The 1,153,433-nt window shown below is 44.3% G+C and overlaps 7 protein-coding genes, 2 long non-coding RNA genes and 1 pseudogene across 60 annotated transcripts in view; 5 read left to right on the top strand and 5 right to left on the bottom strand.

Moving 5' to 3' along the window:
* ADARB2 (adenosine deaminase RNA specific B2 (inactive)) overlaps positions 1-272,912 on the top strand; it is a 372,444-nt gene extending 99,532 nt beyond the window's left edge. Inside the window, exons 2-10 of the mRNA XM_082386052.1 lie at positions 166,795-166,881; positions 175,451-176,334; positions 238,488-238,602; positions 248,709-248,877; positions 250,629-250,780; positions 258,421-258,589; positions 266,759-266,940; positions 269,987-270,165; positions 271,317-272,912. Of these exons, the coding sequence (XP_082242178.1) occupies positions 166,795-166,881; positions 175,451-176,334; positions 238,488-238,602; positions 248,709-248,877; positions 250,629-250,780; positions 258,421-258,589; positions 266,759-266,940; positions 269,987-270,165; positions 271,317-271,493 (2,114 nt within the window). The 3' untranslated portion in view covers positions 271,494-272,912. The remainder of the gene's footprint in view (positions 1-166,794; positions 166,882-175,450; positions 176,335-238,487; positions 238,603-248,708; positions 248,878-250,628; positions 250,781-258,420; positions 258,590-266,758; positions 266,941-269,986; positions 270,166-271,316) is intronic.
* LOC309625986 lies at positions 87,994-91,638 on the bottom strand. Its single transcript, XR_014242871.1, has 2 exons — positions 88,596-91,638; positions 87,994-88,563 (listed from the first exon to the last, which is right to left on the bottom strand). It is a non-coding gene; the product is annotated as an uncharacterized lncRNA (long non-coding RNA).
* On the bottom strand, positions 255,259-345,847 carry WDR37 (WD repeat domain 37). Of its 7 annotated transcripts, XM_082386079.1 has the most exons (15): positions 345,117-345,283; positions 334,438-334,615; positions 330,639-330,735; positions 326,986-327,081; positions 326,623-326,687; positions 323,157-323,292; positions 322,163-322,234; positions 318,050-318,094; positions 315,792-315,868; positions 308,122-308,362; positions 306,827-306,968; positions 295,769-295,903; positions 295,200-295,314; positions 259,694-259,822; positions 255,267-255,578 (listed from the first exon to the last, which is right to left on the bottom strand). In XM_082386079.1, the coding sequence occupies exons 2-15, from the start codon at positions 334,573-334,575 to the stop codon at positions 255,285-255,287; spliced, it is 1,782 nt and encodes a 593-aa protein (XP_082242205.1). In that variant the 5' UTR covers positions 334,576-334,615; positions 345,117-345,283; the 3' UTR covers positions 255,267-255,284. The 7 variants fall into 7 exon arrangements, with proteins under 7 accessions (XP_082242207.1, XP_082242205.1, XP_082242206.1 ...); XM_082386080.1 differs by lacking the exon at positions 255,267-255,578 and having other exon boundaries at positions 259,523-259,822; positions 330,639-330,753; positions 345,117-345,282; XM_082386085.1 differs by lacking the exons at positions 255,267-255,578; positions 259,694-259,822; positions 345,117-345,283 and adding exons at positions 289,794-292,289; positions 345,562-345,847 and having other exon boundaries at positions 308,122-308,359.
* Positions 345,848-349,229: 3,382 nt separating this feature from the next.
* IDI1 (isopentenyl-diphosphate delta isomerase 1) lies at positions 349,230-352,961 on the top strand. Of its 5 annotated transcripts, none has more exons than XR_014242808.1 (5): positions 349,230-349,407; positions 349,721-349,893; positions 350,019-350,111; positions 350,510-350,688; positions 351,370-352,961. XR_014242808.1 is itself a non-coding variant. In XM_082386119.1 (5 exons), exons 1-5 carry the CDS (start codon positions 349,259-349,261, stop codon positions 351,685-351,687), a joined length of 864 nt encoding a protein of 287 aa, XP_082242245.1. In that variant the 5' UTR covers positions 349,230-349,258; the 3' UTR covers positions 351,688-352,961. The 5 variants fall into 5 exon arrangements, 4 of the variants coding, with proteins under 4 accessions (XP_082242245.1, XP_082242248.1, XP_082242247.1 ...); XM_082386119.1 differs by having other exon boundaries at positions 350,558-350,688; XM_082386122.1 differs by having other exon boundaries at positions 350,558-350,688; positions 351,141-352,961.
* A 1,570-nt stretch (positions 352,962-354,531) lies between these two features.
* Positions 354,532-373,264, bottom strand: GTPBP4 (GTP binding protein 4). 2 transcript variants are annotated; one of them, XM_082386053.1, is made up of 17 exons: positions 373,139-373,264; positions 372,070-372,240; positions 370,061-370,164; positions 369,840-369,976; positions 368,697-368,797; positions 367,440-367,532; positions 366,656-366,847; positions 366,510-366,575; positions 363,761-363,850; positions 363,151-363,261; positions 361,482-361,559; positions 361,149-361,200; positions 360,592-360,692; positions 358,597-358,794; positions 357,563-357,628; positions 356,059-356,202; positions 354,532-355,158 (listed from the first exon to the last, which is right to left on the bottom strand). In XM_082386053.1, the coding sequence occupies exons 1-17, from the start codon at positions 373,184-373,186 to the stop codon at positions 355,006-355,008; spliced, it is 1,905 nt and encodes a 634-aa protein (XP_082242179.1). In that variant the 5' UTR covers positions 373,187-373,264; the 3' UTR covers positions 354,532-355,005. The 2 variants fall into 2 exon arrangements, with proteins under 2 accessions (XP_082242179.1, XP_082242180.1); XM_082386054.1 differs by lacking the exons at positions 369,840-369,976; positions 370,061-370,164; positions 372,070-372,240; positions 373,139-373,264 and having other exon boundaries at positions 367,440-367,567.
* A 71,916-nt stretch (positions 373,265-445,180) lies between these two features.
* Positions 445,181-531,652, top strand: LARP4B (La ribonucleoprotein 4B). 12 transcript variants are annotated; one of them, XM_082386024.1, is made up of 22 exons: positions 445,186-448,530; positions 475,133-475,267; positions 475,913-475,972; positions 492,466-492,870; positions 497,154-497,292; positions 497,533-497,673; positions 509,819-509,897; positions 510,629-510,765; positions 513,330-513,433; positions 514,015-514,125; positions 515,320-515,373; positions 515,456-515,665; positions 519,533-519,639; positions 520,190-520,441; positions 521,819-521,864; positions 524,476-524,640; positions 526,744-526,862; positions 526,966-527,074; positions 528,166-528,434; positions 529,721-529,783; positions 530,144-530,200; positions 531,085-531,652. In XM_082386024.1, the coding sequence occupies exons 2-22, from the start codon at positions 475,187-475,189 to the stop codon at positions 531,131-531,133; spliced, it is 2,757 nt and encodes a 918-aa protein (XP_082242150.1). In that variant the 5' UTR covers positions 445,186-448,530; positions 475,133-475,186; the 3' UTR covers positions 531,134-531,652. The 12 variants fall into 12 exon arrangements, 10 of the variants coding, with proteins under 10 accessions (XP_082242156.1, XP_082242158.1, XP_082242157.1 ...); XR_014242797.1 differs by lacking the exon at positions 531,085-531,652 and having other exon boundaries at positions 445,187-448,530; positions 528,166-528,472; XM_082386029.1 differs by lacking the exon at positions 492,466-492,870 and having other exon boundaries at positions 445,190-448,530.
* Positions 531,653-620,528: 88,876 nt separating this feature from the next.
* On the top strand, positions 620,529-990,838 carry DIP2C (disco interacting protein 2 homolog C). Of its 6 annotated transcripts, XM_082386000.1 has the most exons (40): positions 620,529-620,838; positions 805,005-805,076; positions 806,620-806,787; positions 815,240-815,350; positions 844,637-844,762; positions 854,795-855,004; positions 865,499-865,633; positions 868,067-868,186; positions 869,348-869,545; positions 875,752-875,843; positions 882,193-882,303; positions 887,875-887,998; positions 888,285-888,394; positions 888,519-888,621; positions 890,394-890,458; positions 893,196-893,289; positions 893,373-893,492; positions 895,023-895,137; positions 914,933-915,072; positions 917,232-917,368; positions 918,547-918,755; positions 919,766-919,880; positions 920,351-920,552; positions 922,490-922,599; positions 923,908-923,988; positions 929,586-929,709; positions 930,258-930,379; positions 931,234-931,345; positions 931,434-931,543; positions 943,222-943,352; positions 954,642-954,810; positions 956,830-957,000; positions 960,233-960,307; positions 970,074-970,103; positions 971,487-971,548; positions 979,845-979,902; positions 981,332-981,406; positions 983,225-983,399; positions 985,008-985,131; positions 987,743-990,838. In XM_082386000.1, exons 1-40 carry the CDS (start codon positions 620,754-620,756, stop codon positions 987,993-987,995), a joined length of 4,944 nt encoding a protein of 1,647 aa, XP_082242126.1. In that variant the 5' UTR covers positions 620,529-620,753; the 3' UTR covers positions 987,996-990,838. The 6 variants fall into 6 exon arrangements, with proteins under 6 accessions (XP_082242126.1, XP_082242127.1, XP_082242130.1 ...); XM_082386001.1 differs by lacking the exon at positions 970,074-970,103; XM_082386004.1 differs by lacking the exon at positions 806,620-806,787 and having other exon boundaries at positions 620,530-620,838.
* A 1,733-nt stretch (positions 990,839-992,571) lies between these two features.
* LOC309625967 lies at positions 992,572-1,010,317 on the top strand. Of its 3 annotated transcripts, none has more exons than XR_014242842.1 (3): positions 992,572-996,686; positions 996,768-996,836; positions 997,020-1,010,317. It is a non-coding gene; the product is annotated as an uncharacterized lncRNA (long non-coding RNA). The 3 variants fall into 3 exon arrangements; XR_014242843.1 differs by having other exon boundaries at positions 992,572-996,836; positions 997,020-1,008,652; positions 1,009,450-1,010,317; XR_014242844.1 differs by having other exon boundaries at positions 992,572-996,836.
* On the bottom strand, positions 1,010,301-1,138,454 carry ZMYND11 (zinc finger MYND-type containing 11). Of its 22 annotated transcripts, none has more exons than XM_082386072.1 (16): positions 1,138,340-1,138,454; positions 1,084,210-1,084,344; positions 1,058,658-1,058,817; positions 1,051,649-1,051,693; positions 1,048,813-1,048,974; positions 1,033,483-1,033,560; positions 1,032,922-1,033,014; positions 1,031,150-1,031,237; positions 1,030,537-1,030,592; positions 1,029,318-1,029,395; positions 1,028,330-1,028,448; positions 1,023,977-1,024,184; positions 1,023,522-1,023,590; positions 1,022,454-1,022,726; positions 1,021,948-1,022,133; positions 1,010,301-1,012,361 (listed from the first exon to the last, which is right to left on the bottom strand). In XM_082386072.1, exons 2-16 carry the CDS (start codon positions 1,084,323-1,084,325, stop codon positions 1,012,239-1,012,241), a joined length of 1,854 nt encoding a protein of 617 aa, XP_082242198.1. In that variant the 5' UTR covers positions 1,084,326-1,084,344; positions 1,138,340-1,138,454; the 3' UTR covers positions 1,010,301-1,012,238. The 22 variants fall into 22 exon arrangements, with proteins under 22 accessions (XP_082242198.1, XP_082242192.1, XP_082242181.1 ...); XM_082386066.1 differs by lacking the exon at positions 1,138,340-1,138,454 and adding an exon at positions 1,138,239-1,138,319; XM_082386055.1 differs by lacking the exon at positions 1,138,340-1,138,454 and adding an exon at positions 1,137,963-1,138,232.
* Positions 1,138,455-1,140,713: 2,259 nt separating this feature from the next.
* LOC309625949 (small ribosomal subunit protein eS26 pseudogene) lies at positions 1,140,714-1,152,655 on the bottom strand (annotated as a pseudogene). The gene has a single exon. The product of its transcript is annotated as a small ribosomal subunit protein eS26 pseudogene (transcript).
* Between the last annotated feature and the right edge of the window lie 778 nt (positions 1,152,656-1,153,433).

Raw genomic sequence — 1,153,433 nt, 5'->3', positions numbered from 1 at the left:
AAACACTGTTCTTCCCTCTTTAACAGCTTCACTGCTTTCAAGCCTGAATTAACGTGTCTGTCTGTGTGTTACACTGATGATGGACATTTAGACTTCAAGGTATAATTTCCAGTAAAGAAAAGTCATTTTATTTCCATCTGAATAAGCACTCTATCATACCAACCAAGTCAAACAAAGTTATTATCTGGCTTTTCGCCAAGGCATGAAAAATAGAAAGGTCATATTTTTAATAGCTTTGTACTCTATAGTAATCAAATTTGTAAGCCTGGAGAAATAAACTGCTTGAGTCTGTGGGTGCTGGTGAGCGTGCTTAACCCCTGGCGGACTGTTCCTGGCGCCCAGCGCGGGCTGCAGCTTATCTTGGCTGTGAGCTCAGGACACGGGGCCCTCGTGCTCTAATCGTAAAGCAGCAGAAGCCAGCTAATCAGGACATGTCTGCTCTGCTCCACCTTTGAAGACGATACCAGAAGATAACAACCAGTCCAGTTCCAGCTCGTGGACCAGCAAGATTACAGCGCGTGAACCTGGACACACTTAGGTGTTAATGGATTACTCAAATCAAAATTAATTAAAACGAACACCTGCTTTAAAAGTGACTTTTGTTTCCGGTGGCTGCACTGTGTTCCTTGAGATTCTGAACAAATTACTCCAGAGTGTTGCTGCAGCTGACTTTCAAGTTTCTCTTTGAAATCACGGCTAATCCTGAGGTTTGAAGAATGCCTTTGTGGATGTCAACATCAAAATAGTAATGATAAGAAGAACAGAAAAACGTGTATAGAGGCATCCTGTTGAAGAATCATAAAATTCATATTTTTGCTTAAAAATCTTTTCATGGAGTGATTTTGGGTACGGACACACATTTCAATTATGACCAGTGCTTATTCTGCCCCAGAGGTTTCCAAGAACTGTGTTGCTGCTTTATAGGTTAATTGTAAGTGTCTTTCCCTGCGTATTTCTCCTTCCACATATCCCTATTCTTGAGATGTTAGTATAATAGGGAAGTTATTTTTATCTCTGGCGTACACATCCTCAAGAGCTGACATCAGACCCTTTATAATTCCAAAACGCTATAGATTTGCTCAAAGTCGTTTAATCAGTATGCGCCGTAATAGGTTAACTCTAAAATTCACTCCTTGTTATCAGTGGCTTTCATCAAAACTTCAGACACCCCTTTAACTTAGAACAAATTTTCTTTCAGCCATCAGCCACTATAGCCCAATAGTTTAAAATAGAGTTCAGCAGACTTTTCCTCAAGGTCAGGTAGTAAATAGCTTTGGGGGTCGAGAGGCAAAATCAGGATATTACGTAGGTATTTACAAAGCCATTTAAAGTACACCCACTTAAAAATGTAAAAACCATTGTTAGCTTACAGGTGATAAAATAAATAGATAAACACACACACACACACACACACACACACACAAAACAAAACAAAAAACAAAATAATAGCTGGTTGGATTCAGCCTAAGGGCGTAGCTCGCCACCTCTGTTTAAGTAGAGTCTCAGGCAGGATAACTAAGGGTTAACAGAACAGCCTCTGAATTCAGGCCAACCAGGGCTGCAGTATTGCTCCTGATTTGAACAAGTTACTCAGCATCGTTCGGCTCTATTTTTCTCCTCTATAAATGAGGACAATAGTAGTGGCTACCTTGGAGCTGTAAAGATGGATAATGTTAATAGTTGGTGATAGCTACCGGACAACTGCTTCCACTGTTGTAAAGTCTTTATTTCAACAAAATTTCATGAGCACCTTCTACTATTTTATGGGTTTTGGCCAATGGTTATTTTGGTGGATGCCTCGCATACCCCCAGCTGCTGGAAGGTTGGCGGCCGACAGCTCCTGCTCAGTGGACAGCTGCCTTGCCCCAGGGCAGAGAAACGTGAAGATACAGTCCCCACCCTCAATCTGGACAAGCTGGAGGATGCCCCAGCCCGTCCCTTCCTGCCGGCTGCCCCCCACTCCTGCTTCCTTGGTCCCCCCCACTGGTGACCCTCAGAGCCTGCCTCTGGAACCAGCCTGTGGCCAGTGCTACAGATAATCTCAGGCAGAGCAAAGGCCCTGCAGGCCCTCAGGAGGGACTGAGTGATTAAGTCCTGAAAAGGCCTTGCCGTTTCCAGAGGCTGGGTTTGAGGAACCTCAGCAGGCCCTGCAGCCCTTTGAGATGTGGCCCTTCTTCATTTCTTGTGATGTTGGAGACAGGCATGGTTCAGCACAGGTGAAAACCAAAAGACGGCGGCCCTCCAGCCCTGTGTGCCGGGCAGGACCCCTCGTGCAGTGATAGGAGGACCAGGCGTTGCCAGGGCTTGTCTTTTTCATTTACCTATTTATTTATTTAAAAGTTTGTGGGGTTTTGGGGGTTTTTTTGTTTTTTTGTTTTTTTACCAGTGCAAGGATTTCTCCCGGAAGGGAAAGGGTGGATGCGAGAGATACAAAAAAATCTCATTGCTGGGAAAATATATCAAGTCACCTTGAGCTAAGGTCATCTGGAATGAATCCTATCCTTCTGGGCTGAAATTATACCAAAGGCAAAATTATTTTTTTCTCCCTTCCTTCAGCCTAATGTACGTGTCATATTCCTGTCTTAAGACTGTCACACAAGGACGGCCTTGTTTCCAGGGAGAGAGGGACAGGACAGGGCATTTAGGACACGCGTGGGGAAGAGGCGACAGAGGCCGAGTCCTACCCTGGGGGCCCTCTGCAAATCCATGTCCGGGGAGTGAGGCGCTCAGGGGATGTGGGTCTTGGTTGGTGATGCTGCGAGAGGAGAAAATCAATTATTGGAGAAAGAATATCATCTAGACAGGCGACTTCCGAAGGAAAGGGTGTGGATTTCCCCCTTGGAGCAAATATACTGTGACTATCTAGGGTCTTAAATTGTTTGTTCTGAGGGTAAGTTGAAAGAGGGACCAGGTGGTACAGGTTTCAGCAGCCCTGGGAGTGCCGGCTGATTTTTGGGCCGTGGGCCCGCTGACAGTCCAGAAGAAAAAGGGAAGTCAGCTCCTTTTAACATGCAGTCGTTATATGTGGGCCTCCAAAGTGGACTGAGTGAGAATCACCAATGTGTGACTTTTCTTAGCCTTTTAGGAGAAGAGCTAGCCCATGGAGGAAAGTTTCCTTTTCCCTCTCCTCCTGTTTTTGCTATTTTTCTGGTAGGTTTTATAACTTTACAAATAAAGGATTCAACTTATTTTTTTGACACATAAAAAGCTGTGCATGTTTAATATATACAACTCGATGAGTCTGGGGATAAGTATACACCCATGAAACCATATGATCCCACTTCTGGGTATAGTATCAAAGGAAATCATATCAGTACCTTGAAGAGATATGTGCACCCCCGTGTTTGTTGCACCATTATTTACAGTAGCCAAGGTATGGAAACAACCTAAGTGTTGGTTGACAGGTGAATGGATAAAGAAGTTGTGGGGTATATACAATGGAATACTACTCAGCCATAAAAAAGAAGAAAGTCCTGTCATTTTTGACAACATGGGTGGACCTTGAGCACATTATGCTAAGTGAAATAAGTCAGAGAAAGACAAATACTGCATGATCTCACTTATATGTGGAATATAAAATAGTCAAACTCATAGAAGCCGAGAATAGCATGGTGGTTACCAGGGTCTGGGGGAGGGGAATTGGGGAGATGCTTGTCAAAGGGCACAAAGTTTGCACTGTGCAAAATGAATAAGTTCTGGAGAATCTAATGGACAGCACAGTGACCATCGTTAATAGCATTGTATTGTTCACTTGAAGTTTGCTGAGATAGTGGATCTTATGTTATGTGCTCTTACCACAAAATCATAATAATAATAACGGGGGCTGAGGAAACTCTGGGAGGTGATGGACGTGTCTGTGGCCTTGATGGTTGATGGTTTAACACTCAAGGGATTCTTTGGGTTTATTTATTTATTTATGGCTGTGTTGGGTCTTCGTTTCTGTGCGAGGGCTTTCTCTAGTTGTGGCAAGTGGGGGCCACTCCTCATCGCGGTGCGCGGGCCTCTCATTATCGCGGCCTCTCTTGTTGCCGAGCACAGGCTCCAGACGCGCAGGCTCAGTAATTGTGGCTCACGGGCCCAGTTGCTCCGCGGCAGGTGGGATCTTCCCAGACCAGGGCCCGAACCCGTGTTCCCTGCATTGGCAGGCAGATTCTCAACCACTGCGCCACCAGGGAAGCCCTCAAGGGATTCTTGAGTGGCTTTATATAGCAGGTGTTTTGTTGTTTTTACCTTTGAATCTTCATTATAAGGTTGGAGGCAATATCCACAACCTTTGAATCTTCATTATAAGGTTGGAGGCAATATCCACAAACTGATGGGGACTTAGTATGCCCAGGGACCTTGCTCATACTAGAACACAAATAGAAAGAGCTCTTGACCTCGAGGAGCTTGTGGACCATAGGAGTCCGCCGATCACTGGAAGATGGCGGGGATGGGGCTGCGAGGCTCTGGCTCCTCCTGCTGGTCGCGGCTAGACTAGGAGCATCAGCCACAGCGGACCAGAACCAAGAGTAACTTGAGTAAACTGTTCCAGTTTACAGGCCCCTGGTCTCCTGATACTTTTTTTTTTTTTTTTTTAATTTATTTATGGCTGTGTTGGGTCTTCGTTTCTGTGCGAGGGCTTTCTCTAGTTGCGGCAAGCGGGGGCCACTCTTCATCGCGGTGCGCGGGCCTCCCACCATCGCGGCCTCTATTGTTGCGGAGCGCAGGCTCCAGACGCGCAGGCTCAGCAATTGTGGCTCACGGGCCCAGTCGCTCCGCGGCATGTGGGATCCTCCCAGACCAGGGCTCGAACCCGCGTCCCCTGCACTGGCAGGCAGACTCTCAACCACCGCACCACCACGGAAGCCCGTCTCCTGATACTTTTCATCAGCTTATTTTACCCAGAAAAGCAGCACCAACTGCTGAAAATGACCCTCCTCCCCTCCTTTGCAAAGACCTGTGTTGAATGTCCAGGAAAAGCCAAGCACCTGCTGGGGGTGGAGAACAGGGCTGGATGAGGCAGGTTGGGGCCCACACACCAGGAAAGGGGGGGCATGTGAACACGTTACTGAGAAAGACAGACCTTGTTCTACATGAGCCGTGAGCGTGTGTGCAGACAGAGAACCGTGCTGGGTAGAGGGAGCCGAGTGCGGGGTCCACAGGGGCTGCGGGAGGTGATGGATGAAACTGGCAGAGGAGCCTCGAGGGACCAGCAGGAGTTGGCGACGAGGAGGGAGGGGCAGGCAGCGCGTGTCCTCCCCAGTTCTCTCTCACTCAACCCCCCGCCCCAGGCCCCCAACCCTAAGGCCTGTCCCAGGAGACGGCCTCACAGAAAGGTAACCCCTCCAAAGAGACTAAGTAAGAGGTTTGGGAAGGCACATAGAATGGCAGGTTCACTCACTGAGATGCCTCCTCCAGCTTGGCTGGCAGAAGAATTGTGCAAAATCATGGGGACCTTGTTTTAGGGTTTCCTTTATGAATCCCGTGTGAAGCAACACCTGGCTCCACCCAGACCTCCGTTCAGGCTGCTCAGAGGGACATTCATGAAATGAGTATAAGTGAGGTGCTCATCCGCACAGGGCCGGACTTCCAGAAGGACCACAGCCACAACCCAGCCAGGATGAGCCCTGGTCATTAATCGCTGCGGGTACAGTTCATCACCGTGCAATGGAATGTCTCTGACCTGTCGGGCCCCTCCTAACAAAACAATCTCAAAAAGGAAAACAGGCAGTAATCATAATAAAAAAAAAACAGCCATCAGTTCAGCTGATGGCTGCCCAAGCTTGAAGGTCTCCGGGCACCTTCCCTTAAATAGCTAAAAACAAAATGATAATAAATGATTGCATTGCACAGCGCTCTGAAGACGCCTTGCTACACTCATAATGAAAAGGGCAGGTGAAGCAGCGAGCAGCCCTGCTATGAATTACTGGCCTTTCAGCGCTGGAGAAGTGTATTTAACCGGACACCTGCAGAGGCTGCTCACTAATTGCACACGTTATAATGACAATAGACACACGAGAGACGAGCTACACAACAGCCCTGCCATCCACACAAGCTAGTGCGTGGATTCCAGCCACACGCCTATGCTTCAGCAGCCAGTGTAGATGAGCAGATCCCAGTGAAGTGTCTTTTGTCTTTTTCAGTCCCTTTTCACGACTCCAGGCAAAATCCCATGGATTGGCCTTTTAAAGCACCCCGTTCAGAGTGCAGGGGACCCGGGGTGTTAAGTGTGACTACGGATGTCTCCTTTGTGAACCACAGGAAGCTGATACTCTGGCTCCAGACTGAAGATTTCTAATAAGGAGTGAAGGGATTTAGTGATTTTACGAGTGCGAGAGAGGAGAGACCGTGGGGCCAGTGTGCAAGCTTCACAGACTTAGAAGCCAAAGGCGCAGACAGGGCTGAGCTGGTGCCTCCACCCCACTGTTCGTGTCGATGGCAGGGCCCGGCAGCAAACAGTTCACGCGAGACAAAGCCCAGCGCGACCAGCAGGTCTCCTGCAACCATCAGCAGAACTAGCTATTATAGCCAATTTAATAGCTTGAAAATGAACTCATTAGTGCTCTTTTATCAGTGGAAAAAAGTCTATTAAATCCGGATGTGTGAAGCTGCCGCACAGAAGCTCATTTCCATCCCGCCTGTGACCTGAACAAATCCGAGCTGTGCTTTTCTGGGAGCAGCGGGGTCAGCCTCTGAGGGGAGCTGGGATTGCGGGGCCTCCCCGGCCCGCGCCTGCCCCGGAGACACCAAGGCTCCTCAGGATAACACACAGCGAGTGTTTCTATCCTTGCTTCTGGCCTCCCGTATCATCCACATGCAGCCCAGCAGCTTCCGGGGGCAGCAAAGAAGGGGTGCCGTCACCCAAGTGTGATCTGAAGTTACGTGTAACGGAGGACAGAATCGTCTACAAGGCCACACGGCTCAGGATAATGCAGCTGGAGATGTGGTCAGCCCAGGGCTTTCTGTGGTCCCTCCCTCCCCCACCTCCTCCCCCCTCCCCCTCCTCCTCCTCCCTCTTCCTCCCTCTCCCTCTGCCATCACAACTGGAGAGACCAGGAGGACACTTTTATGCTCTGCTCATTCCCTATTTCCTGCTGGTGATTAGATTTAGATTCTCTTGGACAAACGGTGCAGGCTGAGTGCAGGCGAGCTGGCTTCATTAGCACTGGGATGGGGACCCGATTAGCATAAATCTATGGGATAAACTGTGGGGCAAATAGAAAATGTCCCCTCCCCCTGTTCCCTCCCCACCATGTCCCACAGACCTTCCAGGCTGTGTGCAGACTTCAGCTCTTAGTTTTAAGCTACACCCTACGTGGGTTGCTTTTCATTTGTACAGTCCTATCTTGTGAGCACGACGACAAATGGTATGATGGCAGAGACTGTTCCACCCTTCTTTTAGAGCTCCCACAACACGGAGATCTGAGATCACCCCAGCTGAGACAGGGTTAGCACCTCAGGAGCTAATGACATTACGTCAGGCTGTCATTACGCTGGTGTCAGCGTGAGTGGCAGATCACAGTGTTTGGAATTACCAGGCAGAAGAGACGGTGGAGCTTACAGTAGCCATCGCTTACCTATTAGAAGCCACTTTTCCACTGAAATCTCACCCAACCCCATAAAGAAGTCAGCGAGGGGTACCAGAGGGGCCAGAGTTATGAAGCTGGAGGCTGTGGTACCCACTGTCCTTTGTCAAAGCGCAAAGACCCACTTTCTGTAATGGATTATCCAATTGCGTATAAATTAAAGATGCAAGCCAGTGGTTACATGTCTTGTATACAGGTTTTATTGTTGTTTTGTGTTGCATGTGTTTTTAAGTTAACAACCCTCACTGCCCCTTGGAAGGTCCTAAGGGGAATACTTCACTGTTTGTCACCCACCACGGTCTGCTTGCCCCACGTTTGTCACAGATACAAACAAAACAACAGGTATAAAACGGTACAAAAGCGCACGTCCTCTCCCTGAGATGTTTGGAGCCTCAGGTCTGACGTGTCCTGCACACATGTGTCGGCTCCTTGGGGCCTGGCTTCCCTCGCTGGCTTCTGCCGGCGCCGTCCCCTTGGGCTGCTGCCGGGGCACCAGGGCAGCCCCCAGCCGGTCCCATCCCCACCTACCACCCGGAGTCCCTCCTCTCAGCCTCCGATCCAGAGAGAAGCAGGTTCCTGCCGAAAGGACTTGTCCCTTCCTGGCCACCCCGTTCATTCTTGATGTTGTCAGGCTCTGCAGCCGACCCCCCCAGCTATCTCTCTATCTTGGGGTCTTGGGGGGCGGGGGGCTTGGAGCGTCCGTCCCATCACCAGTCTAGAGCCAGCCTCGTGCCTAAAAGCTTTGTTTTTTTCACAGACCCCAAACCTCCTCCCCTCCCTCCCAGGGAGCTGTAAGCCCAGCCGTCCCAGACTCTAAGGAGAGGAGTGGGCCTAAGAGCCCCTGGCTCCGCTCTGGTGCCTCCAGTCACCTGGCGGGCACAGACTGAGGGGCTTCCCCAGGACTCCAGCTCAGGGATCTGACAAGCTCCCAGGAGACTGTTGAAGACCTCTGCACCCCGAAAGGTGACCACACACAGGGTAAATTTGGCAAATAATGTGCTGTATTCCTCTAGATGTTCCCTAACTTGTCCATAAATTCATGTTCTGGGTCCTTATATATAGAAGCCCTTAAGCATCACCCTTCATGTTACTGAGACATCTCACTGAGCAGGAACCCCAGTCCTCAAGATGAAGGTCCTCCTCAAATGCCAGACTCTCTGGGGTCCTCGTGTCACATGGTAGTAGCTGGAGGTTGGCCTCATTATTACTTTTCCAGCTTTACCAAGGTATAGTTGGCAGGTAAAAGTTGTATATATTCAAGGTGCACAACGTGATGGCTTGATAAACATACACACTGTGAAGTGATCACCACATCAAGCTGACGAGCATGGCTGCCCTCTCAGTCACCTTTCTTATTTTCTTCGTGTAATGAGAACACTTAGGATCGACTCTCTTGGCAAATTTCAAGAATACAATACAGTATTATTAACCATTGTCCCCATGCTGTACATTAGATCGGGTAGTTTAAGAAAATGCATATAATAACCGAAAGCTATTATGACTTTAATAAATAAAGTACATTTTCTCTACCCCAATAGAACCTACATAGATTTAAAATAAATTACAAGTCACTGTAGGACTTGTTACTAATTCCAGTTGCAGAGAATTCTTTCTTGCCCAACAAGGGGCACTGTAGGCCACTGGGGGAAGTGACCACCCTGGAGGTTTTACTGAACCCGGCTTCCTCAGAGGAATCAGATTCACATGGAAGAAAGGCCAGCAGGTGACATCTGGGCCATCTCCCCGCACCCCTCAATGCTGCTAATATAAGGGACAATGACATAATTAAGGTAGGAGCAGCACGTAATCCAAAAAGCCTGATTAAATTAGTGGCTGCAAACGTCGGAAGTTTCCTCTAACTCACTGAATGATGGGAAAGAGGCTCACGGGGACCCTGAGGTCACAGAGACAAGGTTGGATTTGCCAAGAAAAAGATGGGAAGGGAAAAAATCCGAGGAGCTGATTTCCCTCTGGGAATCTGTCTGGAAACAGCTTCTTGAAACTGGCTTTCTATAGATCAGATTTCCATCATCTCTACATTACTTTCCCAATAGGAAAGCTTAATATACTATTTATTAGTATAACTCCATTATATAAATGGGTTTATTCTGCCATTACAAAAATAATTGCATGGAAAATTTGCCTTCTGAATTCTCTGACCATTCTATTTTGCCCTTTTTCTTATCTCAGTCTTCTGAGTTTTAGCTACGATATTGAGGGCATGGCCGAATGAGCAGATAAAAAATGCCATGCTTCTTCAGCATGGCAGAAATGATAAAATTCGGAGGAAAGTGTAATTTTATTCAGAGCTTGAACACACAAACTTTCTCACCAAATTTATTACTGGAAATGGTTGGACACCTCTGAATTTAGAACCCAGTGAAATATACCATGTAGTATAGTTGGTTATTAATGTATTATTACATCCTCACTCATTAAGGAGGCATAGACTCAAAGGTGCAGTAAGCTAAAAAGAGGCCAGGATCGATTTATATGTAGCAGATCCATGTGGGTTGTTTCCTTCTGATGCTCACAGTAAAGAGAATATACTATGTATTTCTTTATGAAAAAGACAGTTTCACCAACCAACTGCTTAAAAATTAATATTTCTTGCCACAGTTTTTCACATGCCACCCCCATGCTGTTCCAGAAAGGACATTTGGTGTAAACTGATAAAAAGATGCAGACTTACCCACGGGTGGTGCTTGTTTCGTCTCTTTTTCCACATGCGTCCCCAAGGCAATCCCTAAGTGTGCTTTCAGATGCCATTATAAAATTAACTTTTGACCTTTAGTGTTAAAGAGGCGTAAGCGTGTGTGTGTGTGTGTATGTGTGTGTGTGTGTGTGAAGGAGGAAAAATAAGCTTTTCCTTCTCGCCTAGATTCTCAGCTGGCGTCCCAGTAACTAAAGACAGATTCACAAGACGAACAGGCTGAAAGGTATTCATGTTTCCCTCGTGTGCACGTGGGAGAAGCTCAGGAAAGAGCAGCTCACAAAGGAGGTTAGAACTCAGGCTGCAGGACCACCTGCAGCTACAACCGGAAGACGGGTGAGGGGAGGCCGGTTGAGAGAGGTGACTCGGAAATGTACACCCATGCGGCTAACATTTGTCACGCAGAAGGGAGTGGGCATCTCCACCGAGACTGGTCCTCCTCCTCCTGGTACACAGGGAAGACACCCTGACAAGTGGAGATTTCCCTCATGATTCCCTCCCAAAGGGTAACTTCTACTCTGTTTTCAGAGTTCCTCTCACGTCTGCTGTTTCTCAAAATAATCCTTATGCCAAAGAGGCACATTCAGGGTGGCATCTCCTGGTCTCCTACAGTGTAAATGCACATATATATGTATACACACACGTATATACATGTATACATGTGCAAACATATGTATGTGTATGTATATGTGTGTCTCTGATTCCAGCAATTATATTGCCTGACTTTTTTTTTTTAATAAATTTTTTTATTTTTATTTATTTATTTATTTATGGCTGTGTTGGGTCTTCATTTCTGTGCGAGGGCTTTCTCTAGTTGCGGCAAGCGGGGGCCACTCTTCATCGCGGTGCGCGGGCCTCTCACTATCGCGGCCTCTCTTGTTGCGGAGCACAGGCTCCAGACGTGTAGGCTCAGTAGTTGTGGCTCACGGGCCTAGTTGCTCCGCGGCATGTGGGATCTTCCTAGATCAGGGCTCGAACCCGTGTCCCCTGCATTGGCAGGCAGGTTCTCAACCACTGCGCCACCAGGGAAGCCCTGCCTGACATTTTTTTAACAAGCAAAGCCTAGTGTTTCTTCCTTGTTGTCAAAGCTGAAGAGAACATTGTGCAAAGGGTCTTCCTCCTCGGTCCTGAACAGGACACCCAGAGGGTAGAGAGGTAATTGGGAAACACTGTTTCTCTCTCCCTCCCTCTGTCTCTCTCTTTCTCTCTCACGCACACACACAAAATGCAGAATCATTCAGTCTTACATTTGAGTGTAAAATCCTGCACGAGGGCCACTGGTAAGCACTTTTGAATAACTTCACAGAATAATGCTAGTGAGAAACAAGTCAGCAGTATCTGAAGTCCCTTTTTTGTATTTCAAACGTTTTCAAAGTGAAACTTCCACGAGGGAGGAGGGCTACTAGAGCCCCAACTATGGGCGGCTGTCGTGCCCCCACTTCTTAGATGATGTGGACAAGCCATGACAGGACCAAACCACAGCACCTGCTTCACAGAAACTGTTCTGAGCTCATGTGCACCGGCCTGCAGGTGTCCCGGGCACATGGAAAGACTCTAAGACATAATTAATCCAAGCTGACTCAAGCAAACTTGTTTTAAAGCTGTAAAACAATTTCAGAGAGTATGCCATACTGCTGTCCAGGTTTCAAGTAGTTCTACGTGCCCTTTTGGTACTAAGATTTACCCCAGACTTCAAAGATTACCTGACAGACTTCCTTGATTACCTGACTCATGGGAAGGGCTTTCAGAGGCCCAAGAGGGTCAGTCCCAAATCCAGACTTAGCCGTGGTTTTCGGGCCATTGTGCCATCTTGATAATTTCACCTGCCAAGACTCTCTGGTGAGACTGGCGATATCGACTCAAGGAACAATTTCTGTGTGTGATTTCTGCCTTTGAATAATTGCGACCTCTTCAAAAACAGAAAACCTAACAGTGGTCCCTGAAGAGCACTTGTTATGATGAGACCAAAATGCAACCAGACTGTGGGGCTGTGACATTTTCTGGACATTTTCGTACAAGACTGTGGCTTACCAAAACTACAGCACTGAGGATAGAGGCAGATCGAGGATTCCGAACACTGCAAAACCTGTACTTTTGTGTTTTTCCTCCCAATGGCTTGTGCTAAAATATTTCTAATTCTAGTGCATGAAAAGAAACTGTGGCCAAGCTAACAAAATAGCATTCAGCCTCACACACTCTCGGTAATTCTCCATTTTCCTTGTCGATAAAGCGTGGGGACCCTGGGCTTTGAGGTCAAAAGTCTCCACCAGCTACTAGCCTGCAACCCTTTCACAGAGAAAGAACTCCAGGCTTCAACATCAGCTGTAGCAGTGAAAGTCAGGTCAATGTGGAAGAACTCTTGTAAGGATTAAAATGAGATCAGAGAAAAAAGGCTGAGGGTGTATACCACTTCCAGAGAAACTACTACTATTGATGCCACTTTATAAAGCCAGTGTCCTGGGAACTGAGGTGGGATTTGTCTCATTCCCGTAGTAGTTGACCCAGTGGTATTTATCTGGAAAGTTCAGAATAAATATTGACTAATGGCTGGTTATTTTCATACCATAGTTTGCCACTAAGTCCAAAATTTGGGGATGCACTTTCTTACTGTGTAATTTGAAACAAGTAGAACCACTGATCACAATTCTATAAGTTAATGCAATCACAGAATGTATGACGATTATGCATCCCCCAAAATCAATAAATTTGTGAGTTACAGTGTAAGCTACAAATGTGTAAGTTGTAGTATCAGGATCACGCCCACATGGCACTGGGGAGCTGACAGTATGACACCTGGGCGCTCAGGTTTCCCTTAGAAGCCAAGGAAATCCTTCTAATTGGAATGGTTTTTAGAAGCTGTGGCTAAGACATTAAGGGACTCTGTTTTCACATCCGCATCTAATGGGAGGCCTATAAGGCTGGCCCTGCTGGGAGCATGAAGATTCTGAAGCAGGTAGAATTGAGCTATGGTCTGTGTCCCCACCAAATGCCAAATGCGTGTGTTGAAACCTAACCCCCATTTCTCCACACCCTCTCCAGCATTTATTGTTTGTAGATTTTTTGATGATGGCCATTCTGAATGGTGTGAGGTGATACCTCATTGTAGTTTTGATTTACATTTCTCTAATGATTAGTGACGTTGAGCATCTTTTCATGTGCTTCTTGGCCATCTGTATGTCTTCTTTGGAGAAATGTCTATTTAGGTCTTCTGCCCATTTTTGGATTGGGTTGTTTGTTTTTTCGATATTGAGCTGCATGAGCTGCTTGTATATTTTGGAGATTAATACTTTGTCAGTTGCTTCATTTGCAAATATTTTCTCCCATGTAAACTGATAGAGCCACTATGGAGAACAGTATGGAGGTTCCTTAAAAAACTAAAACTAGAACTACCATACGACCCAGCAATCCGACTACTGGGCAGATACACTGAGAAAACCATAATTCAAAAAGAGTCAGGTACCACAATGTTCATTGCAGCACTATTTACAGTAGCCAGGACATGGAAGCAACCTAAGTGTCCATCTACAGATGAATGGATAAAGAAGATGTGGCACATTTATACAATGGAATATTACTCAGCCATAAAAAGAAATGAAATTGAGTTATCTGTAGTGAGGTGGATGGACCTAGAGACTGTCATACAGAGTGAAGTAACTCAGAAAAACAAATACCATATGCTAACACATATATATGGAATCTAAAAAAGAAAAAAAAATGGTTCTGATGAACCTAGGGGCAGGGCAGGAATAAAGATGCAGATGTAGAGAATGGACTTGAGGACACGGGGAGGGAGAAGGGTAAGCTGGGATGAAGTGAGAGAGTGGCATGGACATATATACACTACCAAATGTAAAATAGATAGCTAGTGGGAAGCAGCCACATAGCACAGGGAGATCAGCTCGGTGCTTTGTGACCACCTAGAGGGGTGGGATAGGGAGGGTAGGAGGGAGACGCAAGAGGGAGGGGCTATCGGGATATATGTATACGTATAGCTGATTCACTTTGTTATATAGCAGAAACTAACACACCATTGTAAAGCAATTATACTCCAATAAAGATGTTAAAAAAAAAAAAAAACCTAACCCCCAAAGTAATGGTGTCAGAAGGTGATGAGGTCGTGAGGGCAGAGCCCCCATGGTGGGATCAGTGTCCTTGTAATAGAGACCCCAGAGCCCCCCCAACCCCGTCCCTCCCTCCACGTGAGGACACAGCGAGAAGACGCCTTCTATGAACCAGGAGGAGGGTTCTCACCAGACACCGGATCTGCGGAGGCCTTGATCTTGGACCTCCAGCCTCCAGAGCCGAAGGCATGGAATGAGAGTGTGCTGTTTACAAGCCGCTGGTCTGTGGTGTCTGTTAGGGCAGCCAGAGCGGACTGAGCAGCTTCAGAGCTGGTTTTGCCCCGACGCTGTCTGCTCGCATCCCAAGCTGTCCCCACGCTGACTCGCCTAGAATCGCTCCGCCTTGCACTGGGCTCCCCAGTTGCCTTACCGTGCAGACAGCTCCTCGAGGCGCCTTCCTGCGCGGCAGGGCAGCCATGTGTCCGCTGCGTTATGGAGGTGAGGGAGGCAAAGGGGAGAGAAGGCACCGGTGCCCCCATTCTTCCCAAGGTCTGTCCCTGGGACGGCCGGCTTCTGGAGGGCGTAGGGAAGGAGCTCACGTGGGAAGAAGCACCGGCAAAGCGGAGTGGAGGCTGGGGGACCTGAGACAGTGCCCCCCGGGCCCGGCACCAACCTTGTGAATGGCCCTCCCAGAGGAAAGCACCGATTAGCAACTGCATCCCCGGGTCTTTGGCAGGGCGCCCGGCACACCTGGACCAGCATCTCACCTGCCAACGGCACGGGGAGGGGGGGTGGGGAGGGAGGATGGCGCCCCGGCGTCACCCTGGGGCCCTCAGCCGTGTCTCCCAGCTGAGCTGTCTTCTTCCCCAGCTTGTAGGTGAGACCAGCACACAGATCCCGTGAGCTCCCCTGCCAGCGGCTGCCGTGAGATGCCACCCCGAGAGAGGGTGTGCGTGACGCCCAGGCTTCCTCTAAGCCCTGGGTGTCTAAGATGGAAGGGAGGCCTCCCTCGTAATGGGTTTTATTCTTTTCTTTGGCTCCGTTTTCTTTGTAACTGTGATCCGTGAGGATTGCATTAGGGAAGGTTCCTAAAGATGTCTTTGAAATACACCTGGAAGTATCCAAACACAGACAGCAGCCACTGAAGCTGTGTTCGGGGTGGGTGCCCAGGACCAGCCAGCCTGGTCCTCATGAGTTACTGGCTGACTGAGCGCATGTCTGCAGTGTGTGCGCCCAGGCCCAGCAGAGGACACAGGCTCAAGAGGCTGACTGGGAAGGGCTGTGTCAGTGCGTGCGCGTGCACACACACGCAGACACACAAGTCCTCCTGATGACCCCTTGTGACCGAAGGTACCTCGATCCCTGGATGACAAGAGCACTGGGGTCTATGATGCCGGGTAGACCCAGAGTCACTCAGCAAGCCGGGGGCCAGGGTCCTGTCCCAGGACTTTAATCCCAAGTCCGTGATCTTAAACTGTGATGCAAAGTAAGATATGCAACATATAATACATAAAATATATGTAACAAATGTAAATGTATATAATGTAAATGTGTATATAATGCAAATATAAAATGTAAAATATATAAATACAGCATAAAATATATAGTATAAAATATGTAAGATAAATATAGATAATGGCAAGAGAAAAATTAAAGATAAACTGTTGTGAGATTTTCAGAAGCAAGAATATTCTTCCAGCCTGGGGGTAGGTAGGTTAAGAGGTGTTTATGAAGAAAGTAGGCTTTTAATCAGGTTGTTTCAGAAAAACTGAAAGCACCTGGCCAGGGTGCTATGGGGAGATACATCATTGAGGGCGCAGTGAATGGTGTGAATGAGACCTCAGCGCAAGGAGGCGGGCACGTTGGCAGGAGAATTAGAAGAAAAGGAGGCTTAGAACCAGGTCGCAGAGGATCAGGCTGATGACCTTGGACTTGGTTCAGATAGTCACACATTAATAGCCCCCTGCTACTCACCTGCTACCTACCTGACACTCACCTGATACCCACCTGACATTCACCTATTTTTCACCTGATGCCCACCTGTTACCCACCTGCTATCCACCTGTTACCTGCTGCCCATCTGATAGCCACCTATTTCTCACCTGCTACCCACCTGTTACCCACCTGTTGACTCACCTGTTACCCACACTGATACCCACCTGGCACCCACCTGATGATACCTACCTGTTTCTTGACAACATTCTCCATTTGGTCATCGATGCCTTGGGCTCAGACGACCACTCACAAGTATAACAAAAATCCATGTGGTGCCCTCACTCAAGTTCAGAACCATGTTTGGTGTCTCTGGAAGTTTGGAACCACATTAGGAGTTTCAAGGAGGAAGGGAACAGGCAGACTGGCTTCCTGCTCTGAGCAGTCAGTCTGTGGGCCAGTGAGCACCTGTGTGATGTTGCTTCCAGGGACTGGAAGAGGCCATTTCTTCCAGTAAAATTGTATTTAGTATTGACCTCTGGGACTAAGATGCTGCCACCACTGCTGCCGTGACTCTGATGCTGCTGTTACCGTGGTGTCACCACTAGCCGATCTGCTCTGAGGACCCCAGGCTGAGTGCGTCGTGATCGTGGTTGCACGTGGTCCTGACAGAAATGGTGACAGAGGAACCATCACCATCACTGGGTTACAGTGAAAAGTAAGATGAAACAAGGCTCTGGAACATGGTGAATTTGCTGAGAGGCACGGTTGTCGGGTGCAGCGCAGCCTGTGATGCGTGGACACACATGCACTCGTTCAAGCAGGCCATCTGTGCGCTTGCAGCTTGTGTCCGTTTCCTGACTGAACATCCATGTGTATTCGGCGCTCACGCTGACACTGGATGGCAGAGATAGAGGAAGGCAGTGCATCCACCAGGAGTACCGCCGATGCCAGTTCCTGTAGGTCGTGCTGTGAGTTAGTTAATCCACAATTAACCCCTAAGTGCGAGCACATCCTCAAATCTCCACTTCTTCTGCGGAGAGGTCCGTTCATTTCCTGCGGCTCCCGCTTCTGAGCTGCTTTGCCGCGTGTGGCCTGCCCGCAGCTGGTCCTCGTCCCAGCCCCCTGCTCCTTCCTCCACGTGGCTGCACTAGACCGTCAGCCCCACGCAGGCAGAACTGCAGCACCCATGCTCCCAGGGTACACGGGCTGCAGGGCTACGTGTGTGTATGTGTGTGTGTGTAACTGGTGAGTGAGTACATACGTTCCATCACGTAAAGTTCATGGGGCAGCAGCTGTCCAGAAACATAAACCATTAACCAGAAATTGAGGCACAATTTGTCCCAAATCCAGCACCCCCTTCAGTGACAGGTTTATATCCGTGGCTGTTCCTGCTGCCGCCAGCTGTGCTCACTGGTGGGAGGAAGTACAGCAGGAAGCATGTGGGCTTTTCAGTACCTAGACTCATTATTACTGTTGTTGTTATCGTTGGTGACATAAAACTCAGCAAGACAGCGTGGTGAGTGAGCCCTCTTCCTGCTGTGATTTTCAGGTCAGTTGGGAGGGCTACACCCTCCAAAGAACAGTCTGTGTGGGACCGAAGCCCACACTATCCAGCACCTTCTACATCACCTGCAGTGTCGGGGCATGTGCCTGCGTTACGTACAGGATGGTAGGGAGGTCGTGGTGGTCATAACGATAACAGTGTCAGTGGCTGGAAGGAGTTATTGTGTGCTTGTGGGTCAGACAGTGCATTCAGCACTTTATAGGTTTTCTCACCTAATTTTCACAATAACTCTGTGGATTGGGATTATTGTCTTCCTCATTTTGCAGATTAACAAACTAAGGCCATACGTGAAGGCCTGATGATACACAGTGAGGTCATCAGTAGCCTTTGAGGTCTGTTTCCCACGTACCCCTCGGTCCTGGGACCTTTGCCAAGCAAGTCGAAGGTGGTGGAGGATTGCCAGAACCAAGTCAGAACCTGAGACATCTAAGGTGTATTGTCTGCTCATAAAGCACACTTCCTAGATTCATCAACACAGCTTATTTTTGGTGCTTCTGTTATCATCACCCCATAAGTCAGGCTGTTAGCCTGCACAGCTCAGGAAGGAAGCGTGTGTCCAACACGGAGCCCTCGTGTCCCCACTGGGTGGCCATACAGCGGTCAGGCTCTGCCCTTGGGGGCTCACCCCCTTCATTCAGCGTGACCAGCGTGGGTGGCAGGCCAGGAGAGGCGCCGGCTCCGAGGGACAGTGTCCTGGCATCCGACTCCCCGACGTGGCTTCCCCATCCCACCCGTGCACCCCGGGCTGACCACCTCCTCCCAGTTGCTCCGTTACAGCCTGGGGACCCTGCTGCCGCCTCCTGCCCAGGCCACCCTCTGGGGAGGAAGTGATTGCAGAGTGACTGCCGGGCTCCAGGGCTCCCCCTGCAGCCGGCTCCCAGGGGTCCCCCGGACCGGTCTTCCAGGGGTGTCCTGCTCCGTCCTCCGAGGCCCCCCGCTGCCCAGCAGCTTCTGCAGCTACTCAGCATGGAGCTTGCCGCCAGTGCACAGAGGAAACAGGCCCCCACCAACCTGGAGCACCAAGAAGTTCACCATAAATCACTCACTTCCAGATGGGCTCCTCGTCTACTCATGGGCTTACAAGCAAGACAGGGTGATGTGGAATTGCTTTAAAGATGATTTTAAAAAAAAAAAGCTTCTTATCACAGTCTCCTAAATATTTGCTTTATTTTTGTTATGTACACATATCAAAAAAGAAGAAGAAAGAAAGAAAAACCCAGAGGGCTTGACTTGAAAGGCTTTATTTTCATTCCATTACTGTCATTTGCAGTTGTGAGCCTTCCTGAAGGCTTCCAACTCTTCAAAAGAAAGGCATAAAGTATAATCACTTTACGCTGTTTGCTTATATAGTCATAATTCCTTACTACTGTGGTCGGTTCCAGTGAGCATTCGTGGGTCCAGCAGGAGGCGCTGCCGTGGAGACAGTTGCCGTGGTGACAGTCATATCAGGAGCTCCTCCATCACTCAGGTCTAAGTAGACCCCGCTGGCACAAAGATGGGAAGCTGAGTAACAAAGTGTAAGATCTCTGCCCTTCGGTAAATCACGTCTCCCTCCCTGCTGCTCAGTCACTTTCTCTGTTCCCTGAACCACGTGGACATCTCAGCCGTCACAGGAGCTGACAGGGGCCTCTGTCCGGTTGTGCGGTTCCTCGGGCCCTGACTGACCCTCTCTGTTCCTGGCAGCCATCGCCCCTACCCACACCCCCATCCCCAGTTCCTGGGCCACTGCAGGGCTGGTCCTGGGCTGGCTTCCACGCTGCCGAAAACCCCACCTCTCGTGGGTGTCTGCTCGTGCTTCTGCCCAGTTCTTGGCACAAATGTGTTAGTTAAGTGATACCTCCTTCCTGGTGTCAGATTTTCTTCTCCTACCCGCTGGTGTCATGATCAGTGTCATTAAATCATTTACAGGACAATAATACTTGCAGGGAGGCAAAACAGATCCCCCTTTATGTACAGACTTGTCTTTTTTTATTTTTAATTTTAAATTATATACATGGCTTTTTAAAAATAGTTATTTATTTATTTTTGGCTGTGTTGGGTCCTCGTTTCTGCACGAGGGCTTTCTCTAGTTGCGGCAAGCGGGGGCCACTCTTCATCGCGGTGCGCGGGCCTCTCACTATCACGGCCTCTCGTTGCGGAGCACAGGCTACAGGCGCGCAGGCTCAGTAGTTGTGGCTCACGGGCCCAGTCGCTCCGCGGCATGTGGGATCTTCCCAGACCAGGGCTCGAGCCCGTGTCCCCTGCATTGGCAGGCGGATTCTCAACCACTGCGCCACCAGGGAAGCCCCAGACTTGTCTTTATACTTGAGCCGTTTTTTCCCTAAACGAGATAGATTCATTGTGTTTTTAACTTTATTTTCCAAGAACATGTGGCATAAGGAAAGTAGCTGTGCTGTTGGAATCCTTGTCTATCACTTTTATTTCTTGTCTAAGAACATCATTGTCATCGAGTACCGTCTCAGACTGTTATTGTCATTTTCAAGTATGGTTTCTTGGAAGGCAAAAATCCAAAAAAAATGTGTACACCTCAGCTTGTCCCTGAAATCCAGTCACCGGAACTGCCTGCGCCTAGCAGTCGGTGCCCACGCTGAGCGTTCTTTCCTGTTTCTCCGAACGAATCTTCATGGGGTCCCGTGGAAGTCACAGCTGCGCGTGCAGACAGACCACACAGCTGCAGACATTAAGGCTCCTACCAAAACATACCTGCTGGAGGCTTCAGAGCCTGTCACCAAGGGCAGCAGGTCCTAGAATCCAGTGAAACGTTCCTGGAGGTTTGCTCATTCCACGTGTAAGGCCCCCGGAAGTCGACTTTAGACGTTTCAGAACACCGAGTTACTCCAGTCTCCACGGGTATCTCCAACAGCCAACTTCGAAGTCAGTTACCATCAGCGCCAAAATGTTTTAAAAATGCTTCACTTGGGATAATTTTGTCTTCTCAGCTGGACTGTAAACCTTGTGAGGACAGGTGCTGACCTGTACACCCCCTCTCTGTTCCCTCTGGAATCTTCACAGACCCACTGGATCCCGGGGCAGAGCACAGGGAAAACGGCCCTCGCCCAGAGCAGAGGTCAGGCGCCCAGCGCCTGGTTGCACTTTGACAGCCACTCTACGGCCCAGCCTCCCATCCCCAGGGCAGGAATGGCTTCCAGACCCACCCTCTTACCCCCAGTTGCTCCCTGTCAAGCTACCCTCCACACGATTTGTCTGATATAAGTCTAATAGTTCTGATTCCTCCCAAACTTTCTTATAAGATTCATGTTTGGACAAAGCCCAGAGCCCGCATCACGTGCCCAGAGGCTTCCCTCCCCCCGCCCTGGGAGCCTCAGGCCCTTCTGTCCCCCATGGGTTGTCTCCCAACTAGGGCCCTCCCCTCTCAACGGGATAGGCCAGCGGTCGGCAGGCCAGCCTCCAGAGCATTTCCGGACTTTAAATATCATCTTTCCTCTGACGGCAAAGTTCATGCTTTTTCCAAAAGCCCTGAGAAGCCTCCCTACTTTACCAGTGGACGTTACTTCCCAGCTGCAGCTCCCTGGGCCCTCAGACCCCGCTGGGCACCCTGTGTCGTGCGTGCTGAGTGTGTGTGTTTGTGAGCAGTCCCACCCACCCCTGAGGGAGACCGGCTCACACATCCTCAGATTCTTCCCTACACCTGATTCCCAGCAGGTACTGAACAGTCGGCAGCTGCCTCATCGATGTTGGGGAGGAAATGCATAAACCAGCGAAGGGACTAGTCTTGTCACAGGCAGGCCACACGTTTCCCCCCAATACAGTGACGACTGAGCCATGGGATCCCTCATTTTCAGCTTCTGTGACTCTCTTTCACGGGGTTTTCAGGGTCTAAGCTCTGCTGCAGAGTGGCGGAGGCCCTGTATATGTTTCCCACACTCACTTCATCCTGCTCCAGGGGCTGAAGCTGCTTTAGATGCTAATTTTGGAAAGAAGTCTTCTGATCCACCCAGAGATGAACGAATGTTCCAGTAGCTTCAAAGGAGTTACTTCCAGAGCCTGGATGGCGTAGTGTCTGGCCCACTTGCAGAGTCTGGGCCATTTGATACATAATTAGCAGCATCAGCTCCAGCATTCGTGCCAAAATCCTTTCCAACCACACTTGGTGGAAAGCTTCAGCTCTTGGAGGCTGAGATGTAAATGGCCCCGTCCCTGAGGGTTTTAGTGAAAAAGTAAAGAGAAGCAAGTCATGGCTGTGAGACTGAAGCCTGGTGCCTCGGCAGACCGTGCACCAAAAGAGAAACATGCTCATAATTCAGCAGAAAAGAAACGCTGGCCTTTCAGGTAGCAGGTCGCTGTGTGAGCCCCACGCCCGTGGCGTCCAGCTCCGTGTCCCAAAGCTCTCAGGGCCCCAAGGAGATGGGGTGGCATTTAGGACCTCCTGTAGATGGTCGAGAATACTCTCAGGGACTATTCTTAGGAAGTTTTCCCAAACTGTCCCACCAAGCACTATAGTAGGAAAAAAAAGAGGGAGCAGGTGGAGGTCAAATTTGTGGGGAAAAAATGCACACAGTAAGCTTTCTTGTGAATTCACTCACGTTTGCATGTTGACTTTTCTGAGGAGTCCCACATCAATAAGTGAACAAATAATCAATCAATTTAAAGAAGACTTTTCCAAACTCTTAAAAAGACAGAATCCTCTCCCTTTTTTTTAAAGCTGTCACTTAATATTTCACAGAAATAGTGTACAATGGAACATGCTCTGGAAATTATAATGTTTTAATTATCATCACTATTTTTATTTCTAATTGCAAGTTCCCCAAAGGATGCTTAATGTAAATTAAAGAAATTCAAGACTATCACGTGCCCTGGTGTTCCTGGCTCCATGTTGAAGCAGGAGGGGAAAATGAAAGGACGTAACTGGAAGGGGAGCCGTGCGACAAGACAGGACATCATGGAGGCCGGCCGGTCAGGGCCGCTCCGCTGTGTCAGAGCCAGGGTGGGGGGCTGAGCGCGGCTGTTGTGAAGGATGTGACGCCCCTCCCCGGGGGGCCGGTGCTCTCCGCGTCTTCTCCTGAGCCTCCCTAGACAGAATCTCCGTCCTACCATGATTTGAGAATCAGGAGAAGACAAGAAGGTGTGAAACGCAGCATGTGCCAGGTTAGACAGAGAGCAGAACATCCCTCCTGGGGCCTCAGAGGACCCCTTCTCTTGGGCTCATGAATGGGGTGAATAATGTTGGCTGGAAGAATCTGATCTCGTGTTTCCCAGGACTAACTGGCGAGCACATTTTCTTTCATTATAATAATTTATCACTTACAAGATACCAGAGCTACATAGAGATTGCTGAATAATAGATGAAGTTGTGCTGAACCAAGTTTCTGCCCTAAGGGGTTTTCCATGTCGAGGCATCCGTGGAATCATGTCGGACAAGCAAAATGCAATCCTGCTGCCTCGTCAGACAAGATGGGGTGGGATTCCTGGTGAGAGTGTCTGTGTGGGGGGGAGCGGAGGGAAGAGACAGAGATCGGAGGTTCGATTAGTACAGAAGAGAAAACAAAACAGAGAGGAGCTCTGCCTATTGTTCAGACACTGAAGGTAAGAAGGGAGCAGAGCCACCCACATAGGCGTGGGGTAAAGACCCTGCCCCAAATGTAACCCCACTGCCCGGAGCCCTGAACACCTTTGGGTCCGTGCAGTCACCAACAGATGCAAACAGTAGACCCGAATCAGCTGACCCCTGAGCAGCATTACTAGGAATAGGCCTCCGCTGGAGGAGGAGATGCATTTTTAGGAGGGAGAAAGAAGGAAGTAGAACAGCAAACCCCACCCGGAGGCCCCCATGGCTGGAGGGCAGCCCTGACGCGTGGTCAGAGGGTGACGGTTGGAGCCCACATCTTCACGTGGCATGTCCGGAACCCACCACGCTCCCCTTCTGGGCTCACCCGACCCCAGAAAGACTCCCCCACTAACCCCGTGGGGCCTTAGAGACCAGGTTCTCCCCCACCCAACCCAGGCAGTGGTGGAGGAGCCTTTTGAATGGGATGGGGACCAGAAGACGAGGACAGAGTTTGGGAAGCTTTCATCTCAGTGCGGCCGGTCAGTGCGCGTGGAGGGTGTTGCTGGAGACCACGGGGCCTTGAAGCCATGGAAGGAAGCATCTCGAGGGACCCCTGTTCGCTCATTGCGGTAGACAGTTGGGCTGATGGCCCACAGGGTCTGGAACGGTGATGTCGGTCCTTACAAATCCCGAGACTTGGCCCACCAATCCTGTTCCAAGTGCGTTTCAGGATTCAGAGCTTGGGAGATTTTCAGATGTGAAGGAAAGTAAAACAGTGTAGATCAGATGATAGCCCAGTAGAGTTTATGGAATCATATTAATAATTTGTGCATCGGATATGTGAGCATTCTGACCAAGTGGGGTAAACAATGAAGAAAATAGCCTCACATCACTTCAGCTCAGGGTTTGATGCCAGAAGAGTTACGTAAAAGTCAAAGATGTGTGTGACGAAAGAATTCAGTTCAGGGCTGAGGATTTATTGATGGTCCTGCTTCTACTAGGAAGCTCCTTCCTCCAGAGGTGGTTTTATTTCTCCCACAAAACCCCCAGGGGCTCCCCGATTCCTGGGAAGGAGCCCACCTGTGCTGACCAGACGGGCGCCCACCGCATGTGGGGCTGACCTTGCCCTGGGCTCCCAACTGATCTCTGTGGGGTCCCAGCATTTCCAGAAGTCCTGGGCATTGAACTGAGGATGAACCTCCTGGGTTCCTCCCAGCCTGAAGCGGTCTGGGAGTCATTCATCTCTCAGCAGTGCTGTTTTCTGGAAGCCCAGATGCCCAGAGGAGCCCCTCCTGTACCTGCAGGGAGGTGGGTTCTCCATGGCGTTTTGGGTGGGATCGGCTGCCCCCCTCCTTCAGCAGTGACCACATCGTGGGCCCCCCCAGCCCCATCTGGCCTCCCACTGCTGTGTGGTTCCTTCCCCAAGTCTCCCGGGTCCTGCTGGACCTGTGCCCACGTGTTTGTTTCCAGGAACTGTGTCCAGACCCGCCACAGAGCCGACAGTTCATCCCCCTGGGCCATCACTGGTGTCCAAGGTCTAGAGTCCAAGCATTTCTGTAGGGCAGGTGGGTGGGCAGGAAAACTGTATCAAAGCAACCCACCGTGCCAAAGGGGACCAGTGGGGATGCTTTGGGACTTTGAAATTGGAAGTCATCATGTTCTTAAAATGATTGTGATTGGAGGAGGCAGGGGAGCTTCTGTCCACAGTCAGCCCCAAATCCCGGAGACATGACAGGGTCTTAAACAGGGAATGGAGACAGCAGGGCCCCAGAGTCCACCAAGGGTCGATTCTGAGCCCGTGTTCAGGTTCAGGACATGAGAGAACCACTCACCTGAGCATTGGAGTTGGCCAGGGGTCCCTCCTCAGAAAACCCCAAATCTGCTGTAATTTGGAATTACCAGCTCCAGAATCTGGTCCCACACAGTGTAGAAAGGCAGTTTTAAGTTTTCAGTGTTGAAGGTTTAGAAGAGAAAAGTGAGTCCACTGCCTGACCCGGAGAGAACTGGGGGGCTCCCGGGGGTCTTCACTGTCTGGAAGCTTTAACAGAGACGTGGTTTCACGTCTGCTGGGGACACAGCCACGAACAGTGGATCCTGTGGCGGGAAGAGAGGCGGAACCTGAAACCTACCCCATGCAAAGATCACCAGCCCTGTGGACACAGTGCTTTTCAAATATTTTTCTTTTTTTTTTCAAAATAAGCAAAAGTCATACATTTAAAACAAATAAAACTGAGCTCTTCTGTTTTCTGGATGAGGGTGAAGTTTCAGCAGTCTCTTCTCTGGCCAAAGGGACCCTTGAGGGTCCAAGGAACTCAATTAATACTCAGGAGTCTTCACCAGAAATCATTAATTTTTTGAGGTCAAAACTATTGCTTAGGAGAAAACCAATTTTACAGCCAAATTATGTGCAAACAAGAAAGGAGATGAGAACCCCTGGTAAAGAAATTAGTATACTTGCAGTCATGATCATTCTAACCAGAATTTAAGACAAAATCTTTTGAGTGCCAGAAGACAGAAAATTTGCAGTTCCCCAGTGTAATTGAGTATACTTTTATAGACTTCTTTTTTGTTTTGGAAATTAATCCTTCCATAATAGAGATAAGCTGGTTAATTTAAATTATAATTAAAAACAAACCTAGCTTATATATTGATTTCATTACATTGTATTTCATTTCTGTTTATTGTTTCACATTTTAACAAGTTAATAAAAGAGCCATTTTGTGTATTCCTTTACACCACTTACAAACCCAAAGTACTGCTTGAATAGAAATCGCATTTGTGCAGCACATTTTTTTCTCCACTGTAATAATGACGATGTTGTTTAGCTGATATTAAATAATCAAGGAGAAGCCAGGAAGCCAGTATTTGTTCAGAAGGAAGTCTGTTCTCCTGGTTTTCCAGGCAAAGTCGATTCCTGTTTCCATTTGAAAAATGAAGGTCCCGGGGAGGTTTCTAGTCACCTGACAGAGGACGGTGAGTGGATTAATTCCCTGGGACCAGGTGTTTACTTGGGAAGGTGAAATCAGGACAATGGCCCCATTTTAGGGCATTTTCTAAATATCCACCCGTGTTAATCTTCACATGTGAAAGTTCTCACTTCTTTCTGGAGTGTCGCACTTCGTTCCTGACCGTCCCACCAACCTGTCTGAGTTTCTTAAGTCCAAGACTCGGTGGCCCTCAAACTAAGTGGCCGAGCCCACTCCCTGCGGCCGCCCGGTCTCCCATCCCCCCGCCAGGCTCCTGGCTGTCCTCTCTCTCTCGGGACTGAGCAGGAGTGGGGAATCTCAGCCTGCGTGGGGGTCCGGGTTCCTTTGTGACTTGGTTTTTGATTGTGGCGAGTCCTTTATTTCTCTAGGCCTCCGTCCTCCTCTGGGAAATGCCGCTCCACCTCCTGCTGTGTTATTGTCTCGTAAAGACCAATAACAGAGCACATTTGAAAGCCCTTTGTAAGGTGTAAAGCTCTGTAGATGCTTAAGACCATATTTGTGTTATGAAGGCCCGGTCGGGATATGAAACGCGGGACACTTGCCCCATCTCATTGTGAGGCATTTTTCACTTACCTCCGGGGACGCGGACCTTTCTGAGCATTTGAGGTTGAAATGTGACCTCTGCGGAGGTGAGCTTGGTCGCCGGTGTTCTAAGCCGTGAAGCCACAGTTGCTGTAGTTCTGGTGAATCGTTGGGTCTTTCATTAAAACACAACCCAACAATTACTTGGTGGTGATAGGTAGGGTCCAGCAGCCCCAGGGAAACAAGCAACACTGATCATAAGAGGCAAAGTGGTCTATGGGCCAGAGAAGCAGGCGAGTCCCCAAGCTGGGGCTTTCAAAGGGGGCCCACACTGAACTTTCATCAAATGACAAGCTCAGCAGAGCAGGGGAGGCTCTGGATCGGACCAGGGGCTTTGTGACTGTAAACCAGCCATGAATTCAAGGGCACTTGGTGCAGCCTGAGTGCCACCCAAGCCTGGGGGCTGCGTTGGGTGAGAGCGGGGCCCTGACGGCAGAGGGGCAGCGCTTGGTTTCAGGGCCATGAAAGCACCATGGGCGTCGTCCTAGAACTCTGTATCGAGAGCAGTGCTCTCCATAAGCGTGTGTGTATATACTCTCTCTATATGTGTATATATGTGTATCTCTCTCGGTACACATATATACATATGTATACATATGTATACACTGTCATCTAAGTGTGTGTGTGTGTGTGTGTGTGTATGTCTTAATCTCTAGCTAGATCTATGTAGATGTAGAAATATATATATACACATTTAATACTCAAAGAGATAACGCCTGCAGGAGGTACTATTAAATACTCAGAAACTATCCCCCTGTGCGGTAGGTACTGTTGTTCCATTTTACAGACTCGCCCTGACGTTACTAACTTCTCCAAGGCCACAGTCGTGAAGTGGAGTCACCGGGACCCAGCTTGCTGGCCTGGGGCTCGAAGCCCTTCTGCTCTCAGGGGAGGTAGCTGACATCCCTCTGCAAGTAAATGTAGAAGAAGCCTGGGAATATGAGCACACTGGATGTGTCTGTACCTTCCTCTCAGTTTTGCTGTGAACCTAAAACTGCTCTAAAAAATAAAGTCTTAAAAAAAAAAAAGAAGCTTTAAGACAAATTTCCTCATCCCAAAAAGGAATACCAGTGAAAACATGACTGTACCAGACCCAGATATACCTGCTATTTTGGAGATACAGCGTATAATTTAGGCAATGAGAGTGCATTGTCCGTAATAGATGATTTGCCTGTGCGTCTCATCTGCCAATTGTAAGTCCTTCGAGAGTGGAGACGGTGTTTTTACAAACAGGGAATGCGAATGTCGCTTAGGTGGTGAGAGAGGCTTTCAGAGGGGAGGTGGCTGCCATCGGTGTCTGGACAGGGTTCCAGGTTCAGGGAGAAGAGTCGGCCACAGGAGACCCATGCAGCCCGCCTGTGCCACCCACACAGGGACTCGGAGATCAGGTGCCATGTAGCCGAAGGTGTGGGATAAGGAATACGGGTGATGAGGTTAGAGGTCTGCTGGGGTCAAGGAATTCTCCTTCTGTTGATACTCTTTCGCATATGAGAAACTCAAGACTTAGGTAACCTACTTGCTCTGACTGGAAGTTGTTATCTTATTTTATTCTCTGTGAAGACTTTCTGCTCTGTGTAGACGTTGGATGCAGAGCATTTGGGGTCCCCTTCGAGCCTGTGACTGTATCGAGTGTGACTGAGAAGCATCTGTTCCATTGAACACAGGCAACATTGTGTGCACTTTGCTGCTGCACAGCAAACTCTCAGATACAGTCGACAAAAAGAGATGATTAACTTCGAGTTATGAATATCTTATAACTTCCCCATGATCATCTTTTTTAATAAAATCCAGAAGTTACATGAATCAGCTGCAAAAATAAGTGTGTGGCCAGACTGTACCCAGGCCCTTGTCTAAGGAAACTGATGTCTGCTTGTGTCTGCTGCCTGGTGTTGCCAGGCTGAGTCTGCAGGCACGTGGTCCCTCTTACCGGGTACAGTGCAGGAATGTGGAGGTGCTCCCTGCCTGACTCACCGGAGGAGCTGGGGAAGGGGCTGGAAGCAGGTGTAAACCGAGGGTCTCCATCGCTCGGCTCAGCCACCGCTCTGCCCTGTGTCGTCCCAGCTCCACCACATCCCTTCTGTGTCCCAGCCACCCTCCTGGCCCCGTTCACCCTCCTCAGCCGGGCTCACGGTTTCCCTACTGTGACTCCCTGACCTCGAGTCTGATCTTGGGTCCGTCGCCACCTTTCCTTCAGTGGCTGGGACCTGGGTGTGTGTGTGTGTGCGTGTGTAGGGAGTGCACAGTATGAGAAACAGGGGCACCTTGAGAAAAGCGTTCTTACGAGGGGATCTGGGAGGTTGGCTGCCCCAAAACGTACCCAGCACATCCAGAAAGCTTTTCACTAAGGTCACCCTGGGAAAACCTCGATGGCACACATGCCGCATGCAACCGTACGTGTGACCCAATGCAAAACTGTACAGCAATACTGTTTTAACTTCAAGTTGCCCTGAAAAGAAACTCTTCATTTAGGTTTCAGAGACGCTACTAGTAAAGAATTAGTTTTAACATTTCTTAAATTTAAAAATATCATAATACATATTCGTTGAAGAAAAATAAGAAAATTTTAGTAAGAAATATTTTTAAAATATTTATTGAAAACTGGGATAAAACTCTACATAATGTTTTGTAGCTTCCTTCTTCCGCCTCTGGGGCCTGGGATGGAGTCCCCTGGGCCACAGCCCATCTGTCACTCAGGGAAACGCATCATCTTGGTTTGCGTTTGTAGCGGGTGGCAGTTCCCATCCTGCAGAGCTGCTACGAGGAGTAAATGAAGATCTGGAACTTACACTTTACCCGTTGTTTGCCTGAATTCACTTACCATGGGCCTCCTGGTCTTAGTTCGAGGGTGGCGCCCCCAGTGCTGGGCAGGATTGACCTGCTGGTAGCCTCTTTACTCCTCACTGTTGCTCCAAGTGCTGTTTCCCTGAGGAGCTTTGTAAATCCCAAGGTGGGGAACTTCGGGGTCACGGGGTGACACCCCTCACAGCCCCTAAGTCTATTGAGGGACCCCGAATGAACAGCAATCTCCCAATCTTCTGATTGCCCCCCGCCCGCCCGCCCGCCATGAGGGGGCAGGTGCTGGGCGCTCACCTCCTCCCTTAGGTCTCAGAGGCCGGTGGAGACGCCCCATGGCCTCCGTGTCCCAGAGGAGATGCTGAGAGTTGGGGGAGGTTACGGCCCAGAACCCCCCACAGTGAGGAGCAGAATGGGGCCCGGACGTGTGACCTGGGACATCATTCCACGAGTGCCACGAGCAGCTCATCCCCAAAGACCCACACAGGGACGGGGCCCGGGCCCATGGGCAGACGGCCTCACAAGACACAGGGCAGCATGTGGTCCAGGAAAAGACACACAGTGTGCACCTGCCTGCTCTGGGTCGCCTGGGGGCCCCATGGTTCCCAGATCCGTGCATACACACGGTTCCCTGGTTGTCCCCCGGCACCGACTGGCATCCCAGGACCACCCCCGGGAAATGCCTGGTCTCCCTAAGATCCCAGCACAGCAGTTTTCAGGAGCCCCCAGCACCGCCCAACCTTGGAGCACAGCTCCTGGCGTCTGTGGGGAGGGACCGGAATCGCTCCAGGAAGGTGTGGGGAGGGTACCTCCTGCATAGCGGTGGCTCCTCTTGAAGGATACAGAGATGCCCAGTGCCCAAGTCGGGGCCTTCACCGGGCTGCACAGATGCACGTGACGGATGGGGGTGTCGGAAAGACCCTGGTCTGGACACCAGGTGCGTGAACCCTTCTGGTCCCACCTGTTACCTGGCTGAGGACACCACAGGTGGGAGGAGGTCGGGGAATGAGACCCAGATAGGCCAGCGTCGGGAGCAGAACCCAAATCCAGGACAACTCCAACGCGGGCATTTACAGGTGACCGAGCGCTTGTGACGTGTGTGTCAGGAAAGAGAGAAACAGGTGTCGTAGGGCCTCTCTGATCCAGCAGGTTCTCACTCGGAAGCGCTCTTGCCGTTGTTCTATTTCTCGATGGTCCAGCATCTTCAGGACCTGCATTCCCGTGGTTACCACCTGTGCACAAACGAGTCATCTGTTTCTCCCAACCAAGGGAGTGATCAGCAGTGAGACGACAGAATCAAACCTCTGGCTTTTAATGAGCCAAGCAGCCTGGCCATTAATTTACAGCAGCTTCTTAAGCAGCCAGGGGAATATATTAGTTTTAATTTTTTTTTAAGAAACAAAACAGCAGAATTGCTCTGCTCATAAAGTCCAATCCCAGGCAAGCTGCTTCATGAGGGGTGAATTAATTAGCACTACTTATTAAGGTTTTACTGCTATTGATTCATCCTGCTCTATCAATAATCTTAATTCACCCACAAAACCAATTCAGTTTAATAACTTGTAAAGGGAAGTTAGGAAACTGAGGTGCCTGTTAAAATATGACCACCCAGAGTTTCTCATTTGGGCTCTGTGTTTCTCTCTGTTGGTGCCGGTCCTGCATCTCCTACACCCCAGAAAACACCCCTCACTCCCCTCTTCCTCGCCACCCTCCCTCCTACCTCATGGCAGGTGTGACAGGCTGAGCTGTGTCCCCACTAAATTCATATGTGGAAGCCCTGCACCCAGGACCTCAGAAGGTGACAGCATTTAGAGATGTGCCTTTAAAGAGGTGATGAAGGTAAAATGAGGTCACAGGCTGGGGCCCTTATCCCATAGGGTTGGTGTCCTTATAAGAAGAGGAGATTAGGGCACAGACATGTGAAGACACAAGGAGAAGATGGCTGTCTATACCCAAAGTAGAGAGGCCTCAAGAGAAACCAGCCCTGCTCACACCTGACCTCCCACCCAAACCCTGCTGCCACCCCTGTGCTGCACGCCCTCCTCTCACTCAAGACCGGGACATCTCCCTCTCCCCAGGCTCGCTATCCATCCCTCTTGAATTCTCTGGTCCCTGCTCACCTCCCTGGAATGTGTCTGGGGAGCACAACTGACCAACACGACTGCACGTTATTTGTCAGGCCTTTCTGGGAGTCTAGTTTCCTTGCACGGACGGTCCTGCCTCCCGGGCCAGAAAGCCCGAATGTCCTCCAGGGCCCAGACAAGCATCCCACTGCTTCCTTCCCAACTCCAAGTGGTGGCCTCGGCTTCATCCAAGGAAGCAGCACATGGCGGGGCTGGTGTGCCTGGCGGGGCACTCGATCCTGCAGCATTTTAAGCTTGAACAAAGTTGCATTGAGTTGCCAGCCTTCTGGGCTCGTTTCTGATGAATCCTTTGACCCTCAAGGACATCATCTCCCCACTGCCCAGCTGCCCTCTGATGGCCAGACCCTCCCTGGACAGGCCATGTGGAGCCTGCGCCCGCACCCCAGCGAGCATCTGCAGACGGTCCTCCTCCTGATCCCTGATCAGAGAGCTTCCTGGACCAGAGCCAGAGCCCACGCCTGGACCCGCTGTTTGCTCACCATCCGGGGAGGTGGGTGGACGCAGTGGGCACGGGTCTGATCCCCCGCGAGACCCCTGCCTTGGGTTCCCCAGGACCCCAGCAGCCTCCATTGCAGTCAGGACTGTGTTTTGCTGAGTTTACTCTCCTTTTACATAAAGACAGAAGGAGCAGTGGGGCCCACCTCCCTGGCTGCCATGTGCTGTGGACCCACATCTGAAAGCCTCTGAGGTCATGAGGAGCGAAGGAGGAGGTCAGAGCCGGCATGTCCATGCCCGGGCATGCGGGTTCAGGGGCACTGGCCAGGGGCTGCAGCCAGGTCCCCCACAGACGGGGCCCTGACCCCTGCAGGGACCAGAGGGAGGGCAGTGGGAGGGGGAGCTGTCCTCATCCCCGGCTCTGCGGCTTCTCCATAAACGCTCTCGTGCCCCCTGGGCGACATGTCCACGCCCCCTTTAATCCTCAGCAGGAACATGGCTCACATGCCGGTGGCTGTGCTGCTCTGAACAGAATGCGCTGTTTCTCTCTGTTTCATTTCCTAAACTTACAAAGAGAATATCTGAGAAATCAAACATGACAAATAAATTATAGTATTGCAAGCAAACACTCTGTAAATATTTCCATGAAATTGCAAACAAAATCTGTCGTACAGGCTTTTAAAAAAAAAAAAAAAAAGCAGATCAAAAGTTGCACTTCCGAACGTACCCTATTTTGCTTAAGTAACAGTTCATTATGCTCACCGAGCTCTGCTGGGCAAGTGCATCCTCCTCTAGGGTGGACGGGTTTCCAAAGGCGGGATCCACGGGGAAGAAATCTGGGGACCTGTCTTTTCTGTTAAATGTACCTTAGTTGGGGGCGCCTTTGAAGTTGTTCTTAGACACTTGGTTTTTTCACCTTATTCAGTATTTATTTACTGGAATAAAGAAATGGGATTAATTTGAGCGTATTATCTTATAAAACCAGCAGTGGCTTTACATTTTAAGGAAAAAAATGATCTTCTTAGAAAACAATTTCTGTGTCTAGAGAAGGAAGGTAAAGATGGTCAGGTTCATAGGCAATTAAATCCTTATCTGATCTGAAGACATGGCAAATGGATAGACAGGTGCTAAGGAAAAACACTCATCTCCTCAGGCTCCCTCCTCTGCAGCTCCTCGGGGTGGAGTTCAGAGTAAAATCAGAAACTGAAGGGTAGAACGCGTGGGAGCCCGGAGGCCCCTCAGTCGGCCTCGTTACGTAGCAAAGGTGTCCGGTGCAGCAGCCCCGTGCCTTCGGGGATGAAGAGGACTGTTGTCCCCCAGGCAGCACTCCCGCAGCCCACGACCCACTCCCGCCACGAGCTGCGAGGCCTGGGCTCTGCGGGGGTGCTGTAGAGGCCAGAACAAGCCATGGTCACTGCAGAGCCCGAGCGGGTCAGCCAGGAGTCCCTGCTCCCTATCTCCCTCCCTCCCTCTCTCTCTCTCTCTGTCTCTCCCTCTGTCTCTGTCTCTCTGTCTTTGTGTCTCTGTCTCTGTCCTTCTGTTTTTCTCTCTCCCTCTGTCTCTATCTCTCTGTCTCTGTTTCTCTGTCTCTCTCTGTGTGTCTCTCTCTGTCTCTCCCTCTCTCTGTCTCTGTCTCTCTGTCTCTCCCTCTCTCTGTCTCTGTCTCTCTCTCTGTCTCTCCCTCTCTCTGTCTCTGTCTTTCTGTTTTTCTCTCTCTCTCTGTCTCTGTCTCTCTCTCTGTTTCTCCCCCTCTCCGTCTCTGTCTCTGTCTCTCTGTTTTTCTCTGTCTCTCTGTTTTTCTCTCTCTCTGTCTCTCCCTTTCTCTGTCTCTTTCTCTCTCTGTCTCTGTCTCTGTCTCTCTGTCTCCCATCTTGCACGTTAAGGAGCTAATGTGTCCAAAGTTTAAGAGTTGTTGGTAGAAATAATCTAGAAGCACTGGGTTGTGTCAGGTGTTTCTACAGAAGAACTCAGAAGCCCATGGGTGGGTTTTCAGGTCAGACCACCACCTTCCAGACGTACACACAAAATTGTCAGCAGGTTTCAGGTTTCTTTTTCTAGGGAGAGGACTCACACATTTCATGTGATTGTCAAAAGGATCTTAATCCCCAGCATTTACAGTCACTGGATTTAATGATAGTGTAGAATTCTTCACTTTGTAAAATTCTTCAATTCTCTGTGTCTGCCCTAAAGTCTAAACTAAAGAGAATTCTTACTTGAATTCTATTCCTTTCACCCCAGGAGTTTTATTTTCTTTTCTGAAAGGAGTGTTTTATATTTATGTATCTTCATGTCTGGTTTTCTTATTGCTTTTGAGTCAATTATAGTCACATCATTATATGTTCATAAAAATCACTTTAGCTGCATTTTAGAATTTTTAAAACAACAGGCTTTTTGGAAGCAATTTTAAAAAAGAACATATAGCATTAATGTAATTTAAGAATTTATCAGTTTAAATGGTTGTATATAGAATATACAAAGTGGTTATATATAGGACATGTAAAAGTAAATTGTGTATGACTTTGAGCTCTCCGTTTAGAATGCAAATTGCCTTATCTACAAAGTGGCTTTAGTTTTAACTAATGGTTAGAGCTGTGTTTCCTCCAGTTGAATCAGCCATCTGCTGTGGGAAAGTAAACATCACTGAGACACATGACAATCGGTTTACCAGGGACGGATGTGCTTTTCTCTGCCCGAAGGACGTCTCCACTATATTCCCCATTATCTGTTCTTTCTCACGGGCACGGCTACTGAGGGGAGCAGTCGGGACTTCATGGGACCTGGTATTTAGAGTAACAACTGAGGAAAGAAATCAGGGTCGCCAAAACAAGCAAATTACACAGGCACCAGGGATGTAGACGCGGCCAGTCCCTAGGGAACCAGACAGCTGGTCCCCCTACACACAGGGACCAAGGGTGAGAGCTCAGCGTGAAGGAAACCGACCTTACACATAAACAGTGAACATTTCCAGTGACCTACGCACACGTGCACCGGGCCGTTCTTGGCTTTTACCAGACTAATCTCAACCAAGAGGAGAAATAACCATCACAAAAGTATTGAGGTTCTTTAACTCCGTCATTCTTGGACCAACCTGTGCAAGGAGGGTGAAATCCTGGCTTTATCCCTTAGAACAGTTGAGCAGAGATGGAGATGCAAGAGTTGGGGTCGTAGAGTCTCAGGGCCGTCACGAGAGTAAACGCACCCCAGCCGTGGAGAAGCCTGTTTAAGATGATGAGCCCTCCAAGGCCAAGACTGAAACCCTCCTTTTGTCCCAGGACAGTCAGACCACCCTGCATTTTTACCAAAAGCACACGCGTGGTTCCTTGAGCCAAATGTTTCCCAAACATTATTTGCGCCACTTAAGAAGGACGACTGGGCAGCGAACCGTGTCTACAACGTGCACCTTTTTAGCTGTGTGGTTGAAGTTAACTCAGGAGTGAGAAGCAAGGCAGACACAGGACGTGTGCTGAGAGGCACTGGGGGGACATGGCCATCGGGCTCCAAGGAGGCGCTTCCTCCTGGGCCAGGGGCCGGGGTCCCATGGGGTCAGGAGTCAGAGGCACTCGGGTATATGCAGGGGGAGGAGGGAAGGTGTGCAGGTCCCAGTGGGGAGGCTGGTCCACGGGGCAGAGGGCGGCCAGAGTGGGCGGACGTCTGGGTCCTGCCCTTAAGCGAAAGCTTCGTCTCTAGTACCGACTGGGGAAGAGGGGGCATTGGTGGGTCTTGTCAGGGTCCCGACCAGAGAGCAAAGCCCCCTCCAAGGATTCAAACAGGGGGCATGAGCGCAGGGAGTTGGTTCTGTGGGCAAGGAAAGGGCCGAGAAGCCACGAGAAAACTGGGTACAGCCGGAAGTCAGAGGGGCCTGAGCTGGGGACAGAGGGGAGCAGGTAGGGTCCCAGAGCCCGGCCACCCCGCAGCGCCCGACCCAGGTCCTATCCTGCAAGACAGAGAGAGGAAGGGAGGGCAGAGGCAGGCCCCGCTGGGCACCCAGGGAGGGGCCAGACCTGCCAGGTGCGCCAGGCCCCTCCCTTCTGAGCCCGCAGAGCCGTCCCCACCCCCAACCACGTCCCAGCCAGCGCCCCCTTCCCCTCCCTCTCCAGTCATGGGCTGCTGGCAGGCGTGACGCGGCCACCTGTGCCTTCATTTCTGTAATTTCAAAGTTCTCCTGGTCCACAGGGAAAAATGGACCTCGTCTGCAGATAGGCTGGGCAGTGGAGCTCGGCTTCCCGGGCACACGAGTGTGGGGACTGGGTGCTCACGCCTCTGATCGCCTCGTGCAGAGAAGGAGAAAGGAGAAACATGTGAGCTTTTCAGCCGGGCTCCAAATGCCTCCTTTCTCCCTACCCCACTACGCCTCCCTCTCAAACGTGTATATTTTTAGGCCTCTGGGTAGAAAGGACTGTGGATTCCTCCAGGAATAGCCTGTTTGAAATCAAACAGAAGGAACGGAGATGTTTCTGAGCAGTGCAGACGCCTCGAGCCCATTAGAGCATCCTTTCTTTTGATTTCCATTTTCCACACAGGAACTGCACTTCCTTTAAGGCTGAAATCACCTCTCTGATTAAAGGTGCTCTTCCTGCTTCCTGAACCCTCCCTCCCGGATCAGGCCAGAGGCTCCTGCGAGGGGCCAGTTCCTCTTGCTCCGCTGACCCCTCGGAATCCAGTGTTTGCATGATCCAGGGCCAGTTCTCAGAGGTGTCAGTGCCAGTGGAGTTTGAACCAAGTCCAAAATGCATGTGCCGTGCGGCTTGGGAAAATGCAGCAATTAAAAGCAGCTAAAACTAAGCAATTTATGACTTACAGATGTCAAGTTATGACAGAAATCACTGCATATATTGTACCAGCAAAGTGACATTTATTTGGTAATTAATGATTAAAACAGTAATTTCCCAACGTTACCAGCCACCTGGTGTCTGGTGGCAGTTAGAGAAGCACTCGCCAGCCGGGCTGTGCTCCCTGCAGTGGCGGGAGTGTCCCCACCCGGAACCTCAGTGCTCCGGGCTGGCTGCACCATCTCTACCCAGAACATTCCAGACAGGACGGGCACAGACTGTGAGGCCTGTGTACAGTTTCTGCCTCAAAACTCCTTACAGATATTTGCTGAATGCGTGACTACATCAATGAATTAGTTAATGGTTCGATTCCATGGGAAGCAAAAACCAAGCAAACAGAAAATGTAGACCAGCAGCAGTACCCGCAGAGACCGCGGGGTCCTCCCCGTTTCGCTGCGCCAGGCCTGGCTGAGGTCCCAAGCTGGCGCTCCAGGGAGTCTGAAAGTCTGTCCTCCTCCTTCTTTGTAGATTTAGTCATTGATGTAAGAAAGATGTCCTTTGACCCTTAACCTCTGGGACCCCTGAACAAGTGCAGAGCAGACCGCCCACTGCTCCCTGCACCAGCTGGGAGCGCCCCCCCAAGCCAGGGAGGTCCGCATGGGGTGCACAGGTGACATTTGGGGTCTGCCCCCTCCCCCGCTCTCAGAGGGCATCTGTGGATGTGCTGGCGTGTCCACAGCGATGACCCCCACTGCTCAGAGGAGGGCGAATGTGGGGAGGGGGACCAGGCTGCGCACCCCCATCAGGAGGTACCCTGACTTCTCACATGGTCATCCTGAGGGAAGCATCCTGGTCACTTGCTTACGAGTTTCCCCAGGGTCCTAGTGATGAAGGGCCACATCGAGGGCCAGGGAAGAAGCCCACCAAACTTGTCCTCCCTCGGGGTGTCTGACGCCGTCTGCTCAAGCCTCCTGGCCTGAGGCCGGGGTCTGCTGCCCTGTCCACTCTCTGCTTTGCAGTGATGCTTTCACACCACGTCCACCGACCCAGGTCAGCGCTAGTCTCCTGTCTATTCGGGGCCTGATTCCCTCTAACTACCGGCAGCCCCGTGATCGATTTAGCCCACTCCCCAGCTCTGCTTCTTCCAGGCCTCGTCCACCCCCGACCCAGGGGCTGAAGGAGGTTTGCAAGTGCAGGCTCCTGGGCCCTGGGGAGCCTCGGTGTGTCCCAGGGGCTCCTGCTTTATTTTTTCATCCTGTTCATTGGAAGACAGACTTCTTGCTTTAAAAATGATGATAAAAGTTTAAGAAGTTCCAGAATCCGCCCCTAGTGGAGAATGTAGGCCCAAAGGCATGAGGACTGGGAAGGGCCGAGCAGCCGGGGTCCCGGGAGGACACAGCCAGGCGGGCCCATCACTGGGTCCAAAACACAGAAGGGCAGGGTCCAGCCAGGAGGATGGGGCACGGGCCTCGGCCGCTGCTCCCCTGACTCTGACCGTTCTTCTGTGACACGCAGTGAGGAATTATTTCAGTTTTTTGTTTTTTTTTTAAATAGGACACTCAGCCTTTTTTAAGTCCATCGCCAAAGAGAAAATGTCTGCGATACACACGAGGCTGAAGTTCATAGAAAAAGCATGACCAACGGCTACTAACACCCCCAGCTCTGGTGCAGGGGGAGGGAGATGCTGGCTTAAGCGAGGTGTCCCTTCCTTAGAAATGCACAGAAGAGGGAAATCCATTCATTTCTGCTCTCGTTCATGGTCAGACAGCATCAGTTCTAACCCTCACACAGTGCAGTCCGTGGAAAGACCAGGTCTCTGAAGCTGACGGTTCCCAGAGCTGAGGTGTGTGGATCTGGCACTTGTCACCATGCATCCAGGGTGTCCGAGTGTCCCCTGACCGGCAGAGGGGCTGCATCAGCACTGATGGGGAGCTGGGCCCTGAGGACCCAGGTCAGTCATCAGTGGACGGGAGGCTTGGGTTTGGCCCTGAGATTCCTCCACGTCTGAGGTCCTGTGATTCTCTGGGTTGAAGAGGTTATCTGACACGGTTGATGTATAACTGGCCCTAACGGCCTTCGGCAAACAGGGTGGCATCTTCCAAAAGCTCTCGGTAGTTTGTCCTTTTGGAAGCACGAGAGGCACTCATTCTGCTGTCTCAATGGATAGGAGGAAGATTGTTCTGGATACACAAACCTTCCCTTTCTGTTTTTCAAAAACAAGCCAGGGACAGAAAGACAGTAGCGGTGCCGTCGAGAAAGGAAGAGTGAAAAGCACGTTGATTGCTGTGCAGTTTTCCTGACTGTATCCGCCTGCCTTGGCATCTCTTAGGTCATTGAGAAGTAGTCTGGTCGGAAGGATTCCACCCCAGGACCTATCCTGAGTGATGTGCTTTCCTTTCTCAAAGCAAATGGAGCATGTTTTGTGGACCCTGGATCAGTCTGCTCAGACGGCGGTGACACACGGCACAGCCTGGGGGTTTAAGCAGAAGATGTTCATTGTCTCCCAGTCCTGGAGGCTGGAAGTCCAAGGTCGAGATGTCTGCAGGGCTTGTCCCACCTGAGGCCTCTCTCCTGGGCATGTAGACGTGTCTCCTCCCTGTGTCCTCACGTGGTTGTCCCTCTCTGCATGTCTGTGTCCTGATCTCCTCCTCTTATAAGGACACCAGTCCTATGGGATCAGGGCCCGCTCTAGGGACCCCATTTTACCTTCATCACCTCTTTGAAGACCCATCTCTAAACACAGTCTCCTTCTGAGTCCTGGGGGTTAGCACATCCCATGTGAATTGTGTGGGGACACAACTCAGACCACAGCACAGCACTTCTCTACTGTTTTCATATTTTTTTTTTATTAATTAATTTATTTATTTTTGGCTGTGCTGGGTCTTCGTTTCTGTGCGAGGGCTTTCTCCAGTTGCGGCAAGTGGGGGCCACTCTTCATCGCAGTGCGCGGGCCTCTCACTATCGCGGCCTCTCTTTTTTGCGGAGCACAGGCTCCAGACGCGCAGGCTCAGTAGTTGTGGCTCACGAGCCTAGTTGCTCCGCGGCATGTGGGATCTTCCCAGACCAGGGCTCGAACCCGCGTCCCCTGCATTGGCAGGCAGATTCTCAACCACTGCGCCACCAGGGAAGCCCTGTTTTCATATTTTAAAAGCACGATACGTTGAAGTCTCTGAATTCTGCACCACTTCACCCGGTTGTGACCAAAGCGGCTGCCCCGCCCCACGTGGAAAGGGCACGTGACTTCCAATTGGAAGATTGTGGTGGAGGTCATAGCTCTTCAGTCTTCTAGCCTCTTTCTTTCCAAATGAGAGTCCCCTGGGGTCTTGGCTTTCCCATCTGTAGAGTTCAGGTAACTACCAGATGTTCCCCGAAGTCTCCACCACTTCTGTGGATTCTGTAACCGCATTATGCAAACAAGTCATTTAACCCTGTAGCCACACGATCACCTCAAGTGTGTCCCACGGAGGTTGTGTGAGTAGACACACCCGAGGGGACAGACTCGTGTATCCAAATCTCTGGGGAACAGTGGTGTGTTGCCCATTTGAGCCACTTGGCTTTAATCAGCCAGAGAGCTAATGCCCCTTCCACAAAGTCTTTAGCTGTAAAAATGTCTTGCCGCATTTTTCTTGGTTTTCAAAGACCTGTGGTGCTGCCGAGGTTTCCGGAGCCTGAGAAATTAGTACAACAGCATTGAAACCCTTGAAAGAATGATCTTTCTTGGAAAATAGCTGGCGCTCTCCGTGGGCAGGTCGGAGGGACAGTAAAGAAGGCATCTCGGGGGTACTTTGAGGTCAGCACTTCCAGGAAATTCAGGGAGAACAAAGCAATGAAGAGAAGGGCTTGGAAACTTGGTCAGAAGTGGGAGAGAGGAGAACAAATCCAGTGCTATTGTGTGTGTTCACCGAGTGCAGCCGAGCTCACAGGTGGTGAGGGTGTGGCACACGGAGGAGGGGACGGGCACATCCAAGTCCAAGGGCAGCCACGCAACCTTGGACAGCACCCCCTCGCTTGCCCCGGCAGCAGGGCGTGCTGTCCAGGATCCTGGCTCTCAGCCTCCTTAGACGCAGGAGTGCACTCTGCCGGCGTTCTGTACTCTCGCTGGCGCTGTGGCTGGCATGGCCCACGTGGCCCACATCTTGGCTCCACGTCCTGCTCTTTGGAGCCTGGCCCTTGACCCAGGCCCTACCCTTGACTCGTGGCCTCTGCTGACTCCGCCTGGCGGGGGCTGTTGCCTCTTGTGTCCCGACTCTGTGAGGTCCTCTCCAGCACTCTGCTCACACCCGCCTCGCGTTGCTGACCAGTCGGCCCCTCTGGGAGCACAGCATTGCCGTGAGGAACAGCCAGGGCTTATCCAGCTTTGTGGGAGCAACTTGTCAGGGCCCTGCCGTCGGCCTGGCTCTCAGCAGGTCCATAACAGGCTCTGGACTCTTTTGACCTCCCAGCATTGTCCCCACCCTGAGCCTGTGCGGTCTCCTCAACCATTTCCTCCTCTGGCTGGAAGGACTCCTCTCCACAGGGATTTTAGCATCCACCGTCATGGCAGAGAGAGACCTTTAAGACATTGCACTCTTGTCTTTGAGGTACGATGCCTGGGACTGGTGACTTGAGGTAGAGAGGACTGGGGGCCTGCTCCCCACCTCTCCTCTGCCAAAGAACAGGACGCAGACACACAGGTTTTCAGACTGTGAGCGGCAAGTGGCAATTCTGGAGCTGGAGAGGGAACTGACCCCTTTCCCCAGTTTGGGAATCCCCTACCACCTGCCCCCTCTGCCTGGGATCGGAAGGGGGAGGAAGGAGAGAGGGGCCGAGGTCAGAATGGGTCTGGGGTTTGAGTGCAGGTTGAGCTCAAGGCTTGGGGACGTCTCCACTCAGTGGGGCTGGGGTACAAATGCAGGATCCGGATCTGGGCCCTGCACAGTTGCCGGCTGTACGTGGCTTAATGTCCCAAGCACACAGGTGCTTCCGGGAGCCGACTGGATGCCCTCAAGTCTGTCCAGATGGGCTGTAACTCGAGGACATCACAGGAACCGTGTGGAGCTCAGGCTGGGGGATCCGAGCTTCGGGGGATGCCAGGGTTCCTGCTTTGCCTTTATAAAGGGCAGCGTGGTCGGCATTAGCTCCTCCAGCCCCTCCAAATGCCGCCCCCCCCCAGGAGGTGTAACTTCAGGCTGCTATGGCAACAAGATTTCCATGGATGGAGCAACGTGTCCTGGCTAAGAGCAGTGTCCTCATTAAGGGGAAGGAGGGGAGCAGGAGAGAGAAAAGCGTCAGCCTGAAGGAGGGAAAATTCACACAAGAACATCTGCTTTGCTCTCCACTGTAACTCACAGGAACTTCTTGGTGTAGAAGGAGATCCGTCCTCCTTCTCTGTTCTCTGCGATCTTAGTTTGCTTGTCTTTATGTTACACCCAGAATATCTATCTACTGTTTATTTCAGGGGAGTTGAATGTATACCCCAAATGCCCAAAGCTAGTTGATTTCAATCATTTTGAAATATCTTTAAATGTATGAGTGACAGAAAATGGAAGTGAGCTGCAGCACACACAGCCTTCCAGAAGGAGTGGTTAATCACGGTGACCAGGTCTGGTTCAGCAAGTGTCCCTGTAGCATCACTGAGTATACGCCATCGTACACACTCTTCGAAGTGGACCAGACACCCCAGAATGCAGGTGTACGGAGTCTGGAGGGCACAGAGCTGAGAGCAGTGGGACAGGCAAGGACCGATTTTCCAATTCCGTGATTGAGGGCTCATTAGAAGTTGATTCACCAAGCCTCCCGGACTTCCTAGGGACCACTCAGACTCCTACTCTAAAAATATATATATATATCTATATGCATGTATATATTTGTTTACTTTATATATACATATATATACACGTATATTATAAATATATATATTATAAATATATATATTTATACATATATAATATAGAATAATATAGACTCTGCATGTTATGTAGACTTCCTATGTTTTATAAACCCTACATGTTCTGTAACCACTACATGTTACACAGATGCCACATGTCATATAGATGCTACACGTCATCCAGAATCTATGAGCTATGCAGACCCTACATGTCACACAGACTTTCCTTGACACGCACCCTTAAGCATGGCACGTGTCTGTGCACACGGACCTCCAGGCCTTGGCATCACCCTCCCCACCGTGGATGCAGCACCAGCACCCACACAGTCTTGTCCACACCCCGCTGCTGACCTCCGCCTTTTCCTGTCCCGAGGGCCCCGGGTGGGGTCCAAGGAAGCCAGAGGTGCTGTCCCTGCGGCCGAGCAGCTGGTCACACTGCCCGTCCTCCCCGTGGCTGGTGGTGGTGTTGAATGTACAGGCCGTGGATGAGTCTCCCCGGATGCTGCTGTGAGACACCTGGACCCACTGTGGGCGTCCACGGGCGATACTGCCCCATCCGAAGAGCCCCAAACACCCTGCATCACCCCTGGGCCTATGTGCCACTGGCCCCTGGCCCTGACCGCCCAGCCTCTCTCTGATGGTCCTTCACAGCCCAGCGCACCTGGAGGGGGAGCGCCTGGAGTGCACTGAGCTGGGACAGCAGGACCTGCCCCCGATCCGACCCCCCCCACCCAGGACCACTCTGCTTTCCTCATGGAAACCATCCCCTCAGCATCAACTCTGTGCCTTTTCAAGTCTTGCTTTCAACAGGAGCTATTTGTGGACTCCTCAGAAACACCGAGAAGCCCTATTTTGCAAGAGAGACGTTCCTGAAGTAAAGACAAAGTCCACTTGGATGGGACCAACTTGAGCTTTGTGACCCGGGGCCCCGCCTCTGCAGGGAAGCTGTAAATACACTTCTCCACCGTTTCGTCTCATAAGTAACCCGGGCCCCTCTTCCCGCAGGACGGATGGTGAACACAAGCTCTGGGTCATTCAGAGCAATACAGGCACGAATGTTTCCACCACATCATTTGTCAGAGGTACTTTGTACTTCAGAGGCTCCCTTCATCCATTGAAGAATGAAGTTGGTGACAATTTATCTTCCTTCTGATGCGAATGTTTCTTTTCCTGTGTGAATCTGCTCATCCTCAGAGGGTTTGCGGGAGACGCAAATAGTTCCAAAACAATAAATGCAACTCGCACACGCATTGTCCACGCTGCTGTGATGTCTAAATTGTCCTCCCATTAAGTATGAGAGGTTTGTGAGAGCTTTAATTGATCTCTTTTTAGATACAATGAGCTATCAAAAATGCAATCTAAATAACAGGCTTTTTGTCTGAGAGCTGCTCAAAGGAGGAGGGAGGGATTTTAAACTGTGCTCCCAGCACTCTGATTGCACCCGGCCCTGGGTTCTGTCTGCAGAGATGCCTCGAGGACACCCTCTAATGGGCTGTTCTTCCAGGGCTTGAAGGACCTGGCGCGGCTGGTGGGAGCTGGGAGGGCTGGAAAGGAGGCTAGAGGACCCTGAGCGTCAGCTTCGCAGGGTCCATACCTGACTCACGTTTCTCAGGCTAAGAATGTGATGGGGCTGCAGGGAGCATTTGTACGTGTGAACCCACCTGCCCCATTGTCCAAGTGGGATGGGACTCCTCACAGCCCCTGCCTAGCCTCGTCTCCACGGCCACAACAGTCCAGGACCAAATGCCAGGCTTGGAAACCCGAGGGCCGGGACACCAGATCTAAACCGTGTCCGGGTCAGGCCCTTCCTCCTAAGACTCACAGGGGAGAATCCCGTCCAACAGAGTGTTTCACAAGGAGGCTCCCAGTGGCATAAACCAATTTTATTGACGATACATTGCCATCCACATTGGCTCCTGAGATCTCTTCTGTCTCCAGGGATATTCGGGAATGCTCCCTCCCAAATCAGGGCCCACAGACCTGCCCTCAGGACAAGAAAACAGGGCCCAGCCAGGAATGAGGGATGGAAGACAGTCCTCTTCTCATTTTTGTTGAGAACACGGGCCTTGATTCGGTTCTCAGCTTTAAAAAAAAAAGTCAGAGCTGCCACTGTTCAGATAAAATCCAAACTGGCTGCTACACCTCTAATTATCAGCCTGCCTTCTGGATGAAATGGTACTACTCAATTACTGGTTTTTTGTTCACTTGTCAGCCACATTAAAAAAAGAAAAAAATTATCACTCCTTTCAAACCAGCTAAAAGAACAGAAATTCTGCAAATTGCTTTCTCAACCTAGTTACTTCAGACCTAATACCTCTCTGCGAACGTCAAAAATTGTATAATGCTATGTTGTCTGCAGATCGTGTTTAATGTGGCTGTCTCAGTGATTTGTTGTACATTTTGTAATTTTATTGAAATGATTTCTTTTGTCACCACTTTGTATGTGGCTCATTCTGACACTCCCCACTCATCATGTAAAATACACATTTGATCCAGGCCCTGTAAATAAGAGCAGAATTATCGCCAGGCCTGGGCGGCTTCACACCTCTTGGCGAGGTGAGGCCAGAGCCGGCTCCCAGTGGTGGGGGACGTGTCTCTGCAGGACCCACAATCCGCGGCCTCCCCACGTCCAGCGCTTCCCCCTTTCAGTTGTGTGTCCTTCCCTCGGTTTGAGAGAAACGGGGCCAGTTCCGTTAGGGTTGTTCTGGTGACTCACATCCTGGCCTCACAGCGGCCAGGCCTGACATCCCGTGAGGTGGAGGCCAGGGGAGCGGGGACGTGTCTGCACCAGGCCCGACGGGGCGAGGGGCACATGGCTGCTGGCCAGTGAGCGCGTCCGGCAGTGAGGGTGGGCGGTGCGTGTGCTGGCGGGGCCTCACCCCGGGGTCAGCTTTTCCATAGAGCACGTGCGGAGCGACAGGGAACAAAAGAGCAGTTTTTAAAAGGTTGAGGTCAGGAACTTGAAGTCACACGCTGGGGTCACGGAGCAGCTTCTCCAGAAGCCAGACTCTGTGCCCGCATCCCCCCTCCACCCCCAATTCCATCCTCTGATGTTGTTACCCCTTTGCTGTGACTCTCTGGAGGAAACTGGCCTCAGGAGGCAAAGAGGCCTGTCTGGCCTTGGCCTCACTGCCACATGGCAGGGCAGTCCCTCCAGGCAGGGCGGTGCCCCTGCTGTACGCGACCCATGCCCGAAAGCTCTGCCGTGCACACTTACTCCTGCAGTTTCCGTGGGGCTCGGGCTCCCAGGTCTTACGTCCACGGCCTGGTCAGGAGCACGTCCCAAGGCCCTCCTGGAGGCACCTGCGTTTCCAGGATAAAACTCGCACCGACGTCCTCACTGCCAATGCCCACCCAGCTCTCTCCTCCCCAGGCCCTTGAGCGTTTGTCCTTTGTTTCTGAGCCTCCTGTGTGGGCACAGAGCCGGGCGTGCCGGGATCCCGCCGGGTTCCCCGCCTTCTGAGGTGCCCGTCAACCCTGCACTGACAGCTACAAACACAGAGGGGGAGAAAGACCCTCAGGGGCTGGATCCAGCACAGAGGCCACGTCCTCGGCATCTCACCCTGTCAGTTTAGCCTCCAGTTTCCCAGGGCGGGTGGGGGGGGAGGTACAGGGGGGGAGGAGTTCTGTTGCTCCTGTGACATACTGATGCCCTGTCGCGGGGTCAGAGCAGGGATCACACACGACTGCGTCTCACTTGCCCCCCTGGCAGCTACAGTTGGCAGTTCTGAAGCCGCTTCCAATTTTAAAAAGTTTTAATCTCCTCATTTGCTCAATATAATTTAAGGGGAAAAAAGTTTTATTACCTGGTGTTTAAGGTCAGAGTTCCTTATGAATAAATGCATGATGTAGATGTTACTGTTGTGAATAACCCAAAGGCAGTGCCGTCCCTGAGATGGGAGGGAGGTGCCGGGGGACGGGTGTTTCCAGGGGCTCTGCCGCTGGAGCAAAGGCAGGGGCGGCCTGAGGTCTGCAGGACGCTGAGCTGAGAGCAGCCACTGCTGGGACAGAATAGCACAGGTCGGGGGTTAACAGCAGACCTTGTTTCTCATGGCCCTGGAGGCTGGACGTCCATGGTCAAGGTGCCACATGTGGGTCCTGGTGATGGCGCTCTTCTGATTCACAGGCGCATCTTCTCTCTGTGTCCTCACCTGGAAGAAGGGGTGAGGGGGCTCTCCGGGGTCTCTTTTATAAGGACACTGATCCCATCATGGGGGCTCCACCCTCACGACCTCGTCACCTCCCAGAGGCCCCACCTCCTGACACCACCATTTGGGCTTGGGCGTCTACACTTGGATTTGGGGCCACTGCAGTCTGTGCATTCTCCCACAAGTCCTGGGCCTCAGGGCCCACTTTGCTCCATTTTCTTTCTACTCTTCAAGGCCAGGATTCTGAGTCGTCCGGGAAACCGCGAGAGCAGAGTGGCACTTGCTTCCACTGGGATTAAGGAGACCAGAGGCCATGGCGGGAGGGGTGTGTCCACAGCAGGCGTCCGGGTCTTGTGACCCAGGTTCCACGCCGTCCTCCCCCCAGGACAGATCAGGACTGGTGGGGGCCAGGGTCCGAGACACGGAATTCCAGAAGGTGCCATCCATCCAGCCTGAGGGGAAGTCACACTTCATTAGGAGGCCACAGGTGAGCAGGGCCTGGGCCGGCTCAGAACCCTGGAAAATGTGGCGACAGCTTGACTTATGCTGACAGGCTCCCCTCAAAGGGGAGCAAGTGTCACACGGGAGATGAAACATGCTTCCCTGTCACCTCCGCACAGAACAAATGGACAGCCAAGCAGCCTGCCACCGCCGTCTGGGGAGAAAAGAGAGAGTTGAGTTTGATGTTATAAATCACCGTAATTTGTTACAATTTCCAAAGACAAATATGACAGGGTGGAATTACTTTGCAGGGCTGAGGCAGTCATTTGCAGAAGCCATAAAGTGCCATATAAATCTGGGGACGAGATACATTTAATCTGAGGAAACAGTGTGGCATCAGCTCCGTCTATTGTGTTTACCGAGAGCTCGGATGCACTGATGCTGCGGGTTTCTCTCACCCGCATCAGGAGAGGTTCGCCGCTCCCGGAGGGAGGCTCCTGGGCACCCCACGCTTGCTCCGGACGGGACGGAAAAGCGGGGCTTCTCTCTGTTCTCCACGTCCCCCAGGACGGCGATGTCGCGGGGCCTCTGGAGCCAGGACAGACTGAGGAGGGAAGAGGAGCGAATCCCCCAAGTGTGCCGTCCCGGGGGGTGGGGACTGGCACTGACTCGCAGGCTTCTCGCTTCCTCTGAGTCACGGGGCCACGTGCCAGAGGACGGGGTGGGACCTCTGGGTGAGGAGCGAGCCGAGAGGGTGCGTCTGCCCTGGAGGTGGTTCAGAAGCACAGAGGAACGAAGGGAGGATGAAACGAAGCTCCTCCCAGGACCGGAAACCCAGTGTTCCCACCGCCAGTGTCAGGATTCACCTCCTGTCCCTGCTGCCTGAACCCTGCCCGCCCCAGCCTCTCCGCGGTGCTACCAGACGGGCCCAGAAGGAATAGCCATGCACGCGTCTGCTGGCTCTCAAAAGACAGGTGATGTCATTACAAACGGAGAAAACAATTCTCGCCACCCTCCCCCAAACCAGGAGTGTGCAGTGCAAGGTCAGAGCAGCTGTGAAGGTAGAAAACGGCAGGTGTAACTCAGAGCCTCCTGAGATCAAGGAGCCTGAGGAGTAGAGGGCGTCTCCTGTCCTCCTGTGGGTCGTGGGGTGGATGGTCCTGGCGGAGGGACCACAACACCTCAGAACAGCTTTCGAGATCCTAGTAACACCTGTGGGCTTTTCCCCAAGAGCTCGTGCCTTCCGGGTGGTTCTCAGCCAGTCCTGGACACGAAACAGCAGCAGGCCTGGCACCTACCATTGGGCTTCAAACCATCCATGGGGGAACCCCGAGATCTCATGAAACCTGCAATACCCTCGGTGTCTCCAAGGACCCTGGGGTTCTCAGCTCCAGAGCAAACCCGAGGAGCCAGGAGAGACTCAGCTTAACCAACTGGTCATCAGTCAGGGATCTCTACAGGAGCCATCGCCAAACTTTCTAAAGCTTTTTATCGAAGCGTAAGATTTGAAAAAGGACAAAAATCAGTGGAGTTTCACAGATGTCCACAGATTGAACCTCCTGGTGTGCCAGCACCCCAAGAACCCCTTCCAGTCCTGAGCCCCCTGGATGACCACTAGCCTGACTCCCAGCCACATAGATGAGTTTTGCCTGTTTTTCTCTCCAGACATATGATCACACACCCCATTAGAAAATACTTTTTTTTAGCAAACACTTTATATTTTTGTGTATTTATGTATTTCTGTTACCGACATGTACTATTTTAAATGTATATATATGGTGTAGGTAATAAACATGTACACACAAAAATGAGATGCATAAATGTACAAACAGACATCCAAAGATTTTCTCCCATGTCCCAGTTCATCTGCTGTCACAGACACATGTGCCTTTCAAGACACTTGCTTTATGGGGGCAGGGGAGGCAAAGGGACATGATAGTAGGGTTCTGATAAATGTTTGTTTGATGCTAATTACCTAGAATTTACCAGCCAAAGAGATTTCGAAGTTTCCATTTCCCAGGGGCAGAAGGACCTTGTCTGTTAGGAATAGGTGGACCCAGGTCAGGAACCCCGTTGGTTGGTTGTAGGAAACACCAAACACAAGAGCCTGCTCCCACAGGACACAGGCCCCCCGTGGTCTCTATGTGACCTTCTGCTGCCTGGTGTCCCATCGGTGCCTCTACAGAGGGCATGGCGTCTCCAAATGCCTGTGGACGGCTAGCGAGGCTTGTAGGGTGATGGGAAACCACACTTACATGCAACATCACACCAGTCACACCCCTGGGAGTCCCCCTCCCCGCCGGTGGTTGTGATGTCAACCGTGGTGTGTGAAGGACACTGACACCAGTGACTGCAGGAGGACCCAGCCGCTCCTCCTGGGCTCCCTCCAGGGACCAAGTTGCCAGTGCAGTCCCAAGAAACCCCCCATCACTGGAGACATTTACTATTTGGTTAACTAAGGCCAGTGAGTCTTTTTTTTTTTAATTAATTAATTAATTAATTAATTAATTTTTTTTTTGGCAGTGTTGGGTCTTCATTGCTGCACGTGGGCTTTCTCTAGTTGCGGCGAGCGGGGTCTACCCTTCGTTGCGGTGCACAGCCTTCTCATTGCGGTGGTTTCTCTTGTTGCGGAGCACGGGCTCTAGGTGTGCGGGCTTCAGTAGTTGTAGCACATGGGCTCAGTAGTTGTGGCTCGCGGGCTCTAGAGCGCAGGCTCAGTAGTTGTCTTACACAGGCTTAGTTGCTCCGTGGCATGTGGGACCTTCCCAGTCCAGGGCTCGAACCTGTGTCCCCTGCATTGACAGGCAGATTCTTAAACCACTGCGCCACCAGGGAAGCCCCCAATGAGTCTTTTCTTAAGATGCTTGCCTTTTGAAAAACTTTCCCTTGGGAAGTCAGGTTGCAGGTTGAGGTCACTTTGACCCAAGATCTTCACGCAGGCCAGAAGGAGAGGAGGGCTCAGGAGGTGGTGGCATCGGGGCTGCTGGCGTCCTTCCTCCACAAGCTGGGCCCCCCACTCCAGGCACCTGCACAGCAGAGACCCTGCAGGTGCTGTGCGTGCTCACGGCCTGGGCCCACCCTCTACGGCACAGGGTGTCGGGGAGTAGAGAGAGGCCAGCCCTCTGGACGCGCGTCTGTTCAGCCCGTCTCAGCTTCTCCGGACCCTCCGAATCCTGCGCACACCAACAGCACGGCTGCCCTGTTGCCAGTCTCACCACCACACGCTCTTTACCTGCCGACATCCACACGTTTGTCTGCTCCCCTGCTGGGCTGTGAACTCCATAGGGACCAGCCGTGTATCTGTCGTGTTTGAGATTTTCCTTTGTGTCCAGTGCACTGCTGGTTCCATAATGGCAGTTTTTTAAAAAGCCGGGTGAGTGGTCAGCATGACCATGAGTGGCTTTTAGGGGGAAGGAGCTGGGTGGCACAAAGCGCAGGAGGGGCACACCCGGGAGGCTTCCTTCCCTGAGGCCAAGGCCAGGCCTCTGCAGCCCCTGCCCTTCCTCCCCACGAACTTGACCCTGCGGAGGCAAGCTATGGGGGGCGGGAGCCCGGGACGCCTTCACGACTTCACCCCGTGATCACCCTGCGTCTCCCCAGCATATCCATCCCCCGCAGGCGGTCCCCTCCACCTGAAATTGCCCCTCAGTCAAACCTCCCCCTGACGGTTCCCACTCTCCCTGGTCACCAGCTCTTCCTGCCTCGACACGGTTCTTAGGAGACCAGGATAGAATCTGCAGGTCCTCCATCCCAACAACCCTTCAGATGCAGAGATCGGCTCCCACCCCACCCAGAGCCCAGACCTGATGCTGGCAAGGCCTCCTCAACCCCTTTCCCAAAGCTAAGGGTCAGGTCAGGTCAGGTCCGGAGACTACCAAGGGTCAGCGCTGAAAGCCCAGGGCCTTTGGTTCTGCGAGTCTTTTTCCCCAAGGGCCGCGTCCACCCCCCCCACCCTCCCTCCAGGTCTGCTCGGCTCTGTCGGGGTTTCACTGTCAGCTCTAGGCTAGTGGCTCTTGAGCCCGGGGGCCTGGAGGCCTCCATGCGGGCTGCAGGCCGCAACCTTCCAGAACCACAAGGCCCATGCTCGCTCCATGTTGGCTACACGGAGGCTGAGGCTATGTCTCGGGGCCCCACCCAGAAGGTCAAGCTGACTGTCCCCCGAGGTCGTCACCTGTAACTGAGAGCCTGGCCCCTATTCCATCCTGGACACAGCCCTGGGCACTGCCCCGACCTCCCCGTGGCCTCTCTCTGCTGTGAGTAACTCCGACCTTGGGAGCCGCATGCAACAGACCCCTGGGCACCGTCGTGTGAGCTTCGAGCTTCCTGGCTTTTAGACACTTGCTCTGACATGTGTGTTGACCCCGTCCACCCGGGCTGGTCTGATGGTATCTCCAGGGCTGGCCGCCTCCCTGGACTTGGGACTTGTCTGCCCAGTTTACCCTGCCGCCCACAGACCCTTTGAACTCCACGTGCCTGTCAGCGAATATGACAAAATAACAGGCCAGTTAAGAGCATGGACTCGGGTTGGGAGGCCTGGGCTGGATTCTGATTCCATCACTTACTAAATGTCGAATCTTGAGCACCGTGTACTTAACTTCTAGACCCCTCGGGTGATATCTCCTAAGATCCTCTTAGACGGTCTCTGGTGGTTGTCTTTTCCCTCAAATCCTTTGTGCTGACCCTAACCATAACCCAGAGAAATCTAACCCAGTGTTTATCTGACCACCACTTACCTGCTTAAAACCCCCTCCATGAGCCCTGCGCCCTGTAATCTGACCCACTGTCCCCTGTGGCATCGCGTGTGCTGAGACCCGGCTCATCCTGGGCTTCTCGCAGGCACCCTGTGCGTCACGCACCCCTGGGCATCACCGTGTCTCATGGGCCTGGAAGCCCCATCCCTCTCCTGATCAGGGAGCCCATACTGCCGTGTCTGAGCCTCAGCGGAGCCGCCATCTCCCTCTGGCAGCCTGATGACGGCCCTGCGGGCTGGTGGGCCCCGTGCTCCGTGTTTCCAGGACACAGGGTTGGAGGACCTCTCAGACTCTCTATCAAAGCACACGCCGCCTCGAAGTGACCTGCTTAATTGTCCCCTGGAACAGACTTGCTGGTGCCTGGGACCCCATCCGCTTATTCACGTCTGCACCTCAGTCCCTCCAAACTGACACCCAAGCAGCCAGCGCTGGATGATGACACAGACAGGACAGGGGCAGCTGATGAGGGACATTCAACAGGAAAGAGAAGAGAATTTTGGTCTTTCAGAGAAAGACATCTTCTAGTAATGTTTGTGGAGTGCTCAAGGTCCTCCAGTGAACAGAGCCCCCGGGTTATAAATGTGTATTATGAGTATGTCACGTATAGATATAGGGACACAGACAGACCTAGATGCACTTACCCATCCGCGTGTCTGTGGGGCCCCCGGGGGTGGGGTGTGGGTGCAGAGCTGTCAGCCGGCCCCTGTTCCACACCCCTCGGCACCCCAGGGACCCAGGCCCCTTGCACTGGGATGAACCTGAAGTCCAAGAGGCACCGCGAGGGGATGGGCCGCTGCGGATGAGGGTGTCGGGTCCCTGGAACTGCATCCTCCCACCCTGGCCCAGGTGTCAGACCACACCTCCGCCAGGCCCAGGCCTGCCCCCAACAGCCTGACAGCCCCAAACTGCCTCTCAGGGCAGCCCGGGCCTGACAGGCCACTGTCCTGCTCTGGTCTGAGGGCTCCTTGCTCTGTGCCCTCTTGGCGCTGCTGACGGAGAGAAGCTTCCTCCCAGCCCATGTCCACAGACAGGGGAGGCGCTGGGGGCAGCACACACGCATTTGTGCACCTGTCTGTGTACTCTCTGCCCCAGGCTTTCCCTCCCTGCCAGGGCTGGAGCGCTTTCTGTGAGGTCCGCTCAGACGAACCAGAGCTAGATCCAGCCTGTCTGCTGTTACGCACAATTAATCCGTGTATGTCTCGTGGCCGCTTTAATTTCATAGCAACTCCACAGAGAACTCCAGCCCACTCCCGTTCTGTTTTCTCGTTTGTTCCTTTCGTTGACAGACCATGTGACCTCATCTTTTGTTTGAAAATAATCGGCAACATTTAATATTTTCCTTTGTTTCTCAGAAAAGACATTCCGCAGGCTTTACATTCCCGTGTTCCGAGCCACGGAGGGGAGGCTGATCCTCTTCTCTAACATGAGAACAAAAATCACAGGATGATTAGCTTGTGAGTGTTTGTAAAACATCCAGGACGGGGCCCATCGGAGAGCAGGCACCATGTAGTTTAAGATTTCACAGAAAACCATTCAGTACATGGACTCTTTCTCACCAACCTTGTAGGAACCTTGGTTCATATTTGTGCTTTGGAAAAATTGCAGCTCAGGCCATGTCAGTGACTGTGGTCCCATGTGAGTGATCAGGGACAGAGGCGTGACACGCTACCCTGGAGACGCCGAGCCCCAGCCTCTGTGTGTCCACCCCGGGAAGAGACCACCGACAGCCCGGCTCCAGCATCCTGCCCGCTGGGGCCTCTTCGGGCTTCAGGAACGAGAGCAGCCCATTCCTCACTTCTGGTTCAGAGCAGGTGACAACTAATTGGAGGTCAAAACCAGCAAGCGCATCAGCAAGCCCCAGACGTGTCTAGAGGCCCCTGCCCCACGTGAAAAAGGAAAATGCAGAAATAATCACAGCATCGTCTCAAAAGCCCCCGATCCAGCTTTCAACTGGTATTTCCCCAAGCTCATTGTCAAAGCTGCAGTGTGCTGTTTGGTCAGAGGGGAATTTAGAGAATATGCAGAGAGAATTCCAAGAGTGGTTTGCTTTCCAAGGGTCAATAGCGTGTAACAAGTTCGCACGGTGCGGAGGGGCTGAGACCCAGACCAGACACAGACCCATGGTACCCATCCCTTGTCATAGTTGGAGGGCGACGTTCATGCTGCCTTCTGCTTGAGGACATGCATAGGGTGACAGCTTCAAGCCTTGGGGATTGTGGAAAGAGACGTGGGCCGCATCTTCATGCATTTACCTGCCGCTCCATGGGTATCACATGGGGCAGCCCAGGTTCTCCACCAGGAGCCCAGACGCCAAAGACAGGAGGGCTGGGCTGCCCAGTGGTCCTCACTACCTCTCCGGGAAGATGCCCCACCCGCCCGAAGAACCAGGATCCTCAGGGAGGCTGGGTGTCAGAACATAGGCCGACTTCCCTGACACACACCCCAAACGTGGTCCAACCCCACATTTCTGTCCATGGCAGGAGGGCTCAGGGGGCCCAGGGACCTGCCTGAGTCCACCCACTGAGCTGAAGGGACCAGAGGACTTGCCCCACAGCCTGTGCGAGGGCACCCGTGGCTGAACCACTAGGCTGCAACATCAAGGGTTTTACAATCGAATGCCCAAGTAAGAAAGACGCTGGAGGGAGTAGAGAGGCTCATAGGGCCCCCAAGGGCTCGAAGAGGGCTGGACCCATCGTGTCCTGCTGCTGGACCTGTAGATGTGTGATGTCATCTACACTGGGCCACAGGATGCACGGGCATCTGGTAGAACATTATTTCTGGAAGTGTCTGTGAGGGTGTTTCCTGCGAGATTAGTATTTGAGTACAGCAGATTGCCCTCCCAAGTGTGGTGGGCCTCGTCCAATCAGGTGAAGGCTTGACTAGAACAAAAGGCAGAGCAAGAGAGAGCTCTTTTCTCAGACCAACTGTCTCTGAGCTGAGGCATCCATCTCCTCCTGCCTTCAGAGGCAGATTCAGATGGAACAATAAGGATGAAGAGCTACTCTCTGATATTGGTTTTGTTGGTTTCCTAAAGGAAAAAAAATAATAGTACAGGGAATCAGAGATTGACATAGTATTTTGGAGGAAAAAACAGAGCATCCACATCATGCTCAAAGGATGATTTGTCTTCAGGGTAAGATGTGCTGCTGATATAAGAAAATGCCTGTGGAAAGTAGATGGTGCGAACAGTAATAATTAACTCTTTGGGGACAGTGCCCAGGGATATTTTGCTCTAATTCAAATTGCAGGCATAAAAGTGTTTGAAGTAAGTTTGCAGCCTGAGATGCCTGTGATGGTTTTTGAAAAAAGCAGAAAATACAGAGTGCTGGCAGGAAGTTGAAGCAATATGGGAAATCAGACATGGAATTCTTTCATTCCTTTTTTAGAAAGAAAACTTGGATTTAAAAAGTGCTATTACTGCTTGGCTAGAACAAAAATCAGCTGGTAAAGCTACCACCTCAGTGAATAAAATGCTCACTTGAGCTGCAGTCAGTGTGGGATACTGGAAATCTGTGGTCCATTTGGGGCTGGACATGGGACTTTCAGTCTAGGAACCGTGAACAGCCAGAGGCCAGGAAGCACTCAGGTGTGTTCTGCAGGGTCACTTACACCGTGCACGGGAGGGTCTCTGGGAAGAAGAGTGTGAGACACACACAGATCCTTGTTATTTTTGTCCTGTAAGGTTAGATTTGTAAAATGACCCCTGGTCTCTCAAGAAGAAAAGGCCTGTTGGTTTATTCCTCCGTCCAATGGTCACTGCCTGCGCCCTGCCCATGTGGAGCGCAGTGCCGGCTTCAGCCGGGCCTTGAGTCTGCTTACGATGGGAAGGCCACTAGGAAAGCTTCTAATTCAGGATCTGACCTCCATCTTTCGGGCAGGTCAAGGTGGTCAGGAGGCCTCTCTGAGAAAGTGACAGGCGGGCAGGTATAGGCAGGTGGGGAGGAACGTGTCGTGAGCACGAGAAGTGAAAAAAGAGGTCCCGGAGAGGCTGGGAGCCCCCAGACTGCAGGGACCATGCAACTCTCATCAGGAGACCTGCGGGAGAGGACGGCAGGCACTGCAGGACCAGGAGTGGGGGCCGCTGGCCCCTGGTTTGTGAAGGGGGAGAGCGCTCTGGCTGCGGCATGAAGGGCGGGTCGGAGGGCAGTTCACGTGACATCATGGGCCAGCCAGGAGCTGATGGGCTGGCCAGGTGAGCTGGCACTGAGAAGGTGATGGAGGGACGGGGGGTGAAGTGGCTTCACTTCACCGGGGTGATTGGAGGGAAAAGGATGCATAAGTGATTATGACTAGACTTTGGCTTCCTAAACCAGGTGAAAAAAAACAAGGAAGACAGTGTTTCAAGAAGGAGGGAAAGGCCGTGCAGTGCGATGCCTTCACTGTAGAGGCCGAGCAAGGCGAGACCTGACTGTGGTTGAGAAGGGGCCGTCAGTGGCCTTGGAGGCCGATGCTTCAGTGGGTGATGGGGCAGGAGGTCGACAGGTGAGCAGGAGATGGTGGACGCAGGTGGGCACTTAGAACAGCTCCCCAACCTTGTACCATTGGCATTTGGGCCCAGATCATCGTTTGCCATTGGGGCCGTCCTGTGCATTGTGGGATGTTTAACGGCCTCCTTGACCTCTACCCTGGGAGCCCCCACGAGCCTTGACAGCCACGCCTGTCTCCAGACGCAGTCAGATGTCCCCTGGGGGAATCCCCCCGCCTCCCATTGAAACTGCTGAGTTAGAGGAAGATGAGGGTCAAATAAAAGACTTGAAAATGTTTACAGTCTGGTGGTAAAGATGCAGTTGAGGGACGAACATGAAGAGGGGAAGAGAGGAGTATCCCACTGGAGGGGGGCTGGGGATTCACAGAGCAGGTGGGCAGGCTGGCTGTCCACAGAGAGATGGGGCAGGCGTGGGGCACGTATGGACAGGTGTGGGCAGGTATGGACAGGTATGGGCAGGTATGGACAGGTATGGGCAGGTATGGGCAGGTATGGACAGGTATGGGCAGGTATGGGCAGGTATGGGCAGGTATGGACAGGTATGGGCAGGTATGGACAGGTATGGGCAGGTATGGGCAGGTATGGGCAGGTATGGACAGGTATGGGCGGGTATGGGCAGGCCTGCGATGATGGCGCTGGTGAGGGGGGAGCACAGGGCTCTGCAGACTCTCACCTTCCGCCTCCATCCGAGGGTGAAACTTGGCAGGAGCAGTGGACACGACACTGTCACCACGTGCTCAGCAGGAAAGCGTAATGGGAGTTTGCTGTGGCGGAGAGCTCACCAGGTGACGCGGGGAGGAGAGTGCGGAGGTCACTCAGCTCCCTGCATCACACACGTCCCCAGAGCGACAGGCTGACCTGAACCAGCGTGAAACGGAGATCTGGGCCACGGATGCTGAGATGTGAGGGCCCAGGGCAGGGCCGGCCCCTGCAGCTCACATGCTACACAAGGAAGGAAGAGTCCACGTGAGCTGCACCACGGGAAATGCGCTTTCCAAATCCAGGCTCCATGGATCTTTGAAACATCAAGGGAACCATTTCCCTCTTGAGCTGTTAGGGCCTCATTCCACCTTCTGTTACTCAGCGTTTCACCAAATGGGGCAGCATCTATATATTTTGACTATAGAGGGAGAGCATCCCCGGGCCATGGAAGGACTTTCCTCACCCTAAGGGCACTGATGGGGGAGCCGTGTTAGTGTTTGTAAACAGAAAACCCTGGGGAGGTGGAATGGTGCAGAGCCAGGCCCTGTGGCCTCCCTACAGGCCCAGACAGAGAACTCGCTAAGTCTGTGCCACCGTTTACTAACCCACGAAATGGGGATAAAACGTGAACCTCCTAGAATTGTTGTGCGCCATCCATGAAATAATTTAGCATATGTGTAACTCTTTTTTTTTTTAATTTTTGAATTTTATTTTATTTATTTTTTATACAGCAGGTTCTTATTAGTTATCCATTTTATACATATTAGTGTATATATGTCAATCCCAATCTCCCAATTCATCACACCACCACCACCCCACCACCCCTTTCCCCCTCTTGGTGTCCATACGTTTGTTCTCTACATCTGTGTCTCTATTTCGGCCCTGCAAACTGGTTCATCTGTACCATTTTTCTAGGTTCCACATATATACGTTAATATATGATATTTGTTTTTCTCTTTCTGACTTACTTCACTCTGGCATACATGTAACTCTTAACTGAGTGCCTGAGGTGTGGAAAGGACTCAACAGATAATTGCTCACAGGTTGGATACTGTATGTAAAGAAGAGTGAAATGAGGCCAGGCACTGTGAAAAAGAGACTCCAGCGTGGCCCGCAGGGACCCTAAATGGAGGTGCGTTATTCGCTATCGGTTGAAAAACCTGGGCAGGCCAGCGGTTGTAGGAGTGAGCGGCTGTGGACTTGCTCAGACGGAGGCTGAAGGTGGTACAGGCGGGATACAGCCCACCCTGCGGGTCTGACAGGAGGCTGCGTGTGCGCCTAGGTTATTCACAGGCACCTCGAGAAGAGAAGGGCCCATAAAGTGCGGGGCTGTTATTGATGGTGGTGTGATTATATGTCTCTTACTGCACAGATATATCAGTCTGGCACTTTTTCACTTACTCCAGGAGTTTTATAAGGTACAGTTCAATGGCTTGCTTGCTTAGTGAGTAATTTTAATTTGTGCATCCAGAATGATAGATTTTTGAATGTTAGCGACAGCGAAGGCCCATCACTCATCCACTTCCCCCTGCTGCTGCGGGATCACCCGCTCTGCTCCGTCATCCATCTGATGTTCTCACCAATACAAGTCGAGATGTCTCAGCTGGGAGGCTTTCCTGCTCCTTTAGTAAAATACGCAATCAACCAGAAGGGAAATTATTCTAATATAATATCACACTCCCATTTTACCAAACCAAATAGCATCACACATTACATTTTTAATTTGTAATCATCCCATATGTATATTGATGGGCTTTATTACCACTGATCTTTACCCCAGAATAGAGTCCTTCCTGCCAGCTGTGTGAAAGGTTAGTTTTTGTTGATTATTTCACTTGTGTGATTGACTTAAAATGAAAATCAGTGATGAAGAGGTTTTTAAATACCCTGAAACTGTTACGTTGCTGCTTCCTGTACTCTTGGCATCCTTGTTTATTTTAGGATTCTGTCAGTATAGTAAACGCGTCCTGTCCTCATAGGAGCGCTCTGTCCCTACAATGTGCATCAGTGTCTGCAATGCCCTTTCTCTCAAGGATGAAGCAAGTGCTGCCTAACATTATACTTTGATGATTTTATGAGTTTGCTTATAGTAGCTTAATAAACGTTTGGGGATATTCAAAACCTGTTCATCATGGAATTTCATTTTAAATCAACCACGCAAACATAATTGATGATAACTGAGCCCCTCTGGCTAGGTTCCTGGATTCGATAGTTGGCTGGTGACCCTCTCTTTCTGTGGTCACAGGGTTGATATCACCCCTAAACGTTGAAGGTTCCAAAACCTGGGTAGGGTTTGCTTTGGAAATGACAGCTCTGTGCCAATGACCCGTTTTCTATATCTCATATAATTATTAACAAACGCAGATCCAAACGCTCTGGGAGCTTCTATCTGGGACTCGCTGTTGGGGATGGTGGGAGCTGGGACGGGCTTGTCAGCTCCCCTCTGCTCCACGTGGACCGTGGGAAATCCCAAAGCAACTGCTTCACTGGCCGTGCGCCACCCAGGAGGCCACGGCAGGGGACAGAGGGCCACCGTCCTGCTCACCGTTGGCCGGGCCTCCCCTCTCCTCTGCATCCTTCCCGCAGCTCAGAGCACCCTCTCTGGGTGCAGCCCAGGGCTGCCCCACCTCCAGCTGCCCCACCTCCAGCTGCCCCACCTCCAGCTGCCTCACCTCCAGCTGCCTCTGCTGCTGACAGGTGTCTCTGAGCCAGCCCGGCGGCTGAGCCCCTTCCCTCACCAGCACTCACCCCACAGCAGGGGAAAGGGCTACGGGCTGAACTGGGGGACAGTCGCATCAGGCCGTTTGAAATACTTTGTTCTGTTGTTGTTATTGTTGGTGGTGGTTTTTGTTTGTGTGTTTAAAATACTTTGAATTGAAAGGCTCTCCGTGGAATTGCACCTTTAAGGTAAACTATGCAAAACAGAGATTAAAAGTGTTTCAGAAAAGTAGAAGAAAAATTGGAAGAAGGTTTTAGAGTAAAAAGAATTGTAGTAAGTGAAATAAACGTTTTCAGATTTGAGGTCTTCTTCCAGACGGAATTATGAGATTTCTGAAGAAAAGGATAATGGCAATATTTGATCATTTTACTCTGCAGCATTAATTATGATTATTTTAAATTTTCAGGATAATGAGTTCTGTAAGGATGAATCCATTTGTATCGTGACTTGTACACATTATAAGTAGAACCTGGAATTCCTCCTCCCCCAAAAGTCTCCAAAGGAAAGAAATTATTCAAGCCAGGGTGCTGCCTTTTTCACAGCTATTAGCACATAAAGTGTTTCCTGAGGTGATCCCCTGATGTGAAAGTCAGTTTGTAAAATCTAGTCCTTATTGTGAAGTTATCATTATTTTATTACTAAAGCCCAACTCTAAGGCAGGGATGCTTACTTCCATTGGCAGTTAGCTGTGAAAATGGAAGGGTACAAAGAGATGGCACCATGTATTTGTGGATATAAATTACCTTTAAATCTTGAGGCTCAAACGTAGATCTGACTCTTCTGTTCTCTGTGTATTTCATATCAGCCAGATTGCAATTTCTGAGACTGGAACTATTAAGCATAGAGTTACCAACCTTCACGTTGCCTCTGTCATCCACAGCCGGTGGTTCCCGGAGCCCCGCCGTGCACGCACACATCACACGTGGACACATGCATGTGTGAGCACACAAGCACACGTGCCCTCGCCCTGACCCCTACACCACCTCCCTCCAGGTGGTCACCCGGCTGCACTGTTCTCTTAATCAAAGGCCAAGAGCAAGGAAGGGTCTGACTGCAGCAAACACTCACAGAAATAGATTCCCGTGAAAACCAAAAAGGCAATAGAAAGGGGAGGTGGGAGATACTAAATTTTTCATTAGATCCACTGCTCCAAAGCTCTTAGGCTGCGGGCTCAGGAACACTGCTTTCTTGCTGACCCATAATCCAGTCTAGTTCAGGGAACTTGGCAAAAACTCAGAATTGTGATGCCAGTGGGTTTGAAAAATTGCCGAAAAGATCAAGGAAATGGATGTATGTTCGTGGTGGAAAAAAGTGATGATTAAGGAACCCTGATAATTTAGGTTTAATTTTATATCTTTGCTGCTGAATTTTAGGAATGAATGGCTGTTACCTCCGTGAAGCTTGTAGTTAGTGATTGTATAAGCATGAAAAGATCTGCTGGACTTGAGTGCATAGGAATCAAAAACCCAGACCTTGTTTTTGCTCAATTGCACCTAATACATCCGTCGTACTTGAGAATTTGTTCCATCTTAGACGCTCCCGTAGAATTCTGTGAACCGTAAAGATACTGGTATCTACCTATCTTTTTACCTATCATCTGTCTATGTATTTATCATCTATCTATCAATCTATCTATCATCTATCTATCTATCATCTCCATATTCCTCAAACATTGTCTGGAACTTAGTAAGTATGGAATAAATGAATGAAAAGCTTAATAGAAATTAAGGAATAAGTGAACGGATGGATGACGAGTAAACAAATAAACCAAACCGATTGGGACAGCACAGCAGCCACTCTGTGCATGCTTATAATACACAGGACGGGTGCTTACAGAGAGGAGATTAACCGGAGAATAGACTAGATGTGGAAATACTGAGGATCTGGGATGATGTGGTGATGAGACCGGGATATGGTGCATCTAAAGCAGTTGTAGAGGGGAGGGGATTAAATCCAGATCAAAGCACCTTATTGCTGTGGTCACTGGTGTCACTGGTTGTGTTCGAGAAGGAAAGAGCCACCAGTACGTTGAGAAATACAAAGCTGGAATAAAGCTACCACATTCAGGGAGGCGGGGGATCTAAAGCATCTCTGGTCTGTTGGACCTGGATTACGGTCGAAATGCCAGACTTGTACTAGTAGAGACGGGAGGATCGATGCGAGGAACCAGCCAACTCTGCCGAAGCCCCGACACAGACCCAGTGAGGAGGGAGACAGGTCAGAAAGTGCAGAGACTGTGTCCTCCTTTACCTGCTGGAAGCTGTGTGACCCCGCCATCACCCTCACTTCACGCGCTGGTGTCCGCTCTCAAATCTGTCACATCAGACATTAAGACTACGTCATCTTTTTGCTTACATACTTGAAATTTATGACTTTGATTTAAAATTATAAAATATTATTCAGCTTATCTAACTGGATAATTTGTTATTATTGTTAACTAATTGGCCACCTGATTAAATACATTCATATATAACTGCCGTACTTTGCCCCTGTGAAGAAAGCACAGATCTAAAGCTGACTGATACCCCGGCTGACTTCACATTTGTCCCTTAGCCTATCGGTTTGCCAACAGGCGTGTTAAACAGGGCTCCTGTGAATGAGGGATGTTGGATGCCATGGAGGGAAAGCCGCACTTTGTCCATCTCAACCCGGCGCTGGCAGGGCCCTGTGGTGGAGGAAGATCAAGATTGGAAACATACCTGAAAAGAGACCGTAAGGGCTCTGTAACCAATAACTGTGGAATCCTCATTCTTAAAGAGCGAGAAGTAGTTCACACTGTGGGGAAAAATCGGCACAAACGAGGCATCTAGTTAAGAGCAGGTGACGGAGGCAGAGCTGCCGGGAGGAGCCCTGCCTGTGTCTCAGGCGCACGCTGCCCCCAAGTGCACCATGTAAATGTTCTGAACAGCAGAACTGGAACGTTCCACCGGGCTACAGAAAGCCAGGGTTCAAGCACACTCATTTAGTAACGAATTATGGCAGTTTGAAGGAAGGAGAAAAACATGATTGCTGAAGAAGGGAAATTGTTGTAGGCCTTCACCAGGAGGTAAGAATCCTGTTTTGCAAGGAAACACACATAGAGGAAGAGAAAGGAGCAAATGAGGTTCAAAAACAGGGAACTGGGACTTCCCTGGTGGTCCAGTGGTAAAGAATCCGCCTTCCAATGCAGGGGACGTCGGTTCGATCCCTGGTCGGGGAACTAAGATCCCACATGCCACAGGGCAATTAAGCCAGTGCACCACAACTACTGAGCTCGCGAGCCTCAACGAGACAGCCCGAGTGCTGCAAACTACAGAGCCCACGCGCTCTGGAGCCGGCGTGCCACAACAAAGATCCCACATGCCACAACTAAGACCCGACACAGCCAAAAGAAGAAAAGAAAATTAATTAATTAATTATATAAAATAAATATTTTTTAAAACTGGGAATTTACACGAGTCATGGGAAGAGAAGGGGCTTGGAGCTTGAAAATTCTGGAGTGTGTGCTGACAAACTAAACATTTTGGTTTGGATCGTGGTGTTGCCTAATTCTCAGGAATGGAAAAGGTCAAAGAACCATCTGAAAAGCTTGCATCTTGGTGTCGTATACGTAGTAAATACTGAAATATGACTTGATATCCTCATCATGTAGGAAATGGTGTCCTATCCTAAGAAATCCCCGACAATCCATCACCCAGAAATGTGTGATGTAATCTCCCCTTAACTTTCTTTCTGTAGGACGTGATCTATATCCAGCAAAGATGAATGTAGGTTACATTAACTCAAGTGCTTTCAGGCCAGACAAGGTAGTTCTTCCCTCTCTGTGCTGGAACATCACCAAGTTGAGGCCCGCGTGGTAACTGGGGAAAGCTCTCTGCACCCATTCAGCCTGGATGCATTACTTGTTATCATGTGTTGGAAAGGAGTGTAAGACCCACTGGTCTTTCTTCCTTAAATTTAGTACTTTGTCTGGTTTTTAAAAATATAATGTGTGCCCACAGTAAAAATCCAGACAATTCATACAGATACTAAAAATGAAAGTGAAAAATCACCCACAATCCCACCACACAGATTTAAGTGGTTTTATCATTTTGGTTTATGTCCTTCTGGATATATTTTTATGCATACACATATATACAAAGCTATTACAAAAATAGGATCATACAATGATGTTGTTCAATAAGTGAATTTTTAACCTGACAAAAGTTATAGAAATTCCTAAGTAAAATATGTTATCAAGGTAAAATGTTGCATATACTCCTTTGTATGGATACAACCTAATTTAGTTTCTGTTGAATATTTATAGTGCTGATATTTTTTTGATCTTATGAGAAACACTGGCTTGAAAATTCACGCACATTTGCCAATGTGAACTTATCCAATTACTTTCTTAGGATAAATTCCAGAGTGAATTCTGGGGTCAAAGACAGCATGGGCCCTGATACCAAATAACGTAATCTGTCCAGGGCATTTAAGCGCCAGAGTTGACAGAATGTAGCCTGCATAGCAATTATTTTGAATATTCTAAAATTTCTTTTTCAAGAGACCAAAAGGAGAAAAAAGTTACAAAATATATGTAAGATGGAAACACACTACAAAAAGACCCAAGTCCCAAATGACGTGACCTTTCCATGGGCTAATAATAAAATGAACAAAGATCAACAGAGGAGTCAGTGGAGACCAGAGGAGAAGAACATGGGCTGATGGAGGGGTCGGTGATGCCATCTGAGGTCACTCAGGTCATAGCAGGACCCTGGAGAAATGATGCTTCTCTTCTGACTCAGCTTCAGGATGACTCCTCCACAGGGCTTTTCAGACACACATAGAGATGTGCAGGTCTTACACCCGAAGATTCTACCCAGTACTTCTTAGGAGAGACTCAGGAATAAGTATTTCTCTCCAGAAGACTTGATGTACAGAATAGAGTTTAAACAGGATCCTTGCTGAAACATTAAACAAACGTGCTTTCAGAGATGCTATATAGGGGTTCCATGGTGTAGGACATACCAATGGATACAAATTTCAAAATAAAATTTAGAACAATCATTAAATAACTTGAAAAGTCATCACTTGTCTTGGAATTAAATCATCTAGTGTTGTTTTGGTTTTTATTTTGTTTTGTTTTTTTGAAGTAAGAATGGTGGTAAAATTAAGTAGTGGATAAATAATAAATGTGAGTTCATCTTTTTGAACCACTGCTTCTGCTTCAGAGGAGCTAAGTTTCCAAAGTTAGTCAACATGACATTTTCTGATTTGATTGGAAGGATCCTGTATCCATAACTTTCATTGCCAGAGTGATTTTTTTTTTAATGGGCTGGTCCTTTACACACAAACTCAATATCACCTGCTCTGTTTCACCTACCATTTTATCCTTGAATTGACTTTACCTTCTCACTAAGAAGTTCTGTTTCTTGGTGACTTAGGACTGAAAGGAATGCGAATCACGCCATCCTCAATCACTCAAGAAATACTGAGTAAGCACCTGCAATGTCGCAGGCTCCATCCTCCACACTGAAGCTGCAACTGTGGGGAAAACTACATCCTCATGGAGCTTATAGTCTGGTGATTCAGATGGGGAAACAGAAACCTAATGAAATTAAATAATTTCCCAGTTGGCTAGCAGCAGAGCTGGGACCAATCTCATGATTCTCTTGAGTGTTCTTGTCACTATTCTCTGTCACCATGGGCTGGGCTCCCGGGACCCACGCCATCCTGGGCAAGCAGCTGGGAAGGTGGTGTGCATCCCAGCACAGTTGCTCATTAGGGACCCAGGTAGCTTACGGTGTCAGCAAATTCAGTAGGTGAATGCAGGTAGAATGCAGGTCGGGAAAATGGAAAAGGAAATGCTAAACATAAAAACTTAGATCCCAGTATATGAAAAAGGCCAGCATGTCCCTCTCCTTTCCTGGTCATATCGAGAGCTGATTTACCAAACCAGCAGCTGGATTCAGACCCCTAACACCCAGTGGCACTTTCTACTGACAATAATTGCTTTTCCCCAGAGAAAAGTATAGCATTCCAGGATTCCTCTACCTCACGTTGCTTTCAGTGAGAGTATAAAGGACAAGTAAAATTTGCTTTTTGATATTAATTTGCTTAAATGATCTGAAGGAGGAAAATGAATTAGAATCATTTCCTGTCCAATTCACCATTTAAGCAAATACTGCCATTTTCCAGCAAAGGACGGCGGAAAGCAAGAGTTCCTTACAGGGGCAGCATCTGAGTGACGTTATCTCTGTCTTGCTCAGCACAGCTGCCTCAAACTTTGAAATTTCCTAATGGAAATCCTCCCTCCAGTGGGCAGGGAGCCTGGCAGCCGGAATCGCTGGGATCAAACATGGCTCCTCAGAGCGAGCGCTCGCTCGGCTGAAAACAGGGAGCACTGACCGGTGTGAGGGGTGACGCCCGATCTCGCCTGCTCCTTGAGATGAATAATGGCTCCTTACACCGCGCACATGTCAGGCTGAGTCACAAACAAATGGGTTTAAAATACACCGCCTGGCAGACCTCCCATTCACTGAGACCTTTAAAATCCAAATGCCTCCAGTGAGGCCACTTGCAACCCTTTTGTCATCGTCCCGTCAATTATTCTCGAACGTGAACTCACGTCTCCTCATTTCCATCGCGTCACGCTTGGAAGTGTGCAGCGGGGCTCTCATGAAGGGCGCCCGGGCGAGGCCAGTGTGCAGCCCATTAAATAAGTGTTCCTTTCCTCGTCCTTATCACGGCCTGAAACAGGCTGATGTCAGCATAGGGGCCGGCGCCAACCTTCCTGTTCCAAAGCGTAGACCCATCAACAGAGGTAAACAAGCAGGTGTCCAGAACGAGGCGCGGGTGTCAAGAACGTGGGCTGGAGCGATGGGCTGGCCGGGGGCATCTGAATCAGGGCTCCATCCACCTCGTGAAAAGGGAGAAGGGAAAGGAAGAAGGAGGAGGTCACCCCTGCTGAATCGGGGGCCGTTAGCTGCAGCATCCATCAGAGGACCCTGTGGCCGCCTCCACTTCCGCAGGTGGGAGCAGATTCACAGGCCGGGGCTGGGGTGAGCTGGCAGGACACACAGGCCAGACTGGGGGTGTGGGTCAGACAAGGAAGGAGGGTCAGCCTTTCGGGGCTCATCCTCAAGCCAGAGAGCCTGGGCGGGGGGTGGTTAGTGCACAGCTGGAGTTCATCCTTCTGGGGAAACCGACGGTTGATTCCATGTCAATTCAGAAGCCTCAGAACCACGCCCCTGGCTGTTCACGCACCAGCCACTCCCGACCCAGCGTCTCCAGGGCTCCTGCCCGGGAGAAAACCCCAGGCAGACGTGGCAGTGCGGGTGGGAGTTCACTTTCCCAGGGAACCAGGAAAGGCGAGCGGCTGAGTCAGAGCCCCACAGTGTCCCCGCAGCATGCCCACAGGAGAGATGCCTGGCGTGAGCGTGATGGGGTTTTGCCCCCCCGATCTGAGGCTGGCTCAGGTTCCGGACCCACAACTGTGGGAACAGGGCTCGGGCTTGGAAGAGTCTCGGGGTTGTACATGCAGTGTTTATGGCTAAGGACAAAAGCAAGGGCAATATAGCACAAGCTTTCCCGAAATTTCAGGAAGGAGAGACGTTCTCACCAAGCACTGAGTGAGAACCATCAGGACCCGGCGGCCCCCTGACTTTCCTAGGACTTGGATAAAGTGGTTTGCATCTCAAGTCACTTCTTCCTGGGCCCTGAGGGGACTCTGGCTGTAGGGGTGGGCGGGGCCTCCGCAGTTAGGAGGGTCTGTCCTTCCACCGTGGAGACGGGCAGAGAGTGGAGGGAAAGCGGGGTCCAGCCAGGGCTTGGAGGGTGTCCAGGTAGAAGCCTCCTCCCTTCTTCCAGCTCTCCAGGGAGCAGGGTCGCCATAAACGTTTGTGTCGGCCGCATGGTAACCTTGGAAGGACGTCCTTACTGTCCAGTGACAGATATTTCCCCAGGTGTGAACTGGGATAGAACAGGTCCCAGTGACAGCCGGACACACGGGATTCCCCACGAAACCAACTGGCTCCGTCCTCCCCTGGCCGGTGCTCAGTGGCCGGAGCCCAGGACCCCATCAAAGAACCACGAGGATCCGGTGGGCCCCAGGGCAAGGCTGCAGGGGCATCCAGACCCCCTTCTCGCTGACCGAGGCCACAGCTCTGATGAATCCCGCTGTCCTGCTCCCATTCCCCTCTTTTTCCTGGTCCTGCACTGTCACTGCTACAGCTAAAGTTTAGTTTGAACATAGAGTTGTTTTTCAGCCTTTATGAAACAAAGGTGTTGAATTCTTGTCAGTGATCAGCCCTTGATCACTCTTATGACCTTTCCATTTTATTCTTTCCCCTCATTCTCTGTTTTCTTTTTCTACCGTGTCCAGGACAGTCATCTCCTGCCTCGAGGTGTGACTTTCCCGAGTTTCCCGAGATCAGTGCTAAAGCCCACACTCTCCCTCTGGCCTCGCCATGAGCATGGCGGGTTCCACCTTTGCCTGCAACATGGTCGAAATGAATAATTTTCCATGTGCTTGGCAAGGTGTCAATACATCTGCAGACAGGATGTCTTACTCTAACTACATCAGACCCATCAGATGCGTGAGTGACTGAACTCGTGAGCTTCTCGGTGGCGTCTTAGACATCTCTCTTAAGTCCTGAGCTGCTGCAGGAGCTAATAGCCTCATGCGGCTACTCAAATTTAGTTAACAGTTGAAGAACAACATTCAAAATTCAGTTTCTCAGTCTCACCAGCCACATTTCAAGTGTTCAGTAGCAACGTGTGGCTGGTGGCTGCCGTGTTGGACAATCCAGACCCAGAACATTCCCGTTACTGCAGAAAGTTCTGATCGGAGCCCTGGTCCAGATGGAATATTATGCTACTGAAGGATGAACATTAGATGGAAGATATTTTCCAGATAATAGACATTTAAAAAACATATTCAGTATCACATGGTCATTGAAAGGCATTAAAATCCCAAATTCATTTCACATTCAAATAATTGAAAAGCAGTTGGGAGTTAATGGTTGTTCCACTGAAATAGAGAGCTGTACAAATGTACCGGAGACTGACTCCTTGACTTTTGTTCCCAAATGTTAAGTCCCTCCTTCTGAGCACTCAGGAGCGCTCTGTATCAGCAATAGCAGATATATTTTTATACATTTGTGTATTTTGGTTAGTTTGTTTACACACCATCTCATTCAAAAAATATTTGAGTGGCTAAGTCATAGACGCAAGAGGATAAGAACGGGGCAGGTAGTTGAGGTAGAAGAGTACGAGGGAGCCAGAGAGAGCGGGCAGGACACAGAGGTATGCTCAGGAGTTAAGGGTTTTGATCACGAATAGAAAGCTTCTCAGCTACCAATGCAGAGGGAGACGTTTGATCAGCGTCGACGTGACAAAACGGTTCCGTCCCACGGCTCCTCCTCACCAAGCGAATCCAACCATCGCTCTTGCCACTGTGTCTCAACTAGTCACGTTGAGCACGATGCTATAAACTCATTGTGTTCCTCTTGCCAGGGCATCCTGGGTACACACTTTGTAGTGAAAGACCCTCCACTTACTTACAAACCACACCTGGAACACCCAGAACCAACCAAAGTCCCAAACTCACACAGGCAAAAAAGAGTTCCCGAGCTGAGAGGGAGAAGAAAAGCCACCTTGCCATACCCTTGAACCAGGGCGACCTGCACGGAGGGGCTGCTTCAGGAAGCAGCCTTGGTTTTCATCCGGGACCCATGCAAAGTGCCGTAACAGCGAGCCCCCCTCCCCCGCGGAGCACACTGGTGGAGCGTGTTTAGTTGCCTGAGTCATTATCAGTGGGTGTGCTGCAGCTCAGGATGAAACAGGTCCTCAGAACTGGTAAACGCCCAGGTGAGCTGTCAAGTGAATTTTACAGGAGTCGATGGGGCAGCTTCCCTTCTGTTCAGCAAGTCCTTGTTGAATGTCCACTGTGCAAAAGGCTCTGCGATGGACACCCGGTGAGCACCCCCACGGACCAGCAACATCTTCCCAGCATAATGGGACGGCGGGGCGGGGGGGGATGCTCTTCCAACGTTGCTCGTCTCTAGTCTGTGGCGGGAGGTCCAGCCTGAGAGAAGGTGTCACCAGCCAGTGAGGGGGGAAGCGTGGAGGCAAACCCGGGGCTTCTGAGCCTTGCAGTCTAGAGGCTGCAACCCTAACCCTCTGCTTAACAACGCACGATCTTGATTTCTTCAGAAAGAGCGTCCATTCTTTAGACTTGAGATTTCTCGTCTATGAAATGGACACGGTGATGCCAGCTCTATTCGGCCAAGCTGAGGATCTGACAGCCACAGGGCTACCTGGTATGGAGCCTCATGTGGGGACCACCTGTGCCATCTGTCCGTTCCCTCCAGGCTCAAAGGCCTCACCCGAGCCCCAGCTCTCCTGTCCTGTCGGTTTTGCTGTGTCTTCCAAAGGACTTGCTGCACGCACACGCACATGGGCACATGCACACGGGCGCACACACACACACACACACAACAATCTGCCTCCTCCAGCTGGAATTCGAGCTACGTGAGGAAAGAGATTCTGACTGTTCTGTTCCCTGTTCCTTCTGCGTGTGACCACAAGGCCCCACCAAAGAGGAGGTACTCAGTAAACATTTGGTGAATTAATGAAAGTCACTCCCACAAATCATCTCTCTCCTGAAATCAGCTACTCAACGCTCATGTTCACCAACCTCTTAAGTGCACCTCGGGGACACCCCACCCAACCCCCAGGCAACACACACAAGCAAATAGAACAAAACAAGCAAAAGAAAAAAGACCTGGGAATTGAGAGTTCCTTCTATAATGATATTTGATTATCACTGATTTTATGGCAAATGGTTTTAATGTCTAGTGCAGATTTAGGTCAGACTCTAATGAAGAAGTGACTGCTATTATCGATCCAGGATGAGAATAATTATTACAGCATCATAAGGGGCCTTATGGTGGCATCGATTCTACCCTGCATCTCCCAAGATCTCCAGATAGGTTTATTAATAGGAAATTCTAAAGAGAAACTGTTCCCACAGTTAGCACAAGACGTCTCTTAAATGTGAGTTTTAGTCTGAAAATGGTCATCTGCCGTGGTTGAAACAATAGAATCCGCTTCCGTGAGTGAGGGGTAGAGATGGCGGAGCTCAGAAGCAATTCAAGGTTGAAGCACAATTTAAAAGTCCAAGCCTCGACTCGGGGAAAGAATAAAAGAGCCGCGCCCGTGGTGCTTCATCCTGGAAAGGGCTCCGGCCAACATCCCTTTGCATCCCTGGTCGGGAGCCTCATTAAATTCCCTTTCCCGTTTCACAGCTGTTACAAAGTTTTCCAAAAAGACTCTGGAGCTTAATTTGGATTTGAGCACTTTCAAGCCCATGAGGACCTAATGAGAAGCTGGGCGTCAGCAGTCTGGTGCCACTTACACATCCTTTCCTCAGACAAATAATCTAATACCTCTTCCTCGAGTCAATGAATTTATTAAAGGCAAATAGTCAGTCCCTCCTGCAAATCCTGCAGAATCCAGCATTTTGACTAAATGACATTTAGCCAAGTTGTAACTCTAATGGCAGAGAAAGCAGTAACGGCTCAGTCCTTAAACCTCTGTCCCAGGGTGGATATCATTTCCAATATCCTGCACAAATTCTGTGAAGGGTTTGTGCCGGGTGGACCCCAGAGGGCTTCTTCAGGATTAGTTAATAGTGAGAAAGCATCAGGCTAAATTTATTGGTTATGGTCTCCCATGATTGCATAAAAAATAAAATTAAAAGGAAGCCCCCAAAGAATAGTTTATCAAGCGTGGTGATGGTACCTCTCTGACAGGGAGACCATAAAAGCATATCAGCGACCCCCCGATGGGATATGTTTACGGGGAAAGTCAACAAGATTGATCATTTTATCCAGGAACGGCATTTTAGTTCAACATGCTGTTGCCGTGAGCCCGAAAACCACACTAATCATCTAATGCATGGCATGCAATAAAAGCAGGAAACAAGAACCATTATGGGGTCTGTATAGACCTGGCTCCTCACGGCACGTGCTGAAACGAGGCCTGTTTATAGCAGCTCTTCCTTCCAGTCTCTGCACCGCCAGCTCATGGGGAGTCCTCCCCTGAAGGCAGAACAGGGCACGGCCCTCAGCGGAGCCTGGGTTCACAGGGGACTTCTGGGAGCCCTGCAGATCCTGATGTCGCTAAAGGCAGGACAGAGCTCACACGCGCTGCTGCCCCAGAGACCAACGTGACCCAGCGCTGCGTCCATACCGCGTGCAGGGCACGCAGAGACCAGCGTGCCAGGGAGGTGGGCTGGACTTTCCTCACCTTGGAGGTGAGGACACTGAGGCTGGGTGTTCCCAGGGGCAGATCCAGGCCAGGATCAGCCAGCCTCCAATCCCGCCCGCAGCTCCATCCTCCGGGGGACTCTGGCTGAGGCTCTGTAGGTCCCAGAGCTGGAGGGAGTCTCAGCCCCTGCTCGGCCCTCCGTCCTCTAGGGCTCCTGTGACTTTTCTAGTGAATCTAGAGTCAGCGACGTCCTCCAGGGCTCCTGGTTGTGCTGGTCCGGGTGGTTCATGCATGTACAAATGACCCCTCCTGACCTTGAAGAGCATGTGGCATGGGTATTCGTACTTCTCTCCGTTGTGCCGTTTAGATCCCCGAATGGCGACTCCTCGTCTCTCCTGGGCTCACACTTTACTGAATCGTGGGGCCCGGATCAAACGCCTAAGATCCGAGGAAAGCTCCGACCACGGTGCCAAGAGCTGATGGGAACCAGGTCGTCTCCGCCTGCCCGGCCTCCAGGCAGGAGGATACTGGGTCCAGCCCCTCTCCCCGGTGGTCTCCGCCCTTTCCTGCTAATGGCCATCTGCAGCCCCGCTCCCCGGGTCTCTGCCGGCCGCCTGTCTGGCCCAGACAACTCACCCCCAGGAGAACCACCCCCCGCCGCCCCCAGAGACGGTCCTGTCTCCTCACCTGTCTCCCGAGCCAGCTCACGGGGCGGGCGGGGGAGACGTGTCCCTTCCCTGCACGAGCTGATGCTGAAGTGTAAGCTGCACTCGTAGGTTAATCCCTGTTGAAACCTGTCACCCTGATCAAGTGTGAACATCGCTGGGAGACACTCAAACTCCAGGGAACGTGGTTGTCAGATTAGCATCAGGAGCCGAGGCGCCAGGAGCAGGTGTCGATCCATGATCTGGAGGGAGGGACCCAGGGGAAGAAGGGAACCAACCCTCTGCCCAGAGGAAACCCTAGGAGGGGTCGTCACCCCACCCTCCTGGGCTGTGTGTGTGTGTGTCTCCCAGCGGGTCCAGCCTTCCTCCTGCTGGCTCCGGCCTCAGCCCCGTCCTTTCGTCCTCTCTCCTCCCCTCCCAGCACCCTGGACCCACGCTCACCAGCACGAGGCCCCTTCCACCATCCCACGCACAGATTTAGTTGTCGTGGCTACTTTGCACTGTTGTCTCCTGCCCCTAATATCAGGAAGTCCCTCCATAAGGGCGAGTAAGTGCTTCAGCCCAGAAGAGGGAAGGGGTCAGAACATTCCAGCCTCAGGTGCTTCCCAGCAGTTTCCTTGCTCCTAAGTTCCGTGCTCCTCTTGTATAAAATGGACACAGTGATGAGCTCCAAGCCCAGGGCGGGGGGTGGGGGGGGACCCAGGGGTGCACAGTAAATGCTCTAGGGTTCCATCGCTCTCAGTTAGCGATGAGGTCTGGTCTCAGACGCGGAGACACCCCAGCTAGGGTTCGCCCCTCAGCTCAGAGGGACTGGACGAGGTGACCTCTCGGCACCTGTAGGCCTGAAACTCGATCATTTGGGACATTCCACAGGCATTCTAGCCTTTCCCCCCAGAAACCATAAATACTGTAGACAGAATTTCTCTATTTCAGAAGGGTTGCTGGAGGTGAACTGGAAATGAGCCACATCACCAAATTCAAACTTTTATGAACAAATTCATGTGTCATTAAATTTCTTCTTGACCAATAGCAGCATATTATTCATCTTTATGTGAAAAATATTCAGAGGATCGTCACAGCAATGAGCACACCTAATTTTATTTTACCCAAAGATGCAGTAATATAGATGATCAGATCAAGCGTTAATGTACATTATCAGATAGTAAAAGAAACAACTGGTAACCGATAATTATCAGAATGTGTCCTGATTTTGATATCAAGGATGAGAAAAGCCATAAAAAAGGATAAAATTGAAAAATTATTTATTACCTTTTTTTTTTTTTAACGTGCCACACATGTACAGAAAGAGATAAAGGAGAGAGTTTGGGGTCTACTTAATAAAAGAAGATGTCTGTTGACAAACAGATGGTGAGGAAGGAGAGCACAGAGCTGTGGGGTGCTGTGCAGCGGGGGCCCCAGCCAGCGGGCTCCCTGGGTTAGTAGTCAGAGCAAATGACTCAGGGCTAGAAGGTGCTTGGGTTCTAATTCAAGCAGAACGAGCTTTTCAGCGGGAAGGTGTGTGTGTCAGAGAAGCCACAGGGAGCTCACTTAACCTCCCTGCGATTCAGCTACCCAACCATGAACTTCCCCGGAAAGGAAAGTGGCATGTGAGTCATTTGTTATTGCCCCCAAAGAAAAAAAGACCTGCTTTCATATACTCGCATCAGCCTTGCCTTCACGACTGTGGTACTTCTCAGCTTCATCGTCGTTCACAGACCTTCTGATTGTGCAGAACACGGGCGCAGGTGGAACTAGGTGGGCAAAGCTCTGCAGGAAGTGAATTTATTCGTGGTGTGTCGTGTGTGTGTTTTGTAGAACGAGGCTCCCAGGTTTGAGAATTGCACAGTCCAGGACAATTTTTTTTAATGTTGGGCGAGACTTGAGACTGTGACACGATAGTATCTTCTGAGTAGCAAAAATAAACAGTAAAAATACCTTAAAGACCTTTTTAGATATTGAAAAAATGTAGTTCTAAAAAACATACACAACTGCACATGTTTGCAAAGAGATAAGCACCAAGATAGTGCCAGAAGTTTCAGAGCCAGATGGGCTGTTTCCCATCAAGCAGGGAGAGAAGTAAGACGTGAGCAGAGTTTTGGAGAAATGAAGGGGCCTGAATTGCTGGGAGAAGTGGTGTAATTTAATTAATGATAGTGGAGATAGGGCATTCTTTCAGTTTTTTCTTGTAAGTTTTATTGTAGAATGTGCATGTTATGTATGCATTTAGGTTTAACCTTACTGCTGTTTTCTAACGTTTTTCCAAAAGTTATTTAAAACAGAATTAAGATAATATGCTCGATCGCAGCAGAAAAAAATAGGAAATGAGTAGAATGGTGAGAGAAAAAGAATGGCACCATATGGTTATGTTATTACCCAGATCTACCCAAAACACAGACATCTTAGCAAGATTTATTGAAAAATCATTCCTTCTTGCTTGCATAAAGATTATTTTCATGCAATAATCAGACACTGTGATCCCATTTTTTTTCCTATTTGACAGGGGTTGTGAGGACCCCTATCAAAATAAATGTTGCATTTATACAGGTTGGGAAGTGGATGATTTCAGCCACCAGGCCTGTCCCTGCATCCCCGGGTAGCGCTCGTGGAAGTGAGGTGACTTCAGACTAGTGCATCTACGGCGTGATGGAGCCCGCGGGAAGCAGGCAGGTGGCCCCAGCGAGCAGCACGGGGCTTGAGGTTTGGGGTGGGTGTGCTGCAGCCTAACTCCTTCGCAGAGACAGATTTAGTAGATTTACTTCTTCCAGGGTTGCTGCATCTGAGTCTCAGAGTTGGGAAGGGGCGACAGGAAGCCTCGGGGAGAACTTCGCATCTTGGAGGAGGCACGCGGTGCACAAAACCACATTTTCTTCCTCTTGAGAGAATGAGAATGTGTGTGTGTGTGAGTGTGTATACACATGTTTCCCCAGAGCACAGAATTCAATCCTCTTTCTTGGTGTGTTTGCATGAAATAGAAAATTGTTAAATGCAGTGTGAAACATCTCAGGGCTCATGCAAGTGCTGTCGCGGGTGTAGGCGGTGCAGCATCAGAGGACCCCCGGGAACCCCCAGTGGGGGCTGGCGCATGAGCCGAAGTCTTCCTTTGTGAAAACGGTGGAAACGGGGTCACTTCTCAGACACTCCCAAGGAGGTGCCAGCCGCATCCTCTCCTGCTGACCACCCTGGCTGCCAGTGGCCGCCTCAGCTCCAGAATTGCCTCACGATTGCGGGTTTAATTTCCCATCTCACCAGGCTGTTCCCCGAGTGTGGTGTGTATCATTGGCCACCTCAGGTATGGGGGGGGTGGTGATGACTATTCAGTGCGCAGAGTTCTTAGAAAGAAGAGAATGAAATCTGAATCCTGCCCTCGGCCGGCTGATTAACAAATCAAATGGCTTTGTCCTTAGTTGAGACACTGAATTTCTGGCCTCCAGGCTCTTGTCAGTAAAGAAAACCTTGAATTCTGTTTTCTAATCCTCCTGCGATGCCCAGTGGGGAGAAGTGATATTTATGGAGGATTGTCTGAAGGACATGAAGTCCATAAATTCCCCCGGCTAGTTTACATTTACCCTTGGATCCAAACAGGCTGCAGGAGAGCGATATATCTGCGCTGTCTTGATCGGGGCCTCTGTGGAATTGCTTCTTTGTAATCTGTTCTTCACTATTTTTTGTTTTTAATTGAATTAAGGATAGTTTCCAGAAACAGATAATGAGTGAGTTTGGGTACTCACGTGCGTGTGAAGAAAAAGTCGTGATGTCGGGAGAGGATTCATGTGGGCCGTTTATTAAAATGCGGGTTCTTGGTCCCCCTTCGGTCATTCTTTTGGGGGCAGAGCCCAGGACCCCAAGTTTATCAGGTCACCACGGTGACTCTGGCACAAGTGGTCTGAGGGACACATTTAGAAAAAGATTGCTTTTGAGAACCTGGAGGAAGTTCTGGTGAGGGGTGAGGGCCTGGGATGGAGATGCTAGGTGGTGATGACTGAGGAGCTAGTGGACCCATGGTCCACAGTGAATCACAGTAATTTATTCTTTTGGATTTTAAAATACAGGTGTTACATGATTTCCTGAATTAATGTTATGCTAAAGTGTTTATTTTGGTTTGGATGGGGTCTTGACCCTGTGATTATACGTACAGTCGAAATCTAAATAATCACACTTACTCGTTAGGTAAATTCTGCAAGAATCACACAGGAGCTATTCATTGGTTTTTACTGTGACTGTGCGTGTTCTGAGAAACACTTTGTTAAAGATGTCTTGAAAACTACCAAGAAGAACTCGATTTTCTCATTATTACAAAATAGTCTCTAGGATTTATTTTCTTCCGTTTGCATTTTCATTTTGAAATCAGGACTAGGGAGTTCCATATTTTTTTCTCGATGACTTTTTCTAATGACATTTATACACATTGAAAAGTTAAAATCTGATTTTTTTTCTGGCTCCATTCTATAAATCTTACCCTTTTATTATGAAAGTTTTAAGTATGTATTGGTAGCTAAGAGTTGAGCTTTATTAAAAGCTGATATGGGGAGATAGTGTTACACCTGCTTAGAAGTTGACTTTGGTTACGGTTCACGGAGATTTGCTGTTGTCACCGTGTGCTGGGGATCCAAGAGGTCTCTTCCCAAAGAAGAAGCCATTGATGAATTTTAATAACATATCTAAAAACGCATGGTTAATTATAGGATTTTCTTACAGGAGATGAGAAGCAGGGAGATGGCATCCAAAGTTTAGGCACTTTGGCCACATAAAACATATCCACTCCTGCAGTAGTTACTGAACAAGCAGGAGTGATGAGAAGACCGCTAACTCCAGGCTAGTGGGAAAGGGTGTGTTTGCCAGAAAATTTGATTAAAGATGTAAGCCATTTGCATAGACATAAAACTAGGTTTGTAAGAACCTACGTAAAGGCATTTTGGATATGCAATTGTGTGTGTGCCTGTCTGTGTGTCTGTGTGTGTTAGGGGGAGGGTTACTGAGGAGGAGATGAAATTAAGGAAAGTTTTGAAAACCATAGTGATAATGTATCTCGGAGCTCCTCCTGTCCATACATTTACCAATGAAATTATTAGTCATAGGATGTGTGTAATTTCAGATTTATTAGACAATGTCAAATAGTTTTCCAAAGTATCTACTGATTTCTACCACCACAGCAATGAACAAACATATACACACACATCTGATCTCATGAGACATTTCCATTTTGCCAGTCAGGTCATGTTACTGTTTCCCTATGTCTGGAAACATCCTCACCAGGCTCACTGTCACCCACGCCAAGCTCCTTGTCCTGCAGGAAGCCTTCTCCACCTCATCAGCCAACAGTAACCCCTCCTTCAACTTCTATGGAATTTATACTCTGAAACAATTACTTCTTTATTTAGCCAAATTGTACAGACTTGGATTTTCTAACCAGATATTTTAAGTGTGTATGTGGGATCTCCTCAATTAACTTATAAGCTGTTGAAAGACAAAAATGATATTTATATATAATTTTTTATTTCACACTGAACAAGGTACTTTTGAAAGATGATTCCAGGTTGAAGAGAGAATAAGGAATAGTGTCTGAAAGAGCATAATTAGTGATTATGGGTGTGTGTGTATATATATATCTGTAATTATGTTACATAATTATATATAATATGTATATATAATTTATGAGTAGTTTTCTATCAATTATTTATATGAGAAAGAGGAAAATTAACTGTGTAATAGGACTGAAAGGAACTCAGTGGATGGATAAGAAAACAGCTTATAAATGGACCTTCATTTTAAATGAGCCTGTTCTAAAATCCATCTCAAATAAAAGAGTAAATTTTCTGTGTTATTTCAGCAAACTTACCTAGAAGTTTCTTGCTAGCCTTTAAAGTGCAGATCATCAATAAATGTGCAGTATTCCAAATGATGGAGCCAATATAGGCAATTGGTTAGGCACATGAATTCTCTAAACAGAAAGACCCCAATCCATACTCAGAGTGCGTTAATTGATAGTTGTGATTCCTTGTGTAAGTTCCTTAACCTTAATGAGCTTGGTTTTCTCCTTGCAAAATGGGCATTTTGATATTGTGTGAAATTCTCAACAACTTCTGAAGCAAGTATTATTATTATTACCACATTTCGTCCATGAGACAAATTAGGCTTATGGAGTTTAAGGGGCATGTCTTAGATCAAAAGCTAGTGACTGCCAGGGTAGGACTAGGGCTGAGGTTCTCTGAGTCTGTGCTCCAAGTCTTTACCACCAGATCATCGTGTTATAAATACTAAATACTATTAATACTATTCTAAAGCTCCTTAATATTTGATTGTTTCTACTACATGTCTCAGTCCAACAAGCCAAAGTACACAATAATGCACCCATTGCTCATAGCCCAGTGTGCATTGCTCTTCATAGGATGAAATTCAGTTACATGATGGTGGTGGTGACATTCATAATAACAGTGATGATGCTGGTGGTAGTGATGATGGTGATGATGGTGATGGTGGTGATGATGGTGATGATGGTGATGATGGTGATGATGGTGGTGGTGATGATGTGGATGATGGTGATGATGGTGATGGTGGTGATGGTGATGATGGTGATGGTGATGGTGGTGATGATGGTGATGGTGATGATGTTGGTGATGGTGGTAATGCTGGTGGTGATGTTGATGGTGATGATGGTGGTGATTGTGATGACAATCATGATGACTAGAAAGGTTTGTAATTTTCTTCAGACCCAAACAGGATGATGGGGTTCTAGTCTCTATTTCTGACTCAGTGACATGGAAAATGTCTAAAGCTCACACATCTTAATGCCTGAAGCCTGCTCCAAATCTTTTGTAAGACTATGTTGTACCCAAATGTAGCACTGGGGCTGGAATTCTCTTCCTCAGTTTAGGTGTGCATGTTCACCATTGCATAGTGGCCCTGGATTGGATTTATTTTTACTTGGCACCATAACCTCTGAGACATTTTGCATTGAATTTGGAAACCATGAGTTCTCCTTTTGTCCTCAGCAAGGTAGAAATTCTCTGGGGGGTTTTATAAATGAACGTAAAAGTGACCTTCTTGATATGAACTTTGCATATTTGACATACAACTTGGATATTGCCTCCAGCATGGAGCTTCCAACTGGTTGCTTTTTACTGATAATTCTCTTAAAGCCACGTGCTGTAACTGAGGAAATATTCTTGCAAGATTGGTTTTGTAGCAAGACTTAAAATAATTCAGATTACCAATTTCTACTACTTATGCCGAAAAGCAATTTTCAAATCAGCCATATCATGCAAACTGTGGTCTAAAAACTATTTTAACCAAAATCAAACTATTTAAAATTAGTGGGTGGTCCAAGCCTTCCTGCGCAGAAATATACAAGTTATACCTGTAGTTTGGTTGATAATTTAAAATAATAAAAAAGAGAAAGCCTAGAAAATCACTAAATCAGCACAAGTTTGGGGTTTTAACCAAAGATTACTCAAGAATATCAATATAGGAGAGGTTTATAGTTGGGGGGTGGGTAGTAAAGGAAGTGGCTTCTCTTGAAGCTGGACTAACCCACCAGGCATACTTTTTACTAGATTATAAATTTATTTAGGGTGGTTTGGGGCATGCGGTGGGCATTTGGGAGGTCAAAGGCCCCCTCCCACCCCTTGGCTCAGCCTGCATTCTATAGTTAGGAGTTAGAGAGTAAACCTAATTCCGTTTGTGTGTATGGTTATTTAATCATTCTAAAATGACACTTTAATGTGGTCACCTGGCTACAGTAAGGTTGCCGTATTTCAAAAGAAGTGGAGCTGAAGGAGTGGAGCTGCCAGCAGTTGGTGTCCTGCCAAGCTGAAAATAGCATTTAACAGGCTTTTAATCTACTGCCTGGGCTATCGGCCCCATGAGTGCTGTTTTAGTCCACAGATTTTAAAAATTAGAACAAAGGGTTATTTTCCCTTAGCGTTCATAGCTGGCAGTGCTATTACTGCAGTGTTAGTCACGGAGCAGAGGTTCTCTAGCAAGTGCAGGATTTCAGTTTACCACGCACACAAATATGTCCGTATTTAAAGGTAAACAAGAAGCAGGAATCCAGACAGGACACTATTTCAATCAAAGGCAGCTCGTTAACCTCAGACGCAAAGCTGATTTTCAGGAGACGTGGCTACTGGCTAAAAAGGTGTACTTATTCCATCAAGCTTTTAAAGTCTGTTTAGAGGAGAATTTAAAATGGAGTAAAATGCAGACCAAGGGCAGGACCACACCTCTGTTACTGCATTGTCTTCCCCGTACCCAGCACCTCATAAATACTTGGTAAATGGATGAACAAATTAATCAATTCATGATGATATAGGTCCCGGCAGGTCACTGAGAGGACCACAGGCAGATCACCAGAAAGCGCTACAAGCGTGAATGAAGGTGCCATTCCTTCCTTTATGACTTTCTTTGTGACTCGCAGAGACACAGAACATTCTGGCTTTACCCCCCACCCGCTACCGATGCCCCGCACCCCCATGTGTTCATTATCCTGACCTGAATCTATCACGATCTAAAACTAGAGCATGTGGACTTACTGCAAAAATATACCCAAAGAAAGAAACAAAAGACGGAATAAACCTACCGTCCAGGAATTAGCCAAAAATAAGGAATTTAATTTTTTTCTTTAATGTGCACCACTTAATACTTCATAAATAGGGCGAACACTCCCATTATCAAATAGCAAAAATAAAATACTATGACTGACACTGTTGCCAAAAATGTGAATCCTGAGTTTTTAGTCTGGGGCCAATTTTATTACTTACTTGGCCAAAATGCGCATTCGGTGGTCACTGTGGCCTGGTGTAAAGTTCTGATGAAGTGTTTTTAAATCTGTGTTGTGTCGCACAGCTTGTGGCCTGTCCGAGTCTGTGTTTCACAGCCTCAGCGCATTTCAGGGTGTGTCAGGTGGACTGGCTTGCCCACACGGGCCCGAGTGTCTCCGTTGGGTCTGAGCTCAGTGTCATAAAAACCAGGCTCACAGCCCTCGCTGTGGCCTGTGCACGAAGCTTAAACACTCATCCCATCCTACTTCAGTCCTGGTCCCTTTCTGAAGTCCCCTCCCATGGGCCACAGGGACAGTTGTTCCTGGTTCACAGACTAACCACACCCCCCAGCCCTGTCTAGCCTCATATGACCCACCGTCACCGTGAGTCACGTCTAGCTGCTCCCAGTTCTGGAGGCCAGGATCCAAAACCAGGGTGTCGGCAGGGCCATGCTCCCTCCGAAGCCCCAGGGGAGGGTCCTTCCCGCAGGCTGGGCAGGGTGGTCTCTGAGTCTCTGTCTTCTTACAAGGACAGCAGTCAGGTTGGCTCAAGGTCCACCTTACCCCACTGTGGTCTCCTTCACCCTCACTGATTTCACTTTCAATGACCCTCTTTCCACAGAAGGTCACGTCTGAGCCCCTGGGGGTGGGACCTCCATATATCTTTTTGGGGGACACGACTCCACCTATAATAACTACTTCCCTAAAGGACCCAGTCATTCTCATCGACGGCCCTGCTTCACTGCCACCTGCTAAGTCCTGCTCGTTCCCTGCTCGGTTTACTCTCTGTCTCGAGCCACTAAACTATAAGGGCCAAGTGAGAGAGAACCTTTTCTGTCCTGTTCTCCGCTCAGTTCCCAAAACCGAGAAGACGACACTCAATAAACAGTTACAGAATGAACATATATTTATATCACAAAATAAACTATCAATGACATGAAGGGCCAGTGGCATCTTGACAATATACAGAGAAATAACAATAACCCTCCTATTGCAGCATTTTACAGATTAAAAATAGCTTTCTCACGTCTTGTGATTTTTACAACAGTCCAGTGACCCGAGCAGGTGGCGTGTGGTCCAGTTATTAACATGGAAAGCGGAGACTCGGGGAGGCGAAGGCTCAGCCGCGAACAGCACAGGCGTGAGGACGCCCTGGGCTCTGCTTTTCCTCTCTTTTCTGCCTTCCTGAATAATGACTTCAAACCAGCTCCTCGCCTTGTGGAGGGCCGTGTGTTAATGTGAAAAGATGAGTGTGGAACACGGGCCCCATGTCCAAGGAGGTCTGAGCAGGTGTCCTCAGGGCTGTGCTGCCCGTTCAGTCTGAGCCTGTTCATTCCATTTCATTCTCTATAAAAACCGCATCTCCATTGGGAATTTTTACTAGTTGGCCCTGTTCACCGTCAGGCAGAATGACAGTTGAGGGAATAAGAAGTTGGGCCAAAGGGGTGGGCTTCCTGGGGGGACACACCATGAAGGCTGCCCGTTTTTTCTCGTTATCAGTACTTACTTAACAATTCGAGGGGCAGCACACGAACCGAATGGTGGGTGTCTAGGAGATCATAAAACTGGTTAAACCCAAAGGATGCATTTCCTCTGGCTGAATACCCAGAAGTAGGGTTGCTGGGTGGTATGGTAATTCTATTTTTAATTTTTGAGGAATCTCCTTTCTGTTCTCCATAGTGGCTGCACCAATTTATATTCCCACCACAGTGCACGAGGATTCCCTTTTCTCCACATCCTCACCAACACTTGTTATTTTCTGTGGTTTTGCTTTTTTTTCTTTTGGATAAGGGCATCCTAACAGGTGCGAGGTGATATCTCACTGTGGTTTTGATTTGCATTTCCCTGATGATTAAGGATGTCGAGCACCTTTTCATGTACCTGTTGGCCGGCCATCTGTATGTCTTCTCTAATGTCTATTTAGTTCCTCTGCCCATTTTTTAATCATGTTGTGATATAATAGGGTGTTAGTTACCACTACAAAGGCAATCATATTGCAAGATACAAAGGTATCAAATCAGCATGTCCTACACCTTAAATTCACACAATGTTACATATCAATTACATCTCATTTTTTTTTTTAAGGATACAAAATAGTCCTAAAAAGAAGTTGCAAAACTGACGGGACAACAGAAGGCAATTCTTCCTCACAGATATTCAGCATCCTGCCGTGGGGGAGCTTTCTAGCACCCATCCCTGCATTCTTGCAGATGTTTACGTTTTAAGCTTGGCCTCCCACCCCTGGCTTCCTGTGAACCCACTTCACAGGGTAGGAGGCGTATCGGCTTTGGAAGCAGAAGAACCAACTTAAGCTCTGGGTTATCTGATTTCAATTTGTACGTAACCTTCGGTGAGCCATCTGACTGGCTATAAAAAAGGAATGATAACCACCTCTCGGGATTTTTATATAGATCATTTGAATTGATGGATTTGGACGTGTCTTGTAAACAATGACATGCTTACAGATGTAAGGTTATCTTAGCATTTAACTACCAGTTCTTTATAATTATCTCCCTATAATCAGTAGCGCACTGCTGCCCGCTGTTACCGTCTGGTCACTGCTTCTCCTCCTATGGGGCTGGGTCCCGTCGCAAGTCCAGTGCAGACTTGCCCCAGTCCCCGTAGAGCAGGTCTCTGCTCGCTGGCGCTCTGATGCTGCTGCCGTTGACAGACTTGCCCTCATCTCCCTGCGTCAGATAGCTGGGGGCTGAAGAAGGGGTGTCCTAGCCATCTTCGCGTCCATAGCAGCGGCTTGTACAGATGGACCTCATCATATGAATGTGATATATATATATATATATATATATATATATATAAATATCCTCTAGTATTTTCTCTCTGTCTCATTTAGTCTCACAAGGTATCACACTCAAGAAAGAGAAGCCAAGAGACAGCATGTCTGTCACTCCCTCAGTGCCTCTATCCTGAAATGCTGAAATCACCCAGTGTTTCTTCCATACAGACATTGTGCTATAGTGTCTCCTTCCCTAAATATCTTTATTCTGGGCTTTTAAAGGTGCTACTTTGGGAAATTTAGAGTTCATCTCATTTAAGGACTGGTCAGGTTGAAATAGATGTGGTGGTTTTTACCCAAGAATTATTATTCAGAAACATTCTCCATATTTATGTTTTCCTCATGGTTAAAAAAGGCTGAGATTGATGTGGTCTTCCTTCTGCTAATGCAAACAGGAAAATCTAAATTTGTAGATTTACTATTCCTGGGCAAACACATTACATTGGGACTATGAAGATATTTGTTCCTCTGGAATCACAGGAAAAAATGCCCCATTAGAGGAAGCTGAGAAATGTGAAAGGTGGATTAATGTACAAATGCCACCAGATGATGAAGCAGAGCTAGTGCCCTGATGGACAGAAGCTTCCAGGATTACATGGTCACATCCCGCCAAGAGATGCAAGGTCGGCTGAATCTGTGGGGCTCCTTAAGTAAGTGAGATGCTAGTCAGGTGTGTCAGAGTTAAAATATCAGGGAATAGTTTTGGCTGAGGAATGAGCAGATTGGGAAACATTTGGCCACAGTAGCTCACACAGCCCAGAGAAATCTGGAAGAAAGCAAACTGCTGATTTGAGCCGCGTTCTTGTACCGGCAGGCTTGCTGCCGGGGTCTGTGTGCCGTAAGCAGAGCGACCCATCTGTGAACGGGCAGAGGGTACCTCCCCGTGCTCCTCAAAAGGGGGTGCAAACATCTATCGTGTGACCAGACCCAGAGTATGCTCTGAAATACAGGCCTGTCAGGCAGCATCCTCAAGACCCCAGAAATATTGCAGTCTCTCCCACCTGGTGGAAAGCAGACAAATGCATCCCGGTCAGGACAAGAGGAGGATCAGGAACCGTGGTTCTCACAGTCAGAACCCCGTTAGGGCTGTGAACCCGCAGACAAGGGTGCACGCGTAAGACAGTGATATTTTCAACTCCCCCCCGCCCAGTTTTAACATCTTCCTCCCTGCAGGTCAAGGCTAACTGAAGGGTCCTGCAGGCTGACCCCATTGATGACAACACGATCTCTGAAGGGAAATGTGTATTCAGTGGGGTCCCACACTGGTGGCAGTTGGGCATTCATCTATTTTTGCACCAGTTTGGTAATGCACCCCTGGAACACTCTTTAGGAAAGGCTTTAATTAAGATTGCTGCCTGGGGCAAAGTGTAGGACCCGCAGTACATCATGTGACAGCAGCCCAGACGCAGATCGTTGCTACTCAGGCCTGCTCATGAGGTGTGAACAAATATTGCCATTTTCATTTTGCTGAGGATCGTTTTTGAATAGGATTTAAAAGGCAGCACCCACCGTAGAATTTTTGAACATCCATTTTTCTCACCAAATCTGAGATAATGTCTGTGTCTTTTAAAAGAAACTACTTGCCTCAAAAGTCTATAATCTCTTATAAATTATGGAATAATCCTACGTTTAAGAGAGATTTTTTATATAGACAAAAAATAGAATGGATACTTCATATTAAATGCTTTCATGAAGCAAAGCAAGAAATAAAAATATGACTCCCTCTTGTAATTTATGTAATTTTTGAAAAATGAGATGACATATTAATATTTATATTAGTACAATGGAAGGATTCCAATCTGCTGTAAATTCAATTAATTCCCTTCCTCCTCTGAACTCACAGCAGTCTCCACTCAAGCTAAGGGCAATCCTTTTCACTCATAGGTGGAGAACCATTGCCCCTGCTTTTATTTCTCTGACCCTTCTCGACTCTGCAGAGATGTGAATCTGTACCTGTTTAGCACAAGCCTGAACGCGTGACTTGAACAACAAACATCTTTTTTGTACATTTTATATTCTTCACATGGATTTCCTAAAGCTTGCCTGTTGCAGTATATATACATGCTTTTTTTTTTAAGTCTGACTATGTCTTAGCAGTACGTCGTATGTCACAACAGGGTCCTATGACCTCCAACTGGTGAAGTTATAGAGCCTGGGGTGTGGGGCAGCAGGGCAGGTGGTCCAAGCCCAGGCTTCCGGTGGCCCCTCCGCCTCCTTCCTCTTGGGAGCTGCAAATAATCCCGCTCCTGAGCTGGACTCTCCCCTCGTTCCCGTGGATTTGCACCAGCAAGCATTTGCACCCCAGGGTGAGTGTGTGTGTGTGTGTGTGTGTGTGTGTGTGTGTAATGTTTATTTAGTGAGGTGGGTGGGGATTTTTTTTTTTCCTGGTTTAAATCATTTGCAGTCACAGAGCTCAAGCATTTTAAGTGTTGAGTCTTTCTCAACCTCTTACTTTGCATCAGAATCAACCTAGGACTTTGAGGAACGTCCCCCTGAGCCCTGCCCAGTTATCCTGTTTGATTTTCAACGTTTGCTACCCAAGGCCCCAGCGAAGGGAGCCAGAGCTGAAATCCAGCACACCCTGACCCCCTCCTGGGGCTCAGACAGCACCATGCAAGGGCTCTAGCAGTCTCCACAGCGCCCCCTCCCCCCACCCCCACCGCACCCTCGGGCATACGGATACACAGCGAGGGTTGGGAGCCGCAGAAGTGCCAGCGAGCAAGGTCTAAGTTGAAAACTGAGGGAACAGTTCTACGTTTTCTCTCTTCCTTCCTCTTCCGGTCCCAAACCAACACACCCATGTTTATAGATCTAAATCCCAGCTACTTTCTTGGCATTTTACATCTGAGAATCCCACCCATACATCTGGATTTCTGCTTTCTCTTGAAATACCTGGCGGTTCTGGCCACACCCTTGTGGTGATAGGCGGCCTCGCTGACCCTTGTTACCCCTCCGTGTGAACTGTCTGTCGTTACTTCTGCGCCGGTACTTTATTGTGAGGGAGATAATGACTCCTGTATACACATATCGCTCTCAAAATAATAGAACAGAACACAAGACCAAGAAGAATACAGTAGAACATCATTGCAGACGAGCAGTCCTGACTGTAGGCAATCAAAGCAAATCTAAATTTCAGACCCAGATACCTACAGACATTTGTGTTTTTAATCCCTTGACCTAAAGTTTTCAGATGTTTTGTCTACTCAGTTCATCAGATGATTTACTCAACTGTCCATCTAGACTCACCTATTCGGAATAAAACGCTTTGGAATTTTGGGAGAATATCGTGGTATTTCAGAATTCTGCCTGTCACCTCCCAAATGCCAGAAAAGATCTCTGTCAGAGTTACCATCTAGAAAGCAACCATCACATGTGTACTGGTGCTCAGTAAACACACGCACACACACACACACACGCACGTTCTCTGGGGCAACAGGCCCAGGGACAAATGTCGGGTGAATGACCAGCTGACATGGCACCTCCAGGAATTGTGCCTTTACTCCCTTGAATAAATAAGGCCTCAGAGGTACCAGAAACACAGCACCTTGGAGCTGAAGTTGATTTTAATTCCTGGCCAGGCTTCTCAGACACTCACCTGCTGAAATCTGATGATGCAGCCAGAAGAGGGGAAAGTCACACATTTTGTTTCTCATCAGGAGAAACCTGAGCGCTTGGGGCCCTGTGTCCTGCTGGAGTTGGACGTGAACAGGCTGTGGTCCCAGCATACATGCTGTCCCAGAACAGGGAGGACAGGGCCATTGGGTGGACACGGGGCCTGTGGCCACCTGGGTTCTCACATCAGCCGTGTGTGAAATCTTCCCTGTGAGATGCAGCCTCAGTGCAGCCAGGAAGGCAGTGTCCCACTGCATGGGCCAGAGGACCTGGTGCTGCCCCGTCCCCATTGCCAGAAGGCAGCATGAGAGGCTGGTGAGTAGGAGTCAATAATCCCTGCCTGCAGCTGTGCCTACATGGGTGCAAACATGCCTGCAGCTGTGCCTACATGGGTGCAAACCCACCTGCACCTGTGCCTACATACATACTTACATATCTATCCAGATATTTATCTACACATGTACCTACATGTGTACATACCTACATACCTACTATCTATCCACATATGTACCTGCATACTTACCTTCACATATACATATGTACATACATGCTTGTGTACCTACATAAATACGTACCTACCTACATGTCTATTTACATAGTTGTTTACATATGCACCTACAAACTTCACACATACATACATATGTACTTACATATATTCCATACATACTTACCTACATGCCTACCTAAACATGCACCTTGACACATAAAATACATGTGCAGGTGCAGGTGTGCACACCTACCTACCCGATTACGTAGAAAGCTTCCAGGTTTCGAGCTAAGCAGGGTGTGTTCACCTGAGTCCCCAACAACTGAACTGTCAGGAGAATAAACCGCCTAGATGCCCAAGTTTACTTGAAAATTGCACAGCTTGTGTCCCTTGAGGTGGTGCCGGGTCTCCCTGGAGCTGCAACTGGGACAGAGCAGGACTTCGTGGGGGATGGGGTGGGGGGGGGCTGACATGGCTCCCCCCCTGAGTTTGGGGACGTGAGGGGACTCTGGAGGACCCCCTCGACTCAGCTGTGGAGTGACTCTTCTTAATTTCTCTCACACATGAGGGTTGATAGACGGTGCTTCTTGCAAACACAAGCGTTTAAGGAGAACTCTGCACACCAGGAATTCTAGCCCCGACTTTTCTGTGTGTCACTTTTCAAACCAATTTTCAAGGATTTGTTTCCTTTGCAGCTGAGTAAGAGAAATAAAGTCTGCACATGAGAGATAGTATTGTCCTGGGGAAATATCCAGAGGATTAATGTATTTTGACTGCAGTGAGCAGGAAATTGTGTTTCAGCTGTGTTTATGGGCTTATTGTGAACACGTCACATCAAGAACAATTTGTTAAACAAGAAATATCAGGAGTAGAAATAGGAAGGCAAAATAAATGGGGAGAGAAAGACCTGGAGCAGTTGTGATGTGTATCTGCGTCGTCAATAGATGAGAGGCTGCCTCTCACTCAGGAAAAGGCAAATCCCCCGACACCCAGTGGAAGAAGAAGAGATGTTTTCATCACGTTGCTTCCGCGTCATGGCTGAGACTGGAGGGTCAGCAGTTCCCATAGCGGCGATGTGTAAACGCGGTGGGAGCTGAACCCGTTCGGACAAGCTCAGTTCTGCCCTGATTAGATGACACCATATCACAGCCGTCTGTGTATTTACCACCTTCTCAAACGCACACATGAGAAAGTGCCTCAAGGAAAGGCAGCAGCAGAGGACGACCCCAAGTGCGGGACAGTGACGACGACAGAGGCATCTTCGGGTCACCGCAGGTCACAGTGACATCGGCAGCCCTGAGTGGGCTGCGTTGTTCTCATTTGTTTTCTTTTTTCATTAGTTTCTCCACACTGGAGATGGAAGAAGGCAAGTCATTTTTTTAAAATTTGTTGGTTATCATGTAACAGTCAAAATGACTTTCTTATTGTGTAAAGCACACCACTGAGAGATCAGAAAAGCAATGTCTTAGGATGGGAAAGACAAAAGGATCTCTGAGCTTTCCAGACAGACCTTTGTTTCTTCTGAAGCAAAACGCTGTTGAAAATTACTTGCTCACTAGAGAACTAAGTATTGTTTTCTGCAAATATTTGCATAGCTAGGACAAAATGACTAAATTTTTCTTGGAATTACTGCCGAATTGTAAGTTGTCACTCAGGTTGCCACAACTTATTATACCACTAGAATCCTGTTGTTTCAGTGATGGGGATATTTAGATCCCAAAGACCTATGGCTAACAGTGTCCAGAAAAATAACTGACAAAGTAATAACTATGTTGTTTGGAGCAGGAGTGTTGAAAATGCCATTTTGAAATTTATTATTTTTCTCAGTTTTGCTCTTAGCATCATTTGAATCTATAATTTAAATCTTATAAGGTTTTTAGAAATAAGAAAATAGGAGAGAAGTTGTCTACATTTAAGTCTAAGGACAATAGCAGCAAAGAAGAAGTTCCCTGAAAATTAAACATTGTATTCTCATCTGAAAGGAGATGCACGGGGTGACGCTTTATTCTGGCCTCACTGTGTTCATTTCAAAGTCGACAACCCCAGGTATTTACCTGCTGCTTCTCCTTGTTCTTGGGACCATCATCACACGGTCAAGGTAACGGTTCTTCCAATAAAGGACTGTAAGCCCCTCCTACCAGAGGAGGAGACCAGGCTGCCCCAGTGCCTGCAGTGGGTGGATACAGAGGCAGCACCATCCCGAGGGGCAGTGTTTTCTCAACTGGCAATAAAATGTGCCTTGGGCTCCTGACCCGTGTGCTGGGGAAGCATTCTTGGGAGAACTACTATGATTTGCCCAAGATTACTACTCTTCCACACCTAGGCAGCCCGATACTGTTCTCTCTAATTGTTAAGAGAGGAAACCGCTCTAAGTCGTCCACAACGTGTGACTGGAACACGGCCAGCCACGCCTGGGCCCCGTGGACGCAGCCTTTGCCGTTCCATCCACACAACAGGGGCCGAGTATCCAGGACCCTTCCAGGGGTTCCACCCAGCGGACGCAAGCAGGGGCGTGCGCTGTGGGCGCCGCCCCGGCCTCCCCAGGAAGCCGGGCCCTCCTCAACACTCTGCGAAATCCCCTGGGCAGATAGGAGCTCTGGCTGCCAATGGCCTGTCTGATCCGGTAGCCATGGGAACAGCGGTCAGATGGAAGAGGATAAGGTAGGGAAGTTATAAAAAGAAGGCTGTCATTAAAACCTGCACCTTGTCTCCCAATCGTGTGCGTTTCCATGGAAGCAGGAGCAGATCCACTCGCCAGGCGCCATCCCAGCCTCAGCCTCCCGGACTGTCAGTCAGCTTCAGGCCTCCTCTCAGGAGCTGTCAGACCGCAAGTTTTATGGGGCCTTTGCAACGCGGGACCCCCAAACCACCCAGGCCGGGCCATGGAGCTCTCCCTATGTGACACCGCAGGGCCTGAGGCTCCTTCCTGGAGGGTCCTGCTCTGAGTGGGTGCAGCCCAGCAGGAGGGTGGCCAAGTTCCCTGGGGTGACCTGCCCCCCCATGCTCCCCCACCCCCAGCCCCTGGCCCCCAGCCGCTTCTGTGAGGCCGACCCCTCGAGGCCCCCTGCCCACATTGCTGGTCTCGCTCGTGCTGACCGTAGAGCTTAGCCCATCCTCACCCACACAGAGCTCTGCTCGAGCCTCTGCTCTGACCCCCCTCCCCTCCCCCCCAGGTTGCTTTCCTCCTGCAGAAGTTTCCCTCGAATCACAGGTGACAGTTTCTCACCTTCAAATGCATCTTTTCTGTTGGAGACACATCGTGCTCCCACTGTTCTCAAAGCAACTAGAATGCTCTCTTGGGCGTGTTTAACTGTCTCCAAGACAAATGATTTTTCACCTAGATTTGGGAGGAAACAAAAATTTGTGTTTAGACTGAACAGACACCGTTCTCTTTTGCCTGAAAATTCATGCAATGACCTCCTCGGCTGCCTGGGAGGCGTTCCTGAGACTCACTCCCAGTGGCCTTTACGTCTTGAGATGAAGCACAAACACAAAGGTTAATTGATTTACACATTTTCCTTCCCATTGGTCAGCCCTAACTTCAGCTCCAGATTCATGCAAAATATCCATCGAGCATGAAACATTCACAGAATCTCCATGTGATTGTCTCTCTCCCACAACCGGAACATAAATGCACAGGAGCAACATCAGGCGAAATAAACAGGCTTCTGTTTCTGTTTCTAACGTGTCTCCTTCTCCCTTCAGAATTGCTCAGGCCATGGGACAATTCCAAGGGAAATTTCAAAGCCTAGGAGATTCCTGATATATACTTGATTCCTGACAGTGAGGCAGGTGAAATATTATTTTCCCTTTTCACAGATAAGGCAGCTGAGGCCTAGAGATGAGCAACTGGTAGTTTGGGGAGAAAAAGCAGGAAATTAGAACTCAAGTCTCATGCCTTCCATCACATTGCTTTAAGTAACTGTGTAAGAGAATAAATCAATGAACCCCAAGGAAGAAAACTGCTCAGAAAACCTGTGAACCTGCCTGTGGACATGGTTTTCATTTCTCCCCATTGGTTATTTTAAACCCACAGACCCCTGAGGACAGAGGAGCAGTGACTGCCTGGGCCCTTTGGGGAGGAGATGGGGTCCCCGGGTCCTAATCATGTCACCCTAGCCTCCCTGGGGGGACTGATTCCTTCTCACTGTTCTTTAAAGTGCACGTATCCATCCATTTATCCCACAAGTGCAGACCAAGGCTGTAATTTGGGTAGCAAGCAAATGGGTGTCCCCGCCTGTGGGAGCAGTTACTATCGAGGAGGGCAGGGACGGTGACAAATACACAGTAAACTGCAGAGTAAATGTACAGGATCCTCCCTCCAGGACGCACAGGACTGGTCATTCTTCTCTCTGAAGCTCTCCCTCCCTGGCTTCCCAGCTCAGCACCTCTGGACACACAGGGTGAATCCAGCTTTCTGAACAGACAAGTCTTACGCTCCTGGAAGGTGTTTACCTCCACCCACCCATGAGGGTGGGGACGTCTGTCCCTCACCTCCTGCCGCACCTGGGGTCACAGGTCAGCAGTGTCTTCCCAGCCCGTGTGGTCATGGGCACGCGCCCACCAGGTGTCCCCGATTTCCTCCAGTCGTGCCCCCACCCCCGTGGCCTCCTGCGGGGTGGTTCAGACCCTTTCCCCTGCCATCCTCTCCCTCCCCACGTCTGGCCCCCAGTCTCTGCAGACCTCCCGACCCCCTCTTTGTTGTGTCCCACACACGCTTCCACCACAGAACTGGTCCCTGGGTTGCAAGTTTTGCCAGTTAACACCAATGTCACCTCCCTAGACTGTCACCCCCCGGGGACAGGAGCCGAGTTTTACACCCCGTGATTCCCTGGAATTTGCACAGTGGTGCCCAGAGTTCAAGGTGTGAGAGCAAAATGTGTTTTGTACACAAATACACAAAAGGAGGAGAAGGCATTAATCCGCCGGAGGAAAGGCTGGTGTGATGAGACACAGGCTGAGGTGTTAATACAAAATGTAAACACGAGGCCCGCAGAACAGCAGACGTCAGTGGACTCGACACAAGGATTCGGCATTGGAAGGCTGCGCCTTGTGTCACCCAGTTTCCCTGACTCCCGTAAATCATCCCACTACCTGTTTTGTGTTTCCACCTGGGTGACCCACAGGCACTTCAAAGCTCCAACACTGAACTCCCCGTCGTTCCCCGCTCCACAGATTTGTTTCTGTTTTTCCATTTTTTGTCCTGGTGAAAACCACCAGAATCCACTCAAATTATCTGACCCCAAACCTCTCTCTCCCCTTATCCCATATTTCAAGTTGACAGGTCCTGTAAATTTATGTCCTAATATATCTCGACTCCCTTCCCTCCCCACAAACAAGGCTCTCTCTGATCTGAGGCCCACAGGGTCACACACACACAGCCCACACATGACCCCCCAGCAACACGGATCTCCAGGCCCCTCATCCCATTCCCTTATCTGGATGGCGCTTCTCCCTTGTGTTTGGGTAACTCTTACTGATCCTTCAGGAAAGGTTCCATGAACGAGGCCACCATCATGGCCACCTTCTCGCCCACCCTGTCACCCCATGCATTCTTCTGCCATTGCACTTACTGTAATGCTTGGACCCACTTTCTCAAGTGTAGACATTATATCTTGTTCATCTCAGTGGTCTCATTATCTGGCACACAGGAGATGCCCAATATGTTTGTTGAAATCTTAGACTGAATTGTTTTCGTTGAGGGCAAGATGATGAAGGGTGTATTGAATTATAACATAAATAAACTTGATTTGTAATCATCTAAATGACCACAGGCAAAGACGACTGCTTTGTTCAAATGGTAGTACGCAGAGGCTACCGTTCAGGGAAGAATGATGTCTAATGGGGAGGTGCGGACGCTTTCCTTGGTCCTGCCTTATTCAGTATTTTTATTTTTATTTTTTCTTAAAGTTATTTATGTATTTATTTTTGGCTGTGTTGGGTCTTAGTTTCTGTGCGAGGGCTTTCTCTAGTTGCAGCGAGCGGGGGCCACTCTTCATCGCGGTGCGCGGGCCTCTCACTATCGCGGCCTCTCTTGTTGCGGAGCACAGGCTCCAGACGCGCAGGCTCAGTAGTTGTGGCTCACGGGCCCAGTTGCTCCGCGGCATGTGGGATCTTCCCAGACCAGGGCTCGAACCCGTGTCCCCTGCATTGGCAGGCAGATTCTCAAACACTGTGCCACCAGGGAAGCCCCTATTCAGTATTTTTAGATGTGGAAATAGATCATAAATTTCTGAAGGCACACAGACCTGGAAGCATGGGTAGTGTAGTGGGTGTTAGAACTGGAGGAAATTAAGCAATTGAAAGTTTAAAAAGAAAACATATCTTAGTTTCACACAACCCCCCAAAATGAAAACCAGAATAAGAACAATTAGTTTTCTCCTGATAATTGAAGACATATAGAAATAGAATTCTCTAGCCCTGTGGGGTTTCAGAAGGAGGACAGTGGGTATATTTTACAAGGATGTAGATTATAATAATGTAAGAAAACCTTTCTGGAGAGCTCTGACTGTGGAATGAAATATTTTGTGGAAAAGCGAGTTCACATTCTTTGGAGGCTGAAAACTACTCCTTTGGGATCTTTCTGCCGTAGGGTGTGAGTCTGCTAAGAAATGTGAGGGTGTCTTTATGGGTTCTCCTTTCTTTGGCTCTTAGAAGCAATTTACACAATAGATTTTATCCATATTTACATCTGAAGATCACTTACACATAATCTGCCATATGACATAAAATTTATAAAAAATTGGTGTTCCAGAGTTAATAAAGACTGAAATTATGTGTTTATGATAAATCCTGGCTATTACAAAGCTCCATTAAATATATGCACACACAGATAAGTGGGATTCCTGCAGTTTGTGAAAGGAATATATCTTTAATGCTATTTTGAGCTAGTCATGATTTTAAGTTGCTGCTTTTCATTCTAAGTATAAAGTTCTGTTCATTCAGCTTTAACATTTTCAGTTATCTTTGTTACGTGTCATTTGTTAACCCTACAGTGCCTATAGTGTATGGCAGTACATATTTGCATCAACAATATTTTGGCTTATAATTTCCAATCACTGGAGTTGGAAAGATATATGTATTGCATTTCAGATATCAGTAATCAATACCCCTTTTGATAAAGTAGATAAGCACATAATGCCCTTCAAATGTGCTTGTACTGGAAACAGTTGTGGTTATATCTGAGTTATTTTGCTGCAGGCAAACAGAAATGGATTTGGGAGGTGGCTCAGGGTACCTGCCCTGCTAAATGGACTGTGGCTGAGAAAGTCTGAGACAGGGTTTGTGCATCAGGGAGAGAGTTGGCTACATAACCTTGAAGGGACCTTCCAATGCTAAGTGTCCCAGCTCTCTGGCTGCCTTGCCAACATCCAGACTACTCAGACTCACATGCAAGTTCCCACCTCACGTCCATGTGAAGTACATTTGCTTCATCCAAACTAAACTGCTCATCATTCCCCGTGCAAGTCCCGTCCATTCTTGTCTCCAAGTGCCATACGATACTGTTTTAACTTCTGCAGCTTTGTGATATATTTTGAAATCAAAGTGTAATGCTTCCATGTTTGTTCTTCTTTCTCAAGAAAAGAAAAATGCTTTGGCTATTTGAGTTTTTTGTGGTTCCATATGAATTTTAGGATTTTTAAAAAATTTTCTGTAAAAATGCCATTTGGATTTTGATAAGGATTGCATTGACTCTGTAGATTACTTTGGCTAGTATGGGTATTTTAACAATATTGTCTTTCAATCCATGAACATGGGATATCTTTCCATTTATCTGTGTCTTCAATTTCTTTCATCAGTGATTTGCAGTTTTCAGTGTACAAGTCTTTTACATACTTGGTTAAGTTTATTCTTAAGTATTTTATTCTTTTTGACATAAATGGCCTTGGTTTTTTAATTTCCTTTTCAGTTAGTTCATTCTTTGTGTACAGAAACACAATAGATATCTGTATGCTGATTTTGTATCCTGCAACTTTACTGAATTTGTTTATTGTTTCTAATTTTTTTCATGGAGTCTTCAGGATTTTCTACATATAAGATCATGTTATCTCCAAACAGAGAAAATTTTACTGCTTCTCTTCCAATTTGGATGCCTTTTATTTCTTTTTCTTGTCTATTGCTCTGGCTAGGACTTCCAATACTATGTTGAATAGAAGTGGCAAGAGTGGGCATCCTTGCCTTATTCCTGATGTTAGAGGAAAAGCTTTCAACTTTTCGCCATTGAATTTGATGTTAGCTGTGCTCTTGTCATATATGACCTTTATTATGTTGAGGTAAATCTCTTCTAAACCTAGTTTGTTGAGCTTTTATCATGAACAGATGTTGAATTTTGTCATATACTTTTTTCTGCATCTATTGAGATGATCATATGATTTTTTTAAATTTATTTATTTATTTATATTTATTTTTGGCTGTGTTGGGTCTTCGTTTCTGTGTGAGGGCTTTCTCCAGTTGCGGCGAGCAGGGGCCACTCTTCATCGCGGTGCGCGGGCCTCTCACCGTCACGGCCTCTCTCTTTGCAGAGCACAGGCTCCAGACGTGCAGGCTCAGTAGTTGTGGCTCACAGGCTTAGTTGCTCCACGGCATGTGGGATCTTCCCAGACCAGGGCTCGAACCCGTGTCCCCTGCATTGGCAGGCAGATTCTTAACCACTGCACCACCAGGGAAGCCCAATCATATGATTTTTATCCTTCATTCTGTTAATGTGGTGTATCACTGTTATTGATTTGCATATATTGAACCATCTTTGCATCCCAGGGATAAATCCCACTTGATCATGGTGTACATCCTTTTAATGCGCTTTCTTATTCAGTTTGCTAGCATTTTATTAAGAATTTTTACATCTATATTCATCAGGGATATTGGACTATAGTTTTCTTTTCTTGCAGTGTCTTTATCTGGCTTTGGCATTAGGATGATGTTGGCCTCATAAGATTTGCTTGGAGCAGTATTCCTTCTTCATCAGTTTTCTGGGAAGAGTTTAAGATGTTTACTGCAGCATTGTTCACAATAGCCAAGATATAGAAACAATCTAAACGTCCACTGATGGGTTAATGGATAAAGAAAATGTGCATATACATACAATAGAATCTTATTCAGCCTTTAAAAAGAAGGAAATCCTGCCTTATGCAACAACATAGATGAATTTTGAAGACATTATGCTGAGTGAAATAAGCTAGTCACAGAAGGACAAATACTGCATGATCCCATTATGTGAGATAGTCAAACTCTTAAAGCAGAGAGTAAAATGGTGGTTTCCAGGGGCTGGGGGTAGTTTTTGTTCAAAAGGTATAAAATTTCAGTTAGGAAAGATGACTTAGTTCTACAGATCTGTGTAGCATAGTGTGTGTATTTACAGTACTGTGTTGTGCACTTAAAAATTGGTTAAGATGGTAGATCTCATGTTAAGTGTTCTTATCACCAAAAATAGGAGGGGAGGAGGGAAACTTGAAGGTGAAGTATGTTTATTATTTTGATGTGGTGATGGTTTCATGGGTATATACGTATCTCCAAACTCATCAAATTGTGTGCATTCAGCAAAGGAAACCATAAACAAGACGAAAAGACAAGCCTCAGAATGAGAGAAAATATTTGCAAATGAAGCAACTGACAAAGGATTAATCTCCAAAATTTACAAGCAGCTCACGCAGCTCAATAGCAAAAAAACAAACAACCCAATCCAAAAATGGGCAGAAGATCTAAATAGACATTTCTCCAAAGAAGATATACAGATTGCCAACAAACACATGAAAGAATGCTCAACATCATTAATCATTAGAGAAATGCAAATCAAAACTACAATGAGATATCATCTCATACCGGTCAGAATGGCCATCATCAAAAAATCTACAAACAATAAATGCTGGAGAGGGTGTGGAGAAAAGGGAACCCTCTTGCACTGTTGGTGGGAATGTAAATTGATACAGCCACTATGGAGAACAGTATGGAGGTTCCTTAAAAAACTAAAAATAGAACTACCATATGACCCAGCAATCCCACTACTGGGCATATACCCTGAGAAAACCATAATTCAAAAAGAGTCATGTACCAAAATGTTCATTGCAGCTCTATTTACAATAGCCAGGACATGGAAGCAACCTAAGTGTCCATCAACAGATGAATGGATAAAGAAGATGTGGCACATATATACAATGGAATATTACTCAGCCATAAAAAGAAATGAAACTGAGTTATTTATAGTAAGGTGGATGGACCTAGAGTCTGTCATACAGAGTGAAATAAGTCAGAAAGAGAAAAACAAATACAGTATGCTAACACATATATATGGAATCTATGAAAAAAAAATGGTCATGAAGAACCTAGGGGCAAGATGGGAATAAAGACACAGACCTACTAGAGAATGGACTTGAGGATATGGGGAGGGGGAAGGGTAAGCTGTGACAAAGTGAGAGAGTGGCATGGACATATATACACTACCAAACGTAAAATAGATAGCTAGTGGGAAGCAGCCGCATAGCACAGGGAGATCAGCTCGGTGCTTTGTGACCACCTAGAGGGGTGGGATAGGGAGGGTGGGAGGGAGGGAGACGCAAGAGGGAAGAGATATGGGGACATATGTATATGTATAACTGATTCACTTTGTTATACAGCAGAAACTAACACACCATTGTAAAGCAATTATACTCCAATAAAGATGTTAAAAAAAAAAGTGTGCATTAAATATGTCCAGATTTTTCTATATCAGTTATAACCCAATAAAGCTGTTTTAAAAATATGACACATATAGGAATGAATAAATTATCAATTAAGTAACTACTGTCAAACCAATCAGCTCGATAAGTTACATCAGGATTCTCGAGCTAATTATTACCTCACTTGATCACCCTTTTCTTGTTCCATGAATCTATTCTAGAGATCTTCATTCTTTGGGACGTCTCAGTAAGCCCCCAAATTTAACTTTTGTAACAGCATAAAAGTGTGGTATTAAAAACTGGTAACCATCCATTAAGTGAAACTTGGAGTATCTAATGGTTTTCAAAACTTTTTGCACTTTTTAAAGACAAATTCTAAGATCAGAATACTAAATAATAATAATAATAATTCCAAACCAAGCAAGGGACTAAAGATGGCGTAAGTCCAGATGTGACTGCTAAATGTTATCCGAAAACCTTGCATTTTGCCAACAAAAGGAAGGTCATGACACTCAGTGGCCTCGTGCAATTAACAGCACGTTCTAGACACGAGAAGCAGCGAGGGGCCCTCATCTGTACCCTTCTGCCATGGAAGCACCCAAGGTAAACCCAGCCTGCGGTCCTGGCTCTCATAGAAATGCGTCTTTCGGTGTCTGCCTTCAGCTGCAGAGGGAAGAGAGGAGCCGGATGCAGCTGAAGCCACCGGCTGCTCCTAGAGGGCCATCGGGCCAGGCTGGGTGGCAGGGTAGCGCTGCTGCGGCAGAGGAGCATGGCGGTTGGCGATTCAGCCACGGGTTGGCCCAGCTGGGGCCTTGGGCAACAGCTTCATCTTTCCGAGCACCGTCCTCTCGTCTGCGAAATAACACAATTTCAGGAGTTGCTCTCCTGGATTTCATACTCAGTAACTCAGGCAAGCCTAAAGGTGTTTCGCTATGACATGGATGTGGGTCTCCTGTGATCATCCCAGCTCGTCTGGGGTGTCAGCTTTACACGATGGCTACTTCTGCTTGTGAAAAGGAAACTCACTGAAGTTCTGGTTCAGAGAAGCCAGGTCCCTTTCGTCCTGTGATGAGAACGGGCCGCCGGGGCTGCCGCTTTGCTGGGGCTGAAAGGTCTGCTGGCCTCCATGACCCAGATCCTCTTCCGGCTCCTTAGATGTGGCTGGTATTTCCCCCACAAGCTGCTGGCTGCCTCTCTGTCCTAAAGCACCTGGACGCTGGAGTAGTACCATGTGCCATAAGATCATCTAGAAGTGGACCCACCCAGATGGGCAGGCGTACGTGAGCTGGGCATGCTTCGTCAGGCGTGGACAGCAGGCGCTGAGCCCCAGTCAACCCACAGCACCAGGGAACAGTTTTGCCCAGAGCAGATGGCAGGTCCCGCCGCAGACCTGGAGCGAGAGGCCCGAGTGCCGAGCAGACTCGCCTTCACTCCCCAGGGGTCACTGCCGGACCAGCTCGGGCCTCCGTCTGAAAGCGTTTCCTACAGCGGACTAAATAGGCAACTGGGCCTGACTTTATTTTGCTTGGTGCTGTTTTTCTTTTACTTTTCAGTTTCACGAATACTTGAATTTTCAAGTGATACTGTTATTTTAGAGAGAAAATCTCAGAAAAAAAGGATGGGATTGATCCCGACAACCTTGCTTGGATGACATATTAAAAACATATCCGCTGAGCAACGGCTGTTGTAAATAGCTGGCCTGGTGTGCAGCACGTCAGTGTTAGACTTCCGATTCCACTATAATTATAGAAAGAAGGCTGCCATTCCCGCAGCGGGGAGCACTTAAAATGACAGCAGAGGGAGTAAATTACTGGGCCTCCGTGTCCCAGGCAGACAGACGGCTTTCATTTCATGAAGAGAGGCCCAGCGCTGTGTCAGAGCCAGCTACCCAGTGAGCTTAATGTGCTTTTAAATAAAAAGCTCAAGATGGAATAAAGGAAGTAGAAGGAGACTTTGCCATCCGCCAGCACAAACATTTATTTTTATTTTCCCAAAGCACGGAGTGCCGGAACTGTGTCAGGAACGCTGACATTATTCATTTTGAGTTTCGCTCACCATCCCCGGGGAACAAAGCTGACCAGTTAACAGCCAGTGTGTGTTGGTTTCATGGGCACTGTTTCAGCGTGGGTTCAGTGCCCACACGAGGTGTCATGTCACCCTCTAATCCTGCATCTCCCTCAGGCGCCAGCAGTGGAAGCTCCGTGGCTTTAAAGTCGACGCGGCCCGAACAGAAACGGTTGGAACAGCTCCCGACGTGCCTTCCAAGCTCAGTCTAATTCTCAAGGCCTGAGAAGGAGAAAGTTATTTCTCACAAAGCTGCACAGGCCTTAATTAGTTCTTGAAAACCTAACCAAGCATTTTTTTTTTTTTTTTTTTTGGTTCACTCAGAAAGATGCTTGCTTTGAAGAACTGACAGGAGCTTGAAAACCAGTGATGCCTTTTTACACAAATGCTCTTCCTGAGTCCTGAGTCTCTCCAGTTGGTAGCGAAGAGCTAAATTGAGAAACACTTGAACTGTTAGATACAGACAAAAAGTAGATATAATCCCAGAAGCGGCTCTCCTGGTTTCTGAGAATGGATCATGGGAAAGGGAGAGAAAGAGACAGAGGGAGAAAGAAAGGCAGTAAATAGATTTACAGCCAAGATGGCAAGTGGAGGCCGAGCCTTCAGAAGTGGACTGACACCTGCCTTAGCTTCCTCACTTTTCTTCCTCTTCTTAGAACCCCCTCCATTCTGTTCTCAACCTGCAAGGCCTGGGCCTGAACTTGTCCTTCCTCGGTCCCAATTCACATTAAAATCGAATCTGCACCAAAGCCCAGGGCTCGGACAACTGTGCTGATGGACCACAGTCCGTCCACCTCCAGGGACACGAGTCTGGAAAAGTCTGATGAATTCAAAGGGTGGGAATTGTGGTCCCTACAACACAGCCTCATGCAAAATGTTCTCGGAGTGGCTCCTCTGTGGAGAATGGGGGTGGCCTGGATCTATCCGCGGTGCGTGACCTCGAATACATCAACTTAACCATGAGGATCCTGAGAGAAGCAGACAGATGTTGTTTTATTCACCTGCATGCGTGGCATTTTCAAAGGATCTAGACCTGTTCAGGAAGAACTTACACACCTGTAAACACTTGGATGGAAACGGTGTGCAATTTCTTAGGATGAGGTCTCTCTGGGCCTCGCAGATGTGCCCAATCCACACCTGGGGGGAGGAGGGGGGTCTGGAATTCCTTCTCTCCATCCAGAGCCGTCAGCGGGACCTGCCTCCCGGAATCCACGAGATGCCAGGATGACACAGGCATGGGACATCTCACAGAGTCAGAGCCGGTGTGTGACCCCTGTGAGGACCCCTCCCCAGGAGCTCAGAGGGCACGGACGTGCTCACCTGAGGTGGGCGTTAAGGGGATGGGGACTCGTCGGCACCGCCCCCATGCTGTCAGTGATGTGCCGCTCCTCGGCCCGCAGAGCTGGCCGGCGAGTTCTCACCGGATCCACACACTTCCTAGGTTTTCCATCTGATCCCACCCTGAGGAAGAGGCCTGAGCTCAGGCCTGGGAATTAGCACAAAAGACAGATGAAAAATTATAAAGGAGAAAATGAATGACCTTTCAGTCGGAACTCTGGCCACGACCTCGGGAGTGAATGGGACTCGGGCGGGAGCTGGCGGAACAGCCAAGAGGCAACCACGGCCCGAGGGTCCAGCAGGCTCCTCACCGGGATCAGATGCTGCGGTCGATGCAGGACCCTCCTGGGTGGGTGAGGGGTCCTGCCTGGAGGGCGGCCGGCCCCTCCCCCGCTCCAGACCTGGACCACCTGTGTTTCCCTGGTGCCCAGTGTCCCTGGGTACCTGACACACTGACCCCAAGTTATGCCAAGTGCTTTCCAGGGACAGGGACAGCACCACCCCCTCCTGCCACATCCCTGGGAGGCATCAGTCAGACTTCATGGTTGGGGGGGGTGGGGGGAGGGCGGGCTGTGGCTCCTGAAGCTGGGGGCTCTGGCTGGAGACGGGCTCTGCCAGGGGAGAAGGGAAACCGGAGACAGACGCCCTCCCCGCAGCCTCAGTGCGGCGCCCCCCACCCCGCCCCGTCCCCCTCCTCACCATCCTCAGCTCCGGGCACTACCGGCCCTGGGCACCACCTGGCAAAGGACTCTCAGATTTCACCTTGGAGGACAGTGACCCCCAAACTTGCCCCCAGCCCCAGCACACGCCCCCCACTCTTCAGGCCCCTCATAGAAGGGGGTCCCACAGGATTTGTCCTGTTGCATCTGGCTTGTCTCACTGAGCAGAACGTGTCGTGGTTCATCCGGGGTATCCCGCTCTCATCACTAAAGATTAACAGGGAACGTGAAGAAGGTGTCTTGTCACTGTCTCTTCTCCATCTGTGTCCAGAACTATCTTTTTGCGGGTTCCCCCCGCCCCCACCCAGAGGACACGATTCTCCTGAGGGTCCTCTGAGGGCGGAGACGGGGATTGTCCAGCCAACAGCAAACCAAACCGTTACCACGGCAGCCGGGAGCTTCCGGCCCCCCTGCCCTGAAGCACTCCCACGCCCACAGGGAGGCGGACACTTCACGCACTTTTTTGAAGTTTTCAAACTAAAAGAAGTCATGCTGCTTCCTTGGTCCCGCGCAAAGTTTTTAAAAACCAGGTCAGTCGAGGTGTAACTAACACACAGGAAACCCACTCTTCTTAGTGCACACGCCTCAGAGTTGTGATGAGCGCAGACGGTCTGCAAAGCACCATCTCCTATAAAATACCCAGAAACACTCCCCCAGCCCCACCCTGATGGAGAACGTGGCAGAAACGACGCCCCGCCTCACGCCGAGGCTGGCCCTCTCGCTGAGCACAGAGCCCTGGAGTCAGAATCAGGTCTCTCCTTTTTGCTGCTGGTTTTTTTCCGTTCTGTGATGCGCTGTCGCTTATTTATCCTTTCTCACCGACTAGAAATCCTTTGAACTGTGTCCAGTTTGGGGCGATTATGAGTAAAGTGGCTGAAACAGTCACACACAGGTTTTTGTGTGAAGGAATGTTTTCACGTCCTCTGGGTAATTTCTGAGACACGGCATTGCTGGGTCACAGGAACTTGGTCTGTTTAACTTTATAAAAAAGTGGCCAACTCTCCGCCAACGTGCCATGTCGTTTTGGACTCACACGGGTGCCATATGAGAGCTCCAGTCTCCTGCATCCTCGTCAGCACTTGGTACTGTCAGTTTTGTATATCGTTAGCTGTTCTAATAGGCGTAGAGGCTCCTCATAGTGGCTTTAATTTGCATTTCCAGACAACTCCTGATGTTCACTGATTATCCTCACCTGTATTGGTTTGCCCCCCAGTCTCTTCTTTAGCGAAGTGTCTGTTCAAACCCTTTCTCCGATTTTTATCTGGTTATTCATTTTCTTTTTTTTTAATATTTATTTATTTATTTGGTTGCACTGGGTCTTAGTTGCGGCTCACGGGCTCCTTAGTTGTGGCATGCAAACTCTTAGTTGTGGCCTGCGTTTGGGATCTAGTTCCCTGACCAGGGTTCGAACCCAGGCCCCCTGCATTGGGAGCACGGAGTGTTATCCACTGCACCACCAGAGAAGTCCCTATTCATTTTCTTACTGTTGCACTGACAGCACTTTGTATATTCTGGACTCTGGTCCTGTGCTGGTTGTGTGATCTGCAAATACTTTCTCCTTCTGTGACTTGTCTTTTCATTCTCTTAAAAGTGCACCTCGAAAGCACAAGTTGTTAATTGGGATGAAGTCACATTTTAAGGTGGGTCTGTGCCGAAAGCTCTTCCAGGCACTCAAGTTCAGACAGAATCATTTTGGTCAATTATAAAACATAAAGCAGAACATTTGTTTATTATCTACGCCAGAAAAGAATGAAGGCATTTCATTAATCAGATGTAAAATGACTCATTACTGATATGAGTATGCACGTTTATGGAGCCCCATTAACTACCTTCAGTGGGAGAGAAATGACATAAACCTGTTAGGACTGTCACTTGTGTCCCTAAGGACAAGGGTCCTTAAGGGGGACAAAGGTCTCTAACCAGGAGGAGGGTCCCTAACCAGGACCAAGGTCCCTAACCAGGGGAGCACCTCCCACTGTTTCCCACTTGCTAATTCACACACTGAGCATTTCTGAGTGCCATCTCTGTGCCGGGCCCAGAGCTGGGGCAGGTCCAGGCCCTCATGAGGACACACGTGGAGGCTGTGTGACAAGTGCTTGAAGGAAGCCATCTCTAAAATGTGACCGTGTCCCCGATCTGCCCATCTCGCCTTAAAGACCCACCCAGCACCATCACACACCCGTTCCCTCAGGGCGGGAGCGGTGTCAGCTGTCCCCAGCACCCCAACCCCACTCACCGCCACATCAAGTCTGTCTCGATGGCTCACAAGCCACCCTGACCCCACCGCAGGCACCCCAGTGTAGGCCCTACCCAAGTGCCCTGCCTCCCACCCAGCCCGGCCCTCACCCCGTTCCCCACACACACTGCTCCCAGGTGGTCTCTCCAGCACTGACGGTGTGGTGCCCTGAGGGGCGTCAGGAAGCAGGGCTGCACGGCGTTGCTGTGACCTGCTCGTTACAGACACTCAGACGTCTGCAGGGCGGGCGGGGTTCCATTTCTCATTGTACATGGTGTTCACGCTTATAAGTTACTTCACTCGGCCTGTATATGAGTAGCTACATTTACACACACACGCACACATGCGGGGTCACTCTCGCTGCCACAGACCTGCATCCCAGGCTGCAAATCACCGTCATCATCACCAGTCTCTGGTCAGGCTGTGGCCCAAGGGGTTGGCAGAGGCTGAGTTTACACGGTCATCCCGGCTCCTGCTGGAAGCCGTGATCATTTGTGCAGCGCTACTGTCCGTGTCCACCCATGCAGCTCTAACAAAACACCGCAGGCCTGGCAGCTCATCAACAACAGACACTGACTGTTCGCGGTCCGGAGGCTGGTGACCAAGATAGGGCACCGGCAGGTTCTGCATCCTCACCTGGAGGAAAGGGTGGGGGCCTCTGTGGGGTCTGTTTTATTAGGGCACTAATCCCATCCTGGGGGCTCCACCCTCATGACCTCCCAGAGGCCCCACCTCCTATTCCCATCACATTGGGGGTGAGGACTCAACACATGGATTTGGGGGACGCAGACACTCCCTTACAGCTCCCGTTTACCAGGAGGTTTTCTGGGGACGTTTAGCCAATGGGAACCACCACGCTTAACACGAGCACACTGACAGAGGCGCCAGCAGAGCCCGAAGGGCAGCCCAGAGGCTGCTGAGGGTGGGGAGAAGGGCCCGGAGGGGACAGGAGCAGATGGAGGAGAAAGGCCCATAGGCCGTGAAACATAGGTCTGAAAAGCTGAAAGAAAACCTGAATAGTTTTGCTTTGGAAAATAGAATCCCAAAGGCAAAATAACTATTAAAATAATTTCAAAATCATCTGTGCTCCTTCAAGGGAAAAAAGATTTAGAAACTCACCTTGGTGCTTAATTGGGACAATTATTTAAAGTCGACCAGAGGCCAGGGAATGCACGAGAGATCCATATCTTTAAAGAATCCCTCTTAAAAACATACTTTTCCTCATCAGGGCAAATATCTTTTAACAATTATATGCAGGGAGAGAATTAGATAAATTGCCCTTGAAATTTCTCCATTCTCATTTGGCGAGAGATAAATCCTCCAACCCCATGATAAAGGGATTATGAGTGAATTCTCATTTCCTCACCCTGGGAAGGGCTATAATTATAGGGACCATATTTTCTGAACCAAACATCAGGACAGCTGACCTGACAAGTACACGTGTATTTATGAAGACAATGGGATGAGATATTTGAAATGGAAAATGGCCCACGAGCGCTAGGGCTGTACTGAGCAGCTCTGACACAGAAATAATTTTGTTTTGAGGCCTTCTTCATGATGTCATTGATATAGCATTTTGTTGTCGAGGTTTGAAATGTAAAATTGTTGCTGAAGTGATTTCCTCATAGCCCCATCCATGACACGCAGCAGATTCTGATTTTAAAGGAGCCAATGCAGTTGAGTCAAAAATAACCAGTTTTCTCTGTCTCAGTAAAGATAGTCAAAGCAACACAGTATATAATGTTCAAATTAGTGTTTTAATATGGCCATAAAACCTGTCAGCATATTGTACGCAAAATTGCCTTTTTCACATTCGGTCCACTGAATATTGGGGTCTGTCCCACTTTAAGCAAATCTGATGTTAAATTTTAAAAACTGTACATTAAGGAGAGATTACGTGTGTTGCTGGACAGCTCTCCATTGCACAAATCTTTCTCCACGAGGCTGATGGGATGTGGGGTCTCCCATCATTTAAGCGTTTATAGATGATTATCTGCAGAGTGAGGGGAAGGCAGGAAACGGGTGGCAAGGACGCCTGGCCGTGAGCACAGAGGCAGGGCCAAGGCTACAGTGTAAGGCTGAGCAGAGAGGACGCCGGACTTTTCAGGAAGGCAGGAAATGTGGCCCTTGCGACGGGCAGGAACCCTGAGCACAGAGGTAGCCCCTCTGGGTACTGCACAGGGCAGAATCACTCCTGGAGGGCCGACTGTTGGCAGAGCAGCCAGTGTTGGGGGCAATGCACTCAGAGAGCCCTCCTGGAGGATGGGGTCAGCTCAGGCACGGTAACAGGTGCCCCAGACGGGCTCAAACAGCCGACATTCATGGTCTCCAGTCCTGGAGGCTGCGGTCTGAGATCAGGAAGTTGACAGAGCTGGTCCTCCTGAGGCCTCTCCGCTGGGCGTGTAGACGCCGTCTCCTCCTTGCATCCTCACGTGGTGGTCCCTCTGTGGGTGTCTGTGTCCTCATCTCCTCTTATAAGGACCCCAGTCCTATAGGATCAGGGCCCACACACATGGCCTCATTTTACCTTCATCTCACCTTTAAAGACCCATCTCCACATAGGTTTTGGGGTCCCGGGGATTAGGCCTTCAACCTGTGGATCTGGGTCGAGACACTTCATCCCATAACATGGAGTAGAACCAGGCCCGAGAGGAAGCATGTGGAGCGGAAGGGCTGAGCCTGGAGGGGAGACACAGCAGACGTGGTGACGGTGGCAGTGCTGGCGGGGTTGGGGGGCCTCCCAGGATGGGGGCACCGGGTTCGGAACGTCCACGCAAAGAAACACAAGAGTCCATCATGGGGGGTGGGCCTTCAGCCCTAAGACAGGAGTTTCTCATGGGGACCCTGGGGAAGAAGAGCCCCCATGGTCCTCAGCAGGGCTCCCTTTCCTGCACTGCTTCCATAATCAATAACAACGTCTGCTCAGTTAATACTGAAAAACAAAGAAGCTAATTTCACAGATTCCCCTTTAAATCAGTGAAGACGTGGTCTGTGTGAGACCCCAGAAGCTCACATCCAGGGACTTTTATTCACTTACCATCAGTTCACTGCGGCCAGAAGATTCATGGCAACTGCAGTGTGCTTTGCAGATGGGACATATTTGCAGGAAATTTGAATGTAGACATACACTGTTCTTCTACAGAGACTTGCAGAGATTCACACAGCTAGATGTATAAATAGATATATGAATATATACACATCAGAGGCAGAGCAGAGACCCAGGAAGCAGCGTGGTGCCTTTCTGCATGTGGCTAATGCCAGGTATCTCCCATCCCTGGTGGAAGGAGCCTTGCAGTGGCAGCATCAGAAAAGAGACTCTGGCCTGAGAAGTCAGCTTGAAACTGGGAGAGCCCATCCTAACTAAAGTTGTCAAGATCTCTCTAGATTTGGGTTTATAAGGGCCACACTCATACTGATCGTTGATTTCCACAACTCTAAGTCCTCCTGGTTATTCATTTTCTGCAGCAAATCTGAATCCTTGTCTCTCTAAATTTATTTTTATTTCGGTTGCCAGACAATTATTCTCTTTTCTGTAGTTTTCATTGGCTTTATTTCATTCAGGCAAAATGTGTTGTTTAGGTTAAAAACCTGAGATCTCCTGGGAAATCACGAGATGCCATCTCTTCTTAAGAAAAGGAATTGAGCCTTCTCAGGCACTGAAAAGATCCTATTTTTCCTAAAGAAGTCACAAGCTTTCATTTTACCCAAAGTAAAAGGTTAAATAGGTACATGTTGGGGGGAGGCAAGAAAGGGCTCCTGGGGGTGGGGGTCTTTTTACCTCCTGCTGTGTCCTGAGTTCACCTTGATGATTCACTGTATCAGGTGTCACCTCCCCAAAAGGACCTCCCGGAAGATGCTGCTTGTTTGACTCGCTGCAGTAGGGGGTGAGGGGGAAACCTCATCCTGTCCCCATGGGAATTTAGGGCAGGATATTTATAGGGTTTGGACCTGGGATGGGCAACATTAAAGCAGATTTGCAAGCAGAGAATGGGCGGGGAGAAGGCAGAGCCCAGGACACAGCTTCACGCTGGTGGGCACCTTGAGGTGATGGTCTGGAAACGATCTTGATGAGAAGCTGCTGGAATTGATGAGTCAGCTGTTTAGTTGGCTCCGGGGTTGGGTGTTCCCTGGAGAAACAGCAAGCCTGGCCCAGCTTTGTCCCAGCATTTTTTCAAGTATATCAGGAATGAGAAGGGCTTCTGTTCTCACTGGTGGATGCGACCTGAGAAGTCCTCCAAGCTTTCTCTACAAACAGGTGCCTGGGGAAATTAGATAAAGGGTGCATTTCACTGCTTTGAATATTTGTTTGTGCATGAAATTATACAACTACTTCGGCTCTGTTGTTGCTTTGCCAGGAATAGGTATACAAATAATTACAACAAAGTTATTTATTCTGAATGTCCTATTATGAATGAAAATTTGCAGCCACTCTTTTATGAATGAGCTGGTCAACTTATGAACCGGTGCAATCCTCTAAGTGATGTGTGTTAAAGAAAAAAGAATTCTTTTAGTGTAAGATTATGTGTTATTTCGTTTGCATTCACGTAACACATGTTTGCGTGGTGGTGGTTGAGAAGGGGAATAGTATCCATTAAGAAATTCAGAAATCGACAATCATAAATGACTCGATTCCCTAAAAAATAGTAGTAAGAATATTAATTTTCAAAGCATTAACAATCCCAATAGAAAAGTTTTTCTGATGCTATGAAAAAATTGGATCCAACACATTAAAGTTTTTCAGGGAATAAAAAGGCAAACCCCAAACATAGTGTTAGCTCTGACCAGAGCTTAACTTTCCATTTAAAAAAGTCAAATAGTTCTTATCTATGCATTATTGTTCAATCATTGCTTCTGTTTCCTTTTTTAAAAGTTTTTGTTTTTGTTTTTGTCTGCTTAGCTGGTCCACAGACACACAAGTCATTTAGTATTCTCAAAGTCTGAATTAGCCAGCACCCTAAGTTAGTAAATCTCTATTTCCTAATTATTTTGCTCATCATAATCATTATAAATTAACATTATAAATTCAGATAGTAACTTTTTAAATACGTATCAAACGATTAAACTTCTTCCAGGTGGCGCTTGATTTGCATCTGGCAGAAATCAGGGAAGCATCTGGTCCTCAGCAAGTCGCCTTGTTCTCACCTGCAGTCCCTCCTCACAATCATCTGTCAGCTGCTTGTCCACGGAAGCAGCACGTAAAGTTCGCTTGTAAATAAATTGTACCTGTGAAAATCACGTAGTTCTGGGACAATGGAGTCACTCTTTCCACGGAGGAAAAAAAAAGCCCTTGAAAATTTGATTCCCTTGCTGGGTTTTGTCAGCAAGGTTCTGATGTGATTGAACTCATTTAGAACTTCCTCTGTCGCCGGTCGATATGAAAATGGCAACATGGAACAGTCTGAATTCCTGCAGAATTTTAGGAGGCAGGAAGGAATTGCTCTTGAATCTTGGCCTTACAAGGTTCTCATCTCTTTTCTTTTTTAAAAATTGTGATAAAATACACATAACGTAAAATTTCCCATCTTGACCATTTACACGCTGTAGCATTAAGTGCGTTCGCTGCTGTGCACCCATCACTACCATCCGCCCACAGAACTCTTTCATCTTCCCAGACTGAGACTGTCCCCATCACATACACTCCCCTTCAGCACTTGGCAGCCATCATTCTTTGTCTCTGCGATTTTGACTATTACACGTATCTCATATAAGTGTAACTGTGCAGTATTTTTTCCTATTGTGGCTGGCTTACTTCACTTAGAAAAATGTTTTCAAGGATCACCCATGTTGTAGCAGGCGTCAGAATTTCCTTTTTAAGGAATTATATTCCACCGTATGAATATGCAGCATTTTGTTTATCCATTCATCCTTTCATGGGCACTAGGGTTGCCTCCAACTTCTGGCTGTTGTGAATAATGCTGCTATGAACATGATCGTACAAATATTTCATGGAGTCCTTGCTCGCAATTCTATTGAGTTATATCTTATTTGGAGAAACGTCTATTCAAGTCCTTTAGACAAAAGTTCTTTGTTTTAGGGTTTTGTTTTATTTGTTTGTTTGTTTGGTGTTCAGCAATAAGAGTTCTTTATATATTCTGGATATGAACCCCTTATCAAATATATGATTTTCAGATATTTTCTCGCATTCTGTGAATTGTCTTTTCACCCCCTTGATTGTGTCTTTTGATGCACAAAAATTTTCATTTTGGTTAGATTCAGTTTATCTATTTTTTTCTTTCTTTTCCTATGCTTTTAGAGTCATATCTGAGAAATCATTGCCAAGTCCAATGTCTTGAAGTTTTTCCCCAATGTTTTCTTCCAAGAGTATAATAGTTTTAGCTCTTACATTTAGGTCATTAGTCCATTTTGAGTTAATTTTCATATATGGTGTTAGGTAAGGATCCAACTTCCTTTTTGGCATGTCAGTATCCAGTTTTCCCAGCACCACTTGTTGAATAGACAGTCATTTCCCCCATTGAATAGTCTTGACACCCTTTTCAAAACTAATTTGACCATATATGTGATGGTTTATTTCTGGAATCTGTATTCCATCCCATTGGTCTATATGTCTGTCTTTAGGCCAGTACTGCACTGTTTTGATTATTGTAGCTTTGTAGTAAGTTTTGAAATCAGTAAGTGTGAGACTTCCACCTTTGTTCTTTTTCAAGATTGTTTTGAATATTCAGAGTTCTCTGAGTTTCCATATGAATTTTAGGATTGATTATTCCATTTATGCGAAAAAGTGTCATTGAGATTTTGATGGGGATTGCATTGAATCTTTCAATCACTTTGGTTAGTATTAACATCTTAACAATATTAAGTCTTCCAATCCACAAACATGGGATGTCTTTCCATTTACTGCAACTTCTTTAATTTCTTTCTACAATGTTTTGTAGTTTTCAGTGTACAAATCTTTGCCTCCTTGGTGAAGTTTATTCCTATGTGTTTTATTCTGTTTGCTGCTATTGTAAATTGAATTGTTTTCTCAATATCCTTTTGGATTGTTCATTGTTACTTTATAGAAAGACATTCTGTGTTTCACCATTGAGCATGATGTTAGCTATGAGCTTTTCACAAATGGCTTTTATTAGTTGTTGTACTTTCCTCTTATTCCTAGTTTGTTGAGTGTTTTTATCATGAAAAGGTTTTGAATTTTGTTAAATAATTATTCTGCATCAATTGAAAAACATGTTGGGTTTTTATACCTTTATTTTATTGATGGGGTGTATTTCACCATTTGATTTTCAATGTTGATTCATCCCTGCATTCCAGTTAAAATCCCATTTGGTCATGGCACATTATCCTTTTAATGTGTTATTGAATTATGTTCTCCAGTATTTTGTTGAGAATTTTTGCATCAATATCATGAGGGATATTAGTCTATGGTTTTCTTTTCTTGTAGTCTTTATCTGGCTTTGGTATCAGGATAATAGTGGCTTCATATAAGTTAAAAAATATTCCCTCCTTTTCAGTTTTTCAGAAGAGTTTGAGAAGGATTGATATTGTTTCTTTTCTAAATGTTTGGTAGAATTCACCATTCAAAAGTCCTGGGCTTTTCTTTGTTATGAGTTTTTTGACTAATGATTTACTGATCTCCTTACTAACTATAGGTCTGCTCAGATTTTCTGTTTCTTCATTGTGTTAAGTTATGTGTTTCTAGGAATTTTTCTATTTCATATAGATGATCCAAATTGTTTGTGTATTGTTTGTATTGTTTGTTCTTAGCTTTTTGTTTATAATCCCTTTATTTCTGTAAGATGAGTAGTAAGATTCCCTTTTATTTCTGATTTTAATTATTTCAATCTTCTCTTTTTTCTTAGTCTAGCTAAAAATTTGTCAATTTTGTTGATCCTTTAGAAAAACCAACTCTTGGTTTTATTGATTTTCTCTATGAATTTTACATTCTCTATTTTACCTCTGCTCAAGTTTTTATTATTTCTTTCCTTCTGCTAGCTTTGAGTTTAGTTTATTCTCCTTTCTCTGTTCCTTAAGGTGTAAAGTTAGATTGTTGATTTGAGATCTTTCTTTTTTAATGTACTTGTTTACAGTTGTAAGTTTCCCTCTTAGCACTGCTTTCTCGGCATCCCATACATTTTAGTATGTTATGTTTTTATTTTCATGTATCTCAGAATAATTTCTAATTTCCCTTGTGATTTTTTTCTTTCATCTATTGGTTGTTTTAGAGTATGTTGTTTGATTTTTATGTATTTATGGGATTTTATAGTTTCCATCTACTATTGACTTCTAGTTTCATTCTATTGTGATCAAAAACGATATTTTACATGATTTCAGTCTTCTTAAATTTAATCATATTTGTTTTGTGGTCATTTTGGGAGACTGTTCCATGTGTACTTGAGAAAAATGTGTGCTTTGCTGTTGTTGGGTGGGGTGTTCTGTAATGTGTGTTAGGTCCAGTTGGTCTGTAGTGTTGTTCTGGACCTCTATTTCCTTATTAATCTTCTGTCTGGTTGTCTATCCATTATTGAAAATGGAGTATCAAGGTCTCCCACTGTTATCGTAGAGCTGTCTATTCCTCCCTTCAATTCTGTCAATGTTTGCTTCCTGTATTTAGGAGCTCTGAGGTTTAGTGCATATATGTTTATAATTATTATATCTTCTTGGTGAATTGACCTTTTTGTCATTATATAGTGTCCTTCTTTGCCTCATAACATTTTTTCACTTAAGGTGTATTTTGTCTGGGGTTAGTATAGCCACCCCTGATCCCTTTTGGTTACAACTGACATGGAATATCCTTTTCAGTCCTTTCACTTTCAGTTCATTTTTGTCCTTACATCTAAAGTGAGTCCCTTATAGACAACATTTAGTTGGATCCTGTTTTTTTATCCATTCTGGCACTCTAAGTCTTTGGGGAGTTTAATCCATTTACATTTAAAGTAAGAACTGACAGGGAAAGACTTATTTCTGTCATTTTGCTATTTGCTTTCTGTATGTCTTATTGGGTTTTTTTCCCCTCATTTCCTACATTACTACATTCCTTTGTGTTTAGTTGATTTTTCAGAGTGACACGTTTTTATTCCCTTCTCACTTCCTTTGGTGTACATTTTATAAGCACTTTGTGGTTACCATGGGAATTACATAAAACATCCTAAAGTCATAACAGTCTATTTTAAACTAACAACTTAACTCCAATGGCATACGAAAACTCTACTCTTACATCACTTTGCCTCCACACTTTGTTATTGATGTCACAAATTACATCTTTATTTATTGTGTACTCATTAAGGTAGATTGAATCCTGTAAAAGAATGAAAAGTGGAGATAACAAACCAGAATTACATACTAGTGAGATTTACATTTGTCCATGTACTTATGTTTACTGGTGGACTTTATATTTTCACAAGGTTTTGAGTTACTGCCTAGCATCTTTTATTTCAACCTGAAGTATTCCTTTTAGCATTTATTGCAAGGTCAGTCTACCAGTAAAGAACTTTCTCAGCTTTTATTTTTCTGGGAATGTCTTAATTTCTCCCTCATTTTTGAAGTACAGTTTTGCTGGATATAGAATTATTGGTTGGCAGTTGTCCTGGTTCAGGTGAGACAGAAATCAGCCATTTCCAGACAAGTCAGAGTGTCACAAACAAGTTCCACTCTTTTCCTTCTGTCTGAAAGAGGAACCTGGAATTGGATGGCTTCTTCCCCTCCACACTGTGCTACACGGGGAAGGATGAGACACAAGTGAACAAAAACACCATAAAATTTCCTACTGCTGTGAGCATGACTCTTCCTTGATTGAGCTTTTGCTTGGTTGCTGTGGCCCCTGCCTGGTTTTTGCAGCTCCCACAGAGCTATTTCAGTCGATCTGTTGTTGCTAACTTGGTGTTTCTGAGGGAAAACGGCAAGGGCTCAGAACTTTGTGGTCCCCTGTCTTGCTGACGTTACTCCTCCAAGGTAAAGGCCAAGATACTACAGACAGTAGTTCTCAAAGTGAGGTCCTGACCAGCAATGCCAGCAACACCTGGACTTCCAGAAATGAAGGTTCTTAGATCCCCCCACCAGCCCTACTAAGTCAGATGCTCAGGGCTAACGTTTCAGAACCACTGCCATCAACTTCCGTTTCTTAGAAATTCTTTAGGTTGAGAAAAAGAACTAGACAGGTACAGAGAGAGAGAAAGCAGACTTTTTTCCCCTCAATTATTCAAACACAGGACACAGACGTGATTTCTATGGAACCACAGACTTAGATTTATAGCAGGTGTCACAATGGACCAGTGCTTTCACATCTATTATCTCCCCAGATTTGCTAAGTCATCATGCCACCAGATTTCTGCAGCTGAAAAGTTATCAGCACACATTAAAGCAAACTTTGTTGTCTGACAGAGGCAGAGATCCTGCCTTTGAAGCAGCCTCTTGTCTGCTTGCAGGCCAGGCACCTGCCTCTGCAGCCAGGGAACAGCCCTCGGCAGGGAGCCTGGGCCTCGGCTCTCTCCCATTGTCTGCGAATCCAGGTTTCTTGTTTCATCCTCTTTTTCATTCATCTGTCCTTTAACGAACAGCTGAGATCATCTGTGACCTCTCTCTGAAAAATAAAAATGCAGACTCATTCTTCTCCATAAGACTGTAAGCAAAAGGCCTAAATCTCCCATCCCTCTCACCTGTGAACAAGAAGAGGGCTGATTCTGCCACGTGTCCTCGTGTAGTGACTATACGTCCTGCTGGGCTATCCATCCACATCTGCTGCACCCTCCTTGTGCACACGTGTTCCCTCCTTGTGCACGTGTGTCCCCCCCCTTGTCAGGCACATCCCCTCCTGGCACAGTCGTGGCTCCCAGCCCACGTGTGGACCTAGGAAGACACTCTGTTTCCACTCAGACTGTGAACCTCCCATGGCCTTGTGAGCGCTAAGGGTCCTTGTGACATGAGGGTCCATGTCACTACTGAGAAGGCCAATATGACCCTCAGTTGTTTTTCTCCATCCCTGGAGGATGACTGTTCCCAAGCATCCCAGGTTTTACGTGTGTCACCATCCTTCACACAAAATGCATTCACCTACCTCATTTCATGAAGCGTCTTATGTAATCTCACCAAGTGCTACCTGAAAAAAGTGTCTATCATGAACTCTTTGCAGAAAATGGTAGTTAAATAAAGTTACACAGGTTAGTGTTTCTTTTCACTGCAGGAGTTCACAAAGCCTTTATTAAGAAAATGTTGAGACTCTCCAAGAGGTGAGAATATAATCATTTTCCAAATTTCATTTGAATACAAATCTTTTTGTTTGTTTGTTTGTTTTTCTAGAACAGTCTCATGAGAACACACTGCAGACACTATCAGCTCCCCCTCTTTCCCTCAGCACTCAGTAACCTCTTCTGTGGGAATGTCTGACTCTGTGTGAATTTTATCTGGGAACAGCCAACTAGAGGCTCAGGTGGTTGGCACCCCTACCCGCTAGCCACCCTTGCCTGTTGGTGGCTGGGGCAGAAGATGACCACCCCACTTCCTGTCTCTCCGGTGGGACGATGGGGAAGTTTCCATGCTGTCTCCCAGGGATCCCGGGTGCTGAGCCCCAGGGCCTTCCCCATCCCCCCACCAGATCTCCTGGGAGCCCCTGCAGAATAAATCTACCTGTGCTCAGATCTCGACTCAAAATTCGCTGTTGTGGAAAAATATTTAAGACAGTGGATTCCTGTTCAGTCCCCTTTGTGATCAAATTCAAATAGAGAAGAACCAGAAACACCCAATAAAGGCAGGGTTGGAATCATGGGTCAGAGGACACACATGGGGCAACCAGGAGCCCACCAGCCTCGAATAGCTCCCAAAGGTTTGGCCGTCAGGGCAGAGGCTCCCCGCCTGCATGTACAAGCCTCCTGCAGCGCAAACAACACACAACCACAGCTACTAAAGAAAAGGCTTCATATAGGCAGTGGAAAGCAAGGTGGGCAGAGACCTTAGTAATAATTTTCCCAGGATTGTGAAAATCTTTTGGGGGACAATAATTAGATAAAAGAAGATGAATTGTCACCAACTTTTAAGAGCAGGAAAAAATGGGCTCAAAACTGAGGATGGAGCTCTGCATACGGAGCTCCCCCCTCACGATGAAGAGAAGGGCTCGCCTCTGCTCGCCTCGCCCATGTGCCTGGCGCAGAGGCTCCGTGAAAGCCCGGAGCCCCGTCCCCTTCCACAGCAAGTGGTCCATGGCGGGTGCTCATCACCACCACGCGCCCTCTCTCCTGGCTCAAGTCCTCCGTCAAGGTCAGCAAGACGCAATTAGAATGCAGAGGCCTCCGTGTCCACACCCTTGGCTAATTGAACTCACCCAGATGTTTTCTTTTCTGCTCAGTGAAATGATGACATTATTAGAGGTTAATAGTTAGGGGTTTATCTAAATGAGGGATCTGTAAAGTTCTTAATTTAGCCACTGAGCACCTAATAGAAATGAAATTGGACCCGAGATTCTGACCGTATTTCAATTTCAGGGGAACTACTTTGCCCGAAGCACCCAGGGCTGGGTCACTAAGAAGGCTGGGTCACTCTTTCTATACAATACCTTTCGTTTCTGCTAACAAAGACCTAATTTTATGTGTCTCCGTGAGGCTTCTCCTTTGGGAATTCTCTTTCACTAAGAATCTGATTTCTGCTCTAAGAATCCTTAGCTGTGGATTTGCTGGTGTGGAGGGTCATGGGAGGAGTTAAGTGAGAAGAAACAGAGGTCACAGAAGGGGTTTGGGATAGAAGGGGAGGAAATGGGTAAGATCGTGGATAAGTGACTTTTCCAAATATTTTACTTGGGGATAAAAGAGTAGCTGAACGTATAGATGATGAAGGATGGATGTCAGTATCTGAAGGAGCACAGGGTCCAAGTATGAAAAATGAGGGATGAAAGGAAGTGATGGCTAAGGGCCAAGCATCGGGTGAGCGTGGACAAGTGATGGAGTGCTGTGGGACAGACTGGGCGGTGCGGTGGCGGGTCACACGATGTCACAGTCACGGGTGTCTGTCAGGGAGGGGACAGCCAGGGCCAGGCTGGGGCCGCTGGTGAGCCGAGTAGGGGGCTTCTGGGTGGTCAGGATTTGGGGAGCTGAAAGAACATGGCATCGCTCCCTTAGGATGTATCCCTGGATAACGGGGATTACATGGTTTCTGGGATGCAACGTACTTGCACAGTGGAGATACCACCCTTAGTTCCCGTTTGGGTTTTTGGTTTCTTTCTGCTGTTCTTTTGGTTTTTTAACTGAAGCATGTAGCTTCCCCGGGAGGAATGCCTGTGCTGTGTCTGGTGGTACGTGGGGGTCACCTGGAGAGGAAGCCTGACTCACAAGGACACACAGAGCCCTTGGTGTGTGGTCAGACCAGTTGTATTTCTGCATCACAGCTCTGGGGTGGGGGCTGGATGCTTGAAACAGGAAAATGAAGTGAAAAGTCGTTCAGTAAACTGAACAGTTTGGCTCCTGGTTTCTACTCTTGGCCATCTTCCTCACTCCAAAAACAATTGTTGTCATCAACTGGGATTAAAAATTGGGCCTCTAGATACCTTAATAGTGTACACATCCATGTATCTTTCTGATCTGAAGCGAGAGGTACAACCATAAGCTTCCCATTCTCGGTAGTCTCTGAGGTCGGGGCACTTCGATCTGTGGTTCCACATCTCAGGAAGATATGTCACCACCTGCTGACCACATCCTCAAGCCTGGTGCCACCAGGGAGACCGTTGGAAGGTGACTCCGTTTCACCCCGCCAGACAGGTGCTCCGTGGAACTGAGATGCTCCCAGAGGTCACGGCTTGTGCAGGGCTGGGGGCCCACCGGCCACAGGGACCTTCCGGGAAGGACTCTGAACAGCAGAGGAAAATGAGCTCAGACCCTCCTTGTCTGGGCGCAGGTCCAAAGCCAGTTGGCTGCAAATGTAAAGTCTCTTTGAGATCTGCTGCCTCCTAAAAATCCGTGTGACCTTTTCATTCCACTCCATGTTATTTCCATGTTAATTTTACTATTAAGGTAGGGATTTAAATTCCATGATACTTAAATTACTTAAAATGTACCTTCCAAAGACTTGGATGGAATTTGCCCTCCAGGAGGAAGTTTGAATGTCTCCTGGGTCCCCTGGCCCCGCGCCCCAGGGAGGAGGGTGGTCGACACCAGGGCAGCTTCAGGTGGAGCAGCCCCAGAGGGCCTTCCTTCCTTCCTTCCTTCCTTCCTTCCTTCCTTCCTTCTTCCTTCCTTCCTTCTTCCGTCCAGACCCTTCCAAGTCTGTGATAATATCTTTATTTACACTTGTCTTCTCATCTGGTTCTCATACGCTTTGTCACAAAAAGGCAGTTACAGGTCACACATATTCAAACATACACATTTTATCCCAAGTAACATTTTGCATCTCATTTTCTCTTACACCCAGTGCTCTGAACTATGTTCCTTTTATCAACTTCATCTTTCTCTTGTTATTCCATATTCCACTCTTTTGACAAGTTCTCTGACCCATTTACACATGCACGTGCCCCACTGCGATGCCTCGCCACCCTTCCATGAGACCCTCCACACTGTTCTTGGCTGTCTCTCCACCCTGCCTTGTTCTAGCTCTGTGAGCTGGGACCAGCCACACCACCCTTCCGAGTTGAATCCTGGCATTTTAAACTGGCTCTGCTCCTAGCTCTTCCCAGCGTTGTGTCCTGAAGAAGACTAACTCTGCGGCAAAGCTGTTATTGCTGTTGATACTGAAATCACTATCAACTGAGCAGCTGTTACTTCCACCCGAGTTGCAAACGCCTGGCGCTGTGCTTGGTCCTTCATGCTCATCGCAGGTGTCAGCTCAGCCCCACCTCTGAGGGTCTGACTGTCATCACCCCCACCTCATAGATGGGAAGACTGAGTCTCAGGAATGTTCATCGAATTTCTCAAGGGACGGGCAGGATCCTACACGGCTCGGGGTGCCTGCATCCCAGCCACAGACGGCATCCATGTTGGGTGGAAATGATAATAATAATAAAAATAATAATAATAGTAATAATAGTGAGAAGAGGCCAAGGGAAGGGAATAACAAATTACTGTTTATCTATAGGAATGATGACCCTTCTGGAGAAAAGCAGTGGCCGGCCGCTCAGGTCCTACTGGCCAAGTCAGCCCAGCAACTCTGACAGCCGTGTGCTGGAAGCATGAGTAGTAGCTCCCATAGGGTGCATGTGGGAGTCATTCGGGGAGGTTTTGAAAAATAGGAAAACAAACCTGGACTTGGTGCAGGTTGTGCACACGCGCTCCCCAGGCAGGTGTGGCAACAGCGCTGTCCCGGGCCGCGAGCCCAGCTGCTTCCCCTGTGCAGCCTGCAAGAACCTCAAGACCAGGAGGGGATTAGGGTTGGGGGTCTCGTTTCTTACAGTTCTCTATCTGAGACTAAAGACTCCTTGTCACATTCTAATACTGCCTTACTACCCCCTTTTTATTATTCATTCCCCTTAATTATTTTTGGAATATCCCCACTCACCACTTTCTTCTCTGTAAGCGCAGACCTTCTTGAACAGCTTCTGTTAAAATATCGGCTGCCTTTCCTCTTGGGTCATGACCCTAGATGTTCATTTTTATCAGTTTCTCTGACACTGTCAGTTGCTCTTTTCTGTCTTGAAAATATTTCATTTAACAAGATAGCCATTTCCCACCAGACTGTTAACATAGCCAAGTTAAATGTGATGGTTGTTAACACAAATGTTGTATTTTCTCTTCCTTAAAATTGGAAACCCAAACGTTACCTAATAAATCATTTCCCTTGGGTCATATCTAGATCTTTTTTCCCTCAAAGGGATGTACTTGTGTTACCTTCTGATTAAATGTTACTAGTCATCCTAGGTACTGAAAACAGATTCCCATCTATGAAAGCACGTATCCCACCGGAAGAAATCATAGGTAAATAAGACAAAGGAAATTATTGGCATCAGAAGCTACTTGATCAGCCCATCTTACTTCCTAATAACTTCCAAATCTTTTATAATTAATTTCTTCTTATGCTACTATTTTTCTCATTTCATTTCCAGTACTCTGTCTCTCGTGGGTATATCGTGAGTATTTTCTGGCCCTGCTTCTTTCTATCTTCTGTACTACTAATTTTCTCATCTTTTGCAATGATTACTTAGTCCATTTTTAATTTTTTTATTGTGAAGTATAATATTGGTGCAAACAAGTTTACTAAAGAATGTTTTTCCTGAAAAATTAATAAAGTGAAAATGTGCCGCCAGGTTGAGAAACAGAACATAGCCGTGCACTTGAAGCCACACATGCTGGCCCTGACTGCATGATTTCCCTTCTCCCAGAGATAAGCACCATCTTGAATTTTTGCTAATATCTCTGTTGCTTTATTTTGTGCATCAGAGTGTGGCCCACTGACCTGCGGCATCAGCGTCACCTGGTAACTTAACACATGCATTTCCTGGGTCCTCACCGTGACCTACTGACTCAGAGACTCTGGGCCCTGTGATCTGAGTGTTGACACACCTTCCGGGTTCTAAGCAGGCTACTTTTTGAGCACAACGCCCTGAAGGATATCTTTAGTTTCACATATCTTTGACCTTCATATACACGGAATTATTTTATACCAATGGTAGATGACAGAGGATCCAGTTTATGTAGAAGCTTGTTTATCCCTTCTAGAGTTCGTGGATATTTATGTTGTTTCCAGTTTTGCGTTAATATCAGCAATGCTATTCAGAATATTCCTCCACATGATTAAAAGAGGCTGTGGGGTGTGACCCTGGAAAAGCATCGCTGACGGCAGATGGCAACACGCTCTTCCAAAGTGGTTGTATCATCTACGACCCAGTCAGCATGGAAGACGCCCACTGCCTCTCTCCATGTCAACGCTTTAATTTTCTGTCCACTCCAGTGAGTTTGCTGCAATTTCTCATTGCATAATGTATATGACTGTGGATTCTGCGGGTTAGCTGAGGTATAACTGATATACAATCAGCAACATGTCTTTAAGTGCACGACTTAGTAAATGTTGATGGACGCTGAATTCACACACAAAACTCTCACTGTGACCAAGATGACACAACCAGCAGCCCCAGGAGTTTCCTTGAGCCTCTTGAATTCTTCTCTCCTTTCACCCCATCCAGAACACTTCCAGTTCGCCTTTCACTTTTTCCTTTTCTCCGTGGGTTACTGGGAAGCACGCTGTTCCATCTCCAAATGTCTGGGCTTTTTTCCTCCTGTTGCTGATCCTTGTGCTGCTCCATCGCAGTGAGAGAACCTGCTTGGCTTGCCTTGAGTCCTCGTCAACACCCTGCGACTGGCCGTGTGGACTTGGTCCACGTCCAGCACACGGGGAAGAGTCAAAGGTTGGGTCAAAGGTTGGATCAAAGGTTGTTTCCAGCTGTTCTACAAATTTTTGAGAGATGGGTGTTGAACTCTCAGCTACATCAGTAGATTTGTCTACTTCTCCTGGCAGTGCTGTTAGTTCAAAGCTCTGTTTGCTGCATAAACTTTCAGAATTATGTCCTCATAATGAATTGACATTTTCATCAATAGGAAATGACTTTCTCTATCCCCGGTAATATTTTTTGCTCTGAAATCCACTTCAACTGATACTAATGTAGAGATTCCAGCTTTCTTCTGCTTAGTGTTCACACAGTATAGCTTTTCCTGTCCTTTTATTTTGAACCTATTTGTGTGTTCATATTAGGTTTGTTTGAGGCAATTGTCTTAGTCCATCCAGGCTGCTATAACAGAACCCCACAAACTGGGCTGCTTATAAACACGGCATTGATTTCTCACAGTTCTGGAGGCTGGACGTCCAAGATCAAGGTACCAGCAGATCCAGTGTCTGGTGAGGACCCGCTTCCTGGTTCATAGATGGCAGTCTTCACACATGGAGTGTCCTCATGTGGAGGAAGGGGTGAGGGAGCTCTCTGGGGTCTCTTTTAGAAGGACACTAATCCCATCATGGGGGCTCCACCCTCATGACCTCATCAACCCTCAGAGGCCCCACCTCCTGACACCATCCCCTTGGGGGATGATTTCGGGGGACACAACATTCAATCCATGGCACGTCCTCTGCAGCCACATCCTTTCTCATCCAGCCTGAGGGCAGGTAGGTTGTTGACTCCCAAGAACCATGAGAGAAAATCATTTGATCCTCACAATACCTTCTGGAAAAAGGTGTAAAAATCCCATCTTACAGAAGAGAAAACTGAAACCCAAAGAGGTTAAGTAACTTTTTCTCCAGCATAATCTCAGATACCCATAGAGGCAGAACAAGTGTCCCCTCTCCCAGCATCTAACTTGCAGCCTTCCCCTCTAGACTGTCCTCTTCATGCTCCAAGTAGGCTCCTACTGACCTGCTCACCCAGAGATTCCGGATTCAATCCACCATTAAGACACGTGGGTAAACCTGGCACACAAAATTACCCACCAGTTTTAGTTAACTAAGAAGTCTCATTCATGTTTTACAATTAAGTGATTAAACAGTCAGTTTTCAAATATTTTCTTGATGAAGCCATGAGTTTCAAGAAACCAAGTGCTGTAATTAAGGCGAAGAATGAAATTGAACGTCTGACAACCGCATAGGCTGAAACCTTCTGAGACAAACATCCTTCCCTGAGTAGAAGTCAAGCACTTTGAAAGGAGTATTAGGGAGTGAAAAAAAGATTGCATAAATACACGAGAAAGCAGCATTTATCAAAATCCACCACGAACCCAGCAGTGTAATAGGTGATCCCACACATATTAACATTAAACCCTCACATGAACACTGTGAGATAGAAATCCTCGCTTTTGTTTTTTAAGCAAAAGGACGAACCCGAGCTGAGAGAGTTCAAGTGACTCCCCCTAAGTAGCACAGCATCCAGCTGACAGAGCAGTGCAGGGAACCAGTCCTCCGCCTCCAGGCCCAGAGCTGCCCCCGCAGCCCAGCCCCCCAGGCGGGACCCCCGCACTCCCATCCCAGCTGTGCAGCCCTGAGGGCGCCGTTCAGCAGCTCCTCTGTTTCTCATCCGCTCAGCGATCATCATCATCATCATCATCATCATAGTTGTAGTAGTATCTACTGCATAGAGCCATTGTAATGATGAAATAAACACACGCGGAGTCCTTGGAACAATAGCCCACATGTTGTAGGTGCCAGATAAAGACTGGCCATTATTATTCTTCCTGCACCATCACTGTATTTTGTGTGCTGTCTGGATAGTTTGAAAAGTCCTCTCCTATTCTCACAACACTCAGTGGAGAAACACAGGCTCAAAGGGGCCTTTTTGTGCAGAAAGTAGAAGAGCCGGGCACAACCTAGCTGTCTCAGACTCCATGTCCTGTTCCACGACACACAGAGCATTGGTCTGGTCATTTCACATTTTCCTCCCTCCCTCCCTCCCCCACCTGACAGCACTGTCTCAGGGAGAAGCGTGGTGCCTCATTGAGATCTGTCTTCACACGTGTCGTGGAGAATGTCCATCGAAAGATGCAATCTCACTTCAGGGAGCACAGCCTTCGGGTGATGAGAGTTCATGCAGAATAATGTTGGACTATAATGTCCAGAAAATGTTCGTGGGGTTTTGCCAGTTTTATCTTTCCCCTCAGGTTTTGTCAATTACATTTCTGAAGTGTCCTGTCTAAGCAGTCAACCTTACTTCTCCCTCTTAACAGACTTCCTTCCATCAGACTGGTCAGCTTATTGGTCCACAAGCTCTTTCCGTAAGCTCTGAAGTCACTTTTTAGCTGTCTTTTTCTCTGACCATCACTATTCTGGGAATTCATACCACTCAAAGGATAGTCTCTTCCATTATTGGTAATTTAATTTTCTCAACTAAAGAAAAAACTCTTTAAGGGCATGGATCTGATTTCCTCACAGTGTGTGACTGACTAGTGAGCATACCCAGTGTGTAAATGATGGATGGGAGGTGGATGGACGGATGGATGAATAACACTTGGATTAACCTGCAGATATACTGGCAGATCTGTATTCCCCCTTGCTAATTAGGAAAACTTTTTCCACTTCTCCATTTTTTCTAATATTCTCCAAGAAAAAATAACCTACTGATTTTGAGTTTTTATCATCAATTGACTTCCTTAGTATTCTTAGATAAGTCTCATTTATTGGAGTTTTACTCTTCCCCCTTTGAATCCAATTAAATCTAAGCTGTGAAATCAGCTCAACTCATACTGATATCTGGAAAATGATAAGAAAGTTTCTTACTATTTGCAGTAATTTTAAAACGTACCACTGTGACTTGAAAAGTGTTGGAATTTTCCATCCCTCTCTGATCCCACACACAAACAATTCCTCTGATAGAGAACCGATTGAAAATTGAAGGGCACGGTTAAACGTGACTGTTGGTTTGGTTTGTTGGGAGAACCAAAGTTGTTGTTATATATGACAGACCCTAAATCATATAGCATTTCACAAATGGGATGTGTTATTAACATGTAAGAATCAATCAGCTTGTACGATACAGAAGGAAGCGCAGGACACAGAATGTATGAGGGGGAGTAAATGGCAAAGGAAGCCCTAGAGCGTGAGTGAGTTTTGGGTTCTGGACTCCATCAAGCCTCTCACGTGAGTCAGAGGAGGGCACTCGTAAGAAGAAATGGGTCCCAGGCAGAGAGAAGAGAAATTGGCTTTGGTTTGGGGGAGTTCTTTTCCCCGGGTCTCTGCCTACTTGGAGGAAAATTTTTAATTAGTTTGCACTTGGCCTCATCTTGGGAAGTTGGGTTTTCCCCTTCCACATGCTTTTCACCAGGTCTTCCCATCATGGGCATTATTTCCACGTGAAGTGTCTTCACCCACTTTGCTGTATTTTTGCCTCATCTGCACTGCTGTCCTCCATCGGCCTGGTCCACTTACTTTCCAGCTGGGCTGGGTGCAGTTGCTCATTTTCCTGGTTGTCCGTTTCAGTTCACGTGGACATTTTTCCCTTGAGCATCTCTCAGTCCATTTCCATTTCACAAGAGATCAGAATTCTCTTTGTTATCCTCCCAAGTTTTGTAAGGAACAAAAACAAAAGAGACAAAGCATTAAACTGAACTTTTCTATTTTCTGTTTTTATCACGTACAATATAATGTTTGACTGGTCTCGCATTGATCTTTTCGGTTAATTTCATAAGGGCTGAGTGTCTCATTCTCAAGAGGGCAGCTACTGGTTCTTTCATTTTATGGAAATATTCGTTGTCGGTCGGCCAGCAAAGGCATGAGCCTAGAATAACACTGTCATCATTTGAACAGTTGCTATTAGATGAAAATGTTTGCTTTTTTTCAGTTCAGCTCAAGAACTGCATGGCCCTCCCTACCAAGCCTGCAGTAGGAGCTTAGCGTCTAAAACAGGAAACACTAACAAACAGTAAAACAAAGGAAATTTGAAACTTAGATCAAAACATGAAATCAGCACATATTTAGTTGTGAAGGCACAGATAAGACACAACTGGGATGAAATGACAAGAGGACGTCAGCAAACTTGCGACCCCAGAGAGAAGCCCTCAACTCCTATGATCACCTGAGAAGGCTTTGTGGAACACAGCAGGGTACCTGCCAGGCAGGGCAGTAAGGAGATGTATAATGATATGATTTAAATTTCAGTTGCTTAATATAATATCCCCATATAGTATTTAACTTCACAGTTATGAGAAAGCTATGGAAAGATCCTATTTCAAGAATTTTTTTAGTATGCATTGCTTAAAATTGAACCTGCCACTTATTTGAATTTTGTTTCATTTTTTCAATGTTAATGGGGCTGGTGTGTTGAGTATCCACACCATTCACTTATGAATTGACTTGCAATGTAAAATCAAATGAATAATTTCTTGTCATTTCCACAATATAAAAAGAGAATACAGAATAACAGAATTAGCACAAGTTACTAAATTTCTCTGAGCTCAGTCCCTTCATCTGTGTAAAATACAGAGAGTAAAATGCTGTTGTCAATGTCAAATTTGAAAATTAAAGGAGACCATCTGTACAAATCACTTAGCACTCCAACAAATGTTAAAACCCCTTTTGATTATTACAACATTAATAAATTGCCACAGGGGAAAAAAAGTACAACTTAAATTTTCTTGGAAATAAATACAAATGATTGGCTTTACTTCCTGTGTAATTTTGCATATGTGAAGAGTAATACCAACCTAATAATAATTGGATGTGAGAGTTCCCTGAGGTGGTATGTATAAGGAGCTTAGGAAAGTAATGTTAGCTATTATTACCATTATTATTAAAATTGGCCTCAAAAATTAAGAACTATGAAAACAATTTTCTGTAACAACTTTTCTTAGAGAAGTTGCTTCTTTATTCTGAAAGATTAATCACACAAATGCTTCTTCCTTTCAGATGCTAGAAAGCATATGTTAAAAGCAGTGCATATGAAAAAAAATAATGAACACAGTAGACAGGAATATTGCTTTCCCAGAAAACAATTTTTTTCAGGCAATTTACCTTGTTGGAGAAAAAATATTTTCTAGAAGTATTTCTTTTCCTATTGTTTTTCCCCCTACGAATCTAAACTGTTCCCCTCTGACTGGTTGATAAAAGACAATTCAGGAAGCAGAAGTTATTAACTACCCAATAGCAAATGAAACTAGGCACCTAATGCCTGTGTCCAAGAGCTGACATCTGGTCTACCTGACAGCTGTACTTAGGAATATGATTCAGCTGATACTATCAAGTGAACTGAAAAAATAGTCTGACATTGAACCTAAGAAGAAAGTATAATCACAAAATATTTCTGCAGTTTGCAAGCTATTCATTCCCTTAGGTACGGCAATGACTGATGGGCAGTGTATGCACATGAGTTTTCATTGCTGCGTCTTTCACAGCCTCGGCTGAAGCATAAAAAATAGTGTGAGACTTACCTAATTCTCATAGATCATGTTCTCCTGAAGACCCCATTTCTTGATTTAAAACAGAATCCCATTCCTGGTATCCCACTTATTTCTTCCACTGGACTCTGGAAAATACAACAGTTAGTATTTCACAATTAATATTTGGTTCATGGTTTGTTACCTTGGACTGGAGTGTGGCACACTCTTGATTGATTTACATTTGACAGTAGCCATTTCTTAGGAAATTAGTACAGGGCAGCTTCTAGGATGGGCTACAAATAAATTAGGCTCTGGGAAACTAAAAATTAAAATTGAAAGTAAAATCCATAGCTGTCATTCATCATCATGACACTGAAACTGTGCTATAGTTTGGGGAAATGTTTGCGAGATGATGAGCTGCAAAGAGCAATCTGTGAAGCCAGGAGCTACATATTTTAAAGATATGTAATATATGCACCAAAAAAGAAAAAAAAAGGGAAGAAAGAGTAATGGAAATAACTCAAGCATTGGAGAAAATATTATGGAATATTAGAGATATGAGATAGAATATTACATATAGAGTAGATATGATGAAAACCACGAGGATCAGAATGACTGACCCAAGGTCATTCAGCATACAAATGCCCAAGTCCAGTTTGGAATTCAGTCTGTCTTTTTTATTTAGTTTTATGTGGTTCGTTAGTGGTTGCAAACTCTAATGCTCATCAGTGATGTAAATGTGCAGTGAAGACTAGAGGAATCAGAAAGTGGATGATTGCCTCAATCCATCAAAAAAAAAAAAAAAAAATGGTGAAGACATTATATGCCCCAAATCCAGAGTTGATATTCATCTGGGTCTCCATGTGCACCGCTGGCATTGCACTGCCCTGCCTTCCCCAGAAAGGAGGGAAGAGGGTCTCAGTCTTAGGGGAGAGAGTGAATGGCAGGGCTGCCTCAGAAATCTCAGTTCTCCTGCGTTGACCGGATCCACCCAGACTGTTGGCATGTGAGTGTGTAAAAAATCAGAGCTCAGGTCAGGAATCTCACATCAAAAATAAAGAAAGATAGAAATTTTGTTCAAAATAAATGGAGTTATTTAGGTTCTTATTTACTTAAAGTATAACATGCATCTTATCTTTGCCGTTTTCCTGCACATTCCATGTCCATTTCACCTCCAAGTCTCTGCTCTTGTTGCTGCTCCAGCCTGAAACGCTCGCCTGTTCACAGGACACGTGTCATTGTCCCAGATCCCCTGCTTCCCCCCGGGCCTGTCAAAATCATGTTTCCACGGTAAGGTCTTTCCCAGAGCTCGAAAGTTCAAATTTCTTAAAGACAGGAGATATTTCATATAAGTGTGTTAAAAATGATCAAAGAAGACAATTTAGGCGACGCAAACATACTTCAGGAGGCAGATGGTCTGTTCTCGGAGAACCGTACAGTGGGGTGGGAAGTAGGAAGATTTTACAGGACAAAGAAAAGAACCAGGAAGAGACACTTGACAATATCTGACTGGCTAGGGCCATCAGTGAACCCTGGACGATGGGAAGACTCAGAGCCGCTCGGCCGGTAGGGCCTGGCCGACTGCCCTGCGTTTCTGGTCGAGCAGGACATTCACAGGGACACAAAGTTCACCTAAGTTTCTGTTTGCTGATGTAGCACCAGGCAGAAGCAGCTCCACCTCGGGCCTAGAAATTACTTCAACACATCTTCAAGATGAACATCTCTTGGATCAGCTCAGTGCTGAGCACGCAAATGCTGCACAGAAAGGCGGCTCGACTCCTATTGCTCATTGCTGGAGAGGGGCTTCTAATGTACAGTATCCACACTCCAAATGTATATATGAGCTATAACCACACAGATACATACTATAAATGTATATGAACTCTTACTTCATATAAACTAAATGTGTATACGTATAAATTACAACTGCATATACATATACCCATGTATATACCCCTATAAATTTGTAGAAAAACGTTTCCTTATTTACATCTTTTACAGAAACAATTTCTAAGAATTTAACAGACTTTATGCATTTTTTTCTAGAAGATTGAAAAAGAATTTGTCATTGCGGCGAGCAGGGGCTACTCTTCGTTGTGGTGTGCAGGCTTCTCATTGTAGGGGCTTCTCTTGTTGCGGAGCTCAGGCTCTAGGCACGTGGGCTTCAGTAGTTGTGGCACACAGGCTCAGTAGTTGTGGTGCACGGGCTTAGTTGCTCCGTGGCATGTGGGATCTTCCCGGACCAGGGTTTGAACCTGTGTCCCCTGCATTGGCAGGTGGATTCTTGACCACTGCGCCACCAGGGAAGCCCAAAATACAAGCATTCTTGCACGATGTCTTTAGAAGAATAATCTCCTTGAAAGAGAATATAGTCAGTACTAAATCAAAATGCTTCAGAGTTACATGAAGCAGATGAATTTTCATCATAGAAAATGAGAACTTTTTATTTAAATGAAATCATTTGTTTAGCAGAAATGTAAAACTTGAAATGGCAGTTAAGGTAGCTTCTCTCCAAGGGAAATTCAGATGCATCTGTGTGCATTAACATCTTTTAACATTCAATTCCCTAAAAGCTTCAGAAGGTGGAAATTTTTAGAAAACAAAAATTAAGTGTTCAGGATGTAAATGCTTTTTTTATTATTATGAAAGTGTTTACAATACTGCAAAGCATTACATGAAGAATAACCCAATCCCAATCTTAACACTGTCACATGTCATTATTTTGTAATATCAAAGAAGCTTTTGAATGAAAAGCCAGGCATAATTGCCTTTTAAACCACTGATATTACCAGCTTTTAAGCACAAGAAATAAATGTGTTCACTAAAAATCAGTAAAGAGTTTCTTTAAAACAAAAAGTGATCTGGGCTAATTACAAGAGGAATAAAAAAATAATAGCTGTTAGGAAATTATAGGCTTCCCTTGTGAAGATTCTCCATATTGCAAAATTCTAGAAAATGAATAGATGGGTGGTAACGGTGAGTGATTTCTGAGGAGCTGCTACGTATGAATAAGATTATTTATTCCATACACACACACACACACGCGCGCACACACACACACACACATGCACACATACACACACACACACACACACACGCAGTGAGAACCTTGTCAAAGTGGTTTCTCTTATAAAATGAAGTTACATTACAGGAGGTGCTGGCTGACGTCTGACCCTGAAATATCCCCCGATGTCTGAAGTTTGCAGGTCACACAGTTCGCCTCGGCTGACATTTGTTTGTTAATAAGACAGACATTATCGAGGGGGCACTGGTGGTCCTTAGCGGCATGTCCCAACTCAAGTGGCTTGGTTATAAAGGCGTCCTGTGAAATTAAAGCGTGATTACACATTTTACTGAATCTCCTAGTATGAATGATGTGAACGGGGACCTTCTCTGCAGCCCGTCCCCGTCCCCATCCGACCGTGAGGGGACGGTGACCACACACTGGCCCAGGGAGCTGGAGGGAAGGGGACTCTGCAGAAGTGCCCTGGCCCTGGTCTTCATGGCAGCAGAGATTGTGGTCTTGAACAAGCTTTCTACCCCTGAAATAACCTGAGAGGATTAAAGCTTCAAAAAGTTTGCTCAAGTTAGTTTCACCCAAAGGCAGTGACTCAGATGCCACCATCACTGGCCATGGGCCCAGGTCCTGCTGCCCCTCAAGGACTTCTGCCTGCCATCTCACTGGCCCACCCTGCCCCTCGCCAGAGGCACCCCTGGTCTGGCCCAGGGTGGGCTGCGAGCCCCTCCCCTGTACCACCGAGGCCTCCGGGGGAGCTCAGGAGTGTTGAGGTTGTGCTTTAACTTCCCGTGGGTCTGACTCTCGCCCCCGATTAAGCCTTGGACCCAGGCAGGCAGAGCAAGGTCTGGGTCACCTCTGAATCACCGGCAGGGGCTGGACCCTGGCACAGAGTAAGCCCTCATGAAGGTTTGCTGAATATATTCATTTAAAAAAGATAAAAACAGGGCTTCCCTGGTGGCACAGTGGTTGGGAGTCTGCCTGCTAATGCAGGGGACACGGGTTCGAGCCCTGGTCTGGGAAGATCCCACATGCCGCGGAGCAACTAGGCCCGTGAGCCACAATTACTGAGCCTGTGCATCTGGAGCCTGTGCTCCGCAACAAGAGAGGCCACGATAGTGAGAGGCCCGCGCACCGTGATGAAGGGTGGCCCCCGCTTGCCGCAACTAGAGAAAGCCCTCACACAGAAACGAAGACCCAACACAGCCAAAAATAAATAAAAAAAAAAAAAAAAAAAAAGAATAGTGAGATCTTTTTAAAAAAAAAAAAAAGATAAAAACAGTGAAAAGTAAAACATTTCCAAATTGCATTTAAATGGAAATTTCTGATACCCACCTCTGTTAATATCACCTGTTTATGTCATCTTAAATCTTCTTTCACAACCAATTTACAATCCAGCAGCTTAATCCAAAACATCTTCTTAATAATATTAATGTTTTCTCTCTGATTACAAAAAACTCAGTACCTAAATATTACCATAGCCATGTTGTATCTGTCCAGTGGGCACTGACTAGTCAAGTGAGTAAACAATTGCACATTCAACCAGGATAATAGTTAACAGAGTAACAGCCACACTGTAATGTAAGGTAGACTGAGGCTTGTCTGAGTGGAAATTTTTTTCATTTTCCAAATTTCCTTTAGACTTATTTCTATAGAATTACTAAGGTTCTCAAGGAATCCTTTAAATTTGTCAGACATTCTGTGCACATCAATAGAATAGCCCGCTACCCATCCTGTAGTTTATCTCTGTGTTGTATTTCAAACTTCTGTCTTCTTCTCCTTCCGGGAACTTGCCCATCAGTGTGATGGGGCAGCTGCTCTGATGTCAACTCACAGTCCTGGGGGAAGGTGTTGAGAGGGAGAGCCGGGCAGAGTTGGGTCAGGACATTTGCCCACCTGTTCTGGTGAACTTGGTCAAAGGACTTGGGTTCCACATCTGTGAAACAGGAGAAAGGACTTTCTGCACAGAGTGGTTGTAAGAATGACACGACCTGGATGCAGCCGGTTATCTGTGTATTTAATCCATTTCCCTGGTTGCACTGTTTGCTGCCTTTCCCTCTTTTTCTCCTCAAATCACTTAAAAATCCATCACACATATGGTCTCCAATGGGGCTCATTAAGCAAAAAGAATAGGACATTTTAAAGCCCTGCATTACCCTCTATGCAAAACATTCTGGGGGACACATAAGGTACATCAATCTTGATTTGACTCAAACTGCCACAATTCAGAGAATGTTGTGATCGTGGTGACCTTGTTTCTCTTTCCTGATGCTCCCCTTTCTCTTGCACAGGTTCTTCCTTTATTCTCTGTTAACTTTACTCCCTCTTTGATTATGATAATTGCCTTTCTCAAAGCTTACATCAAGGTTGAAATGTCGACTTGAATTCGTTATGGACCAGATGGAAAATAAAAGAATATGTTTTTAAACTTGGGCTGAGTTAGAAAGCAAGGGGCTTTTTTGGTTTGTTTGCTTGTTTCTTTGCTTTTTCTTTTTATGTATGTCTACCAGCCAGCTTCATCCCTACTTAGGACCTTTAAAATAGATTGTTTGCCCGTCTTGCCACTAGGTTCTTCATGACCTTTTTTTTTTTTTTCCTTAGATTCCATACATATGTGTTAGCATACTGTATTTGTTTTTCTCTTTCTGACTTACTTCACTCTGTATGACAGACTCTAACTCCATCCACCTCACTACAGATAACTCAAAGACACAGACCTACTAGAGAATGGACTTGAGGATATGGGGAGGGGGAAGGGTAAGCTGTGACAAAGTGAGAGAGTGGCATGGACATATATACACTACCAAACGTAAAATAGATAGCTAGTGGGAAGCAGCCGCATAGCACAGGGAGATCAGCTCGGTGCTGTGTGACCACCTAGAGGGGTGGGATAGGGAGGGTGGGAGGGAGGGAGATGCAAGAGGGAAGAGATATGGGAACATATGTATATGTATAACTGATTCACTTTGTTATAAAGCAGAAACTAACACACCATTGTAAAGCAATTATACTTCAATAAAGATGTTAAAAAAAATGGATTGTTTGCTCAGCCATTTATTCATTTTTACAAGAATTTTTATGGAGAGCCACTTGCTGTGCACAAAGGTGAGCATGAGACCCGTCCTTGCCCTTGGGGCTCCTCATGGTCAGCCCAGCCTTTCCTGCCCCAGGACAACTGACTCAGTGAGGACAATAATCAATAACAAAGGAAGACAAAGGAGAAGATGGAATCCTTGGGACCTTTTCATTCACTTCTGTTTTTTTTTTTAAACGTCTTTATTGGAGTATAATTGCTTTACAATGTTGTGTTAGTTTCTGCTATATAACAAAGTGAATCAGCTATACCTATACATATATCCCCATATCCCTTCCCTCTTGCATCTCCCTCCCACCCTCCCTATCCCACCCCTCTAGGTGGTCACAAAATTCATTCACTTCTGAGTAAATATTTCTTAAACCTATACTACGAGCCAGAGAGCAAGGTTCTGTCAGACAAAGGAAATCGACTGTGATCTTGACCTTCGTTAGAGAGATTTGGAACTCCGTGTTTTAGGACTTTTCATTTGGAAAAGTAAGTGAGCACCCAGATCAAATTATACTAAGGAAAAAATATTCCTAGAAAAAGTACAAATGTAAAAATCACAGTCATTAGCTAAGACTTCATGATAAATAAGACAAACTCAGTATTTTGTAAAAATTTGGAGAATTAGGGAGCACATGCTTTGTTCTTACCTCTATTGACTTTTGCTTTGAGTAGCTGGATGGGCTGATTGTTCTTGGTAGCTAACGTTTGTCAATGACAAAGACATGCAAGTTAAACAAAGTCAGTTTTTATGTTCTCAAGCAATTTCTGAGTAATTAATGTCATTTCTGAGTAACGTAATGTAATGTCATAATGTAAATAAGTCAGTCTAACAGTTATGTTTCTACCATCCAAAGATTTCATTCATTCATTCAGTTAATAGCTAAGCATCTCCAATGAGCTATCAGGCATTATGCTGGGGACACGTAGAAACAAAGTAACATAGTCATGGAATCAACAGGTTTTGAGAAAGAAACTTCAATAAAATAATCATATCAATAAATATAGTATTGTAAATTGTGATAAGCGCTATACAGGAAAAATAGCAGCAGCTATGAGGGCGTAAAGTAAAGGCACCTGACTGAATCTGAGGTATTGTGGGGGGTGGTGCCTAAATACTTATTTTATGGGGGATTTTAAATTATAAATTCATTTCCTTTAATGCTATTCCGTCTTGGTTGAGTTTCTGTAGTTTGTATTTTTCTAGAAAGCATTTCTTCCAAGTTGTTGAATTTATGGACATAAAGTTGTTCATAATATTCCCTTATAATCATTTTAATGACTTTTAATGGCTGCAGGATCTGTAGTGATGCCCCAATTTCATTCCTGAGACTGGTGACTTATGTTTTCTCTCTTTTTAACTTTCTCAGTCTTGCAAAATGTTTACCAGCTTTACAGATTTTTTTGAAGTTTGGTTGCATTGATTATCTCTGTTTTCCTGTTTTTAATTGCATTGATTTCTTCTCTTCTCTTTATTATTCTGTTCCTTTTGTTTGGGTTTTTTCTTCTTTTTCTAGTTTCTTACAATAGGAAGTTATTATTGATTTGAGACCTTTCTTCATTTCTAATGTAAGCATTTAGGGCTATAAAGTTCCCTCTTAGCATGGCTTTAGCCACATCCTACATATTTTGAGATGTTGTATTTTCATTTTTATTTAATTCAGTGTATTTTATTTTCTTTGATACTTTGTCCTTGACGCAATGATTATTTAGAATTGTGTTGCTTAATTGCCAAGTGTTTAGACACCTTCTTGTTGTCTTTTTAGTTATTAATTTCTAGTTCAATTCCATTATGTTCAGAGAACACACTCCGTATGATTTCAATTCCTTGAAATTTGTTGAGATTTGTTTTATGGCCCAGTATATGGTCTCTCTTGGTGACCGTGGGCACTTGAAAAATATGTGTGTTCTGTGGTGTTGGCTGAAATATTCTATAAATGTCAGTTAGCTCCTGTTGGTCAACAGTGTGGTTCTGTTCTTCTACATCCTTGTTGATTTTCAGTCTTGTAGTTCTATCAGTTGCTGAGAATGGGGTGTTGATGTTACCAAGAACAACTTTGGATTTGTTTTTCTCATTTCAGATCTGTCAGTTTTTGCTTCATTTATGTCAATGTTTTGCTGTTTGGTACATATACATTTGGGATAGTTTTGTCTTCCCAGTAGATTGATCCTATTATTATTATGTAATTTCCCTCTTTGTTTATAGTAATTTTCTATGCTATGGAGTCTACTTTATCCTATCTTAATATAGCCACTCCTGACTTTTTTTTATCATAGTCACATGACATATCCTTTCCCATCCTTTTACTTTTAACCTTCTATGCCATAGTAATTAGAATGAATTCAAGTAAACAGCATATTGTTGGATCATGGCATTTTGTTGTTTTAATCCACTTTGCTAATCTCCATCTGTTTGAGTGTGTTTTAGATCATTTATACTTAAGGTAATTATTTATATGTTGGGGCTTAAGTCTGCCATTTTATTATAATTCCATTTTAATTGACCTGGGTTGTACATCTATAAAGAAAGGAATACAACAGGGTGAGCAAATAACTATAGTTTAGTGCAGTGAAGTGAAGCCATAAGCAAATCATCAACAAAAAAACAGCAAAACCAAACTCCACACACAGAGACACACCGATACCGTGGGATAGGGCTCTGGCTTCCTTGACAAACGTCAAGCATCTGATTGCTGCTGAAGAACAAGGCAGAAATCGTGAGCTCCACACATGAGACAGAGCTTCCTTCCTAGAAGAAAATTCACATAACGATACAGAACACCCTTTGTGTTAGATGGAGTGGGGCTGAATGGAAAAAGAGTAGGCTTTGGATTCAAGTGACCTGGGTCTTCTCCCAGCTCAATCACTTATTAGCTGGTGACACTCAACAAATGACTCTCTAGGTCTGTTTTCTCATCTGTAAAATGGGGATAATAATACCTTCCTCACAGGGTTGGCGGGAGGATTCAGCCTGTAGCAGTTACCCTGTTACTGGTAACTCTTACTGTTACGTGGGCAGCAGGAGAGGGCATGCTCAGGGCTCCTGCAGCCTGGAGAGTGGACGGCTGGCCACAGGGGCCAGGAGAGCAGAGCTGGGAGCCCCACGAGGGGCCTCTTGTTACCAGGCAGGACTCAGGACAGGAGTTCCTGGGGACTGACCAGGGCTCCAGCTCTTTCTTTACCACCTTTGTTTGCTGGCCACCTCTGTATTTTGTCCAACACAAAACCACCTATTTAAGATTCTGCCCTGGGTCTGGTGGGGGGGGTGGTGCAGAGGGCATTAAAGGGACAGATGGTGTGGGCAGTCAAGCAGCACAGTCTGCCTGCACACCAGCCATGCTGCTTCTCCCGGCCAGACCTCCGATCCTTCTCTTCAGCTCCCACCTCCTTGACCCCGTGTGCCCCTCCACCCGTCTCAGACCTCGGCTCCTTGTGCCCCACATCCCCCACAGTATTAAATGCAATAAACTCAGCCCCTCTCCTCGGGGTGCAGGCTCGGAGCTGAACTCCTCTCCCTCCCCCGCCCGCACAGTGGGCTTTGGGGGCGATGTGGGAGAGCAAGACAGAACCGGAGAGCTTGCAGGGATAGGGGGAGGACAGGAAAGGACTTCCGCCTTCATCCCACCTGCGGAAGTGAATGTGTGTGCAGGCCGAACACGTAGCTCACCCGGTCACCATGCAGGAGAGCTCTTCCATTTCACAGCAGCAACAGCAAAGTAAAATAAAATAAAAACGGAAAGGAGACGCATTTACAAATGTTGATGCCCAGAAGTGGGGTAGACTTTTCCTTGTTTGCTTTTCTACTGTGAAATACCGGATTCATTCAAAGATGACAGAATTGACACATCTTGAAGAATCGTTCAGTCCTCACTTAGTGGCTCCGGCACCTGGAAATTTGTTGTCCTGAGGTACTGACCTGTCTGCCACATTACTTCTGACCCGGGAACACAAATACCACCATCTGTTAAACCACAGGCTCTTCTACATGTCAGATCTTGACTCCCATTCTCTGTAGTAGTTTGTTTTGTCATTTCATATCAAATATAAAAACATAAACACAGCCTCCTGACAAACGTAGCACAGCTCACAGGACCTGCCTGGACAGAGGGAGGAAACGATATGGCAGTCCGGCCTTCCTGAGCAGCGCTGCTCTGTGGAGCTCGCCCACCCCACTCGGCCCACGTCCAGCCGTCCTCTCCTCCTTCTTTGCACAACTTTCTCTGGCAACAGACTTGCCGTTGGAAGGCTTTGATGTTGGCGGGAGCTGGTGTTTGCTAGTCTGTTCCAGCACGTGCACTACACACCATGAGCATCATGAAAATCAGGTTGCACGTTGACCTGCTGACAAATGGAGAAGGATGAGAAAGGCAGGAACTGAAGGGTTACCAAGTCAAGAGCAAAGCTAGCTGTCGGGGGTGGGCACCGTAGGAGACCTCAGAAGACTGGCAAAGGAAGCCTCTCCTTCTTAGAGACCCCAACTGTCCTCTACAAGACACAAAGGAGAACGAACATAGTACCTACCGCACTGTGGTTCTCCACAGGGGCCTGCTGAACGGTGACAGGACAGGAGGACGCAAAGGAATCTTTGGAACGTTGACGGGCAGCCCGTCAGGTATAAACAGATTGGCACACTTCCTACCTTGTTGAAAGATAGAAATTTAAATTAATTCAATCCAAATAACATTTGTTGAGCATCCCTTATGTTCCAGGACAAAGCATAGTCTCTGTGCTCTGGGAAGATTAGAACTAACTACGGGAGACAGAAATTTAAACAAATGAATGCCATTTAGCATAATATGTCCTGAAGAGCAGGTGGTGACGAGATGCAGTGGAGTCAGAGGACGGGGAGCCATGACCAGATTATACCATTGTGAAATCAAACAAAGCAACACAATGAAATCTCAATTCTGGTTCCTGCAAATCAAGACAAATTATGGAATGATGCTATGTTTCCTTTGACCAGAAAGCCTTAAAATACCAAGGAGCAAGACAGAGGTCCCATTCTCTTTGAATTCTGACCATCCCATTCTATTGTTTTTCCAGCCAATAATAAGGGTTAGTGCGTGTACACACACACACACACACGCACACACACCAGAACATGAGGGGAAATAAACTCATTCCCCTGTTACAGTGATGAGCTTTTTTCTTGCAGCTGCTAAATGCCTTTGGAGAGATACGGTTGAAATTTCTGCTTCAAAAATATCACAGTTGATGTTACTTAGAACAGCTGGTGGTTTCTACCACTCCCTGGTGTCCACGGTTCCAATTTGTGGCTAGCCTTGTCTTCAAACATCTCGGGGCAACCGAAATACGACAGGATGACAGATCGTCCTCTCAATGGATACTGACAAACAAATTAGTGCAAAGATGCTTTTCGTAGCAGACCAGATGTGTTGAGTTCTATCATATGGAACAAGCAATGAGAAACTGTCCAGGCCCCATCTGTGCCTTTTATTTTTTGTTTATCTCTCTCTCTCTCTCTCTTTCTTTTTTCTATCTCCTGGTGCACTGTTATGAGACACAAAGTGCTGAGTTTACATGTGCACTAAAAGAACACATTGAGAAGCTGGCCTCACTGCCACGTCTGAAACTTTCCTAGGAGATGATCCAAGAAAATTAGACCAACCAGTGATTGAGCTCTCCAGGGGCATATGAAAGTCATTTGTAAACACCCCACTAGAACATGAAGCTTTATCACAAGTCGTAAACACCAGGAAGAGTCTGCAGAGTGCTCTGCCTCTCGTGAGGTTTGGAACCACAGCTCTAAATGTAGACCCCACTTGGGACACACAGCATGTCTTCTTGTCCCCAGACAGACCGACAAAGCGTCCACTAGACTAGTAGGTAATTAGGGGAATAACCCTGGACTCCTCTTACTCCCAAGTCACGTGAAAACATTTTAATATTCTCCTACGTTTCTCAGTTAAGATCAGTCAACAGAGTCTTTGAGAACCTACTGTATACTCAGAACCCCACTAGGTATGAAGAAGTGTGTAAAAGATAAGTTGAGTGGTCCCCCCTCCCTGGAAAAGCTGAGCATCACCTCGAGGATGGTGAACACCATGAGAAAGCCCTGCTGGTGCAAAACGTCCTCTGACAAGACTGGCTGGAGGCTGGAGACCACAAGTGTTTCAGGAGTGAGGAGGATGGAGAGGTGGCTACAAGCTCGTGCAGGTCCTCAGAGAGGACACAGGGATCAGACTAGGTCTTAAGGACGGAGTGGGATCCAGGTGAGCGGGGAAGAGAAAGTGGCAGTAACTGTAGGAGGGGAGGCGATGAGCGATGTGAGCAGTGGCTCGACGCCGGGGGTACGTGTGTGCGCTGGGGCCTCTAACTTAGGGGGAGGCAGCGGGGGCATGGCTGGAGAGGCAGCCAGAGACAGAGGTGGGGACCTGCCCCTGGAGGCGCAGGATGCTGAGCGGAGAGAGGCCTCGTCCCGGCATCCCCGGCGCTGGCTGGAGGCTCCAGGACGGGCTGTGGAAGTCAGGGCACCTCGCTGGGGCTCTGTAAGACGGGGAGACACCCACATTCTGCCCGCGGCTCAGGATTGTTTAGCTGCGGGTCTTGTCAGCTGTAGATACCAGAAAGGTGGGTGTTGTTGTCATGTTCCAAGGGCCACACGTCTTCACCCCTCACGGGACCCATGGCTGGGTAAGTGATTTCACTGCCATATCCCCAGGGCCTGGAATAGTGTCTGGCCCGGAGATGTCAATAAATATTTTTCAATATGTGAATAAAATTCTGTAATCAAAGAGACCCTAGAGAAGACTATGTCCCAACCCCCCCATGACCCCCACATTCCCACGGCTTTTAGAAATTGGCCAATTGTTACCCAGAAATATTCAGTGGCTTCTGTGACATCACCGGGTAGCAACCTTGAAATTAAAACCGGGGTCACTTGAGCACCATTATTTTAGCTATGTTGAGCATAGCTGGAGTTCAGATCCCCAAATCCTAACAAGCCTCCTGACCTGGAAACCAGTATCCCATGCAGATCTGCACAGGAGGCAAAGACTGCGGAACACACAGACGCAGACGTGTGCTGCTCTTGACCATAAGGCTGTCTTAGTCTGTTTAAGCTGCTGTAACAAAGCACCACAGACAGGAGCTTAAAAAACAGGAATACTTCCTCACAGCTCTGGAGGCAGGGAATCAAAGGTCAAAGTACTGGCAGATTCGGTGTCTGGTGAGGACCCGCTTCCTGGTTCACAGAAGGGGTCTTCTTGCTGTGTCCTCACCTGGAGGAAGGGACAGGGGGCTCTCTGGGGTCTCTTTATTAGGACACTGATCCCATCATGGAGGCTCCACCCCCATGACCGCATCAGCTCCCAAAGCCCCCACCTCCTGACACCATCATACTGAGGGTTAGGTTTCAACATATGAATTTTTGGAGGACACAGACACTCAGTCCATGGCCGAAGCTTTGACTCTCACCTCCATGCAGAAGGTTCCTTTTGTCTGGATTAGATCAAGGCAGGTCCAAGGTGGTGTCCAAGCCCATTCTTTCTCCACCCAGTGACCCACCCTAGTGACCTGGCCACCATCGTTGGCCTTGACTCTTTTTTTTTTAATGAAGCATAGTGGATTTACAATGTTGTGTTAGTTTCTGCTGTACAGCAAAGTGATTCAATTATACATATATATACGCTTTTTCATAGTCTTTTCCATTATGGTTTATCACATGATATTGAATATTGAATAGTTCCCTGTGCTGTGCAGTAGGACCTTGTTGTTTATTCATTCTATATATAATAGCTTGCATCTGCTAACCCCAAACTCCCAATCCTTCCCTCCCCCACACCACCCCTGTGGCAACCACAAGTATGTTTTCTGTGTCTGTGAGTCTGTTTCTGTTTCATAAATAAGTACATTTGTGTCATATTTTAGATTCCACATATAAGCGATATCATATGATATTTGTCTTTCTCTTTCTGACTAACTTCACTCAGTATGACAATCTCTAGGTCCATCCATGTTACTGCAAATGGAGTTATTTAATTCTTTTTTATGGCTGAGTAACAATCCATTGTATACATATATACCACATCTTCTTTATCTGTCAATGCACATTTGGGTTGTTTCCATGTCTTGGCTATTGTAAACAGTGCTGCAATGAACATTGGGGTGCATGTATCTTTTTGAATTATAGTTTTGTCCAGTTATATGCCCAGGATTGGGATTGCTGGGTGATACGGTAACTCTATATTTTGTTTTTTAAGGAACCTTGATACTGTTCTCCATAGTGGCTGCACCAACTTACATTCCCACCAACAGTGTAGGAGGGTTCCCCTTTCTCCACACCCTCTCCAGCATTTATTATTTGTAGATGTTTTGATGATGGCCATTCTGAATGGTGTGAGGTGGTACCTCACTGTAGTTTTGATTTGCCTTGTTCTAATAATTAGCGATGTGGAGCATTTTTCGTGTGCCTGTGTCGTTGGCCTTGACTTTTACCAGCGCTTTGACCATAGGTGGAGGGTGTGGGTCTCTGGGTGGCTTCCCTGGCGCAGTGGGTCGAGAGCAGGGGGCACGGAGCACAGCAGAGCAGAGAGGAAGGCCCTGGGTGGTTCAGGGATGACCAGACTCCCATCCCCATCTCCTCGGCAGACTCAGGGTAGACGCATAATGCAAGCTCCCGGGACGTCATAACTTATAGAGAGGAAACTTCAGTAGCGGTCCTTCAGGACTGTATTCTGGTTTGTCTTGGGCGCGGGGCCGTGGTTCTGGACACGGTCCTCCAGGATCGCCGTCTGGCCCTGGTCTCCTTCCTCTGCAGCAGGCGGCCCCCACGTCTGAGAACACCCCACCCCTCTCACTATTTCACTTCCTCTGCCTTTTCTGATGATGCCTCTTTCTGGACAATGAGGACCTGCCATCAGCCATCAGGGATTTTATTCTTCATCGAGAAAAACCATAGACCAGAGGCCAGCTTCTCTTTGGTAGATAGAGTCAAGAGATCAGCCTAAACTCCAAATCTTATAAACCTCTTATAATGAAATCCCCTCAGATGTAAATGTGCCGTCTCAATAATTAGATAAATACACCGAGCACTGGTTACCAGCCTAGTGACGGATCTAATTATATTATTTCCCATGACTGCGCTGGTCTGACACTCCCTCATCAAACATCTGTCTCTGCCACTTCTTGTCACCCTTACACAGAGCTGTCGATGTAAAAATACTTATAAAAGTAACTGCTCAAACACGAACATCTCCAGGCAGGACCTCATTAAACAGAGAAATGGCGTGAGCTCTGTGTGCTAGGTTAGAACTACAGACAATGTTTCCTGCTAGCGAGTGAGGTACGGGGCCTTTAAACATGATTATTCACATTTAATCATGCACCGAATGCTCCTGCCTAATTGCTAAGTGTTTTCTCTTGTGCTTAAATTCCACGCCACAGATTATTAAAAATTGACTTTACAATATTTATTTTACTTATCTTCTCAAGCCAGACTGGGCTTAGCCCATAGATTTTTGTGAATTATTAATTTTTAAAGGCAATTTGTGTTACATTTTACACTTGGATGATGTCCAGAGAGACACTGATTTCTAGTCCACAACTTACAGAACTGAATCACTTTGATTCATCTTTAATCTAAAGAGTCTTAAAGCGAGTATCAGAGACGGAGGAGCTGATGAATCCCTCCAGCGTCGTGCGAAAGCTAACGAGCATGTACCCAACATGTAGATCTAGTGATGAAAGAGGAAAATTCCCGCTTCAGCAGGCTGTCTGAGCGGTAACCTTGGACAGTGTAATTCACCGGTTATCTAACCAGAGCTGCTTGGAAGGAGCCGTAATGAGAAGTTAACAAAACTGCTGTGCCAACAGTATCCCTGCATCCCCCGTAATTTACTGCGGTGGGTGCTCCACCAACCTTCTGGAGTCGTTCTTCCTTCCAAAGAGAGGCTCTTGGTTTCCCTAGAACTCAGCCCACTTGGGTGAGAGCCCAGATAAACCTCTTATACTGATTCTGTCTTGACTTTTTTAAGTGTATTATAGTGAGGGTCCATTCTCCATACACTAGATTCTAAATTTAAATTATATAGTATATCAAGAGTAGATTCCCAGATGCCAAAAAGGTGAAATGATCAGTAGCCAAATGGTGTTACCTTGCATTTTTGTGTGTATATAAACCCCTGCTTTCGTCTTTTTCTTCTTAAAACCAAGTATGTCTACATGCCCATTTCCTTAACCTCATTATTTGCCCAAAAGCCAGTGGTCAAGGTGAATCTTTTTCTTCCCTGGCTATGTAGTTACACTTACAAAAGGAACGTATGCATACATGCCTGGTGTGTGGCATAAAGGACATGCAAGAGAAAAGGGAACTTTTCCAAAAAATATTAACAAAAATGAGATGTGGATATTTTCCCCCCAGAGTATCTGAATGATACTAGAAAATAAACAACTGACAATGCCAGCATCCTGTTGGGTTTTTCTGAATGTTTTGAGAAACTTTGGAAGACTTGATATATTTACAGAAATGTGGAATGCTCATTGTGCTTTTTTATTTTTAACTATTTTATCCATGTTGTTCAACCTAAAACTAGCTAGGGCACCGAGTAGGAAGTAATTTGGAACAGCGGTACTATCCCAAACTGCTCTCGTCACACACAGGGCTGAGTCCAACGTCTATGTGGCACATGATACGGAAAAGAGACCTGCAGCAGTGACACTTAGCACTTACCTAGATCCTTTCAGGTTGCAAGGGGCTGTGACATGGGCTACCCTTAAAGCCCCTCAGCCGCTCTTGAGTTTGATCCTGTTATTTCCCGTCTTATAGAGCAGGAAACTGAGGTCTGGAGACACTCATTGAGCAGGTTATGATCACACACCTGGTAAGTGATGAAACCAGGCCTCATATCCAGGCTTTCAACACCAGAATCACCCACACGAGGCCCCATAACGTAAGTGCCATTGGAGTTCTATCAACGTCCAGAGACCAGGGACACTACTATTTTAGAGTTAATCAGGAAGGTTGCCTGGAAGAGATGGCATTTAAGGAAGCCATAACTTCTCACATTAACTGACAATTATTTTCTTTTTACCCTTTCATCAACTGAGTCAAACAAATAACTTTTCCTAATCTAGTTTTATCCTTACCAGAAATTGAATTATTGTTTTTAATTTTAATAAACAGCTAATCCACTCAATTGAAGTAGCTTATTTGCACAAAACCAACTCGATGAAATGGTGAAGGAAAATCCAATCAAACGATCATTTTGTGACATATAAGCAACACACACGAAAAGAGTGATTTAATTCTTAATTGGAGAGTCTCCATATTCCCAAATATATTCTTCCGCTCTGTTGAGGTGTAGTGTCTGTGTGTCTGTCATCCCCATACCCCTCCGTGTACCCACCCATCTATTATCCACCCATCTGTTCACCCACACAAACATCCATCCACCAATCTATCCACACCCCCACCCATCCATCACTCAGCTGACAGAGGAGATGGACAGAAGGACAGTGGACGGAGGATGAGGTGTGGGGTGGAACCCCTGCTCCCCTGCTGACCCTTCATGTGTGTTTTCACCAGGAAGCCCACTGTCCTACCTCGTCCCAAGTCCATATGCCCAGCAACCCTCCAAATTGCACAGGGCCCTGCTTGGTCCCCCAGGTTCACTCTGACACCCCCTCCTGACTGTGGCCCCTCGGGGGGAGCAGGGCAGTCTCCGATGCCTCCAGACTATTCAGCAGTGGGATCTCAGCCAAGCTGCCTGCGGCCTCATCTGCTGAGAATCCAGGGTCTGCGGCCCCAGGGTCCGCGGCCTCAGGGTCCATCCACCCTCTTGTTGGTCACAAGACAGTGAGCAGGTCCCGCTCTCTGCAGGGTGGTCTCAAGTGGGGAGGACGGTGATGGGCTCAGGGGAAAAGGAACAGTCCGTGTCCCCAAATCTCGCCTGCACACTGGACGGCGTTGCCGTATTTGATGCTCATGACAATGCATGAGTAGCTTCTCCTTCTGTAAAAAGGGGAGAAAACCGGGGTTCAGAGGGTGACTGGGTTCAGAGGGCGACTGGCTTGCCAGGACTGAGCGGTCTAGGGGAGACACAGCTCCACAGTGGGACCGAGAGCCGCGCCCGCATCTCATGGGGACCAGCGGACCCGCCAGACCCTGGAGCCGGGCGCACCCAGCACCCGCTCCTCGGCCAGATTCCACGCCCAAGACTCTTCACATCCTTCCAGTGCTCACAAGTGGATCCCTGAAGTTCTGTCTGGCCACATTCTCTCAGAGAGCGGGATTACTGGGGGCTTCATCATGGGCTCAGAAGAAATACTTTCTGCTGTTTTGGACTTCTTTGAATTTATATAATAGCTCTAAAGAAAAGCGGAGAGCATTTTTAAAACAGGAGCAAAGTCACAAATCCACAGAGCTAAAGCTCAAGTTTAATTGAGATTTGCATGCAGAGATTTTTAAAGCTCCTTTGTTCTGCAAACTCTCCTTTTAGCAAACATTCCTGGACTCCCTTTTCAATACACGCTTCAGGTGGTACAGGCAACAACAGAGAAGCCCAGCTCTTGAGAATGTTTTGCAACTTTCTTTAAAGATCCTAGAGCTGCCCGGGTTTGACCCCCCTCGGGTGAGCCCCACCACCTCCCACCCCCCACCCCCGTCTCCAAGCTCGTGGGGGGTGCTGGGCTCAAGGACAGGATGGCCCTCGACCAGGCACCCTCATCTCAATTGTTGCCTTTGCCCCAAACGCCTGCCGTGCAGTCCTTGACAGTTTCTCAGAAAACAAGTGCTCTCCTCAAAATTCCTGGTTACTTGGCCAGAGCAAAGCAGAAATTAAGGTATCAGCCCTATTGGAGTCTCCATTGCTATCGTGTTTTTAAGTCAATTCCAGGTAAAAGTTGTTTTAAACAGAAGTTTTAGAGTATTTACGTAGAGAAATGATACTGACAGAGATGAGGCGACAGCTTCCAAACTTCAGTAGAAAAAGCAGAAAAACAGAATAGCTTCTGCTGCAGCATGGATTTTGTTGAGCACGTAGGTGGCACTTACTGTATGCGGGCGCTTTCTCACCCTGTAAGCAGCCTCCCTGCACACAGCAGCCTGTAAGTAGCACGAGCGACACGGGACCCACGCCCAGGCCCAGCTGAGACCGGGGACAGGGGTGGGGGGGCGGGGGGGCTGCCCCATGCAGCACCGTCCACGACGCCCTCGGTCTGTCCAGGCTGCATTGACCTTGGGTCCCCATTCCCACCTGTCCCATCCCCCAGCCCAGGACTGGACCCTCGGTACCTGAAGACAGTTACTGGAGGGGGAAAAGCATCAAATTCTTGGCTTCAGGTTAAAATATCGAGAGTCCTAGTGTAAGTCAGGTAGGATTTAGGAAAATATTGCACCAGGAAGTACTGATTCTTCCGGACCCCCTCCCACCTGCCCATCCGGCCTGGAGGTCAAGGAAGGGCAGCTGGTGTTCCTGGCCGCCCAGGTCCATTCAGGGTTGATCCAGCGCCCTCCTAGCCAGATACACACAGCATCCTCGTGAAAGGCAGTGAAACCTCCCCCCGGAGGTGCTGGGATGAGGGACCCGGGCTCCCCTTCCAGTGTCGCCTGCAGAAGAGAGGGGACACTACAGGTCATCACCCCGGCTCCCTGGGGGACCGTGAAAGAGGGGACAGTTCAGTCTCAGAGGCTTTCCCGCTGGGCCGGCCAGCACCGTTATGGGAGCAGTAGGTCTTTGTTTGATGAGGCCTCCCCACTACCCCAGCAGGGACTGACGGGCCTGTTAGTGGGTGTTCAGTGGGCTTGGTAAGTGCCTGTGTGAAATGACACATTAATTCAAGGCAGGGTCACAGACACGGGTGGGCTTTGTGGACGGGTCCGTGTGTGTCCTCCCAGCCTTCTGAGGGGGTTTCCTTTGGGGGCTCTGGGCTCGCCCGCTGTTTTGCACAGCTTCCCAAACACCCTCTTTGTCCCTCTTCCATCCATCGTCTACTCAAATGGGAGAGCCAGTAACCCATGGTCCAGCCCAGGAGATGGCAGGACAGGCCCCGGGCTGCAGGGACGGATGGGGCTGACAGGGTGGCAGAAATGGCAGGAGGCTTGGTCTGGTCCCCTGAGGGCCCTGGACTGAGGACAGTCCTTGAACCAGTCACAGAGGGTGTTCGCTCTCTGTCCAGCCCGAAGCGTCCTCATTTCAGACAACCCAAGAGAACTGAGCCAGTGCTCTATCCGCATTCCCTGTTCTCATTCTACTTCCCAACACCCGGCTTGGTCTGCCCTACGTCAACGTGGCCTACAGGCTCAGATTATCTGAGAGTTTCTCTGAAGTTTGAGAGACCCACCGATCCATGGGGGTGGGGAGTCAAGGCCACGTTTATTTCTGGGAACCCCCAGGGTCAGTGTCAGTGGACGGAGGTTGCAGAGATGAACGAGAAGGGGACCTGTAGGAAGACGGGCCTGAGTGGATTTCAGTCACCTTCCCCTCACCTGCCGAGAAGCCCCCCTCGTCCGTTCCCTGTGTCCCGGGAGCTTGTGCTCACGGCTGCAGGATTGAGTTGAAAGCAGGTGTGACCATGTGTCCAGAGGTGTCTGGCAGCCCATGTCCGAGCAGCTGAGGGGGGTCTCAGGCCTGGAAGACAGTGACACACGTCGGCTGATTAGCCCTGAGTGGGAGCCACCGGGATACGGCACCAGGATCCGGACCACACATTCAGTCCATTCAGCAGGATAAAAATCCATGCCTGTATCAAGGCTGGCGACTTTGAAAAGAGCAAATTATAATCAGAGTCTATAGGCAGAGGGTTTAATAAACAGGTTCGTTTGGGGCATCGTGAAGTTTGAGTGTGTGACGGTACATTTCCCCAGAACACACTGACTCTTGGGACCCCGATGAATGGAGGTCTCAATGGAGATGGTTTTTCTGTGGAAGCCAGGAGTCAGAGAGCCTGAGTTTGAGGAAATCGCTTAATCCTTCCACGCCTCGGTTTTCTTATTGATGAGAAGGAGGATAATGATAGCAGCTAACTCATAAGATTGCCGTGAGCATCAGTTGAGGTAATACACCAAATTGATGCTTTATACCTTTTCCTTGAGACGTAGTCAATAAGCGATAAACACTCGGATTACCAGCACCGAGCTGATTACAGGCACTGGGCACAGGGAGGATGTGCCGGGCTGTCCTCTCGTCGGCTGGCAGCTGTACCCCAGGTCACCCCAGGGGCTCCGAGGACCTGCTGGGAGCAGGTGGAAGGCTCCCTGGGGATGGAGGAGGTGGGGGGGGGGTGGTCAGCATCCCCACTCAGCTCTAACACCAGGAATTGTATGTAGGAAGCTTCTAACTGAAATTTAATTTAGTTTAATTTGGAGAAAAAGGGAGGTAGGGTTCCTCAAAGTACGAGTTCTTGAACAATTTTAATGAGAAGAACTAGTAGAAAATATGTGCTCTGGGGCTTAACCCACTGCTTCCTTGGGGATGAGAGAGATGGTCCTAATATGTTTCATTCCAGCTCAAATTTGGGGGATCTCAAAAAGACTGTCCATCACTTAGCCTTTGGGAGTCTGGTCAGCATCCCTTTGGATCCATGGATTTCTCTGAAGCAATGCAAGTCTCTCTTGGGGGGCGGAGCTGGACGCTGGGTCCCGGGCAGCTCACAGCCCACGATGCTGCTGGGCGCCAGGAGAGGAGATGGCTGAATCCTGCAATGACGTGTGTTTTCACCAGGTGCACAGGCGACCAGAGCGGATTCCGTGCGTCCCAAGCCCCCGGGCGTGGCGCTGACCTTGCCGGGCCCACTCTGACACACACCAGCAGAGCAGTGACAGCCCCGCGGATGAGTGGCTCTGCCTTTGCAGAGTTATCGTCTCTCTCGAGACTCAAGGGCAAGCTGTCAGCTCGCCGCCCGGGGACCAGGACGCACAGTCCCCATCATCACCCTTGATGCACCTCGCAGAGAGGCAGGGCCTGCGAAAGTCTCGGAGATGTGTCCCCAGAAGCTTGATGGGCCCCGAGGAAGCTCCTGGGCTGAGCCCTCTGCACGCAAACCTCTCACATCTCAAATACAGCATCCGCAAGCTGCGGCTTTCTGCGCGGCCGTGTTCACAGGCTGCTCCCGGCAACACTTGCTTAGTTCAAAGAAAGGATTTGCCTCCTGTGCCTCCTCCTTTTGGACGAAAACACTTACGTTTTAATTAAATAAGACATAGGGCACTCTGGAGCTTGTCATCAGGAAGACATGAACGGAGCGAGAGCCCATTAGCACGAAGGTACCTCCGTCCTGGTCGGCCTCGGCCTCCAAGCTCTGGAAAGGAAGGTCATGACCCGAGTTCTCTCTGAGCCCTGAGGGTAGCCGCACCCCAAGCTCACAGGCAGCTGGTGCTGTGACACTGCTCCCCTAGCTCGTCTCTGACCAGCTCTGCTGGGACGGGAGCTCCACAGACACACCCGACGACACACCTGAGGACACACCTGACAACACACCTGATGACCCACCTGAGGACACACCTGGAGCGTAGGAGCCGAGGGACCCGGGCCACCTGGAGGACACAGACAACGGGCAGCCCCGCAGAGAAGGGCGTCGAGGCGCTGCAGGAGCCTGGGGGAAGGACGCACCCCCAGATACCCCGCAAAATGAACAGGCTGTGGGTGTCAGAGAGGAAACGTGCCAGTCCAAGTGAATCCCCACCTGCCGCTGTGACAACACCCAACCTCTCCAGCTCCCCTGATGGGCCGGGCGGCCGCTTCCCCCAGAAGCCGCCTGAGTCTGTTCACTGTGCCAAGAACAAGCCCCAAGTGGAGGTGGGCCCTCCTGACTGTAGTAGCACAAAGTTCTTTAAAAAAAACACATCCCAATTTCAAGGAGAGTAGCTGGGCTTGCGACTCTCCCTGCATCTCAATCTGCGGTTCTAGCCTCGTCCACAACAGGTGGGGGTGACACCAGCCAGGGTCCTTCTCACACGGACACATGGAAGCCGACAGATGCCCCTGGTGACGATCATCAGGACACGGACATTTCTGACCAATGGACCCCCCGTGGAGCCTCTCACATACGTGGGTCCTGGGATGAACAGTGACCCAGAGATATAGTGTGGGTCCATCTCACAGGGAAATGAGCCAATAGAAAACGTGTAAATAGGCAGGGGTGAGTGGGTTTGTAAGTTAGGACGTGTCTGGTTGCAGGGGTCAGACACCCAGCAGTAGCTTATGGGCCTGAGGAGTGGAGTGGTCAGGCTGGCCCGGCCCAGCTGTCCTCCGAGTCCCCCGGCAGCGTGGTGACCGCTCCCCCCGCCCCCAGCGCTTTCTTCCCCTGTGAGTCATGCACGGTGGCCTGAGGCCAGGCTCTCCTATGGTCCAGGGGATCAGCTCCAGGCTCAGAGGGAAGGGGGCTGCTCTTGCTCATCAGAGAAACGGGGGTCCTGGCCCGACCCTTCATGGTCATGCAGCCCCACTTGAAAGGCCCGCCCTTGGCTTAATCTTCTGCTGTCTCCATCTGGAAATCGTAATGATCCCTGAACAAGGACCCACGTTTCCATTTTGCACTGGGCCCAGCGGATCCCATGGTCCATTCTGGCCAGGAGGGGGGTTCTGCTGATCAGGTAATGAGAGCCCCCCTTGGAGCTGAGAGGGGGGTCAGCCTTACCCAACCTGTAGGCCAGGAGTCAGCAACGGGCGCCCCCAAGGAAGTCGGGGAAGGAAAATAGGTGCTGAGTGACAATGCACCCTACTAAAGTGGGGGGCCTTTATCTGGCTTGTAGATGCCAGCTCATCTTTCAGCAGATGTCTGTGAACGATTAATATAGTTTATACTTAATGGTTACATGTAAAGGACACACTATTACCATCATTTCTCAGGTGTGTGTGGATATTAACCTTTGGACCAAAATCTGCATTGCTTGGTTGACAAGGGAAATACGTCTTGAGCTTAAACAGACTGGAGTGTAAGTTCAGAGAGAAAGAACATTCTCTGTCCTGGACTCTCCCACAGACCAGTGCTCAACAGGCATACGTAGAATGGCTGTTGATGAACAGAACTTCAGAAATAACATGACAAGATCTTCTCTGACTAAATCACATCTTTACTCATTTACACCCACTTTTGTACCAAATACAGAATTATTTAGGTTCCTGTTCCCTCCCCCTCCCCCAGGCTCAGAGGTTCCCAGCCGTCACTTAGGAAATACCCATAGGGCTGTCGCAAGGACGTGGTGAGGTTCTGCGGCCCCATCTGTCAGCTCGTCTCAGGTTCTGTCTCCTGGAAAGAAGTCCCTGTGATGCTGGGGGAAATGGGCTCCGCAGCTGGGGAGCAGCTGTGCGCTCGTGGCCGAGATTTCCTAGTGACCTTAGCATGTGGCCTTCGAAGTCCTCCGAAGCCCTGCAGTAAAGAAATCTGCTTCACTTGACAGAACTTAGATTCCACTAGTGTATTTGCTCATGAAAATGTTTTGGGGTAATAATACCTGTCTTTGTTTGGCAGAACTGCTGCCCCAGGTCTTACTGCAATTCTCTAAAGACAAACAAGAAAACCAAATGCACCATATGCTGACTTTGCTCGGAGAAAGGGCGGGCCACGTGCAGAAAAGTGAAGGGCAGGTGGGTGGCATCCTGGCCGGCAGGTGGGTCCAGCAAATCGTGATGAAACTTCAACTCTTAGGGATAAATTGAGGACACAACGCTGAATAACGTACAATCTATTTCCCAGAGGCATTTACAATTCAGTGTGGTCGTAGGGTGCCAGCTCAGCTGCCTGGTGGGGGCTGTGTGAGCCCGTGTGCTGATCGGGGAGGATGCTGAGGCTGGAAGGGGAGCTGAGGCGGCTCGTGTGCGGCGCACGCGGCACCATCGCCCGTGAACCATGGTACCCGCGTGGTAACTGTGCTGCCGAGAGACACGTCACTTCTCCCCACGCGACTTCCCTCTCCGACGTGGACGGGGGGGAGGGGGAGCGGTGGACACGGGAGGTGGACGGGGCTGCGAAGCAGGACGTGGTGACAATGCCGCAGGTGACGGGCATGGTGCTTCACCAGCGGCGTCCGTCCACCAGGACCCTGGGAAACAACGCCTGTCCCGCTGCCACGCAGAGGGCAAGGTCTGGCCTCCCCCCATCCCCCCTGAAAGCTGAGGCCACATCCCTCCTGCTCCCATGGGCTCGGCACCACTTTCACTGCAACTCGTGAGAAAGCAGGAAACTGAGGTCCGGGCCCAGCCGGGTGCTGCCTCACCCAGCACCGTGCGGCCCTGTAAGCCTGACGGTCAGCGCTGGTGACACTCCGTGGTGACACTCGGAGCCTGGCAGGGCCTGGGGTCCCAGCAAAGAGTAACGTGGATTCTGCCGTCAGCAGGAGCTGACAGAGTTAGTGCCTGACGAGGCATTCTTGGAACCCTCTGACTTTTCAGGTCTTGTCAGAGCCCAAAACGGAGACACTTTCAGTTGAAGAAGCAACAGTTCCAACCTCCACCCACTCCTGTGTTTGTCAGCCCCACCCGACCAGACTCAGCCCAGCATGCCCACCCCCGGCACCTCTGCCCCAAACAGTTCTAGCACAGGGCCTGACTCGGAAAACACAAAAACACGTCCTCAGGCAAATTAAACACATCCATGTGCCACATCTTATTACCAAACCATGTGGAACGCAAAATAAGAGCATTAAAAATGAGCCTCGCGGTGATGGGGGAGACTCGCGTTGTATCCTGGGCACCGGCCGCTGGGAAGATGCGTAACACCGGGTGCGTCTCCTCCAACAGACGCGCACAGAGCCCGCAATAACTCAAGGTATTTTATCACTGTATGTCCGCAGGCCAGGCATCAGATGGGAAAAACACTCTTGAAACAAAATTAAATAGTTTTAGATCTAATTTTACCAGGCTGAACTGGGTTGCAAATTGATTTTCGTGGAATCTAATAGAGAACACACACGTTGCCTCTTATAGAAAATCCACCTACCACGCCGCTTTCTACTCCACTGCTCGCTAGAAGTAATAAGAAACTAATATTTCACAAGGCAGTGTGTCTCGTTCTGTAAACGGCCTCTGGCTCTGAAGGAGCCAGGAGCGGCCTGTCGGGGAGCCCAGCGCCCGAGGCCTGGCCAGCGCAGGGGCCACCCCGTCCGGCACCCGGAGTGCCCAGCCAGCCTGTGCTCACTGGCCTCACCTCGTCCTCGTCCGGCACACACTCCCTTTTCTGTTCATGTTCTCCTCTTCCTCTTCCTCACACCTGCCTCCAAACGCAGGCAGCGTTGGGCTGTGACACAGAATGGGCATCGTCATATCACTGGACGACCTCTGCCCCCTCCTGGAGGGCTCCCTGACCCCTGCTCCCTGGGCAGGCCCCTGCCTAGTTCTCTCTCTATTAAAGCATCCCTTATAGTCCTGGTCACAGGACACAGGGACTCTTCTCTGCTTGGTCACTTCCCCAGTTTCCTCAACAGCAACTGTTAAGACTGGAGCATCTCCAAAACGATACCACAAAACCCCTGAGCAGGTGAATACTGACATTTATTTACAAGGCAGTCTTAGGGCACGATTATCCACACCGCACCACCATGACTCCTGCAGGCTGCCTGCAGCCCCTCCTGGATGCCTGAGCATTCGTTAGCAACTTAACTAGGAGGCTGAGAGGCGGGGGCCCGAGCCACAGATGTGGACGACCCTGCCAACCGACCAGAGTTCACTCAGAAAGGAGGAAAGGCTGCACTGTGGTGAAATCCAGGAGCAAAGGAAAAGGACCCTGTTGACCAAAATTCTGTTCAGTCCCATCTGACTAGCGCCCACACGTCCCATGAAATGGTCCTGTCTGCAGATCACAGGATCTTATCATGAAAACGAAAGGGAATCCTCACCCGCATGAAGTCCACGTTCTAGTCGGGAGAGGTGGGCAGTCAAGCAAGTGTGACACGTAGTGTTGAAGATGCTGATAAAGGCTGTGCAGAAAATACAGCAGGAAGAGGGAGTTCTAGGCTGTTCTAGGCTGTTCTGGAACATTCTAGATCCTGGGGCATAGTAAGTGCTCCATCAATCTTCGCTGAATAAACAGATGACGGAATGAATGACCAACTGTTTCCTCCCTGGGTTCAAGTAGCCAGACTGACCGGGGACAGTACTTGATGTGAAGGACATAGAGACACAGGGGCAGGCGTGATCGGGGACTGGGAGTGAGGGGTCTTCTCAGCACTCTGTAGGACTGATGTTTGTCAATACGTGTGACCCCATTACGTGGGGTAATGAGGAGCATTGTGGATCATTACACACGTCAGACCGGTGGAGGGCTGCTGGGGTCAGCTCCGGAAGGGTGATTAGCAGCCCTCACTTGTCCTGAGACGGTCTGCATGAAGAGACCAGTCCATTAGGGAGCTTCAAATTAATAAAGATCATTTCATACATTAGCCAGGAGCGCCACTCTAAAGAGAAATAATTAAACTTGCAAATTCAGATACTAACACTTTGACCTGCTCTCTAAACAATTACTTATGTGATCAGTTGTTCTATTTTTGGTTATTGGAGTATCTAATTCTTGTAAGAGGTAAGAAATTAGCCACATTCAAACAGCGCTGAAGAAGAAAATGGTGTTGACAACCCGTCTAAACAAAGCCTGCGGAGGACAGGGCGACCTGCGGGGAGGTTCTGTCATGTCTTGTTTCTAGTTTCCAAATGAGCTCAACTCAGTACTTAAGTAACTAAAGTAATATTAGAAAATAAAATAAAAATAATACTGGATCCAGTTGCCTTTGGGAATGTAAGAGGCGACAGCATCCACTCAAAGCCTAGAAAGTTGCAGAGAATGATTGTGTCCTGTGACGTGCTGGATGGTATTAAGGGGCAGAGAAACCTTTTTACAAAATGGAAATAGAAGGAAAAGTATAAAATAGAGGGACTTGTGGTTAGCATGTCTCCAAAGAGAAGAGGGCAGGGAGGCCAGAGGATGCCAACAGAGGAAGTGCCAGACGTGTGAAGAGCCAGCAACATGGAAGGAGGACTCTGGGGACATGAATCGCAGAGCCTGTGCAGGACTCGCCCCTCGCGCAGAGGGTTGTACCTGTCACCGTATCTGCAGGTCACTGGCAACAGTTCTTGGAGGACTTGCGTGGGTCTTTAGGGTCAAATTCTTACCTCCTGAGAATCTCCTGCTTCAAGCTGGTTCTTTAACTCAATTCCTGACCTGAATCACAGGACCATCCCTCGAGGCCTCACGGGTCCTCAGGGCCGGTGAGCAGTGGAGGCTCCTGATTTCAGCCCCAAACCCCCTGCAGTTCAACCTCCCCCTGAAGCCCTTGGTCACCTGCTCTCTCTGACCAGGTAACCAGGAGCACCCTCCGCCCCTACCAGGGACCCCTCGGTGGACGCACGACTCACGGTGTCACAGACAAACACAGGAAGCCGCAAGACAACAGGTTGTTCCTCTCGCCTTGGACGTTGGAGCTGACATCAACAGCACCCCCCATCCAGCCGCGAGCGCCAGAAGCCCTGGAACCAGAGGAGACCGTCCCAGACCAAGGGGGCTTCCCATGGCAGACACCTGTGTGAGTGACATGAAGCGAGAACACATCTGTTTTCCTAATTGGAGAAACACATTTCTATCTGGGTAAAAACTTTGCCCAGAAAAGTCTACTAGGCAGTTGCTACCAACCAGGGTGCTGCAGGCCAGGCACTCTGGACAGACAAGGGGCGTTTGCTGAAGGAGTGGCTGGTGGGCCTCGACCACACTGGCCAGAAGGAGGATCAGGAAGATGTCCTGGAAGCAACTCCGGCTTTCCCGGCGGGTCTCGGAGCCTAGAAAGGCCTTGGACAGCGTCGCGCGGAGCTCAGCTTCCCACCTCCCAGGCCATCCGCCACCCGTCCCCAGGTTGGCGTCTCCTCGCCTGATGGAGAAGGTGGCGCACAGCGTGTCCGGCCGCAGGGCCATCGGGTCTGACACCACGCACTGTCCAGCAGGACCACTGTCCTCAGTGTGAGGGACGGAGCCCAAAGTAGCCCTTGCACCCCAAGGTTCATGGGGGACCCGAAAGGAATCTAGAGAGATGTCTACACTGGCACGTGCACCACTCCCTATGGAGCATCAGAGGGGAGCGCAGGGCTTCCCAAAGGCCCTGAGCACCCTGGCAAAGTGTGAACATACACCTTTAGATGCAGATTTTCTGTTGTTTAAATGCACTTTCTGGCAAAGAGTCCCATCCCGTCAGTCATTTGTCAGCCATCCGTGTCTTTGCCTGCTGTTCACGTAGAATGATCTGGTGTGAGCTGGTTTGTTTTTAGCCTCCCACCCCCGCTTCCCAAAATAATCCAGGTGTAGCTGGAATGTCTGTGTGGTCCTCAAGGCTGCTCGCAGCACCGGGACCGTGGCCTGGCCAGGTGGCCCACGCTGGCATGGGGAGGTCTTAGCCCATGACTTTGAGGGGAAGCTTCCCAGGAGGAGGACAATGTGCCTGAGAAATTAAACCACGAGGAAATGGTGGATTCCATAAGAGACCTCTTATTGCTCCAACAACTCCTTGAGAGCCATGCTTCTAATTCCCGTGCACTGGAGGTCCTATTTGATACGCATATTTATTAGCCGTCCTCCCAGCGGCAGGAGCCACTGCAACTCTCACTTAGGGGATCTCTTCCTACGAAATTTGGGAGCTTTGAAGAGAAATTCAGGTGTTGGATATTCCTGACTTCCTTTGAGTCTGTAATGGATGAAAAAGTCTCCTCCTCTTCACCCCCCCATCCCAGCCCTGCATGAAGGGTCTCCCGGGTAAGCCCAGGGACCCCAGCCTCACACCCGGGCCAGGGTGTCGGCTGCAGAGTCCTCACCGGCTCATTTGGAAGTTTCAGCCCCTTGGAGCATAAACATGGACGATTATTGTGCTTTTCTTCTTTTAACCTCCTCTGTCCCCTCCTCCTCTTTGTCCCTCAGTGAGTCTCAAGCAGGCCCGTAACTTTCTAGTTATTTCCAATCTGTGAAACTCAGCCCAGATGGAAGTTGACCATCTCATAACCGAGTCTGAGCCCATCCAGGGAGATGGAAGGGGAAACATCTCTGTTTAATTGGCCAAAGTCGAGGTGTATCCACTGGATATTTTAACTGGCCCCCATGTCCCCTCAGCAACAGTTTCCAAATGTCGGGTCTCCCGGGGGCAAGTGCGGGGTGATGCTGGGAACCATGTCTGGGCCTCAGACCCATCTTGGATGAGAGTTTTCTCTCCCCCTCCTTCTTCTTCCCTCCCTCCCTTTCTCTTTCTCCCTCTCCCCCACTCTCCCCTCTCCCACCCTCCCTCCCACTCACCCCTCACAATCCAGAAGGTTTATGTTTGCTGCCCTCCAGCCCCCTGGGGCCCCCTGTTCAGAATCAAGACTCCAGGCCCAGACAGAGCTGCACAGGTGGCCCCTCTGCTGGCCTGGCCTTCCCCTCCCCTAACTTGGGTCATCCCAGACTCACCTTTCAGTGGAAGTACGCTTGGCTCTGGAGCCAGACCTCCTGTGCGTAGTAAGGGGTGGACGGTATTATTAGCTATCAGGTCACCTCCTGCAAGATGCCCCCCCTACCGACCTCCCAGGTGCCCCTGGACAGGCCAAGTCCCTCAGCACTGTTCCTTCCTAGCATTAGACTGTGAAATTATTGGTTAGGGGTACAACTAATTTGCATTCGATAAAGATTTGTTAAGTGAGTATATTAGTCTGCTCGGGCTGCCGTGACAAAGGACCACAGACACGGGTTTAAACAACAGACATTTATTTCTCATAGTTCTGGAGGCTGGGAGTCTGAGATCCAGGTGTGGGCAGGGCCGGGTCCTCTGAGGCCTCTCCCCTGGGTGTGGACGCCGCCTTCTCCCTGTGTCCTCACGTGGTGGTCCCTCCATGAGTGTCTGGGTCCTCACCTCTTCTTTGAAGTCACATGGGATTACGATCTACCCTGAAGGCATCATTTAACCTTAATCACCTCTTTAAAGACCCATCTCCAAATGCAGTCACATTCTGAGGTCCTGGGGGTCGGACTTGACGTGAATTTTGGGGGAGGACACAGTTCAGCCCATACAAAGAATGAGGAACAGACACAGGCTGGCTGCCTGTTTCAAGACCAAAATCATGAGTTTTATACACCTGGAAGTTACCAGAAGAGCCTCACTCCTTGTGAGAAGCAGACCCTCTCGTGTTACAGAACTCGGTGCAGACCCAGAGTATTTCTTCGCCTGAATTCCCTTGTTCATAGATGGCAGCCTGAAAATGGCCTCTTAAAATACACATTCCTGAAAATATGCGAGAAAATATCTTTGCCTGTCCTCCAAAACATTATTCCTTTCTCCTGCCTGCATGGAGGTTAATTATTTTCTTACTTCCCGAGGTCACCCACCTGTTCAGGCTGATTTGCGTTTGTGTTTGGCTAGAAGCAGCATCCGTTCAAGACATACCTGTGTTGGGGGAGAAGACACAGTCAGGAAGGAAAGTGGGTCAAGCCTGAGGGGGGCCATCTGTCAGAGTGCGTTTTGGCAAAAAGAAAACATAAGAAGGGAACGTGTAAAGGAGGCTGGGGTTTGTAGCCCAAAGGTACCGACTGCGCTCGGCAGCTTCCAACTGTCACCTTCTTTCTGTTTCGCGGCTGAGCTGCGCTGGACGGAGCAGCGCCTGGCCCACAGACTCAGAGGACACAAGCACAAAAGCTCACTCCAAACGGTTGAAATAGGGCAGAACCCAAGTGCGCGAGTGATCTAATTTTTTAAAAATAACCTGTGAACTATTTAGTGCTTTGCAGTAGAAGATCAAATCCTTAGGTATTTTAGCAATTACGGTTTTTATTAAAATTTCCAGCAAACATGTTATTTCCCATGGACAGATTTTCCGGGTAACTGACATGGGCTCGTGCCGCAAGGCGTTTTTTAAATTTTCATCTTACTTGGTAAAAACTGTTTCATAAATTGTTGATAAACACAACAGTCTGTAAAAGCAAACATGGCTTTCACAAAAGCAGGCTCCAAAACGTCGACATTTTCCAGCTCCTCGTGGGTAAACTGAGTCTCCGCAGCTGCGGAGCGTGTGGCGGGGCCTGATGCTTGCAACCTTCCGTGGCCCCCATCCCGCTCACGTGAGTTCTCGCTCCCTCTGTTGCCATATGTACAGCTGTCTGGACGTGAGTCCGAGGACCGCTCCAAAGAGCCTTATCTTTGAGAGTCTTCTTAAAGCCTTTTAAATACATTTGAGCTTCCAAATCTATAAAGTAAGCAAAAAAGAAAAAAGAAAAAGACAAACCCAGGTCCCGATAAGGGGGCCTGACTGCACCTACAGTTTACCTTTAGTATCTGTTGTCCTCACTTTTCTCCTTTCTGGAGTAAATAATGCTCTGACGCTGGCTTCACATCATTTCTTTTCTTGTCCAGTCACTTTTTTTATCTTTTAATATTTTTAAATAATTGAGGTATAATTTACATACGGAGAAAAGTACAAAGTGTACTCTTACAGTCCAGTGACAAATGCACACACACGTGTACCACGCATATCGGTCTAATATAGAAGGTTTCGTCCTACCAGAAAGACCCCTCCCGCCCCTCCCAGCCAACCTGCACTGACCCTTAGGGGCAGCCCCTGTCTGATCTGTCACCAGAGGGTAGTTTTGCCTCTGCTGGAATTACATGGCGTGTTCTCTTTTCCGCCTAAATTTTTTTGCTCAGCATAATGTTCTAGAGAGTCATCCATCTCAGTTTTATTTCTGGTAGCCTCCCGGTGTATAAATTTTAAACACTTCATGTACATATTCTTCTGTTAATGGGCATTTGGGATGCTTCTAATTTTGAGCTGTCATGAATAAAATTTCTCTAAACATTCCGGCTCAGGTTTTTTCTTGAACACATATATTTCCTTTGTCTTGGGTAAATGTCTAGGGTGGAATTGGGGATCATAGGATAGGTGTGCCCTTAGCAGCCAAAACATTTTCCAGAGTTATCGTCCCAGTGGACGAGTGTTCTGATTTTCCTGTGTCAGTCTTCTTAATCTCAGCCGTTCAAGAGTGTTGATATCTCTCTATGGTTTTAGTTTGCATTTCCTTAACGTGTACCACTGTTGAGTGCTTGGGGATGTGTTTACTGGCTATGTGAATATTTTCCTTTGTCAAGTTTCTGTTCAAGTATTTTGCCCGTTTTTTTAATTGGAATTTTTTGTCCTTTCTTATTACGTTATAAGAGTTCTTTTTTTTAATTTATTTATTTATTTATTTATTTTTGGCTGTATTGGGTCTTCGTTTCTGTGCGAGGGCTTTCTCTAGTTGCTGCAAGCGGAGGCCACTCTTCATTGCGGTGCGCTGGCCTCTCACTATCGCGGCCTCTCTTGTTGCGGAGCACAGGCTACAGACGCGCAGGCTCAGTAGTTGTGGCTCATGGGCCTAGTTGCTCCGCGGCATGTGGGATCTTCCCAGACAAGGACTCGAACCCGTGTCCCCTGCATTGGCAGGCAGATTCTCAACCACTGTGCCACCAGGGAAGCCCCAAGAGTTCTTCTTTTATTCTGGATAAAAATCAGTTGTCCTGATTGTAAATATATTATCCCAATCTGTGGCTTGCTTTTAGTTTTCTTAACAGTGTATTTCATTGAGCTGAAATTTTTAATTTTGATGAAAATTATATTTTCTTTTATGATTGGTGCTTTCTATGTCTAAGAAATCTGCCAACATGGAGACCATGAAAGTAAGCTCCTATATTTTCTTCTAGGAGTTTTATAGTATTAGATTTTATGATCCATTTAGTGAACATTTTCATTATGATACAAGATAGAGCTCAGAATTCACTTTTTTCCAAGATGGTGTACAGGTTTTCAGCACTGTTTGTTAAAAAGACTTTCTTTCACCTCAGTGTATGACTTTGAGATCTTTGTTGAAAATCGGTTGATCACACAGGTATGATTCCATTTCTGAACCCTCCATTTTGTTCCATTTTTCTATCTTTATGTCGTTACCAAATTGTGTTTGTTCTTCATTATCAATATTGTCAACCAATGGGATCTCATCCGTTTCCAGGAAACGGCTTCTGCCCCTGAAAATGCTTCCCCACATGCTCCAGAAGTATATGAAATCACATCAACTTAGGCCAGAGCCATTTATTTTGCAGTGAGCAATAAGGTTTATACAAATGCCCTGGGTCATTCCAAGTAATTCATTAAAAACATCGTTAATATGATGGATGGTGACCAGAACTTCCCTAGAAACAACCCCTGATTGGAGGCCACGCCAGGTGCTCTCCTCACAGGGGCCAGTCCAGGTCAATGCATCTCACTCAGGCCAACATCCAGCTGGTTCGCAGGGACCCTGGGCCCGAGCTGAGAGCCACAGACACAGCTGCGGGGCAGGGAGCACCCAGCCCTTCCAGCTGCTTTCCCTGGAGGAAGTCCCTCTCCTTCTTCTGACTCTCCAGTGGGAGGCTGGGAGTCCTGTTAACCAGCTGCTTTCAGCGGACCCAAACCAGAACTGCGAGAAAGAAAAGCAGGTCCTCTATTTTCCATCAGTAAGTAACCGGCATGAAACCAGGTTTTCTAAGGTGACCATGAGAAACACAAAGACCAGAACCAGTTGGCTACTGGGGCTCTGCTCACCTGGAGCCAGTAGACGTAGATACCAAACTGACAGGCGCATGTCAAGGAAACAACTACCGAAAAAGTCATCGACAGCAAATAATTTTTTTTAGAATTTTTCTAAATAGAAAATGTAATTCCTCACCCTTTTCCCTAATGACATTCTAAAGACTCGGTCTGGGGGAGTTCCCTGGCGGTCCAGTGGTTAGGACTCTGCACTTTCGCTGCCAAGGGTGCGGGTTTGATCCCTGGTCGGGGAACGAAGATCTCACAAGCCATGCGCTGCGGCCAAAAATTTATAAATAAATAAATAAAGACTCGGTCTGTCCTTTCTCAAGAACAATTGTTTCTCAGTCAGAGGGTATGTGCCTTCAGGGTTAAACATTCCTCTTTCATGAAGTATCGTGGTAGGAGATGGGTAGTTGGAGTTTCAGTTGGGCTGACTCAGCAGCTTTGGTGCTTCCTGCCTGGTTTGTCTGCTGGGTTTAAGCCGGCCCGTGAAATCCAAAATCCACCGAGGAGTGGATGGGGCAAGAAGGGATAGGGTTCACAGAAAAACCACAGGATGTCCAGTCAAATTTGAATTATTTTTTATTTTTTAAATTGTAGTAAAACATACATAACATGAAATGTGTCATATTCACCATTTTTAAGCATGTAGTTCAGTGACATTGAGTACATTTGTATTGTTGTGCAACCATCACCACATCTGTGTCCAGAACTTTCTTATTTCCTCAAACTGAAACTCTGTCTTCACTAAACAACTCTCCCCCTCTCCATCCCCCAGCCCCTGGGAACCACCATTCTCCTTTCTGTATCTATAATTTCTACTTCTCTAGGGACCTCATCTACGTGGATCATACAACATTTGTCTTTTTGTGACTGGCTTATTGAGTTTCGTATAATGTCTTCAAGGTTCATCCGTGTTGTAGCATGTGTCAGAATTCCGTTCCTTTTTAAGGACAAATAATATTCCCTGTGTGTACAGACCACATTTCTTTATCCATCCATCCATCCATCCGTGGACACTTGGGTTGCTTCCACATTTGGCTATTGAGAATCATGCTACAGTGAATGTGGGTGTACAGATAACTCTTTGAGTCCCTACTTTCAGTTCTTTTTGGGTCTATACCCAGAGCGGAGTTGTGGGTTTCACAGTGGTTGAACCATTTTACATTCCCACCAACAGCGCACAAGGGTTCCAATTTCTCCACATTCTCACCAACACTTGTTACTTTCTAGGGTTTTTTTGATAGCAGCCATCCTAATGTGTGTGAGGTGGTGTCTCCCTATAGTTTTTATTTGCATTTCCCTAATGATTAATGATGCTGAATATCTTTTCATGTGCTAATTGGCCATTTGTATATCTTCTTTGTAGAAATGCTTATTCAAGTCCTTTGCCTTAAATTTGAATTTCAGATAAACAATGAATAATTTTTTTAATGTATGTATGTCCCACATGATATTAGAGATGTATATACACAGAAAAGTATCTGTTGTGTATTCAAAACTCAGTCTTAACCAGGTGTCTTGAATTTTTATTTGACAAATCTGGCCACCCTAGAAATCCAGAACTCTGATGGATGGAAAACAATCTTTAAGTATTTCACAGTTTGGCTAAGGTGAGCTCTGAATTGTTTTAGTGTGTTTTTGTGGGTGTCTGGCTGGTTGCCCTGCTTTATTAGAAAATTGTAATTTCATTTTGAGATGCTCGAGACTAAATCATTTGAGCTTCACACTCTTTCTGGAACATTATTGTTCTCTCTTAATGAAATTATAACTCAAGCAAGAGATTTCATTCTCGTGTAGTAAATTAGCTCAGCCATGAGGGTTTGGGGAACTGGGCCTTCCCTGGGCTTATTCTTCGTGTTCGGCAGAATGAAGAGGTAGCAGGCTTTCTGTATTTGAGTTATTTATTGTTCTCCGAGTGAACATTGTATTGTTCCTCGTCCCTAATGGAAACAACAGCTGTTAACACGCTCCTGAATGAATTTCAGTGTGAACTCCCCTGGCCTCTGGAAAACTCGGCTAAAGAGAAAACAGGCTCAGAATTGAAAGAAAAAGAGTAAGTTTCAGGCCTGGGTCTGGAAACCTGGAGGCTGACTGCATAATAAACCGCCAGTTGACGTTTCCAGGAGAGATCACACTTAGATGAGCCCGAAACCGGAGCTCCTTTCCTACGACAGAAGCAGACAAAGGCAGCATGATGCACGGAGCATGTTAAAGTGTCCCTGATGAGGGACCCTGGACAACCCAGCCAAAGGCAGGGCAAGGGCAACCCCATGGCGACCCTGTGACACCATGGATGAGCAACAAGGGTTCTGCCTTCTGCAGTTTTCTAAACATAGTCAAGGTTCACATGGAAAGTCACGAATGCTGCAGCCTCGAGGGGACAGAGCCGTGAGGGGTAGGGGCCTGTGCACAGCGGCTCCGGGGGTGTCGGGGCTGGGTTCTTCTGTGGACTCACTTCTGGTTGGGGTTAAGGTTAGGGTTAGGGGTTAGGTGTTAGGGTTAGGGTTAGGGGTTAGGGATTAGGGTTAGGAGTTAGGGATTAGGGTTGGGTTAGGGGTTTGGGTTAGAGGTTAGGGTTAGGGGTTATGGTTAGGGTTAGGGGTCAGGGGTTAGGGTTGGGTTAAGGGTTTGGGTTAGAGGTTAGGGTTAGGGGTTAGGGATTAGGGTTAGGGGTTAGGGTTGGGTTAAGGGTTAGGGATTAGGGTTGGGTTAGGGGTTTGTGTTAGAGGTTAGGGTTAGGGGTTAGGGTTGGGTTAAGTGTTTGGGTTAGAGGTTATGGTTAGGGGTTAGGGTTAGGGTTAGGGGTTAGGGGTTAGGGTTGGGTTAAGTGTTTGGGTTAGAGGTTAGGGTTAGGGGTTAGGGATTAGGGTTAGGGGTTAGGGTTGGGTTAAGGGTTTGGGTTAGAGGTTAGGGTTAGGGGTTATGGTTAGGGGTTATGGGTTAGTGTGAGGGTTAGGGCTCTGATATAAGGAGCTTTCCTTCTGGTCCCTTCAGTAGTCATTCTTTCATTTCTCCCAATTGGGCTTCAACCCACTTGTCCTTTGTCTCTGTTCAGAGGGAAATAGCTGAGCCCGTTGGTCCCAAGCGCCACCTCCTCTCGGGTCCGAGTTCCCCTCTGCACTGTGCTCAGGAGATCTGCACCCGGGACCACCCCCAGGGCTGCAGGCAGGGGGTCCCTGGGCTCCTCTGCCACTTCAGTTACCGCCCCCACTTCAGGGGAAGCTCTAGGGCCCCTGTCCGTTCCCTCCTCCTGTTCCGTCTACTTTTGCTCAAACAGTAACTATATTTTACAGGTTTCATAAGTCCTTTTTTTTTTCATTTTCTCAAGCCCACAAACAGGTTCTCCACTACTGGGGAGAAATAGTCTTGGCTCTGTTTGCAGGACTCTTGTTTCATTGAGGCATTTCTTCACTGGCCTTAGCTCCTCTCTGTGAAACGTCCTTTGTCTGCAGGCCCTGCCCACCCAGCTCCGTGCAGGCTCAGGCTAGGGGGCTGCCCTGCAGATGGTGACTTCCAGTTTTGAGGGACATGGAGATGCCAAAAATAAGAAAAGAAGAAAGATGGAAATCATAAAGTTTAAAGCTGGAGAGGGGAATTTGATAAAATGCTGTCAGAAATTCAATAAAAGACTGAACCAGAATGAAGTGGCTAAAACCAAAAATGACCTTTCAACCTCCCATGTCCAAACCCTCAGTAATAAGAACATATGAAAGCACTGAGTTTTTCTGAAACTCGATGTCAAAAGTGCATTTCCTGTCCTTCTTTTCTTTCCAGACAAAGTGAGTATGCTGTCCGCCTTCATCGCTTCCTTCAAGCACGTGAGCCCTGGGGCCGCGCACACGGAGGATGAGGACAACCTCAGTAAGCAGAGCCCCTTCCCCGAGAGCCCCAGCCCCACGTGCAGAGGGGGACCCCAAAGGCTGAGACCCTTGGGGTGGTGGGGGGCACCACCTGGGCTTCCCAGAGCAGGAGGACCTGCTCCCACCCCCCTGGGATCCCTTCCCTGCCTGGAATCCCGTTCCCCCCTCCCCAGGATCCCATCCCTGCCTGGGATCCCATCCCCCCTGGTATCCAATCCCCCTTGGAATCCCATCCCCCATTGAATCCCATTCCCCCCTGGAATCCCATCCCCCCCTAGGATCCCATCCCCTTCTGGGATCCCATTCCCCGCTAGAATCCTGTCCCTACCCGGGATCCTTTCCCCACCTGGAATCCCACTCCCCCTGTGGAATCTCATCCCCCCGCCATGGAATCCCATCCCCACCTGGAATCCCATCCCCCAGATCCCATCCTCCCTGGAATCCCATTCCCCACCCCCAGGATCCCATCCCCACCTGGGTGGTAGGAAATATTAGCAGTGACTGTGTGATTGAGAACTCCAGGTTCTGGAGTTCTCAAGAAAAAAACCCAGTTCTCTGGGACCATCCCTTCTCTCTTTCCTTTATTTTTTCCCCTCCAAACCAAAAAGGGGAAAAAAAGAAAAGAAAAAGAAAAATGAACACAGCTTGTTTGAACAGTTTGTACAATTATTTAACAAGGAAAGAGCTGGACGGGTGCCTGCAGTAGAAACAATGTTTTGGCTCATGAAACCGGAGAGACAACAAAGCCGTGTGGGGTGGGGACTGAAAAGCCGGTTGGGGGTGGATCTGCTGGGAGTGTGGAGGAGACCCCAGAGCAGACGGAGCATGTGTGCCGGTGAGGGAAAGTGCAGGCGTGTCTGTCGGGTGGTGCACCTCCCTCTTGCTTGTAGAAGGAATACATGAGGGCTGAAACAGTCCAAATGACAGGAACACCTCTTGCATTTCAAAATTACCTGACAGGTGGTTACCTTTGCAGCTGGAGTCAGGCCTGTGCTTGTGGGCAGCGGGAGGCTAGCTTCCGGTCACTGGTTTTTGGTGGGGCCGGGAAGCCACGGCAGGAGGGACTGGCCCTGGAACGTTGTCCACTCAGCCTCAGATTTTAAGAAACACGACAAGCTCTCATGAATATCCCCTTCCCACAAAACACAACCACCAACAAGATGGGAAGCTGAGGCTGTTACCCTGACTGTTCCACGAAATCAAAGTCACAGAACTGAGCAACCTCAGTGACCCTGTGGTTTGAGCCCTTGTTTCCTAGATGGAGGCGAGCGTGGAGGGTGTGGACAGGGTGCCAGTGGGTCAGAGCGCGGCCTCCCCACTGCCCACAGGCCCGACCTCGCAGGTCCCGTGAAGCTCCAACGGCTGGTTCTGTTCTCTCCTGACCAAAATTGGAAAGTTTCTAGGACTCAGTTAACTTAGTTAACTTACTTAGTTAACTTAGTTAACTTACTGGTAACTACTTCAGTAATGTGGAACACACATGCACACCTTGTCTTACCACCCTTCTATTTACTGCGCTTCACGGATACTATGCTTCTTACAAATTGAAGGTCTGGGGCCACCCCGCATCGAGCAAGTCTATCGGCACATAGTTTTGTCAGAAGTAATGCCACTGCACACTTAATAGACTGCAGTTGAGTGTAAACATAACGTTTATGCACTGGGAAACTGGAAATCCATGTCATTTGCTTTATTGCAGTGACCTGGAACTGAACCCACCATATCTCTGAGGTGTGCCACATGTACACACACACACACACACACACACACATTTACTTATATATCTAAAAATACACACGCACCCCCAAGCTGACCTGGACATGTGGACAAAGCTATTTGATAAGCACGTGGAATAGACACCTTGAGGAAGAAAATCTTACTCTGTTTCATCCTCTTTCCTGCTCGAGCTGCTGGGACCCTGGCTGAGTCTAGTCTCCCCGTAGGAGCCCTCTCTCCCCATCCAAGGGCAGGGGAGCCTGACGGCTGCGACCCCAAGCTCCAGCTTCACAGCCTTGGGCAGTGAATCCATCCCTCAGGGCATCAGTGCCCGTGTGAGGGGCGGGGAGGGTGGCCTGGTGGTAGAGTTGAGGATGGAATCAAGTAGGGGGATGATGCACGAGGACGTTTTAGGCAAAGACCTGGGGAAACAGGGAACGTGGATCAGGTTGGCTGACGCTAGTAATTAAGGCACTTCCCCTAACTCAGCTCACGGCTGAGAGGTGGAAACTTAGAGATGAGAATGATTTTTAATTGTTTATTACATGTTAAAGTGCCTTTGAAACGCTTGGAAAATCTTATTTTCTATCAGTGGATTAGTCATCCCCCTTTGTAATATGTGCTGTTATTGAAGACCCTGTTTTCATACATTATTCAAAGATAAACCTCCAAATTAATGCACTTGTTGTAATACCTCTCATGAGCGTTGCCAATGCAGTGCTATTAATGTGCATCCAGATGCCGTGGACGTCGGGGAAGGGGTGTGTGTGTGGTGTGTGTGTGTGCATGTGTGGTGTGTGTACACATCAGGGAGGAAGGGAGGTGACAGAAGGCAGGGTGATTTCTCCTGGAAGTCTCCTGTTTTATCTTCAGACCCTGAGGGTGGGCGCCTGTGTTTGGTTGAAGTGAAGGCCCTGCCCCTCCCCATGCGGCCTCACCCCTCAGGACCACCGGGTTCACCCCCTGCAGCCTCACGTCCTTGGTCCGCATTCATCTCTGCGTGGCACTGGAGCTTGAGCCCCAGTGTGAAGGATGGAGCTAGGTCGGGGTCGGGCCGTCAGAGGCTCGGCCTGCAAGAGGATGGTGCCTGCGAGCCCACCCGCGGACCAGCCATCCTCAGGGTGGGTTTCGGCTGAGTCTACGGGAAGATGCAGGTTTTCCATTCTTCTTGTCCAGGAGGGCAACTCTGAATGCGATCTTCCTTGAATGCTGAGAAGGAGCCAATCACTGCCCCAGCCCATCCCCTCCGTGCCCACCACTGACCCAAGGGCGTGATTGACCGGGTCACATGAGGAGGGGCCGAGAAGCCCACTCCCTGTCAGGCCCGCAGAACAGCACTGGGGTCTGGAGGGAGGGAGGGAGACCCGCCTGCCCCACTGGCCTGGTCCTTCCAGGACGTGTGGGGCCCACCTGGGAGAGAGGCCGTCTCCTGTCTGCTGCCGAGCCTGACCCAGGAGCTGTCGGGGTCAGGCCTGCGCCTGACCACAACGCCAGGACCAGGTGTCCCGAAGCCCGCACGGCCGCAGCTGCCACAGCCATCCCCTGAGCACCACCTCGGACCCTCCTTCCTGAGCCAATGGAGACTCCAGGCCCTGGGCTCCATCCCGCCGGCCAGGCCCATCCAATCTGGACGTGGTGGATCCAATGGCCAGTTCTCTGTATCTCCTACCTGCGGACGTGGTGCCGGGAAGTCTGGCAGCATGATGACCAGACAGATGCTGGCCCTGAGGGGGCATCGAGGAAGGAGACGCAGCTGGTGACACACAGGCACCTGCACTCACCCGGGGCCTGGCCACCTGGAGGCGACAGCCGAGGACTGGCCCCCGCGTGGCCTGTCCATGTCCAGGCAATGGCAGCGGGAAGCCCACCTTGACTTGGAAGAATGTCTCTCACCTGGAAAGTGAAAGCCCAGCCACAGCCAGGCCAATATAAAAATTTGCTCTTTCCCCACAAAATGCAGTTCTTGTATGTGTTGGACCTTTGACTGTAGCACTGCCTGGGCTGACGCTTACTGTCAAGCAGGGTGGGTGCTCCCGGGGCTCAGGAGAGGGTCGAGGTGACAGAAGCTGAGGGAAATAATTCCGTTTCACGTTCTCCTCCCGTGTCTCTGACTCAGACGTTCCCCTCTGTGCCTGGCGGTCTTCACTTTGCCAGCGATGGTTCTATTACTGCCGCGGGTGGTATTTATCTCATGTCGTTTGAGGTTATTTGCCTCTTTTTTTCCTGATTTCCACAACAGAAGGACACGTGTGACTGTCTGGAAAACTGAGGCTGCCCACACGGACCTTCGACACGTGTGGTCATGGATGTCTTGTCGGGTTCGGCGAGGACAGGAGAGTTCCCAGGGTCGAGGCCGCAACCGCCCGTGGGGGCACACAGGACACGTGGCCTCCAAGGCTGCCTTGAGGGAAGGCACTTGGCATTCAAGTCAGACGTTTTCTGCGGGGACTGTGGTGTGAGCCCCAGGTGGGGCACAGTGGGCCCCGGACCCCTCACAACCCCTGTTCGCCTCCTGCAGGGCTGAGGCCCCGCCCTGTGCTTGTACAGAGAGACAGATGGACAGAGACAGACAGAAACAGAGGGGGCGGGGGGGGGCAGGTGAGCCATTAAGGGGACTTCAGTGCACTGCTGACTTTTAATATGTGCCTTCCCCAGGCCGGCCCCTCACACACAGTGGGAGGTGGGTTTCCTGCAGAGCTACTCCCAGCTCTGACATGTATGAGCCCCTGAGCTACGACTGGTGAAAATAACAGTTATTTGGGGAATGAATTCCAGAGTGGGATTAAAGGACCCACTAATTCTTATATCCTCGTATGAACTGTCCACTGGAACTGCTTCCAGCGTACAACGCACACATTTTCAGAATCAGATTGCTTTTATCACACAATAAACATTCTCTGACCAACTCCTGCACCCAGAACCCTGGGAGCATTCCAGCAGCGGGGCCGCCACTCTTCCCTAGGACTTAAAAAGGCAACGGCAGCTGTTCCGTCTTCAGTGGTCATGATCAGTCACCGTAACACAAAGCACTCGGTCTGGAGCCTGCGACGTTCACAGATTGCGCTGAAAGTTTTTGTTCATTGTCTCCACTGATCCTGGAAAAGTCCCGTGTGGCCGGTTCTGTTTGTACACCGCTCAGCCGCCAGCACCCGGAGTCCTGCCCACACTTTTCCCTCCCGCCTCTAGGGATGGACCACCTGGTGCAAACACCTTCTGGAGTCGGCAGGGCCTCCGCAGGTGACAGGACAAAACCCACCCCTGGAGAGCTGGGGAAAAGCGTCCCCTGCGAGAACGGGCTCCCAACGACGCGGGATCAGCATGACCTTTGCCCACATGTGCATGAGAAGGGCGATCTGCCGTGCTGGCCGCCGTGTGAGGCTGCGTCCAGTTCCCTTTTGCATGTCCTGTGCAGACACCAGATCAGCCCAGGGTGCCCCCGGCGTACCCAGATAAAGGGTTAAGGTCGGCAACCTGCCCCAGGGGGGCCCAGGGAGCAGCCGGGCCAGGAGGGCAGGCGGAGACTAGGCCCTGCCCTGTCCCCACCTCAGGGTGACCCCGGCATTCGGCCACGTGCTGAGGAGCAGAGCCCTTGGCTGGGAGATGCGTGGGTCCTGCAATGCCCGGACCTGAGGAAGCAGGTGAGGGGCAGCTTCCCCAGTCTGCCAGGAGCGAGGCTTCTCAGCCTCTAGACTGTCCACCTCTGGGTTATTCTCTCTGACGCCGGGTGTGTGAAACCTATCGACTCAATGGAGGAGAAAATGAGAATCATTTCCTGGGTCGGGGAGGGGGCTGCAGAAGAAGGAAACGTGAATTTGTGGGATCAGAGCTACAGTTCTGTAAGAGGATCGCATGGACCTGGCAGGGGCCTGGCGAAGGGGCGTGGGGTCCAGCAGAGCCAGGCTGGCAAACCTCAGCGGCACCAGACCAGCAGGGCAGGGTTCCCCCCTCGCCACCCCTCCTCGGCCAGAGACTGCATCACGAGAGCCCGTGTGTCTTCACCCCTTCTTTCTGGGGGTCCTGGAAGCCCAACTCATGAAATAAGCAGGGAAGTTGGGCCTTGACAAGAAGATGCAGTTTAGAAGTGTCTGCCTCCCTTTTTCCCGCTTTCTTCAAAAATGCAGTTGACTCTCCTCAGTGTCAGGGGTTTTGCTAAGTCCTTTACGGGTGTTCTGTAGCTCAACCTCATAATAAGCCCTAAAGCAAGTGCTACCAAAACCCACATTTATCCTCTTAAGAAAATGGAGTTCAGGCAGGGGGACTGCCCAAGGTCATACACACCAAGGTCGGGGGAGACTGTGACCTCTCACCTGCTTGACCCCAGAGCCATGGAGTGACCACCGCCCACCCTGCAGCTTCCCTGACCTCACGCAAACTCAGGAGGCCAGTTAAACGGAGCATCTGGGCCATGTTGTGGGAGCAGAACCCCTAATCTGCTCGTTTGCAAAAACCAGCGTGTGACATCACCCCCAGAGAGCATATCAGGATGGAGCCCAGAAGTCTGCACTCCCATCAACTTTTATTAATTACTGATTATCGAGGAAGGGGTCTTCACCCACACTCGGATCTCCGTGGCTCACTTTAGACTTTAAGGATGACAGTCCTAGGATGTCGAAGAGAAGAGTGTGGAAGCAGTTTCAGTGCAAGTGGAGGGGAACCTGGGTCTGCCGGGCTGTTCCCCCAAGATAAACCTTCTCCTCAGAAGGTTCAGAGGGCATCTGACACGCCAGCCACTTTAATTACACTCACAGCCACACTCAATCCCCACATCGTGGGAAATCAATAAGAAATTAGAGAGCTCCCAGTGCGTTTCTGGGCAATCTGCTGTGGGCTTCTTGGATTGGGTTATTTTTTTTCCATCTTTACCTTTGGTTTGGGAAACTGCACGGTTATTCCCATCTACCACTCCTTGGCCCGAAATACCCCAAATGGCAGAACTCCTTGCTGTGTGTGCACCCAATATGCACAATGACCAAAAAAAGAGGCTGAGACTCAGTGTGGATACTTGGAAGGTAATTATTTCTACCGAAATAGACTGTAAACAAATGTTGCCCACCTCTAACTTATAAAACGCTCAGGTTCACCCCTTTGAACAAAACGACGTCTGCAAACCAACTGTTTTACAGAAGCAAACTGCTGGAGGAATGCTGATAGCCCACCTCGCAACTCAGAGCCACTGAGGTTTCAGCAAACAGCGCTCTGAAGTCGGAGCCTGACGCTTTCCGCGGAGCACACCTGCTGGGGACGACGTGGTCGAGGAGGGCTGGCCCCAAGTTGGAGCCAGGATGCCTCTCGAGGGCACCGGTCTTCAGCGTGTCCTGCGTGCCTGTGAGACGGTCCTTCTCTCGTGTTGACCATCCAGCAGCTGCACCATCGGGACCAGGTCACTGACCCAGCGTGTCTTCCTGCTGCCAGCTCTCGGGCTGGGGTGAGGGAGACACGCTCAAAGTCTGCCTACGCGCTCTGGGCTGGCGGTAGAACCCCCTCGGGTTTCCACTTGCTGAATGAGTTCCTACGGAGAAATCTGCGGGCATCAAGGTCCTGCGTGGCCCCGAGCCTGGCTGCTTCCTCCCGCGTCCATCCACGCTGTCAGCAGAGTTCCCCTCGGCATCCCCCTCTCCCCAGCTCCGTGTCTGTGAAACGGACAAGAAAGTGACCGAGTTGCCGTAAAATTGCCTTCCCGGCCACAGCAGACGTTCCTGAATGCAGTCACACCTCCCCCGATTAACCGACTGTGTGTCCCTGGGCAGCTGTTTCACCACGTGGGACCTCAGTTTCCTCTCCTAGAAAACAGGGTCATAACCCACCCCGGAGTGCATTTTAGGAGTGAGGGGCCAGAGTGAAGGTGTGAGTGAGGTCAGGGAAGGGTAACCCACAGCCCAGCACTGTCATCCTCAGAGCCTCTTGGGGAAACCCAAGGGTTGGGCGTTCTAGAAGCACGTCGGCCAGGGCAGCGGGACGCACATCTGTGGCCACGTGGGGACCCACGGCTGAGGTTCCCTAAATGGAACAGCTGTGTTGGAGGAGGGTGGTCCAAGAGGGCCGGACCAGAAAACGAAATTGTCATTACCCGCCTTCCTCTCACACAGTTAGCAAATGCTGATTTTGCTAAATTTGCTTCATACCTTTTTGTGCAAAAGACAGAAAACCTCACAGATACAAACGAAGCCACCCTCTGAGCCTGTGTTCCTCCCTGTGTCCCAAGGGAGTTGGGACATGTCTGAGCTTTACCACCTGTGTGGAGGCATGAATGCTGTGTAACCTCTGTGTTCTTATAACTTATTAACCATAGCCTCTGTGTATTATTTTGCAAGTTGCTTTTATCATCTAACATTATATTTCAGAGCTTCATCTATGTAGAGGCATCTAGATATAGTTCACTAAGCCTAAGTGCCACCCAGCGTCCAGGGTGTGAGCACACAATTCCCTCACGTTCCACCCCGAGGGCAAGGCCTCCCTGACCTCCGCGTCGCCCAAACCCGATGGAGAGAGAGGCCACGTGTTCCTTTGGTTTGGGGGGTCTGGGGGCCTGTGCAGGGACCCGGCGGCACTCAGAGGGCAACTGGGAACAGCCCCGAGTGGGGACACGCTCCCCGCGTGTGTGTCCACCCCACTCAGTGCACTCCGGGCACCTCACGGGGCGGGGTCCCCTCCTCTGGGCCCTAACCCCCACCTGCAGGGGTGCGGTCAGTTCTGCGGGCCTGTGATCCAAGGTGCTGCCCATGTGGTCTCCCCATGGCCTCCAGAGGGTGCCAGGCCGGCTGGTGTCCGGAGGTCGAGTGTTGCAGGGGGTCACCTGCAACGATGCCCTCGGTTGGGCCACAGCCCCGGGTCACGCTGTTTGTTCTCACCTCCAGGTACCAGCAGCGCCGACGTGAAGGAAAACCGCAACGTGAGCAACCTGGAGGCCAGGCTGCCACCCTCCGGGGACAGGGCCCGAGGGGGCGCACCCGGCCTGAAGAGGAAGCGGCCTCTGGAGGAGGGCAATGGCGGCCACCTGTGCCAGCTGCGGCTCCTCTGGAGGAGGCTCTCGTGGTCCGTGGCACCCAAGAACGCGCTGGTGCAGCTGCACGAGCTGCGGCCGGGCCTGCAGTTCCGCACGGTGTCGCAGACTGGCCCGGTGCACGCGCCCGTCTTCGCCGTGGCCGTGGATGTGAATGGGCTCACCTTCGAGGGCACCGGGCCCACCAAGAAGAAGGCCAAGATGCGGGCGGCTGAGCTGGCCCTCAGGTCCTTCGTGCAGCTCCCCAACGCCTGCCAGGCCCACCCGGCCCCAGGCGGCACAGCCCCAGACTTCACCTCCGACCAGGCCGACTTCCCCGACTCCCTGTTCCAGCGGTTCGAGCCCACGGCCCCCAGCGAGGGCTTCCCGGGCCGCCGCCCTGCCGCCCCCGAGCGCTTGGCCACGGCCTGCCAGCGGGGCCGGCTACTGGGCCGCCCGCTGGACCTGGACCTGGACCTGGACCTGGGGGGCCCCACGGCTCCAGGCGCGAGGAACCCAGTGGTGCTGCTGAACGAGCTGCGCTCGGGCCTGCGCTACGTGTGCCTCTCGGAGCCCGAGAAGAGGCGCGCCCAGAGCTTCGTCATGGCCGTGAGCGTGGACGGGAGAACATTCGAAGGCTCGGGACGCAGCAAGAAGCTGGCCAAGGGCCAGGCGGCCCAGGCCGCCCTGCAGGCCCTCTTCGACATCCGGCTGCCCGGCCACGTCCCCAGCAGGAGTAAAAGTCACCTCCTGCCTCAGGTGAGAGCTCTCCGGTAGCTGCTGGCGGGCGGCGTCCTTGGGGTGCGGGGGTGCCTGGGAGCAGGGACGGGGCAGCAGAGGACCCCCTGCTCTCTCCCTGTGAGTGGGAGGCGCCCGCACCCCCCTCCCCCCAGACAAGCCAGGCGCTGCCTCTCCCACTGCAGCGTCGGAGCCGTGTGCCGGCTCTGGGGAGAGAGAGCCTGGAAGCGTGTGAATGGAAAAACTGTTGGTCCCAACTTAGCAGAGGGAAGGGAGAGCTGGGCAACTGGTCACCTTGGTGATGGTGACACCGGCTGTGCGGGGGCAGTGGGGGCAGCAGGGGTTTGGGGCGGCAGGGTTCCTGACCCCAGAGAGGACTGACGGGCAGGAAGGCCCCTCAGTGACTATCTGCGGCTGGGCCGAGGGAGCCTGCGGTGGGAACGCGAGCTCGGTGCTGGTTTGGGCTGAGTTTCTGGCTCCGGAGGCTGGAGAACACTGCCTGAGCAGAGGGCCGGGTGGAGGGAGGAGCTCCGGGCTGGGCCTTGCCTCATGCCGCCTCCAGGGCCTCGTCACACAAGAGAACACACGTGCTTCTCACAGAGCTCACCTCCCTCACTCAGGAAGTATTTCGTGCACCGTCCTTGTGTCGGGAACTATTCTTGTACCACTTTGCAAGCTCTTCCTTCCGATTCTTGTAACTGCTTATTTATGCAAATTATCTTTTCTCTTACCATTTTGAGAACTATCTGTGGGCATCTCTAAGGTATTAGTTACAGGAAGTTATTCTCATTCACTTTTGGCATCAATGGAGGAGAGAAAGGTTTTACAGTTAAAGGCCTTTAGCCCAGCTCAGGATCCATAGTCAGAACTCGGCACTTGTAAGTCATTGCTCAGATCAGGGCATCTTTACCTCACAGCACCTCAGGTAGAATCCACTATTTGCCTCAGGAGGTCACGTGTCCACTAGAGAAACCAGGGCACCACCCAGATTCAGGCAACTGGAGGGGTTCTGGACAGTGAACCAAACAAATGCACTAGGACAGAACCCTATGTTGAATCAAAACCAGGAGCAAGCATCCACCCATCCATCCATCCATCCATCCATCCATCCATCCATCCATCCATCCTTCCATCCATCCATCCACCTGTCCATCCATCCACCCACCTGTCCATCCATCCACCCATCCATCCGTCCATCCACCCATCCACCTGTCTATCCATTCATCCATCCATCCATTCATCCATCCAACAAACATTTATTTGACTCTGGCAGGTGCAGAGCACAAACGGGCACAGCAGACATTGGTCAGGTCCCCACAGCTTGGCCGTGTGAAGGTTCCATTGAACAGGGAACCCCATGGCGGGGGGCAGCTGTGTCTCCCGCTACCTCTGCCCCCAATTCATTCATTTATTTTCAAATATTTACTGCATCATCTAGGAGCGGGTTGGAGGTGGGTAGCCCATAACCTCCATGCGTCTTGCCTTTCGACCCACCCTCAGATAATACACAATCCAGGTAAAAGCGGCTGTGTGGCGGTGACATGAGTCCCCGCCAGAAACACTGCAGCCCTGCTGTCCCTTCCCTACTCCTCCACCCCACCTCTTTTCTTCTCCTCCTCCTTCCTGCCTGGCGTCTCCACCCACCAACCACCGTCTGTAGCTCAAACACACCAGCAGCTCCCAAGGAAGCCCCTTAGCCCCCCGCGGCCTAGACGACCCCAGGCTGCCCTTGGCCCGTGTCCTCCCGCCACCGTCCCTGGAAGGTCCCCCTCCCCGCGGGCTGTGGGCGCCCCCTCCTCCTCTGCCCGATGCTGTTTAGCAAGAAGTGTCCTTCCTCCAGCTCCCACTGCCCCCCCACCCCAATCCCCATGAGTTGAATGATGTCAGTGAGTTCCGGCCATGATGCCTTTTCCTTTCATGTTGTCAACCCTGAGCTCTCACGATGCAGGAACCAGGCGGCACCACTACTTTGTAACAGTCATTTGACCCCAGAATGCAGCACATCAGTTAAAGCCACAGCCACTAAATTATTTTTCCCTGACAGTCCGCTAACACCCAGACTGGATGATGGAGAGAGCGGAGCAGCGGGAGGGCCGCAGCCCGTCCATCACACCAGACCCGTCTTGGAGGCTCATTACCTACTCCCCTCGCCCCTGCAGCAGGGTGGTGGGGCCGGCATACCGGGCGCTCAGGACCAGGCGCCCTCTGCGGCTTTATTAAATTCGAATCCCACCTTGGACATGGTCTGGATTCAGGGACTGAGCTTCAAAAAAAAGATTCCAAGCGTGCCTGTAAATGCTGCTTTGCTTTCCTCCTCTGCGCAGCGCCATCTACACCGCATGCTTCCTGCTCACGCAGGTCCTGGTGGCCAGAGGCATGACCTTTGTTACCTGTCTAACTGCGCCATCAGCACCTGTGCCAGGAGACAGGCCAGGCCCCCCAGCCCTGGCAGGGCCCCCAGAACCGCCGTCCACACCCCCAGGAAGGGCAGCTCCCACCACTGAGCTGTGAGGGACCCTGCCCAAGTCCGGGTGGGGTGGGAGGAGAGGCGGGGGGTGGCAGCAGCGGTCACCGCTGAAGCGACACAGCTTCTGGACCTTGGTTCTCAAGCTCAGTATTTAACGCTGTCTGCCCGCAGTCTGGGTTCTGCCCCACAGGGTGGGCTTGGTGTGCAGGACACACCAGGGGTCTGCTTCTAAGGCTCGCTCGCCGGCTCCTGCGCTGCAGAAGCAAATGAAGAGATGGCGCCTCTGCTCAGGGCTTTGAACCAAAGGCTCAGTCTCCTCTGAGTGAAGTGTCAGAACCATCCCTGGGGGACCTCCCCTATTTAAGTGATGAAAAATGAACAAAAATCTTCTAAGGTGTCGGTCGTGGGGGGAGCGTGTATAAAACGCCACTCCGGGCCCGGCTGCCGGAAATCCAGGACGAGGCTCCTGCTGTGCTGATCCCCACGCAGGTGGGTCAGGACCTGCTCTGTCGGGGGCCCTGGGCTGTTCGGCCTCAGCCACAGAGCAGATCACGGCAGGGCCAGCTCGGTGGGTCGGACGCTCGCCCCGTTGTGAGGACAGCTCTGAGCAACACAGCCCCCCAGACGTCCCTGGGGTCAGACCCCCAAGAACCACCACCCTCGGCGCCCAGACATCACCTTCTGTGGACAAGGGAGGTGTCTGCCCGGCCAGGCTGAGGTAAAAAGTTTCAGCCTCCATTCTAAAACAGTTCTGAAGAATAACATTCTCAATAAAGATTAAAATCACAGGTGTGGATTTCTGCGGTATCAGATTTCCACCATTTCCTCAACCTGGGGGTTTTCTCAGAACCAGACTGATTTGTTCCTTCAATTTCATGAGATCTGACTTCAGGTCTCTTTGCCAGAGTGATGAGAACACGACTTTATTAAATTCTCTAACGGCGCAGGCCCAAGCGAATGGACGCTCTGCAAACACCAGCTGACAGGGTGAAAGCAGAGCCCAGGGGTTGGTGGGAGAGCCAGCCCTCAGATTTCCTCTAGGTTCACGGGAAACTTGGAAGCAATAACGAGACCATGTCAGAATATAAATGCTCATTACCTGGAACATCCTTGTTATAAAAAAATACAGAAGTAAAATCACAAAATCTAGATCTCTGTGGTCTTCACTTCCCACCCCTAGCAGGAAAAGAGTTAATTAATAAAAGCGTTAAATTCAACCAGAAAGGCTTATCTCTCAGCATTTTGGCTCCGTGGAAACAGAAGAGCTCCCATGCGATGAGAGAAGAAAGAAAGTGACTAAAAGTTACGGTGATGCAGGAAGTGGAAGAGGTGGTGACACGTCGCCCCTCGTTTGAAAACTACCAGGTTTATTGTCTTGTTCCTGAGTCTCTCTTCACCCGCAGTGATTCCCTTTTTTTGTTTGTTTTTGTTTTTGTTTTTTTAATTTCCATGTCAGGCTGCAGTGGAACTAACAGTGTCTCAAAGATTTAGTCAAAGCAACTAAAACACTTTCTCCCCGAGAGTAAGAAGGGGATGCCTTTAAAACTAGCCATGAAGCCTGCTTGCTTCTCAAGCCCTTTGCAGGTCCTTCTAGGGAGCGGACACCCCAGGCCTGTCCTGGCCACTTGTCAGGCACTCGGCACACTTAACCCGCACCTGCTCTGTTCCCTGGTGGTGCAGCTCTCACTGCTGGGAGGGGGGAACCATGGGGGCATATAACATAATGGAAATGAACAGCGCTTTCAGAGTTCAACATTTTACAGCAAACGTGGATCAGAGCTCCCGTACGCAATCCATTTCATGGAATCTGCCCCCAGAATTAGCTGCAGCATTAGACCAGGGGCTTGACTGTCACCTCGTTCTCAACAGCTGCACTTTGGGACACAAACAGACCTGCTGTCCTTCTCCCAAAAGCCAGGGTGACCCCCGCCGCCCCGGCCACTTCACAGGTTGTTTTTCTAATTTCACAGTCCTGCTGGTCTGTCTCCTTCAACAGAGGCAGCACCTTAACCGCTGTAACACAGAACTGTTAATATTGCTGCCACAAATTAGCGTTGGAGCTGTCTCCAGATTTTAAATGGGCTTGGATTACAGACAGTGTGGAAATCACACCTACTTGGCTTTGAGACAGTTTAACACTGTCCGAGAGAGATGTTCTACCCAAGGACACCCTGAAATTGCAGCAGACGCCTGCGGGGTCCCCCTCATGAGTCCGGGGGCCTCCCTCTCCCAGACGCTTGGGTCAGCTCTGCCTTGGCCGCATGTCCAGCCCCAGCAATTCCAGAATGACCTCCGAAAGACAGCTGCAGCTTTACAGGTCCTACAAGCAGAAAGGGACAGTCCTGGGTCCTAATTATTTTCCTGAAAAGGGCTGATTTCTTTCTGCCTCAGCAAGGCGTTCCTCATGGCCACAGTTTCTTGGCTGTTTACCTTCTGTTCCCTGGGGGGTTGGGATTAGGACGGGACCCCACCACATCCTGAGACCCACCAGCACAGCAGACCCCGACTTAGAGCGACTCTGGCCACAAAGACCCCAAGCTGAGGAGCTGGGCTCCTGTGCGTCTCTAGACAGAGCGACACACCTGGTCTCTGGGGACCTTCCCTGAGTCCTGCAGGCTTTGGCAGAAGGTGCCGGGGGTCTGGGGGTGGGGTGGTGTACAGAACCCACCTACCTTAACTGTCCTTCCCCTTTTCCACCCGAATGTGCACCCTCACCACCACGTTGCCCCAAAAGCCCGGGCGTCAGGGAATTGAATGTGTCTCTTCCCTTGGAAATCACTGGACAGGTGATCTCAACACCAGGCTAATTTTGGTGACGCTGGTTATAAAGAACAGGTAGAAATCCATGCAGGCAGCGTGGAGAGGTTGTGGTTGGTGAGAGCCGGGGTGGAGGGTGGCCACTTGCCTGTGAGGATTTCTACTGAATTTGTGGGGAAGCAAAGAAACTGTAATATTCATGTTTTACTTTCAATGTGCACAAAGTTGAAATTTAGCAATTCAGGGTTTTTATAAAAGTATATCTCTGTCTTAGTCCAGCCAGGCTGTTATAACAGAACTGCACAGACTGGGTGGCTAATAAACATCAGGCATTGATTCCTCATGGTTCTGGAGGCTGGACATCCACGATCAAAGTGACCACAGATTCTGTGTCTGGTGAGAGCCTGCTTCCTGGTTCACAGACGCGTCTTCTCGCTGTGTGCTCACCTGGAGGAAGGGGCGGGAGCTCTCTGGGGTCTCCATCATAAGGTCACTAATCCCATCATGGGGGCCCTCCTGGCTCAGATAGGTACCTGGGGCAGACTCTGGCAGGGCCTGTCTAGGCTAAGCCGGCCTGGACCCCAGTGCCCAGGGTGCAGTAGGCCTAGGGGAAGTTGTTACTTCCCACCAGCAGGCCCTGGGGTGTCCCGCCCCTGCAGCAAGGCTCAGGACTCCAGCTCCAGGTCTAAATCTCTCATGCCGGGGTGCCCGGGTGCCCGGGTGCCCAGGGTCCTGGCAGCCTGTCCGCCACCCTGTAACTGTTCTGCTGCTCGGCCATGGCCACTCTGCCCCCTGCCCAAGGCGAGGCCGTGATTATTCAGGCAGCCTCCTTCCTTTCAACACCTCAGCTCTGTCTGCGTTCTGTGGCCACACACACCCTCTTGTGGTCCACGAGGAGGGAGAAGCAGCCTTTTACAGAAGGAAGACGCCCACCCGCCCGTCCAGCCAGCCCTGACCTTCCCCACGTCGTCTCCTCGGTAGTGGCACTGATGGCCAAGTGGGAGAGATGGGTCTCCTCACGGCTGCCACACACGGAGGAGTCTCCAAAAATCCCTCTGCAGCGGGGGTGTGGAAGGCTCTGTAGATGCTAGCAATACACTTACGCACTGACACAATGTCCACACAATATAATTTATACGATACAATTTGTATAATGTGTGCACAATGTATACACAGTACAATTTATATGATACAGTTTATACAATGTACACACAATGCACAATGTAATATATGCGAGATAATTTATACAATATACACACAATGTCTGCACAATATAATTTATATGATGAAATTTATAAAATGTACACACAATGTCTACATAATATAATTTACGCAATACAATTTGTACAATGTGTACACAATGTATACACAACTTACACAATTTGTACAATGTACACTCAATGTCTACATAATATAATTTATACGTTACAATTTACACAGTGTGCACACAATGTCTACACAGTATAATTTATATGATACAATTTGTACAATGTACACTCAATGTATACAACTCGCACTTATAAACGTACACTTAAACATGATGGATATAATGTACCATACACATTTATACAATAGCCCCCACCATCTGAATTCCTACTAAAAGAAGTTTGGTACAATTTAAGTTAGAAGAGTTAAATATGTATTTAAGCCTATATGTTCCCAATACCGTGTTTGGTGTCTTAGTTAACATGACTGTTGATCAATTAAGCAGAGGCTGTAAACCAAGCTTCCCCAGTTGCCTCATTATTCTACAGCCACGACTAACACTGGTGATGCCGGTGATGGTCCATGGGGATACTAGGAGCTGGTATTTATCAGGCACTTACTGTGTCATGTGTTGTTTTACACGCTTTACGTATAATAGCACATCCGGGCCTCACAGAAACCTGGCAGGTGGCACCACTCACATTCCCTGTACAGACAAGGATGCCGAGGGGCAGGAAAGCTCAGCCCTTCGGCCAAAGTTTGGCTGGTGAGTAGTGGAGCCGGGAGGATGGTCCCACGGGGGGCAGAGACCCTCCCTCAGACCCCAGGCTGCCCTCCCCGTAGGCCCTGGCACTTTTACAGCTTTGTCGAGGAAACGGGGCAGCACGTGGCCCCCAGTGATGGGAGCGACACAGGGGATACAGTGTGGGCAGGAAGCAGGAGGGAGCAGCCGACTTGGAGGGCTGGCAGGAGAAAGGGGGCTCCTGGGGCAAGGGCACCCGCACTGAGGTGGCAGGGCGGCGGGGAGCTCGCCAGCTCCCTCTCGGGAAGACCGCCTTTGTCAGTGCAGAGGCTGCCCTTGGCCGTGTAGACAACAGGCTTTGTCGGGACAGCCAGGTCCCCTCTTCCTTGGGGACACATTGCTATAGTGAAAAGGAGAGACAGCAGAAAAGAGATGACAACTTGGAGAAAGAGGCAGAGGAGGCGAAGAGGAACATCCCGGGGGGAAAGTGCCTCCAGTCCAAGGAGCGCGGGGTGTGGGGGGAGACCCAGGATGAAGAAGGGGGGCAAGTTCCCCATGGCCGCTTGCCTCTGTGCCTGCCCGAGGGATGGACATGCCAGGGGTGGGCGGTGGGAGGGAGCCCTGCAGACCCCATCCCCACACAGATCCAGCTCCGTCGCCCAGCTGTGCCAGGCGGCTGTGCTGTCCTCGCCCTGTAGGGTCTCTGGGGCTGGACTCACTGGCACCCTCTGCTCCCCCGGGGTCCCCAGGACTCACACGGGGTGGCTCTTTGTGCTGAGGGCCCTCAGATCGCGAGGCTCCATGGGTGCTGAGTGTAGACCCGCCACGCGGCTACTCTGACAAGGTTGACACGTGGCCTGGAGCGCAAACTGGGTCTGAAAGTTGCCCTTCAGGACCTGGATCCCCGCTGTTGCTGCCTCATAGTTGTAACGCCCGCTTCTTCCCAGGTGGGTTTAGGTTGTGCAGCACGGTGATTCAGTTATACACACACATATATGCATATAATTTGTTTTCAGATTCTTTTCCATTGTAGGTTATTACAAGATATTGAATATCGGTCCCTGTGCTGTGCTGTAGGACCCTGTTACACTCGGCCGTGTTTTTAAGGCAAATACAGCGGCTTCCCCAGCTCTCTGCATTGGGACCTGTGTTCGAAACGTCACCTTCCTTCATGACACAGGAGGCAGCGAGGCTCTCTCCGTTTGGAGAGAGATGCGCTCACGTCCCCAGACCTCATCACCTCCCCCCTCCGTCTCATCACCCCTCATCCCCGCATGTTTGAGCCCAAATGATGCAAGAAAAGAGGAACAATCATTTGTAGCAATAGCTCAACAATTAAACATTTTTAAAATGCGTTTTCTACATTAATGCCCTCTGGGGAATTATGAGTTCACTCAAGTTCTCAAAATTATAAGCCTACAGGACAAAAGTTACAAACACCAAGCAGGAGAAACTTCTCTTTAATACAGGGCTGTTTCCCCAAGGTCGTGATTACAGCGAATCAGTGATAAAAGTCATCTTCTGCCAGCGGCGTCAGTCTCTCCGCATCTTAACCATGTTTCATTTGTGACCATTTCAGAAAAAGGACTCTGGGTTGCCTGGTCTTGGGTAGAGGTTTTATTCAGTTACCTAAATGGAGAAATCAGAGAGAATGTGCCTCCGTAAAGCGCACGAGTTGGCCTGCAGCATCTGTGGAATGTCATTTTGGGTTCACAACAGGGTCGTGAAGTGAACAGGCAGGCGGAGGCAGAGGCGCTCGGCAGCGTGGCCTTCCTGCCAGCACAGAGTTCGCCCCAGGCGTCTAGACAGGAAGACGACAGGAAGGCAAGCCCGCACGGATCTCAGCAAAGGCACTTTCTTCCTGCCAGCTCTCCGTCAGGTGTCCAATGGCCTAGCCACACCAGGCCGTGGGATCCAGGTCCCAGAGCCAGGAACAGCCCCGGGGCCAGGAAGCAGGTGCCCGTGGGGGACTCGGCATCACAGCGACAGCAGCAGCTGGGCTGTGAGGACGGTGTGATGGGGCCGTAAGCAGAGCCAGTCGGGGTGGATGGATTCTGATGGAACTCGGGGCGGGGGGGTGGAGGGGGAGCCTCTGCAGGGGGGTGGAACAGCAGGAGGACAGTAGGGGGCAGCTGTGTCGCAGCCAAGGAGCCCGAGTTTACTGTGTTTGCGGCTGGAAGGGAGCCAACAGCAGGCCTGGGTGGTTCCTGAAATACAAGCTGTTTGTAGGCTGCCCCCTAGCCTCCCCACCTGCAGCGCCCATGCCAGGGCGTGATGTGTGTGGGGAGTGGCCAGAAATCACGAGTTCGGCTTCAGGCAAAATTTGAGATACACATGGGACAAGCACGTGGGGCTTCCTGCTGCCACCAGAGCCAAGTCAAGATCGGCGGCCTTGAATTTAAGTTCAGCTCCCACCTTTCCAGCTGGGTGCCCTTGGGCAGCTCACTCAAGCCTCTGGTTTCTGGTCTTCAACGTGGGTGGCTTCCCCAATGGAAGGAACTGCCTTGAGCTCCCCCCGGCGTTGAGGGTATGAAATTGTGAGACTCACGTGACCTGGCGTCCATGAAAGTTCAGTTCATCTTGCTATTACCTTGGGTCTGGGGTGAAGAGGGGCCTCCCCCCAACTGTGGTCAACGTCCACCTGCATCTTTCCAGGCACAGCGGGGAGTAGACAAGCTGTGCACCTTCTCGGTGCCACAGAACCCACCGTCTGTTTGCTCTCTTACCCTGGAAAGGATGAGGGGGGAGTTGGGAACATAGGGGCTGGGTGGAGAGGGCGGCAGGCGGCCCTCTGTCTGGGTCCCAACCTGTCGCTCACCAGCACGACCAAGGGCCAGTGTCCGAGACCCCGTTTCCTCTCGTGAAGCAGGACTGGTGGCCTTGACCGCACGGGTGATTTGGAGGTGCACAGAATGCACTCGGAGTCTCCTGACCTCCATTCTCTGCCATGTCCCTGGGAAGAAGGCCCATGAAAGTCCTGAAGACCCGTCCACTGGCCTTTCTCCTCTGGAGGTGGAGGTGCACAGACCACCCTGCGGCCTCCCTCCGACACTGGCTGACCAAGTCCAGAGGCGTTCATCTGACCCCCGTGGTCACCCTGGTTCCAGGGGTCACTCATGATCGAGGGTGAATCTACTCACTGTTGTTCTTTTGGTTTGGCCGGTAAATCAGATGACTGCAGAATTTTAGAAGCGCTAACCCAGCCCTTATTTTATAGAAATGGTCACCAAACACTTGGAAGCTCGAGTCCTGCCTGAGGAGGCTGGGTTGATGGGAGGAAGGGGACCCAGTGCCCGTCTCATAGCAGGAGTCCTCCTGCCAACTTGGTTTTTATGAGGAAGCTTTCGACGACTGTGCAGTGAGAAGAGCCATCAACTGACTTATGTCTTCCGTGCGGACACCATTTCTCTTAATCCTGGAGTATCTTCTACCCTCGGTTTTACCCTTTGTGCTGTTAGGTTCCAAACAGATCATAACTAACCCTGTGTTTGGATGCCGTGCAGACTATGCCCATGGCAACCTTCTCTGTCCAACCCAAGATCCACAAAATTGAGACCCAAATTCTGACCCATGTCAAGAACACAGCCAACTGAAATCCCGTGTTTGCAAGAACTACAAAAACAAATCTTTCTGATCACACAAGCTTTTAAATTAAAGTTCTAATATTTTCCTCCCATTTTCCAGTGGATGGCTTTGTGGATTCTGTGAATTGGGATCACTTCCCTTCGTGAACACAACCAAGACTCTTATTGTTGAGAAAGAGAGAATTTAATTTAAAAAAAAAAAAAAAAAGGCTAATGCAAAAGTCAGAATAACAAATGGTGGGAGAGAAGGGGATTAGTAATGGCAAGATACCTCTTTTCCCACCAACTTCCCATCCACTGAGATACAGGAGCCAGGTAGACGGATCGGGACGTCATCTGGTTACTGATGGGCACATGGGGAGGGCAGCGTGGGTGCCCCGACGCCGGGCTTCCTAACTCGACCCTGCAGACGCCCTTCCAGCCTCGCCAGCCCCAGAGCATCTGAGAGTACAGGCCTCTCAGGCCTGGGATCCCAGAGAGCAAGGGGAGACCAGCCCCGGGACCCCCGATCAGGTGAATCATTCCTTCACCATGAGGTGTTGTGGAGGACACAGGTGGGCAGTGGCCCCACTGCAGCCCATCGTGAGAAGGGAACAGTCCAGGAGTGGGGACAGTTGTGCCCCGAATGACTTTGGATGCCACAACATTTAACGTGAGGGGAGAACGCAGAGTGACAGACGATGTGGTGACCACCTTTGAGGTCAAACATTAGAGTTTCAGTCCTGGTCCTGCCAGTGACCATTGGTGTGAGTGGACACATTACCCACCTTCCTGTGAAGTGGGATGTTGATAAAGGGGCCACATCGTAGGGCTGTTTTAGTGAATAAATGGGACATCCTGGCAAAGGGTGAGCCTTCATGACAAGTTAGATGTTGACTATTTATTTTCTCTTTAACAACCATACTTGAGAGTTGGCAGGAGAAACGGAGCACAGAGAACTGGGTCCTGGTGGGAGGGCCCCCCAGATGCGTGGCGTCCTTGGCAAATCTCACTTCCTGTTGTCCGTGGCTATGTAATTCCAGCTAAATCCAGGCCAAAATCTGGCTGAAAGAAGCATGAAGTACCACCTGATCAAGGAGCCTGGGATGCAGACAGCAGGAGGAGCAGTTAGAGGGCGAAGGTGTCACAGGGAAGTAATTGATTGCAAGAGGGTGACATGTCACCCCCAGAAACAGTGCTGAGGACAGGTGGTCTTCTGGTTGATGCTAATTGGATTCTAGACCAATTTGGTGCTCAGCCTGTTTTGGGCCACAGAACACGTGAAGGTCAACAGTCACACGTATGACCTGCTCCTTTTCTACTTGGCCATCAACATCCCTGCTTTCTCAGGGGACTCTGTCCTAGAGCAAGACAGCAGTCATGGTGCTGCAAGAGCACATCTGAAACTAACACAATATATGTCAGAAGCGGATCATTCCAAACCTTGCTGTTCTGTGGTTAGGAATACTTTTTAAATGCCACATGTGCGCTCAGGAGGGCAGGCACCTGTCGTAGATGGACTCTCCATCCCTCTTAGAAAGGACCAGCACACCCTGTGTCGATAGAAAGCCCTCTTTCTTAACGGAAGTGTTGACCTGGAGAATTTTCGAAGTTTGGCATGAATCCACTCTACCCTGGACTGGTTGGTGTTTTTGCTTCATTTGGTAGTGTTTGTTTTTAACCCCTTTTGTAATCAAAGCAGATGGGAGGCAAGCAGGAAAGTGAGCAAGAATACAGCCCGAGGGCCATGTGGGCATCTTCACAAACTGTGAAACAAATGAACAGAGGCTCTGATTGGCTCCCAGAAGAACGTGACCCAACGACACAACCTCCACCTGCTCTCCTGGATCAGCTCAGCAGCAGGCGTGGCCGTGAGGGCGTGTCCACTCTGCTGCAGACTCGGATCTGGCCCACTTTTCTCCAGGGCAGCAGGGGTGGGATTGGGCTGTCGGGAAAGAGGGACCCTGATGGACAGCAAAGCCATGAGCCTTCCAACCAAAAACCGGAAAGGGTCTCCCGAGGGAACAACATGTCAAATCCAGAACATGGGGCCACAGAGCCTGCCGGTGACTGGACATGAGTCAGGCCTGACGTGGCTATCGGGGTGGGCAGCTGGCGGGCCCGCGGCCTCCAGGCCCTGCAGCCCACCCGCCACTCCCGGGGCGGCTGGCGGGGAGAAGAGAGGAAGGCAGAGTTGTCTGCTTCCAGCCTCGAAACCCCTTGGCTTCACTGCACTGTCCACTCCAGGAAACGTGAGGGAGACATCCCAGAGGCTTGGACCGTCACCAGCTCCCGGGGAGGCCACCCTGAATGGGAAATTCACACAACGTAAAAATTCCACATCATTCTAGACAAGACTTTGGATGACAAGTTGGACCTGATTCTCTTGTTTCAGTATTTTCCCTATGCGGGGCTTTGGGGGGGTGGAGGGGGGAGGGGCGGGAGGGAATGGCTAAAATTGCACATTTTATTTGACAGAGATCTGAAGAACAGAAATTGGAAATGGGGAAAGAATGATAAAAAGAAAAATGTAGTTTATCTGCAATGTCGTTATTAGGAACGAGAAGCAGTGAACTGGGAACAGTCAATTGAAACTCTGCAGCCCAAGATAGCTGAGCTTCTGGCTGAATGAATTTAAATACGTAGGGCTGGACTTCTGAAGGAGTGTTCGGTTAAGTACTTATCAGCTGGCATGGCGGGAAGAGAAATGTCTGTCGCATTTTAATGTGCTTCCTGTTTTTAAGGAAAAGCCCAGGGAGTTGAGAACCGTGGTTCCTCCCCTCCATCCCCTCCAACCCCTCCAACCCCTCTGTCCCCTCTGTGTGAGCTCCAGTGAGTATCTCTCATTTAAAATAGAGGCTTTTGTTTCGGGACATGATGATGCATGCCAGTGAGCCTGATTCACCTCGCAAAGTACCACAGCAAGATTAAATAACAATGATGCCCAAAAATAATAATGCGGAGGCAAAGCACACGTCAGCCCCAGCCCATGTGGGGCCTGTGTAGCTTCACCGCGTGTGTGATTGGCCTGAAGACTGTATGGTGACCTGGGAGGCAAACTCCACGGCCACCCAGCCTTGAGAGTAGGGCACGCCCCATTGATAGCCAGCCAGTTACCAGGAAAGGTTCTCACTCACTCCCTTCACTTCTCCTGCTATTAGAAAATGGGAATTGAAACCAATGAAATCAATATAGTAAAATGGCCTGGATAATTGGGATGATTTAAACAAAAGAATGGGTGTCAGATCTCACTCTGTCCCTTTCCCTCCCCGTCCAGGATAATGTTGAAGAGGTTGGGACAGGGAGTGGGCAGTAAACTCCTGCCCGCAAGCACACGGGTTCAAGGGCATCCCCTAAACTGGGCAGTTCAGAGAACCCAGACTCCTCTGCTGACCCCCAATGCTCAGCCAGCCCACCCAGTTGAGTTGATACAGTTGTGCCTTTAGAGTTTTTAGTTAAGAGTCTGAGTCCTGAGTGAAAATCACTCTGGGTATTTTGTCTTTCCCAATTCTTGATTATTTGAGCAAGTATTGGGATTTATTTTGCAAACGAGTACACAGACACACACACATACACACACACACTCCCCTATACCACGTGCTCATAAAAGTACTACATAAATCTACTTTTTTTCTCTCCCAGTAATTAACTGACTTTGTAAAATCAATTCTTGGTTATATATAAAACTCACAAAATAGATCTTTAAATATAAAAGGGAGATAAATCTCTTGGAATTCCTTCTGAAATCACCCAGCTCCACAGTCTCCTGTCTGCTGCCTCTGGTGTCCTGAGTCTCGCTCTGCTGTCAGGCCACCTGCTCTGTTTCCGTGGGGAGTGGGGGGGAACCCGACAGAGAGGGGTGCTGCCGTGCTCGGTTAAGGCCACCACCCCCGAGAACAGCTGATGAAGACCAGAAGTAATGAGCTAAAACTTCCCAAAAGTAATTCTTCCCAGCACTAAGGACAATAATAAAACTCCACTTGACATGGGTAACCCTCCGTGGACTGAAACAGTGTGATTTTTTTCTACAGAGAACTTTCGTGGTCTTCAGAGGGTGAGTGGGCTGTAGGAAATGTCTTTTCCACGAGGAACACCTCATAATTCATAAGCAGCCGAGCCTAAATGGAGTTGCAAAGGTCATTCTTATTTTATAACAAGAAGAAATATCCGAGGAACCTGCAAGCCCTTCATTTTCCTTCCACAGCCATGCAGTACCCATACATCATAATATAGAATTATCTGCCTTCCTGAAGCAAGGACATTCATTTAGTAAATACTTTGGGGGGTTCCCACAATGTATTAGGAATCTGAAGGGATACAGTGACGGGCAGGAATCCAATAATGTCCTTTAAATGCTTAGAGCATTAAATAGGTACCAAGTATTTAAGATCTGAATAAACAAAGATAAACATGATAAAATTCATTAAGTCACAGTGAGCATGAGAGACAGACATGAAAATAGTCACAATAATGAGATAATTGCCTTAATGGAGGTGCTACAGCATTCCATTGGGGTTATGTCTGATTATTAAAGGGAGTAACATTTTAAATGCTTTACAGAATCCCATTGTTTGGAAGCCTCCTCAGTGGATCTTATAGTAAAGCAAAGAATAGTTCTGAAATGAACTGGTGCTGAATTTATGCATCCGATGAATTTGAATGACTGCATATTGGAGTTTCTTAAAATGGGGGGCACATTTAGAAATCACTGGATTTTACAACCAAATTGTTTTTGAATAAGAGCTAATTATGTTTACGTTTGTAATGAAGATATATGGAAACATGCTATGAATGGTCATATTAACCATAACAGCCAAATGTGAAGACCTACTTAGCATTATTCAAATCCAAATTCAGTGTTGGGGCACGGAAGGCAGTTTATTTGTGATGCAAACACATCTCTGACTTGCATGTGCTAAATAGGATAAACCAAGCAATGAGCTAGTTGCAAAAACAGTAAGATAATCAGGATCTGCAAATTCTGCTTTGATGATTTTGAAATCCAAGAAAAGTGACAGAGTTTTTCCTATTTAGGCAGGAACTTATTTATTCTTATTTAAGACATATCAAAATGTTTCTTGAGGTTTAGAAAAGGCATAAATGACTGCCAACGTTTGTTCATAGTGCCACCAACGGCTTGCCAACAGCAGGCCCACTGGCAAAGACACTGGTTTCCACATATCCATCTATCTGTCCCTCTGTCCATCCATCCATCCGTCCATCCATCTATCTATCCACCCATCCATTCATCCATCATTTTACACATATTTAATGAGCAGTACTCTGCCCCAGGCAATGTGCCAGGTGCTAGGAACACACAGAAGTGTATAAGATAAAGCCCTTGCCCTTGAGAATTACTCACAGCTAGTCGATGGGTTTTCCAAGTTGTGACCTAATAACTCTCTGAGTAAGATTTGCCTGGGCACCATGTTTAAAAACAGATCCTGGGCACTTACTCTAGAATTACCAAATCAGAATATCTCAGGCTGCATTTTTAACAAGTACTCCAAATGATTCTTAGTCCTGCTAAAATTTCAGAATTAAACTCAGGGAAGGGTTTAAATGAGAACAATTACATTTTATCGTGCTGCCGGGGAGATGTGCTAAGAGTTTTGTACAAGCTGAGGAAAGGGGGCTAACTCGGATCCCCCGAAATAAAGACCCTTTGTTAGCGATAGCACAGCTTGCATCCTACACACAGGAGCTGCACAAAGAAAGTCCTCACACCCTGTAAAAACTCCAAACGGTAAAATAAGAAGTTAATTCTAACTAACTCTTTACAACCGTGTTTGGCTTTGTGCAAAAAAAAAAACTTTCTTATAAAAGGAAAGCTTGCAAATCACAGAAGATGATCCACCTTGAGATCTTAAAGATTCGTCTATTAAGGTTGCAAATCTTAAATTTTTTTTATTTTTATTTTTGGCTGCATTCGGTCTTCGTTCGGCTTTCTCTAGTTGTGGTGAGCGGGGGCTACTCTTCGTTGTGGTGCTAGGGCTTCTCATTGCGGTGGCTTCTCTTCACAGAGCACGGGCCCTAGAGCGCACAGGCTTCAGTAGTTGTGGTGCGTGGGCTCAGTATTTGTGGCTTGCAGGCTCTAGAGCGCAGGCTCAGTAGTTGTGGTGCATGGGCTTAGTTGCTCCGTGGCATGTGGGATCTTCCAGGACGAGGGCTTGAACCCATTTTCCCCTGCATTGGCAGGCGGATTCTTAACCACTGCGCCACCAGGGAAGTCCCAAGGTTGCAAATCTTAACAACCCATACGGAAGTAGCCAGACTGGCAGATGTGAATCCTAACTATAACTATATATATAAACATATATGGAAGATACAAGTTATTTTATATGTGTGTATACACAGGTGCAGGGACACATTCTTCCTTTCCTGAAGCCCATTTCTCTTTAAGAAGCCCTGGGGATTGGTCTCTGAGGCTCATGTGACAGCTTCAGACATTACATTACTGCTCACAGCACCCAAAGCCAGTCTCAGCAATCAAGGCATTTGATAAAATATTTTCAAATGCCTGACCCAAAAGAGGGCCTGATCTCTTTCATACTACATGTCATTAACTTACTCATCAGTAAGAAACAGAAAAGCAGCCTGCTTGCTGGAGACCCACCGAACAACTGCTCTGTAGCATCACGGCCCTCTTCCCCCAAATATCCCTACTCCGCAGCCGACGCAGGAGAGACGAACCCCGCACAGAGGTAACTTCTGTTATGCTTCCGTCTACTTGTTACCACTTATTCAAGTGATAAACATGTCCGTTATGAGGTTTATCTGCATTTGTAAAAGGACCGCTGGGCTGCTCGGGGGTCTGTTTTTCCTCTTTCACCCAGTCGGGTAGCAGAGGCAGGAGGGGTGGTTTTGGGGGTTTGGCTGCCTTTATGCCCCTGTGAATGGGCAGTCGCTGCAGTGCTTGGCTGAGCGTGAGGGAGTGGCAGTTCAGACAGAGGGGACAGACAGAGGGGACAGACAGGGGACAGCTGGCCTCTGACCGCCATCTTCCTATCTCCATTGTCCTGTGCAGACAGCTCAGCCCCCCTCTCTCTGATGAGTCTTACCCTCTGCACTCGGTAACCTGCTTGCATCCCTCCCCTGGCCCAGCCTCCTTCGCTGCACACGTCTGTGCTTTCCTGTGAACTTTTCTCTGTTAAACACACACGTGCTCTACTTGTTCAAAAGTATTAAGTATTACTGGCACGATGAGAAAAAGCACAGAGATGTGAGGACAGCCACCTTCTGAGACCAAAATCACCCTCAATGCTTCCGGGCTCGTCCACTGTGCAGGGTGCGGGGGTCGGCACGGTGGTCAAGACCGTGGACCCAGGAGCCCGGCCTCCGGGTCTGACTCTTGCTCCACTCGTTATGCTGTCTGCATGCCCGTAGGCCCTTTGCCCACTCCCGCTGCTCTGGGAGGTAGGGAAAGTAGGGGCTCCCATGGCATGGGGCTTGGTGAGGATAAATCCAGGTGCCTGGTGCACACGGGGATATGAGTGGCAACGCAAGGCTGGTCGGTGGAGTGTTGTATAAAAGGGCAACGCCAAACTAAGCAATTATGGCACCAAAGTTCATCAAAACCATGGAGAAGGATAGCAAAAATTGAGTAAACTCAGCTAAGCCCGGGGCCCGTCTAATGAGCTTGGCAGTGAGATGAGAGACGGAGCCAGCACTTTCCTTAATGAGCTTGAACTTGAGCTCTGAGATGCTCACTTGCTGCTGGGGTGAGGGCCCCCTGCTGCCACCAACAAAAGTGCCTGTGGAAAACCCAAAATCTAGGGAGAGGGAAACAGTAACTATGTAATCAGATCAATGACTTTCAATCAGTAAATTAGCCAAACAAATCATTTGAAGGTCTGGGATTCTTTCTCAAATAAATTCATTAGTCCTGTTTCAATTCACTAAAGTAACCAGTTAGTTGTTTCTGAATTGAACAGATACCATCACAGAACCAAAATCACAAAAATGTATAAAAGAGGGGGCAGGGTGGGTGGAAGGCTTTGGTCCTTAACTGAGTGAATCCTCTGCCTTCAATGGGCAAACACCTGCGCCATCTTAAAGTCCTTTGAATTCCATGTCAAACTATCAAAAATACACCATTCTTGGTTGGAGTATTTTTTCATTAATCAGCAAAAGGTTTTTGACATCTATTAGACACCAAAAAGAATGCCACTGGTTTACAAGCATTTCCAGGCTTGCCTGTTTGCAGATTTAGGATTTTTAACTCTCAGGGTCCCTAATCTTAATGTTTAAATGTGTTTAAGTAGAGAAACCAGTAAGTGACATTCGAGTCTAATCAAACCACATCTTATGCAGCCTCCTGATGTTGGTGAGGGTAGCTTTTCTGAAAGCAAACAGCCCAAATGGCTACCACCACGTCTCTGGGAAAGAAGATTTCAGAAAAACCCCTAAAAGCTTTGTAAATAATTCCAAATAGATAGGTCTATGGGTCCATAATTGATTAGCACAGTGTGTTAAACTCCCCAAAGTGTGGAGTGTGTAGATGGTTCATTGGATAAAAGAGAGAAGACAGTCTAGACCTTTTAGAACTTTGTATTTTAATCTCATCATTTTACAATTTTCTTGTGATATAAATCAGATACCATAAAATTCTTCCTTTTCAAGTGGTTTTTAGTATATTCACAGAGTTCTGCAGCCACCACTATTATCTAATTTCAGAACATTTTCATCCTCCCTTAAAACCTATTAGCATTTCCCCCTCCCCAGGCCCTGGCCACCACCCACCTACTTTCTTTCTCTTAGGATTTGCCTGTCCTGGGTGTTTCATGTAAATGGAATCATACAATACGTGACTTTTTTGTCCAGCTTCTTTAACTCAGCCTAATGTTTTCAAGGTCCATCCATGTTGTAGAATGTATCAGTATTTCATTCATTTTTATGCCAAATAATATTCCACTTTTATGGATATACCTGGGTTTATTTATCCATTTGTTAGTTGGTCCATTCAACATTTAGGTTGTTTCCACTTTGGGGCCACTATAAATAATGCACACTATGAACATTTGTGTGCGCCTATTTGTGTGGACATATGTTTTCCTTTCTCTTGGGTAGATACCTAGTGGTGGAATTGCTGTTTCAAAATGTATTTAACATTTTGAGAAACTTCCAAACTCTTCAAATTGGCGACATCGTTTTGCAATCCCACAAGAAGCGTCTGACGGCTCCGATTTCTCCACAACCTTGTCGTCTTTATTTTAGCCACCCTAGCTGGTGTGAAATGCTATGTCACTGTAGTGTTGACTTGCATTTCCCTCGTGACTAAGGATACTGAGCATCTTTCAATGTGCCATTTGCCGTGTGTATATCTTCTTTGGAGAAATATCTATTCAAATTCTTGAACTGTTTTTATTTGGGTCTTTTTCTTGCTGAGTTTAAGATGTGTCCACAAAAAAATGGGTCTGATATGAGCTGTGGGCTTTTTGTAGATGCTCCTTATCAGGTTGAGGAAGTTCCCTTCGGTCCCCCATTTGTGGAGTGTATCTCATTATTTTTTAATTTGCATATTTGTGTACAAGCTACATGAATAGAGTGATTTATATCATCTATAAATGAATTAATACGCATATGGGGAGTGAATGGTCAAAACGACTTCAGGCATAATCGTATATGGTCAGAAAGTTTGGAGATCACTGGGTTCAGACACGGCACCTTCAAGGCCATGATGGTGACCAGCCCGTACCAGGGAGGCCGTCTCCAGTCACACGCTTCAGACTCTGCCAACCTCTGGTCCAGCGCCTGAGCGGAAACCAAGTGAGCGTGTGGCTGAACAGACCCTACGTGCCCCTCCTGGCTGCAGGACAGAAAAGGATGGGGATAAGATTCAGCGATTATCCAACCATTCCCTACTTTTACCCCAGGGAAATACCCCAAGTAAAAAAGTGCCCTTCCAGGGGCTTCCCTGGTGGTGCAGTGGTTCAGAATCTGCCTGCCAATGCAGGGAACACGGATTCGAGCCCTGGTCTGGGAAGATCCCACATACCGCGGAGCAACTAGGCCCGTGAGCCACAATTACTTAGCCTGTGCGTCTGGAGCCTGTGCTCCGCAACAGGAGAGGCCGCGATAATGAGAGGCCCGCGCACCGCGGTGAAGAGTGGCCCCCACTTGCCACAACTAGAGAAAGCCCTCGCACAGAAACGAAGACCCAACACAGCCATAAATAAATAAATAAATAAATAAATATCAAACTTTAAAAAAAAAAAAAAAAAGGAAGCCTGAATTCTAACTCAGGCAAGATGTTTCTTTGTTAAAAAAAAAAAAAAAAAGTGCCCTTCCAGGGAAGAGACACCGATCATGTCCCTTCAGTCCTGGGAAACACTCCAGTCATATCTACATATGTTTGGGGCAAACAAAAGAAAAAGGTATTTTCTTTGAAGTAGCCTGACAAGTTCTAAGACCCTATGTCACAGGCCTCCATCCTGGGCCTTCTGAACCTTGGACATGCCCAACTCCCCATGCTTGGGAACACTTCTGTCGCATGCCTGGGCTGGCCCATGTCACCGAGAGTCTGGGCCAGCAGGTGGCTGGGACGCTCTCTGCCCCAGGCTGCCATGTGTGGATCTCAAAGGGGGCAAAGAGGCGGTGCTCAGGGGGGCAGTCACTGAAGTGCCAGGGGGCGGGGGAGGCACACACTTCCAAGCGAGTGTGCAGAGCAGGGGTTCAGGTGCGAGCTCGGGGGTCAGGAACCACGACCAGAAGGACAGGGCAGGTGTGGCGTGGAGAATGGGCAGAGGAGAGGCTGGGTCAGTGTGCGGGGTCTTCGCAGAAAATCCTGCTGCCTGGAGCCGCCACCTCCCTCACCAAGTCGACAGTGGCTCTCACATTGGAAAATGTCAGGACGTTCTGTTTCCAGTCTGAAATATTTTGAACACATGATACATTTTAATAGATTTAATTTTTTAAACTCTTAAGAATCACTGGAACAGATTTAATAGCAGAGGTTTTCTTATTATTTTACTTACACTTTCATTATCGTGAACACCTGGATTTCCACTTAGAAATAGTCTGATAATTTTTACATCTCAACTGGCAGTAGGCACAAAATATGCAGCAGCTGCCAAGGGCTCTCTGTCACGTTGAAATGCAATATTGCGGCATTTTGTTAAATCCTTTATCTACAAAGCTGCCACCGGCTGCAGCGTGAGAGTGTGAACTTTGTACCGAATCCAAGCGACGGGTCTGAACTTGACGGGTCATAAATTAGCACAGTGACAACTTCTGGAACCCCCTTTCTCTGGCGCTCTTTCTTGATAAGCAAAGCGAAGTAAGAGTTTTATGTGCAAAGCTCTGTGGGGTGATTTTGACACAGACAATGCAGGGAAAGGTGATAAGACATTCCCCTCATGTTATGGACAATCCAGGAGGAGCCAGGCCCTGCTCCAGGAAGATCTGCAAAAAAAGGATGATCACAGTAATCGTTGAAATACATAAGAAGGTTTGAACTGTTCAACAACAGCAACAAAAACACTAGCTGGTCTTGAAGTGAAGAGCTCAGCCTTGCTTGGTTTGTTTACAGAGAGCGTTGCGAGCACTGACCTTGCTTTCACGAAGCTCCAACTACTTAAAGGACACAAAGGGTCGGTGTCTGCTGATTCCCTATCAGAACCTGGAACCGTTCTTTGAGGTTGAAGCCGTGTGCAGCCCTCCTTCCTCATCAGGGTTACTGGCATCCATCAAGCCCCGCACTGACTCCTGGGGTCCCCGACCCCACCCCATGAGGGGCAAACTTGTGGCCGCAAGGGCTTATCTCCATGTCCGCAACATGGCATCCACTTTTCCGGGGCCCCGGGAACCTGCGTGTGGGTCCCCACTGTTCTCGGACTCAGTTACTGCAGGGCGTCCTTGCTTTCGCCAAACGCTGCCGGTCTAATCTTCTAGATCTCACCCTGATTACGTTTCTCACCTGCTCAAAAATCCTTCCGTTTCTCCCTGTTACTCTCAGCACAAAGCCGAAGCCTCCTGTGAACGCCGGGCGGGCGGCAATCAGAGCGCGGCGTCTGAACTAGACCGACCATGAATTTGCATGGTAATGAGCCCAGCCCCGTGTCCCCCTGACTCAGACGCAATGCCCAGACACTGCAGGTCCTGTCCCCACCCGGAACTCCTTCCCAACTCCCGACCCACCTCCTGTCACCTGCCCATCAGCCCACAAACACCCCCATCGCCCCCAGGACCCCCTCGGCATCCCTTTCTGGGATAGCGTCATCACTACCCGCCTTCCTGCCTGTGTTCTCCGGGCAGGAGGGGGGCTATCTCTCCCACCTCGCCAGCCCACCGTCCGTCACCTTTCTTAGCGTAAATGTGGGCTCAACAGAGGTTCTTCGGGAGGAGGGGATTAAGTCTCCTTTGGTTCTTGTTTTTCTCCTGTTTCTTCTTGCCCTGTTCCTCCTCCTGCTTTCGTGAGAACAGTTCAATTGCACATGTGGAATCCAGAGTACAGAAAAGTACAGTAAAGAGGCTGTAGAAAAGTAGTGACTGAGGTGGAATTAGAACATGCGGTATCTTCATCATGGGTCACTCTCATCATTTTGCCAATGTCACAGAAGAATAATTCTATTTTTGCCCCTCCATGGGTTCACTTGGGTTATTGGTTAACTTTGGTATTTTTCGAGCGAGGAAACTGAAGCAACTACCAAGAACATTGTTTCAGTCGTGACAATTAATGAATTATGGATTGGTATCTGTTTAGCCTTTCATGTTGAATAGCTCCTAAAAGTGTACTTTTTAACTCAAGGAAGTGATTTATTCTTCTCTGTAGTTTTAATTTTATTCAAGACACCAAATGGGTAAGTTTACCAAGTGGAAAAAAGTCAAATTCACTTGCATTCAATTCCCCAAGATTAGAATTTCTTAACATTTGCATATCTACTGTTTTAATTTTTTATTGCCTTTCCTGTTCTGATAATTTTCTGGGAGAGGTTTCATTGGTAAACTACGTCTTCAAAGCAAACAGTGTAAATTAAACTTACAGAAATCACATTACCTGAGGCTCTAGAAGACTCCACCCTCCACCGGCCTTGTGGAAGGCCCGGTGCTCCTTCCACGAGGAGAAGGAAATTTGAGTGGTGTCCCCAGCACAGAGCCAAGTGGGGTTGTCAGAGACTTTCTCTGGAGGAAGATGCCGGGTTAGTGGCCACAGTGGAGGATGTAGGTGGAGCCCGTGAGGCAAGGGGACCCGGGGTCCCGTGCTGCTACTGGAATGCACTTTTCTTATTTGTTCTCCTGAATGAGAGAAATATTTAAATAAACTCAACTTCACGTTATCACTTCAAATTCTACCCCAGTGATTTGCAGTCATTTTAAGAGGCGGTCCTGCTTGGATGTAATGACATTAGCCCTCAAACTGCTTACAGTTCAGAGGAGAACAGAATGCACTTGGAGGTGGGCTGCGGGATCGACATGCTGGGCTTGTGATGGGTCAGAGGTCCTCCCAAGAGGCAGTGAAGTCGTCATGTTATGTGGGGCATTGTCACTGCCCTGCCCTCGGGGTTCACGCACCAGGATGGACCCAAGGCTGGAAGGACTCTGCCGGCTGGGCTCCCAGGTGGTCTGAGGGTCAGTGTCCGGCTGATTCCTTCCACAGGATCCCTGCATAGCAGACGCACACCTGGCTTCACGCCCCAAACACTCAGATGGGATGAGGCCCAGAGTGCGTGCGTGTGTGTGTGTGCTTATGTTTGTGTGTGAACTCCACTTTGAGTCATAGGCCACGTGCCCTCATAGGAGATGGTCCAGGGGGATTGCAGGTGCCCTCCCCTGGCGTCCCTCAACGATGACGCCTTGCAAAACTACTGTGATGTTGGCCCCGATTCGATCCACCCGTCCGGCTCAGGTTTCCCCAGTTTCACTTGTACTTATTTGTGTGTGTTCGGTTTGTGTGATTTTAGCACATGTGTGGGTTTTGTCCCCAAGGCTGCAGTCAAGACACAGAACATCCATCAGCACGAAGATCCCTCCTGCTGCCCTTTTAGAGCCACGCCCACCTCGCCTTCATCCTGGCCACCACGAGTCCCGTCCTTGTTTCTATAATTGTATCACGTCATTAATATTCTATAAATGGAATCATGTGGTGTGCATTTGGGATTGTTTTTATCATTCAGACTAGTTCTTCGGAGACTGAGGCAGGTTGCTGTATCAATAGATCCTTTTTTACTGCTCTTCCTCGGTGTGGATGGACCACAATTTCTTTAACCTTCATCCAGTGAAGGACGTCTGGGTTGATTCCAGTTTGGGACGATTACAAATACAGCTGCTGTAAGCATCAGCACACAGGGTTTTTTGTATGAACATAAATTTGTATTTATCTGAGATAAATGCGCAGGAGTGTCATTGCTGGGTCAGGTGGTAGCCACGTTTTTAGTTTAAAGAAATCCCAAACTGTTTCCCCGAGTGGCTGCCCCATTCTGCATCCCCACCGGCAGCGTACGGGTGATCTGGTTTCTCCACTGCCTCACCAGCATTTGGTGGTGGTGTTATTTCTTATTTTAGCCGCTCTGCTAGGTGTGTGGTAATAGTATCGCACATGGTTTTAACTTGCATTTCCCAGAAGTTATACATCTTATCGTGTGCTCGTTTGCCATCTGTGTATCCTCTTCGCTAGAATGTCTCCTAGTGTTTTCTGCCCATTTTTGAATTCAACTGTATGTTTTAACTGATGAGTTTTGAGAGCCCTTCATATACTCTAGGTACTAGTTCTTTGTCAGATTGCGATTTGCAAATATTTCCTCTCAGTTCGTGGCTTGTCTTTCATTCTCTTAAGAGGGCCTTTCACAGGGCAAAGTCTTTCAGTTTTGATGAAATCTAATCCTTCAATTTTTCCTTTTACAGGTGATGCTTTTGATGTCAAGTCTAAGAATTCTTTGTCTTGCTGTAGATCCCCCAAATTTTCTCCTGGGTTTTTCCTAAAAATCTAAGTCTATGATGTACTTTTAGTCAGTTTTTATCCAAGGTGTAAGATATACACTGATGGGTCTGGGGGTCTGGTGGGGGGAGGGGCAGTGCTTATGGAGGTCCAGTTGCTCAAGAACCTTGTGTCGAAAAGGCGATTCTCCCTCCACGGAATTGCTCGGGAACCTTTGTCAAAAAACAGTTGGTCACATTTGTGTGGGTCTCCTTCTGGGCTCTCTATTCTATTCCACTGATCTATGCATCTGTCCTTTCACCAATACCACACAGTCTTGATTACTATCACTTTCTAGAAAACCTCAATATTGAGTAGTGATTCCTTCCACTTTTTTTTTTTTTTTTGGCTGTGCTGGGTCTTCGTTGCTGCGTGGGGACTTTCTCTAGTTGCGGCGAATGGGGGATGCTCTTCGTTGCGGTGCGCAGGCTTCTCATTGCAGTGGCTTCTCTTGTTGCGGAGCACGGGCTCTAGGCGCACGGGCTTCAGTAGCTGTGGTACGTGGGCTCAGTAGTTGTGGCTCGCGGGCTCTAGAGCACAGGCTCAGTAGTTGTGGTGCATGGGCTTAGTTGCTCCGTGGCATGTGGGATCTTCCCAGACCAGGACTCCAACCCGTGTCCCTTGCATTGGCAGGTGGATTCTTAACCCCTGTGCCACCAGGGAAGCCCCTCCTGCTGCTTTTTATAAAATGGATATGTTAGTTATTCTAGTATGTGTGCCTTTCCATATAAATTTTAGAATAAGCTATGTACCTCTACAAACATGTTTGCTGGTATTACACTGACCTAGAGGTCGGTTTCATGAGAATCAACACTTTCACTGCTTGAGTCTTCCAATCCATAAGCAGCATGACTTTCCACTAATTTAGGTCTTCCTTGGTTTCTTTCACTAACATTTTATAATTTTCAATGTACAGATCCGAAATATCCTAGAGAATTTGTGAGGTGTGATAAAGATGATGATGACTATATTAACTGATGTTTATATACCACACACTAGGTGCTAAGCCCTCTTCTACATGTATTAGTGTATTAATTCACTTAACAAGACAAAGTAACCTCTGGAAAAGGGCTTCCCTCCTTTACTGACCTTCAATACTTTTTGAAGCCCTGATTTACTTTTTAAACACTGTCCAGCATCAGACCAAACAGACATAGTATTTTCTTGATTCTCACACTATTATGAGTTTAGCAGAGTCTTAACTCTTTCTCTTTGTGCCAAATATGGTCAAGAAAGCTGAATCAAGTCTTGGTGCTACTGATGCCATCATATTTATCAACATTTTGAAAAAATGAAAAGTTCTACAACACTGAATTTTGAAATAATTGAAAATTATATTTTTAAATACCAAACTTTTAAAAGTAATTTAGATAGGAATCATTATAAATGCAGTGCCTTTTCTTCTTAAAGGGAGTGTACCAATTATATTGTTTCTAGAGCTTCCATCGTTTTGGACTTTGAAGATGATATTCTGTTACAATCGAGTGAAGCTCTCAGGGCTGTTATGATTTGTTTGACTGTTTCTTATTTTTCCTTCACTACAAGGTCCCAAGTGGCTAGATGTGTTAAATTTCCTTGCCTGTTATTTCTTTAACATTTCTTCCTCCTCCCTCAATATTAGCCTAATAAATAACATTGTTCTTTTCTCATCATTCCTCAACTTGGTGAAGCTCCCTAAACTAACTAGAATAATCATTATATTGCCTAAACCAAAAATTTGTGCAGGAAGCAATGAAGAAATCAACTCAAATGCTCAATGGTTTAAAGAATTAGAAAAAGCATAAGCAGACAGAGAGAGAGAGACCGAGAGAGAGACAGAGAGAAAGCGAGAGCAGAATTTGAATTCAAACAAAAGTCCAGCCACTCTGAAGCCCAGGCGTTTTCTTCCACCCTACACTGAGTTTTTTGAAAAAGGCAAAATAGTGTCCAAGACAGTGACTTCCCTGGTGACTCAGTGGTTAAGAATCCGCCTGCCAATGCAGGGGACACCGGTTTGAGCCCTGGGCCGGCAAGATCCCACATGCCACAGAGCAACTAAGCCTGTGCACCACAACTACTGAGCCTGCACTCTAGAGCCCGTGAGCCACAACTGCTGAGCCCAAGTGCCACAACTACTGAAGCCCGCGCGCCTAGAGCCCGTGCTCTGCAACAAGAGAAGCCATCTCAATGAGAAGCCTGCACACCGCAACGAAGAGTAGCCCCCGCTCGATGCAACTAGAGAAAGCCCATGTGCAGCAACAAAGACCCAAAACAGCCAAAAGTAAATAAATAAAAATAAATAAATTTACTTAAAAAAAATAGTTTCCAAGACAGACAGTGTTCACCAAGGTTTTTATCAAATGGGTTTGAGTTCTTTCCACTAGCAAAAAGTGAGATTTAGCACCAAACTCAGGAGACCAGGTTTACGGCCCATCCTTAATGATCTCCTCCCATCGCCTCTCCCCACCCGTCAAAGAATCTCATCAAAGAGACTGAGGGATGCTGGGCTGCACTTTCCTCTGGAACCGAGTTACTTAGAAACATCACCAGGGATCCATTTGAGCCCAGTGCTTGAGCTGCTCTGAGGAGAGAGAGAAACAAAGCAGGAGAGTCTGTTTCTGCTTTGAGCCTTCGTCCCACTTTGTGGGGGACACAGACCCTCTCTCCTCCCCTGCCCGGTGTCCACTCCCACAGCTACACGTTGGATGCAGTCATGCACAGACTGGAGCTTGGCCCGCAAACCATCCCTGCCCGCTTCCTCTCATGTGGAGCCCTGGGCTTCCTGGCCTGTGCTGTTCTCAAGCCTGGACAAAGGTCCTGGGGTCTGGGAAATTCTCCAGAGAACAGAGTGAGATATTTCTGTTTACAAGGAGGTATTAAAATTGTAGCCCTGCCCTGTGTCTGAGAAAGGCAGGTGCCTGAGTCTTTGCTCATGGTGGGACTTTCCAAGCATTGCAGGCTGGGGTGCGGCCTTTGAAATAAGGAAGACACCAGGGCTGGCCCGCTGCATGACTGACCCTGACTCCAAGGAAGGATGACTAGGACCCTGAAGACGGGGAAGTGAGAGCCCCACGTGGTCACAGTCACATGGGGAGACCTGTAAAGAGCCAGAGGATGGGTTTCGGTTCCAAATGATTCATGTTGGTTTTTAACTACAGAGCCATGTGACACATCAGTCTGACAGATGGAAGTCGAAATGAAGCCTGTTATCTAGGGGATGGGATTTTACATTTTTCAGGGTCATTGGAACATTTAACTGTAAAATACGTTCCTACTGAAGAACTAGTCCCATAAGCCTGTGCTGTCACAGCGTCCAATCTCAGGCAGCTCGGTACGCCCGTGGCTGCAACACCGCACCCATGTGCACACTGCCTGCCGTCCACGACGCATTACCCCAGTGCCTAAAGTCCCGAACACGGACGCCAGCCCTTCTGTGCCCCGTGTCTCCCTCGGGGAACCGTTTTCTCATCTGTCTCTTGCTTTGCAGTTCACCTGTCATCTTCTCCCGTCATGGAAAAAGGGATGAGTGTACAGGACCCAGCAGCCTGTCAGCAGACCTCATCTTATCTGGAAGAAGGACAGTTACAAAGTCAACAACAAAGTGTCCAAATATCTCACCGTGAAACCCCCTTCACAGGCGGTGACTGAGCTGGTATAGTTTTGACAACTAAGAACGGTCAGCTGTACCTGGTCTGGTCGTTCTTCTTGGCCTGAGCGAAGGCGTTCTGCCTTCACTAAGGTCAGTCCGTGCCTGGGCTCCGAGACTGGCCTCGGGGAAAGGCCTCACCCCAAACCAAAATGACACCTGTGCGATGTCATCGGAGAGATGCAGGCACCAGCCCCTGAGTCTGGCTGATTTATTTACTTGGACAGATCACTGCCTTCTCTCTTTTAAAATCCAAACACTTCAGGAGCCACACTTTGCTGCGTTAACGACAATATTTACTTATTAACAGACACTTGCTCTGTTCTTCTTGGGGGGTGGGGGGGGGACGGAGAGGGAGCCTGCATGGGCCCAGCACCCACCAAGGGTGAGGTGCCCCGTGGTCAATAATCTCAGAGACGTTCATGCACATCCGTGCCGTGATTCCACCCTGGGAATCCATCCAAAGGAGATTATTCATATTGGTGAAGGAAAAGACAAGACGGTTCTATCTAACCAGCCAGGAATTCAACCACGCCATTAGATTGTATGTATACTCTAATTCCCAGAAGGGCAGGGACATGCCAGGAAGCAAGTAAAACAAGCTAAAGATAGGTGCAACGACCAAGCGCAGAGCGGCTTGGTGTTCAAGGCAGAGGGGAAAACGTAGTTGCCAGCCCTCCATAAAGGGAAAAATACTGGTTATCCACTCATCAGAAATAACACGCTTTTCTTATTTATTTATTTATTTATTTAATTTTTGGTTGCGTTGAGTCTTCGTTTCTGTGCGAGGGCTTTCTCTAGTTGCGGCAAGTGGGGGCCACTCTTCATCGCGGTGCACGGGCCTCTCACTATCGCGGCCTCTCACTATCGCGGCCTCTCTTGTTGCAGAGCACAGGCTCCAGACGTGCAGGCTCAGTAATTGTGGCTCACGGGCCTAGTTGCTCCACGGCATGTGGGATCTTCCCAGACCAGGGCTCGAACCCGTGTCCCCTGCATTGGCAGGCAGATTCTCAACAACTGCACCACCAGGGAAGCCCATGCTTTTCTTAAGTCCAGATGTGAGAGGCATTTTTGCAGTGAGTTCTTATCAGCAGAGTTATTATGTTTGTGATCATTTTGTTTGCTAATCCATCGTCATTGGCTGCATACATCTTTTGTTCCAGTTTTTAATTTGATTATGATGAAAGGTTTTTGAAACAGAGAAATGTTTAATTCTCTGTAGTCAATCTGTTGAATGTCTGACTTATTCTTCTGCTTCTCTGCTTTGGAAGATCTCCTCCACCCCACCTCAAGAAGCTTAGTAAACATTCATTGCGGTTTGCTTCTGCTATTTTGATATTTTATTCCACCCACCTGTAATATATTTTGAGGTGTGAACCAAAGGCAAGATTATGCTTGCTTACCAGTCATCCTAAAAACCTTTATGAATAATCCTTTCCTTCCTGTTTCTGATAGTCCTCCCCTCTCATGCATTTTTATACGTAATAAAGTCTGTTCTAGGATAACAGTCCTGGCTTATGCATCTGGGCTTATTCTTGATCTAGTTTCACATTGTTTTAATAGCTATTACTTTATGGGGTGTGTCAGCCTCTGTCCCTCTTTATTCTTAGTTTCTAGGATTTTCTTTCTATTCTTCAACCAGTATTTGGGATGGAGCCATATGGCAGGCATCGGAAGTCAAGGTCACTTGCCATGCTTCTAAGCTGTTAGAGCTGGTCCTGTCCATTCTTGATGATTTTCTGCTAAAATAGGTGTCTGTGGAGGCTGCACTACCTGTCGGCCATGCTGGGATTGGCAGGGGTGATGGGGAGACTCTTCCGTGGTCAGGGTGGGACCCGGGTTGTCCTCTTCTGCACATGATAACGGGAGGGTCCCCTCGCTTTGTCCCTCTTTCTGACACTTGGCAATACTTTAGAATCCACAGAAGTCTCTCCCAAAGGGACCAAGCTGTGCGGAGTGAGGGAGCCTGCCCCCCAATCCTGTCGACGGGGGACCTGTGCGGGAGAGGTCCTACCCGTGCTGCTCCTGCCAGGAAAGGTGCCAACACCCAGCAGCCTGGGCGAGTGTGTGCTGAGCTTGCGGTTAATAAGGGGATGGAGGGATGATGAGGCGTCCCACCCACGGCCCTGGAGGCTCTGTTCCCGCCTCACCGCCCAGCCCAAGCACACCGCTCTCCGCTCCTACGCCGGAGCGGCCGGTACCCGGGCCTCACAGTGGTTGCGGGTTACGGTCTGCTCTCTCGAGGCTGTGGAGATGAGCCAATGGCCCCGCCTCCTGCCTCTGGCTTTATGTCCCTGGCAACAGCAGCGACTCCACACGTGCTCTGGGGATGGGTTTGTGTCTGTTCTTTGGCTCCCAGGAAACTCTCACAATACTAAACACTGGAAGGTGACATGCATTTCACTTTGTCTAACAAAATTATGGTATATTCTTCACCGAATTCATTGCCCAGCCAGGCAGAACGCAGACATGTAAGCAGCGAACATTTCAAACCCATTCGGACGGGGTGGGGTCCCCTCCCGATACTCATGTTTTCCCAGATGGGGGTCAGCAGGAAGCCCGCACTGTGCACGGGCTGGTGGAGAGTTTCAGCGTGACAGGCCCTCACCGAGGCGTGGCCAGGACTGGGGAAGCCACGCCACAGGGAGAGCACATTCTGTGGAGGTGGGGATGCCGGGGGCAGGGGGGAGCTGCAGTGGACGGGGTGCTGTCCACCCACGGGGGCCAGAGCCGGGGGAGGAACAGACCCACTCCTCTTCCAGGCCCCCAGCTCCGCCCGTCCCCACTGCCGAACCCCCCAGGGGACAGAGGAGGGCAAATGGAGGCCCCCGGCGATGCCTGGGGACTCAGGTTACCCAGAGGGCACCGAGAACTCCTGTAGAACCCAAACCTGAAGAGGACGCCCAAGAAAGGGACGTTTTCTGAAGGGTGAACTGATTTATACGAAAAGTCTTTCAGAGCCATTAAATCTCAGTCATGTTTACTCAGATTTTTAAATTTTTTCTCCCTGGAAATAATAAAATCATGTGAAATCCCCCCTCTGCTGGAAGCGTCCAGGTTGTGTGCGCACTTCGGAAGCCGGTTGCCTCTAGTTCTGGGCTGTTAGTGGTGGTGTGACTGTTAGGACCACGCAAGTGGGTGACCACGGTCAGGTAGTAGGTCTCCGGGCGCTGTCTCATCCCAGATACACAGGACGTGGTGTGATCATCATTTTTAAATCATGTCTGCCTGCCTCCATTGCCATTTTTCCTAATAAAAGCAGAAAACTAAGATGTAAGCACAAGGAAGAAAAATACAAACCACAAAAATAGGCTCCAGGGAAAAGCAAAGTGGAGCGAGGCAGTCAGCAAAAAATGCTGAGAGGAAGGGACCCGTCCACAGACTTTCTAAAATTGGAATTATTTTATTTTGCCACGGCAATGCCCAGAAAAATGATTTTCCTTCCAGCACAGGAGGAAATGGGCCAGATCTTAGATGGGGGTCTAACAAGGAGAAAAATGGTGAGACTGCACTTTGCACACCAGCGCGCATGCGTGCCCAGACCTGCAGCCTGGGCGTCGGGATGCGGCGCTCAGCATGCCACTCGTCTGCTGCAAAACCACGGGAAAGCTGTCATTTCAGTATTTCATTTTCGGGGCTAAATGCAACGAAAATCTAGCTGAGTTTTAGCCAAACAGTGTTTTCATTAATGCAAACTGGAGACTTTTGAAGCCCCCTCCCATAACTTTCTTTGAGCCCAGAGCAGGGTTCACGGGGAACCCCTGGTCCTTGAGGTTTCTGAGGCTTTGTCCTGTTCTGTGATTTAATGAAAGCAGCCCTCTGCTTCCCAAATACAAAGGATCTAAAGGTACAACCAATTTTTAAACACTTCTATTCGGGACAGGAGGAAAATCAATAACTCTCAGAGCAGTTGGGATGATTTTAGATCCTACGGCAAACAGGGGCTCATGCCACAATCCCACTAGCTCAGGGTGTGCACCAGCCTGCTCTCAACGTCTGCCGCTCACCCACGTGTGTCACATGGCAGGCCTGTGTGTTAGGTGAGCAGTGGCCCCCAGCCCCGGGACAGCAAGTCTTCAGAGCCCCTTAACCATCGTGGTCCTGCCTCTGGGAGGGACACAGGAACGGACTCATAAGTGGAAACGGATTCACTTTAGAAATAAAATAACAAGTGAGAGCATCTGTAATTTTCAGTCTGAGCAAGAATGAAATTAAGAACCGCAAAGTTCGTACTTGATTTTTTAAAAAAAATTAAACTTTTAACAATAATTGCTCCTGAACATTTGTGAGTGCCCAAAATCCTGACATAAAAGCTTTAATTTCTATGCAAAGCAGATAGGATGATTGAGTTATAATTAAAATGGTAATTATACCCTTAATGTTCCATATTTGACTTTTCAAAAAAATGTTATGCTCCAAGAAAAGCTATTTAAAGATCAGAGGCAAATGTTTGAAAATGAATGTATTCAAGACATTTTAAATCTTTTAAAATCCAGTTATTGATTTTTACATGCTTTCAAGTGTAGTCTAAAACATTTTCTTCATTTATTTTGGTCGATGGAAATAATAAAAAATCATTGGGACGTGAAAAGCTTAAACGAAGGCAATATTCTGGAGGTTGATATTTAATGTGATAAATATTTGAAACGTTGGTGGTACCAGGGAGGGGCTCAGGCCTGACCCCCGGCCGCTGGGAACACCACCAATGGCGGGAGGGCCAGCCCCTTCCTGGTTGCGGAGGTGCCCCTCTGGGCTCAGTGCTGCAAATATGACATTTCCTTTGATCCTTCATCGACTACTTAGAATTAAAAAAGAACACCTAAAGCCATAAATCAAATGTCAGGTGGAAGTCTGGTGGAACCATATCAATATTTCATGACGTGTTGCTTGCTGGGCGCTGCAGGAACATGGGCCAGGCTGACGCTGGTGTCCAGGACACCGCACCCTGGGCGGTGGTCAGCGAGCTTGGAAACCAGGGGACCCGGCGCTCGGGTCAGCCTGACGCCAGCAGAGCTCTTCAGACGGTCCCACCCCCCGCCAGCTCGGGTGTGCGGAGACCCCGTGGGAAGACAGCCAGGACTGCAGGGGGGACCCTCCCAGGAGCAGAGCTGGGCGGGGTTGCTCTGGAGTTTTCCACGTCGTGGGAGCGACTGGTCAGCTCTTGTCAAGGGTGATTTTGACAGATGGGGAGGAGAGGGAGGCTGTCTAAGGAACAGATGTCCTGCAGCCTCCCCGCCTTCATCTTCCTAGGTGGACTTTCCTTTGTCTCTTTTCATCATGAGGAGGAAGAAACCTATTCTAGAAAATTCTACACCAACAGTGAAATACGCAAGCGCAAAGAGGCCCATGAGGTTTACTCTGACAGGACAGGGAAGCAGCCCAGGTGTGGATCCCACTGAGGTTTCATTTGTTTTTCCTTGAGAACCTCTGAAACTTTCAAAGATCTGAAGGAATTTCCATAGCTGTTCTCCTGTTTGTGGGTGGACGTCATTCGTCCCCATGGAGTGGGTTATCCACACGTCCAGGGAAGCTCAGGTCAGGTCAGGAGCGGTCTGAACCCTGCACGTCTGCGCCTGGAGTTTGCAGCACTGCACCCCGCTCCCCAGGCCTCGCCGCGCAGGGGAGGTTGTCCCGGAAGGAAGGGGGCAGTAATGGGAGGGACGGCGCTGGGGTGGAGGCCTGGTCAGCTGTTCACCGCAATTGTAAGGACTTCCACCCAGGCCTCCCTCGGGGCAGCAGTGCCCTCCAAACGTGGGAGAGGGCAGGCTGCAGGCAGGGTGGGCACCAGGCGTGTAAGGGAGCCGTCGCTGTGGAAAGGGGGGCATCAGAGGAACTGGCTGCTTCTCGGTGCTGCTGAAAGGCTGGACCACAGTCTGTGGCCACACGTGCGATCTTGCGGCGACTGTAGCAGGACCGGAGTGTCGCGTTTGTAATCAGCCCTGAGTCAGCAGGCCCTCGTCTGAAGCTCCCCTGAGTCCTTTCCACGCTCACCGTCCCTCCTTCCTTCATCGTGAACTGACTCGAGAAGCTGCCCCGAGGAACATTCCAGACTGCTGGTTCCCAGACCGCCATCTCAGAAACATTACCAGCCAAGGTCGTGCTAGGGTCTTGAGCATTGCCAGGTGGCTGGAGAGGCAGCGGGACCGCCGCGGGGATTTGGAATATCTACAAACCCCACAAGGAAGTAGACAGCAAGCACGTTTTTGTGAAAGCTTCGCATAAACAGGAGTTTGGCTTCCCCAGCCGAAGGGCCTGGATGGAGCCCCCCCGTGGTGTCTGCTCCGCGGCCTCCACGCGCGCACCTCCCTGGACCGGCACCGGAAGGAGGCCCTGCGCTGGGCCGTCACCTGTTTGTCGTCTGCTTGCCTTTCTCCTGTTTTCCTAAAAAGCAGTGACGAAAGCCATGGGGAGCGTGTGTCCATCCCGCCTGCTGAAGTGCCCATGGCCTTTGCTGGACAGCAGGGACCCTGCACCAGGAGGGACATGTCCAGGCGCCACTTCCTGCATGTCAACAGGTGCCAACTCACTTTAGTGCTTCGTGATGCAGCCACGAGGGCCTGTGACCATCCCCACCCGCACAAATCCACGCGCCACCAAAGTGACTGATCTCCCAGAGGAACCTCGGGAAGGGGGCTACTGCTGTGTCCCCGGAATCCACGAGCCCGACTGAATGCTTTAGTGCAACTTATCGAGTGTCAACAAAGCTTTGATATCTGATCAGGATTGAAACGGAAATGTGAAGAAGTTAAGAGAAAGGCAGCAGCATAGCCCAGACCTGCCATAGCCCCCCTCCTGCCGTGGCTCCCCTCCTGCCGTGGCTCCCCTCCTGCCATAGCCCCCCTCCTGTTGTGGTCCCCATCCTGCCATAGCCCCCCTCCTGCCATAGCTCCCCTCCCACCATAACCCCTTCCTGCTGTGGTCCCCATCCTGCCATAGCCCCCCTCCTGCCATGGTCCCCCTCCTGCCATGGCCCCCATCCTGCCATAGCCCCCCTCCTGCCATAGCTCCCCTCCTGCCATAGCCCCCTCCTGCCATAGCCCCCCTCCTGCCATAGCCCCCCTCCCACCATATCCCCCCTCCCGCTGTGGCCTCCTCCCACTGTATCCCCCCTCCCGCTGTGGCCCCCCTCCCGCTGTGGCCCCCCTCCCGCCATAGCCCCCCTCCCGTCTGGAACTGAGAGTTGGCCAGTGCTCCCCCCGGGTGCTGGCGCCTCGGCTCCTGGAAGACATACTGCGTTGCCTTTGTTTCCGCAAAACCACAGAAGCCACAACGCAGAGCCCACATCTGGCAGGAGCTGCCTTCGCCCCTGCGTCCAGGTCACCGTGAAGTCGCCTGCTCGCCACCCGGGCTCTGACAGCTCCGGACGGAAAGCAGAGGTCACCACATCTGTGAAAAGGAGCCGGAAAACAGGAAAGTTATTTTTCTGTTCCATTTCACCTCCAAGTTGAATTATTGATTTCAATACTTTATTTTCACATGAGTTCATTTGAGCAACAGATGCTACTCAGGCAGCGCCCACGAAGAAGAAATGAGATGCTGGTAATTAAGGATTCTGCCCGGCGTCGCGGAGTCGCAGGGATTAGGCTGCTCGCTGGAGTGAGAAGAGACTCTCGGGGGATTAGGACAGTGACTCAATCATTTCTTCCAGTTTCTTAAATTACACTTCAGTTCTCAGGAAGGCTTAAGATCCAGCCCATTGGTTCCAGAAAGAACTTCATTTTAACCACGCTTCCATCATTTTGGGGGAGCAGGGCCCAGGCCTGGGGATGGGGTCCCGGGAGTGGAGGACGCAGGGCAAGTCTTGGGAGACAGGCCTGGGGGGCCATGGGGGTGGGGGGCTGGCTCTCGCTGAGTCCCTGATGTGACTGCCGTGGGTGGGACGGGCCTCCACGGGTTCCCCTCTTCCTCCTCACATCCGGAAGGAGCTCCGGCTGACCCCTGGCTGAAAAGGGTCTGCCCTCGGCTAAACAGACACTGGTGGCCGTGACTCCCACTCTCCCAGGGACGTTTGCCTGCTGCCCTTCTGGACACGAATCGGATCAAACCCACACCTCGGGCTCGGAGACCCCCGGGCCTCACTGCCCCACAGCTGCCCTCCATGGCTGGCTCAGCCTGATTCCGGCCTCAGGTAACGGGCCGGCTGCCAGCACCGCGCACTCCGTCCCGGTCACCTGCTGGACCGAGCGGCGAGCGCTGGCGGCAGACTCGCCGCGTCTGGCGGGAAGCGTGTCTGCAGGGATCCCGGGGCTGAATGTCCACAGTGTGGGCACGAGAATCCTCATCACAAACCACAGCTCTGGGCGTGACTGCTCTCATCTTCCATGAGCTCCCAGAGGGCTCGCTGACATGCTCTCAGAGAGCAGCTGCAGGAGGGGTGCTGGGCAGACCCCTCCCCTCGCACAGCACGAGGGGCACCTCGGGCCCCAGCCCTTTCCAGCACGAGACCCCCTGGTCCAGATGCCCGAGTGGGGCGCCAAATCACAGCCGACCCCGGAAACGAAAGCGATGCCACAGCGTGCAGACCAGGTGGGCACTCGGGTGTGTGCAGCCAGGCAAGCCAGGCGGGGACAGCTCTACGGAGGGTCCCCGGGCCACACCCTCCAACACGCCCCCCCTTTACAGACTGGGGTTCACATGGGGGACATCGCCTGCACCCGGCCCACCACCTCAAAGGCAAAGCTTAGGCTTGAGCTCAGATCTTCCGATTCGCCCCACATTTGTCACTTGCCTTACAACGCCTCTGCAGCTTCTTCTTTCTTTCTTTCTTCTTTCTTTCTTCTTCCTCATTTTTCTTTCATTCAAGGAAATTTCTCAGAGCCGTCCACATGCGCACACAGAGACAGTAAGAAGTTTTCCCCCCCACTGGTCCTTAGACTTTATCAGAAGCGTTTACCCTCCAGTGCAGACAATGCCCTACGTGACGCTGAAATTGAGGATTGGTGAGTACAAATATCTGTCAGTGTTTCCATCACTAGGTACCGAGGAAATGGGAACTCGCTCCGCTGCGTAAACGTAAACAGCTTCAAATCTTTCACACAGCCTAACCACCAACCACATCTTATTTCTGTCTGTACCCAGTACCTGGTACAACACTTGGTCCAAAATAAGCCCCAATAAACACTTGCTTAGAGAATGAATGAGCGACAGAGCCTCAGGAAAACATGGGGTGGGGGGATCCTGAAATCAAGGCCTGAGAACCAGGTAGACGTTAATGAAGAGACACACTGGGTTCAGACGAGAGCAGACAGGACCACAGTGAAGCGAGGGTGCAAAGGGCAGACGGGCTGGACGAACGGGAGGGATGGTGTGTCCAGTCAGAGCAGCAGGTGCCAGCAGAAGGTAGGACCTAGAGGAAGGCCGGGGATGTCAGGAACAGAACAGGAAGACAGGCCTGAAAACAGCAAATGAGAAACACTGAGGGCCAGTGCCTGAAAGGGAAGCAGAGGCCACCTCAGACAAGACCTCCCCAGCTGTGCAGCCAAAATCTAGGATGACTGCAAAACACGGCCTGGGTCTGGAGCCCAGGGCCCAGCAGTTCAGCCCACTTCCCACATCCTAAACCATAAACGCATGTGCTCAGGGAAAAAAACCCATCATGTGTCATTTTACCAAAATCCCTGTTGTTGGAACGACAGTCATTGGTCCTGGTACGTTTCAAAAAACTTCTCAAATTTTGAATCTAAGCCAGAAAAAAACCAAAAAAGGAATCGCTACTAATTGCGGCTAATTGTGCCACTGGACCTCAGCACGACCACCCCTGTGAGAGGCTCACGGGCCAGGTTGGCAGATTCTCTGTCTGAGGAGCAGACCCGGGTCCACTACACGTGTCCGGGAACCACAGCCACCTCCACACCCACCCAACTGAAAACAACCATGACCACAGACAGGTGGTCTGTGAGCAAAAATAAGACTGAGCAGTCAAGAACCCAGTTGAAATCAACTCCACAGTGCTCGGCAATGGCTCCGTTTCTTTCCTACGTTCATTGCTCAGTATCTCCAAAGAGACAGCATTTATTATCACCCTGAACTTCCTAGAGGCAACCTCGGAGACTTCCCCAAACATCTTCCCTCAGTCAAATCCCTACGATCACTAAAACTTTGTTGAGTTTACTACTGTGGGAGAGGGGCAAGTAGTCTAAATCAGTGAAATAACCTAATTTTATAAAAGAATTATTGCCTGTTTTGTTTTTCCCATAGGACATCTCAGTCATGGGCCTGATAGAAATCGATCCTTGCCAAAACCGGCTTATAATAAACCACATCTATTTGTCCTAGAAAACCACTTTTATAACTTCCCCAGCTGAGAAAATTAAATTGAGAGAAGACTAAGCCTCCCATGCTCTCTCTCTATCCTGCTCTTCCAAAGAGAAAATTAAAAGAGCTGACCCGTGGCTAAAGAGATCACCCACAAAAATAAATGGTATGCTCAAAAATTAGTTACCTAGAAATGCAATTTGAGAACAAGATATGACCACACACCTATTAGCATGGCCAAAATCTGGGACCCTGACAACACCAAATGCTGACGAGGATGTGGACTTGCTGGTAGGAATGCAAGATGGCACAGCCACTGTGGAAGACAGTTTGGTGGTTTCTTACAAAACTAAGCATACTCTTACCATATGATCCAGCTCCTTTGGTATTTACACAAAGGAGTTGAAAACTTATATCCACCAAAAAAATCTGACATGGATGTTTACATCAGCTTATTCACAATTGTCAAAACTGGGGAGCAACCAAGATGTCCTTCAGTAAGTGATGGATAAATAAATGGTTACATCCAGACAATGGAGCATTATCCTGAGCTAAAGAGAAACGAGCTATCAGCCATGAAAAGACAAGGAGAAAACTCAAGTGCATATTACTAAGTGAAAGAAGCCAATCTGAAAAGGCTTCATACTGTATGATTCCAACTCTGTGGCATCTGGAAAAGGCAAAACTATGAAGACAGTAAAAGGATCAGTGGTTGCCAGGGACTGGGGAGCACAGAGGATTTTTAGGGCAGTGAAACTACTCTGTACGATACTATAATGATGGACCCTTGTCATTACACATTTTTCCAAACTCATAGAATGCACAAGACCAAGAGTGAACCCTGATGTAAACTATGGGCTTTGGGTGACAATCGTAGGTTCATCAATTGTAACAGATGTCCCATCTGGTGGGGATGGTGATGGTGGAGGAGGAGGGGTACATGGGAAATCTCTGTACCTTCCCCTCAATTTTGCTGTAAACCTAAAACTCTTCTGGAAAATAAAGTGTATTTTAAAAATGAGGGCTTCCCTTGTGACGCAGTGGTTAAGAATCCGCCTGCCAGTGCAGGGGACATGGGTTCGAGCCCTGGTCCAGGACGATCCCACATGCCGTGGAACAGCTGAGCCCATGCGCCACAACTACTGAGCCTGCGCTCTAGAGCCCGTGAGCCATAACTACTGAGCCCGTGTGCCACAACTACTGAAGCCCACGCTCCTAGAGCCCGTGCTCCACAACAAGAGAAACCACCGCAATGAGAAGCCCGCGCACCCCAATGAAGAGTAGCCCCCGCTCACTGCAACTAGAGAAAGCCCGAGCGCAGCAATGATGACCCAACGCAGCCAAAAGTAAATAGATAAATATTTTAAAAAGAGAAATTCTATAATGATTTCTTAGGGTTACCTGATATTCACTGTAGATTCTAATCAGTCACCCTGGTACTTAATCAGCCAAACTAATGAACCCTGAGGAGAAAGAGAGAGAGAGAGAGATACAGAGAGACAGAGAGAAACACCAAGAAAAGCTGGATCTGCCGATGTCCATGTTAGGTTGTTTGTCTTGATGATTTTATGTTACACGCTGGTATTCTATAGTCTAGAGTTTTTGCCTTAATAACACATGTAAGCTTTTCTCCGTCGTCAGTTTAGGCTCTGCAGCCCGTCTCGTCGACTCTGACTCAGCCCGTGCGGAGAACTATCTCCGTCTGTCGGCAGCCAGAGCTGACAGCTTCTGCTCAGCCACTTAGTTTTGTCCGTGTCCGTGACATTCAGAAGTTAAATAGCTCTGGTTTCAATTTTTAATGCAATTAGATATATAGCTCAGTGCCTTTGTCTTGTGTCCCTAACACCAGCGCAGGGTCTGTAATCTGTGCACCTGGTATGGCCGTGTCATGCAGGGGAAGCGCCTGTGAGCCCTCACGCTGTCACCACCAGGCGTGGGCTTTCCACCAAGTGCTAAGTGTCCTGGGATATGTGCTTTGGACATCAGAGCCAGTGGCTTTTTAAAAATTCTATAGTGCTTTACAATTTTCAAAAGTTTCACACACTTGATTACACATAATCCCATAATAACCCTTTTTTCCCCTACCCCATCATGCCCCTCCCCTTTCCCTGTCCCCACTGATCCCCACTAGTTTGTTCTCTATATCTGTGAACCTGCTTCTTTTTTGTTTTATTCACTAGTTTGTTATATTTTTTAGATTCCACATATAAGTGATATCATACAGTATTTGTCTTTCTCTGTCTGACTCATTTCACTTAGCATAATGCCCTCCAAGTCCATCCATGCTGCAAATGGCAAAATTTCATTCTTTTTTGTGGCTGAGTAGTATTCCACTGTATACATGTACCACTTCTTCTTTATCCATTCCTCTGTTGATGGACATTTAGGTTGCTTCCAGGTCGTGGCTACTGTACACAGTGCTGCTATGAACATTGGGGTGCATGTATCTTTTCAAATTAGAGTTTTCTCTGGATAGATGTCCAGGAGTGAGATTGCTGGGTCATATGGTAGTTCTATTTTTAGTTTTTTGAGAAACCTCCATCAGAGCCAGTGGCTTTAAATGGCTTGGGGACCAAGTGGACCTTGGTCTCCATGAGTCCTGATTCCATGGCTCGTCACCCACCCGCCGGCAAGAAGGATTCATGCGTGCGTATTGCTTTGCCTTCTGCCAAACACCTCTGCCTGTATCTGTCTCTTTGATCTACTGTCCAGATCAAGGCGGAGGAGATGGACTGTTATGCACATTGTGTGGATGAGCACAAGGGTAAATTTTGTATAAAGCCACAGAGATGGAGCTTGGCAGAGCTGACCAAACCCGGCTGCCTTTTCAACAAATACTGATTTAGGCACCAGGAATTTTTAAAAGAAGACAAAATTGCTGCCCTCGGGGAGGCACCTAAAATAGTATATTTTAAAATATAGTTCCCTGTGTTATACAGTAAGACCTTGTTGTTTAAAATAGTGTTTTGAATAAGTATTCAGTAAATAGTTATTGAATGAATGAGCAAACCACACGGTCACATGTGATGGGTAACCTAACAACAAAGCTAATTCTTATATGTCGTGGGCACAGTGGAGGGGATTCCTTAGTGGAGGAGGTGGCATCTGTCTGCGCTGGGTCTTCAGGAGGCGAGAGCTGGGTCTGGGGGGGAGGAGAGAGGGGGCCCTGGGCAGAGGCAGGTCTGAGGCTCAGAGTCCAGTGCGTGGCAGGAGAAACCTGACCGGAGGACCTGCTGGAGGGCAGAGAAGCAGCGACCCTGGAGGGACAGGTCATGCAAGACCTCCCCCCGGCCCCGACCTCCACCTCCCCGCATGGCCCACAGCTTCCCCAGGGACTTTGATCTACAGACCACATTACACATGCATCTGAGAATGTTTAATTTTCCAGCAAAGCTAAGAGGGCTTGGGAGTCAGATGAGAAGCAGAGAGATGAGTGAAGAGGCTACGGTTAGTATATGCTATTATATCACCACTCTTCTGAGAACAAAAATGAAAATTCCAAGAGACCCAAATGGGGCAGAATCCTCTTTAAACACCTGGCAGGCACAGAGAATAAAAACCCAGCAGGACAGGCAAGATCCCTCCATACAGGACGAGAGGAACCTGGCAAGGTGGCTGGGGAGACGGGAACAGCCACTCTGCATGGTCAGCCTGCGGCGGCACAGCCTGGCAGGAGGGCACTTAGGTCTGTCGTCAGGTGTCACTGGGATCCTGGGGATAAAGGCCACTTGCCAACAGTGCAGGACGGGCAGGGAGGAGGCTCAGGCCCCCCGTGTTCCAGGCAAGAGTCAGATCACGTGCAGTGCGGGGCGGGAGGTGGGGGGATGGACCAAGTGGCAGGGGAGGCAGCAGGGGGAGCCCAGTGGGAAAATGTCCCGAGTCAGAGTGGAGAAGGGCGCCCAGGCCAGGGCCCCCAGCAAGGAGGCTGGACGGAGGTGCCTGGGAGAGGATTGCAGATGCAGGAGCGAGCCGGCCAACTCGGGGCCTCAGTCCTTGACTGCAGCTCCTTCCGGGGGTGGAAAATGGTAATGCATCAGCTGTGCTCCAAGTCCAAGGTGGGGAGGGACACTATTCACTATACAGTTTGTTTAGATAAGTATTTTGTGCCGGAGGAAAACAAGAAATGACCACAAAAGATACACAAACAGACAAAATGCCAGAGAGACTGAAGTCAGGAAAGATGGGCATCATTTACATGTGGGGGAGATGGGAGAGGATGGAATCAGAGGACAGGAGATGAGGAGACGAGTGATTTTCTGACAGTGGGAGCGGGGGGCAGGGTAAAGAGGCAGTTTTGATGTAAAATAAGGGGAGTTAGAAACATATGCTTCATAAGAGTGCTTCTCCATGAAGGAGGCGGCGGGGTCATGAGAATGAGAAAAGCCATCACCTACCCCATTGGGGAGATTAGCGAGGAACAGGCATCCTAAAAAATCCCAAAGAGTCATTACCCAGAATTTAGTCAAAGTCAGAAAAGCCCGTCTGATTGTGATTTCACTTAGACAAAACAAAACTGAGGCCGAAGACCCCAGGTGACTTGAAAAGTTAGACCCAAAGGACAGCTAAGGTGGTTCTGGATCAGCACTGGGGACCTGTCCCATTCAAGTGGAGCCAACCATCCGGGCACCATGATTTCCTCCAGTTCTGCTTCTCAGCTTGAAACAGAGGTGGTCAGGTGCCCTGCTCTCCACCCAGCCACGTAACCCAGAGAGTTTCAACATCATCAGATATGTCGTGAACGGAAAGACGCTAAAAGCAGAAAATCCCAGGCAAACTTGGATAGCTGCCTTGACCTCCCTCCCGCCATCTGACCACGGGTCTGACCCTCTGTACCCCAAAAGGCCACGAGAGGACCTCCTTCACTAGACCTGTCATTCAACCCTTCCCCACCCAGTTGGTGTCCCATTTGGGTGGCTGTTTGGAAAGGCACCAAATATACAAAGACTAAGGAGATACCAGTAGCCAGAACCCTTTTGAATCTTTCCTCTGGTAACGGTGTTGCAAGAAGTCTAAATTAATGAATATCTGTCCCAGAAGAGAGCCAGCCATGGGTGGAAATGTTTAGCTAAGTAGTAATAAGTAGCTAAGCCTGTAGAGACAGATCAGGTTATAAGTCAGTGAGGACTGACTTTCTCCTCCCTCCTCCATGGAAGGAGAATGCTTTCTCAGCCCACTGATGTAGGTCTCATACGTGTATCTTGATGAGGTCAGTGGGATTCTGGGGACCTGATGAGCAGAGACCTGAATTGGTTTGAGCAGCTGGACTAGACTCTTGCCCATCCGCCATCCCTGTGATGAGAACACGTCTCAGACAGCTGCTCACCAAGGAGGATAAGACATGTGTGGAGCAGACATGACCCCAGAGCTCGCGGAAACCAGGCCCCCAGAGCCCAGCCTCCATCGGTCACTGGAGTGAACCATAAATGCTCATTGATTAAGCCACTGAGTTTGGGGATGTTTTGTTACACAGAGAGCACTTACTGGATACACCACACATAAAGCCAGTGTTGCTACTAAAGTCTGTGAATTAACCAAGTTTTAAAGAAGCTATAATTCTCCCATATTAGGTGACACTAGAGATTATTCCTCTGAAGAATATTTTGAAATAACAAAAGAAGCCATTTATCACTGTTCCACATTTTAGAGTCAGGTAACTCTAAAAATCAAAAATTCTTAATGAGCCCCTTCACATACTTTCTGATCTCTGAATAAACCAGAATTCTAGAGACAGAACCAGCTCCGTCAAAGTACTTAGCAGGTGTAGAAGCAAAGGCACCCAGCATCCTGACAACCCAGCCCAGTGCGTCCACCCTGTTCATGGTCCTCTTCTGTCTCCTATTTGCATTGTGATCTCTCACACTGTCCCCGCTTTCTTCTAATGAAATTACAGAACCTTATCTTAGCGTTTCCTAAGTTGTTTTAAGAGGCCAAAAAGTACAAACCAATTCATTTCAACGTCCTTGACTGGTGTCCAAATGACACGCAATCCCCACCTAGCTTCCTGCTCCAAACTGCCTCATAGGCTTTTCAAGACTTTGTAACATGCTTGAAGGTCATTTCTTGGTTTTTCATTCTTCTGACTTTTCTCCCTCCTGGATCATATCCATGCCTCCGGCCCCCAGCAATCAGCCAGTCAGCATGGCAGGCGTCCCTGTGTCCGGGCTGCGTCCTACATGTTAAGATGTGACCCCAAACAGGAAGACGTTGTGCTGGCCTTCCTGGGACACTGAGGTGTAAACAGCTGAAAGGAGGTGGACACACACAATGAAGACATTCAAAGTGCTTACACTAGAAGCGAACGTGAGCTATTTACATTCCGTATTACATTACGGGCCGCCCGTCCCGCCCTCACCCGTTATAGTCGTGCAGGCTGGGGCCTTGCCCTGGAATGTTTTCAAATCTCCCCAGGAGAACATAATATACAGACGAGGAGGAGACCCACCGCTTAACACCAGGGTGCACACACGTCGGTCGATCGGGTGGAGCTAATTAGGGTTGGCTGTGGTAGAGGAAACACCCGACAGAGGGCAGGAAATGGGCTGGCTGGATGCCATCGGAGCCTTCACAAAGCTTTGAAATTGGGAGTGAGAAAAGAAGAAGGCAAGGAAGCTTTACTCCATGGTATCGCTGCTGGATGGGGTAGCGAGACATTAGTGTAAAGGAGGAAGGCTGCTGGAGATACTGTAGGAAAAGGCACCCCTGGGCCTGGCATCAAGGGAAAGTCACTTAGGAGTTGGCCGCCTTCTTTGGGGCTGTTTCTCCAGCTGCAAAATAGAAGTCAACCCTACAGCGCATCTCTCCAGAGCCAAAGGTCTCATCAGCTAAGTTTGCAAACAATGTCATCCACCCATAATCTGCCAGCTGTGGCCAGCAGAGGACAAGAAGGAAGCGTCACTGGCTCTGCTAACGAGTGGGAAATGGGGAAGCCGGCCCTCCTGCAGCGCCTGGGCCATCTCAGTTCTTCCTGGGCCTCCAGCCCCACACTCACGCTGATGATAAATGTCAGCACGGCAGCCTCCAGTGGACGTCGGAAATGAGATCTCCCGCAGCAGACACTGCAGGAACACGGGTGCAGGGACGCGGCAGACACACTCAGCTGATCCTATCAGCGACGACTCACCTGCAGTGGGAGGGAAGTTCAGCTCATCCTCATCTCAAATCATCCATTTTTGGGGCCATCTGCAGCTGACTTCAGCCGTCTCCCCCCTCACTCCCCGTCCCATCTGATGGAGTTCTCCTTCGCAGGAGACTGTCTTCTGAGAAGGTCTAAGATCTGTCCTTTGTTTGCTCTTCCCTTCCCAGACAACCGCCAGCCCCTCTGCCCCCAGCCCCTCTGCCCCCAGCCCTGCCTGGAGCACAGATGCTGTCTTTTGTTTTGCATTTATGTTTCAAGAAAGACATTGCCCTGCTGACACTCTGCAAAGCGTCAGTGAATGCAGTCTGTTATCCAGGCTGCAAAGCCATCTGGACTTCCTGCTGAAAAGGTTGGACATGGTTTTAGGCAAGATTTTTATCAGATCTGAGAGGAAAACAAAATCTTGAATGCATTACCATCTTCCAAGGTTGGTGTCAGATTTTTTTCCCTTGTCAGTTGCAAAACAAAGCACAAAAAGATGACAAATCAAAGGAACGGAGAATGAAGATACACATCTCCAGAGGAAGCTTTGTCAAATGCAGTGGAGGATAAACAAAAAATAAATTAGTTCTGGTTTTATCAGAAACTGGACAGACCTCCATTGGCATAATAGTCTGTCTGGCATTTCCAAGCCTTCCCAAGGAGCGCCCTTAAAATGCAAAGGGGAAATCCGAGATGTTCACAACAAAGGCAAGATTGCTCTCCAAAGCCTATTAACAGTTCTTTAAATGTGCACAAGAAGAAAGACAGAGGGGAAGAGAACAAAACCAACCCCTCGAAAAGTAAGGCAGCTTTGAAATCTCTCTCTCATTCTCTGTCTCTGTCTCTGTCTCTCTCTCTCTCTCTGGATGTGACACAGACTTTTTTGAAAAGGTTCAAATTTTCAGTCAAAGAATATTGGTTTCTTAGCAACATACCTGCTCCCAAAAGGCTTTGGGTTTTTTTCTCCCCACAAGTTATTGAAGAAAATCCAGGATGGGTCCTCGTGTCAGAATCATCCTCTTAACAAGGACCCTTATCTTGGAGAATAGGCTATGGCCCTGGTGCACACCTCGGTCGCTCAGTCCTTTATCTGGGCCCTCGGGTAGCAGACTTGCTGTGAGTGGGCTCACAGCCCGGGGTAGCTGTGGCCGAGACCTCAGGCAGAGGACCTGGGCTGCCTCCCCCCAGGTGCACAATGTCCGGGGGGAGTGACCGCGTTTCACTCTGCAGTGCAGCCGCCAGTCCCATGAGGCTTTGCCACCACCCATTCAAGACGAGCAGAGGCTTCTTCCACGCCTGGCGCAACGCAGCACCAACAAACACCCACTTCATCGTATCAGGAAAAAGAGAGAGAACTGCTGGGTTTCGAAGTATGTTATGATTTCAGATGTCTTCACAGAGAAGAACCACAGCCCGGCCTCAGAGCAAAGCACTTTGTCTAATCAGGGGGATAAATAGGCTTCACGGTAAAGTGATGGTTGTTGAAAAAGTAACTTATGTAATGTTTTCCATTTCTTTCTAAACATCTTTCTTTGACATTTGTCTGCTCTGTTCCCAGGCTGTGTGGGAACTAAAAGTGCGGGCCCTGGTGCTCAAGGTTCTCTTAGTTTAGTTGAAATTCCCTCTGGGACAGGTTAGGAATCTCAGGACGGGCAGCGGGTGTGGACAGGAGAGCGGAGTGTGGCCAAGGTTCGGGGCGCAGCTCGGACCCCGTGCTCTGGGCTCAGCGCCCCGACCCAGCAAAGTGTCCCGAGGATGGTGGCCCCAACAAGGAGGCCTGTGGACAGGACCCAGGACCCTGCAGGACACCGAAGCCGAGGGGGTGGTGACAGGAGAGGAAGGACACGTCACATCCGGCCAGGACGATGTGGGACTGACTTGCTGCTGCGGGTGCTGCTTCCTGCGGAGAAGGGTGGGGTGCTGGTCCAGCACGTGGTCACCCGGCCCTCCTCGCCCCACGTGAGCCTTTCCTGCAGCTGGGCCGGCGTCCCCTCTTGGCAGCTCTGCATCCCAGTGAGGGACGTGACCCTTACTCAGGGCCTCCACATGTCAGCTGATCGTCCCTAAGCAAGGATCCACTTGGGGCCCAAGTGGCGCCGAACAGGAAGGTGCAGGTGGAAAAGGCCGGAAGCCACCATCGGAGCAGCTCCTGACCCCGGGGGCCCTGGGGAGGCCGGTCTGTGCCCAGGGGAGCAAGGCAAAGGCCGGGCTAAGTGGCTAAGTGTCAGGAAGGCCAACCGCAGGTGCAGCCGGATGCCCTGCGGGGCCTGGACACCTGCCTGGTGGCCAGGCAGCTCGGCGGCCAGGCCAGACCAAGGCAGACACTGACCGTCATGCAGTCTCTCCCCCGGCCCCCACCCTGAGACCCTGACAGCTCAGCCACCCTCCTGAGACGCCCGCCAGGCCTCTGGGGACCCTGGGCCCTTTGTCCCCAGAGCAGCTACCGGACGTCTGCTCTGCTCAGAGGAAGCCTGGAGGGCCCGGACCTCGTCTACAACAAGGGCACTTTATCCTTCCTCCCGATTCTGAGGGACATTCATCCCGCGTGAGGAAGCCGGGGACGTGAAGACAAACTCCCCTTTCACTGCACATAAGAGGCCCTCAGTGGGGTTGTAAGTCCGATTCCTTTCAGAGTCCAGGTGCCTTTGGCCCGAGCAAGTGTCCTGCCGGCTCTGTCTCACGCCTCCCTGGGGAAAGAACGGCAGCAAGGTGCCTGGTGGACACCCACCGACCCAGAGGCTTGTCCCGAGGCAGACGAGCTGATAGCCTTAAAGCAACTGCACAGGGCGGGTCACCTCCACAGTCCCCCACACCTAGACCGACTGGACACCCCTGATGCAGACAAAGTTAAAGTCAGTATAGCGCCTGGGACCCACGGCCGCTGAGTGGGGCTGAGCCGGTCCCAGGGGAAGTCAGGGTGGACGACAGCAAACGCCCCTGTGGACTCAGAGTCCGCATCGGTAACAGAAAAGGACGCGGCAGAACCACCAAATAGATTCTAGACAGCTCACAAGTGCTTTCCCTGGAGGTGGGCAGACCCCAGCACCAGCCGTGGGAAACTGTGCCATCCAGGCTAGGGCTTGGGAGGCTCTGCCTGAACAGCTCGGCTTCTCGTCCCCAAAACAGCCCAGCTCCTTGGTCATCTAGGCTGCTCCCCCTCAACCCCTTTCACCTCCCCACGTAAATCTAATAAGAACCTATCTGCCGTTCACTCCAAAGTGTTATCTTGTGCTTCCCCCAGAATACACCCACCCAAAGGAGCCATCTCCATGTCATGTTTGTTCTAAACAAGTTTGCAATGTCACCTGCCGCTTCTATTGTACATTCCACATGTAAGTGAGATCCGGCCGAGTTTGTCTTTCTGTGTCTGCTTATCTCACTCAGCATAGTGCCCTCCAGGTTCATCCACGTTGTCACAAATGGCAGGATCTCCTCCTTTTTAAAGGTTGAACAGTATTCCAGTGTGTGTGTGTGTGCATGCGTGTGTGTGTGCGTGTATGAATAACTCCTAAGCATTTTTGCAAAGCAGGCCTAGAGGCAATGCACTCCCTCAGTTTTTGTTTGCCTGGGAAAGACATTCTCTCATCTTCATTTTTAAAGATTGGCCTTTTTCTTTCTTTCAGTACTTTGAATATATCTCTGCTGGCTTGCAAGCTTTCTGCTGAGAAATCCACTGGTAACCTTATAGGTGTTCCCATACATGTGATGAGTCACTTTTCCCTGGCTGCTTTCAAAAGTCTCTGTCTTTGACTTCTACAATATAATTACAGTGTGTCCTGATGTAGACCTCTTCGTGCTTAACCTACTTGAGATCCTTTGCTTCTTGAGTCTGTGTGACGATTTCCTTCCCCAGATTTAGGAAGCTTTTTTATCATTATTTACTTAAATAAGCTTTCTGCCTCTTTTTCTTTCTCTGCTTCTTCCGGACTCCCATAACGCATCCATCGTTCCTTTAACAGTGTCCCATAAATCCCACTCTTCTTTATTCTTTATTTTTCTCCTCTGCCCGGATAATTTCAAGTGACTTGTCTTTGATTTCACAGATCCTTCCTTCTGCTCAATGAAGTCTGCTGGCAAAGCTCTCTATTGTATTTTTTTTTTCCATCACAGTCATTGTATTCTTCAGCTCCAGAATTTGTTTGGTTTTATTTTATGATTTCTGTCTCTTTGTTAAGCTCCTCATTTTGTTCATAAATTGCTTTCCTGATTTTGTTGAGTTGTCTATCACTGAGCTTCTTTAAAAACAATTGTTTTGAATTCTTTGTCAGGAAATTCATAGATCGCCAATGCTTTAGGGTTGTTTACTGGAAATGTACTTCAGTGGTATCATGTTTCCATGATTTTCATGTTCCTTGTAGCCTTGCATTGGTATCTATGCATTTGAACATTCACCCCTTCCAGACTTTAAGGACTGGCTTCAACGGGAAAAGACCTTCATTTGCTGGTGGCACAGCGTGCCAGTTGGGTGGCATGTGTGGTGACCATTGGTGTGGCACTGGTTCCAGTAGTGAGAAGCACCAGGTCCAGGTCCCAGGTGTGTGCACAGCGGTGCTGAGTCCAAGGCATGGGGGCAATGACTTTCTTGACTGTGGAAGTTCAGCTTAGAGAATAGGCACCTTCCGAGCATCTCTCTCCCATTTGTCACGTACAGGAAATGAGCGGTGGCGGATCTCTGGTCTCAGGTCTCCATGAGCTTGAAGAAACGCACAGCAGTGGCCTGGCCGCAGCTTTAGTCAGCGCTGCAGATGCACTGTTTGGAACTATTTAGCAATTTTAACCTACTTTATTTCACCTCTGTGGAAACTCTTTTCAGGGTAAAGAAAGCAGATTGGGGCCAAAGTCATGAGACAAAGGGAGCTGAGAGTTCGTCCTTTATGGCATTTGAGGTATGACATCGACGTCACTGATAATTTTGCAAAACAGGTGTTAGCATCCCTTATTATTCAGGCAACAGCTAAACAACTGTTCTTGAATTTAACAAAAGCTAAGAAAGTAAATATTACTTCCTTTGAGGAACAACTACGTTACCTATTGAGAGTCTTTCTCTCTTGATGTGCTGAAATGATTCTTCTTGTTTACATCTTTTTAAATCCAGATGAACTCAAACAGCCATGAATCAACCCCAAACAGAGGTCCTCATCTGTGAGCATCTTCGTGTTAGTGCGCTAATGAGAATTTAAAGATTCTAATTAAACCCAGATGCAAAATATCTCCCTGAGTACATCAGAAAGCACCAGTTCAACAAAAAAGACATATCACATTTCCAATGCAGTTTTAGTTCATTATCTACATTTTTATTGTATTCCAACTTGAAATTAATTGTTAAAGCAGTAACTGCTATTAATATGTTTAAACAAACTTGTGGGTATCTAACAATTTGGGTAATTGTGAATAGCTACAAATTTACTTAATCAATGTGTAGATACACAGGTATCTGTGCACACAAACTTCAATTCTCAATTTTTCAAGTTAATGAATATGGGATCTTTATCTTGGGCTTTTTTGAAATCCTCGATTATGAAAAAGCCCTTGGAAGTCACTTTTGACATTGTAGTCAGGAGCCCAAATATTGGAGCTACAATTCAAACATCTGGATGTGAATCCTAACCCTGCCACTGCTGGTTCCCACCGCTGGGTCACCTGTGGGAAGTCGGTTTACCTCTCCCAGCCGGGGTCACCTCTTCCCTGAGGTGCTGGTCCCTCTGGCACCTGGTTCGCAAGGGAGGGGACCCCCTCAGGTCAGCAGTAGCTGCTGGGTTCCCCTCCTTCCCACCTGCACTGCTCCCAGTGACCCAGCGACCCTGAGCCCTCTGGCCCTGCACTTACTCTCTGAGGGAGCAGCCTGAGAGCCTGACGACAGCCGATAGCCGGCAAATTCACCCACAGTCTACACTTGGCGGCCTGCTGGCCCTGGGGCTGTTTCACGAGTCCCGTTTTCCGCAACAGTATTGGGTTGGCCAAAAAGGTTCATTCGGTATTTTCTGTAACATCTTACGGGAAAAAAAACGTATCCAAAAAACCTCTTTTCTTCATTTCCCCTGTTTCCTTTTTTTTTTTAATATCTATTTATCTATTTATTTACTTATTTGGCTGCGCCGGGTCTTAGTTGCGGCATGAGGGATCTTTGTTGAGGCATGTGGGATCTTTAGTTGCCGCATGTGGGATCTATTCCCTGACCAGGGATCGACCCCAGGCCCCCTGCATCGGGAGCGCGGAATCTTAGTCCCTCCCCTGTTTCTTTAATGTAACTAATCACGTAGAATTTTTAAATGCCAACAGTACAAGATTTTAAATGCCTTCATGTTGACAAAATTGGAGTTTACGAGTGTGACCAGCTCCCTACCCGTCTTTGTGAATCCATCATAGGTATTGAGGGGCCTCTTGTCCACAGACAAAGGATTCTCCGTTTCACCAAGAAACCCGTAGCTTAGACACCAACCCCCCTGGGGGCGGGGAGACAAGATTGGAGGGAACCTCGCTGTTCTGCTCCAAGATTCATTCGGTGGGTTTCTGCATGTCCAGGGGCAGGAGGGAGGGCAGGGGGCTTCCTCTGAGGGCTGAATTGGGTGGGACTCTCACAGGAGCCCCAGGTGGCGTGAGGCCTGTGTAGACCAAAGGGACAGAGAGAGAAGGGGCCCTAGCCTGGAGCCCAGAAGGGGAGGCCGGCCGGCTGTGTAGGGGCCGCGTGGGGACCGCAGACCAGGGATGACAGCAAGGGCTAAAGTCCCACCACGCACACTCAGCTCAGCACTCTCGCACGGAGGTGTCCGTCTGTCCAGTTTTCTGGCCCCAGGAGGTGCAGGGCAGAGCAACTGGCCTGCCTGTCACCATCGCGTGGCCTGTCCCAGCTCCACCGTCCCCACCCACATCTGGCTTCCTGCCCCTCCCCACCCTCCCCCATTGCTGTTTCTGATCCTCGGCAGTTTTTAGACAATGTTAAGGAAAGAAATATTCAGTGTCACTGTTAAAGCACCAACAGGAAGACTTTATTCATGCGGAGGACAGTGGCGGCAGGTAAAGACCCCTGCGATGGCCTTGCAGGGAGGCATGGAGCCCAGCTCAGATCACGGCGTGGCCGGTGGGGCTGCAGCCCAGGGCCGGGTGGGGCAGCGGACGGAAAACCACTAGGAGGGAACAGCAGGTCAGAGGGGTCTGGCTAAGCCGACCCAGCAGGACCCCACTAAAACTGGACCAAGCAGAGAGGGACGGGGTGGTGGGCCGTGGTGGCTGAAACCAGCTCAGGGACCCTGCGCAATTTGTTCAGGGACAGCATCTTTGTCACATGTTGTCAAATGTGCTGTGTGTTAGAAGCATCTGCGCTCCGGCTGTGCTGCCCGGAAGTCTGATTCAGAGCATCCGCAACAGGCCCTGTGGACCCACAGATGCCCCTGAGCAGCTCTCCTACTGGGAAGGGCCTCCTGCCTCCTCCAGGAAGTCCTCCGTCTCCAATAACCGAGGTCACTTCATGACTTGAGGCAGTCAGGAAACCCAGACTGGTGTAAGGGGCAGCGTTTCACCCCCCCCCGCCCAAGCAGCCCTCTGCAGGCAGGACAGTGGTTCCCACCTGCAGGGGGTCCAACCAGATTTGCAGGGAAGTCTGCTTCTTCCACCTCAGCTTGTTGGTCTGTGAACAGGGTAGCAACAGTGACCACCTCCGGGACGATGATGTGGATTAAGGCACTGGTCCCAGACTTTTTGGCACCAGGGACCGGTTTCATGGAAGACAATTTTTCCACAGATGGGGTGCAGGGGGATGGTTCAGGCAGTAATGTGAGCAATGGGGAGCGATGGGGGGCGGCAGATGAAGCTTCGCTGGCTCGCCTGCCGCTCACCTCCTGCTATGTGGCCCGGCTCCTAACAGGCCGAGGACCAGTACCGGTCCGCGGCCTGGGGGCTGGGGACCCTTGGATTAAGGGGACAGGCTGCCCCAGGCACTCAGCACCTGGCAGGCTCCCAGCCCCGGACAGACGTCATGTCACGGGCCTCTCTATACAGAGGACCCTGTCTGATTAGTCTCTGGATTTCACTACTGTCTTGCTCAATAAATTTTGATTGATTCTTTTCCCCAGGGGACAGGTTCAGAGACGAAATAAGAATAGAAATGCTTGAGAAACAGCCTCCACTCGGCCTCTCCCCCGGCTTTTCTAGATACAGTGAGGTTTCCATGGCAACAGCTCCAACAGACCCCTTCCCAATCTTTTTCCAGCTTACCTTGTTGGGGGGGGGGGGTGCTCCAGAGGCCCCAGAGGCAAACGCACACTTTGACTGGGGTGTATGTTGGGGGGGAGGGACATTGCCGTTGCCAGGATGACAGAGACGGGGCTCTGGTCCTCGGGTGTCAGGCTCATGAGCATGATGTTCATCAGTGACCAACCACAGAACACTGTGGCCCGAGGACGAAATCAGGGTGGACTGAAGTCAGAAAAATGAGTGGACAAGCCAGGTAGCCTGCAGTGCGGGTCAACCTGACTCCAAACATTAATGTTCAGATGCATTGTCACTAAAGAGACTGTCTTCCAGATTAAACAATAATAACAAATTTAAAGCTGATAAAAGGTCAAGCAAATAATTTAACTGGTGAGCAACTCCTCACCCAAAATTGTCGTGATTTCACTAAAAAATGACTGCATGAAACATTGACGTGTATGTGATTTCTCCTTAAAATTGGACTTGGATCCAAAGTACACACAGCATCCATGCCCAGGGGTTTAGATTAAGTCAACACGCAGCTTTCCCAGTTCCTCGTTGTTCACCTGTGATCCGGGTTCTTTGAAAGCGTGCCCGGCAGATGGTGCACTGAGGGCTCAGGGTTGTCCAGGCGGGCAGGGAGGGATGGCCCAGGGAAGCCACTCGGCACGCGAGAAGTGTTTCGGGAACGGTTGCCTCAACAGACACTGCTCAACACTGCCTGATGGCATCAAACGTGTCCTTTAAACAGCTTCGTGCTGAGCAGACAGTGGTGCAGAGAAGTGCGGAGAGGTATCTCTGTACCGTCTCCCGGAAGCACTGTGTCCGCACAGTTTGGACGATAATAACAAAACACTTAATGCTGGCGGATTCGACATTGAGTTTTCAGTACCAGGTACTATTTTCAGCATCTACTTCTGGGCTCTCGTTTCACCCCATAAAAATCCCATGGCCCAGGCGCTATTCCTGTTGGAGAGGTGAGAACGTCCAGGCCCAATAATGTTCGCAAAGTCAGGCTGCTGTTAGGTAGCAACGCCAGGAGTGGCCCGATCCAAGCCCTCTGCCAAACTGCCCATCACGGTCTAGCAGCACCTTCGCCACATCTGCTTTAGGCGCTGTCGTTGTGTCACAAACCACACCAAACCCAACAGCTCAAAACCACATCATCGTGCGTCTTGCTCTTGCGCTGTCATTTGGGCTGTGCTCCGTGGGTCACTGCGGGCCAAGGACCCTCCCAGGGAAGCTCACCCGCGGCCTCTCCATGGGGCTACGCCCAGCTGCGTCCCGAGAGGTCACATCCAGGACCTAGACACAGATGCGGGCGTTCACGGGCCACCGTCCCTCTCACTCTGCGGGTGAGACGTCTCCGAGGAGAGGACGCACTGCCTACGGGACAGGAGGCAGGTGGCAGGTGGAGATCACTGGTGAGAAGAGCCAGCAGCGTGGGAGACAAGGGCGCAGCCATCTTTGGAAAACACTGTCTGCCAGGATGCGGTACCTCCTAGCCTCGGGGCCATCCCACTGAAACACCCGAGCTGGGAACAGCCACAGGACACTGAGGGGCAGTGTCGTGCAGTTACCTCCCTGTTGCCCACAACAGGCGGGAGCCAACTCTGAAGAGGGGTCCTCCAGCCTCCGTGTACTTCCGCTTCCACACAGCCCCTGGTGCCCATGGAGCAACTGCTTCTGGCGACATTGGAAAGAAAACGTCATCCAGAAGTGTTCTAGGCGGATGCTGCAGGCCTGGGTCTCCCCGCTGAGATTCAGGATCGTGGACTTTACAGGTAATTCTTACAGTGCCTCTTTTACAGAAAGGAGACCGAGGGCTCAGAGATCTTAACTGCCCTGTGGTGGTCGAACAATTCGGAGAGGGTGTGGAGGAACGCAAGCCTGTCCTCTGATGCCAAGTTCAGAGCTTTTCCCACGATGCCACGGAAGCGGGGATAAAGGGCTTCCATCTTTCATGCCTTCCTTCAAATTTGTTATTGGCCTCTCAGTAATTTGAGATATAGAATAATTGACTAGTCAGGTAACCTGAGTTATTTAGTGGGACACGTGTTCACCAGTCCCTGACTTTGAAATTGATTGAGGCTTTATTGCCATTGTCAACAAACAGGAGTCATTACCAAGACCTGGAGGTGGGCTTTTCCCCGGACACACGAAGGAGTATTGAGATGGAGGCTGGGGAAGATCCTCTCCCATGCACTGGGATCCCTCTGAGCTGTGGACCGCTGTCCGGTGGCCAGACGACCATCCTGCCAGCGTTTCTCCTGCCTTCCCGGTTCTGGCCGCGTGGACGGCCAAGAAGGAGCACAAGTTGGCCGTGCTTTATGGAGAATGAGTCCCAACAGCGGGGACACATGGCCCCACTCCCTAGGCCCCTGGCACGCCCACCTCCAGGGCGCCCGCCCACCGTCGTGTGCTGCAGACAAGGCGGACAGGAAGGGTACGGGGTGTCCCAGGTCCCGCCTGGCCCCGTCCATATGCAAATCTAACCTTTCTGATATTTCAGCAGTATAAACCCAAAGACGGGATTTCAACAGGAAAATATTTACTGACGGCTCTCTCCCTCATAATCTATCGATTTTAATATCCTCACCACTTTGGCTGAATGTCAATTTTACCCTGAGGACTGCTACTGCAAATCTGAACACATTTTATTTACTTAAGCCTTTCAAAATATTAGTGTTGGAAATGAGTAGAGTTTGAGTCTTTTGGTGTTCCTATTTAAAGTTTGTTTTCCTATTTAAATAATGCTGTTAATTTGCCGTGGTAATTGGGCCGACAGGCAGCGTGCAGACCACAACACGCAGAAGCCTAGGTAGCCTTGCGTTCCTGTTTTTGTTAAGTACAGTAACACGCAGCTCATTAAACGCGGAGCCAACTTCCCCACTTAACCTTTGGAAGCAGAAGCACCTGATTATCACCGTGATTTAACCAGAAGCCAGATTCGGTCTCCTCTGATCATTTCTGGTCCAAATGTCCAGCCTGTGCCAATTTCTGCATGAACAGCATTGACCGATTTCAGACCAAGTCTCATAGGGCCCCTGCAGGGACTTGGGGCAGCACTGCAGATTCTACGGCCCCCAGTCCCATCCACCCCATCTGTTCCTGCCCTGAGAAAAGCTGGGGTGGGGTCCTGAGGCCTCCAGAGGGAGGGGCCTTCAGGGGATCACACTTCCCCGCCACTTAAGTGCTCGGGGAGGCCATGACCAACTTGTGGAAGACACAATAATGCTCTCCTGCTACCAGGGGACCTTCAGAGGCATTTTCTAAATCGCTAAATCACCAGCAGTAATGAGTACAACTGGATGTCTCTCTTTTTCATATTTAACAAAGAATTTATGTTGCAAATGACACTTCAGCTCATTATTCGGGACTTTTGGAGTGCATCTTTAGAGACTCTCTGCATAGGGCTTTCGATATAACAAAGCTGGCTTCTCAACTGTCCCCAGGTCCAGCCTCTCCTGCCCCACCCAGGCCCCACCCGGACCCTCCCCTGTTCACTGTCCTGATGGGCGGACCACCCACCCTGAGGTTTCCAGTGGGGGGCTTCACCACCACGACTCTCACTGTGCTTGTGCCCAAGGGCGAACCTAAGCCAGACGTGGGATCTCTGTAGGATCCCTCCTCTCCCACCCAGGACAGACTAGACCAGAAAGCAGTGATGCAGGACCGCTCGGCCCGGGGCTCAAAAAATATGCTTTAAGTAGTTTGCTGGTAGTTGGGACGCACGTCTCCACCCTAGGAGACTGAAGGAACTCCACACAGCCCACAGACCTGTCCTGGAATTTGAATTTATAAAAATAATTCTCGATGCAAGCTTGCTTTTGAGCATTTAGCTGCTTCTATCATAAACCAAGTGCCAGGTGGGGAAAAATCAAATTATCTCAGGGTTTGATTAGTTGGGTTCGCAGTAACCAGAGTTGACTGTATATATTAAATCCCAAGTGATTAAAACATAAAAAATTCCTACTGTTAAATTAGACGGTAAGTTTGCGTCTCCCTACGTGAATTCCAAGTTTCTACCTGGCTTCTAACACCCCACGTAATCAATGACAACGTCACTTACATACACAAATCCAACTATGAAGAACTACATACAGCTGTAATCATGTATGTGATTTAATTAAAGCCAATCACTGAAAATAGCTGTGGTGCAGCAGATGGGGTGCCGGGGAGAGGCAGGGGAGGGGCGGGCTTTGTGGGGGGAAAGGGAGCCTCAGAGCAGAAAAGCTCGCAGACTGCGTTTCTCCAGCCTTTTCCAAAACCAAAAACCGTTCATTTCCCAAAGACTCCAGAAGGTCTGTAAAGAGACAACTCGGGTCCCTGTAATAGAAGAGATGCTCTTTTTCCAATGGAGATGGTTATTCGTGATTCTCTTCCTTTGACTTTTAAACCCAGAAAAGCTAAGGGTCATAGTTCAATATATAAACATTCCGTAAAATTCCCCCTGACAAAACTGTAATCAAAACTTTTCAAAGCAGTCCTAGGAAGTAATACTGGTTAAATACCAGAGATAAATTTTAACCAGCTAAATACCTCTCTACATCTTAATGATTGTCCTTCACCCAAAGTAAGAAAAGTTAAAGAAATCTTTGCTTTTTTCTTTTTCAATTCACCTTTATAAAATATTAACTGAGAAACATGCTTAACATAAATGTCAAGACCCCTAAAAGAAAGGATAAAGAAAAAAGGATTAAAGGGGAGGAGATGTTTAAAAAAAAAGGTCTTGATGGAGCATGGGTGGTTCAGAGGTGGAGGTGGGCAGCTCTGGCACCCAGCCATGGTCCCCTTAACCTGGGCCTGGGTGGGGCACCAGGGAAGCCCTCGAGGGCGCGGGGCCAGTGGCGCTGGTGGTGGCAGCTCAGCCGACTGAGACAGCATGTTAGAGTCAGAAAATACCAGAATGACGGGTGAAGAAACATCACTAATTTTTTCCTGAAATGTCTACCCTCCCACCAGCCAGTGTGTGTGTTCTGCCATCCCTGAAAAGGTCGTGGGTGCAGACAGTCATCCATCCGAGATGTGCGTCATCACTGACACACGCGGGACCACACATCCACGGCAGGACGAAGAAAGTGTGAGATGCGTACAAGCCACACCCCTACCTCGAATGTGCGTGGAGTTGGGGCTCCGTCGTTAAAAACATGGAGCTGCTGGGGAAGCACAAGATACAGACAAAGCCCCAAACAGACGCTGCTCGGGGTTCTAGGACCAGCTCCGCGCCGAGGGCTGTGGTGATGGAAAGCAGTGTCCTCAGCCGAGGACGGTTTTAAGAGACGGGGCACAATGGACTAGATGCAGGCCAGGAGCCCAACCCTAGGGTCAGGCCTGCTGGGACAGGCCAGGGGCCTGACCGGCCTGTGGGGCAGCCCCCCAACCCCGGGCACCCCTTGGGGGTGCAGCCCTTTCACGGGAGGTTTGCTAGGTCCGAGGTCATGTCCACTAGCAGAGGTCCTCATCACCCCTGGAGAGACTGGACAACCCAACCCACCTCCGTCCGCTGCCCCACCCGCCTCGCCAGGCGGAGGGAGGGGAGGGACCCTTCATCCATGTAACCGCGAGAGTCAGGAACAAGCTCTGATTTGTTCTGCTTCAACTTTTCCTGGAATGGCTCCACCAGGGCGCCAGGCACCCAGGATGAAGCCGCCTGGTAACACGTCTCCTCACTACCAGTGCTCAGCCCCGACCCCCTGTAGACGGGCTGGTCCCGCTGAACCTCCGCAGGAGAGAGAGCCACTTCCCCAGAAGCAGGGAGTGGGGCTTCGAGAGGCAGGTCTGAGTCAAGGCTGCTGGGTTGACACCCACCCCTGCCATCCCCGCCACATCCTGGCAGAGACGTGGCTTCAGTGGTGAGAAGGGTGAGCCTGCACCCCCCTGCAGGCTGAAGCGGGGACAGCGAGAAGGTGGTGCCAGCACCGGGTCTGCTCTGCGTCCCTGAGTGAAGCACACTGGCCTCTGGGTTTCCGCATGAAACCGGTTTTTGTGTAGTTTATGTCATTGTTCAGTGATTTGGGGCGTCCTGTTCTGAGGCCCCACAGGGCCCCGTGCAATGGACGCAGAGGGATGAGATGTCTCCTCTGTCATGTTGGTCTCATCACCTCCTGCACATCCAGAAAGTTCATTTTAAAAAGAAGGGAAAGGACCATTGAAGGTGCGGGGGAAGCGCCTGGAAAGTTACTGGAGGAGGAAAGGGCATCAGCTCCGCCCTCGACTCCTGGAGACGGGAGGTGACACGAAGGTGCCAGAACCTGATTCCAGAGCGAAAGATGGAGGCGCCCCGCGGCGTGGCCCGTGGATGCTGGACCACCCTGCCAGGGGGAACAGCGGGTGGGGGGGATGGGTCCCATGCTCACACCGGCAGAAGCGGCCCGATCCTCCACCTGGATGGGGCCCCTGCCCCCCGCCCCCCCAACCCCCGTGTGAGGTCAGAGGATGTGAAACCGGGCCCACGTGGATGCACACCGGGGTCTCTGACTCCAAGCCTGTGAAAGTCGACTGAAAAGCGGTGATGAGGCCACTGCAGGTGCTTCAGCCGTGGGACCAGGAGGAAGGCGGGAGTCGACAGCCTCGCTCTCTGGGGAACACGGGCCTGCAAGTCTCACATGTGCTGCTGTTGTAGAAACACGGGTCATTTCAGAAAACTCAACAACCGGGATTACATCACCTTGGTGTTTGTGTGCGTGCACACATCCCATGTATCTTTGTGTGTGTGTGTGTGTGTGTGTGTGTGTGGCATGTGTGTGCCCATGTGTGGCTGCGATGTCTGTATGTGTGCATATTTGTATGCATGTACACACAGGTGTGCATGGGTATGTGTGCCATGCGCATGGGTCTCTCTGTGTGTATGTGTATGTGCACGTGTGTATCATGTGCATGCACGTGTGTGTATGTGTGTGTGTGTTTGTACACATGCACGTGTGCAGAAACTTGAGAGGAGCAGGTTGTGGAGGAGCTGTGGGGAGCGGTCCCTGGACACAGGGGGAGTTTAGAATTGGTTCTGTGACACGGAGAAGAAAGTGGGAACCGATTGCTCGATGTGTGTGTGCAAACCCCCTGCAGGAAGCCTCTGCAAGGCGGGGAGGGATGTAGGGGACGGTCCCCCCACCTGAAGGTTCTGCATAGGCTCAGGCGCTTGTGCCCAGGGGCCACGCCGGGGGCTGAGTCTCAGAATCGAGGCCGCAGATTTGATGTCCCGAGGCCTGGGGGGTCACGGTGCCTGGGTGGCAGGGCGCCGCAGGGCAGGGGAACCTCAGACGCCCATGGGGTCTCAGCTTGGAGGAGGGAGGACATGGCAGCGGCGCAGCCGTCACAGAGGCCTGCTGCTTGTGTCTTGCAGGAATTCGCTGACACGGTGTCCCAGCTGGTCACGCAGAAGTTCCACGAGCTGGCCATGGGCCTGGCATCAGCGCACGCCCGCCACAAGGCGCTGGCCGGGATCGTCATGACCCAAGGTAATGCCTCTTGCTTTCCCCTCGGGCACCTCACCCACCAGGAAGGAGTGTAGCCTAGCGTGGGCTTGAGCTTGGGAACCAGGACTCTCTTCCCCACGAAGACACGGAAAGAAAAGCAGAGATAGGACCGAGACTCAGTGACAAAGTAGATGACCAGCCGCCCCAAAGCCACCTCCACACACATAGAGGACTGAACGCACTCCTTCCTGCCCCCACCCCTAACTGCTCACTGATGGAGTCCCCTTCTCAGGATGACAGAACGGGCAGGAAACAGTCCATCCAACCATCAAGGTCGTGGCCGCTCTTACAAGCCAGGTTGGGAGAAAGTGATGCTTAATTTTAAGCTGTCACTTTTGGTGAAAACACCTCACTACTAACCTACTAATAATAACTAGCTAGCTGGTTATTTGAATTCAACTGTAACTAGTTCCAAAGTTTGGGGCGAACTGGTAATGACCTACCAGGGAATGATTATTGAAAAAAAATAATTGACTTTTGGGCTAGTTAGGTTTCAAAGACACACACTTTCTCTGCCAGTGTAGACCAAGTCTAAGACTTGAAAAAGACCATCTACCTGATGTCCAAAACTATGGATGTTAGAAGTCGACTAACAGCCAGATGACTGGCCCGTTTTTCCCCTCATTCTGGACACCCGGGGGCTCCTGCAGTGTCAAGTGCAAGGCCACTGGGGTCAGGACATATGACTTAACCTTTCCACTTTGGGCATCTTAGTAAAATGGAAACAAAAATGCCTCCTCACAGTGTAACTTGGTGCCTAGGATAAAGTACATGAAAAACTTTGAAATGTAAAAATTACTCTATAATGTTCTAAGTCAAAGGCAATTCTGTTCCATCAATGATACTGTTGAATTTGGTGGCAGGCATCCCGCCCAATCCACTCGCGTTCGGTAACACCTGCCCCTTTGTAGAATAAGAAATGTCCCAAATTGAGGGCTAAGAGCCCCCTCAGTCCAGACCACGGCTGCTGGAGGCGGCGCTCCATCCACACAGCCACGGTAGCCACTAACCGGATGCGGGCTCCACTCTGCATGCGTAATGGGTGCAGAGGACAGACACGGCCCCCTCTGGGGACATGGTATCCAGGACGCAGTGGGGTGGCACCCAGGGTTGAACCCAGCAACTCCTGTGACTAGCGCTGTGAGCGGGCCAGCCGGCCTCTTTGGGACTCAGTTCCTCACCTTTAAAAGGGGGTGATGGTCAAACCTACCTGGGAGTCGTTGGAAGGTTAAGTGTGCTCGTGTACATACAGCACTTAGAGAGACGTGCCAGGTCCGTGTCCTCCGTAGATTATGACTGGGCATCTGCCGCGGCCGCAGGCCCTCCTGGCTTCTGGGCAAACAGCAGAGAACAAAACAGATCCAGCGCTGCCTTCCTGACTCTTAGAGTTTAGATCCGATGTGAAAAGAAGTTACGTGCAGGGCTGGAGGATCACAGCCACAAACTTAGGCAAATTTTAAGATTTGGAGTGTCACATGCATTTCTCTGCAAGGATTCCAGGATAACGTAGTTTAAATTAGCTTGGGCTGAGTGATGAATGGGAAGGAGAGAAGGAAGGATGGTGGGAGGGAGGGGGCAAAGGCACCAACCAACATTTCTTCTTTGTTGTGCAATGTACTCCAACCCCAAACGCATACGTCAGTAGGATTAGTGAGTAGTTTTTCAATATTTCCCAGCTCTATAGCTGTGATTGTCCAACATCTTTCCATTTTTCTGGGAAATTCAATTCCAGAAAATCTGGAAAGCTACTCTCAGACTTCCCTTGGAAAGCAGTGATGTTTTACAAAGACTGGTGGGGAAACAATACTTAAAAGTGGCCAGTAATACACTGTTTTACGTGCAGGCAATTTATCTAAAGGAACTAAATGTATTACGTGAAAGTGAGACTTTAAAAGGTAAACTTATTGTAATTAGTAATTTATGAACATGGAAGGATAAATTGCTGAAATTTACTTTCCTGTTATAAAGAGAAGATTTAATAAACATGTTGATTAAAAAGAGATTAGGGAGGATTGTGCAAAATTACTAATAGAAATATTTTCAAATATTCACTTACTTAAAATTGATGGGCAATTTAATCTTAATTCTTGTTCAGTTAGTCAAGCAAATGCCTAAGAAACTCTAAGAGGGGGTGATGTGTCTTATTCTACTTTTTATAATATATATCACAATGTTATAAAATTAAACCTATCTTGAAGTAAAACATGATTCGTTGCCCCCTTCATTTTTAGGTGGGAAGCCAATTCATCCACATCAAGTAGCTCATGTAAGGTCCTTCTCATGAATGAGGCTAAGACCATTTTGTAGCTGTTCTGAGAAATATGATAGCAAAAATACATACTTATGAACAGAACAGTTTTTACGTTATGAAAATACTGCAGCCATTGGTAAAAACTCAAACAGAAGAGAACTTACGAATAAAAAGCCGTATCTCCACCCTACCCTTGGCCCCAAGCAAAGTCAGGAGCAGACATTTTAATCATTTTTAATTTTTGTTCTTGTGACTCTGAATACTATACTGGTTCTATTTCTAGATTTTCTATTCTAAATATCGATTCGCACTATTAAAATTAGATACTTTTTTATTTTTCGTTATTGTATCTATAGTATACACTTAAACCTTTGTTTTGAGTGTATACTCACCCTGCCGAGTTTGGATGGTGCATCTTCACTTCCTGTTCTGTAAGTTAGGGATGGCGGCCGTCAGTCACCCTCATCTTTCCTAGCCGAATTCTCTGCACGATGAACGTATTTCTATACTGTCATCACCAATGACATTTATACCCTGTTCTGTACCATAACTGTCTTCTCTGTTTCCCCTGTGCCGTGAGTCCAAGAGGTGAAACCACTGAGCAGCGTCCACCGCTCAGGACACTGTAAATCGCACAGCAGAGCCAGGTGGTTTCCTGGAAGCACGCAGTTCTCAGTGGCGGGAACGTCTCTGCAGAAAGAGCACGTCCTCCCATGGGGTCACATCTGTCCTCCCTGCCCCCACCACCAGCTCAAACCACGTCACACTGAAGGCGGGTTCAGCAGCTGGACTTTCTTAAACGGCTTTGGGAGGTCACGTGACCTCCAAGCCTTCTCACCCGCGGCGCAGACCAGCTTCCCCCACTGCTGGAGCCTCTGCCCAGCCGGCCAAGGGGACCCCGCACCTCCCGCCTGGACCACCATCCCCAGCATCCACGCCGTCCTCTTTCTGTCTCTAGAAACACCTTTAAAATGCGCAGGAGAGAAACTGAATGTCCACGTCTCCCTAAGTGTCTTGACTTGGTTCTCTTGCTCCTGGAAGTGTTTGCTGGGAGATGCTGAGCTCAAGCTGACTTGCCCTCAGTATTTTCAAGGGTTCTTTCTATGATCTCTTATCTAGTATCTCTGACTAGAAACATCCTGTCTGACACATTTAGTTGCAGTGGTCGCCCCACCGCTGCCCACGGAAGGGAAGGGTCTTTTTTACTTGAATGCTACATAATTTTATAAGACTGTGTGGATGTCAGCCAGTCACCTTCCCTGACATTTTTTCCTTTTTGGTTGCGCCGGGCCTGAGTTGTGGCAGGTCTGCTCCTTAGTTGTGGCTCGCCGGCTCCCTAGTTGTGGCATGCGAACTCTTAGTTGTGTCATGTGGGTTCTAGTTCCCTGACCAGAGATTGAACCCGGGCCCCCTGCATTGGGAGCACAGAGTCTTAACCACTGTGCCACCAGGGAAGTCCTTCCGTGACATATTTAAGCTGTTTATTTGTGCAGTTTTTCCTTATATCATTTATTTGTTAAATTCCTTCCTTCTTTCACATTTTTGTCAGATTTTTAATATTCTGAGTTAATCCCCAGGCTTTTACCTTCCTTCCTTGTTGTTAATCTACCTTTTACTCTGTGTTCTTGGGAGGTTGGCCCAGTGGGGCAGCCACTTAATTAAAATGTAACTTGATGAGTCCTGTCTGGGATGCAGGCTCTCGCCTGCCCTTGGCCCTGACTTGGAGCATCACGATTTCTCTGGGACACGAGTAGCCCCTGCGGCAGCTGGTCTGTGCTGGAACTCAGGGCCCCTTTCCACCCTCTGCATTTCACTCTTCTGCACCCCCAGGGCTTCTTCTACAGCAGACTGTGGAAGTCAAACCACACTCCTCCATCGCGCCAGAGTCACAGATCTGCTCCCTCTGGAACCCTTTCCTTCCCATGGGGGCTGGAAAGGGAGGAGAAGCAAATGACCCTCTCGAACCCAAACCTGGACCACATTATTGAGCCCGTTGTCAAGCAATGGCTCTGACTGCTCCCGGCATTTCCACGAGGAAGCGATTCTTGAGGGGCTGTTAATAATGATTCTTATTTGATATGAAATTTATAATTTTGATAACATTTTCACATACACTAATCAGTTGATTGCTCCGACCCCGAGAAGTGGGAAAGGTGGGAATCTTTATTGTCGATTCTAAGACGTACAGCCACCAAGACCAAGAGGCCGGTGACCCTCACATGTTGAGGGGGTGGCGCTAAAATGTGGCTGCAGATTCCCGTCCTTCCTGCCCAGGTTGCCTCTGGACGCTGCTCCAGGCATGATACTGACGATCTGTCCATGTAATTGTTTATTTCTAAGGTTATTAAACAGCCAGAAGAAAAGAGTTTCCTAGTGTATATTTTTAGAAGTTTACATTTAAACCTGTCTTTTGCTAGCCTGGCCTGCAAAACATATGCAGAAGCTATGGTTTGTACACTCTTTCCCATTTAAGTTAATGTGCAGCTTTAAACATACACGAACATCTGAGATTTATAAGTGCCCTGAAGAAGACAACCTTCCTTGAAGTCGGGCGGGAGAGAACACAGCCCAGAACAACCCCATCCAGAACGCCAGATGCTCTGGGCAGAGTGGTCAGGCCTGTCTTATGGGGGAAAATCGTAAAGTTAATCGTAAAGATTAACTCAGCAGTGGAACATTAGCAAACTTTTCTGAGTCGTGAGTTGTAGGTGTTTGCTGCGTGCGTTTTGCTCAGGTGAGCACGGGAGGTGGAGAATCTCATTTGCAGGGTCCATGCCGGGCTCTGGCTTGAGAAGAACTGGCACTTAAACACTGTTTTCCCACTTGCACTCGATAAATCCTGACAGTTTAAATACAGGTGAAACTTCTTTCAGTTCACCAGGAGCACTCGGGAAAGCCCATCTTCACAGAGCCCTCGCAGAAACAAGATTCAGGGACTTTATTCCCCATATTCCAAAACTCTTTCTTTCCATCTTCTCCCTGAGTGACTGGCAATTACTTTCATCATAAAATTAAAAGCGGGCTCTTTTATTTATGCCCGGTAGGGCACAGGGAGATAAGCAGCAGCAAATGAACTGGACAGAAATCCTAAATAGAAGCCCTGGCTCTGACGAAAGATGGTAAATTATCATCTGGATTCCAAGGAATTAATCATAATGATTGCTAAGTGGATGCCGAGAAACGTGAAGTTGACGCAGCATCTCCGTGAAGTCACAGGACACAGGCTCAGAAGCATTAAGATCCATGGGGGCTGACGTCCCCCACAATAAGGAGTGTGATGGACAATTGATTTTAAATCTGGGGTTTAAACTGTTAGGTTTAAACCACAAAATGCAGGATAGATTTACCACTGACCCCGCGTAGCACGCATGCTGACTTGTTTATGGTAAATGTCCCTCCTTAAAATAGTGGGGAAAAGAACAATAGGCCCAGCCAGCCCACTCCCGACTCGTGTAGAGATGAACGGTAGTCTAGTCTGGAAGAAATCACCAGGTGCCGATGGATCAGAGCCCTGACCCTGGGCCACTCCCCCATGGAATGCCTTAGTTCCTCCTTCTCGGGAAGGAGGTGCGTGTGAGGAAATACATAAAGAAAGGAGGAAGACAGAGTTTGCCCTGCATTCTTTTGAGATCAGATCCCCCCCATCAAAGCTGCTCAAATGCTCTGCATTTGTATGATCATCAAGACATAACCCAGCATTTAATTGCCCAAAAGATTTCACGGGGGAAAAAAACCCAACACTACTTTATCTCGAGGCCATAAAACTAACCCCATTTTTTTCCCAAACTCTTAAACTACAATCTTTTTTTTTCCCAGTGGAAACATAACACTAAGTTTGTTAGTGAAAGAATAAAAAGAAGACACTAATATGTACTGTTTGTCTTTGTGCCAGGGATTGTTTTGGGGTGTTTAAACCATGTCATCTTATTCAACAAAATAGTCCACATTCTCCCTAATCATGAGCGTCAGGGTGTACATGCTGGTCACGCCTGCCTGTGACAGAGGAGAGAGGGAGGGAGGAAAGAAGGAAGGAAGGAAGGGAAGGAGGGAGGGAGGGAGGGAGGGAGGAAGGACAGGAGGAAGGAAGAAGCATGAGCAAAGTTGCTGGCCACAGTCCTGTCCGTTAGCCGAGAATTTAATCAGCTCGGATCGCCCCCCACCCCACATGGCTGCAGGTACGGCAATATTCTGAAGGGTCGGAACTAATTAATGAGCAAATGTGAAGCTGGGTAAAGCTGTACCTTTGACGTGCTTTTGATTTTCAGATACGTGCACTTAGGGTCCTGGCTTATACTCCTTTCTCCCCCAGTTACCCTGTATTTACATTTTCAAGACTCATCCACCTGCTCAGGTGGCCTTGCTGGGACGTAAATCCCGGAGGAGCACTTGGTGTCCTCCCAAGTGGGGGGCTGTCACCGTAAGGAAACCCAGGCCTCGTGGTTTAACGGGGGAAAGCGGGGTCCTGGCTTCTTGCCGATGGCTTGGCTGCCAGCACCACGGCCCCTCCCTGCGGGTCCGCTCAGGGCACCTCTCAACAGTCCTGTGTCCTGCTCTGCTGGGCTTGGCGATCCCCAGGGTTTAGGGCTCTGGACACCCCGCCAGCAGGAGCCTGGGAAAGAGGACGGTCCCCGGAGCTGAGGCAGGTGGAGCTGGGTCAGTCCCAGGTCAGGGACCTCGGGGAGGAAGTTGAGCAGGAAGGTGGCTCCCGCGGATGAAAGGGTTGGGAGAGGGGAGGCGAGGGGGTGCCCATCTCACAGGGGCTCATACCTGCGTCGTCGCCATGAGCGAAAGAGTTTTCACTGACCAACCAGATGGTCAGCAGCCATTGGAGCCAGAAGTAGCTCACGTCCCTCAGTCCAGAAAAGACCAGACCGCATCAGGAGGTTGGCAGCAGGGCACGTGGGGAGAGCCGACTCCCTAGGGCCTGCATGGGGTTCCCTCTGAGCTCCTCATCCACAGGGCAATGCACAAATCCCTACGCATAACTAACTGTCCTCCTAAAATTGGTGCATTTGCAATGGTTAGAGACTGAAAGCCCTGGGACACTGTTGCCTTCCGATTTGTGGAGACGCCATAAATCAAGATCCCAGGGGGAGAAAGTCCCCCACCCCCCATCAAAAGTGAAAATTTTTCCTATCAGTCTCAGTCCTAGCACATCCGTCACAGACCAGACACGTCTGAGCCGGCATTTTTAAATCCTCTTGCTTTCAAACTGACTCGAGGAAATTTGGAGAATAGAAATCTGAGAAGAGTAGAATATTGAATCTCAGGAAAAGATTGAGAATTAAACACAGACTTGGACCAAATAATGACTAGATGTGAAACTGCAGGAAATTCTCTGCAAATACTCAGGGTGCAAACCACAGTGGGGCTGGGAGCCTGGGTGAGAAGGAAACGGTGCAGGAGCATCGAGTGGACCGTGGAGGAGGGTCTCCTGACGCCGACCCCACACCGTGGAAGAGCCTGGCTTCCCCCAGTGGGTGGTGGAAATGCTAATGCTTGAGTCATTACACTCACTAGACACGGCCCAGAAAACAGAACGTCAGGACCAATCACACAGCACAACGTCGGGCGGTCTGCATGCAGGGTGAATGCCGTTCCTTTCTGTCTCTAGTTTCTATAGTTTGGGTATTTGTTTCTTTGATACTGGTTGGTATATTTTACCTTCAGTTTTATTCTTAGAAATTTGGTTATCATTTCCTCCATAGTCAGATGTAGTATTGTGAAAATCTATTCAGAGTTGGAAGAGGCTAAGAATTGCTTAGTCCCGGCTAAACAAATAAGAGTGCATTCCCAGAGTTGGAGCTGAGGGTGCATGCATGGCGTGGGAGTTCCATGCATCAGGTGTGGGCCCTCTGGAGAGCAAGCCAGCCCAGTCACCTTCGCACGTCCTGGGAGGCAGTTTCCCTGGTGGGGGAGAGAGAGTGGGGTGAGTCCTTTGGGGCATGAGCACACCAGTCCTCGGGCTGAGGAGGGCAATGCAGGAGGCCAGCCAGAGAGGGGCGGTCACTCTCCCTGGAACGTTTCTTCGGCTGTGTTTGCAGGGAGCAGTCTCAAGGGGTGACGTGCAGTTTTCCTTTGGGACTTGCTAACCACTGATGACGGAGAGGTGCTGTCCCCAAGTTCAGGGACCCCCGAGCATGGGCAGCACCCGCAAGCCCCCTGCACACACCGCCTGAGATGGGCAAGGGCACCTAAACTGGCGCGAGGCTCTTGCTGCTGGCGGTGCTGCAAGTCACAATGCCCTTTGTCTCCGGTCTGGGGATCGCGTGTCTTCCGTGTCCTCGAGACAGTAAGCGGCTGACTTAGCAGCAGCTGGTGGCAGCGGGTGGATCCCAGCCCTGACCCACAGCCCTGCCCTTCACATCACAACGTGGGGTGTACACGCGCTGCTCCACGCCTTGCTATTTTCACATAACGATACCCCTTAGAAATCTTTCTATTCCTCCAGAGAACTTCTCTACAGGGGCCCAGTATACAGATGAACGTACTCCACTATAAGCAGTCCCCTACTGGTGGGTCAGTATTGGGTCACTCATGTTATTTCACTTGCAAACATTGTGGTAGTGAATCACTTTTACATACATCACTTTCACACACGTGCAGAGATACGACAGCCACACCGAACAGAAGGCCAGTTGCTTCGTTCTCACCACGAACCTGTGAGCTTTGCTAGGAAGCAGCTGTGCACGGCCCTCGAAGGGACCAGAGGGGGACGCGGGGGCATGGCCCCTCCTATGCCCCCCATGGGGTCATAAGGATCTCAGGACGGAAATTGCTGGATGGAAGGGAGGCTGTATTGCCGCTACCTACCTCCCATCTGCCCTGCTGCTCTTTAGGGAAAACAGAGAGCCTGGGCCATCAAATCAGAAAGCTCGGCATGCTCTCCCCGCTGCTGCCGCTGTTCTCAGGTGTCAGACTGTTTCAGGAGCTCCTGAAATGCGGCCCCAGAAGCAAGGCCGGGGTCCCAGGCGGCTCCTGCTCTGCGCTGGGCCCAGGGAGGGGCCGCCCCACCAGGACCCCCGCACCTCCTGTGAGAGGCGGTTCCAGAGAGGGAGGCGCTGGCCCGGGCGTCCTGCTGTCCCTGCTGGCCTCTTGGGGGCGTCGAGAGTGGCCCTCGGCCCAGGCTGCACTTTCACAGGAGCCTCAGGGCCCAGCCTGCCTGGTACCCAGACCCCCTGCTGCTCCACGGCTGGGCCTTGAGTCCAGACGCAGAGACATGCCCCAGCTTCAGGGCAAAGCCGCCGAGGTGAGCGGAGCAGAGAAGCAAGTGTCCCTTCGTGCAGGAATCCGGGGCCTGGTCCGGTGGCTCTGAGGGGCGCTGGCTCCACGCAGGGAAGGTGGCCGACGGTCCTGAGTTTGCCTCAGAGGCATAGGCGGGCGGGCGGGGACTGGCCTGCCGTCTGTCCTCACAGATGTCCTCCCGTCCTGAGCACAAGGCCCTCCCGTCAGAGAATCTTCCAATTAAGGGGCGAATCTTCCTCAACCACAGGCCCGTGTCCCGCCCCGTCTGGGTCACACACACGTGGGGAGACACGGCCCTCAGGTCCATGAGGCCAGGAATCGGGGTTCACACACTCGGGGCCCCACTGGGCTGGGATTGGGGAGTGAACGGAGTTCTGGGCATGACTCCAGCCTCACAACTGAGCCAGGTGTGCACACGCCACACACACACCCCCCCAGTACCTTTTGCCCCACTGGCTGGCTATTTACAGGTGAACTTGAGGCTTGGATGCAGGGTGGCGGGGGGGCGGTGCCGGGTGAGGTGGAGAGCAGACCCACTGCCCCACGGGGAGGGCAGCGGCCGCAGGGCTCTGACGCCTCCTCTGTCCACCAGGCCTGGACATCAGGCAAGCCCAGGTCGTCGTCCTGTCCTCGGGGACCAAGTGCATCAGCGGCGAGTACATCAATGACCAGGGGCTGGTGGTCAACGACTGCCACGCGGAGATCGTGGCCAGGAGGGCGCTGGTCCACTTCCTGTATGCACAGCTGGAGCTGCACCTGAGGTGAGCAGGGATCCCGGGGGGCCATGCAACCCCCAAGCCTGGTGTCCCTCTATCCCGGCCGACCCTGGACGTGCCAACGGCCACGCCCCGAAAGCACACCAGCCCCTCCCAGACTCCAGGCTGAGTCTGTTTCCCTCCACAGGCCTCGTCCTGGGGCCCCCAGGCTCAACTGCCCGGACAAGCCCAGCCAGCAGCTCTGAGCCCTGTCCTCCTGTGTGGGGCGGGCTCTCCCTGCACCCCGCCCCACAGCCAGAACCCTTCCTGCACCTGGTCCCCAGGCACCACGACGGAGACGGCCAGTGATGGGCTCTCTCTACCCGTTTCTGGCCTCCTCCTCCTCCCTGCATGTTTGCATCTTAAAGGGGGGGGTCTGTAATGAAGACCCTGAGCAACGTGCCCAGATGTGGGATGCCTAGTGCCGTTGGGCAGCCATCAGGAAGCAGCAGGCTGTCCTCTGGGGGGCGTCTCCCTCTACGACCCCCTGAGCAGTAGCAGAATCACGGGTGGCTGTAGGCACAGCGTGTGTCTCTGCCAGAACCGCTGTCCTTCCACAGCCTCCGGGGCAGCGTTCCTCAAACCCACTAGCAACAGGGGCCTGGGGGCTTCAGGCGGCGACTCCCACCTGCCCTTGGCGTGTGCAGGGGCCACACAAAGGGAAGGCAGGTCCAGAGGTGCTGAGTAGACTCAGGAAAGCGATGCCTTCATACACTCAGTTAATTTCTGTCCGAGCCCCTGATTGCAGTTTCTCCTTGGTTCCAGGCTGACGGATGGTGCGGCCAGGGTGGAATGTGGGGAAGGGAGTTGGAAATCTCTCCAAATGTGGGAAGGGTTTCTCTCCTGAATATCCAACTGCCAGGTCAAAAATGTTTCCAAACACCCCTAACTCTGGATGTGTCACCGTGGCCCCAGGCTGACGTTTAGGGCTGGCTGTGTGCTGGCAACAAGCTGCAGGCCGGGGGCACCCGGGCCCCTGCCCTCAGTGGGTCGGGGTTAGGGGACGGAGACCAGCAATGGCTGCAGAAAACCAGGGCCAGGCATTTGCTCCGAGGTTTTGGGGAGGGGCTGGGGGGCCGGGCAGCAGAAGGAGCAGAGTCAGGGAGGCAGGAAGACTGGTGGGACGCCTCAAGGGTTCCCGGGGAGAAAATGTCTGTTCTGCTGCCTGCGTGCTCTCAGAATCCATCACCCGGGGGGCAGAACGTGTAAAAACAGCAAGACTGGCAGGAAGGAGCCGCCCGTGACTGGTGAGAACGGGTCCGGGAGGGGCCCCAGCTAGGCCCGCTCTGTGCAGGGGGTGCCCCTCACCGCCACTGAGAAGGGGGGCACGGGGGTGTCGTGTGGGGAGGACAGCCCCGGGGCACGGCCAAGGCGGAAGAAGAGGGGGTCTCTGCGCCGGATTCCTCACTGGGCTGCAGCCGAGCCCTGCCCCTCTATCCCTGTTCTCCGTCTAACAGAGAACCACCTGCCCAGGGCGGCCGTGTAGAGCGCAGCGTCCTGCGGGCACACAGGGAGCATCGTGACCCACAGACGGCCGTGTTACAGACGCTCACATTTGGGGTCATGTGTACCGAGGACGCTGGGCTTGTGAAGGATGGGCTTGACCGCGGGCGGCGGGGAGGGCGAGGATGCAGCCTCTGCGGGCCGGTTGCTCTCACCCAGCTGCTCCGCGGCTGCTCCAGAAGGTTTCATGCAGGAAATGGATCGGGCGCCCCAGCCGGCCTCCCGTGGCTGACGGGGCCCCTCTCTGTCCCCAGCAAGCGGCGCGAGGACAGCGAGCGCTCCATCTTCGTGCGGCTGCAGGAGGGCGGCTACCGGCTGAGGGAGGGTGTCCTGTTCCACCTCTATGTGAGCACATCCCCCTGCGGAGACGCGCGGCTCCACTCGCCCTACGAGCTCACCACGGACCGTAAGCGCCCAGCTTTCTGCCTTTGTGTTCGAACAGCCCGAGACTCTCCTCCCTGGTTGGCGGGTCCCGCGCCCAGCTTTCTGCCTTTGTGTTCGAACAGCCCGAGACTCTCCTCCCTGGTTGGCGGGTCCCGCTGTCCGCTCAGACACCGCCTGCCTGCCTGGGTGGCGCGGCCCTGAGAGGCAGGCGAGCGCATCTGCAGCATCAGAATGGCATCCTCTAAAACCTCGGTCCCAGGGCCCACATCTCTGGGGACAGCGTAGCTGGAGACGTGACAGAGGCTCTCTAATTGCTGGGGCCCCTTCGCTGCAGCAGGTCAGGCAGCCTGTGGCCAGGACACAGAACAGGCTGAAGCAGCGCAGAGGCGGGCCACGTGGAGGTGGAGCTGACCCCAGGGCTGCGTCTGCCTCCGTCTGCACATGGGGGAGGATAAAGACGTCTCCCCGGGCACCTGGCCTCTCCCACAAAGGGTGTGAAAGCCCTGGGCGGGACCTGCCCTCTCGGGTATTTTAGGAGAGCAGGTGACCACAGACGCAGTCGCGTCCACCCAAGAGGTGACACCATGGTCCTGGGGGGAGGATACCGCAGCCTCTTCTGTGCAGGTCTCAGGGGGTCAGTGTCTCCCCAGGTGCCATTAGGAAAGTCTGTTACTGACGCTACGTGTGTGCGTTACACATGCTCGTATACACACCACACACACACCCACGCAGACACACGTGAACCCCTCCAGAAGCAGCATGAGGCAAATCTGACGGGAGCGGGGAAATGGAGTATCTGTGTGTGATGAGGGGTCAGCCCCTGCTTAAGATGCTGAGGCACCCACGGCTCGTTGTGCTCGGAGGGAACCTACAGCAGAAACAGACAACACAGTTACTGAAGGCGTGTTTGGGCCCTGACCCCCCCACACGGAAGGTCCACTTGCGTTCTAATTACCAAGGGCAGGAGCGATGAGCACTTTCTGAATGCCGGCTGCATCCCGGCTTGCGGTGAGTGCCTCCGCCTAAGATAAGGACGTGCAGGGAAATCGCTCTCCTTAAAACCCTGCATGAATTTAACCTATTTCTCTAATACTCAGATTGTATGCGGGTCCAAAAAAATGCCTTCTGCTTTTACCAATGTTCCTCCAAGCCCATCGCTTTCCCCTTTGGGGAACGGTTGGACAGAGTCCCTGTAATAGGGGAGTCCACGATCAAGGTGCTGGTAGATTCGGTGTCTGGTGAGAACCCGTTTCCTGGTTCACAGACGGCGTCTTCTCGCTGTGTCCTCACCTGGAGGGAGGGGCAGGGAGCTGTGTGGGGTCTCTTTATAAGGACACTGATCCCATCATGGGGGATCCACCCTCACAACCCCATCACCTCCTAGAGGACCCACCTCCTGACACCATCACCTTGGGGGTTAGGTGTCAACATACAGAATCTGGGGACCCACACATTCAGACCATAACACCCACCTCTGGAAAGTCAGTGGGAGAATCAAGTCAAACAGAGAGTCACGAAAGGAAACCTATTCAATGTCAGGGAACTTCCAAGGAGCTGCCCCAGGAGGAGAGCAGGCTGGGGGACCGGCAATGCGAGCAGTGGGCTTTTGGCCCCTCCAAAGGCCCCTGGGGTTATGCAGTGTTCCTTCTGACCGCGCAGCCTCAGAGAGAGAGAGAGAGAGAGGAGAAAACGTGAGAATTCATTTTCTTGGAGGCGCTCGTCAGGCTGGATCTACATGGTACCAACTCCCCACATGAAATTTGTGAAATATGGTCCATTAGCTACTTGGAATTATCCTTCCATTTTCTCTCAGAAGACCTGGCATCATGGAGACCCAGCCAGGAGCCCTCCGGTTCCAGGAGGAAAAGTCCCGCAGAACACTGGGGAGGCCCTGACTCACCAGCTTCCTGCTGGCCGGAGTCGGGGTGGCTGAGTGAGGACGGGGAGCCTGTCCCGCCCCGCCCCCCCGAGACTGCGCTCTCTGCCAGGGACGGTTCCAGCTCATCAGCCTCCCCGGCCTTAATTCCAACTTGCAAAGCCGGTGGTTTAGAAAAACAAGCAGATACGTTCTCAGTGCACCCTGGGGTTCTCCTCCAGGCACAGATGTCTTTTACTTTGTGGTGTCTTAAGAAGTGGCAGGTGCAGGTAGAAGGGACAAAACAAAGCGTTTTCCTCACATTTTTGCTGCAGATGTGCCTGCAGAAATGAGAAGCTGCTCCTAGGTTATTTCAGCTGGTGTTTCTCCCCAGGGTTCCCACAGGGGCCCCAAGCGGGCACCTGGCGGGTCTGTCCCTCAGACAGCCAGCCAAGTGTCCTGCATCACCTTCCTTACTCGTTGGCCAGGGCAAGAAACCCCGAATGCCTGCCATCCCTCAGGTGGAGGACCTTTACAGGTGGCTCAGCCTTCTCCATTTCCCAAGGCACAAACACCCCGGAATTGTTTAGTTTTAGAGAGAATTGGCTAATGTGGGGACGGGGTGACGCTGCTGGTGGCTCACTCTCAGGGTGCCTCCTTCGCTGGACCTCGGAGGAGGGGTTGCGGGTGATGGGGATCCTTAGGGGTCCCCTCCGGGGCAGAGGTGACAGTGACAGGCCCCCTGGAGGCAGGGCCTGCCCGAGAGGCGTTTAGCAGGGATGGGCGCTCCCGCCTCCTGCAAGTCACCCCTGCAGAAGCCCAGCCTCACTGCCCCACGGCCTCAGGGTCCACGCTCCTGAACAGGCCCAGGGCACCCGACCCTGAAGGTCACGGCAATGTCCTCGTGTCCACAGATGCAGAGCATGACATTCTCAATCCTCTCCCCGGAGGGGTCACACCCGGGAGAAGCTCTGGCCCTGGACACAGAGGCCTCCAGCTTCTCACCCGCAGCTGCTCCGGGAGCCACCCCTCCACCGGCCAGCATGTCCCCTGCCGGTCCTGGTCACTTTGGCTGGTTTGATTGTCACCCCTTGCTTGGTCTGCAGGAGCCGTTGTACATCTTTCTGCACAACCCACAGCCATGGTGCCGGGAGTCACCCCTCCCTCTCTCACACACAAGTACACACATGAACACAGCACATGGCACACACGCACAACAGGTGCCTGACGTACGGGACCGCAGATATACCTGTTCAGTGATTAGGTCTAAGGGAAGTTCTCAACAGACCTGCCCAGATGGCCCCCTGTCCTTTAAGAGGGAAGGAAGGCAGAGTGAACCCCAGCAGAGAACCAAGTCTGACCCGCCTGAGGCAGAGCCCCCCGCTGTCCACCAGGGACTCTGGCCTCAGCTGTCGCCACAGCCCTAAAGGTTCCATGAGTTGCAGGAGCCCCAGATCCTTGAGGCCCAGTTCAGGGGCTCTGCAGCTAAGGGACAACACACAGCCCCACCCCCGGGGACGCCTGTGGCTCCAGAAATTCTAAAGTCCCTGGGGTTTTTTTCCCTCAAAAACATTCACCTGGACAGATCGTAGATTCTCCCTTCCTAGAGCCCTTAGAAATGGACTCAGTGTCCATTGGCCGAGATGTCTGGGGAGGCGTGCTGCCTGTGAGCAGGTGTGCACAGATTTGGTTGTTTCCAAACACGACTTACCTACAGCACTGCCAGGAAGTTTCTACAAATGCAGGTTCCTGCGCCCACTCTCCCAAGATTCTGGTGCCTCGGGATGGAGTGGGTCTGAGGGGCCGTACTTTTAAAACTTCCCCAGTGATTCTGAGGATCAGCCATGTTCTGAGCCCCCGGGTTCAAAACCCCCTAACCTGTCTCCTGCCCCACTGGTTTCCTATCCTCTCCCACCGGAGGGCGGGCCTGCGTGCAGACGGGGGACTGGAGGAGCGTCTGCAAGGCCCGCAGACACGGGGGCGGGGGGGCAGACGCGGAAGGGGTTGCTGGCGGGGCCGGGGCAGATGCGGCTTCCCCGGTGGGGACAGAAGGAGACCACACATGGGAGAAAGTCCTCTGGCCACAGGCTCTGAGACGGAGGTCGTATCCAACTCAGAGATGCTCCGTCCCAGGGGGTCAGACCCACGGGGATGAGTCCACTTCCAGAGTGGCTCTGGGAGGCCCGAGATAGACCAACGGCAGTTCTGATCAGAACCTAAATGAAGAGATTAATGAAAAGACCCGGGCTGGTCACGGTGGCTGGGTGACCGTTCTCCTTCCAACTCACCAACACTCTAATGCAAATTCCTCTTGCTTGGCAGGTTCTTTAAATAACCTAGAAAATTCAGTCCTTACTGCCATTTTACAAGAGTTTAACAACTTAGTTCAAATCTCCGATCTATCTCCCACAAGAAGCCATGAGAAATAGCATGATTACATCACACAGCTATCTTACAATTGTGAACTGAATGCCTGTACATCTGAGCCAGTTCTATTCTTTGTACATGACGGCAGCTCAAGAGATTGCCCCAAAATCCCATAGGAAGTCAGGGAATCTAAAATACACTTCCTGACGCCCCGTCTTCTGATGTGACTACTGAGCTACAGAGCATGCAACACATGATAATATCCGTGCATTGTAGGGTCGATGGATTTAAATGGCTTCCTAACTCACATCATCACTGTCACCATCCTCACCAGGTAGGACAAGAACACCCACGTGACCACATGACAAATATTGTAGATGTCATTATTACAATAAATGGTAGGCCACATCATGGGTATACCTTCTGGGATATACCTTTTGAAGCTTATTTGGGGTTTAAAAATATTGTCTTCTTTCCTATACTTTTTTCCCATTTCTGCTTCTTTCTCTCCCCTGTACCACGGCAGCAAACATGCATCACATTTTAGATAGACCTTTGCTCCCTCAGTGGACTTCCTCAGTCGCCATCTGATTCTCTCCTGAAAATAGAATATTCACTTGAACAATTTTCTTAAGCATATTACCAGCCGCACTTTATCTTGACATCAGGGTCTGAAAGTAAGGGTTTTAGATGAACAAACACTTCACTGAAGAGTCTGATGAGATGAAGTATCGGAATTAGCGGAGAACATTCTTATGGGTTTGGGAGCATTTATGTATCCACGCAGGCAGGGTCTTAATGCTCCACACTTCCGCTGTCTAGGGCACATGACAAATCCACTGCAGATGATTTAAGGTCAGTTCCCCGCAGTTTCTGGTTGGATTGGCATTTCGTTCTGCTTGAAGCAGCATCTTCAACTCCCTCCTGCCTCTCGCAATTAGGCAAGAAAGAGCCAGGGTAAACGAGCTCTGCAAGATCGTGACGCTCAGAGCCACTGGGACTGATCACACTGGTGGGGGAGCCGGAGGAGGCAGCCGAGACTCAACACCTCTGAAAATAAACACTCGTCTGGAGCATCTCATGCATCTGGCTCTTCAGGAAAAATTCAGCTACCTGAAAACTTTAGGTTAACTCCTAGAAACCAGTTGTTACTCAAGCCAGGCCTCCGGGTTGTCATGGCCTTAACAGGCTACAAAGTCTGCTTCAGGGAAAGTTAGTTGCACAGAAGCACTGGGTAAGAATTCAGAAGAGCCTTACAATGTAATAGGTGACTTTCCAGGTCTGGCAAATGACACAATAGTTGAAGCATTGGGAGAATGGTGAGGATACTATTGAATATAATTACCAGAAAGAGAGGGACAGCAAGTACCGTATTTCCTAAGAAAGTATTCCCACACAGAAGACTTTAGTTCCTAACATTGTGGTAAATTGTGGAAACTGTTAGCTACGCCGGCCCTCCTTTCCCTCAGTGCCACCTGCCACAGGAAGTTGATGTGATAAAGACCTCACCTGGACAGTGTAAAAAGTCAGGTCAAACCAAAGTTTTGCTCAAGTATTTTTGAGTCAGGTAAAACATTTTATGTTCAATTTATTATCATCACTATCATCATCATTGTCTCATTGTCATCATCACCATCATGATTGTCTCACCATCATCACCATCATCATCACATTATCATCACCATCACCATCATCATCACCATCACCAGAATCATCACCATCATCATCACCATTATTATCATCACCATCACCATCACCATCATCATCACCATCACCAGAATCATCACCATCATCACCATCACCGTCATAACCATCATTATCATCATCACCATCAGCATCATCAGCATCATCAACACCATCAGCATCACCACCATCACCATCCCTGTCACCATCACCATCATCACCAGCAGCAGCAGCAGCATCATTGTCATCGATTCCTAGTGCCATTTAAATCTGCAAAGAAGAGATTCAGGCTCTACCTAGGGGGAGGGCTGGGCATCCCTTGGCTGTGCCCCTCCCTCCGCCAGGCTCAGTCTCTCAGCTTGGTTCTTCCTTCCATAGATGACTCATAGGCCAGTCCAAATTGGATCTCATCAAGGACCTGGTTAGTAGTACGGTCAATAAGCAATCTAAAACCTCTCAAAAGTTTACTTTCTCCACGGAGTACAGCAATTTTCTTCCCAAGAGATGGCCTGTAGGTAGTATGAATACATAGTAAAGGAACTTCAGTTCTTAGAAATCATGAGAAAATATACTGGAAATTACTTCGAGATCTGTAAGAGAACATGCCCATATAAACCCAAATGTTATTAATTATTTGGTAATAATTTATATTAATAATTTACCCTCACTCCAGTGCAGATAAATGAAGGAGAAACACATTTTCACAAATTCTAAAACTTACATAGAAACCTTGTAAAGAAGGCATTTAGTGTTCATCCCACCATCGTGTGTGTCAATGTTGGTATCACTATGGTAGTTCATATATAATTTGTACGCAAAGCAGTTAAGCATTTCTATAACACATTATAATCCTGACTAAATGTACAGAACTTTTTTTAAAAAAAGAAAAAAATAATAAATTTAATCTTCCTCTCATTCAAGCTAGCTCTTCAAATAACTGGTGTGTATGGGTGTGGAGGGGGCTCCGGAAAGGAAAGGCAGGAGAGCGGTAACAGGGCATCAAGGCGCCCCTACCGTGGGCCGGTCTTTGGGCGCAGCAGACGCCCCCTCACCGGGACTCTCGGGAGCAGCTCTGGGGTCCCAGGTCCTGTCTCATTTAGTCCCTAAGCCTAGGAGGGAGGCACCACCACTACCCCATTTTCAGACGAGCTAACTGTATCACAGTAGTTTTAAGTAGCTTTTCCAAGGCTACGCAGCTAGGAAACCATAGAGCCAGGACTAAAATCTAGACAAGGTTTGCAGCCCAGCAATTGGGCAGGATCCCACCAGCCGCCTGAGAACTAAGCATGGTTTTTACATTTTTTAATGCCTGGAAAGGGTGAGAAGAACGTCTCCTGACACATGAAGGTGACGTGGAACCCAAAAGTCGGTGTCTGTAAATGCAGCTCCTTCCCTGGCCCGTCTGTGCTGAGAGCTGGGCCGCAGGTCCAGGGGTCGGACCGAGACCAAACGGCTGCAGAGCCTCCGATGGTCACTCTCCAGCCCTTTGCTGTGACGCTGGCTGAGCCTGGACCAGAGGGGTTGCTGTGTCCCAGCTCCTCCTGTGTCTGTACAAGCCCGTCTCGCCCAGCACTTACCTCCAAAGCTGCTTCCTCATCCTGAACGCGGGTGGTGGCACCGGGGTCACTGGAGTTGCTTCCCAAAGAGCTCCCCTCTTCTTCCCCTCCCCTCGGAGCCCCCCCGTGTCCCCCCGCCCCTCATGTGTTCCCCCCACCGTGTCCCCAGCCCCCGTGTCTCACGCAGCTCTTGTCCCCTAGTGAGCAGCAGCAAGCACCTGGCCAGGAAGTTCCGGGGGCACCTGCGCACGAAGATCGAGTCCGGGGAGGGAACAGTGCCCGTGCGTGGCCCAGGCACAGTGCAGACGTGGGACGGCGTCCTGCTGGGCGAGCAGCTGGTCACCATGTCCTGCACAGACAAGATCGCCAGGTAACAGCCCCTCTGTCCTCTGCACGAGTGCCGCCCGGGGGTGTGTTTGGCGGGGGGAGGTATAGGGACTGTGGTCCCAGAGGGGGGCCTGGCCAGGTGCTGAGGTGCACTCCGAGGTCCCGGACTCCGCCCTGTCGCCCCCGAACTCCACACCTGCCACGGGACGTGGCCGCCCGCTGCCCCACACACAGTTGTGTACCGGCCAGGCGCCTTCTGTACCATCACGGCCTCCCTGGGAAGCCGGACAGAGCCGTCAGAGAGGCAGGCGGGGCCGAGGAGAGGCAGACACCCAGGGACTCGGGAGCCAGGGCAGCGGGGACCCCAGCCCCGACCCCAACCCTGACCCGAGCCTGCATGCGGACGGGCCGTGGCCCAGGTGCACTCGGTGCCTCTGTGAGGCTCCCTAGACTACAGGGCAGGTAAAACCTCAGCCCTGGCGAACAGGGATCCGAAATCTCGAGGGAAATTACCAAACAGCTGCAGGAGAAATACGGCCTTTTACTCCCCTGGAGTGACTGCCCCCGGCCTGACTGCAATACAGCAAAGCACTGATTTCTGCATCAAAGGGAACTGCCCGTAGTCGTCAACTAGCTCATCTTTCAGAAGGAAACGTATCCTCCTTTGTAATGTTTTCATCTATTCATGAAGTGGGGAGAAGCAGCAGTTTCCACCTTAACGGAAATTCTCTTGCTCTCCCAGGATCGCGTTGGGTCTCTAAATTAATTCTGACTCCCTAGAAAATGAAGTGAATGAATGATATAGAAGTTAAGTTTCACTGTCTCTAGGATCTTAAATGTCAATTGACAGAGAATTAAACTTGCTACAAAGCCCAGGTGATGTGGGGCGTCAACAGTTCTGATGCTGAAAGCTCGGCATCTCTGCACCAGTGATGAATCGAATCTCGGAGACAAGAGTTTTAGGTGAAGTAGGAAAGGATAGCTTTATTGCTTTGCCAGGCAAAGAGGGACACAGCAGGCTCCTACCTCGAAAAACTATGTGTCCCCACCCGTGAGGATCTGATGAGGGGTTTATAACAATCCTTCAAGGGGGGTTGCTGACGAGATTAGGCCATGTGCAGGGTCTTAGGTGGTCAGGTTTCCTAACCTTGATGGGCTTCTCTGGTCCCTTTAATCTCGCCTCGGGTGGTTTCCTGGCTGCTCCTCTCTTGATTAGCAACTGTTCGAATCTGCCCTTTGGCACCCAGGGAAGGTCATGGAGGCTGCAGTCTGTTCCCTAGAGACAAGAAATGGGGGACAGAAAGGCTTTCGTGCCCAGGAGCCCACAGGCCCCCTGGTTTCCTTCCCACCAGTGATGCTCTGTTTAACAAAGTCTACTTAGAAAGCACAGTCCACGTCACGTCCCTGGGCTGAGGAGGATTCTAACTGCTTTTGAGGGGGGACATGCTGGGGACATTGGGATGCCCGTGGCTCTGGGCAGGCGGGGGGCCGCCCCAAATTCATCCAGGAGTTGATGCAGCTCACGGGTAGCCCTGCCAGTCACCTGTCTAGTCCCCAAATCTGGTGGCCCAGATGGTGGGGGACACAATGGGGCAGGAGGGGCCTGGGGGGCATGGCACCAGGTCCCCTCCCCCCACTCAGTCCCCTGGGAGCCCAGCCCACCTTCCCAGGACTTTCCTCAGGTGTTCCCTGAGCATTCTCCTTACTCTCCTCTGTCTCTGTCTCTCTCTCTGTCTGTCTCCCCTGTCCCGCCTTCCTCCCTGGACAAGCCCACCATCTCTACCTCTCTCCCTGCAACCCCCGTGAGGCCCTCCCCCTCCTCGGCCTCCCCTCCCCCTGCACCCCGTGTCCGGCACTGGAATCCTATTCACCCCCACCATCTGCTTCTGCGTCTAAGGTCTGACCCTCAGGGGATCGCTGGTGCCACTGTGAGGGCTGCATGTGCAGGTTAGGGTCCCGTCTCTGCAGGTGGGCACCCATCTATCGCCCAACGGGAGGTGGGAGCAGAGACGTCCAGCTCTGCAGGGTGCCGAGCGAGGCTGGACTGGAGCAGAGATGGGGCAGGCGTGGGGTTTCCTTCGTGATGACGGCCATGCTCAGAAACGCGGAGTCGGGGCGAGGCTTTCATGGACGGGGCAGTGGAGGGGTGGCCCCCGACCATGCTGGACAGTGGGCGGGACTCACACAGGCTGAGCGGCTGGGTCAGACCTGGCCCAGGACCCAAGCACGTGGAAGGGGTCGACCCTATGGACGGAAGCTCTGTGCAACGTTCCCACAAGTCCAGTGGTCAGGGTGGCCTCTCAGGGAAAAGGGCTGCGTTATGTGAATGTCATTATCATCAAACTCACTCCAAAGACGTGGGAACCAGGCCCAGGCTGCCCCCCTCCCTAAACCGGGTGCACAGCCAACAGAGTCTGCAAGCGCATGCAGGTCCCCAGGCTCCTGGGGGCACATCACGCTCAGCATCGTGTGCAAGCACACCTGGGGCGTCACCGGGAGGTTGGAGAGTCTGACGGACCAGCATCAAAGCCAGGATGCGCAGCACCGCAGACTGGATGCGGGCAGAGCACCCCGGCCGCGGAGAGCTTTCTCCCCCTTCCATGGAAAAAACACCCGAGGCCGGAAGTGGGGATACACCAGCTACATTTTTACCCTTTAAAAATAATTTTGATGCTGACATAGCAGAAAACGAAATCTAATTTCGTCTCTTTGGAACAGAGTCGTTGGAATTCCCAGGAAAATTCTTGGGCCATGAAAGTCTTTTGAAAGTGAGATTTTTGGCCTAAAAGGAATTTTAGTTAAAGCCCTGGAGCAAAATACTATCTTGCAGATAAAAGCTGGTTCCAATGCTCTCAAGGGATAGTGGATACCTCTCCCTTGGGTGAAGGGCTGGCTTCCATCCAAAACAGAACCAAACCTGAGATTCTGTGGCCACAAGATCCTAAATGCACCTAAGGCTACACGTTCTCATGCCTCCAGATAAAGGGAAAGTGTGATGGGACCATCTAGTCACACCGACTGGTGGAAACAGCCCACAGGGAGCGGCAGCACACATCTGAAGTTCCCCTCACCCCCCATTCAAACATAAAAGACAGTAAGAAGCATTAGGAGACTTGAAAAGTAAAAAAGACGACCAGCCAGTATCCCAGCCGTCACCGAAAACAGCAGGCACCTTGGCTATAATCGCCTTAGCCTTTCTCCTAAACGCAGGCTTTTTCCTGTCATCAGGATTTTGCTGCTTCGGGCAGTTTGCTTGCAGTCCATCACTGAACACTATGATCCTGGCTCCTTTCAAAGTCTCGGGCATTGAATCCATGTGCAAGGCTGGGGGCACCTCCCTGCTGCTGGATCCCTGGGTGCTCACAAGTGGTTGCTCCGTGCACCATGTTTCTAGAAATATCTCTGTGCAGAAGCGTTTTTCCAGATCTCCTAGTACAGACTTAGGACATACTCCCCAGGGTGGAGTTACAGAGCCCAGGGTATGGGGTAAACAGAAGCAGTGGGGTCTCCTAATGCCCCATAGCAGGTGGCATGGGCCCAACGGTGGCCCCAAAAGATATCCTTGTCCCCAGACCCTAAACCCGTGAGTGTGGCCTTACCAGGCAGGATTAAGCCAAGGATGGTGAGAGAAGGTGGCCTCTAAATGCAGCTACTGTATCCTCGTGAGCGAGGCCTTGGGGACCTGGGGACAGACGCCCAGAGCAGGTGCACAGGGGAGGCCACAGAGACGGAGGCGGGGCCCAGAGGGACGCATCCACAAGCCTCTGAGCGCCAGGTGAGCGAGGCCTGGGGGTGAGGTCTCCCCGGTGCCCCCGGGCTGCCACACCTTCACCTAAGACCTCTGCCTCCAGGACCATGAGTAAATTTCCGATGTTTCAAGCCCTTCCCCACCCACCTCACCCCCTGCCCCAGGAAACCAATGTAACCACGTAGGAGACACCACTCACTTGGCTCAACTCATGTGGTCTTTGCAAAATTACAGAACCAAAGTCATAGTGAAATCTATTCCTAAAATGCCACCGCTCATGCCAGGCTGGTGCAGACCCAGGGAAACTGCAGAATGTGGGTTGTTTCACCAGGTCCAGGAAACTCGACCTTCAACCCACGAGTTAAGGTTGGAGGCGCCTCAAAGGGTTGGATTTTCCTGCAGCTCAGGGATAAAACAGACCAAGCCCTGCGCCTCTGTGAGCCCAGGACAGATGACAAGTGTCACCGTGAGGCCCATGTTCCCATGGACATGGCCTGGCTTTTGGGACGTAAGAAGCCGATCTTAACTGTCACTAACAGGAAACACCGGCCACCTGAAAGGACAGGCGAAACAGGGAGGGGTTTTTGCTCTAAGAATCGAGAGGCAAGTAGCATATAAAAATCTAAATCTTCTGGAACTAATGTTCCTTTAGATATGGTTTCTAATTTTAAGCACCAGAGCTTGATTATCGATTGCAATGTGTCTTTAAATGAACAGATGAAAACTTTCTCCATAAAAATGAACTGTAAAGAATTACGGCTGCTCTCCGGGGACCGAGGCCCCATCTGACTCCCCGCACTGACATCTCAGGCTGCAAGAGTGCCCCCCTCTGAGAGTGGGGACCTGGCTCCGCACCCAGCCCACCTGGCAGCCGGATGGTGTTACCTACAGCTCTGCTGAAATCAGGAGGGAATACATTCATACTTCCAATCTCCAAATATGGGTCATTTTAAAACCACTGCTCTTACTAAACGCCCAGCCCCAAATGTTCCCAGCTTGGTGTAATAACCACTGCTCTTCCTTTACAGAAGACCGTGGTCACCTTACTGCAGCCTTTAGGGGAAACTTCACCCCATCTCCAGTGGTGAAGGTACAACCGTGTATCTCAGATTGGGACTCGAACCTCGCCAAAACCCACGGTCTTTTAACTGAGATCACACACCTGGTTTCAGGACTTAACGAAGCTCAGGTTCTTGAAGTCTCGTCACAGAAAGCATTCAGTGAGAGACAAAGTGATAGGTAACAAGTGGATTTATTTAGAGAGAAACATGCTCCACAGACAGAGTGTGGGCCATCTCAGAAGGTGAGAAAGGCACCAGGGTATGGGGTTGTCAGTTTTTACAGGGATGGGTAATTCCATAGGCTAACGAGTGGGAGGAGTATTCCAGCTATTTTGGGGAAGGGGTGGGGACTTCCCAAAATTGGGCCACCACCCACTTTTTGACCTTTATGGTCTGGCTTTGGAACTGTCCTGGCGCCTGTGGGTGTGTCATTTAGCTTGCTGATGTGTTACAGTGAGCATATACTGAGGCTCAAGGTCTAGTGGAAGTCGACGTGTCTGCCATCTTGGACCCATTTGGTTCTAATCAGTTTATGTCATGTCCTTGGGCTATGTCATTCTTTTAAAAGTTGTGCCCTGCCCCTCTCCCTCCTGTTTCAAAGGTAGTGAGTGATAAACTCAGGAATATTCGTCCAACATAAGCGTGGTAACAGTGATGACACGCCCGCATCTGCCGCCTCTGCTACTCCTGCAACAATGCTGAGACGGGGACACAGGTCTGAGGCAGCAGCCACCCCCCGGTCCAGCCCCCTGTCCAGCCCCCAGGACACTGCAAAGGGCTGAGAAGCACCGTTGCTGCAAAACAAACTAGAAATTAGGTGACCAGGAGACATCACGAACATTGAGGGAAAGCAGAAGAGGGGCTAAGTGACAACAAAAGACACGGACGTCACCTGGACCCGGCAGACTGACCCCCAAGTCCATGCTGCCTGCTTTGTGCCTCACCCGGCTCATAATGGAACTGCCTGGCACGCTGGAAACGCTGATGCCGGCTGCACCCAGACCAGTTCCATCCCGGCCTCGGGGGTCCTAGCAGCAGGAGGCCCCCGAAGCCGCCCCAGATGAGCCCAGGGCGCATGGCGTTGTACTCACAGCTGTGCCTCAGCCTGAGTCACCCAGCTGCACCGTGACCTTTCCCAGTGGGTGTGATTGTGCCTCCAGGTCACGGGCAAACCTGCCCACCGACAAGGAGGGAAGTGAAGTAAGGATGGATTTGGTGATGTTCAGACCTCACTGTCACGTTGGACCCGCACCTCCTCCCGGCGGCCGTGCCTCGGGGGTGAAAACGGCAGACAGGGACCCCGACCACCCACAGTCCCCGCACCTGTGCCCGCGGTTCTCGGTCTCACGCCCCGGGCGCACAGGCCCGGCCTGTCTTAGGTGGGGCCCATCCTGGGACGGTCCCCGTCAGTCCTCGAGGTACAGAGATTGTCTCTCAGTTAAAGAAAACAGCCTTTTCCCAAGATCTCTCCCTCACTTATCTTTGGTATTTCAGTGATTGACAAACAGACAAAAATATACTTATTTAGGGATTATCTATATTGAAAACTAGACCTGGGACTTTTTTCTCTGTCAACACTGCAGTCATGTCAGCTGTTTGAATAAAAGGAGAGGCACTTTTCCGTTCAATCCGGAATGCTGAAAACTCTCCAGTTTGTATTCAGGGCGACATTTGGTTTTATTGATGGTGTTGGCTGAATAAGTTAAACTCCTACAGCCAGGCAAGGAGAAGGCTGATTGTCTCTTTATTGTAAAGGTTATTAGGAGGAGACCAGATACAGAATTTGTTTGTCTTTAGACTTCCCTGCAGAGTCAGAGCCATTCAGATACGTTCCAGAAGTTTTGTTCAAAGCCAGTCCATGGACAGCCTGAAACACAGAGACATCCCCTCTGGAATACTCATCTCATGGTTGGAGAAAGGGCTTTGTTATCGATGGAGAATGTCCATTCCCCTGCTTCTCACGCCTCCAGAAATGTGCTCCCCTTCAACACTTTTGGACGCTTACTCTTTGGGAAAATCACACACTAGATCCCAAGGGCAATTCTCCACTCCTTTCTGAGAGACAGGATGTGACTTACAGAAATGACCACAATTATTTTTTTAAGTGAAGTTATGCAAATCTGAGAGACTAAAGTAAACGTTTCATAAAACCAATGACTGTTTAAATTGTAGGACTAAACTGTTTGTATATAAATATTACCTTTTATATTCCACTTGAGTTTTATGTGGGTGAGCACATTACTTTAATGACCCACACTTAACGGAGGGGGAGCCGTTTCTCAATCCTCGCCAGCCAGATGGCTGCCTCTTCTTGCATGAGATTAGAAGATGTTTCTCACTCACCTCAGTGCTTCTGAGGCAAATTAATATCGCCAGCTAAATTGCTTGTGTTTTTGGAATAAAATTTAAAGAGAATTTTTTTAAGGCAATTGGTGTCACAGGTTCTCGGAGCAGACTGATCTCTAGGTAGGCCTGCTGGTTTGAGCACTCGGTAATTAATGGAAAGAATTCTGTGTTAATTGACTGCTTCGGGAAAGGGAAATAGAATGACTCCTTATTAATCATGAAAGGAAATGTACGGCATGGAGGCACCACATTAATTGCTCTAACCGTGGAGAAATGTTAATTAATGAAAAGAATAATGATGTAAGAAATTAACTGCATAATGCTTGTGCTGATGGAGGCTGGATTTTAAGCATGTTATTTAGAGTGGAAACCACAAAATGTTGCCGTAAATAACAGATACACGGAAAGTTGTTCCACCCAAATTTACGGGGAAATGTCTGACAAGGCTCCTGTCATCTTTGCTGGCAGAAGCAAACACTCACCCAGAGCCTCATTCATGTCAAGGACCACGGCCTCGTCCTCCGATCAGGGCTCCTGAAGTCAAATCACCCCCAGAGCCAAACGAGGTCGTTCACGTCACCACAGTAGGTCCCGCCCACTGCTGAGTTTGACAAAGGGGTGGGGAGGGAGAGTATTTTCCCCTAAACTGCAATCAATTCAATTTCTGATATTTCCCAGCGAACATAAAGAAAAATTCCGATTCACTTTGGAGACAGAGGGTCTTTTTTTAAATCTGATTTTAAGTCCCTGAGAGAATATGTAGCTTCCCCTTCACCTGACAACTCGTTTTCCAGGAAAAGGATCCACGTTTATTCCCACGCAGACCCACTGACACCCGTCCCCCTGACGGCAGAGAGGGGCTCGGGGTCACCAGGGGTCACGAGGCCGAAGCCATGCCCGGTCCACTGTGCTGCGAGCCCCAGGCCAGCTCCCACCCCCCACCGCCAGCTGCATGATGGGGACAGTGACACCTCGGGGACAACGGGGCAGAAAGGCCCCCCGTCCCCCCCCAGGTGGGGCCAGTGAGCCAGGGCGCTGACGCCCCTCTCCCCCCCAGGTGGAACGTGCTGGGGCTGCAGGGGGCGCTGCTCTGCCACTTCATCGAGCCCGTGTACCTGCACAGCATCGTGGTGGGGAGCCTGCACCACACCGGCCACCTCTCCCGGGTCATGAGCCACAGGACCGAGGACATCGGCCAGCTGCCCGCCTCGTACCGGCACAACCGGCCCCTCCTCAGCGGTAAGAACAGGTCCTCAAATGCACACACCCCTCCGTCCACAAGCCCCGAGGCCCCCAAGGCAGGCTCTCCCAGTCTGGCCAATGGCCGTTTAAGACTCAGCGAGCAGAACTGCAGAGATTGGATACTTGAAAGGTCAGCCGGGTGCGGAGCATCTCCGGACGACGTTCCAGAGTGAAGGTGTAACAGGATGAGCCCCTCAGACATCACAGTGTCACTTTCAGGGCGGTGTATGCGGGTGCCCAGAGAAATACAGGCAATAAACACACATGTCCAACGGGGCAGGGGGGACCCAGGGCCACAGGCCGCCCCCACCTGATCCAGGAGCAAATTCCTGAATGTTCCCCCAACACCAAACCTGGGAGGGGGATGCCACCCCCAGGCCACCAGAGCCAGCCTGGGGTCATGAGGACCAGGAGTCACGCAGCCGTGAACCACTCTGGCAGCAGCTAAGCTCTCAGCTCAGCGGGAGGGGGTGTTGGGGAGGTAGCCCCACCCGCTGTGACCCCCGTAATTATCCCCGTAATCCACCGCGGCTCCCTCCTGGGCGGTGCCTTGTCTCTGAAGGGGCTGCAAGCCGTGATCTGCGGTGGGGGGCCCTGGGGGCGTGGGCACGTGTAGACCCACAGCGATTGGCCCGTCCGGGGCTTAGACCAGATCCTCCGAAAGAGGAGAGAGAAGATCAAAGAGCCAGTCAAGGGTTGTGGTAAGAGTCAGGCCTAAGAGTTACTCCCAGGACCCTAAGATTGTCCTCAGTTAGAAAACCAGGGGCAATGATGGTGCCCACGGGGTGGCGGTAACTCGCGGGGACAGCTCTCAGCCAGGCCAGCCCCCAAGAGAACACACCTCCCCACTCCCTCAACCCTCCCACGAGAGTCACCAGCCGAGGGCAGCATCACGGACCCCAAAGCTCAGACAGGGCGGAAGAGGATGCTCCCAGTGGGGCTGGGACCGCCCAGGGCTCAGTGGCTATGCCCCAGGTTTCTTTACACACCAGACCCTGTTCCTAAAATCTAAGACCCTCTGCCAAATCCGGGGACCACGTCAGATTCCAGGGGCTCCCAGCGTCCAGGGAGGGGACTCAGCAAACTACAGCGAGGCCGTGGGAGCAGGGGTCGCAGTGCCCATCCAGGACCACAGCCCCACCTTCCCTTCCCGTGACTCGGGCCGACCTGTCGCGGAGGGGGTTCCCTCACCCCTGTCCTCGCCGTGAACGGTGCCTTCGGATCTGACCCAAAGCTGTGCCCATGGCTGTGGCGCCCTACGGCCTGAGCCCGGCAGGTGATGGCCACGTACAACCTGTGGGTGGTTCTCCTCGGGGGTGGGTGCCCAGAGAGGCCTGGTCTGCACGGTGCAGCTACTCACCCTCCACGAGTCCTCCCCAGAGAACAGCTCCACCATTCAGGGAAGGGACCTAACTAAACCCAGCAGCCACCCCCGTCAACGTCAAGATGAGGCACACACCCTGTCACACCAACCACGACAGCTGCTGTTACCTCCATGTACAAATGTGGAAATAGACTCACAGGAATTTAAGTGTGAGGATGCTCTATTTATCAACATGGAGCAAGGATTTGAACCCCGTTTAACCAGAAGGCCAAGTTCTCCCAGCACACCCACTGTGACCCGTGGCAACGGCACCATTTCTTAACCACATAAGAATTAACAACACAAACAAGACCAGCTGAAGAGGTGGCGACATCCACCTCGTGGGAGGTGGGGATGGGAGCCTGAGACCCACGCCCGTCTCCAAGGGGCTCAGTCCTGACTCACCATCATCAAGCAGGGGATGGGAAGGTTTGCCTCAAATTCAACGTCTATGAAACCAGAGTCATTTTCTAAACGGTCAATAATTTCAGTAATTCTGATAAAATATCACTTTGGGCCCAGTTTCAATGTCTTTCTTTCACTTTCCCTTTTCTTCTTTCTCCTTGTTCTTTCTTAAAATGTTGAAGATTAATGACTTCCTGTGGTTGAGCAGCAGAAACAGCTCTGCAGTGGCCCCCAAAGACCTAGAATTCCTGGTGTGGAGCTAAAAGCAAATGTTCAGTTCTTGGGTGTCTAAGTTAAATTTAGTTTCCATCTATGTGGATGAGTCAGGTGACAACTTTTCCATGTGTCCAGCTCCTTGGGTTGCCACTTGCTTCCCAGCACCAGGCTCTGCTTCCCCGTGAGATGCTGCCGGAGCCCCTGGGCCCACCCACCCAGGGCCCTGAGAGGCCCCATCCAGCCGTCCAATCCGTCCACTCGGGAGCAGGAGGCGGGGAAGGAGCAGAGTGTGGATGGGAGCAGCTGCTCAGGGGGCTGGATCCAGGGAAGGCGTCAGGAGGAGCACGGCGGGGTGGGGGGTGGGGGTCCAGGCTGAACATCCTGCAGCACTGTGGCCGTGAACACACACGAGACCAAGGCCCTTCTCTGCTCACTCCTGCGTGACCCCAGTGGGAGCCGGGGTTGGGGGTGGAGCCAGCCCGTCAGCTGCGTGGGGAGTCGGGGGGCATGGAGGGCATGTGGCCGAGGCCCTGGGGTCAGCGCCCCTCCTCCCAGGCCACCATCCCGCATGGTTTAGCATCCTCGGCGGCCCCAGGACTTAGAAAGACCCACTCCCGGTTTAACGCTCTGCGGTCCTTAAATTCAAACCAGGGCCCAGTTTCCAGTCCCCACTGGGCTCCAGTCACCTTGCCGGGTCGGCGCCTTGCACCCTCAGAGCTCGCTTGTTTTCACTCCATTTCGTATCTCGTCAGCCAGACTGTGACCCTGGCGTCTGCCCTGTGGGGAGCGGGCAGGCAGCAGGTGCCCCGTAAACGCACGCTCTCAGCTGGCCTTTATGCGGCCCCATCTGTTCACCAGTCCACGCGACAAACATCCAGAGAAAGGGGGAAACGTGGGCAGAGTGTTATTACAGGACAGCCTTGCATTTAAAATCCTTCGAATCCAAGCCCCCGTGATGGCACTCGGGCCGGCCGTCCACCCCGTCCCACCAGCGTGGGGACCGTTGCCCACCCACCCGGCCAGCAGCGCTCACGCCCGGCGCCCCGTCTCTCCCGGCAGGAGTGAGTCAGGCCGAGGCGCGGCAGCCTGGGAAGTCGCCCCACTTCAGCGTGAACTGGGTGGTGGGCACGGCGGACGTGGAGGTCATCGACGCCACCACCGGCAAGCGGAGCTGCGGCCGCTCGTCCAGGCTCTGCAAGCACAGGCTCTCGGCCCGGTGGGCGCGGCTCTACGGCAAGGTCAGTGGGGCTGGACACGAGCGGGGCCCAGGGAGCTGCCACTTGGGCAGAGCCAGGGTGACACGGGACACGCAAACCAGCCCCCGTGTCCCTGCCCACCCCCCCGCCAACCCCAGGTGTGGCCCCTCCGAGTGGGGCCCCCGACCCGCAGCAGGGTCTCATGCTGTGGTCCCAGCAATAGGTGGAAAGGGGCTCACTGGTGAACAGCTGTGGCCAGTGCAGCCCGTGAGAAAGTCCATAGAAACTTCGGAGTCCATGTCATTCCAGTTCAGACGGAAGGAAATGGATGCCCAGAAAAGTTAGGTGTTCCCCCAGTTACACGGCGGTGAGTGTCAGGGACGGATTGGCCGGCCAGTGGCAGGTGCCGCCCCCCGCCAACCACTTCCCCGCTCACCGCACCCCCGACCCTGGCGTGTGGGTGGTGAAGCCAGGCCGGGTCCTGCCCCGCTGGACACAGGGGCCAGTCCCCGTCCTCCCAGTGGGCTAGCAGGCGACTCCGCCTGGGACGCTGCCTTCATTCCCACGGCCCCCTCGGCCTCACCACCCACGCCAATTTGACCCCCTAAACCTCCTCGAAAAAGAAAAAAATTATGCACAGCTTGTGTTGTTAATAGCAGACAAGTTCTGTGTTTATTTTTTTCATTAATCACTCACACTTCTTGTGAAGCAAAGTCTCCCTAATAACTAGGTTTTCCAGGGAATCACAGAATTGCCTGATAGAACTGGGAAATTTCTACTGTTACTGTCTTTCTTTTTTTGGAATTTTATATGAAATTTTATTTATCAATAGATCAAATTAGAGAGAATAGATATTTTTCTTTGTTACTGAGGCATAATTGACATACGAACAGTGTATATATTTAAGGTGCACAACTGGATATTTTGATACGTTGTGAAATGACCCCAGAATTGCACTAATTGACTCACGCAGCCCCTCCCATCATCCATGTGGTGAGAGGACTTAACCTGAGATCCACCCTCTTGGCAAACTCCAAGCCCACGTGATGATCTCGCTGCTTTTCTGTTTAAAGGAAGAGAGAAGGAAAAGTGACTGGCAGGGCCAGTGCCTGCTTGCCAGGCTTGAGCGGTCCTGCTGGTCGGGGCCCGTTCCTGGCGAGGGCTCACCCGTCCTCTCTCGTTCTGTCCCACAGCTGAGCACACGGATCCCAAGCCACGGAGACACGCCATCCATGTACTGTGAGGCCAAGCGGGGGGCACGCACCTACCAGGCTGTCAAACAGCAGCTGTTCAGAGCATTCCAGAAGGCCGGCCTGGGCACCTGGGTGAGGAAGCCGCCAGAGCAAGACCAGTTCCTACTAACGCTGTGAGGCCCCGGGCTGGCCCCACGCAGCGGGCGAAGCCGTGTGTGGGTGTGTCATGCCCTGACGGTGCTGATCTGTGCTGTGCATTCGTTTTCCTTTGGTGTTCAGAAACACACGCGTGTCTGAAGCTCAGATGAGCAAATAGCCTTGCGTTAGGGACATGCTGCTTCTCCGACGGCTGCTCCCAAGGTGCCAGGACCGAGATCGCCCACCACACCCGCCTACGCACAAACGGCTCTCCCTCCTCCGTGTGTCCAAGGGAATTTCCATTTGGGCCAGAGGGTCTGAGTGGATGCCTTGAAAAGCAGTGCCGAGGCTTGGCCGGTGAGAACCAACCAGGCCCATCCCCGACGCTTCCCTCCCCGCCACGCACCTCCTGAGCGAGGGGTTCCCACGAGCACAGCGTGTGTGAGACTTCAGGATAAGCCACAAGTGAAGAGAAAAGCCATGGGCTCCTCCCCAAAGAAGCCAGTAAGGACGAGCTATCATATTCATTACTATTTAAGTTTTTCACTCCACCTCCTTTCAAAATGATTTGAGACACATGATATTAAAGAACCCCTAAAAGAGGAACAGAGAGTGAGACCATTCTTGCAGAGAGCAAAGGAACAGTTTCCAAAGCACCCGGGGGCCAAGATTTAGGGCGTGAAGAAACCACTGCTACATGTCCTGGTGACGAGGGTCCCAGATGCGCAGCCCGGGGCCCCACGCCCATGGCTTGACGCAGCTGCTTCCCTGGCAGATGATGACCCGACCACATGGACAAGGTCTGAGCTGATAGGGTCCCCCCCAGGGAATCAATCAGGAAACCAAGTCCCAGACCAAGTCCTGCCTTTTTAACTGAGTTTTATCAGACAGCAAGCACAGAAACTCACAGAACCTTCCCCTTAGGCCTGAGGGGCCTCCAGCTCTCTCATCTCGGTTCTCTGATCTCCATCCTGAACAACAAAAAAATTCACTTAAAGCAGCTGCAAAAGTGCAAGAGGCAGAATTCTGCCCCCTTTAGGTTCCCTCGAGCACACGGGGCATCCGGGGTTGAGTGAGGGGCGGGATCCTGACCTCCTGTCCACGCAGGAGGGTGGCACCCCCATGACATCTCGAGTCCATCATATGCCTTGAATTGTTTCACCGCCGAGGACTCATTTCTGGCTCCATCATGCTGGTTAACCAGCCTCTCGTTCCTCCATCTAAAAGATCCACATCTGAGATTCATCGTCCAGAATATAAATAGCAAAGCTCTGTAGCAGCCTGGGCACCTCACTTAACCCGAGAAAGGCAAGTGCAGCATCACAAAGATCTCATAACAACGGGGCAAAAGCAAAACAAAGTGAGTTGTAGGTATTGTCACAAGAGAACAAGAAGTAGAGATACTAAGTATGGAGAGAAACTTTTCCTGGGATTTAATATAAAGTCAAACTTACTCAAGTTCTTTTATAAGAGAAAACGGGCCGGGTATTTGACAACTTCTCCAGCATAAAGTTTCAAGAGAGATGAAAATGGTTTTGCAAATAGATGACTCGTATTAATCTTTCATACAAATCGAGGAAATAAAAATCTTAATTCAGTACAAAAGCTAGGATCAAAAGGCCAGTTTATGTTAGTTTCTGATCATTTGACGTGTCATCAGGACAAAGCTCAGAGAACCAGAGGCCTCAGGGCTGGTTGGGACTCAAGACGCTCTGAGCCCCGTGTCTGGAGCCCTGCTCTGAAAGTGGGAGACACAGTCCAGTCCTGGCTGGAATCTGTGACCAGAAGCTCAGCTCACAGTACTCTGGGCTGTTGCTTGGAGACGTGGTCCATGCTTTGTAATGAACGAGCTCCTACTACAGGGAGCAGATGGCAGGGAAGATGTGGGGGGGCCGACCCACAAAGGGGCACAGAGGGCACTGCCCATGGGACCTGGTTCTAGGGGCTTGGAAGGCGCCCACCCACCCATTATGAGCACCCCACAGGGCTCGAGGCACTGGCTCTCCAGAACCACACAAACTTCCTCATGTATAAACATCTGCTCCTGGAGAAAGCCACCCCTAGCACCCTGGTATCCATTAGCACCGGCGTGGGGACTTGTCTGTCGGGTCAGGAGGCCGCTTCTCGGAGGGAGAGATGGATGAGAGAAGAGTCCCTAGGGCAGCAGGAAGTCCATTTCAGGGCCTGGAGCTTTGCCGCAAGTGAGTGGGAAACAGAGAGGGAGCTGGGGACGAGGGACCCCGGGCTCCGGGCACAGGCGGGCGGGGACGGGACAGGAGGGCTGGGACGGCCAGAGGAGGGGGCCCCGGGCTCAAACATGGCACCAGGGTAGCTGGAGGGCTTGGCTCAGGGCAGCCTGGAGCTCAGAGGTGCATCTCCCTTTGCTCCAGGCCCCCGGGAGCACCAGCAGCATTTACACAGGTCCACCTGCATCTTTCGATTAGAAAAATCGGGGGAATTCGAGTCCAGAGGAGCCCGCACACCTCCCCACCTGGGTCTCTGTGAGGAGAACAAACACTTGAGTCGCCCTGAAAGCAGGACGGAGCCAACAAAAGGGCCCCCCGCCTGCCGAACCTGCCTCGACCACCATCCTGCGTCTCCGTGCTTCACGCTTGCCCTGCTCCGTGTTCGCATCCACCCTCCCACAATCTGCCCTCCCACTAACATCCAAATAAAGTCGGCAGCACCTCCATCTGCCTCCCAAGCCCACAGCACTTCCCGTCAGGCAGAAAAACGTAAGCGACTTACAGTTCCCAGCCTGGTCCTCCTGGCAGGACCCAGCCCCAGAGGGTCAGGAGGTCGGTGGCTCTGCTTGTCCCCTCCCAGCACGTGATCCCACAACGTGTGATAGCAAGTTACTGGGTTTAGGATTATCTTTGGGTTTTGTTTTTGCTGAGCAAATGATTTGCGGGTCTATTTTGCAGGTCTATAACTGTTGTTTCCTTTTTGTTCCTTTCTAAGTCTGTATGTACCCATCTGGCCACTACAGTGTCTGATGTCTGCTGTTCCTCAGAAACGTTGACTTGAGTTGCTTTTCAAGGAAACACAGCTCATATTTTTCCCACATAATTTTTTTTCACAGAATTCTGTTCTTATCAATAAAGATAAATGCTTTCTTTCTTTCTTTCTTCCTTTTTTTCTTTGGTATAGTGTTTATCACGTCTGGAGAGCCATAAATAGTAAATACACGGTGTATCAATGCCCAGAATAGAATAGAGTATTTTGATGAAATCCTATTTTTAGATTAAAAATTTCAAGATGTGTCTATAGTATCTTGTTTAAAAAAATTTAAAAAGACATTTGAAACTTAAAGTAGACATTTTTAATTTAGAGAAACTTCTATACCCCTTTTTTAAGAAGCCATTCTAATGAAATCATTGAATTGGTCCAAAATACAATAAATAGCACTTTCTAATAAGACCAAAGGAAAGTTAGGAAAATCTGTTTACGTACCACGAATCGATGGCTGTGACCTCTTTTGGCAGAAGCCTCGTTAACACCCAGCAAAGCCGGGTGAACCCTGGCTGGTTTCCCCACCGCCCTCCCCATCCAGGAGCAGGGACCCACCGCCCCGCACATGTCGAAAGGCTGTCCCAGCTGAGTCCTTGCGGGGGTCAGGGGTGGGGTGAAATACCGAAAGCTCTGTGATTCAGGAGGGACAGACCCGTGCTCCGAGGCCCCTCTGGGCACAGTGACGGGCGCTTGCGGAGAGGGCGGTGGGGACTTCACAGCTGCCAGGTACCCGCCGCTGTCCGCGGTGCTGACTCACCCCCAGCTGCAGCATGGCTGGTTCTGGGAACGCGGGGACACTGCCGGCTCCTAACAAGACTCCCCCACAAATTCTGAATCAGATCAAGTAAAGGATGGCGGGGGGTGGGGGGATGAGGAAGCAGAAACAAGACAGAAGAAGCAGCCATCGAGGGACGGCTCTGGAAAACTGCAGCGATGGGGCCACCGCTACCACGGCCCCAACCTACCTCTTCTCCCTCTTCTTTCTTGCATTTCCTCTCCCTGCCCTTCCTCCTCCTTTTTTCTTGGCTGACTCTCCATCCTAAACCCCTGGTTCCTGGTACGATCGAGCGTTAAGTCTCAGGCCCGTGTCCGCCCCTGAGCCCCACTTCACTGACCTGAGGTCAGGCCTTTGCTCAGGACTAGAAGGTCCTGGCGTGTTCCTGTGACTTCTTGTCTAGAGGGACCTACAAGTCCCTTCAGACCCCTGGAGCCTGTCCACCGAAAGGGACACTGATGCCACAGCTCTAGAAATTTAGACCAAACAATATCTCTCCTGCAGTGACATGCAGGCAGCATCAATCCCTGGGGAAGGAAATACCTAGCTCCCAACTCATTTCAGAATCAAAGCTGGAGAGATGAAATATCCTCTAAAGATAAAGACAAACGATCTGGATTCTAGGGCCTCTTTTTACACAGGCACTAGATTTCTATCACTCTGCTGTATAAGCATCAGTAAAAAAGGGAGAAAAAAAAACTTCCCCAGCAGTGCCCAGTTCATTTTCAGCATTTTTTTAAGCAAAATGAACTTAATAAATAGTAATTCTTAAGTGAAGGTATGTACATGAAAAGCATGATTGAATGGCAATATTGTACCAATCGATATATATTTGTAATATTTGTAAAAAAAAATCCAAAACCTTAAAATATGAATTTACACATGTTAATTTACCTCTAAGTTCTGTAAATTGCACTTCAGTGAAATCTGAGAAGTGAATGTTTCTGTTAAGAGAATAAAAATATCAAGTACAATTGTGCTTTCCTGGGGTGTTGGGCCTTTTTCATCAAGCAGAGTTCTAGGGGTTCAGAGTCCACGGAGGGTCTGCCCCCAACAAGGAAATGGCACAGTCCACTCCAAAACCTTTGTCTCCTTACAATGATTGCGCCTGTGCGTGGATGGCCCAGGTGCTGCCCTTATGGATTTACTGTCAGTGAACTACGGAGAGTATCCCAGGGCCGGGAGTGGAAGACGCCCCATACCCCGACTCAGCGTCTCAGTCCCTGGGACCTTCCCTCCGTTTTCTCACTGCCGCATCCTCTTCCCACTGGTGCCCAGGGCCTCCCCTGAAGGGAACCGGGAAAGTTGGAATATTTCAGTGCTTCAAAAAACACTGCACATACTTAAGGTGTTCTGAGCGCTCCCCCCACATCTGCACATGAGTGTAGGCATGGCCATCATTTTCCCACAGAATACTAAGTCAGGTGGCTATCGGGCATGGGAAACACCTAGAGCATCACCCAGGGGTGTTCACGGTCCCAGTCCTACAGGACTCAGCACGGGCTGGACATCCCAGAGTTCAACTGAGCGTCTCCCAACAACATTCTCTGCCCGTCCACGGGCTGGCGGAAGGGACTTCACTATTTCACTTGTCACCCTAGCGCTGGAGCCAAACACGGGGCTGGTGAGCTGCAGTGTGATGGTCGCAGGTGAGCTTTCATATCCGAAAGAGCCTCATCCATCCGAGTCTGAAATCCTAACACACGTTCCTCCCGGGCAGGGTGGGGATTTCTTAAAAAGTTTTTCCGTCTGTATTTATTTTCCATTAAGCACAGCAAGGGTGTGAGATCTCAGGGTGGAGGCGGAGGTGGGGGCAGAGGTAGGGGAGGACGGGATGTTCTGAAGATTCCTTCATCTTCAGGTTGGGGGTGGGAAGGGCTGGGCAGCTCCTCACTTTCCAAGTCTTATGGTCAGTTGCCCAAATAGAGAGGACACTTAGGGCCACACCTACCAGCCAGGGGTCTCCAGAAAACAGACCCAACTGGACGTGAACATAGAGAGAGATTAACTTTAAGGAAGTGGCTCGTGAGATTGTGAGGGGAGACTCCCCCTGTAATCAGGCTTCAAGCATAGGTCTGGAGGCCCACTCAGTCTGGAGGAAAAACGACCCAAAGGTGAGGACACATACAGACTAAAGGGGATGACAAATGGCCCCCTGGTTGCCCAGGACCAGGAAGGAGAAAGGCTGGAGGATCGGGGAGGAAGGTGGGTGGGGCTCAGGCTGGAAGCAGAAGGTGACCATCACGGTATCTCAGGTGAGGCCACGAGAGCATCCGTGGCAGGCAGGTGACAGCCTGTCCCTCTGTCCTCTGACACTTTGGGGCCTCACAGAAAAGTTGCCACAGGGGTGCAGATGGAGGCATTACATGGACCACAGGGTGTGGGTCCTTCCCCCAAGGCTGCTGCAGCCGAAGCTGAGCTGGGTGATCACACCTGCCAGCACGAGACCAGCCGGCACCCAGCAGCAAGTGGATCAGGTCAGGGTCATTCTTCGCGGAGAGGCGGCCTGATGAGAGCGTTTAGTCTGGACGCTGGTGCCACCCAGGCACTGAGTGCCACATCTCAGACCGAGGGACCCCCCTGACGTCACAGGAGGTAGGACGGTGACTACGTGACCCACCATGGACCAGACCGCGGAGTGGTGAGGTGGCCTGGAAGGGGCAGCAGCGGGAGGCACCCCCAGGTGGAACGCTATCACTCACGACATAGTACCTACTGTAAACCAACGGAGCCGTGTCCCCATGGGGGGAAAACAGGTTCTGGAAACCAAGGGGGAGGAAGTGGACCCACTTCCACGATTCCCTTAGGCACTCGGAGAATTCGCGTTTCTCAAGCCGCCACTTGGGAGGATGCTTCAGCCAGGGCTGTGGTAAGAGCCGCACTGTTCCCAAAGCAACAGCTGTTTCTGGGTCACTGCAGGCTCCCCATGCGGTGGACACGCAGGAAGCGGGAAACCGACCCTTACTGTCGTGACTACGTGATGGGGCGGGAAGGAGGGTCGTCTGCCTCTTGGGTGTCTGCTGGGCGTGTCCCGGAGAACCACCCCTGCCCTAGGGGGAGCCACACTGACAGCCGACAATGCAGAGGTCGGACCAAGGCTGACCCTCTGGCCTTGAGTCCCCGCAGGCTGGGGCTGAGCTGGACTCGCCCTCGGAGACCACACCCCACCCCCCCCACTCGGTCCGCTTTCCTCCATGACCCAGGCGCACAGCTCCTGGCCTCAGGCTCTGCTTCGGCACAGGACGGGGTGGGCTGCGCAGAGAAGTGGGTTCAGAAACTCGGCAGCCAAAATGAATAAAAATGTCCACTGCACTTGTTATTTACCTGTGGATAAATCTGAGGACTCGTTTGTTGACATTTGAAAAAGGAAACATTCTTTCTGCATTTGGAATTCTTTCTGCATTTGGATTCTCAGCATAGCAGGAGTCACAGACGGATGAATGATCAATTTTGCTGGGACTCAGACACTCGTGTCTGAAAGAGGCCAGGCAGGGACCCTGCGGACTCTCCTTACCAAGCTTTGCCCCAAACTCTGCTTCGGGCTGAGGAACCGAGTGTCAGTTCTGTCCAGCGTGACTTCTGACCTTTGCCCCCCTCCCTGGGAACTCACAGGGGACAGAGGGGGAGGCAGAAGGGAACTGTAATTGCTATCTTCACTAAAAAGCCTTTGATTTACTCCCTGGGCTGAAGTGGTGAGGTTTTGACGCCCGGACAACCAAGCCCAGGATGAAGGGGACACTCTTGAGGCCTCCTGGACATGGCCTGGACGTGGCGGAAGGACCACCTGAGGCAGCCAGCGATGAGCCTTCGCACCTTCACAGTGGAAGCAGCTGGGGGCTCCTGTGAACGTTTGCCTGATGCACCGAGCAGCCTCTGCCACCCCCCAAGACGACTGTGAAGGGGCTGCATCTCCCGAATTAGCGGGGTGGAGCCGGAGCTGAGGAGGAAAGCGCATGGCTGGGAAGGAGGCTACGTTCCAGCTCCGGGATGTAGTGACCTCTGTCCACCTTGGCTGTAATGCCTGGTTTTCATCTCCTTTCCCACAAACATCCAAACTGCACGCTCTCTCTTTGAAGGAGCATCGGGCACCTCGTGCAGGGATTTAGCACCGCCCTCGCCCTGCCGGCCACTAAGCTTCTCCACATAAATCCAAAGACTCAAGTCTCAGAACTGCCGGTTCCTTAGCGAGGACTACTTTGCATTTCAAAGAGAAAAGTACTCTGGACACTGAAAGCTCACTGAAAACAAGGGCTGCTTTGCGGACAGCCTGCCCCTGATGAGGTCCTGCCGCTGACCCATCCAGCAAGGGCCCCGGCTGCCCGCCCCACTCCGGGCGCCCTGCGGATCCGAGAAGCTCTTTGCCCTGATCTCAGTCCATCTGGGCGCTTGGCTGAGTTGGTTTTCTTAGTGGGTGGAGGCTGTTTTCACAGAGATTTTGGCATCAGAAAGACCCACATTTAGGTTGCTTCCATGTCCTGGCTATTGTAAATAGAGCTGCAATCAACATTTTGGTACATGACTCTTTTTGACCTATGGTTTTCTCAGGGTATATGCCCAGTATTGGGATTGCTGGGTCGTATGGTAGTTCTATTTGTAGTTTTTTAAGGAACCTCCATACTGTTCTCCATAGTGGCTGTATCAATTTACATTCCCACCAACAGTGCAAGAGTGTTCCCTTTCCTCCACACCCTCTCCAGCATTTATTGTTTCTAGATTTTATGATGATGGCCATTCTGACCGGTGTGACAGATGAATGGATAAAGAAGATGTGGCACATATATACAATGGAATATTACTCAGCCATAAAAAGAAATGAAATGGAGGTATTTGTAATGAGGTGGATGGAGTTAGAGTCTGTCATACAGAGTGAAGTAAGTCAGAAAGAGAAAAACAAATACAGTATGCTAACACATATATACGGAATCTAAGGGGGAAAAAAAAAAAAAAAAAAAGGCCACGAAGAACCTAGTGGCAAGACGGGAATAAAGACACAGACCTACTAGAGAATGGACTTGAGGATATGGGGAGGGGGTGGGGTGAGATGTGACAGGGTAAGAGAGTGTCATGGACATATATACACTACCAAATGTAAAACAGATAACTAGTGGGAAGCAGCCGCATAGCACAGGGAGATCAGCTCGGTGCTTTGTGACCACCTAGAGGGGTGGGATGGGGAGGGTGGGAGGGAGGGAGATGCAAGAGGGAGGAGAAATGGGAACATATTGTATATGTATAACTGATTCACTTTGTTATAAAGCAGAAGCTAACACACCATTGTAAGGCAATTATACTTCAATAAAGATGTTTAAAAAAAAATAAAATAAAGAACAATTTGGAGAAAAAAAAAAAAAAGATAGGATGACTAGGAGAATGGCAGTGCCATTTACACAAATGGAGAAGCCAGGAGAAGAAGCAAGTTCAAGGAAGAAAAGTTCAATTTGAGAAATGCTGAGTTTGAAATGCCAGGAGCAAGCACTGTACTCTAGAGAGAACTAAGCTAAAATTACAGTTTGGAATCACCTACATTGGGGAATTACTGATGCTTTCAGAGACGGTGATTTGCCAGGGAGGGAATGTTAGAAGAAAGAAGAGGACCAAGGATAAAACCTCGAAGAACATTAAGGAGAAAGGATAAGGAAAGAACACCCCCAAAGAGGATTCACTTTGGGGAGTTGAAATCTAATCCCTTTCATCCACTTAGACTAACATATTGATATACAGATAACTGGTGGTGGTTAGACCTCAGGATATCAGACTGGCATTGTTTCAGATTAATTCAGGAAAGCTGTCCCCCCTTCCTGTCTAGCAATATCCCTGAGCAGTAACATGAAGTTATCTGTCCTGCTTCTTCACAGTAGAAAAAATAAAGTGAATTTAATATTAAACGGTTAAAAAAAAAAAAAAAAGAAAGACCCACATTCACCCCACAGCTCTGAGCAAGGCAGCTTCTGCATTTAAACCCCAATCCCTCATCTTTTAACAGAATCATACATGCAGTAAAGGATTGTGATGAGAATTCAATGAGATAAGTATGTAAAGGGGAAAGTGCTTACTTTTGGTAACAACTGGTAATAACTGGTAATAACTGGTATTTATTCAAGTCAGGAAGGCTTTTCCATCCTTCCCACCATTACTGGGATTTCAGCCGCTCACTGAGAGGGAGTGTCAAAGTGATCACTCTCTCCAGGTTCTTCAATAAATAATATTTATTGAGACTTGTTATGAGCAAGTCATTGTACTCTATCCACACACGTGCCACGATCTCTGGTCCCAAGGAGCTGACGGGCTAGTTGGTGGAACCGAACACAAAGCAATTTTAAAAGAAATTAAACGGTGTCAACAACAGTTAAGAGTGGTCACCAGGTTGAACATAATTAGCAGCTGGACAGCAGTGCTTTCAGTTGAAGCAAGGGGGCCGCAGAGTAGGATGACCTGGCAAACCCAGTGCCCGGGGGACTGAATAACCAGGGGGAGGTAAGGGCACCTGGCAGGGACGTGAGGATGGTGTAAAGTCAGAGGCCAAGGTCACCCTGGGCAAGGGTCCATCAACAGGGAGGGTCAGGAGGTGAGACCACAGCATTTCTGCAGACAGAAAAGGGAAATGCAAGCCATCCTGCCTCAAGGAGCGATGTCAGAAACCCTGATTTATAAATGCTTGTCGTTTCAGATCAGGAGAACTATTTCAAGAGGCAACCACTGGGAGAAGTGCACAGAGATTTGGAGAAAAAGTCACAGACACTGTAAAGGGACCAGACCTGACACATTCACTGCCCTTCTCACCTGTGTTGTGTACCTGCTGCTGGACCCTGGGACAGGGGGGTGCTGTACTGCTCCTGGACACCCCGCAGCTCAGGGGAGACGCCCACAGAATGGCTGTGCCCAGGTTGCAGGTTGGACCCAGCAATGACTGCAGGAACAGCCCATGATGCTCAGGTGTGGTCCCCAGAGCTGGGGGAGGGACACTTCAGGGGGTGGGAAATGTGAAAGTCCTTGGAAGCAAGAGAGAACTTCGAGGTGGGGAGGGCTTCCATGTCTGGCAGCTTCGCAGGGGTACTCTGGGCAGCACAGAGCAGACAGGCCAAGGCAGGGGCAGGAGACATCCCATTCGAGGCAGACGCCACCCACCCTGTCCCCTGGGAGTGACACATGTGGACATAGTCAGGGAGGAGCTCCGCAGAGCAGGGGTTAGGGCTCTGAGCTCGTGCCCGTCAGGACGGGTGTGGGGACCAGGGGCGGCTGGAGGCATGGCTGCAGCCCGGGGGCCCCAGGGGCCAGGTGGGCAGAGACCCGACCCCAGGGTCGGGTTATTAGCGCCGTCAGCACCAACCCCAGAGCTGAACTGTCGCAGCCAGAACCTCATTCTTCCTCTTCTGATCTGCAGAGGCACCGGGAAAGGACCAACCCACCTATAAAACGTGTATGATAATCGAACTACTTCCCTGGTGGTCATGAGGCTCCATGAGCAGCTAATACACAAAGCACTCAGGACAGTGCCCGGGACAGGCTGTGCAGCCAATTCCTGCTTCTGCCTCATAGACTGGGATGTTAACTGTTGACACCTCAAGCCGCAGTTTAAGAGGTTTGATTTCCCTGAGGCATTGTGCTGTAAGACCAGTCCACACAGGTATGCAGCTTCTGAGCTGAGCCAAACTTCTGTCAATCTAGCTCAGGTGCCAGACACCCAAGAAGACACCTGCAGATAATTCCAGAGCTCAGTCTTCCAGATATTGCAGAGGAGAAAAAAGTCATCTTTGATACGCCCTTTCTGAACTCCAGACCACAGAATCTATGAGCATAATAAATGATTGTTTTGTACACACACAAACACACTAAATATTCAACTCCACTCTTTTCTTGCTTGGTTTCTGATGGAAAATCTGATGTTATTCTTATCACTGTTCTCTGTAGGTATGGTGTATTTTCTCTGCACCTTTCAAGATTTTGTCTTTGGTGTTCCACAGTTTGAATATGATGTGCTCAAGTGTTGATTTTCTGGCATTTATGCACTTGGTATCCCCTCAGCTTCTTCGATTTGTGGTTTGCTTTGTCATTAATTTTGGAAAATTCTCAACTATTACTAAATCTTTTCCTTGCTCCTTTCTCTCTTCTCCTGGTATTCCCATATGTAGATGTCACACTTTTTGTAATTGTCCCACAACCCCTGGATATTGTTCTTTTTTTCATTCTTCTTTCTCTTTGCATTCCTGTTTGGGACATTTCTATTGACCCATATTGAAGCTTTCTTGAGGTCCAGTCTACTGAAAGACTCCTCAAAGGCATTTTTCATGTCTGTCCTGGGGGTTTTGATTCTTAGCGTTTCCGCATCTCTGCTTACATTCCCCTCGCTTCTTGCACGCTGTTCACCCTTAGCATGTTAATCACACTTGTTTAAAAATCCTGGCTGGATAACTCTAGCATCTCTGCCATGTCCAAGTCCACTGCTATTTTGCAGGAGCCGGTTGATGTGGTGGTCAGGCCGGGAGATGGGAAGTGTTCTGAAGACCTGTGATTAGGTCCATCTTTCAGTGAGCCTGGGGCCTTGGGCTGTGACCTTCACAAGGGACAGGAGGGATAGAAGGGGCTGGGGCCGAGTCATTCTTCCCCACGTCAGACACGGCTCTGGGGAAGCGTCTCCCTTGGCTAGGAGGTGTCTGTGGTGAAGCTAGCTCTGGGCTTATGACCAAAGGTTAGGGAACTTTCCTCTGATCTTCACGATGGGAACCTGGAGCTCCTGGAAACCTAACCGGTGAAGTGCGGTGGCCCCTGGGGTCTTTATCTCAAGCCAGCCCACTCTCAGCAGTTCATCAGGTTACCACTTAAGGGCCCGACTCATCCAGCTCCAGAAGCTTCTGCTTCTCAGAAGCTGTGATCCTCTGAATCGCCCGTCTGTCTCTCCAGTTTTCGGAGCAGTGGTTTGCCCTCTGACCCTCAGTCCTCTACGAGACCTAAGAAATATCAATGATTTGTTTGTTCACCTTTTATCTTGCTATGTGGGAAGGAGATACAATCGCCAAGCTCTTTACATGTCAGAGCAGAAACCAGAGTCTCCAGTACAACCACTTCGGAAAACTGCATGGGAGTTTCTTAAAAAGCTAAAAATATTCTAACCATATGGTCCAGCCATTACACTCCTAGGTATTTACCCAAGAAAACTGAAAGTATATGTGAATACAAAGACTTACCATAAATGTTCATACCAGCTTTATTTGTAACAGCTAGAAACTGAATGGATAAACAATGTGACACATTCATACATGAACTACTACTCAGCAATAAAAAGGAATAAATTATTGATACAGGCAATAACACAAAATAATCTCAAAACAATTTTTCTGAATGAAAGGCAAAAATAAGTAAATAAGTACAGACCATGTAACTGCGTTTATATAAAATTCTGGGAAATGCAAACCAATCTTCCTTCCTTCCTTCCTTCCTTCCTATTTATTTATGGCTGCATTAGGTCTTCATTGCTGCACACGGGCTTTCTCTCTAGCTGCGGCGAGCGGGGTCTACTCTTTGCGGTGCACGGGCTTCTCACTGCGGTGACTTCTCTTTGCTGCAGAGCACGGGCTCTAGGCGCGCGGGCTTCAGTGGTCGTGGCACGCGGGCTCAGTAGTTGTGGCGCACAGGCTTAGTTGCTCCGCGGCCTGTGGGATCTTTTCCTGGACCAGGGCTCAAACCCGTGTTCCCTGCATTGGCAGGCGGATTCTTAACCACTGCGCCACCAGGGAAGTCCCGCAAACCAATCTTTAGTGACAGAAAGAAGACCAGTGGCTAGAGGAATGGGGGTACGGAGGCACAGGAGGCAGGGAATGCATAGGCATGAGTAAACCTTTCTGGGTTGTAACTGCACTGCCTTGATTGTGGTGGTGATTTTGTAGGAGAATATGTCAAAATATGTTCAGTGTATTTTACACAGTTAGACCACAATAAAATCTTTTCTAAAAAAAGGAAAATCAGGTTCATATAACACTAGAGACGGATTAGTTATAGAATATATACAATTAATTTTATCACTGAAAAAGAAAATTAAAAGTTCACCAGTAGGACATTTTTATTTATTGAGAATCAATTCAGAGCTAGAAGATATTAGTAATGTATATACATTATATTTATAAACTGATTATATTTCAGCAAATATACCAGAACTTATCCACCTAGCCAAATAAATGCTGCTTTCCCCAAAACACAGACTGTGAGAATAAAAATTCTTATTCTGACATGTGGCCCCTGCTCAACACAATTTTTGGACTGTCTCCTAGATTTGAAATTACCTTCAGTCCCCATTTTATGAGCAACATAAGAAAACTTTTATTGTTTTACGATCACACCTGGTAAATGAAATCCTTATTACATTTCCCACTTTAAAGCCAGGATTTCCAAAATGTATTTGACAACAACCCAATTTTGACAGCATAACACTCTGCCTTTTGACAATTTCCTTGGTGACGGTTTTTTTTCAAGAACATTATCTTGGAACAAAATTGGCTTTGCGTTTCCTCCCATGGAAGGTACACACTGACTGAAAATCAAACATTTTAGAATAAAACTACGTTTGTAAGCGAAAAAAGAAAATAGGGTTATGCAATAAGCTTGAGACTGACACAGTCAAAAATATTACTCCAAATTTCCCCATTTTACCAGCATTCACTTGATCCATCTCTGGAATAGCACACACTGTCTCTTTAGAGTTGTTTATATTACTCTTTTGATTATATGATATTAGATACACTATAGGAATATTTGTAGAGATACTTAAGTTGTAAGTGTGAAAACTGGAACACACACTTGTGTGTCCACTGTCCAAATCAGGAACTGGACATTGCCAACTCTGGGCTCTTCCTGATCCCACCCTTTCCTCCTACTCCACCCCCTCTCCTGGCCTAGAGACGACCATTTGGAACACTGGGTTTTCATCACATGAAATACTTAGCCATGATCACACGCGTGTGGCTGGGCTGACTCGTGCCTCACAAGGTTTCATACATATCAACAGTTGCACGTAGCTGCACGTGGGTCACTCATCTTCTGTTATGTAATATTTTGCTGTGTAGATATACCATGATTTGCTTGCCAGTCCCTGTTGATGTGTGTTGGGTTGTCCCGTGTTTGGTGCTACGACCTTGCATATGTCCCCTGGTGCACAAGTGCAAAAGGCTCTCCAGGACGGCAGCTCTCAAACTGCACAGGAGCTTAAACAAACGAAAGCCTGTGTAAAATGCAGCTTCTTAAATCCTAACCCAAGAGATTCTGAGTCAGTGGCTCTGGGGTTGGACCCAGGAATCTTCATTTCAATAGACAGGCAAGGACTCCCAACATGACACTTTAATAAACTATGTCCCTACTACACACCGAGTGACTGCACATGTCCAGACCTACAAGAGAGTGTTTCTGATTTGCCATATCCTTTCATATCCAAACCAACAATATTTATGTTTTCTCTCTTGTGACGTACCTATTCACGTCTGCTACCCAGTTCCCCCATTCTCTCGGATTCTGTTGTGCGCTGTCTGGGATGCTAACCCTTTGTGAATTATATGTTGCAACCACTCTGTGGCCCACTGTTTCACCCTTACAAGGAGTCCTTTAACACACAGATCTTTTCATTTTTTGTGTAGCTGAATGTATCAATCTTTTCTGGTATCGTTAATGTATTTTTAGGTAGTTGTTTAATAAACACAAAGTCATAAAAATATTCTTTTTTTTTAATGTTAGTGTTTTGCCTTTAACATATAATGCTGGAATTGATTTTCTTTTGGTGTGAGGTAGGGATCCAAATTCCTTACCTTCTTCCACATGAATAACCAGTAGTACTAAAACCATTAATTAAATAGCCACTTTCTCCCCACTGATCTGTGATTATATGAGCTGAAATATTTCAGGTTTTCATATATGCATGAATCGATTTTGATCTCTTTCTGCTCTACTGGTCAATTCCCCATCCTTGTGTGAACCCCTCCGTGTATTTACTATAGCCCTGCCAGGCTTGAGGTAAATCCTTTTTTTTTTCTTCTCCTTTCTCACCTCCTCTTTTCTCTTCTTGAGCATCTTGTTAACTCTTGCCTTTGTTCTAATAAATTTAGGAACCAGATTGTCCAATTCTTCAAAAAACCCTGGGGTGATTTGGATTGGAATTGCGTTGAATCTACTTGCCAGTATGAGGAGAACTGACATTTTCACAATATTGACTCTTCCTATCAATGAACATGATGATCTGTCACTGTATTTGTCTTTTTTAATGTCTATGTTAAAGTTTTAAAATATTCCCATGGATGATTTCAAGCCTCTTTTTATTTTTGTCACATTTTTCCCAATAGGTACCTTATGTTTTTGTTGCTAGCATAAAATGGGAACTTTTCAGATACTGGGGTGATATATTTCAATGGTTCTGAAATTTTTAAAACTACAAAAACAAATACTTTAAAAAGTCACTTCTGCCCAGTTCTTATTTACATTTCCCAGCCCCTTACAGTAACTTTTAATCATTTCTTTTTTACCTTTCTAAAGTGTTTTTTTTCTTTGTGGTTACCCTTGAAATGTCTCTATAAATATTTAATAACTTAGAGACTTAATCTTTCAAACCCCCAGCCAAACAAAGATGGACATTTAAACCACAAGCTCCGGTCAGGTGTTAATTTGGCACAGATGTCTGCCAGCACACTGGCCCATTTTGAACCATTCCTTCATGACTTTTTCTTCTTACAGTTCCTCCTTGAGAAGTTCCCTTAGGGAAGGAGTACTGGTGAAAACTGCTTTTGTTTATTCCCCAAGCCATCATTGCACACACATTCCTCAAGGAAGTCTTGCCGAGCACAGAATTCTAGTTATTTTCCCTTCACACTCTGAAGCACTTGGCATTATTTTCACGAAGACGAACTACTGGAGAGAGACGGACTTTCTCAGTTCTAGTTCCAAAATTTCCCAGGAGGGATCCTGATGGCCCCGTTTGGGTTAGTGGAGCATAAAACGACGGCTCGCTTGGCACCCAGGTGGGAGGACACGGTTGTGGGGCGGTGGTGACAAGGGGCCCAGCAGTAGGGAGTAACAAACCTCAGTCTCTAAACTGTGGCTGAAATTTCCCAACACATTCCCATACCACTGGGGGTGGGGGTGGGGGATTCTTGTCACTCACTTTAGCGTCCTTTAGGTACTGCGGGATGCCTGTGTGCTTGCAATGATGGGAGCCCGTGAATCGTCCTAACTGTGGGATAAAGAGCCCTGCCCTCCCCGCCCTGCTGCCCCAGCTCACCCCTCAGCACAAATCCCATGAACTGGACCCCCGCCCCATCATGCCGAAGTGCCTGGCGCATGTGGAGTAAACCCGCTCTTCCCAAGGTCTGTTCAAGGACCTCCATCAGGGGCGCCCTCCCCCACTTGTTCTCGCCCCCTCCCCTTCACTTCCTGACACTTTTGTCAAACTTCAGGCTCCAGTTTGAATGTCACCTCTCTGGAAACGCCTCCTGGACCAAACTGCCTGCAGCAGCCCATTGTGACTCTGCCCCAGCCCACATGGCACACAGCCCTCGGGGCGCCAAAGGGCTGCTCAATCTACTTGCATTTTGACCAAAAGCTGCTTAAAGACCGTTTTAATAAATTTGATTTTAAACTCACAGCATTTTTATGATTTCCTTTTCAGCCTCTTCCCATGATATGGACTACATATTGTATGCTGCATATAAAACAGAGGTGCTCCCAATTTTTGGAATAATTTCCTTGACTTCTAACTTATTAAGGCAAAACAGAACACCTATGGATAATGAGGGCGACACGTCTTAATGGCATTTTGATGAAATCAAAGCAAGTCTTGCCTTCTTAATTCTTTACACTAACATGCAAACTTTTAAATGTAACTGAAGATATAATTATGAAATCTAGACAATACTCACATGTTTTTTGAAGAGTAAGGTAAGAGAGTAATCGTGGAGAATTTCTGCCCTCTGGGGACTGAACGTGCCCCCGAGGCCCATGCAAGGTGGGCAGCGAGGCCTCCTGGTCCAAGGCAGGGCTGGGGCAGGCAAGAAACACCGGGCAGAGCCCTGCCACCTGCCAGGGCTCCCAGCACAGGCACGGCTCCATCCACATGGGTGAGAACAGAACGGTGAACAGGTGGCTGCAGCCAATCCTAATTTGCATTCTCCCATGGAAAACAGGCCTACGTTCTGTTACCGCAATTTTTTTTCAACTTTCAAACAAGCTTAACTGTAGTAAGAACAGGACAAGCGTCTTATGAAACTCTGAGGAACTTTGACAAATGCCTGTATTTTGTCAAATTGTTAACTCCCTTCAGAAATTTTGGGGTGGTGATGCAGGAATGGAGAAGTGTAATGTGGATCATTAAATTATAGTATAACAGATAGAAAATATAACACAATTGAGCTTTTAAGTCTAAAATTAAAACTTTTTAAGTGGGCAATACTATAATTAATTTGTTTACCTTCTACATTATTGTGATGTTCAATAGCCATTAACAATGCTTTACCAAAGCAAAAACATGAAAAAAGGCAAAATAATAAAAAAAGAGACTCCTAATAACAACACTTTTACAACAGCAGTTACAGAACATGGATTTTTAATGAATTTCATACTGCATTGAAGACACTGAACACTTAAAAACAATTACATCAACACAACAAAAACAACTGCTTCTACACAACACTGATAAATGCACACCTTCTCCCCAAAAGAAACTTTTTTCACAGATTTAAGCAACAGATGACTTACATAGGATTCTTCAGATTCCAAAACAGGTACAGAATTTTGGCTCTGCATAAGCTGATGTGCAGTGGTTGAGAAAGGGCGCCCCTTCATCCAACAACATACCTCTCATGAAATTCTCCATCAACACGGTTTTCAGTAACCACCCATCTCTTTCTGTTATTAAATGAAATTCTGGACACGTCGGCACATGGACAAAACCAATTCCACTTCTAAACACCATTTCAGATATGGTCAAGGCAGCTGGTCACACGACTTCATTTCAGGCACACACATGCACAAACCCGCGGACACTCACACGTGCACACACACACACTCACTACCCCCATCTCCTTCACGATGCCTGAAGACGTCCCTCTCAGCCATGGTGGCGGGTCCTGCTCCTGAGAAGGGCCAAGCCTTGGGGAAGAACGGGAAGGGGGCAAGGGAGACATGGCTGCGAGTGGAGCCTCGTCTGCACAGGCCACGTGGCCGCACACACATATGTATACACGCTCCCAATTTTTTAATCCAGCAGAGATCTGGTTCTTAAACCTGGCTTAGCAACCTGCAGACATTTCCCAACATTTCCAAAAGTAATTCTAAGACACTCAGACGTGAGAGTGAAGCAGAAGAGGAGCCGGCATGTGCGGACAGCCCTCCTGTGGAGACCCCAGAAGGGCAGGCGGCAGCCTGCGCCGTCCTGACCCTGGCGTTGGGGAACGTCAGACTCTAACAACCAGCTCTTGAGCTGCTGTTGTTATAAAGCTGCCCTAAAACTCTTGCTGTCTGTCCCTTGCTCTGGTTCTTCCTGGCCCCACCCTCCTACCCGGCCAGGAGTCATCTCAGAACCAGACCCGATGACCCAGGGCAAGAGGCCTGAGATGGTCTACCGCAGGCCCTGAGGCGAAGGAGCCATGGGCGAGGCGCCATCTCTAGGGACGCTCTGCCCGCGACACCACAAAACGGAAGCGGTGACCGGGACTGGGTCATCACGATAGTTTCCAATGTCACCCTCCGGTGCCTGTCCCAGCGCTGGCCTCCAAGGGTTACATATGTGAGAGGGGCACTGAGATGTCTCGTTATCAGATTGTAACTCAACAAGAAACATGGCTCACGAACACCAGGTAGAAAGTCCCAAGAAGGCGAGACTGACAGACTCCCTGGTAGAGGGGGCACCGAGAGCCACCTGCCGCCTGGGAGCTGGCAGCTAGTGAGGAAGGAGCCTTTCCTCTTCAGGTACGTGGGCTGCGCTGGCCTCTCCTGCCTTCTGAACGAACTCATGTTCCAGCTCTAGATCAAAAAGTGCATGAACCAGGTAACAGTGACACCCCAAGTTTTCCAAATACTTTGCTTTTGAGGTAGTACTCATTTATTTGCATTATTGGCTCTCAAATACCACCGAGAAAGTGAACCCACTTGGAAACATGCAAACCCAAGGTGTAGAAAATAAATAAGGTTTGTTTTCAGGTAGCAGGGCCTTCTAAAAAGGTCAAGTCACATTCAATGGACAAGTCATTTGAAACTTCTAAAAACTGTTTATAACCATAGCTATAAACTAAAGTGCTTTAAATTTTGCTTAATACCTGGAATCAGTGATTAGAATCATTACATTTTAGAATTTGCTAGCATGAGACTTCAGGAGACTGAAATGATTTTCTATAAAAAGAGCAGAAACTCTTTCTTTTCAAAATAAACTATCCAAATGTTGCAAATTCAACATTCTATGCTTTTTTTTTTTTTTAACTTCTAAAATCCAAGTTGACTTTACAGAACTGTAACAGAACACAGACGTGAAGCTGAGTTAACACACGCTGGAACCCCACGCAGACCTGAGCGTGAGGTCCCTGCTCGCTCCTGCCAGGACAAGGCAGAAGCGGATCATCATTCCAGAAACGTGGAAACCACTGACACCTCCCAGTGAGAACAGGGTTCATGTTTCGCTTGCGCAGACACCACGCCCTTCTGTCACCCCAACACACCCAGGGACTCAACACCAACAGCCGCGGAAGGGGCTCCACCTCTACGGCCCATGATGCCAACACACACAACACAGAAATAAACAACAGGGGCCACTCTGGACGCTTCATGCAGGCTGGGTACAGCTTGGAGAGAGCACACACCTCCCGCTCAGCATCCACCACCCACAGCAACGGCTCCCCAGCGCCAGGCGAGCCGGCAGTCGCAGTCCCTGGCTGCCGAGGAGCCTCAGAGCGGTGCCCTCACTTCTCCTGCAGCAGTGCCGGGATATTGATGTTCCAGCCGATGGCCTGCCGGTCAAAGCCGCAGGTGAACAGGTTGCACACGGGATGGTCCTCGCTCCAGGCCGAGCCACACACCATCCTCCTGTGGCCCTGCGACCAAGCACACAGCACAGTCAGAGCAGGGCTCCCCAAGCAGCACCAGATGAACCACACACGCCCAAGCGACCCAACGGAAATGAGAGCCGTGAACACAATTAGTCCAAGTGACACCTCCTGTGTTGCTGGTGGAGAAGCCTCCATGAAATGAGGGGTTGGAACACGGATGAACTCAGTGAGGCTCACCAGCGCCTCAGAATTCTTTCTTCAAGAAAAGGAGTCAGGGCTTCCCTGGTGGCGCAGTGGTTAAGAATCCGCCTGCCAATGCAGGGGACACGGGTTCAAGCCCTGGTCCAGGAAGACCCCACATGCCGCGAAGCAACTAAGCCCGTGAGCCACAACCACTGAGCCTGCGCTCTGGAGCCCACGATCCACAACTACTGAGCCCACGAGCCACAACTACTGAAGCCCGTGCACCTAGAGCCCGAGCTCCGTGACAAGAGAAGCCACTGCAATGAGAAGCCCGTGCACCGCAACAAAGAGTGGCCCCCGCTCACTGCAACTAGAGAAGGCCACGTGCAGCAACAAAGACCCAATGCAGCCAAAAATAAATAGATAAATAAAAAAATTTATTAAAAAAAAAAAAAAAGGAGTCAGATCACAGTCAACAGGAAGAATACATAAATGGTCACTTTGGAAATTTTTAATGAATAAATGAGGCTGGGTGACATGTGGGAAACAGTAAATAAAATTCACTCAAAGACCCCAAATACCACTTTAATAAATAATCGGCTCAGGTAATAAAGGAGCTAGAAATATACCTTTGGTGCCAAATAAAACAAGGATAAAATAGATGACCTTTCAAGTAGATTCCTGCCACCTTCAGGAATTCAGTTAAATATCAGAATGTTGGAAAAAATATTGCAGATAACTTGGAAAGTTTATAGCAGATACATACACTAACATGTTACTATAATATCATACAACAGGTACAAGAGGTAGGATTCAGAAAAGCTGACAGAAATTCTATAAGTAAAAGAAACTCTCGGGACTTCCCTGGTGGCGCGGTGGTTAAGAATCTGCCTGCCAATCCAGGGGACATGGGTTCGAGCCCTGGTCCGGGAAGATCCTACATGCCATGGAGCAACTAAGCCTGTAAGCCACAACTACTGAGCCTGCGCTCTAGAGCCCGCAAGCCACAACTACTGAGCCCCCGTGCTGCAACTACTGAAGCCCGTGCTCCGCAACAAGAGAAACCACTGCAACAAGAAGCCCGTGCACCGCAACGAAGAGTAGCCCCCACTCGCCACAACTAGAGAAAGCCCGTGCACAGCAACGAAGACCCAACGCAGCCAAAAAAAAAAAAAAGCTAAATAAATAAATAAATCTATTTCACCTACCACTTTAGGAGGAAATTAATTCAAGCACAACCGAATTCTACAATTCCTACAAGGCTGAATGTTTACAGACAATTAAAAATGAAACTGTCTCCATGGAATTAGTACCACGAAGAACTGCTTGGAACTCCCTCTTTCTTGAGGAAGAAGATTCTCAAAGCCATGAAGGGACCTGGGCTCCTGGGTCAGAATGCAGACCTCACATGCTGTACAGCTGCTCTATTTAACACTGAGGCCCACCTAAGAGAGAGAATCCTATCTGGTTAAGGTGCAGCTTAGGTGCTGCGTAGGTGATACCCAGCAGTTCGCAAACGTGAAGCTGCCTGGACAAGCAATTCATGGCTTTGTTGGGGTGGTGAAGCTTTCCTGAGTTATTCTAATTTCATGAGTAGTTTGTCTATGAAGTGCACTCAAAGAAAACAAAGCTCCATAACTAACTTGGGACGGTACACGTTAAGAGCTGCAAAAGGGAAGACATGGCTTTGTCTGAAGGACAGAGGACCTCTGGGAAGCTGGTGCCACTTAGAGCAGAGGTGTCTTCCCTATCTACCAATCTACCTGCCCATCTGCCTCCAAAACCGCCCTGGGCCCGCGGCTCAGCAACCGCTGCGAGGTTTTGCCCAGGACAAGGCGGAGGAGCAGCGGAGGAGACTAGGGGTGCAGACACACTGACTGCAGGGTCAGGCACAGACCCTGTTGGAAACAACAAGGGACTGGCTGACCCACCACACAGCTTCCACTGTGAATGCAGAAAAGGCCAAAGGAAGCCGGGGAGAGAGTGGGTGTGTGTGGGCTCCACGGAGCAGAGCCTGTAGGTGCTGCCCGAAAGCAGGAGCTTCATCCACTATAGCTCCACCTGCTGCCCGCTGGCGCTGAGACTGGGCCCTGAACTTGGACTTGCTCAGGTTCCCAGGTGCACCCAGCCCTGATATGCTGACTCAGCAGGTCTGAGCTGGTGCTGCAGAGCCCCAGGCCCCCCAGCGAGACCAGTTCCTGCACTGCGCGGTCCGAGTTGAACCAGGAGCGACCCCTGCCTCAAGAGAAAGTGCATCTAAATGGAGACACGACCGCCACGGAAAGGTGCCTCCAGGACCCACGACCACCGCCCCCACAGGACAACGGCACACGCCTGCCTGGCGGCGAGTTCAGCTGCTGTGCCCAGGGAGTTCTGAAACACAGCTGGGAGACCAGGAACTGAAAGACTGATTACCTCAGTTTAAACTTAAAAGCTACTGCTCAGCTCAGGTATCAGGCAATGTTTCTAGCTTTCAATTTTATGCACTCCAAATACAGACTAAGTACTTCCAATGGAAACCCAGCAACCAAAGACTTAGTAAGAAAATGAATGTAAAAATCGTGAATATTTTTCTATTGACTATATGTTGAAATTATGTTATTTTGGATACATTTGGATAAATAAAATACACTGTTAGAATTAATTTCTCTCTACTGTGAAGGGCTATCGGAGCACTGGACACGCCCGGACTGGCTGGGAGTTCCCATCCATCAGTGATGCTGGGCCTGGGACCCCAGGCTCCCTGTGAACAGACTCGGCCCCAGCACGTACCTGCCGACTGCTGCGTGGGAGCCTCGCCAGCCGCACGCCTGACATGTCAAACAGCCTCACCTGGCGGTTGTCGTGGGGGAGGGCAATGATTTTTTGGCCAACGCACACATTGATCCTACAAAGAGATAAAGTCAGGTTACATACAAAACAATGACAGCACAAGTTTCTGAGTTTATAGATTATGATGCAGTAAGGGATTTCATACTATTCACACTTCAAGGCAAATCACACCAGCAAACCACAGGTATTATCTGCCTAGGGCATCAGGAAACAGGCCAAGTTACTTACATGTAACTTACACGTATGTACTACTCAGTAACCTTTGGCCATAAATGGCTCATTCTTATTCTTACAAAGCTCAATACACCAACCTGACTTTACACCCAAGTTTCAGTATTTATAGAATACTAGATATGCATTAGAGAATCAATAAAAAATATTTTCCCAGGAGTCTAAACCACTTTTCCCAGGGCTCTACCAAGTAAACACAAATTTTCATGAAGCAGACACAAGCCACAAGGCCCCCTTCAAGCCACACTAATGGTTCATGTGAGGAGCACCGCCGTCACCTGTTGATGGCAGAGTCCGTGCGGATGGTCGCGATGGGGGACCTCATGTTCTTCAAGTCCCAGACCTTCACAGTGCGGTCGTCGCTGCCGGAGACCACGTTATCTCCTACGGTGAACACGGCAGAGGTCACGGTGCTGCAAATAAAGGACACAGGGTCAGAACCTCATCAGGAAGTTCCCGTCCACACTGCGTAACAGACACATGCTCTTGCTGCCAGAGGCCCTGGCAGGTGGGTGGAGATGTGAACGCTGCGAGTCGTGTACCCCGCTCACTGGCCCTCCCACCTAAACCTCCGCAGGGCATGCAGCTGAGCACAGCTGACCTCTCCTACTCAACCTCAACTTCTCCAGGCAACGGAGCAAGGAAAGGCTCCCAGAAGAGATGGACTAGATTAGACAGAACCTGCCAAAATCTATACAGCAGACAATTAAAAAAAAAATCCATCCCAACTGCAACTTTCAATCAATTTAATCAGAACACTGGAAAAAATTTCATTCCAACAATAACAAAAACCAATTTTAAAAAAGATATGAACAGACTTCTCCAAGAAAGGTTTACAAATGGCTGATAGGCCCATGAAAATTTGCTCAACATCATTAATCATCAGGGAAATACAAATCAAACCACAATGAGCTATCACCTCACACCTGTTAGAATGGCTGTCATCAAAAAGACAAGAGATAAGCGTTGGGGAGGATGTGGAGAAAAGGGAACCCTTGTGCACCGTTGGTGGGAATGTAATTGGTAAAGCCACTATGGAAAACAGTGCGGAAGTTCCTCAAACAATTAAAGACAGAACTACCATGTGATCCAGCAATTTCACTCCTGGGTATTTATCTGAAAAAAACAGAAACACTAATTCAAAAAGACACATGCACCCCAATGTTCATAGCAGCATAATTTACAATAGCCAGGACATGGAAGCAACCTAAGTGTCCATCAACAGATGAATGGATAAAGAGGATGTGGTATATATATATATACAATGGAATGTTACTCAGCCACGAAAAGGAATGAAATCCTGCCACTTCTGACAACGTGGATGGACCTGGAGGGCACTATGTTAAAATCAAAGGCCACGTGCGCCACAGGGAGAAAGGCGGAAGTGAGGGTAAACCTGAACAGCAACCTGATAACCCACCTGAACTCCCCATCTGAAGAACAAGGACACCGTAAAGGCTTGAGCAGAAACGAGGTGTTGCTGCCCCTTAGGGCCGAGGCACAGCGCTGTCTGAGCAGCTTGGCCATTGGCCAGGCTCTGGGGGCAGATGCCTCTGCTGCCTGTGACTTCCCTGTGGACTCGAGGCCTCAGGAGGTTTGGCCAAGTTAAATTTCAGTTAACATTCTGCTAAATTAGTGGGAAAAAATCCCCACAAAAGCTCGTCTAACTCTATGTTAATGAAATGCTGAAAGACGTCAGGTTTTCAATAAATCACGACCCTGACAGGTATTGTAGGGCATCAAAGGGAGAAGCCAGTGAGGCCATCCTTCTAAAGGCCCCTCCGACGCACGTCCCTCAGGGGCGGGTGGGAAGGCTCGGCTCCGCCAAGCTCCCACTGCCTCATTTATCTTGCTGCCAAGAGCAGCCGAGTGTGTGCCTCCAGCTGACGGCGCGGCACCTACTCACCACACACGCTGCGCAGCCTGGAATGTTCTGCTCCCTCCATGGGCCTCAATCAACAGAGCGCCCAGAGAGCTCGCGCTGCTCTTTAGGACTGACAGCTGTCCCCCCACCACAGAGAAACACGGCTGCTTTGTGTAACAATCTGCCGAAATTTTCCAGCAAAGTAAGGAAATACATGATGTGGAAAATGCCAGCCTGGGAGACACGGAGGCAGCAACTCCTCTGGCTCCCCGTTAGGCACCATCTGCAGGGCTCCTACCTCTAATTCTTAGGACATAGCTTCCGACGGAGCAAAGTGACACTTTCCCACCTGAAGTACAAGCCAGAGGAGCAAGCGCTCCAGAAACAGGGACCCAGGCTGAACCTTCGTGGCTCTTCCACCTTTGAGGAGACCCCAGGAGGCATCGGGTGGCTCTTGCCTGCTTAGGATCGCGGCAGGGCACGTGAAGTGCAGTCCCACAGATGTGACATGACACACGGACCAGAACGCCTTTCCGCACCCGCACACAGGAGACCCGTTGTGACTGGTGCTGCTTGCATGGGATCGGGCCACCGCCTTCCTTCCTGACCACTGGCTTCCAAGCTGTGCCTTCCAAGCTAAACGTCCCACAGAGTAACAAGTCTTCGGCAACACCCAGGATCTCAGAGAGCACTGCCCTTCCCATCAGGAGTGCTCTTCAGAAGTTAGAGACTCACGTCTCCTGTGTTTCAAGATCTCTGATGCCTGAATGAGAAATAGAAAATTCATCTCCAAATGAAACACACTTCTGGAGAGTCCTTGAGGGCCGGCTCCCAAAAAAGCAGACCCTGAGATAAAAAACATTCAAAGGAAAAGTCAGTTTTGCATCACACTTAAGTTTTCAGGATTTAAAGTCCAACTGCTCCTGGAAGAAAGCAGGGAACGCACATAGCGTGCAGGGCCTCGGTCTCACTTGTTATTTTCTCTCCCAGCCGCCCTCTCCAGGGTCAGTCGAGAGTTTCCCAACTCACCTCGCGACGGGTCTGAACCACAGAACTGCTTCCTCGACAGACTGCACACCTCCCGCGTGCCAGGTCCCACTTCCCACAAGAGAACACACAACAGAGGGGTGCATGACAACGTCCCCACAGCCCACGCTGGCGGAGGACACAGGTGCGCTGCAGGGCCGGGCGCTGTCCTAACACCAACACTCCTACCAACGGCACCCATGCCAGAGCTCTGGGGACATGCCCGCCATGGCCACAGAGAGGGGCTCCAAGGGGGGAGTCAAAACAGCACTGCTATTACTAGGCTAAATTCTCCTCAGCATTTTATTAACCGAATTAATAAGAACCTTTTCCACAGATTATTCAAAGATGACAGGTCCACACAACCTGATTTAAAATGATTACAGAGAGTTAAAATCAGTAAGGTTGATACAATAACTTCACACTTGCAGTATCAAGGGTCAAGACTCTGATTTCCTTTCTGTGAAACCTGGTCATGATTTCATTCTTACTAAACAACGTAACAGTCAACCATAAGTCAGATTTGAATGCTGCAATTATATCAATAATTTAAAGAAATCTGAGAGGAACGTATTCCACTTAAATGAGGGGGGGGGAGTGATCTCCCTCAAGTTTTTTAACGCTCCATCCCCTGGTTTTCTGAGTCCAAGAGTTTATCTGCTTACATGCTCATCAATTAACAGCCAATGTCCCAGTATCAATGTGACGTGATTCTGTGCATAAAAATTTGGAAGTAAAGAATTTCAAAGGTTTATTTTTTAAATCTTCCAAAAGGAAAACATCTGTTCGTAAGTTTTGAAAGTAATATGATGTAAACAAGCCCTATTCATAAGATAAAAGTCACAAATATATTAGGAACTACAAGATTTTTACTCTCAAATATGTTAGTAGATTGGCCCTAAATTGCACAGTTGGAGCCAGCGGGCCCGGCCTGGGTCTGTGGGGATGGTCCCGGGGCTGGGAAGGCACCTCTCCTTCACTGGTATAATGAGGAGTCCACCCGAAGCGTCTCTCCCACCAGAGCGTGGGGTGACTCCCCTAACGCTGGACAACAGGTGCTGGAGGGTCCTGACAGCCCGAGGTCGTGTGCAAATGTGCCTCAGAACCGTGTGGAGTTCCCAACAGAAGTGACACAGGCTGCACGGAGTATGACGTGTGTGCAGAAACATATACATGCACATGTAAACGTGTCTGTCCAGAAGTGTTACAGGCTGCACAGACCGTGATGTGTGTGCAGATACATATGCGTGTGTGTGTGTGTAACGTAAGCCAAGACTAACCTCCCGTCGTCACTACCACCTCCCAAAGCCAGGCTCTGCCCGGCAGCTGCCCCTCCCCACTCTGCTCACTGCTCGCCGTCGCTCAGGGGGTCCTGCCAACACCTGTGTCAGGTCCAGACGTGCCTCGTGTAGGTCTCAGTGAGGCTGTAACGACGCAGTCGGGAAGGTGTCCATCTGTGTGAATAACCTGACGATGCTGCTCTGGGTCACCTCAACGAAAAGTGAAGCAATCAGCTCACAACAAAGAGGCATTTAAATGTACTAATTTCCTTAAGTCCTTATTTTTATTAGTTACTAATCAGCCCTTCTTCAATGAGGAATTTAAAAAGGATAAACGGAGAAATATTAAATCTCCTCTTACTTTTCAAAACTATCTCTTGAATTTCAAACAACTTTTAAATGTATCACCGGGGATCAGTAATTAAATTACTGTATATCCACTACCTACCTCTAAAGCCAAGGTGAGCGAGCAGGAAGGAGGTGGCTCCTCAGCCGCTGACACAGAGACACTCCCAAGATCTTTCCACACAGTGCCCACGTGTGCGAGGTGCACGCGCCCACCCGGCAGCTGCTGCGCACCACCACTCATGCCCTCTGCCCATTTCCACGACAAGACAAACATCCACTGATTCATAACCACTGCGGTCAGATCACATTTCTGAGACCACGGCTGCCACTCCAGTCTCTAGGAATCTGAGCAGTCTTTGGGCGAACAGAGCTGAGAAAATCAGAAACGGGGCAATTTATGGGGAGTTCACGCTGTCAGCCTTGGTTTGATGGTAACCTCAGATATCAACCATCTATTGCCAGAAATTACATAAGTCTCTACACTTCCCCAAATGAAACTGTTTTCAATCTACCCAAGCAAACAGAAGACAGAGGCAGACTCCCAGGCAGGTGGGGAAGGGGCTGTAAACTGGAGGGAGTTCAGGTTCGAGTTCTGAGGCCCCTGTGGTGCCCCGGGCCTCTCCTTCCTCCAGCAGTCATTGCTATCCCTGTTCCTCCTCCTCATCACGGACGAGGGCTGAAGACCATGACCAGGAATGACAGAGTCTCAGACCAGCGCAGAGGTCTACCAACCACCCCTACCTGCCGCCCGCCTCCAGCACAGGCCTGCACACACGCTGTGTCGCTGACCAAGCACAGAATTCAACAGTTAAATCGAACCACCACCCAGTTAAAAGTTTCACACTGTCAAAACACTTTTTCTCTTTAAAACTTAGCATAAAGAAAACTGTCAACAGCACGACACAAAATTCAAAGCTACTTTCACCTTCGTAAGCATATGATCTAGAATTTAGATCTCTGGGTATCTGGCAAGAGAAGCATATGAAAATGTCATAACTTTAAAGCAATCATTATAATCTCTAAACTTTTTAAAAAAAAGTTTTTGTTAGATGTCATGTCTTATTTTCTTTAGGCAAGAAAGTACCTAAGTTCACATTTGGGGGATGAAGTTACAATCATATGAAAAGAATCAAGGCAAAAAAGAAAGAAACAAAAAACTTTGCATTCTCAGATATTTTACCCGTGCTGAGCTAATTTCAGATATTTTCAATGCCAGAATTTATTCGCACGTGTAAATACTGTCAGCTGGGTACAGACTGGAGTCATCGGCCACCCACGGGGGAAGCTTAATGACCAGTGACTGCCTCAACTGTCAAGTCCCTTTTAATAGCAATTGAAACAAAACAAAATGAATCTAAAAAACAGGGGGGGTGACGACTCTACCAAGCTCCACAGGAGGCAGCGGTGCTGGGAGGAGAGGGATCAGGAGCCTCCCTTTAGAGCAGCGGTCCCCAACCTTTTTGGCACCAGGGACCAGTTACGTGGAAGACAATTTTTCCACGGGGTGGGGAGGGGGGCGGGTTTGTTCAGGTGGTAACGGGAGCGATGGTTCAGGTAGTAATGTGAGCGATGGGGAGCAGCAGATGAAGCTTTGCTTGTCCCCCGCTCACCTCCTGCTGTGTGGCCCGGTTTCCAACAGGCCGTGGACCCATACCGGTTTGTGGCCCAGGGGTTGGGGACCCCTGCTTTAGAGGACAGTCTACACGGGCATCTCTCAAGAGCAGCAGTGGTTTTAACCTAAGTATAGGTTTTATTATAGTAGAGCCACTTGCAGGAACGTCTCTGTACCCACAGCCCACAAGGTCGAAGTCCAGCCCCACGGACTGCACGCAAGGTACGCAGAGGAGCCGAGGTACTGTCCCCACCAGGCTGTCTTGAAGTGGCTCACTCCCCGAGTTACACTGTCAGGTGGAAAACACATGAATACATAAGGATTTAGCTCATTTCAGATAAAAAGCACTGGATTTCAATTCCAGCTGATGACAGAAATACATGAGACAGAAACTGCCAAGAGTTGAAATTCCTGTGACATTCCAAATTTTTCCAATTAAACATATCTATTATTTCCAAGAACAGTACACACTACAATTCCCAATATTAGGAAAACAGTTTGTTATATAAGGTTTCTAAAATTACTTTTCATGCAAATTGGTACACCTTGGGCCACTAAAAGCTAGTCCAATAATACAGCCCCCCAATTCCACTAAGTAAATCCTGTTATGTTAAAATACAGAATGAAAATAAACATAACATACCAAAAAAGAAAAGGGCTCATTTTTTGTCTTTTCTAAAAATTTATGAGGAAAACCTTAAAACAGACCTTCCATCTGGGAGCTCTCTCTCTACCCAGCAAAAATAATGCAGCATAAATCTCAAGGCAACCCATTTGGCTACAGATTTTTATCTTACAGTGAAGCGTAACATCTCAAACCCTACTTTCTCAAAAAGGCATAGGGGACTTCCCTGGTGGTCCAGTGGTTAAGACTCCGTGCTCCCAAAGCAGGGGGCCCGGGTTCAATCCCTGGTCAGGGAATTAGATCCCAAGTGCCGCAACTAAAGATCCCGCACCCAGTAACAAAGACCTGGTAAGAGAAAATGAAAAGGGAAAAATAAACTCTCTCCCAGCTCCCAGAGAAACTGGACTGCAGAACTAAGCCGTAATGTTGAAGCCTATACCGCTACATCTTGCCTTAAGAAAACCCAACACAGAAAATTCCAATTACCCATATAGGTAAGTGAATTATTCACATTATGAAAGATGTGAGAGTCTAACATTCTTTACTAAAGAATTTGTGCCGAGTTCCTATAAATGAAAATATGCCCTAAGATAGGCTTTTCCAAAGTGTGTTCCACATCATAGTAATGTGAAATATGTGGTCACATAATTTTAAGAAATACAGCCTCTGTTTAACTGATGATCCACTGAAAACATTCCACGTGGACTTTTTAGGGCGACACAAGGAAAGAACAGCAACGCTCCTGAGAACAGCACTTCTGAGTGTTGCTTTTAATGTTCAGAAAAGAATCGGGTTAAAAGGATCAAGAAAACCATCCCAAAAAACTCAGTCACCTCCCAGCCCAGGAGCAAGCTCTGCAGGCATTGAAGTGAACTCCCGAGAGGACATCTCAACTGTCTCTGGCTGGAAGTGCAGGCAGGACGGCCAACCCTGGGGCCGGGGGACAGATGCGGACAAGCACGGGGGGTCATGGGCATCCCTACAGATGTGAGGGGAGGCAGGAGACCCGGAGCTGCGAGTGATCAAAGTGAACAGCGCTCCCTCTACTCTGGTTTTGATAACGGACGCCTTTTGGTGGGTCCACACTTACATCCCCGTGCAAAGGGAGTACATTCCGTGGGTACCACGTGTCATATGGCTCGACCCCAGAAGAACCATGTCAGACACAAAAAGGCAGCAGTCAAGTCAGGGACTAGGAAGAGTCCTTAGCTGAAAGCCTGTAAAATGTCTCACTTCCTGCTTTTCCAAACTGCAGTCATTCCCAGAGGCTTGCAGCTGATGTAACGTGGGATGGTGGTTCCAGAACAGCCTGCAGCCCCACCTGCTGACCACGCGGCCTGGGGCCTCTGCAAGGCCTGCGGGGCCCAGTGCAGCCGCAACCGTGAAGTCGACGGGAAACACAAAAGCCAGCCCCTCACCGGGCCCACCAATTCACGAAGGATTGAAAAAAGGTAAAGATTCCCCTTCTCTGACACTTACTGCAGGAAATTAGTACCAAAGAGAGAACTTTTTAAAATTGATGTTTGTATCTACACATCAACGAAATATGCTAGCTCATCCTAACAGAGCAAGAAAAAACGTAAATACTCTAAGAGCAGTACTTTACGTATATTCTATTACCATCCAAAAGCTCCCGAGTCCTCGTAGTAAAAGTGATCGCAAGCATGAACCGACGTCTCAGGTCGGGGTTGGGAGAGGTCCCCAGGGGCGGACCCAGCATCCTGTCAACTCTAAGCCACTCCTGATCCCATTAGAAAAAACAAACCTAAGAAACTGTGTCACACACTGGAAATAAGTCCTTCATCCCCGGTTACACTCCTCGTAAGTATCTCTCTCCAAAACAGCCATCGTTTTACACACCCACCAGCTGCAAAAACAGACCAACAATTAAACAGGTATTTTAAACATGATACAGTACTTGCTACCTTCCACAGTCAGAGAAGACAGGTGGGAACAGGCCACTGTTACCATGCTCTCAAAGCTACACCAGGCTCCTCCATCGACTCCCAGTAAGACAAGTAAGTTCTTGGCTTTTTGTGCAAAACAAAAATAAAAACTTTCAGAAGTTAAATAGAGCAACTGAAAATAGAACGTGACCAAAAGACCCTTCAAATAACACAGAGACAGAGCTCCCTGGAACCAAAATCAGAGTCCGGCAATCTTGAGGACCCTGCTTCGGTTTACCCACAGACGGAGAGGAGGCTGTCAGGACTCACCGAGTCCTCACCGTGCTCCGCACTCACCAGGGGAGCCTCCTGGATTCTGCCCCCGCAGGCCTACCCTACCCCGTGCGGCAGAGGAGGCTCAAGCGGACAGGGCAGAGGCCCGTGCGCCACAAGACAGACTGCCTGTCCTCCATGCGAGACTCCTCCACCCGCCCAGGATCTCCGGCCAGATTCCACTCGGTCCAGGACCACCAGCAGGGCCAGCTCAGTGAGGAGACTGGGGTGGACGGCGCAGGGCGAGTCTGGACAGACGCCTGCTGGGCCAGGGCGGCGAGTTGGCCAAGTGAGGGTCTTGTGGAAGAGGAGCCACGGGGCGCTTGGCGGTGAATCTGGCACAGCCTGAGCATCGCTCATACTCACGGCCACAAAGGCCCATCACCCTTGAGTAGGAGGGTCCGCGAGGCTGCATTAACTCTCAACCATGCCAGTGAATAAAGTGCCAGCTTACGCAGGCAGAAGAAAGGACAGAATCAGCAAAACCATCCCTTCCCAACTCTCAAAGGAATAACTGATTCAGGCAAGGACCCTCGATGACATCAGACCTTTCACTGGGTGGAAGGTCGCTGAGACCTTTCACTGGGTGGAAGGTCACCTCAACGTGTCAACCCTCACGGCTGTGGGGACACCTGGCAGACACTACCTGTGGTCCAGGCCAGCGGGCCCAGTCGTGCAGTGATGGGCGGGACGCGGCACACACAACAGTGGCTATGAGACTTCCGGCAGAAAGGAAGCCGCAGAAGAAATGCAGAGGGTGCACGTTCCACAAGAGACTGGCTTGCATTCCACACACAAACTTGACGTCACAAAAAATAACGATAACAAAATGTGTGGAACTGCCCCAGATTAAGAGAGACCAAGGAACATAGTATCTAAACGTAATGAATGAATCTCAATTAAACTTTAAAAAAACAAAAGATTCTCTGGAGACAACAGGGATAAATGTGAACATAGGCTGGATGTCAGATGCTGTCACAGGCTGTTTTTTATTTTTCTCAGGTGGAAACGATACCATGGTATTGAGAGAATGTCCTTATTCTCAAAGACACAGGCTCAGCCAAAGAAAGTACGAGTGCGTGCTGTACATCCAGCCCTTTGCACATGTGTCTGCAGAGACAGAGGCAAATGTGGAGAAACAAAAATGGGTGATTCTAGGAGAAGGGTAATTAGGGATTTGCTGACTATTCTTTCAACTTTTATGTTATGCTTAAACTTTTAAAATGAGAAACTTGGAAAAAAGACGTGCGGACTAAGGAGTAGGGCTGTGCGGGCAGAGTCCTGGCTTGTCCAGCGCACTGACCGAACGGTCCCTTCTGCTCCCTGGGCCCTGAGTGACTTGCCTGAAAAGCAGGGAAGAGCAGCTGCTCCTGGGCCCCTGGGCACCCCAGCAGGGTCCCCCCTCCACAAACAGGACCGGCCCCAGGAGGTAGGGGCTTGGGGGAGCCCGGGGTCCCCCTGGTAGGAGCACGTCCCTCCGGCAGACGAGGGCCTTCCCACTGAAGCCCACACTCGGCTGGGCAGGCACTGGGGCTGTACACACCAACTCTCGACCTCGAGGTTCCGGAAGAACATTGTCCTGGCTTCCTTTCGAACATTTATTAATTTTGAATATTAAATCTAAAACTTAGTACCTAACATTAAACACAGAAAATGGATTCGTTTACAGGACTGTATGACAAAGACAGAAAATCAGACTGAAGCAGCCGACAAGCAGGTTCATCTGCCAAGAAGCGTTTGCTGATATGGCCGCGATCCGGCCTTCACGGATGCGCTGCCGTACAGGAGGGACCCTGCGGGACAGCGGGGGCAGGTGACAGGACATGGTCGGGAGCTGCGGGTGACAGGAGTGCCACTGGGGGCTGCACGGGGCCGCCGGGAGAGGGCCAGGCTGCAGGCCAAGGAGCTGGGAGGCTGGGCATCACTCACTGGGAAGGTCACACGGGGTGAGAACAAGCATGTGGGGGGCAAGCTGTCGGGATGCAGCTCTGCCCACCAGACAGAGGGTGGGACGTGGGGACTCTCCCGGAACAGCCCTGCAAACAAGCGTGATGTCAAGACTAGACAAGAATGAGCCCAGCACGAGGACGAGGAGGGGCAGGGAACTGCTCTGATGTTCACGCCACGACCCGAGCATTTCCTGGCCCTTCCCCACCTCCTGCCCGCCTCCAGTTTCAGGAGGGGACATCAGTGAAATCTTCCAAAATGAACCTAAGTGTTTTGGGAAAGAGTAGCCATTCTGAAAAACGGTGGAGTCGGAAATTAACACTGAAAATTAAAATAAGAACTGAGTCTTAACGTCTACCTGCCAAACTTCTTTCTCGAATAGTTAAAAAGAGACATCTAAGCGACTGAGACTCACTCCGTATGGCCCTGGAAAACATTCACGGAGTGGATGGAAGGGTCCCTGAAGTCCCACAGACGGAAAGTCGTGTCGCGGGAAGAGGTCACCACCAGCCGCTGGGTCGGGTGTGTGCAGCAGTGCGTCAGCTCCTGATCGTGCCCTGCGACAGAGACGAAGGGCAGACGGTCACAGGGAGGCAGGCCCCTGCTATGCTGCCGGTAAGAGGAGTCGAGGGAACGGTGTGTGGGGTCGAGGTGGGACCTGTGTCCATTCCCCTCGTGCATTTGGAAGAGCAGGACAAGTGTGGGTGGGACACTCCTGACCCCGATGGCTGGAAGGTCGGGCAGATCTCCAACAGGCCGAGTGTGTAAATAAGTACAGTTCCAAATTCCGCACTTGCAGAATAACCTCTAATAATACATAGGTGGAGCACTCGGTAGAACACAACCTTTATCACTCAATGAGGAAAGGCACTCACCGATAAACACGCACAAAGGCCTGTGATGGGCAGAGCTCTGAGACAGCCCAGAGATGCCCAGCCCTAGTACACACCCTGCAGGATTCCTGCCCTTGTGTTTGGGCAGAACCCGCAAATGCTCTGGTAATCTTGGTACATTATAAAGCAAAACAGATTTTGCAGATATAACTAAGGCCCCCAAATCACATGGCTTTGAGTTAATCCAAAGAAAGATTGTCCTGGATGGGCCTGACCTAGTCAGGTGGACCCTCCCAAAGGGTCCCGGCAGAGATGCTCTCCTGCTGGCCTGGAAGAAAGCCAACAGCACATGGTGAGATGCCTCTGGAGTGGCCACAGGAGACTGAGGGCAGCCTCTGGATGCTGAGAACTGCCCCCAGCTGACAACAGGCAGGAAGACGGGATCTCAGTCACGGGCCACAAGAAAAGGAATCCTCCCAACGGCAGTAAGAGGACCCCAGGTCTCAGGTGAGAGCACAGCCCCCACCAACACCTTCACTCCACCCATGACACCCTGAGAACTAGAGGGTCAGCAAGCATGTGCCCAGAACTCCTAACCCAGGGGCACAATGTGATAAATTCATGTTATTTCAAGACATTAAGCGTGTGGAAATTTGTTACAAAGCAAAAGAAAACTAATACAACAACCACATTCAAATATCTAGATACTGCATGTATCTAGATGCAATTAACCCCCCCAAAGATAAGATAAATTTAACTGCCAACAGCTCTATTAATCATAAAGGAGTTCTGAAAATCACAGCTGCACCAAGAGAACCAACAGTCCTTCTAGACGAGATGTTGTCTGCACACAACCGGGAATGCAGTGCCTGCACACCTGTTAGGGAGTGAACAAGTTCCGACGTCTCCACGTCATACAGGTTCGCCGTTCTGTCCCACGAGGCCGTCACCGCCTGCTTGCCCCCAACCAGCCAGTCGGCGGCTATGACCACTCCCTGGTGGCTCTTAAGAGATGTCAGTGGCGCCCGGATGGTGGGACAGTCGCTGGATGCGTCCGCGTCTGCATCAGGCTCGTCCTTGTCGGAGCACTCCACCTCGTCCTCGCCACAGAGCTGCTGCTGGGGGAGAGCAGAGAGGCGGTTCCCTGGGAATGCTGAGCCTGCCAGACACGGCTGCACAATCGCACTGTTACTGTCTGTCCTTCTAGGACTTAACCACCATTACGACCAACACCAGTGGGTGTCTGGTACTAAGTGGTGCTCAGTGACTGTGTATCAACTTCACCATCTCCTACTTGGCTAAAACCCTGGGCCAAACATAAGAAGAAAAAATGAGGTAGCTACACCATCAAATGAGCTACAGTTCATTTCCACTAACCAATAACGGGGGGAAAATAAAATGATTTTCAACATTTTAAGTTTTCATCACAGATTAGGAGAAATGTAATAAAACTAAACACAATTGAAAATCAATAATTTGTCACAATAAAAAAAAGGAACATTCAGTTCTCAGAAGCCTATTTAAAACACGTTTAGAATTCTACTGCTATGTTAACAGACATGAGAGTTCACTTTATTTTCCTACATTATCAATAATCTTTTGTCAAAAGCTAAGGATAAAAAAAACCCCTAATAGTCACCCTAGGCTGCAGGTCTTTAAGAAAATACTGTGTATTCATTCAACAAATATTTATCAGGTGCTTACACGGTGCCAGACCACATGCTGGTCACACAGCAGAGAAGGGGAGATGGCCGCTGCCTGGCGTGTCCACGTGGAACTCGTGTAAGAGGTGATGCGGGCCTGGGGCCCTGCCTCACAGAGCGTATGGGCCAGTGGGGGGCAGACACACACGTGGGCACAAGTGCACACACATGGGTATGGGAGCAGATGTCATAGGTATGGAAATACATGTCGTGCATACACACACGGACACACACAGCGCAGGGATGTATGTCATGTGTACAAACACAGTAGAGGGATGTGACCTGAGCCAAGACTGGCCAGCAAAGCTTAAGAAAACCAGTGCTGCCCATCCAAGCACAAGGCTCAGGCTGGGCAGTAATGAGGGAGCGCCACCTGGTCTTCCTTTCATGGCAGATCACGGAGTGGTCCCGGCACCGACCACACCTCAGGTGCATCTCAAATTCAAGCTGGGGCCCCCAGGGAACCCCCAAGTCCTGAGGCAGCAACTTTCAAGCAAGAAAAGTCCCTGCATCCAACGCAAACAAAATCCTAAAGAAAATAAAGTCAACCTTACATTCTAAATAAACTATTAAGTTTTTTAATCTAAGTATTATATGTAATAATCCCTCTCACAAAATTGGTGCTTTTTAAATTCTATTTGGAAAAAGAAATCCATACAATGTAAACTCATCTCCTGAACTTCTTGAGCATCAGTCCTCATGCTCATCTCTGCCCTGTCCTCCCCCAGTGCTCACTGTTTCTTGAGTGAACGCATGCATTAAGCACAGCACTTGACACTTTGGAAATTCCACGAGGGAAAAATCTGTGTTAAAATAAAATACATAATACACTGAATTAAAAATGAATTGTTAAGACCACTTACCTAAAGAAAACTCATTCTTACTCATTACTGGAATTCATTAATTACTTAACCCATCTCTAAATAGAACAACATTTAAAAGGTTTAAAAAGAGAAAAAGTAAAGGAATATTCACAGGCAGAGATATGAAAACTGGAAGATTACTATAATCCTCTAACAATTACAGCCAAAACGTAAATGGAAACCTAACGTTTGCTTGACTACATGAAATCACTCAGCGCCCTCTGCCTGGCGAAACTTCCCCTCGCTGGAGCAGCACAGGGAAGGGCTGAACACGTGTAGACTCCACAGCAAAGAGCCGCCCTCAACAGAAACTAGGAAGATCAAGTCACCAAAAAGGATAACTAAGACCCCGCATGATTATCCAAAGAAGGTGCATCTGTATCCTACAGGACAAGCAAGCATGTAACCGAGGGGTTTGTGGTTTAAGCCTGTGGATTCATTCTTCTCAACATGCAACCTCTTTTGTTACAAACATTAAAACTTTACCCACATGAGACATTCACAGAAAGAAAGACAAGATGAAAAGTCAGAGGGCTATGTGCCAGATGAAGAAACAAGATAAAACCCCAGAAAAACAACTAAATGAAGTGCAGATGGGCAAACTTCCAGAAACAATAACTGAAATGAAAAATACACTAGAAGGAATCAATAGTAGAATAACTGAGCAGAAGAACGGATAAGTGACCTGGAAGACAGAATGGTGGAATTCACTGCTGTGGAACAGAATAAAGAAAGAAGAATGAAAAGAAATGAAGACAGCCTAAGAGACCTCTGGGACAACATTAAATGCAACAACATTCGCATTATAGGGGCCCCAGAAGGAGAAGAGAGAGAGAAAGGACCAGAGAAAATATTTGAAGAGATTATAGTCGAAAACTTCCCTAACATGGGAAAGGAAATAGCCACCCAAGTCCAGGAAGTGCAGAGAGTCCCATACAGGATAAACCCAAGGACAAACACACTGAGACACATAGTAATCAAATTGGCAAAAATTAAAGACAAAGAAAAATTATTGAAAGCAGCAAGGGAAAAACGACAAATAACATACAAAGGAACTCCCGTAAGGTTAACAACTGACTTCTCAGCAGAAACTCTACAAGCCAGAAGGGAGTGGCATGATATACTTAAAGTGATGAAAGGGAAGACCCTACAACCAAGATTACTCTACCTGGCAAGGATCTCATTCAGATTCGATGGAGAAATCAAAAGCTTTACAGACAAGCAAAAGCTAAGAGAATTCAGCACCACCAAACCAGCTCTACAACAAATGCTAAAGGAACTTCTCTAAGTGGGAAACACAAGAGAAGAAAAGGACCTACAAAAACAAACCCAAAACAATTAAGAAAATGGTCATAGGAACATACATATCGATAATTACGTTAAACGTGAATGGATTAAATGCTCCAACCAAAAGACACAGGGTTGCTGAATGGATACAAAAACAAGACCCATATATATGCTGTCTACAAGAGACCCACTTCAGACCTAGGGACACATTCAGACTGAAAGTGAGGGGATGGAAAGAGATATTCCATGCAAATGAAAATCAAAAGAAAGCTGGAGTAGCAATACTCATATCAGATAAAATAGACTTTAAAATAAAGAATGTTACAAGAGACAAGGAAGGACACTACATAATGATCAAGGAATCAATCCAAGAAGAAAATATAACAATTATAAATATATATGTACCCAACATAGGAGCACCTCAGTACATAAGGCAATTGCTAACAGCTATAAAAGGGGAAATCGACAGTAACACAATAATAGTGGGGGATCTTAACACCTCACTTACACCAATGGACAGATCATCCAAACTGAAAATTAACAAGGAAACACAAGCTTTAAATGACACAATAGACCAGATAGATTTAACTGATATTAATAGGACATTACATCCAAAAACAGCAGATTACACTTTCTTCTCAAGTGCGCACAGAACATTCTCCAGGATAGATCACATGTTGGGTCACAAATCAAGCCTCAGTAAATTTAACAAAATTGAAATCATATCAAGCATCTTTTCTGACCACAATGCTATGAGATAAAAAACATAAAAAACACAAACACATGGAGGCTAAACAATACGTTACTAAATAACCAAGAGATCACTGAAGAGATCAAAGAGGAAATCAAAAAGTACCTAGAGACAAATGACAACGAAAACACGACGATCCAAAACCTATGGGATGCAGCAAAAGCAGTTCTAAGAGGGAGGTTTATAGCAATACAAGCCTACCTCAAAAAACAAGAAAAATCTCAAATAAACAATCCAACCTTACACCTAAAGGAACTAGAGAAAGAAGAACAAACAAAACCCAAAGTTAGCAGAAGGAAAGAAATCATAAAGATCAGAGCAGAAATAAATGAAATAGAAACAAAGAAAACAATAGCTAAGATCAATAAAACCAAAAGCTGGTTCTTTGAGAAGATAAATAAAATTGATAAACCATTAGCCAGACTCATCAAGAAAAAGAGGGAGAGGACTCAAATCAATAATATTAGAAATGAAAAAGGAGACATTACAACAGACACCGCACAAATACAAAGCACCCTAAGAGACTACTACAAGCAACTCTATGCCAATAAGATAGACAACCTGGAAGAAACAGACAAATTCTTAGAAAGGTATAATCTTCCAAGACTGAACCAGGAAAAAACAGAAAATATGAACAGGCCAATCACAAGCACTGAAATTGAAACTGTGATTAAAAATCTTCCAACAAACAAAAGCCCAGGACCAGATGGCTTCACAGGCAAATTCTATCAAACATTTAGAGAAGAGCTAACACCCATCCTTCTCAAACTCTTCCAAAAAATTGCAGAAGGAGGAACACTCCCAAACTCATTCTATGAGGCCACCATCACCCTCATACCAAAACCAGACAAAGATACTACAAAAAAAGAAAATTACAGACCAATATCACTGATGAATATAGATGCAAAAACCCTCAACAAAATACTAGCAAACAGAATCCAACAACACATTAAAAGGACCATACACCACGATCAAGTGGGATTTATCCCAGGGATGCAAGGATTCTTCAATATACGCAAATCAATCAATGTGATACACCATATTAACAAATTGAAGAATAAAAACCATATGATCATCTCAATAGATGCAGAAAAAGCTTTTGACAAAATTCAACACCCATTTATGATAAAGACCCTCCAGAAAGTGGGCATAGAGGGAACCTACCTCAATATAATAAAGGCCATATATGACAAACCCACAGCAAACATCATTCTCAATGGTGAAAAACTGAAAGCATTTCCTCTAAGATCAGGAACAAGACAAGGATGTCCACTCTCGCCCCTATTATTCAACACAGTTTTGGAAGTCCTAGCCATGGCACTCAGAGAAGAAAAAGAAATAAAAGGAATACAAACTGGAAAAGAAGAAGTAAAACTGTCACTGTTTGGAGATGACATGATACTATACATAGAGAATCCTAAAGATGCCACCAGAAAACTACTAGAGCTAATCAATGAATTTGGTAAAGCTGCAGGATACAAAATTAATGCACAGAAATCTCTTGCATTCCTATACACTAATGATGAAAAACCTGAGAGAGAAATGAAGCAAACACTCCCATTTACCACTGCAACAAGAAGAATAAAATACCTAGGAATAAACCTACCTAGGGAGACAAAAGACTTGTATGCAAAAAACTATAAGACACTGTTGAAAGAAATTAAAGATGATATCAACAGATGAAGAGATATACGATGTTCTTGGATTGGAAGAATCAATACTGTGAAAATGACTATACTACCCAAAGCAATCTACAGATTCAATGCAATCCCTATCAAATTACCAAAGGCATTTTTTACAGAACTAGAACAAAAAATCTTAAAATTTGTATGGAGACACAAAAGACCCTGAATAGCCAAAGCAGTCTTGAGGGAAAAAAACGGAGCAGGAGGAATCAGACTCCCTGACTTCAGACTATACTTCAAAGCTACAGTAATCAAGACAATATGGTACTGGCACAAAAACAGAAATACAGATCAATGGAACAGGATAGAAAGCCCAGAGATAAACCCATGCACATAAGGTCAACTAATCTCTGACAAAGGAGGCAAGGATATACCATGGAGAAAAGACAGTCTCTTCAATAAGCGGTGCTGGGAAAACTGGACAGCTACATGTAAAAGAATGAAATTAAACACTCCCTAACACCACACACAAAAATAAACTCAAAATGGATTAGAGACCTAAATGTAAGACCAGACACTAGAAAACTCTTAGAGGAAAACACAGGAAGAACATTCTTTGACATAAATCACAAGATCTTTTGTGATCCACCTCCTAGAGTAATGGAAATAAAAACAAAGATAAACAAATGGGACCTAATGAAACTTAAAAGCTTTTGCAAAGCAAAGGAAACTACAAACAAGACGAAAAGACAACCGTCAGAATGGGAAAAAATATTTGCAAACGAATCAACAGACAAAGGATTAATCTCTAATATATATAAACAGCTCATGCAGCTCAATATTAAAAAAACAAACAACCCAATCAAAAAATGGGCAGAAGACCTAAATAGACATTTCTCTAGAGGACATACATACGGCCAAGAAGCACATGAAAAGCTGCTCAACATCACTCATTATTAGAGAAATGCAACTCAAAACTACAATGAGGTATCACCTCACACCAGTCAGAATGGGCATCATCAGAAAATCTACAAACAACAAATGTTGGAGAGGGTGTGGAGAAAAAGGAACCCTCTTGCACTGTTGGTGGGAATGTAAATTGATACAGCCACTATGGAGAACAGTATGGAGGTTCCTTAAAAAACTAAAAATAGAATTACCATATGACCTAGCAATCCCACTACTGGGCATATACCCAGAGAAAACCATAATTCAAAAAGACACATGCACCCCAATGTTCATGGCTGCACTATTTACAATAGCCAGGTCATGGAAGCAACCTAAATGCCCATCGACAGACGAATGGATAAAGAAGATGTGGTACATATATACAATGGAATATTACTCAGCCATAAAAAGGAACGAAATTGGGTCATCTGTAGAGATGTGGATGAATCTAGAGACCGTCATACAGAGTGAAGTCAGAAAGAGAAAAACAAATATCGTATATTAACACATATATGTGGAACCTAGAAAAATGGTACAGATGAACCGGTTTGCAGGGCAGAAATAGAGACACACATGTAGAGAACAAACGTATGGACACCAAGGGGGGAAAGTGGCGGGGGGGGTGGTGGTGTGATGAATTGGGCAATTGGGATTGACATGTATACACTGATGTGTATAAAATGGATGACTAATAAGAACCTGCTGTATAAAAAAATAAATAAAATTAAATTAAAAAAATAAAAGAAGGAAGCAGGCACAAAAAAAAAAAACAAACTTCACCCACATGAAATGATATCACACACACCAGTGACATACAGGATTTATCTCACATGAAAGACAGACAAGTTGTTTAAAATCAAATACATAAAATATTAAGAAGTATAACTTGGCCATAAAATTTTTAAAAACTAATGTAAATGTTTAACATTTGTGGAAAGGAAAGTGAAAGCAAACACACCCGGATATAGACAGAGAAGTTGGCCCTGGTCCGCTCGGCGGCCAGGCTGGGGGCGGCACTCTGGCTGTGTTGAGTGCTGGCGTCCTAGCTGGCAGGTGTCCTCGCATGGCCTCTCCTCAGTGCGTGCAAGGAGAAGGTACAGGGAGCCCTCAGGTGTCTCTTCTCCTACAAACACTGATCCTACTGGATCAGGGCCCCACCCTTGTGACCTTATTTGACCTTAATGACTTCCTTAGAGGCCCATCTCCAAATACAACCCCATGTGGGGTTAGGACTCTAACCTATGAGTTTTGGGGACACACACATTCGGCCCACAACACAAATTACAAGTTTATCCTAAAACTCACAAGCATCCAGAACCTACCAACATACCCCATATCGTGCTTTCAGGGTAAGTAAATGTGCTGCTTACACTAGTGTCGGCTGCAGGCTGAGGAGTGGGCAGCTGAACCGCGTACCTCCAGACATGGGCGGTCTGATCTCCAGAAGCTGAGGAGAGAAAGAGGGGAAATTACCCGAGGTGCAGACGTGCACTGGCTAGGCTCCTGCTAAGTTCTGTACCTGAGGGATTGCAAGTGATTGACTGTACTTAAACAACTACTTCTGAGACTACGTAATGCTACTGACAACAGCAAAAGTGCACAAAGATAATGATTATCTATAAAAATAACCCCCCTTCATCTTAGGATGGAAAGTTGTAAAGGTTCAGAGAAAATTTACAAGCTGTAGATTTTATTCTCCATCTGGCCAACCTAAGAAAACGGAAACCCAAAACTACAGTAACTCAAGGGCACGTTCCCATCCACTGAACCTGGATGCACCCCACAGCTGGCCATGCAGCCCTTGGTACTGAGACCTTGCTATCACCAGCCAGGCCGCAAGGCGATGCTTGGACTTGGGAATGACAGAGGGCAGCTGAGGGGCACAGGCAGGCCCGCAGACATGCGAAAGGGCCACCTCCACTGCCCCCATGAGAGCACCGTCTTAACCCCACCTTCTCTGCGTGGCTGCACAGCTTCCCCAAAGCAGCAGATGGCGGCACGTGTCTGTGGCGTCAAATGGATTTAGTGCCTGACCTGCCCATCTCCCTCCGAGTCAGCGTCCTGTCCAAACCCCTATCTGGCGCTCCACTCTCCAGGCCACTACTTTATGTTTCCATTTCCCACTGCAGCTTCCTGACGTGTCTCGATTTCATCCCTTCTTTCCAGCCTGGTTGTCACTGGTCTCCATGTCTTCACAACCACAAAACAAACGGCCCACATAACTAGGTTCAACTCCTGGCCTCCTTTACTCCCCAGATGTTGATTCAGGCATCCACTAGCTCTGTGGGGGAGGCCTGTTAAAACTGGACCCTCAAAGGACCCTGCCACCTGATCGACTTGAGTGTAAGAGCACTGATTAGTCCCACTTCTGTCCTCTGTCCTGGGGTCAGCACAACTGGCCCATGGGCCAAATCCAGGCAGCCACCCACCCTGTAAACACAAACAAGGGTCACTGCCCACTGCCATGTCCCCTCATCCGTGCACCATCTCTGCTGCTTCCGTGGCAACGGAGCTGAGCAGCTGTGACTCAGACCATGTGGCCTCAAGATGAAAACAGTTACTTCTGGTCCTTTACAGAAAAGCTTGCTGACCTCTGATCTAGACAAACACTTGTCCTTCAGGTTACCATCCATGTCCCCAAAACACCACGGGGGTCCACAGGTGTCAGACAGTTTTATGGAAAAACTCCTCAATATGATAAGGTGTTATTTTATTTTTTCTTAATTTTTATTTTAATTTATTTACTTATTTATTTTTGGCTGCATTGGGTCTTCGTTGCTGCACACAGGCCTTTTTAAAAAAATTTATTTATTTTATTTATTTTTGGCAGCACTGAGTCTTTGTTGCTGCGCACAGGATTTCTCTAGCTGCGGCGAGCAGGGGCTACTCTTCGGGTGCATGGGCTTCTCACTGCAGTGGCTTCTCTTGTTGCAGAGCACGGGCTCTAGGTAAATGGGCTTCAGTAGTTGCAGCACACAGGCTCAGCAGTTGTGGCTCACGGGCTCTAGAACACAAGCTCAGTACTTGTGGCGCACGGGCTTAGCTGCTCCCCAGCATGTGGGACCTTCCCGGACCAGGGCTCAAACCCGTGTCCCCTGCACTGGCAGGCAGATTCTTAACCACTGTGCCACCAGGGAAGTCCCTATAATCAAGGTGTTTTTAAACTACGTGAAATGAAAACAAACCCAAGGTACCACAGCTCTTTCCAGGAAAACTGCCTGGGAAGGAGTAAAGATGCGGGCCAGCAGAGAGCCTGACTCGGGGCTGCTAAATTCCTCATCTCTGTGCTGACAGGGCCTCAGAGAAGCGAGCACATTCCCACGAGCAGGAAGAGCAGGTGGCAGGGATGGGCTTCGTAAAAAGACCTCCAGGAGAACGCGGCCGAGTTCAAACTGACATCAAGTCAAGTTCACCTAATTCGCAATCCACTGCTCATTTTAAAAAAAAGTGCCCCTCAGTGTAGTTTTCTTTATACATTTCTCGTGCATTTTGTAAAATATCTACTAACGACTAAGTTCTGTGAAAGGCGTGGCTAATCCTGATGCTACTGATGAGAAAGGAATGATGACACAGCTGTTTTCAGGTCAGCAATAACTGTTCAATAAATAAAAAAACAAAATCAACATACCGGTGAGAGCCAACTGTTCTGATGGATGAAATTTAATGGAATTTACTGCAAAATAAAAATATTACAGAAACAGGTTTAAAATAAGAACGTATCATCAATATTTATTATAATTACAGCATGTATTACAAAGTTAAATTTAAAAACTAAAGGAACTATGATAGTTCAATATTAAATATCTTAATTCAGTTAAACTATGAATAAACATGTAAGTTAAAGAGAACAGAGGTAGTGCCACGTGCCGTGGCCAAAAAAAAAAAGAAGAGAGGTACAATACAAAGTAACTAAATATGAACTACCAAACTGCTCAAGAATAGGCTACACAGAAAAAGGATATTAATAATCTATTTTTTATACATAGGGAAGTCACCTAGAGTTAAAAATAAACCAGGATGAAAAAAGAAAACATAAGTATAACAAGCAGAGGCAGATTACAGTGGTGCACTCTGTTTATTGCCTACCCAGCTGCCCACAAGCCCACCCTTCCAAAAACCCAGTCTGTTCTGTTCCAGAAGACTCGGGAACTCAGAGAAGGCAAGCCCCTGATGGCATAGGGACGGTTTGGATCGGAATGGATCGGGACCAGATGAGGACAGTTACGATACCCTCCCAGTCTCCTCTCCAGATGCAGGAATCTGCCCGAGGTGTCCTGGGGAGGCTCTGGCCCCATGACAATGCTGCCCGGAGACTGACCGGTCCTGAGCCTGCCCGCCTGCCGAGGCGCTCTCCTCAGGCAGACAACGAGAGGCTGGAAGGGTGGAGGCCACTGTTCCTGGTCGGCACCTCCCAGTCACCCCAACACAAGCCGACCCAAGGCACTGGAGAGCCAGCCCACACCCCCCACAGCCCAGACACAGGACGTACAGGGAGCTTCCCAAACCTCAGCAAGTTCTCTCTTCCACTAAGACTCTGCCAGGTACGCCATTAGATCGATACTTTTCTAAGAATCTGAAAAATGCTAGAAGATGCTCTTTTACCATTAACACTAGACCAGAGAGAACTGTGGGAAGAGCTGGTGAAAACTGTAACTGCCTTAAAAATGTTAAATAGAAAATGCCCCAAATAAACACTACTAACAAACAGTATTAATGCTCCCAATTTCAACCTCAATTGTTACTTTCTGGTGTCTATGTGAACTCCAGCAAATTAGTGACGTAAGCAGGAACATTAGTAATACTCACGGATGAGCACGAGGTTTAAGTGAAGAACACAGGCAACGTGCTTAGCCAAGAATCCGGCAAATGGTGGGCGCCAACGACCACCAGCTGCAGGGCCAGTTTATTCTCAGTACTGTTTACACAGACGTTTAACAGCACAACATCACTACATGGGGCGGGGGAACCCCAGCACGCGTGGGTGTGATGAGGCCTTATAGCCCAAAGTCAGTGGGTTGGGCCAAGCCACAGCCCCACCAGCAGCTTATTCACAGCACAGCTAATGTCACTCACAGCAGCCACATGAGGAATAGAAGAGAGGGGGCCAGAGACCACAGTTCCTTATAACAAGCTCCAAGATCGTGTGTGTCTAACAAGACACATGCCCGCCCCTGGCCGGCTCCACTCGGCTCCCCAACGCCAGGGGTTGGGAGGTGTGTGGGGAGAGAGGGCACAAACCTCGGGCACCTCCTCTCTGGAGGCAGCTCCGCCAGTCCACAGGTGGGCACACTCTGCTCAGAAGACCCAAGAGGAAGGTGGCGGGCGCCAGGCACGTCAACCCACCTGCAGGGAGCTGCGCTGATTAAAAACCCCAGGGCTCCACACTCCCCTCCATTACAGTAACTCAGTCACACAATCAGCACCACTAGGTGGAAAAGGCAAAAGCAGGGCGTAAACACGACAAAGACAGTGCCCAAAGCAGCCTGTGCTCTGCTCTCTCCTCAGACTCCTCTAAGTGCACAACAAGTCCAGAAAGAAACAGGCACAAACTCACAGCAACAGAGACGGAAGACAGTGAGAAGAGGCACCCGGGAAACACCAGGGTGCAAACACACAGGTGACCACAGGGGGCCAACAGGACCCAGGGGTGATGGCACCTGAGTGGACATGGGGGTGATGGCAGGTGACTGAGTGGACATGGGGGTACATTTCTAGACTGCCAAGTCCCACAAATGTCCAACACAATGCTTTTTTAAGAAGACCTAAAAAAAAAATCCTAAAGTCTTCAAGAGACAAATATCCAACTACCTATGAAGGACCAAGATTCAAAAGAGCATTATTAGACTTTTAATATCAATCCTGAAAGCTATGAAAAAAACAAGTCAGGGACTTCCCTGGTGGCGCAGTCGTTAAGAATCTGCCTGCCAATGCAGGGGACACAGGTTCAATCCCTGGTCTGGGAAAATCCCACATGCCATGGAGCAACTAAGCCCGCGTGCCACAACTACTGAGCCCACATGCCACAACTACTGAAGCCCACATACCTAGATCCCAAGCTCCACAAGAGAAGCCCCTGCTCACCGCAACTAGAGAAAGCCCGCACGCATCAACAAAGACCCAACACAGCCAAAAATAAATAAATAAATAAATAAATAAATTTTTTAAAAGCAAAAAAAAAAAAAAAAACACGTCAGCAGAGCACTACCTTCAACTTTCAAAGAAAAGTACTTCCTACATAGAAGACTATACTCAGCCAAACTACCCATCAAGTGTAAAGGTAAAATACATTCTTCAAGCATTTTACAGTCTCAAAATTTTTCCTGTAAGACCCTTTAAGAAGGAAGCTACTGAAAGATAGGCTTCCCTGGAGAAAGAGAAAGAACAGGGTCCAGAAGACAGGAGGTAACAGAGGACAGAGGTGGAGAGAAAGCCCAGGAGGACACAGGAGGTAGACTGCAGGCATCTGTGCTACAGTCCTGGGTACCAACTGTCAGAGGGAGGGGAGGCTTCAGGGAGGGGCCAGAGTGACAGCAAAGGAACACAGACATTCAGGGAATGCCACATGTCAGGCAGATCTGCAGAGAACAAGGCCAAAATAAAAGGCCACTATTCCCTTCAGAGGAAGCCAAACTGGGGATTGCAAGTAAGGTACGTGCTTGGGAGCTGTGAACTATATGGATGCAGCCACAATTAGGTAAAACCTGAACATCCATTTAAATGCAAGTCGAGCTGTAACCATTTCACAATGACAAGGAGCACAGAGGGATGGAGGGAGGAAGTGAGCCAATCTCCTTCTCCTTAATAATAGTCACTTCCTTGTAGAAAACTCCAAAATTAAGAAATAATAAGATAGACTATTTTTTTAAATGGAAGAAAAAAGCAAACTATTTAAAACTGTTAAAAGTGGTTGCCTTTTGAGAAGTGAAAATGAGGAGTGAGGAGGGATGAGCAGGAGACAGGTGTGAATTTTTTATACAGGCTGGCTAACACTTTAATTTTTAGGTTGTCTATTTAGCCTGTCACATCCACTGCAGGCAGCAGCAGCCACCCAGACACAGAGCTGGGGGAAGACAGTGGGTCCCAGCTGGAGGGGACGGCAGACGAGGCAGGAGTGTATGTGGCGGGGGTGGGGGGGGGGGGGAACGGACATGTTCCATGTGAGAAGGTAGGAGCTGGCTCTCACGCTGAGGCGACAGGGACAGACGACAGCAGGTGCCCTAAGAGGAGGAGGAGCCTGGCCACGGCCCTGACGGGACAGCAGGTACTCCCTCCACCAAGAGGCCAGAAAACACGCAGAGGAAGGGGTTTCACCCAAGTCCGTGGGGGACACACCTAACCCTGGAGGTGGAGGGCGGACACCACCGCCAAGCCTGTCTGCAGGGGTGAGGGGTGAGTGAGCCGAGGGCAGCGTGACACATGGCCTGGAGCCGGGGCGCTGGGAGGAAGAGTGACATCTGCCCACCGGTGCCCGCAGGAAAAAGCCCTGCATCCACACCCACCAGGATCCCAGGGGCTGACACACAAAGCACCTCTGCACCCGAGGACCCTCCCAATGGAACACAGTTCGTGATGCTAGTGCACATGTTCCAGCTCCAAAGTGTGCACGGGTGGCTGGCTTTCTACGCCGCCCTCGGGACGACGCTGTTCAGGGAGCTGAGCTGCCCCTTCGTGAAGCTCACACAGTCAGAGGCAGAGGCCCGGCCCTCCCTCTGAGAGGACGCCCCGTGGTCCCACTGCTCACCTGACCCCACGTGGCCCGTGTACTTGGCGAGGCTCCGCCCCGTTTCGATGCTCCACAGCAGAGCCGTGTGATCTGCAAGATCGAAACGAACATGAGTGAGCTGCTGATTTTATGGTCTTTTTAATAAAAGAGGAAGATAAAAATTCTAAAACTGAGAAGTTACATCACCACCAGTACCTCGTGCAACTGTGCTCAATCTCCTCTGTGATCCAACTGATCGGAGAGGATAGGGGGCCGGTGACCCGTCCGAGGCCACAGAACCGGCAGGGGGAACCTAGAGACCTGAATGCCTAGGCGCTGTGCACTGCCGGCACCAGGCTGGGGACTTGGGACACAGGAGTCACTTGAGTCAAGGGCTCGTTATTTTGTTGAAATATTAAGACTTTTCAGAATATCAAGCTATATTCAAATGCAAGTACCATCCAAATCCAGTTACAAATTATTTGAGATAATACATGCTCTTTGGACCTCTCCTCTCTGGGCACAGTAATAAAAAGATAAAAAGGAGACTTAATAAGGGAAACCCGAAACAAAATGCCGATTATCCAAGTGAGATTTCAGAAATATCAGAAAAGGGTCTCTGTATTCTTTTCTTAAACTGTAATTTCCGAAACAATCTGGGGTGCTCACATATGAACACAGTCTTAAACAAAAGAAAGAACTTTCTTCATCATTCTAATGATGTTAGCATTTCCTCTTTCCACTATAAAAGGTAGGAGCTAGTGAGTAACTTTTCACAGGCTGGCAGTCGTTTTCCACAAGTGAGCACATTTTTAATTTTAGGAATTTTTTTCTGAAGGGTTATTAGGTTACGCACCTTAACTAGCTCTCAAAAGCATCTCCTCTCCAGTGAGGAGAAAGGGGGGTCTCTCTAACGCCACCCTGGGGCTCCTGACGGCGGACTCCTCTACATGCTTAGGTTTCAACGCCGCTCGGCCACTTCCGCTTCCAGGGCAGGCCACGCCCGCCAGCAGTGAGGCTGGTGTGGACTCACCGGCAGACGCGGTCCCCAGCACCACAGGCTGCGTCCTCGCCACACTGACGTCCCAGATGCCATCCCTGTGGCCGATGTACTCCTTCACGAGCTGGCACACTGCCCTGGACGTGGTGGTCTTGAAGCTGGAGACGATCTGAAATTGTGATGGGAATTTACTGAGCAAATGTGTTTAAGTTTAAAAAAAATAAGACAGCATGTCTTGAAGATACATAAATCACTGAATAGAAAATTTTAAATGTTACAGCAACACAACATAGCTGCAGCTGGATCTCACATAGCAGGAAGGAAGTCCTTACGAAGGCCTCGGAAGAACCCCACGATCCCCCCACTTCCAACGCTTGCCTACCTGTGTACCTTACATGTCCTCCCCACAAATCCAAACCATCAGACAAAATTTCCAAATTTTCAAAAAAAAAAAAACAAAAAGATGTAGCAGGACACGAAAAAGTTAGGAAGATATACCCCAAACCCTTAACACTAATTATTCTTATTATTTGGGAACTTGTGCTCTTTTATTTTTGGTAATTCATACCAACCACATATTATCAGGAGGAAAAGAGTCCAAGGTAGGGGAGGAATCAAAAGACAACACTTGTAACAAATGAGGTTACTGAGCGCGGGCTCGGCACCGGCCCTGCACTAGGAAAGGGCTGTCGCTCTGCTCCTGTATGACACAAACAGCAAATAATTCTCACTTCCTTTTATAAGTGCACGAGGAAGATGCTAATTAAACACAAAGAGTTTGGTTTCTAAATTGTCTAAGATAAAAGATGGCTTTTCAGCTTTTAATTAAATTAGAATAATGTAAATTAATCAGAATACTGAAACCGTAAAATCAAGTGAAAAAGAAAAATGGGTGGTATTACAGAGCTGTTTTAAACACTGATTTATTAGCAAAGCCCTAAAAATGTATCTAAATTTATTTTTAGTATAAAGGTTTAAAACACAATCCACTGTTCCACCACCTCAGGATGAGCCCTCAAATGATTCCTGATACAGTGAAAGGCTAAAACAGATGAACAATGGAGAGACCCACTCTTCCACCAGTTAAATAAACAGGCTCCACTGACTGGGTTTAAATTTAAAAGGAGGGCAGGATACAATATGAGCTTCCAAAAGGAAGAAGGCCTTGCTCAACCTCACACCCTCACCTTCCTCTTTCTTCTGAAAGCTCATATCCCACCCAACCCAACAACGCAGTCCCTCCACAAGGAAAAGTGCTTTTGTGCCTCCGGTGCCCTTCAGACGCCTTTAGGAGGGGCGGGGGCAAAGCGCACGGTGAGCGGTGGGAAGCTTCCCAGACAGCACTGTTACGAGACACGAACCGCCTCGACTTGACCAGCAGAAACTGGGGTCACGGCCAAGACTCGTGCCAACTGCATTTCCAAAGGAGTATGGGGAGAGGGCGTGCAGTTGATGATACCGAGCAAACGGTCTCAGGTGCTGCTTCCAGGTGTCCGACACACTCTGACCACCTATGAACTACTTTAAAAATGTGGACTCAGTCACAACTGCAAAGAGGCCCACAGGACAGACTGAATTACTCCCAGGGAACATTTGTGATGGAAAAGCAGAAGGATGCTTCCGAATTATTCTGTACTGAGATACAATTTAAAGTGCTCTAAAAACCCAAAACAGGCTTTTTCACAGCAAAAGATACTTATCTCTATAAAAACCTGTGTGAACAATTTCACAAGTTCCTGTAAAGCGGTTTGCCGGTTAGAATGTGGCGCTGCCCCAGCAGGCCTTAGAGCTGCGTCCCAGGCCCCCAGGAAGGGTGGGTCTGCGGGGGAGTGAGAAGCCTGCCCGGCTCCACCATGAGAACCCACGCTGTGGCCAGGGCAGAACACGCCTGGTCTCCATGTTCACCTTCACTCTTTAAGGTGGGTGCACAGCGCTATGAAGATGGTTTCTTCTAATCCAGATGAATTTTTAGTCTCTAAAATGACTGGGGCTTTAAATATGTCTAAACACATTCTATTAAAGCAATTATTGTACATATTTTTACCTTTGCCCAATTCTTAAGTTTTACTACTCATGGTAAGGGGTAACTCTATATAATCCTTTCTTCCTCTACTTCAGAAATTATCACAGGGACTTCCCTGGTGGCGGAGTGGTTAAGAATCCGCCTGCCAACGCAGGGGACACGGGTTCAATCCCTAGTCCAGGAAGATCCCACCTGCCACAGAGCAACTAAGCCTGTGTGCCACAACTACTGAGCCTGTGCTCTAGAGCCCGTGAGCCACAACTACTGAGCCCACATGCTGCAACTATGGAGGCCTGCACGCCTAGAGCCCGTGCTCCTCAACAAGAGAAGCCACCACAATAAGAAGCCCGAGCACCGCAACAAAGACCCAACACACCCAAAAATAAATAAAATTAAAAAAAAAAAAAAAAAAGAGGAATGATCACGAAGTTTTGGAATTCTAAGACCATACACTGTATACATGAACTGGAATAAACAATATAATTCAAAACAATATAACAAGAAGTTAGATAAGGAAGAACATAACACCACTTGACATTTTAAAGAAGTAGTTTAATGTTAATTTATTAAAAACTGCAAAACTACTAAGTGTAAGCTAGATAATACAGAACAAAAAAATTTTAATTAGCCACTTACACTCTAGAGTAATCAAAGGAAACAAAAAAATGTCAGCAATATTCAGATTTTTAAAAAACAAAAAATTACCAAAGACTTTCAAATAAGCAGAAATAGCGTAAGACTGAAGCTGCTCCTTGAATTGCAGTTCATCTCGCTGTGGATATCATAATAAGTAACTTTAAGCTGAAGAGAGCAAATTGGAAAAGTAAAAAGCTAACATTAACTATAGCCTTCACAGCAGACTCACCACAAATTTCAACTTTTTTCTAAGGTTTAGCAAAAGTAATGTACACTCATTAAGGTTAGCTAATTAATTTACCTTTTGTTTATTCCAAATACTCCAAAGTGGTGATGCACACAAAATTACCTCAAAATATTACTTCATAACAGTACTCCCCCACAGATAAATTAATTCCCAAATAATTAAATCTTTGCCACTTTAAGAAGGTCAGAAGAAGATAATTTTTAAAAAAGCAAAATATGACAAATATCTCTATTTGCCTTGGACACAGACCTTCACTTCTTGATCATACTTAGAAAATTAAAGAAGAGGTGAACTAAAATGTAACTATAGCTCAGAACCTAACTTCCACTGCTTTATACCCATTTATTAGCTTCTCCAAATTCAGAATCTCCATATCAAGCCAAATAACAATACAAAATGTACTTTCCCACAAAAAAAAACCATAAACCAAAAAAAACACATAATGTATCAGCCGCAGTAACACAGGTAACATCCAGGTATCTATGCACTGCGGCCACTTAACATCGACAATACTCCTTTTAAAAATTAGGTTTCTCTATCGCACATTATGTGCACACCCTACATACACGTGACAGGCTGAGAGCCACAAGTACCTTGCTGGTGGAGGCCTTGTAGGTGGTCTTCAGTTTCTGAGAAAGCTGGCTGGTGCTGTGACTGGCTGCAGAGACACAGAACCAACCGTCAAGACAATCACACAACCAAAGCACCATGAACGTCAGAGCTGGGACAGGGAGACAGCTCGCCCCACCTTCTGTTCCACACAGGAGGACAATGCAAGCCAGGGGCGTGGGACACGGGGCTTCCCGAAACCTCCTCTTCCTTCTACACCCACACCCGAATTATGTTATTCCAAGTCCTGATGACTGCAGAAAGGAAGTGAGTCCTGTCCTCCACTAAATTCCAAACTCCCTCCGAGCGTAACGTGTAGGGTGAGCCCTGCGGGAAGGCAGCCTTACCTTTGGTTTTGAGTTGGCCCTTACTCAGCTCTGCCCCATCGATTGCTTGTCCTTCGGCAGCTAAACGGTCATTAAGAGTCTCAATTTCTCTGCGCACTGAAAAGTAAAACATGTACTTTTGATGTATATTCACCAAATCCAAAAGTGAGCACGTAAGAATGTTATACATTAGTACTGTCTAAACAAACACAGGAATGATATCCCAGTAAACAAGGTCACATTTACAGAGTTCCAAAAAACTCAAGACATCATTCCAAAATTAAAAATCCCACTACACTTCCCACACCAGAAAGACCTTGTGCTATCGCGTCCTCAAGCAGGGCTCTTGGATTTCAATATAGTTTGTGTCCTTTGTACTTTATTCAATGCACTTAAAAATGTTATTCTGACACTGTCCAAAACTCAGTGAAACACTTACAGTCTAGCTGAGAACACTGAAATTGGAGGAAAAAACATACAATAACAAAACCTTACTATTGCTGCCTGGCACCACAGAGCACAGTGAGGATTATATACCTCAAAGATTAAAAATTCAAGGGGGGGGAAAAAAAAAAGAAACAAAAATTAACATTTGGGAGTTCCCTGGCGGTCCAGTGGTTAGGACTTGGCACTCTCACTGTCAGGGCCCAGTTCAATCCCTGGTCAGGGAACTGAGATCCCATGAGCCACGCATGCAGCCAGCACTTGGGCTCTGTGCCTGCCGCCGCCCAGGCTGCCCACGGTGTGCTGAGGCTACAGGGAGGGTGGGGAGGGTGGTGTGGAAGGAAGGCCGAGGGCAAAAAGGCTCGGAACAGATCCAGCCTGAGCATTTGGACATGTTCACAAGCAGCAGGAAGCCACTAAAACCGTTAAGCAACTGACAGTGTAAACTCCAAGTACCTCCAGCATTAGTCGTTTGTAACCCTATAGTTTTTCTTGAACAAACTGCATCAACTCATAAAACATAAGGCCTTAGATCACAATGGAAATTCAGTAATACCTGGGTTGCTACAACTCTCATAACAAACCCTTAAAAATCAGATGCAGTACACGGTACCTAATTTTTATTTGATAAAAAGCTGGAATAATTACTCACTCTGTAAATTTTCAAGGTGGACTTATAAGAGAACCCAATATTAAAACATTAAATTTTCCAACAGCAAAGTTTAAATGACACAGGATTACACTGTCTTCACCACTGATTCACACCAATTACTTCCAGAGTGAAAAATATTTTAACAATGCAAATGCTGTTTATTAGTATTCAATTTTTGGAAACAACTTAAAAAACATGAAAATCCTGATTATGGTTACATTTGCATAATATAAATTTTATAAACACAAGCCCTATAAAAATAACAAAAGCTGGACTTTCCTGGTGGCGCAGTGGTTAAGAATCCGCCTGTCAATGCATGGGACACGGGTTCGAGCCCTGGTCCGGGAAGATCCCACATGTCATGGAACAACTAAGCCTGTACACCACAACTACTGAGCCTGCGCTCTAGAGCCCGCGTGCCACAACTACTGAAGCCCGCATGCCTAGAGTCCGCGCTCCGCAGCAAGAGAAGCCACTGCAATGAGAAGCCCACGCACCACAACGAAGAGTAGCCCCCGCTCACCGCAACTAGAGAAAGCCTACACACAGCAACGAAGACCCAACGCAGCCAAAAATAAATAAATAAATAAATAAATTTTAAAAAATTATTAAAAAAAAAAATAACAAAAACTGAAGATAATGGAACAGTGAGAGGGTAAAGAAGGACAGGTTTATTTCCCAACGCTTGACAGTGAAGCATGAATGCATGTGGCCTAAGGCTGACATGGCTAAAATAGAAGATTATTTAAATTTACAAAAATTATCATGACCAAGAAGCCAAGGCAGCCCACAGACGGACCCTGCCTTTCTGACCTCTGCTTTCTTAACTGTGGCCGTGGATGCCTGGCTACCAGCTCCAGAGACACATAGAGAAAATTCCCTGTCCCTCCTCTTAGGATTTGATGATCTGGCTGCCAGGACAGGACGACATGCAGGAGAAGGGAAGGAGAGCTGCGTGGGGAAAATCATTTCCAGGCAAAAGCAATTAGAAAAACCTTTCATCAAAAACTGCTATGGTGGGCTTCCCTGGTGGCGCAGCGGTTGAGAATCTGCCTGCCAATGCAGGGGACACGGGTTCAAGCCCTGGTCTGGGAAGATCCCACATGCCGCGGAGCAACTGGGTCCGTGAGCCACAATTACTGAGCCTGCGCATCTGGAGCCTGTGCTCCGCAACAAGAGAGGCCGCGATAATGAGAGGCCCGCGCACCACGATGAAGAGCGGCCCCCACTTGCCGCAACTAGAGAAAGCCCTCGCACAGAAACGAAGACCCAACACAGCCATAAATAAATAAATAAATAAATAAATAAATAAATAAATAAATAAATAAATAAATAAATAAATAAATAAATAAATAAATAAATAAATAAATAAATAAATAAATAAATAAATAAATAAATAAATAAAGTGAAAATCTTCACTAATTTCTGTTAAAAAAAAAAAACAAAACACTGCTATGGTGAATGACACAGGTAATGGATCAGACGTGCCAGGAACTTCCCAACCTATCCAACTCTAAACTAGCATCCGGGCAGCATCCTTGGATTCAGAGAAAGTGGAAGTCTCTGTATCAAAATCACTGCTTAAGTGTTAAGGCTGGAAAGTTGGAAACTATGTCCTTAAAACTTAACAGACATTTAAAAAAAGAGGATAAAGTCCAAAACAAAACAAAAATTATCATGAGAAGAACTAAAAGCAAAATATGCAGAAAGTGTTTTCCTTTGCAGTGCAGGACGGGCCTACAGGCAGGGGGTAAAGTTAGATCTTTCCTTCTTACACTGCTTGACTCTTTAAGCAAATGAATGCATTGTTTCTAAAATTAAAAAAAAAAAAAAAAACCTAAAGCCAAGCTAATTAAAAATTCTTTTGATTTACCTTTAATAAGTCAAACAGGTAATACACACATTTTAGGAAATTCTCTAAACACAGTATATTTTAAAGAAATGAATTGTTTTCTTAATTTATAGTATACTTTGTGTAGGAAAAGTTATAAGATGCATTCGTTCTTCGTAAAATCATAATTCAGATTGCCAGGTGTGGTCAGCAGAATACTGCCTGCCCCAAAGATAACCTGTGAACACATGACCTGGTGGCAAAGGTGCCCTGCAGGTGTGACTGAGGTGAAGGACCTCTGATGGGAGATGATGCTGTGTGACCCAGGCGGCCCATCCTTCCCACGTGTCCCTAGGAGTGAGTCAGAGATGAACAAGGAGGACGCTGCCTGCCACTGATGGCTTTGAAGATAAAGAGGAAGGAAGGCCATCGAGCCAAGGACCGGGGGAATGCCAGCAAGATGGGGGCCTCTGTCCTCACACCACAGGGAACTGAGATCACAACCCAAACCAGCAGGAGACACACTCCTCCTCATGCTCTAGAAGGAGCACAGCTCTGCCAACACCCTGACTTGAGTGTGCAGAGCAGGCAGATAATAAACGTGTGCCATCCTGAGCCCTTAAAGTTTGTCAAAGCAGAACAGAAAAGGGATACAAAGGTGAATGTCTACCCACAAATTAAACTCTCAAATATTTGTATGGAGAAGTGAAAAGTTATAAAAGTATTTAAAATAAGAGAGATACTCACATTCTAAGTTTTCAATATAAAGGTTTTCAAATTCTCTTTCTATTTGACCAAACAGTTCCAAAAGAGTACTGCGAACCGAGGAAGGCAGTTTAGAATCCTGCAGAAAAAGAAGATTCTGCTTAAAATGAACGAATGAGTGAACGAAAAACTCTGACACCAAGCACTAATATAATTTTTCCAAAGTGAATTATTTAAACTCTTATTTTACATCTTTACATATTTTATTTCTTATACATAAACACTCAAAGAACTTAAAGTTTCAAATTTCTACAGATGAAACTAAAATCAAATTGTATAAATGGTTACCCAGGATGGCATGAGATTTAAGACCAAGCACGTCTTCAAACATGTAACTTCCTTTCACAAGGAAAGAAACAAGCATACCTTATTCAAAAACTCCCAAATTTGTAGAAAATGAAGTTATAAACAGCCTTTAAGCTCTAGCATATGGTATTATAAATTAATTTTAATAAGCTGTTTACTAATAGAAGATGTACCTTATAGTCCTCATGTTCACTGTGCTTCAAGCAAAATAAACTGGATCATTTCCTGTAACTCTACTCAATACCTAGAAGACTGTTGTAAGCAGGGAGAAGAACTCTCAGCTGTAAGAGCAAAACGTGTATCGGCTAAATGAAAACACCCACGTGGAAGCTCCCAGGCCTTCGCAGGTGCTCTGCCCACCGCCAGCGCCCTGCTCCCACCACGCAGGAAGTCAAAGGAAGCAGCAGCAGCTTCCTTGGCCTGGTGTCCTAGGCACCAACTGTGTTCTCAGGCACTCACTTTCCAGGCACTGCTGGTACTGACAGAGGCTATATTCCACTCCAACCTCTTCAGGGTGCGGCCTAGACAATATTTTGTATGTGCCCCACCCTACCACTTAAGAGTTACTTTCAAACAAAATTCTTAAAAGATATTTCTAAAATAATGTTTCAATGGTTAACTGATGTCAGTGTAATTTTCCAAGTGAGTTTTCAAATTTATAAGCAGCATAAACTTTTTGATGTTTAATGAGTTGCAAATACAAAAAAAAAGACATATGTTTATTAAATCCTTTCTCAGATTAACTTCTTAGGAAGACAGGCATTTTAGGCAAAATGATCTGTAATGATACCAACGTTTAGCAACATGTTTTGAAATAATCACAGAACATGAAAGTCAACTTTACAAGCTACTTAAAGATGTGACGCCACTTGTTTAAAAATTCAATCTGGCAGAATTGGTGATAAGCCTCTCTCAACACCCCTCTAAAATACCAATGAAAATCATGAAAAAAAAAAAGACATCTTAAAATAACAAAGAACGCAAAATAAACCATCACAATTAACGTCTGACACCCTGTCCACCTGCCTGTGGCCTCCCCGCCCGTTCTCCCACACCCCTCATCCACTTAGCCCTCCTCAAGGGGGCGGCACCAGCACCGGTTGAGCCTTTCTGGCCCCTCCCAAGGTCAATCTCCTCTTCCGTGTATCAATTCCTACTCACCTACACTCACAGTATTTAACGTTAAGGTCATTATTCAGCAACTGAAACGTTACCTTTACTTCGAATGGTAAATGCAGCTTCATGTAAGTGTAATCATAAAGGGAGACAATGTCAGCATTAACTTCACTTGATAAAATAAAGACAATCAAGGAGACGTGCAGTGAAAGGGGAACTTCTCCACCAGAGGCAAGCAGAGCACAGCCCAGCTCTGTGGTTGCCTCCGAGCTTCCCAACAGTCTGACCTCCAAGCTGCAATCACAGGTGCCCCACCCCCAAGTGAGAGGTGCTGAACTTCTGGTATCATTTGAGAAAACTCATGAAACAAAAGCTACGATTCAGTAAAGTTCTATAAGAATCTGTGTTTTGTCACAGCCGACGTGGAAGAGGAGGAAGGAGGCCCCTTTCCCGGCCTCAGTTGGTGCTTCCCGGTATAGACAAGGGCCTCCCACCTCTGAGTCAAGCACCAGTGCCTCCAATGCTTCTGACTCGTGAATCCAAGACACAAAATTCCCATAAAGACTCCCCAACAACTGAGAGCCTGACTGCAACCCTGTCTAGGGTAATGACCTGTGGCTCCACTCAGATGCCCTGATCATTGGCCTCTCACACCTGAGGTCCGCCCCACGCCTACCATGCCAAGTGCCCATGCCCAACGCCGTCACCGCTGTCCTGCTGCCACGGAACCGGGCAGAGCACCCCCACCAGCCCGCAAGGGAGCTCCTCATCCACCAGCAGGCACCAACCCGCCCGCAGGGTTCTGAATGACCCTCATAAAGGGTTACCCCAAGATGCAAGTACCTGCTGGCTCTACATCACAGCGGGGACAGCGCAGAAGGCCCTGAGAACATGGTGTTACCACCAGAAGATGCCAGCAGAGACAGCTGTGGAATTGTCACTGCTGGAAATCTAAGTAAATCTAACAACTTAAAAGTATCTTAGACTACCTGCACTGTCCAAGGGGGTAGCCAACAGCCACATTTGACTAAATTTAAAAGTAAGTTAATTACAATTTTTAAAATTCCTCAGTCCCACTAGCCACATGTGGCTCTTAGTTCCCATATGTGATAGCACAGATCTACAACATTCCATCACAGAAGTTCCACTGCACAGCTCTGATTCAAACATTCCTTATAAGAAGAGATCGGGACACAGACACCCACAGAGGGGGAGACCTTGTGAGGACACAGGGAGAAGATGGCATCCACACCCAAGAGAGAGGCCTCAGGAGGACCAACTTGCCCACACCTGGACCTCCAGCTTTCTACCTCCAGGACAGGGAGTAAGCAGTGTCTGCAGTTTAATCTCCCTGTCTGCGATGCTTTGCTACTGCCATCCGAGCTCATGAAAAACATCAAAGCCATTTTGGAGGCTCCTTAAATCTATGATTTTATTTCCAAATTTAAGTTAAAATGCAACCATTTCATTTATTCATCCAGTCAACACATAAGAGGACACTAAGTGAACATTTACCACGTGCCAGCAAAGGCGGCGCTAGGTTCCAAGCACACACAGCTGCCTCCTGGAAACACATCCTCCGCATCCCGGCTTGCTTCTAACAAAGTCAATATGCAAATGAGCCAGTTTCTCTGATTTAAGCCATATTTTCCTTTAACATTATGGCTGATGAATTAGTTCTAATTGCAAAAGAATGATTATAAATTCATATGTATTTTTTTTTACGTATATACTTAGGCCTATGTAAAGATATAGCAGATGTAGCTAAAATTTATTATAACATGTATTTTATTTAGGCTTCACGATAATGTTCTTTTAAAAATCTAACACATTTTCTTCATCATAAAGGAACTAGAAAAAGTAAAAGCAAACTTATCAATAAAATATTAGATCACTTAATCAAAGGTGGTATCAAATTATCAGAAAGACATAATGTAATAAACAGCAGAGAACACACTCAACTACAGCAAACACAGGATAAAGCCAAGAAAAGTTACTGAAAGATCAGATTCCAAAAACTCTGCAGAGAATAGAAAGAGATCATTATACCTGATTCTCTTCTCTTCTGGAGACTCAGACAGAAAACCTAAAACTACACTGTCAATTCACCTGTACAAAGAATAAAAACTAGTCCAGACTGTCACACCCACATTTATTATTAAGTACTGTAAACACATTAACCTGGAAACCGAATTCTGTCTCTGTGTAAGCTGTTGTACTTGACAGCAGTTTTAACTGGTTTATGAGGGAGGCTGTGTGTTTTGGTAACCCACACTTTTTCTCTACTTTGGAGACCTGCATATATTTGGCTATTTTTGAAACACTGCAAACATGATCCACATCTTCACCAGACACTCACTTGTCCCTCTAACATGTCTCTTGGCAGGCCAGTCCTCTCCTGCTCTGAGCTGTTAGTTCTTCGTATGGAAAGGCTGTGAGATTTGCGTTTCTGTTTTGCTTGGCGAGCAGTTGAACAACTCCCGCTTTCTGTGGGCATTACTTCTGAAAGGTGATATCCTGGTCACTCCTGCAAGAAGCTAAACAGGAGCAGGAAAAACAAGTACTTTATTTCTGATACAGCAAACTGAAATGAAGGAAAAATAGACAAGACAATTACTTTTCATTGCAAATTTCCTATGTTAACATTTATTATGTAAATTAGAATGTGATAAATTATCATGTTTTAAGGTAGAGACCACAGCCTTTATTAAAGAAGTAACTTTTTATCAAACTTCACTAACATCCTTTAAAAAAATCAAACAGCAAAGAAGGGCTTAAAATAAAGAACAACTCTCCCTTAGCCCACTCTCGGCAGACTCAGCCTACTCCCCAGAGGGAACCAATCCTAATTGCATTTTCCAGGCTACAGATTCTAGAGCAATACCCTCCGAGAGAAATCCAATGCAAGCCCCATATGTAATCATAAATTTTCTAGTAGCCACATTAAAAAAAGAACAAGTGAAATTCTAAGGATCTAACCCAATATGTTTAAAATAATATCATTTTCGTCAATGTAAAAAACACAAACGGGGTATTTCAGTTTGTAAGCTCCCCGTTTTCCTTCATACTCACAACGCCTCTTGCTTGGAACCAGCCATGTTCCCAGTACACACCTGTGGTCAGGGTCACCGCTACACAGCATACCTGCACGGCATTCCAATATCCACATAATGCAAACATTTTCCTTTACCCATTTTGGATGTTATCTACTCATTTCCTGCTATTATCAATTCCTCCTCCCAATATAATCACATCACCGTTAGCTAATTTTTTTTTTTTTTTTTCCGCTGCACCACGTCTTAGTTGTAGCATGCGGGATCTTTCTTGCCACGTGCAGGATCTTTAGTTGCAGCATGTGGGATCTAGTTCTCTGACCAGGGAACGAACCCGGGCCCCCTGCATTGGGAGTGCAGAGTCTTAGCCACTGGACCACAAGGGAAGTCCCAGCTAGTATGATTCTAAGAAATATATTTACACATGAGATTTTCCTTCTTCAACTGCAGATTTACGTCTTGGACATTACCTACTCATTTTTTGCTCTTATTGGTCCCTCCTTCTCCCAATCTATTTTAGTGCATGTAATTTAAGTATGTACTTATGTCTCTTCCTTCTCCAACTACTGACAGCATCTTTGGGTCCTCACTCTGTAAGGTGTAGAGTATACCACCTTTTCTGGAGCCCACCCCACAGCCATACATCCCCCAACTTTGCTGTTGTAGAATGTTATACAAATGCCAAGCACAGAGTATGTGCCCTCTGGAGATTCTGAGCTTAGCACTCACGGGACCCGCCCCCTTGCCATGTGGGCCAACAGCCACCTCCTTTTGATTGCTGGTGCTGTTCCAGTGTGGATGGAGTACAGTTGTCTTAACTGTGCGCCTACTGCAAAAAATTCTGGTGCTTTCCAGTTTCTTACTATTGCAAATAAAGCTACTGTGACAATAATATGCAGGCTTTTATGTGAACTTAAGTTTCTACTTCTTTTGGATGAAGGCCCAAGAGTGAGATTGCTGTATGTTTAAAGAAAAATAACTAAAGATTTTTAAAAATCTTTATTGAGATATAATTCACACAAACTCCACTCTGCCAAAACTTTTAAATTTTGATGAAGTCCAACTGATCAATTATTCTTCTTCTAAGAATCATAATTTTAGAGTCATGCCTAAGAACTTTTCACCAGTCCTAAATCCCAAACTTTTTCTATGTTTTCTTCTTAAAATTTGTTTTATAGGTTACATCTAAATTTATGAGCTATTTTTGGGCCGATATTTTTATAAGATGTGAAGTTTAGATCAAGGTTTTTTGGGTTTTGTTTTTGTTTTTTTCTGGTGATATCCAATTATTCTAGCACCATATGCTGAAGATTATCCATCCTACACTAAATTGAGAAAGTTTGGCATCTTGGTCGAAAATCAATTGGCTTTATTCCTATGGGATTATTTCTTGGTTCCCTATTCTGTTCCGTTGTTCTGTGCTGTCTTGAAATTAGTGATTCCTATCACTTACATCTTTTTCAAAATGTCTTGGCTATTCCAGTTCCTTTGCCTTTCCATATAAATTTAGAATAATCTTGTCCATATCTACAAAAATCCTGATAGGATTTTGATAGGAGTTGTGTTTAATCTGTTTACCAGTTTGGAGAGAATTGGCATCTTTATTATGCTGAGACTTCCAATCTATGAACACGGCATATAGGTTTTAGATCGTCTTTGATTTCTTTCCTCAGTTTTGTAGTTTTCCCATAAAATTTCTACACGTACATTCTAAAATTACCCTGAAGATTATACTTTTATTTTTAAGCAATTTTAAATGACACTGTATTTTTATTTCCATCTCCACATGTTAATTGCTGGTATATAAAAATACAATTGATTTTTGTGTACTGGGCTTGTATCCTACGTTCTTGTTGAACTCATTTATTAGTTCGAGATTTTGTTGTAGATTATTTGGCAGTTCCTCTGTAGGCTATTATGTCATGTAAAAAAAGAACAGTTTACTTCTTCCTTTCTCATCTGTATGCCTTTATTTCCTTTTCTTATCTTATTGATCTGGCTAGAAATTCCAGTACTCTGTTGAATTAGAAAGTGATAGCAAACACCCTTGCGTTATTCTGATCTCAAGGTAAAAATATTCAATTTTCACCATTAAGTATGATGCTAGCTGTAGGTTTTGTGTAAATATTTTATCAAATTGAGAAAGTCCCCCTCTATTATTCATGTTTTGAGAGTTTCATGAGTGTTAAATTTTGTCATGTTTTTTCTGCAGTACTTAATATGATCACATGGCTTTTTTTTTAAGGTCAATTACACTGATGATTTTCAAATATTGATCTAACCTTGCATCCATGGAATAAATCCCACTTGGGCATAGGGCATAATTCATTCTGTTTGTTCTCTCATTTTGTTTCTTTCTTCTGCCTTCTTGTAGGTTATTTGAACATTTTTTAGAATTTCATTTTTTTTAAAATTTATTTATTTATTTATTTTTGGCTGTGTTGGGTCTTCGTTTCTGTGCAAGGGCTTTCTCTAGTTGTGGCAAGCGGGGGCCACTCTTCATCGCGGTGCGCGGGCCTCTCACTGTCGCGGCCTCTCTTGTTGCGGAGCACAGGCTCCAGACGCGCAGGCTCAGTAGTTGTGGCTCACGGGCCTAGTTGCTCCGCGGCATGTGGGATCTTCCCAGACCAGGGCTCGAACCCATGCCCCCTGCATTGGCAGGCAGATTCTCAACCACTGCGCCACCAGGGAAGCCCCAGAATTTCATTTTGATTTATCTAGTTTTTGAGTTTCTCTCTTTCGTATAACTTTTCTTAGTGGCTACTCTAGGTTTTCATTATCTCTTCACAACTTAATCACAGTCTGCTGATCATCAACTTCTACCAGTTCATGGTAAAGTGTAGAAGCTTTACTTCCTCTGTGTCCCTTTGCCCTCCCCATTTGTAACATAATCATCTTAAGTATTTCCTCTATACACACTAAGAACCACATCAGACGGCTATGGTTCAACCTTCAAACCTAATTTCAGATAAGGAAGTCTACTGAATTTACCAATTTATTTTTTCTTTCCATTGTTTGTTCTTCCTTCCTGGTGTTCCCACATGATTTCCTTTCTGTTTAGAGAATTTCCTCTATCTATTATTTTAGGGTAGGTCTGCTGGTGACAAATCATTTGAAGGATGTTTTCACTTGATAGAGAATTCTGAGTTGACAGTTCTTTTCCTTCAGCACTTGAAAAATGTGCTACTTCCTTCTGGCCTCTGTAGTTTGTGATGAGAAATCCACTATAGGTAAAGGGACATTTCTCTCTCTCGCTGCTTTTTCATCTTTGGTTTCAGAAGCTTGACTATGATGTGTCTTAGCATAGATTTCTTTGAGTTTATCTTGCCTGGATTTCACTAAACTTTTTCAATCTGTAAGTTTATGGCTTGCCAAATTTGGGAGATACTCAGCCAGTATTTCTTCAAACGTATTTTCAGCCTCACTGTCTTTCTCCTCTCTTTCTGGGACCCTGATGATAAGAAAGATAGGTCTCTTGTTAAAGTCCCACAGGTCCCTGGGGTTCTGTTTACTTTTTTCCAGTCTATTTTCTCTATATTGTTCAGATTGGATAATTTCTATTGTTTTATCTTCAAGTTCACTGATTCTTTTCCTCTGTCCTCTCCATTCTGCTGTTGGAAGAACGGAAAGGACAGAGGAAAAGAATCAGTTAACTGATTCCACAAGCTCATTTATTGTACTTCTCAGTTCCAAAATTTCCACTTGTTTCTTCTCTATATCCTATATTTTCTTCCTGAGATTTTCTATTTTTCATTTGCCTCTAGTGTTAGTATCTCCTCATTGAAAAACTTTTATGATGGCTGCTTTAAAATACTTACCACTTAAGCCTCAATATTGTGGGCACTGCTATCAGGCGTGGGATCTGGTTTCAGCCTTCTATTACAGCAGGCCTCTTCTGACATTGCCCCAGCAGGCAAACAAGTGTGCAGCCTTGTTTCTGCCAGGTGGATGTAGAAGGTGGAGATGGAAGTGAGGGCTTCCCACTCAGCCTCCACTCATCTGGGTGGAAGTACTCTTCATTAATGCCAGGCGGGGTTAGAGTTCAGCCTCTCCCCTGACCTCTACTCATATCACAGGCACTGAACCAGGGGTGCTTTGTTACTGTGCCCTACACGGCCTCATTACCACGGGTGATGGTAAAACTCCTGAATCTCTACTAAGTTTCTTCTGAGGCCATCCCAACAGGAAGAAGGAGGGTGTTCTTTGTTACGACCCAACAGAGATGAAAATCCCAGCTCTGCACTGATACCACCCAGCACAAAGCGTTGTCTCAATACAGACTGTCAGGGGTGAAAGTCTAGATTCCCCACCCTGCCTTTGACAGTAAGGGTGAGATGGGGGCTACAATGTTTTCTAAACATGTCCTGTCTGGCAGGCTGTCTCTTTCCTGGTCTTTTGGCTTTTCTTGGGGCTTGTCTGAGCCCTTTGGTGTTGCTAGGTTGCTGGTTTCTCCAGGCCCAAGGCCAGGATGTATGGGGCAAAAAGAAAACCCAGGAAACTCAGCCCTGCATCATTTCTCAGGTCCCCATACATCTAGCCAGTCTACTTTTTTCTCTCCACTTCTCAGTCTCATATTTCTTCTGTATTTAATGCTCAGTGTTTTTAGCTGTTCTTGGAGAAATAGGAAAAGTACATCTACTCCAAAGGCAGAGATCTTCTGAGTCTCAAATTAGACATGTATAGGCCTTGGTTTAAAATGGCAACAAAAAAGTAAGTCTTGTTTCACAACACACTAAAAACATTCAAACTGGTCAATTCTGTGTGTTTAGGTTTAAAAATTTGAAATCCATTAATCTATTAAAATTATCACTTACTTTTTGTAGCACATTATATAGACAAAATTTAACTCTCAAATCTTTTTAAAAGGACACTTAAAAAAGGAAAAAGGTTGCTTTTTTATCTCTAAAATTCTCATTAAAAAAAAAAAATCTTCCATTCCCCTCACTTTTTTGGATATTCAATTTGTGAAAGCAGGTCACAAGGCCAACCCAGATTCAAGTAGAGGGCAGAGACCACCTCTCGATGGGAGAATGAGAAAGAATTTGTGTAATCCATCACACCTTATTTCACTCACTAGTTTTGGTTATACACTGAATAACATTCTGCTTCCCTAAAGAATAACAGTGACTGGAACGAAATAGTTTTGCACTTCAGATATTTAGTGGAATAACATGGATATAAATAACCCAATTAAGTTAAACACCCACTCAGAATAAAATCCATAGAAGAACCCAATGGTTAAGAACATGAGTTTGAGAGTCATACAAACCTAAGTCCCCTCCACCCCACACCCCAACCCCTCAAAGGGTTGGCTCTTTTCCATCATGAAGCCTCAGCTTGACCGTTACTTCCTCAAAACGGCTTCCCTTGACGACAGCTAGTCACAGCACTTCATGATCCTCACCACGTTTGTACTTAGATCTTATTTATAGTTTGCTCACTTAATGAATGTTTCCCCTGCTACACCATCAACACGATGAGGACTGGGACACAGTTAACTGGGGCCACTACTGTATTTGTTAGGCCTGACATAAACTCATCCTCAAATATTTGTTGAATGTATGCATGAATAGAAATGGATGAATGCTTCATCTACCACTGACAGGCTGTGTTACCTTGGTCTAGTTACTTAACCTCCTTCCTAAGGCTTAACTGTGTCATCTTTAAAGCAGAGATAATAACAGCATTATTTCATTAAGTCACTCATCAATAGTCCTCTCATCTGTAGATGAGCTAGGTACTGGGAATGTTGTGAAAAAACAGGCTTGGTCCCTACCCTCAGGTTGCTTAGAGTTGAGTTGGAAGACAGACATTAAACACACAATCTCATAACTTATTACAGAAGTTATAAATTGTGATGAGTGCTTCGAAAGACATATGCAAATATTATGAGGCCAGCTATTAGCTAAAGAGTTACAAAGGTCATTCTGAGAAACTGGCATCTAAATCGAGACTGAAGAATTCCTAAAAGTTAACCATGTGGAAAACAGAGAAGGGAGTAAATATTTTAAGGACAGGAACAGCAATGTGCAAATGTCCTGAGCCAGGAATGAGACTAGTTTATCAGAGATATTAAAAAATAAATACTATAGCTACAACACAGCAAACAATGGAGAGAATGGTGCAAGGTAAGTGGAGAAGACAGGCTTAGAGTCTGTTCTTTCGTGTTTATAGTTTACCCTAAAATAAAAAGGAAGCTACTTAAAAGTTTTTAAGCAAATAAGCAACACTAGATTGGCTGCTATGTGAAAAATACATGGAAAGATTAGATGACCATGAATGAAGCCAGTTAGTAAGTTACTGAAACAGTCTAGGCAATAAATGACAATAGTTAAGATTAGAGGTAGATGAATGGACTGGGGGGGGGGGGCGCGGTGGTGGGGGGAGAGGTATCAAGGATAGCCCTTGTTTCTGAGGCAAGAGGTAGGTGAAACGGAGATCAGATTACTGAGATGAGGCAGCAGATATGGAGAAGAAACCAAGACCTAATACTGAATGTATTATGTTTTTGCAATGTCTTTGAATATCTAACATACAAGGAAGCAGGAGGTGTATGGGTCTAGAGATGAAAAGAGAACTAGGCAGCATGCAGAAATCTGGAAGAGGTCTACACAGAAAATAAAGATGGTCACTTTGACTCCATCATGCCTCCAGGTCCAATGCCTTACCATTATTACGCTTCTTCGCAAGAAGGGAAAAAAAGGTTATACTACTGATAGATATAGACAACAGAAAATAAAACTATCAGTCCCTTACATGATATATGGAAAAATTAATTTTGATTAATTTTTGACAGAACAAATCTTTTTGATGAAATTTATCTGAAAAATTTGAGCTACAGAAATTAGAGATAGTTGAAACAAAGGTATAAAGAAAAACTCACAATGGCAGAATCTGTGGTTGGTAGAATTTTATATACACAAAAAAAGATATTGATATTTAATTTGAAATATTTGAATATAACAAATTTATGTTATTAAGCAACTCCTATGATCCCACTGAAGAGTATTCCAGTAATTTTTTAACGGAAACATTTAGAGACTATTTAAGTATGCCATATACAAAGGTTGACTTGACCAAGAAATCAAACTGATTTAAAGGAATCTTATCCAGAAATTATATTCTTTATAAAAAAAAAAAAGGAAGGTCGATATAATTCCCTTTTTCAGTGATTATACATATTAAATTACTAACTTCATAAAGCATCTCAGTTGTCAAGATTTTCAACACAGATTTATCATAGTCACCTCACAGTTTATAAGTTATGTTTTTTATAGGAACAAACATATTAACACCCTGTGAAAGCCCAAGAAAAAAGGAGACTATCTTTGGACATTTCAATCAAGCAAATAAAAGAGCAAAGAGCTTCTCTTTCCTCCCTTAAGAACTTCATCAGTGGAAAGTTTATGCATCTGGTAAGCATAAACTGGGAAGTTAATGCATTCCGAAGATTCTACAAATTGGTGATAGGAAGCGTGAAAATTGCAGTATCAACCCTCCTTTCACCTCAACGATTGTTTCCCTTAAGTATCACATCACCGGCATTTCCAGCCTCTGTATCTTCAGTAGGAAATAAGCAGTCTTCTTCACAACTAACTTTTAAAATCCTCACCTTCTGCCTGTCCCTAAGCCTTTAACTCCTCCCTCAACCCCGCGAACCACATGGTGCTGTTCTGGGCTTTGCCTGCTTTTTGCTGGTCACTTCACAAAATAGTCAATAACACTGGTCATCTTTTCCCATTGATCAATTTCCAACCAAACACATACATTTCAAACAATTATAAATCTGGAAGAGGTTTTGGTTCCCCAAAACCTGGCCTCAAATCATTTTTTTCATACTGATTTTCTCTCTTAGTAACTTTCTAAACTCTGTGAAGTCGTATGTCAATATGGGTTCATAATGCCTATGCCACACAGTGTTATTAACATTCAAAGATTATCTGGCTAATTCAAGTTCTGTCTCTTCCTGTAATTTCTTCAACTATACTTTACCATTCTTCCAAAATTAGATCTGTAGTTTCCTCTAGTTCTTCTAACCTCTTTTAAATTTCTTCTTTTTTTTCTGTTAATCTATCACAATCTTTTTCCTGAAACTTTTTAAAAATTTTACTCTTGCCTCTTCATTCACATTCTCCATCTTGTTCCCCACAGTCTTCACTGGTCCCACCACAACTTCCTTCCTTCCTTCCACAGCTCACCCTGGCGGTGAACAACCCCTTAGCCCAGGAAGGGACATATCTATAGTGTTCACCTCAGGCCACAGGTCAGCGTTAGCATAAATCTTATTTAAATGTCTGATAACACGTTGAGGGTTTTTGCAGGATGACATCATGGAGAGTGGAGCAGGTTGCAGGTGTTTGTAAAAAGAATACTGAAGTGATGTAGCGTGGAACCTAAGCTAGACAAGAAGGGAAATACAGACAAAAGAAATGATGGAGAGATACTGATGGGTGGGGAAGTCTGTGGTGAGGCTCAAATGAATCAGTAACAACAGTCAATAATGCTCACAACACCTCTGTGAGGTACAGTTCCCAAGTAGTTAACAGACTAAACACTTAGTCAATTGGCCATGGAGCTGTAAAGAGAAAGAAAACTTCTTCACGCAGGTGAGTAAGCTGCTTTAACCACTATGCACTGTTTCACCTTAATACAAACTAAAACAGAAGCCCGAAATTCCAAGATAACCATCTTCCTTCAAAATAGTCATACTAACCCAATATCACAGGGCAGATGACCACATTAAACAGAAGGTTTATGTAACTAAAAGGTCCTACTGGTTTTTTAAACACATTCAAAAAAGCATAAATAGTCCCTTCCAAAAATCCAACCTCCCTATCCTATCGGTCAAACAAATGAATTTAACATAAACTCTCCTTCTGCCCAACTCATTTGTCCTTGCTATATGCTGCCACACGCCTATTACCCCCACCTACAAAACATTACTCACAATCCAGTGGGATTTTTAAACACTTTTCTTTTAGCAAGAGAAAAACACCTGCCTAAATAGTAAATGTCATGAATGTTAATCATGTGTACAAAACGGTTAAAGGATATAATTTGCACGTGGCATTTAAAAATACAAAACGTGACTGGATTTCCACAAAAAGGTCAGTAGAGTTTTTCACAGCATTTCATTGTGAAAGCACCGTTACTGAATTCCTGGAGGCAAACACCAAACTCAACTGCTGAGCGACATCAACCAGAGGCAGCCCCGCAGTCCACCCTCGGTCAACCCGGGTAAGGTGTCCTGTCGTTGACCCAGTCGAAGGCACGAAACACACGCTCACCAGCTCTGGACATGAGACGGGACTGGGGGCATGTCTAACCGGAAAACATCCAAGACTGTTTAAAGACCTTAACTCTTAAGGTCCTCGAATCGAGAACGAAATTCGTGCCTGTTAAGTCTTCTTAGGAAAATCAGGACTAGGAAATTCAGAGGGCTGTCGCTACCCCTGGGGGAAGGGGCTGGGGTGTCAGCTCAGGGCCAGGGCACAGCAGGTGCGCATGGCTGCCCAGAGCCCTGAGAAGGAAGGACACTCGCCGATGCCTCCGTGCGAGCACTCTGCAGGACGCAAAGCTGGACACGGACCCGTGGCAACTCCTGCCCAAGGTCGCGGCGCCCCTCCCGCGGCCCCACACCCGCTAAGGGGCCCACGGCCCCCGGGCTCCTGCGCGCTCGCGGGCCGGAGACTCCCGGGCGCCTCGAAGGACCCGCCTCACAGGCCGCTCTGGGCGAGGGGCGCGCGTTCCAACCACCTCAAGACCCGGCCGGGCTCGGGGTCGGAGAGGGGCGCGGTCCAGGTCGGGGTGCGGGTTCGGGGGAAACACGGTCCAGGTTCGGGGGAGCGCGGTCGGGGTCCGAGGGCGCGGGGTCCGAGAGCGCTAGGCCGCCGGCCCCCACAGGCACGCCCCGCCCGGCGCGAGGCCGCTGCCACACACAGTGAGGCGGTCCGTCCCGGGCTGAAGATGGCAGGCCGGCACTCACCTGTCACGCCGCCGCCGAGCCCGCCACCACGCAGTGCCAGCCGGGCCGTGCGCTGCCGCCGGTGGGTTCCCAGCCACGCGGCGCCGGGGACGGACGCGGACGCGCAGCCCTAACACCCGGCAGCCCGACGCCCCACACTTCCGGCGCCGGAAGTCCCGGCCCCCCCCTCAGCCCCGCGCCGGAAATCCACTACACGCAGGCGCCGCAGGAAGTCCCGCCTCCGCCCCAAGCTAGTACCGCCGGAAGCCCAGCCCCGCGAAGAAAGTCCCACGCCGCCGCCAGTGCGGGCAGGGGGCCCCAAGGGGGTCGCGGAGATAGCGAAAGCATGGTGTCGTTTTTCGACCCCGAGACCGCCGGGGCCTCGACCCGCGAGGTCGGCGACCATCTGGAGACGCCACGGAGGGCCGAGCGGGGGCGGGGGCGCTGAGGGCCCGCGGGTACTCACGGCGGCAGGTTAGTGCGGGCGCCCGGGTCTGGCGCAGGTCGGCGTCCATCGGGACCCAGGTCGGGAATGTGGGAACGGCTGCTCCCAGTCAGAACCGCCAGGTGTGCCGGGAGCAGTTTCCCGGGGCGTCGGGAGCGAGGTGGCTGCGCGCGGAGCCTGGTGGATCTGCGGAGGGTGACTCACCCACTGCAGCCTCCTGTCTGAAATGTGTGTTAGCCATTGGCTGCAGAGAGGAAACAAAGGCAGCCTCTCGCCGCGGAAGGTGGGACCTGATGGCCTTCTTGTCCTTGTCTAGGTTGGAAAAATTACAGGGTGCGCAGGCGGCCTCGGCTCTACGAACAACCAGCTGGGCGTTTAAAGCCTTAAGTAACGACGAAATCAGACGCGTGGGAGCATTTTTCTTTTAAACAGTAAAGGTCATCATTCGGAGTCAAGAAGCACTAGTATGATTGTTGCACAAGGAACAAACTTGACGTATTTGGGGATCCAAATAACCAAAACGTTTGTAGAATAAAACCTGAAGTTACTTCAGCATTGAGTATAATAAAGCTTATTACTAAAATCAATTATATAAGGTGTGGGACTTCCCTGGTGCTGCAGTGGTTAAGAATCCGCCTGCCAATGCAGGGGACAAACCCATGTTCCACAACTACTGAGCCCACGGGCCTAGAGCCTGTGCTCTGCAGTAAGAGAAGCCACTGCAAGGAGAAGCCCAAGCACCACAACTAGAGAAAGCCTTTGCACAGCAATGAAGACCCAATGCAGCCAAAAATAAATAAACAAAATTTTTTAAAAATTGTATAAGGGGAACTGAGGATGTCAAACTTGGAGGTTGTGGCTATCGTTCAACAAGAAATTTTATTAAAGACCTAATATGCACAAGGCATTCCTCTGGGTGAGGGAGCACATAGAATGCCTGATTAACCACAATATTGGCTCCAACTGATTCACGTGCTAATATGTGGTTTTGTTTTGCAGCACAGCATCCACAGTTTGGATGAAACTTAGGGTATTGTTAATTGGGGTAACCTTTTCTCTGATATACTTAGGATTCCATAAAAGTCACTGTAAATAAAATGATTGCATAAAGTGTCACAAAACTAAGACAGGAAAGGAATCAACACTTTGAGGGCCTGTTGCGTGCCAGGCAGTTCACAGATTTGGTAACTCTGATCCTCAAAACAATCCAGTAAAGTAAAAATTATTCTACTATTAGAGAAATGTAAATCAAAACTGCAACGAGGTATCACCTCACACTGGTCAGAATGACCATCATCAAAAAATCTACAAATAACAAATGCTGGAAAGGGTGTGGAGAAAAGGGAACCCTCCTACACTGTTGATGGGAATGTAAATTGGTACAACCACTATGGAGAATAGTATGGAGGTTCCTTTAAAAACGAAAAATAGAGTTACCATATGATCCTACAATCCCACTCTTGGGCATATATCCGGACAAAACTCTAATTTGAAAAGATACATGCACCCCTATGTTCATAGCAGCACTATTCACAAGAGTCAAAACATGGAATGAACCTAAATGTCCATCGACAAGATGAATGGATAAAGAAAATGTACATGAATACAGTGGAATACTACTCAGCCATAAAAACGAATGAAATAATGCCATTTGCAACATGGATGCACCTAGAGATTATCATACTGAGTGAAAAAAGATAAAAATATATATCATTTATATGTGGGATCTAAAGTATGATACAAATGAACATATTTATAGACCAGAATAGACTCTGATACAGAAAACAAACATGGTTATCAAAGGGGAAAGGTGGGGGGTAGAGATAAATTAGGAGGTTGGGATTAATATATACACACTAATATATATAAATAGATAACAAGGATTTACTGTAAAGCACAGGGAACTATATTCAATATCTTGTAAACCTATACTGTAAAAGAATTGGAAAACTACATGTATAACTGAATTACTTTGCTCTACACCAGAAATTAACACAACTATACTTCAATTTAAAAAAAAGAAATGTGGGGCTTCCCTGGTGGCGCAGTGGTTGAGAGTCTGCCTGCCAATGCAGGGGACACGGGTTCGAGTCCTGGTCTGGGAAGATCCCACATGCCGCGGAGCGACTAGGCCCGTGAGCCACAATTACTGAGCCTGCGCGTCTGGAGCCTGTGCTCCGCAACAAGAGAGGCCGCGATAGTGAGAGGCCCGTGCAGCACGATGAGGAGTGACCCCTGCCTGCCGCAACTGGAGAAAGCCGTCGCACAGAAACGAGGACCCAACACAGCCAAAAATAAATAGTAAATAAATAAAATTTTTTAAAAAAGAAATTATTCTAAATTGAATTCTAATTAAGGGTAAAAATGTTAAAATTACTTGTCAAAAGCAACCTAAGTGTCCATCAACAGATGAATGGATAAAGATGTGGCACATATATACAATGGAATATTACTCAGCCATAAAAAGAAACGAAATTGAGTTATTTGTAGTGAGGTGGATGGACCTAGAGTCTGTCATACAGAGTGAAGTAAGTCAGAAAGAGAAAAACAAATACTGTTTGCTAACACATATATATGGAATCAAAAAAAAAAAAAGGTTCTGAAGAACGTAGGGGCAGGACAGGAATAAAGACACAGACGAAAAGAATGGACTTGCGGACACAGGGAGGGGGAAGGGTAAGCTGGGACGAAGTGAGAGAGTGACATGGACATACATACACTACCAAATGTAAAATAGCTTTTGGGAAGCAGCCGCATAGCACAGGGAGATCAGCTCGGTGGTTTGTGACCACCTAGAGTGGTGGGATAGGGAGGCTGGGAGGGAGATGCAAGAGGGAGGGGATATGGGGATATATGTATACGTATAGCTGATTCACTTTGTTATAAAGCAGAAACTAACACACCATTGTAAAGCAATTATACTCCAATAAAGATGTTTAAAAAAATTACTTGTCAAAAGTCGGAGAGCTAGTATGCAATGGAGCAAAGATTGGATTAAAATCCAGGTCCACATCAAAGTCCACATTTTCCACAGCGCATTCCTTTGAAGGCTTAAACAACAGAAATTTATTGTCTCAGGTCTGGAGGCTTGAGGTCCAGGATCAAGATGTCAGTGTCACATTTGGTTTGTGTCAGTGTTGGTTCCTTCTGAGACCTGTGATGGGTAATCTATGCCATGCGTCTCTCTCTCTCTCTCTCTCTCTCTCCCTCCCCCTTAGTTTCTGGTGGCTTGCCAGCAACTCCGAATTGTAGACGTCAAGGTTTCTAATTCCTTTTATTCACAATTTTAAGTCGCTACACTTCGGGTGCAACAGCTCACGCTTACCGACCGATCTCAATTTAGTGCACAGAACGGCCGCGAGCAGGCGCCTCCCCTCGCCTCAGAGCCCGAGCGTGCAGGGACGCCTGACATCAGCACGTCACCAGCGCAGGGCCTCGGGCGCCTCGATTGGCTGGCTCGGCCAGGGCGTGACTGGTGGGCGGCCGCTCTCCCGGCCCCCTTCTCTCCTAGCTCACTCCGTCAGGTAGCTCCGCAGTCGAGGAGCACCGCCCCCCTCCCCCCTCAGCGGCACAAGGAGGACGCCGAAAGCACCTGCGCTTCGGCCTGAGGGCGGCTCTGCAGCCCACGGCCCTGGGAGGAGACCCCTCGCGCTCCGGGAGTGGCGCCACCGCGCGACCGTGACGTGAGGCGCGGCCGGCGCGCCATTGGCCAGCGGCCATGTGGCGCGTTCTGGAGCGGGCGCGGGCGATTGGGCGCGCGGCGGTGGGAGGCGGGGCTCGGTCCGGGGGCGGGCGCTGTGCTTGGGAGCTAGGCCTGCAGGAGACGGGCGCGGCGGAGTGTCGTCCCGCGGCTGGTCGTTTTCTGAGGTAAGGATGCTGGGTCTCTGAGAGGAGGCGGGCTGGAGTCCCGGGCTCGGCGTCGGGCTCGGCGCGCTGAGGGGCGGGCCCACTGCCTGTTGGTCGTGTCCTGTGAGCTCAGGGTGCTTTTTCCTCTTAACTGTTTTGGGGAGAAGCCAGAGGGCGGAGGTCTATGTGGCGCGAGAAGCGCGTGGGGTCGCCGCCGGGCTGGGTAGGCGCAGGCCGGGAGGACGGCGCGGGGGAGGTGGCGGGGCGGGCGGAGGGAGGGGCGCGGGGCGGCGGGCTCAGCCTCCAACCCCCGGGTCCCCACCTCCCCCGCCAGGTCCCCGGGTCGGCGCGCAGGCTGGGCCGCGATGCCCGAGGTGAGCACTGACGAGCTGGACGAGCGGCAAGTGCAGCTCTTGGCGGAGATGTGCATCCTCATCGACGAGAACGACCGGAGGATCGGGGCGGAGACCAAGAAGAACTGCCATCTGAACGAGAACATCGAGAGAGGTGCCCGCGGGGACCGTGGGCGGGTCGGGTTCCCGGGCAGGAGCCCCGTTTCCTTCGGACCCCAAAACGACAGGCAAGTAACTGGCCTTTTAAAACTCAATTCATCGTATGTCTTTTGCTTTCAGGATTATTGCATCGAGCTTTTAGTGTTTTCTTATTCAACACTGAAAATAAGCTCCTGCTGCAGCAGAGATCAGACGCTAAAATTACCTTTCCAGGTTAGTGTGCTTTGTGTAGTGTTTTGTTGGCGACTGTATTTAGTTTTTCACGTGGAACTTCTGGTAGCCAAGGTCAAAAAAGAAATCTTGTGAATGACTTAGTTTTATATTCTTCATACAAAACATTTATATGGCGGATGCAACCTAATAAGACGTAAGGTTTATCCTAATAAAGGATAAACACTGCTAAGTATGTGTAGATTCATATGTAACTTTCTAAATTGTATCTAATACACGTTATGATTGTTTTGCTTAAGAAGGCGTTCTTAAAAACTTATCTACACAAGTGTCTTTCACAAAATGGTTGCTGATAGCTCATTATAACAGATTTAGAAATCCTCAAGAATCATTTTGTTTTTCTGTTACTTTTAAAATTTAAAGTTTTCTTAATCTTTCAGACCTGCTTTGAAGAAGAGTTAATGCACATCTATATTAACATGTTCCAGGTTGTTTTACGAATACTTGCTGTAGTCATCCCTTAAATAATCCACGAGAGCTTGAAGAAAACAATGCAATTGGAGTAAGGCGAGCAGCACAGAGGCGTTTAAAGGCCGAATTGGGAATTCCCATGGAAGAGGTAAGCAGCCATACTAGCTGAAATCTAGAACACATTGAAACAATTTTTAGTAAAACACTAATTTAGGTGTAGCCTTCTGCTTTGTAAATCTCTTGCTTTTTTAGCCCAAGAAAGCCCATTGGATAAAGGTTAAATTTTGATTTCATAATACTTGTCGATATTTAACTCAGTACCGAAATGGATTGATCTGTTAACCAGTTTATAAAGTTGACTGTGTTTTATAATTGATCAGATCAAAGATGAATATTTTCTTGTGAACTACAGATCTGATTGGGTGAATTGAAATAATCTTTTTTTCCCTGGAATTGTCTCCTTTAATAATACACGAATAAATAATCTCTCATTTAGTTAAAATGGTAAATTTTTTTCTCCCGTAAGTTAATATTAAGATGTGAGGCAGAATGGCACACTTCTAGTTAGAGTGACTGCTTTTCTTTTTTTCTTTAATACAGGATTTTTCAATAAATCTACTTCTGTTTTTGGTCCTATGGGAAAAGTGTCAGATACTTGAAACTATTTAATATTATTTAATACTATTTCCATATATTAATAGGAGACTAATGTTTCAAAAGTTGTCATTATAAAACTAGTTCTGTTGTTCAAGGTATTACTGAAATGTAGTGGGTTGATTTAGATTACTTTATTGGTGGTATTTTGGAGGTTTTTGGTTTTTTGTCCTAGGTTCCTCCAGAAGAAATTAATTATCTAACACGAATCCATTACAAGGCTCAATCTGATGGTATCTGGGGAGAACATGAAATTGATTACATTTTGTTTGTGAAGAAGAACGTGACCTTGAATCCAGATCCCAATGAGATTAAAAGCTATTGTTACGTATCAAAGGAAGAACTAGAAGAACTTCTGGAAAAGGCAGCCCGTGGTGAAATTAAGATAACTCCGTGGTTTCAAATTATTGCAGAGACTTTTCTCTTTAGGTGGTGGGATAACTTAAATCATTTGAATCAGTTTGTTGACCATGAGAAAATACACAGAATGTAGATGTGGAGATGAATGATTACTAAAGTACTAAAGAATTTCTCTACTTAGAAAACTTAAGATGAATTTTTTAAAAACCTGGTTCCCCATTAGAACTCTCATTGGAAATACTGATACTTTACAACCAGAATTTGTGTGGAAAAGAATTCTTGATTTGTGTCATACAACCCGTATATGTTAACTGCAATTTGTAAAAAATATTTGAGATTATTATAAAAAGAGCAAATAAACTTAATTTAACCTATCTAAACACATGGTTATGACAAATTTGAACAAATAAGTGAAGTTCTTCATTTTTTTATATATTGTGATAAACATTTTCAGAAGACTTGTAGAGCACTTTGCTGTTTGCCAGGTGCTTGACATATCTTTAAATTTTTATCATAGTCCAGAAAAACGTGCAATGGAAAACTATTTGCTTATCTACTTCAAAACAGTTCAAATTAACTTTTCAGATTGAGATTAATATAGAACAGGTTCAAGGGAATTAAATGGTATATATCCTGATTTCTGTCATTGTTAATTTTGTGTTTTAATCATTCTGGAAGTATTCTGATACTTAAAGTCAAACATTGTTTTTGGTAATGACATTGGCTAGGTTAAGTCATTTAAATAATCGTTGCTGATGAGCAAAGTCTGTGGTTTTCAGAGTTACTGGGGACAGGCTATTTGTAAAATGGAACTTGGGTCAGTTGGGTCATACTCTACAACAGGGTATTTTAACCTTGGCACTGCTGATGTTTGGGTTGGATAATTCTTTTGGGGGCTCATCCTTTGTGTTGTAGGATTTAGCAGCATCCCCAGGTTCTACATAAAAAAATGCTGTTGGCACCCCTCCCCCCATGGCAGCCCCAGTGACACCAGCTGCCGAATGTCTCCTCCAGGACAGCGTCACCCACAGTTGAGAACCACTGTTCTGCTGAGTCAGGCCGTGTTGTAGGGGGAAAATTATCAAAAAGAAAGGCTAACATTCATGTTAAATAGATTTGGGTTATGGAATATGTGTGTATTCATATTTAAAGTACACTTTGACTAATGTACTTCTTTAAACTCTTGCCATAGACTTCTCAGATTTGAAATCTTAAGACAGCTTTATTATCTTTGAGTGCTGTGTATTAGTAAGTAATAAAGAAAAAGATAAAAATTTGTTTCTTACAAAGCTAAATGTTTTATAAATTCAATAGAAAAATCCATTTGTTAACCCTGAACAGTTAATTTCAGGCAAGACTGTGTAGCTGATAGTAACTTTATTGAAAAATAAAAACAAAACTAAATTATCACATTTTGATACTGTTGTCTAGTTTGTTAAAACTTCAATACAGTAATAGGTCAACCTGCCTATGGTAGCTTAAGTGATAAATGACATAGAGCTTCAAAATGCATTTTTATATTGTTTCTAGTTCTTTAGGAGGAACTTTTAGGCTAAAAGACACATGTAATAAGTTACTGGGTAGCTACAGTGGCTAGTGGTTGCCATATGGGCAGTGGCATCTTAGACTGTTAGTTGCTGGACAAACCACTGACAACAGGTACAGAGCAGAGGGAGCCATCTATAAAACTTTATTCTCTTTATTGATATTCCTGGTTTGTTCACTGTTTTTTCTGACTTTGTCCACGTCTTCCTTTAGCTCCTTGAGCATCTTTAAGGCAGTGTCTAGTAAGTCTGTCATGTCTTCCTGAGGGACAGTTTCTCAGTTTTTTCCTTTAATGGACCACACTTTCCTATTTCTTTGTATGTGAATTTTTAGTTGTTCTTGGGTATCTGTACCACCCGAGGTCTTCAATTCTCTCACTTCCTTTCCGACTGTGTGTCTTTACCCGGACACAGACATGCTGACTTTCTAAATTCCCCTGAGCCAGCCAGCAGTGCTTTCTTAAATCCTAATCCTCACATCTCTAGCTCTCCAAAGGGGTAAAAAAGGAAAAATGCAAGGGAAAAAGAAACAGGCACTGACCCTTCAAATTCAGCTGATGGGGATCCATCTCTGTCTTACACCTCTGCCATCATAAGCAGCAACTGTCAATCAAAACAAAATCCTAATATTTGGAGAACAAGGCCCTTAGGGCCCAATCTGAATCCCACAAGCACCTCCAGAAACACAGGTACAGTGACTGCCACAGGGTTTGGGGTGGGAGGTCAGGCAGTTGCTAAGCCAGCCACAGGGGCTAAAACTGACAAACTGGTTTACCGCAGAGCCTTTCCCTGGAAGAGGTGAGCCTTTAAAGACTCTGGAGTCCCAAATATTCAATAGTTAAAGCAGAGATTCTGCCAGAGCCACTGTAACCTGGGAGGAGAGGGACTCCAGTGCTTCCTACTCCCTCTCACCTGACACTCAATGGGTTTCTCTTTATATAATCTTTCTCAGCATAAACAAATGAAAATTTTACTTTGGATCCCCAAAATGTAATGCAACTTTCAAACACACCTTGAATCACACTGCATGACACTGGAAGACTCCCACACAGGTGCACTTAGAAATGCCATGAGTCAGCAGAGGGGATGCTTGAAACTGCACACAAAGCAGTAGCCACGGCAGTTTTGTGGTCGAGAAGTGATGTTTTAAGCACTTACTTAATATTCTAAAATGTTAATTTCCTACATTTTACTGGGCATGTACCTCACAATGATTTCTACTCAAAATAAATTAATTTTCAGCAGTGGACACAAGAAGCAGATGCCCACATTTAATTGCTGTAGTAACTTAGGCAACATTCTGTTCCACTAAAAAGTATTTTTCGCTTTGAAAACAAAACGAATTGCCATTTACTTTCTTTTCCCTTTTCATCTGCCCAAACTGACAGTGATCTGTAACTAAAAAAACAAAAACAAAACCAACTAAATAAAACTGCTTTCTTTTGGAAGTTTATTTTGGATAAAATAGTTGAAGACAGACTACAACAGTACATTGTACAAAAGGACTAGAAGATAACTTAGTCCTGGCATCCTGACATCTGTAAGCTTTCACCAGCTAAGGACTCTTCCCATGCAGTGAAACCAAAGTTCCCTGTTGCACAAGAGAGTAAGATTTTTCTCCATCAGAAACAACATAGTCACATAAATATATCCTTCCAGCCCTGCAAGTCTGAAGCCACCAAAACTCCGTAAATGAGAAACCACTGCCTGCTCAAAATACCTGTAATATATTATGCAGCAATAAAAATCCCCCACACCTGGACAGTTATCGGGTAACCACAGCTTTCAGCAAAGCAGCAAGTGCTTGAGTTATTCCATTGTCATGTTCAGTTTACAGATCACAACTCCAGTTCTGTAAAACCAAACCAAGAAGAAGTCGAGCCAAAGCGCTTCAGCTGCGATGGACACTATCTCCTGTCCTTTTTACCAGCTTTCCTCTTTCCCGAGAGCAGGTGCTTGGGTTTCATGTCAAACACATGTCTGTCTGCCTCCCCTTTCCTCCCCAAGCGATTCATCTTCTTCTGAGCGTTCTTCATCATGGTCTTGGCTTTCTTCACCATCTATAAAGCAGAAGAAAAACACGTCAGCTGTGGAAAACCTAATTTCCAAGCAAATTTCCATTACCTGTTAACACTCTGTCTGAACGGTCCGGGTCTGTGCTGTGAAGAGAAACCCTGGTGAGTCTCACTCATACCATGTTCCCATGGATCCACCACAGTACCTGCAGGAGCTCAACCAGTATCTGCAAGATGGAAACTACCCAGGTAAGTCTCGTACCTACAGGGACCAGATACACTCAGACCTGGACTTCCTCTCAGACACACGGGGACACTGAGATTCCGGCCCATGAAACTACTCACAACTGACTGACAAGTGTCAATGCTGGTGTTAAATCCAGACTACCAGATGGAGACGGCGTGGTGGAATGGGAAACTCGGGCTCCCAAAAGGGAGACTGCTTGTAAGCTTATACACAAACTTTCTCATCTGAATTTTCAAAATGCTAAAACTAACCATTTATGTGTTTATTTAAAAAAAAGAAGTTTCAGCAAAAGAGACTGTATACATCCAAAGTGTCTTTCCCAAAAGACTCCCAAACAGCTCTCTCTGGGCTGGCTCCCCACATGGGCCTGTGGTGGGTGAAGGCCCCATGTCCAGGTTCTGAGCAGGACCGTTTCCTAGCACAGCCCTGAGCGGCTAGGACAGAGGCTCAGGCCGTGGTGCTATTACCACACCCTGCTCTGTCCACCCCAACAAGAAACAACGTGCACTGAGGGCAAAGGTCCAGGGACACCCGGCTGTGGCAGGCCCAAGCCCGCCTCTCGGGGTGCAGCACACAGCCAACGCCCACTCCCCCATCCCCACCCCGCAGTTCTTGCAGCTCCAAGTGTTTGCCCTGAGCCCTCGTGTGATCAACAGTAGAAGCTACCATTTTATTAATTACACCTTGCAAGGACTAACCTTGACGTCGCGGAGACCAGAGACATCACGTGGGGTCCGAGAGCAACTGCGACTCCGGGCCACAGACGTGGGCGGGACAGAGTCTTCTCGCTTCCTTTTCCTTGTGACGCTCCGAGACCTTCTGGCCTGGACCATATAATGGGCCTGAAACACACAGAAAGCAAACTTCAGTGCCTCAGGGTCCCAGCCTTAGTGACAAACATGAAGTTATTCCAATGAGGAGAGAAGGCACATGGCGGGGTTTTTAGAACCATCGTCAAATAAGTTAAATACATTTAAAATACACATAGTTAACTTCACATTAATTATTGGTCAAATAGTTTTTCTTTTTTTTTTGGCTGCGCACAGGCTTTCTCTAGTTGCCGTGAGCGGGGGCTACTCTTCTTTGTGGTACGCGGGCTTTTCAATTACGGTGGCTTCTCTTGTTGCAGAGCACAGGCTCTGGGCGCGTGGGCTTCAGTAGTTGTGGCTCGCAGGCTCTAGAGCGCAGGCTCAGTAGTTGTGGCGCACGGGCTTAGTTGCTCCGCAGCATGAGGGATCTTCCTGGACCAGGGCTTGAACCTGTGTCCCCTGCATCGGCAGGTGGATTCTTAACCACTGTGCCACCAGGGAAGTCCCAAATACTCTTTTTCACTTTCACAGCTGCTTTAAGTTACAGAGCTGATTTTAACTCCATTTAAAAAACTTTACTTAGAGCTGCCTGTTCAGCCACGTTAGCAGCACAATTTATGTAAAGTGCTGTCTCTCCTTCATGCCCCCCTTCCGGGATCATCCACCTGAACACAGTGACGGCCGCCTGAAAGCTCAGCCTTGCGGGTGCTGAGATCCAGCTCTGCAAGCCAGCAGCTTGGCACCCCGGCCCGTGGCGCCCGCTCACGTTACTGTTTTGAAATAAGATGACACAATGATGTGAGAGGCAGGCACCCTAGAGCCCAGCACCTGATAAACAATCCAAAGTCAGAAGCCATATGTGAACATTAAAATAACACCCCATGTGAGCAGGATGGGGTGCTCACGCAGCTCACGCACTGCTGATCAAAATCCGAATTAGTCTAACACAATGTCATCCTTTGTTTCGGTAATTCCACTTCTTGGAATCTGTTTTGAGAAAACAATCCAGAACATGAAGACGTTCTTTCACACAAAGATGTGCATTCTCCAGAGTAATTCATCAAGCAAGAAAAACTGGGATCCTGAAAAAGGTATCTGAAATGCCTTCTAACCTCTGGGCTCCAAGGAACAGCTTTGAGCTATTTACAGCCTACGTTCCTCTCACGCCAAGAAACTCAAGACCACCTCACGTTTACCTGGTGTCTAAACTGAAGCTCTACGTGAAGGCATCAGTCACCAAAATCAAAGTTGCAGCTCAAGTCCTAAAAACTGCACACAACAACATAATTCTCAGCACAAACCCCGGCAGTGCTAACTCCTCTGTAACCCGCTCCTGCCCTGGTTCCCAGGACGGCGCCGCCCCACCCATGGCTCTGAGGCCGTCTGCACTCACGTTGTCTTTGTTGTCCATGTCGACACCGAGACTGCGCATCTCATCCTCCAAAACCTTCCGCTGAACCTGAAGGCAGAAACGGACATTGTTTTAAGCAAAATTAGTTTGGTAAAATGTTTAAAAAAAAATTTCAAGGGAAACCGTACCTTTTACAATGATCCATGATACACTTATTTTAGAAATTCTTTTACTTGGGCTCATGTGTATGTTTTTGGACAACTCATTAAATAACATGAAAATTAACATTTCCTGGGCAATTTTTCTGAGCAGGACAACGTACGTGTTGCCCCTGGATTCCGCTCAGCTCCCCGGGGATTCCCACATGCAGACCCCAGAGGCCAGCACCTCCTCCCAAGCACACGGAGCCCCACGATGGTGGGGATACAGCGATGGCCACGTCTGTCAAGAGACAGTCATTCGCCACCACACAGGAACAGTATTTCGAACACATGAATACCCTCCATGGAGAGGTGCCTAGCAGCTGACATTCTCCCTCCTGTCCCATCTCACTCTAACTGCCCCGCACACCATCCTCTTTCCCTGGGGAGCTGTGCCTCCGGACAAGAGCACGGAGCAGGAGGAAATGCTAAGACGACGGACCTGAGAACTGGAAGGACCCTGACACCATCTGATCCACTTGTGCCTCAGTGTGAACTTCCCCGTCCTAACCAGTCACAGGGCCCAGTTAAATCACCTTTGGCCCTAAGTTAGATTGGGTTAGTTTTTCTGTAGATTGTAAAAGATGACTCCTAATAAAGAATTAAAGAATAAGAATGTGTTAATTGATGACTTTACATCTAGAAATTTATGTGTAACTCACAATCTTCATTTGTACAGCTACAAAGGGGTTGAATCCAACAGTGAAAGTCACCAAGAAGGGGTATAATACTCAGAATATGAAAGATCAACACTCACCCAACCTCAAAAGTCAACTTATACCAACAAAACAAAGTGAAGCATGTTTAGCATGGACCATACAAGACTCCAATACACAAAGAAATAGGTGACGCTCTTGGACACGACACGACACTTGCCTTCTTGGCTGTCCGAGGCATCCTGGGTCCCTGTGTATCCTTCTCTCTAGACTGCAGAATCTTCAACTTCTTTTTTTCCCTAATCTGTTTCGCCAGCTGTTGGATTTCCACCATTTCTTCATCTTCAGTTTCAGATTCACTGTCATACACTCCAGCAGCTGTTCTTAGCTCTTCTTCTTTTTCTAACTCTTCCAATTTCTTTTAAAAAAGTCATAATTAAACAAAGTCAACAATGAAAAACTCATAAGCAAGTGTAACAATCTTTACAGAAACCAGGTTTCCCCTAAGCCTTTCGGGGTATGATGAACACCCGGGTCCAGACTCACGTGGGCCTCGCCCTCTGTGCCAGGGCTCACCTCCCCGCAAACAGGCTCCGTGCGGAGATGAGCACAAAGACTAAGCCGACAGCCGCAGACTATTCTGTGCCACTTCTTTTCCTTCTTTAGAAACAACCACTCCCACCTCTGAGGCTAAAACATGTAAAATGTTCCCCTCGCTCCCAGCAGGTACATGAAAGACCCTCCATTCTTGAAGAACTGAGAACATCAATCTGAACTGGCCTTGGACCACGACAGCCCGTGTATCCATCCCAAAGCTGTCCCAAACACAAGCTCGTTGGCCATACAGTTAATAAAATTTTTAAATACATATAACGAATAAACCTCGACAGGAACCCGAGTCAGAGGTACCCCCATCAGTACTAGCGTGAAAAGGCATAGGGAGGGAGGTTGGACGGGAAGGCCAGGTCAGGCCATCTGAGCCCAGACTACGGAAACAGGATGTCACAGAGTAAGAGACAAAGCAAGAGGCACAACTGAAGAGATTAAGACATGAATTATAAATCAAGGATGCCATTTGAGAACTGAGGAGTGAATAACAAGGGAAACAAGGAACATAAGTTGCAAGTATTTTATAAAATATTTTTTTTAAAAACTTGGCTGGCAGTTCCTCAAAAAGTGAAACATAAAATTAGCTTATGACCCAGTAACTCTACTCCTAGGAATCTGCCCAAAAGTGTTGAAAACAGGCACTCAATACTTATCCATCAATGTTCATAGTAGCACTAATCACAATACCCAAACGGTGGAAACAACCCTATGTCCATCAACGGATGAATGGATAAACAAAATGTGCTACACATATAAAATAGAATATCACTAAGCAATAAAAAGGAATGAAAGCTCTGGCACATGCTACAACATGGGCAAACCTTGAAAATATTATGCTAAGTGGAATAAGATCAACATATTGTAAGACTCCATTTATATAAAATATACAAAACAGGCAAATCTAGAGAGACAGAAAAGAGATTTGGGGTTGCCTGAGGCTAGGGGGAGGGGAGACTAGGAAGTGATTACTTATCGAGTACTGGGAGTTACTTTGGGGATGATGAAAAGGTTCTGGAACTACACAGAGGTGGTGGTTGCACAACACCATGAAGGTACTAGATGCTACTTAACTGTACACTTTAACACATTTAAAAAAAAAAACTTGACTCTGGAGAGAAAGGATAGCAACTAAAGGAGAACACAGGGTCTAAGAAGTTTTTGTTTGCTGTGGACACTCATATGTTAAGAAACAGCAAACAAGGAGAGGACTGAAACAGGAGGCAGCTGCGTGTGCCGGGGCAGAACTTGGGGAAGACAAGGGGTCAGGCGGGGAGCAAGCAGCACCTGCAGCCACAGGGGCCCGCATGGGGTGGCGACGAGGGCATCCACGCCCCGGGGACTCCCTTATGAAGTGAGGCTGCCCCTGAGACCAGCACAAGGAGCTCGGGCAGGTGGTCTGGGAGGAAGAGGAGAGTCTGCACCAGCACCCGGTGCAGGGACATGGTGCTGCATGTGCAGGGCCCCAGGAGGCAGGGGCCCCGGGGTCTTGGTGGGCGTAGAAGGAACGAGGGCCATGGACAGAGGTGAGTGGAAAGTTGTGTGCGTGTCTTTCGGTGGTCGTGTTAAAGAGGAATAAAAGTCAAATAATTTAACTAGTGACACAAACCTGCATGATGTCAGGATCAATATAGTCGGCTATGTTATGGCCTTCCCAGATCTCAGGTATCTTATCATGTTTCTCAGATGAATTCATTATATCCCAGTACTCTAAAGGTCAAAGAACAAAAAGTTTATAGTTGTTTTTAACATCAACTACTGTGTGCCCCAAACGAGCCACCACTTACGCAAGTCCTACACCTGTGAAGGCAACAGAGCACTTGTGTTCAACACCAGGTAAGCAATGTAACATGCTCGACCAAAGGATTGCTCCAAGCACATCCCAAGACCCATCAGTACCTCAGGATCAAAGTGTCCAAAGGCATGAACAACAGATTATCAACAATATCAGCCTGGTCCAACACTTATATGCTAGGAAAGTTACAGAAATGATCACTCACAGAAAACTACCTGGAAGGAAGAAATCTCAGAGTCCTGGCAGTAGGCAACCTCTCGCCTTCAAGAAATTAAATTAACAAAATGCTGCACGACTTGCACCCATTAATGCACTTTCACATTTTTCACACAACTGGCATCTGAAAACAACTATCACATTTGAGCCCTTACTTTGAAGATCCAGAATATAATCATCTCCCATTTCCAGCTCAATGTCCCGTTCCTGCAATGAAAACACAGTTTTCATCAGTGCTATTTGACCTTCAGAACCAAAACTGCTGGGCCCCCTCCCTTCCCTGTGGAATCACCCCTTCTCCAACCGAAGAGCCAATCCTTTCAGCACCTGAGGCTCAGCGCCCATTTCTGGTGGGAAAGCTGTTTCTGCCCCTGGTGGACCTGGCACCTCCACCCAGGAGGGTGTCCAGGCCCCAGGGGGTTTATGCTCCAAAGCCCTGACCCGCACATGCTCTCCAGCGCAGGCCCATGGGCGCTCCCGTCACCTACCCGCCTCCTCTTCGGCTCCCTGAGCTCCATTCTCTTTCTGCGTGCCACGACTCCTTCAGGGATGAATGGGGGCCGCCCCTGAGAAGACATGAGTGGAAATACTTAAATGAAATGCCTTGCTAAATCAAAACACAAAGATGAAAAACTACAAGCAAATTCTCCATCTGCATGGGAAACACAAAACCACACCCAGACCAACTAAAAACCAAGATGATCTGGGGGAGAGGGGAAGGTGCAGGGCCAGTCTGGGCAAGGAAGCTGGGAAGGCTCCGTAAGCCGATTCTAAAATTTATTTAGAAAAAACAAACAGTAAGAGAATCAAGAAAAAGTATGGATGAAGAAAGCAATACAGGAGAAATAAAGCAGATCAATGAACATGAGAAATTCAGACATAAGCCCAAGCACAGAAGGGAATACGATGGGAAGACACATCATCCAGCCATCAGTCCTGAGATAAACGATGAACTGGGTGAAGACCACCACCTGCTTCCCATGAACAAGATAAAACCACAACTAAATGAAGACTTCTATTAAAAAAAAGGTAAAATTTAAAAATTGAACCATCAGAATACAGAAGAAAAAATACCTTTGACAAAAAGAAAACAAATCTACACAACATACAGGAGTCTGATTTCCTTAATATAAAAATTACAAATCAGTAAGAGATAACCTAAAGAAGTGAAAAAGCAAATAAGTATGTCAATACCAAGATACACACATCCTGTTCCACATGATGTTCACTAACTGAAAACAATCACGTTGAATAATCACTGAGTGTGACTGCCTGAAACTACAGTGTAGAAATATCACTTCTTATAATGTAATTTCCACTTTATTTTGGGGAAAAAAACTGAAAACTGGTGTAACTTTTTGAGAACGAATATGATAAAAATCATTAACAACATCACTGACAGTGATCTTTACCTGTATTGTTAATGCCTAGACTAGCTACCAAAAATTAGTGTTGAATTAATAAATACATAAGAAACATTAAAATAAATAAATAAAAAGTGGGAATTCCCCGGTGACCTAGTGGTTAGGATTCTGGGCTTTCACTGACATGGTCCTGGGTTCAATCGCCGGTCGGGGAACTGAGATCCCACAAGCTGTGCAGCACAGCAAAAAAAAAAGAAAAGAAACTCATCACAACAATGGAAGCATCTTTAGTCCGTCACGCTGACACAACAGGAAGCGTGCATTCTCAAACCTTCAGGAGTATAAATCTGCAAGGCATTGTTGGAGGACAATGACATTTTCGATGCCATGCCTTAAAATTCACTCTACAGATATATTTGCAATTAAAAACAGAGACCTATGTATGAAAACGTAACCTTGAGCACTAGTTTTTAATAGCAAGAAAATGAAAAACTTGAAAGAAAATATATTCCCGTGTTTAAAGTTTTTTAAAAAAAGCTTATATGCCAAAATGTTTCTGGACAAATAGACAAGCTGAGAGTAACAGTAACAGCCTCTGGTGGGGGAGCAGGTTTAACCTGGCTCTTCATGCTCCTCCTCTCACCGCTTCGATTCTTCCTGACATACATGGCATAACCTTCATTCTGAGGAAGATGCGAGAACACCCGGGAAATCCACTACCGGGGAGGCAGGCGCGCGGGTCCCCACCAGCCACGCAACCCCCTGCCTCAAGGGCCTCCGCAGGCAGCTTTACCTTGTCATCTCTTCTGCTGGGAACAGCCAAATGCAGTCTGTTCAGCACCTCGTTCACTTTATTTCCTTTCATTTTGGTTTCAACTCGATGAGCCAAAAGCCTGTCACAAGCCTAAGAAGGTGAGAAAACGTGGCACCAGGTCACAGGGCACCTGGCACAGCCTCATGTTGCCTTCTGGAAGGAACCAGGAACCAGAGCCCCCATAACCAGAGGACGGTCCCCAGGTTTGGAACCTGCTACGCTTTTCCCTCAGAGGCAGCATCTGATGGCTGAGTGCTGGGACCCCCAAGGTCCAAGTAACTGCCCTGGGGCAGACCTCACGCTCCGGGACGGGGGAGGGTGGGCCGGGTGCGGAGGGGACCTCTCTCTTCCTTCCCGGGTCAGGGTCAGGCCCAGCCCGAGGAAGAACCCTGAGGCAGCAGGACTAAGTGAAAATGACCTGTGCTGGGAGTGTGAGCATCTCTTCACATCCCCCCATGTTCACTGGGCGGGTGAGGGCCCCAGGATTCATCTCTCAGGCGGAGCTACTAGCGCTCAGGGTTGTTAACACCCAGAGAGAAACATTCCTGTCAAGGAAAGGGATCAACCCTGCTTGTGAGGAAGCACTGACCTCTGTCTTCACTTTAATGACCCCTTCCTCCGTCAGGGTGCTGGTCTCCACCACAGAAAACCCTTCAGCCTGAAGATCTAGAAATATTTTCTGGGAATACAAAGGACAAATGAGAGCTGCATTTATCCCCAGTTCCCCATGAACAAATCTTACTTCTCCTCAAATGGGTGCTATAAATGCTAATTATAATGAACACATCTGTGGTTTTTTAACTCTTTTGAAGGACATCTCCCCAAAACAGTTATTTATTTTTCCCTAAATTCAGCTGTGATTAAGAAAATACAGGGGCTTCCCTGGTGGTGCAGTGGTTAAGAATCCGCCTGCCAATGTAGGGGACACGGGTTCGAGCCCTGGTCCGGGAAGATCCCGCATGCCGCGGAGCAACTAAGCCCGTGAGCCACAGCTACTGAGCCTGTGCTCTAGAGCTCGCGAGCCACAATTACTGAGCCCGTGTGCCACAACTACTGAAGCCCTTGCGCCTAGAGCCTGTGCTCCGCAACAAGAGAAGCCACCGCAGTGGGAAGCCCACACACCACAACGAAGAGTAGCCCCCACTCATCGCAACTAGAGAAAGCCCGCGCGCAGCAATGAAGATCCAACGCAGCCAAAACTAAACAAATTAAATAAATAAATTTTAAAAAAAAAGAAAGAAAGAAAGAAAAGAAAATACAGGACTTCCCTGGTAGTGCAGTGGTTAAGAATCCGCCTGCCAACGCAGGGGACACGGGTTCGAGCCCTGGTCCGGGAAGATCCCACATGCTGCGGAGCAACTAAGCCCGTGAGCCACAGCTACTGAGCCTGCACTCTAGAGCCCGCGAGCCACAACTACTGGGGCCGCGTGCTACAACTACTGAAGCCTGCGCTCCTAGAGCCTGTGCTCCACGACAAGAGAAGACACTGCAACAGAAGCCCACGCACCGCAATGAAGAGTAGCCCCGACTCACCACAACTAGAGAAAACCCGCGCGCAGCAGTGAGGACCCAACGCAGCCAAAAATAAATTAATTTTTTTAAAAAAGAAAAGAAAATATACATTACGGGGAGGATCAAATCAGACTACAGCAAGCAAACCAGAGGCTCTCTGGAACATTCTGTGAGACCTACCCTTCTGAAGAGAATCTTGAGAAAATTAAGATACAGATTTTCATAGAGAATATTCTCAATGCTATTTTTTATAAAATACCTGGCCTCCACAGCCTAAGATAATTCCTTAGAAAACGATACAGCAACGTGTACGAATCCAGCTACGAACGAACCACCAAGACCCCAGGACAAGGGACTTCATTTGCGCCTCCACGAATGCCACCCGACACCTTGCTGCCGGCCTGACCATGTGACAACGCTCAGACACAGGTGGCCAATTCACGACAGTCAAGCTTCTCAGGAATGAGTTCTGCTCCCCCGCTCCCTGGAAAGACCAACCGTACCACCTACCAGCATGACCTGCATAAGACACTGCACCTGCCACCATGTGCCTCGTGCAAGACGGGGCAGAACCTGCACTGCAGCTCAAGAGACATCAGAGTCACTGACCGACACAGGGCAGGCCCCATGCGGCGCTGACCAGCGTTCACAGCACCCGCAACCCTGCTTCCCAACCCAGCAATGCAACTGTTCCCACCACTGAAGCTCCATCACAGCTGGCAGTGGGGGCAGGACTTGGGAGCGTCTAACCCCAAGGGCTGAGCTTCCGGCACAACGATCACTCCTGACCTGCCCTCCCCTCCACACTCCAGTGCTCTTAGCCTGAAAAACTGAGATCACCCAATGAGTATCTGATCCTTTCAAAGAAAAGAGAATTCTCTGACATCAGCGTTTACATCATCAGTAACGAAGAGAGTACAAGGCAGTGCCCAGGGCTGTTTAAACACACCACGTTCTCACCAAGGATTAAGTGTCCAAACAGCACCAGAGAGAGCCAGAGACAAGAGCACAGCCTCCCTAGAGACCCTCTCCTCAGGCCAGACAAGCGCAGCATCTCTCCCACCAAACGGGGCCTTGCAAACTGGGCTGCTGGGCCTCCCAGAGTCTGACTGTGGAGGCCCGGGGTGTGCCCTGACTTATGATGCATTACCACCGAAAAGCAACGCCAACACTGCTGGTGGGGCCACGAGAGAGAACCACTGGACCAGTGCAGAGCTTCTCGAAGCATTTGTCCTGAGAGATGCCTCCTGGGGACGGATACAGGGTCAAACAGCTTGAAAACCTAGGGCTAACGAAGTTACCTGCCACTTGGAAAATTACAGCAGACAACAGGGTCACGGTTCTGGAAGGTCTGCAGACACTCCTTTTCCCTCACTCACTCAGAGTTCACCCACAGAACCTGCGCAGCAGGTACTCCAGTAACACCCGAGAAATGCCTCCCACTAGACACTCTGCTGCAGGCGCTGCTCCAGAGCAGCCGGCAGCCCAGGCCCAAGGAGCTGGGGCGAACCTTGAGGTGCTTTGCTCGTTTTAAGGCCCCAACACGAGAGGCAGCCCCTTCCGAACAAGCAGTCTCCTGAAGGCTACTGTACCGACCACACGCACGGCCAGCCCCACAGCCTCTGAGAGAGCAGGAACCAGGAAACGTCATAGTCCGTTTGCCATTAATGGGCTTTCCTAAGGTCACGTCGACCCAATCAGTGAGGATATTATCTCACTGCAAAACAAAAACCAGACTAGCATCGCTAACATTCCTTTTCAACTCTGATTGTGTAAGACGAGATTCAGAATTAGTAGGAAATATTGAAAACATCAAGGTGATTTACCTGATCGTCCTCAGAAAGTTCAGCTATTCTCTTCACGTCACATTTGTTTGCTACAACGATAAGAGGCTAGAATGAGAAAGAAAAATAACAAAATTATTACCTTCACACTGCAGGTTACAAACTAAAACATTGGTCCCCACACTCACCTTGTTGACAAAGAGCGGCCTTATGTTCTGGAAGAGCTCCAGCTGCTCCCCGAGTCCGTGCCCACACTGCTCAGACAAATCCATCACGTAGAGAACCGCGGCTCGCAGGTGAGCCAGTGCCGTGATGGCCTGCATCTCAATGGTGTTGCGATCCTCCAGAGGGTGGTCCAGGATCCCCGGAGTATCCACCACCTAAGGTCAGACTCGTTACTCCAGAGCCCACGTCTGCACAAGCTGCTTGCCCAGCACAGGCCGAGGGCGCTCACAAACCCAGACCAGCCCTGACAAAGCTGGTAAAGAAAATGCAGGGCTCCCAACTGACCACGGTAAAGAAGGCAGCGGGGGAAAAGGACAAATTAAGTATGAAAAACGGGGGAGGGGGCTGGAGAGCTCATTGAAGAACGAACTTGCCAACGACCCTGAGAAGGACCCCTCTTTCCATTAGTGATGACGACACAGGAAACAGGGATAACCCCTCCCACGTGCTAGGAATGACATCACCTCTCATAACATTAAATTCAACTGCGTCACGCTTGTAAATGGTTTCTGATGACTGGCCCATCAGAAGCACCACCATTAGCCGAGCGCAGAAGGCTTGCTGGGAGCTGCCGCATCCCCTGAGCTTGCCGGAGCTTGTCCACAGAGACGTTCCCGGTGACCCCCCAGCCTTCCCTGTGACCCTGCGTGCACTGGGACGTGGGCAGACACTAACTAGTCTGTGGGAATCCCCAGAATCAAACTCCAGGAACAAGAGCACGACTGTCCCAGCTTAGACAGCTCTCACCTGCCAGCGCAGATACTTGTAATCCATGTGCCCAACAAACAGAGACTTGGTGGTAAAGGCGTAGGGCTGGACGTCCACATCTGCTCTTGTCACCTGGAACAAACCACAAGTCCTGTACCGCGTATCCTCTGCAACAGAGTAAACGCGGCACCTACGTGTTATCGAGACTAACTGCTGCAGTAGGGAAAAAACAAAAAAACCCCACGAGATTCAACCTCACATGATTGAACTCTGACAGGAGCCAGCACCTCAGCAGGCAGACGGGCCCCTCTTCCTCAGGACCCGGGCCGCAGAGGCGGAGTACGAATCAGGTATCAGGGAGCAAGGAAGGCCCAGCATCTGCAGGGCACCAACCAGCTCCTCCTCTCACCCATCCTGGCCGCAGCGACGCCCCGCAGAACTTCCTGTGATGATGGGAACGCTCGACACCTGCACTTCAACACAGGCCCGTGAGCCACGTGGGGTCCCTGAACTCCAGAAATGTGGTCACGAGACTGAGGACTGAATTTTCTGCTGTTGTTTACTGTTAGTTAATTAAGCGGCCCGTCTCACCCCCAAGGCCTGGCTCACAAGCCCTGGAGAGGTCGGCTGAGACACTGCAGAGCTCAGCTGTCACTGTATTAGTGCCACTTGTGGACAAAACAAAAACCTACAGATCTGCAGGAGTGTTCTTAGTAGCAAAGAGCCCCACATGTAAGCATTGTTTTTTTGGCACCTGGGCTGTTGCTGGTTGTGAGCTGACACTTTAAACACTGTTTCTCCTCCATTCAGGTCCCTGAGCTCAGCTAAGGTGCTGCGTTACTTAAACAGTTCCTTTAGCTCTGATAATTAACTCACTAAGTAAAGGGCAACCACTTCCCACTACACAAACCAAAGTTTACAGGCAAGTTGACACAGCAACCCGGGTGATATCACCTGAGAAACACCTCTGGAGCCCGGGAAGGTCAGTTCAACAGGCACGGTCTGCACGGTCAACAGTGACTCCCTGGCACTACTGTTCCCGGGACACGCATGTCCATGTGTTAACAGAAATGTATTTAAACGTCTCAAATCCCTTAGAAATTTGTAGGACACACACAAAACTCAAAACTAAAATGGTCCCCATAACTGCAATATCCATCCAGGTTCAGGGTCGATCCTCGAGGATGGGAGGAACAATATTTTGGGCCCAGGGCAGTGCTAACTAGAGGACTGACTGCAGCCGCCCTCACCCCACGCAGTCAGGTCCTTGGTCACCGCGCCGTCAGGCGGACCAACCTTATTGATGAAGCTGGACTTGCCAACATTCGGGTATCCACACAGAAGCAGGGTCCTTGTATTCGGGTCAATGGTCGGCAGACGGGACAGATGCTGACGCACTGTGAGAAGTTTACAGTAAACGTGCTTAATTTCATAAGAAAACTGAGGAAACTCAAAGCTGAAGATCTGCTCAACTTAGCTGCGCACTCCAGGACTGTGGTCACATTACCCTCACTCCAACATTTATCATGGACGTGACAGAGAGAGCACGAATGAACGGAGGAGGGACCCGCTGCGGAGGCACCGGGCATCCAGGCCGTACCAGGAATCCTGCTCCCAGGCCCGACAGCATGGATTCCTATCCAACAGGTACAAGATGGGGCCCAAACCACACAACCCAGACAACTGAGGAAGAGAGATGATGTTTGAAAGAGCATTTTCGAGCGAGTGTGTGTGCCATCACTTCCTGGCTGGGCAGCAGGCTACTTCCATGTAATGAGAAACCCTCAGGAGCCTCGTCTGCTCCAGCGACACCAGTGGGCCACCCTGATGACCTAACGGCTCACTGGAAGCACTGTTAAAGCAGCCCAGTGTTACAATCTTGTCACAAATTATTTGCAAGATGCTGGGAGGGGTGGGGGGGTCCAAAACCAAATCAGTTAAAAACATTTGAATTGTAAAAATATATGCATGCAAAAAGGCAAAAAATTGTTTCAATAAAAGTCCTACTACATTAATTAAGAAATCATCCTACTGAAAAAAACTACCAGGTAATAAAACTGGAGTAGCAGTTTGATGCTACCACGTTTTACAAAGAAATGCACCATATTGTCAGTAACAGGTAAAACTATGGGTTACTTTATTTTTATATGTTTTATTACTTCCCCATGATTTATAACGTACATGCCTTACCTATTACAGTTGAAAAACATAAATTTTCTTAATAGTGCTACTAATGTGTAAGCATGTTAAGTGCTAGCTGCTTTTTCAGTAATATCTAACCTGTTAGAATTTCTTACAGGCTAGGCTGGGAAAAATAATTTGATCCTTTTATCTCTAAAATAAAACAAAAATAAACATTTTAAAAATAACTTCTCGACAAGGATCAAGTACGTTAACAGAATGCACTAAAACCTGTTTTTGCTGATGCATAACAAGTACCTTGTTCCAAATATTCCAAACTCTGCTTCTGTCTTTTGATAATAGTACACATTCGCCCAAGGGCCGCACGTTTCAGCTGCTTGCAGCGGTAAAGAGAATCACCATATTTCATAAGCCGCACATAATCTTTAGCAACGCTGAAAGACATAAAAAGAAATGTGTAAGAGTTTTCTCTCTTTTAACAGTAACTTAAAAGATATTATATTAAGAAAATACCTTACTTGTCCACTAAATTTTTGGCAATATTTATTTGTCCTAGAGCCAACTTGTAATGATCCTTGTCATACAGAATGTTCATCAAATCAGCATAAAATGGATGAATATCCTATAACAAGAAAAACAAAGTGGTCATTTTGCTCCAGCAGTTTCTCCTCCCAATATATGAATAACACCTGAAGAATAATTTCCTAGGGAAACAAATCGCACCTCTTACTCTTCCGCACCCCCCAGGATCTGCTCCCCAGTCCTCTCTCCTGTTCAGTGACTGTTCAGTTCACAGAGAAAAACGGAGTCAGCAGGGCAGCCAGGCCCATCTCCATCTGAGCACCAGAGCCCGCCCCGCACCACTCAAGAACTGAGCTGGAGAAATTCTTCCCTGTCCCATCAACCTTACACTATTATTGCCCCAAAACTTTAAAAAAGTTTTAAAATTCCCTTAAGCCCACAATCCGCCCATCTCTGCTCCTCTTCTTGGCAGACGCTCTCAGCTCCTCAGCTCTGGAGCCACCAGTGCCCTGGCAGCCGTGCTCCCCACCTAGTGCTCTCACCCCCACAGACCAGTCCTCCTTCGAAAGTCAGTCAGAGCAAGGCCAGCGAGGCCGGTCCCAGGCTCCACTGCAAAGGCCGCTACACAAGTTGCCTCGCCCCACCCACACCCTCTCTGACCCGCCTCCTGGACCTTCCTGTTCCCTAAAGTCACCACACTCTGGAACCCGGGGCCTTTGCACTTGCTGTTTCTGTGCCTCAATGCTCATTCCCCAGGTAGCGCACGGCTCTCGCTTCCTTCAGGGCTCAGCTAGCGGCCCCCCCTTGTCTCCATACCCATATGACACACATGTTTTACTACCTCTTCCCCCCACTAGACAAGATAGGGGCTTTAAAAATGACTGCTGAACAGACACAGCAATCGTTTAATGAATGATAATCTACTCCAACCTTTTACTCGAAAATTGTCCTCAGATAACTTTAGTTTGAAAAAAAAAAAGCCAACAGGAATAGAATGTTCATAAACTTGAACCCCTAATGTATATTAAAAAAAAAAAAAATGATACCAAGGATAAAAAAGATAAATTTTTTTTTACAAAGAACAACAAAAATCTGGTGTTGATTAGATCAAAGTATTTTCTGATCAGGTGTTTCCTGGTGTCTTCATCTCATTCTTACTGCCTTCTTTATCCCCAGGTACTTCCTGAAGTACCCACACTTTCCCAAGAAACTACACCCTCATCCAGCCAGTAGTCACTGAGCACCTATCAAGTCCCAGAATTTTATAACAGCAATTTCTGTCACATAAACCAATCTCTTCTCACTGCCTTAACCCACCTTCAGGGACTGTTGTAGAGCAGTGGCACATTCAGGCTCTCATGCTGTACTGCTGACCCCACATCCATCACCTCCTCAACAACCCTGCAACTGTGTCGCCCCACACAGGGACTCCACAGGCAGTGTCCTCTCTTGCGTCCTACAGCTAAACACACAAGCAAACTACTCTACGCAGCAGAGCTCCACTTTGGGGGCTCAATGCAGAAGGCGGCTCCCCACGAGACTGCTTCTTGCCCGTGAAGAAAGTACACAGACGGTCGTTAGCTGATGAAGCAACAACATCACAAACACTGCTGGGCCTCAAGCCATTGGCCCAACTTGAGGCCACAGGAAAGGGAGCCTTGGAACGAGGGAAGAGAGGAAGCACACAAGCCGCCAGAAGCTCGGGCTTCTGAATTCAGTCCACAGCTTTCAGAGCTCGGGTTGGCCCATACAAGCCTAGAGGTTACAGAAAAAGCCCGAGTGAGGCATGCTCTGGGCCCTCGTAGATGGAGTTTGACTGGGGGAAAAAAGATACTAAGGAACCAAAACACCTGTACTCTGTTCCCAGTTTTGCCACTAACTCTCAGAGTAAACTTTCACAAGTCAATTATTTCCTCTTTCTTTCATTATCTCTAGACAGACCTGGTTTAACCCTGTCTGAAGGCTCATATTTACATAATCACTTATGTTTCCCAGAATCACTTACATCCAATTTGGGGAAATCCGTCAGAATCTGTGAGAGTCTGTCATGGTAATTCTGCTGAGTAAATTTGACTTTCCTCATATAAAAATGTCTAATGCGATGGATTTGATAATGTTTATGGATAACTGTCGGAGTCTTTCGTTGCGTCTTCGACAATGTCAAGTCAATAAAGTCCTGCAATTAAATAAAGACACAGTTACACCAAAAACGTCTACTTTCACCCACTTATTTGAAACCATCTTAAAAGACTAATATTTAACAATACAATATATTTTAAACTACATACACATTTTTCTAACTAAATCTTCAATATAAAACTTGTATAACATCGTTATACTTCCTGGCCTTTAAGAAACACTCAGCAAATGGCTGCAGAAATAAATTTTATCCTATGCTTTCTTCACGTTATCCTAATTTCCAAATACCTAAGAACCTCTGAAATACAAGTAGCCAGACAACTCAAGCATAAATTAGAAAAAACATTTTTTTTAATGAGAAACAGTCGTACTGTTTCAGTTTGCGTATCTGTGGCTTTGAAAGTACATAAAATAACAGATAAAACTAAAACCCACTATATACAATTTCCTAAGGTAAGGTGACTAAGGTATGTAAGGTGACTACCAGAGGATATAAAAGACTTTTGCATGAATTCCCCAGTGCAAACGAGCCAAGAAGACAGGTGCCGGCAACACTGTTAGCTCCGGGAGGGACGCCGCGGTCTCGCCTCTGACCGCGACCCCTCTTCCATCTGGCAGAATCCACGAACCCTCTGGGGACAGTTCAAAACCTACCTACTTCATAAAGTTTGCCCTGACTCTCCCCCTCTTCTCTAGGGAGGACCCTAACATCTGAGGAGGAACCCTAACCCCGGGCAGCCCTAAGCTCTGAGGAAGGACCCCGACCCTCTGGGGAGACCCCTAACCCGGGGGCCCCAATCTGGAGAGAACATGGTCTAAGACGGGGTCCTGGCGGAGGAGGCGACCCCTCTCAGCCCAGCGTTACAAACCGGACCCTCGATTCCCGCGACCCGGCAGAGAAAAGTGTGGGCGGAAGAGCCCTCGGGGCCGCCTACCTTGGCTGACGGCACCACCGTGATTTTCTTGAAGTTGTAGTGCGCCATGCCTGCGATCAGCCACGAGGGACGAGTGCTCTGACTTCCGCCGGGGGGGTGGGGGGGGGGAGGCCGGCGGGTGGACGGGACTTCCGCTAGCTGCGCGTCACTTCCGGGCGCTCACTGCGTCCCACACGCACGGCCTCGGCGTCGCACAGCGCCCCCGCCCCGGCCGGAGGAGGGGTCACGGGGCTGGTGGTGGGGCTGAGGGCGCGCTGAGGGCGGGAGGAAGACCGCGCGGGGGAAGCGGTTTCGAGGTTCGGTCCCTGCCCCGTAAAGGAGAGGGTCCTGAGAGGCCTCCCTGGGGGTCTGTGCTCCCCCCGACGGTCACCGGCTCCAGGGCCCGGCCGCGATCCCCTCCCGGCCTGGGTCAGGGGTCTCGGGAGCCTCGGGGTGTCCGGGTGGTCAGAGGGGCTCGGAAGGCTCCGGGGGCCTCGGGGAGTCTGGGGTCTCTAAGGGACTGGGGGACTCAGGATCTCAGGAGGCCAGGGGCTCTGGGCTCTCAGGATCGGGGAGTCTTGGGGTCGTGCGTCGCGGCCTCTGGCGGGGTGGACGGAAGGTAGGGGGGCGCGAGGGTCTGCGCTTTGCGCGCTCACGCCGCCTCTCCATTTGTGAGCGCGATAAATCTTATTAAATAAACGCCGTTGAGGCCGAATCGTCTGCAGAGAAGGGGCCCGTCTCCCTGCGGGCCGGAGTCCGCGCTCGCGACCCCACCCCCGGCCCGGGCAGCGACCCGGCCGCTGGGCCCTGGGCCCCGCCCGACGTGCCAGCCTTCCCCTGACCTGGGCCCTCAGCCGCAGGCCCTTTGTCAGTCATCGTTTTCTCTGCTTTCCGTCTTCTCAGAAGACCTTTTCTTCTACCCTGTGGCGTCTGTGACTCTGGCTCTTAGTCTCTCCGCGCCCCTGACCTTGGCTGACTTACCTGCCTAACGAGCTCCACCTGGAGCTTTTGCCCCCGCCCTTTGCTCTGCCTGCCGGGGTCTCACCGAATGCTTGTATGGACCAGACATTTCCAATCAATTGTGTAATGTCCACCTACACGATTCCAGATATGGCAACGCAGCATTTCTGAAAATCAGACTCTAGGTCGGTCCATCCTCACCGCCCTGTGCGGGAGGGCAGCCCCTCCCCCTCCCACTGAGATGCCAGGAGTGTGAAACAGGCCGCGGGTGAGATCAGGCCGAAGGAGATGGCCCCCAAGACCTGCGAAACCCCACGGTGGAGGGGCCGGGGGCTGCAGCCGGCTCCGCACGTGCCCTCTGGAGTGCACTGAGAAGGCGAAGGGGCTGGGGCACTGGGACACTCCCCACCATAATCTCCCCTAACGGTGGCCACTCCCTCAGGGAGCCCAGGACCACATACCGTGGTAAACTGTACCTGCGTGCGTGTGACCAGGTGTGGAGCACTATTGACTAGCCCACATATTAACTCATTTCATCCCTACAGCAACCCTGTGACTGGACGGGGAAACCGAGGCACAGCACGGGGGTAACTAGCCTGGTCACAGCTAACAGGCAGCAGTGGGGCTTGAACCTGGGTGGCCTGGCCCAGCATCTCTGCTGTCCACCAGCAGCTGCTCTGCTTCTCAAGCATCTCGACTTCTTAGATCTTTTTAACAAGTCCTCCCATTCTTACGTGAAGATGCCTCATAAACCTCCCAAATTCCAACACCGAAAATAATTTTGAGTCACGATTCTCTCATCTGTTATTAACTGTACTACCTGTTTTTGTGTCATGGGTTAGAGAAGCATGCCTCCTGTGTCTCTGTGGCACTTCTGAAGGAAGCCTCTGGGGTAATTAGGATTTGCTAGAATCATTTGCTAAACCCCAGACAGCTCTGCGCACCATTCCTGAGATGCACGGAACCGTGCTCACACCCCTCTGTCTTCCTCGGGCACCTGCATGTCCCTCAACCTCTCCCCCTCCCCTCACTCTTATATTGCCTGTTCCTCCTCCTTAAAAAATACAGTATTTAGATAAGTTCAACCAATCCTTTGCTTCAGGCAAGCAACTATCCTTTCTTTAGCTTTTAACTCTAGGCAGTAATTGAACAATTTCTTACATTTGCATAGGACTTTAACATTTACAAAGTGCTTTACTTTTTAGTATCAATAATATTCTCAACAACTTTGTGGTGCAGCACTAAACCAAGACCAGAGGCTTGCTTCTCCCCAAGGATGCTCCAAGTGGCAAACAGGACCCCAGGCTCTGCTGAGGACCAGCATCTTTTCAGCTGTCCCATAAACACAATCATGTATATAGGCAGTGTATGGAGCGGACAGAATATTTTTAAATGATGATAATAATATAAGATGTCAAATATGTGATTTTCTTGGTTTTACAAAGAACAGTTGAAGTCTGCTTGTTCAATAGAACAGAAGAGGAACCATTCATTAACCAAAAAGAGGACCCTTGACAAAGAGAAAGTGCATTAACATTCCTGGCAGAGAATAACGTCAGGACTTTATACGTCCTGTCAATGAAAAACAGACAGGTCTTTGGTATTTTTACTATTCACCCATGAATTTGAAATCGTGTTTGCCTAAAAACACTTAATAAACACTTGCCCTGGTGAAAAGCTCTGCACCTTACAGCTTTGTGAGCCATGGTGAGTGACAAGTCCTCGTAGCCCTGGTTCCTCTTTCGCAAAATGGGGGAAATAAAGCCCCCCTCCAGAGGATTGTTATGGAGGCTAGTTAAGATGTATGCAAAAGCATAAGGTGTGTGCAAAAGCATAAGGTGTGTGCAAAAACATAAGGCGTAAAGTAAGAGGTACTAGTATAATGACCACCATGAATCAATTTTATATGAAAACCTTAACGGGGCAGCACAAGGTCATGCTCTGAGCATTGCCATGAAGTGTATCAAATGCCTAATTTCTTGCCAGGGATTCTCGGTTCCCACATGTGGCAATAAAATCACCCCTTAGAGAGCACAGTCGTGCAGAAACTGAGCTATTTGCCAGCCTTCAAAGGAAAAGAACTAGCACATGAAAAGAAGAGACTAGAAACACCTCCCCTCACTGTGTGTCTGTGTGACAAGTCCACTGGCGGGAGCTCTCTGCTCGGCCACCAGGCCTGTCTGAAGGAACACACAAGCGTCGTGACTTGTGGCGCCTAGAGCTGCACGCCCAGGGCGAGGCATGGAGCACCGCACTCCACCTCCCACCTTCTCTGCTCCTGTGTCCCCACTCTGCCTGCCTGAGTGCCGCTTCCTGGGGGCAGGTGTGCGTCCCAGACCACACGTCCTTGGACACACCGCTGGGCTCCTCAGAAGAGCTGGGAAGGCAGATGGCCAGTTCTTGAGCCGATGGTGACAGTGCGGTGGGTTGTCCAGGTCCCAGGACTCCTCAGACCATGAGCCTGGTGACGGGGACAGGCAAGCCTCGGCTATGGTGAAGGACACTCTCGAGGGTGCCCTGCAGTGCTTTCTGGCGACTTCTGTCAGGGCACTTCACAGCCAAAGGGCTTGTTTCTCAGACCTCTATATTTTGTGGAATTGGTCTCCTCTGCTTTACTTTCTTGTTACTATAATTCTGATTGATGAAAAGTACATCTTGCAGCAGAATCTGTGCCAGGAACTGTGACCAAACTTCTTGTCTAAAAGGAGCCTTTGTGTGGGGATTAGTACTTAGCCGTAGGTCACTCAGGGTCCGGAATTAGAAGTTGTTAGGACCTGTGCATCTGGCAGTCATTTCCCTGCATCCCCAGAAACTGTGTTCTGGGGACTCATTCAGCATGAATCGTGTGTCCCTCTGGGTCCAGCTTACTTCCCGAGGAGGTGGCCCCTCCGAGGGCAGGACTGTTTCATCCTCCTGACGTTTCCCTCGTCAGAACTCAGCTGACTGAAAGCCTGTGCAGCCGGGCGGTGACATTTGCTCTCTGGCTTCTGTGTTGCTCGGGGTCCCACTGCTTTCACAGCTCCATCTGTGGTACCGGGCCTCCAGCTAACAACAGCTGGGGAGGGGCCTCGGGGGGCACCCGGACGCCTGTCCCTTGGAGCCGCAAGAGACACAGCGGGCCTCAGGCTCTGAGGCTGTGCCCCCTGATCCTGAGAGGCAAACTCTCCCCCAAGAAGCTGCAGCCAGCAAACCATGGGACTGCTGCTCCGGCCCATTCCACGGTGGAGGGAGACCTGCTGCTGAGGACCCCACGGAGCAGGGTTGAGGAGGGACACCCTGAGCCCAGTCCCGACCCTCGGCCTCCTGGCCTGAATCAATGGTGCCTCAATGCTGGACCGGGGGACCTAAGCCAGATCCACACAGCAGAGGTCTGCATATGTGTGTGTCTTTCAGTTGTTGAAGTGATTGGTTATGAAAAGAACTCACTGAAGGATAAAGAGATGAAAGGTTTACTCATTATGGTTTTCCTTTAATATGACACTGAAAACTCAAGAGAAGAGGAATTTCACTTTAATGACATTACTTGGTGACTTAGCTCAGGCTGCTATAACAAAATACCACAGACGGGGTGGCTTAAACAACAGATGTTTATTTCCCATAGTTCTGGAGACTGGCAGCCCAAGATCAAGGTGCTGTCACAGTCACATTGTGCTGAGTTCACAGACAAGCACCTTCTTGCTGGTCCTCACTTGGTGGTGCGAGGAAACTCTGGTGTCTCTTCCTCTTCTTATAAGGACACTAATCCCGTAATGGAGGCTCCACCCTCCTGACCTCAACTAATCCTAATCACCTCCCAAAGGCCCCACGTCCTAATACCATGAGATTGGGGATTGCGGCTTCAACATATGAATTCTGGGGGGACACAAACATTTACTTGGTCCATAACACTTAGCAAGTGGATTTTGCTAATTTAACAGTGTCTGTCAACCCAACTCTGTCAGTCTTGTGGAATCTTAAATGTAGCTATGGGACAGATGTCATCTTAATTTCACAGAGATATGACTCCAACAAGGATATGCCCTCATTCCATGGAGGGCAGTAGCGGCATTAGAGACATCCTCAAAAGTAGCAGCTGGGCATCTCTTCAGAGCTACATAATAGTGCAAGAGTGGGCTTTTTATCGAGACCTTTCTCCGCCCCATGTGATCTTGGGAAAATCTCTCCATTTCACTAAGCCTTAGTGTCCTCCTTTGTAAATTGGGGGCAATAATAATGCCCACAGAATAGGGTTAGTGTGAAGATGATAAGTGTAGAATGTTTATCATAGAGCCTGGGGCCCAGCAACTATGCAGAAAGATCCTCTGTCATTAGTAGTAGTGTTTTTTTGTTTTGTTTTGTTCTGTTTTTTGGCCGCACTGCGAGGCTTACGGGATCTTAGTTCCCTGACCAAGGATTGAATCTGGACCACAACAGTGAAAGTGCTGAGTCCTAGTAGTACTGTTCTTTTTTTTTTTTTTTTTTTTTAACAAATGATTTTTTTTTTAATTTTTATTTATTTATTTATTTATTTATGGCTGTGTTGGGTCGTCGTTTCTGTGCGAGGGCTTTCTCTAGTTGCGGCAAGTAGGGGCCACTCTTCATCGCGGTGCGCGGGCCTCTCATTATCGCGGCCTCTCTTGTTGCGGAGCACAGGCTCCAGATGTGCAGGCTCAGTAATTGTGGCTCACGGGCCTAGTTGCTCCGCGGCATGTGGGATCTTCCCAGACCAGGGCTTGAACCCGTGTCCCCTGCATTGGCAGGCAGATTCTCAACCACTGCGCCACCAGGGAAGCCCAGTAGTAGTGTTCTTTATGTACTTGCTAAATGCTTAGTTACAATAATAGCCCCTAAATTTTGGTTCTGTTCATAAGTGCTCACTGGACCTGACGTAATAACTACGGTGCAGGGAACCTCTGCTACATGCCAGGTGACTGTTTATTTCTCACAGTAGCTCAGTGAGGTGGCCACGACTGTCCCTGTTTGACAGATGAGAACACTGCTTTTGGAGAAGTGAAGGGGTTTGCTCCCTGTCACACAGCTGCCGGGTGGCACCGTTGGAGGTGGAGCCCAGGGCAGTTGAACTCCAAAGCCACTTTTCCTATTGCATTGCCTTCTAAGAGTAACTTTGCTCTTCACTTCCTCAGAGTTCTTACTTTTTTGGGTTTCAACTGGAGGTGCAGGATGGAATGTGCTGGAAATAATCCCCCAGAAGTGCTAACCGTGCGTGTACATGGGTAGGGTTTCTTCTGCAAGAATGTGCTGCTCCTGTCACTCGAACACGACAGACAGGCAGGACATTTGCTGCTGTGCTGATGAGCTGACACCCCTGCTCATGCTGGCAGCTGTTGATAAGGGACGATTCCATCCATTAATTACAGCACCAGTATATGAATCATCCTATTGCATGAACACACTGCTGAAAACACTCTTTCCATTTTACAGGTCCCAAAAGGACCTTTAGGTTTGATGAAATCTTGCAACCTGTTTTCTAAGAGCAAATAAAAGGTGATAATAAAAGGTTTGTAATCTGTGTACTTATGTTTCTATGATGAGTTTCCCAATGATTCTAAATACCTACAGGCAGAATCTCTGAAGTTGAACATTGTGTGCGACACCCAAAAAGACTCACAAGGCTCATGTTGCAACAGACGCCTGACTTCTTGGTGTTCAGGAAAGCTGGCTGAGCCGCCGGCTGTGCTGGCCACCCCTCAGGGTAAAAGCAGCAAGAATATAGATTCTGACAATGTTATGGTCCTGTCAGCAGTTTAATTATTGACTATGAAGTTCTGCATGAGGAAAGCATGATGTTCTAACAATCTCAGTTTTCCAGAGACAGGAAGTTTAAAGTGCCCATGCCAGCCCTGCGACTAACTTTTGTAGTGATAGCAAGCTACCTGCCTTCACCACTATTTGAGTTAAAAGCGTAATATTAACTTATCAGTCTGTATAGTCTAGGTGATGCTGTGGTAACAAACAGCCCTAAATCTCAGCATCATGTTGTTTTTCTCTTGTGAACCATGCCCACCCTAAGTCACAGGGGACTGTGTCCTGGATAGTCACTGTGGGAGCCAGCTTTCCCCAGCAAATAGTGCCAGCTGCTACGCTGGGGAAAAGAGAGAGTATGACAACGACATGTTTCAGCCTCAATTCATCGGCTGGAAAGAGTCACATGGGACAGGATGTACAAGAAAGTGGGAAGAAACAGAATTATTTGCAAACGGTACTGACGTCCACCCCGTGAGCCTCTGAAGCAGTTTCCCCATAAGTATATGTTCAATCAGTAATTCAGACATTGCACATAAGATAATTTCAAAATACTATATGAACAAGAAAACTTGAACTTCTAACCAAACATATTAAGGAACTGGCAACAAGCCCTTTTCTGATCATCCGTCTCAGGCAGTGATGCTCAAACCTCAGGCTGGAGGGCAGGTGAGGGAAACAGGTACCAGGGAAGCCTCTCCTGCTCACTGCTGCTGGGGCCTCCCTTTGACCTTTGACCTAGCCCAGTGGCCAGAGTGCAGCAGAGCCGATGTGACCAGCCTGTAGAGTCACTTCCTGGACACCGTGTGGGGCAGAGAAAGAACATGGGGGGATCTGGGGCAGATGGGAGCCCATGACACAGAGGCCAAGAGATATGAAGGAGGTGGACTGAGGAGACCAGGATGGCTGTCTAACAGGAGCTCCAGGAGGACCTGGGAAGGAGCAAGGGGTGGAGGCACGACAACCAGGACTGTCCCAGAGCTGACAGAAGGTAGCAGCCCACAGATTCCAGAGAACCAACAAGCACCAGGAGATTAAACAATAAGAAATGTACTATGACTATGTATACATAGTCAGAGTGTACATAGCAGAGACAAGAACAATCTATTAAAAGGAAAAACCTGGTAACTTTGAAAAAGCAACAGCTGGTGAGATGGTAACGTTGAAAGACAGGAGACAGTGAAATGATATCTTCAATATGATGAGGGAAAAAACCAGTATAACTAGAATATGGTGACCAAAGAAAATTTCCTTTAAGGACCAGAAAAAGAAAAACTAGGAAATCCGACCCTAAGTAGATAACCCTCTCTAAGGGCAAGTCCACAGAACATACTTGAGGCAGGAGCAGTGACCAGAATGAAGAGGAAGAAAATGTATAAACAACAACAATAATAATATTTTACTGAATTTTAACACATAATAAAGTCTATGAATTAAAAAAGTGATAGATTTCTAGGTCCTATTTTCAGAATTAGGGTAAAAAAGTACTGATGAGCGCCAGACTTTGATGAACTAAGTTTTCATGTTATAATTTTTTAGGGTAATGATTTAAACTACAGAAATAGAATGTATAACTTCCAAATTATTAGGAAAAAACCAGAATGCTTAATAAATGCTAATAAAATGAGGGCAAGGAGGGAAAAGAAAAAGGAAAAGCACGACAAATGGAAAATCACAAATAATATAGTAGATTTAAATCCAAATATATCTGTAATTACAATGTGTTCAATTCACAAAGAATGTAATTTCAGAATATGAACCTAGTAGCATAACCTCGAAATACAGAACACAAAATTGATGGAACTACAAAGAGAAATTCATGTCTCTCAGTAACTGATAGATAACGCACACATGAGAAGATTAAGGATATAGAAGATGTAAACAAAACAATAAAATTAATTTAGTGGAGATATATATGTTACTGCATCCAAGATTTGGAGAATATGCCCTCTTTTCAAGCACACTCTGAAATATTTCTGAAATTGAGCACATGTAAATCATGTCAACAAATTTCTATGGATCTATATCATAAATTGAATTATTTGAACACAGAAAAATTAACTAGAAATTATAACAAAATACTAGAAATATACAAAGGCTTGGAAATTATAAGAATACCTTTCCAAATATAGTATGGATCAAAGAAGAAATTACAATGAAAATTAGGAAATACATTTTACTGAATGATAAAAATTCTACATGAGGGACTTCCCTGGTGGCGCAGTGGATAAGACTCTGCGCTCCCAATGCAGAGCGCCCAGGTTCGATCCGTGGTCAGAGAACTAGATCCCACATGCATGCTGCAACTAAGAGTTCACATGCCACAACTAAGGAGCCCGCATACCGCGACTAAGGAGCCGGCGAGCTGCAACTAAGGAGCCCTGGAGCTGCAACTAGGGAGCCCGCCTGCGCAACTAAGACCTGGTGCAAACAAATAAATATTAAAAAAAAAAATTCTACATGAAAGACTGAAAATTGATGACCTAAGCATCCATTGTAACAAACTAAAAAACAACAGCAAAAAGTAAAAGAACAAATAAGGTGGAGAAATTAATGATGTATAAAAAAAATTGGTAATGAAAAGACTATTAAATGTCAAACCTGGGGCAAGACTATCAAGAAAAGCAAGAAAAGGTACACATAAAACAGTGTTAGGATTAAAGACCTAGTACCATTTACATTAGCACCAAAAAAATTGAGATATTTGGGGATAAATCTAAGAAAATTTGTACAAGATGTACATGCTGTTCAGGCATAAAGCTCGAGAGGGAGGTCCAGGGCTTGTGAGGCATAGCTGAGAGTCAAGAGCGTCCTGGTGGTAAAGAGGGGATGAGAGGAGTGGGCTGAACAGAGAACCCTGGAAACACGGAGGGAAGAAGGGTGGCCCAGGAGGAGGACCCCATCAGCGGCCGAGAGGGAGGCCAGGGAGCAGACGGTGGTGCACCGGCTGCGGCCTCTGGGGAAGCAAGGACTCAAAGTGGCCCGATCATCTCGGTATTTTTTCGGCGTTTTTTACCTTTTCTCTCTTTTTTTTTGGTTTTGTTTGTTTGTTTTTGGCTGCGCCGTGGGGCATGCTGGATCTTAGTTCCCCGAGCAGGGAACCCGTGCCCCCGCAATGGAAGCGCGGAGTCTTCACCACTGGACCGCCAGGGAAGTCCCCATCTTGGTGGAACTCTGCTCCGTGAAGTGGTGTCAGCCCGTGCGCCCCCGCCCTGGGAGCATGCGGCCGTCTGTTTGGGGCCAAGACATCGAGCCACTGGGGGGCGCCCTTCCTACCAGTGGGTCTGGGGGCACCCCGAGAGCGGAGCGCGGCCTGCCGGTAGTGAGCAGTGAGAGGCCGAGACCAATCCCAACCCCCCATCGGGGAGCGTGATCCTGCCGACGCGGACGCTGACTGTCCCCTCTGCGTCAGGACGCAGGGAGGGAGGGACGGTGACAGCGTGCCCACGCGATCCCTTTCTGGGGGTGGGTCCTCACCTCCTGCGATTGCAGACGAGGTCCTCCTCGGTGTGAGCTGACCCCCGTCACCGAATCCGCGCGGACGCCTATCGGGTGTGTGTGCTCCTAGCAGCCCGCGCAGAGCGAGGCCGGAGGCTCGACGTCCCGGTGCCAGCGGCCCACCCGGCAGACTCGTCAGTGGGGCCGCTTGCGCCAGACGCGATCTGCAAACATAAGCGGAGAGATCCTGCTGAGAGTCAGGCCCAGGTCCAGATCTCTAGAGAGCGGTTCTGAGCACACCCAGCGACCAGCGATGCTGCTGCCGGTTCCCAGCTCCTCTGCCCTGAGTGCTGCCCGGGCGCAGGGTGGGGGTCGGGGTCGTAGGGTTTGCACTCTGGCTGTGTGGCCTGGGGTAAGTTACTTAGCCTCTCTGAGCATCAGTTTCCGCCTCTCATCACAACCATGAGCTAGAACAGCGTGTGCATGGTTCCCGGCACACGGAAGATGCTCCGTACGCGCAGGCGTAGCGTTCAGTCCCGTCTCGGTTCTGATTCCTCCCTGTCTCACCTTCCAGGTGCCGGCGCCGCGCTCTCCCGCACCAGGCTCGCGGCGTGCAGGAAGCGCTGTTCACGGGGCACCTGAGGTGCCGTCGTCATGAGGCAAGTCCCAGAGCGGCTTTTCTTCCCCGGTGCGCACAGCAGACACCCGCCGTCAACTCCCCACTACGAAGGGCGCCTTGTGTATCTTCCGCACCTTTCTCTAACCCAGCGGTCAGGGCCCCACCGGGCACATGCTAGCACGCCACAGCGCCCCACAGGGTCCGATACAGCCGCACCCCCAAGAGACACCATTTGGTTTTGCCCTTGTCAGGCCCAGCCCCATCTCCCAAGCTGGGCGTGGACTCAGAATCAGGCGGCGTAAGTGGAAGCGGACACGAGCCCTCAGGACCTCTAGCCCCTGAAGCCACGGCCTTTGCCGCTGCTGTGTCATCGTGCTGACACTATCGGGGCATTGTGGAGTCGTTCTCCAGGCTGCTGCCAGGGAGACACAATAATCCCTATTGTCCAGGAAGCAGTACATTTGGAAACTGTAGTAACTGAAATGACGATTTAGTTTAGAGGGTGAGGAGAAAGTGGTGGCATAAACAGAAAATGACACAATTGCTAACAAGACAATATGGTAAAAGTTAGATTGATTCAAGGGAGTTTCGATATCAAGGTGTACGTATTTACGTTGTTATTTAAGGAAACTGCACTGCCTGCGGAGCACCTTGGTGGGTGTGGTGTGCCAGCTCCTGGGCACTCATGGTCACGTGACCCTGAGGGGAATTAGGTGGAAGATGGGAGGGAGGCGGCCCTACCAACCACGGAATACACAGATCCGTCTCCTTGTAGCCAGTGGCCTTCCCTCTGCCTCTTGTCCCACCTCCCCAGCCAACCAGAGCTCAGGACTGCTCGGGAATATGCCGTCTGGAGATGCTGGCAAGTCCACTACACGGAGCAGGAGGGCTGCTCTCCAGCGAGTCGGCCCTAACCTGCACCTGGAGAACCTACTTAGTGCAGGATATGCCCCCAAAACCCTCCAGACCCCTTGTCCTGCAGGTACGTCGAATCCCTGACTCCACCCAGGGCTTGCGGCTGCGAAGTCAGACTTGGAACCCGCGGGGCTCTTTAGCGGCGCTCAGAACAAGGCTGAGTCTGGGTGAGCTTGGGGGCTTCCCCTTCTGAGGGTCCCTTGCCCACGCCTCCAAGCTAGCACAGGCCTGTGGGCAGGACAGGGATGGCAAAGGGCAGCTCCCCTGCCCTGTGGATCATCCTACACGTTCCTGGGACCTGCTCTCCTTGCCAACAGAAGTGCAGTTGGAGGGGGGGACACCCCTGGTGACTACAAAGAAGGAAAACAGTGCCAGCATCCGGGCAGGGGCTCCAGGAGGGGAAGGAACTGGGCCTTTTCATGATGTAAGGGGTGGAGGCCAGAGCAGAAGACGGAGGCTCAGGCCTTGGCCAACGCGTACCTGACCGTTCCTGCTGGTTGACTTACGGCAAAGCCATAAGGGGAGGTGGAAAGCTAAGTGTGTTTGTTGGGGGGGTGGGGGGAGACAGAGGTCCCAGCACCTCTGTCAGGGGTTGGGGCAGCGCTGAGGGTCCACAGGAGACTCTGCGTCCTCGGGACCAGCTGCAGGAGGTCTCCCCCTGGCCCCAGACACCACCATGAGCACATTCTGTTAAAGAAGCAACATGGGGACTTCCCTGGTGGTGGAGTGGTTAAGAATCCGCCTGCCAATGCAGGGGACACCGGTTCGATCCCCCGGTCCGGGAAGATCCCACATGCTGCGGAGCAGCTAAGCCCGTGCGCCACAACTGCTGAGCCTGTGCTCTAGAGCCCGCGAGCCACAACTACTGAGCCCGCGTGCCACAACTACTGAAGTCGGCGCGCCTGGAGCTCTGTGCTCCGCAACAAGAGAAGCCACCACAATAAGCCCGCGCACTGAAACAAAGAGTAGCCCCCGCTCACCGCAACTAGAGAAGAGCCCGCGCGCAGCAACGAAGACCCGACGCAGCCAAAAAAAAAAAAAAAAAAGAATCAACGTGCCCTCACAGGCCACTGCTGCCAGAAGCAGGGGGAGCGGGGGGGTAGGGCAGAGAGGAGGCTGGAGACTCGCGCATCCCCGGCCCCTGCTTCTCCTCCTCCCCCAGCCCCCAGTGACTGTTTAACTTCTGACTCACGTTTCCACCCAGAAATCACTCAGTGCAGGTGCAACTTGGGGTCTGCTCTCCGTTTGGTCTGCTCGTCTCTCTGCTGATGGGCTGATCCCAACACAAGCCCTTCCAGCCAAAGGGCTGGATTCAGACCCTGCTCCCCACTCAGTGGCTGCCGAGCCTCAGGTGAGCTGTTTGCTTCTCTGTACCTCAACTTCCTCTCGATAGTAACAACACCTATTGTGGTAGGAAGAATGGTGGCACCTGAAGATTTCTGCGTCCTAATCCTGGGAACCTGGGAACATTACCTTCCATTGTGGAAAGGGCTTTGCAGGTGTGACTGAGGTTACAGGACCTTGGGATGGGACGATTATTCTCAATTGTCTGGGCCCAATCTAATCACACAAGTCCTCAAAAGCAGGGAATCTTTCCCCACTGTGTTCAGAGAGAGATGTGACCACGGAAGGCAGGGCCAACAAATGAGCAGTGGCTGCCTCTGAAGACGGAAGAAGGGCCATGGGCCAAGAAATGCGGAAGCTTCTAGAAGCTGGAAAAGGCAAGGAACAGACCCTCGGAACCTCCAGAAGGAACCAGCCCCGTGAGACCCATTTTGGACTTCAGCCTACAGAACTGTGGCTTCAAAACCACGAAGTTGGTGGCAGTTTGTTGTGGGAGCCTCCCTCCTAGGAGTGTTATATTTGATGGGGTCCTTTGTGCCACACACAAAGAGTAGAGCCTGGAAAACAGCAAGTGTTCCACACGCACACACGTGAACACACACGTACACACATGGAGTTCTCCACCTCGGCACTGCCCACATTTGGGGCCTTACTTTCTTGTGTGGGGCGTCCCTGGCCTCTGCCCACTAGGTGCCAGGAGCACTAACCCCGCCACTGCAGGTGTGGCGACCAAAGCCATCTCCAGACATTGCCAGACGTTCCCTGGGGGGACCCCCACAGCTGAGAACCACTGACGTGTACGTCAGCTGTTGTCTGCAATGCCAGCAACACAAGACACCGTGCTGGGTGATTAATTTGATTTCTTTTGCGAGCAACCGTGACTTAGATAAGAATGTGTGTGGGAGAGTTTACAATTAGAAATGCCCAGAATTCAGTCATGTTAACCACCGTCTGATTGCAGTCTGGGTTGTGACCACCAAGTAAGTCAGATTATAAACCCAGGGGCAATGTCCATGCTTTGTGATTTGTCAAACCCTCAGTGCCTAGAGCATGTTGGGTCCACAAAATAAGAGAATTCTAGGGTTGGAAAGGGTCTTTCTGGTGGGTTTGTTCTACCATAATAAACAATCACCAGACATTTGATGGAAGGGTGGGTAGGTAGCTATTTAAGGAACTCGAAGGACATATGACATCATGGAGTTTACATATAACTGACCACTTAGATGTTCTAGTCTCATACAACACAGAGTTCTCAAACTCAATATTTAACTCAGGCAGGACCTTTGTTATTTTTAGAATTACAGCCAACTTTTTGATTATCTATGGCTTGTACAAAGAGAGGGAAAGAGAAATGGAAGAGAGAGATTGAACTCTAGTGAAAGGACTGAAATTATAGATTAAAAAATCACACAAATATCACTAAACCTCATTTTAGGCTATCTATTCCATCCATCCATCCATCCATCCATCCATCCATCCATCCATCTATCCATCTGGCCTGGGAATTCACAGGTCCATCCAGACCCTAAAAGGGGAGGGTGGGGAATTCCACAGGTCCACCTGTAACTCATCTGTTGAACCAAATGATGGTGACAATGGGGTGGAGGGATTGAGAACCCTTAGGTGGTTCAAGACTAATTCACAGGGTTGACATACTAGAAGAAACGACAGTCGAAAATATTGCCCCCAAAATACAAAATGGCAAGGATTCTGAAAAGAGTGGCAATGGAGTCATTCATACTGAAGAGAGCCAAACTATCCTGATTTCTGTTACTGTTGTGTTGTTACCACACCTCTGCCCCACCCTCCCTGTTCCTAAATTGGGTCACCAGGAGCCCCAGTCATGGCTGTGACTCTCTTGAGCATCTCGTTAAGTGGCGCCCTCTTCAGAAAGGGCTCTGAACAGGCCGCGCCCACGGGACGGGAACTCCTCCGCGGACACGGTCTCCTAGCAGCCCTGCCACGGGCTCGCCTCATCCTTGAGTGCAGCCGCCTCCCAACGAGTGCTGTTCAGTTAACTAACCTTGTGGGGAGAGGAGTTCAACTACAGCTACTCCAGAAGTGAAGGTGGAGAAAAAAAAAAGGGGGCTCAAACGCCAGCGATTAGCAGACATTTCCATGGAGCATGTATATTGCATGCGAGGCCGTAAGGCAGATGTTTGTCAGAAAAGCAAAAGTCCTGAAGGCTTTGTTCTGTCAGTGCTAAGAGAAATCACGGCGTTGGACACGCTGGCGTGGTCCCAGCAGGATGTGATCTCTCCCTAAGGGCTGACTGGCATCTAACCATGAGCACATCGGCTATCCAGTGCCACTTAAACGCGGCCTCCTTTCTCAGTCGAGGAAATACGATACAGACGTTCACAGCCCTCTACTTGTGAATGCCGGGAAGCATCTACCCACAGCCCACACTCCCTCACTGCTGTGCAGAAGGGATGCCATTGTGTCTGGAGTGACAGCAGGGATTTCCCACGCGTTTGCTCCTCGCTGGCGGAGCTCATTGGAGGGAGGAGGCCAGCAATGAAGATGATGATGACCAATGAGCATTTCTGTATATCTTTACGGCCTGCCTCCTGGAACAGGGAACTGGCTTGCTGGCCCTGGCAGGCTCCTGCTTTCTGCATTTCCGGGCCGTGGTGGGAGAGGCAGCGTGGCTGATCTCCGAGGCGCCTGACAGCTCTGCTGTTCCGCTCTGTAGAATCCTCCTCCTTCACTCTGTCCCTCTCTGGTGCCTCTGGTTCCAGCTGGCAGAGCTGCTGCTGGTTCAGTCCTGTCTCTGTCCCTGCCTTTGGCCGAGATGGCAGAGACCTTTTCAAATCTTCAAGTTCTGGTTCCTTTTTGCTGAACAATTCCTTATGCAAGTCCTCTCTCTCCTCTCGCATCTTACTCTAGCAGCCAGGAGAAACCAGCCTGCTCCCTCAACACTTTGCTCAGAAATCAACTCTTCTGTAGACCTCGAGGGCAGTAGGTCAGACAAAGAAAGACAAATATCGTACGATCACACTTACATGTGGAATCTAAAAAACAAAACAAAACGGAACAAAACACCAAGCTCATAGATACAGAGAACAGATTGGTGGTTGCCAGATGTGGGTGAAATGGGTGAAGGTGGTCAAAAAGGACAAACTTCCAGTTATAAAATAAATGTCATGGGGATGTGGTGTACAGCATGCTGACTATAGTTAATTATACTATATATGCATATTTGAAAATATGCATTCCAAGGTATGACATATTTGAAAGTTGCTAAGAGAGTAGATCTTAAAAATTCTCATCACGTGAAAAAAAAAATGCAACTATGTGTGGTGATGGATGTTAACTAGACTTGCTGTGGTGATGATTTCACAATATATACAAATATTGAATTATTATGTTGTACACCTGGAACTATTATAATGTTGTATGTCAATTATACCTCAATTAAAAAAAATGAAATCTCCTCTGCTAAATATCCAAGTTTGTTACTCACAAGTTCACCCCTCACAAAACACCAGAGCACAACCAGCCAAGTGCTTTGCCAGTTTATAACAAGGTTGCTTTCCAATAACCTGTTCCTCTTTCGTGTCTGAGTTCTTACCGGAGGTCCCTTTAACGTCCACATTCCCACAACAGTCTCTTCATGGTCCTCCGGGCTTTTTCTAACAGGTTCCTCAAGACGTTTCAGCCCCTGCCCACACCCAGTGCCAAAGACACTTCCGCATTTTGGGGTGTTTGTTTGTTACATCAGAACCCGTGCTCCTTGGTACCAAATCTGGAGTAGTCAGAGTTCTTCAGAGAAACAGAAGCCATGGGATGTGCATACACTGAGGGAGAGACTTAGGGAACCGGCTCACGGGATCATGGAGGCTGGCAAGTCCAGTCTGCAGGTGGAGTCCACAGCACCTGCTGGCAGAGCTCCCTCTTGCTCAGGGGAAGCTGGTCTTTCTGTTCTATCCATGCCTTCAACTGGTTGGACGAGGCCCACCCACACCCACACTTCGACGGCCACCTGCTTCACTCAAAGTCCACCGACCTCAATGTTAATCTCATGCAAAAACTGCCTCACAGAAACATCCAGGATATTGTCTGAACACATATCCGGGCACCGTGGCCTAGCCAAGGTGACACATAAAATTAGCCATCACATCCACCAAGCCTCCCTTTCATTTCTATTTCTTCTTTCTTTTTTTTAAAAATAAATTTATTTATTTTTTCTTTATTTACTTTTGGGTCTTCATTGCTGTGCAAGGGCTTTTTCTTTTTTTTTTTTTTAAAGTATTTTTTTAAAATATTTTATTTATTTATTTATTTATTTATGGCTGTGTTGGGTCTTGGTTTCTGTGTGATGGCTTTCTCCAGTTGCGGCAAGTGGGGGCCATTCTTCATCGCAGTGCGCGGGCCTCTCACTATCGCGGCCTCTCCTGTTGCAGAGCACAGGCTCCAGACGCAAGGGCTTTTTCTAGTTGCGGCGAGCAGGGGCTACTCTTCGTTGTGGTGCGCGGGCTTCTCATTGCAGTGGCTTCTCTTGTTGCGGAGCATGGGCTCTAGGTGCGCGGACTTCAGTAGTTGCGGCATGCAGGCTCGGTAGTTGTGGCTTGCGGGCTCTAGAGCGCAGGCTCAGTAGTTGTGGCGCACAGGCTTAGTTCCTCTGCGGTATGTGGGATCTTCCCTGACCAGAGTCGAACCTGTGTCCCCTGCATTGGCAGTCGGATTCTTAACCACTGCGCCACCAGGGAAGTCCCGCCTCCCTTTCATTTCTTTGTTTTCTTTTTCACCATTATCACAGCCATTTTCTTGTTAGCACAAAAGAGAAGTAGAAAGCCAGCCAGGGGGACTGGCAGTGCCGGCCCCCAAATGAGGCAGCTCCGCTGCCGGGACAGACAGGAGCATGGTGGCGTGATGCAGCTGGGGTGCCTGCTCCTCAGGGCTGCGCACATCTCTTCCCAGAGATCAAAGGAGCCTTCGGGGGTCCGGAGAGAATACTTCCACCACCGAGGCTTTATGACATGGCAATGACAACTGCGTAAAACCTGTGGAATTCATTCAGCTTCCCTTAGGTGAAATCTGAGAGTGGCGTCAACAGCTGATCAAACGACTTTATCAGGCAAACAAGCCAACAACCATGGTGCTGGGGGCAACGTTCTCCCGCCCCCTGCAGAGTCCAGGAGCTCCAGGAAGTCCGGAGACCTGGCGCCTGTGGCGTGCGGACTGCAGCTCCACACTCCAGAGTGTGCTCCGTCCACTGTGTCGTCAGTCACCTACACGCCCAGCGAGTGTGGCACGTTTGCGAGCACACTACCAAGTCACTCTTCAGCCACTGCTGGTGAATCAGGGGTGAGCTAACTAGTTAACTGGTTTACTCCAGGCAAAGATAAACATAAAAGCAATTTTTAAATGTTATTAATATGGCTTTGCTGAATGAAGGTTAATATTGAAACTGTCTAATATGTTTTAACCTTAAAAAATGAAACACTGGACTTCCCTGGTGGTGCAGTGGTTAATAATCTGCCTGCCAATGCAGGGGACATGGGTTCGAGCCCAGGTCCGGGAAGATCCCACATGCCACGGAGCAACTAAGCCCGTGTGCCACAACTACTGAGCCTGCGCTCTAGAGCCTGTGAGCCACAACTACTGAGCCCGAGTGCCACAACTACTGAAGCCCGCACGCCTAGAGTCCATGCTCCGCAACAAGAGAAGCCACCACAATGAGAAGCCCGCGCACTGCAACAAAGAGCAGCCCCCACTCCCCGAATGTAGAGAAAGCCAGTGCGCAGCAACAGAGACCCAACGCAGCCAAAAATAAGTAAATAAATAAGTTTAAAAATAAATAAATAAATAAAATTGCAAAAAAAAAATTAAAGAAAAAAAATGAAACACTGAGGGTTGAGACATTAGCAGGAAGGCAACTGGTTGCGTCGGTCCTGACCCCAATCTCCTGGCCTGCGACCACTGGGCTTGCATCAGGAGACTCCTGGTTGCAGACGACCTTGACTGGAGTCTGCTAACAGGGGCACCCTCCTGCCGGCACACTTGGAGCCACCTAGAAGGCCTTTGTCCCAAGGGATTAGCCTAGGCGCTGCTGCACTGGGCGGTCAGTGCGACCGCTGACCTGGTTAAGCCACTAGACTGTTACGTTGTCAGCATCTAGCACTTTGCTTGCCCATAATCCAGGCTCAGTGAGTACTGGTCCAATGAATAAATGTATTCAACTACGTTTAGACGGCAATGTCTGTGCACCGGGCACTGTTTTAACTGCTTTACAAATTGTTAATAGTTTGATTCTCATAACAACTCTATGTACAGGTACCATTATTAACTCCTTTTTACAAAAGGGAAAATTGAGGCACAGAGCACTTGAGTCAGATGCCTACGGTCACACAGCTCATCAGACTCAGAGATGGAGTTCAGACCTGACTGCCCAACTCCAAAGTCCAGCCCTTAATCACTATGGATGAATGAACAGGGAATGAATGGTCTTTCCAGAGCCAGGCTGAGCCTCCCAGGTGACCTGCAGCCCTGTTACTGGACAGAAGCTTCCCTGCCCCAGAAGACATCCTTGGTTGTGGAGTGGACCGGGGTCTTGGGCAAGCAGCCCCCAGATGACTGGCTGCCAGCTGGTGCAGGCTCACGGCTGCACCACAGTATGGGGGAGCGAGGAGGACTAGGGGAGCGGCACCCAGCTTTCTGGCTGAAATACACAGACCACCCCCCAACAGCGCCGTCCCTCGGACCCGGTGTCCGCTTGCAGCTCGTTAAAATCAACGCTTCACGGAGACCAGCCCTGACAACTCCCCAAGCAGACAAAACCAGTGCAGTCACACAGGCAAAGCTTAATTCTGTTTTTGCGAGAGTAACTTCACTCCTTGTTTCTGCCTCTGGAATCATGAGCGAAACTTAAACTGCTTCCTGAGGTTGCTATGAGGTCACCTCTGACCAATAACCTATCAGTTAGGAGAATTCTAACATTATAACCAGTCACTGTGAAGAATAAAGTCACCACTTTCTCACTAGATAAGCTGCGTTATAACAACACACCCCTGAGCCTCACCCCCTGTTTGGTTGGAGAGCTCCCAGTTTGCCAACCGTTTGGTGTGAGCACAACAAACGTTCACTAATCACTACTTCCCTGATCACGGAACACCGCTCCCCACTGCACCCTCTGCTCCAACTGCCCCCCCTCCCCGACCCCACCAAAGTCAGCAGGCGGCAGGATGAAGCAGGACACCCCTCGGGGGACGTGCACCACAGACAGATCTGCCAGAGCGGCCTGAGGGGCAGGTCAGGGAGACACGCGCAAAGGGCAGATTAGAGCTTCCAGGACATCACAGGTGACATGAGAAACCCCAGAAGCAGCCAGGAGCTACTGCTCATTAGTGGGCAAGCCTCCTCTCTGGAGCCCTCCAGTTTGAAAGCTCTGATAGTTTTAGATGTTACCTTTCCTCTTCCCGAGCCCAAATCTGGCTCAGTCCTCAAGGAAAGATGCTCAGTGACTGTGGAAGCAGGACTCTCGGCAAGAACGTGCCAGTGGGCTTCCTAATGCATGTCCACTCCTAGCTAAAGCCCTCACCACTGTGGCTCTTTTCAAAATAGAATCAGAACTAAAATACAGTCACTTAAAAATAGCAATTTTGATAGATACTTTTAAGTAGTTGAAAGACACATTTCGATATTTTTGACAGATAAATACTTTTAAAAGATATGGATCTTAAATAATTATCTCCAAATCCTAGTGTTAACTACATCCTGATGCTCCAAACTTTCTTCCAGAAGTTTATGAAAATGTGTTTTTCCTTTGAGAGTAAATAGTTCTTTTAAAGGACTTTGTGGAGAAGCCCTTTATCGTATTCTTAACACTCATCAAGCTATTAGTTACCTGTCCTTCCAATACCACCAAACAGGAAATAAGAAAAATTTAACCCAGAGAATGGGACCAAGCCTCTTTTATGGTCTCAAACAAGGAACCAGGCAGTGGAGGGAGAGGTGGACACATCAGAGCCCGCTGAGCCCCGTTGGTGATGCACTCACTCAATCAGCTAAACGGTGGCCTTAGAGGATAAGGCGCCTGCCAGCTGAGAACTGCACAGCGGGGTCTGGAGGGCTGCGCGGAGGAGGGACGCGGCTCAGCCCGGAAGGAGAGCCGGGGAGGGAGCCAGGGAGAGCCCCGCTGGAGCCCTGCCAGCCCGGCTGCGGGTGACGGTGGAGGAAGTGCGGTGAGAGCAGTGAGAGGTGAGAGGTGCGGAGTCCAGGGAGTCCGAGGTGAACAGAAAGTTTTGCTGGGTCTGGACTGGGGTGTCTGAGAAAAAGAGGAGTGGAGGTGACTGTGGTTTGGGCCTGAGCCACCGATTCACTGAGAGCACCAGGCGGAGCCGGCACAAGATTGGGAGCTCGGCTTGGATGCGGTAAGTTTGAGAGCAGATCAGACGCCCACCCTGGCAAGGCATCAAGGAGGCCGCTGAACAGGAAAGTCTGGGACTTGGTGCAAAGGCCCGGGCCAAAGGTGGACATGTGGGAATCAAGGATGCAGTTGACATTAAAGCTCTGAGACTGGATGAGACAACCACAGAAATGAGCAAGGAAAGTGGGAGGAGGAGGAGAGAAGGGAGGCGGGGGGTGGGGGGTGGGGTGGGGAGGGGATGTGAGGGAGAGCGAGCATGGAGCGAGGTCCGCCCGGTACCCCACACTCTGGTCTGGGACCCCCTGCCCTGCTGCACTGGCCTGGTCTCAGGAAGTGCGAGCCCTACTCTGGTTTTCCTGCCCCACGCTCTGGCTTCTGCCCAGGGTTGGCGTTTGGCCTTAACCCCCAGCCTGTTGGGCTGGAGTCCTGAGATCCGCCTTGGTCCAGCCTTGCCCCCAGAGGCCTGGAACCTGGCTGGTTCTGAGAAGAGGAAATGGACTCTCCAGGACGTTGAGGAGACCCACTGTGAACACACCTGGCTGCCCCGGAGTCTTCCCTGCGCTGATGTTCTGAGGTGCATCCTTCCCACCTCTCACTCTGCATGAGGATAACCTCTGGATCTTTGGGCCCAGGACCCATTTACAAAGCTGACGTGATGACAGCTCTGTGGCCCAAAGTCCCCTGGTGTCTGTAAGAGCGAGACTTGTGGCTGAGGTGCTGGGGTCTAAGTGTGAACCCCAGTAATGCTGTGGTGGAAGGAAGGAAGGAAGGAGATCCTAGGACTGAGCACTTGGCACACCCAGCGCTTTGCTAAATGTTTTTCTGATCTTCTCTAACTTAATGCCCACAAAATCCTATGACATAAGTTGTATTCCTATTTAACAGATGAAACCTGGCTTCACAGAGGCTGAGCAACTCACACAGTCCCCTGCCAGCGAGTGAAGAGCTCAGGCTTAAACCCACGCCCACGGCCTCAGGAGGCCTCGTTTACACGGACAATGACGGCCATACTGCAACCTGCCCTCATGACACCTTCCACCCTGCCCAGTGGTGTACATGCACTTGAACTCTAGTCTCTCCTGTAATCCTCGTGTCAATCCTATGATTATGCCCTTTAATAAATCAGGGAACTGAGGCACAAAGAGATTACATAACTTGCCTGAGGTCCCCCAGTGAGCAGGTGCTAGAGCCAGAATCCCACTCCAGAAGAATACCAGTTACACCATCAGCATTATTTAATTTTCTTATGTATCGATGTCTAGATGTATAGCCCGTCCTGTTCTTAAGAAACATGAGGAAAGTTATGGAAAATATGCTCTACCATAAAATGAGGAATATATGAAATATGAAAAATCCAGGACAAAGGTAAAGTAAGAAGAGAACAGGAGACCAGAGAAAAGTTATGGCTGAAAGTGTGCTGCGAGGGCTCAGTGACCAACCTGGGCTCAGGGTGAGGGGAGGGGTCCTGCAGGACAAGAGCCGTGTCAGGTTAGCGCGAGCAGCTCCAGCACATAAGGGCTCCAATCCAGCTCCCAGTGCCGCTGTGCTGTCGTTTAAGTACTCAGTAAACCGCCTCCGGCTGCTGAGCCTCCAGGACAAAGGCCAGAGGACGCTGAAGGAAGAAACTCTGCTTCTCTAGTTGCCACACCCCCCCCGAATCCAGACAAGGCGAGAAGTGGGGACCTTCTCCCCTGGAGTCAAACCAGTTCCTTAAGTCTGGGAAATAACAATGACTTCAAAGGAGCATCCCATTAACCATCCTTCTTCCAGCAGCAAGTGGGAACAGAATGGCTTCTTGTGCTGCTACCTGGATTTGGCCAAATTTCCAGTTTCAACAGTGAATCGGTGGGCTCAGCGGCTGGCAATGGGACCAACTGTATGATGGAGGAGACAAGACATTTACTGAGAGCGCAGGTGGCCTTCTGGTCTCTGGAAGGCTGGATATTTGAGTTTGAGTGAACCATGCAGAAGGTCCCACACCTTGAGTGTGGCCCAGATGAACTAGACAAACGTGCCTCCAGGACCGCCACCTCATAACAGCCCCTCTACCCCGATGCCAACTCCTGTCTCACGTTCTGAGCCCAAAGTGTCTCATGGGCCACGCCCAGGTCAGGGGGTCTGCTCCAGCTGCAATAGAGGCTGAGGAGGGATGTACCTGGACCTTGGGTCTAAAGCAGAAAGAAGGCTCCACCCCCATGGACACCTGTGTCACTGTTTCCATACTGCCACTTTGAATCTAGACAACACTTCCTGTGACACGGAGCACAGTCAGCTCTGAACCGAGCAGGGGCTCCCTCGTTTGTCCGTTTTCCCCTCCCTCTCACGTTCATCTCTGTTAGGGAAGTGGTTCTCAGCTGATAGCTGAGGCAATGGCTTTCTAAATTTAATCTAAACCCTGTCTGTCAAAGGCGGACTTAATTTTCAAAGGTGCTGGTGTATAGACTTGGGATGTAGATGATCCCGTGAGTCTCTAAGTAGATGTTATGTGACACAAATACATCCTCCCATCATACTCCCTTCCAGTCGCATCTTATAATAGGAATATTGAGTGTTTCCATCATCAAAGGGCACTGAATTTTGTCAAATGTTTTTCTGCATCAATTGAGATGATCATGTGGGTTTTTTCCTTCATCATATGAATGTGTGATATTATGTTGACTAATTTTTGTATGTTGAAACATTCTTGCATTCTAGGAATAAATGCTACTTGGTAATGGTGTATGATCTTTCTAATATGTTGCTGAATACAGTTTGCTAGTATTTTCATATTTATAACAGTTGTTTTAAAGTCTTCATCTACTAATTCCAACATCTGGGCCATCTGTTGATCTGCTTCTATTAACTGATTCTCTTCTTGATTATGGTTCACATGTTTTGGTGTGTCTAGTAGTTTTTCACTGTATACTTGACATTGTGAATGATACCTTGTACAGACTCTGGATCACATTATCCTCCTCTACAAAGAATTGACATTTACTTGTTGTTTTTCTCAAAGGCAGTTAAACTACTGGCAGATTACCTTGATCTTGCGAGGTTAGCTTTAAACTCTGTGAGGACAGGTCTGCTTTGTTTTCTTCTTTGCTCTAGAGTATACCCTTTTCTATTGTTTATATTTTTAATTTTTTGTATATTATGATGTTTTGACACTTTTAAAACCTTTCTGGCTGGGCAGAGACTGCCCCTCCCAGGGCTAGCCAATTCTTAAAGATGCTAAAAGGCTCAGCTGGAAGCATGCCTCTGATCTGCAAACTAACCAATCTAGAGCCAGACCTCCTCTATCTGGGCCATGCACCCCAGGAGGCAATATTCCTCTGCCTTCATCAGATCAGAGCCAGGGACCACCCCTACAGCTTAGAGCCTGCTGGAATTATTCAAACCAGCCAATCCTAAGCTGTTTACCCTGTTGTCTTGCCTTTCTCTCCCACAGAAAACCCAGCAAAGGTGCTAGCCTTGGCTTTCCCCTCACTCCTGACCTCCCTGGTGTCTTTCCCATGTGGCCCTGAGTGGCATGACATGCCTCCCATTTCTAGGACCAGTGAGCATAATAAATTTTGTTCTTTCCCAAGCTTCTCCTGCATCTTCTCTTGTGACTGCACCTGACTATTACATAAAAGAACACAGAACACCCTCAGTCCTAGAATGTGACCAATATCTCAAAAGGTGTCCCTTCTGGGAAAGCCATGGTGTCCACTGAGCCCTTCCAATTTGATGGCACTGGACTCCACACTGTGTCTCTTGCACTGGGCAGCCCAGTGCCCCTCAGCCCTTTAATTTTCCAGCTGCTGATTTCTTGGATGGGGGGAGGTTCCTTGGAGTCTCACCCACACGTGTAGTTAGGAGCCAGTCAAGATTGCAAAACATGTTCTTAAGCAAATTCAGGAGATGCCCAAAATATTTTCCCAATATGCAAGTGTGCTCAGATCATTGAATAATGTGAAATCAAGATCAGACATTGTTACAAATTGAGAAAAAAATTATTTTCCCAACTGCTGTTACAAAATAATTTTGGTCACCTGTACGTCCAATTTTTTGTATTATGTAATTTAGGGACACATTCTATACTTAAAGACACATTCTATACTTAAAGAGCAATAAAACAGAGTAATTTCTTCCTCATTTACATCTTCTCTTTTCCTGTGTTTAATATCTGTGGCATTACATAGAACTTGCTAAGAGTTCACTCAGAGTGGCAAAAATAATTTTTATAAGCCTGTTAAAAATAGAAAGGAAAAGTTACTTTTCTACAGTTTGAACCAATATTTGAACTGATGGAATTCTTGAAGTTTTCAATAAAATAAAAAATAATTAAAATGAAAGACAAATTTCTGTTTCAAAAGTTTGCTCAAATAACTCTTTTCTAAATGATAGCTTGGGCTTGAATACCTGCCAAGGAACCGGGCACGAACACTGCATGGGCAACTTAGCACATGCGTGTGTGTGCATGTGCACTAATGCCACTTTAATTGGTTTTGCAAACACTGACAACTTCGTCTGACACACAGCACAGCGATCACCAGAGGACAGTCAAGCCAAGCCCAATATTTGGAGCGCTAAGACAGCCTGTAATAAAATTTCTAGCCTGGCTTGGAAATGACACTTGCAACGTTTCCGTTCTTTCTTCTCAATCGCTATCTTTCATTTCCTTTGCCCCTAATTTTTCCTGTTGAGCTTCCAGTTTTTACTTCAAATTTCTTCTCTCTTGATGCTCAGCGTAGTCTTATAGTTACCGTTAAAAAAAAGAAAGGAAAACACATTCCTTAGACATCACGGAAGAAAAAGATACACCCCAACCTTGAGAAGAATCAAAGCTGACATAGCTGTCTTTTCCCTCTATGCCTGTTCTAGGAGCCAGAGTAAAATTAGCACTTGAGCTGTTATTCAGTGCAAGTGTTCTGATGCAGAAGTCCCAATCACTGCTTTCAAAGGACTCCTGTGTAAATATTTACCAGCTACTTAGAACCTCAATCCTGCTCCCACGTTTGAGCCAAGGATTCCAATGATTCATAGAACCACAGAACTCCAGATGTGGAAGGCATGGCAGAGATCACACAATCCAATTTGCACCACCCATCATGACATTTTTCTTTAAAACACCCCTGAAGGATAGACATCAAATCAAGTTTCCACTTACGAGCAGAGCTCATGGTTTCTCAAATCAGTCCATCCTACTGCCAGGCAGTGTCAATGGTTATAAATGTCTTTCCTGAATTAACTAAAATCCTCTTTCCAGAACCTTCGATTCATTGGTCCTTGCTTTGCCACGGAGCTATACAAATGTAGAGTTATCTAGCCCATAAGTACAAACATGCCAGACACTGTAATTCCTTTCTTTAAGTCAGCTGACATCCACACCCGAGCCTCCTTCTGGCAGTGTTGGCGGTAGTATAGTAGACAGTATTTAATCACTGTAAGTATAGAGTTCACAGCCACTACCCAATAAACCCGGCCAATGGAAAGGTCCGAGGGGACGATGCACAGGCAAATGTTCAGGACTTTCCTGTTTGACCAGCCCATGCTCATCACCACTGGAATGCTCACGGTCCCTTAACTTCCACGTCCCATTTGGGGCTGTTGTTGGGGAGTGCAGCCCCTGGCACGCCACTCAGCATCCCTGAGGTCCTCCCACCTCCCTGGAAAGGGAGTCAGGTGCCTCTCATTGAATCCCTCTTTTTCTCCTAACTCTTAGAAGCATCACTCCTTTCTCTATCCTACCACTTGAAACTGTGTGTTTGATTTCTTCCGCATTTTTATCATAGTCGAGAAGAGTCCTTGTCATCAAGTTTCCCCACAAATACCCCAGCCAACAAAACTCAGCCAGAACACTTACCTGAAATGGGTGGGGTGGCAGGGAAGACAAACAAGGAAGGTAAATGCACGTTGTAACGACCACACTTGGTAAAAATGAATCATTTTCGGGCTTCCCTGGTGGCGCAGTGGTTGGGAGTCTGCCTGCCAATGCAGAGGACACGGGTTCGAGCCCTGGTCTGGGAGGATCCCACATGCCACGGAGCAACTAAGCCCGTGAGCCACAACTACTGAGCCTGCGCGTCTGGAGCCTGTGCTCCGCAACGGGAGAGGCCGCGACAGTGAGAGGCCCGCGCACTGCGATGAAGAGTGGCCCCCACTCGCCACAACTGGAGAAAGCCCTCGCACAGAAATGAAGACCCAACACAGCCAAAAATAAATAAATAAATAAATAAATTTATTTTAAAAAAAAATGAATCATTTTCTTAACCTCCTTCCAAATATTTCAAAATATCCATCATCTTTGCCTAAAATCCTGTCCAATTCAGAAACTACTCTTGTTCCCTCCAATTATTCCCCATAAAACAGAGTTTCTGGGTTTTTTAGCCTCATCTTAACCCGCTGTTATTTGCCCAAGTCTTTCCTAAAATACGGTGCCGAGACCTAGTGCCCAGACGCGGTCTGCGCTAGGCGGAGAAGCGGAGCCAGGAGATCCTTGCTCTGGGCATTAAGATAATGTCAGTCTCCTCCGCAGACACACCAACCACCCTGTTGGCCTGCCCTGAACATGCAGCCAAGACAGGACTGCATGGTCTCTTCCTAGCACTTTCTCCAGAATGTGTACCCTGACTTGGAAACAGCCCACAGGTCAAGGAGCTCACTTCCATTGCGACCACAATTTCTCCAAACGTTTCCATCACTTTCAGTTCATCAGCCAAGCTCTTCTCTGTGGTTCAAAGGCATTTCCGCTTTCTGAGAGATCATCAGCAAAGCAAGTGAAACTGTCAGATACTGGGCTTTTTGGAGAATCAGATTTACAACAGCTAGCTAGGAATCAAAATCTCCATCCTCAGTGACTTGTTTTTATAAAGTTTGTTTGATCAGAGGAACCTCATTAAAATCTTCTATCTGCATCTATAGTTCAGATGCCCACATGGATCACAACCCTATCAATTTAGGCTAATTGGAGGAAAGAAAGGCCAATGGAATTAGTGAAAAGTCAAGTATATTTAGTAACCAAAAATATGCTAATAAAGGGTTGCTAAGTAGAAAAAAATCCTTTGGAAACTATCTCTAAGAATCCCTTTAATTAGCATACAAATTGTTTGTATGGTACATCTATAATGTTTGACCTCAATTTGCTCTCAAGTAGCATTACTTGCTTTAAAGAGCCTTTTATGAGCTCAAAGGTAAACTACAGCTTGAGCCCAGTGAGATTATTACAAATTACCAGGTTCCAATTTAATGAGGTTTTTATGCTGTAAGGCTTATAGGGTCTTGGAGACAGAATCTCAGCAGGATATTGAATCTAAATTTCTATTCATTGCTAAAAGCCCCTGCTTGAATATTTTTCCTGAACAAGGGCTGTGTAATAGAATACGTTACATAATATATGGGGAGAGGGAGAGCAGAGAGGGAAAGGGAAGACGGGAAAGAAATGCATTTGTTTTAGCGAAGCCAAAACCTTTGCAGGTTAATTTCCTCCCCCATCCCCCCACCCCCACCTCTTGTGATTTGCTTTCTGAAACAATGTGCAAGAAGGCTGCACCCCCCACCCCGATGATTTTTTTTTCACCACAGGCTAGATAACACTAGTCGCCTGGACCAAGGGTGGGGTCCAAGACCTGCCCAGCCCCCTCACTCCCTATGCAGCTGCTGTCCTCCCCACGGTGGCACCCCATCCACGCAGTGCACCGTGGCAAGATGAGTATCTTCTGAGTTGGGCGACTAGAGCTTTGATCACCTGGCCTTGAACCAGCCTCTCAGCAACCCGATCCTTACTTTTCTTATCTGTGTGCAAAGTACCTAATACCGTGCTTGGCACATAAAGGTGATCAGTAACTACTGATTATCTCTGCCCCTTCCTTTCCCAATCAACAGAAAGGACAGTGGGATGCCTACGCCCAAGAGCCAGACGTTCTGCCTCTCCGAGAAGGAGCTTAAGAGGGAAGCTCAGTGCAGTGCTGAGTTGGTGGTCTAGATTGACTGCAGCCTCGCGGGCCCACAGGAAATCTCTCTTCAGGGGTTCTTAATTTGGGCTACACATTGAATCACCTGAGAGCTTTAGAAACCATGATTTGCAGGCCACACCCAGACCAGTAAATCCAACTCACCGGATTTATCTCGGAAAAAAATGGTCCATAATGCTACCTCTTGCTCCTTTTGTTTTAGTCATTATCCGTTGACTTTCGTCTTGTGTGCTGGGGTTTCAGCTACTCACTGCAGGCTGCTGCTCACCACCAAATACACACGTGCACATGCACACACACATCCCACACGTGCACACACACGTCCCACATGTGCACACACGCACCCACACACTCCAGGCATCATATTCTCAACATGCTCTATCATAAATATTTGGTTATTTGACTTGTATGTAAGTAAACATTATTCACATGGAAAACTATGATTCGGTTTCCTTTCTTCCACACTCTTCCCCCCTGAAGTGAATAAATTGCCTGGGTCTTTCTTCCAATTGTTTAACTTTCTATGTACCTATTATGAATTCAGCCCCAAACTCTCCCATGAACATAAATCTCCTCTCGACACCAACAGTACATCCAGCATCCCGTCTGTCTCTCCTGGGTGTCGACCTCCTGGAGGCCTTGGTCTTCCCCTCCAGTCTGCACTGGTTTTGCTCGGGATCCACACAAGTGATCCTGGGGATTTTTCCCTTTTTCCTGTGCTGGGTTTTCTTTCCTAGATCCTGTGTGTGTGTTTCTTGTTTACTCCCTTATTGAAGAGAACACATCCTCCACTGGCTTCCCGAGGAAGACTGCATGAGCGCTAAATGCTTTCAGACCCTAAAAGTGTGAAAATTTTCACTCTCCCTGGGACCTTGTTAGATAACTGGATAGGTGGAGAGCTCTGGAGGGAAATGATACGCCCTCAGAGTGCTTCAACTCCACCAGCTCCTCAAGTCCGGCACTGCTTTCAAGTAGTCCGGTGGAATTTGTTCCCAACTCTGACTCAAAAGTGGGAGGAGGATTGAGATTCTAAGTAGCTGGTAAATATTTACACAGGAGTCCTTTGAAAGCAATGATTGGGACTTCTGTGTCAGAACACTTGCCCTGAAGAACAACTCAAGTGCTAATTTTACTCTGACTCCTTAGAATGGGCACTGAACTCCTTTTACAGAGGAAAAGACAGCTATGTCAGCTTTGATTCTTCTCAAGGTTGGGGTATATCTTTTTCTTCTTTGATGTGTAAGGAGTGTGTTTTCCCTTTCTTCTTCTCTTTTTTTTTTTTTTTTTTTTTTACTGATAACTGTAAGACTGTACTGAGCATCAGATACCAGAGGATTTATTAAATATTCATGCATCCAAGAATCACCTGGTGAACCTGTAGAATATGTAAAAACCCCCGGCTCCCGTGCAGGTAATTCTGATTCTGTACGTCTGAGGCAGGCCTAGTGATGGCCATTTTACCAAGATGGGTGGTCCTCAGAGCACACACTGAGGAATAAAAACCTGGGGAATAAAGAAGGAATATGAGGCAAGTAAGAAATCCAGGGTCATCTCTGAATTCAGGGTCTGGAAATCAAGCTTCATGGACTTGACCTGCCCCACTTAGAACATTCATGTGCATTTCACTTCACAAGATTGAAATGGCATCTATGGGGTCCTCTAGGTCTGCAGATCTCAGATGTGTCTTGTTAGAGAGGAAAAACTCTTCCTCTGTCCCCTTAGCTCCAGTAACTGTGAATTAAATGACAAGAGACAGAGTTTATCTACTCGTGTGCAGTGCATACACACGGAGATTCAGGGATGAATAACTCAAAGTGGTGGTTAGAACTTGGGGCTTATGTACCCACCTTAGTAGGGGAAAGGAGAGTGGAGAAAAGGTTCCTATGGGAAGAATAAGCACATTTCTTTAGGAAAGACAAATGGGTTTTTAGGAGAACAAATGGGAGATAAGAAAGTTTTGATAATGTTTGTTTATGCAGGTGCAAGTGGTCTTACTGTCTTCTTCATGGCAATTGGGTTCCGCCAGAGAGGGGACTTATGGTAGGTTTACTCTTAGTATTTCTGCTGGGAGTAGAAGCTGCCCCAATGAGGGAGATTATGGCAGTTCTCATTTCCCTGAGGTAGCTGCCTTTAGTCAGGTAAGGGGAGCTTTGCGAAGGCTTCTTTCTGTACTTGTTGAATGAAATGTGAGTCTAAAGTAATCTGCATACCAACTCTGGGGTTCTGAGTGGATTCCCAACAGTCTTAAACTCTTTCTTGGTTTAAAAATAAAGGCAAAAATTTGAAGCCTGTCAAGAGTATAGTTATTTTCCAATGACAGCTCAGTGGCTGGTAGGAAAGAGTTCATGCTCCCTAGAAAAAGATACTTATTTATTTCAAGTCATGTGACTGAGACAGCTCGAAAGCAACATGGAGCACTGCTATCTCACTGCAGATAAATTGTTGGCAAAAGCTATCATACAACAATTGAAAGTACGTGAGAAAATGAGCTCACCATGTGAGCAAGGGCATTCATTTCTTGATAGGAAAATTGTTATCATCCTACAAGATGAGAATTAGGTATTTAAAATGTCAGTTTTCTGCCTTAGAAGGGAAAGTTTCCTTATGATTGACTGGGTGGGGTCAGTTTCCCCATCTACCTTATCTTCAGCATCTTCCTAGCACCATCCATGCAGAAATACACACAAGGCTTTCAGACAAATGTACATGAAACAGCCCAGAAACCCCTCTGTTGGGCAGGTACAACTTATCTCCCTATGGGGGGGCCTGGAAATGGAAGATAAACTTCTCTTTATCTTTAATGAACAGAAGGCCCCAATCCTGTTTGAGCACTGACTCTACCTGTGGTTCTCAAAGTTCTGCTATTTTAGGACTACATCTTTGATCAGCATCAACCAAGGTGATCACATGACTATTGCTGGCTTTGTTGGGTCTGCTGTAAATAAAGTATTTTAATACAGAAATGAGAGATCTTGCAAAGCCACAGGGTGCCAGGGAGAGAACAGCAGTTAAAGTCGGAAAGGAAAGAGGCAAAGCTTGTGCACTGCTGAAGATAAAAAGAGCAAATCCATTCCATCATGAGACAAACCTGAAATGACGTCAGGGACAGAAGACGTGGCTTCAGAAGGAAAGCCACCGTGTTGGCATGAGGACGCCAGCGTGAAGGGGCACAGCACTGTCTGCTCTCAAGTCTTCGCCTTTTTTCCCCGTCAGCAACCAGAATGCTCAGTACTGGACCTCAAAACCTATCCGACCAATTCTCTGACAGCTGATTACTTGGCACGTAATCCAAGCATACAGCTAAAGCATACCTCTCCTTTAGTGAAGGAGAGGAAAGGCAATAAGATGGAGAGAGGCTAGCCCATCTCTTTCCCCTCAGCCTCCAGGAGCTGGTGAAGCATATATGTCCAGAACGAGCAAGAAATGAAGTACTAATACATTCCCCATTGTGGAGCATTAAGAAAATCTAAGGAAGAAGCAAATTAGGAGAAAACAAATGGTATTACAGCTGTGGAAATGCCATGTTAACACATGCAGAAGTCGAGAAAGTGAAAAATACATTTTGAAAGAGGGTAATTTAGCTCATGGAGAGTATTATTTATGCCCCACAAATAAAGAAATTAACTGCATATGAGAAGCAAATGTTTTCCTAATCCTCTTAAGCATCAAAGTTCTAACTCCTTGTAACTTGGGTTTTTTGTTAACACCTTGATCTTATTATGTTTTTGATCCTTTGATTCCTTTATCTCTTCTCAACTTAAAATCAGACCTGTACAAAAACTGTCCTACATGAACACTCCCTTTGTACTATTTTAAAAAATTTTGAAGCACAACATACATATGAAAAATAATAATTAGGAACATCCATGCAACAATCCCTCAAGGCAAGAAATAGAACATTAGCAACAATTCCTGGGTGCCCTCATTTTATATATTCCATCTTTTATCTTCACTTTTCACTTTACTTTTGGGTGCTTTGTTGTTGAATCTACACCGTGTTTGGAAACTTCACCTCTTACCAGAGGGGCAGTAGCAGTTAAGAGCTGGTCTTTGAAATTGGATTGACCAGATATCAAATTGAGACTCAATAACTTACCAACTTGTAACTCTGGGCAATTACTTGTCTCTGAGCCTCAGTTTCCTCACACATAAAATGGAAGAAAGAATGCCTATCTCATAAGCTTGTTTGCTGATTACATAAATTGGAACCCAGCTTCTGAGCTTGAGCAGTAGGCCTGAGATACAGAGTAGAATTCATGATTTTTAAGCACTCTAAGTAATTCTTTTGTTCAAATGTCTTACCTTCTCCATCCCCTTACTTACTATCAAAACTGAAACTAAATTATTATAGAAAGATAGTCCAAAGATTTTTGACAAGGAAGTGTTTTGTAAAAGGGTGGAAGGGTTTTGGTTGTCATAATAACTGGAAGCAGTACGGGCTTTAATATAAAGGGAACAGGGTTGCAAAACATCATGCAATATGCAGCACAGCACCGCATGGAGGAAAAGGGTTGCATCCAAAATGCCACTAGTATTCCCTTGGAGAAACAAAGCTGTGTCTTAGAACCCAGAAGGAAAGAAGGAAGGATTGAACAAGTCTCTGAAACAAGTCTATCAATGTTTGTACTCTTTATAGGTAGTTTTCCCAATGTCTAAATTATACTACCTTTGTTATACTTTAAGACCATCATTTTTTTAATCCTGTTCGCAGAAGGAAAAAGAACAGCTGATCCTCAGTTTTTGTGTTTGTAGAAAAACAAAAGTATATATAAAATAAGTTTGCTTAGTGAAAAATTAGAGTGAGAAAGGTCCAAAAATAGAGTATTGGTTTAATAAATTGGGGTACTCATTCTTAAAGAACCTATTAAAATCTATATACAGCCATAAAAAATAACATCATAGGATAATCTTTTACTGACATGGAAAATATTAATATGTTGCTAAATGAAAAAATAAAGCAGAATAAAAACCAGACATTGCAGTTACAAGACATGCAAAGGAAAGTATGACCCAGACACCAGAAAAAAAGAAAACGCAAGCAACAAAAAGTGCCAGTGAAGGTGACCTGATTGATGTTAACTATGACTTCAAAACAGCCATTATAATGTTCAAAGAACTAAAGAAAACCACAATTAAAGAAGTAAAAAAAAAAAGGTATGATGACAATGTCACATCAAATATACTATACCAAAAAAGAGACAGAAAAGATAAAAAAAAAAAAGAACCAAATGGAAATTCTGAAGTTGAAAAATAAATAACTAAAATGAAAAAGTCACTAGAGGAGCTTAATAGTAAATGAGAACTGGCATTAGAAAGAATTAGCAAACTCGAAGCTAGAGCAATAGAGATGATAAAATCTAAAGAACAATAAAGAAAAAATAATTAAGAAAAATTAACAGAACCTTGGAAAATTTGTGGGCCACCACTGAGGGCACCAACATACTTGTAATGGAAATAGCAGCAGAAGCAGAGAGAAAGGAGCAGGGAAAAGTACTCAAAAAAACTAATGGCTGGGACTTCCCTGGTAGCACAGTGGTTAAGAATCCACCTGCTAATGCAGGGGACACAGGTTCAATCCCTGGTCTGGGAAGATCCCACATGCCGGGGAGCAACTAAGCCTGTGCACCGCAACTACTGAGCCTGCGCTCTAGAGCCTACAAGCCACAACTACTGAGCCCACATGCCCCAACTACTGAAGCCCGCGTGCCTAGAGCCCAGGCTCTGAAACAAGAGAAGCCACGGCAATGAGCAGCCTGCACACTGCAACGAAGAGTAGCCCCAGCTCACCACAACTAGAGAAAGCCCACACGCAGCAGCAAAGACCCAATGCAGCCAAAAACAAAAAAACAAAAAACAAAACAAACAAACAAAAAACTAATGGCTGAAAACTTCCCAAAGTTATTGAAAAACATTAATCTCTACATCCTGGAAGCTCAATTACCTTCAAGTAGGATAAATACAAAGAGTTTCACAACAAATACAACATACTAAAAATGCTGAAAGCCAAAGACAAGGAGAAAATCTTGAAAGCAGAAAACAACTCATCATGTACAAGGGAACCCCAATAAGACTGACAGCTGACTTCTCATCAGAAGAAGGGAGGGGGACTTCCTGGTGGCACAGTGGGTTAAGACTCTGCACTCCCAATGCAGGGGGCCTGGGTTTGATCCATCATCAGGGAACTAGATCCCACATGCATGCTGCAACTAAGAGTTTGCATACCACAACAAAGAAGCCCACCTGCTGCAACTAAGGAGCCCATGTGCCTCAACTAAGGAGCGGGTGAGCCACAACTAAGGAGCCTGCCTGCCACAACTAAGACCCAATGCAACCAAATAAATAAATAAATAAATATTAAAAAAAAAAGAAGCTATGGAGACCAGAAGAAGAATATTTTCAAAGTGCTCAAAGAAAAAAATGTCAACCAAGATTCCTCTATCCAGTAAAGCTATCTTTCATAAATGAAGGTGAAATAAATACCTGCCAAAATAAACAAAAGCTGAGAATATATTGCCAGTGGACCACCTTACAAGAAATACTAAGGGAAGTCCTTTAGGTTCAAAGCAACTGACCCCAGATGGTAATTTAAATCCACACACATACACACAAACAAATAGTACTAATAAAGATAATTATGTAATTGTAATAGGCAGTATAAATGCATATTTTTCCCCTTTCTTTTCTTGATTTGAAAAGCAATTGTATAAAACAGTATGTATGTAATGTATTGTTGGGCCTATAACATATTAGAAATGTAATATATATGCCAACAAAAGAGATGTGTTGCAGCAAAGCTGTATTGAACTAAGGAAATGATTCCATATGGTAACCTGAATTCATAGAAACAAATAAAGATAATCAGAAATGATAAGTAAGAAGCTAATATAACAAAAGCTATAAATATATATCCATTCTCTTATTTAAGCTTTTTAAAAAGACATAAAATTATATAAAGAAATAATTATAGGGACTGCCATGGTGGCACAGTGGTTAAGAATCCACCTGCTGGGCTTCCCTTGTGGCGCAGTGGTTGAGAATCTACCTGCCAATGCAGGGGACACGGGTTCGAGCCCTGGTCTGGGAAGATCCCACATGCTGCGGAGCAACTAGGCCCATGAGCCACAACTACTGAGCCTGCGCATCTGGATCCTGTGCTCCCAACAAGAGAGGCCGCAATAGTGAGAGGTCCGCGCACCGTGATGAAGAGTGGCCCCCGCTCGCCGCAACTAGAGAAAGCCCTCGCACAGAAACGAAGACCCAACACAGCCAAAAATAAATAAATTAAATAAATAAATAAATAAATAAATAAATAAAATAAAAAAAAAGAATCCGCCTGCCAATGCAGGGGACACGGGTTCGAGCCCTGGTCCAGGAAGATCCCACATGCCGTGGAGCAGCTAAGCCTGTGCACCACAACTACTGAGCCTGCGCTCTAGAGCCCGCGAGCCACAACTACTGAGCCCGCGTGCCACAACTACTGAAGCCCGCGCACCTACAGCCCATGCTCCACGACAAGAGAAGCCACTGCAATGAGAAGCCTGCGCACCACAACAAAGAGTAGCCCCCGCTCACCACAGCTAGAGAAAGCGCGCGTGCAGCAATGAAGACCCAATGCAGCCAAAAATAAATAAATTTATTTTAAAAAAAAGAAAGAGTTATAACAATGTCTTGTTGGGTTTGTAGAATTTATAGAAGTAACATGTATATTAATAATACCACAAAAGGGACTTCTGTGGTGGTCCAGCAGTTAAGACTCCACGCTCCCAACGCAGGGGGCCGGAGTTCAATCCCTGGTCAGGGAACTAGATCCCACACACCACAACTAAGACCCAGTGCAGCCAAATAAATAAACAAATATTTAAAAAAAAAATAATACCACAAAAAGGAGGAAAAGAAAATATAACTATATATGAGGAAAATTTCTGTTTGTCACTGGAATTAAGTATAAATCTAAAGCTAATTCTGATAAGATGTATATGGTAAGTCCCTTTTCACCAGAAAAGAAGCACGAACTAAGTCTAAGGCAGGCATAAAGAAGGAAATAATAAAGATTAGAGTGAAAATGAATGAAATAGAAAACAGAAAAAAAATCAATAAAATCAATGAAAACAAAAACTGGTTCTTTGAAAAGATCAACAAAATTGACAAGCCTTTGTCTAGATTTAACAACAACACAAGAAATACTCAAATTAGGGATGCTATTATGACTGACTTTACAGAAATAAAAAAGATTGTAAATGAGTACTATGAGTGATTGTATGCCAATAAATTAGATAACTTAGCTAAAATAGACAAATTTCTAAAAGACACAAACTACCGAAACTGACTCAAGAAGAAACAGACAATCTGAATATACCTATAACAAGAGATTGAATCAGCATTCAAAAACTACCCACAAAGAAAAACCCAGGTCCAAATGGCTTTAATACCAGTTCTTCAAAAATTCTTCCAAAAAATAGAAAAGGAAGGAACACTTCTCAACTCAATCTGTGAGGGGAATTCTACCCTGGTACCAAAATCAGACTAAGACATCATGAGAAAAGAAAACTACAAATCAATATCTCTTATGAATATGTCAAAAATTCTCAACAAAGCACTACTTTTTAGTAAATGGAATCCAAAAACACATACAAAGAATTACGCACCACGATCAAGTGGGATTTATTCCAGAAATGTAAGGTTGGTTTAACACCTGAAAATCTATTAATAAAGATTTTTTAAAATTTAATTAATTAATTAATTTATTTTTGAGCCGCACCTCGCCGCAGGCAGGATCCTAGTTCTCCGACCAGGGACCGAACTCGTGCCCCCTGCAGTGGAAGCTTGAAGTCTTAGCCACTGGACCACCAGAGAAGTCCTGAGGATGTCCACTCTTGCCACTATTATTCAACACTATACTACAGGTCCTAGCCTAAGGGCAATTAGAAAAGAAAAAAAAAAAAAAAAAAGGCATTCGGATTGGAAAAGAAGAAGTAAAACTATCTTTATTCACAGATTACATGATATTGTATATAGAAAATCTTAAGGAACCCATTAGAAATAATAAGCGAATTCAAGGTGCAGGATATGTCAATATATAAAAATGAATCATATTTCTATATACTTGCATGGAACAATAAAAAAGTGAAGTTAAGAAAATTCTATTTACAATAGCATCAAAAAGAATAAAATATTTAGGAATAACATAAGAAGTTCGAAACTTATACTCTGAAAATTATAAAAACTTGTCGACAGAAATTGAATAAGATCTAAATAAATGGAAAAATATCCTAAGTCCATGAATTGGAAGACTTAATATTGCTAAGACAACAATACTCCCCAAACTGATCAATAGGCTCAATGTGATCTTTATCAGAATCTCAGCTGGCTTCTTTTCTTTTTTCTTTAAAAAAAACCCCTCATTTTAAAAAAATCTTACATTACTCCATAAATCAATTAACAAGAATCTCCTGGCTGCTAAATCCAGAGGACATTTCTGCCTCTATCTTCCTTGCTTACTTACATTGAACACCGCTGACCATTCCCTCCTTCTTGAACCTCAACAGGCACAGTGTTTGGCACATTGTAGATGCTCAGAAAGTACTTACTGAATAACTGAAGTTTGAGTGCTTACTGGATTGAGGATTTAAGACTAAGACATATGGAAAAAATAAGAGAACAAAGAATATAATTTAGTGCTGTATTTTCTGGTTTGTAGCACCAAGTGCTGTTTCATAAGTGAGAAAGATTAAGGGGAGAAAAGCAATCAGTATCATTTATGCCAAATGCACTTCACGGATGGAGAGATGCAGGGGAGGAAGGTTCAAGAGGAGAGAGGACTTTGCTTGCCAGACATTTTTCACTCCTTCCTGGAAGGAGTCTGTGTTCTAGCCAGAGTGGTCCAGCAGGTTCCCCAGAGTGGTCCCTGCTTTCTTTCACTCATGCCAACCTTCCTCTTTACATCACTACTGAAGAGTGAAATGTCCTTCTTTCTAATGTCCACCTGTCAAGACCCGATTCTTAGCACTGATGGCGTCATTCCATCTGTCCCGTGTTGTTGTCCTTGTTCTCCTCTGAGCAGACCTCTCCCTTCCCTGAAGCCCTCAGCTCTACCCTGACTCTGTTCTTTCCTCTCCACCCCATCAACTGCTGGGCTCATGCCTGGAAGGCCTCTGATTGGCCCTTGTTGGCTCCAGTCTGTGTGCTCCAGGTGGAAAACCACATCGTTGGTGAAGAAACAGCATTTGTGAGAGTCTGAAGTTGAGCTATGGTGTGCCCCCTCGAGAAAAGGAGAAGTGTGACATTCAGGAGAAAAATGGGTAGTGGTGAGTGTGAAGAGGGAAACGGAGTCAGACCAGGAAGGGCTTTGGGTGCCCTGGGAAGGAGTCTGGATGCCCCAGATGGGCAGCACATCAGATGGGTAAGCACATTTGTGTAACATTTCCCCTCACTGCTGAGTGACACAGCATTGGGATGTGACAAGAAGGGGTGTTGGTAGATCACGTAAGAGATGAGTGTAGTGACCAGGTGAGGGGTAAATGGACTAGCAACAACCAGTACTGTGCCCAGTGGAGAGAACTGGTGGGACTGAGCATAGGGGCAGAATTGGTTGCTAGTGCCTCTCATATAGGCAGGTCAAAAAAAAGGAGCAGGGACTTCCCTGGTGGTGCAGTGGTTAAGAATCTGCCTGCCAATTCAGGGACATGGGTTCAATCCCTGGGCCGGGAAGATCCCACATGCCACGGAGCAACTAAGCTTATGCGCCACAACTACTGAGCTGGCATGCCACATCTACTGAAGCCCGTGTGCCTAGAGCCTGTGCTCTGCAACAAGTCACTGCAATGAGAAGCACACGCACCGCAACGAAGAGTAGCCCCTGCTCACCACAAACAGAGAAAGCCTGCGTGCAGCAATGAAGACCCAACGCAGCCAAAAATAAATAAAATTAATTAATTAAAAAAAAAAAAAAAAAAGGAGCAACCTGAATGTTAACCTGAACAAGAGTTTTTCTTCAGCCTTCTGGGAAGTGTTGTGTAGGTAGCTGGGTACACAGAAGTTAAGTTCGGGATATATACGAAGGCTGGAAATTTGGTTTGGGTGTAATTGGCACAGAGAAGACAATGGAAGGTCCCAGATGAGGGGGGGTAGTGAGGACTCACAGCAGAAACCTAGGACGTACCACAAGTTAGAGAAGAAAGGAAGAGGACCCTAAAAAGGAAACAAAGAAGGATCTGCAGAGAGAGAAGAGACCAGAAGCCAAGGGAAGACACTGCTCAGAAAGGAGGGCGTGGCCAACAGGGATGCCATGGCTTGAGCACTGAAAGCTGTCTAACAGCTTTGTCGTTTGGGAGGCTGTCAGTGACCCAGCAGGAGCAGTCTGCACAGGTAGAGGGCAGCTTAGGCCAACTGGCAATGGGCTAAGAGGATGACGAGAAAGAAAGGAACCGGAGGTGCCAAGTGCAGAAAACTCTTTCCAAAAATGTAATCAGTCTTACCCAGGAAGACCTCGCCTATTTCTAGGAAACAGGAGGCTCAAATGCAGGTGAATATGTAGATTCTGTGCCAGGGATCAGAGGGAGTTCTTGTGTGGTGGCTTTTATTTTCTCTGAAATTGAAGACAAGGTTGTCTGCCAAGGGACTTCCCTGGTGGTCCAGCGGTTAATACTCTGTGCTCCCAATGCAGGGGGCCCGGGTTCGATCCCTGGTCAGGGAACTAGATCTCACATGCATGCCACAACTAAGAGTTTGTATGCTGCAACTAAGAACCCAGTGAACTGCAACTAAGGAGACTGTGTACCTCAACTAAGTAGCCTGCCTACCACAACTAAGACCCGGCGCAACCAAATAAATAAATAATTAAAAAAAAAAAAAAGATTGTCTGCCAAGAGTGATGAAGGGGAGGAAGCTCAGTGGTTTGAGGAGGACGGAGAAAACCTGAACCAGCATCGTGGAGAATGGGGGAGAGCGGCAGGCTGTGGAGCACGGCTGAGTGGACCCTAGAGTCTGTGCTTCTGGTCTCTGAGGTCACCAGCTCCCACCAGCAACACATTCAGCAGCCCTGGAGGAGGGGGGAGGGAAGCAGTGGGTTTAGTCCTGGGCTGAGAGCTTTCCAAACAGTGGTGACACAAGGATGCAAAGGCAGGGGAGCAGAAGGTCCTGTAAGAAGAGCTGAGACAATGTAGCTTTAACGTGGCTTTGGTAGAGAGGGAGTTCTTCATTTTCTACTGCTGCACAGCAATTCACCACAAACTTCGTGTTGAAAACAAATCCATGAATTATCTCAGCTTTGAGCATGGCTTAGCTTTGTCCTCTTCTAGGGGTATCACGAGGCTGCAGCCAAGTTGTCAGCAAAGCCTACAGCCTCACCTGAGTTCACTAAAGTTGCTGGTAGAATTCGGTTCCTTGAGGTTGTATGACTGAGGTCCCAGGGTTTTGCTGGCTGTTGACCAGTGGAACACTCTGAGCTCCTAGAAGCCACCCTTCTCCACAGACAGGCACCCCTTGACACAGGCTTTTGCTGTCTTCCTCTGAGGCCAGCCAGGAATAAAACCTCTGCTTTAAAAGAGCTCACCTGACTAGGTCAGGCCCACCCAAGACAATCTTTCTTTTGAGGAACTGATTTGGAAACTCGATCACATCTATAAAATCCCTTTTACCATATGAGGTGTCCCATAGCATAAGAGTTACATCACATCATATGTACAAAGCCTCCCACACTCAATGGGAAGGGATTATACAGGGGGCGGGGGTCATTGGGTAAATTCATCTATGTGCAAAAGAAACCTAGATTTGCATCTCAAGCCCTGACTGCTCCACTCTTTTATGGGCTGAACTGTGTCTCCCCAAATTCATAAGTAGAAGCCCCCACCCCAGTATAACTGTATTTGGAAATGGGACTCTAAGGAGGTAATTAAATTTAAATGAGGTCATAAGGGTGGGGTCCTAATCTGATAGTGCTGGTGTCCTTATAGAAAGAGGAAGGGACACCAGACACCTCCCTTCTCTCTCCACATGCACAGAGGAAGCACCACGTGAAGATATAGTGAGAAGGTGTCCTCTATAAGCCCTCTATAAGGGAGGCCTCTCCAGAAACAAACCCTGGAACCTTGATCATGGACTTTCAACCTCCAGACATGTAGGGAAATAAATATGTGTTATTTATTTATTAACCAACCCAAGAGGGTTGGTTTGTAGCTGAGAGAGGAGAAAGGATATTTTCAGATCCACTAAAACGACCAGTGTTTACTCTCCCATTGTCAAAAATGTTTACAAACAGTCTGGAGGGTTGTTAGGCTTGGGACTTTAGGTTTAGTTGTATTTTGATTTGGAGTTTATTCTATTCATAGAATGACAGACTCTAAAGGAATAAAACATGGATTACAGCTCAAGCTACAGATGAGGCCAGAAATGTAAATACCAGGATCTTGAAAATGTTAAGCTCTTCTTTCAGTATTTTTCTACATAATAGGTCCATCCTAACACTTTCCTTGATAAAGAATTTGTAGAGTTTCCATTTCTCTCAATGCCTAGCTCCAGGTCACACTCCCCAGGCTTAGGAGCAACTTTCCTGTTGGCTACAAGGGGCCGGGGTTCTACCAGAAGCTCTGGGAGGCAGCATGCTTACCTGCTGCCCACAGCCCACCATCAATAGGGAAGTAGTCCAGTTGGAACCTGCTTAGTTTTTGTCATTTTAGGCTGAACAAAATAATAAGTTAAAGATTTTCTGCCTTTGACTATGCACCTTAGTGCCTCTTAGATGTAGGGGTAGTCTTGGGCATGTAGACAGGAGCCCTGTAAGTACTCTGGTAACATAACTACATAGTTGTGGTGCAAATCAAGCTCCAAGCTGCTATTACATTTCGCTGTAGGGGTTGGTGCATGTATAATTTGATTGAATCTCTCAGGGTTCATGGGGTCAGCAGTTTGAGAGCACAAAGTTGGTCTGAGTCAGCTCCCAGGACAGCTGCAAAAAGAAGCCTCGGGTTTGATGGGTACACCAGAAACCTAGCCTGGAGCCTCTTTTCCTGCAGAGTGCTGTGTGTGACCCCCCTTCTATGTAGGGCTGCTGGGCAGGCACAGTGTGTACATGAAGTGGGAGAAGCATATTGTGGGGACCAGAGTGGGGAGGGAGAGATTTCTCAGCCAGCCAGGAACTGTCTGCATCAGACAGGAATAAGAGGGAGAAATTAAGACCCAAGTTTCTAAACACCCTCACGGGCTTCCCTCGTGGCGCAGTGGTTGAGAATCTGCCTGCTAATTCAGGGGACACGGGTTCAAGCCCTGGTCTGGGAAGATCCCACATGCCGCGGAGCAACTAGGCCCGTGAGCCACAACTACTGAGCCTGCGCGTCTGGAGCCTGTGCTCCGCAACAAGAGAGGCTGCGATAGTGAGAGGCCCATGCACCGCGATGAAGAGTGGCCCCCGCTCGCCACAACTAGAGAAAGCCCTCGCGCAGAAACGAAGACCCAACACAGCCAAAAATAAATAAATAAATAAATTTAAACACCCTCACACATTTCCTTCTTGCCAGGGTTTTCAAAGTATTATATATATATATATATATATATATATATATATATATATAAATAAAATTACCAGTGCAGTTTCAAGTTATTCCAGCTAAGAGAACAGTGTTTACTTTGCTTATTTCCTGCTACAACTTAAAGTAGAAGAGTATTAAGCTCTTCAGATTTTGCAACATGTCTTGCAGGATGGAAAAGCTCTTTTAAATCTATGGAGTAAGGAACATAAGCTACACATTCTAGGCAACAGGTAAAGATACATGTTGCCTAGACAACAAAATATTTTATTGAAAAGACAATGAACTGAGTAGAACCTTAAAGGTTTATTAGTCATCACTATTGTTTAGTCAGCATCAAAACCACAGAAAGAGGAGTCAGCTCAGGGAACACAGAAGTGCTTGAAACACATTTCTTATCTCATGAGGGGTTGGGGCTCAGGAAAGAAAAATCTGGCAGTGTATTTAGGTACCTGCCTAAACTTCCATCACACAGCACACCTGGCGCCTGTGGTGTGGGACTCCCCCACTGGCTACAGTACTAGCGGGTTGATGTAAGAGTAGGGATGCAGGTGATGTCAGCAAGATGGTGGACTAGGAGGGTCTCAGCCCTTGTCCCTCCACAAAAACAACAATTTAACAACTATCCACAGATGATAATATCCTTGGAAGAGCTCTGGAGTACAATTAAGAAATTGCAGCAACCAGTGGAGCAGAAAAACTGAGGATGGCCACATAGGAAAGGCACAGAAACATTTTACCTTTGTCACCGCATTCCCCAGACTGGCACATCTCAGTGCCAGAAGGAATCCCCTCCACTGTGAGTTCCCTCACAGGGAAAAAAAAGAGCAGGAGGACCTCAGCAGCCTTCTTCATTGAGGATCCTGCAGCCCTTGCTAGAGACAACCAGAGCCCACACCATGGTGCCCCTTTGGAGACGGACCACTGCTCATCCCCCAGAGATGGCACTGTATCAAACCAAATTCAACAGCACATGAAAAGGGCTATACACCATGACCAAGTGGGATTTATCCCTGGGATGCAAAGATGGCTTAACATACACAAATTAATCAATGTGATACACCACACTAACAGAATGAAAGATAAAAACCATATGATGGAGACCAAAAAAAAACCCAAAGATAAAAACCATAGATGCAGAAAAGGCATTTGACAAAATCCAACTTCCATTCATGGTAAAACATCTCAAAATAGGTATTGAAGGAACTTACCTCAACATAATGAAAATTATAAATACAAAGTCCACAGTTAACATCATAATTCATGTGGAGAAACTGAAAGGTTTTCCTCTAAGATCTGGTACAAGGCAAGGATGCCCACTCTTGCTACTTCTATTCAAAATATAACTGAAAGTCTGAGCCAGAGCAATTAGACAAGAAAAAGAAATAAAGGGCATCCAAATTGGAAAGGAATAAGTAAACATTTCTGTTTGTAAATGACATGATCATATAGGAGATAACTCTAAGACTCCACAAAATATTGTTAGAACTGATAAATTCAGTAAAGTTGCAGGATGTAAAACTAACATACACCCCTGCGGCTGCCCTGCTGGCCGAAAAGTTTCTCTAGGTGTGGAATTCTGGACTTGGTGATGACCAGCACAGAGTGTGTGCGCCAGTTGGGAGCCAGCCCGCCCAATGGCCCGGGGCAACAGATATGTCAGAAACTGAAGCAAGAAAGTACTCGGCAGAGGGTGGAGTCAAGATGGCAGACTAGGGGGATGCAGAAATTGTGTCTCCACACAACTAGGACACCTACCAGGCACCGGTAGGGGACCACTGACAATTAAGGGGATGGGAGGAACACCCAGCGACCGGCTTGCAGGATCTTGGCTCCCAGGTCAGAGGTCAGGCCCAAGCTCCTGTGGTGGGAGCTCTGAGTCCAAACTGCTGGACTAACAGAGAACCTCAGACTCCAGGGAATATTAATCGGAGTGAGGCCTCCTGGAGGTCCTAATCTCAGCACAAAGACCCGGCTCTATCCAACTGCCTGCAAACTCCAGTGCTGGACGCCTCAGGCCAAACAACCAGTAAGACAGGAATATAGCCCCACCCATCAAAAAAAAAAATTGAAACGACAAAAAAATATGTTACAGATGAAGGAGCAAGGTAAAAACCTACAACACCAAATGAATGAAGATGAAATAGGCAACCTACCTGAAAAAGAATTCAGAATAATGATAGTAAAGATGGTCCAAAATCTCAGAAACAGAATGGAGAAAATACAAGAAACATTTAACAAGGATCTAGAAGAACTAAAGAGCAAACAAACAGTGATGAACTACACAATAACTGAAATTAAAAATACTCTAGAAGGAATCAATAGCACAATAACTGAGGCAGAAGAATGGATAAGTGAGCTGGAAGATAAAATGGTGGAAATAACTGCCAGGGAGCAGAATAGAGAAAAAAGAATGAAAAGAATTGAAAACAGTCTCAGAGACCTCTGTGTCCTGCGGCCCCAGAGAGGACAGGGATCCAGCGTGAGGGCTGCAGAGGTTCTGGGCCACCCAAGGCCACACAGCCGGGATGCGGTCTCTGCAGCGCTGACTTGCTCCCAGCCTTGAGGTTCAGCCCCAAGACAGTCTGCAGATGGCTACACCCTGGCAGTCCTGGGCCCCTTGCTCCCGGGTCAAAGCCAGCTCCACCTTCTCAGCCCCGTCTTCCCCATTGCAAGCATGGAAGAGCTGAAGCAAATTCCCATCTTTCCCCAGATCTTGGTTAGTCCTTATATGTTTTCCAGAAGATCTTTAATATGCTGCCTCTTCAGGTGTTTTCAGGGAGGTCTGGGCAGATTTACCCATTCCACCATCAATGGAAGCAGAAATCCTCTCATCCTGTCTCTGTGTTTTTACTGCATGTTCTAGATTTCCTCAAACATACCCTGTACCTGTAGTTTATATACTTAAGTCCATTCTGTTATTAGGTTGGTCCTTTGTATTTTGTAACTTCTTCTAAAACTTATATTTTATTCCCACTACCCATGTTGAATATAAAGTATATAATAGAGGATTTTTGTTGTTGTTTTTCAAACCAAGAGTTGATTAGCTAATTTTGAAGGCTGCAAAAATAACCCATAAAATCTATTTGTTTAAAAAATAAACAAAATTTATAATAAAAAAAATTAACAAAATGAACACACACAAAATAAAAATTATATTTAAAATTCCCTACAACTCTTTCTTGTACTGGTGTTCCTCCTGGCAGTCTATTCTTGTTTCATATATACAATACTGTCCTGAAAGTCTCTGAAAGTTCTATTAGTTTAATATTTTTTAAGTTCTATCCTATTTCTGACTTTAGCACCACTGCATCTGGGGCTGATTATTCCAGTTCTGCCTGTGGTCCTTCTGTCCTTACATGTCTTGGGAGGCTTCGAGGCCCCTGGAGGTCTGTTCAAGTTTTAAGTGAAGAGCAAGGTTTATGAGTATTTGTTGCTGACATGGATTCCTCTGCAGGCGTGTGGCTCTGTTGTACCTGCTGTCTTCGTTCTCCTTCATTCTGGTCTAAAGGGTAGTGTTATCTTCAGTTTTGAGGGTCACTTTCCGTTGGTCCTACAAATCAACTACAGGCAAAGATGAAACTATAAATAGATGAAAAAACCCAAAGATAAAACTAGAGGTCAGGGTATTAATGAGGTAAGTGTTTCTGGATCATGAATGAGTCAGTGTTTATGTTTCAATTCCATATTCTTTCTCACTGGGCTAACTCTTTCTCTCTTTAGGTGGAATTCTAGAAAAAAACCTGTCACAGCTAGCAGGCGTAAAGATGAAGAGGAGGCTCTTCCTTTCCATCACCATCCACACGGCCTGCTGCAGCACACAGTTCTCTGCAGACACAATCGCGTTCTGGGCAGAGGGATGTGCACTGGCAGAAAATCGCCCCAGAGGAGCTAAACAGCAGTGTTGTGTGTCTGTAGCTGCAAGGACACGATAAGCAAATACCACATATTTTCTTCAAGCAGCTCCCACTGACAACAAAAATATAAATGCATCTGCTCAGTGCGAACATACAGAAAAGCTGCAGTTTACTATTATGCTATAATTAAATGAAATGGCCCTGCAGGAAGGCACAAAAATCCAAAGTCGCAATATTTTCAGCAGCTGGTGAGTCACTGTTCTCCAGGAATAAACATGGCCCAAGGCAGAAGATTGTGCATGGCCACTTCACGCAGAACTCTTTGCAGCGGTGCTGGATGCAGTCTCTTAAGAATAGGAGGGAGCTAGGTTACTCTTTGAGGCTTTCTATCTCTGAAGGTGGCATTTCCTGACACACTGCTCAGGGGGTCCTCAAGTTACAGATAAGTCATAGTCCCAAAGCTAATCCACATATGATGTTTGGAATAATGTCACCAATGGTAGTTCGATTCTCAGCTGACTCACCAAACACAACTGAGGGCAAATCCAATATCTTTTCAAAATACCTCTGTGTGCATAAGTTATGCCGAGTATCTAATGTATGGTGATGCTGAATTAGATAATAACAGTGTCGGTTTGGGGTGAATAAACAAGAGCTACTATTTACTGAGTGACTGCATAGGTCAGTTGTCTAACTCTGAACAGCCCTGTGAGGCAGATGGTATGATCCCCATTTTACAGATGAGTAAATTGAGGTCTGCAAAGGGTGAGAACTCAAGAGTTCACATTCGAGGTCACTAGCTGAGGCAGGGCAGTGTAACCTGCCACACCAGGCCCTCCCGTGGGGCCTGGTTGCTCATCCGGACGTAAGGCTCTGCGATGCCCCAGCCCAACGTCGGGTCCTGTGGGTGGGACTCTGCAGCTCAGGGAAGTGGGGGCCGAGGGAGAGTTCCTCTGCCCCCTTTATGCAGAGCTGGGCTTGAGCACAGCATTGTGACCCAATCTTCTTTCGTGCATGTCTTGCATGGGCGCCGTTCCAAGCCCCCTCCCACGGTGGCCACGCTTGTCCCCACCCCAAAGCGCTCCGTTTTCCTTCTCCACAGCTGTCTCCTTCCCCCGCGGCTGCCCGCTCGCCAGACTCGACTGGACCTTCCTAGAAGCGTGGCCACGTGGTAACAGTGTCTGAACCTCTGCAATCGCTGGCCGCACACCTGGTGGAGTGGCGCAGGGGCTGGGGAGAGCACTGGAAGAGTCGCTTCGAGGTATTTTGCGTGTGTTTTTCTCTGAAACCACCGGCTCTCCTAACATTCCACATTTGTCCAAGACTGTGGCAGCTCAGAGGCAGCCCCGGCACCGCGCCCTCGACTGAATCCTGGGCCAGGGGCTCACTGTCAATCATCACAGCAGAAACTGGAGTCCTGGTGATCCACGAGCCGGACCAGCGGGGCCAGCCCGGAGGAGACGCTGATTCCCCACAAGTCTACTGAGACGTTTTGTAACTAGAGACCCTGGAGTCTCTAAACCAGGTTGTAGTGTGTGTTCCCTGTGGAATTCTAAGCAGAAATGCTTCCATTTCCCACACAGGGGCCCTCTCTGCCCTTTTCTAGAGCAGGGCAGGGTCCTCGGTTCCATTTTGTGGTGGTTCTTTATGATAATGTTTGTTTTTTAGTAGGTAGGTCATTCTGTAATGGAGCTGCTTGCTTTTACTACCTCGAAAGCCTGTACTTTTTAGGCAAATGTCAGAGTCTGAGGTATTCATAACCAGAATCTTCAGATCAACAAGGTAAAGCTACATGTTCACACAGGATATTCACGTATACAACTATTCAGAACGAACGTTAAACACGCCACGCACCGGATTTCTGCTGAGCGCTGGTCGGTCCAGCATCACGGACCCACAGCAGTAGCAGAAGCCTTTTGTGACTGCAGTTGGCTGAGGCCACAGCCTAGACTCCAGCCCCATCGTGTTGACTCAGAAACCTGCCGCCCACCCTGGCCTGGTCCACATTCCACCCAGGCCACGTAGCCTACAGGCTGTTGGAGTGGGAGTCCCCCGATTAGTCTAACAAAAATGTCAGTATTTCCGATATTAGAAATTGGGTGAAGAGGATCAAAATGCGGCTTTTAAAAAGAATAATATTTTAAAATCAAAATAAAGATTAGATTGTAATGCAGTAAATATCAACTTTTGTGAACTTTGAGGATTTCAGTTTCAAGAGTTTTTCTGGTTATTATCAATTCAAAAAGGAACTTCTAGTGACTATTAATGAGCCTACTACAATAGGAGTACTTCAGGGCTTCATCCTGCGTCCTTTTGGTTTTCTCCTTCTAAGCTCCCTAAGCAATCGCATCAGTTTCGATGGTTCCAAAACCATGCATATACTGAAGACGCCAACATTTTTATTTTTTTATTAATTTTTATTGGAGTATAGTTGCTTTACAATGTTGTTAGTTTCTACCGTACAGCAAAGTGAATCAGCTATACGTCCACATATATCCCCTCTTTTTTGGATTTCCTTCCCATTTAGGTTCCCACAGAGCACTGAGTAGAGTTCCCCGTGCTATACAGTAGGTTCTTATTAGTTATTTATTTTATACATAGAAGACTCCAACTCAGTCCTGACATTTCCTTTGAGCATCAGACAGCTGACCTGACATCTGCACGTAGGTGTCTCATGCTTTTCTTGAACCAAACACATCCAGACATAAATCTCGACTTCCCCATCCCAAACAGTTTCCCAGTTTTCTCCACCTGGATAAGTTAACAACACCACTGTCAACATGGTGGCTCAGAAACCTGGGACTCCTGCTTGATTTCTGCCTCCATTCCCAACACGCATGATCCCATCAGCAAGTCCTGCTCTCTACGCTCGTGATGTATTTGGAAGCTGTCCACCCTCCTCTGGCTCCGGCTGCCAGCTCCGTCCACGTCCCCCCAGACAGCTGTGGTAGGTCCCGGCCGCGCCCACTCTGTTCCCGCAGCAGCACAGCTGGCATTTGGGCCGGATGATTCTCTGTGGCTGGGCCGAGCCGTCCTGTGCGCTGTAAGGTGTGAGCAGCATTCCCGGCCTCCACCCACTCCAGGCCCACAGCTCCTTCCCCACCCTCCCCTTACCAATTGTGATAACCAAAAACATCTCCGGACACTGCCAAATATCTACTGGGATAAAAATCTCCATGGATTGAGAACCACTGCTCTATTCCAATCCATTTTCTACCCAGAAGAAATATGAAGTAATGATGTTCTTCAATCCTAAACAGATACTTTTACGCTTTTGATTTAAAACACTCAGTGATTCCTTACTGGATGCAGAATCAACTCCAAACTCTCCACCATGAGATGTTTCAGGCCCTGTATGATCCAACAAGGGGGAGAGGGTAAAGGTGGCCCACCATCCCCCACCTATCCCCCTCACTCACACCTTCAACTAGTGCTATGGGCCAAATATTTGTGTCCTCCCCAACCGACTTTATATGTTGAGTCCTAATCCCCAGGGTAATGGTATTATGTGGGGGCTTTGGGAGGTGATTGGGTCATGAGGGTGGAGCCCCCAGGAATGGGATTAGTGACCTTATAAAAGAGACCCCACAGAGCCCCCTCCCCCCTTACTCCACGTGAGGACACAGAAGATGTCGTCTATGAACCAGATGGGGGGTTCTCACCAGACACAGAATCTGCCAGCACATAAAACCTCTGACCCCTTGAACTAAGATCAAAATACAACAAATAAATGGGAAGAAAAGGAAAATGTTTCTGGGATTTTGAATGCCAACTGGACAAGGACGATGAATAAAGCACCTCATTTTGCTCTGTTATTGCTGAGTGGGTGTCAATGTTGACTTTGTCAAGGGCTCTTTTGGGGTGTGGATAAGAGAGGCCACCGTCCAAGCTCTAAGTGGGGATTCACACTGTGGTTCCGCAGAAGGGCCTTCAGGTCTGTGCCGTGCGAAATGACAAAAAATCATGGGCATTTTTCTAGGGAAAGTGTTCATCACTTCCCTCAGATTTTGAAAGAGGGCTGAGACCTCATCCATTTGCTGAGACCCCCTAAGGTGGGCACAACCCAGAGAATGAAACACGCTTTGCCTCACCCTAAATGTCGCCAATGTAGTCAGGAGGCTGCAGTCCGTCTGTGTTAAAGTGTGTTCTTCAGACTCACACTCATTAGAACTGTAGGCAGAACCCAAAGGCCCTCCAAAGTGGCAGACCCGGAGGCCATGGTGCCTGGAGACCAGGCTGCTAGTGTCAGCAGGGCCCTGGGATAATCTCACAGTCCAGACCCTGCAGTTTCTGAGGTCGTGGTGCTTGGAGACCAGGCCTCTCGTGTCAGCAGGGCTCTGGGATAATCTCACAGTTCACATCCTGCAGTTTCTGATGTTCTATGTGTTGACCTGTCAGAAGGACTGAATCCGAGTATTTTACTTGAAGGTTAGAAAAGAAAAAGGAGAATATGTAATTGAAGAATATTCCAGACATTGGGCAACAGTAGAGGCAGAGAGGTGTTTTCAAGTCAAGAAATAGAAAGGGTTTTATTGTTTTTAAAGAAAGGAGTGATAGGAAGTAAGAATGTTTATCTTACAAATAAGATAAATAAGCAAACAGGAGAAGGCTTTCTCGAGACACCTGCACAAAGCACACAAGGACAAAACCCTGCAAATTATGTAGGCCATGTACTTGCTGTCAGCTTTCCCAGTGATTTTCTAAGTAAAAACATTCTTGAACTTTCCTAAATGTGGAAAGAATGGTGGCATCAGCCAATTGACATATCTTGCTGGAACTATTTGATTTCCAAGAAGGAATATCAAAATAAACAATGGTCTTACTTTAAGACCTTTCTCATCGGATGTTCCATTTTTATTTCTCTCTTGATTACTTTTAGGAAATGTTAGTGAAAATATTTACCACATACCACATTTCTTACTTAAAAAGCTGGCTTCTCTCTGCAAAAATTAAAAGTTGAAGTTTCCCATCGTCCAGGCCAATGTGAGGAGAGGGTGTCCCCTTTGCCCAGAAGGAACCAAAAGATAAGATTTGGGGCAAAGGGGGAAGAGCCAAAGATGAGATATTATTATTTGTCAGTCTCCTTGCCTATCAAACATCCTGTGTATTGCTAACAAGAAAAGCTGTCATCGTACTATGCTTGCCCAGAACCCAAAGCCCTTCCTGAAAGGCCCTTCACTCCATCTCTGCATGCACATCATCCATCCAGCACAGCCTCTCACCTTCCCCAACTGACCCTCGCCTCACCAGCCACATCTCCGGTCCCCACCAAACACAGCTGCATTCACACGCACGCAGATGTGTCTATTCCTCTGTTGGCAGGAAGCTTCTCTCTCCTTCTCCTTTTGCTCTCAGAGCCATCTACCTTCCTTCTCAATATGACCATCCCCCTCTTTAAATTCAGATCACCACAACACCTTCAAATCTTTCTAAGTTCACTCTACCACAATTATTCTTTCCTTTAGTCAGTAAATTCATTCAATAAATTCAGGAAATACATGACCACTTTTTCAAATGCGGGACATTATGAGGGGTATAAAACACGTAAGAAATTGCCTATGCCACTTACAGATTAAAATCTGGTAAGGAAAAATAAGATGTTTTTGATAACTGCAATTCAAAGAGACAGAGCAAGGGGCATATTAACGATGTTTCCAGCAACTTAAAGGAATGAGATGATTTTTACACTAGCAAAACCCGTGTTGGCTCAGCTTCTACACACGTTGGGACCGTGGAGTCACTGGCCTTGGGGAAGTGAGGAAGAGGAGGAAACAAGGATCTAGGAGGAGGTTTTGACCCAGAGGACAGTCTAATATGCAGTATTCAGACTTGATCTAGACAGAAACTCACTTCCTGGAAGAGTGTGACAAGAATATGGGCCATAGAGCAAAAATAAATAGTGGGTGATACTCAAAACTGCAGGGAGGCAACAGCATAGTTCCAGGAAAAGAAGGAAAGGAGAGGAAGGACCCAGAAGGGGGAGGAAAACTGGCACAGGTGTCAAGGTTTTGGCCAAACAGGCCAGGTTTCTGGGCAAGACTGATTTTAGCAGGAAGCTAAGATAGGAGCCAGCCTAAAGCGAGCCAGCAAACATGAGGCAGAAGAAGGCTGCAGCCCAAGAGGGAGGCCCTTCGCTTAGCCACCCAAAGATCCCGGGCTTGGACCTGGACCCCGGACCAAATGACTTTTTATACAAATACTTTAATTTGTGCTACTTTATTAATGGAAAAAAGAACTGTGCATATAAGCTAAAGTAAATACAAGCCATTCAAAATAGTATACAATAAAATATCAATAGTTGAATGTGGGTGCTGGCTATATGGATGTCACAGAGACCATTCCTTCAATATTTCAATATATTTGCAAATGTTCATATCAAGTGATGGGGAAGGAATAAATCAAACCCCCTCAAAGCCCCACTGCCAACTCATCTTCTACCCTCTTTCCTGCCAGGGACGATCATTGTTTAGGCACAACTGATGCTTGCTCCCCTCATTAGAATGACTCAAGGACAAAGTTGGTAGAAGGGAAGAGGACTTTCTAGGCAGAGGTGAGAGCCAGGTTCTGAATGGTTGCGAGAAGCACTAGGCACGCACAGGGCACAGCAAGGAGACCGGTTGGCCTAATGCTTGACTGTGCATTTCCTGCATCTGACACACAGAGCTGGGCAGTGAATAAACTTGTAAAGGATGGGATCCCAGAACCCAAGAGTTTACTGTCTACTCAGAGTCAAAATGTGCAGCAGCACAAAGCAGTGCTAATGATACTGTTCAGAAGCGGGAGGAATGACATGTGTAGAGGGCTTCCGGAGGAGAGAAGATGTGAGCAGTATTTGCAGGATGGGTAAGAGTCAAATAATCTGAAAAAAGAAAGTAGAGCCTTCTGAGTGTGTATGTGTGTGTGTGTGTAGTGGAGGGTAAGATGGTGTCAGGTAGTATTTCCTGGCTTTCCCTCTCATTTTGTGGAGCATAAATAGCACTACTGACTACTTGCTTATCTTCCTCATTATCTCTATCTCTGGGCAGTGGCAAGGAAGGCAGATATTGGGGTGAGGAGAGGCTGTATGTGGAGGGAATAAATGGAAAGCCTGAAGCTCTCTTCTCCTACTTCCTGCCCACCTCCAAGGACCCTCTCTACTTATTAGACATAGTAGGATGCCATGGTTACAGGTGGAGTAAAAACTGTCCAGATCTCCTTTCACAATATATTTTTAAAAACCTGCCTGTTGAAGCATTAAGTGCCTTAAGAACCTCACACCTGTTGGAATGGCCATCGTCAAAAAGACAAGAAGTAATAAGTGTCAGTGAGGGTGTGGTGAAAAGGGAAGCCTCATACACTGTTGGTGAGAATGTAAATTGGTGCAGTCACTATGGGAAACAGTATGGAGATTCCTCACAAAATTAAAATAGCACTACCATATGATCTAGCAATTCCACTCCTGGGTATTTATCCGAAGAAAACTAAAACACTAATTTGAAAAAATATCTGCACCACAATGTTCTTAGCAGCATTATTCACAATAGTCAAGATATGGAAGCAACCTAAGTGTCCATCAACAGGTGAATGGATAAAGAAGACGTGGTATACACACACACACACACACACACACACACACAAATACATACATAAATACAATAGAATATTACTCAGCCACAAACAAGAATGAAATTTTGCCATTTGTGATAACATGGATGGACCTGGAGGGTATTACACTTGGTGAAATAAGACAGAGAAAGACAAATAACTGTATGTTATCACACATGTGGAATCTAAAAAATAAATGAACAAAGATAACAAAACAGACTCACAGATATAGAGAAAAACAGGTGGTTGCTGGGGGGTGGGGGGAGGGCGGGCAAAATAGGTGAAGGGGATTTAAGAGGTACAAACTACTAGGTATAAAATAAATAAGTTACAAGGATGTAATGTACAGCCCAGGGAATATAGTCAATATTTTATAATAACTTTGTATTCAGTATAATCTATAAAAATATTGAATTACTATGTTGTATACTGGAAACTAATATAATAGTGTGAGTCAACTATACTTCAGTTTTTAAAAAGTGCCTTGAGAATTTGCTTCTATAAAGTAACAACTAGGAAAATTAGCTTTCACAATCACACTTTTTTATGTTCATTTGCCTTTTCTCGGAGAGCTTAGTTTTTTTTTTTAATTCTAATCTAATATAATCTCACATTTCCCATCATGAAAAAATCTGAGTGCCAAGCTTTTCTTTACTCTTTCCTAGCTTATTAAGTATACTTGGATGAGTCATTCAAACTTTGAGCCTGTTTCTTTGATTGAAATAAAATAAAAAGGTGTGAGTAATCCCGCCCCATTGAATTCACAACACTGATATGATGATCAAATGGAACACGCATACATAAACAATAACTCACTGTATAAACTGTTAAGAATTATTAAGTTAATATGTGCCAACTTTATATGATTCATTTTTTATGAGTGTTTTTCACTGACGTATCATCAAATCATACACAGAAAGCAAGTACTTTGCCCAAAGTTCTAAAATCTCCAGGCCCAGATAATTTCACTGCAGCATTCTACCAAACATTTAAAGAATTGACTCCAATTCTACATAATTTCTTCCTGGAAACAGAATAGGAGACGACACTTGTCAATTAATTTCATGAAGTTGATACCAAAACAAAAGACAATACGAAAAAAGAAACCTGCAGACCAACATCCTCATAAATATAGATGCAGAAATTTGTAACAAAATAGCAAAAAGAATTCAGCATATATGAAAAGAATTCTACACCATGACCAAGTTTATTATAGAGATAAATACAGCTGGCTCAACATTCAAATGTCAATCAATGTAATCTACCACATTAACATGTTAAAGAAGAAAAGTCACATGATCATATCAATGGATGCAGAAAAGGCATTTGACAAAATTAACACCTATTTATGATAAAAAAAGAACTTTCAGAAAAAAAAATAAAAGGGATCTTCCTCAACTTAATAAAACACATCTACAAAAAAACCTACAGCTAATAATATACCTACTAGTAAAAGATAATGTTTTTCCCCTAAGATCAGGAACAAGGCAAAGGAGTCTGTTCTCCCCATTGTTATTCAAAATGGTGCTGGAAGTCCTAGCCATTGCAGTAAGGAAAGAAAAGGTAATAAATGGCATAAGTATAAGAAAGAAAGAAAACTGTCCCTATTTGCAGATGAAATGATTGTCTACAGAGAAAATCCCAAAGAATTTACCAAAAAACTCCTAAAACTAATAAGTGGATTCAGCAGGATCACAGGATACACAGTAAACATACAAAAGTTAATAGTATTTATATATACTAGCAATGAATAGACTTCAAGTTAAAAATACAATGTAATTTACAATCACTCAAAAAAAAAAAAAGAAAAAGAAATACGTAAGTGTAAATCTAACAAAACCTGTACAGGACTTGTATGCTGAAAACTACAAAATGTCAATGGAAGAACTCAAAGAGGATCTAAATAAATGGGGAAATATAGGGTGTTCATGGATTGGAAGACTCAACACAGTGAAGATACCAATTGTCCCCACACTGATATAATACAGATATACAGATTTAATGCAGTTCTTGTCAAAATGTCAGCAAGATATTTAGTATAGAGAATTTTAGAATTTATATGGAAAGACAAAGCAACTAGAATAGCTAAACCATTTTGAAAAAGAAGAATAAAGCAATGGACTCCGTCTACTCTATTTCAAGAAGGATCACAGACTTAAACATAAAACACAAAACCACAAAACTTTTAGAAAAAAAAAAAGAAAATCTTTGGGATCTATGGCTACACAAACATTTCTTAGACTTCAGACCATCAATATGACACATGAAAGGAAAAAATGATAAATTGGATTTCATCAAAAATAAAACCTTTTGGATAGTTTTGCAAAAAACCATGTTAAGAAGATAAAAAGACAAATGACAAACTGGGAGAAAATGTTCACAAACTACATATCCAACAAAGGACTAGTATCTCAACGACATAAAAAACATCCAAAACTCAACTCAACAGTTAAAAAACAATCCAATTAGAAAATGAGAGAAAGATATGAAAAGACGTTTCACCAAAGAGGATATACAGATGGCAAATAAGCACAGGAAAAGATGTTCAACAAAATGATATTCAACATAATGAACTATTAGGGGAATACAAGTTAAAACCACAATGAGTTATCACTGTATACCTACCAGAATGGCTAAAATAAAGAATAGTGGCAACGTCCAATGCTGGTAAGGATGGGGAGAAACCTGACCACTCATATCCTGCTGGTGGGGACGTAAAATGGTGCAAACACTCTGGAAAACAGTCTGGCAGTTTCTTAACAACTAAACATACAGCTAACCATGCAACCCAGTAATTGTACTCCTGGGCATTTACCCAACAGAAATGATGACTTATGTTCACACAAAAACCTGTACACAAATGTTCACAGCAGCTTTATCTGTAATGGCCCAAACTAGAAACAACTCAGATATCTTCCATGAGTGAATGGTTAAACTGTGGTCCATCCATACCATGGAATAGTACTCCATAACAAAAAGGAACGAAGTACTGATACACATACACAACAATCTGAATGACTCTCCAGAGAATTAGGCTGAATGAAAGAACCCAATGTCAAAAGGTTACATACTGTATAATTCCATTTACAGAACATTCTTGAAATGAAAAAATTATAGAAATGAAGAACAGATCAGTGGCTGCCAGGATTAAGGAGGAGGTGGGTGTGCCTCTAAAAGGTCAGCAAGAGGGCCCCGTGCTGATGGAGTGCTCTGCATCTTGACTGCATCAATGTCGGTATCTCGTTGGGATGCTGCACTCCAGTTGTGCGTGATGCCACCAATGGGGGAATTGGGGAGAGGGACATGTGACCTCTCCACATTACTCTTCACGAGTGCACGGGAAGCTACAATTACCTCAAAATTAAAAGTTTAATTAAGAAACAGTAAGTCAGTGTGCCTTCAGTATTTGGAGGCGTTTTTCCCACTGTATTGCTGCACACAGCATGTCCAGAGTGGAGGCCTGCCAGTTGAAACAGTAAATGTACTGTTGCAGACCTTGCCCTCAAGATGTCTTTCTGTCCTTCTCCAGTCACCATCACACCGCCAGCCATCTGACCACGCCAAGATTGAAGACACTTTTGTTTGATTCATTAGCTTTTAAAAATTGTATAATTAAGTTCATGATTTGGGAGCTTTTCACATTTAAAGAAGAAACCACTATTCCTCAGTCAATCAAGAAAATCTGAGACTTCTTAACCTCCCCCTTCCAGGCCCACAGCCTACTTCCTTCTTGGTTCTACCAGGTCACAGACTTCCTCTCCGGCTCCTGGTATCTCAGTGTGCACCACCACTAACCATGGCCGAGGTCTAACACCCTCTGATTGGAACGTGTGGGTCACCCACAGACCATCTGCTATGCAGAGAACCACAGCACCTCTGCCACTTGTACTGTGGATAGAACCGAGTCATATTTTTTCCATGCCTGAAAGAAGCAGAACAAAACTTTTTTTTGTTGGCTTGTTGGCAAGAATTGGCAAGATACACTGGTTTTGATGATGAAATGCTGACTCTTGCTTCCTTTTCACCCCAAAGTATGTTTACTTCTGGAGCTCAGCAGATAAAAGCATTTCAGAGTCAAAATTATGGTAGTTTTCATTTCCAGTTAGCTTTGACTGAAGTCATTACCCCTACATTTTTTTTTTATGAAGAGTATGTTTTGAGTGTCTTTTTTTTAATCTAATGTAGCTGCTTTGTTTAGTCATAGTATAGTTTCTCGTTCGATCCTTTGATTCAGCAAATGGGGGAAATGAGCCCCAAAGGGCTGAAATAACTTGTTGGACGTTACTTAGAACTGGGGTCCGCAGTCCTGCACTCCCTGCACTCACACTGCCTTCCCTTATGCCACCACATGGCATTAGAAGACAAACCTTACAGGAAATGTTTATTTCCCTGGCTTTTTAAGATTCTTTTAATAACTGGAGGAACGTATGCTAATTACCCTAAAAGTTATCAGAAAAGCAATTGGGACAAATGTGTATTTATTTATAAAAATAACAAATATTCCCTAATTTAACTACTTAAAAATCTTTATAAATCTTTATATTTTCATTTAAAAACCAGCCTATGTAATTAAGAGCTGATATAAAACACACAATCAGTGAGGAGGGTAAGGGATGTAAAGACCTTTCGAGAAACTTTCATACAGAATGTAGAAATTAAAAGTTTATTTTTATTTTTAGTAGTTGATTTTCAGTATTCTATAATGTGGTGTTAACTGAGAAAAGATAAATTTGGTAAAGTACCAGGAAGCAAGTAATATTTATGGAGAGACTTTTCCCCTAGGGATCAATTCTTTCATAATTGCATTTTTCCTGGCCGTAAGTACCATAGACTGGGTGGATTCAACAGTAGAAATTTATTTTCTCACAGTTCTGGAGGCTAGCAGTCCAAGATCAAGGTTCTAGCCAATTCAGTTTCCAGTGAAGGCCACTTCCTGGCCACCTTCTTGCCCTGTCCTCACTTGGCCTTTCCTCAGTCATACCTGAGGAGAGAGGGCGCCCCAGAGCTCTCCGGTGTCTCTTCTTACAAGGACACTAATCCTACTGGATCAGGGCCCCACCCTTATGGCTGCTTTGAACCTTAATCATTTCCTTAGACACCTCATTTCCAAATACAGCCATACTGGGTGTTAGGGCTTCAACATATAAATTTTGGGTAAACATATTCAATCCATAACAGATAACAATGCTAAAATGTCTTCACATTCAAGAATATAATCATATAAAATATGAATTATAACTATAGTTAATATACACTTACTTTTATTTTTATAATACACAAAAATTGGAAACATTTAAGCATCTAGATACATAAGAATCAACAATATTTATTGAATTTCAAATTCTGTCACAAATTATCAACAATTTACTATCCATTAACTATGCATACAACTTGGACTATGATGTACCCCCTGCGGCTTAAAGCATCAGAAAAGCAACCTTCAGATACTAACTTTTAGGAAACTGTTTATGGGCTGATTTCAGTTAAACATCAAGGAAGAGCACCAGAAACAATCTGGAACAGAACAAAACACTTCAAAATCAGACACAGGACTCAGAGTCAGAACGTATGCAGCTGTGGCCAGCAGGGCAAACTGAGTGGAAGGCAGTGCAGGGGCAGGGCAGGGTCAACACACACAGGAAGGGCCAAAAATAAACGTCCAAACACAAGTGTTGGCAGGAAGGGAAATTCATTTTTTCCCTAAAACTGACTGAATGACAGGCACTTGTCCATTGAACTGTTATGGGATTAAGCCTTTTGGGGCAGGGGCCAGCGTGGAAGTTGAGATTCAAATCCAAATCCATTCATTCCAAGACCCGTGCCCCCTCCCCAGTTTTCTAAGGGCTGTAACCTCAGGCCAATGATGCCAAACAAGATTTCCACGTTCACCCTGTAGTGAAAAGAAATTGGCCAAGCTCTGATATAATTGTATTAATATGAACATTTCGATTTCCCTTCTTATGATGAGGCAACCTGTCCAATCACTATACATGCCACACTTCACAAATTGGTAACAAATGAATTTTGAAGTTTAGTCTTTAGTGACATAATGATAAGTGTGTAAACAATGAGTTCTTCCAATGTTCAGAACTTTATTGAGAATTCTAAGGAGATGCAACCATGCAACCATGTTGGTGGAAAAGGCGGACTTCAGAATTTAATGCCCTTCTGGCTCATCTTCTCCTAAGTCACATCTGTCCTATACCAGTAGGACTGATTTTGGGGTCATGTACCGTCCTCACCACCAGCCCTCCCTTCCTCTCTCCTCTGTGTGACCTACTTCCCAACTCAGGATGCTCTCCTCCTCTACCAGGAACGTCAAGTGACCAACTTTTACTAGTACCCCACCCACCCACTGCCCTCGGGGTACTAGGAGCCAGGGAATGCCAGGGGCTAGGGATAAAACCATGTCCCTGATATCATGGAGCTTACACGTAGGCCAAAAAGAAGATAGGAAACAACTCATTACTATTCAAGTGGTATTGCTTTCCCATAGGTCTCCTGATCTCCTGCAGCATTTCACGCATCAGTCCTCAACATTCCATTACCTGCACTGCCCAATTTCTCCTACACAACTTTGTCAGTAAAAGGAAAAAAAAAGACTTTAAAGTGTCAATTTTAACTCAACCAGTTAACCTGCATCTTAAAAAATCTGATAGAAATCATTTCCATTCAGAATTAAGGCTGAAAACTGGCTTCTGATCTGTATTCTTGCATATGTTCAAAATGTTCTCATGGGAAAAGGCACCAACATGCATCTCACAGTTAGAAAGAAGTTAAAGAAGGAGGAAGCTGATTGAGTCTAACCCTCAGAATAACACAGAACCAGCAAAGTTCCAGTTTACCATTTCAAAAAGGAGTCAGGAATGTGGGATAGGCTTAGGTGGGTAGTTCTCATGCAGGGCATCCCATGAGGCTTGGCTGGGGCTGGAGGACCCACTATCCAGAGGGCCTCTATGGCTGTGGGCGGAAGGCCTTAGTTCTTCCCCACAGAAGACCCTCCAGAGGGCTGCTGGCATGTCCTTATGACATGTCAACTGGCTTCCCTCAAAGTGAGTGACCCAAGTAAGGGGGCCATGGTTCTAAAAATATCACAGGGTCATGAAATTATCAGAACTTCCCATATTTATGATGCTCTTCCTGTAGGGGTTCCCCATTCATTCAAAGCTGAATATTAATAATACTCCTGCTATTAGGATGCTATGTCAATATTTTCTTTCTAAACGTGAGATATGATAATCCACTGTTTTCTATGCTTTGCAGAGGCTGTTCCATCTGAAAGAGAACCAACTTCCAGGACAAAGGCTCTTTTCACCTCCTGGCTTAAGTATGTGCAAACAGGACGTTTGGGAAAGAAGATCCTTGTTAAAATAAATTATTTGGGAAGAATGGGGACCTGGACAAATGGCTCTGGCCCAGAGAGAAGAGGAGGGATGGGGAGAGCATATGGAATCTGGTCTTGGAGGAGATGAGGGGGTTGGGCTTCTAGGGGGTCTAGTAGAAGCTCCCTCCCCTTCTCTACCTTTATCTCCCTATTTCCCCAATTGTACCCTCTTGTGTTTCTTTACATAATTATCTCACCCCCCATTTCTAAGCTGCCTCCATCAGAGATGTCTCATAATAGATCTGAACCTAAACTGACCAAGGGAAAATAGAAATGACTAACAAACATACAAAAATGTGCTCATTAGTTAACATATGAAGTGCACTAGTTAACATAAGAAATATAAATAACAGCAAAAACAGATACCTTGGAGAATTTGTAACAGTGGAGAGATATGGTCAGAATGTCTTCTAAACATGGGCATGATTTTCACCTCAAGATTTTAATCAATGTATAATTCCCTAGATGTAGTTCAAGACATATATAATTCAGATTTCAAAAAACTACATCGTGAAATAATGATGTAACACAACAAAAGCACTGCTGTTTCAGTATTTAAGCATACCATGGAATACTGGATGACACCGACTGGAACTGCAATCTCATAAAAGGAATAGCAAGGTTACGGGGAATTGGGACTCTCCCTGCTCATCCATTCTTAACAGGAGAATGAGAAGGTCAGGGCAGGAGGAGGACCTCCATAAGCAGGATAGGTGACAACAGTAGACAGGAGAGAAAAGCAGGCTGAGTGTCCACAACCCACACAGCAGACTTAGCAATAAAGAGGGCATTGCCAACACTCATTTTCTTCCAAGCACATTCCTCACAACCACTTTTACAGACCGTCTCACTTCTCCATCCGGCTAGTCAACCTCATTTTCCCAAACAACCTGACCTGAAGTTCTGGGGTCTGAGCCCCCCCAGCCTTAGAGGAACAGGGTTCTGCTTCTTTGCCAACACTAACTTCTCCACTTATTCATTAAGCCAATAATTTTGTCAAGATCTTAAGGCCCACCTTTCCACCCAATATTCAATACTTTCTCTGTAGTATTTAGATTGACCTCTAATTGTCACCTAAATTGAACAATTTCTAAGTGAAATTCTAAAACTTAATCTTTCCAAAGTCTTCCAGAGGCTTCAGGATCCAGTCAAAACGCCTTGGTTTGGTGCTAAGAGTCACAGCCTGGGACCAGCTTACATTTCTTTCTTTTTTCTTTTTTTTTAATTAATTAATTTATTTATTTATTTTTGGCTGTGTTGGGTCTTCGTTTCTGTGCGAGGGCTTTCTCTAGTTGCTGCAAGCGGGGGCCACTCTTCATCGCGGTGCGCGGGCCTCTCACTATCACTGCCTCTCTTGTTGCGGAGCACAGGCTCCAGATGCGCAGGCTCAGTAGTTGTGGCTCACGGGCCTAGTTGCTCCACGGCATGTGGGATCCTCCCAGACCAGGGCTCGAACCCGTGTCCCCTGCTTTGGCAGGCAGACTCTCAACCACTGCGCCACCAGGGAAGCCCCAGCTTACATTTCTCATGTTACCTTTCACTACTTCGCCACCATCCACTCTCTGATCCATCTAGTCTGGCTTTCTCCTTTCTTCCCACTGAAGGAAACCTGTCAATCCTTGAAGTCCCAACACTGCTAGCTTAATTGTTTCACCTCCCCCTGGTACCCACAGCACTTACTTTCAGTATAACATGTTTTGTCTTCTGCTTATTTATTATATATTTGTTATATATTGTTTTATATTTAAATATTCAGATATATTTATATATATATATTTTCAGCATTTGTTATATATTCTTTTGTTCATAAATGTCTCATCTCTCTCCAAACACTGTAATACCTTTGAGAACACAGCCCCTAACATACCTACTATTTTTTTTGCATATTTACAAAAAGGAGGCATTTTGTTGTATACTGCTTAATAAATAACATCATACTCAAGATCAAAACAGGAACTTTATAAGTGTTCATTGAATAGTTCTGTTTTTTGGGGGTGTGGCTGAGGAAGCATATCAAGAAGAGCCATGCTCACCTGCAAGCACACTAGGACATGGTGATAGAATCAAGATCTCAAGACTGAAAGAATTCTAATTTCAAGTAGACTTAAAATAACTCGTATCTTCATTCAGCAAAAGTTCTATAACCAGAGCTGGACCTGTAGGACACATTAATGTCTTCCAGGAGGAATGAAGCTATTCTTCTTTGAGCAAAGATGTCACAGTCTGACTGAATTTTATCAGAGAGCAATATAGTAGGTCTGGTTAATTCTTTTTTTTTTGATAACAATTTGTAGTAGTTTTTTTGTTTGTTTAATTTTTATTGGAGTATAGTTGATTTACAGTATTGTGTTAGTTTCAGATGTACAGCAAAGTGAATCAGTTATACATATGCATATACAGTAAGTCCCCTACATACGAACAAGTTCTGATCCAAGAGTGCGTTCGTAAGTCCAATGTTCATAAGTCCACCAAAGTTGCCCTAGGTACATAACTAACACAATCGTTTATATAGTACTGTAGTGTAATAGGTTTATAATACTTTTCACACGAACAATACATAAAAAAACAAACACAAAAAGAAAACATTTTTAATCTTATAGTACAATACCTTGAAAAGTACAGTAGTACAGTACAACTGCTGGCATACAGGGACTGGCATCGAGTGAACAGGCAAGAAGAGTTACTGACTGGAGGAGGGAGAGGAGGTGGGAGACGGTAGAGCTGAAGGATCATCAGCAATAGGAGACGGAGAGCAAACTGCAATTTCACTCACGCCTGATGTTGATGGCACAGGTTCTGGTTCCTTGCTGGATTCAATTCTATCCACCCTCTTGAAAAAAATGATCCAGTGATGTCTGGGTAGTAGCTTTTTTTTCTCATCATAGATGACATGGTAGCACTGGTTTGCATTCTGAAGGGCTGCTGCAACCTTCATGTACTGTTCTACGTTTGGGTCCTGTGCCTCAAAAACTAACAGTGCCTCTTCAAATAAAGAAAATCCTCTTGCCATTTCCTGCATCGTGAATCTCTTCGGTCCTTCGGTTACTTCTTCTTCCTCTTGTCACTCCACTCTCTCAATTATTTTCACTTTTGTTTCCATCATTATCACTTGGCACTTCCTAGCAGAATCAGCTGTATCACCGCTGCTTTTACACTTGCTTCCGGACATGCTGGGCTTGAAATAAAGGTACTGTACTACTATACTCTATACAGTACTGTACAGTAAAGTACACAAAAGCACAACCACTTGTAGAGGATGCATGCACATGACAATGTACACCAGACACGTGAACTAACTTACGTGACTGTATGTGCGAACACACGTTTGCATCTTTGAAAGTTTGCAACTTGAGGGTTCATGCGTAGGGGACTTACTGTATCAACTCTTTTTTAGATTCTTTTTCCATATAGGTCATTACAGAGTATTGGGTAGAGTTCCCTGTGCTATACAGTAGGACCTAAAAATATGGAATGCTTCATGAATTTGTGTGTCATCCTTGTACAAATCTTTTCTGTATCGTTCCAATTTTAGTATATGTGCTGCCAAAGCAAGCACAAGTCTGGTTAATTCTTTATATAGAAAGTTATTTGTCTTCCACTTTGCCATGTTAAGCAAGGTGTAACAAAAAAAAATTCCACATAGTGAAATGTGAGATTTCCATGATGGGACCTCCATTCTGCTGACAGAGAACACGGAACATGTTATGGGATAGTGGAAATTGCACAGAATCTGGAGTTCTAGTCTGGCTTTCTACTCACTAGCAGATTATTTTACATCTCTGAGTTCACTTTCCTTATCTATAAAATGGAAATGGTGATAATTTACATTCCAGTGTCATTTTAGGGATATGTGATTGTGCATGTGCAAAACATCTTATAAATTCAAAGTGGTAAAGAAATGGTAGTCATAATTATTAATATTATATAAAAGCACTTTGGAGTACTGGATAAAATTCTATAATAGAACTACAAATAACATCTTCATCAATATTAATATTATAGATCCAAAAGCAGAATCGCAACCGTTCTGTATACTGCTGTGATGTTTTCCATGCTCTCATTCTGTACATTCAAGTCTTTCCCATCTTAAAAATCTCTCCTGTCACTCCATGGTCACTCCTTGAACCTACTATTTCTTTTTCCTTTGTGGCCTTTATGGTCAAACTTCCTGAAACAACTGTCTGTAACCAAGATCTCAAACACAGGCTCCGGATCATGTAAACCCCTTTGTGGACTCGGCAGTTTGCATGTTTGTTTTTAACAGAATGTGAGTGCCTCCAGGCTGGACAAACTCCCTTTTATCACTCCAGCCAGTTCACACATTTATGTGAACTGTCTGGTCCCTAAAGGCATTTGCATTTATAACCTCTAGCACTAAAGATAAAAATAGTAATCAACAGAATCACATACCTACAAATGTCAAACTAAGGAAGGGAAGATTTGCAAATTAAGATATAATTTACAGTTATACAATTAAGTCATATTTTCTAAATATGGCCCCAAACTCAGCTTTCAAAAATAGTGACTTATACAGACAAATATAGGGAATTATTAGCTTGCTTTTACTCGTTCTTTTTAATTATGCTGTTTCAACTGCTTTGGAAGAGCAAAGCACCCGGTAAACTGTGAAAATGGAGTGAATAAGTTTCAGCTTCCTCGCCCTCAGGTCAGCATTTCAGCAGGCAGGTTGTGACCACCATGAGGCATAAATCAATTTAAAGGTTACAACTAGAATTAACAAAAATAAAACAGAAGAGATCAGAGACAATCTCACAAAGTTAGGGTAAATATTATCTCATGAAACTCTGAAAAACTGTGGTAAAATATACATAACAAAATTTACCATTTTAATCATTTTTAAGCACACAATCTGTGACATTAAGCACATTCACAAAGTTGTGCCACCATCAACAATATTTCATGAAACTTTTGTTTTGTGTGTGTGTGTGTGTGTGTGTGTGTGTGTGTGTTTGTGTGTACTGAGCTGTAATATAAAATGTATTTCTTACTATGGGTCTTGGTTTTTTTTAAAAAGCATGAAAACCCTGCATTAGCTCACTTTTCCCATATATAAGACAATGGATATTTCACTAACTGTGACTTTGATGGAACTTGGGTGTGAGAGAAATACTCTAACCCTAAATGTGAGGCGATACTTCCAAAGAAAAAGATAAATTCAAACATTTGACAAAATGAAAAATTTGAAATGCGTATTTTTTTATGTGTGTGTTACATATTTGCTCACATGACAAATGTGTGGAGATGGTATGTTCAAACAGGGTAACACCCCCAGAGTTAGGGGATAAAGTCAGAAGATGTTACCCTTTGAAGGTAAAAAGAATGGACATGCACTGGTTTAGATTCACTTTCTCGGTGGTGACTCCACCCGTGGTGACTGCTGTGTTTCTGATGAGACTTAAGTGTTGCACTAACTGGATGAAGGAAACAGTGTCTCCTAAGTCTAATCAAAGTGACTAAAATATATCCAGAGGAAACATGATTGTAAAAATGCTTATGTATCACTGAGCCTGCGCGTCTGGAGCCTGTGCTCCGCAACTAGAGAGGCCGCGATAGTTAGAGGTCCGCGCACCGCGATGAAGAGTGGCCCCCGCTTGCAGCAACTAGAGAAAGCCCTCGCACAGAAACGAAGACCCAACACAGCCAAAAATAAAAATAAGTAAATAAATAATAAATTTTTTAAAAATGCTGATGTATGGAAAATTATCACTCACTCAACTTCAGTATATGGTATCTAAGGTTATAATGTCAAAATAAATAAACAAGGAAACAAAAATAGCTATCACCATGGAATCTAGGGAAAAAAAACAAACTCCAAGTGCAAATGATAAGACTTCCAAGTCTACTAGATTCACTATAGTGAATGGTGTCAAAAATGAAAGCAGCTCACTAAGAATTGACAGAAACCTCTCAGAGGTTGGTGGGTGAGCTAGCAAAGTTGGGATGATTTCAGTTCAGCAAACATCTACCAATGACCAGTCTCTGTGAAAAATGATGAGGATAAATAAAGTTTCTGCCTTTGCAAAGTTCATAATGAGCAGGATATAAACAACACCACAAACTGGCACTCCTACTCAACTCAGTAAGAACTGTGATAAAGGTACACCCTGGATGGGCCCTGATCCCGCCAGGGATGGGTTAGGGGGCAGGTATTCAGAGAAGACTTCCTGGAGGAGGTCAAAGTGTCTGAGTTAAGCTGTGGAAATTGTGGAAGACAACTGGCCAGATAGAAGAGGGGAGAGACAGAGAGGGGAGAAACACAGAGGTGGAGTGGCTTAGTGTGCTCAGGAAACTCCAGTCAGTTCCAGGCTCAGGGAGGGAAACTTCAAGCCCCTTCAGGCGGTTGTAGTTAGGGTTCAAAAACAGAGCATGTTGTTGTTCAGGGGCTCCTTTCCTCGACCTTGACAGCTCATAACCAGTAGGGAGCAACAGGAGCTGCCCATCTTGGATTACTGGGTGGGCGTGTCCATTTCTTAAAGTAATGAGGTGGAGAGTCCTCATCAGAGGAGCCCGCGGGAGAGAAGCACACTTCTCAGGAGACGCCTGTGAGCCTACCACAGGGCACCTGGCACTAGCGCTCCATCCTAGAGCGTCTGGGACCAACTCCAGCTTGGAGAAGAGGGGCCAGGAAAGCAAGGAGTGACTGCATGGAAGAAAACAGGAGAGTGTTTGGCAGTTGCCATGCACAGTCTAGAACTCTGAAGAAAGGCAATGATGTCTAGCCATCGACCTTCCCTCCCATTAGAGGAATGTACATGGATGTTGGACTAAAAAGAATGTCCACTTTGCCAGATCTCCAGGAAGTTAATTTTTTCTCAATCTAATAAAAACAACATGCTTATTAAGTCTGGTTCTCTGCCTGAAACATCCAAACTGGGAAGTCTCTCCAAAATGTCTCTTAGGACTCATCAACTCATCCTTCTTTCTATGAGAGCTACAGGCAGGCAGCAATCATGGTGAAAATGCAATCTTTTTTTTTTTTAATATAAATTTATTTATTTATTTATTTATTTTTGGCCGTGCTGGGTCTTTGCTTCTGTGCGAGGGCCCCCTCCAGCTGCGGCGAGCAGGGGCCACCACCCAGCGCGGTGCGCGGGCCCCTCACCGCCGTGGCCTCTCTTGTTGCGGAACACGGGCTCCAGATGCGCAGGCTCAGTAGCCGTGCGTCACGGGCCCAGTCGCTCCGCGGCACGTGGGATCCTCCCAGACCAGGGCTCGAACCTGCGTCCCCTGCATCGGCAGGCATACTCTCATTTGGGAAGCCCAAATGCAGTCTTTTTTGAGGCCTAGAGTGATACATTTACCTCAATGCAGAGGTACTATGTAGGTCAACTACCCCAGAAGATATCTGCCAGCAATAGTATAAATTTAAGCTGCTGTCCCAGGCAGCACCCTCGGCCAAGAAAGGAGTTACTTTCAAAGGAAACACGATCCAACTACAGAAGCCTTGAAGGACTGGCCAGGGTCTTTACTAGGAACTAGCCCTGGGGTATTACAAAGCACACTACACAAAAAAAGTTTCTCAGAAACTCTCTCTAGATATGGTTCCTGTTTCCAAAATTCATGCGAACACTGCATCTCCCCTACAGGCCCTCAGGCCTCCTCCCCCTGGGCTGGCACCTGCCAACACAACTTTGCCCCGCTGTCCTGCTCATTCAGCTTTGAGACCCAGAGGTTTGGCTCCTTTGTTCCTCCACCAGGAAGGAGTATCCTGGGAAATGTAGTCCTCTTCTTGAGCAATACATGTTCATGGAATATCTGTAATGAATTAAAACCCTCCACTTCATCACTGTATTTTTTTTTTCGGTTATTTTAAATTTTATTTATTTATTTATTTATTTATGGCTGTGTTGGGTCTTCGTTTCTGTGCGAGGGCTTTCTCTAGTTGCGGCAAGTGGGGGCCACTCTTCATCGCGGTGCGCGGGCCTCTCACTATCGCGGCCTCTCTTGTTACGTAGCACAGGCTCCAGACGCGCAGGCTCAGTAGTTGTGGCTCACGGGCCTAGTTGCTCCGCGGCATGTGGGATCTTCCCAGACCAGGGCTCGAACCCGCGCCCCCTGCATTGGCAGGCAGATTCTCAACCACTGCGCCACCAGGGAAGCCCCATCACTGTATTTTTATTATCATGAGGAATTTAAGATATATACAAAAGCAGGGAGAAGAGTTTCATGAACCCCCATGTATCCATCATCCAGCTTCAACAATTTTCAACACACCAGCTTGTCCCATTATTTCTTCTGTATTCCTACCGACCACCTTCCTTTAGATTGTTTTGAATCAAATGTAAAACATACATAATATCATGTCATTCATAAACACTTCAGTATGTATCTCTAAAAGATAATTCTCCATTTGAGGAGCTTCATATTTACAGGCAAGTTGCAAACACTTACATATCCCACACCTAGATTTACCGATTAAGGTTCTGTTATATTCTCTTTCTGTATAAGTATGTGTGTGTGTATTTCACGAAACTATTTGAAAGAAACTTGCAGATATCTTGATCCCTCACCTCTAAATACTTCAGTTTATATCTTCTAAGATCAAAGACATTTTCTTACAGAGCCATAAAACAATTTATAAATAAATCCAATTTGGGAAATTTAACCTTGATTATAAGACTGGAATAGAGTCCATATTGAAATTCTAATTATGACCCATATAGCAAATTTTACTCCAATCAAGAATCTAGTCTAGGATTACATATTGCGTTTAGTTGTCATGTCTCCTTAGTCTCCTTAAATCTGGAAAAGTTCCTTAACCTTTCACTGTCTTTTATGGCCATGCCGTGCGGCTTGTGAGATCTTAGTTCCTCAACCAGGGATTGAACCCAGGCCCTCAGCAGTGAAAACGCCGAGTCCTAACCACTGGACTACCAGGGAATTCCCAAGCCTTGATATTTTTGAAGAGTACGGGTTTTTGAAGAGTAAGAGTTTTTGTAGAATGTCCTCAGTTTGTGATTATTCCTCATGGTTAGTTTGTGGCTTGACAGGAACACGACATAACTGACATCACGTGATGTCAGCAGGCCACCATTATTGGGGATGCCAACTTTCACCCCTCAGTTAAGATGGGGTCCACCATATTTATCCACTGTAAAAATACCTTTCCCCCCTTTGAAATTAATAAGCAATAAGCAATTAATAAGCTGTGAAACGGCATTCATAACTTTTTACTCAACAACTTTTACCCAATGATTTTCAGCATACATTGATGATTTCTTTTTTTAACATCTTTATTGGAGTATAATTGCTTTACAATGGTGTGTTAGTTTCCTCTTTATAACAAAGTGAATCAGTTATACATATACATATGTTCCCATATCTCTTCCCTCTTGCGTCTCCCTCCCTCCCACCCTCCCTATCCCACCCCTCTAGGTGGTCACAAACCACCGAGCTGATCTCCCTGTGCTATGCGGCTGCTTCCCACTAGCTATCTATTTTACACTGATGATTTTTGCCAGAATAAATGTTACGATAGTTGCAACATGGTAATTTAAAAAATTCTTTCTCGTTCATTAGCCTTCTACTGTAAAGAATAGCTTTCCCTTTTCCTTCCTCATTTCTATTATTTTTTTTTACTTACACATTTGTTTATATTTAGTAAGAACTCATGGATTCTTTTATTTTCCAATGTATTCTCATGTATTACTGTCATTTTCATTTTGATACTTCCACCTAATTTGACTAAGTTAGTTCCTTATTGCATTTCTATTTGGATGGCTTTTGGGGGCCAGAGATTCTCTATGAGCTTAATACCTTTTATGAGCCCTCTCTTACCTTCTAATAAAAATCTTGACTCACTATCAAATTCAAACATCATAAGTGCTCGGAAGGCCTTTGGGATTCTTGCCTTGCTTACCCCTCCAGGCTCTCGTGCCCTCCACCCACCTTACCAGATTGGTTTTATGCTCTGTCATGTTCAAATACTTCCTTCTCTGACCAGGACTGGCCTCTCCCTCCCTGCTGGAAGGTGTGTTGGCAGCCCCTCCACTCTGGTGTCTTTGGCCGTGTCTTGGTCATCTCTTTCTTTGATTCCTTCCCAAGCTGGCTTCAGACCCTCCCATGTGCTTGCTACCTGGGCAATCTGCACACACTCCATAGTAAACCTTACTCCTCTTTATCCCCTACTATCTGTTCACCTGTCTTTTGGTTGGTACTGCTCTGTGCCATCTCCCCAGCACTTAGCACCGCCCCTAAGGCGGAGTAGGGACTTGGTGAGTGCTACGAGTACCCAGAAGGGAAACCGGTTGTCTGAAAGGAAAAGATATAAATGGCTGACACTTGAGCTGTAACTGGAAAAATAAGCCAGATTTTGCCAGAAGTGGAAGCAGAGGACGACCCTTCTGGCAGAAGGAAGAGCACAGATGAAGGACACTAGAGGACCAAAGTGTTCAGAAGCGAAAAGACTCCACACACAACTTCATGCACAGCAAACATTTGGGAACCAACGCTTCTCTCTTTGTTTTGTTCTCTAACAGGAATTATCACACTGTGGTGACTGCCAGTTGATTGGCGTTTCAGTAAACGGTAGGGTCATAGAGTGTAAAGCCTGTGTGTCATTCACATCCACACCCAGAGACAACCCCAAGGTCTTCAAAAATGCATGTTCAGAGAATGTGATTGGAAAGTTAGATTGTCTAACCCTGGGGCGGGAAAGGAGATGTGAGGGGCCAGTGAGCCAGTTTGTGAAGGGCCTGCTAGTCCATGAAAAACAACTTGGACTTCAACAAGTCTTGACTCAGAGGGGGATGGTGAGGAGGCTTTTAAAGGAAATGTAAGCTGGCATGGTGAAAGGTGGGGAAGCAGAGACCAGCTGTGATGCTATTGAAACAAACTGGGAGAGAAGTAACAGCAGGCAAATCCATCGTAAGCAGGAGAAGGAAAGTTTTTAGATAGAAGAGGTAGGACTTGTAACTGCTTGAGATGAGAAGTGGTTTTTAAAAACTGATCTTATTTTTCTAAGTAGAAATGCCATAAAAATTCATTTTGTTTTAATCTCACATCCCAAGGTGAAAATGGGTGCTTCTTTTGAAGCACAAGTTAAAAAAAAAATCACACAGGAATAAAAAGCCAGTTTTGATTGTTTAAGAAGGATCACCCAACACAAATAGAAAGTAAGAGATGTCATTTCAATATAAACTATTCTCATATCATTTAGTGTCTTTTGTAATATGGGAACTTATCTGTATATCAAAAAGTCTGCCAGAATGTAGACACAAGCAAAAAAGATGGAAATCTAACCTAAAAACTTTGGAGAATTCCTGACCTTTCAGAGGTGGACCACATCACTGGGCCCGGCCTAGGGATGACTTCCTGGGCCTCAGTCTAAAACGTTCCAAGCGGAGGTACCTGAGAAGGGCTCTGCAACATATCCAACAGGTTCTCTTGGAAAGTGAACTCTAAACGCGACTTTTTTTCCAGAAATATGTACTTGCTTTGAATATTACAGGAAATCTCAGTCTTACGTGATTATCTTTAAAGACATTGCTATGAATAGCATTATTGAACTTGCAAGTATTTTAGAGCGAGGATGTGACAACGTATGCCAAAGCAGAAGGCGCCCAGCACCGATGTGATCTTCCCAGTCAATACACGGAAGTCCAGAGCGCATCCTGTCGGCGTTCGGACCCGCAGAAGGAACAGGTAAGAAGCACCGGTGCACGGTTACGGCTGAACAGAGTGACCCAGAGAAGCCTTTCCAGGTCACATGTATGTCTACATAATCAACAGCCAAGCGGAGCAGGCACACAGGAAATCAGGCAGCAAGCTTAAAGCCGGTGAACATACTTTACTTTTGTTTTTCCTCCCCATAGAATGGGTCGGGTGGGTGGCACATGCTCGGGTTTGGGAAGACATCCCGAGTCTTCAGCATTTCCCCTGAAACCGCGGAGAACGGAGCTGGCCGACGAGCGGCCCAGAGCACCCGCTCCACGGACAGGCGACGCCGCCTTCTCCCTTTTCCCGGGCGCGCTCAGGGGGCTCTCCTGACCCGACCACCCGGATGGCCAGACGGCCCCGGGGCGGTGTCCGGTCCCGGGGTGAGGGGAGGGAGGGGTCGGGGTCTTGGGCCAAGGGGGACGGGGGTCGCGGTCCCGGGGTGACGGGGGCGGGGTCCCGGGATGAGGCGGGGGGCGGGAGTCTCGGTCCCCGGCTGAAGAGGGCGGGGGTCGCGGTCCCAGCCGACAGCACCGCCTCCTCAGGTCGCGGCGGGGGCAGTGCGGAGAGCGTGCGCGGGGTGGGGCTGCGTGCGCGCTCCGACCAATCACAGGCGTCGCCGGGAGGGGCACGAGCACCGAGAGGCCAGGAAGAGGGGGCGGGCCCGGCGCTGCGCGAGGCCAATCAGGGCGCCGTACCGCCATGACGTAAGGGAGCCGAGCACCAGTCGGCGGACCAGGCGGTGAGTACGCGGGCGCGCGGGCGCGCGGGCGCGGGCGCGCGCGAGGCGGGACTTCCGGCGGGGCCCGGAAGCGGGAGCTGTGTGTTCTCATGCGAACGGGAAGGAGCGTTGGGGCGCTGGAGTCGCGAGGTTGAGATATTTTTCGGCCCGAAACGGGAAAGAGTTGCCGCCGCCCCGCCGCCAGTCCGCGCCGCGCCGACCCCCGCCGCTCGTCCGGGCCGGCCGCGCCCCTGCTTCCGCCCCTCCCTCACGGCCCGTCCGCGTGTGGCGCGGTTGCCGGGCACCGGGGCTGCGGCGGTCGGCGGCCGGGCGGCGGCGGTGCTGACAGGTGAGCGCGGTGGCGGGCGGGCTGCTCTGCTCCGCTCCTGCCGCATCGCGCCCGGCCTCCGCCTCGGACCCGCGCCGCGCCCGCCTGTCATGGGCCGCCATCTTCCCGGAGGACGCGGCCGGGCAGGGCCCAGCGAGTGTAGCCGGGCCGGGGCGCGGGCAGAGGGGTCTGGGTGCGGGCCGGGGGGCCGGCAGGGCTGGGGCCGGCCAGGGCCGGGCCGAGGTCTCGGGGGCCGGGGGAGTGGTAGGTACGGGCAGCACCGCCGTCCGGCCCGCACTGCGGCGGCCTCGCCCTGCCCTCCGCCCGGGCCCGGGACCGCGGCCGGCCGGGCGGGGAGGGCCCGGGTCACTCGGACCAGGAAGTGGGATCCTGTTGCTCCGGGTGTGTTTGGGACGCTCCCGCTCTCCTCAGGGAGGTTTGAGCAGAGGCAGATTCTGGAAGAATTAGGAAAAAATTCTAAAGACGCCCTGTGTTCGAGAAAGGGGCAGGTCAGGAATCTCTTACCACCTGCTTCTCAGTCGTGTCCAATCAGAACGTAAAACTTAAAACTTGTTCAGACTTCTCTGTAATTTTGTATTGCAACTTTACGTGCAGGTCATCTTGTCTTCCCCCTCATTTCTACATAAAACGGTCTTTAATTTAGGCTGAGGTGAAACTTGAGAAGATTATCTGTAGGGTAGCTATCCTGTGCGTTTGAGACCCTCTCCTTGGCTGCACAGTAACTTGCCCTAAATGTTAAGTGGAAGTTTGAAGTTTTGGATAACTGAAGGAACGGGAAGAGTTCCCTGGACGGTTAAGGGAAATCAGTTTGTGTGAGGGTTTTTTTAAAAAAGATAATATCAACTTGAATATTGTAAGCATACAAATTATTTTCTTGTTTTTAAAGTTTTTCTCATGACACTTAGCTGGTCTCTTATTTTGTGTTAAGTATCTAAAATGCTTTTGAAATAGGTTCTGAGTTGTAGTTTGCAAAGACCACAGTGGGGAAGAGTGACGTTCATTTCTTTGGAGGTTAGATAATATGTGCAGTGTGCAATTTCCATACTTCGCCACCTGCCTGGCTCCCTCTAATTTACAGTCAGGGTAATTTACAGAAGTTGAAATGGTTGTGGCTTGTCAACTTTTCTCTGTATTTAATATTCTGAAGGGCAGTTTTATAATCAGGCTCTACGAAATCGCTTGATGTAAGTTTGCTTGAGTTGCTAAGGTGGAATACTTTATGAAAGGCATCAGGTTAGCAAGTTTATTATTCAACCATAAATTTGATTTGTGTACTTCGCTTTGAAACTTGTGTTTAGTTAGAAATAAATTTCATCCTGTATTTTGAAAAGTTGATGTGTGTTGCCTTTGTAAGGTGAAAAAGTGGGTGTGTGAAGGGAGATAGAGATGGCTTCTTATTGATTAGAAGTTACCCTCTGGGGCTTCACTTTCTTCATCTCTAACAGGAGAATTATAATAACATCAGTTTCATAGGACTGCTTGTAACATGTTGATGTTGGCTGTTTTTGCTCTTTTTTTTTTATTACTCAGATTCTTATTCAGAATTTTGAAAATGATGTTTACCTTATTACTGTTTTCAATATTCTTTTAGTGACTGTCAGTTTTAATTTATTAACAATTTTTTTTTTCTTTATCACATGTATCTGGGCAGAGAAAGAAGGTCTGAGGACAGAATGTGTATTTGGAGAAAGGATTTATACTATATTTGAGTAGGAGCCAGAGAGAAAATGGATGATAATGTGAGAACAGAAGTTTCTTGGCATTTATTTTAACGTGTTTTGTTGAAGAGTAGCCAAAATTAAATGGCAGCATGTTCAGGGAAGATTTTGATTTTATTTAAGGTTCCTAGGAATTGCACTTTAAAAAAAATTGAGATTTGGAGAATTCATTGATATTAATATGGTTTTCACAGATAAGCATATGTTTAGGCAAATACGTATTTAAAATCTGTGGAAACAAATATTTTACTTAATCATTTGTTTTTAATGAAGCAGTCTTCATGTATCATAAAACAGTTCCAAAATACTTAAGTGCAAGGTGGGAACATCATGTTTTTAATGTTAGTAACAGTAAACAGTGCTTTAAAGTAGCCCCACTACTTAACATAGATTAGCAACAATATTACAAGTTTTTGCAATGATAGAGCTGTGGTTGATGTTACCAACCAAGTGGCTGACAAACTCCTTTCGCTGTTATTTCAGTGCCCTGCTGCTGGAATTCATACTTTCTGTAGTGATAACTAGGATTATAACCTAGGTCTTCTAATTTTAGTAACTTGTGTTTTCTTTATGATTGTCCCTTGAGATTGCAAAAAGCTCTGTAGCTATATTACTTTAAATTCCATTTGTTTTCATCCTATTGTTTAAGGCACAAGTTTCAAATAGGCTTTCATAACACATGCTGTACTCTTGCAGAGTTCTCTCATATTTAAGGATTTTTTTTTCCTGATTGGTAAATGCAAGAAAATCATGTATATTCTTGTAATTCCTCCTATAAGACCATTGACTCAACCTTTTTCTAATGGAGAGAAGAAAGCAAGCACTGAAGTTGTGTTTATGGAAAGTACATTGTTAAAAGAAACAGACACTGCTGCAGGGTTTGGTTGCTTATGCTCCTTTGTAAAACTTTATTCCTGTAAAGAGTTCTCCTTTTTCTGTAAGAGCTAATTTTAGAGTACCTAGTAAAGGAGGCACTGCCTTCTGAGAGGGTTAAACTCACCAGACCTGATGTTAATTTAGTTCAGTTTGAACTTTTTGCTCCTAATTGTTGCACTTGTTGGTATCTTTGGAGCTACTCTACTTCTGGAGTTATCTTGATTAGAAAATGAATTTATTAGAATGTGGAATTGTAAGGTAGATAACCATTAGGTTCTCTTACTGAAAGGAGAAGGATATTTCCAACATGGAAATGTTTTTTCCCTAATGTTCTAGGGCTTTATTTTTCCAACATGTAAATGTCTTCCTTATGATCAGGCAAAATGATTAAGTCAGCTTATGTTTCCTTCCTTCTCACCTCCCCCACCCCCAAACCTTTTGTCCCTTCAGTGCTTTATAAACTTTTTCACCATTTTTTCTGGAGAAGCTGTCATGGTTCCTGTGTAATCATGAAGGGTTGCAGGTGAGTGATGCCACCCCTTTTGTGCCTTCTGTCATGGTCTGGTTTCCTCTTTAGTGTCAGCCCTACTTCCCTACTATAGTGAGACCTGGGCCACAGAGTGCATTCTGTAACATGGTGGACATTTCCTACTTAAATTTGATAATCCTTGAGGTGAGACTTAGTCTTCACTGAAAATTTTCTTTATGAAATCTGATATGCAGAAGTTTTGGCTTAAAAACTGATAAATTAGGGTGATATTTGTGTGATAAAAATAAAATGCTCTCTTATTTACACACACCATTTTTGTCACACTGTAGTGAGAGGTTGCTTTAAAGGCATATCCTGATTGTTAGGCCCTTTGTAAAAACTCCTCAGTGACTGTCCCCTGCCTAAGAAGGGCCCAGGGGCCTTGCCACTTCTGCCTTCTCCTTGCTGGCTGGGCCACCTTTGGTTGGCCTGCGCTGGCCACAGTCCTCTCCCCAAAACCGTGACGTCGTCTTTGCTCTCTCTATTTCCTTTGCCTGGAATTGAAGGTCTTCTCTTCTTTTTTTTTTTTGACTTAGCTCCTTAACCCATCCTTAAAAAGGTATTTCAGGAATCCTTGCCTTAATTTTTAATGTCATGCTGAGTGCTTCTCTGTTTCCATAGCACCCCAAGGCATTGCACTAATTAATTAATGTAAGCTCCTTGTGGGCAAGATCCTTTTATGTCCCTAACCTCTTTGCCCAGCCCAGGGCCAAGTGTTGCACTACAGATGTTGAGGAAACTTTGTTTCACTAGAGGGATAAGGCACCTCCCACCTCAGTTTTTTTTTTTTTTTTAAATAAATTTATTTTTATTTATTTATTTATGTTTGGCTGTGTTGGGTCTTCGTTTCTGTGCGAGGGCTTTCTCCAGTTGCGGCGAGCGGGGTCCACTCTTCATCGAGGTGCACGGGCCTCTCACTATCGCGGCCTCTCTTGTTGCAGAGCACAGGCTCCAGACGCGCAGGCTCAGTAGTTGTGGCTCACAGCCCCAGTTGCTCCGCGGCATGTGGGATCCTCCCAGACTGGGCTCAAACCCCCGTCCCCTGCATCGGCAGGCAGACTCTCAACCACTGCGCCACCAGGGAAGCCCCCACCTCAGTTTTAGAGGAATTATTTGCATGCTTTCATAAACAAACATGAAAATTTTTACTTGAAAAGAATGCAATAGAAAATGCATAAAAATTCTACTTAAAAAATGTTAACTGACTTGATAGCTACATCTAGCACATACACTATTTTAGGTGGAGTGATTTGACTACGGGACCTCTAGATGATATACTTTCTCAGTCTTTAAAAATGTGCCCCTTTTGATAACAATAAATATTTCTTACCTTCTTTATTTTGCTTTGAAATGAAAACAAATTATATTAGCCAAAAACAAAGCAATTACAGTAGTGAAAATGTATTTTTAAACTTCAGTGGATTTTTCCTTTTTTTTATTTTTTATTTTATTTTATTTTTTATTTTTTAAAATTAATTAATTTATTTATTTATGGCTGTGTTGGGTCTTCATTTCTGTGCTAGGGCTTTCCCTAGTTGTGGCAAGCGGGGGCCACTCCTCATCGCGCTGCGCGGGCCTCTCACTATCGCGGCCTCTCTCGTTGCCGAGCACAGGCTCCAGACGCGCAGGCTCAGCAATTGTGGCTCACGGGCCTAGTCGCTCCGCGGCGCACGCGGGATCCTCCCAGACCAGGGCCCGAACCCATATCCCCCGCGTCGGCAGGCAGACTCTCAACCACTGCGCAACCAGGGAAGCCCCGATTTTTCCTTTTTTTATTCCCTTTTGAGAATCATTGCTCCATGATCTGGTGCAAAGCAGGGCCACTGAGAGGAAAGAGGAGGGTTCATTCATTCCTTCTTTGAGCAGGTATTTTTGATCAACCACACATTAGCAGTACAAAGATGAATGATACCAGAACTTTTCTCTAAGGCTTGTGGTCTAGAAGGAATTAAGACAGTGAACTGTTTTATTCAAAGTAAAGTAGACCAGCATTTTTGGGCTCTTGAACCCTCTGTACGTGAAACTTCTTTAGGACTCTCCACTCCACGCTTCCTTGAGCAGTCCCGTTAGGACAGTCGAGTTTATTGTAGTGTGGAGTGTGGTGGACATCCCTCATCTCCCTTCCCTGCTTTATTTTTGTTTGTAGCACTTATTACTACATTATAACATGCCATGTAATTTCTGTATTTTACGTACCTTGTGTCTTCTTGTACTTGAATGTAAACCCTATGAAGTTGAGGGTTTCTGTCTCTTCTGTTCATTACTATGAACCCAGACGTTAGAAAACAGTATGCACTAAATAATTGATGAGTAAATCCCAGGGTTGTAATGGTGAACAAAAGAGAAAATTGCCCTCCTCTCTGGAACTTTCTGTCCACTGAGGCAGGGAGACAATCAGATAATGTTGTGCTGGGAGGTTGTCATGTAGACCTTGAGGGATTGGGCAGGGGGAGGGAGCCTTCTAGGCAGAGGATAATGGTGCAAAAACTCTGAGCTAGGAACTCATTTGGAGAGGCTGGCGACAGGGAGGGGGTGGGCGAGGCAGCAGTGGGGTCCTGCAGGGTCTGGAGCTCCTGGCATGGGTGAGAATTGTGCTCTCTATCCTAAGAACAGTGAGAAGCAGTCAGAGGGTTTGAAACAGGAGAATTGCAAGACCAGAATTGCCTTTTTAAGCAATCCTTCTGCTTTACAGAGACTTGTGTTGAAGGGGAGGAATGGATGCATACAGACTGGTTTTACTTGGCCCCAGGGTGGCAAGCTCTCTTGCTTACACTTGTGTTTGTCACAGTGGAACAGTCCAAGCCCTGGTCTAAATGAAGAATAGGTTGCTTAGAACCCCTTTCATTTGTATTACACATAATCATGTGTGTTTAAAAAATACTTTAAAAATAGGCCTCAAACCTGCTAGCATTTGTCACTTGTTTAAAGTATATTTGTTATTTCAGCTTTTATTAAGGCAGACTAATTAACAGATTCCTTTTTTAGAAACATCTCTGAAAAATGAGAACATTTTGTTTTCAGATTTCAAAAAGCTTTGTTTTATTGTCAAAGCTTGAAAATATAGGGATTAAAAACATAGTGACCAATTGGATATAGATTTACAAGTTGCCTCGATTATTATCTCTTTCTGAATATATTAAACATTCCCTTTTCAAATATTTTTTTCTGGAAATAATCAAGTCCTTTAAAACCTCTTCTTTAAATACTTTATACTTTCTGAACATTTTTATTTCTGTTTGTTGATTACATATGTGTCTGTATTTCATTGTTGAGATTTTACCATCTGTATAATTTTTGCCTTGCCATGTACAGTTGACCCTTGAACAGCGGAGGGGTTGGGGAGCCAGTCCTCTGCGCAGTTGAAAATCAGAGTAGAACTTTCCAGTTGGCTCTCTGTATCTGTGGTCCCACACCCGTGGACTCAACCAACCTTGGGTCGTGTAGTACTGTAATACATATTTATTGAAAAAAATCCGTGTATAAGTGGACCCACGCAGTTCAAACCTGTGTTGTTAAGAGTCAGCTGTGTGTGTGTGTGTGTGTGTGTGTGTCATAAGCACACTGCATATAGTATGTACTGTAATCCATTGCTGCCTGGCTTCTCAAAACTCCCATGGTCAGGGAATGCCAGGAGCCTTTAAAAGCAGACTTGAAGTCCCCGTGGAGAGAGTTGCCTTTTAAAAATCTGGGTATTTAGAAGGCAAAAGCATTTGATCTTTGCTACTATTATGGTATGCTGGTTGTCATTTAGTGCAGAAGCTCAGTGTGGAAACCTTTTGGGATAAACCTTTCTCTGGCATTATTGTAAGGTCCATGTTCCTTTTGGATTCATATCTGTATCTCCAGTGATGCTTGGTGTCAGACTAGAATGCTATTTCTAGTTTCCCTTCATACAGACCATTTCCCTTGGAGTACAGACCATTGTACAAGTGAGTAACAATGAGTCAGCAGTGTTTGCTTCTTCACACCTTAAATATCTAGGCAGGGGAAGGGCAGTTGGTGAAGACAGAAGGATGCAGTGATTAAAGCAGCTCGTACGTAGTACTTGCTGTCTCTGCGCGTGGCCCTTAGTTTTTCACAGCTCTTCCTATTTCTTTGTATACATTGACAAATTTTCCTTTATTCTGCTGAAATCATTATCTTTCAGGGCTCAGTGCAGGAGAGTTAATCCTAAACATGAAAGGACCGGAAGTAGAAAATAGGATCACCAAATAAAATTGCAGAAGCATTCAAGCACACAGATAGAATTTGAAAGTCTCTGTGACCTGGTGAAACTTCCAGTTAAGAGTGAAATGTTTTCCTACAAAAGAGTGGCTTGGGATCCTAAAATGACCATGAGTTTTAGTATTTTCAGTCATGGACACTCGTAGCATACTGTTCTTTTAAGTTTAGAATGTTGAGAGTGTGTTTGATTGTCATTGTGGAGGTTTTTAATCTGTTAACGTAGTTTTCAGTTTTTCGTGAAATCGCGAGATTACAGCTCAAGATAAAAAAACATAGATCAGGTGTTTTCCCAAATTCACTGTACGGCCACAAGTCATATTACAGCGGTCCTCTCTTGTCTGGGGGTACATTCCCACAGTGGATGCCTGAAGCTGCGGACAGTGCCGTAACTCCTATATATACTAATTTTTTCCTATACATACATACCTAGGATAAAGTTTAATTTATACATTAGGCACAGTAAGACATTAACAATAATAATAAAATATGACAATTATGACAATATACCATAATAGGAGTTATGTGAATGTGGTCTCAAAGTACCCTATTGTACAAATTTAATGCCTTTTCCATCTTAACTAATCATTTATCAAACACTTTGGCTATAACTTTTGCACTTTGAGGTGCGACAGAAAAACTAGCACGAATTTCTTTTTCCTTCACAATTTTCACAGTGTTCGTACTGTAGATCTTAACCTCAGCACAATTTTTTTCCTTATTAAGTCAGGAATTTTTACCTTTTCACTTAAAGGAAGCACTTTACAGCTTCTCTTTGGCATATCTGAATTGCCAGCATCACTACTCTTGCTCTTTGGGGCAATTATTAAATAAAATAAGGGTCCCTTGAACTCCAGCACTGCCAGACTGTGATAGCTGATCTGATAACCAGCTGGCTGCTGAGTGACTAATGGGCGGGATACGCTGCACAAAGGGTTGAGTCACGTCCCGGGTGGGACAGCGCAAGATTGGGCCGTGCTACTCAGATGGCGCGCAATTGAAAACCTATGAATTGTTTATTTCTGGGATTTTCCACTTGATATTTTTGGACCATAGTTGACCCTGGGTAACCAAAAGCATGGAAAGCAAACCACAGATAGGGAGGGACTCCTGTGCTAGGTAATATTCTGAGTGGGGCAAATGAAAGCTAGATCAATACCTTCCAATTTATAGTTTGGTGCGTGGGGTTGTGGTTAGGTAGGTTTATTGATAATTGGTGAAGAATAAGTGTACCAAGTGTTTAATAATAATTAAGAGTACACGTAATCAGCCTTAATCCAGTTGCATGGAGTAGTTTGTTTTTATCAGTGCCATTGTTACCTGCCTGGAATTATAAGACTGAGAGGGAAACCTTTTATCCTTTTTGACTATTCATGTAATGTTTGGTGTGAATGAAATAACACTTTGAAGTAAGTCATTTTCTGAGACTTTGAGTTTTGGTCTACATTATTTTATTAACTGAGATTTGATAATAGTTTCTGAAAATAACTGCCAGAAAAATTGCGTAGTATTACAGTTGTAGTGTGAGGGTTTTAGAGCTCTAAAGATTCAGAGACTGAAACGCACAGAAGTAAAATTAATTAGAAATACAGCTAGTTGGCTGGTGGCAGAGTGAGGACTATAACTTCGGTCCACTATTAATAGAACTCAGTAAGATACTTTTCAAGTTACACCCTTAACAGTGGAATTTCAAAAGAAAAATTGAAATTGGTGAAAGTGTTAGTTTTATGTATGCTATAGAATTTTAAGTCAGCATTTTATTGTTATGTTTTTAAAGCAGATTTGTAAAACAGCCATTAAACTGTGCTTTTTAAAACATTGAATTAATGTTTTTATTCCAGGAAAATTAAGGGTTTTGTTTGTCATTTTAGATAGTTTAACCTATTAGCTTTAATCCATTTACAATCCTTCCTGTTAGGAAGGTGCTAACAGGTCTTCTAGTCTGTATCATATATTCAGACTCGTCTTTGAGAAATAGTCTAAGGAAAATTCATTTAAATTCAGTGGTTTCCTTCCTAAAGCATTCAGACCTTAACATCCGCACCCCGGTGCAGGGCTCTGCCTTCAGGCTTTGGAAGCAGCAGCCCCTGTGTTCACACCCACCACCTTTCTGTGAAGAGGAGGGCAGGCTCCAGAGCTCTGAGCACCTCTCCCGGCCTTCAGTTCTGCCTTGTCTGTTTGTGTTCGTTGCTGCCATGTGCCCAGTGATTTCAGACCTCCACAGCCTGCAGCTTTCCTAAACGGAGACCTGAGCGCAGGTGGCAGCAGTTGCCATTCTCCGCAGTGTATTGGACTTGTAATTCAGGTGACCCAAAGCCCTTGCTGCTTTTTTCCCCATTTGTTCTTTGGAACATCTGTTTTACTGTTTAGGAACATCTGTTTTACTGTTTAGGAACATCTGTTTTACTGTTTAGGAAACTGAGGCCTGGAGACAGGTGCCTTATATCACACAAGAGAGAAGAGCAGAAAACGGGATTTGCCTAACTTCTTGTTTCCAAGTCCACTGCAAATAGTGCCCAGTTCTCAGAAAGCATAGGTGTCTTGCATAAAGGTGTCTTAGGTCCAGTAACCTGATAGATTTGAGAGCTATAAACACAGCATAGCTAAGCATCAGAAATGCTGGCTTTAATTAGAAAGTTTTAATAGTTGTTTTATAGTGATGATTGTTGAGGTCAGGGGTAGCCCACAACAGAAGTCTGAGAGAAGGTCATTTACCTTGCTGAGGAGTAATTCAAAATTATTGGAGCTGATTCTGATCCTCATAATTGGCTTGGAGCTTTTATGGTGATGTTATTAGTTTCATCATCTATTGAACTGTAATCCTAAGTGGGCTAGGACTTGTGATCCAGTTACTTACAAAATGGAGATGGTATTATGTTGGAATACCAAATTGAAAGATTATCCAAAGTAGTACATGTTTTTGAATTATAACTGTGGAACATAAATTCTTTCTTCAAATGTGGTATCACTTTTGTAAGGAATGCTTCATGTTAGGGGGTATTTGATATATTTTAATATTAACTGATTTGCACAGTCATTTTGGAAAACGTGAAAGCGTGTTCAATTGTCACACCTAATCTTTGAGGATCGTGATTAGGTTCTGTGCTTGGACTCAGTGGCTGTTACTTTCTGAGTACAACGTGGTACGGGTGCCCCTGCTGTCCTATTCGGAAGTGGAGCACTCCTCTGGAACCTTCCATAAGCCAAAATGGTGTAAAGCAAAGAAGCAGTTACCTTAGGACACATCTTGTTAAGGGAGGCACAGAATAGATGGAGGTAAAGCCCAGATGCTCACAGACGCAGCTCACAGCCAGGTGGCTGGGTGCTGAGATGCTGAGTGTGGCGGGGGAAGGAGCTCGGCGGGGCTGCTCTCACTGCTCCAGTGAGCGCTGCCTCTGTAACTGCTGCAAAACGAACGCAGAAAGCCGCCAGGCCGCCATTTTTGATTTTCGCAAAAGCAAAAGTTCTCTTCAGGTCTCTTGGTTAGCAAAAACGGGTACTAACATAGGCCTTTCGTACAAGCAAACTTTGGCAAAGTGAGAGATCTCTGTGTTTCATAGCTCCCTGGGGCCGGTTCCTGGTTGTTCGCTGGCACTTGTTTGAGCACATGCTCTGTGCTGACAGGCCCTAAAAATGCTCACCACCTGCTAGGTGGGGGTCCCTGCTCTTATTGTCCTCGTCCCACGCCCAGCCTGATGTCATAGGTGGACTTGGGGTGGGGAGGGAATCCTTGAGCTCCTGGGTTGGTGTTTAACATTTCTAGTATATGTCCATTTTTCCAGTGAAAGGAGTCATAACTTTCAGCATATTTTCAGAAGGATCTTTGACCTCTACTTTCTTTTTTTTTTTTTTTTTTAATTTATTTATTTTTTGCTACGCGCAGGCTTTCTCTAGTTGCAGCGAGCGGGGGCTACTCTTCTTTGAGGTGCACAGGCTTCTCATTGCGGTGGCTTCTCGTTGCGGAGCACAGGCTCTAGGCGCGCGGGCTTCAGTAGTTGTGTGTGGGCTCAGTAGTTGTGGCTCACGGGCTCTAGAGCACAGGCTCAGTAGTTGTGGCGCATGGGCTTAGTTGCCCCGCGGCATGTGGGATCTTCCTGGGCCAGGGACCGAACCTGTGTCCCCTGCATTGACAGGTGGATTCTTAACCACTGTGCCGCCAGGGAAGCCCTGACCTCTACTTTCAATACAAATAATAGGTTTTGTGTGTTTGCCGCTTAGGAATTTCTTCTATGAGTTGTCATTTTGATAATTAAATAATTTTTTACTGTCAACATCATTTTGTATTTAACTCTTCTGTATGTTCAGATCCCAAGTGCACACTTACATGTATGTACACACATGTACACACATATACAAAACCTAGAGAGTATCTAAAATAAAATGAAAGTGAACTCAAAGTAATTTTACCGTGACCTAAGAATGTTGTCTTTTCCCACATTAACACATCATTTGGAATAGGCAGCAACAGAAACTTTCACTTTGAGTCATCTCATTTTCTGAGCTTTATATTTTAAATACTAGGAATTTCCTCCCACATGTTTAGTGCATGAAAGATGAAATGATTAAACACTTTTCCTGAGATTATGCTCTGTTGGGTACTGTATCAGGATACAGCGGTCAAGAAAGTAGATACTTTCCCGCCCTCCCAGTACTGGAGAGACGGCTGCCTCGCTGCATGTAAAGGGTTTGCAACTCAACTCAGGCTTTGTGGAAAGCACGAGGAGTGACATTTCCAGCTGGGCTGGCTGGTTGGTGTCCCAGTGGTCTGAGTGCCTGCGTGGTGGATGTACGCTGAGGGTGGGATGCAGGTCTCCTGTTTCAGGAGCGTCATTCTGCGGAAGCATTGGTGGGACGGGGGAGACCTAGGAGGTTGGGGTAGTCATTCTGTGCAAAGATCATGGTTATTGGAACAGTTTAGTGACAGTAGAGGTGAGGAGGTATAAGCTTATGTGAGAGAAGGGGTTAGAAATTTATTTGCAGGTTTCTGGTTAGAGCAGCTGGGTAGATGATGTCCTGTCTTTCCTTGAGATTGAGGGATTGTCAGTTTTTATTTGTTTTATATGAGAATGGATTTTTTTAAACGGTTGATTTTGAGGAATCCGTAGGTCAAAAAATGTTCGCCAGATATTTGCTTAGATGCACTGAAATTTAACACATGGTGTTAACTGAAATCAGGAAAAGCTGAGAGCAGAAGGCCCAGTGAGGTAGAAGCTGCAGGTGACGATCTCCTGGTGAAACCAGCTACCTGTGGGCAGCAAAGTGCTGGGGCTGGTGGGCTGCTCTTTGTTTTCTCTCTGTTCCTCTTCCTACCAGTTGAGTTGTTTGCTTATAAAAGCCAGTTCAGTTTGTCCCCGAGTGTGTTCAGGGCAGTTGTACTCATTAAGTACATGATTTAACTAATATAAACTGATAAAAATAGTACAAAACAGTTATCATAGGAAAACTAATTTGAAAACTTTGGAGTGTCTCAATAAAAACAAATCACCAAAACTGCTGTTAAATTAGGTAGATGGATATGACAACTATAAAAAATTGGGGAATAATTATTCTAGAAGCATTGCGCCATTCAGATTATTTTTTAAGTATCCAAGTTGTACTTTAAGGAAACAAGTGAAAGTCTTAGGTGATTCATTAGGATGTGGTTTAGGTGAGAAAGAAGTAAAAGAATGTCCAATAGACTAACTCAGTCTAAGAAAAAGGCCCAAGTGATGAGTATATACAGGTTCAGGTGGCTCAGGATTCATGTATCAGGTTTCAGAATCGCCTCCCTTACTATACAGTTACTTCCTGTCACATAGGATGAGAGAGCATCCAGGGAGGGTCAGAGAGGAGAGGAGCAGAAAAGGAGGCACATGAGGAAGAGAGCGCTTGCAGAGGCCGCCTTCTGGTCCATCTATCGTCAGGCAGGCGAGTGGCCGTTTTGGAAGGAACAGTGTCCTTGGAGAGGCTGCTTCTGGTCCAGGACCCCCTCCCCCCCCCCAGTCACTTGGTTTTGTCCTGCTTCTCTTGTCTCCACTCTCCCTCCCTTGCGCTCTGTCTTTGGAGACAGCACGGGCTGGGCATGTTTAGACAGGGACAGGAGGAAGAGGTTGAAGATACAGGAAAAGAGGAGGGAATGGGATCCAGACCACAGATAAATGACCAGCGCTCTTACAATTAACAGGTAGTTTTTTCTCTAAACCTTCTCTGATATAGAAACTGCAGAGAAAAACTCATTCATTTTCATGAAGTTTTTTAAAGTTGTCTTAGGTGCAGGTTGTATGTATTTGGGTTCCTTGCCCTGACTTTCAAGGTCTAGTTTTCAAGAGCTATATAAGATTATAGTTGTTATGGAATATTTCCCTTTCACCAAAGTGCTAAGAAATATAGGTCTATTAGGAATACTAAATTCAGGAAAGGAAAGATGGACATTAACGTAGATCTTGAAATAAGTCATATTTTATCACTACTTATAAAGCTGTTAAGTGGCTTTTAATTTTTAAGGAAGATGATTTACATGTTCGGGTAACAAGAGTTTAGGGAAGACCCATAGGGCTGTAGATGGCACTTGAGGAAGATAGGTTGCCCTATTTATTACGGCCGTCTGTTGCATCAGATACAGCTATTTACCACTTTGGAGCTCTGCAGACCCTGTGGGAATTTCATTGTCCTTCATTTGGAGAAACATTACATATTCAAGATGTTCTTGCTTTGTTTTGATTTATTGCTTAGTTGATTAATGTAGATCAGAAGTACCTTTTCCCCACAGCAAAGCTTTTCTTTTAATTTAACATACTTGAAAACTACATGTTGGTAGTACTTTAAGAAATTGGTCTGTTACAGGATGGAGAAGTTAAAATATTCTATCAGTATCAGGTGTACAGTTTTTTTAAATTGCTGAATTTGTATATGGTTCCAGAACTTCGAACAATCGTGCCACCTCTAGTTCTGGTTTTGTGGCGCCCTCCTAGGAATAACAAGCATGTCCCAGTTTGAGCAGCACAGGGTTAAAGCAGCTCCAAGGTGTTTCCAGCTCTGACGTTCTGTCATTCTTTAAAATGTTGAGTTCTAAGTTTGCTCAGCACCCCCCACCCATCTTCCTCTTCAGGTGAAAGAGTATTATGCTCTTTCAACTGAAAAACTGTAGTTATGTGATTATAAATTGGAAAGCACAATAGAACGTGATAGGCAGTCCTTGAAAAAATGCAAGCTTCATTAAAAGGGTGAGGTGAATAGAGACTTTTTCCCGTAAAAAGAGTTGAAGAAATGTACTGTCTAGAGTTTATTTTTGAAGAGGGCTTCTGGGTCTCTTGAAAGACACTTTTGTGGTATTGATTCTGACTTTTGGTACAGGTGTATACTAATGGTATATTTGGCTATCAGCATTTTTTGTTTTCAAATGTAAATGAGAGAAAGTGATTTTTGTGGAGAGTTTCAATAATCTCAAAGTGATCACATGTTCAAAATGAAAGTAACAAAGCTGTATAGTTTAGAAAAAAAAAAAAAAAACCTACATATGCTCAGTCCCCTAAGGTAAAAATAAATTATGAAAGACACTGAATGAAGCAGTTCTGCTCTTTGTCCAAAGGGTGATATTATGCATGAAAGGTCAGCAGTGATTGTTTTTTCCTGCTCTGGACTGTAGACACGTTCAGCTTTCCATCAGTAAGGTTAGTGTGTGTCTGAGAACAGAGACATGTGAATAAGAGGCGCAGGCGCTCACACTGGAAGGGCCTTTGCAGCAGGTGAGCAGACTGATGTGAGAAGGACTTGGGGGTGGAAGTGAGGGGGCCTGAGTGAGGCAGGAGAGGTATAGGGGGGCTCTCAGCCTGGCAGACTGCTGGCCAGACCCTGCGCATCTGGCACGTGGGGGGGCCCTCACTTTCAACCTGGGAAGTAGTTCTTACTGAAAAAATGTTGATAAACAGACGAATGGAGGTCAGAATACATTCTAAACAGGCTGGACTCAGGACCATTAGCTTTTGAACTATGAAGTTGAATATCTTTGTTAAAATAAAAGTATTTCTTGGCATATGTACTCCTTCCACATTAGGCTGAGTGGTGTGGATGTGCTGCCTTGTGTCCTGTGCAGGCTGCCAGTTTGGCCCTGGCACTTCCTGGTCGTGTCCAGAAAGATGTGTCAATTAGCAAAGCTTGCACTGGTGAAAAAGTATGTGACTGTTTCAGGAGATGCTCTTCTGTTGGAAAAGGAGCAACTCATGATAAGAGCAAGAAGTTATACTTTGAGTGCAGAAAGGCTGTATCTCTAAGGATGTGATTCTCTGCTTCACCTTTGCACTCACATTTACCAAAATTTTACAAAACAGCCATTACAACCACGTGCAAAGTAAGAGAAGGATTTTAAAATCTTCATATTGCTTTACTTGTTTCAAATAATAGTTTATTTAGGATTCCTTATAACCTAGTAAAATAATCTTGTCAAATATTTGTCTTCTCCAGGGCAAGATAATATGTCATAAACCAATTATAAGTCTTAAAGCTGCAAGGGACCTTTTTCATTTTTTTGTGTGGAATTATCTAGTAAAGATCTAAATTGAAAGCAATTAGTAGAAAAAAATTTTAATGTAATTTTTATGGTATATGTCTCATGCAGATACTTTCCCATTCCTGTTTGGCTAAGAAATAAGTTTTTGCATGTTGTGTTTGATTTTATGCCCTCCCTAGGAGCAGAGCCAGATCAAACTATGAAAAAGAGTTACCTTTTCCTCCTACTGTCTTTTTCAATAGAAGCACAGGTATGCATGTATAAAAGGAAATTCTAAAAATTAATATCAGTTTATTGGCAGCCTCTGCTTAGGAATATGTATTTCCATACTGGGTGCCAGTTTGAAAGTGTAATTAAACAACTACTCCACTGAGATTGGATTGCTCTCTTTTCATTCATCATCACTGTAGGAAGACTCAGTGGAAAGAATGGACTGTCATAGAGATATTGAATCTTAAAAAACAAAAGAGCTAGAGTAACAGCTTTCCTGGAGACAGCCATCTGTTGCTCTGTAAATGTTCCCACTCTTCAGTCCTACAGATTAAGTTGTGGGTATAATCTGTGTAAGGTGCTGTGGAAGGTGCATAAGCTGATCTGCCCCGATACGAATTATTCTGCTGTGAGACAGGAATATGCATTTTAGATACTGCAGGGTGATGCAGACAGCTGTGAGGTAAACAGTACAGCCCAGCCGGCAGTAGGAGACAAGTATATGATAACTGTCATTCCCATTGTGGTGTTTGATTTTCTTACACCTCTTTATCTAGAGTTGGGCATATTGAGTTCATAAAATATTTAAAGTTACAATTCTTAACACACATCCATCCTTACAGTCCCCAAATGCTAGGATTGTGCTTTAATGATTTGATTTAGCTTCTTTGACCATTTTTGTCTTTTCTAATGAGCTTATTTAGTTTCAGATGTCTGGGAGGCAAACTGTCTTTCTAAAAAGTATGTTTAGACATTGAAAGTAACAGATTTTAACTTTTCTAATTGATTCTCAAAGGGGTCACACACTACTTAATTAAGACAACCTCTGAAGTTATTAATAATCCATTTTTCATATATAGGTAAAACTGTGTTTACTTATCTAGTTGAATAGTTATTTACTGTTTTTTTGTAAAATGATTCCAGTTGTTAGGCTGGAGTTCTTAGAACATATATCTGTGTGATAGCATCGTGTATCGTCCATCTCCTCTGCTTGTGCTGTGTTCCTTAACTCATTGCTCTTGATCACACACAGTTATTAGGCGTTAGAAGAGACCTTAGCATATGTGGCTGCAAATGCAGAAAGAGTATTTAGACAACAGGATAGTAAAACCATATGTATTTGAGTGTTACTGACAAAATGAAGCTCTTTGGGGTAAATTGTAACATATCACTGGTGGGATATATTTTCCTGTTGTGTCCTATACATACTAAGAAGAAGCACGTGGATACCTTTTGAGAAACTAAGGATGGTAGGGGAGAGGCACACGTATGGTCACTGCTGAAAAGAGCAGAGAGGCTGTGGTGCATGAGGAAGGGAATGAGAAAGGGAATCTAAGGTTGCCTTCAGGAAGGAGGGAGGAGCGTTCCAGGCCAGGAGAACAGAATGCAAAGAAAGGTCTGGAAGTGTTCAAGGGTTCAGTGAATACAGAGTGTGGGGGGCAGTCTGTCCAGACTTCCTGACTTCAGAATAATGTTTTTAGATTCAGAAAAGAGGCTTCGTATTTGGCACCCATATAGTGGAGAGTTGTCTTATGTGAAATGTGTACCTTTTAAGGTCAACTCATAAAGCAAAAATTGTCTATACCCTTGAAAATTCCCCAGGAAGGTGCAGTGTATCGTCTCTCCACACTCTACTTTTTCTGACATTGAATCAGATCACTTTTTGTTGTAAAGAAAGATGAAGTATTTGGCTTATATTTAGGCACCATGTTTTTTTCTTTTTTTTAAACCGCTTATTTTAAGTGCCAAAATCATAATCTGCACATTGGTAGAAAATGAATATTACCATAAAAGGGAAGAAGGAACGAAGAGCAGCTAAGGAAACTATAGGTACGTCTGAGGCCCCACCACAGTGGGGCGTGTGCCCGTTAGCATGGACTGACAGGGTGAGCTGCCTGCACAGGTGCCTGTGACCCAGCTCACTGGACCTACTAGCCTTGTGGCCTTGACTGCGTGTCCTCTGAACTCAGTTTCCCGGTCTGCTAGGTGGGCGTGAGACCTGACTAACAGAATTAAGGTTAATTTAGTACCATGTAAAGCACTTAGAATAATCGTTGCACAACAGAGATCCAGATGCTCATTCTAATCTAGAGACAAATCATCCATGTTTCCACATTACCTTTTTGTACTAAGAAAAATAATTTCATGCTGTTTTAGGAGAATGATATCTTTTTTTTTTTTTTTTTTTTTTGGCTGCGTTGGGTCTTTGTTGCTCTGCACGGGCTTTCTTTAGTTGCGGCAAGCCGGGGCTACTCTTCGTTGTGACGCACGGGCTTCTGATTACAGTGGCTTCTCTTGTTGCTGAGCACAGGCTCTAGGCGCACGGGCTTCAGCAGTTTCAGCACGCAGGCTCAGTAGTTGTGGCTCGTGGGCTCTAGAGCGCAGGGTCAGTAGTTGTGGTGCGTGGGCTTAGTTGCTCTGGGACATGTGGAATCTTCCCAGACCAGGGCTTGAACCCGTGTCCCCTGCATTGGCAGGCGGATTCTTAACCACTGCACCACCAGGGAAGTCCCGAGAATGATATCTTTATTTTGACTGTTTTAGAAATTATCAAATTCTCTGTCCTCATTATTTGAAAACCCATTGAAGTGCGCCAAGCATGTGTTTGAAAATAAGGCTCTTAACCTCTAATTGTTTACTATTTGGGTTGTTTCCACTTTTTGGCTATTATAAATAATGTTGCTATGAATATTTATGTACAAGTTGTGGTGGGGAAATATGTTTTCAATTCTCTTGGGTGTATACCTAGGGATGCAATTGCTGAGTCATAATGGTAGCTCTTTGTTTAACATTTTGAAGCTGCTTACCAAAGTGGCTGTACCCTTTTAAATTCCCACCAGCAATGTATGAAGATTTTCATTTCTGCACATCCTTGTCAGCGCTTATTATTATTTGTCATTTTGATTATAGCCATCCCAGTGAGTGTAGAGTGGTATCTCATGTTTCAGTTTGCACTTCCCTAATGACTAATGATGTTAAGCATCTTTTCACCTGCTTATTGGCCATTTGTATATCTTCTTTGGGGACATGTCAATTCAGACTCTTTGCCCATTTTTAACTTATTTGTGTCTTAGTTTTGGGAATTCTTTATTCTAGATATGTGTCCCTTATGAGATATATAATTTGCAAATATTTTCTCCCATTCTCCATATTATCTTTTCACTTTCTTGATGGTGTGCTTTGAAGCACAAAAGTTTTAAATTTTGATGAAGACCAGTTTATTTTTTCTTTTGTTGTTTCTGCTTTTGGTGTCCCAGCTAAGAAGCCATTGCCTAGTCCATGCTCATGAAGCTTCATTCTATTTTCTTCTGAGTTTTATAGTTTTAACTCTTATAGGCAGGTGTTTGCTTCATTTTCAGTTAATTTTTATATAGAGAGTAAGTTTAGGGGTCCAGCTCCATTCTTTTGCATGTGGACAATCAGTTGTCCCAGAATCATTTGTTGAAAGGAGTATTTTTTCCCCATTGAATGGTCTTGGCACTCTTTCGAAACTCAGTTGACCGTAAATATAAGGGTTTATTTCTGGATTCTTAATTCTGTTCCATTGATCTGTATGTCTGTCTTTTGGCCAGCACCACACTGTTTTGATTTTTATAGCTTTGTAGTAACTTTTGAAATCAGGAAGTATCAGTCTTCCAACTTTGTTCTTTTTTTTTTTTTAATTTTGTGGTTGCACCGGGTCTTAGTTGCAGCAGGTCAGGCTCCTCAGTTGCGGCTTGTGGGCTTCTTAGCTGCAGGTCGCTGGCTCCTTAGTTGCAGCATGCGAACTCTCAGTTTCGGTATGCATGTGGGATCTAGTTCCCTGACCAGGGATCGAACCTGGGCCCCTGCATTGGGAGCACAGAGTCTCAACCACCCTGCTACCAGGGAAGTCCCTCCAACTTTGTTGTTTACAAGATTGTTTTGGCTATTGTGCATCCCTTGCATTTCCATAGGAATTTTAAGATCAGTTCATCAGTTCCTGCAAAAAAGGCAGGTGGGATTTTGATAGGGATTGCATTGACTCTGGATTGATTTGGGGAGTGTTGGCCATAAGAGTAGCATGTCATCCCATCCGTGAACACCAGGCACTTGTCCATGAGAACTAGTTATGTCTTTTATCAGTGGTTCTCAAACCTGTGGGCTCAGGACCTCATTACACTTTTAAACATTGAAGGTCCCTAAGAGCTTTTGTTTACATGACTTATTTCTATCTATATTTATATTAAAAATTAAGACTTTGAAATTTTAAAAATGTATTTTTCTTTAAAAATAACAAACCCCTTGCATGTAATATAAATAACATTGCCTGTGAAAAAACAGCAATCTTTTCCAAAAACAAAAAGTAATTTAATGAGGAAAGTGGCATCATTTTATATTTTTGTGAATCTCTTTAATGTCTGATTTAATAGAATCTTAGCTGTAATCTCATCTGCTTCTGCATTTGCTCTGTTAGTGATGTGTTATTTTGGTTGAACTGTAAGAGGGAAAACCTGGCCTCACACAAATATGTGGTTGGGAAGGTGAGTTTTTAATAGTCTTTTCATGTAACCTTGAACTTTGATCTTACACCAGAACTCCACTGAGCTTCTGCGAGGAGAGAATGAGAGTGAAAAAGACATAATATGTCAGCATTCATTTCAACCTCGTGGCCCCAGAAAGGGCCTTTGGGACCCCTGATGGAGCCCAGACCACACTTTGAGACCCCCTGTCTTGGAGAACAAGACTGATAGTATAATTTCATGAGAAAATGTCGTGATAACTGAATGACAGTTTTATTACCCATATTGACAGACAGCTGGGTCAGTACCTGCTCTTTCTGTAGGAGAGACTTTTCTCAACCCTTAAGTATTAGGTGGGTGGTTGGTAAACGTGGAATCAGCCAGCCGGTGAGTTTTATTAAGTATGTGTGATATATAAATAGTAAGTTATTCCAAAAAATTGAGCCTACAGGAATGAAACAAAGTGGAACATGATCCTTGAGTTTTAATCTTAATCACACATTGTTAGTCATCTGGTGTCCTTCCTTCTAGTTTCATTTGTTTCATTTTTAAATATTCACAAAGCTCTGTGAATTTTAAAAACATAGTTGTAATTATACTGTCCACAGTTTTATATCCTGCTTTTTTTACTTTATGTAATCTTTGTGAATATTTTTTAATACTTGTAATATATTACTTTATTTTTTGCTTTTCTGTAGTTAGTTTTTATTTCCCCTTTTTTGGCTGAAGCTTCCATGAACATTGTTTATAAAATGGTTTACATATTTTTGAATTGTTTCATTAGTACAGATTTTAAATAGAAGTAAGTATGGGAAGTTTTGGATATATATTTATACTACATCCTAGTTAGAGTTTTCTTTTTGGTTTTTTATTATGGAAATTTTAACCACACAAGTAGGGAGGACATTATAGCAGTCCTCCACGTACTGTACCCATCATCTAGTTTCAGCTACCATCAACTTGCTGCATTCTTGTATTTCTGTTTCTTCCTTAAACTTACAAAAAAGTTATTAGCATATTTCAAAGCAAATTCCAGATGTGTAATTTCATCTGTAGTCTTTTAGTTTATGTCTTTTAAAAATAAGACATTTAAGAGTAAACAGCCACAGCACCTTCATTGCACTCAACAAAATTAATAATCACCTTTTATCAGCTAGGCAATGTTCAGTTATTCCTGTGAAAAATGTCATTTTAACTTAATTTATTCAAATCTGGATCCAGATACAGTTCTCACATTACATAAGGTTATTTTGGTTAAAGCTTTTGTATTTTATAGCAATAAAAGTCTCCCTTTTTTTTTTTTATGTCGTAGATTTGCTGTAGAAAAGAGGACATCTGTCTGTAGTATGCCCCACATTTTGGGTTTAGCTAGTGGCATTGTGTTGGTGTTATTTAACACATACTGTTCCCAGAATTTCCTTGAAATTGGGAGTTGGATGTAGAGGTTTGATTGAATACAGGTTCTTTTTTTTTTGGCAGAATACTTCATAGATCTGATACTCTTCGTCCCATTAAGAGTGTGATACCTAGTTGTTGGCACGTTAGTGATAAGATTGAAAAGTAGCTTCAGTCCCTCTGAGCCAATCATTATAAGTTCCCCATCAGCTCTTCCCCTAGTTTTAGCAGACATCAACCATCATTTCATTAGATGTTGCAACATTTTGATTTTCTAATTCTGTTATTCACTATCAGTTTTTAATTGTGGTTCCTGTATAGTGAACAGTGTGCCCTGATCTTTGGTTTTGCTGAAATAGTCATCCAGGAAAGGCAGGCTGATGCTTGTTTCCTAGAGTAATCTTCAGAAAAAGAAGTTGGTATCATAACAGCCTCCAGAAGTGACTAGTATAGTGGTGGGGTTTGAACTGTTGTGGATTTTTGTATGTTTGTTTCCATTCTTTCTTTGTGCCCCTCACATTCTCTGTCTTTGGCCATCTGGAGCCCATCCCTTCCTTTCCTGTTGCTCCTGTGATGTGACCACAGGAGTCTTGGAGCACTTCCTTGCTGTCATGATAAGGTGTCCCACGTTTATCTCAAATTGAGCAACATTCTGCAAAAGTGTGGCTGAATGAGGAGACAAGACTGAGGGGCTGTCACAGGTTGGAGGAGACCAGAGAGAAGTGACAGCTCAGTGCCGTGTGGGATCCTAGAGTGGGTTCTGGTGTAGAAGGAGGATACTAGTAGAAGAACTAGTGAAAGCCAAAGAAAATCTATACAGTTGACCCTTGAACAACGCAGGAGTTAGGGGTGCTGACTCCCATGCAGTCGAAAATCAGCATGTAACTTGGCATGCAGCCCTCCATATCCACAGTTTTGTACCCTGGTATCCTTGGTTCTGCATTTTGGATTCAGCCAACCACAGATCCAGATCGTGTAGTCCTCTAGTAACGTTTTATTGAAAAAAGTCTGCATATAAGTGGACCCACACACCTCAACCCCCGTGGTTCAAGGGCCAACTGTAGTTTAAAAAGTTACATTTACAATAAATAAAAAAAGATTATGTAGATCTTACCTAGCTTATTTGATTTTATGTTTGTATTTCCTTTTATGCTAAAATGAATACTTAATATTAATGTAATTCTTTTTTACCTTATCGTATTACAGTGTGTATATGTGTGTATATAATATGTAAAATAGTTTCAAAATAATACCAACATTTACCCCAAAGAACAAACCTACTGAGTGCATTTTAAGTTTTCTTGGTGAATTTTTAGGATTTTGTATGCAAATACTGTCTTTTAATATCACTTAGAATAATTCTTCTCTGGATATTTATGCCACCAACTTGATATACAGTTATGTTTATTTGAAATTGATTTATATTTTTTTAAGGATTTCTTTGAGTGTCCCAAAAGACCTAAATAAATATTTAATTATGAAACAAACATTTCGGGTATATGTGAAAAGAATTGTTTAGAAACAGAACTAAGAGAACTATACTCTCCCAAGTAGTTAATAAGGTTAATAAAACTTTTTGAGGTGGTGCTTTGACAGATGGAATTAACCAGGTCTGCTAGCAGAGAGACCACTAAGTAGGCAGGTGGGCCCTCTGATTTCATCTCTTTGTTTTTTCATGTAAAGAGAAAATGAAATCAAATCAGGAAAATGACTCCTTTTGTTCAGCTCGTTAAAGCTTTGTGAAAGCTGCCTCTGACCACTATCAGGTTGTCACATTACTAGGTCTTATGCCAGGAAATATTTTGCTTTGACAGTAGATCTATTCCCCCCTTGCCTATTTGTCTTCACAACCTAGAGACCTACCTTTATGCCAAGAAACAACAGTTTGTATGGTTGTAAGTCTTAAAATAGTTTTGGTTTCTTGAACAAGTAATGAAAAAGTTATTTTGTTATTTATTGGAACTGTTGTCAATCATACTCATATTCATCATCATACTCTAAGTCTTATTTCAGATTCAGATATTTGATAATAAAGTTAAATTTAATGCAAATTTTAATGCTTTGTATCTCTGTACAGCTTGCTTAATGAGGTGCATATCAGTAACCCCTTCTGTTGGCAACTTTTACAGTTGTTGGACTTTTTTTTTTTCTTATTAGTTATCTATTTTATGCATATTAGTGTATATATGTCAATCCTAATCTCCCAATTCATCCCACCTCCACCCCACCACCACTCCCCACTTTCCCCCCCTTGGTGTCCATACGTTTGTTCTCTACATCTGTGTCTCTACTTCTGCCTTGCACACCGGTTCATCTGTACCATTTTTCTAGATTCCACATATATATGTTAATATACGATATTTGTTTTTCTCTTTCCTCGTTCACTCTGTATGACCGTCTCTAGGTCCATCCACATCTCTACAAATGACCCAGTCTTGTTCCTTTTTATGGCTGAGTAATATTCCATTGTGTATATGTACCACACCTTCTTTATCCATTCGTCTATCGCTGGGCATTTAGGTTGCTTCCATGACCTGGCTATTGTAAATAGTGCTGCAGTTAGCATTAGGGTGCATGTGTCTTTTTGAATTACGGGTTTTTTCTGTTGGCAACTTTTCCAGTTGTTGGACTTTTTTTTTAAAAAAAAAGTGTGTCAGGTCAGTAATAAAGAGATACAGTCGTGTGATGTAAAGATTACTTGTTTATAGATAGGATGCATGGGTCAGATCAGGACCACTGTTCTGTTGTATAAGCTACTGCCATGGCTACCTTTTTAACCTTTTATTATATAACATTTCAAACATACAAAAGTAGACAGGGTTGAATCATGAACCCTCATTCTCCTCTTCCGGGAAGAACAGTTGTGAACCCCCATGTCTCTGCCCCACATCATGGTGTTTCCCCTGTAAGTATTTCAATATGCAGCTCTGAAAGGTAGGCTCACTTTTATTATTATTATTATTAAACATAACCACAATATCATCACATCTAAGAAAATACAGGAATTCTTTAATGCTGTCAAATATCCCGTCACTGTTGCTTCCCTGATTGTCTTTGGTTTCAGTTTATTTGAATCAGATAAAGCCATATAAACAAAATAAAGCCATAGTTTGGCCAGTATGTGTATCTTGTCTCCTTTTGTGTTGAAGAAGCCAAGGCTACTCGTCCAGGAATTGCGAGCTTCGCTGAACCCCTTGGCATGCCTCTGTGCTTGTGTTTGCTGCAAGTTTGTAATAAGATCACGTCCTGGGTTTGTTGTTTGTTTTTCAAGACTTCTTCCTATCTGGTAATGGTGCTGTTTCTATTATAAGGTACATAATTTCTGACTGTCTGAAAAAATATAGGTAGTATATATAATAAAGGACTCGTAGTTGATTTTTTTTATCTTTTGGGTATCATATCTTGTTTTCAACCAAACTTTTTTTCCTTTGGTAATCTTAAAAATCAAGTTAACAGTGGTAAAATGCATCTACACCCCATTCTGTGACTGTCAGTCTGGGTACCAATCTATATTTTCTGGACTTTACAATTTAACACATTGCAAATGATTACAGTTTAACATATTTGTCATTCATCCTACATTGTGGAAAACATTGATCTCTGTGAAACTGATTTAATTTGTTTCAAGCATTTCCCTGTTAGTAGTTTACATTTCCAAACGTGTCTTATAGCATTTCAGTGATTTTGTGCTTTTGTGGTTGATGATATTATACATTTGACAATAGGACGAGATCACCTTTGACCATCAGACTATTTCATTATCAAGGGTTTTGAGAACTTATCATAAGCAGGTTATTAAGAATAAGGAGTGCCGTTATGGAAACTAAAAACCTACATGGTTACCTGGTGAGACAAGAACAGTTAGCTTTTAAATTTCTTTATCTGGCACTTGGATACTATGTGTTTTCAGAAGCAGCCTGAAAAATCTGGGTTAAATCAACTTCTTTATCTTGTGAAACAATGTAGTTTACAGTGAAAAGAGGGAACGCCTGAAGCCACACCTGGATGTCTGAGAATCCTGGTTCTGATACTCATAATATGAAATCATGAAAACTATTATCCCTTCTGAGCTAGAGTTACTTCATAAGCCATTTGGGAAAATCAAGTGAGATACTGTATGTGAAGTTCAGTGTCCAGCTTCTGAGCTGAGTGAATGCTTTGCAGAGGCTGCTTTGCATACTTGTGCCCTGGTTAGATTGTTTTTGGTTTCTTTGGTTCAGAATTGTGAAGGGATTCCTTTTAAATGAATTATTGTTTATTTCTCCTGACAGCTGTTTTCCTGGAACAGAATGAAATTAATGGGGCTGGTCAAAAATCATATATATATATATAAATTTGGGATTCATCAATCCCAAATTGGAGTTCTATTAATTTTGTAATTTTCTGTTTTTAAAAAATAACTTTCTGAACATGAGTGGGTTTGGATATGTTAGCATTTAGTTTCTAAGTCTTAGGGTATTATCATGGTTACCAAATTAGTGTGAAGAAGAAACCTATTAAAAAAGTATTATTTCTTGGGTGCGTAAGGTGGAAATTATGGGCAAATTTCTTTAAACTACTTAGACTCCAGAGGGATAGACATATGTCCTGGAAAACTTGAAGATTTTAAAACTGCTTAGTAATATCATTTTAGAATTAATTACACTCTGCACCTCAAGTTACCAATTTACTGTCTGTTGTTTTACAGCATCCTACGGCTAGCATTAAACTTCTCCCAGTGGAGCCACAAAGTAAACAGCTCATGACTTCTGATCAGGACGCTAAGGTCGTGGCTGAACCTCAGGGCCAGCGAGTCCAGGAAGGCAAAGACAGCGCTCATCTGGTGAGTGGGCGTCCAAGGCCAGCATTGGCCTGGTGTACCTCTCTTCTCTTCTGATAACATATCCTACAGTACGCTCGGAACACTAGCATATCTTATGCTGAAATATAGGTGTTATATTCTGAGTAAACTTAGGGGTTGCTTAGTAGAGGAAGTTAGAAGTTTCAAAGTGATAGAGAAAACAAATGTCATTTATAGCTCTGAATACTTAAAGCTTTGGATTTAAAATCACCAAGAAAAATGCAGTGATTTGTAAATAGTTTAATAACATTATAGTGATTGTAGTGGTATTTATTTAAAGAGTTAATTAGAATTATGTAAGTTTTAAATTTTGAGTGCATTTGTTTATTGTAAGATTTTATCATGTCAAGCAATAATATTTAAAGTTTCTAAATGACATTGGGAAAAGTAGGTTTTCTTAATTTTCCCTGTGGAAGCTACAAGGAATTTTACTTATGGTGTTCAGTCAAAATTTCAAAATATTTTAAATTTCAAGGCTCCTACATCATTTTGAATATCTCGTTGAATTTCTTTGTCATGTAAAAATTTGCTTTTCTCAGTGGGTTTTGTTTTGCTAAATTACTGTGGTTTGAAAATATGTTTCTTTACACTGTTGTGATGGTGTGTTTGGTGTTTTCAATTTTACAGATGAATGGTCCCATATCTCAAACCACTTCTCAGACAAGCTCCATCCCAGCTTTGAGTCAGGTAATTCAGTTCAGAGATTAATCATAGCTGAGGCTCACAGATATTGCCTTACAACAAATATTAATTGTAAAAAAATTAGAAAATGTCAGTGTTCCCCAAAAAGAGAGTGGGGGAAACCACCACCTGGGTACACTATATGTCAGTACTGTATATCCTTTTCTGGCTTGTGTGTGTGTGTATGTGTATAGTTCTACAGACAACAGTGTGCCATGTGTATTAATTTAATTTCATGTATTCCTCACAGTGTTTTTAATGGTTCACTGATCATCTATTGTATGTATATGATTAACTTTACATTTTAATAGCCTGTGTTCCGTAAAGCACAAAAGTGATAGTAAGCTTTTACTAAGAAAATTGATTTCACATTTTAGCTGTGATTAATGAAAGAATAAGGAAATGGAGATCCACTGGTTTTTAAATCCTGCTTTACATCGTTTGCATTTGCATATGTCAGGTGCATTTGGAGTCAGGTGCATTTAGCTTGGCAGTCCTCTAAGTGATCTCATAAATCCTACAAAATTTTAAAAGTAAGTCTTTTTTTAAAAGTAAAAGTAAATTTTTAAAAGTAATCTTAATAAATTTATAGTCAACCTCATCTACACCCCGAAAATGTAAGCAGCTCATGTAGAAATTAAAGGTGGGGATTGGATTGTTGATCTTTTTTTTTTTGAAGATTTATTGATTGATTGATTGCTATGTTGGGTCTTCGTTTCTGTGCTAGGGCTTTCTCTAGTTGCGGCAAGCGGGGGCCACTCTTCATCGCGGTGTGCGGGCCTTTCACTAACGTGGCCTCTCTTGTTGCGGAGCACAGGCTCCAGACGCGCAGGCTCAGCAGTTGTGGCTCACGGGCCTAGTTGCTCCGCGGCATGTGGGATCCTCCCAGACCAGGGCTCAAACCCGTGTCCCCTGCATTAGCAGGCAGATTCTCAACCACTGCGCCACCAGAGAAGCCCTGATCTTTTTTTTAAAAAAAAAATAATTAATTAATTAATTAATTTATTTTTGGCTGCATTGGGTCTTCATTGCTGCACGTGGGCTTTCTCTAGTTGTGGCGAGCGGGGGCTACTCTTCGTTGCGGTGAGTGGGCTTCTCACTGCGGTGGCTTCTCTTGTTGTGGAGCACGGGCTCCAGGCATGTGGGCTTCAGTAGTTGTGGCACGTGGACTCAGTAGTTGTGGCTCACGGGCTCTAGAGCACAGGCTCAGTAGTTGTGGTGCACGGGCTTAGTTGCTCCACGGCATGTGAGATCTTCCCGGACCAGGGCTCAAACCCGTGTCCCCTGCATTGGCAGGCAGATTCTTAACCGCTGTGCCACCAGGGAAGTCCCTGTTGATCTATTTTTAATAAGGGAGAATTTTAAAAAATGAGGGACCCCCTCCAAACTACTTTGTTTCATTGTTGTTATTCTATTATGTATGTAGGATTTTTTTGCATATTGTACTTTACATTGATTTTTTAAGTGAATTTTATAATATTTTAAGTACTTCAAAATCCGAATATAAGACTTATACAGAAATCATTGATGGATTAAAATAATTGTTTTCAGATCAAATCTCCCTCTTGGTTGATTTGCGGTCCATTATAATGTTCAAACATCTTTAAAACATATTTCAGGGCATAAAACTAGATATTTGGATTCTATGGGTGGGTTTTTGTTTGGTGTTTCTTTGCTTGCTTTTTAAAATTACTTTGTGGAAAACTACTGAGAAAGACCTATGTGGAAAAGAAGTGTAACACTTTAGCCAGAATTCAATATTTCATTTCTGTGGCGAAATAATTTGCAACTAGTACTGCCTACACATGCTTTGTCATTTTAAAGGGTCAAGGTACTACAATAGAATATTATATGACTAGTTTTTGGTCCAATCCTGCAACCCAGTACCCCTGGAGTCTCTTGGGCAGAACACATCTCTGACACCTGGTATTGTAAATTGTGCATATACTATTTATCAGTTTTTCAAGGTATTGCACACTTTAGGTTTTCATAGGATCATTAAATACTAGAGCTGGAAGGGACCATAAGAGACTGTCTGGGCTCACAACATGTGTGTTTTTAAAACTTTAAAACAAACTTGCATTTTATAGAAAATAAAAGTCTTGTTAAAGAGTACATACATTTTTATGAAGTTGTAATCAATATATATATATTTCACCTCATGTTTTCCCCCATAGCAGATTTCATCTATATATCCCCTTGTACTTGCCCTGTAGTATTTTCTTTATGTTGATTTGCCGTCACTTCTTTAGCTGTTGGGTTTTTAGGTACATTTATTTAACTTGTTTCTCTCTTTCCTGCTATTATAAATGGCATTGCTTTGAACATTTTTCTAACCAGCGTTATCATGGTGCACCTAAGTGTGTGGATGCCGTAGTTGGTTTGGTGGCTCTGAGTGCTGATCCTCAGTGGTCTGCAGTTGTATGATTGGAAGGTGAATGTGCTTAGTGGTCTAATTTAGGAACCATTCTCTTTAAGGTTTAGTGTTCCCCCCAAAGTTGGATGCAGTGTAAGTAGGAGGAAAATGGCCATAGTGATCCCAAAATAAATGTCTGGATAGTTCAGGAGCAGGTTTGCATTTTTCCATTGGTAATATCAATTGTTTGTTATACAGCTCCCTGCTCCCTCCCCCCATAAAATACTACCCTTATTGAGTAGTAACTATTTACAAGTTTAGCCAATCAGTGAGTGCCAAAAAGTGACCTTAGCTAAGGGAAACTGAGACCCAGAGAGGCTTAAGTAATTTCCCCAAGATTGCTCAGCTGTCCAGGATTTGAACCTAGGCAACCTGGCTTCAGAGCCAGCTCGAGAAGAGAACTTCCCCTTTGGCATCTGTTATTTCCTTTAGAAAGAGAAACAACAAGTAGAAAGTAATACCAGAGACAAAACCTAGCTCTTGTCAGCCATTTGGGAACTATTTGCATTGGCTCTAAGTGGTTGAAATTAATTTGGGATAGAGCTAGAGGATTTTAGGTGGGGAATAGCATGACTTATATTTTAAGAAGATTATTTTGACCTCATTGTATTAATAGAATGTATTGTAGTGAGCCAAGTATAGAAGCAAAGAAACCAAATTAAAAAGCTGTTAAGTAAGGTGAGAAATGATGGTGGCTTAGACTAAGAATGAATGGATTTCAGATTTACTCTGGAGGTGGATTCAATGGCACCATTTATGGATTGGATTTAGGGGTTAGGGTGAGGGAAAAGTAAATCAAGGATAGTTGAGCAACTTAATGGATGGTGGTTTCATTTATTTTGAGATGAAAGAAACTGGAGAAGGAAAGGTTTGTGGAGGGAAAATCCACCTGGTATAAATTTAAGTGAGCAGTGAAGTGGGTCATCAGTGCCAGTTGGACCTGATTAGAGAGGTTAGGGCCTGAGATGTAAATCTGGAATAAACAAATAGATTTTTTATTGTTTTTATTATACAGAAAAGAATATTAAAGCTACTATTGTTTATGGGATTAGGTAACTGAGTTACCTAAAATTAAAAATTACAATTAAAAAGTAACTGAGCTGCCATTTAGAATAAAATCAACTCTAATACTTTTTTTTCCTTCTGTAATTTTTTTGCCCATCTTAGAAGTTTTATGTCCTTCAAGGGCATTCTCAGTTATAACTGTTAGCTTCACTGATTCATCTTTTTCATAGTCACCTGTATTACTTCCTTATATGTATATTTGATTAAAATTTATTTAATAAATTATGTTCTGTGTTATTTTTTAAATGTTTCAAATGTGTATGCTTTGTCATGGGAGTTTTAAGACCCATTCGGGCAGGAACTATGTAATGTAGCTCATTGATAGTTCTCTGCAAGTCATACTTTATTTAAATTGAAAAGAAATTTTGTTAACATCAACATGGCATAATTGATAATTTAGTCATTCATCCTAAAAACTTATCTTTGTGTATATCATATGTATATCTTTCTGGTACCATGGGGATTACATATAACATCCAGAAGTTATAATTATCTAATTTAAATTGCCTACTTAGTAACCTCAGTAGCATGCAGAAACTCTTCTCTTATAAAGTTCTAACCCCCCACCCCCATTTCTGGTGTCATAAATTATATCTTATTATTATGTGCCCAATACCATAGATTTATGCTTATTTTTATTCATTTGCCTTTTAAATTCTTTGGCTTTTGTTTATCTGCTAATGTCCTTTCCCAGGGAATGTCCCTCCTTTAACATTCCAGGGAATGTCAAAAATGAAGTGAATGTCCTTCATTTTTGAAGGACAGTTTTGGTGGATAAAGAATTCTCAATTTTTTTCTTTCAGCACTTTTCCTTCATCTCGCTGCCTTCTAGCCTGCAAGGTTTCTAATGATAAATTGGTTGATAATCTTATTGAGGATCTCTTGTACTTGATGAGTCATTTTTCTCTTGCTGTTTTTAAGATTCTTTCTTTGTCTTTTGACAGTTTAATTGTAATGTGTCTTGGTATAGGTCTCTTTGGGTTTATCCTACTTGAAGTTTGTGGAGATTTGTAAATTCATGGATTTCATCAAATTTGGGAAATTTTTGGCCATTATTTCTTCAAATATTCTCTCTTACCCTTCTTCTCTTCTCATCGTGGGACTCCCACAATGCGTACGTTAATTGTCGTGTCTTCAGATTTGCTGATTCTTTATTCTGCCTGTCCAAGTCTGCTGTTGAGCCCCTCTAGTGAAATTTTCAATTCAGTTATTGTACTTCTCAGCTCCGGAATATTTGTTTGGTTCTTTTTTACAGTTCCTGTCTCTTTGTTGATATTCTCATTTTGTTCATGTATTGTTTTCCTGATTAACTTTAGTTCCTTGTTCATGTCTTTTCCCTAGCTCTTTGAGCATATTTAAGATGATTGTTTAAAGTCTTCATCTAGTAAGTCCCATGCCTGAGCTTTCTCAGGGACAGTTGATTTTGTTCCTTTGAATGAGCTGTGTTTTCCTGTTTCTTTGTATGCCTTGTGATTTTGTTGTTGTTGAAAACTGGGCATTTGATTACATTTGTAATGTGGTAACTTTGGACATCAGATTCGCTTCTTACCCAGGGTTTGCTGTTTGTTGTCACTGTTGTTGAAGGCTATAGTAGTCTCATGGTTTTGAGACTTTTCCAAACTATTTTTGTAAAGACTATTCCTTGTCATGTGTATTCAGTGATGTCTGTGTTCCTTTTGCTTGTGTTCAACTGAATTTTGACAGAGATTTCCTTGAATGTCGTGAGTTGAAGCAGTCAGTCAGTCCAGCACTGCCCTGCCTGGTGGCCCCCTCCTGCCCCACCCCTCCAACCCTCCCCCCAGTGAGAGGGAGTAGAGCTGCCTCTCCCAGTCTTTGTAGACTGGCTTTGTGCTGGGACAGTCCCTCACTGAGTAGCTCAACTTCCTTGGAGACTAGGGATCAGCCTGAAGTGAAAGCTGAAGGTCTTCTCAGGATGTTTTTGAGCACACGTCTTGCCTGGGTGTAGCTTTCTGAATTCCCCATATACATGGCTGCTTTTGAATGTCCTAATTTCCCAGAGTTACACTCCAGCCTCTTCTAGGGGCTTCAGGTGGTTCTTGCATGTCTCCGCGTGTCATCTTCTGCCCTGGCATGTGTGGGTTTGTAGCCACCTTATACCTTTTATGAGCAGTGCCTGCCACTTTCCCCCCACCTTTTTTTTTTTTTTGGCTGCACTGTGCAGTTTGCAGGATCATAGTTCCCTGACCAGGGATCGAAACTGGGCCCCAGCAGTGAAAGCGTCGAGTCCTAACCACTGGTCTGCCAGAGAATTCCCCACTTTTCCCATGTGTGTTCTGAGTTATGTGAGATAGGAGAGGCAAGTCAGTCCTTTAGGTAGCCTCCAGCTAAGACAGAACAGATGGACGCACTAATTTGCAAGTAAGGTTTACCCTGCTCCCTCTGGCTCCTGGAGGGAATCTGGGACCTGGGCTGCTGCCACCCCAGACCAAGGTCACACCACACCACAATATGTTCCTGCCATGTCGAGCACAGCCTTTTCTTGATTGTTTCTTTGCTTAGTTGCTGTAAACTGTGATTGTTTTTCAGAGCTCCTACAAAGTGTGTTCAGAAACTTCTAGTTTTTTCATGATATTTCTGTGAAGGAATGAGAGCCTGGAGCTTCCTAGTTCACCAATTTGCTTGACCTCTCATAACCTTTTTGTTTTGCTTTTCTCAATCCTACACTTGCATAATCCATTTTTTATGTTTACTTATTTTATTGAAGTACAGTTGATTTACAATATTGTGTTAGTTTCAGATGTATAGCAAAATGATTCAGTTATACATATGTATGTATATATCTATATTCTTTTTTCTATCCTTTTCCATTATAGTTTATTACGAGATATTACTAGAATACTAGTAATCCATCTGTATGCATCTGTTAATCCCATACTCCCAATTTATCCCTCCCCACCTTTCCCCTTTGGTAACCATAAGTTTGTTTTCTATGTCTGTGAGTCTATTTCTGTTTTGTAAAATAAGTTCATTTGTATCATATTTTGGATCCCACATATAAATGATATATTTGTCTCTCTCCGACTTCTTCACTTAGTATGGTAATCTCTAGGTCCATCCATGTTGCTGCAAATGGCATTATTCCATTCTTTTTTATGGCTGAGTAGTAGTCCATTATATATATATATATATATATATATACACCACATCTTCTTATCTATTTATCTGTCAGTAGATATTTAGGTTGATTCCATATCTTGGCTATTGTAAATAGTGCCGCTGGGGGTGTGTGTGTCTTTTCGAATTAGAGCTTTTATCTTTTCCAATTATATGCCCAGGAGTGAGATTACTGGATCATATGGTAACTCTATTTTTAGTTTTTTGAGAAACCTCCATACTGTTTTCCACAGTGGTTGCACCAATTTACATTCCCACCAACAATGTAGGAGCATTCCCTTTTCTCCACACCCTCTCCAGCATTTATTATTTGTAGGCTTTTTGATGATGGCCATTTTGACTGGTGTGAGGTGATGATACCTCATTGTAGTTTTGCATGTACCTGTTGGCCATCTGTATGTCTTCTTTGGAGAAATGTCTATTTAGATCTTCTGCCCATTTTTTTGATTGGGCTGTTTGTTTTTTTGTTACTGAGGTGTAGGAGCTGTTTCTGTATTTTGGAAATTAAGCCCTTGTCAGTTGCATCATTTGCAAATATTTTCTCCCAGTCTGTAGGTTGTGTTTTTGTTTTGTTTATGGTTTCCTTTGCTGTGCAAAAACTTTTAAGTTTGATTAGGTCCCATTTGTTTGTTTTTGCTTTTATTTCTTTTTTTTTTTTTAATTTTTTAAATTTATTTATTTATTTTATTTTTGGCTGCGTTGGGTCTTCGTTGCTGCATGCGGGCTTTCTCTAGTTGCGGCGAGCGGGGGATACTCTTTGTTGCAGTGCGCGGGCTTCTCATTGCGGGGGCTGCTCTTGTTGCAGAGCACGGGCTCTAGGTGCGCAGGCTTCAGTAGTTGTAGCACGCAGGCTCAGTAGTTGTGGCTTGCGGGCTCTAGAGCGCAGGCTCAGTAGTTGGGGCGCACAGGCTTAGTTGCTCCGTGGCATGTGGGATCTTCCCGGACCAGGGCTCGAACTCGTGTGCCCTGCATTGGCAGGCGGATTCTTAACCACTGTGCCACCAGGGAAGCCCCCTGCTTTTATTTCTTTTGCCTTGGAAGACCAGCCTAAGAAAACTGTTATGATTGATGTCAGAGAATATTTTGCTTATGTTCTCTTCTGGGAGTTTTATGTTGTCATGTTTTACATTTAAGTCTTTAAGCCGTTTTGAGTTTTTTTTGTGTGTATGGTGTGAGGGAGTGTTCTACCTTCATTAATTTAGGTGTGGCTGTCCAGCTTTCCCAGCACTACTTGTTGAAGAGACTGTCTTTTCTCCATTGTATATTCTTGCCTCCTTTGTTGAAGATTAATTGTCCATAGGTGTGGGTTTATTTCTGGGCTCTCTGTTCTGTTACATTGATCTGTACGTCTGTTTTTGTGCCAATAGTATGCTGTTTTGATTACTGTAGCTTTGTAGTATTGTGTGAAGTCTGGAAGGGTTATGCCTACAGCTTTGTACTTTTTCCTCAGATTGCTTTGGCAATTCTGGGTTATTCATGGTTCCCCATAGATTTTAGGATTATTTGTTCTAGTTCTGTGAAAAATGTCATGGGTAATTCAATAGGGATCACATTAAATCTGTAGATTGCTTTGGTTAGTATGGCCATTTTAACTATATTAATTCTTCCAATCCAAGAGCATGGCATATCTTTCCTTTTCCTCGAATCATTTTTTATTTCCTTTATCAATGTTTTATAGTTCTCAGTGTATAAATCTTTCACCTCCTTGTTTAGGTTTATTCCTAGGTTTTTTTCTTTTTCTTTTTTTTTTTGGATGCAGTTTTAAACGGGATTGCTTTTTTACTTTCTGTTTCTGATATTTCATTGTTAGTGTAAAGTAATGCAACAGATTTCTGTATATTAATCTTGTATCCTGCTACCTTGCTAAATTCATTGATCACTTCTAATAGTTTTTGTGTGGAGTCTTTAGGGTTTTCTATATAGAGTATCATGTCATCTGCATATAATGACAATTTTACCTCTTCCCTTCTGATTTGGATACTTTTTATTTTTTTTTGCCTAATTGCTATGGTGAGGATTTCCAATACTAGAATAGAAGTGGTGATAGTGGGCATCCTTGGCTTGTTTGAGAATTTAATGGGAAGGCTTTCAGCTTTTCTTTCTTTTTTTTTTTTATTTATTTATTTTTGGCTGCGTTGGGTCTTCATTGCTATGCGGGCTTTCTCTAGTTGTGAGCTGGGGCTACTCTTCGTTGCAGTTCACGGGCTTCTCATTGCCATGGCTTCTCTTGTTGTAGAGCATGGGCTCTAGGCACGTGGGCTCAGTAGTTGTGGCTCCTGGGCTCTGTAGAGCGCAGGCTCAGTAGTTGTGGCACACAGGCTTAGTTGCTCTGCAGCATGTGGGATCTTCCCAGCCCAGGGCTCAAAACCATGTCCCCTGCATTGGCAGGTGGATTCCTAACCACTGTGCCACAAGGGAAGTCCCACTTTCAGCTTTTCATCGTTTAGTGTTATGTTGGCTATGGGTTTGTCATAAGTGGCTTTTATTATGTTGAGATATGTTCCTTCTGTACCCACTTTGGGAAGAGTTTTTATCACAAGTGGATGTTGAATTTTATCAAATGCTTTTCCTGCATCTATTGAGATGATCATGTGGTTTTTGTCTTTTGTTCATGTGGTGTATCACATTGATTGATTTGTATATGTTGAACCATCCATGTGACCTTGGAATGAATTCAACTTGATCATGGTGTGTAATCCTTTTTATGTGCTGTTGGATTTGGTTTGCTAATATCTTGTTGAGGATTTTTGCATCTTTATTTATCAAAGATGTTGGCCTGTAATTTTCTTTTTTGGTATGGTTGTTGTTTGGTTTTATTATCAGGGTGATGGTGGCTTCATAAAATGACTTTGGGAGTGTTTCTTTTCAGTCTTTTGGAAGAGTTTGAGAAGTATAGGTATAAGTTCTTCTTTGTACATTTGGTAGAATTCCCCAGAGAAGCCATCCAGTCCTGGACTTTTGTTTGCAGGGAATTTTTTTTTTTTTTTACAGATTCTATTTCACATCTAGTGATTGGTCTGTTCAAATTATGTTTCTTCTTGATTCAGTTTTGGTGGGCTGTATGTTTCTAGAAACTTGTCCATTTCTTCTGAGTTGTCCATTTTGTTGGCATATAACTGTTCATAATATTTTCTTATGGTATTTTGTTAAAATACCATAAAAATCTGTGGTGTTGCTTGTTGTTTCTCCTCTTTCATTTCTTATTTTGTTTATTTGGATCCCTTCTCTTTTCTTCTTGGTGAGCTTGGCCAGAGGTTTGTTGCTTTTGTTTATCCTTTCAAAAAACCAGCTCTTGGTTTTATTGATTTTTTTCTGTTTTTTTTTTTTTCTTACTCTCTTTATTTCCTCCCTCCTGCCAGCATTAGGTTCTGTTTGTTCTTTTTCTAATTCTTTAGGTGGTAGGTTAGGTTGTTTATTTGAGATTTTTCTTGTTTTTTTTTTTTGAGGAAGTCCTGTATCGCTATGAACTTCCCTCTTAGAACTGCTTTTTCTGCATCCCATAGATTTTGTATGGTTGTGTTTTCATTGTCATTTGTCTCGAGGTATTTTTTTAATTTTCTCTTTGATTTCATTGTTGACCCATTGGTTTCTTAGTAGCATGTTGTTTAGTCTCCCTGTAATCGGTTTTTTCTTGTTTCTCTTTCTGTGGTTAATTTCTAGTTTCATGCCGTTGTGATCAGCAAAGATGCTTGAAGTAATTTCTATACTGTTAAATTTGTTGAGGTTTGTTTTGTACCCTAGAGAATGTTCTATGCACACTTAAAAAGAATGTGTATTCTGGTGTTTTTTTGGATGCTATGTCCTGGAAATATCAACTAAATCTAACTATTCTGATGTGTCACTCAGAATCTTCATTGCCTTATTTATTTTCTATCTGGAAGATCTATCCATTGATGTCAGTGGATTGTTAAAGTCTACTATTATTATATTCCCATTGAATTTTCCCTTTATGTCTGTTGTATTTTCATGTATTTATGTGCTCCTATATTGGGTGCATATCTGTTAACAAGTATGATATCCACTCCTTCTGTTGATGGCTTTATCATTATATAGTGTCCCGCTTTGTCTTTCTTTATGGCTTTTGTTTTAAAGTCTATTTTGTCTGATATGAGTATTGCTACCCCCACTTCCTTGTCATTTCCATTTGCATGAAATGTCTTTTTCTGTCTCCTCACTTCCAGTGCATATGTGACTTTTGCCCTAAAGTGGTCTCCTGTAGGCAGCATATTGTAGGTCCTTATTTTATTATTCGATCTGCCACTCTTTCTTTTGATTGAAACATTTAGTCCATTGACATTTAAAGTAATTATTGATTAGTATTTATTTATTGCCATTTTAAATCTTGTTTTCCAGTTAATTTTGTATTTCTTCTTTTTCCTTTTGTGGTTTGTTGGTTTTCTTTTGTATGATGCTCGAGTTCCTTTCTTTTTGGTTTTTGTGAATCTGTTGTATGTTTCTGATTTGTGGTTACCCTGGTTTTCAAGTATGTTAACCCATAACTATATCTACTTGCTTTAGACTGGTAGTCATATAAGCTCAAACACATTCTAAAAGATCTGCATTTTCTTACTCCCCTTCCCCACATTTTCTCATAACCTTTTATGTGAGAACTTTTTCCAGGTTGTCTTTGATTTAAATTGTCTTTTTAATAACATTGAACAACTGACAAATTCTTATTGCATGTAATAAGAATTCTTATACAAATATAAAACTTGATTGCTCAAACCTATAAAATGCAGATTAATGACTTTCATTTAGTCTGGCAGGTGATGTTTTGCTGAAACTAAAAGCTCCTTCACCAAGTACTTGTGGTACTAGTTACCCAGAATTTCTTTGAGTTTACCACAACCTAAACTGCAGAATTTCGAGTGAATAACATCTTACTGCTTTTGTTGATCTGTTTCTGTGGTGCACCTTGGTGTCACCTGGCCTTCACTGGGCTTGAATGAATTTATGTTTTAGATCCAGTTCTTTTCTCAGTAAATTAGGTTAATTTAAGTGTTGTCACATAGCACCACTGCACTCTTAAAGTTACATGCAAACATGGACATATCTTTAAAATTTTGTGTTTGCATCTTTTAATTCTTTTAGAGTGCCTGTAGATTCCCCCACTTTGAGTTGATGGTGCAGACACTGACTTGCTATTAGGATGCTTTCCCAGAGGCATGAAGAGTGGGCAGCGTGTGGGGATAGGAGAGAGTCGTTTTGCAAAATTGAGAGGGGTGGCCTTATAAAGGATGGTGAGATTTGGAAATTGGGGGGAGGAGACCTGATAAACGGTTTGAGCAAAGATAGGATATGCCAGGGTTATTCAGTTGGGGGTTATTTATTTATTTATTTATTTATTTTTTATTTTATTTTTTGGCTGTGCTGCGAGGCTTGCCAAACTAACATATCTTAGTTCCCCAACCAGGGATTGAACCCAGGCCCTCAGCAGTGAAAGCACCGAGTCCTAACCACTGGACCACCAGGGAGTTCCCAGTTGGGTTTTTTTTAGATGAAATAGAGGAGCTGAGGAGGATGGCATCTTAGAATGAGAGGCAATTATAGAGGTGGGCTGGGGTCAGATTATGAGGAGTTTGAAGTGATGTTGGGGTTTGATTCTAAGTATTTTACTTAATAGCATCACAATGACTCTTTAAAGTAGGTATTGGTATTGGCCTCATTTTACAAGTGAGAAGACGGAGAAAAAGAGACCTAATAATTTGCCAAAGCTTACACACATGGTTAAAGCTAACCGACACACACCTAGGCAGATAAGCTTATGAATTTGCCCCTGTAACTCCTGCTCCATTTAACTCCATGTCACAGATGTGAAGGGTTTGTGTCATCCTGGGTGAAGAATCCTTTTTTGTAGGGATACTTAACTCTATAGTGATAGAGACAGCCCTCCTTATCGGTAGAATGGGGTTAATACGTCTACCCCAGGTTGTTGGGAGTGTGAATTCAAATAAATGTGTGACAAAATGAAAATATTTGTGTACTTAGATTCTTGTAGCACATAAGTGCTACCATTATCATCATCATCATCATCACCATCATCTGCTGTGGTTTCAGTACTTGAGTTTATGTACATTTAGAAGTGTCCCTGTTATCTTCATGTTTAAGTAGAACTCCTAAACTTTTTTCATCAAAGATATCAGCATTTTATAAAATGTTAGTAGTACACCAGCCATAACTTGTAGATTAAAGTAGAAAAATCTCCTCGCAGAGGAGTTAACAGAACTATTTTGTTTTCAGAATAACATATCTGAATCATAATAAGAAAAAGAATCTCTTATACTGAGAACAAAGCTTACAGATGTTGAAGAAGGTTCGGACCCATTGTATGTGTCAGTGGTCCTGGACCACAGGGTGCGGGGTGGCGGTGCTCCTACTGCTCGAAGAAGGGCTTCGTTTGGGAGCTTTCAAGGGGATTCCTGTATTGGACTGGCAGGTGTAGATTTTCTTTCTTTCTCTTTTTCTCTTGCTCTTTCTGTTTTCTTAACTAGAACTTTCAGACATTTGCAGAAGTAGAGTAATAAAATGAACCTCAGTGTGCCCATTCTGACTTGAACAGTTCCCACCCTCACATTTTGCTTTTATTTTGTTTTTTCCTCCCCTCTGCACACACAGTTTTAAAAAGTGTTATGTCTGTATGTATTTACTTCTTTATTTTCAGGCCAGGTGTGATTTAACAGCGTGCCATTTGCCATAAACATTTCAACATGCATCTCTAACAGACACCATTCCAGTTTCATGCCTAGCACAATCATTCCCAAACACTCACAGACTTTATTTCTCAAAGGCAGAAAATTAGATTCAACTATAAGTACCTAAGAATTTTAAAAAACAAATTTTTACACTTGTTTCCCTTTGGGGAATATACACGTTAACTCCTTTGGTTGCCACCATTCCATGAAATATAATTCAGAGAATGCTGAAACACTGTAGAAAAAGCAAAAGTCTGAAATTCCTTCTTCTGTCTGGGATAATAATTTTAGTTATTTTTTTATTGAGTTTATGAGAATAAGAAAAATAATACAAAAATCTTTTTGTTGTGTTCTCAGTCTTTGGATTCCGTGTGCTGTTTGGGTTTTAATGTGGAATAGAATGGCTGTTGGACAGGGTCTGTTGTGATTAGGATTTTGGACTTGAGTGGCGGGGACATGTGACTGCTGTGCGAGGGTTATTTTTGGGATCTGGGTGTCGGCGTCTCATCAGAAACTATAGAAAGTTAGTGGGAGATGCACTTGCGGAGGCTCAGAAAGCGACAAGCATTGTTATGTGAGCTTTTGAACTTTCGAACATGGGTTGTTGCTTCAGTAAAGAATTAAGTAGTGACAATGACAGTGAAAAAACTGGCCTGTTAGAAAAATCTGTGGAGGAGAAGGAACCGGAGAACAAGATAAGTAAAACTTTATCTTCATTATTCGGTACTTTTGGAGGTGAGGAACTTCACAGCGTGGGACGCAGGGCCGGTGTGTGGGCCGGGGTTTTTGTGAGGCCGGTGCACAGACAGGGTACAACGCCAGGGTGGCCACTTAACTTGGTCTTCTCTCCCATGTCTGGCTTCTTAACTGGGTCTGAAAGCGTGGGTGAGGCTGACGAGAACCCCGACGTCACTGCTGTCGGGTGGGGTGGTGAAGGTGCCTGCGCCCCTCTGAGAGGGGGCCTCCTTGAGGGCGAGGGACCCCGCTCACGTGCCCCGGCGCCCTCCGACCGGGGCCTTGGCAGTCACCCTCCCTGCTGTTGCCCAGCCACCTGGGAAAGCTCTGCAGTAGAGAATGAGGTAGCGGTAACTGTTCAGATTGGCAGCGCTGCTAACTCTGCAGGTCTGAATCGTGGGGAGAGGGAGGGTGGAGATCCTATTTGTGGTGACCACAAACGATGTAGGAATTCACGCGAGAGCGGGTTTTACAGTATTTGTGTTATTGACCTTAACGGCCCGGACGTTGGAGATGAGCTGTGTGCTCATGTTCGTGGAACAGCTGAGGCTCCAGAGAGTCGTCCAGCTGTCACCTCCAAGGGGTTCTGCGGAGGGGCCTGGCCACCAGACAATGCTGCCCAAGGGCCAGGGGAGTTAGAGGCACCGCGGGCAGAGCCATCCCCGCAGGGCAGGCCACTCCCCGGGGAAAGGAAGGAAGCTTTTAACGAGAAAACTGAACCTATTTCTGAACTTTTGAGTGACGGTGACCCACCCTGTAAAGTAAACATTGGTGACCTGCAGGCAAAGACTTCCACCAGGTTTCCTGAAGATTACACAGAAAGGAGTGCATTACATAATGTTGGCACACTTCCCACATTAAATATCAGCACAGACATTGACTCGCTACTGTGTGTGTGCACTGTCCCAGAAGGGAGAGAGCGCTGCAGTTCAGGACCGGGAGGTCAGGTGGCTGATTCGCATGTTAATTTAATTAATGGCACTTCAAAAGTTGAAAGAAACGGTGATTCTGGTGCTATGACAGCTACTGTAGATCAGAGTTTAAACTCTGAAAAGGAAGGAGAAAATAACTCTATAAAACCACTAAAAGACAATGATTGTTCCAGTTTAGATGTTAGCAGATCAGACAGTCTCCTTTCCATAAGTCTAGATAGAATCAATTTAAGTTCAGAAAGATATATCACTTCACTGAGCGTTGGAAATGAGTGTCTTCCTATTCATGCAAATTTCCAAGAATCAGCCCCTAACAGTTGTGGTGATCTGGGCACTGAGCTCCTCCTGGGGCCAGTGATGCTTGAGGAGCAGCACCAGGGTGACTGCAGCTTGGAAGTGGGAAGCAGCCAGCTTGCAGACAAAGCAGAATTGTCTTTGCAGTCTCAGAATAGTTCATCTTATCAACATGAGGATGAAATTAGCATTTTTGAAGATGAGGGTTGTGGTTCGAGGGCTTTTGAATGGAGAGCTGCCTGTCAGGTACATCTGAGTGCAGACATTAGGGCCAGCAAGGCCCAGATCGGTGATGTAACGTGTGCAGTGCAGGCAGCAGACGTGGAGGGAGTGTTCCGAAACTCACAGGAAGTGCCCCGAAACGGCGCGTCTCTCTATGGCTACAGGTGGCTCAAGAGTGACTTCATTTCCTCTGCGTGTATTTTCACCTGCGCTGAAGAGGAAAGTGAAACAGAGGATGAAACGTGTGTGAAGAGCTCAGAGAGTCACCCTCACAGACTAGAAAGTGCTGAACGAGAATCACTGAGAGCCAGTCACAGAGAAACCAGTAAAATTGACATAGGAAGTGTCCAGTCAGACCCTAAAACAGCCTTTGACTGGGAAACAAATGCACAAAAATGCAAGGCAGTGCGCAGTCAGGATGTGCTGGCTTGTGTTAGTTCTAGTGTAGCAAAAAACCCTGACTTTGTTACAAATCAAGTAGAAAAAAATGATGAAACTTGTAGAGTGAATGACGACAGATATGAAGATCTTAGCCTTGTGCCAGCTTTAAACCAGAGTTCGAGTCCAGGTGCGTGGGAGTCAGAAGTAGTGCAGATGAACTCTGTGGACAATGGTGGGAGCCCACGACTGAAGCAGGTTTTCTCCGAATCAACTGAAGAAGTTTCTGATGCCTCCGGTGGACGTGCATTGGGGGTGGGAAAACCAGAGCTGCTTGGTGGAGAAGAGGAGGAGACGTTTTGTCTGAAGGAAGGCGGCAGTGGTCCCGGCATCATCAGCTGTGTGGGTCTGCGCGGGACAAGTAGACATGCACGCCGTTTCAGACAAAGGGGTGCCAGGCCCACTGTTCAGGGACCTGGGTTACATGGGGAAGTGGGTTTGGTGGGAAGTTCAAAGGTGATCTTTGGAAGAATGGAGTTAGGGGGCGCTCGTGCGGGGTGCTCCTGCTTGGCTGGTGTTGACCCTGCCGAAGTGGACGGATACTCAGCTGCTCCTCTCAATGGTCCGCAGGTGATTCCCGTCATCCCAGGTGACAGCAAGGAAGTAGCAGTACCAGGTTGCAAGGACACTGTTCTACCACTCATATCTGAAAAGCCCTCAAAGGGGGATTTGCAGAGCTTCCCAGAGGAACTGTACTCCCAGTTTTTGAATGAACTTTCCTGTTACCCAATGGCAGAGTTGGCAAGACAGATGTTTTCTGAAGGGCTGGCAGATGGTTGTGGATATCATGTGGGCTGCCCGTGGACTAATACAGCTGCGAAAGACACATTAGAAGAGCAGATATTTAGTGAGGACCTGCACAGTAAGCCACAGGACCTAGAGATCTCTTTGTTTTGGATGGAAAAGCCCCCTTATCAGCTACCAGTGGCAGAAGATGGTGTTATTTGGGGATGGCAAGAGAGAGGTGGACAGTTAGTAAGTATGCTGTACCAGTTCTTATTATTGTGCAGTGATGTGCTAATCTTTCATTTTGATTGCTTTTAACTCAGATTAACAAAGATTTATTCTAAACAATTGGCAGTCGTTTGAATGTTATTGTAAAGCTATAAGTTAGTATAACATCAATTTAACCATTTCCAAACTGAAGAACATGAATTTGGTTCACTGGTTAGTATATTTAAGCCAGAATCTACGTGTCAACTCTCGTTAGCACTAACCCCTGCATGCTGGTCATCAGATGCATGTGTCCCCAGAGGCTGCTCCCCTCAGTCTTCATCCATCCTGTCCTCACCACCGGCCCCTTGTGGGAGCGGAACAAACTTTTGGCCCATTGGGTGTTTCAAGTCACTTCTAAGAAGTTTACAGTTGCAGAATATAGCGGCATTAAAATCTGTGCTTTCCACTGTTTTTGTATGGTAACCATCTAAGGGAGGTAAAACTTGATGCTTTTAACTGGCTCCAAAACCTTGGTTCTGTCTTCTTTTAGTCAGAAGCACCGCAGAGCTTTTTGGACCTCAGTGCTCAGGTCCCAGTGGTTTGGAAGAACCTTCGCAAATGATCCTGCAACGGGCAGCTAGTTTGAGCATCTTCCTAGAATTTCTGTAATAAATGAAACATTCAACAAACAGGAAGTTAGTCTTGCTCTTAAAGCTGTCCTTTGGACCTGCATACTTGTAATAGCAAAATCTCATTCATTCAATCAGTAGTTTATTTTTAGTGATTTTTGTTGCATTAGGCAAGAAAAATGGTAATAGTAAGGAGATAGATGTGGCTCCAGTGTTATGCCTATTATATGGAGATAAACAAGTAGAAATTAAATCCTGTAATTTATCCATTAACCTCCTTTCTTTCCTTTCCGTGCCCACATTTGGGAGTTTTACCAGAAACAGTTACATTCAAGTTAATCAGTTTTGTTCCTTAAGTAGTTATGGAGGCAAAACACTACCTAATCATTTCCATCAGTGGATGTGGTTGACACCTGGCTGTGAGAGTCCGCGCCTGTACCTCAAGTAGAGTGCACATGGGTCCTGCTCTTACACACGTGGGTGAGGTACGTGTGCACTGTTCTGAATTAGCTTTTCAATTGTGAGATGTGCCCAACAGTATTCTGATTTGACAGACTACATTTAATGAGAGTGCTCTTTTTTCAGAACTCCAGTTCTCAAAGTGCTTGTACAGACATCTTTTTAAACTAGTCTTAAATTAAGTAGCCACTGTTATTCCATTTTACAAATAAAAAGCCAGAGTTACAGATCTCATGACTGTAAAGCCTTACTAAACTTAGTGGCAAATCCAGGAATAGTCCATACTAACTTAAAATAGAAAACGAGTGCTTCTTTTCCTCCATTATCTCACCTATTTTATGTTCTCCATGTGCCTTTCCCTTCCTCTGGTGTTAGTTACTCTAGTTCCTACTCAGTAACTTGTCAGTGGGACCATTCTGTTTCCTGGCCAGAAAATGTAAGTTTATGAGTTGGTAGGTTATTTATTTTTGTTAATGGAGCGTAGCATTTAGAGGGTTAGAAAGTTTCTTTGGAGTGTCAAGAATTTGGGGATACTGTACTCTTCAAAGAGTAACATTGGTCATTTTTATAGAATGGCTTCAGCATGTGGCCATTAAGTTCAGCTCACTGCTGGTTCTAATAACCATTGCTTAGCCGTGATTTTTTCAGTGGAAAAATAAGGCTTAGAAAGCTGTGCAAATGAAACTTGAGTTGTTGATAATCAGTTGGAGGTCCCTAAGACTGCAAGAGAGTGAGTAGCTACATTTTTAAAGAAATATTTTTAGTACAAGTTGTTTCTCATGTGAGTTACATGAAGTTAATGAACTCTTGATAAATGTTTTGTTTTTCCTGATATTAGAACACAGTTTTCTAATTACCATAATTTTTGTTGGTAAGTTACTTAACCTTTCTCTGCCTTGGTTTTCTTCCTTGTGAAATGGGGTGTGATGACCACTGCCTCCTAGGGTGTTAGGATTAAACGCAGGTACGTGCGTGGTGTGCGCCTGTCACCCAGCAGGCCCTCGTGCTAGCTGTCATGTCGTTCCCCCTTAATCATGTCTCTGTTCTTGCATCCCGTGTCACACCTCAGAGTACCTCTTGAATACTGGTTAACTGCTCAAAACTGGTAAGTCCCTGATACTTGATTTACTGCTTTAGAAGTAGTAAATTGTGTACAGATAGGGTTCCATTCAGCTGTGGCATAAAACCTTGCACAAGTTGTCAAATAGTGGAAAGTAGAATTTTCTGTTATTACGTTATTAAACATTCATTCCTTCTGCATGTTTCTCAGGCAGCTCCATGCTGAGCTCAGGACTGCCAGGTGTCAGCCGTGAAGTGTGCCCAGGGTGGACGTCCAGGAACCCTTGGGCCGCAGAGAGGACAGGACATGTCCTTGCGGTGCAAGCAGAGGGGGAGGAGCACACGGCCCTGGGATGCTGCTTGCAGGCAGGGCGCTCCCAGGACCATGTGTGTGTGTGTCTCTGTGTGTGTGTGTGTTAGTGAGCTAAAAAATGTGTGTCAGTGATGCAGTGTAGCCAACTGCAGATGGTGCTAAAAATGGAAAAGACCAGTGTGGGTTGGTGTTAGGAATTTAGAGAATGTATAGCATGTCCACGAGGTCAGGGGAGTATGTTCCGTGGGTGGGAAACTTGATGTGTGTTATGTGGTAGAACAAGACTGGGTCTAACCAGAAAAGGTGATTTACGCGAGTATTAGAATAGGAAAGAAAATAAAGATGTGAGTTAAAAAAAGAGAGAACAGATTGAAAAGGTGTAACTGCTGAGAAGGGCAGTGGTGTCTGTGAGGTGCGGAGCGTCTTCTGCGTTGCTGTGCTCAAGGCAGCCGTCGTTTCTGCCTGTTCCCCATGATACTCTGATCGCCTCGTGCTGTACCGGGCACTTAGTGAGAATTTCAGAAGTATTTGTTGGAGAGATGGGTGGATGTGCAGAAGCAGAGACCAGAAATGAGCTGGAAGTAGCCTGAAGAGTAAGTGCTTCTTGAGAATGATATTCTTGAAGGAGAAGGGGGACCCTATTCTTTGCCCTATCCAGTACTTTACTTAAAAGGACTCCAGATAGGCCCTCACTTAGGTGCCTGGTTTTGTGGGCATGAAGTTTATTGCCCGCGCCTCCTAGGTATGAACAGAGTATATTTTGTAGTTTTAATCCACATCAGTCTCTACACTCAAATTTCAGAAATCATTTCGTTTTTCACTACAAACTTTAATCGCCCCAACTAGGGTGAATTTGTTCTTTTTTAGGATTGTTAACCCACATGTTTCCTTCTTGGCTCATCATGGTGCCCCTGACCTTGGAGACGGCATCTCTGGGGTCATGCAGTGAGGCTGCTCCCAGTTTGGAGCTCCTGCCTGGCACTACCTGGGGGCTTCTGGGACCTGGAACCTTGTCTCTCCCTTTGGAAGCTCTGGCCCCTGCACAGTGGTGTTAAGGCCTATGGTGCCTGGGAAAAGGCAGATCGTTTGGCTAGGTTTTGCTCAAGAATCATGGCAGTAGAACTGGAGTTAGTTGGGGGGGGCAGCTGTCCCCGGGACGTCAACTTTCTTTTAGATTTTGGGAGCCACTCAAGGTTTGTAAGCAGGAGAGGAAAAATCCAGGGGTGGTTGTGGGTTTAGTAGAGTGTGCCAGGGAAGACCTCAGCAATCCGCAAGGGGTGTGAAGGCGTGAGCCAGCCGTGCGGATGTCTGGGAGTGTTCTGGTCAAATGGAGCCGGGCAAGCAGAAGGGCCCGGTGTGTCCAGAACAGCGAGGAGGCCGAGTAACTGGAAATGAGCACAAAGAGTGGCCGCACCAGGCACCTCTCCGACAGACTTTCATTTTCTGCAGCCTTTACTTCTGTGAGTGTTCAAGCTTTATTTTAACATTTTATCCATCGATATTCAGATTTCTAAATCTGTGAATTGTGTTGGGAATCTGGAACAGAGATGATAATTGGATCACCAGTTATTTATCAGTTACACAGTTGATCAGATATCTCCATGAAGGCAGGGGCTCTTTCATTCCTGTTTCTAGAGAGCCTTCTACTTAGTAAGAACTTAAAATCTGCTGGTGAGTTGAGTTCTGAGTACATCAACTTTTATTACTTTTGCACTTGATTTCATCCTAAACGTACGTGTAAATAGGTTCAGCCTTTTTCGCATAAATTCTCTAAGGTGGATGTGTTTTAACTCTGAATTAGTAAGTAAAATTGCATTTGATTGAAATTTGGATACAAATGAATATATCACATTTTTTCTTAGGTACCAACGGCCAAGGTTTCAGAGCTAAACCCTAATGCAAAAGTATGGGGGACTCCTGTGTTACACTTGGAAGCAAGTAGTGCAGCGGATGGCAGTGTGAGCGCAGCCTGGGAGGCGACGCCCGACCGTGGCCAGGAGGGTGAGTGGGTGGGGGCGAGGGGCATCTTTCCTCTTGGCCTCGGCTTTGTTTCCTTGTAGTTCATCTTTGGGAAAGTGTTTTAAGATCTGTGTCATGGTTAGTGACAGTATTTAAGAGCAACGAGGTTTCTCACAGTCAAGTTAAAAAGGTCAAGTAACTGCAGGTATAAGTCTTTTGTTTTGTTTTAAGAGAAGGCTATTCTTCTAACCCTGCCTTTTGGGGTGAAATTCTTAATTACAGGATTGGACACCAATGGTGATGGTGACAAAAGTCATGAGAATGCTGCACTGTCAGATTTACCGGAGTCAGACCAGACAGCCATGAGCACTTTGGGTCTGGACCACTCAGAGTATGAATCACCGCCTGAAAATAGCGAGACGGGTAAAGCTGTTTTATAAATTCATTTTCATATAGAGTATGGGCTTCTTTATGTTGCATTTTTAATTCGTTGTTCATTTCTTCTTTTTTGTTTCTTCCCTTGTGGTTTGATTATTTCTTTAGTGTCATGCTTGTGTTCTTTTCTCTCTAGCTTTTGTGTATCTATTGTAGGTTTTTGATTTGTGGTTACCATGGGGTTCCTCATATATGTTAACCTATAACTATATCTACTTGTTTTAAACTGATAGTCATTTAAGTTCAAACACATTCTAAAAGATCCTTCTTTTTTTACTCCTCTCCCCCACATTTTGTTTTTGATGTCATTTTGTTTGTATATTCTTGTTTCTCCCTTAACTGTGCATTGTAGTTATAGTTGCTTTTACAGTTTGTATCCTTATCTACATACTGACTTATTTAAGTAATCTTCATTCCTTGCTATATGTCTGCCTTTCCTAGTGGGATTTTCCCTTTCCAATAGATTCTTAGTTCTTTTCCACTTCGAGAAGACCCTTCAACATTTCTTTTAGTGTAGGTTTAAGTATTGAATTCTTTTAGTTTTTTGCTTGTCTGAGACGTTCTTTAATCTCTTCTTCAATTCCGAAGGATAATCTTGCTGGATAGAGTATCCTAGGTTGCAGGTTTTTCCCTTTCAGCACTTTAATTATATCATGTCACTCCCTTCTGGCCTGCAGAATTTCAGCAGGAAAATCAGCTGATAGCCTTATGGGGGTTCTCTTGTATGTGACTGTTTGTTTTTCTCTTGTTGTCTTTAGAATTCTCTCTGTAACCTTTACCATTTTAATTATGATATGTTGTGGTGTGGGTCCCTGGGTTCATCTTGTTTGGGACCCTGTGTGCTTCCTGTACCTGGATATCTGTTTACTTCTTCAGCCTTGGGAAGTTTCCAGCCATAATTTTATCAGATACATTTTCTACCCCCTTCTCTCTCTTTCCTGCTTCTGGAACCCCTATAATGTGATTGTTAGTATGCTTGATGATGTTATCCCAGAGGTCCCTTAAACTATCCTCATTTCATTTCATTTCATTTATTTATTTTTTTGGCTGTGTTGGGTCTTTGTTGGTGCACGCAGGCTTTCTCTAGCTGCGGCGAGCAGGGGCTACTCGTTGTGGTGGTGCTCGGGCTTCTCATTGTGGTGGCTTCTCTTGTTGCAGAGCACAGGCTCTAGGCACGTGGGCCTCAGTAGTTGTGATGCACAGGCTTAGTTGCTCCACAGCATGTGGGATCTTCCTGGACCAGGGCTTGAACCCATGTCCCTTGCATTGGCAGGTGGATTCTTAACCACTGTGCCACCAAGGAAGTCCCAAACTATCCTCATTTTAAAAAATTTATTTTTCTCTTTGCTGTTCTTATTGGATGATTTCCATTATTCTATCTTCTAGATCACTTATGTGTTCTTCTGTGTCGCCTAGTCTGCTTTAATTTCCTGTACTGTCTTTCGCATTTCAGTTATTGTATTCTTCAGTTCCAACTGGTTCTTTTTTATGTTTCCTAGTTTCTCGTTAAAATTCTCACTGTGTTCATCTATCCTTCCCCTAGTTCAGTTAGCATTCTTATTACTAATGCTTTGAATTTTTTATCTGGTAAATTATTTATCTGTTTCATTAGGGGTTTTTACAGGGTTTTTTTCCTTTTCTTTCATTTGAAACATATTCCTCTGTCTTCTCATTTTGTTTAACTTTCTCTGTCTCTACGAAATTAGGTGAAACAGGTAACTATGATGGCTGGGGAGGGTGGTTTGGGGGGCCCATGGTGCTGGAACAGAAGCCTTGAGGGTTGAGTTTGAGCTGGTTCCATTCCCTCTAAATGTGTGCAGACCCCCTGACCCCACAGTGGTTCCTCCACCCTAGTGGAGAGCAGGCCAGAGCCAGAGGGGCTGGAGCGAGCTGGGGTGCACACTAGGTGGTCCCAACACGCCATCGGAGCCCCAGGCCATTTCTAGTCCGATACCTCTGTGCACACATGTACTGACAATGGCCACCCTCGCCCTGTTCAGAGGTTTGTGTGCTTTTAAAAATTCAGCTTGTTAAATCTTTCCCTAAACAGTGTACCTTTCACTGCTTCCTTTGATTCTCCTTTAAACTGACTCTTCTGTTGATGCAGAGGTGAGAGGTTCTGGTCCAGAGGCCTCACAGGGAATGTAAGACCTGAATAGTTCCTGAAAGGCAAATCAGATTTAAATAGGAGAAGCGGAAAACTGACTGTAGGGCAAAACGTCGATAAAAGTACAGAGAGGGAACGTTAATGTCGAAATTGAGAGTCAAACCCGAAAGCAGTTGGCTTTCTGTAAAAGGGATATTTAAAGCTTTTCAGAAGAAGGAAAAGAGGAAGAGAGCAGTTCTCTTTTGGGGTCCAGGGTGTGGGCCAGCATAGAAATGGCTGTAGGTAATGGGACACCAATTGCTCGCCTCTGATTTTGTTTCTGCCTTGATCTAAAAGACCAAACAATTTTTAAAACCCCAACAGACCTAAGGGGTAGGCTACACTCTCATTATTGCCAGTTGGATGGGAAAGCTTGAGTGGAAAGAAATAGCTCCCCCAAATTGGCTGCCAGCAGTTGAGCAGAGCAGCTGCCTGTGGAGCGTGTTCAGGCCCCTGTGTGACTGTCTGGAGACACGCTTGGGTTAGAGAAGCTTACATGACTGAGAAAGCCTGCCCTCCCTTTCTCACCGCCAGCTGTGGTGTTATGTACGAGAGGTACATAATAAGCACCGTGTAAGTGTTTGGCATTAAATATTTGTTTGTTTTCCCCTTGAAGGGGCCTCACGAAGACCTCATCCGCACGGTTGCTGCTTCGGTTGGCACTCACTGACCTTTGTGGTCACATGCCCGCCTGGACCCTTGCTTCCCTCCTCACTCTGCCTGAATTACACAGACCATCATTTCAGTTACTTCCTTGCATCTAACTTCTTCACAGTTGCTTAGCAAATGCCTCCAACTTGTTTAAAGATAATTCTCTACCTACTCTGTGTCTGTTCCTGAGCAGATAGACAGATGTGGCTGAAGAAAAAATTATAGCAGTGTGGAATGGTCTCATTTTCCGTTCACGGTCTCGGACTAGTGGGGCTGCGTGGCCCTGTGCAGCCCAGCTTCTGGACGGCTGTTTCACACCTACCAACCGTGGTGTATAGAGCATTAATGAAGCGTAATTGATGTACCATAAACATCACATGTTTGGAATATCCTAGCCTTTCTATAAGTTTTATTTTCCTTAGTTTAAAGCACAGTATTCAGTGCATTCTAGAATTGACTTGCTGATTCTTCCCTTCCTCACTGATTTCTCTACCTAATTTGATGAGGTGTGTGTACACATGAAAAACCATGACCCAGTCAAGATAACGAAGCTACCTGTGCCCTTCCTCCTGCCCGCTCCCTGCCCCTGCCAACCGCTCATCTGCTTCCTGTCACTGTAGATTAGTTTGGGGTTTTCTAGAATTTTATGTAAACGGAGTTTTATAGTATGTGCTCTTTTCCTCAGGCTTTTTTTACTTACTAATTTTGAGATTCATTCATGTAATAACATTTATGGGCCTTTCCTTTTTATTGCCAAATAGTATTCCATTCCATCATATACCACAGTTTGTTTTTCTATTCACCTGCTGATGAATATTTGGATTGTTTCCAGTTTGAGGCTCTTACAAATAAGGCTGCTGTGGACATTTATAAACAGGGGTTTGTATGTACATATGTTTTCATTTCTCTTGGGTAAATACATAGGAATGGAGTAGATGCATCATCTGTTAGGCATAGGTTTATCTTCTTAAGAAATGGTAGAGCTGTGTTCCGTAGCTGTACCCTTTGCACTCCCGCCTGCAGTGGATCAGAGCTCCAGCAGCTCCACGTCCTCACCAGCACTTGATACGGTCAGTCTTTTTAATGTTAGCCATTCTAAAAGGTAGGCAGTGGAATCTTATTGTGGTTTTACTTTGTATTTTCCTAATGACTAACGGTGCAAAACATCTTTTCATGTGTGTATGTTTTCTTTGGTGAAGAGTCTGTTCAAGTCTTTTGCCCATTTTCTTACTGGGTTGATTATTTATTATAGAGTTGAGAGTTCTTTGGGCACAAGTCTTTACCAGATATGTAACTTGCAAATACATCCTTCCAGTCTGTGGCTTGTCTTTTTGTTCTCCTAACAGTATCTTTTGAAAAGCAAAAGTTTAAAATCTTCTATATCGTCCAATTATGGATCTTGCTTTTGGTGTTTTTCCTGCGAAATCCTTATTTAATTCAAGGTTGCAAAGCTTTTCTACTATAAGTTGTATGATTTTAAATTTTACATTTTTTTTTTTAAATTACACTATACTAGGTGTGCTTTATTTATTTATTTATGGCTGTGCTGGATCCTCGTCTCTGCGCGAGGGCCCTCTCCAGTCGCGGCAAGCGGGGGCCACCCTTCATCACAGTGCGCGGGCCTCCCACCATCGCGACCATCGCGGCCTCTCTTGTTGCGGAGCACAGGCTCCAGACGCGCAGGCTCAGCAATTGTGGCTCACGGGCCCATTTGCTCCGCGGCATGTGGGATCCTCCCAGACCAGGGCTCGAACCCGTGTTCCCTGCATTGGCAGGCAGACTCCCAACCACTGCGCCACCAGGGAAGCCCATAAATTTTACATTTTTTAGGTCTGTGGCCCATTTTAAGTTAATTTTTGTATGTGGTGTGAGGTGTGAAGCAAAGTTCTTTTTTGTTTTTTTCTCACATGTAGATATGCAACTGTTCCAGTACCATTCGTCAGAAACTGTTCCAGTACCATTCGTCAGAAAGACTCTCCTTTCCCCACTGCACTGCCTTTGTGCCTCTGTCAGAATCATTTGTCCCTGAGTATGTCGGTTTGTCTCTGGACTGTCTCTTCTCCATCCATCTCTTGGGACAACAAAACCACGCTGTTTTGCTTACTGTAAATAATTCTTAAAAACAGGTAGTATTAGCCTTCCAGTTTTGTTCTTTTTCAGAGTTATTTTGGCTATTCTAGGTCCTCTCCATTTCCATGCAAATTAGAATGAGCCGGTCAATTTCTATAGAATGCTGAGATTTTTATTGGGATTTCATTGACTGTAGATCAGCTGGAGAAGATTGACATCTTGGCTAGCTGTTCATGACATGGTGTATGTCTCCACTTGTTCAGATCTTCTTTAATCTCTCTTGACTGTATTTTTCAGTTTTCAACCTACTGGCTTTTCACATCTTTTGTCCAATTTATCCTTAAGTATCTCATATTTTTTGGTGCTATTGTAAGTGGTTTTTAAAAATTCAATCTGCAACTATTTGTTACCAGTAGATAGAAATATAATTAATTTTTATAAATTGATATCATACCCTGAAAACTTGTTAAGCTCACTTATTAGTTTTAGAAACTATTTTGTAGATTCTGTTGGATGTTCTATATAGGCTATCATGTTATCTGTGAATAAATTCAGTTTTATTTCCTACCAATTTGGTGCCTTTTATTCCTTTATCTTGCCTGGTTGCACTAATTAGATCTTTCCTTACAAAGGTGAACAGATGTGGTGAGAGCAAACACCTGACTGATCTTAGGGAGGAAAACATTGTCTTTCACCATTAAGTATAATGTTAGTTGTAGTTCTGCATATATGACCTTTATCGGTTGACAGGTACCCTTCTGTTATGATTTGCTTAGAGTTTTAAAGAGGAATGGTTAAAGAGGAATTTGTGATACTTTTTCTTCATCTATGGCAATGATCAAATATTTTTTTCTTTTTTAGTGTGTTAAGATGAATTACATTGATTTTTTTTTTTTTAATGTTTAACCAACCTTAAATTCCTGGGGTAAGCCTCACTGGGTCAGGATGTAATACACTTCTGATACATTGTTGGATTAGACTGGCTATAATTTTGCTTAGAATTTGTACACTTGTGTTCATGAGGAATATTGCTCTATAGTTTTATTTTTGATGTTTTCCCTCCTATTAAATTTTTGGGAAGAGTTTATTTCTTCCTTAAATGAAGAATGAAGCCATCTGAGCCTAGAGTATTGATTGTGGGAAAGTTGTCAGCTACAGTTTGTTTTTTTATATAGGGCTACTCAGGTATATTTCTTCTTGAGAAAGCTTTGGTTACTTATGTCTTTACTTATGTACTTTGTCCATTTCATCTAAATTTTCAGTTATTGCATAGAATTGCTCATAATATTCTGTTTATACTTTTAATATCTGTAGAATCTGTAGTCATGTCACATCACTCATTCCTGTTATTGGTAATTTGTCTTTTCTCCCCTCCACCCCCTAGTCAATCTGGGTAGAGATTTGTCAATTTTATTCATCTCATTTGGATCATAAGTCAGAGCCTATGGTCTCTGCCTTTAATTTAAATGTTTAGAACATTAACGTTTACTGCGGTAATTGACATGGTTAGGTTTGAGTCTCTCACCTTGCTATTTGTTTTAGAATAGCTTTAGACTTACAGAAAAATTGAGAAGATTGAGTACAGAGAGTTCCCACAGACGCAGCATTCATTTTCTCCTGTTAACATTTTACATTTATATGATATATTTGCCACAATTACTGAACCAGTGTTGGTACGTTTTACCTAATGTCCTTTTTCTGTCCCAGGACACCATGTTACATTTAGTTGATATGTGTTCTTAGGCTCCTCTTGGGTGTAACAGTTTCTCAGACTTTACTTGTTTTTGATAACCTTGATAGTTTTGAGCAGTACTGGTCAGTTATTTTGTATGGTACTGGAATTCATTTGATGTTTTTCTCATCGTGATGGGTTTGAGGGAAGGAATACCACAGAGGTCAAAAGCAGTTTTCATCCCATCATTTTAAGGGTACATACTATCAGCATGATTTATTACGGTTGATGTTGACCTTGACCAGTTGGCTGAAGTAGGTTTATTATTAGCTTTCTCAACTGTGAAGTTACTCTTTTTTTCCTCCCTCTTTCCATGTGGTGCTCTTTGGAAGGAAGTCACTGACTGTACCCAGCCTACACTTAAGGAATGACCCCTTCATGAGGGCAGAGAATCTACGTAAATAACTTGGAACTCTTATGCATAGGGATTTGTCTCTTCTCCCTCATTTATTTATTTGTTCAGCCATTGACTTGTATCAGTGTGGACTCATGGGTGTTTATTGTATCCATGTGTAAAAATCATCACTGCTTTATTTGATTGCTCAGATGCTCTACCTTTGGCCATTGGAAGCTCTTCTAGTTGGCTCCTCCATCTGACCTACCCCATCAGTGAAGGGTTTGTTGTTGTTGTTGTTGTTGTTTTCTCATTCTCCCTGCTCTGGTCCTAGAATCAGCCATTTCTTCAAGGAACCTTGGTTCCTTGTACTGGAAAATGGTATTTTATAAGAAAGCAAGCTTCCATACTTATCCATGCAGTTAGCATTTCTGGTATTCTTTATTCCTGTGTGTAAATCCTGATCTCCCTCTCTTGGCCTTAAAGATGCTGTGGTGCTCTCTTTTTACCTGCATTATTTCTGATAACGCTATCATCCTTAACTTTGTTCCACTGTTTAAAATCTTGCTGCTTTTAAGATTTTCCTCATTATAGTGGTTTTGAGTATTTTGATTATGATGTATCTTAAAGGTAATCTTCTTGTTTCTTGTGGTTGGGGTTTGTTGAGCTTCTTGATCTGTGATTTGTAAATGTTTTCATCAAACTTGGAATATCTCGGCTGTAATTTCTTCAAATGCTCCTCCCCCACCTTGCCATTTCTTCTCCTACATGATCTCTGGTTATACCTATATTAAGTCCCTCGAAGTGATCCTCTGTCCTTTTTAAAAATAATCTTATTTCTCTGTTTCATTTTGGAAAGTTTCTCTTATATCTTCAAGTTCACTAGTCTTCTATCTGATCAGTTGTTAATTTCACAAACTATATTTTTGATATCAGACATTGTAGTTTTCATCTGTACAAATTCTATTTGGGTCTTTTTTTATATTTTTCATGTTTCTGCCTAACCTTTGGAGCATGTGGGGTACAGGTAGGATAACCATTACAATGTCTTTGTCAGTTAATGTTAACATCTGTGCGGGATAGGTTTCTTTACACTCACTGTAATTTTTGGTTGGACTGGATTTGACTTTGTTAGGTACTTAATATTTTTATATTTCTATAAATATTTTGGTTCTTGTTCCAGGATGCCACAAAGTTACTTGGAAACAAATTGATCCTTTCATATCTTGTTTTATGATTTGTTAGGCATGAGTGGAGCAGTGCTCAGTCTGGGGCTCATTATTTCCCACTTCTGAGGCCAGACCCTTCTCTCCTCTTGCCAGTGTGTTTGGGGCTCTGTGAGCATGAGGTCTTCCAGGCCAGCTGGTGGAGCAGGCACTGTGGAGCAGGATATGTGAGCTCCCTTCTTCCTTTCAAGTGGTTCTTTCCTGGCCTCAGGGAGTCCATCATACCTGTGCTGTGCATAGAACACGCGCCTGCCTCCGGGGGTTCCCCCGCGCCTCTGGGCGCCCTCCCAGTGCACTCTGTCCCGCACCCTGAACTCATTGAGCCCGCTGGCTTCCATCTGCTTCCCGCTTCCTGAGCCCGGGCCCACAACCATCGTGTGTCTATCTCTCAGGAGCCAATGCTCTACATCTGGAACACTTGCTTCACTTATTCTTTTTTATTTTTTTTAAATAAAAAAAATACTTATTCAAAACCCACCACGTGCCAGATTTACTTAGGACACATCAGTGAATATGATCGATGAAAGCCTTTGCCCTACTGGTGCTTACGTCTTATCGGGCAGAGACAGACTGTTCATAATACACATAATAAATATGTTCGTGTTATATAATGTAAGGGTGATAAACACAGTGAAAAAGACAAATCATGGTAGGGGAGGTTACAGTTTTTTCTAGCTTTATTTAGGTATAATTGACACGTAAAAATTAATTATACTTAAGGTATACAGCAACATGATGGTTTGATACCCATCACTTCACATACTTACCTTTTTTTTTTTGGTATGCTGAGAACACAAGATCTACTCTCAGCAAATTTCAAGTACACAATACAGTATTATTAATTATAATCACCACGCTGTACATTAGATCCCCAGAACTTATTCATCTTATAACTGAAAGTTTGTACCCTTGGATCAACATCTTTCCATTTTCCCACCTCCAGCCCCTGGCAGCCATGGTTCTACCCTCTGGTTCCATGTGTTCAGTTTTTTTAGATTCCACATATACGTGACATTGTGTAGTTTTTTGGGGTTCTGTCTGACTTATTTCACTTAGCATAATATTCTCCAGATTCATTCATGTTTTTGCAAATGGCAGGATTTCCTTCTTTCTTGTGGAATAATATTCCATTTTGTGTGTGTGTGTGTGTGTGTGTGTGTGTGTGTATATATACCACATTTTTTTTTATCCATTCATCCATCAGTAGACTAGGTTGTTTCCACGTCTTGGCTATTGTAGATAATACTCGAGTGAACATGGAGGTGCAGACATATCTTTGAGATCCTGATTTCCTTTCCTTTGTATATATGCCCACTGGTGGGATTGCTGGATCATGTGGTAGTGAGTACTATTTTTAAGTTCATGAGGAACCTCCACACTTTTCCATAGTGTTCCATTGGCTGCACCAATTTACATTCCCACCAATAATACACAGGGGGTCCCTTTTCTTCACATCCTTGCCAACACTTGTTGTTACCTTTTTTTGATAATAACAATTCTAACAGGTGTGAGGTGATCCTCATTGTGGTTTTTGACTTGCACATCCCTAGTGATGAGAGATATTGAACATCTTCTCATGTGCCACTTGGCCATCTGTATGTCTTCTTTGGAAAAATGTCTATTTAGGTCTTTTACCCATTTTTTAATCAGAGTTTTTTTTGCTACTGAGTTGTGTGAGTTCCTTATATGTTTCGGATATTAACCCTTTATCAGGTACATGATTTGTAAATATTTTCTCCTGTTCAGTAGGTTGCTTTTTCATTTTGTTGATGCTTTCCTTGGCTGTACAAAAGCTTTTGAATGGAATGTAGTGTCCCACTTGTTTATTTTTGCTTTTGTTGCCTGTGCTTTTGGTGTCATATACAAAAAAATTGTTGCCAAGACCGATGTATAGGACATTTTTTCCTATATATTTTTCTGTAGTTTTATGGTTTCAGGTCTTACATTTAAGTCTTTAATTCATTTTGAGTTGGTTTTTGTATATGATATAAGATAAGGGTTCCATTTAATTCTTTTGCATGTGGCCATCAGCTTTTCCCACACTGTTTATTGAAGAGACTGTCCTTTCCCCCTTAAGTATTCTTGGCAGCCTTGTTGAAAATCAGTTGATGATAAATATGTGGGTTTATTTCTGGGCTCTCAATTCTGTTCCATTGGTCTATATGTCTGTTTTTATGCCAGTACCATACTTTTTTGATTACTATAGCTTTTTAAAGTAGTTTGAAATCAGGAAGTATGATGCTTCCACTTTTGTTCTTCATTCTCAAGATTGCTTTTGCTATTCAGTGTCTTTGTGGTTCCATACAAATTTTAGGATTGTTTGATGTATTTATGTGAAAAATGCCATTGGAATTTTGATAGGAATTGATTGTATTGAATCTGTAGATTGCTTTGGAAATTTTTACATGGAGATTTTCACAATATTAATTATTCCAATCCAGGAACATGGGGTATCTTTTCATTTATTTGTCTTTAATTTCTTTCATCAATATCTTAAAGTTTTCAGCTTACAGATCTTTCTCCTCCTTGGTTGGATTTATTCCTAGGTATTTAATTCTTTTGGATGCAGTTGTGAAAGGGATTGTTTTCTTAATTTCTTTTTCGGGTAGTTTGTTGTTAGTGTATAGAAATACAGTTGGTGTCACAAGTCACGTAGGCTTTCTTCCTCGTTCTGCATTCTTTTTTCTCTTTGTTCCTGTAACTGGCTAATTTCACGTGACCTGTCTTCGAGCTTGCTGATTCTTCCTTCTGCACAATTAGGTCTGCCCGTGCCCTGTGGTTTTCTCCTTTGTGTCATATTCTACCTGTTTACTGTTGACTTGTTTGACTATTGATTGCCTCCCAATGAGAGCAGACACTGCCTCACTGAGGATGAATAAGCAGTTCTACAGCAGTGCCCGGCATGCAGGAGATAGCTAAAGGAGAGACAGGACATATCTGTTCAATGTGAATTTAAATGGTGCTCAGGAGAGGCCTTTCTGGATGAAGGAATGAAATGAGATTGTGGTTTCAACGGCCATTGCTGATTTTGTCTCATTTGCTCCATTGGTTTTGTTTGTTTTGTTTTGTTTTTTGCTGGTGGGGGATGGATTTTGTTAAAGCTCTTTATATAAAACACACATGAGCTCTCTGTCCTTATTTGTCATCAGTGTTCCCACTTTGTCTTTGCTTTTTTGATGGTCTTTAACTTTGACTTTTAAAATACAAGTGTCTCTTGTTAGAAAGTTCTTCATGTATCATTATGCCATGCAAATCTATGTAGTAGTGCGCAAAAAAACTTTTAAGTTATTTTGATTATTTCCTGTATATTTTATTATATTTTTAGTATCTCGTGTGCTTCTAAGTTACCTGAAAATCCTTTTTGAATTGAGACAAAGCATTAAATAAGCTTATACTTATTTTGTAATAAAAAGCACCTGCTAAACTTTGCTAATAAATCCTACTCCTCAGGGGTTTTTTTTGTTTTTTTTTTGGCTGCGTTGGGTCTTCGTTGTTGCTCGCGGCGTGCAGGGGCTACTCTTCCTTGCAGTGCATGGGCTTCTCATCGCAGTGGCTTCTCTTGTTGCGGAGCATGGGCTCTAGGTGCTTGGACTTCAGTACTTGTGGCTCGCAGGCTCGGTAGTTGTGGCTCACGGGCTCTAGAGTTGTGGTGCGTGGGCTTAGTTGCTCCGCGGCATGTGGGATCTTCCCTTACCAGGGATCGAACCCGTGTCCCCTGCATTGGCAGGTGGATTCCTAACGACTGTGCAACCAGGGAAGCCCTCAGGTTATTTTTTGAAACTGTGTTTTTGTTTGGGGGAGAGGGGTTTTTTTGGTTTGTTTTTTTGCCTATGATTGCCTTGTAAAATATCATTTTTGTTATATTCTGTATACATTATGTAGATAAATTACTATGTATATTGAAAACATTAGAATTGCTATACTGAATCATGTGCTTGGTAAATTTAAGCCATTTTTCCATTGCTTCTCTGTAGGAGGAAATGAATCTCAACCAGAAAGCCAGGAAGACCCCCGGGAAGTACTTAAAAAAACATTGGAATTCTGCTTGTCTAGGTGAGGATGGTAGTGTTTTTCTAGTATCTGATATCTAAGGTGTTGTGCACTGCTACTATGTACAGATGTCATGCTTTACACGGAAGGAGTATCTGTTAACATCTGTGTCTGTACGTCCATCTGTAGGAAGTCGAGATCCCCCCTACCCCCATCCCCTCCCCACGGACTTGGACTCTGATGGTGGGGCCATAGGTGGTCAGCCTCACAGGTTGTAGTCGTGGGTCATGCTGTTGGTCACTTTACTGCTTTTCCGTCCTCTGCTGCAGAGGGCTGTTGAGGCCAGAGTTGGAGTCACAGCCCCTCTAACAAGTGTTCCAGCCTGAACTGAACTGCAGGCACTCTGGGCACCAGCCCTTCTTGGCCTTATCACATTTTTCTTACTTTTTCATTCTCTTAGCTGGGTTTCCTTACTTTAAGAAGTTGTGTTTCTATTTTTAAAAAGCTACTCAAACACTTTTTAGAACAAAGATAAGCTATAAATACATTTTTTAAAAGATTTACCTGCTCATTAATTTTGATCATATAAAGTGCAGTACACTTTTACTTTTGCTCTCTCTGCCTCCCCAGATGTCTTTGACAAAATCGACCTAAGGTCAGAGAGATGGCAAATCGCAGGGGCGGGGTTTGAACTCAGCTCTCACTCCAGGGCAGTACCGTGCCACACTCGTGCCTCTTGTGAAGCTTCCTTTTAAAGAAGTTGTGAATTAAGAGAGATTGTCTTCTTTCTCCAGGGAGAACCTTGCTAGTGACATGTACCTTATATCGCAGATGGACAGTGATCAGTACGTGCCAATCACCACGGTAGCTAACCTGGACCACATCAAGAAGCTCAGCACCGACATGGACCTGATTGTCGAGGTGCTGAGGTGTAAGTAGACTGCAGCCCAGGCTGCATCGTACGTGGTCTTGACAGCAATTTTCTTGCCAGTGTGATGCTTAGATTCACAGCCATTCGTGCTAAGGTACCCGGCCTGGCGTCACAGATGGGCCATTGTAGGTTTTCTAGCAGGTGTGTGGTGGTATCTCATTGTAGTTTTAATTTCTATTTCTTTAGTGCCTGATGACACTGGGCAGTCTTTTCATGTGCTGCCTTTCTGAGCTGTCTGTTCAGATGCCCCACCCCCACCACTTTTTTTTTAATTAGTTTTATTACAGGTGAGATTTGAGGGGCGTATATTTGTGTGCAATTTGAGATGCATGTATCTGTATTTGTCCTTATTGGAGATGTGATTTGCAAATACATTCTCCCAGTCTGTGGCTTCTCTTTTTGTTCTAATAATGTCTTTTGAAAAGCAGAGTTTTCAATTTTTTTATATAGTCCAGTTTATTAATTTTTTTCTTTTATGGATCTTGCTTTTGGTATTGTGCTTAAGAAATCTTTGCTTAATTCAGGGTCAAAAGGATTTTCTCCTAGAAGTTTTAGTTTTAGGGTTTACATTTTTAGGCCTGTGATCTATTGTCAGCTGATTTTTGTATGTGGTATGAGCTCTCTACCCCCTTGCGTGTGAATGTGCTGCTCTTCCAGCGCATTTGTTGAAAACACTCTGCTTCTCCACTGCACTGCCTTTGTGAGAATCATTTATCCCTGTATGTGTGGGTTTCTCTCTGGGTCGTATGTCTGTCCTCGATCTATTTTGTCTGTTTTGATGCCATTGCTGTAGTGTCTGGATGGTACTGGCTTTTATAGTACATCTTAGAGTAGTTGCAAAATCTCCAGCTTTGTTTTGGCTCTTCCAAATGCTTGGCATTTCCATGTGAATTTTAGAATCGACGTTTTGGTTTTTCAAAAGGTCCTATTGGTATTTTTACTGGGATTACATGAAATCTATAAATCAATTTGGGGAGTATTGACATTTTAACAATATTGGGTTTTCCAATTCATGAACATAGGATATCTCTCCATTCATTTAGAAAAATCTTAAAAATTTTTATCTTGGCAATGTTTTGCAGTTTTCATACTGCAGGTGTTTCATATCTTACCAGATTTATAACTAAGTATTTCGTATTTGGGCATAAATATTTTTATTTCAATTTCTAGTTGTTCGGTGCTAGTATGTAGAAATACAATTTATTTTTGAATATTAATCTTGTATACTTAAAGCTTTTGAACCTCACAATTCTAGTTTTTTATGGAAATTGTATCAGATTTTCTACATAGAGCTCAGCTTGAATGAAAGTAAATGAAAAGGTTACCTTCTTACACCCAGTCTGGGTGCATGTAATTTCTATTTCTTGCATTATTGCCCTGGCTTAAGCCTCCAGTGCTGTGTTGAATGGAAGTGGGGAGAGTCAGCATCCTTGCCTTGGCCCATCTTCTAGTAAGAAAGATGCTAGACGTTGGTTTTTTTGTAAGTGAGGAGGTTTCCCTTCTATTCCTAGTTAGCTGAGAATTTTTATCAGAAATGAACGTTGGATTTTGTCAAATGCTTCTGCATCTATGAGATAGTTGTGTGGGGTTTTTTTTTTGTTTTTTAGTCCATTAATATGGTGAATTACATTGCTTATCTCTTTTGGTAAACCAACCTCGCATTACTGAGAAAAATCCACTTGTCATTCATTATGTATTCCCATCTTTATATATTTTTAGATTCAATTTGGCAAAATTTGGTAAGAATTTTTATTGTTCATGGGAGATATTGGTCTGTAGTTTTCTTGTTTTGTAATGCCTTTGTTTAGTTTGGGTATCAAAGAACTGCTGGCTTCATAGGTTGAAGTGGAAAGTACTTTCTTAAGTTCAGAAGAGTTTGTACTATAGAATTGTTATTTTTTTCTTGACATTTGGTAGGATTCTCCAGAAACCACATGGGCCTTGAGTTTTCTTTTCTCTCATGGATCCTACTTCCCAAAAGTTAGCTTTGGTACTAAGGGATGTTTCCATTTCTGATGTTGGTAATATATGTCTTCATGGTGGTACACAGCTCTGAGCCCTGATTTTGATCCTGTGTGCTATGACCTGAGTCTGCATGTGATAGAATTTCGTAGAGTGACACCAAAAAACAAAACCTAACAAAAGGAGATAAGTCAAAAGCTGGTGAAACCTGAGTTGGGCCTGTCCCCGTGCTGGCAGTGTTGACCCTTGTTTAGATGGTGGATTGTGGTCGTGTAAGATCCATCGTTAGGGAAGGCTGAGTGAAGGGTGCTTGACAACTTCTGTGAGTTCAAAATTAAGTCGTAAGGAGACAGGAAAAAGCTCCCACAGGGCTCCCCAGAGTCCCTAATTGTAATGTGCAAGATTGGTCTAAAACCTTTTGATAGCTTGTGTTAAGCTATCAAGACTTTTGATAGTTTTCCCATCGTATACAGCTTTCTTTAATGCGTCTGGCGATGTAGTCTAACACGTCCCGCTAGAGTATCTATGTTAGGTCACGATGTAGTGCAAATGGTTGATTTGTTTTAATATTTGTGTATCATCCATTTCTCTTCTCTATACAGCTTTACCTTTAGTCCAAGTGGATGAGAAGGGAGAAAAAGTAAGGCCAAATCAGAATCGTTGCATAGTAATATTACGTGAAATACCTGAATCCACCCCTATAGAAGTAAGTCATTTCTCCTCTGAAGGAAACTTGGACTTTTTTGGGTGGGTTTTTTTGTTTGTTTCTGTGGTTTTTGGAAGATGTATTTTAAAGCAAAAATACGTACAGTAACACTTTTTTCCCAAGATTTACACACTCTGATAGTTACAGTGTGATTCATTTGTAAGAGTGGTTCTCAAACTTTTTGGTCTCAGGGCTCCATTACACATTTCACGCTGAAAAAAGTAGTGAGAGTTTATGGTAACTTCAGTATTTAGAAGTTAGAAAGAGAAAAGGTTTAAATATTTATTCATTTTAAAATAAGAATAGTAAACCAACAGGTTGAGGCAGAGAACATATTTTTATGTTAAATCACTTTCCAAAACAAATTTTCACTATGAGAAGGATGCAGTGAACACCAGTGTGGCCTGTGGCTTGATCTGAGCCGACGTGCCAGTATTGGTGCATTTCTGGGTTTAATTTGACTGGCTGTGCTGGGGTTGTCTTCTAGGCATCTGTCCTTAAGACTGGGCGCCGTGTTTCTTTGGTGAGGACAAACAGTGGCATAGTTGAGAATTAATTTCTAACCTCTCTGTTTCCTGTAGGAAGTAGAAGCACTATTTAAAGGAGATAACTTACCGAGATTTATAAACTGTGAATTTGCCTATAATGATAATTGGTTTATTACATTTGAAACAGAAGCAGATGCACAACAGGTAAGCTCTTCCTCCCCCTACCCCCTACCCTGTTCTGCCACAAAGGACAGAGTTTACCAGTACTTAGCAGTCAGTACATAGTGGGACTAAACGTGGGCACGGAGATTACGATCACATGTGGTGTTGAGTGTGAACATAAGGTGCAGGGAAATCAGGTTGAAGAAACCTAAATAAGTGTGTGTGTAGACAGTTTTGTAGCGATGTGAAAAGCATAGACGTTATTTTCTAAGGACATGTAAGACAGGCAGCCTAGGAAAACTGGTTCTTTTCTTATCTCTGTACGGAGAAAGGTTTTAATATTTGAAAAGTATTTGGGAAATTTGAACCTAACTCTAACTTTCCCTGGGCAACCTTGTATTACAAGGTGCTTGAAAAGGCATTGAGAAGCTCTGTGAGAGACATGGAGTTCAGACGGCTCCCTGCCCTTGAAGGAAGTATCATATTCAGGGGAAACTCTAGCCTGCATAAAGGAATGGTAGTAGAGTATGAGGCGTTAACATGGTGAGGCTGCTGTGGGTTCAGAAGAGAGAAACAAGAATCTGAAAGATGGGTCTTAATTGGATGGAAGGGAAAGAAGGACGAGGAGGAGCAAGGTGATGGGAGGTGAGAAAAGGCATGTTTGTGGAGCAGGTGCAAGCCCCCCTTGCCTGCGTGGGGAATATGGCCTGAGGCTGAGTCAGATGGGTCAGAGCCTTTGGAGTTATGTAGGAGAATTTGGAGCAGAATCAGGAGCTTCACAGATAATGACTTTTGAATATTGCGATCCTAATCCTTTCATTACCTAAACTGTAATTCCAAGTTCGTATCGGGGTTATTACTAGGACCTTGTTATCCATTGTTTTCCCGGGTAAGGATTCTTAGCCTATGATCTGTGGGTTGCTTTTATGGTTTCTGTTAACACTTACAAAATTGTATACAAACACTGTTCATGAGAATTTTTTTCCTTTTTTTCTTTTTTATTGACATACAATCAATTTACAATATTACATTAATGAGAATTTTGGATAGGGGCTCCATAGCTCTTATCAGGATCTTTTAAGAAATCTGTGACCCAAAAAGGTTAAGAATCACTGTGCTAGGTCCTGTCCACTATATTTTAACTATATAATTGCTTATTTGAGGTGCTGAATTAATTGTAGGTTCATCTTATTTATAAGATTAACACAATGGTGTTATGAATGATTTTGTCTTCAGGCTTACAAATATCTGCGAGAAGAAGTCAAAACTTTTCAAGGAAAACCAATTAAGGTAAGCAAGACCATTGGTTATACTTTATCTGCAAACCAGTGTCCCTAAGTGTTCTAACAGAAACTTACATGTTTTCAAACAGGCACGGATAAAAGCGAAGGCAATAGCTATAAACACATTTTTGCCAAAGAATGGCTTTAGACCTCTGGACATGAGCCTGTACACGCAGCAGCGCTACACCGCATCGTTTTACTTACCTCCGGTCTACAGCCCCCAGCAGCAGTTTCCTCTGTACAGCCTGATCGCCCCCCAGACATGGTCAGCGACACATAGCTATCTTGATCCGCCCTTGGTGAGTCCTGGCTTCAATGGAGCTTCTATGGCAGACAACCCTGTCGCAGACACTGGGTGCTTTGGAGAATAAGATCTTCCTCTAACAGGGGAAACCAATACGGATGCCGTTTGCCATAGTAAAACAGGCCTTCAAGTTCTCTGGTGGATTTTCAGTTTAATTGGGAGATAAATATGGAACTGTGTAAATTTTAAAAGACCTTTCCAATAATGAGATCCCCATCCTTTGCCTGGTTTGCCTCCCCTCCTGTCTAGCATTGCCTTTCCTAAGCTGTGTAATCCCTAGAAAAACACAAAATGTGATTACGAGCTGTAGGCTAGCCGGAGTCCTTCTGAGCACAGAGGGGAATCCAACAGGACATGGTTTGAAGGAGAAAAGGGTGTTTAATAGGCTTCTAACAATCCAGGACAAGTGGAAGACATACAGACAGGCCTCGTTTTATTGCGCTTTGCAGATACTCCGTTTTTTTGGTTTTCTTTTTTTACAAATTGCAGGTTGTGGCAACCCTGCATTGAGCAAGTCTTTTGGTGCCATTTTTCTAACAGCGTTTGCTCACTTTGTGTCTCTGTGTCACATTTGGTAATTCTCACAGTATTTCAAACTTTTTCATTATTATTATATTTGTCATGGTGATCTGTCATCAGTGATCTTAGACTCACTGAAGGCTCAGAGGATGATTAGCAGTTTTTAGCAATAAAGTATTTTTTTATTGAGGTGTGTACATTGTTTTTTTAAGGTATAATACTATTGTACACTTAGACAATAGGATAGTGTAAACATAATTTTCATGCTCACTGGGAAACCAAAAAATTTGTGTGACTTGCTTTATTGTGACATTTGCTTTATTGCTGGAACTGAACCCACGGTATCTCTGAGGTCTGCCTGTACTGTCTTATAAGCTTTATTTCTCACACCAGCCCTACAGCTGGCTGGAGTGATTGATTTTTACAGATTTTGGCCTGTTTAAGCCCTGTGGTTAGAATCGATAGATGTGTAATGGATCCATCACTTTTCTCCAGCTGTGCTGCGGTAGATGTTAGCGTGATTGGTGGGCCATGTCTGGCAATTGCAAGAGTCTGATGGAGCGGGATGTGAGAATCAGGGCTGCTCTGCAGAGGGCGGGCCATGGGGAAGGTTGTGGTCAAAGAGCAGGAACTGAGTAACCCTGAAGGTACGGCTGTGGCCAAGTCAGGGGGAGTCAGGACCACTGATGGTGAGAGGGCAGGCATGGGGGAGGGAGCGTTGGTGCACCTGGGTACCTGGTGCCTGTTTTGCACAGAATGTCAAGATGCGTGTCCAGGAAAGACACATGTCGGACAGGCGACAATTGTGTGAATCTCTGAGTATTTCTGAGCTAAAGCAGAAGCTGAAGCAGGGACTGGGAGGGGAGGTTGGTAAGATCTGTCAGGGCCAGACCATCCAGGCCTTGAGTGTGTCCTGAGGCATGAGGGCCGGGAGGATGGATGGGGAGAAGGGACAGCCCTCAGGAGCCCAGGGCCAGCGTGGGACGAGAGCAGTGAGCACACAAGGTAGTGCTCTGTCTCTGTTGAGTGAAAGCTTATGGTAAGAAAACACACTGCTGTTTTGAAATCCTCACCGTGTTCCATGGAAGTGTACCAAGAGCCATGTAGTTAATGTATTGTGAGCAAGGAAATCTTCAAGGGGAATAGCATCCATCAATTCTTGGTTGAATGATTCCTCCAAAGGAGTCTCACTGCTGTGCTTGTTTTCTGATCTCTCTTAATCGTATTTGTCCCTATCCCAAGTGGGGGCCCTCGCTTCCTGGGCGGTAGTCTGGCCATGCGGCTGGTTCCTTTGATCTGGCTGGGCCGCGTGAGGCCTGTTGTAAAACAGCCTGCGTCATTTTGAGAAGTGACAAGATGAGGCCTATTAATTCTCAGCAAGTTGTGTTAAATTACTGCATTAGCAACTAATTTATTTTTAAACTCTTGAGCAAAATTACTTAAATACCAGGGTTTTATATGTAAAATTACAGGTACGAGATGATTCGTCTCAATTGTTCTTATCATGATTTACAATCTTCAAACTCTAGTTCTGGTGTGATGGATCTATTTCTGAATATATGGTAGTTCCTCAGAAGAGCTTTGGAGATCTTAACACAGTTTTTTGGAGGTTTTTTCTTCTTGCTTTTTAATTTATTTTTGGCTGCGTTGGGTCTTCATTGCTGCATGCAGGCTTTCTCTAGTTGTGGCGAGCAGGGGCTACTCTTCATTGCCATGTGCAGGCTTCTCATTGTGGTGGCTTCTCTTGTTACTGAGCACAGGCTCTAGGTGCATGGGCTTCAGTAATTGCGGCTCACAGGCTTAGTTGTTCCGCGGCATGTGGGATCTTCCCGGACCAGGGATCAAACCCGTGTCCCCTGCATTGGCAGGCAGATTCTTAACCACTGCGCCACCAGGGAAGTCCCTAACACAGTTTTTTTCTTTAAATAAATTTATTTATTTATTTATTTACTTATTAATTTTTGGCTGCATTGGGTCTTCGTTGCTGTGCTCGGGCTTTCTCTAGTTGCGGCAAGCGGGAGCTACCCTTCATTGCAGTGCTCAGGCTTCTCATTGTGGTGGCTTCTCTTGTTGCGGAGCACAGGCTCTAGGCATGCGAGCTTCAGTAATTGCGGCACGCGGGCTCAGTGGTCGTGGCTTGTGGGCTCTAGAGCACAGACTCAGTAGTTGTGGTGCATGGGCTTAGTTGCTCCGTGGCATGTGAGATCTTCCTGGACCAGGGCTCAAACCTGTGTCCCCTGCATTGGCAGGTGGATTCTTAACCACTGCACCACCAGGGAAGTCCCCTAACACAGTTTTAACTGCATCTTTCTCCCTCAGCATTTCCCTTTTATTGCTTTCATTTTCTTTTTCAAAATTTGGAATGATTTGTTTTGGTCCTAAGCTGTTTTTAATCATCCTATTACAGCTTTTGGTTAGCTCTAGTTAAGAGGAATTGCTGGCTTTTTGTCTTTTCCTTTTCCTTTACCCCAAACAAGGAGCAGCCTATTTGTATCTCTCAGTTTAGTGAAAATGTAAGGTGGGAACTGGATGGCACCAAGGAGTTAAATGCCTTTGAATCCATCAGGGAATGTTGTTTATACAGAAATTGTTTGAAACCACATGTTCAGAATCCAGAAAACAGGAGTGATCACTCTTTTCATGATTTTTTAAAAAACTATTTCAACACTAAGTTCTATCTTATTTTTGTTGTAACTAGATTTTTTAGTAGTTGGCTGATATTTAAAATTCTGTACTTAATTTTTTTAATGTTTTAAGATTATATTTAGGATTGTATCTTTTAAGGGCACTGTGACCCTGTTTAATTTTCTTCTGACATATATGTCAGTATATGTTTATGAAGTATATCACCATAAATTGTGACTTGGGACATAATTGTTAATGACCTGAAAATATCGTGATACTCAGCAAGACTTGCATGCAGGTGAGGCTAAAAGGGCACTCTCAAAGGCTGTGATTGTGAAATAGGTCCCTAAATGCCCCCAAGATTGAGAGCTTTGATGGATTTTATTAAAGTCATCAGGAATGAAGAGTTGGCTGACTTGATGTTGGCACACCGGGGGTGTCAGTCTGGGCACCGGGACGAGAGTGTGGGATCGCGTGCTCAGCCTGTGCTCAGCACCGGGCGGGGCGGGGCGGCGGCAGACGCTTCAGTCCACATGTGTGAGGCGGCTTCCTCGTGGTGCTGTTGTGCGGTCTCGGCCCCAGCCTGGATCAAGAAGTCTTGGCCATTAGCAGTAGTCTACCCAGTGCTCTTCTCCACGGCGAGCTCTCCAAGTATGACATGGAACGTCAGCGACCAGTGTTAACCAACCTGAAGTCTGTTTGTTTTTAATGAATCTAGGTAACACCATTTCCAAATACTGGATTTATAAATGGGTTCACGTCTCCAGCCTTCAAACCTGCAGCATCTCCTCTGACTTCACTCAGACAGTACCCTCCAAGGAGCAGGCAAGTCCCGTGAGGGGTTGAAAGGCTGCTGTTTTCCCAGGGTTTGTAACAAGAGGTCGCTGCCACATTGTATACTTTCAAAGCAAATCAAAAGCAAATGTGTTAAACCTCAGTCATTCTCACCATTTGGGTGAGTCACACTAAGTGAAGAGGCTGTCCTGTGCTGGCTAATGGTAGATTTGACCACCAGCAATGTCCACCAGGAGTAAAACGACTCGAAGCATGGAATTCCATTCTGTGAGCATTAAACCCTGAAATGTGCGCTGCAGCGCCTACGTAGAGGGTAGACTCGTGAGACAAAGGCTTCTGGGACAGCTTGTATCTGCATGCGCCTGCTTTTAATTTGGGCCTGGGCTACAGCCAAGCAGAACGTCCATACTGCATTTAGATTTGCATTATCAGGCATATTATGAGCTAAGTATTCTAAGTAACATTTTTAATATTTTTCCTAAAAAGCAAGTTTTAGCTTAGCCATTTCTGCATTAGCACGCTCTTTTCATAATGCCATGATCATTTTAGAACTGAGTGTATACAAACATTTTATTTACAGGAATCCTAGTAAATCTCATCTGCGCCATGCCATTCCCAGTGCAGAGAGAGGGCCCGGGCTGTTAGAAAGTCCTTCAATATTTAACTTCACTGCGGACCGGTTGATGAACGGTGTGCGGAGCCCACAAACGAGGCAGACGGGTCAGCCTCGAGCTCGGCTACAGAACCCTCCAGTCTACGCCAAGAGAGACGCGGGGCCCGGGCGGGTGGAACAGAGCAGCCTCGAGTCCTCTCCGGGCTTAGGTAGAGGAAGGTGAGTGTTCACAATTTCATTTGGACAGGTACTGTGTACTTAGAAACTATTCGTAGTGTCAGATTCCATTAATTCAGATGTGTTTTATAATCATTATTTTCAAGTCCATCACAGAAAATCAAATGGAAGGCTGCAACCATCCAAGGTTTTATATAATTACTCAGGGGTGTTACTTTTAGAGCAGAGACTTGACTGGTTCCGTCTTTGTGGTGACAGGACACTGTTCAGTGGGAACTGAGGGTGGGCCAGGCTGCCTTGGGTCCCAGTTGTTATGTGTGGAGAGCTGACCAGACAGCCCCACCCCCCCCGGCCTGTCAGGAAGGACGTGCGCTCCAGCACACATCTAGCGTGGGCTCAGCCTCCGTAAGCTTTTCCTGTCGTAAACCCACTTTGAAACATGTCAGTGAAGACTACTTTTCTGAGTATTGTGTACGGAGGACATGGGACAGGGTCTGACCCCGGGAGCTCCTTCTGGCCAGGGGCGTGTGCTCCCGGTGTGGTGGGAGCGGGAGGGACGGACCCCAGGCGGCTCCGTCTTCGCAGTCAGGCCTTGCTGGGCCCATCGGGGGTGGAATTGGTCAAGATTATTTCTAAATTCCTTTTCAACTTACATAATACGGGCCCTTAGGGAGTCTTTGCATTCAGCTGAAATGACAAAGGGTAATAAGTAAATAAAAATGAAATTATAAATGGGAATTAATGTGTGAACTGTTAGGCCACGGAAGCCCATCCGGGTAGTGAAGTGTCTTGGTGCCCTTGGGCCTGCCATGACATCCACTCAGTAGGTGGGGTTGTTGCTGCGGTTTAAGCTGCCGTGCAGGGAACGGCGCCAGTGCTGCCGGATCAGACTCTAGACGTTGGAAATGTGCCTCAGGAACTGTGGAGTGGAAGGCTGGCAGATGGGGAGAGGAAGTGGTTGGGGCTCAGAAACCCCGTGTGGTTCACTGGAGTGAGGGCCGGGGGTGCAGGAGCAGACCAGGCTACTTGGGAGCTTTTCCTTTTGATGATAAATTGGATAAATTGTCATTACTATTTTTTAACAATTCACCTTTATAGCTCAGTGTCAGACTTTACATATCTTGCCACTCCAACTGAATGGATATTCAAATGTTCGTATCATAACAAAAATTCTAAATGGGAAAATTCCTTTAATAAATATTTTCTTTTATTTACCTATCTAGACCTCAATTTTACTTCTTTACTATAAATTTTTTTTTTGTTTTGCTTACACTTCTTAAGGTTGGGATTTTAAAATCAAAAGTCATCTATAAAAGATTACAAAGTCATGAAGACTGAATGTGTCTGCACATACTGTGCTCAGTGAAATTATGTTTCAAGTGGGAAAAGTTAACAGTCTTCTGCTTTCCTCTCCTCTAGAAAAAACTCCTTTGGTTACCGGAAGAAACGGGAGGAGAAGTTCACAGTGAGTACATCAGGCCTGTGCCACTTTCACAAGATGTTTAAACCTAGCTTACACTAAACAAACCTGAGATTTAATTAAGATGTGAGAAGGAACTTTTCAAAAGATTTTCTCGTAATGTGGTGTCCGCTAGGTTATAATAGACCTTTTTTTGATGCTCTAAAGAGGAGAAGGTGGTGGCTGGTTACCTGAGGAAATGCTGGCACCTGTGTGTCCTGTGCGGCACATAGATGCACCCAGGAGCGCATCATGCACATACGTGGTCTGTTTGCACTTGTCCAGATGAGTGCTTTCTGTGTGGGTGACCAGGTAGTGTACTTTGAAATCACCGGAATCACGAGTTTGGACAAGCAGAATAAACTTCTCTCACGTAGGAATTAGCTCATCAGTATTTTTCATTCAAAATATTTTTACTCTGTACCCACTGTATAGAAAGCATTGTTGCTTTTTGCTGCATGTAACTTATGGTCAGGACAAACCCAAAATAAGTGATGGGTTTATGTGAGTGGTAAGTACAGGAGGCCTGGTTGTGTCTGCTTAGGGTGATTGACCAGCTCCCCCTCTGGGTGGTGCTCTGCAGGGCCCTGATGCGGGGCGAGCGCAGGCGGTGTGCATGTAGACATTCGGGGCCTGGAAAAGACCTTGAGACAGTTCTTGGTCTGGATCCCAAGCCATTGAGTGTATACATTCTCATTACTGTATTTGCCTAGAACTTAGAAAGTGAAAATTGTTAGTAAATGAACACCCTAATTTTACCATGTTGGTCAGTTCAGTCTAGTTTTTGGTGACCCTTTGGTAAAGCAGTTCATATCGGTTGGTTCCAGTTGAAATGCATGAATTCCTGTTACATTTGGACTAACAAGACAGGCATCTGACTATCTCTTCAGGTACTAGTTACCCTGCAGGAATCATTGTCCCTGGTCACTGCATTACCTGCAAAGGTGAAATGTTTTCCTATTGCCATTTCCGTTTCATTCTGTTTTGTGTTCCTGATCTGCGTGTTCATACCTGGAACCACTCAGATGCCCACACACGTGGCACAGGTGTGTGTACTCGACAGTGAGCCCTTTGCTGCACTGGGTGTTCTGAACACCTGAGAAGCTTGGGGGCAGGTCGCAGATGTGTGAGCAGGTGGCCTGGCCACGCCCACGGGACCAGGGGTTGGCATTCATGCCTTGCCTAAAGCCATTCAGACCCTAAAAACGTTAAACATTGCCTCTTTTCTTCCTGAAAGTTGACACTTAGTCAATTTTTTGTCAGGTCTTTCTTCCTAGAAATGCTCATCTTCTGAAAAGCTGGGTTCACCTCAGAAACATGCAGATGTTTAAAATAAAGCCTCTAAAAATTGCTTTGAGATGAGCATAACCTAGAGCATGCTGAACTACAGGGCACACTGTAGCCACACGGTTACCTGTGCAGCCAGGTTCAGAGGGCACGCACGCGAGCGAGGTAGGCAGCCCTCAGGCACCTACGCCAAGGAGAAGACATGCAGCAGGAGGCCCAAAGGAGAGGTGGGCTGTGCTCAGCGTGGATCCGATTTCATCCTTAACCTGCTCTCACTTGAGCTGTAACAGATCTTCTCTACATTTTACTTCTGTAGAGATAATCTTCCAGTTGGTATAAGTTTCTGGGAAATCTTGGCCTTTCAAGTTAAGTGAGCCCCACGAGAGCATTGCTTCCAGTCCAAGTAGCCCACCATTCAGCTAAAAATGCCTGTGTTCTACCTAATACAAACTCATTTCCCCTTTCTGTTCCTTGTCTGTTTCAGCCAAGGAACTGGATGTTACAGAATGGCTCCTAGCAGGTTGACTAAGAGTGTTTCAATAAAAGTATATCACTGCCTTTCTCCTAAGACTCCTGCCTTTCTCTTTGGCTTATAAGTTTTACTTGGGTATTATTTTGCTGAGTTTACTTACTTTCTTGAAGTCAGGGAATGTGATAAGAATCTCATATTAAATACCATGCTTTTACATACTGATCTAAAAATATAAGGTGTTTTAATAAGTTAATTTTCAGATAACTGAAGCCCCCTCCCTTTTAAAAATATAAGGAGTTTCAGTTAAGTTAATTTTCAGATAACTGAAGCCCCCTCCCTTTTTTGTTAAACTGTTTTTTTAATGGAAATCTTTGTGAAATTTTTTACGTAAGTTGTACAGAGTTGAGAGAGTGGCTTTTGTTTTCTTTTACTTTCTCCTTTATGACTTAGATCACAGACTCTGCTGCGATAACACAAAACTTGTCTGGAGGTGAATAAGTTTAATGTCGAGACTCGGGCTCTTGTGCATCTGTCACTTTGCTGTGTCCCACTGGTCTCTGACGGCTTCCGGGGGTCTGGGTGTCGTACACACGCAGCTCTTACCGGCGTGTTTGACCGTGGCCGGGAGCAGCCCTGAGGTTTCATCTTTTCAGCTCTGCTCTCATGGTTGAAGTTGCCTGACAGATGACCTTTGATAGGTGACCAAGTCGGCGGGGTTGGATTGGCCATCCGTTTCTCCAGACAGGTGTGGACCTCCGAAGACTAGGGAGCGAGTGTTTGCGTCACTCACCTGCGGTATTTCTGAGCCCCTCCTGCCCAGCCACCCCAGGGCGACTCCACGGTGTTCTTCTCTTTCAGAGGAGTCAGACTCAGTCTCCAACACCGCCCAGGCCGCCCTCCCCGAGCTTTGAATTAGGCCTCTCCAGCTTCCCCCCACTGCCTGGGGCGGCGGGGCATTTGAAGACGGAGGACTTGTTTGAGAACAGGCTGTCTGGCTTGCTCACAGGATCGTCCAAAGAAAGGGTAAGCTATCCCAAGCCTGATGCTCACTCAGCGCTGGCGTTCTGCTCTTTTCATGTGTGCTTTTTTCACATGCGGAAGAGTATGAGGATAAGTGATTGCAGAGGCCATACAGGTTTTGAGCGGTAGGGTCAGAGGTGGAGCCCTGTGCTGGTGTACTGTACAGACACTCATCCAGAAACTCAGGTTGCATTTTTATTCTTGCTATTCATGACCTGCTTTTATTTTACAAGTCAGCAGAATAAAAAAGAAAAATCTGAATTATACCAGAAGTAACATGTTTTTAATAATCTACCTGAATAACCAGAAGCCCAGAGCAACTTTACTATAATACGGGTGGCTGTCGGCTAGCTCTGTGGTGTTCACGCCTCTACAGTGATTACATCCCGGGAATCAGCGAGTGCTGCAAGAGCCCAGGGGCTCCCCGTGGCCCTGCTGCAGTCGACAAGCAGACCAGGGCAGAGGTGGCCGGAATGCCTCGTCCAGCGCCTGCTGAGTTCTCAGCCTGGCGCTCCATCACGTCCACCCCTGTGTCTTTCTCCAGTGGGAACCCACCCACCAGCACCCCGCCTACTGCCCGAAGACCTAAGGAGTCAGAACCCCTGGCCTCTGGGTTGGGGAAGGCACTGCCCTGCACACCGTGTCCAGACCGTCTTCACCTGCGGAGCCCCCACAGAGCCCCTCAGTACCAGGCGGGGTCACGGTGGGATTGATGAAGCCAGGTCTTTAGTTGTCTTCATCCTAGTGTGTGGTTACTGCTCCCATTTTTAGCCTTCAAGGTTGAGAGGATTCCAAGACCCTGTATTTTGGAGAGAGAAGCACTTATTAAATGTGACGTGTCTTGTGCGTTATTGTAAGTCTTAAATTCTGAGTTATCAGTGCCCCATGGAATGATGTTAGAGAATCCTTGTAGCTCAGAGACCCTGAGTCCTGGCTTCACCCTGACCTTAGTCCCCTTGGGGGTGGGCAGGGGAGCAGAACAAGCAGGCCTCCACCCCATTTCAAAATCAGTATTTTGTTTCTGTTTTTTTTTTAATTTTTACTATTTTTACATTGCGAGTTTGTGTAAAATTTATTTTGAAGAGAGAATTGCTACTTTTAAGAAGTCTGAGCCCAGTTCCAGGTGGAAGAGACTGTGTCCCTGCTTCTTGGTGGAGTGCTTGGCAGCTCTGCGGGGCCCTGGGAGGCCTCGGACGGAAGGGGGGGCGGTCTCGGGCGTGCTCTGGACGTGAGGGAGCTTTTACAAGAAGGAGGCGTTTTCCATGCCTATGTTTCCACCAGCCTTGAGCACAAAATCGTGAGAGGTGATGGTTCTCAGGGGCCCCGTGTCTCCATCACCACCACCCCCGCCCCATGGTGGGGGGCAGTGCTATTCCTTCCATCTCACTCCCTCCAGAACCTCTCACTTCTAAACTTTTTATCTGCTTTGAAAAGTGAGATTTTGAGAAAACGCTTGTTTGCAGTTAGTCTCCCTTACAGTTCTTTATTTGCTGCCTTTTTTTTGTTAATTAACAGAAGGCTACATGTGTGAGTGGTTACTGCCCGTGGGGCTGGCATTCTCCAGGCGTTTGCCCTAAACAGACTAAGCCTCAGTTTCCTTCCCTGTTAAATCAGGAGAGTTAACACACTGCTTTCAGGGGCTGCTGGTGAATTCAGGTGGAAACTGATGTCAGCACCTGCACTCCTCAGGGCACTCAGGTTTATTGGGATGGAGCTGTAACCTTATTGGTTTTCCCTGTAAAAAAGGGTGAGCCATACTGGATTGTGCTGGGAACTTACATTCACAGATCACGTGCCAGGCAGTGCTGGGCACTGGGGTGTCAGATGGGTGGAGGTTTCAGTACCTGTTCAGGTGGGAAAGCAGGCTTGCAGGCAATCGTGCTCATGCACAGAGGGAGGCCTCAGATTGGTGAGACGTCTGCCAAGAGGAAGGGGAGACCGGGGGCTGCTTCCCGGCCACAGTGTGTCCAGCTGTGCTCTGGGCTGGCCCACCCGTGCTCCCGGGAGGACAGCGAAGCCGGTACCATCGTTGTGTGTTTAAGATCATTGAGAAAGATCTGACGGACGTGCCTCTACGCGGTGATAAACTGTTTTTGATGGTTTCAGAGCCTGAACGCAGACGCAAGCACGAACACTCTACCCGCGGTGCCCCCCCGAGAGCCCTCAGTGCCCTGTGCCATGTCCGCAGCCTGCGAGCGTGCCCCCTCCCCTGCCCACCCGCCCGAGTAAGTCCGCCTGCACCTGATGCCCGCGCCCCGTGCTGTGCTCACTACGGGGCTGCCCGCGGGGCCCAGATGTTCATGTGTCTGCCTGCTGGCGTCTTTCCAGGGATCCCAAGGTGGTGGAGAAGCAGAAGGAGACCCCGAGTGTGGACAGACCTCCTCCCACCCTGAGCACGACTGCGAGTAAATCGGTGCAGGTGGACGGCGCCATCTCGGTATGTCGGGGGCGAGGATGCGGAGGGGCTCCGTGGAGCGGTGGCCGCCTGTGTGCGCACCACGCTTTCTGTGCAGGGTACCCTGGGCATTTGCTAATGATTGTAACTAACCGATCTGGCTGTTCGTCGTCCCTGCAGCCATGGGTCATCTTGTTCAGGGTCAGTAGAGTGAGGCTGTCGCCTGAGGAGCCACAGCTTCCAGTTCCTGTCCCCCTAGGACTTAGGGTGGTCCAAGTGCGGGTCAGAGGGACGCCCACCTCCCACCCCGCCCGCGCCCCACCCGGGTCCACGCAGGCCTACCGACAGCTCCTCTTCCTCTCTCCTCCCCTGGGCGCTCAGTCCAGCTTTTTAAATTCTGATTTGCGTTGTCCCCAGTTTGATCTTGGGTGGGCCTTTATAGTTTAGATTTGGGAGTTAAACCCTTATTGTCTGCTAGGTTGAATCTTTAAAGAAAACTTTTTTATAGGTTAAAATTATTTTTAAGTTACAAATGGTTGATGGAGGTGACACACTTCTAAATGTCCTCATCTGTCATTTAGCCTTCATGCTTCCACTTACCTGAAAACCCTACTTTTTTGTTGTTGTTACCTCTGACTTTCCTGCAACCACACCTCCAGCTCTCTGTAGTTCGCAGTGTGTACAAATGCTTTGCAGAGATAGCTGTTGAAGGTCACCCATAAGTGACAGTCGAACCTCTTCCTGGGTCCAGGAGGCCTGCTCTGTGCCGAGGCAGATTGTCTGGCAGGGAGAGCAGATGCTGCTTCGGTGTTTTTCTAGGGTGTCTGCTGTCTGCCACCTTTCAGGCTCGTATGTGGCTCAGAAGTGACTACGGGCCAGAGGCTGGAAAGAGTTCAGTCGGCACTTTTCATCTCCATGCCTTTTCTAGTTTTAACCATTTTTACAAGATATTTCTAGAGTATCTTGGAGGGAAAGTTGTGCTGCAGGGGAACCTCAGTTGTTGAAATGTAGGAATTCTTTATTTAAAATAATTTTGAACATGGTTACAGTTGAAACCTTTTTTTACCTCTACCTTGAGTGAACCTTATTTTCGCCTGTTGTCATATAATCCCAGAGCTGTGTCTGTTTCCCAGGAATTGCGAAAACCCAGCTACGCAGAGATTTGTCAGAGGACGAATAGAGAGCCGCCATCTTCCCCGTTGCAGCCCCAGAAAGAACAAAAGCCAAACACTGTTGGTTGTGGGAAGGAAGAAAAGAAGCTCGCCGAGAGAGAGCCCCCTGCCCCCAAGTCCAGCCCAGGACCACCCAAAGACCAGAGGAGACCGCCAGGCCGCCGGCCCTCTCCCCCAGCCTCGGGGCGGCGTCTGCACAGAGAACAGAGCCCCCCGCCCAGGTCCCCTCAGTGAGCGCCGAGGTCTGGGAGGGCTTCAAGGAGCTGAGGTCGCCACAACTAAGCACTGTCCTGCTCGGGGTGTGAGTGAGCCGCTGGTTAGGAGCTTGCAGTGTAGATGAGGCCCACAAGGTGCCTGCAAGTTATTTTTCTTCTGAGTCGGATTTCCCCCCTCTTGAAAAAAATCTATTTTTCAGGATTTAATTAATATAAACCTTATTTTAGGTTGGTGCTTAACTGGAGGTGATGCATAAGTCTGATTTTTTTCAGGATAGAAAATGCATTTATCCTAACAAATTGATATTTTTTATTAAGCCTCCATGTGGCTATGAATGCAAGCTATATATATATATAGTGAGTTTTTCTAAATTAAGCGGAACTATGCTACTTCATTTTTTAAAATAACTGGTTAGCAAGTGTGTATCTCTGAGATGTCCAGACCGCCGGGTGAGGCTGAGGACCGTGGGATTGAGGGCACAAGGCGATGCTATGAGTGTAGCCTGGGGAAGGGACGGGGTCCAATGGCGCCACACGCTGGCCTGGGAGTTGTCCTTTCATTCAGAAGCCTAAGAAGTGGTTCTAGCATTTTTTAAGTAGAGCCCATTTTTGGTCCACTGGGCAGAGTAACCCTGCAGAGCACCGAGAGTCCTGATGTCCTGCCAGCAAGTAACCAGCTCCTCACTCCAGTCTCAAGTGGCTGTTATGTAAGATAAACTCAAAGCACATTGTGAATAGAACTTAAATGAAATATAAACTTTGTTGCCCACTGACATGTTACCACGAAATTATACCCTGATGTTTTGCTCCCGAGAGCAGGTGGGGAGGGCATGGAGCCCGGCTCCCTCGTCTGCCCCAGTCGGCCCCACCTTACCCCTCCCGGGGTGCCTTTCCGAACCTCTGCGCACGGCACACAGATCGTGGGAGAAGGTGTTTGTGGTGCCCTCTGGTGTTGGAGGATCCAAGTTCCCTCTCTCTTTACCTCCAAGACAGGGTCTGTGATCCCTTCTCTAAGTGCTGCTCTCCAAGAACACGCATGCACTAAAGCTAGCAGTTGATAATAAACATAAATTATTTTGTTTTAAAATGCCTAAATTTTTTCTTTAAGTATTCTAAGCAGCAGACATTAAAATAAGACTATTTCCTGCTAAATGTAACCATACAGTTTATTCCACAAAATGTTATTTAACAAGACTAAGTTTTTTTCTTTTTAAAAAAGAGATTATTTCCATCCAATATTTAAAGACTTGAATTTTATTTAAACTTGAAAATGACTTTGCCTTAACTTTTGTATATGACAGCTTAGAGTTCCTGAGACCGGCCTGTGTTGGCGTGAGTGGGGTCTGCTGTCACGGTGTTACTGGGTAAGCACTGTAGGAAGAGCAAGCAGTCATGTTTGTAATTTACCTGGAAGATCTTACACAGTTGATCTTTTTTCAGACTGTTGAAAAATCCTGTAAATGCAAATAGTCGATACTGTATTAAATATGTGCACTTGGGCGTGTGTGCTTCGCTTGTACAGTTGTAAATAATCAGAACATATTAAAAAGGTACCCTAAAGAGAAAAAGCTGATAAAAATTGATATATTATAAATGTTGCTATTGACCTGGATGTAGATAAACTCAATGTTGTGGTTTGAATATTATTTTAATTTGTTGAGGTTTTTTCTTTTTCTCTTATACTGGTGTGCTGAACTGATTCTGCCTCTTTGCTGCTGTGAAAGGGAGATGGAAAGTCTTACTAAAACGTTCGAATATTTTCATGCTCTTCTTAAACATATGTAAGTATGTACTAATCACAGCTAATGTTGAAAGGGTTTTTGAGGTATAATCTGGAAAGTGGAAACTGGCAGGGTCTTCAAGTGAAAGTAAAAAATAATCTACTTAAAATTATAAATAGCTAATAGGCATGATCTGCCTGCCAGAGGAAAACAAGCCCATCTCCTTCAGAGCAGCGTCTTTATTCAAATACCTAGACACCCACACAGCGCTCATATTTGCAAATGCCTGTAAAAGGAACAGGGGAATTTATTTCTTTGTAGTTTTGAAATTGCTGACTGAAAAAATCAGAAATAATTGACCTCTTACACCCAAACCAATGAGTACTGTAGAAAGAGCTGGAAAGGCCAGCTCTGAGCCCCCGGGATCCCATGAAATGGCAGTCTCTGCCAGAGGAAGGAGCGATGCTGTCAGCACCATCCCCGAATCCCAAACCCTGTGCAGCCCAGACACTGGTTTTTAATAGTGGCAGATCCTTTCCCTGGAGGCAGGTGTGTGGGGCCAGCCGTGCTGTCCGCCATTTGTGTGACCAGGGTGGAGCTGTGCGTGCAGCTGGGATGAAGGTGACCATGACAGCAGCCGGGACCAGCCAGGTGGCATGGCTGGCCGGGCACATGAGGCCTACGCTCCCGCAGCCGAGTTAAGACTTCACTCTGATGTGATTTTTATAGCATTCTTTTTAATTAAGCAAGGGCGATACGCCAAAGAGCTATATAATGTCCCCCAATCTCCACCTTTCTGATATTCGTGAGGTTTTCCACTCACAGAAAAGCACAGGGGGTGCACAGCGGGAAGCTGTGGCGCCAGCCCACGGGCAGCCCCGCCATGCACAGCCGGTGTCTGGCTTCGTCCGTGTAAAATGTAACTGTTTCCTTTCCCCTGGCAGTACCTCAAGGTACAGAGTCAGAGACACAGCATCACAAATGGCATTTTAACTTGGACAATTGTGTGATGATACTTGTCATTTGGAGAGATAAGAATGAGAACCCAGCCCCGTTTCACCAGACATGAATTCAAGAAGAGTCGTTGCTTTTTAAGAGTCCGTGTCATGATGTTTCTGATCAGGCCCTCTTGTAACTGCATCACTGGTTGTTACTAGTGGTGGCAAGAAACCTGTCAAGTTGCCACGTGGTCAGGGCCACCACGGTGCCGTGTGGAGGCCAGTTTGGGGCCTCACGGCCCTCGGGGACAGGTATGGCCCGTGTCTGCATCTGCGTCCGCGGGGAGCGGCGGACAATCGGCCTGAAGGAGCGGCCACGGCACCAGCTCGCAGGAGGGCAGTGACGCGGACGCCTCGCCAGGGCTTCTGTTTCTGTTCTATTTCTTTTCATTAAGACTGGAATCAAGCTTATGTGTAAACTATTGGTAATTTAAGTTTCCTTTGTGTCATTCAGTGTAAAACTGTCTAATTTGAAAAAATGTAGGTTATGAAAAATAAAGATTTAGGCACTGTTTGGGTTTTCTTTTCATTTTTTTTTTAATTAAAATTTTCTTCAAAATGCACCTTTTTAAAAAATAGTATTTTGTTTGAACCCATCTGTGTCATGAGAATGAAATGCGGGTTCCGTCCACCCGTGTTTGGATCGTAGCCCGAGTCCTCGCAGCAGGGGCACCGTGCCCAGCGGCTCAGTTGTGGGCCTCCAGGGTCGGCCCTCAGGCCAGTGTTCGTGAGGGCACAGTTTGCTAAATTTGAGGTTTACCACAGAAATAAGTATCCCTGTGTCAGGCTCTTGTTTCTTGTGTTAAATGGCCACGTCTCAGGAGACATCCCCATAAAATCACCAGGGGTGGAGGTGCGGCCATCCTGTTCAGATCCTAAGTGAGCCTCAGGAACGGTGATGGACTTCACGCTAAATCGGGGTGACGCCAGCAGCGGTGGTTGGGCCTCCAGCATGTGTTACGTGTGATGGCTGGTCCGCCAGCTGGTGACTGACCCACGCACCCCCTCCCCCGTGTTTCTACTGGGTTATCCTTCCCTTGTTGATGTTATCCTTCCCTTGTTGATGTGGGCTTCTTTGTCTCTGGCTGTTCATTCTTTGTTACATGTTGCAGATATTTCCTCAATCCCTACCAGTTGTCTTAACTCTATTTAGAGTAGCTTTTATCTTACAGTTTTTAATTATGTAGTAAAATTGACCCATCTTCTCCTTTATGGTTGAGTGTCTTGGTCTTGTTTATGAAGTCTCCCTCCTCCAGAGCCATGAAGACAATCTCCCTTGATGAATACATGTGTCTTCAGCCCATGTGGAATTGATTATGTGTGTGTGTTGTGTGTGTAGTCTAAGGTGAGAACCCAGTTTTACTTTTTGCCATGTGGAAACTTGCCTATTGAGTAGCTCATTATTCCTCCACTGATCCGTGTGCCACTCTTGTTACTTGGTGTTCCCTCCCACCTGCGCAGGCAGCTTTTTCTAGCCCCTCTAGTCTGTGCCTCTGGGCCCATTTCTCTGCGGACACCATGGAATTCCACTCACCCACCATTCTGCCTTCCTAGGAATTTCCTTCGTAGGACTCATCACAAAAACAATTCGATGTGCTCCCTGAAGGTGGGAATCAAGCCTATCTCTATCACCCTTGTATCCCCTGGTCTCAGTACACTGTCTGCAACATAGTAGATGCTCAATAAATATCTGTAAAGTTGATGAAGTATCTATTGACTGTGTGTTCTCCATGCACAGCCCTGGCCTAGGAAATTGGGGGAGAAATGGGGTGATGTGTTGATTTGCCTTTTCCAGATAACTCTTCGCAAACTCAGTGACTTGAAATGACAAGTCATACATCGGGACTGGCAGATGTAGGCCCAGCTTGGCAGCTCTGCCAGCCCTCGACCCCTCTTGCTCCCAGGTGCGTGTCAGCCGCTCTGGGCCTGGCCGGGGACACACAGCTCATGGCCATGTGTGTCGTCCGTGGGCCAGCCGAGGCGTGTTCTCTTGTGGCCGTGGAGTGGCACAGAGCTGAGCCCCGAAGGACCCCAGATGTTTGCACCTCCCCATCCACCAAGAAGTTGCAGTCGTTGTGTTCCGTTCCTTGGCACGTGCATGTTTTTTTTACTAACGTTAAAGCCCTCTGTTTATCTAAATCACCGGGTAAAACCAGCAGACGGAGGAGCACCCCCAGCACCGAGGCAGCTGGGCCTGACGGGCCACTAGCACTTCCTGATCCGGGTGAAGTGCTGGGCCACTTAGATTGGGGTGTGGGGGGCTCTTCCCCTTTACATACTGTGTTCCCAGTCCACCATGGGTGGTGGGTGGGGGAGATATGAGGAAGACGGCACTGCAGGAGGGTTTGGGGGTTTTAACAAGACTTCCCACAGTTCTCAGAGCCCGAGCGCCATGGAGTATGGCCAGCGTGGGTGCCAGCTCAGTGGGCCTGGTCCGTGTCTTCCATGTCAGGGCTCTGCCATCTGTGGGTCCCACTGAAGCTGAAGGAAAGGATGGTCAGCAGGACCCACCAGGTTCAGGATGGTGTTACGGAGGAGGCCGTCTGGTACCGACCAGGGGAAGGGCTGTCATGGCAGGGGAGCCACGGGGCAGGGACGCAGCCATGGGCTGGATCCCTTGCGAGGCCAGGGTCCACTGTGGTCAGACAACACGCTCTGTGTGATCTGTCCACTTACGTGTTAGGGCTTGTCTGTGACCCTGGATGTGGTCACCCTGGTGACTGTTCCACGGGTGCTTGAAAAGAACATGCACCGGGTGCAGAGCTTGCTTGAGTGTGTGTAATGTGGGTCCAATCCTGGGGGGCAAGGTGCCGTCAAGTCCACACCCTGGCTGACATTCTGCCTGGTTTTCTCAGTCACGTCCCTCACCAAAGTAACAGATTTGTCTTCCTGTGTTTCAGTCTTTCTCATTCCCCTCAGTTTTTGCTTCCTGTATTTTGAAGCTGTGTTGGGTGCCTGCACTCTTAGGATGGCTGTGTCTTCTTGGGGGTGTATCCTTTAATCTCAGTAGTCTCCCTCTTGGTCCCCAGTAACTGTCTTTGCTCTCAAGTTCTCCTGTATCTGACGTTAATATACCCATTCCTGCTATTCTTTTCCTTTATGTTTGGAGATGCACCTTTTCACATCTTTACTTTCAACCTGCCTCTGCCGTCATATTTAGAGTGAGTCCCTTGTAAGCAGCATATAGTTGGGTCTTGTTTTTCAATCCACTCTGCCAATCTCTGTCTGCTTACTAGTGTGTGCAGACCATTTACACGTAAAGTAACTATTGACGGGTTGGCGCCTACGCCGGCCAGTTTGTTTATTTTCCACTTGCTCCCTCGTGTTTCTTGTTCCTCTGTTTCTTTTTTTCTTGCCTTCCTGGGAGTTATAATTTGCTGATTCTTAACTCCCAGATCAGGAATTATTTAAAAAAATACAATTCTATGCCTGAAGATGTGTTTGCCAGAGTGGGCTCTGCAGGAGGTCAGTCTCTCCTCCAGGGAATCCTCTCCTTACAGATAACTTGGGCGAGTTATGTAGTGTTGCTAAGCCTGGATCTTTATTTTTTAGTGGGACTCTCACAGTGCCTACCTCCTCTGGTTGTTATGAAGACACAGCAAACATTGAAAGTGCCATCCCCTGCACCTGAATGCATGCCCTGAGCAGCCAGGGCCCAGGAGTTTGAGAAACTGTCCCTCCGTTCTCAGAGGCTTGGGTGGTATGATTCCCAAGTCTGAGTACTGGCATGTCCCTCTGTTGGCTAAACGAGAGAGGGCACACCACGCCCCTGGCCATGGAGATTGGCCTAGGGTGGACGTTTGACCAAGTGCAGGTGAGTGAGACCCTAGGAACTCCTGTGATAACCTGAAATTCCTCCTCTGGGTGCTCTGGGCTGAGGAAGTGATGAGGGAGCTGGCGGGAGGACGATGCACAAGGGGGAGTGGAGCCTGGAGGACCCGTATCCTTGACATCACCCCGTTCTGCCACATCAGGGTCAGTGTCTTCCTTGGACAGAGAGCAAGAATGCTGTGGGCAAACCCATTAGCATCCGGGGAGATGTGTGGCCTTTAGGAATAATGTCAGAGCTGCCAGTAAATTTCACATCTTGGCCAGAGTTGGGACCCATTTCTATTCTTGACCCAGTGACTATCAAGGGAAATGGGCTTCCAGACCAGTTAGGTCACCCTTGGGGCTCTTGGGTGGGGCCCTGGACACACCCAAACTCTGTTAGGAAAGACGAGGTGGCAGCCAGCTGCACCCACTGTTGACACGGGAATGTACCCCAACCCCACTGCCCCTCAGACTCCAGGCTTGTGGTGTGGAGTCAATATCTGAATTCAGTCAGTATCTCAGACTTAACATGCCCAAAGTAGATCCAAAATAGGGCCCTTGTTTCCTCCACAAAACACCATCTCAACTGGTACTAGCATCCACCCAGTTTATTCCAGTCAGAAAACTGAGCCACCCTCCGTCCCCCTTTTTCTCTCTCCCAGATCTAACCCATCAACGATGCTGCCGACCCTGCCTCCACATGCTCCCCAGCCCTCTCTCGCCCTGTCCAGCCACGGTTCTCTCTTACCAGTGCCTCGTAGGGGGCCTCCTCTAGTCCCCCGATGCCCAGCTCTAGAGCCTTTCGTGGTTCCCTGGCTCAAAACCCCGTGATTGTTTCTCGGGAGACTGAATAAAGCCCGAGCACCAGTGCGGCCTCCAGGCCCCTCACCAGGAGCTGTCCACCCCCCATCTGAGCACACCGGCCACTCCGCACACCCAGCTCGCACTCAGCATCTCCTGAGCTGGGAATCTCTTCTTCCTCGTTTTTCCCGTTACTCGAGTTTCAGTTCAGATCTTGACCCCTTGCAGGGCCTGTGCTGAGCACCCTCTCCGATAGCCCCACCCGGGGCCCCCTCTTATCTGGTCCCTCTTATTTTATTCCTATTCCTGCCTTTGGCCCCAATTCCTCAGACCTTGTCTGCGTCTACACCTCTGTCTCCCCAGGGCCCGGAGCACCACCGGGTCCTGGAGGGATGGATCACAAACCCACTCACGTGTTGACTCAGCAGCCACGTAAGAAGACCTGCTTTGTCCCAATCACTGTCACCCACGGGGCCCCCCAGGCCTCTCCCTCTAACTGCCAGCTCTGCGGCACAGCTGCGGTTCGCATTTCTGTGAAAACCTCAATGCTTACATTTCAGATTTTTACTCCTTTTTTGCTTTTTGGTCCTGTACTGCGGAGCCCGCAGACCTGGGACGGGGTCGGAGTTTCGGAGAGCGCAGGGGTGACCGCGGTGGGAACGCGCCCCGCGGGGACCCCCAGACACCCCCTCCCGCCAAGTCTCCCGGAAGGAATCTTGTGGGCGCTTCAGTCGCACATCCAGAGCATCCTGAGCAGAGGGAGGAAGGTGAGCCCCCCCGCGGCCACGAGCTTTGGGGGCGCTCTTGGCCTCCGCGCACAGGAGCCGAGGTCACAGTCCTGGGACCCGGAGATCTGACCTCCTGGGACCTCCTCGGGCCGGACACCAGCCTGTGGGGTCGCCCCCGGAAGGTGGACCAGCCCGGGCGCTGGCCTCTGCGGACCCAGCCCGCGCCGCGCGTGTCGGCGGGGGCTTCTCGGCGGGTCCGGATCGGGCTGCGGCGCAGGTGCGGAGGCGTGGGGGAGAGACTGGGGCGGGGCCGGCAGGTGCCCTCCCCTCCCGGAGGCGGTGTCGGCGTCTGGAGGAGTCAGGCGGTGTGCGGGGGGAGGGGGCGGGGGCGAGTCCTCCCCGAGAAGAGCGGGGGTCCCGGTGCCGTGAGTGTCGCGCACGGGTCGCCTCCTTCCTTCTCCTGGGCCCCTTGTCTGCGGCGGCACCCGAGGTCCTGAAACAAAATGGGCTCCGCCCGGCTGGCTGGGCGCTCGCGGTTCGACACAAAGGGCACCTTTGAAGCCCCTTTCGGGTCAGAGCCCCTAGACCGGAGTCAGGGTCGGGGTGGGGGCACTTCTGCAGACGGGGCACCTGAGCAGGATCTGGGCACCTCTGTCCGCGCCCCCCAGGATGGACACCTCGGAGCAGTGCTCGCGCCTCCACGGCTGCGCCCTGGGAGTGTGTGTGGGTGTGTGTCGGTGAGAGTGTGTGTGAAAGAGGCAGGGGGAGGCGGCTTCTCTCAGCCTTTTTTCTACAGACCCTGCCCAGGCTTTTCGCCAGCTCCATAGGCCCAGCTCAGAGCCCCAGTGGAAGTGCCACGTGAGTGCCCCCATGTTGTTTTTTTGTGTGTTTGTGTGTGGAGTGGATGTGAACATTTATTTCTCCCAGTTCTGGAGGCTGGACGTCCAAGATCAAGGTGCCGGCGGATTCGGTGTCTGGTGAGGAGGACCCTCTTCCTGGTTCACAGATGGGGTCTTCCTGCTGTGTCCTCACCTGGAGGAAGGGCTGGGAGCAGCCCCTGTAAGCCTCGACACCAGACAGAGGCCCCCACCAGATGGGGGGGGGGCGTTGACAACCGCAAGCCCCAGGCCTGAGCTGCAGCCTTCGATCCTGTGGACCCTGAGTCTGTCTGTGTTCTGGGTTCCGACCCTCTGCTGGATGGATCCACTGCAAATACTTCTCCGGCTGTCATTTGCCTTTTCAATCCTGTGTCTGTAAGAGTAGAACTTTGCCAAACCCAAGATCACAAAGATTTCCTCCATGTTTTTCCTGGAAGTTCTACAGTTTTAGGTCTGTGACCCACTGTTTTTACTTTTTGCATATGGTGTGAGTGTGCAGTGGGTACTCCTGTGGACCCAGCATCAGTTCTTAAAAACATCTTTTTCGTGGTTTCTGTGGCACCTTTGTTGAAAGTCTGCTGTTGGGGTCTGTGTGGATCTGTTATGGACCGTTTGCGTCCCGTGGGTCCATATTTCCATCTTCACGCCCTCTTGTTTACCATAGCTTTGAAACACATCTTGGAATCAGGTGGTGTTTGTCCTCCAACGGCATCCTTTATTTCCAAGGTTATTTCGGCTATTTGAGGCCCTTTGTGTCTCCATGTAAATTTTAGGACCAGCTTATCACTTTCTACAGAAAGCCCTGCTGGGATTTTGATTGGGATTCTGTTGGAGCTGTCAATCTCAACCATGTCAGGTCTCCTGACCCTTTACTGAATTCTTCTTGACTTCCCTCAGCGATGCTTTGTAGCTATGATGCACAGGTCCTGCACGTCTCTTGTTAAGTTTCTCTCTATATATTTCATATTTCGATGCTATTGTAAATGGTATTTTTCCAGTTTCTTATTGTTCGTTGATAGCACACAAAACTACAACTGGCTTCTATATATTGAACATATGTTCCTTCAACTGTCAGAGCTGATTCAAAGCCCAGCCCCACTACTTCCTGTCGCCCATTTTGACACTTGGGACAAATGTAATCTCGCTGAGCCCTTATGAATCTGTCTTTGAACTGAACATAAGTGGCCACCCCTGCCCATTTTACAGAATCAAATAAGCCCCCTGAAAAATGACCATGTCCCCAGAGACTGATGGATTAAATTGTGCACACACACAGCTGCGGACGCCACCCTGCCGTGAGCAGCCTGCCCGCAGTCCTCTCCCGTATCCCTCAGGAGCCTCCCCCTCAGCCCAGCTCAGGGATTTGAATATTAAAAATATTCAGCAACACTGTTTGAAGTCTGAATAATGTGGCTTTCGCCAGTTTTCCCTCAGACTCATCCACTTTGAGGGAATGAAAGTGGAGCCAAATGAGAGCCAGTGAGGCCAAGCAGAAACACCAAAGAGAAACCACAGTTTTAGCTCAGTTTCTGAACTCCTGGGTCCCACCATCTCCCCCTCATCCCAGCCCCATCGCATCCCATTTGTGTGTTCCCCTGGAGTGCGCTGACGCACCAGAAATCCGTGAAAACACAGGCTACCACTGTGCAGAGACCCCGCTCAACAGAGCGGCCTGGAGTCTGGGCTTTGGTGCAGTTCCCTCAACAATAACCATGAAAAGAAACAGAGAGGTTTTTAGACTTTTAAAATTAAGTTTCAAATATGTAAAACATACTTCTACTTTTTCATACATATTCCGGGTGTGGATGGGCCACACCTGCCTTCCAAGGGCCGCCCCCAGGCTCCTGCCCAGCCAGCTTGAGGACCAGACCACGCACGTCTCCTCCTCCTGGGTAGGGCTGTAGAGGCCAGGCTCAGCCCAGCCCACAGCCAGCGCCAGCCTGGAGTCAGCCAGCACCTGCTGGAGCACAGGCTCCTGGGCCTCACCCCCGAGGTCTGGCGCCGAGACCGTGGCTCCACCAAACGTGGGAATCCAGGTTTGTTGTTTAGCGTGGTGGGTATTGTCCACGGTAGGTGTGTCCCCACCGAGTTTGCCTGAGACGGCTGTGGAGCCTGCACACACACACGTGTGCACATGGGATGAACACAAACGCACACCCGCGTACGCAGAATTCCAACGCCCTCCTCAGCAGCTTCGCCTGATTTCAAGCAGCTCAACATTCTCAGAAGCACCTGGGACTACTTTGAAGCACCGCCCCCACCCTGCGGAGCCTGATTTAATTGGTTCAGTGGGGCCAGATGGGTGAGGCTGCCTCCGCACCTTCTCTTTGGTCTGTGCCTGTCTGCTGACCAGGTGAGCTCAGGGCTCTGGTCGGGATGCACGCGCCTGTCCCTAGCCCTTCATCTTTCTCTTCCTACCGTGAAATGCTCACGTCCTTCTCAAAGTGGGGTCCCCAGGCTGGCTCCCCTGGAACCTGTAGAAATGCAAGTTCCCCGACCTGCTGGGTAGGACCTGTGGGCAGGCCCAGCGACCTGCAGGGCCAGCCCCCCACTGCCAGACCCACGGGCCAAATGGCGACTGCTCAGGGCATAACACCTGAGCCTAGGAGCGAAGGGCATCCGGGAACACAGCTCCCAGCACCCACCGAGCGACGATGCTGGCAGGTGAGGAGCCATTTTTGGGCAAATGGTTCTTGTGGGGACTTCTCAGATGGCCCCCAGGGCAGCTGTGCACTCTGCCCCCACGGTGGGCAGGCCTCGGGGACAGGATGCCCTAGGTCGTGGGCAGCTGGAGGAGACCCAGCCCGGGTTCCCGAAATCACACCTCCCCAGAAGTGGGTGGAGGGTCCCAAGAGTCAGAAAAGAGAACACCAAAGATGGGGAGTAAAGAGGGCTGGCGTCGTGTTTGTGACTGCCGCGTGAGAAGGGGACAGGTTGTGTGCCTCTCGGGGAGAAGCACGAGGCCTCTGGTCTCCAGCCTCTTTGCTGACTCATGTCGATGCCACGGCCAACGTCGGGTGTTTCCCCGGAGGTTTACATTTCCTAAGAGGTAGAACTAAATGATTTTTAAATTATTGAGATGTAATTGACAGTTAACATTATATTAGTGTCAGGCTTACAGCATAGTGATTAGATACATGCGTGTATTGTGAAATGATCACAGTAAGTCTCGTCAACATCCATCACCTCATATTGGTTCAACTTGTATACCTTTGTGATTAGAACATGTAATACTTACTCTCTTAGTAGCTTTCAAATACACAATACAGTATTGTTAACTATTGTCACCATGCTGTACGTTACATCCCCAGGACTTAATTATTTTATTTTAACCTCCTTCACCCATTTCACCCACCCCTCACCCCCGCCTCTTACAACCACCGATCTGTTCATTGTATCTATGAACTTGGTTTTTTTGTTTTGTTTTGTTTTTAGATTCCACATATAAGTGAGATCATATGGTATTTGTCTTTCTCTGACTGACTTATTTCACTTAGTACAATGCCCTCAAGGTCCATCCATGTTGTCTCAATTGGCAAGATTTCATTCTTTTTTATGTCTGAATAATATTATCTTTATCCATTCACCCAATTTCTTTATCTATTTATCCATCAATGGCCACTTACATTGCTTCCATATCTTGGCTATTGTAATTAATGCTGCAGTGAACATGGGGGTGCAGATATCTTTTCGAGTTAGTGTTTTCATTTTCCTCAGATAAATACCCAGAAGTGGGATTGCTGGATCATATGGTAGTTCTGTTTTAACTTTTTGTTTCCCATAGTAATTGCACCAATTTACATTCCCACCAACAGTGTATGAGGCTTCCCTTTCCTCCACATCCTCACTAGCACTTGTTATTTGTTATCTTTTTGATGATGGCCATCCCAGCAGGCGTGGGGTGATATCTCACTGTGGTTTTGATTTGCATTTACCCAATGCTTAGTGATGTTGAGCATCTTTTCTTAGACCTGTTGGCCATCTATGTGTCTTCTTTGGAAAAATGTCTATTCAGATTCTTTGCTCAATTTTAAATTGGATTATTTGGGGTTTTTTGCTATTGAGTTGGATGAGTTACTTTATATTTTGGATATTAACCTCTTATAAGATATATGATTTGCAAATATTTTCCCCCATTCTGTAGGTTGCTGTTTCATTTTATTGATGGCTCACTTTTCTGTGCAGAAGCTTTTTAGTTTGATTTTGTCTTACTTTCGATGTCAGATCCATAAAATCATCATCAAGACTGATGTGAAGGAGCTTACCACTTATGTTTTCTTCTAGGAGTTTTATTGTTTCAAATCCTATGTTCAAGTCTTTAATCCATTTTGAGTTGATTATTGTGTATGGTAAAAGAAAGTGGTCAAGTTTCATTCTTTTGCATGTAGCTGTCCAGTTTTCCCAACACCATTTATTGAAGAGACTGTCCTTTCCCCATTGTATTTTCTTGGCTCCTTTGTCATAGATTAATTGGCCATGTATGCATGGTTTATTTCTGGGCTGTTCTGTTTCATTGATCTGTATGTCTGTTTTTATGCCAGTACTATACTGTTTTGATTACTATAGCTTTGTAATATCAGGGAGCATGATGTCTCCAACTTTATTCTTCTTTCTCAAGATTGCTTTGGATATTTGGGGTCTTTGGTGGTTCCGTACAAATTTTAGGATTGTTTGTTCTACTTTGGTAAAAAATGCTATTGGTGTTTTAATAGGGATTGCACTGAATCTGTAGATTGCTTTGGATAGTATGGACATTTTAACAATATTAATTCTTCCATCCATGAACACAGAATATCTTTGCATTTATTTGTGTCATCTTCAATTTTTTTCATCAATGTTTTATAGTTTTCAGTGTACGGGTCTTTCACCTTGATTAAATTTATTCCTAGGTAATTTAGTCTTTTTGACTCAATTGTAAGTGAATTGTTTTCTTAATTTCTCATTCTGATAGTTTGTTATTAGTGTATACAGTATACTCCTGATGTTGTATATTGATTTTGTATAAACTTTACTGAATTTGGTTATTAGTTCTAACAGTTTTTCTGGTGGAGTCTTTAAGGTTTTCTATATATAAAATCATGTCATCTGCAAATAGAGACAGTCTTACTTCTTCTTTTCTGATTTAGATGCCTTTTATGTCTTTTTCCTGTCTAATCATTCTGCCTGGGACTTCCAATACTATCTTGAATAGGAGTGATAAGAGTGGGCACCCTTGTCTGTTCCTGATCTTAGAGGAAGAGCTTTCATCTTTTCACCACTGAGTATGTTAGCTGTGGGCTTGTCATATATGGTCTTTATTATGTTGAGGTATGTTTCCTCTGTACCCACTCTGTTGGAAGTTTTTATCATAAATGGATATTGAACTTTGTCAAATGCTTTCTGCATCTATTGAAATGATTGATGATTGATTTTTATCCTTCATTTTCACATTCATTGTGTATCACTGATTGACTTGTCGATGTTGAGCCATCCTTGCATCCCAGGAATAAATCCCACTTGATCATGGTATATGATCCTTTTAAAGTATTGTTGAGTTTGGTTTGCTAGTGTATATATATATATATATATTTTGGCTGCTTTGGGTCTTTGTTACTGTGTGCGGGCTTTCTCTAGTTGCAGCGATTGGGGGCTACTCTTTGTTGCATTGCGTGGGCTTCTCATTGTGGTGGCTTCTCTTGTTGCAGAGCACGGGCTCTAGGCACACGGCTTCAGTAGTTGTGGCACACGGGCTCAGTAGTTGTGGTGCACGGGCTTAGTTGCTCCACGGCATGTGGGATCTTCCCGGATGAGGGCTTGAACCCGGGTCCCCTGCATTGGCAGGTGGATTCTTAACCACTGCGCCACCAGGGAAGTCTGGTTTGCTAATATTTTATTGAGGATTTTTGCATCTATGTTCATCTGGGATATTGCCCTGTAATTTTCTTTTCTTGTTATGTTGTTGTTTGGTTTTGGTATCAGGGTAATGCCGGCCTTGTAAAATAAGCTTGGAAATGTTCCTTCCTCTTCCATCCTGCCCCCGCCCCAAACTCAGGTCCTTTTCACATACAAAATACGTTCACCCCATCCCAACAGCCCCCAAATCTTAGCTGGTTCCAGCACCAACTCTAAAGTCCACAGTCTCACAGAAACACCATCCATGTCGGGTCTGAGTGAGACTCCAGGTACCATTCGTCCAGACACAAGATTCCCCACCAGCTGTGAATATATTTAACCCAGTGAACTGTGTGCTTTTGAATTAGGACGATGGGCCAGGCATGGAATAGATGTCCTCATCAAGAAGGGAGAGATCAGAGGAAGGAAGGAAGGGTGACAGGTGCCAAGCAAGTCCCACGCGAAGCAAAGCAAATTCCATCAGATCTCAGAAATGGAGAATGCTCTGCCCTCCAGGCTGCTGGGGTACACCAGCCCCCTCAGCCCTGGGCAGTGGCATCTTGGCCTGTGAAACCAAGGATGAGGCAGCCTCTCCCTGTGCAACACTCTGGGCCTGTGGTGCCCGTCCCTGAACCGCCAGGGGTCACTCTCTTCTGGAAGGATGGAGCGTGTTTGTGGCTGTCTGGTCCTGGAGAATCTGAGAGCCTGCCTTGATCTTGTCCTGTCTTTGTCCCCTGGAGCTAAACCTGTCAGGGTCTCTGCTGGGCGGAGGGGCGCTCAGCTCCCATCCTGGCTCCTTCTGAGGCATGGTTCACACTCAAAATCTCTGACGGTCCAGCCACACCCTGGCTTTCCTCCACAACACACACTCTCATTTTTCACAATGCAGACAGGTTGAGAATTTTCCAAATCTCCGAGTTCTGATTCCTTTTTTACTGAGCAGTCCCTTCAGTTCAGCCTCCTCACATTTTACCACCACCAGGAGAAGAGTCTGCCCCTCCCCTACCCGGGGAAATGCCCAGTCTCATCTCTGCGGGTCCACCTCCCACGAAGCTCTGGGGGACCCAGCGGAGCTCTCTGCCGCTTCCTTACGAGGACTGCTGTCCCTGGCTCCGTGCGGCCTCCCCACTGCGCCCGCCAGCATTCCCTCCTCCCGTTCCCCACGTGGTGACACGTGCTCTCTAAGTGACGGACGCTACATCTCCCCCTCCTCTGCTCTCCTGAGCTCCCACCTGAGTCACCATTATTTCCACCAACAGTCCATTCTTGCCATCTGGGCTTCTCCTAACGAGCTCCCCAAGCTTCCGGCCTCCACACTCACCCAGGCCAGAGTCACTTCCTTGTGTTGAGGTGTTTGCTACACAGCACCCACTTCACGGCTCCAAAGTGTCTCAGGCAGCTCAGCTGCTGCAACAACCACAGACACTGGCCTAAACAACAGATGTTTATTTCTCACGGTTCTGGAGGCTGGACTCTGAGACCTCGGTGCTGGCTGGGCTGCTTCCTGTTCCACTGTCTCCCCAGCCTGAAGACGGTGCCTTTGTGCTGTGTCCCCCACTGCAGACAGCACACAGCCCGTGGGACCTCAGAGTGCACATGGCGGGGGGGTGTCACCATCCAGCAGGTCATGTGGGGAGTCACCCCAGTCCTGGTCCCAGTGCAGTCGCTCAGGGAGATGGAAGCTGGCCAAAGACCAGCCCAGGCAGGTGCAGGCGGAGGGCCTGCGTGGACGAGAACATTCTGCACCCAGCAAGGTCTTGTGCTCGCTGGGAGAAAAGGGAGACTCTCCTTCCTTCCACACCACGGGAGATGGAGCAGGACAGCAGAAACTGGCCCTGTGGTGGCTTTTGGGGAGGGGGCTGGAGGGCAGGGAGGGAGGGAGCCCCCCCTCTACCTGGGGTCCTTGGCACCTGCACGTTTTTTTTGTCTATGAGAAGTAATTATGTTCTGTCTCAGTTTGTACAGGGAAGAGCCTGAGAACTGAGTTTTCACATTGAAGCATTCTAATCTGTGCTTTAAATTAAAAGCTCTTAAGTGCCACCCTCTGTGTTCCTCCGACCTCTGACCTCAACCACACCACACGATGCCCCGAGGCCCTGGTTGGAGCTGGGAGCTCTGTCCCCCCATCTCTGGCTCCATGGGTGTCTCTGAACTGGGCATTAGCTCTCTTCCCTGGTCAGGATCCACTGCCCGTTTGCTGTAAAGGCACCCACAGTGTCCTCGATTACTCAAAGCCTATCCCGATGTTCTGCATGTCCTCTGTGGGGAAAACCCTGACCTCTGCCTCCTCTCTATCCTCCTCCCACGTTGTCCCCAGGCCTGGACCCGCGGCATCCCTGCTCCGCAAAGTGCGCGTGGTAGGCCGGTGGCTGCCGCTCGCCCTCCTTCCAGGTCAGCCCCGCCCCCACCCAGCTCCCGGGAGACCCCCCTCCCCGGCGCCCTTTGACCAGCATGAGGGAGCTGGGCGACGTTTCCCCAAGGGGGGTGTCTAAGAGCTGTATCCTGATTCTCACGTTCCTCCTTGGCCCATGTGTGCACGTGCAGCCTCGGAGGTAAGACAGGTGAGCTCAGCTGCCCTGGAGCGCGACCCGTGTGAGCCAGCGGGAGAGCGGCCGAGTCCGGGGTGCTTGTGACGCAGCATAGCCGGCCGTCCTGGCAGCACACGCTGGCTCCCCGCTTCTCCCCACTCCCCCAGCGGCTCTGTCACACCGGGACCCTCCTGCCTCCTTCTGGAGAGACTCAGAAATGATGCTTGTGTAGGGGGAGGGCGGGCGGGGACCGGTGACGACACGGCCCTCCTCTCAACGGGAAGCCATGTGCTGGGCGTGGGGCTGGGCTCGGAGCTACCCGTGCACTTGGGAATGCCGCTCTCGGGAGCCTCGGCTGACACGCTGACAGCAGAAAGGACGCCCTGGAGCAGGTGCCGCAGCGGCAGGTCCTCGCGGAGCTGGGAGGGGTTCTGGTTTCTATAATTGGGAGAAAGCAGGAGCTGACGGGAAACAAGCGGCTGTTAGGATGAGGAGCCTGCACATTCCATCCGGTTTCAACCGGGTCGTGCGCTCAGAAGCGTCAGGTGCATTTCCTGGACGAGCGCCACCTGAATGCAACCGCTTCCAAGCACAGACAGCGTCATCCCCCCATTTATGGGTGATGAATTCCTCTGATGTTTTGCCAGTTACTCTCTGGTGCTCATTAGAGCTAATCAGCTGAGTACATAATATAGAAGGAGAAAGGAGATCAGCAATGAAATACTAAAAAAATAACTGCTTTGGTGCAGTGTTATAATTGCGTTCTCTGCTTTTTGAACACCCGCATTAGCTCTGGGGGAAGAAAACAGCCTGGTTCCATAAGTCAAACGATTTGCTGCCAACCTGAAATGATTCAGGATTGGCTTCCAAAAGATGGAAAGCAGCACAGCTGTGTACACAGCGTTGCAAGGTGAGTGGAGCTACAAGAGCGGCGAGGATGCGAAGGCAGGTGATTTCAGCCCCTGATTCTGCAGCAGAAGCTGACAAATGAAAATGCAGGAGCAGTGGCTCTGGAAGCGCAGAGGAACGCTGCTCGGAGGCGAAGCGCTCCGGAGGGGAGGGGAGCCGAGCCGCGGTGTAGAGGTCACGTGGGGCGGGCAGGAGGGGCTGGACCCTCGCTCGCTGCAGGAGCTGCTCCCGGCGCGCTTGGGCCGCAGCCCTTCTCTCTGCAGCACCGGGGCCTTGGGAGTCGCGGGAGTGGGGGGCTGCTGGGTGACTCCGTGACTCAGCACCTTCCGCGCACCTCTGGCTGAGGGCGGCTTCCCGCTGGAGGCATCTGTGCTCGGCGCCTGGCGACCGAGGAGGGCTGTGGGCTCGCTTTCGGGGGCCGTGAGGGCAGCAGCGGCCGCCTCCCCCTTTCTGCATGAGAGAGGGTCGGCCCACCGCCCAGCCCCTGCATCTCGGCGCTGCTAAGGTTCTTTTCAGCCTCAACGATCGGCTCTGATTCTCGTCTGAGAAGCAGGGACAGGCTGAGCGAGCGTGACTGACGCCCACTGTGGATCTGGGCAGGGGGCGGGCAGGGAGGCCAGAGGGCGTCACGCCGCCCCATCCTGGAGCCCCGCTTCCTGCACAGACGCACCCAAAGTGGCTGCAGCAAGTCCTCCCGCCAATCCCACGTCGGAGAGCTGTTTCCGGAGCCTGGGCCCGCGCCCCCCAGTAGAAATGTAGTGCGAGGCATTGGTGTGGCTATAAACTGCCTCGGAGCCAGGCTACGCTGATTTTAATGAATTTTATTTACTCAGTACGCCCCAAACACCACCACTTCAACAGGTAGTGAGTATCAGACACTATCCACGGGGGCTCACACTTACCTTGGGGAGCAGTTGTGTTTGACAACCGCCGGGCCCTGCCTTTTCTCAAGAGCCAGCAGCCCAGGGCCAGTGGCCACCCCTGGGCAGCGCTGGTCTTGCTGGCCCTGAGATTGTCTAAAACCACAGGTCAGGCAGCTCACAGAGGTGCCCCTCCCGCCACAGCCAGGTGTGGCTCCACCCAGAGTGGGGCTGCGGTAGTGGGGTGGGGAGAGGCCAGTGCGGCCACCTGGGCTTTCAATGGAGCAGGGCCAGCCCGCGAAGAACCGAGGAGGAAGTAAAAAGCAAGCCTGAGCAGGCGACAGGCAAGTTATGGGCACAAATGGTTTTCTTTGTAGGTAAAGCTGTGTGTGTGCACGAGTGTGTATGTGTATGTGTGTGTGTGCATGTGTGCCTGGGTGCGTGAGACAGAACAGGAGGTGAAGTGTGAGGGACTCGTGTTTGTTGCACTGTCTAATGATTTCTCCAAGGAGCTGCTTTGGGAGAAGGTGCTGCGCTGGGTGGAGATGCTTTGGGAGGGGGCACTGGAATGACAGCTCCCCGGGGAGCCTGTCCCCCTCCCTGGAGGATCTCTGGGGCTCGTCTGCGCAGCAAGACCACTTTGTCTCTGTGGGTTCAGGCCAAATGCCCCATTGTGCTGCGGGCCCTCTGCGAGACCCCTACCTGGGCTCTCTCCATCCAGACAGCCCGAGGTGCAGAGGGCTCGCAGCCACAGGCTGAGTCGCTCCCCTGAGCTGCGTTTCTCTGCTGAGGCAGGAACAGCGCAGCTTTGGATGCATCAGCCCCCCTCCTACAAGGGAGAGGCCCTGGACAGTGCCGGTGCTGGGGCACGGGTGTCCTGCCAGCTCCCGAGCAGCCCAAGGAGGCCAAGGGGATGCATCCGGGGTCCAAGTTCTCCATCATTTAATAGCTGTGTGACCTTGGGCATGTCACCTAACCTCTCTGAGCCCCAGTTTACTCACCTGACGAATGGGGGAAATAGAAGCGACCTTCAGGTTCTTTGGAGAGGATTGAAGGATATCACATGAAAATGCTGAGACCAGGACCGAGGAGAACTCCAGTTCACCCCCTCCCTGCATGGGGGGCAGCAAGCCCCCTCCCTCACCTCAGCACAGGGAGCTGCACCCACGAGGACCACCTGTCCCCCCCCAGGACCACCCAGCCCCAGGCCCAGCCACCCTTCCTGCGCCATGTCCCATCAGCCTCAACCCACCTCCCACACAGACCAATTCTCTGAGAGAGACAGAGAGAGAGACGAGAGACTCAGGAACGTGCTGGGCGGGGAGTCTGGCCTGGGTCCAGCCCCCGCGTGAGGCCCGGTGGCACCTCTTACCTTGCATTCATGAGATGCTCCTGCCTGAGCAGGTGCAGATGGCCCATGGTCCTCTGCAAGCCCTGAGACTGCACAAGCGCAGGTAGGACAGGGTGACAGCCCAAGGTGCTGTCCCACCATGGAGGGGGGCCCAAGGGGGCCCCTATGCTGTGCTGGCCATGGTGCCGGGACCTGGCCCGGGGACCCACAGCTGTCCCTGCAGCCTGGGGGACATGGGGCTCCCTCCCTGGGGCCGCAGTCTTGCTCCTGGTATGGTGGGGAGCCCACCTCCCACCTCCACCCAGCACTCTGGGCCCTCCTGCCTGCCCCATATGGACCCCAGTTGGTACCACCCACATGCCCTGCTCCACCCGACTCTGGTTGGCCCATCCTCCTGTCCAGGCTCAGCACATCTGTCTGTCTGCGGTGGAAAGGCTGCGGCTGGCCCTCCTCAATCTGGGGGCTTCCCTGCCAGCAGGATGCTGGCCGAGCATCTGAGTGGGGAAGTGAGGCCCCTCAGCATCGTGAGGAGACTGTGCTGGTGCCGGGGAATGTAGTTCTGCTGCTGTGTTCTGTGCTGTGGCCCTGCTCCGGGCACGGGCTGGACCCAGCACAACTCTTCCATATCCTGAGGAGAAAGTCAATGTGGGAAATGAGCTAGAATGTCACTTCCAAGATCAGGTCACAGAGGGATGGTGTCCCTCAACCTCGCAGCCCTGGCTGATGCCCAGCTAAGCCATGCCAGGACTCCAGAGCCAGACGCTGAGATTACAACCATCAGTGCCTTTGAGCTGCTGAGCAAGGCCCATTTGTTACACAGCCGTGGATAGCCACTACAACCATTACTGTGTTTGTTCTTGTCTGAGTGTAACTTCCAAGTGCAGCCTGTTCAACTGGACTCTGACCCTGGGCTTGACCCTTGGCGTTACTCCCAGGATGGTGATAAATACTCTCCCTGCCCAACCACGGCCACAGCCCTGCAAAGCAACAGTCAGAGAACAGAGCAGGCGGTGCACCTGCCCTTAGCAGGAGGGGCGGAGCCGGGGCAGGGGGTGCTGTCCATCCACTGGGGTGGTCAGGGTCGGCACACAGGGCAGTGGCTGCCTGTGGCCAGCCCGCTCCACCCGCCACAGTCTGGCAGGCCTGGCACGCGGCTTCCCTCAGGCGCTCACAAAAGCCCGTGACTTGTGCATGGCAGTGCTTTGTCCTGGCGGTGTGGACGGGAGGGCTCTGCACTGCTCTGAGCTCTCCTGGGCCAAAGACGGGGTCATCCAGGGGCACGAGCCCCTTCAAGGCGTGTGTGTCTCCAGTGCCCACAGGGCCCCGCTATGATTAACCACCCCAGGGGCAACCTTGACCGTCCCCTGCGTGATGGGGCATTTCCCCGGGAGGCCAAGTGCTTCAGGATGACAGAGGGAACCCCAGCCTTTGTCCAGAGATTGCCCCGAGTCACCAGGCCACCACGACCAACCTCGGACACCCGGCCAGTCCTGAGTGTGTCCTGGAGGGGACTCCCACCGAGACCCTGTCAAAGTTCAGTAACACTTCTCTTGGGAAATCAAGCCTCACGCTGTGGAGAGCACCCCTCTAAGTCCAGGCGTCACTTTGAGCCGTGTGAGTGCAGTGTGAGCTGCAGACCTGCCATGTCCCCTCCAGCCCGCTGACCAGGGCAGCAGGGCCTGGCTCCAAGTTCTCACCTGGCCTCACCCAGAAGACTTTGGTTGTTGGGGTCAATAGTCACCCACCAGTGTGCACACAGACACAGGTCAAACCGGCTCTGCAGACCTGAGTCTCATCCCCATGTGGACCCTCCGTGGAGACCTGGGTCCCGTCCCCGTGTGGACCCTCCTTCCATATACCGGATCTAGTTGCAGGGCCGCAGGGCCTGACCCCCTTGGAAGAGGCTGGGTCCCAGGGCCTGTGTGGGAGTCTTCATTCATTGCGTGGGCTCCTTCCCTTCCCGCTCTGCCTGCTGGGAAATAGCGCTTCTGCAAATTCTATTTCAATAGTGGAAATTCTGATTCACTGGCACTGAGCCCTCAGTGAGGCTCTAAAAACGGCATTTCCGAGCACTGACTCAGTGGTTAGGAGGCATTTGCCATGGAGGAAGGAATGACTCATCCTCCCTGCATGGGGATTGGGAGGGTCTTTTGACCCAACTCAGGAGTCCGATGCCAAGTCTGGGCTCGTTCCCACCAGGTGAGGGCAGAGGAAACCCCACCACAGATCCGAGTGTGCAACAGAGTGTCCCGGCCCCCAGGAGGGTTGGGATCCCTTCACTTCTCCCAGGTAGAAGGCAACCTTCCCCCAGAGGGGGTGACAGCAGGCCGGCATCTGCAGGAGGTGCTCCTGGCCACAGGGGCTGTGATGTGTCGGGATGGATGCAGAGAGAGGGCGAATCCTGGGCCCAAAACAAAACATGTTTAGGTTCTGGTTTCCAGTTTGACTCTCATTTTCTCTCTTGTCTTTTCTCCCCACGGCATTCGGACAACAGATTCACAACTTCCCGAAAAAGTCTACTTAAGGTGAAGACCCTCCCATCCCCCCGGCCTCAGCCCAAGTGTGGATCCCTGATTAGCCCCGTTCTCCCGCTGCTGGCCCACCCTGCTGCCCAGGCCTGGGGCGGGGCGGGGAGCCAGGGGGATTTGAAATAACCCACTTCTGTTGGGAGCCTGTGTGCACGTAACTCGGGCTGGGGCTTCCCTGAAGAAGAGCTGAGGCCGGTGTTTGGGGGCCCGTAGTTTATTTGGGAGGTGGTCACAGAAGAGCCAGTCAGGGAGACGGGGAGGGGGACAGCAGAGCCCGGGAGCCTTGTCCAGCCTCTGGACAGTCATGGGCAGGCCTGGGGTCCCTGGAAGAGGAGTCTGGGGTATTACCTCCACCTCCACACAGGAGCCCCTCCTACAGCCCAGGAAAGCCGGGCTGGGTCTCGGGTGATCAGAGGGGGATGCTGGCCAGCAGGTGGGACCCAGGCGGCCACAAGGCATCCAGTCTGTGCCTTTCAGCCATCTCAAGAGCCTCACGTCAGACGGCCCTCCTTTTCCCATCGAGGCAACGAGAGGGTGAGCTGACAAGTCTTCTCAACACACTTGGCAAATGTCAAGGGCCCATCACTGCAGGATAAGTAGGACAAACATCAGCGGGACGGTGAAGGGGGGGAAGCACGTCTCTGAAACCCTCCGGCCGCAGGTCTGCCCGAGGATGCTGGGGGGGCGGGCTCCATGGGGCACCCGCCTTCCACGAGGACAAAGCGCTCCCAGCTTCCAGCCTCCCTGGAAACGGTGGCCATGGCCTGAGTGTTTCCCTGGCCACCTGCCAGGCCCTGGAGAGGAGCTGCTGAGGGCTTAGCCGGGGGTCTGCACCTGACTCATCAATAACCCAGGAGAGCGAGCCGTCTCCGCAGGACTGCCGGCAGCCTGGCCCAGGGCGGAGCTCTGCGGACTCTGGGCTTTGTCCTCAGAGAACAGGGCAAGCCTTTCCAGCTTCAGGGAAGGAGTCCTCGGCCGGGTGTAGATTTACAGCAGCTGCCTTGGAATTAGGTTGAAGGCAGAAAGCTGGTTTCCGACCAGGGCTTCTCACTGACGACGCATTAGAATCTCCTGGAAGCTCTCTGCTCTGCGGCTCCTGGGCCTGGCGCTGCAGGCCGAATGGAGCCCAGGGCACCTGGAGCTGGGGCCATGGGTCGCCCTCCCAGAAGCTGTGGAGTGACTTCCTCTCCAGCGGCTGAGCTGTCAGGGAGGAGGCAGGGCTCACGTGCAGGAAGTAGGGCCCCAGGGCCCCGGCCCGGCTCGTGGGGTGGCCTCCCCAGGTGAGCGCTGGGTCTCCCGTGAGCCCCCAGGTCAGGGTCAGGGTCAGGGTGGCTTGGGGAACGTCCTGCCGCATCGCCCCGTCTAGCACATCCTGTGAGGGGCTGTGAGCCGCTCGCCTCCCTCGCAGCCCCTGGACACCCCCCACCCCACCCCCCGGCCACCCAGGGGCCTCGCCGTGGCCCGGCCGCCCCTCCTGAGGCCCGAGCCAGGTGGGCCTCGTCAGGCTCCCCCGGGTTCTCTCCCGGAAGCCTCACCAGGCCCCGGTTGCCGGTGGGCGGGAGCAGACTCAGGTGGGAGGGAAATTAAAGCCTCGCCCGCTGCCTCTAAACCCGCCTCCCACGCCAGCCCTCACACGCCTGACGGGCTCCAGGTGGGGCGGAGGAGACGCCACTGCTCTGGAGACTGTCCTGTGGTCTCACTGCAGGTAGGGAGCTGTCACGGCATTGGGTGGGGCGGGGGGTTGCTGACACGACAGCCTCTTGGGTACGGGGGCCCCGGCGTGTAGGGGTGGCGCTGGCAGGGCAATGGAGAGGGGAGTGTCCCACGAGCCACCCTCCTTTACACCGACCAACCGACCGACTGACTGCAGGCCCAGGGGACGTGTCTTGCTCCAGGGGGTTGGGGAGGGGGCTTATGGGCCCAAGAGCTGCTGTGTGTGGGTTTCACTTCAGCAGCTCTTGTCCCAAGAGGCCCCACCAGCTGCTAAGATCTGAGCAACCCCCCCCCCCGCCCCCACCCCCGCCTCCCACCAAACCTGATGCTGTCATCTCCCTGTTTAGCGCCCTGAGGGCCTCCTGGTGCACCACACCCCTCTCGGCTCCACCTCAGACAACAGCCCCCTCTCCCTGCCCTCTGCGTCTGGGCTTATGGAGCTCTCTGACCTCAGAGCCTTTCCACCTGCTGTTTCCTCCGCTTGCAACCCTCTTTGCTGGTGTTGGATTTCATCTCAAATGCTGCTTCTTTCAGGAAGCCTTCCCTGACTTCTCTGACTGGGGAAATCTCTACTTCCTGTGCTGAGAGAGCCATCTTCTGCTCTTTCACATGATTAGTGCCATCACCTTTTACATTTGCTTGTGTGACTAGTTACTGCTTTATTCATCACCATCAGATTTGCTTCGGTCACCAGTCATGGCAACACATCCACCTTCAAAACTCGTTCTAGTCTGCCCGTGATACTGTGGGTCAGGAATGCAGGCAGAGCAGAGGTGTCTTAGCGGTGGTAGCTTGGCCCTTGGGGCCAGCTGTCTGCCAGGTCCCTCCATCTTCTCCGTGTCACCTGTGCCGGGGCCCCCCTGTGTCCACACTGCCTCCACGCAGCCAGCCTGGGTTTCCTCCCTGCCTGGGGCAGGCAGACTCGGGGTGGTGTCTGCCTTCCCCAGAGCAGGATGGCAGCTGCAGGGCTTCCAACCCATCTGGAAGTTTCCATTGTCTTCTGCTGGCCTCAGGGGGCTGGCCCAGTGTCAAGGGGAGGGACCACTTGGGGCACATCCATCGGGGACATCTTTGCAGTCCAGCTGCCACAAAGCTCCGCGTGAGCACTGAGCTTCTTCTCACTGTTAACTTTGCTTATGTGGGAGTCCTTCCTGTCTGTGGATTAGGGTCGGTGACTTGGGAAAACCACACAGGGATGAGACGCAAGTCCTCCTGAAAGTGCTCGGCCGTCACTGGCCCACTCCTGCCATCCTCCCAAGCAGTGCATGGATTCAGATTTGGGCCCCAGGCAAACATCTAGAAAGGCCACTCCAAACCTCCTGTCAGAGCCAGAATTTGTGAGGGCTCCCTGGGGTTTGCACAAAGCATCCCGAGGAGAAAAATACTACTACTCTGAAAAGATCGTGCACAATGTTCAGCCTCCTCGCTCTTCACAGCCACTCTCTAGGCCTCCCCTCCAGCTGCTGGATGACACAGTCCGGGTCACGTTGTTCTGCTCAGTTTGACCCATTCTGCAGCACAGGCATCGCCTGGGGCGGGGCGTGGGGTGGTGGTGTCAGAAATGCAGACTCTCAGGCCCCACGACCAGCTGGTCCACCACCACCGGGGCCAGGTCTCGTAGGGATGGGCCGGCACAGTGAAGTTTGAGGCAGGCTGGCCGGGTCTGGGCTGGTTCCCCTTCTGTCCCCTCCCCTCTCCTTCTCCTCCCCTCTCCTTCTCCTCCCCTCTCCTTCTCCTCCCCTCTCCTCCTCTGGGGCAGGGACCAGCACTCTGAGGTCAGAGGGACTGAAGTGCAAGGTGCCGGCTGTTCATGGGGATGCAGGCCCCTCGGTGCCGCCTGGAGAACTTGCCCGGCCCTGCTCTTAGCCTCCATCCACCTCCCTTTTCTCAGAAACACTGACTCTTGGGGTCAGGAGGGTCGCTCTGAGCCAGCCTGACGTCCACCTGCTCAGCCCACCACCCAGCAGCTCCTTCACTGAAGAGCAAGGGTGTCCCCTCCCCGGGAGCTCCCTTCCAGTCTGCCTCCTGCCCTTGAAGACAGTTCCGTGTCCCTAGTTCTGCAGAGAAGGCCCCAGTGTGATGCTCTGACTGGTGGCTGGCCTCCTCCTGCGGCTTTGCCCAAATCCAGCCCCTTCTCAACACTCCGCTTCAAGGCTCGTGTCCCCAGGGCCACCAGAGAGTGTGAATCCACCACCTCACCATAACACTTTGATCAAACCCAAAGTTCCCAGCGCCTTCTAGAAGGTTCCTGACACCTAGCACCCAGCCCCTGCCCCCTCAGCCCCAGCACACCCCAGGCCCCAGCTGGTCCCACTTCAGAAGCCACCCCCGACTCCTCATCCCTCTACGTCCCCTCCAGCTCCACTCTCCTGGCCTCTCCCATGGGCTGTGTCCTTGCCCGCGTGCCAGGCCAGCCCATCACTCCTGACCCCTGGGCGCAGGCGGGGGTCCAGCACCTGGTGGTCGAATGAGGGAACGAACAGCAAATATATTTCAGCTACTGCCAAGGTGATTGGACTCTGGTCAAAACGACCCTCCCCTCCGTGCACAATAAGACCCCCAGCTTCTTGCCCATCGCCAGGAGCCGCATCTCCTCCATCACCCACACCCGTGCTGTCTGGGGTTGGCTCAGTGCTGAGACTTGCCTGTGTCTCTTGAAATTAAATCTCTCCAGATTCAGGATCTTTTCAGAGATTGTGTCACCCGAGCAGGCTGACCCCGCCTCCGTTTCTGCCCTAACAGGTCCCAGGGGGTGTTCTCGTGAAACCTGGCTCCGACAGTCACCTGAACGCCTGGCACGGGGCCCAGGGCTACCCAGGCGACGGCAGCCTTTAATCAACGGGTGGCCCGCCAGGCAGCCCGGTGTGTGCAATGGGGACAGGACGCTTGCCCTCTGGACATTTAAAGTTCCCTAGTGGTCACATTTAGGAAGTAAAAAACAGGTAAAATTAATAAAATATTTTAGTTAAACATCATATCCGTTATATTGTTTCAACATGAAATCAATATAAAAATTATTGTTGAGACAGTTCATGTTGTCTCTCTTGCGTGTCTGTGTGAGCCTGTCTCACCTGTCTTTTGCAGTGCTTTCTTCAGCCCCGGCGTCCCCCGAGTCCGGGTCCCAGTCTGTCACACCCGCCCTCTCTTCTCCCACAATGCAGCCGCGGCCCGGAGGCTGCATCTCTGCTCCCCCGAGCCCAGCCCCCCAGCATGTCCTCCCCCGCCCACGTGCCTCGTGGGAACTGCCTGCACCTGAGGCCAGAGCTTCACGAGGCTTCGCCTGCCCTGAGGGGTGGTGTCTGGGGGGCCCCGGCCCTGTGGGCGGCGGGTACCAGAGTGACAGTCGGCCCTCCTGTCTGCAGCAGAGCCACAGGGCTACCGGTCCCTGGCACCTGGACAGAGCACGCCCCGAGTGGCCGAGGGCCTGTGGCGCTGCCAGCAGACTTGTGTCCTGTGGGGATGGGCGGCCGAGGTCCTGGGGCAGCCCCGCCCCCATTTCTCCACCTTCTCTCCTTCCACAGCTGCCCTCCCACCATTGCCGCCAGCCTCTGGGGACTGTTTAAAATGCACCCGCACATAGTAGAGGGGGCCTTCCACGTCGAGGGAGTTTGATTGGTTTCCAGATCCATTCAGATGATAAGAAATGCCAACACTTTGCATTGCCAGCCCCAGTGTCCAGGGCTCCAATACCCCACAGGCTGTACAAGACGTGTAACAGCCCGGGGTTGGCACCTAAAATCTAAGAGGACAGATCTTGTGCTAAGTGCTCTTACTACAGTAACATTTTTTTAAATAAAATTTTAAAAGATGCCCATGTTACAGGGAAAGGAAGGGAGGTACCAAAATCTTAGATGAAATTCCAACTTTTGACTTTTAGGTGGTTACAAAATTGGCTCGAAATTCTCCTTGTGCTTCTCACTGCAAGCGGGTGTCAAGACTTGGAAGAGTGCATCGTTAGAAGGTCTCGGTAAGGACTTACGTGTGGCCGTTTCGAGGCTAAATCCTGCTGTGAGGAGGTTATGTTTTTCTAAATCAAGTTTTACGAGGTTTTTTGAAATGATTTCATTTGGAAGTTTTATGCAAAGTCAATATTTTTTCTTGTCACGTCTACATAATTATAAAGAAAATGCAGTGTATTTTTTTTTTGCCAAGCTCCATATCATGCCACCAAAGTCCCCAATTCACCCCAGTTTGTCCCAAGTCACCTTGCCAACAATGCCATTGTCCACATCTGAAAATCGCTGGGCAGTGTGGTGCCAGGCCCAGGTCGGTACCTGCCCCTCAGGATCTTGAATCTGCCTTTTCACCCCTTCTGTCATGAATGCGCTTTTTGAACAAGTGCACTTTCCTCTCTGTCTGCCACGCAGCCAGGGGGCTTTAGAGACCACCCAGCCAACATTCCTCTACCCTCTCCGGTTTGTTTCCCAAAACAGCCAGTACAGTGGAGACCCCGGGAAAGCCTGGCAAGGCTGTGATTTGCTCTGCCCCTTAAGGGGAAGAGCCCACCAAATGGGGCTACAGCAAGGCAGGGAAGAGAACTTTCCGTTTATTTGGGGGTGCTGTGAGCTTTGCAGTTGGGTGGTTACCGAGAGCACATGGCCCTCTGAATCTCCCGGGAAGCACTGGGAGGGGCTGACACGCCAAGATCGCTCAGGTCAGAGTTTCAAAGTGTGTCCGATAGCTCATTGCACGTACAGACAAACGCTGCTACAGTGTGAAATTTAAAATCCATAAAGATGAAAAGAGGGAATCAAAGCCAAAATGAATTTCTGGGTGTAAAAATAGGAAAAGTGTTGGATGTGGGATGTCCTCTCTGAGCCACCAGGTTGATTTCACCAGAGTCTACTGTACTGTTAGCTGCGGTTTTTAAAGCTAATGATGAAATCAGAGATTTTACCAGTATACACATTGTACAGAAAGTAATTTCCTTTTTGCAGGAAATTCAAGAGAGAATACCAGTTAAACTTCTAGTGGAAAGATGCTTCTGGGGGTGGTTCCAGATACCCAGGGCAAGCAGCTGCCTCAAATCCTTTTTTGGAAAGAGGCAGAGGAGAAATGCGTGAAGCACAGGACACGTATGGGGCTCACCAGGGAAGGGAAGGGAACTTGGACGGGACCCGGGCCAGAGCTGTAACAGATAGAAGCTCTCGCTCGGCACCTGCACCTTCCCGTAGATAACGATGAAGGCTTCCTTTAGTCTAACACTGGGCAGAGGAGGGGGCTGATGGTGGGTGTCCTGGCGCCCTGCATGCTCTGTTCACTGGGACTCCTCCCTGAGTTCTCATCTTGGCCCCACCTGGCCAAGCTGACCGGCCCCTGGGGACTCCAAAGGGGTCTGGGTGAGGCCTGGGAGAGAGAGGCCCGGGTGTTAGCTGGAGGGTCAAGGGCGTGACCCCTGCTGCCGGGCAGAGGCCCCAGGTGAGCTGTTCATCCCTTGGGAGGAGCCGTCTGTGTGAGGGCTGGACGGCTGATGGAAACTGGCTGCCTGGGCCGGGGACTGTGTCTCCAGCTTCTCAGTGACACTGTCTTCTGACCTGTGCTTGTGTGTGCGGGGCCTGGAGCCACCTGCCCCTCTGCCCACTTCCTGCATCCTCCCCGGCCCACCCTACTGGCGCCTGGGCCTGGCTGGAGCTGGGTCACACTGACCCCTGGTGTTGCCGTCTGCCGTGGGCAGGGGCCCTTTTCTCCTTCCAGCCCTCCCCCGTCTGGCCTGTTTTGTCTCTGCTGGTGGATGGAGGCATCGTCCAGGGTCGAGCCAACAAACAGAATTGCATCATTTCAGTGATTCTGCATACAAGTTAAACGCTCTGAAGTTTGCATTTAAAACTGTATTGCACAACATAAAGATGAATAGTAAAATTCATGCTAATAATTGAAATTCTTAGATTTTCTTAGAACAATGATGAATAGCAAATAAAAAATATAATAAGTCAAGAGAACATCCTTGGAAGAAAGAAAAGGCTTTAAATGTAGCTCTCACAGCACTTTCCCCCTGTCTTTTGGACGAGAGGCCTGCGTTTTCACCCTGGCCGAGGACGTTGTAACACAGAGCCCTGGCTTGTGTGTCTGTGATGGAGACACACACACAGCACACACTCACGCACGTGTGAAAGAGAGTGAAGACCCTTTTCCAGAGCTGCATGTTAGTAAGAGCAGACACACAGAGAGAAAGCTCTCCAGGTGTCATCTCAAGCTTCCCAGCACCGAGGCAAGAATCGGAAGCATTTCAGAGCTCAATGCTTGACGCCATCAGAGCTAAAGGAATTTCTGAGAGATGAGATTAATGTTGTCTTCAACACTTAATGTTTTTCTTGATTCAAAAAGAAACACATCCCAAGTATCCATTGACGGATGAAGGAGTAGACAGAATGTGGCCCATCCATACAGGGAATATTATTCAGCCTTAAAAGGCTGCAATATGGATGAATCTTCAGACTTTATTCTAAGTGAAATAAGCCAGTCACAAAAGATAAATACTGTATAATTCCACTTCTATGAGATATCTAGGGCAAATCCATAAGGATAGAAAGTAGGATGGTGGGTGACAGGGGCCAAGGGAAGGGGGAATGGTGAGTTAGTGTTTAATGGGGACAGAGTTTGTCTGGGAAGATGAGAAAGTTCTGTAGATGGATGGCAGTGATGTACTTAATGCCACTGAACTGTGCACTTAAAATGATTAATATGGGACTTCCCTGGTGGTCCAGTGGGTATGACTCCAGCAGGGGGCCCAGGTTCGACCCCTGGTCGGGGAACTAGATCCCACATGCTGCAACTGAGAGTTCGCATGCTGCAACTAAGGCGTCCACATGCCACAACTAGGAAGTCTGCATGCCGCAACTACAGATCCCGCATGCTGCAATGAAGATCTCGTGTGCCACAACTAAGATCCGGTGCAGCCAAAATAAATAAATAAATATTTTTTAAAACCCCCCAAAAATGGTTAAAATGGCAAATTTTATGGTATGTGTATTTTACCACTATAGAAAACAGTACCACATACTCATTGGAAGAATCAAAAGCAGACACCATAGGAGAAGCTGCAAGTGGAAGGCACAGGTGGGAAGGATGGGCAGGAAGGACCCACACAAACACATCCCATGTCTGGCTCACCAGGTCCCACCTGTACCGGCCAAGGCCCTGGACTCCATAGAACACAGATCTGTCAGCCTTCATGGCTCGAGTCACTGCTCAGGAATAATTTACACAAGTCCATGAGCAAAGAAGAGTCCTGCTTCCAGCTTTGAGCTTTCTCGAAAGGTGATTTCCTCACAGCCACTCTCTTTGGAAGGCAGCTTCCAGAAGACTTGGAAATTGGAGAAATGAGGGTCTTCAGAGAACAAGAGGAGAGCACGGCTAAGGAAATATGCTGTGATATCCCAACTCCTCCTCTGGTCTCACAGTTTAACTTTATAGGAAACTGACAAATTGATTTCTAAAGTGTCTGCACCATTTTATTTCCCCACCAGCAACATACAAACGTTCTGATTGTTCTGCATTCTCATCAACACTTGATGTTGTCAGCCTTTAAATTTTAGCCAATTAGTGGACACGTAGTAGTATCTCATTGTGGGTTTGACTTGCATGTGCTTAATTTGCACAATGTTAAGCATATTTTCTGGTACTTATTGGCAATTTGCATACTTTATTTTATGGACTGTCTGTCCAAACATTTTTCCCCATTTAAAAAATTGAGTTGTCTTATGAAACTGTAAGAGTCATTTACATATTTAGGTGCAAGTCCTTTGAAAGATATATGTATTAAATATTTTCTTCCAGTCCGAGGCTTGCTTTTTCATTTTCTTCTTTAATAAATTTATTTATTTACTTATTTTTATTTTTGGCTGCGTTGGGTGTTTGTTGCTGCGTGCAGGCTTTTCTCTAGTTGTGGCGAGCAGGGGCTACTCTTCATCGTGGTGTGTGGGCTTCTCATTGGGTGGCTTCTTATTGCAGAGCATGGGCTCTAGGCATGCGGGCTTCAGTAGTTGTGGCATTCAGGCTCAGTAGTTGTGGCTCACGGACTCTAGAGCACAGGCTCAGTAGTTGTGGCGCATGGGCTTAGTTGCTCCGCAGCATGTGGGATCTTCCTGGACCAGGGCTCGAACCTGTGTCCTTTGCATTGGCAGACGGATTCTTAACCACTGCGCCACCAGGGAAGCCCTTCGTTTTCTTAATGGAGTCTTTCAAAGTACAGAAGTTTTCATTTTGAAGACCTTTTTTTAAAATTGTCTTTCTGTATCTATTTTCTTTGGTTACATTTAAGATTTTATATCATATTATTGGTTTTAAGTATTTTCATTGTGATATGTCTCATGGTTTTCTTTGTGTTTATCCTTCTTGGGGATTCATTGAGTTTCTCGGATCTATAGGTTTATATATTTTATCAGATTTGGAAAATTGCATCATTAAATACTTTCTATGTCCCCCACCTTTTCACTGGGCTTCCAGACGCACACGTTAGACCACTGGATGTTGCCCTTGGTGCACTAGGCTTATGCTCACTGTTTTTCAGTGTTTTTCTCTGTACTTAGTTTTGAATAGTTTTATTTGCTACATCTTCAAGCTCATTGACTTTTTTTCTTCAGTGTCTAATCAGGTGTTAATGTCACTTAATAAAATTTTTATTTTAGCTTTTGTATTTTTCATCTCTAGAATTTCCATTTGGTTCTTTTTATATCTTTTATATCTTCCATTTCCCTCCTCACTAGGTTCATGTGTTCCATTACATTCTTGATCATATTGAATGTATTTATATTAACTTTTATGCTTTTGTGTGAAAATTCCATCACCTCTGTCATTTCTAGGTCTGTTTCTATTGACTAATTTTTCTTCCGATAATGTTTCACATTTTCTTGCATTAGTGCATGTCTAGTAATTTTTTTATTGGATGCCAGTCATTGTGAATTTTAGATTGTAGATACTACATTTTGCTGTATTCTTTAAAAAAGTATTGAAACTATTTTCAGTCCTGCTTTATTCTTTTAAGGCTTTTTTTTGAGGCTATTTTAAGATGGGTATAGTTAGTCTTTTCTATAGGGCTAGTTAGCCCCACTACTAAGGCACTTACTGAATGCCCATGTACTCAACAAGGTCTGGCTGTAGGGGATATGAACAATTCCTTGCCCTGTATGAGCTCTGGAAATTGCTCTGCTTGTAGCTCCCCAATACCTCTTCTTTCTCTGGGATTTGCTCTTCATAAACCAAGGAGTTTTACCTTGATCATGAGCAAGTGATTTCCAACTGAAGACTCAGAGAACCCCCATGCAGATTTCTGAGCTCTTTGCCTACAACCCTTCCTCCTCTTTAGTACTCTGCCTCACATATTTTAGCTACTTCAGCCTCATCTGGCTCCCAGCTCTGCCTCCTCAACTCAATGAAACCACCTGGCCCTACTTTCCCTACCTGTGCCAAGATCACAAATTGCCTTCAGGCAGAAATCTAGGTTGCTTGAAGGGCTCATCCCCATTGGTTTCCCTCTCTTAGGGATCACAGTCCTGCACTGTCTGTTGTTTAACATCTAAAAACAATTTTATGTACCCCGGCTATTTTGCAGATGGTTTGTTTAACATATTATGTCTGTGTTTCAACAGAAAGACAAGTCTGGACACTGTTACTCCCTTATAGACAGAAGTAGAAAATTTGGTTTTATATTTTAAAATAATTTTTTCTTAATTATAAAAATAACACATGCTCATTTTAGAAAATTTGAAATTACAAGTAGACACAAAAATGAAAATAGAAATCACACACACCACAAAAAATAACCACTAATGTTGTGGTATATATCTTTCTGATAGGGTCCCTGTGAGTGTATGTGTGAGTGTGTATATGTATACGTAATATTTTTTTTACAAAAATAGGATGATATTGCACATACTATTTTATAATCTGATTTTTTTCATTTAATATTACGTCATAGATATTTCCACTTTATTACAGTCCTGAGACTGTCTCATCTCCTTACTTATGAATACCCCTCATACCTTCCTTTCCTACTTCTGTCCTTTCCTCCAACTCTAATTCTTCCTCAAAATTCTATAGAGTCTATTCCACTGCTAATACCATCCTAAACATTGCAGTGTACCCAAAAAATAGACATCATGGTCTCTGTGCTTGAGGAATTTAATATCACACTGGTAAGAGAGATAAATGCTGTGTCTATTTGGAGAGCAATAGCAAATCGATGTATAGACAAGTACCTTATAGACTGGGGTTAACTGTGTAAATGTAGAATGAACAGAAATGGAAAAGATTGTTTTTTTTAAAAAAAGAATCACAGACAAAAAAGAAATTAACTCTGAGCTCTCACAGAATTTACCTCTAGAAATTTTACAGTACTGGAGTGATGTAATGAGTCATCAGTTTTGTGGGGACTGGTTTGCGGGATAGTTTCCCTCTCTTTGTGAAAAAGATTGTTTTGCCGAGCTTGAGTATCAAAATCTGCCATGATCTTGTTGATAAAACTAGCCAAAACAAATTCAAAATCCTACTAATAATTCATTCACTTAAAACAGAAGGCAGAAGACAGCCTATCCTGCTGCTGTAGTATATTGATACCACAGTTATTAGGACTCCTAGAAGTGTGAATGTGAGAATTTTATTTATGGGTTGGTAATCACAAAGGGTAAATTAATTATAAAAAGCAACCACCGAATTATGTGGGAGGTAAGGTAAGGTGAAAGGCTAATATGTGGATGTCTTCTTTCCTTGGGGTATATTGTTTAATGTGCCAATTAAATTAAATTTCTGCTTTTTATGAGTCAGATAATTTTATATTTTTATCCTATTCAGCAATAGGTATTTGTATTTACAAATTATAAAAATTCAAATTTGCAAATATGCACATGTCTATTTCTGAACCATTGGTCCATCCATGAACCAGTATCACCACACTGGGTTGATTACTAAAACTACATAAATCTTGGTATTGGGCAAATCCCCCACTGTATTCCCTTCAGGAACGTCTTAGCTATACTTGGCTCTTTGCCCTTCCATAGAAATTTTATAATTAGCTCATCAAGTTCCACAAAATCCCTCTAGGGCTTTCTATTAAAATCACCTTGGATCTATATATCAATTGGGGGAAAAATAAAATCTTTATGATCTTGGGCCTTTCTATTCATAAATATATTTCTTTATTTTAAGGTCTTCTTTAATGGTTTTCAGATAAATTTCAACATTTTCTCCATAATAGTCTTGCAAATAATTTTTTACATATATTCAGAGTTGCTAGAGGCGCATCAAATACATTTTTGCCAAATACCAAATAGCCAAATGCCAAAGCAGATATTTGGCCAGAGCCATGGCAAAAACTGATTTCAGAAAACTGAATAAATGTCTGAAATACATCCATAAACACAAAATTTTATCAGGAAATTTATGTTATGAAAAATATTTCAATTTTTAAGTAAAATTTTTGTTTGAAAAGTCTGATATTGTGATGCAGAAACAATCAGTTCTCAGAACCGACAGCGGTTAGATTGCTCCCACAGCTACTAAATGGCACGTCAACAGCACTCTTGCCCTCAAATGAGGTGAAGGGAAAAGCAAGATTTTTTGAGGAATATCTTTTTCTTCTCTAAAAGTTTTATCTTCATATTTTTTGTGTGTTTTATTGGCTAGATCTTTTCTTCCTTGGGAAAATCTGAAGTGGCAAACGTAACAATATACTTTTAATTTATCTTCATGAGATGTGAGAGATTGCCAAACAATAATTTTTCTCAAAGATCTCATGGTTTAAATGAAATTAAGTAACTGAAAATTAAATGCAGGTTTTAAAGATTATTTTACTTAATGTAATGAGTGCTAGTATGCCAAACAATTCTATGATGACTAGAATAATTACAAAGTCTAATTCTTAGTACTGTGCTTGTATAATTACATAAAGTTTTAGGAACACTTCTTAGTTCAAAAATGATATAATGTTCATTCTAAATTTATCTAGCTAATGCATTCTCTTAATATTCATATTAATCTGCAGTCTTTCCCCTTATTTATTTAGCTATTTGGAAGCTCTTGATTGTTGTTTTTCCACATAAAATTAACTGCTTTTACAACCATCATTAATTATTGTGGAATTTTACTCCTGCAATAATAAATGCACAGTTATACTACAACCAGCATTTCAACATGGAAAGAACCTAAGATTTCCCCTCTAAGTTACATGTAGAATGTTTACCTATATTTATAAAGATTTAGATGTTAGCAAAAGAATCTAATAACATGCTTTGTATTACTAATACAGAGTCTATGATCACACACAGGTTCAGGGATACAAGAAATGACATTAAAGTAGACATTTGACCTTCTTGCATCCAAAGCTTACACCAAATACCAGATTTGGGCCAAAAACAGAGGTTGAAGACCAACTTCATTGATAGTAGTTCTAGATAACTTCTTCTTAATTGCTATTATAAATGGCATTTTAAATATGTTTCCTATATATTATTAGTATATAGAAATGCAGTCGAGTTTTGCGTATTGATTTTAAACTTTTTATTTATTTATTTAATTTATTTTTGACTGCGTGGGGTCTTCGTTGCTGCGTGCGGGCTTTCTCTTTTTGTGGCAAGTGGGGGCTACTCTTTGTTGCAGTGTGCAGGCTTCTCACTGCGGTGTCTTTTGTTGTGGAGCACGGGCTCTAGGCGTGCGAGCTTTAGTAGTTGCAGCACACGGGCTCAGTAGTTGCGGCACGAGGGCTCTAGAGTGCAGGCTCAGTAGTTGTGGCACATGGGCTTCGCTGCTCCGTGGCATGTGGGATCTTCCTGGACCAGGGCTCAAACCCGTGTCCCCTGCATTGGCAGATGGATTCTTAACCACTGTGCCACCAGGGAAGTCCCTGCATATTGATTTTATATCTAGCAACTTTGTCAAAATTTCCCATTAATTTTAATACTTTGTCTATGTATTTTGGGGGTCATTTTGAAGACCACCATAACAGCTGTGAATAGTGATAATTGGTCTTTTACAATGGTAAAGCATTCTTCGTAATGCTTTTTCTTTAGTGTAAGAGCCTCAACAATGTTGAATAGAAGCAGAACTAGCAGGTATCTGCTTGTTTCTGATTTTTAAAGAGAACTCTTTTCAATACTACTTCATTCATAATGAAGTTTGCTGAGTTTTTTCAGAGATACTATGAAAACAAAATTTTAAACCCTGTATTCTTTGATTCAAATCACATATTCAGCAAGTTCCATAAACTGAGATTCAGCCTGGCTCAAAAAAATCAAGCATATGCCAGAGATTAGGAGCCTCTTATTAGCATTTATTAGCAAGAACCTTGGGAAGATGAGGACTATTGACTCAGAGAGGAGAAGAAATCAAAGATAAAGTTTGCAAATACTTGCAAGACATTTAAAGATGCCAAGAATGTAAATCTTTTTTTTTTTTTAAATTGTGGTGAAATATAGATAAGGTAAAATTTACCATCTTAACTGTTTTAAACTGTACAGTTCATTCACATTAAATGCATTCACATAGTCGTACAACCATCAGTACCATCCACATCTAGAACTCTTTCCATCTGAAGCTGTCCTCATTAAACAATAACTCCTCATTCTCCCCTGGCCTCAGGCCCTGGCAATTACCATTCTACTGTCTCCATGCATTTGACCACCCTAGGTATCTCATATAAGTGGAAACTTACAATATCTGCTCTTTTGTGACTGACTTATTTCACTTTGCATAACATCATCAAGGTTCATCCATGTTGTAGCATGTATCATAATTTCATTCCTTTTTAAGGCTGAGTAATATTCCATTTTATATATAATACCACATTTTGTTTATCCATTCATCCATTGATGGACACTTGGGTTGCTTTCAACTTCTGGCTATAGTGAATAATGTTGTTATAAACATGAGTGCACAAATATCTGTTTGAATCCCTGCTTTCAATTCTTTTGGGTGCATATCCAAAAATGGAATCGCTGGATCATATGCTAATTGTAAATGTTTTATTTTTTGAGGAACCATCATACTGTTTTCCACAGCAGCTGTGTCATTTTACATCCCCATCAAGAGTGCACAAGGATTCCAATTTCTCTGCATCCTTTTCAACATGAGTTATTTTGTTTTTGTGACGATAGTCATCCTAATGGGTGTAAGGTGGTATCTTATTGTGGTTTTGATTTGCATTCACCTAATAATTAGTAACACTGAGCATCTTTTAATGTGCTTTTTGGCCATTTATATATCTTCTTTGGGGAAGTGCCTTTTCAAGTCTTTGCCCATTTTTTAATTGGGTTGTTTTTTGTTGTTGTTACTGACTTGTAGGAGTTCTTTATGTATCCTGGATATTAACCCCTTATCAGATACGTAATCACCAAGTATTTTCTTCCATTCCAGGTATTACCTTTTTCACTCTGTTGATTGTGCCTTTTGATGTACAGAAGTTTTAAATTGTGATGTAGTCCAGTTTATCTATTTTTCCTTTTGTTGCCTTTTGGTGTCATATCCAGAAATCATTGCCAAATTAAAAATTGAAAATTTCCTCTATGTTTTCTTCTAAGAGTTTTATAGTTTTAACTCTTCCATTTAGGTCTTTGCTTCATTTTAAGTTAATTTTGTATGTAATATATGTTAGGGTCCAATGTCATTCTTTCATTTGTGGATATCCAGATTTCCCCAACACCATTTGTTGAAAATATTGTTCTTTCCCTTATTTAATGGTCTTGGCACCCTTGTTGAAAATCATTTGACTCTATATGCAAGGCTTTGTTTCTGGGCTGTCTATTCTATTCCACTGTTTTATTCATCTTTTTGCCAGTGCCACATTGTTTTGATTACTGTAGCTTTGCAGTAAGTTTTGAAATCAGGAAGTTTGAGACCATCAGCTTTGTTCTTCTTTTTCAAGATTGTTTTGACTATCAGGGGTCCCTTGACATTCCATATAAATTTTAGGATGGATCTCTCTACTTCTGCAAAAAAAATGTCATGGAGATTTTGACAGAAATTGCATTGAATCTGTAAGGAAATAAATCTTAACTCAAGTTGTGTCAAGGTCCTTTTGTGTCAGCATTTATACCTGTTCTAGATCTTATCCTAGTGACTTGGAGAATTTATTTCCTAAAAGTTACTTTTTGTGTCATCTAGACTGTAAATATTTAATTGCAAATACTTAATATCCTGTGGAATATAATAACTTTGAGGCTATATACAATAACTTGTCTTGGGAAACTGAGTTTTCTGTAACTCACTTGTCTATAGGGAGATTTGGAGTCTTTTGATAATGAGAAATCTTCAAGACCTTTGCCTTGCTTTCTCACTTCAAGCTTGATTGCAATAAATTGATAAATCTTGCAGATTCAGTATGTAAAAGCACAGGAAGTATAAGTCATTTAGCTTTGTTCTTTTGTCGTTTAGCTGAAGTCTAAGTGGGCTGTTTTGGCCTTTCAGGGCCCATTGCAATTGCGTATTAATTTGAGGATCATCTTTTTTATTTCTGCAAGAAAGGTTGTTGGAATTTGATAGGGATTGCATTGAATCTGTAAATCACTTCAAGTAATATTGACATCTTACCAATATTGTCTTCCTACCCGTGGACAAGTGATGTATTTCCATTTATTTAGGTTTTCTTTAATTTATTTGAGCAAAGCTTGTAGTTTTCAGTGTATAGATCTTTCACCACCTTGGTTAAGTTTATTGCTATGTATTTTATTCTTTTAGATGCTATTGCAAATTGAATTACTTTTTACATTTCCTTTTTAGATTGTACATTGCACATGTATAGAAATACAACTGATTTTTCTGTGTTGACCTTATACCCTGCAACTTTGCTGAATTCCTTTATTAGCTTTAGTAGCTATCATGTGGATACTTTGGGATTTTCTAAATATAAGACTATGTCGTCTATAAATAGAGATAGTTTAACTTCTTTTCCAGTTGGGATACCTTTTATTTCTTTTTCTTTTCTAATTGTTCTGGCTAGAATTACTAGTACAATGCTGAAATGAAAGATTGAAAGTGAGCATCTTTGTCTTGTTTTTAATCTTAGGGGGAAATATTTTGATCTTTCACTATTGTGTATATTAGCTTGAGTTTTTCATAAATATCTTTATCATGTTGAGGAAGTTTGCTTATATCCCTAGTTTTTTTGTTTTTCTCATAAATGTGTGTTGTATTTTTTCAAATGCCTTTTTGTGTCAGTTTAGATGATCACATGGCTTATTCCCTTTGTTCTATTGATGTGGTTTATTATATTGACTGATTTTCTTATGTTGAACCACTCTTACATTTCTGATATAAATCCCACTTGGTCATGGTATATAATCCTTTCAATATGCTCTTGGATTTATTCTGCTAGTATTTTATTGAATATTTTAGTATTTTATAGTTTTAAAATCAATATTCATAATGGATATTGGTCTGTAGTTTTCTTTTCTCATGATGTCTTCATCTGGCTTTGGAATCAAGGTAATGCTAGGTTCATTAAATGAGTTAGGAAGTGTTCCCTCCTTTTTAATTTTCTGAGCAAGTTTGAGAAGGATTGGTGCCAGTTTTTCCTTAAATGTTTGGTAGAATTTACAGTGAAGCCATCTGATCCTGGACTTTTCTTTGTTGGGAGATGTTTGATTACTGATTCAATGACTGCTTGTTATGGGTCTGTTGAGATTTTCCATTTCATATTGAGTCTGTTTAGGTAAACTGTGTGTTTCTAGGAATTTGTCCATTTCATTTAGGCAATTCAAGTTTTTGGCATATAATTGTTTATAGTGTTCTCTTATAATCCTTTTTATTTTTGTAAGGTCAATAGTAATGTCCCACTTTCATTTCTGATTTTAGCTATTTGCATTCTCTCTCTTTTTTCTTTGTTAATCTAGGTTTGTCAACTTTGTTGAATTTTTCCAAAGAACCATCTTTTGGTTTTATTGATTCTGTTGTTTACTATCCTCTAGTTTATTTATATCCTCTGTAATCTTTATTAGTTCCTTTCTTCTGCTAGCTTTGGGTTTAGTTTTCTCTTCTTTTACTAGTTCCTCAAAGTATAAAGTTAGGTTATTGATTTGAGATATTCTTTTTTAAATTTAGGCATTTACAGCTATAAATTTCCCTCTGAGCACTGGCTTTGCTGCAGCCCATAAATTTTGGTGTGTTGTATTATTTTGTCATTCATCCCTGAGTATTTTCTCATTTCTCTTGTGATTTCTCTTTTGATGCATTGGTTGTTAAGACTGTGTTGTTTACCACATATTTGTGAATTTTCCAGTTTTCCTTTTGTTATTGATTTCTAGCTTTGTTTCACTGTGATCAGAAAAGATACTTTGTATGATTTCAGTTCTTCTAAATGTACTGAGACTTGTTTTGTGGCTTAACATATGCTCTATCCTGGAGAATGTTCTACTGCACTTGGGGAAAATGTGTATTCTGTTGTTGGGTAGTGTTCTATGTATGTCTGTTGCATATAGTTGGTTTAGAGTGTTGTTCAAGTTCTCTATTTCCTTATTGATCTTCTGTATAATTGGTCTATCCATTATTGCATCTGATATATTGAAGTCCCCAGCTCTTACTTGTAACTGTTCATCTCTCCCTTCAATTCTATCAAGCGCTCGCTTCATATTGGAGCTCTGTTATTCGATGCATGTATTAATATATAATGTCTTTCTTCACCGCTTTTAACAGTTTTTTAATTTAAAGATTATTTTGTCTGACGTTAGTATAGCTACTCCAGCTCCCTTTTGGGTACTAATTGTATGGAATATCTTTTCAATCTTTTCGCTTTCAATCTGTTTGTGTTTTTGAATCTCAAGTGAGTCTCTTGTAGACAGCGTATAGTTGGATCGTGTTTGGTTTTTTAAAATATTTTATTTATTTATTTATTTCTGGCTGGGTTGGGTCTTTGTTGCTGTGTGCAGGCTTTCTCTAGTTGCAGTTAACCGGGGCCACTCTTCGTTGCGTTGCATAGGCTTCTCATTGCGGTGGCTCCTCTCGTTGCAGAGCACGGACTGTAGGCACGTGGGCTTCAGTAGTTGTGGCACACAGGCTCAGTAGTTGTGGCACATGGGCTTAGTTGCTCCGCAGCATGTGGGATCTTCCCGGACCAAGGCTTGAACTCGTGTCCCCTGCATTGGCAGGGGAATTCTTAATGACTGCGCCACCAGGGAAGTCCCGGATCATGTTTTTTTTTTGTTTTTTTTTTTAATTCATTCTACAATCTCTGACTTTTGATTGGACAGTTTAAAATAATTACTGATAAGAAAGGACTTACTTCTGCCATCTTGCTATCTGTTTTCTGTCTGTCTTATATCTTTTTTGTCCCTCATTTCCTCCATTACTTCCTTTGTGTTTCATTTCTTTTTTTTTTTAAATAGTAAACCATTTGACCCCCCTTTCATTTCCTTTTGTGTGTATATTTTTAAAGAGATCTTCTTTGTGGTACCCTGGAGAATATGTTTAACATCCTAAATTTAAAATAATCTTTTTTGAGCTATTACCAATTTATATTTAAAAGCTTACAGAACTGCTCCTATACAATTCTGTCTTCCCTCTGTTCTGTTTATAGTGTTGTTGTCACAAATTACATCTTTATACATTTGTGCCAAATAATATAGACTCATAAATACATTTTTTAATTTTTTAGGAAAAAAAAGTAGACATGTAAACCGAAATACCATAATACTTGCTTTTACATTTGTACATGTATTTACCTTCACTGGAAGTCTTCATTTCTTTATACAACTTTGAGTTGCTGTCTAGTATCCTTTTGTTTTGTTCTAAAGGACTATCTTTAACATTTCTTGTGGGCAAGTCTAACAGTAATGAACTCCCTCAGATTTTGTTTTTCTTGGAATGTCTTATTTCTACCTCATTTTTTATGACAGTTTTGCCAGATATAGAACTCTCTGTTGACAGTTTTGTTTGTTTGTTTTTTTCTTTCAGCACTTAAAATATGTCAACCGTCTGTCTTTTGGCTTCCAAGGTTTCTGATGCGAAATTGGCTGAGGATTCCATGTACTTGATGAGTCACTCCTCTTTTCTTGCTTTCAATGTTCTCTGTGTCCTTTCACAACTTAATTATAATGTGTCTCATATAGATCTCATTGAGTTTAACCTAGTTAGAGTTCATTGAATATCCTGGATTTGTAGGTTCATGTCTTTCATCAAATTTGGGACATTTTTGACCATTTTTTCTTCAAATATTCTTGCCGCCCTTTCTCTTTCTCTCTCCTTCTGCGACTTCCATATATATGTGCTGGTTCACTTGATGGTGCTCCACCAGGTCCCTTGGGCTCTGTTCATTTCTGGGCTTTATTCTTTTTTCTTTCTAATCTTTCAGACAATAATTTTCATTGTCCTATCTTAAGTTTGATGATTTGTCTACCTGCTCAAACCTGCTGCTGAATCTCTCTAGTGAATTTTCATTTTAATTATTATATTCTGCTCCATTTCTTTTTGGTTCCTTTTTATGTTTTTTAAATCTTTTTATTGATATTCTCATTTTGTTTACACATCACTTTCCTGATTTGCTTTAGTTCTTTGTCTATGTTTTCCTTTAGGTCATTGAGAATATTTAAAACAGTTTTTTTAAATCTTTGTTAAGATTTCTGGACCTCCACAGAGATGATTTCTGTCAATTATTTTGTTCCTTTGAATGGGCCATGCTCTGCTGTTTCTTTTCATGCCTTTTGTTGTTGCTGCTGCTGCTGCTAAAAATGACATTTGAATATTAGAAAGTGATAACACTGGAAATCAGACTCTCTGACTCTCTGCTTTCCCCAGGGCTTGGTAGGTTATTTGTTGTTGTTGTTGTTTTGTTGTTTTTGTTTGTTTGTTTTGGTTTTGGAAGTTGTCCATTTGTTTTGAGACTTCCCAAACTGTTATTTCAAAGACTGTATTCCCTGCTGATGCATTCACTGAAGCCTCTGCTCCTCAGCTTGTGTTCAGCTAGTGTTTTGACAGAGATTTCCTGGAATGCCAGGAACTAAGAACACAAACAAACAAAAACAGAGAGAGAGAGAGAAAGAGTGACAGAGACATACAGACAGAGATGGAGAGAGGGAGACAGAGAAGAGAGATAGAGTCAGAGAGAGAGAAAGACAGACCTCTCACAGTCTTTGAAAATTGGTGCTGTGTTAGGACTCTCTTTCAACTATTAGCCAGGCTTGCACTGTAAACCCAAGTTGAAAGTTTAGGGTATTCTCAGGTCTCTTCTGAGCATGCATCTTCACTGGGCATGTGTGTTTCATTCTAACTTCCTTAGTATACACAGTTGCTTTTCATTGTCCTAGTTTCCCTAAGAAACTCTCCCCAGTTTACACTTTAGGAAGGTTGTTGTATGTTTACTGAAATCTTTTGTCTCAAATGTCTGAGTGTTGTTAGTCTGGCTTGTAGTGTTTTCAAGCCATTTTCCCCACTTTTCTAGCCTGGGTTCCGAGTTAGATGAAACTGACACAAGTACCTTGTATTAGTCCTTCAGGTAGACCCCAGAGAGTTGAGCACAGACATACACAGTAATTTGCTATTAAAGTTTTATCTGCCCCCCTTCAGGACAAGGGAAATAGTTGTGTAATGGGAGCAGGGGCTGTTGGGGTGTCACTGTTTTAAAACTGCTATCACTTTAAGACTGCTGCCACGGGCTTCCCTGGTGGCGCAGTGGTTGAGAATCTGCCTGCCAATGCAGGGGACACGGGTTCAAGCCCTGGTCTGGGAAGATCCCACATGCCATGGAGCAACTAGGCCCGTGAGCCACAACTACTGAGCCTGCGCGTCTGTAGTCTGCTCCGCAACAAGAGAGGCCGCGATAATGAGAGGCCCGTGCACCGCGATTAAGAGTGGCCCCCACTTGCCGCAACTAGAGAAAGCCCTCGCACAGAAACGAAGACCCAACACAGCCATAAATAAATAAATAAATAAATAAATAAATAAATAAATAAAAAAAAAAAAAAAAAAAAAAAGACTGCTGCCACACCAGGGAGAGAGTGGGGCCAGGGAAAGGAAAATCACCACAAAGGTTTCCTACCATTTTGAAGTGCATTTTTCTTGACATGGCACTCAGATATTGTAAACTTTTAACTATTTTCCAGGTTCTCAAAAAATTGGTCCTTACAGTATCTGCTGGTTTTCAATGTTTCTTTGGGAAGATGCACATTTGGAGCTGCCTACTTCACCATTTTGCTGATGTCACTTCTGAGCTTTATTTTTATTGAAATTTTTATACCATATTTTTTCTATTCTTTCACACTTAAACTGACTGTATCAATATACTGGAAGTCAGTTTCTGGTAGGCAGCATATAATTAGGCCATCTTTTCTGTATTCTAAAAATCTCTGTCTTTTAATTGGTGTGTTTAGATGATTTACATTTAATGTAATTATTGATATGCTTGGAATTAGGTCCATGATTTTATTGGTTGTTTCCTGCTTGTTCCCTCTGGTTTTTATTCCTCTGTTTCCCCTTTCCTGCTTTCTTGCTTGTTATTTGAACATTTTAATATTTTTTTAATTTATCTGATGTGGTTGTATCTCTTTGTGTAGTTTTTTTTTTTTAAGCAATTCTCTAGGGACTAGAATACACATATTTAACTTTTCACAGTCAAGTTATAACCACCATTTTACCACTTCAAATAGAATGTAGAAACCTCATCACCACATAGGTTTCTTTATTTCCCCACCCCCCACCTTTACGTTACAATGGTCTTATATATTACATCTACAAACTGAGAAACGAGTCAGACAATGTTTTAATTTTTGCTTTCAACTGCCAAACATACTTCCAAGAACTCAAGAGGAGAATAGTTTATTATATTTACCCAGATGTTACAGGGTTCTTTCTCATATCATTTTCCTTCTGTCTAAATAACCCCCCATTTAGAATTTGTTTTGTAAGAGACACGTTGGCAATGAATTCTAATTTTGCTCCATCTGGGAATGTCTTTATTTTATCATAATTCTTGAAGGATATTTTTCACTGGATATAGAATTCTGAATTGACAGTCCTTTCAGCACTTAAAAAATGCTTTGCTTTCTTCTGGCCTCCATGGTTTTTGATGAGAAATCTGCAGACATTTGAGTCCTTGTTCCCCTATAAGTATTATGTCATTTTATTCTGGTTGCTTTCAAAGTTTTTTCTTTGTCTTTAGTTTTCAGCTGCGTAATTATGATGTGGTTGAGTGTGCATTTCTTTAGGTTTATCATGTTGTGCGTTCACTGAGTTTCTTAAAACTCAAAAGATATGGAAGTTTCTGTCTTTTGTCAAATGTCATAATTTCCAGTCATGATTCTTCAACTGTCTTTTTCTGCACTGCACTCTTTCATCTCTCCTGGGACTCTGGACATATGCCAACTCTCTCTGGCATAAATGTTGGACACATTGATGTCATCACACAAGTCCCTGAAACTCATTTTCTTCTCAATCTTTTTCACTCCAGTGTTCAGATTGAATAATTTCTATTGATCCTTCTTTGACTTCACTGTCTCTTTCTCTGTCATCTCCATTCTGCTATTAAGACCACCCATTGAGTTTTAAAATTTTCCATGATTATATCTTTCAGTTATAAATTTTCCTTTAGTTTTTACTTATTTCTTTGCTGTGACTTTCTGTCATTTCATTCATTTTAAGAGCATTAACCTTTACTTCTTGGAGCATTTTTATTGATTTAAAGTCTTGTCAGGTAATACCAACATCTGTGTCATCTCAGCACTATTGTCTGTTGATTGTCTTTTGCCGTTCAGCTTGAGATTTTACTGGTTCTTAGTCAAGCAATTTTTGGATTGTATCCTGGATAATTTGAATATTATGTTATGAGACTCTAGGTCTTATTTAAATCCTATGGAAATTGTATGCATGTTTAAGGGCACATCTATGCAAGGATGATCCCAGACATTCATAAGCAACTTTATGGATTCACTTTCCAAAGATCTCCCTTCTCCTCAATTTCCCTGGAGCTTCCCACTTCAATCCTTCAGCCAGAAACTGGGACTTTACTTACCTTCCTCTGCTTACATTTCATGCTGCTGACCATGTGTCCAGGACCAACTGAAGAGAGGAGAGAAAGTAAGCAGTGATGTGTGCTTTGCTCTTCCCGTCATGGCTCCTCCAAGTGGAGAGGAAGGTTCTGCTCCCTCCAGTTTTAAGCTCCTGTGGACAGGTCCTTATTATTGAGGTTGCCACTGCCGCCACCATAGAATTGCTTAGATTGGGATGTGTGTGACTAGATGAAAGAAAAAATGGGAGATTTCTGAGCATTAGGAAACTCCTTTCCATCACTCAGTCCAGAACTAGACAGCTTATTCTGGGGCCCTCTCTATCTGTATTCTGGATTTTAGGCTACATTGAGTCCAGGCTGGATGACACTGAAGGAAAAACATGGTAAACTCACTGCTAGTTTGGTGATCTTTCAAATTCTTCTCTTCTTCCCTAGTCTGCCTGCTACTATTTATTTCCAGGGACCTCAGTTAGTTGCTCCATGCATTGTATTCAGGTTTTGTTTCTATATATATAGCTGCATTTAGTGGAGAGACAAGGTGCAGTGTGCTTACTCCATTAGAACAGAAACTTCTGTTTTACATTTGTAACTTTTCACATTCTAATTACAGTTACAAATTTAAAACTTTACATAAAATGCAGAAATCTTGCAATTATAGGTCCACATTTCTCCCACCCTACATTCTTTATGCTATTGCTGTTAAATATATTTTATCTACACATATTATGATTTCCACAAGGTACTGTTATAATATTTGCTTTAAATAGTCATAAGTAGTATAAAGAAATTAAAGGCAAATAAAGCATAATACCTTTTGTATGTGGTCAGATATATACCATTTCTCATGCTCTTCACTCACTTCCAACAATGCAGATTTCCACCTGACATGAACTCCTTTCATTCTGAAGAACTTACTTTCTCACTTCTTGTAGTGTTAATTTGTTGGTAACAAAGTATTTGTTACATGAGAAGGTATTTTGTTGTGATTTTTCTTTTTTTTCTTAAAATATTTATTTATTTATTTATTTGGCTGCACTGGGTCTTAGTTGCGGCACGCAGGATCTTTTAGTTGCAGGCTCTTAGTTGTGGCATGCGGGATCTAGTTCCCTGACCAGGGATTGAACCCGGGCCCCCTGCATTGGGAGCGTGGGGTCTTAACTGCTGGACCACCAGGGAAGTCCCCTTGATTCTTCTTTTTAACACTTTATTTTTTAGAGTAGTTTAAAGTTTACATTAAAATTGAGAGGAAGGTACAGAGATTTCCATATAACCCCTGACACCACACCTGCATGGTCTCCCCCATTATGAACATCTCTCACTAGAATGGTACTTTTTATTTATTATTTATTTATTTACCAAGGATGAACCTACATTGACACATCATAATCACCCAGAGTCCATAGTTTACATCAGGGTTCACTCTCAGTGGTGTACAGTCTATCGGTTTGGACAAATGTATAAAGACATGTATCCATCATTATAGTGTCATACAGAGTAATTTCACTGCCCTAAAAATCTTCTGTGCTCTACCCACTCATCCCTCCCTGTTCCCAGTCCCTGGAAACCACTGATATTTTTACATTCTCCATAGTTATACCTTTTCCAGAATGCCATTAAGTTGAAACCATGTAGTATGTAATCTTCCAGATTTCCCCATGTCTCTTCATGGCTTGATAGCACATTTCTTTTTAGCACTCAGTAGTATTCCATGTCTGTATGTGCCACAGTTTATTTATCCATCACCCACTGAAGGACATCTTGGTGGCTTCCTAGTTTTGGCAATTATGAATAAATCTGCTATAAATCTGTGTGCAGGTTTTTGTGTGGACGTAATTTTTCAACTCCTTTGGGTAAATACCAAGGAGTGTGATTGCTGGATCATATGGTAAGGGTATGTTCAGTTTTGTAAGAAACTGCCAAATTGTCTTCCAAAGTGCCTATATGAGTTTTGGCAACTATCAATAAAGCTGCTATAAATCCACGTGCAGGTTTTTGTGAGGACATAAGTTTTCAACTCATTTGGGTAAATACCAAGGAGCACAATTGCTGGATTGTATGGTAAGAGTACGTTTAGTTTTGTAAGAAACCGCCAAATTGTCTTCCAAAGAGGCTGCACCATTTTGCATTCCCACCAGCAGTGAGTGAGGGCTTGTGTTGCTCCACATACTTGTCGGCATTTGGTTTTGTCAGTGTTCTGGATTTTGGCCATTCTAATAGGTATATAATGTTATATCATTGTTGTTTTAGTTTGTATTTCTCTGATGACATATGATGTGGAGCATATTTTCACGTGCTTATTTGCCATCTGTGTATCTTCTTTGGTGAGGTGTCTGTTCAGGTCTTTGCCCCATTTTTTAATCAGGTTGTTTGTTTTCTTATTGTTAAGTTTTAAGGGTTCTTGTATGTTTTGGATAACACTCTTTTATTAGATGCGTCTTTCACAAATATTTTCTCCCAGTCTGTGGCTTGTCTTCTAATTCTCTTGACATTGTCTTTCACAAAGCAGAAGTTTTTAATTTCGGTGAAGCCCAGCTTATCAATTCTTTCTTTGATGGATCATGTTTTGGTGGTATTGTATCAAAAATGGCATCACCAGGCTTCCCAGGTGGTGCAGTGGTTAAGAATCTGCCTGCCAATGCAGGGGACGCAGGTTCGAGCCCTGGTCCGGAAAGATCCCACATGCTGCGGAGCAACTAAGTCTGTGCGCCACAACTACTGAACCTGCACTCTAGAGCCCACGTGCCACAACTACTGAGCCCACGTGCCACAACTACTGAAGCCCACGCGTCTAGGGCCCGTGCTCCGCAACAAGAGAAGCCACTGCAATGAGAAGTCCGTGCACCACAACAAAGAGTAGCCCCCGCTTGCCACAACTAGGGAAAGCCCGTGCACAGCAACGAAGACCCAGTGCAACCAAAAATAAATAAATAAATAAATTAAATTAAAAAAAAAAAATATCACCATACCCAAGGTCATCTAGGTTTTCTCATATGTTACCTTCTAGGAATTTTATAGTTTTACCATTTGCATTTAAGTCTATGATCCCTTCTGAGTTATTTTTTTATGAAAGGTGTAAGATCTGTGTCTGGATTAAATTTTTTTGCATGTGTATGTCCAGTTGTTTTAGCACCATTTGTTGAAGATGCTGTGTTCACTGCATTGCATTGCCTTACTCCTTTGTCAAACGTCAGTTGACTATATTTATGTGGGTCTACTTCTGGGCTCTCTGTTCTGTTCCCCTGATCAATTTGTCCGTTCCTTCACCAGTACACACTGTTTTGTAGTCTTGAGGTCTGGTAACATCAGCCCTATAACTTTTTTCTTCTTCTTCAATATTGTGTTGGCCTTTCTGGGTCTTTTTGCCACTTCAGGTACAATTTAGAATCAGTCTGTTGATATCCACAAAATAACTTGCTGGTATTTTGATTGGGATTGATTGAATCTGTAGATCAAGTTGGGAAGAACAGGCATCTTGACAATATTGAATCTTCCTGTCCATGAATATGGAATATCTATTTAGTTCTTCTTTGATTTAGTTCATCAGAGTTCTATAGTTTTCTTCATGTAAAGTTCTTGTTATATTTATACCTAAGTATTTCAGTTTTGGTGGTACTAATGTAAATGATATTATTGTTTAAATTTCAATTTCTACTTTTTCATTGTTGGTACATAGGAAAGCAACTGACTTTTGTATATTAACCTTGTATCCTACAACCTTGTTATAATCACTTATTAGTTCCAGGAGATTTTTGTTGGTTATTTTGGATTTTCTACATAGACAATCATGCCACCTGCAAACAAAGACAGTTTTGTTTCTTCCTTCTTAATCTGTATACCTTTTATTTTCTCTTTTTGATTTATTACATTTGCTTTCTATGAGGTGGCAAAGGAGTGGTGATGACAGTGGGGAGGTCCTGTTTTGTACCTGATCTTAGTGGGAAAGCTTCAAGTTTCTCACCGTTAAGTATAATGTTAGCTATAGGTCTTTGGTAGATAGTCTTTATCAAGTTAAGAAAGTTTCCCTCTATTTCTAGTTTACTGAGAGTTTTTATCATGAATGGGTGTTAGATTGTGTCAAAATTTTTTTCTATACCTATTGATCTGCTCAATGATTTTTCTTTTTTAAACTATTCATGTGATGGATTACATTAATTGATTTTTGAATGCTGAACCAGCCTTACATACCTGAGATAAATCCCACTTGGTTATGGTGTAAATAGTTTAAATAGTTTTTTTGATTCAACTTGCTAACATTTTGTTGAGGATTTTTACATCACACGTGCATGTGCACACACACACACACTAATGAGACTATCAAAGGCATTCTTCATTTCTGTTACAGCGTTCTTGATCTCTAGCATTTCTTCTTGGTTCTTTCTTAGGATTTACATCTCTCTGCTTACATCGCCCATCTGTTCTTGCATGCCGTCTACTTTATCCATTAGAGCACTTAGCATACTAATCATAGTTGTTTTAAATTCCCAGTCTGATAGTTACAGCATTCTGCCATGTCTGGTTCTGATGCTTGCTCTATCTCTTCAAATTGTGTGTGTGTGTGTGTGTGTGTGTTTGTGTGTGTGTGTGTGTGCCTTTTGGTATGCCTTGTGGTTTTTTTCTTGGTATCTGGATGTAATGTCCTGAGCAAGAGGGACTGCTATAAATAGGTCACTAGTGATGTGATGGTGAGGTGTGGAGGGAGAGGAAGTGTTTGATAGTCCTATCATTGGGTCTAGGTCCTTTAGTGAAGCCTGTTCCTCTGGACAAGTGTGTCTCAGTTTTTTCCTCCCTTAGGTGGCACAGGATGGGTAGAGTAGACTGTAGTGGGTTTTCCTGTCCCCCAGGTCAGTTAGGCTCTGATAACGCCAGCAGGTTAGGCTCAGGTTAGCTAGTCTCCCCTGAGGCAGGCCTTGTTAAGAAGAACAGAGTGCTCTAGAGTGTTTTTATTTTAAAAATGTTTTAAAAAGCTTGCATGTCACTTTTATTTCTTATTTTATTTTATTGAGGTATAATTGACATGTAACATTATATTAGTTTCAGGTGTACAATATAATGATTTTTTGTTAGTTTGTATTTTGGCTGCACTGCACGGCATGCGGGATCTTAGTTCCGAAACCAGGGATCGAACTTGCACCCCCTGCATAGGAAGCGAGGCATCTTAACCACTGGACCACCAGGGAATTCCCTCTAGAGTTTTTTAAAATGGTTCTTTTCCTCTTTCTCTGCTGGATACCTGAAGGGACTTTCCTCTGCTCCGTATTCACTGTGGGAACCTGGTAGTGCTCCTGGAGGTAGATTTCATGAATTATGGAGCCCCTATGATTGGATCCCCTGGAGTTTTTAGCTCTCAAAGTTGTCCCAACAGAGCCTCCAGCAATCCATCAGTTAAATTTAGGCTTTCCTACCCAGCACTGGTCCCTACGTGGTGTCTACCCCTGGGTTCCTGCTCCAGTAAGTTGCAGTCTTTTGTATTCAGTGTCTGTCAGTCTCTCCCATCTTGGGGGCAGCGTTGCCCTGTGTTATTCCCTCTCTTATGGATCCAAGAAGAGTTGTTGATTTTGTATTCTGTTCAGTTTTATACTTTTTGTTAAGACAGTATGGCAAATTTGAAGCAGAATTGGAAATCAGAAGTTCCCAGCTGCCTTTTTGCAAAAATAAACTTAACTTTGCCTTGATTTTTGAAGGTTATTTTCACTAGAGAATTCTGGGTCAACAGCTTCCTTTTCTCCAGCCTCATTCACATCTGATGAAACATCATCCAATAATTGAATTATCATCCCCATATTTAACACATTGTGTTTCTCCTTAGTCTCCACATTTAGCTTCAGTAATTTGACTGTGATGTGCCTCTTCATATTTGTCCAGCTTGGTTTTTATTAAATGTCTTAAATCTACAAAGTTATGTCTTTTTTAAGATGGAAACATTCAGCCATTATTTCTTCAAACACTTTTTCTGTCCCATTCTTTCTCCTCTCCTTCTAAGTCTTCAGTTATTCATACGTTAAGATTGTTTGATCTTCCCTAATAGGTCCCTCAGGATTCCATCTTCTTTATCAACCCGTATGCTCTTGGTTCTTCTCACTGTGTCATTTCTATTTATTGACTAGGTTTAGTTATTCTTCTGTCATCTCCATTTGGCTATTAAGTCCATCCAGTGAATTTTTTGAGATATTAAGTTTTTTCAGTTCTAGAAATTTTCTTTTGGTTCTTTTTTGGTCATTTCTATTTCTTTGTGAACATATTTTATCTCACTGAAGTTAGATATAATAGCCACTCTAAAATCTTTCCTGTTAATTCTGAATCCAAGTCATCTCAGGATTTATGTCAATTTATTTTCTTTTCTCTGGAGGGTGAGTTCCATTTTCCTGGATTTTTCATTTGTCTATATGGTTATTTTGGAAATCCTGGACATTCAAAACATTAAGCTGGGAAGATTCAGGATTCTGTTCATTTCTTCTGGGGAGTGTTGTTTCTTGGTTTTAGAAGACAGTTATCTTGTTGGGCTTCAGAACAAGTCTCAGCTCAGATCTTCTCTCTTGAGCAGATATTCTCAGAGTCTGTCCAACACATGTGTAGTTCAGAGACAGATAGATAGGATTTGGGGATCCCCTCTCTGGATTTCCCTTCTGGGATTCTCTCTCTCTCTCTCTCCCTCAGGAGGTCACAGTCTCCCTGGATTCTGCTGTCTAGTTCTCCAAGACTAAAGAGTGGGGTTTTCCCACCAGCACCCTCAGGGCCCTGGGCACAGTGCTCATTGTGTCTGGCCCTGCCAAAAAGCTACAGAGACAGGCACTGACTCATACAAGTGTATGTGGACTCCTGCAGAATCTACATGCTTCTCTGGTCCTTCAGGCAACTGACGTCTGAATGTTACAGTTGTTTCCTGAGAGCATGTGGTCCAGTAGTTATTATCACAATTAGTATTCTTATTAGTCATTATTAAAAACAGAAGTCCTTCCTTTTTTTTTTTGTGGCTGAACCGCATGGCTTGTGGGATCTTAGTTCCCCGACCAGGGATTGAACCTGGGCCCTCAGCAGTGAGAGCGTGGAGTCCTAACCACTGGACCACCGGAGAAATCCCAGAAGGCCTTCCTTATCTCATAAAAATATTGTGTAGTTTCTGTCACATATGCTATTCACCTTTTTCTTTAAACTTTTCAAATATATTTATATTTTTAGACCCTGTCAAGAATGGTAGCATGTGCGTGCATTCTCTCTTTCTAATTAGTCATTGTTGTTAGTATATATAGGCGTGCTATTGAAATTTAAAAATTAAATTTACATGCAGCCACTTTTCCAAAAATTTAATTTTAATTTTATTTCTTTTTTGTTTCAATAGGGAAAATTGTAGCTCCTGTAAATAATGATGGTATCTTTATTATTTTTATTTCCCTTCTTATTGGAATAATCTGTCTTTTTGCTTTTTACCCTTGACTGGCATCCCACTGCCCCCCCACTCCTGACCTCTCCCAGGGTCATGCCTGACCCCCCAGAAGATGAGATAATGGTTTGGAGGAGGTGGAACAGAGCTGAATTTAGACCCATCTTTTCTTCCACAACTTGACTCACTAGTTCAACCAAAATGGCCAGAAAGAATATGCCCAATTCAGAGCTTTAGAAGATTTTAGGTAAAAACAGTAAGAAAGGCTTTGTTAAAAACACCTACTGCAAATAGAAAGGCGGAATTGATTTCTAGTGTTAGATTGTTGTTTTGTTTAGGACAAAGTGGAGCCATATTTCATTTTTAAATTCTTCAAAGTACAGTGGAAATAATCTAATTTTTCTTGGTTGAACTGCAAAGTAAAGCAGAGAACTCAAGAAATTATAGAGTTAATTCATATCAAAATTTGCCCTTGGAATATCCAGATAATTGAGTGCAAAGTACAGATTTTATTTGGTTGAATTACCTGCAAAGTTGTTTTATCCTCCATTTCACCTTTATGAATAAAAAAGCAGTCTAGGGAAGGAAAATTGAGACCTTGATTTTTTTGAAAAATATTTAAACATTATCTTAAAAAGAAACCAATAGAGAAATAGAAAAAATATACGAAGAGGCAATTCACAGAAGAAATACAAATAGCCAATATACACATGGAAATAAGATACACCTCACTAGCAGTGCAGGAAATAAAAATGAAAGCCATGATTAATATAATTTTTTTGCCTACCAGCTAGCATAAAGTTTCAAAATTGATAATACCCAATGTTAGTAAGCCTTTGGTAAAACAAAGGTTCTTATCTGATATTGGTGTAACAAAAGTTCATATCTGATATTGGAAGGACTGTGGACGAACACACTACTTGGAGGGGCAATAGCTCACGTGTCCTCAGTTCTACACCCTCTGTAAACCGACGCCCCTTTCCTCCTGTCTTCATGGTACTTGCCCATTTGGGTCCAGGCTCAGCTGTGCGACTTGCAGCAGCCCACGGGGTGATTGCAGAGTGCAAGCAGGGACTGGAAAGGCATGTGACTGGAGTTGGCCTCTCTCTTTGCACCAGGAGAACATGCCCTGGCTACCCTGCTGGAGGGCAAGATACGTGTGAGCAGAGCAGAGGACCCGGCATCCCAGCCAGGGCCACCCAACCTGTCTGCAGACACGCAGGTGAGCCAGCCAAGACCAGCGAAGCAAGAGGTGATCACACGAGCAGGAGGTGCTTATTATTAGATCTTTAAATGTAAGGTTTGTGGTTATTTGTTATGTAGTATTATTGGGGAATGAGATAACTGAATCAGGAGATAGTAGGCTTAATATATCAAGATTTTAAAGTGCATAACCCTCAACCCAGCAGTTATATTTCTGGGAAAAAAACAGATGAACTGAAAGCCTTGCAAGAGAATGTCCATGAAGGCATTATTTATTATACAAAAGTTGTTTAAATATTCTAAATTCTATCAGTAGGGAATGGTTAAATAAAGTAGGACATGTCTTATTAAGAGAATATTATGTAGCTATTCAAAAGAATAAAGTAGATCTATATAAATTGGTGTGGAAAATGTTTATAATATCTTAAGCCAAAAAAAAAAAATGTTACCAAGCAGTAAGTATAATAACATATGGAAAATTATAAATGTAAAAGCATAGAAAGAGAAATGAACAGGAAAAAATTTATAATTTCTGAGAAGTTGCATTTAGGGGAGTGACTTTATCTGTATGTACAATTAGCATTTTTATAATGACCATGAATTACTATTATATTTCAAAACAAGTGGGAAAGATATCTATCAGATTTTTTTCAGTTTATTTTTCATTTTAGTTTTTTTCAATCTTACTGAAATATAATAGACATACAGCACTAAGTTTAAGGTGTACAGCATAATGACTTGACATACATATATTGCAAAATGATTATCACAGTTAATTTAGTTAACATCCAGTATCTCATATAATTACACAACAATTTTTTTCTTTGTGATGAGAACTTTTAGAATCTACTCTCAACGACTTCCATTACAGCATACTGCAGTGTTAATTATATTAATCATGTTGCACCTTACATCCCTAGTATTTATTTATCTTATAGCTGGAAGTTTGTACCTTTTGACAACCTTCTTCCAAATCCCCCTCCCCCAACCCTCCACCTCTGGTAACCACAGATCTGATCTCTTTTTCTGTGAGTTTGGGTTTTTTAATTTAATTACACATATAAGTGAGATCATACAGTATTTGTCTTTCTCTGTCTGACTTATTTCACTTACCATAATATCTTCAATGTCCATCTGTGTTGTTGCAAATGGCAATATTTCATTCCATTCCTTCTTATGACTGCACCGTATCCCCCTTTATATATACACCACATCTTCTCGTTTCCATATCTTGGCTATTGTGAATAATATGAACATGGGGGTGCAGATATCTCTTCAACATTGTGGTTTAGTTTCCTTTGGATAAATACCCAGAAGTAGAATTACTGGATTATATGGTACTTCTATTTTTAAATTTTTGAGGAAACTGCATACTGTTTTCCATAGTGGCAGCACCAATTTACATTCCCACAAACAGTGCACAAGGGTTCCCTTTTCTCCACATCCTCACCAGCACTTGTTATCTCTTGTCTTTAATTGATGGCCATTCTGACAGGTGTGAGGTGATAACTCATTGTGATTTTGATTTGCATTTCCCTGATGATTAGCGATGTTGAGCATCTTTTCATGTGCCTGTTAGTCATCTGTATGTCTTCTTTGGAAAAATGTCTATTCAGGTCCTTTGCACATTTAAAAATTGGATTATTTGGTTTTTTGCTTTTGAGTTGTATGAGTTTTTATATATTTTGGATATTAACCCCTTATTAGATATATGATTTGCAAATATTTTCTCCCATTCCCTAGGTTGCCTTTTCATTTTGGTGATGGTTTCCTGTAATGTGCAAAAACTTTTAGTGTGTTGTAGTCCCACTTTATGTTTTGTTTTTGTTGCTTGTGCTTTAGGTATCACATCTAAAAAAATCATTGCCAAGACCCAGGTCAAGGAGCTTTTTCCTGTTTTCTTCTAGCAGTTTTATGGTTTGAGGTCTTATGTTTAAGTCTTTAATCCCTTTTGAGTTAATTTTTGTGAATGGTGTAAGATAGGGGTCTAGTTTCATTCTTTTGCACGTGAATATTCACTTTCCTCAGCAGCATTATTGAAGAGACTGTCTTTTCTCCATTGAGTATTGTTGGCTTCCTTTTTAAATATTAGTTGAGCATATATGCGTGGGTTTATTTCTGGGCTATTCTGTTCCCTTAATCTATGTGTTTGTTTTTATGCCAGTACCATACTCTTTCGATTACTATTGTTCGCAAACAGGAAGAGTGAGGCCTCTTGCTTTGTGCTTCTTTCTCTGGATCGCTTTGGTTATTCGAGGTCTTTTGTGATTCCATATAAGTTTTAGGATTATATTTTATACTTCTGTAAAAAATGCCATTGGAACCAGAGGGCAGACAGCAGAAGCAAGAAGGACTACAATACTGCAGCCTGTGGAACAAAAACCACATTCACAGAAAGATAGACAAGATGAAAAGGCAGAGGGCTATGTACCAGATGAAGGAACAAGATAAAACCCCAGAAAACAACTAAATGAAGTGGAGATAGGAAACCTTCCAGAAAAAGAATTCAGAATAATGATAGTGAAGATGATCCAGGACCTTGGGAAAAAAATGGAGGCAAAGATAGAAAAGGTGCAAGAAATGTTTTAAAAAGACCTAGAAGAATTAAAGAACAAACAAACAGAGATGAACAATAAAATAGCTGAAGTGAAAACTACACTAGAAGGAACCAATAGCAGAATAACTGAGGCAGAAGAATGGATAAGTGACCTGGAAGACAGATGGTGGAATTCACTGCCGTGGAACAGAATAAAGAAAAAAGAAAGAAAAGAAATGAAAACAGCCTAAGAGACCTCTGAGACAACATTAAATGCAACAACATTCATATTATAGGGGTCCCAGAAGGAGAAGAGAGAGAGAAAGGATCCAAGAAAATTTGAAGAGATTATAGTCGAAAACTTCCCTAACATGGGAAAGGAAATAGCCACCCAAGTCCAGGAAGTGCAGAGAGTCCCAGGCAGGATAAACCCAAGGAGAAACACGCCGAGACACATAGTAATCAAATTGACAAAAATTAAAGACAAAGATAAATTACTGAAAGCAACAAGGGAAAAACAACAAATAACATACAAGGGCACTCCCATAAGGTTAACAGCTGGTTTCTCAGCAGAAACTCTACAAGCCAGAAGGGAGTGGCATGATATATTTAAAGTGATGAAAGGGAACAACCTACAACCAAGATTACTCTACCTGGCAAGGATCTCATTCAGATTCGATGGAGAAATCATAAGCTTTACAGACAAGTAAAAGCTAAGAGAATTCAGCACCACCAAACCAGTTCCACAACAAATGCTAAAGGAACTTCTCTAAGTGGGAAACACAAGAGAAGAAAAGGACCTACAAAAACAAACCCATAACAATTAAGAAAATGGTAATAGGAACATACATATTGATAATTACCTTAAATGTGAATGGATTAAATGCTCCAACCAAAAGACACAGGCTTGCTGAATGGATAGAAAAAACAAGACCCATATATATGCTGTCTACAAGAGACCCACTTCAGACCTAGGGACACATACAGACTGAAAGTGAGGGGATGGAAGAAGATATTCCATGCAAATGGAAATCAAAAGAAAGCTGGAGTAGCAATACTCATATCAGATAAAATAGACTTTAAAATAAAGAATGTTACAAGTGACAAGGAAGGACACTACATAATGATCAAGGGATCAATCCAAGAAGAAGATATAACAATTATAAATATATACACACCCAACATAGGAGCACCTCAATACATAAAGCAACTGATAAAAGCTATAAAAGAGGAAATCGACAGTAACACAGTAATAGTGGGGGACTTTAACACCTCACTTACACCAATGGACAGATCATCCAAACAGAAAATTAATAAGTAAACACAAGCTTTAAATGACACAATAGACCAGATAGATTTAATTGATATTTATCGGACATTCCATCCAAAAACAGCAGATTACACTTTCTTCTCAAGTGCGCACAGAACATTCTCCAGGATGGATCACATCTTGGGTCACAAATCAAGCCTCAGTAAATTGAAATCATATCAAGCATCTTTTCTGACCACAACGCTATGAGACTAGAAATCAGTTATAGGGAAAAAGACATGAAAAACACAAACACATGGAGGCTAAACAATATGTTACTAAATAACCAAGAGATCACTGAAGAAATCAAAGAGGAAATCAAAAAATACCTAGAGACAAATGACAACAAAAACACGACGATCCAAAACCTATGGGATGCAGCAAAAGCAGTTCTAAGAGGGAGGTTTATAGCAATACAAGTCTACCTCAAAAAACAAGAAAAATCTCAAATAATCCAATCTTACACCTAAAGGAACTAGAGAAAGAAAAACAAACAAAACCCAAAGTTAGCAGAAGGAAAGAAATCATAAAGATCAGTGCAGAAATAAATGAAATAGTAACAAAGAAAACAATAGCTAAAGTCAATGAAACCAAAAGCTGGTTCTTTGAGAAGATAAATAAAATTGATAAACCATTAACCAAACTCATCAAGAAAAAGAGGGAGAGGACTCAAATCAATAAAATTAGAAATGAAAAAGGAGACATTACAACAGACACTGCAGAAATACAAAGCACCCTAAGAGACTACTACAAGCAACTCTATGCCAATAAGATGGACAACCTGGAAGAAACAGACAAATTCTTAGAAAGGTATAACCTTCCAAGACTGAACCAGGAAGAAATAGAAAATATGAACAGACCAATCACAAGTAATGAAATTGAAACTGTGATTAAAAATCTTCCAACAAACAAAAGTCCAGGACCAGATGGCTTCACAGGTGAATTCTATCAAACATTTAGAGAAGAGCTAACACCCATCCTTCTCAAACTCTTCCAAAAAATTGCAGAGGAAGGAACACTCCCAAACTCATTCTATGAGGCCACCATCACCCTGATACCAAAACCAGACAAAGATACTACAAAAAAAGAAAATTACAGACCAATATCACTGATGAATATAGATGCAAAAATCCTCAACAAAATACTAGCAAACAGAATCCAACAACACATTAAAAGGATCATACACCATGATCAAGTGGGATTTATCCCAGGGATGCAAGGATTCTTCAATATATGCAAATCAATCAATGTGATACACCATATTAACAAATTAAAGAATAAAAACCATATGATCATCTCAATAGATGCAGAAAAAGATTTTGACAAAATTCAACACGCATTTATGATAAAAACTCTCCAGAAAATGGGCATAGAGGGAACCTACCTCAACATAATAAAGGCCATATATGACAAACCCACAGCAAACATCATTCTCAATGGTGAAAACCTGAAAGCATTTCCTCTAAGATCAGGAACAAGACAAGGATGTCCACTCTCGCCACTATTATTCAACATAGTTTTGGAAGTCCTAGCCATGGCAATCAGAGAAGAAAAAGAAATAAAAGGAATCCAAATTGGAAAAGAGGAAGTAAAACTGTCACTGTTTGCAGATGACATGATACTATACATAGAAAATCCTAAAGATGCTACCAGAAAACTGGTAGAGCTAATCAATGAATTTGGTAAAGTTGCAGGATACAAAATTAATGCACAGAAATCTCTTGCATTCCTATACACTAATGATGAAAAATCTGAAAGAGAAATTAAGGAAACACTCCCATTTACCACTGCAACAAAAAGAATAAAATACCTAGGAATAAACCTACCAAGGGAGACAAAAGACCTGTATGCAGAAAACTATAAGACCCTGATGAAAGAAATTAAAGATGATAGAAACAGATGGAGAGATATACCATGTTCTTGGATTGGAATAATCAATACTGTGAAAATGACTATACTACCCAAAGCAATCTACAGATTCAATGCAATCTCTATCAAATTATCAATGGCATTTTTTACAGGACTAGATCAAAAAATCTTAAAATTTGTTTGGAGACACAAAAGACCCCGAATACCCAAAGCAGTCTTGAGAGAAAAAAACAGAGCTGGAGTAATCAGACTCCCTGACTTCAGACTATACTACAAAGCTACAGTAATCAAGACAATATGCTACTGGCACAAAAACAGAAATATAGATCAATGGAACAGGACAGAAAGCCCAGAGATAAACCCACGCACCTACGGTCAACTAATCTATGACAAAGGAGGCAAGGATATACAATGGAGAAAAGACAGTCTCTTCAATAAGTGGTGCTGGGAAAACTGGACAGCTACATGTAAAAGAATGAAATTAGAACACTCCCTAACACCATCCACAAAAATAAACTCAAAATGGATTAGAGACCTAAATGTAAGACCGGATACTATAAAACTCTTAGAGGAAAACATAGGAAGAACACTCTTTGACATAAATCACAGCAAGATCTTTTTTGATCCACCTCCTAGAGTAAACAAAAATAAACAGATGGGACCTAATGAAACTTAAAAGCTTTTGCAAAGCAAAGGAAACTACAAACAAGACAAAAAGACAACCCTCAGAATGGGAGAAAATATTTGCAAACGAATCAATGGACAAAGGATTAATCTCTAAAATATATAAACAGCTCATGCAGCTCAATATTAAAAAAACACACAACCCAATCCAAAAATGGGCAGAAGACCTAAATAGACATTTCTCCAAAGAAGACATACAGATGGCCAAGAAGCACATGAAAAACTGCTCAACATCACTAATTATTAGAGAAATGCAAATCAAAACTACAATGAGGTATCACCTCACACCAGTTAGAATGGGCATCATCAGAAAATCTGCAAACAACAAATGCTGGAGAGGGCATGGAGAAAAGGGAACCCTCTTGTACTGTTGGTGGGAATGTAAATTGATACAGCCACTATGGAGAACAGTATGGAGGTTCCTTAAAAAACTAAAAATAGAATTACCATATGACCCAGCAATCCCACTACTGGGTATATACCCAGTGAAAACCATAATTCAAAAAGACACATGCACCCCAATGTTCATTGCAGCACTGTTTACAGTAGCCAGGTCATGGAAGCACCTAAATGCCCATTGACAGACGAATGGATAAAGAAGATGTGGTACATATATACTATGGAATATTACTCAGCCATAAAAAGGAATGAAATTGCGTCATTTGTAGAGTCGTGGGTGGATCTAGAGACTGTCATACAGAGTGAAGTAAGTCAGAGAAAAACAAATATCGTATATTAACGCATATATGTGGAACTAGAAAAATGGTACAGATGAACTGGTTTGAAGGGCAGAAATAGAGACACAGATGTGAGAAAAAATGTATAGACACCAAGGGGGGAAAGTGGCGGGGGTGGTGGTGGTGTGATGAATTGGGAGATTGGAATTGACATATATGTACTAATATGTATAAAACGGATAGCTAATAAGAACCTGCTGTATAAAAAAGTAAATAAAATTCAAAAATTCAAAAAAAAAAAACCTCATGGGTTATCAATTATTTAGTTTAAATTGTCTATTAGGTAGACAAAGTAATATAGAAAAAAAAATGCTGTCAGAATTTTTATTGGGATTGCATCAAATCTATGGGTGGCTTTGGTTAATACGAGTATTTTAACAATATTAATACTTCCAATCTGTGAACATGGAATACCTTTCCATTTATTTGTGCTTTTTTCAATTTCTTTCATCATTGTCTTTTCATTTCCAGTGTAGAGATATTTCACCTTCTTGGTTAAATTTATTCATAAGTGTTTTATTGTTTTTGATACTATTCTAAATGGGATTGTTTTATTTCTTTTTCAGATAATTTGTCATCAGTATATAGAAGTGCTACTAATTTTTGTATGTTAATTTTATATCCTGCAATCTTAGTGAATTCATTAATTATATCTAACAGTTTTTTGGTAGAATCTTTAGGGTTTTCTCTATATAAAATCATGTCATTTGCAAACTGAGACCATTTAACTTCTTCCTTTCCAGTTTAGATGCCTTTTATTTCTTTTTCTTGACTGATTGTTCTGGCTAGGACTTTCATTACTATGTTGAATAAAGGTGGTGAGAGTGGGTACCCTTTTCTTAGTGGAAAAGATTTCAGTTTTTCATCTTTGAGTATATTAACTGTGGGCCTGGCATATATGGACTTTATTATGATGGGGTACTTTCCTTTTGTAACTAATGTTTTGAGAGTTTTTATCATGAATGGATATTGAATTTTGTCAAATGCTTTTCCTGCATCAATTGAGATGATCATGTGATTTTTGTATTTCATTCTATTAATTGGTGTATCACATTTATTGATTTGCATATATTGAACCACCTTGCATCTCAGGGATAAATCCCATTTGATCATGGTGAATGATCCTTTTAGTGTGCTGCTGAATTTCAGATGCTAGTATTTTATTGAGAATTTTTGTATCTATATTCATCAGGTATATTGGTCTGTGGTGTCCTTTTCTGGCTTGGGTATTGGGGTAATGCTGGCCTAGTAAAATGAGTTTGGGAAGGTTCTTCCTCTTCAATTTTTTGGAAGAATTTGAGAAGTATTGGCATTAACTCTCTTCTAAATGTTTGATAAAATTCATCAGTGAAGCCATCTCATCCTGAGCTTTGATTTGTTGGGAGATTTTTTATTACTGATTCAGTCTTCTTAGTCCTTATTGATCTGTTCAGATTTTCTGTTTCTTTCTGATTCCGTCTTGCTAGATTTTATGTTTCTAAGAATTTATCCATTTCTTCTAGGTTGCCCAATCTGTTGGCATGCAGTTGTTCATAGTAGCCTCTTATGATCCTTTGTATTTCTGTGTTATCAGTTGTAATCTCTCCTCTTTCATTTATAATTTTGTTGATTTGGGTCCTCTCTCTTTTTCCTTGGCAGTGTAGCTAAAAGTTTGTAAACTTTGTTTATCTTTTCAAAGATCCAACTCTTAGTTTTGTTGACCTTTTCTACTGCTTCCTGTTCTCTACTTTATTTTTGCTCTAATCTTTTTTTTTTAACTTTTTTTTTTTTTTAGAAATTCACGTTCTTATTGATTGATTGATTGATTGATTGCTGTGTTGGGTCTTCGTTTCTGTGTGAGGGCTTTCTCTAGTTGTGGCAAGCGGGGACCACTCTCCATCGCGTTGCGCAGGCCTCTCACTATCACGGCCTCTCTTGTAGCGGAGCACAGGCTCCAGATGCGCAGGCTCAGTAATTGTGGCTCACGGGCCCAGTTGCTCCGTGGCACGTGGGATCTTCCCAGACCAGGGCTCGAACCCGTGTCCCCTGCATTGGCAGGCAGATTCTCAACCACTGCGCCACCAGGGAAGCCCTCTCATCTTTATAATTTCTTTCTTTCTGCTAACATTGGACTCAATTTGTTCTTCTTTTTCTAGTTCCTTGAGGTGTAGACTTTTTAGAGCATAAGAAACTTACAAATTATAAAAGTAGCAGATACCATACACCCAAGTAGATGACTATTATTTAAACACACACACACACACACACACACACACACACACACACACACACACACTGTTTGTTTTACAAAAATGAAGTTACATTACCTATTATTTTACCAATTTGTTTTTACATAAAATACCATAAATATTTTCTGTCTTAGGCTAACTTTCATTTAAAATTGTTTCCTTAACAGGTATCTAGTAGGGCCTAATCACCAAATGCATCTCCTCAGAGTCTAGAATGGTGCCTGGCACACAATAGGTGGTGGGGAAGCTGGATGAATGAGTGAATGTCAATTATAACAAAGGCGTCAAAGTGACTTTGTGTTAGTTACTGTTTATAAATCACACAGTCCAACCACAATGCTAGAGTGTCCTTAGTGGAATAATTGAAACCCTGGTGTATTTCAGGTACTTTTAAAATTTTTTCTAAAAAGCTTAATTTAAAAGTATTCACTTAAAACCTATGGTTCATGCACATGGCGTTTAGACTCTGGATGTACAATTCAATCTTATTTGGAAGGACTCACCGTGGTCTCCCCTTCCCTTCAGAACCCCAGAGGCCTCCTTTTTTTGGTCTGTGGATATTAAGAGAGAAAGTGACAACAGTGACCTAAAATCTGGGATCCTCGTTCTATTCTGGGTCTGAGTGCTGATAAGGTTTTCAATTTGGGGGAAATTGCCATGTCCCTGTTTGTCTCCTCTTTTTCCGTTTAATGGTGGATGGTGTGGATTCTCTCTGAAGAGCTCTGAGGTCCTGGGATGGAAGTGGAAGCCGCCTCTGGTCTGGGGCGCTTCCCAGCTCCTTGGAGGCTTGGAGCCCTAGGTACCGCATCCTCTGGGCTCTGCCCTCTGCTCCCCCTCCCTCTCCTGGGCTCCTCCTCTCTCCAGCTCCCTCTCTTCCTCCCTCCATCTGTGTCTCTTTCTTTCTCCCTCTCTGTCTCTCTTTCCAGACAGTGGACACAACAATGTCCCCAGCAGCGTCCTGGGAGCCTCTTGCTCCCAGGAGCTCATGCTCCATCTTGGACTTCTGGAGTTCAGACACGTGGGAAGAAGCCCAGGCTGGACTTCTAGAGACACGTGGTCCCCCCGACAGCCAGAGCCAACTTCCAGCCAGGAACAAACCATCAGAGACCATGCAGCCACATCTCTGCCTGATGTCCAAATTACTGGTCATGGAATCGGGGCAAAGAAAGAGGCTGCTCAGCTCTGGGGTGATGGGGTAGTTTCTGTGCAACAGCAGACAGGGACTCAGGTATATTCCTCTAATTTGCATGTAGGTACTATTCGGGCTATACTTTAGCATTCTCTGTATTTCCATCTCTGTCTCTTTTTTTAAAAAATTTATTTATTTATTTTATTTTTGGCTGTGTTGAGTCTTCGTTGCTGCATGTGGGCTTTCTCTAGTTGCGGCAAGTGTGGGCTACTCTTTGTTGTGGTGTGGGCTTCTCTTGTTGAGGAGCATGGGCTCTAGGCGCGTGGGCTTCAGTAGTTGTGGCACGCGGGCTCAGTTGCTCCACGGCATGTGGGATCTTCCCGGACCAGGGCTTGAACCCGTGTCCCCTGCATTGGCAGGCGGATTCTCAACCACTGCGCCACCAGGGAAGCCCCTCTGTCTCTTTTTATTTACACAAAATGCCATGTCATCACTTAAGTGGTACTGAGAATGAAATATTTAAAAGAATGTACTTCTGATCACACTAGAAAGGCTTTTTCCTTTTTTATTTTTTTAGTATAAAAATGATTATGATCTTTGAGTAGAAATTCATAGAATTAGTTCAAGACTCCCTAAGTTTATCAGTAAAGATCATCTCTTTCAGTGGCTGTGGATACTGGTGCAGTGGACAGAGAGACAGTCAAGCCCACGTCTTCTTGAGCCACCAGACATCATCCTCTGAGCAACTTCATAGCTTCTCCACGTAGACCTGCATGTCTGCTCATCAGTGATAAAAGAAAAGGTAAATTCCAAATTTCATTCCTACTCATTGGTCCATTTGTCCTTTGCTCCCAAGTATCTACCGGAAAACCAGGGCATGTGAACTGATCTTTGCAACAGCTTCTGGAAGTGGAATTAACAGTTACGGTGAATGTCAGAGCTGTCAAGATGCTCTGGAATCTAGCCTGTCGACTTCCTGGGAAGTTTAGAAACTGAAACTCATCTTCTCGGCAGGACCACCGGCTAGTGGACAACAGGGCCCCTGGGTGTGGGTGCCTCCTGTTGGACCTGCTGCGCTCTAACCCTCCTCCTTGCGGTGCGGCTGCCCCTTCGATCGTGTAACTCAGCCCATCACTCACGGCGAGCCGCCCTTGCTGGTGCCGGGGGAACAGGGCACTCTGCTGCCCAGATGAGTGTAGCCAACATGCTCCAACGGTCACCGGCCTCTTCCCTGTAGACCTGAGGATAGCAAAACAGCAATTCACCTTCTGAAATGTTCTTTTCCATGATACCAAGTCCTTAATGTTCACAAGTTGCCTTTTTCCTGGATACTCTTTCCTTAAGTTCATTTACAATAAGCACCCACCAAATGGGGCAGTGCTCTCTGCAAACATCACCTGCTGTGAGGTAATCCCCATAGGAGAATGTCTGTGTGAGCAGTTTACACACCGAGACAACCTGCCCGTACACCTACTCTGCACCAACACTTAACAGGAGTAGGATTTTGATTTACAAAATCCACTGCATATACTTTAGAGAATCTCTTTCCTCCCTCTCTCTCTCTCCTTTTTTAAAAGTAATAACGACTTTGGATCCAGACTGAGGAAAGTCTGTATTCCTTTGTAGTGGTAAAAAAAAATGATACCTACTCTTGTTGATCTATGCAGTGTTTCCACAGCAAAAAGCAACAGAGATTCAGAAACATCATCAGATTGTCTTTCTTTATTCAAAGAACATTGAAAATTGTGTATATTTACAGACACCAAACCCTAGAAATTGGAAAGAGATAAAATTTACTGGCATATTGTTGAAAGCCAAGCATAGCTGGAATTTTTCTTTCTTCTTGCAAGCATGTAAGCATATATACAATCATAGATTTTGTTGGTGCTTCTGATTTATTCAACAGTGTTCCTGATTCCTATTCTATTACTCTTAGATGTGCATCTTGAAGACATTCATTATAAGACTTTCCACAGATCAGAGAGATGAAAAACTGTTTCCATTTTTAGTCATTTAAAAAGGACACTAAGACGTGTGCTCACTCAAAAAATGTTTAAGTCTGAGCTTGTGTTAGTTTCGCAGCTGGGGCCCATCTGACTGGAATTTGTGATTGATTGTGAAGCCGCACCTCCCTCTAAGGCACTGCTGATGCTTTTCTGTAGAGAAGGAAGAAAGTTCCCTCCCACCTCTGTCGCGTCAATGGTGAAAGCAGCTGGCTTGGCTTTGCGGACGTGTCATCTGATGTGACCAACAAGAGTGTCCGACGTGCTGGTGTCTGTGATGTCAGTAGGCTAGACCATCCTGCTGAAGTGCAATGACACGAAAAAACTGCACTTAGGGAAAGAAAATGCCGCGAAAGCACTAAAGATCTGAAGCAGGGGGACCTCTGGGGTCAGTGACAGGGTGCAGACAGAGAGGCACAAGGAAGCCAGCACGACACAGCTGTCCTGTCCCCAAGCAGCGAGTGCAATGTCCCCCGTGGTGGGAAGTCTTGGGAGGGCCACACCGTGTGAAGACAGGCCCCTGGCCTGCTGAAGCCCTGGGGACGCCCAGAGAGGTGCCCTGACACTGCATGGAGCGGAGAGGGACCGGAAGACGGGTCCTCCCTGAGAGCTGGCCTCAGGACATGCTCGGTGGAGTGCCGCCAGGTGGTGATCCTGGTGAGGCCTCAGAGGCCTTTCAGGAGTAACACTGCTCTTACATAAGTGATTTCAGGAAACAGAAAAGAAAGAAACACATCCCAACTTGTTGTATGAGACTGGCAGAACCTTGATACGAAAACCAGATAAGGACATCACCAGAAAGGAAAATCACACGATGAACATGGATGCAGAAATCCTAGACAAAATATTAGCAAACTGAAATCAGTAAAAGGAGAAGGAAAAATACCTCATTGTCAAGGTGGATGTGTTTTAGAAATAGATTATCATTAGAAAATCAATCCATAAAATTCAATGTATTGACATGTTAAATGAGAAAAATAATATGCTCACCTAAGTAGACTTACAAAATGCATTGGATGGAGTTCAGCATGCATTCATAATTTTAAAAAAAGCACACCTCTTACTTAGCAAACTAAAAATACACAGGGACTCCCTTAATCTGATAAAGGATAGACTTGCAGCAAACACCGTACTTAACAGTGAAATGCAGAGAATTTGCCTGAGAGGTGAACAGAGGACAGGGCTGTCAGCTAACACCACTTCTATCCAACTCTGTGTTGGATGGCTCCTCCAGAGCAATAAGGACTAAAAGAGTTAAAGTTATAAAGACTGTAAAGGAATATATAAAATTATCATTACTCACAGATGAATGTGCACATAGAAAAACCAAAGTAAATCTATAGATAAGTTACTAGAATTAATAAGTGAGCTTTGCACTGTTTAATATACTAAAAATTGCATATTGTATTGCATTGTATTTCTTTTTCACCCCTTTTTATTTTTGAAAAATTTTTCTGAGTTTTTAAAAAAATTTATTTATTTTATTTATTTATTATTTCTGGCTGCGTTGGGTCTTTGTTGCTGTGCGTGGGCTTTCTCTAGTCGCAGCAAGCGGGGGCTACTCTTCGTTGCAGTGTGCGGGCTTCTCATTGCGGTGGCTTCTATTGTTGCAGAGCATGGGCTCTAGCACGCAGGCTCAGTAGTTGTGGCACATGGGCTTAGCTGCTCTGCGGCATGTGGGATCTTCCCAGACCAGGGCTTGAACCCATGTCCCCTGCATTGGCAGGCGGATTATTAACCACTGTGCCACAGGGGAAGCCCTTTTTGAGTTTTTTGCATTAATTTTTTTTATTGGAGTATGATTGCTTTACAATGTTGTGTTAGTTTCTACTGTACAATGAAGTGAATCAGCTATATGTATACATATGTCCCCTCCCTCTTGGACCTACCTCCATCCCACCCATCTAGGTCATCACAGAGCACCAAGGTGAGCTTCCTGTGCTTTATAGCATGTTCTCCCTAGCTACCTATTTTACACATGGTGGTGTATATATGTCAATCCTGATCTCTCAATTCGTCCCACCCTCCCCTTCCCCTCCCTGTGTCCACATGTCCATTCTCTACATCTACATCTCTATTCCTGCCCTGCAAATAAGTTCATCTGTACCATTTTTCTAGATTCCACATATATGTGTTTATATATGATATTTGTTTTTCTCTTTTTGGCTTACTTCACTCTGTATGACAGACTCTAGGTCCATCCACATCTCTACAAATGACCCAATTTCGTTCCTTTTTATGGCTGAGTAATATTCCATTGTATATATATACCACATCTTCTTTATCCATTCATCTGTCATTGGACACTTAGGTTGTTTCCATGTCCTGGCAACTGTAAAGAGTGCTGCAATGAACATTGGGGTACATGTGTCCTTTTGAATTATGGTTTTCTCAGGGTATATGCTCAGTAGTGGGATTGCTGGGTCATATATGGTAGTTCTATTTTTAGTTTTTTAAGGAACCTCCATACTGTTCTACATAGTGGCTGTATCAATTTACATTCCCACCAACAGTGCTAGAGGGTTCCCTTTTCTCCAACTGTCTCCAGCATTTATTGTTTGTAGATTTTTTGATGATGGTCATTCTGACTGGTGTGAGGTGATACCTCATTGTAGTTTTGATTTGCATTTCTCTAATAATTAGTGATGTTGAGCGTCTTGAGCGTCTTTTCATGTGCCTCTTGGCCATCTGTATGTCTTCTTTGGTGAAATGTCTATGCATTGTATTTCTACAGTCAAGAAAGAAACAAAAAATAAACATTTGTAAAATATACCATTAAAGTAGCATCAAAAAATGTCAAACTCTCAGAAATCTAACAAAAGACCTCTACAGGCAAAATTATAAAACTTCATTGTGAGACACTGAAAGAGCCTAAAGAAATGGCAAGCTGGGGAGGCCCATGAATTGGTAGATGCAACACTGTGATATAAAGTCTTCCTGGGCTTCCCTGGTGGCACAGTGGTTAAGAATCTGCCTGCCAATGCAGGGGACACAGGTTTGAGCCCTGATCTGGGAAGATCCTACATGCTGCAGAGCAACTAAGCCCATGTGCCACAACTACTGAGTCTGCGCTCTAGAGCCCGCAAGCCGCAACTACTGAAACCTGTGTGCCTAGAGCTCGTGCTCTGCAACAAGAGAAACCACCGCAATGAGAAGCCCGCGCACCGCAACGAAGAGTAGCCCCCATTCGCCGCAACAAGAGAAAAGCCCGCGCAGCAACGAAGACCCAACGCAGCAAAAATAAATAAATAAAATAAAATAAATAAATTTATTAAAAAAAAAAAGTCTTCCCAAATTGATGAGTGTTTCCAAGTAGACTCAATAACACTTCCAACAGGTTTTCGTTCATTTTATTCTTTTAGTGTAACTGGATAAGTTGCCTCTAGAATATAGGTGGAGTTGCAGAATGAGGTGGGAAGGTTGCTGTGTCAGTGGTGCTGGGGGACAGGTGAGCCCACCAAGCAGAAGTCTGAAATGTAAATTCCAACATCTGGAACCAAACTTGGAGTCAGACTCAATGGATTTCTTGTCCCTTGAGAATGTGTCCTATTGTCCTGGTTCTTCATGGGCTGGGTGGTTTGGGATTGTATCCTGGTCGTGTAGAAAGGAAGCTGCGCAGGTCAAAATTCTGGCATTTTTCTCCATGGGATTGTTTCCTTTGCTTGGTAGGTGTTTTCTTGGCTGGGCTGGAGCTGCAAACAGTTTCTTGGGTGGTGGTTTCAGTGCATTCAGATCTCTTGTTTTCAGCAGACTTTGAGCCGTCACACGTATGTGAGGTTTCCCTGCAGAGAAACGGTATTGTATAAGTTTTCTCGACAAACTTAATGAGTTATCTGTTACATGCCGCTGTTAGGAGACAATGGCCTGGATGGAGAGGACCAGCCTCTCTTGAAGCTCTACAGTTTACCATTACAACCACGGGACTTCCCTGGTGGTCCAGTGGTTAAGACTTCGCCTTCCAATGCAGGGGGTGAGGGTTCGATCCCTGGTCGGGGAGCTAAGATCCCACATGTCTTGCGGCCAAAAAACCAAAATATAAAACGAAGCAGTATTGTAAAAAATTCAGTAAAGACTTTAAAAAAAATGGTCCTCATCAAAAAAACTAAAAGAAAAAAGAAAAAGGACCTAAGGGTCCTTCCAGCTGGAGTCTCTGATTGCACAGAGGTTCACATTTCCACTCAATGTGAAGATGCTGTGCGGCAGCTGAAGAAGTTTAGTGAAATCCAACTTAGTGACTGTTCTGTCTAAACTTGTATTATCCTCATTCCATGAACTATTTAAAAATAGAGTAGTAAAAAAAGCCAACTAGGATCTGGAGGCCTATTAAACAATACTTTTCACTTTTCTAACAGCATTTATTTAAAGAGAAGAATATATCTTAATAGCTGTTGAACTGGTATCTTGCAGACCTCAACCTTTTCTCCTGGAATAAGTTAGGCATTTTAAGAACCTGCATTAACTCCCACAGTCCATAATCCAGAGCAAACAGAAGTGGTAATGCAGACCTTCTGCGGTGTCGACCATGTGATTTTCTTTCCTCTTCTTCTCACCACCCATTGAGTGTTGGCCTCCAGGTTCATTCCTGGATCATTGCTCTCACTCTACCTGATTTAGCAGACCAACCTCATCCTTTCCCAAGGTTTCAGTTACCATTTAGGTGCTAATTACTCTTTTTTTAATTTTTTTTAAATTTTATTTTATTTTTTGGCTGCGTTGGGTCTTCGTTGCTGCACACGGGCTTTCTCTAGTTGCGGCGAGCGGGGGCTACACTTCATTGCGGTGCGTGGGCTTCTCATTGCGGTGGCTTCTCTTGTTGCGGAGCACGGGCTCTAGGCGCGCGGGCTTCAGTAGTTGTGGCTCGCAGGCTCTAGAGCACAGGCTCAGTAGTTGTGGCACACGGGCTTAGTTGCTCCGCGGCATGTGGGATCTTCCCGGACCAGGGCTTGAACCCATGTCCCCTGCATTGGCAGGCAGATTCTTAACCACTGCGCCACCAGGGAAGCCGGTGCTAATTACTCTTAAATCTTTATCTCTAGTTCTACGTATCCTTCTAGTGCTGGACTTAGGTATCCAACAACCTACTGAAAATTTCAGTTTCTCAAACTCTACGTGCTTCATATTTAACTTATCATCTTCTCTCACAAACTGCTTCTCCTCCTTTCTCTGGATCTTGGTGATTAGCACCACTGGTTGTCACAGAAGGGGCCATAGTGATGCAGTATGGTTGGCATCAGGGCATTAAATTTAGTTTGAAAACCAACTAAGGGAATCAGGACCAGAAAGAGCCAGAGGGTGAGTGAAAATCATGAGAGGTTCAGGATTGGTGCAGGAAAATGACTTCTCCCATCAAATCTGATGAGCAGGGGCAGGGCTGAAACTGGGAAATAAAGTCAAGAGTCAGGTCAGTCAAAGGTACAGAGGAAGTGACTTTAATAGGATGAAGGAGAGAGTGAGGTTGGAAGGGCACCAGTGCTGTGGTGTGGGCATCTTGCCCTCTGGGCTGTTGGCTGCATAGTGACAGCCACACCGTGACACTTCCCTGAACACGCCATGCTCTCTCACTCCTCTTGCTTTTGTACTTGCTGCTTACATTTCCTGATGGGCCCACATTTTTGTCTTTGTCTGAACTTTTCTTCTAATTGTTCAAGACTCAGCTGAAGTATCTTCTGTGTGAAACCTTACCTCAAACTCTAGACAGAGTCACTCTCTGCTCTGTGTCCATCTCGTACATAGCTGTTTTTCTGCAGTCCCCACGTTTTTGATGTCTGTTTATGTTTTTCTTTTACTTTACTTTTATTTTAATACAAGTAATATGTAAAAATATTTTGAAGTTAAACAGTGGTTTCTGATGTCCAGAAACAGCAGACTGGATTAGTCAGATTAACTCTCCATCTAAAGACAATGAAAAGTATTATATAACATAGATTTATACAATAAAAAATAACTTTCAAAGTATCAGAAATCTGAAAAGACAGTAGGAACTCCAAATTATTGTATGAGAGTCTATAAAGAGAGTTATAAGCATACAAATATACTGCACGTGAGAGTATACATGCTCATCAAACGTGCTCATGCCCTGAGGGCATTTCCTACAGGACCGGAGAGTTTTGGCTTTACATCCACAAAAGAGAAGAGGAACAGGGGATTCCCTGGTGGCACAGTGGTTAAGAATCCACCTGCCAATGCAGGGGACATGGGTTCGAGCCCTGGTCCAAGAAGGTCCCACATGTTGTGGAGCAACTAAGCCCATGCACCACAACTACTGAGCCCGCATGCCACAGCTACTGAAGCCCGCGCGCCTAGAGCCCATGCTCTGCAACAAGAGAAGCTACCGCAATGAGAAGCCCGTGGCAATGAAGAGTAGTCCCTGCTTGCCGCCAGTGGAGAAAGCCCACGCGCAGCAACGAAGACCCAACACAGCTAAAAGTAAATAAATAAAATAAATTAAATTAAAAAATAAAAAGAGAAGAGGAACAGAAGTCAATCCCAGTATCTGAGGTCTTAAAGGAGACAGTCCTGACATTAAGCTGGTTCCTGGAAAGGGAATCACACTGAGAGTAAGGGTGAATCATAACTAAATCCACCCTCTACCCCAACCATGGAAGGTTTTAAAGAAAGCTGCCTTGGAAAAAAAAACAGAACAGGAGAAAAAAATTCCAGAGATTTTGGGACAACAGATCAACTCTTACAAAGATTTGCACGTGGGTACACACAATCTAGAACTCGGAGGCCAAGGAAGATCAAGCTATGGAATTGGTTTGAGATGGTTGCACCTGTTAATATGCCCTAACATTTTTAGAAAGGAATACAAATGCTCTCTGAAGGAGGGCATATCCATCCTAGACTTTGGGTAACCAACAAGTTCAAGTAATTTTCAAGGACAGTGACAAGCAGGAAGTCAGAGATAACAAGGCAACAAAGTGAAAGTGGTGGAGGTTGGTAGGGAGACAACATGAATGAGAATTAAGAGAACACAAAAATAACAGAAACATAACTGTACAGATGTCAAAGAATGAAATTATCAAACACACATTTTGAAACAACTAAATATATCATGTTTAAAGAAATAAATTGAAAACTGGAAATATATCCAGGAACCATGAAACTATGAAAACAGAACTTCCAGAAATAAATACAGTAACCAAAATTTAAAACTCAATGGGTATCTTATAAAACAAAGAGAAAACTTTCAAATCAGCTAAAGAAAATGGACAGATCACCTTCAAATGATTGACAGTTACTCACATCTGGATTCTCAATTGCAACATTCAAAGCAGAAAACAGTTTACTGATATCTTCACCTTCCAACCTAGAATTCTATATTTAGTGAATCTGTATTTCATGAATGAGAGTGGAGTAAAGGCATTATCACAAGTAAAAGCTGAAATAATCACCAATGAATTCCTCACTATAGGGAATTCTAAAGGAGATACTCAGGCAGAAGATAAGTGATCCCAAACGCAAGTTCTGAGATACAAAAATAGAATAACAAAGAGAGAAATGAACAAACAGGTAAATGTAAATGAACATTGACTGAATGCAATGTTAATAATAATATTTAGTGGGGCCTAAAAAGGAGAGATAAATTATGGGGTATAAATGGAGTTAAAGTGTTCTAAAATCCTTGTATTATCCAAGAAAATAATAAAGTTTTTATTTTATTTTTTTTGATAATCTAATCATTGGTGCTATAATTTCTAGAGTAAGATAATTAGAATGCATAACTTCCAAACTAATAGAGGGAAAAACTGAATAATAAGGAATTCTTAGCCAATCAAAACACTACAGAAAAGGAGAGAAAAAATAGAAGACGTGGAACAAGTAGAAATCACAAAATAAGATGGCAGATTTTAAAATATTATCTTAATAATTACATTAAACATAATTCAATTCTATGGTTTAAAAAAAGACAAATAGTGCTATACTGGATTTTTAAAAATTGAACTCTGTATATCACGAGAATAAAGGGAGAATAATAGTAAAAGGATGGAAAAATATGTCATTCGTATTTGCAAAGATATTTGGTGTAAATAGATTAATACCAGACAAAATAGATTGTATCAGGCAAAAAGCATTGTGAGAGATAAAGAAGGATACTTCATGATGATAAAAATTTAGATAGGATTATCTAAATTTGTAGGTACCTCATAAAAATATATAAAGCAAAAATTTGATAGAGCTACAAGGAGAAATAGACAAATTCACAGTTATAGAGGGAAATTTTATTCTTCTTAGGGATTGATAGATACCATGAGACCAAATAAATAAATAAATAACCTGTTGGTTAAGATACAAAAGACTGAACAATGTAATAAACAAACTAGATTTATGGCATCTATTGGACATTATAACCAACCACAAACCCCCTCATATTATTTAAAAACACGCACAAATAATTTACAAATAATGAAAAAAGGCAAGAATTAAAACATTTCAAAGGATTGAAAGAATCTTCAAATATTTTCTGGTCATAACATTAGGGAGAAATCAATAACAAAGAGTAGGTAGAAATTCGCATGTCTTTGGGAATGAGGAGCAACATTCTAAAGTCATATGTCAAGTAAGAAATTATAATGAAAATTAAATTTTGAACTGAATAATGAAAATGCTACATATTACAACTATAGATGAAGTCAAATACAGAAAAATTTATAGATTTGTATCCACATGTTAGAAAAGAAGAAAGGTTGAAAATTAATGAGGTTAGTATGCATCAAAAAAATTTAAAAAGCAACTACAAAGTTAACACCAAAAAAGGAAGAATAAAGTAAATACTAAAGATAGAAGCAGGAATTAAATGAAACAAAAACAAACATACAGTAGGAAGGCTCTAGATGGCTAAAAGTTAGTTCTTTCATAAAACCAATAAAGTTGATAAAACCTCTTGTGAAATTCATCAAAAATAGAGAAGGTACAAATAAACAATACTGGGGTAAGAAAGAGAATATAACTACAGATGCCGACATCTTAGAAAGGAGATGTTATTATCAACTTTATACCAATACATTTGAAAATATAGATGAAGAAGATGAATTTTAGGGGAAGGATACCAAGACTGACTGGAGAAGAAACAGAAAACTGCAACAGTCCCAAATCTTTAAAGAATTAAATCAGTAGTACGTGTGTGACCTGAAAGGAAAGCCCCAGGCCAGCTGGCTTCACTAGGTAGTTATTCCAGACATTCAAGGAAGAAACAGTTTCATTCTTACCACACACCTCCAGACAACAAAAGAAGAAGAAACACTTATTTTATGATAGAGCAAAACTTGAGACCAAGGACAAATAGGTAAGGAATATTTCCAGGCTAATTTCACTCATGGACATAGATGTAAAATTTTTCAAAATGTAGTAAAGCCCCATCACAATACGATAATGAGACTCAAATAAAATCAGTTGTGTAAACACAGGTCCCAAGATTGTGAAGTTCATGAGTGGCCACATCAGACTTGCACACATGCCTCAGCCCCTGATGTTGTTTTATATGTGTGTGCTGGGGGTGGGGGTGTTCATATTTTTCCTTTATTTTTTAAAATATTTTTTTGATGTAGACCATTTTTAAAGTCTTTTTTGAATTTGTTACAATATTGCTTCTTTTTTTTATGTTTTGGTTTTTTGTCTGTGAGGCATGTGGGATCCTCGCTCCCCAGCCAGGTATCGAACCCCCACCCCCTGCATTGGAAGGCGAAGTCCCAACCACTGGACTACCGGGGAAGTCCCCCCTTTTTTGTCTTTTATTTTTCCCCCTTCATCTTTGTTTCTGGTTTTTGTTTGTCAAATTTTGGCTTCAATATCAGTGGAGAAAATTTTGATTTTTGTGGTGACTGGGCTGTCAAAGACACTGACATAGATCTCAGAAACTCACTGATTAGGCTGGAAAAATACTGGGGATGCAGGGACCTGCCCTCTTCTCCTCCATCTCCCAGGAAATAAATGATTACCTGCAGCTGCCCTAGCCCCCTACACAACCCCTGAGGAGGTTAAGAACTTTAATCAGCCTCTGTTTGAGAAAAGGAAGGAAAATTGCCAATGTATTACTCTCAATTTCAGATTATTTTGGGGAAAATATTGATGAGTTTTACATAAAACTAATTCAGCAGTAAAAAGGATAATACATTTTGACTAAGTCAGATTCATTCAAAGAATGCAGGGTCGGTTTAACATTTTTAAAAAATCAGTTAATTATTTTCCATATTAGCCACCTAATACAGGAAAAATTATATGATCATCCCAGTAGGTGCAAGAAAAACACTTGATAAAATTCAGTATCAGATTAAAAACTGAGTAAACTAGGGCTTTCTTAATCAGATAAAGAGAAGGTGCAAAAATCTACAATAAACACCATATTTAACAAATGTTTTTAAAAAGTGTGAAAAATTTTCGTTTGAGGTGATGAACAAGAAAAGGACACCTCCTATCACCACTATCAGCACTGTTGCTCAATACTGAACAGGAGGTCCTGGATGTACAATATGACAAGAAAAACATCAAGACTAGTAACTTTAGAAAAGCAGAAACCAAGCTATAATTGTTTTCAGATAAAATGATTCTATATGTATTAAATAAAACATTTTTACATATAAAATATTAGAACTAATAAAGTTTATGGCAGGGTCATCAAAAAATGAAATCAGTATAAAAATTCCATTATATTTCTATAGAAGAGCAACCAATAGAAAATGTTAATTTTAAAATATACTACTTACAGAGCATCCAAAAATAGCAACTAGGATAAATATAAAAGAATGATGTGAAAGACTTTTATGAGGAAAATTATACAACTTTACTGAAAGACATTATGTGTAAATGGAGAAATAGACCATGTTTACAGAATGGAAGATTCAAAATGCAGAGGTTATTCATCTCTGAATTGATCTCTGTATTCAGTGCACTCCCACTCCAAATCCCAATAGGTATTTTGGGAAAATGACATGTGACAACATAATTCAAAATGTGAAACAATTCCAGGGAGAAAAATAGCTGAGGCAGTGAAGAAGAAAGAGGAGAAGGAAGGATAGGAGGGAAGAGGTCAAAGAGGGAATGAGAAACCTCAGTTTGTCAAGTGTTCAGATATTGTAAAGCTATGTTAATCAATACCATGCTGTATTGGTGCAGAAATAGACAGACGAGTGAAACATACAGCCTGTATGTGCGTAGTCATATTCGGCATAGGGAGCAATTCAGAGCAGTGGGGGGAAAAGTTTCACTTATGTTCACCAAGATATCATATATGAGAATATATCAGATATATATCAGATATAATCATATAATACTAAATTATATTATTGTATTTTCCCCATAATAACCCAAGTCTGGAAATAACTCAAATGTCCATCAACAGTGGAATGGTAGAATGGATCAATAAACTCTGATATAGTCATTCAAAAAATATTTACTTAGAACCAAAAAAAAAAGTTTACATGAAACAATATGAATGAATCTATAAACCTAAAGCTGAATGAATAAAAAATAAAACAAAAATTATACTTACAGTATAATGCTAATTATATAAAGTTCAAAAGTAAGCAAAATTAAAATATATTTTATAGGGATGCATTCAAGGGTGCTTAAGAAAAGCAAGGCTAGATTTACCATAAAAGACAGGAGGATGGTCTGCCTTGGTGGGAATGAGTGTATTGTAGTCAGAAAGGACCTTTGGGCTATGAATAATGTTCAATTCCTTGACTTGGTTCATGGTTACTTGGCCTTATAACTGTTTGTTATGCACCTTTTGTATATTATATTTTGCAATAGAAATGTTTAAAATTAGAAAAATTAGACTTCCAATGAAAATTAATTTTCTGGCATAGTTGAGAGTTAGTTGGCTTTCTACATATTTGTCAAATGCTGAAACATTTATGCACATTCCTGTATATGTTATCTTTCACAATAAAAGTATATCCTTGTATAATTAGGCTTCTAATGAAAAACAGCAGTCGTCAGACCTAGCCCATCTTACTACCTAGAGGCAAACACGGTCAGGTTTTCTGGTGTTTCTTTTGGTGTTTACCTCTATATTTCTAAATATAAGCTTATAGTTCTGTATCTTTAATTTTCATCTTTAGATACTACTTATTGGCTGTCTACATGGTAAGATGTGGACATGGATTTCTTATCTACCATTTTCTCTCTAGGCTCACACACACGTTTCTTATTTTCTTCCTCCCCAACTATATTGTTTTTCATTTATGTCAATAACCAGAATTTACCTTATTATGACTATGTAAATATCATTCATCACCAAAATAATTCAACTCCAAACTCCTCTCAGTGTGTTCATTCTATTAGTTTCATTTTTTTTCTTAGAGACATCCCCCAGAAGTCCTCATTTTTCTCCAATTTGGGCTGCTCTTTACATTATCATGCTTATGAAATAGTTTTCAGAGACTTCTACTACCAGCCATGAGAGAGTAAATGCTCTCCGTTGCCAACAACTACAGTACTGGACAATACATGGTATGATTCTTTTCAGGCTTTGAAAAATGAGCATTACAGGAGAAGAGACACCCCTGAGGAGAGCACAATGTTGCCCCATGGCTGTTCTGCCCATCAACATGGAGGTGAGCGGGAAGATGCTGAAGTTCAGATCTTTGAAGTGGTTGGAATTTGTTTGGCAGGGTTTCTGAGGAATGAATGCTTCACAGAGAAGTGCTCCAAGAAGTCTGCATGGGGATTCTCTGTGAGTCCTTAGCTTAAGACTGGGGTGCACAGGTAAAGGGCGAAAATCCATGAGGCTTAATAGAGATCACCTGCAGGCTGAGAGCAAAACGGTGACAGCGGACAGCACACGGTTCTGGGAGACGTTCACGCACCAGCCGAGGCAGTGGAGAGAACTCACTGAAAAGTTTGGAACAGAACTGAGATTCCGGAAAGGCCAAAATGTAAGAGTAAGCTTCACACTCTACAGTATGGGACACTTCCTAAACATGAGTTCTAAACCAAAGTAGGCCCACTCCAAGAAGGAATAAAACCAAGGCTGACAAGACCATAAGTAGGGACCAATGATTTCACTGTCTGCCTGAATAAACTGAACACCTATAAAGGAAGAAGACATGACTTTCTCTCTCTCCAACACATCATACACAATGTCCAGCATACAATAAAAAAATTACTGCATATGCAAAGAAATGGGAAAATAGGAGCCATAGCTAAGAGAATATGCAGTTTTTGGAAACTCATTCTTGGTTTCCCAGATGTTGGAATTAGCAAGCTAGAACTTTCAAGCAGTGAACACAAATGTACACGTTTATAACAGCTGTTTGAATAAATGGCCATGATGATTGAACAAATGGGGACTCTCAACAGAGAAATGTAAATTATAAAAAAAAAAGAACCAGAGGGAAATTAGAAAAGTGCAATATATGAAATGAAAAAGTAATATGATGAGCTTAACAGTGGACTACAGGAGTTAGAAGGAAGTGTCAATGAGCAGTTCAATCTGAAAAACAGAAAGAAAAAATATTGGGAAAAAAAAAAGAAACATGGACAGAGTCACATTGACCTGCAGGACCCTATCAATCCATACAACGTAAGTGCAGAGGAACCCAGGAGAAGAGGACAGCAAGAAGGAGCAGGAACAATACGTTGGAAGAATAGCTGAGAATTACCCAAATTGTGTGAAAAGTATAAACTTATAGGTCAAAAAACTCAGCAAACTCTATGCAGGATGAATACAAGGAAAACAAGGCACATCATAGTCAAAATGTTGAAACCTAAGATAAAGGTCTTGAAAGCAGCCAGAGGAAAATGACAATTATATGCAAGTGAGTGATGATAGGAACTATGGCTGATTTCTCATCGGAAGCAGTGGAGGCCAGAAGACAATAGAACAAGATTGTGAAATGTCGAAAGAAAAAAGCTGTCAACCCAAGATTCTAACTCCAGCAGATTTTCAAACATCATTCAAAATTGAAGATGCAGTGAAGATAATTTGTTGCCAGCATTATCACACTATAGGAATTCTAAAGGAGGTTCTTCATGACCCTAGATAGAAATTCAGATCTGCAACAATAAATAAAGAGCATCAAAACTGGTAAATAGAAAAAACTACACACCTTTTAATTTTCTTCTCTTAAGAAGACATATAACTGGCAAAGCAAATACTGTCCCACTGCTTTGTGGCATTTGTAGTATATGTATACGTAATGTGTGTATATGACAATAATACACAAAACAATGCAAAGATGTACAGGAAAGTGTCCGTGAAGGAGTTCAAACAGAATACTAAGAAAATATTTGATTAATCCAAAAGAAATCAGGAAAGGAGGAACAAAGGAATGAAAGACAGAAAACTAATTGCAAAATGATAGATCAAGTCCAACCGCACTAACATTCTGTTACAAGCAGATATTGCCCACAATTCATCCTTACGGTGTACTATGAACCTGGATCCTTTCTTTTTGTTTTTCCTAAAAATAACTGCCTTATTTCTTCTATCAGATTAGCTTTTTGGAGTAACCATTGGTAATTTTCCCCATCCCTTACAATAGTCTCTCACTAAAATTTTATGCAAGATCAATCACAGCAATTAATCTATCAATTCCATTTTTAACTTTTTTCACTTTTTTGCAGGGAAGACATCTCCACAAATCTTGTGTTTCCTCCATGTGGCGTGGCTCTGTTCGTGTAACGTTCCTAGGCTTCCTGTATTTATAAACAGAAACACACACAGGTGGACACACATGTGCACACATGCATGCACACACTCTGCGCCAGAGAGCAAAGTATCTTACCTGACTGGTGAGAATGAAGAAGACACAGCACAGCCCGGATGCTGGCTTCTGTTCCTCTTGTGGGTGAGCTCTGTGTGGAGGACACACATTGCATGCTGGTCAGCAAGGGCGGACTCTGCCTGCAGGAGGAGCCTGCCAGCCCCAGGCGGCTATAGGAGGACATTTCCAGGGCCCAGTACTGGGGAGCCCGTTTGCCGGCAGGTGTAAGGCACATTCACCAGCAACAGTGTTATTATAGTAAAAGTGAATATTTGGTCTCCTAAAAGATTACAGAATCAGAGGCCCTATCAGAACAGGTGTTCATCTACTAATGTGATTTAAGACATGCTGATATTAAAATGAAACTATTTTAGGTGACAAAGAAAAGTAGCTTATCAGTCAACTGAGTCAATTACTGAATGCTACCCATTTCTCTTGTGCTAGACATAAAGCTAATCTCTTTCATAATCATCTTTTATTGCTTTTGTTTTAGTTTAGTATTTTTTGTTATTCAAAAAAAATTTGAAGTTGTATATATATCCGTGCGACTGATGATTTCTTCTGCTGCTTCAATCCCAGTTCATGATTCTGGTCTGTTCGTTTCATAATTTTCTCTTTAGTACTTTGTCCTTTGTAATTTCTTGGTGTTTGATTTCTTGGTAAGTTTTTATCTAGATTGGTTGTTTTCCCATATCAACAGCTATTATGTTCAGTTGAGTTGTGTCCCTCAAAAGAAGGTATGTTGACGTCCTGGCCCCCAGTTCCTCAGAACGTGGCTTCATTTGGAAATAAGTTCTTTGCAGAGTCAACCAAGTGAAGGTGAGGTCACGAGGGTGGCCCTGATCTAGTGACTGGTGTCGTTATTAAGTGGGAAATTTGGAGACAGACACAGACGGAAGATGAGGTACAGAGGCCAGTGTGACAACGGAATCAGAGCCTGCAGTGATGCAGGACAAGCCAAGAACCGCCAGGCGCCAGGAAGAGGCAAGGAGGGGTGCGTCCCCAGCCGACACCCTGATTTCAGACTTCCAGCCTCCAAATATTGAGACAGCATGTTTCTCTGGCTTAAAGCCTCCCAGTTTGTGCCATGTTGTTACAGCAGCCCTAGGAATCCAAGGTCTAATTTCCACAGCAACATTTCAAAGTACCATTTTGCTTCCCTATTTTTAAAATTTGTATCTGGTTTATTATATCTTAAAAATTATTAGTTTTCATTTGCCTGTATTTGTGTTTTGTTCCATGAGTCCTCTTTCCTGCTTTAACACTGTTCTTCTTCCTTGAATGTATGTTCCTTGAAACATGAACTTGTCTGTGTGTGCACCTTCCTCCTTCCTCGCTTGCAGCCTCCGTCTCTTTCTCGTACTCTTCCTCTGCTCGTTATCTTTCTCTTTCCATCTTCAATCTTTCTTGTGCTTAAGAGGATTTTCCTCTAGTTTTGTGGGGAATTGGGGTCAGAGGGAAAAGAACGCGTTGCATCTGAATGAGAGCAGAGCAGCTCTTGTCGGACACAGCTTCCACAGTTAGAGATCAAAGCCACACCTGAAGATTTAGTGAATTTTTCTAAATTAATTTCCTCATTCTTCACCTTCTTCAGAAACACACTGCCCATGTGGCACTCATTAAATTCCTCTTTGTTCTACTGTGACTTGCACCCATATCCTCTTCTTCCCAAGGTCTGAGACCACTGCGAGAATTTGTGGAGCCCTTGGGGAGGTTGCCTGCTTGCATAGAGAGGCTGCTACGAGGGACCACAGGTTTGGGAAGTCAGGTGGGTGAGAGAGCCACCCCAGCCCCTGCCCCTGCCAGCCTGGGTGTTTGGAGGTGGCTGGGGGCAAACATTTGGTCTAGAACTTAGTCAGATTCTCAAGAGGGCTGAGGCCTCCATGCTGCTGTTGTGTGAGGGCTGAGCAGTGAGGCTTTCCCTGTTCACGCGTCGAGAACTGGGGGCTCTGAGGGGCTCCCAGCTGGGGCCAGGGTGGCGGGCCGAGAGAGACTCAAAGGAGACAGATCTCAGGAACCTGTCCAGAGTGCGTGACACCCCAGGGTCCCGTTCCCCTCCACCTGGGGTCTTCCCACGCCGACGCCCGAGGTCAACGAGGTGGGGAACTGCCAGCTGCACAACATCTGGGAAGGGAATTGGGGCAGCTGGACGTGCACCTGCCAGCGAGAGGCCTGCCTGTGCTTTGAAGGCTGAGGGAACTCGAGGTACAGCTGGGCAAGGTGCTTGGGAATCAGATCTTTGGAAGATATGGGATACTTCGTAAACTCTGTCAGGTGTTCCAGACCAGGACAGCCTGTGGAGACAGCTCCCGCCTGCTCCGTTCACACCTGTGTCTCACTTGGCCCCGAGCTGGCCGGACAGTAAGTTCCTGGAAGTATGAGCAGCATCGTACATGGCGCCCGGCAGGGGCTTCATGCCCGTCGCTTTGTAAAACTTTCCATGAATGACGGGCATCGTCTGAAATCCTTCATGACCCCATGCAAAGCAAATACAGTCATTTTGAATGATTCTTTGTCTTATTAAAAAAAAAAACCCAAAGAATATTAACATACAGAATAAACCCAAAATACTCAATCACCCAAGTCCAATTCTCCCCCCTGAGACTCTCCAGGTTCCTGACTTTCTATCATCTGTCCACCCAGACCAGCTTCAGGGTGGATGTAGCCACTATGGCTGAATCAGTGGTAACCCAAATGCCTGCCCCACAGATGTGCAGGAGGGGACACGGTGCCGACCTGGAGCCCTTTACAGGCTGGGTGTACCAGCCCTTTGGGGCTGTAAGTGTTGGTGCTAATGGATCACAGCTACTCACTTTCCTGATGGGATAAACTGTTGGTGGGTCCCCAGTGGGGGCCAGCGACTGAGTGACACAGCTGTACAAAGGCTGGCCACCAGTTCTGTGGTGACCCTGCCCCATCCATCTGTGGACCGGGCCACTGAGGCCTGCTCTTTCCCTCCTGACCTGATGTGCTCACTCCCCAAAGGCTCCATTTTTAAGAGGATGCCCTCAATAAAGCATGTGCCCTGAACCCTCGTCTCAGGCTCTGCTTCTCAGGAACCCACCCTGCATCACCCGGTCCATTTACACAACTGTGAGCATTGCAAGGAGCTGAAGCCCCAGTCCCGACTAAGGAAAAACCTCCCGGTAACTGGGATCTGGCTGTGCTGGGATGGTCCATCCTCTCCTGTTCTGCCCTGTCCCACAGTCAAAGCATGAGGTTTGTCTTCTGATTCGGGGGAGGGTGCCGGCTGGGATGCTGAGGCCCTGGAGTCGTTGGGACCTTCTCAGACCAGCTTGTGGTCAGTGGTGGACAGTGTCAACGGCTCAATCTTTATTTTTATTTACTTTCATTGAGTGTGTGTGTGAGCTCATACAGACTGACTGAAAAGCACTGCTTTTAATTAACTTCACAACAAGATTCTGCATTTTACACAATTAAAGTTTTTAGACTCCACTTATGAACCTCGTGGTGGAGTTTTTCTTGGCAGAGCAGATACCCTTTAGGAATGTGCCTAACCCTCTCTCTCTCTATGTATCAATATATGTTTTCATTTTGAAGGGATGAGGTCAATTTTATAACTTTCTTTTATGATGCTATTCCACTTTGTGGATTTTTGATGGCAAAATTTTAGTCCTCAACCACTCCCTTCTTTTCTACTGCAAAAGCTTATGTTTTAACATCCAATAAAGTCTTATATCTTAGAATATTTGGTAAAATATTTTTAAAAAACCTATGTGTCACTTGTCTCAGCCATTAATTGATATGAGTTCTGGGAATGACAATTAATTTTAACATTACCTTAATTAAGCCAGAGTGTAGTCAATCATAATTGGCAAAGGAAATATACTGTAAAAATATGATGCAATCTAAGACCAAACAGGAGTAATTTTTGGCTAATTTGTTGTTTTGTGCTATTCACATCACCATTAGCATGAGTGATTAGAATTCACTAAAATGATCAGAAGTAATTACATTATTGATAATTGTGTATTGATTTGTAATTACATTTACAAGGAGACAGACTATTTGTCCAAGATAAATTTCACACACTTGTTTTTCCATCAAGACACCTTTGACTCACAGTTGAATTCTCAGCACTTCCAGTAATGGTCTGGAAAATTAGATTAATTTTGCTGTGGGATTCTGTGGGATTACTTCTTTTTTTTATATATAAATTTATTTATTTTATTTTTGGCTGCGTTGGGTCTTTGTGGCTGCACGTGGGCTTTCTCTAGTTACGGCGAGTCAGGGCTACTCTTTGTTGTGGTGTGCAGGCTTCTCACTGCTGTGGCTTCTCTTGTCGCTGAGCACGGGCTCTAGGAGCGTGGGCTTCAGTAGTTGTGGCTCATGGGCTCTAGAGCGCGGGCTCAGTGGTTGTGGCGCATGGGCTTAGTTGCTCCGCGGCATGTGGGATCTTCGTGGACCAGGTCTCGAACCCATGTCCCCTGCACTGGCAGGCAGATTCTTAAGCACTGCGCCACCAGGGATGCCCTTTGTGGGATTACTTCTTACTCCTCTTTTGTGGGTACACTTGTTCTTAGGTGAATAGGTTGGATAGCTCTTACTTCTAGAGGAAGACAGTAGCCATAACAGAAATGCAAACACACGTGTGGTTCAGCGAATTCAGTCACATACACATTGTTTAGTTAATTCTATAGTGATGTGAAAAAAAGTCACAAAAATGTTAACGATCTCTTTCATGTATAGAGTAGTTTCATTCAAGGGTTCACGCTGCTTTCGAAGTACTAATTCATTAAACCCAAACTTTCTGTGTCACATTACTCACTTTTGCTCTTTCTTTAAACCTAACACTCTACCCAAGCTGAATTCCTGATAATATGGTAAGACCGAAATGAAACAGAACTAAAACATAAATTGCCAGGCATAGTTCTGTAGGGAAATTCCAGCTTAAGAAGGTTCTGTCGTAACAGGGGTGTGAGCCCCCTCTCCCTGGATTTACGATGTGCTCGGAGAATCCGAACAGAGTATTTGACAACCAGCTCTTCCTGGTCACTTTGGAAAAGGTAAAAATTTCTCGGAACTGGGATCCATAGGAGAGAGCACAGCATGAACAAATTCTGCAGGAATCTGACTAGGAGCGAGAGGATCAACTCTCATCAGCAACAAGGCTTCGGGGCATCACCCGCGAGTTACCTGATTAATCAGCACCCCTTTACTACCCTCTGCCACCCCAACCAGGTTTTCTCAAGTCTAGAGCCCCAATACATGTGAGTAATGAAGTTTTCATTCAGAATTCGCTTGGAATTCGGTGAGACAGAACAAAATAGAGGTGAGGTACTGCAGGTAGGCAGAGGGGTAACAAATCCCCCACAGCAGACAGTCAAGCAAGACAGTGACAGAGGCCCCCCAGTGCTGGCTGTCATGGGGTTAATTACTTAATTACTGTTCTGTCCCTGCCCCTCTGTGGAACTCTGTGGAACTCAAAACCGTGGAGGAGCAGAGGTAGGTCACGTGTCCCGTGTCAGCGTCCCTCCAGTCCCCAGGCCTCGGGCTGGCTACCTCTCCAGCCTTTCTCTCCCGGACACCTACAGGTTTTGTACATGTCTCAGACCCTCTGGGATTTGTTATGTAAAAGCTGGCTTAGTTCACAAATTAAACCATGCTAGTGTGTTGATAAGTGCTAATGATGCCTAACTCTTCCCAAGTAGCAGTCATGAGATGTCACAGTGGCTTTCTGAAGATAAGTGACCATAGTTCACAGGTGTAGCTCTCAGGATGGAATTTCAGGGCTTTTGGAGAGCTTTGGAAGCAAATAGCCCTTAGCAGGTATTCAATTCATTCTAATAAACCTCTGTTGGGTATTGTTATGCCCACCTTGACATCCACTTGAACCAGGTTTTTATACGTGTAAACACACAAAGCATAACTGGGTTTTCACTAAGCGCCACTTTCACTGAGACTGGCCAGGACTGGAGCAGAAGGAGATGCAGGGAAATAGTCTTTCCCCTTTTCCAAGGCTGGATTGTACTTTGAGAAATAATGTGCTGTTTATACGACATTCAACACAGTGGGGGAATCACAGGTGGACTAGCTGCCCAGTAAGATGCACATGTTAACTACAAGCCCCAGGAAGAACAGGTGGGAAGAGAGGTGTGTAGTTCCAGGTGGGAGATCAGGAAGGAAGGCTTCATGGAAGAAGTGGCATTTGACCCTGGACTTGGATGGGTGAAATCCGACGTGTGGCCGTGACTTGGGTGGGGGAATAGGAAGAGGAGAGGCACACATCAGCAAAAGAGACACAAGAAGGGGAGATGACCCACAGGCAAGTGAGAACTCCTCAGGTGACCACAGGTGCATGCAGGGAGCGCAGGATAGAAAGTAGGGAAGGAAACTTTGTGTCTGTGAAGCCTTCGGTGTCAGATCAAGGAGTTCTTTGGTTTGTAGGCAGAGAACCGTTGTAGATTGTAGAGCAAGGGGACCGTAACCCATGGCAGCCACAGTAGGAAGATCAGAAGGGGAAAAACAGGGTAGGGGCTCTGAGGGCCTGCATTAGGCAGTGGCAGTGGGCCTGTGGGGTGGATGTTACTGAAGCTTGACAACGGGCGTGACTCAAAGCACGGAAACCAGGAGAAAGGGGGGCTGCTCTTGAGTAAGAACACAGTAAGGGTGGGAGGCAAGTGGAGGTTGATCTCAGACATAACGTGTTTTGAAGACGTGGCAGGACTTCCAGATAAAGATGTCTCTCAGGGCATTGGAAATGCCACGAACACTCTCCCAAGTGTACTTAGTAGTCATACAGAGACCTGCCCAAATGAAGACGCATCTGCTTGGAATCCAAGTAGACATTTGATGTGTTTAGTGTAACGTAGTGGTTTTCTTTGGAACCAACCTCAGTTACAGCATCAGACATGGATGATCAAGACCCACCCACGAATTAAAACAGAATACATACTTTTATTCTGATACCATCTGGACCTAGACTGACTTGACACACTCATTGTGTGGAATGCGCAGGCCCACTTTGCTGTAATGAAACGAGTGCAGAGATTTGCTCTGGAGACCGGGGTTTGAATCCTGGTTCTGCTGCATTTTATTTCTCTAAGGCCTTCGCCTGTAGCCCCAGATCCTCTCGAGGGCTCTCTGCCTCAGTGGTCTGTTTATCCTGAAAGGGGGAGAGACTGTGGTGGAGCCATACCGGTGTGGCCCCCCGTGTCCACTGGCTTTACGTCCAAGACCATAAAGCAGAGGCGTTTGGGGTTCACCTGTTTCAAGCTCATCATTGATCCGTATTAGATCAGTGAGACCTATGTAAGAAATGCCCACAGCTCTCTAGTGGTCACTGTTGTCCTATCAGCGGGAAGAACAGAGAGGAAGAAGGCTTGGTCCTTGTCCCCAGAGCTGTCACTCAGACTAATGAGAAAGATAAAGGCCAAGGAGATAAGGGCAGAGACAAGTAGATAAGATAGTGGGAGCACAGTAATGGGGAGGAGAGATTTTTCTGGAGTTGATGTTAGGGACGCTGTGGGAGTGTGTGGGCAGAGAAGGGGGGCACTCAGGGTGAAGGCCACTAGGTCTTCAGGAACCAGCTTGTGGGGCGCGCATGGTGTGACTGCAGATACGGGCCAAGTGGTGGAGGGTCTGGAGTCTCCCATTAAGAGGGTGGACTTGTATTCAGTAGACAATGCAGGAAGTATTAAATTGCCTATTTTTGAAAGGGGAATAAATGCCACTGTGTTTCCGGAGCCAACTTGGGCCCCTCCCGCCACAGGGTCAAGCGGATGTTGGTGGGGGGGCCACCAGGAGGTCTGCGGTAGGGGCTGAACTGGGAGGAGTGGGTCCGGAATGAAAATGACATGCGAGAGCCTTGAGGGGACAGGGAAGCAGAGGGTGCGTGAAGACTGAGGAAGACAGGCAAACACTCCCGGGACTCTTCCCAGCCTGGATCATTAAGAAAATGGTGGAAGTTATTAGAAGCCAGGAGGAGGGGCTGGTTTGTGGAGTTCGGGGTTTGGGGGCATCTGGGTGACGTTATTCAGTTGGACAGTCGTAGGGGGTGAGCTAGCCTCCCCAAACGGTCAGGACTGGAGGCCCAGGTTTGGTGATGCCCCCAGAGGTGACACCGGTGCGGTGGGGGCGGAAGAGAGAAGCGCGGAGGACGAGCCGTAGGGCCCTCGGGCGAGGGCGCGGGAAGACCTGCTGAGGACACGGAGCCCCGGGCTGAGGACGGGCCGGGGTATCGGGGCGAGCGTGGTCGGGCTGACCGGGAACGTGGAGATTCGGTGACCCATCTCTCCTCTAGCCGCCTTCACGGTGGGGAGACGGAGCCGAGGGAGAGGCACTGATTGTAGCCTCAGGGCCAGGCTGGCAGGTCCTACATCAACGCGAATTAGGAACTTCCAGCCTACTCCTCTTTCCACAGCCCACGCTGTCTTTTACACCTCCCGCCCCCAACACACAACGCATTTATTAAAAAAAAAAAAAAAAAATTCAGCCCGCAAAGACCCGGAACGCCGAGGCCGGGGCTCCAGCAGGTATTTTTCTGCCTTAGGCCTGGGTAGGCGAGGGCCGGGCCGGGGTGGGGGAGGCCCCGCTGGGCCGGTGTGCGAGCCCCGCGCCCCCGGGAGCGCGCGCTGCGCCGGCCCGCCCTCCGTCCCCGGTGCGCGTCCCCGCCCGGCCCAGCCCCGGAGCGCGTGCCCCCGCCGCCCCCGCCCCGTGCGCGCTCTTCGCCGTCACGCGCGCGCCGCGGAGCCGCCCGGTGGAGCGGCGGCGGGCGCGCTCCGGGCGGGACGGGGGCGCGGGCGCGGGCGCGAGGCCTTCGTGCCGGGGCCGCGCGGAGGAGGCACCGGGGAGGAGCGCGCTGCGCCGCCGCCCGGCCTGCCGCCGCTCGGTGCGGGTCCGCGGGGCGCGAGGAGCGGCGAGACCGCGGCCTGGAACAAAGGGAGGCCGGCTGGGGCGGGGGCGTCGCGAGCATGGCGGACCGCAGCCTGGAAGGCATGGCGCTGCCCCTGGAGGTGCGGGCCCGGCTGGCCGAGCTGGAGCTGGAGCTGTCGGAAGGTAACAGGCCCCGCGCTCAGCCGGCCGCGCTGTCACGGGGGCCGGGGCGCGGGCGGGCGGGCGGGGGTCTCGGCGCGGTGCGAGCGCGGCCCCCGCCCTGCGGCTCCGTGTCGTCGGCCGCGGCCCCGGCGCCGGGGCCCTGGGGAGCCGGACGGGGCCGCGGGGCCGGGGGCGCAGCCGGGGCGCAGGACGGGGCCGCGGGGCCCGGGGCGCAGCCGGGGCGCAGGACGGGGCCGCGGGGCCCGGGGCGCAGCCGGGGCGCAGGACGGGCCGCGGGGCCGGGGCGGCCTCGCGCGCGGCCTGGCGGACGGGGCCGTGTCCTTGGTGCGCGTCCGAGCGCTGCCCACCGCGGCCGGGCCGGGGGCGGTTCCGCGTTGCGCGGCCTGAGGCTCCGCGGGCCTCGTTCTAATGCGAAACTTGTCTTTGGACTTGAGGTTTGACCGCCGGTGTCCGAGGCATCCTGGCTGGACTGGGATAGTACTACTATTGTTCCCGTCCGCTGGGATGCGAAGGTTGGGTGAAATTGGAAAGCCTCCTCCCTCAGGCCAGGGTCTGTGCCGCGTTCCCATCGTCCCATACTTAGGATTTGTGACAGATTTGCCACAGTGATTTCATGGAGTGTTATATACGGTTTCTTATTTGCTCTTAATGGTGGGATCATGTGCTCAGCTGTCATAAGTTTTAGATCGGATTTTGCTATGTCTTAAAAAAAAAAAAAACCCACTGAAGTTCCGAAATGTTGAATGTTTAATATAGATTTAGAATTCACCCAGCTCACCCTGGGAAGGCCACTAATACACTGTGGGGTGGGGATAGGCCGGCTTGTCTCGAATTTATATTTGGAGCAGTTTAGTGGTGAACTTGTATGTGTGTGTGTGTAACGGTTTTGTGGGGCTGGCAGCCAGAAAGTAAATTCATTCGTGCCAGTTTTCATCAGCAGGGAGAAGCTGGTGTTGACCGTATGGTTTCCTTTTTAACACTTTCAGGGCGAAGAAGGGGGTACAGGTGGGGGCCTGGGGTGAAGTGTCTTTTCAGATGTCACAGGCTGGAGATGTTTCTGTTTCACATTTGGGGTTCTGCAGGGTTCTGTAATGCTCAACTGTCCCATAGGAGGAGACCGTTTCCTGGACTCTGTGCTCAAGCAGACACTGTTCTGAAGGGCTGGAGATGATGAGGGCTTTGCTGGTACCTCAGTGCAGTGCCCAGCTGGGCGAACAGTACTTAGGTCTACACTGGTGGATAAGGTGTGCAGTGTGGACAGATTGCTTGGAGGGATGAAGTGCCCATTGGAAAATATTTGCCCAAGTTCTTTGATTTTGTCAATGTTCACATGGGTTTTTCCCCCTCACTTTACAGGCCCCATAGCTGTGCACCACAGTTGTGTTATTTACAACACCGTATCATTCATGCATTCTCTCCAGACAAGCACTTCTGCTATGTCTGTATTATACTGATGTTAAGTGTCAGTACCCTACCTGTGTTGGCAAAGCGGGAAGCCGTCTGAACTCACCAGGAGCCCTCCACCTCCCCCATCCGTCTGGGATGGGCTCACATTTGCTTCTGCACATCTGGGACAATGCGTGGCCCCTGGTGGGAGTGGCTGCTTGTGGACGTGGACACTCACCTGCTAGATTGCACTCACCTGTCACCATCGGTCACTCCTAGAATGTGTCCCTGTTGTCCAGGGGATGGCAAACCACTTTAGACCAAGGTGTGCTCAGCCTAGTTCTCTGTGAATTCCTTGTGTCCCTACAGATTTTTAAAAAGGGTTTAATGAGTTTCTTATTGAGTGTCTGGGCAGAGAAAGGGGTGTGTGTTTGCATATGGGAATCACATTATTGTTTTTCTCTCTCTCTAAACTCTGCTAGGCCTGGCTGCATCACCCAAGAGTAAGAGTCAGAGGGTTGTTGCTTTGGCCACCCAGCCTCAGCCCGCTTCTCCCCGCTTTAGCTGTGTCATCTTTGACTTGCTTTGTCCATGCTGAGTCGATTGGGTTTCTCTTTAAGGTCATTTGGAATATTGTGTCTTGTGACTATGTAGAGTAGTTTTACTGTCTTAAATTAGATGAATCAACTTGTTTTCCAGTATTGCTTAATAGCAACCAAAGAATGGAGGGATCAGAAATCTGTGCCTCTTTACATTTTAGAACTTAAAATCCCCCAACATAACCACTTTCAAAGTGAAAAGTTAAAACAGCTTTTAATGCCGAGTTATTTAAGCATATTGCTTTCATATTTTATCTTCAATCAGGATTCATGTGGAGAGAATTCTTTAAATTAGTCTTCATCATTTTATTAAAATATCAGAACATACTGTGGAAACGTGTGGACGTTCCAGCGCTCAGTTCCTACAAAGGAGCATGGGAAAACAATTCCATTTTAAGCACATAATGTAGGTTGAAAAAAGAGTAGACTCTTCTTTCAAAGTTCCTATATGGCCTGCCAGCTGTTAATGGTTGTATATTTTATCTAGATTAGTAGATGCTGGTCCAGTTTTGGTTTGCACTGTCTGCTGGTGCTGCTACGGACACTTAGGTTATTTTATTTTATGGGTCACTGTTTGGTAGAGGGTTGCAGATTGACTTCTTGGCTGCAGAAGTCAGATTTTCACTTTCCTGCCCTGCTGGTTGCCTCCCTCTTTTCTTTCCACTGTCTGTTGCTACCCAGTGCTTCCCTCTTGGGGGAAAACTGGGCTGCTCTCCCTGCAGAACTGGTGCCAGCAAAGAACAGGAGCTTTCTGTGGGGAGATGTGGTGGGTGCCCCTCCTATGGGCAGCAATGGCCTCCAATCCACAGGTCTGGGTACAGTCTTTGGTGTGGAGCCAGGGGTTGTCGGTCTGGTGAATTCTTGGGACTCGATGTGAGATGGAGAGGAAGCCAGTGAGCTGGCTGGTTGCTGGGTGCCAGGTGGGGTAGCACTGGCTCTTTTCTTCACACACTTTTCCCTAAATCATTTTTTTCTTCCCTTCCCTTCCCTTCTTTCTTGCCTTTTGGAATCATGCATTTTTCTATTTGGCTTTCAGAGGGCCCCCAAGTAGTTTCATTAATATGTAAATAGACATTATTTGGCTTAAGGAAAAACTTTAAATGGAAACAGTGGCAAAGCAGAGAGGAAACAAAATTCCTCAATAAAGACAGACTCATGTCTTATTAAAAAAAAAAAATCAGTTGTTGATTGAACTTCAGCAGTAAGTTTCTGTGTTAACTGACGGCTTGTGTCCTGGGCTGTACACACCCTGGACTTGCAGCTGTAGACGATATCATCCCACTGTTTCAGGAGTGGTTGAATTCTTATTTTGGTAGGACTTTGGGAAATTGCCTTGTGATGTAGCCTGTGAAAACTGGTGTTTGCAGAAGAGAAGTCCGTTAGCTTTCTACTTTGTGGCTTTTAAATTGTGAGTGTGCTTACTAACTTCCTAACTCTTGCTTATGGGAATTACTCAGTTTGTAAGGTACAGGATTACTGCAACTATTACGTTCTGTAATCAAGTCCAACTTAACATTTTCTACTAAGTGCGAAACTGCCCAAGAAAGGAGGTGCATGCTATCAGTTCTTTGTGTTGATCAAGGAACCAGTAATTTTTTAAATTGCAGATGAGCAATTCACATGCAGCTGGCATAATCCTGTCACCAGAGTAAAATCTTAAAGAGATGGCCAGTTGGAAGGTTTGTAGATTTGGTGGTGTGTGGCATTTTCAGGGCTGCCAGCACAGTATAGCAGATACACTTAGCTCTAGAACGTGAGTTCTGTCCCCATCAGCCCCTGTGCTTTTCTTGGAGGTCCCTGTGGCTGCAGAGGTGGCCACCCAAACTGAAGCCTGGGACCACCTTCCAGGGTCGGGGAGAGGAGACCTGCTGTCTCTAATGCAACCCAAATGTTCTCATTGAAAGGAAATAGTGGACTCTGGAAAGCAAATGTGTGAAAAAATGCTTTCTTCTAGAGTCTTGTTGATAATTTGTTGTCATTGGGAGGGGAGGAGGGAAGGGGTCAGAAGATTCAGGGAATAATAGCTGAGCCGCTCCACCGGGGATCAGACCTTACCATTGTTAACAAAACCTGTTCACTCTGTCACATCGTCTCAAAGCTGCCCCCAGTAGCTGTACGTATTGTGGTGAATGAAATGGACTACTTGGCTTGATAAATCTAAAAGATTGTTATCCGAATTAAAAATATGTACAAAATGGCAGCATTGATATGTGTGGGATGTGAAATGTGTGGACTTGAATTTTAAGAGTTCTTCAGAGTTATGAAAATAGTTAAATTTGAATGTTCTTTTCTTGATGAATAAATATAGATGTCAAATTTAGCCAGGAAATTAAAGGCACACATTAAAGGCACTGATGTGTAAGGTTGATCCCAATGCTCAAAAGATCTTTGCGATGCTGTAGTCATGCTTAGAGCCGAATGTTGTGAGGTCACAGCTGTAACAACGACTCTATTTTGTTTCATTCTGGGCCCACTGGCTTTATATTCTTGTTATGGTTTGGAGGCTACAAGCTGTTGGATGTTATGAGTCACTTTTTGCCTTCCTCCTCCCAGCCTTTTTCAAATGGGTTGTCTCTTTTTTTAGAGCTGATTTTTTTTTAAAGCAGTGATTTATGGGATAAGTTGTAGCATTCTTCTGAATTGCAAAGAGAATGTATTGGATAATCTTCATTTTGATGTCATGTATATAGACTGACTCACCACTTCAAATCCTAGTCATATTAAGATTCTCATAATTACTCAGGTACCTTACTAAAAGCAGATGCTCGCCTGCAGTTTTTGGCTTGGTTTCGCACATCAGTGTTTATCCTGGTACATGGAAGGCACCTCAGGTGATGCTATGGGCTTTGGCCACTGTTTACTGTTCCTTTCCTCCAGTCTCTCCGTCTGTATGCCTCTACTTTCAAGGTTGCCTGTGTTCATTTTCCTTCTTTCATGATCTTTTTGTGTGCCCTACAAAAGTTACCTACTATCATTGCCAGTGCTCTGTTCTGCTGAGAGCGTCAAAACGTTGTCACGTCTCGAAAGAAGCAGTTGCATCCATTTGTTCTTGATAATAAATAGCGCTCTCAAAGGGGAGAATTTAATTGAGAATCCCAGCTGGCGGGGGTAAGAACATAGGAGTCAGGTTTGTACGTATATGGCACTTTCTTCAGGACCCAACGGGGTGTTAATGTTCATAAGCCCTTAAGACAAATAAAGTGGGAAAGGCTAAGATATTGAGCTGTAAAAGTCAACATGACAACAAGCAGCCTTCTTTTGTGGGGTGGGGGACTGGGGAGGTTGCTCTTTAGTTTTGTTGCTGTTGAATATCGTGGAGAATGAAATGTGCTCTCTGTGCTAAGAATCACAAATTGAGGTGGTTCTTTACCAAATGCTTTGTGCAATAGGTATGAAAAATCAGGGAAAAAATGACCTAAGATAGTGAGGACTGAGGGATTCTGTGATTGATAGTGGGTTAAATAGATCTTTTTCTTGTGGGCTGCCAGTTTTAAATCTTTTTTTTTTTTTTTTTTTTTTGCTTATTAAGTTGGAAACTGTTTCTGTGTCCTCATGAAAAGATTGAAGACTGTGGGCCAGATCCAAACTAGTTCTGGCGGCACCAGAGAGAGCAATTCCTTAGATACTTGTTCGCAATTATGCACAATTAATTTTTTTTTTTTTTTTACTGAATTATCTGGTTAGTCAAGTCACATATTCTTCTATTTTTTTAATTAGAGGAATACTCTAACATTTTAAAATTATGAAGTTAAAAAACTCATATGTAAATATGTCCCCTCTTCAATGTGGGCTGCTTCACACCCACCAGCCTCAGGTCTGAGCCTCTGGCCAAGGAGGAAGGCAGTTCCCTGCTGGACACTCGGTGCTGAGCAGAGAAGCTTTCTTCCAAAACCAAAAAAGCAAGTCTCTCATGTTCTGACCATGTGTCTTACCAGTGCAGCTTGCCCTGTGTCAGGAGTTTATAAAACATGTTAAGCTTTGGTGCGGAGAGGCCCACACATCTCAGTTTCCGTGCGGCAGGTCTTAATCTGCCTTCGTGGCTTTGTTCCTGCCACTCCCTCGAGTTGGCAGAGCCACATGTCTGGACCGCTTCACTCTCGGGAAGAACACAAACCTCCACATCGAGCCCTGTCGCCTTGCTGGCCAAGCCCAGAGTCATGTCCCTGTGAAGATGCAGGTTGCATGGGTCTAGCTGACCAGCTCTCTAAGGAAGCGCTTCCTGGCTAGTTTACCTGAAATGAAAACAGAAATGTAAACTGTGTTACTAATTAACCTTATCAGAAGATTCTGGGTCTTTATGAATAAAGTAGTATAAGTGGAGATTACATGCTTTATTGCAAATAGAGCACATCCAGTTATATCAGTGTCACAATACCTGACAAAATCCCTGTCCAGGACTCTGCAGTCGTGGCATCACCCTGGATAAGCCACCAGGCTCTCCCAGTCTTGGTGTCCTCGGGTGTCAGATAGGGTTAAGAACTCTGCCTTTGGGATGGTAGTGGGGATCAGTGAGGCAGAGTCACAGTATCTGCTCCGTAAATATCCAGCCCTGCAGTTTCCCTCCGAGGTGCTGTCACTGGGACAGAGTTCCCTGCCCTTCTGCCCCCCAGTTTATCCAGGTGATTTGAGTTACAGTGGCCTTCAGAGAAAAACAGTGGAGAGGAGGCACAGGCCCGGGTGCGGGAAAGCACTTTCACTTTCCTCTGCTTGGAGGGTGCACCTCTTAATAGATGCTACCTGGGCACTTACCCTGTGCTAGGATAGCTTCAGAGCTGCAATGCCTCTTTTTCTTTTTAAAGATAAAACTTCCTTTCTGGTGGACTCTTTGTGTCAATATTCCTGGAAGCCCTTTTTTCAGCCCCTTTACTTTTCAAGAGAAAAGTTGGGGAAAGGTGTCCTAGGTCAGATTCAAGTCCAGGTGTGTCCGGGAAGGACGTCCTATTAGGTTGTAATCATCGAATCTCAGGACCATGTGTGGACCTCCAATCAGAGTCATTCCAGCGCTTCGTGGAGGAGGGGCCTGACCATCTCCTGCCGTCCCCTCACCACAACGCCCCCAGGATGAAACACAGAGCTCCACCGCTGTGACTGTGGGAATTGTCCTCCTGGAGGTGTGTGCCCCCCTGCCCTCAGTGTGTGTGGAGAGGGACTGAGCTGGCACCCCTCTCGTCATGCTCCTGTGTCCTGTCCCGACACAAGTGCATGTGGATGCCACCCAACAGGCCACACAGGTGGGATTGCGTGAGCCTGGGCAGCTCTGAGAGGCCAGGTCAGGGCCAGGGCTCACCGTGGCAGTGGACCCGGGGCTCTGTGCCCCCCGCCCAACACCTGTAACAGGTCCTGGGCTTTTATCCTTTACGATCACCCTGGCAGTTATGTCGGTTGAGTGCTGTGTGGGTTTGTGAATGAGTGGGATCTTTTTCTTATCGACTTTCATAAGCTGCTTCTTTTAAAGTAAAAACCAGAGATAGTTTGAAGCCCCCCTTGCCCCCGCTGTGTATTTAATGGTATCACAGAAGTTATGGCTTCAGTTACGTGTAAAAACAACTTAAGAATAACACCAAGTACTAAGGTGGAGCTGTACTTCAGGATAGCTTAAGTGAGCATCATTGGGCTTCGAAACATCTTTTGTTTTTTCTTATTTTGATGAACGGGATGGATGCCTGAAGGCTGTTGAGATTTAGTAATATAAAGTAGTCTTTAAGGAGCTCTTTAAGCAAGGGTGCAATTCCATTAAACTTAAGTCATTAAAATACACCTATTTAGGGACTTCCCTGGCGGTCCAGTGGTTAAGACTTAGCCTTCCAATGCTGGGGGTGCGGGTTCAATCCCTGGTCAGGGAGCTAAGATCCCACATGCCTCACGGCCAAAAAACCAAAACATAAAACAGAAACAATGTTGTAACAAATTCAATAAAGACTTTAAAAATGGTCCACATCAAAAAAAATCTTAAAAAAAAAAAAACCAAACCAACCACCCACTTAAACCCAAGGAAATAGTGTATCAACTTGCCAGGGTGGAAACTTTGTTACTAATGTTACTAAGGTACATTATAATGTACCTCACGCTTACAAGTTACTGTTGCAGTGCCTGTCCTGTAGGGAAATTCTGTCAACCTGAGACTTGGTGTTTGGTTGGGTTTTGTTGTTTCATTTTGCTTTTAGCTTAAGTGAATATAGTCTTATTGCAAATGGTGGGGCTAGGCTTCCCCCACCAAGCACAACATTGACCTGGGCCAAATGAGAAATAGCACTTGGGGTTATTTTGCTGTTGATATCAGAGTTCAGATTTTGAGAATTTCTGTTGTACATAAATTAATATGAAAAGGAAGTAGAATTCTGCCTCCCTGTTTTAGATGGTGGCGAATTATTATTTAGCTATCATACCAGAAAAGGATTTTCTAATGCCTGTTGGTATTTTAGCATTTCTTTCCTGTTATTAGGAAGATCTGGCCCAGGACATGGGGAAGAAAGTAGCCTTGATTTTGCTGTTTCCTTCATGACTTGTTGAATTTGACACAAATAGGATTCTGGATGAAATCTGCCCTTTATGGAAAGTGTCTAAGTAAAACAGGCTTTCTGAATGTGTTGTACGATATTCTGTCTCCCGTGGATACAGAGGAGCAAAGCCTTGGGGAAGGAATGTGGGCAGAGGTTCCTTGGATGGGCTGCCATTCCTCGGGTGATGGGCATCTGCTGTTGGGGGTGTCTACCACAGATGGAAAGCTCACGGGCTGACTGTGTCATTGTGGTCATAGGGCAGGTTTGATCACTCTCACTTATTCTTGAAAGATGATGTGGGGTGGGAGCAGTATTTAGAACACTAGCATTCCTTGAAACAAAGATATGAAATAAAGCTTATACATCTCATGGTGCCTTATAGCTTTTAGCTGCTTTCATATTGACCTTTTTTTAGTCCTTTGAAAATATTTTCTAGGGAAATGACATTAGCTTCTCTGTATAAATGAGGAGACTTCAAATGATCAGAAACTCATCACGAGCCCTAGAATCTTGGCTTCCCGACACATTTTCACCATCACGAGTGAACTGAACCACCGAGCTGCTTTCTTTTGAAGCATGATGGGGATCCCGTCTTCCCCTGTGAGATCAGCAGCAGGAGCTCTGTGGAGTCCTGGGTGCTCTCGGGAGCGTGAGCAGTGGGCAGCGCCCTCCCCAGCAGCCTGTTCCAAGTCAGTGAGGAAATCGGACGAATTTCCCTTGCATGTGGTTGTCATGCGTGAAGGCTTATGCTGCACGTTTTCTTAGCTGGCTGCCCCTAAACTTTACATTTAAGATCGAATCTGTCATCTAGGGAATGAATATATGGGTGTTCGCTGTACAACTCTGTTTTCTGTATGTTTGAAATTTTTTTGTTTCTCATGGAAGATGAACAACATCCTTTATTTATTAAAAAAATTTTTTTTTTTTTTGGCTGAGTTGGGTCTTCGTTGCTGCACGCGGGCTTTCTCTAGTTGCAGCGAGTGGGGGCTACTCTTCGTTGTGGTGCGCGGGCTTCTCATTGCGGTGGCTTCTCTTGCTGGGGAGCACGGGCTCTAGGTGCGCGAGCTCAGTAGTTGTGGCTCGCGGGCTCTAGAGTGCAGGCTCAGCAGTTGTGGCGCATGGGCTTAGTTGCCCCGCGGCATGTGGGATCTTCCCGGACCAGGGCTCAAACCCGTGTCCCCTGCATTGGCAGGCGGATTTTTAACCACTGCGCCACCAGGGAAGCCCTGGAACAGCATCCTTTAGAATCAGGAGGCTGGATATGGTATGGCTTATCTGAAATCTTAATCGTTTTGGTCAAGAGACGATGCTGTTAGTTCTTGTGTCGTTTCTGGGAAAAATATTCTACATGAGGTTCCAGGAATAACCTCTTCAGTGTCTCTGCAAGAGTGACCTCTCTCAAAGCTTCCTATTACTAGCCAGGATGATGGCGATCATGTTTAAGCTGCCACCAATCACTTACAAGGCAATCAATCTTAGGTCTTTTATGTAGAGTGCTTTTATCCCAAGTGGAGTGCCTGTCTGACCTTCTCCAGGCCTTGCAGGGATGCAGGCCACGTCTAATGGATGTGATCCACCCTCATCTCTGGTCCCCAGAGAACCGGAGTCTTGTCAGTAGGAGCGGACAGTGCATAACTCGGATTTTTAAATCAGATGTTGCAAATTGATGTCTTTTTTGGCATGAACAAAGTCTGTTATCTCTGTTTATGGGGGAGGACACTTACATGTCTCAGGCCACCACTCACTGATTGTTCGTGTGTGCTAAGCACTGCGTTAGGTGTCTTACATAGATTACCTTTTTTGAAGGACATTTGTCTCACAAAAAGGGAAGCACGTTAGTGAGCCTGCCTGAGGTCCCGTGCCTGAGTGGTGGGTGCGAGTCGGCCAGTTTGCCCCGACACCAGCCTCCTCCCTTCCAGCTCCCGACGGGACACCACCCTCATGTAGTGAGTTAGGAATCCAAGTCAGAAATGGAATGTTGAAAGAGATACCAAGTTTCATGGTATGTGTGGTGACTTTTCTTTTTTACGTATTTACTTTCGCATACCCTAATGATGTGTTTTTTTACCTGATGTAACAATTAACTTAATTACCAGCCATTACTGGTACAGAGTTCCATGAAGGATATTTTAGGAACCTGTGGTCTCAAAAAAGAGCCTTTATTTTCATAACTATAATATGCTTAATAAAGTTGTTGGGATTGTGGCTTTCTTTTGTTATTTTATTTTTTGTTCCTTGAGTGGAAGCTATTTAGTGATTACTCATAATTGTGAAAATAATCTAGTGATTAGAGGTTCTTGTTAGGACAAATCTATGTCTCCTTTCTTTTATGTAAATAAAAAAATCTTAATCCAGGTAAATGTCGGCAGGAATGACCATGTATAAAGTGGATAAGATTTTTGTGTGACGTGGTCACCCTGGGATATTGTCTCAGGAATTTTCTAGAGCATCCATCTTTATTCTCACTAGTTTACACCCTCCCCGTTCCCTGATTATTTCCATTTGCACCAGAAATTTGAATACAAGTGTGTCCAAGATGGTACTTGTATGTGTGTGCATGTATCATGCCTTTTTGCTGTAAGATGGACTGTTTGAATAGTGCTTTTGGACACTGACAACTTGGTCAGAAAACCGGTAGCTCCTCATTAATAAAGGTAGATGTTCTAGTATCAGGAAGCCCTGAATACTTTCTGTGTTATATTAAATAAATAAATCCCAGAACAAAGATGGTTTTGTGTACTATGTATTTGCCATGACTTTCTTGTAAGAAGTGTGAATGTTTCACCCACTTATCAGAAATCCCATGACTAGCTTAAACAGAGAAAGAACATGGATTATTCTGTCTCCAGATCATTTTCATGTATTTATGATCGCACCTGTTCTATTAGCTGTGAAAGCCATCAGTCTTGGGCCCTTGCTGGGCCCTTGCTGATAGAATTAAGGGAAACAAGATCATTTCCAGCTTGTTTTAAACCTAAAGCTGCCCGTTAACTGCATAATAGCCCAATCTTTAAAAATGATACAATTTGACTTTTAGTGGATTATAATTAATTTGGTTATCTATGGCTGAATCATTTCACTGCATTGTGAACTAACTATTTTTTGATTTCTTCATAATATGGATCCGATCCAGAAGATGGGCTGTAGGCTCGGAGTGATAACATTGTTACTTGTAACTTAGACTAACTCTTGGTTTCTCTGAGATGATAACCATACAGTCGTATATTTAATTCCCGTTGTTCACGTTGTTCTCAATTCTGAGTCCCTACTGGTCATCCCCTTCACCCACGTTCTTTCCTTTCTTCTCCCTCCATCCTTCTTCTATTTTGTTGTCTTTCACCCACAGACCCTCAGTATATGGTGGATGTGTGTGTGTGGTGGGGTCCTGACTGCTGTGAATTTTTGATAACCTGTGGAAAGGACTTTTTTTTTTTTTGAGCAAGACACCTCTACACCTCTAAATGAACTTTCAGTTGCCTAAATATCACCTGTTTGGTGGACTGTCTGTGGAAATTTTAATTGTTTTTTATGGGGTTTGGCTGACCTTTCTCTGCCCCACCAATTACTCCACCCAGCCCATGTGTACTCAAACTCTGCAGGCCTGGTTCAACACTGCTTATATGCAAAATAATTAACAGAGCTCTATAAATAAGAAATCACATGTTGCCACATAAATAGTTTCCCTGTCATTTGAGTGTGGATTGTTTTTGCTCCTGTGGTGGCCCTGAGGATTCTGGCCTTTGTTTGGAAGCACCTCACACTGAGGTGGGTATGAAATGTAAAACTGATTACAGTATTATTATCACTCGCAAGCGGACAACAAAGATGCTTTCATCTGAACAGCAGCTGAAAATTAGGGTGTGTTCGGTTTGGATGTTGGATGACCTTTTTGAAAAAAGCATCTGGCTTTTGTCATACTTTGAAAGCTGTGCTTATACTGTTTTCTGTGTTTTACTTAGAGTGTCTACAGTTCCTAAAGGAGATATTTGCTTATTTTAAGGGGATAAATTACTTTACAATAAAAATACTCTCTGGGGATTTAGATGGAATAGGTTTGCCATATTATTTGTTGTTCACTATTTAACACCAAATATAGTGGACTTTTAAGTGGCTGACATGCCCCACCCCCTTGCTGGTGTGTATTTAGGTGGAAGAGAGTGTGTGTGTGTGTGTGTGTGTGTGTGTAGGTGCAAACATACACACGTATATCTAACTGGTTCAGTCACATTTGATTCCAAAGTTAGGGATTGTTTTTGCCACATGAGAGCTTTTGAATTGTTCTGTTCCTTAAGCATTTATTTCATTTGCAATTTATTGAGCGAGGGTCTCTTGGGAACTATGGGAGTGGTGACAGCTGTTTTTATAATCCAGGAGATAGGATGGAAGCCAGTGGGAAGCTCAGTATCGATAGACAAATAATTGAGAAGGATCTACTTCGAGGCTGTGTGCCCAGTGAGTGGTCTCAGCAAGGAGGGCTCTGAGTGCCGAGGAGGGAGCAGCTGGATGCTGGGGGGCAGCCCTTCTCTCGTTGTGCCTGGAACACCTGTGTTTGGGGTGGGCCATTCCGACCCTGCTCCCAGCCTGGCTACTCCCGGCCTGACTGCTCTGGCTGAGCTGTGGGGCTGGGGCCAGGGGCTCGGGCACTGAGCCTAGTGGAATGATGGCACCGGGACCTTTCCTGCTTCTCAAAGGCACATGTGAGTGATTGTTTTTATTTCTGCGTGCGTCCTGTCCCCCTCCCCACTCCCCATTTTTCCTTTGGGACCCTTGCCCGCGGCCTGGGGGCGAGCCCTCTGGCTGTTTCCAATGTGGGGAGCACAGTGCTTCTCAGGCAGACATGACTGCAGGGGTGGTTCCTGGCTGGGGGCTTCCCCTTGTCCTGTGGGCCTGGGGGAGCATGATGGCTCTGACCACGTGCCTTAGCCTAGGCACCTTCCCCCAGCCCCCCTGCCCGGACCGCAGCCAGCCGGCGTCCGGGCAACTGAGGCCATGGCCCTCGCACAGCCCGGCAGCCACCCGAGGAAAGCCAGTTCAGCTTGTGACTGTCACTGCCCTTGAAACTTGCACAGGTGTGGCCAGCACGAGGACGGCCAGGTTCTGTTTTACCATCTGTTGGTTCTTTCCTGCGGAAAACAGGCAGTTTATTGCAGTCACCTGGGAGGCTGACTCCCTGCTCCAGCTCCCACCTTCTGAATGACGGTCTTGGGTGGGGCAGGAGTGGTGGGTCTCCAGACAAGTCCAGGGCAGCTGGCCAACCTGTGGGACCCTGGGGCCTCTCCACTCACTTGAAGTTTATCGTACATTTCTTGGTACAAGGGTATCAAGAGTGGAAGGAAAAGAAGTAGGCGGCAGGAAATTCTGGTTCAGTCTTGACTCTGGGAGCATTTGGGGGTAGGTAATTGTGTCCTAGGCTTTATTTTCAACTTTCCCAGTAGGTACAAAAAGAATAATTGTGCGCAGATGGCCGGTTTGAAGAAAAATGAAATCCAGAATTGTGTTATGTGAACTTTTATTTTAAATATATATTACCCACCCCTCCCCCATTAATGTAGAGGAGGAAGGATGCTAAGAGCTCGGCTTACCTCCCGCGTCCCACCTGGAGTTGGGGTGCACAGCAGCGATGGGGGCGGTGATGCCAGATGTCTGCCAGCCTCAGGTGGTAACTGTGGGTCCTTAAAAGTGCAAGCTCTGCGTCAAAGCTGAGGTGGAGCCCGAGCCTCTGTGGAGGGAGGAAAGCGGCTTCTGTGAGGGATTTGCATCCCACTGCTGACCTGTGCCAGCAGATTGTGTTCAGGGACCAGGGATGCTGAGTCCAGGGTCAGCTTTATGGACTGTTCCTGGCATTAGATCCTGTAAGGGAGAAGCTCAGCTCTTGTTTTTATTTGACTCTCACACGTTTTACCCGGTTCCCATGGTTGATGGTTTTCCAGGGAAGTGGTGTGAGGCTTGCTCAGGGCTTCCTTGAGGGAGAGGCAGAGTTTCATGGGCGGTGGGCCATCATCCCACGCCTTATCACACAGGGGTCAAGATGTAGATTCTACAGACTTCTTAGGGAAAACTCAGAATCTTCTGAACAACTGTATGTTTTTCTTCTGAAAAGCTTACTCATGTACTGTAAAGTTTTCTGGAACTTTTAAAAATATTTTCCCTACTAGATGGTATCATTAGTGGACTTGTACAATTAAAAATCTTGTTCTAGATTACATAGTTACCATTTATCCCCTTCCCTCTTTTCTTTCCATGAAAAAAGTACCATTTAGCTTTGGAATTAAGTTAATAATGAAATAAAGGTCACAGATATGTAACATTATGTATTAAAATATGTTAAAATATGTATGTATACCTTATATAAGTCATCAAAAGAAAAAAGGAAAAATAAAGATTGAGAAGACCCACTGGTGCAGAAACGTTACAATGGTTTTGTGTTGTATCCAGGAAACCTAAATCTTCAAAGCTCTGTGTTTACTTTTTCAACCTCAACTCCCCAGGCAGATCTGTCTTCACCAGCTCCAGGGTAAAGAGTGAAAGATGGAAAGATGATTTTGGCATTTGCCAGTCATAATTCAGCAGACATTTTCTTATTAGTTGATAATTTAAAACGTTTCACAGTTATAAAAATTTGCTAACATACTTTTTTTGAGTTTATTACTATATGTTTCTTCAGGAGTCTGTGAGAACTGTGTAACTTTTCTGCTATTCTGAATTATAATGTGTTGAATTAGGAGTTGTAATTCCTCTGCCATAATGTTTATTAAAAAGTTCCCTATGTATTTTTAGATGTATATTTGGAACAGTTTAAAATGCTTGATACACTACAGTTTTAACACATCACAAATATTATTTTAGACTATAAATTGATATTTTAAAAAATCTGTAAGTAACACTATAAAAATTGGGACAAAGATTAAAAAACATCTGTAATTTTACAATTCAACATAATACCAATACATTTTATGTCTTCATGTCATTTTAATTAGTCCAGAACTATAACAGTGGTGAAACAATGTTGGTGCTGTCTAGTTTATAACAGTGTTTCACATGTATTGTTGTATTACTTTGTAGGGGGGAATCCATTAACCACATGAAACAGGTTTTTGTTCTTTCTCAGTAAAAACAAGGTTTGAGGTTAAACATCTTGTCTGGGGCTCACAGTGGGTGAAGGTGGGCTAGGACCCACACTCAGGATTGCCGACTGGATAATTTCTAGTCAAGAAGTCACAGAAGTTCAGTGGACTTTCCCAAGGCGGTCCTCCCTTTCTCCCTCCTGGAGCAAAATAAACTTGCTAGGTCCTTATGTTGTGTCATATAAAGGTTTGTCTATTACAAGGCACCATACTTTGTTAAAGAAAAAAAAGGTAGAAGAAAGTTTACATGTTAAGATGCCTCAGAATTGAACTATGTTGAAAACACAAAACTTAATCCTTAATCATTTTGGATATTAACCCCTTATCAGATAAAAGGATTGCAAATATTTTCTCTCACTCTGTAGGTTACCTTTTTAATTCACTGATGGTTTTCCCTTGCTGTGCAGAAGCTGTTTAGATGAATGTATTCCCACTTGATTTTTGCTTATGTTGCCTGTGCTTTTGGTGTCTTATGCAAGAAATCATTGCCAAGACCTATGTCAAGGATCTTTTTTCCTCTGTTTCTTTTAGGAGTTTTATACTTTCAGGTCTTTAATCCATTTCAGGTTAATTTTTGTGAGTGGTGTAAAATGGGGTCCAGTCCATTCTTCTGCTTCAGTAAGTGGTGTTGGGAAAACTGATGGTTTTCCAGTTTTCCCAACACCACTTATTGCAGAAACTATTTTTTCCCCTATTGTCCTCATATAACTCAATAGCAAAACAACAAATAATCCAATTAAAAAATGGACAAAGGACCTGAATAGGCATTTTTTTCAAAGAAAACATACAAAGGGCCAACGGGTACATGAAAAGGTACTCAACATGACTAATCATCAGGGAAATGCAAATCAAACCACAGTGAGATTTCACCTCACACCTGCCAGAATGGCCATCATCAAAAAGACAACAAATAACGTGTTGGTGAGGATGTGGAGAAAAGGGAACCCTTGTGCACTGTTGGTGGGAATGTAAATTGGTGCAGCTATGATGGAAAACAGTATGGAGGTTCCACAAAACATTAAAAATAGAACTACCATACCATCCAGCAATTCCACTTCTGGGTATTTATCTGAAGAAAATGAAAACACTAACTTGAAAATTTATATACCGCCATGTTCATAGCAGCGTTATTTACAATAGCCAAGATATGGAAGCAACGTAAGTGTCCAATGACGGATACCTGGATAAAGAAGATGTGGTGTGTATGTGTATACACACACACACACAATGGACTATTACTCAGCTATAAAAAGAATAGAATCCTGCTCTCTGTGACAACATGGATGGGCATTACACTAAGTGTAATTAGCCAAAGACAAATGTTGCATGGTATCATTGATATGTGGGATCGTACCAAAAAAAGCTGATTTTATAGAAACAAAGTGGAATGGGTGGTTGCTGGGGGTGGGGAAATGGGGAGGTGCTGGTCAAAGGATACAAACTTCTAGTTGTAAGATGAGTAAGGATCTGATGTACAGTGTGGCGACTGTACTTAACAATTAGGTATTATGTACTTGAAAGTTTCTGAGAGGAGATCTTAAACTGTCTCACCACACACACACACACACACACACACACACACACACACACCCAGAGTTAACAATGTGAGGTGAGGGATGTGTTAATTATCTTGATCTCGGTAGTTATTCCTCAATGTATATGTATAACAAAGCATCACACATACACTTGAAATATAGACAATTATATTTGTCAATGACACCTCGTAAAGTTGGGGCGAGGAACTTGATTCTTCGGGTCGGGCTTCTCAGCCTCCGTGCAATTGAGTTCTTTGTGTGGGGGCCGCCCTGTGCATCTTAAGACACTTAGTATCATCACTGCCTTCTACCCTTCTGATGCCACTAGCACCCTCACGCCCAGCAACGTTGGCCCCCTGCGGAGAATCGCTGCTTTTGATGGCACAGTGAGTCATGCACTTTGCATTACTCGATTAATAGATGTTTCTAGTTTTTGAAAATCTAGTTGTGTGACAGACCTGGTCGAATATCGCTGTTTGGTTAGACAGACATATACACCTCAGTGTCCAGACCTCAGTTGGTGCACGGGTTTGTTTTACAGGAATGTGGCCCGTCTGATGCCTGGATCCTGAGGTGTTTGTGTGGCTGTGGACGTGTGTGCTTCTGTGCTTTTGCCTCGTGTGTTGGAGCACATCTGACATTCCTTTTGCCCAGGGTGCAGGATGCAGGGCTCTGGGGGTTTCTGCTGTGTTCCATGGCGGGAGTTCTGGGGTCAGAGATTCCAATCCCTCTGTCAAGACTCTTCTCACCTTTTGGTTATGGTAGAGGGTGACACCCCCAACCCCCCGCCGTGTTCCTGGTCCTGTTGGCCTTTGCTGTCCCAAACCAGGTCCAGTCTGTGGATGGTTACCCTTCAGGCCTTTCTAGTAGTTTATCAGTTCAGTTGCCTTCCTTTACCATACCTGAGTTTCCCACAATTTATTTAAGCTGGATGTGGAATTAGAGCAGAAATGCAGCCCATGCCAGGGCAGTGAGGGGGTCACCCCCAAGTTCTCCCCCGCCCCCCCTGGAGGGCAGTGCTGCCTAGTCGTGGTCATCGTCCATCCTGATAGGGGCCCAAGGTGTTTAAAAATCTTCCCTAGCCAGGAGAAACCCAATTGTCTGATGGGATCACAGTCTCCATTCAGTTCACCGAGGAGCCCTGAACCGGGACTCCCGCTGACAGCGTGTGGAGACGCGGACGCTTCCGTCTCTGGACGTTGGGCGAGGCTCCTCGGAGTTGGTTCCCTGGTTTTGGGCGACTGTCTTGCCCGAACCACAGCCGCGACATGGTGCCTCTCACTGCCGAGTTTCGATTTCTCAGAAAGAGAACAAGCCAACATTTGAGAGACAATCTCAGTTTAGAGTCTTAGATTTAAAACATTTATTATTTCCTATAATATTTTTATCATTGCTTCACCCACACCTAATTTGAAGGCAACATTTTGTTTTTCTGTATCAAGTCTTTGTAAAACATTCCACTTAGTTTTCATGGAACCAGTTTCCTCTCAGAGTCCCATTTTATTTTTGGGGTGGAGTAACCTATAACGGGTACACCGGCAGGGACAGATGTAGGAACAGATGCACCTGTTTTGTGATCTGCGGCCGCTCGGCTGGCGGGCGAACAGGAGCAGGGTGGCTTCGGCGGCCGTGGCCTCGTGAGCCTGTGGTGGGGACGGTGGGACGTAGCTTGTGGGGGGACAGCGCCGGTCGCGGTGGACCCTTCATGCTCGTGGGCCTGAGCTCTTGTTTGGCAGCCGTTCATTATGTCTTGCAATGTCCAAATTATCAGGAAAGGTTTTTTTAAGAGCGTATGTTCACTTAAAATGTGAAAGTTTTAGGTATTCCACACAGAGCTTGTAGGAGGAGCTGAGGCCTAAGATGAACGCCCGTCTGATGCTTACAGCTTCATAGGAGATAAAATGTGTGTGAGCACCACTGGGGCCAGAACGTGAAGTCCTCACCTGTTGGGTTACTGTGGAGCCAGGAAGGATTCTGGGGGCATCATGGCTGATCCCAGCGGTGCGTGTGACAGGGCAGCACGTGCAGGAGGGAGGCACGGCCTGGGTGGTGACGTGCTGGCCGGCGGAGTGCATGCCAACAAGTGAACCGACAGCCTGACAACTGAGTTGGGGGAGGAAAGAGGAGAGGCAGGAGGAGCGGGGTTTGAAGCTGGGGTTGGTGGTACTTGTGGGAAACAGGAGCAGGTCTGGAGGAGGGTGACAAGTTCATTTCAGACTGGACTTTGAGATGCTCTGGACACCACGTGAGCTGAGAGTTTGGAAACGGGGAGCGAGGCCTGGGGAGGCACCTGGCCGGAGGCGGGGTTGGCGGTCCCCCAGCGGGAGTGCAGTCAGTAGTGAGTGGAGGAGGGCGTAGGTGGGAAGCGAGGAGGCTGAGGAGGGTGCACGGCTGGACGTATAGAAGGAGAGTCGGGAGCAAGAGGGCCCATGGCCCCGGGGTGAGCCAGTCACAGCCCCGGGGAGACGGTGCCCCAGTGCTGCTGGAGCAGGAGGCCAGGCCTTGGGCCATTGGTACCGAGAAGAGCAGTCAGGATGGGAGGTGGGTCTGAGGGTGACAGCACTTCCCTGGGGAGGACATGCCTGCAGACTAGGGGGGCCATGGAGGGAGAGGCCGAGACCACCAGGAAGGCGCCCAGTGGAGCCGGGTGCCCATGGAGGGTGCGGCCCCCGCCTTGTGGGTGTTGTCTGTACCCAGTTCCCGGGGTGACCGCCTTACACAGAACACGGTCGGTTCCAGGGCCCCTGGTGGCGTCTTATGCTCTGGGACCCTGTGCGCTGAGGTCTGGCGCCCTTGGGACACCTGAGCCCTCAGTCTCCGTTGGGAGTATGGTCCCCAAGTTGTCTAGTTCCGTTTCCGAGGCAACCACATCCGGTGGGGGGCAGGTGGGTGGCTCCCCTGGCCCTTCTTCAGTCCTGTGTGTCCCTTCCTCTCTGGTGACAAGTGACGAGTGGGAGTTAGCCATGGGATCTGCAGAGCTTGCCCAGTCACACACGGCACCTGGATGAGAACTGGAGTCAAAGGTGGGGGGAGGGACGACGGGGAGAAACATGGAATTTTCACAGTGTGGACAGTGGGTCTTCATGGAAGAGAAGATCGTGGGATCTTTGCCAAATTATTTCAATATTCTGACTCTGATCATTTTCGTCATCATTATATGGGAGCTGGGGGTGAATATAGCTGAAGGAAGAAAAAAGGTTTAGGAGAAATTCAGGATAGAACTTGCATTCTTCTGATTCTGGGGTTTTGTCTGAAAATGCCACTTTTATTTTTGGTTGGATGCTTTTTAGCACTTGTGTTGCAGCATTTGGAACACTGTATTTTTGTGATATGTTCGCTGGGAGGTGTTTAAAATTAGATTCCTAGAAATTGGCTGTGGAACTCACGGCCACACCTCGCGGGTCGTGTTCCGAGCACCTGGTGGTGAACCTGGCCGTGCGACTGTTTCTCGTGTTTTCAGGACGCCCAACGCATGGGGTCTTCTCCCCGGGTCTAAGGACCTCGCAGCATCCTCACAGCTCCTCTCTGTCAGGCGCCAGCCTCACTGTCCTCATGGCCCTGTAAGGCAGACGTGCATTTTAAATGTCATCCTGCTTCCTCTCTCTGTCCGTGAGTCTTCCCTGTAGTTGCGTCAATAGGAAGGTAGGAAGGTGGGATCTTCACGTAGACGCCAAGCTCTGAGCTGAATGTTCCCGGTCACATCTGTGTGTTCCTGGCGTGAGAGGGACCCAGGCCTTGGGTTCGGTTTTGTGCATTTTCCCCTCTGCTTCACTTTGCTGTGGTGTTATTTCTGAAGGCTGTTTCTTTGCCTTCAGTTTTGACACCTGTGATTTAATGCCTGAGAAGATGAAAGGGTAGTGAACAGGGCGTGGAAAGAAGGAGCAGGAAGGGCCGGAATTCTCTCATGATTTTGGTCAGAAGGAAATCAGTCAGACAGAGAAAACATCGTAAGTGGGTCAGGTCCCAGGAAGTCCTGGGAGTAAGTGGCCCCACCTTCCACTGCTCCTCCCTACAGGCCTTGTCACCAGGGGCCCAAGAATGAGCACACTCAGTCTGAGGCCAAAGCCACGTCTTTGCTGACTCTGACCATAACCTGCAGCTTAGCTCAGTTCGGGTTTGAGGTCACGGCAGGGCACGGTGAGGCTATGTCATTCCAGGTGAGAAACATGCAGTAAAGGGGGCTCATTAGCTTCAAGAAGGTGCATTTGGGGGATGGGAGTGAATGATCGGGCCCCCTGAGTGTGTGCATGTGTGTATGATTGTGTGCACATGTGTGTTTCTGTGTGTATGTGTCTGTAGGCGTGAGCGTGTGCAGATGCATGTGTATGTGTTTCTGTGTATAGCGTGTGTGGTGTGTGTGCTTGTGTGTGAGCGTGCGTGTGCTCATTCTGTGCGTGTTGCGGGACTGGGGAGCCCTCTCTGGGGGCCGCATCACTGGACAGCCTCTCCCATGATGCTGCAGCCCTCTCTCCGGCCGTCGGGCAGAAGCGCCTGAGGGTATAGAGACTTTGTCTACGCCCATCGCGGGAGTAAACGGTTTAAACGGGGGCAGCGGTTGAAATACAAATACCATCAGGGCCTGCTGGTTGTAACCTTTGTGGAGAATTTCCTGGGCACGACAGAAGAGAAACATGGGCCTGTTGATAGTGGTGTTTGGTTAATCGGGGGGACTGGTTAATGGTTAGCATTTCTGTAACAGAGGCCGTGTGGACTTTTGTAGGACGTGGGAGAGGCGCCCGCCCTCTGCTGGTTTAGTGACATCAGGGCTCGATTTCTCCTGGTGACTTTGGCCAGAGCTGGGACAGCTGCTCTCAGACCCGCTTTACTTTCTCCATGAACTTGAATGTGTCACTTATAGACCATTGGAGGTGGCGTCGCCTCCATGTGGCCACATGGAAGCCTGACTCCTCCCTCTTTAAAGCCACGGCTGTCAGGAGTGCAACTGTGTCAGCAAGGCTCCAGGCTCCTTAGGATGGGTCAGCTCCGTGCCCTTCTGCCTGAGGTGCCAGGCATCCCCCTGCCTCAGTTCTGCCGTCCTAGAGTCTGCTGTGTGCTTCATGCCCGCTGTCCCCTGATGGGAGTCCGGGGAGCCTCCTGCTATGCCGGTGACGTGAGGCCGGCGGGTGTGCCAGATGATGATTCTGTGTCGATGTCGGTTTCCCAGGATCCTGCTGTGGACCTTGCTCTTGTCTTCATAGGAAACCAGAGACTCCAAAAGAAAAAGCCCAGAGAGGCCTGGCTGTAAGATATGGTTAATTATGTAGAAGAGGTAATAGCACTGGTTATAGCGAAACGTGCGTTCACATACAGATAGACATTATTACTTTAAAACGCGATGTTTATAAAATCACATCGGAGTATTGCACTCGAGAAGAGCTTGGAGATGAGCTGCTGTGAAGTGTAACTGGCTTCTCTCTGGGGCGGTGTCTGTAACTGGTGGGACAGTGCGTGTAGCAGGCCGGGCGGAGCACCCACCTTGGGCCCTTGATGGTTCTTCTTTGCTTTACGATGAGAATCAGGACTGAGCCCGATGAGAATGTGGAAAGGCGGTTTTCTGTTACTTCTAGGGCCCTTTATTCTCAGGATTGTTTGATGGTCCCTATCTGCTTTGTAGCATCTGTGGTGCTCTGTGCATTCTGTGTAGTAGGAAATGGATGTTTTTTGTAAACAGGTGCATCATGCCTGTCACAGGTCAGCTGCTCGGTGGCTTTTAGCTGTTGTTAATATTCCAGTTATGTCTCTAAAGTACTTTCCCCCATTCGAAAAGAAACACATATGTGTAATACATACCAAACAATGTGGAAAAATCAGAGCCTTTTCATGAAGCGAGGTTTCATTTTAACAAAAGCAGAAATGTATTGGGAAAACCCCCCTAGGACTCAGGATGCAGAGCCCTCTGGACGTTTCGTACTGTGAATGGTTTTATGTGTCCAGCTGCTGTGGAAAGGACTTCTGATTGTTCTGCCTTTTCTCCCTTCTTTCATCTGCGGTCTTTTTAGAGAAACCCTTAGTTGTCAGAGAGTGCCAATGAGTGTGTGATTAAAGGCAGCTGTGATGAGGCAGCATCAGGGGAGGTGCTGTGCTCCCCCAGCCCTGGGGCTGCTCCGGGCGCCACGCAGGGGCTGCCCTCATCCCCGGCCTGCCCCTCGGCTGTGGGGCTCCTTCGTGGGACCCTGGCCGAACCCCTCCTTGCGTGAGAGTGAGTGGCACAACCAGTGCTGGGTCTTCCCGAGGAGCGTGTGACGTGCGGCTGGCAGCTGTGACCCTGTCCAGAGAGACATGTCTGCATGCGTCTGCGAGCCCAGACACACCAGCAGGCGCCCTTCCAGGAGGAGCCAGGACCTTCTCTGCTGAGATGTTCTGGTCTCATCCTTTCAGAAGTCCTTCACAAAGAGAACTTGGGTTTCTCAAGCTTAAGAATTAGTCACAGGACAGTTTAATGTCTTTTTGGAGTTGCTGGCCTTGCTGGGAACCCCATCCAGCTGTTGACCATTAGAGTCCTGTGGTGCCCATCCCAGTGGAGGACTCTTAGCATTTCTGAGAGAATGCTGACTCTCATTTTAATTCATAACAGATGATCACTCTAGCAAGCTCCAGAGTCAGAGCTGTGACATGACGGGTATAAACCCCGAGTGTAAGCAGAGGACCTGGAGTGTATATACTTTGCCTTAAATCCCACTTGCCCCTCAAAGGCCCACCTCCCTTGCCAAGTCCTCTCTGATTGAGACGCTCCAGGTCACAGGATGTCCTGGAGTTTTCGATGACTTTTGTCCTCACGCAGTTTAGATGGTGGTGCAGGACCTGGACCCACTAGAGGCGAAAATCCCATCTCCTCTGTCCGGGGCCCAGGGCGACTGTCCACCCCGGGGGCATGCTTGCTGATTTGGAGATTTCTTTAGGATTTCGTGCAGCTGTCTTTGTGGGAAGCCCTGTTGCTTCTGCCCGGCCTGGAATGAAGAGGGATCAGGAGAGGGAGTGGCTGGGGCTCCGTGGAATTTCTCAGAGGCCTTTGGCTTAAGGGATGTACTTCAGTCAGAAGCTCAACTCGACACCCCAGCCTTAGTGTCCCCCCAGTAAAACAGTGGTTTAGTGTAGCTTCTCTCCTCTCTCCTCGATTACGGTGTCCCTCACGTGTTTTACACGTTACCTTGCTCTTCTGTTAACTAAGTAGTCGGTAGGGAGATTGCTGCTCACAGTGGTCTGGTGACTGGTCTCTCAAACTGTTCCTGGAAAAATTGTGGATCCAACTGCAGCAGCGCCCTGGAGAGGGTGTCGTCCCAGGAGCAGTTCTCAGGCCGCGGAGAGGCGGTGTTTGTGCACAGGGTGGCCAGCCGGGGAGGATGCTGTCCAAGGACCCCGAGGCTTATCAGTGAGCCTTTAAGGGGATTGTTGATTTGCTAAGTGCACTGAGGATTTCTCAGCCATCAGGGCGTTTTAGGGGATTTCGGTGGGGATGCTGGTGGAGGCCCCCAGGCCGGCCAGCATGTGTGTGTTTGTGGCTGAGGGCAGTGGGCCAGTCACACGCACTCAGGTGTGTCTCTTTCTCCACAAACACCGTCCAGCCTGAATCCCTGTCCTTCCGAGTCCTCTGCAGGACATTCCTTCTGTCAGGAAATGTACCCCTTTCCAGCGGTACCCGGGGAGAGTGTGGGCATGGCCGGCGGGGACTCAGGGCTGCGTCGTGGCTGAGGGGGGGTGTCTCCTGAGCTCCAGCCCTGGCAGCTGGGCAGGCAGTGGTAAGCAGGATGGGGGTCACGGAGGGCAGCCTCTGCCTCTTTTCCTTCTTTACATGATGCAGGCCCAGGGAGGTGGTGTCACGTCTGTCGGAGGTGGAGGGGAACCAGCGTCTCTGACGTGCATGGGCACGGGGACCCCGCCCCAGGGCAGCACTCTGCCCTCATCCCTGCCCCCACCCCCCACTGGTAACCAGCCCCCCCCAGTGGCCGCACAGCCTGGCCAAGCTGGTGGCATAAAACTGAGGAACTGTGGTGCATCAGCCGTGTTCCCTACAGGGCTGCCCCGCAAAACCATGGGGTCGGGCGCGGTCCTCAGCCTCCAGCGTGATGTTGGCATTTTGGGCATTAGCAACATTTTTCTTGGAAAATTTCAGTCTCTAGACATCCAGATGTTGTCTTCTAACCAGAAATGAGTGGTTTTCAGTAGGAGGAAACATGAACGACGGTTCTCAGTGACGTGCTTACATCCCGAATCTGGAAACACTTAGTATTGAACGGAGATGCCAGGGCCATCCTCCCACACGCTGGGAGACATCCCGCCGCAGGGTACTGAGTCTCGTGGCCCTGGGTTTTGGGTATTCAGCTCACACCCTGTGCAGGAGAGTAGGATGAACCGTTTGTGTTAGCAGACAAAAATTGCATGGCTCCAGAATATGAGTGACTGACTGTGACCACAGCTGGAAGACCCCCCCCTGCCACGTGTGATTGCCCATTTTACCACCTGAGGTTAAGGCGGGGTGGCTGGTAGATTTCCTCCTGCCCCACGTCAACCGCCCCCTCAGGCTCCACGCCGCTTGCCACTCACGGATGCACAGTGACAGATGAAGGCACCCTGTGGGCGAGGAAGTGGTGACCATAACATCAAATGTGTGCCTTTTTGTTCCTCACTGTCCAGGCTGTGCCGGGCTCTGGGGGACCTCCAGGTTGCCCCCGCTTGGCCGAGAGAGGTCTGGCTGTCCCAGCTTGTGGCGAGGGGCCCCCGGAGTCATGACCTCCTGTTACATGGCAAGTGTTTGAGGCGTCTAGGGAAATACCCGCAGTTTAGCAGGATGGAAATTACAGTGCAGCCTGTACCGCACTGGAGCTGCTAAGAAAGAAAGAGCAGGATCTGTGTTTGCTGGCTGGGAAAAGTGCCCAAGAAAGCAGAGAAACAGGACAAAAAGGGTCATCTCCCATGATCCCATTTCTGTTAAAAAAAAAAAAAAAAAGATTCAATCTTTATGGGTTCATGTGAGTGGGGAAAATGTGCATAAAGATGCTTGGAAGTGGGGAGGGGGTTTGGGAGTGGGTGCAAAAGGGTGCCTACCTGTTACTTTTATGTGATTTTGTTTTTCAAAGCAAATGATTGTAGTGGGATTTGAGTGGTGGATCGGCCTGGCTGTGGTGACGAGTGGATGTGAGCGTGGAGCAGCTTCGACCGATGACAGTTTCTTGGTCACGAGAGGTTGGGGTCCCAGGTCTTGGGCAGAGGTGGCCGAGGCTCCTGGTGTGCCTCCTGCACAGCGGGTGTGGCTTCCCAAGGGGAGGCGCTGCTCCAGGCTGAGGGACCACAGCTCCCGGGACCCCACCAGAGCTCACCCTGCGTGAGGAGGCGGATGAGTGGTCCAGGGCGGAGGTGGAAGCGGGGTGGTTGGCTGTGGCCTTTCCCTTGGGGGGGGGGTCCCCCGGGATGTGCAGCAATCGTTGAGATGCACCCCATTCCAGTTATGGGATCTTGTTCATGTTATTATGGTGCCAGCTCTTGGAAAGTAGGGTTCGTTGTGTATTTCAGGACTGTTAATATGGTGTTCCTCAAGAATGTCCTAATGTTTCCTTTTATTTTGTACCTTTGAGTTCTGGAGATTTCTTCTTTTCTGTAGTTTCCTTCATAAGTTACTCTTCACTCGTCCCTTCACTGTGGGGACGGATCTCGGGTGGGGATTGTCGTACTGCTTGTCTAGCAGCTACATGCCCCACGATGCTTAAATGGAGAGATTTTTTCTGTGCCAAGGATGGTATTTGGAAAACCCCCAGATTTTAGGATAAGGAAAAATTTTGAGGATGTGAATTCATTTAAATAAATGTTCTAAGTTGCTTTCAGGGGCATGTATTCTTATAGTATAAAAGATGTACCTTTTTGGGGAAATATTTTTTAAAAATATATTTTATTGGAAAGGCATTGAAACGCAGTTAAAGAAAAACTTAACTCTTTTGCATACTACTTTTCATATGGATCCTTATTGTATAATTGTCATGTTCACATACATTCTACCATATCTTCTGTTTTTTACCGACCATTTTTATTTATTCAGTCCGTCATTCCGTCATTCCAGAGTTTTGTGGTGCAGTTCCTTGAGCTGAGTGCTGGGCCAGAGATAGAAATGAGAGACAGATGTGGCCCCTGATATAGTGGGGGATGGCGTGCCTGGGATGAAAGGGGCTGGTGGTGCTTGGGGGGGGGTGGTCGGCTAGAGCTGGGCGGGGCAGAGGCGAAGGCTCCCAGTGTCTGGCGGCGAGTGGGAGGGCCTCTGGGTGGACCTGGAGGCGGCATGCCCCCTCCCAGATGGAGAGTGAGGGCTCTTCCCGTGAGGAAACCGTGTGCCCTGCTGGACGGCTGGGGTGGACCCGTGCTCGGGACCACAGGTGCCATCTCCACCCCTTCCCATGTGGCTGTGTTACTGGGGTGTGACAGGGCAGTGCCACACTGGAATGTTGGTGGCAAATGGTCACCTATGGGGGCCGTGAGCGTGTTCGGTGTAAGCAGGGCATTCTCTTACCTCACATAAAATGTTAAGTGATTTTCTGCCAGAAAGAACCTGTTCTTTATTTAAAATAGAGGATCATTTGGCAAGTGATTTGGGATTTTGGTTTAAACTGGAAGTAAATTAATTTCATCTTATGGCCCTCTGAACATGATCTTTGACTTAATTATTCATGGAGAATTTGAATAACACTCACATGCTGTGTTCTCTGACTTCTGATTTCCCTCTAATTCATGGCATTTGCTCTAACGTGACAAAACTCTAAATCTGAGAATTATTGGATAATATGAGAAAAGAAAAAGTTGGTTCTCTGGTGTTTTGCTTTAAGGGAGTTGCATTATATTACATTTATTTAATTTTCTCCTTTTCCAGTAGGAAGAATTATTTCCTTATCAGATATAAACTTATCTGAAAATTAATAAAAATAAAGGTAACACACTTGGAAGTGCAGTATTTTAATTTAAAAGTATTTTTACTCACCTTTTTCCTGTCCTTCCCCACCTCTGGCCTCATCGCTTATGTTCAAGCTTGCTTATGAAAAACAAATATTATTATTCATAAGCATTAATAAAGTGGTTTTCAACCCAAGGAGTAGGATGTAATTCCAGCAATGGAAATTCTCAACCAAGAGGGTCTGTGGGAAGTTCGGAAGTAAAAAAAAGATATCTTAAACTTCTCCCTTGTGTTTGCGCCCACCTTGAGAATCAGACAAGAATCAGATTTAATTAGCTGAATTTCCAATTTAAAATAATTTGACAGTCCAACGTACACTATTACAAACATATAAAATTCTACTTGTGCGTTTTGGTTTTTTCAGTTGCTTGGTTTAACATGGCAAATGCATCATGAATTATTTTAGTAATTACTATAAAGGTTAATGTGTGTTATAATCAAGTATTATAAAATTAACAGCAAAGATAAAATTGCACTTATTTCTTTTGTGATGAGGTTGTTTTTTCTTAGAATGTCTATGTGTGCTTAGAGAATGGACAGACCACCCTTCCCTCGGGTCTCCGGTGCCTTCTGGCCCCCGGGGTCCTCATTCCTACCGGGTGTAGAGGTGGGTGTGGGTGATTTGGGTTCGTCGTGATTATCAGCGGTCGAGTGGCTCCCGGGTGTCTGCAGGTGGCTGGCGTTCTGCTCTGTTCCGGGGTCCCCGTCAGGGCTGGGGAGGGTGCAGGTGGGGCTCCTCTCCCTCATGGGCATCCAGCCCACACGGGGCCAGTGTCTCCTGGAGAACAAAACGAGTGTCACCCCAGCTTTTACACATCCCCTTTCCAGAATGTATTTGAGTCAGCATGAATGTTAATTCCATTTAATTTAAAAAATAATTATACTATGTGCTACTTTCTAGGAAAAAAGCCCAGTTGATTTAAAACGTGAAATCAGAGTGACAGGTGGGATAGCATTTTGAAGGAGGAGGGCTTATGTGCTGATTGACAGTGTTTCCTAAACTGTGGAGTTTGTTTTACTTTGCATTTCAAAAGTAGCACACTTGTTAACATAGGAAAATAGAGGGAAGAACAATCCTCCACCCTCCCTCCATTGAGAGAGAAACATCATCAGTATGTTGATGTCCTAGTGTTTGCTGTTTATTTTTTATTGTACGGCGATCATATTGCATATATGTCACTGTCCACGATGACTTAAAAAACACTTTTACTGTTAAAAGTAGTATATGTTTTATCGTGGAAAATTGAGATGTTTTTGTTTAAAAATTACTCATAATCCCACTAAGTCATTCATGCCCTATAATTTTTTTGGTCTTTTATATACTTAAATATAAATTTTTGTGAAGAGTAAATAATTTCCTAAACACTTGTTGGATGTGGGGATGGGGCAGACAGGAGGCACGCCGGGGAGAGACCTAGGGTCAGAGTCTGTCTGAGCTAATTAGTTTGGGGTCCCTCCAGGGAAAGGAGACCCCACAGTCATTTCTGAGCTTTGATTTCCATTTTGATGAGAGCGTGTCCTTGGGTCAGTGTGGCAGGAAGGGAGCTCGGGTGACACGGGGCCGCTTTGCCAGCCCTCGCCTGTCAGAGCTTGTGTCTGCCGCTTCTCTGGGGACTCAGTGTCGTGGAGACGAAATATGAGGCGGCTCGAGTCTTGTATCGTGGAAGAAAACCTCTGTTTTCCTCCTGACTGTTTTCAGTCTTTTCTCCCTTTGTCTTCATGATGACAGTGACTTTCGGCTCTGTCTTTCTGGATTGTGTTCCTCGCCAGTCCTGAAGCCCTCTCCTCTCCATCCCTGCCGTCACTCCGTCCCTACCATCACTTCACTGTCGCTCACGTTTCCAGGTGCATTTGGCCCTTGTCCCATGGACCCTGGGTCTTGCGACACCAGGTTTCGCAGCTTGACTATGTCCGAGGCGTCGGTGGCCACGTTAGTTTACTTCCCTGTCTCCATCAGGACTTTTGAGAAGCAGCAGAGCTTATAGCGAAGCTGCCGTCTGGATGCTGTTTCTACCGAGCCGCCCGGCTCCCAGAAGCGAGGGGTCCTGCGTGCGGTGCCCCCGCGAGGGTGGGGTGGCTGTCACCCGGGCAGGAGCCAGTTCCGGTCCACCGTCTGGAGGTGAGTCTGCAGATCGTGTTCTTCACTAACACGTCTGGAACGCTGTCTGGAGGGGTAGGGTTTCACCAGTGAGTCTCACTCTTTTTAGAGCCCAGGACACAGGTAACTTATTAAAACGGAATCGCTGTCAGTGTCTGGTTGTTAGGAGCATCGGGGAAAAGCTGCTGGATGTCTGCCTTCCCAGCACTCTCGCTGCTCCTCCTCGCCCTGGACCGAGTTCCCTGTCCTGTCCCTGAGGGTGGCACGTCCTTTGTCCTCTGAGGTGTGCCGAGGACTGTCTTTTCTCATTTTAAATACCAAGTCAGCTTACATAATCACAGTCTTTTAAATTGTTTTAGCTTTTAAGACAGCGTCCTGCGCTGTCTTGTGCCTCCGCACTGTGTGAATTGCTTGTGCTTCTCCATTGTGAGTGGAGTTGGAGTCGTTGGATCCAGGTGGAGAGAGCGGTACAGCTGTTTCCCTGTTGCACGTCCTCCTTGTGTTTCTCTCAAGTAACACATGTGCTTCGGCACGTTTCTCTCCAGTTCTGTGACCTTGCTCCACCCTCAAGTGAGCCTTCTACTTCTTATATTTCCCCCCGACTTAAAAGCATGAAGTAAGATTTAATAAAGCAAGTGCATCAAATGAGAGTTCTTTTGAAAACTGGGGGGATAAACGGTAAAAAGTATTGATATGTGTAACATCACAGAGCGGCCAGAATTCAGTACTGAATGGATAGCGTTGGGTGGCCAGAAGGGATTCCCTGTGCATCATCGGTGCCTAATGTGTATTTATTGACGAAAATGGACTTGGTGGAAGCGTCACGATGAAGGCACATCCCTTCCAATTCGAATGGTCTGTGGTCAGAATGATGAGTCTGGTGAATTAGGTCTGAGACCGTGATCTCAGCGCTCTGCTGTGACATGTCGTGTGGGATGGCGGGCGGTTTATTCCATGGGCTCCCGTGTTGGGTGGTTAGATCTGTTGTTTACTTTCCTCCGTGGAGTCCGTGCAGAGTGTGGGGAAAGTGGAGTTCACACGTGTCTGTATTATGTTCCTTTCCTAAATTAGCCTCTGGGGAACACCAGCTGTGGTTTAGAGTAAAGGCAGAAGTGACTGTCCTGTGTCATGGAGACTCGGGAGGCCCTGCAGGCCCCACCCTGCGACGGTGCTGGGCCTGAGGCTGTTACTCTGGACAAAGAGAGAAGCTGTTCTAGAAGGAGCTGGTGCCGACATGTCATTAGGGACACAACCTGTTCAGGGAAACTTGCTTCTTACTTTGGTGTTTAAATTGGCACCCGGTGGACATGGTCTTCGGACATTTGCCCTGTAAACATGCCCACCAGGTTTACTGCAGTGGTTCCAGGGCTCTTGTTAGAAATGCAAACTCTCTGGTCCCACCCAGACCTTCAGAATCAGAAATTCGGGGGAGGGAGCCCTCTCCCGCCTTTGATACTCCCTTTGCCCTCTGGGCAATTCCAGTGAAGCTCAGGGTTCAGAAGCTCTGGTTTACTGGCTGCGGAGAACCAGGCTCCTGCTGAATTTCCAACATAAAGAGGCCAGGTTCTGAAACACATAGTTACAGTATTGTGCGGCAGAAAAATAGAAACGTTTTCTTAAAACAGGCATGGTAAGAAAAATGATTTCTTTCATCGTGTTTAGAAAAGATTTCAAATTGGTAGGCACTGTTTGGAATTATAGTGAGCTCTGTACTTCCTGTCTTTGCTTATTGGAGCAGGATATGAAACCATCCACCCTGGTCAGTTAGAATACAAGTGGTCTAGCAGGACTACAGCCGTAGCACGCCGAGTGTCGACCAACTGACGTTTTCTCGGGAGCCCAGCAGGAGAGAAGGGTGTTTCCGTGAGCTGGTAGGAGGGTCCTGGGGTCTGGATTACTGAACAAAAGCCACAAGTACGGTGACGCAATGAGCAGGACAGACTGAGTTGCCCGGCTGCTCTTTGGTTAGAGTTACTGTGTGGTTGGCCTGCCCGTAGGTCCCAACGCCCCAGCTACGGTGACCCCAGAGCACAAATGGGCCTCAGGGGTTCGCCCTGTAAACCGTCCTCAGGAGCGAATCCTCTGAGATCACACAGGCTGTGGGGTAGGTGAAGGCGTGTCTCAGGTCTGACCTAGAGGAATGTGGTGTGACCTTGAGATCCTTTTAGATTAGAACAGATTTTTCACTTCAACTATCAATAATTTGTCGGGAATGATCTTGGACATACTCCCCACACCCCCTTTTTTGATAGGAAGGGTGGAAGAATTTATGTCTTTAGAAAGTCTCAGTATGCCAACTGGGATGTAACAAAGTCACAGAAGAGAAACGTGGCCATATGATCATGTGATAGTGCATGTTCACACACGTGCTATGCATGTGCACGCACCTGGCCCCTTTTAGTCACATGCTCTCCGTTGCCTTGACACGGGCCCTTCAGGGTCGGGGCATCTCTGTCTCCATGGTCTGCATGGCCTGTGGCTGGCCGGGCCGCTGTCTGAGGCAGGCCTTGCCGTTTCTCTGTCCTCCTCCCACCAGCCCCTCCTGGTGGCGTGGAATTTGAGGTCCACCTGCTATGCTGGCTTCAGGGAAGCCTGGCTCTCAGTGCTGCGTGCCAGGGTTGTTTTTACTGCGAGCTGATTTCCCAAGGTGCGGCTCCCAGGCCAGAGCTGCAGCTGTGGCTGTGCTGTCACCAGTGCTCGGGACCCCGGCGTCTGGGAGTGTTGTCTCTGTGGACGTTACTTCTAAAGGCTGCTTTGTGCTCCTGTGTGGATGCACTTCTCTGTCTGTGGAGACCAGGAAGCAAATTGAGGACCAGGCAAGGCCTCTGGCAGCCTGGGCAGGAGGCGGCAGCCTGTCTGGGCGCGGTCACCCATGTCACCTGGGTGCCCTCTGCACGTGGCCTGGGCCCTCCGTCTGGGGAACAGTCAGGCAGGGTGGGGCCCTGCGGGGGAGGGCGGACCTCTGGCTGCGGAGTCTGTGGGTTCGTGGGGGATGGGATGGGGGGCTCAGGCATGGAGGGGGCGGCGGCCCGGCGGCCGAGCTTCCTGCCCACATCAGGATGAGATCTAGTGAGTCTACTCCTGTGTGTGGCCTGGACAAGGGTTCCAGCTTATCAGGCCTCAGCCTCGTCTACAGTGGGCACACTGCCTCCTCCAAAGGGCAGAGGGCCAGGAAGCATGCTGTCCGGGGCGCCAGGACCCCGGCTGCTGTTAGCAGAGCGTCCAAGTGTGGCAGGAGGCTGCCTGGCTCTGGCACGTTTATCACCACGATGGGCGGTAGCCTCTGCCTGGAACTCGCAGTGCAACCCTGTCACCTCCCAGGAGAAGCCTGTGTTTTCTTGTGTTGCTAAAGGTGATATATTTATTCATGTTAATGTCTTGTTTTGCAAGAACTGTGCTTTGGGAATTTAAATATTTAGGCTAAATTATCATGCACGATTGGATTGCACTATGATATTACTCTTTGTAAAGACTTCTGGTTTCTCATTAGAAGTATTTACCTTTTCTTCAGTTAACTGAAGCAAAACCTGCTCTCAGTATGAAAGAGCAGCTGTATAGTTAGGATGTCAAATTATATAGCATTTTCCTAAATAGCATGTACTCTTCTCAGAATTCTTGAAATTCACTTATTCATCAATCATGGATTGGATGCTTCTGTCCTCGTTCCCTAGTCACTGTTCATATATATTTTTAAACAGTTACTTCTCTCTATCTCTGGAATAAGAATGCACTTAGAATTTGGCTTAGAGATAATTAAGCAAGATGCTTTGGCACAGTAGTTGTGTTTTATTTTTACTAGAAAATGTTTTCTCAGACTCGGCACACAGGTGATGGCAGGCCCTTCTTGCCTGATGCTCACACCTGTTCTGCGTGAGTCGGGGCCGTGTGCCCACAGTTTCTCAGAATGAAGGAAGGGTCAGGAGGTATTCACATTCTGTTTTGGAGGTAGTCCTTGGGCAAGAGATTTGGTTACTTCCTACCAGATTAGTTATCTCTTTTAGTTAAATCTCCCTTGTTAAACTTTGGAAAAGAGAGAAAATGAATTTAACGGTGATATTGGCCTTCTGAGCAGTGAAAACACGGGAGCCCCTGGAATCTACAGTCAGCTACCAGAACAAGGAACACTGGGCAGTCTTGGATGGAAGTGGTGGGTGTGGATCCTTGGCCCTTTGGGAAGATGCTTGCGTTCATGTGTCTGAAGCCTCTTTCTTTCCACGTCATCCTGAGCTGTCTCAGAAGCACAAGCACCGTCTTCTGCGAATTGGTGGCCTTTTTCGTCAGGTGATGACTTTGCTCTCACGTCTTGTTGCCTCAGACATCCAGAAGGACTATGCCGCTTCCTTCCCTGTTTGGGAACCATCTAGAATCTGGCGTAACAGTATGATCTGACCTGGTTCTTGCCCCGTCTTTGAAATTTGACACTTATTCCAATGGGCATTGTGTAATTTGTCATGGAGGAAAATTAAGGTAATATTGTATGAGGAATATAGAAGTATTTGGAGAAAAAAACATGTGGATGAAATCTGTGACCGTAGCCATTGAGGAATTCTGAGAAGGTTGGAAGAAAATCTTGCAAATATCTGTGGGGGGAAAAAACCTTGTGGAGAATGAAGACCCACTGCTTGTGGCTCTTCCATGTCAGCATCTGTGGTCGAGTGTCCTACAAACGCAGGTGAGGGGCCCTGCAGCCTTGGCTCTTTTCAGGAGAGTTTTATAGCACGAGGGGAGCGTTTACCAAATACTCAGATAAATGCCTTCCCCGTGGACCTTGGCATGTTAATGGTGTAGGAAATGGGCCTGGAAAAAACAGCCCTAAGTCCTGGAGAAATACAGATTAGGATCACTTAAAATCATCTTGTGATACATAAAGCCTTGTAAATATGCCTTGTAAAAATAATGTAAATATCACCTTATTACATGTTATGTTTTCACAGCAATACTTACACAAGAGCAGAAGTTAATGCCAAATTTTATGTGTCAAAACAGTGATTATTACTCACCACATGGCACTGAAGAAATAAAAGTTCACAAGTTAAAAAAAACAAATAAAAGTCCACATTTAAAGCAAAAGGGAAGGGGTGAGCTGGGAAAGGATCTCTTATTTACTGAGGCTGGTCCAGGAGGAAGTGATGGAAGTGGTCAGTCAGCATCTTTAAGCCCAGCATGGTGGCTGATTCTGGTGAGGGTCTTCCCTGGATGCTGGAAGTGTGTGTTTGTGGGGGGGTGGATAGGGGTGGTAGCTGGGAACTAACTGAAAAGAGGGAAATGCCCTTCTCGGTAAAGAGGCTGCTGACCACTGAGCAGGCAGCCCTGGTGCCCTGACGGGGCAGCGCCCGTCTCCGATGGGATGCAGCGTGAAACGCGCCTGAGCTTTTCAGACTTCGTGGGCAAGACACCCACCCAGCATCCCTCAAAAGCTATTTGTGATTTATCAGGGTGGGGTGGCCGTGAGTCTGCACTGTGGTAGGCAGTACGTGACCCTAGTCAGCCAGGTTGCTCTGAAGAGTTTACCTGGATTCTTGTGAGCAGGAGGTGTGGGTGGGGAGAGGAACAGCATGGTGACTGCTGAGGAAGAGACCGTCTAGAGTAGTGACATTCTTTGAGACAGCTGCCTGGGACTCGTGAAAAAGTGAGGACCATGGGAAATAGAGAGTGTGGGGAGGGGCAGGGACTGTTACCAATGAAAAGAGAGAAAAGAGAATAACCAAATGCAGCTGTGACCTGGGTTGGATTGGTTTGGAGAAGAAACAGCTGTAAGAGACATTTTGGGGATAATTGAGCTAGTTTGATTATAAACTGGACAATGATAATACGAAATTATTGTTAATTGTCTTATGTGTGATGATGGTTTGTGGTTGTGTAGTATCCTACTTCTTAGGAAATGTCTGGCTGAGGAGTTAGGGGTGAGCAGTTAGAAGTCTCCCACTTACCCTTCAGTGGGCCTGGGGGAAGGGGGATGCTGGTTGGATGGCGGGTGGGTGGGTGGATGGGTCAGTCGATGACAAAGTAAACATAACTAAATATTAACAGTTGTTGGATCCACGTGGAGAAAGTTTGGGTACTTTCATTGTAGCATCCTTTCAATTTTTTAGTATGTTTAAAAGTAGGAGAAAAAGAAGTCTGGAAATTAAGAGAAAATATCAAGCTGCACTTTTGGATTGAGATATAGGGTATGTCTGTGTAAGTATTTGTGATGTGGTTCTCATGATTCATTGTAGGATTTCTTCCCTTTGGGTTTCCCACGTAGTTTTCCTTTCTCATAAAGTTATTTTGTGCATAGTTAAAAGTGTAAATGATCCTAAAAATATCTGTTTAGTGTGGATTGTCTTAAAAATTGGAGAATTGGTTAGAGAAACAATTTATAAAAATTTAAGCACTGCCTGTTTTAATGCCTATATTAGCAGTTTCCCTCAGATACAGACATTTGTTTGAGTTGGTCTGTGTCGACGGTCATCTTTACACCCTGGGCTAGAAACGACTGTGCTCGACCCCTGAGGGTGGCCCTCTGTGTGCCCTTCCTGTTCCCCTCACGGCGCTGGTGTCTGTGCCTCGCTCCCCACTGGACTGTGCCTTCCTCAGGGTCAGCCAGAGCAGGGGTCACCCAGCTAGAGCACTGGCTGCAGTCGGTGCCCTGTAACCGTGCCCTGGACGGGTGACCGAAGGAACTGTCTGTCTCCTCCCCCAGGGGGCTCAGGACCCCCTCTCCCTGGGGGCTCGGAACCCCTCCTGGGCATGGCTCTCAGGACCCACTGGTTTGTGCAGCCCCCAAGGTGGCCTTGGCTCCAGACTCCAGGGAGGCGGAGGGTGATCCTGCTTGGTCTGTCCCTGTGCCTTTCCTGACAGCGGCAGGCCTGTGTCCTGCGGTCATTTCCTCCCTGTTTGGAAGAACAGGAGATGCACGGGGCAGCCATCTCCGTTCCAGCTCAGCTCACTCAGTGCTACAAGTGCTCCTTCCCTATTCACCGTGACCCTGCCACTCTGCTGCTGCTTGTTTTTGTCTGAGATAAACCACCGGCCCCTCTCCTCTGCCTGAGCCCTGGGTCTTTGTTCAGTGTCCGACTTGGACATCGGTCCAACCGTCCTAGACATGCTGCCCCAACGCTGGTGATGTTTTCTGTCTGTCAGGAAGAACAGAGTCCATTTAGCCACCTAAGTGGGCCTTTGGGACAGGGTTTGTACCCGTAGAAAATCAGTCCCATAGCTGTAGTTCCTTTATATCAACAACCTGTTTATAAACAGCCAGGAAATTGTCAGACCTACTCCTGGTGTATGTATATAGTTTTTTTTTGGGGGGTGGTAAAGAGTAACCTCTTTTTATTATGTTAAATCAGGAACACTTAGCAATTTATATTGTGAGTTTCTTCAGCATTAGTGATGATAAAAATCTGTGACATTCTCCCTGTCTCCCTGTTTCTCTCAGGTTGGAAAGGGGGATGTCTGCCACCACCGTTTGTAAATTCCTCTTTGTGTGTTTTGTGCGTCAAGGGGACCACTCTTCTCAAGGTGAATTCCTGAGCTAGATTCAGTGAAACTGGAAAGTTTGCTTAAATCTTGCGTGTTTATGATTGCTGCTAGAGACCATCATCGCAGGCTGTTTGAATCTTGAAGAGTTTGGGGCCAATTTGAAATAAAGATATACGTAGGTGGATCGTTGAGGATGGACTTTTTATCAAATTTGCTTTACATTTTATGCAATACTTCTGTGCTACTTTCAGAAGAGTTTAGGATGTTGACAGTTTCATGAGCATCTTTTCCTAAGGAACTTTAGTTTTTTGGTGGTTCATCATTTCTTCATGAATGTTAAGCAGTGGCCTGGGTTAGATCGAAGATTAGTTCAGTGGTGATACCCTCAACCACTGAAGAGGCTCACTTGGCATCCCTGGAAGAAAGGGAGGGGGGACATTTCCAGCTAGGACCTTCCTACTCTCTGGGGTCACTTTGAATTTTCATGAGCTGCTACCACTGTGAGTAGAGACTGATTAGTGCAGCTGGTTCGTACAGGCAGGTGGAAAATGACACATTGTGAAGCTCAGAGATACGCTGTCAGGAGAGGTTAGGAGAAGTGAAGGGGACAAGGCAATTCCCTTGGGTGTGCTGTGAGTGTGGGGTCTGAGTGTCTAGAAGGAGGCATTATGTAGACGCTGATATTTTTGTTGGTGTTTCTGCCAATGAAATGCTGCTAATCTGGTTACTAAAACAAGACTGCCCAGATGGGAAGGCTTCATGTTCTTTGATTACTAGGGTTTATAAATGTAAGTCTCATCACCAGTGGAACTCAGGCCAGGCTAACCCAAGACAGTTTGAGATAGTGGAGACTATCTGGGGGAAACTTCTGGGAGGAGGTTGGTCTGCTGGGACCGTAGAATCGTCCTTACAAAAGGCGAAGCCAGGAGAGAGACAAGGGTTTAAGGAGAAGAGCTGTGTATGTGCCTCTCTTTGGGGATTTGAACACATTTCTTCACATTGATTCACAGGTACCCTTTGTGGCTCCCTCCCCATGTGCCAGCCACCTGCTTTGGGTAGGGTTTCCCAATGAGTAAGTCACAGTAAAATGTCCTGGTGGTGACGGTGACATGGTTGTCAGTCAGAACATCAGCTCTTTTCATTTTACCAAGTGTCGAGAGAGAGGCTGTCCCCCTGTGTCCCTCCTCCTGCCCAGTGTCTGCGTCCCAGAGCACACATGGACCCAGGTCTCCCTTGAAAAGGCACCCAGGACAGGGATGTGACATGTGCCCAAACATTGAAGTAACGCGAAGGAATGTAGAGTCATTTTAGGATAAAGTATTTTATTAAAAGTGTCCTAAAAACGGAGCCATCACCAGCTAGATCTCCACCGAAGTGGAAGGACTGGGTGCTTGCCCCCTTGAAGGCGCTTCTGCAGAAACAGTTTCGAGTTCAGTGTGATGATGGGTGACTAGGTTGAGCGGCTCCCAGGCAGAAGCCACCCAGCTGAGCTCTGGTCCTGCCCCGGGTGGTCCTGCCCCCGGTGGTGCTGAAGTTAGTGGGCTGGTCCTCACTACCTTTCTGAGATAAGAGTTATAACTCACCCAAATAACATTCTTCATCTTAATAGTTTATCTCGTCTCAGACCTCAATAGAAAAGGGACCCTCCATGTTTTCATGACCTCAGTCTGCCTTTTCTGAAACCTGCTTCAATGTTGCTTTATAGAATTACACCATCTCTTTTATTAATTCCATGATTTTAATTTACTCATGTGCTCTCTATTCTCCCCAAGGCAAAAATTAAAAATAACATTTGATCCTACTTACTAGTTTCTAAAGGTTTCAAAAGTCCTTTGGAATATTGGTTATGGAATATTGGTGGTTTACTTATTGGAAAATTACATTTTAAGTAGAGTATTCGAGTGGAAGTGATGCTTTGTTTTCTATCCTGGATCTGTATAAAAATATTAAAATGCCTTCACCGAACTTCATACTTAATAATGTGGAGGTGAAAAGCCCTCTACCTCGGAATACATCACTGAAGTACATATTGAAAAGGTTACTCCTTTCCTGAATTTTAGATGCCTCTTAAGGGGTGGCTGGAGAAGGGGGTGTTTAGCATTGAGTGAATGTTTGATAAAGATTTGTCTCAATGTAAAATAAGTTTTAAAAAATCCTTAGCGTTCCCTCTAAAGGTCCACTCCTTAAAGAAGGCTCTTGTGAAAGTGTTTCAAGACATTCTGTGGACCGTTCTACTCCTGGTGTAGCTGCTGGTTGTCACAAAGTGACACATTAAAACAGTATTAACATTGATAGTTAACTGTGTTTCAAATGTGATCATGGGTGTCACTCTTCTTGAAGCAAAATCGAGTCCCTGCTGATGATATATTCTTATGCAGATTAAATTAAAATGGAGATTGCTACAAAGCTATAAATGCCCCAAGGGACAGAGAAAAGCCTGGGAAAATAAAATTCCAGAATTCTCACTATGCTTCCCCTAGAAGATGTGAAATGCAACAAATAGAAAGTTGCAAAGAAAATGGTACTTTTAAAAATTGACTTATTTTATTACTACATTAATTAAATAATTGAAACAATTTGCATTAATTTTAATTACTTAACATTAAATTAAATTCATAATTGAAATAATTTTAATAATGTGAATTGTTTGAATTAATTTGTTACTTTAATTAAATTAATAATACATGAAATAATTATTGATTTGAATTACGTGAATTAATTATTTTACCCACTAAGAAGTCTTAATGTTCTTTGAGGGCAAGGTCCCTCCTTGCTGCTACTTTCGTGTTTACCACATGGCCTATTTCCTGAAGGTTTTCATGTGATGTGACAACCCTATAACACAGTCTAGCAGGATGTAGAAGAGAATCCTAGAACATCTGCCACAAATATATTGTCTCTGTTCTGTACCACAAGGTACATTAGTCACCGTGCCTCACTGTTGGGATATCTGTTTAAGTATGAAACAAATCAGAACTTCTTACCTTTATTTTTAAGGCGAGGTTAAATGCTTATTATGAACTCCTGCTTTTGGTACCAGATATTTGATTTATGTAGTGAGGTTGTCCCCATACCAAAGAGACAGAAGGAGCCTGTTAGTTCTGCAACCCTGGTCTGAACCAGATCAAAGAGGTCTTATTAATTATTCATTATGACATTTTATATGTTATTTTACTTTTCATAATTACCAGAGTCTGTATAATTAACCTCTCATTTAGTTGAAGTGCTTAACATGAAATAGGGCTATAATTACAACTATTAAAGAAAGTATATGGAAGAATTTAAAAATCTTTAATTAGAAAGAAAATTTTTTTTTTTTCTTCAGCTCCATAGTGCATTTTTCCTTGTGTACAAGTATCTTTGATTATTTAAACAAAGAGAAACACCAGAAAAGCAAAGCAGTCAGTTCCGTTCTGATTGGTGCTAGTTGTGTGGTTTCATTAACCTCATGTTGTGCTTCTTGGGATAGAGATGTGGGCCGAGTCTGTGAGCAGCTTTGATTTTACAACACAGATTTTTACAGCACCAGGATAGTTGGGTCCAGCTTTGCTGTTTTATGGATGAGAAGGCAAACACTCTTTAGGAGCCCCTTGGGGAGCAGGTGCCACCCCTGGAGATGGACGTGCCAGGGTCCACTCCCCGGCATGGAACCTGTCTCTTGCTCTCAGCTCAGGGTACCAAAACTTGGGAATAATTTAGTGCAGATCTAGTTAGAACGAACTTAACACAGAACTGGTGGTTAGCTTTCCATAAAGCGCTCTGGTCTCAGCCCCTCCTTGAGGACACCTCCTGTGACTTATGTTTGGTGACCCCCCAGGTGGCAGCCCAGCAACGACATTGAGTCTGATCCACAGGAACAGTGGACCCATTTTCCACATAGTCAGGCCTGAGCGTCATCCTTCAAGCCCAGGTCCATCTATGAAGTGTCTGATTGGCGGTATCTGTGTGGGAGGCCAGGTTGAGGGGGGTTGGATCTTGGGGTCCCCACCTCCATTCTTGCAGCGCCAGGGGCGGGTCTGTGTCCAGGGTGACCCTGATGCCCAGGAGGGACCCAGGCTTTGAGATGAACCCGTATCCTCCTTGTGTTGATTTTGGACCAATTTCTTCCTCTGGAGAAAGGGACAGTCACAACCACCTCTCAGGGTCACTTTAAGAATCCCCACACCAGGGGACCGAGGGCCCTTGGCATACGCAGACCTGAGGGTCAGGCATGGTGGATCCCACGGCCCGTGTGTTCTCTGGCTCCCCACTGCCACCACGTGTCGAGCCTCTGCCTGCTTCTCCGTGGACCCAGGCGATGAGGATCCAGATGGGCCGTCTCTTCTGTAATCTCTTCCACCCGCTGTCCTAAGGAGAGCGCGGATCATGCCATTCCTGGGAGCAAACCCCACAGAAACAAAGAACACATTTCTTGTTAAGCTGCTCAGAGCCCTCCAAGCCCACACTCCACGAATCCGCCTCGTCCACCTGCTGGGCCCAGTGGTTCCTGGCCTCGGCGACCTTGACCCCCTAGGGCAGGGGACATGGGATGTTTCTGGAGGTATCTTTTTTTAAAATTTATTTATTTAATTAATTTATTTTTGGCTGCATTGGGTCTTCGTTGCCACGCGTAGGCTTTCTTTAGTTGCAGCGAGGGGGGGCTACTCTTCGTTGTGGTGCGCGGGCTTCTAATTGTGGTGGCTTCTCTTGTTGTGGAGCACGGGCTCTAGGTGCTCAGGCTTCAGTAGTTGTGGCACGTGGGCTCAGTAGTTGTGGCTTGCGGGCTCTACAGCGCAGGCTCAGTAGTTGTGGCACACGGGCTTAGCTGCTTCTTTGCATGTGGGATCTTCCTGGACCAGGGCTCGAACCCATGCCCCCTGCATTGGCAGGCGGATTCTTAACCACTGCGCCACCAGGGAAGTCCTAGAGGTATTTTTGATTGTCGGGGCTGCGGTTGGGGTGACGCTGGCACCTGTGGGGAGAGAGAGGGAAGCTGTTACACACCCTGCAGAGCAGAGGACGTCCCCATGGCATGTGACCAGGTGTCGGTAGCCCTGAGGCTGAGGAACCCTGCAGGTTTGGCTGAAGGAAACTGTTGGTGGTTCCTGGAGACTCACGATGCTCCCTTCCCCTCTCTTTAATCAGGCCCTTCTTTTTCTCTGACAGGGTCCCTGCTCTTCCCATTTTTGCTGGGTAACATTTTTCCACCCTGCAGGGCTCCTGCAGAGTGGCTGTGTGCTGTGGCCTGTCTGACCCTCCGGTTTGGACCTCCCCTGGACGAAGGGTGTGGTCCCCGTCTGCACCTCCATCCCGTCCCCACGTGGCACAGAGCCCGTTGCCGGGCAGAGCTGCAGGCTCTCAGTGGCTAGAATATGCCTGTTTGGGCTATTTAAACATTACTGGATGTGTGAAAAGTTTGCGTCTGGTGCTGGCAGACTTTTGAGCTAACGGGTCTCAGCCTGCAGTAAAGAAATAAGCCACCCAGGGCTGTACTCAGAGGCCACCTTCGCTTTGTTTACATAGTGATATTTTATCTTGTTAATTTTGGATGTTATTTCAGCCTAGAGAACGAGGTCGGCATGTGGTTAACATTGTCTTGAACCCCAGTTCTGCTACTTAGCAGTAGTGTAATTTCCTGCAGTTACTAAACCTTTTTGTGCCTTGGTTTCCTCGTCGATTAAGTAGGAATAAGTTATTACACGTGAGGCACTCAGAACTGTGCCTGGAATGTGGTTGAGGACGATGTTAACAACCTTACAGATTTCTGATTCTGCATGTTAGTATCTGGGTAAACCCCTAAGTCATGGGAAAAAACTGTGTGCAACAAAGCTCCAGTCAGGTGGGGATGACATAGTGAGGTGGACCTGGTGGCCCCGGCCTGCGGTGCATCTGTGCCCACGAGCGTTGCCCAGGAGGTGCTTCTGTGCTGGCTGCAGACGGTCATGGCTGAGAGACGCTGTCTTGTTTGTGCCCGGCAGGGGTGGACCAGGCCGGCGTTGCAGGCATCTTAGGTTGGTGACCTCACTCTCTGTTCACCTGGCCTTAACGGAGGCTAAGGATTTCCCTTAACATAGACCATGGCTAATCTGTGAGGCAAACCCACCTTCCTCGGGGGCTGTGGAAGCGGAGGCAGCCGGTGCCCTAGGTTGGGGGGAAGATGAGATTCCTTGCAGGGGCTTCTCAGCTGCTGGTCGCCAAGAAGATGCCCATTTTCCCTTCTTCCTACGAACAAATCCCTGGTTTTGCTCGGGGAAGCTGTGGGCCCAGCTTAAAACTCACTTTTGCAACGAGCAGTGGCTGGGAGACAGGTTCTAGGGAATGAGGCATTGGTCAAGGTTCCTAGGGAGGGTGTCCCTTTTGGGATAAAAAAACCAAACAGCCCCCAGCCCTCTCACCCTCTCTTCTTGCCCGCGACATGCTCGTGATGCCCAGTGGCAAAGCAGCTTCTTGGGGTGTAGGAGGAAAGCCACGTGAAGGCCGGTGGGTGACAGCGTGGCCCGTGAGGGTGTCGTGTGTGCTGCTCCCCGAGGCCCGCTCCCTCGTACCACAAGGCGAGGGCCCTTGTTACGTGAGCCACTGCCGGGTTTCCTCTTAGAGCCAGAAGAACTCCTGCCTCAGCGAGTGACGTGATGAGATCTGCCTTAATGACAGGAGGACAAAGAGATGAGTTTTGTATGATATAGAAGGCTTTTGATCTTATTTCGTATCAGTGACTCATAGGAGAGTGGTGTCTGTAGCCAAAGAATAAATGCTAAGGGTTCTTGGGGGAAATTAACAGATTGGCTCACAAATGGTCTAAAATGGGAGTTCTAGCAAAAAAGCAAAAACAGGTTTTAGTTCGACTCACGGTCTGTGACCGTGACCTTGGCAGTTCTCCCCTGAGTTGGGCTCAGTAGGTGGTCTCGGGCTCTTGTTCTGTTCTGGCACTTCCCCCTCTCTCCTGTCCTGTCCCAAATAAGCCAGAGCATCTTTGGGGGCAGTGCTGAGCCTCTTTAAAGTGGTGGAGCCACTTATGGGCTCTGGGTACAAAGGAGCGGAAAAATGAACTGTGCGGGGAGGAGAAAGAGACCAGAAGCGGAGGTGAGGTGGAGAGAGGAGGTGGCACTGTGACTGTTCCTCCAGGGGCTGCTGGTCAGGTGGTGTCCCCTGTACCCACTCCAGCCCCCTGTGTGGATGCACCTGAGGGCAGGTGGACACAACCGAGTTCCGTCGGGGGCAGCAGGTGGTTGGTTTAAAGGGATGCATGGGCCCAGGTCCTGGCAGCTGTTGTGGCTGCTCTTTACCAGTTGTGTGGCTGTGGCAGGTTCCGTGACCCGTCCTTATCTCTGTTTTCCCATCTGTGAAATGGTGTCATGGTTCTACCTCAGTCATATGGTGGCTGTGAAGATCACAGGTACGCACGTCACAGGTGCTCAACTAGTGTGGCCGTTGTTTTTGTTTTTTGGCCACACCGTGCGGCTCTTAGGATCTCAGTTCCCCAATCAGAAATTGACCCCAGGCCCCAGCAGTGAAAGCCCGGAATCCTAACCACTAGGCCACCAGGGGACTCCCCATGGCCGTTTTTAATGAATGTTTATGGTGACAGGATTGAGGGTTAATTGAAATTTGGAAGCAGCATCCCATCGAAATCCTGGTTCCTTATTTGCTTTCATTTATTCATAGTGTATCAGCTTGCTTTACTTTTGAGTACAGTTTGAGTAGTTTGTTATTTTGGGATGAACCCAGTGGCTCATCATGTGTTTCATTAGATGCAGCTCTTCTCGAGTCCAGTTTATGGAATCTTGGCATGTTACTTAGAGGCCCTTTTCTGGGGGCTTCTATGGTAATTCATCTTCACTGTTTTTTTCTGTTACTGTGTAATGCAGTATCCTTCAGTATTTAATTCTTTTCTTTTTTTTTTTAAAGTCAGTGACCCTTACTCTTTTTTAAAATTAATTAATTAATTAATTTATTTATTTTTGGCTGTGTTCGGTCTTCGTTTCTGTGCGAGGGCTTTCTCTAGTTGCGGCAAGTGGGGGCCACTCTTCATCGCGGTGCGCGGGCCTCTCAGTAACGTGGCCTCTCTTGTTGCGGAGCACAGGCTCCAGATGCACAGGCTCAGTAGTTGTGGCTCATGGGCCTAGTTACTCCGCGGCATGTGGGATCTTCCCAGACCAGGGCTCGAACCCATGTCCCCTGCATTGGCAGGCAGATTCTCAACTACTGCGCCACCAGGGAAGCCCAGTATTTAATTCTTAAGCTGAAGGGTTGTCATTTAAAAGTAAATTTTATTATATACAATTTCAGGTTAACTTTAATTTTGGGGGGAGGATTTTAGGCAACTGTTCGCCATTTGTAAGTAATAAAAAATTCGATGCAATTTGGAAAGTTGGTCTCTGTATTTATTTGGACACATTAGGAGCTACTGATGTCCCTGACTCGCTGGAGACAGCAGGACGTCTGGCAGGTGTGTGTGAGGCCGTGCGCGGCTTCACATCTTCTGTCAATTCAGGAGCACTTTTTCCTATTTCCGCACGAACCTTCTCCTCCTGTTCATAACTCCCCTGTCCTTCGACAGCCGTTGGAAGCTGTGGAAAGCGATGTCTTGTCGGCTGCTGGTGGCTCAGCCTACAGGTCCAGGTGGAGCCCAGCTACGTTTCCTTCCCCACGGAGCCACACCAGCCAGGGAAGTGCTCTGAGCCACTTTTTTTTTTTTTTAATTTGATTTTTATTTATTTTATTTTTGGCTGCGTTGGGTCTTCGTTGCTGCGTGCAGGCTTTCTCTAGTTGCGGCGAGCGGGGGCTACTCTTCGTTGCGGTGCACGGGATCTAGGCACGCGGGCTTCAGTAGTTGTGGCACGCGGGCTTAGTTGCTCCGCGGCATGTGGGATCTTCCCAGACCAGGGCTCGAACCCATGTCCCCTGCACTGGCAGGCAGATTCTTAACCACTGCGCCACCAGGGAAGCCCCTGAGCCACATTTAATCCAGGAATTGGCTGCAGCCAGCTGCCTGTTTTTAAGATGTATTTAACTGTTTACATGGTGTTTCCTCTGGGCTGAAGCTGGTGTGTGACTGTCTGTTAGTCATCGTCATGGGACTTCATGTCAGTCTGACCGGCACGGGCAGATGGAGGGATGCCGGGCAGGTCCACCAGGCTGGTGGGCCAGTGGATCATAGAAGGCCTGTTGTCCACCACCTGCAGTGGAGTTCCGGTTGTTTTGTAATTATTAGTATAAATAATGGCCAGCTGAAAAAATGCCTGTAAATTAGGTTGACATATTTTTATTTTCAGAGTTGTCATCTGGAGCCTGGATCTAAAATGCAGGAGATTATCTAGCAAAAGTACAGTTTGAGGTGATCTTTCCTGGGTGTCTGCTTTAAGATGGACAGTGAGTCCTAGTGGTGTTGTTGTGCTGTTAGAAACCTCAGTGGGTGAAGGTGGGGGCTGCTGACCAGGCCTGCGGGGGTGTGGGTGCAGCCTAGTGCACCCAGAGAACATCGGAGGCTGGAGGGTCTTAGGGTTCTCTGGGCTCCTTGGGACCCAACTCTCTGGCTCAAGTGCAGTTGTTTCCTTCTCTGTGTTGTCATGGTGACGCGTGTGCATGTCCATCTTAGCACTGTTAACGTTATTTTGTCATTTTCTTTGTGCCCACTAGGGCGAACGCTTGCTTCGGGTTTGCTCAGTAAATCCTTCCTGAATTAGTAAGTTACTTAGTTATGTATCTTGGATATTTAGTGTTTATAAATGGGCTTTGTCAAGGCTTATGGCAGACTTTGGAAGGCAGTCCTGTACTAGGCTGTGTGCAGAGCTGGGCTTGGCGTTGCTTTGCTCTTTGCTAGCAGGCAGGAACTGCATGCCTGCCTGGTGTTGGTTGGAGTGGATTCCAAATCACTCAAGGGTGTACTTCTTTTGCATTCATATACTGTGAAAATGCAACTATATTAAAATTTAATACAGCATTTCCTGTGCCTTTTGGGTGAGGTACACATTAAGTGGGGAAGCAGCCGAGTCTCCAAGAGGAGCTGAGGAGCCAAATCCATCTCTGTCTTTACGTCACGTTAGTGCTTTGAAGCCTCGGGGAGCTCCTCGTGTGGTTTCATATGCTCTTCATGGCCCATTGGAGTAGAAAGGGGAGATGCTGTCTCCATTTTACAGATGTGAAGGCAGGACTAGGTTTTTGGACTCAGAAGATACACTTTCCCACTGTGTCACACTGACTCTGGGATAAATGAGAACGAGCATAACCAATAAAAAATATCTGATCAAGAAGCTTTAGGAAAGCATACATTTCCTAAAACATTTTCAAACAGACTAAAAGCAACTGATTTTTTCCTGTTACTAAGTAGTATTAATTGAAAATTATTTGGCAAAAAACACAAATAATCTCACTGCCAGAAATAATCTCTTTTAATATTTTATCTCCTTCCAGGGATTTCTCAGTATCCACCTATCTACCCACCTACCTACCACCCACCCATCCATCCACCCACCCACCCACCCATCTGTCCATCCATCCACTCACCCACCCACCCATCCATCCATCCATCTATCTATCCACTCACCCACCCACCCACCCACCCATCCAACTACCCATCCTTCCATCCCCTCACCCATCCAACTGCCCATCCATCCACCCACTCACCCACCCATCCAACTACCCATCCTTCCATCCACCCACTCACCCACCCACCCAACTACCCATCCATCCATCCACTCACCCATCCAACTATCCAGCCACCCATTTATCCATCCAGCTACCCATCCATCCACCCATCTATACTTAAACCAATACTTTTGTATTCTGAAATAATAATTTAAATAATAAACTTTATTACTTGCTGTTTTTTCTACTAGTATCATATCATGAGAAATTTCCATGTTAACAAACGTTCTTAACAAATGTCACTTTTAATGGCTGCGTGCTATGTAGCAAACCCGAATCATGAGAGTATCTACGTTAGATCAGGTAGGTAGGACTTCGTTGTTGGAAAGAGTGAGGGAGCCTCATCACACAGTTGGTACTACCTGTGCAGACTCAGGAGGGCATGAGAAAGAGCAGGAAGTAGCTGAACTAAAGCTGCAGTTTCATTCCTTGATGTCCTGCCATGGGAGGGAATACCCCAGGAAGGTGGTTTGGAGATCAGCAGCGTCACTGTCACCTGGGAACTTGTCAGAAATCCTGATGCTGGACCCCACCCCAACCCTATTGAATCAGAAACTCTGGGGTGGGAGGAACCCTCCCAATCTGTGTTTCATTGAGCCTTCTTAGGGGTTCTGTGCAGGATGAAGTTTGATAACCACTGCTGTAGGATTAGGCCAGTCAGGTTCAGACCTACCTGAGAATACCAGCTTGAGGTAGAAGGTTCCTGGACATCTTGCCATCTCTGTAAAGCCTGCTGTAAGGAGCTCTGGCAGCCACAGTGGCCCCCAACTGTTTCAGAGAGCTAGCTGCGTGGTTGGGAAAGTTGGGAAAGTAGGGCGTGAACCCAGAAAGGTAGATGTCGGTAAATGGAACCATGCACGAGCTTGAACAGGGCCAGATGTTCACTGAGAGGGCTTATGGGCTTTGGGTCCAGATCTACCAGCCAAACGAACCAAGATTCACAAGATTCAATTACTGCCTGCTATGTTGTAGGTACTATGCTAGAAATGTAGACTAAAATAATTTGAATGGATTTTAAGACTTTAATAATTAAAGAAGAATGTGTCAACTTTGAGTTATTTCCTCGGGAGGTATTTCACCAATACCTTTATGTTTTGGGATAAATACTGTGATGTCAACCAGGATTATGAGAGATTTGTCCTTTTATGGAGTGACTGCATCCTTTCACTCACTGACGCAGGCAGGCAAATGCAAACCATGGGGTTTCAGACCTAGAGTCAGTCCTGGGTTTTATCTCATCAGCACGGGATTTTATGAGAAACTCATACAACTAAAGAGAAAAAAAAAAAAAAGAAAAAAGAAAACCAAAAACACAAACAATCCATTTTAAAAACGAGCAGAGGATCTGAATAAACATTTTTCCAAAGGAGACATACAAATGGCCATCAGGTACATGAAAATATGCTCAACATTACTAATCATCAGGGAAATGCAAATCAAACCACAATGAGATATCACCTCACACCTGGTGGAATGACCATCATCAAAAAGAAAAGATAACAAGGTTGGTGAGGATGTAGAGAAAAGGGAACCCTTGTGCACTGTTGATGGGAATGTAAATTGGTGCAGCCACGATGGAAAACAGTATGGAGGTTCCTCAAAAAATAAAAATAGGGCTACCATATGACCTAGCAATTTCACTTCTGGGTATTTTTCCAAAGGAAATGAAATAAAAATCTCAAAGATACCTGCACCCTCATGTTCATTGCTGCGTTATTTGCAATAGTCAAGACATGGAAGCAACCTAAGTGTGAAATCAATGGATGAATGGATAAAGAAAATGTGAGATATATATATTATTTAACCATAAAAAGAAGGAAATCCTGCCATTTGCAGCATGGATGAACCTGAAGGGCATGTTGCTAAATGGAATAGGTCAGAGAACGGTAAATACTGCATGGTACAAACTGTTATATATAGGATGGATAAACAACAGGGACCTACTTTATAGCACAGTTCCCTGTGCTATATTCAATATTCTGTGGTAAACCATAATGGAAAAAAATATGAAAAAGAATATATATATGCATAACTGAGTCACTTTGCTGTACAGCAGAAATTAACACTGTAAATCAACTATACTTGAAGAAAATAAATTTAAAAAAGACAAATACTGCATAATCCCTCTTATATGTGGAATTTAAAAATGCCAAACTCATAGAAGCAGAGAGTAGAATGGTGGTGCCAGAGGCTGAGGGAGGAGAAACGGGAGATGCTGGTCAAAGGGCACAGACTTCCATCGTAAGATAAGTTCTGGGGATGGAATGCAGTGACCATAGTTAACAACAACTTTCAAGTACTGTATTATGTACTTGAGAGTTGCTGAGAGAGTAGATCTTAAATGCTCTCATGGCAAAAAAAGACAAAGTGAGACTGTGCAGTGGTAGAGGTCTTCAGCTGCCCAACTGTGGTGGCACGCGTGATGCTGTTTAAATGTATCAGATTGTCACGTCACCCTAAACTGACACGGCATCACACCTCAATTACATCTCAATAAAGGAGGGAAAAGAACTTTTGTATTTGTGTTCTAAGAAGGGCACCCAAATTACAGTTTCCCATTTACCCACCTGCTGCTCCTGAAGGCATTGATTGGATGCCTTGTTCAGGCCCCTGGACGCCCGTTCCTGAGACCTGTCCCCACGGTGAACTGCTGTGTCACAGGAGGGACATCCCAATGGCTGTGTATCCACTCTGGCCGGCTCAGCATTGCATCCTTCACGTGTGTGGTCACATCAATCCCCTCAGGGGCACCGCATGGGTGGGGAAACTCAGGGGAGGTTGTTTCTGTGCCTCAGGCTTGATTCCAGGCCTGTCCCTTGGTCCCATGTGTGGTTTTCTGTGCTGCTTCACTCTGGTGGGTGGGCTCACCAATGGGAGGCTTAGGAGAGTCTCACTGTGCCGCCTTCTGAGAAGGAAGGACACAGACCTAGACAGGAGGAATGTAGATTTATGGCATTTCCTCCTATGATCATAGGTTTAAAAATCCATACTGGCAGAGAAAAAGATCTTTTATAAGGGAAGCAAATTAATTTGCATTTGACTGAAGACACTCTCTTTGCTTGAATAGCTGGTTTATTTATGAAATTGGTCCCACAAACAATATATACAGATTAGTTGAAGTTTTCATCTGTGTTCATCTGTAATGTAAATAGGAGCTGTTATTGCAGCCCAAATTACTTGCGAATTTTGCATCAGACTGTGGTCCAGATTACAAACTGCTGCTTGACAATTTAATTGATAGAATTGTTAGAAATTATGTACTTGTTTTGGAGCCCAAAGTAAAAAGAACTGATTTTTTTCCCACAAAAGCCTATAATCGAGGGGTAGACAGAGTCAGGGTGGGGGGGACGTTAAGCCCGAGTTGTTATACTGAAGAGGGAGAAGGGCCCTATGCCATTTCTCAGCGGTCTTCAGGATGGCCCTGGAAGAAAAGGGCGCTCGGTGTGCAAGAATTCCACCAGGAGTTTCTTCCCTCAAATCCTGAACCTCTCATGTGCTCATAAAATCTGACTCAGTTGGTCAGTGCAGCCTACTGGCAGACAAAAAGCAATTAGTTTGGAAGTAGGATATGTGGTGGCATTTGGTAGGGTTTCATTCCAAGAGCCCTTTTGGATAATCTGATGTGAGCCACAGTTCCTACTGTTTGGAGGCTGTTGTAATCCAATGCGTGGTAGAGATTTTCAACACCATAGCCCAGGAACTCTTCCAAGTGGATGTTTGCTGCATTGGTAAAATCTGTCAGTGACATTGTTTCAGGTGAGTCAGGAGTTCCAGTGAAGAAAGAGCTCAGGGCAACTGCCATTAGCCGTGTATCTCAAGAAAGTGGACATTTTATAAACATTTATACGTTGGATAGGGGGTGTGTCTTAGAGAACTGAAGTTTGGTAATGCAGTATCCCAAGAAAGTGGACATTTTATAAACATTTATACGTTGGATAGGGGGTGTGTCTTAGAGAACTGAAGTTTGGTAATGCAGTATCCTTACTTCCCTTCTGTAGTTGCAGGTAAGTGACTGTAAATGACCTTGAGGTCTCAGTGGTGAAATCTCGATGAGCTGAATGTATCAGAGGAGACAAAACCCTGTTAACAGGCACAGTAACCTGTTCCCTGTTATATACAACTCGGCCCCGAAGAGAATATCTGCAAGTTTCTGGGCCCTGCAGAAGGGGCTGTGTGGTCCGTGGGGTTAGATCGAAGACATACACCATTTGATATCTTCTTAACAGCTGTGCAAATGACTTCTCCTGAAAGACAAAGCAAGTGGCACACACACGATTTCTATTTTTGTCACTTGAACGTTGGCAGAAGTGGCTGCTCAAACCTGACTCCCTCCACGGTAGGATTTCCACTCACGTCTCCTCGAGGAGCATGAGATGTGTCGTAGGAAACGTCTCCTCATCACTCCTTTGTGGGAGGGCCCTCTTTCCAAAGGGTGACACCTGGCTGGCTGGGCCAGCCCATCTTCCCTGTCTTGCTATCTGTGCAGGTGGGTGTGATCACCACTTTCAGAAGAGGAGACAGATGCTGGGGGTCAAAGCCAGGTCTGCCTGGCTCCAGAGACCGAGTTCTTCTCATGGCCTCTGTTGTCCAGGTTACTGAGGAGATTTTCTTTATGATCACCTGTTGAATTACTTTGAAGAACCGTAAGAGCTTGTGGGCACGCTGACTCCCGCAAGCTGTGACGTACACTCTGGTAGCCAGTAGCCACGGCTATTAGTCACATGAATTAAAGAAATACATTTGGAAAAGAAGTTTATTAATTGAAAGTTCTGTCCTTGAGTCACACTTGCAGCCTCTCAGGTGTTCAGCAGCCCCACGTGAGTGTTGGCTTCTGTTTGAACCGAGCGGATCTGGCGCGTTTCCATTTCTATGGAAGTTCTGCTGGCCAGGACCGTCCCAGCGGGAGCACCTGGACAGGAGGGCCACGTGGGGTCCTGAGGTCTCTGTTGTCCATGAACCTCAAGGGTCGTGCAGGCCAGGGCGGCTGCCTGCTGCCTGGGCGGCTTTCTTAGTTGGTGCAGAGATCTGGTGGGGGCCACGGGCCGCGCCTGTGCTTCCCTGGCCTGGCCCCGGCTCAGTGAGTCCTCGGGAATATTGTGGCAGGTCCCACCATACACGCAGAGGGCGAACAGCAGAGTTCCCTGTCATGTGATCTCGAATTGTGGGCACAGGTGGGGCTGAGCATGGATTCCTGGCCAGGTGCAGAAGCTGCATCGTCGTTGGTGTTATTTGTGTGGCAAAAAGATGTGGTTGCTAATGTGAATACAGACATACGTGCATCCTGAAACGAGAGAGCCTGGGAACGGCTGCTGAGTTAGCTTTCCTGGTCCTCAGCAGCTGTCAGAGTGCTGTGGGCTGGTTTGAATGCAGTGGCTGGTTTGGATAACCCAGGCTCCCTGGCCATCTATGCAGATAAAAAATCCCTGAGTCTCTTAGGCTGGAGGAAGGTGTGGGCAGGGGACTGGTTTGGATGGGCGAAGGTCAGACATCAACGCATCACAGAGTGCGAGTCCGGGCCTCTCCCCTTCCGGGGGCTGCAACCCGAGGGAGCCACAGGGAAGAGCCTCTTGGACCCCATTTCCAGGCCACAGTTCCTGGCATAAAGTCCCCTTTTATTAGGAATGTGTGGCATGGTAATTCAGGAGCAGATGGTACAGTGGCTTTAATTACCTGCTGTTAAATTCCCCTTCCAATTAGCATGAATTAGAAACAATAGTAATTATTAAAAGAAGTTGGAATCAAAGCCATCCAGGGTGGATGCTGACGTGGTGATTTGCCTGGTCCAGCCTTGCCAAGAATGTAAACCCGTGGAACCATTTGGTGCCTTAACTTTCCTCCTAGTCGGTTCCTGGGCCGCTGGTGCTGGCCCCTCCAGGTCTGGCAGGCACATGACTCAAGTGCCAGGACAAGCGATTATTTATGGAAGTAACACCACATTATTTTATCAGTCGGGTTGGCATTTTGTAGGTGCGGACACTGAGGCCGAGGGGAATTACGCCTTCGGTTGTTTTTAATCTCTTCTGAGTGAGTGGTAAACACCTCCCACGGGAGCAGAGTGCACAGACCTCGAACAGGTCACGGGGGGTCCCTTCTTGAACCCTCTCCCACGCAAGATAAGCTGGCGGCCCCTGTGTTCGCTGATGTGTGGGCCTCGCCAGGAGAAGAGTCCAGTCAGGAGGCTGCGGGTTCCCACGGATGCTCTTTCCTGACACGCTGAAGTGTGGAGATGTTGGCACTGGGCAGTCGCGGGCCATCTGGGGGATGGACGGCGGCCTTTACCAGAGGCCTTCCATAACTGTGCTTGACAGGGGAGCTAAGGTTTCTTGCTGGTTTTCCAGTAGGTCCCACACTGGGATGCGCCCTATCCGGGGAGAGGGTTTCTGGAACTGAGTGTCCACTCCGGGCTCAGCTGGAGCAGAACAGTGGCGAGAGGTGTTAAAAGGCGTTGTTTTCTCATGATTGGCTTCTGGGGATCCATTGGCCCTGATGCTTGTCAGTCTTACACTTGAATGAGTTTGAGGATCGCCCCGGGCCCAGCCCCAAAGGTTCTGTGTCCCTGGATTTGGGTGGGGCTCAAGCGTGTGCCAGTTTCCAGCTCGGAGACGCCGGTGCCCTGCCTCCCTTTCCTGGCTCTGCCCCCCGCCACCCCACCCTCTCAGGGACTTGCCAGGAGCAGGGGTACTTCATTTCCTGCACACCTGCTCTATAACGTTCTTATGGAACGGAATTAGAAATCTCCTGTGAACGCTTAACTCATTTGTTATAAATTTTTGCAGTCATTTCCTTAGAAACAGGAGCAGTGTTCTTGCACATCTGAGACAGTCGGCACACAATTCTGCTGTCGACCCTCCGAAGCCACAGGCGCTCCTGTCCTTTGACCCCCATTTCACATGTGTGGGATGTTTCGTTTTAGGCAATATCAGGGAAGCATGTGGCTGAACCTTATCCCTACGGCAACCAACGCCAAGTGCATGCCTGCTGAGAAAGGCCGGCCTTTAAACTTCTGAGTTTATTTAAGTGTGAAACCAGAACGTAAGCATTTCTTTCGGTAACTAAAACGGCCCTTTTTGACCTGGAAGAGTGGACACTGGTTCCGTGGAGCACCAGCATCCGTTTCGTTTCTGGAAGCTGCGCCTGTGCTAAAGCAGTGAGCAGACGTGTAAATCACGGTTCTTTCTATGGAGGACGTGCGTGGTCCCTCCGTAAGGCTGCTGGTGCAAAGGAGTCAGGCTGAGAAGGGTGCTGCCTGAGCTCACATTTTAGGTGTCTTCTGAAATCAAATTCAAAGCAAAAATGTTACCTAGAGGTCTTTCCTCATCCTTCTTCATTCTTTCTCCTTGAGGTTTTTAGATTATCTAATAACTGAAGTTTCCCCATCCTAGGAGAACTTTCCATCTTCATATCCTCATTTAAAGATATGGCTAAACACACTGTATTGGATTTATTAATTTATTTTTTAAAATAAATTTATATATTTATTTATTTATATTTGGCTGCATTGGGTCTTTGTTGCCGCGCGAGGGCTTTCTCTAGTTGCGGTGAGCGGGGACAACTCTGTTGCGGCGTGCGGGCTTCTCATTGCGGTGGCTTCTCTTGTTGCAGAGCATGGGCTCTAGGCGTGTGGGCTTCAGTAGTTGTGGCATGCGGGCTCAAAAGTTGTGGCACACAGGCTCAGTAGTTGTGGCTCGCGGGCTTAGTTGCTCCGCGGCATGTGGGATCTTCCCATACCAGGGATCGAACCTGTGTCCCCTGCATTGGCAGGCGGATTCTTAACCCTTCACCACCAGGGAAGCCCCATGGATTTAAATAGTAACTTTCCTTATGATTTTTCATCTTCTTTTAACATATATTTGACATTTTATTTGCAAAAGTTAATTGGGTGAATTAGTTTATTCTTGGTTGCAACTGATATAATAGATTCCCTAAAAAATAATAAAATACAGAAAAGGCAGCTGTGTCTGAAAAGTCCTGAAAATAAATGAATCACTTGGACAGGGATTTGGATGCCAGTTTAAAGTGGTTTCAGTAGAAATGCCAGTCGAGTGGGCCACCTGGAGGACCCAGTGGGGTTGAAGTCATAGAGATGCTTGTATTTCAACCTCTCGACATAATGCCAGTCATATTGATTCAACTACTGTGTGTTGAGTGAGGAGGGACCAGGCCCTGTTCTAGGAGATGGGGATTTAGTCATGAATAAGAACAGTCCCTGCCCTCAGGGGCCTTGCTTTTTTCTTTCTTTCTTTCTTTTCATTGAATAGAAAGCATAAAATCTTTTCTCATCCAGAATAAGTGAAGTCAAAGGACATGCTTAGCTTTTCTACTGCTAAATCCAAAACGACTTTGTGGAGGGAAATATTAGAAATTGTTGGTGAGAGGGACGGCATTCCAGGCCCTGGGGCCTCTGGGAAAAGCTGTAGTGGACGAATAAGTTGGACAGACTGCCTGAGGTGGGACAGTAGGAAGACTGGGGGTGGACTCAGGAATTCTGGCGAAGGGCTTAAAAACTAGGCAAAACGTATTGAGCTGGCGTTCGTTGGCTGGTCCTGGGCCTTTGTGCCACCTCCTCCTGCATGGCGGCCTGTCTGGTTAGTTTTAGGCTCTCCACAGGAGCTCAGAGCGCCACACACGCGATTCCCACAGGAAGTGAGGTGGTGGGGGGCGGGGAGCTGCAGGACACGCACTTTGGTTTCTGTCTTCCACTTGGGCGCCGGCTGGATCTGACCCGGGGGCAGATGTGGCGGAAACTGCACAGACGGAGCTTCATGTCAGCCCCAAATACGCAGGTAGATTTTTGCTCCCTTTTAAATGCCTTCAAACCTGGCTAAACTGTGGGATTATCTGTTAAGGTTTTGGTATTGGAGATATTTTATTTTCTAAGAAATCAAGGAACTTGAGAGTATCCTGGTAAATACTCTCAATCTTAGATTAAACTAAATCATTTGAAAGAAAGGGAAACTATTTTGTGGAAAAACCATCCTCTTATTTCAAAGATGAAAGGATGACTTATGTTGTTTCTGAATTGAGTTAATTATTAGGTGGTATGAAATAATTTTGAAAAGACACTATGGTACTTAATTCCTTAAAGAAACTGCTTTGATACAATATGCTGCAGGTATTTACACTCGGCCTCAACATTGCTTGCTGGACTGGAAGTGACCATAAAGAGCACGGGATGCTTCTCCCTCTGTGGTAGTTTGTAAAAGAAAAGTTCCTGACAGCTGAGAGAACAGCCTTCCACCACTTTCTTCCTGACTCCACCACCAGAAAAAGTTGTCATCTTGTTAATTCTGGAGTTTACTTTTGGAAAGTTTGTATAACGAGAGAAAAGGTCAAGTGCTTGAACAGAGACCTGAAGTTAGGGGGAGGTTGTTAAATATGTTATAATCGTTATTTGTCTCTTGATATTTTTAGCTGTTCTACATTAAATTTAGAGCAGTGAGTCAGAACAGCTGGATGTGTCCTTACCTTTTCCCTTTGTGATACAATATTCCTTTGTTTATGTGACTCTAACAGCAGAAAAATGATGATGGAGGAGTTACGCTCATGACATAGGAGTTGGCTTTCTGCTGCGAATGTGTTAGGATTTTTAGGGGAACAAGTTAGTCATACTGTCAATATTGTGCTGTGCATTGGGGGAAACCAGTGCATTAATTGTTCCTGTAATGAAACGATTCTGTTTTTATCCAAAATCTTCTGTATGTTGAACCCTTTGTGTTGTGTCACATGAGAATATGCAGCAGTTGGAGGAGAGGTTTATCTCCAGAAAGTCTGTCCTGAATGGGCAGAGTTGAAGGCAGTGTTAATAGCATTTTGAGATGATCTGTGTTTGTATGTAACGGGTTCTTTTTCAGGCCATGGGAGGGAGATCTGGGAGGCCTCTGTCAGAACTGCTGATGAGCATTTGTGCGTGTTCCAGTGAGACTCTGAGGATTTGGGTTTGCGCCCTGCAGGGGTGTCTGCGAGCCCAGCCTTTTCCTTTGGACCACTCACCCCACGGGATTGCATGAGAGTCACTGTCATCACCGTGGATTCCCGTGTCTTAATGAGAATGGCACCAGTGGCTGACTAAACCTAGTTTGGTTTTGGTTTGGTTTTGTCTGACCCTGTAGAATGCTAAGAATCTTATCCCTTTTGAGGATTGTAGATTGCGATTCTTGTCTGAGAAGAGGTTACCCGAGTCTCTGTTGAAGACAGCAGCCATACTATTATTGTAAAATGGTACCACGGGGGTGTGTGACCTGAAAAGTCACCTTCAATCTGAGCTGAACCAGAAGGGGATTGATGTGGCCGGCTCCTGGAACACGTGTTCCGGGGTCACCGGCTCTTGAACGTGTCCTTGCAGTAATCGCATCTACGTTTTTATCTTAGCTCAGTGAATTATTAACTGCTTTCAAGGGACAAAATGGTCAAACAGGCTAGAGGTGAAGTCTTGCTGTGTCTGCGAGTCGTGCACGTGCTTGACCGTCTACAAGAGGCGGGTTGGCCCTGTCACTAGTGTCTTTAAGGCCTCCTGATGCAGAGCCAAGTTCCAGAACTTTAAGTCTTAGTATTGAGACCCTCTTCCCTGGGGCAGAAGAGCCCATGTAGAGTAAAGAGGACATTGTAGGGCCTGCTCCGTGCTTGGCTCCACACTGGGCCTGTCACCTCTCCATGCACAGCGTGTGTGTGTGTGTGGGGGGGGGGGGGGGGGGGGTAGTAGCCCTGGCATGTCCCTGAATATGGAAGGTGGTGGTTTGGGCTTTTTTTGGTGCGTTCTGGCTGCCTGTCCAATGCTAGAAACACCTGTTCAGACTCTAGTCTGACTCCCTGTGATAAAGCCCTTTCAGCTTTATGCCCCCAAGTGGAGCAGACTGTGAGGATTTGACATGATTGACAGGTCAGGGATCCTACAAATGTGCCTCATGCGTCTCCCAGGCTTTAGGGTGGGTCTGGTTTCTGAGATGGCAGAAACATTGTTCTTTAAGAGGGGTTTTGGGTGGAGTCCTTAGGCAGTGGGACCCTCGTCCTAATTAAGGAGAACTCCAGATCCCAAAAGAGAAGTGTGGAGGGGGTGGTGGCTGCCAGGGGGTCCCCTCCGCCCCACCCCAGACAGGGGTGGAGCCCGAGGGGGCTGGGCGTGATGTTCATTGGCTGAGTCCTTAACGCTGAGGCTGCGATAGGGTGAGTCTGACTTCCTTACTTAAATGGAATTTATTCTGAAGTGACGCTTAGGAGTCAGAATGAAGCAGAGGGAAGGAAGGGGTTGTTGTTCGTGTACTTTCACCCCACGTTCATCCGTGCCTCCCAGACCCTGCGGCAGCTTGGGGCCTGACAACCCTGTCCCGGGATGCAGCCTCAAAGGGTGCCCTGGGGACCAGAAGTGGGGAGTTGATTTTTCGTGGTGGGGGGAGTTTCACAAATGGAGACCCTCTAGAAAGACCCATAGATGGTGCGTTCTTGGGGAGGGAGGTGGCGCGAGGGACTGTGTGTGGGCTCCGTGCCTTCCAGCGACTCGCCTCCCGTTTTCTTGGGTTTTGATTGGTTTGATGGAGGACCTTTCCCCTTTGCTAGCCTCATAGAGCATCCTCAGCTTCCTTGTTTAGTTACCATTGTGTCAGCATGAGAGTAGTTCCCGAGAAGGCATTTTTAGTGCATAGCTGTTGTTATTTTGTGGCTGGATAAATGACCTGCAAGTATCAGTGACCTGTTGTTCGTAGTTTTGAGGGGAATCAGTACCCCCAAACAGGTGGACAGGGAAGTGAAACACATGTTCTACTTTAGACACCTGAGGCCTGGTTCAGTGCAACCTGCACGTTCATACCAAAAAGGGGGTAATGAAGCTTCATGGTTTCTAGTTTCTGCTGAGAAGAGCAGTCTTGTATAAATTCAGTTTCTGTATTTAGACCAGTGTATCAGTTGATCTTGTTCTCTGTGGTGTTATGTTTTTTGGTAGGAAATTTAGACCTTATTAGATTTGGCAAGAGAATCCTGAGTGCAAATTGAAAGAATGTTTGAGGAAATTCTGGAATCTATTGTGATTTTAATAGATTGGGATTCTCATGATTTCCTAAGATCCCCCAAAAGCCAGTAGTTGAGATAGTTGTAGAAATCCAGTTGTGCTGCCCCAAATCCAGGTCCCCATCTTAAGAGGAAACACGGCTTGAATCTAAAATGTTCCACGTTGAAGCCCTGATGACTGATGCACCAGCGGCGGAGGTTGTGATTCCCAGGGAACATCACGAGGAGGGTCCCGGCTAGAAGGAGAGAGTGAAGACCCCGCCCCACGCCAGGTGTAGGCAGTCCTCGCTGTTTTTTGTAAGCCTCAGGTGTGCAGCTTAAACCTTCCGAGTTATCTTAAACAATCTCATTGTTCGTGGCTTTTGATTCACCTTGTAGTGTGTAGATTTTTCAGATGTTGATGGCCTTTTCTGCCTCCTTGAACTCTAGTTTTTGTAAGAGACTAGAATTGAGAATGTGTAGGAAAAGCAGCAAGCCAACATGTTGAGGAGAAAACCGGGAATATATGGCCTGATCCCAAGTGAAGATTCACGGTTTTCTCTCCCCCCAAATTTTAGTGCTGCTGCTCCCTAAATGGCCAGGAGTAAATCACGCTTGGCCAAGGCATAGGTAACTCCCCTAATGAGCTAAATAGTTCTTGTCTTTTTTCTTTAGTGCACCTTTTTGTGGAGGAAATTCATTTCTGTAATTATTGAGATCTCTTTTTTTTCGGGGGGGGATAGTTACTTTGAAAAGAATCGTGAAACCCCACACTATAAAAATTTATGTATTCAAGAGGCTGTTTTATTGTAATAAGATTTAGTTAGAATATTAAAGTTGAAAGCTCCTTATATTTGACTTTAAACTTTTGTGGGTGTGCACATGGGTCTGTGGGTTTCTGTGTGTGTGTGTGTCTATGTGCATGTATGTGTGTGTCTGTGTGCATGTCTTTTTGTGTGCATGTGTGTGTGTCTCTGTGTGTGTTCCTGTGTGTGTGGGTCTGTGTGTGCGAACATGCACATATTCTCCATCACACCATGCAGCTCTGGAAATACGTTGGCCCCTCAGTACTTGTTGGTTGGCTGATTTTTTTTTAAGTCATGTTGGTTGACATCCCATGACTGTGTGGTTAGTGATTAATATGGTTGTCGTGTGATGTAATACTTGGGTCCTAAATTTAAAAGTTAAATAGAAAATTAACCACAGACATTCTCTAAGTAATTTTTACTTGTCAGCACATGTGGTTGGCAGAATAATGTCCCCCCCAAAGATGTCCACATCCTGATCCCCAGTGAGAATGTGTCACCTTCCATGGCAGAGGGGACCTTACAGATGTGACTAAATTAAGGATCTCAAAATGGGGCGATGATCCGGGTTATTGGGGTGGACCAGTGTCATCACAAGGGTCCTTATGGGAGGGAGGAGGGTCAGAGTCAGAAAAGGGGATATGATGGGGTCAGAGGTTGGGGTGGTGATGCAGTGCCTCCAGAAGCTGGAAAAGGATGAGGGACGGACTCTCCCCGGAGCCTCAGGAGGAGCCAGACCTGCCCACACCTCGAGGTTCGCCCGGTAAGACTTCTGACCTCCAGAACCTTAGGAGATAAATTTGTGGTGTCAGAAGCCACTAAATTTGTGATTATTTGTTACAGCAGGAGTAGGAAATTAAAACAGCGCTTCTATTCATTGCCTCTGAGTGTTTTAGAAATGACCAGGTTGAATCAGCCTTTCAATGTGCCTTAAATTATAGTGAGAGGTGGTTTCTAGGAGATAATAGGTATTTAAACTACAGTGGAAAAGAAAATTGGACAGAAATAGTTATCTTCTCTGAATCTATTATTTGGGCCTTTAAAAATGACATTAGGATCACATAGTTTGGTCTTGTTAATAACATATTGTGTTGGAAACACTTGTTCAGATCTCACTGGGGAATTACTATGCATTGCTTGTGAGAATAAGGAAGGAAAGTAATATGAGAGGTAGAAAAAAGTTGTGGATCAGCATTAATCCGTGTTTGAGGACTGGGACACAGTAAAACTGCATACTTCACTGAACGTTCTCACTCTGCTATTTTGTGTACTTTGTAATAAATAATGTTCACATAGATTTCATGTACTGATTGACATGTTGGAACTTCAGTGTGAACATGGGACGTTTTCCCAAGCACAGTGGTGTGATAGGGCATTCCTGGGGCAGGTTTGTTTGTTTTGTTTTGTGGGGTGTGGGGCAAGTTCTTGGCCAGTTGCCCCTGAGCGAACCATCCTTAGTGTGAGCACAGTGAGCTCTCCCGCAGCCCGTCTGGTGGGTCGTATCACCAGTGCTGTCACTGGGGGCTTAGGAAGGCGGGCAGTGCCCCCACTTAGGAAGTGAGGGAACGCCTGGTTTGGGTGGGGTCATCTTTGCTTACCCGTCCCACCCACCAGGGAGCTCTGCGAGCCTCTCTGTGGGGTTTCCTTTGGGGCCCATCGAGAGGCAGCGATTAGTGGTGCGCTGACCCGGGCTGCAGCATCAGGGCTGCTGTGGTCGTGTGTCTGTGCAGAACCGAGCCCTTTGCCTCGCGTGTGCTGTGAGGACTCGTGTGGGCCGGGGGTTAATGCAGAAACCCTCTGGGAGCTTCGGCGGAAGGAGTGGAGCCAGGACGGTTGGGCTGTCCTCCAAGCCGTGGAGACCTCGGCTGACACCTGAGTACTCGTGAGCCCTGCGTCTTGCCAGGCAGGGTGGCTGAGAGGTCCCCCTGCCCCTTCACTTACCGCAAAGAACGCCCTTCCGATGAGACCTGGATGAGTCTCCGATGCCCCCCGTGAGCCTGGAACAAGCCCTTTCAGACCCTCCCAGATCCCACCTTTGTCTGCTAAACGACAAGCTGGGCTGCTCCCACCACTGACCAGTGGGAGCAAAGTGTTAGCTTCTCTCCGTCCCCAGGTCCTCGAACCCGAGCCCCTCCTCAGGGTCCCCCAGAGCAGCTGGCCTCAGTGAAACCCTCTCTGACCTGAGTGTAACCAGGCCTTTTCCATCCCATTCCCCACACTCATCCTTCCTGGCCTTGCGAACTCCTCCCTATAAAGGAAACACCCTTCCCGCCTCACCCTTTAGGTGCTGGCCGATCTCGGGGTCGCAGTGTTCTGCCCCCTGTTGTAGGAGTCTCCTCTCCCCGCTGCAATAATCCCTTTGAATAAAGTCTCTCCTCCCCAAGTTCAGATTTGTTTTTCACCTGCCATGCGGCTTCAGCAGAGAACGGCTAGAGTGGGCGGGAAGGAATCCTCTGCCGTCTGCATTCCAGGCGTGTTTGAGCACATGGGGAACCCTTGTGTCTGGAAAACCTATTTTTAGTTTTCCAGCTTCAGATGGAATTGAAATTGAGTAAGCCAATCCTCAGCATCTGTCTGGAACCATGAACTATTGTAGTTATAAAAGGAGTTGTTTCTTAAAATGAAAAAAAATTTAAATAATAAAAGTGGTCATTTCTATATAAGACTTTTAAAATATTGAGGGTGATTCTACTTCTCTCATATGCATTTTGGCGTCTAAAATAGGAATGGTGATTTTTGAAGCACAGGTGTATCTTTAAACTATTGTTGAGTGTTATAAGCCTTAATATGGTTTTATTTTTGATTTTTGCCTCATTATCTGTGAAGCAGTCAAAGTGTTATAACTTAAAGTAGATGATTGCCTGAAAAAAGCCATCTTTTTGGTTGTCTTTCCTTTGTAACCAAGCAAGGAAGTACAGCGAGTGTAGACGGAGTGGTGAATTTATTTCAAGGCATGTGAGCAGACTGGAAGGGTGCAAAAGCTTCCAGGAGTGCACTGTTTCACATGTTAATCTGAAACACACCCTGCATTTTGCCAAAGCTGGTTACTGAGATACTGTTTGTCATCACACATTGGAGAGAGATTTTAATGAACCTTAGAAACCTTGGTTCATTCCCCACCTTCACTGTAGGAAGGGCTACGAGGAGGAGCTCAAAGCCTGGATCCTGTTGTGTCTTGACTCAGTTAGGGAACCGCTTTCCTGTGTGCTGTCAGAGTCTGTACTAGTTTTTATTCTTCAGACTTTGCTGAGTAGTTGCAGGACCAGAGGGACACCAGGCCTGTGCTCCCCGGACACACGGCGTACTCCACATGATCAAATGCTTCCCCTTTCAGTTCCAGGAACCTCCTCTAGTCCTGCACCTGCACCGAGGCTGGCTGTGTCCTCAGACACTCCTCTGGTGGTGACGGCGCCATGGCCCCCGTGCGACCTGCAATGGAGCATAGACTGCATCTGGCCCCTTCACTGGAACACCTTAGTTTTTATTTCAACTAAGGTGGTGGGGGTTATTCAATGAATAACTTTTATTCATTATAATAAAAAGTTAAATTAAAAAAAGAAAATTCTGGAAAGGTTTAGAGAACTCATTCATAATAATTAAAGGCGTTTTTTCTATCAGAGCCCACACTTGGATTCTAAAAATACGCAAACCATTTCTAAGTTTATAAACTCTTCAGCCTAATTTCAGTGGAATCAAAGGCTGAATGTGGTGAAATGATCTTGCAGGCTTCATTGGTCAACAGCAATAAGAGGGAAGCAGTTAAAAATAACTGCTCATCTGAGGGATACTTTTCTTTGTTTTTGGTGGACATGGTGGGGCATTTACTTGGCTATTTCGCAGGATGAAGACAAAGAATCTTTAGGTGACCCACACCACTGTATCTTTTCCTCTTGCTGTTAAAATGTGTTCTGCGGGTTCTAAGAGCTCAGACCAAGTGTTTCATGATGTTCTCGTGTCTGTTCACATAAATGCTGTTTAACAAAAACTGTATTGTATACGCTTAAAGCTGAATACCCCTTTTATTATAAAACAGAGAGAGATGAACAATAAGCGTTTTGTGGGAGGGACTTGAAGAATGATTTTAGCCTTTTCCCTGAAATTAAATAACTTTTTCTTGGATTTTTCATGTATTAAAAGGGAAGAAGGAACTAGATCACTCCAGATTTCTCAGTGAAATTTAAGAAGTCCTTAAATTCATCTGATCTCCTTTTGGAAGATGAGTTTTGAGTTTGGGTATTCAGTAAACTGTATTGAGATTAATTTCCAAAGTTTCTTACCATTCACCTTTATGTTTTTAGCTCGCAGTTTTTGCTCAAAATCTAAATGTGTTATTTGGAAACTCGTGACTTTCATATTTCTTCAGTAAACACCATGAGATATGAAAGGACAGATGGGAGGGTGTGGTGAGCAGTTGGGACACATGAGTTACAGGGCTTGGTTTGCCCCAGTTCACACTGAGCTCTGGGCTTTACGGGTCTGCAGTGTCAGCTGCGGCGGCTGGATGAGATGAGCTGGGAGGTTCCTTCAGCCCTTTTTAGGTGAGTACCTCGAGGTGGCCCTGGGTGACCCAAGGATAAGCAGCGCGCTGGCGGACGGCAGCTGCACTGCCCTCCCTTCAACTGGAAAGCGGGTGGTCAGACTGTGCTTTCCTGTGGTTTTGTCTGTTCTTGACCTGTTGAGCCTTCCCTTTTCTCCCTGACCTTTATCATTCTGCACTTTGGGAAGTGCCTTGTGATTCCAGGAGCTGGCTCACCAGATATGTTGCTAAATATCATACAGATAGTAGGAGCGGAATCACACTCAGATTAAGTTGACACTTCTGTGAATTCCTTTAACTTTTGTTTTTGCTGGGTATTGTGTTCAAATGGACGTCTTGGTTAAGTCTTTACCTGTTCTGTGTGCGTGGTTGACTACTTCTAACCCTTTCAGGGAAGTCTCACTTCTGCTGGAATCCGAGGAAGGGAGAGGCTGCCGTCTCCCCAGAACGAGGGGACATGGCCTTCATCTGTCCTCCTACGGAGCGGAGTCCAGATTCTGCTCTCCGAACCCGGTTCACAGCCAGGAGAGCTCGTGGTCTGTGGAGCCCGATTTGGGCTGACTTGTCCTTTCTTCGCTTACTTTGTTTCTGAGGTCCCGGTTTCACAGGGCCTTTGTCAGTTCAGTTTGTGAAGCAGGACGAGGGTCCACATTTGTCTCTGATGCAGAAACTTTCAGGGCTTGGGAAGGTGCCGTGGGGGTGGCCTGTGGTGAAGTTTTCCCTGCTTTTGACAGAAAGACAAACATCCATGGGCTTTTATTTTGCCAGTGACAGTTTAAAATAAAATAAATTGCAAATTCACCAATGGTGCCGGGGTGCCTGCAGCCACTCCCTGCCTTGCTTCAGGTAGTTCACTCTGCTTCACATGCTGTCATGTTTGGGCAGCAGTGAAGGTTCTCACTTTGTTATTCTTATGCTTAAGAAAATAAACCCTCATGCCCTCATGCTTTGGATTTGAGGAGCAAGTGCTTGGGGTAGGTGGGGTCTTTGGCACAGCAGGGCGCAGGAGGGGACGAGGAGTCCGGGGCCAGCACTCCGGTGACTGTGTCCCCATGGTGCCTGAGTGGGGTTTGGATTGTTTCCCATGGGAAATGCGTGTCCTAATTGTATGTGTGCTTTGTGAGGGTGGCCTTTTGGATCAAGGGAGAGGAAGTCCATATTGTGATTCTTCATTGATTTAAAGCCTGAATGTATGATTTTTTATGTATAGTATCATGTCATCTGCAAACAGTGACAGTTTTACTTCTTCTTTTCCAATTTGGATTCCCTTTCTTTCTTTTCTTTCTCTGATTGCTATGGCTAGGACTTCCAAAACTATGTTGAATAAAAGTGGCGAGAGTGGACATCCATGTCTTGTGCCTGATTTTAGAGGAAATGCTTTCAGCTTTTCACTGTTGAGTATGATCATGTATGGCCTTTATTATGTTGAGGTAGGTTCCCTCTATGCCCACTTTTTGGAGAGTTTTTATCGTAAATGAGTGTTGAATTTTGTCAAAAGCTTTTTTTGCATCTACTGAGGTGATGATATGGTTTTTATTCTTCAATTTGTTGATGTGGTGTATCACACTGATTGATTTGCAGATATTGAAAAACCTGCATCTCTGGGATAAATCCCACTTGATCATGGTGTATGATTCTTTTAATGTATTGTTGGATTCGGTTTGCTAGTATTTTGTTGAGGATTTTTGCATCTACGTTCATCAATGATATTGGTCTCTAATTTTCGCTCTTTGTGGTATCTTTGGTTTTGGTATCAGGGTGATGGTGGCCTCATAGAACTGAGTTTGAGAGTGTTCCTTACTCTGCAATTTTTTGGAATAATTTCAGAAGATATGTGTTAACTCTTCTTTAAATGTTTGATAGAATCCACCTGTGAAGCATCTGGTCCTGGACTTTTGTTTGTTGGGAGTTTCTAAATCACAGTTTCAATTTCAGTACTTGTGATTGGTCTGTTCATATTTTCTATTTCTTCCTGGTTCAGTCTTGGGAGATTGTACCTTTCTAAGAATTTGTCATTTATTCTAGGTTGTTCATTTTGCTGGTGTATAGTTGCTTGTAGTAGTCTCTTACGATCCTTTGTATTTCTGTGGTGTCCTTTGTAACTTCTCCTTTTTCATTTCTAATGTTATTGATTGGGGCCCTCTTTTTCTTGATGAGTCTGGCTAAAGGTTTATCAATTTTGTTTATCTTTTCAAGGAACCAGTTTTTTTAGTTTCATTGATCTTTTCTATTATTTTCTTTGTCTCTATTTCATTTATTTCTGCTCTGATCTTTATGATTTCTGTCCTTCTACTAACCTTGGGTTTTGATTGTTCTTCTTTCTGTAGTTGCTTTAAGCATAAGGTTAGGTTGTTTATTTGAGATTTTTCTTGTTTCCTGAGGTAATATTTTATTGCTATAAACTTCCCTCTTAGAACTGCTTTTGCTGTATCCCATAGGTTTTGGATCATTGTGCTTTCGTTTTCATTTGTTTCTAGGTATTTTTTTATATCCTCTTTGATTTCTTCAGCGATCAATTGGTTGTTTAATAGCATATTGTTTAGTCTCCTTAGTTCTCTAAGTCTCTAAGCCTCACAGACTTAGAGAATGAACTTATGGTTACCAGGGGGGAAGGGTGGTGGGGGGAAGGATAGATTGGGAGTTTGGGATTGACATGTATCACTGCTATATTTAAAATAGATAACCAACAAGAATTTACTATATAACACAGGGAACTCTGCTCAGTACTCTGTGATAAACTCAATGGGGAAAGAATTTGAAAAAGAATAGATACATGTATGTGTATAACTGAATCACTCTACTGTACACTTGAAACTAACACAACATTGTTAATCAACTATACTGCAATATAAAATAAAAATTAAAAAAAAAGACTAGGCTGAATTCTTCTACTTCAGGAAAACTATTTGCCCATAAAACTCAACTATGAAAATTTATAATTGGCAGTCCCTCAGATAGTATCCTATTTACTGATAAAAATTATAACAATATAGTGTCCCAAATATTATATATTTCAAACTATTTACTAATGCAGACTAAGCTTTCTTCAAATTAGTTAGAATTTATGACCTTTGCTTATGAAGTCAAGAATATCTTTTATTTGAAGAAATAAGTTGAAATCTTGTGATTCAGGGAAATTAAAAATTTCGTGCTTAGCTAAACACATAGAAGTTAATTTTTAAAATTGTAAAGTTTAGCAATAGAAAAGGTTGAGTCCTTTTTTTTTTTTTTTTTTTAAATAAAGCCTGAATTTATGCTCGATTTAGGAATCTTGCAAAGCAGGGATGGGACGGGAGGCCGCCCACGAGTGTCCTCAAGTAAATGCTGCTCTAATAACATTTTCTTTTTTGTGTAAGGACTAAACACTTTACCCCTGTGGTGATTCACTGGGCACCCTTGGTGCCTTGTCTGGAAAGACACGTGGACTTTTCCTTGGGGATGACTGGTTATCACATCAGCTTCTTCCACTGTTGACTTGACTGCGGCACTGATGGGGTCCAGGGCAGCTGCCTGCTGGGGCCCTAGGTGGTGACGTCCAGCCGCCGCTGCTGCGGGGTGAGGGCCGAAAGGAGGGCACACCTGCCCTGTAGGGCATGTGCAGGGGAGGCACGCTTGGGGACGTGGGGCGGGGGCAAGCTCAGTCCTGACTGACAGTTTCTTCTGTATTTTTATAAACAGAAAGGAGAGAAATTGGGGTCAGTCAGTACCTATGGGTGTAAGTTCTGCCCTTGTGATGTCCCAGCTGTTGTCAGTAATATTATTTATACTCCTCTAACCTTAGGCTTCTTTGGTATAAACATATGAGGGGACAGAAATAGTTCACGGGCATATAAAGACTTACATAATCATCAGTAGGCCTCATTTTATCATGAATCATGTATTATGAGCAAATTATGAAACAAATTCATTTAAATTTTAAAAATATATTTACTGTTCTCATTTTTGTGGCAAACATTGATTATTGGTTGATACTCGGTAAAATGTTTCACATTTTTGTAACTAGGGGCATTCTGTCTCTGTGTGTCCTGGTCACTAGGTGTCTATGCTCGAATTCTGCCTGTGGCCCAGGAAGGGTAGAGGGTGTTGGGTCTCAGGGCTGGGAGGAAACCTACAGGTCACTTCAAGGAAATAACCTGCGGTTATGGAATAGCTTCCAAGTGTTGTTTGCTGTTCCTTTCCCTCTGCATGTTTGTTCACCTGCTTCACTCTCATCTCTTCCCTTAGGTTGTGAACTTGTCTGAGTGGTTGCTTTGTGTCTTTATCAAGTGCTGGTAATGGTGGCTCATGAGCAGGAGCTGGCAGGGCTGTAGGTGGAGGCTGTCGCCAAGGAGCTCAGACAGGGTAGCTGTGACCCCGCTGACACCTCTGCCGGGATCCCTTATGCTGGTTCAGTTCCCAGCGTGTCCTTTCCGCCTGGACTCCCATCTTTCTTCAAGGAGAAATGGCTTACTTGTCTTTGTCTCCTGAAGTATAATTTTTAAAAATAGTTGAATAAATATATACAGAATAAATGGGTGAATAAATGATATGTCTCATAAGGAGGAAACTTAATATCAAGTATTACATGACTATCATGGACTTATTAAATATTTACATTAATATAATGAATTTCATTTAAAAAAAATGAGGGTATTTTGTTTATGGGATCTTTGTGTTTTCCATCATGCTTATTGCTTGTGTCTCCCCCGTGCTCTTCGGAGTAGGGAAGGTATTATCATGCCATTGACAGGTAGGGAAACTGAGGAACAGACCGTAACTGCACATCTAAGCAATTCGGCAGCCAGTGTAGGGCCTGTGACCCTTGGTTCTTGGAGTTTGTATTTGTGCCCCTTTTAACACAACAGGTCCAAATGTGTCAGGGTCCCCTTTTGATCAGGGGAGGATAGTCAGTTAATTTGTTTAGGTGTCAAAAATGATTGCTTTCAGACTTAATGATGTTCATAACACAAACAGTAAATAGTTATATAAGAGTTAATATCCTGCCTGCAGGATGGTCCCGAATAGTAGATTTCTAAAATAAACTAGGCAAGAGATGATGAAAGCACTAGTTTGGAGGGCAGGGGATGAGCTGAGAGATACTCAGGCGAAATTAATGGCAGTCAGTGGTGACTTGAGGGTCTTAGAAACGAACGGTGGAGAATAAATTTTCTGATTTGGGACAGTTGGTTAGATGATAGGTATCATTTTCCAGCAAGGAAGATAGGAGGAAATGGGGATGGGGGAGGTAGTGAAGGAGACAGTTTTGTTTTGGGGGAAGTTGTGTTTGCGGTGGGGGGGCATCCCCAGTAAGAATGTCCAGTGGGATGTGGGCAGAGTGACCAGAGTGGAAGAGGGTGCTATTGAAATCATCTGGGAACACAACATAAATCAGGACACTGGGCAGACACATTCTTACTGTCACCCTAGGTGTGGGCATCTTTGGGATTTGAAGATGGAGATTTATGAGTGGAGTTGGGCCAAGACAAGGGTAAGACACCCAAGTGGAGTTGTCTGCTGAGGGAGGGCAAGGGATAGAAACCTGGATAAACATTATGGGCAAAGAAGGAAAATCGGCAGAGGAGACAGAACCCCTTAAAGATCCCAGTATCTATGGGATTCAAAGGCTAAATAGCATAATTCAAAGTTGCTCTTAGATGTTTACAGGATTTATAGATACACACAGAGGCAAGAAGAGCTAGTCGGTTTATCACAACTTGGAAACTATAAGTTTTAAATCACAGGGTTAGCAATACTCTTTTTAAGCAAACATCTATGATAGGTGCATTCCATCTAGTAATTTCCCTTAATGAACTTAAAACATGTTTTTCTTTATTCCAGTTAATATGATAGCTCTAGTTTGTTTGGCTTTCACTGCTGTAGAAAATTCCATTATTTGAACATAATTCATCCATTTTCCTGTTGATGGGCATTTGGGCTATTTGGTGTGTGTGGGTCTATTCAGAACTTCAGGATTTCTGTGTAGACACTAAGAATGTTATAATGTGATAACATTATCTGCCATTTAACCAGCATGAACTCTGATTGCAGCCATACAAAAAGACTGTTCTAGTTTATTGATAATACATAGAACCATTTTATATTCAAATACACACAAATGTGGAGTCTAACGTCATCCAAATGGCTCCTCAGATCTTAAGTTTGTTTATTTTGTTATTAAAAATTTCTGCTAATTCAGCAAATGTATTAATTATACAAAAATCTGAGAATGTGGCTATATATTTAGAACTGAAATAAACTGCATTTTGATTAATAATCCCAAATATATGGCCATGATGTTTTTTCTTTTTACATGACCAGTGTTCTTCAATTGAAAATTGAAATTATATTTTAATGTATGTTTTCTATCTCCACCCTTAGAATGGTACATAGTTGTTTAATGAAATGTAAAAATTTATTGCACAAGAATATTCCCATTTGTGGAACATAATTTCCCAATAACCAACTTGCTGTAGATCTACCTTAGATGCTTCAAAAGTCATTGGATGATTTACCATTCACCTCACCTTTAACACATCGGGATTATTAAACAGAGTGGGTTTCTGACAAAGGTCCCTGTTTCATTGTCTTGAAGTCTTTAAGTGTGTGTTTGTGGGGAGGGGGGTATATGTAGGATATTGTAGCGTCTTTCTGTTTACATCTGAAGTTTTTATTTGAAAGTTTTTTTTGCCTGATATTTTCCCTATTTCTATTTCATGGACTTCGTGCTTTCGTCTAACTCATAAATAAATGAAAAGGAAAATTTCATTTGGTCACCAGCATGACTTTGTTTGCAAGGCTCAAATCAACTGGGTATTTGGAAGCTTCTGTGCAAATTGATGGTATTTTTTTGTTTTAAAAAATAAGTGTGGTTATTTGTCCTCCAAATGAGCAACTGTCTGATGGTTCTGTTGAGAAAAATGCAGCCATGAAACTGGTTTTAAAAGATGCGGGAGTGGGTGTGAGAGGTTGGCTTACAAATTATACCAGGAATGGAAAAGCTCCTGCATCATCAGTGGTAAATGGAGATAATTATTTCACTTCTAGTGGTAATGTGCACGGAATCCCTGTTGCAGCATTGATCTTGACAAGTGAAAGGTAAGAACGGACACTTGGTTCAGCTCGAGCCTTACCGCTTGTAGATGGTTTTTGTGGGTCCCTTTGAGGACAGAGTAGGGATTCCGTGACTGAGGCGTAATTAGCGGGCAGTGAAGAGGGGACAGTGGCTGCAGGTCCTGGTGGATCCAGCTGATCGAGAGCCGTTTCCTTCGGGCTCCTAGGTCCTGTGTATACGCTGACCCTCCTCACATGCCTGCAGATGACCTCGAGAGTGGGGGTGACCTGAGGGGAGAGAGCAGGGGGCTCATTCTGGTCACTGAGACCCCAGAATAGGACAGACAAGGTCTGGGGCCCTGAAAGCAGCCAGGCTTTGCTCCCGAGGATAAGGGAGTTTCCAGTAGAGTGCACTGTCCAAATGAGGCTGAGCAAGAGGAGGGGTGGGATGGCACTGGTTTTCCACCACCTCCCATCCTCCACAGTCCAGAGGGGTAACGAGGAGCCCCTCCCTGCAAAGATTGTCCCTTGGGCATCGGGTTTGCACTCCCAGCCCTCAGGAGGATGGGCAGTACTGGCCGAGCTCAGCCCCTTCCATGACACCCAAGGTTTGCTCCATTTTTAAGTCCAGTTTCCCAAAGGAGTCAGATTCTTGGGTCACAGGACTCAATTTCTTCCTGTCTGTCATCCCTTTCATCGAGTTTATCCACCATATGTGAAGAGCCAGACACATTAATTTGTATTCATACCTGGTGTTTAATTCACCAGAAATAGTTCTCTCTCACTCTGGACTATTTACAAAAATTTAATCCTTCATAGAATGAGGATTGCCATTACTAGACACAAAATACAACACGTCATAAGACAATTGGTTTGGGAATGATTTACTTTACCTCATACCTGAACAGACAGTATTTATGGTTAAATAAGGAGATCTCTGAAGTCCTTCCCAGCTCAAAGAATTTTATGAATTTTGTTAGACCACTTTAGACAGAAGGAAATGTTGCATGAAGAACAGTCCAGAACTGTTTGGTGCCGTGCCATTAATTCATTGGAATGAATGTATAATTTTCTGTGGAGCCCTTTTGAAAGGGACAACACTTTGAATACATACCTTCCGGTATGTTTGTTACCGAAACGTGACCATCCCATGGGGTTTTGCACTGTATGGTCGGCATACATTCTGCACTATTTTGTGATGGTGGGGTGAGGAGGGTTTAGCAGACTAGCATTCTGATAACAGTTAGTTGGTGTGGGTTGATGTGTGTGTCTATTTCTGTCTTAAGGTGGGAATATTTCTCACCATCTGCCAGACACCTGATTCTTATTTCGTAGAGTTTCCAGGTTCCTTCTCCTTCTATTTTTAATTTGATTTCTAGGACTCTGAAGGCAAAGAAATGGAAAATAAGAACCATCTAACTCACAGGGACCGAACCCTATGTAGGAATAGACAGTAGCTTCTTTCTGGCTCTGTGTTTGTTTAAAGACTGCAGTAAACTCTTCAGTTCACCAGTCAGGGCATGAGTTGTCTTGTTTAACCTAGATGTGAATGAATCAAAGCTGGCATGTGCCTTGTTTATGATGTCCCAGATTTAAAGGAGCGTGTGCTGCCAAAGGGGTCAGCATCCAAGTTCTTCACTGAACCTCTTGGGTTAAAAGGAGCTGTGGGGCCTTGTGTCACCCGAGGGTCATCACCAAGAGAAGATGATCAGTGTGGGAGTTAATAATTCCAGCCTTTCCAGGGCTGAATAACAGAGCTTGCGTGGTTGTAAGAACCTTGTACTTTGTGTCACGTTGTGTTCCACTTGAGGCACTGTACTATTTTAGCTCCTTATTTTGCACCATGCACAAACTATGCTTTCTCCCAATAATTACTTACCCTTTGCTCTTGTCCCAACATTGGGCCCTCTTGTTAATGGACCCAAGAAGCCATCTGGTCCGAGGCCTCCATGGGGCAGGCCCTGGGCTGCCAATCTGGTCCCCAGTTTAGTGCATCTCAGTGTGGTTGTGGCCTTGTTCTCAGGACCTGCCATTCAGAGAGAGTGTGTCTGTCTTTCCTGCAGGTTAGATAGCTGTGTAGGGCCACTCTACTGGAAACCACCTCCAGTTTTTTGCCTGTTTGTGCTGCACCTTGAAGGTACTTATTATCTAGTCAGTGTTGATCCAACCATCTTAATGTGAGGATGTATTCATATTATAATTTTAATTAAAATATTTTCAGTAGTTTTTTATGAATGTCATTCTGTTGTTAAATTGTTGGAGTTTTTAATGGAGAAATTGGTGCCATGTTGATAGCCTTTGGAAACTATTTTGAAATGAATCGCTTTCTCCCTAAACGTATTCAAGTTTTACATGTATATTTGCCTGGAAGCTGTTAAAACATTGATCTGTTTATAGCTGTGCTGCCTCATACCTTCCTTACAAGAAGAATAACATCATATAGAGCATTATTAGTTTGTTTTGCTTCCAGACAAATTTTTTTTTCCACAAAGAAACATTTACTAAAGTAAGTAGTAAATTATAATATGCTCAGCTTACAACATGGATCAATAGACAAAATAGAGGGTCTACAAATAGAACCACACAAATATGGCCACTGATTTTTGACAAGATGCAAAACCAGTTCAATGGAAAATGGATAATAGTCTTTTCAACAGATGGTGCTGGAAGCACTGAGCATCCATATGCAAAATAAATGAAAAACACCTTATACAAAAGTTAACTTTAAGTGGATTCAAGCTCTAAATGTGAAACTCTGAAACTTCTAGAACTAAACATAGGAGAAACTCTTCTTGACCTGAAGTTAGACAAAGAGTTCTTAGACATGATACTATGATTCATAAAAGAAAAACATAAGTGGAATTCATCAAAATGAAAAACTTCTGCTCTGTGAAAGATACTGTTAAGGAAAATGCAGAGACATTACACATTGGGAGAAAATATTTACAAATCACGTATTCTACAGAGGACTTGTATCCAGAATATATAAAGGACTCCTCAAATTCAGTACTAAGAAATCAAACAATTTAAGTGGACAGAAGACCTGAACAGATACTTCATTGCAGAGAATATAAGGATGGCAAATAAGCACATGGAATGGTCAGTGTGACTAGTCCTATTGAAAGGCAAATTATTATACAACCATGATGAGATGCCCTAATAGAATGGCTAACATAAAAAACATTGACAACACCAAGTGCTGGTGAGGATGGGAGACTGCAGCTCTCATGCATTGCTGGTAGGTGTGGAATGGTCCACTCTGGAAAACAGCTTGGTGGTTTCTTACAAAAATAAACATACACTTAACGCTTGACCCAGCAGTCCCACTCCAGATAGTTACCCAAGAAAATCGAAAGCTGAAGATCAACAAAAACTTGACCTTGACTGTTTATAGCAACTCTATTCATAGTTCCCCAAAACAGATGAATAGTTAAACTGTGGTATATCCATAGCATGGAATGCTACTCAGCAGTAAAAATAAGCAAATTGTTGATCCACACGGCAACTTGGATGATCCTCCAGGGCCTTTTGCTGAGTAAAAGCAGCCAGTCTCAGAATATTACATTCTGTAAAATGCCATCTACATGATGTTCTGGAAAAGAGAAAACCATAGGAATGGAGAACAGATCAGTGGTTGCCTCTGGCAATCATCATTCTACTCTATTTCTATGTGTTTTGCTTTTTTAGACTCCATATATAAGTGAGAATATACAGTATTTGCCTTCCTCTGTTGCCTTATTTCACTTGGCATAGTGCTGTCAAGGTCCATCCATGTTGTTGCAAAAGACAGGATTTCCTTCTTTGCCATAACTAAAATTCCATTGTGTGTATATACCACATCTTCAGCTGTCAGTGAACATTTAGGTTATTTCCATGTCTTGGCTATTTTAAATAATGCAGTAATGAACATGGGGTTGCAGATATTTCTTTGAGAAAGTGATTTCATTTTCTTTAGATAAATACCAGCAATGAAATTGCTGGATCATATGGTAGTTCTATTTTTAATTTTTTGAGGAGCCTCCATACTGTTTTCATAGTGGCTGCACCAATTTACATTCCCACCAACAGTGCATAAGAGTTCTTTTTTGTCCACATCCTCACCAATATTTGTTTTATATAGATCTATAGATATATATTTTTTGATGATAGGCATTCCAGCAGGTGTGAGGTGATATCTCATTGTGGCTTTAATTTGCGTTTTCCTCATGATTAGTGATGTGGAGCACCTTTTCATGTACCTGTTGGCTATTTGTTTGTGCTCTTTGAAAAATGTCTATTCAGGTCCTTTGTCTGTTTAATTGGCTTATTTGCTAGTTTGCTATTGAGTTGTATGAGTTCCTTACGTATTTTAGATATTAGTTCCTTATCAGATAGATGGTTTGCAAATATTTTCTCTCATTCCATAGGTTACTTTTTCATTTTGCTGATTGTGTCTTTTGCTGTGCGGAAGACTTTTAGTTTGATATAGTCCTACTTGTTTATTTTTGCTTTTGTTGCTTGTGCTTTTGGTGTCTTATCCAAAAATTTGTTGCCAAGAACAACATCAAGAAACTTTTCCCCTGTGTTTTCTTCTAAGAGTTTTACAGTTTCCAGTCTTACATTTAAGTCTTTAATCCGTTTGAGTTGATTTTTGTGAGTGGTGTAAGATAGGGGTCCAATTTCATTACTCTGTGTGTGGTTATCCAGCTTTCCCAGCACCATTTGTTCCCAGCATACATTTCCCAGCACCATCTGTCTTTTCCCCATTGAGTGTTCTTGGCTCCCTTGTCAAATATTAGTTGACTGTATATGCATGGGTTTATTTCCGGGCTCTTAATTCTGTTCCGTTGGTTGATGTGTCTGTTTTTAATGCCAGTACCATACTGTTTTGATTATTATAGCTTTATAATATAGCTTCAAATTAGGAAGCAGGATGCCTCTAGCTTTGTTCTTCCTTCTCAGGATTATTTTGGCTCTTTGGGGTCTTTCATGGTTTTGTGGAATCATTTTTGCAATTTCTGTGAAAAATGTATTAGAATTTTGATAGTTATTGCATTGAATAGATGACTTTGGATAGTATGGACATTTTTAACTATATTACTTCCTTTGATCCATGAACATGAGATACCTTTCTATTTATTTGTCTTCAGTTTCTTTCATCAGTGTTTTATAATGTTCAGGAAACACTTGTATTTCTAACTTGACATAAAATGGAATTGGAATTCATAATGATTTTATTATTTTTTCTGGAGCCTTAGTAGATTGGGAAGACAGCATAATAAAAGCTAATTTTAAAACACAAATTAAAAAAAATCATTCTAAACAAGAACAGCAGTAGTTCTAGGAAAAGTTACCTTAAATTACTTTTTGAAAAAATAGGTTTGCTTAATATAACTTTGTATTGAGTTTTAGTTTTATGTTTTGATGTGGTGAATTGAAAGAAAAGCCATAAATATTGGTGGGGCTATAGATTGGGGCAGTTTAAAGGGATGAAGCTAGCCTGGTGGTCTGGAGTATTATGTAAACCCAGCTTTGTAGCTGTAAGGGGCTCTTTTCAGTGATGTGGGCAGGAGCCTCAGCCTCTGACTGGGTGTGACCCCACAGCTTTGGATGGACTCGTAGATGCTGCTCTCTTTATACCATCAGCTCGAGGGCATAAACAGACAGACACACCTGTCTGCTCAAGATCCTCAGTGTCTTGGCCTCCTCCCTGGCAGTGGCCAAGTTTTTGGGTCATGAAACCTGTGTGCCTGGATTTGCCTCTTGGGGGGATCCCTTCCTTTCTGTTCATAGGACCTTTCCTCAGGGGGTCTTGGTGTAGATTTCTCCGAGGTGAGGGTCTGGGAGCCTGAGCTTAGGCAACCCTTTCCTCCAACCATGAATTTAGTTTTAGTTCCCTTGACCCTTTCATTGAAGTCCCCATCCTCACCCCAAATGAGCATCAGGCAAGCTTGTTGGAAATGCAGCCCCTCGAGTCTAGCTTTTGCCTCATGAAGACAGAATATTCACTGACAAGATCATTGTGACCTGCACGCATGCTGAGGTTTGAGCAGCACTGATTTCCCTGATGTAACATCTGTGGTTTAAATCCTGGTGATGCGGTTCTAGCCCTTAGTCCCTCATCAGCCTGCATAGCTGGGGCTGGGGCTGGGGCTTGGAGGTTGGGGGTGTCACGTGGAGAAGGCTTGAAGGGAAGAGTTCTCTTGAGAAGCTGGAGCGTCACAGACCAAATCCTTTGCACATGACTACTCCATAGTATTTATTGTTTAATATCTCAAAGGTAGTTAAGATCAATGAATTTTTAGGGAACGGTTAAGTCTTTTTGTTTCTTTTTTGGTAAATCCTCGATGTGGATTTTCTGTTCTTAATCATGATAGCCGACACTCTTCCTGCGCATTCCCCAGTGAGTTCCACGTTGACAACGTTTTATCCCCCACAACTGCAGGAGGGGGTACTGTTATCATCCATAGTGTGCTGATGAGGAAATTAGAGTTGAGAGGTTTCAAGGCACTTGTCTAAAGTTAGCAGGGACCCAGGCAGTCTGACTTTAGAATTAGTGCTCTTGACCATCCCCCACCCCTGGGTGGTGTGGATTTTTCCCACTTCAGGGCAATGTTTTATGGTTTTCAAAGTGAGACCAAGACTTAATATTACTGGATGGAATCTTATTATTATTTTGAGATCCACATATTACTTGGCACTGGTGTGGCTGGAATGTGGAACCAAGGTAAATACAAGTTTTCTGTGGATTGTGTGCATTTTGTATTTCATTGGGGTCATGGAAATGTGTGTTTCACAGCAGAAATTTTACTTGTGAAAATTTGTCTACTAAATATTATTATGTAAACAGCAACAGGTTTTTTGGGGGGTTCTGGTTTAAAATTTTTTTAGAGCCACACAAGTGAATGAGCTCCAAACATTAGTGCATAGTCTGGCTGGTTCAGCACAAGTGGATGAATTCATGATGACTAGCTGAAATCATCTAGGTGTTGGAAGTGTGCTTGGACACAGTCCACCACAGAGCATAGTTTACTGTGTAGAGCTGGTCCATCTTGAGCCTCCTTTAGGGCGGTTTGGTTCTTCCAGTGGCTGGGGGATGGTCAAAAGTAGATCACTGTAGAGCTGGTTCTGGAGGCAGCCTCCAACAAGGGCTCTCAGACCTCTGGCTGTGTAGGTTCTGGGTAAAGAGTTCACCATTGTGACTCACTCTTTTAAATCTTGGTTTCACGGGTCTAATACAGTCTTGCACTCTGATCTCAAGCCAGTTCAGATGAATTTGGAAGAAAATTCAGAGTTGTAACAATACAGTATAGTACCCTACCCCTGTGGAAATTTACCTTCTGTGCCTTCATTTTCTTCACCTGTTAAAAGAGGCTTAATACAGTTGAATTCTTTTCTCTCCCAGACACATTTTGAGAATAATTAGATGGAAACTTAGAAAAAATTAAAGAAATTATTGAAGAAAGACCCCACGTAAGTATAGGGTGCTGGGGCTGACCTCAGGCCTATTTTTACTCTTGTAGATGTGTTACTAACACTAGTCTTTCTCAATTGGTAGGGCCATTTCTATCACAATATCAGTGTTTTGTTTTGTTTTTTTATTTCATTACCCTTCTCAGTTTTGAGGGCATTATCTCTTTGGGGCCTTCTGGGTCTCTTAAAGAGCTATGTTTCCTGGTTGAGCAAATTGTTTTTCCCTTTTATATGGCAGTTAGGAATGTTTAATGCAAACAAGAACTCCCTCCCCCAACATTTTTGTGTGGTGATTAGTGTATTTAGGTGTAGATCAAGTTCATTCTTTAAGGGCCACAAGTTTTGAAGTTAGTGTTATTTTAATTATCCCTCACTTTTGAATGGCATTCTTCCAGTTGTGCCTTGAAAGGCATTGTAAGCCCAGAGGGAAGTTAGGGTATTGCTGGTTTAGAAGCATCTAGTTCAGCCAGTTTTCCTGTATCCCTGTGAACTGCACCAGATTTTCACTGGCTCCACTTTAGCAAACAGAGTTTTATTATGTGCATCATCTCAGCTGAAGCCCTGGTTTGTGGTTCTTGGTTTTACACAATTATTCACTCAAGTATTATTAAAAATAACAGTGCCTGAGAGACATTTGAATGCTATTTGCTGAACACAATCTATGTCCATTTCTTCAGGAACATTTCTAAGGTGACGTGTTAACCTGCCATTTTCTGCATATGTGCTATTTATATTTAGTTCCCTCTACATTTAGATTGGAAATTTCTAAGATGGGCTTGTCAGTCTTCTCCCAAGTTCTCTTATTGTCTGAAGCCAGAAGAAGATTTATTCTCATCCTCCCACTTCTCAGGCTCTCTATTTTCTCAGTCTGTTTGGGCTGCTGTAACAGAACACCACAGACTGGGGGCTTAAACAACAGACATTGATTTCTCAGGGTTCTAGAGGATGGAAGTCCAAGATCAAGGCACTGGTCGATTCCGTCTGACCAGGACCCACTTCCTGGTTCATAGGCGGCGTCTTCTGTGCTCTCATAGGTGGAGGGAGGTCTGTGGGGTTCCTTCTATAAGGGCACTAGTCCCATCATGGGGCTCCACCCTCATGACCTCATCATTTCCAAAGGTCCCGCCTCCTAATACCTTAAGGGTTAGGGGTCAACCTATGCGTTTGGGGGCCGCACATTCAGTCCACAACAACTATAATGCATGAGGCCTTTCCTTATCTGCGCTGGACCCCATACACCTGAAAGCCTGCAGAATTTCCTATCCAACCACCCACCTCTCAGGTGCTCCCTCCACTCTCCAGGGATGCCCTCTGTTTCTCACGTGCACCTTGTAGTACCCCGAGCATGCGCTCTGGGGCTCAAGTGCCCGTCTGCTCTCCCGGCAGGCCCTCCGCCACTCATGTGCGCCTTGTATACTCGGAGCATGCGCACTGGGGCTCACAAGTCCACCTACTCTCAGCCTGCGCTGTGCGTCCCTGCTGTGTGAACTGGCGGGATTGCTTGCTCCGCGATTGCAGCGCGGTACTCTGAGAGAAAGTAGGATTTTAACACCCTGTGAGGACGTGTGGTGAGCCTTCTGGCCTCCCTGGAGGTGAAAGAACAAGGCCCACGCCTGCACCTTTCCTCGGAGTTGTCGGCATCCGCGGGCCTCAGTTGTCTGCCGGGACCACCATCCGTCCGCAGTCTTCTGGCACCCGGCTCCTCGCCCCCCGGGACATGGCCGGCTGAGGTCCGCAGACCCAGTGAGCCATGAGGAGACCCACCGTCAGGTCTCTGCGTAGGGACCTCCTTGGACGTGGGCTCAGGTGTCTGCCCTCCGGCGTGAGGGAGCCCAGTGGAGAGTCGGCGTCGTCGCCAGGTGAGCACCTGCCCTGCGTCCCACCTTCCGCTTCTGCTTTCCTGGGGGGCACCGGTGTGTGTGTGGGTGCGGGCCGTGGGGGGTGCGTGAGAGGGCCGGGCGCGCGGGTGTAGCACCAGGTGTGTGTGTGGGGCGCCGGCGCTGGCGGCTGGGAGGCCCACACAGGTGCTCTCGTATCTCCTGCTGATCCCAAACCGAGAAAGGAGCCAGCAGCTTTGGGGGAAGGAATTTTGAGCCGTTATTTGACCTGGGTGATCAGAGGATAGCCTTTTGTGCTTCACATGCCTCTGCCACCGGAGGCTGCATGCCTTTTTCAGGTTTGGGAACGCAATTTCATTCCTCGTAAAGTGTGTTATTAAATTTTAATGTTTAAATTGCGGGGTGTATTTTATGGCCTTTGTTTGATCTCTCTCTCAATTGATTTTTTTTTTTTTCGCCGTAAGACAGGAGGCGTTTTGAAGGAGATAGCTAGATGTAGTTCCCCTTCTGAAGATTTAAAGTAAATTCTGAAAGTACTTTGTATAGGTCGTAAAATAATCAGCCATGCCTGTGAACATAAGGTGTATGTGACTCCTGAGCAGAAAGAGAGCCCAGCCCCTGGAGGGAAAGTAGACATTTAATGCCGTTTCTGCTTCCTCTTAGCTAAGAAGCTGGGCAGGAGGGAGTTACAGATCAGTAAGCTTTTCATAACCCTGCACGCCTCTTCCCCTGCGTTTAGTGCCCAGTGGTTCTGTCCTCTGGTTCTAAGTGGCCAGGATGGTTGTCACTGACCTCGTGTTCCCAGACCGAAGACTCGGGGTGTTGAGGCGGGAAGTGTCTAGCAGGCCCTCAAGACCTGGTTCGTTATGAGCTGATTCAGTGGAAATAAGCCAGGGAACCTTTCTTGTCCTGCCTCTGATAGGGCCTGGAGACTAGATCCTGATACACGCATGTGTGTACACACTGCTTTCAATGGAATTTAAACAATAGCATTAAGTATAGAAAACATTAAATGGATTAAACTTTGTTCTCACTTTGTACTAAGTGTTGTGGGTGTTTTGCTTTCTCCCTAGAAAATCATCATCAGGGGCACCAGGTCCCCCTGCCGTGGTAGACAGGGGTGGTCTTGGTGGAGGAGAGAAAAAGGTTTGCACAGAGCTGAGAACTGCAAACAAATCTCCTTCTCCCAAATCTTTGAGGTGTGCTCCTGTCTTTAACACTACATTAAAACTGTGAAGTTGTAGAGGAGGAATTGTCACCACTGTTGAATGTTTGAGGTCTCACCCCCAGGTTGAAGGGGCGATTAATGGTTTGCAAGTCTTTTTGTCGGATCTGGCACAACCGGGTCACATGCAGAGTCATTGGGTTCTTAGATATGGGTGGCTCAAGTTTTGGTTTAGATGGCAATGTCTCTGACACATTTTAAAGTGCTCAAAAACAAAAAACAAACAAACAAAAAGTGCTCAAAGCATTCCAGCAGATAATCCTTTGCCTATGGAGACACCCGTTTATGCCAGACAGGAAATAAAGAACATTTTTCTATAGCTTTATTAATTCCAGGAGATGGTAACCCTCTCCTTCATTTTTGTGCTTTTTAACTAGGCTGTAGTTGAGCAAGACACTGGCAGGAAGATTTTTCAGTTTAAAAAGTTCCCCTTTATGACTCTTGAAAGTCAGGGCAGAACAAATCCTCGCTCCTGTTCTGTTAATTCTATTGATGTTTGGAATTGGTTAGGGTCTCTTGGAGAGGGAAAGAAAGCAGTGTCATATGCCCCTTCCTGAATTGGGCCAGAACTAGAAGTCAGTTGATAAATATAACAGTAAGATTTTTAACTATTTTTTCACCCTGTAATAGAACATAATGAAAAGGCAGAACAGAGCACCCTTTAAGATGTAATCTGTTGCTCAGAATTGGTGGGGATGAAATAGGAGCATAGGGTCCAGAGACCTATTCTGCCCATAATGTGGAGGGAACTCAGGCAAGGGAGTTTCTCTTCTGAGCCTCAGTTTACTCATATGTAAATGGGGATGATGGTGATGCTCACTTACTGTTGTGAGGATGAAATGAGATAATGCAGGTAAAGTTCTTAGCCCAGTTTAGTCAGATAATAAACACTCAACACTTCAGTTTCTGCACAGCCATGACCCTCGTCATCATCCTAGTAGATGCAGCATTTTGTGACTTAGGACCAGAAAAATCACATTTCCCAAATGAAAGATATTTGTTTTAAGGGCTCTGATGTCTACCAGTATGGAAACCAAAAATAAAGGCGCCAAGAAATAACATTTTTCTAAATTCGTGTACATTGTTTTGAAATAGCCATTATAGATATTAAGTTCCAGGAGGATTAGGGGAAAAAACTCTCGTCTGTCTTCAAATCAGTGTTTTAACAGAAAATATTTCTCTGTGTTTTCTCTCTTATCAGAAGGAGATGGATGATGAATCCAGCAAGTTTCTTTTATTCACAGGGAAAAAAACACAGAGTTTGTTTTTCTCAGATGGTTTGTGTGTGTGTGCTTTTTCAGCCTGAAATGTAACTCATTAAAACAGGCACGTTTCTGAGAAATGACTATTTGTTTAAATTACAGGTAAGAACTTGCAGTCAAATTTTGTACAGTCTGTGCGGGTGTCCAGACTTCCTTCTTTGGTTGTATTGGAGCCTACATGACTTGTGGTTATTCCTGAATTAAGGAAATGGGACGTTCCCGGAGAGTGGGTTTTAGGATCGTGAAGCAGAGTTTAGGGTGGTGACTGTTTCGGAAGTGCATGTGTCATTGTGTCTCTGGTGCAGACAGCAGCCTGGGTTGATTTCATTGTGATGTCCATAGAGACCAGAAAGAAGGAGAAGGAAAGGACGTTAACTAATGCTTGTGCTGCGGCAGCAGGTGGGCAGGAGCATGCCTCCAACCCCCATCTCCATGTGACTGCTGACTCTGCTGGCAGCCACTGAGGACAGTGGGCCTTGGGAGTTGGGGCAGTTAAGGGTTGAGGAGGAGAAGGAAGTGGTACTTTTTCTGTTTTGGAGAGGCTGGCTGGTTAATTCACATGGGTCAGTTCAGGGAGCCCTGACTGTGGGAGTGAGGAGTCCCTGTTTGGTGGTCTGCAGTGAGTACCTGACCCATAGTCCTCAAGGCAGATCCCATTGTTCTCCACTGGAAAATGGGTTGAAGTAGTTTTATAGAAATGCATTTACCACCGTTTGGCTGCACTGTCTCTTTCCTGACAGAGCCTGGTGTGCTTATACTGACCACCAATGGGAGAGACTATGACAGTGGCTCTTCCTTGCAGAGTGAACTCAGTTTGTGCAGGTTTCAAAGCAGGTGATTTTGCGAATGTGAAGGGTGCTGGTGCTTAGGATGCTTGCTCCTAAATTGTGGCACAGCATCAGTACAGCAACAGGTGCTCACGCCACATGGCTAGCACTGCCTCAGTTTGTGGGAAGCCAGGCTGCCCCAGCTCTCGGAGTCCCTTCATTTAAACGTATCTGTTAGCATCTAGTCTGATCAGCTTTGTACTTCGCTTATTCTCTGTTTTCTTTCCTATTTGTGTCTTTTCATAGAATACTAGGATGAATTCCACTTCACATTCTTTGTGGAGATGGAGCAGTCTATCTGGAAGCTCTTTATTACACAATGAAAAATAAACTTAGGTGAAATACTTCTTTATAAAACCCTCTGTGCATACAGATTTCCCGCCCTCACTGCAGGCTTGTTTCCACAGTGATAATTCGTTGGGTCTCTACCAGCAAAACTGCAAAAGAGCAGTTGGTGTGACTATATATTTTTTTTAAACTAGAGTAAACATAATGAAGGAACCATAACCTGTTGGACCCCTTTGTGAGATCTGATTTGAGGTATATCAGCTTTTTTTCTGTGCTATGGTAATAACCTTGTTTTTTTCATCTGAAGTGGTGCAAAGCTAGTGGGACAAATTTATTTTTATTTGAACTCGTAGGAAATGTTTAAATAAAATAGTTAACTAATTGTTACCATTTTCTTATCACATCAACATACTGCCTCATCAAGTTTATCCTTATAAATTATTCCCTCTACTTTTCTGAGTACTGGCATATTAGAGAATTCAGAAGAAAAATCTCCAGAAATATGTATGTTGTCATTTTATCTATTTCTTTTTTAATAATTTTAATAAACTGTAACTGACAGAAGACTCTTTTGTTGCATTGTATCCTTCCTTTTGAATATTTACAGTGTTCTATCCATGATCTTCTCCTACTGTCATTTCCTTGTTGCAGAGCAGCAGTAGCTTGTACTCGGGTTGGTAATGTTTTTCTGTGCGTTGCACCTTGCAAAACATGCTCCAGTAAACTTCTAGCTGGAATCGTGCAGTGTTGTAAGTCCCACTTAAAATCATCTCCAGAGATGCCTTTGTTTCTTCCTACTGTAGCAGGAGAACTCTCAAGTTGGTGTTTCAGCTGTAGGACGTAGCTACCAGCATCCACTTCATTGGGCTGTTGTGGAAACAAATCAGGCGGCTATGTGCCCATGCTAGCTGTCTCTGGCCACCAATGTTAGGTATCTTTTATTTCATTCAGAAGGTAAGATTTCAAGTGCTTTGCCCTCTGATGGCAACATGTTTTGCCTCCCAGAAACGTCCAGCCGCTGCTTTCTACCTCATGATAGGTGGCATTATGGAAATAAGAGAAACGTGCATTCCATGTGTCCTGAGCAGCCCTCCTGTTTTCTTCTGCAGCTTTGAGACCTGTTAGTTTTACTGGATTGCAAAACTTTGTCAGTGTAGACCGATGCACCATGAGGCAAAGACTGGCATTTAGGAGATTGTGAGGAACATCTAAATGAAACCGACTTGGGACTGCAGTTCTGCTTAAGAGATGGAGGCTTCACTGGGTGTCAGACATTACCACGTTAGATGTCTCTCAGTATTGATGTAACACGACAAGAGAAATGATGTGAGAAAAACGCAAAGCTTGTGGTTGAAGGTTGACAATTTCTAGGCCGGTGTGTGTCTAGGTTATGCATGTGTGCATGTACTTGAAGGTGTGCGAGTGATGTGTCTGGGGTGTGTGAGGGAATGTGCACATGTGTGGTGTGCACACACATGCATGCAGGAACCCCTCTGATGGTTTTCTGAGACACGCATGTGCTGCCCCTGGCGACTATCTGACTGGCACCCTGGTGCCTTGGTGTCTGCCTGGCCAGTTGCCAGCTTTCTTCCTCAGCTCAGCCTCTACCTCATATTTGCCCCACTTCTGTTGTACTGGCTTCTTGACAGCTTGATGTATTCTTGACTCTGAAAAAATCCTGAATCGGGGCCCTGAAGCAGTTACTATGGAACCTTGCAGACCTGGAACAAGACTTGTTTGTGTCCTTTGGAGAAATGGGCTCCAGGGAGGTGGCATATGTTAGGGGAGCAGTCGGCGGTGTTCAGCCACCCCCCAGGATGGTCACTTGGATGGGTTCTCCTGAGACGGCTCCTCACTGCCCAAGAGCAGCACACGTCCAGTGGCCTGGTCAGTGGATGCTGAGCTCCGGGAGGGTCATCTTGCCTCCCCAGCTCCTTTCTTGACCTTCCCCCCATTTTTCACATTTGGGACACCTCCGAGAAGCAGAGCACAGGACAAGACCTTCCCCCCAGCTTTCTACTGGTGCACCACCAAGTATGGTGGACAGGCTGGAGGAGTCCAGCTCTTGTCATTGGCTTATGACGGGCAGCCACCTCCAGCTGAAGTTCCTTCATTCCTCTGAAGTTTTGTTTTGTTTTGTTTTGTTTTGTTTTTGATTACATAGTGCTTCGTCCTAGAGTCACAGACATGGTTTCTCGGCACAGTCCTCTCCCCACTATGAAAGTATATCCGTGGGCTCTTCTTCCACTTCTCTGCTGTTAAAAAAGTAACAGTACTTCTCAATACTACAGTGAGTTTTTTGCTTATATTAACAACCTGTAATCAAATATGCTTTTTTTCCTATATTGCAGATGATTTCTTTGATAAAAATGATAGTATAATTACTGGTCTGGAAAGTATGCAGATTTTCAGGGCGCTTGCTACAGATATTTAATTCCTCCCCAGAGGAAGATATTTACTTCCTCACCTTCCACGGGTTCCTAATGAATCCTTTGTTGCTCCTTGTGTCATAGGAGAAGCTGGATGTGTAAAACAGCCTCTAAAAAAGTCTGAAAGGGTCTGGAGGAAGTGTGTTTTGCCCATACCTGGCTTTTCAGAAACAAATAAGTAGTAGGTTTGTGATACACTTTTTTTTAATAACCACTTTTAAAAATTGAAGTAAAGATAATTTACAGTGTTGTGTTTGTTTCAGATTACAGTAATGTGATTCATGTATATGTGTGTGTGTGTATACACACACATATATTCTTTTTCAGGTTCTTTTCCATTATAGGTTATTACAAGATATTGAATATAGTTTCCTGTGCTATACAGTAGTGCCTTGTTTATCTATTTTATATACAGCAGTGTGTATATGTTAGTCCCAAACTCCTAATTTATCTCCCCCCCCACCGCTATCCCCTTTGGTAACTATAAATTTGTTTTCTATGTCTGTGAGTCTATTTCTGTTTTGTAAATAAGTTCATTTGTGTCTTTTTTTAAGATTCCACATGTAAGTGATATTATGTGATATTTGTCTTTCTCTGTCTGACTAAATATAATCTCTAGGTCCATCCATGTTGCTGCAAATGGCATTATTTCATTCTTTTTTATGGCTGAGTAATATTCCAGTGTGTGTGTGTGTGTGTGTGTGTGTGTGTGTGTGTGTGTGTGTTATGTGTGTATCCTCTTTATCCTTTCATCTGTCAGTGGACATTTAGGTTGCTTCCATGTCTTGGCTATTGTAAATAGTGCTGCAGTGAACTTTGGGGTATGTGTATCTTTTCAAATTAGAGTTTTCATCTTTTCCAGATACGTGCCCAGGAGTGGGATTGCAGGATCATATGGTAACTTTATATTTATTTTTTTAAGGAACCTTCATACTGTTTTCCATAGTGGCTGCACCAATTTACATTCCCACCAACAGTGTAGGAGGGTTCCTTTTTCTCCACACCCTCTCCAGCATTTATTATGGTAGACTTTTTCATGATGGCCATTCTGACTGGTGTGAGGTGATACCTCACTGTAGTTTTGGTTTGCATTTCTCTAATAATTAGCAATGTTGAGCATCTTTTCATGTGTCTGTTGTCCATCTGTATGTCTTCTTTGGAGAAATGTCTATTTAGGTCTTCTGCCCATTTTTGGATTGGGTTGTTTTTTTGATATTAAGCTGTATGAGCTGTGTGTATATTTTGGAAATTAATCCCTTGTCAGTTGCATCATTTGCAAATATTTTCTCCCAGTCAGTAAGTTGTCTTTTTGTTTTGTTTATGGTTTCTTTTGCTCTGCAAAAGCTTAATGTTTAATTAGGTCCCATTTGTTTATTTTTGTATTTATTTCCATTATTCTAGGAGACAGATCCAAAAAGATATTGCTGTGATTTATGTCAAAGGGTGTTCTGCCCATGTTTTCCTCTAGGAGTTTTGTAGTATCCAGTCTTACATTTAGGTCTTTAATCCATTTTGAGTGTATTTTTGTATATGGTGTTAAGAGAATGTTCTAATTTCGTTCTTTTACATGTAGCTGTCTAGTTTTCCCAGTACCGCTTATTGAAGAGACTGTCTTTTCTCCATTGTATATTCTTGCCTCCTTTGTCATAGATTAATTGACCATAAGTGCGTGGATTTATTTCTTGACTTTCTATCCTGTTCCATTGATCTGTATATCTGTTTTTGTGCCAGTACCATACTGTTTTGATGACTGTAGCTTTGTAGTATAGTCTGAAGTCGGGGAGCATGATTCCTCCAACTCTGTTCTTCTTTCTCAAGATTGTTTTGGCTCCTTGTGGTCTTTTGTGTTTCCGTTCAAGTTAAAAAACAAATTTTGTTCTAGTTCTGTGAAAAATGCCATTGACAATTTGATAGGGATTGCATTGAATCTATAGATTGCCTTGGTTAGTATGGTCATTTTAACAATATTAATTCTTCCAATCAAGAACACAGTATATCTTTCCATCTGTTTGTGTCATCTTCGGTTTCTTTCATCAGTGTCTTACAGTTTTCAGAGTAGAGGTTTTTTACCTCCTTAGGTAGGTTTATTCCTAGGTCTTTTATTCTTTTTGATGAAATAGTAAATGGGATTTTTCCTTAATTTCTTTTTCTGATATTTTGTTGTTAGTGTATAGAAATGCAACAGATTTCTGTATATTGTATCCAGCAACTTTACCGAATTCATTGATGAGCTCTAGTAGTTTTCTGGTAGTGTCTTTAGGATTTTCTATGTATAGCATCATGTCATCTGTAAACAGTGACAGTTTTACTTCTTCTTTTCCAATGTGGATTCCTTTTATTTCTTTTTCTTCGATTGCTGTGGCTAGGACTTCCAAAACTATGCTGAATGAAAGTGGCGAGAGTGGGCATCCTTGTCTTGTTCCTGATTTTACAGGAAATGCTTTCAGCTTTTCACCGTGAATTATGATGTTAGCTGTGAGTTTGTCATGTATGGCCTTTATTATGTTGAGGTATGTTTCTTCTGTGCCCACTTTCTGAAGAGTTTTTTTCTTAATCATAAATGGATGTTGAATTTTATCAAAACTTTTTCTGTATCTATTGAGATGATCATAAGGTTTTTATTCAATTTGTTAATGTGGTGTATCACATTGATTGATTTGCAGACATTGAAAACTCCTTGCATCCCTGGGATAAATCCCACTTGATCATGTTGTATGATTCTTTTAATGTATTGTTGGAGTCAGTTTGCTAGTATTTTATTGAGGATTTTTGAATCTATGTTCATCAGTGATATTGGCCTATCATTTTCTTTTTTTGGTGATATCTTTGTCTGGTTTTGGTATCAGGGTGGTGGTGGCCTCATAGAATGGGTTCATAGTGTTCCTTCCTATGTGTTTTTTTGGGAATAGTTTCAGATGGATAGATGTTAACTCTTCTTTAAATGTTTGGTGGAATTCACCTGTGAAGCCATCTGGTCTTGGACTTTTGTTTGTTGGGAGTTTTTAAAATTACTGATTCAATTTCAGTACTAGTAGTTGGTCTGTTCATATTTTCTGTTTTTTTCTGGTTCAGTCTTGGGAGATTGTACCTTTCTAAGAATTTGTTCACTTCTTCTAGGTTGTTCATTTTGCTGGTGTATAGTTGCTTGTAGTACTCTCTTATGAGCCTTTGTATTTCTGTGGTGTCCATTGTAACTTCTCCTTTTTTTATTTCTGATTTTATCGATTGATTTGGGCCTTTCCACTCCTATTTTTTTGGTGAGTCTGGCTAAAGGTTTATCATTTTCGTTTATGTTTTCAAAGAACCAGACTTTAGTTTCACTGATCTTTTGTGTAGTTTTTTTTTTTTTTTTTTTTTTTTTTTTTTAGTCTCTATTTCATTTATTTCTGCTCTGATCTTTATGACTTCTTTCCTTCTACTAACTTTGGGTTTTTTTTGTTCTTTCTGTAGTTGCTTTAGGTGTAAGTTTAGGTTGTTTGAGATTTTTCTTGTTTCCTGAGGTAAGCTTGTTTCACTGTAAACTTCCCTCTTAGAAATGCTTTTGCTGCATCCCATAGGTTTTGGATTGTTGTGTTTCATTTTCATTTGTCACTAGGTATTTTTTGATTTCCTCTTTGATTTCTTCAGTAATCAATTGATTGTTTAGTAGCATGTTGTTTAGCCTCTGCATGTTTATATTTTTTGCAGTTTTTTTCTTGTAGTTGATTTCTAGTATCATAGCGTTGTGGTCAGAAAAGATGCTTGATATGACTTCGTTTTCTTAAATTTATGGAGGCTGGCTTTGTGGCCCAGCATGTGATCTATCCTGGAGAATGTTCCATGTGTGCTTGAAAAGAATGTGTATTCTGCTGCCTTCAGATGGAATGCTCTATAAATATCCATTAAGTCCATCTGATCTAATGTGTCATTTAAGGCCTGTGTTTCCATATTGATTTTTCTCTCTGGATGATCTGTGCATTGATATAAGTAGGGTGTTAAAGTCTCCTACTGTTACTGTGTTACTGTCACATGTTAACAGACATAAAAGGAGAAATTGACAGTAACACAATAACAGTACTTGGAAGGCAGGAGTTTGTTTTATACTTTTTGTAGCTACAGGGCTAATGGCTGTAAACCCTTTCAATGGGCATTTATTCCTTGACAGACTTTCACAGTTTTGTCCCAAGCACAGTGTTAACAAAGATGAATCCAAGCTTCTTTAATTCATGAAACTCTCACCACATTTGGAGAACACATTGGCAACTGGTGTGACAAAGTGTAAGAAACAGGTGTACAGACTGTTAAGGGCACATAGAAAATGGAATTGACTTGATGTGATAAATTTTTCAAATTTACTTTTGCCTTTATTAATTTCTACTTATAATCCTGATGGTTTTTTTTTTTTTTTTTACCTTAAAAAAATCATTGCTAATCCTGATGAATTGGTGAGAAGCTCTGTATGTGTTCTAAATCTAGTGATGTGTTCATTTAACTGGAGACCATTCTCCTTGATAGGTACCAGTAATATGTCAAAAGATGGTTCGGTTTCACATCATCAAAGGATTCTTAAATACTGCTGGGTGCATCCTTACTGGAATTTGCTCATCTATGAAATGTAAGCATTTCATCTTTTGCTGATAGGTGCATCCAGGGTACAGGAGTGATTTGTTCAAATTTAAACATTTTGAGCAGTTTGAGGAGCATATACAGGATCACAATCAATGAAAAAATATATAGATTATATATAGATCAAGTACCATTTAACAGTTTTTAAAATCTTACATAAATGGAACATAGACTTTAACTGGAAGTGGATCTCTATTTGTGATATTCTGTTCCATCATATTTGTTATTATTTAGTCTCAATAATAGCATCTGGTTTTATTAAACTGGAAAGAAAGTAAAATGAAACAAAGACTTATCTGGTACATTCTGTTGGGTAATTTACATGCTAGCTCATTTAATTCTCATGGCAGCCTTATGAGGTAGAAGCATTATTATTGAAGAAACTAGAAATGAGAAAATTGGGGTTAGAGAGAGTAGAAATTTGTGGACAGTCCCAGCCACTTCTTAACATTGCCTTTCGGCACATGAATAAACAGTCTTCAAAGTCATTTATGATTAAATACAGTTAGTACTAAAACATGATTTAATCTATGGTGCATCAGCATCTGCTTTACAACACTGTCATGGCTAATGATGGTAATTATGAATAAATGCCTTCATAGTGTAGTGTATGGAGTCCATTTCACAAACACTTATTGGATAAAACAAATGTTGAACACTGTTAGGTGCTAGCATATTTGGAATAGAATAGCATAGTTAGACTATGGACCAACAAATGTATATGGCAATTAAATTTTAAAAATCTCCATTACTTTTGTATTAGACAAATGTGCATTCTGAAGTTGTCACAGCTGATGGCAGCTGGGCACATGGCTTGTGAGCCATGTTGGGAATGAGCACATCTGCTTCCAGAAATAGCATCCGTGTTAGGGGAGGGGAATGCTTGAAAGGACAAAAATGCAAAATTGTTCAGAGTCTGATAAAGTGTGCCTGATAAAAATGCTAACTCAGCTTTTACTGCAGTAGAGACGAGGAATGGGTAGGAGAAGACTGTATTGTACTGTCGTGTATTTCTGAAAATGGCACTGGAAGTTGGTGCATTTGTGCCCCAATTGAGTTCTCCCAGTACCGAGAACCTGCTGGGTGCACATTCTGAGTCTGTCATCAGGTTGGAGGGAAATGTGCCTTTGCCCCTGAGCCTCCCCTCGGCCTGGAGAGGGCGTGGCCTCTGCGTGGCAGTGCTTATGGGTAGAAAAGGATAAGTGTGCCCTTCATTCCATGTTCTGACAGCTGGTCTTTCCCACCCTCATGGATTGCCCTTCGTGCATCATCCCTCTGGGACCCTCCTCCTCCTCTCAGATTTCAGGGCTCTAAGGCATGTGCTCTTTTCTCCTTTCTGAAGACACATACCTGTGTCATTGCAAGGTTCACATGTACCCATGGGAAAGAGCATTGACCTTCTGAGACCCCTGCTGCTGTCTGTTAAGGAGAGGTCACTGTTTAAATCACCATAGTCCTCTTTCTGTTTTGCAAACAGATTGACCTGGAGTCCTAGAAGAGTCTTAAGCACAAGTAGTTCCTGGTCCCAGTTCCCTCCCTTATGGCCACCTTCCTTTTTTTGTGGTAAAGAACACATATCATAAAATTCACCATTCCTTTCCTTTTTAAAAACAAGTCTGTCTTGATCAGGCCAAGAAGTTTGTACAGTTTGAGTTAGTGCTAATTATTGCTGGTATTTGGAAACGTCAGTTAATATGTGTGACCCTCAAATGAGAATTTTATTTACTTTTTATAGAAGCAATCACAGTCTTGCTAATTGTTTTATATATAATACGAATTGTACTCACTCAAACCTTGATACCATCTAAGTAATTCTGAGTTTCAAATTAGTATCTGCAACATTATGCTCTGGTGTTTTTTACAAGATAAAGTTGAGAACATGACAGTATTAGATGGAGTGAGTCCCTTTAGTTCCATTCTCATGTCTATTTTCTCTAAGCCAGGCCTGGCAAACAGATAATGTCGATTTCTGAGCACCAGCAACAGACCAACTCCTGAATCTTCCCTCCCTGTTACGTATATGGATGCCATTCCCACCATGATGGTGAAAGCAAGGAATTGGCATATTGAATTAAGTGAATCTTTTCTGTGACAAATGGAATCATATCAAACAAATAAGATTTAATAGCAGACTTTGCATGTATAAAGCATCAAATACTGAGAGAGGTCACTGAGCAGTGAGGCTTCCACTTTGTCTGCATGAAATGAAACCTCAGTATCAGAGCAACTTCAAGATACCTGGCTTTTGAGTGTTTCAAGAATTGTACATATAACACACTCCATGATTTTTGAGAGCCTGCATAAAAACCTCGGTGGTTATGCCAGATTTGTGTGTGTGTTTGTTAATAGGAGCCTAATAACCTTCATATTCGGGCAGATTTTGTGTTTTTTAATTAGCATCTCTTGAAAAGAATATATTGCTTATCCCATCAAGAAGATGAAACAAATGTCAGCTGTACTTTCCTGATGACAACTTGTTAGGATGGCCGATGCTTTTTTCCTATTTTTCAGTTAACAAGCTTGGCTTTGAGACAGAGAAATTTAGTTTGTCAGATGCTGACACCTAAGGAATTATTTTCTATTTCAGTGTTACCATTATTTGAAATATTGTTTTCCAAAGCATCATCTACTAAATTTTTTCATTTGATTTTATGTGTACATAAAACAACAGAATAGTTATTTTTAATAAACAATATGCACTTCCCAATTTATTCTTGGCTATTTAGTTGTGGGAAGATAATGGTACCTTTCATTTATGGGTTGATTGTACCATTTTCTGAAAACATTTCTGTCTTTCTACTTTTTCAATATTTGGTCAGAATGGCCTATTTGTAGAAAATCCAGGGAGATAGGACATCTGGACTCCAGTGCTTTTTCTGCTCTTAGAGACCTCAGCCTCTTGGTTACTTATTTAGTCGTAATGTGATTGGCTGTTATTTAGTCAAACATTGGGGAGAGTAGTTTCCTGACTACGCTGGTCTTTGAGAGGGTAGCTCTCCAGATGTTTACCTGTGGAGCCTGAGGGAGCCTTTTTTTTTTCCATCTGAATTCACACATTTAACCCTCACCTACAGCTCTTTTGGAGTTTTATGAAAGAAAAAGTATATCTGTACCTATTGGATGAGTAGAAGTTATACTAAAAAGAGTGCTCATCTATGATCTGTCTTGGGGATCATTGGGAAGTTTTGTCCATGGTAAGCTGTGAATCACTATGGTAAAATTTGATTTACAAAGTGTTCATTGTGTCAAAGTGTGATACTGTATGCATTTAAACTCACATTCTTCACTGTTGTGATACTCGAAAAAGTGGCAAATAATGGAAAAATAGCTTTTCCTTCATTGAATTCTCAGTAAGAATCTGGCAGTACTCACTTTGGGCAGGAGAGCGTGGAAGAAATACTATAAAAGTGTTCCCAATTTGACTTGCCAAACTGTCATGAAAATGATGCCACCTTTCTTGTCTAATCATTTGACTATCTAAGAAAAAGCCATTGTTTGTTCTTGCCAGTCTGAGCTAGTGTGGTATGGGATATTATGGTCATCACTGGAAGGCATGCCTTCCAGAAAGAGCTGATCCCAGACAGTGTAAAAGCAGGGCAGATCCACTACTCTGAAACGGTCACTCCTGAGTGCCCATGCCATGCAGAGCCCCAAGCTGGCTGGAATGGGAACCCTTGCCCTGATGGAGTTTGGGAATTTTAGTGGAGGAAAGGATGCATAGTTAGCTATGGTGTAGAGGCAGGGCATGATATGCTGTGAAGTGTATTATAATGTTGCTGGTAACACTGTGAACATGGAACCAAATGTGTATCCCATAATGCTTGTAGCTCCTCTGTAACTATAGATCCAAAGCAAATTGCAAGTTAGTAACAAAATTATGTAATCTGTGAATTTAATTTAAATGACGTGTTGTGGAAAAAATGTGCTGCCTACACCTTGAATGTGGTAGCAGACATCCTCCTGTCCCCTATGCCTCGCTCCCCACCCGCCTTGGCAGGTGAAGCTGCTTGTGCAATTGTGCACACCTGATGTGGAAATCACGGGGCAGGAGATGGTTACAAGGCGGCCATCCAGGTGGGCTGGAACATAGTCATATTAATGTTAGAAATAATCATTACAGTGAAAACACAGAAGGAAAAAGTGCCGCAGTGAACCTGATGGGCCCTGAAGATAAGTTGGCTAACTTGGACTGAGAAACCCCATCCCAGGACAGAAGATGAGAGAATGGTGAGGAACAGGGGAGCAGAGAGAGGAGGACAGGAAAAGAGGAAGGGGGAGAACAACTGGGAGAGGAGGGAGGGAGACTAAAGAGTTACTTCTGTTGGGCAGCGATAAGTGCTGATTATAGCAGGTCTGTGGGAGCCCCCCTTCCAGCAGAGGCCAGCTTGAAATGACAGGCTGCCAGGGGAGGTGAAGGGAGGCATGCGATGATCATCTCCCGTTTGTCAGTGGGTCACTGATACGGATATTCAATGAGTATAAATCTTCACCAAAGAGATTATTGTCACAGTTGTCATTTATTATGTCCAACCGGAAAGAAAAGCACTCTTCTCTTTGGATTCTTTTTATTTTATGATATTTATCATGGTTCAGTTCAGGGGTTTCTCCCTGGGAACGTTAGAGAATAATAATAATAACGTCTGTTACTCTTCAGAGCAGTTGGCTAGCTTCAGATTCTTGAGTTGGTGGAGAAAATCTTGTCTGTGTTTTGTTGGCTAATGCAGTTCCATTGTGGTAAAACTGAGGTGATAGATGATGCCTTTGTTGTATAGGGGTTTTGATAAAAGTTTTGTACTGAAAAATAATAGCCTCTTATTAAATAAAGCTAAATAAGGAATACTTTTTAAAAAAAATAAATTTATTTATTTATTTATTTTTGGCTGCGTTGGGTCTTCGTTGCTGTGGGCGGGCTACTCTTCGTTGCGGTGCCCAGGCTTCTCATCGCGATGGCTTCTCTTGTTGCAGAGCACAGGCTCTAGACGCGCGGGCTTCAGTAGTTGTGGTGCACAGGCTTAGTTGCTCTGTGGCATGTGGGATCTTCCCAGACCAGGGCTTGAACCCGTGTCCCCTGCATTGGCAGGCAGATTCTTAGCCACTGCTTCCCACCAGGGAAGCCCCGTACATTTTTTATTATGATGCATAAATAATTTTGAATGACTAATGAAATGTAATTTTTCATTATTACTGAACCCCTTGTGATCTTTTTTCTTTGAATGGGAATATCTTGCTGATAGTAATTCAGCAATTAATTGCTTAGCTTATGCAAGGCAGTGTTCTGGGTGGGGTATGAATTTATGGAGGCAGGTCCCACTCTCAACGGACTGTAGTCAGTTGGATGGTGCCTCATGGGAATATCTGAGAACCCATGAAACGAAGGAAGCAGAAAAGTGCAGGCTCGTGCTGCATACAGTTAGAGGGGAAAGGCGTCACTTCTAGGTTTTAGAGAACCTTCTGGATGAAGTGGTGCTTGATCCTGTGTTGAAAGATGGTGAAGTTTGGATCTGTGGGCTGTGGGGAGAGGAAGAAGGGAAATGGGAGATGCAGGTTGTGCTTTGGGAAAGGTGGTGATCCAGCTGGGCAGGAGGATGGGCTCATACTGGACAGCAATGGACATAAAGACTGGGGAGTGGCTCAGGGCAAAGGTCACCGCCCAGCCTTGGAATCAGAAGGGCCTTTGCTGGCCTTACCCATGTGTCACTCTGGACTGTGTACTTAGCCTCTTTAAAACTCAGTTTCCTTATCTACAAAACGAGCAAAATAAAACACACCTTAGGAGGTCGTGAAGATTAAGTGAGATGAATGTGATTTTTTTTTCTCTTTCCTGGCATATAAACTCAGTAAATGGCAGCAGCTATAAGTGACATCAGTAGGCTAAACCAGTGGTGGAGCTGTGCAGAACCAGAGGAAACAGCGTGGAGTCATCTGGTAACCTGGTCTGCTCATCCGAGGCACAGCCTGACTGTGGCATCTGGTACACTCTGGTCTGTGGTGTGCATGGTCAGTTGGAGCTAAGAGGCTATTGAAATAATTCAGGGATGAGCTGATCGGATTTGAAAACATAGGTTAAGGTAGAGGAAACACAGAGAAGGTCTGATGCCAGAAACAGTAGGACCTCTGGCTGTCAAGACTTACTGACTTACAGGTAAAGGAAAATGAAGAAGCAGAAAGAAGCCCAGATTGCTCTAAAATGTCCAGCAGTCTAGAAGAATGGAACTATGGTAAATTTGTAAAATAAGGGACCTTGTCTGCTTCTGGATATTCTGTCTCCTCCCAAGTCCTGCCTTCTAGGGCGAGGCCTCTGGGCTCATCTCGTGCAGGTTCTGGAGGACTCCTTTCAGGAGGCCCTGAGGGTATAAGAGACACAGTTTCACATTGATGATGGATGGCTTAGTCTCCTAGAGCCTCTAGTTATGTCTCTTCATTTTGCAGTGATCTCCAAGTAAAGTTGAGCAGTGATTATAAAGTGCTCATACTTTTAGTTATCATTAGCTGATTAACTGATTGCTTGGAGAGGCCAGACTATGCTTTGGCTGGTGGTGTTCTGAATTTGACTTTGGAGTTTATTTTCACACAGGAACACAGGTAGCTATTCTACCATCATAATCATTGTGTTTCTCTAGTTGTATTACTTCTTAGCTGAATTGCCTCCCTTGTTTCAGCTTTTACAAAAATCAGATCTGTTTCAAGCACATGATGTCCACTCCAACCCTGAATGTCCCATGCTTAGTTTTAAAGAATTGGTGACTATTTTACAGGAAAACTCTGCGGCTGGAGCTAGGCTGGCCAGCCTTCTGCTTTATCTTTGCCAGCCACATGAGTCTCTGTTGCATATTCTTCTTTGTTTTTTGTTTTCTAAATCCTTTAAAAATGTAGCAATCACTTTTAGCTCACTGGGTCTCCCTCTAGGGCCGTAGTCTGCAGATTCCTGACTGAATTTTACTTATAAGTTTGATCTTTAATTTCACCACGAGCGGGAGTCCTGTTTAATTACTTCATCACTTCAGCTAAGAATGCTCAACTTGATGCTGAAACTTACTTCACAGGTTTTTTTAAAGATCTCTTCCCTTTCTGCAAGGCTAGTATCTCTCGGGAGTGGATACTGTTGCTACACCGTCACCGTCACAGGCCCAAGAAAATACAGAACGCACCTGGGTATTTTCGTTCTGTCACTTCACTAGAGAACAGCTCTGTGAGACATTTACTGCAGAAACGTTCTAGTAGATCCACAACTGTTGTCTAGATCAGAAAGAAACTTTATTTGTTCCTAAACGCGTCACTGGGACATAATTTCTAATCTAATCCTGTGCGATTGGTTTACCTTCTGCTTTCACTTGAATCTATGAGACTTGTAGAAAAATCACTTTTCCTTCTAATTTAGAGCTTCAGCTCTGGATTTCACAAGTGGATTATAATTCTTACTTTTGTTTTGGGTTCTAGGGAAAAAAACCTCAAAAAGAAACCAATTTCAACATGTCTTCTGTTGTTTTCCTTCCTCTCCCTGCCTTCCCCCTTGCCCAGATGTGCAAAGGTTCCTGACCCTGGGCTTTGTTGACTGTTCCACCCCAGATGGTCTTCCCCTCCTGGGTAGCAAGAGTGCTGTTTTGCTTGTGACACACATGCTTCCTCTTCCCTCACCTCAGAGGCTGCCTGGTGGATCTGGGGTGTGACCATTCACACAATCATTCCACTTGTTTACAGGGTGCTGTCACTACTATGTCATCCTCAATAAACTTGGAAGTTCAGGTGGTGACTGATTACCATGGCACCCTCAGTGCTGCCCCAGAACCTGCTCTGAGTCTTGATCAGAAATGCTTTTCTCTGTATCATGCTGATGCTCAAGGGGTAGCCAAGCTGAACATAATTTTCCCAGAAACATTCAGATGATATAGGAAGCACATTTGACAAAGAAAAACAGCAACCCGGGTAATATCTACTCTCTCTCTATTTTGGTGAGCATTATCGGGAGGATCACAATTGCCCGGAGGGCTGGTTAAAACCCTGGTTACTGTCCTTGGGCCAGTGTTTGAGTTTCTGATTTGGTGGGTCTGGGATAGGCGAATATGTGCATGTTCCCACGCCGTGCTAAGAACCACAGATTCAGGCTTTGTGCAGCCCAGTGTATGTTAAATTCTATTTACCTAGAGTTACTTTGCCTGAATAGGTCAGTTATCAAAAGAGATTTAAGCCACTGGAACATCAGTTCTAAGCTTGCTTGGTGGTCATTTCATGGTTTATGGAATAGGATTTCTCTAACCTGAGTCTTGATTCAGAGACAGAGCATTGATGGAGAAGGGGCACAGGGGTGTAGAGACAGCCGTGTTCTCATCGAGGACTTGGGCAGCACTAGCTGTTGTGTCACGGGCGTTCCTTCAGATGCAGGATTAAAAGTTATAGGCCACTGCTACGCTCCTGTTTGAGTCACCCTCAGGAGTTGACTTTGTGGTGAGATCCTCACTGAATCCGAGTTGCCACAAAGGCTCACGTTCTCTGCCTTCTGCTGGCCTGGGAGCCTTCATATGGATGCCTGCAGCTGGGCATGGGCTGTCTCATCCCCTCCACACCGGCTTTCCTCTTGTTTTCTGAACATGTAAGCTTCAAAATCCAAGTGAACTCTGAAAACAGCAACAGTGCCAGAGTGTTAGGACCTTTTATTTTGGAATGGAATTTAACAGAAGGGAAAGGCGACCATAGAAGTGAAGGGTTTGATTGTGTCTTCTTTTGGCTAATAATAGTTGTGTATAATGAACAGGTAAGTAATAGTGAGCCTTCTAAAGAAAAATGCACACATTTGCACTGTAAATACATTAAATGGAAAAGTGTATTTGTAAGATTCCTGACAGAGTAGGCTTTTAATAAATGGTAGTCATTATTATAGTTTTTAAATTGGCGAAAATTACGTTAAAGCTCTTTAGATTAAGCTAAAATGTAAACTACTGCATTTTTTTTGGACTGAGGATTTTAATATAAAAACGCCCTAAAAGGAAGTGTTGAAAAACTTTTTATCCCTTAAAATGTGGTCCAGTTGTGAAACAGACTTTATTTCTGCTCCTTTGCTCCATCAAGAAGTTCCAAATGCATCAGGATGTAGGTCTTCACGGACAGTAGTGAGAGTCCCTCCGCCCCCCAGGAAAATGCAGGATCACGTAAATATTTAAAACGGTGACAACAAGTCAGAGACACGGTTCTTGTAAACGATTCTTCTGATGGATGGTTTCTTCTTTCTGATTCAGCAATACGGTTACTGTTCCTAAACTATTCAACATCAGTGTGCCCAGTTGCAGTGTATATAACTCTTGTGTTTAACTTCTCTTTGCTCTTGTTGTCAGTTTATACAAGTATGGGTGTAACTGTGCTCCTGTCTTTTAGATTTGGAATGACTCCAGGAGTTTGAAATTTAAGAGTGTTTGATGATATGCTGTTAGAAACATAACTTACGTGTACGAAGTGGTAAAAGCACAATTTTACATCTTATTGCTTTAGCACATGTGAATTCCAAGGTTCTAAATTCTAGGTGTTATCAGGGTAGTAGTCTGTGGAAAATGCCTTCTTTTAAACTTGGAAAAACTGATTAATCTTCATGCATTGTTTAAAAAGCTAGAACAAAGATGGAAAAGAAATCTTCTGGGCTGATTCTAGTTGAAGACAATTTCACTTCACAGTGAAATGTAGACTATTTGAAAGTCCAAATAGTGACTTGTTGGGTGTTATTGGTACTGTTTTATATTTTAGGAGTGACACATTGTTTCCTTGAGTGGGTAAAACTTTTGGAAAGACAGCACTCTTTTCATACTTGGAGATGTGCATACACTCGAATGTGCTGCTCTGCACAGAGGATGTGATTATGACTGTTTATGCCTGGTCTGTTGACAGAGGACATGTTATTCCATCTGCTGTGGGCACTTGGGGCCCTGACGCTGACTAGGGACAAGTGCAGGCTTGAGCTGGCTCAGCTGCCCATGGTGAGGGTGTCCTTGGGCTCCCTCTCTCTGATGCTCCCCCCGGGAGTGATGATACAGTCCTATACCTGCAGGTACATCAGCTTCGTGCCTTCTTTCAATAGAAGAAGGGAAATTTGTGGCAGGTAAGGGGACCAAAAAAGTGATTTTTATTCTGTTCATCCTTAAAAAGGCTTTGCTTTTCAAGGTTTTGCAGTAGAATATTGAGCTTGCTGGGTTGTGATGCGGTTTTGCTTGAGTATGATAAAGCAGAAGGTCAGAAAGAGAAAAGAATGCCTGTATTGTCTGGTTGTTTGAGTCTTCCAGCAAATCAGGCTGGAAAATATCTGTTGTTCTCTAGTTTTTACCCATATGCTTGTGAAATGCTGAAGAAAACGGGTGGATGTCACCAGTGTTTGGTCCAAATACTGTTATGTCAGGCACTGTTCTGAGTGCTTAGATGTATTGACTCACTGCATCCTCACAAAAACCCCAAGAGGCAAATACTATTATTGCCCTCATTTTACAGATGAGGAAACTGAGGCTGAAAGGGCACTTGCAAAAGATGACAAAGCGAAGTGGCAGGTTTTAACACAACTGTCTGCCTTCTGAGCTGATACCCTTGGCTCTAGGCTATGCTGTAGCTTAATGTGTTACCTGGACTTCAGCTTCCAACCAAGGTGGAGTTACAGGGATGAGGTTCACCTTTGCACCTCAAAGAAAACACTAGACAAAATGTATGGACAATCAGCATCCAAAGAAGGACTATGACCTGAGAGGGGAAACAAGTGAGGGAGCCCTGTGATGGTCCCTTTACTGCCTGTGGGGCTTCCCAGGCCATGGTGCAGGGAAGGGGAGCAGGTGGAGCCCAGCAAGATCCATGATCGAGGAGATAGAGCTGATGGTGGAGACCAAAGCATGGTCCCCCGTCTCCTTCAGGGGGTTGGAATCCCCCCTGGCCAGAGGCTGATCCTCAGTCCTGTTTGGGGAGACTTTTTTCGAGCAGAATAATTACCTCCTGTCAACTGTGAGCCTTCCTGCCTCCAAGAAAATAGACACACATATATGAAAAAATACCAGAAAGTGATTGGTGGTGGTTGTTGATGGTAACCAGTGTGGTAATTAATATTTTCTTCAATTAGCTGATCATTTTGGCAGTCATTGGGTGTTCAAGTATGTCAGTTATTGAGTTTATCAGCAAAGGGAAAGTTTACTGTGAAACCAGCCTGAGAACCAGTAGCGTTTCAAGGAAACAGTGGCACCTCTTCAATAAGATTGATTCAAGGGCTTATTGCCAGGGAGTGGGACATTTGAGAAGCCTGCATGCTGGTATGTCAAGTGGTTCAAGAACTTAAATCTTGATTGACTCTTAATTAACAGTGAGGTAGGTATTCTCCTTGAAAAGATCAGTGTTTACAGGACTCACATGTCACTGAGGCTTTTTATTTCTGTTTGTATCCAGTTCCAGCCACTGAACCCTTCTTAACTTTGTCCTCCAGCTGTCTCTCCCTTCCCTCAGTTCCTGCTCTGTCTCCTGGCATTCCCTCCAAGGGAATACCCTTCCTTTGTGCATGTGTGTCGTTTCCCCACAGACGTTAGTCTCAAGCCCTGCCTGTGCCATGCATGCCGTAGGTGCATGTAACCACTTGCTTCGCGTGGCTCTTTTTATTTATAACTCTTAGCTTCTAAAAACCATAATTGTCTGGTTTCCGGAAGCCGTGGGCACAGCAGAGACAGGGGCGCTGAGTGGACTGGGACTGAGAACAGGGAGGGGAACTTAGTCAAGGGCAGAGATAAGAGTCTCAGGTTTTCTGTGTCTCCGGTTAACAGACTAATGTCAGATGAGTAGCTGTTTCCTCTGGTGTGGCCTGGCTTCCATGTGGCACACCCAGGTCCCAAATCCTGCAGGGATTGTAGCCACACCTGCTCCTCTGCTGCCTCCCTTCTGCGGGTTGTGAGGGGATCCCGTAAGGTTGGGCCGAACATGCCAGAGGGTGTGGGGACAGGAGGATGCAGGGACCAGAAGGTACAGGTACCAAGACAGGAGGGCCACCATGAGTCACTTCGTGGGCAGAGTTGTGAGCTCATCTTGGTTAGAGACTTTCCCATGCCGGAACTTTCCCCAAAAGGCAAAGAGGAATCTTGGCTTTCGGCCTGCTGCTGGAACTGTCCTACTATAGGATTTGCTGTTGTTACTGTGAAGGGTGCCAGTTAACCTGGCCATGTCAGAGGCTCTGGGGATGTGGGGCTCTGCGGTAGTGACACTTGTTTTGGGCTAATATGTTCTTTCCTGAATTAAAAAAAAGTCTGTGGCTGATGCTGTAGGGGAGAAAAAGTAATTTTCCCTCTACCCTTCTGAGTTCTTAACTGAGGCTCCCATAATAAAAGACAGATTAACAAGAGAAGAACCTAAGTTTATTAACACACATATCTCATGTACACATGGGAGATGCCCAGGGGAAATAAGTAATTCCTGAGGTGGCTTAGAATTCAGACATGAAAACAATCCTAACAGGTGAAGGAGAAGTGGAAGGTAGCTCTTAGGAGAGGGGAAGGATTTTTAGGGAAGATGAGTGGGCCCTTAGAGGACGGATGGGAGGATGGCAGTTGGCGACAGGGTCTGTCTGGGGGTGGCGTGCACTTCTAGGCTCCTTTCCTGTGACAAGAGTCAGTCTTCCTGGTGGTGAAGCTCCCAGGAGGGGACCTGTGACCCCTGAGTTCCTTGGAGGCTCTGTGTTCAGGCAGATGGGGGTGTTCAGAGGAAGTTCTCCCTACATCTGCTGCTGTTCAAGTGCCTTCAGCTCAAGATAGTCAATACACCAAAGTGGCACATTTTGGGGTGGCATGTCCTGAACTCCTGCAGTCTTGTTTTGGGGTGGTGTGTTCTGCTGCCCTTCAGTGCTGATTACCTTTATGTAAGAAGCACAGTACTTGAGTTGGGTTTACTGTGGCCCTTTTCTGGCTCTTCCCTCTGAAGTTCCCCCGTAAAGACCAGACATTCTAGGCCAGGCTGTTTTCCCAGTTACACATTGTTTCCAGCGTCTGGTGGTCCAGGACCAAGTGCCCAGGCTCTTCCTTCATTATTAAAATCATTCATCTGAGATACATCACTGCTTCAGAACTTCTGATCAGCATAAAATATGGCCAGTGCTCTCATACCCGGTTGATTATAATTCTAGAGAAGAGGAAAAATTTCACTCTTAATTAGTTTGTGTGATCTCATAGATGCAAATATATAATTCCTATTAAACTTTCAAAATCTTGAAAGTCTCTTTCAGACTCTGTTGGAAATCTCAGGTCTGTTGCCACTACTTCACTCTCCTTCTTACCAAGGAAGAAATTGAAAAAAGACGTTAAGTGACTTCTTCAGGGTCACAGTGAAGGCTCCTGGCAGAGCTGGGGTTCTGCTCCTTCCTCTGGATTCTTCCCTTTACATCATTAATGAGACAGCCTTGGCGGGGGGAGCGTTGTTACCAGGCCTAAACTGTTAAACTGGCCAAGTGGACTAACTGACATTTGTCATTATTTTGTTCCATTGTTGCCTCAGTTAACTTAGAAAAATAATATTTACCAGAAACAGGTAAAGTTAGGGCCCCACCTTCGCATTTCAGTGGAATTCTTTGTGCTGAAATGCTTTCTGTAGAGTGACCATTTGTTGGTAGAGGAATAATCCCAGAGTTTCAAAGCTGGGAAAGACTTAACAGTCTTCAGGCCGTACAGATAACTATCTGACAAATTGTGGATTCCTGAAATGTTAACTTATGCTTACCCATGTCAGGGACACACCTTAAGGTATCATATTCACATTGAGGAAGAGCGACTTTTCCTTAACCATGACAGTCTGACAGACGATGGCCATACCCTGGCCCCTTGGCCCAACCAGGCTTGTTCCTGCCTCTGTCCCTTATCTGAATCTCTGGGCGTTTGTCTTTAAATTTCACCAACTCAAGAGTTGTCTTGAGGACTTAATCTGAAGTAGTAACTCCAGGGCACCACCCCCTTAACCCTAGCAGTAACCAGTGTTGATCTTTTATTGTTTCTTACTGTTTCCTCCTCCTTCCTGGCTCCTTTCTTCCACTAGAACAGTGATTCCCTGAGAGCTGGCCTCTATCCTATAAACAGTGCTGGATTTGTGGGGTCATCTGATAAATATTTACAAGCAAATGAATAACATAGACATTTTTAAGTAAAGAAAAAACTTGTTTTCTAGAAGTCTTTGTGTGAGCTCAGGCTTTATTTGTATTTAGGCTGCCCTATTTCTGCTGGCTTGTAAGTAACCAAATTATGGATTGAGGACTTTTAAATGCACATGTGTGTCTGTGTGTGTGTGTTACGTGTTTGTATCTAAAAGGAATAAATACTCACTTTTGGAATGATGTAAATGATGGAAGGTGGACAAAACTGTTTCATAGGGGAAAAAAACTGCCTTATAAACCCTCTGCAAAGGATATCTAGAGTAAACACTCAAAACAAATGTTTTCATAAAAAGCCACACCAAACACTGAGAACTTGTTGGAATTAAGTGCAAATAAAAAGCAGTACCAAGCAGAATCTTTGCATAAAGGGTCATTTCACAAAACACTAGTAGTTTACCCTAATTTTATAAATAGCTGGAGAATAAGATTCCTGTGAAAACCACACTGAAGAACTAATTTATTTCATTAAAGTAGCATTTGTCACTTCCCATTGTCATTCATAGAGCAGTGACAAATGGTTTAATTTACACGCTGACATTCATTATAATTTTTAATCTTACTTTAAGCTGGTTAGAACATGCCAGCAGTCCCAACTTTCAGGCATGTTCAGGTCAGTATTTTGTACCTGACCGAGTCTCTTTCTGGTTGGGGTGGGAAATGCCCTTGGTTGGGCCCCATGAGTGGGTACAGACAGAGGTGCTCTTTGCATTCGGAATGGAGAAGGTTCTGGCTGTGCTGAGGTCAGTAACGAAGGTGTGTAGCTTCAAGAGACAACAGAGAAGATTCTTTTGTCTGTTTTGCAGCTCCCCTGTGCTACCACTTGTTGAAGCTCTTCCACCTAAATGTTGACAGATTGTAGTGGGCTTACCGTTATCCATCTCATCGTCACCCATGTCCTACTGACACGTTTGCTTCAGGGGCCAAATCTGGACTCCAGTTGCCCCGTCTCCCACCCCCCTCCACAGCCTGCCCACGGCCATATGGCCCTGTGTAGAGGGGCCTAAAGCCTCCCTGGATTTTCTATTGCTAGGAAGACTGTGGTGGTTCAGCTCTTTGAAATTAAAGATAGATAGACCAAGTGTAATACAAAGTCATGCAAATCAGTACTGTATTTAATATGGTAGTTTACGAACACATAATTGTATCTTCCTTTACATATTTCTGAATGATACAGATTTTGAGATTTGGGGGTGAATTTTTAGAATTCTGTGCAGTATAACTGGTTAAATTACTTATGCAAATGACTCAGGTCTTCTCATTTCAGGTAAGAATAAGGAAGGTGCAGGGTTTTGTGTTGGCTCTGTATGCTGGGAATTTTCTTTGAACCTGTTTTTTGATTGAGAAAATGAGGGAAGATTTTCCTACCTGGAAGGGCTGTTGTTAGGGAGCCACAGCATCTGGCACCAAGTTCTCAAGTGATCTAGTTTTTATTATATTTAATATTTTGGTAACTGTGTGTCTCACAACAACATGCATTATCTTTACAATTTATAGAAAATTGTATTAGGACAGGAGCAAACCAGGAACTACCTTAATCTAAAAAAATACTAGGCTGAAGTGCTCCTCTCTTTAAGCACTTTTATTACTTCAGTCCTGGGATATAATCCAGCTGTGCTGGCGACGATGCCGGCTCTGCATTACCACAGTGGAGTGGAGACATCTCAGTGTCACTAGGCAACACTTGCACTCCCCCACCTCAGGCTTCTGCCTCTCTCCCCTGTCTCTCTTTCTCTCTCCCTCTGTCTCTCCCTTTTCATGTCTCTCTCTCTCTCTCTCCCTCTCTCCTGGACTCTCTCCCTCACTGTCTCTCTTCATCTCTCTTTCTCTTTCTCTCCCCCGTCTGTCTCTCCCTCTCCGTCTCTCTGTCTCTCTTAGTCTCTCTCAGTCTCCTTCCCAGTACTCTGGCCCTTCTTAACACTTGGCTGGGAAACCAGAGGGAAAGAGCCCAGTTACTACAGAAATACAGGTAATTTTATGTGGACTACTTTTGCATCTTGTTTTTCATTTTAATCTAAGTACAAAAGGCAAGTGTCAAAGCAAAATCACTGTTAATTACTCTGTGCATAGTCTGAGTCTGGAGCCTTCCGTCAGAGCTCCAGTAGTTGCAAGTGTCTTCGCCTAAGCCCATTGGTATTCTTGGCGACACTCCTACGAAACGTTTAGAAGTACCACAGGATGCACACAGGAAACGATAGTATATGATCTCTGATAAAAACTGCAGAATCCTGTTTAACAACAATTTTTCAGATTTGTCCATGGGCAAGTCTTTGGTTTAATAAATATTTATTGCCAGTCTCTGCTTGTTGCTGGAAATGTGGAGAGAAGGCACAGCCTCTTCTCTGGGAGCAGCCAGTGTGCCAAGAGGCAGGTGGAGGGCTGGCACGTGTGGCATTCCGGGGAAACCCAACCCAGTCTTGGTAGAGTGGGCACCCAAATATAATGGTTAGAGTTTGGAGAATTCGCACACACACATGCGTGTGCTCCTGTGCGTACCTACCCATGTAGGATCATATGATGTACTTTGCACACTTTTTTTCACGTAACATTATATTGTGAACATTTTCTCATGCTTTAAAATATTCTGTGAAAAAAACTCCCTGGCAACCTTTGAGGCAGTGAGAGGAGTGCAGTGTTGCTAGTATGTAGGGAGCCCAAAGGGTAACTCTGGATAAGACCAGGAAGGCGGGTAGAGGCCCATCACACAGGGCCTGGAACCTGTGTATATCAGTTACTTGTTGCTGTGTTTCAGATTGCCCCCAAGCAACCAACATTCATTATTATACAGTTTCTGTGGGTCATGGGCTCAGGGCAGCTTTGCTGGGCGGTTCTGTCTATGGTCCTCTCGTTGTGGTCAAGATTATGGCCAGGCTGCACTCATTTGAAGGCTTGACTGGGCCTGGAGATTCTGCTTCCAGGATGGTGCCCTCACATGGCTGTTGTGAGAGGCCTCAGGGCCTCGTACCTGGCCTTTCCCCAACCACATGGCAACCAGCTTCTCCAGAGCTGAGATGTGAATGAACTGGTCACACCAAGCAGCCCTGGCACAGTGTGGGAGGGACTGTGCAAGAGCGTGAGCACCAGGAGGTGGGGTCATGAGGCCTTCTTGGAGCTGGCTCCCATGCCATGTAGGATTTTGGACATTATCTTAAAATGGAGCCTCGAAAGGATTTTTAAATAGGGAATTGATACAATCTGGCTGCAATATGGAGAACGACAGAGGAAAAGTGGACATGCGTTTGGGTGCTAACTGTAAAAATCAGATCAGGATACTTGTGGGGGAAGGGGTGGTGCTGTCCTTCCCAGGGAAGGACTGGGATGGGCCGTGGGTGAGCTTCTGGGGTGGGTCACAGAGTTTTGTTTCTTGACTTGGTGGTGGTTAAAAGGTTCACCTTAAAGTAATTCATGAAGGCATACATTTGTTTTAGGTGGTCTTCTGTATTTTGTTTGATGTTACAGTAAAAAGATGGTTTTTATTTTTTTAATTTTTTTTAAAGATTTTTTTGATGTGGACCATTTTTAAAGTATTGAATTTGTTACAATGTTGCTTCTGTTTTATGTTTTGGTTTTTTGGCCTTGAGGCATGTGGGATCTTAGCTCCCTGACCAGGGATCGAACCTCCAACCCCTGGGTTGGAAGGCGAAGTCAACCACTGGACCGCCAGGGAAGCCCCCCAAAAGATGGTTTTTAATAAAGTGGGAGTGGGGGATTGGTTAGCGGCTGTCCCAGTGACATGGCAAGAACCAGGATGTCTTGAACAGGAGTTGCAGCCATGGGATTGCCCATGGAGTGGGCAGCTCAGAGAGAGAGGAGGGCCGTGGGTTGGGCAGATTTGTCCACTTACCTGATAGAGGGACAGCAAGGAGTTGGGGAGACTCCCAGGTGTGCTTTGGGCACCAGCTGGATGGAGGTGTCATTTCTGAGCTGGTTTCGTGGAGTACGAGGTTGACATCAGCTTGGGCAGGCTGAGTGTACGAGTTCCTGGAGATTTCCCATGGAGATGTGCAGTGGCTGGTTGGTTATAGGGACCTTTTTCTCAGGGAGGGTCTGGGCTGGGGTGAGGACATGGATGGGGCTCAAGCTGGGGGAGGGAAGTGGAAGGGGCGGGGACAGAGCCTGAGACTTAGTTACGAGTACAGAGTGGGTCGGGCTGGGCGTGGGGGTGCTGACTGGAAAGTTGAAGCGCTGTTTCCTTCTGGAGTCTCACGTTTTCCTTGGCGCCCTGCTCCTGAGTGTGCTCCAGTCGTGTGAGGGTGGCAAGGGGAGTTGACACTTGACGGCTTCTAGGAGAAGGGGTGGGGAGCGTGAAAGTGACTGCGACTTGTCGGCATCTTACCTTTATGTTTGTTTCTTTAATTACTTTGCATCTCTGATAAAAATGGTTGGTTATTGAAAACAAGTGAAACAGAAAAGATAAGAATGAGAAAGAATGTGGAACAGGCTCATAAAAAGAATGAAAAAATCAGTTTTTAGAAGGGGAGTTAAAGATGGTAAATGGGTTTGCTAGAAGTAGGCATGAGGCAGAGGCGTATGGCACCAGCCTTAAGAAGAAACAAGCACTTGGGTTCAGTGGCGAATGTGCTCAGTGGTGAGTTCTCTCCGAAGCCGCCCACCGGGCTGTGGTGCGGGGATATCCCCGGGTGCCCCTCATGTGGATTGATTTCCAGGAGCAGGTTAGAGGGAGAGGGGCCTCCCGAGGGGCCTGTTACACCCCAAAGACTCTAGGATATGTTTGGTTATTGATTCCAGTGCTAGAGGTACCCTCAGCGTTGCCCTCCCTCCAAGCTTGTTAAGGGGGCATCAGCTGTAAGCAGTAGCTTAATTTACTAGTTTTAGGCACAAAACATTCCAGAATCTTAATGAAAAACATTATTAGGACAGTAAGTATGTTTGTGATACCCAATTGGGAAAAATGCTTTGAAATGAGCTTTGGGGAAGGCATGGTGACTGAAATGGTGAAAATAACAAGAATGTTGAATTTGAAGAAAATTGTTCTCAGGTCAGACCTATGACAGTATTCTGAGGAAGATTTGGGAGATGAAAGGATAGAAAATGGAGGGAACAGAGTGGAGAGCAGCTTGCCCGCCGCCGTCCTGTTTCCTGGCATCTCTCTGGGTGGATTTGCCCAGTTTTATTCTGTGCAGGAAACTGGGAGGCTCTCACCTTGCCAAACTTGGGTGGCAGCTGACCCTCTGCTCTCAGCAGCTGGAGTCTGGAGTCGGTTGAGCACCTCCTTCTCTTTGCTGGGTTTCTGAGGAAGCTCCCCGAGGGCTGATGACGTTCACAGTTCGAGGACCCTCATGCGTGCCTGTGTGTCCCTGTCATTCTGCCTCAGGCCACACCCTGGACAGGTGGGGGCAGTGACAGTGGCCAGGGCCCGTGGAGCAGGAGGGCTGAGTGGTGTCCTTGGCCGAGTTGGTCTCAGTTCTGGAGTGCGTCATCCACACGGCCCCGTGGTGCCCACGGCTGGGGGTGGGGAGGCCAGGCTGCACCCCCCACTCCCTCACAGCGTCGTGGAGGACTTGTCCCGGAGGAGGAGCCTCTGCTCCAAGTCACTCTGCTCAGCTGGACAGTGAAACCGTGTGCAAGTGCCCGAGTGGTAGGAAGTGTCAGCCATTCAGTCGTTGTTTGCCTGGATCATTTCCTAAGACGTGATTCCTGGCAGCGGCTGGGGCGCGGGCGGGAGCCGGTACCAGTTCCTTTCGCTGGGCTGTGACCTGGGCACACAGGCTCATAGCCTGGTCTGGGATTTCTTGTGTGTAAAAACGAGAGTTTTGACCTCAACAGTGATTCACAGGTGTCCAGAACATGACCTGTTTTATTAAAGAGCCTCTTCAAACAATTATAGTAACAGCAGTGTGCTTTTTTTTTCTTTCTGACACATGTTTTTACTGTGGACCTAATATTGTGTCAGATACTCTGCTGATCCTGGGGCTACAGAGATGAATAAGGTACCGCCTCCAGGCCCCTGGGTGTTGCCATTCTTGGCCTCCCTCTGAGTTGAATGTTAGAGTCCAGGGGTTGGAAGAGACAGCAAACCTTCAGCCGAGCAGGGATATGCTGGGTGACAGTGTTCCTCCCACTTCTTGTAAGACTCATGTTCTCACAGAGCTCTGCAGTGGGCACCGCCGCACCCTGACTCCCTGGAGCCTCTCTGCTTTGCCTTCTGCACCAGCTCAGAGCAGTTCTGCTCTTTCTTCCCTTGACGCTCTTCATCATCGGAGCCAGCCCTCACATCTCTCCAGCCTTTCCTCTGCCAGACAAATGGAGACTCTCTTCACCGTTTAGCACGTGACACAGATTCCCCACACTTCACTGTCTTAGTCCTTTAGGCAAAGTTCCTGCAAGGCAAGTTAACTAAAAATTAACATATAAAATACCTCAGGCTCAAAATCCATTTTCTTTTTTGTTAGAAGGTCATTTAATTGCGCTGATTGGAGAGCAGTGAGGAGTGTGGACTTCTGAGCCTCTGCCTGGGTGCAGACCTCAGCTCTGCCCCCTGCATGCTGTGTGCCTTCTGGCCGGTCGTTTACCTTTCTGGGCCTCAGTGTCCTCTCTTGTGCAACGGATCACTAATGGTACCTACCTCACAGGGCTTTATGAGGAGGAGTGACGCACTTGTCGCATGGGAGTCCATTGCGAGACTGTTGAAATCCAGAGTCCTGCCGGTTAGTCACTGTTGAGCACAGAATAAGATTGCTCCTCACTCTGTCTTTGTTCTCATCTCTCTGAGCTTCTTCTATTTGCCAGTGTAAGTACGGAGAGAGTCTCTCCCAGCTGGGCTGCGGCTGAGAGGGCAGAGATTCATGGACTGTTTTTAAGGTCAGAGCACAAGGAGCACAGGGAGAAATCCTAGGGTAGAACAGAGGTCTAAGGCAGAAACGAAAGCACAACTGTAGGAGAATATCTCACTTTTTAAAAGCTGGATGTCTTCAGATAAGCCAAGTTCCTTAACATTTATCTTAGCGTACCTGGGAGTTCTGCTGGTAGCCCTCTCTGGACCCTGTTTTACTGAGAATTCAGAGGACAGTTTTTTGAAAAATGGGCAAACACAATGGCCATCCTTAAAACAGGAGAAGGGATCGATTGCAGTAAATTACAGTACAGTCCCGTTATCTTTGAGGCCTGGGAAAGCACTGTAAAGTCTCACAATCTATTTGTACTCACTGATTAGGGCACATGAAAGTGAGTTGTGAACACTCAGTTTTGGAAAAGGAAATCAGGCCGGATCCATTTACTTTCGTCCTGGGATCAAGTGACTGTCCTTCTGTACAAGGAGAAAGCACAGGGAGAAAATCCCCCCAAACTTCAAGCATTTTGATGGTTTGCCGGCAGGGCAGGTCCTTTGGTGGAGGAGCAGGCATCGCAGGTGGACCTTCCAGAATTGAGATCTGTGGGCCGGTGGGTGCCGAGCTGCCCAATCCCAGGGTCAGCACAGGTACCGCCCATCTGCAGACCCCACAAGTCTAGTGCCTGTCCTGTTTCTAAAAGTGCCTTTTTAGTTATTTAAAGAAATTCGTTCATGATATTCCTCTTACAGGTTACGCAGCTGTGAATTCTGCTTTGTAACTCTTGCTTGGGGTGGGATTAAGTTTTTGTTAACTGAAGGTTGACTTAAACCAGTTATTTGTTGTTTAAACACCTTCTTTTTCCTGGGTGGGATCAGTGCTGCCTGCCGACATTGTTTCTCCAGCACTGGGGTTGTAGAGCTACCTACTGTGGGCATGTCCAGAGGGGATCTGGTGGCTGAGGAGCTCTCTGTCCAGCGTTTCCTCCTCCTCCTCACTTCTAACAATATTCATTCTGTTATTTGATTTTTGACACACACATGTCCTTACCCAGGGAAACAAACGTAACTGGGGAAATAATGATGCTGTTTACACCTGAGAGGCCACAGAAAAGCAAGGAGCTTCAAGGAGCAGATGGATGCATCACAGGGGAGGGAAGAGAGAGCAGCCCGTTACGTGGCTAATGAGAGCGGCAGGAGCAGCAGTGAAATATTGATGGAAACTAAACTAAAATTTGGGTATCACGTGGGGAAAGAGGCCATGGTTTACTTCTAGTAGGCATGCATTTTTACATTTATTTATCCTTATTTTCTTTGTTGAATTTGCATTAGTTGATTGCAGTTCACATTATTTTTGAAAAATATGCAAAAAAAATCTCCCAGGATAAATATATTAAGTATGATCCTGGAGGTATTTGTCTACAGTCTCTTTGTGACATTTCTATACCTTGATCTCCATATTTAAGTGGGAAGCCCAGAACAAGTGTCTTTAATGCATAAGAAGGGCCGCCATGCCTGTGTGATAGCAAGAGAATGTCTGTGTGTGGATGTCATTCCCAGTCACCGTCATGGGGTGAGGTGTCCAGGTACAACGTCAGAGCTTTCCTAACACAACCCTGCCAGGATGTTGTGTCCTGGTTTTAAGGCCTGAAGTAGTTGTCCAGGTCGTCCAGTTAGGAAGGGACGGAGTTGCTACCTCCCGTGGGTGCTCCAGCCCTCCGGGGTGCCATCTCTTCTGGGGCTCTCATGTCATTTGTGCTTCCTCTCCACTGTCATCCCACTGTGCCCAGTTTTCAGGAATCACCAGATGGTTTGCTATCGGTTCCTGCTTTGTCCTGCCTTCTGGAGGCACACGCTCTTCAGGGAAAGACTGTCTACCCACTGCCAGTCCACGGTGGTCTTTCCTCAAAGCTTTTGTTCCCTTCATGGGGTGGAAAGAGTCCGGCCTGTGCCCTGGGAACCCTGGCTCTGGCACCCTTTCTAACGACACATCCTCTCTTCCCTTGCCTGGTTGTGGGGAGCAGGAAGGGGAAGGATGCACAGGGGCTCATGCCCTCCTGTTTCTCAAGAGCGCAGGGCAATGGTGAGGGAAACGCACGTCCCTGCTCCCCTGAGCCCCTGGCATGTCACCTTGAGGTGGCATGAAGTATGTGAATTATTTAGTGGTAACTTACAGTCTCCCCTAACAATGATGCATTTTATATAGATGACATTAGAATGAGGTAATTCAGTATCTGATCAGACCAAAATTTAAACAGCAAAAAGCAGGCCTCACTGTAGATGTTACTTCCTCCAAGAAACAGTGCTCATCTGCTATGGATGGAAATGACCACTTCCTCTTCTTCCTGGAGCTCTTCGTAAGTGACCCTTTTAAGGTTCTCTTTGATTCTGCATTGTATTATAGTTACAGGTGTGTGTGTATATATAATTTTGTGTGCATGCTGTCTATTTCTTGAAGGTATGGACTAAATCTTACTCTTCAATTCCGCAGCATTCAGTGCACATACTCGAGACACTTGTTCAGTGAATGAACGGACAAATGAAAAATACAAGTAGTGACTTGAAATTTTATGTGAATTCTGAATGCATCGTGCCATACTTGAAATTTTGAACTCAAACTTCTCCAGTCCTCTGGGTAAACTGGGCTTTCACACAGGGTGGGTAAAGAATTGAACAACTAAAGTGAGTGGTTTGTAGTTTGGCTTCACTAAATAAACAGAGCACCTGCATTGTTAAGTGTCTGCAGATCCATGCACATCAGGCCCCTGTCATGAACATGTAACGCATTGCTTCGTGGACTGTTCTGCATGGGGGAGGGGGGCCACATGTGAACTGACTGTGTGTCCAGCTGGCACCACTTGGCTCCCACAAGGAATCAGGAGCAGGATGGAAGGGAGAAGAAAGGCAGCAGCTCCTGGTGCCCCTCAGAGGGCCTTTCATAGCCTGGGCATCATGTGGAGGGAGACCCTTGGCCAGACCCATGTACACCTGGATCCAGGGATTGGGAACAAGGAACTTGGTGGAAAGGACTTTCAATAGCACCGAGCCCTCTGCTTGCAAATGGTTCCTAGCTCTGGGTTGGAGGCAAAATGTAATGTCCTCTGAACCTCACCCATAAAATAGCAAATTTGGGCTTCCTTGCTCTGTGACAGCAATGCATATGGCAGCTGTAGAACAAAGGCCAGATCTGTGGAGGCTTCTGCACGACAGCCCCTGTGACCTTTGTCACCTCACAGAGCAGCTGGAGCCGGGCTGATTCAGGACATTGGGTCACCTCTCTCAAAGTTGGATTTAAGGAATGAAGTAGAACAAATGTAATTATTTATTTTTGAATACAGAATACGTACATACTTAATATATCAGAATAATAAGGGAAGACTTCCAAACTGTTTCCAAAGCAAAAGCATAAACCATCCTTTTACTTGGCAGGGACTTTACTATGTTTCCAAAAAGCCAGCAAGCACTGTTCCTAAAATAGTCCCATCTGTTCCTCTGCATAGACCCTATTAAATTCCAGCTAAATTTTATCTCGATGTGACAGATTGTAGAATTTTTACTAGAACTTTATGATACTTTATTTTTAAATACTGAATAGAAAGTCTGGAGAGGAGATTTCAGAAATTATAGAACTGCCATTGACAGCCTCCATCAGCCACAACAGAGAATGTGTGTCACCATAGCAACTGTCATTAGATTGCACACCTGAACCCAGGTCACTGAGACTAGTGCACCTTCCCAAAGCTGTAGAAGAAGCAGTCGTTCGTTCTCTGAAGAGATGAAGGGACCTTCCGTCTAATTCCCATGTGTGGCTGTTCTCGGATAGAAGCAGCTGTGGCACATCTGTGAGGGATCTGGAGGGTCCTCCCTTCCTGGAGGCACAAGTAGGGTGGGTCTTCCCACGTGTCGTCGTCATGTCTGGATGAAGGGGCACTTCAGTCAGGTGGTCTAGTGTGGTGAACCTCAAACCTGGGACTGAAGAAGACTGCTCATTGAGAGAACTTTGGGGTTAATTCTGCTCCTGACAGTTAAACAGTGGTTATACATTTATACTTGACCCTTTCATAGGATGGAGAGTGGACAAAGGTCTGGACAGTCATCAGGATCTTGAGTCTGTTCATATATTTTTGCTGAGTATTGTGCTAGGTAAGGAATATATACACTAACTTTTCTCTGCAGCCCACAGAAAAGAGACATGCATGAATTTTCCCAGAAGATGCTCCTTATCAGTTGAGACTGAACTTTAAACCGAGAATGTTTTAGAAAAATTTGGAAGTGGTGCAGCAGATGCTCGGCAGCGGTTCTGATTCCCTTCGCAGGTGCTACTGTGTGGATGTCGAGCTCACACTTTCTGTTGGTCCGCACTGTTCTTGTGAGAGTTTTTGCCCCGGGAGGCGAGAGGCTTTCCTTGAAGTGAACGTCCATCAGTACTTGACCTGATTCAATCCACCAGGATGCAGGGGCTCTGGGTGTGGGACCATGAACCAAGGCCTCCTTCCCGTTAAGAGAAGTTCATACGGGAACTTGGGATCTGCTCACCAAGAGCCACTCTTGCTCGAGAAAGGAGGCCAGACCCTGGCTGCAGAATGTTGTGATGTTGCAGCCGGAGGCACGAGCCAGTGCTTGTGGACAGTGTTCCTGGGCAGTATTTGGGAACCGTGGGTCTGGGGCAGGGAAGGGCAGTGAGCCCCACGGTGTGCTGGCGGGGGTGGTCTTGATGTCAAGAAAAGGCAGGGAAGCTCTTTGAGAAGGTGAAAGGAGGAAGGGGGGCAGAGGAAAGAGCCGGCACCTGAGCCAGGACTGTCGCTGAGGGGGCTGGAAGCCATGGGTGGGTTTGAGTCAAGGACCTGAGTCGTCTTCCTTCCCTGTTGCCAAATGACCTGTGGATGTTTGTTTACTGCTACTGTGGTGATTATCCTGAATGTAAAAGGGATTAAAAAAAAATTATAGGAGAAGGGGCCTAGGGATTTTCCTTCTGATTTTCCAGAAGTTCAGGTTTCTGCCAACCCTAAGCGTGGGAGTGGAATGGGGATGCCCTGTAGATACTTGTGTTACAGAGAAGACATCAGTACAGACCTGATGTTGTAATAGCCCTGATTATTTCATATGGGAAGAAGGCTCACACCTACAGCAAATGGAATATCATTAGCTACAATATACAGATACTGAGAGGGTCCAGAACAACGCTGTTCAATAGAACTTTCTACAATGATGGAAATGTATTTCTGAGCTGTCCCCACATGGTAGTGAGCACCTGAAATGCAATTAGCACAGATGAGGAACCGAACTTTTAATTTTCATGAACTTTTAGCTGCTTGTCATCAGTGGTTTCCACATGGGACAGCACGGTTCTGGAAGACAAACCTTGTGCGTGGATAAGGTCACAGTATTAAGTTTGGTATGTGAGTTCTTCTCTTGAATGACATGTGCTCCTGTTGTGTCTGCCCACCTGTGGCTTGTGTTAGTGATCTGTCTCACTCACAGATGCTTAGTTTTGTGGTAAAGATCTGCACCTGCAGAGTGGGAGGGAGGAACAGTGAGAAGTGAAGAGCCCCAGCGCTGGGTCAGGCCCCTCAGTGTCTCCTGGGAGAGTTGAGGTGTTTGGTAGCAGGCTACCTGCCCTGCCTTTTCCTTGGGGGTGCTGGGTGATGTCTGAGCGTCTTAGTTTCCCTTTCATGTGCCACATCTCCCCATCTGCTAGCATAGACAGTTCATTTGTAATAGTGGGGTCTTTATCCATACATGTGTGTCATGCTTTCCAATAGGGTGACTTGCTCTTGGGGAGAATCTGAATCTAACAACAGTTGGTGCCCCTCTCAGCATGTGAATGCATAAAGTTTATCTAGTGTTCACATTTTCTGGGGGTGGGAGTGATAAGGACAAAGTCTAAGAAGGCTCATAGGGGATTGAGGGGCAATGATGAAAAACCTTCATACACACACACACACACACACACACACACACACACACACACACCCCTAAATGATTGATTTAACGTCACAAAGATGGATTTTTTAATTGGAGGATTGTTGAAGCCATTGCTTGTGGTATTTCCTGATGGGTTTCTTGTTTTCCATCAAGTAGAAAGTAAAATTTTTGTTTCTAACTCTAAGTAGAATTTACATTCCTTTTTTCCATTCCCATGTGGGTGGGGACTGGCTGGATGAACTGTAAGGACTCTTTGTTTCTAATCCTAAATCACTTTTTGGATTGAGTTTTGGGGTGAGTTGAGCTGCCCTGTATTTCCTCCTGCCAGTGTCCTCTTCTCTGGTCTTAGAAGTGTGCTGTATTTGTGTCATGCTTTAAGTGTACACAGTGGCCTAAATTGCTACTTTTCTTTAAAGTCAGGTACAACATTTCAATTAAAATTTCATGCACAGCTCAGCTCACAGCCCTGAGCTGTGCAGGTGTGGCCGGTCCAGGGTCTGAGGATTTTGGAGGACACCCCACCTTTTCCCTCCCTTAGAACCCCCCTCAAACATCTACCAACTGCCCGTTCTCTCTCTTTCCAGAGTGTGTTCTGGAAGCTCAGCATCCTGAGGTGTGCTCACGAATGGGTCTCAGAGCCTGGGTGTTTCAGGGCATGGCCTCTTTGGAAGCAGAGCACAACTTTCTCCTTCCCTCTCGCCCTGCTCCCTGTGGAGGGCACAGACTGGCACACATGGATCAGAGAGGAGAGATGCCGGAGGTGTTGACAGCGTGTGTGGGCATGCGAGTGGGGAGAAGTGGGCCCTGGGTGTTGTGACAGGAGGCAGCGTGTGTGAGAGCACTTTGTAAACCACAGTTATGCTCTGACACAGAGGAGTCTTCGCACAGAGAGCGCATTTGAAGGGAGAGCGAGTGTTCCAGGCCGAGGGAGCAACAGAAGCAAAGCAGGGAGGTATGAGGTGTTGGGTTCATCACGGAATGGAGGTGAGGTTGAAAGTAGGGGAAAGAGAGGGGTGTGTAAAATATGTGATTTTATTTATGTCATATATATGTATTTAATATATGTCATGGATATAAATATACACACATGTGATTGAGATATATATATATCTTTGAAAATTATTTCTGGGAGCCTGTTGGAAGAGCATATGATCATCAGTTCTCTGGATCTCAGTTTTCATATTTATAAAATGGTAAAAACAATAATGCCTTTTTATCTCATGAGTTGTTATCAGATTAAACAGTGTGTGTGGAAGTGCTAGGGGGCTATTGGTGTCAACTTGTGGGCTGAGACTACTCACTGCCCCCAACACCCACTCCACCTTTCCTCCTGAAGAGCAAGAACCCTGAGTGTTTGTGGGGCACCTGCTGTCCAGCCACAAAGCAGCGTCATTTTCCTGTTCCACTGTACTGTGGCCAGTGACAAAGATTTGGCTATTGAGAAGGAAGTGTGGTTTGCTAGTTCTAAGAGGCTTTTAAATTGGTGACCTGCTTTCCCTCGTTGACTGGAGCTATAGTAGCTGTCTGAGACCACAAGACTAAGGGTCATATCTGGGTATGGTGAGCTGGGAGGAACTTGGGCCCCACAGCTTGGTGGAGATACCCTAGTATTATCTGTGTGAGCAAGAAATATACTTGAGTATTGTTTAAGCCACTGGAAATTTGATGTTTTCTATTCTGATCATTTGAACCTAGTCTTAACGGACCCAGGTTATATGACATAGTAACATGAATTTGAAGTCATTACTGGTCTGATTTAATGAAAGCTTGCTAATAAAGTTAAAAATAATTTTGAGGATGAAATTTGCAAGTTAAGCTAATGAGTGTTGGTGACAGGGGGAGATCTTCAGCAACATGCTTTAACAAGGAACCAGGAATGAATAGGTTTTATGTATTTGTGACTAGTTCAGTGTACATGGTGTTTAAGTTCAAAAACAGCCTGCTCTACAGGTAGGTAATTCTCTCTGAGCTCTTGATTATAGTTAATTTATTTATAGATTAAATTATTTCTTATTGATAAATCATGAGTCATTCTCAGTTCTTGTCTCAGTGGCCATAGTTGGAGGACACTGCACTGAGCCTTTTCTCTGGTTTAATTCTGAGTTCTTCTTGGTGGTTTATAATTTTGAGTAAGTCTGAATACAAAAGTAAAAAAAAAATAGTTCTCAATTTGTAAACACTTTCTCATGCACCTAACATCATTGATCAGAGAGGTACAATACTAAATACAGTCTCTGAGAAATTCAGAAATTGTAGTTGTGCTATTTCTGCTTTCCTGGCCCCATATCATTATGGCCTAGCTGCTTCCTTGGGTTTAGACAGCACTTCTCAGAATGTGGTCTGTGGGCATGCCCAGACCCTCTCAGAAAATCCATGAGGTCAGAAAAAATTATAACAATTCTAAGATGCTATTTGTCTTCCTCACTGTATGGATGTTTACACTGATGACATGTAAGCAATGGTGGCAGAACTGCTGCCATCTTGGCCTGAATCACCAGCCTGTTCTGTTTGACTACATTCTTTGCTGTCACATACTCATGGGGAGGTGGGGCGGGGGAAGGCCAGTTTCACTTGGGAATACACTTGATGAAACAGTAGAAGTTTTAGTTTTATTAAATCTTAACCCTTGGTAGACTTTCCTTTAGCATTTTGAGTTGATGAAATGGGAAGTGTGTGTAAGGTACTTCTGCCACATACTGCAGTGTGATGGTTTTCTCAAGGAAAAGCACTCATGATGAGCTGAACCAGCAACTTTTTCCTGGGAACTTTTTTTATTTTAAAGAATGACTTGCAAACTATGACTATTCAGACTTAGGTATTTGCAGATGTTTTCTCAAAAATGAACAAATTTACTTTTTCACTTCATGGAAAATAACTTACATTTGTTCCCAATGATAAAATTTGAGCTTTCAAGTGGATATTAAACTTTTGAAAATGTTATATTCACCACTGTTCCTGATGTGACCAATTGTGATTTTAATAGAAGTGATATTTTGGTGTTATGTGAAGGACTGTGTCAGCCTTTGGAAAGCTGTGCGTTTTCTAAGTGACCAATGTGTGATTACGAAATCACGTGTGAGTAAAAGCCGTTCACAATGCAAGAGGGCAATGAACATACAAGGAATTGAGTATGAAAGTTCATCAGTAAGATTTCAGATTCCACATTCCAAACAACCTGTAAAGAAGTGCCAGTTATTAAATTTGGTGCTGCATCAAAGAAGACCAAAAGTTACATGAAAAAACTGATTAAATGCTTCTTTTCCAACTATCAGTGTGAGGCCATATTTTCTTGTACTTCGACCAGAGCTACATCTTGCAACAGACTGATACAGAAGCAGACATAAGAGTCTGCTGTCTTGTGTTAAGCCAGACATTAGAAATTGCAACAAAGTAGCTCATTGCCACACTTTTTTTTGGGGGTGGGGAATAATGTTCTTTTTCTTTATGAATGTGTTTATTAACATATATTGAGTTTATTTTAAAATGAATTAATACAAAATATGTAAAATTTTCTCTTACAGTTTTTCATTTGGTAGATATTAATAGACATAACCCACATAAAAGCTGTTTGTGATCTTGAGCAACTTTTAAGAGTGCAAAGAGTTCCTGAGTCCCAGAAGTTTGGAAAACCACTGGTGTAGACTGCTATCAAGTTGTCCACTATTCTTTATATCTTCCAGTCTGTTGCTGGAGAAATGGTTGAAGGGATTGCTTTTTTCCTTTCACAATTCAGAATATTTCATATTCTGGGCACATTTTGAAAAATAGTGCTAATCTCGTAAAGGTCCTTTGTGGAAGAAGTATTCTATTGAATGTGGTTTGGAAAATACTGGCTGACAGCCAAACCCTTTCCAGGCTCGCCTGCATCTAGATTACACTGTAAAACAGTTAAGAGGACCCAGCAATTAGCCAGAAGGGGGCTTTTTTAGGTGCAAAAAACAGAACTTTTGAATAAAAGTTCATCAATACCTGGAAAACTTTCTTTGCTTTTCAATTTGTGCAAGTCAGGTGTCCCACAGACCACCCTCAGGTTCAGTAATTTGCTAGAGGACCTCAGAAAAGCTGCTACATTCATATATGATTTATTATAGTGAAAGGAAGCAGATTAAAATCATCAGAGCAGAGCACACAGGGCAGGGTCCGGGAGAGGTCCGGGCGTGGAGCCTCCAGTTCCCCCCCAACCCGGCGCGTCTGCGGATAGCACTCACCTCTTCTGGCAACATGCATGGAGCGTGGCCAACCAGAGGAGCTCTCTGGACCTTGGTGTGCGGAGTGTTTACTCTACCAGAGGTCGACCAAGTAGACGTGGCTGTTGGCCCGCATGCCTGACCTCTGTCTCCAGCTCCTTCAGGGATCAAGAGGAACCAAGGCCTCCACCATGACCCACACCTGGTGTGACACATGTCCAGGTAAAACAGGACACTTTTATCAGGTAAGACTTTCCAAGAAGCTAGAAGTTACCTCCCAGGAACCTAAGTAAGGGCCAACCTTCCATTGGGCAAGGTTAATCCCTTACTGCCGTCTTTTAAATTCCCCATGGGATAAAAATGAAGTAAAAAGCCAAACAGTCTTGAAAAAGAAGAACAAAACTGGAGGATTCACACTTTCCAGTTTCAGAACTTACTACAAAGCTGTGGTAGTCTAGACAGTACGGTGCTGGCATAAGAACAGACATATACCAATACAATAGAACTGAGACTCCAGAAATAAACCCATACATCTATGGTCAGCAGGCTTTTGACAAGGGTGCCAAGACCATTCAGTGAGGATAGAATGTTTTTTTAAGAAATGGTGCTGGCAGAGCTGGATATCCACATGCACAGAATGAAGTTGGACCCTATCTCACACGGTAAACAAAAAATTACTCAAAAAATGGATCAAGTGTAAGAGCAGAAACTCTAAAAACCCTTTGTATTAGTTTGCTCAGGCCGCCATAACAAATTACCACAGACATGAGCTTTAAACAGTAGGCATTCATTTTCTCACAGTCTGGAGGCTGGATGTCCAAGATCAAGACACTGCAGGGCTGGTTTCTCTTGAGGCCTCTCTCCTTGGCTTGTAGATGGCTGTCTTCTCCCTGTGTCCTCACATGGTCCTGACTGTCTTTGTGTGTCCACATGTTCTTTTTATAAGGACACCAGTTAGATTGGATTAGGATCCACCCACATGACCTCATTTAATCTTACTTTTTTAAAGACCCCATCTCCAAATACAGTCACATTTTGAGGTACTAGGGGTTAGAATTTCCACATATGAATTTTGGGGGGACACATCTCAGCCCATAACACCCTTAGAACGGAACATAGGTGAAAATCTTTGACCTTAAGTTAGGCAATGGTTTCTCAGATATGACACCTAAAACACAAGAGACCAAAGAGAAAATAAATTGGACTTTATCAGAATTTAAAATGTCTGTGTTTCAAATGACACCATCAAGAAAGTGAAAAGACAACCCACAAAATGAAAGAAATTGTTTGCAAATTATATATCTGATAAGGGTCTGATATTCAGAATATGTACAGAGCTCTTACAACTGAACAATAAAAAGAAAACTAACCCAATTTAGAAATAGGCAAAGGATTTGAATAGACATTCTCCAGAGAAGGTACATAATTGGTTAAAAAAGCACATGAATCTTTGATAAAGGAGGCAAGAATATTCAATGGAGAAAAGACAACCTCTTCAGTAAGTGGTGCTGGGAAAACTGGACAGCTACATGTAAAAGAATGAAATTAGAACACTCCCTAACACCATACACAAAAATAAACTCCAAATGGATTAAAGACCTAAACGTAAGGCCAGACACTATCACACTCTTAGAGGAAAACATAGGCAGAACACTCTATGACATAAGTCACAGCAAGATCCTTTTTGACCCACCTCCTAGAGGAATGGAAATAAAGGCAAAAATAAACAAATGGGACCCAATGAAACGTAAAAGCTTTTGCACAGCAAAGGAAACCATAAACAAGACGAAATGACAACCCTCAGAATGGGAGAAAATATTTGCAAATGAAGCAACTGACAAAGGATTAATCTCCAAAATTTACAAGCAGCTCATGCAGCTCAATATCAAAAAAACAAAAAAAACAACCCAATCCAAAAATGGGCAGAAGAACTAAATAGACATTTCTCCAGAGAAGATACACAGATGGCCAACAACAGTGAAAGGATGCTCAACATCACTAATCATTAGAGAAATGCAAATTGAAACTACAATGAGGTATCACCTCACACCAGTCAGAATGGCCATCATCAAAAAAACCACTAACAATAAATGCTGTAGAGGGTGTGGAGAAAAGGGAACCCTCTTGCACTGTTGGTGGGAATGTAAATTGATATAGCCACTATGGAGAACAGTATGGACATTCCTTAAAAAACTAAAAATAGAACTACCATACAACCCAGCAATCCCACTACTGGGCACATACCCTGAGAAAACCATAATTCAAAAAGAGTCATGTACCCCAATGTTCATTGCAGCACTATTTACAATAGCCAGGGCATGGAAGCAACCTAAGTGTCCATCAACAGATGAATGGATAAAGAAGATGTGGCACATATATACAATGGAATATTACTCAGCCATAAAAAGAAACGAAATGGAGTTATTTGTAGTGAGGTGGACTGACATAGTGCCTGTCATACAGAGTGAAGTAAGTCAGAAAAACAAATATCGTATGCTAACACATATATATGGAAACTAAAAAAAAAAAAGAAAAATGGTTCTGAAGAACCTAGGGGCAGGACAGGAATAAAGACACAGATGTAGAGAATGGACTTGAGGACACGGGGAGGGGGAAGGGTAAGCTGGGACGAAGTGAGAGAGTGGCATGGACATATATACACTATCAAATGTAAAACAGCTTTTGGGAAGCAGCTGCATAGCACAGGGAGATCAGCTTGGTGCTTTGTGACCACCTAGAGAGGTGGGATAGGGAGAGTGGGAGGGGGAGACGAGAGAGGGGATATGGGGATATATGTATAAGTATAGATGATTCACTTTGTTATACAGCAGAAACTAACACACCATTGTAAAGGAATTATACTCCAATAAAGATGTTAAAAAAGAAAAGCACATGAAAAGTCCAGTATAACTTGTCATTATAGAAATACAATTCAAAACTACTATGAGATACTACTTCATACCCACTAGGATGGCTATAATCAAAGTATTGGACAGTGACAAATGTCGGAAGGGCTATGGAGAAATTGGAATCCTCATACATTTCTGTGGGATGTAAAATGGTGCAGCTGCCTTGGAAACGTTTGGCAGTTTCTCAGAAAGTTAAACAGAGAATTACCATATGACCCAGCAATTCTACTCCTAGGCATATAAGCCCAAGAAAATTAAAAACATATGTCCACACAAAAACTTTTGCAAGAAGGTTCATAGCACCATCATTCATAGTACTGGAAAGGTATCGAAACAACCCAGATGTCCACCAGCTGACAGATGGATGAACTAAATGTGCTATATCTATACAATGAAATAGTATTCAGCCTGGAAAAGGAACGAAGGAATACATGCTACAACATGGATGAACCGTGGAAGCATGCTAGGTGAAAGAAGCCAGACAGGAAAGGTCACATACTGTATGATCCCATTTAAATGAAATATCCAGAATTGGTAAATCTTTTGAAACAGAAAGCAGATAAGTGTTGCCAGGGGCTGGGGGAGGGAGGAATGAGAAATGATGGTTAGGGGTTTTGGGGTTTCTTTTTGGGGTGGTGAAAACATTCTGGAATTAGATATGGTGATGGTTGCAGGACCTTGAGAGTATACTAAGAACCACTGTACCACACACTGAAGAGATTTTGTGGTTTGTAGATTGTATTTCAATTTAAAAAGAAACTAAGTACTTCTTTGCTGGTATTGATATCTGGTATGGATATCTTAGAACGTGGAGGATACTGCACCTAGTGTGTGTTACCATGTAACGTTCATCCTAAGAATTATCTGCCTTGCTCCATCTTCATAGGATCTTAAATTGCATATCCGAGCGTAATAGACTCAGTACTGTGTCGTAACCTGTATTCTTAATTTCTATATTACATAGCAACCTAACTGCTCTTCTTCCTACAGAGAAGGAGTGGACATGTAGGTGTGTGTGAACTGAGTGCTATGCAAAAGAAAGTTTCTTTTGCCCAAAAGGCCCTTGATAGAACGGCAAGAAATGCAATCATAGTACATAGTTTCGTCTCCATGGCAACGAAAGTTTGGCACATTTAATCATTTAGGTCTTTGCTGCAAAGTTACTGTCAGGGCTACTCATCTCCATGTGTTGTGTGTACCCTCCCCACAGAAATAGGTAGCAGGACCTGCACAGTTGCTCACCTAGAAAGGTGCATTGATCTGGCAAAGGCTGACAGGACAGGCATGTGGGAGTCGTGACTCCAGAGAGACTCCTAGAGGAGATTTTTTTTCCCCCTGTAAGTGGATATTCAGTCTTCTTTTTTTCTTTTTAAATTTTTACTGGAGTATAGTTGATTTACAATGTTGTGTTAGTTCCTGCTGTACAGCAGAGTGAATCAGTTATACATATTCATATATCCACTCTTTTTTAAGATTCTTTTCCCATATAGGTCATTACAGAGTATTGAGTAGCGTTCCCTGTGCTATACAGTAGGTCCTTATTAGTTATCTATTTTATGTACAGTAGTGTGTATATGTTGATCCCAGTCTCCCATTTATCCCTCCACCCTTCTCCCCGGTAACCATAAGATTGTTTTCTGCATCTTTAACTCTATTTCTGTTTTGTAAATAAGTTCATTTGTACCACTTTTTAAGATTCCACATATGAGCGATATCGTGTGATATTTGTCCTTCTCTGTCTGATTTACTTTACTTAGTATGACAAACTCTGGGTCCATCCATATTGCCACAAATGGAATTATTTCGTTCTTTTTTGTCTGTAACAGCTTGAGCTGTGGGCAGAATGGTCACAGTCCTCCACAGGTGTTCCTTGTATCTGAGCGTTTAGCCACCATTGCTCCTCGAGGATGCACGTGAATGTCCCTGCCAGGATTGGCACCTGGCACGTTCTGAGCTCAGGCCACTGCCCTGTGCTTGACGGGGGCCCCTGCTGACTGAGCTGGCAGGGCAGCAGCATCTGATTTTCAGGGATGAGGAGATTTCTCATGCCTGGTTGCTCTGGCCTTTTGCACACTGGCCGGGGCAGGCCTTCTGAGCACTCTGCTGGAGCAGAGCTCGGCTTGTGCAGGGCACGCTACTCCTGGTAGGAATACACACCTGAACACCCCCTGATGCCTGTCCACCAACTTGAGCCTGGGGGTGATATGGGGGAAGGGGGGCGTGTTGACGTCATGGAGCTGGAGCCCCTTCTAGAGGTTTCCAAACCTGGCTGCAGTCAGAACCAGCTGAGGGGCTGTCGAGAAGCCATATTTATGGCTCTCCCCAGGATCTTAATTTCTAGGACACCTGTGCATTTCACAGAATGCCCTCCAGTTCTTTCTGCTGTAACCCGAGAGGGCCAACGCACTCACTGATCTATCTTCTAAAGCAAACACCATGTTGGGCAGGTTGGTGGGAAAACCCAGATTAGGTGGACCCAGCAGCTGGAGGAAGATGATTTTTCAGGAGAACGGTGTTCCCTGAGTTTCCTTCCTGTCACCTGGAAAGATCTCTTCTGCAGGTGAGGACATGAGGTTGCTTTTGAAAGTGCACAAATTGGTATGAGCTTATTTCTTGACTTACTCCTCCTACAGGCACGTCCCTTCAAATCTGTCACCTGCAGCGTTCACGTAAATTAGCATGTTAGTGAATGATGTAGTTTGCTATAGTTTCATTAGGCAGATTGTTGGTGAAGCATTGCTTAAAGAATAGCCTCTTCCTGTAAACCCTTTTAATGTTGGCATAGGTTTTCTTTCTGAGGATTTTGTGGCACTGAAGAATTATTTTTTCCTTTTTGGAAGTAAGGGCACAGCATAATGATTGCAATATATTTAACCCTGAGACTCACAACATTTTAAAAATGGCTTGCAGAAAAATGCTGATTTTTAAAATGAATTTTATTTTTCAAAGTATTTTATTATCTGTGCTATTGAGAGGGACAGAATTAGAACACCCACCTCTAGTCAGATTGTTTAAAAATGTCATTTACTTTGGAGCGTTTTTACTATTTTTTAATTACTTTTTTAAAAAAATTAATTAATTAATTAATTTATTTATTTATGGCTGTGTTGGGTCTTTGTTTCTGTGCGAGGGCTTTCTCTAGTTGCGGCAAGCGGGGGCCACTCTTCATCGCAGTGCGTGGGCCCCTCACTGTCGCGGCCTCTCTTGTTGCGGAGCACAGGCTTCAGACGCGCAGGCTCAGTAGTTGTGGCTCACGGGCCTAGTTGCTCCGTGGCATGTGGGATCTTCCCAGACCAGGGCTCGAACCCGTGTCCCCTGCATTGGCAGGTAGATTCTCAACCACTGCGCCACCAGGGAAGCCCTTTTTAATTACTTTTAATTAAAATATTAAAATTACTTTGCATTTCCTGAGCCTGGGTTGTCAGCAGTGGGTAGTTTGGGAATGTTGGGTGTATGATTTCTGAAATGCTAAGGTGATACAGGTGGTTGGCCATGCTGAAGAGTTTCCTCCTGATGATGCTGTTCATTCTGAAGTTTGTTTTTCCCAGTTTTAGAAGTAGGAACCCTGAGGAATCAGCATTCTTTTTACACTGTGCCTTTAGGAGAAGGGGAGAGGGAATGTTTGTTGAGGAGTGCAACGCTCTAGGCACTGCATTGTGTGATACAGTTCTGAAAATACGCCTCAATGTCGAAATCATTGTAATCTGGTAAAAGTTGGGAGGTTATGTAATTTGCCTGTTGTCACATAGATAAGAAGTGGCAGAAGTGGAATTTGAATCCAGTGCTAATTGTGGCTCCAGAACTTATAAGCAAGGTTGGACTGGAAATGTGGACTCGACAGAGTGGAGATGGCATGGAGTGAGAGAGGAAGAGGGTATAGGCAAAACCTGCGATGTATTTTCACAGGAATTCCAGAGGACGAGGAGGTCCTCAGGGAGCGGAGGGACCAGGGGAGGCCGGGCCTGGCAGGTGTGGTAAGGGCTGCAGGTGCCCACGGGGTTTGCTGCCTAAGACATTCCTCTTCTCTAGGGCCATTTCGCTGGAGCAGTGGGGCCGGTGCCAGCTCACACAGATGTAGAAGGCATGCGTCTTGTGGGAAGTTAGCGCACTGCATTGGAGGTCTCTAAGCAGTCTTCCAGGCCAGCTGCCCCTGAGGTCATGGAGTCAGAAGGCTCGCAGACTGCACTCTTGCTCCCATCACACAGTTTATCAAATCTATTTAGGACACACATTGAGAAAGCAAGGGAAAGAGGTGGGATAATTCATACACCTACTAGGTTAGGGCATAACCAGGCTGCGGGGGCCGCTCTGCTTGGATCCCAGGTTGTGTTGTTTTTAGGACTGTCTCTGAGCAGCTGGGGTTCCAGCAGGGCCCACATGCCTGGCCACAGCTGTGTTTGCCAATTAGCCTAATAAACAGCCATGGGTTTATTGGTGCTTCCCAGGCAGAGAGTACATGGGGCCAGGATGGTTGTCAGTGGTGGCAGCTGAGTGAGGCCTCATGAATATTCAGTGATGGTGTTAGGTATTCATCCTTAATATTTCATATACAAGTGCCTTGGGGCATTAGCATCTCTGGTCCTTGCTGTCCGCGTATAGCTGTCACCATCTTCTTAGCACGGATTTGTCCTGTGACTTCTAACACACGTTTTCCAGCTGTAATTTGAACTTAAAAGATTCTACCTGTTTTACAAACCACAGCGTATTCATGTCCATAATAGAGATGAATATTTTCAAAAGCAAATGGATGTTACAGGATGCAAGAAGTTGGAGACAGTAGTTATAGGTTACTTTTTATTCTTAAAAATTTTTTAACTTTTTTTTATTGTGGTAAAATTTACATTACTTAAAATTTACCATTTTCACCATTTAAAAATGTACAGTTTATTGGCATTACCTGAATTCACAATATTGGGCTGCCACCAACACCATCATTTACAGAACTTTCTCATCTTCCCAATCTGGAGCTCTGTCTTTATTAAACCCTAACTCCCCATGCCCACCCCAGCCCCTGGCCCCCATCATAGATTACTCATCAATAAGCTTTTCAGTAAGAGGGGCAGCAGGGAGAGGATGCAGGAAAGACTGTCTTTAGGTTTTAAGACGTATTTTTAGGTCGTCTTCTCCTGTTTCCGTGGGAGATGGAGGGAAGCAGTGGTCATGTGGTGGTAAATCCCTGGGGCCGCAAGGTTTTTTTTCCTGCCGTGAACCAGGCATATGTCCTCAAACCCAGGTCCAAGATAATCGTGGAGGGATGACACCATCATTGTAAGAATTCTGAACTTGCTCTCTGTACATGAGGTTTGATGACTAACATCTAATGTTTCAGGGAGACTTGAGAGTCTGAACGTTCATTGTTGATTCTAAGGTGCACGCATCACGTTTATAACTCTCTACCTGTCCTCATAAGTATGACGTGTTGTGTCCTCCTCAGTTTGTGTTGTTAACGTTCTTGTGGGGCTACGTGTGTTTGACCCATGGTTTATTGCTGAGACCGTGAGGAGTAAAGGGATGTAGTGACAGGCAAGGGCTCTCTCCAGCCTGGGGTTGTTTCTGGGGTGTCTGTGGGTCACGTATTGCAGTATTCATGTTTTTTTTAATGTGTTTTACATTGTGGTTAGCTTTGAAATTACGTATATTTGCATATTAAGGGTCTGCCTTATCCTGTTAAGTATAATATTGCTGCTTTTCAAAACTGTTGGTTACTTTACTTTAAAAACCAAAACATCTCTCTTAAAATATGAATGTGATTTCTGTAAGAATTTAGAAATTTAAAAATGGATGCATATTCAGTAAATTGATTGGGATGATTAGTTCAGTAACTGGACAAAATTAAATTTTCTCTGTTATTTTTTTATCAAAACACAGAACACATATCAAGTGTTGGGACCAGGAAGGGCTTCCAAATAGTATAAGTGACTTCTTAACACAAGATTAGCGAGATTTGTCACATAGAAACTTTTAAAAACCTCTATATTTCCAAATCTATACAAATTAAATTAAAAAAAATCAAATACAGTGAGGGATTAAAGGGCTAATATCATTACTATATGAAGGGCTTATTCCAGTTGGTAAGAAATGCCTTAAAACTAAAAGGTAGATGTGCAAAGATGAATGAGCAAACACTTCACAACTGAGGTAATATAGAAGATTAACAAACACTTGGAAAGAAGTTTTGTCTTAGTTTCACACAGGTACAAATTAATGATATGCTACTTTTTCCATTTCTAATTAGCAGTTTTTCAAAATCACATTACCCAGTGCTTGCATTGATACAGTTGTTGGTAGAAGTATGAATAGGTACAGGGTTTTTTTTTGTAAAAAAAAAATATATATATAAATCAGAACCTTACAATGTTTATATCCTTTTCTGGATATTCTGAGGTTCTTAGACTTATACTTGAGGTTCTTAAGTTAGACTCGAGAACCAGAGTAAAACAGGCTGACTGATGGCAACTTAGACCTGAGCTCACTGGCTAGCCATCCTCATCGTCCCCACTCTGAGGTTTCTCACCTTTGACCTCCCAGTAATCATCCCCTTCTACTCACTGGAAGGGACCCTGTGATTGTGGCCTCGTCTGAACCCCAGAGGACCCTCAGAAGGGGGACAGAGAGAGCTTAGAACTTGAAACTGCTTCACGGACGGGAGGCCTGCCTGCTCGTTAAGGGGGACTGGGATGGGGGGAACGGGCTCTGCTGGGCCTGTCATGTTTCTTACTCCGTGTCTTGGAGAGTCATATTTGAGGGTGCAACAAGGAGCTTGGTTGGGTGGGGATGACGCCTGTGCTGGTGGGCTTCAGGAGCACCGTGCAAGCTTGAACAGACTGCCCGCCACCCCTGAGCCAGGCCCGCGGACCTGTCATTCCTCTGGCTTCCTGGGCGTTAGGAGGGAATGTGCTGGGCCTGAAAGGACCAGAAGTCTATGCCAGGGCCATAATTCCTGTTTGTTAACAATGGGAGTTTTTAGAGAGGTTTTACAGGGTGTTCTCAGTGGAGAGTATATACTTGTAAGAATCTGACATAAATTTTCCAGAGCAGCCACAGGAGTCTCTGACTTGCTTTTACGTCCTATGTGTGGCCTTATGTTTAGTGTGATTTTGATTATCAACTCACTCTGTAGGCTTCCCCCACCCCATGGGGTAAATCAAATTTCAACAAAGGAGCCCCTCAGCAGGGCAAATTCCTCCAGGCCACGTGGTGAGCATTTAATGAAGACTGACTGCGCCCATTATGCTCCATGCTGAGGATGAAAGGCTGAATAGGACACAGTGCTGATACCTAGATACTGAAAATTTTTAGTTTATCTCCTGTTATTACAAAACAAGTGGTATCATAGTGGCATGTGTAATGCATTCTGAGGGGAAAAAAGAATGAAAAACTAGTATGTGTTAGCTAATGATTTTTAAATGGGGCTTTGAAATACTTCATAATTGAAAATGGGACCATGGTAACTCAAGAAAAAGAACGTGGTTTCAGATCTTAACCTTCTCCCTTCGAATTTCACACTCTTTCTTTTCTGTCCACGTAGAAACTACATGCTGGCAGGAAGGTTTAATCGGTAAAAACTGATGAGACTTTTAAAGGTAACTCAAAGCTGCTCTGTCTTCATGCCCTCTCACACTGGCTTCTGCCTCCACAGCTCACTGGGATTAGGATTACAAAATTTGTAATCCCTTTGGCTGTTTCAGCATCTGTCCTGTGTTAAACTGTGTCTTCCCAAAAGATAGGTTCAAGTTCCAGTACCTGTGAATGTTACCTTATTGGGAAACAGATAAGGATCCCAAATGAGATTATCCTGGTCTTAGAGTGGGTCCTCCATGTGATGACTGGTGTCCTTGTACGAAAGGAGAGGGAGGTCTGAGACACAGAAACACAGACAAAAAGCCTACGTGAGGACAAGGCAGAGACTAGAGTGATGCAGCCACAATCCCAGGAATGCCAGGGGACCCAGAAACCTGGAGAGTCAAGAAGGCTCCTCTGATAGAGCTTCCCGAGGGAGCAGCCCTGCCCACAGGGCCTCCAGAACTGGGAGAATAAACTTCTGTCGTTTAAGCCATGCAGTTTGTGGTAATTGTCATGGCAAACCTAGGAAACTAAGGTAGCATCCATCTGACTGTTATTTGCACACCATCAGTGCCCAGGACGAAAGTTTACACGGGAATGGGAGATAGCTGTTGAAAATACGGCACAAATATGTATGTACGTGTACATATGCATGTGCACAGACATACACGGTGTCACACCTCCCGAATTAATGCAGTAACTGCTTGAGTGAATCCACATGCTCTCGGCGGCCATTGAGGTGGAAGGTTTGAGTTGAGGGTTTGTGACTTGGGGACCGCAGTCCATGTAAGCACCAGTGTTTGTGTTGTCAGACTTAACCGTTTTATCTTGAGCAGTAAAATAATTAAGATAATTAAGATTGTGGTCTGCTGTGAGTTCTGTGGTCGGGTCACGCTGACTCTCAGCACGCATCACAGAACATTAGCATGGTGGCCATTTGTAGCTCAGGGTGAAATATGTAAGAGAAAACCCATGGAGACCTGCACGGACACACCTGTCACCAAGTGCTGGCCTTTTTGTAAAGAGTGTGTGCTACAGGGAATCCTGGATGTTGATGATTTAGTGTTTAACTTAAATACCCTCAAGGAATTTAGGTCAAATGACCAGTTAGAAATTTGGGTTTGGCAGGCACATTGGAGTAGATAATGGTTCCTGTCAGGATCAGTGATTTTCTCAGCTCCTTTCTCTTAACCGGCTTATGTTTCCCTTCTCTCCAGGCCGGTCTCTTATCTGGGGGGATGGTTCTGGGGGCAGAAAGCTTTACTGCGGGGCCAGGTGGCTTGTGACAAGGGCTGCCCTCAGGCAGAAGGTCTCTTTGAGCCATGCTGCCTTTTCCTCATGAACATGCACAGTTGAAGGGTGGACTGCCTGTGCTGCAGGCTTGAAAGGTGCTCTGTGGACCTGCTCTGTGGACCCTAGCATTCTGAGACGGCTTCAGATTGTCTGGGGAGGTGGGCATGGAATAGAATAGCGGGCATGGCTCTCTTCTCCCCACAGCTGGAAACTAGTTTCTTACTTGTTCTTAGATTTGGCTTTTGAGAACAATTGTAATTTAAAGTCACTGATCATCCAGCAGATAAGAAATACTGTGAAATGAAATAACTAAGTATCTGAGGCCATGTGGCCCATTAGTGGTACATCGGGCTGGAATTTGGTCTCCTAAAACAGGGTTCTGTTTTTTTCTGTTACAGCTTTGTTTGATTCAAACCCCTAAATAATTAAGATGCTGTCATTCAGCAAAACACCCATTTCTTGTTTCTGAGTTTTTCAGAAGGAATGGAAGCAAACATGTTTTGTAATAGAGACCCTAGGTCGGGATCTTTCTCTGTAAGGTAAAGGTCAGCAGGTGTGGGGTGGGTTGGTGGTCGCTGTCTGGGGTCTGCCAGGGACTTGAGGACATGGGGAGGGGAGCCAGCAGGAAGGAGAGGAAGGAAGAGGGTGGACCGTGCCTTCCCCATCCGAGTTGTGCCTGACCAGTTCACACCCCATGGTTAATTCCTGATCACGAGGTCTCACCCGATTGGAGGAGAGGCTGGTGAACATCATCTTTGTGTGGGAGGCATGTGCCCAGCTGAAGTTTGAGGTTTGTTACTCCAGGAAGAAGAGAATGGACACTGGGGAGGGGTAGCCAGCAGTCTTCTCTGCAGTCTATCAATATTGTATTATTGATCACTGAAGACGTGAGTTTGGGCATCATGGTGGAGTACCTATTAGAAAGGACTTTAAAAATGTTTTCAGTATGTTGAACCCTCCATTTCTTTGGATGTCAGTAATATGCCATTTTGTAATTCCGTGTGGTACTATCTCTGTTCCCGAGTAGAAGGAAACATTTGATAAACACGTTGGCACCATAAACAGTATTTTAGGAGGCTGTCTAACCTTGAAAAGAAGAGACTATTTTGAAGGAATGGAGCACTTCTTTGGTTTATTTTAAGTTGTGTTGTGTGTATCCAATTGCGGTATCTACTCATCCCGATGCCTTTAGAAATCTGTGTCCCTCTGAGAATCTCCTGAAGGGGAAGAGGCGTGACCTTGTGGAATCTGGTAACTGCTTGCAGTTAATGTGCAAGCTAGATGCTTAGGAAAGTAAGGTGCCTCTTAAAAATACTGATTATGATTTGAGCATCAGAATTTCATTACATTTTTAATTTCACTACCCTTTAAACCTGTCTCTCCTCAACCTTCATGGGATTTTACTGTGTTTACCATTAGAATTTACTAGAGGAGGGGTGGTCAATTCTGACCCATTTTTAGATATTGACCTTCAACAGAAAGAATGAAAAACCAGAAAAATCTCTATAACCCCTAAGACTGGGCTACAGTCTACACAGTGAAGTTCACATGATCAAGTTCAATCATTTTAGTTTAAGAAATATCAGTTCTAAATGGACAAAGACAGCAAGATCTTTTAAGTAAGAAAAAAATTTGTTTTGGTTGCCTGACGTAAGATGACAGTTTTGACTTGTTTGCTGATGAGAAATGCCGTGCAGTTTCCCCTAGTTGGATGGAGATTCTGGATTAAGCAGTTTTTCTGCTTGGGCCTTTCATGGAGGCAGGTTGTCCTGGGTTTCCCACTTTGAGAGGGGCCTTGTGTTGCGGTGGAGCGGTGGAGGACACAGGGCTCAGGGGAGGGGCAAGGGGAGGGGGGTGCCGGCTCCAGGACACAGTGCTACCACTTTCTTGGATTTGCATTTGTCCCACATCCAAGCGCTCTTGATACTAGAGCTTCCTGCCAGAGTAGGTGGACTGGCCCTTGGACGAGAATGTTTCAGAAGGTGCAACAGGAAGGCTCACGTTTCCTTCTGGTTTAAAAAGTGCATTTACTCATTTAGGTCAAGAATTACTTACAGTGCTGAGAGTGCCTAGCAATGCTCAGAGCGGCTGTCTGCATTTTAGACTGAGGTCCTGGGCTGATCCTTTTGGTGTCCAGGGGAACCCTCTGTTCACCAGTTTGTCTATAAAGTAAGTTACGGAATTATCACCAGTTATAGCCTGATCTTCAGATTCCGTCACGGAGTTTGGCACTTGTGCTTGAGTGTAGTGGGGAGCCCATAGCCTTAGGCTGCTGTCAGCATCATCCTATGACTGGCTGCTTCCTCCCAAAAGTCCATTTTCCTGACTGGAGCACAGCAGGCTTTGCCCTTGGGACCTTTGCAGCAATTTGTCTCACGAGCCTTCTGTGCCTCTGAAGTTTTCCAGACGTGTCCTCGCAGACGGTGCAGTGATTTCCCCAGAGCCACTTATCAGACCCAGAATTCCTCGCACACTGTCCGGTTTCCTTTGGTCCAGACCCACCCGGCCTCTCTGCGTTGGCTGGTGTTCCCAGGCTCCCCCGATCTCAGTTCACCAAGATCAGCAACGCTTGGACTGGTTGCTCCGCAAGCAGCTGTTAACCTGGCTTCCAGCATGTGCAGAGCTCTGCCTCTGTGCACTCGTAAAAGCATCCATTTTATTATTAATTAATCTACTTATTTATTAACATTTTAGTCCTGGCATGACTTTTAACTCACGGGGAGGGACATCCTGCCTCTCCACCTGCTCAAGCAGCTGGTCAACCTCCTACAACTTTGGAGTCACTCCCTGCCCCCTGCTACTTTCCCCTTTTCTTTGGCCTCAAGTTCTGATGAGAATAGCAGTTGTGAAATGGGCATTTGGTGACTCTTCTGTAAAGAAAGCAGAACTTTACCAGTTGGAGGTGCTTGTCCCTTGGGTTCAGAAAGCTGTTTTTTTAAACATCTTTATTGGAGTATAATTGCTTTACAATCTTGTGTTAGTTTCTGCTGTATAAAAAAGTGAATCAGCTATATGTATACATATATCCCCATATCCCCTCCCTCTTGCATCTCCCTCCCACCCTCCCTCTAGGTGGTCACAAAGCACTGAGCTGATCTCCCTGTCCTATGCAGCTAGTTCCCACCGGCTATCTAGTTTACATTTAGTATATATGTCAATGCCACTCTCTCATTTCGTCCCAGCTTACACTTCGTCTCCCCTCCCCATGTCCTCAAGTCCATTCTCTGCGTCTGCATCTTTATTCCTGTCCTGACCCTAGGTTCATCAGAACCTTTTTTTTTTTTAGATTCCATATATATGTGTTAGCATATGGTATTTGTTTTCTCTTTCTGACTTACTTCACTGTATGACAGACTCTAGGTCCATCCACCTCACTACAAATAACACAATTTCGTTTCTTTTTATGGCTGAGTAATATTCCATTGTATATATGTGCCACATCTTCTTTATCCATTCATCTGTCGATGGACACTTAGGTTGCTTCCATGTCCTGACTGTTGTAAATAGTGCTGCAATGAACATTGGGGTACATGACTCTTTTTGAATTATGGTTTTCTCAGGGTATATGCCCAGTAGTGGGATTGCTGGGTCATATGGTAGTTCTGTTTTTCTTTTTTTAAGGAGCCCCCATACTGTTCTCCATAGTGGCTATATCAATTTACATTCCCACCAACAGTGCAAGAGGGTTCCCTTTTCTCCACACCCTCTACAGCATTTACTGTTAGTGGTTTTTTTGATGATGGCCATTCTGACCAGTGTGAGGTGATACCTCATTGTAGTTTCGATTTGCATTTCTCTAAAGATTAGTGATGTTGAGCATCCTTTCATGTATTTGTTGGCCATCTGTATATCTTCTTAGGAGAAAGGTCTATTTAGGTCTTCTGTCTATTTTTGGATTGGGTTGTTTGTTTTTATGCTATTGAGCTGCATGAGTTGCTTGTATGTTTTGGAGATGAATCCTTTGTCAGTTGCTTCATTTGCAAATATTTTCTCCCATTCTGAGGGTTGTCTTTTTGTCTTGTTTATGGTTTCCTTTGTTGTGCAAAAGCTTTTAAGTTTCATTAGGTCCCATTTGTTTATTTTTGTTTTTATTTCCATTTCTCTAGGAGGTGGGTCAGAAAGGATCTTGCTGTGATTTATGTCATAGAGTGTTCTGCCTATGTTTTCTTCTAAGAGTTTGATAGTGTCTGGCCTTACGTTTAGGTCTTTAATCCATTTTGAGTTTATTTTTGTGTATGGTGTTAGGGAGTTTTCTAATTTCATTCTTTTACATGTAGCTGTCCAGTTTTCCCAGCACCACTTACTGAAGAGGCTGTCTTTTCTCCATTGTATATTCTTGCCTCCTTTATCAAGATAAGGTGACCATATGTGCATGGGTTTATCTCTGGGCTTTCTGTTTTGTTCCATTGATCTGTATTTCTGTTTTTGTGCCAGTACCATACTGTCCTGATTACTGTAGCTTTGTAGTATAGTCTGAAGTCAGGGAGCTGGATTCCTCCAGGCTCTTGTCTTTCTCAAACCCTTTTCTTTCTCAGGCTGTTTTCTTTCTCAAGATTGCTTTGGCTATACGGGGTCTTTTGTGTTTCCATACAAATTGTGAAATTTTTTGTTCTAGTTCTGTGAAAAATGCCATTGGAAGTTTGATAGGGATTGCATGGAATCTGTAGATTGCTTTGGGTAGTAGAGTCATTTTCACAATGTTGATTCTTCCAATCCAAGAACATGGTATTTCTCTCCATCTGTTTGTATCGTCTTTAATTTCTTTCATCAGTGTCTTATAGTTTTCTGCATCCAGGTCTTTTGTTTCCTGACGTAGGATTTTTCCTAGGTATTTTATTCTTTTTGTTGCGATGGTAAATGGGAGTGTTTCCTTAATTTCACTTTCAGATTTTTCATCATTAGTGTATAGCAATGCAAGAGATTTCTGTGCATTAATTTTGTATCCTGCTACTTTACCAAATTCATTGATTAGCTCTAGTAGTTTTCTGGCAGCATCTTTAGGATTCTCTATGTATAGTATCATGTCATCTGCAAACAGTGACAGCTTTACTTCTTCTTTTCCGATTTGGATTCCTTTTATTTCTTTTTCTTCTCCGATTGCTGTGGCTAAATCTTCCAAAACTATGTTGAATAATAGTGGTGAGAGTGGGCATCCTTGTCTTGTTCGTGATCTTAGAGGAAATGGTTTCAGTTTTTCACCACTGAGAATGATGGTGGCTGTGGGTTTGTCATATTTGGCCTTCATTATGTTGAAGTAGGTTCTCTCTATGCCTACTTTCTGGAGAGTTTTTATCATAAATGGGTGTTGAATTTTGTCAAAAGCTTTTTCTGCATCTACTGAGATTATCATATGGTTTTTATCCTTCAGTTTGTTAATGTGGTGTATCACATTGATTGATTTGCATATATTGAAGAATCCTTGCATTCCGGGGATAAACCCTACTTGATCATGGTGTATGATCCTTCTAATATGCTGTTGGATTCTGTTTGCTAGTATTTTGTTGAGGATTTTTGCATCTGTGTTCATCAGTGATATTGGCCTGTAGTTTTCTTTCTTTGTAACATCTTTGTCTGGGTTTGGTATCAGGGTGATGGTGGCCTCATAGAATGAGTTTGGGAGTGTTCCTCCCTCTGCTGTATTTTGGAAGAGTTTGAGAAGGATAGGTGTTAACTCTTCTCTAAATGTTTGATAAAATTCACCTTTGAAGCCATCTGGTCCTGGGCTTTTGTTTGTTGGAAGATTTTTTTTTTTTTTAACATCTTTATTGGAGTATAATTGCTTTACAATGCTGTGTTAGTTTCTGCTTTATAACAAAGTGAATCAGTTCTACATATACATATGTTCCCATATCTCTTCCCTCTTGCATCTCCCTCCCTCCCGCCCTCCCCTCCCCACACCTCTAGGTGGTCACAAAACACAGAGCTGATCTCCCTGTGCTATGCGGTTGCTTCCCACTAGCTTTCTATTTTACGTTTGGTAGTGTATATATGTCCATGCCACTCTCTCTCTTTGTCACATCTTACCCTTCCCCCTCCCCAAATCCTCAAGTCCATTCTCTAGTAGGTTTGTGTCTTTATTCCTGTCTTGCCACTAGGTTCTTCATGACCTTTTTTTCCCCTTAGATTCCATATATATGTGTTAGCACACTGTATTTGTTTTTCTTTTTCTGACTTACTTCACTCTATGACAGACTTTAACTCCATCCACCTCACTACAAATACCTCCATTTCATTTCTTTTTATGGCTGAGTAATATTCCATCGTATATATGTGCCATATCTTCTTTATCTATTCATCCGATGATGGACACTTAGGTTGCTTCCATGTCCTGGCTATTGTAAATAGAGCTGCAATGAACATTTTGGTACATGACTCTTTTTGAATTATGGTTTTCTCAGGGTATATGCCCAGTAGTGGGATTGCTGGGTCGCATGGTAGTTCTATTTTTAGTTTTTTAAGGAACCTCCGTACTGTTCTCCATAGTGGCTGTATCAATTTACATTCCCACCAACAGTGCAAGAGGGTTCCCTTTTCTCCACACCCTCTCCAGCATTTATTGTTTGTAGATTTTTTGATGATGGCCATTCTGACTGGTGTAAGGTGATGCCTCATTGTAGTTTTGATTTGCATTTCTCTAATGATTAGTGATGTTGAGCATCCTTTCATGTGTCTCTGTATATCTTCTTAGGAGAAAGGTCTATTTAGGTCTTTTGCCCATTTTTGGATTGGGTTGTTTGTTTTTTTGTTATTGAGCTGCATGAGGTGCTTGTAAATCTTGGAGATGTATCCTTTGTCAGTTGCTTCATTTGCAAATATTTTCTCCCATTCTGAGGGTTGTCTTTTCATCTTGTTTATGGTTTCCTTTGCTGTGCAAAAGCTTTTAAGTTTCATTAGGTCCCATTTGTTTATTTTTCTTTTTTTTTCCATTTCTCTAGGAGGTGGGTCAGAAAGGATCTTGCTGTGACTTATGTCATAGAGTGTTCTGCCTATGTTTTCCTCTAAGAGTTTGATAGTGTCTGGCCTTACATTTAGGTCTTTAATCCATTTTGAGTTTATTTTTGTGTATAGTGTTAGGGAGTGTTCTAATTTCATACTTTTACATGTACCTGTCCAGGTTTCCCAGCACCACTTATTGAAGAGGCTGTCTTTTCTCCACTGTATATGCTTGCCTCCTTTGTCAAAGATAAGGTGACCATATGTGCGTGGGTTTATCTCTGGGCTCTCTGTCCTGTTCCGTTGATCTATGTCTCTGTTTTTGTGCCAGTACCAAACTGTCTTGATTACTGTAGCTTTGTAGTATAGTCTGAAGTCAGGGAACCTGATTCCTCCAGCTCCATTTTTCGTTCTCAAGAGTGCTTTGGCTATTCGGGGTCTTTTGTGTTTCCATACAAATTGTGAAATTTTTTGTTCTAGTTCTGTGAAAAATGTCAGTGGTAGTTTGATAGGGATTGCATTGAATCTGTAGATTGCCTTGGGTAGTAGAGTCATTTTCACAATGTTGATTCTTCCAACATGTTCTTACCAAGAACATGGTATATCTCTCCATCTATTTGTATCATCTTTAATTTCTTTCATCAGTGTCTTATAATTTTCTGCATACAGGTCTTTTGTCTCCTTAGGTAGGTTTATTCCTAGATATTTTATTCTTTTTGTTGCAGTGGTAAACGGGAGTGTTCTCTTAATTTCACTTTCAGATTTTTCATCATTAGTGTATAGGAATGCAAGAGATTTCTGTACAATAATTTTGTATCCTGCTACTTTACCAAATTCATTGATTAGCTCTAGTAGTTTTCTGGTAGCATCTTTAGGATTCTCTATGTATAGTATCATGTCATCTGCAAACAGTGACAGCTTTACTTCTTCTTTTCCCATTTGGATTCCTTTTATTTCTTGTTCTTCTCTGATTGCTGTGGCTAACACTTCCAAAACTGTGTTGAATAATAGTGGTGAGAGTGGGCAACCTTGTCTTGTTCCTGATCTTAGTGGAAATGGTTTCAGTTTTTCACCACTGAGAATGATGGTGGCTGTGGGTTTGTCATATATGGCCTTCATTATGTTGAGGAAAGTTCCCTCTATGCCTACTCTCTGCAGGGCTTTTATCATAAACGGGTGTTGAATTTTGTCAAAAGCTTTCTCTGCATCTATTGAGATGATCATATGGTTTTTCTCCTTCAATTTGTTAATATGGTGTATCACATTGATTGATTTGCATATATTGAAGAATTCTTGCATTCCTGGAATAAACCCCACTTGATCATGGTTTATGATCCTTTTAATGTGCTGTTGGATTCTGTTTGCTAGTATTTTGTTGAGGATTTTTGCATCTATGTTCATCAGTGATATTGGCCTGTAGTTTTCTTTCTTTGTGACATCTTTGTCTGGTTTTGGTATCAGGGTGATGGTGGCCTCGTAGAATGAGTTGGGGAGTGTTCCTCTCTCTGCAGTATTTTGGAAGAGTTTGAGAAGGATGGGTGTTAGCTCTTCTCTAAATGTTTGATAGAATTCGCCTGTGAAGCCATCTGGTCCTGGGATTTTGTTTGTTGGAATATTTTTAATCACAGTTTCAGTTTCAGTGCTTGTGATTGGTCTATTTATATTTTCTATTTCTTCCTGGTTCAGTTTCGGAAGTTTGTACTTTCCTAAGAATTTGTCCATTTCTTTTCGGTTGTCCATTTTATTGGCATATAGTTGCTTGTAGTGATCTCTCATGATCCTTTTTATTTCTGCAGTGTCAGTTGTTACTTCTCTTTTTTCATTTCTAATTCTGTTGATTTGAGTCTTCTCCCTTTTTTTCTTGATGAGTCTGGCTAATGGATTATCAATTTTGTTTATCTTCTCAAAGAGTCAGCTTTTTGTTTTATTGATCTTTGCTATTGTCTACTTCATTTCTTTTTCATTTATTTCTGATCTGATCTTTATGATTTCTTTCCTTCTGCTAACTTTGGGGGTTTTTTCTTCTTCTTTCTCTAATTGCTTTAGTTGTAAGGTTAGGTTGTTTATTTGAGATGTTTCTTGTTTCTTGAGGTAGGATTGTATTGCTATAAACTTCCCTCTTAGAACTGCTTTTGCTGCATCCCATAGGTTTTGGGTTGTTGTGTTTTCATTGTCATTTGTTTCTAGGTATTTTTTGATTTCCTCTTTGATTTCTTCAGTGATCTCTTGGTTATTTAGTAGCGTATTGTTTAGCCTCCATGTGTTTGTATTTTTTACAGTTTTTTTCCTGTAATTGATACCTAGTCTCATGGTGTTGTGGTCGGAAAAGATACTTGATACAATTTCAGTTTTCTCATATTTACCAAGGCTTGATTTGTGACCCAAGATATGATCTATCCTGGCGAATGTTCCATGAGCACTTGAGAAGAAAGTTTATTCTGTTGATTTTGGATGGAATGTCCTATAAATATCAGTTAAGTCCATCTTGTTTAATATGTCATTTAAAGCTTGTGTTTCCTTATTTATTTTCATTTTGGGTGATCTGTCCATTGGTGAAAGTGGGGTGTTAAAGTCCCCTACTATGATTGTGTTACTGTCAGTGTCCCGTTTTATGACTGTTAGCATTTGCCTTATGTATTGAGGTGCTCCTACGTTGGGTGCATAATATTTACAATTGTTATATCTTCTTCTTGGATTGATCCCTTGATTGTTATGTAGTGTCCTTCTTTGTCTCTTGTAATAGTCTTTATTTTAAAGTCTATTTTGTCTGATATGAGAATTGCTACTCCAGCTTTCATTTGATTTCCATTTGCATGGAATATCTTTTCCATCCCCTCCCCTTCAGTCTGTATGTGTCCCTAGGTCTGAAGTGCATCTCTTGTAGACAGCATATATATGGGTCTTGTTTTTGTATCCATTCAGCCAGTCTATGTCTTTTGGTTGGAGCATTTAATCCATTTACATTTAAGGTAATTATCGATATGTATGTTCCTATTAACTTTTTTAAAATTGTTTTGGGTTTGTTTTTGTAGGTCTTTTCCTTCTCTTGTGTTTCCTGCCTAGAGAAGTTCCTTTAGCATTTGTTGTAAAGCTGGTTTGGCGGTGCTGAATTCTCTTAACTTTTGCTTGTCTGTAAAGGTTTTAATTTCTCTGTCGAATCTGAATGAGATCCTTGCTGGGTAGAGTAATCTTGGTTGTAGGTTTTTCCCTATCATCACTATTTCCTTTCCCATGTTAGGGAAGTTTTCAGCTATAATCTCTTCAAATGTTTTCTCAGTCCCTTTCTCTTCTTCTTCTGGGACCCCTATAATTTGAATGTTGGTGCGTTTAATGTTGTCGCAGAGGTCTCTGAGCTTGTCCTCAATTCTTTTCATTCTTTTTTCTTTATTCTGCTCTGCGGTAGTTATTTCCACTGTTTTATCTTCCAGGTCACTTATCCATTCTTCTGCCTCAGTTATTCTGCTATTGATTCCTTCTAGAGAATTTTTAATTTCATTTATGGTGTTCTTCATTGTTTGTTTGCTCTTTAGGTCTTCTAAGTCTTTGTTAAACGTTTCTTCTATTTTCTCCATTTTATTTCCAAGATTTTAGATCATCTTTATGATCATTACTCTGATTTCGTTTTCAGGTAGACTGCCTATTTCCTCTTCATTTGTTTGGTCTGGTGGGTTTTTACCTTGCTCCTTCATCTGCTTCATATTTCTCTGTCTTCTCATTTTGTTTAACTTACTGTGTATGGGGTCTCCTTTTTGTAGGCTGCATGTTCATAGTTCCGTTGTTTTTGGTGCATGCCCCCAGTGGGTGAGGTTGGTTCAGTGGCTTGTGTAGGCTTCCTGGTGGAGGCGACTGGTGCCTGTGTTCTCGTGGGTGGGGCTGGATCTTGTCTTTCTGGTGGGCAGGGCCACGTCCGGTGGTGTGTTTTGGGGTGTCTGTGAATTTATTATGATTTTAGGCAGCCTTTCTGCTAATGGCTGGGGTTGTGTTCCTGTCTTGCTAGTTGTTTGGCATGGGACGTCCAGCATTGGAGCTTGCTGGCCGTTGGGTGGAGCTGGGTCTTAGCGTTGAGACGGAGATCTCTGGGAGAGCTCTCGCCAATTGATATTACGTGGGGCCGGGAGGTCTCTGGTCATCCAGTGTTCTGAACTTGGCTCTCCCACCTCAGAGGCTCAGCCCTGACACCAGGCCAGTGTACCAAGACCCTGTCAGCCCCAGGCTCAGAAGAAAAGGGAGAAAAAAAAGAAAGAAAAAGAATAATAAAAAAAAATTTTTTTTTAATTATTAAAATTTAAAAGTTAAAAAAATAATAATAAAAAAAGAGAACAAACCAATAAACAAATCCACAAATGATAACAAGCGCTAAAAACTAATCTAAGGTAAACATAAAAATCAGAAACAAATCAGTTGCAGACAGCAAACCCCAAATCTACAGTTGCTCCCAAAGTCCACCGCCTCAATTTTGGGATGATTTGTTGTCTGTTCTGGTATTTCACAGATGCAGGGTTTATCAAGTTGATTTGGGAGTTTAATCTGCTGCTCCTGAGGCTGCATAGAGCAATTTCCCTTTCCCTTCTTTGTTCGCCCAGCTGTTGGGGTTCAGCTTTGGATTTGTCCCCACCTCTGTGTGTAGGTCGACCTCAGGCATCTGTTCCTGCCCAGACAGGAGGGGTTAAAGCAGCGGCTGATTGGGGGCTCTGGCTCATTCAGGCCAGGAGGAGGGAAAGGTATGTTAGTTATAATTGGAATGTGGGGGGAGCCTGCGGCGGCAGAGGCCAACATGGCGTTGCAACAGCCTGAGGCACGCCGTGTGTTCTCCTGGGGAATTTGTCCCTGGATCACGGGACCCTGCCAGTGGCAGGCTGCACAGGCTCCCCAGGGGGAATGTGGATAGTGACCTGTGTTTGCACATAGGATTCTTGGTGGCTGCAGCAGCAGCATTAGCGTTTCATTCCCGTCTCTGGTGTCCGAGCTGATACCCATCGCTAGCGCCCGTCTCTGGAGCTCGTTTAGGTGGTGCTCTGCTTTCTGTGGGCACGCGGGGAAGGAATCCCCTCTCCTCGTGCACCCCAAAACAATGGTCTCTTGCCTCTTCGGCAGGTCCAGACTTTTTCCCGGACTCCTTCCTTGCTAGCTGTGGCACACTAGCCCCGTTCAGGCTGCGTTCACGCAGCCAACCCCCGTCCTCTCCCTGGGGTCTGACCTCCGAAGCTGGAGCCTCAGCTCCCAGCCCCCGCCTGCCCTTGCGGCTGAGCAGACAAGCCTCTCGGGCTGGTGAGTGCTGGTCGGCACTGATCCTCTGTGCGGGAATCTCTCCACTTTGCCCTCTGCACCCCTGTTGCTGCGCTCTCCTTCATGGCTCCGAAGCTTCCTCCCACCCCGTCTCTGCCAGTGAATGGGCTTCCTAGTGTGTGGAAACTTTTCCTCCTTCACAGCTCCCTCCCAGAGGTGCAGGTCCTGTCCCTATTCTTTTGTCTCTGTTTTTGTTTTTTCTTTTGCCCTGTCCAGGTACGTGGGGATTTTTTTGCCTTTTGGGAAATCTGAGCTCTTCTGCCAGCGTTCAGTAGGTGTTCTGTAGGAGTTGTTCCACATGTAGATGTATTTTTGATGTATTTGTGGGGAGGGAGGTGATCTCCACGTCTTACTCCTCCGCCATCTTGAAGGTCCCCCAGAAAGCTATTTTGAGTCAAGTAGCAAATAACCGAGGAATGTAACCAGTCCTCTTCACGCTACACTTGATATCTAACACCTTTTAGCCTCTGTGACACTTCCTTTTGAATTGCAGGAGCAGTTTCACCATGACATAAAATGCCATCCACATTAGCAAGTCAGGCATTGCTTGGCCTGGCAGATACGCCAGCCTTGGCCACCGGGGCTCTTCAAAGTGAGAACCTGTCAAGTGGCAGTGTTTGCAGAGTGTGGCAGTTCTAAAGTATAACTCTTGTTGTGGAAGACTAACTGGTTAGTGCAGCCCAACCTGCCGGCCTTGCACTGGTAATTAAGTTTTTGGTTAGCAAAAAATTGTAGCTGATTTTTCTCTCCCCAGCAAGGAGAACTTATCCACTTAAAATAATAGCCACAAAACCCCTGAAAGATATAACTTAAGAGGTAAAGTGCCATGCCTGAGGCTTGACGACTAGTTAATGAAGAAATAACTGAAGCATCCAGTTGTGGCCTCTGGTGCTCCTGCCACTGTCCACATGTCCCCTTTTCATCAGTGTTTGTCTTCCTACTGTCTCTTTTCCTGGAATCTCCCTTCTGGAGTAGGTAGTCGGCTACTTTATACCTAAGCATGAGTGTAAAATACAATAAAATAGGCCTTTGGTGTTGAGAAACAGCTTTTGTGTCTTTTAAGGAGAAAAAACAAAAATAAAGCAAACAGGAGCCACACGAACGACAAGGATGCTGATCTCTTCGCAGTGACTCGACTTGTGGAGATACTAGGTACTAGTAGGGCTTCATCTTCTCCCCTAATGACTACCCCGTCTCCTAGGATAAAAACTTTCTCAGGTGCTGTAATTGGAACCAAAAATAAACAGAAATGAGGAGTTTTAATGAAGTAGCATTACGTGTAGACATCTGCTCCGTGAATGCTCAGCAGACCCAGGGTGTGCCGTTGAGAGAGGGGAGTCGGGCCGCCTGTGAACAGGCAGCGGCATGAGTGGAGAAGAGCTCCTGGCCTGTAGAAATACATATTTGTGGGTTGAATTGGTGGGTCTGGCTCCCATGGAGCTTAGGACCCAGTCTGACTGGCAGATTTGAGGGCCATGCATCTCATTCCCTCCCAGTCTTTGTGAAGGTGTGTATGACGTGTATGAAAGTTTGCACCCCGGGAGTTGTTGCGGTGTTTTCGCTCCTGTTTCCAGGGTTTTAAGCAGGCTTCCTGTTCATTTGAACAGGAGGGTGTGCAGCCAGCTGAGCACAGCCTGTGCGTGAGGGGATCCAAACCAGCAGTGAAGTCGTTTCCCAGCTGCCCTGAGTGGGACAGTGTCAGTACAGTGGGGCTTACCAAGCTCCTGAGGTGTCCACATCACCTTACCTCTCTGGGTCTGTGAGCTGGGAGTGGGGTCGATGCATGTGCTCGTGGACAGGAGGGGACTCTACGGGGCTGAGGCTGGGTGTAAGCTGGGTACGTGGAACGGGGACTGGCAGAGAGCTATCCTGCACCCCGCAGGGGCCCCTGTGACGCGTCACCAGTATCCACGTCCCAGCTCAGATGGTGTGCAGTAAATGCACAGTGTGTATCCCCAGCAAAAAGCTGAGTGTCACCTGAACCCCCAATATAATCCACAGTGGATTGTGTGTGAAAGAAAATTAATGTGAACAACGGATTCCCCCCCCCCCCTTTTTATTGTGGTGAAACATATATAACCTAAAATTTACTGTCTTAACGATTTTTAAGTGTCGAGTTCACTGGTATTAAAAACATTCACATTGTTGTGCAACTAACACTACCATCCATCCCCTTAACTCATTTCATCTTGTAAAACTGAAACTCTGTCCATTAAACACTAACTCCCCATTCGTCCTTCCCTCTGACCCCTGGAACCCAGGATTTCTACTCTCTGTCTTTATGCCATAACTACATATATTTTCATCTCAGAAGTGTTGTAAACCTAATTTTATTAAAATTGATTTTGAATTAAACCCCATGGCTTTTTAATTTTTCAGTGGGTAGGGTGGGCCTATGACGGACGAGTACGGGTATTAGACCAGCTGTCGCGTGGTGGTCCTGGGCATTGCGCGGAGGCACAGTTGAAGGAAGAAAACACCGTCACTTCACGGCGGTGTAAGTATAAACACCGGGATTATGTATGTAGCATAAAAACAGTTGCACGGTGCCTCCATCCCTGCAACCTGCTTTCCAAGTAGAAACGAGACTGCTTAGGGTTGATGCGACGGCTCGGGGCTGCTGGTTCACCTCCTTTCCTTAAAGAAGACTGGTGCACAGCGTGTTCTCCTGTGTTTTCTCTGTACTCGATGACTCAAACCCCACTTGATTCTAGTTCAGGTGAAGTCTTTCTCTTGCAGACTCCTGTACGCTCTGCAGTCCGCTCTCTGTCCTTCTCCTTTCCTTCTGTTTGTAAGTTCATTGAAGACAGTTGGTGGTGGCAGGTGAGGAGAATCAGAGCCCAGGCCTCAGAAACAAGGGTGTGGAGCAGGAGTGTTCGCCCCCTGGCCACAGCAGGTGACGTGAGTGCAGCCGTGCCCTGGCAGCAGCTCACCCGCAGCTTCTTGGGAATGCACATTCCTGGACCCAGCCCTGACGGGTCAGGATGTGGGTTCATCCAGACAAGTCATGTCAACCTTGAGCCTGGATCCCTCATCTGAATGCCTGACATCAGGTAGTTGTGAGGATTAAATATGTAAACAGCTCAGCTTGTAGTAGGTGCTAAACGTTCCTTCTTTTTTTACTTACAAAGCATTTTCACTGTCTATCCTGCTGTTATTTACCGCTCGTAGGTAGGCAGGATAGGTGTCCATTCTCATTTACAGGTGAAGATGCTTCTGAAGGCTCATAAGCAGACACGGTCCCCTTCACAATGGTCAGTCTCTTTCTGTCAGCTCATCCTATTTTATTTGGAAAGACTTCTCCCTGAGCACGGGCATTCTGAGAAACAGTGTATTCCTCTTCCTGTTTGTTCAGTGATTAGTAGCTCAACCATAGTTCACCAGAATGCGCTTGTCTTCATTCTGTTGTAGGTTGAATCAGCCTTTGTACTCCCCAAGGTATTTTGTCTCCTTTTGTAAAGATTTCCATCAAAAAGTGCATTCTCAATAGCTTTTGATACACATCTGTTTGTGATGTGGAGATTGTCGAAGTCAGACTCTATTTCAATTTGAGGATTTAGGAGCTTTAGAAATTCTGAAATGTAATATGAAAATATTACAAAACTCGTTCAAATGGGTGTTTTAAATTTGATATAAAATGATTTGTCACTGAAATATTACTCTGGTTTTAAGGACCGTGGCTCATTAAGAATGCTTTTCTGTATTTTAGACTTGGTTGTCTTTCATGAGGATATTCCGTCCAAATTACAGATATATGAAATATTTTCAATATACATTAGTGCAGAGTGACCTTATTCATAATATCCTGGATTCATCCTTGACTTTCTGACTTTGGAAGTGCGACTCTGTCTTAAGCTCTATGTGTACACCATCCAGATTGCTTTGAACACATCTGTACACAACCCTCCTTACTCCTGAGTAGAGGGAAATAGACAGTACTATGCTTTAAAACGTTGAAGTTCCCTAAAGCAGATTTTTTCCTCATCAGTGTTTCCATTAAAATAAATAAACTCACTAGTGCTTGAATTAATTAGCTGCTATTAATGTTGGATGTCAGGTTAGCAAGTTGTACAGTTTCTAAGTAAAAGTGATCATTTAAAATAGAAATTCAGAGTGACAATGTGTCCTTTATTTTAAAAATAAATGCTGGCACTTCAGAAAACCTTGTTTGCTAGGACTTAATTTTAATCTCCATATAGAATTGGAGGATAATAATCTGCTTCAGAGACCTCTTTTGTCAGTGAGATTAGTGTGACTGTCAGATTTGAAAGCTTTGCTTGTTTATGGTTTATTTCCTATGTTATACATTTTAAAAAATTTATACTTCTGATTAGAGATATGTCTATTACAGTGATTTTAGTTATGACCATGAGGGTAATTAAAAGATTTTCCTATCTCCTCATACTTGACTTTTCAACTATTCTTTAAAATCTGAGCAGGGACTGTCTTGAATTGTCTCCTTCCCCATTCTTGGTTTTACACAGCACATTTCAGTTTTTGGAAACTGAAGTTTGTCTACAGCCACTTCTGGAAACACTTGGTTGCTCAGTATAGCACCAAATGGGTCCCAGGGGGATCTGCGCTCCAGCCTCCCTGGGGTAGTAAAGGCTCCTCCTTCGGGAGTCTCTGCAGGGAAATTAAGTCCTGGGGCTGGGGGTGGGGATGTCGCACTGCTGGGTGAGACCCAGGAGAGCAGAGGAAAGGAGACGTGGCCAGCCCCAGGCCACACCCTAGCTGACTGACACTGACCACATGGTCAGCGCTTCTCCTCAAGCTCCTGCGGGATCCCGTTGGCCCTACTCCTCAGATTCCTGAAATTGTTAGGCTTCCCTGAGCTGGAATTTTTAGGTCCAGACTCAGAAGTCGTGGTGTGTGCTCTCAGGTTCCTTACATAAGGTACAAACAAAAACTGCAACCATGCAAACAATTGGAAGCAATAACTGTTTTCTCATTCAAGGCATTGCTCTTTAGTTTCTTTTTTTTTAAAACATATTTATTTTATTTATTTATTTATGGCTGCATTGGGTCTTTGTTGCTGGGCGCGGGCTTTCTCTAGTTGCGGTGAGCGGGGGCTACTCTTCGTTGCAGTGCACGGGCTTCTCACTGTGGTGGCTTCTCTTGTTGCAGAGCACGGGCTCTAGGCGCACGGGCTTCAGGAGTTGTGGCTCGCAGGCTCTGGAGCGCAGGCTCAGTAGTTGTGGATCATGGGCTTAGTTGCTCCGTGGCGTGTGGGATCTTCCCGGACCAGGGCTCGAACCTGTGTCGCCCACATTGGCAGGCGGATTCTTAACCACTGCGCCACCAGGGAAGCCCGCCCTTTAGTTTCTTCATCGAAAGCCTTTGGCAGTGAAAGTTATTTGCCCCATTTGGTGGGGTTTTGAGTTTCAGGTTACTTGCTTGGCTGGTACAGCAGGGAGCTCCCAGCCTGGGACATGGGCTCCTGCTCCTTGCTCAGGCTTTGGGAGGTACTTTGCTTGGCGTGTGATTTGAGGGGTTTGCCAGTGTGATGTGTGCCTCCTGCCCCGAGGCTGCAAGCCCTTCTGCCTTTTGTTCCTTTCAGTAGAACGTTGTTACATGTTGAAAATCAAGAAAACTAGAGAAGCAGGGTCAGAAGAGGCCTGGGGAGGGAGGGAGGTCAACAACAGTAGGAAGTGGTGAAAATTGAGGTGACCTGGGAAGTCCATATTCTGTGTAATTAAAAACATAGCATCAAGGGACGGAGAAGGCAAACAACAGATGGGAGAGAATATTTGCAAAAGACGTCTGACAAAGGACTGTTATCCAAAATACACAATGAACTCTTTAAACTCAATAAGAAAACAAACAATCCAAATAAATAATGGACAAGAGATCTGAAAAGACATCTCACCAAAGAAGATACAGACGGCAAATATGCTTATGAAAAGATGTTCCACATCGTGTGTCCTCAGGAAAATGCAAATTGAATCAAGGAGATATCACTACACACCTATTAGCATGGCCAAAATCTGGAACACTGACAACACCAAATGCTGGTAAGGGTGTGGAGCAACCAGAACTCTCAGTCACTGCTGGTAGGAATGCAAAATGGTACAGCCAGTTTGGAAGACAGTTTGGTGGTTTCTTACAAAACTAAACATACTCTTACCATATGATCCAGCAATCACGTTCCTTGGTGTTTACCCAAAGGAGTTGAAAACTTAGGTCCACAAAGAAAACCTGCACACGGATGCTCACAGCAGCTTTATTCATAATTGTCAAAACTTAGAAATTTTGTCCTCCAGTAGGTGAATAAACTGTGGTCCATCCAGACAGTAGAATATTATTCAGCTAAAAAAAGAGCTATCAAGCCATGAAGAGACATGGAGGAACCCTAAATGCACAGAATGTCCAAGACCAAGAGTGAACCCTAATGTCAACTGTGGACTCTGGGTGATGATGATGTGTCCTGTAAGTTCACCAGTTCTAACAAATGTCCCATCTGGCGGGGGATCTTGATAGTGGAGGATGTTGATGGTGGGGCAGGTTGTGCATGTATGGGGGCAGGGGATACATGGGGAATCTCTTTACCTTCCTCTCGATTTTCCTGTGAACCTAAAACTCTTTAAAAATAAAGCTTATTTAAAAGAAAAAAAGATAATAGTAAAGGCTGTGTGAGGGAAGTGGCCTGTGGTGTTGTGTGTCCAGGATTTCCCTGTTAATATACATATAGCCAAATTACTCAAAACGTAACTGTGACATTAGCTAAATCACTGAGAAGTTAATCACAGAATCAATGATTAACTCCAGAACTGGCAGGATGCAGAGATCACCTTGCTCTGACTTCTCATCTTACGGGTAGTGACTCCAGCATTGTGATCAGGAATGCAGCCAGAGTGGCACAGATGGAATTAGACCTGGGATGGTTTTGCTCAGGGTTTGCAGGGTGATGTTTTTAACCTGTTTTTCTTTAGTTTAATGAGCTGATCCATTCTTTGGCACCAGAAGCAGCACAGCTGCTTCATAGAGCTGTCTTTGACATAGAGAGTCAGAAACCAAAGGCTGTTATGTACAGTCTTCCCCCAAAGCAGAATCACGATAAAGAATCCTCACGTTCAGCATCTTTGCTTAAATGTGAGATTGTGGGACTCATGAGTGCAGTGTCACCACTGGTACATTAATTAGGTTTGTCTGTAGGTAAGTAAACCTCATTTTGCGCTGCCTGGAGTCAGACTCAGTGGCTTTAAAGAGCCAGTGCTTTAACTTTACATTTATGTATATGTATATTCACCTGTAGTTGTGAAAATTAAGAAATTTGGGCTCAAAAATTTGTGAAAATGCTAAAGTTCAAACGTTTATGTATTGGTATATCACAGTGCATGTGTGGAAATATTTAGAGCTCCACGATTTAAACACTGTTCTTGATTTTGTAATATTCAGGTGTAGCATTCTCAATTAACAGGTGTCAGAAGGCTTAAATTTTGAGGGATATCTAAATTCACTGAATTTAAAGTTTTTCACTTAAAACGTTATCACAACTAAATGTAGCCAACAGTTTATGCCCTATGGATATTTATTGATTAAATGACATAGACAACACACTTTATTTTTTTTTAATTTTATTTATTTTATTGATGTATAGTTGATTTACAATGCTGTGCCAGTCTCTTGCTGTACAGCAAAGTGACTCAGTTATACACATTCTTTTTTTATATTCCTTTCCATTACGGCTTATCACAGGATACTGAAGATAGTTTCCTGTGCTATGCAGTAGGACCTTGTTGTTTATTCATTCTAAATGTAATAGTTTGCATCTGCCAACCTCAGACTCCCAGTCCATCCCTCTCCCCCCCTCACCCTTAGCAACCACAAGTCTGTTCTCTATGTCTGTGAGTCTGTTTCTGTTTTGTACATAGGTTCATTTGTGCCATATTTAGATTCCACATATAAGTGATATTATATGGTATTTGTCTTTAAAAATATGGAGTGCTTCACGAATTTGAGTGTCATCCTTGAGGGGCCATGCTAATCTTCTCTGTATCGTTCCAATTTTAGTATTTGTGCTGCCGAAGTGAACACTCACTTTAATACACAGATGTAGGCAGTATATTAACAAACCTTGGAAGTACGGTCAGTGCTTAAGATCTGTTATCTTTTCAGATCATCTATATTATCTGAAAAGGCAAAATTTTAAAAAGCTAAAAGGTTTTGTAATTTTCCAGTTTTCTACTTATTTGCGCAGAAGTGGAAGTTCTGTGGCTAATAGTTGATGGCAGCAGAACAGAAAGATAACAAAGTTTTGGGGTGTTGATAGCCCCAGGCTTTGAGCATAGAGGGAGGGTGCCAGGAAATGTGCAGGGCCAAGTGGTGGAGAGCAGAGAAAATGACGTGATGGACATCAGGAAGGCCCATGGGCCTCATAGTCCAGTTAGGTTGAAAGAATTCATGTATTTCCCGGAGAGAGACACTGTCTTTTCCTGTAGATACCCAAATTGTTTATAGTTGGGATATGCATCTTTATGTAAGCGTTCTTACACAGAAAGCTGCTGTGGATATGGAAATACTTTTTTTGTGTAATGCCAAAGTCATTTAAAATTCATTTCTGACTTTCTTTTTTCTTCCCCATCCTAAATTAATCTCTAATAAGTCTCTGCATATACATACATGTCTTTAAAATATATAATACACATAATGGCTGGTTGAAGCTCTGTATTACCATTACTTAAAAATTACATTTGGTGTTTCACGTTTACTTCTGATAATCTTTTCAGTATGTCCACGTTTTAAATTTCACAGTGGAATTTACAGCTTCACCCCAGTTAGTGATGCTCCCTGATCTATATAAAAACTGTCCACTATCTTAGCTTATTAATTAGCAATCTTGGTTCAGAATCTTTGGATCTACTGAAATTTGACACAGCCTTCTAAATTTTGTTGCATGACTTTTTTGTTTTAGTACTATTCATTAATTCAAGTATTTTTCAGGGTGTAAGTAAAGTGAATTGTACCAGGAAGCGGTGAGCATGTCCTTGGTTATTCATGAGCTTGCATTATGGGGAAAAGCATCATTTTTCTCTGAATTAAGCTTCATGTTTTCTCTGTTACGCCAAGACTAGATCAAGGTTTTTGTGGAAGAAGCAGCTGTTTAAAGTACCTTGTCACCCTCAGCATTTGCGCATCTGTATGTCGGTTTCCCTGGTGTCAGCATCGACCCCTTCCCTCTGCAGCGTCAGAAGCAGGAGCATGACTTCTAACCACATGGTGCATTTGTAACTGGATGCACGCGGGGAAGGAGTGTTACAGACAGTAAGAGACCGTGTCTGTCCTCCCTGTACTCAACTCACAGTCATGTTGGTGGGAGGTAGATTTCAGCCCAGTTTCGATGATGAAGGTGACGGATTGGGCCCTGAGAGAGGCTGTGCCACTGTCCTGCCTAAATGGCACCTCCTCTGGGACCTGTGGTGGGAATGTGGTCAGAGCGGCTTATCCGTCTGTCACATCTTCCTGCAGGAACGGAGGCCCTGCTGGACGAATCGGTGACTGAGTGAGTGGGTTTGTGAGCCTGGAAAGTTCAGAAGTGGGACAGGCTTATGCTTTGCCTATTTATTGGCTTCGGTCCAGCCTGGGCTCTTGCTCCAGTTGGCCTCCCATGCACGGCCTTATCCACAGTGTGCTCCCTGTGGCCACCACACAGTAGCAGTCCTGGGACATCATCCTCTGTGGGCCCCCTCAGAACCCAGGGGCAGCAGTGGGGAGGCTGAGTGCCAGCCTGAGGACCAGCCCAGACCCTATGGCCAGGAGAACGTCAGGCACTGGTTAGCTCAGGCCTGGGCTACCTGAGCCAACCACCATGGCAGGGGCTGCAGGGGGAGGATGGATATCAAAGAAGAATTGGCCTGTTATCAGCAAACAGATGGAAGTGGGTACTGGATGGGCAGCTTGTAAAGTTCATGCTAGTTCCATATGCAGAACCCAGGCTTGCAGATCTGACGTAGGAATTCCCATACTGTTGAAGTGGGTTAAATAGTGAAGTGGACTTTAGACATGCTTGGAGTGGGTTAATGTAAAACAATCCTTCTCACTTCCTTCTAACAGTAAAACTGTTTACTTAGAGAGTCAGAGGAGATGAGGAATGGGCTACTGGGATTGTTGTCCGAGGGGAAGAGACCTGTTATTGCACCGTGGAGGAACTTTCATCACACCAGCTCTGGGGGCCTCTCCTGCCTCCCCTGTCCCATGAGGCAGTGACAGTTGCCCCATTGGTACATTCCCAACTTACTGGACGCTTAGGTTTAGTTTTCCACCAAACTCAGTTCTCGAGGGGACAGAGCCTCTTGTGGACAGAGGAAGTGCCATGAAATCAGTGCTGCAGACCCGCACGCTCGTCTAGGAGCAGAGGGCCGTGCTGCTACGAGTCTGCACTGGCTTTAGTGTCAAAGGGAAAGTGCTGCCTCGATAGAACAGTGTTAGTTCCTTAGTCACTTCTCCACGACTCAGCTGGGCAGCGTTCTTGGGCACTCGGAGCTGGAGCTGATGGGAGAACCATCGTTTCCTGCTCAGTTAGGGCCCCGAGCCTGTCCCAGTGCTGCAGCCCATTATAAGACCACACATGGTTCCGAGGGGGAGCCTGATTCTGGAGACTGGTGCTTCTCCTAAGTTAGAGGGGAAGGTGGATGTTAATGTTTCCTTTATCCGTAAAATTCCCTCACACCTCACGCACCCGGCCAGCCATGCTCAGTGAAGCTCTGGCAGTCTCTCTGTGTTGTTTGAAGTGTGAACTTCACGTGGAGGTGGAAGAATAGGTGTAGGATTTCACTGACATAATATATTTCTTTCCAGTAGAATTGCACTGAAGAGGCTCCCAGATTTCCTCTGACTCTTTGATGGCACCTAAGTGTTGCCTGACCCTCTGGCTTGCTGCTGATATCAACAAGTGACATTTTATAGCAGCACAAATAGGGGTGCCTTGAGATAAATTCAGTGTAACATAGGCGTGTTTGTAAAAGAAAGGGGCCATCTTTCGGCTACTGACACGTTTGCTTGGAGTATTGATTTTGTTCCAACTCTGATGGAAAATGATGAACGGCGTCCAGTTTAATCTTTCAAAAATTCATTAGAAGTCGTTCACAGTTTGCTTTGTCTGCTTGTTTTTTCCCCCTCATGATCTGAGTATAATGAGGAATTCCTTTTGTCATCATCACCAACAAGAAACTCGTATTGTGCAAGTCCTTGGGCGCTGTGGTGAGAGCAGGTGCCAGTGCCCTGTCCTCAGGGAGCTCTCAGACCAGGTGTGACAAGTGTGGGCAGGTTCGTGTGGTGGGAGGAAGCTTCAGGGGAGAAAAAATCCACAGATCCTGTGACTCCTCTCAACCCCTCTTCCTTTTGTTTGTTTTTCATTTACTGTCTCTGAAATGGGGAAGCACTTTACAATCGAGGGAGCAGCCTAGTTTAATTAGCGTATTTTTACCTTGGTGGTAGGTAATGTAATTTGCCTTGGATTAGATTTGATGAATACAGTAGGTACTCAGAGAGGGAGGGGGAGGTGTTCCGGGGAAAGAGAATGGGCTTGGCAAGGTGGGGACTTGTGCGTGGAATAAAGAGCCGTAGGGATGGGGGTGGGAAGGGGCTTTAGCGCCAGGCTGCAGCGTGGAGACCGCGTGGACTGGGTGGGGCGGCGGAGTCCAGCATTAGAATGTTTCCATGGAGTCAGGCATCCACAGGTGTTCGTCCCACCAGACCTGAATTTCTGCATTCCTTTCTTAAAATCCCCAAGGTGAGGAAAAAGCTCTGGCGCAGGTGAGTTGTTATATCCAACAGCCATCTCTGGAAAGAGTCTAGACAGCTCTTTCAGGTTGGTGATGGCCTTGGACCTGGGAGTTGGGTCCCTGTTGAGCCTTGTGTCCCTGCGTGGGCACCAGGCAAAGCAGGACGGATGAAGGATTCTGGGCTCAGTGCAGATCACCTGCAAAGCAAGCTTGTCAGGAAAGGCTTGATGCCACATCACCCTGCAGTACCCTCAGGGGGTCCTGTGTGAATCTAGGCTGACTCCATGTCATCCTCAGACTTCTGAAATGTGGGGGGTTAAGTGTGGTTCTGTATTATGCATAGGGTGACGACATGTACACCTGCTTACTCAAGGACCCATGGTGCTCGCTGCTGCGGGTCATTCCAGGAAAGGTTGTTTCCATGCACCAGTGGATGTACTTCCCATCGACAGCAAGTAGTCAGTGACCCAGGGTTCCTTTTTTTGTATAAGTTGCCAAGAAAACCCCTAAAGCCATAGTTGCTGCCTCTTGGAGGAACTGCCCTTCTCTGGTGTGTCTATTGCTTCTGCTGCTTCTGTTTCTCTTATCTTGAGATACTGAGTTAGTATAATATCATTCATATTAACTTCAAATCTGAATTTGCTTCTGATTTTTAAAGAACAGGTACATCGATAAGCTTGTGTTGCTGTTTAACTGGAAAGCCAGGGTGTGCTGATGTATCTGGCAGGATGTGACAAACAGAGTGACCAAGAATTCGCGTCCTATTTCTTGGGTTGGCTTTTCCCAATCTACAGGTGTGGGGTGAGGGTGACAGCCTGCTCGCCACCTGATACTCTGTGCTCCTTGAAGAGGAAGGACTTTGAGCCGAAGCATGATTAGTAATGTGTGCCGATTCTAAGTAGGGACAAGGGACAGCTACTGAGTGATTCAGCTGGCACTTTCACACACAGGAAATAGTCCAATGTTTAAAAATTCCTCCATGTGTGGTTGTCAGTAAAATGGGCAAAATAATGTGTACTCACTGATTTCCAAAGAAAGAGGGTCTGTAGGAAGGTTATTAAATGTGAAAGACTTTCTCTAACCTCTCCTATGTTTGTGGTCGAATCCTGACATCACCAGTGGGGCTGGGGAACACCCCCCTCACCGTCACCCTCACCCTCACGTACCTTCTCACACTGTTGTTCCATAACAGTGGGGAGTAGGGCGTGGGGTGGGTGGGAAGCGCCACCAGCATTTAGGATAAACACCCAGTTTCCTGTGGACCTTATGAGTACAAGCTATTCCACTGGGTGAGGGATTCCCTACAATGTATCCCCCCAACCCAAATCAAAGGAATCTAGTTTTGAGCATAAACAGGTTCCTAATGTCATAGCTTTTACAGCTGAACCCTACTGTGGGGCTGTTAGTTCTGTCTTAGTCCACCATTAGCAGATCCAGGAGCTTCTTGTGTTGATGGTGAATGTTTACCATCGTGTGTAAAGAAGGGAGTGAACCTTTATGTATATACAGAAATCAGATGAGAAATGATTGCTGTGTGATCCCTGCAGGGGTGCTTACAGCTTTTTTGAGGGCTAAATTCTTATTTTTAGATATCCTGACATCTTTTAGAGCTGCCTTCACTTACTAAAAATCAGCATTAAGTATGAAAATCAGTCTTGGAGTAGAAAGGGATATACTTCAACTGAGTAATAACTATGCATATGTTAAAAATATCAGCTAAAAATTACTCGAAGTGTTAACCATGAATGGATACAAAATGCAAGCTGGAAGAGTTATTCTTTCAGTATCAAAATTTTAAAAGGTTTTTGTGACACTTTTAACTATGGACAAATTACTATTAAAACTCAGCTGCATTTATAACATTTTAAATAACTAATTGCATTACATTATTTGTTAACTTTTCCTGAGGCATTTTGCATAGTTACGTAATTAATGTTTATCTCTTTGCCAGAATTCTGTTCATTTTTTTTTAGATCAGAAACCTAAAATGAAATGTTTCCTTTCCATTAAATTGTTATTGAACTATGTAACTATCAATTTGTGAATGTGAGAACAAGATTATCTTGTCTCTTTTGGGATAATTCTTGCTTAATAGTGATAATGCTAAATGTTAAAATTATAGAACAGCTTATTTCTTTGGAAATTAGTATTTGCATGCTTGCCAGGTGAGAAATGTTGAAAATGTGGACATGAAGAAATTAAATTGCATTCATTTTGTATAGAAAGAAGACGTTAAAAACCCCTTTTGCCTTTTGCCACCACTGTGTTTGCTTAGGTACAGAAATGAGGTTGTTGTAGGCACTTAGAATCTTATCTTTCACTTCCACAGTACTAAGCAAGCATAGTCTCCTAATTCCAATACTCAGACTCCTGATTATCAGATCCAGGGGAATAGATGATAATATACGTGAGCGTTGGCGTTTGATATGTGGGAGTCCTAACCACACACAGGCTGCTGGAGTGGGAGCCACTGGGCCACCAGGGGCTGGAATATGCGTGGTTGGGAGCAATGAAGACAAGAAAAGAAAATGCTGGCGAGAAAGCAGCAGCAGTGCCCATGAGGGTTGGAGTCTGGGACCCTTAAGAATGAGGGGGAAGCAGACACCTCTGGGCTAATCCCTGGGGCCTATCCCTGGAAGAAGCCATGGTCTGGAAGGACCAGGATAGCTGCTCTGGGTGGTCTGAGCTCAGCCCTCCCAGCTTGAGAACTCTCTTGGCAACAGCTGCCCCGGAGGCAGGCTGTGAAGATTCAGTGGACAGAGATGGAAAGATGCTGAGAACAGGGCTGATGCTCTCACGACTGCTGGGTGCCAGCAAGTGGGAAACACTTCACCAGCTCGGCTTCCTGAACTGAGCTGCAGGTCTGCTGCTTAAACACTCTGAGCACATCATGGAAACCCAGATTTCGTGCGCAGCAGTGGTGAAGGGGACACTCCCTCCTGGTCGGAATGTCTGAGTAGAATAAAGCGTAAGGAAACGGTGTAGTTCGTCATTGTGAGCAGGTGTCCATGGTGGGATCGAATAGACATCTCTCAGAGCCAGTGAGACAAGCGGGACCTTTTCTCACTCTGATGTGGATGACATTCATGCTGTTCCTGCCCATATGCGGACAAGAGGAGGCGTCACTGGGAGCTGGTTCATTTTCCTGTTTTCTGATTGGAAATTCATGGTTTAAGTTCAGCTGGCATCAGAGTCTTTACATCGTTGAGCTTGGAAGCTTTTCAAACACTCACTGTATGAGCAGGGATCGTCTGCATCCTGTAGCCTCCACAATGGGTAGCCGGGGTGTGAAGTCCTGTCTTCACCATTAGTGTTTGCAAATGCCTGTCTCTTTGCATAAAAGTTTGTTTTTCTTGAAGGTTCCAGTTAGATCCTTTTACTTAATGAAATACTTAAAACTGTCATGAAAATGAATCTGCCAGCCACCCTGAGTGAACGTGGGTGGGTTTTGTTTGTTTTCCTGTGGTGAATATTTTACTAGTGTAAATACTTGCATGAATGCTGAACACTGGGGATGGTGTCATCTTTCTGCTCATTCCCTCTTGGTTATAGTTAATGACTTCCACTTGGAGGGTGTGTCAGGCACGGTGAAGGGTGAGGATTACCGGCCACACTGAAGAGTAACCTTTGGTTCAAACCCTGCACAGGTGTCTGTCGCTTTTGAGTAAAATTAAGTGGAGATTTCCATTCTCAAGGGAAACATACACAAACACACAACAGAAGTAACTTTAAAAAACAAACCTTTTAGTTTATGTGAGGTCCAGCAAATTTAGCTTGCAAAGTTTAACCTTTTTTTCCTAGAAGCCATTATTAATTCAGTGGCTTTTTTTCTAGAATTCATTAATTCAGTAGCATAAGGTAAATATATTTCTTTTTCCTGAAACTAATCACAGATTCTAAAACCAGTGACTAAAAATGGAATGTTAATTTAGGTATAGTGCCCCTGAAGGAAAACACCCAACATTGGGTACATGTATTTAGAAAGTGTAGGACTCTTAAAAGTCACGTGCTTTTGACATACACCTTGTTTACTAGTTTTGACCTACATTTGTAAGAACACATATCTTAAGTTGTTTGGATACAACTGCAGATATGTGTGCTCATGTATGTATAAATATTCAGTGTTTTTCTCCCTTTCCTTAAACAAAGAAGACATCAACACTCTTCTATATCAGTATTAATAGTAGAGAGCCATTTTTTCCCTCAAAATTAGAAGTCAGTTTTCAAGAAACCCTTATAATATTTGTGAATTTGGTTTACCTTAATAATATGCCTCTAGGACAAAAACACAGAAACAAACCAAAACCACATATATTTGTGGGCTGCATTTTAAAATTTTCAATACCACATGCCTTAGGAAGGTAAACATTTACGAACAGAAAATGTAAAAGGACCCATTAAGGGCAGTTGGTGAGAAAGCACTGGGGTAAAAAAGCAGTCACTGGGTTACCCTGATGTGTCCAACACTTCAGTGGATGTTGTAAGTGGCTGACTGTACCCTGACTGCAGGGCCTAGGGGAAGCCCAGGAATAATGGTCAGGAATGTCCCTGCTCCTTACCAGGTAGGCAGGACAGACAACAGTCTCAAAGTCGGTGGAAATTTGAATTTAAGTGCCAAGGACTCCGAACAGTGTAGACATGGAAGAGTTACTGCAGATGAGTGAACACTGTTGCACATCCTTAACACTGGGCTTGCACACTGAGTTAAGTGTCATTTCACTTTCAGCTGTGCTTTTCTACCCTGGTCCTTGGCTTGTCTGAATTGCTTTGCTATCCAAGCTAGCTTGCAACATGAGCACATTTTCACATTGTCTTTGCATACTGATTTAAGCTTTGATTACTCATTATTTTTTCTTATTTTAAATGGAAGAGGGTTTTTATTTTCTTATCCTGTGATTGTATGGAGCATATTTTGGAAATATGCATGTTACTTTGTAAAGATTACCTCTAAATACACACGTACTCGAAAATCCAGCAGAGATTGTGGGTTCCAAAAATAAAGCAGAGATCTTTGTTTACAGCGCCTTCCACTTCTAATGACACATCAGTGGGTAGAGGATTGTATACATTATGCTTCATTATTTACCTTTTGAATAGATGTATTATTAATAATTGCCACGTGATCAAAGTTGGGCAAAATGTTTAGAAAGCATAATGTTTCCGTAAGTTAGAAGTTTGTACTGTCATGGTTATTATTATTTAATATTAGGTAGTGGACTCATCAAAACTTTATCACACACATTATATGCCAAGATTGTCCAGATGTTTTATTCCCAGTAGTTCAGGGTAATTTTGACCTTGAAAGTGATTTTGTGCACAGGAAGCCTCAGAGTGTTTGCTGGGGGAATTCCTGTAGCTCATTGGTCTCACAAAAAGAAGTAACCATTATACAAACTTACTCAAAATAACTAGCCTACTACACGTCTTCTAGTATGTTTTTTGCCCTCCTGCCCCCCACCCCCCCAAATCCTTTAACTGCAGGGCTTTTCAGGACAGAGCCATTATTTTAGAAAGCAGGATTTTAAAGTTTATATGTATAAATATTTAAATATACATATTTATACATATAATTATATAATATTTATATATGTTATATATATTTATATATGTATAATTTGAAGATAAAATGATATAAAAATCCTAGAATATTCTGCATCTTGCAAAACTATAAGAGGGAGATAATATTCAGTCATTTTTATCTTTGTAATAAAATCTTTGTCTCCATTTTATTCCCATTACTTGCCCAGATGGGGCAATTTGTTTAAGAAAGTCACTGGACTCATTAATTTAGGCACCACTTTATGTACATCGTTCAACATGGTTTAAAAGTGAGAATGTAACTGTTATTTAATCTTTCATTCAGCAGTTGTTTAGTGATAGGGGTTGTGTCTGTTTCTGGCACGTAGTAGGATCTGTTGGATGAATGAATGGGAAAATAAAAGTCAGGGTCACTTCCTTGGTGTTTAGGAATTTTGAGTAGGAATGAGTACGAAGCTTATTTAATAAGGGCCAAGTGAAAGCTGTATTTTGTAGCCATTTCAGAGGTGATTCAGTCTTGGACAGTAGCAGTGTGCTCTTCAGATCCTGGATTTCTAGAAGGTCAGAGTGCCCCTTTGATGCAGTGTTCTATCCCCTCTGAGAGAAGAAACAGAGGGCTGTGGTGGCCCCTCATTTCAAAGAGGAAAAAACTAGGCTTACATCACCGTGCCTGTGACAGGCAGTCGCCTGGCCAGCATCTTGGGCTTCCTGAAGCTGCTCGGGGCCCTGCTGGTGGGAAAGGCAGGACAGCTGCAGGGAGCAGAGTGTGAGCCTACCTCTGACCCTGACCGCTGGCTGACCCGGGGCAGGGGGTGGTTTTTGAGGGAAGTGAGTACGTCTACCAGGGTGCTCCTAGTGTGTGGATTTGCGCAGAGGACCTGACCTGGCCCAAATCCCTGTAAACATTTATAGGTGGTCTGTGCTTGCTGAGGGGGTCGCCAGTTTTATTTTCTGGGTCTAAACTTACTCTCTGTGGTGGCCCAGGAACCTTTCTGAGCAGGAGCTGACCAGCTTAGAGTTGGGGTCCATCCACCCCCCTCCAACCATGGTGGTCTTGGGTCCCTAAGCTAGCACTTGGGTCATTATGAAGTTCCAGGGATTAGTGTGTGGATTCTGTAGGGTAACATGAACAGTTTGATGAATGACGACTAGAAGTCCCAGGTGTCCTTTGGAAAAGCCCAACAGTTCAAAAAGGGACACAGATGTTAGATGTGGCCGCCTTGGTTCCTGGGGCCAGTGCTGGCAACCAGTCTGCAGGTGCGCGTCCACCAGTCTTGCCGTCGGGGGGATCAGGTGGTGTCGTTTCCACTGAACAAGTTATTCTCAGTCCATTCAAAGTAATCAAGAATGTTGAGGAGGGTCTGCCTGCTTAGGGGAGAAAATTATTTAGACTAAGTTTTTCAGAATTGGTTCCTTCCACGAAAACAGGAAGTCATTCTTCATACGGTCAACAGTTCTTTGTAAACTAGAGTAACATTGGTAAGAAATGTCAGTTTGCAAATAAATCATACAGTACAGAGAAACTTATACGTAAGCATTTACAGAGTTTTGAAATTTTTTATTAATTATTAGCCAGTAGGATTCAACATATTCTCATAGGTTCCTTAACTCAGTGGCACAGTGGAAGTTTTTTAGGGCTTCGGCTGTCCCTGGGGTAGAGTGTGAGTTAGCACTGAGGTGCTGTGTATGCTGATGGGAGATTAAATACTCAAGGGAAGATACAGGGGAAGGTGAGCAGATTTCCTCCTTGAAGAATTTTATTTAGCTGAGAAGAAATGGGTAGAAATTGAATTTCAGGTAAATAAAATGTAAGTCAAACAGTCACTGATGGACAGAAAGTGCATTCCTAACAAGCCCACTAAAAAAAGCTGCCAGGGGACCAGCAGAAGCAAGGATGACAGTGTTTGGACTGCTCATCTGCGGCAGATGCTGAGCCTGGCCCCATTCTGAGTCCTGGTGGAGTGGGAGTTGGCCGGGACTGGGAGAGAGGAGCACGCAAGGCTTGTGTAGCCCAGGTGGCTGGCTGTCAGAGACATCACGTTCCCCCAGAGTCGCCTGCGCACAGCCAGCGAGGTTCAGCGGAAATGCTCCAAGCGCTTTCCTTCAGTTGGTTATCTTATGTTCAGACCAAGAATGCTTTCTTGGACACAGCACTTTGTAGATGTCTTATTCCTTTCTTTACCCTTAGTGAAGCAAGAAGTGATCACAGGCCAGAAGAGTAATGGGGACAAGATCGTTGTCGCCACAGAGAAGATTGCTAGGAAATAAGTCAACTGCATAGTGGAATGTTGCAAAAACTGAAGTGTTTTTAAAACTCTTCACAGATATCTTCCCTTTCCCAACCTATTCCAAAATAACTAATTTTGTGGCACTTATGTTTTGATATTCCACCTCCCAATGTATGATAGTTGCCTCAAGAAATTTCACTTCTGCCTCCCTCCATGTTCCCTGTATTCTGTAGCCCACGTCCTGGGGGATTGTCACAGTGAAGCGTCTGTCTTACCATTGTGCTCTTCAGACGAATGTTGAGCATCTGGCTTCCACAAATCAGGTTTGTCTAGATCTATGTAACTGATGTGCATCGTGGGATTGATCTTTACTGGATCACGTGTAAGTTTGTAGAGGATAAGCTTTTGGCAGAAGACAGAGTAGTCAGCTAATTGCAGCACCAAACGGGTGTTACAAGTTGAGATGAAGGTTCTTCCCTTCCTCCTTACCATCGGTGAGGATTCATTCTGAAGTTGGTAAAAAGAAAAGCAGCTGCTACGGTGGAACAACCAGAAACTACTGGAGGAGATAAAGTGTGTGTACTTTCTCCTTGCCCGCTAATTTTTTAAAAATCTGCAAGATACACTTCAGCATCTTTTATATTTTTCTTCAGTGAAAGATTCATTTACTTGAAAAAACAGAAATCTTCCCACACAGACCAATATTCAAAATCTATTAACAGTTTGTGGGGGTGGGGAAGGAATCACAGAGTTGGGCTTTTCTGTTTTTTTTTTTTTTTTTTCATTTACTTCCACTTACGCACTTAAGCTCATTGTGCCAGAAATGATTTTTTAAATTTAACTGTGGAGAAAATATAAGTGTGTGTGTACTTAAATATTTTCTCACAAGAGAAGGGGCTCGTTGGGGTTCATCCAGCTGATGTGATGGGTTGATGTTTTCCTGTGTTTGGTCTGTGCAAGTTCCTGTGACATGTAACTTACATAAATGCTCTATAAGTCTTGTGTTAAAAGGGCCTTGTTCCTGCTCAAAAAAAGCACAGTTTTTGCCTTGGTTCTGCCTCTAAACAAAAGAGCTGTCTGATTTTTGATAGGGGCCCTTCCTCTGCCCCCTACACATGGAATCTCCAGCGGGGTGGTCCTCATGGCTTGAGGCTCCAAGTGGTGGATGTATTCGCTTTGTGCCCTGTCCAGTGATGATGGGATGGAGGATGTTCTTACTGGTGAGGAATTTACAGTGTGAAAGGGGAACGTGGTTGCCTGAAGCCAGGAAGCTAGCGCACAGAACCTGGACCTTGTTCACCTGTGATGCGCTCACCTGGTGTGACGTGGCATCCTGGGACTGCGGGGCTCCCAGTGGGAGCAGTGAGACCCCACAGGTGGGCACAAGGAGGAGAGTGGGCATCTGAGTAAGTGGAGGACTGGGTGCTCTGGGTTGAGGGTCTGCCTGGGATGCCGGGTGAGAACAGCAGACCCTCCCCAAATGTCGGGAGGGCGCGAGCACCCTTCAGTGTGGGCTGGATGCCTTAGTTACCAACCTACCGCTTCACATTCAAAGAGAAATTTTAAACCATGCTTCGCTCCTAAACTGTGTTTTTAGGCTTAATTAAAATTACCTGATTTCCATAAGCCCTATTTTCTTGTCTCAGGATCCTGTGGTGAATCCTCTGCTGTATTTCACGTTGAACTCCTGGGTTCTTGAACGTTTTCTCTCGCACACGCTGCAGCTGCTTGTCATGTTGCACTTTGCCCAGTCTCCGCAGAACCAAACCCCTGCTCCCCTCTGTCCCTTCTCGCGTGCGCGTTCCTGTCCTCGCTTACATCTCCCTGCCTCTCCGTAGCCTCACCTCTAAGAGGGGAGCCCTCTGGGTCTGCTCTGCACCCCTGCTTTCACTGCAGGGCTCTTGAGACTTTGTAGATCCGAGTCTGGCTCCTCATTGTACAGATGGGAAAACTGAGGGCTGGGGAGGTTGTGCTCCTAGCCGACTTACAGCCGGGTAAGTGACCCCCTGGGAGCCAGTCCCCGCTTCCCGAATCCAGGTCTGTGCCTTCTCCACACACAGGGTTATGGCTGCTTGTGCTGTGGTTTTTCTTACTGTCAGGTCACGTGTGGTCAGGGCTGGGCCCTCCCTTCTTCGTTCATCCTGGCTGATGGCTCAGAGGATGTCGTCTGAAATGGTCAAAAAGGGATGAGCCAGGCACATACACTCTAGAATTGACCTGGAGTTGGACTGTTTTCTTCGGGAACCTAAGGATAGAGGTTCCATATGGAAATGTGCGTTATCAAAGGATCAGGATGATGAAAATCACAAAATGCTGGTGAAAGAAATCAGAGTTCAATACCTTGTTCATGGATCAGATGATGCAATGTGTAAAGATGTCAATTCTTCCTAAATTGATCTGTAGATTTAAGAGAACTCCTATCAAGTTCTCAGCTTTGTGGTAGACATAACAAACTTTTCCTAAAATTTATGTGGAAAGGGAAAGGCCCTCGAATAGCCAAAACAGCTTTGATAAAGAAGAATAAAGTAGGAGAAATCATTCTTCCCCATGCTAAGGCTTCCTGTGTAGCCACAGTTGTCAAGAGTGTGGGTTAGACCCACAGTGCAGTGGAATGGGGTGGGGAACTCAGACCTACACAAAATGCCCAATTAATTTTTGACCAAGGAGCAAAACCAATTCAATGGCGGAGGGATGACCTGTTCCATAAATCATGTTGGAGGAATTGGACATCCATAGGCCAAAAAAAAGAAAGAAAAAAATCTAGACCTGAATCCCACACCTTATACAAAAATTAACTTAAGGATCATAGATCTCAGTGTAAAATGTAAAACTACAAAACATCTAGCAAAATAGGGAAGTCTTCAAGTCTGAGGATGAGGCAAAGAGTTCTTAGATTGAAACTAAAAGCACAGTCCCTAAAATGAAAAATGGATAAATTGGACTTCACCACGATGAAAACTTCTGTTCTGTGGAAGACTCTGTAAGAGGATGAAAAGATGCTGGAACTGGGGTGCCCCTGTGTTTGTGGACCTGCACTCACCCTTCCTGACTCTGACAAGTGTCAAAGTTAAGTGGTAACATCCGGACCTTACTGGCTAGAGTTAAGATTTCAACATACTGCATATTTAAAATATATATTTTTCTTTCTGGTCATGCCATTAACTAAATGTTTTGAGGAACTTTATGGTTATTCCCATAAATGTAAAAATCCCAATCATGTTGAGAATTTTTTTCCATCATCCTGAGTATTTGAATAAGCGTTGGTGATTTTATAATCCTAGAGAAGGGTTTATATTTATCCTGATTACCTTACTTAAAATATCCTTATAGAACTCAAATTTCTAAATTTTACATTGGAAATATGGCATAAACCTGAGAAAAATGAAAGAGCAATATATCCAGTAGTAAGATAGTAACAAAGGAAAACACAATAATTGGGAAGTGATGTGACATCTTGAGATGTGGGCCCAGGCTCTGGAAGGACGTGAAGGTGCTGCTGATGGGTTTGTGCGCAGTCTCGGAGCAGCCTTCGCCAGGCTCCAAGGACGAGGCCCCGCGGTCTCACCACCCTCTTAGTGGGAGGTCAGTGGGTGGGGAGCGGCGGGCGCTGGGGACTGAGATCCAGAGCTGCGAGCCGCTGTGTGGTGGACACAGGGAGAGCTGATGGCACCCCAGGTCCGGTTACCGTGGCGGGGATAAAAGAGAAGCGCGTGGATGCCTAAGAGGTTGGGATTTCAGGTTTCCTCAGGATTTCTGATACCTCTGTCATCTGCTGCCTTCGGCCTCACTCCCCTGGAGCCATCCTGCTCTTCGCATGTACTGCTGGCTGGCACACCCAGCATGGAATTCTTCCCGCCCAACGCGGAGCAAGAGCCGCGCCTGGGAGCCTGGTAGTGTCCTTCACAAGTTTGCACGTGTAATAGATACCACATGAGTACTTGTTGGGTTTTTAAACTATGTTTTCTTCCCTATTTCATGCTTTCTGAGACGTTTCACGTTCTGTGTATTTGATCTTTTCAACTACGGTGGAAGGTAATAGGTGTTATTACCAATATTTTATCACTGAGAAAGATGAGACCAGAGAAGTTAGCTGACGTATGGTTTGTGTTCAGGGCGAGAAGAGGTTCCCGGTCTGCCTGCTTCTACTCCCCTGGACAGGTGGGTTATTGCCAGGACAGCACAGTCTCTCTGCAGAAAAGAAAAGCTTCCCACAGAGATGACAAATGTGCCTCCAGCAGCTGGGTGGGAGGGGGAAGGCCGTCAAGGGTGCTCCCTAAGCCTTATAAAGCCAGCGGCTTAGGAGAGAGGCGTTCTGAAGGTTCCTGACAGCCATAAAATTCCAAACATGGAAATGATTGCTTTGTTATATAAAGCATTCGTTCCAGCATTAAATAATAAACTTCTGACACCAAGAATGGAAACCGTCCCTGTTAGGCTGGTCTGTTTACTCGGCGCTTACCCAGCTGTGGAGGTGGCTCTGGGGCACATACTCCCCTCTTGGGGGTACTCCTGGCTCTGCGGGTTGTCCTATTCTGACCCAACACCCACAGGGCTCTGCAAATTCCTGTGGGGTCCAAGTTTGCCAGAATGAGGCCAGGATGGAAAAAGAGAGGAGCTGCAGTATCACCTCCCTTCTTGCATTTCCTAGGCTGGTTTTTCCTTCGCTTTTCTAAGACTCAGGGTTTGCCTGGAAACTCTGGACTACAATATAAGTAAGAAAAAGAATTCTTCCCAGGTGGGGGCGGGGCGGGGGGGGAGAATGGTCTCTGTCTTAATGAGATTCAACCGTACATTGGGAGCTTTACTTGACTTGCATTTTCAGTTCAAATTTATGACTTGGCTGTAAACCTCTCGTTCCTTTGTTACAGAACACATGAGAACTTTAATTTCTACGGTTGTAATTCTTGGTCTTATGGGACTTCTTTCTCCAAGAATAACAATATAAATAACATTTTTGATAAAGTAGAAAGTGTCTCAAAAAAATCACTTTTATTTTCTCTTCACTGAAGTTACAAACGATTTATGTGTTTACTTTTCTGTCATACAGTCTTTTTTTTTATAATTTTTTAAATTAATTTATTTTAAATTTATTTATTATTATTTTTGGCTGCATTGGGTCTTTCTTGCTGCCTGCGGGCTTTCTCTAGCTGCGGCGAGCGGGGGCTACTCTTCATTGCAGTGCGCAGGCTTCTCATTGCCGTGGCTTCTCTTGTTGCGGAGCACGGGCTCTAGGCAGGTGGGCTTCAGTAGTTGCGGCTCGGAGCTCTAGAGCGAAGGCTCAGTAGTTGTGGCACACGGGCTTAGTTGCTCCGCAGCATGTGGGATCTTCCCGGACCAGGGCTTGAACCCGTGTCCCCTGCATTGGCAGGTGGGTTCTTAACCACTGCGCCACCAGGGAAGCCCTGTCATACATTCTTATTCGTAAAATGAAAAGAGAGTTAGATGGGTGTCTTGAGTATCAAAGCATGGAAAACACATTCTTTGGAATTTTGTATGAGAAATTCTCAAGCAAGGGATCCTGTGGTCCATGTCCTTTAACATCAGCAACTGTTTGCTCCTTTTCAAGGAGCAAAATGTAGACGCAGCATGGGCGAAGTGATCTACATGTTTCCTTGATAGTGTTCTTTTAGCTTACAGGTTGAAAGAATACTAATTAACCTGCTGTAAACCATGCAATAGTCTTTATAGATTGATAGGTTTTAATAAAGTCTTGCTTAGAAATGTGATGTGGAGTAGGGTTCCTCTCTCTCATAGCCTTTCTGCATTGAGTTTACAAAGTTTCATCCTGAAGACTGTGCTCATTACAGATCCAAAGTGAGGAGCAGAGGGGAGGAGCAGCCAAAGTTGGATGCTAAAGCATCCAACTTTAGCCTGAATGGATGTAAAGTGAAGAGAAACACTGTGTGTTTCCATGGTGATACCATGGCACTGATTGTAGGTCAACCTCAGGCAGAAACCAAGGAGGGGCTCTGGGTGGATGGAGTTGTGTGTAAAGCTAGCCAGCTTCTGTCTGTCCTACCCATCTTTCATCCATCTTCCTTCCTTCTATCAGTCATCTATCTATCCTTTCAATTCTTTCTATCTCCATTCATCTACCTCTCTATCTGTCTTACTATATTATCCTCATTGGTTGCTTCAGAACACAAGATCTCCCTCCTTATATAAATTTGCAGTGAGTTTGACATAGTCTGTTGGACCTCAGTCTACCAGATGCTAAAGTAGCTCCAGAGTTAAAAATAACTGGACTTTCTGCGTGGAAAAGGAAACGCAGTGAGGACATTTTAGCCCTGATGCTTGGGATGCCTGAGGAACCTGCTCCTGCCGCAGATGCTGGATCCTTTACGTAACACATGAGCCAGGCTGGTGTTTCACACACTTTAATAATGGAATAATCATCTATTTCCCTCTGTCCTTTCCCCACATGGCCACTAAACAGTTAAATAATCACCAGGCATTTTCCCTGATTATGAATGAAGCATCTGTCCAGTCACTTATTTGAAGTCATTCTGTATGTTGGTGTCTGCTGCTCATTTGTGATTAACTCCATCAATACATAGTCCTGGTCTGTAAAACAGAGGGGTCATACTTGGATCTGTAGGACACTGACCCGTGAAGGTGTCACAGCCTGGCTTTGAAGATAAGCCACTCGTATATGTTACAAAAACAAACTGTAGGAAGGGCCCGGGGCGAGCACACTGTGAGCCGGTAAAAGCAGATGAAGCGCAAAGGGAAAAAAAAGGAAAGAGTTCTTCACATAAACAGATTCTTACTGGCTGGTGTGAAGAGTCATTCCAAGCTGTGTGGATGAAAGACTCTTGGTGCTCCAGCCAGGCATCAGGGCTGTGCCTCTGAGGTGGGAGAGCCAACTTCAGGATACTGGTCCACAAGAGACCTACCAGCTCCACGTAATACCAAACGGCAAAAATCTCTCAGAGATCCCCATCTCAACATCAAGACCCAGCTTCACTCAACGACCAGCAAGCTACAGGGCTGGACACCCTATGCCAAACAACTAGCAAGACAGGAACACAGCCCCATCCATTAGCAGGGAGGCTGCCTAAAATCATAAGGCCACAGACACCCCAAAACACACCACCAGACGTGGACGTGCCCACCAGAAAGACAAGATTCAACCTCATCCACCAGAACACAGGCAATAGTCCCCTCCACCAGGAAGCCTACACAACCCACTGAACCAACCTTAGCGACTGGGGACAGATACCAAAAACAACGGGAACTACGAACCTGCAGCCTGTGAAAAGGAGACCCCAAACACAGTAAGATAAGCAAAATGAGACGACAGAAAAACACACAGCAGATGGAGGAGCAGGGTCAAAACACACCAGACCTAACAAATGAAGAGGAAATAGGTAGTCTACCTGAAAAAGAATTCAGAATAATGATAGTAAGGATGATCCAAAATCTTGGAAATAGAATAGACAAAATGCAAGAAACATTTAACAAGGACGTAGAAGAACTAAAGAGGAACCAAGCAACGATGAAAAACACAATAAATGAAATTAAAAATACTCTAGATGGGATCAATAGCAGAATAACTGAGGCAGAAGAAAGGATAAGTGACCTGGAAGATAAAATGGTGGAAATAACTACTGCAGAGCAGGATAAAGAAAAAAGAATGAAAAGAACTGAGGACAGTCTCAGAGACCTCTGGGACAACATTAAACGCACCAACATTCGAATTATAGGGGTTCCAGAAGAAGAAGAGAAAAAAGAAAGGGACTGAGAAAATATTTGAAGAGATTATAGTTGAAAACTTCCCTAATATGGGAAAGGAAATAGTTAATCAAGTCCAGGAAGCACAGAGAGTCCCATACAGGATAAACCCAAGGAGAAACACGCCAAGACACATATTAATCAAACTGTCAAAAATTAAATATAAAGAAAACATATTAAAAGCAGCAAGGGAAAAACAACAAATAACACACAAGGGAATCCCCATAAGGTTAACATCTGATCTTTCAGCAGAAACTCTGCAAGCCAGAAGGGAGTGGCAGGATATACTTAAAGTGATGAAGGAGAAAAACCTACAACCAAGATTACTCTACCCAGCAAGGATCTCATTCAGATATGATGGAGAAATTAAAACCTTTACAGACAAGCAAAAGCTGAGAGAGTTCAGCACCACCAAACCAGCTTTACAACAAATGCTAAAGGAACTTCTCTAGGCAAGAAACACAAGAGAAGGAAAACACCTACAATAACAAACCCAAAACATTTAAGAAAATGGGAATAGGAACATACATATCGATAATTACCTTGAATGTAAATGGATTAAATGCTCCCACCAAAAGACACAGACTGGCTGAATGGATACAAAAACAAGACCCATATATATGCTGTCTACAAGAGACCCACTTCAGACCTAGAGACACATACAGACTGAAAGTGAGGGGATGGAAAAAGATATTCCATGCAAATGGAAATCAAAAGAAAGCTGGAGTAGCAATTCTCATATCAGACAAAATAGACTTTAAAATAAAGAATATTATAAGAGACAAAGAAGGACACTATATAATGATCAAGGGATCGATCCAAGAGGAAGGTATAACAATTGTAAATATTTATGCACCCAACATAGGAGCACCTCAATACATAAGGCAAATACTAACAGCCATAAAAGGGGAAATTGACAGCAACACAATCATAGTAGGGGACTTTAACACCCCACTTTCACCAATGGACAGATCATCCAAAATGAAAATAAATAAGGAAACACAAGCTTTAAATGACACATTAAACAAGATGGACTTAATTGATATTTATAGGACATTCCACCCAAAAACAACAGCATACACATTTTTCTCAAGTGCGCATGGAACATTCTCCAGGATAGATCATATCTTGGGTCACAAATCAAGCCTTGGTAAATTTAAGAAAATTGAAATCGTATCAAGTATCTTTTCCGACCACAACGCTATGAGACTAGATATCAATTACAGGAAAAGATGTGTAAAAAATACAAACACATGGAGGCTACACAATACACTACTTAATAACGAAGTGATCACTGAAGAAATAAAAGGGGAAATCAAAAAATACCTAGAAACAAATGACAATGGAGATACGACGACCCAAAACCTATGGGACGCAGCAAAAGCAGTGCTAAGAGGGAAGTTTATAGCAATACAAGCCTACCTCAAGAAACAGGAAACATCTCGAATAAACAACCTAACCTTGCACCTAAAGCAATTAGAGAAAGAAGAACAAAAAAACCCCAAAGCTAGCAGAAGGAAAGAAATCATAAGGAGCAGGTCAGAAATAAATGAAAAAGAAATGAAGGAAACAATAGCAAAAATCAATAAAACTAAAAGCTGGTTCTTTGAGAAGATAAACAAAATTGATAAACCATTAGCCAGACTCATCAAGAGAAAAAGGGAGAAGACTCAAATCAACAGAATTAGAAATGAAAAAGGAGAAGTAACAACTGACACTGCAGAAATACAAACGATCATGAGAGATTACTACAAGCAACTCTACGCCAATAAAATGGACAACCTGGAAGAAATGGACAGATTCTTAGAAATGCACAAACTGCCGAGACTGAACCAGGAAGAAATAGAAAATATGAACAGATCAATCACAAGCACTGAAATTGAAACTGTGATTAAAAACCTTCCAACAAACAAAAGCCCAGGACCAGATGGCTTCACAGGTGAATTCTATCAAACATTTAGAGAAGAGCTAACACCTATCCTTCTCAAACTCTTCCAAAATATTGCAGAGGGAGGAACACTCCCAAACTCATTCTACGAGGCCACCATCACCCTGATACCAAAACCAGACAAAGATGTCACAAAGAAAGAAAACTACAGGCCAATATCACTGATGAATATTGATGCAAAAATCCTCAACAAAATACTAGCAAACAGAATCCAACAGCACATTAAAAGGATCACACACCATGATCAAGTGGGGTTTATCCCAGGAATGCAAGGATTCTTCAATATATGTAAATCAATCAATGTGATACACCATATTAACAAATTGAAGGAGAAAAACCATATGATCATCTCAATAGATGCAGAGAAAGCTTTTGACAAAATTCAACACCCATTTATGATAAAAGCCCTGCAGAGAGTAGGCATAGAGGGAAGTTTCCTCAACATAATAAAGGCCATATATGACAAACCCACAGCCAACATCGTCCTCAATGGTGAAAAACTGAAACCATTTCCACTAAGATCAGGAACAAGACAAGGTTGCCCACTCTCACCACTATTATTCAACATAGTTTTGGAAGTGTTAGCCACAGCAATCAGAGAAGACAAAGAAATAAAAGGAATCCAAATCGGAAAAGAAGAAGTAAAGCTGTCACTGTTTGCAGATGACATGATACTATACATAGAGAATCCTAAAGATGCTACCAGAAAACTCCTAGAGCTAATCAATGAATTTGGTAAAGTAGCAGGATACAAAATTAATGCACAGAAATCTCTTGCATTTCTATACACTAATGACGAAAAATCTGAAAGTGAAATTAAGAAAACACTCCCGTTTACCATTGCAACAAAAAGAATAAAATATCTAGGAATAAACCTACCTAAGGAGACAAAAGACCTGTATGCAGAAAATTATAAGACACTGATGAAAGAAATTAAAGATGATACAAATAGATGGAAAGATATACCATGTTCCTGGATTGGAAGAATCAACATTGTGAAAATGACTCTACTACCCAAAGCAATCTACAGATTCAATGCAATCCCTATCAAACTACCACTGGCATTTTTCACAGAACTAGAACAAAAAATTTCACAATTTGTATGGAAACACAAAAGACCCCGAATAGCCAAAGCAATCTTGAGAACGAAAAATGGAGCTGGGGGAATCAGGCTCCCTGACTTCAGACTATATTACAAAGCTACAGTAATCAAGACAGTTTGGTATTGGCACAAAAACAGAAATATAGATCAATGGAACAGGATAGAAAGCCCAGAGATAAACCCACGCACATGTGGTCACCTTATCTTTGATAAAGGAGGCAAGCATATACAGTGGAGAAAAGACAGCCTCTTCAATAAGTGGTGCTGGGAAAATTGGACAGGTACATGTAAAAGTATGAAATTAGAACACTCCCTGACACCATGCACAAAAATAAACTCAAAATGGATTAAAGACCTAAGTGTAAGGCCAGACACTGTCAAACTCTTAGAGGAAAACATAGGCAGAACACTCTATGACATACATCACAGCAAGATTCTTTTTGACCCAGCTCCCAGAGAAATGGAAATAAGAACACAAATAAACAAATGGGACCTAATGAAACTTAAAAGCTTTTGCACAGCAAAGGAAACCATAAACAAGACCAAAAGACAACCATCAGAATGGGAGAAAATATTTGCAAATGAAGCAACTGACAAAGGATTAATCTCCAAGATTTACAAGCAGCTCATGCAGCTCAATAACAAAAAAATGAACAACCCAATCCAAAAATGGGCAGAAGACCTAAATAGACATTTCTCCAAAGAAGATATACAGATGGCCTACAGACACATGAAAGAATGCTCAACATCATTAATCATTAGAGAAATGCAAATCAAAACTACAATGAGATATCATCTCACACCGGTCAGAATGGCCATCATCAAAAAATCTAGAAACAATAAATGCTGGAGAGGGTGTGGAGGAAAGGGAACTCTCTTGCACTGTTGGTGGGAATGTAAATTGATACAGCCACTATGGAGAACAGTATGGAGGTTCCTTAAAAAACTACAAATAGAACTACCATACGATCCAGCAATCCCACTACTGGGCATATACCCTGAGAAAACCATAGTTCAAAAAGAGTCATGTACCAAAATGTTCATTGCAGCTCTATTTACAATAGCCAGGACATGGAAGCAACCTAAATGTCCATCGACAGATGAATGGATAAAGAAGATGTGGCACATATATACAATGGAATATTACTCAGCCATAAAAAGAAATGAAATGGAGGTATTTGTAATGAGGTGGATGGAGTTAGAGTCTGTCATACAGAGTGAAGTAAGTCAGAAAGAGAAAAACAAATACAGTATGCTAACACATATATACGGAATCTAAGGGAAAAAAAAGCCATGAAGAACCTAGTGGCAAGATGGGAATAAAGACACAGACCTACTAGAGAATGGACTTGAGGATATGGGGAGGGGGTGGGGTGAGATGTGACAGGGTGAGAGAGTGTCGTGGACATATATACACTACCAAATGTAAAATAGATAGCTAGTGGGAAGCAGCCGCATAGCACAGGGAGATCAGCTCGGTGCTTTGTGACCACCTAGAGGGGTGGGATGGGGAGGGTGGGAGGGAGGGAGATGCAAGAGGGAAGAGATATGGGAACATATTGTATATGTATAATTGATTAACTTTGTTATAAAGCAGAAGCTAACACACCATTGTAAGGCAATTATACTTCAATAAAGATGTTTAAAAAAAAAAAAAAAAACAAACTGTAAGCATCCATCTGAGGCCTCATGAGACTTGTGCAGAAATCTGTGTGGCCAGAGCGCAAGGCTGGGATGTCACTGAGACAGGGCAGGGCCTGGGGGCATGGAAACAGGCAGTGGGGTGCGAGGTTGTCCCTAAGGAGGGTGTCCGGGTCAGGCGGAGAGCTGGGCAGGACATCAGGTGGCAAGAATGCTGACCAGTGGTCACAGATTGGAGGCTCGAGTGGAGACTCTAGGTGTGGCTTTCATGGGAAAAGTTTTGGACTTGGACAGAGGTGGTTTTCTTCTTAGATCTGGGGGCCTGGGCGAGAAACATAACCATTATTTGCGCCTCGACTTCTTACCTATAAAATCAGTTGTTATAAGGATTAAAAGAGATTATTTAGGACGCATAGGACAGGGCCGTGTAGTTAATACTTCTGGCTATGCAGGCTGCACACTGTGTGTTGTGGTGCTTACCAGGGAGTATGGCTGTGTGCTGGTAAAACTTTATTTCCAAAAACAGCCCACAGGCTGGATTTGTAGTTTGCCAACCTGTGATTTAGATAAAATTCGTGGGGTGTGGAAGTTATTCAATAAATAGTGTCTCCCTTTCCCTCTTCTAGGTTTCGAGAGATGATAGCAGCCTGGGATTTCTGAGTCGTATCTGGTTCTCCGAGCTGACTGCTTAGTGGCATGATTTAGTAGTGGAGCTGAAATAGAACACGTGCGTGGAGGTACTGACTCCGCCTCCCATCCAGCCTTTCTGAGTCTGTGGGGTCAGGAACCTGAGTGGACGCCCCTGTGAGGCCGACATTAACATCTCCCCTTTAAAGAGGAGCTGTGGCTTCATGTGGAAAGCACCTGTGTTCCTTTAGGCCAGGATCTTAACAACTTGGAGCTTTCCAAAGTAAGACCAAATTTAAAATGAGAGTGAAAAGTGAGTGTCCTTTGAGGTTGGCTTCAAGGGAGGGACCCCCCCGCCCATACTTAAATGTTCATCTGAGAAATTTTTAAAACTTGAGCTGAACTTTGTCTTTTAATCTTTCTACTAGCTTAAATGGTTGATCCTCAGGCTTTACTATATGTCTGCCTTTACTAGTGGGATTTTTCTTTTCCTATAGATTCTTCTCATTGTAGCCTTTTCTTTTCCACTTAGAGAAGATCCTTTAACATTTCTTTTAGGGTAGGTTCAGTATTTATTTATTTATTTATTTATTTATTTATTTATTTATTTATTTATTTATTTATTATTGATTGATTGCTGTGTTGGGTCTTCGTTTCTGTGCGAGGGCTTTCTCTAGTTGCGGCAAGTGGGGGCCACTGCTCATCACGGTGTGCGGGCCTCTCACTATCGTGGCCTCTCTTGTTGCGGAGCACAGGCTCCAGATGCGCAGGCTCAGTAACTGTGTCTCACAGGCCTAGTTGCTCCTCGGCATGTGGGATCTTCCCAGACCAGGGCTCGAACCCGTGTCCCCTGCATTGGCAGGCAGATTCTCAACCGCTGCGCCACCAGGGAAGTCCGGTAGGTTCAGTATTGATGAAGTCTTTCAGTTTTTGCTTGTCTGAGAAGTTCTTTATCTCTTCTTAAATTCTGAATGGTAACCTTGCTGGGTAGAGTATCCTAGGTTGCAGGTTTTTACCTTTCAGCACTTTAAGTGTATCATGCCATTCCCTTCTAGCCTGCAATATTTCTGCTGAAAAATCAGCTGATAGCCTTATGGGGGTTCCCTTGAATGTGACTCTTTGTTTCTCTCTTGCTGCCATTAGAATCCTCTGTCTGTAACTTTTGCCATTTTAATTATGATATGTCTTGGTGTGGGTCTCTTTGAATTCATCTTGTTTGGGATGGGACTCTCTGTGCTTCCTGTACCTGGATATCTGTTTCCTTCTTTAGGTTTGTAAAGTTTTCGGCCATAATTTCATCAAATACATTTTTACCCTCTTCTCTATCTCTTCTCCTTCTGGAACCTCTATAATGTGGTTGTTCGTGTGCTTGATGTTGTCCCAGAGATCGTTTAAACTGTTCTCATTTTTAAATTTGCTTTTCTTTTTACTGTTCTTCTTGTGTGATTTCCATTATTCTATCTTTCAGATCACTTATGTGTTCTTCACTATCACCTAATCTGCTTCTCCTTCCTTCTAGTGTGTTTTTCATTTCACTTATTGTATTCTTCAATTCTGACTGGTTCTTTTTAAAAAAAATATTTTCTAGTTTCTTACTAAAATTCTCACCATGTTCATGTATTCCTTTCCCAAATTTAGTTAGCATCCTTATTACTAATGCTTTGAATTCTTTATCTGGTAAATTGTTTATTTTTGCTTCATTATCTGTTGTGAGCACAAGTCATGTCTTACCCCAGGGTGTGCTGGCAGCTCTCACCTTTTAGGAGGAGGGGCTGAAGATGGAGGGGTGAGGGCTGGAGCCAGGTGTGAGCTGGGCTTCCCCTCTGCTCGGTGGCGTCAACACCCTATCGGGGCTGGGCCAGGTCCCAAGTTGCTGGAGCAGAAGCCCTGAGGGTCAGGTCCAAGCCGGCTCCATTCCCTTTAAGTGTATGTTTTCCACGCTCCCCGCACCAGTCCCCTCGCCCCAGCAGTGCTGAAGCAAGAGGTGCCTGTGTGGGCTCTCAGCGGGGTTGGGGGGTTTGGCCGCTGACAGAGGTCAGGGCTGCTTCTGACTTGCCACCTGTGTAAGCGCTGCTAGTTGTTGCCGCCACCCCACTCAGTTGCTGCTTTGGGTCTGAGCTGCTCTGAGTCTCACAGCTGGGCCTTCTCCCCATCATGAAGCAAGCGGGACTGGAGCGGTCGCTTGGCTCAGGCTATGGGAAACCAGCAGCTGCTAGAGCAGCCCTCACTCCACCCTGCATGGGAGCAAGCCGGCGTGCACACTCCTCACCGTGGAGCCCAGGCTTCCCACAGCCCTCCTGTTAGTCCATGGGCCCTCCAACCAGCACTCATCTTCACTGTGTCAGACCCCAGGACCAGGGCGCCTGATCTGTGGCTGAACCGCTCACTCCCCAGGGCAGATCTCTGCTCCTGTGATCTCCCTCTTCCTCTGAGTCCCCTCCCTGGGGCACAGCTCCTGACCTGATCACTTCTCTTCCTACCCTATTCCATGTGGCTCTTTCTTATAGCCCCAGTTGTACAGGAGTCTTTCTGCCAGTCTCCAGTTAGTTTTCAGTGAGAATTGTTCCACATGTAGATGTAGTTTAGATTTGTTCATGGGGGGAGGTGAGCGCCACATCTTCTCTGCCATCTTGATCTCCTCCTCAAAACTTAAGCTGAACTTTGGGTGAAGAACAAGCTGGAAGGGGCTGGTTCATCAGGCTAGGATTTGATGCCAGGACTGTGCAGAGCAGCTGTGGGGTTGGCTGGGAAAGGGAGAGCACCGGAGGGAAACACCCGGTAAATAGTAGGTGTCTACCCTGTGCTCAGGTGGCCTCCCAACAGGCCAGTATGTGCTTTTCCCACCAACACACCCTCACGCACGTGCTCCTTTCCCTGTCGCGTGCTTCTGTTTTCCTCTAGGCATCCCCTCAGGGAGCAAACTGGTTTCGAGTTTATAAAATGCTGAGCAGCAGCACAATTAGCACAAAAAATAGCTTTCTCGTAGTTTTATTATCTTCAAAGAGCGGTCAGTTTGTTTTAGCACCAAAAACGCTCAATAGTGGGATGTGTTTTCATATATTTGTGTTGTTTACAGCTCCATGTGCATAAACTAGTCATGTGTTTGGTGGGCTGGACAAGACTGCAGTGAGCTGTGAGCTGGTTGGGTCAGGGCGCCCTCTGGTTTGATCAAATGTAGCGAGCACCACCACCAGGAAAAGCGGACTTAGCAACTTGTGTGTGACTCGTTATAACTTTTCATTTGTTTGCTGTATTTTTATTAAAACTTTAGTATTTAGCTCTTCTGGGAATGATGGCTTGGTCAGAATATTAGGAAAAAAATTAACAGTTTCAGAAAAATTCAAGGGCACAAATCAGCATTTTGGGTACGTTCGAGCTTGTAATTGGGAAAGGCTGTTGCACGTCATAAAGGTTATTTGTCCCAGGTACTTGGTACTTGGGGAAAATGCCAGCCTAGCAATGGCCCTTGAATCTCTGGCATCAGCAATTTAATTCCTGTTTTAATGATAAGCTTCTTTCTCATATATTTTGGATTCCATAGGTCCTGTGTTCTCTTGCTTTGTTTTATCTACTGTTTCATTTCGTCTTAGACACTTATTTTCAAAAATACGCTAGCAGTAAGTATAGTCCTTGGGACCGACATGCCTGATAAGAAAAAAAATCTCATTAATGGAGGAAGATGCTAATCAGTGGTGGTTTTGGCCAGCTCTCACTGGGGTAGGCACCTGCAGAATCCGTTGTTGATTGAGTTAATGAGAGCCGCGTAGACCGGGGAGGTTTCCTGCCCCACAGATGTGAATAAGATTGCAAGAATCTAATTCTGGACCCCTTCAGAGCCAAAACCTTGTGAGAAGGCACCGGGGACAAGCATGTGTGCGCATAGTAAAGGATTTTATATAACTTAAATGAGTATTTATTTGTGAGCAGAGGAAATGTCAAGGTGAATGATATGAAGTGCTTTCTTCTTAAATTATAATTATAAGGAAATAGAAGACACACACAGATGTGACTGTGTCTTCTCAGTTGAGTGTTCAGCTCTACCTGTGAAAGCATTTTGAACTTCCCTTTCCTTCTCTTACAGGTGACATCACACAAAAAGGATATGAAAAGAAGAGATCAAAATTGATTGGAGCCTACCTGCCCCAGCCTCCAAGTACGTAAACCTTGATGAGTAGCATAAAGCATCCCATTTTAAGAGTTAACTGCAACACGCGAGAGAACAGCTGAGCACAAGTCCCCCCTCAGTCCCCAGTCTGCATGCAGATCACACCGTTGAGGTGGCACTAGGCACATCCTACTCCTTTGTGTGATTGCAGGATATTTTGTGAATTTAGAAGATACATATGACTTTTCTATAAATGTGCCTAATAAATTTAACAGGTACTTTATTCATAGAACCGCAGTAACATGTTTGATTACCTTAAAATGCTATAATCATAAAAAATATGAGAGCGTTTATGGTTTAAACATGACTTTTGTCTTAGTTAAATTTATTGATAATGGCTTAAATTAATCCAAGGTTTTCGTTGACGTCATTGGTGAGGGGTGGAGGGCCAATCTAGAAATCTAGAAAATGATGTAACATCCTGCCTGGTATTATAAAATCGTAAAGGTTGGTTGTTTTTTGAAACGTGATTGTCAACGTTATGGATTCTTCCCCAAGTACAAATTCTGTTTAATTCCAGCGTTTTCACATGTGCAAGTGTGTAGAATTTCTGCCCTCGAGCTGGGTTCTGTACATTTCAGGGAAAGGAAGATGATACTGGGCTGCAGTTGTAACACTCCGTTCTGATGTAAGCTCAGTTCAGCCCGAGGGCAACCTTGAGAATTTTCTGGGCATCAGGAAAGGCTTAAAGCTAACACAAGTCCTCCAGGAGGAAGGACAGCAACAGAAATGGACTCTCCAGTGTTCACTGTTGGAACAAATGTGAAGCTCTGCTGAGCCGCTTCTACTAGAAGAGGTTCAAGTCTGCATGTGCAGGCCCAGTGCAGGCCCACCGGCTCTCCGGGCTGTGACACAGCCTCCAGTGCTGTGGGCGCAGAAGGAGTGTCCCCACCTGTGGCTCACATTCCAGGACACTTAACTTGTGTGTTGAGTTTCTGCTGCTTTTTTAGCTTTGTTTGGTTTTGTGTGATTTCTTTCTTTTCTCGGTACTTAAGAAAGTTAACATGACGGCCTGGGTTTTCCTGCTGTCTAGTCTGTAAAAGGAAGAAGCTCTGCACTGTCTGAGTGGATGGAAAATAAGTGTGTTGTCTAGCTGACCCCATGTGTGAGGGACTTCAGAGCACACGTGGGCAGACGACTAGATGTGGTCTCCCCGCTTTCCTCTTCTCGTGCTCCAGCAGAGCTGTTGTGATGAATTCCTGTCTGCACGTGGCCCCTCCTGGTCTTGGAGGAAGGCTGGCGGGGAGACTGTAGGCCCTTTGGGTTGCTAGATTTTATTGTCCGTGCCTTACCAAACAAAAGTGAAACAGAAGCAGTTCTGCACCTTCCCAGAAGATGGCTCTGGAGCTGCAACAGTGCCAAGAACATGGCTGACCCGTGTTGCTGAGCGCTGAGGGTGGCCCTGTGTGGCGTGGTCCCTTTGATGTTCTTTGTGCTGTTCTGCATGGGGTCGGCTGCTCTGCTCGGTGCTGTAACAAATTTAAAAAAAACTAAAGTTTGAATTAATTAGTTTTTTTTCAACTTGTTACAGCAGCGAATGGAGCTGCCGTGGTCCGGTGTAGACTGCAGCACAGTGAAGGAGCCCCGAGAAGAATGCTGCAGGCTGGCAACATCGGGGTATGTGACATCCGAGACGCCGCGGTCAGAGAGCGGGCGGCCAGCACCGCAGGAAACCGGCCACTGTTTTACTTTCGTTTCGGTGAGCGCGCTTAACTGAGAGAGAGAGAGAGAGACACACACACACACACATCCCACGGCAGGGCACGTTTGCAATGGACTGTCCACCTAATGCCTTTCTAAACAGAAGTGAGGGCTCAGCCTTGGGGGAACTTAGGAGGTCCTGTTTCTGAGCCCCTGTTCTCCATTTGAACTTGTGCGACTTATTGAGGCCACAGTGTTCCTCGGGCAAAGAGCTTGTCACAGACCCCAGACCATGATCATCCTGCTGACTCAGGGCCCAGTTTTGAGTGTTTTCTATTAAAATATAATACTCGGTTTTTACAACCATATTTTTGCATTTGGAGCACTAATTACAAAACACTTAAGAAAGAAGAATGCGTGACAGATCATACAATTCTTCCTAAAATTGTTGATATTCCGCTAACCTTTGTCTCATAGCCAGAGACCTGGGTGAAGGATGAACTGTAATGAATCCTGGCCTCTGAGATCTGCTTCAGGGAGTAAGGTCTGTAGCTCCATGGTATTCCTACCTCCAGAGGGCAGTTATGGAGTTTTGAAATTGAAAAATTGAACCAGTTAATCATAGAGTGTATTCTTAGAGGTCGTGATCCTATTCAGAGGTCAAAATTATTTTAGTGAGCAATATTTTGAATATAAGAAGCCCAAAAAGATGAGTTCAGTGCACCTTTTAGTACAATAAGGAATAAGCATTTATAAGCTTCAGGGTTTTACCTCAAATAAAAGGCACTGTTTGAGAATCAGGTACAGACACTAAGCTGTTATGTCACAGTTGGCCCCCAGGATCTTAGAGGAGGGAACCCAGCCGGGGCTCTCCGCTGTGGCTCTGCCCTCCTCTCCATGCTAGCTTGCTGACGGGCGTGATGCATGTCTGTGTGGGGAAGAGCGGAGCGGTGGTAGGCGGGCAGTGGAGTTGGGCGTTAGCTGCAGGGGCCCCGTCGCAATTTCTGTATGCCTCACTGCTGCACCTGTGGATGTGTGAGGCTGTGAGCGCTGCTTGGGAACACTGCTCCCTGGCCCTTGTGGCCACGCCATTCCCACCGGGAAGGAGAAGGCAGGTTCACCCATGCTGCTGGGATTGGGTGAACAGATGCCCAGGTAGTTTTGCAGTTCTTATTGCTGATCTGTATTTCTGAGAAGTTGCCCTGGGTGAATGGTCACTCGTATAAGATGGTCTCTGGGAAGCGGTAAGGAGAGCACAGTGTTGAATGCTCACCTAAAGCTGGATGAGGGAAAGTGTGCCAGAGCTAGAAAGAAAAAAAGAAAATTATGTATTTAATGAAGTAAGGGGTCAGAATATATTGAAAATCATTATCAAAGAGAAAATATTATTCAGGAGAACTTATTTGGTTCTAGTTTTCTTGCAGTTTTCATTAGTCTCTGAAACTATATATTTTTCATTAGTCTCTGAACCTGATAAAATTTGTGAAAATAGAAGCTAAAATCCGCTCTCTACCACTCTCTCCAGGGATATCTTAATCACATGGTGTTAGCTTCTATATGAGTCTTCACTGCTTTCATGACAAGGCCATGGTGATGTGAGGTAGTAACATTCCAATGTTACCATAAATAGTGAAACCTTCCTTGACCAAATAGTCCCTCTATTCCCATGATGCATGTATTGGCTAGATATAACTTTCCACGTGATTGGCATCAAATGTTTCTGAGTGGTGAGTGATTTATGTAGATCCGGTCTTCTCCAAGCCCAGCTCGCCTTTCCTCCAACAGCAGGCGGCTTGTGCTCAGTTACAAGGACTTACTGTGACTGTGTAGTTGTGAAAATCTTGGTGAATGCGGCTACTGTGACCAGAGGGCAAGTCTGTCTGTTTCCTTCCTGCTCTCTGGGCATCGGCTGTGGGATCCACGTGAACAGCCTCCTCAGAGAGGAGCCTCTCTTGGTTAGGGCGAGTTTATCGTCCACTTTTGCTCTTGTGGAGAACGCAGACGGCCCCACCCGGAGTGCAGACTCGTCTGCATCAGAAGGGCTTCACGGGTAGCAGCCTGACCTCTCTTCACCTCCTCCAGCCTACATCCGATGTCACACTGCATGTGAGGCATTCTGTATGTGCTTGTGCCCTCTGCCTGTACCTGTGCATCTTTTAAAGCTCAGTGCAGTGTCACTTCGACAAGGATTTCTTCCTTCATCCCTGGGGTTAGGACAGGCCATTGTGTTTTATATTTTCCAGAAAGTGAAGCTTACTGGCACTGCTGTGGTTGATCGGTTCTGCTTCTTCACATTAACAACTGCTCTGCTTCTCTGGTGCCAGGTGCACAATTTGGTCTATATTTTCATCCTGCCACAGAATTTGTCTCCCAGAGTGCAGCCCTCACTTCCCTGGGCACAGCAGTGTGTTGCCTATCTGACCTGGGTTGTAGGGACACAGAGCTGGTCCTGGGGGACTTCCTCAGCCATGCCATCTGTTCATGATGGGTGGGGTGTAGCCTGCAAGGTTAAATGCCAGGAAAGGAGAAATATGAGTAGTTAACTCAGGGTGCCCTGAGACTTAGCATGAATTCTTTCCAGACTGAGTTGCTACAGGATTGAACTTTCATCACCTAAAGTTAAATGACCTGTATCCTAGGGTAAGCCATGGTCATGATCTTGATACACAGCTTGCTACTCTCAGCTGTCTAAGAAGTATTCTTATTTTATCACACACAGCTGGTGATTATTGATGGGTTTCTTGTTCTTTTTGGTGACATGAACCAATCAGGTTCCTCCCCCAGACACCAGTAGTTAACAGGGAACAGCTGAGCCTCTACGGAAGGCAGAGCTGGGCATGGAACAGTGAGAGTGGTGTCCACTTTGGATCTGGCTCATATGGGTTTTTGTGGACAATCTATAAGGAAAACGCAGAAATCTGAATCCCTGATCCGACCATATACTCTCATTGCCTCCGAACTTACCTGCTGAGCAAAGCCAAGTGGTGGGATGTGGGGATGAGATACAAATGCACGATGGTAGGGGCTCTCATGAAACCCTGAACTCCAGGTCTATACTTTTCCAGGCATGAGTCCCTACGCAAATTCAAACATGAATAGGAAAATGGTTAGCAAATTTATACTGATTTATTGCAAGGCTTCATGCTAATGGAGGGTAAGGTAGACACAAGAGTGACAGTAATGTAAGAATCAGGCCAGCATGGTCGGGGAGATGTTACAGTGCTGATGGTGAAATTTCTGTCTATTTTGTGCTGTTCTCATTTGAGTCAGTATGAAGTGAAAGTAGTAAATTTCTCACCTGTACTACAGTTGTACTGTTTATTTTCTGGCAAACTCCGTGATGGCACTTATGTTAGAAATAAGTGCTGTTGTGTGAGGGAAAGTATAATTAGGTGCTAGAAGAGAATGGGACAATTCAAAAATCGTTTTTGTACAAACTTGAAATATGGAAAAATCCTTGTCAGTTTTACCAACTGCCTAAAGCATGTTTTCACTTAAGTGAGAGCCCTTTGGGTGCCCGGTGAGGTCGAAGGACCCTGAGACCCACGAATGCTGTGTGCAAGGAGCAGAGAGCCTTGAGTCACGGTGAGGGTCCTGGGAGTAGCAGTCACTCCTGTATTAATGTGTCCATGTCTGCACCCCAACACATGTGGGAACCGAGGTTCAGAGGCTGAGCAATTTGTCCCATTACACAATTAGTAAAAATAAGACCAGAATTTGAATCAAGATCTTTGTTTTAAATCTTATATACATTTTTATGCAGGTTATCTTGTACACATCCTTCATGATTTCTTTTAAAAATATGTTGAAAACCAAGGTTTTTCAGTGTATTTCCCTTACTGTCTGAATTTAGAAATACTGACTTTTTCTAGAAGGTGTCTATACTGCAGGTCTTCTGGCCTATAGTGCACCATTGTGTCTGGGTGAATGGACCAGCCCCTGTGGGCCTTATTCTTAGGTTAATAAGAGGATTATTGTGATTTCTAGTATCTAGTTTACCATAGCGTTAATGAAATAACTGCATTTATTTAATAATCTGAAATTGGTGGATTGTTTAGGTGCCAGAACTATATTGTTAGGATTTTCTTTGGGGAATCTTTCTTTTTTTATTGAAGTAAAGTTGATTTACAATATTATGTTAGTTTTGGGGAACCTTTCTTAAACATGTGTTAGAAGTAATTGATTGAAGTTCTAATAAAAATGGCTTATTTCTCTGCTTTCTCTCCCTTGGGCTTAAACAAAGTTTTTACATATGGAGGGGAAAAAAGCATTTGGAGGAGTGAATAGTGATAGGACAGGGTAAAAACTTGGGAAGAGTGTTTCTGTGTGACAGGAACCTGGAGGCACGAGTGGGAGGTGGCTGACGAGGAGGGTGTGGTGGAGGGAGGTTGGCAGTCAGGGAAGGAGCCTAGGGCTCGGTTCTGTGGTCCACTGGGTGCAGAGACATGAACCAGTCAGAGCCCTGCTTGGATTGAAGAGAGAGACTGACATTCCGGGCTGTAGTGGCCCTAGGGGCACAGAGGGTGCTGGGAGCTGCAGGTAGCGTGTGACTGTGAAGGGGCCCGGGCAGGGCTGAGCACTAAGCCTGGTGACCTTTCTAACCTTGAGGATAAAGTGTAGGGTGGGGAAGAGAGGAGTCCCGGGGGATGGAGGTGTTTGAGAAGTGGAGAGGTGGGGTGCCATGTGCAGAAGTGCGAGGTCCCAGGAAGGTGCACACTCAGCAGCGGGACGAGGTGTGTTTTACTCTCTCCCGTGCTGTCCTTTTGTTTCCTCTTTTCCTCTTATGCACCTCTGGTCTCCTTCCTCTGATGAGTTTTATTTACAGTCCTATGGCAATTGTAGAGGAAACAAAAGCTCACTGAGATCTTCGTATATGAATTGATGAGTTGCAGCACTCTGCACGAGCCTTGAAAATTTCACTTACTGGTTCAGCAGTGCTTCCTGAGACCCTCCTGTGAGCCAGGGGCAGCACTTGGCCAGAGGCAGACAGCCAGTCAGTCATTGCCTTCTCTGGGCTGTTAACCTGCCCCTGTCCCAAGCAAGGATCGATGTGTGCACACCTTCATGTCACACAACCTCAGCAGTTTTCAGCTGCTCTGAGTTTGTTCCTGGGCAGCAGTCTGGAATTGTAGCAGTTTCCGTCTCTCTTTATAAGAATGCTCTTGAACAGTAGTTTTGTGGTGAGGTCACAAAAATACCTCTTCATGGATTCAAAGTACCAGCTGGACTTGGTCCATGTGACCAGTGACCATTGCACCTGGAGTGCAGCACTGAACAGCACGTAGCCTCTGCTTCAAGGGCCTGGCCTCTGCTTGGGCTCTGAGTGACAGCAGGTGCCGAGGAGCACCAGGAAGGGATGCCCATCACAAATGGAAGGGCACTGGTGAGAGTGGCACAGACGGCTTGAGTTCAAGACCCAGTTCTGGGCCTGCATTTTCTCTCAGTGAAATGGCAGAAACTTATCTCATATGCCTATGTTAATAAATTAGTAAATATAAAGTGCTTGCACGAGTGCTGTAAAGCATTGGCTGTTCCTATCAGTCCTGCCTAAAGATGGGAAACTGAGGCTCAGGGTCAGATCGTGATGGCAGCAGATAGGGCTCCAGCTCCAGCTCCAGAGCATGGCGGTGTCCCCAGTGCATTTCCCCTCAATTTGTGTGGGATCTGAAGCTAGTGGTGCTTAATAGATGTTTGTCGGAGAAGAGATCCAGTCTTGATCTCTGTCTCATTTTTGCCTGAGGAGAATTTTTTATCCCCCTTGCGTTGCGTGTTTCTGGACAGTTACCCCACCTTCCTTGGGACGCCTCACCTTGTGTCGTAGACACACTGGTCGTCTTGTGGCTTTCCTTTGAGCTAGTTTTCAATCGTGCCTGAATGTGAGACCTCAGCAGTGCTGAGTACTGTGTTGTAATTATGTGTTTTACTAATTATTCGTGATTAGCCTTACCAGGAGGGAGCCCGTCCCAGCAGCAGCACGTGGTCAGCTCCTCTTACCGTGGGTCATGGGCCGTGGGTTACTACCCTGGCTTCTCTTGTGGTACCAGGTCATTCTAATTTGGAGTTGCATATGTGACTGAGGTACCTTTAAGCTACCTCAAATTTCATTCACAGTGAGGTCAGATAAAAACTAATGATTGAAATATGCACACTTATATTTTAGTCTCTTTTAATGTCCTACTGCTGGTGACCTGTTGAAGCTATTCTCCTTTTGTCTAATTTATTCATTTCTTTTTAAAACTTGGGCTGTAAACTCTATTTTTCAGCCTATGAGAGTAAATGTTCACAATGCTTGTATGCAGACTTAGCTTTCTGAAGACAGATGTGTAGGGACAGCAGCAGGTGAGCACTGACCTACAGCTCTGTATAGCTGGTCTGTAAGTGCTATGACTACACTTCCCAGAGGAAGTATATGACAACCTAGGGACCTGGAAGGGGTCAAGGTTGAAATTAATTCCAAAAAGCATATTTGAAAGAACTAGATGGGTAACTACTGAGATTGAAAGCTAAATGTGTGTGTGTGTATCAGGCACTGTTTAACCTCAGCAGCGCAAAGTTGTACATTTAGCCCTGCTTTTTCCCAGAGCTGCACTACGATGTCAGTAAATGGATAAAGTATAAATCCCCAGGACAAGAGAATGGGAGAAATAGTGATGTGTTTTTAAGCTATATAAGGTAGATGATTAGAGGCACCTTATTTAGCCAAGGGGAGGAAGGCAGCAGATGAAGGTGCTGATGAAACCACGGCGGGGGGTGGGGGTAGGCATGGCATCTAGGGAACAGGCAATCCACATCCTCCCCGTTCCCCCAGAGATGTTTGCTCTCTGAGAAAGAGAGAAAGGGAACTAAGAGCCTCCGGAGTTGGGGACACCTGGCAGTACTGCACCCAGAGGCCCTGAATCAGAGCACATGTGCTGGAGAGTGAGACTAGCTCCAGCTGAACACTGTGAACACTGTGTTTAGTCACAGTACAGGAGACCGGACGTCTCTTCTTTGGGTAAATGGAACAGCCCAGGTAAAAGACCTACTGAAGTAGATCTGGTGATGCCCCTGCCATAGGAAGAAACGCTTGCTTGCACCTCCTTCAGTGGGATTAAAGAAAAAGTTATAAAAGTTGACACAGGAGAAAAGAAAAAAATAAACAGATTTTACATAAAGATTATAGTATCAGAATGATATTTAATAATTTAACTTCTTGACAATAATTGACAGGAAAGGCAATTAATATAAATAATTTTCAAATAAATATATTTATACAAATAAATATAAAAATTTTAAATTTACAAATAATTTTGCTTAGAATTCTAAGGTTCAATAGGAATGTAAATACCAGGTAACTACTGTTTTCATTATGAGATTTAATAGTAGTCTTTGAATTCATAAATTCTGTGCATCTGTTTGATAAAAATACAAAGTAACTTTTTAAAAGATAGATTTAAGACAATAGCTGGAGGAGACTTGGAGCTGTGAACAGTTCAGTGACAAGGACTGTTAATTAGCAATGTTAATACACTTGCTAGATGAAAAACCATGGAACCTAACCCAGGCCTGCAGTGCAGGTGTCTTTTGTACAGTTCTAACATAGCAAACGTAATATGTAGGGCCCACAAACATTCCATTAAAAAGTGAGGTTCAGAAATCACCAGTGTAAGAGGAATATTAAATCTGAGGGATGAATAGCTAACTGTCATGGAGCCATCACAGAAAACCAGGGACCAGACAGTTTTTTGCTAAAATTGCTCTTTCTGGTTTACTTTCTATTGAGCATTACTAACACTTTTCTGAAGAAGCAATAATTAATCTTTAATACTCAGGGCTCAGAATTACTTTATTTCTGAACTGTAGTGATTACATCTTTCCCGTAGTACCTAAATTTATCTAAATTGTGCCTCTGACTACTCTAGTTCTGAATAGGTATCAAGATTGTTAGAGTTAAGTCAGCTTTTGGCCAATATCATTGAATCATTTTTATCTGACCATGTTAACAGTTTTGGTAATTCTTCAAAGCCATGTTGAAATACAACTTGTTCAGTTGTTTAGCATCAAATGGAGTAAGATTGCAGAGAGTTTGAAATTTTGAATGAACAAAGATGAAAGTTTATGCTCCATCCTGGTTACCTGGAATATATTATTAAAATATCCTTTAAGACTTATTTGCAGTTGCTTTTAATTTAATGATAAATGTAATTTAAAGAATTATTGCTTGTAGCTTACTCTGCATCATGGCACATGACATAACAGGCATTTGTGACGTGAAGGAGCCTGGACTGGTGTTTCTAAAGGCTGTAGTGTCGGGGCCCTGAGTCGTGCCCTACCCTGGATACTTCTTCCTTTCCTATTCATTGTCCAGGATGTCCCAGCCCTCCATGCCCACTCCCCTGTGTGCTTCAGCTTGGCTGTGGGAAAGCAGAGAGTCAGAGATTTATTCTACCAAATGATTTGTTTTGCAAAGTAAGTTAACTCCAGCTGCCAGTAAACCTCTCCTTACTTTGCTGTTTTCCTCATTAACCCAGGAGTGGATCAAGCTTTGCCTCCAGAGCGCCGGGCTCCAGTTACTCCTTCCTCTGCCTCTCGCTATCACCGCCGAAGGTCCTCAGGGTCACGAGATGAGCGCTATCGGTCGGGTAAGGCACCAGGTGTGGGGTCTGTAATGTGGGTGATGGTGAAAGGAATGAGTGGGCACATGTCTGCAGAAGCTGTGTGAGTACGAGGCAGTGAGTTTGGATGTCCTTGTGGTTGGTCATGTGGCCCACAGATGACATCTTATCTCAGACACAAATATACCCTCTAGGGTACACATTAAAATTCAGTAAATAGTAACTCTTTTTATATTTTTAAAATAGTTTCCATTATTTAGAATTTCACAAGAACTTAAAAAGTAACCTCTCATAAGCCAAATTTTGCTTATTTTTTTTAGGTGTTACTGTTTAAAAGTTTGGTTTTACTTTTTGTAATCTTGGTTGCTAGTATTTTTTCCTTCTCTTTTAACCTCAGTGATTTCTGTTTTTAAAGTACAGTTTTCAAAAAAGTAATAAGATTCGTAATAATTTGTATGTTCTCTGTTTATTATTTCCTTTGTGTTTTATGATGTTGTGTATAAGAATGCTATCTTCATAATTCCGTTTTATTGCAGTCATCACCTGGGCTTGACTGGCTTAAATTTCTTTCATTAATTGAGCATCAAGGAACTTGTGATTAATGTTTTACTTTTTGAAAAAAGTTTCTTTTCCCCCAACATCTGGATTAAAGTTGCTTTTTCCTGCTTCCCTAATTTTTTTAGAAGAAAATTATCAGTAAGTGTTGTTGCTGGGACACCAGTTCAGGGTACATGTAGATTGCTCAGGATGACAACCCAAATTATAACATTTATATATCATTTTATATTTTGCAAAGTACTTGCAAAGGCATTATCTCACTTGGTTTTTATAACAGAAAGGTGAAGTACTTATGACTGTTTCATGTTGCAGAAGAGGAAGCTGAGACTGCAAGAGGAGAAGTAGCTCAGCCAGTTCACACCAAGGTGGGTGGGTCAACCCTGTGAGCCTCTCAGCGTTGTGAATTTTTCCATTAATGGGGGCTTGCAAGATAAACCACCACCCTTCCCTCTAAGGAGCTGTGTGCCTGACTGCCTGGCCCTGCTCTCCTTTCTGGAAGGGAAGAAGGGGTAAGACAGATTTTATGGCATCAGGAATCTTCCTCTGTGGAAGCAAGAAGAATGGTCTTGAGAAACTAGGAAGAAGCCCAGTGCAGCTTCATTGCTGCCCCTGCCTTCTTGGCCACCTCAGGCCTGGTGCCTGGGACAGTATGTGGGGGTGGAGTGAGGGCAGGAGTTTGTTCCCAAATCCACCTTCTGTTTTTTTACAGGTATTTTAACTCCTAGCACATACCAAGAGCCCATTGTACTCATTCGGGCATCTCAAAGGCCCCTTTCAAATAATTAGGAGGGCAGCACACACATATGTGCTGTCGACTTGCTATGGAATGTTTCCATTTATTCCTTTGTCTTGAGTGTGTTGTTCATTTTATATATCACACACACACGTAGACACACACAGGTAGATACACATACATAGTCACACATACAGGAGACATACAGGTAGATAGCCACATGTAGACACACACATAGATATATATGTAGACATGCACTTAGACACACAGGTAGACACATGTTTACTATCATCCGTATCTTCAGTTCTCAAAGAAACTAGTCAAGTTCTTATTTCCATTCTATAGATGAGAAAATTGAAGTTCAGTGATTGTTAATGATAACTAACTCACCAAATTAAGATGCAAATCTAGCTTTGTCTGGCCCTGTAATCTGACTTATTACCAGATAGAAGATTATATCTCCTGTCCATTTCTAACCTGTAATTTTTTGTGTTAATTTTTTTTATTTAGATGGAAATTAAATCATAGTACAATCTATGTCCTACATTATATGTCTTTCCTAACGATGAGGGTGGAGGATGATATACCGTATAAACTTTATACGGCCTTTGATAAGGTATATTGTCTTGTTCAAATCCTCCTAGTTATTTTGGGAAATCAGTAGGACAGGTGGTGGTGGTGTCACTGTTTTTCTTTTCAAGTAAAAGTCTGAGAGAGGTGAACACAGTACAGTAGGAGGTGGTGATCTCTGGGCCTCAGGTACGTCTCCGCTCACCTGTGCACACTACCACCCCTCTTTGTGGGCAGAGGGGAAGACTCGATGGAGGGGTGGTGCTGAGGAGAAGAATGGAGGGCGACGTCAGGGGATTGATTGTCACCAGTCCATAGGGACATGGCCAGCACAGCCCTCTGCAGAGGAAACCAGACCCCATCCTGTCCAGCCCCTACCTCAGGCTCTACTTTAAATCACTTAGTTTCTCGTGAGCATCATCGTCGGAGGCAGGGGAAGCTCCGGTTTGCGTTAGTCCTTCCCAATTAGAACTCCAGACTCGGAACTCTCCCCACTTTGGGGGAAGCTGCAGAGAATTCCAGCAGCTCCTGTCCTTGCGACTTCGTTTCCTATGGGCATCTCTCCAGGCACCCTTGTCCCACTTCCTCTACTTCTTTCTTGTCCCCTTCACTCGGTTGCCCTCAGAGACTGTCCTCAACATAACGGCGCCCTGAGTTCTAAACGCACGTTCGCTGGCGACACTCCTCTGCTCAAGAATTCCAGCAGCTCCTGTTGCTCTGAGAGTAAGAGTCGTGTGGCAGCAGTGACCCACCACGTGCACAGTCTGGCCTCCTGTCACTCCACACTCTTGTCTTGCACGTCGCCCTCCTCTGTAGCCACACTGGTTCCGTGGGTGTTTCCTGTTTTTGTGAGGCATTCTCTGACCACCCAATTAAAATGGTAAAGCACCATGCCATCTCATACACAGTCCCTTCCCTTTTCATCCTGATTTGTTTGCATCCACTGCATCTATTACCCCTGGCATGCTATCAGTTATCTGTTTGTCCATCTACCTATCTGTCAGTCATCTCGCTATCTATCTGTATCAGTAATCTATCATCTGCCTACCTACCAGCCTATATCAATCATCTGTCTATCTAGTTAGCTGTCTATTGATCATCTGTCTACCAACTTGTCTATCAGTCAACCATCTATTAGCTATCTATCATCTACCAATAATCTGCCTATCTGTATACACCATCTATTTATCTACCTACCATCTGTCATCTGTCTACCCACATCTCTCTCCATCTGTCAGTTATCTCTCTACCTACCATAAGAATGTAAGGTCCACCAGGGCAAAGATCTTTGCTTTGTTCATTTGTGTATGCCAGGCACCTAAAATATTGCCTAGTTAATGGTTTTTGAAGGAAAGAAGGGTGATGAAGGGAGCAGAGCACATTTGGGGAAAAGCAAGAAATTAGGTAGGAGGGACCAGATTTTAAGGTATTTTGTATATGTGCTCAAGCATTTGGACTTTATCCTGAAGATGCTAGGGTACCATTTGAAGATTTTAGGCAAAGTCATGTTTGGAGTAGTTGTGGGGTTTGAAGAGTACTTTGGTAGCATTGTGGAGTACGGATTAGAAGTGGAGTATTTGGAAAGACCCTGAGTACCTGAGATATTTGTTTAGATCAGTCTGTGCCAGTGAGACTTGAGATGTGTTTAGAAGATAGTAGCTTGAGGACGTGAAGGCTGAGTTAAGGCAGGGTGTGTGAGAGACGGGATTGGGGGTGACCCCAAGATGTCTGGGTTGTACAGTTGTATAGATGATGGTCTCTGGGTCTGCCTTTAGAGAATTAAGTTTTTCATTCGTAGGTTAAAGATGGTGGAATTTGCCTCAGCTATTCACTTACTATGTAGAGAATACATGAAAAATTGTGCAGACATTCCTTGAAGTGTCACGTAAGATGTGAAAAATATTATGCCATATATACTGTTTTAATTTTTTTTTAATTTACACTCCTCTCAATTTTGAATAAATAATGACTGCTTAATTTACATAAGGAGCAAACATATCCAGAGGATCTTTCCATATGCTTTTGAAAGCTCAGTTGGGTTCTCGTTTTCTATAACTGACACGGAGCACCACCCCTCGTATAGGATGGCGTGTGCCCTAGAGGAAAGCTAAGGAGGGCCTTTGGGTCATTCCCAGGGCTCATTTGGTAGTCTCATTCGCCACGTTGTTATCTGCTATTTCCTGTTTTTAAATACTCTAGTCAGTTTTCTTAATTTAGACATTTCACTGATATACTATATGTTACTTTCTCTTGGAGTTTATGCTCATATACTTTTTAAAATGTGGTTATGAAATCTTAAAAGCTTGTTTTGGTCAGTTGCCAGTGTCCATGTTTCAGGATTTTCTGGTTTATTTTCTCCTGAGCCAGCACAGAAGATTTAAGACATTTAAGAGAAAAAGTTTTGTGACTCTCAGGAGATTTTGCTTTCTAAAATTCTTTGACCACTTAATTTGCAGTGGAGTTACTTTGGTTGCTTCATATCAGCCAAGAAGTAATTCAATTATCTTTTAGACAGTTGACCTAATTAACAGTTGATCTAGTCAACCATATAGCCACAGATTTAATCTCTCTTGGCTATATGTTCTCATTTCATTTCTAAACCCATGGCCTTACATGGTAATGAACTCCTACTAGAATTCTTCAGAATAGTGTGCACCTCTCTTCTTTTTAAATAATTTTCTTTGAAAACTAAAATTTGATTTGGAAAGTGAATGAATAGGCATTTACTGAATACCTAGAAAATGTCAAACTCTATATTGGGCACTTTATTACTTTCACTTGATAAAGTCTAATTTGAGCTTTAAAAGATTCTAGCTGTTTTTTTTAACACCTTTTTCCCTCAACCAAAAACCCTGGAAAAACCTTGAGACTTGAGTTGTTTGTATTCCAACCAAGACTGATTATGACAAGAATATATTAAAACTAAAATATAACATATGATTTCCTAATATGTTTTAAATGATTGTTTTGTCTATTTATGGGCTTAGGAACAGTTTGAAAAAACCACATCTCATAATTTGTGTGCAGACATGGACAAGAGCAGTTGCCTTCTCAGTGCTGAGGTGTCCTGATCCACCCTTGTGCTCATTCCAGGTAGAATGTCATGGAGCCCTGTCTTCCTCTAGGACGAGGAGCTGAAACAGAGTCCAGGGACCCGAGGGGGATTCAAGACCCTTTCAGGGATGTCTGTGAGGTCAAACCCTTTTCAGAATAACACTAACACATTACTTGCCTTTTTCATTCTCACTTTTTTCATGAATGTACAATGGATTTTTCCAGAGGCTGCCTGACATGTGGTGATGTCATCATTCTGACCGCCAGTGGAATCTGTGATTGTGAAATCTTGTGTTTTAAAAAGTCTTTCCGTTTCCTTTCTAAAACAGTAAATATCAAAGTATTAATCCCATAAGTAAAACTTTTAAAGGTTTTCAGCAGTTTTTGAGTTTAAAGTGTTCTTTGGGTCAAAGAGTTTGAGAACCATTGCTATGAGACTTGTAAAAATGGAATTTTTTAAATAAAAAATTGAGACATAGTGTGAACTAGAAACTTCTACTTCTGAACCCATCCGTGAGACTGATTTTATGCTGATGACAAAGTCTGATTCATAGCAGTGATCAGTTTCCGGGACTAAGGACTTCATCCTAGTATTCATTCATTCACAAACATGCAAATAGTTTTGTGTACTGAGCATTCTGCTGTGGGCTACACGTGAGGCAAAAATACAGAAAGCATGTTTGCTTCCAGAGTTTATTTACCCTATAGTGAGTTCTTCCTTGACGCTGAAGTTTAATTTTCTAGATTGAGAAGTTTTCTCTTTCTCTAGTAAACTTGACAAGATTTACTGATTTTAATGTGGTTCCTGTTTCTGTGATGACCTGTGTTCTCTCTGAACAACTAAATGTTTCATTAGTTAATTTATTTTAGTAAAAATCAGGAAATAACATTTTCTTACTTAAATTAGAGTAAAAGAGAAGACTTAAATCAGACTGCATACTAAACTAAATATTCCCAGTGAAGGACAGGCTCAGTCTGTGCAGAGCTGCACCACCCAGCATGGTGGTCAGTATCCACAAGGGACCTTTTAAATTTAAATTAATAAAATTAAATAAAATTTAAAATTCTGTTTTTGTGCTTTACCAGCCACATTTTAAGGCATGTGGCTGCTATACTGGGCAGTGCAGATATGGAAGATCATCACCACAGCAGAAAGTTCTCTTTCATAATGCTGTGCTAGGCCCAAGGTTATGTAAGAATGGAGGAGAAGGCAGAAGATGCAGCTGAAGAGAGTTCTTTTTTTTTCTTTTTTTTAAACATCTTTATTGGAGAATAATTGCTTTACAATGGTGTGTTAGTTTCTGCTTTATAACAAAGTGAATTAGCTATACATATACATATATCCCCATATCTCCTCCCTCTTGCGTCTCCCTCCCACCCTCCCTATCCCACCCCTCTAGGTGGTCACAAAGCACTGAGCTGATCTCCCCGTGCTATGCAGCTGCTTCCCACTAGCTATCTATTTCACATTTGATAGTGTATATATGTCCATGCCACTCTCTCACTTCGTCCCAGCTTACCCTTACCCCCAACCCCATGTCCTCAAGTCCATTCTCTACATTTGTGTCTTTATTCCTGTCCTGCCCCTAGGTTCTTCAGAACCATTTTTATTTTTTATTTTTTATTAGATTCCATATATATGTGTTAGCATACGGTATTTGTTTTTCTCTTTCTGTCTGACTTCACTCTGTATGACAGACTCTAGGTCCATCCCCCTCTCTACAAATAACTCAATTTCATTTCTTTTTATGGCTGAGTAATATTCCATTGTATATATGTGCCACATCTTCTTTATCCATTCATCTGTTGATGGACACTTAGGTTGCTTCCATGTCCTGGCTATTGTAAATAGAGCTGCAGTGAACATTGGGGTACATGACTCTTTTTGAATTATGGTTTTCTCAGGGTATATGCCCAGTAGTGGGATTGCTGGGTCGTATGGTAGGTTTATTTTTAGTTTTTTAAGGAATGTCCATACTATTCTCCATAGTGGCTGTATCAATTTACATTCCCACCAACAGTGCAAGAGGGTTCCCTTTTCTCCACACCCTCTCCAGCATTTGTTGTTTGTAGATTTTTTGATGATGGCCATTCTGACCAGTGTGAGGTGATACCTCATTGTAGTTTTGATTTGCATTTCTCTAATAATTAGTGATGTTGAGCATCCTTTCATGTGTTTGTTGGCAATCTGTATATCTTTTTTGGAGAAATGTCTATTTAGGTCTTCTGCCCATTTTGGGATTGGGTTGTTTGTTTTTTTGATATTGGGTTGCATGAGCTGCTTGTAAATTTTGGAGATGAATCCTTTGTGAGTTTCTTCATTTGCAAATATTTTCTCCCATTCTGAGGGCTGTCTTTTTGTCTTGTTTATGGTTTCCTTTGCTGTGCAAAAGCTTTTAAGTTTCATTAGGTCCCATTTGTTTATTTTTGTTTTTATTTCCATTTCTCTAGGAGGTGAGTCAAAAAGGATCTTGCTGTGACTTATGTCATAGAGTGTTCTGCCTATGTTTTTCCTCTAAGAGTTTTATGGTGTCTGGCCTTACATTTAGGTCTCTAATCCATTTTGAGTTTATTTTTGTGTATGGTGTTAGGGAGTATTCTAATTTCATTCTTTTACATGTAGCTGTCCAGTTTTCCCAGCACCACTTATTGAAGAGGCTGTCTTTTCTCCATTGTATATTCTTGCCTCCTTTATCAAAGATAAGGTGACCATATGTGCGTGGGTTTATCCCTGGGCTTTCTATCCTGTTCCATTGATCTGTATTTCTGTTTTTGTGCCAGTACCATACTCTCTTGATTACTGTAGCTTTGTAGTATAGCAGCTGAAGACAGTTCTTAAAGGCCTGTTCGTCCAGAACTAATCATGCTTGATAGCTGTGCCTAGTCATTTAAACAGAAAATGACACAGTCAGATTTGCATTTTAGAAATATTAGTGTAGCTGGAATGTATAGCTAGTTGGGTTGGATGGGTTCCTGGTTGAAGCAGGGACATGTTAAGAGGATGTTGTATTTCAGGTAAAAAAAGTGAATCAATTTGTGGGATGTACCAAAATAGTACTTAGAAAGAAATTGATGCAGTAGTTACAAATTTAAAACTACTTATATTAGGTAAGAAGAGATCCTAGAAATTGAAGACATAAGGATTTAACTTTAGAAGTTAGAAAAGGAAAATTGAATGAGTTCACAAAAAGAAGAAATGAGAAAACAATGAAGAGAATAAAATGGAATAGAGGATATAGACTTGGTTTCCACCCTGGCATGTAGTAGAAGCACAGAAGTCATCATACACATCCTCACAAGAAAAAGCTTTACATATGGAAAATCAGCAACCCTTCTTTGAACCATCAAAGAACTGAGGTCACTGGGCAAGCTGCTGCCCCAGAATTGGAGATGGATAATGGAAACTCTGAGAGAAAGTCTCAAGACAGTGCTAGAAATCAAAAACACTGTAGCAGAAATGAAGAATGAACTGACTGATAGACTGAAGGTAGATAGGTCAGAAACTCAGATCTACATAAAGAAAGGAAGAATGTTAGAGAAGGAATAGATGATAAAATAAAATCTTTTGGTTTTCGCATTCTTAATTGCTCTTACAGATAAACATTTGTTCAAAGTAATAATAGGAACAATGTATTGGGTGATTATAGCCTGTGGATTAGTGAATGAATGTCAGCAGTGTTACAGGAGGGAGGAATTGGGAATACTCTGTTATAAGGTATTCATACTACCCTTGAGGTGGTATAGTGTTATTTGAAAGTGGACTTGGATTAATTATGAATGTATATTGTGAACTTAAGGACAACCACTAAGAACAGTTTAAAAATCAAGTATAGGGGCTTCCCTGGTGGTGCAGTGGTTGAGAATCCGCCTACCAATGCAGGGGACACGGGTTCGAGCCCTGGTCTGGGAAGATCCCATATGTCGTGGAGCAGCTGGGCCCGTGAGCCACAACTACTGAGCCTTCGCGTCTGGAGCCTATGCTCCACAACAAGAGAGGCCGCGATAGTGAGAGGCCCACGCTTGCTGCAACTAGAGAAAGCCCTCGCACAGAAACGAAGACCCAACACAGCCAAAAATAAAATAAATAAATAAATAAATTTTTTTAAAAAATCAAGTATAATTGATATGCCAAGAGAGAAGAAAAAATGGGATTCTATAAAATGCTCAATTAAAACTAGAAAAGACAGAAAAAGAGTGGAAGACAAAGAAACAAAGAACAAATGCAACGAACAGAAAACAGTAACAAACATGGGTAAATAGTAATCCAAATATATCAATAATGACTTTGAATGTAAGTGGTCTAAGTGCACCAATGAAAAGATGGAGACTGTCAGTGGGTAGAAAGCACAGCCCACTATATGTTGTCTACAGGAAACCCCCTTTAAATATAAAGACACAGATGGAGACAGATACACAGTACTAACACTGATCTAAAACCATGAGTAGCTATATTAATTTCATGTGGCGCCAACTTCAGAACAAGGAAAGTTATCAGAGATAAAGAGGAACATTATATAATGAAAAAGGGGTCAGTTCTTTAAGAAGATACAACAACCCTTAATGTGTACATGCCCAACAACAAAACATCGAAACACGTGAGACAAGAGCAAATAAAACAGCAAGAATAAATGGACAAATCCACTGTTACAGTGGGAAGCTTTAACACCTCTGTCAGTAATTGACAGATCCAGCAAGGACATCAATCAACTGGACTTAACTGACATGTATAGATGACTGCCTCCAACAACAGCAGAATACACAGTCTCAAGCTAAATACACCAAGATAGAACACATTCGGGGCCATAAAACACCTTGTAACAATGAAAGCAGTAGGAATCAAACAAAGTATGCTCTCAGACCACAATGGAATTAAACTAGAAATCAGTAACAGGAAGGTAGCTGGAAAACCCCCACATACTCGGAGATTAAATAGCACACTTCTAAAAAACACATGGGTCAAAGAAGAAATCTAAGCAAAATTTAAAAAATATTTTGAACTGAAAAGAAAATGAAAATACAGGGATCAAAATTTGTGGGATGTAGCAAAAGCAGTGCTTAGAGGCATATGTATAGCATTGAATGTGTATAGTAGAAAAGAAGAAGGATCTAAAAACAGTAATCTAAGCTTCAACCTTAGGAAACTAAGAAAAGGAGCAAAGTTAATCCAAAGAAGAAGGAAATAAATAAAAGGAGAAATAATGAAATTGAAAATGAGAAATCAATAGAAAAAAATCAAGCCTAAATCTGGTTCTTTGCAAAGATCAATAAAATTGATAATCTTCTAGCCAGGTTAAGAAAAAAATAGAGAACACACAAATTACTAATATTAGAAATGAAAAAGTGACCATCACTATTGATCCCATAGACAATAAAAGGATAATAAGGGAGTATTACAAACAACTCTGTGCCTACAGATTTGAAAACCTAGATGAAAATGACCCACTCCTTGAAAGACACAATCGGCCAAAACTTACCCAAGAAGAAATAGATGATCTGAATAGGCCTGTGTCTATTAAAAACACTGAAACAACGTTAACCTTCCAAAACACCAGGCCCAGGTGGGTTCGCTGGTGAACCTACCAAACATTTATGGAAGAAATTATACCTATTTTCTATATCCTCTTTCTGCAGATAAAAGCAGAGGGAATACTTCCTAATTCGTTCTATGTGGCAAGCATTAATCTAATACCAAAACTAAACAAAGACATTACAAGAAAGGAAATCTACGGACTAGTACCTCTCATGAACATAGATGCAAAATTCCTCAACAAAATATTAGCAAGTGAAATCCAGTAATGGACAGAAATAATTATACGACACATCCACGTGGGATTTATTCCAGGTATGCAAGGCTAGTTTAACATTTGAAAATCAATTAATGTAATCTATCATATCAACAGGCTAAAGAAAAAAAAACCACATGACCCTGTCAATGGATGCAGAAAAAGCATTTCACAAAATCCAATACCCACTTTTGACAAAAATTCTCAGCAAACTAGGAGTAGGGGAGAACATCCTCAATTTGATAAAGAACATCTGTGGAAAAAAAACTACAGTTAACATAATATTTAGTGGTGAGATTTCCCACTAAGATCAAGAACATGGCAAAAATGTCCCCTCTCATCATTACTTTTCAACATCATACTGAAAGTCTTGGCTAATGGAATAGGACAAGTAAAGGAAATTAAAAGTATACATACTGGGGGTGATGTGATTGTCTATGTAGAAAATCCCAAAGAATCAAGAAAAAATCTGGAACTAATAAGTGGTTATAGCAAGGTTGTGGAATATAAGGTTAATATTAAAAAAGCCACTTTCTAGGGACTTCCTTGGTGGCGCAGTGGTTAAGAAACCGCCTGCCAGTGCAGGGGACACAGGTTTGATCCCTAGTCCGGGAAGATCCCACATGCCGCAGAGCAAATAAGCCCGTGTGCCACAACTACTGAGCCTGCGCTCTAGAGCCTGCAAGCCATAACTACTGAAGCCTGCGCGCCTAGATCCTGTGCTCCGCAACAAGAGAAGCCATGCAATGAGAAGCCCACGCACCACAATGAAGGGTAGCCCCTGCTCACCGCAACTAGAGAAAGCCCACACACGGCAACGAAGACCCAATGCAGCCAAATATAAATAAATTAATTTTTTTAAAAAGCCACTTCCTTATATACCAGCAATGAACAATTGAAGTTTGAAATTAAAAACACAAACTCATTAAACTATAATTCAAAAGAATACATGCACCACCCCTATGTTCATAGCAGCACTATTTACAATAGCCAAGACATGGAAACAACCTAAATGTCCATCAACAGATGAGTGGATAAAGAAGATGTAGTGTATATATACAATGGAATACTACTCAGCCATAAAAAGAATGAAATAATGTCATTTGCAGCTACATGGATGGACCTAGAGATTATCATACTAAGCAAAGTAAGTCAGAAAGAGAAAGACAAATACCATATGGTGTCACTTATATGTGGAATCTAAAATATGACACATATGAACTTATCTATGACACAGACATAGAGAGCAGATTTGTGGTTGCCTGGGGGAGGTGGGGTGGGGGAGGATGGATTGGGAGTTTGGGATTAACAGATGCAAAGTAGTATATAGAGAATGGATAAACAACAAGGTCCTACTGTATAACACAAGGAACTGTATTCAATATTCTGTAATAAACCATAATGGAAAAGACTATGAAAAAGCATACACACATATATATATCTGAATCACTTTTCTGTACACTGGAAACTAATGCAGTATTATAAATCAACTATGCTTCAATAAAAAACCAAACAAAAACCCAAAGCAATGTTTTTTACATTAGCACCAAAAACATGAAATACTTAGGTAGAGCTCTAAAAAATGTGCAAAGCCTATATGAAGGAAACTATAAAAGTGATGAAATGAATCATAAGATCTAAATAAATGGATAGGAAGACTCAATATTGTCAAGATGTCAGGTCTTCCCAATTTGATCTATAAATTCAGTACAATCCCAGTCAAAATCCCAGCAAATTATATTGTGAATATCAACAAACTGATTTTAAAGTTGATATGAAAAGGTAAAAGACCCAAAATAGCCAACATGATATAGAAGAACAAAGTCAGAGGACTGATACCACTTGATTTCAAGACCTGCTATAAACTAGTAATAGTCAAGACTGTGAGGTATTGGTGAAAGAAAGGACATGTAGGTCAATGGATCATATTTTAGACAGCCCAGAAATAGCCTGACATAAATACAGTTAACCAATATGTGACAATCTTTTCAACACATAGCACTGGAACAACTGGACTTTGACATGTTAAAAATGAACCTAGACACAGATCTTACAGCTTTCACAAAAATTAACTCAAAATGGATCATAGACATAAATGTAAAACAAAAAGCTATAAAATTCCTGAAAGATAATATAGGTTACCTTGGGTTTGGTGATGACTTTCTGATACAACATCAAAAGTGCGGTCCATGGAAGAAATATTGGTAAGTTGAACTTCATTAAAATTAGAAACTTCTGCTCTAAAAAAGACATAGTTAAGAGAATGAGAAACAAACCACAGATTGGGAGAAAAAGCTTTGCAAAACACATATCTGATAAAGGACTGGTATCCAAAATATACAAAGAACTCTTAAATTCAAGAGTAAGAAAACAAGCAACCCAGTTAAGAAGTGGACAAAAGATCTAAGTAGATACCACACCAAAGAAGGTACACAGATGAAAAGTAAGCATAGGAAAATATACTCAACATACATCATCAGGAAATCACAAATTAAAACAATAAGATACTACTGTTAGAGTAGCCAAAATCCAGAGTGCTGGCAAAACCAAATGCTGCCAAGGATGTGGAGCAACAGGAATTCTTATTCGTTGTAGGCAAGAATGCAAAATGGTGCAGCCACTTAGGAAGACAGCTTGGTGGTTTCTTAAAAGATAAACGTACTCTTACCGTATGATCCAGCAGTTACACTCTTTGGTATTTACCCGAATAAGTTGAAAATATATCCATACAAAAACCTGCATGCAAATGTTTATAGCAGCTTTGTTCATAATTGCGAAAACTTGGAAGCAACCAGGATGTCCTTTAACAGGTGAATGGATAAACGAATTGTGGTACATCCAGACAGTGGAATATTATTCAGCACTAAAAAGAAATGAGCTTTCAAACCTAGAAAAAGACATGGAGAAACTGTAAATACATATTACAGAGTGTAAGAAGCCAAACTTCTTGAAAAGACTACATTCTTTATGATTTCACCTGTCTGATGTTCTGGAAAAGACAAAACCATGAAGACAGTGTAAAGATCAGTGATTGCCAGGTACCCAGGGGGAGGGAGGGATGAATAAGTGGAGCCCAGAGGATTTTTAGGGCAGTGCCTCTATTCAGTATGATAGTGTAATGGTGGCTACATGTCATTATACATTTGTCAAACCCCACAGAATGTAAAACACTAAGATTAAACCCTAATGAAAACTGTGGTCTTTAGTTAATAATGTATCAATATTGCTTCCTCAGCTATAACAAATATACTACACTAATGCAAGATTTTAATAATAGGAGAAACTGTGTGCACGCGCACGCATGTGTGCTCACGCCTGTGCCTATGCGTGTAGGGGAGACAGTATATGGATGGGAGCATGGTTCCACTCAGTTTTTCTGTAAACCTAAAATTGCCTTAAAAAATAAAGTCTATTAATTAAAAAAAGAAATAAAGGACAATGATAAAATTTAGAAGACAACAAAGATGATTCTTAGAATATACAGGTAACATTGAAAAACCTCCAGTGAGAATGATAAAGCAGAGAGAAGACAGATATAAATGATATAAGGAATTTAAAATGGGACATTACTACAGATACACCAGAAGAAAAAAGATAATTGGAATACTGTGAATAACCATATGACGATAAATTTGAAAACTTAATTAAATGGATAAATTCCTAGTTTAAAAACTTAAGGAAAAATGGAAACCTTAAGTAATCCTATGACCAATAAATAAATGGAAACGGTAGCTAAAAATCTTCTCACAAAAAATATACCAGGCTCCGAAGGTTTTTATATTATGTTACACCCAGTGTTCAAGAGATGAACCAGTTTGATTCTAAACAAACAATTTCAGAGAATGGAAAGAGAAAAAGCCTTCTCTGTTCATGTTCATTCTAGGACAGAGGCCTGTGTCAGTAACTGAAAAGGACAGTGATGAGAAAGGAAAACTACAGGACATTATCTACAGAGAAACCCCCAACTAATCTATAGATTAATTACTAGAAATAATGAGGATTTAGCATAATGTCTGGATATAATATGAACAGACAAAAATTAATAATATTTCTATACACTGGCAACAAATGTAAAACTGTAATTTAAATTTTTATGTACAGTAGCAGTAAACTTTATGAGGAACCTGATGAAAAATCAAAACATGGGCCAGACTTCCATGGTAAAAATTGTGAAATTTTATATGAAAGACATAAATGCCAAAATGAATAGACACCCTGTGATAATGGATCCTGCAGAGATATCAGCTCTCTTAATTTATATTTAATTCTAATAAAAGTCCCCACAGGATCCTCTGTGGAACTTAAACTGATTGTAGAATTTATGTGGAAGAGCCAAGGGCTAAGAACAGGCAAGATGAAATAAAGAACTGCAGAGGCACCGTGGGTGAATCTCAAAGTATCGTGCCGATAGAAAGAAGCTTGGCATAAGAGATTGATGTTACAATATATTTGTATGAAGTTCTAGAAAATGCATAATAGTAGCAACAGCTAGCACGCTGGTACTTAATTGTGGCCTCCTCCAAGACGCACAGTGAAACCTCAACAGCCTTGATTCTAGCAGCAGTCAGCATTTATCCAGCACTTCCTTTGAACCAGACACTGCTCTAAACACTTTTTGTTTAACTCATGTAATTATTTCTCTATCACATGTTTCAAGAGTGTCTCACTAGCTCGTTTCATGGTGAAGAGTCATTGCCTTTGTTTTTCTAACTTTTGGTGTGCTTCCTGTGTACTTAGTTTATAGCTGTTATAGAATTTTATCCCCCTTATTGTCCATTAAGGACAAAAGCATTAGTTAAAAGTGGTGGTTAAAAATGGGCTGAGTTTATGATGAAAAAAAAGTGAAGATAATTTATGCCTAGAGCAGAGCCTGGCACAGCAAAGGCATCAATCCGCATTCACTCAGTTGTCGAAGAGCGACATTCTTCATTCTTCATTGGAAACAGTTCTGAAGGCCAAAGACCCAGCAGGTGGAGTGGAGTGCAAGAGGTGGAGTGTCTGTGTAGCCTCGATGTAAAGAGAGAGAGGAAGAGCACTGGTTGAGGAAGTGCATGGGACCCGTGTACATGTCCTGAGAGAGCCTCTGCATCTGACGTGACTCAGGAGGGCCAGGAACCAGTGAAAGGATTTAAGGAACAAGCAAGGTCATTTGCTGTGCAGATGAATCTCTGTCACACGTCCTTGTTGATTGGACAGGCTTGAGTACCCACTGTTCTTCTAGGTCCTCTCTGCATGTCACTTCCTGCCCAGGCCTCTCCTGGCGGCCTGGGCCAGATGCCCATCTTCTGCACTCGCAGGTCCCACACTCCTCACACGTCGTATCCATCCCATCCTCCTGTCTGGTTGGTTTACTGGTCTCCATCCCCAAACAGCCTTCTGTGAGAGCAGGGACTAGGTACACAGTAGGTGCTCAATGAATAATTGAATGCATGAGTGCAGTGGTCAGTACATGCCCCTCTGTACATTCATGTACCTACATGTTTTTCCTGAGGACTGAGAAATGGAGGGAATGGAACTGAAGCAGCAAGTAGGTGGAACCAAATAGTGGCCCTGGCTCCACTTCTCGCCAAAGACAGTGCTCCCTGGAAACACACTTTCTTACCTACCATTCCTTTTCTTGTTGCCTCCGCTCTGCTCACCATTTTTACACACTCCCTGCCCCTGCACATTTTTTTTTATTCAGTAGTTGCACTTTTATTACAAACAGTAACAAATTATTACTGAAAATAGTGTTTTCCCAAAAGATTGCATCAGTTAATCCTCTACCTATTTTATATAGGTTCTCTTTAACTTTTTTTTTCTCAAAATCTTGGCTTTTATTGTCAAGTACATGATAGTCAATTATTTTTTCTTACTATCTGTTTTATACATATTAGGGTATACATGTCAATCCCAATCTCCCAATTCATCCCACCACCACCACCCCCCACCGCTTTCCACCCTTGGTGTCCATACGTTTATTCTCTACATCTGTGTCTCTATTTCTGCCTTGCAAACTGGTTCACCTGTACCATTTTTCTAGATTCCACATATATGCGTTAATATACGATATTTGTTTTTCTCTTTCTGACTTACTTCACTCTGTATGACAGTCTCTAGGTCCATCCAAGTCTCTACAAAGGACCCAGTTTTGTTCCTTTTTATGGCTGAGTAATATTCCATTGTATATATGTACCACATCTTCTTTATCCATTCGTCTGTCGATGGGCATTTAGGTTGCTTCCATGACCTGGCTATTGTAAATAGTGCTGTAGTGAACATTGGGCATGTGTCTTTTTGAATTATGGTTTACTTTGGGTATATTCCCAGTAGTAGGATTGCTGGGTTATATGGTAATTCTATTTTTAGTTTTTTAAGGAACTTCCATACTGTCCTCCATAGTGGCTGTATCAATTTACAGTCCCACCAGCAGTGCAAGAGGGTTCCCTTTTCTCCACACCCTCTCCAGCATTTGTTGTTTCTAGATTTTCTGATGATGCCCATTCTAACCAGTTGGAGGTGATACCTCATTGTAGTTTTGATTTGCATTCCTCTAATAATTAGTGATGTTGAGCAGCTTTTCATGTGCTTCTTGGCCATCTGTATGTCTTCTTTGGAGAAATGTCTATTTAGGTCTTCTGCCCATTTTTGGATTGGGTTGTTTGTTTTTTTAATACTGAGCTGCATGAGCTGTTTATATATTTTGGAGATTAATCCTTTGTCCATTGATTCATTTGCAAATATTTTCTCCCAGTCTGAGGGTTGTCTGTTCGTCTTGTTTATAGTTTCCTTTGCTGTGCAAAAGCCTTTAAGTTTCATTAGGTCCCATTTGTTTATTTTTGTTTTTATTTCCATTACTCTAGGAGGTGGGTCAAAAAGATCTTGCTGTGATTTACATTAAAGAGTGTTCTTCCTATGTTTTCCTTTAAGAGTTTTATAGTGTCCAGTCTTACATGTAGGTCTTTTATCCATTTTGAGTTTATTTTTGTGTATGGTGTTAGGGAGTGTTTTAATTCCATTCTTTTATATGTATCTGTCTAGTTTTCCCAGCACCACTTATTGAAGAGACTGTCTTTTCTCCATAGTATATCCTTGCCTCCTTTGTCATAGATTAGTTGACCCATAGGTGTGTGGGTTTATCTCTGGGCTTTCTGTCCTGTTCCATTGATCTGTATTTCTGTTTTTGTGCCAGTACCATATTGTCTTGATTACTGTAGCTTTGTATTATAGTCTGAAGTCAGGAAGTCTGATTCCTCCAACTCCGTTTTTTTCCCTCAAGATTGCTTTGGCTATTCGGGGTCTTTTGTGTCTCCATACAAATTTTAAGACTTTTTTGTTCTAGTTCTGTAAACAATGCTATTGGTAATTTGATAGCACAACTGTACTTCTGTGTGCAAATTTTACTCAAAGAACAAAAACAGTACAACCACAGAAGAAACTCTGGTGGAATTGAGCCTGGACAGGCCCTGGTTGGTGGTGGGGCTGGGGAGTGGCAGTAGTCAGAGTCCAAGAAGCTCAGTTTCTCCCACACTTGTTTCTTCTCTGTCTTCTCTCTCCAGCTTAGAGTCATGTTAATACTGGACACATCATGTTACGATCCAACTACAGTATAGTGTTCTCGGTACCACGAGCCAGACTCTGCCCTGAGTCCTGTAATGAACTGACTCACGTAGTCCTTGTAGCCACCACAGTAGGCAGGCATTCTCCTTGCTTCATTTTTTTGCACATGAGGAAATTGAGGCACAGATAGGTTAAGTAATGTGTCCGAAGTCTTGCAGAGGGACTGGGATGTGAACCCAAGCAGTCTGGCTTGGATCGCGGTCTCAGTTGTTACACTATTGGAAACAAATAAGCTTCCTTACAGAAAACATTCTCTTCTGTTGATTCACTGTTGCCTTCCTTCGAGGTGGGAGGGGCATCCCCCTCTCTGTCTACATACGTACTGTTAATTGTATCGATATAATGTGGACTCTGAGAGCAGCACGAGCAAAATGGGTCGTGGCTTTTGACTTCAGGAGGGAGAAGTGAGGCAGGCAAGCATCAGTTTTTCTTAAGATTTAAACCCATATGGAGAAATACAGCCTCTTCAATAAGTGGTGCTGGGAAAAGTGGACAGCTACATGTAAAAGAATGAAATTAGAACACTTCCTAACACCCCACACAAAAATAAACTCAAAATGGATTAAAGACCTAAATGTAAGGCCAGACACCATAAAACTCTTAGAGGAAAACATAGGCAGAACAAACACTCTATGACATACATCACAGCAAGATCCTTTTTGACCCACCTCCTAGAGAAATGGAAATAAAACCAAAAGTAAACAAATGGGACCTAATGAAACTTAAAAGCTTTTGCACAGCAAAGGAAATCATAAACAAGACAAAAAGACAGCCCTCAGAATGGGAGAAAATATTTGCAAATGAAGCAACTCACAAAGGATTCATCTCCAAACTTTACAAGCAGCTCATGCAACTCAATATCTAAAAAGCAAACAAGCCAATCCCCAAATGGGCAGAAGACCTAAATAGACATTTCTCCAAAGAAGATATACAGATTGCCAACAAACACATGAAAGGATGCTCAACATCACTAATCATTAGAGAAATGCAAATCAAAACTACAATGAGGTATCACCTCACACTGGTCAGAATGGCCATCATCAAAAAATCTACAAACAACAAATGCTGGAGAGGGTGTGGAGAAAAGGGAACCCTCTTGCACTGTTGGTGGGAATGTAAATTGATACAGCCACTATGGAGAACAGTATGGAGGTTCCTTAAAGAACTAAAAATAGAACTACCATACAACCCAGCAATCCCACTACTGGGCATGTCCCTGAGGAAACCATAATTCAAAAAGAGTCATGTACCACAATGTTCATTGCAGCACTATTTACAATAGCCAGGACATGGAAGCAACCTAAGTGTCCATCAACAGATGAATGGATAAAGAAGATGTGGCACATATATACAATGGAATATTACTCAGCCATAAAAAGAAACAAAACTGAGTTATTTGTAGTGAGGGGGATGGACCTAGAGTCTGTCATACAGAGTGATGTAAGTCAGAAAGAGAAAAACAAATACCGTATGCTAACGCATATATGTGGAATCTAAAAAAAAAAAAAAAGAAAATGGTTCTGAAGAACCTAGAGGCAGGACAGGAATAAAAAGGCAGACGTAAAGAATGGACTTAAGGACATGGGGAGGGGGAAGGGTAAGCTGGGACAAAGTGAGAGAGTGGCATGGACATATATACACTACCAAATGTGAAATAGATAGGTAGTGGGAAGCAGCCGCATAGCACAGGGAGATCAGCTCGGTGCTTTGTGACCACCTAGAGGGGTGGGATAGGGAGGGTGGGAGGGAGATGCAAGAGGGAGGAGATATGGGGATATATGTATATGTATAGCTGATTCACTTAGTTATAAAGCAGAAACTAACACACCATTGTAAAGCAATTATACTCCAATAAAGATGTTAAATAAATAAATAAATAAGATTTAAACGCATAGATACACAGAGAAACGCCCTTCCTCTGAGGGGGGGAAAGGTGTCTGGTTATTTATAATTTATTCTTCATATATCCCACTGCTTACTGTGTTGCAGGATAGTAGTTTCTTACAGAGAAATGAAAGTACAGTCTGTTTTAAAGAAACCAGAAGGAAAATAGAGCTTCTGTTCAGAATATTGAGAACTTGTGTCTGTTCAAAGACCTTGTTGAGGCTGTTGACACAGGGGTCAAAAATATGGAAGTCGTGTGAAGAGTAAGAACCTTCGACCGAGTGCGTGCCCTCTGGGGTTGACCTCTGAGCTGCAGACCCGAGGCTGTAGCGATGGGAGCTCACACTCAGAGGCGTCAGCATTTAGTGCCTGTCTTCCTTTCTTTTGTGCCGAGTATAATTCATAGGTTTACCCCGTGGTCTGTGATGTGTGCCTGGCAAGAACACCATCGTTGTGGTGGTGTCACCCCAAGAAGTCAGGCTATCAATGCTGATTCCTTGGGCCTTTTCAGTTGATCAAACCCACTGTACCAAACCCACTGCTTCAAAATATTAATAAAAGCAGCTGTCATTAATGAGTGCTGCTAGGTGACAGGTACCTAAGTGGCTTGCTTTGTATATTTTATCTTACGTGATTCTCACAGCAACTCTATGATTTTTGTTTCCATTTTACAGATGATCAGAGTGAGGCCTAGAGGCATTTAAAATTTTATTCAGTATTTTACAGTTACTAAGTGGCAGAACCAGCATTCTGATTCCAAAGCCTGGACTCTCACTTCAGTATTCTTGCGTTTTCCTAGAACTATGGGCATATTTTATATTGCTGCATCCCTTGTAGCTTCCTGCCAGTAAGACAGAACTTCAGCTTGTGAAATTAAATGGAAAGACAAACTTTGCAAGGTTCTTTCTGGAACAGTAGATGGAAAAATTGTCAGAAGTCAGAAAGTAGGGTCAGGTCCATCTTTCAATCCAAGAGAGGAGAAAGAGTGGATTTACAAACTTACTATCCGTAGTGCTTAGTTTAGGAAGAGATGTTTGCAGAACATAGAGATATACAAGGAAGGGCTGCATGATGCTTATGCTGTGGTATTAGGCTTTTAATAAACTCTTCTAAGGAGATTATATTTTCTGTTTCTCCGGCACTGTATGACATAGTAAGTGGTTTATTACCATTTTCACTATTTTTGAAACTCTGCTGAAGAAGTACATCTTATTGACATGTCAATTTGTCTAACACTATAAATGTAAGTACCCAAAAAATTCTTCACTAGCCAGAGTGATCTGTTTATTCCATGCTACGTGAAGCTGACCTTAAATATCTCCTTTCTCTGAATAGATGGATACTTTAGGAATGTTTGAATGAAAGACCTAGGCTGAATAAGCTGAGAATTGCTGCCGCAGAGGAAGGAAGGGCAGATGAGAGGATTTTACTTAGTTTTGCTTCCTATTTTCAAATGTGGCATAATCAATTTATCGCCTCTCAGACCTGAATCCACTTTCATTGCCTTCTCAGGAAAGAATGATCTAGGCCCTTGCATTGTCTTTGTCAGCTGACTTGATGTGCAGCTGTTAGCAGAGGAGGTGGAGGCCTTTCAGCAGGAGTGGTTCTTGGTTCTTGCATGTTGCTGGCTTCTGTGGCCCCTGCACTGTGCACCAGCCAGCAGTTCACCCAGCATGCCCTGTACAGCTCTGTAGGGATGGCTCTGTGAGACACCCCTGCCCAGGAGTGCGGAGGTCACATTTGGTTTCCGGGCAGCACGGTGTCTTTCATTATGCTATGAAAGCTTTCAAATCTCTGCCGTTTTTTCTACACCCTTGCCATGTTTGCCCTGCCTAATTCAGTGCTTCTTGATCAGACTAGCTTCATTCCTCTGCGCTTTGGTAACATCAATGCCACCGTGGAATCCCAAACTAAAATCATGTTCCGTGTCCATGGACTTGCAGTCTGCCACTTCCCAGCCCCTTCGTGGGAAGTGTGGGATGTCTTTGACCGCTTTTTGGCACTCGTCTCCATTGACGTTAGATATACTAGAAAATAGTAGTTCCCTTTCCTGTAAAACAAAATGTACAGCTCTCGACCCATATTGTTTCCTCCTGGTATTTAGTTTAATCTTTTTCGGTCCATTTGTGCTTCAGACCTTCCCTGGAACTCAGGGCTCATAATGATCAGCAGCTCTTGTTGATGCCTTGTGTGGCCGGGAGCTCAACTGCTCTGTCACCCTGCCCAGCACCTCAAACGAGTGGGAGACTCCACTTCTTATTATTTCCCTTCCTCAGCTTTCATCTAGTTCCTAATTCACATGGCTGTGTAAGAACTGCATCCAGGACACTTGTAATTAAGGTTTTGTGACACTTAATCAAATGCCTTCGTGGTTCCTGCGTCAGAACTACTGATGTCACTCATGAATGCGTCCCGTGCAATGGTGCTGGGCTTTCAAGGGAAGATTTGCTGTGTAACAACCTGCTTATCCACATTTTCCGAAAAGTTTTTGGTTTCGTGAGGTCTTGTAGGATTGATCTGGGTTTTGGGCTAAGAGCTATGAACGTATTCTCAGCTAATACCCCTTTTCCAGTCTTCTTAACTGTTCATCCAGACGCCCCTTCCTGGAATCCAGGGCACTTGGAACTGCCGAGGGGCCTCCCTGTGGCACCCGATGACACGTGTTGGTTCACACAGAAGATAGACTTCATTGTGTCCCCTTTGCCGTGTGGTCCAGTCTTACTCTCTCCTCTCTTCCTGCAGCTGTTAGACACGTACAACTAGCAACAGGGGGAACTAGGAGAGCTCCCAGCCTTGTTGAGGATGGAAGGGAGAAGCCACGTTAGAAGAAGCAGGAGAGTCGCACGGTGACATGGGTTGGTTTTCTCCCCCGACTAATCATCATATTTTGAAACATCTTTCCAAAAAGATCTCTCCATCTAGTCACTCTCCTGAGGTGTTAGTGGTCCTTTTTGGTTTGGATATTTGGGTTGGGAGTGGGGAGTATTAAGCACTGAAAAGCTTACCATGTGGAGGTAATTCTGATCCTAACATTTCATTCAACATTGCAGTGAATGCTTTTTGCCCTAATTACACTGTGCACCCCAGAGGCAGCTCTTCAACTGCAGGGCCGCGCATCTCTTTCCGTATCTTTGCCTTGTTTTGACTGGGTGAGCGTGCTCTCTAGGGGTCTTCAGTGATCACGCCAGCACTGCTGTTTGGGGAGGGTCATCCTGGTATTCCAGCTAACATCATTATTCATCATGTTGTGTTATGGACTCTTCAGGGTGCTATTTATAGATGTTTTAAATGTTTCTTATGCTGTTATTTTGCAGTTAAAATAAGACATAGAGTTGGCTTTTGAAAAGAATTAGTTACTTCATCAGTTTATGTATTGTTCAATTTTGCTGTGCAGTAAGCTATCCAACATCTTAGTGACTTAACAGCAACAAGCACTTAGTCTGACTCATGGCCAACTGTGGGTAAACTCTTTACCTTCTGGGGCATAGGCCAGGAGTGGCTCCTAGTTTGGGCATGTGAGTGTCTTTGTGATTGAAAATATTCTTGTTTTACTATTTTGTTTCAATTTTGTGAAAAAAATTTAGCAGACTTGTGTTTGGTTTTAGCAATTTTTTTAAATGTGGGAAAAAATCCACACTTCTTTAAAATGTACCTTTCTTATCTATTCATATTTTCTAAAATGATTGTTTTATGTTAAAAATATAACTTTTATCTGATTGCAAAAGTAAGTTATGCTTAAGGCAAAAAACCTTGCATATATTTAAAATAATGAACAAAAAACAATATATTGTAATTTTGTCACCCTTACATGACTACTCAATATTTTGGTGTAGTTCACTGAACTGGAAAGGAAGGGGTAAAACTATATTTACAGACACCATGATGGCTTATTTTGAACATTTTAAGAAATTTACAAAACTAATAGAAATAATGGGAATTTTGCAAGGGCGCAAGGGAGAAATTCAGTATATAAAAACTAATTGTATTTGTATATACTAGCAACAAAAATTGTAAGTGAAATAAAAAAACAATGCTTTTTATAATAACATCAATAACATCCAGCATTTAGGAAGACTTCCTCAGTGAAAGTTACAGAACATTGTTGGTAGAAATTAAAGGAGAAAAAAAATGGAGAGATCCACCGTGTTCATGGATTGGAAGACTCAATATTAAGATAGTCTCTCTACATTGATTTATAGATTTAACATGAATCTAATCAAAATCCCAACAGAGTTTTTGTAGAAATTGACAGAGTGTTTCTAAAATTTCCATGAAAATGAGATCACATCTGGATAGCCAAAACAAACTTGAAAAGAACAAAGTTGGAGGACTTGCACTACCTAATTTCAAAATTTATGATAAAACTACAATAATCTTCCTTATCAATATCCCAATGGCATTTTTTGCAGAAATGAAAAAATTCTAAAATTCATATGGAATCTCAAAGGACCTCAGATAAGCAAAACAATCTTGAGAAAGAACAACAAAATGGAGGCCTCACAATTCCTGATTTCAATATAAATTACAAAGGTGCAGTAATCAAAACACTGTGGTACAGGCATAAAGACAGGCATGTAGAATAATGGAATAGAATAGAAAGCCCAGAAATACACTCTGTGTATATGGTCAGATGATCTTGGACAAGGCTGCTAAAGCTGCACAGTGGGGAAAAGATAGTCTCTTCAACAAACAGTGTTGGGAAAATTGGATTTTGTTTTGCAAAAGAAAGAGGTTGGACCGTTATCTTACACCATATACAAAAATTAACTCAAAATAGATTATAGACCTAAATGTAAGACCTGACACTGTAGAATTCTTAGAAGAAGACATAGGGGGAAAGCTTCATGACATTGGATTTGGCAGTGATTTCTTGAATATGACACCAAAAGCACAGGCAACAAAAGCAAAATTAGACAAGTGGGACTACATCATACTTAAAACTTCTTTGCAGCAAAGAAACAATAGAGGGAAAAGGCAGCCTATGAAATTGAAGAACATATCCTCTTGTATACATCTGATCATGGGTTAATATCCAGAATATATAAATAACTCCTACAACTCAATAACAATAAATAACCCAATTTAATAATGGGCAAAAAACTTTAATAGACATTTCTCCAAGGAAGATATACAAATGGCCTATAAGTCCATTAAAAGATGTTCAACATTACTAATTATCAGGAAAATGCAACTCAGAACCACAGTGAGATACCACTCACACCCATTAGGATGGCCATTATAAAAAATTTTCTTAAACAGAAAACAAATGTTGGTGAGTATGTAGAGAAATTGGAACCCTTGTGCACTGTTGGTAGGAATGTAAAATGGTGCAGCAGCTATGGAAAACAGTATGGAGCTTCCTCAAAAAATAAAAAATAGAACCATCATATGATTTATGAATTCTATTTGGATATATATCCAAAATAATTTAAAGCAGGGATTCGAACAGATATTACTACACCAAGAGTCATAGCAGCATTATTCACAACAGCCAGGAGGTCGGAGCAACTTAAATATCCATCAGTGGATGAATGGATAAAGAAAATATGGTGTGTCTATATAGTGGAATACTACTGAGCCTTAAAAGGAAAGGAAATTATGACATATTCTACAGCATATTCTTGAGGACATTTTGCTGTGAGAAATAAGCCAGTCACAAAAAGACAAATACAGTGTGATTCCACTTATATGAGGTATCTAAAATAGTAAACTCATAGAAACAGAAAGTAGAATGGTGGTTGCTCAGGATTGGGGGCAGGGAGGTGGTGAGTTGCTGTTAGGTGGATGTAGAGTTTCAGTCATGCAGGATGGATGGGGACTTCTGGGGTCTGTTGCACAATCATGTACATGTGGTTGACAGTATTGTGCTGACCACCTGAAAATTGTTGGGAGGGTGAATCTTATATGTTGTTTTGTAAACACTCTAACTGAAAAAAATATATAACTAATCAACGTAGTATAGAACTAGCAGAAGGATAGACAAATGGATTTACTGTACCAGATGGAGAGTTCAAAATTATACCCATACACACATGTTTAGGTGGTACTTGACAAAGGAGCTAGGGCAATTTAATAAGGAAAGGAAAATCTTTACAACAAATGGTAATTGAAAAATTAGATAAGCATGTGGGAAAATGTGAACACCAACCTCGACTTCCACTACTTAGAAAAATTAACTTGAGATGGTACCTAGACCTAAAAGTAAAAGGTAAAAGTATAAAGCTTCCCAAAGAAAACAAAGGAGTGTCTTTTTTGAACCTTGGGGTAGGCAAAAATTTATAGGCAGGATTCAAAAAGCAATAGCTAGAGAGGAAAAGATAACAAAGTGAATCTCATGAAAATGAAAAATTTCTCCTCATCAAGCACACCATTAAGGGTTTGAAAGTTGAGCCATAGACTTGGGATGAGTATTTTCAAAACATATATCTTTTAAAAAAAGCTTGTATCCATAATATATAAAGAACTAGTATAAATCAGTAAAAAAAAGGCAGCTCAAAAACTTGGACGTATACTTCACAACAGATGATATGCAAATGTCCAAGAAGTCCAGGAAAAGTGCTCAACATAAGCCATCAGGTAAATGTACATTAAACTTCATGATTCTACTTCACAATCATGAGAACAGCTACTGTAGAAAAGATTGTACCAAGTGCTGGTGGCAGGACTAGAATCTCATATATTGGTGATGTGGATGTTAAATATTATAATCACTTTGGCAGTTTCTTGAAATTTAAACAGAATCTTACATAGTGGGAAAAGTAACATCTTTACTTTGGAAGAACTTGATGGGCACCATCTTAACCAAGGACCAAAGTTAACACCATCAGTAGAGGACAGACTTCTGTGGAACCCCCACTGAAATGCATGGTCTGAATCTAATCATGAGGAAACATCAGAAAATCCAAGTTGAAGACAATCTACAAAATAACTGGCCTGTATTCTTTAAAATGGCCAGTTTCACGAGATGCAGAAGCTGGGAAACTGGTCCAGATCTAGGAGGGCAAAGAAAATCTGATAAATGAGTGCGTCCGTGGTCCTGGATTAGATCATAGACTAGGAAGACAAAATAACTGCAAAGGAAGTTACTGGGATAATTGGCACTATTTGAACATGGACTTTGAATTAGATAATAGTATATCATTGTTAAATTTCCTGATTTTGAGAATTTACATTATGTAAGAGAATATCTCTATTTTTAGGAAATACTTTGAAATATTTAGGTATAGAGGAACATGGTACCTGCAATTTATTTTCAAATGATTAGGGAAAACATACATAAAGAAAGCAATGGGGTCAAATGTAAGTGGTGAGTTTGCATAAAAGTTATACGGGAGTTCTGTACTATTCTTTCAGATTTTCTGTAAATTTGAAATTACATCCAAAAAGTTCAAAAAGAGAAATATATAAAACAAAGTGTTTGATATGTGGAGAATTAGTGTACTCTGACCTCATTGATGAGCCCTTTAGTTTTATTCAGTAACGTGAATACAAGTCATTCAGTCATCAGTTTTTAATCTAGGAGTTTAAGAAAAAGAATGACCAGAAACTAAGTTTTTGTCTTAAAGTACTTTGAGTCTAGTTGAGGAGAAAAGAGAAGTGCATACACAATCTGAACAAAATAAAATAATAAATAAATTCATTGTGTTTGGTATGTGATATGCTCTAAAACAAGTGTTGGCAGATATTTTCTGTAAAGGGCCAGATAGAAAATATTTTTAGCCATTATGGTCTCTGTCACAACTGCTCAGCCCTGCTTTTATAGTATGGAAGCAGCCATAGACAATACACATATAAATGAGTGTGTCTCTGTTCCAGTGAAACATTATTACAAAGAGACTGCAGGCTGCATCTGGCCCAAGGGCTGGCCTATATTTACCCCCACTCTAAAATGTTAACAGGGTGGAGTTTTCCTAGGAACAGCTAGAGAATAGGGTGGTTAGTGGTGAAGGGTGTGGGCCCTGGAGGTACCCACACCTGGGTTCAAACCCTGTCAATGCTACTCACCAGTTACATGACACTGGGGGAGCTTCATACCTTTGCTTTCTCATTTGTGAAATGGGAATAATAAGAGTGGCTTCTCCACAGAGCATGCAGAAGATTGTGGGTGTAGTAGTATCCTGACTGCAGACTTCTAACTGGTTTCCTGGCTCCTACTCTGATTCTCCTGCAGTCTCCTTCGCAGCATCCAGAATGAGCCCTCCAAAACGGAATCAGATCATGTCATCCATGCTCACCCTTCTTCCCCCATGCTTCCCTGTCTAAGTTAGAATGGGAGCCAAGCTCTGTACCACTCCTGTAAAGCCCTCACCCTGGTGAGTCCCTCTGCTGGTGTTGTGTGCATTGTGCCAGCACCATCCTCATTCACAGTGCAGGGCCTTTGAGCTGGCTTTTCCCTCTGTCTTAGAGATTCTCATCTTACTATTCAGATTTCACAGTAAGAGAGCTCTTCCCTGGCTTCACAGTTAAGTAGGTACTCAATCTTTTTATCTTAGTTTCATTTTTACCCCCTTTGATTGTCTGTTGTCTGTCTTTAACCCTTTAGGAAGTGAGCTGCATGAGACACAGTACCTTGTCCACCTGATTCTCCACGCCAAGCCCTGAGGACACCACCTTACAAAATAGGCAGTAAAAAATCATTTGTGGAGTTAATGTAATGGGTTAATATACACAAAATACCTAACATAGTGACTGTCCCATAACTGATGTTTGGAAAGTGTTAGCTAAAATCATTACCGTACAGCCTGTAAGGTGTGCATACTTCCCTTAAGAGAACATTGAAATGAATTAAGAAGCTTGAAAATGTGACCCGTGAAGAAATATTTGAAGATCAAGGTCCTTTCACTCTAAGAAAATAAAAATCACAGAGATTTACATCTAGTATCTGATTATTTATACAGATCTAGGGTAATAAAATGAACAGTTAAAAGTCTACGAATGAATTTGAATGCCTTTTTCCTGGAGCTTTCAAACTAGCAGGTTTACACTTATTTTCCTTCCTTCCCCACTCATCCATTTGTGACAGTTTCTGTAGGATGATAAACTCTTTCACAGGACCAGAAAGAAAGCAGAAAAGCTTGGGGCCTTCGGGCTGTCCCTGAACAATGGAGTGATTGAGCTCTCGCTTTGTTTCAGACGTCCATACAGAAGCTGTCCAGGCTGCGCTCGCTAAACACAAAGAAAGGAAGATGGCAGTGCCTATGCCTTCCAAACGCAGGTCCTTGGTTGTGCAGACCTCGATGGACGCCTACACACCCCCAGGTGAGCAGCAGGCCCCGTCTGCTTCATGAAGTCAGAGCCAGCAACTGCGATCTTTTTAACTTTCAAGATCATGGTGCTATAATTCAGATTTTGAGAACCAGGAGTCCAGAAATAGTAAATACGCTCTAAATAAAACTTGGAAGGAAAATTGGCATGATTATGTATATGTCTATATAAATAAGTGTTTTTAAACTTTTCATTTAGACTCATAAATATGATACAGACTTTTTTTTTAAATCCTATAAAATTTTATTTAATTCTTCACAAAGCAAGAGAAGAGTTTGTACATCCATCCTTCTAACCGAAGCTGAATTTCTCTTCTGCTTAGACTGGTGTATGCATATTCTCAAGTCTTTAAAATGTCAGTAGTTTGTAATGTTCTGTTAAGAAATTGAATGAATTGAAAAATTTAGGCAGTTACTTAAATCTGGTGTCATCAATTTTTCCTGTGAAGTACAGGTAGTATTTTGGGGTATCACAGCTGCTTGCTCTGCTATTGTGGTGCTGAAGCAGCCATGGGCAACATGTCAGTGAAAGGCATGGCTATGTGTCAATAAAACTTTAGTCACAAAAACAGGCAGAGGGGTTTGGTCCACAGGCCTGCCAACCCCTGATCTAAATGGTTGAAGGTAATATCCCATTTATATTTCTGCTTTTGTTTAATCTTGAATTTTATATAACTACCTAAGATCTCTACTTAACTCTACCCAAATAATTATAATCTGTATCTCGTGATCTTCAAAACTGACGTGAAACATGAAGTTAAACGTCCAGGTATCTATTAGAAACATGAAAGATTGAACCTAATTTACTTGATTTTTGTGTGTGTGTGTTTCTGGTTCCAACATTATTCATGTCCTTGTTGCCACTCTTTTCTGCAGATCTAAGTTACCTGGCACACCCCTTTGTTCATAAGAGAAATTTAAGGTGCAGTAAGAATAGTTGAACATACATAGCATTTTTTGGAGTCTTTTGAAGTTAATCATGAGTGTTTGCAAACAGTGAGGGTAATAGAAGCACACACTTCAACTCACAGATGTGGTCAAGTATATTCAATACTGCTTCAAACAACTCTTAAGTCTTCAACTTTACATGCCTTTAAAAGTGAATGTCCTGAGCTTTGTAAGACAAAACTTAAATAATATAAAACTTAGTTGTTTTGTTTTGTCTTAACAGATAATACCACAAATGTTCTTTATCTCAAGAATATAATATTCTAATAGGAAAGGATGTCCTTTTTGCCAATTTCCTTCCTTTTTGTTGAGCCACAGCATGTAGTATTGGAGTATTTTTAAATCAGCATAATTAATATATTTAATCCTATTTAGTTTATGGTTATAATTTGCCAAAATTTATAAGTGGTGAAAAATTTTATTTTGTATGTGTTTATACAACAAACAGAATGGACTTACAAGAATAACAAACCCCACTTAAAATATATTTTAGCCAACTCTTTGGAACTAGACAGTATTCAGGTAGATGGACATTTTTCTGAGCCACTTTTTTATGGGAAACGTTGAGTCTAAAGTACAAGGTGCAATGTGATTATTTGTTTATGTGCTTTTTCACATGTCAAATCCATCCTCATGAGTGTTGTGTCATGCGTGATGAAATACAAAACTTTCAGGAGAACGAACCTTGTACAAAGGTCTTTGCAAAATATAAAAGAATGTTATTGGAAATGAATGTCATTTTTGGTGCAACATTTGCATTTAATCGTTTGGTTAGCATTTTCAGGTACACCATATAATACATTTTGTAAACGTCATTCAGGAGTCCTAGTAACAGTATCACATGGGATAGTTTTGTACAATTATAAATACCAACACCACCATCATAAAAATTTTCATTCATAACCTATTTTGTGCTTATCAGTAGTCTGCATATTTGTAACTTTACTTGCTTGAACAAAATCTTGGCTCAGCTTCATTTTCTCTCACTCTGTCTTCCTTGGTTGCTGATAGCATTTGTTAGAACTAATTTTGTGTCCAGTTTTCTTCAGAGAATATTCCTGAACTTTATATTCTCTGCATGAAGTGACTGGTTGCTGACTAGTATCATAGTTTCTGGAAAAGATATGATTAGGATTGTTGCAATGCCAGTCTTCTATAGATGAAACTTTGCTTTATTTTTCACATACAAAAATATAAGAAGAATTTGTCAGTACTTTTGCTTCCAGCCATAATGAAATAACTTACCAGACTAACCCATACACCATGAACAACTATAAAACTGCACAAAACAAATGAGATGACTGCTTTTAGGCAGTGGACCTCATTCAGGGAATCAAATGAAAATATGTCAAAGAACTAAATGAAAATATTATCTTAATACTTGAGCTGATCAGAGAAAGGAAAAAAATATTTTAAAAATTAATAGAAACTCTAGAAATGAAAAATATAATACAGAAATGATATTTTACTAGATCAGCTTAGCATCAGATTGGAGAAGTAGGATAAAAGAGTCTGTGAACTTGGAGAGAGATCAAGAGAAATTAACCAAACTGAAGAATGAGGAGTCAAAAGATAAAAGAAAAATTAACAGAACCTCAAGCATCTGTGATACAATGTTAACATACTTATAATTGGGATCCAAGAAGGAAAAGAGAGTGAGAAAAGGGAAGAAAGACTACTTAAGGAAATAAGGGCCACAAACTTCTCAGACTGATATAAAACACCACCTCACAGATTCCAGAAGTTCAGTGAACGCCACGCAGATCACGTATGAAAAGAATCATCCCTAAGTTAATAATAGTCCAAGTGCTGAAATCCAAAGATTAAGAGGAAATCTTGAAAGTCATCAAAGGAAAACAGATACATTGCATACAGAAGAACAGTCATATGAATTATGAATACTTATGTGAAGATGCAGTAAGGGCCAGAAGACAATGAGAAGACATTTTTATAAAGTACCAAAAGGAAAAAACTGAAACTGTCAATTCATATTCAGTGAAAAGATCCTTCATAAATGAGGGTGAAAAAAAGGCATAATGAGACACCTGAAAGCTCAGAGAATATGATGCCAGCAGAACTGCAAACATACTAACAGATGTTGTTTAGGCTGATGGGAGATGATACCAGCTAAAAATTTACATCTATGAAAAGGAAAGAAGAACACTGGAAACAGTAAATAGCTGGGTAAACATAAAATTCTATGCTTTTTCTTGTAATTTTCTTTAAAACAACAATTGCACAAAAGACAAGGCCAGGTGAATGGAATTATACTGTTGTATGGTTATGAAGTAGGAAGCAGAAAATGGAAAGAACGAAATGAATAGTATCAGGTGTGATGTGAGATGGGAGAGAAAGTTTGTAGTGTCAGATTTGAAGAGCAGACAGTTACAGTATTGACCCCATATGGACCCATTGAGGATTCATATTCTTAGCCCTAAAGTAACCACTAAAAAAAATGAGAAGAGGTATAGGTAAGAATTTAATAGAGGACATAAAATGAAATTCTTAAAAAATATTTGGTTAATAGAAACAAAGGTGGGAAAAATCAACAGAGATTAAAATAGGAGGAATGAATGGAAAACAAATAGCAAAATGTTAGATGTAATCTCACGCGTATCAATTATTACAATAAATGTAAATGGACCAAACGCCCACTTAAAAGATAGTCAGACTGAATAAAAAAGGAAGATACATCTATATGCTGTCTACGAGAGACACATTTGAATATAAAAACAAGGATAGTTAAAAATAAAATGATGAAAAAATATACAATGCAAACATAAAGCATAGGAAGGTGAACAAGTCTATATTAATATCAGACAAAGTAGACAGCAGGACAAAGTAGTACCAAATATAAAGAGGAACATTGCATATTGGAAAATGAGCAATTCACCAGGAAGTTATAACAATGGATATTTATTCATTGTTTTTAGGTATTTATTCATACCTAAAAACAGAGCATTATAATTTATAAGGCAGAAACTGGCATAATGAAGGGAAAAATAGAAAAACCAAAAATAATAATTGGAGATTCTTAAAATATTCTTCTTAAATAATCGTAAGAAAGTTGTCAAAACAACACTATCAACCAACTTGATGCAGTTGATACTTACAGAATATTATGCCCAACTATTGCAGAAAACACATTCCTTTTTAATACCATTCTTGGGGTATAATTTACATCCCATAAAATTAGCGCATTGTAAGTGTGTAATTTAATGACTTGTAGTAAATATATAGATTGTGCAACTATTGGTACAGTCCAGTTTTAAAGCATTTCCATCCCCCCAAAGAGTTTCCTTGTGCCCATTTGCAGTTAATTCCCATTCTCACACCCAGGCCTAGGGAGCATTTGATCTGATTTTTACACCTCTTAAGAATATTCTAGACATTTGGTAAATGAATAATAAAATATATCCTTCTGTATCTTCTTTAGCATGTTTTTGGGCATCCATTTTGTAGCATCAGTAGTTCATTCATTCTTACTGCAGAATTGTATTCTATTAGATAGATATGCCACATTTTGTTTATCCAGTCACTAGTTGGTGGATATTTAGCTTGTGTCCACTTTTCAGCTATTATGAATAATGCTGCTATCAACATTTATGTGCATATATTTGTGTATATATATAATTTCATTTATCTTGGGTAGACTCCTAGGAGTGGAATTCATGAGTCTTATGGTAAGTTTATGTTTGACTTTTAAGAAACTGTCAAATTGTTTCCATAATGGCTATACCATGTTATATTCCGACCAGCTGTGTATAAAGATTCCAGTTTCTCAGCATCCTCACCAACACTTGGTATTGTCCTTATTTTTTTTTTAATAGTCATTCTAGTGGATATGAAATAGTATTTCATTATGGTTTTAATTTTCATTTCCCTAATGACAAATGATGCTAAGCATCTTTTCGTGTGCTTGTTAGCCATTTGTATATATTCACTGGTGAAATGTCCAGATTTTTTGCCCATTTTTAAAATGAGTTGTCTGTCTTCTCACTGGTTAAGAGTTCTTTATATAATCTGAATACAAGTTCTTTATCAGGTATACAATTTGCAAACTGTAGTTTGTCTTTTCTTAGTGTTGTCTGCGGTGGAGAGAATTTTGGCCCCCTCCAAAGATATCCATGTCCTAATTTCTAGAACTTGTGAACATATTACCTTACATTGTAAAAAAAGACTTTGCAGTTATGATTAAGTTAAGCATCTTGAGATAGGGCAGTTATCCTGGATTAACCAGGTGGGCCCACTGTAATCAAAGAAGTCTCTATTCAGGCAGAGAATGATAAATACAATACTATGTAATCTCAGTCACATGTGGAATCTTAAAAAAAAAAAAACTCATAGAAAAATAGATCAGATTTGTGGTTACCAGAGGCAGGGAGTGGTGGGAGAGGGAATTGGAGGAAGGTGGTCAAAAGGCAAAAACTTCTTATTATAAGTACTAGGGATGTGATGTACAATATAACTATAGTTAACGCTGCTATATGATCTATGTGAAAGTTGTAAAATTTAAGAGTTCTCATCACAAGGAAGACATTTTTATATATGAGATGATGGATGCTAACTAAACTTACTATGGTAATTATTTCCTAATATATGTAAGTCAAATGATTATGCTGTACACTTTAAACTTATACAGTGATATATATCAATTATATTTCAATAAAACTGGAGGATAAAAGGTCCTTAGGGAAGAGTATCAAAGTAAAAAAAAAAAAAGACAATGAACCAGAGGTTGGAGGGATACACTTTAAAGATCGATGAAGGGGCCATGAGCTGGTGACACAGGTGGGCTCTAAGAAGGTGGAAAAGGTAAAGGAGTGGATTCTCCCTTGAAGCCTCCAGAAGGAATAAAACCCTGCCAACACTTTGATCTTAGACTTCTGACCTCCAGAACTGTTAAGATAATAAATATGTGCAGTGTTGTAAGCCACTGAATTAGTGGTGACTTGTTATGTTACCCATAGCTTAAGAGTTTTCCATTTTGATGAAGTTCAATTCATCAGTTATTTTATGGATTGTGCTTTGGGAAGTTTTAGAAATTTTATAGTTTCAGTTCTTTCACTTAGGCCTGTGATCCATTCTGAATTAATTTTTATTTATGGCATGAGATAAGGATCTATGTTTTTTATTTTGGTTTGGTTTTTTGATACGTGAATATTCAGTTGCCCAGCCCATTTGTTGAAAAGATGATCTTTTTCTCATTGAATTATCTTGGGACCTTTGTCAAAAATAAATTGACCATGACCATAAATGTAAGACAGTATTTCTGGGTTCACTTCTGTTCCATTGATATATATGCCTATTCTTGTGCTAATATGACTATCTTGATTACTGTAACTTCATAGTAAGTTTTAGTATCAGGTAATGAAGTCCTCCTTCTTCCTCAAAATTATTTTGGCTATTCTCAGGCCTTTGCATTTCCAAATAAATTTTAGAATAAGCTTTCAATTTCTTAAAAAAGCCTTCTGGGATTTTACTAGGTATTGTCTTAATTTTTTGTTAGATATCTTGCTAAGTGTTTTATCCTTTTTGATGCTGTCATGAATGGAATTGTTTTCTTAATTTCATTCCCTTATTGTTCAGTGCTAATATCTTATAAAGATATTTCATATCTTTTTTTGGTGGTCCTGTGAATTTAAGAAGTCAGATGTATAACTATGCAACTCTTTTCACTTGCCATAGTGACAACGCATGCTAACTGATTGGATGGCTGGATTTTGACTTCTGACTACTAGATCAACGTGTGCTTGTTCCCTGGGAGGTGGGAATAATTTGCGGTCTGTCCAGCCAGAAAAGGGTGTGGGAGAGCATTGATGCATATATGCTTTGATAAGAGATATCTTGGTTCTCTCACTCTGTGTGTGCTTGTCCCACTGCAGAAACTCATCTTGTCCCACTGTCTTTTAGTCCTCGCAGCAGAGGCAGTCCCCATTAAAGAACTTTCTTGGAAGCTCCTCTCAACAAATTTTGATTAAGTCCCCCCCACCCCCCACTTCAAGGATAACTGGAAAATTAGCTGGGCACATTGATGACTTTGTCAATGCAAAGGTAGTTCTGGATGCTGAGAATATCCGGGTGCTGGCAGATTCAGTGTCTGGTGAGAGCCTTCTTCCTCATAGTTGGTCATGTTCTCGCTGTGTCCTTACATGGCAGAAGGAGCTAACTCATTTATTAATTCAAGAATTTTTCCATGTGTTCCTTAGAATTTCCTACATATAAGATCATGTCATCTGTGAATAAAGACCGTTTTACAACTTCCTTTCTAATCTGGATGCCTTTAATTTATTCTTTTCCCTGTGGTTCACTGGCCAGAACCTGCTGGATAACATTGAATAGAAGTGGCAAGAGGGGACATTCTTGCCTTGTTCTTATCTTAGGGGAAATATATTCAGTCTTTTACCAGTATACACAGTGTTAGCTGTGGGTTTTCATGAATGCCTTTCATCAGGTTGAGGAAGTTTCCTTCCATTCCTGCATTGTTGAGAGGCTTTATCATGAGTGGGTGTTAGGTTTTGTGAAATACTTTTTCTGACTTTTAAGGTTAACTTACTTTGTTTTTCTCTTTATTCTACTAATATGGTATATAACAACTCATTTTTGAATGTCAAATTAACCTTAATTCATGTTCATATGTGTAATCCTGGTTACCACTTGGTCATTTTATATGTTGCTTGATAATGTTTGCTAATATTTTTGAGGATTTTAGTGTCTATATCATGAATGATATTGTTCTATAGTTTCCTTATGAAAAGATGGGGTGGGAAATGAAAGATTGATTTGTAAAGGGGCATGAGAAAACTTTTGGGGAGGTGGTAATGTTCTGTATGGATATACGGGTGTATACATTTCTCAGAAGTCTTAAGTCTGAGGACTTGAATAGATATTTTTCCAAAGAAGATATACAAATGGCCAATAATTACACTTAAAGATACTCAGCATCACTGATCATTAGGGAAATGCAAATCAAAATTACAAAGAGATACAACTTCACACCCATGAGGATGGTTACCATCAAAAAAAAAAAAAAAAAGGAACAGAAAATTACAAGTGTTGGTAAGGATGTGAAGAAATTGGAACCCTTATGCACTCTTGGTGGAAATGAGGTGCATAGAGGTGCAGCCTCTATGGAGAACAGAATGGCAGTTCCTCAAAAAATTAAAAATAGAATTTACTATATGCTCCAGTAATTCCACTTCAGAGTACATACCCAAAAGAATTTAAAGGAGACTCTCAAAGAGATATTTATATACCTATGTTCACAGCAGCATTATTCACAACAGTGAACACATGGAAACAACCCAAGTGTCCACAGCAGATGAATGGATAACAACATGTGGTCTGTACATATCATGGAATGTTATTCAGCCTTAAGAAGGAAGGAAATTCTGACACATGCTGCAAAGTGGATGAACCTTGAGGACATTATGCCAAGTGAAATAAGCCAGTCACAGAAAGACAAAAGTACGATTCCACTTACATGAGGTACTTAGAGTAGTCGGAATTACACTGAGAGAAAGTAGAGTGGTGGTTGTCAGGGGTTGGGGGGGAAGGGGCAATGGAGAGTTACTGTTAGATGGGGACAGAGTTTCAGTTTTACAAGATGAAATGAGTTATGTGGATGGATGGTGGTGAAATGAGTTATGGGGAGGGTTGCCCAACATTATGAATGTATTTAATATCACTGAACTGTACACTTAAAAATGGTTAAAATGGTAAAATTTATGTTATGTGTATTTTACCACAATTTCAAAAAAAATTGAAAAAATTCTTAGGTCTGAATTCCAAAAGTATAAATTTTATTTTTATGCAAATTATAATTCTAAGTTATTTTAGAGGGAAGGACAAGGGAAGAGAATCTGTCGGCCTTCTAATATTATTGTTGCTTCTGTAACAAATTTCTAATAGATAAACTTGTAAAAAATTTCTAGACAGTGTAGGTCACATGACAATGATAATAAAATGCAATGTAAATATACTTTACAAATATTGCTGTGTTAAAGAAAAAGTCCTTGTAAAATTTACATCAACCGTACTCCAATAAAAATTAATTTTAAAAAAAGAACAGTACCTAATACATTAGTAAGTGCTTAATAAGTATTGATGAATGAATGAGTGAATAAACAGCAAAGTTAACATTAAAAAAAGAAAAAGTCCTATGTCTTGATTTAAGACAAATTACCCTTTCACTTATTCTCAGTAAATGTTCTAGAGCTACTCTGATCCTTTTTCCCTCCTGGCATCTCACATAACTCACCTATATGTACAATCCTGAATGTCATTCTTACATTGAAGTTTAAATAACAAGTATACAACGATTCGTTCTTGAAAACCTTGCTTCTAGGTGAAAAGTTATTAAATGAATACTATTTCCATTAATTTTAATGCAAAAAGTGACATGTTTTTGCTCAATCCAAGATACACAGTTTTTCATAGATAGCAAAATAAATCAAATAAATAATGAAAAAATTTTATAAGGAACAAATATAAAAGTAAATGCATTTAGTTTGATCACAGAATGTAGTGTGGTGATTTACTGTCCTCCCGAAAGGAGGAGGCAGAGTCTTCAGATGTAGGTTGGTAGAGAAGTCCAGGTCATTCATTGGGAGAGGCAGGAGGATGAGACCTGCCACACTCACATGGAACTTAAAATAGCACATGACTCAGAGAAACACCTCGGTATAAAGAAGGGCTACAGAGCATCACACTTCGAAACGCTTGAAAGTTCAGTGTCTTAGAAAACGCCACCTTGGCCTTCTCGCTTGATGTCTGAGTACACAGAAAACATTGGTTTCTCCCCTAAACTCTTGAGTGGAGGAAATTGGTGAGTATGTCTTTGTCTGAGATTGTAATGTCAAAACTTTCTGTACATATATATGTAAGGTGTTTTGGATGAAGACTTCACTACACTGAAAAATAATTTGTCATCTGAAAAGCATGTAATTTTTCAAGAGTGTTCAAAGGTCGTCGATCAGTTAGTGTGGGAGGTAGGTCTGTGTTCGCAGCGTTTGGAGAGGGACTAAGCCTGGGGGGGCTTCTTGGCTGTGATACACGGCTGATCACCTCCCTCCCACAGATACCTCCTCTGGCTCGGAAGACGAAGGCTCGGTGCAGGGCGACTCCCAGGGGACCCCCACCTCCAGCCAGGGCAGCATCAACATGGAGCACTGGATCAGCCAGGCCATCCACGGCTCCACCACCTCCACCACCTCCTCCTCTTCCACCCAGAGTGGGGGGAGTGGCGCCGCCCACAGGCTGGCTGACGTCATGGCTCAGACGCACATAGGTGAGTGCCCTGCTGGGCAGTCGTCTGCGTTATTCTCATTGTCCTTACGTCTGAGTGGCTGCTGAGTAACCCTGCCCTTTTTATTTTGGAATTTCTCTATTTGCGCATCTCGGCCATGGAATCCATCTGAGGGACAGAACAGAGCCCCACTCCCGCTCCTGGGCTGCTTTGTTGCGTTGGTTTTACTGTTTTGTGAAACCCTTGGTTTTACTATTCTTCACATCCCAGACGTCTCCTACAGCTGTAATTTCAGGAGTGTTCTGCTTGTAGAGGAATGCATTCTTGCTCATTAGAGAAACTTGCAGCCGTATCTGGTTACATGCTTTCTTCTCCTCATGCTAAAATATGCTCCTAAATGAAATTTTAATTATGCTAATAAACAAGGCTGGGGACTTCAGAGTGAGTTTGCCCTTACTTTGGAAGTCACTTAGGAAGGGGAGGCTTTCATCACTACTGCTTACATGGTTTTCTGCCATAGGCGTTCAGATTTCTGGGGTGGTTCACGATACTTTGTGTGTAGGTTCCATGATACATGGGATCCTCTGTATTTAAAAAAGCACAGTTAGGAAGCATTGGTAAGATGTTTGGAAATAGTGTAAAACAGGAGATGAAGTGAGAATTGTTAGAGGTTAGGAGCATATTGGATGAGCAGGGGGCTGCGTGGAGGGGGTGAGTAAGGGTCCTGTTTCTCTGCCTGCACCCTAGCCCGCCACTCACTGCACCACATTCATCTGGTGTGGAAGGCACAGCATGAGGTCCAGATCTGCCTGATCCATTTTCAGCTGTGGATTGAGATTTTTAAACATTTCAATAAAAAATTATTCACAAAGTAAATTACTTGCTTTGAATGTGGTGCCAAGATGGTTCAGTATGTTCTCCATTCAAATGGGGTGGACCAGGGTCAGCCGCATCCAGGGACGTGGAAGCTGCACCTCCCTGTGCAGTGGTTGATCATCGAGCACAGGGCAGGTGCACGGCCTCCTCCCACATCTATCCTCTTACCCGAAAAATCCACGTTTAGAAAATAGGTAAGTGAAATGAATGAATGAAATACTCTGCCAGCTTCTCAGACTCAAAGTATTTCTAGATTATTGGCTACTTGACAGAGTCAGAGGAATTCCAAACTGACTTCTCCGGACTTGGCCCCAGTGGCACTTGCTCAGCATGAAGTTGAGGTTAAAAGCAACAGCCTCTTCAGAATCAGCAGTGAGAATGGTTGTCTACCAGCAGGACACAGGCAGCCGGTCGGGAGGGCTGGGTCTGGTCCCAGTTCTCACGTTAACAGCTGCTGGCTTCTTCAGAAGTCAGTATTCCCTGCTCTAGTTTTTTAGTGGGAAGAAAAGGAATGATAATGTCTTTCCTTTGTACCCATTGCGAGTAAAAAGGAGAAAATAGGAAAATTCTTCACAGTTTTTAAAGTAACACTCACATGCAAAGTAGTAGTATTAAATTTCAGTTTAAAACGTTTTCAGGAACATACACTGATTAATGTGTACTGAGAACCTCTATTTGAAATCATAGATAAAAATTAAGCAGAAATTTACATGACCATTAAAGATTTTTAGATGCTAAAATTTCTTCCTGTGTGTTTTGGAACCTGAGATAGCCCTGAGGCTCTGTCAGTGTGCTTTGTCTGGCAGCCACCTGGGCAGGGGAGATGTGGAACTCCCTCCACCTCTGCCCCTCGCTCTTACCTTAGGAATGTGTGTTTTCTGATTGAGTACACTTCTAAGGAAATATCAGGAATCTTACCAAGAGAAACACATAATTTTGAACAAATTACTCCCTGCATTTGTTTCTCCCTTTATGTAGTTACATGTGGAATATTGGAGGAAATTATAGCATGGAGAATTAAATTTATCCAAACTATAAAAGGTTGCGTTACTCAGGTACGTTAAGTCTCAGTGTAACCTAAATATAGCTTCTCAGTGTGTGACATTTCAGTAATTTCTAATTTGGCACATAGATAAGTTCCTAGAGTATCCGGGAATTTTCTGTAAATATGAAAAAAAATTTTTGAAAGGAAGCAGTGGCAAAATAATAAAATAAGAAAAAGAGAATTAAAATATTTTACTCCTGTGGCAAAAGCAAAAGAAGTAAAAAGTCAGAATTGGCAGTGTTCAACCTTTTGTTGAGGCTATCAGAAGCCTACAAATAAGAAAATATTGTGGGTATGTCTGTGTTTTAAGGAATTTAGGGTCAAATAAACCACCAAATTGTAGTACCTCTGATCCCTCAAGGTGAAGTACTTGGATAGAGTCTGTAGAAACCTCTTTTGCCCAAAGGGTAGAGGAAAGACAAGCGGTCAAAGACCATGAAGAGGCAGTCACAAGTAGATGGTACTTCTGCTTTGTGATTGTTGGAATGAAATCCTGCGTCCTTGTGGGTCCATCCTGACAGCATGACAGGGACACCGCACGTGCATCTCCCATCAGGCTGGCTTAGCATACCATGCGGTCCCCGTCCAGGTGGTTTTTCCTCCTATGGCTCTGCTTGTTGTTATTCACACTTAAAACACTGACAACGAGGGCTCAAGACGTTCCCCATCCTGAGATGCTAAGGCCTGAGATGTGCACATTTGTGACACAAGAAGATGGGCGTGCCGTGTGACGGCTCCCTGCAGCTTAGACAGAACAGGGCCTGCACATCATTGAGGGCCCTCTCTCCACAATGACAGAGAACCAGAAGGTGTTTATTCAGAACCTCTGTGCATGTCATGTTATTAAGACAGTTGGAAAGGAAAGGATCAACACCTCTAAAATATTTATCATTATCAAAAGTCAAGGAGCATAATTTAGAGTAACCAGGAGAATTAAAGCAACACTTTGAAACTTCAAGAGGCATTTTTGTAAAAGGTACTAGAGTAAAATATTATAGGAATTAGTAAGCTACATAGAAATGGAGAAACTGAAGAGAAACTATTAATACATTTCTAGATTAAGAAATAAGAACAAAGCATAATAGATAACATTGTTGTATGTTCAGAATCAAAATTTGTATATTCAGGAAATTAAAGAGACTTCTACATGAGCTGTTCTCTTATTTTGTAGCTCCAGATGTATAGGTAAGGTCTGTGTCACCCTTTGTAACTGACACATCTGAGATGTTATCACATTCCGGTTTCATCTGCATGTGTTGGGGGTGTATTGTCATTAGCCAGATATTCATAGAAGTTATTGCCATTTCCAGACTATCTTAGAATTCATCAGCATGAATGCTGCTTTTGGTGTGTGCGGTTTGTATCCGCAAGGAAATTCTCATCAGGTTTCTTGCATCTGATCCTGGTAAGCAGATAGATGTGCCCCCATGTGCTTGATGCATAGTTAGCCTGGAGCCTGGCAGCTGTTGTCTGGACCTAGATTCTGGTGTTCTAGGGAATTTGTTCAGAGGGCTGCATAGCCACCGTTGTGATAAATTACCCTAATTTATTTATGTATAATCATCCACAGTATCAAAGAATTCTTTTATAATCTCTTTATCAATGCTTTTCAGACATTTACAGTCTTAAAATATTACCTACACACCGAGGATGGTGATATTAGCAAAGCCTGCACACTTGGGGCTGGGGTCTCCCTGCTATACCTTCGCCTCCCTACCTGGCTGGGGCATCCCTGCAGCTAGAGCTTCATGATTCGAAGGCAGGGTCAGTGAACTTTTCCAGGAAAGGACCAGAGAGTGGATATTAGGCTTTGTGGGCCATGCAGTCCCTGTGGCCGCTGCTGAATTCCGCTGGCTCAAGGGCAGAAGACAGTGCATGAACCATAGGCATGGCTATGCCCCCGCAAAACTTCATTTATAAACGCAGCTGACAGACCACCCTGTGAGCCATACTTTGCCAACTCCTGTTTTAGAGAGTTTGGAGCCACGCTATTGAAAAAGTAAGCAGGAAAAGAAAATTGGCATTAGGTAACACAAGGCCGATGGGACTCTTCCATCAATTACTGCGTGTTTCTTGTGGCTCTTTGGGTGATACAGTACTAAAAGAGAGAGGGATCTCTCACTGGCCGACATGACTGTGGGAATTTTTAGTTAAGTCCTAGGTCTGGCTTCTAATCCTGCATTGTCTTGCTCAGTTCGTAATAAAGCTGAGATCTGCACAGATACTGAAACTGAGTGAATGTCACCATGGATCTTTTTCTGTCTCCTTGTTGAACATCTTTAACCAGTGATCCTTTTCCAGCTGAGATGTTTCCATGTCTTTCTCCATTCATTTTTTGCTGTGTTTCCTTTTCTGGGGAAGAAAGCTCCTTCTTTCCAAGGCTCATCTTTTCATCCTCATTCTAGATTCTGGCTCCTCCCAAATCTGCTAGCTCAGGTCTTTTCTCTTTTGTATCTTAGCTTCCCCCATTGGTGAACCGGAGCTTTGGTTGTGATGATCACTCATTCCCTCCTCTCCCGGCCTGCACCACACCCTGGTTCTCCTTCCCCCTCTGTCGTTTCCTCTCCTCTGGTGGCTCCTCTCCCCACCCTGTCTCTCTGTGTTCTTGCCCATTTCATCCACTCCCACAGTTTTCGAGGCCATCTGCTCTTTCACGACCTTCAGATCTGTACTTCCTTCACCCGTCCACATTTCAGAGTGCCTCTTGACCCTGCACCTCAGCCCTACGCTGTGTCCCCAGGTCGGCTCATCTGACAAGGCCCTGCACTCCCAGGAGCGGGCTCCAGACCTCGCCGTCCTTGGCTCCTCCTTCCACAGACCAGCAGAGTCCCTGTTTGGTAGCGTTTGGCTACCATGTGTCTTGCAGGCCTCCTTCCTCTCCATTACTGCTCCCAGGACCCTGCATCCAGGAACCTCACCTCCCATCTCAGTGCTGCAGCCCCTTCCAGCCTCATATCCGTCCCGTTCATATTGTCCTTGTTGCCCTGTTGATGTTGTTAGGGCACAGAACTGCTCCGGTTTCTTTTCTCCAAAAATGCTTTGGGATTTTTACCACTCGAAACTGATTTTGTTTATTTGGATTTTATACTTAGAATCAAAGTAATGATTTTTGACCCACAAGTATCCTAACCCTTCATCCAGTGCCTGCTTCATGCTGCAGGAACACCTCGGAGCCTGCTGCTCACACGCTGGTGCACACAGCAGAGAGATGTCTGTTCAGTTCTTCTCTTTCTCCCGATGTTCAAATGCAGTCATTTACACCTAATGCCATGAGTTTCACAGATTCTTTCTTGGAACTCATGACAGGAAAGGATTCCCACGCAAGGGGAGAAATGGCAGAGCGGGAGCCTTTGGGCCTGAGAGTGAGGATGGCAGTGTCACCGTCACTGCAGAATGTCACGGTGCAGTGTCGCTTGTGCCCTCAGACTTGGTGAGGAGCGAGTAGCAGCACTCTTGTTCCACAGGTGAGAAGACCCAGGCTTAGGAAGGTGGATGTGATGCCAAGGGCACCCAGCTACTGAGTGGTCAGCAGGAACCAGACTCCCGTCTGTCGGGTGTAGGAGCACGTGCTCGTGACACTCCAGTCTTGCTCCCTCAGTGTCTGTGTTCCCGCTTGGCCCTGCTTGTTAAAAACAGAACAAGAGCTCCTTGCAGACAGAAATGCAATTAAACTTTGCATAAACAGTAAAAGTTCCAGCATCCCCATCACAATCCTTCTGGGACTGTGGTCTGTACAGGCTTGTGATGATTGGAGCCCTTCAGCATGAATTTGAATTTGCAGATATAAAAGTCAAGAAACTATTGTCTGAAGTTAAAGATTTCTGTTCTGATACTAGAACATCCCGAAATTTGTCTAACGGTAACTATCCCATCTTTATGGATTTTTGCGGCATAAATGTGGGAGGGAGGCCGTTCCAGGTCTGAGAACCTGTGTAATGCTTCTAAAGTCAACCTCTGAGAGCCTTGGCTGAGAGAAATGTTTGAATATAGAACCACTGAGCCCTTTCTAACTATCTCCAGGTTTAGTCTGCAAATTTGAAAAGCAGCTGTGAATCGCCATTAGCAGTATCACACACACTCTCACAGGTAACCAGAGTATACTGTTCTGTCCCTGAGTGATTATTAAAGGATTAAGGAGATAAATCCTCACTTATATTGTCATGGGTCAATATGACACATGGGTGAGACACCAGTAGAGCTCTCCTGTTGGGGGCTTCTGTCAGAGCCAGGGAGGTTGGACGTTCCTGGGGAAACCAAGGAGGAAGTCCTGCTCTTCTCATGAGCTGCGCGTGGAAGATGGGTTGGTGCAGTGGGCAGCTGAGTAGCGTCTCCAGCAGCCGAGCTGGATGCTCTGCCGTGAGGCCAGCTCCTTCCTTCAGCATCGTTGCAGATGCCTTTCACCACGTGTCACCTCCATATTTTCATCGAGGAACCTGGTTTTCTGCTGCCATGTGGAGGGCACAGCCATGTCATCTTAGGAAGCCAGGGCAGCTGGGTGGACGGGTGGTCTGAGGGCCTGTATTGCTTTCTGCTCAGTGACTGTGGAGGTTGGACGAACCGTAGGAGACACGGGAGGGGCCTTGTTGATGGATGGAAGGCTGGGTCCCTCTGAACTCATCTCTGCTTATCCATCATCAGTTAGCAGACCACGAGCACGTTGCTTTCTACATGTGAAAACCAGATTTCCTCTTTTTCTTCTCTTAATTTAGAAGTTATTTGGGGACCGAAAAATAACAGGCTGGGAAGTAGGATCTCTGACCACTGATCCCTGAGGTTCCCAGTCATATAGTTAGAATTAAAGAAGGCTGCTTTTCAGCGATGTGAGAACCAGAAACATGTTATCTCTAGTCGTCAAGTGCTCCAGTGTATTCATTCTTATGTTCATTCATTCTTTGAACTTTCACTCCAACATTTGCGGAGTGCAAACGACATGAGCTGGGTGTTGTACAACTTCAGCATCTGAGTAGGACACAGGAGCTGCACTGAGCTGGATGCCTGCAGGAGATGAGGAAGTAGTTAGTTCAAGGAAGCAGGGAATTTCCAACACAGAGCTGCAGGAAGACCAGCTAGTAACCTGAAACGGTCATGGCCAAAACAGCTGTCCAAAACGGGTGGATAGCTGGCAAGAGTAACAGGCTAAAATCCGGAGTGGGAGGGGGATGCAGTGAGATGGGACCCCTGGTACCGAAGGCTCCAAAACAGCAGATACCGTCATGGAAGATGGGTGAATTACACTTCCCTCCCACCTGCCCCTTGTGCCTTGATTCCAGATTCTTCAGGAACCCATGTCAGCTGCTGGGAGCAAAAGCCATAGAGGGGTGGATGAGACAGGACCCACCTGTCAAGGAGCAGATGCAAAGGTGTCACAGTAGCTCTGGGGCAGTCACAGTGGAGGTGACACCTGATAGGTGGCTGGAAGGTTGGCCGCTATTTTTCTGTTGGTTTTGAAAGTATTGGGAAATTGATCTAAGGAACAGTGGGTCATCTGGCTCAGAAGATACGAACCCGCTCTGATGAGAGTTCTTAATCTTCGAAATGCTCCTGTTGCATATGGACCTGATTGGCCTCATGCCTGGGGCTGATGAGCACTTTAGACCTTTGACCCTGCACCTTCAACCAGACCCTACTTTTTCTGACCCGTCAGCAAGTGTTTCTTGAGCATCTGTTACATACAAAGGTCTTTTCAATACTCGCAAAAGATAGGTAACAGAGTTAAATACTTGGAATCCTGATGTTTATTAAAATAAAATAGGGCACCATGTATCACTGCAATGGAAGAATGTTCTCTGGCTTCCTAACAGAAGCCTGCTGCTGGACTTATAATCCTACAGTGACAGCATATGTGGGGAGCTTGAAAGGGAGGGGGAGAGGAGCTAACATAAATTTGGAAAGCACTTTGAAGTCATGCAGCTGTCACTGTTCCTATTTTTTAATCACCAGATGTATTGGAATCGTTATTTTTCCCAACTTCAAAGTGGAAGTGAGTACGTCTGCTGCCCAACACAAAGACTCATTGGCTGCCACCAATGATGCATCTACAGCATAACGTAAACACAAGTAAACCTGAGTAAAATGGAACGCAGTGAACTTACATTTTAGCTGCTTTTGTTTTATGTGGCTAATTTGGAATGTTGCTCATCATACATTGGCATCTATTATATTTTTATTTGAAATATGGGGCCCCAGGGAGTTAACTGCTCAGCCATGGAGAATTAGATCATTTTGAAACATGAAATAAAGTCTATTTGGCAAAAGCACAGGTAGAGGAGATGAGAAGAATGAATACAGTGTTTGAAATATTAAAGAGGTCATTTGAATGGTCCTCTTCTCTCCCTCTTGCTCTTCCCCTCAGTGATCTGATAAAGCATCCCAGCCACACCCTCCTCCCTCTCACAGGTACTCTTTTTCTGGGCTAAGATCTAAGAAATTGCCCCTAAGGGTGTGTGTCAGTTGGCTCAGGCGGCCATAACAAAGCACCTTAAACACGGCTTAAACAAGAGACATTCACTGGCTCACAATCCTGGAGGCTGTAAGTCTGAGCTCACGATGTTGGCAGTTTCTCCTGAGGCCTCTCTCCTGGGCATGTAGACAACCATCTTCTCTGGGCATCTCTGTCCTCATCTCTTCTTGTAAGGCACCAGGTCAGATTGAATTAGAGCCCATCCTAGTGGCTTTGTTTTGCCTTAATCATCTCTTTAAAGGCCTCCGTCTCCAAACACAGTCACCTTCTGAGGTCCTGGAGATTAGAACTCCAACATGTGAATTTTGAGGAGACATAGTTCAGTCCATAACAGGCTGGACACTTCTGGAACAGGGAGATGAGAAATGGGGAGCTGGACTCTCTGCTGATGGCCTGTGTTTAGGGGCTGATGCTGATCGTTATCTTCACAGAGATCTCCAGGCTCAGACCCTGGAAGAATAGTTGTTGGTGCAGAGAGCTGCCCGTGTGTTCCTCTCCTGGCATGTCTGTCTGTGTGCCTGGTGACGCCAGTGCTTGTATCTATTTATCTACGTAATCCCCACTGTAACTCAGAGGTAGGCATTGTCATTGTCACCCCCTTTTACAGGATGGGGAACCGAGGCATAGGAAGGTCAGTAACCGGTCCCAGGTGATCAGCTCTGAGACGCGGACCTGAGGACCAGTTGGGCAACTCCTGGCGGCCCAGCCCTCAGCCCCCATGCACATTTCCACACACTTACTGGTCAGTATGCCCAGGACTGAGGGTCTCCCGAGTCCAAGCACCTGCGTTGGTCGCGCTGGTTGCTACGTTTGAAGCTTGCTTAGGAATTCAGATTAATATTCCTTGGCCTCAAGTCTCACTCAGTGTAATGTCCCTTAACATACGCAGGCTCACTGACACAGAAGTCAGTCTTCACTTCTGGCGTATTGGGTACTTGCCAATCTGCCTACTTGTTAAAATTACCTGCACCCTCAAATGAGTACCTGTGGGCTTCTCGAGGTCGTTTCCAGACATTTGCAGAACGGCTAAAATTTGAGTCCCCGACGTTTATGTTCCCAGCGGAGTCGACAGGCCACACCCTGGCTTCTAGTTTAGCGCAGTCTGTAAACAGCATTCTTTATGTGATCTCTTCGGTGCTCTGTTTTTCCTCATTCTTGTGCTTTATGTTAGTGATTTCACAGTTTAAACTGGCCCTCACGTGTAGTGCCAAGGTGGGCAGTGTACAGAGGAGAAAGGCCTTCCAGTACCTGCTCCCCTTTTAACAGCATAAAATATTGTGCTTCTATCACGTGGAACTATAGAATCTTGACAAGTTTCTATCTAGTAAGGATTAACAAATCAAAATTAATAATATAATACTCATTATTAGAACTTAGTATGTATAAAATGACATGGACATTCTCATTTGACATGCTCTCCTTAATGTCTTATTTAATAAATACAAAATCATGCTTTCCCCATTTAACCATTTAAGTGCTTAACTTTATCATCAAGTAATGTTATGGGGAAGGCCTGCTGTACGTTTCATTGTGCAGAACACGGCACCCCATACACATTAGCTGTAAACCGGTGTTTTTTGAATGACTGGACTGTTCAGTATTATTCATGCCAAAACAAATAATAAAATAGCTACTATTTCCTAAATGTTCACCTTCTATCAAGAAATGTTCTAAGTACTTTACATATGTTAACTCATTTAATCTACCCAACAAGGAGGTAGTTGCCATTATTCCCATTTGATGGATGAAGAAACCAAGGTATAGAGGTCAGGATGCTTCCCAAGGTTTCAAGAATTTGCACAACTGGGATTCAAACCCCAGGCTCTCTGCATCTAAAGCTTGAGCTCTTAACTGCCTCTACTATGACTGACAAGAAAATTACTCTTTTATGAACACATAGCTTACAGTGTCTTTTTCCTTTGTCCAGTTGAAGACATTATTTTAATTAAAGTGCTACAGTGATTCATTGATGTGGCACCTGTAGTGATGTTATTATTGTAAAGATCATCTTTATGCTGAGATTTTTATAGTAGTTTTTGATTCAGAATCCTTTTCTCTTCTTAGGATGTGGCATTTTTGAAACCTTATTGCTTACGTAGCCTTCAGAATAACTGTATCATGATAACCAGAAAACTTACAATTTGCTTCTTTACAGAAAATCACTCTGCACCTCCCGATGTAACCACTTACACCTCAGAACACTCAATACAAGTAGAAAGGCCGCAGGGCTCTACGACGTCAAGAACAGCCCCAAAGTATGGCAATGCCGAGCTCATGGAGACTGGTGACGGTATGTCTTCCAGCAAGTTTTTCCTCCTTTGTAAATTCTAAGTTCTGCTAACGTGCCTTTCTGTGCCCTGACTGGATGTGTTTCTTCTAGTGGCACAGTCGGCTCATTGACTCATCAGGTTCTTTATGAGCCTTCCTAGAAGGTGGCATAGTAACAGGAAGTGCAAACTATCTCCAGGGGGGCCAAGAGTTATTCCTTGTAGGAAAAATGTCAACGTTGTAGAAATTTTGTCATGAGAAGAAAAAGATTTGATAAAATTCTGATGTTTTTGCTAATGAATAATGTTGATTCCACAATTAGAAAATTAGTGCAGGTGTTAAAACTGTGAATGGTTACTTGGAAGGGCAAGATGGAGCTAAACGCAACCAAAATAATGGACAGAGATGGGCAGAATGGTGCCTTAGACTTTGGAAGAAAGACGGTCCTTTTTCTTCCATGTTGGAAAAAGTATTGGTGATTTGATAAATACAGCCATTCGGGTTCTCTCTTATTCCTTGAATCTTTCATCTTGGTATGCTCTAACATATTCCTGTTACCCATCCTAAAGTGACAGACTCGAACATGAACGTCATGCTTTATTCTGCTTTCCTTGACCTTCCAGAGTCATGAAAGTTAGACTGGAACCCGATGATGATATAAAGTGTTATTTTCTTGGAAGATGGCCAAAATAGCCTCTGTGTGCCATCCATCCCACTATGCTTTTGTCCGTGACACTGTGACTCGGGGGTGATGAGGAGGCCTGGACCCAGCCTCTAACAGGCAGATGCCTCTTCACTGTGGTCAGAGCCCAAGGTCGCTGGGTTCTGAGTTCTCTGTTAGTACATTTGAAGTCACTCCAGTTTCCAGTATGTTTGGTTTCCCTGGAATGCTTCTCAGTATCAAGGTTTGCTTTAGTCCTCTACTAAGTTCATTGTTTATTGAATTGGTCATTACTATTATTCTTGTCATCACCATTTTAGTAACTTTGTTGTCTTTGAAGTTCATCATCTTCACCTGCTCCCCCAGGTAAATTCATCTATTGTCCAGTCCAGTGCTGTGATGGTGTCTCGTACCAGAACCACATGGGGCACTTGTTGGAAAACAGATTCTGGGCCACACCCCAGACCTAACACATCAGAAGCTCTGGGCTGGGTCCTAGGATGATTTGTGTGTGTCTAAATTAAGCTGGAGCACCAGTGGCCTTGTGAAATGATCTCTGATTCAACCAAACCAGATTAACTGGGACTATTTAATGGGGAAATTTTGTGTTTAGATATTGAGAATTCTGGGTTATATATTTTCAAGATTGTAAAATATTTAATGTCTCAATTCTGAAAGTGCCCATAGAGTATTTTGAGACTGTCTATTAAAATGGTTTTTATTTGATAGAAAATTTTCCTTGAATTCTGTCATACTCGTTCCAAAAGCTGAGTTCTGTTCTTGTGACACTGTGCCGTGGAGGAAGGGCTTTGCCTCGGTCAGTATGGGAAAAACCCTCTCTGGTTGTGGTTCTTCTGTCTGAGAGCTGTGAAGGTTCCAGGCCTTCGTATTTACCAGGTTCAGGTTTCCAAGCACCTTTCAGCAGGAATGAAATCTGCCTGCAGAGAGCGCGTGTGATCCAGTCACGGATTCAGCATCTTGGTGCTCCATTTTTTCATTTATTTGGGTTATGTAAAATTTTTTAAATTTCATGCCTTTTTCATTGATCATTTCACTTATTCAGTTTTGAAAACGATGTCACATTTATTGTCATGAGAAATGTATTATAAGGTTGGGTCTGTTTTTCTCAGTGCACATGGATAAATATATGTAAGTTCTGTATTATATCAGAAACTGAATTTAGAGACTTTTAATTGCTGTGCTTCTAGAATGCATTGCCTAAACGTTCACTCAGGAGAGTGGGTCTGAAAGACATATAGGGGGGACCTGGCCATTACCTGCAAGAGGACAAGGCCTGCCAGCGGCACTTGTAGAACCTGAGTCCCCTTACTTTCAGGGGCGGCAGCTGTAGGCCGAGCACAGGTGGTCTCAGGGGAGATTGGGACTTGGGGAGGGTCTCACTGCTTAATCAGCTCTCTGACCCCCAAGGACACAGAGGACCCTGAGACGGTATTAATAAGGAGATGACAGACCCTGTTTTAGGAATAGAGGTGGGACCGAGCCCAGTCTTTTGTCCGGAGTTTTTCCCAAGGTCACCAGAGCAGGACAGTTCACAGTGTAAAAGGGAATCATTTCTGCTACATCTTTATCCTCTCTCGAGGCTTCCTAGCAAGGTCACATGCTGAGACCGTCCACCTCGGAATGTTCTCGTTGAGCAGCAGTCATCTTAGGTGACACTGAGGGGCTCCCAGCCCTGAGATGGGGCAGGGTGTGCTGTCACGGCTGTTTTTACTGTGGCTGCTTGTTTACGCTGGTTCATGCTCAGTCCACCTGCCCCATGGTTCTGTTTTTCAGGAGTGCCTGTAAGTAGCCGGGTATCAGCAAAAATCCAGCAGCTTGTCAATACCCTCAAACGACCCAAACGACCACCATTGCGGGAATTCTTCGTCGATGACTTTGAAGAACTGCTGGAAGGTGAAAGAGCCCGTTCCTACCCCCTCGTCCAGTGTTTCTGTGACCCTATAGAGTATAGTGTTTTTCTACCAAGGCTGTTTGACTTTTTAAGAACGGTACTCTTGGTGTTCCTGGGAAGACAGGGATCCTGCCTAGAAACTGTAGGTACTATTCCCCAAGGTCCCTTTAAAGATACGCCAGTCCCGGCACAGTTGGGTTGATACCATTTGTGTGTCACTCTCAGCAGAATGCGATTTTGTCCCGTGAGCCAGGCCTCTTTCTAAGGACTCCTTGAGGCTACAGGAATGCTGGTGTTGATAAATCATAGACAACCTGAGCTTGCAGCAGCGCGTTCTCTCTGAATAGGCTTCAGAGGAATGCAGATGAGCCGTGGCAGATCTCACCTTCCTGCCTCTCGTGACAGATTCAGGAGCTGGTGTTCTTAACCCCTGAACAGTCCTGAGCCTTTTAACACAACTTAAAATAGAAACAAAGTACTGCTTGTTGTATCAAACCCAAACTGCTTATTTTCTTGCTCTTTATACCACGAGTAAGACATAGCTGATTTTCTAGCCAGCAGGTGGAAATTGTGAATCGTCAACTATAAGAGAAACCTTTCCCAGAAGTGAGAATAATCTCTCAGATTCTTACCTATCTAAAGAGTTGGGCAAATTGTTTTTATTATGGGGCGTTTATTTTTGTTGTGCTTAAGAAAATATGTGCTGTGCTAGTTATTCATAGTAGCTGTAGCAAATTCAAATTTACATCTCAGTATTTAAGGGAAAAATATAATTCAGCAAGATTTGAGCTCTTTGGAGTCTATAATTACTAGTGTATGTCGATAACCGATGTTTTAAACATGGCTATTGCAATCCTAGACTCTAGGCATGTTAAAATGCATAGTTTTACTTGTCAGTTTATAAATGCATTCCGTTCTCCCTAAGTTCCGCACCCTGACATTGCCTTGGAAATTGTAAGAATTAAGTGCTTTTGTTACATCCATGAGGCTCATGTGTCGGTCATAGCTCTAATTCTAGAAAAACACCTGTGCATGTTTCCTGTCTGCTAATAAATTTCTAACTCAAGTGTAAGTCTTCTAGCTTCCTTAAAAGGAATAAAAAAGTGATTGTGCTAATATGGATGTGTTTTTCTTGAAAACCTTTTGTGTTCAAATGTATTTAGTTCAACAACCAGATCCAAACCAGCCAAAGCCAGAGGGAGCCCAAATGTTGGCGATGCGTGGGGAACAGCTGGGTGTGGTTACAAATTGGCCCCCATCTTTAGAAGCAGCGTTACAGCGATGGGGGACCATCTCACCAAAGGCCCCGTGCTTGACCACGATGGACACGAATGGGAAACCTCTGTACATCCTCACTTACGGTAATCCTGTGAGGCTTATCCACCTTTCGTTTGCTTGTGCCTGCACACAACTGTCACTTTCAGGGTGGCCGATTCATATTTGTGTTGCCTTATGTTTCTAATACAGAAATAAATGGAACCTGAAAAGAAATATTATAGGAAAATTACTTGGTTTGAATATGAAAAGTTACTATTTGTTAAATGTTTTTGAGTAAAAACCAGAAAGTGATATAAAAAATTAGTGATTATAACTCTAATAAGATGTTAGATTTTACCTCTTGGAATGTATATTAATTAAATTAATGCTTTCAAGAAGGATTGGTAGTTAAAGAATGTATATCAGAACTCTTTGACATGCATCACTCAGAAGAAACAGAATCTGTTTCCAAAGTGCTTTTTCAGAAAGCAAGAGAAACAAACTTTTTTAAAATTCTTTATTCAGTACCATTAATGCAGTCCGTAAACTTGGAAATGGTTAACTGTACCAGAGAGATTCCTTTCTCTTTGCTCCACGGATAAGAGGCGGAGAAAGCAAATTTTCAGGTCATTTTCACACTCTCTGCTACAGTTTTGCAAAGAAACAAGCCTCATAACAAAAACAACAAAATGGCTTATATTATGTCTGCATGTGTGAGGTTAGATTACCTTTTTTTAACTTTCAGTTTTGTTTTTATGATGATAATGCTCTTCTAATTGCAGGTAGGAAAGAAATTTTCTCCATTAGCAATGGAGGTCAAGAGCCAGGTGTTAAGTATTATAGCCCAGCCTTTTAGTGGGTGTGGGGCCCATGAGGCACCCACTTACTGTGCCTCAGTCATTATCCTGTGCATCTCATGGAAGGAAATGGGATTTAGGAGCATATGTTTTCATAGTCTCATTTTTTTTTTTTTTCTGGCTTTGTTGGGAAATTCTGAGTGGATAAAGGGTATTCACCCATTGTGAGGCATAAGATTCATTTTTTAAAAGTTATACTCTTGGAAGTAGATTTTAGTCAGTCAAAAAGACAGAGGACTTTCCTGTCTGACCTTCATCTCTTGCCAGATTCAGCCATGGAGCTGATTGTGTACTGTTTTCCAAGCATCATTTATTGAAAGACTGTCCTTTCCCCTTTCTTGGCTCCTTTGTCATAAATTAGTTGACATACATGCGTGGGTTTATTTTTGGGCTATTCTGTTTCATTGATCTATGTGTCTGTTTTTGTGCCAGTATCATACAGTTTTTCATTACTGGTAGTTTTCTAATGTCAGGGAGTATGATGTCTCTAGCTTTGTTTTTCTTTCTCAAGATGGCTTTGGCTATTTGGGGTCCTTCATGGTTTCATACAAATTTTAGAATTGTTTGTTCTATTTCTGTGAAAAATGCCATTGGAATTTTGATAAGGATTGCATTGAATCTATAGATTGCTTTGGGTAGTACAGACATTTTAACAATATTAATTCTTCTGATCCACGAGCAGAGAATATCTTTCTATTTATTTGTGTCATCTTTAATTTCTTTCATTAAAGTCATAATTTTTAACGTACAGGTCTTTTACCTCCTTGATTAAATTCATTCCTAGGTATTTTATTCCTTTTGATGCAGTTGTAAATGGGATTGTTTTCTTGATTTCTCTTTCTGATAGATTATTATTAGTGTATAGACAGAACAGTTTTCTGTGTATTGATTTTGTATCTGCTACTTTACTGAATTCATTTATTACTCTGGTTTTCTGTATAGTCTTTAAGTTTGTCTATATATAATGTCATGTTATCTGCAAGTAGTGACAGTTTTTCTTCTTCCTTTCCAGTTTGGATGCTTTTTCTTTCTTTTTCTTGCCTTATTATTCTGGCTAGGACTTACAATGCTATGTTGAATAAGCATGGCAAAAGTGTCTTGTTCCTGAATCTTAGAGGAAAAGCTTCCAGCTTTTTACTGTTGAGTATGCTGTTAGCTGTGAGCTTGTAAACATATGACTTTTATTTTGTTGAGGTATGTTCCCTCTGTACCCACTTTGTTGAGAATTTTTATCATAAATGGATGTTGAATTTTGTCAAATGTTTTTTCTGCATCTGCTGAGATGATCATATGATTTTTATCCTTCATTATGTTATTAATGTGCTGTGTCACATTCATTGATTTGCGGATGTTGAGCCATCCTTGCATCTCTGGAATAAATCCCACTTGATCATCATGGTGTATGAGCATTTTAACATATTGTTAAATTTGGTTTGCTAATATTTTGTTGAAGATTTGTGCATCTGTGTTCTTCAGGCCTGTAATTTTCTTTTCTCATGGTGTCCTTGTCTTTTTTTGATATCAGGGTAATGCAGGCCTTGTAAAATGAATTTGGAAGTGTTTTCTCATCTTTTGTTTTTTGGAAGAACTTGAGAAGGATTGGTATTAATTCTTCTTTGAATGTTTGGTAGAATACACCAGTGAAGCTATTTAGTCTTGGGCTTTTGTTTGTGGAGAGGGTTTTGATTACTGATTCAATCTCCTTACTAGTAAATGGTCTGTTTAGATTTTCTGTTTTTTCATCATTCAGTCTTGGAAGGTTGTATGTTTCTAGGAATTTATTTCTTCGAGGTTGTCCAGTTTGTTGGTATGTAATTGTTCATAGTAATCTCTTATGATCATTTGTATTTCTTTAATACCAATTGTAATGTCTCTCATTTCTGATTTTATTTATGCGTCCTCTTTTTTCCCTGGGTGAGTCTAGCCAGAGGTTTGTTAATTTTGTTTATCTTTTTAAAGAACCAGCTCTTGATTTCATTGATCTTTTCTATTGTCTTTTTAATCTCTATTTCATTTATTTCTGCTCTGATCTTTGTCATGTTCTTCCTTCTACTAACTTTGGGCCTCATTTGCTCTTCTTTTTCTAGTTACTTGAGATGTAAAGTTAGGTTGAGATTTTACTTGTTTCTCGAGATAGACATTTATCTGTGAACTTCCCTCTTAGAATTGCTTTTGCTGTATCCCATAAGTTTTAGTATGTTATATTTTCATTTTCATTTGTCTCAAGGTGTTTTTTACTTTCTCTTTTGATTTCTTTGTTTCGTTGGTTGTTGGATAGCATGTTTTTTAATCTCCACATACATGTAAATTTATCAGTTCTCATAATTGATTTCTAGTTTAATAACATTGTGGTCAGAAAAGATGCTCAATATGATTTCAGTCTTCTTAAATTTAAGACTAGTTTTGTGGCCTATGATCTATCCTGGAGAATATTCCATATGAGCTTGAGAAGAATGTGTATTCTGCTGCTTTTCGATAGAATGTTCTTTATATTTCTATTAAATCTGTCTGGTGTAATGTGTAATTTAAGGCTGATGTTTCCTTATTGATTTTCTGTCTGGCTGGTCTGTTCATTGATGTAAATGGGGCATTAAAATCCCCTACTCTTGTTATATTGCTGTTGTTTCCCTTTTTATGTCTGTTAATGTTTGCTTTATATATTCAGGTGCTTCTATATTGGGCACATAAATATATCCAAATGTTATATTTGCTTGTTGGATTTACCCTTTATCATTACGTGATGTCCTTTGTCTCATTACAGTCTTTGTTTTAAAGTTGACTTTATCTGTTATAAGTATAGCTAACCCAGCTTTCTTTTGGTTTCCATTTACATGGAATATCTTTTTCTATCTGTTCACTTTCATTTTGTGTGTGTCTTTATACTTGAAGTGGGTCTGTTGTAGAAGTATGTAGATGAGTCTTGTGTTGTTGGTTTTTTTTTTTAATTCATTCACCCGCTGTGTCTTTTGATTGGAGAATTTAGTCTGTTTACATTTAAAGTAGTTATTGGTAGGTGTGACCTTATTGCCATTTTGTTAATTGCTTTCTGGCTCTTTTGTAGTTCCTCTGTTCCTTTAGTCTTCTCTTACTCTCTTCCTTTGTGGTTTGATGACTTTCTTTAATGGTGTGCTTAGATTCCTTTCACATTATTTTTTGTGTATCTACTATAGGTTTTTGCTTGATGGTTACCATGAGGCTTACATATAACATATTTATAATAGTCTGTTTTAAGTTGATTAAAAACTTAAGTTTGAGTACATTCCCAAGCCCTACATTTTTTGTCTCCCCGTTTTATGTTTTTGATGTCACATTTCACATCTTTTTATCTTGTGTATTCCTTAACTAACTGTTGTAGTTATTTTTACTACTTTTGTCTTTCAACCTAATACTAGGTTTATAAGTGATTAATCTACTACCGTCACTAAATATTTACCTTTACCAGTGAGACACATAGTTTCTTGTTACAAATTAGTGCCCTTTCTTTTCAGTTTAAATAAGTTCCTTTAACACTTTTTTTGTAAGGCTGCTTTAGTGGTGATGAACTCCTTCAGCTTTTTGCTTGTCTGGAAAACTTTATCTGTCCTTCAGTTCTCAATGATAACTTTGCCTGGGAGAGTATTCTTGGTTGGAAATTTTTTTTCTTTCTCCTTTCTAAATCAGTCAAGAACTGTTTTATCTTCTTTAATTTAAATCATCAGTTGACTCTTTATTTTTATCTATTTGAAAAATATTTGTAGAACTTGCCGAAAGTGTGTTGTTTCCTTTTTCAAACTCTCTGTTGTAAATTGGCTTTTGTATGAATTTATGATGATCTAGACTTTAATAGTCCAAACTGAGAATGAAGTTGAAACTTTAACAAAATATAATGGTGCTAATTGTTTGATTGTAATTGATTTGTTCGTTTACAATGCGTTGATTTTTTTCACTTACAACAAGTTGATTGTAATTGTTTATTCAACTATAGTAATTTCCTAACATTGTTCACATTAAATAAATCTGAAGGCACAAAATATTTGTGATTTCTTTAGGAAAAAAATAACTCCCTGCATTATTTCTAATGGCTAGTGACTGTTTGGGGCAAAAATATAATCATCAAGTAATAGTAAAGAAGCCAGTCTTGAGGAGGTGGAGTTAAGGAAGGTGGAGGAGGGGCATGAATAAAACATCACACCTAGTAGTTACTCTCAGTGATCAAGAAGTAGGCTAAAATGTATACTGCAATTTTGTTTTTTATAGCTTGCTTTATTATGATGTTAGTAAAACAAAGAAACATTTGTTGAGCACATACTATGAGCCAGGAATGTCCTAGGAATTATAGGAATCAGAGATAATGGAAAAATCCTCCTTGTCCCCTAATCACTACGGAAGAGACAAATTGATAAATCCATTGATAGGAAAACAGTAAGAACCCTAGTTTGGGTGGCTGCAAAATCCAATATGAAATAAAACAAATTCAGATTTTTTCATTTCATAATTTCATAATTTAATTTCATAATTAAAGTGTATATTAATTTAGCATTTACATTTAAAATAGGAAAAAGATTAGAACAGTGATTGCATTTATAGGAAATAGTTCAAATTGTTGTTATCTTTATTATACTATTATTGCATTAATATAATTTCTAACACCTTGACTGCTTCTGAAAGCTTATAGAAGCTAAAGTTGTAAAAGGCCTTTATGTGTCCAAGAATTCATGTTAGATTTTAAAGTCATTTTGGTTTGATCTCAGACTGTTTGCTATCACCTGGGTATGCTGAGGAAATGTCTGGCACTGGGATGAAGGCAGGGATTTGAATCTGCAAGTTCTTCAAAACTGGTCATTTTTCTCGTGTTTTTTTAATCTTTTTAATCCTGCTTTGTGGTGATTTTTTCTAGAGTTCAAAACTTTAAAATAATTCAAAAATTTTACCATAATCTTTATCTAAATTCAGGGATTAGGATTCCAAAATCCTAAAAGTTAGGAAAAGTTGAAGTTGAGAAACTTAGGATGTGGGGAAGGAGAGGGATCAGGCCCTACAAAGCCTGTCTTACGTGCCCTTTACATTCATTGCAATCACACAAGACAGGACTCATTAATAGAGGAAATAGGTGTCATTTTGCACAACAGAAATTAGCATTAACTCACTAATGCCGTGGTCCCTGCCCTATTTTACTCCCTAGAAATCCTCCCCTACTTCTGTGATGGTAATTAAATTCTCTGTGGCTTTGCTCTAGGTTTTTAGCATCCGAGGTGTATTTGTATTTAATACCTTATTCCAGTGTTCAGGCTTCTCAGATTTTGTAAGTCAGATTTGCTGGCTTTTGTTTCCCATCTTGATTCCAGGGACTCAGAATAACTTGAAAGGCTTAAAGTGAAAAAGTAATACTCTCTATATAGGTTAATGTGCACACATATACACAACAGAAAATGCATGTGTACAATTAATTGTGTCTTTATAATTTGTATTGATAGGCAAACTGTGGACAAGAAGTATGAAGGTTGCTTACAACATTCTGCATAAATTAGGTACAAAACAAGAACCTATGGTGCGACCTGGAGATAGGGTAAGTGCAATTTAAATTATCACATCTGCAAGACACATGGTCTGAGGTGGAGAAGACACCCACTGTTTTAAAGTTGCAAAGTTCAGTGCCTCCATACTACTAAATCAGGCTTTCTTAACATTTACTGTGAACCAGAAGCAGTTATTCAGCAGGATTAATCGTCACAGTAACTCAGCGAGTTTAACTATAGTAGTTCTCACGTTTTATCCATGAGGATATTAGGACTTGAGAGGGTAAGAATCGTATCAGATGAAGGCACATAGCTAGAAAGTGGTGTAGCCAGTGCTCATATCCATTTTTGTCCAACCACAAAACCTGTGTTCCTAACCCCTGACATATGTGGTCTCCTAGTTTGGAATGTGCTTGCACTGTCTCCCTGAGTAGGTAGGACAATTGTGTTTAGAACTTTTTTATATTACTCAGTGATATCGAAAATCCTGGCAACAAACTGCTGGTATGCTCCTTTCCTAGTGTTAAATTTCTTGATATAGGCTACTGTCTTTCATTGAAAAGCACAATTTTATTCTTACTGCAATCTGCTAAGTTACTGAGAACAGATATTAGTATTTACTTTTTAATGTTACACCCAGAGCAGTTAATAATCTTGCCCAAGCTTTACACCCTGATTAAGATGTGAGGCTGAGAGTAGAACCTAGTTTTCTTGCCTTAAATGGAGTGATTTTTTTCCATATGTTGCTGTGTACCTCAGAATGCCCCAAGACTGGGTTACCCACCTGCACCCAAAGGACTCCAAATGAATTTTATAAAAATATCATTGTAGAGCACCATAAACCAGCAAGAATACAAGCTATGATTTACTTAAGAGATATTATAAAAACATGGGCCCATTATGGGGAATTTTTAATAAGATTGCTGCAGCCCCAGGATTCTGTGGTAGGCTATGATTCTTTCCAGTTTAATGAACAAGTTTGACCTTTAACTTTTAAAAGTCAATTATAGGTCTCACACTTCCTCATTATAAAACTTACTGTAAAGCTACAGCAATCAAAGCTGTGTGGTATTAACACAAAGACAGATATAGACCAAAGGAATAGAATAGAAAACCCAGAAATAAATCCTTACATGTAGGGTCAAGGGACTTTCAAGAAGGATGCTAAGACATTAAATGGCAGAAAGGATAGTCTACTCAACAAATGGTGCTTGGAAAATTGGATATCCATAAGCAAAAACCCAAAATTGAACCTTTATACCATATATTAAAAAATTAACTCAAAATGGATTAAAGACCTAAACTCTTAGAATAAAACATACGGGAAATGTTTCATGACATTGGATTTGGCAGTGATTTCTTGGATATGGCACCAAAAGCACAGGGAACAAAAAAATTGATAAATTGCACTTCATCAAAATTTTAAAATTCTGGGCTTCCCTGGTGGCGCAGTGGTTAAGAATCCACCTGCCAGTGCAAGGAACCACGGGTTCAAGCCCTGGTCTGGGAAGATCTCACATGCCATGGAGCAACTAAGCCCATGTGCCACAACTACTGAAGCCCGTGAGCCTAGAGCCCGTGCTCTGCAACAAGAGAAGCCACCGCAATGAGAAGCTCACGCACCACAACAGAGTAGCCCCCACTTGCTGCAACTAAAGCCCACGCACAGCAACAAAGACCCAACGCAGCCAAAAATAAATAAATAAAATAAATGTATAAAATTAAAAACTTCTGTGTACCAAAGGACACTTTTGAGAGTGAAAAAGAAACATACAGAATGGGAGAAAATGTTTACAAATCATATATCTGATAAAAGATTAGTATCCAGAATATATAAAGAAGTTCTACAACTCAACAACAACCAAAAAAAAAAGTTTAAAAAACAGGCAAAGGACTTGAATAGACCTTTTTCCAGGGAAGATTTACAAATAGCCAAATAAGCCCATGAATCACTAATCATTAGGGAAATATACGTCAAAACCACATGAGCTACCACTTCACACTCATTAGGATGGCTGCTATCAAAAACAAAATAGTAGGTGATGACAAGAATGTGAAGAAATTGGAACCCTTGTGCATTGCTGGTAGGAACATACAGTGGTGTAGCCACTGTGGAAAACAGTACTGTGGTGGTTCCTTAAAAAATTAAACATCTGATCCGATAATTCCACTTCAATTTCAAAAGAATTGAAAGCAAGGACTTGAACAGATATATCTACACCAATGTTCGTAGCAGCACTATTCACGAAAACCAAAAGGAGGAAGCAACTCAAGCATCCATGGTCGGATGAATGAATAAACAGAAGGTGGTATATTCGTATGGTGTAATATTATTCAGCCTTAAAAAGGAAGGAAATTCTGACACATTCTACAACATGGATGGACCTTGAGGACATTATGCTCAGTAAAATAAGCCAGTCACAAAAGGATAAATATTATATGGTTCCATTTATATGAGGTACTTAGAGTACTTAAATTCCTAGAGACAGAAGAATGATGGTTACCAGGGGCTGTGGGAAGCGGGAAATGGGGAGTTATTGTTTAATAGGGACAGAGTTACAGTTTAGGAAAATGAAAATGTTCTGGAAATGGATGGTTGATGATGGTTTTACAACAGTGTGAATGTACTTAATGCCACTGAACTGTATACTTGAAAATGGTCAAGATGGTAAACTTTGCTATATTTATTTTATCACGATAAAAAAAAAGTCAGTTGTAATATATCTCCCTTATCTATAATTTGGTTAATAGTCTTAGTAGTTTTTTTAAAAAGTCTTTGGCCTTCAGACTCTTGAAGTTCCTTTACAATAGCAATTACAAAATAAACCATCTCTGTTCTGCTAAGAAGTCAGTAGGAATGTGGGGGGCAAGTTTTGATGGAACAAAATATGTAAAAAGATTTCTTTTAGCAGGGGGTGGTTTGAATTGTATGAGGTGGGACTACTTTTCTAAATTATTCCTTTAAAAAGTTTTCATATGGCTGGCACCTGGCATGTGCGTATAAATACTTATTAAATAAGCATATGTGACTGTAGTATTCAATTGATAATAACCTCTGTCACAATAAACAGGATTCTTTACCTCTTTGAAAATCATTTTTAATTAAATATAATTTTCCGAGGATAATGAACATTCTGTCCTTAGCATAAAAATTATAGATGCTTTTCATGTGGGTGACCCTATTAATGCACTTTGGGGAGTACTGCTTGGGCTTTGAAAAGGCATTTATGTGCCTAAGCTGAATAGGTTTTCAGGATATTGTAGTGGGAGCTGTGGAATAAACAAAGATGCATCATATGTGAAGCCTGCCTTCAGGGAGCTTGCAGAGTTAAAAAAAAATGAAGACATTGATAATTGGCTATCTGTAAATTGGAAAATGATACAGGTCCCCAAAATAGGTGGTGAGAGATACAGCTGAACTCTTTGGGAAGGACAGAGAATGTTCTCATTTTGGGAGCTTCTGGAATCTGAGAAGACTTTTTGAGGAGAAAAAGCAAGCCCGTGGCTCTTGGTCAGGTTCTAGGACAGAGTGTGGAAAGGAGCTGAGGGGGGATTGTGTGGTATGTGGACAGAACAAGCCGGGCACTGGGACAGCAGAGCTGTTACAGGAAGACCAGCGGAGGAGAGTGGAGGAAGGAGGTGGTCTGTTGACGCTCTGTGTGTAGTTAAGTGCGATGAAATATCAGAGAATACATAGGGAATTGAATGAAAAGAAACCATGTGGGTTTATGAAAATGAAGCATCTGTATATTTGTACAGTATTGCACTGGAATCACTGTGCAGTCACCAAAAAACAGGACTTGTGACTGATTGAGATATAAAAGGAAAGTTTTATGATACAAATACAGTCTTCCCTTCCTTAAAACAAATTTTTTAAAAATTCAGTTTTGATTCTAAAAGAGCCTTTAGCTATTTGACCATTTTCTATTTGTTACTCTTATATTTTTGAGAACATATAATGTACAATTTTATATTCTGCTTTTATTCACTTTACATTAATATAACATTTCATCCTGTTTTAACCCAACTCTGCAAGGTTATATAATATGGCATTATCAGCATGAACTTTAGTGATCGAGCAGTGGGAATTTTAAATCCTGGATCAAGTTGCCCTTCCTTGGAACAGAGCTGGGATAGGAGCCAGACCAGAAGCTCCTCTTGGAAATATGTTGATCCACAGTCTGGCTCTGGAAGCAGCACCTTCTTTCTCTCGGTTCTATGCTCTTGAAGACTCCTGCGTGCAGAATAGGTTAGTCCCAGGAGGACTAACAAGTCCGAATTTAACTGGTCCTCTGTGAGTGGGTACAGCCATTAGTTTTGGGTGGAACTTCAACATCTTCTGCATTTTCTTAACATCCTCTGTTTTTTCAAGGAGAGCAGTCTTGCAGCAGTGGTGCCTTGGAAGCTTTGCAAACATTTGATTGAATGTTGTTGCTTTGCCAGATCCAGAACTAAAAACAGATGCTGTCAACTCTCAGACCACCAGTTGAAGGCAGAACACCTGAGGCCAGTGCAAACCTCAGATCATTTTTAAAATAATTGTTTGTGGTTCATATGCAGAGACATGCAAATAAATCCTTTTATTCCTCCGTTGAAGTCCTACTAATAGTAGCCTGGCATCTGTCTGGGTGCTTTTGGGACAAAATAAGGATTAATATATAATCAACAGTTATTTCACAGGGTCTCTTAAAATTCTTCAATAGTGCAGAATGGCTTTTATTGGCCTTAACGGTTTCATTTGTCTCTCGTTTGGCTGATTTTAGTAAACTGCAGGAATGCCATATAGAAAGGCAATCTTCACATAATTCCAAACTTAATTTTATTTCCATCAACTATCCTGTGTTGCTAACAGAGCCAAATTTAAGACGCAGCCTGCTCCATCCTCAGCTGTCATCTGAGTCCTTTATGCCAACCTAAGCAGGTTGGTTACTTAGATATCGAGGTAATTAGGATGTCTTATCCAACTGTTCATGACAAAGTTAATAACTTCTAGTTAGGGCATTTTTAAAGAAAAAAAATGTGTTAAATTCCTGAATGAGGTAATACAAAAATCATATACATCTGCTAAATCATGGGATTTATGTGCTTAATTATCAACAAGGAAGAGCAGTGCCGATGCTGCAGCAACACATGGGAGAAGCTTGTGTTAAAGTGGAAGCAGAGTCCTGCAGAGCTCAGTGGGGATCCAGAAATAGGACTGCATGTTGCATCCTGAAGGCAGCTTCTAGAGCTAGAGTAGGAAGGGCCACTCCAGAAGGAGCATCGGGCAACAGGAGAGCAAGCGGATCGACATTGCGTTAGCTCCACGGCAGATGCTAACCTGAGTGCCAGGTGAATGTAAATGGGACGAAGCTGACAACATAAAGGAAAAACTTGACAAGTTTACATGCAACATTAAATACACTAATAAAAATAAAACAGAAAATATTATATCGAGAAGTCTGCATCAAATGTAAGAGTTAATACAATGAAATATATTTAAAGATTTTATGGGAAATGTCAAAACACTAGCAGATAAATAGGCAAAGGAAATGAAACACAGTTCATACAAGGACGAATAATTATAAGCCATCTGATGGAAAATTGTTCTTCATTAAGATTCCCTTCAGGACTATCAGAAAACATTTGAAAAATCATACTATCCATTATTGGGTTATTTGGATAGTAATTTAAATTTACCTTTTAGAACTCCATGAATATTGTACTCCTGGTTCTTCAGAGGCTGAGCTGGAGAGGCGATGGGCGGCTGGAGATGTGTGGGCAGGTGTTCACGGAAGCCTTCCCTGGAAGGGCAGAAAGCCAGATGCCGCAGGTGCGGGCTGACCGAGCGCCGGCTCTCGGGGCCGGGGCCTCGTGGGCAGTTGTGGTTCACGGCTGCCTGCTGTGTGTCAGGCACGGTGTGAGCTCTTGCATACATTTTCTCATTTGACCTTTACTACAACACTAGGACACTAGTATTCTCAATTTTCAGGTAAGTCAAGGCTTGGTGAGCTAAATCTGAGCTGGGATCAGAGTAGAGTCAGCTGTGAGCCCAGCACCTTAGGGAGGAAGTGCATAGCGTTCAGTTACGATGGTGAAGACTGTGTGGAAGTACAAGGACGCACTTCAGAGCCCAGTGAGAATAGCGAGAGACAAACAGTATATGCACTGTGGTTTCACCTGTGTAAAAATATGTGCCGATGGGGGAGATAACGTGTAAACAGCAGGGGTAGTTGCATTCTGGTGTGATGTCAGAGATGACCCAGATAATCTGTTTGCCTTCCATGTGAGATCAAGGAAAAGCATCTGATAACTTATTAAAATGCATCTTACTAATATGCATTTTTCAAGCAGGGCATCTAAATTTTTTCCAGTGGCATCGTGTTAGTGGTTAATCCCTCTCTCTCTGTGTTGCTCCAGGTGGCACTAGTGTTCCCCAACAATGACCCTGCTGCCTCCATGGTGGCTTTCTACGGCTGCCTGCTGGCCGAAGTTGTGCCTGTGCCCATCGAGGTGCCCCTCACGAGAAAGGTAAATAACGTATCTTTCTGTTCAAGCCTGTTGGCCGGGAAGGTCGGCTCTGCTGCCCTGGAAGGTTCTGTCATGGGGTCAGAATGTGCAGACGGCCATCTTCAAGAGCTTTCGTCTCAGCAGGATGTGGATCAGGAAGCACAGGGCTGTTTGCCTTGCCTCTGAGGCTCTGTGCAGGTTGTCGTTGGCTGTCCCAGCCGAGGGAGCAGCATTGACGCTGCAGCTCCACTCAGCGGCCGGATTGAGCTGCTGCCCTGAGGTGGCACCTTCTGTGCATTGACCAGGGTGATCTGCCAGCAAAGCAGGTGTTCCAGTATCTTGTTCCTCAGTGTCACTGCGGTAGAAATCTGGGTACATGATAGATTTTTCACTTATTTTTATTTCAGGGGTGGCAGTTGTTACATTTGTTCAGGTGTTTGGACATTAACAAGTTCCAGGTTCACCTACGATTTGTTGGATCTTATTCTATAATTAGAATAAATAACTAATCTTGCTGTTACAGTTGTAGTGTAGTCCAGTGTCAGAACCCTACACAGCAGTGTGTGTGTCTTTGTCCACGTAAATGATTGGCTTCTTGCACCGCAGACCTGTGGTAACTTTGGAAGGGAAGGCAGAGGGAGGAGGCTGTGCTGGGGCTGGCCCTGCTGGTCCCCCGAGAGGTGCTCTGATGCTGTCAAAGGAGACGGGGCCGACGGCTGTGTGGATGGCCCCGTGCCACTGGTTGTGTTATGTGTCGTGCCCTTGGGCTCCACCCTGGATTCACCGGGCCGTCACTTAGCACATCATCATGAGCAGACTGTGTGGGGTGACTCTTCCAGCTCCAGAATGCTAAGGTTTTCATGTGCCCAGGCTCAGAGTTTTCAGAGAATCTTCCAACTGTCTCTGTGGCATCATGAAAATGGGGAAAATGGGGAAATGCCTCAAAGTCTGTTCACGGTGTGTGGGTACCTTTGAAACTCTGCTCCTTGGGTCGGAAGGAGAGAACGTGGGGATCCTTTAGAAGAAGGTTGGGGAATGGTTGCTGTTTCCGTTTTCCTGGGTACAAAATCTGCAGGTTCCCTCCTGGGCCTCCTAGGCACCTGCAAGTGTCAGGCGGGGCGGCAGGTGGCCCTGGAAGGGGGGTGAGCCCTGCAGCCCCTGACAGCAGAGCCCCCTCCAGTGGCCTGAGGAGAACCCTGATTTCTGCGAGGGTTTGCCTCCAGCATTCCTGGTGTACAATACACACCCCATAAAGTGCTTCCTCATCTTCCTGAGCCCTCTGACCTTCACAATTGACGAGAAATGCGGAAGCGTTTGGGGATTTACTGAGCAGGTAGCCACGTTCTCCTATGTGATTCTTTGGTGCTGTGACTAACCTGGAAAGCCTCTCAGGGGATGTGTGATGCTCCTCTTTAATTGATATCTAATTCAGTGGGTTGAGGTCCTCTGGAAATAGAAAAAAAACCCTCTGGATTCTCTAGTCAGTGGCATGAGGATGCTAATTTGGAGGGATTTATAGGCTAATGAGTGAAGAGACTGATTCTCTGTCAGCACTGCACTAAGCAGACCCCAGAACATTTGTTATTGTTGTTATGAGTAGCAGTTATTGTTTACTCATTACATATAGAATTTAGATTTGTCTACTCTACATCTGTAGCCTGGTGTCTTCCAGACCAGGTCTGGTTTGCAGAGGAAAATCATTTGAATGAAGAGGCATCTGTATCTGCCACTTCCTGACCAGGCATTGTCGAGCGGGGCCAGGGTGTCTCACCTGCAACTCCTCTGGGTCTCCTGAGACGTGCCTACCAGCTGTCTCAGGCGTTGCAGGCTGTGACCTGCCAGGTGGCTCTGTCTTACCTCTCAGGCCCATTCAGACCCTCATATTGTCACCATGTACCTCAGGACCAGGAACCCTCTCTCAGAAGAAAAAGCTGAGGTTTCTTCTTGGCCCTCTCTCCCTCAGAACATTTCTGAGGTGAACAGGACCAGGAGATGACTCACAGGTTATTGTTAAACCGGAAGCTGTGCGTTGGGCCTCAGTCTGTGGTTTCAGAATGTAATGTTCATGCTTAGAAAACTTTACTTATTTTTAAATAAAAGAATCCACTGGCTCGGTTGCCATTCAGCCCAGGTTAAGATGTGCACAGGGGTGGAGGTGATGGAAGTTTGTGAATCCTCTATCCACCAGTCCTATGCACACTAGTCTTGTCTTAAAATAAAGGGCCTAATGAGAACCAAATTTTCAGAATCGTCTATGTTGATTAGCCTCACTGAACGATTTAGTCCCATGTGCATTTATTTATTCTCTGTTCTAGTTCTTGGAGTGAGGGGAGAAGGCTCATTTTTCACTTGAAGAGTTCCTAGTAGGAGAAATGGGTGTCCCTCCGATGGTTTGGCCGCGGAGTGGGCAGGGGCAAGAGAGGAGCCTCCAGAAGTCTGTGCCACGATGGGCAGATCTGGACAGTGGCTGTCCTCCTCGCCCTCTTGAGGTGGCTGAGCTGGTCTGTGAAGGCCAGGTGTCAGCAAAGTGGACCTGTGGGCTGGCGGAAACCACTGAGCCGGATTTCCCTTCTGCCAGCGTGGGAAGTAGCAAGGCTGTAGCGGGGGTGGAATTGTGCATATTCTAAGTGCCATAGGGCCAGAGAGCAAGTGGGCCCTGGAGGCCACAGGAGTCCAGCCAGGCAGGGCCTGGCCCATCAGCACTTGCCTCTGGGCTCAGAGGGGACTCACTGTCCTGCACGATGCAAACTGTTCTTTCCTTAGAATCTAGCACATGCCCCACTTGTTTGCTTTAACCAAGGTTTCAGATGTCCTGTTAAAATGAAACATCTCTGGAAGGAAAAACATTGATGTCTTGTCACATACTTACAATCTCACGTGAACCATCACATGATCCTTCCCTTGGGAGTGTATTTTGCTGGAAGAAATCAGAGGGAGTTGGGGTGGGGAGGGAGGGAAATGGGGCAGCCCGAGGGTGACACCCACCCAACTGAAGTGTTTGTGGGTAGAAGGTTATGCCCCACGTCTGGGATTTGTTTTAAAATAACAAATCTGCATGTGTGCATGTGTTTGAGGTAAGAGATGAGACCAGATTTGCCAACATTGATAATCGTTGGTGCTGGATGACAGGAACATAGGATTTCTTTCTCCTTTTCTTTGTATCTTTGTGTCTGCTTGGAAATTTCCAGTATAAATAAAAAGTTAAAAATTAATTGGCAAAAAAACAGTACATTAATGACATGTTTCTCTTAGTATTGATAAGGAAAATTTCTTGGGTCAGGTTTCTTGGATCCACCTGGTTGTATGACCATAATAATCTTTAAGCTAATGGGTCTGCAGCCTGTCTTGTGTTGACTCTGCAGAGTAATGCATCAAGAGCCCCTCGCTCCATTTCGTCTTTGTGTTATTGTCTTACCTCCTGAGGCAGCTGAGAAGCCAGCGGTTTGGGCAGGCAAGCATCAAAATTGGAAAAGCACCAGCTAGTAGTTGCAGGTCCACAAATCTGGAACGAGTTCATGAGAGACGCTTTCCGTGAACTCACCTCACATTTACTGGAGAGTCCTTCTCATGGGTATGGCTGATGCTTTCTGACCTGGAGACCGAGATGGGACGTGGTGGGGATGGTCGAGTGCGCGTTTACTGCTTGAGAAGTGACTTGTCAGAGACCATGGGCGTGGAGAGACTGCTGGGGAAGGGACATGCTTTGTCAGCTCTCTATGTTGGAGAAAGATTGAAAGTGAGGGAAAGGTTTGAACTCAGGCGTGGGTCAGCTTTTCTTGCACAGCAAAAGAGAGTCATTTGTGAGATTTTGTGATCCTGGACAGCTCAGCTCTACAGAGAAAGGGCCCCTGAGCCCAGCCGCAGGCCAGAAACAGTCATTCCAGGGAAAAGCGCTCAGGAAACAAGGGAGGCAGTGTCAGGGCCTGAGTGCTCTGGCCGGCAGGGCAGTGGTTCGCGTGCCTCCTGAGTAGCTTCCTGTGGAGCCTTTCTGGACAGTGGTGTGGGGTGTCAGGGGGCTCCCAAGCATGGGGACTCAGGGCCCTGTCCCCGGGTCCAGAAGAGATGGCCCATGGAGGCCACGGATGGCTCTGTGGGCTCTGCCAGAGGCTCTGGGGTCAGGCTGGGCTTAATTTCAGGGATCCTGGTGCATGAAGGAGACACTCGGAGCTCTCTGAGAGCAGGTGGAGGGGTCTCATCTCAGCCCAATGGGGTGCTTGGGTGGGGCTGTCTCTGCAAAGCTGGCATTTGGCTGGACCTCTGAGTAGGAATTTCCAGACCAAGAAGATGGGGGAAGAGCAGGCATGGAAGCTGAATTTCATGGTAACCACAGATTCTGTTTACGGTTACTCTCAACCCTTCCTCCGTATTTTAGGGTCTTTAGGAGCAGATACTAGGAAGACAGGGCCCAGGGGACAGCGGACCTCCACCGTGAACCCTGACAGGTCTTGCAGTTGGCCCTGGTGCTCCCTGTCCTGAGCCATTCTGAGCCTGTCTGTAGGCGGTCCCAGCAAGTTCACGCTCATGAAGAAACGCCCTTCTGCCCCTAAACCCGGCTTCAGAACCTATCTCCCCACCCCTTTACCCGGTCACAGCTTTTGGCCATGTGATATCCAAATTCACATTGAAGTGACTGATTATAATTCTCCTTGAAAAAGCACTGCTTGAAGGAACAGTCACACAAGGGTCCCCGAAATCGGAAGGTCCCCATCCGCGGAGCACCAGGCCTCCACCCCCTTGTCGGGGCTGCAAGGATGTGGGGAGGCCGGCTGTGCATGATGCTGTATAAAGAGACACGGCTTGTAAATCTGCAGTGAGGAGTAGGAACTAGGCACTTGGAAGACGTAGTTTTGAGATGTCGATGTTGCCGATTTTACTGGGGTGAGAATGTTGTCTCACGTGGGAAGGAAGGAGGTGACAGCCTCACCACAGTCCTGACGTTTCCCTTCTAGGAATGCCGGCTGCTTCATGGCTTTATTTTCTGAATCATAGCTGGTGGGAGTAAGGAAAGCAAATTGAACTGACTGGCGGGGTGGCTGGACGCTCAGGGTGGTGGCGCCCGGGGCTGCCCCTCCCGCAGCATCTGCTCCCAAGTCCTAGCAGTCAGTCTGTGGGGCGGCGCCCCTCCACGCACATGCCCTTACTCTGTGGTCGGCATGGGTGTCCAGTCCACCACACCGGATGTGATCAAAGACCGCTTGGGGTTAGTGTCCTGAGCGCAGAGATATGTTCTCGGACCCTCTCTGTGTCCTGAGGTCATGGTCTTGTACAACCAGAGGGGAACAGAACGAGGCCCCCTGAGCGCAGCACACTCTGTGCTCCCCGTGTGCGTCCCTTACAGCCAGCCAAGGACACGGCGCAGATGACGAGACTGAGGCCAAGCTAGTGCCCTGTTCAAGGTCAGGCAGCTGGCAAGTGGCAGCCTGAGGTTTGACCCCAGCTGTGCAGACACCAGCCCGTGCCCTGGCACTCTGGTTGAACCTCTGCTCAGGGAGCTTGGTGCCATCCCAGGGCCCGAGGGCAAGACCGTGTTTTGTTAGAAGAGCGGCCATCACCTCTGCTCGTGACCCTTCTCTCCTTGCTGCCGTCTCCCAGGACGCAGGAAGCCAGCAGATCGGGTTCTTGCTTGGGAGCTGTGGGGTGACTGTAGCCTTGACGAGTGACGCTTGCCACAAAGGGCTGCCGAAGAGCCCGACGGGGGAGATCCCACAGTTCAAAGGTGAGCCTCAGTGCCGGGCAGGGAGGATGTGCTCCGAGGCATCTGTGCCAACACACCGTCCACACACGAGGTTTCAGATAACACCCCACACGCTCTCAGCCTGCACGTGATGTGCTCTAACTGCAGGAGGCTTACGGCGCCTTAGCCGTGGCCTTAGACTTGATGGAAACACCAGAGATTTGGTCTGGCTTGTGCTGTTGTGAAGCGTGCCACCAACGGGAAGGTGGTGTCACACCTGTCTTCTGGGGGATGCTTGCCTGAAAGGAATTTGTCCTTTATTTCCAAGGTTGGCCAAAGCTATTATGGTTTGTCACAGAGTCAAAACATCTCTCTAAACCTCCTCGAGATTGGTTCCCGCACATTAAGGACGCCAATAACGACACTGCATATATCGAGGTGAGTTGCTGGGTCTGGACGAGGTTGGGGAGCTGAGTGGCACGCACTGCAACCCTTACACAGCTCAGGGTCAGAGGTGGATGTGGGCCCGGAGCTCTACCCACTCGGCACCTTCTCATTGCAGTACAAGACGTGCAAGGATGGGAGCGTGCTCGGGGTAACCGTGACGAGGATCGCGCTTCTGACCCACTGCCAGGCCCTCACACAGGCGTGTGGCTACACAGAAGGTATGGGCAGACCATTCCTGGGGGACCCTGACCCCAGACCCCAGCCCTGTGAGATGAGTGTTGTTCCCACTAGTCACTCGGAGAGTCGTGCGGCTCCACCGAAGGTCTGTGTGTTGGATTGTTTAGTTGACGTCTTAGTCTGCTCTGGCAGCCAAAACAGACGCCACAGACTGGGGCTTAAACAACAGATGTTGACGTCTCACAGTCTGGAGGCTGAAGTCTGAAATCCGGTGCCAGAGGGTTGGTTCCTGGGAGACCCCCTTCCAGACCTGCGGACGGCACCTTCCGGCTGTGTCTTCATACGGCCTCTCCTCTGTGTGCAGAGGGAGCTCTGGTGTGTCTTCCTCTTCTTATAAGGACACCGTTCCTATTGGTTCAGGCCCCACCCTATGACTTCATCTAACTTTAATTATCTCCTTAGAGCCCCATCTCCAGGCGCATTTATACTTGGTGTTAGGGCTTCAACGTAGGAATTTGGGAGAAAACAGTCCAGGCCATAACAGATAGTTGACACCATTGATGTGTATTCATTCCTGGCTGCACAGTGGAACCTCTTTGGGAGCTTTAAAAAAGTGCCCATGCTACAGTGCACACCCCTCCCCGCAACTGACTTGGATTCTGGGGCTGCATTTCACAAAGAGTTGGTTTCCATGATGTGCTTTCTTTGCCCTGTTTGGGGTCGTCCTGGAGGCACAGAGTTAGGGTCACCGGAGGTAACCACTGTTGACAGCGCTGATGGGCTCATGGAAGGAAGGATCAGACCCCACATACCCACAGCTCCCTCCGCTGGAGTGTCTGCCATCAGGTCCCCGCACTGGCCACGTCGCAGGCACCCGCCACACTGGAGTCTCTTCCCAGTACCCAAGCGTCAGTCACGATCCATGGATGAGACACTTTTCTCTTTTTGCTGTTCTCATTTGCTTTCTCTCTCTCCCCATCCTTCTGGCAGTCTCCCTTTTTAAGAACAGTTCACTTGTCTCGTGGAGATGTTCCACTGATGTTTGGTCCCTGGACAGGTTTCCCAGACATTTTCACACGTGGAGACACACTGCCTCTAATGATCACCACCCTGTTTGTCACTGTTTTCAGTTTTAGTTCTAGTTTTTCTCACAACCTCATGACCTGTATTCCTTGCCCTAATTTCCTAAAGGTCCAGGGCCATCACTCTTGCAGGGATTGGGGAAGATAGATACATATTTGCTTCCTGATTCTCCACTTTTAAAAATCTTGCGTAAGATAGAATACAGGCTGTGTATTTTAAATGTCCCTTTTTGAAAGGGGGTGAGACACTCGGTACTGAAGCTTTGGCGAGCATTCTAGTGGCAGGTTTGCTGGAAATCGCCTCCTCCTGCAAGTACACAGCATTTCCCTCTCTTGGGAGAACATGTGATGGAAATGAAAAGAATCTTTTAAGAAAGAAAAAGGCAGGGAGAGGGAAAACAAATGTTGGGTTGGCCAAATAGTTCATTAAAACCCAAACGAACTTTTTGGCCAACCCAGTATATAAAAGGAGAAGGAGTAAGGCATTTTAAGTGATGCTGTGAAGAGCTATTGCTGTTAAGTTATGTGTCAGAATACTCATCTAGAAACACTTCCCAGGCAGGCCAGCATTTTAAATGGGTCTGATTGGAGGCTGCAGCATTTCTGTAAAGACAGTGAAATGATGTTTTTCTAAGACTCATTACTTCCCACTGATGTGATACTGGATTTTTTTTGTCCTTTGGTCTGTGACCATCTTTCGTTAAAATCTTTGACTCTTTTTATTTGTATAGCTGAAACAATTGTGAATGTGTTGGATTTCAAGAAAGACGTTGGGCTTTGGCACGGAATCCTAACAGTAAGTGAGACGCCCCTTGCTCTGCAGTGTCCTGTTTAACTTTTAATGTGCTCAGTGTTGGGATTAGAATGATGATCTGTGTACACAGCGGCTTGGATAAGCCCCTTCCTCCCACATTATAAAGAAAAGTTACCATTTTTAGAAGTCTTAAGTTAATGTAACTTCTAGGAGCTCAGCAAACCAGTGGGTCAGTAGCTGCTTGCCTGCATCATGGGCCCACGCTCTGAGGCTGCGGCTGCGAGAGAGAGCGGCCTTTTTAGGCTCAGGGAAGTTCAGGATCTTTCTTCCCACGGTTGGCATTTCAGATTGTGCAGAAACGTTGATGTCTTGCATTTGGGTCACTTTGCCCATACATCTGATTTGGCTACAGAATTCTTGTTTTATCTTTCTGTGAATCATTGTTTAATGAACGTTTTGGGAATTATGCTGCAGGGGGAAAAGTACTTTGAGATTTCCCCTTGGCCAAAAATTCAACACGAGTTGCAGAGAATGTATGTCTCATTTTTGTTAGTGCCACTTGAGAAGTGATGACCATTCAAAGCTGTAGGCACTTTTAATAGAGGGATAACCTTATTATTAAGATACGCTTAGCACTTAAGAAGTATGTGTAGCATCACTGCTTAGAATCTCCCTATGTCTGTTTCATATGTGATGATTTCCACCACCTGTTTTTCTTTTTAAGTTTCTTATGCTGAAACTTTATATCTTTTTAGAAGCAAAAAATTCTAGTAGTTTTACATGAGTGATAGGAACATAACTATAAAAAGAGGGATTTGTTATTTCTTGATAAACCAGAATTTATGCAGACATCATATAGACAAAGATTTGGGGCTCTGGCCCAGCCAGCTTCCTTCTGTTACCGTCCGGACACTAGTCGGTGAGACAGAAACACAGCCCCACACGCATTCCCCGTGGCCTGCTGGTCTCATGGGAAGAGCACAGCCTCAGAGAACCCAGGTTGGACGTTGGTCCTTCCTTCTGTAGCTTGTGACTCTGGGCATGTCACCTGCTCCTGTGCCCAAGAATCGTCTGTTGCCTGAGTCACTCTGCACCTCGGTTTTCCTATCTGTCCAATGGGAATGTTGACCGTGTGAGAACCACGTGGCTTGATGTTCAGTGAGTGCCTGGCCCATCTACTTGCTCGATGACCGTTGCCATCAGAGTTTTCTCGTGACAATCTTGCTTTCAAGAGCTCTGTGATAGATCTTGTTGACGTGGTCACCCGCCTGCTTACTGATGCTCTGGATTACTGCCTCCGGAATTGGCGGTTTCTGAGTCTGTCTCTGGCTGCCACCTTCTAGAGCGAGACAGGTCTCTGGCTAGGCAGCACGCACTCTTCCAAGGCATCTTATCTTCTTTATGGTGAAAGACGCTCCCACCCCCAGTATGGAATGGGGGGCAAGCGCGAGGTGAGGGAGGTGAGTGCTAGCGGTGAGCAGGCTCACCCGTGCGGGGGAGGGTGCATGTGGTCATCTTCCTGCAGAGCTTCTGAGCTAGACCGGCGCTCTGTAGAGTGGCCGTGCCCTCTCTCTCCACCTCCACCCACAGCGGGGGCAGAGCCAACCAGGGGGGATCTTGTCCAGTGCTCCCCATGTTGTGGTCCCTTCCTGCCAGGTCTGCGCGTGCAGCCACTCAGGTGTATGAGTCCCAGCTGCAATGTGTGAGGACTGACCATTTACTTAAAAAGTTAGTTTTTGTCATCCGTTTTAAAGAAAGAAACCTTTTACGGGTCCTGGTCTACATGAGCCAGGGTAGATGGAAGAGTGAGGAGGTTAAGACAACTTTCCACTGCTCCTTGGATTTCAGTGTAACATTTAATAAAGGAAATTAATTTTGTGAATAAAAATGAGTAGAATACACCAGAGAGAATTAAGCTTCAAGACTGAAAGGCCAATAAAAAAATGATCATTCAACTTAATTTTTTATAAGAAAAGGATTTAGACTCTTTTTTTTTTAATATCTTTATTGGAGTATAATTGCTTTACAGTGGTGTGTTAGTTTCTGCTGTATAACAGAGTGAATCAGCTATACATATACATACATCCCCATATCTCCTCCCTCTTGCATCTCCCTCCCACCCTCCTTATCCCACCCCTCTGGGTGGACACAAAGCACTGAGCTGATCTGCCTGTGCCATGCGGCTGCTTCCCACTAGCTAGCTATTTTACATTTGGTAGTGTATATATGTCCATGCCACTTTCTCACTTCATCCCAGCTCACCCTTCCCCCTCCCCATGTCCTCAATTCCATTCTCTGTCTGCATCTTTATTCCTGTCCTGTCTGTAGGTTCTTCAGAACCTTTTTTTTTTTTTTTTTTTTAGATTCCACATATATGTGTTAGTATACGGTATTTGTTTTTCTCTTTCTGACTTACTTCACTCTGTATGACAGTGTCTAGGTCCATCTACCTCACTACAGATAACTCAATTTCGTTTCTTTTTATGGCTGAGTAGTATTCCATTGTATATATGTGCCACATCTTCTTTATCCATTCATCTGTTGATGGACATTTAGGTTGCTTCCATTGGACTTAGATTCTTTCATTGTATCAGTAGAAGCAGGAGTCGGGAGGACTAGACAAGCTTTGAGAAGTCGCCTCCACTCCCACAGCCTCTTAAAGGATCATCCCCAGTGAGATGCCCATGTGGTCCCCACCCCCCCGCCAGGGAGCCCCTGGCAGCAGGGTGAGTCCCACATGGAGCCCTCCCCGACTCACTGCCCAGTGTCATGCTTTCAGAGCGTCATGAACATGATGCACGTGATCAGCATCCCATACTCGCTGATGAAGGTGAACCCGCTGTCCTGGATTCAGAAGGTCTGCCAGTACAAAGGTGCGTTGCGGAGGCTGCCCCTTTAATGTCGCGCCATCCAGCGGCACAGGCGGTGACTCACTTCCCCCCTGCTTCTCCTTCAGCAAAAGTGGCCTGTGTCAAATCCAGGGACATGCACTGGGCATTGGTGGCGCACAGGGATCAGAGAGACATCAACCTCTCCTCTCTCCGGATGCTGATAGTGGCCGACGGCGCAAATCCCTGTAAGTGAAGGCACCAGGCAGGCAGGAGGGGGCCTCATTCTCCAGGTTTCATTCTCTGGGGTTTGATTTTTCCCTTTTCTAGTCTTTACCTTAGTGAAGAAGTGGTCTTAAGATAATAGCCAAACAGTATTACTTAGCGTAGCCTACGGGCACCAGGGCCTGAAGGTCCAGACACAGCCCTGGGGTTGAGTCCTAGCCCTTCCACTTCCTGATTCTGAAGAGAACATAACTTACTTGTTAAAATTCTTCTCCTTTTTTTAGCTGCAAGATGGTACCCAGTCATCAGATTTTATGAGGATTAAACGAAGCAATCCCTATGTACAGTTCCTTGGGATATAATAAGCGCTCAAGAAATACTAACTATTATTATTTTATGGTCCATAGTAGTTTTATTGATCAGGAAATTTGATTTGTCATTTTTAATGGAATTTTATTATCAAATCCTGTAGCAGAAATTACCTAGGTAAAATAAATTAGCAGTTCCACAGAATACTATTAATATACCTTGAGAAATATTTCAGTCAGTTGAAACAAAAACCCAGCTAGCTTGTTTTTTATGAGAAGAATATATAAGCGAGAAGCAAAGTGAATGAATGAACTGAATGAACAATGTATGTATGTTGTATATGTTGTATATGTTGTATACAGAAACATACAATGTATGTTTCTGACCACATTTGTAAACTCTGCAGCATGTATATTTGTAAATTAAAGCAGTATATACTTTCTTAAAGAACATCTGATATGCAAAAGTGGACTTGCAAACAGGTAATTTTGTATTAGTTTATAAATGATTCTTCCATTTACAAAATAACTCCATAAATACACAATTTTAGCTTTCTGTCTCTAAGTATGTTTTATTTCGTGTCACACCAGTGTGCTCTGTTGTAGCAGTGGATGACAGAGCTTTCGGTGCACAAAGTGCATGAGTTCTGCTCTTTTTACTGAAAGGTTGGGATTCGCAAAAATATTCATGAAAAGATTGCCCTTAAAAGAGACACCTTCTGATGCTTTTAGGAGTTTGTTAATGTGAAATGTTTAATACACAATTGGTTTTACCCATAACTCTGCAGAGTAATATGTCTTGCAGGAAGCAAGGTAAACTTGTATTAGGCACTAGTTTAGCTGTTAGGTTCCTAGTAATTATACCTTGATCTCATCACTCATATTAATATAGAGAAATGTTTTCTTCATTTAGTTGGGTTTAGATTTACTCATTTCTTGGAACATGCATGTTGAAAATGGTAGAACATGTCTCAGAAAAGTTATTAAAGTTAAGTTCTTCAGTCAGCAAAAAGGTTTTAAGTATAGAAGTTGCATTTTTTAAATTCTCGAGTTCTGTGTTTGAGAATAATATTATCTTTCATTGTAACACGAGTGATAAGTTATATATTAAATGAAGTATTTTTCCATGCTGCCTAACTCCACATGTGCCTAAATCCTAACTTCAAAAGCATCTTATATTATGGGATACTTTTAATTGTTCACATTGCTTCGCCTGTCTGATCATCATCCCCCCTTTCCCTCTAGGGTCTATTTCTTCCTGTGACGCATTTCTCAACGTCTTCCAAAGTAAAGGTCTACGCCAGGAGGTCATCTGTCCGTGCGCCAGCTCACCAGAGGCTCTCACTGTGGCCATCAGGAGGTACTGCTGTGTTAACGCAAGTGGGCAGCCTGGGGAGGGGTCTCATTCAGCAGCTAACAGAGACCCGGAGCCATCGCAGTTCATCTTAGTGTGATAATAAAAACAGGACCCAGCTTTTCCAGATGAGGTTTTACTCTTGTGTATTCTAGAATGGATTCTCTTAAATAGTCTAGATTCGTTAGTTAGAAACTCACTTTTCACTCTGGAGGTTCGCTGTAATTCCCGAGTGAGTGGAAGTCTGTCCACAGGCACGTTGAGCAGTGAACCTTGTCCTGGCAGGTTATGCACATTTTCATTTGCTTGTATTAGGCTCAGGTTTAACTTGAGGGTAGAACAGAGTAAATGTTGGATGAAACGAAATTTTTGTGGCCACCCCTGTGCCCTTGGACATGCGGGTTTTATGTCATCTTCATTTTCTGCAATACTGCACATACTGCACTTTAAAAACTGGTCTTCTGAGCTTTTGAGCAGCTCAGCAGCACATCAGAGGGCTCTGGGGCCTGGAGTCTCCCGCTGTGTGGGGCTGGGCTTCTGGGGCTCTTGCTAAGGCCAGCAAGCACAGTGAGTGCCCTTGGTCCTAGGTCACTCCTGCATCACTGCCTGCTTCAGAGCCATTGGGGCCTGTCAGGGACAGGCCGTGGTTACGGCTCATAAGAGCTCACTCTGCCCAGGGTGAGAAGGGCTAGAGCGGCCTGTCTGACCGTCAGCAGCTCCCAGTTATCCACACTAACCTGAGAAAGGAGGGTTTGCATCACCCAGACGTTTGCAGCCTATACATGACTAATTCGCCAACATCTTTGGGTTCTGTCTCTAAGTATGTTTTATTTCGTCTCACACCAGTGTGCTCTGTTGTAGCAGAGGATGACAGAGCTTTCGGTGCACAAAGTGCATGAATTCTCTTTTTACTGAAAGGTTGGGATTTGCAAAAATATTCATGAAAAGATTGCCCTTAAAAGAGACACCTTCAGATGCTTTTAGGAGTTTGTTAATGTGAAATTAACCAGGCCACCTGACTAACAGGTTGAGAAATTGAAAATCTTTAAAGTATGAGAGGCAACTTTTTTAAAATAAATAAATAAATTTATTTATTTATTTATTTATTTTTGGCTGCGTTGGGTCTTCGTTGTTGCGTGCAGACTTTCTCTAGTTGCGGCGAGCAGGGGCTACTCTTCGGTGCAGTGCGTGGGCTTCTCATTTCAGTGGCTTCTTTTGTTGCGAAGCATGGGCTCTAGGAGCGAGGGCTTCGGTAGTTGTGGAATGTGGGCTTGATAGTTGTGGCACGCTGGCTCAGTAATTGTGGCTCGTGGGCTCTAGAGCGCAGGCTCAGTAGTTGTGGTGCACAGGCTTAGTTGCTCTGCGGCATGTGGGATCTTCCTGGACCAGGGCCCAAACCTGTGTCCCCTGCATTGGCAGGTGGATTCTTAACCACTGCGCAACCAGGGAAGTCCCCAGAAGCAACTTTTAATTTTGAGTGAACCAGAAATTAAAAGTCTGTAACATAATTTAAATTGATGAGGAAATATGGCACCATTAACCAGAATCCAGTCTTCAGTTTTTAAAGGATGGCATTGTCTTCCCCAAAAGAGAAGGTTTGCAACAAATAATCTTCTGACATTTATGTCCGACCTTGGAGTACAAAACACATCAGGATTGCAGTAGCAGATTCGCCATCACGTTGTCCTGCAGAAATCAGTATTCAAGTATGTGTCTAATTTGACTCTAAGGGGGACTCAGCCTCCGGAAGCATGGTGGGGCCAGGAGTCCCAGTTTGAGCCCTGCCCGCTGGTGGCTGGCCATGCGATCCTGGGCACATTCCTTCTCTCCAGGGCCTCGGTTTCTTCCACCAAGAAACAAGGGGCTTGGACTCAGTAATCTCTCAATTTCCTTCTACCTGTAAATTTTTAAGATTCCACAGTTCTGTGAAATAGTACCATTGCCACAGATGATTCACAGAATGAATGATTCATTCATGTAGACTTGTTATGATCAAATGATTTGCTCATTTGCTTTTCCTAAAAGTGTATTCTCTGTGCCTTTAAGATATGTTGTATAGATTATGCCAGAGTTGATTGGCAGAGGGTGAAGGGATGAGCAAAGGAGTTTTTTTTTTGAAGATGACATGAAAAAAAATGGTATTTAATTTGTTCAAATTCAGATTTTTATTGTTTGATTTACATTCTTATAAGGTACATAAGAACATACTCAATAGAGCTGACCATAACCTGCTACTCCATAGAGCTGTAGTTCCCAGCCAAGGCAATTTAGAAGTGCAGGCAAGACCTCATTTTAACACAGCCTCCTGACTGACGTCTGAGAATGTCATTAGAATTAAATGCCGCTTATTTAAATTTAAAAGTAGGACTTGAGAATTGGCATTTCTTACAGCTTTAGACAAAAAAAGAAAAAATGATGTTAATAGGTGCTGCCTCACATCTGACTCTTATATCTAGCTGATATAAGTGCAGTCCACGCTGTTAACAGTGTATACAAAAAGCTTTCAAACTTGTAAAAACTATCTTCATATAGGAGTAACCATTTATAACATTGTATCAGTTATATTTTCCTAATAAGTTTTTTAACCTTTAAGTTATTTTTTAGGGACAAGGATACTCATAGGGAGGACAAATGAAGAAAAAATAGGCTTCTTAGTTTCAAACAGTGGACAAGTGAATTATTCTTCTTACAGAAAAAAAAAGATCTTTTAAATCTTCTTCATGATCTTCCAGTTGTGGCTGCTGTTATTCAGTTTGTCAGGTTATGTGCCATTATCAAGAAGCCAATACTGTCAGCTCATTAGCATCAAATAAGCTAATAAATAGTTTGAGATCTCCATTAGTTTACGGAATGTTATCCCTGCCCTTCAGTAATAAATGACGTGCATGAATTGAATGAGACCCAACATCAGGTCTTATTTTCTTCAAATAAATTTTCTTCGTTAAGAGGACTTTATCTGTGGGCCAAAGTAATGAATGGAATTTTTATTGTCTAGTGGTAAAGCTCTTATTTTCAGAGAAAAAGTAAGATGCATATAATGAATGCACTTAAATGTAGTCAACCTAGAGCTTTAGTGCTAGAAGGATGTTCATCTGGTTTCATTTTATACATGAAGAAAAAGAGGTGCTTTTCTAGTCTAATAAATAGTTCCAAACAGACAAAATATAGACAATAGGAGATTCAGAGCTTTGGCAATTTGTGGTTTATATAAGCAGGGTATTCACAAGTTTCCGTAGAAAGCCCTCTAGAAAGCAAGGTAAACCTGAGGTCTTCAGCCTCTTCTCAGACCAGCACATGTGCCTCTGCTATGTGGATCAGCAGGCAGGAAGAAGCAAAAAATCTTTTATAAAAATCTTTCTTTAAAAAGATTAAAAGTTTATTAGCAAAACTAGGCAAATTAGCCAGGAAATAAACCCATGCACCTTTGGTCAATTAATCTATGACAGAGGAGGCAAGAATATACAATGGAGAAAAGGCAGTCTCTTCAATACGTGGTGCTGGGAAAACTGGACAGCTACATGTAAAAGAATGAAATTAGAACATTCTCTAACACCATATACAAAAATAAACTCAAGATGGATTAAAGACCTAAATGTAAGACCAGATACTATAAAACTCCTAGAGGAAAACATGGGCAGAACATTCTTTGATATAAATTGCAGCAATATCTTTTTGGATCCGTCTCCTAGAGTAATGGAAATAGAAACAAAAATAAGCAAATGGGACCTAATTAAACTTAAAAGCTTTGGCAAAGCAAAGGAAGCCATAAACAAGACAAAAAGACAACCTACTGACTGGGAGAAAATATTTGCAAATGATGCAACCAACAAGGGATTAATTTCCAAAATAAACAAACAGCTCATACAGCTCAATATCAAAAATATGAACAACCCAATCAAAAAATGGGCAGAAGACCTAAATAGACACTTCGCCGAAGAAGGCATACAGATGGCCAACAGGCACGTGAAAAGATGCTCAACATCGCTAATTATTAGAGAAATGCAAACCAAAACTACAAGGAAGTATCACCTCATGCTGGTCAGAATGGCCATCATCAAAAAGTCTACAAATAATAAATGCTGGAGAGAGTGTGGAGAAGAGGTAACCCTCCTACACTGTTGGTGGGAATGTAAATTGGTGCAGCCACTCTGGAGAACAGTATGGAGGTTCCTTAAGAAACTAAAAATAGAATTAATCCCACTCCTGGACATATATCTGGAAAAGACAGAAACTCTTAACTTGAAAAGATTCATGCACCCCAATGTTCACTGCAGCACTATTTATAATAACCAAGACGTGAAAGCAACCTAAGTGTCCATTGACAGATGAATGGATAAAGAAGATGTGGTACATATATACAGTGGAATACTACTCGACCATAAAAAAAGAATGAAGTAATGCCATTTGCAGCAACACGGATGGACCTAGAGATTACCATACTAAGTGGAGTAAGTCAGAGAAAGACAAATATCATATGATATCACTTATATGTGGAATCTTTAAAAATGATAAAAATGAACTTATTTACAAAACAGAAACAGACTCACAGACATAGAAAACAAATTTACTGTTACCAAAGGGGAAGGGGGTGGGAGAGGGATAAATCAGGATTTGGGGATTAACAGATACACACTACTATACGTAAAATAAACAGCAAAACCTACTGTATAGCACAGGGAACTTTATTCAGTATCTTGTAATAACCTAAAATGGAAAAGAATCTGGAAAAGAATGGTGTGTGTGTGTGTGTGTGTGTGTGTATTTATATCTCTGAATCACTTTGCTGTACACCGGAAAGTAACACAATATTGTAAATCAACTATACTTCAATTAAAAAAAAGAAAAAAATCCAGATTTCTAAAGCAGAGACATTGAGTTGTGATCACTCACTTCATAAAAAGGATTATTCACTTTTGGGGAGACATACCAGCATTCTTTCCAACTTTGTTTCTTTTTAATTTGAAGGTCCAGTTGGCTTTATTAAGCAATTCATGAATTGGGCTGCATCCCATCTAGCAAGTGGAAAGACGCTCCTAGGGGTTGTACAAAATGGAAGGTTTCTGTAAGCAGGAGGGGAGTAGGGTAAGAAGGTATTAGCAAAAGAAGGAATTGTTTCAGTGTGGTATGTTTCATTCCTTTCTCCTTATTCTCCTGTCTGTTACAGGTTTTTGGTTTGTGGTTGCCATGAGGTTCATATATTTCAACCTGTGTATATATGCATCTGTTTTAAGTTGATGGTCACTTAAGTTTCAGCACATTCTAAACGCACTCCATTTTTACTCGCCCCCCACTTTGTTTTTGATGTCATATTTTACATTTTTAAAATTTTTTGTGTTGCTGAACTATTTATTGTGGATGTAGATGATTTTACTACTTTTGTCTTTGAATCTTCCTACTACCTTCACAGGTGGTTGATCCATTACCTTTGCTGTATGTTTGCCTTTACCAATGAGATTTTTCCTTTCATAATTTTTTGTTTCTAGTTAGCTTTGTGGGTACAGTCTTCTTGGTTCTGAGTGTTTCCTTTTAGCACTCAGAATATATCTTGCCAGACCCCTGGGCTGCAGAGTTTCTGCTGACAAGTCAGCTGATAGTCTATATGGGTTCCCGTGCATGTAAATAGTTGCTTTTCTGTTTCTGATTTTAAGATTCTCTCTTTATCTTTAACCTTTGCCATTTTAATTATAATGTGTCTTGATGTGGGTCTCTTTGAATTCATCTTGACACCCTCTGTGCTTCCTGGACTAGGATGTCTGTTTCCTTTCCCAAATTAGGGAAGTTCTCATCCATTATTTCTTCAGCTAGGTTTTCTGTCTCTTCTCCTTCTGGGACCCCATAGTGTGAATGTTCATGCGCCTGATGTTGTCCCAGAGGCCCCTTAAACCATCTTCATGTTTTTTCTTTCTTTTTTCTTTTTGCTGTTCCTATCGGATGATTTCTACTACCCAGTTTTCCAGATGACTGATCCATTCCGCATCCTCTGATCTGCTTTTGGGTCCCTCTAGTGTTTTTTTGATTTCTGTTATTTTTCAGTTCTGTTTGGTTCTTTTTATATTATCTGTGTCCTTATCGAAATTCCCACTGAGTTCCTCCATCCTTCTCCTGAGTTTAGTGAGCGTCTTCATGACCATTAGTTTGAGCTCTGTCTGGTAAGTTGCTTCTCTCTGCTTCATGTAGTTCTTTTTCTGAGGTTTTGTCTTGTTCTTTTGTGGCTTTGGCCAGGTGATGTCGTGTCCTAGAGGTGCCCTGTGGTTCTGGAGACCCGGCGCCTGCAGGCAGCACACATCTGCCTGGAGTGCCTCAGGAAGTGGTACTTCACTTCGCTGCAGTAAAATGAACAGAGCATCACTGATGACTGGCCCAAAACAGCCGGCGAATTCCCACATGCAGAGATTCTCACAGTGGTTAATACTCCAATGTGCTACCCGCCAACCCATTTTGGTTTTTGTTGTGACTTGGAATGACAAACTTCATGCTCACCATATCCAATAGGAGAGAGGTCCTAGGGGCAGAGTTCAGGGTGCATTTCAAGGCCAGCAAGTGCTTGCCAGGTGTTCGCCGTGGTGTTGTTTACCTTGAGTTTGTCCAGAACTGTGTACATTTGAAAGAGTGCTTTTCAGTCTTCTCATCTTGATTTTCACAACCACCTTATCTGATAGAAAAGGCAGATTGTAGACTTACTTTCTAATGGACCAGTTAGCCTCTGAGACACTCTGGTTCTTCACCTGTAAATGAGGCCGTGGATACCTGTGCCTCCTACCTGTGTCTGACACACCAGGCCCTGGTGCCCACACCCACGTCTGCTCCAGGCTGTGTGTAACCACTGTCCCTCCTGCTGCTCCCCCCGCCCACCCACCCCAAGGCTTCACATCTGTCCACTGTCCATGAGAAGTTCAGGTTAGACCCAGGGGCATGCAAAGACAGAGGGCTGGCCTTCATCTTTTAGATCTTGGCCACTGTTTGTGGACTCAGTTCTCCTTTCACGTGGGAAGGAGAGTGGGGGACAGAGTGGTCACGATTTTTAGTTTAAGCATCCACCCCCGTGATCATCCTCTCTTACTTACCATTCAGTGGAGCCATGTGTAAACATACCCCACACCTCCCTCCGGCCTCCAGCCTTGTTCTCACATCCCATCTGATTCACCAGGGAACATCCAAGCCCAGCTGTTTCTCCTGCCTCCTCACGGGGGTTCCCAGCCTTCTTTCTGCCTGCTCTCCTTCCTGACCAGAGCCTGCAGGAACCACAAGGCCATGCAGTCTGGCCACACCCCCTCTTGGCCCCTTCTCCCACTGCCCCATCCTCCCTCCCCGCAACCAGACCTCCTGGTCTCTGCTGCCCGCTCTACCTGGTGTGCCCCCAGGGTAGCGTGGCCAGAGCTCTGTCTTTGCTCACCTCTGCGAGGCCTGCCCTGACCACCCCCCCAAGAGTGAACGCGCCCCTCCCACGCTTGTGTGACTCATTGTGATGCCCTCTCTCAGCATTTGCCACTTTCTCATGTGCTGTGTGATTTACTGGTGTATTATTGTTTATTCTCTGTCTCTGTCTGGTTAATAGTTGGTGCTTAGTATATTATTTTGTTAATAGATGAATGAAAGAAAAATTAAAAATATGTAAAGTGAGAAGTAAAAGTCCCTTGCCAGACACTTACGATGACCCTTCATAATTTACCAGCAGCAAGTGCTGTGAAGAGTTGAGCCTTTTCCCGCATGTCTGTGTACAGGATGTGCACACCCACCTAATCAGGAAAATGCTACCTTGCAGTTTTACCTGATAGTAGTCATGTGGGGTTTCGTTTGCTTTCATTTTACTTGATGATCTAGGTGCAGCTAATAGCCTAAAGTTACGGTATCATAATCTGGTCTCCTGAGAAAACAGCACCAGCAGAAAGCTGTGTCCTTACCCTCCACGGCCCCCATGAGGCTGGTCACGAGAAAGGCTGAGACGAGGGAGGAAGGGGGGGAGGAGGGGAAAGGAGTGGGAGAAAGAAGGAGGATGTGGGGGGGGGGAGAGGAGGAGGGAGAGAGATGGGGAGAAGGCGTGGACGCAGGTGGGGTCTGGGCAGCAGTCTGAGGCTGTCAGGGTGATGTTCTAATGGCAGGGAAAGAAGGGGCTTCATCCGTTCCACAGGAGCAAGCTCTGGACCCCAGAGTTTGTGCAGGAAACTTGCTTCTGCCCAGGCGCCCCAGAGCCGTGTGTGGTCTTTATGTGTTGCATGCACAGCCGTGGAGAGTCAGGAGTTGAGTAGAACACAGACATAAATAAACATAGGAGGACATGGGTTCTGCCACCTCACTTTCTGCACTGAGCACATACGGTAAAATCGCCCCCGGCCCGCGTGCACAGCTCTCGGGCTCCAGTCATCTGACTTCCAAAGCCCCTCCCCAGAGCCGCCCGCCCTGGTTGGCTGGGGTGTCTTCTCAGACCACCAGTTTTGTGATTGGCGTCTCTCAGGTTCCTGAGTAAACCGAGGGACAGGGGTGAAAAGATGAAAAAAAGGTACAATTTTACTCTTCTAGGTAGAAATAGGAATAATGGTGTGATCAAAATTTAAATAGCCCCCTGGTCGCTTCTTATTTCATGTTCCGTTCCCTTGCCTTGATCACGTTTCTTAGTCTCACTGAGATGGTTGTCATCTTTTTATCTCGTTATTAGGCATGTGCTGCATGTTGGAGCTACTGAGTGCTGGTTGTGCAGAGCATGGCCTCTGCACCCGGCTGTTGCTCTCAGGCTCTGCGTGGAGGTGAAGCGGGTGACAAGGGCTCTGTTTCAGGGGTGAATATCTTTAGGAGAAAAACACATGCTAGACTCCTGTTTAGAACCTGTTTCTTTCATTGCCCTTGTTTCTTACGTGCTTACATCATTTTCAAGCAAACTTGATGAAAACACTCACACTTACATTTTTGTGAACGTCCTCCTCTGCGGGCTGTTCTCTGTGACCTGTGAATAGAGGGCAGATTCGCCGTTCCTGGTGTTCATGTACACGACTGTGTCTACAGAAAGGTTGGAAAAAGTCTTGCTTTTGGAAAATGAGCCTGTGTGTTTACACCCATTTTGTAATACTTTGTGCTTATTTTCTTCCTAAAACTTGAAGTGAGCTTTCCACACATAAGAAGTCAGAGGCCAGGTTATTAAGTAAAAATAGCTTTGATCCATTCTATTCAAGCCGTTTTGACTCGGGGTCCAGGAGGCCTAGTCATTGCTCCTGTGGATTTTGGTGTGAGGACAAAACGGACGCTGTCTTAAGTGTTATAAAGTCAGCATGGGAAGCATTGCAGTCCTCACTTTGTCTGCTACTCAAAGGATGATCTTTAAAGGAAAAAGGAAAAAACCAAAAAATGAGCGGTTGGCTGCCACGTCACCCTATTTTGTTGCTGATCTCTTCACTCAAATGGGATTGGGGGCTGATGTTTTCCTTTGCACTGTCATCTGAGCATTTGTGTCCTGTGCTTGAATAACCTTCCCAGGACAGCTTGTTCTGCCCTGCGTTGAAGAAGAGATTGAACTTGCGGTAAGGAGCTGGGAGCAGATGATTGCCCGCCTGGCTTTTATCCACTTAAGTAGAAAATGACACTCAGTTGTTGCCTATGGTCCTCAGTGAAGAAAAATTGCAGATGCATCTCCACTGCTCAGATTTACAGGGCCTTGGCCCTTCTGAACACGTATCACTCTGTGATTCTCTTCTGTTATAATGTTTGTAAATCTGCAAGCTGAGTTGTTATAAGAGAGCTGCATAGGCAGTCGGTGGGTTTGGGTGGAAGCCCGCAGTGCCGTGCAGGGCCAGCCTTCTCGAGCTGGTCTGAGCTGGTCCTGCCAGAGTGGACGCTGGGCCTGGTGGGTTGGTGCCCGAGGCCATGGCCATTAAGTATCTTGATGTCACTCTTCTTGAAGACAACGGAACACCTCTCACCTACATGAAAGGGAATGTGGAAGGCTCTGGGGTGCACAGAGATCATGGTCATCTTAGGCCTCCAGCTTGAAAATGGGCAGGACGTGCAGGTGCCCTGGAGAGCTGGCAACAGGAGCCCGGCTGAGGTCTGGGCCCCCAGGTGTGCTGCCCAGGCTATGTCTGACACCAAGACTCGCCCTGTCAGCATTCCCCTCAGGAAGGATGCTTCCCAGGAGGAAACAAAGGTCAGCCCAGGAAATGAGTGGGGCTTATGCAGGATGTTTGAGTCAGAGAACTTGATGGAACAAGGACAGGAGACATACCTGTCTTCACATGTGTCCGTCTTGGTGAGTGTCCGTCGCCATGCATGTCTGAGTGCACGTGTGTCTGTCTTCATGCATATGTTGTCTTCTTGTGTGCCTGAATTTACATGTGTTTGTCTTCCTGTGTGCCCTTGTTCACGCGTATCTAAAGTGTCCACCTGCACACGTGTCCACCGGGTGATGACAAGAAGCCACGCTTCTCTCTGAAGTCTGCCCTGGCTTCCTGTGGGAGGCTTATTTTTACCCAGGTATTTAAAATCTGCTTCCATCTTTTTAAAATTGTCATCGTCCAGGTAAATGTTTTGTATTTTCTTTTTCTCTGACGATTAGTTGTAGAATAAAAACTATTGGAGAAATATGGATTCGTGATGCCTAAACTCATCAGTACAATTACAAAACTGGGGGGTTTCTCCTTGGTCACTGTCTGATTATGTCTCTGTCTCTAGAATATAGATGATAGAGTCCATTTTTTAAAATCTACATTGTGATACTGTTGATTGAACTAAAAAAAAACTTTATGTAGCCCTTTTAACTGCAAGGTATTATTTCAATACCTTGACACTTTGGTGATAAAAAGGTAATAATTATATAACACAGTAATTAAAACAGTAATTCCAAAGAATGGTGAAGATACCCCCTTGCCACCATAAATATTTTCCACTTTGAAAACATCTAACCCAGAAATTAGAAAGCTGGGCAAAAACCACGGGCAAAGACACCAAACATGGCACTGTACTCAGCATATAGCACCCATCTGACCCTGAATTTGACGGTTTCTGACAGGGGCAAACCAACCAGTGATCCAGAGTGAAAAAACAGTTAACACAGCCTATGAATTGAAGTGGGGTTTTCAAGAATGTTTTTGACTGCCCAAAAAAGTCAGAGTTTGGAGAGCCATAATCTTATTTTTAAAACACAAGAAGATAAAAATGTGTTGTTTGTCATTTTATCTAAAAATTTAGATAAAATTTTAAAACTTCTCAAACACAAAATAGTTTGGAGATGATAATCATCTACATTAAAATGACTTAATGAAGTAGCAGTAAAGAGCAGAGTAACCGTGTTATCTTGTCCTGACCACGTGTGTTTGAGTCTGTTCTGCTGTGTTTGGTGTTGGACTGAATTGTGCACAGAAGTTTGCTTTGGTGGAGACTGAGATGCACAGAGAGTGGACTCTGGGAAGCAGCCTCCTGGACTTGCAGGCTGTTTCCCTGCTGGTTCTGACTGATTGCCCTCTGACGTGGAAAAGTAGCCAGGACAAATGGAAAACACAGCTTGTAAACAATTTGTATGGTGTGATCCCTTTTCTGGCTGGGAGAAAATTAAGCCTCTCTAAATAATATATTTAGCAGGAAAAAAATCTGATAACTGCATACTTACTGGGTAGGTGAGGATGTGATATAGGGAAAACATTCCTTTCTATGTTATATAGCTCTTAAAATGGGGTTTTTTTTTTTTTAATGCTTTCATCAGAGAAAAGGGAGAACATTACATTAAAGTAACTCATAACTTGGGGAGTACTGTGTTTCAACCTTGTATCTTTGTTGTCCTGCCTGTCCGAGGGCCTGGAGGATGGCGGTGGCACTAAAGAGGTGTAGTTATCCTGTTGAATCCTGGCAGCGGAAATACTCGTAACCCTTGTTGCTGACTTGACCCCACTTACTTGGCATCGATGCACATTTGAGTCTCGCCAGCTGTTTGCAAACTGCTGATGTGTTCATTGCGTGTATAGGAGCTCTTTCTTCAGGCATTGGCAGAAGCATGATCAGCTCAAGGCACATTGAGCGTGTTACAGAGGCTGGAAATGGCATGACAAGTGGACAGTGGGTGCAAACTGCCCGACTGAAGGCGATCCCCGTCAGCTCGTTCTTTGCGAGGCCGAGCGCTGAGCTGACTCCCCTCTTCCTTGGCTTCAGCTTGGTCTTTTCCCCTTTCGCCACCACAGCAGTGTCGGCCGTTCCTAGCTGTGTGCTTTCTCAGAGTGTGAAGACCAGTTCTGCATCGTCCTGAGATGGCCGGGACGATTCCTCCTGTAATTCGTGTTCTCTGTGAGACACAAGCACACCGTTCACCTTGGAATTGAACCTGAAAGTTGACACACGGGTCTGTGGCTCTCTTGGCCATTATTTAATCTACTGGTTTTGATCATGAAAGTGGATGTTCTGAAATTCCTAGGAATTTTGCTTGTTGGGATTGGTTTTTCCTCCCTCACCTAGTTTATCTCCTTGGACTTTTTATTTCCTAGGAAGGTGTTAATGGAGAAAAAGATCATCTGACTTGGTTAATAATCCTGGAAATACAAATTGAAACAACAATGAGGAATGCATTTTACTCACCATATTGGGAACAGTTATAAGGTTGGTGATCAGTGTCGGCACGAGTGTGTGGAAACGGGTAAGGCTGAGGGCAGCTTAGCACCGAGGTGGAAGGCACGGGTGTTCTGAAGCCATTCTGAGCATGCTGCCTGGCCAGCCCCACCGCTGTTGCCTTGGCGGTGCCCTTCCTGCCTTTGAGTGGGGGACAGTTGTGTCTGTCCCACAGGGTCGCTGTAAAGAGATTAGTTAACACTCGTAACACTCGTAAACGTCCACGGTGCAATAGACATGTCTAGTGAGTGAAAAAGTAATGATACTCATCCACTCTTAGTGGGATTGCAAAATGACCTAGTCTTTTGGGAAGGTATTTAGGCTTTATTAAAATTTTAAATGTATATGCTCTTTAATTCCTCCTTCCCCTTTCTAGATATGTGTCTTACAGAAATATTTCCAAATGCATACAAATGAAATGAAATAAAATAAACATATATTCATATTACTGAACACCATCTAATAATTAAAACAAGTCAATTCATTGGTGTGTCCAGTACGCCTACTATATATGTTCACATGCACACACTCCTGTGGGAAGATCTGCAAGGTATTTGGTGACAAAAGCAAGTTGCAGAAGAATGTGCATGTTGCGGTTCTGCTTCTCTGTGGATGTAAATACATTTGTGTATGCACGTATTTTATAGGTAAATGGGTATTAAAGAGGCTGGAACTTCATATTTAGTGTGGGTAGTGGCTGCCTAGGGGAGGGAGTGGGTCTGGAGGGGCTGGAGGATAAGCAGGGTCTTTCGCCTTTTGCTGTGTGTTCTTGTGCAGTGCTTGCTTTGTCCATCCGAAGGGTGTGCTCACATGTTACTCATATTGCTGTTTTAAAAGTTCACGAAAAGAAAACTTCCAGTGAACTAAAAAGTGCTTGGTCTTCTAGGCCAGAGGCAGGGAAAGTGTTGGGAAAGGAGACAGGATGGTTGGGCAGGGGCTCTGCTGTGGGTCTGAATCCCCCCGAGCCCCACCACTCACACAGGCAACTAAGTTCGCATTTCTGTGCCTTGGTTTTCTAATCTGTGAAATGGGAGAATAGTAGTGCCTATGCAGGTTCGTGGTAGTGAGTAAGTCAGTGTGTAAAGGGCTCAGGACTGTTCCGGCACATGAAACACCAACTGAGCACAACTCTCCCATCAGGAGGGAGGGGCTGTCGGCAAGCAGGTCCTGAAGAGAGGTTGTGGGACAGAACAGGGAATGCAGTTGTCTGAGTGAGCGGGGCAACGAGGCCAAGTACTGTGCCTAGGAATTCAGGTGCTTCTGTTCTGCCTTCTTGCATGTGTTTTGCAAATCTGCCAAGGGAGAACCCAGGTGTCTGAGTGTCTCTGACTAGCAGGGGACTCTAATAAATATAAATACACAGCGTAGGTTACGGTAATGCCAGATTAGTGCCATCAGTTTACATTTTAGGTGAGTAAACTCAGTCTTCCATAACTACCATTTTACAGACGTAATTGAAAATTTCCGGTAGCAAATGGAGTTCATGATTTTAAGGTATTTAAATATTGATTCTTACTGTTATTAAACGTAGGAAAGTGAATCTCGTAACCAAGACAAACTGTACACTCTTGGGTCGTAAAGGAACTTCTCCCTCTGGTTTCTCGTGTGCAGTACTTGCCGGTCACCACAGATCAGTTCTTCAATCTTCCCGTACTTGGGATATGTCTGGGCTGGTCCAGCATTTTGCTTTCATGTGGCTTTTTAAAATGAAAACAGGTGCACTTTTTTTTTTTGTTTAACATCTTTATTGGAGTATAATTGCTTTACAATGGTGTGTTAGTTTCTGCTGTGTAACAAAGTGAATCAGCTATACATAATACATATATCCCCATACCTCCTCCCTCTGCGTCTCCCTCCCACCCTCCCTATCCCACCCCTCTAGGTGGTCACAAAGCACTGAGCTGATCTCCCTGTGCTATGCGGTTGCTTCCCAAAAGCTGTTTTTCATTTGGTAGTGTATATATGTCCATGCCACTCTCTCACTTCGTCCCAGCTTACCCTTCCCCCTCCCCGTGTCCTCAGGTCCATTCTCTACGTCTGCATCTTTATTCCTGTCCTTCTCCTACGTTCTTCAGAACCCTTTTTTTTTTTTTTAGATTCCATATATATGTGTTAGCATATGGTATTTGTTTTTCTCTTTCTGACTTATTTCACTCTAGGTCCATCCACCTCACTACAAATAACTCAATTTTGTTTCTTTTTATGGCTGAGTAATATTCTGTTGTATATATGTGCCACATCTTCTTTATCCATTCATCTGTGGATGGACCCTTAGGTTGCTTCCCTGCCCTGGCTATTGTAAATAGAGCTGCAGTGAACATTGTGGTACATGACTCTTTTTGAATTACGGTTTTCTCAGGATATATGCCCAGTAGTGGGATTGCTGGATCGTATGGTAGTTTTATTTTTAGTTTTTTAAGGAACCTCCATACTGTTCTCCATAGTGGCTGTATCAATTTACATTCCCACCAACAGTGCAAGAGGGTTCCCTTTTCTCCACATCCTCTCCAGCATTTATTGTTTGTAGATTTTTTGATGATGGCCATTCTGACTGGTGTAAGGTGATGCCTCATTGTAGTTTTGATTTGCATTTCTCTAATGATTAGTGATGTTGAGCATTCTTTCATGTGTTTGTTGGCAATCTGTATATCTTCTTTGGAGAAATGTCTATTTAGGTCTTCTGCCCATTTTTGGATTGGGTTGTTTGTTATTTTGATATTGAGCTGCATGAGCTGCTTGTAAATTTTGGAGATTAATCCTTTGTCAGTTGCTTCATTTGCAAATATTTTCTCCCATTCTGAGGGTTGTCTTTTCGTCTTGTTTATGTTTTCCTTTGCTGTGCAAAAGCTTTTAAGTTTCATTAGGTCCCCTTTGTTTATTTTTGTTTTTATTCCATTTCTCTAGGAGGTGGGTAAAAAGGATCTTGCTGTGATATATGTCATAGAGTGTTCTGCCTATGTTTTCCTCTAAGAGTTTTACAGTGTCTGGCCTTACATTTAGGTCTTTAATCCATTTTGAGCTTATTTTTGTGTATGGTGTTAGAGAGTGTTCTAATTTCATTCTTTTACATGTAGCTGTCCAGTTTTCCCAGCACCACTTATGCAAGAGGCTGTCTTTTCTCCATTGTATATTCTTGCCTCCTTTATCAAAGATAAGGTGACCCTATGTACGTGGGTTTATCTCTGGGCTTTCTATCCTGTTCCATTGATCTGTATTTCTGTTTTTGTGCCAGTACCATACTCTCTTGATTACTGTAGCTTTGTAGTATAGTCTGAAGTCAGGGAGCCTGATTCCTCCAGGTCCGTTTTTCTTTCTCAAGATTGCTTTGGCTATTTGAGGTCTTTTGTGTTTCCATACAAATTGTGAAATTTTTTGTTCTAGTTCTGTGAAAAATGCCATTGGTAGTTTGATAGGGATTGCATTAAATCTGTAGATTGCTTTGGGTAGTATAGTCATTTTCACAGTGTTGATTCTTCCAATCCAAGAACATGGTATCTCTCTCCATCTGTTTGTGTCATCTTTAATTTCTTTCATCAGTGTCTTATAGTTTTCTGCATACAGGTCTTTTGTCTCCTTACGTAGGTTTATTCCTAGGTATTTTATTCTCTTTGTTACAGTGGTAAATGGGAGTGTTTCCTTAATTTCTCTTTCAGAATTTTCATCATTAGTGTATAGGAATGCAAGAGATTTCTGTGCATTAATTTTGTATCCTGCTACTTTCCCAAATTCATTGATTAGCTCTAGTAGTTTTCTGGTAGCATCTTTAGGATTCTCTATGTATAGTATCATGTCATCTGCAAACAGTGACAGCTTTACTTCTTCTTTCCCAATTTGGATTCCTTTTATTTCTTTTTCTTCTCTGATTGCTGTGGCTAAAATTTAGTAATAGTGGTGAGAGTGGACAAAATTAAGTAATAGTGGTGAGAGTGGACAACCTTGTTTTGTTCCTGATCTCAGAGGAAATGGTTTCAGTTTTTCAGCATTGAGAACGATGTTGGCTGTGGGTTTGTCATATATGGCCTTTATTATGTTGAGGTAAGTTCCCTCTATGCCTACTTTCTGGAGGGTTTTTATCATAAACAGGTGTTGAATTTTGTCGAAAGCTTTCTCTGCATCGATTGAGATGATCATATGGTTTTTCTCCTTCAATTTGTTAATATGGTGTATCACATTGATTGATTTGCATATATTGAAGAATCCTTGCATTCCTGGTATAAACCCCACGTGATCAAGGTGTATGATCCTTTTAATGTGCTGTTGGATTCTGTTTGCTAGTATTTTGTTGTGGATTTTTGCATCTATGTTCAGTGATATTGACCTGTAGTTTTCTTTTTTTGTGACATCTTTGGTTTTGGTATCAGGGTGAGGGTGGCCTCGTAGAATGAGTTTCGTAGAATGGGAGTGTTCCTCCCTCTGCTGTATTTTGGAAGAGTTTGAGAAGGATATGTGTTAGCTCTTCTCTAAATGTTTGATAGAATTTGCCTGTGAAGCCATCTGGTCCTGGGCTTTTGTTTGTTGGAAGATTTTTAATCACAGTCTTAATTTCATTGCTTGTGATTGGTCTGTTTATATTTTCTATTTCTTCCTGGTTCAGTCTCAGAAGGTTGTGCTTTTCTGAGAATTTGTCCATTTCTTCCAGGTTGTCCATTTTATTGGCATATAGTTGCTTGTAGTAATCTCTCATGATCCTTTGCATTTCTGCAGTGTCAGTTGTTACTTCTCCTTTTTCATTTCTAATTCTATTGATTTGAGTCTTCTCCCTTTTTTTCTTGATGAGTCTGGCTAATGGTTTATCAATTTTGTTTATCTTCTCAAACAACCAGCTTTTAGTTTTATTGATCTTTGCTGTTGTTTCCTTCATTTCTCTTTCATTTATTTCTGATCTGATCTTTATGATTTCTTTCCTTCTGCTAACTTTTGGGTTTTTTGTTCTTCTTTCTCTAATTGCTTTAGGTGTAAGGTTAGGTTGTTTATTTGAGATGTAGCAGGTGCAGTTTTTTATTTATTTATTTATTTATTTTTTGGCTGTGTTGGATCTTCGTTGCTGCGCGCGGGCTTTCTCTAGTTGTGGCGAGCGGGGGCTACTCTTCATTGCGGTGTGCAGGCTTCTCATTGCGGTGGCTTGTCTTGTTGCAGAGCATGGGCTCTAGGCGCACGGGCTTCGGTAGTTGTGACTCACGGGCTCTAGAGCGCAGGCTCAGTAGCTGTGGCGCACGGGCTTAGTTGCTCCACGGCATGTGGGATCTTCCCGGACCAGGGCTCGAACCCATGTCCCCTGCATTGGCAGGCAGATTCTTAACCACTGCGCCACCAGGGAAGTCCTAAAACAGGCACACTTTTAAATTATATTACTTAGCTGGAGAATTCATTTGCTAGGGCTGTTACCACAAAGTACCTCAAACTGGGTGGCTGTAAACTATAGAAACTTATTCTCACAGTTGTGGAGTCTGGTAGTCTGAAATTAGGGTGTCAGTAGGGTTGGTTGCTTCTGGGGGCTCTGATGGGGAATCTTTTCCTGGCCTCCCTCCGGCTTTTGGTGGTACCAGCAACCCTTGGCTTGCAGACCCATAATCTCTTCCTAACTAATTACTTCTGCAAAGACCCTGTTTCCCAGTAAGGTCACATTCAAGGTTCAGAGGGTTAAGACGGGGACATGTCTTTTGGGGGGACACAGTTCAACACACAGCAGTTACTTAGGCTTATGATTTCTGACTCTCATGTGAGGTCTTGACCAAGGATGAGGGTGAGGGAGCCCTGGCCACAGAGGGTTCCTGCAGGACTCCTCTGTCTTTCATTTCAAAATGTTGATTTGTTGGGATCTTTGGAAAAGAAAAAGCCAGGAGATCAATATCAATTCCAGTGTTTGGGGCTCATTTCCAGGTGGTTTCATGTGGGTCTTATTATTTGGGCGACTTTCCGTTTATATCCTTTTAGCACTATTCTTTTTGATTGTTACAGATGGAATAGTTCGATTTTCAGACTCTTATACTTCTTTATTTTTTTAAATTGTGATATAATTGACATATAACATATGCTTCTTTATTAAATACACCAGTTACTTGATTCAAATTAGATCTCTTTTTGCAAATTTTAACTTCTGTGTTTCCCCATTTATGTTTTTAGTTTCATTCTAAACTTTGATGATACTTTAAAGCCGTATAGCAAACTTCTATTTACAGTCCATATTTTAGATCCTAAAACTACCTTAAGCATTTGTATATGGAAAATTAGAGAAACAAATGTGATGTTTACCTAAACTGCACTCTCTCACTTTGCTTACATTGAAGAATCTTTAGCTTGCAGGGATAAAATCCATGATCTTGGAAATGTTTTAATTTATTTGTTCCCTGATCTAGTCAGCAGACGTTTATTGCTGTACACTACTCCAGGGGTGGGGGCTCCGCAGTGACCAAAAGAAAACCCTCCTGCCCTCCTGGAGGAGGCATGGACAGATAGTTAGATGGTACCTGCTGTGGAGACGGGACCACCCTGGAGGACAGTGAGGGAGAGGGCCACAAGGCTGTCTGCCAGAGGCAAGAAGGAAACCAGGGCCCCGGGGGGAGTGGGCTGGGGTTTGGAGGGAGAGCAGGGCTGGATGCTGCGTGGAAGCAGGGAGAACAAGAGCAGAGGTGAGGCCGGGGCAGCCTCAGAGCCCATGGACGGTGGTGAAGGCAGACCGTGGATGTGGTGAAGCTGTACTTTCCTCCAGCCATCAAGCACTTTATATGTGGGCTCTCATCCAAATAATTGCCGATTTTTACAAGTACTGAGCGTGTGCCCACACAGTGCACGTCTGGCCTGGAGGCCACACAGGCGGTCTAGCATTTCTGCTGACTCCTGTCATCGTCCTTCTTGGAGACGTGACTCTCCCTTCTTAGCCGTTTTCAAACCTGGGAAATCTGACCTTGCGGAGAGAGGAGTGGGTGTGAAAAGGAGTTGGTCGGTCTCTGGTGGACACATGTAAGGGGAGGGCAGGGGAACAAGGGAGTCCCTCGGCGTCTCTACACTTCTCAGGAGCCCAGAAGTAGAAGGAGCAGACATTGGTGTCTCCTGAACAGAGAAAACAGGTGCTGAGAAGAGCACAGGGACGTGTGGCAGCCACACCTGCCTTCAGAGGCCTTCAGGGCCCAAAGGTGCAACCTTGGTGTACATGCAGCACATTTACATGCATATCTGTGTTCAGACAGCTGACGTGCTTCTAACCAGACACAAACTGCCATTACAGGCCCACCGATGACAGCAACCAGCCCCCAGGCCGCGGCGTCCTCTCCATGCACGGGCTGACCTATGGGGTCATCCGGGTGGACTCGGAGGAAAAGCTGTCTGTACTCACCGTGCAGGACGTCGGCCTCGTGATGCCTGGAGGTGAGCGCGGGTGCAGGCGCAGAGTCAGAGCCCAGCCGGGGACCAGCTGCCGGTGCTGCCCTGGCTGGCATCCCCGTCCCCCGCTGTGAGCGTGCCCACCTCGGCCTGACCTCCCGTCTGGTCCCGTGTTCGCCAAGCTTCAGCCCAGGAGGTGCGGTAACACGGCCTCTCCTGATAAAAGAAAACCCAAAATGTTCATGAAGCTGAGGAAAGGCCTCTATGTCACATGCGCCCTGGGACCCCAGGAGGCACCCAGGGCCGCTCTGCACCCCCAGCAACACCTGGGCAACTTCCCCCTGTGCGAAGGTCAGCTTCCTGCTGGTTGTCCTGGTGCACTGGGGGCCAAACCCTTATGGAAGCTTGACTGCAGCACAGGAGCCCTTGTTTAAGTCACAGAAATCATTTCCGCGTTGCATACAGACAAGCTCCCAGCAGAAGGACCTGCCTTGATGAAGCCCTCTTGCCTCTCCACCCCTGCCCTGTGCTGGGACACCTCCTGAGGCCTCGCGGGGGCCCCAGGGAGTGCGCAGCGGGAACGGCTCTGCTGGCAAGAGGGAGCCCCAGTCTGATTTGTAGGGCTCCCTACCTGGCCCTGCCTCTCCTCACTCATCACATGGTGTCCCCAGGGAGTGGGCCCCCTTTCCTGGGGCAGTTCCTCCAGAGTCTGGACCTTCTCCTGATGAACCTCCACGCCCACGGGTGTTGTCTCGCCTCATCAGGGGCGGTCGCATCCACATACAACCTAACCCCAAAGCCAGGCACATGCTCAGCTCAGCTGCAGCTTCAGCCAGGCCTCCTGGCTCCATTCCTTTCTTGCTTTTTCAAATAAATAAATTCCCCATGGTTCCAACCTCTAAAGATGAGAAAACTGTACAGTGAAAAGCCTCCTTTCCAGCCACTGGAGGCAACCACAGTGGAGACATGCAGGCAACATGTACAGACACACACACTGGCATATTCTTTTTCCTGTTTTTTTAAAATTTCACGTAACAGTAGAGCCCTTCATGCCTGCTCGTATCTTGAATCTTGAAGCTTGTTTGTTAGCAACACGTGAAGAGCTCACACATTCCCTTCCAGGCTGAGGAGCGTTATGGTGTTTGGACACATAACAGTTTATCCAAACCCTTCCCATTGGGCGATTTTCCACTTTTTGCCCCTGCAGTGTGGTCGATGCAGTAACTCGTCTGTGCTCCAGCCTGCAGAGGTGTGAGGAAGAGCTAACAGGGAGAGTTCTAGAAATGCGCGGTGTGAAGGGCACACACCCGAGTAACTCTGATGAGGCTGTCCTTCAGAAGGATCATAAGGATTGATATTCCTGCTGCTAGCGGGGGCGCCCTTCTTTCTCCACTCCCTCATGCCCGGTGTATTTTCAGACTTTCTGATTTTTACCAGTTTGAGGGGTAAAGCATACTTTGGTGTCATTTTAATTTGAACTTTTCTTACCATGAGTGAGCTGAACATCTTCCTGCGTTTTGAGTGGCTCTGTTTTTAGACACAGCACTTCCTGTCACCTAACACCAACCTGGGGGTGAGGGGCAGCCTTATGACTCTTTCTGGCCAGCTCAGCTGTCACTCGGTGCACCCACCACCTCCCTGAAACACCAGCTTCAGCCCTGATCGCTGGTGCTCCGCAAACAGGAAAATCAGCATCCGCCAGCCTTCCCTGAAGGGCCCACGTTGATGGGGAATCTGAGGTCAAAGACTGAGATTCCCGTGGGACGGGGTAGGCTTTCTGTTTAGAAAAGCCTGAGAGGCTGTTGAGCAAATGTCTCATGCTCGTTGGTTTCAGGGCTCAGGCTGCATCTTGGAGGCTGTGTGGGCTGGCTGATGACGCTCAGCATGCGGCAGTGACGCTTAGGCTTGTTCTAAGTGTCGTCCTCATGTCTGGATGGCAGAAACCGTTACTCCCTTTAAATGCCATTTGCACACATTAAAGCAATTGAAATTATTTACTGATGTCACAAGTATAAAATGTGAGGTTTTGCTGCAACATGGAAGCTCACTTGCCTCAGGGGCTGTGAGGACCTGCTCGCTTTCACCTGTGGTTTTGTTGCAGACGCTGCTTCTGCTCGTTTGTGTTCTTTTTCGTATTCATTCATTTCTTCTCTCTGACTCCCTCCCTCTCTCTCTAATGTCACTGTGCTTCGTTTTGCGTTCAGCCATCATGTGTTCAGTGAAGCCGGACGGGGTTCCCCAGCTGTGCAGGACGGACGAAGTCGGGGAGCTCTGCATGTGCGCAGTTGCCACGGGCATGTCCTACTACGGCCTCTCGGGTATGACCAAGAACACCTTCGAGGTAGGTGGGAGGTGAGCCCCGTCAGACAGCCATTGCCAGGTGCGTGGAATAGACGTGAAAGAGAAGTTGGTAATTTCTCAATAAAACGTATTCATAGTAATTAAAATGGTTGCACTTTCTCCTGCCGTTTTTTTTTATAGTTTTCAATAAATTTGGCTTAGCAGCGTTGTTTTCACCTCATAACCAGAGTTGAGAAAGAGCAAGTACAGTTTCTTTAAAAGGGGCCTTTTTTTTCATCGCCGTTCTCACCCGTTTAGGAAGAGCAGCAGCTGACAGGTGGGGGCTGGAAAGTGTGCACGGCCGTGCTGCGCGAGGGAGCAGTGGCCCCCTGGGGCCTGTCAGCCTCTCCCAGACATGCACACTGCACGGCTACCTCTACCACACGAGTGTGTGTCCGTGCTGTGTGCACACGGGTGTGACATGCAGTTAGCACACACCATGCACACACTGCCCGGTAAACCCAGCATTCTCAGAATTCGTGTCATTTCACCCAGTGTGCCTGACCTTCGAAGGAACACACTTTGACTAAGTTGTATGTCAGCAAATATGAGTTGTTTGGGGATAAATTTATTAACATGTAGAACTTCAGATGTGAACACATGTGATGTGGTGCCTTGTACAGGCAGCTTTGTTGAATGTGGATTCAGGTTTCTAAGTGCCCCTGAAACTGAGCCAAACACAGTCTAAATAAAATTTATCTCCTTTTCTATGCGACTTATCTGTCAGATGGGTTGAGGAAACTAGGGGTCGAGTTTGAACTCGTGGTGGGGCTTGCTTCCTCTGTATTTTTCTTTTGAGTGTATTTCCAATAAGGAAAAATAGCATTTTAATGAACAGGGATCACTTTACAACTGACAGATGTTATTTAAAATGCACCTTGCTTCTCCACTTACCATTTTTATGCTGTGGTTTTATAAGCAGAAGAATGAATTAGTGTTTGTTAGACTGTGGCAGGCCTCTTCAGAGGCCCCTGCGCATGGGCCGGTGGGACGAGCTGTGAGAGCTGGGGAGGGAGGGGAGGTGCCCACAGGCTGGCGCTCACAGCAGCTATGCGGACCTGGGCTTCTCCAGCCAGGGTCAGGTGAGGAGACCCAGCTGGGGGGAAGCAGGACCAGTGGGCTCCAAGGAGGAGGGTGGAGGCCAGGCCCTGCTGGGCACTCAGAGCTCCTTGTCCCCAGGTGTTCCCGGTGACGAGCTCGGGGGCCCCGGTCAGCGAGTACCCCTTCGTGAGGACGGGCCTGCTGGGCTTCGTCGGCCCTGGGGGCCTCGTGTTCGTGGTGGGCAAGATGGACGGGCTCATGGTGGTCAGTGGGCGCAGACACAACGCCGATGACATCGTGGCCACAGCACTGGCCGTGGAGCCCATGAAGTTCGTGTACAGGGGAAGGTGAGCGCCCTCTGTGGTTGGCACAGTTCTCCGCAGACTACACTTTCTGTGTAAAACTGCAAAAAATTGCTTAAACTAATGGGACTTAGTGTCCTCTATAAAATGAAGCCACTGGACTCTGTTACTTCTGAGATTCCATGCAGTTCTGAATGTCCAATTTTATGAAACTTTTCTGAGCCCCATAAATATACTTTCACTCCAAGTTAAATAAGAATGTCCATTTGAAAATCTTATTTTTAATAAGTAACTACACAGAGAAAGGAGCCAAGCATTTATCTTGCTGCAGCTCATTCACCCAGAGGTAACAGTTGAGCCACAAACTGCCTGGAAACTGGCTCCCATGGGTTTCTTCCCGGTGGTGCCCCCAACCCTAGCTTGGCACACAACCGACACTGGATCGCTGACCATGGCTCATGAGGTTTTGCTGATTTGGAGGAAGTCAACTGCTTTGGATCTCACCCTGAGTTGCCGAGCTAGTGGAAGCAGGAGGAAGCAGAGCTTGGGGTTGGGTGTAGCCGAGCCACCTTCGTGCAGAGGGCACCCTGGAGGGCCATTCGCCACATTTTGTGCTTCCCATGAGAGGCAGACGCAGCTAGCAGAAAACCATTAGCTCCCAAATGGCAAATTTCTGCTGATTGGGAGAATATTGCTTGGCAGGTGCAAACTCAAGATGCAAGTCGCATGGCTCAGTATATTTCAGCAGTTCTGATACTGGCGCTTGACTCCTCTGTCCCGAGGCACAAGGCCCGTCACCCAAAGCCACGGGCTACCTGCACAGGAAGTGTGGCGGTTCTGCCCTCCGGCTTTGCCAGGCTTCTCCCCCAAAGCCGCACTTATGTGGGTGAGCGCCTGGGAGTTGGAAGCTGCAGTTTCCCATCAAGGTGGTAGTTGGCGCTGGGAACCCCTGAGCTCTGCAGTCGTAACAGCTGCGAAGCCCTTTATGGCAGGGCCAATCCCTTTGTGAGCCTCTCTAGCATGTGATCACCGCGATTTCCTGTCTGTCCCCACAGAATAGCCGTGTTTTCGGTGACCGTCCTGCACGACGAGAGGATCGTGATCGTGGCTGAGCAGAGGCCGGACTCCACGGAGGAGGACAGCTTCCAGTGGATGAGCAGGGTGCTGCAGGTAGCTCACTCCTGCCCCGGGCCCCTCTCCTGGGCTCACGTCAGCTTCCCTGCACCGTTGTGCTCTCTGATCATCCCTCCTTTTGACCAGAGTTTGCATCAGCCATGAAACTTACAGTTGCCTTCTAGGGAAGGAGCTAAACAGACCAGGCTTAGGGTTCAGAGATTTGCAGAACTGGCTCCCGCTCACTTGTGGAGGTCGCAGCAGGACCTTTTGGTTATGACCTTGAGAGTGTGCTTTCTTTTCTCCCAGTGTCCGTTCTTGTGTGTGTGGTGTCCCACAAGTGCTATGAAAACTGTATTCTGCTCAGTTTGGCGAGCCTGCCCTCCTCTGACCTCAGCGTCTCCATACCAGGAGCATCACGGGTGCTGCACCTGCTTCTGTGTGTTGTGATTTGCACAGTCTGAGTATTTGCTCCATGCCTGTTCATGATACCTATTTTAACACGGTTCCCTCTCACGACCTTCCAGGCAATCGACAGTATACATCAAGTTGGGGTTTATTGTCTGGCATTGGTTCCAGCAAACACCCTCCCCAAAACCCCACTCGGTGGAATCCATTTGTCAGAAACGAAGCAGCTTTTCCTGGAGGGCTCACTTCACCCCTGCAATGTCCTGATGTGCCCCCACACGTGCGTCACAAACCTGCCCAAGCCTCGGCAGAAGCAACCAGGTACATCTGGAGGGCCGTGCAGGCCCGGGGTGGCCCTGGAGCTGGGTGGGGGCCACGCTGACCACGGTTCTCAGCCTCCCTCCCCTCCCGTCTCCCATCACACACTCCCAGGCAAGTCAGCCTCCCCCTAAGCGGTGTCTTTCTACCAAGCATGGGATGGAATGCAGCAGAGTCCAGGCAGCAGGGGGTGTAGACCACTTGGATGGAGAGGTGTTGGCGGTGCCTGAGCCTAGCCTTCTTGGCGGTTGTCAGACCTCCTGGGTGGCCTTTGGCAGAGAACCTCTCAGGGTCACGTCTTCCTCCTGCACAAATTAGAATAAGGCTTCCATACCTGTTTCATGAGTCACAGCAGCTGGAAGCCTGTGAGGAATCGTACAGATCTACTTGTGACGTTGTCATGATGGTAAACATTTGTCTGCTGCTTTGCAATTCGGGGAACACGTAATTATCTACCATCTGACTTGATCCTCCTAGCAGTTAATTGATCATACTCTTTAAGGCTGCACACAGTTATCAGTGAAAACGAATTCATTGCAAGAATATGGTGGTGAGGAATCAACTCTTCTGCCAGTGTAGTGATGAAAGGTCCCCAGGCCTCCAGGCTTGATGTGCAGACAGACCTCGGAGGCAGCCAGGATGAGCTCGGGCTGGGGTATTAGGACAACGACCAACAGTGCCTGGCACAGGCAGGCCGCTTGTCCACACATTACATGTATTAACTCATTTCATCCTCATGGATTTCGTCCTCTTATCTCCATTTTGCAAGGAAATGAGGAAATCGTACCACAGAGGGGTTCAGGAACTGCCTGAGGCTGTGGGTCCAGAGTGTAGGAGAGACAGACCCAGCCCTGACAGCTCTTCACTGATGAAGAGTGGCAGCCGGGGAAGAGTTCCTGGCGAGTCAGCCAGAGGTGGCTGGTGGGCACGGGGCGCAGCACAGTTGGCGGTAGAGATAGGAACCAGCCCGCCCCAGGCCAGCCCCAGAAGTGAGCTTGATGAGATGGGGGTGAGCGGTCTCTCCAGATTCAGGTGAGGACACTGATACTGCAGGAGGAAAGCAGGTACCAGGCTCGCCGACTTTGCCCCTCTGTGCAAGCAGCAGCACCGGGATTGCCACAGCGTGGCTCTCGCCATGTTCTTACGGAATCGACAGGAGTGTCTCGGCTCCCCGGGGAGTCCTCACTCACTGTCCCAACCTCCCTCTCCCACCTTTAACGTTGGTCCATCATCAGATGCCTCGACCCGGTGGCCAGTGGGCCCAGGTGTTGGAGACGCAGTTTGTGACAGCAGAATTTAGGACAGACATTCATGATGAGGGATCGTTGGCAGATGCATGACCGTTGCAGGGCTGCAGGGCTCAGACACCTGTCAGACATCTAGGAACCCATGACAGGGACGCGTGGCCCAGTGAACAGGCTCTGAGAGCCAAGTCGGGCGCCTTCCTCCTCAGGGCGCACACAGCGGGTACCAGGATCCGCACCGCTCTTACATGCAGCACAGAAAATGCAGCTTTGTGTGATTGTCAGTTGTAAGGAAAGGATTCTCTAATGGTACCTGGTTATCTCATCTATTCTTGTTAAATATTGGAGGTTATATAACTCTGTCTTCAAAAAACTGTTTGTTGTTTGTTTTTTAACAAATACTAAATGAATAGATGTCAGCATCTCCCTCACTGGAGAACAAAGGCAGCGGCCTGGGAGAACACTTATGGGAATTTGGTGAAAGCATTATTTCTGTGTACCCTTACTTGAGGCTTGTTCATATTTGCTGTCATTTTCATGGTAGTGACTTACTTGAAATCCTGTTCTAATTAGATTTTTCAAAGCTATGTCTTTGAAAGGATTTCCTCAGAGTAAGCTTCTTCCCCAAATGGGAAGTCATGTTCTCAGGAACTTCACTCGTGTTTTCCTCACGTGTGTGCCGCTGCTTCTTTGCAGAGATCGGCCCTGCCTCTGTGATGGTGGGGAACCTGGTGTCTGGGAAGAGGATCGCACAGGCCAGCGGCAGAGACCTGGGCCAGATAGAAGACAATGACCAGGCCCGGAAGGTGAGAGCTGAGGGTCAGACGTCTGCCTGGGCTCCTCTCCACTCCTGCCCAGATGCTGTATCACAGGCATCACCAACTCCCACTTGCCCTCTCTGGCAGCGCAGTATCTACCATTGATGACCTTTCTTCCTACCTGCTCTCTTGGTCCTGCAAGAGATGTCTGTGTAATTTTATAAGGAAAACGTGTTTGCTGAGGGTGCAGTGTTGTAGGACTGCATGGGTAGGTGATGCAGTCCCATGACTAGCAGGCCTGAGGCCAGTGTCTGCAATCCCTGTTGTGTCCTAGCATCCCCTAAGCACTTGTTCCTGATTCTCCCTCCAGCCAGTGTGAGTGATTTGACACTCACACTGCCTCACAGTCACCTTACAGTGAGGCTTCAGTCCTTTGTTGGAATTCAAGGAAACGTCAATGCAAAACCCAGGTTTGGGAGCCAGACATTCTTAAAGCAGCCTTGGGAGCTGTAGGAGGAATCCTTGGACCCCACTCCACCTAAACATCAGACACACAGTTTGTCACACGTAGCTACAAGTCCCCATTAGAACATTCAGCCTTGAGAACTCTCATGATTCACCAAAAGGTGGTCCCACTCTAAATGGGCTCCCAGGAAATGTGACAAAATCAACCATTTAAGATGTTGCCAGTTTGGTAACATGTAGTAACACGTTCACTGAAAGCACTTGATCACCATGTTCCCCACCTCACAGTACATTTCCATCATAAAATGGTTTAAGGTGAAGATGTGGGCATTTCCTATATCCTGACTCTAGTGCTGTGTCCTGATATTAAACAGGGCCGTCCTTGTTACTACAGACTGAGTCACTGGGTACGTGTCACCTGTGTGATCTGCAGAGCTGTTGAATGACTTCAGGGATGGCCATTGTAAACACAACAAATTTAAGAGAGCCCGTTTTTGAAACAGGGTAGCTCTGATTCTGTCATTGCAACCCCCAGAAATCACTGCTGCATCTTCTGGAAGCCCCAGGAGACAGGATTTTTCTGTGTCGGCTACTCTGTCTATAAGGGGAATAGAGTCTTCCCATCCTTGGGCAGGTTTCAGAAAACTTCCCTCACGGTGGCATGGCACCAGCCCTCTGACTCCTGGGTCTGAATCAAGCACAGTGAATTCCAAATCACTGTCAGGAAAGCACTGTGAGCACCTGCTTATTCTGTCAATTATATTTATATGGGATTATCCTCTCGCTGTCTTAAGCCACCTTAAAAGCACCCAGACAGACTAAACTTTTAGATGTCGAGGCCAGCCCAACCCCCCGGGACAGTCTAGACCTAATGGCTGTGCTCTGTTCCAGTTCCTGTTCCTCTCGGAGGTCCTGCAGTGGAGGGCGCAGACCACCCCTGATCACGTGCTGTACACGCTGCTCAACTGTAGGGTGAGGCCCCGCCCGTGTGCCCCGGTCGTTCCCTGTGTGGTCCACAATTTCATGCTTCTGTATCATATTCTCCACTCAAACCTTTCTCCTCAGTCTTACCTGAATCCTTTTATTTATTTGTTTGTTGCTATTTTGACTGAGACCTTTTCATCTAAGAAAGGTTGCTTTTAAATATAAGGGTTTGAGCATATGTATATATGTGTGTGTGTGTGTGTGTGTATACACATATATTTTTGTATGTATTTTAGCAATATTTTTTTGCAATATTTCTCCTCCCCTCAAAATGAGTTATGAATGTCTACAACAGAACAATTGCAGATCTATGAGGTATTTATGTCTTTATTTTTATTACTCAATTCCTTTTTTTTTTTAATAAGAAGTCATGTTTTAGTTATAGGCTATCATTCTTAAGAATGAAAATAATTTCTATTTTATAATTAAAGTTCATATTTACATCTCGTATTATAAAAGCAAACTCCTCGGATAGTGTTCCATAATAGTACTTAAGAGTAAGGCCTTAAACATGCAAGAAATAGTACTAACAATAAACATTAAATGCAGAAGTCTTTAATACGTTTGTTAACTTTGTGTTTGCTTTGGAAATAAGGTCTGAAAAATAGATTTAACGTAGGTCGTCTTGACAAGCATGGGTACTTGCAACTTTAAGAAGTTATGGCTCTTCAGAGTTGCAAAATGTCAAAATCTTAGTGCGCGAAGGCACCTCTTATCATTTAAAGCAATAGATTAAGAACAAGTGAAAGGAAATGCCAACAATATAAGTTACTCCCTGAACCTCTAGTTTGGATGTCCAGCTACAGACCAGTTTTGCAGTGATTTAGTTGGCAGAAGTAACCTCTGGTTCTCCTCTGACACAGCTTGTCTTGAATTGCCTTGCATGCTGAGTTGACCTCAGCAGTTTCTTGTTCACTGTGTCTGTTCAAGACCGACCCCAGGAAGAGTCTTAGAAAGCACTCCCGCACCCCAGCCTCTGTGAGGAACGCTTGCTACCCTTGCCTTTTGGCACCTACACTTGGGCCTAGTGAACCCTCTTCCCAGGATTAATGCTCTTGTGCTCAGGGCGCACAGGTGCATGGTGGTGAGACGTAGGACAAGCCCGACAGTCGTGTGGTGACCAGGAGGCCCTGCGTCGCATCTGAAACGTGCCTGCCCTGCTGCTCTCGTCCATCTCTTTCCTCTGGCTCCTCCTCAGCCTGTAAACACAGATAAGACTCTCCTTTCCTGGCACCGTCGCCGGTTGGTGCTGTCCTGTCTCTCTGCTTGCTTCTTCTGACTTTCTTCGTCCTGTGCACGTGGCGTGTCTCCTGGAGACTGTTGGGGACTTTCCCTTCTTTCTCCAGAGTCTCTCGTGGCCTCTAGAGGTTTCCAACAGCACCTCCAGAGGGGCAGCTGGAGCTGGAGCCACACTGCAGACTGTCCCCCAGCCCCTGGGAAGGACTCCTACTCAGAGCCCCTTCGCTCAGCTCCCTGAGTGGGGCCGTGGTGCTGATGTGACGAGGTAGGACAGGACGTCCCCAGGATAGGCCTGCCATCCCCCGTGAACTGTGGGCAGCAAGGGGGCGAGAGTTGGGTCAGCATCCCTTTTCCCTCCCCTGCAGCTTGACCCCTCCAGAGCTCTGGGTAAGAGGAAATTTCTTATCTGTCCCAGACACAAAGATTCAAAAATGATTCAGGCATGTTCATAGACTATAGTCCTGTCAGTGGGAGGAAAACAGCCATGCTAACTGTGTCTCGCTTGGGGACTGGCAATGTGCAGGGCAGATCAACCCCATTCCCAGACCCTGAGTTCACAGTGCTTTTCTGTGGCTAGACGTTGGATCATTAGGAGAAATATGTTCACCGGAAATGACTCGTATTCTAGAAGGGCTTCGTCAGCAGCAACAGAAGGTCTGATGGGGTGAGTTGTGGAGGTCAAGGCCATGAGTATGTTTACTTCAGGTCAGCGCAGGGACAGCGTGGTCTACAACAGCCTCCCTTCAGACATGACCTTATCTCCTGAGGCTCTCCGGACGAGGAGGCAGCTACATCCAAACAGCTGGAAGGGTCGTATCGGAGCCAGGCATCTGTGTTCATTCCCAGCCTCTCCAACCCCATGTGCACACTTACGACAAGTGTTCAACCTGAACCAAAGGTCAAGAGCATCATTTCCACGGTGGTTACAGTGTCATTTCCACTCACTCAACCTTCTAGTCCAGCACTGTCCAATAGAAATACAGTGCAAGCCACACACACAATTTAATGTTTTCTAAAAGCAATATTTTAAAAAAGTAAAAAGAAACAGGTGAAATTCATTCTAATAATATGTTTTACTCAATATACCCAAACACTGTCCTTCCAGCATAGGGCCCCAACCCGCTTCCAGGCTTCCTCTGTCCTGGACAGCCCCTTCCGTTGGTTGTGAATTCCCGAACTTGGTCGTGGCTCCCTTAAAACGGTTACCCGTTGGCTTCCTGTCTGTTGCACACAGTATTCACTCATATGCCCTCCTCCACGGCAATGCAGTCGATAGGATCAGAGTTGTTATGAGAGGTTTATAGTAGGAATTGAGGATGTGATTCACTGCAAATCGTGGAAGACTTACATTCTTGGAACTTACTTACATACAGAAGAGCATCTGTTTTTTTTTTTTAAGAGAAACACCAGCCAACTCTTTTAACCTTTTCTTTTTTTTTTTTTTTTACTTTTTGAGAATTTTAAAATGTGAATCCTGTTTGGCTTTTTCTTCATTCCTCAGTGTGTTTTTTACTTGTCATTATTTAATGTAATGTAAAACTTTAAAATGGTGCCACATTTACAGTCATTGACACTGAAATCTGTTGTTTTTAGAATAGGGATTGGGTGGTGGATTACCCTGCACTGCCATTCTGTCATGATACCGGCCGAGGCTTCTTTTAGGAAAAGTTAGCCTTAATTGCCTGTGAGGTACTTTTTCCTAGAACATTCTTCTTAGGCAGTGGGTTTCTGTACTGAAAACCCAACTTTTCCCATGAATGTTGAGGAGGATGCCAGGTAACCATTGACCTGAGGATAAACAGCATTTCATGTTTTTATGACAGCAAGTGCTTTGGAAAATGAAATGTGTGATTGAAAATCAGTGGTGTTTCTCCTGAGGTGAAAGGCTGTGTTGAGACTCCCCATAACCAGTGGTGATGCGCAGTCCGGGGCTGGATGAGGCCTGTATCCCATGTGGCTCCCTCGACGTGGAGCCTGCAGGCTGGGGTGGAGGAGAGAGGCTGGGCTGGGCTCGTTGGCACCCGACTGCCCAGAGGGGCCCTCCTCCCGTCTGTTGTAAAGCCCGTAGGGTGGCAAAGGGTATTGTGAAACATTCACAGAGATTCCTAAAGGACAGAATGCCAATTAAATTTCACCATTTTAAAGTACCTGTAGGTGGAAATTTCATAAACAGAGTCAAAACATATGGCTGCTGGTTGTGAGTCACTGGTGCCTCTCAAATCTCATAGGCTTTGTTGTGTGACAGAAAAGCTGGTTATGATAGGGGATCAGTGTCGGCTCTCTGGATAATGGGGAGAAGATCAGTCCCAGAAGTTGAACAACTCAGTCAGAGAATGCTTGCTGCTTAAGATAAGACTGGCTAACGACCAGCGGACAGCAAGGTGGTGGCGGGACTCCCCTGTGGCATACCGCCACCCGCCCCACCAGCGGCACAGCTGGTCCCCAGCAACAACCAGGAGCGCAGTGCTGGCTTCCCTCCAGGACAGCTGGCGTGCGCATGTCAGGAGGGCTGGCATAGGCCTCACCTTAGCTGTGCTGGGGGCTGGTGCCCCATCTTCACTTCGAAGAGCTCACAGGACTTTTGGGTCCTTTTGAGTGTGTGTTTTGGTTCATGCGACAGGTGTGTTCCCCAGGAGTAACTGCTCAGAGGAACGGTCCAGTTGAGAAGGCACCAGATTCTCAGGTTTGGGCTGGGTTTCTAGACGCCAGTCTCGTGGATCTTTCTGTGTTTACCCAGCCTTGCCACATTCTGCTCTCTGGCTCTTCCATTGCATATATCTTTTTCTATTATTTTTTAACCTTTCTTAGAAGGAAGGTAATTAAGGAAAATATGTAGGATGAGAAGGTTCAAATCAGAGAAATGTAAGCTAATCCTGTCCACTGTGGGCGAGGCCAGTGCCAGCACAGCAGGAAGGGACCGGAGCCTGGCTGGCAGCTGCCTGGATGGCCTCCCTTTGCCGGGCTTCTGTGGCCCTGGGCCCCGGTTATGGAGAGAGCCTGCTGCTTCCCAGGGTAGATACGGCCGTCAGTGATCTCCTGAGTGTTTTAGGCAAACACCGGCTGCTGGTATATACTTCCTGATGCCTTTTAAATGGTTTTCACTCCCATCGGTTCCCGCCCACCTTGTGCACGTGTTCCAGTTGGGCGGGAATTCTAATGTCTCTTCCCACACCTCAAGTCACCTGGTCACCAGTGTCCTTTAACGGCCCCAAAGGTTCTGGTCTCTCCTGTCCACGTTTCTCCTCCCACACAACCGGCTGCTCACACCACCTTCCTGTGGACTTCCTTCTGCTCAGGCAACAGTCTTTGCCGTGTCACCCACCAGCTCATTTACCCTCCTTGGAAGCTCCCCACCTAAATAGAAGCATCTGGCCCAAGTGTCCACCATCGTTTCTTCAGCTGCAGGGTCTTCCTCACCCAACACTCCTGGCCAGTTTGCCTGTTGCTTAAGGAAAGGTCCTTCACCCTGTTCATCCCTTTAAAGTAGGAATTGATAATAAAGAAGCAGTTTTTAAATAGCTGTAGGCAGTGATCTCTTCTCACCTGGGAATATGTGCAAATGAAAAGTGCATTCTCAAGAGAAACTTTTTTTGGATAGTTGTATGTTTATAATTTGCAGTTCATTCTTGCTTTTCTTTAAAGAGTAAACATTATGTATTTTGATATCTCTTAGTACCTACTTTGCTACTGATTTTCGCCTACAATGCTTTTTTAAGGTACTTTTCAATCCAAGTGTGTTTTACATTTGCTCCTGTATATTTAAAAGTCTACATTAAATGAATTTGACAATTCCCTTTTTTTCTTTTGTGTTTTTTGGGGTTTTTTTGACTTTTTTTTTTTTTTTTTGACTGTTGCTTTTCTGGGGGTTTGTTTGTTTTCTGACCTCCCTGACTTTTGATGTGGTCTTTCTTAAAAACAGTTTCAGTTAGTCTTACTTTTCATAGTGTGAGTCCTGCAGATTTACGACTAATTCTTATTGCCCATGACAATTACACTTAAGTCCCAGAATTACTAGATTGATTTTTTTTGTAATTTTAGCTATTTTTTCAAGTCAAGTCATTATTTTTAAAATATTTCTTTTTAATACAAACGTATCTAGATGCCTCTTTGGTGTTGTATTCCTTAGCCAGTGGGGAGGAAAGGAGAGTGACTGCTAACAGTGGGGGGGCGTCTTCTGAGGGGGTGACAAAAACATTCTGAAGCTGACTGTGGTGGTGGTTGCCCAACTCTGCAGATACATCCATTTAACTGAACATTTTAAGTAAGTGAGTTGTATGGTATATGAACTGCACCTCAAAGCTGTCATATTAAAAATAATCTTACCCGGTTGTTCTTGTCCTACTCAGGGCACAATAGCGAACTCGCTGACGTGTGTCCAGCTGCACAAGCGGGCTGAGAAGATAGCCGTGATGCTGATGGAGAGAGGGCACCTGCAGGATGGGGACCACGTCGCTCTGGTCTACCCACCGGGTAAGAAGCAGGGCCATGCAAGACCAGCCCTTGCCCAAGAGACCCTTCACTGCACATGTTGGTGCTCGATGACCTTGTGTGTTACCACCAAAAATGGGCACTGTCTCTCCTGCCTGGCTCACTTGTGCAGACTGTGCTACGTGCTATACCACTAATAGTAGGGACACAGATAAAGCGGTAGTTCACAACGACTTTTGTATCTAAATTTGTTTTATTAGATGTCTGAGGTAGTTCATTTAATCAATAGTAGTTAAATCCTTGACTACTGAATTGATAATCAGAAAGTTGAGTAATTCCTTAGAGAAATGAGAGCAATCAAGCTTCTGGGCTGCTTTGGCTTCCTGTGCCTAAGAGAACGGGCCAGGTGGGAGGGAGTTACCCCTGAAGTTTAACAGACCCACAGGGAGGAGGACAGGTCTGTTCAAGGTCTCAGTTACTGCCATACCCTTCTGATTGTTTCCAGGCTGGTAATTCTGCTGACAGGGATGATGGCCATTAAACAGCTTGTTTTGCTTCAAGTGAGAACTTTTGCTTTTCTCCCCATGTAGGAATAGACCTTATCGCAGCATTTTATGGTTGCCTGTATGCAGGCTGTGTGCCAATAACCGTCCGTCCTCCACACCCACAGAACATCGCAACCACGCTGCCAACCGTGAAGATGATCGTGGAGGTAACACTGCCTGCGGGTGTCTGCGCCTGAGTGTTGGGCTTGCAGATCACAGAGCCTGGGCTCCCGGGGAAGGGCCGGGTGCAGGCATGGGATTGCATGGGAGTCTGCGGTCCCAGCGGTGGAGTGGGACACAGCCTCTTCCCTCTAGGAGTTGGCCATCTCGTTCTGGAAGGAAGATAGCAGCTTGTGCGTAGAATTAGGGGCTAGAGAGCAGCTTTGCCACAATGCGTGGGAATTGATGCAACTCCCCAGAGAGGACATCCCTCTGGACACTGGGAGCTTCCCTACCAAGCCCAAGGAGCAAACCAAAACAAGTGGGAAAGTCATACATTTTTAAAGGTTCTTTCCTCAAGATTGAGAAGCATCCTGTTCCTTTTTGAAAGTATAGATTTGATTTAATTTTTTTTTGCCTGGGGAAGTTTAAAAGGATTAGGATATGTTTTTCCCTTGGAGGAGAAACCACGAGGGACATCACAAATGCATACTTCTTTGTAGTTGTGTTGGAGGACCCTCAAGGTTGTCACTCTGATAGATGGTACTGAGGCTGTGTGTGTAAATGTGTGCATTTCTGGGGGACGGAGCTAACAGAGCAGGTAGTTTGGATGCTGCTTTCTGAGTGTGACCATCACACAGGGGATACTGCCAGGGACCTCAGTGCCCACAAGGTCTGCTTGTGTGCTCCGTGGTCAGATTCCTGGTCATGTGGAACTCCATTGTGAGGCAGCTGTGCTCCTGGTGCCCAGCCTGCGCTGCGAGCTTCATGGCCTCCACGTGGTGCACAGCTGGCACGTGAGCATGCGTCCATCCCCATCCTTTACCCTCCTCCTCTCCATTCCTTGTTCTCTGACCCTCAGGTGAGCCGCTCCGCCTGTTTGATGACAACACAACTGATCTGTAAATTGTTACGGTCCAGGGAGGCAGCTGCGGCTGTAGATGTCAGGGCCTGGCCCCCGATACTGGACACAGGTTCGTCCTCCAACTCGCTGATATGTTTGTTTGCTTATCTGCTTTTCCATTAAGTCAGAGATGCTAACAGCTTTGTTTTGCTCTCCAGATGATTTGCCAAAGAAGCGGCCTGCCCAGATCTACAAACCTTCCAACCCAGACACGCTAGCCTACCTTGATTTTAGTGTGTCCACGACTGGGATGCTAGCTGGAGTGAAGGTGAGAAACACAGTCTGTGGAATAGTAGTTAACAAGCCACAAAGCAGTGGTCAGTTTTCATTCTTATGGGTATAGGGCTCTGATGGGGCCTGGCAGCAAAACACGGGGAGAGGGATATATGTGCATTTTGTTCAAACTATAAAATGCATGACCATCTCAGTAGTTAGCTAGGCTGACTGATTATTTCCAAATGTTCCAGCTATTTTTTTATGTAAACAGAGCTTCCCTAGTCTCTAATTAAAAAACTGCCTATGTTTTTCTTTCTTGCTGGTTCTCAAATCCCAGTATTCTATTATAAAACTCTGTGCACTGGAGTTTCTCGCTTGTTTAACATGGGTCTCATTATAACTTGCCAGCACGCTGCTCATTGCCTCTGAAATGATGCTTTTTCCTGTGAAAGAATGGTGGAACTACTATGTGTGTCACCAGAATTAGGACCCTCACAGCTCAGGCAATGTCCTTGTCAAGATACCGTTAAGCCTGTGAAAACCATAATTCAAAAAGAGTCATGTACCACAATGTTCATTGAAGCTCTATTTACAATAGCCAGGACATGGAAGCAACCTAAGTGTCCATCGACAGATGAATGGATAAAGAAGATGTGGCACATACATACAATGGAATATTACTCAGCCATAAAAAGAAACGAAATTGAGTTATTTGTAGTGAGGTGGGTGGACCTAGAGTCTGTCATACAGAGTGAAGTAAGTCAGAAAGAAAAAAAACAAATACCATATGCTGACACATATATATGGAATCTAAAAAAAAAGGTTCTGAAGAACCTAGGGGCAGGACAGGAATAAAGACACAGATGTAGAGAATGGACTTGAGGACACGGGGAGGGGGAAGGGTAAGCTGGGACGAGTGGCATGGACATATATGCACTACCAATGTAAAATAGATGGCTAGTGAGAAGCAGCTTCATAGCACCGGGAGATAAGCTCGGTGCTTTGTGACCACCTACAGGGGATAGGGAGGGTGGAAGGGAGATGCAAAAGGGAGGAGATATGGGGATATATGTATATGTATAGCTGATTCACTTTGTTATAAAGCAGAAACTAATACACCATTGTAAAGCAATTATACTTCAATTAAAATGTTAAAAAAAAAAAAAAGATACGGTTAAGTTCTCTGGCCTCAGGAAACCCTTCACCTATTATCCACCTGACTGCTGGGTTTGCATAATTTTCATTTAGTTCTCTTACTTCATTTACTTTTTTTTCCAATTTTTAATTGTGGTAAAATACATATACCACAAATTTACCATTTACCCAATTCAAGTGTACAGCTCAGTGGTGTTAAACACGTTCAGAATTCTGTGCTGCTCTCACCACCACTCATCTTCATAAGTCATTTCATCTCACAAAACTGAAACTCACCCCTGCCCGCAGCAACTCCCACTCTACTTTCTGTCTTTATGATTTTGACTATTCTAGGTACCATGTTTATGTGGAATCATACAGTATATGTCTTCTTGTGTTTGGCTTATTTTCACTTAGCATAGTGTCTTCAGCGTTCATCCATGTTGAAGTATATATCAGAATTCCTTTTTAAGGCTGAGTTAATATTTCATTGTATGTATTTACCACATTTTGCTTATCCATTTGTCTATCAATGGACACTTGAGTTGCTTTCACATTTTAGCTATTGTGAATAATGCTGCAGTGAACGTTGGTGTATAAATATCTCTTCGAGACATTGCCTTCAGCAATTTTAAGTATATATCCAGAAGTTGAATTGTTGGGTCATATGGTAATTATATTTTTAATTTTCTGGGGAATTGCCGTACTATTTTCCACAGTAGCTGTTCCATTTTACCTTCTCACCAACAGTGCACAAAGTTTCCAATTTCTCCACATCCTTGCCAACACTTGTATTTTATTTTCTGTTGGGTTTTTTTTTTTCTTTTGAATGTCCTCTTTTTTTGGTGGGGGAAGAGCCACACCGCATGGCTTGTGGGATCTTGGTTCCCTGACCAGGGATTGAACCCAGGCTACTGCAGTGAAAGCCTGGAATCCTAACCATTAGGCCACCAGGGAACTCCCTGTTGGTTTGTTTGTTTGTTTGTTTTTAATAGTAGCCTCCTAATAGATGTGAGGTGGTATCACATTGTAATTTTGATTTGCATTTCCGTAAAGATTAATGATGTTGAGCATCTTTTCATGGAATTATTGGCCATTTGTATATATTCTTTGGAGAAATGTTTATTCAAGTCCTTTGCCAATTTTGAATTGATTTTTTTCTTGTTGAGTTCTAGATGTTCTCTATATATTATGAATATTAATCCCTTATCAGATACATGATTTGCAAATATTTTCTCCCATTCTTTGGGTTGCCTTTTTACTCTATGGATAGTGTCTTTTGATGCACAAAATTTTAAGATTTCTGTGAAGTCTAATTTTTTTTGCCTGTGCCTTCGGTGTCATATCAAGAAAACATTCCCAAATCCATTGTTGTGAACTTTTGTCCCATATTTTCATCTAAAAGTTTTATTTTTTAGATCTTGTATTTAGATCTTTGATCCATTTTGTGTTAATTTTGTTTATGGTATTAGGTAAGAGTCCAACGTAATTCTTTTGCATGTGGATATCCAGTTTTCCACTCACCACTTGTTGAAAAGACTGTCCTTTCCCCATTGAATGGTCTTGGCACCCATATCAAAAATCATTTGATCACCCACAGTTAACATCATACTCAACAGTGAAAAGCTGAAGCTTTTCTCTAAGATCAGGAACAAGGCAAGGATGCTCACTTGTGCCACTCTTATTTAATATAGTACTGGAAGTCCTAACCAGAGAAATTAGGCAAGAAAAAGAAATAAAAGGCATCCAAACTGGAAAGGAAGAAGTAAAATTGTCACTATTTGCAGATGACATGATGCTATGTATAGAAAACACTAAAAACGCCACCAAAAACTGTTAGAATAAATGATTCAGTAAAGTGCAGGATAACAAAATTAATACAGAGAAATCTGTTGTGTTTCTATACACTAATAATGAAATATCATAAAGAGAAATTAAGGAAACAATCTTATTTACAACTGCATCAAAAGAATAAAATACCTAGGAATAAATTTAACCAAGGAGGTGAAAGACCTGCACACTGAAAACTGTAAAATATTGATGACATAAATTGAAGAAGACACAAATAAATGGATATTCCACACTCTTGGTTAGAATAATTAATATTGTTAAAATAGCCATACTACCCAAAGCAATCTACAGATTCATTGCAATCCTTGTCAAAATTTTAATGGCATTTTTCACAGAAATAGAACAAACAATTCTAAAATACATATGAAACCACAAAAGACCCCAAATAGCCAAAGCCATCTTCAAAAAGATCAAAGCTGGAGACATCATGCTCCCTGACATTACAAAGCTACAGTAATGCAAACAGTATTATTATACTGGCACAAAAACAGACACATAGATCAGTGAAACAGAATAGCCCCCAAATTAACTCACGCATATATGTCAACTAATTTATGACAGAGGAGCCAAGAATATATGGTGGGGAAAGGACAGTCTTTAAATAAATGGTGCTTGGAACACTGGACAGCCACATGCAAAAGAATGAAACTGGACCAATTTTCTACACCACACATAAAAATGAACTCAAAGTGAATTAAAGACTTGAATGTAAGACCTGAAACCATAAAAGTCCTAGAAGAAAACATAGGGGTAAGCTCCTAGACATTGGTCTTGGCAATTTTTTGAGTTTGACATCAAAAGCAAAGGCAACAAAAGTTAAGCAAGTGGGATTACATCAAACCGAAAAGCTTCTGCACAGCAAAGGAAACCATTAACAAATGAAAAGGCAACCTACTGAATGGGAGAAAATATTTACAAATCATATATCTGATAATGGGTTAATATCCAAAATATATAAAGAACTCATACAACTTAATAGCAGAAAAACAAACAATTATTTCTTAAAAATGGGCAGAGGATCTGAATAGACATTTTTCTGAAAGAGACATACAGATGGACAACAGGTACATGAAAATATGCTCACCATCACTAATCACCAGAGAAATGCAAATCAAAACCACAATAAGCTATCACTTCACACCTGTCCGGATGACCATCATCAAAAAGACAAGAGATAACATGTGTCCGTGAGGGTGTGGAGAAAAGGGAACCCTTGTGCACTGCTGGTGGGAATGTAAAGTGGTGCAGCCACTGTGGAAAACAGTATGGAGGTTCCTCAAAAAGTTAAAAATAAAACTACCATATTATCCAGCAATTCCACTTCTTGGTATTGATCTGAAGAAAATAAAAACACTGACTCGAAAAGATATCTGCACCCCCATGTTCATAGCAGCATTGTTTACAATAGCCAAGATATGGAAACAACATCAGTGTCCATTGGCAGATGAATGGATAAGTAAAATGTGATATGCCCACCCACCTACCCACACCCTCCCCCATACACACACAATGGAATATAATTCAGCCATAAAATAGAAGGAAATCCTGCCATTTCAGACAACATGAATGAACCTGAAGGACATTATGCTAAGTGAAATAAGACAGAGAAAGACAAATACTGTATGATTTTACTTATATGTGGAATCTTAAAAAAAAAAAAAGAAAACCAAGCTCATAGATACAGAGAACAGATTGGTGATGGGCAAAATGGGTGAAGGGAATGAAAAGGTACAGACTTCCAATTCTAAATAAGGCCTGCGGATGTAATGTACAGCATGGAAACTATAGTTAACGATATACCGTACTGCGTATTTGGAAATTGCTAAGAGAGTAAATCTTAGTAGCTGTCTTCACTAGATTTATTGTGGTGGTCATTTTGCAATACATACACATATGTATGTTATATTGTATACCTGAAACTAATATAATGTATGTCAATTATACCTCAATCAGTCAATCAATCAAATTGATTGCATGTGAAGTCTAGGTAAAAATAAATTAGTGAAAAAATTTTTTAAAAATCATTTGACCATATATGTGAGGGTTTATTTCTAGGCTCTATATTCTGTTCTGTTTTTCTCTCTGTCTGTCTTTATGCCAGTACTACACTGTTTTGATTACTTTAGCTTTGTACTAAGTTTTTAAATCAGGAAGTGTGAGTCCTCTGACTTTGTTGTTCTTTTTCAAGATTGTTTTGGCTGCTCAGGTTTCTTTGAGATTTCATATGAATGTTACAATAGACTTTTCTATTTCTGCAAAAAATATCATTGAGATTTTGATAGAGATTGCATTGAATCAGTATAGTCTTGGGTAGTATTGACATCTGTGAATAAGGGATGTGTTTCCATTTATTTATTTCTTCTTTAATTTCTTTCAGCAGAGTTTTATAGTTTTCATTGTACAAGTTTCTCACGTCCTTAGTTAATTCCTAAGTATTTTATTCTTTTTGATGCTATTGTAAATGGAATTGCTTTAATTTCCTTTTCAGATTTTTCTTTTAGTGTACAGAAATGCAACTTACTTTTTGCATGTTGACTTTTTATCCTGCTACTTTGCTGAATTCATTTATGATTTATTAGCAGTTTTTTGTGAAATCGTTAGGGTTTTCTACATATAAGATCACATCATCTGTGAACAGAGATAATTTTACTTCTTCCTTTCCAGTTTGGATGCCTTTTATATCTTTTTCATGCCTAATTGCTCTGGCTAGAACTTCCAGTACTATGTTGAATAGAAGTAGTGAAAGTGGGCATCCTTGTCTTGTTCCTCATCTTAGAGAAAAAGCTTTTAGTCTATCACAGTTGTGTATGATGTTCACTGTGGGTTTTTGTATATTGCTTTTACTGGGTTGAGAACTTTTCTTCTATTTCTAGTCTATTGATTGTTTTTATCATGAAAGGATGTTGAATTTTGTCAGATGCTTTTTCTGCATTGACCAAGATGATCATCTGGGGTTTTCCTCTTCGTTCTCTTAATGTGATGTTTTATATTGCTTGATTTTCATATGTAGAGCCATCCTTGCATTCCAGGAATAAATCCAACTTGGTCATGATGTATAAGCCTTTCAATATGCTACTGAATTTGGTTTGCTAGTATTTTGTTGAGGATTTTTGCACCATTGTTCAAAAGGGACATTGGTCTGTAGTTTTTTTGTTCTTATAGTATCCTTGTCTGGCTTTGGTATCAGGATTTTGGTGACCTCCAAGAATGAATTAGAAAGTGTTCCCTCCTCTTCAGTGTTTGGAGAAGTTTGAGAAGGATTGATATTATTTCGTCTTTAAATGTTTGATAGAATTCAGCAGTGAAGCCATCAGATCCAGGGCCTTTTTTGGTTGGGATTTTTTTTTTTTTAACTGATTTGCCTTTCTTGCCAGTTACAGGTTTATTCAGATTTTCTATTTTTTGTGATTTAGTCTTCATAGAGTTTGTGTTCCTTCTTGATAGCTTGTGTTTCAAATTCCATGAAATAGAATTTTTCCATTTCTTGTTTGTTGTGCAGTTTGTTGTTGTATAGTTGTTTATAGTACTCTCTTATAATTTTTTTTATTAACTTCTGTAGAATCAGTAGTAAATGTCCCCACTTCCATTTCTGATTTTAGTAATCTGATACTTCCCTCTTTTTTCTTAGGCCATCTAGCCAGAGGTTTGTCAATTTTGTTGGTCTTTTCAAAGAATCAACTTCTGGTTTCATTGTTTATCTCTGCTATTTTTCTATTCTCTACTTATTTATCTCTGCTCTAATCTTTATTATTTCCTTCTGCTACCTTTGGGTTTAGTCTGTCCTTTGTTTTCTCATTCCTTAAGTTGTAAAGTTAGGTTGTTGGTGTGAGACTTTTCTTGTTTTTTAATATAACCATTTATAGCTATAAATTTCTGCCTTAACACTGCTTTGGCAGTATCCCCTTAGGTTTGGTTATATTGTCTTTTCTTTTTCATTTGTGTCTAAATATTCTCTGATTTTCCTTGTAGTTTCTTCTTTGATCTGTTGGTTAAGAGGGCATTGTTTAAATTCCACAGATATGTAGGTTTTCCAGTTTTTCTTCTATTCATCCTGTTGTACTTGGAGAAGATACTTTGTATGTTATCTATCTTTTTAAATCTATTGAGACTTAATTTGTGGCCTAAAATATGGTCTGTCCTGGAACATGACCCAAGTGCTCTTGAGAAGAGTGTGTATTCTGTTGTGGTCGTATATTGCTCTGTATGTTTCTTAGAGCTCTTTGGTTTATTGTGTTAAGTCCTCTCTTTCCATACTTATCTTCTGTCTGGTTGTTTTGCCCATTATTGAAAAGGGAATATCAATGTCTCCTATTATTGTTGTAGAGCTGCCTGTTTTTGTTTCATATATTTTGTTTCATATATATTTCATATATTTCATATATTTTGCTTTTAGGTTTGTAGATGTTTATAATTATTATATCTTCTTGCCGTAATGAACCTTCTATTAATATATAATGCCCTTCGTTGTTTCTTGTATCCGTTTTTATTTAAATTTTATTTGTATGATATTAATATAGCTACCTCTGCTCTCTTTTGGTTACTGTTTATGTGGAATATCTTTATCCATCTTTTCATGTTCAAACTATTTGTGTCTTTTGATCTAAAGTGAATCTCCTGTGGACAGCAGTAGTTGGATCATTTTTTTTATCCATTCTGCTGATTTCTGTCATTGATTGGAGAGTTAATCCATTTGTATTTGAAGTAATTACTGATAAGAAGGAACTTTTCTCATCTCTCTTATTTTCCATATGTCTTATAGCTTTTTTGTTCCTCATTTCCTGCTTTACTGTCTTATTTTGTGCTCAGTTGATTTTTTGAAGTGATACTTTAAAATTCCTATCTCATTTCCCTTTGTATATATTCTATAGCTATTTTCTTTGTGCTTACCATGGGATTCCATTTGATATCTTAAAGTTATTATGCTCTAATTTGTATGCCAGCCTTATTTCAGTAATATGCAAAACTGCTTCTGTGCAGCTCTGTCCCACCATTTTTTCAGTTGTTGATGTCCCAAAATTATATCTTTATACATTGTATGACCCAAAATGTATAGTAAGAAACATTTTTTTAATACATTTATTTATTTATTTTTGGCTGCATTGGGTCTTCGTTGCTGTGCGCGGGCTTTTTCTAGTTGCGGCAAGCGGGGGCTATTCTTCGTTGTGATGCATGGGCTTCATATTGTGGTGGCTTCTTTTGTTGTGGAGCATGGGCTCTAAGCACACGGACTTCAGCAGTTGAGGCACGTGGGCTTCAGTAGTTGTGGCTCGTGGGCTCTAGAGCGCAGGCTCAGTAGTTGTGGCGCATGGGCTTAGTTGCTCTGCGGCATATGGGACCTTCCCGGACCAGGGCTTGAACCCATGTCCCCTACATTGGCAGGCAGATTCTTAACCACCGTGCCACCAGGGAAGTCCCAGTAATAAACGTTTAAATGCATTGGTCTCGTAATTTATGTAGGGAAAGTGTGGAATTGAAACCCAGAGTTACAATAACACTAGTTTTTAGGCCAATAACCGTTTTGTTTTAGTATGTTAGTCTCTTAAATCATGCAGAAAACAAAAAGTAGAGTTTTTAAGCAATTGTTCAATTATACTGGCGTTTATAATTGTCTTGTGTTTACCTTTACTGAGACCTTTACTTCTTCAAATGACATCGAGTTACAATGTTCTTCTATTGCAACCTGCAGGATTCCCTTGAGCATTTCTTTCACAGCAGGTCTAAATGTAATGAACTCCCTTAACTTTTTTTTTTAACTTGGGAATGTTTTAATTTCTCCAAAATTAATTGCAGTTCACTGTCCAAGCTTTCCCCTGCCCTGCTGTAAGTTGCAAGCCATCAACTGACTCCAGAGCTCCACTGTAGTTACATCAGATTCTGCCTGTGCGGTTACTGTCCAAGTAGGACAGAGATTCCTGTTCTGCCATCTTCCCTGAACCCTCTCCTCTGCTTTTTATAGAATTTGAGGTGGTACACCAATAAAGTACATTATAAAATAAAATAATTTTTGAAAAGCTTTTAAAAATAAAGATATATTTTCAGACCAAGATGAATTTTTTACTAAGTTATGAAAATTGGGTTGGCCTCCTACTGTCACAGCCACAAGAGAAGCACACACTTTTGATCGTACCATTTTCATGATCTACAGAAGTGGGAACTATAATATTAAATCTTGATTCTATAAAGATATTACTACTTGAAACAGGGCCAAAGTGATCTATGTTCTTACTTCCTAATGATTCCTCTTAATGTAAGTATAGACTCTGGAAATCCCAGAGAGATGAATAACTAGACTTTCTCTCAAATTTATAAGTTTTTATTAAACCTTTGACTGTTTAATTTGTTTGATGAGTACCTGAAATGAAGTGTATTATGTTGTTGTTTAGTGAAAAACCCACGTGCTTCAAATACTGAGAGGCATAAATAGAGTTGAAATTATCTGCCTTACAGTCTGCTCCAAATGGAAACTCCCACCTCTGTGGTTGCTCAGGTCACCATTTTTCTCAGAAAGAAATTTTGATTCAGTTTTGAACAAAAATATCATTGAGTGTCCAATACACACCAAAAGTTGACAGAGAAAAGCCTTTCCAGTAAAGTGTTTTCCCTATAAAGGGCATTACAGAATGTCCGATTTAGTATAAAATGTACAAGTATAAGTTCAGATGTTCAATTTAAGTTGTTCATGCTCCCTGTTTAAAAGTGTGATTTGAACTCTGAAGGTTCCTAATAGAGAGATCCTAGGTCTGCATTTGCCCCACTCCACAGCCGTCCTTTGGAGCGCCTGCCCAGCACCTACATGTGCTTTAGGTGGGCTTCCCTGCAGGATGTTTTAGAGCTGACACCAGTTTGCTTCTGGAGCACTCTCCTGCTCACTGCAGTTGATGTGTGAGCTGATGTGTGCCCCAGGAATGGACGGTTATTCTAACGTGAGCCAAAGCAAAACTTCACTGGAAGGTAAACTTGCTGAAGATGTCGTAAGATACATCCTTAAAATAAATACCCTTGGCCTTATCCCCAATTCCTCCACGTTGATGTATCTGCTCTCAATGTCCCTTTTAGAGTAGAGCATTAGAGTTTGATGTTTGGGGTTTTGAGAAAACTAATTCTTTATTCAAGTACAAGTTTGCAGGAGTTTTTCTTACTAAAAGGTTCTGGTAAAGCATTCGAGCATGGGCTCTGGGTTTGTGATGTTGGCAGGGTCCAAGATTGGAATGAGCTTAGGGATAGACAGCCCCCATTCCTAGTTATGTTTTCTTAACCTGTTAGCTTCCTGGTCTCTGTGTTGAACTCTGTTAACTCACCCTCTGAGCCCACAGAGAGGTGTGAGGATCATCATCTGCTTTCTCTAAGCTCTATCCACACTTTGTCAAAGTGCTTGCAGCCCCTGCAGTTACCAAGTTTCTGAACTTCCCACTACCTGGCCAGCTCCTGAGGGCAGAGGCTGTGTGTTCTTTTTTATATCCCAAGCACAAGTCCTCTGTTAACAAATTAGCATCTGCCGAGCTGAGCTGAGAGCTCGGTTCTCAAGCTGTATACGACACCTGCACAGAGCGGGGATTCTGTGAAGGTCTGTTTTAGTTGCTAATCTGAGAATGTGGGTGATTTTGGTAGCTGTGGTCTTACTAACTCCTGACGCAGCAGGCAGGGGGTTGAAGGCATGTTTCATAAATCCAGCTTCATTTCCTCTTTAAACAAATGTTGTGGTTTTAAAAGCAGACTACGAAGAACTGCTTGTGTGTTAGATTCTAGAGTAATTCTACATTGCTCTGTATGAAGCAGTAAAATATCCACAATGAAATCTTCTTCTGTGCAGAACTTCTGACAGGGATCCTCTGTGGTAGGATGGAAACCCCCGCTCCTGGTTTCTCTCCTCTCTTTCCCTGGAGTGGCTAATGAATGCTTTTCCCAGGCATTTGACTGGACTTTCCTGAATATTACAATGCTCTGCACTGGTCCCTTTTACAGTTCAGCTCTGGGTGACATGCACTCCACGGTAACTTGAGACATATTTAAGACCACGAACTTGGTAAAGTTTTCTGGGCTGCTTTTACTTTCCTTTTCCTCTTAGATTTCTTTGGCTAGAAAGCTTCTGTGAGAAAATTGATGTTACTAGATATAATTTCCAGTACTTTAAAAGAATTCACATTCCATACTGACTGTCGTGGGACTGGTTGCTGACTTTGGAGAAGCTCTTTACTGTAGCTGCACTGAGATTGGATTTAGGCTGCCGTCAAATGACGAGCATGTCTTACTGCACAAATGTGTGTGGCCTTCTGAGCCACATTTCCTGATCATTGAGACAGGAGTCGTGCATCCAGTGTGCTTTGCTGGTCCCCCTGTTGCACGACAGGTGTGGTGTTGGGCCTGGAGATGAATCACAAGTCAGGTGTCGTCGCTGCCTGGAGAGGAGATGTGAGGAGTCACAAGTACAGGGCTGCAGTGGGGATCGCAGTCAAACCCGCCGTTCAGATGCAAGACGGCCTGACTTCACGGGCCACAGTTACTAAGTCCTGGGGAACGAGGAAGTTTTGCTTGTGGTTTACTCTCGAAAATGGGAAGACTAATGAGATCAGCAGGCTGCTCTCTCCTAACAAAACCAAAGCTTGGCTACGATTGTTCTCTGTTATAAAACCACTCTTGGGCATCAGATGTCAGGTCCCATGCATTTCATGCGTCCTTGTTCTGTTACAGGAGTCCTTAGGATGGGCTCAGGCTGCGTGCACTTAACGCGACCTTGCTGTCTTGCAGATGTCTCACGCAGCCACCAGTGCCTTCTGCCGTTCTATTAAGCTGCAGTGTGAGCTCTACCCCTCTAGAGAAGTGGCCATCTGCCTGGACCCTTACTGTGGACTTGGGTTTGTCCTGTGGTGCCTCTGTAGGTGAGTTTCGTCTTTGCACCTTTACGATATAAGTAAGTAAATCATCACACATTTTCAGACCACTTGCGAGAACTGCTAACGGGAGGGGGCCGCCTGCAGGGTGCGGCTCCTCCTCAGCCCAGCTCTGGGTGCCACAGGGACACCTGCCCTGGTAGCTACTCTCTCCAGCATCTGAAAAATTAGTCTCCATAAAGTTTGCTGAAACCAACAGAGATAGAATCTGGGGCCATTCTCAGAAGCTGTCTGTTGGGAATCCGTTTTCCAGGCGACTCCCAGGCCGTGGGCTTGCTTCTTATGCCTCTGAATCTTCGCAGGTGTCCCAGGCCTGGAATTGTGTTCACCGGGGGCATCCAGGCTCTTTCCTCCTCAGGCTTCTCCCTGACTTCAGCTGCGGGAGGCCGGAAGGAAGCTCCACAGGCTTCCCTCCCCTCCCCTCCCCTCCCCGGCGTGGCCCCCACTCCACAGCTGGCAGCCCCCGGGCCCAGCTCCTGGCAGCTGCCAACAAGTATTAGTGGAGAGGATGAATGTTTATTGGCATTTTTCTCTAATTGTACATAGATGTTCATTGTAGAAACTTTAGAAAATACAAAATAATATAAAGAAGAAAATTAAGCCATCCATAAGTATACTACCCAGTGATACCAGCAAATACTCGCTAGTAGCATTTTAGCATATATACTATATATATATATTTAGCATATATACTATATATATATATTTAGCATATAGTCTTACAGAGTTTATTTTCTAATGTGTATTTCTAATGTAGTACTATTTTTTATTATTAACTTTTTCAAACATATACAAGTGTATATGTTTAAGTGTATAAAGAACACTGTAACAAACACCAGGGCCCAACAACCAGCTTCACGTGGATCTTATTTTGCCAGTTTGGTTTCATCCAGCCTTCTGATTATTTCTGTCCCTTTTCCATATGGGCATTTTAAAGCAAACACCAAAAAACATACCGTTTCACCCATAAACCTTTAAGTACACATACAATTTTGTAAATGTACATTAATATATTTATAAAACTGAGATGCTACAGTGGGAAATTGCTTCTAATTGCCTTCTTTTTTCATAATAGTAGACATTTTCTCATCTTTAAACATTCTCCTAAAACAATTATTTTAATGCATTTATAATATTCAATTGGGTTAAATTGGACTAAATCCAATTACATATTTTTTAAAAACACTATCATTCTAATCACCACAATTAAACTTTTTGAGAAAGCAAATATAATTGAACAGTTGAAATATTTTAATGATTTTTGCCTCAATTCAGAATGCAATAGCATTGTGTGTAATTTTTTCTTGGAAAATAGTTCAGAATATACCACTCCAACAGTAGGGCCAAAGTGACTTTAGACATATCTGGCTAGCTGAGAAGGAAACCTATTCTGAACTACAGCTTTATAGGCAACTGTCTCTTGTTACTTGGCAAAAGTGCCTTCTACTTCTGCAGGCTCACCCAGCCAAGCCCCGTGAAATCCACAGAGAAAGTGCTGGTTGGAGTGAGTCCTTGCTGCATGTCACCAGCAGCAATGGGACTCTCTAGAGGAATTGTACAGAGAGGGTGGCGGTGACCCTTCGCTTAATGTCTTACCTGCAAATTCATTCAGAAGTCACAAAATCAGCTATGACCCCTGCAGCACTAAAAATAAATCCATAACAGCTGTAAACCTCTTTGTTCTGAAATCCATTATAGAAACAGATCCCAATGGACTTGCTTAAAAAACTGGACCTTTTTTAAAAAGCACGTCAGACAGTTGGTATTCATGGATTAGGAAATTCAGTATTGTTAAGATGAAAATTCTCCCCAGGCTGGATAAACTTCAAAAACATATGCCAAGTCTGAAAGAAGCCAGACTCAAAAGACCACTTATTATATGATTGTATCATATGATACCATTTGTTGGAAATGTTCAGAAAGGGCAAATCTATAGAGACAGAAAGTAGAATAATGATTAACTGGGGCTAGAGCTGAAAACAGGATTGACTACAAATGAATACAAGGCATGCCTTTAGGGTGATGGAAATGTTCTAGAACTGCATTGTGGTGATAATTATACACTCTGCAAAACTGTCAAAGTTCTTTTAATTCTATACTGCAAATGGATGGATTTATGATATGCAAATTATACCTAAGTAAAACTTTTTTAAAAAGGAAAACAGCTTTCCTTGGAGTAACTGAAGTGCATGGTACAGACCCTACCCTGCCAGTTCAGGAGGCTCACCCACGTGACACCACAGGGTGACATGTGTTGTCGTGAGTTGTGTGGTTGCCTTGCTCAGGGTGCCCAAATTGTGAGAGTTATCAATTCTTTGTATGTTTTATAAAGTTAATAATCTGAAATCATTGAATTACAAATGTACAAATTTATATTAGTTACCAAAATGTCTTTTTTTCTCTCTCTCTCCTGTTCAGACATTTTTTATTTTTGTTTTTTTATCTAGATTTTATTTTTCAGAGTATTGTTAGGCTCACAGCAAAATTGAGTGGAAGGTACAAAGATTTCCCATGCACACCCCACCCCCACGTGCACAGCTTCCCCTGTTATCAGCATCTCCCACCAGAGTGGTACATTTTTTACAAACTAGGAACCTACCTTTGACACATTATCATACCGGAGTCTATAATTTACATCAGGGTTCACTCTTGGTATTGTAGAGAACCCAGAAATAGACCCACGTAAGTATAGTCCGTCGATCTTTGACAAAAGTGCAAAGGCAATACAATGATACAGTGGAACAACGTGGTCTTTTCAACAAATGGTGCTGGAATAACTGGACATCCACAGGCCAAAAAAAAAAAGAATCTAGACACAGGTGTTAACAGCCTTCACAAAAGTTAGCTCAAAATAGATCATAGACCTAAATGTGAAACATAAAACTATAAAACTCCTAGAAGATAACTTAGGAGAATATCTAGATGATCTTGGGTTTGTTGATGACTTTTAGATACACCACCAAAGGCATGATGCATGAAAGAAATAATTGATAGGCTGACTTTATTAAAATTAATCATCTCTGCTCTGCAAAAGATACTGTCGAGAGAATGGGAGCAGGCCAGAGACTGAGAGAAAATATTCCCAAAATGTTTTTTAAATTGTTTTGTTCTTTTTGAAGTTAAGATCTAAACTAGAATAGTTCAGGTTCCAGAAATTCACAGGAAATAATCTTCTTCCCTATAAGCAACCTGCTATTAAGTAGGAAAGTATTTATAGCCAGTGCCAAGAAATCAGTGTTGGTTAATAAATGAAACAACAAATCGACTTTCATTGGATTGAGCAAAAAAAAGGGCAAGTAGAAAATTGGTGAATCAGGTTGTCTGTTTGTCCTCTACTAGGATTTAATAACCTTTTTCTTAATGTTGCCTTCTACTTATAGGAATGAGGACAGAGGTGAAAAACTATGTTTAATTTTCACAAGTATGCTTATATTCTCTAGCCTTGAGCTCCACACTGGACCCTACCCTTTCATGTGCTAGCAGTCTGATCAAGCAAGTCATTTATCCTGGTGTATATTCTTGAGAAAGCTAGCAGTGGGTGATTTGTATTTCTTTTTCTTCATTTCTGGTCTCCTTATGATAGCATGTAAAAGGAAAATGCTAGGAACAATATGGGTAGATTGTCATAATTAAGTGGATCATCATAAGGTTTTTACCTGCATTTTGATTCCCTAAGACATGGGGCTCCAATGTCATTAACTGTGTTTGGTACCTGCCAGAAAATGTAAAAGTCCTCAGTGTCAGAGAAGTGGTGTAAATTTGAGCTGGAATAAAAATCATGCAGGGGAATCTAATTAAGGTGGTCTCGCTGACCCAGATTCACGAATGGGTTGAATAACATTTGGTGCTAACGGAAAACTGTGCACCATCACTTTTCAAAGAGGCAAAAGGCATGTTTCCTAGTGGATAATTCACGATTTACATGGTGCATGATGTGCGAGGGTGTTAGATCTTGGGCTGTTACCTGGTGTATGATCCTATTTTTGGCCAAGATTGTCCTTTTAATATCCATTCAGCAGAGGTAAATTTTCCGTTATTTTTATTTCTTCCTGCTTAGTGTTGCCTTGAGGCTTCTCATTGGAGTTGGTACATGAGCTACAAAGAAAGCTCTAATTCAAGGCCATGCCAGACGTGGTGTGGGGGCTGATCCTTGAGCGCTGCGTTGCAAAGGGCAGCGGGTGCAACGGTGCCTGTGGCACAAAACACCGGTGTCCAACAAGTCGCCCGTGCGGGTGGCTGCCACTTGTGTCGGTGGCCTCAGGGGCAGGGGTCTCCCTTAGCTCTCATGGCTCCTGGAAAGAAGACAAGGGCTCAGGAACAGCCCGCAGGACCTCCGGGTGTGAGGGGAGCAGCCCTGATGCGCTGCGGGAGCCGAGGAGGTGTTTGGCTCGACTTCAGACCCCCCAGTGTGTATTCTTGGAAGGTTGTTGGTTCAGAAGTGAGAAAACAAAACATGTCGGATTCTCAACCAGATGGAAACTCTGATTTTTAAAGCACCACAGTGTTGGCTGCAAGGACTTCCAGATGAAAGCGTGTTTTCACAAACTGCAAAGGCTCAGCTAAATTTGTACAGAAGTGTTGGTGGATAGATGCTACTTGCAGTAAGTAGTTGTTTGACCAAGGTGTCAGTATTGTAATGCAGATATATTGTCGTGCTGTTTGATCTCTTAAATAGCCACACTGTAAAGTGATCTTTAAAGGCCTAAATCAATTTCCCAAGGGCAAATCCTAAAGAAAAATTGACAGAATGTTGAGTGTTATAATTATTGGAATGGGATCTTATTGATTTTTGTATATTGACTATAGAAATAATTTTTATACTTTTCCACAGGGCTCCACTGGAATGTGCAGTTTTGCATGTTTTGTGCATAACAAAACTTTCACATCAGCAGGAATTCAAAGGAAATATTTGAAAACTTTCAAAGGAAAGTTCTGGGCATAATAATCCTTTCTCCTGGTTACTGAGAGCAGTCAGCACATCCTCAGAGCTCTTTAAAGTTCATCTAAACTCAACTTGGAACCAGTTCTTATTCTATTCTGAGTTTCATTTAATTCTTTAAATACAGAGGGCTCTGTTCATTATCAGATTTCCTTGCTCAGAAGGATTAAGTAAAATTCAAAAAATCCAAAAGCCACCACCGGAAAAATTCCCACCTGATTATCAAATATCCTTCCTAGAATAACACCTACATTTTATCCCCACACGTTGGTTGTTGGTTGTCTGATGTTTTGATGTATTAAACTACAATAGGAGAATCTAAAGCAATCACCAACTTGTAGTATTTTGTTATCCTGATAAGAAATGTGTGATAGAGGTATTCCAGGATAGAAGTGTGTGTGTGTTTGAACGTGTTTATGGGTCATATTCTATGGAAATGAATGAGTGCCCTAAGAACTGACAAATGGGCAGAGAAACGCCAGGGGTCCCTCTGCCCTACCCTAGCCCCCATTAGTATCCTGCTGTGTTTGTTCCTGTGCTCTTGCCCTTCTTCACAGCTATAATCGTAGTTTGTATGTGATTCCATATCCCGCTTTCTTCTTTTAATATTAAAAATGGGAAGTTTTTAACCGTGTGTCTTGGATTTAAGTTTTGTGGAATCCGTCTTTAGAAGCCAAGTTAGAACACATCTGCCAACAAATCACTTTCATTCCTTAAAAAGACCGTTCTTCCTAGTGCTCCACATTGGGAGTGTGTGATCCCTGAGAGCCAGTGTTTCCATTACAAACAGGAAAGGTCCTCTGAAAGCCGTCATGAGCTGGAGTTGGGAGTAGGAGAGCTTTTTGTCGGGGTCATACCTGTCCAAGTAAAAAGGCGGCCAGAGGACTGGACAGGGCAACCGGCACCACCGGGAGCTTCCTGAGCTCCCCCCACCCCAGCACCATATCACAGGCTTGTTCCTTTCTGAAGGGACATCCGAGGGGCACACCCAACCCACCTCATCAGGCTAAGGCTTTTTTATGAAGCAAAAACAGGTTCTTTAAATGGTGCTTATTCTAATACGTCCAAAGAGCATGTCAGTTATTTGTACATGACAGACTTAGTCTAAGAACCTTCTTTTTAAAGTTCTTGCTTGTGATTTTCACTTGCTCAGCTGAGATCCCCAGGGTGGTCTAGGGAAGGTGGGTGGAACCTTCAGCTCACGGGGGTGTTTCCTCTGAGCTCATTATTTACTCCTCCCTTGAAGAAGCAGTGTCCTTTAAAAGGAGACATTGGTTTAAATGAAACTTCTGTTGTTCTACAATAACTGTGGCATTTGAGTGTGCTCTGAGATGCTTGAGTAGATTTAATACAGCCTGTGCAATGAATCCTGACTGGCATAGAATTGTTGAAATAAAGTGGCAATGTCTTCTTTTACTTATTCTGATATTCCTTTAGAGGAGATCAGATTAATTAACATTCCTGGCTTACGCATTAACTTCAAGTAATAACACAAAAGAAAAACCAGTGCAGCATTACAATGCCGTATCGTAAAACATTGTGTGTGTGTGTGTGAATACAGCTCTAATGATGAACTATTCACTATTGGGTAACTTTCACACTTTTGAATCTTTGTTTTCAACAGACAGAGGGCTTAAGATTCCTCAATCAGTGATATAATGAAAGCCAATTGCATTTTTAAAATGGGCAAAGGACTTGATTAGGCGTTCCTCCAAAGAAAACATACAAATGGCCAATAAGCACATGAAAAGGTGCTCAACATCATGAGTCATTAGGGAAAGGCAAGTCAAAACCACCATGAGGTACCACTTCACACCCACTGGGATGGCTATACTAAAAAAAAATGGAAAATAACAAGTATTGGGGAGAACTTGGAGAAACTGGAATCTTCGTACCTTGCTGATAGGAATGTAAATTTGTGCAGCCTTTGGGAAACAGTTTGGCAGTTCCTCGGAAAATTAAACATAGAATTACCATGTGGTCTAGCAATTCCACTTTGGGGTACATACCCAAAAGAATTGAAAACAGGGACTTAAACAGATACTTGTACATGCTATTCATAGCAGCATTATTCACAGTAGCCAAAAGGTAGAAACCACCCAAGCATCCATCGATGGATGAATGAACAAATAAAATGTGGTCCATCCATAACAGTGGGATGTTATTCAGCCTTGAAGACACATGCTACAACATGGAAGAATGTTGAAGGCAATATGCTAAGTGAAATAATCCAGGGAGAAGAGGACAAATATTGTGTGATTTCACTTAAAACGAAATATCTGGAATAAGCCATTCAGAAACAGAAAGTAAGTTAGAGGTTACCAGGCCCTGGGAGGTGGAAGTGGTGATGGGTTAGGTACAGAGCTTCTGTTTGGAATGGTGAAAAATTTTGGACATAAATAGTGGTAATGGTTGCACAACATTGTAAACTTAATTAATGCCACTGGAGTGTCATTTTTAAATGGTTGAATGGTAAATCTTATGCATATTTTACCACAATAAGACTTTTAAAACTAAGACCAAAAAAAACCATTTGGTAGCATCTTTAGGAATTTCTCTGTATAGTATCATGTCATCTGCAAACAGTGACAGTTTTACTTCTTCTTCTCCAATTTGGATTCCTTTTATTTCTTTTTCTTTTCTGATTGCTGTGACTAGGATTTCCAAAACTGTGTTGAATAAAAGTGGTGAGAGTGGGCATCCTTGCCTTGTTCGTGATCTTAGAGGAAATGCTTTCAGCTCTTCACTGTTGAGTATGTTAGCTGTGGGTTTGTCATATATGGCCTTTATTATATTGAGGTATGTTTCCTCCATGCCCACTTTCTGGAGAGTTTTTCTCATAAATAGATGTTGAATTTTATGAGAAGCTTTTTTGGCATCTATTGAGATGATCATATGGTTTTTATTCTTCAATTTGTTAATGTGGTATACCACACTGACTTGCAAATATTGAAAAATCCTTGCATCCCTGGGATAAATTTCACTTGATCGTGGTGTATGATCCTTCTAATATGTTGTTGGATTAGGTTTGCTACTACTAGAGCTCGTCAATTAATTCAGTAAATTGGAAGGATACAAAATTAATAGAGAAATTTGTTGCATTTCTATACATTAACAGCAGAAGAGCAGAAAGAGAAACTAAGGAAACAACCCCATTTACCACCACATCAAGCAGAATAAGATACTTAGGAATAAACCTACCTAAGGAGGCAGAAAACCTATACTCTGAAAACTGTAAGATGCTGATGAAAGAAATTGAAGAGGACACAAATAGATGGAAAGATATACCATGTTCTTGGATGGGAAGAATCAATATTGTTAAAATGACTATACTACCCAAGACAATCTACAGATTCAGTGCAATCCCTATCAAATTACCAATGGCATTTTTCACAGAACTAGAACAAAAAATTTTTTAATTTGTATGGAAACACAAAAGACCCCAAATAGTCAAAGCTATCTTGAGAAAGTAGAATGGAGCCAGAGGAATCAGGCCTCCTGACCTCAGACTATACTACAAAGCTACGGTCATCAGAACAGTATGGTTCTGGCACAAAAACAGAAATACGGATCAGTGGAACAAGATAGAAAGTCCAGCGATAAACCCATGCACCTATGGTTAATTAATCTACAACAAAGGAGGCAAGAATAACAATGGAGAAAAGACAGTCTCTTCAATAAGTGGTGCTGGGGGGCTTCCCTGGTGGCGCAGTGGTTAAGAATCTGCCTGCCAATGCAGGGGACACGGGTTCAAGCCCTGGTCCGGGAAGATCCCACATGGTGTGGAGCAACTAAGCCCGTGCACCACAACTACTGAGCCTGCACTCTAGATCCCGCGAGCCACAACTACTGAAGCTGTATGCCACAACTACCGAAACCTGTGTGCCTAGAGCCTATGCTCTGCAACAAGAGAAGCCACCGCAATGAGAAGCCCGTGCACCACAACGAAGAGTAGCCCCCGCTCACCACAACTAGAGAAAGCCCGCGCGCAGCAACGAAGACCCAACGCAGCCAAAAATAAAATAAATAAATTTTTAAAAAGTAAGTGGTGCTGGGAAAACTTGACAGCTACATGTAAAAGGATGAAATTAGAACATTCTTTAACACCATACACAAAAATAAAGTGGATTAAAGACCTAAATGTAAACTGGATACTATAAAACTCCTAGAGGAAAACATAGGCAGAACACTGACATAAATCTCAGCAATATCTTTTTGGATCCATCTCCTAGAGTAATGGAAATAAAAATAAATGAATGGGACTTAATTAAGCTTTGGCACAGCAAAGGAAATCATAAACAAAACAAAAAGACAACCTACGGACTTCGAGAAAATATTTGCAAATGATGCAGCCAACAAAGGATTAATCTCCAAAATATACAAACAGTGCATGTAGCTCAATATCAAAAAAACAAACAACCCAATCTAAAAATGGGCAGAAGATCTAGGAAGACATTTCTCCAGAGAAAACATACAGATGGCCAACAGGCACATGCAAAGATGCTCAACTTTACTAATTATTAGAGAAATGCAAACCAAAACTGCAATGAGGTATCACTTCATACCAGTCAGAATGGCCATCATCAAAAAGTCTACAAATAATAAATGCTGGAGAGGGTGTGGAGAAAAAGGAACCCTCCTACACTGTTGATGGGAATGTAAATTGGTGCAGCCACTATGGAAAACAGTGTGGAGGTTCCTTAAAAAACTAAAAATAGAATTACTGCATGATCCTGCAATCCCACTCCTGGACATCTATCTGGCGAAAACTCTTAATTTTAAAAGATGCATGCACCCCAGTGTTCATTGCAGCACTATTTACAGTAGCATGAAAATTTACAAAGACATGGAAGCAACCTAAATGTCCATCAACAGATGAATGGATAAAGAAGATGTGGTATATATATATATATATATATATATATATATATATATACACATACACACACACACACACATACATACATATACAATGGAATATTACTCAGCTATAAAAAAGAATGAAATGATGCCATTTGCAGCAACATGGATGGACCTAGAGATTATCATACTAAGTGAAGTAAGCCAGGGAGAAACAAATACCATATGGTATCACTTACATGTGGAATCTTAAAAAAAAAAAAGATACAAATGAACTTATTTACAAAACAGAAATAGACCCACAGACATAGAAAACAAACTTATGGTTACCCAAGGGGAAAGTGGTGGGGAGAGGGATTAACATATACACACTACTATATATATAAAATAGATAGCCAACAAGGAAGGACCTACTGTATAGCACAGGGAGCTATACTCAATATTTTGTAATAACCTATAAGGGAAAATAATCTGAAAAAGAATATATAATATATATGTATGTGTGTATAACTGAATCACTGTGCTGTACACCTGAAACTAACACAACATTGTAAATCAACTATACTTCAATTTAAAAAAAAAGAAAATCTCTTTTACTTAAATCTTAGAAGGTAGTTTATCAAGGATGTTCTGTTATAGCATATGATATTTAATAATATTGATTTGTAGCCATAAACCAAACAAAATTAATACCATTGAAAATGTAGTTTGGCAAATACTTCATTATTTTAAAATCACACTTGCCCCATTAATTAATGGTGAAACAAAATATGTAGCCTCTTGTTTCTCTCCCCGTGCTCTCTAGCGTAAAGGTAAAATTAGAGAATGATTGTATTTTCCTTAGTTCTGTTTGGTAATCTGATTGGATCATTCTGAAATAAAATTATAATCCTAATTCTTCTAATTGTCTTAGTTTCCTTTTATTTACTCTGGATGTCAGTTTTCTGAACCAGGGTTGGGCACGCTTTTCCTCAAGTGGCTGTTTAGTAAATATTCAGGCTCCATGGTCTCTGTCGCAACTCTCAGCTCTGCCCGTTGGTGTGAAAGCCACTGCAGATGGTACTGCAAGGACTGAGGGCCGTGTCCCAATAAAACTTTATTTACAAAACCAGGCAGCATCTAGTTTGCTAACTCCTGTTCGGAACTTCCAGACCTTTTTACCAAAATTCAGTCCTGTGTTTCCCACTGTGAGAGTCCATTCTGTGAATATAGCAGTTTTGAGAAAAACCTAACAGCATCAGAGCTTTGAGATCTTTCAGTGAGTGCTCAAAATGGCAGTAACTGCAGATCATAATCCCATAGTTCTTTTGTATTTTTCGGAATGTTTTTGTAAACACGCTTTTGTTTTATATTTACAAATACCGGAGAGTAGAGTTGGTGTGACTGTCCCCTCTTGCAAATGGACAGTAGGTGTTTCTCAGAGGCTGGCTGGTCCCCCCTTCTCCATCCTCACTGAGCCCTCCCATCTCTCTGTGCAGCGTGTATTCCGGGCACCAGTCCATCCTCATCCCGCCTGCAGAGCTGGAGACCAACCCTGCCTTGTGGCTGCTTGCCGTGAGTCAGTACAAAGTCCGGGATACATTTTGCTCCTACTCAGTGATGGAACTGTGTACCAAGGGGCTGGGCTCGCAGACAGAATCCCTCAAGGTAAGCAGCCCTCAGAGTGCCTGGGGGACACTTGCCAGCGTCCTGGGAAAGCATCAGTGTCAGAGGGTGTGGAGTAGGTGTGGTGAGGCTAAATGATCCTTCAGAAAAGCCGACATACGGTCTGCTGTCACCTGAGGTTGACGAAGTTGTTTTCACGTGAAAACCTTGTTTTATAACATGGATATTTTCCCACTGCCAGAGTTAGAGGTCAGAGTGTATGTTATTGATGTCTTTAATTCTGTTAGGGCTACTTGGAGGGTCGTGAATTGCCTTTTTGATTTGTTGGTGGATTCAGTTCTTGAGTGCAGTTAGTTTTATTCCATTGCTGGGGTTCGAGTCATATGTCTAAATTTAGCCACTCATTTCGTTTTCCTTGAGGACCCTGATTGGTAGATCTGGGTCCTAACCAAAATTCATTTTTACAATCCAGTGAACAGTGGCTTGGTTTTATTTTTTAATATTCAATTACCACTATGTGACAATAACAACATTTCCCTTCATTTAAGCCAAGGACTTTTTGATAGACAGATTTTCATAGTAAATTATGTAGTCCTTATTCAAGTAACTAGGAGAGAATAATCATATGACCTGTTTTGGTTAATATTCCAACTATTCACTGTTTATATGCTCAGATATGTGTGAGTGTGTGTATATAGTTATATACACAGATTATATTTGTGTGTATGTATGTACACATACAAATTATCTATACGCTTGCCATTAGTAAAGCAATATATTTCTCTCTTCTGAATTTTGTTTTCCTATGCAGACCTAGTGCATTAAGCTTGAACAAGAAAGCAAAATGCAAGATAATTCTGATATTAAGCTACATAAATAAATATTACTTGAAGTTATATGTTTATACAGGAAAGGACATTTATAAAACATAATTATTATTCATGTCCACCTGTATTATGCTATAGAATGATTGAGTACGTTTCATGAACTTTACCTATAGGTGCATTTATAAATAACCAAATGAAATAATAAGTGATTTCTAAGCACTTTACATATTGATTAATTTAACCTTTTCAGTAGTTCTCTGAAATAGATCCATTATTGTCTCCATTTTAAAGATGAGGAAACTTAGGTTACAGAGAAATTAAGCACCTTCTCCAAGTTCTTACATTTAGTAAGCTTTGAAGCCAAATTTTGAATCTGTGGCTCCAGGAGCACCATCTCAAAGCCCAGGGTACATTGCCTCCCAAAACATGCACGTGTCGAGGGTCATTCGTGTTACCCGGACTTAATTTTCCCTGTGTAACTGCACGTTTGGAAGATTGTCATTATCTTGACTTGTGTCCCTCCTCAGCTCAGGTGCCCTTGTCAGCTCTCCAGGACGCTGATGGCCCTGGCAACTGTCCCGTGTGGGGATGGAGACCCTGTCGCTCCCTCGCTTCCTGTTTCATTGCCACTCCCGTTGCGCGTTTTGCTCTTCCTCGACTCCACTTGGGAGTGTTGTGCTTTTAAGGCACTTCATTTCCTGCCCGGGGTGTTGCCATTTCGTTCACTTGATGGGATTTGGGCAGAACTGAGCTGTGCTTCCTTGTGACAGTTTATCTGGGACCTTTTACGTCTCAGGACATGAAAGGAGAGCTGTGTTTAAGAAGCTGCCCAGATGTTTTCATTTTCCATTCCTATATTAAAAGCAGGTTTCTCATTTCTCTCCGATGGATGTTCCTGTGTATCCATGCTGGCAGGAGTGTATACAAGTGCTTCTGTTCTTCCCCAAACCCTGTCCTTTAATTATTTTATCCACACCTTGTTTTTCTTCAACTTTTCTCCTCATTATGCTTCTTGAATTATTTAAAATATGTTTGTAATGGCATCCTTGATTACCGATATGGACTTTTTTTATTTACACATATGTTCTACACCATTTTGGTTAATGGCGCAGACACATTAATGCATGAATATCTGCGTGGAGTTTCTGTTGTTGTACAGATCTGGGTAAGGAGCCTGCAGGTCACACCCCTAACACTGGCAAGGCTGACCTCCTACTGCTGTCATTATTTCTAGGCACGAGGACTGGACTTGTCCCGCGTGCGGACCTGTGTAGTGGTGGCAGAAGAACGGCCCCGAATAGCACTCACCCAGTCATTCTCAAAACTGTTTAAAGACCTGGGCCTCCATCCACGGGCCGTTAGCACCTCGTTTGGCTGTAGAGTGAACCTGGCGATTTGCTTGCAGGTGAGTTTCCTTGATGCCAGTAAGTGCGTGAGTCAGAGAGTGACTTTTAAAGACAGGCATACAGCGCCACACTGCTCAACACCATTTCCCCTGCTGATGCTTACCCACATTTAGAAGGTATCTTTCAGTCAAATGCATGTGGTTGGTATACACTTTTTTTTTGTTTGTTTTGTTTTGTTTTTAATTATAGTCTGCATTTGTCAGTAACCATTATTCATAACTAGCATTCACAGGCTTATTCTGTCCTGGGACATTTTAAGTTTTGTAACACGAGTAGCAGTTTGTCAAGACCTGTGAAGTCAGGCTCTTTAAAGATGAGATACTAAACAAATGTTTCACTGTGGCAAGAAATCCTGTCTCTTGAAGTACTTAGTCTCTTGTATGCAGACAGTAATTTCTGTAGGAAGAATTCCAGGACATGAAGCAGATTCATGAATTTGCGGCTGTGATGACATTGAAGTATATACTTTTGGCTGCATTTCTAAGGCAGAGCTGTAAGTGAGGCTGCCCTCGTAAGATAGCCTTGCATTGTATGTGGCAAAAAAAAAATGCTTGTTTTCTTTCTTTCTCTTCATTAGCCCACTTCAGACCATCTTCACTATTCCTTTCCGTCTCTGAACTCTTAACATGAGATCTAGTCCATGAAGGAAAGGAAAGTCGTATGGGAATCTGTTCCCAGTGCCCTTTGGGCAGCCTCATCCAAAACAAGCCAGCCCAGGGCTCAGCTGCAGGCTTTGTTCCTGGAACATATTAAAAGGACAAGAACTTTGCTCACAGCAGGTGCTGGAGTGGAGGACAGAGGACACAAGCTGGCTCCTGATCTCCCCTCCCTGCCCACTCACTGTCTCTCCCATTTACGACCCAGAGATGCTGCTTACGGTTCCCCTTGGGAGACCTCGGGAAGCTCCTGGTCAGCTGTCTCCCGGCCAGTGCTCTCAGTATCTGGACTCAGCGTGGACTTTGGAGAGGAAGGGCTCTCCCCATGTGACCAGTCTGCTGAGCTCGCTTCAGAAAAATTAGCTACAGGAAGCTGGTCTGATTTTCATTGGTGTTCCTTTGCCTCTGTCTTCCTTCTCTTTGAATTAGCTCCATTTTAAAAAATTTATAACTACCAGGGTCCTCTCAAGAGTCAGTTGAACCTTGTTCTGTGATTGAAATTAATTCCCTTTTCTAAGAGGTAATCTGAAGAATTGGATTTATCTTGCCAAACTAGTTCTTTAAATATTGAAGTTTTCTTTTCCTATTCACCTTGATCTGTTCTGCTTAAATGTTTCTAGCCATCTATTCCATGAGGAGAAATGAGAAATACAGAAATCCACTTCTTAAATAAATTCAGCCATAGGATGATGTAATGCTTCCCTTCTGCAAGTAGTGGGGAAAAAATCAGGGATCCGTGAGAGACAGGCTCTTGGCCATAGTATTTCTTCTTCTTTCTCTCTCTCTCAGAATGTTGGCAGATGAAGGGAGAAGGGCATAGAATAGATCCCATATTAACATAATATCACTTAGCATTTGTCCACTTCATACAGGCAACAAAGCAAGTTCTACTACACTTTATTATATAGAATTAAAACTTTGTAGATACTAGAAATAGAGCACTTACGGTTATTTACCTCTTTATTTTTCATTTATTTCCATCTACTTGATCCAAAATGTTTTAAGAAGTTTTATAGGGAAGCAATAGATTAAGTAGGGAAAGTAAAATACACTAAAAATAATTGAAAAGATAGAGGTGACAGAAAATAAGGGTAAGAAGCCGAGAATGAAGTTGGCACACAGGTGTTCGCCACCTCTGTGGCCTAAAATACGAGCTCCATCATTCCTGTGTCCTTAGCACCTAGAACCGTACCTGGTGCTTTGTAAATATTTAATAAATGTGTGTTGTAAGAATGTTGAATAAATTAAGTTCTATACTCCTAATAAAAAGAATAAATATTCTTTTTCTAGAAAACAGTTCCGTCAGTATGATGCCCACATCAGAGCTGACATCCCCAATCACGGGTCATGGTGCTGTTTTGGAATGTTGACAGCATCTTTAAGTGTTTTTGTACATTTTAAGTTTTTCTACTTGGGTGCTTTACTTGCAACTAATTTTCAGTTAGTTTTTCTTTTTCTGAATGGTCAGTATTAGAAAATAGCTGAAAATATCAATGTGTCTGATAGTAGAGATAAATCAAATAAATTAAGTGTATCATACTAAGGAATGCAGACTGTCTATCCTTGCCAACCCCGGGGCCAGGTGTGCGTCGGGATTACGGAGTTTTCTGGCATTGGGGAGGCAGGACCCAGCAGGCTGCGAGCAGAACCCCGTAACCGCACACATGGTGTCTCTCGGTGACACTCCATCCTGTGAGTAGCTCATGTCAGCCTAAGTCAGAGTTTACTCAGATGAGTGCAAGACACGGTTCTGGCCCTCATGGAACCAGATGGACAGTAAACACAGATGATTTTTTCAGTAAGTGAATAAAATATTCTTAGTAAAGATAAAGTAAGAAGGTAAAGGAGACACACAGGAGGCAATTTTAGGAGGGGTAGCCAAGAAACGCCTCTCTATGAGGTGACATTTCAGCAAAGTGCCCTCTGAGGTGAACATACAAAAATTTGGGCAAAGGCAGCATCAAGTGCAGAAGCCTTGAGGCAGGGCTGGTTAGTGGAAATGTTTGTTTTCTATTAATTTTTGCAAAAATTAAAAAATATGTGATTATGGTCCCAAGCAAACAGAGCAGGCATAGCTTGAGGTCTGAGGGCAGAAGTCCCATGTCTCTTGTTCCCATTGTGTTTCTTCAGGGCCTGACACATAATAAATGCCTAATAAAGATGTTAAATATACTAAAACTGAATTTTTAAGAATGTTTAGACAAAGAAATAAGGAAAACAACCTGAAAAGTTATGAATTTTTATAGATTATTTTTACAAAAAATATTTATTTTAGGAAGCAAAATCAGAAAATACAGACTAGCCAATAAATAAATAACATTCATAAGTCATACCCAGAGATAAGCACCATTACTCCCTTGATGTAAAAAAAATCAAAAAAATGCTAAGATAGTTCCTAAATTCCAAACCCGTCCTAAACGTTTAAAGACATTGAAAAGTTTACACCATTTTCCTTATGGAACACAAGGATTACCAATATATGTGAAATCAGTGAGTGGGCGTATTTGTTTTCAGTTGATTTGTTGTTGTTTGAGGACATGTTTTCTCAGCTGGATCGCCTGTCGTCCTTCCTCAGGGCCCTCGACTGGACCCCGAGTGCTCAGGTAGAGGGCAGCCCTGCAGGAGGAGGGCAGGTCTCCATCTCCACGAGGTACGTGGGTAGGGACGCGAAGGACGCTGTCCAGACGAGGAATGGAGCCTCAACCGAGCCATGTGGGGTTTACAAGCTGTGCTCGCTGGGGACCACAATTTTAGCATCTGTGGGTCCCCTTCCAGAAGTGCCCCCTGGCCTTGGGGAGGCTGGGCTGTGCAGCGGGCAGGGTGCTGTGACTGCAGAATGAGACGCATCTGATGCACGAGGTTCTGAACTTATGTGAGATAAATCAGGGCTTGTGTTTACTTCATCAATGGCACGCCGACCGATCCAGCCCGAGCATCTCTCTCCCCTTTGTACAATTTTATGCTAAATGACATTCTCTACCGTAGAGTCTTTCATGCTTTTACTTCCTGATGCCGCGACTCAGGCTGTTCTCTGCCTGAAATGGGCTTCCACCTTCTTCATGTGGCAAAAGCCTGCTTCTCTTTCCAGGTGTCATGTTTCAATTCCTCCAGCTGGGAATACTTTCCTTCCTCTGAATTCCCATGGCAGGTCATCCCTTCCACTTAATGCTGTCTGCCATAGTTCACAATTATGTACATAAACAACTTGCATCCCCCTGCTCTGTGAAAAACTGTCTTAGAGAACCCAGTACATGACTCACATAGTCACACAGTCACTTCCTGAGACTGAATTTTGTGAGAGTACTGGGTGTCGACTCCTCTGACTGCAAATATGCTTCACATTTGAGAAATTCAGCGTGTTTTTTGTTAGCCTCAAGCCTCCTGAAGGAAGTAAGTACATAGCAGTCCTGAAATTTCTCTGAAATGAGCTCATGTGAATCTTCATCAGGTAAAAACTCACAGCATCATTTGTAAGTTATCATGAAATGAAATTAAGTGAAATGAAATGAAATGAAAATCAAAGGTTTGCTGCTCTTCAAGCTTCCAGCAGCATTTTCATCTCAAACAGTAGTTCCAGGGCCTGCACCTTCAGAAAAAAGACATTCATGCCCAAAAAAGAAAAAAAAAAAAAAAACATTCTCTCACAAATGTGTCACACCATTCAATTCCAGGCAGCATCTGGCTAGAGCTTCCTACAACTCACAGAGAGCAAGCTCGGTCATTCCGTTTTAAGAGGAGAGAAACTGAGGCTCAGAGAAGTTAAGTTAAGTGAGCTTTCCTGACAAAGCAGGGAAATAAAAACAGCTGCCGGAAACAGAACTGGCATTGCTACTGACTGTGTCATCTAAACAGAGCAACATGTTAAAGAAATCTCACATTTTGCAATTTTATCAGGTGCCAATTCCATGTGGTTTATTATCCAAGTGAAATAACAGCCTTGTAAACTGTTTACAAAATTGAACTGTATACAGGCAGGATATCCTGCCTTCGGTTTTTGACTGCTTTCCTGGAACATTTTAAATCAGACCCCCTATTTCCGTGTGACCTAAATCAAGCAGCTCAGAAGACGTGCATCTGTGTGCTAGATGCTGTTCTAGGAACAGAGTCAGGGCCACCACAAAGGGACTCCGCAATGCCTGCTTTCATGGGCTGTGACATGAAACCCTAGTTTCTTGTAATATGAGAGAAAATCATGAAAATTGACAAATACATCATTGTCAAGTACGCAAATGAGCAATTTAAAAAATTTACATATGAGGCAATCACAAAAGTAGAATAACAGAAAATTGAGACAGTCATAATTTCTGTGATGCTGTTGTTTCGGCTTCTATATCTTAGAAACCAAGTGACTTGTTTACCCATTTATCATTTTGAGGCAGGAATTGACACATTAATTATTTTGCAATTGTCCTTTTGACGTAGTTCAATGGCAAAAGAATGGACTCATAAAATTCAGTGTGGATGACTCTGGTTTTACATGACGCTGATTTCTGCAGAGTATTTTAGACTCTGCAGAAGAAAGAAATTTAGAAGTATGAGCCATTTGTTATACTTAGGAATGACATTTCCCAGAATATTTATCTGTAAAAATGACTTTAAAGCACTTTTGATTTATTGAACTTATGACAAAAGTGGGCATTAGAAAGATCAAATTACGACTTGTGAGATTGGCTTTAACATAAATTTCCTTAGTTCTGTTAGGAAGTGCCACTTGTTTATTAACCTGCATCAAAAGAGATGTTGTGCTTCATCCACAATTACTCTTTTCAAAAGTATAAGCTTGAAAGGTCTTTGGATGTATTAGATTTAGAAATTTAGTTCATGGTAACAAAAATCAGCATCCTCCTCACCAGCTGAAGAAGGGAGGGGAAAATGAGGTCTTCTGCTTTCCAAAAGAAATCTCAATTTTTGTTTTATTAGGAAAAAACTTTTAAGCCACTTTAAACAGAAACTTTGATCTTTATTATATAGAAAAATAACGATTAATTTATCTGAGGAAAGCTTTATTATAAATAGCTGTGTGGAATTAAATCAGTATTAACAGTTATGGTCTTAAATCTTGAAACCTTAAGGTCTTAAACCTTAAATCTTGAAACTCACACAATGAAAGAGAAATACAGCCACCCTGATGATGAGAAGTAGAGTCATTGATTGTTGAAAAGAAAAAAAAAGTGGAAGGCTCAGGGTGACGTAGATCTTAAGTAATTCTCAAGATAAAATTAATAGTTATAATAAGACTCATTCATTTGAGCCCCCAATTCATTTTCTCCCAACACTGCTTTTAGACAAGGGAAGTGAACATAAGTGAGGCGCCTCTGGGGTTTTCCCATGCTCCAGGGAATTTGTCACATCCACAGAACTTCCACATCCTCTCCTGCTGATGTATGTTGTCCCAGATAATGAAAATTAACATTTGAGGTCATGGGACCTGTATTCTCAATTACCTGTATATCGGTCAGGGCTCTAATTTGTAGGCAGCAGAAACCTTCTTTGGTAACTTAAAAGGTTGCCGGGTGGTGTCGCAGACGCGTCCGCCGCCAAGGGCAAGAACATTTGTGCTTCCTCTTGCTGTGGATAGAGGCAGCTACCTGGCAGGCTGGTAATCCACAGGCTGGCTTCCAGGAAAGCTGAGCAGGAGAGTGGCAGATGTCTTTAGTTACTGCAGAGGGACAGAGGCTTTGTCTCCAACCAGGTTCCAAAAGTGGAGGACTTCCCCCAATACAGAAAGAGTTCTGATGCCTGATGACCAAACAAGGAGTGACCAAAGGCTACGTTCATCCCGTTCTTACCCATCACCCCTCTCCCACAAAACCCCACCACAATGCAGTCTTCACTCTTGCAACCAATACCATACCCTTCCTCTGTCCAGAAGAGACAGCTGTGGCCAGGTCCCGGGTTTCCAGCTGGTGGCCCTTCCGTCACTGATCCTCTGTAAGCCATAGACTCGATTGTCAAGTTCACCACCACAGATGTCTGATGTGTGCTGGGCACGGGGGCACCGCGTGGAATAGAGAATCAGTGCTGAAACTGCCATAGCCAAGCACGTCTCTCCATCTGAACATTCAGGGGCTTCAGAAATAACCACATGAGGAGTTCGGGGTCCTGGCAGACTGTGATGTTGAACCCACAAGCTTCTCAATCAGATGTTCCCTCTGGTTTGGGTTATCTCACTATGTTTTCACGTTGTTCTGTGGATCAGCGGTCCCCAAGACAAGCCTTTGGGGCACTTTTTCTTGACAGGCCAGAGAGTGAAGAGCTGGGCCTGCAGTCTGTGATCTCTTCTCAGCGACCTTCATCTCTGTAGCTCAAGGCAGAAACAGATAATGTTTAAATGAATGGGTGAGGCTGTGTTCCTGGAAAACTTTGCAAAAACAGGGGTTTGCTGACCCCTGTGAAAGTGGTTTAATTACCCATTTTGCCAGGGCATGGCATGGACATCTGCAGAGTCCAGCCTGGCAGATGAGCTGGATTTTCTCTGCCCTTTGGCTTTTATCAAACCAACTAATCAATTTCAGATCCCTATTTCCTTGACAACCACTCCTGATACCAGTTTCTAAATCAATCAATGTGCTTAATACTAACCACAATTTTAGCAAAAAATACATTCATTAAAAAGGATTCTGGACTTCCCTTTTTTTCCTTTAGATACTGAATATATCTATAGTTCCCTGCTGGACTTCCATTTTTGATTAGGATGTATAAGTCACAAGAGACTGTTGTTCCAGCCCTAACTATTGAAACCATCTGGCTAATACACAAAATCATAGTTTTTAAAATTCAGCGGAGAGCCAAGATTCAGAGAAATCTAAATGAACTAAATCTTTCAGAGAGAAGAGACCTACAATTGTTTTCACCCCTTACAGGGGAGCAGGAACCAGCCAAACTTTTTTGAGAACGTTAACAGCAGTAAATAGCTTGGCAAGAGGATGAGAATCCCAGGGACCTCCAGCCCAGTCATTCTGCATACCCCCCACCAACTGCCCACAGACCTCACCTACTCCAGAGGGCAGTATGCGAAAGCCAGGAACAGAGCAGGAGCTGAGAGAATCCAGCTGCGGTTCTGTGGGCCTCTGGTGAGTCAAAGCAACAGGTCTCTGAAGTCTGAGGAGGGGCCCTGGAAGTGAAAAAATTTCCTCAGTGAGTGGAAAGCAGAGGTCCTGAGGGCTGGAAGGAGAGCAGAAAAGCTGAGAGCCCCTCTCTAGAGAGCCTCAGATCATCTGGTGCACCACTCTTGCACTCCAAAGACAGAGGTAAGACAGGGAGGCCAAGCACATCTCTCTCAGGCCCCCAGGGCCTTCACCAAGTGCAGATTTTGCCTTCCAAAGGCTAGGGGTTGGGCAGCAGAATGGAGAGGAAAGAGAAGCAGCCAGTCATGCAGAAAGCTGGCAGCCAAGCTGTGAAGCAGAAAGAGATCTCCCACAGTTTGGAAAGCAAGCCTCTAAGCTATAAAGCATAAAGAGGTATCCAGAGTCTTATTAGTGCTCAGATCCAAAGTCCTGATCTTGCTCACAGGCATGGGAAGCCAGCATGAATGAAGTCTAATGTTGCCACAAATCCCAGACCAAGCTCACTCAGACACACAAACTAGTGGGCTGACAGGAGAGAGTGTGCCCTTTTCTGGGGGTAAATGTTTTTACTTCAGTCTCCACTGTGCTTTTAAACACAGTGTTTGCTTTACAATCAAAATCTAAAAGACATGCAACGAAGAAAGAAAATAGGATACATGGCCATGAAAGGGCATGGTCAATAGAGTCAGTAGAATAGACATGTTGGATTTATCAGAGACTTTAAAATAGCTATATAAATATGTTAAAGAATCTAGTCGGAAAGGTATACACCTTGCCTGGAGAGATGAGGAATATCACAGAAAGATAGAAACCACAAAAAAGAGCCAAATGGAAATGCTAGAAATGAAAACCACAGTGTTAAAAATAAAAATTCCTCATGGTTTAATAGCAGACTGAATGCAGCAGGGAAAGGGTCAGTGAGTGAACCTGAAATCCAGTCAATAGAAGTTATCCAAACTGAAACACAAGAGGAACAGGAATGAAAATAAAATGGGATAGTCTCTGAGATCTGTGGAATAGCAGGTTGTCTAACATGCATGTAATAGGAGTCCCAGAAGGAGGGAGTGAGAGAAAATGGGACAGAAGAACAATTTAAAGACACAGTGGCCAAAACTGATGAGATATCAACACACAGATTCAAGAATCTCAGTGAACGCCAAGCACAGTAGCTTGAAAAAACACACCTACACACATCGTCACCAAAGTGCTGAAAGCCAACAGCAGAGACAATCTTAAAGCAGCTACAAAATAAAGATGTATTATGTAAGAGGGACAATAATAAAAATGATGCTGAACTCTCATCAGATACGAGGGAAGCCAGAACACAGTGGGATGAGTGACCAGCAAGGTCAAATTTACAGTGTTTGACATCCTATAAAAAATTACCAGGCAGGGACTTCCCTGGCGGTCCAGTGGTTAAGACTCTGCGCTTCCACAGCAGGGGGCATGGGTTCGATCCCTGGTCGGTGAACTAATATCCCATATGCCACGCAGTGCAGCAAAAAAAAAAATATTACCAAGCATACCAAGAAGCAGGTACAGATCCACAATGAGGAGAAATATTAGTCAGTCAAAACTGAACCATACTGACACAGATGTTGAATTTATAGACAAGGACACTAAAAGTAATTTTAACTGTATTCCACATATTCAGAAAGTTAAGAAAAGACATGGAAAGTTAAAAAAAAAACACCTCAAATTGAACTTCTAGAAATGTAAACTATAATATGTGAGATGAAAAATACACTGGATGGAATCAATGGCAGAAGAAAAGATTAGTGAACTTGAACAGATAGAAACTTTCCAAAATGAAACATGAAAAAAATATTTTTTAATGGAAAGTGCATCAGTGAAATCTGGGGAAACTTCAAGGGACTTAGTATACATATAATAGGAGTTCCCATGGAAGAGGAAAAAGAAGAGTGCGGTCTAGAAAAAAATACATGAAGAAATATATCAAATTTGATGGAACTATAAACCCACAAATCCCACTGCTCTAATGTAACATGAAGGAAACTGCTTAACTAAATTGCCCAAAACCAGTGATACAGGGAAAATCTTAAAAGCAGACAGATTAAAAAAATCAATTTACAGAGGAACAGTGATGAGAATGACATCAGACTTCTCATCAGAAATGTAAGCAAAGAGACAGTGGAAAACAGCTTTTAAATACTGAAAGAAAAATACCGTCAACCTAGAATTTCATAGTAGTCAATGGAAATATCTTTCAAGAGCAAACTTTTCTTTAGCCATACAAAAGCTGAGAATCAACTACTAGCAGGCCCACAGAGCAAGAAATATTAAAGGAAATCCTTTAGGCAGAAGGGAAATGATACCAGTTTGAAATCTGGGTCTATACAAGAGAATGAATAATGCTGGAAATGGCAAGTGCACATATAAGACTTTTTTCTTATTAAGTCTCTTTAGAAGGTAATTGACTGCCTTTACAAAACTTGTAATATATTGTAGGGTTTATATCATGTATAAAAGTCAACTGATGACAGCAACTGCCCAGAGTTTGGGAAGGAAAAATGGAAGTATACTATCATAAGGTTCTCCCAACATGTGAATTGGTATAATATCGCTTGAAGGTAGACTGGAAAATTAAAGATGTATGCTATAAGCCATGAAGTAACCACTAAAATTAGAAAAACAAAGAGTTGTAGCTAATAAGCGAACAGAGGAGAGAGAATGGATCTATAAAAGAAGGCAGAGAAAAGGTGGGGGGGATAGATGGGATGAATTATAAACAACAAAAAATAGATTTAAACATAATCACATCAATAATCTAATAAATATAAATCCTCTACCGCTTCATTTAAGATGCAGAGATCATGAGGTTGGAGTTTTAAAAAGCAAGACCCAATTATATATAGCCTAAAACAAACATGGTTTAAAAATAAAGACACAAATAGATGAAAGGTATAAGCATGGAAAAGTTGCACCATACTAGTGCTTATCAAAAGAAAGCTGAAATCTCAGTTAAAATAGTGAAAAGATCATTATTAATACACAGATCTGCTAGGAGGACCAAAGAATGTGGCTTGGGGTCATGCAGGCAGAAACACTGCTTAAAGTTCAGGGAGGAAGAGCCCACTGATGAACCACTTTGCTGTGCCCATACCCTGCTGGAATCCAGTCCTGCAGAGCTGCCTCCTGTGCCCCAGTTATGGGAAACTCCCTCAACTCCTCAAACACCAGCACAGTAGATATGCCCAATGTCAGTACTCTGGAACTGTGTCTTTATATCACGTTTCTACTTAGAATTTGCTACTTAGGCTTAAGGAGTTATGTGCTAATACTAGATTGTACTAACGCTATAGTATGTGAGTTGCTGAATAGAAAAGTACCACTCAGCCGAGGTGTTCAGATAAGTACTGTGTTGAATTGGCTGTGCTGTGTTTGGGATGTGAGTCTGTATATCTACAGCTGAGATTTAAATATAACTCATTTGTTCAATAAGTGCTTAATACCTAACTGATATGCTTTTATGACAATAAGAAAAAATGATTTTTTACTGTATGTCCATATGTAACTTTTTATTATACAACTGAACATTAAAGTTAATCCTCTTTTCTGATTAATATAACTTGCAATTTCAAACATGTTTCGTCTTCATTTCTGATAAACTTTGGTTGGAATAGATAGCTTTGCTTTCCTGCTGGTCCCTTCTGGAAGTATTCCGTTATCTTTAAATACTTGGGAGCATACTCCTTAGTTAAAGGAACTCCAGCTTGCATTCTTTGGCAAAGTGAAGATTTTGTTAAATATACACTCCCTACTATTTATCTTGAAATCTCAGAGTTTTTTACCTTAGGGTTTTTGAAACTTGGAAACACCTGTACATTAACTCTTTGTTCAGTCTCCCTCATTAGTCAGTATACCAGTTTTGCTCCAGATGTTATCTCCTCCACACATTTACAAGATAGGCAACTCGTTCCCAGTCATGTGTATTATTTTTCTGAGATACTACTTTGAGTCATTATTTTTAAAAATTGTGAATTAGAATAATTTAGAGAGAGAACATGGACTTAGTTTTGTTCCAATTAATGTTTGGGATTCAAAGAATCATGAGAGAAATTATTTAAATTATTTCATTCAGCTTGAAGAGACCCAGTGAAAGTCGTGTGTGCCTTCCAGGTGCACACACCTTTCCTGGCCCTGTTCTCTTTCCTTGAGTCCTGCCTCAGTTTTACAAACATAGAGATGCTGAGAGAAAGCAGTAGCCATGGTTACCACAGTGAAGGAAGTCTCAGAGAGAAGGATGGAATCATAATTTTTAAATCTGGAACCATTGCTTTTTTTTTTTTTTTTTTTAATAGACTTACCTCCAAGTTGAGTGATGATAGTTTTTCAGTCTGGCCTTCTTTATTCACAAATTGCAGCCTCAGGAAACCGAGTGAAGAGCTCCTTCTTTGTTGCTGCTGCTGTTGTCTCTGGAGCCCACCTAGTGATTGTGATGACGGGGTCAGGACCACACCCAAGGGAGAACTCGGCCCTGTTCTAGTTTTCTAGGAGTGTTTGGGAAAGACACCAGGTCAGCCAGGGAACACACAACATCAGAGTAGTTTGCCCACGTTGCTTTCTGGAGTCTTTCCCCCATGGGTATAGATGCTTTAACAGGGGCAGAGGTGGGCACCAAAACCGTGGCAGACAAGAGGGAAATGGAGGCAGCGTCTCTGAGGACAGAGCTGAGGGTGAATCAGGGTGCTCACTGGGGGATCCCTCCCCGCACCGCTGAGCTAGACCACCTAGGAGCCCAAGGTTTGATTCATGCTTCACTCGTACTCTGACCTCTTTTCTTGTCCTAATCTTGTAGGTGAGTAGGGCTAGACACCCTGATTTTAGATCCACAAACTTCCAGGCTCCCCTTCATTGTTGTAGTAAGAAACTTGAAACTATTTCAACAAGGAACACTTGACAAGTTTGGCCAATAAAATTCATACTCCCCACTTTCTCAGAAAAGAAAAGAAACTAGAGAAAGGTACCATAAAATCAAAACCCACTGACCATGCATATTAAAAGCAATTACTCAGGTCCACCTGCCCGTGGCTAGTCATCTGTTATTCTCCTCTGTTGCTCTGTGGATATGTGGACATCTTTTTAGATTTTTTTTAACCTTTAATGGTACAGTGATTGATTTTAACGACTTCCATATTTGACATTGTTTTTGATCTTCTTTTTACTTTGTTCCCTGCTTTTTGCATTTTCCTCCCCACCCCTCTCTCTTCTTCATCCCACTTTTATTGTTGGGTTGTTTGTTTATGTGTCTGTGTGTGTCCTGGATTTTCGGTGTCTGTTGGTCTGGTGTCCTCACCTCTCCTCTGCTCCCACCTCCTGCTGCTGTAGCCCCACCGGCTGTGGAAGCTGGCCGAGAAGGTAGGGATTTCCCGCTCATCCACACCAGTGCCTGCTAACCACCACCGTCTCGTCAGCTCCCAGCAGTGGGCAGACTAGGAGTTGAGTGCAGAGATGGGCTGGGCTTCTAGACCCGTGGTCAAGGAGGGCTGACGGCCAGCGTGGTGTCACTTCTCAGATCTTGTCAGATGTCTCGCGTTTGTGACAAACGCTGTGCCTCCGTTTATACCATCAGTTTGGGGTCATCTCCGTTTTATTTCATTTTCCATTTCTAGTGACCTGTTTTCTGATTTGTTTGTTTTTAATTGGCCTCTTATGGTTATGTGCTTTGCATTACTCAGACCACAAACCGCTCCTCCACTCAGCGCTGGTCTGTAGCACGGCTCCGCCAAGCTGTCACAGATCAGCGAGGGCGCCGTGGCCACACGGCAGTGCAGCTCCTCCTCCAGGCTGATTGCATGTGCTTTCTCTGTGGGGAGGATTATCGGGGGGTCCAGATGGTACAACAAAGGTGTCTTTATTTTTATCTTTTTCTTATATTTAAACGTGCCTTTGGTATAAGATTAAGATTCTCTCGTGAAGAATTTTAGTGTAGTTCTTCAAATAAATTCTGAGAGGCTCCCTTATTTTTTGGCAGATTTTTCTTAGGTTCTGTCTTTTTCTACCCAAGGTATTGCATTACTTTCCCAAGAAATGTACATAGAATTTTGGTTTGTGATGTAGCTTTAATGCCATTGCTCTTACATGAGCAGAGATCACTGTTCAGAAGTCAACTCAGCATATATTTTGAAGAGATTTAAGATGCCAGGATAAGGTTTCTGGACCCTGTGTTAAATAAAGAGTTCAGAACGCAGGGTGCTGCCCAGATGGCCAGTGGTAAACCCACAACCTCCCTGACTTATGTCTTGGGCAAAAATGGCCTCCCGCATTGGAGGAAAACCAAGGCACAAGTAGAACTAGAAGGAACAAGGTCATTATCTTTTATCTCTTCTTCCTTAATCTGTCAGCTCATGTCACGTGTTCTGCTTCAGTATCTTGAGCTCTACAAATACACCTTTTGGGATGCATGTGGTGAAAACCTCTCAGCACATGATGCTTCACGTCCTCGGCGACCTGCTTTTGCCAAATGCTGCCTCTGTAGTTTCTGCCTTCTTTTATTTGGCAAGATGCCCCTTTTCTTCCTAATTTTCATAAATGTGATTGACAGTCAAGCTGTGTGAAAGTCCAGTATTATCTTAATAAGATGTTCCTTTCGGAGTTGGGTTATCAGTTGAGAGGTGTGGTTTTAGTGCTTTTGGGTTTTGTTCAGACTTTGCCAGAGAAATGCTCCCTAGCCAGTAGGAAGCACAGACCCAGCTCCTCCAAGGCAAACTCGTGTTAACCTCACTGTGTCCTTGCTTGCAGGGGACCTCGGGGCCCGATCCGACCACCGTCTACGTGGACATGAGAGCTCTGAGACACGACAGGTATTGTGATTTTGCCTTCTCGGTGCCTGGCGTGCAGGGTTCCTTCTAGAAGGAGGAGGAGTGCAGAGTCATCTGCTCCAAACAAGGTGGTTCATTGAGCGAGCTTTCACAACTCTCCACATTTACTGCGTGAGGTACCCAGTGGAGCAATCAAATTCTTGTTTTCAGACACAAATGACAACGGTTGGCCCAGAGCCGTTGCAACCAGAGTTGCTTTTTCTCACAGTCTGCCCAGAAGACTTGGTCCTTTACTTGAACACTCTAGTCAGGCACCATTTTGCACCTGATAAAATACCAACACTCTGCCCACATTTCTTTACATGAATTGAGAATTTGTGTCAAGGCATTTCCATGAAAAACTAAAATATGTCAGGTGACCTTTCTGTGCAGCTTCCTAAGCAGCCTTGAGCAAGAACGAAAGGGGGTGTTGCTGGTGAGTGCTTGTGAGTTCACCTCGAGGGAGGGAAGGTGGAGACAAGATGAGGAATCTTTAGCAGAACTTCTGCTCCCAAAGGGGTCCCTCCTGACGTGCCTGAGGGGGAAGAGAGAATTCTATCATTTTCCTGTAGACTTCCCCATTGATTAGGTCATTTCTTTGGGGTAGTTGTGGAGATGCCCATTCATTGATGTTTCTATGACGTGTTAATAGTAAGCGTGAACTCTAGTAGAAGGTGTCCTTTTGTAAATTACTAGAGGTGCTTGTGGACGTGTTGTGAGGGCCAGATACTGTGCTGCTATCTGCATGTCCTCATGTGGTGCCTACTGACGTGTGCATTGTGCTCACAATACCTGGGAGAGCAGAGTGGAGGTTGTGGGTGGGAAACCAGGAGCCCCCAGCCTGGCCTGGCTGAGCGTGTTCTTCCATGATACTGAGTCTCGTGTGTGAGTGAGTGTGTAGGGGGCAGAGCTGCAGGGGCTGAGAAGGGGCCGGGTGTGCCATGCAGGCTCAGGTATCCTGGGGAATACCAACCCCCACTCACACCAGGGGTTCCCAGACGGGTGCTTGTGCCCCCAGCGGACGAGTTGCCATGTTGCCATGTCTGATTAGCATAATCTGGGGAGTGGTACTGCTGGCATGTGGGGGGGCGGAGGCCAGGGATGCAGCTAAACATCCTACAGTGCACAGGACAGACTCCTGCTGCACAGCAAATGACCAGAATGGCAGCAGTGCCGAGACTAAGAAACGCTGCATTCACCTTAACACATCACACTTAGAGGTGCTTCCCGGCCCCTGTAGCCCTCATTTTAGACCCTGCTATGCACAGGGAATCACAGGATACAGCCCATCTGGTGGCAGAGAGAACCACTGGCCCACCAAGAGCATGCCGGCCCACTAGAGCAGAGCTCCATCCAGAACATTTTCAAAATGCAGACACTTAGCTCTGAAGAGATTAAGTAAGTGTGTTTCAGGGGCATAAATTTCCAAATACAACTTCTGGGCTTTAAAAAGAAATCTACTTTACTCCCTATAAAAATTATTTGAAAAAAACTTTATAACTTCAAAAGGTGAACAACACCTTGTCAAAGAATCGCCGTTTGAGTAATATTTATGCAGTTCTGTCTGTGACCTGACCCTCAAAACACATGAAGATCTAATTTATAAGACCATTTAGATTAAAACTGCTGATCTTTGGGGCCTAAGAGAGTAGGTTACAGTCTCAAACGGACTTATTCACAAGAATAGTAATCAGGAAAGGACAGTTGGTCCCATTGCGTGTTACAAATCTCCTGGAGTACCAGGGATGGTTGGGAGTGGGGTTCAAGGAGTTTTCTTTCCTGGAAAAGGAAAGAAATCTAGAAACTCCTTTCTAGCAGCTTTGTGACCTACCTTCTTAACTATCTTCAGTGTGGCAAATCTTCCTATTGAGAAGAGTTGTGATTTAGGAAAAGTGAAATTGGAACCCGTACAATGTATCATGGTAAAGTAATAAAAGTCCAGTATCAGATGGATTTCACTGTTCTAGAAAGAGCCAGGAGACCTGAGTCATAGTAGGAGTTTCTTTTCCTAATCTTTTGACCTTGGGAAGTCTGTATTCTTTTAAGTGACCCTTTTGTCCTAATCTGTAAAATAATCTCTTATACATAGATTTCCTGACTTGGTCATTCAAAACAGAAGTAAAAGTGCTTTGTGAACTGGAAATTGCTGTGCGGTCATACGTTAGTGACACTGTCAGGAATGTCATTGACCTTCACAATTCAGGCTAACATTGCTCAGTGTCAGAGCGATCCCACACCCGCCCTGTCCAGGCCTCATGAGAAAGCCTCAGAGTCGTACCCGCCTCTGTCCCTGTAGCGCTCTCCAGGCTCGCATTTCACATTCTCAGCTCTGTCCTGCGTCAGAGGACAGGCATGTCTGGGAGCTGAGGGGCTGTCAGACACCAGAAATACGTGCATGGGACTTGTCCCTTCCTCGTCTTCATCAGGGTTTGACTTAAGAAACCAAAGCAAAGTCCTGCCCTTGAAGGGGGTTTTCTGCTGGTTTCTGTCCCTGGAGGCACCCTCTCGCAGTCACAGCAGGGGGCCTTGCTCCCCCGGCTGGCTTGGTGCTGCCACATCCAGCTCCTCCAGGCTGAGGTCCTGCTGCACGCCCGGGCTCATCGCCGCTCTCTCCTGCTGGGCCCCTTCTTCTGAAGGGGGCAGAAACCCAAATAGGTGTCTTACGTTAAGGAGTAATTACCGTGTCCCTTCCTGGAAGGCACTGTCCTCCCCCTGCTGCCCAGGGACATGGGCGACTCGGCCCAGGGCCACCCCGGATGCAGGAACGCCATGCACACTTCGTCCTGGCTGCTCAGTGCACGCCGCTGGGCCCTGTCAGCTCCTCTTCCTGTGTGTCTGGGCTGGTCACTGGGCAGTCCGGCACCCCCCGTCCTCTTGACCTGCTCCGTCAGGACGTGCCCACGCTGGGCTCTTGTCCGTGGTTCTGAAGTGACCGGCTCCTGACGGCAGCTGTGGCACTGCCAGCCCTCCTGTGGGGAAGGTGCTGTGGTTTCCTGATTGTGGCGCATCTCCAGAGCCACTGGGTTACGGTGTGTGGGCAGGCGCAGTCCCGGGGGGGAGAGAGCCTCCCCTCCCCGTGGTGCCAGCCTGGGAAGGTCTCCTCCTGAGTTTCCTGTATTTCTGTGAGTCACTCGCCCTCCCGTGTGTGCTGCCTGTGTGTGTGTAGCTCCCAGCTCTTTCAAAAGACACATCTCTGTCTCCTCCTGTAAGGGGTGGTTTTCTCTTTGCTCTGTGGATATTTTCAAGTGGAGGAACGGCCACCCGTGTGGCATTTGCTGGCAGGACAGGACCACCCCTGAGTGATTCCAGTGCCCCCTTCCTGCTTGCCTGTGAATCGCTGACAGAGAGCACCGTTTCATACTGACCAGAGAAGAAATTCTTTGTTCTGTCCTTACGTTTGCCCTCCATGCTTGCCCAGGTCCCTGCCACCACTCAGCAGCCCAGCCAGGAGGCCGCAAGGAAGTTCTTAGCGGTAGGGTTTCCCACATTTCAGGTGAGATCCTCAGCTGAGATCCCATTTGCCTGCCTTCCTCAGAGGATTCGGCTCAGCAGGGAGGGTCAGGAGACAAGATAAACTCCTAAACTCCGAGAGCAGGGGAGGCCTGCTGGCCAGAGAGGCAGAGGCCGGCCAGTGTGCGTGGCCAGCAGTCCCACTGCTGAAGGAGGACCGGGCCATGGACTCACTCCCCATGTTGGCGGGAACCTTGGGGTCTGAGAGGAGGAGAAGCACAACGTCCGGGCTCGAGTCGCAGGCCAGGGCACTTGCTCCCACTCTTGGCTCAGGTGGCCTGGTTCCACTCATGACACCAGGTGCCCCGCTCAGAAGTCATCCCTGTCATAGTGACACAGCCAGAGCTACCTGAGTGGTGGCTGTGAGTGGACAAACAGCAGAGCGTAGCTTATCCAGAACAACCCTCATTTTTGGCAAAGGTTTTGCTCCCTTCCCTGGCCTGATGGTCTGGCCTTTGTAGGACACCCAGCCTACTCTCTGGCCAGCTGCCCCGCCCATAGCAGCAGCCAGACTACGTGGGCTGAGCCAGCTGTTACCTCGGCCCCTTTCTCTTTCATTCTTTCCCTCTTTCCTCACCCCTGCTTCTGCCCACTCATAATCTTCCCAGCCAATTTGGCCTCTTTCTTTATTGCTTTCTCCATCTGTAGCCAGTTGCCAATATCCAGACTCCACAGTTGGCCAGCCAGCACTTGGACACACAGGCTTCTTCACTTAACCTAACTACTCAAATTGGCCTAATTTAGTTCAGTGTAACAGGCGCAGCCTCCTGACCCAGCAGGCTGTAAAAAGTTATCATTCCCAGCATTGATATTTCCTGCAAGCATCGCATCTGTCTGAAAGCTGCTACAGGTGAAGTTCCATAGATTCTTAGTGCTCTAATGGTAATTTTTAATTATAACCCACCCTAAATTAGCATAATGCTACCTGGGTCCTAGAAGAGTTTTAGTCCCTTTTAATTCTGTCTTAATGCAGCCAGCAGTTTATTTTTGAAGGATGGCATCATTAAGCCTATTGGCATACAGGCAGACCTCAGAGATTCTGTGGGTTTGATTCTAGACCACCACAGTAAAGGGAATATCACAATAAAGCAAGTCGCACGAATTTTTTGGTTTCCCAATGCATATAAAAGTTATGTTTACACTGTACTGTAGTCAATTAAGTGTGCAATAGCATTATGTCTGAAAAAACAAAGTGCACATACCTTAATTTTAAAATATTTTGTTGCTAAAAAATGCTCACCGTCGTCTGAGCCTTCAGTGGGTTATAATCTTTTTGCTGGTGGAGGGTCTCCCCTCAGTGTGGCTGGCTGCTGACTGAACAGGGTGGTCCTTACTGAAGGTTGGGGCAGCTGTGGCAGTTTCTTAAAATAGGACAGCCATGAAGTTCGCCACATGAACTGACTCTTCAGGAACGATTTCTCTGTAACACGCAATGCCGATGACAGCATTTTACCCACAGCGGAACTTCTTTCAAAATTTGGATCAATCTTCTCCAACCCTGCCCCTGTTTTATCTACTAAGTTTATGCCATATTCTAAGTCCTTTGTTGTCATTCCAACAATCTTCACAGAATCTTCACCAGGGTAGATTCCATCTCAAGAAACCACTTTCTTTGCTCATCCATAAAGTAACTCTTCATCTGTCCAAGTTTTCTCATGAGATTGCAGAAATTCAGTCACATCTCAGGCTCCACTTCTAATTCTAGTTCTTTTGCTGTTTCTACCACATCTGCAGTTACTTCTTCCGCTGAAGTCTTGAACCCCTCAAAGCCATCCAGGAGGGTTGAAATCAACTTCTTCTGAACGCCTGTTAATGTTGATATTTTGGCCTCTTCCCATGAATCATGAATATTCTTAATGGCATCTAGAATAGTAAATCCTTTCCAGAAGGTTTTCAATTACCTGTACCCAGATCCATCAGGGAAATCACTATCTATGGCAGCTATATAGCCTTACAAAATGTATTTCTTAAATAATAAGAATTAAAAGTCAAAATTACTACGTGATCCAGGGACTGTAGAATGGATATCGTGTTAGCAGACATGAAAACAACCTGTATGTCATTGTTCATTTCCATCAGAGCCCTTGGGTGACCAGGTGCATTGTCAATGAGCAGTAGTGTTTTTTTGAAAGGAGTTTCTTTTCCTGAGCACATCTCAACAGTGGGCTTAAAATATTCAGTAAACCATGTTGTAACCAGATGTGCTGTCACCCAGGCTTTGTTGTTCCATTTACAGAGCACAGGCAGGGTAGATTTAGCATAATTCTTACAGGCCTTAGGATTTTCAGAATGGTAGATGACCATTGGCTCAACTTCAAGTCACCAGGTGTTGTAGCCCCTAACAAGAGTCATCCTGTCCTTTGAAGCTTGGAAGCCAGGCATTGGCCTCTCCTCTCTTGCTATGAAAGTCCTAGATGGCATCTTCTTCCAATAGAAGGCTGTTTAATCTACATTGAAAATCTTTTGTTCGGTGGAGCCACCTTCATGAATGATCTTAGCTAGATCTTCTGGATAACTTGCTGCAGCTTCTTCATCAGCACTTGCTGCTTCACCTTTACTTTTATGTAATGGAAAAGGCTTCTTTCCTTAAACCTCATGAACCAACCTCTGCTAGCTTCTAAATTTCTTCTGCAGCTTCCTCACCTCTCTTAGCCTTCATAGAGTTCGAGAGAGTTAGGGCCTTGCTTTGGGTTAGGCTTTGGCTTAAAGAAACGTTGTGGCTATTTTGATCTTCTATCCAGACCACTAAAACTTTCTCCATATCAGCAATAAGGCTGTTTCATATGTTCACTTTTAATTTCTTTCAATAACTTTTCCTTGGCATATACAACTTGGCTAACTATCTGGTGGTGCAAGAGGCCTAGCTTTCAGCCCATCTTAGCTTTTGACCTGCCTTCCTCACCAAGCTTAATCATTTCTACCGTTTCATTTAAAGTGAGAAATGCGTGACTTTTCCTTGAGAAGAATGTCACTTGAACACTAAGGCCATTGTAGGGTTATTAATTGGCCTAATTTCAGTATCATTGTGTCTCAGGGAATGAGGGGGAGAAAGACAGGGAATGGCCAGTCAGTGGGGCAGTAAGAACACACAGCATTTATTAAGTTCACCATCTTATAAGGGCAAATTCGTGGCACCCCAAAACAATTACAATAGTAACATCAAAGATCACAGATCACCATAATAAATGCCATAGTAATAATGAAAAAGTTTGAAATATTACAAGAATTACTACCATAATGTGACAGAGACATGAAGTGAGCAAATGCTGTTGGGAAAATGGCACTGATAGACTTGCTTGATGCAGGGTTGCCACAAACCTTCAATTTGTTAAAAAAAAAAAAAAAAAAAAAGGAACACAGTATCTGTGAAGTGCAGTAAAGCAAACAAAGTGCAATAAAAGGAGGTGTGCCCATATTCTGGAAGGCTTAAGTAGTGTAAGATCTAGGTGGTTTTTCTTTGATAGCCCTAATCTCTTGCTGTCAGCATCAGGGTCTTCTTAGAGACAAATATCGAAGCATGTGATGGGTATCAAATGATCCAGAATTGCTTCAGTGACTTCTTCCACTCATTACATCGTTGCTGCAGCTACTCAGGTACCTCCAGCCCTCCCAGGGTCTCCTCTGCTACTTTTGTCTGCAGCAACACGAGACACCACACCAAAGGCTAGCTGGAAGGCAGGGCATCCTTTGCCTGAAAGTAAGAGCTTTTCAGCTACTTTTCAGAGGCCTGCAGCCCCAGGATGCCTGCCGGCACGGGAGCCCTACCCACACCCCTCTCTGTCGGGACCTTGTCTGTCTGCCCTCCTCCTGCTCATGTTGTCATCCGCGCCCTGGACCCTCACTCTGGGCGACCGGAGCAGAGCCTGCGAAGGAACCCCACCAAGCTGTGACTCTCAGGGTCCTTCCTTCGTTGCCCATCCCCCTTCAGCAACGCTTATCAGTTATGGGGGCAGATCTGTGCTGATACAAAGAATGGGTCACGCTGGTGAATTTGACAGTCCCGCGCTCCCTGGCCCCATCCTCCTGCTGACGCCCTCCGTGTTCTGCAGTCAAGCATCCCAGCAGGTTCCCCTTCACTCCGTTTTCCTTAAATAAAAGTTGCCTGTAGATGAATGATCAGCATCACAGTCTCAAAGTAACATGGAGAGATGTAAAACCAGTCATAGAATAGTTAAAATAACGCAGCTGGGAAGGACTTAGCGAGCTCAGGTTGTGACTGGCACCAAGGTCCTCCACAGTTTAAGATTAAATCACCAGTGAATAGTTTTTAAATGGAAAAGAGCTTCTTTTCTAAAAGGAGCTTTTGCTGTCTGAACTGGCCGGTCCTCTCTAGTGTGCCTGTTTGAGGAGGTGGGTTCTGTGCTGCTGTGTCTGAGGCCCTGCCTGTGGTCTGCAGGGGCAGGGCCGTGAGTGTTTCAGGACCAGGCATCGCTGTTACAGGGGTGGCAGCTCTTTGAGGAATGCAGTTTAATCCTTATTCTTTCCCTTTTCTGCAAGCACTGCATCGACCCCTGGTTACTTTAAATGCAGAATCGTTCCCAGTCATTTTTCAGGTTGGTAGGTGGGACTGCATCTCCATTCTCCGTGGCCTGTGTGGTGGCCCTCGCTGTTTCCTCTCTACTATCGACTGCTTTTTCTTTGACTTCTAGACTATCTTTGCGTTGGGTAATGCTCATCAGCAGAGTTAACGTTCCCCATCAAACTGCCAGGCATTGACCAAGTGCTGGATGTGGAGGAAGGAAACCACTGGTACAGAAAACACAGTAACACCTTCTGTTTCTCTTTGTAGAGTCCGTTTAGTAGAAAGAGGATCTCCTCATAGTTTGCCCCTAATGGAATCAGGAAAAGTAAGTATTGAAGGAAGGCGTATGCATGTCCATATAAACACGAGTCTCAGTTTATGGGCTTTGAAAATTCAAGAAATAGATGGTAGATTTTTTTTTTTCAAAAATGTTTTCTTGAATGTAGTATATCAGGACTGGTTTTGGCCATGAGCACAGAAACTCAAAATGACAATGTTTTAAATGAGTTAGGGTTTTTTCTCATGTAGAAGAAACCACCAGGGACCGTGGCATCTTATGTCTTGGCCTCCCCTCCCAAGGGTGCCTCAGGGTCTAGAGCGGCTTTTCCAGCTCCAGCCTTCCTTTTGCACATTCCAGCCAGAGGAGGAGAAGCAGAAAAAGGAGGAGGCAGAAGGTGCAGACTGTGAGGACAGCTCCTCAGCCGCCTCACTCACACTTAAGTGTCACTGGGCACTGTCACCCACAGCTGAAAGGCAGGTTGGCAGCACTACATTGGTTTTGAATGTCTGCGGGCCTGGCTAACAATCAGGGCTTGTTTACTGTGGAGCTGGACAAAGAATGGTTATCAGGGGACAGCTAGTCGTTCCTGCAACGGTGGTTATCTTGTTTATAGAACTAAATGCAAGAAACGTATTCAAACCTAATTGAAGACTTTTTTTTTTTCTTTTTTGGCCCCAATCGTCAGATCTCTTCTCCATTTAACATAATTCTAAAAGCATATTGTTTTTGGACCTTTTACAGTCTGTGTCTACATGACTGCCCGTTAGAATTCTTGGTACTAAGTTGGCTCTAAGGTGGGACACAGCGCTACCCACCCACCCAAGTCGGTCTGGCGGGCCGTTCGTCAGACGTGTTCCAGGAGCGTTCACCACAGCTGTGTTACCTTATCTTAACTGCACAGTGTTAATTAGCTGAACTGAGACGGGTTCTGTTCTAAATTTCCAGAATCAGCTTTTGCTTCATTACGTGGTTTCAGTGGAATGTGGAGCATTTCTGAGCTAAACGTCCATTAAGAAGGAGGTGCTTCATATCAACATTGTACTAGAAGATGTTTACCAGCAGGAAAAGTGGGCAGTGTGGTGGAGGAGAGGGGCAGAGCCGCAGGCGCAGTGTCCTCGTGGCTCGGCAGACGCATGGGTGGTGACGGCCGTCTCTTCTGGACACCACAAAGCAGCTCCACTAAATCCTATTTTGCAAGCATTGAGCCTGTTAAATTATATCATTTATCATGTTTTTGTTCAAATTCTTAATTTTAGGATCACTTTAACACAGGCTCTGTCACTGTAATAATTACAATGAAATGTAATTGTTTTGCTGTAATTATATAATGCTGTATATAATTTTGATTTAAAGCCATTCACTTTCTAAACCATTTTAATCAGGAAAATAGGCACATGGCATGAAAGCAAGGTCAAGGTTGATTGTGCAGTATCTACCTGTCTGTCCGCTGATGAGACTCTTCTTTCCAACATAGATACTTCCAGGGGTTCGGATCATAATTGCCAATCCAGAAACAAAAGGACCGTTGGGAGACTCACACCTGGGTGAGGTGAGTTCTGGGGACTCACACCTGGGTGAGGTGAGGTACAGGGTGTCCATGAAAGTTCAGGATTACAAAGTAGGATTTCCTTGAGTATCACAGATTCTCTTCAAAAAATTTAGAAAAGAGGAAACTTCATGTGAGCGGACTGAGTTTCCTTGTTTCCCAGCCCTTGGTTTGTCTTCCACGTGCCTGCTGCCTTCACAGCAGGGAAGTCCTTTATCAGGAACACGATGGGGAACGTGCAGAGGGAATTTTGCCAACCCCAGAATCATAACAGTACCAACAACTGTGGCAGGCGGGCTGGGTACACGACAGGTGTTTATCTGGGTCAGAAAGTCACTTCCGCTCCCTTGTGTTGACGATGAACCTGGCCAGTGACTCCGCGCCCGGCCCCTCATCCTGCGCGCTGCTGGCTGCGTGTGGCTGCAGGAGACCCTTGCTGGGCTGTCATCCCCACAGCTTGCCCTGCTCGGCCGGCCAGGCGTGCCCGCCTCTGCCTTACAGTGTCCTTCTCTCTCCCTGATGGACTTGTTTCTTCTGACATGTCTGCCTCCCCTCCCCACCCCCCCGTTTTCCTCTCCAAGGCCAAGCCCACAGTGACCCTGTCCTGCCCTCAAGGACCCTCTTGCAGGTGCCGCCCACTATTCGGTCAGCTTCCCCCCTTCCTCTGACCCGTTCTGGCCACACAGAAAAGGCTGCCACAGCTGGCACATGACCAGCACACCAGCCCCGCCACTCTCCTGGAGTGGTGCCCTGGGCACACGTGTGCACCTCGTAAAGGGGTGAATAGTGATGAGGCGTGAGTCCTCACCACTGCTCACTGCCAAAACCCTTTTTCTTCTTGGGCAGTTTTTTGGCCCCTCACTCATCTGTCTCTATGTGAAGATCAGAACTAGTCTGTGAGCTGCACTATATTTTAGGAATTTCCTTTAAATATATGTCTAGGAATGAAATTGGGATGTAGCACCCGCCATCTCGGGCACCTGGAGATGCTCCCGGCGGCTGCTGTCCTCACAGCGGGCGGCCTTGCTTGGAGCTGAGCGGGCGCGCTGGGCAGAGGGGCAGGGACCACTGCACCCTGATGTTCTGCTGGGAACGTGTCTTAACAGAGATGGTTTTCCTTCCCCTCGCTCTACGGGGTGCCCTCCATCTCTGGTCTGCTTCCTCGTTGCTCAGCAGGCGTGACTGAGGGCCGCTGGCTAGACCCCAGCTCCTCCGGGCCTCATCTGTGTGGACTTGATGGGCTCCTCTGCCTTGTCCCTGGCTCTGCTCAGCCCACGTGGTCGGCACCGTGTCAGCAGGTCTTTCTTTCCCATTTCCACGGTCAGGCACTTTTGTCCCCCATTTTTTGATGTTACAGTGCCTTTCCCTTCTAGAGTTTGTTTTGTGTTGTGTTGTTTTATTACAATATAATATTCCTAGAAGTATGCAAACCAAGTGAAAGGGAAAGTAAATCGCAAAGCTTTTTAACATTTTTCCAGCTTGCTTTTTAGGAACAATCAGTACATTTGAATAAATACAAGGAAACTCATACAACCTCGTTCATTTGATGTTTATTTCAAAAGCCCTCAATCCATCTGCTTTAATAGAATTCTCAACAGATGATGGCTTGGTTGTTCGCTCAGCCATGAGCTTGCTGTCATGCCTTCGTTTCAGTAAACTTTGTGGCATCTGTGTCTCCCCAGAAACTGGAATCATCTTGTTTTTGCAGGGCAAGGACAGTTTCAATAGCACTGAATATAATCTATTGAATTGTAAAAGTAGCTTCTGCCCTGGAGATCATCTCAAGTTAACTTATCCAGTTATATTTTGCTTCCTTACCAGATCTGGGTTCACAGTGCCCACAATGCCAGTGGTTATTTCACTATTTACGGAGATGAATCCCTCCAGTCAGATCACTTCAACTCAAGATTAAGTTTTGGTGACACACAGACAGTCTGGGCACGAACAGGCTATTTGGGGTTCCTGCGGAGAACTGAACTCACTGATGCAAATGGAGGTGAGAGTCCCGACAGGCGGCACGAAGGTCCTCAGACCCCGGAAACCTGTCTGGGGTCTGGGATCCCAATCCCGGGAGAATGTGCGTGCGTGCATGCTTGCTGCAAGCCAGCCTGAAAACAGCCGAGGGTGAGAGAGCACCAGCTCAGGGCAAGTGTATCCAGCAGTGGAAGCTGCATGTCACATGCTCTGTGCTCCCATGTGAGCCAGGAACACGTTTAAAACCAGGGGCAAGAGCCAGGTGCCGTGTTGTCCACAACAAGTGCCTGTAAGTGCAGCTCACAGACTTGTCGCCAGTCCTGGAGCCACCAGCCCAACCCAGGCCCTCCTGAAGCCCTGCTGCTCTCTTCCAGGGCGGGAGGTGCTGGCCTCAGGTGCTCTGTATTTCTGCACCTGTCCAGCAGGCCTGGTGCCGCAAGGTGCCCGAGGGGAGCTGCAGCTCTGAGGGGCTGGCGCTGGGCATGGGTATTATGCAGAACTAACACGTTAAGAGCCTGCCTGCTCTTCAAGTCTTTGCTGATCCTGGAATCCTTTCTCCACTCCTTATTTCAGTAAAAACAGAGACAGGACTTAGGTATTACATAGAGATGGGGCCTGAGCTTTCTTGGTGAGATCCTGCCAGACTCAAAGCCAGAAGTCAGCGAGCCTTCCTGACCCACCTGTCTGATGGGAGCTATGCCAACCTGGCTGAACCAGCATGAATTTAGGGGAAAAGTACAAGATATTTTGGTGTTGCGTTTTCAACTTGGGAAAATCGTAGACTGTTTTACTTGAGGGTGCTATCTGGGGTTCCTTGAAGAACTAAGCTTAGCAGCACCCAGACCTCCCAGGAGGCAGGGCAGGTCCCATCCTGCGGAGCCCACGGGCTGGAACAGTGGGATACCCCACAGCAGCTGTGGTTAGAAGCCAGCAAGTAACTGCCTCCATCTCATCTGACTTAAACTGGAAAAGATTTATTTTTTGGTATTTTATGTCAGTCACTTCTCTCAAACTCACCGTGATATATTTACTAGTCTAAAGATTAAAGACGTCTCCTTGTTTTTAAGGAAAGATGGACAGACTGCATGTTGTCATTATCCCAAGGTTTGCACAGCTGATGAGAATAAATTTAACACTTACACGAGCTAAGGAAATTTTTGTTCATGAACATTCTCAGAAACTATGCTTCCTCTTCCCGCTCAGACAGGCAGTAATAAGAGAGTTAAGAGCTCATGTGCTGGCACCAGAGGGAACTGGGTGTAACTTGGGCTGTGCTGGGTCCTCACCATGTGACTCCAGGGAGCAGGTCTGCTGGCCCGTGTCCCGGCGGTGCTGATGCTGCTGAGGGCCGTGTGATAACGCACTTGACGGCGTGTGGAGGCTACGCCTGTGGGATGAGGGGAGGGACGTGCAGGCCTGCGGCCAGCGCTGAGCCAGGCAGCACTTCCGCCTGCACCTTTTCCCTGAGAGCCTCGGGCTGCAGAGTTTCCCTGGTAGAAGGGAGACAGCATCCCTTGCTCAGTGATCTTTTCTTTGCATCTCTTTTGCATTCAGGGGTAGTCTTTTTTATTTTTTAAGCGGCTTGAGCGGCATTGCGGTGAAGCTCACACGGTTTCCATTCCCTGTACAGAGCGCCACGACGCCCTCTACGTGGTGGGGGCCCTAGATGAGGCCATGGAGCTGCGTGGCATGAGGTATCACCCGATAGACATCGAGACCTCCGTCATCAGAGCCCACAAAAGCGTCACGGAATGGTGAGGAGGGGGCGGCAGCCCGAGGGCACGGGGTCCTGGGCGGAGTCAGCTTTCCAGGGTGAACCTGAACCTCTGAAGAGCACTCCTAGTGCAGAGTTGTTGCTTTTCCCGAGAGTGGCATACAGACGGCTGGGCGGTGTTTCCAGGGAGCCGTTTATTTGGTTTTTTGTTAAGGAAAACATGATGCAGGGGAAATAGACTGTCCGCGGGAGCCTAAACGCAGCATGCCTATGGGAAGACCTTAGGCTCCAGGAGAGGCCGCGTTTGCCAGCGTCACTGGGTTGTCAGTGACAAGTCACCCACCCCAGCCACCCTTGAGGGTGAGGGGCCTTGCAGGCCATGCTTCTCCCTGGCCATTTGGTTGCCTGTGACGTGTGAGTGTGCCCAGATCACCGCCTGGCCTGGGGGCTGCAGCGCTGACCACCTCCTCAGGGACTTTACGTGGCATTTGAGAGTGAAAAGTGGCTTCAGCGCCATTGGCTGCAGGTCTGCTCATTCCCTTAGTCCCTGAACTGGCAGAGGCCTGATGGAGCCCATCTGGAAGCTCAGGGCAGGAGCCCCAGGGGAGGCTTGTTCCAAAACCTCTCGGGAGAAAACTGCTCGTTTTCTCGGCAGGTGGGTTGGTCTGAGATTGTCGGCTGCGTCTTGTTAGCTGACGCAGGCTGGTGTTCTTGGCCATGCACTGCACTGCACAGAGGACTTGGCAGACAGAAGAGTCGGGTGGACGGGAGCGCCTCGTCCCCGCTTGGTACCGCGTTTCAGGACGAGCAGTGACAGAGCCCGTCCGAAGCACAAGTCCTCCGCCTGCCAAAGCTGCCTGTGCACTCGTGTGTCGAGGAGGGCAGAAACCCCAGAAAGGCGTCAGCCCAGAAACTGGCAGGGACCCACCTCAGTTTCCGTCTAAATAGCTATAAATACCAATCACAGCCTTCCATTTTTGTATTCTTAAGAAAATAATTTTGACTGGCTTGTATCGCCTCCCTCGAGTATTTTCTATCTAGTTGAAAAGGTGCCGTTTCCACTTAAAAGTGTGTGGCAGGGGTGCCCCTCGTGGGTTTCTCCTTTCTGTTCTGAGCATTGCTTAGATGCTGTGACGCGGAATAAAGCTGCGTTTTATTCCGAAGGGTTTCTCTCTGTTGGAGTCTGTGCAGCACAACTGTTCTGTTATTTCCCTCCCCCTTGCCTGTGGCCCCCCCCCGCAGGGTGCCCCCATCAGTCACTTCATGCAGAGAAAGAAGGATGTGATGCCAGGTCACATCTGTGACTGCCTCACTGAGTACGGTCCAGCCCCCCGACCCTCTCAGCCACTGCGGCCCCAGGAGAGCGCCGGTGGAAAGAGAGTAGCCGGCAGCAGCCCGCGGCCTCTTAGCAAACCCCCCTCCCCAGTTAACTGTGGAGTCTGAGCTGGTCCTGATGCTGCGCCATCGATTTCAAATGCCAGGATAAGATTGTTCCCAGCGCGCATCAGAGTAGTCACATGTGATTCATGGACTCAAGGCGCGGCCCGTGCGGAGCGGTGCCCGGTGCCTGGGAGTTGTGCCCTGGGACTCGGCACTGGCACTTCTTCTCGGGAACAGCGCCCCACAAGGTTGTTCCCTTAGGTGTACACGCTCGTCACAAAGCAAAATCCAGAAGGAGGGGTCTGCTGAACACGTTCTCCAATGTTTCCCTTTCATTTTCATGTATTCATTGGCCACACTGAACAAAATACTAATTTTTTCCTAATAGGCATACCCTATGCTTTCAGGAAACAATAGTGAATGTTCCCAGATGCTTCCTGCCTCACAACTGAGATAGAACCTTCTCTGTGTCTGGCAAGAGAAAGATCCCCGCAGCCCACTGCAGGGCCCCAGAGCCTGGCCTGTCCTCCACGGGGCTCCGGTGGCCAGGGGCAGTGTGTATTAAGGTTCTTAAACAACCACGTTTTAAAAGCCCAACTGTATGATGTTAAAGTGGCTTAAAGTGTAAAACACTGTTCTTAGGCTTTTACAAATTGGGCAGACAAAATACTCTGGGTGGCCCTCCTGTTGAAAGATCCAAAATAAGACACCTCTGGGTAAATCTCTGGAGTTCTCCAGGAATTACCCCACATGAGTCAGGTCTCACTGCATTGCCCTCATCCTAAACTCAGTACTTTAAACAGGAATCAGTTAATGTGCCCTGGGTCTGCAGTTGACCGCTGAGGTATCTGACCCCAGCGTGGCTGGAGCCCACGGGTCAGCCGGGCCAGGGGCTGGCAGCTCTTCTGCACACGTTTTTCATCCCCCTGGTGGCAGAGGCAAGTCAAGACCAGCCCCAGTGCCCCCGCTGTCCTAGCCTCAGCGACAAGCCCACAGACCATGTTGCAGGCTGACCCAATCACCTGGCGGGACAGACTCCACCCTTAGGGGCCTCGTGCGTGCATCCAGGGAGGGCAGGGGTGGGGCTGCCACCGTGAGAGCAGGTCGGTAGGTGCGGATGACGGGAGTGTGAGAGCCGGTCAGGAACCAACAGGCCTGAGGAGGCTTAGCGCCCAGGCAGGTCCGCAAAGAACCCAGTGGAACGTCTGGAAAAGAAAACAGGATCGTTAAGTTCAAGCCCCGCTGTACAGTGATGCTTCTCTCTCTTCCAGTGCTGTGTTCACCTGGACAAACTTGCTGGTGGTTGTGGTTGAGCTCGACGGGTCCGAGCAGGAAGCCCTGGACCTGGTCCCCCTGGTGACCAACGTGGTCCTGGAGGAGCACTACCTGGTGGTGGGGGTGGTGGTGGTGGTGGACATCGGCGTCATCCCCATCAACTCCCGGGGGGAGAAGCAGCGCATGCACCTCCGCGACGGCTTCCTGGCCGACCAGCTGGACCCCATTTACGTGGCCTACAACATGTAGACGCTCCCAGAGGCGGGCCATCTGCTCAGTGTCGCGAGTGTGCAGGCGCCAAGGCGAGTTCCCGAGCGGAGCCTTTGCCAAGTGGTGGGGAGGAGACTTTCCACTCGTCCTGATCGGCACGGGGATGAGACGAGAAATGTGAAGTTTGCTCAGAAGGACTTTGCGTTACTGCCTTCAGTTTGTTGGAAAAGCCCATTTCAAAAACTTTTTCTTTTTTTTTAATTATTGGATAATAAGTGCTTTCTTCGTAAATGTGGTATTTTGTTAAGCCAAAATAGCAATTAAAAAAATATTCTGCCCTCCAGATGGGTTCTTTTAAACAATTTATGTAGTGTGACAAAGAATTGTTTTCTCTGTTTTAATGTGTCATGAAATCTTAATGCCATGGACCTGCTACTAATTTAAGCCATTGCTGGAGCTCATCCTTCTAGGACAGTTTGTTGAGGTACGAGAAAACCTTCCAAATAGCACCTTCCAATTAGATTTTAGCAGCTTTCTTTGTCAGAAATGTGCTGAAGAAACAGGCTAATAATCGGCCTTTGAATTTTAGCATGGAATGAGAAGAAATTATAAATAAGGTGTATTTCGGCAATTACCTTGCAGATATCTTTGTACTAAACTAAAATGATAAAATAAGTTAACTTCATATGTAATTATGTACAAAACGTTTAATTTATTTTGATCTCTTTAGAAGTATAACAGAGAAAACATTCAAGAATATTAAAGTCTTGTAATGTTTGCTAATATAAAAAGTGTTGTATTATCTTGCGTGGATAGCATCACAACAAATATATATATATGAAATATAAATTCACTAAGAACAAAGGAGATTTTAAAGTTTAAAACGCAGAACCTGTCACTTGCATGGCGTCCCCTCCACTGCACTGTAGATAGACTCTCGCCCGTTGCTGGTGTGCGCGGCCAGACAGCCAGCAGCACAGTCGGAACCTTTCCTCCGGAACCAGAGACCAGCAAGTGGCGCTGTCGCCTCAGAGGTGGCGGATCGGAGCTGGACGTGCACTTTTCCTTCTGCTGCGGGGTCTCGACGGATTGTCAGTGCCGCGTGCCCACCGCACTGCACGGCCTGGGGAGCAGCTGGCCCACAGCACGCGCTCTCTCGGCCGCAAGAATTCATTGCACAATGTTCCCATCATTTTTGTTTGTGTCACCTTTTTTTGGTCCTCGGTATGAAAAGGAATGTCATTCTGTGGTCATTTGCAGCGGGTTGTGCTGACTCCTTCAGCGGCTTTAAGGGAAGAGACTCACCAGGAGAGGGTCGTGCCTGGGGAGCCGCCCCCGCTGCCGGGACAACAGAGCCACTGGCTGGGGTAGGAGGCCCCCAATCCCCTCCCATCACTGCACCTCCTGCGAGGACACACTTCTGATTTCCATCTCTTGCTGCTGCTGCTGCTGCCGCCTCACACGCCTTGGAACTTTCAGAGCTCCTCGCACACTCCCGGACTGAATCAGCCCGTCTGCGTCCAGCCAGGAAGAAGTATCAGCTGTCCGAGAGAGATTCACTTTGTAATTGCCCCAGTGCGCCCCGTGGGGGCTGTGTCAGGTCTGCATGACTAAGATTGCTGCTGGCAAGACTGAGACCCTTTCTGTGAGGTTGTCTTATCTGCCTTTGCTCTGTGTGCTGGCAGTGAGCCCTTTGCTACAAGAGAGTTTTGTTTGACTTCTGAGATCCAAGGCTAATTGCTGTTAAAATTTTAAGTGGCATTTTTTAAAAATTTGTCTGCATGTGGGGTGCATTGTTCCATCTCCACAAGTTATTTGATTTTTAAAATATTGTTTGACTTCATTGCTGTGTATGAATATTTCTCTACATGCTTCAGATACACATTCCCACAGTCTTTCGCTTCCTAAGGGGGAAAAAACCCCACCACACACAGGAAAGACACACATGCCCACCTTGTGTAGGGGGAGGGGTTTAAGGTTTCGGGTCCGACACTGATGAGGAAGCAGGACTGCAGGTGACTCGCGAGGCCCAGCGAGGTGGGGTGAGGTCGGTCCTGCTGTCCTGTGTCAGCGTCGAGGTCCAGAGGGCTCAGGGCTGGGATCCAAGTTCTGTTGTGCAAGAAAAAGGAAAGGAGACACTAAGTACCACCCGTTTAGCAATAAAGGAAGATCGTTCTGTACTAGGAATTGTGCTGTGGATGAGTCATTCATGAGAACGTAACCAGTGTTTGTCTTGTGACCTTGTGCTTTTGAAGTCAGACAAAACCGTGTGATCACCTTGCACGCAGGAGGGTACACAGTGATCACTGAGACTCAGACCAACCGACAGGGCGGCTTCCTCATGGTGCTTGTTTATTATATCTATTTAATCCTGCTTGACACTTTACCCAAGGGAAACGGTCCCTTTTACCAGTTGGATGCTAGCAGCGTTATTTCATAGTGTGGTGACTGGTTAGAGAAATTCATGTACTCAACCAATCACGGTTTCAAACAAAATTTTTATGTGCAAAGGACGGCAACCTTCTCGTATGTTAAACCACCAGTAAGCTTTGTACATCTGTGATAACGCCTGTTTTATATTCAAATGAACAAATAAAAGCTTTTATTTTTGTTGCTCTGAAAATAGCAGTTTCTTAATTGGTCCCCTGGAAAACTGGGCCAGCTTCCATCCCAGGAAGGAAGTGACTCCTACCAGGAATGTATCTGACTCTGTTTACATAATTTGTTGCATTACTTATCAGTACAGATAATCATACTTCGAACAATGTTTAAATTTTGATGTGGGCATTTATTGCTAAAAATATTCCTATGGCAACAAATGTTTTGTGAAATGTTTTTTTTAATTCTTTTAAATATATCTAAATATATTTGTTCATATTTTGCTCCAAGTGTACAGATTATTGGTAACTTTTAGGAACAAGGAGTGTGAGTCTGTGTGCACATACTCTCTGCTGCTCCTCGGCAGGAAGCTTTGCCAGGACATAGGTCTCGCTGACGATTCCAACCCAAATTATCTTTGTTTTGATCTTGGCTTCATCTCTTGGAAAGTAGTAGCGAGATACTCCAATAAAGGTGTTTTAAAAAAAAAAAAAAAAGTAGTAGCGGGTTAACTGACCTCCAGCCTAATGGTTACAAAAGCATAAGTTTAATACACGTGAAAATCAGTAGAACTGATTCTGCACACAGATCAACAGGCTTCACCCGAGTTGCCTATGTGTTAGAATTCCACTTGTACCAGGACCGTCCCGCGCTAATTGGGGGTATAAAAGTGGGTGGCTGGTGCAGACCACCTGCATTGGGTGACTCAGAACGTTGCTGACCCAGAACCGCCCCGTGTGGCCGTGCTTTGTGCAGCGTGTGTGTTCCTGTGCGTGCGTAGAGTTTCTTCTGATGCCGCGTTCTGCGTCCTCCAGCACAATGCTGAGGTCTGGGGACGCAGTCAGGAGTTTGGTCAGCTGGTCGATCATCATTCTGGGTCTTACCGTCCTCGTTGATGTCTTGGTGTCCCACGTCGGGTGGTGTGTCCACCTCAAGGGACGTGGTGTCACTGCTTCCGAGGAGAGAGTTTCCGTTTCCTTGACACCCACGTCTTTTGTGACTTGTAGTCTCGACTTACATCTTCTCAGCAGAACCCACAGCCCCGGTCCCCACCTGTGGGCCAGCCCTTTCTCTCCTGCCGGCCCCCAGGCGGGCGCTGGGTCCCAAGAGGGCATCTTTCCCATCATGGCCGCTCTGGCTCCAGTCCAGTGGGCCCCTCAGTTCACCTCTTATTGTCTTTCCGTTTTTAAGGTTAATCCATGAACGAAATAACTGGGCAAGACCAAGTCAGTACGATGCCTTAGCGAGAGACTTGGGTCGGCCGTGCTGCCTCGGGCGGTGGTTGGTGGTGGTGACCCCTCGAGGTGGTGCACGCATCAGCTCCTCTGGCTGGGGTGGATCCCCCATGTCTCGGTGACCCCTCGGCTCCCCCCTTTCCCTCCCCTCCCCCCTCCATACTGCACATCACTGTCACCCCTGACTCGGTCGTTCATGGCGGGAGAGTCGGAGGCCCACCCAGGGCTGGCACAGAGGCCTCTAGCAGATGGACGGCATCTGCGGCCGGGCCGGTCGTGCTGGTCGTCGGGGCAGGAGGCTGGCAGGTGGCTCGGCTCCGCAGCTCCTCACTTGTCACCTGTGAAGAGAGCGCGGGGCCCCACGTGGGGCTGTCGGGCTCGGGGGACAGACTGACCAGGGGAAAAGCAAAGGGGCAGAAATGGAAAGTGAGAAGGAGGAAGGGAAGCCCGGCAGTGCGGGCGCAGAGGATCCAGGCTTGGCCTCAACTCCCCTCATGTTGCTTCGTTTCCCTACCTCGTGTTGGTGTTGACACGTGTTGACAGATATCTCTGGGCCTGTCCAGCTTCCCTGGGGGGACCAGGGCGTGTGTTCTCTGCGGGCCAGACCAGCCCGAGCAGGCGTTCGGGAAATGCAGGGGAGCCGCTGGGGGACAGAGGTCCGCTAACTTGATGCGTCCCTGCTCTGCTGACCGTCAGGAGGACGAGGACCGCGTCGGGTCCCACACTTCGGCGGAGCCCGGGACGGAGCAGTGAGGTGAAGGCCACGTGCGGCCAGAGCTGCCCCCTCCCTGCATTCCCGTGGGATGTTTTCCAAGGGACCGGATGCACCCACGCATCTTGTCAAGTCACCCTTGGCGGTCCCTGACCCCTGTCCGTGCTCCCTGAACCTGGGGGGCAAGGGGCAGCATTACTGTGCATCCCATTCCTCAGCCCCCCGTGAGAGGGCAGAGGCCACCTGCCCTGACCACTGTCCAACGGGCTTTCCCGCAGGTCAGGCAGCATCAAAAGCATCCGAAGCTGAGAGCCAGGGGGTGAATCCTCAAAGACGACGCTCTCCTTGCGGAGCAAAGCTCCTAGCCACCAAGGGGGCAGCGCGGCTTTCAGGTCCGCCCCACCTGGACAATGGCTGCAGGGTGTCCTAGCTGGGAAGTGGCGGCAGCGTGTCACCGGCTGGGGTTCCTGGAGGTAGGAGGGGGCTGTGAGGTGAGTTGGCCGGTCTTGATGGGTCTTAGGGATGCTTTTGGTTAAGGTTAAACCGTTGGTCGTTAGCGGGCAGTTACACCTGGACGGGCAATGGCACACTGATTATGCTGCATCTTGGCAACAGCTCCAGTGAGGGTTGAACCAGATCCTCACCAGCCTGCTAAGGCTGGGGTGGCGGACATGTCTGTAAAGGGCCAGGTGGCTTCTGTCTGAACCCCTCAAGTCCTGATGTTGTGACCCAGGTGCAGCCCTCAGATCTGTGGGAAAGGATCTGGTCCAACAGAACTGTATTTAAGAACACAGAAATGTAAATTTCATATCATTCTCCCATCATGAAATATTATTCTGTGGATTTTTTTCCAAGTATAAATGCTACTTTTAGCTTGTGGGCCCTACAAAAATAGATAGTAGCTGGATTTGGCCAGATTTGGGGTTGTAGTTTGCTGATTCCTGTTGTAAGACACACAAGTAATAAGGCAAACTTTTGAGAATTAACTTGATTCTGGTTTTTCTTTCAAAAGCAATTAGTTTCTGAGTCTGATAGTTTGGGCTTTAAATGTTTTAATTTTCCAACTTCTGTCTCTTTCACTTATTCAGTCAATAAGCATTTGAGCACCAACCATGGGTTGTTGCTGGGTTGAAGTCGGAGAGGAGGCCACCCTCCACCGAGTCGTGTCCAGCAGGGACAGCAAGGCCTGAGCCGGAGACTGAGGGTCAGTCTTGGCTCTGCCAACACAGGGGATCACGTAAGCTTTCCCGTCTTTACAAAGAAGGGTGAGACTAGATGGTCTTGAAGATCCTGTTTCCCTTACACACGCTGTTCTTCAGACTAATCCTCTAACCAAAATACGGTGATGAGGCCAGTGCCTCGTCTCACCATCAAGCAGCTGGTGCTCCTCGTAACTAACCTGCTCCAGCCGGGACTGCACAGGGAGGAAGGGACTCGTGTGTTTCTCAGAGTAGAGCCGGGGTGAACTGGCCACATGCCTCAGGGTGTCTGGGGCGTCGTTGTGCCAATACGCCCTGTCCGCAAGCAATACCAGAGCAGCCTCTCCGGCCTCCCTTCGTGGTGTAGGAGTTTGGGTGCCTGGTATCCTGCACTGAACAACAGGGAAGTCCCCAAAATATCAGGATTCTTTTTAAACAGCCAAGTTCAGAATTTTATATCTCAGTGCCTGATTGATAATCTATCAGCAGAGGCTAACACTTTGCTATTCGTTTCTAACTCTATCAAATGTTTCAGGATATAAGGAGAAACACTTGAGAAGCTGTTTACAGAGACCCCATGGTCCTTTGTAATGTGAACAATTAAAGCCTCCATTTGGTCTGCTTAAAATTCAAGTCAAATGTTCAAGTTTTCACATGTTAAATATTTTGTTTAGTCATGTGAGAGGGTGGTCTGTGGAGGATAATTTGCTGCAGGAAGGTCCTTCTCCCCATGGGCACCTCTCTGTTTTTCCAGCCTGTCCTTCGTCCAGACATCTCTGCTACATAATCCTCGATTCACTCAGCCGTGGGCTCCCGTGGCTCCTTGAGGTTCAGGGAACAAGGACAATAAGTCAGTTTAATGGCTGTAAGGAGCTCCTACTATGTTTAAAGCACTTAATGAGCATAAGGGAGGAGGTTCCAGGAGGCACGAGATCGTCAGGGACAACAGGCAAGTTATGGAAAATGAAGCTAGAAATCACGAGTGAGCTGGCGCATGGTGTGTGAAGGTGTCCAGACCTCTCCAGTTAGGCACAATGCAGTTAGACAAGAGGAAAAAGAGAAAAATATCACTGTTACCTGCCATCACCACCTCACCATTTACAGCCTGGGCTGTTAGGAAAACCCAAATCGTCATTTTGAAAAAAAGGTAACATTTTGAATAGGTAATCCAGTCACATGGTCCAAATATGGAAAGTACAGGAAGAGGTTCCGTCTTGTCCTGGCGCCCCCCGCCCCCCACACACACACAGTCCACGACAGGTGGCCATTTATACTCGTTTCTGGTGTATCATTTCTGTGTTTCTTTATGTGAATACAAGTCAGTTATGAATACATATCCTATCACCCCTTGGTTCTAACCCAAAGGTAGTCTACCATACACTCTGCTCTGTAATGTTGCCGAGAGCTGCTATTTTTTAAAAAGCGTCACAGCATTCCATCTTCCCTAATTCCATTCCTGTCAGTGGACACTTAGCCTTTTCCAATCAACTTTTGTTATGACAAAAACAGTTCATTTTACTTGTGGGCAAGCATATCTGATGGGTAGATTTCTGGACATAGGACTGATGAGTCATCGGGTAAATGCATCTGTAACTTTGACGGATGTTGCCAGAGAGCCCCATAGTGGTTTCACTTTGATTTTTCACTTTCACCAGCAACTCTTCAACGACAGAAAGTATCGATTTAATTAGCATTTATCTCATTATAAGTAAGTTTGAATATTTTAAAAATATCTTAAAGGCTACTTGTATTTCTCTTTCTGTGGACTGCTTGTTCGTGTCCCTTGTGAAAGTTTTTAAAAGGCAAAAAAAAAAAAAAAAAAAGATTATTGGAAGATCTGTCTAACTCACCTATCCAGGTTCTCTGCCTTTTACTGTCTTTCATCTACTTTACAATCTGTAAATTGTGGAAGACTGATAATAATACTAATTATTCTTGTCCATAGAAATGCACATTGTGTCCCTGTAGACAGACCTGTTTCACATCTATTTGTAAATTCACTTCAGAGTTCCTTGTTTTCTGCATCTGTGGTGTTCTTGGAATCCTCCTTTGAACCAGTTGTAAAATCTTTGATACGTGTTTATATCGGCATGGGAGTCGTGACTTTCTCTTTAGCGTTGTCCTTCTACACACTTTTTCCTCTTGATTGCTGTGATTTCTGTTAGTTGGGGAGATTGGCCCTCTGTGATGAGTTGAAATTTTTTTTTTCCCCCTTTGTGTCACTTTTTTTTTAATTCACTTTTCTTGCCATGATGAACTTTCTTATGTTTATGTGGTTGAATTTACCCACCTTGTGTGGCTTTGGAGTTTGTTGTGCTTGAGCACAGGATGCTTTCAGTCCATGTTACTTCTCCTGCTTAGTTGGTTTTTTCCACGAGCCTCACTCGTCTTAGGCTCCAGACTTTCTGGAGGGCCTGGAGATAGTCATTCTGATAAGTGTATGTTGCTACTGATCAGGCACTTTCCTTGTACTTCTTAATATTACAAGACCAGAAAAGATTCCGCTTTGCATTCCAATTGTGCATAAACTTACTTACTTTTAAAAAATCTCATCTCTTATTGTATGCTCTCAAACAGAATTCCGGAGGAACCAGCCGCTTTCTAGGAGACCAGAGGAATGTGTATAGCATCAAGATACTATGCCATTTCTGCAGATAAAAGGAACCAGTCCTAATTATTACATCAGACCAGAGGGAAAGGACTGATTTGCAAAGAAAAGTTCGGTATGGGACCTGAGCTGGATGCTTAAAAAAAGAAAAAAAAATGCGTGTGGACAGGTAGGGGCTTGGAGACATCTGTTACTCCCAGAGCTGCAGGAAGGGTTCTAGAGACAGAGGTGAAGGATGCAAAGACAGACTTGGGGGAAAAGGTAGCGTCCACACGGATAAGGGACCTGAAATGGCAGGTCTCACTGACTGCTACTCTCCCAAGGGGCACGGTTAGCACAAAAGGTGAGACGTAACTTGTACGCGGAACCTTCTGCCAGGTAAACTTCCCCTCCCGCCTTTCCACTCTTCCCTCATCCTTTTTTCTGAGCCCTTCTTAATTATGTATTTTGTCTGTTCAGACCCAGGCTCAGGGCAGCCAGGATAAGGAGCAAGAGCAGAGCAGATGCAGCTCTCGGCCCAAAGGCCAGGTGAGGAGCACCCCCCACACACACAGGCCCAGGTGAGGAGTCCCCCCAGTGTGGGGGGGCATGTCACAGCCACTCTCCAAGAAGGTGCCTGGGTCTGGGGAGGCCCTCTGGGATTCTCGGGCAGTGCCTAAGACCATTCTTTATGCTTCTGAAAAACTTACTGCAAACTCTTGTAAAATCCAGGATAAAATGCTTGGAAGTGATTTATTTATAAGAAGAGCTCCCACTCTCTGGCCTAAAGACCAACAGCGGAAAGAAACTGAACACAAATCGCAGGATTTAAACTGGAGGCAAACAAATGGAGAAGGTGTGCTCCATGGCATGTCTTCACTCTCCAGCAGCAGGTACTCGGTGGCCGGAATTACTAAAAAGTTATAAGAATTATAGCTTGATCTTTCTTAATCTTTATGATCCTCTTTAAAATGAATTAGAAAACAGTAGATTGTCATTCCTTTTTTTTTTTTTTTTAAACAAAGAATGTGTAATAATTTGTTTTGTTCAAACCTAATCTTGCCTGCTACCTGAGACCTCACTCACTGAACAGACCTGGTTCAAAGGAAAGCTTGGTCTAAACTGATTATAGAATTGGTCCTCCCAGGTCAGGTGCAGTCTCTCATGGACAAGAACACTGGGTCTTTGAGCTAACGTCCCCTCTCCTGCTCTTCCCCTCAAGAGTTTTTAGAGTAGGGGGAGAAGTGTGTCTTCTGCAGGTGGATAAAGGTGAGGGGTCTTTGGATCCATGCAGTGACCTTTGTCTTCTGATCTCTCAATGACATGCCTTGCTGCCTGGTTTCTGGATGTCCCCTTGGCCTTCAGAGTTGAAATTTTGAGCTTCAGGAACTCAGGGTCTGTTATTGGGGCATTGCTCCCTATCTACCGTGACTGATACTACTCGGATGTCTCTGACGTCTGACTGCCTTCTGTTACTTATTCGGTTATTGATGGACATTTGGGTTGCTTACGTGTTTTAGCTATTGTTGAATAATGCTGCTATGAACATGGGTGTACAAATATCTCTTCAAGACACTGCTTTCAGTTCTTTTGGGTTTATACCCAGAGGTGAATTGCTGGGTCATATGAAAATTCTGTTTTTAATTTTTAGGGGGAACCGCCATACTGTTTTCCACAGTGGCTGCACCATTTTACATTCCCACCAACAGTGCACAAGAGTTCTGATTTCTCCACATCCTTACCAACACTTATTTTCTGTTTTGTTTTGTTTTGATAGTAGCCATTCTAATAGATGTAAGGTTGTATCTCATAGCTTTGATTTGCATTTCCCCAATAACTAGTGACGCTGAACATCTTTTCATGTGATTATTGACAGTCTGTAGCTCTTCATTGGAGATATGTCTGTTCAAGTCCTTTGCCCATTTTTGAATTGAGTTGTTTGTTTGTTTTGAGTTTTAGGAGTCCTCTGTGTATTCTGGATATAAATCCCTTATCAGATACATGGTTTGCAGATATATTCTCCCATTCTGTGGGTTGCCTTCCATAGATAGTGTCTTTCAATGCACAAAATTTAAAAATTTTCATGAAGCCAAGTTTTTCTACTTGTTTTTTTGGTTGCCTGTGCCTTTGGTGTCATATTTAAGAAGTCATTGTCAAATCTAATATGGGAAGTTTTGACCCTATGTTTTCTTCTAAGAGTTTTATAGAGTTAGGGCTTACATTGAGGTCTTTGATCCATTTTGAGGTATTTTTTGTATATGGTGTTGGCAAGGCTCCAACTTCATTCTTTTGCATGTGGATATCATTTTCTAGCACCATTTGTTGAAAAACCTGTCCTATCTGCATTGAATGGTCTGGGCACCATTGTCAAAAACTATTTGAAAATATATGCTGGGGTTTATTACTGGGCTCTCTATGCGATTCCTATGTCAGTATTATGTCAATACCATGTCATTTTGATTACTGTAGCTTTGTAGTAGGTTTTAAAATCAGGAAGTGTGAATCCTTCCACTTTAATCTTCTTTTTCAAGGTTGTTTTGGATATTTGAGGTCCTTTAAGATTTCATATGAATTTTAGGATGGGGTTTTCTTTTTGTGCAAAAACGTCTTTGGAATTTGGATAGGTATTATATTGGATCTGTAGATCACTTTGGGTATAATGAAAACTGTAAAGCATTGCGGAAAGAAATTAAAGAAGATATAAGTAAAAGAAAATGCATCCTATGTTCATAGATTTGAAGACAGTATTGCTACTTTGTTGATGCTCTTGTTGTTAGTAAACTAGGAACAGAGGATAATTTCTTCAACTTGATAAAGAACATCTACAAAAAACCTACAGCTGAAATCATACTTCATGGTGAGAAACTCAAAGCTTTCCCACTAAGATTAGGCACAATGCAGAGACATTCCCCTCTCACCACTCCTTTTCAACGTTGTACTGGAAGTACTTGCTAATGCAACAATGCAAGAAAAGGTAATAAAAGATACATAGATTAGGAAGGAAGACATAAAACTGCTTTGTTTGTAGATGACATGATTGTCTATGGAGAAAATCCAAAAGAATCAATGAAACAACTCCTGGGCCTAAAAAGTGACTACAGCAAGGTTGCAGGATACAAGGTTAACATACAAAAGCCAATCATTTTCCTATATACCAGTAATGAGCAAGTGGAATTTGAAATTAAAAGCACAATGCCATTTACTTTAGCACTCCCAAAATGAAATACTTAGGTATAAATGTGAAATACATATAAAAACTACATGAGAACTACACAACTCTGATGAACAAAATCAAAGAATAAATGGAGAGATATTCCTTATTCATGGGTAGGAAGACTTAATATTATCAAGATGTCAATTCCTCCTACCTTGACTCAATGCAATCCCAATAAGATCCCAGCAAATTATTTTGTAGATATTGACAAACTGATTCTAAAATTTATATGGAGAGTCATAAGACCCAAAATAGCCAACACAATATTGAAGGAGAAGAGCAAATTTGGAGGACTTATGCACCTTGACTTTAAGACTTACTATAAAGCCTTGGTAATCAAGACAGTGTGTATTGGAAAAAGAATAGATAATAGATCAGTGGGACAGAGTAGAGAGGCAAGAAATAGGTCCTCATAAATATAGCCAACTGATCTTTTACAAAGGAACAAAAGCAATACAATGGAGCAAAGATAGTATCTTCAACAAATGGTGCTGAAATGACTAGACATCCACATGCAAAAATATTAATCTAGACACAGACCTTAACACCCTTCACTAAAATTAACTCAAAATGATCTTACACCAAAGTGTAAAACACAAAACTGTAAAACTCCTAAAAGATAACATAGGGGAAAATGTAGATGATCTTCAGTATGGTGATGCCTTTTTAGATATAACATTAAAGGCATGATCCATGAAAAAAAATTGATAAATTGGACTTCATTAAAATTAAAAACTTCTCTGTGAAAGACAGTGTTAAGAGAATGAAATGACAAGCCACAGACTGGGAGAAAATATTTGCAAAAGACACATCTGATAAAGGACTCTTATCTAAAATATACAAAGAATTATTAAAAATCAACAATAAGAAAATGGACAACCCAAATAAAAAGAGGACCAATGACCTGATTAGATATGCCACCGAAGAAGATATACAGATGGCAGTTAAGCATATGAAAAGATGTTCCACATCATATTTCATAAGGAAAATGAAAATTAAAGCAGCAATGAGATAACACTACACAACTTACTTAGAATGATCAAAAACCAAAGCACTGATAACACCAAATGCCAGCGAGGATGTGAAGCAACAAAAACTCTCATACGTTGCTGGTGGGAATGCAAAATGATGCAACCACTTTGGAAGACAATTTGGTAGTTTCTTACGAAATGAAACGTACTCTTACCATACAATCCGACAATCACATTCCTTGGTGTTTACCCAAAGGAAAACTTATGTCCATACAAAAACCTCCACACAGATGTTTATAGCAGCTTGATTCATAGTTGCCTTCAGTAGGTGAGTGGATAAATAAACTGAAGTAAATCCAGACAGTGGAATATTATTCAGTGCTAAAGAAATAAGCTCTCAGATAACGAGAAGACATGGAAGAACCTTAAATGATAAATTACGAAGTGAAAGAAGCCAATCAGAAAAAGCTAAATACTGTATGATTCCACCAATATGACATTCAGGAAAAGACAAATCTATGGAGACAATTTAAAGATTAGTGGTTACCAGGGATGGTGGTGGGGAGAGATGACTAGACAGAGCACAGAGGATTTTTAGGATAATGAAAACATTCTATATGATACTATGATGGATATATGTCATTACACATTTGTGCAAACCCTTAGAATGTACAACACCAAGAGTGAACTCTGATGTCAACTACGAACTTTAGGTGATTAATGTGTTCATGTAGGCTCATCCTTGGTAAAAAATTTTAGAAACTTCTCGTGAGTGATGTCTATAATGGGTGAGGCTGTGTATGTGTGGTGGAAGGGGACATATGGGAAATCTTGGTCCCTTCTTCTCAAGTTTGTTGTAAAACTAAAACTGTTCTAAAAATATTTTTTAAATGCAAAAAAAAATTTTTTTAAGATAGTTGGTTCAGTGGAATAAAAGTTCTTTGGCTAAAAGAATAAAGAAAAAAAGAGCTGTGTGGTGAATATACAGAAACTCTTATGAAGTTATATTCCATAAATAATAGAATTCAGACCACAGTCTATAGTCAGATGTACTATTATCATAATTGCTATTTAATAATTATTTTTGAACCACCAAAAAGAGCTAAACAAAAGATAATTTTTAAAAATTCTACATTGTAGAAGACTCGCACCTTTGCGCTCTCTGTCAATCAGCTCTCCTTGTTAAATTATAAATGTATTCTTCTTTTTTAAAATTTATTTTTATTGAGATATAATTGGCATATAAATGGTATAAGTTTAAGGTGTACAACATGTTGATTTAGTACATTTATATATTGCAATATGGGTACCATTGTAGTGTTAGCTAACACATCCATCACATCACATAATTGTTTGTGGTGGAAATTAAGACCTAGTCTCTTAGCAAAAGTTTATAATATAGTATTGTTGTCTGTAATCACTATGTTGCGTACTAGTTTTCCAAAACTTATTTGCCTATTGGTTGCAAGTTTTCTCCCAATTCCCCCACCCCTCAGTCCCTGGTGACCACCATTCTACTGTCTGTTTTTATGAGTTTGGCTCTTTTAGATTCCACATTTAAATGAGATCATGCAGTATTTGTCTTTCTCTGTCTGACTTATCTCACTTAGCATAATGACCGCAAGGTCCATCCATGTTGTCACAAATGTCAGCATTTCCTTCTTTCTCATGGCTAAATAATATTGCATTGTGTATAAGTACCACAACTTCTTTATCCATCCATCCATCCACTGACAGACACCTAGGTAGTTTCCATATCTTGGCTGTTGTGAATACTGCAGTAAACATGGGAATGCATATATCTCTTTGATATCCTGTTTTCACTTCCTTTGGCTATATACCCAGGAGTGGAATTGCTGGATCAGATGGTAGTTCTATTTTTAATTTTGGGGGAACCTCCCTACTGTTTTCCATAGTAGCTAAACCAATTTACATTTCCAACAACAGTACATAAGTGTTCCCTTTCTCCACATCCTGGTCAACACTTGTTTTCTTGTGTCTTTTTGATGATGGCCATTCTAACGGTGTGAGGTGACATTTCATTGTGGTTTGATTTGCATTTCCTGGTGACTGATGATGTTGAGCATGTTTTCATGTACCTGTTAGCCAGCCACCTGCATGTCTTCGAAAAAAATTTTTATTTGGTTCCTCTGCTCATTTTTAAATCAGATTGTTTGCTTTTATGTTATTAAGTTGTATGAGTTGTTTATATTTTGGATATTAAATCCTTATCCAATATGTGTTTTGCAAATATTTTTCCCTATTTCATAGTTTGGCTTTTCATTTTTTATTGGCTCTTTTGCTGTGCAGAAGCTTTTTAGTTTGATGTAGTCCCACTTGTTGAATTTTGCTTTTGTTGCTTGTGCGTTTGGTGTCATATCTAGAAAATCATCGCCAAGATTAATGTTAAGGAGTTTCTTTCCTATGTTTTCTTCTGGGAGTTTTATCATCAGGTCTCATGCTTACGTCTTTAATCCACTTCAAGTTAATTTATGTAAGTGGTGTAAGATAGGGGTCCAATTTCATTACTCTTTGTGTAGTTATTCAAGCTTTCCCAGCTCCATTTGTGGAAGAGACTGTCCTTTTCCCATTGAGTGTTCTTGGCTCTCTAGTCAAATATTGGTTGACCGTAAATGGGGGAGGCGGGTATTTCTGGGCTATCTAGTCTGTTCAATTGACCTCTCTGTGTCTCTTTTTATGATAGCACCATACTTTTTAAATTACTCTAACTTTGTAATATAGATTGAAATCAGGAGGTGTGATACCTCTGTCTTTGTTATTCTTTCTTACGATTGCTTTGGCTATTAAGGGTCTTTGTGGTTCCATACAAATTTTAGAATTGTTTTTTTCTTTTTCTTTCTTTTTTCTTGTTGAATGAAAGATTCTTTAAATTCTATAATGCTTTACAATTTTCAAAAGTTTTATACACATGATTTCATGTATCCCATAATAACCCTTTTTTCCCCCTTCGCTCTCCCTACTGGTAACCACTAGTTTGTTCTCTATATCTGTGAGTCTGCTTCAGTTTTGACTATTGATTCAATCTCCTTACTCGTTACTAGTCTGTTCAGATTCTCTATTTATTCCTGATTCAGTCTTGACAGGTTGTATGTTTCTAGGAATTTATCCACTTCTTCTGAGTTATCTAATTTAGTGGTGTATAATTGTTTATGATAGTTTCATGATCCTTTGTATTTCTGTAGTACCAGTTGTAACCTCTTCCCTTTCATTTTTGATTTTATTTATTTGTGTATTCATTCTCTCTTTTTTTCTTGTTTTTTTACAAATAAAGATTTGTAAATTTTGTTTATCTTTTCAAAAAAACAGCTCTGAGTTTCATTGTTTTTTTTCTATTGTTTTTCTTGTCTCTATTTCATTTATTACAGCTCTGATCTTTATTTCCTTTCACTAAATTTGGGGTTCATTTTTCCTTCTTTTTCTAGTTCCTTGAGGTGTAAAGTTATGTTGTTTATTTGAGATCTTTCCATTTTCTTAATATATGCATTTATTGGTATAAAATTCCGTCTCAGAACTGCATTTGCAGCATCCCATAGGTTTTGGTATGTTTTGTTTCCATTTTCATTTGTTTTGCTGTATTTTCTCATTTCTCTTTTGATTTCTTCTTTGACCCATTGGTGATTCTGGAGTGTGTTAATTTTCACATTTGTAGATTTTTCAGCATTCCTCTGTTGTTGATATCTAGTTCCACATTATTGTGGTTAGGAAAGATACTTGGTATGATTTCAGTCTTCTTAAATTTGCTGAGACATTTTTTGTGTCATATCATAGATCTATCCTGGAGAATGTTCTGTATGCACTTGAGAAGAATGTGTATTCTCCTTCTGTTGGATGGAATGTCTATAAATGCCCATTAGTTCAGTTCAGTCTAATGTATGGTTCAAACTCAACATTTCCTGGTATTTTCTGTCTAGATAATCTAACAATTGCTGAATGTGGGGTATTGGATCCCCCAACTATTGTATTTTTTTCTATTTTTCCCTTCAGTTCTGTTACTATTGCTTAATATATTTAGGCACTGTGATGTTGGATGCATATATATTTTATATTTTATAGTTGTTTTTATCTTCCTGATGAATTGACCCCCTTATCATTAAATATTGACTTTCTTTCTTATTACTGTTTTTGGCTTAAAGTCTGTTTTGTCTGATATAAGTATAGCTATCCCTGCTCTTTTTTTTTGCTTTCCACTTGCATGCAATATCTTTTTCTATCCCTTCACTTTGAGCTTATGTGTCTTTAAACCTGAAGTGGGTCTTTTGTGGGCAGCATATTGTTGGGTCTTGTGTGGCTTTTTTTTTTTTTTTTTTTTCAATCCATCTAGCCACTCTTTAGCTTTTGATTGGTGAATTCAATCCATTTACATTTAGCGTCAAGGACTTACTAATGTCATCCTACTAATTATTTTCTGGTTGTTTTGCATTTCCAATGTTTCCTTTCCATCTGTTTCTGCCCACCTTCGTAAATTTGTGATTTTTTTGTGGTGGTTCTCTCTGTTTCCCCCTTTTTAATCTACTCTAGGTTTTTGCTTTGTGATTCCTGTGAGGTTTACATAAGAACTCTCATAGATAAAACAGTCCATTTTAAGCTGATAGCAACTTAACTTTGATCAGCTATAAAATCTTCACTTATTGACTCCCCCTTTTAAAATTTTGTATGTCATTATTTAACTCTTTTGTATTGTGTATGCAGTAACAAATTGTAGTATCTGTAATTATTTTAATACCTTTCCTTTGATCTTTACACTACAGTTAAATGATTAACATACCATCCTATTACAGAGTTGGAGTTTTCTAAGTCTGACTATATATTTGCCTTAACCAGTATGTTGTATATTTTCTTATGTTTTCATGTCACTGATTAGCATCTTTTCATTTCATATGGAGGAACTCCTTTCAGCATTTCTTGAAATGCAGATCTAGGATGATGAACTCCCTCTGCTTTTGTCTACAAAGATCTTTATTTTTCCTTCATATCTGAGGGGTAACTTGGCCTGAGAGAGCATTTTTGGCTGGCAGCGTTGATTTTTTTTCCCAAAACTTTGAATATGTTATTCCACTCTCTCCTGGCCAATAAGGTTTCTGCTGAGAAATCTGCTGATAGCTAATGAGGATTCCTTTGTAGATTATAGTCTTTTTTTCCTTTGGCTGCTTTTAGAATTCTTTATCTGTGATTTTTGATAGTTTTGTTATAATGTGTCTTGAAGAAGGTCTTTTTTGTGCTGAGAAAATAGGATGATCTATTAACTTTGTGAATGTAGATTTCCAGTTCATTCCCTCTCCAGGTTTGGGAAGCTCTCAACTATTATTTCTTTAAATAAACTTTCTGCTCCCTTCTCCCTCTCCTCCTTCTGAAACCCCAATTATTCAATTTGTTCTTTTGATGGAATCCTATAGGTCATATAGGTTTTCTTCACTCTTTTTCATTCTTTCTCCTTTTCTTTGTTCTCCTCTAACTGGATTATTTCAAATTCCCGTCACCTAACGCACTTATTCTGTCTCCCCTTTGCTGGACTCCACTGCAGATGCTCTCTGCTGCATTTTTCATTTCATTCATTGAGTTATTCAGCTCCAGAATTTCTCCTTGGTTCTTTTTTATAATTTCTATTTCTTTGGTAAATATCATTTTGAACCAGTGTTTTTCTTTTCATGATTTCATTGAATTGTCGTTCTGAGCTTTCTTATAGCTTGTTGAGTTTCTTCAAAACAGCTATTTTGAATTCTTTATCAACTAGATCACAAAATTCCATGACATTAAGCTTGGTTATTGGAGAATTATTATCTTTTAACGATGACATGGTTCCTTGATTTTTCATGTTCCTTGTAGTTTTGTGTTGCTGCTGTTGCATTTGAAGTAGCAGACACCTCCTCAAATCTTTGCTAGTTGTCTTCAAATGGGGCGTTCTGTTTGTTGGTATTGTCATTAATTCTGCCTTTTTCTGGGTACCCTTGTTCCACTCTGCTTGTTCGCTTTCGTGGCAAACTTTTAAAGCTTTTGTATCTTTTTTGGTTCTTACAACTCACCAGACTGGCCACTGGCTTCTTTGTTTTCGAGAAGGTGATGCTACAGCCCAAGTTTCTGGCTTCTCCTTTGCCCACAGACCCTGGCCAGTTCTCTGATCACACGCTCTGTCTACTGGAGCTTGCTTTTGCTGCTGCACTCAGGAGTCACGCACAAGATGCTGGCTGCAGAGTGGGGGAAAGTGTGAGCTTATCTCTTAGGGCACTGGGGATGCCCGTGGACCTGGTAAGGGGATCCCCAGGAGTGGCACTCCCAGAGGCTCATGGGTGGTCTTCTTGCTGAGTTCAGTTAGCAGGAACTGCATCGCTTTAAAGACCTTTGATATTTTTATCTGCTTCTTTCCTGATCTCCTCCCTCTTGGCAGTCATGGAAGTCCTGCTTCAGTACTCTGGGTGCTGCTGGAGAGACAGGTTCTCCAGCTGCTTCCCACACCACTGGCTAGCTAGGTACTCACTCATCGCTCTCCTTGTCTCTTGTGAAAGAGGTCACCACTGTCAGATAGATCCTCTGTATGCAGTGATTCCTTGGGGGGGGAGGGGGTGGGGTGCAGTGCTGAGAAAGTTCTTCTAGATCCACTGCATCCAAACGTTCTCCCTCTCCAATGACATGCTGGAATCTCCCCTAGGAAAGGCTGGATTTCTGCAATTTCTCTATCTTCTGTGGGTGTCTGCCCAGGTCAACACTCTCCAGGTTTTTTCCCAACTGCAGCCAGAAGGGTCAGGCAAGTTTATTGCCCCATGGGCTCCACAGCCCATATCAAGGTCTAACCCTAACCCTATTACCAGATGCAGAGGTGGGCAAGACCCCTTACCGGTCCCCTGGCATATGGTGCTGGTTCCCACAGCAACCACAGAGGTGCTTGTGTTCATGAAAGGTGCCCTAATTCTTTGTTGAAAAAGGACAAAAGGAGGAACACCCTATGCCACAGTGATGCTGATATCACTTGTCTATGCCTCTTCTTGTCCTAAACATAATTTCCCTCCCATTCACGAGCAGTTTTCAAGAGCAGGCTTCTCACATCTTCACTTCTTTATCATCTGTCGTTTTGAACCGTCTCATCTTGTGTTCCAGTCACTGTGAGGTTACCCTCTAGTTATTCTCTCATGGCGTCACCCTCATTCCTGCTTCCTGTCTGATGGCTTCCTTAACCATGTCAAATCTCTCATTGCTTGAAAAAAATTACTCTCCTGTAACCTTTAACCCTGCAGACCGCTCTAGCCAAGAATTTTGTTTCTTCTGTAACTTTTTTTCCTGGTTTTAAAAGTTATGTTCATAGTAAAAATATGAAGGAAAAAAATGAATCTTCCGAAATCAATGTTGAATCCTCTGGAATGCCTTTCTTCTCCAGCTAACTCCTGCTCACCTTTCAAGTTCAAGCTTACGTACAGGTTTTTTTAAGCCTTCCCTAATTCTTTCCCCTCCTGTTGTATGCTTTCTCTGTATCCTACAGTCCCATATTTTTTCTTCATTGCACCCAACTCTGGGTTATAATTAAAGTTGTACTTATTTGATTGATGCCCTTACTAGAATATAAGCTACATAGAGACAGGAAATATGTCTGTTCTGCTCATTATCATACACTTAGCATCTAACACAAATGCTGTAGGAGCTCAAGTATTTAGTAAATGAATGAATAATATTTACACTGTGTCTTCTAAATTTCCTTAGCAGTCTATACCTCCAGTTATACTCTTTCCTGTTCCTGGAGGTAGGGATTATTTATCATTGCAAGACTTTATTAAGCCACAGACCATCTTCATGGGGCTGTAGAACAGGAGGTATGTCATCAGGAACCTGGTTCGTGACTTTGAGCAGCTCTGGGTCTCAGCTTTCTCTCCAATATGAGGTTAAGGAGTTGGAGTAGATAAAGGTTTTCAGACTGCCCTGTAGAGCCATAGGGATCCTTAGGTAACTTTCCAGGGCTACCTACTTGCAATGTCAGTTTAGAGGTTGTTGGAAGATTTTTAAGCTCTCAAATCTCAGACTCTGAAAGACTAAGCCTACCCTCAGAGAGGTCAAATTCTGGTGAAAACTGATTAATTTTTTTCTTGTCAGCTCCTAGGTTTCAAGGAGGACCTCTACTAAACATTTGCTAAATGCATACTGACTACAGGTCAGGTGCTGATGGGGGCCCTTACTTGGTAAGACAAAGCTCTTGTTTTTAGGTTGCTCTGTCCAACATGGGTAGTCATCAGCCACACGTGAATAAACTGTGGCTAGTCCGAACAGAGATGTGCTGAAAGCATGCAACACACACTGGGTTTTGAAGACTTAGTATAAAACAAGAATATAAAATGTCTCACTTTTATATTAATTAAATATTGAAATATTTTGGATATACTAGGTTAAGTAGGATATATTATTAAAATTAACCTGTTCCTTCTTAATACGGTTAAATATTTAATATGATTATTTAATGGTTTAATATTTAGTATGGTTACTAGAAAATTTTAAATTTCTTAGGTACCTCACGTTACATAATTTCACTTGACAGCATTGTTTTATAGTTTATAATTTAGTGTGGTAGTAGTAGTTAAACTTCTGAGCACTTACATATCATATCCTTTAAGACCTAGCCTCTCAGGTGTAATCCCTGGCCAGTACAAGCAGTATCACTTGGAAGCTTATGAGAAATGGCAGAGTCACCAGCTCCACCCACCCCAGACCATCTAAGTCAGAGTCTGCATTTTAACTAGATCCGCAGGTGATTTGTGTGCACATGAACATTTGAGAGGCTCTGATCTAGATCACAGTAACAGGACTCTTGCTACCTCTCCTATTTTTGCTTCTCTAATCTCACTGGATCCAGGATTCTTAACCTAAGGGACCTGGATCCTTCTGGGGGGTGGGGGGAAGTCTACAGATGGGCCCTAGGACTCTGTAAAATACTGTAACTTTATGGATATTGTTCATGAAAGTGTGTTTTTATTTTCATCAGTAAAGCAGTGGTTATGAAAGGATGCCCTCATCAGCAACACTTGGGAACTTGTCGGCGATGAAAATGCTGGGGGTGGGGGCCAGCAGTGTTTGAACAAGCCCTCTTGTGATCCTGATGTCAAAAGTTTGAGAACCACTGAATTAGGGAGGCAAAGAAGAGGGTCGAGCCACTTACTACATTACAGTCTGGTCAGGAGGGTGACGCTGGCTTGAATTGAGATTGGCATCATGTGAATTGGTTGGAGGAGTGCAGTGATGCAAGGTGAGATGATGGATGTGATTCTAGATGTATTGAAGTTGATGATATTGACTAATTTCAAATGTTCATTGAATAATTTTCTATCTATCTTTAGGTTCAGCCTAGCATAAGTTTACCCAGAAAAGGGGCTTTGTAGTCAAACAAACCTGAACTTGACAACTGGTAAAAGTAAATTCAACTTAAACAAATGTTTAAGTAAATTATTTTTAACACACTGATTTTATATAAAGTTAAACAGTCACCAATGGATCGCCCACAGTATATGATTACCATGTGATACAGTTGTGTTTGTTTTGGTCTAGGGGAATGGACTAAATCAACAAATTAAAGGTTTTTTTTTAAATACATTTATTAACCAATGTTAACACATTAAATGAACCTATATATTGCTAGTCAGAGCAGCTTACAAAATGCCAGAATGCATCATAGAACTGGACAGCCACGATGAATAATTACAATGTGCATAGTGGCTAAGCTCAACACCTTGATATAGCTTTATGATTGCAGAAAATTTTTAATAATGATTCCTAAAACAATCAATTGTAATTTTACCTAAAACTTTTACAAAACCAGGCCACAATCTCTTTTTTTAATTTTGTTTTTTTTTTAACACACAGTTTTCACGCTGTAGTAACTTGGAAATGTGCAACCGTGTCAACGGAGACAAAAAAGCCAAAGTAACACGAATCTTACTTTCATGCAGCTATCGGTAAATAGTACACACTCTGGAATGATTTTACACCAAAAATAGTTCCACAATAACTTGCTCTCATAGGGGTGGATCGAAGTTTTAAAACTTGAAAAACAATCAATCAATCAGAGAAGGTTAAGTGTTCATGGTTACGTCGTCTCGCTCAGACCACGGCACCGTGGCAACACTGACAAATCACACAGCAACAAGGAGGGACCGAGAATGCCGAGTCCCTGCGTAATCCAGGTACGGTGCTGAAATGGGGCTACTGGGCAGATCCTACAAGCCATTGGGCACCACTGGGCAGTAGCTTGTCGATTAACTTGTGTCACCACCATCTGTAACAGCATCAGGACTGGATGGATGATCATTTCACAGAAGGCTCTTTAGAGTGACCCTGACAAACCTGGAGAAAACTTTTTAAAAGGTTTTTCTCCTGATTCTCTCACTTACATGGTGTGTAATTAATTGCTTTAATAAATATCAAAGGTCTAAATAAATATTTACAAATTATTTCTCTAACCTTAAAAATAAATGATAAATGGGAATTTATTTTGACTTGGTCTAAGATCAGTCTTTGAAAAAACATAAATTGAGTTTTGTTTTTTTTTTTTGTAAAAAGTAATTTAAGTTTTCCTGGCTGTATTTTATATGTCTATATGTATAAAAAAAATCATTATTCAACTATCGATCCATTCCTATTGGTAATGCTTCTTAATCCAGACATTCCGCAAAATACAGACTTTTTACAAATCACGGCATCTTTAATACAAGAAAATTAACATGCATTATTCTTCATTCTGTGTACAGTGGTGGAGTTCATTAGTAGGCAATGACCCACTACTACAAACATAACGGCTTCTGTGAAACTTAAGTGCTTTCTTTCCTTTCAGTATTAACTTACTTACAATGTAAGAGGTGACACCAGATAATAGGCAATCAATCAATCAATCAGATGATATTTGGGGAGGGAAGGGAAGCATTAAAGAAATTTGTATGCCTCATCTATAATTTCATGTATGGATAAAGGTAGTTTTTGGCTTTTTATTTTATTTTTGTTTATTTTGTTACAAGCACTCATGTTAGGACAAAGATGAAATGTGCAAACTTTAAAATTTAAATATTCATTTTCTCTAAGATCCAGCTCAGTAAAAGATTACCCCAGTTCCCTGCAATTTTAAACTACAAGATCAAAGCTAATAATTTGTTATAAAAGTTATATATTGAAAAGAAATAATGAAAAACACAATTGGGAAATATTTAAGAAAAAATATGCAGGACTAGCACCTGCTGTGTCAACCCTGTTCCCTAAATTCAATCAATCATATACCCACTGGCATAACCAATAGATAATGCCTTTAAACAGTAAATTAAGCTGAACAAAACCAGCTCAACAAGGTTAAGAAATAAATTTCACATCAAGGTAGTATGCTTTATTTCTGAAACAGTTCTGTAGTTCTTACATTCAGATCTATTTTAAATGTTTCTTTGTTAAACTCACTCGTATTCACCTGCTGTTTTTTTTAAAGATCTGTTTTGTTTAAAGGTTAAAATCTCTGTAAAACCTAAAAATGTTTTAAAATTTGCTGAAAATGCAACAAACTCTCAATTAAAATTTATTTAAAATAATACCCTCCACTGATGTTACTTTTACCCCCTGAAAAACTCCAGAGGAGCATTAACAAAAGATTTAACTACTGTGCAAAATTTCTTCACGAAAAGTGTTTAAAGGCTGGTGCAAAATGGGAAGCAAATTCTAAACAATTTTGGCTTCTTGGAAACAAAAACCGCTGTGTCTGAGAAGAATAATCGTCAGTGATTCTCCAGAAAGAACCAGCCTTCATCTTTTCCGGCGACAGGTGCGCTTGTGTTCCGCATGCCAGTGCTCCTGCTGACACTTGATTGAGCAGTAGGATGTGTTCCAGCAGCAGTGGTACATGGCCTCCTCCTCACAGTTGTAGCACTGCAGGCAAGAAACCATAACCAGCAGTTAAACGTGGGATGAAATGCATAGGAAACTGGGTACAGTGATTGACAGACTTTTGAAACTGTGCTTTTAAAGCTCTTTCTGGCTCAAGCTTAAACTAGTATCACCAAGAACATCAGAACATGTTTTCTGTCCTGAGCAGGATGGCAGGAAACAATGGGATGGATGACCGAGGCTCAGCACGCAGTCCTTTGTCAGCAAACTCAAGCTTACTTGGGCACAACATCAACTTTTTCATCTCCACTAGGTCATTCCCGTCAGCACACAAGCGTAAGTAATTTCTATTTTCTTAAAAAGGTCCTGAGATTCTGGAAAGATGACAGAGCAGAAGCACCAGGATCTCCCTTCCCACCTGGACAACAGCTGTACTGTAGAGTCTGTCTGAAGTAACTATTTTGGAACTCTGAAGTCTACTGAAGGCTTGAACAGCAAGTTGTTATGGTTAATTTTGGCTCTTAGCACAGTAACAGCTACCTCTTCCCTATTCTCCACCCAAGCAGCTGTGAATGGAGCACCTTGTGGGAGCCAGGGTGGGCAAAAAAGATGCTGCTTCTGGTCACAGAAATGGGCGGCCATTGCTGTTCCACCCCCCGCCCCCCCTGTCACAACTCCTCCAGCTGAAGTGACTTCCAGAAGAGTTAAAGGGCCACTGCCCTTTTATTCCCCCTTTTGCAAGCCAGACATTCAAAATCAACTGCATATACAGGAGAACTCAGAAAGTGAATGTGCGTACCCAAGGAGAGGCTCAGAAAAGACCTAAGAAGACATTTAGTTTACACCTCAATCTGAGCTTTGGCACAGAAAGGGACAGCCTACAACAGTCAAAGAAACAAAAACAGCAAACTATGAGGAGGAGAAAATGAGTTCCAGTTACCATATTACTAGATTCAAATGTCTAGTGTTCAACAAAAAACCACAAGGCATACAAAGAAGCAGGAAAGTATGACTATTCAAAGGAAAAAAAAAAAAATCAACAGAAACTGGCCATGAAAAAGACCTACTGGTAGATATATTAGACAAAGACCTTAAAACAACTATTAAAGAAGGTCAAAGAACTAAAGGAAAATATGGAGAAAGTCAAGAAAATGATGTATGAACAACTGGAATCATCAATAAAAAGATAGATAGAAGCCAAAAAGAAAATGTGGAGCTGAGAAGTCATTAACTGAAGTGAAAAACTGACTTCAGGGATTCAAAGGCAGATTTGAGCAGAGAGAAGACAGGACAATGGAAATTAACAAGAGAGGTGAAAAGGCTGGAGAGCAAACAGAGCCTAAAAAGACCTGTGGGACACCAGCCAATGGACCAAGATATGCATCATGGGAGTCCCAGAAGGAGGGGAGAGAGAAATGAGCAGAGAGAATACTGGGGAAGTTTTTAGCCAGTATTCCTTCAATCTGATGAAAGATATGAATATAAATATTCAGTAACTCCAAGTCAGATGAACTCAGAGAGCCACACTGAAACATGTTGTAACCAAACTTTTGAAACTCCTGAGAGCAGCAAGAAAGAGGGGAGCTGTCGCACACAAAGGATCATCAATATGTTATCAGCAGATTTCTCATCAGAAATTCTGGAGGCCAAAAGACCTGATATAGTCAAAGTGCTAAAAGAAGGAAAAAAACCTGTCAGTTAAGAATCCTATATGCAGCAAAACTGTCCTTTGTACCTGCAAGAAGTACTCGGGGTCCTGCAGGTGAAATGAAAGGACACTAGACAGTGACCTGGAGCCACGTGGAGAAACAGAAGATCTCAACTGTGGTAAACACATGGGCAATTATAAAAGCCAGTACTATGGCTTACAATGGCTTGTAACTGTACTTTTTCTTTTCTATGATTTAAGAAACCAAGATTTAAAGAAAAAAATTATTAGTATAAAAGCTAGTATTACTGTAAATTAGTTTGTAACCCCAAATCTTTTTTCTACATAAGTTAGGAGACTAATACATTTAAAAGAATTTTTAATTTATGTTTTTGGGCACACAATGTATGACGATGTAATCTTATAACATGAGCAATCAAAAAGGGTTGAGATGGAGCTGTAAAGGAACAGAGATTTTATATAAGTTATTAAACTAAAATTGCTATAAATTCAAATTAGAGTCTCATAACTTTAGGCTGTTAAATGTAATTCCCGTGGTAACCACAAAGAAAACTGCTCTAGCATATAAACAAAAGGAAAGGAACTTAAACATTTCCCTACAAAAAATCAACTAAACACAAAAACAAGAATGCAGGAAATGAGGGTCAAAAAAGTTATGGGGCTTTAAATTTACACAGATTAAACTCTCCAATCAAAAGACACAGATTGGCAGAATGGATAAAAACATGTCTATAATATGCTGTCTATAAGAGACTCACTTAAGACCTAAAGACACAAATGGGCTGAAAGTGAAAGGATGGAAAAAGATATTCCATGCAAATTGGAACCAAAAGAGAGCAAGGTAGCTATACTAATTTCACACAAAATAGACTTTAAATCAAAAAAAGGTTACAACAGACAAAGAAGGACACTATATATTAATAAAAGGTTCAATACAGTAAGAAGACATAACAATTATAAGTATTTACATACGTAATGACTAAAACATAAGAAGCAAAAACACACAGTTCTACAATAATAGAGACTTCAACATCCCACTCACACTAAGGGATAGAACCACCAGACATAGGTAAGGAAATGGAGGCCCTAACACAATAAACCAACTAGATCTAACAGATACACACAGAGCACTCTGCCCAACAACAAGAGCACACATTCTTCAAGTGCATGTGGGACACTTTACAAATTAAGTCTCAACATATTTTAAAAGGTAGATATCATACTAAGTATCTTTTTTGACCACAATGGGATAAAATAAGAAAGCAAAAACAAAAGTAAAACTGGAAAATTCAAAGTTGTGGAAATTTAAAAAAACACTTTTAAACAACCAATGGATCAAAGAAAAATTTAGGTTATGCAGTGAGGCAGTGCTCGGAGGGAAATTTATAGCTGTAATATCTACCTGAAGAAAGATCTCAGATCAGTAGCCAAAAAGTCCACCTTAAGGAATTAGTAAAAAAGCAAGCTAAAGCAAAAGTTAGCAGGAGGAAGAAAATAAATAAATAAATAAAGATTAGCGCAGAGATCAACAAAATAGAGAAGAGGAAAATAATAAAGAAAAATCAATGAAACCAAAAGTTGGTTCTTCGAAAAGATGAACAAAAGTGATAAACCTTTAGCTAGATGGACCAAGAAGAAAAGAGAGGACTCAAGTTACTAAATGAAAAATAAAAGTGGGGATCTTACTACTGATTCTACAAAAATAAAAAAGATTGTAACAATGCACTATTAACAATTATACACAACAAACTGGATAACCTAGATGAAATGGACAAATTCCTACAAACCCAAAACCTACCAAGACTAAATCTTGAAAAAATCTGAATAGACCCATAACTAATAAGCAGATTGACCTATTAATCAAAAATCTCCCAATAAATAAAGCCCTGGACCTGATGGCTTCTCTAGTAAATTCTACCAAACATTTAAAGAGCTGTCAAACCGTCTCATACTTTTCTCAAAGATGGAAGAGGAGGGAATATTTCCTAACTCACTCTGTGAGTCCAGCATAATCCTGATACCAAGCCAGACAAAGACACTACAAGAAAAGAAAACTACAGATCCACATGCCTTATGACCATTGAGATAAAATCCTCAACAAAATACTAGCAAATGGAATTCGGCAGCATATTAAAAGAATTACAGGGCTTCCCTGGTGGCACAGTGGTTAAGAATCTGCCTGCCAATGCAGGGGACACGGGTTCGAGCCCTGGTCTGGGAAGATCCCACATGCCGCAGAGCAACTAAGCCCGTGAGCCACAACTACTGAGCCTGCGCATCTGGAGCCTGTGCTCCGGAACAGGAGAGGCCGCGACGGTAAGAGGCCTGTGCACCGCGATGAAGAGTGGCCCCCGCTCGCCGCAACTGGAGAAAGCCCTCACACAGAAATGAAGACCCAACACAGCCAAAAATAAATAAATTAATTAAAAAAAAAAAAAGAATTATACACCAATGATGTGATGCGACATATAAGAATCAATCAATGTAATATGCCACATCAACATAATGAAGGAAAAACCACATGGTCATCTCAGTCAATGAAGAAAAAACATCTGACAAAATTCAGCACACGTTCATGATAAAAACACTCAACAAACGGGAACAGAAGGAAACTACCTACCTCCACATAATAAAAGCCACATATGAAAAACCCACAGCAAACATCATACTCAAAGATCAGGAACAACGCAAAGATGCCCACTTTCACCACTTCTATTCAATATAGTACTGGAAGTCCTAGCCAGAGCACTTAGGCAAACCAAGAAATCAAAGGCATGCTAATTGTAAAGGAAGAAGTAAAATTATCTTTGCATATGATATGATCTTATATGTAGAAACCCTGAATACTCCAGAATGAAGTTGCTAGAACTAATAGATGAATTTGGCAAAGTAGCAGGATACAAAGTCGATATACTAAAATCAACTGCATTTCTATACACAAACAACGAACAATCTCAAGAGCAAATTATGAAAGCAATTCTATTTAAAACAGCCTAAAAAAACCAAAATACTTAAGAATTAACTTAACCAAGGAGGTGGAAGACTTGTACAATGAGAGTTGAAAGAAATTAAAGACAACATAAATAAATGGAAACACATGCCATGTCCATGGATTGGAAGACTTAATATTGTTAAAATGTCAATACTACTGAAAGTGATCTGAAGATTCAATGCAATCCCTATCAAAATCCCAGTGACATTTTTATAGTAGAAATTGAAACACCCACCCAGATTTTCATATGGAACCTCAAGCGGCCCCAAATAGCCAAAACAATCTTGAAAAAATAAAACAAATCTGGAGGAATTATACATCCTGATTTCAATACTTACTACAAAGCTACATTAATCCAACCTGTTAAGTACTGGCATAAAGACAGACATACAGACCAATGGAACAGAATAGAGAGCACAGAAATAAACATATATGGTCAATTGTTTTTTGATGAGGGTGCCAAGACCGTTTAATGGGGAACAGATAGTCTTTTCAACGAAGGATGCTGGAAAATCTGGATATCCACATACAAAAGAATGAAGTTGGACCCTTACTAACACCATATATAAAAATTAACTCAAAATGGGTCAAGGACATACATCTTACAATAAGATCTTAGAATTAAGACAATAAATCTCTTAGAAGAAAATAAAGAACAAAAACTTCATGACACTGGATTTGGCAATGAATTTTTGGATATGACACCAAAGGCACAGTTAACAAAGAAAAAAATAGACAAATGGCACTTTATGAAAATTATCCACAGAATTAAAAAAGCAACCCACAGAATGGGAGAAAATATTTGCAAATCATGTATCTGAAAAGGGATTAATATCCAGAATATATGGAGAACTCCTAAGACTCAACTCAAAAAATGGGCAAAGGGCTTGAACAGACATTTATCAAAGATACAGGAATGCCAATAATCACATGAAAAGATGCTCAACATCACCAGTCATTAGGGAAATGCAAAATCAAAACTACAGTGAAACACCACCTCACACCTATTTGTATGACTACTATCAAAATAAAACAAGAGTTGGTGGGGATGTAGAGAAATTGGAACCCTGGTGCACTGTCATGTGGGAATGTAAAATGGTACAACTGCTGTGGAAAACAGCATGGTGGTTCCTCAAAAAATTTAAAATATAATTACCATAGAACCATGCAATTCCACTCTGGGTATATGCCCAAAAGAACTGAAAGCAGGATCTCAAAGAGATATTTGTACACCCATGTTTATAGAAGCATTATTCACAATAGCTAAACCATGAAAGTAACCCAAGTGACCATCAGTGGGTAAATGGATAAGCAAAAACGTGTTATATACATGCACTGGACTACTATTCAGCCTTAAAAGGGGAGAAACTTCTGCAATATACTGCAACATGGATGAAACTCAGTGCCGTTATGCTAAGTTAAATCAGCCAGTCCTAAAAAGACTGTGTGATCCACTTATAAGAGGTGCCAACAGTAGTCACAGTCACAGACACAATGTAGAATGGTGGTTACCAGGGGCGGGGGGAGAAGAGAACAGGGAGTGACTGTTTAATAGGTAAAGAGCTTCAGTTTTACAGGGTGAAAGAAGTTATGGGAGTAAGATGGCAGTGACGTTGCACAACGTGAGTGTATTTAATAGCACTGAACTGTAAACTTAAAAATGATTAAGATAGTAAATTTATTTTACCACAGTTTTTTAAAAAGGCTCTTTACCTCATATTTCTTTCCATTTACCACCCCCATTTTTCTGCTCCCCTTCTCAAACATCTTGGAAGAATTACCTACACTTGTTATTTCAGATTTTTCTCTTCCCCTCTTTTTTAAGCCCACTGCAGTCTTTCACCCATGCCTTGCCACTGAATACGCTATTATCAAGGTCACTTATGGTCTAAAACCAGTGGTTAATTCTCAGCCTTCATCTTATGGGGCAACGTCTGGAGAAGTTTTGATTGTCACCACTCAGGGGGCGGGGATAGAGGCTTAGCTGCTGCTAAACATCCTACAGTGCACAGGAGTGTCCCCAATTTTTTGGTCCAAATGTCAATAGTACTCTGGTATATTTCCTGTGATTTTACTATGTCAGCAATTGTGACTTCAGTGAGGTTACTATTTAAAAAGTGTGGATAGCATGTTTTAATTTTGGAAGTAGCTGTAATAGTCAGATTTGGGTTTGAATCTTAGATCTGTGCTAATTAATCAAGTGAGTTTAGACCAAGTTCATTTAACTTCTTAGTTTCCTCATCCTCAAATAATACTTCAGGCAGCACCATCCCTTCTATTACTTAATGCATTCATCATTTTGTATTTCTGCCTTTCTTTGTGGATATATTTAAAGGATGTATCATTCTTACTATGTTTCTCTTGATTGTATGCCATCTTAACATCCACTTTTTGGGTATCTGACATACCTACATACTCTCTTGTCCTACAGTACTGTACTGCTTCTTACAATAATGTAGGATTTAACTATAATACAAGAATAACTATAATACAAGAATAATTCTAAATCTTTTACCAGTCTACTAGAAATGATATATGAGCAGAAGTAGCTTAGGAGGGTGAGTCCCAGCTCTACCGACCAGGTTTCTAGTCACTCTGTTTAATCTCATAAGCCTCAAATTCCTTATCTAAAAAAATGGGTATAAATAAAAGCAGTATGGTTTGGCATAAAAACAGACACATAGATTAATGGAACAGAATAGAGAGCCCAGAAATAAACCTATGCAAACATGGTCTATTAATTTATGACAAAGGAGCCAAGAGTATACAATGGGGAAAGGACAGTCTCTTCAATGAGTGGTATTGAGAAAAGTTGGGCAATGACGTGCAAAAGAATGAAACTGGACTGCTATCTTACACCATACACAAAAATCAACTCAAAATGGATCAAAGCCTTTAACACAAGACCTGAAACTATAAAACTCCTAGAATAAAACATAGGGGATAAGCTCCTAGACATTGGTCTTGGCAATGATATTTTTTTTGTTTGACACCAAAAGCAAAGGCCACAAAAGTAAAAGTAAAAAGTGGGGCTACATCAAACTAAAAAGCTTCTGCACAGCAAAGAGAACCATCCACAAAATAAAACGGCAACCTTGGAATAGGAAAAAATATTTGCAAACCACATATCCCATAAGAGATTAATATCCAAAATACATAAAGAACTCATACAACTCAATGGAAAAAAACCTCCCAATAACCCAATCAAAAAATAGGCAGAGGACCTGAATTGATATTTTTCCAAAGAAGATATACAAATGGCCAACAGACACATAAAAACAGCTCAACATCACCAATCACCAGGGAAATGCTAATCAGTATCAGTGATCTATCACCTCACACCTGTTAGAATGGCCATCATAAAAAAAGACAAGTGTTGGTAAGGATGTGGAGAAAAGGAAACTCTTGTGCACTGTTGGTGGGAATGTAAATTGGTGCAGCCACGATGGAAAATAGTATGGAGGTTCCTCAAAAAGTTAAAAATAATACTACCATACTATCCAGCAATTCCATTTCTGGGTATTTACCCAAAGGAAATGAAAACAGGGTATTGAAAAGATATCTGTGCTCCAATGTTCACTGAAGCATATTCACAATAGGCAAGATATCTATATACAACCTACATGTCCATCAATGGATGAACGGATTAAGTAGACGTAGTGTGTATGTATGTATATATATTACTACACTCACACACACACACACTGGAAGGTTATTCAGCCACGAGCTGGGAAGGAAATGCTGCCATTTGTGACAACATGGATGGGCCTCAAGGGCATTATGCTAAGTAAAATAAGTCAAATATCGCATGGTATCATTTATATGTGGAACCAAATAAATGGGTATAATAATACCAACTGCAGCTATTTCATCAATGGTAAAATGTTATAAAAAGCAGTATTATAATTCTTTATTTTAGCCACCTCTTCCCATTTCCTTGATTCATGAGTAAACTTATGGGAACTTCCCCTTATAAGTCTAGTGTCTGCTTTCTAGCTTTCTCTCATCTTTGCATGAAGACAGAATTATAGACGTGGTGTTGGGGCATTCTGCTTGATAAGATCTTGAGCACACCTTAATAATTCCATCTAGTGATATTTATATTTCATCATTCATCTGTCTTTCCTTCTAAGTTATCTTCATATATTCTTCTAAGTTATATCTGTTTCTTTTTTCCTTCTTGTCAAATCGTCATCAAAATTTTTAAAATGTTTATTTTCCCTCATGAAACATTTACATATATTTAAAGACTCTTTTCAGAATGTAGTCTGGATCAAATGAAGAATCACAAAACTTCATACAGTAATTCATCAAAATTAAAAGCAAGTTATGAGCTTTTGGGAACAAAACTTTTTCCACATAGCTCAGTCAGTTGGCAGAGAAACATCTGTATGCTCAGAAGCTGCTGATCTGGGCGGAAGATAGGAGTCACAAACAGGACATAATAAAAAATGAACATTTGTCAGTTTTCCAGTTAAGTTAGAGACCCGTGAGATGTTACTATCATAAAGTAAAAGTAATCGATTTCTTTACTAGAATCTAATGTATAAATGTTAAGTGCAGTAAAATCTGAAAATCCTTAGTTTGCTATTACGATACTTACATTTACAATTTTACAAGTTAGATATTACCTGTCAGGAGTTACCAGCAAAAGTCAGGGCCAGCCCACTTATCAAAATAAAATACTCGCATAGACGGAAAAGTTATATAAATCAGTTATACTAAATATGTTATGTCCCAAAGTATCATAATCTCAATTTAACAAAATAATCCTGAGCAATACTCAGTAATGTGGGATCTGGAGTTTAAAAAAATTTTTTTAAGTTAATTAAAGTTGACAGTTTCACATCGGCTCTTATTTCAGGAGTAATTTTTGCATATGCCATATATATCTTTCTGAATTAATTTTCATCATACCTATGGTATATTTTTCAGAAATCAGATTCTAAGAAAATAGTGGTATTTACCCACTGCTTCTTCTTGGTCTGAGAAATTAGTTGTTTGTGCTGTGTTGCTAGCTTCTTGATTTCTTCTACAAATTCTTCTTTACACTTTTCCTTTACTTGCTTACATTTTCTGTCTATCTCACCCTGCATATTTGCTACAGCTTTATTTACAGCTTGTCTTTTTTCTTCTTCCATTTCAGAACGCAGCTGAAATGAAAAAAAAAGTTAACCCACAATATGTCAGCTCATAATTTACACAGACCATTAAGCAAAACCTTAATACATAGTTTCTACTTAACTGATGTACCTCTTCCCTTTATTTCATTAAGGGCTATAAAATATTTTAGATGAGAAAAGTGCTACTGTTAATTAAAATATTATAAGAAGATATTTTATTATAGTCCTAGTTTTAAAAAGCAGCTACCTGGCTGATGCCTAAGTGACAGAAGTTAAACCACAATAGGAAGACTATTCACTTATCCTGCCCAGATGTCTGAAGGCAACACTGGCGGTGGAGGCTGCGTTACCTTTTCTAGAGCTTCTCGTACGACTCTTTCAGTTTCTCGCTTGTGATCAGACTTCATTCGGTCTTTAAAGTCATTGAAAATTTTGGTGTATTTGTCATGGCACATGCTTTGACACACTCCGTCACTGGTGGTCTGGGTGCTTCGATGCAGCATTCTTGGTGAAGAGGCACTTAACTTCTTGGTCTGAGTTGATACTGAAACTTTTTCGATTGGCTGAGGCATCGTGGGGATTTCCTGGCTGGAACTGACTGCTTCTGTTTCAGGCTCTGGTTCCTAAAGGATAAGGAAAGTGCTATAGAATTCACTAGTTCAAGAGCAAGCTCTATTAGGAGAAAAACAGAGTGATATACATAAATAGCCACATAAAAAACTGCAGTTCAAAAACCATGTAAGAAAATGGAAAATTGTCTTGTGTATTTTACCACAATTAAAAATAAATTTAAAAAAATTTAAAACACATGCAATTAGTAGGTACAATAATTCTAAACAGGAACTTCATTTACAATTACATATCAATATTATGGTTTTTCTTTTCAAAACAGACTAAACAAAAAAATTTATCATACAAAATCATTATCAATTTATAGTCACTTCTTTGGTTTAGGTTCTTTAACAAATACCCTAAACCACTTCTCACTGAATATGTGTGAGGATTTTGCCCATATTTACACCTGATTTTAAAATATGCATGGATTATATAATTTTAAAAGGCTGAGCTCAGCCATAGTTTCCTCCAGTTTTTAAATGTTGGCCTCATTGATTTGTTGGATAAACACTTTGTTTTTTATTAGTGCTATGAGAAAATATCAGAGTTCTAGAAAATACAGCAAAGTGCCCTCCCACTTAGCCAGCCGTGGTCACTGCTGTTTAACTGGTAAGGAGACTTGCAGCTCCCGTGTGTTACTCTATGACAGGAACAGTGGGAAGACTGGGTCCAACTTGGTTGCTACAGGTTGACTGACGGCAATGCTTTTCGCAAGGACCTGTGAGGAGCACTGCCTTGATCACAACTGTGAAAATATTTCCTGTTTCAACTGCCACCTGGACACTGCAAGGCAGGCAACTTACTTCTTTTTTGGGTTCCACACTTTGATTACGTCGTCCTTTCTTTGTTCTCGGTTCTTGAGTGACCTTTAGCTGTGGGCATCATAAAAGTAACAGCACATTATTCCCAACACTATGAAACACTTCTCTGCTGCTAAGACTAGCCAGGGACCCACAGGTCAGGGGGGAGCACTTGTTCCCTTCCACATTAGCTCTTTCAAGACCACGTGGTTGGCACTCACGGAATGATTCCTCTGGGCCGAGGGCTTGAAAGAGCTAATGTGCTGGTAGAGTCAGGATCAGGGCTGGTGGTGGCTTCCGTGTATTGGAACTGGTTCTGGTTTCTTTCGCAGAGCACTTTACAAATGTTACAGGAAAGGAATAAGGAAAGTCAGAGTCTGCTCATTCCAGGGAGGAGTGTGCGCTGACACCTGCACATGCAGAACAAGAACCGACAGGCTCTCACTGGCGCCTCGCACCTGCTCATTACTGGTAGAGGAGATGCTGGATTCTGCCTCCTCCTCCCCTCGGTCCTCGTTCTTAGACTTCCAAAACCTCCCTTCACGAAGGAAGCGCTGATGCAGCTCCAGCTCATCACAGGCCTTCTTCCAGCCCATGCTGCGCTTAACGTGCAGCCGGTGAACGTTGACTGTGATGTCCTGTATGTTTTCAGAAGGAATCCAGGCCCTGTGAACAACATTGAAAGGGATGGTTAGAAATTTCCAAAATGGGAGGGACTTCCCTGGCCGTCCAGTGGTTGAGACTTCGCCTTCCAACACACAGGGAGCTAAGATTCCACATGCCTCGTGGCCAAAAAACCAAAACATAAAACAAAGCAATATTGTAACAAATTCGATAAAGACTTTAAAAATGGTCCACATCAAAAAAAAAAAGAAGAAGAAGAAATTTCCAAAATGGTAGAAACTCTACCCATTGTAAAGTACAATTTGTGGCTTGAATAAAAACTCTTACCAAGTAGAAAATAGGTGAAGTGACATTTGTTTTTCACAGTCATCAAAGCAAAGTTCTCAGAATGGGAGTGATTCACAGCTCTTTTTAAAATGTTCAATATCTCATTGTTTTGAATACTGTAAATTATTCAAAATCTAGCTATTTGCATGTTAGAACTATAGAATCATTTGTAAATGCCCAGAAATTTTCATGAGACACTTACATACAAAATGAGGGCATCTAACAACTAGTATCTAGTAAGTCATCACATCCCTATTCATCAGATGAACCATGACCAACAAATGGAAAACCGTTTGTATCATTCAGCAACCAGGTACTCAACTGCGAACACATAAGTTGATCTAAAACTACATTTGGTTCTATTGGGAAGAATGCTAGAAATTTAAGAAAATTTTCCTTGGTGCTAATCGCTTGACTGGACTTAAATTAGCATCCAGCTCAACCAAGGCTTACCGTGTGCCAGTGGAAGGTACCACAAAGCACACAGTGCGTGGGACCTATGACTGTTCCCGCCTCATTTGACAGCTGGCAGAGATGCTGCCAAAATGGGGTTAAGGAAAGCTATTAATTAGCAGCTGGAACCCAGTGAGGGTCCTCACTGTGCCTAATTTATTAGGCTGGCACTTCTATATACATTGCCACTGCCTTTAACTGAGAAACAATGATAAAACAATGCAGCACAGAGTTGAGGTGACTCTGGGGTAGTCTGGAGAGGAAGAGGGTTTTGGCTGTGAGTGGTCACAGGTTTCATTTGGGCTCCATCTTGAAGGAGGAGTAAGATTTAAACAGGGGACCATATAAGGGGAGGACTTCTAGGCAGAAGGGATGTCACAAATGAAATAAGAAAATATAAGGACATGTGAGCCACAGTTAATAAGACATTTTCTAGAGCACAGGGTACAAGTTGGGATCCAGCACTGCGAATACACAGATTTGCTCTTTTCAGTCTTATTAGGAGTTTCACAAATACTAGACCTATGACTGTTCTGAAGGGATCTTACTGAATCCCGGCACATATGCCTAAAGCCAAAAATGTAGACTTCTAACTTGCTTGTACAAACTAAGCTGTTTGCTTTAGAATTTAAAAGCACATTTTAAATATATAATAATCCATAGTTATATGGTAATGATAACTGAAATTGTTAAATTTGAACTTATTTATAAATATTACATTAACAGTGTCATCTGACAGTGCTTTATTAGAAACCAAAGTAAACTACACTTTGAAAAAGAGTGCAAATAAAATTTTGCTTGTGGAAGAGTTCCTTGCCATTAGATCTTGTATTTATATTATATTTACTCTTTCAGTCAACAAACATTTATTGAGCACCTATTACATACCAGTCAATCAATAAAAGTGTTAAAACAGTTTTTAAAACCAGTATGTTTTTTGAGAGAGATTTCTGTTATAAGCAGTGCTGACTACCTGGAATCAACTTGTGACCTAGGAGAGAATCTTATCCCTTGGATATATTTAGTCTATCGAATCTATTTAATCTACTGAATTTATTAAATTTATTCAATTTATCTATTACCAGGTGGAACCCAGTGAGGGTCCTCGCTGTGCCTAATTATTAGGTTGGCACTTCTACATACATGGCCACTGCCTTTAATCTATTGAATTTAATCTACTGATCTAATCTACTGAATCTATTTGTAACATGAGACTTAAGTCTCAATGCAATTCATAAAAACATTCCTATTCTCTCTTAATCATCTCCATTATTGTAGATAATCAGATTTCAGTTTTAAAGAGTATCACTGAGCATGCAATCTGACCTACACTAAAAATAAAAGGCAAACTGCACCCCACAATTTACAGTAAGTTTAATAAAAAGAGGTAAAATCGAATCTGGCTATACCTACACATCTGTCAATCCGGAATTCTCTGAATATATGCACAATAAAATGGCTCAGTGATCTGATGGCAAATGAACCCAAAATGTCCCCTTTCTTTCTTCCCTGTGCCATTGCTCCCTCCAACTACAGGCAGCAGAAAGATTTAGCCCTGCTGACAGTCAGACCCTATCAGCTACCTTTTTTTCCTCTGACAGGCAGAACCCTGCATACCCTATGAAAACCCTGCCTGTACTTACCAGGACCACAGGCATCTACTCCCTGAACGTTACCACCTGCTCAGGGTTCAGGGTCTAGGGAGGGAGCAGCAAGTTCTGGTGTGAGCATACAGAGGGACTGATCCAAAATCATTTATTTGCTTAAATTTTTTTTCTCCCACCTAAGTGTAGAGACATGATAAACTGGCTAAAGAATATTTGTTGTATTTATTCATGGTGATCTCTGCGTAACAATGTGGTATTTAATACCACTGAATGGCACACTAAAAAATGTTTACAATAGTTTTAAAAAAGTATTTATTAATGAAAACTTGCAGCTGGGGGCCCTTATAGGCCATCTCTTCTTGGTATATAACATGTTGCTTAAGTAATTAAAACTCTATTATTTTTATAGAGTTCATTTTTTAATATATCAATTATTCTAACATGATAGAGTATCATTTTTAAGGTATGTCCCCATCATTCACTTCAAATATCTTGCTGGGTATATTGTAACCAGGAAAAGCAAATGAAAAAGATTCATAGTAAAATTGTATTTATAGTAAAATTGTAGATCTTTTATTTTCTAAAATAAAGTCCTTAGAGTCCCATCTGTCCATAATTTTTTTAGATAAAATCTTCCAAGAAATAAGAAGTCTGGGGGAAAAAGACTCTGGAAATGTAATTTTCTGTTTTAATTCCCTCTTCAGATGACAAACTTACTCTAAGGACCCAAGTAAATCAGCTCAAATATTCTTTTAAAATATTTTCTGCACAGTATATACTGAATGATATAAAACAAACTCACTCATATTATTAATAAAATACCACTCATGGTTGAAGATACTATAAAGTTGTTTTAAAATTAGTGAAAAAAGAAAATATAGGAAAATTCTGATTATCAGATTGTTCTCATCTAGTAGTATGGTTTTTAAAAATAACTGAATTCTTCATTTTTCTAAATTAACTGTTTATTTAATGAAATTCAAAAAACTAAGTCAAATTTTTCCCTCATATACATTCTTAGATCATAACATTGACACTCTCCTGTACTCCTGAGTTGATTATTTTTGTCTATGGCTTTGACAGAACCTTGAAAGTACGGTTGAAACTACCGTAATGATATTACAATTCTATGAAATGAACACATCCTGAGAAGCCTTCCACTTAACTCCTAACATGGATTCAATTCCACCATTAACACGCTTCGGAACTCAACAGTGTCAACTATTGAAACTGTCCTGTTTAGTAACCATTATCTGAAATACCATGTATAGAAAGCACTGTTAGGTGCCCAGTCAAGTTATGTGCTGATTTGTTTTTTAATTTAAAATACACTACAGGGCTTCCCTGGTGGCGCAGTGGTTAAGAATCCACCTGCCAACGCAGGGGACACGGGCTCGAGCCCTGGTCCGGGAAGATCCCACATGCCGCGGAGCAACTGAGCCCGTGCACCATAACTACTGAGCCCGCATGCCACAACTACTGAGCCCGTGAGCCACAACTACTGAAGCCTGCACACCTAGAGCCCGTGCTCTGCAACAAGAGAAGTCACCGCAATGAGAAGCCCGCGCACCAAAACGAAGAGTAGCCCCTGCTCACTGCAACTAGAGAAAGCCCGCACACAGCAACAAAGACCCAACACAGCCAAAAATAAATAAATACAATAAATAAATTTATAAAAAAATAAAATGAAATACAGTTCACACCGTTTCTAATGGCAAAGCCCCCAGAGCACTGGTAAAGCAGGACTGGGCACCCCCCACGACTCCTGGAGGCCCAGGGGTGATGGCTGCACATGATTACCTCTGGTGGTGGTGACCGAAGAAGCGGACGTCAACCTGATTGTCCTCTTTCTGCATGACTTTGGCCGGCCAGAATCCAAAACCTTTCATTTTAGCCCAAACCAGTTCATGATTAGGTATCTGGAAATAAAATGTTTTACCTTGTCATACTACTTTTAAAGTATTAAATACAAGAATATCATTAATACTGAACTACTCAGTCAAGCATAATCCATTATTTTGAAAATATTTTTTTTTCTAACTCCTAAGCACACAGAACTTACCCCCACCCCAGGATTGACTGATTTTGCCTCCAAGAAAAACACCAAAAAAATTAAAATTTGCATAAGCAATGTGGACCTTCATTTCGCAGAAAAGACAGTGAAAAGAATCTCAATAGCCTGTGGCATATGGAATGAAGCCAACAGTGTTAACAGTGGCAAACAGAACACCCTAACTTTGCTTCACGAAATACAGTCCAACCCTGGGAGCCTATAAGAAAGGGGAGAATTTTAGGCCCTCCTCCTGATCTATCAAGTCGGAGATGCAAATTTTAATGAGACCCTCAAGTGACTGAGGAGCACAGTAATGTCTCGGAGAGTAGGGGCTCTCAGGCAGGCTCTTACACCATGGCCGGGGGTGGGCAACTGCCCCTGGAACACTCCTTGAAATCATGCCATTTTAGGGGCAATCACACAGCTATAAGTATATATAAAGACTTAGATTTCTTGTGAGAGAATGAGAGGAAAAGCAAATTTTTACTTTATATATTAAGGGATTCCATGTTTATTCCTACTCTTGAGGGTCCTCATTTTAAAGTCACAAATGGATACTGATCCCAAGTTGTTCTCCTCATGTTTCAGTTTTTATACTCATTAAAACCATACATACTATGACACAAAGAAAAATATTTAGAAGGATTATAATCTTCAAGCAAATTGGAAATAAACTTAGAGTAAGACATCAGACACTTAAGAGGTTAAAAAAAAAAATCTCAAAATTTTACATACACAAGGATAGCAGAACCAATTGTCAGGACGAGCATTTGATAAATAGAAGCAATTCTTGCAAAGTTGTAATTCATCCAGCTGAAAAAGAAAATCAACTATTTAGCCTACATAAAATACACACATGCATGAAACTATATAAAATAGATCCATGCAAATTAACATTCTCTTTCATGTATACAGTCTTCAGTTTTGTCCCTTAAGCTTAAAATTCTAATTTTCCAATGAATAATACCAGAAGAGCCTGCCACTTTCTTCTTGGAACCTCCCGAAGGTCCCAGATTGCACTTGGAATAGAGGACAGATTCCTTAGGGGGCCACTGCATCTGACCTCTGCTTCCCCAGCCTCACTGATACCTTTCCAGTTCAGCACTCAGATTAAAGGCTATTTCCTCAGAAATGTCTCTTGATCTACCCATATAAAATATCCACTACCAATAAAAGCAGTCCCTACTTTGCCTCATTCTCTTAGTGTTATTTTCTTTCATAACATTTTTTTATAACTTGTAAAGAAACCTATTTTGTCTGTCCTTTTCTTGAGTCTCCCTCTTCAGAATACAACTGTATGAGCAGGAAGCCAGCATCCTGATTCCCATTTTATTCCTCCTAACACAGCACATAGTAGACACTCAATAAACATGTTTAACGAATTTTTTAAAAGTCATATTTGAAATGGAATCAAGAAACAAAACTTTTTATATAAATTGAGACACTTTTGCAAAGATAGTATGGTTATAGATGAGTGTTTCAAATAAGAAAGACCACCCAAAAAATCCTTCCCTAAATATATATTTCATTTATTGTATAAATATGAATGCTGTTGTTTGGACGCTTTTTTGCCTGTGTAGTGTAGTAAGAACTCAAATTTGAACCTTTCATTCCCAGAGGGTAATGTTTATTGAGTGCCTGCCCAGTGTAACACATTTACATGTAGTTATATAACTAATACTCTTTAGGGTAGTTAAAGAGGAGAAAACAAAGTTTCTGTTTCTTCTAACTAGTAGAAGTTACTTAGTAACTAATCTAACTCCCAGGATTTCTCTGAAAATAGTTCTGCCAGAATTCTTCCCTCTGTTTGTGTTATTTCCCATGTATGTCATACATGGAAATAAAATTATATTTAAAGAAAATGGCAAAATTAAAATGTACATATCAGAGTGGAATTCTGAAATAGATTAATGTGGAATACAGCAAGAGTTTAGTTATTAGGCGTGGATAGTACCTCATGACATGTGTCTTTATAGAGCATCCTTGCTATGTCAGCTTGCTCACTGTCTGCTGTAATTAAAGACAGGTATCTATTACCAGTGATCTAGAAACACAAGACTATCAAAATTAATACAGCCATTTAAATTTTCTTTCATTTTTAACAAAAGTGGACACATACCGTTTAAAACAAAAACGTATATTTAAAATAAAATTAAGGCAGTAAAAGAAAATGCTATCAGCAGCTTTAATTTTATATCCAATATAACATAATACTCTAGGTACAGAGGGACCTCTTTCATTACTTTTGAATGAGGGGCTATTAATGTGGAAAATCAAAAGTAATCAAAGTGCTTCTAAAAAGCCTTTCAACTAAGTTTATAAGTTTATATATAAAACCATGAATATTATTTAGTGTAACTAGAGTTCTGCTTTTGGCCAGTCAATTCTATAAGCTATAACTCCATTACCAAATATTTTTAAGTTTAAACCCTAACATTATTACTTACTTACAGATCATTCAGGTATTGTTTTAATGTAATATTTTATAAAAGATATTTCTCGACATGGAATGTAAATGGTATGAATTAAAAAAACTACACAAAACAAAAAAACAAAAAATATTCAACCTCCATAGAAAATCACTGTGTTGTGGAGAAGCAACTGAGCATCAGCTTTGAACTCTTCGTAACTTCGGTACTTCCCTTCGTTCACTTTCTGCAGAGGGAAAACAACAAAATGGCAAAGGGTTAATGGTGAAAACACCTGTCGGCATTACAGCGTTAGAGTGTAGGAAACAGGCGAATTTTCCAGAATGGCATTACGACTACTCCTGTGTCCCATGGTACTGACAGAATGTGCGTAAAAGAAACCCACAACTCCGTCTGCAGTTAGACTATTACAGGATGGTGAAGGGCACAGAGCCCACATCCTGCAGCCACGTTGTCCCCGATATTTATTTACTAGCATGAACTCTGCAGCGTGAACACCGCATTCTGTAATAACAAAAGCTGCTGCTAAGCACTGTAAATAACGAAAGCTTTGGTCAGTGGGGTTGATGAGACCCTAACTACATATCTACTATTTTTATAACTCAAGAGAATAAAAATTGAAAGAAGAGCTGTTAGCCTCTGTGACAGTTTGCCGTTACCACAAAGAAGATACGGTTATAATTCTGAATTGGGATTAGGTGCTGATGTATAAATAATTTTAAAGTCCTAGGAGGTCCTCTATGCACCAAGGCAAATGATGGTTCTGTCTGGCATCAAGGGTCACAGGGCTCTTTTATGAATATTGATATCTGAACTCCACCCTGAACTTCTCATGGCCTTGGGCTCGCAGGTGCTCAGGCCTTGGCATTGTGCAGCGCTCCCAGGCTACCTGCCTATACCCAGGTGGGGACAACCACATCCCGCAGTCCCCAAGCACCATCATAGCTTGTATTTTGGTCTGGACTGTGAGCTCCTGAAAGCATGAAAATCACGTCTTCCTCTTCATTTTCTTTGTGGTGCTTCTGCTCATGGTCAGCACTTGCTAACAAGGCACCATCAGCCCAGCCAGCGTGCTCCATGGACCCAACAGGATCAGACTGCAGAACGTGGGGAGGGGCCACACAGGGAGAGGGCAGGAAGGGCAGCTGAGTTCTTCATTGTTCTCAGAGGCTCAGAGTCAGGAAAAGAGGCTACGCCTGAAGACACACAATCTAGGCGTAGGAGGTAAAATTTAAATTGCTCGTTTTTATGAACAACCTTCATTTATCCCTTTCTTCCACTGAAATAATACACCTTCATTCTTCCTCAGCTATTAAGCAGATTAAGAAATGAGTAAGATGATTTTAAATTATTCCTATGGTCTCCCTATTATGGCCAACCATAAGATTTTAAAACTTCAAAACGATACATAGGTACAGAATTAGTAAATCTGCAAAGCTAACTGGAAACAGAAAGTGTTCACTGGATTTTATTGCAATTTGTAATTAAATATTAACCAACCCATTAACAATCCTCAGCTAGAGTAGGTAAAAATAAGAACTTCATTAAAGAAGGATAAAGTTTTCTAGTTAAAACTTTGTTTTGTTCAAGTGCATGTCATTGTGTTTCCCAAGATCCTAGATCAGTTCTATGCTCTAATCTTCCCTTGAGAGAAACTCCTAAGTACTGCTTCTGAAACTAGGAAACCACATCCACATGTTAATTACATCTGGAACATTACACTGACCAGGCTAACAATGCATTTTCTTTAAGCAGCAAGTGTCAAGAATCAACAGGCTGCTGAAAACCAAGCCTCTTACAAGATGACCCCTAAAGAGCACTAGAGGGAGTGCATGCCATTCACAAGGGCAGCTGCTCAGGCAGGAGGGCGGCAGGTGCACGACCAGGGCTGTGCTGTCAGGGAGCTTTACCTCCTGAATGGCAGGGACGTCGACCGCCGAGTGCACCAGCCGCCGGTACATGGGGTGTTTGTTGTCCTTCCCCTTTTTATTAAGGTCAATAGCCTGAAAGGTCATGAGACACATCAGTTTAAACGTGGCTAGAGAGAGGGGTAAAACATCAATTTCTAAACAACAAGTACTTTAGAACTTAATGAAAAATGTACATGCACTATAGTTTAATGTGGCATTCCTTAAGGTTTGAATAGAAAGAACAGTTATTTTGGAAAATTCAATTTCATTTTAAACACTAATTATCAATGAAAATGTTCATTCTGATAAATGGAATTTTAAAATATAAATGTTTCTAATCTAATACAGCTAAAGAAATGCCTGAGTTGAAAACAAAGACAAAACAAATTTAAAAGCCTTTTATAGAACTATTTACTGCACAAAAGAAACGGGACAGCAGTGGTTTCCACCCCTCATACTGCTCTATGCATATTTGTTCCTTGTCAGTCACTAACTTTTAAGGAGTAAGCCAGAGTGAAATATGTTCTAGGCGATTCTGAGAGCCCCCCTTACAGGACTCACCCTCTCCTTCATGCGGGAGACGATGAACCTCAGGTACGTACTCATCTCCTGCTTGTTCGTATTTTTCTTCTTGATGCTCTGTTGAAGATAGAAAAGGCCAAGATAAAATCTGATCATTTATAAGTCTATATTCTTGTAAAAGATGTCTCATATAAAAGATTATAGTATGCAAAGATTTTCTTAAAAGATGTACTATTTCCAACATTATCTGATGCAGAGAAATCTTCAAAATTTGCATACCAAAAACAACATTTAACAAGGTAAGAATCGGAAAATATTATACTGTCCTTGACATAATAACTTAGAGAACTATGCATTTTTTTCTTTTCTTGATGTTTTAAAACTTCAACCAATTTTCAGGTGAAAAGAAATAATGACAATAACAATAATGATATAATAATGATATAATGTAGAATCACTTATTTTATTAAAAAAAAATCAATGGCTGAAATCCTTTAGGGAATATTTTAAAATAGCAATATTGAATGGTGAATTTCAACATAACATTATTCTCTGTTAAAAAGATTATTAAATGTCTGTGTCACAAAGGAATTACATACACTGCAGCACACACATCTACATAACTATTTTAAAGTGTTACGGATCTCTTCAGTAATAACTCCAATTTCTGTTAGTCTTGCCTAAAAGTTAATTAGGTTCCTTAATTTATCTCTCAGAAAATTTAACTTTACATGAAGAAAAAAAGACAGGATTTTTTACCTTTTATGTCATTTCTAGACAGCTAGGAAACAAGGACCAATGTTCCCATTTCCCTAGTCAAGGTTAATATAATATACCATGACAGACACTGGACCATAAGTAGACTGCACTGCAGAGGACTGAGTAGGTTTTGGGCCACTATTTAATAGACGCTTTAACTTTTTCAGGCCGCTACATTATGAGTCCCTACCCAGTGGTATTATTACTTACTCCCAAAAGAATTTTATACACAGGAAGTCATCTCAATATGCTAAGTACAATGGAAGAAGGAGCAAAAATTTCTCATGTCAGTGAGAAACCTTAGCTATGGCTTAAGCAAACTGATTATACATACACAACATTAAAATATCTGCATAAAAAGTGGAAAACTGTTTTCTGAGCTGGAGACTTACTTTCACACACTTCATGTTTGACATGACCCCCTCCCTCCCTCCTCACCTGGATTCTTTGCCAACACAGTCAGTGCTCTCCTTACTCAGCTTTATTCTATGACCTGTGCAGTTTTATTATGGAGCAGTTTTTCTCAACCCCGGCTGTACCTCAGATTCACTGGTGGACTCCCATAATATGCAGCTGGGCTCCACCCCTGAGCATCTGAATTGGAATTTCTAAGGGAAAGTTCATTCATTTACTGTTAATTCCTCAGGTGGTTGTGACATCTGGCCAAGACCAAGTACCAATGGTGTAGATGTGGAGTTTAAAATGCAATGACATTTCCTGAACCCCAGGTTTTATAATCTTTGGGGAAAGGGACTTTGATGTAGCTTGTAAATTCTCATTTTAAACAAAATCCCCAGTGAGTCCCAGGCACACAAACACATGAGAACTATTAACTGCTCCCTCCTGTAAGCCAGAGTAAAACAGTGGATCTGAAACACAATCAGCTATTAACGCTCTTGCGTAAACACTCTTGCTAGCACGGCCATCCCTCCAAGCACTGCTTTCTATACTAAACAGCTTGATGAGCTGCTGGATATAGGGAAGAAAGGGTAGGAAGGCCAAGAAGGCTTTTTCCTCACCTCTTGGGAAACCTATATTCCCTTAAAAAGAGAGGAGAATAAAAACAAATGCTTCCAGGGAGTTTCCTGGTGGCCTAATGGTTAGGATTCCGGGCTTTCACTGCCGTGGCCAGGGTTCAATCCCTGGTTGGGGAACTGAGATCCTGCAAGCCGCATGGCATGGCCAAAAACAAACAGACAAAAAAACCAAATGCTTCCAACTACATGCACTATCATGCCAACTCTGAAATATTTTGGTTGCACTACTAACACTGCAGATCCCAAATATCGTTCTGATCGTTAAATCACACAACTGTGTATAAATTCAGGTATAACAGCAATCTACATCAGATTAGAAGTCTTGTAATACTATCTGTGGGGCCACGGTTCTTTTAATAGGTAACATATTATTCAGGTGAACTATACAACCAGCACTGTATGTAGCGCTGAAATATTACTTTAATGCTCACTAAAAATTGTGCCCAACTAAGCAGGGTGGGAACACTCTCCTCTCTGGGGCTCCCACTGAACACCTCGAGCTCAACCAGGCAGTGAGTGCTCTTGAAGCCGATGGCCACTAGCGCTGGGACGTCTGCAGTCACTTGAGAGGCGACGGTGGGGATGGGTGCTCACTGCGTCCCCTGCACCGTGGCTGCCCTGTCTCCAGGGCTGCTGCGTATTCTACACACGCACAGGGATACATTTTTCTCATTTCTGCACTCTCAACATCAACCTATGAAGTACTTCACTGTTAGTTAGAATCCAACTCCTTTTGGTTTTAGAGCCTTGGAAAATAAAGCAATTCAATGTTTCTCTGTGGGTGAAATTTATGCAGTGCTAGAATCAGAATATCTCTACAGGCATACCTCGTTTTATTGCACTTCGCAGATACTGTGTTTTTTACAAACTGAAGGTTTGTGGCAACCCTGCATTGAGCAAGTCTATCGGTGCCCTTTTTCCGACAGCATTCGCTCACTTTGTGTCACTAGGTCACATGTAGTAATTCTCATAGTATTTCAGACTTTTTCAATATTACTATATTATTATATTTGTTACGGTGATCTTTGATCAATGATCTTTGATGTTACTATTGCGAAACGATTATGACTCGCTGAAGGCTCAGGCGATGGTTAGCATTTTTTAGCGATGAAGTACTTTTTAATTAAGGTATGTACCTTTTTTGGCATAATGCTATTGCATACTTACTAGTTTAAACATAACTTCTATGTGCATCCAGAAACCAACTAGTTTGTGCAACTAACTTGATTGTGATATTTGCTTTACTGTTGTGGTCTGGAACCAAATCTGCAATACCTCCGAGGTATGCCTGTATAGCTAAAATATCCTAACCAACTGGTTCTTTCTTTGAAACAAAAAATATTGAAACTTTTTGAAACAGTAGGGAAAACCCTATTTTACTCTGCTTAAGTTTAGGTAACTGTGCATTACATTGTTCATGTAATTCCCCTGTTTAAATGAAGGTCTATTTTCAGTTCCTATTTCCTTTCCATAGAGTATCTACAAAATACATGGGTATTACATGCTCTCAGAATGCTTTTACTTTGGTTTCACCTGTTTAAACATTTTTAGATTAATTGCTAATTTAGCATAACCACGTGCAGCAACATTTCTTTCTGGGAAGACTCCAAATGTACAGAGTTCAGGCCGAGGGCCTTAATTTTACAAAACTATAATAAATGATAAATTAGAGGATAAAAATCTGATTTTGTATCATGCTTAAATTTGCTTAGAGTAAGGTGCTAGAGTATCTCTCATCTTCAGTGTGCAATTCAAAGTGGCGATATACGCTTAGAAAAGTCACTATATTTCAGCAAGATGTAAAAGGAAACAAGGGGGATGGATGACTTTCTGTGGCTAAATGGATGTGACCCACCCCCACACTTCACAGCTCCAACTCTGGCAAAATATTACTACCTAGAAAGTCTCCTACACATTTTATAAAGTGCCACCCAGATTTAGGCATCCCACTTCAGTGCTGATCACCTCTGGTTGTGCATTAGAACCGCCTGGGAAAAAAGCCTTTAAAAAAACACCAATGTCCATTTATACAAAGTTCTGGAACAGGCACAACTTATCTGATGGACACAAATGACAGTGACGCCCATCTGGTATGGGGTGGGATTCAATGGTCATGTCGGTGGGATTTGGGTGCACAGCTATGTGTGCATTTGTCTATTTCTCAAGTGGCATATTCAAGACTTGTGCAAATCACTGCAATGTAAATTTTACCGCCAAGGAAAAAGCCACCACTGTCTAGGTGCCACCCAGAGATGGTGCTGACACTGGTTTACAGAGGAGCCTGGGCACTGGCAGTCCTAACACCCAGGTATTTCTCACAGGCAGTCCTGACTGAGAACCACTGCACAGCAACATAAGAGAGGCTGTTTCCTTACACAAACACACACAGTGGCCCAACTCACCTCTGCTGCTGTCCCGAGAGGAGTCAAGAGGCAGAGCTGCGAAGCTGGCTTCTAAAGTGACACCAGATCTAGAAGCCTCTCTGTCTACTTGCTCACACTAACAGAAAGGCACCTCTCTTACATTTCAACTATTTGTTGGTTCTCTTCAGTTAACGTATTAGAAACTTCAATCATTCTGGCTGTATAGGAGTCACCAAAAGAAGTTTCCTATCCAAGGAGGATTACTTTTTTGAAAGCCTCTATGTTAACTTGTTTATTTTAATTTTTTTACTTGCTGCCAAATACATCTTTTCTGGTGACAGATATGGGATTCTACTGAAGATGTAGGGCAAGAACTGAAGTGCGTGTGAACACTCCAGTTGGTAGGTGTATCCAGGAGGCTGGCGGAGCCCACTTCCCACACGTGCAGGCTGAGGCACTTGCTCAGAGAAGGGAAGCAAACAAAAGAGAAAACCCTGAACAGATGCAAAATCTCTTCCAACAATTTGTAGGGATGAAGCACTTGTCATAAGATGCTTTCACATTTGCTAAACTTGTGGGCTTTCTTTTTAACACTTTCTGGTTATGATTTAGAGAGTTGGTATTTCGCAAAGGAAATCAACAGAGCACACAGCTCTGTCCAGGGCTGCACCCTAAGACTTCTAGGGACATCTTAGGTAGCATGTTGTGAGCTGCCTTACGTGACAGTCACAGCAGAGTTAGTGCCTGTCAGCCAAACCAGGACATTGGCGTGGCTTGAAAAAAAGCCACTATAAGAGAAATGAAAGAGGTAGCTTCTAAGGTAAACACCATTCTGCTGTAACATAACTAAGCAGAAAGCTCTTGACAACAAGGTAAGAAAAACAGAAAAATAGTGCTGTATAAAATCTGCAGATTATTTCAGATCCAATTCTTTCTCAGACTTTTAAGAACTGCTTTGCAGACCTCAGAACTCCTCAGTAAAGGCCTTTTTGTAAGAGTGACAGCTCAGGATCCACCAGAGTGAAGCCCAGTAAGTTTTGGTAACTACCCATATCACCTGGCAGCATACAGGAGTGACTTTTGTCAATATCTACAAATAATAAAGAGCGAAACTTCCTATTACATGCCCAAAGTTGCTGCAACCATTGTTAGACGACAGAAATCACATGGCTGAAGCTGTGTTACAAAGGTGGATAAGACATCCACTAACCTAAGATGCACTTAGGTATATTACAGATAACCGAGGGGCTGCTTCCCTTTAAGGGAAAAATAATAGAAAATCTTGAATATCTTCTTGAGTAAGGAATTCTTAAGCCAGTTACAATAATTGCTGGATTATAGCAAATCAAATGAGTCTAGGTAGATACCACAAGACAAAACATGAATAAAGTAATTCAGCCATGCTCAGTGCCTTACAGTGTTTTTTGGCTGGAAGCAGGTAGGAACAAGTTTTGATCCTGTCAAGGTTTATCCACAGCTGATTATTGATAACAATGCCCAAGCACCATTATTTGAAGGAACATTCAGGACTGAATGGTCTGGAATTTTCAATGTGCCCTAGAAACATAGGGCACTTCAGTTGTAGAAACATATTTTAGCAGAGAATTAATTTCTGGAAATACCACTTCTATACACCAAGTATCCAAAAGAAAAAAAGAAGTGTAAAATCAGAAATCCAGGGGTCTTTTCCTTAGATAATATATTTGTGCTGCTCACCTCGCCAAATCCAAGCTCCCAAGTCTGTTATTAACAAGGGCTTCCCACTTTCTTGGGGATTCCCAACACCCAAAATGTTCTTCCCACAGCAGGCTGGACCAGAGGCAGGCAAACTTCTGTGAAGGGCCAGATGGTAACTATTTTAGGCTTTGAGGACATTCAGTTGGTGGCTGTCTCGACTACTCAGCCCTGTTACTGTGGTGAGAAGACAGCTATAAATAATGCATGCATTCCATGAGCAGGGCTGTGTTCCAATAAAACGTGTAGATACTGAAATTTTAATTTCTTATAATTTTCACGTGTCACAAAATATTATTTCTCTTTTTCTTCAACCATTTAAAAGTATAAAACCCACCCTCAGCTCATGAGCAGTACAAAAACAGGTGGTGGGCTTGATTTGGCCCATGGGTCGTAGTCTGCCAACCCCTGGACTATAAGTTCTATGACAGCAGGGTCCATGATGGTCTAGTTCAGTGTTCTTTTGCCAGGGCCTCGTACAATATCTGTCAAATAGTAAATACTCAATAAATACTAGTTGAATTGAACTAATGGCAGTCATTACTAACCAACTTCATTGCCTCCTAGAAAAAAACATCCCATGTAGTTGAACTCAACAATACAAGATCCTTCCAAAATGTGAAATACTTATTCACACCCAAGCCATGTTAGCACATTCTAGCCACTATAAACCATTTTGTTAATGTACCATTTCACTGTCAGATGACACCTAAACATGGCTGATGTCCTCTAACAACCAGAGGCTCACTTGATGTCAGTGAGCGTGCAGGAAAGCTCCTGAGCCTCAACCCCAAGGATGTGTTCTAAACAAGCACATCCAGTGATTCTGCTACAGATGGCCTCTGGGGCTTACTGGAGAAATACTAGTCTGCATATAAATTACCTATATTGTCAGAGGAACCAGGAAGCTCCAAGCTCTCCTCCATAACTATCTGTAATCACAGAATAGAAATGAATCCCAATGAATTTTAGCTGCACATAAATTGCCTACGTTAAGAAAATCAGGGGCTCTGCAATATTCTCTATAACCACTTGTAATGCTGGAATACAAAGGAATCAAAGAATTTATAAGAAACTCAATATTTGAGATTTTAACAGTAGAGCTGGTCTGGTGGGAGTGGCCCCAAGCCCTACTATTTCTCCTCTGTACCACTGGGACCCCAGCAGCCCCTCAATGACAATCACTTTCTAGCACAGTCTTCTAAAAATATGCCAATGTTCAGTCTTGTTCACCCCCGGTACCGACACACTGAAATTAACTCTCCTCTACAAGAGCAGAAGAACAGAACACCACACCTGCTGCCAGCACCAGCGTAGGAACTTGGTTAAACACTTCTGCATTCGGAGTGCATGACTCCCTACAGCTCCATCCTACATCTCCCACGGCCAGTCCAGCAACAATCATTTGCACTTGAGTTTCTGGCACTAGTTTTTTGGGTTTTTTTTTTTTAAACTTAAGTGAAAGGAACTTAAGTTTAAAAATCTCCCCTAGGCTGTCACAAATATGCCTTCTTACTCATAGGTAAAAGTTGAACTTGGAGGATAATTCAAACCACAAAGAACATCTTGAGGTGGATTCTTGGAGTGTGTTGGCAAACATGACTCTACTCCCAAGCACTCCCTACTTGAGAAGTTGCTCCTACAGAATCACTAACGCACAGGGTTTCCAAACTTCTTCACAGAGATTTACAAAACAGCACTGAATGCTACTTCAGCTGTATCTATATTTATTAATTTTAACAGAGTCAACTCTTTGCTCTCTGATTGAGGTTGGGAGGTTCTGACTAAGTTCAGATGATATAATCAGCTTTGTATCTGCCAGTCTAGGGTGATTTACCAACTATTAAAGTATAGTCTCAAATTAATTTCACAAGTCACACAACTGACTGGTATTGTGAAAACATGGAGTATTTCTATATCCACTACATCCACATAGAAATTGCTATAATACTAGCTATAGAGAGAAGGGTGTTATGTTATTCTTGTTATGTCAGGAATTTTATCATTCAAGATTAAATTTACTTTTGGACATAACTTTAAGTTCTTTTGCAGCATGTTATAGGGATTTAAGAATAGGAAAGGAACATTCGAAAAAGTTTATGGAACACAGGTTGTGTCTACTTGTTCCTTCCATCTTCTACCAACACTAGTCTTTAAAGAAAGAACAAGATTCAAAAGGCAGAGGGAGGACGGATTCCTCAATGGAGTAAACCTTTCCATTCTCTCTTCTGAAAATAACTTACATGTCTCTGTTTTGGGGTCGCGGAATAAGTATCATATGTTCTCTGCTTAATGAGGCTGACAACCAGCCAACATTACACTACCTACCTCCCCACTCCTTCCCCTACCTCCCCACTCCTACCTCTCCACCCCTTCCTCTCCCACGTCATCACCTGCAGAGACAATAAAAGGAAATTGTGTGCACTTTGTACATATTTTCAGTACATCAATACTGGAAACACTAAATGAGCTTTCTATTTATCTAGATTAAGTTGTAACCATCTTGATGTAGGAACCAGCCCAACTATTATCTCTTTAATCCCTTATAGCTAAAAATAAAAGATAAAGCTCAATTAACATTTTTTAAAAGCCACTAAAAAGATACATCTCAAGGACAAAATACACCCCAAACATTTCACACTCACATCCAACCCTTTCTGACTGTAACTTGTTAAATTCATCATGGGGAGGCAATGTGGAAAGTGTGGAGATTTTTTTCTTTCTTGCTTGGCTCCAGGTAGTTTTATAAAGAGCTTATATAACAATACATGAGATTTTACAGTTTTATATCCTAGATCCAATTTTTAAAATTCTTTATCAATGTTCCCATTACTTTTTCCTCTAGTAAAGCCTGGAATGAATACCAAAACTGCCTTATAAAGTAATTGGTTCAGACAAAGATCTTCTTAAAAATTAATTTTCTACTTTTGTGAGTATAAAAATAAGATCCCATTGTCTTTAAAAATTGTAAAAAAAAAAATTTGATTAATGTTCATTTGTAGCTTTTAATACTATGATTGTCTACATTTTTTAAAAACGCTTCTTCTATTTTATTTAAAAATCAAATCTCTACTCCAGAATTGATAATATGTATCTTGAAGGTAAAGGTACTTACTTTCAGGGTGAAAATATTAATAAACTTCCCACATTAAAAAAGGAAGACTAATCAGAAAGCAAGAACAGTTACAGTTTCACAGTAGATACACAGAGTAAAGAATATACGTTAAAGTATTTTCGTTTCGCATTTTGTCCTGTTTCACTCATTAAATGAGAATTCTCCTTAATTTTGAGATTTAAAAAAACTATACTGCCTACATACCCAAAGGAATGAAAAATGAATTCAGAAGTAAATTTCTATCTCCACTTTCAAGAAATAGCTTTCATCATGAGTCACAGTACAAATGACTCAAATATAACTTACCCAGAACTAAGTTAACAGTGACAAGTCAGTATGTACCCATGGTGACCTCCTAAATAGCAACTCAGTCTTGGTTTAGTTTTAGTAAACAGTTAAATTCCCTTGTTTTCAGTAGCTGTCTAACGAGTATACTATACCCCATGTGAAAAAAATATATATACCTGGGGATTAACATCCAATCTAAAAGTTAATTTTAAATGCTTTCTATAGACTTCTTTCTGTATATATCTATTAAGTTTCCTGTAAAATAGACATCTTCATTCTAAATATTTTAAGGAGAAGCTGCAGTAGTAGGGAGATTTTAGGAATAATTCCTACTAGTGTAGCTCCCTTCCTCGGATCTCCTTAGATGGCCTACTAGTCAAGCATCAGAGAATCAGGCGCTGCAAATTTGGGAGAGCTTTGCGGATTATATGTAGAACCAAAGTATTCTTAAATAAGTAAAATTCTCCCATATAAATTCTTCTTCATTTTCTTATCTATATTTTCTTGTGTTTCTGTATTTTATTAGTAGGCTAAGTTGATTCACCATACATTTGTACATTAACACACATTTTAAAGTTTGTGACCCTTAAACAGAGAAAAATACCATATGAAACATTTGTGGGCAGATGAGTATTTTATAGTTTTAAAGACATACTGGAATAATATACCCCCTATCCAATACTTTGAATGGTATTTTTCTTTTGTGACTTAAGTTGATCCCTTCATATATAAGTCACGACAAGTGCATCATAAATGGGATGTAAAGTGAACCAAAGATGTTAAGGATATAAATAGTAATACAACATTTTTATATTATAAGACGATTATAAAAGCCTAAGATATGGGTAAGGGAATAAGAGGTACAAACCACAATGCATAAAATAAATAAGCTACAAGGATATTTAGTACAACACAGGAAATATAGCCAATATTTATAATAACTAAATGGAATATAACTTCTAAAAATTGTGAATCACTATGTTGTACACCTGAAACATATAATATGTATGTCAACTATACCTCAATTAAAAAAAAAAAAAAAAAAAAAGACGTCCCAACTTAAAAAAAAATCTTTGGATGGATTTCACTGGAGCAGCACAGTGGACCAAATATGGGAAAGGAGGCAAGGAGGTCACTGCAGACTTCCCATTCTAGTACTTTCCATGGGAGCACAGTTCAGAGCCCTACATTCTGCTCCCTAATGACAGATTTTAGTCCAAACATAAAATTTTCATTTATCTGAATTTGAAGGGAGCAGTAACATGAATCTACAACTCCTTAAAGTTATAAAAACAAAATTCATTTATGTAAGGAACATGAACATATTAAAAGAGGATGGAGGAAATAGGGACCTTTCAAAATACTATTGCCTCAGAACTGTTAGCCTGGAAAGTGCCAACTATTTTGTTTTGCTATACAGTTTCCCCTGCAGTTGATCTTCTGATTTTTAGGAAGTACCAGCTTAATAGCAAACACAGCACTATCAAATAGTGTAGCCATTGATCTGTGCACTATACGTTCCATTACACCACACTGTAACTTACACAGCCACAATGCAGTGCTTGCTGTACAATCTGCTGTGCAGAGGAGGGGCAGCAGGGCGCTAGCTGGTTGATAACCTTGCTTTAGAATTCTTCCAAGTCGTAACTATGGCTTGATGGGGAGAAAAAATGCCAGGCCACTCATGAGGCTGACATTTTATACCAAAATGTTTCTCTTGGAGTACTATAGGCATTTAGATATGCAGTTATAACACTGCACTGTCTAATACAGTAAGTAGCCATAAGCCACATGTGCCAAACTGAAATCCAGTTCCTGGGTCTCCAAGCCACATTCAAGTACTCAACAAACACATGCCCAGTGGCTCCTATTGGACAGCAGAGAGAGAACACTTCCATGCCCATAGAAAGATCTACCAGATAGCTATGATCTAAAAGGCAACATGGCGCCAACCTGGGGCGTGGTCTTAGGGTTTCCTGTAAGATGTCACCTTGCCCATGTATTAAAAAACCCAAGTAGATATCATTCAAATAGTACCATGATGTTTACCAGCAGGGTTGGAGGCCAGCAAGTGTGCAGTGCGTGCACGCACACACACATACATGTACATGCATAGCTGCACACACACAAGACACGCACATGCGTACATACGTGTATGCACACAACTCTGACATGCCTACACACATACACATTCACACACAGACATGCATTGCAAAGACGTATGCTCACAGGCACATACACACACACAGTCTTGTGCACACACACACAGGCCTGCCTTCTGCAACTACAGCATCAAGGAAAAAATGACTTTGTAACCTGCAAACTATATAAATGAAAATGAAGGAACATTAAAATGAGATATCCATTTGGAGCCTATCAAATTGGTAACAAAAAATTGGAGAATACTTTCAATGTTGGTATAAATGGGTATAATCTTCTGAAGGACAACTTGATTTTTTTAATCACAAACTGAAATGTGCCTATCCTTTAAGAATTCCACTTCAATGAATTTATTTATCCTGTGAAAGCAATCAAACGGAATTAGGTAGACATATGTAAATTAATTCTTTTTAAAAAATATAATTGACTACATTTTGTTTTGAAGATATATCCTTTAGGCAAATAAAATCATTAAAGCAATTTTCACTTAAAAGTTATGGTTTTCTCATTTTTTTTCCTGGAAAATTCATGGCTACTTCAGGAATATAAAATTCAAATATATCTAAATATAACAAAATATAAACTTCAGTTTCATACAGAAATAAATTATTATGAGCAGACTGCTCTTCCAGGTGTAAGGGGGGCACGATCCCAGACACGGTGGTACTGGTGTCCCATCCCCCGCCCACCCTGACAGGTGAGTTTCAGTGCAGTGTTGCTGGTCAGACAGCACATGGAAACAACATAAATGTGCATCAGGGAAGCCCTTTCACATTGTAGAAAAAAGATGTCTGGGACATTGTTGAGGAAGCAAACTGGCTATGATCCAGCAGTGTATGTAAGCCATCAATCCATCCAGTTACACAGATGGATACAAATGGATGTGCATGTGTGCACAGAGAGGTCTGTGAGCACATTCACCTATGATGTATGATGCAGTCGCGTTTCTGGGAATTTTATTTTTTTGCTTTATCCTCCTCTAAATTATGTGAATTTTTTTTTTTTTTACAGTAAACTTTTAAAAAAGTAATTTAAAATTCTTTTTTATTTTCAATTAATAAGAGTTCTCAGTAACAGGAGTGTGAAACCGGACATTACTTGAACTTTTTTCAAAGCAAAATGCTAATCTGATATTCATAGGCTCTATTTCAATAACAATCTACTGTACTTGTAAAATAATAGTTTAATTATTGTTTAGAAAGGCAGACATTCCAAAGAAATATCTTCAGGGTTCTGAGATTCTTGAGATTTATTATGAAAACTGAAAAAACTATTCTAAATTGAGAAAAATTCCCATCATTGCCTTCTTAAGATATTTTGGAATTCATCAGATATATGATATAAAGTTACCTGAGCTGAAGTGAATCTGGTAACACAGCTGACAGCTGGGTGAGAGGTAACCTATTCAATGCTGTAAGGGACAGAGGTTATATAAAAACAAGTCTTCTGACCACTATAAAGTATTAGAAATGTTTTCATCTTCAATTTTATATAGCAGTGATTGGCTTCTATCCACTATTTTTCCTGTATTGAAATTTGGCCCTCGCATCTCACCTTCAAAATTCCTTATTAGTAAATCTAATTAATATAGATTCTTTCCAAACATTAATTTCAAAGAAAAGTAGAGAAGTCATTATGCTGACTTGGAACCATAATTTTTAAGTTTCGGTCTATAGACTTAGTTCTCTTAGTCCAAGAATATTTAAATCTGGTCAGTCACTCTCATGTTAGATTATTAAAAACAGCTCTACTGGAAGTCTTGACACATCGTTTAAAAAAATAAATTAACCCAAAACCAACCAAAAAAGATATTTAAAATTCTCTTAGAATCTCAAGGTTATTATTATCCCTCTTCTCAGGAAAGAAACTGTTAGCACTTATCCTTTTCTTGAACATAACAATTAAAAAAAATAGAACAGATCTAACATAGAAATAACTATCTCTTTGGAATTTTTAAAGCTCAAGCTAAAACTCACCATCCCCAACCCAGACACAGGCTTTTTGAGTCTAACGAAAGAGTAGCTCACAGTCTATGAAAGGAATATGTGAATCACAATTTTTTATTGACTCATAGCATCATTTCAGTAAGCATAATTATATCACAATGTGAAAATATCTAGCCTGACAAAGACAAAAAGAAAACCAAAGGAAAGAAGAGAAAGGCAGGATGGGATTGGCTAAGTTCTACTTTGGCTATCACATTTCTGTGTGAGCCAGCAACTCACTGAAATTTAAAATTTTTCATCTTATCAGTAAAGAGTAGAGCAAACACATTTAGAAAATGGAATCTGACTACTTGATAGTGAATTCTGACGGAGAAAGCATTACACATTTTCTTCAAAGGTTTAAGTGTTCAACTTCCATTCTTCATGTAAGGAATATAAAACATCTACCATAATGTTTAACCCAACCTCAAAAATCCCAGTGTTTTTGTTTAAATTCTTTACTATGAGAATATGAACTAAATATTAGATATTAAAAAGCTATGGCTATAAAGACACAGGTGTGTCCAGAATTGTATTTCCTAAGTCCCTGAGTCCCTATTATTTGATCAGTGACCACACCTCTTTTATATTTTCACTACATTAATGCTTTTGTTCTTCAGATCTCATTAATTCTTTACTTCCTCTAGTGTAAATTGTTACCAAAAACCAGGAGATATTTACTGGTAAAACACAAATCCATGAGAGTAAAATATGAGTATTAATGCAGTTTCCACATGACCAATAACACTGATTTCTTGTAGCCATTATAATTCCTGCAGACCTCAAAGAGGAGGTCTATACCTTGAGGCCTGATACTGATCTATTCAGACCTAGGGATTTATCACGACTTATCTAGCATTTAGGCATCTGATTACAAGTCATCATTACACATTTTTTAAAATGCGATCCCTATGGTCTCTTTTTTCCTGCCTACTGAATATGTACAGTAGTGCTGTTAAGAAGCACACCAAGGTAATACAAAGCCACAGACACTAAGGGAAGACTAGAATGATCACTGTACTTTGCTCATCGTGCTGGCAAATGGGCCAGGAAATTTTTAGCTGATACCAAAGAGGAGATAATTATAAAGACAAAACTTTTTTTGGACGAATAAATGAGTATTATAAAACATATTCACCAACAGGACTCATGAGTAATCTGGGCAATTTGCATGGTTCCAAGTAAGTATCTTAACAATTGTAAGTACAAAACAACAGAAGTTCCAATCAAATAATTCTTTACTGATCACCATCAATGCCATACATAATGTAGTGTTTAGGCATCTCACATCACTCATATACACACATACCACATCTGCAACCAACAAGCACAGCCATGTATACTTTTCAATGGGGAAATAATATGAATGAAAATAATTGTGGGAAGTACCTATTTTACCTACCAGACTATTTCATTTTGTAGAATTCTTTATATACAACTGTTCCATCCCTCCACCCTCCAAATAAAAGAAATAAACTAACCCATGATATGACAAAAAATAAAGGCAACATTACATGGATATAAAATGGGAAGTATATACAGAACGTTTCCAACAATGTGCCTTTTGCTACCTGTGTTTTCTGAGCAGCAGAGAGGACTGACTGAACAGACCTTGGTATGGGAGAGTGGTTCTTGATTCCTAAAGACTATCCATTAAAGAGTCACACAATCCAGAGGGAATTGTAAAGTAAGAGAAGAGAGTATATTTTTACATGATTGAAACTTTCTAAAATCCATACCCTGAATATGTGTCCTGTGATATTCATTTATGAGTGTTCTATGTTCATTAACCAACATTGCAATAGATAACCCCCACCCTCCAGTACTTTATCCATTAACCTGGCAAGACCACCTGGGATATCTTTGTGCAGCTATTATTAATGAATTCCACCCCTCTGACCAGCACATTAAAGCTCATAGGTACTCACCCTGCAAACTGGGCACTGCCAGTGACTACTGCTGTCTCTAAGCCTGTACTCATCAGACAAACACTTGGAATGATACACACGAAAACACAGGTCACATATCAACACCTCTCCAGGCAAATGGCATTCAAAACAATACCAGTCATGATTTTCTGTTTCCCAGTCCTACAAAAAATACAAAATAGTTTCGTATGACATTTTGTCAATATCTGCAATGACTAAGAACAAAATTGAAACTAAAGTCCATCAGAAGTTAGGCATTATAAACAATTTTAGACATTTACTGTGTTAAAACAAGAGGGAAAAAATACCTAGAAATTCGCTTCTTTAAATTTTTAATTCTCTCCTAAACATATTAATATTCAGAAATATCTTAAGGTGATCTGATAACAAAACCAGTCCAAAATGAAATAAGTCCAAAGCCAATCCCAGTTCTAACATTATCTTTCGTTTTTATATAGTCTATGGGATAATTTCTTCAGTAAATGGAATACCCCAAAGCAAGATCTATAACTTAGTATTTCAAATAAACAAACCTCTGTTTTGTTCTGATTTTTTAAAAATATACTAAGTACTTAGCATACTTTGGGAACAGAGAGAATAGTAATAAATGGTGATGCTCACTATTCTTATCTTCTCATCCATGGTATTGGATGCTTTATTGAAAATAACCATTAATCAGAATGTCCATGTTCTGATAGGTTGTCAAATTTTCAGGGTCTGTTGAATTTGGAAAAATAAATTGAAAATGTGAAACTAAAGGTTTAATCACATTCTCCAAAGGACATTACCACAAAAAAAAAACAAAAAAGGAAGCAGGCTTATTTTCTTATTGGGACTATTCCTGGAAATAAAAGACCATAACTGCAGGTATACAGGTTTCTTCAACATTTTCTTTTTTGTTACACTCTTTTTTTTGTACAGCCAGTACCATTTAAACACAAACAGGAGAATAGTGTAAGTTCCCTTAATTTGGAATTCATTCTTCATAAATATCACTCTTAGCTTTTATCAAAAAATACCCCTGTTAAGAGTGATGGATTAATTCTCAACCTTCTTTTGTAGATGTGGTAGTTGCATGAATAAGGGTTAAACCCACATTTAGTGTTTTCAAGGCCACTTCCCAATGGGAATCTTGAAATTTCAAACTTGGGTTCTGCCATCATTTGTCTTTTTATAAATCACTGTCTATTCTGCTTCTGGGAGAGAGCAGCTTTTTCATTCCCTCTTACATCAATAACTCCCCCAATAAATTGGCTTCGATAGAGCACTTGTCTAGTAAGCACTGACTCACTGGCACCTAAGGTTCAAATGTATTACTGCTTGACCATATGAGAAGGCTACGTCTCTCTCCTTCAAAAGGGAAGGGAGTTGCTACTGTTCTGAAATTCACACCTTCCAACCCACATTCAGAGTCATGGCTAAAGTACATTAGTAAGTTCTACAAAAATGTAAACTTTTTGGTTTGCTTTTTAGTAAGAAATTGGCGGTCTTTATCAACCAAAGTAATAAAGAAAAAAGCATGACCATTTTTAGTTATTTGCTACAGATGTATAAACTCTGGAGATTTACTATGGAGGAATAATTTCAGTCAGACTGCTTAAAAAATCGTAAGATACTGATTTGACAGAAAACCCTAATCTGTGCACAGTAGGAAAAAATCTCCCCCAAAAAGTCTGACCCAGTGATGCCACAGAGACACAGTAAGTTGTGGTTCCTGGCTGTACTAAAATAACAATCATTGGTGTACCCCTTTCACACAGCTCATAAGTAAGCTGCATTTTAGCTCTTTCAATGTTTGTATCAAAAATCATTGATGATCTAGGTTTCAATGGAGATAAGATTTTTTTTTTAATTAACTCTTCCCAAGTTTAAAACAAAGGATTTCAGAATATTTTCCTCATATCTGTTCAGAAACATCTTAAAGGATTTTCGTGGCTTATATATACTCATTATTAACAAAAGAAACTGCCATTCTTCATCATTTGAATTGTTTTACATTAATTCATCTTCCTGTGATTCTCAAAATGGTAGTTACTAGGTTAACTAAGAAAAGGAAGCAAGAGAACACAATTTTGGTGCATAGCTCCAGCCTCCCCATATCACCTCCTACCTTCGTCTATCCCTACCTTCTCCCATCCACCTATGAAACGAGGATGAAAACGGATCTTTCTTCAATGGGGTGTTTAATTCTAGACCTAGTTTTTCATAAAAATTATAGAAATGAAAGTGTAATACAAATGAAGTAAAAGTAGAGAAACATTTGGATATATGTTTATATAATGGCATACAACTAACTTATCTGATATAAAAGAAAGTATGAGCTGGGAATGTATGTGCTGTTCATTCTTTTAATCACTGCAATAGCTGTTTAGAATATACAAAACATGCAAAAGTCAAGTTCAAAAGTTACTACATTCTGAATCCAGGAAACATTCTTCTGAGGTATAAACGATATAAGCATGTTTATTATAGGTAGAGTTGCCTACGGTTTGTCTTTTAGTAAATAGAATTCATTTATACAGTGCTTTTGACTAATACTCAATAATGTATGCCAAAAAGCTAAGCTTGCATTTTCACTGGATTTCACCAGAAATCAGCAACTACTCTACATTCAGTCTGATCAACATCATAATATGTGAAATGCCACTTCAATACAAGAAAGTTTTTAAAAAGCAAACCTATGAGCACAAAATCCAAAACTAGAAGCAATGTAAAGATAGTATGGTTTTAATGAACAATTCTAGCAAGAGTTAACTAAGCTAGCCTAAAGAAAGAGAAATTTAATTTTTAAAAAAGCAGAATTAAAGTAAAATAACATAGTGCAAAATTAGTTCACCTTGTTTGGGGTTGCTGTCCTGGAGAAAGGCTGCATACTGTAGGCCTTTCAAAATAAAAACAAAATAATCTTGGTCTCTCTACTATAATTTTGCTCAATATCAGGCAATACACAGAGCTAAAGGGATTTTGTACATGGTCAAACTGTTTATTATTTGCTTTACGACATATTTCGCAGATGATATCAATTGATAATCTATCAATGTGCTAATCATTAATGAAAAGACAGTAGCATGCAAACTCAAGAATCATCACTAGTTTAAGAGGAAACTTTTACACTACCACAAAAGCTACAAAATGGACATCGAGAAAATCTATAGGAATTCATGTGCCATGAAACCTATAAAGATGTTAGAAAAACATTTTACTAACAAATTCAGTGTCATTATAAATTTGCACAAGATCATGAATGTATGTCTTATTGATCTGAAACTGGTTCAAGCTGGACTTTTCTTTAAAAATCAGGAGTGATGAATGTAAATGTGGTAAACTCGATAATTCACCACAGTGTGAAGTTTATACAGGCTGTCTTCAGAACCTAGTAGAAAACATTCTACCACCAAGAGGCTCTGTCACCATTTATAGCGTTCAGTTAAGACTCTGGAGCCAGACTGGCTCAAATTCCAGCTTATAGGGTTTTTGTAAGAATCAAACGAGCTACAATTCTCGTTAACTGTTAGCTGGTGTTATTAAGATGATCTATTTGCTATAGAGCACAAAACGGGAATTGACAAGTCACAAAATGATGTGACACTTTCAATTATACACGTGAATTTCTTCTTCAGGACCTTAAGTTCATTAAGACAGCTGACTCTGTAAGCAAGATGGAGCAAAAACACTGTTAACTTGACTTTAGAGAAAACACTGAAGCAAGAGGGCTCAGTGGGAGAACTGTGTCTGGACAGGGCCTCCCAAACTATCTACCCTCATATTCAAAAGAGAGTTCAGCTTTTAAATTAATCCCCTATTTCTACATAATGAGCAGATAAATCTTACATCATCAAATATGTGTTTCATGTGGTATTTTAACATAGATACAATGTAAAATTAATTAATTCTATACAATTCTAGGTTTAGTTTAATTCTGTTAATAAATTCAGTTCATCATTGAGAGGTAAGAATTTTATGGTTAAATATTTCCAGTAATTTTAAATATTATTTTTTAAATTAAAATATTAAAACATTGCTTAGTGAAATAAAATTTAGAAAGAGGGCAAAAAAAGACAGAACTCTCATACACACACACACAAGGTGAAAAGAGTATAACAGGATAGCGTGACCCAAAATATTCTATTGAATAAAGTGGAAATTCTTCACCAAAGCAAGAATAACGTCTAAGTACATTACAATTTGTTTTGCACATAGAACCATAGTATAACTGTTTTCTAATTAATAATCACCAATACTTCACTTACTACTTAATACTTTACTTACTTAGTAAATAAACAATTGTTTATATTTTTGTATCTGATGCAGGTAACGACCTTTGGAAGAAATGTGTAGTTCTGCACATAATTAACATAAATATAATAAAATATATTTCACATTAAAAAAATCAACAGAATCCAAGGGATATGAAGTTTTGGACTTAGGGTATTTAAAACATATGACTGATTAATTTATGACAACTATAATTATAACAAGAAAAATGCAAAGATGTAAACTTTTTAAAAAAAAATCTTACTTCACTGTGCTATATTTATGAAGTGGGCTAGGAAAGTCAATCTGTTTGCAGGCCTCTCAATGTTTTTTCAAGAACAAAGCAAGGGAACACTTATGGACAGGGCTGTTTAATGGTGTGATTTCTGAAGAGTAAGACATAAATCCAATCCTACCTCTTATACAAAAGATGTGAGCTTCTAGCCAAGTTTTAAGAGGTATATGAACCTTAGTTTCTTTTAGACTGATCCTTTTGAATCAGGAGAAGCAGATGAAGATGGAAAGAAGTGCCTATCTTGTCCCTCTGTAAACTAAAACTAAATCCACTTATCCCCAATATAACATGTTAATCTCTTCAAGAAACCACAAAATTTGTATTTTCATTAATGATGCTTCTTAAAAGGTATCAAACCTTAACTAAAGACCTACGTAAAAACTAGCATGAGGTCCTGCTTATCAGCAGAACAAACTGGATTATGTAAAAAGTACTGAAGCTGAAGCAGGGCTGACCAGCCAAGACCTGAGCTCATGTCTGCAGTTGCTCTCAAACCTGGTGGAAGGACTTTAACTGAAAATGTAAGCTGTGGTTCCTAAGCTGATACTTTATTTTTGGACTGGCATTAACCACGCAAGAAGAAATGAGACCATGAGTCCAGATCTGGCAGGTAAGTAAAGAGAGAAGTAGTCTCATAGCAAACATCACCTTTTTACACTTTTAAGTCATCCTCTACACTGGTGACCAAATTATTTAATGTCAGATAAAAAGTATCTGTCAAATTATAGGGGAGAATCATAGCTTTGTGCCAGGGACGATGAATCAAGTTGGGAGTCACCAAATAAATGTCAACTGCCTCAATATTAAAACACATGTTTGATATGTTTTATCTGCAAATGATCCATAACTCAAGGTCACCTGCCCTACTATACTTATACAGGCATACCTCGGAGATACTGCGGGTTCAGTTCCAGACCACCGCAATAAAGCTATTATTGCAAGAAGGTGAGTCACACAAATTTTTTTGGTTTCTCAGTGACATAAAAGTTGTGTTTACACTATACTGCAGTCTATTAAGTGTGCAATAACATTATGTCTTAAAAAACGTACAGACATTAATTTAAAAATACTTTATTGCTAAAAATGCTAACCATCATCTGACAACGCAGGGTTGCCACAAACCTTCAATTTGTAAAAAAGCACAATAAGCCAAATCACAATAAAACGAGGTATGCCTGTATTACATTAAATATTTTTATAAGACCTTCCTATCTTTAGTGGGTTAAGAGTTTAACTCATAAGAAATTAACTTGTATTTATTACAAAGGGAGCTAAATACCAAACTCAACTCAGCTGAGCAATGGTAAAATTCTGCCCAAGAAATATATTTCTCAAGTTGTTAGAATAGAGGACGTGAAATATCGTGATCGAATATGGATTGAATGTAGCCATCCATGTACATTAGTTTAGAGCAAGCGGATGAGGAAGCAATCTATGGAAACATATAGTCTTTCTTTAAAAAAAAAAAAAAATCAAAAGAAACAAGCCTTGATATAACACAACAGTTTCACACTGTGCCCAGGTCTACTGGCCTTTTACCAATATAATTTCAAAAGCTTTAAAAACGATCTCTAAAAGAATTATTCAGATCATGAGTGAATATTAATGACAGAAATCTGGAAATTAAAGATTACCATAGAAAACTTACAAGAGTGTTGCCCAGGTTCAGCAAGATTGTCGTTTTAAAAATTGGTTGGTACATATACTTTTACTTGTTTAATTTTGCTAATATTTAAGCTAACCATTTAAAATTGAGAGAGGCCTCATTTTTAATAATTATGTTTTTCATTCTACTATCTCAAATGGACATATTTAAAATATCACCATGAAGATGCTTGTCTACTGCTGAATTTTATCATAGTTTCTCCAAATAAATTATCACTTCAATAGAGATACAAATGGTGGTTAAGATCAGCATCTCAGAATGTCTAAAAATCATTCCATTCCTAGCAGAATCTCAGTACAATGGAGGCTACTCTTTGACTTACACAGGCTTCCTCTTAAACAGTTATATATAATTATATCCTGAAATAGTCTTAGAGTTAGGCTTTTATTACACGATAGCTGGGTTTAATAAAAATAATATTATTCAAGATATGCATATTTCTCAATTGCATCAAGTTTTTAAAAATAAGCATTGGAAAAAAGGTAGCGAGGCGGAATAAAAACATGACACAACAGACTCTTTGCTCAATGACGGCTGAGTGGCCTAAAGAAATGACACTCTTGCCTACCTTCTCTTTCTCAACATAATCGTGGCCATGAATACAAGAGGATTCCAGCCTCTTTGCTAATACAAGGTATCTCAAGGGATATAACCTGTGGGACTTATCAAGAGGAATCAACTTTTCCCCCACCTCTGAGCTATAGCTACTATTTTTAGAGGTTATACAAGGAAAAGAAGAAGAGCTTTACTACCATTTTTCAAATGACAGAACTTCCTGAGTAAAGAATCTTTGTAACTTTGAATAAAGGTTTAAAAATGAATAGCCAAAAACTCCTATCCCTTTCCTTCCCAAGGCCATATATACCTACTTGACTTTTTCCTCTCTTGATAATGAGTAGAAAGTGAACAAGATAAATAATAACGTACACCTTTCAATCTAAAGACTCAAGCTTTTAGAGGAATCATATCATATACAAAGTGGAGAAACTATAAAGGAGAGTCCCAGACTGAAACGCCAGCATGCAGGGCTGTCACTAGCCCACAAAGTACCTTTGTGCCAATTAGAAAGTTGACCCTTCCCTAAGACTGATTTTGTTAGAACAGGCCGCTTTACTGCCATATGCTAGAGATCTGCTGAATAAACATGCAAGTACCTGATGTCTGAGAAGTAGATGGCACTTCCTAAGCTGTGTGGTTCACAACCGGCCCCAATACACAGCAGCCTGCATGCACAGGCCACACAGTCCCTACAAACACACAGAGCTGGCCATTGTAAGATGACTGTGTTGTGCCAAGCGTGACCCATGTCAGTCACGTGTCCTTCTAGAGTATTCTTAGGGCATGAAAACTGTAGCACACAGACAGCCCCGGGGTCGCCAGGTGGTCCACCGGCCATAGCCATGAGATGCACATATAATTAGTTTCATCATTTTATAGCTGCGCCTTTAATATAGATCCATCATCCTAAGGGAAAATCTCGTAACAAATCTTGTGTTTGAGGTTACGGGTTAAAAGTAAAAAAAACCGTGATGGGAATTTTTGCTTGCTGTTTAGTAAGAAATTTGTGTGCTTTTGCTACACTATATATAGGCACTTCTTGTTTTAAACATACTTATTCACTGGTCAAAAACTTGCTTTGAGTACATAGTTATATGCTTTCTATAGATAATCTCATTTAATCCTCAAAACAATCAAATGAAAGCGATATTAATGTGTCCCTGTTACAGCTGAGGAATGAGGATCAGAGGTTAAGAAATTTCCTCAAGGTCACACAACTAAAAAAATATTTGAGATGGGATTGAAACCCCCATCAATTGTAACATATATGACCTTACCTCTTTCAACTACACTACGTTGCCTATGTATTTTTAATAGTTGCATATTTCATAAACTAGGTATAATTTTTATATACTTAGTTGTACTTAAATCATATATGCATACTTGGTATAAAAATGCTTGTGAATAAGAACCAACCAGAATTAATAAAATCTGTATACACTGTTTGATTTACATGTAAGATTTCATCTAGAAAAAAGAAAAAGGATGATGCTATAAAAATATATGCAGTAAGAACATGTAAAAATAAAAGTAGAATACAGAACCTAATGCAGCCATGAACATACAACTCATTAACTGCTTGTTGAATTAAACTGAACAAAAAAACCTCAACTTGAAGGGGAAAAAAAGCACATGGAAAAGGACAAATCTAAAAAGGAGAAGTAAAATCATTTTTATGAAAAAATGTACACATGATCCACAAACCAAAGTCCTGTGGATTAAGTTGCATTTACTATTGGTTAGTTACTATATAAATCTCAGAAATTATTGGGTTGGCCAAAAAGTTCGTTCGGGTTTTTCTGTAATGTGTTATGGAAAAATCTAAACAAACTTTTTGGCCAACCCAGTATCAATATACCCTTCTGTACTAAATCTGTGCATGGCTAAGTGTTTTGGGATTAGAAATTTTATATTATCTAGATTATTTTGAGTGTATAATAAGCTATCAGTTAACCATGGCCCTCCTTTAAATGTCTGCTGTAGATAGATTTATGTCACTTGACATTATTATTATTATTATGGCCTAGCACCCAAAGTTTCTTTATTGGCAAAAAGCTTTACTTTTCTGTAAGGTAAAGAAGAATTAGCTTACAGAAGAATTATGCTGGTATAAACATTTTCACCTAAGTTTTCAAGAACACTTCTAGTGCACAAATCAAGTGATACCAATGAAATTAAACATTTTTTTCTTCCATGTTTTCTGTTGGTGGAAAACGTGAATTTTCTTTCCAGAAACTTTCAAGGCACATAATAAATTGATAATAACAGTGTAAAAAACTAACAGCTTCTCTAAGTATATAACTGATAGCTGCCTCTGTGGACCAGCTCCCCACAGAAAACAGTGTTCTTTGTTTATTGCTCTCAGACCTGACAGGTGGGTGTCTGTGTGTTGGCTCAACTGCCTAGAGCCAGAAAGGGAAAGACAATGTTTTGGGGAAATGTTTCCACAAATAACCAATTTTAAGATTCTGTGTCATTTTTATAATTTTAGGTTTTAGAGAATTCATGATAAAACACTCTCAATGTATCTAATTACTAAATCTATTCCTTTCAGAACTAAAAAATTAATGTTTATTATATTTGAAAGCTTTCCTTTACAAAAACAGACTTTTCATGAAGGTATTAGAAAAATCAAAAGCAAATAAGGTAGGAAGACAGAAATATTACACATGAAACCAACCTTTACATTTAAAAAAATGTACTTCTATATGTGCCCCTAAGTAAAAAAGTATATATCCCTTTCAAATCTGTCTAGATGGCATCAACATTATCCTCATCGAAACATTTTTTACTAATATTTACTGAAGAAAATGCTTAGGGATACCATTAAATTGTGCGTACATTAAAAGGGCTTTCCTTTGTTTTATTTTTCAGATTCAAGGTAATCTAGACAGAAAAAGCAGGCTCCAAGTTTTCTCGTAAAGAATCAGGAAGGAAAGTATCCATCCTACCAATATAGGTCCTTAATGTTAATAAAAACTGTGGAAGTGAATATTACTAAACTTCTGAAAATAAATTTCTATGGGTTATATTTAAATAACGTTCCAGATTTATAAAATAAAAAAAACTTACAATCTCATCGCCTGGCAACCAATATCCTTCCTGTTCGATACCAGCTTTTGAACCTTTGCAGCCCACTGTTAGCGTTTCCACAATAAGACCATCTTTCACAGCCAAGCTCAGCTGACGAGTGGTCTCTTTTGGATGCATACCGTGGACTCGAGACATGTACCTGAATACAGAGGAAAAACAAATTTAAAATCCCTTAGTACTAAAAAATAAAAATGAATAAAAATAAGAAAATAGAGGTGATTTCTCTTTTATTGTGACATACTTAACAGAGCCCTGCAGAAAGAGAGAAAAGCCAGTCCTCAATACTTAACTCTTTCAATTATCACGATATTTTAAAACTTAAATCTACTTTGTATATTTAGAGGAATATTTGTTCAAAATAGTTCCAAACTAGCATATACAAATCATTTAACAGATTTTAGTCACACATCCCATTTAGTTCTAGCCTCTGTAGCAACTGTCACTAACCTCCACTCTACAGATTCTAAGTCTAGAATTTTATAATCTTCAAGATGTTAGAATATAAAGTACTTTTACTCAAAACTTAGGGAATGACACTAAAGAAAATAAAGGAATTACACGAGTGGTTGTCAACATATAAAGAAAACAAGAATGCATGCTGTGATCAATAAGGCAAAAATGTGATTTTCGATTAAATATATTTTGAACTAGATCACTAAAGAATACAAGCTCTCCCTGATTTATAGTTACATGGCATTTTTTAATTAAAAAATTTTATTTCAAACACACCCTATACCACAGAGAATAATACTGCAGATTCTCTTGTACTCAGCAATCATACTGAACACATGGCATATTTGCTTCATATCATTTTGTTTTTTAAGGAAATAAAATGTTACAGCTACAGTTGAATTTGTGCCATTTTCCATTCCCCTCCAATCAAACCCCAACACCCTCTACCAGTAAACTAGGATATCCCAACACAAAAACATACTATGAGACAAACCAGGCTGGCCTCAGTCTCTCCAGAGAAACATTCTGTGCTGGAAGACAGGGCAGAAGTGCCCAAGGGTCTGCAAGAAAATTAAGTACGACACAAGGATTCTGTATCCAGTTAATCTGTCATTTAAGTATCAAAGCAGTCAAAACAAATCATTTTCAAAATGCAAGGGCTTCCCTGGTGGCGCAGTGGTTAAGAATCCTCCTGCCAATGCAGGAGACACGGGTTCGAGCCCTGGTCCGGGAAGATCCCACATGCCGCGGAGCAACTAAGCTCGTGCGCCACAACTTCTGAGCCTGTGCTCTAGAGCCCACGAGCCACAACTACTGAGCCCGTGTGCCACAACTACTGAAGCCCATGGGCCCTAGAGCCCGTGCTCTGTAACAAGAGAAGCCACCACAATGAGAAGCCTGCGCACCACAACAAAGAGTAGCCCCTGCTCAACCGCAAGTAGAGAAAGCTCGTGCGCAGCAACAAAGGCCCAACACAGCCAAAAATAAACATAATTAATTAATTAATTTTAAAAACAAAAACGAAAAAACAAAATGCAAGAACTTGGGACATCCCTGGCAGTCCAGTGGTTAAGACTCCACACTTCCAATTTAGGGGTTGCGGGTTCGATCCCTGTTGGGGAAATAAGATCCCACATGCTGCTTGGCGCGGCCCAAAAATTAAAAAAAAAAAAGGAAGAACTCATCACTGAAGAAACTTCTAAACTCAGGGGATGAATTTCAAGCAAGACAAGGAGTATACCGTGGCAGAGGGACTGCAGAGCCTTCTGTGTCTACAGTTCGTGGAAGAGAACTGTTTTCTGTTTAGGAGATAAATAACTTTATATAGTGCTATTTTCTCTGCCAACGCAGTTAACTGGAGGATAAGAAGGAAGTGACGAGGGGAGTCGCAGCCCCACTGTAGTAGGAGAAGGGCAGGAGAAGACAAGGTGGAGTCAGTCCACACAGACTGATTTGTCAACTTTACTGTCAGTCAACAGAGACAAATCATGCAGTAGAGGTATAAATATAATTTGATATATAAAGGTCAACACCAATGGAAATAATCAACTGAAGTTTGGAATATGGGAAGGGAAATGGGCAAAAGTGAAAATGTACTAATTTCCTCACTGTTCACAATAGGGCGCCAACAGAAATTCTCTTAGGAATTAAGCACACCACTGCATTTAAGTTTATAAAAGTACTCTTTGAACAAAAAAACAAAATTTCTATCTGAAGAAACTCATAACACACACATTATGTAGTAAGACAAAAACCAACAAAAGAAAGGATATTAAACATGAGGACCAAAACCAAACAAGTTTGTCTTTCTAATATATACAAATTGGCTAAACTCAACAATTAAAAGAAAAAGTCATATTGAATCACAAAACAAAAAATATACTATCTACAGGAGACACACTTAAAGTGACTTAGACTGAAAAAGAATGGGCAAAGGCATATCATAAAAATGCAATCCAAATGAAACAGGGATCAATACTGCAATGGATAGGATTTGGAAATCAGGGCAAAAATCATTTTTAAGAAAGACAAACAGGGCATAGGTAGTTATAAAACAAAAACTCTAAGAAATAAAGGAAATACAGGAATACAGAATTACGAGACTTTAATTCACTTTTCTCAGTCCACAAAAACATCTACTGAACAAAATTAAGTATGGATACAGAAGACCTAATTCACAAGACAGATCTAATTGATTTTATTCTGAAATCCAAAAAAACTTGTCAGTAAGTCCCAGAAAGATTCATTAAAATTGAGCATGAAGTCAGCCATAAAAATGACCTTGGGACTTCCCTGGTGGCACAGTGGTTAAGAATCCACCTGCCAATGCAGGGGACACCGGTTCAATCCCTGGTCCGGGAAGATCCCACATGCCGCGGAGCAACTAAACCCATGTGCCACAACTACTGAGCCCGCAAGCCACAACTACTGAGCCCGTGCACCTAGAACCCATGCTCCGCAACAAGAGAAGCCACCACAATGAGAAGCCCACGCACCGCAACGAAGAGTAGCCCCCACTCGCTGCAACTAGAGAAAGCCTGCACGCAGCAGCAAAGACCCAACGCAGCCAAAAAAAATGACCTTAACAGATTCCGAAAGTGATATAGACATTTCCTAGTTGCAGTGAACTTAAACCAGACATTAATAACGAAACTAGAAAACTCTCATAAACCACTGAATCAAAAGGTTATCTGAAAACTGCAAAAAATCTAAAAACAATAATTAAAAAGCTAAAGCAGTGCCAGTGAAAAAAAAAACACAAAAATTGTAGAACAATTAATCCAAGAGTCCCTTCTCAGTGAAAAATAAAATGAAGCCATCGTTAGCTAATCTAATCAAGAATGAAGCCACAAAGCACAAAAACATACAAACTAAGAAATGTCTACAGAGACAAAGCCATATATAAAAGGGAAATTAAAACAGTCATAAGCAACTACTTTGTTCATTTCTGTGCGAAGATATAATCACTACGATATTCTAGGAAAATATAAATGACCAAAAGTTGACCACAGAAAAAAAGAGAATACTTAAAAAGGCCAATGTTTCCAAAGAAATAAACAGAGGAAGTTGGCAAATAACTTGTCCAGAAAAACACCAGGTAGGGACATATTCACAAGGTAATTCTATCAAACTTTTAGTGACCAGGTAACTCCAATGCAATTTAGACTCTTCCAGGACATAATAAAGAAGGAAAGCAAGGAATCTAACATAATAATGGTAACAAAACCCCACAAAAATTGCATAGAAAAAGAAAACTAGTGTCCCATAGGAATACTGGTATAAAAATCCTAAATAAAATATTTGAATATACAGTCTAATATTAAATATTAACATAAATTAATGTTAATATATTAATACATTCAAAATATCAAAAGAATGTACCATAACTGGGTATTTAATTCCAGGAGTTCTAGGAAGATTTATTATTAAGAAATCTAGAAATATAATTCATCCCATTAATAGATCGAAAGTGAAAAATCACAAAATTTCTAAACATGTTGAAAATTATTTAGTAAAATTCAACATCTAGCCCCTAACAAAATAGGAATGAATAAGCACTTCCTTAACCTGATCAGGAATATCCAAAAATGTCTCTGACACTCTGCCAAAGGGAATAATCAACATAGCTGAAATAGAGAAAGAAATGGGGTATAAAAGTTGGTAAGGAGTTAAAATGATCATTATTTGCAGAATACATAACTATAAAACCCAAGAAAATCAGCTAGTGTGCTATTTTAAATCAAAGAATTTAATCAGTTATTTGGGTACAAACTAATATACTAAAATTAATAGCATTCATATACACATACATAACAAAAAACTTTAGGAGATTTAAAATAAGACAAGACCCCAATTATTTACTACAGCAATAAGAAAAATAAAATACTTAATAATAGAAGAAAGGACAAGATCTATATGAAGAAATTTTTGAAAAGCTACTGATATAAAAAAAAGAGCAAATGGAAAGACATGCTCAATATTTAGATGAAAGACAACAAAATCCAAATTGCCTCTAAGATAATTTAACTGAACACCACCACAAACTAGGCAAGTTGATTCTAAAGTTCTGTAGAGGATTAAAGAAGAACTTCTCAGCAATTCTGCTTCTAGATATTCATCCTATAGACATAGTCAGACACGTGTGAAATAATACCCAAGGGAGGAAATTCATTTTAGCATTTTTGACAGCAAGAAGAGATTAGAAACATCTAAACATACATCTTAGGGGCCTGGCTAATTTATAATATAACATGCCAAGGATTATTATATAATCATTAAAAGAAATGAAGCAGTGTTACAGACATTAAGATGACATACGTTCTAAGATATGTTTAAAAAATCATGGTATAAGGGATAATATCCAAAATATATAAAGAATTCATACAATTCAATAGCAAAAAACCAGGCAGAGGACCTGAATAGACACTCCAAAGAAGACATACAGATGGCCAACAGGTATATGAAAAGATGCTCAACATCACTAATCATCAGGGAAATGCAAATCAAAAATCACAATGAGATATCACTTCACACCTGTTAGAATGGCCATCACCAAAAAGACAAGAGATAACAAGTGTTGGTGAGGATGTGGAGAAAAGGGAACCTTTGTACAGTGTTAGTGGGAATGTAAATTGCTTTAGCCACTATGGAAAAGAAATGGAGGTTCCTCAAAAAATTTAAAATAGAACTACCATATCATCCAGCAATTCTATTTCTGGGTATTTATCTGAAGAAAATGAAAACACACCTGCACCCCCATGTTCCCTGAAGCATTATTTACAATAGCCAAGATATTTACAAGAGACAAGACATGGAAACAACCTAAGTGTCCATGGACAGACGAATGAATAAAGAAAATGTGAGATATAGATATATAATGGAATATTACTCAGCCATAAAAAAGGAAATAAATCTTGCCTTTTGTGACAACATAGATGGATCTTGAAGGCATCATGCTAAGTGAAATAAGTCAGACAGGGAAAGACAAATACCATATGATCTCACTTATATGTGAAACAAACCAAAAAAAAAAAAAAAAAAAGCTCATTTGATACAGAGAACAGATTGGTGGTTGCCAGAGGTGGGGAGTGGGGAGGGGAGTGGGCAAAACGGGTGACCGTGGTCAAAAGGTACAAACTTTCAGTTATTAGATAAGTAACTCATGGAGATATAGTGTACATCATGGTGACTATAATTAATAACACTGTACTGCATGTTTGAAAGTTGCTAAGAGAATAGATCTTAAAATTCCTCATCACAAGAAAAAAGTTTTTTGTAACTGTGTGGTGATGGGTGTTAAACTAGACTCATGGTGATCATTTTGCAATACATACAAATATTGAATCATTATCCTGTATACCTAAAACTAATACAAAGTTATTTGTCACTTATACCTCAATTTTAAAAAAAGTCAGTGAAAGGAAATCATGGTATAAAATGGTACAATTTTTCAAAAACATTATATAATTATCTCTGTATAAGAGTTCTAGAGGTATATTCCAGGAACTGTAAAAGACATTACTTCCAAGAACAATGGTTCAGTAGGCAGGGGCAGGAGGAAGACTTTTTTTTTTTTTTTTTAAACAGTACTCCCTTTTGATTTTTGTTCATGTACCTATCTGCTAAAGACTATTTTTACGAAAAAGTAGCCACCACCTATATCCAAATGTACGAAAGCTCCTTTCTCCCACACAAGTTTGCCAATCTTGGGCAGGTCCCCTCCTTCCTTTCTAAACTCATCTTAGCTCTTCTGTCCTTTATTCATCCATAATAATTTTAAAGTCAATTGGCAAGATCCATGAAAAACACTGCTGTGATTTAGATTAGAGAATAAATACCATTACAATATTAAGTAATGTTAACTTTCACTGATGAACTTTGCATAATTGTTAATTTATTTATAACTTTTTCTATGTCCTTAATAAGGTCTTATAATTTTTCCCCATAAAACTCTTGCACATCTTTTGGGTTTTTCCTAGGTACTGCATGTTTTTTGTTTCTTTTGAAAAGAGGGTTTTATTTAATATTTTCTGGTTGCTGGTTGCTGGTACAGCAAGGTTGGGAAACCCTGCTAAACCCTTATTAGTTTTAGGTTTGTCTAAGTACGTCTACTGAACTTGTCTTTTCTTATTGTGCTAATTAGGACTTCCAGTACAATGTACCCTTAGGTAGTATTAATATGGGTATCCTTGTTTCAGATCTTGCAAGGGATTCATATAACAGTTCATCATTAAACACAACACTTGCTGAAGGTTACTATTAGAAATATTTTATCAATATAAAGTGATAAATATAAATATGATGCTTGCTAAAGGATATTGGTAGCTTTTATTAAGAAAATTCCTTTCCAGTCCCAGTTTGCTGTTTTAACAATTAACGCATTATACTTTATTATTCCTTGATACATTTTAATCCACTGAATTTCACCACACAAATGGGTCTTCTTAGCCACTGTGCACTCAAACAGCAGTAGAGCATGGATGAAGGCACAAGAAAAGAGCACTTTCCTTTCTCTTAGTGACAGCATGTTGGGCTTGACTTCCTTAGTTCAGAGCAATGCCTAAACTTGAGGAATTCCTTGCTTTTTCTCACTTGTTTTTCTCAAAAAGTAGAACAGAACCAGAATGCTGCAGATGTTACACAAATGAGGAGTAATGTCATCTTACTGAGTATTATAGGCTAAGCATACTGGATAAGCCTTAAGACTATCCAAGGTAATTATAAATATATTCTGAAGGATTGAGTGACTTAAACAATACCTTAAATATAACAAAGGGTCCCAACCCATTTTTCCTTTTCTTAGATCATCAAGTACTCAGGAAGGTTTAGTTCCTGTGAAAATACTTATGCTAATAATTCATGTTAAGGTCACTCCAGGTCTCTCATTTTCTTACCTGCTACATATCCATCACAAGGACTGATCTTCAAATAAAGAGACAAAAATAGCAGTTTGGGTTTGAGATGCATTTACAATGGCCATCTAGTCTCCTATTTTAATTTCACTTAGTATAAATCATGAAATAGTATGTAAATGTCTACAATTTAAATATTATAGTCAATTTCTCTGAAGTTTTTCAACAGCTTTTTAATTTTTTCCCATCCTATCCATTTGCTTTCCAATAATTTCCCTCCCAATGTCTCTCCTAGGATGCTACTTTCCAACAGGTACTGAGCACTGAAGTGTGCCCAAGCAAAAGGCTGCAGAACTCAGGGTTATTTCATCTCCCCTGAGATAATTCTGCATGTTCCAAGACAAAAAAGTATAGTTGATGGAAACAGCCATTGCTAATTGAACATTTTTACAAAAGTAAGAAGTCTTATGAATCATAATTTCCTAAAACTAATTATCTATCTTTAACCATTCTAATAATGATTCAATCTCAGAAACTTGTGTCATGCAGTTTGAAATGAGTATATTGAGAGATGGGCACACTAATGAAAACAATATAACTATGATCATATCCTGCAGAAGAAGGAACCACCAAAAAACACACTGGTATGTTTTCTGTTAATTAAAAAATATGAGGAACGCCTTGTATTGTCCTCCTGCCCCTTACCTCACGGGTCCCCAACCCCCAGGCCGAGGCCTGTTAGGGACCGGGCCACACAGAAGGTGAGCGGCGGGCAAGTGAGTGAAGAAGCTTCATCTGCCGCTCCCCATTGCTCCCCATCACTCCCATTACTGCCTGAACCACCTCCCCGCAACCCCCGGTCCGTGGAAAAATCGTCTTTCACAAAACTGGTCCCTGGTGCCAAAAAGTTTGGGGACCACTGCCTTACTTACACCTTCACACTATCATGAAGGCTAGAGGCCTCCATTTTGATGGAAATATAGCAAATTTATTTTAAGTGTACTCTGGATGATCTGGATAAAATCAGTACTGCCCCATAATTTCAGTACCTAACAGCTCCCAACTGGCCTCAATGAACTGGCTCAGGGACTGAAAAAAGACTCAACTGAAAATATCACAATCATAAGTTTCGAGACAAAATTTTAAGTGAAGATTGATCTAATTTCATGACGTTAACGGACATTCTGAATATAAAACCTATGGACATAACAGAGGAAAAGATCCAAAATATCTGACTAGATAAGAAATGTGAAATTTCTCCATGACATAAACATCACAAATCCATTTTTTTTTCTAGCCTCTGGAGCAACTACCACTAACTTCCATTCTGCAAATGAAAAGCCAACAATAAAATGGAATATTTTATTACAAATATGACAAAGAGCCTGTATTCTTAAAATATAAAACTATAACAGCAAGAAAACTATTTCACCTGTCAAGTGAGCAAGATACTTAAAATTATTCTCACTGCTGGTAAAGATGCATTAAGACAGCCACTCTCAACACAGCTTTGCTAAAAACACCGTCTGGAAAGCACTTTCTTACAACATCTTATAGATGGCCCTATCATTGGACTCAGTAATTCTACTTCTATGGAAACAATCTGAATGAGATATGGGATTTATGTAGAAAAATGTTCCTCACATCTGAAATTTTATAGGGAAAAAAAAGGATCTAACTGTCCATAATAGTAAAATAAATTATGGATATAAAGTAAGTTATATATTCACCCAATAGAGCAAAACGCACCTAATAAAATTAGTGTTTTAAAAAACACATCAGTGTGAGAAAATGTTCATGGTATAATATTAAAGATATAAATGGACAAGATTTTAAAATATATACATGTATATACATACAGGAGAGAGAGTTATACTACTGTCATGGTTGATTAGGTCATTCAGATCAATGCTCATTTCTCATTTCTTCACCCTTCCCGTCCCCTTCTGATACATACTACCTTACTCTATTTACGTTACTTAATTCTTTTTCTAATTGTCCCCAAAATATTTTTGGAACAAATGAAGTTCTATAAAATATACTGCTTATATTTATTTGATACACATATGAATATAATATACATACACAAACTAAAAACCATCCACCATCCATCCTTTTTTATGGCCCCAGTTACAGGTATTCTACTCTTAGGTATTTATCCAAACATACATCATCTACACCAGTACATAAAAACACATTGTAGCTTTTATCATAATCCCAAATGCCCCTTAGCAGGTGACTGGATTTTAAAAACTGTAGCATAGGTACTTCCCTGGAAGTCCAGACTCCACGCTTCCACTGCAGGGGCGCGGGTTCAAACCCTGATCAGGGAACTAAGGTCCCACATGCCATGCGGTGTGACCAAAAAGTAAAACAAACAAAAAAAACCTGTAGTATATCCATATAATGGAATACTACTTAGCAATAAAAAAAGAATAAACTATCAATATACGTAGCAAATGAATCTCAAAACATGCTGACCAGGAGAAGCTAATCACGAAAAAATATATACTATATGATTCCATTTATATAAAATTCTAGAACAAGCAAAGGTAATCAGTCGCTGTGACAGAAAAGCCAATCACTGCCTGGGGCTGGGGAACAGGTGAACTGACTATAAAGGACTACAAGGGAACTTTCGGGGGTGATGACAACTTTCTATATCTTGATTAAGACGGTGGTTACACAGGGGCATTAATTTGCAGATGAAGAAAGGAAACTGACTTCCTTGAGAAAACACAGCTAGTTAATAGGAGAGCTGATAATAGAAACAGTCTAGTTCTAGTAGAGATTTCAAGCTTTCTGTAGCAAGGACAACTGGCTACAGGAAAAGAGCTGACATTCACTCAACATTCACAAGTAAGGTGAAGGCTGCTGAGTGAATGTCATGTGCCAGTCACTATCTTTTGGTGCTTGGCATATACCAATACACAAAACAGAAAAAGATCCTTACCTATAAAGCTTACTTATTGGTGGGAAGAGGTTGCAGGGGCCGAGGGCAAACAAAAAATGGCACGACTAAATATTTAAGAGTAAACTATATGGTGTGCTAAGGGCCCCTAAAACATCTCCAAGAGTTACTGACTCTAAAGTTTGAATTCTAAAGAAGCAGGCAGACTCACTATAGAGAGAAAATTAAAACTGGATCCTTTTCTACCACCGCATAAAAAGAGAACTACAGATAAAGACCTAATTCTTGTGGTCTAATTAAGAAGAAGGATTCCTTAATAAAATTTCAAAAGCACAAAACATTAGGCAAAAAATATTGAATTTGATCATATCAAAATCTAAAATTTCTGTTCAACAAAGAACACTTTGGGAAAGGTTAATAAACAGATTAACAGAATAAGAAAAGATATTTACAAAGCATAAAGTGTATAGGAGAATTAACAGCAAGAGCTTCCACAAATCAACAGAAAAAGACAACCCCAATGGGAAAACGGGCAAAGTATAAAAACAGACATCCACAGAAAAGAAAGGCCAAAACCTTATAAGAACACCAAGAACTGGTGCTCTCATTAATAAAGACAGAAATGTAAATTAAAATATCTGAGTGACAAAATTTATGCAACTGGACGTCAAGTATATGCAGACGCTTGCAGAAACTCTGTCCTTGTGCACTACTAAACATGTAGATGGGCATCCTCTCTTGAGAGCTTGGTCAAATTAAGTGGATGCATTTCCTATAGTCAAAGTGTTCCTGGATACCCACATCAACAAATTACTCATGCAGGTCAAAATTAAACTGTTACATGTAACTGTGAAGAGTTGGAGCAATGCATGGTTATTTGCAAGGTGGAGGGAAAATGGAGACAACCTGAGCATCCATCATAAGGAAATAATTCAAAGCATGAGGAGACTAGTGAAAAAACTGAAAACACCCAAGTTATCCAACCAATGGCAGCATGATGATAATATGTACCCACAGGGTTGTAATAAAAGCTGAACAAGGTAATGAATGTAAAGCGATCAGACCAGTGCCCAGCACTAACCCACTCTACACCAATGGTTCCTGTACCAACCACTGTTTATCCTCTAAGCTTTCACCTTCATTACTTATATTACTGAATATTAAAACACTTAAGAGTTGTTATAAGAATTTAATAAATGACATATGGAGGCAATACAAAAGTAAAGGGGAAGAAGCATGGCCTCTTAAGTCACCAGGTCTCAGTTCAAATATCAGCTTTACAACTTACTAGCTATATGACCCTGAACAAGTGATTTAACCTCTATGCATCCCAGTGGGCATATCCTTAAGTAAAATTAATAGTGTCAATCCATGCGGTTGATCTGAAGGTAAGATAATGTAATGTAACTTCACAATAAATGTTTATCTTACTACTCATCCCTCCTCCCTCCCAAAACATAGCACGGAACAGTCTCACCAGATGGAATACTGTGCAACCATTACTAATAATAATTTATGGTAACCATATAACGACAAGGAAAAAGGCTAAATAATGTTGAGAAAATAATAAGCATGTGAAAAATGACAAGAAATACATCAAAATGGGTCCCTTACTGGAATTGGAGTAGAGAAATTACAGGTGATTATTTCTCTGCTTTTTATTTTTCTGCAAGTATCCTACAATATGGTTATGCTACTTTTAGAAGTTTAAAAAAAATTTAACAGTAATGCTCTGCCACTAGGTGCTTTATAGACACAAGGATGGATCAAACTATGTAAATCAACAAACGTTAACACAGCACATTAACAGAATGAAAGATAAAAAAATCCTATGATGACCTCAATAGATGCAGATAAGGCATTTAACAACACTCAACACCTCTTCATGATAAAAAAACACTCAACAAATGGGGTACAGAAGGAAACTACTACACCATAATAAAAGCCATATATGAAAAACCCCCAGCAACCATCATACTCAATGGTGAAAGACTGAAAGTTTTTCCTCTAAGATCAGGAACAAGACAAGGATGCCTGCTTTCACCACTTCCAGTCAACGTAGTACTGGAAGTTCTAGCCAGAGCAATTTGGCAAGAAAAATAAATAAAAGGAATCTAAATTGGAAAAGAAAAAGTAAAATGATCACAGTATTTGACATTATCTGAAAAGGAAATTATGACAATAATTCCATTTACAACAGTGTCAAAAAGAATAAAATACTTAGGAATTAAATTAACCAATGAGGTGAAAGACTTATACAATGAAAACTACAGAACACTGCTGAAAGAAATTAAAGACGTAAATACAGCTGACCCTTGAACATCATGGGGGTTGGGTGCGCCTACACCCATACAGTCAAAAATCCATGTATATCCTTACAGTCAGCCCTCCGTATCTATGGTTCCACATCCATGGATTCAACCAACTACAGATCATGTAGTACTGTAGTACATATTTATTTTTTTAAATGTCTGTGTATAAGTGGACCCACACAGTTTAAACCTTTGTTGTTCAAGGGTCAACTGTAAATGGAAACACATCCCATGTTTCTGGATTGGAAGAACTAATATTATTAAAATGTCAATATTACCCAAAGCAATCTATAGATTCAATGCAATCCCTATCAAAATCCCAATGATTTTTTTTCAGATATACAAAAACCAATCAGAAAATTCATATGGAATCTCAATGGACCCCAAATAGCCAAAACAATCTTGAAAGAAGAAGAAAAAATTGAAGGACTCATACTTCCTGATTTCAAAATCTACTTCAAAGCTACAGTAATCCAAACAGTGTGGTACTGGCATAAAGACAGACATACAGACAATGGAATAAGATAGCCCAGAAATAAAATCCTTGCATATACCGCCAAAGGATTTTTGACAAGGGTGCCAAGACTACTCAGTGGGGAACAGTCTTTTCAACAAATGGTGCTGTAAAAACTGGACATCAAAATGCAAAAGAATGATGTCAGACTTTCACCTAACAGCATATACAAAAATAAACTCAAAATGGATAAAAGACCTAAATGTAAGATCAAAAACAATAAAACTCTAGGAAGAAAACTTAGGACAAAAGCTTCACAACACTGGATTTGGTGATGATCTCTTGGATATGACATCGAAGGCACAGGCAACAAAAGAAAATATAGTCAAACTGGATTTCATGAAAATTTAAAAATTTTGTACATCAAGAGACACTACCCAAAGAGTTAAAAGGCAACCCACAAACAGGAAAAAATATTCAAAAATCATATACCTGATAAGAAATTATTATCCAGAACATACAGAGAACTCCTAAAACTCAACAACATATAAACCTGATTGAAAAATGGGCAAAGGACCTGAACAGACATTTCTCCAAAGAAGATGTTTAAAGGGTCAATAAGCACATGAAAAAATGCTCAACATCACTCATCATTAGGGCAATGTAAATCAAAACACAACAAGACTACTTAATGCACTGTGGTAAACGAAATGGGAAGGAAATCCAAAAAAGAGGGATATATGTATATGAATAGCCGATTCATTTTGCTGCACAGTAAAAACTAACACAACACTGTAAAGCAACTATACTCCAATTAAAAAAAAAAACACAATGAGATACCATTCACACCCATCAGGATGGCTACTATCAAAATAACAGAAAATTATAAGTGTTGACTAGGTCACAGAAAATTTGGAACTCTTGTGCACTGTTGATGGGAATGTAAAATGGTACAGCTGCTGTGGAAAACAGTATGGTGGCTCCTCACAAAATTAAAAATAGAACCATCATATGATCCAGCAATTCTACCTCTGGGTATATACCCAAAAGAATTGAAAGCAGAGTCTCAAAGAGGTATATGTACACCTATGTTCATAGCAGCATTGTTCACAATAGCTAAAACATGGAAGCAACCCAAGTGTTCAATGATGGGTGAATGGATAAGCATAAGGTGGTCTATATATACAATGGAATATTATTCATCCTTAAAAAAGAAGAAAATTCTGCAATATGCTACAACATGGATGAACATGAGGACATTATATTAAATGAAATAAGCCAGTCACAAGAAGACTAATACTGTGTGATTCCACTTATATGAGGTACTTCGAGTAGTCATAGTCATAGAGACAGAAAGTAGAATAGTGGATGCCAGGGTCTGGGGGGAAGGAGGAGTTATTGTTAAATAGGTAATGAGTTTCAGTTTTGCAAGATGAAAAGAGCTATGGAGATGGGTGGTGGTGACAGCAGCACAACAATGTGAGTGTATTTCATACCACTGAACTGTATACTTAAAAATGGTTAAGATGGTAAATTTTATGTTCTGTATACTTTACCACAATAAAAAAAATTAAAAATAATAATAATGATCTGCCACTATGTGCTTTATAAATGGATAGGTATACAACAAATATTTTAAAATTGCATTGAACAAAAAAGTAATAAACTTCAAACCTAAACAGCATCATCAATGAATTTATTTTTAAAATTAGATTTTACTCTGAAGAACTAGGTTCTCCCTAATTCTAACATTTAACCTGTGACAAATAATTTACTCATACAGCCTCATATTCTTTACCCATAAAGTGGGGCTAATATGAATGTCAGAGTTGCTGTTAGGGTGAAATGAGATAATATGGAAACACCAAGTAGATGACAATGTTTTTAAAACTTCAAAGTTTGCAAGGATACAAATATAAATTCATTAAATATCAAAAGGAAACATTTAATGGTTAGGAGCTTGGACTATGACATTAGATCTATATTCAAATTTCAGTTCTACCGCCAAAAACCTGTGTGGCTGTAGGCATTTTATTTCACCTGCCTAAGCTTCATCATCTTCATCAACAAAATGAGGGTAATGACAATAGACCTCACGGAGTTCCAGTGTGAAAATTAAATGAGAAATCATAGAGGGCATTGTGCTTGTCACAAAATAATGACTCGATGTTCTCAATTATTATAATCTTCTTTGAAACCACTTCTTCAGTTAATGCACCCGAATATTTATTATAATTAAGAAACCTTTTCTCAGCGTCTTGTCCCAGCTACTATGCTTCATACTAAGATCCAAAGGTAGGAAAGATGCATGGCCTACCCTCAAGATGCTCACAAACAGCAAAGGAAGCAGAAATATTTTTTAAAGATCATAAAAGGCTATAACAAATAATAAAAATTCAGCTTTATACATATTACTATGTGAGCAAAGAGTAAGAGTAACGGGATTGGTTATAGTGAGGAATAAATCAATATCTCAAAGGAAATCATGTTTGAGTTGGATCTTAAAAGAAAGGGGATGCTCTGTCCATTAATGAAGGAAAAATACAAAATAAAGAATCAAAATAATAGGGTTCTGAGACAATTGAGAACAGTCTCATCAGATGGACTCTGAGTTGGGGGAGGCAGGTCATGGAAGGAAGGAAAGTTAGGGTCCGACTGTGAAAGGCTCAGCACTAACACCTTGTTCAAGTATTTGCACTTTACACACAATGGGGAAATCAAGAACATAATCAGACCTAAAATCTAGAAAACTGATAAAATGTGAGGCTTAGGTCAACTTAAAGGTGTCAGAAATGACTTCCTAGGAGATATGTCTTGAAAAAGGAGTCTGTCTGGAGGACAAGTCCAGGAGGACCGGCATCCCAGCCAAGTGTGGAACACAGCAGAGCTGAGGCCCCCGAGAGTCCAGTGCGTCTGGAGTACAGGCCATTCTGAGCAGGGAACAGCAAGAGGTGATGCAAATGAGGAAGGCCGAGGTATTGACACCCTGCACAAGGGACTGGGAAAGCATGGGCAACAGAAGAAGGCTTTCAGTTGTGGAACATTTGATAAGATGGTGTTTTTGAAAAACATCTCTGACACCAATGACGGGAAGAGGAAACAGACTAGCAAGACCAGGAGACCAGAGGCCCAATTAGGAACCTGCTGCCACTGCAAAGGCAGGAAATTACACAAGGCTAAAACCCAGGCCAGGTGGGGAAGACCAGACATTTAAGAGGACCATTCAATCTATCCAGTCTAGGATACTCCAAACACATTTACCATTCCCCTCTAGCCACAGGATTAAAATCTCAATGCTGGCATTAGAGGCCCTCCTAGTCTGGGCCTCTCTGCCTTTTCATTCCCTTTCCCCCAAAACTCTACAGTCCCTCTGTTTTGACTCCCCTCTCTGCCTCACCAAATCCCATCCAACTTCCAACTCCTGACCAATTCCATACCCTCCATAAGGCCTCCCTGACTCTCCCTTAGTGACTGCCCCCTCAAATAAGGTCTATCATGTTATTAATTAAACATTCCACTCACATGGGGCTGAGCTGTCTTCTGTCTGTGATACCTCTCCTATTATTTGGTACTATTGTTTTATTCTTTAATGGTTATTGACACTTTTCTGTGCCTTGTCTGTATGTTTCCATCACAGAACTGCAGAGAAATGTGAAACATGAAAACAGCTAGACAACAATCCAAGCCAAGGCGAGTGCCACTAGAAAAAACTCACTGTAGAACTGTGGATTATGGTTCTTCAGAATCAGTTACTTCTTCTGTAAGGCTGTTATTATGTAAAATAAAATAACAATGGTAACAGTGGTAAACTGTACCTGCCAATCTGCTACCATAAGAAGATATGTAAGAAAGAATAAATCAATGTAGATTGAAATGAGAATGTAGTTATGAGAATGAAGAATTCTTGGAAGTACATATACAGCATAACATTAACTGCTAATTTTTTAAAACTAACTTTATTTTCAAAGAAGTAACTTAGGCAATGGCCATTTTCCTATTCTATAATAAATCTTATGAGGGAATAGAAATTGACAAAGACAAAATTATAACTTAACAAATAGTTCCTAGAAATCATGGGTTTCATAAAACTGAACTGTAATAAATAAATAAACAAATAAATAAATAATGTGTACCTAGTTGCAACTTCAAAGGCAACCTACACATGAAGAAGACTTACAGTTTGGGCTTATGTCTGTCTGTAGTGACAGGAAGAACTCCAGGAGAACTCAAATTTCAATGCCAAACATGTCACAAGAGGTCAGAGGTCACATTTTCTAACTGGGGTTTGACCCTAAAGTAAGCAATACACGTAATTAATTGATGCCCTAATCTGAAACATTAACTTGAATGGGACTAAGTCAACCAATCCAATGTTAGTCTAATCATGCTAGTCACAAACATGGTTACCTCTAGAAACACAAAATCAAAGTTATTCAAGACAGGAAAGAAAGTTTCAACTGCTTTTTCCAACAGTCAACAAAAAAAATTAATTTGACCTCTCCCAATGACACCAATAATGTTAGCCAATAATGCTGGCAGAGACTAATATAAAATCCATACTTCTTTCAAAAATATGTCTTTAAATTATAACTATTACTTAGAATACCTATGAAACTCTAATGCTATATTATAATTATTCAAATTAGATATGAATAATTTGTTTGGATTAAAGAGGAAAAAATGACATGTAACTTATTTTTATTGGATATTAAAATATAGGTGACATTTTTAAAAATAACCTGACAATGAGTATTTTTATTGGATATTAAAATATAGGTGACATTTTAAAAAATAACCTGACAATGAGTTATGAATCATATTGGGAATCTTAGGGATTCAAAGTTTAAATTTCATTTCTGTTACTGATTTCATTGTCATATGAATCTTCACCTCTTTGCTCCTTGATTTAAAAACTGTAAAACACAGGCTAACATCATGATTTTAAACATAAAAATATTTTATAAATATTTGTTTTATATAAGTGCTAAGCAATCAACTACTTCAAAGCTTTAATTTCATTACACCTATCCAAATTTCAAAATATTGATGAATTCATATGTGCTACTTATAATTTAGCATTTATAGACCTTTAAAAGAGAAGCTACTCTTGCCTATGCTTATGTTCATCTAAACTGACTAATGTATATTCTTTTTTATGATAAAATGAATCATTTGTTTCCATCTTATGGTGATTAAAACATCACAAAACATCTTTCAGTTTCTAAAAATATAAAATGTTTTTTATATTTTATAAAATTGTGGAGAGGCCAAAATTTATTTGTGCTTATTTAGTTTCTAAGTGCGGACATGTATGGAATTTTATATCATCATTAAATCAAATTTATAAACATGAGCTTTTAAATCAGAGGCATAGGTTACCCATTAATTTTAAACAATCAAACTTCATCCCATACATGTATTTTGATTTCAGATTGACTCTTTTTATAAAAATACATCCCCAAATAACAGAACTTGTCAAAGAAGTTTCTCTTAGTGATGTTTTTTAAATACTTGAAATATTAAATAAATCTCAACAGTGATTCTCTAATTTATAGCACCTTTTCTACTCCTTTTTGAACAGAAAACTAGCAGATTAAAAAAAAATAAAAGTAAAAGAAAGTGGTAAAAAAGACTCAGGACTCTTTCCAAGGGAGGTGTACTGACAACTAATAGGAGGTTACTGCTATGAACCCTGAAAGTTAGACATCATCATATTAGGTGGAAGAAACATTTGCAACACAGAAAAATTATCCTATTTTGTTAGAGAAATTGTTATTAGTCCCTAATTGTTCGATTAACTTGGAGGACCTGAAGCTTCTACTCATGACATTTCTTTTTAAATTTCAACACAAATTTAGTATTTTAATGATCCTTTGAAGATGATACTGCTGTAGATTCTGATGTGTCTAGTGTTATATACAAAAATGAAAAATGTTCCTTGAATTTGCCTCTGCTAGAAGGAATTTTTACCACTTTTACCTCTGCTTTAGGACTTCAGAATATACACAGTACCTTTAACAACTTTTTTTTTTCTTGAGAAAAACAGCAAGACTGCTGTGAGCTGGGAAGATGGTAGAAGTAACATGGTTTTTAATGTCTCCCAAACCCTCTACATAAAGTTACTAGAAGAGTTAGCAAAAGCAAACAAACAACCCAACCCCTGGACAACATAAACAACAAAATTAGTGATGAGAATCCCCATGAATCCCAAAGTCTTAGTAGGTGAGGACAAATCTCCAAACCTGCAATTGCAATTGGTATTGACACCTGTGCAGGAGAAAGCAAGGGACACAACAGACCACCTAATGGAAGTGAGTATAGGAGGATAAAACAACCAACAGGCAGTCATTGAAAAGCAAAGTGGGTCAATTCAAGAACAGCAGTTGAAACTGGGTAGGGTTTTACACACTTCCATTTGCAGGTAATTGATGGTAATTTGTGAATTCATGGTAAAGCCTTAAGGGGCTAGAACATAGTGAGACCTATTAACACTCAAAATTAATAATCCAAAGCTCCCTTTCAGTACAGAGCTCCACAGTGTAGAGGAATTGCTAGTAATAAAAGTACCAAACACTACTGAAGTCTGGTCATAAAGATCTCCAATGTAAGGACAATGGGTACAAAAGAAATTGCGATTCTGGAAGAAGGTACAGAAGAAGCAGGAAATCATGGTAAATATGAGGCCATATTGTTAGCTCTTCATAAAAATGACATAAGAAGATGCTTTTAGAGCCATATCTAGAAAAACTATTCTCAACCACCTTTCCCTGACACAAGTTCTGGAAGCTTGATTTCACATGAAAGGACTGTGGTTGAAGAAGCAGGACATCCTTAAAATGAAAGCACGCCTGAGAGATGTGCCTATAACACAGATGAAAACTGTAACTACTATTTTAAAACACGTGAAAAGACATTAAGAAGATGATGTAAGATATAGGAAAGACATAAATCAGAATTAGAAAAACTCAGAAATGACTTAAACATGCAAAGTAAATGAAAAAATTCACTTCAGAAGTAAAAAGTCCAAAGTAGAAGGCACACAAGAGTGAGTACATAGCAGAAAAAGTCATAAGTAGACATTGTAAAGAAAGAAAATATTAAAAACCGAAAATATATAGTAGCTTTATTCATAACTGCCCAAACTGAAAATTACAAATATAGAAGACAGGAAAAGAAACCAACACAGTATAAGAGAAGGCCCCAATAAATGACAACTAAACAAGATAATAAAAGTCCATGGATGACACATATACAATTGACCCTTGAACAACACGGGGGTTAGAGTCCGCCTCACCCCCAACACAGTCAAAATCTCCGTCTCCCTTTACAGTCAGCCCTCTGTATCTGCGGTTCCACATCTGGATTCAGCCAACCATGAATCACGTAGTACTGTGGTGTGTATTTATTGAAAGAAATACGCATATAAGTGGACCTGCACGGTTCAATCCATGTTGCTCAAGGGTCAAACTGTTATCATTTTTAAAGTAAAATTTTCAATATTTCAAAAAAACATATTAAAGGGACACTGTATACCCAACAAAACAACCTAGAATGACCAACACTGAGACACAGTCAAGCTCCTAGACTTCAAAGAAAAAAAAATCTTTGTGAATCTAGGCAAAAGGACAAAGTCACAACAGAAAGAAAACCAACTTGTCATCAGATTTTTTGATGGCATTGCTTTAAGCCAGAATAGATAACATATATAAGAACCTCAAAGAAAGAAAATAAAAGCTAAGGATTTTATATCCAAACAAATTCACTTTCAAGTAAAAAGGCTGCAGACCAACTGATATTATAACATGCAAGAACTCAAATATTTGTCCCCAGGAAGTCTTGATTATGAATCTACTAGATGGAGCTGCCACTATGTAAAACTATGAAGCTTCCTCAGAAAATTAAAAATAGAACTACCATATGATCCAGCAATTCCACTCCTGAGTACTTATCCAAAGAAAATGAAATCACTATCTTAAAAAGATATCTGCACCCTCATGTTCATAGCAGCACTATTTACAACAGCCAAGACATGGAAACAACCAAAGTGTCCATCCACAGACAAATGGATAGAGAAAATATGGTATACATGCACAGTGGAATATTATTCAGCCATAAAAAAGAAGGAAATCCCATCATTTTGTGATATCTTAAAAAGATATCTGCACCCTCATGTTCACAGCAGCACTATTTACAACAGCCAAGACATGGAAACAACCAAAGTGTCCATCCACAGACAAATGGATAGAGAAAATATGGTATACATGCCCAGTGGAATATTATTCAGCCATAAGAAGGAAACCCCATCATTTTGTGACAACATGGATCAATCTTAAAGGCATTATGCTACGTGAAATAAGTCAGACAGAGAAAGATAAACACTATATGATCTCACGTATATGTGGATTCTTAAAAAACTAAACTCATGGATACAGAGAACAGATTGGTGGTTGCCAGAGGCAGGGGCTGGGGGTGGGGGTGGGCAAAATGAGTGAAGGTTGACAAAAGGTACAAACTTCCAGTTATAAGATAAATAAGTTCTGGGTGTGTAATGTACAGCATGGTTAACAATACAAAATTGTTAAGAGAGTATAAAAAGTTCTCTTCACAAGAAAAAAAATTTCACAACTAGGAGAGGTGATGGATGTTAACTATCTTTACTGTGGTGATCATTTCACAATATAAACATGTATTAAATCATTATGTTGTACACCTTGAACTAATACAATGTTATATGTCAACTGTATCTCAATAAAACTGCGGGGGTGGGGAAGTGAAAAACTTTTTTTAAAGAATGTACTAGAGAATGAACTTTAGGTATCAGTGGTGAGCATGAAATACACACTTACTTGGAGAAGTAAGACTAAATGGCAGTTGTAAGGAAGAAAGTATAATATGTAACTGCTATTTTCTGTGACAGTTTAGAATTAGTACAACTGTTTAAAGATGGGTAAGACAACTTATATGGTTTCCATGAAATGTATTATTAGTTAAGTGTTGATGCTATTATTCTCAGACAGCTTGGGATGCAGTGTTGGATGAAACAATTGAGTAACTACATGATATTCTAAGATGTTATTATCCATGATGTCCTAAAGAATCATGACTCTTATTGTGTAAGAAAGGAGATAAAGATTTTAGATAGCTCAGTAAAAACCAGTAGCCATAAATTCAAGGGGAAAATATCAGTATGAATTCATGATGTAGTCTTTTTCTTTTACAATTATATGTATTTCCTAACTCGTCCACTCAAAGGCCTAGAAAGAGAGACCAACCTGGCAGCAATGAGCACACTGAAGGCCAAAAAATGCTCTTGAAACATAATTTCTAACTGCGAGAAACCAGAGACCCCTGGAGAAATCAGTGGTTCCTGGACTGGGGCAGGGTGTATCCTAGATGAGCCTGAAAAAATTCTGTCGTGTCAGAAAGCAGAGAGGAACTTCTGGGGCCAACATGAAGAGGCTCCAAATTGTCAAAGAAGGGAAAAGTTAAGCATCAATAGGGATTATATCAGAAACAGACTGAAATATATCAAATGTATTGAAACCCATGAATTCCAAATGAAAAAAAAAAAAACCTAATTGGTTGCCATTAGAGGATGCTATTGTGAAAACTGGTAAATAAAACAATCAATTATTCTACCTTTCTGATATGAACGATACCACATGGTAACCATATACTACATGATGGGAAGTTTATGTCCTTACAGAATTATTCCAGTTAAAAAAGAAAAGATAAAACTAGATTATCACTATTTTGCAATCCTTAATGAATTACTGGATCTAGCCACTGTATACCAAGCTTAGTACTAACCTCGCCAGAAGAAATACATTATGGCCTCCTGAGGGCAGAACACATCACCACCTATGAAGAAGTCTCACCCCCACCCCCAAGCCTTAGGATCAACTATTAATTTCCGTGAGATTCAAAGGAATGAGCAGCAGGTTAAAGTACACCACAGGGATGAAACCAGTGAAGGCAGACTACAGGAAACAACAGAGTAAATGAACCAGGTCCTTAGATAAATAAATTGCAAAGGAAAACAACAAAAAAAGATGAATGAGAAACCTACAGATTAAAAGATATTTCAAATAAAAACAAGCAGAACTAAAACATTATACAGAGGTAAACTACGGTGTTTAGGATGTGCCAGGCTTCAAAATATAAAGAGCCATGACCCCAAAGCCCAAAACTTAATGCGTGACTGAAGCTATACAGTTTGTATTTTTATGGAGTCACTCACCAGTCAAATATAGAATGAAACTTAATGACTACATATACATTCTTCACATCAACTCTACTAAAGCCTTCAGTAACTTAGATATTTGGATAAAGATTAAGGATACCTCTATGTTCAGACTTAGTTGTAACTAAGCAGAGCACCTTGATTTAAAATTAATCTAAAGCTTGAAAAGTATTTACCTATTTAGAATACAGAATAAGATTATTAGGCTTTAAAGCAAAAGATCTGACTTCCTGTCATGGTCCAATTCTTCTTCCTAACTTACCTTGGCAAGGGTTACGAGCAAGGAAATTAACACTGCTGAGAAGCCAAGGCACTGGGCTAGGCAATTATCTAGACAGCTCCTTCCCGGGGCTGACGGTCTGGCAGGGAAATCATTACACATGTGACTAGTGTTATGAAAGAAGTACAAGATGCTCTAAATGCACCCCTGTAATAAAAAGGAATATGACATACTCTCAGATGAGATGAGGCAGAAGAAACACTGGGAACCACTCAAACACTTACCCTCTGATTTTCTCAGTATTTTTTTCATCTTTAGATAAGGCTGATAAAACAATGACTATTTGGCAGGTAAATGAATTTACTCATATCTATCTTAAGATCTATGGATGGACCTTAGGACAGGAAGGTAAATAAGCCTTGGCACCCTTAAGGTTGTACTAATGAGGAAAGGAGGAGAGAGAATGTTTATGGACAAGCCATTGTGCACAACAAGAAGAGGTGTGCAGTGCTGTCAACAGCCTCTGCATCGCTCACAATTTAACATGTATACACAGGTACACATGTGTATACACATGTACACACACAGGTACACAGGTCATCCAAAGACTACTCTGACACCCACATCAGCAACCTTGTCAGCCAAACTCTATACATGTCACCTGGAGTTCCCACAGCTTCCTAGAGAATGTCCCTAGAGCTTTCAGAGAAAGATGCCATGGATTAATAAGAAGTAATAGCCTGTAAAGTTGAAATAGTTCAGTCAAGATTAAATGACTTTAATTAAAAAAATTAAATCCAAAGAACATTATCTTTTTTCTACATTCTTCTGTAAGTAATTTTTGATATACATAAACTATGGTTTTTTAAAAAATCCCAACCACAGGAAAATACTTAAGGCTTTTTTTGCTTTGAGGTTTTTAAAAAAAACTTTTATTCCAATATCACCAATATTAAAAGTAATTTAATTATTATGCACTATTTATTTTATTCTTATTTTCCACATAGCTGTTACCTATTTTTTTCCCTTCTATTCACCTATAGGAGCTAGGAGTTGTACATGGGCAACTTTAAAATATTCAAAGGGTTAAATATAGAGTTAAAGCAATATATAGCACCATCTTTCTTTCTCATGCCCCTTCCCTCTTAAGTAACCTTTATAATCTTCTTCACTAGAATATGGCTAAGTGACAAAAATATGATACTTAACTTTGTTACTTATGAATAATGACAAAAATAAGCACTTAATTAAATGAGCTTTTGTAAATCATCTGTTTTCCCTTTTTATAGGTAGCATCTAAAGGATGTGTTGGAGAATAAGTATAAAGAAAGTCTATTTAAATTATGAAAAAATATCATTCAAACATTTTTAAAAGATTAATTTAACTTTATTCCTTTAAAAATACCAAACAAAACAAAATCAAGTTCTATTTGAAGACTCCCTTATAATTAGTACATAACATGTAAATAGAGTATTCATACAGTAGTCTGATTTTTTCTATTCTGAATCTTGGACTACCAAGATAAACAGCATTGGAAAATAAAGAAGAACTTTCTTCTGTCAACTGAAGATTTATTTACTATAACTTCTAAAATATAAAATGAAATTGTTAAAAATTCTTGGTTAGTGTGCTACAAACTAGTAAGATGTTACTATACCTACACCAAGCTATATAGTAGCATATATTATTAATACATTAAAATGAATAATGAACAGTAGACTTTTAGATAGCTTACATAAAATCAAGTGATTAACTAAAAGCCTTTTTAATAAAAGACAAATAAGGACTTGTTTTCAAGAGTTAAAAAATTTTTGAGAACTAAAAATCTATTAGTGTACTATTGGAAATAGTACACATTGATACTTTACTTATCTAATATTCATTTATACAACCTCTAAACACAAGTTGCTTGTGTATGTTTCAGTGTTGATTTCCCTAACAACTTTATACCCCTGTAAGGGAAAGTGTCTAGTACTTTGTAATATATGTTAATTATCATAATAAATAAATAAATAGTCTTTGGACCTTTTCTCCCAAAGTCTTATATAAAATTTTACATAGACTTTTTTTGATTAAAATTACTTACTTTGTAATACGGTCAATGTTGGCAATTTGCTTCTGATTCCGTATAATCTCAATGGCTGCCCAAAGATGCTGGATAGCTTTTGTGTCCGCCTGCCGTCTTTTTGTTAAGCGTGCCATGACCTGTTTACTCCTTCAGCTGTAGCAATATACAAAAACATAAGGGAAAAGCACGGATTACAAAATGAATTATCATCAACATAAGTTAACACTCTCAGCACCTCAATATATAGTATGGCCAACTTTTTTATTTTCTACCATCCACATCACCAATTACTCCATAAAACTTTTCAATTAATTACTTCACAAAGAATGACACTACAAGACCAACAGTAAAAAAGGTCTTCCCAAGAAGAATGAGTGGCCATCTTATACCAATTTGTCAAAGAAATATACATTTAAAATTTATTATAAAGCAAAAATGTTACTATATAAAATTTCATTTTTGATATTATATTGTGTGTAATTTGACAGATCAATGCAAAACGGAAATTAAATGTCCGAATTGTAAGTACTTTAGTTTATTATACTCATGGTTTAAATATTTTAATTCAATATAGACATATTCATAATGAAAACAACATTCCTTTTTTAAAAAAATAAAACCATAAACAGAGAATATAGAATAGTTGTTTCTGGCTGAGGTGTGAAAGGCTGGGGGTTGGTATACCAGAGGATGACATGGATGGACCCACATTATTAGAAATGTTCAGATGCTTGGATGAGGTGTTGGTCATTCATTATGTTATTAGGAAACAACATTGCTAATTTATTCAAATTTCAATATTCTGAATAGACTGAGGAAAATGGCCACCAGCTGTGTCCTGGCAAGACTGGGGGAAAAAACGGAGTTGCAGCCTGAATGTCTGATGAGAGATGGTACTGTAAGAAGAGGCCACATGCCTGGACTCTCCACTGGGCACAGAGGGACCTGTTAGGCACCGAGACACCTGACCCCTAAATCATACAGGTTATGATGTTGAGGCCCTTAGGCATAGGTAAACATCAAAGTTTTGGGGATGGCTGAAATCTCCTTGACCTGACCTTTCCTATCTTTTAAGAGGAGAGAATAAGAAAGGAAAATTCATTCTTAGCACTTCATTGTATTCCATGACTGGCCAGGAGAGCCTCATGAATCTTTTTCTCCACCTCTACATTTCTTTTCACAGCTAAGTCAATTCTCCTTCCTTCTCCAAAAAACCCAAATAAAACCAGCAGTTGCCATTAAAGCTTAACTAGAGATTCTCTTCTGGTGAGTCTAGGATCAGTTAGGCTCCTGAAATAAGAAAGTGCTTTTCAGAATTACAAAATCAATTAAGAATCAAAAACAACAGCAGCATTCAAGTTTTAAAGAAAACTTAAGGAAAATCAGTTGGTTCAGTATAGACTTCAATATAAAATTAAGAGATTTTTAAAATTATAATTATTATTTATGAATGTCTCTGTTCTAGAAAGTAACCACTTTAAAATGTACAGAAACTTCTCAGTTTAAGTGCACTTGTATAGGAGTGTCAACTTTCCAAATCTGATAAGCAATATGGTATGGAATTTATTGATAAGAATATACAATGTTAGAAAGTGACATCTAATGGTGAACTGTAAAAATACAACTTGTCAGATTATACAAATACTCAGATAAAAGAACAAAATTTCAGTCATTCTTACACACTTAAAAAAATGTTGCCTATTTTGTGTAAGGCAATAGCTAAACACAATGAAGTATTTTAAAATGTATAAACTCTAGTCCTTGACAGAAAATAACATAAAACTGGCAAAGGCAATTTGACATATACATGGAACTACTAACTGTAATGTCATATATGACATAAATGGTACAAAATATATGCTGTGAGAATTCAGACAAAACAGATACTACTTCTAGCTTAAGTAACACTACAAAATGGTAAATATGTGGGAAAATATAAAATTTCTTAATTTCTTGAAAAGATAATTGGCTGTTTAAAGCAAACAAAAATAATTGTTAGGTATCATTAGGTTTATAACATATGTAGAAGTAAAATATAGATGACAACCCAATAGCACAAAGGAGGGGAAGGGGTAGTAAGTAATTATATCATTGTAAATTCTTACGTTTTATGTGAAATGGTATTTATTATACTAATTCAAGAGGAACTATGTTAAATCGAGGATGCATATTACAATCCTTGGAACAAACACTAGAATACAAACAGGTACAGTTGACATATATATAACTCAACTTATGTTTTCAAAATACATATAGATAAAGTTAAGAATAGTTTATTCAGAAATACAAAAGATATATAATGGCAAAGCTAACATTTACAAATACTAAAATAAATAGCAAATATAACTATTTACATAACAACCAGAAGAATATAGTAGACTAGTAGCAGAAATTCTAAAAGTGATGCCACTTAATTCCTAGAAATGATTAAACTCAAGATTAAAGAATTAAGCAATGCTACACTTCAGGAAAACAGATGTAAAGTCAAAGCCAAAGATTTTTGACATCTACCTACACCGAGTCACACAGGTAGATATGCCTGGTAATGAAGGTACACCATAAAGAACATGCTCATAGTTACAGGAACTCAAGGAGAACACTGCAAAGATGCAAACCCAAGTCAGGTGAATACAGTGAAGCTTGGAGGCATGTTATAAAAGTACCAAAAACAACCTGACTTATTAGGACAAGATCTCTTTAAAGTACAATCACTGAAATTCTCCTTTCTTATGAAATCTAAAATCATTCATTTCAGGCACGCTTGTTACATGTTAGGCATTCTTCTATGCTCTGGGAATATAATAATAAGGTAAACAAAAATCCTTCCATTAGCTAGTAAATATGATTAATAATGTGGCTAGATATAAGACAAGGATAGTAATTTAGGTGTCTGTAAACAAAATCTTAGAAAATTAGTTTCTTATATTCTAGGCACCTACAGCTTATCATATAAGGCCTTTAACTGATTTTGGCCAAACCAAATTTTAGTCTATTGTACCTGAATGTATATTATATTTCTACTAAACTGAACTACTCAAAATTTCTAAATGTGTCCCCAAACTTCATAACTCTATCCCTTTGTTTAAGCAGTTCTCTCTGTCTAGAATGTTCTCCCTGCCCCTTTACTAATTACTAAAAATTCCCTGTTCTTTCTAGGACTTACTACGATGCAAATGTTCCTGACCAACGCTTTCACAAGAATCAAACTCAATTCTCTTGTGTATTCTAATTGTAATTTGTTTATTCATCTCTTACAAATGTATTGCCTTGTACAAATAATTTAAAATTCCTAAAAAGAATTTATTAATTCAAGTAAGGAAAAGACGTGTCTTGTTTATTTTTCATCTGTCTTCCAAGGTGCACAGCATAGTTATGAACATGATAAACTTCTGATATGGACTTATAAAATTAAACTTTTCCAGTTATATTATATAAACAATAAAGTCCCAGAGTAAGCCTTCGTTTATGTTATATCAAAGATTAAGATATCAAAAAGAAAGATCAGAAAACTTGTAGAGATATACAATATAGTCCTCAATCTTTTTTTTTTTTTTTTTTTTTAGCTCCAACACATCTGAGGAATATGACAGACTCGCAGTGATTCTCAAGACTTCTATAGTTTAAAAAACAAAAAAAAACCCAAAAACTTCCCAGTAAACTTACCAATTTCATTTATTGTGGTAAAATACACATAAAATGTACCATCTTAACCATTCTTAAGTGTACAGTTCAGTGGTATCAATACATTCACATTGCTGTGCAACCATCACCACCATCCATCCCCACAACTCATTTAATCTTGTAAACTGAAATCCTATACCCATTAAACACTAACTCCCCATTACCCACCCCAGCCCCTGGCACCCATGATTCTACTTTCTGTTTTTATGACTGTGACGACTCTAAGTACCTCAAAGAAGAAGAATCACACAGGATTTGTCCATCTGTGACTGGCTTATTTCACTGAGCACAGTGTCCGCGAGATCCACCCATACTGTAGCATACGGCAGAATTTTCTTCCTTTTTAAGGCTGAATAATATTCCATTGCATGCATATACCACATTTTCCTTATCCATTCATCTGTGGATGGACACGTTTTAGCTATTGTGAATAATGCTACTATGAACATGCGTATACAAATATTTCAAGACCCTGCTTTCAATTCTCTTGGGCAAATACCCAGAAGTGGAATTGCTGCATCATAAGGCAATTCTATTTTTAATTTTTTGAGGAACTACCATACTGTTTTCCATAGCAGCTGCATCATTTCATATACCCACCAACAGTGCACAAGGGTTCCAATTTCTCCACGTTCTCATCAACACTTATAATTTTGTAGTTTTTTGACACTAGTTATTCTGATGGGTGAAAGCTGGTCCAAGTAACTTTGGCAAGCCTCCAGGCAATACCGGTATTCTTTATCCCTACAAATCCAATTTAATGCAATCCCTTCCATCTATGTAAGTACCTTGTTTCCTATCATACAAATGCTACAAATGGGGGAAAAAAAAGATAAAAGAGAAAGCAAATCAGGAAAAACTTATAAATAAGTAAAATTAAACAAGGAATTCTTGGTGACACATACATATATGGGGAAACTTTTTATTGCAAGGAAATGATAAACAAGAGAATAGTTGGGGGGGGGCAGGAAAAAGAGGCTGCATTGAGGAGAAACACACTGCGAGAATACACAGCATCAAATATGTTCTGATTTTTACTTCTGGTGGAGGGGTGCAAGTTTTTGTTTTATTTTTATGTCATTAACATAAATATATAAGTATTTTAAAGTATTTACATCAAATATTGCATAAAATTTAAAAATTAATCTCACTGTATAATGTGCATTTCTTTGTGACTTAGTTCAGGTTAAAATTTTCCCAAACTCTACTAGCAATTTGAAGTTACTTTTTATTGATAGTCTATTCATGCTATTTTCCCATTTACATATTAATTTCTTTACATATTATTCACAAAATACTTTTGTCTGTCTTTTAGTAAACATTAAATGAAATTATACTGAAATCTAGCTATGTATTCCCCTTATGGTCACCTTTAATGATTAGAAGTCCTTCCACACTCAAGTCTGAAAAATATTCAATTTTATTTTCCTCTTTTATACAATTTTTTAGAATACTGACTTCTTAATCCATCTGGGAATAACTTTTTTTTTTATATCTTTATTGGAGTATAATTGCTTTACAATGTTCTGTTAGTTTCTGCTGTACAACAAAGTGAATCAGCTTTATGTACACATATATCCCCATATCCCCTCCCTCTTGAGCATCCCTCCCACCCTCCCTTTCTCACCCCTCTAGATGGTCACAAAGCACAGAGCTGATCTCCCTGTGCTATGCGGCTGCTTCCCACTGGCTATCTATTTTACATTTGGTAGTGTATATATGTCCATCCCACTCTCTCACTTCGTCCCAGCTTCCCCTTTCCTCCCTGTGTCCTCAAGTCCGTTCTCTACATCTGCATCTTTATTCCTGCCCTGCCACTAGGTTCATCAGTACTGTTATCTGGGAATAACTTTTTTAAGGTATTAATATTAATAAGCTTTATTTTTTTAGAGCAGTTTTAGGTTTACAGCAAAATTCAGCAGGAAATACAAAGAATCCCATGTCCCCACACTCCCACAGCCCCCCTGATTATCAACATCCCAAACCAGAGGGCACATGTCTTAAAATCAACGAACCTACAGTGACACACCATTATTACCCAAAGTCCATAGTTAACTGCTGGTGGTGTACATTCTATAGGTTTTCACATATGCATAAAGACATTAAAATGCTATACAGAATAGTTCCTCTGTCCTAAAAATTCTCTGTGCTCCACCTAGTCATCCTTCCCTCTCCCCACAATCCCTAGCAACCATTAATCTTACTTCTCCACTGTTTTACCTTTTCCAGAATGTCATATAGTTGGAATCATACAGGATATATAGCCTTTTCAAACTGGCTTCTTTAACCTAGTAAAATGGATTTAAGGTTCCTCCATGCCTTTTCATAGCTTGATAGCTCATTTCTTTTTAGTGCCGAATAATGTTCCATTGTCTAGATGCCCCTCAGTTTATTTATCCAGTCAACTTGAAGGACATCTTGGTGGCTTCTGTATTTTGACAATTATGAATAAAGCTGCTATAAACACCCTTGTGCAGGTTTCTGTGTGTAAGTAAGTTTTCAGCTCTTTTGGGTAAATACCAAGGAGTATGACTGCTGAATTGTACACTAAGAGTATATTTCGTTTTGTAAGAAACTGACAAACTGTCTTCCAAAGTGGCTGCACCATTTTACATTCCCACCAGCAATGAATAAGTGTTCCTACTGCTCCACATCCTCATCAGCGAACGGGGTTGTCAGTGTTTTGGATTTTAGCCATTTTAATAGATACATAGTAGTAAATCAATGTTGTTTTAATTTCCAATTCTCTAATGACATATGATGTTGAACATCTTTTCATGTGCTTACTTTCCATCTGTATATCATCTTGGTGAGGTATCAGTTCAATTCTTTTGCTCATTTTTTAATCAGCTTGTTCATTTTCTTAATGCTGAGTTTTAAGATTTCTTTATATATTTCTACCAGTCTTTGGCTTGTCTTCTCATTCTCCTGACACTGTCTTTCACAGAGCAAAGGTTTTTAATTTTAATGAAGTCCACCTTATCAATTATTTCTTTCATGGGTCGTGTCTTGGTGTTATATCTAAAAAGTCATCACCATATCCAAGGTCATCTAGGTTTTCTCCTGTTATCTTCTAGGAGTTTTATAGTTTTGCATTTTACATTTAGATCTATGACCCATTTTGAGCTAATTTTGGTGAAGGACATAAGGTTTGTGTTTAGGTTCATTTTTGTATGTGTGTGGATGTCCAGTTGCTCCAGCAGCATTTGATGAAAAGACTTTGCTTCGTTGCATTGCCTTTGCTCCTTTGTCAACAATCAGCTGACTATATTAATGTAGGTCTATTTCTGGGCTCTCTATTCTGTTCCATTGATTTATTTGGCTGTTACTTCACCAATACCACACTTTTAATTACTATAGCTTTATAACAAGTCTTGAAGTTGGGTAGTATCAGGCCCTGATTTTGTTCCTCTCCTTCAATACTGAGCTGGCTATCTGGGTCTTTTGCCTCTCCATACAAACTTTAGAATCAGTTCATCAAAATCCACAAAATTACTTCCTGAGATTTTGACTGGGACAGCACTGAATTTATAGATCAAGTTGGGAAGAACTGATAACTTGACAATATTAGTCTTCCTATTCATGCACAAGAGTTATCTTTCCACTTATTTAGTTCTTTGATTTTGTTCATCAGAATCTTGTTTTCCTCAAATAAATCTTGTAATAATATTTTTGTTAGATTTATACCTAAGTATTTCATTTGGGGGATTCTAATGTAAATGGTAATGTGTTTTTAATTTCAAATTCAACTTGTTCATTGCTGGTATATAGGAAAGTGATAAGACTTTTTATATTAACTTTGTATCCTACAATCCTGCTACAATTGCTTATTATTTCCAAGAGTTTTTTTGTCAATTCTTTTGTATTTTATTCATAGACAATCATGTCATCTGCAAACAGAGACGGCTTTATTTCTTCACTCCAATCTATATACTTTTATTTCCTTGTCTTCTCTCATTGCATTAGCTAGGAATTCCGAACAATGTTAAAAATGAATGGCGACAGGGGACACTGTTCTTGATCTTAGTGGGAAACCTGTGAGTTTCTTACTGTTAAGTATGGTGTCAATGTAGGGATTTTGTAGATAGTCTTTATCAAGTTGAGGAAATTCCTCTCTATTCCTAGTTTGCTATAAGTTTTAATTATGAATGGGTGTTGAATTTTGTCAAATGCTTTTCTGTATCTATTGAAATAATCACGATTTTTCTTCTTCAGCCTGTTGATGTGATAGATTACACTGACTTTCAAATGCTGAAGCAGGCTTGCACACCTGGGATAAATCCCACTTAGTCGTGGTATATAATGCTTTTTATACAATATTGGATTCAATTTGCTAATAGTTTGCTCAAGATTTTTACATTTATGTTCATGAGAGAGATTGGCTTATGGTAGTCCTGTTGGGGTTTTTTTTTCTTCTTGTACTGTCTTTGTTTGATTTGGATATTAGGGTAATGCTGTCCTCAAAGAGTGAGTTAGGAAGTATTATCTCTGCTTCTACCTTCTAGAAGAGATTGCAGAGAATAGGTATAATTTCATCCATAAATGTTTGGTAGAATTCGCCAGTGAACACATATGGGCATGGTTCTTTCTGTGTTTGAAGGTTATTAATTACTGATTCAATCTCTTTAAAAGATATATGCCTACTCAGATTGTCTACTTCTTTTTGTGTGAGTTTTGGCAGATTTGGCCTTTCAAGGAATTGGTCTATTTTACCTAAGTTATCAAATTATCAAATTTGTCACCACAGTTATACATAATATCCCTTTATTATCTTTTCATGGTCCAGAAGCAGTAGTGATTGCCCCTCTTTCATTTCTGATATTAGTAATTTGTGTCTTGTCTTTTTCTTTCTTTTTTTTTAGTTAACCAATCTAGTAACTTCTGATTTTATTGATCTTTTCAAAAAACTAGCTTTTGATTTTTTCTATTGATTTCCTACCTAAAATTTCATTGATTTCTGTTCTAATTCTTATTTCTTTTCTTCTGCTTAGTTTGAATTAATTTCATCTTCTTTTTCTTGCTTTCCAAGGTAGAAGCTTAGATTGCGGATTTTAGATCTTTCTTCTTTTCTATTATAGACATTTCTCTCAAAGCACTATTTTCACTGCATCCCACATTGTGATAAGATGTATTTTCATTCTAATTTAGTTCAAAACTTTAAAAACTTTCTCTTGAGATGTCTTCTCTGACCTGTGTGTTGTTTAATTGCCTTGCATTGCCTTTGCTCCTTTGTCAACAATCAGCTGACTATATTAATGTAGGTCTATTTCTGGGCTCTCTATTCTGTTCCATTGATTTATTTGGCTGTTACTTCACCAATACCACACTTTTAATTACTATAGCTTTATAACAAGTCTTGAAGTTGGGTAGTATCAGGCCCTGATTTTGTTCCTCTCATTAACCCACGTATTTTAGGGTTTTGAGCTATCTTTCTGTTTTTGATATCTGGTTTAATTCCATTGTGGGCTAACAGCAGACATTGCAATGATTTCTATTCTTTTAACGTAATTAAGATAGACCAGAATATGGTCTATCTTGGTGAATGTTCCATGTGAACTTGCAAAGAATGTGTATTCTGCTGTCATAGAATGAAACAGTTTGTAGGTATCAATTACATCCAATTCACTGATACTGTTGTGAAGAATTCAACTATGTCCTTACTGATCTTCTGCCTGCTGGATTTGTCCATTTCTGACAGGGGGGTGAAAAGTCTCCAACTATAATAGTGCATTCATCTATTTCTCCCCACAGTTCTATCAGTTTTTCCTCACATATCTTGACACTCTGTTGTTAGGCACAGAGACATTAAGTATTGTTATATCTTAAGAGTATTGACCCCTTTATTATCATGTAACAGCCCTTTTTATACCTGATGTCATTCCTTGCTTTGAAGTCTGCTCTGTCTGAAATTAGTACAGCTACTCCTACTTTCTTTTGGTTAGTGTTAGTATGGTATATCTTTCTGTATACCATTTCTTTTAATCTATGTGTGTCTTCATATTTAAAATGGGTTTCCTGTAGACAACATAGAGTTGGGTCTTGTTTTTTGATCCACTCTGACAATCTCATCTTTTTATCGGTATAGACTACTGACATTTAAGGTAATTGATATAGATGGATTAGTAGTACCTCTCAGATTTGTTACTGTTTTCTATTTGTTACCTTTGTTCATTGTGCCTATTTGTCTTCCACACATTCTGTCTTTTGTCTTTTTAACTGAGAACTTTATATGTAACAATTCCCTCTTTCTTAGCATATTGCACTTTTTTTTTTTACTTTTTTTTTAGTGGTTGCAATATACATTTACAACTAACCCAATGTTTATTTTTCTGATTCACACGTAGTACAAATACCTCATAATATAAAATATTCCTAATCTCTCTCTTCCAAACCCGATATTGTTCCTGTCATTCCTTTCACTTATGCATAAACATACAAAAGCATGTACAGTTGACCCTTGAACAACATGGGTTTGAACTGTGCAGGTCCACTTACCCGTGGATTTTTTTTCCCCCAATAAATACTACTGCAGTACTACATGATCTGCAGTTGGTTGAATCCACAGGTGTGGAAACACAGATGTGGAGGACCAAATGTAAAGTTACATGCAGATCTTCCACTGTGTTGGGGGGCTGGTGACCCTAACTCCCACATTGTTCAAGAATCACTGTACATGCACATAAGCACACATAATCAAAAACACTGTTGCTATTATTTTGAACAGATCTTTTAGGTCAATTAAGGATCACAAAAATAAGTTTATTTTACCCTCATTTACTCATTCCTCAATACTCTTCTTTACGTAGACCTGAGTTTCAGACCTGTATCGTTTTCCTTTAACATTTGTTGTAAGGCGGTTGCAAAACTTTAACATTTGTTCTGGCAAAAAAACTCCATCAATGTTTGTCTAAGAAAGTATTTCCCCTTTACTATTGAAGGATAATTTCACTGAGTACACAAAATTCTAGGCTGGTGGGGTTTTTCCCTCAACAATTTAAATATTTCATTCCACTCTTTTTGCTTGCATGGTTTCTAAGAAGTCAGATGTAATTATTGCATTTGCTTCTCTATAGGTAAAAGGGTTCTCCTCTGCTGGCTTCTTCAGGATTGCTTCTTTATCTGTAATTTTCTTAAGTTTGAAAATGATATACCTAGGTGTAGTTTGGAGGGCATCTATCCTGCCTTTGGAGGGCATCTATCCTGCCTTTGGAGGGCATCTATCCTGCCTGGTATTCTCTTTTTTTTTTTTTTTTAACATCTTTATTGGAGTATAATTGCTTTACAATGTTGTGTTAGCTTGTGCTATATAACAAAGTGAATCAGCTATATGTATACATTCTCTCTCTTGAATGTGGTTTGGTGCCTGACATTAATTTGGGGAAATTCATAGTCATTACTGATTCAAATATTGTTTCTGTTCCTTTCTCTTTCTTTTCCTTCTGGCATTCCTATTATGCATATGATACTATTTTGTAGTTTTCCCACTGTCCTTCATGTTCTGTTTTATTTTTTTCAGTCTTTTTCCTTTTTCAGTTTTGGAAGTTTCTATTGTCGTATCTTCAAGCTCAGATGTTCTTTCCTAAGCTGTGTCCAATCTAATGATCCCACCAAAGGCATTCTCTATTTCTGCTATGGTGTGTTTGCACTCTAGCATTTCTTTCTGATCTTTCTTGGAATTTCCATCTCTTTCAGTATACATGTAATCTTAAATATTGTCCACTTTTTCCATTAAAGCTCTCAGCATATTAATCAACTTTTTAAAAAATTCTCGTTCTGATAATTCCAACATCCCTGCCATATTAACCCACATTCCAATGCTTGTTCAGTCTCTTCAAACTGTTTTCTGCCTTCGAGTATGCCTGGTATTTTTCTGAAAGGCAGACATAATGTACTGGGTAGAAGGAACTTCAGTTAAAGGCCTTTAGTAATGGGAGGGAGTTGAGTATTTCACTTTCCCAGGTCAGTTAGGCTCTAACCAAACACCAGATGGTTAGGCTCTGGTAAAATAGTTTCTCATGAGGGCATACCTTGTTAAGAAGAACAGAATGCTCTGGCATATTTAAAGCTGGTTCCTTGTCCCTACCCCCGATGGAATCATAAGAGGATTGTTCTCCAACAGCCTCTGTGAGAGTCTGGTAGAACTCCTAGAGAAAAACCCCACAGAAGGGTGAGGAGCCCCTAAGACTGGGTCCCACTGGGTTTTTCACTCAGACTTGTCTGCCCTGAGCCTCCAGCAATTTGTCAGTTACATCCAGGTTTCCTTACCCCAGCACTGGTTCCTGCAGAGGTTTCTGTTGGTGGGTTTTTGTAAGTTGTGATTCTATCTGCCTTTCTGTCTCTCCAACTTTTGTGGCAGCAATTTGTCCTGTGGCCTAACTTTTCTCATGGATCTCAGTAGATTTGTTGATTTTACAGTTCTTCAGTTCGTTACTTGCTATTAAGATAGAGTGACAACTTCTAATCATCTTACATGCCCAACCAGAAACTGTGGAATTACTTTTTGAATATGACTTAAGATGAAAGTATAGGTTTTCACAGAGGTCATCAATTGTAGTAGCACAATTTACTGAAAGATTTCTTCCTTCTCTAATGGAATGTGATACATTCCTAAATTATACACTAAATTCTTATCTATACTAGCATTAGTTTCTTTGATGTGTTTGGTCTTTTGTTAGTATCCCATAATTTTATTTAACGTGTTTTATTATTAATTATTATTAAGTTAAAGTTATAATTATCAAGTTGTATTCAGTTATTATTTATTATAGCTTATTTATTATAAGTTACATATATAAAAGTTATAATTTTAATCAATTCCATGTTGTCTTTCATTGCTACATAATTATTTCATATGTGAGTATTATCTGCCCAACATTATCAGTTTTTTGAAAGAAGGCCATATTTTAAAACCTCCTTATGTCCCTAACAAATTCTACCACAAACTGTACACTAAAACACTTACTCATTGAATACATTCCCCAATAAGTCTTGAGGGAAAATAATAATAATAATACAGGGAAGAGGAATAAAGCTAGCCTTTAATAATGATAAATGGTTGACTACTAGGTCTTAAGTAGACTCAAGAACCTCCAAAACAATCAGCTGCTGCCCAAATTCCATACGTGACAAACAGAGAAACAAACTTACAGGAGGAGTTCTAGATGATGCAGTTATTAAACACAGACTTTAAAATAATTTTATGCTTGATATGTTCAAGAAATTAAAAGATAATTCCAGCAGAGAATAAGAAGCAATAACAAGAAACTAAACAGAAAGGACATAACTGAAGAACTACAATACCTAAATCACTAAACTGATGGGTTTCGCATCAGATTAGATACAGATGAACAGAAAATTGGTGAACCTAAGAACTATTTCAAAAGAAAATATCCAGAAGAAAGCATAGAGAAAACAAGAGCATAAGAGACATATGAATATGACAATAAGGCCTAACTTATATTTCATTGCAATCCCAAGAACAGAGAAAAGAACTGAGCAAAATTAACTTTCAAAGAGACTGTGGCTGATAATTTTCCATTACTGACAAAAGATGTCAAGCAACAGATTCAAGAGTCACTACCCGAAAGCAAAACCAGATTAATGCAAAGACAACTACACCTTGGCACATCATAGTAAAACTGCTGAAAACAAATAGACAAAAAGAAAAAATATTTTAAGCAACCAGAGGAAAAGTCATAATGCCTTCAAAGGAGCAATAATACAACTGCAAGTTGACTTCTCAACCAAAACAACAAAAGTCAGAAGATAATGAAATAATACCGTCAAAGTGCTCAAAGGCTGTAACTGCCAACCAAAAACTCTATGCCTGCAGAAAAGAAAGGTAAATAAGATATAGTTTATATAAACCAATACTTCATCACCAGCAGTCCAACAATACAGAAACTAAAGATGCTCCTCATGCAGAAGGAAAAGAATCCCACATAAAAAGTCAAACTGCAAAAACGAACAGAAGACCTTTACACACTGAGGACACAGTTACTACCTCTAGAGTAATCAATAAAAGGACAGTAAAATAATGAAGACCTACCAAGCTTTTGATGGGGAAAAAAATAATACAAAATGCTTCATCAACACCCCTGCCAATAAAGAAGAAAGAAAAAGGAGGAAGATATATAAAAGCCATATACTATGATGATAGATTTAAACTCAAATATATCAGTAATTACGTTAAATCTAAACAGAGCAGCTTCAATAAAAGATAGCAATTTTGAGCCTGAATTAAAAACAATGATAAAACAGAAAGCTAGCTACATGCTGCTTGCAAAAGATACATCTTAAATACAAGGACATAAAAAGTTTGTAAAGAAAAGGGTAAAAAAAAAGTATCATTCAAAAATATTATCAAAAAGAAAGTTGGCAAGAGTGCAATAATGTAAAGTATTGTTAAGAAAAAAGAGGGTCACTTCATAATAATAAAAAGATCCAGCTTATTAGGAAATGTTCTAAATTTTATGTATTTAACATAATCTTATAACACATAAAGCAAAAACTGACAAAACTGAAAGAAAAAAATAGGCAAATCCACAATCATAGCAGGAAATTTTTACATACCTCTCACAACCACTCATAAAACAAAGAAAAAATTACTAGGCATATAAAAGATTTACAAAAACATTTAACAAATTTGACCTGATATATATAAACCTCTGCAGCCAATACCTGCAGAATGCACATTCTTTTCAAATGCACATGGAATTTTTACAAAATTGATCATGTGTTGGGTATAGCAAGTCTCAATAAATTTCAAAGGATTGAAATTATACAGTCTGCTCTCTGTCCACAAGAGAACTGAAAAAGTCAGTAACAAAAGATAGCCAAAAAAAAAAAAATTCCTATGTTTCTGAAAGCCAAAAAACATATGTCTAAATAGTTAACTTTAAAAATTCACAATAAAAATCAGGAAATATAATGAAAGGAACAAAAATGTAAATACTAATTGTCAAAAGTTTTGAGACGTACTTAAGTTTATTGCCTTAAATGTGTTAATAAGAAAAGGAGGGGCTAAAAGCATCTACCTCAAGAAATTACAAAATAAAAACTCAAACCAAAAGTGTAGAAAGAAATTAAACACACACACACACACACACACACACACACACACATATATAATAAAGAGAAATCAATGAACTAGAAAACAACCATACAAGACTTCCCTTGTGGTCCAGTGGCTAAGACTCCATGCTCCTAATGCAGGGGGCCCAGGTTCGATCCCTGGTCAGGGAACTAGATCCCACATGCCGCAACTAAAAGTTCGCATGCCACAACGAAGATCCCGCCAAATAAATAAATAAATACTTTTTTAAAAAAGAAAACAAATATACAAAAGAGAGATTCAATAAATGGAAAAGTTGATTCTTCAAAAGGGCAAAATTGACAAACTCCTGGTGAAACCACTAAACAACTACCAAAAGAGTTGTTTTTATTTTCATAACTATAGGAGGTGGATCCAAAAAGATCTTGATGCAATTTATGTCAAAGAGTGTTTTGCCTATGTTTTCCTCTAAGAGTTTTACAGTATCTGGTCTTACATTTAGGTCTTTAATCCATTTTGAGTTTATTTTTGTATATGGTGTTAGAGAATGTTCTAATTTCATTCTTTTATATGTAGCTGTCCAGTTTTCCAAGCACCACTTATTGAAGAGACTGTCTTTTCTACCTGTATATTCTTGCCTTTGTCATAGATTAATTGACCATAAGAAACAGAAAATCTGAAAAAGCCTACATAACTATTAAAGAGGTTGAATAATAATTTAAACTACCCCCCTGCAAAAAAAAAAAAAAACCAAAAACCACTCCAGAACCAGACTGCTTCACCTTAGACTCTACCAAACATTTCAAAAAGAAAAAAACACCAATCTTACAGAAACTCTTTCTGAGGAAAGAAACATGTACAAATTTGTGATATGAGATCAATGTAACCTTGATATCAAAACATGACAAAGGACACTAGGACAAAGTAAACTTAGAGATCTATCTCATTCATGAACATGAATGCAAAAATCCTAAATGAAGTACTAGCAAATCAAGTTCAGCGATACACAAAGAACAATACAGTGTGACCGTGTTTGTTACAGTCATAGCAATTCATGCATTAATAGACTTAAGGAAAATAACCATATAATCAGCTCAATAAATGCAGGAAAAAACTGAATAAAACTCTTCATTCATAACCAAAACTAAAAGCAAAATAGGAATAGAGGGGAAACGCCTTAATCTGAAAAAGGGTACCCATATAAAACCAACAGCAGAAAAATCATACTCAATGAAATGTTGAAAGTTTTCTCTCTGCAAATGGGAATGTGTGACGATATCATACTCACCACTTCTATTCAACATTATACTGGGCTCTTTCCTTAATTTCTCTCTCTGCTCTTTCATTGTTAGTGTACAGAAATGCAAAAGATTTCTGTGTATTAATTTTGTATCCTGTAACTTTACCAAATTCATTGATGAACTCTAGTAGTTTTCTGGTAACATCTTTAGGATTTTCTATGTATAGTATCATATCATCTGCAAACAGTTTTACTACTTTTTTTCCAATTTGGATTCCTTTTATTTCCTTTTCTGCTCTGATTGCCATGGCTTGGACTTCCAAAACTATGTTGAATAAAAGTGGCGAGAGTGGACATACTTGTCCTGTTCCTGATCTTACAGGAAATATTTTCTGCTTTTCACCGTTTAGTATGATATTAGCTATGGATTTTTCATATACGGCCTTCATAATATTGAGGTATGTTCCCTCTATGCCCACTTTCTAGAGAGTTTTTAATCATAAATGGGTGTTGAATTTCCAGAAAGAGAAACTAAAACAACAACCCCATTTACCATCGCACCAAAAAGAATAAAATACCTAGGAATCAACCTACCTAAGGAGTCAAAAGCCCTGTACTCCAAAGACTGTAGGACACTGATGAAAGAAATCAAAGATGACACAAACAGATAGAAAGATATACCACGTTCTTGGACTGGAAGAATCAATATTGTCAAAACGACTATACTACCCAAGGCAATCTACAGATTCAATGCCATCCCTCTCAAACTACCAATGGCATTTTTCACAGAACTAGGACAAAAAATTTTTAAATTTGTATGGAAACTCAAAAGATCCCGAATAGCCAAAGCAATCTTGAGGAAGAAAAATGGAGCTGGAGGAATAAGGCTCCCTGATTTCAGACTATACTACAAAGCTACAGTAATCAAAACAGTATGGTTCTGGCATAAAAACAGAAATAGAGATGACTGGAACAGGATAGAAAGCCCCAAAATAAAACCAATGCACCTATGGTCAATTAATCTACAACAAAGGAAGCAAGAATATGGAGGAAAGACAGTCTCTTCAATAACTGGGGCTTGGAAAACTGGACAGCTTCATGTAAAAGAATAAAATTTGAACATTCTCTAACACCATACACAAAAATAAACTCAAAACGGATTAAAGAGCTAAATGTAAGACCAGATACTATAAAACTCTTAGAGGAAAACATAGACAAAACACTGACATAAATTGTATCAAGATCTTTTTGGATCCACCTCCTAGAGTAATAAAAATAAAAACAAAAATAAACAAATGGGACCTAATTAAAATTAAAAAGCTTTTGCACAGCAAAGGAAACCATAAACAAACAAAAAAAAAACCCCACAGAATGGGAGAAAATATTCACAAACAATGCAACAGACAAGGAATTAATCTCCAAAATACACAAGCAGCTCATGCAGCTCAATATTAAAAAAAAACACAATCAAAAAATGGGCAGAAGACCTAAACAGACATTTCTCCAATGAAGACATACAGATGGCCAATAAGCACATGAAAAGATGCTCAACGTAGCTAAATATTAGAGAAATGCAAATCAAAACTACAATGTATCACCTCACACCAGTCAGAACGACCATCATCAAAGAGTCTACAAACAACAAATGCTGGAGAAGGTGTGGAGAAAAGGGAACCCTCCTACACTGTTGGTGGGAATGTAAATTGGTGCAGCCACTATGGAGAACAGTATGGAGGTTCCTGAAAAAACTAAAAACAGAGCTACCACACGATCCAGCAACTGCACTCCTAGACATATATCTGGAGAAAATTCTAATTCAAAAATATACATGCACCCCAATGTTCATTGCAGCACTTGCTTATAATAACCAAAACATGGAAGCAACCAAAATGTCCATCGACAGATGAATGGATAAAGATGTGGTACATATATATAATGGAATATTACCCAGCCATAAAAAAAGAATGAAATAATGCCATTTGCAGCAACATGGATGGACCTACAGATTATCATACTACGTGAAGTAAGTCAGATAAAGACAAGTATCATATGATATCACTTATACGTAGAATCTTAAAAAAAAAATGATACAAATGAACTTATTTACAAAACAGAAACAGACTCACAGACTTAGAAAATAAGCTTATGGCTACCAAAGGGGAAGTTGGGGGAGGGATAAATTAGTAGGAGTTTGGGATTAACATATACACACTACTATTAAAAAGATAATCAACAAGGACCTACTGTATAGCACAGGGAATTCTACTTAATATTCTGTAATAATCTATGTGGGAAAAGAATAGATAAATGTACATGTATAACTGAACACTATGCTGTACATCTGAAACTAACAAAACTTTGTAAATCAACTATACTCCAATATAAAGCAAAAAAAATTTTTTTTAATTGTACTGGAAGGACCTCTCTGGTGGCGCAGTGGTTAAGAATCCACCTGCCAATGCAGGGGACACGGGTTGCAGCCATGGTCCGGGAAGATCCCACATGCCATGGAGCAACTAAGCCCGTGCGCCACAACTACTGAGCCTGCGCTCTAGAGCCCACCTGCTGCAAACTACAGAGCCCACATACCTACAGCCCTGTGCTCTGCAACGAGAGAAGCCGCTGCAATGAGAAGCCTATGCACCGCAACAAAGAGCAGCCCCTGCTCAACGCAACTAGAGAAAGCCCACGCAGCAACGAAGACCTAATGCAGCCAAAATATAAATAAATTAATTAAAATTGTACTGGAGGACCTAGTCAGTGCAATAAGACAAGAAGAAGAAATGATACATATGGACTGGAAAAGCAGAATTAAAACTACCATAATTCAGAGATGACATATTTCTATCTATAGAAAAATCCCCCCAAAATCTACAGATGAATTATTAAAATAAGTGACTTCAATAATATAAGTGGATATAAGGTATATACAAAGAATTATTTGTTTCTGTATACTAGTAATGAACAATGAGTAAATGAAAAAAATTAAAATTTTATTTACAATGTTACCTAAGGAAGTCGGATCTAGTAGTAAATCTAAACAAAAGATATGCAAGATCTCTATTCAGAAAGCCTTAAAACATTATTGAGAAAAAGTAAAAATAACCTAAATAATAGAAAAATACAACATATTCATAGATTAGAAAACTAATACGGTAAAAAATGTTAATTCTTCCCCAAACTAATTCACAAATTCAGTTCAATTCCAATCAATAGGCTAGTGGAATTTTTGCTGTGTAAATTAACAAACTGATTCAGAAGTTGATACGGAAATGTAAACAGCCAAGAACAACCAGGAACAAAAAAAGATATGAATAATAAATAAGATATAATTGGAAGATCTGATATCACATTATCAAGATTTATTGTAAAGCTACAGTAATTAATAAGACAGTGTCCAATAGGAATAAGAACACTCATATAAATTCATGGGAAGGAACAGAGAATCTGAAAATAGACTCATGTATATATGGACACCTGATTTATGTGACAAAGATGGCACAGCAGAGCAACAGATTTAAGACAACTCTTTCCATAAACAATGCTGGGTCAATGAGATTATCACTATGGTGGGAAAAAATCAATCAAACCTTACCACAACAGATCAGAGGGCAATTATGGAATGGTGAAGAAAATCAATGTGTTTGTCCTCCACCTATCTGTGTATTTTTTACTCCTTCAACTAGAATGCAGACTCTATTTTCAAGAAATTTCCAAATTAACATAATAGTACATCTATTCTTTAAGTGATGCTTCCCTTCCTCTACTCACTAAAACTGAAATGCACCACAAAGAAAGGAGATGTGGGCTCAAAACATGGTGGGAAGTGAGGATGTCAGGAGCCTCCAGAAACTATGATCTGCCCACCAAACAGCTCTTACTTGGAAAACCTCAAACTAAGGTGCTTTGGGTTCATTTAACCTTTTGGCCTTATGTTCTAAGACCTGATATCCATGCCTAAATGGAAAAATGAAGCCTCTGAAATGTATACTTTGTACTTAATCCCTGGCATTTGTTAGATCTGTAAATGGATCAGATAATTTAAAAGACTCTCACTTTAAAAATGTAATGGATTTATTAGAATAATCAAAACTACAACGAGATACCACCTCACACCCATTAGGATGGTTACTATCAAAAAAACAGAAAACAACAAGAACTGGCAAGGATGTGAAGAAACTGCAACCCTTGTACAGTTGGTGGGAACGTAAAATGGTGCAGCCACTGTAGAAACAGTATGATGATTTCTCAAAAATTTTTAAACAGAATTATCATAGGATCCAGCAATTCCACTTCTGGGTATATACCCAAAAGGACTGAAAGCAGGTTCTCAAAGAGATATTTGTACACCCATGTTTATAGCAGCACTATTCGTAACAGCTAAAACATGGAAGCAACCCAAGTGTCCAACAATGGATGCACAGATAACAAAATGTGGTCTACACACACAACAGAATATTACTAATCCTTAAAAATGAAAGAAACTCTGCAATATGCTACATGTATGAACCTTGAGGACATTATACTCAGTGAAACAAGCCAGTCGAAAGAAGACAAATATTGTATGATCCACTTACATAAGGTATTTACGGTAAAAATCATAGAAACAGAAAAGTTTAATCGTAGTTGTCAGGGGTTGGGGAGAGAGTGGAGAGTTATTATTTAATAGGTATAGGATTTCAGTTTTACAAGTTTAAATGAGTTATAGGGATGGATGGCTGCACAACAATGTGAATGTGAAATATACATTTTTAAATGGTTAAGATGGTAAATTTTACATTACCTGTAGTTTACAAGAAAAAAGATTTTTAATGTAACAAATTGTATGCCTCTGTGTTTACTCTTGGTTTTTCATGAAATCAATGGCCACGTTCAGAACAAAACCTGAAAACAGTCCTCTCGTTCCTATCTCTCTATCACAAATCCTCACCCCCACCATTTTCATAGAAAATCTTCCCCAGTTGCTATTACCCAGGAAAGGAAATAAAATATTCCATTTGTGAATTTGAGCTATGGCCATCTACAACCCGGAAGAGCAAATCTGACTTCACAAAAGGTTAAAAAGGAAGAAGGAATCTGGTTCATTCACAGATCTAACAATCAAATGCCAGGGATTAAGTGCAAAGTATACATTTCAAAGTGGAGGGGAAGGTAGGGGAAGGAAAGAGGGAAGGGGAAGTATGGAGGGAGAGGAAGCGGGGGAAGGGAAGAAAATTGATAAAAAGAAGCAAAAGAAAAGGAAGACCAACAGGAGCTGTGGAAAATAATGGGTTTTTTTAAGTTGCCCTGGTTACAGTGTGCAGAATGTATAAGAGAGGAGAAAAGATCACCAGCACTTAATTTTGGGCTAGGAATGAGGGAGAGGTAAGTGTCAAGGTTTCTGGCTTACATGGCATGTTGTATTGGGGTGTTTTCAATTGAGATAAGGAATTTAGGATGAAGATCAAGTTTGCATAAGGTAGTGGTGTGTGCATTGGTTTGGGGGCCTACAAAGTTCTGGTTATCTTTTAGACATACCAGGGGAGATATCAGATAGGCATATGGAGAGAGGGCACTGAGAAGTTGAGAACATGTGTTGAAGATACAACTGTGTGAGTTACCTACATAAGTGCACTAACTGAAACCATCACTGTAGATTAGACTACCCAAGAGAACTTGGTAGAGAGAGAACATGGATCAAGTCTTGAGGAACCCAACATCTAAAGATTAGATAAAGGACATTTAACTTGGGGAGAGGATGCATGACCAAACAAGTAGGAGCAAATCTAGGGGAGCCCTCTTAAATCAGTGAAGACAGAATTTCAAGAAGTGCAGACTGCTGCTGCTAAGTCAAAAAGCAAAAAGAATTTAAAATGTCCACTAGATTTAGCAAAATGTTGGTCACTGGTGACTATAACAAGAGCTGTTCTGGTGAAGTAATAGAGCCCCAATCCAGACTGGAGAGGGTTAAGGAATAAGTAGGAGGTAGAGAAATAGAGAACAGAACTCTCTCCAGAAGACTGACCAAAAAAACAGGGAAGGAGGCAGATGGAGAAGTAGCTGGAAAGAGATGAGAGGTCACCTGAAGGTCTGTGGTTTATTCAAATTTTATTCTCATTTAAACTAAAATAATACACGTACACGATTCTTTTTTTAAATTAAATAGTCCCACCCCTTGCTACCCCAACTCTGCTACCCTGAGGCAATCACTTTTAGTTCTGTTTTTGGTACTTACCTCAGTATTTACAAATAACACAATTATCCTACCCTTATTTATTGATTTCCTGCTCTATGTCATTTAATCTCTTTCACATACACACCTCCCCCCAAAACACACACCCTTCCTTTTAACTTTTCAAGAAAGTTAGACCCCTACCTCTGATTAAATCAGTATCAATGATTAAACTATTAGGAGAACCCAAACATGCCCACAGCTAAGATGAGCAGTTTCCTCCTCTCTATGCACTGACCAACACATTCAACTGCTCCAAACCTTAACCTGCCTCCCCAGCTCCCAGAAACCCCAGCCTCTGCTTGGCTCCATCAGGACAGTTTTCACAAAGAGCAGGGTGATTGTGGAATTCACCTCCTAAGCTTCTTCACCTCAGGGATCACAGTCTTACATTGCCTACTATCCAGTGCCTAGGAGCTCATATATCTCATCCAGCTTCACAACTGTTTATGATGGGAATGCAAGGCTGGTACCAGCTCCTCCATCATGGCCGGAAGTGGAAGTCTAAGCTTCCTCCTAATACCCCTGTTTTTAATGGGTAGCACCCATTTTCAGGTGGGACTACTTCACAATTGCTCTGGGTGCCCTTTACGGAAAATACACTTCAAGACTTCTCAGTAGAGGACAGGGTAGCGACGTGGATGAAGGTGCTGGAGGAGGGAGCTGGGCATAGAACTGTACACACTAGGATGAATCACCCTACTCTTACCGCCCCACCACACACACCACTTTCCCTGCCACCAAAGGGACAAAGTACTTCTAATTCTTGAGATTTCCAGGATTTTGAGACTCAAATTGGCATGTTTTTTGGTCCTTCCCTCTGCAGGCACTTAGCTATCCAGACTGCTAAATCAAAAACACTTCATCCACCTTCTTTCCAGTTTCTAAAATGTTGATGACACCTCTTCTGTGCGCTAGTCTATCTCTTTCTTTTTGTCCTTATAGGATTAGGTATTTTTACTCATTTCAATAGGGTTTCAGGTAAGAATACATGTTCACTTCATCATGTTCTGACAAAGCCAGGTTTGAACTTTTATTTCAAATATAGAAGACTTGAAAATGTTTGAGATCCAGTAAGAGTATTCACTTGAGAGGCTAACGTTGACTACACATGAGAGAGAAGGAATGTATCAACTTTCCGGAAATCCAGAAGATGAATACAAGTGAGAGAAGTAATCAGCCTTTACTAGTAACATACCATTTGCAAATTAATAGTTCTCATCATATTTAAAAGATTTCTTAACATTTTTAAATCTAGAGAATCCTAAGGAAAGCACTCGTTTTTTGGCAATCCCATAAAGTTATTGAGATCAATACAAATTCAATAATGTCAGAACCTAACTGGGGAGGTAAATAAGTCTATTTGAATAGAAATTTAGGGTGCAGATTGGGTAATTAAAAATTTCTCCATTTTGAAGAACAAAGCTGGAGACATCAAACTTCCGGATTTCAAATTGTATTACTATAGCTAACCACTGGTGAATATTTGCAAGTCGTTAAGAGAGTAGATCCTATGAGTTCTCATCACAAGGAAAACAATTTTTTTCCTTTCTATATGAAATGATGGATATTAACTTGTAGTAATTACTTCACAATATATGTAAGTCAAATAACTATGCTGTGTGCTATGCTTACACCTTAAGTTCATACAGTGCTGTATGTCAACTATTTCTTAATAAAACTTGAAGAAAAAAATCTTAACTAGAGACAAAATCTATATTACAAAGCTATGGTAACAAAAAAGTAGGGTACTAGCATAAAAACAGACACAAGAGATCAATGGAACAGAACAAAGAGCCCAGAAGTAAACCCATGCACATATGGTCAACTAATACATGACAAAGGAACCAAGAATATACAGTGGGGAAAGGACAGTCTCAAAAACTGAACAGCCAAATACAAAAGAATGAAACTAGACCACTATCTTATACCATGCACAAGAATTAACTCAAAACGGATTAAAGACTCAAACATAAGACCTGAAACCATAAACTCCTAGAAAAATATAGGGGGTAAGCTCCTAGACATCTGTCTTGGCAATGATTTTGACACCAAAAGCAAAGGCAACAAAAGCAAAAATAAGTGAAACTACATCAAACTAAAAAGCCTCTGCACAGCAAATAAAACCATCAACAAAATGAAAAAGTAACCTGCAGAATGAGAGAATATCTGCAAATCATATACAATAAGGCGTTAATATCAAAAAATATGCAAAAACTCGGACTTTCCTGATGGTCCAGTGGTTAAGGATTCTGCACTTCCAATACAGGGCGCACGGGTTTGATCCCCGGTGGGGGAACTAGGATCCCACATGCCACGTGGCGTGGCCAAAAAAAGAAAAAATATATATATACAAAAACTCATAAAACTCAATACAAAAAAGAAGTCCAATTTAAAAATGGGCAGATGATCTCAACAGACATTTTTCTAAAGACCACATATAGGTGGCCGACAAGTACCTGAAAAGTTACTAGATATCACTAATCATCAGGGGAATGCAAATCAAAATCACAATGAGATTATCACCACACACCTATTAGAATAACTATTATTGAAAATACAATAAATAACAACTATTGGCAAGGATATGGAGAAAAGGGAACAATCAGGCACTGCTGGTGGGAATGTAAATTGGTACAATCACTATGGAAAATAGTGTGGAAGTTTCTCAAAAAATTAAAAATAGGGCTGCAAGGTGGCAGAATAGAAGGACTTAGAGCTCACCTCCTCCCACAAATACATCAAAAACATATCTACATGTAGAAAAATTCTCACAGAACACCTGCTGAACGCTTAAAGAAAATCTCATAAAACCAAAACTGCAAGAAAGATCACCACGTAACCAGGTGGGACAAAAGGAAAAAAAAAAAAAAAGAATTGGGATGGGACCTGCACCCCTGGGAGGAAACTGTAAAAGAAGAAAGGTTCCCTCACCCTGGGAAGCCCCTTCACCAGCGGGGAGATCAGTCGGGACAAAAAGGGAGCTTCGGAGACTCAGAGAAGAGCACAGCAATGGGTTTGTAGCAGGCAGAACAGAGAGAGACCAGCATAGATGGTCCATGCCCCTTGGTGCATTCCCCAGCCGGAGATGCATGTCTGCTGGTGTGCGAGGCGGTTGGGTGCTGAAACTAGGGCTTCAGAGGACAGACCCGAGGAGAGGACTGGGGTTGGCTGCATGGAGACAGCCTGAAGGGGCTGAAGTGTGGTACAGGCTGCAACCAGGGTGTGTACACGGACAATGCCTGGGCCCACCATAGAGGTGAAGCGCCATAATTAAGGGGCATGCAAAAGGGAGGCGGCCCTGCCACAGCAGCCTCTTTGCAGGCTCACAGCAGGCAAGGCACCACCTCTACAAGCTCTGGGAGTTCACAAGCGCCAGCAGGTTGCCCACATGTGGAGGCAGGACTGAATTCAGAGCCCATCCCCAGGGGCCACGTGACTTAGAATCAGGGCTGAAATCAGAGCCCTCTCCCCACAGCTATGCGCTCCACGGTTTACGCTACCGTGGCCGGCTTTGTAAACTCAGCACCTGTGGGACAGCCGAGTGGACTATGGGTGCACTGGTGCCTGGAGCAAGTCCAGCATTAGCAGCTGTAGGCTTTGTGGGTGTGCATGCACAGGGATGGGGTTGGGGTCTGGGCTGCTTCCATAGGTCCCACAGTGGGTCCAGGTACAAGACTACTGCAGTCCTGGTACCTGACTTCAGTGGATCTGCGCCTATGGATCTGCACACAAAAGTCCAGGACCTGATGGTTTCACTGGAAAATTCTACCAAACACACAAAGAAGAACTTATACTGATCCTTCTCAAACTCTTCCAAAAGACTGAAGAGGAGGGAATACTCCCAAAGACATTCTATGAAGCCACCATCACCCTGATACCAAAACCAGACAGAGATACTACCAAAAAAGAAAAACTACAGGCCAATATCTTTGATGAAGATGAGCACAAAAATTCTCAACAAAATATTGGCAAACCGAATCCAACAACATATAAAAGAGATGATACACCACGACTAAGTTGGATTCATCCCAGGGTCACAAGGATGGTTCAACACATGCAAATCAATCAACGTGATATACCACATCAACAACAACAAGAAACCACATGATCATCTCAATAGAGGCAGAAAAAGCATTTGATAAAATTCAACATCCATTCATAATAAAAACTCTTATCAAAGTGGGCATAGAGGGAATATAACTCAACATTATAAAAGCTGTTTATGACAAACCCACAGCCGACATAATAGTCAACAGTGAAAAGCTGAAAGCCTTCCTGCTAAATTCTGCAAGAAGACAAGTATGCCCACTCTCACCCCTTCTATTCAACGTGGTTTTGGAAGTCCTTGTCACAGCAATCAGACAAGGAAAAGAAGTAAAAAATATCCAAATTGGAAAGGAAGAGGTAAAATTGTCATGATATGTAGATGACATAATACTCTATACAGAAAACTCTAAAGACTCCACACAAAAACTACTAGAACTGATAAAGGAATTCAGCAAGGTAGCAGGATACAATGTTAACATACAGAAACCTGTTAAATTTCTTTACACTAACAATGAACTATCAGAAAGGGAAATTTTTTTTTAAATCCCTTTTAAAAGCACATCAAAAAAAAAAACCTTAGGAATAAACCTGACCAAGGAGGTGAAAGACTTATATGCTGAAAACTATAAAACATTGATAAAGAAAATTGAAGATGATTCAAAGAAATGGAAAGATATCCCATGCTCTTAGATTGGAAGAATTAACATTGTTAAAATGGCTATACTACCCAAAGCAATCTACAGATTTAATGCAATCCCCATCAAATTACCCATGACACTTTTCACAGAACTAGAACAAATAATCCCAAAATCTATATGGAACCACAAAATACCAAGAACTACCAAAGCAATCCTGAGGAAAAAGAACAAAGCTAGAGGAATAACCCTCCCTGTCTTCAGACACTACTACAAAGCTACATTAATCAAAATAGTGTGGTACTACCACAAAAACAGACATAAGGATCAACAGAGAGCCCAGAAATAAATCCACACACCTACTGTCAATTAATCTTTGACAAAGGAAGCAAGAATATACAATGCAGAAAAGACAGTCTCTTCAGCAAGTGGTGTTGGGAAAGGTGGACAGCCACATGTAAATCAATGAAGTTAGAACACTCCCTCCTCATGCCACACACAAAAATAAACTCAAAATGGTTTAAAGACTTAAATATAAGACATGACACCATAAAGTTCCTAGAAGAGAACATAGGCAAAACATTCTCTGACACAAATCGTATCAATGTTTTCTTATGTCAGTCTCCCAAGGCAAAAGAAATAAAAGCAAAAATAAACAAATGGGACCTAATCAAACTTAAAAGCTTTTGCAGAGCAAAGGAAACCATAAACAAAATGAAAAAACAACCTACGGACTGGAGAAAATATTTGGAAATGATGAGACTGACAAGGGCTTAATTTCCAAAATATACAAACAGTTCATACAACTCAATAACAACAACAACAAAACCACCCAGTCAAAAAATGGGCAGAAGACTTTAACAGACACTGAAGAAGACACACAGATGGCCCATAAGCACATGAAAAGATGCCCAACTTTACTAATTATCAGAGAAATGCAAATCAAAACTACAATGAGGTATCACCTCACACCAGTCATAATGGTCAACATTAAAAAATCTACAAACAATAAATGCTGGAGAGGGTATGGAGAAAAGGGAACCCTCCTACACTGTTGGTGGGAATGTAAATTGGTGCAGCTGCTATGGAAAACAGTATGGAGGTTCCTCAGAAAACTAAAAACAGAATTACCATATGATCCAGCAATCACACTCCTGGGCATATTATCTGGAGAAAACTCTAATTCAATAAGATACATGCACCCCTATGTTCACAGCAGCACTATTTACAGTAGCCAAGACATGGAAGCAACCTAAATGTCCATCAACAGATGAATGGACAAAGATGTGGTGTATATATACAATGGAATACTATGCAGCCATAAAAAAGAATGAAATAATGTCATTTGCAGCTACATGGATGGACCTAGAGATTATCATACTAAGCAAAGTAAGTCAGAAAGAGAAAGACAAATACCATATGATACCACTTATATGTGGATTCTAAAATATGACACAAATGAACTTATTTATGAAACACACATAGAGAGCAGATTTGTGGTTGCCCAGAGGGAGGTGGGGTGGGGGAGGATGGATTGGAAGTTTGGGATTAGCTGATGCAAACTATTATATATAGAATGGATAAACAACAAGGTCCTACTGTAAAGCACAGGGAACTACATTCAATATTCTGTAATAAACCATAATGGAAAAGAAAAAATTAAAAATAGAACTCCCATATGATCCAGTAATCACACTTCTAGGTATTTATCTGAAGGAAATGAAAACTCTATCTCAAAGAGATATCTGTACCCCCATGTTCACTGCAACATTATTCACAATAGTCAAAAGATGGAAACAACGTACGTGTTCATGAATGGATGAATGAATAAGGAGGATGTGGTATATATATACAATGGAATATTATTCAGACATAGCAAAGAAAGAAATCCTGTCTTTTGCAACACCATAGATGGACCCTGAGAGCATTAAGCTAAATAAGTCAGAGAAAGACAAATACTGTATGATCTCACTTATATGTGAAATCTAAAAAAACCAAACTCTTATAAATAGAGAACAGATTGGTGGTTGCCAGAGGCAGGCAAAGGTGGGAGAAAAATGGGTAAAGGTGGTCAAAGGGTACAAGTTTCCAGTTAAATATTTCCAGATAAATAAGTCCTGGGGATATAACGTACAGCACAGTGACTACAGTTAACAATAGTGTATTATATATTTGGAAGCGGCTAATAGGGTAAATCTTAAAAGTTCTCACAACAAGGAAAAAATATACATAACTATGTGAGGTGATGGAAGTTAACTAAACTTACTATGGTAATCATTTCACAATATATAGGTATATCAAGTCATGTTGTATACTTAAAACTAATACGTTACATGTCGTCTACGTTTCAAATGAAAAATTTTTTTTTGCATTTTGAACACATCAAAAACACATGAACACATACAAAAAATGACCTAATGCACAGCTTTGCCATCTACAGCACATTTCTCCATAAAAATGGAAGTCTGCAATGAATCAAATTATGGAAGAGATTTAGATGTAACTGATCTTATAAACAATTTACTAAACAAAATTTTAGAACTATATTATGAAATCTGTTAGTTTTTCTGCTTTCCCTAAGTAATTTTAACCAAAGTGGATAATGCGTGCAAACCTAATGAATACCAATTTGCAAAAATTCTTCTATTAAAATTTTACACTTCTAACAAAAAGCAGCTTGTTACTATATAAAGCTTAAACCTTCCAAAATGTGACATTTTTATTCACAGAAAAAACAAATTTTTCTTTCATAAGCAAGAATGTCATCTGAAAACAAAGGGAGTAAAGCTAGTAACTATTCATTTCCACAGAGACAAAAAGAACTGAAAAGATGTAGGTTAAAAGGTTGTTTTTATTTTTAACGTCTTGTAATGAAAATTATGATTAACACAAATGTCTCTCTCCTTATAGAAAATAAACAAGTATGTTATAAAAACATTACATAGCTAAGAGGTGAAAGTTTTGTGTTGGCCAAAAAGTTCGTTTGGGAAACCCAATTTTGAATATTGGCCAACCCAATGTTTGCTTTTATTTATTTTTTTTTTAATTATTTATTTATTTATGGCTGTGTTGGGTCTTCATTTCTGTGCGAGGGCTTTCTCCAGTTGCGGCAAGTGGGGGCCACTCTTCATCGCGGTGCGCAGGCCTCTCACTATCGCGGCCTCTCCTGTTGCGGAGCACAGGCTCCAGACGTGCAGGCTCAGCAACTGTGGCTCACGGGCCTAGTTGCTCCGTGGCATGTGGGATCTTCCCAGACCAGGACTCGAACCCGTGTCCCCTGCATTGGCAGGCAGATTCTCAACCACTGCGCCACCAGGGAAGCCCTTTTTTTTTTTTTAATTAATTTTTTGGCCACGCCACACGGCATGTGGGATCTTAATTCCCGACCAGGGATCGAACCCACGCCCCCTGCATTGGAAGCACAGAGTCTTAACCACTGGACCACCACGGAACTCCCTGAAAGTATTTGCTTTTAGACAACACTCCTAATTTTGTTTTTCCATATTGTTGGACCAAGGAAGTTTTTTTATCAGTGACCTAAATAAATCAACGTTACAATTAGAAGTTCAAAAAATTACAAGCATAATACCTTTTTTTTAATCATAACTTTGTTTTACACTGATTAATGGTGGTGATTTCTTAACGACTTTTTCTAAAATGTTTCAAATACCTAAAAATTATTAAATTAAAAGAAACTCCTCAGTTGTCTATAGCAATTCATACTAAAAGCATACTTTATTTTGTTCAATGGATATTAAAGAAACTAGAAGATGGAAGTAGTTTTATGAAAGTATAAAGTCCCTTTAGTGGAAAATGCTGTCATAATTGTACTTATTTTTTTAAAAAAAGAATCAAAGAATCGATCTAGTCATCATGTATCCATTGTTTATGAGTACCTACTATTTGCTAAGCGCTGCTCTAGGTAACTGGGATATAGTGGTGGACAACTCAGAAAGGTTCCTGCACTTATATAGGGGGACAAAACATAAACATAAAAACAAGTAAGATGAAATCACATAGTGAGTGATAAATCGTATGAAGAAAATAAAAGAAGGAAAATAATAAAATAACAGGCAATGGGGAGAGCTACTGTGATGGTTAACTGTACATGTCAATTTCACTGGCCACAGGGTGCCCAGATAGCTGATTAGATAGTGTTTCTGGATGAGATTCACATTTGAATCAGTAGACTCAGAAGAGTAGATTTCCCTCCTCACTGTGCGTGGGCCTCATCCAATCCATTGAGGGCCTAAATAGAATGAAAGGTGGAGGAAGAAGGAATTTGCCCTTTTTTCCCTGCCTTACTGCTTGTGCTGGGTCACCTCATCTCATATTCTCCTGAGTGAGATGTATACCATCAGCTCCTCTGGCTTTCAAGCCTTCAGACTCTGACAGAAACTACACCATCAGCTTTCCTATGTCTCCAAGCTTCAGATCATGGGACCTCTCAGCCTCCATAAACACATAGTAAACTCTTCACAATAAATCTCCACGTGCATATGTGTGTTGCGGGGAGAGGGGGTCCACCACTGGTTCTGTTTCTCTGGAGAACCCTAGCACTGTTCCTTTACACTGGTTGGTCAAAGTTGCTATGGTAGTCATTAGTATTGTTCATCATCAAATATTTCTAATTCTTGTCCTAGGCACTGGTAGGACTGCACTTCCCCACTGCCCTGAAATTAGGTTTGGCCATGTGACTAGATTTGGCAAATGGAATCTGAGTAAATGGGATTTACGCCACTTCCACTTGGGAAGATTTAGAATCTATGATTTGTTATGCTTTATTTTTCTTTATGCCATGGGCAATGGTGATGGCTCCAGATGGTGGCTGCTCTGTCATCCTAAATCCCAGAATGAGAACAACACACAGCAGAGCTCCCAGTCAATCAGTGAGGAACATGTCAGATGAGCAAGGGAATGCTGTTCATTCAGGAAGCCACTGAGATGTGGAGGCTGCCTGTTATCACAGCATGACCTAACCAATCCTAACTATCATAGGAAGTTAAAGAGACTCTATTTGAGGTAAGACTTGAATGATGAAACAGAGCAAGCCGCACAAAGGGAAAAACACATGCAAAGGCCACAGTGAGAAAGAACTTAGTATATTTGAGGGGCAGAAAAGACTGGCTAGAATGTAGTAAATAAGGAGAGTTGTAGTGTGAAAAGAGGCAGAGAGGCAGAGGTTAAGAGGCAGAAGCTAAGAATAGACCACACGGGATCCAAAATCCAGAATAACCAGCGTGGATTTCCACATAATTTCAATGGGCAGCAATTGAGAGGATTTTGAACTTCAGGGGAGTAGGAGGGATAACATAATCTGATTTGTTTCAAGAAGGTTATCCTTTGATTACAGATTTTAAGATGGCAGAGTAAAAGACCTTTCTACCCCTTCTCTGAAAGTAACAAACAAAAACAAACATCTTTGATGAACATATACTCCACAAAAAGTGAAGAAAGACAATGAATATAGGAATTGTAAGTTTCTGGCCAAACAGAGGAAGATCAAATTTACATAGGGAAATAGTGATGAAAAGCAAGCCACTTGCCTAGAACTCCAGAAAGATTTGGGAATAGAATGCAGCAGGTACAGGGATAATTTGGGATGTTGAATAGACATCAGGTTGTCAAACAGCTACCCATCCTCATCCCTGAGGGAACAAGGAATACAGGCTATGAATAAGCTAAACCAGAGAGACTGAACCTAGCATGACAGAATAGTAGTGGTTAAGATACAGATTAAAAACAAGGAGCTAAGTAAAAAGCTACATAATGAATTGTGAATAGCTGGCAGGCCCTTTCAACTGCCAAACTCCAGACTCAGGCCAAGAGGCCAAGTGAGACCTTTCTGGAAAAATAAAATTATCCCAGAGGAAGGGGCTTTAAACATTAACATTTGAGGGAACCTAAAGAAACAGCTATCTAGCCACCTGACATCCTTACAGTAAAGCCCATACACAGAATTTTCAACTAGCTTTCTAGCATCTCACCCTTAAATATAAACCTACAGCCAAGGATCACCAGACATTTGAGAACCACTTCTTAATAAAAGAGAGAAAAGAGGTATATCAAGCAAAGAGAAAAGCTTGGGGCCTGGTGGGGAAGAGGGGAACAACTCAAAATAGAAAATGAAGGAACAGTAAATATTTTCCAAATATACATAATTAATATCATTGAAGAGTAGGAAAAGGAACTGTATTTATGAAACCATAAATAGGGTAACATAAACAGGAATATTCAGAAAATTTTTACACAGGATGCATAACAAATTCAGTTAAAGGAGTAGAAAATAAAGTTGAGGTGATATCCAATAAAGTAGAACCAAAAGACGAGAAACGCACGATCCGACACTAGAGGAAAAAACTTTATGTGATACAATATCTGAATAACAAGAGTTTCAGGAAAAGAAGTTGTAGGGGAGAAAATTATCCAAGAAATAACTCAAGAAAAGTACTTAGCACTGAAAATAGGCATTTACAGATGGAAAGAGTCCATCAAGTGCTCAGCACATGAATGGCAGGAGGCCCAAAGCACATCAACTTAGAATGTCAAATACAAGAAAGAAAAAGAAGAGCTCCAGGCTTCCACTACAATGGGGAGTGGTCACAAACCAAGAAGTATCAAATTTCTCAACAGCAATGTGGAAGCTGGGCAATAATGGGCAAGTGCCTTGTAGATTTGAAGGAAAAATTATTTTCAACCTAAATTCCTATTCAAATGATCAACTAGTGAAGGTTGAATAGAGATTTTCAAACATTCAAGTAACCCCAAAATCTATGTCCTATGCACTCTTTCTCAGGAAGTTACTAATATCAATAGATTAATCATAAGAAAAGGAGATCCCATATTGTCCAGGAAACAGGACTGAGCACAGAAAGGAGGCAAAGGGAACTCCTGGACCAAAAGCTCTACAGCAGACCCAGAGAGAATCCAGTCCCATATTAGGGAGAGCATGAGAGGCATCAAGACATCATCTCAGGGAGTAAGACTGAAACGGAGCAATTATCTTAGAGTCAATAAACACAAAAGCTTATGCTATGAACAACAAATAATACATGTAAGTTTATAGATATCCTTGCAGAAATCTTAAATAAAACTTTGGCAAACAATCAAACAGCACATTAAAATAAATGCATTATTCTAGAAATGCAATGATGGTTCAGTATTAGGAAATACATTAACACAATTAAAAATATTAGAAGAGCTAAGAAGAATATGATCACCTCTGTAAGTACCAAAAAAGCACCTTACAAGATTTAACACCCATTCATGTTTAAAAAAAAAAAAAAAAAAAGCTGCTCAAGAATTTAAGAACTGAGGGATACTTCTTTGATAAACACATACTGGCCACAAAGCCAGCATTTTACTTAATGGAGAAATATTAGATAATTTTCTGCTGAAGTAAAGAACAAGTTAAGGTTCCTCACTATATTCATTCTTATTTATTTATTTACTTTATTATTTTTTTAATTTATTTATTTTATTTATTTTTGGCTGCGTTGGGTCTTTGTTGCTGCATGCAGGCTTTCTCCAGTTGCGGTGAGCGGGGGCTACTCTTCATTGCCGTGCGCGGGTTTCTCACTGCAGTGGCTTCTCTTGTTGCAGAGCACGGGCTCTAGGCGCGCGGGCTTCAGTAGTCATGGCACGTGGGCTCAGTAGTTGTGGCATACAGGCTCAGTAGTTGTGCCTCGCAGGCTCTAGAGCACAGGCTCAGTAGTTGTGGCGCACGGGCTTAGTTGCTCCGCGGCATGTGGGATCTCCCCGGACCAGGGCTCGAACCCGTGTCCCCTGCATTGGCAGGCGGATTCTTAACCACTGTGCCACCAGGGGAGCCCTTCATTCTTATTTAATATTGCATTTGAGGTATTTACCAATGCAATTACACAACAGAAAGAAATCAGAGTAACAGAAATTGGAATAAAAAGGAATAACTACCTCTACTTGCAGATAATATGATTATGTACCCAGAAAAATATGAAGAATGAATGCAAAAATACAAATAAGGAAATTTAGTAAAACAGGATAGAAAATAAACATGCAGAAATCAATGCCTTTATATAATGTACAATAAAGAGTTAGAAGAAATAATACAAGAATATATCCTATTTACAATAATAAAAGATAAAAGAAAATGAAATATCTACTCATAAACTTAAGATATATGAAAACCAGTATGGTAAAAATTATAAAGTCCTCCAGAAAAACACAGATATATAACTGAATGAATGGAAAGATATACCATTTCTTGGATAGAAAGACTCATATCATAAAGATGTCGATTCTTCCTATGTTAATTTGTAAGTTAATGCAATTTCACTTAAAACACTCTAAAACTCCATTTCCTTTGGAGCTAGAAAAGTGTTCTGTAGAACTTCATTTGGAAGAATAAGCAAGAATTTCCAAAAAAGAAAAACAATGAGGAAGAGCTAGCCCTACCATGGATTAATACATAATCAATTATATACAATTAACATAGTCAGGTACTGGCACATAAGAAGACAGAAACTACTGGAACAAAATAGAAAGTTCAGATTTAGCCCCAAATGTTTACAGAAATATATTATATGATAAAGGAAACAGCTCAAATCAATGGTGAAAAGAAGGATTTTTAATAAATAACATTAGGACAACTGGATTTTTCCACCTATACACTAGAATAAATTCCTAATGTTTCAAAAGTCTACACATAAAAATAATGAAACCAGCCAAATACTAGAAGAAAGCGTAGATAAATTCCTTTAAAACCGAGAGTTGAAAAAAAAACATTCCTGTGTTTCAAAATCCAGAAGCAAAACAACAGGAGAATGGGATAGGGAGGGGGAGTGGGATAAATTAGGAGTATGGGATTGACACATACAAACTACTATACATAAAATAGATAAGCAACAAGGATTTACTGTATAGCACAGGGGAGTATATTCAGTATCTATAATGGAAAATAACCTGAAAATAACATATATATATAACTGAATCACTTTGCTATACAGCTGAAACTAATACAATATTGTAAATCAACTATAGTTCAATTAAAAGAATAAGGGAAAGGTTGATAAATTCAACTACCATGACCAATAACAACAAAAAACAAAAACAAAAATCTAAAAACAAGTAAGCAAATGAACACAATTATAGCCCTTTGCATGGCCAAAATACTGCAAGACCAAGGTAAAAATATACATGATAAATTGAATAGGTAAAAGTATAAAAAACATTTGCACTTATGTCATAAATTACATATCACTAATATGTAAATAACCTCAACTTTCAGAAAAAGCTCAAAAATCCAATAGAAAAAAAATGGACAAAAGATGTGGACAGGCAGAAAACAGAAAAAGTAATACAAAAGGCCCATAAACTTATGGAAAGATGCTTAATTTGCCTCATAATTAGAGAAGAGTAATTTAGCACAACATTTTAACATACCATTTCTCACCTCTCAGACTAAAGACAAACAATCCAGTTTAAACATGGGAAAAGGATTTAAACAGACATTTCTCCAAAGAGGATATACAAATGGCCAATAAGCACATGAAAATATGCCCAGATCATTAGTCATTAGGGAAATGCAAGTCAAAACCACGAGATACTACTTCACACTCATTGGATGGCTATACTGAAAAACTAGACAAGTGTTGACAAAGATATAGAGGAATTGGTATCCTCATACATCACTAGTGGGAACGTAAAATGGTACAGGTGCTTTAGAAAATTGTTTGGCAGCTCCTCAAAAGAAGGGAGAAAAATTGTTGCCATATGACCCAGCAATTCTACTTGGCATATGGCCCAAGAAAATTAGGGACATGTTCATCAAAGGGTAGAAACTTGCAGTTAGAAGATAAATTCTGGGGATCTAACGCACAGCATTGTGATTATAGTTAACGATACTGTATTATACACTTGAAAGTTGTAAGAAACTAGATCTTAAATGTTCTCACCACAAAAAAGAAATGATACTTACGTTATGTGATGGAAGTGTTAACTAACTCTATGGTGGTAATCATAGGGCAATATATATGTATCAAATCAACACATACACCTTAAATTTACACATTATATGCCAATTATACCTCAATTAAAAAAACCTATGTCCAACAAAACTTTGTGCATGTATATTCATAGCAGCATCATTCTTAATAGCCAAAAAGTGAAAACAACCCACATATCCATTAACTGATGAATGGATAAACAAAATGTGGTACATCCAATGGAATATTATTCCTGCAATGGAGTACTACTGAGCCATAAAAAGGAATGAAGCACTGACACATGCTACAACATGGATGAAACCTGAAAACATCATTTTAAGTGAGGAAGCCAGACACAAAAGACTACGACTACATGTTGTATGACTCCACTGATATGAAATATTCAGAATAGGCCAATCCATGGAGACAGTAAGCAGATGAGTGGTTGCCTGGGTCGAGGGAGGGGAAATGGGAAGTGTACTAATGGATTCGAAGTTTCTTTTTGGGGTGTGAAAATTGTCTGGAATTACATAGTGGTAATGGCTCCACATCCTTGAGAATGTGCTAGAAACAACTGAATTGTGCATTTAAAACGTCACCAAACATGTCATTTTGTTGATGTGAGGAGTCACAAGAGGATTATTTTATAGCTTCTATTAAAAGTTTTCAACTTAAAAGGAAATTTCAAACCATGATCACTTATTTTTAAATGTGTCTCCCCTTCCCTGCCTGAGACCAGCTCCCTTCCCACTCGGGAGTAGCTCCTGTCTGCTTTCACTGTTACTAGATTTTTAAAACAACTATTATGGAAAACTTCAATTACATACAAAAGTAGAATTATATGAACCTTTTATGCTTCAACAATTAACATCTTGCCATATATTTTAAATCTAAATTATTTTCCTCAAATTCCCAAGACAAAGGTATCAAATGTTCATTACTGTCCACAGTAATTTATCCTTAATAACAAAAACAATGATTAAGTGTAAGTTATAAAATTCAGTTAAAAAAACAAACTTGAGTCTTTATATCCTCCTCCCCCCTACCAGCAAAAAATATCAAAGAAATGATAGATTACATACCACTGACTCCCCAGTACCAATGAAAAGATCTATGCCTACATAACCTAAAATATTGAGTAATATAAAGGTATTTTTTGAATTTTTAATTTGACTCAAATTATTTTGTGTTTTTACTAAATAAGTCCTCTGAACCATATCCTGGAAAATTATGAAAACTCAGACCAAACAATGAGAAATTCTCCACTCCACAAATATGCTACCTCCCAAATGAATATAATCCACCAGTATACTTCCAAATACATGGTTTTCACATTATCTAAAGGTTAGAGAACTATTTTAACTTTAAGGACCTTTAAGCTAAAGCATGTATCATATTTGTAATTAGCATATTTATGTTGAGAAAGTAATCACGTGAAGGGGACTTGCCTGGTGATCCAGTGGTTAAGACTCTGTGCTCCCAATGCAAGGGGCCTGGGTTTGATCCCTGGTCAGGTAACTAGATCCCACATGCCTCAACTAAAGATCCTACATACCGCAACAAAGATCCCACACACTGCAACAAAGATCCGTGTGCCGCAACACAGAGCCAGCGCAGCCTAATTAATTAATTTTTAAAAAGCAAGCAATCACATGAAAAGATAAAAAGATTTTCCAGTAAGTTACAGTGATGTAACTCATGTAGTTAAAACACTAAAATACAGTAATGCCTAGTTTATCCTTAAAAATAAGATATAAAGATCTTCCAAGTAAATGATTTTTTTATGCATTAAAAATTTCTTAAAACAATGTGATTGGAAATCTAACATACACGTATTAGAAATGTCCACACCTGTTTAACTGGCGTGCTGTATATAACAAACACATTTTCTTAACAACCCAGGGTCAGCATCACCTGCAGCAGTACATCAACACGCCGCTGAGGTACACAGGACCTGCCTGCCCCTACACCAGGCTTCTCCACCTCGGGGCTATTGTGGGCCAGATGACCGTTGTGGAGCTGTCCTGTACATCGTAAGGTGTTAGCAGCATCCCTGGCCTCTACCCACCAAATGACAAGAGTATCCCCCAGGGCTTGACTTCCAAAAATGTCTCCAGACATTGCCAAATGTCCCCTAAGGGGCAAACTGACTGCTACAAACCAAACAGGCGTGCTTTTTGCATTCATGTGCTTGATTTTTGTAATTTTCTACCTTCTCCCTCAGTGTTCACACTCAGTGGCACAGTAACCTCTTCTTAGTATGCATTTCTCAAAGGATTCCTTGTTCCTTTTTTAACTGTTTTAAATGTGTTGTCCACCAAAATATCAGAAAAACACCCTCATGACAGATGGTCTCCCAGGGAGGACCTCGGTCATGGTGGAAGACGGTAGAAGCTCTCCTCTGAGTGAGTAAAGTGTGTCTGTTTTTAGATCATAATTATTATGGATTATTAGTTAGCCTTTTTAGATTTTTTGGTCTCGTTTTAATTTTCACCAAAACCAAAAGTGCAAAAATTGTATCACATTTTGTTTTTCTTAAAATTGCCATTGAGGCCAAACATCTTTCAAGTTTTTTGTTTTGTTTTGTTCTTTAACATTTGTAGCTCTTCTTTAGAAAAGTACTGTGTTCTCTATCTCCTATTATATGATTTGCCATTTTATTAATGATTCTTCAAAATTCTTTATGAACACCTGATGAATAGTATGTTTTGGGTTATCATTTATGTTGCCAATATTGTCCCAGTTTCCTTCTTTGTTTATAATGAGTTTTTTTCAGTTTTAAGTTTTTATGTAATCAAACTTGCCAATCTTTCCCTCTACAGTTTTTGCCCCTGGTATCAACCACTTTCCTCGATATTTAAAAAACACATACCAAAACAATGTACATTTTTCCCCCATAAAAATCTCAATTTCTCTGAAATACATGTAATTTGTTTAATCATATAAAATGTTTTCTGGAAAAAAAAATCCTAATCCTTCTTTCAAAGTCAAATTTACCAAGGGCCTAGTATATACTAAGCCCTACCTAGCTTGTAAAAAGAGATAAAATTACAGGGAAAAAAAATGTCCAATTAATAGAATTCAAAACTAAGAGGAATTTTCTTATATTTCATTTGTAGCCGTGAAATTTCAGCACAATATTTATTGTTTTATAAAATGAAATAAAAGATACAAAAATGAAAATCATCATAAAAACCCTGACACAGAAGAACTTTAGTACTGCATCTATAGTCAGCTGTCATTATTCGTGGATTCCACATTGTGAATTCACCTACTTGCTAGATCTGTGACCCCGAGTCAATACTCATGGCCTTCTGGCAGTTACTGGCAGACAGGCACACACGCCAGCCAAGGTGGGACAGGGCAACGCTTTGCCCTCGTGTTCCAGCTCCGTCAAGCAGTGTCCTTTTCTAACTCTATGTAGGCCACGTGCCTGGAGTTGTTGTGCTTTTTAAGTTGGTGTTTTTGCTGTTTAAAATGGCCCCCACAGTGCTGAGGTGTGTCCTGTCTCCTGGGCCTCAAAGGCTGGGATGCACCTGGTGTGTCTGCTGAGTGCAGCTCAGGCCCAGTTAAGGTGCTTCCTAAAGACTCAACCATCCCAACGTCCAGAACCAGGAACCTGTCTACAGAGAAGACAGGAAAGCTGCCAAGTTCCTGGATCCATAAAAAGTGCAGCGGGCAGCGCTGTCCTGAGGCTGAAAGCCACAGAAGTTCACAATCACGTCAGGGTTCAGGAAAATGCTAAACCCTCCTCAGCTAGAGCTGGCCTGCAGGTTTCAAAAGGTGATATCATGTGAAAAATGAAATTTGCAAGCAAATCCTCTACAGGAAAAGTGCTCTGTAGGAGAACATGTTTGGACACTGAGACCTTTTTTTTTTTTTTTTTTTTTTTTTTACCAGGATGTTGGCAAATGAACCTATTCATTGGACATTTTGGTTAGAAAAATGTGTGGCCAGAGGCTTGCAGGTACTGAACCCTGCATTTCCCCTGGGGTAAAGGGTCAGTATTGGCTGATTCAGTGTTTGTGGTGACCTTACAGAACATAACTACAGTGAATAACAAAAATCGACTGAAATTAAAACAAAATGTGATCTTTACTTTTTAAATGTTTTGAGAATACCATTTTTATAACATTATAAACATCCTGAAAACCATTTTAAGTAGGGAGATGAAGAAAACTGAAGCTTTTATGATGTTTCCAGTTAGAGATGGCCAACTCTGGATAAATACCAGCATGGTAGAACAGGGATTACTGTGTCCCTATAATCAGCTCATAACATTAACTTCCTAATAAGGCTTTTAAAGTGACCCAATCACTGTCTTATAGGAACTTAGATATCTATGAAATAAGGCGTATAATGTTTGTATTAAAAATTATTTTAAATTAGCCATTCATTTATTACACAGCAACCATACCAGCTCATGCTAAGTTAGCCAGAATGTTTCACCTCTCAAAAAATATTTTTCAAGAGGAGTCTCTCATAATTTGGAGACTGTATAATGGTAAATGTGAAATCTGAAGAAAATGACAAATAGCAATTCTGTACTTCAGAACTGATGGAATATGAATTAGAGTACATATTAGCACCATGCTGAATGTATTCAAGGTCAAAGAGAGACAACATAAAATCAGTCAATTTTATCCAATGCAGTTTATACTAAAAGAAACATGTCTTGCTTAATAAACATTTGAATGAATTTAAAAGGTGGACAACTCAAATAACGGCTTATACTTTCACGCACATTAATAATCACAACATACTTATACCGGCAAGATCTAGGTGCTTTCTCAGTCTGTACTGACCTCTCTTTTTTCCTAATACATTTACCTTTACAATTACCATCTCTTTAATTAATGAAATGAGACCAAAGTTTGCAACTGAACTTTTCCATTATTTGGATTCTGAATGCATGAGAATCAACTATAACTGTTTAAACCCTCAATTATTTGGCAGTCCATACAAGGATATTTTACCGCAACAAAGGAGCATATCCCACTTAACTACATCTACTTTACCATAATGAATGAGCAAAAGAATAAAGAACTTAGAAATTATATAACCACTTTCTAGATTAAAGCAAATACACAGGACGGGTGAGAACATGTGGCACTCCTCCTGCACTAATGTCAAACATCCAGAACAGCGGGCATTTAGGCTGGCAATGGCCTCTGGGCAGGACTGGGGAACACACATTCCTGTCTTGTTTTTCATACTGTCTCATTGAACTGTTATAATATATATCACAAAGCTTATAATATCTTTGAAAGTGTATAAAGTATTACTTATGCAAGAAAATCTGAAATCTTGTAATTATCTTACATACTGTGAAATGTGTACAGCAGACACAAGCAATAGCAGACACTGACGTCTGTAAATAAATCCAGCACTTCCTATAGCTAAACTGCCAAATACTTGTTATTTTAATACAATGTCTGTTTCTAAAGTACTTTGAGTTTTAATTTGGGTAAAACATGTTTCCCATAATCTTGACAAGTAGCGTCAAAAAAGTCTGGTCTCATTTCACATTTCTAATAGATAGAGTAATGACTGCCTAGGACAGACACTGTGTTAAGAATTTTGAGGTCAAGGAGCAAACAGTGGGAAGGAGCAGGAGGAGAGTGAGTCTCCAGGAAACTTTAAAAAGAATATAATTATTAGTTGTGGTTTATGAAGGCATATTGTTTTCTGAAATAATCCCATCTCATAAGCATTAAAAATGGCCATGGCCATAACCACAGGTGGCACAGTACACAGGGACCGGATTACATGGAGTTTCATAAGCCAATCCTTTCATAAAGGATTTGAAACTTTAACCTAAGGGCAATGGAAGCCACTGAAGAATTCTCAGCAGAAGACAGTCATTAGACTCCCAACAGAAGACAGTGATTAGACTCCCAGCAGCTATTTAGCCTGCATCAATCATGGTAATTCCATGTTCCTTATCAGCTGACATCAAGTCCAGCAAGTGCTACGTGACTCAATGAGGGAGAAGTGTGCTAGGGCTACTTTTAGGACCAATTCCTAGCCCTAAAAAATGGCCTCTTCTCCCTCTAAATATCACTAGGTCTTAACATGATGCCCAAAACTGATGCAGCCTTCTTGCCGCCCTGAGGGGAACTAGCCTGAGAATAAAGCTGATGCTGAGGGCTGGACAAAGGAAAGATGGTTCTTTGAGCTGTTGCTTGTGTCACCTGGAGTCTATCCTCTCTCTGGACTTCCAGTTAGATGAGAGAATAAGTTTGCATTAGCCAGTTTGAGTCAAGTTCTTCTGTAAGTTCCGGCTGAAAGCACCTTAGCTGATATAATAATTATTCCCATGTTGGTGGTAAGTGAAACCATGAGTCGGGATGAGACTCTGGAGGGAGGCAGGTAGTGAAGAAAGAATGGAGTCCTAGGGCAGAGTGGGGGGCACCTCATGTTTCATTCTAGGCAGTAGAAGAGCAGCTGGTAAACAGACAAGCAGCAGCCAAAGGTTCTAAAGAAAAGCAAAAGAGTGTGGCATTACAAAAAACAAAAACAAAAAGGAGTGTTTCACGAAGGGAATGGTCAACTGTGCCTCTCGGCTGATGAAAGTCAAGTAGAATGGAGGGCTGAAAGGCTCAGGTGGACTCAGCAACTTGGCAGTCACAGCACCTCCCTGGAACAGCTTCAGTCGTCTGATAGTGTAGAAGCTGGACTGGGAAGAAGTACAGAAACAAAAAGAAAGATGATTCTTTGGATAAGTGTTCAGAAAGAAGAAGGATTATATAGGGGAGAAAAGAAAACCAGAGCAGTGGATGTGGAGTTCTGAAAAGATTTTTGTTGTTTTCTGTTTTGTTTGTTTTGTAACGGTGAGATGATGTCAGAGTATATCTAAATGAAAATCGAAGAGAGCAAGTATAGAAGGGAATGCAAATGAGATAGGTAAGAGGTTTCAGAAGGGATGATCTACAGAGACAGAGGTGAAGAGAATGAGAGAAGGAGATGTGAGGGCAGGCATGTCTGCAGATCTGGAGTAAAGCAAGTTAATTCCCACAGGAAGCCTTCCTTCTCCTCTGGAAAAAGAGGCTAAACTCCTCTACAAGAGTAATGGGGGGTAGAGAGGTGTGAGGAAAGTGAAGAAAGTTTAGTAAGTCATTATTGAAAGTGGACAGTGAACTGATCAGAGAAAGCCTGAGAGCCCAGATGACCATGTATGTTGGTTTCCAAGAACCTACATACACTGTCATGAGCTCTGTAGTTTCCCTCTACCAGCATGCAGGCTGTTAGGGTAAATTCATCCAGAATTCGGGTTTTGCCTATATATTGTAGGCACTGAAAAGATAAAGGGGCATTCTTTTGTCTACCTACATGCACTTATGTGACCTACTATATGTACAGCACTGTACTAGGTATTATAAAGAAATTTTAAAAGTTAGTGTTCTCAGGTCAAGGAACTGGGAAAATAAGATAATTATAGGAAGGTAAGATAATTATAAGATGATTATAAAAGGCAATATAGAATAAGAACTAGTTGAGGCAAACTTTAAATGCTGTAAGGGGACAGATCACTGTGGGATAGCAATAAGATGGAGAAGATGAAACTTGATAGAGATCTCAAATGCCAACAAATTTTAAATTAAATTTTAAGCTAACTTCAGCACTGGAGGCAGAATGCGGAGGGGAAAGGAGGATACCCGAGCAAAAGTTATAAAGTATTATTAATGTAAAAGTACTACTTGTGCATTAAAGAAAACACTTACTGAAAGAGTAAACATAACTGGCTGAAGTAAAAGTTTTACTTAGGGGAACAGGAGATAAGACTAGAAAATTAGACTAAGAACAGACTCCAAAATATCCTGATGACAGGATTATAAGCTCTGGGAGAAGGAAAATGAATGAGGAGAGGTTTACAATTGTCTCCGAATACTGCCTATTAGCAGATTTCAGGCCACAGTGCAGGGAAAGAAAACAGGAACAGAGCCTGTGGTCTCCCTGAGTTGAGGAGACAGAGCAGAGACCGCAGTGACCAGTTTTCAGCTCAGCATTTCATTTGGTAGAATTCAAATTTTTTAGTCAATTACTTTCTCTATGAATCAGATGTCAGATCCTCTTCCCTCCCTATTATTATAATATTTAGAATCATTCTATGAAATAGTATCTCTACTTAGGAACAAACAGTATATAAAATAATTTGTAATAGTATACCCATCTAACATTTTCCACTCTATTCTGCAAGGTCCAATTTTATAGGAATATTCTATTTAAAAATGCAGTTCTGACAAAAGCAACCAATATAATTCTTGAACATATCTGGTAATCTAAAACTGAGAAATTTATGTTTATTTAAGACAATCTGACTTAACACACTTTAAAATAGACAAAAGTGAGAGGACTGATGTCAGTGGGAAACGGCCTGCAGAGGAGGCTGTGGCATCCGGCTGGAAGAGCGAATGACCTGCTCAGAACTTGAAGACCAACAGTCAGCACCAGGCCAAATGAGGCTTCTCCAGGCCACTCCTCCTCCTCTAAAGCCCTGACTTCCGAAGACTGATGGATTCTGCACTAGAGAGGAAGGAAGAGGAACCAGTGCAAATTCTCAGGCTCTCCACAGGTCCTCAGGAAGCCCACTGGGAAGCCTCAGCATGCTGAGGGAGAAGTGCAAGAACAGGAGAGAACACAGATACTGGCCATCGGTGACTGCAGTGACAGTGAATCTCACAGCTCACAGGCTTCTTCCCTCAGAATCTTCCGGTACTCAGTTTAGACAATGAATCTGCTCCTGCTCTGGCCCTATCTCTGGGGAACAACCTGTAAGTGGAAATGACACCCCCAATCTGTAGGAACATCAAGGATCACCTGAAATCCAGACAAAAGCCAAGGATACCCAGGTTGCTAAGCAGCAGTGCCAGGAAAACCTCCTCAGATGGTCTCACTATCGCCTGCAGGCACAACTTCACCATGGCTGGCATAATCGCCCAGGGAAAGACATCCAAGTGCTTCTGATGCCTGTCAGGGTCACAAGCTTACTCCACAACCTGCAGGAACACTTGGCCACTGCTCAAACTACAGGAAATCTCAGAGACACTGAACTGGGTGGCAGCCTACCCCCGGACATCATTTGCCTCAGACACAATGCAGGACCATTAGGAAACACCAACCAACCCCACCTTTGCTATCCACCTTCCCTGACCATCAGCAGAGTGACAATACCAGAGCATTTCTGAGGAACCTGAAAAGACTTGAGGTTTTCTTCTGGGATATATTTATTTTTCAGGCTATTTTGATTATCCTGTGTAGGAAACTTCAAGAATAAGATTCCTGAAAAATAATTTCTGAGACAGAGAGCTGAAGGTTGTAGAGTACATCATTTTCTATAAACCATTATAAAAAGAATTTTCTAGAAGTCGTCATATGTACTTGGCCTACTTAAAAAAATAAAAATTTGTAACTTTAAAAGTTAAAAAAAAATCCCAACTGGAACTTTAAAATAGAACCCAGACCCATCCCCAGAGATTCTGACTTAATGTTTTTGTTAAGAAAAAAAGTAATTCAGATGCTCAGTCATGACTGAGAACCAGTGTACCATCAAGAGCTTCCCATGTGTCATCCAAAATCCCAAAGAATTTATTTAAAAGAACAAATAAAATGCAAGTACTACTTCAATAAGGCTTACAACAGTATTTTTTCATTAGCATTTGTTTAAAATACGCAAATGAATCAAGAGAAAGTCTGCCTTTAAACTGGATTGGTGGTTGTTCAGCCTTTTTTTTTTTTTTTAAATATTTTATTTATTTGTTTGTTTATTTTTGGCTGCACTGGGTCTTCATTGCTGCGCACAGGCTTTCTCTAGTTGTGGCGAGCAGCGGCTACTCTTCATTGCAGTGTGCAGGCTTCTCATTGCAGTGGCTTCTCTTGTTGTGGAGCACGGGCTCTAGCCGCACGGGCTTCCGTAGTTGTGGCTCGCGGGCTCTAGAGTGCAGGCTCAGTAGTTGTGGCACACGGGCTTAGCTGCTCCGTGGCATGTGGGATCTTCCCGGACCATGGCTTGAACCCGTATCCCCTGCATTGGCAGGCAGATTCTTTACCCCTGCGCCACCAGGGAAGCCCGGTTGTTCAGCTTTTAATTCACTAGGAAATAACTGAGACTAAAGCTAGGTTTATTTTAATAATCATAAGAAAATAAAATTTAACTTTCAAATTACTCAAATGGAAGTTTCTTAACTAAAACAACCTAACACGAATACTGATCACAATCGAGAGGCTTCTTCAGAACTGTATGTGTAGAAAATATATGTGCAGAATAAGAAAATATGTTATTTCAAAATAAAAGATATCAGGTATTTTGACATTACACTAAGTGTGACATTTTTAAACATAAAAGAAATGTTAAATTACAAGTACAGTAGAAAAATAAACCACTTTAAACTTTATACCCTCTACAATTTAAAAAGATAACGTCTCTAATAGTAAATAAAATGCCCCGAAAACCTTTTAAATATGGTATCAATGGCAAGCCCAAATAAATCAATCTCACTTGTTCCTACCACAAGTACTGGCCAGCTAAAGTATATATATTCAATACTAATTTGAGAAGGGCTCCATGTCAAAACTCAATTGAAAATTAAGAACTTGATCTCCCTAACAGCATTTTTCAGATACAGTTTTGAGACAGAAAAGCAATCAACAAGCAGATAAATCAAGAATCTACAAAAAAAATAAAGCGTTCATAATAGCTTTCAAGCTGAGATACTTTAGCCTTCATTAAAAGACTATTTCTTTTTAAAATATCTTTCTATAACTATTAAATATGAGAAAACCTTATATAATATCCCCGCTGATGAGCATCAACACAATCTGAACCTGGGCATGCTACAACTCAATTGATCTATGTCTCTCTTCACCATATGCTTCACACTATTTTATTTTAGACAATAAACACCTACTGACTCCTGAAGCCTCAGCACTTAGAGTAACTTTCAAGAAATTAGCTATTTCAATCCAAATTGAACTTATGCAACAGAGGAATACTAAAAGATTCCTCAAGACAATGACTGCCCCTTCTAATGCAGCACAAAAACTTTAGTGGTAAAGTTAATTTCAAATATTTTCAAACATTTCTCTCCTATACGTAAGTATCAAAATGATTGTAAGTTCCCCCCACACACCCTGTGGCAAGTTATCTTCATAATGTGAGTTGCCAATAGTTACAGCAAGAAAATGAGCCAATGCTTGTTCTTAGGTTACGAGCTGTCATTACCAGTGAAACTGGAATTAACCAGAACTTTACGTATGGAATGTTCTGATTACCAGGAGGTTTCTAATATTCCTTTCTTTCCACCTCCTACTTTTGAAAGAAGAGTGAGCATAGTTTCACGTTCTGTTACTATTCCATACTTTTGCAGACATAAATGTATACTTGTAAGATGACAGTGTATGAGTACAAAGATCCAAGAAGTTGGTGAGTTTTAGGGAGAAAGAGCAGCCAAATGCAGTATAGGGGTACTTCCCTGGTGGCGCAGTGGTTAAAAATCCGCCTGCCAATGCAGGGGACACGGGTTCGAACCCTGGTCCCGGAAGATCCCACACGCCGTGGAGCAACTAAGCCCGCGCGCCACAACTACTGAGCCTGCGCTCTAGAGCCTGCAAGCCACAACTAACGAGCCCACGTGCCACAACTACTTAAGTCCTCACGCGTAGAGCCCGTGCTCTGCAACAAAGAGAAGGCACCGCAATGAGAAGCCCGCGCACCGCAACGAAGAGTAGCCCCCACTCGCTGCAACTAGAGAAAGCTCGCGTGCAGCAACAAAGACTCAACGCAGCCAAAAATTAAATAATTTTTTTTAAATTCTCAAGTAGTTAATAAAGTCGCAAAGTTACAAATTAGAATGAATTTGAAAGCAGTGTTAAGACTTCAAAAGTAATCTCAGCTCAAATACAATGTACCCTAACTCACAAACATTGCTCCATAGCACCTGTACTTAATTTCTTGTTGCACTTTATTGCACTTGCTTCAGTAACTGTGTTATCTAGCAAGTGTCTAGCACATAGCAGTTTCAATAAATAACAATGAATGAACTCAAGATATCAAAACATATTCTACCTATTACAAGAAAATACAATATATTTTAATGTGCTCTTATGAAACATTATGGAACAACTATAAAAGCATTTCTTTAAAACAAAACTAGTTTATTATACTTAAATATTACTCAGTTTACAAAATTAAAACACTATGTATAAGTTTTCAGCAACACATTTTTCCAACTACTATATAAGAGTACAAGGTAATCTACTCAATATATTCCTCTCATCTCTGAAGAACAGATGAGTCCATATGATCCCTTAAAAATGCTGATATGACAGTATTCCATTACCTTTGTCATTTCTATTAATCTCTTTGTCTATTTCTTTAATTTCACATGAAGTTAGGCAAATGATTAGCCATTATGTATTAATGAATAGAAAACAAACCCCCAAAATACAATGAATGATGTCTAAATATTTACTAGTTGAACATAAATTAGATTTGTAAAATTGAGTTGAATACCTAAGCCTAACAATTTGCTAAATTTCCCTACTAAATACATAATGGTCTCTACAAATATTTTCTTAATTTCCAAATAAATGTTTTTTAAATTTTGCATACTATTTATTTGCATTTGTAAGTAATTTGATATCAAATATTGTACAGCATTTTCACAATACAAACTACAGGCATACTTCATTTTATTGCACTTCACCTTACAGGCCCTCACAAATACTGTTTTCACAAACTGAAGGTTTGTGGCAACCCTGCATTGAGCAAGTCTACTGGCACCATTTTTCCAACAGCATTTGCTCACTTTGTGTTTCTGTGTCACATTTTGGTAATTCTTGCAACATTTTAAGTTTTTTCATTATTACTGTATTTGTTATGGTGATCTGTAATCAGTGATCTTTGATGTGACTACTAAAGCTCACTAAAGGCTCAGATGTTGGTTAGCATTTTTAGCAATAAAGTATTTTTTAATTAAGGTATATATACTGGTTTTTGGACATAATGCTACTGCACACTTAACAGACTACAGTATAGTGTATATATAACTTTCATATGCATTGGGAAACCAAAAAACTCACATGACTTGCTTTATTGTGATATCTCCTTTACTACGGTGGTCTGGAGCAGAACCCATGGTATCTCTGAGGTATGCCTGTAAATAGCTTTCCAAGAATTTTCTAAGTGGAAAATCAGTAATAGGCACACACACACCCAAAAGGATCTTTCCTTAAGGCAGCACATATGTTTAAGATACTACATGTGAGATATTACATCATACTGATGGGTATTTAGATTTCAATTTGTATCTCCCTTCCATTATGTTCATTTCTATCATTTCACCTCTTATCACAGAGATTCTCAAGCCTGTATGTTATATGGATCATATTCTCTCAAAAAACTACTATTGATAGTTCATTCACTTCTTATTCTAGAGAGTATGTATGTGTGTTGAGGGGTGTGGGTGTGCTACAAGGAGGTGGAACCTTACACAGTTAAAAGGAAGACTGCTATGCTTTTAAGATGATCACATGTATGATTTTTAAAAGTGGGATAGTGTACATAAAGAACTTTGCACAATGGCTGACACTTGGTAAACATACAATATATGATGCCTATTTTCATCATGGTACTCATTTATGTTATAAACTTGTGGATACAAAAACATTTCAAAAATCAAGACCAAAGGAAGACAGACCACTGATGATATGGAGAACCTTCAGATCACTATTGATCTTCACAGAATCACGGTACCAAAGCAGATTTCAATTGTTTTGAAATTTTGACAATGCCACTGAAACAAAGTAACTGAAAGTCTTCATGTAAGAGATACGGATAGCAATTAAACTCCTTGTTTTTCAGATGGGGAAACTGAGACCAGGCATGGCAAGTTTAAATAATTTGCCCAAGATCACTCTGCTAGTAATGACAGAGGTGAGATTCAGACCCAAGTCACCTGGCCTCAAACTCATGTTGCTATACTACCTCCAAATTACAAGAATCTAATCAACCTGTAAAAAAATTCAACGTTAAGTCCAATTAAGGTTTTCAAACAGTGAAACTTTTTTTTTTTTTTTTTTAAAGTCAGACTCTTCTCCTTAACATTTTCTCCTTTTTTCCAGATACAGCCTCTTGGCTTAAATGTTTTCTATGGAGAATTCAATTGAAGGCTGGTAGGGGTAGTTAAACAAAATCTGATACCAGAGGTTTAGGGCTTTAAGCAACAGTAGGACAGTATTTGATACTTTATTACAAATGTTAAAATTCTTAATTAGCTTCAATCAGTGTCTCAATTTAGGTATGCCAAAGGGTATGAATGTCTCTCTTATACACTACCTGAACAACCCTTAAAGGAAAAGTGGGTACTGTTACAAAAAGGTGAGAGTTCAAATAAACACAGGTCAATTCATGGAAACATGCAAGATGACATACACTCAAAGTATCAACGTAATGATATCTTAGGAATATTGCATATGAACTAAGGAGATAATTTTAACATTTTAATTGATTTTTCTTTGTAAAGCTGGGAGCACTCACATATATGTTTATTTAACCACCTTGCAACAGGTAACTGAATAAATAAACTGCCCAATTACAAAATGTAAAAGGGAGATTCCGTTTTCATATGAACAACATCTAAGGAGAAACATATGAACAACATCTAAGGGGGAAAAAGTACCACAATAGAGATCCTCTGTTAATCATGCATGGAGTTAAGCAAGAAAAATATTTTATTGATTCTGTCATAATCACAGCCCATATTTTCTGACCTCTGATTCTCTAACTTGGCCATCTTATAAAGAAGAGTCCACCAAAATAATGACTAATCAACGCTAAAGACAAAGAAAATAACATGCCTGTACAAAATTCATATTTTATCTCCTGCTTCTACAAGTTAGAATTCAGAAGTCACAAAGGTGACCGTGCTTACCAGAAAGCACTCAAACTTTTAAAGTACAACCAAGACTATCTCTCTGCTAACTTCAAACCATTAATTACAATCAATGACCCAAAAACCTGAAAAGGTTATGCATCCCATAATTACTAAGTTACAACTACTACATTTCTCGGTTTAAAAGAAAAACGTTTTACTTTCTGCCTTTAAACAGACTAAATTATTTTTAAGCAGTCTCTTGTTTCCACAGGACACCGCTTATTGTAGGATGCAGAACACCTGGGTGAGGCAGACCAGCGGACCCAGGACCTAAACCTCATAAGCCCTATGGGGCCTCTAAAAATCTGACCCAAGCGGGCCCCTCCAACCTTCAGGCAACCATCCCTCAACAGGGTACCTGCTTTGAGTTCACAGGACCCCGGGTACTATGTACACACCCCACAAGCGCACAGGAAGCACCACGAACACACAGTATGTAACACCAGGTGTGACATGCCCACACCGGGAACCATGTGGACCCGTATATAACACCAGGCACCAGAGACAACTAGGTACCATGCACACACCAGGTATGATATCCCCACCACATATAACACCAAGTACCAGGTGCACACCGAGCACCAGAAACACAACGGGTATCATGCATGCTCCCACGGTATATAACACCAGGCACACATTCGGGACCACGGACACACCAGGCAGCATGCACACACTAGGAATCATGCCCCACCACATACCAGGTGCACGCTGGGCACCAGCGACACACAGCATATAACACCAGGCGCCACGGACACACCGGGCACCATGACCACACGGTACGTAACACCGACCACCATGGACACACTGGGTATCACACCCCCACCGTACATAACACCGGGCACCACGGACACACCGTGAGCGCCTCCAGCGCTGGGCCAGAAAGGCGTTAAGGGGACAGTCCACGCGGAAGTTGGGGTCCCAGGCCGGCTGCTGCGCCCCAGCTTAGCTCCCCTCCGGACGCCCGTAGGGATGGGTGGCGGACACTCAGGCGGTCCTGGGGGCCCGGGAGGATCTGCGGAGGAGGCGGAGGCCTCGCTGCCGCCCGTTCCCAGCCCCGGGGACCAGGCCTCGTTTGGGCCCTTGGGGACCACCCTGCCCAGCCGCAGCCTTCGCTCCCAACAACTAGCCGTCAAGGCAGACGCCCGCCCCCCACCCGCCCCCAAACTCACAGGGCCGCGTCCCGGCGGACCCCGAGCCGAACCGCTGGCCCCGAGGCCTGGGCGCGCGGGGAGGACCGGCCCGGCGGGCGGCGCTCACGCGACTCCCCGGCTTCGCGGCCCGTGCAGGCCCCGCGCCGTCCTGCTCCTGCGGGGCCTCCTCCTCCTGCACGGCCGCCCTTCCCCGGCCGACCGAAGGCGGGGGGCGCAGCCGAACCCCCGCAGACCAGCAGGCCCCTGCCCGACGCAAACAAAGCTCCGCCGTCCACTCGGCGCTGTCTGCGGGGGGCGAGCAGCGGTCACGCCCGCGGCCCGAGAAGCTGCAGCCGGGCCCGAGCTCCACAAACACCCCGCCTCGGACACCCCGCCCGCGCCCCCGCCCCCGCCCCGCCACCGAGGCCGAGTGTCTCCCACCATTATGCTCCGGTCCTCGCCGCCGCCGCCGCCGCCGCGCCCGGCCCTCCCCCTCCGCGCCCGGCCCGCCGCCCGCGCCGCCTCCTTCCCGCCGCCGCCGCCTCCTCCGGGCCAGGGCCGGCGGGGAGCGGGGGGGCTGCGGTCTCCCGGCCTCCCAGCCACCGCGGGCCCGGCCTCCCTGCCGCCCGCGCCGGTTCCCCGGCCTCCCCGCCTCCGGTTACGCGGACCCGGCCTCCCTGCCGCCCGCCCCGGCTCCCCGACCTCCCGACCTCCGGCTCCACGGGCCCGGTCTCCTCCCTGGCTCCCCGGCTCCGCGGACCCGGCCTCCCCGCTCCGGCTCCGCGCCTCAGGGGCGCCATGTTTACAAGCCTCCACCACAGAAACTCGCGAGCACCCGGCGAGGGAAGCGCTGTGAGGCCCCGCCGCCGCACTTACGGTGTCTCCTCGCCGAGCGGCGGGCCGTGGCTGGGCGCGGAGTTGAGGCGCCGCCGCTGCCGGGAAACTTTGCGTCCTGCGAGGCCGCGGCGCCGCTCACATGGCGGGCTGAGCGGGGCGGCCGCTCGCCGGCCCGGCCTCCTCACCGCCGCCCGCCCGCCGCCCCCGGGCTTTATTGTGTGGCCCGCCGGCCGGCCGCGCTGCGGGCTCGGGCTCGGGCTCGGGCTCGGCGCGGGCTCCCTCCCGGCCCGGCCCGCCGTGCACGCCCACACCCACCTTCCCGCCGTCCTGTGCTCCGCGCCTCTCCCCAAATTTGAGCATATTCTTACATATCCACACATGCACTTCATATCAACACACACGTGAAAGCTACGTACGTGCGGGCACGCGGGAGCCGGGAGCGGAGCGCACAAAGATCCGGCGCCCGCAGCATCGTCAGCTCGGACCCGCGGCCGCGGGCACTGCCCGGCCGACGCCTGCTTTCGTGTGCCTCGTACCTGCCTAGAGTCACCGTCGGAATGGCAAAGTCTTGGAGAAGCATTAATATTTTAATTGGCAAGATCGGTAAAATGGTGTTAATGCCTTTTAAATTCTGTCAACGAAACAAATTGCAGGAATATGCTGAATTCCTCATTCCATACGTGCACAAACAGGACTTCAGAAAGAACGGGACCACCCATTACCGTTTTGGCAAAAACACTACCAATTTGTGTAAGGAGAAGGTTATCTTTCTTAGTTTGTAATTCTAGATCTAAGAAGAGAAGATCCCCATATGTGGATTAAGAAAGTCTCAGAGATAAGCATACTTAATAGATTTCACATGTTTTCTCTAATGACCTTTGTCCATAGGAGTTTGGAAGGAAGACCTATCAGCCGAAACTTCCTACTCTGATTCTCTTCGGACATATATACCTGAAAATCACCGGAAGACACTTGTCCAAGAAATTTGGGGATTCTAATCCAATTCAACAATCTTTCACAGCTGGTCTCTAAGTTAGAATTTAGAAATGGGTGGTACTTGAATAGGAGTTCTATGATGTACACCAGTGGAAGAAACATAGTATTTCATAGCCCTGGTTCTAATACATCCCAGAGAGATTTTGGTTATCTCAAGAGACATCACAAAATAATTTAAACTCATTTTAATTGTATGGATAAATATGTGCCATTAAAATCGAGCAGAGGGATTAAAAGATGTCAGAAAAAAATCAAGACATGCCTGGTTTGAATGCAGGACCAGGAATTCTAACAATGAATAGCTTTAAGTAAATCATCTTTTAAGTCATCTGTAAAATAGAGGACTGCATGATTCTATATATTTCACAGAGGCCACTCAAGGAAGACATCATATATGTATTAAAGGAAACACATTTTGGGAAAGAAGTCACTAACCCTAACTGCACATTTTTCTCCAATCAAAGTTTTTAGCCATCATTTTTATTTTTGTACCCAGATATTCTCTCTCATTCTACCTTGGTTTTGCCTAGAATTTAACCTTTGGCCCTATACTCCCTTCAGAACAGTTTTATTTACCTTATTTTCCCCCCAGCTGAGTAACTAATAGGCAGGGGAGATGGTCTGGGGGCCAGTGGTTTGGGGTTGGGAGTTGGAGGGAGGTCCAGAAGACCCAAATAGTTATTTCCATACAACTTAGGTTATACCATGAATTTATCTGCCAAACTGCAAAGAGAAGGCAAGGAACTGAGGTGTCAAGGAAAAGAGGGAAAAGGAAGAGTAGTGGGCAGTGAGGAATGGTTTACATCAACTTGGCCATGTTTCGGAGATTTAGCGCCACCCAAAGAAAGACCCCACGCAGCACTCCTAATTCTTCCCAACCCCAACTAACGCTAGACAAGTAATGTCTGACTTGATCAGCATATCACTTTTTCCAGATTCTGCTTCAAGAAATATTATGTAAATAGAGAAGGCATGGATTATTCAACAAATTGGTGTGGAATTTTTGTCTCTTTAAAAAAATAAATCAAATCATATCCTTACCTTACACTCCACACTCTAAAATAATCCAAATGACTTAAATAATACATATGTATAAACTGAAAATCATTATTCTAAAGGTAGAAGAAAATATAGGTGAATGTTTGTAATATTAGTGTGGAGGAAAATATCCTAAGCTCTAAAGCAATGATTTTTATCAGAAAAGAGTGATAAATTTGACTATATAAAAATTTATGTATCCTATATGTCAAAAACAAATATAGACCTATTTTAAAATATGCCCATTAGGGTTACAACTTTTATACTTTATAAGGAGTTTCTTCTAATACCCTTTTCCCCACTTTCTTCACATAATGAGGACCAATTTAGATCTTTTAGGACCAGTTTAGAGAGGGTGACTTCACAGTTATATAGAGTTGGGGGTATCCTGCTAAATTCCCATCTCAGAGTGTTCCTGGTTTGCTAGTATGTAGCAATAACAAGCTCATGCACATGCTCCTGAAAGTCTTGCTTTTATTTCTTTAAAGTTGGGTTTTATGTTTCTATTTTGCATTAAAGGTTGAATTACATAAACATTGAATACTGTATGTATGCTTTGTTTGAGAACATAGTCTTAAGTGTGATGTACAGAATAACTATGAAAAACCTTCAGGAATGCAGGTGAACAGCACGTTATACAGAAATTAGTGAATAGAATTGTTATGTGTTATCACAAGTACTGTAAACTAGTGAAGTAAAATAGCTCTATTTCAATGAGACTTAGTGTTTTTCATTTATGGGGACTCTGGAATATATATATATATATATATCACCTTTTCTAATTTAAATTAATAGTAGTTGCATTTTCAACTTACAATAATGTTTTTTTGATAACAAATTACTCTTATAAGGTGAGGAAGACTTTACAAGTAAAATTAAAAGGCAAACAAACTGGGAGAATATATATATATATGCAAGAAATAAGAACTAGGGTAATAGTCTTTAAATATAAAAAGCTATGTCACATCAGTAAGATAAATACCACACACACCACCAAAAAAAGAAACAAGGCCATGGATAATTTAGGAAAAAAGAAATATAAATTATTAATAAATATTGACAAATGTTCTAATTCCCTAGTAATATAATGACAAAATAACACAACACTGCTTTTCTTCAATGGCAGAATTCTTCTTCAATGATAATGCTATTGAGGGTTAGCGAGATGGACACTCTTTCATACACTATTGATAGGAAATTGAATTGGTATGAATACTGGTTGAAATACCAGAGCCTTAAAAATATTTATATCTTTAAGCCCAGACATCCACATTTAGAAATCTATCCTAAATATATCTTGTGAAAGACAAGCAAGAATGTATGCACAAATTGTTCTTCCCAGCTTAAAAAACGTCAATGATTTTCTGCAGCATCTTGAATAAATCAAACCCTGTTCTTTGGCTCACAAGGCCCAGCTTTGCCTCACAAGGCCCAGCTTTGCCTGGCCCCTACCTACCTCCTAATTTTAACCTCATTCTACATTTCATTCCTGCCTCACTAACCTTTGTCCCATATCAGAACAGTACAAAGTTTGTCCCCTCCTTCTGGAACATCCTTCCCCTGTCTCCCTGGGGATAATCCTACTCATTCTTCAGGTGTCTATTCAATTGTCACTTTTTCCAAAAAGTGAGCCCCCAATCTAAGTTGGCGCTCTCCATTTTTCTCCATAAGACAAGATTATTGAAATGATATATTTACCTTAGAGTTTATAGACTAACGAGCTGATTTGCTCTCCATAGCGTACTCAGACACCCAATGAATATGGTAAATGCAAAAGTGGCACGGACAAAATTGGTGGTCTCATTGCACTTGAGAGGGTACTATCAAGATACTAGCATTTTGCTTTTAAATAACATAATACCAGTGGCTCTGTCACTCAAGTATTGTAGTCCTTCTTAATGCACGTTAATCAAAATTACATGTTAATTAAATCATGTTATACTTAGGTTAATAGCTCAGGGCTGTGGGATAAAGGATATTGTAAATGCAGGTCTCCCAAGCCCTGAGAGGAGCCAAGTAATATTCTCTCTGGCTATGCATGCATGAGTGAGAGTGTGTGTGTGTGTGTGAAACAGGCAGGTATATATGCCTGGGGTGATATTTTTGAAGCATTTTAACACGCTTTTCTCCTTTGCATTTTCATGCACGAGGTCCCTAGTTAGCCTGAGGCATCTGCATACCTTGGAGAGCATTAGGATTGGCACAGCAAGAATTTATATAGACAGAAAGTCAATATCAAGTGGCTGACACTCCAAATAAGAAATATTAATCTACAGCAAGATGAATGGATTGCAAGCATGGCTTTGTTCAGAGATAACACAGTTCTCCAAATCACTTTTTCTCCTTTTTTAACACTTTTACAAACAGATCTGGCATAGGAGACCTGAACTTCACCACCCACTGGGGAGCTGGAATGAAACTGGCGGGGAAGAGGAGGCAGGAAGTTGGTAGTGAGGTTTGTAACCACTTAGGGTTAGACACTTTTTCCAAATATATGTAACTCAAAAATATTTGGCACTCAAAACTATTTGATGAATTAATGAATGAGATTCATCACAATGTTTTTTGTAATACCAATAAAATAAAGTCGAAATAAGGTAAAAATCCAGCATTAGAAACTGTTAACTGGAAAGGAATATAAAATCACAGATGCATATGATTTCAATTTTGTGAAATATTAAAAGGAAATACTCTGTGGAAAGAAATGTTAACAGTGAACATTTCTCTGAGTTACAGATATCTTCTTTTATAAAAATCTTTTTTTCATAATTAGGAAAAAATTACTAATAATACTAGCCTAAGAGACTGGTTATTCCCACAACACTGTGTATCCCTTACTTGAAATAATATGTTTTCAGAAAACTAATAAAATTAAGTTGTTTAGAATCTTATTTTCCATTGATTTCTTTAGTCAGTGTATAGGGAGATTTTGTGCCTGCAATCTATCCATAGCTCACATCCAAAAATTTATATGAAAAGCCAAAAAATATAACTATTGGGCAATTGAAGCTAATAAAAATGAATGTGGATATATGTGGGTAGTGGTCACAGCAACCTCTCCAGACATCGGTTTTCTCCTTTGTAAATGAGGGAGGTTTACTCACTGCCTTTTCAGGTTCCCATTGGCACTAAAGTTCTACGATCTCCAAAGTACTACTCTCACACCTGTTCCCAGAGGTCCTTTAATCTCTACTGTTCTAAGGACCCTTGTGAAAGTTTGTTTATCAGGTGTTCTTTCTCTTCATGCGCCCTTATTCTCTTTACCCCTGGTTTCCTTACTTTCATTTTCCCCCTTCTGATTGTTTTTGGCAGAGTGTTCAATGATTCCTGGCCTCTAAACAGACACCACCAGACCTGTTAACTCCAGGTAGAGGCCTCTCTCCTTCTTCTTTATCTAAACATAGAAAATACCAGGAAATGCACATCTGCATTTTTATAATCATCCTCCAACCTCTTGTCAGAGATAACTTTTCAACATTGTCACTTTTTAGGGAGGACAAAATTTAGTCACATTCTACACCGTCATCTTATTAAGAATTTCTTGTAGTGAGTTTACATTAAAATAAGAGATACCTGCATTACCCATTATTACTAAGGTCTACACTCTCAGTGATGGCAGATGAACAAATCTGATCACATGGAACTGTGAACAGAAGGTGCTTTTCAATGCTACATTTTACATAAATTCTTTTCTCTCATTGCCACCCAACAAATGAGAACCTTTGGGAACTATTCTGAGTTTCTTTAAAATCCAGTACTGCGGTGTATAGTATTTAATATATTCTTTTTTATTCCCTTCCTTCAGCTTCATGATAGTTGTTATTGGGTAGTTATGTCCCTTCCCACACAGATTCATATTTAATAAAATGTCAGATCTATTCAACACAGTATTGGAAGTCCTCGACACAGCAATTAGACAAGTAAAAGAAATAAAAGGTATCCAAACTGGAAGGGAAGAGGTAAAATTGTCATTGTATGCAGATGACATGATACTATATATAGAAAACCCTAAAGACTCCACACAAAAACTACTAGAACTGGTAAACAAATTCAGCAAGGTAGCAGGATACAAGATTAACATACAGAAATCTGTTAAATTTCTTTACACTAACAATGAAATATCAGAAAGGGAAATTTTTTTTAAAAATCCCTTTTAAAAGCACATCAAAAAAAAAAAAAAATACTTAGGAATAAACCTGACCAAGGAGGTGAAAGACTTATATGCTGAAAACTATAAAACATTGGTAAAGAAAATTGAAGATGATTCAAAGAAATGGAAAGATATCCCACGCTCTTAGATTGGAAGAATTAACATTGTTAAAATGGCTATACTACCCAAAGCAATCTACAGATTTAATGCTATCCCTATCAAATTACCCATGACAGTTTTCACAGAACTAGAACAAATAATCCTAAAATCTATATGGAACCACAAAAAAACCAGAACTGCCAAAGCAATCCTGAGGAAAAAGAGCAAAGCTGGAGGCATAACCCTCCCAGTCATCAGACACTACTAAAAAGCTACAGTAATCAAAACAGCATGGTATTGGCACAAAAACAGACACATGGATGAATGGAACAGAATATAGAGCCCAGAAATAAATCCACACACCTATGGTCAATTAATCTTCAACAAAGGAGGAAAGAATATACAATGGAGAAAAGACAGTCTCTTCAGCACGTGGTGTTGGGAAAGTTGGACAGCCACATGTAAATCAATGAAGTTAGAACACTCCCTCACACCATACCCAAAAATAAACTCAAAATGGCTTAAAGACTTAAATATAAGACATGACACCATAGGGCTTCCCTGGTGGTGCAATGGATAAGAATCTGCCTGCCAATGCAGGGGACACAGGTTCGATCCGTGCTCTGGGAAGATCCCACATGCCACGGAGCAACTAAGCCCATGCACCACAACTACTGAGCCTGTGCTCTAGAGCCTGAGAGCCACAGCTATTGACGCCCATGCACCTAGAGCCCGTGCTCAGCAACAGAGAAGCCACCGCAATGAGAAGCCCACATACCGCAATGAAGAGTAGCCCCCTCTTGCCGCAACTAGAGAAAGCCCACATGCAGCAACGAAGACCCAACACAGCCAAAAAAATAAACAAATAATTTCTTTAAAATACTAAAAAAAAAAAAAAAAGACATGACACCATAAAGTTCCTAGAAGAGAATATAGGCAAAACATTCTCTGACATAAATCTTATCAATGTTATCTTAGGTCAGTCTCCCAAGGCAAAAGAAATAATAGCAAAAATAAACAAATGGGACCTAATCAAACTTAAAAGCTTTTGCACAGCAAATGAAACCATAAACAAAACAAAAAGACAACCTTTGGACTGGGAGAAAGTATTCTCAAAAGATGAGACCGACAAGGGTTTAATTTCCAAAATATACAAACAGTTCATACAATTCAATAACAAAAAACCCAAACAACTCAAGCAAAAAATGGGCAGAAGACCTAAATAGACATTTCTCCAAAGAAGACATACAGATGGCCAATAAGCACATGAAAAGATGCTCAACTTTGCTAATTATCAGAGAAATGCAAATCAAAACTACAATGAGGTATCACATCACACTGGTCAGAATGGCCATCATTAAAAGGTCTACAAATAATAAATGCTGGAGAGGGTGTGTAGAAAAGGGAACCCTCCCACACTGTTGGTGGGAATGTAAATTGGTTCCACCATTCCACTGTATGGAGAACAGTATGGAGGTTCCTCAAAAAACTAAAAATAGAGTTATCATATGATCCAGCAATCCCACTCCTAGGGCATCTATCCATAGGAAACCCTAATTCAAAAACATACATGCACCCCAATGTTCATAGCAGTACTATTTACAATAGCCAAGACATGGAAGCAACCTAAATGTGATATATATATCACATCTCAGCCATAAAAAAGCAGAAATAATGCCATTTGCAGCAACATGGATGGACCTAGAGATTATCATATGAAATGATATGTCAGACAAAGACAAATATCATATGATATCACTTTATGGAATATAAAATATGATTCAAATGAACTTATTTACAAAACAGAAACAGACTCACAGACATAGAAGACAAACTTATGGTTACCAAAAGGGAAAGTGGGGACTGGGGGGAGGGAAAAATTAAGAGTTTGTGATTGGCAGATGCAAGCTTCTGTGTATAAAATAGATAAACAATGAGGCCCTACTGTATAGTACAGGGAACTATATTCAATATCTTGTAATGAACTATAACAAAAAATAATATGAAAAATAATATATATGTATTTATGTATAACTGAATCACTTTGTACACCAGAAACTAACACAACATTGTAAATTAATTATACTTCAATTTTTAAATTAATCAATTAATTAAAAATAAAAGAAAATGTCAGAGTATTTTTTATCGTAGACTTTGGAATTAATTGTATCTTGTATCCTCCATTTTTTGATATTTAGAGAAGCTTTCTTTCAGATGTGACTAATTGACATAAAATTAAAATGATGTTATCTTTATGCATGTTTTGGGTTTGTAATACCAACAGAGTTGAGAGAAATTTTTTAAAGCCTTAGGGGACAGGAACACTAGAGATAACAATTCTAAATAAATAGTTCATGAGAAAATTGTCTTCTATTAGCAGTGAAATACAAAATGTCCTTCTCTATTCTTACCTTCTCTCTAGTATTTGAATGAAACTGTCTCACTGAATTGCCCAACGATAAATCCCTTAAAAAGCAGAAGAAAAATGTATGAGACATTTTAGATCTCCCAGGGGAAATGTGTAGGAATTAAAAATCTAGATGAACAGTCAAATGAAAAGTAAATAACTGTAGCGCCAAATTATACTTTCTTAAAAATTATTACATTCCGGAAATATTTCCTGAATCATTTGTTCATTGTCTCTACATCTGCAGTTTGATGGTCTCTTTTGCTCATATGCAGTATTTAGGTAAAGTTGGAGAAAAGCTGCAGAGAGCACTACATACTTCCTTTTTTTTTTTCTTTTTATTTAACTGCAGACACAGAATTTCAAACACAGGAAGTTCTGCTTCCTCGACAGCTGCACGCAAAAACCAATGCATTTCTTTCTGTTTCTGACGCAAGTCTGTCCAAAAGGCCACCTCTTGCAATCGAGGCTTTTTCTGCCTCCCTCTTCATGGTGAAGGCCTGGGTTAACTTTCACACACATGCCATTCAAGAGTGAATTGTCATTTCTTATTTGTACTCATTTCTCTTTTCTTATTGCCATTTTGAAAACTCCTCCAGAATATGGGCAAAGAAAGTCAAAGAAAAAGTGAAACTCAGCACATTTTTGGATTTTTATTAGTAATCGTATTTTTTTAAAGGAAAGTTGCTGAAAGAGAAACTAAGTGAATCTACAGATTAGAACATCAAGGGATAAGTACAGAGTTTCTTACATAGTTGCTAATGTACTGAATGCTAATTATAAAACTGTCTTAGTGTATGCCTCCATTCTAGGTAAGCCTTTAACTGAAATAAACAGTTGCCATCTGTTTTAAATGCATATGTATTTATTTCTAGTTAACATTTAACCAAGAGTTTCTGTTAGAGAGGTGCTTAGTTGTTATGTGTTAAACACATTTTGGAATCCTTCACGCAAATGACGTATTATGTCAGCAAGTTCTCATGCGTGCACGTGCACATGCACACACACACACAATAGCAGCGTAGGTAAATAAATTGAGATTTATTCATAGATATGATTTATGTAATCATTAAAGAAGTTGTTGATAAAGATTATTTTTCCATAGTAAGTGAAAAACTATGATATTCATTGGAGAAAATGATCACAACCATATAAAAATATATATTAATTGAAAAAAGACAAGAAGGATATATGATAAATTGCTAAATAATATTAATCTCTGGCAAGTAAAATTATATGTGGTTTACTTTTTCATATTTTTATTTTCTTGATCCTGTATTCATTTAGCGGTTATAAAAAAAAATTGTGAAAATAAAATATGTTTCTAGGTCAAAGGAATTGAATATTGACACTTTTATATTGTTCAACCTAATAGCATTAGTCTTCAGATTCCCTGAGTGGGATTTTTGAAAAATAAAAGTAAGAGTTAAGGGACTTCCCTGGTGGCACAGTGGTTAAGACTCTGAGCTCCCAATGCAGGGGGCCTGGATTCAATCCCTGGTCAGGGAACTAGATCCCACATGCATGCCGCAACTAAGGAGCCGGCAAGCTGCAACTAAGGAGCCTGCCTGCCTCAACTAAGGAGCCTGCCTGCCACAACCAAATAAATAACTAAATAAATAAATTTAAAAAATAAGAGTTAAGCCAGACTTAAGTGTGTTCTTTAGGAAAATGGTAATCCAATAGAATAAGCTGGAGTCCAATTAGAAGAAAGCGCTCATGGCATTTCATGTAGGTTTTCCCTCAAACTCAGTTTTTAAAAGTCAGTTCAATATTTTACATTGAAAATTATAATGATGTTGAACTCACACAGATTATAAAAGTAAGAAACTTTCTATGTGATAGTGAGGAGTTACAGTTACAAAGTTTATCTCATCTATAAATGTAACTTCGATTGTTAAATCCCTTATACAATAAAGACCTTTATTCAAAAAACTAAAATATTCTGAGCTCTATGTTGTAGGGAGTGAAATGCCCTTTTCCACACTAGCTCATTTCATCCTTAACAACTGATAACTTCACTACTCACATTTTACTCATGAGGAAACTGAGATTGAGAAAAATAAAATATCTTTCCTACGCTCAGAGCTGGCAAGACTGAACTCACACTTGCATCCAGGATTACCTACTGACAGAATCTGAAGTCTGGGCTATTCTTGATATCATTTCAAATGTATTCCTCAGTTAGAAACACATTTTTAAAAAGAATTTACCTATAATATCACACACACACAAAATCTCTCTGCCTTGCATTAAAATTTCTATTCTGCCATCAGAATAAGAAATTAAATTTTTAATTTTTTTTCTTTTTTGGCCCCGCAGCACACGGGATCTTAGTTCCCTGACCAGGGATCGAACCCGTGCCCCGTGCAGTAGAAGCGCAGAGTCTTAACCACCGGACCACCAGGGAAGTCACATAAGAAATTAAATTTTTAAAATAGAAGATACACATTCATTAAACAAAGGATTTTAGATATGTGAAAAACTCTAAAACAAACAAAGGAAAAGAAACCCAAAATACTGTATTCAAATGAGTCACCCAAAGTGAAAAAGAAAAACTTTCCCTTTGATCATCTACTGCTTAGGACCATAGAATTCACAGTTGGGCTCACCTTGGTTATTGCCCTTTTCACTTCCTTTAAGAAGTCTAGAATGCTTAGATTCTGCTCTGGCAAGTTTAGGTTGATAATGCCAGGGAAAGAGAAGAACTCATCAGGTGTGAGAGTTACAATTCTTAGGTTCTTTTATTTATTTTTTAGCGATTTTTTTTTTTTTTTTTTTTTACTTTAGACATTGCTATCTTATTTTTTTCTAACTTTATAATTTTATTTTTATTTTTTGGTCTTAGTTGTGGCAGGCGGGCTCCTTAGTTGTGGCATGCGACTCTTAGTTGTGGCATGCATGTGGGATCTAGTTCCCTGACCAGGGATCGAACCCAGGGTCCCCTGCATTGGAAGCGTGGAGTCTTAACCACTGGACCGCCAGGGAAGTCCCTAGGTTCTTTTAATATTAACCCTTTTATCAAAGCATTAAAAATTTAGCCTGGATGACAGGGTTTTAAATTATAATTTGAATTGAAATATTTTTATTATTGCTACTTTTATAAAATCACATTCATCTCTGTGTGTGATTCTGTAGCATATCCTATTTCCATGGTAAAAACTTTGGTTCAGATTTGAGTCTACATAGTTTGCCAATTGCCTTTTAACTTTTTATTGTGGTTGCCATAAAGTTTACAATATACATTTATAACTAATCCAACTCTACTTTCAAGTAACACTACACCACTTTACAGGTAATGTGAGTACCTTATAATAACAAAATAATCCTAATTCCTCTCTCCTATCCCTTCATCATTGCTTTCATTCATTTCACTTATATATAAGCATACATAAGCATATCTATATATCTGTATGTATATATATAATCTACACCTAAGCATACATACTCAAATATACGTTACTGTTAATATTTTGAATGAACTGTTATCTGTTTGATCAATTGAGAAGAAGAAAAGTAAAACTTTTAATTTTACTTTCTTTTATTCCTTCTCTGATGCTCTTTCTTTTTTTTTTTTTATTGGAGTATAATTGCTTTACAATGATGTATTAGTTTCTGCTGTAGAATAAAGTGAATCAGCTATATGTATACATGTATCCCCTCCCTCTTGAGCTTCCCTCCTATCCCAACTCCATCCCACCCCTCTAGATCATCACAGAGCACTGAGCTGATCTCCCCGTGCTATACAGCAGCTTCCCACTAGCTATCTGTTTTACACATGATAGTGTATATATGTCAATGCTACTGTCTCAGTTGGTCCCACCCTCCCCTTCCCCCACTGTGTCCACAAGTCCGTTCTCTATGTCTGTGTCTCTTTTCCTGCCCTGCAAATAGGTTCATCAGTACCATTTTTCTAGCTTTTTTTTTTTTAAGTCTAATTTCCAGGTTATTGTCTTTTCAGAGAACAGTATTTCTTCAGTCTCTAAGGACCTAACTCCTTACAGGGGCTTTGGTGGAGGTTGTGGGGCAGCCCCCGCAGGTCTAAATCAGGGTGAAGGTGTTTGGTCCTTCCAGGCTTCCCAAGAAGGAGAACTGTTCCTATCTTGCTGTGAATGGCACAACTCACACAGTAATGTAGTTTCACATACAGCTTGGGAAGCACACAGGCATGGAAAACGCTCGCTTTGGAAATGTCCCTGATGGCTTCGCCCTCTACTATGTTCCAGATGTCGAACTTCGTAACGGCCTTGTCCTTGGGCACGCATCGGGCACAGGTGGTGCAGGGATTAGGCTGCACGTGGCCACAGCCCTTTTTGGCACGACCATTGTTCCTTCTTTCCTTGGTCATCTTGGAAGTGAGGAGGCAAGAGAGCCTCCTCCTTTCTTGATGTAGATCTGAGTTAACGACCTTTATCATTTTCTTTCTCTCTAAAGAACTTCCTTTAAACATGTTTTGCAAGGCAGGTCTACTGGCAACAAAATCCCTCAATTTTTGTCTGTCTGAGAGAGCTTTTATTTCTCCTTCACTTTGGAATGGTAATTTTAAAGGGTACATAATTCTAGGTTGGTGGGGTTTTTCTCTCAGCCCTTTAAATATTTCACTCCACTCTCTTCTTGCTTCCATGGTTTCTGAGGAGAAACCATGTAATGGTTTAAATTTAAACCATATAATGGTTTAAATTTAAATGATGTAAATCTTTCCTTTGCTCATCTATAGATAAGGTGTTTTTTCCCCTCTGGCTTCTTTCTTCTTTTATCTTTGATTTTCTATATTTGAAAACGATATGCCTAGGTGCAATTTTTTTGGCATTTATCCTGTTTGGTGTTCTCTGAGCTTCATGAGTCCGTGGTACTCTGTCTGACATCAATTTGGGGGAATTCTCAGTCATCATTGTTTCAAATATTTCTTCTGTTCCTTTCCCTCTTTCTTTTCCTTCTGGTAACCCCATTATGCATATGTTATGGCTTTTGTAGTTGTCTCTCTGTCCTTGGACATCCTGTTCTGTTTTTGGAGGGTTTTTTTTCAGTCTTTGGTCTCTCTGCTTTTGAGTTTTAGAGGTTTCTATTGATGTATCCTCAAGATTAGAGATTCTTTCCACAGCCAGGTCCAGTCTACCAATAAACTGATCAAAGGCATTCTTCATTTCTGTTACAGTACTTTTGATCTCTAGCATTTCTTTTTGGTTCTTTCTTAGGGCTTTTATCTCTCTGCTTACACTCCCCATCTGTTCTTGCATGCTGTCTACTTTATTCATTAGAGCACTTGGCATATTAGTGATAATTGTTTTAAATTGCTGGTCAGATAATTCCAATATCCCTGCCATGCCAGGTACTGATGCTTGTTCTGTCTCTCCAAATTGTGGGGCTTTTTTTGTTTTGGGTTTTTTTTTTTTTTGCCTTTTAGGAGGCTTGTAATTTTTTCTTGATAGCCAAACATGATGTACTGAGCAAAAGGAATTGCTATAAATAGGCTTTTAATGTTCTGGTGGGGAGGTGTGTGTTATGTCTATGATTAGGTTTCAGTTTTTTAGTGGGTCTATGCCTCTGGTCTGTGAACTGCACAAGTGTTTTTTAGTTTTTTTTCTCTTCTCTTTTAGTTGGAACAGGATAGCTAGAATGGGCTAGAGTTGAGTATCATGCCCTGTGTCCTCCCCTTATAGATCCAAGAAGAGTTGTTGATTCTGCAGTTTGTTCAACATTTACTTGTTGTTAGGATGGAGTAGTAACTTCCAAGCTCCTTACATGCAGAACCAGAAACTGTATTCATAAGTTTATTAAAAATCTTTAGTGGGGGACTTCCCTGGTGGCACAGTGGATAAGACTGTGCTCCCAATGCAGGGGGCCTAGGTTCGATCCCTGGTCAGGGAACTAGATCTCACACACATGCCACAACTAAGAGTTCACATGCTGCAACTAAGGAGCCCGCCTGCCGCAACTAAGACCCAGTGCAACCAAATAAATAAATTTTTTTTAATTTATTTATTTATTTATATTTATTTTTGGCTGTGTTGGGTCTTCGTTTCTGTGCGAGGGCTTTCTCCAGTTGCGAGAGCGGGGGCCACCCTTCATCGCGGTGCGCAGGCCTCTCACCGTCACGGCCTCTCTCTTTGCGGAGCACAGGCTCCAGACGCGCAGGCTCAGTAGTTGTGGCTCACGGGCTTAGTCGCTCCGTGGCATGTGGGATCTTCCCACACCAGGGCTCGAACCCGTGTCCCCTGCATTGGCAGGCAGATTCTTAACCACTGCGCCACCAGGGAAGCCCAATAAATATTTTTTTAAAAATCTTTAGTGGCAAAAACTGGGTTTTAGTCTGTAAAACTCTGAATATCATCAACCACAGAGAAGATGAGAATGCCATTTTGAGCTTAGCCAGATTTTGAGAAAACAATATCTGAGTTTCACTTTACTCACTAACCTGGAGAATTGTAATTCAAATTGTAATTCAATACCCAAATGTCATGTTATTGTGTATACTGGGCTAAGGTACGTACCCCTTGTATGATATAACTGTGTGGATAACTTGTACATTTAACTTATCAGTACGTACGTACTGACACATACTAGGTACCCAATAAACAGCAGCTTTTAGAATTATTAGGTAAATAGTAAGTGCTTAATAAAGATTTGTTCATTTAAAATATGAAAAATAGACAAAATGGTATTTCATTATTAATACTTATAAATTTTATTTCTCACTGAAATAACTAGGCTCTTTAGCTGGAACCACAGTTAAGGGAATTCCTCTCCAATTTTTAGGGTTTACTTTCATTCTGAATTATTCATTTACTTCTATGCAATGACATTCCAAATCAGTAATGTG

This window comes from Balaenoptera borealis (genome assembly GCF_965194805.1).
Source record: "Balaenoptera borealis genome assembly, chromosome: 3".
NCBI lineage: Eukaryota > Metazoa > Chordata > Mammalia > Artiodactyla > Balaenopteridae > Balaenoptera > Balaenoptera borealis.
Note: the sequence above shows the minus strand (reverse complement) of the source record. Positions and strands in the feature narration are given on the sequence as shown.

Excerpts from the sequence above, each read along its gene's own strand:
- ZMYND11 (XM_082386072.1), bottom strand. The coding sequence starts at position 1,084,325 with ATGGCACGCTTAACAAAAAGACGGCAGGCGGACACAAAAGCTATCCAG. Across the intron at positions 1,024,185-1,028,329 it reads TTCGGTCACCACCACCAGAG|GGCCTGGATTCCTTCTGAAA; the intron begins GTAATCATGTGC and ends TGTTGTTCACAG. Across the intron at positions 1,022,727-1,023,521 it reads GTGTGGAACCCAAAAAAGAA|GAACCAGAGCCTGAAACAGA; the intron begins GTAAGTTGCCTG and ends CTTATCCTTTAG.
- WDR37 (XM_082386079.1), bottom strand. The coding sequence starts at position 334,575 with ATGCCCACAGAAAGCGGGAGTTGTTCAACTGCTCGCCAAGCAAAACAG. Across the intron at positions 330,736-334,437 it reads GAGACATGTTAGAGGGACAA|GATTCTAAACTGCCTTCCTC; the intron begins GTGAGTGTCTGG and ends CTTTTTCTGCAG. Across the intron at positions 322,235-323,156 it reads GCTGGGGACCGCGTCTGCCG|ATCACACGGCTCTGCTGTGG; the intron begins GTGAGTCCACAC and ends TCGATCTTGCAG.
- LARP4B (XM_082386024.1), top strand. The coding sequence starts at position 475,187 with ATGACTTCTGATCAGGACGCTAAGGTCGTGGCTGAACCTCAGGGCCAG. Across the intron at positions 497,674-509,818 it reads GCCTGAAAATAGCGAGACGG|GAGGAAATGAATCTCAACCA; the intron begins GTAAAGCTGTTT and ends GCTTCTCTGTAG. Across the intron at positions 526,863-526,965 it reads TCCCCTGCCCACCCGCCCGA|GGATCCCAAGGTGGTGGAGA; the intron begins GTAAGTCCGCCT and ends GCGTCTTTCCAG.
- GTPBP4 (XM_082386053.1), bottom strand. The coding sequence starts at position 373,186 with ATGGCGCACTACAACTTCAAGAAAATCACGGTGGTGCCGTCAGCCAAG. Across the intron at positions 358,795-360,591 it reads TTGATCCTGACATCATGCAG|AAATTGGAAGAGTTAGAAAA; the intron begins GTTTGTGTCACT and ends CTTTTTTAAAAG. Across the intron at positions 356,203-357,562 it reads ACATGGACAACAAAGACAAC|GCCCATTATATGGTCCAGGC; the intron begins GTGAGTGCAGAC and ends TGTGTGTTTCAG.
- IDI1 (XM_082386119.1), top strand. The coding sequence starts at position 349,259 with ATGTGGCGCGTTCTGGAGCGGGCGCGGGCGATTGGGCGCGCGGCGGTG. Across the intron at positions 349,408-349,720 it reads GCGGCTGGTCGTTTTCTGAG|GTCCCCGGGTCGGCGCGCAG; the intron begins GTAAGGATGCTG and ends CTCCCCCGCCAG. Across the intron at positions 349,894-350,018 it reads GAACGAGAACATCGAGAGAG|GATTATTGCATCGAGCTTTT; the intron begins GTGCCCGCGGGG and ends TTTTGCTTTCAG.
- DIP2C (XM_082386000.1), top strand. The coding sequence starts at position 620,754 with ATGGCGGACCGCAGCCTGGAAGGCATGGCGCTGCCCCTGGAGGTGCGG. Across the intron at positions 929,710-930,257 it reads CGCTCTGGTCTACCCACCGG|GAATAGACCTTATCGCAGCA; the intron begins GTAAGAAGCAGG and ends CTCCCCATGTAG. Across the intron at positions 954,811-956,829 it reads CGCAGACAGAATCCCTCAAG|GCACGAGGACTGGACTTGTC; the intron begins GTAAGCAGCCCT and ends CATTATTTCTAG.